This window comes from Triturus cristatus, chromosome 11 (assembly GCF_964204655.1).
Source record: "Triturus cristatus chromosome 11, aTriCri1.1, whole genome shotgun sequence".
Lineage (NCBI taxonomy): Eukaryota > Metazoa > Chordata > Amphibia > Caudata > Salamandridae > Triturus > Triturus cristatus.
Genome location: NC_140594.1, coordinates 374,089,330 through 375,242,762, shown reverse-complemented (window position 1 = coordinate 375,242,762; position 1,153,433 = coordinate 374,089,330). Strand labels below are relative to the sequence as shown.

General features: G+C 47.5%; 1 protein-coding gene, 2 long non-coding RNA genes and 1 pseudogene across 3 annotated transcripts; 2 read left to right on the top strand and 2 right to left on the bottom strand.

The window, feature by feature from the left end:
- The first annotated feature begins 130,965 nt into the window (after positions 1–130,965).
- LOC146784220 (UPF0547 protein C16orf87 homolog pseudogene) lies at positions 130,966–131,519 on the top strand (annotated as a pseudogene).
- Positions 131,520–196,821: 65,302 nt separating this feature from the next.
- Positions 196,822–214,434, bottom strand: LOC146784219 (uncharacterized). Its single transcript, XR_014970514.1, has 3 exons — positions 214,299–214,434; positions 204,629–204,768; positions 196,822–197,060 (listed from the first exon to the last, which is right to left on the bottom strand). It is a non-coding gene; the product is annotated as an uncharacterized LOC146784219 (long non-coding RNA).
- Positions 214,435–214,497: 63 nt separating this feature from the next.
- Positions 214,498–818,075, top strand: LOC146784218 (uncharacterized). Its single transcript, XR_014970515.1, has 3 exons — positions 214,498–214,616; positions 520,828–520,957; positions 817,037–818,075. It is a non-coding gene; the product is annotated as an uncharacterized LOC146784218 (long non-coding RNA).
- Positions 818,076–822,705: 4,630 nt separating this feature from the next.
- ARID5A (AT-rich interaction domain 5A) lies at positions 822,706–945,419 on the bottom strand. Its single transcript, XM_085633460.1, has 7 exons — positions 944,778–945,419; positions 926,995–927,168; positions 881,908–882,085; positions 880,348–880,400; positions 865,170–865,267; positions 825,818–825,974; positions 822,706–824,326 (listed from the first exon to the last, which is right to left on the bottom strand). Exons 3-7 carry the CDS (start codon positions 882,071–882,073, stop codon positions 822,911–822,913), a joined length of 1,890 nt encoding a protein of 629 aa, XP_085489586.1. The 5' UTR covers positions 882,074–882,085; positions 926,995–927,168; positions 944,778–945,419; the 3' UTR covers positions 822,706–822,910.
- Positions 945,420–1,153,433: the final 208,014 nt, after the last annotated feature.

Here is a 1,153,433-nt window from a genome sequence, read left to right as displayed (position 1 = left end):
GTAATCAGCGTACATTAATATAGGAATGGCTCTGGTCCCTGCTCTTGGGGGATCTGCCACAATTTCTCCTGGAAATTTCTCCAGGTCCTTAATATAAATGCTAAAGAGAAATGGGGCAAGGACACACCCTTGACATATTCCCTTGCTGGTTTTAAGAAAAGGGGTACACTACCCGTTAGTGCCATACCTAACACAGCCCTCTACATCCTCGTGTAGTTTACTCAGGAAGTGCATCAGCTCTGCCTCCACTCTCAAATCCAGCAATTTGTCCCAGAGTTTACCTCTGTTAACATTCTCAAATGTTGAGCTTCGGTCCATGAAGGCGAGGTATAACAATCCTTTCTTGGCCCTTATATATTTACTGTGGATGAGAGCAAGGTTAAGACAATGGTCAAACGTTCATAGTCCCCTCCTAAACCCAAATTGAACTATTGCCAAGATCTCGTTATCAGTTGCTCAATTCTCCAGGCACTCCAGTATTATCCTGCCCAACTCTTTTGCTGTGCTGTCTTTAAGCGAAATTGGGCAATAACATTTAGGGTGCACTCTGTCACCTTTTTTAAAGATTGGGACAATGATGGCACTAGACCATGACTTTGGGGGCCCACACAGAATAACACTATTTAAGGTGTGGACTAGTATGGGTGCCCACAGCTCAATGTTGTTCTTGAACAAGTCAATTGGCACCCCATCAGGCCCAGGCACTTTGTTACGTGGACATCTAATGAGAGCTAGGATAACTTCATCTAGTCCAATGAGCGACTGATAGTTCCCCAACGCCCTGTGCAGGTTAGGATTAGTCAACGATTGCCCCCAATTTAGGTGATGGATATCATTAAAGGCATGGCTAAACTGGGTCACCCAGGTTTGAGCTAAAATAGGTAAATCTATGTTGCTGTTGTGATTGGGAGCAAAATAGGGGGAATTAACAACTTTCCAGAAAGTTGTTGTGTCTTTCTCTATGGAAGCCCTCTCAAACTGTTTCCAAACCTCCATCTTTATACTCGCTTTTCTAGCAGTGATCGTGGCCTTGTAGATACGTCTGCAAGAGCGAATTGTCTCCATATTTCCCAGGTAAAACTTTCAATGCTTCCTTGAGTTGTCTGTGTGCCCTAGTACAGTGGCCATCAAACCACTTCATGGCCTTGGTCGGGCGTTTTGGTAGTGTGATTGTTCTCAACTCTGATATGCGCCTGCATATTTCTAAATATGCCTCCAGAACTCTTGGTGAGGGGGCATCACAGCGTAGGTAGGTATCAATTTCACTCTCACAGCTTCCCAGCAACTGTCTTAGTAGCTCCCCTGAGTATACCTCCGCCCACCTACGCTTAAGTCCCTGCTTTTTGTAATAATCTGCACTAGGTGCAAGCTGTGTAGTTACGCAGGATATTAGTCCCAGCTTTAGGTAAAGAGCTTGAGGATTATGATTGCTCATCTTTACGGATAGGATGACATAATCTATAATACAGGCTCTTCTCTCTAATAAGACAGTAATGTAGTCAATTAGGCTTCCGGAGCCTCTCCCCGTAAAGGAGAACTGTCTAGCACTTAAGCCACTTGTCAAGTCGACAGTGAGCAGTAAATTATATTTTAAGAAAAGAGTATTTAAGGCAGTACCGCATGGACTGTGATTAAAATGTGTGAAATCCAGGGCCAATTATAAAAAGTGAGTAATAGATTGTTGGCTAGAAAGCAAGGGACTCTCAGTATCAGAATGTTGGTATTTCAAGGTGTCGGGTCTCTAACTGAGTGGAACTGCTTTCACACGTTGATTGTAAATATTATAGGGGGTCTGTGCAGGATAAGGCCGACTAGGGCATTAGTAAAGTTAACAATGATGCAATCACCCTGCTCCCCTTTTGGCGTAGTGCCAATCCATTGGACTCTTCGGACAGTGATGATGTGGTTTGAGGCAGAATTACTGCTCATGTCTGAATAATAGGGAGGGCACCTCGGCGACCTGCACGTGGTGCTGATTATAGGTTTGATTCAAACGGCAGAAACAGCTTTTGTTTGTTGGATGTACCAGACAGATGGAGCTTGGAGACAGACTGGTTTTCTGCCTCCTTTTCATTGGTCGACTGAGTGATTGAGTTCTGGATCGAGCCCCTTCAGATCCGCCAGAGATTACCTTTTTCACATACAGGATTTTCATTGCTATTAAAACGTGCCCCCTTTTGAATTGCCGTTGGGTTTGGCATCTAGATCAGCTAATTGCCCTTTTATGCCCTTCATTATTAGCTCAATCCCTTTTAAGGCCATAAGTGCTGGGTTTAGAAACTAAGCACAGAGAAACTCGATTACGTCTGTCTGACCCTCCAAATCAGCAGCTAAGGTCGATAATGATGTGGCTACCTTCTATTTGTCTACTCGGTGGAGATTTCCAACCTGTGCTTCATCGCCAACCGGGGTATTATCTTGAGTTACGACTGTAGGAATGTTCTTAAATCCCAATTTGGATTGTTTTTTAAGAGATCTTTTCTTTTTGACTTTTGACTCTTGGTGGGGAATTACATGTCCTGTCCTGTGTTTGCCTACTACGCCACCCCAGTTTGGACCCAGCAATATGCAGATCAGTCTGGACCCTGTGCCTCATGGGAACAGTCCAGATCGAACTGCCAAGCCAGGTCCTCCCTGGACCGGAAGCCAGCATCCTGGGAGCAGTTTCGGGGTATGTCACCCACCATCAGCCAGGCAAGTTTGAATCCAGTGGCACAGTGAGCAAGGGACTCACGTCTGGGCATGCCCGTCCCACTTAGGGCGAAAAGTGTAACTTCAACAAATGATGGACGGAATAATGAATGATTCAAACATTTTCCCCCAGTCAAGAGATCTATATATTGGCTGCACCGAAACTGGTCATGTGGTATGAAACATGTTGTAATCCTAACCCAACATTGAGTCCAGTGTTGGATGTAGGATTCCATGTACTGGGGGGCTTCCATAAGGTCCTCAGGACACAAGAGGACCTCATCGCTCCACCAGCAGTGCACCAGAAGCCGCGTTTGCAGAGTGGTGTAAAAAGGGGCGTGGTCTTGGACCACCTCTCTGCAACGCAGCTCTGTGGCGCTTACTGTAGGTACCTGGTGGGCTAGTTGGACCCCAGGGAACCTCAGGATTGAAGGGGACTTAATCCCCCAATTTACAACGCGCCAGGGGGCGTGTTTGCACACTTGTTATATCAGGGCCCGCCCCCTCCCTGCACCAATGTGCAAACGTGCCCCCCTGGCGCATTGTAAGTTGTGGGATTAAATCCCCTTCAATCCTGAGGGTCCCTGGGGGCCAACTAGCCCACCAGGTACCTCCAGTAAGCGCCACAGAGCTGCTTTGCAGAGAGGTGTAAAAAGGGGCGTGGCCTCGTACCACCTCTCTGCAACGCAGCTCTGTGGCACATACTGGAGGTACCTGGTGGGCTAGTTGCCCCCCAGGAACCCCCAATATTCAAGGTAAATTGATTGCCCAACTTACAACGCGCCACAGGCGCGTTTGCAGAGTGGTGCAGTGAGGGGGCCGGGCCTCCGTCGAGATGCCGGCTTTTTAAAAATTTTATTTTTTAGAAGGGAGGCTGTGTGGCCCCCTTCTGTTACTATTTTTTGGGCCTTGGGGATCCCATCCCCCTAGGCCTGACCCCTACTCATTAAAATAATTTTAATAAAACGGGAAGGGGACCGCATGGCCCCCCTCCCGAGGCCAATTTGTGCCCCGGGGACCCCATCACCCGAGGCATAGCCAGTCTTTAAAAAAAAAAAATTAATTACATTCTATGGAGGGGGGCCGCGTGGCCCCCCTCCTCAAGCCAATTATGGCCCTGGGGACTCCATCCCCGGGGCCGGCCTTTCAGTTTTTTTAAAAATTATTTTTATTTTGCAGGGGAGGGGGGCTGCGTGGCACCCCTCCCAGGACACTTCCGACCCCATGGACCCCATCCCCCGGGGCTTGGCTGCTCCGTTGGGGACCGTGGGGGGAGCCCCACTGCCCCCACGGTCCCGCCGGCTCCCTTCCTCCTGCGGGAGCGGGCATTGCTTTTGCACAAGGGGATTTGCAGACATGCAGCCCCCCTTGTGCAAAAGCAATCCTGCTTTGCTTGATTGACCTGCTCTCGCTTCAATCAAGCAATGCAGAGTTTGCTATGGCAGGGCGGGAGCCGTGTTCCCGCCCTGCCATAGCAAATGGCATTGTCCCGGGGGTGGGCAGCCTGTGCAGGAGCCGGCCCTGGGGGGTGGCAGTCCCCAGGCCCATCAAGAGCTCCTGGAAGGGAGCCGCGCGGCCCCCCTCCCATCATTTGCTCAGCCCCGGGGAGGTAGTGGTCCCCGGGGCTTGGGGGGGCCTGTGGGGTCCCCCACAAATAATTGAAGAAGGGCCCAAGGAGGTGGCGGTCCCCAGGGCTTGGGAGGGTCCGTGATGCCCCCCACCCTCAAAATATTTTCTCAGAGCCCCGCGGAGGTGGCGGTCCCCTGGGCAGCGGGTGGGGCCTGGGAGGCCCCCTCACAGATTATTAAACAATCCATGGGGAGGTGGTGGTCCCCGGGGTGCGGGGGCCCCCATGGGCCCCCGCGATATAATTGTGGCATTTCCCCGGGACCTGGCCCAACCGGAGGCCCATTTAAATGAAGGGCGGGAGCCGGCGCTTAATTTTTAAAAAAATTTCTCGGCAGGATTTGCGCACCCAGCGCGAATATCGCCGATTGTTTTAAAACAAAAATGCTTTTTTTGGCCCTGGGGGTCCCCGTGGGACCCACTGAGCAGGCCTAGGAGGTCAGGGTTTTTCTACCCTGCCCCCGTTTCATGTTTTTCATCTTTGTTTAACCCTTTTTCTTGTGACTCGGTTACCGTAAGTCACAAGTCGTAAGCACTTTTATGGGTTTGCGCCGAAATAACGTTTTTATTGACTGACTGACTGACTGACTGAGATGGTAATTTACACTTAAAGAGATACATACTGCAAAACATTTCATACTGCTACATTCGCATGTTGTGCGTAAAATATCACTGGTCGTCATAACTAAACAGGAGAAAAACGATAATGTATATATAAATCATTGTGATCTAAATACGTGATACTTTATCATACATCTCTAAGCTACATAATGCAATTTAAAACTCCTTCATATTCATGCGATATGTTCACGCTTCATCCTGCAAACAAACTTGTATCTCTTATCATATGTTAAAACACCTCCTAATATACATGCATATTGAAATGCATAGCGCACACCTCATAAATGTGACTCATTAAAAAATAATAATAACGAATTGTTTTTTAAAAATATACTGCGTGAAACAAACTAAACCTGGGAGACGAGATTCCAAACAGCTGATTACTTTGTTGTTATGGAAACTGCCTTACATTTTGCCAGAGAAACTCGCTCATAGTTGTAATGTGATAAAAAGCTGCCAAGTTGAATAATGCTGAAGCAAAAAGGGAACTGGAGGCTGCCATCGCGTCGAAAATGTAACATCAAGTGTGTTAATAAGCACTCTAATGTCAACACGTAAGCACCATATTCAGATAAAAGGAACTACTAGTCCCATGATGCCCCATCAAAAACACCCACATATTGATAAATAGATATGAGCAGTCCAAAGGCACAAATAATATAAGTGACAGACAAGTAAACAATTACAACGTAGTCTATGAAGTTCAACTGGCACTCGGTGATGTTCAATATCTGCAAAAAAGATTATAGTGCTTCTGCAGCTTCACCGTGAATTTTTCAAGTAACATATGGATTCCGTGCATGGGCAAATGTGACACGATGAATATCCTAGTGATATAAATGTCAAAGTCTCCCCTTTAGATAAAGCATGCAATATAGATAAACTGTATACACTAGTCACTTGTGTAGGGTCGGGGGAGAACAATGTGTCAAATTCCGCAAGCCAAGCAAACCTCACCATAACAGCACAGGCTGGTCTGGTGCACACTCATATATGTATATAGATATATATATCCAAGCTCCAAAGTACCCAACGTGCAAGGAGCACTCGAACGGCAACATGCTCATGAAGAACCTTTATGGTATACAGTCAGCCAGCACAATGATAGTTTTAAGCAGTTCAATTTGCCGTGGATGCCTGACGCATTTTGAAGTGTCCCCACTTCTCTTCAGAGGCTTTGGCAATTGATAGCGCATAGGACACCACCCTTTTTTAAATGCTTCAATACATGCCCTGGAAGGGACGCTCTGCCGCGACTAGCAGAGCATTATGGGCCTTGTAGTGTCCTTTGTCTCCAGATGGAGCGCGCAATGTTGCTGCTGTAACATTCATAGCCCCCAGATGGGCCTTGGTGTGCTGGTGGAAATGCTAAATCCGATGCTGCCCCACAAAGTCGGCCTGCTCGATAACAGATCGTGTGGCCCCCCACATCCTGGGGTGGTGCTCCTTCGCAGCAGGGTGTGCCGCGTATTTATCCAAGCTCCAAAGTACCCAACGTGCAAGGAGCACTCGAACGGCAACATGCTCATGAAGGGCATTTATGGTATACAGTCCGCCAGCACAACAATAGCTTTAAGCAGTTCAATTTGCCGTGGATGCCTGACGCGTTTCAAAGTGTCCAAACTTCTCCTCAGAGGCTTTGGTAATTGTAGGTGCATAGTACACCGCCCTCATTTATATGCTTCAATGCATGCCCTGGATGGGGGCTATGAATCATACAGCAGCAACATTGTGCGCTCAATCTGGAGACAAAGACACTACAAGGCCCATAATACTCTGCTAGTCGCGGCAGAGCGTCCCATCCAGGGCATGCATTGAAGCATTTAAATGAGGGCGGTGTCCTATGCGCTTTTAATTGCCAAAGCCTCTGCCAGTTTATTCTTTTCATTCCCCTTGTATCGCTCCTCCTGATGAATTTACAGATTAAGATTTTATTTGATGTTATTCAATATAGGCATGTAAACAATTCTTCATCCACATTAAAACCATTGGGTTCTTCGGGAGCTAATTCTAGGATGTAGTAGGTTTCCAACTACCTCAATTCCCTTTTTCTATCTCCTCCTCTTCTTTTTTGGGCACTTGCGCTATGCAATTATATGTCATTCTTGATGAATCACTCTGATGTTCCTTTTCAAAGTGCCTAGCTATTGGATAGCTTTGGTCCTTGTAGATAATGGCCCTTCTATGCTGCAATATTCTCTTGTGGACTAGGAGTGCGGTGCTTCCCACATATATGTTCGTGCATGGGCACTTTAAAATGTACACCACAAAACTCGTCTTGCATGATAATACTCTCCGTATCTTGACAGTTTTATTAAAAGCTGTTTTCAGGGATGACATGTTCTCCCCATGTTGGCATGGCTTACACTTGGAACACTTGTGGAAACCCCCTTTCTGCCTCAGCCATGTTTGTTGAGGTACCTCTTCCAAGTAATCTCTCAACGACTTTGATTCCCTATATGTTATCTTAGCGTTATTTTTTATTTCCTGTCCCACTGTAGGATCTTCTACAATAAGTGCCAGTGTTTTTTTTAATGTCTTATCTTTTTATGATTGACATTGTACGTTGTTATAAATCTGTGTGGGCTATTCTTGCCTCTATTTTTCTTCTTCAATGTTGTTTTTGAGGGTTGGAATAGTACCTCCTCTCTATTCAGGTTCCTAGCTTTCTCTGATGCTGTTTCTAAGATGGTGAATAAAGCAATATTTAATCTCTTCCTCAACGCTATCATATTCATGTAGTGTGCTACACGCTCTTTTCGCTCTATAAAATTCCCCAAAGGGGATGTTTCACATAAGGGGTATTGGATGAGAGGTCCCCGCATGTAAAATAGTGTTCTTATCCGTTGGTTTTCTGAATACAGTACGTTCCAATGTACCCCCATCCACACACATTTAAATGTCCAAAAACACTATTGACTGCTTACTTCTGTGCCCAACAAAATTAAAATTGAGGTCATTGATGTTCAATTCACAATTAAATTGATCTACTTCTGTCTCCGTGCCCTGCCACAGCACGAAGACGTCGTCAATAAATCTTAACCATATCAAAATCTTTTCTGACCAGTGTTCAAATGTTAGGCCCGAGGACCTGCTCCTCCCACCAGCCAAGATGTAAATTAGCATAACTGGGGGCGAAGCAGGTGCCCATCGCTGTTCCTTGCTCCTCATGGAACATTTCATTCCCAAACAAGAAGATGTTTCTTGTCAGACACCATTCCATCGTTTCAAGTATCATACGGTTATGGGTCGGAAATCTCATGGGTTTCATTCTTAGAAAATGTTCTGTAGCTCTCAGTCCATCTTTATGTCTGATGCTCATACAGAGAGTAGATATATCCAATGTCACAAGGACCATATTTTCTTCCCACTTGATGTCATATATTTTCCGTAGAAAGTCTGTCTAATCCCTCAAGTATGATGGAAGGGTCTTTACTAATGGATTCAGGAAAAAATCAATATATTTTTATACATTTTCTAAGAGACTTTGTCAGGCAGATATTATTGGTCTCCCTGGTGGATTGTTCACATTTTTATGAACCTTCTGGATCATATAAAAGACAGGGATAACCAGATGTTTTTGTTTTAAAACTTGGTATTCATCCCAGGTCAGAAGTTCTTGTTCATTCCATGTGTACAATCTCTCAGTGAATTTCTATTTTACTTTCTTGTATTCCATCATTGTTATTCTCTTGTAGCACTTAGTGTTATTAAGTTGGGACTAAGCCTCATTTTTATACAAACCCTTTCCGCACAATACTACATTCCCTCCTTTGTCGGTGGGCTTTATGACTGTTTCAGAGTCCTCCTTGATTTTATTTATTGTACAAAATATTTTGTTTTCTTTCAACTTTGTTTGGTCCTTTGGATGTATTACTTCTTGATAAAGGTGTCTTAGATCTTTTGTGACACTTATATCCAAGTTATCTCTCGCCAGTTGCGTGACAAATCTGGAACGTGGTCGGAAAGGAGTATAATCTCCATCTTGTAATGTAAGGTTAGTCAGTCCAGAAGCATGGCCGTTGGACATCATGATTTCATTTTCATCATAATTTTGCAGTGCCCACATGTAGTTCAAGATGGGTAAGTCTGGTACCATTAGATTCGTGGGTGCTTGAGGCCGTGATATATTTATACCGACACTCTGATTGCTGTTTTTTGTTTTCAACTTGTGTATTTTCGTCAATTTAAATTTCCGTACAAATCGCTATAAGTCCATCCTACTGCTACCATAATTCAAATCAGTTTGATGGCAGTATGATAAACCTAATTCCAGGGTTTCTTTGTGTTCATATGTTAATTTCATAGAGCTTAAATTAATGATGAAATTATTGGTTTTAGCCATATGTTCTATTTCTTTGTGCTGGATTGCATTGATCTCCCTTTTTTTTCCCTGTGTTTCTTCGGTATCCCTGACCTCCTCTCCTCTGTTTCCTCTTCCTCTTGGTCTTCCTCTCCCTCTTGTGGGGCGATAGTCTGTCCTCTGGTCCAACTGTAAAAAACGAAGTTCATCTGCAACTGTGAGCTTCATTGCCCCTGTTCTTTTTCTTGCCCGAGCTAACTTCACTTTGCGAATTTTCTTGCCTATTTAAACTGCCACTTTTTACTTTCTGTCTTCTGGTAGTGTCAAACCTTTTAGCAAAAGTATAGATTTGCCCATTCTCATAGTCTGTCTCTTAAAAATTTCGCAGCTGTCCTATCCCTAATTCTTTTTTCATACATTTCCAGTTGATTTTTCATGTCACTTTTAAATTTACTGATTCTTGTTTGATCACCTTCTCCATCCAATACAGAAGCAATTTCTTTTCTTTTCTCCAGTACTTCAATTCTCTCAATTTCTGCATACTTGTTTATGATTTTTTTTTTTATAAACAAATTTGTATTGATTTACAAAAGAAATACGCCAGCCATTCAGCACAACCTCTTGAAGATCCAGGATTACATGTAGGAGTATGCACAACCCACCTTACATCCAGTGTTAAAATGCAATTTCTTAAAATAAACAATCCCCTTTTTAAGATTAGACCCCCCCGAGCCACTTCCCCCAGACTCTGCGAAATTTCTTGGGACACCCACAAGCTTCATACATAACTTTCTCTTGTGTGGCGCACCAGTCCACCCCAGTCCGCCATCGCCCGACACTCGAGGGCTCAGGGCGCTTCCAGGAGACCGCGATGTCTATCTTGGCGACCACCATAGCTGTGGTTAGAAACACCTTCTCATTCCTAGACCCATCCAGCCCATCAGTGATGCCCAGGAGTGTGTGCTTTGGGTCGTGGGGGACCTCCCACCCCCAGATTTTGGTGAGTTCTTTTTCAATTTCCTTCCAGAACCGCACCATGTGGGGGCAGGCCCATACCATATGCAGGAAGTCGGCCGGTTCGTGACCGCACCTATTACAGGCTGGGGTCGAAATGAACCCCGCCCGATGGAGGTGCTCCGGGGTGAGATATGCAGTGTGCAAATAATAGAGCTGCACCAGACGCAGCCTAGTGGATGCGGTGACTGTTCTAGGAGCCATAAGGGCATCGCACCAATCTTCCTCTTCCAAGGGGCCAACCCATTCCTCCCACCGAGCCCGCAGCCGGTCTAAGGAAGTAGGTGTGTTGTTGACCACTGTACGATAAATACGGGAGATGCCTCCCCTACCCAAGTCCCCAAACATTATCTGAGCTTTGGGTGGGCTGTGATCAAGAAGTCGTGTGCCTGTAGTGAGGTATATATGCAGAGCGTGTCGCAGTTGCAAATACCTGTAAAATTGTGACGGTGCAGCGAGTATCTATTCTGAAGGAGCGCATATGGTCCCTCACCCATACATCCCCCAATTGCGAAATACCTATCAGGTCCCATGCCTTGAAGCCTTGCAGCTCATTAACGTCTTTGAGCCAGGTCCCGTGCCACAAGGGTGTGCATTGGGTCAGTGTGCGTGTCCATTTAGTGTGCCGCAGTGCAGCCCGCCAGGCCAATAACACGGAATGTGTCACCACTGGTAGGGAAGAAGGAATAGGGGCCCCGTACATCATTGAGTAAATCTTGGCAAGGCCCAACTCCCCCAGCTCAAGCCTGTACGCCAGGTCAGACCAACCCCCGTTGAATCATTCGTGTATAGAGAGAAGTCGCGTGGCGAGATAATACATGTATAGATGAGTCAATCCTAGACCCCATCGGACGAAGGGATCCTGCAGATAGTTAACGCCAGACGGGACCTACCCTTTCCCCACAAAAACTCATTAAATATACCATCCAGCTCACAGAACCAAGCTGTAGAAAAACACATAGGGGTGTTTTGAAGAACGTAGAGGAAGCGGGGAAGCACCATCATTTTAAAAAGAGCCACCCTCCCCATGGGGTTCAGGGGTAGCGACTGACACTTCTGAAGGTCTGCCTTGACACGTTTCACCAGGGGAGTAACATTGAGGGCCCAGCTCAGCTCAGGGAGCAAGGTCATCCATATCCCCAGATATTTAAAGGATAGACGGCGCAGGGGTATGTCAGATTGCCAATCAAAGCACTCCCGGGATACGTGAAGGGGAACCAAAACCGACTTGTCGGGGTTCAACCGGAGGCCTGAGGCCCGCTCGAAGGAGTGCAGAATGCGAAGACAATGGGGACCTCACCGGGCGGGGTCTGCCAAGTAGATGAGGACGTCGTCCGCGTAGAGGGCGATCTTATCCGGTTCATTATGGGGCCATTCCCATCCTCGCACGTGTCCACACGACTGCACCAGGGACGCCAAGGGCTCCATCACCAACGCGAAGAGCAGGGGGGATAGAGGACAACCCTGCCTCGTTACCCTGCAAATAGAAAAGGGTTCCGACAAGACCCCATTCACTAGGACCCTGCCGCCCGGGAGGGCATAAAGAACCCTAACCATGGCCCGAAACCGAGGACCGAGACCCATCTCCTCCAGAACATCCCAAAGGAACCCCCAGTCCACGAGTCAAAGGCCTTCTCAAAGTCTACAAGAAGAATCGCCAGATACGGGGTGAGGAGATGACGGTGGGCCAAAGCAGACTGCAGTCGACAAAGACAATGCCGGGTGCCGCGTGAGGGCATAAATCCGCACTGGTCAGGATGAACCAGTGCGGACAAGAGAGGTTTGAGCTGTTGGGCGAGGATTGTGGAAAACAGTTTGTCCTCGGTGTTAATGAGTGAGATAGGGCGATAGTCGGCACAGCGTGACGAGGGCAGTTGGGATTTAGGCAGAACCACAATAGTGGCCATATCCGACTCCGGGGGGGAAGGAGCCTTTTTCCACAGCTTCCCGATATAGACCCACAAGATGGGGGACCAGAATGTCCCGATAGTGCACATAATATTCTTGGGGGAGACCTTCTGGACCCGGCGTCTTGCCGGAGGAAATAAGGCTAATTGCTTCCCCAATCTCCTCCCGGGTGATGGGGTGGTCTAGATCAGCTTGAGTAACAGAGTCTACACACGGAAGGTTCCCCCCCCCCGACCTCCAGCAGGTCCGCGAGAGAAAGGGTTGGAGGTCTGGCCTCATACAGTTGACGATAGAAGTTGGCAAAGGCATGGGCCATGCCCACTGGGGACCGGCACATCGAGCCATCCTGCGCCACGATCTTGGGAATAATATGGTTTGCCCTAGGATATGTGGCTAGGCGGTGAAGGAGCGACCCATTCTTGTCACCCCAGCCATAAACCCTGGCCACGGATGAATGCCAAAGGAGTTTGGCCGCATCCAGCGACAACTGCTTGATCTCCGATTGGAGCCAGGTAAGGAGTCTTACGTCGGAAGCGTCCAGGGAACGGGCCGAGGAACGCTCAAGACGCAGAGCCTGCGCCTCCCGTGTAGAGATTTGTTCCAATTGGGCCTGACGTTGAATCTTAAGCTGGCCCTTGGCAACCCCTCTTATTGTGGCCTTACCCGCTTCCCATGGGGTACCCGGGGAGGAAACAGACCCATCATTAGAAAGAAAATAGTGTTGAAGTTCCCGCCCCACCGCCCTCCGGAACTCCTTATCCTGGAGGAACCAGGCGTTGAGCCTCCATGTGTGCCGGACGAAAGCAGGGGGAGGGCCCACGCAGAGCATCACCGGAGAGTGGTCAGAAATACCCCGGGGAAGGAGTGAGGCATATTGGATCAGAAGGCAGTCAGTCGATGGAACGAAGATGGCATCAATGCGTGCCTGTGTATGGTGTGCCGCCGAGGTGTGTGTAAGTTATTTAGAGTGTGGGTGCCATATCCGCCAGGCATCACATAAGCCCAAGGATTCAGCCCAAGTCGTCAGCTGTTTTGCCTGTGAAATCCTACTGGGGGAAGGAGGACCGGACATATCAAGTTCTGGTGAGAAGACCACATTAAAGTCGCCCCCAAGAAATGTGGGACCTAGGGGTAAGGCTGCCAAGAGGTCGGCAGATTTGGCGAGGGTTGCCGTCAACATTGATGGAAGAGAATAAAGTGACACAAGGTTGAGAAGATTGCCATTTAGCGTGCCACTAAGGGCCACAAAGGTGCCCTGGGCATCAAGGGTCGTCTGGACAGTCACTAAGGGAAGAGAGCGTCTCACCAGAATCGCCATCCCTCGGGAGCCATGAGTGAACCCTGAATGCCAAGCCCTGTCGTATCCGTAGCGTGCTAGAAAGGGACAGTGGGTACCCAACAGGTGTGTCTCTTGCAACAGCAGAATGTCCACCCCCATGGACTGTGCATAGCGCAAAACAGCTGTGCGTTTGAAACGATCTAGAAGGCCATTCACATTCCAGGACATGATGCATAGGGAAGTGCTTAATGAAGGTTTGTCAGGCATATAAGCGGCCGGTACAGTCTGATATTGGAACCTCAAGGGGAGACGTGTAAATCAACACGGACTTCAACAGACTGAGCGAGGTGACCACCGGGAAGGGTACCTGTCCCACTGGACGCACATCAGGGTAAGTTGTGATTGCTGGCGTGCTGAGACGAAAGAACAAAGGAAACAAAATTGAACAGATAACTCGAGACAACGATCCCGCCCCCCATCTCCTCCCCCACCCCCCACCATACACTTCAAGAACGGAAGCATCTGTCGCCCTAACTATAACCAATAAGTAAACAGCAAAACTATAACGCTTGGAAATGGGAAGACGTGGAGGACCCCTCCTCGTATCAGGATGTATCAAATCGAGTCCATCGGAAAGAAAGAAGTGTTTTGGGCTTTTGAGCACGGCCTCTGGCTGCGGAGCCACGCCCGGCAGGCAGAAACACGGTCAAACAGGGTCTTTCAGAAGCTATGGGAGAGGTCTGTGTCCGGGAGGTCGGGCAGGGAAGGTCGGGGCGAAGCACCCCCGCGGTCCAGGTGCCCAGATGATCCAGAGTGCCTCCCAGCCGAGGCCCCATCAGAGAGCGATATCGGTTGTCGGGGAGATTGACCCAGTGGGGAGTCCGACCGGTCCCTCCTGTGTCCATGATGCCTGCTAGAGCGGTGGCCCTGGGGCCGGGGAACGATAGGCGTGGACCGGACAGGTCCCTCCTCTCCTTCCCCCAAGAGCCAGGGTTGGTCAGCAATGCACAGGGGGCGTTCTTCCGTCACCCAGGCCCAGGCCTCATTAGGAGTGTCAAAGAACAGGGTCTTGTTAGCAAACACCACTCACAGGCGTGCCGGGAAAAGGAGCCGATACTGAATGTTGAGTGCCCTCAGCTTTTGTTTAACTTCACCAAAGGAACGTCGCTGACCCTGAACTTCACGGGTATAATCCGGAAAGATCATGATTGCATGGTTTTCGTAGTGGAGCCGCTGCTGTTTGCGAGCTTCAGATAGGATGGCATCACGATCATTGAAATTAAGGACCGCATTATGACTGGTCGGGGGACCGTGCCTGTTGGTGGCCTTGGGGCGAGAGATCGGTGAGCCCGCTTAATTGCGAACCATGGAGAGAGGGAGCACTCCGGGACCCACGACCTTAACCACTTCTCCAGGAAGTCCACCGTGTGGCCCCGCTCCGGCCCCTCCGGAAATCCCACCAGGCAGAGATTGTTGTGCCGGGACCTGTTTTCTGCGTCCTCTGCCCGGCGGTGTAGTTCCTGCGTGCGCGATTGGAGAGTAGCCACCTGACCCTTGAGTTGCTGAACATCGTCCTCGACGGTGGAGATCCGAGTTTCAGTTTCCTCAATTTGCGCCCTGGTGTTCCGGAGGTCCTGCTAGATGAGGGTCACATCCATGCGCATCTCTGCAATCTTGCCTTCAACTGAGGCCTGTGAAGCGTGGATGGCCTGCAAGATAGTGGACAAGTCCGCGGATGTTGGGGCCCCTTGATCCGTGGACCCCCTAGTTGCCCCCACCTCCGAGTTGGTGAAGCGGTCCATTTTTGTTTGGGTGGCAGGGTTCTTTGATGACCTGTCCGTTCTGCCCATGATGGTACCCCGGGAAGCAACAGACAAACCTCACAGCAGGGGACCAACAGACCTCCCAAGGCAGGCCGGAATCCAGCAGGAGGGGCAGTCAGTGCGTAGACGAGGCCCAGGTCAGATCACCGCCGCCCGATGCGTTCGGCCGAGTCCGCCCCCCCGGATTAGGGGAAAAAAAAAAAAAAAGGAATAGTCCAGACCCAGGGCCGCTCCAGATCCCCACCCGCCCAGGCCACCTCGCGCCTGGCAGGGCAATAACAACTGGATTAGCAAGCAGCCTCACCCTCCATAAGCCATCAGATCAGTAGGTGCTGATGCGGCTGGGGGGCCATCCAATCCTCACCCAACAGGAGAGACTCCGCACCACAAGAAGCACTGGCCGGGGGCCTCCAGCGGGGGCCTAAAGCTGGAATGGCCAGACTCACCCCCGCTCCCACCTCTCCCCTTGAGAGGGCGACCCAGGCCAAAAAGCTGGTGGTGGGCACACCCAGGTATCAACAGCGTCTGGGGGAGCGGAGGGCCGATGCGGGCGTCGTTCAGCCCAGGGGGTGCCTAATGCCAGATACAGGGTCACATGGGGCCAGCCCCTACCTCCGTCGTCCCTCCTCGCGTGCGAGGGGGGCCCCAATGCAACTGTCCCAGACCCCCACCGCAGCCGGGACTCACCCGCTCCGGAACTCCGTGCACTGGGCCTCAGGATGATCAACAGTTGCTCCGGATGGTGTGGGGCTGCAGCCGCGGTCCTCCGCTTTCTTCTCCACTGCCCAATGCGGCAGTCGATTGCGCGGCCGTGCCACCGGAGTCCCGGGTACGATCAGGGCCGCACCGCCGAGGGCCACACACCGGGCTCACCTCCCTCAGTGCCGACAAGAGATTACCAGAGGGGGCCTCCCGGGGCCGGCAGCCGCTCTCCGGCAGAATCCTCGGCAAGGCGCCTCCACACACCCAAGGTCCCAACGCGGAGTCGGGCAAGACCCTCCAGGGCGGACAGCGCCACAATCAGCAAAGGGGAGCCACCATCTTGGGAGCGAGGTGCCGCAAGCCAGCTCGCCGCAGCAGAGTGATACTGTAGAAGTTCCGCACTCCCAGGTACAGCCGGAAGAGCCGCGCCTGGTGCACAGCAGATTTCAAGGTCGGATGGCTCAGATTAAGGTAGGATTATGGGAAGATGGCGGAGGGGTCCGGGAGCACTCTAAGAGTGCGTCCACCATCTTGGACCCCCCCCCGTTATAGTTAGTTGAGATAACTATAACTCGCGCGCCCGCAATCCTCTGCTCATGACGTCACATATTACATCACTCATGACATGACATCACTGATGACATCATCCTTGTGATAGAGTGGCGGTCGCGCGAGTTATAGTTATCTCAACTAACTATAACGGGGGAATTTCATTGGTTTTTTAAGAGTGAAATATCCACCTAACTATAACATGTGTGAAACCTATGGTTTTTTAAGTGAATTTGCAAGGTTTTTTAAATGCTAATTCCTAACTATAACGTGTGTGAAACCTATGGTTTTTTCAGTGAATTTGTACGGTTTTTTAAATGCTAAGTTATGTATGTATTATAATTTTTTTTATATATTTATTTTTCAATAAACTACTTATTAAAATTTTTTTATTTTTTTTTAATGGTTTTTCACCGTGCGCGCATGGTGCGCGCACCCCCGCGATTTTTTTAACCAAGGCTAGGGCGTCAGGAACTCTCTACCCTGCCCCCTTTTCACGTTCGCCACCTTCCTTTTCCACTCTCGCACTGAAAACAAACAAAATGGTGGCCGACACTTCCTGATTTTGACCGATTCGAACGTTGACTGACATGTAACAACCAATCAGAATTACGCTCGCGCACGTTAGGGTGCGCGCACTGTGCGCGCACGGCGCGCGGCTATAGATATGTATGTGCATTTAACTGCAATTTTCTCAGGAACTACTGAACAGATTGACTCCATATATGCAAAAGGCACATCCCTGACCTGAGGACTACCTCTCTGCCAAATTTCAAGTAATTCTGTTCAGCCGTTCGGGCTGTACCTTCGACTAAAGGTCCTATGGGAAAATGAATGGGGAAAACGCGTTTTGGGACCCCCCTTTTTTCTCGGCCCCCGCTTGACGAATCCCCCCGAGACTTTCAGGGTAGGAGCTGAGCAGAGCGCCCCATTAGTTTTGAAAATTTCGCGAAGATTCGTCAACCGGCGCCAAAGTTATTCAAAATAGAATTTTGAGATTTCCTATGGAAACATGGTCCTAACTATAACTATCTACTGGCGACCGCCAGTAGATAATATATATATATATATATATATATTACCTACTGGCAGTCGCCAGTAGGTAATTATAGTTAGGACCTATTTTCCATAGGAAATCCGCAACATTCTATTTGGAATAACGTTGGCGCCGATTGACGAATCTTCGCAAAACTTTCCAAACTTTTGGCCAGCTCTGGTCCGCTCCTATCCTGAAAATTTCATGGTGATTCGTCAAGGGGGGGCCGAGAAAAAAGGGGGGTCCAAAAACACGTTTTCCCCATGCATTTTCCCATAGGACCTGTTGACACAGCTACAGCCCGAACTGCTGAACGTAATTACACCAAATTTGGCAAAGAGGTAGTCCTCAGTTCAGACTCGTGCCTTTTGCTTAAATGGTGTAAATCCGTTCTGTAGTTCCTGAGAAAATTAGAGTTAAAAAGATAGATATATCTGGACGGAGCCTAACCACACATCTCATTGTGAGATCTGATTGGCTGTCACTACTTCATCCAAGAAGTGTTGGCAGCCATCTTGGGACCAAAATACATGATAGCACCTCATTAAAAAGCATTGCAGTTAATAGAAGGTTTTAAGACTTTAGTTACATTATAAATCAGTAGGTGCTGATGCGGCTGGGGGGCCATCCAATCCTCACCCAACAGGAGAGACTCCGCACCACAAGAAGCACTGGACGGGGGCCTCCAGCGGGGGCCTAAAGCTGGAATGGCCAGACTCACCCCCGCTCCCACCTCTCCCCTTGAGAGGGCGACCCAGGCCAAAAAGCTGGTGGTGGGCACACCCAGGTATCAACAGCGTCTGGGGGAGCGGAGGGCCGATGCGGGCGTCGTTCAGCCCAGGGGGTGCCTAATGCCAGATACAGGGTCACATGGGGCCAGCCCCTACCTCCGTCGTCCCTCCTCGCGTGCGAGGGGGGCCCCAATGCAACTGTCCCAGACCCCCACCGCAGCCGGGACTCACCCGCTCCGGAACTCCGTGCACTGGGCCTCAGGATGATCAACAGTTGCTCCGGATGGTGTGGGGCTGCAGCCGCGGTCCTCCGCTTTCTTCTCCACTGCCCGATGCGGCAGTCGATTGCGCGGCCGTGCCACCGGAGTCCCGGGTACGATCAGGGCCGCACCGCCGAGGGCCACACACCGGGCTCACCTCCCTCAGTGCCGACAAGAGATTACCAGAGGGGGCCTCCCGGGGCCGGCAGCCGCTCTCCGGCAGAATCCTCGGCAAGGCGCCTCCAGACACCCAAGGTCCCAACGCGGAGTCGGGCAAGACCCTCCAGGGCGGACAGCGCCACAATCAGCAAAGGGGAGCCACCATCTTGGGAGCGAGGTGCCGCAAGCCAGCTCGCCGCAGCAGAGTGATACTGTAGAAGTTCCGCACTCCCAGGTACAGCCGGAAGAGCCGCGCCTGGTGCACAGCAGATTTCAAGGTCGGATGGCTCAGATTAAGGTAGGATTATGGGAAGATGGCGGAGGGGTCCGGGAGCACTCTAAGAGTGCGTCCACCATCTTGGACCCCCCCCCGTTATAGTTAGTTGAGATAACTATAACTCGCGCGCCCGCAATCCTCTGCTCATGACGTCACATATTACATCACTCATGACATGACATCACTGATGACATCATCCTTGTGATAGAGTGGCGGTCGCGCGAGTTATAGTTATCTCAACTAACTATAACGGGGGAATTTCATTGGTTTTTTAAGAGTGAAATATCCACCTAACTATAACATGTGTGAAACCTATGGTTTTTTAAGTGAATTTGCAAGGTTTTTTAAATGCTAATTCCTAACTATAACGTGTGTGAAACCTATGGTTTTTCCAGTGAATTTGTACGGTTTTTTAAATGCTAAGTTATGTATGTATTATAATTTTTTTTATATATTTATTTTTCAATAAACTACTTATTAAAATTTTTTTATTTTTTTTTAATGGTTTTTCACCGTGCGCGCATGGTGCGCGCACCCCCGCGATTTTTTTAACCAAGGCTAGGGGGTCAGGAACTCTCTACCCTGCCCCCTTTTCACGTTCGCCACCTTCCTTTTCCACTCTCGCACTGAAAACAAACAAAATGGTGGCCGACACTTCCTGATTTTGACCGATTCGAACGTTGACTGACATGTAACAACCAATCAGAATTACGCTCGCGCACGTTAGGGTGCGCGCACTGTGCGCGCACGGCGCGCGGCTATAGATATGTATGTGCATTTAACTGCAATTTTCTCAGGAACTACTGAACAGATTGACTCCATATTAGCAAAAGGCACATCCCTGACCTGAGGACTACCTCTCTGCCAAATTTCAAGTAATTCTGTTCAGCCGTTCGGGCTGTACCTTCGACTAAAGGTCCTATGGGAAAATGAATGGGGAAAACGCGTTTTGGGACCCCCCTTTTTTCTCGGCCCCCGCTTGACGAATCCCCCCGAGACTTTCAGGGTAGGAGCTGAGCAGAGCGCCCCATTAGTTTTGAAAATTTCGCGAAGATTCGTCAACCGGCGCCAAAGTTATTCAAAATAGAATTTTGAGATTTCCTATGGAAACATGGTCCTAACTATAACTATCTACTGGCGACCGCCAGTAGATAATATATATATATATATATATATATATTACCTACTGGCAGTCGCCAGTAGGTAATTATAGTTAGGACCTATTTTCCATAGGAAATCCGCAACATTCTATTTGGAATAACGTTGGCGCCGATTGACGAATCTTCGCAAAATTTTCCAAACTTTTGGCCAGCTCTGGTCCGCTCCTATCCTGAAAATTTCATGGTGATTCGTCAAGCGGGGGCTGAGAAAAAAGGGGGGTCCAAAAACACGTTTTCCCCATGCATTTTCCCATAGGACCTGTTGACACAGCTACAGCCCGAACTGCTGAACGTAATTACACCAAATTTGGCAAAGAGGTAGTCCTCAGTTCAGACTCGTGCCTTTTGCTTAAATGGTGTAAATCCGTTCTGTAGTTCCTGAGAAAATTAGAGTTAAAAAGATAGATATATCTGGACGGAGCCTAACCACACATCTCATTGTGAGATCTGATTGGCTGTCACTACTTCATCCAAGAAGTGTTGGCAGCCATCTTGGGACCAAAATACATGATAGCACCTCATTAAAAAGCATTGCAGTTAATAGAAGGTTTTAAGACTTTAGTTACATTATAAATCATTTGTTGATGGTACCATACTCATTTTAGGAATTGTGGTGTGTTCTAAGGTGATTTTACCATGTGAAAAAGCCTTCTGCTGTGATATCATGAATCATGTTTAAGAGAAAACTATTTTCTCATGCTTTTCCCACAGAGGTTTGGAAGGTAATCTATAAGCTAAACTGAGAGCATATTTTCTGTAAATTCACATTATCTTTCTCAGTCATGTGAGAATGACGTCTGACATTCTCAGTAAAACATGTACATCCAACAAGGGCAGAGACTGTCAGTTGACTCCTTTGTGTTCTACTGCAGCTTCCCAGAGTGTTCTGAAGAACATTTAGAGCGCTAACAGTCCTACTTATGACAAACGTATTGCACACCTGAAGCCATCTTGATTGGAATAAAGTGGTAACTCTTAAAACATTTAATTTAAAAAGGAACAAAATGAGGGGGTTCATTTTGCCATAGAAAGTATGATTTTGAGTGACTTCTGTGAGAAGTTGGCCTGATGTATGATGTCACTAGTTATAGTGTACACCTTATATCAGTCCAAATACCCTTATGGTGATTGGTTGTAAAGTCAACCTTATAGACCAGCTATCCTAGTGGTAGCATGGACAAGAGCAGTCTTAGGCTAAACTCTGAATGGCATGTGAAGCCAGCTGTGATACCATATATAATCCCTTGAATACCAAATGAAAGGACACCACAACAGATATATATATATAAAATAAAGTGTATTTATTCTAAGCAAACCCTCAGCACTCTTTATGAGTTTAGAGGTAAGTACAACACAGTCTTATTAATGCATACAGTAAGTCACACAGGTAAGTAATACAGTTAGGCCCTAGGGGCCACGCAAACCATATACTAAATAAGTGGTATAAGAACCACTGTCATGGAAATAGAATAGGCCTAGGCCTAGGGAATCGCTGGGGCTACACTACACTAGCGTTAGTTAGGGAGTGGGAGGCCCACGGGATTCGTGTGCAGAGTGGAAACACTCACGTGTAATGCGTAAAAGTCAATAGCAATGTTACAGTTTAGAAATAGATAGATTTAGGACACTTCCGGAGTAGCTAGGAAGTTGAGACTTGAAAACTAGACACTAGGATAGTCACTATCCTGATGAGCACCGGAGTACCCAAGTTACCTAGCCCACAGGCTGCGGGTGCATAGGGGTGAAGATGCGTCGTTTTCGTCGTCGACTCCTATGGATGCCTGAAGAAAGATGCTGACAGGCAGTCAGGGGAGAGTGTCCGGTGGATCCCAAGCCTGGGATCAAGAAGAGAAGAAACCTGCAAGCAGAGGGGACAGAGTCAAGGTCACTAGCCAGTGACCACGTGGAACCAGGAAGGAACCAGGCGATGTCGTGAAGAGTTGCAGGGGAAGGTGAAGCTTGTCGCTGGAGCCAGGAGGACCAGGAAGCGTCGAGGACGACCAGGACCAGGAGGCGAGCTGTCCCACGAAGGCTCTTGCTGTCGGCGGCGTCGAAGTTGGACTAGGACTCACCAAGCCTTGGCAAGCGGAACCCACGAAGAACAAGGGACTTGCTTCTGGTGCAGACCAGGAAGGTCTGGGGTGCTTCTTCTTTGCAGAGAAGCGGGAGCCAGTCTGGAGGAGCCAAACCAGCGCAGAAGATTTTAGGGAGCGTCGTCACAAAGGCCACTAGCCAGCGGGCAAGCAACCGGACAGACGCGGCAAGCAGGAAAATGCTGAAGGGCCCCACGCAGGACTCGTGGAGTGGGGGGGGCTGGTCTTCGGTGCAGATGGTGCTTGGGGTTGGGGCTTCTCAATCCCCGGTGCACAACTTCGAGGGTACCTCAGAAGCTGCGCTGTAAGTTACTAGCCACTTTTCCCAGGTAGCCGGTCCCACGTCGCTCGTCGCCTCCACGGATCTCAGCTCTGCTGCAGATGTGGATGAGGGTCGGAGAAGTCTGGAAATCAAGGCTCTGGTCGGGCTCTGCAGTCGGTTCCTCGTCGAACGTTTCACAAAGCAAAGGGTAGTCACTTGATGGTGCCTGTTTGCACAGGGTAGCCACTCCTTGGCTACAAGGGAGATTCTTCAGTCTTCTTCTTTCGTCGAATGTCGAAGGTCCAGAGTTTCTGTTCAGTTTTGCAGGTTCAGGATAATCTAAAGTCTTGAGGCCCAACTCCCACTCTTATACTAATCTGGGGGGCTGGGATACCTGCTAGGTCACGCCTTATGGGTGGGACCTGGGAGGGGGTGGTTACACCCACTTCCCTTTGTCCAGTTTCGCGCCAGAGCTGGGGCTGGAGTGCCCCAGCGCCGGTTTGAACTGGACTATGCAAGGAACACCTTGTGTGCCCCAGGCATGTCTCATTCCTTTCAGCCCACCCTGCCCCAATACACTAAAGGCTGTCTGGGGAGGTGCTAGCACCTCCCCAAGCAGGAAACCTATTGTCCAGGCCTCCCTGGCTGGGATCCCTCCCAGCAGCAGGAGGTCAGACTTGTGTCGTGGCAGCAGCATCCATTTTGTGATGCTGAGGCTTTGGTCAGAGGCTAACAGTTGAAGTATGATTTTAACATGTCTTTCCCTCTAGAAGGGGGGAATAATATTCTCATGTCCAGAAATGGCATGGGGGTATTATTCCCGAGTGTTAGACACCTTACACGACATGCTTTGATAAAGCCAAACCATAGTTACCATAACCGTCTAAGATTATAAGGCACTTTAAGAGTATATGGTAGGCTATATCATAGAACAGCTATAAGGACATGGTTCCGAAAGCTGCAGACAGGCTCAGCTCATGCTAGAGCACCATCTCACATGTTACCAAGCACTCTGCCTCCAGGATTGTCAAGGCCTGCCATAGGAGTGACTGATAGGTACACATGTGTCTATATGTAAGTTAGGTATAGGAATACTACACCTAAGCAAGGGGTGATTACACGACCTTGCCCCAGCTGAGTGATCAGCCAGTTGTGTCAAAATGGAAGGCCAGGCCAGGGGTGGCACAATACATGCTGCAGCCCCTGGTAGGCCTAGGGTACACCTATGCCCTGGGTACCTAGGGTACACTGTACAGGGGCCAATAAGGTGATCCTATCCAAATGGGTTATGCACCTAAAGTACATAGTAGTAATTTAGAGAGAGAACAGCAGGGCTGTGGGTCTGATTAGCAGGCCCACAGCCACATCTAAGTCGTAAACCAGTAAAGCAAAAGCAAAAAGTGGGGGTGAACATAGAAAGCAGACCCTACTCTCCTACACAACCCCCCCCCAAACTTAGGGACATTAAACTAACCTTGACCAGTTGAGTCTTCATGTTCTAAGTGGAAATATCTGGAGAGTCCATCTGCATTGGCATGGTCAGTCCCAGGTCTATGTTCCACTGTGAAGTCCATCCCCTGTAGGGAAATGGACCACCTAAGAAGTTTGGGATTTTCACCCTTCATCTGATTTAGCCACAAGAGGGGCTTATGGTCTGTCTGAATCTTGAAGTGAGTGCCAAACAAGTATGGCCTCAGCTTCTTCAGGGCCCAAACCACAGCAAAGGCCTCCCTCTCAATAGCTGACCAACGTTTCTCTCTAGGGGTCAGCCTTCTACTTATAAAAGCAATGGGCTGGTCTTGACCATCTACATTCAGTTGTGAAAGAACAGCTCCCACACCTAACTCAGAAGCATCTGTCTGGACAATGAACTCTTTGGAGTAGTCTGGACTTTTCAGAATAGGTGCACTGCACATGGCCTGCTTCAGGTCATCAAATGCTTTTTGACAGCTTGCTGTCCACTGAACTTTCTTTGGCATCTTCTTGGAGGTCAAGTCATTAAGTGGTGTCACTATGGACCCATAGTTCTTAACAAACTTTCTGTAGTACCCAGACAGGCCCAAGAAAGCTCTGACCTGAGTCTGGGTAGTTGGAGGAGCCCAGTCCTTTATGGTCTGGATCTTGCTCTCCAGTGGTTGAACCTGACCCCCACCAACTAGGTGGCCCAGGTATACAACCTTGCTCTGCCCTATCTGGCACTTAGTGGCCTTGATAGTGAGGCCTGCCTTTTGCAGGGCCTCTAAAACATTCCTCAGGTGGACCAGGTGATCCTCCCAGGTGGAGCTAAAGACAGCAATATCATCAAGATAAGCTGCACAATAATCATCCAACCCCGTAAGGACTTGATTCACCAGCCTTTGGAAAGTGGCAGGTGCATTCTTCAAACCAAAGGGCATTACCACAAATTGATAATGTCCTCCTGGGGTCGAGAAAGCAGTTTTGGCCTTTGCACTCTCAGCTAGTCTGATTTGCCAGTAGCCTGCTGTTAGGTCAAATGTGCTCAAAAACTTAGCAGCTGCCAGTCTGTCAATGAGCTCATCTGCCCTAGGTATTGGGTGGGCATCTGTCCTAGTGACAGCATTGAGACCTCTGTAATCCACGCAAAACCTCATCTCTCTCTTACCATCTTGGGTGTGAGGTTTTGGCACAAGGACTACAGGACTAGCCCAAGGGCTCTCTGAAGGTTCAATGACTCCCAGCTCCAACATCTTTTGTACCTCAACTTTTATGCAGTCCCTGACATGGTCAGGTTGCCTGTAGATTTTACTCTTCACAGGCAGACTGTCACCAGTGTCCACCTCATGGGTGCACCAGTTTGTCTGACTTGGGGTCAGAGAGAACATATGTCTGTAGGCCTGCAGAACTTGTCTGCAGTCCTGTTGCTGATGGACAGTGAGGCTGTCAGAAAAGACCACACCATCAACTGAGCCATCATCAGGGTTCTGAGTCAACAGGTCTGGGAGAGGGTCACTCTCTTCCTCCTGCCCCTCATCTGTAGCCATGAGTAGCCCCATGTCTGCCCTGTCAACATATGCCTTCAATCTGTTGACATGAAGCACCCTGTGGGGGCTTCTGGGAGTCCCAAGGTCCACCAAGTAGGTGACTTCTCCCTTTTTCTCAACAATAGTGTGGGGTCCAGACCATTTGTCTTGGAGTGCTGCTGGGGCCACTGGCTCCAACACCCACACTTTCTGTCCTGGCTGGTAAACAGTCAGTACAGCCTTTTGGTCATGCCAAGCTTTTTGGAGTTCTTGGCTTGCCTCAAGGTTTTTAGAAGCCTTCTTCATATACTCTGCCATCCTGGAGCGGAGACCAAGTACATAATCCACTATGTCTAGTTTGGGTTGTCTGAGAGGTCTCTCCCATCCTTCCTTCACCAAACACAGGGGTCCTCTTACAGGATGCCCAAACAAAAGCTCAAAAGGGCTGTAGCCAACCCCCTTTTGTGGGACCTCTCTGTAAGCAAACAGAAGGCAGGGTAAAAGGATGTCCCATCTTCGCCTAAGCTTGTCTGGTAATCCTTTTATCATTCCCTTTAGGGTCTTGTTGAATCTCTCAACAAGCCCATTGCACTGTGGGTGATAGGGTGTGGTGAACTTATAGTTAACACCACACTCCTTCCACATTGCAGTCAAGTATCCTGACATAAAGTTGGCACCTCTGTCAGAAATGACCTCCTTTGGAAAGCCCACTCTGGAGAATACTCCAAGCAGGGCCCTTGCCACAACAGGAGCTGTTGTGGTCCTCAGGGGAATTGCTTCTGGGTACCTGGTGGCATGGTCCACTATCACCAGTATGAATCTGTGCCCAGATGCTGTTTGTGGGTCCATTGGTCCTACAATATCTATGCCCACTCTTTCAAAGGGGACCCCCACCACAGGTAGTGGTATGAGGGGGGCCTTTGTGGTGCCACCTGATTTGCCACTGGCTTGGCAGGTGACACAGGAGCGACAAAACTCCTTAGTATCTTCTGACATATGGGGCCAGTGAAAGTGAGGGACAAGCCTGTCCCAAGTCTTGTTCTGGCCTAAATGTCCTGCAAGGGGAATATCATGGGCCAAGGTTAGAAGGAAGCCTCTGAACTTCAGTGGTATGACCAACCTCCTGGATGCACCAGGCTTGGGGTCTCTAGCCTCTGAGTACAGTAGCCCTTCATCCCAATACACTCTATGGGTACCTTGAGCATTCCCTGCAGCCTCAGCAGCAGCCAGCTGTCTGAGGGGTTCAAGAGAGGGGCAGTCTAATTGAGCCTGCCTCAGATCTGCCCTGGAAGGTCCCCCTGTCCCAAGAAACTCAACCTGATCAGGTTCAAGTTCTTCTAGGACAGTTCCTTCAGGGCTCTCAGAACCATCCTCCTGGGAGGGCTGATCCACCACCTGAGGCAGGGGGGAAGGCACAGCCTTAACCCTACTGCTCTTTCTCTTGGATTGTGACTGGTCCATAGTTTCAGGATCCAGCACTTGTTCAGTGTTGCACTTTTTGGCCTGTGACCTGGTCACAGCAAGGACATGTGCATCTATCCCCAGCATTTCTGCATGGGTCCTATACTCCACTTCAGACCAAACTGAAGTTTCAAGATCATTGCCCAGTAAACACTCTACAGGAAGGTCTGAACTAACAACAACTTTCTTGAGGCCAGTTACCCCTCCCCAGGAGAAGTTAACAATAGCCACACTATGGGAGGTAGTGGCATTGCTAGCGTTGGTCACTAGGTAATTCTCACCTAGTATGATCTGTCCAGGGTCCACAAAAGCAGGTGTCACCATTGTGACACTAGCCCCAGTGTCCCTGTAGGCCTGAGCCATTCTTTGGTTGATAAAAGGTGTCTGTCTGTACTTGCCCAGGTTACTGGGGCCTACAGTAGAGGACAAAGCTAAGTCCCCATCACAGATCAGGACAGCCTGAGTAGGCACTCTGACTAGGCCAGAATCCTCCTCAGTTCCCAGGGTTAACCCTACTACACCCTTTTGCTGGGAACCACCACTTACAGCTGAACTAGGGGGTACAGTTGCCTTAGGGGCAATGGTGGCTGGGGGCTTATCCTTTTTGGTGCACTCACTAAACCAATGTGAGGTAGACTTACAATAGTTGCACCATGGTTTCTTTTGGCCTTCTTTCTTCTTATCCTTTTTGGAACCACCCTCCCCCTGAGCCTTTTGGGGGCCTGGTGAAGACTTCTGGTCTTTTTGTTTCTGCTCATTACCCTTCTGGTCTGCCTTTTTCTGATCACCGCCCTGGTTCTGGTTTTTCTGCTTAACTCTAGTCCTGACCCATCTATCTGCCTTCTTTCCCAATTCTTGGGGAGAAGTCAGATCAGAATCAATCAGGTGTTGATGCAATAGCTGGTTTTGACAGTTGTTAAGTATTTGTTCTCTCATGATCAAATTATACAATCCTGTATAGTCCTTAACCTTACTTCCCAATAGCCAGCCTTCCAGAGCCTTAGTGGCACAATCTACAAAGTCAGTCCAGTCCTGAGTCTGTGTCTTCTGGGTATCCCTGAACAACAACCTGTATTGTTCAGTGGTTAGGCCAAACCCATCAATCAGAGCACTCTTCAGGACAGTGTAATTATCTGCATCCTCATCACTAACTGTGAGGAGCTTGTCTCTTCCTTTCTCAGAGAAGGAGAGCCACAAGATAGCTGCCCACTGACTTTGGGGTACCTGCTGTACTTTGCAAGCTCTCTCCAAAGCAGTTATCCATTTGTGGATGTCATCCCCACACTTGTAGGGAGGGACAATCTTGCTCAGGTTTCTATTATCATAGTGCCTGTCTCTATCTCTAGGAATGTTGCTGCCACCAGTGGGTTCTAACCCACTTAACTTTTGTTCTCTAGCCAGAGCAAGCTTCTCTTTGGCAAGGGCAAGTTCTTCCCTCTGAATCCTCAGATTAGCCTCCCTCATTCTGGCTGCATGCTCCTTTCTCTCAGGTGAAGTCATTCCCCTGTGAGAGGAAGCATTAGAGGTGTTAGAGACATGGGAGTGGATGGATTCCCTTGAAGGGGATCTGTCCCTCCTGCTTCTCTGTGAATGTCTACTTGTGGGTCTGTATGGGGGGACCCCATGCAAACTCCCATGTAAACTTAAGTTAGCCTGGCTAAGTCTCCTTACTTGGCTCTGGCTGTCTACCTCCCCATCTGAAGGCCCATCTGACTCCTCTGTGGTGGGTAGACCCTCCTCTGCGCCTAGGGCACCTTCCTGTGATGCCCTCTGAGCATCATACTCCTCTAGGAGTTGTCTTAACTGAAGGAGGGTAGGGTTTGCACCCTGTTTTATTCCTCTGGAGGTACACAATTGTCTCATCTCCTGGAATGTTAAGGTATCATACCTAGAGGGGGTCTTCTGCAGACCTGCCCCTCCTGAGAGAGCATCTACTTGATCTCCTCCCAGAGGCATGATCTAGTGAGGGTGTGGTGTGTGCACCTACCTACACTAGTTGTATCTACTAAACCTTTCTAGTAGTTGTAGTCAGGGTGTGTTATTCCCTTCAACCTACAACTACAAAGTCCAGTAGGACTTAAGTATAATAATCTATGTTATATGTACCTAGACAATATCTGTGTGATCTTTCAATTTAGTATCTCAAGATTACAATGGTATTACAACAGCAAGCTCAGATCCCAACCGCTGCTCACCAATGTGAGAAGTTGGCCTGATGTATGATGTCACTAGTTATAGTGTACACCTTATATCAGTCCAAATACCCTTATGGTGATTGGTTGTAAAGTCAACCTTATAGACCAGCTATCCTAGTGGTAGCATGGACAAGAGCAGTCTTAGGCTAAACTCTGAATGGCATGTGAAGCCAGCTGTGATACCATATATAATCCCTTGAATACCAAATGAAAGGACACCACAACAGATATATATATATAAAATAAAGTGTATTTATTCTAAGCAAACCCTCAGCACTCTTTATGAGTTTAGAGGTAAGTACAACACAGTCTTATTAATGCATACAGTAAGTCACACAGGTAAGTAATACAGTTAGGCCCTAGGGGCCACGCAAACCATATACTAAATAAGTGGTATAAGAACCACTGTCATGGAAATAGAATAGGCCTAGGCCTAGGGAATCGCTGGGGCTACACTACACTAGCGTTAGTTAGGGAGTGGGAGGCCCACGGGATTCGTGTGCAGAGTGGAAACACTCACGTGTAATGCGTAAAAGTCAATAGCAATGTTACAGTTTAGAAATAGATAGATTTAGGACACTTCCGGAGTAGCTAGGAAGTTGAGACTTGAAAACTAGACACTAGGATAGTCACTATCCTGATGAGCACCGGAGTACCCAAGTTACCTAGCCCACAGGCTGCGGGTGCATAGGGGTGAAGATGCGTCGTTTTCGTCGTCGACTCCTATGGATGCCTGAAGAAAGATGCTGACAGGCAGTCAGGGGAGAGTGTCCGGTGGATCCCAAGCCTGGGATCAAGAAGAGAAGAAACCTGCAAGCAGAGGGGACAGAGTCAAGGTCACTAGCCAGTGACCACGTGGAACCAGGAAGGAACCAGGCGATGTCGTGAAGAGTTGCAGGGGAAGGTGAAGCTTGTCGCTGGAGCCAGGAGGACCAGGAAGCGTCGAGGACGACCAGGACCAGGAGGCGAGCTGTCCCACGAAGGCTCTTGCTGTCGGCGGCGTCGAAGTTGGACTAGGACTCACCAAGCCTTGGCAAGCGGAACCCACGAAGAACAAGGGACTTGCTTCTGGTGCAGACCAGGAAGGTCTGGGGTGCTTCTTCTTTGCAGAGAAGCGGGAGCCAGTCTGGAGGAGCCAAACCAGCGCAGAAGATTTTAGGGAGCGTCGTCACAAAGGCCACTAGCCAGCGGGCAAGCAACCGGACAGACGCGGCAAGCAGGAAAATGCTGAAGGGCCCCACGCAGGACTCGTGGAGTGGGGGGGGCTGGTCTTCGGTGCAGATGGTGCTTGGGGTTGGGGCTTCTCAATCCCCGGTGCACAACTTCGAGGGTACCTCAGAAGCTGCGCTGTAAGTTACTAGCCACTTTTCCCAGGTAGCCGGTCCCACGTCGCTCGTCGCCTCCACGGATCTCAGCTCTGCTGCAGATGTGGATGAGGGTCGGAGAAGTCTGGAAATCAAGGCTCTGGTCGGGCTCTGCAGTCGGTTCCTCGTCGAACGTTTCACAAAGCAAAGGGTAGTCACTTGATGGTGCCTGTTTGCACAGGGTAGCCACTCCTTGGCTACAAGGGAGATTCTTCAGTCTTCTTCTTTCGTCGAATGTCGAAGGTCCAGAGTTTCTGTTCAGTTTTGCAGGTTCAGGATAATCTAAAGTCTTGAGGCCCAACTCCCACTCTTATACTAATCTGGGGGGCTGGGATACCTGCTAGGTCACGCCTTATGGGTGGGACCTGGGAGGGGGTGGTTACACCCACTTCCCTTTGTCCAGTTTCGCGCCAGAGCTGGGGCTGGAGTGCCCCAGCGCCGGTTTGAACTGGACTATGCAAGGAACACCTTGTGTGCCCCAGGCATGTCTCATTCCTTTCAGCCCACCCTGCCCCAATACACTAAAGGCTGTCTGGGGAGGTGCTAGCACCTCCCCAAGCAGGAAACCTATTGTCCAGGCCTCCCTGGCTGGGATCCCTCCCAGCAGCAGGAGGTCAGACTTGTGTCGTGGCAGCAGCATCCATTTTGTGATGCTGAGGCTTTGGTCAGAGGCTAACAGTTGAAGTATGATTTTAACATGTCTTTCCCTCTAGAAGGGGGGAATAATATTCTCATGTCCAGAAATGGCATGGGGGTATTATTCCCGAGTGTTAGACACCTTACACGACATGCTTTGATAAAGCCAAACCATAGTTACCATAACCGTCTAAGATTATAAGGCACTTTAAGAGTATATGGTAGGCTATATCATAGAACAGCTATAAGGACATGGTTCCGAAAGCTGCAGACAGGCTCAGCTCATGCTAGAGCACCATCTCACATGTTACCAAGCACTCTGCCTCCAGGATTGTCAAGGCCTGCCATAGGAGTGACTGATAGGTACACATGTGTCTATATGTAAGTTAGGTATAGGAATACTACACCTAAGCAAGGGGTGATTACACGACCTTGCCCCAGCTGAGTGATCAGCCAGTTGTGTCAAAATGGAAGGCCAGGCCAGGGGTGGCACAATACATGCTGCAGCCCCTGGTAGGCCTAGGGTACACCTATGCCCTGGGTACCTAGGGTACACTGTACAGGGGCCAATAAGGTGATCCTATCCAAATGGGTTATGCACCTAAAGTACATAGTAGTAATTTAGAGAGAGAACAGCAGGGCTGTGGGTCTGATTAGCAGGCCCACAGCCACATCTAAGTCGTAAACCAGTAAAGCAAAAGCAAAAAGTGGGGGTGAACATAGAAAGCAGACCCTACTCTCCTACAACTTCTCAAATCCTCTTTTATTTCATTAAAAAATTCTGACATGCAGACTGAAACATGCGCTTTCAATACCAGCAGCAGACTTCCCTGGTGAGCAGTAGCTTTACTACAGTGATCTAATAAGCAACTAGAGTGCTAACATTCTGAATTTATGGCAAATGTGTGACACATCTAAATGCCTTCTTGATGGAATCATAGTAAAAAACTGAAAGTATTTCCTACTGAGGAGACTGCAGTAAATGAGGAAATTAGGAAACTTCATAACAAATAAATCTCCCAAGATGGCCACCAGAGACAAAAGAGCCCAAATGCAGCAAATATATCACCCAGATGTAGCCCACATGTGGCCCAATGACAGAAGTGTGCAAAACACTTATTTTTTGTGTATTTGCAGTTTTATATAGTGCAGACTTGTCAGGTATTGGAGTGCTTTACATGAGCATTGGTTACATCACACAAGATCAAATTAATTTTGTTTGTAGACATGGGGAGATTAAGTGATTTGAACAGAATCACAGAATGTTGAGCTGAAGCAGAAACTCCAACCTGGTTCCCCAGTTGCAAAGTATGCAGCTCTGGAAGTAACACCACATCCTCTCCCCTAGGTGCAACATTTAATCAAGTGGTCAACTGGATAAAAAAACATAAAGATTACAAATAATTTAAAAGTCCTTTGTCGCTATTTGAAAACTCAGAAAATATGTCCTCATTTTAGTTTTTTAGAGCACTAACCATAATTTTGATGCAAATAAGACCCTCTCATATATGTAATTTCTAAAGGAAATGCTCTAGGTATTACAGTTTTGATTACATCAAGATGACTTCAGGCGTTCCACACTTTTGTAATAAATATAGAATGTTAGCAATCTAGTTGTTCATTGGGATACTGCTGAGAGGCAGAGGCCAGGGGCACGGACTCTGAAAATTGAAGGCAGGTAGGAGAGTGCAGAGGCAACAATTTGACCACACTGGGCAGGCAGGAAGGGCAGTGGCAGCACAACAGACTATGGAGGGCAGTGGATAGGGGGGCAGGGGTAACAAACCAACAATACAGGACTGGCAAGAGAGGCTGTGGTAATATAATAGACCATTGTGGGCAGAAGGAAGAGGCAGTGGTAGTACAACCATACATGCCAACAGACCCGTTTCAGCCAGGAAAAGTCCAATGTTTTTAAGCTCAAATGGGCTTTATTTGATCTGTCTCCTGTCTACAATCTCCTCTTTTTCAATGTAACTCAAAGGGGAAAATCAATACCCCAGTTTTTTTTCAAAATCTCCCTCTTACCAAGTTCCAAATTTTCGCAAGTATGGTACATTGGATCATGGTAGGCAGGAGGAATTGGGGTAGGGACATGGACTCGGATAACAGAGGACAAGAGGGACATGGAGAGGTGCACCAAACTGACCCTACAGGGCAGGCATCAGGGTTTGCAGCAGCACAATACACCACACAGGGCATGCGGGACGGGAGTGCAGCACAACAATCCATAGAAAGCAATAGGGAGGACCATGCACATGGACAACAGAGAACAGAGGGGAAAGAGGCAATGGTAGCTAGCTGACCATAATGGACAGACAGGAGAGAAAGCTGCAGCATAACAGACCATAAAGGGCAGGAGGGACGGATCAGGGGCATTACAATGGAACAGACAAGCCAGGAGGGACGGAATAGGGATCTGCACATGGAAACAGAGGGCTGGGGGCAAGGGGGCGGGGCAGGAGCAGCAAGATGACCATGGAGGTCAGGCAGGATGGGCACTAGAAACAAGACACACCATGGAGAGCAACAATGAGACTATGATGGCATACACACAGACCATGGAGGGAAGGTGGGAGGGGGTCAGGGGCAGCTAGCTGACCACACAGGGAAGGTGGGAGGGGCCATGGCAGCACAGAAGACCATGCATGGCAAGCGGGAGGGTTAGTGGCAGCACAATGGCTATGATGGGCAAGAAGGAGGGTGCAGGGGCATGCACAAAGGACTATGGAGGATAGAAGGGAGGGTCAGGACCTGGGCACAGACAAGAGAGTTCAGGGGAAGGGGCCTCACAGCAGACCGTGCGGGGCAGGCAAGAGGAGCAGTTGCAGCACAACAGACCAGGGAGGGCAGAAGGGCGTGGAAGTAAAATGGACCATGGAGGACAGGAGGAAGGGGATAGGGGCATGGCATGTGGACAGGCAGGGTGGAGGTGGCAGGGACAGGTTACAGTCATCTGACAATGCTAGGCAGGTGGGAGGGGAGTGACAGCTCAACAGAACACTCAGAGTAGAAAGGAGTGGCAGGTCCATGGAACATGGTGGGCAAAAAGGATGGAGCAGGGGCATGCACAAAGACATCGGAGGGCAGGGGGAAGGAGAATAGGGGCAGAAAGCTAAGCACAGAGGCTAAGCAGGAGGTCAAGGATGGGCCATAGAATTGGGCAATGGAGGGCAGGAGGAGTGAACTGGTACATCATGCTAAATGGAGGGCAGTGGCAGCACATCAGACCATGCATGGCAGGAGGGAGGAGGCTAGTCCATGGATTCAGACAACAGAGGATATGGAGGTGGAGGATTGGGCAGCAAGCTAACTGTTCAGAGAAGGTGGGTATTAGGAACTTTATTGTTTTTAAAATGTGTGTCTGTGCGAACTACTTAAAATATGAACAAGTATGCAGTATAATCTCACTTTTATTCAGGAAGAAGAGGACGTTTGTGACTGTGACTCCGGACTCACTTGGCAGAAACACCCCCTGACCCTCCACCCCCCATCGCAAAATGTAATGCCCGTGAAAAGGGTAGGTGGACGCAGTGTTATATAGAACATAGTCCTGAGAGCACGATTGAAAATGAAAACTAGATATAGTATATGGTATAAACTATGCACCAAAAAGTGTGATATAAGATGAACCTGGGCATGAAATATAATATGCAATACATTGTGCGTAATGACAGATTCATTGAAGGGCGTGAGATAGCACAGGCACTAGCGCGTGCTATGCGATATGCGCCTTGGAGTGTAATAAGCACAGGGCAGTGTTGTGTAACCTAACTAGTCTCTAAAGTTGTAATATAAAATATGTGCTGGGGAGTGTAACGTTGCATATGCACTGTGACAAAGATATGGATCCCAGATTGTAATATATATGGCATAGCGCAGTGCGTTATAACATAGGCATCGAGGAAGGCATGTTAGATGGGGCAATATAACCCGTGCGAAGGCAAGTGTGGAATGACATATTCACAGGGTGGTGTTACAGTGCACATGGGCTAGAGAGTGTCATAGCATTCGCACTAGCTGGTGGAATACAACACAGAGGTGTGTGGCACTCGGCGGGCACTGGTGGGTGTAACACAGCATTGGGCTCAGCCAGGCGCTGTGACTCTCAAGTGAGGTTCGTCTCCTTTCCAGAGAGTAAAATAAAAAGCATTACACATCCGGCGATAGATGTGTGTTTTATTAACCGTGAGGGGGGTTTCTTGCATAGTTTGGTCGAATTTTTGTCGAATCCCCTTTGAATGGCTTGGTGTGCGTGTGTATTAATTGTGCCCGTCAATAGCTACCCATGTTTGTATAAATAAATGACAAGGGTGTCTACTTGGAGAGTACCCACCGGCGAGGGCGCCGGGATTAGGCACGGTAGGGCGTCAGACACGTCAGAGCTTCACTAGCGGTGTAAATACATTCCATGTGGATTCATTGTATGCATAGTCGCCTTTTAATGAATATCATGCAAATCGTCATGGTGATGGGTACATACGGTTTGTCCAGCATGTCCTAGGTGTTTCTATAAAAATGTATATTTTTAAAATAATAAAAAACAAAGGCCGGCCCCGGGGGATGGGGTCCCCGGGGCCATAAGAGGCCTGAGGAGGGGGGCAACGCAGCCCCCCATCACAAAGAATAAAAAAAAAAAAAGGCCATGACCCGGGGGTTGAGGTCCCCGGGGCCGGTTAAGGCCTTGGGAGGGCCAAATTAATTTTTTTCAACAAACAAAATTAGGGTGCAGGCCCTGGGGGATGGGGTCCCCAGGGCCAATAAATTAGAAAAAGAAGAGGGGCCACACAGCCCTCCTTCTTAAAAAAATAAAATAAATAAAAGACCGGCATCGCGCCGGAGGCCATGCCCCCTCCTTGCAGCACTCTGCAAACGCGCCCTCTGGCCAGTTGTAAGTTGGGGAATTAATTTCCCTTCAATACTGAGGGTCCCTGAGGGCCAACTAGCCCAACAGGTATCTCCAGTATGCGCCAGGGAGCTGCTGCAGACAGGTGTTCTGAGGCCACGCCCCTTTTTACACCTCTATGCAACGCAGCTCTTTGGCACTTACTGGAGGTACCTAGTGGGCTAGTTTGACCCTAGGGACCCTTAGGATTCAAGGGGACTTAATCTCTTAACTTAGAACGGCCTCAGGGCGCGTTTACACAGTGGTGAAGGGAGGGGATGGGGCCTGAGGTGACGTGTGCAAACACGCCCTGTGGCGCGTTTTAAGTTGGGGAAATAATTCCCTTTCAATCCTGAGGGACCCTGGGGGCCAACTAGCCCACCAGGTGCTTCCAGTAAGCGCCACTGCTCTGCGTTGCAGAGAAGTGGTGCAGGCCGTGCCCCTTTTTACACCTCTCTGCAATGGCGCTTACTGGACGTACCTAGTGGGCTATTTTGCCCCTAGGGACCCTCAGGATTCAAGGGGACTTAATCTCCCAACTTAAAAAACGGCCACAGGGCGTGTTTACACAGTGGGGAAGGGAGGGGACGGGGCCTGAGGTGACGTGTGCAAACACGCCCTATGGTGCGTTTTAAGTTGGGGAAATAATTCCCCTTCAATCCTGAGGGACCATGGGGGGCAACTAGCCCACCAGGTGCTTTCAGTAAGCGCCACTGCGCTGCGTTGCAGAGAGGTGGTCTAGGCCGTGCCCCTTTTTACATCTCTCTACAACGCAGCTCGGTGGCGCTTACTGGAGGTACCTAGTGGTCTAGTTGAACCCTAGGTATCCTCAGGATTCAAGGGGACTTAATCTCCCAACTTAAAACGGCCACAGGGCGTGTTTACACAGTGGGGAAGAGAGGGGACGGGGCCTGAGGTGACTTGTGCAAACACGCCCTGTGGCGCGTTTTAAGAGGTAGTTTTAATCTCCTGCCTATACTAGGGGCTTACTGAGGAGGTCATGCTAATCACAGGGGGACCCCAACGCATAGTGTTCCCTAGTGTATGTAGGTGTTTTCACTGTATTCTGAGTGTCTTTTAACATAGCACTGGCTCTAGGACTGGTTAGTCAGACTCAGTTACCACCAGTATCTGTCTGAAAAAGTTGAGGGTACAGGATGATTTTGCAACAAGGCTTCTTTCTGCTCTTCTGTTTGTTCTTTCTGCACGTTATCCTTCTTCCTGCACTTTTCTTCGTCTTTGAGGACTTCTGTTGCTTCTTCCTGCATTTCTTTTTTTTCTTTCTATGCGTTTTTCTTCTTTCTTCACATGTCCTATCTCTGTAGACATAGTTAGAAATTAGCATTTAAAAAACCTTTGAAATTCACTGAAAAAACCATAGGTTTCAGGCACGTTATTGTTAGGAATTAGCATTTAAAAAACCTTAGAAATTCACTGAAAAAACCATAGGTTTCAGGGGCGTTATAGTTAGCTGGACTTTTCACTCATACAAAACCATTGAAATTCCCCCTTTATAGTTAGTTCAGCTAACTGTAACTCGCGCGCCCGCAATGCACTGCTGATGACTTCACATATTACATCACTCATGACAGTGATGTCATGAGTGATGTCACTGACCATGTCATGAGTGATGTAATATGTGACGTCATCAGCAGTGCATTGCGGGCGCGCGAGTTATAGTTAGTTGAACTAACTATAACGGGGGAATTTCAATGGTTTTGTACGAGTGAAAAGTCCAGCTAACTATAATGCCCCTGAAACCTATGGTTTTTGCAGTAAATTTCTAAGGTTTTTAAAATGCTAATTCCAAACTATAACGTGCCTGAAACCTATGGTTTTTTCAGTGAATATATATATATCTATATATATATATATACCTGCACTCCCAACATTAAGTTATTCAAATCTGCCGGTCGAGGGTGCCGGGGGGGCCCCTACTTAACAACAAACCGTTAGGTCCAGGCATGAAAGGCTAACAGGTCAGCAGGCCCAGGCAATCCCAGCACCACCCCAATCCAGTGCTAGAACTCCCCAAACTTTGACCCCCTGTCCGACACGTTCAGCCAATCGAAGGCTGGAGACTCGGAGAGCATGCACTCACCCACACTCAAGTGAACACACTCGAGTGATGGGAAGATTCATAGCAGTTCTGGACAATGATACAACCAGTAGGGGTGAGGAAAGGGGTCCGAGTCCTCCGGGATCCAATGACAAGGGGGAGCCGTAGGGTCAGCAGCGGTCCGTTGAGGGAGTTCCGTGGGGTGGAAAGGCGGGTGGGGGAGGGGCAGGGTGGGGGGTACTAAACACCGGCATATGGATAATTGGAGGTAAGTAAACAATTAAATAAATAAAACAAATTTCGTAGCACGCGCTGCACCGCATTTTGTGATGCAGGGCGCGCTACGAAATTCGTTTTATTTATTTTAATTGTTTACTTACCTCCAATTATCCATGTTCCGGTGTTTAGTACCCCCCACCCTGCCCCTCCCCCGCCCCGCCTTGCCGCCCCACGGAACTCCCTCCACGGACCGCTGCTGTGTAGGGTATGCTCAGGTGGCCAAAAGGACAACAGAGAGCAAGTTCGTGGGCAAGTTCCTTCAAAAAAGAACAGCGTATAGCTCAGAACAAAGGAGGCAACCCAGGTGGGAGTTAGAGGAGATACATGAATTAGGGCTAGAGAGAGAGTGAGCTTTCCCCCTGGAAGCACAAAAAGAAAGCAGAGCAGCGTGCCCTCCACCTGAGGAGAGTGGGGGTAGGTACAGAGCAATGCTCGAGGAAGAGTACGAGGCAGAACTAGAGGAGAGGCTTCTGCCTGGGACCTGCGCCCCACCAGATAAGCAGCATAGAAGAGGGACTGGCCAGGAAATAAGAGATCAAGGTGACTTGGTACAAACTCAATTTAGACGCAGGAGCAGTATGATGGCACCTTTGTGTGTGCATGTAGGGAGCAGTGAAAAAGATGTCTGCTGCCCCCGAATGCGTGGTACAGACAAAATGACCCCAAGAGAGGTAGCGATCAGAAAGGACGGCAAGTTCTTTGCACAACCATTTTCCCACCTGCTAGCCCGCTGGACCGAAAGGAAGTACCAGTACAATAGACCCTGGTTGGAGGAGGGATCCTTCGAACAGGAGGACACGCCATCACAGAAGACTGCATCTGGCACAGAGGGGGAGATCCCAAGTGGAACTTCCCCTACATGCAGGATTGCCCATGGAGATAGGAACGCTATGTTGAGAGAAAGCAGCAGAGCCACCTCAAACCAAAAGGTACCCATTACTGCAGAAGTGCACGTCAGGGGCCATTTATGTGCCATAGGCTCAGCTGTATAAAAAAGGGCTAAGGACCAAATTTCCACCCATGCTGGATGGAGCGGGGAAGTGGATCTCATGTTTTGAGAAGAACATCATGGGAGTAAATCTAGCGGCGATAGGCAATGTTAAAAGTCTGCTAAGTAGCCATATCAGAGATCAGATTATCATGGTGTTCACCTGAACTCTCATCCCAGCAGTAATGCTGACAAACACAGAACATGATTGGGATGCATTCAATGTGTACAGGCACCAATTATGGACAGTCGTGAGGCAGGGCTGGACTGGGAACCGAAAACGGGCCCTGGCACACTGCTCAGCCTGCCCGTTGGGGGGGTTGAGGGGGTGCAGCCGAGCTGTTTGCAAGTGCTTGTTTCGGCCGATTTTGTTACCGGGGGCTTACGTTGAAGGCACACCGGTAAAAAAAACGGCCCCCAGGGGCCCAAAACTGGCCCCCACACTGGCGGTCCACCGGGAACTCGCCTGGTGCCAGCCACGGCCAGTCCAGCCCTGCCATGAGGGAAATATTGCCTGGCTGTCTGGACGTAGGACGGTTAATGGCAGAAAGTATGTAACCTGGGAAGTCCATAACTGAGTTTCTGGACAGAATAAGGGAACAATGGGGGCAAGACACAGGGCAGCTATGTACCAGCATGGGCCCCAGGTCACATTCTTCTATATTATTCTCAAAAAGGGCCTGCTCACCAAGATACATAGCAGTTTGGACAGCGTGGTAGGGTTAGATATCAAACCTTGGTGGGAGATACAGGCCCACATATTACACTATCACAAAAAGAAACAAGAAAAGGACAGGGAAAAATAGGAGCAAGGCCAGAGAGATACCTCTAAGTTGGTCCAACAGAAATTGAAAAAGACCACCATTGAGGGGCCCACATTGGCCACAAGTGTGCAAATGGCACCACTCTTGAAGGGGGCTCACCATAAACCCCAGAGGGTTTCTACCCAGTTATAACAGCAGGGGTCAGGGAGATTGGCAGCAGCCTGACCTTAGAGAGTGTAACTTTTGCTACAAAATGGGCTACATAGCTGATGGATACTGCCAAAAAGCATATCACGAACAGAGGTCGATGAGCCTGGGCCAGTCCCCACAAAATCTCCCTCCACAAAACCAAGCCCAGGGTAACCTGAATACACCTTATATTCACCTGTAGGGAAATCAGTCAGCCACTGCACCACTGCAACAGGGCTTAGGTAGTTGGTCAAACAAAGGCTACAGCAGCAACAGACAGGGAACCCAGACCAACAAGAACCAGGGCCACAACCACGGCAGGGAGGGGTAACTGCGTAGGGTGGTAATGCCTTTACACAAACGCAAACCACAAATGTAAATGTGCAGTAAATTACAATCCCCAGGGTGAAACATCCACTTCACGCACACCTCAAAATCCTTTAAAAAAATAAAAACTAAAGATTAGAAATGCAAGCTTTTACTTGCATTCTGGAAACTCAGAGCTGCTGTACGTTTTGTCGATTGGGAATCTGCACTAGAGTTTGCCATTGAGGTGCCTGCAGGAGCCTAGGCCTCACTTTACTGCTTATCGTCAAGGATGAGGCTGGCTGACCGCACCACAGAGGGTATAATACAAAAAACAATGGTCCTAGACCTTCTTTATGAAAACATAAGTCAATTCCCTGTTTGGGTTTTTCAAATAGCAATTTTCATGAGCATTCTAACGTGCAATGCACCTGCTCATAGTATTAAATACATTATTCAGACCAAAAAACATGAACAATAGAAGTGCAATACCCAAAATTTACTTAGTCATGCATTTCATTTTTTATGCCAATGGTATACAATTCAGGTACATTTTTAAAAAAAAATTAATCGTTTGTCATTAGTTATAGAAGGTTGCTCCAGATGGAATGTGCGTAAAGGAAGATGCTCAGGTGTAAAGAGATGTGAAAAGGCTTCAAAGTAGTGAAATAAGGGAGGTAAACATTGGTATTTCTAAACAGATGGACCGGTTATGATTCACCATCCTATCGGGACTGGCCACGTATATGGTAGAGATCCAATAATTTACAATTTTAATTTACACAGAAGTACATTCTTGCGTGGCACGTTTGGGGAAGCATGTGTGGTCCAGGCCAAATTATAGGGGCGTCGACGTTTCGACCCGTCTTGTGGCCATGAGGGTGGTTCAAGCCTCGGCCTTGCGGGTCTTCCTCAGGACAGGATAGGGCAACCAACTTAGATATTAGGCTTAGTCATAGACCTAAATGTCGAAATTAGGGAAAGAGAGGATCAGGGTATTGCACTGTGGAGTAGGGACGATTTTAAAAGGCCATTTAGATTGGGCTTACCCGCCAGAAGCTTGCAGGATGCATATTCCTATTAAATAGAGGTCCATGGAATTTCTATGGCCCAACAGCAATTTCTCGGTAATTGCGCATCAAAATAGTAGCTTAAAATTGAAGGCAAGGGATTAGGTAATCATCCCCAAGGGTGCGGAGGTACGTAATCAAAACCGCTAAGATATTTTAAGAAAAAGGAAGGGGAAGGTGTTTTACCTTACTCGTACGTTATTATAGGCGTTGGAAGGCAAACGGTCTCCATGTGTAGTCGATCGTGGAGAGGGCAGTCAATGCTGGTTCGTCACTGGGGAGGGCAGAAAAGGGAAATTAAACGGGGGCACTAGTGGGGCAAAACTATCCTCCTTGAGGCTCGTTAGAGTATCAATTACCTTGTATGTGAATACGGACGGCTCCCAATCTGATGTGACTGGAAAGGGAGATAGCGGCCGCCACTCAGACGTTTAAACCGCTAGCGCCGTCATTAACGCGAGGATGACGCCGCCGGTACGTGTCAAACAGAGATGAAAGACTGTACCGTGAGGATCGTATTTAGTCCTTACGTGCAATTGAAGAAAGTGGAGCACGAATGCCCGAAAGCAATATGATACATTAAAATACCACTGAACATGACAACCCTGACCCCTCAGGGATCGTGGAAACAGATCCTAACCTTTTGCTCAGTCACTCATGCTTACTGGTGCTCAGAGAAATATACAGAATACACAGTGGGACGTTTTCAATATATTTATTAAACCAACATTATTCTTGTATAGAATATATGTGCTGCGATAATCAGTAGACAGAAGCAGAGGAAAGTGATTACGAGCACCAAAAGAGTAAATAGTAGGTACAGTTCTACCATGGTGCTAAAACAGTGTACATATGCAGGCATATAAACAAGTCAGTAATCAGACGTACGCCTACTATGCAAACCCTACTGCAAGTGTACCTAGAGTGTATGTAGGTGTAGAGCCAAGATTCTCCCCTAAGGATCATCCAACCCCATTACCTTGCTGGAGAGAAAGAAGGATCCCATCTTGGTCATGAACTGGACACCCCTCATGAGATGTCAGACTGCTTCTCAGCATGCATGGACCGTCGGAGTCAGCTGAAGTGCCTCCACTGCTAATCTCTCGGGATGCTTATTGTTTATAAAAGAAATCATGCTTGCGATGTACGTTGTAGATTAGTGATGTTTTGGATATGTAGATAGCTCTGTCTCTCCGTGGATGAAGATAGAACGCCATATGTACATAGTGCGTAAAGAAGCCTTGTACATGATATTCGAGACATCCTTATAATGCTGTGCGAAGCTAGATGTGTAAACATAGTAGTTACAGAGAAACTAATCCAACATTGTCTTGCATGCCAATAGAGTTACATTGCACTCTGCATGCCGGGACCTCAGGGAGGATAAAAGTGACCTCAGTGCACATTGTGATCGCCAACAACATTCAGTTGCGAAACGCCCCTCTTTATACATAGCCCTGCACATGTGTAGGTCAAAAGACACCACCCGCACCGATAACACCCCCTTTTCCCACCTTGGAGAGAGGGACTGGCGGCACGCATGGAGCCAAAGTTGATACTATTCCATGTTTACGAGATTACCCCATAAAAATCATGCACCAGTCTTGTAATGTGTTAGCATTCCTATTTATTTCTTTAAGGAACTTTACATGTGATGTAATTTGGAATGTAGAATATGGAAATGTTGGTAGTAGATTGTAAGATCAGGCATACTGTTTTGGATGTCAAGCAGGGTAGCTGTTGTGGGTCTTTACTGGAAATAAAGTATTCTTCAAAGAACCATATTCAGCATTTTATGTACTTCTTCATATGCTTCTGCCAGTACATGCAACATCTTTTTGGCGAAGAGGATGGGATACTATCAAGAGGCTTTTTTTGATGATGGCTTCTCCAAACAATGTATTTCAACCTTCATCTTTCTTAAAAAGCCCTAGCAAACCCTCAATACCTTTTAGAAAATGGCTTAGGGTTTTTGAAAACTACTTAGTGGCAATAGACGCTTTTAAATATAATGCCATCTGCTTTTGTTTAGTCATTCGGGTGAGGCTGGTCAACAAGTTTTTGTTGTTTCTCCACCTCATTCTGATGAGACACCCTGGGATGTTTGTTCAGAAGCTATTGCTGGATTATCCAAACAATATAGAGATGAACCTTCTGTTATGCTTGAAAGGCATATTTTTTTTCAAAAGGAAACAGGTAAATCTATAGAGGATTATTTAGCAATATTGACAATTCTGAGCTGCCAAGTGTGAATTTGGGCTTAGTCTTTATCTGTCTTTGCGTGATGAGTTAGTTTTTAATTTTGATTAAAAAAAATTGAGGCATGGATTTTGACATGCAAAAATCCATCTCTGGATGAAGTCATGGATATTGCCCAAAGTATTGAGCGCGCTGTTATCCTTACAAAGATACTTACAGAGGATCTTAGAATAAAGTCGAGTGATTTTAATGTCGCCTCTGTTCCAAATGTTGATGAGTTAGAAGTTAGTGCAATCGCTGATAAGCCTGTTTAAAAATAAAATCTCATTTTAGAAACAGAACTACATGTCCAGCACAAGGCAAACAATGTGCCAATTGCAAAAAATAGGTCATTTTTATTCTCTTGTAAATTGCAAAGGACTAGAAGCAAGGTAAACCAAGTAGAAGGGGAGGAAAAAAACTATGTGAGTCTTTGAATAATGTCTTCCTCAATGTGGATGCAGATATGGTGGCTAGTCAAAGGAAAAGGTGCAGAGGACCAACTTGTGATGTTACTATTGGTACTGTTGGCTTGTGTGTGATTGCGGACGCAGGTTCACCTAGTACCACTCTGGCTGAGAAAACCTATTGTAAATTGTGGTCTAAAAAATATTGATTCCGACAGACATCAATCCTAAAGCTTTTGGAGATTATGATATTATAATGAAGGGATATTTTAATAGCAGCCTCAATTTCAAAGGCAGGACATATTTTACAAAGGTTTATGTGGCTGAGAACGGGTGTGATATCTTGGGGTGGCAAGACCTGGCTGAATTAGGCATCCTTCTTAAGCCTGGTAGTAACAAACCTGTTATTTTAGGTGATATGCCTGTGTCAGCCGTTACTGTTACGAGTGATAATATCCTTGCCAATATATTAGAAAAATGTTCTCATGTTTTGAGTGATAGGATTGGTGTTATTAAAGGTTTTGAACACACAATTAAATTGAAACCTAATGCATCTCCTGTAGTACAAAAGCTTAGACCTGTTCCTCTATCAGGTCGTAAAGAACGGAAGGACTTATTGGATAATTTGTGCAGTAAAGGTATTATTTCTCCTGTTGAATCTTCTGATTGGTTTTCAGCTGCTGCTATTGCTTGCAAAAAGAATTGTGAGATTTGTTTGTGGTGAGTCTTTTTTTTTTTAAAACATCTTTTCAGGTATCTTTTCATCCGGGTTCTTTTCTAGTTCTGTTTCCTCCTGCAAGTTCAGCCGATGGGGCGATGCAGATTTCTCCTCTGTATGAGTTCCATTTTCCCCATTTCTTATCCCCTGGTTTGGGACAGCCCCTACTTTTAAAGACCTCCTTCTCTGCTACCATACATTTATCCATTTTGTTTTCCCAATTTATCGAGTGTGCAGTCTTGAGAGTGTTGAACCGCTATATCTTGGTGGATTGCCATCCCCTTCTGAAAAGTCATGATATTGTTGGCCAAATTGGGTACCAGTAAAGTTTTTTCTACAATTGATCGCAGATTTGGATATCGCCAAATACCGTTGAGCGTGAGATCTCAACACCTTACTACTTTCCTTACTCCCTTCGGCGCTTATATGTATAAGCGTCTTCCTTTTGGCATTGCTTCCGCAGCAAGCTTTTTCTAAAGGTTGATGGATCATATTTTTGGGGGAGTGGATGGTATTCAGACATTTCAGGATGACATTATTATTCATTCTGAGGATGTTGCTCACCATTTGGAATTATTGAACATAGTCATGAAGAAGCTAGATAAGTATAGAATGACGGTGAATCATGAGAAGTGCAAATTCATGGAAAGCAGTATTTATTACCTAGGTCACAATTTGTCGTCAGATGCCATTAACTCAAAGGTAGCCTTTTAAAAGCTATTAGTGCCGCACCATTTCAGGAGGATAAAGATACTCTATGATCATTTTTAAGTCTCAGTGAATACTATGCAAGGTTTGTGCAGGGGTATGCCATGAAGGTGTCGGCTTTAAGAAATTTATTAAAGAAAAATTTGAAATATGTATGGTCGGAGGAAACTCTGGTGGCTTTTGATGAAATCAAAGATTTGATTCTTAATGCATCTGCCATTAAACCTTTCATGCATGGTGAGAAGTGTGCCATCACTGGGGATGCTAGTTCCAGAGGCTAACAGGCACAAGCATCATCATAGGGTTTTGCGATTCCTTAATAGCGATTATTAAGGAATCGCAATTAAGGAATAGCAAAACCCTATGCATGTAGGAATCGCTAAAGAAATAGCGATTCCCACAAATTCCTTAATTGCGACTAGCAAATTGCGATTCGCAATTAAGGAATGTCTTCCCATTCATTCCTATGGGCCTCTAGGCCCATAGGAATGAATTCGAGATTGCGGGAGCAATTTGCGAGTACCAGTAGGTACTCGCAAATTGCTCCCGCAATTTCGATGGTGCAAGGGTGTCAAAATGACACCCTATTGCACCCATGTATGTTCACTCTGCACAAATGTTGCATACACACATGCTCTAAGGGCATGTGTGTGGGCAACATGAGACTTATTAAAATGCAAATAAGTGCATTTTTCTCAGTTTTCGCAAATTACCATGAGGTCCAGCCTCATGGTAATTTGCTCGCTTTAATAGCGAAATCGCTATTTTGGAAACTGTAATGCATTGCATTTAAGGAATCTCAATTAGGGATTCCTTAAATGCAATCGCTATTTAAGAAATCACAATAATTTGCGATTTCTTAAATTGCGAGTGTCAAGTTGTTTCATGCATCGCAAAAGCTATTTTTGCGATCGCAAACGGCCGATTTTTGCGATTCGCGCCGTTTGCGATCGCAAATAGCTTTGATGCATGTGCCTGTTAGTTGCTGTCCCTAGTTAGTTCATTGACCACGAAGATAGAATAATTGCTTTCGCTTCCATGGTACTTACTTGTTCATAACAGAAGTACAGCATATTGAGCAAGAAGCCCTTGCATGTTCTTGGGCTGCCAAGAAGTTCAAAATGTATATACGGGAATCTAAGTTTGATCTCGTCACTGGCCATAAACCATTGATTTATATGCCGGGGAGCAGTTGTTCTAATAAGGCTTCTTTTCGTTTGATCAGAATACTTTCATGTTTACAAGAATTAAACTTTGAGATTATATACATTCCTGGTGGAAAAAACATCCGTGTGGATTGTTTATCTCACTTACCTATCCAAAGTGACAAATTGCCTTTGAAATACCAGGATGACGATGAGTGTGTCATGACGATTTCTGATGCTACTTCGAAAGTTCCTCATTTCAGAAGCAGAGTGGAATACATGTTGTGACGATGATGTGTTGAAGATGGTCAAGAAGCATCTGGTGAAGGGCTGGCCTTGTAATAAGAATTTGAGTTTGGAATTGAAAACATTTTCTCAAGTCTATACTGAATTGTCCCTTGTTAATGACATTGTGGTTAGACAAAATGTATTTGTTCCTCCAGCCAGCAGTGTTGAGAGACATTATTGTCTCTCTAGTGCACATGGGGCATTTAAGTATGTCTGCCCTGGTTAAAAAGATGAAATACTGTTATGTTGACCTGGGATCGATGGGCAGGCTAGAAAGTATTTAGATAATTGTCATGAGTGTCTGTGTTTAGATAACCAGTGGGAGTTTTCCACATCTCCCATTTGTTCTGTTGAGTGGCCAAAAGGGCCATAGGAAAAAATTGGAGTGGATTTTGCTGGTCCATAGTAGGTGTTTGGGGAAAGTAATAAATATTTAATTGTAGCAATTGATCATTTTTCAAAATAGCTTTATTTTTCTTTTGTGCCATTTCCTGATTTAGTCAATGCGATTCAATTTCTTGAACACATTTTTTGCTTGAAAGGTTCTGTTAAGGAGTTGATCTCAGACTAGTTTATTTCTGATGAGATGTCTAATTTTCTCAGTTCATGGGATATTAAGCATGTTAGAGTTCCTTTGTGTAGTCCATCTTCCAATGGCTTAGTTGAGAGGGCAAGCCGTATGCTTTAAGAAGGAGTGCAGACTGCTGTCACTAATAAGTATTTGCAGCAAAAGGTGTGGAGTGATAATTCTACTCTACGTAGCATGACAGGTGTTTCTCCTTTTCTTTTGTTGAGAGGCAGGAAACCTTTTACTTTATTAAATCCTGTGTGGCTGGATGACAGATTAGAACAAAGCTATAAAAGTTTAATTTGGAGGAAGTGAGGAAATGTGTTGTAGCCAAGCAAGCCGCTGATAAGAAATATTTTGATAAAAGTAAAAAATGTGAAAGAGTTGATGTTGAGTCCTGGTGTCTGGGTTTTGGTAAAAAACCTGGTAAATAGTAAAGGGTGTTTCGAGGTTGTCTAATCCTACCAAGATACTTAAAGTGTCTAAAATGTCAGTCCTACATGAAAGAAAAGGATGGTGGAATAAAAATGCTGTTGTCAAAGTGAGTGAGAGGCAAGCTAGGATCATCAGTGAGGGCGTTGATGTTGCAATTGATGATGGTGTGTGTGACGAGGAAGGTTGGTTGCAGTTCAGAGACGTTGGTGAGGCTAATTGTCGTGACAGTGCAGCTTGTGGAGATGTGCCCATTGGGGTGGATTTTGGAGCTGAGGTGGTTGTTCCTTCTAAGGTGGGTGATGGTGATGGTGATGGTATTTTGCCTACCTGCAGCAGAAGGGTTTTATCTGCTCCTGTAAGATTCAAAGATTATGTTACTAATTGAAGTTATAGTTTTTCATGTGTGTTTTGGGAAATGGGAGATGGTGAAGTGTGTTAGCATTCTTATTTCTTTCTTTAAGGAACTTTACATGTAATGGAATTCGGAATGTGGAAAATGGGAATGTTGGTAATAGATTGTAAGCTCAGGCATACCACTTTGGATGCCATACAGGGAAGTTGTCGTTGGTTGTAGGTGGTTGGCTTAGTATATGGTGCACACGTATGTAAGTGTAGCACCCTGCACTAATCCAGACAACCCTTATGTTGTTTTAGGGGTCTTAGATAACCTTAGAAAGCTCTCTAAGTGTTAGCTGTGGAGTGATGCCTTCATGCTTAGTCCAGAAGGAGTGTAAAGCAGCTTGTCTTACCAGTACTTAATCTTATGGTGTAGGTTAAGTGGAAAAGAACCACACATTGTAGATATGAAAATATGTATTTATTATAAAAACTCACTAACACATTGCAACATCTCCTACCCAGAGATATAACCACACTACACACAATGTTTTGATAATAAAGCACATAAGTAGCACAAATACATAGCAGTCTCCAGGTGGAGACTAAACTATATACTAAAATAGTGGAATACGAACCACGACTTAGTCAGAACTGGACCCAGAAGATGTAGAGTCAGGGACCCAAGGAACCACCCAAGGTAAATACCCAGGAACCCCACAGAGGCCGTGTGCAGAGTGGGAACACGGACGTGTGCTCAATACGAGTCAATGGGTAAGTCGTGGTTGCAGTTTTAAATAAGAAGGACCCTTCCCAACGGACCCCAAAGAAACCCTGTGGAAAATGGAAGGTTGGAGAGTCACCCCACCCGTGGATACCCCAGGAACCAGGACACCTACACCAGGGAAGCCAGGTGCATAGGTGAGAAGTGACTTCGGAAACCGCCGTAGATCAAAGTGAAGGACTTCAGTGAAGATGCCGCTGGTGAAGAAGGTGAAAGAGTCTGGTGGAACCCAAAGGTGGATTCAAGATGAGAGGTACCTGCAAGCAGAGGGGACAGAGTCTATGCCGCTCAGGAGTGACAAGGAGGCACAGGAGACAAATGCCTACCGATGTCGGGGATGCAGGAGAGTTGACGGTGCCCTTGAAGTTGCAGCTGTGCGGACCAGGCTATGCTGTGGAAGACCAAGAGCTGTTCACGAGCTGTCCCACGTCGGATGCTAAGAGCCAGGGGGCCAGTGTCCAGCAGGGGCACCAACAAGCCTTTGGCAACTGCAATCAACATAGTCGTAAAAAAAGATGCAGTGTCGGGACCAGGTAAATCAGAGGAGGTCCCGAGCAAGCAGGGGAATCCACTGGAGCTAAAGAAGACCCTCAAGAGGACCCACAGGCTGGAGGGACAGGAGTCACAAGAGGAACTCGAGCAGCTCACCAAAGGATGATGGGCCATGGTGCAGAGCATGCAGTGCAGATGAAGATCTTGGTTGCAGGAGATGCTTGAAGCTGGAGCTTCTTGGAGCCCGAAGATCTCTGGTGAAGAGAGTCTACAAGCATTGGCAATGGCAAGTCGACACAGTGCATAGTGGTACGGCTCCATCAATTCCGACGAGGGATACTGGCTTCATAATTGCTGTGAAGACAGTGCAGGCCTTGAAGGAAAACCTTTCAGAGTCCGTAGGAGCTCAGTAGCAGCAGACCAGTCAGCTTTGTTGCGGTGCCTGCAGATGCAGGGAAGTGACTCCTTCACTTCAAGGGAGATTCCTTTCAGTGTCTTGGATTTCCACAGGTCTGTAGAAGACGCTGTATGGAGCACTGGCACAAATGATGCAGAAGACTGGCAGGATGACGAGACCAGGAACAGCAGGAGTCTTCCCAGTTGCAGTGTCGGTTCCCAAAGTGAAGTCCAGCGAAGTGAAAGTGTCCAGACGGATGAAGATGAAGTGGCTTCGGATCTGAATCTTGTCCCATGAAAAATCTAGGAGCCCACCTACAGGGAAGTCCTTGAGTACCCTAAGTAAAGGGTTGGGACGATTCAGGGGTCCCTCCCAGAGGAGGGGCTGGACAGGGAGGAGGATATTCCCATGTCCTTTGTCCACTTTTGCACCAGAGCGGGAGCCAATGGCTTCCTGAACTGTTTTCAACTGGAGTGTGCAAGGAGGGGACCAAATATGCCATTCAAAGCAGTCTAGTGGTGCTGGCAGACACCCCCACCCTGTCTCAATACACTATGTCCTGCCTGGGAGGTGGTCACACCTCCCTTTGACAGGAAACCTATTGTCCTGCCTTCCCCAGATCTAGCTGGGCTCAGAAGCAAGAGGGTAGAATCGCGTCTCTGGTCGGCAGCAGCCATAGTTTGCTGTCCGGGTCTAGAGGACCGGTATTGGGAGCACTAAGGACCTCCTGGAGGAGCTTTACAGTGCATGGAATCATACCCCCAACACAGTGGGTATGATTCCAACATGTTTGATACCAAACACAACAAGGTTTGTTTCAGCCAGTTTAGAGGTAGCCATCGCGTAATGACGCATGGCCACTCTATGTATCGTAATTGCTAATGCTTTCACAACCCAGGAGAATGGACTCTTGTGGATTGTAGGGGTGTCCTGCTCATGCAGGGGCACCCTAACACTTATAAACAAGCACCCTACCTTCAGGATTGAAAGCTATGCCGTACGGGTGACCTATAGGTTTTAAGTGCAGTGTCCTCAGATATAAGTGAACTTATATCTGTCATAAGTGGTGCTAGCACCAGCTTACACAGGCTGCAATGGCAGGCCTGTCATAACAATTTGAGTGGTCTTCCATGTGTGGCATAATACATGCTTCAGCCCATGGGGGAGCCCTAGTGTACCTATGCCCTGGGTACCTTAGTACTATATACTAGGTACTTACAAGGGTACACCAGTAGCCAATTTTGGGTGTACCTAAGTACTTACTAACTATGTCCAATTTAGGGAAGAAGCACAGAGACTAGGGTCCTGATTAGCAGGATCCCAGTCAGACTAGTCAGTAAAACATAATGACACCAGCAAAAAGTGGGGGTGACCATGAAAGCAGATCCTACTTTCCTACATGGGTCTTTACTGGATTAAAAGTATTCTTCAATGAACCATATTCAACATTTTGTGTACTTCTTCATATGCTCTGCCAGTACATGCAACAAGTCTTTACTCCCAGTTAGGTATGGAGAAGGGCAGAGGCCCAACAACCCATAAAAATTAATGCGTCTCATGAACAATAATGCACTTTCAAAATATAGATACTCCAACTGGGGCCTCCTTCCGATGCCTCATTAAAAAAGTGTGTGAATAAAATGTGAAGAGCACACCCTTAAAAAGAAGGCACAGGAACTTTAGAAGGAAAATTACAGCACCTGAAAAAATGCACCGTTTTCTAAACTAACCAATGAACGTAGCTCTTATTTCACAGGCTGGCAATCGAACATCCAAGTGCACCACTATTTTAGTGGCCAGATCAACACCCTAGCGAGATCTAAAGTTTTCATATTAAGAATCATGAACTGTTTTATGAACTTTTCCTTTCGAACTTTCAAGCCAATAACCCCCATTCACCAGAAGACCACAAGACATCTCCCCTGAACACATCCCAAAGATCTGCAATATTTAATAAGTTATGTATTGTTGAGCTTCTGTGTACTCTCTGTTTTCTATGGGTATTTCCACATCCAGTCACCACCAAAGCACTGCTTAGTCAAATGGAATCCAACTCAAGCCTATCACCACGCTTACACAGGGACCTCTCCCACATCACTTATAATGACACTGAACTCAACACTAGCATTACACATGCACTACACAGTGCCCTCCTACACAACATATGGTATCAGCACATGACCGCCATGGGTTCCAAAACAATAGCCAGGTCATGTTATGTCTGTTTGCTGATACTGCACTTTACTTGTCCCCAGAGGTCAATCAATCAATCAGGGGTTTTAAAGCACACTACTCACCCATGAGGGTCTCAAGTCGCTGGAGGGGGGGAAATCAGCAGTTTCTCCAGTATTGGAGCTTTCATAGATTCACATGCCTGAATCATTCCCCGTCGTCGAGACGGGAGTCTGCGGTATATAAAAAAGCAATGCTTAGTTGGATAGCAAACTGAAAAGAGGCCTAGGCCCATTTCCCTTTTGCAACCCATAACCTTCGTTATGTAAAAGAGACCAAACTTGTCCCTGAACCAATCAGAGTTCCTCACCCTCTAGAACCCTCCTGAGAGAACCTTCTGCCCCTCAGAGTTTCTACCGCACGTTGTGCTAGGGAGTCTCCTTTGAGCTCTGCTCAAATTCTGTGTTTTCAACTTCTTTAATGAACTTTGTTCTTAGAAATTCAACTGGATTCTTACTACTCTTGATCGTCTTCAAATACATTCTTTAGAGAATGTCTGGAAAGGAGAAGAAAGGTTTATTTAGGGCCTGTGCAACTTGTTCTAAGAAGAGGCTCTACACTGATGACCCTCATTCTGACTGCATCTACTTTCTATACCCGGATCACCAGGCCAAAGACTGTAAAGTATGTCGCACTTTCTCAAGTAAAACTATGAAAGATCGTGAAGGGCGCCTCTTGATATGGCTGCAGAAGCTAAAGACCAGAAAGGAGGTTATCTCCAGTGACAGTGAGGAAGAGTCCTCCTCAACATCTAGGAGATCTCAAAAAAGAAGAAAATCTCCTCAAGTTCATTCCTCAGGGGAACGTCCTGAGAAGGCCCTAAAGAAGACCACTCACGGGTCTTCTGGGCGCAGTCCTTCAAAATCTCCTAAATCTGTGGAAAAGGAAAGTAAGGGACATGCTTCTGGTGAAAAACAATCAAAGAAGACGAGTTCTGAACCGTCAAAGTCACCTCCTCAGGTCAAGGGACCCTTCAGGACGCCGTCTTCGATGCCTCCTGAGGTAAAATCTAAAAAACAGGCATCGTCGACGGGATCGTCGACGAAGAAACCATCGTCGTCGACGACAAAGATTGAAGTAAAGCTCATTTCAAAGACACCATCATTGGATATTGCATCCTCTCCGTCAACGACATCATCGTTGACTGTGGTGTCGACGCCAGTTACTTCGATGGCGGCATCGACGACGACAGTGACCACGACTGTCTCGACGACGGGATCGTCGTCTACGGTGACGCCGACGGGGTCTTCGACAGGAACATCGACAACGACGATTATGTCGTCGACGACAGATAGCTCTTTACGCCTGGTGTCGACAGGGTGTCGACAGCGATCTCGTCGATGGGCTCGTCGACGAGGGAAATTCCAGATAAACCGGAAATCGTTAGGAAGAGGAGAATTACACCAGAAGTCACCTCTCCAAGCAAGATCACTCCTCTGGTGCCATCACACCTGCTGGTGGAGCAGGATTCACAGGAGGAGGAGGATGACGGTCCCTTTGGATACGCCAGTAGTCACTCACAATTACATGTGAAGTGTCTGGATGATGAATATGAGGAGGGATATGTGGAGTACCAGTATCCTCCGCAACAACAACATTATCGTCAAGGGTACCAAGAAGAGATGGTGGGTATGCCATCTTCCTTGATGATAGATCTGCAGTTTATGCTGGCAGACCATAAAAGGAGATTTCCACCGACACCAGCTTCTCAGGAAATCCCGGTCTCGCATCCATGTTCCATCCCTGCAACTCAAGTTAGAGGCAGGGAACCACTACAGGAGGTTATGCCTACAACTCCTCAAACAATACACCACCAAGATTCTGTCACTACGGGCGATGATGACCAGGAGGAGGGAGAGATAACAATCACAACAAAGAATGGGATGATTACCAGATTCCATCTCCGGCAACTCCCTCACCAGACCCTGTGGATTCTCTGCCGGTGGATATCGGTGGATTCCATAATCTGATGGAAAGAGCTGCGAAGAGATTCCAGCTTCCTATGGCTACAACACAAATGGAATGCTTCCTATACGATTTTAAGGAACCATACCACAAGTCAGTCTGGTCTATCCCAATTGTGAGCCATGTGTGGGAAGAAGGATTAAAACTGATGAAGACACCGGCGACAGTTACACCTGTGCTTGTTAGATTGGAGAAAAAATATAAAGCTCCTTTGGACGCACCAGCGTGTTTACTGAGCCATCCAAAATCTGATTCTGTGATTTCACAAGCCGTGCAACAAAAATCTAAGAATCCCCCTGCGCCTATATCAGCACCTCCTGACAGAGAGGGGAGACGATTAGACAATGCAGGAAAGAGGTTCTCATCCATCTCTGCACTCCTAGTTACAGCTGCAAATGCCCTTGCCGTTCTGGGCAGATACGATAGGCAGATGTGGTGCATTATGGCACCTTACATGGACCTCCTCCCAGAGGACAATAGAGAGGAGGCGAAAAAGATCCTTCAGGAAGGAGAAAGGGCTTCGGCTGAAGTCATTGACTGTGCGATGGATATCGCGAACACAGCCTTCCGGTCGCTTGGAGGAGCGGCAGTGCTACGGCGTCAGGGGTGGTTAAGGGTGACTGCCTTTAGACCAGAGGTGCAAAATAAGATTCTAGATCTCCCTTTCGACAGAGAAGATTTGTTTGGAAAACAGGTGGATGACTCACTTCAAGGTATCAAAAAAGATACGGATACTGCAAAAGCCCTAGGTTCGCTACAGTACCGTAAAGTGCCCTTTCGGGGTGCCAGAGGGAGAGGCCAATCATCCTATAGAGGGGTTACCAGCAGGGGAGATACCCCTCTTATTCCTCATCATCACAACCATACCAACAGCAATATGGTCAAAAACAATCAGGGACCTATACAAAGTCTGCTTCTAGAGGATGAGGGGGTCGTCAAGGAAAGGACAATGGCAGAAGACAATGACAACCTCCTGGATCCGGCTACATGTATTTCTTCCCCTCCACAAGTTCCCCTGGGTGGAAGAGTTGCTTCCCATCTGCATCATTGGCAGAAAATAACGACGGACAGATGGGTCCTCAATATAATACAATTCGAATTCACTTTACAATTTCTTCAATTCCCTCCTTGCACACTGCCGACAAGGCAAGAGATCAAACATCTATCTCAGATGCGTCGGGAGATTCGGACAATGCTCCGAAAGGGAGCAATAGAACCAGTGCCGATCTCCCAAAAAGGAAAAGGATTTTACTCCTGTTTCTTCCTAGTCCAGAAGAATGCTCTCCAATGGCGTCCCATTCTAAACCTGAGGTCACTGAATACTTATCTCAAGAAGCAGTCTTTCCAGATGGTGACCCTCCAGGACATTCTGCTGCTCTTAAACCCAGGGGATCATATGACCACTCTAGACTTAAAGGATGCATATGTTCACATCCCCATTCATCCTTCTCTCAGACAGTATCTTCGGTTTGCTGTAGCTGGAGACCATTACCAGTTCAAAGTACTACCGTTTGGCCTCAAATCAGCCCCGAGAGTTTTTACAAAGTGTCTGGCGCCAGTGGCAGTTTTTCTCAGAAAGCTAGCACACCAGGTTTTTCCATACCTGGACGACTGGTTGATAAAAGCACAATCAGAAACTTCAACCCAGGTGTCAACTACGGCATGCATACAATTATTTGCCGAACTGGGGCTGGTTTTGAATATAGAGAAATCATCCCTTCAACCTTCAAGAAAAATCACGTTCCTGTGAGCGATTCTGGACACCTCTGTAAACAAGGCATTTCCCTCTAAAGAGAGGCAACTGGGTCTCATGACGCTTGCCAAGAATTTCACAAGAGAAAAGTGTCTTTCAGTACGCAAGTACAAGTCGCTACTGGGGACAATGTCCTCTTGCATACCTCTGATTCCTTTATGCCGACTAAAGATGCGTCCATTACAGGAGGAACTGGACTGGCAATGGCACCAGGCAGAGGGATCCTTCGACAACAAGGTATAGATCACGCCGGCTATGGGGCAAGCACTAACATGGTGGACCCACAAAAGGAACATTTCGGTGGGCCTTTCCTTCCTGACCGAACCAGCTCCATTGGTAATTACCACCAATGCATCCCTAGAAGGATGGGGGGCATTCCTTCAGGATCTACAGTTCAGCGGTCGTGGGGATTGCAGGAACAGCAGCTTCACATCAACTTGCTGGAGCTCAAAGCGATACGCTTGGCATTGCTGGCTTTCCTACCAAGAATTCCGGGAGCATCTGTTCTGGTAAGAACAGACTACACAACTGCAATGCACTATATCAACAAGCAGGGAGGTACAAGATCACTCTCCATGTCACAGGAAACACAAAAGATATGGAAGTGGGCTGTTCAACACGAGGTGTCTCAAAAAGCGGAACATCTTCCAGGAGATCAGAATGTCAAAGCAGACACTCTCAGCAGACTAAAGTCCACATGCCACCAGTGGGAAATCAACCAGGAAATTTTACAAAGCATCTTCTTCAAATGGGGAGTTCCGACAGTAGATCTGTTTGCGACAGCTCAGAACAAAAAGTGCCGGTTCTTCGCAAGTTGGCATCACCAAAGGGGATCTTGGGGGAATGCGTTTTTGATGGCATGGTCAGGCGTCTTTGCCAACACCTTTCCTCCGGTTCCTCCCCTGCCACCGTGCAAAGTGATACTGATAGCTCCGTGGTGGCCCAGGCAACACTGGTTCACAGAGTTGCTCCTGCTGTCGTAGGATCATCCGATTCGTCTGCAACCAATACCATCACTCTTGACAATGTCCCAGGGACAACTGCTTCATTCAGACCCAAGATCGCTCCGCTTAGCGGTCTGGCTCCTGAACACTGCGAATTTCAACACCTAGATATTTCATCAGAATGCAGAGATATACTAGCAAATGCCAGAGTGGAAAGTACAAACAAGACATATAGGATGAAATGGAAGAGATTCTGTTTGTGGTGCCAAGAACTTAACATTCATCCTCTAAGCTCAGCAGCACATGAGATTATTCCATATATTTTAATGTTGGCAAAGTCTGGTTGAGCCCATGCTCTTATTAAAGTGCATCTTGCTGCGATTTCTCGATATAGAAGAACTTCCTCGGGTCCATCATTGTGGTCTTAAAGGATTATCAAACAGTTTATGAAAGGGTTGTTTCGGACTTTTCCTCCCATAAGCCCTCCTCCACCTCTCTGGCAGTTGAACATTGTTTTATCTCAATTGATGAAGCAGCCCTTCGAACCAATTCACAGGGCGGATCTAAAGTTCTTATCCTGGAAGGTAGCTCTTCTAATAGCTCTCACTTCAGCCAGAAGAGTTGGGGAAATACAGGCTCTCACGATACATGAACCTTTTTTGCAGTTCAAAGAGGACAGGATTGTTCTCAGGACTAATCCAAAATTCATTCCGAAAGTGCCTACAGACTTTCATCTGAATGAACCGCTGATCTTTAAGAGGTTTTTCCCTCATCCGTCAACAGCAGCAGAGAGAGCTCTTCATTCATTTGATGTTCAATGTTGTCTGAAGTTTTACTTGCAGCAAACAAGGCCTTTCCGCAAGTCTTCCCAGCTGTTTGTGGCTTATAGTGCCCCCAGAAAGGGGTTCCCTTTGTCAAAGAGGGGAATTGCACGATGGAGTTCAACTGCAATACAGTTTTGTCATCAGGCGGCAGGAAAGCCGTTGAATGCACATGTTCGTGCTCATTCTACAAGAGCATCGTCCACCTCCACTGCTTTATTTGCTGGAGTACCTATCCAGGATATCTGTAGGGCTGCCACCTGGAAGAGTACGCATACTTTCACAAGACATTACTGCCTCGATGCACCTGCAGAGAAAGATGTGGCAGTAGGACAAGCAGTACTGAGGAACGACGGTGAGTCCTCTTTACCATCCCTCCTTCCTTTTTTATTGGTTACATATGCACATTTTATTGTTGTATATTGTATTATATGCAGTTTGGAAAGTGTTTTTTCTATGTGTATTGGTATATAAAGACCGCTTTTATCGAGCTACATATGTTCCCTTGTTGCAGGTCTTGGCTAACAAAAAATGTGCTATGTTTTACTGCTCGCTATTCTGATTCAGGCATGTGACTCTATGAAAGCTTCAATACTGGAGTAAGAAAACAAGTTACTTACCTGTAACTGTAGTTCTCCAGTATTGGAAGCTTTCATAGATTCACATGCGACCCACCCTCCTCCCCTGAGAGGCTCACCTTGGATTTAGCACAAAAGGTGTCTAGAGCACAAATGCACGAAAATCTGAGGGGCAGAAGGTTCTTTCAGGAGGGTTCTAGAGGGTGAGGAGCTCTGATTGGTTCAGGGACAAGTTTGGTCTCTTTTTCATAACAAAGGTTATGGGTTGCAAAAGGGAAATGGGCCTAGGCCTCTTTTCAGTTTGCTATCCAACTAAGCATTGCTTTTTTATATACCGGAGACTCCCGTCTCGACGGCGGGGAATGATTCAGGCATGTGAATCTATGAAAGCTTCCAATACTGGAGAACTACAGTTACAGGTAACTAACTTGTTTTCTTCCGTTCAGTCGAAGAGCCAGGTCTAGAGAGCCTTCCTGAAGGTGCTCAGAGAGGGTGCGCGTCTGATGTGGATCGGTAGCTCGTTCCAGGTTATGGCTGCGATGTAGCAGAAGGCTCCTGCTCCTGTTCTGTCTCTGTGGATGCACAGGGTTCCTGCGAGGGTGAGGTTGGTGGAGCGGAGGTTTCTTTTGGGTACGTCGAAGGTGATTCTCTTGTTGAGGTAGTGAGGTCCTGTGTTGTTGAGCCATTTGGAGGCTTGGGTGAGTATATTGAAGGTGATTCTATTCCCGACGGGGAGCCAGTGGCGGTTCCGTAGGTGTTGGCTGATGTGCTCATGTCAGGGGATGGTCAGGACATGTCTGGCTGCGGTGTTCTGTATCGTCTGGAGCTTGTGGAGTAGAGATTTGTTGATGCCGGCGTAAAGGGCGTTTCCGTAGTCCAATCTGCTGGTCATGAGTGCATGGGTGACTGCCTTCCTTGACTCGGGGGGATCCATTTGGTCTTTCGGAGAATGTAGAGGGTGTAGAAGCAGCTGGAAAGAACGGTGTTGACCTGCTTGTTCATGGAGAGGGAGGAGTCGAGCACAATGCTGAGGTTTTTGGCGTGGTCCGTAGTGGTCGGGCAGCTGCAGAGGACAGGGGGCCACCAGCAGTTAGCCCATGCTGATGGGGTGGTTCCGAGTACGAGGACTTCTGTCTTCTCCGAGTTGAGCTTCAGGCAGCTGTTGCTCATCCAGGATGTGACGTCTTGCATTCCTTTCTGGAAGTTGAGTATAGTGGTGGAGAGGTGCTTGGTGAGGGAGAGGATGACATGGGTGTCGTCAGCAGAGGATACTATGCTGAGGCCGTGCTGTCTGATGATGATGGCAAGGGGGGCCATGTAGATGTTGAAAAGTATTGGGCTGAGTGATGATCTCCGGGGTACGCCGCAGTTGATCTCCGTGGGTTCGGAGATGAAGGGTGGTAGTCTGATTCTTAGGCTTCTGCTGGTGAGGAACGAGCGGATCCAGTCGAGTGCGGTGCCTTGTATGCCAGCGTCATGTAGTCTGGCGGTGAGTGTGCGGTGGGAGATGGTGTCGAATGCTGCTGACAGGTTGAGGAGGATCAGGGCTGCGGTGGGGCCTTTGCCAAGGAGGGTGCAGATGTCATCTCTGGCAGTGAGTTGGGTGGTCTCGGTGCTGTGGTTCCTGCGAAATCCAGATTGGGAGGGGTCGAGGATGGAGTTGTCTTCTATGAACTTTTTGAGCTGTGTGTTGAAGGTCTTCTCAACGACCTTTGCCGCAAAGATGAGGAGAGAGATGGGCCGGTAGTTCTTGAGGTCTGTGGGGTCTCCTGAGGGTTTCTTGAGCAGGGGTCTGACCTTGATGGTGTGTCGTAATTCTGGTGCGATGGTGGTGGTGGTTCTGTGGTAGATGTGTGGTGGACAAGGGTCCGTGAGGGCCCCGAGTGGATGCCTTTCATGGTTGAGGCGGTCTCTTCGGTCATGACCGGTGTCCAGGAGGCGATGGTGGGCTGCCTGGTGTGGCCGGGGAGCAAGGTGGTTGCAGAGGCCGGTGTGTGTTCGTTGACGTTGTCGTAGAGGTTCTGGATTTCCAGATGGAAGCACATCCGAGTTTGTCGCAGAGGTCCTGGGAGGGGGTCATGTCTGTTGTTTCGCTGGGGGGCTTGGTGAATTCCTGGTTGATGCTGAAGAGCTCCTTAGAGTTGCTGGCGTTGGAGAGGATTCTGTTTTTAATAAAGGTTCTTTTGGTGGTTCTGGTGTGTTGGTGGTAATCCATCATGGCCTTTTTGTAGGTGGTGTGGTTTTCGGGCATCTTGTTGCTTCTCCAATTCTTCTTGAGGTGTCTGCAGGTGTGTCTTGCTTCTTGGAGGTCGGCGTTGAACCAGGTTGCTTTCCTGTGGTGCTGCCAGTTGAGGTTGTGTAGCGGGGCTAGCTTGTCTACGCAGCTGGAGGTCCAAGTGTGAAGTTCCTTGGCTGCGAGTTTGGTGTCGGCCCTGGTGGTGTGGGTGTCTCGGTTGAGGGTGGAGTTGAGCTGCTTCTCTGTGACTCTGCTCCAATTTCTTTGCGGGGGTGCGGAGCTGGTTTGGGCAGCTTGGGCTTGTTGATGAGGAAGTGTATGCAGTGGTGGTCGGTCCATGGGGGTTGCGTGGTGTGGCTGAAGTGAGTTCTATTTCCCCCTGTGAAGATGGGGTTGAGGGTGTGTCCTGCCTTGTGAGTGGGCATGGTGATGAGTTGTTTCAGTCCGCTGTTGGTGAGGTTGTCGAGGAGGGTGGTGGAGTTGAGGACGCTGGGGTTGAAGAGGTGGAAGTTCAGGTCTTCGATGAGTATGTATTCCATGAAGGCGATGGCGTGGGGTGCGATGAGGGTGGTGATGGTGGAGGCAAAAGGGGCGCGGGGCGGAGGGTCTGTAGGTGAGGTTGCCACTGAGAGTGGAGTTCGGGCTGGTCTGAATTTGGAAGTGCAGGTGTTCGGCGGTGGCGAAGGTGTCACTTGAGGTGGTGAGGTGGAGGGAATTCTTGTGGGCGATGGCGATTCCTTCTCTCGGGTGGTTGGGGCGGTCCTTCCTCTGGATCTTGTATCCGTCCGGGTTGGCGATGGCAGGGGCGGAGGAGGCGTTGGTCCAGGTTTCTCTAAAGAAGGCGACGTCTGGTGAGAGGGTGTCAAGGAGGTTCCAGATCTGTACGGCATGTCTGTGTATGGAGCGCACGTTGAAGAGGATGCACTTCAGGGCATCAATGGTGTCGGCGGCAGGGGTGGCGGTGAAGGTCTGGCGGCAGTGGCAGCAGGAGAACTGGCTGTGTGCTGTGTTCGGGCTGGACTGTTGGCAGTTGTTTTGTCTTCCGAGGTTGAGTGAGAGGAGGGCAGCTGCCTCTTAGCGGTGGATGGCGGGAGATCCGGGGGTTCTGGCGCTGGTCAGGTCTCGGACGGGTGCAGACGGGCTTGCCTTTAGCGTGCCAGCGGCTGCCATTTATAGGAAAGAGGGGAGGGGCGTGCAGCTGGGAGGCGGAAATAGGAACAGGCAGGGGGAGGGGCTGCAGGGGAAGCAATTGCAGGATGGAAACGGGCTCGAATACAACAGAAATCAAAACATGGACAAATACAAGAGGAATTAAAACACAGGAGAAGCAATGAAATAGAGCAGAAACAATTACATAGACCAGAATAAAAAATAATTAAAAAATCACACCAGAAGCTGGGTCGCTCACCGCAGGGGAAAATGGTGGCAGCACGAAGCGGGCACAGCAGGACCTGGGCAGATTTGAACACCTACCAGGAGGAGGTGAATGGGGTCAGTGGTGAAACGCGCAATCAGCAGAGCTGCTGGGGAGAAGAGCAGTTCTCAGACCAGGAGGTCAGAGGACTTGCACTCACTCCCCGGCAGCGGCCGCCATTAATAGGGAAGGGGGAAGGGGCATGCAGCTGGGAGGCGGGAGCGGGATCTGGCAGGGGCCACAGGGGAAGCAGCGGTGGGATGGAAATGGGCTTGAATACAACAGGAATCAAAACACAGGCAAATACGAGAGGAATTAAAACTCAGGAGAAGCAATGAAAGCGATCATAAAGAATTACATAGACCACAATAAAACAAATAAAACAAAAATCACACCAGAAGCAGGGTCGGACACCACAGGCGAAAACGGTGGCAGCAAGAAGTGGGCACAGCAGGGGGCGCTAGGTGGCGCACACGCAAGACGGCCGCACAAGTGTGAGGCTCCGGCAGCCCGGTGAATTAATCCTTCAATTATCCTGCTTTATGGTCTCCCTACTGCCTGGGAACGCTGTTTCCTAATGAGTAACCGCTGGATGCAGACTCGCTGAGAAACACAGCGTTTTTTGACCGACCCTGCTCCTGATATGGCCCTGCAAAGATTCGGCCGAGAGTGAAGACGGAACGGCGAGGTGACCTAGAGCGGCCTCAGCCGCTACGAGAGTCCGCTGCTGCCCACGCGGTGTCCAGGCCCGGAGGTACGGTTCGGTTGGCGGCGAAGCGAATAATGTGCTGAAACGCTAACCGGCGCTGAACACAGCTGCTTACCTGGTGGTGGAGGGCTCTGCTCGGTGCAGCATCGGCGGGGGAAGTCTCGGCCCGCGCTGCGGCAGAGGGAGGCAGAAGAGTAGCGGGGATCGCTGCTGGTGGCGATTGGCACAGGCACTGACGCGGGGAGAGGTAAATCCTTGCGGCTGCCTGGAGGGCGGAGACGCAGACCGGAGGAGTGCTGGAGATCTGTGCAGCCCCGGCGGTCTCTGAGCCCAGACGGCTGGTGCGCCTAGTATGCATCTGTGTACCTTCCCACCTTGCTGAGCTGTGGGAGCAGCCCGTCGCTGGCGGGGTATTCCGGGCTACAAGAGATTGACCTGCACCTTCTTAGAGGACCAAACAGTAGCGCGGTGAGTGAGCACTTTACCCGTCCTGATAAGCGGGGCTGACGCTTTGCTTTCAACAAATGGTCGTGACTGGGAAGGTGGGGATTGCGAAGACCTAATCCGGGGGACCAAGACACTCAGAACGGTGAGGCTCATGATTCAGTGCATTATTAGCGACTATACCTGGCGTTTCCCCCCTTACAGCGTACTGGACATTCCTGTGGAGACTGGGCTGGTGGCACCGGACTTCCACGTGCCGAGCTGGCATATAGCGCCGCTGGCGTCAGGGCTGCCCCTCCATGTAGAGTGTGCGAGCTGATCCTGCAGTCCTATTTGCGAATTTGGCACACCCAGGTAAAACGGGAACTGTGGTGTGGGGATTTGCGTGACTTTGCCTCCGGTGGAATAATTGTAACACAGGCACTCAGCGGCGCAGGAGGTGCGAACGTCATAATGCGCAAGCAAGACTGTCGCTGAATGCTTGGGGTGGTGGTGGATTCTCCGCTGTGCCTGAGTGCGCAATCCTGCACTGGTCAGCCCGAGTGTGGCTTACTGGAGTAAGCAGTGATAGAACACTTGAAAGTAGGTTCGGAGTTTACAAGCAGCTTGGAAACGCCCTCAATCACCACAGCCCTAAGCAGCAATGGGCAAGTCGGATACTAGACAGCCAAAGCTGAATTTTGAAGCCACGAAAAGAGTCCCCCGAATCTTGCCGGATGATCGGGACGTAGACAAAGGAGCTGACGCCCGGGGGGGAAGGCGATGCCACAAGATACCAATGTGCAAAGTTTCCTGCAGGAGATCAGACAGGGGTTCACCACCATTGTGGATAAGGTGGACAGAATGTCGACGTGAATGTACGCCATTGCACATAAGCTGGAGGGGCACGATGACCGCATAAAGGAAGCGGAGAGGCGTGTCTCGGACGCAGAGGACACGAAGTCCAGACACACAACGCAGTTAGTCTACATGGATAAGCTTCTAAAGCTTATTGCTGCACAGAATGAGGACTTAGACGCGCGCAGTAGGCGCGACAATATTTGCGTAATTGGAATTCTTGAGTCGACCAATACAGGGAAAATGGAAGAATATGTTGAGAAGATGCTGCTGTCTGTGATCGGAGCCGAGTCCTTTTCCAACCAGTTTATTGTAGAACGGACCCACTGATCTCTTGGGCCACGACCTCCACCTGGCAGCGCTCCGCGGCCCATTATAGCGAGGCTTTTGAATTATTGAGACCGCGATGTGGCGTTGCGAGTTGCAAGAAGTAAGCAGATTTGTCTTATGATGGAAACACGATCTCCATCTACCCGGACTTCATGCCGATAGTTCAGGAAGAGCGGCGCAAATTTATTGATGTTAAGAACAAGTTGCGCTATTATATCCTGCGCAGCTTAGGGTGACTCATCAGGGTAAGCAACACTTTCTACCAAACCGCAGCAAGTGGAGGAATTTCTCAAGCGAATCAAGCGCGCGACTCAAACTGATGGCAGCATGGTATCATCACAGAGATCTGCGTCGCCGGGAGCGGAGGATGATTCGTAATGACTCAGACCCTTTTGCATTGCTGTGTAAATTATAGCATGTGTTGTGCAAACCGTTTGGAGATAGGAATTACAGTGAGAGTCACATAATTGTTTCAGATGAGAACCCATTAAGAGCAATGCCAACTGTGCATTGGGCACTCTCTGCTCGTACGAGCCTCGATCTGCCATCAGCGATGGGCTCCGCCGGTGAGAGGTATCTGTGCCGCCAAATAGTAACGTCCCCCAATGGGTGTCCCCCGGGGAATGCTCAATGCATATTCTTTGCAGGGGCTGTAATGTGGTTTTTGTTTACGTTGGAATTCGGGGAGGGCGAGTGGGTGAACATTTCTGGCAGGTTGGGGTTGCTTCAGTGGGTGGGGGAGGGAAGAGGGTGGGACTGTTGTGTTATTTGTATGACAATCATTCCACAGGATTTTCTCTTCGTTGAGTCGGAAATGTTAACAGTTGCAACAGAGTGCGAGCATACCAAGCAAATTCAGGAATTTACTTATTATAGCGTACAGAGCATGGAGGGCCATTTAGAGGGTATCACTCAAGTTGATAGCAAATGTCGCGGTATATGACTGATAGAGACTCTGGAACGTTAAATATGAACACATGGAGTATCAGAGGCATGGGGGATCCGAGGAAGAAACGACACATATTAGTATATCTGGACAGGCACAGAATACACATAGCCATGTTGCAGGAAATGCACCTCACTCGTCTAAAGCCGAACATCTTCGCACACAAATGGGTGGAGTATAGAATCTTCTCCTCCTATTCATCTTACGCAAGGGGTACAGTAATCCTTATTAAAAAACAGATACCGTTTAAGCTAGCAGGAACCACCTGTGATCCGCAGGGCTGATACTGCCTGGCGTGGGGGAGACTGGGATCAGTTTCAGTCACGCTAGCCTGCTGCTATGGTCTGAACGTGGATACACCAGAGTTTTTCACATCATTATGGGCTAAGATATTTGATATAGGCTCTAGTCACATTATCTGGGGGGGGGGGGGACTTTAATGTAACGTATGATCCATGCCTGGATAGGTCACATCCTGCCCCTCATCATTACACCAAAGCGCGCGCAGTTCTCCAGGATACCATAGTCGCCTATCACTTGATAGATGCTTGGAGGCACACCCACCCACACGTCAGAGAGGGGACATATTACACGGCACAGGCAGCGTCATGGGCGCGGCTAGACTATTGGTTGGTGTCCCGAGGATTGGGACCAGCGATAGTTCAAGTGCAGCATCTAGCTTGAACATACTCTGATCACGCCCCAGTTAGGATTTCACTGGCGTCCTCAGAATTCTACACGCCACGCAGGGCTTGGCGATTGCATGCTCCCATTTTACTAGACACAGTCTTCCAGGCGGAGCTGAGAGAAGAGATAAAAAGATTTTTTGGAGCTTAACAGTGTGGAAACCATCTGGGAGCCGTTTAAAGCCACGCTCCGAGGGTTTTGTATTGCAAAAGGGTCGGGGTGCTGAAAGACAAAATCAATACACTGTGTAGATTAGAGGGGGAGCTTAAGTCGTTGGAAGTACAATAAGCCACGGACCCGAGCAGTGTAACCCAACTCAAGTTCAGGGAGACGCTCACGGAATATATGGATGCCGCGCAGAGGGAGACTCGTTTCCGGGGGAAGTACTGGGTAGCGCGCTGTTATGGAGAGGGAGATAGGCCTGGTAAGGCATTGGCACAGACAATCAGGAAGGCTTGCTACTCAGGTTATGTGATGGAGCTAGAGGATACAGACGGAATGGTTTATGGCGATACTGCTCACATCTTTAGGGCATTTATGCAACATTATAACCAATTATACACCACCCAGAGGAGGGACAACTTGGAACTGGAGAGTTTTTTTAGAAGACGTAGCTCTAGGCTGGCTGAGTGATAGGCAGCGGGAATTCTTATGTGCACCATTTGAGCTGGACAAGGTCAGGGATGCTATTATGAGCATGCAACGGGGGAATGCCGCGGGAACGGATGGTATCCCCATAGAGTTCTACAAAACATACATAGACCTAATGGCCCCCATCTTACATGAGGTGTATGAAGAATCACTGGAGGTTGGCTGTCTACCTGCATCTATGAGGGAGGCTATTATTGTCTCACTTTTGAAACCCGGAAAATCGCCCCGGCAGTGTGACTCCTATAGACCGCTGTCTCTCCTTAACTGTGATGCTACAATACTGGCCAAAATCATTGCTACTCGCCTGAGACTGCTCATGGAGAACTTGATTCTCCCAGATCAATCGGGCTTCGTGCCTGGGAGAGCCACCTCACATAATTTACGAACACTATTTGCTATTCTAAATAACGTCTTGCCGGGTTTACCACTGGCCACTGTGTTTTTAGACGCTACTAAGGCGTTTGCTTCCATTGAATGGGATTACATCTTTGGGGTTATGCTGCGGATGGGTTTCCCACCCCACATCCTCTCATGGATTCGGCTACTATACCACTTGCCGGTTGCTAAAGTGCTCATTAATGGCCACACATCTCAGGCCTTCCAAATTACTAGAAGCATCCAGCAGGGGTGTCCATTATCCCCCCTGCTTTTTGCCCTTGCGACAGAGCCTTTTGGCGGCAAGACTGCGACAGCGCCACAATGACAAAGCTCTACGGTGTAATATGCGGCAGATACTTATATCATTATATGCCGACGATATCACGCTATATATACAGGACCCGCAACAAAATATGAACCCGATATTAAGAGAATTTATAATATTTGGGGCTCTATCGGGGATTCAAATTAATTGGGGGAAATCTTGCATTTTCCCGCTGACGTCGGCAACAGAACGCTTCCCGCTGGACTACTCCTTAGAGTGATGCGATGAAGAGCTGCAGTACCTGGGAATTCGGGTCACTAAAGATAGGGAGGAACTCATGCGATTGAATTATGGAACTGCAATAACTCACATAACGGAAAATGTTAGCCGCTGGATAGCACTTCCCCTCTCCATGGCGGGGCGGGCCTCCCTAACTAAAATGATAATACTTACCCAGCTGCTCTATTTATTATTAAATATACCGTACTATCCAGTGGCCTATTTTTTCAGGACGCTTAGATCAGAACTGATGCGCCTAGTATGGGGGGGGGAAGCAGCCGAGACTGCAATGGAAGGTACTTATCAGGCCGTATGCACAGGGAGGGTTCAGAATTCAGAAATTTGAACTCTATTACTTTAGTGCACAAGCTCACTACGCATGGTTTTGGGTGAAGCAGCCAAGGTATATGCCGCAAGTAGCGGCTGAACATTGGCTTGCACACCCCACCCCATTAGAGGGAGTGATATATGACCCGATCATGCCCAGGGACCAGACGCAGACCACACTCACATGCACAGCAATGGCTTAGCAACGTCACCATACTTTATTCCCCATTGCTGCCTCTCAGTTATCATCCGAGTATACCTCTGCTCCAAGAAAAAATGTTTCATCACTCGCATTAACACTTGGGGGGACCTCAATGGTCGCTTTCGCACTGTTGAACATATCTTCCAGGGTCTGCGCCAGACCCCGATGGATGTCTTTCTATATATCCGCCTTAGACACGGAATTAGGTCTTTAACCCCGAACTTTCCGGCGAAGCCGCAGGCTCTAGCTCCGCTTCAACTATTACTTAAAAATACGACGAGTAAACGCCTTGTCTCCCTAATATATCGGACGGTGCATACACAGAGTGAATTACCGGCCACGCTCTCCCGTATGCGGTGGAGCGAGGAGTTGGGACTCATCTTGACGGATGAACAATGGGAATATTGTTGCTTGCAAATTGAGAGGGTCTCTGCTAGCAGTAGGCTCCGCATACTTCATTATAAGTTTCTACATAGATTATATTACACTCCAGCCAAGATGCACAGATATCATTTGCGGGATTCGGACAGATGTGATAGGTGTCAAGTTCCTAGGGCAGATTTTCGTCATCTGGCTTGGGACTGCCCGAGGGTGCATGAATTTTGGGCACAAGTTTTTGACGCTTTAGCTCTAATGACGAATGCGCACATTGAGCCCACGCCACTGATGGCGCTGCTTGGGTATGTCAAACCAGTACAGGCGATACATCGTAAATACATCGCTCTCGCCCTACTCATGGCTAAGAGACGGGTGGCTTGTCGCTGGGGCAGGGGACCGGCGCCCTAATTTAAGGACTGGATTGATGATTTGGTGGTTTGCCAAGAACGACTCTCCACATATGCTGAAATGCTGCCTAGTGCCTCTAGTCCTAGGGATATCTGGGCCCCCTTGACATGTTACTTATTATCGCACCCGCATGGGCCAGATTCCTCTGCCGCAGTAGTACCTACACAATAAACTTTTTCATTGCAGTGGGAGCAATAGGGAAGTTCCACTAAGAGATATTTACTTCACATTCAGTTAGAATATCTCCAAGGGAATAATTGAGGTCGGTGGTACGGACTCCTTATTTGCGATGCGTATTGACACTACGAGCTCTGTAATGTGTTGCCGGATGTATCCCAGAGGAGGGAAGAAAGTCCAGAATATCTAAGTTTGACTGCGGGGTCCACTGCTATAAACAACAGAGAGATCCCTTACGACACTAATAGGAATTAATTCACACAGATTGCGGGGCTGCCCACATACATGCTTACATGTATATGTAGTAAGGCAAAACTGGCATGTGAGAGAGACGGGCACATGATGTTGGGGGAGCTGCCATCTGATCCCTAAAGCAATGCTGATATAATGTAATGCTTTGATATTTTATGTGAACTGGTCTAATGCTATCACGGTTGATGAAGTATAAGAGCGGCTGATGTACTAATCATTGCTCATAATGACGCTCAGGATGTCTTTTTATTGTTGTTTGGTTGAAAAACAATAAACAGAATTTACAAAAAATAAAGACGTCGGGCACAGTAGGACCTGGGCAGCCTCGAACACCTACCAGGAGGAGGTGAACGGGGTCAGCAGTGAAACACGCAGACAGCGGAGCTGCTGGGGAGAAGAGCAGTTCTCAGACCAGGAGGTCAGAGGACTTGCACCCGAAAGAGCAAAATACCTTCTCCATCTTTACTTACATAGGATTAGGGCCAAAATAGTAGATCTTCATAGAGTAGTTGAGAATGTGATCCGATACGAGACCACTCCCACAGCATTATACCATTATGCTGAGCCTAGCGACATTCAAACTGAGCTAGATAGGATGTGCAGGAGGGGCACCGTAGTAGAGGATACTGTTTAGAGCCAAGACTTTCCAGAAAAGAGATTCTTGGAAGTAGAAAAACCACTGCACCAGTGCACAATGATGTCCACTCCTGCTTCCATCTGTGGTCTCAAAGTGACCCTTAGCGTATCTGGGGCAGTCTTCTTTATTAACGAATGGACCTCAGACATGGAATTCCAATGTAGGGCCATCCACCTCCATGATACAAAGGGAAATGAGTCTCGTAAGGGAGGGTTGAACAACAGCATAGATACCCAATGTCAGGAAATCTGGGATACTGAGGTGAATAGATATATGTGGTTAGAAGGGAAGGGGCAACCCCTAATTGTATGGAAACTTACCCTTTATTTCTTGTGTTTCAGGGGTAAAGGAATCATTCCACTGGAAACTAATGAAAACGGTGGCACAATACTGCACTTTCCGGACATGCAATAGGGCACCTCCATGCTGATGGATACCTACTTGCAATGCGGTGAGTTTTCCTACACTCAGATTGTCCCCGGATGGCGTAGCCTTTGCTCCCTCGTCACCACACACACCCCAACCCTGGTAATCCCTGGAGAAGATCTGTCAGTTGTATCAACATCCGCTACAGAAGAAAACGACTCTGTTGCATCACGCTTGAGATGAAAGAACTTCTGATTATTTTGACTGGGCTCAGTACAAGCATATTCCAGAAGAATTCAGATTGCGTACAGACACACAAATATTAGCATGAGGATCCATACCCTTCTTCACCGTGCAAACGAAAGTGAATGCCCGCTGGTTTCAAATAAACAAGTGGGAAAATGCTCAAATGATGAAAAGTACTGAGCTCGGCCTAAATGCGATCAAGGAAGAACTAAGAGCCATCTGCCTCATTGTGATGCAACATCAGTATGTGTTGGACTTAATGACTGCAATGGAAGGAGGGGTGTGTGCTAAGATTGGTGCATCCTGCTGCACGTTTATCCCAGGCATTGACCTAGACAACGGGACTTTGACTCTCTCCATCCAAGCATTGCACCATTTACCACGTGACATGCAGGTGGAGGGGTGTGCCCCTGAGCAGGAATGGCACATGAACTGGTTTTCCTGGCTCCCCCGTTGTCTGACTGGATTGTGCACGTCATTGTTGCCCATTTCCTGCAATTGAGGGTTTCCTGCTGTAAAAATGCAGTCCTAAAATTGGGTAACTAGGAATTAGTAATAGTCAAAACTGAAGCACGACAAGCCCCAAATAATGTGACTGTCATGAAGCATGGGGTAAATGATGTAGTTGAAAATTCAACTAGAGGGGGGAATGTTAATATTGATAAAGTTGATGTCAATGTATGCAACAATGCATTTGTACATAAGAGCGAAGTTGTATCTCTGTTGTCGAATTCACCCAAAATCACCTCTCAATCAACCCGGACTCAGAAATACATGGTCAGGCAGGCCCTGCAAACTAGGCCTAAGGTTACTGATTGACATATCACAGTTGGGTTGCACATAGCCGGCAGACAAATGGACGAACAGGATACTCAGATCAATTCCACAGATAGGCGCAAATAGACCACAATGGTCCAGGGAGATTTGCTCCAATAAAACACACATGGCTGGAGGGGTGCGCTCATTCCTAAAACACCATAAAGTGAGATGCCTTATGTAATTAGGAACACACAGCCAAGCAGAACACAGCACACACAGTGCATGCAGTGATCACAAGCTCCTCATGCCAGACATTTGGATACTTTACCCACTGGCCCTCATTGTGGCCACTGGGTAAATTGTTCAAGGCCCACCTGAATTTTCTATTAATTAGGAATATTTATTACTTCAAGACTAGGCTCGCATTCCTTATCCTAAAAAGGATCTCCGAATTGTTTTATGATTATCCAAGAAATTTATATAATGGCACTCAGATCAATTGTGCTTTGAGAAAGTCCTTAGACATGCTTCTGTAACTGTGCTCCCGGATGAAGTGTTTAATTAAACCAACTGTTCCTATTTTGCTAAATGCTTCTTGTCTTTTATTTTTTCAAGGTAAATTCATATTCGAGCAACGCATGGATGTATATGTTGATTACTACTAATTTGTGACTGACATTCATTTTACTGTTAAGTTCAGGGTAAACCCTTGTTTAGTGCAATCACGACATCATGTTACATTACACTTATTCCTCTGATATGTGTTGCATATGTTTTTAATGTTGGAATTTTCAATGTTTTTTAGACACAACTGAATGGGGGATTTTGGAATTTCATTTTGATATCCTGTTTTTGTGCAAGAGTCCATTTTTTGGAAGGCAGCTGTCACCAAATTTATACATACAATATGTAGATATAGGTTTGTTTCTTTAAGTTTCTAAAACATCAACATTACAGACATGTGTATAGCACACTGGTATGATATTGCTTGTATGAGTGATTTATAAATGCACGAGTCCTCTGCAAATGTTAACAGACAAGTCAATGGGTAACAGGTAATTGTGGAGCTTACTGTCCATTACGTCCACAACGGTGTTGGTTTTTGTTCACTGTGAGAAGTTGGCCTGGCATATGCTGGTCACTAGTTAAAGTGGCCACCTTGCACCAGTCCAATTTGACTCTTATCGTAGATAGGTTTAAGACAACCTTTTAAAGAAAGCTATCCTAGTGGTAGCTGTGGAGAGCAGCCTTCAGGCTAAGTCTCTGAGGAATGTAAAGCAGCTTGTTTTACCTTATAATCTCTTGAATTACCAAATGAAAGGACACCACACAGGTATATATATAAAATATATATGTATTTATTTCTAGACACACTCTACTAATCTCTTTATGCGATTAGAAGTCAGGAACATATGCAAAAATCAATGTTTCACAACAAATTAAGCACTTATATGGCTGGGGCCCTAGGGGCGTACCAGACCATATACTAAAAAAGAGGTTCAGGAATGTCGACTTGCAAGGGGACAAGGCCTAGGGCCTTTAGAATCGCTGGGGCCTCACTAATCCACCCAAGGCAGGTAAGTAAAGGACCCATGGGAGACGCGTGCAGTGTGAGAACACAGCCGCGGGTTCCCTATTGATTTCAAAGGAGCAAGTCGCGGTTGGATTTTTAAAGTTTTAGGGTCCTTCGGGAGAGTCTACAAGCAAGCCACTTACAAGGTAAGTACTTCGAGGGCCAACACCCACAGGAGCACCGGAGTGCACGAGTTACCTCACCCAGGGAAGCCGGGTGTATAGGTGTCTTTTGGTGTTGGGTTGTGGCGTCGTTTTCAATGGAAGCCGAAGAAGATTTGCTGCGTGTCCGGTGGAATCCAAGGCTGGATTCAGAAGAAGGAAGACCTGAAAGCAGAAGGGACAGTGTTCACAGTCACTTGCCAGTGACCCGGGGCCAGGAAGATGGATGCCCACGGTAGTCGGGTGATTTCAGGTGATCCATGGGTGTCTTGACTCTTCAGCCACGAGGTCCAGGAGGCATTGATGACAACCAGGAGCTGGATTCAGAGTATCCTATAAAGTCTGCAGCTTACTGAGGTGTCGGCAACCGGATTAGAGCCAACAAGCCTTGGCAACAGCAAGTCTTGTGGAATGTGAAGAAAGTCAGCGGTGCAGACCAGCAAGGTTTGAGGGATTCACCCAGCAAGGGTAAGTCAGGGCAGGCCTGGAGCAACCAGGGGAGCCCATTGGTTTGATGAGAAAGTCTTCAGGGGACCCACAAGCCAACCAGCAAGGGATTGCAAAGACGCCTCATGAGGATTCGCTTCACAGGAGCCCACGGTCACTCGGGATGAGGCAGGCCTCTGATTTTCAAGGGAAATCCTGATGGAGGCGTGGACCACACGTGGTCCAATGTACAAGTTCATCGAAGGTCGTGAAGGGGTTGCACTTGACAATAGTGCACGGTGCCCGGGTATTGCTGTTCCTCGTCACTCTAGGGTCCACTCACCTCAGGTTTGATGGGGACTCACAATGGCCATTGAGAAGTCAGGAAATCTTCTTCTGGGACTGCAGGGACTTTGGACTCCGGTGGGAGCGGGTAAGTTTGCGACCAATGATGCAAAGTTTTGGTGCCTGCCAAGCAGGGGAGTCACTCCTTGACTCCAAGGGAGATTCTTCAGTCTTCCAAAGGTAGTGGAATGTCGAAGGTCCAGGATTCTTCTTGTAGAGCGTCGTCCAGGGATATCTAGTTTGCAATGGCAAGGGTTCCCTATCTTATACTAAAGTAAAGGGAGGGACTAGCTCTATGACCACTCCTATGGGAGGGTCAGGGGAGTGGGTGGTTACACCCACTTCCCTTTGTCCAGTTTCGCACCAGAGCAGGGGCAGGTAGCCCCTGAACCGGTTTGAGCTGGCATATGCACAGAGGAGCCTATTGCTCCCCCAGTGCAGGACTTCAAAGCGCTCTAGGAGTGCACCCACCCAACCCCAAAACACTAAATCCTGTCTGGAAGGTGGTGACACCTCCCTGTGACAGGATGCCTATTGTTGGGCCTCCTCCACTGCGAGTTTCAGTCAGCAGCAGGAGGGCAGCCCAGTGTCTGTGCTGGTGGCATCCATTTTGTGATACCAGGCTCTTTCAGATTTCTACCGTGTTTCCACAGTAGGTACATGTCTATCCCTCTAGAAGGGTGGGATCATACTCCCACACCAGTTACTGGTGTGGGGGTATGATTCCAAGGCGTTTGACACCAAACACGACATGTGTTAATGCAGCCATCCCAAAGTTAGCATTTACTGCTAGGTTATAATGCACTTAAGAGTATATGGTTTAACCGCATCCACAAACAGCCACAGAGAATAGACTCTGAGGGCTGCAGAGGGGCCCTGCTCAGGCAGAGGCACCCCCTCACATGGAAAACCAAGCACCCTGCCCTCAGGATTGATAGGGCCTGCCTTAGGGGTGACTGATAGGTTTATATGTGTGTGTAAGGTGAGATAAAGGGAACCTATACCTCAGTGAGGAGTGCTAACATTACCTCACCCAGGCTGCAGTAGCAGGCCTGTGGTGTCAGATTTAGTCTGCTTCCCAGGGGTGGCATAGTACATGCTTCAGCCCCTGGTAGGTCTGTGAAGTACCTATGCCCTTGGTACCTAAGGTCCCATATACTAGGGGCTCATAAGGTACCACAGTATCCAATAACTAGTGCATCTACTATGCACTCCAAGTTGTTTAAAGAGAACAGAGAGACTGGGGCCCTGATTAGCAGGGACCCAGCCAGAGTATAGCCAGAAACCAGTGTTAACATCAGGAAAAAAGTGGGGGCAACATGAGTGCAGTTCCTACTCTCCTACATTCACCATCAACCAGCAGCAGCAGCGTCAGTGCTTGGCCATTCGGATCCATGGCAGTACAGGAAGTATGAAAGTGAGAAAAGGTGAGTTTAGGCCTTATATCCTTTCCATTCCGCCAACTCAGGTGTCGAGGTTTGACCGCCATAATCACGTCGGCAGGAAGGCACATTGTGATTGGCCAGGTGAGGAAACTGGCAGTCCACCCTCTGACATCCACTTTTGCTTATTCCTCTGCCAACATGGTTGAAATGTCCTGGTGGTAAAGCCGGGACCACGGCGGTCTATTGTTTATGGGCTCGCTAACATCTAAATAGGACAGGTGGACTGCCAAGTAGGCAGACGGGAAGACCACCGAAAAAGCGACGGAGGGACCCATTCCGCCAAGATCTAAATTAGGCCCTTAGTCACTGCCTATGTACATAGCTGTGAGTTGTAAATGCTAACCTCAATAGCTACTTCTAATGTATGTGTTGGTGAGCCCATTATAAATATCTTCCCTTGGGCAATGGCTCTGTCCTTAATAATAGCATTCTGCACGGTTGTGAGATTTTTCCGCACGGGAACAAGGTGTTCTTCCGTTGTAGAATATAAATGCAGTTTATATGCTTCTAAAGGAGCAGTCTCTGCAGCATTGTACTGACTTTAGGTGTAGGCTATAGTGCTGAGTACAGTTCTAATAATTGTGTTGCATTTGTTGACTTGTCTCTAACTATTTAATTTCAATTAGGTCTGCTTGTAGCCTATGATAGAGCGTCATGAGATTCTGAAATTTGTAGGGGTGCATTATATTCACCGTTAGTCAGCACCCGCATATTAATCGATGTATGTTTAGCAGTGCCATAGAAATGTATTTGCTGTAATCGTTTAACATAGAAGTGATAGGATTGTAATAATGTTTTGTGAAGATTAACGTTGCAAGTTATTATGAATGTGTTTAGTAAAACTCGTGATGATTAGTTTTGGGTAATGCAATGTATTAGGTTAAACATGTGCCACGTTAAAGTTATACGTGTTGATTGCTTAATTACGCACATGAGAATAATGAACTAATGCTTAGAGCGTGATTTAATAGAGTGTTTAATTTCGTAGAGGCCTAGTCACATGTACGTTAGGGGAGAAGGGCATGTTTATTTTCTTATGTTAGCTAATGTTGTAGGTCGAAAATGATTCCCTTGGTAAAGGCTTTGGGTTGCAGGGAATTGTAAAATCTTAAAGATGTGAAATGTTTTTTCTCGTTCCCATGTTTCTGTTGCAGGTGCAAGGACATTTAGCTCGTTAATGAGAATAGGTCTTTGTTTTAGGAGTTAGGATGCTGTGAGAAGCCAACAGGGGAGTGCATTGGAATGTGGAGAAGTTACTTTCAGCGAGGAAGGTGCCTGGGACCCAATGTCAAGCTAACGAACGTTGGACGACATATAATTTCTGATGGAAAACTACCGAAAGAAGACCTGGCTGAAGAGGTGTGCCGAAGGGTGTGTTCTACGAATTTGGGGTTTTGTATTAGGGACAGTGCCCCGTGGGTTGAGCAGATGAGGCTTAGGCGGGAAGCTAGAAGGAGCATCTTAGATCGAGCTCTGACTAAGTGAAGGTACTTCTTAGGAAGTCGTCACTTCTGACACCTTTTTCTTGATTTTCTTGCCTGGGATGGGAATGCTAAGTATGGATGTCACCTTAGAGATAGTGTAGGGATAGAATTGTTTCTTTTGACTAATGATTTCCAAAATAGACATTAGCCTAACTATTGTCTTCTTGATGATTTTGGAATCAGTAATTCTTTTTGTATTGAGTCGGATGAGAATCCTGCATAGACTTGCTTTTGTTCTAGTGCCTATTTACCTTTTGCACCTTATACTGAGGTGTTTGTATGTTCAGCTATTTTTGATTGTAATAAAATCCTATACATTTTAGATTCGGAGTCAGTGGTTTTTCCCAAATGCAGTCTAACTGTGGTAAATATATTTTGATAATTGTGTTCATCCCCTCTACGCTATTTGGCAGATAAAAAGATCCTGGCGCCCTGTGAGGATTCTTGGAGATAACCAGGATGGCAAGAATACGGCCTTATCACCTATGAAAAATGATGGTGTTAGCATTCGTCCAAACATTTTCTGAAAAAGGTGTGCATAACCAAGTCACAAAGCCGGTTACATTTTCTGCATAATTTGTCAAATATGCCCTTCCATAATTTAAGATCCTCGTAAGGGCTTGCAATTTTCGTTTGGTGTTGAAACTCAGGTGCCAGTATCTTGTCTTCACTTGACAGTTCATAGCCTAGAATAATCACACTGAGAAATACAGTTTTAGACATTCTAAAATTTATTTTATAGCTAATTTTTTCTACCAAAATGGCAATTTTGTCAGCCCTAATTCAATGCCGTTCTAAATTCACATCTATAATATCACAAATGTAAGATAGTCCCCGATGATTGTCCTATACGAGTGCAGTGATTGATCTAAGCTGAAAACAAACGAGGTATATTCTTATAGTCTTGTGGGCTTTGGTGACTATGCATATTTGATGCCTCCGAATGTAAAAGCTGATACACATTGTGACTCGGGTATAATATTTTAACTGAAGAACCCTTTCGTTAAGTGTAGTTTTGGGCGGCAGTGTACGAGTTGAGCTTTCTAATATCCAGTGTCTGTGTGATCTATTCGGATTAGGCCCTGAGAAAAGCAGCGTATTCATTGTGGAATTACAGGGCACAGTCCCTTCTTGGCACTTTAGTTGAGTAAGATTGGCTTTCCTGTCTGGCTTTAAAAGGAATGGAACTTGAACCGGTTGTTCACTTCTGAGAGGTACTACATAGATAATATTTTCTATGACCCATCCTGTTTTTTTCTTATATAGAGCAGGTACTTTATGAGATCCCGCTGTTTTGCATATTTGTCCTTGGCCCAGGTCTATAAGAGAGAACACCTCAATTATTACCTGCTCACCAATAGGAGCATTTCACAAAAAGCATGGAGGACAGTCATCGTCATCTAGGATGAGGTTATAGTTTTGGAATTAGTAGGACAGAAATACGTTTTTGATAAACAGATTTTATTATTAATTTGAAATCCACCGAGGTGGTAAGGTTAAGCACATGATACAAGCCTCTTGGTACGATATTGTGAACAATGATTATACATTTCAGCGACATCCAAATAATACACCAGATTTATTGACCCACATTCAGCAACAATTACAATGTTGACCATTTTCCCCATTTACCCCGACCGACTGTATTTATGGGGATATATCACTTGTTCCTGTTGCGCACACCAGTCTACTCCTCGCCGCCACCCGGAAAGGGTTGGAGGTCCTGGGGACATCCAGCGTGCAGCAATGTCCCGTTTAGCAACCAAGAGGGCTGTCCCCTTTAATGATCGCCCAGCTCTCGTGCCCTTAGAGCCCTCGAACACACTAGAACACACTAAGTAATAAAGACTGTTATTAAATTCACAACGCTTGAATTTAAAATAAGATAGATTTATTCAGCATGGCACGGCAGACCTCCTTCCAGCTCCAGACTCCAACAACAACTCAGTCTTAAACTGGAACCTTACAATAACAGTTCTACAGTAGAACATAGACCAACGTCTAAAGATAAACACAGCGCATGCCAGGAATGCAGTGAATGTAACATACGTAACCAAATAAGAATACAACACATCCCCCTCCTTTGAAAGAACCAAACACAAAAAAGAAAACTAAATAAACACAACTAAAAAGAAACAAAAATACAAGTAAAAAGAAACAAACAAAGCACAACCCCCTTATAAGCAACTAAACAAAATCATTCAATTTTTTTGGAAAATATTTTACACGACTTGATGATCTGACATTTAATCCAACAGGAACTTTTCCACCCACACTGTTAGAATCACCGGAAACCCCAACATTGTGCTCAACGTCACGAATACCATTTCCTGACACCGGAATAGAAACAAACTTGTTTATACTGGAAGGGCACTTAGCCACTCTTCTGACATTCCAAACCTTCCCATCTTGAGTAGCTACAGAGTTTTTAAAGACTCTTTTAATTTGTATAGCTTTCCCAAATCTACTAGAGCCCTTACAAAGAATACCAGGTTTTTTGATCCTAACCCAATCACCCTCTGCAAAAGAAGGAGATAGAGTTTTCCATTTTTTATCAAACCACGCACAAGTCTTGCCTTGCTTACTCTTAACCTTCAAAGAAATGTCATCCACACAAACATCATTAGAGTCTACTTTCGTGCACTTTTCTCTAAACCACCACGGACAAATCTTTGATGCTGGCTCCCTTCCCTTCAACAATTTAAACGGACTGACTTCTGTGGTGGTATGAGGAGTAATTCTGTACAACCAAAGCTTCTCTCTAACCCTGTTTAACCAATCATCTCCACACTTAACTGAATCAACCACAAACTCCTTCAACACTCTATTAAATCTTTCATGCGGTCTGTGGTAAATAATTTAATTACCGGGACTTAATTTGATACGGAAACATAATAAAATAGCTCAGTAAATAAGAGGCAGAATCCGTGGTATTAGAGGTTCGGAATGGGCTTTATTCCAATGATCGATTATAATCGGTTGCTCCAAGTTCCGTCACCACGAAGGTTCAGGAAGTGAAGTACATACATTATTGACAAGAAATGACTTTTATAGAACATACATTACAATGAAATAGATGCGGTAGGCGTAACAATTGATAAGGAAAATGACGATTCACCTGCGTAACCGAAAATGGGCGTAATGAGGAGTAAAAAGGAACATAATTGGTTATGATGTCATATATAGGTGGATCTATAAGATTATACTTGGCATAGATGCGCGCGCAGCAGCATGACGTGTGATTGACGTGCAACTAGGGGGTGAGGGGGACTTGACATTTAGCTCTACATGTGGAGACAAGAAGTCTGGGGGGTCAAGTCAACCTAATCCCAAATCATATCTAACATCCTATGTTTAAAGAACTATGTTATCCACAAAGGAAGGACTCTTGGACAAAATCTATTCTATACTGACTGTGTGTGCGTGCACAAGCGTCTAAGTGTCTACACTAGATGCGAGGGCAGGAATCTTCCATAGTAACAGGGCTATGAATTACTTGCATAAAGACAGAGAAGCCGGGCCCTTTGCTCGGTAGCTGGAAGAATGTTTACTTAAACTACTAGACAGGAATGCATTGGGCAGGGAACGGAGCAGATAACTCGAAGGTGAAATACAGTTTTTGGCAGGCAGGCAAACCGGCCGATGTCGGCTCCGTGAGCCGCGCAGAGAATGAGACAAAGTTCATGGTCACAGATGCAGGCTCAGACTGGAGCTTTCAGAGGCAGAAGGCAAGAAGAGTTTGATGACAGAATCAGGGCCTACTTGCCTGGACTGTAAAATGGCATAAGTGAACCATATAAAGCCGGTGGCCTTTCATACTTAGGAATGGAATATCCGGCCTATTCATGGCGGATCTGACAGAGGACATGTTGACGGTGGACGCACATGTGTTTGCGTCTTCATAACTGGAACTGGAGGGAACATACATGTACTTGTGATACATACATGGAACCGTTGGGGTCCAAGATAGGGGACATAACTGATCAGAAAAATCCATATTTCCACATTCCCTCCTTGTCCCCTACTTGCCCGTTAAGAGATATCAATCTTCATCAATCCATTGATCTGTTCATATAACATCATTTGTTCTTCTTTCTTCTTCCGTGATGAATGAAATCCTGGTGGTGGAATACATGATGTGGCACACAGACCACAGATCGCTGGTCCACATTGTAGACATAGACAGCAACTGAATAGTATGAGAAGGCCAATACCTAGGAAAGATAGGACCTTCCATCCAAAGGTAGATAATACACTCCAAAACCAACCGGACCAAGTCCAGGTGCCTGGGTTCTGGTGTATCTGGCTTACAATCTTATGAAGGCGAGTTATGGCCTTATATACAGATGGCGAATTTTCTGGTATGAAAATGCAACAGCTTGATCCGATGACCCTACAAGCTCCGCCCCTATCAGCCAGGATGACGTCAAGGACAAGACGATTTTGAAGCACAACAATCCGCATAGCAGACTGCTCTTCTGTTAAATTGCCTAAAGCGGAAATAGTTTCATTCACTACTGCTTCAAGGGTTCTGGTTAATCTACGTATCAGCTTACTATTGGTAACTGTACCTATATAGGGAAAGAAACCTTTATTGAAATCTGTGTATTTTTCCCATGCTGTTTCAGTGTAATCGACTATTGGGAGATCTCTCCTTACTCTATTATTTACTAAATGAATATTTCTGTGATAATCAGGAGGAGCTAAAAAAACAGGTGGCAAAAGGAATCCAATGTAGCAAGTACCATCCCAATCTAGAGGCAAACGTACATATGCCGTCTGACCACATATGAAATAAGAATGGCGAGAAGCTCTAAATGTAGACTTGCCTTGATCACTAAATTCTACTACAGTGGTGCATTTACTATGGCCCATATGTATGGAACCATTTTTCCTTACACATAGTTCACCCTTTACTGGAAATATTGACATAGCGGGCAAAATTGGAGTAGCTTCGGATTCGACATTTAGGATCATAAGGTTAAGCGTGAAATTACCTAATCCATACACTTCATTTTCTAGATCAGTTCCTGTTCTCTGGGGAAGTCCCTCCTTGTTGGGGTAGCAGACCTTAAGTAAAACTAAGTTCAGGTTTCCCCATACCCAGTTGTCTTGATAAACTGCGGAATTCGAATCTAGGGAATTAATCAAACTAAACCATGCTCCACAGGAGCCATTGTGTGTGAACGGATAGAGAAAGAGGGGCAAAACTCCCTTATAGTTCTGATAGGGGGGGAGTCGGCCACAGACCCAGCAGTCTGTAGCATTGCTAACCTGATGGGAATGATGTAACATACGAATAAAAGTGTTATTGCGCAGCGCAAATCTATAAGACAACTCAAGCGGAGGTAATTCACTAAAAGAATGTTCAGCAGTAACATTGTAAACATGTCTAGAAATAGGATAATATATGTGCAACAATATACTTGCAGTAATTATTAAAAGACTCAAGAAAAACAAAATTAATAACGTCATTATGCAATGGCTACGCAGTGATTTACAGTACGCCTGTCGTTTCAACATTTTTCGCGATTTTCCATGATTCAGGTCTAAGGGATACATGTCGGAGACAGATTCAACCGCTTCACCTTGGAGAGGACTTAAACAATCAAATCGTCCGACGGTTTAGGCCTGAGTTTTAGTTTATAAAGTTCCTGACTGTTGGCCTCAGTCAAAGGTAGTTTTGAGTCAATGGGTGAAGACACACGAGGTGGGCTATTCACATCCGAAGGAAGTCCATGAAATTTCTTGATATGACTTGAATGCACCCATCCTTTTCTGCCTTCGATCTTCACGGCTGTCCTTGTGGTGAGCAGGACCAACTTGGGTGATTTCCACCTGGGCTCCAGCTGAGTCTTTCGGTCGAAATTCCTCACAAGAACAAGGTCCCCCGGAACTACGTCAAGGGGTTTCACCTCAGTGTTGTCGGGAAAAGCTGCAGCTACCTGTGAACGACAAGATTGTAGTGCAGACATCAAGGAAGCCAAGTAATCTGTCAGCATATTACAGTCAATATCAGTTATTTTTCGTGGCATAGGCGTCCCCCACATATTTGGTGGTCTGCCGAAGATCACTTCATACGGGGATAGCCCTGTTCGAGAGTGTGCTACCATTCTCGTGTAAAAGAGTGCAACTGGTAGTGCTACTACCCAGTCGACACCTTTCTCCCTGCATATTTTGGACAATCTAATTTTCAGGGTCTGATTATGTCTTTCTACGAGACCTGCTGCCTCAGGGTGTCGGACACAGTGGAATTTCCACTGATAACCTAACAAAAGTGAAACATGTTTCATTAATTCGGATGAGAACGGCTGACCGTTATCTGAGTGAACAACACGTGGTAAACCGTATCGTGGGAAGAATTCTCGAACCAACTGTTTGGCAGTAGTCGGGGCAGTGTAATCTGAAACCGGGTATGCCTCCGTCCAACGGGAAAGAGCACAAACAACTACGAGAACGTATTTGAATCCTCGACATCGTTCCATCTGGATATAATCCATCTGGAGGACTTCAAAAGGGTGATCAGGAGGATGAAATCCACCCTGTTCTACGGGAACGCTTTTTCCTGGGTTGAACTGGCAACAGATCATACAGGTACGGACCTTTTGTTTGGCTGCTGCTCGTAAATGTTTATTGAACCAAATGTGTTGAATGCTATCTAGCATAGCTTTTTCTCCTAGATGTGCTGGACTATGTATAGTGTTAATTATAACTTGGACCATTGAATCAGGAAGGAACCACACAGACTTTTCCTTCATCATCCATCCTTGATCCGTTTGGATCCCTCCTAACTCGGTCCATTTCTTTATTTCATCTGGTGTAGCATGTGTCTGGATGTCAATTACGTCAAAAGTAGGATCTTTAACTGTCATACAATGTGTCGGGACTATTGTCTTTGTCATGTCGGATGTTTGTGTTTGAGCAGTCTGTTTAGCTGTTCTGTCGGCTAGATCATTGCCTTGAGAAATGATATCAGTGACTTTCGTATGAGCTTTACATTTCATAATTGATATTGCAGTCGGTAGATGTATCGCATCTAATAAGGCATGAATGAGGGGTCCGTGCTGAATGTGGGCACCGTGGGAAGTTAAATAACCTCTCTCTCGCCACAGCACGCCGAAGTCATGTACAACTCCGAATGCATAACGTGAATCAGTGTATATGTTGACTTTTTTATTTGTGGCTTGAATACAGGCTTGTGTCAGAGCGATGAGCTCTGCGGCTTGAGCTGACAAAGTATTTATACGATTTGTTTCAATGACTTCAGTATCTGTTGTGACTGCGTAAGCAGCCACTAACTCTCCTGTATTTGTTCTCATACATGAACCATCTACATACAATGTCAGGTCTGGATCTGACAATGGGACATCGGTTAAGTCTTGTCTGGGTTTCGTCGTTATAGTAATAACTTCAATACAGTCATGAGCTAGTGGGTCTGTTCCGATTACTGGCAAAAGTGTGGCAGGATTCAAGGTGTTACAGCGTCTTATTTCTATATGTGGCTGGAACAATGTAAGTTCGTACCCTGTAAGTCGCGCAATAGTCAAGTGTTGTGTTTGCGTTCTATTTACAAGAACCTCTACTGCGTGTGGTACTTGAACTGTCAATGGATGTCCTAACACTATGGCGTTGCTCTGTCTTATTGCTAAAGCTGTCGCTGCCACTGATTTCAGGCACGCAGGCAAAGCCTGAGCTACGGGATCTAATGTACTAGAAAAATAAGCACATGGTTTGTGTGATCCTGCTTGTTCCTGTGTGAGTACTGACAAGGCAGTACCTTCGCGCTCTGTAACAAAGAGTGTAAACTGTTTATTGTAACATGGTGTTGCTAAAACAGGTGCTTGACATAAAGCTTTCTTTAGGCTTTCAAAAGCTTGTGTATGTTCCTGAGTCCAAGGGAGAACAGTCGATGTGGCTGCCTCCTGGGTTGTCAACTGAATGAGCGATTTTGCTAGAAATGCATACTGAGGGATCCACTGCCTACAGTATGAAGTGAGGCCTATGAAAGCCCGTACCTCCTTTTGTGTCTTGGGTATTGGCATGTTAGCTATTAACTGAATGCGATCGGGTGTAAGCTGCCTTCCCTCCTTGGACAGCGAGTGTCCAAGATAAACAACTCGCTGGACACAGAATTGCAGCTTAGAAGGGGACACCTTGTGACCTTTTTCAGCTAGAAATTGTAAAACTGTCAGTGATGCTTTCTCACATTCGGGTTCGCTTCTCGCGGTGATCAGCAGATCATCGACATATTGAAGCAGAGCAGTGTTAACTGGCATGTGGATACTGTCAAGTTCTCGTTTCAGTGCTTGGCTATAGATGCTGGGGCTTTCTGTAAATCCTTGAGGTGCGCGTGAGAATTTAAAGCTACGTCCATTTAAACTAAATCCGAACAAATATTGGCTTTCCGGATCTATTGGGACGCTGAAAAAGGCATTCTTGAGATCAATTACAGTAAAGAATGTTGCTTCGGAATCAATGGCTGCCAATAATGACGAGATATCAGGGACCACAGGGAATTGTGGCACGATACACTTGTTTAATTCGCGCAGATCAATAACCAATCGATATACTGGCGGGGCCTTTGGATCTGTTCGTTTAAGAATCGGAATTATTGGTGAATTACATACATTGGAGTCTGTTTCCACAACTACTCCTTGGGCAATGAGCTCGTCAATGATTTGCAGCAAAGCCACTACAGCATCTGGGGGTAACTTGTATTGTCGCATTCGTGGTAGTACCACTCCTGCCTTTAATGTGACTCGATATGGTGTAATATTCATGCAACCAACATCAGTAGGGCCTTGTGCCCATAGATGTGTAGGTAAAGTCTGCAGTCGGGGATCCATGTCTCTAGATACATAGTGACCTTTAAAATCACGTAAAACAATCTTACTCCTTCCGGAGAACAACATATTATAGCTCCTAGAGCTTTCAGTGTTTTTATTCCTAACAGATTTTCTGGACATGATTTAGTAAGCAATAAATCTGTAGTTCGGGTCAAAGGTCCTATCGTAAGTGGAAGAGGTTGTGACACTTCATTAACAATAGGTTTTCCTGAAAAACCAAGGGAAATATTCTGAGAGCCTGAGAGGGGTGCCCCTGGAACTTCACTACGTTTTATAGTTGTTCGACTTGCCCCTGTATCGAGTAAAAATTTTCTGTCTTGGCCTAATAATTCACTATGTACATAAGGTCCTTCTTGATCTACAGGGATCTCGATAAGGGGTAAGTCAACTTCCCTCTCTAGGCTGGTTCATGCGTATCGTTGGTAATCAGGATAGTCGTACTGTGCGGTCTGGTACAGTTGTCGTGTCGTGGTTTGTGTGGCAGCAACAGGTAGCGCTGGTGCAGCTGGCACAAACTGTACAGACTGTGGTGGAGCTGGCATGGACTGTGCGTGCTGCGAGGCTCCTTGTTCATTCTGATCCTGTCTAGGTGGCCGTGGTCTTTCTTTTGTATTACCTATGGCGATATTATGTTTCAAAACTGGACAATCGTGTACGTAATGACCTGGCTTTTTACAATAATTGCATGTCCCTTTTACAGGTCCTGCTGAATCACCGGAATGTGTCATACCCTTTTTATGTCCTTCAGCTGGAACTGTCTGAGAAACTAGCATTTTCATTTTCGTGTCTTTCATGCGTCTGTGTTCATGTTCTTGTTCCTCTCTAATTCTATTGTGATGGTACTGTAACATTTGTAACATTTGTGATGGAGTGTTACCTTGCCAGGTACTCTCGAATTTTAATACTCTATTCTTTACTTGGGGCAGGGCATTTTCTACTAATTTTGTTACAAACAGATGCGGGTATGATTCGCTACTTGCTTTTATGCCACTATTTATACCAAAACATTTTTCAAATCGGGCATAGTAATCACTAGTGTCTTCATCTTGCTTCTGTTTACAGGCTGAAATTGTACCCCAATCTTCCTTTTTCGTAGTTAATAAACGTGGCAGTACCTGTACTAATAAACCTGGTAGTGCTTTAGTTTTATCCCCAAGCCCTGCTCCTGCAGTTCGGGCCTTTTCTTCTGCTTCTAATACTGACCATTCTATCTTTTGGTCTCCTACCTCCCACTCTTTTTCCCTGAGTTTCTCATAAATGCCAGCAGGCATCAATACCTTTAATATTGTCATAATGTCGGGATAGGTATACTCTCCCATGAGTAACATGTCTTTAATTTCTCGGTGAAAACCCGCTGGATCTTTGTCATGACTGGGTACCACTTTCTTCATTTCTAACAATTCTATTTTCGATATGGGCGTGTATACAAATACGCGTTTAAACTCATTGTCCTCGCCCTTTATTGGGTGTACTTCTCGTAAAGGATTCTGTCTGTCCATGTAATACGTGGTTCTTTCCTTAATGGGTAGTGAAACATGTTCTGAACATACAAAAAGAATGTATTGCTTTCTTGATTCTAGTATTTCTTTAATTAATTTAGTACCTGAACCTCTCCATCTATTCATGAGTAATTCAGTCAATATATCAGGTAAGGGACCAGGGTCCGAATGCTGACTCTGATATAGTATAAGGAGTTGTTGAATCATATAAATTATATAATAGATTCAAAAAACGTGCGTGCTACTGTATCATCACTGTACTTTCCGGGACTGTCAACCCAATGGACAGCTGACCTGGCTAATTCTTGTTCATCCATAGAATCGAGAAAATGATAACCCCTTCGTTCTCGGAGTAATTTGTCAGCTGCTTGGAACGAATGCTCGTTAGACCTTATATGGACTATGGGTGTTGGGAAACTCCTGTTATTGTCTGGATATATCGGACATAACGGGTCAATAAGACATCTATTACTATTACAAGATCTTCCTCTACCTACATAGGCTATAGTGTCTGACTGTCCTGTGGGCAGTCCTGATCCTTCTTCTTCGTTTTGTTCGAACTGGTCTACCGCTAATCTTTTTTCGTGTAGGCGTTCTATTTCTTTTCGGATCTTTCGGCACATGGCTATTATACAATTCTGCTTATCATGTCTTCCTTCTGATATATTCTGACTCCATCTGGTAAGAATTTGCATTGCTTCCGGGGCTACCCCTGGTCGGTCTTGATTTCTGATCACACAATTTATGAGGAAACGTAACAGTTCCCCCTGTATCTCCACTTTCTGATATTCCATAGCTCTGTTAATACATTCAGAATCTCGCCCTGTTTGAACAAAATGGTATATTTTATCTAGATGCGCAGTCATTCCTGGTAGCTTCCCTAAATACACCGCGGCTCGTCTGATACGTAATGATGCCATGATCATTTCGTCCTCTTTGCCGGGCACAGGGTCATATCTACAATCTACAAGAAGTTCTGCGTCATCTAAATATGAGGAAAGAAAAACATCTTCTGCGGTTCTAGGATGCCCCTTAGGATGTACCTTTATTGGAATAGATTTTCTCGAACTTTATTTGAACTCTCTTTATTCTTCTCTTCCTGTCGGAGTGCTTTTTCTGTACGTCTATGAGATTCTTTACGCCATAACTCAACGGCATCTTTCTGTGACTGTCTGACTTTCCTTTTCCATAACTCTTCCTCGACTTTCATGATGCACTCTGCATCCCAGGTCCCCGCTGCGGGCCACCTCTGACTTTCTGGTAGTTCCTTGGTGTAGTCTACCCATAAATCAAGAAATAATATAGCATCTAAGCCATGTTTATGATACATGAAGTACCCTGGAGTGTTCCTAGGAGGAATAGGAACGGCTTCTTCGAGTACCCCTTTTCTTGTTGTGATCTGTCTTAATTTCGAAAAGAGCGGCATATTGAAAACTGATCTGATACTTGATTTTGAACAAACTTAATATAGTAAACACGATAATGAACAGTCATTCATACCACAATATGCAGAACGTACTTAAAACATTTAACATTTAACATTTACCTGAACAGTCAATAATGATGACGATCTAAGGAGAACTTAAAACACTAAACATAATACTCGACATTAACTGAATCATTCTGAATTATATACTTGATATACTGCTAAACAGTACAGATACACTGCTGAAACAGTGCAGACCGGATTTGTGTACCCAAACCCGTCTTGACCGGCACAACCTATGTGCACGTCAGAAAGCCTCCCCAGTAATGGTACTCACCGGGTAGCTCGGAAACGGAAGGCCTCGGAAACTGAACTGAACTTGAACCGGACTGGACTCGACTCGAACACTGCGGAGACTGGACTTGGCTTGGGACTTCGGAAACTGGTGGGCCTCTGTATACCTCGGATCTTGCTCTCTCAGCTAGGCTCTGGTCGGGATACTTCGCACTTCTCACCGCCTCGTCTGGGTGTTGATCGCAGCCTCAGTCGCCCCCGCTTGACCGGAGGGAGATACAGGAAATCCTGCTGGTACGCGTTATTGTCCGTCCAGCTGTGGCAGGAGACCGGGCCTGCAACTCACCGCCGGCGTGTGAGATGAGAAAGTGTCCCTGTTCGGGCGCCATTCATGTGGTAAATAATTTAATTACCGGGACTTAATTTGATACGGAAACATAATAAAATAGCTCAGTAAATAAGAGGCAGAATCCGTGGTATTAGAGGTTCGGAATGGGCTTTATTCCAATGATCGATTATAATCGGTTGCTCCAAGTTCCGTCACCACGAAGGTTCAGGAAGTGAAGTACATACATTATTGACAAGAAATGACTTTTATAGAACATACATTACAATGAAATAGATGCGGTAGGCGTAACAATTGATAAGGAAAATGACGATTCACCTGCGTAACCGAAAATGGGCGTAATGAGGAGTAAAAAGGAACATAATTGGTTATGATGTCATATATAGGTGGATCTATAAGATTATACTTGGCATAGATGCGCGCGCAGCAGCATGACGTGTGATTGACGTGCAACTAGGGGGTGAGGGGGACTTGACATTTAGCTCTACATGTGGAGACAAGAAGTCTGGGGGGTCAAGTCAACCTAATCCCAAATCATATCTAACATCCTATGTTTAAAGAACTATGTTATCCACAAAGGAAGGACTCTTGGACAAAATCTATTCTATACTGACTGTGTGTGCGTGCACAAGCGTCTAAGTGTCTACACTAGATGCGAGGGCAGGAATCTTCCATAGTAACAGGGCTATGAATTACTTGCATAAAGACAGAGAAGCCGGGCCCTTTGCTCGGTAGCTGGAAGAATGTTTACTTAAACTACTAGACAGGAATGCATTGGGCAGGGAACGGAGCAGATAACTCGAAGGTGAAATACAGTTTTTGGCAGGCAGGCAAACCGGCCGATGTCGGCTCCGTGAGCCGCGCAGAGAATGAGACAAAGTTCATGGTCACAGATGCAGGCTCAGACTGGAGCTTTCAGAGGCAGAAGGCAAGAAGAGTTTGATGACAGAATCAGGGCCTACTTGCCTGGACTGTAAAATGGCATAAGTGAACCATATAAAGCCGGTGGCCTTTCATACTTAGGAATGGAATATCCGGCCTATTCATGGCGGATCTGACAGAGGACATGTTGACGGTGGACGCACATGTGTTTGCGTCTTCATAACTGGAACTGGAGGGAACATACATGTACTTGTGATACATACATGGAACCGTTGGGGTCCAAGATAGGGGACATAACTGATCAGAAAAATCCATATTTCCACAGGTCCATACAGAGAAGTGAAAACATGTTTTATACCACATTCACCAACAAAATCCTTCATTTCAGCCGACTTAAACTGCACTCCATTGTCTGTGACCAAATATGAAGGACAACCTTCACGTGCAAACGTCTCTTTTAAAAAATTAACAACAATTTCCGTTGTAATCCTATTTACAAACTTTACCTCCGGCCATTTTGAGTGGTAATCCACCAACACCAGAGCAAACCTGCATTTCTCTGGAAGCATATTAAACGGCCCTGAAATATCAAAAGCTAACCTTTGCCAAGGTACTTTTGGCCATTCCACCATTCTTAAAGGTGGAACTCTAACGCTCAACATTCTTTCACTAGAGACACATAGCTCACACTCTCTTACTACTCCATCAATAAATCTGTCAATTCCAGGCCACCAAAAGAAATTCCTTACTAAACGTTTCATAGATGAAATACCAGGATGTGTTTTATGTGCAACTCTAAGAATAACTTCCCGCATCCCTTTTGGAGGGATACATTTAGAATTCTTGAAAATAAAATCTCCTTCCACCTCAAGTTCATCTGCAACCTTGCAAAAAGACAATAATTCTGATCTGATTTGCCTTTTATTAGGCCAACCCTCCATCACAAACCTCCTGACCTCCAACAAATCCTCATCCTTACACATGCATTCTTTCCATAATTCCTCACTGATATCATTAAATTGCGCTGGAATTACATCACTAATCTGAAGCACAAAATCAACCTCTTTCACAAAATTTACACCACTACTACCACATGGTAGTCTTGACAAAAAGTCAGCCGTAACATTTTTTTTCCCTGGTACATACTCTGTCTTGAAATTGTACTCTTGTAGCCTTGAGGACAACCTAGCAATCCTAGCAGTTGAATTCCACCCTCCACCAGAAGAAAGGATGTTTACTAAAGGCTTATGGTCCGTCCTTAACGTAAACTTGCTACCCCACACGTACAATTTGAAATGTTCAATACCCCACACACACGCGAGTAACTCTCTTTCAATTACGGCGTACTTTCTCTCAGTCTCATTAAGTGTTCTAGAGGCAAAAGCCACATTCCACTCTTCCCTTCCATGCCTTTGCGATAACACACCCCCAATACCGTACAAACTTGCATCTACAGTTATGATGCATTCTTCCTTAACACAAAAAGGCTTTAAAGTTGGTGCTTTCACAATATCTTGCTTGATGTTTTCAAATGCAACCTGTTGGGTACCACTCCATTTAAAATCAATATTCTTCCTGAGTAACTCTCTCAACGGCTCCATTTTGTTTGCAAAATTCACTACAAACTTACTATAATACTCGCACATGCCAGCAAAACTCAATAATTGTTCCTTGTTTGTAGGAGCCGGAGCATTGATAATGGCATCCACATTTGACTTCTTAGGAACTACCCCATTCCCAGATAATGTATGCCCCAAATACTCCACAGACTTCTTATACAATTTACATTTACTCTCTTTTAAGGTGAGGCCGTTCACTTCCAACCTTCTGCAAACTTCTTTAAGGTGTGAATCATGTTCTTCATTATTCTTAGAAAAAACCAAAATATCGTCTTGAAAACACTTTACAAAACGGTCAACATCTCTAAAAATTCTAAACATTACCCTTTGGAACACCGATGCCGCTGAGGCTAATCCAAAAGGCATTCTGGTGTAACGGAAAAGCCCTTGTGGGGTAATAAATGCTGTTAGATTCTTTGACTCTTCAGAAAGACAAATCTGATGGTATGCCGAACGCAGATCCAAAGTTGAGAATACATTAGCTCCTTCCAACATAGATACCATCTCGTTTATATTTGGGAGAGGATGGCAATCAATCACTATGTTAGAATTAAGTGATCTGAGATCGACACATACCCTCAAATTTTTATCAGTCTTGCGTACTAAAACAATGGGTGAAACCCACTCTGAAGATTCAATCTCTTCAATAATACCCTCATCTGTAAGTTGTTTTAACATCTCTCTAAGCTCTTCTCTCACATTAATGGGTACTCCTCTTAGTTTTTGTACAACTGGGCGAGCATTTGACTTAAGAATAATCTTGTGTTCAAAATCTTTAAGTTTCCCTAAATTTTCACAAAATACTTTCTTAAACTTGTTAACCAAATTTCTTACTTTGACATTTTGATCAACCACAGCAATATTTCCAATTTCACACTTGTCCCCTAAAATGACAGGATCTTCTGCTCGTGGATTTAACATAATGCCCAACTTCCACTGATCGCGCCATCCTAAAACATTAACTCCTTTTTTCGCAATGTACAATTTAATATCTGCAAATCTGCCCTTGCACTGTAGCGACACCTTGAAAAAACCTTCCAAATCAATCCTTGTGCCATCAAAACTTTCAGCAACAACATCATTAGCATGTAGAATTCTTCCAACACAAACATCTTGCAATCTTTCTCTGAAATAATCTCTTGAGATTATGGTCCATGGCGAACCAGAATCAGCCATAAGATGAAGTTCAACCCCCAAAACCTCTACTATACATTTTGGAGCCTCCAACCGTAACTCTTCCTCTCCTACCGAATGCTTATTAATGATTGAAACTACAAACACTCTTTCACATTCTTCGGAAGACTTTTCTTTTCCTTCTCCATCCTGCACTATATCTGTACCACTAATGGTCGAGACAGAACCAGAAAAAGATGTTGATGCATTATATCTCCTTATCTCCCTGCAGACAGTACTAAAATGGCCCATTCTCCCACACTTCCTACATTGTCTATTTATGGCGGGACAACCTCCAAAAGACGCAAAATGTGACCTACTGCCACATCTGAAACACATATTATGTCCTCCCATGTTCACATTACTTCTGAACTGGCTTCCACCATTATATTTATTGCTTAAGCTTCTCTTTTGGACAACTTCCACACTGTCTTTCTTCAACTGCGTATTGTTCCCAGAACTACTCTTCAAAGCACACACTTCTTCCACACATTCTCCCTTCTTTGTACTCTGCTTAATGGTTTGCATCCAGCTCTCTGATTGTTCCACTGCTTTCGCATTAGCTATTGCTTCAGACAGACTAGGGTCTCCCATGACCCACAAATTTTCTTGTACTTTTTTGTTTTTACATGTACAATAATCTGATCTCTAATCATTTTGTCTACCATAACCCCAAACTTACAATGTACACATAAAGATCTTAACGACGTTAAAAAAATCGTCAAAGGATTCTTCCTCCTTTTGTGCTCTAGTATAGAACTTGAATCTGTTAAGAGCGATACTTGTCGTTGGTTTGAAACGTTTTTCTAGCCTCAGTAGAGCCTCATTGTAAACATTCAAATTTTCTTCCCCCACTTGTGCAGTCATTTGTGGAAGTGCTCTGAACACGTCTTGTCCTTCCGATCCTAAGCAATGTAGAAGAATACTTTTTTTCCTCTCTGCACCCATACGTTCTCCGTCAATAGCCTTCATGTAGGTTAAGAACTCTTCTTTCCACCTTGACCATGGTAGTGGTGGGTCTCCTTTACTTTGTAAAAACTTGGCTGGAGGATCAAACTGCATTTTTTTTACTGCACTAACTGAGTGTCAAATGACAAAACCCCAAAATAATTAACACAAAACAATTGAGGCCCAACACCCAACTACCTTTAGACCAGGTTAAGAGTTCAAGTCACAAACTATGTATATAAATTGAGAAAACAAAACCAAAATTAATCAGATATAGGGTTCATTCCATATCAAACACCTTGTGTACTTCCTTACACCAAAAAGGTAGAATGGGATGCTTGTGGACTTTCAACTACAACATCTGTAGTCCTGATCCGTGCTTAAAAGGTGCAAAATAGAATGAAATCCCACCTTGACATCTTTTCCTTTATGCTCTGAACTTCCTTCCGCTCAAAGCCCCAAACGATTACCGACCCTTTTATTGACTTTCCTGCCAAAGCGTAATGTTTCCTTGCTCGCGTTACACTCCTCGTTGCGCAGGCGCTCTTCTTCTTTCCTTGCCCGTGAAGTTACTAGGCAACCTCTCCAAACACCATTAGACGTCACAACGTGTACGCCTGGCGTGCGCTCTCACAGGTTCCCTTTCAGCTTGTCAGCGCGTTGCCAGGAAACGCCCACTGACGTGCAGACTCTCTCGTTCCTCTTCCGCCTGTCGTACTCGTTGCTAGGAAACGCCGAACCCGTCCTTATGACGCGCTCCTGTACGTCCTCGTCACTCTCGCTCTCCTCAGTGCCTGGATACACCGAACACTCCTCGAGCGTTCTCTCTTGGTAAAGTACGTTACCACTTATGTTTTCCTTTGAAAATGTCGACAAGTATTTTCTGTGAATTCGCCTCTTCACACTTTTCCTCTTGCCACAACGAATCTTCTTTCTTCCACTTCTTGGCTCCTCTAATACCACGACGTCCTTCTCTTTTTTTTTTTTTTTTTTTTTTTTTCTTCTTCACTTTTCTTCGTGGATTCTTCTGCTCTCCGCACCCGTGCCTTCCTGACAGGAGAGACTTAAACTCGTCGCCAATATTAAATTCACAACGCTTGAATTTAAAATAAGATAGATTTATTCAGCATGGCACGGCAGACCTCCTTCCAGCTCCAGACTCCAACAACAACTCAGTCTTAAACTGGAACCTTACAATAACAGTTCTACATTAGAACATAGACCAACGTCTAAAGATAAACACAGCGCATGCCAGGAATGCAGTGAATGTAACATACGTAACCAAATAAGAATACAACAACTGTTTTAATAGTATGCATTATTTCACTCCCCATTGTGAGCTCTGTGGTTATGAACAATAAGTGACTTTCAGCAGTTTCAACTTCAATGTATTCATTAGGCCATACAATTGCTCCTGGAGATTCTGCAGGGGTATTGTAACTGGCTGTGCTGTCTAGAAACACTGCCACCTGTGTCCCATGCATTAAGAGCACTCTTTTTTTTAAATAGTATCTTGTGGTCTAAATTTTTCTCGTCTTGTGTAACGCTGTGACAGGGGTCCGGCCGGCGAGGCCGCACTTTATTGAAATATTTGGCTCCGGAATAATCCTTCATTCTCTGGTAATCAGTCAGGGTTACTCCTGCATCCTTCTGTTATGTGAACATCAGAAGGGATGATCATCAGAATATTTAAACGTTTCCTTTCGTTTCAAGCATTTGCGATCCCTCTTTTGCTAGACCCCTCTCAGATTCTACCTGCAAGTGAGTTTGGGATGGAAGGGTCGCAATTCACTCTAGGATTTTGTTTTTGCTTTTTCTTTGTGCCCTCTATTCTCTCCTGGGAATTCCATTTACCTCTGGCTTCAGCTTAAGTTATAGTTATGGTGGACATATACAATGGGTATCTGTTACCATCAAAGATTTCAGGTATGATTCTAGGTAGCTGTCCTTCCCTCTAGTTGTATGGTATAGCAGGAAGATAGTAGCATATTGCCAGTGCTAAATCTGAGTCTGTGGTTGCAGGTGGGGCTCACCAGCACTAATTATTGGGGACCCGCATTAATTTTTTCTCAACAGACTTTGATCAAAAGCAACAGGGAGGAAAACACCAAAGGGGGAAAGAAGGAGGAATAAAAAGACAGAAAACAGAGACAGAGTGAGAAAGCACAGATGAAAAATAATCTGCAAGAGTGGGATAACGAGGCAGGGAGTGTCTGGTGGTGGTTTAAAGAGGCATCAGGTTGAGCTAAGACACCACAAACTTGTTATTTAGCACCCTGACCATTAATCCAGTACTGATTTCTGAGCAAAATTATGGGATCTGGCATTTATTATTTTACAAATTGAACACTACGTTTTGCCAGGAGAGCTGCATTACTTTTATTATTACTGAGCATGATTTCTGATACTATCACTTAACTTCCAGTTAATCTACAAATGGGAATTCCAGTTTTGAATTTGTCACAGGAAATCCGTTAACACTGCTATAAATGGAAGTCCCGATACACTGAGGTAAACTGAGACAAAAGCCTCATTTTACGACTTTCGGTATTCACAAAGGGCATTTACCAGTCGTAAAGTTAGACTTTTTTCTCAGTTAAACTTAAGGCCAAAACTTAAGTTTAACTGAGACAAAAGTCTAACTTACGACTTGTAAATGCCCTTTCTGAATACCGAAAGTCCTAAAGTTAGACTTTTGTCTCAGTTTACCTTTACGAATTAGGTCCTGTGTCTCTTGAATAATTGTATACATGTAATCAAATATGCTTTCCCAAGTAAGACAGTCTTAAATAGGTGGTACCATTGTTTTAATGAGACTCTTCTTCAATATTCTGTGCCTCTCTTGGAGTGAGGTCTGAAGGTTCACCGGATCAAGTTTCAGAAAGATATTTAATCCTGCCTGTTTGGGCTTTCTCCTCATCGTTGCATTAATGGTCTGTGGATTAATAGTGGAAGTAGGTGCACAGTGTTAGATAGTTGTGTTATACTATTTTCTGTGGTCTGTAACATGATTTGGTGAAGCTGTCGCTATGCATTTATTAGTTCTGTTAATATTTATTTAGGCTGGGTTGCTATCAGATTCCCACAGTGTGGATGAGGCGTATATTCAGCTAACACTGGGCAAGTCACCCAAACTAACAATAATAGTCCCATTCTTATCAGTCCAAAACATGAGGCAGCTCCACATCAAACAATTGTGAACTCTTCTGAACCACAATAGATAAATCATGTGATAGGCATAGAACATATCTTGTTGGAGGATCTATAGGCTTGCTCTTAATAAAATGTCCAGTTGCAAGGCCCACTGGATGGAACTCGTCCCATAAATACAATTTATATGTTGTGTATGTAATGCTAGCAAAGACTACAAGTAGAATTTCCCCTCTATCATTAGAGAACTCTCCCAATGTTAGGTGACTGATCAACGGACCTTTCACATTATCTCTTTTAGTGTTTGCTGCGGCCCTGGCATAAGAGCAATTTCTTATATAGCCAAAATAGTGATGGCTACAATAGTTGAAATAATCTCAGCCACTGGAAACAAGGGCAAAAGCGGTCTTGAATTTGTGGGTCAGGGAGGACCTGGGTTGGCAATTCAGGCTGGACTGTTCTTATTGGAGCAGGGTTGAGACTGATTTGCATATGACTGGCTCCGAACTAAGGTGGCATGATGTACAAAATATCAACGGATTGAGTGGTGGCCTCAAGTAATTACCAGTGGCTGAGATTAATTCAAGCATTCCATCCATCTCTTTTTGTATACTTCAGTGCGACGTCCTAAGTAGGAAGAGCATGCTCAAACGTGGATCCCGTGCACAGCGTGGCACTGGAACCAAGCTATAACTGAATGTTGAGCCCTAACAAGATCGAAACCTGGTTTGGGGTGCTTGTGTTCTAGTTCAGGGAGCACCTAGTCAAGCAGTTCGCACTGGACTGTTCCTCTTGGAAGATTTACAAATGAGGTCTAAGATACAGTACAGCACTTATCTTTGTCTCGGGAGCCCATATGAAATATGAACCAGACAGATATTTCAAGTAATCATTAGATCTCCCTATACTATGATATACACATACAGAGATTGTCCCAGGTTTGACTGATGGATATGGATATGGAATATGTCTCTCTACAATGGTTTATAAATGCATTGGATAAATACTAAGTGATGTTTTAATGTGTGTTTATGAAATTGTTTATATTCTAATTTTCACATTAATGTTTGACAGTACTCTATGAGTTTCCCATACTCTCATATGTTATGACTTTCAATGGAATACGAGTTATCACTGTTGTTAAGAGTCATGTGCCTGGTGGGGTACACTTATGAGGTGTTGAAAATAGAATTATACTAAATTGCTATATCAATCATGTATATGAACTTAAATTCTTTAATAAGTTTTGTTTTAAAATGATTTTAATATTGGTTATTGTTTGTGCTTGTAGCCCTGAAGAAGTCCTTAAATAGGACGAAACGCGTTGGATACTAGGAATAAAGGAATATACAAAATACGATTATTGGATGGTACTGTTCTTTTTATATTTTACTGAGTGCGGATCAAATCTTTCATTTAACTGTTCCTTTTGGAGCAGGGTTGAGACTCATTTGCATACGGCTGGGTCTGAATTGAGGTTGCATGGTGTGCAAAATAACGATGGACTGGGATGTGTCCCGATTAATTACCAGTGGCTGAGATTAATTCAAACATTCTATCATCACTTTCTGTATAATTCATTTGGAGCGATCTCTGACTTGCTAGCTTTCATGAGCTTCTGTTTGGCTTCAATCGTCTTAACACTCAGGAACAAACTGGACTACTCAAAAAGGTAACGAAAGACAGAAAAACTGATACACTCATTCTGGGGTGGGAGCACAGCGCCTGGGTGAGGAACCCCATCTCCCATTTATTTTAGCCTATTTTTCTCTGGTGTCCAGTGGCCTTTTTGCCCCTAGGAGGCAAATTCAGGGTAAACACCTTACATCCATCCGCAGGAGGGGACAGAAAGACTGTTGCACTCATTCTGGGGTGGGGGCATAGTGCAATGCCTGGGTAAGATGCTGACTCCCTTTTTTTGTCTATTTTTGTCTTGGGGTTTAGTGGCCGTTTTGTCCCTCCTAGCTCTTCCCCTGCAGCACAACCTGAAAATAAGAGGTTCCTTTACAGTCCTCCCCAACATCAGCCAATGCACCCACTGGGGAGAGAGTGTGGGTGTCAGCCACCAGTTAAGAAGTTATAATGGCGTATGGCCCATTATATTCAGCATTCCCTACAAGAACAGAATGTGAGAACACATGGAAAAAAGAAAAAAAAAATATATATATAAAATGTACACACAAAAACTTTAATCTACTGTCAAATAAAAGGTAAGTTTAGCTGGTCAATAGCCAAAAGGTAACTTCCGAAAAGTAGGGAATACTTATATTGCAGAATAGATCCTTTTAAGTCCGAGATATCTCCTCTGTCTCAAGGGATACCACAGGGCTCTGCCCTCAGTCCAACTCTATTTAATGTGTGCATACGCCCTCCGGCAGACATTGTATTGAAACATGGGGTGAAACTGGTGTCATATGCTGAAGACACCCAGTTGATTGTCACATTGGAGCAAAGGAAGGCAGAGGCTGCCCCTAAATTCAAAGCCTGTCTGAGTGATCTTGCGGACTGGATGAAGTTCAGCTCCCTGCAATTAAATGCAGGTAAGACAGAGGTGATGGTGGTTGGCAAACAGCCCTCCATCTGGTCACACTTGTGGTGGCTGGAGGAATTAGGACCAACCCCGACTCCCAAGTTTTAGATAAAAAATTTGGGAGTCTGGTTTGACAACACCTTATCATTTGCAGAGCAGATCTCAGCTGTAGCAGGAGCATGCTTTGGCATTCTAAGAATGTTGCGCAAAATCTTGGATATAGTTCCATTAGATGCCAAAAAGACCATTGTGCAAGCCCTGGTCACATCTTGTCTGGACTACTGCAACGGCCTCTATTTGGGGGTTGCAAAAAGTAACTTGAATATTTTACAGAAGGTCCACAATGCAGCTGCCGGCATAATACTGAATATTCCAAAGCGTGCATCGGTGGGGGCAGCCTTAGGGAATTACACTGGCTTCCTGTACAGTCCAGAATCACCTTCAAGGCTCTGCGGTTTCTGCCGCAGGATTTTCATTGAAAAAGGGCCGAGGTATCTGCGCCTGCTACTTACTGCTTACAGACCCACCTGGAATCATAGGTCTATGGGCACTGCTAAGTTGGTAGTGCCAAAAGTTCAAAAGGCACGCTCGGGTGGTAGATCCTTCGGTTTTCTCGTGGCTAAGGCCTGGAATAACCTACCTTTGGAATTGAGGATGTATCCATCTGAAGCAATGTTTCGTAAAAAAGTAAAACCTGTTTTTTCCAGTCACCCCTGGGGGATTGGTGTTAAGCGCACCAGTTGTGAAGTTACCACGTAAGCTGGGGCCTGTGGTCCCTTGGGGGGATAAGACATCACAGTCCCTGATACGGCTGTCATGGACTGTGATGTCGTAGCGCGGGGACACACCATTGGAGTAACCATGCGCTTTATAGGCTTTTAAATAAATAAATATTAGAGCTATGCATGAGCTGTAATATTTGGTGGATCCAGAGAATAAGATAATAGAAAACACAAGGAAGGGTGTTATTTGCCAGAAAAATACCCTGTTCACCTAGCCAACATAACACCATGGCAAATCGTATCCCAGTAAGTGTTAACCCTTAGGTAATCAGGGGATTCCAAATATTATAGCCTGTATTGGCTATTATATTTCTAAAGGAACCAGATGTGAAAGCTTGCAGAATGGTGTTAAAGGTGCAAAAAGACACTGCAATCTTCTTTCAAATAAAGTGCAATTTCAACTGACAATTGGATAAAATGTAACTTTTGAAAAGTGGAGGCTAACAGATATATCAATGCAGGCGTGGTAATACTTTGTGTCCACATATATAAATACATTAGAAAACACAAGGATGGAAGCAGTTTGGTAGAATTAATATTCTGTTCTCCCAGCCAATAAGGGCATGTCATGTTTTTTACCCATTTAGATTTTTTTTTTAATGTAACCATTGGCGCCCTAGATTATCTGTCGGTAACTAATACCCTAAGCACACAATGCACATAGCACATCCACCACTAAAACCCAATGACAGATCTATTTATAAGGATTTCTTTTTATGTTCTTTTTTTAAATTCTAATGTTTTCCAAAAATTTTACATACACTTCGCTTGGCTCCTGAAGCAACCACCTAGTACACCTATATTTGTAACTATAAACCCTGACTGTAACTGTTCTATGTTTCAGTTAAGCTTGCACTTCAGATGCATGGGAAGTACTGATTCTCTACTAATTGTTGACTATTGAAGATCTTTTAAGGCTTGGGGCACTTTTACTGTGGCACAGGGTATGGACAATAGAGGAAGCTCATTTTAACAGACTTATTTTGAATGACTGCCTAGCATTATATTGGGCTTTAGAAAGAGTGTACATTGCAATAGAGAAACTACAGGTCCCAGAATGCAACATGGTATAGCCTAACAAGTGAAAACTGACATCTCTACTAACATATAGCAACTGGACACTACGGTTGCACCGTAAGAATTCATTTGTAAAATTCATGTCTCCGTCTCCTTTAATAGTCATAGAAAAATATGCATTTCAAAATTGAAAAAAGACAGAATTATATTGCTTTGCTTTTTTTAATTGGTATGGACACAAAAATATAGGGCCTATTTTAGGGTGGCCAGAATTTGAAAGGCAAAACCGGGACATTTCACAAAAATAGAAGAAGGATTACAATTTTACTTCAACTGAGCACACACAATGACAGCGCTCTTCAGCAAGGAAATACAGAAGAGGCAGTAAGAACATAAATAAAAATAAATTTTGAAAGCCAGTAGCATCCCTGTCAACTAAATTGCTTTCTTATAACAGTTGATAACTATCCTTGCATGGCAAAACATAAAAACGCACCTACCACCGTTTTCCAGCAGACCCCCTCTAAAACCTGGGACTTGAGCTAAATTTCCCAAAATCTGCCGGGACAGCTGGTGAAAAACCGGTATTGTCTCGGCAAATTCAGAACACCTGCTAGTCCTGCCAAGTATCATGCTTCAGGTGTTAGACTAACGCATCTTAGTGTGGTGGTCTGCATTACCGCACTAAAATGCATTAGTCACCACTTGCGCACTGTGAGGGAGACATGTGAGTGATCCGATCGATACCGCAGTGGGCTGGGCTCAGCTGACTGGATTGTAAACAGCTGAGACCATTTCCCGTGGTCTGCAGTTCCATCTTGCTGCTAACAGTGAGTGTACAGCCAGCCAAGTGAATCGGGGGTGGCGCCTTCCCTGTGTTGCTATTTTTAGGTCTCGCCTGAGCCAGCGCATGTGCTACTCTGGCGAGACATTTAGTAGCGGATTTTCGAAGTGCTATTAAAGCGGCCACCAGCTTGCTGTCATGCGCACAAGCGCGCGTGCTGCTCCGCGCGCATCCCTCACGTGCTTTAGCGTGTCATCGCGATGACTTTTGCTTTCACAGTGATCGCGATGACTTTCGCTTTCACGGCTGCGCAGCATTACTTTTACTGCCGCGCGGCCAATGCTTGTTCAATTAGGATTGTTGGAGGATAACTGTGGCATCTCCTGGGGTCCGATTGGCCCATGGCTGTGCTCTGATGTAGGTCGTCTGAGGATACGATTTGCACATCAGCTTCACCATGGCCCTCTGTAACTGCGCGTGCTTACTGGCGTCCTCTGTAACCAGTTGCATCTAAAACGGGGCACTTCGGAGCACGAGTTGGGGCATATTCTGACCAGTTGATAGTTTCCAGCTGTTTGGTGTCGAGCTGTTTATTGAACAGATGGTGTCTGCTTCTCCTCGTGAAAGGCCTCCATTTAATGCTCATGTTGGCTTTGTCTCCCCCTCGCTCCAGTTTCTATGGGTGGGCTAGCGCCGCGCATTTGAGCCTGTTGGTGCTAGACAAAGGGGTCTTGTGTTCCCGAGTTTGGAAGCACACGGTACAGCATACCGTTCCGCACAGTCGCTCCTCCGGCCCCGGCACCAGGCGGCAGTGGCATGCGTAGCCGTGTGCAGTGCAAGCATTACTACAGAGATGGTAAATGCAGTGTGATGCACCAAGCCTAGGGCATAGCTGTGCGCCTCACAGAAGAGAGCTCTCGGAGGTCCGCCACTTCGCCCCTTCCCACAATCCTTTCAAGTTTCAACTATTTCTGGAGCCGCTGCCTAGCAGTTCTGGTAAACCTTTGAGAAAAGCAGGCCTTTGGGTATTTTAGGCAACTTGTGTTTAAACAGTACGCAGAGACAAGAGCTAGAAAGCGTATGTTTTTTAGGTGACACAATTGTTTTGCTAATACACGATGCACGTTAACACAAGTTTAAAACTCCTACACTCCATCTCAGTAATAAGTCCTGCTTTATATATAAACAGCAATGGAATCCGAGCCTTTTAATTCCAGGGGCTTCCTTTCTCTCTGTGACTTGTCTCTGGGGTTTCTCTTGTCCAAAAGTCATTACTTCAGAAGGTACAATCTGCAAATGTGTGTTGTTGATAGGTGTTAGTAAAACCTACCCATTTCTTTAAAGGGGTGTCTTTTGCCCCCAGGGTAAAGGGGATGCTAGGGTGCGTGGTGTGAATGCTTTAAAAGCCGCTATCTCCGCACAGTACTGTTTCTCCGAGCTCGCAGCAACGCTTCCAATCCTCTGTTTACATTCCACCCAGGACAGCAAGGTTGCTTACGCATGGGATTAACAAGGGGCTCTGCTTTATATTCAGATTAATGCAGGCAGACTCCACCGAAAGATTTCCAGGATTTCATGCTACACGTTCTTCCCCGAGTTTAAATAGATCTCTTTGCTGACTACGGTAAATTTTGCTCATAAAATGCATGGTTTTTATTTCATATATTGCAGTTAAGTGTTATTGTGGTGAGGTTGTCCCCCATGGTACGTGACCACCTTGAGTTGGGGGGCTGGGGGTTCTCTTAGGCAAAGAATGCTTTGAAAGTAGTGGAGCTACTGAAAGGCCTCATTCAGGTCCAGATGCCTCGGATAGGCTTCGCGTGAAAGCCCCGAGAGATGAGATACCTGGTTGCCTATTGTGTTATTGTAAGCATGAACAAGCACACACCCAAACACATACTCCCACCTCCCAGGGGACACAAAGGGAGGGTGCGTCTCTGGAGGGCGCGACCCTGTAGAACTGTGCCTAGGTAGGGGTATGTGCACACACACATGTGCACACACACGCACACACACAGCTGGACTCTTTGAATGCCTCCTGGCATAGCCTAGTTTGTAGATATCGTTATAATTGTGCCCTTCTTATTCAAACTAACCAGTCATAATACAATTAGTTGTATCAGTTTTTATATACAACAACATGTGGCAGAGATACATGAAACACATATCCATATCGTAAATAGGCATGTTCTGATAAACCACATCGCAAGCACATTCAACCTGGGGTTACACACAGCTATACTTCAAGCAGTTGAAATGTGCAAACAGTTCCATCATGGTACCCAGATTTGATTGTGTTTACAGGGACACCTCCTGTCTGGATGAAATGCCTTTTTTAAGTGCAAACATCTTGCGATAGGTCCAATCTTTTATCTCCACTGTTCAGCAGTATCTCACTTTACCAGGAGATCACCCAGCGCTACCAAAATGTGTCCTCCCACCAGACCCCCAGATCATTCATTACTCACAGAAGCAGTATTTTTGGTGAAAGGTCGAAGGCCTATCTAGTACACTGGGCAATGTCTGAGTGAAGACACACCAGTATCCTTGAATCAATGGGCAGCTCCATAGCATGTGAAAGAAATCCCTGCTCTCCACATAACCTCTGATCCAGTTTGGGAAATGGGTCTGCTCATTTTCCCTCGTCACATGAGATTAAAATATGTCCTATGCAGGTATTTAACTTTTATGAGATGCAACCTAGAGGATATGGCTAGTTCCCTACGGACAATTAATAAATGTAATATTTTTTTAGCTAAAAACCAAAACGTCTGTGTAACTTCCTTTGCTTCCTCTATCATTCGTGCTAGGTGTGGGCAAAACATTTCAACCAAAAGGTAAACAATGGTGCTCACCTGTAAATCCACTCCGCGCAGTACAATAAATTCCTCTTTTTTAATTTGTGCTCATTCCTTTCCAAGCTAAGGCCAGGGTATGGCAGTTTAGGACCTAATAAGTGGTCGAAAACCTGACCAAACAAAGATCCTGACTAAAATACCATTTTAGACCTTGTTGTCTGTTGCCCTCAGGGTGTGCTGTCTTTTCAAGGTCTGGATAATCCACCTAGTAGTGCATTGCAGAAAAAAGGCACCACAGGGCTTTATTTTGCTACTTCTGCGGGTGGTGGAGAGCTTCTTTCTCCCACCTGTGTTAGGCTGGACGCAGTGAGTAAAAATGGTGTCAGTGCAAGGACAAATTGTCCCAGCATACAAGTTTTGGTTTAGAGATACAATCTCCCTGTCACGTATATTACAAACAATTTTCAATGTTAACATTTTCAGGATTCAACTTGAAACAGTACAGACATTTTTGATACATAGGGCCTCATGTAGGAAGCCAAATACCGGTCGGTAACAGCCGATTTTCGGTAATTATACCGTTACCGACCGGTATTTTGGCTTTTGAGATGTAGGGGGAGAATTTCATGATTCGGTATTTACCGAATTGGTAAAATTACCGAATAGGTAAAATTACCGATTCGGTAATATTACCGATTCGGTAAATACCGAATCATGAAATGAGATGTAGGGGGAGTGTGTGGTGGGTGTGGGGATTCATTATTTACCACCAACTAAAGGTTGGTGGTAAATGACGAATAAAGCATTTTTGTGCACGTTTAAGTGTGCAATGTGGCAGACATACATGCCCTTAGGGCATGTATGTGCGCCACATGTGCACACATGGCCGAATCAGGGGTGCAACAGGGTGTCAATGTGACACCCTGCCACCCTTGCATGTGCTCCCCCATTACCGAATCGGTATTTACCGATTCGGTAATGAGGCATACCTTCCCATCAATGGGAAGGTATGCCTCATTACCGAATCGGTAAATACCGATTCGGTAATTACCGAATTTTTCCGAGTCGGTAATATTTACCGACTCATTACCTACATTGCATTTACCACTTCATAAATACCGAATCGGTATGATTCGGTATTTATGAAGTGGTAAATGCCAGCCCACCTACATAAGGCCCATAATGAGGTATTTGTAGAATCGTGTTTTGCAGCCATCCAGACATCCTGAGGACCCTATATCATTTTCAGATTTGAATTACCCAAACTTGATTTTGTCTGTAAGAACTCACAAATTTTTACAGTATGGCACCCCAAAACGGGGCTTAGTCCACAGGTTACAATAGACCACCATCCTGTGGCATTGGTGACCACAGGGCTGCCCCCGCTACACATGGGAGATGAATCTGAGCAAGTGGCCAGCATCTGACTCCTGGTCTTAACACATCTTCCCTGACCCTGAGGGCTGTAGGCTGAGCAGCTTGTATACATTCTGACCAAAAACATACGTGCCCCTCACCAACTTACACCTAAGGTAGCATCAATGAACTATAAATCAGACATAGTATGCAATATTTGCTAGTCCCAAATTAATGCCAATCATAAGCCTCCCCTGCCCCTTTTCACGGTGAGACTGAAAACTAAACTAGCATGAGAATTACCAGGCAACTCACCAGAAGACTACAAACCATCTAGAACACAGAAGCCAGCCTCATCCTCAACCTTCTACACCAGAACTCATATCACACCACACCTCGGGGAGCTCCCCTGGCTCCCGATACACAAACACAATCATTTCAAACTCCTCACACACATTCAAAGCACAACACAACTTAGGACCCAACTACCTGAACAGTATTATCTCCTTCCACCAACCACCCAGACACCTTTGTTGTGCAGGACTCCTACATGCACACATTCCACGCATACACAGAACCAGATAAGGAGGATGGGCGTTCTCATAAATCTCTCCTAAAGCATAGAACAACCACCTACTCCACACCAGTGCCTCCCGCTCTCTTTTTGAATTCCACAATTAACCCTCTTAATATAGGCAGGGCTAGGCGCACACACCTGCTCAGTGCCAGGATAGCCTTGCAGATGATAATGTGCTTTACAAATACACATAACTTCAACAATTGCCAAATCTGTTAAAGAACAAAGACAACACTTGCTGTGAGAGTAAATTAGGGACAGGAGGACATTTCATACACAAATCATCCCTATCTTGAAAATGCTCCCCATCCCACTAAATAACAAGCATTGGCATAGCCAATTGGCCTCGCCTTTCGGACCTTATTAGTGTTTAGCCATACAACAGTTGATGTTGTTGCACCAAGGATATTGTGCTGCATAACTAAATACTTATAAGGTCCCAAAATCAAGACCTATTGGCTATGCCAATGCTTGTTAAGTAACTGGCAACCACTCCCGGTTAGTGCCACCGACACCTTTAGGCCGCCACCTGGGACATTATCTGCAGAGGATCACCAGGGCATTTACTATCTTAAATTGGCACCCTCTGCTGCTAAACTGGGTCGCTGGTGCCTGTCAGGCCACGTGAACAGACTTTGACTTCGCTGCAGTGTCCATGATGTGTTTTTTATTTCTTCAGTTTCCTTCCAATGGACCTAGGCCCCCAGGAATTGCTGCCTCCGGCCGGAGTTTAATTGACCTCCCTGACCTCGACAGATGGACACTTCAGGGCAGCCATAGCAGCAGGACGGTGTAGCACAGAGTTGTGACATCATGGCCCTGGTGTCTGACACCATGCGCCAGGCTTTCTGTGGGGGTTGCTACAGGCTTCCCTCGAAGTGCAGGAGCCTCCTTTTCCACAAGTTAAGTTCGTTCAAGTTCTAAGGTAGGAACCGATTTAATTTTAATAATAGAGTATTGTTTTTTTCAGCTGTTGTGGTGCATATCAGGTGAAACAAGGTAGGAGATAGATGATATAAAAGGGACAGACCAGCAAAAAATGTCTCGGAGGCTAAAGGGAGAGATAAGAGGCGATGGGCAGCACATAGGAGATTTAGATATAAAAGAAGAAAACCCCTCATGAGAACGTAAGAAATGGGGACAGGGAGGAAATGATGAGAGGTGAATGTAGAACAGTACAATCAGTAAGAGGCGGGGGGGAAACATGAGGTGAAGTGTGGAGCATGGATGAGTGAGGTTGATACAAGAAGGAAAGAACCAGAAAGAGAAGGGACGAAGTTGGACGAAATGAGAGAGATGGATGTAAGTGGGGCAGAATCCAATCTCAAAGGTGAAGTTAGAGACTAGGGAAGAGAAGAAAAGAACAGTAGACCATGAAGGGGAGGAGGTGGGTGTAAGAGGGTCAGAGCCAATAAGAAACAATTAGATGCATGTGGAGGATGAAATTGGAGAGATGTATGTAAATGAGGCAGAACCAAAGAAAAACGTTATTAGACCAGGGGGAGTTGAAGATATAAGAGGCAGAACCAGCAAAAGAACCTAAGCAGAGCAGCAAGAGAGACAGTGGTGAGTGGTGAATGGAACAGAGTGAACCACCAAAGATGGTAAGAGGTTGGGGGGAGGGAGAGAGGAGGGGAAGGTGGTTGTTAGACTGTCCGAATTAGCAATAGAAAGTCAGACACTTGGGGCCTCATGTAGGTAGCGAAATACCGGTCGGTAACGGCCGATTTTCGGTAAATATGCCGTTACCGACCGGTATTCAGACAAGTGAGATGTAGGAGTCCAAAAACCACTATTCGGTAAATATGAGGCGGTAAATACCGATTCATAGTTACCGAATTCCAAAATACCGATTCATGTTTACCGAATACATAATTAACGAATCGGTAAATATGAAGTGGTAAATATGAAGTGGTAAAAATTTAAAATGACATGTAGGAGCAGGCGGTAATTAAGAAATCCAGGAAAATCGGTAAATAAGAGTCGGTAATTAACACGGATTGAAAGCAGGTGGTAACCATCAACAATGCACATAAGCAATCCCAAAATGCAACAGCGTGGACAACATGGCCGCCATGTACGTCATTGCAAGGCGCCTACGTCTACAGGCAGCAGGACTGAGGGTGTGGCGACGGGAGGAACAAATCTACAGACAGCGCATCACACTACTACAGCTGACTGATGCAGAGATACATGAGAGGTACAGGCTACACCCCGAAACCATCATGGACCTGATAAGGGACCTGCACCCACTCCTGGACCAGCCAACAAGAAGGGCGCATGCCATACCACCACATGTGCAGGTGCTCTGCAGCCTACATCTACTGGCATCCGGCAGTTATCAGGTGGTGATAGCTGCGGTGGGTGGTGTATCCCAGAGTTGCCTGTCCCGTTTCTTCAGGAAGTTCCTGGATGCCATGATGCAGAGAATGCACCACTACATAAGCTTCCCAAACACACAGGCTGCACTGCAGAAAACAAAAACAGACTTTTATCACATGGCACAGTTCCCCCATGTCATCGGCTGTATTGATGGTACACACATCCCAATCTGTCCACCAGCTGATACAGAGCACATCTACAGGAACAGGAAGTCCACCCACTCCATCAATGTGCAGGTGATCTGTGATGCAGGGAACATCATCACAGATATTGTTGCAAAGTTTCCTGGGAGCACCCACGACTCATACATCTTCCAGAATAGTGGGATCTACACACGACTGAGTGCCGGCGAATTCGGAGAGGGATACCTGCTGGGTAAGTAACAGTGACGCCCCTTGAAACCTGCAAATCAGAGTGTATAGAGGCATGTAACTGATGGTTCCCTCTTACTCATCCAGGCGACAGTGCATATGCATGCCGTTCATTCATCCTCACTCCCTACCTACACCCAGCAACCCAGAGTGAGAGACGATACAACGTGGCCCACAAAACAACACGCAATGTGGTGGAGCGCACGTTTGGACTACTGAAGAGCAGGTTCCGCTGCCTCCACAAGAGCGGAGGCGCACGCCAGTACAAACCCATCACCTGCTGCAAGATTATTGCCACTTGTGCAATGCTGCACAACCTTGCCACGAAAAAAGGTACAGATGTGGAACTAACATATGTTGAGGACAACGAGGATGAGTCAGGCCAGCCAGAGGGCAGCGCAGCTAGAGTGCCAACTGCAATCGATGGGAGAGAGAGACGGGCAGAGATCACATGCAACTATTTCTGAGTAAGTGAGGGGACACAGCGAGTTGTGAGAAGTCATGACGTAGTTTAATGTGGCACCACGCCATGAACACATGAACAGGCCAATCTGGCAATATACCATCTATACAAGGAGTATGTCCAGGGTTACGTCACCCAATGGGAAGTGGCTAAGCAGGGCCACATCAATGTTTGCGCATACGCGCTGCAGTGGTGGATTGCACGGCCTGTGCATCCTCACTAGAGCCAACCCCAAGCCGCCTGCTGCTCCTGCGTGCTTCTGGGACGGGGGGTGTGATGCTGCTGCTGGTGTCGATGCGCTCCGCAGCATCCCCTGCAGCAGTTGTCGACGCCTGACTAGTCAATAACACCCCTAGTGCACTTGTCACCTGCACCATCCCCCGAGACAGGTCGCTGCAGCACTGTGTTAGGCCCTCCTGCATCGTCACAGAGCGCCGGCAAAGTAGGGAAGTCGCAGTTGCCAGACGGTTGAGTGCCCTGCTGGTAGTGTCCCTTCTCTGGCGTTCCCGGCGCCGTGCTTCGATGTCAGCATCTAATTTGCTGCACAACTGCTGGATTGACTGGGACATGTCCCGAATGCCCGCAGCCATGCCGCCAATGTTTGTGTCCATGTTGACTAAGCTTGTCTTCATCACCCGCATGTGCCTCTGGACTGACATAACTGCCTTTGATTGCAGGCGCTGTTGCTTCAACATTTGGCCCTCGAGCCCCAAGAAGACACCATGGCCGTCAGTGGGTGCTGGTGGACTCTGGACACGCGACCTGCGGCGCCCTCTTGCTCCCGTCTGTGCTGCCTGTGAGGTGTGGGGCACAGTGGGATGGCTCCCTTCCTGGTGCCCGGTGCGGTCTTCTGGGCCCATGCTGTCGTCTGACGAGGTGTCGAAGGCTCGTAGCCTGGCTGCTGGACGCCTCCTCATTCTCACACCTGCAAGCGGAGATGGGCCGGTGATTCGAACATGAGTGGCGATGCTGGCTGTGGTTGTGGTGATGCTGGCTCTCGGTGAGGTGATGCTGGCTCTGTGTGCGGCGAGGCTGGCTGTGTTGGTGGTGCGGCTGCCAGTGGGCCTGCTCCCTGGTCTGAACTCGTGCTGGCTAGAGGTGATTTTTGTGGCAGGTGTGCCGTCTCCCCTGCAGCATGCCCTGTACTGCATGATGTCACATCTGTGGACAGAAAAACAACATTGGCTCAGTGTCCCCGAAGGGCTGCATTGCAAGCGTCACAATAAATCATTTCACATTCCAATCTGTCCTCTGTCTCCTTGTGCCTCGAGTGCGTGACATGCCCTGTTGCCCTGTGACATTTACGTCATGGTTAGTGTTGCCCTGACTACATCTCCCGGAATGCATTGCCTGTCTGCACTGACACGTGTGAACTGCAGTGTGATTCTCGTTTCACAATGGGGGATGTGGGATAGGGGTAGGGGGGCTACATTGCTGTGCTTTCGTCTTACCTTGGTGTGTTGCGGCTCTGGCAGAGCTGTCGGCGTCCCCAAGACCCACGACGCTCTCTTGCTCGATTGTGGCCGCCACCAGCTCCTCCAGTTCGGTGAGGGCAGGTGCCCTGTTGGTTCCACCTCCGGTCTGGCTGGCCTCCTTCTGGATGTCGCCCATCTTCCTCTTGGTCACAATCCTCAGGTCATACCAGCGCTTTTTGAGGACCTCAATGTCCCTGTGGGTCACTCCCACAGCATTGACCTGCGCCTGGATGGCCAGCCATATGTTGCGCTTTTCGGCCTCAGGCACTTGCAGGGATTGCCTCCCAAACAGCTTCTGGTGCTGCTTCACCACCTCCTCCACCAGCACCTGGAGTTCCTTGGGGCTGAATTTGAGCTTCCTCCTCCTTTCCCCTCCGTCTTTCTGTGTTCTCTGGCTGGACATGCTGTTCGTTTCCCGCTCGCACATGCAACTGCTCCCTGCCTCTCCTCTGCACTCCAAGCCTCTCCAGGGTCGGCTAATTATGTACACCTGCCTGGGTGTGGCCACGTCGGCTAATTGTGTACACCTGCCTGGGTGTGGGCAGTTCCTGGTTGGGTGGGCTGTCGTTGCACAGGATTAGCTGTTTCGTCAAGTCATGTGATGTTATTTACCGAATCCGTACATACCGATTCGGTATTTTCCGATTCGGTGGATACCACCTCGGTATTTTCCGAATCGGTAGATACCACCTCGGTATTTTCCGATTCGGTAATTATCACCTCGGTATTTACCGATTCGGTGAATTCCGATTCGTATTTACCGAATGTTACCGAATCGGTAACTGTTACCGAATTTTTACCTACATATAACTTACCGATTCTAATTTACCGATTCGGTACGGCTCGGTATTTAAGAACCGGTAAAATTTATTTACCTACATGAGGCCCTTGGTGAGAAAGGAGAGATGAAAAGTAGATCAGGGAGGCAGAGATCAGTGTAAGAAGGGCAGAATCAGCACAAGAAGGTAAGAAGAGAGAGTGAAAGATGAAAGGGACAAGTGTATATAACAGGGGCAAATCAAGCAAAAGAAAATAAAAGAAAAGGGGAGAAGGAAAACAGGATATGCCAATATAGAGTAACATAATCAGCAAAGAAGATAAGAGTCAGTGTGGTGAGTTGAGTGATGACGAGTAGGGCAGAGAAGGGAAATATATATCTATAAGATGAGGGGTAAACAGTAAAGCATGGAGGAGAAGGATGAACAATCAAGAGAAAGTCAAATTGCTGGACAAGAGATGAGGTGAAATATAGAGCATGGCAGGAATAGGTAAAGGTAAGTGAGCAGTATCATGGAAAAAAGTAGAATAGGTAAAACTGTATTTGAACTAGTGTTAGACCTGGCACCATTGGTGGGGGTCTCCCATCCATTTTCCGCTGTTGCTTCCTGTGTTTTTGCTGTGTGTTGGACTCTGTTTTGCTGGTCTAGATGCTTTGGGTGCTTTGCCACTGCTGTTCAATGCCAACGTGCAAGTGCTTCCTTTGTAAATTGTTGTTATGGATTAGTGATTCTATGATTGGCATATTTGATTTACTTGTCAGACCCTAGTAGAGTGCACTGTGTGTGCCCAGGGCCTGTAAATCAAATGCTGCTAGTGGGCTGTAGCATTGATTGTGCCGCCCACAGAAGCAGCCTGTAAAAGGTAACTGTGGCCTGCCATTACAGAGCCTGTGTGCTGTCTGGGACTGCCATGTCTCCTTGGCAAGTGCACACACTTGCCAGTCCCTAAACCTTCCCTTTCCTACATATTAGTCACCCCTAAGGTAGGCCCAAGGTACCCTTGTGGGCAGGGTACATTGTTATTGAAAGGTAGGACATGCCCTGATGTGTGTGGCATGTCCTGATAGAGCAATACTGACAATTTCGTTTTTCACTATTGCAAGGCTACCTGTTCCCATAGGACAGAATGGGTAGTTTGTTTATAACATCTTATAAACATAACTTTCCCTGGGAACAAGGTAGAAAAATAAAGTTTAGTATGCCTGAACTCAGAATGTTAAAATACATCTTTTAGTGAGGGTGATTTGTACATTCTCTGTTTGAAAATACAACTTTTAGAAAGTAGGTATTTTCTTGCCTAAACCATCCAGTGTGCCTCTGCTAAGTTTGTGTATTGCATGTCTGGCTTTGGAGAGTCAGGGGCTGGGGAGAAGCAGTGGCTCCAGAGAGCCTGATGAGTCAGGGCTGAATAGACCTGGTCTGCATTTGGAGTGGTGGGAGGAGTAGCACCTGCACCTGAATAAGGCTGTGCCTGCCTTCCACAATGATAGCTCCGCTCCCCTGTGGTGTGTCTGGAACTAGGGCTCACACTTACAATGGAGGTGGTGGCGCACATGCAAAGTGCCCCACAGAACTGGTTTTGGCTAGGTACACACACTCTCTGCCTTCAGAGAACAAAGGATTTTGGTGTATAAAAAGAGGGGCCCAGACCCCAGATTTTTAGATCACTTCTGGGAAATCAAGAGGAACCTCTGCCAAGGAAATCGCCGGAGAAGGTGAGGAGGAATACTGCCCCTGTGCTGTTTGCTGCCTGGGGTTGGCCTGCAGTGGCTACTTGCTGCCAAGGAAAGGAGAAAGGACTTTGCTGCTTGCTTTGTCTACCCCTGCTTGAAGAGAGGATCTCCAAGGGCTTGAACTGAGCTTGCCCCTAGCGGTCTCAGGAACAGCAATGACCTTGCCGTGTCTGTGGGCGCCGTCTCGGATCGTGGCCGCAGAAGAAAAGGGTAACCGACTCTGTCATCCAGTCCGTCGCATGATTCCGTGTTCTGAAAGCACCGCTGAGAGCAACGCCTCGCTTCGCAACGCAACCCTGGTCTCACCGACTCCGTCAAAGAGCTGCTACTTGCACGTGCCCTATGGGCACCCCACTCCGCAACGCTTCGCTACACACTGTAAGGACATCACCGACTCTGTTGCTGCCTGACCTGAACATCAACCAGCTCAGTTGCCGCACCATGACTTGCCAGCACCGCAGCGAACACCATCTCAACCCTCAACGCACGCCCTGGTCTCACCGACTCCGTCAACAAGCCGCTGCCTGCACCGAATCATGAGGACTTCATCCGCTGCAACGCTCCGCTTCACAACTCGACCGCGACGTTTCCCCCGACCGACTTGCACCGATGTGTTGGTCGCAACAGGAAAAGGTACTGTGTACGAGTCTGTCGACGCTTTAGCTGGCACGTATCGATACGGTCGGCTGGAATTGTTAAACTCTGTCTTATTCAGTATCGCGGTTGCCCCAGGAGGAGCTATCGAGTCAGAAAAACTGTGTTTTATTGATTTTCCTGCAATTTAAAGGTTATTTTGCACAAGTACTATATTTCAAGAGTATTGTATCTTGGATTTTGATCGTATTTGGTCTTCTTGGTTTAGATAATGATTGACTATTTTTCTAAACTGGTGTGGTGTCCATTTGTAGTGTTTTCACTGTATTACTGTATGTGTTCACAAATGCTTAACACACTGCCTCTGAGATAAGCCTGTCTGCTCTTGCTAAGCTACCAAAGGGGGTGAGCAGGGGTTATTTTAGGAGTGTATCCCCTTTACCCTGACTAGAACCAAGGGACAAGCTTTGGACAAAGGTACCTACCTCTGCCAACTTAAGACCCCCATTTCAAACAACTAGTATATGCTGCTATGTTCAGTGAACCTACAGAAAATATTTTCAATTCCATATCTCTATATTTTCCATGTAACAAAAGTAAAAAAAATAATTGGGTTAGTTTAAGATGTGCGTCATCCTTCACCAAGGATTGTGATCTTGAACTATCCTCGATGAATCTGCGGAATTTCAGCCTGCCCTCCTTGTACTCTATTACTTCCCTTGACCTTTCTACTAAATCTGTGGGATCCTTTGATGCCCATGTCATGACCAGACATCAAGAGATCATACTGCCTGCCCGACCACCCCTTGCAATTTCTCCCTTGGCTCGGCAATTGTTCCTACCAGCATGAAAAAAGTAAATGCTGTGTTTGTTCCAATGCTCAAAAGACCTCTAAATGAGCAAACCCTCCCAGCATCTTCTAACATATATCTTGCCTGTCTTTTTCTTGAACATCCTTGAAAAATAAATCCACTGTCAAATCTCATCATTCAAATAAAGTAATATACTCATTGACCACACACCAGTTGGATTCTGACGTCTTCATGAGTTGGAAGTAGCATTTCTTGCTGTCTAAGAAGATTTATGTTTGATTCTTGACCAAGGAGGTAGAGCAGCCTTGATATTACTAAAATTTAGTGCCACATTTGAAAGTTTACCATCTGGTGCCTACATATCTATTGGAACAACCTGGAATTCAAGGTATTCCCTTGGTGTGGCATGCCTCTATCCTGTCTCAGAGGTCTCAAGCAGTCCACCCCCTACCCTCCAATTTCTGTTATGTACAAAACTAACTTATGGTAGTCTTTTGACCTCCACTGTTTAACCGTTATCTTACATATGTTAGTCTTACTCATAGAGACATTTGGTTACCTCGTAATGTCCTATGCCTATTGATACCCAAATCTGGTCTCTGCCCGAGAATTCTTTTGGGACTTGCGCACTAGCATCTTCTTTCTGGATTTTTTTTATTAAAACCTTATTACGAAACATCAGGGGTCTTCATCTTTAAGAGACCTCCTACCAGTGGAGGTGAGTTTAGTGGCCTGTGAAGATGGGTCAATCGACCAACCTCGTTAAGTCAATAAAAAATCTTTGATTCATCTTCCAACATCTTCTCTCCTTGTCAGAACAGTGTTTCATCTGTAAGCTTTTACTACATCCAAATGCAACCCCAAATTAAACGTTTTCTCCAATCTCCCTTTTGCAAGACTGTTGTACATTCAAATTACCTTCTTTCAACTTAATTATCCGAATGTGTTCTATCTTGGACTTACCACTTTTTGTGTTTGGTATCCTTCAGATCTTCCAGAACGCTTCTAGGTTCCTCATCTGAGGCCGCACAATCGTTGTAGCATTTCTATTCACTTTTATGCTTTCTGTTAATTTCCCGGTCCCTGAATGACCTATCTGCGAAGGGTTCTCCGTTTGTCATGTTTCACTACATAAAAAGGCCGTCTTTTTCTTCAGCAGTGTATATATTTTTACGTTGATTCCGAAATCTTACAGTCTGTGGCAGCAAAGTGCCTGTGCCATCCTTAAATTTAGCGTAAATTTAGCGGTCACATGTTGCAGGCAGATGCGTCTCCTTTCTAGCTGCACAGGACTGGAAGTCTTCACCACTTGCAATATGGTGTACCTTCAACCTTCTAGAAAAACGTACAACTGGCCTTTTCCTATATTAGTACATTCTGCAACTCTACTTTGGAAAAGCCTTAGATCTAGGATGCCCTATCAGTATATTATTCATCTCATTAAAAAGAACAATAACAAAATAAATCTACTTCAACTGCACCATTTGTGTTTATTTTACAAAAACGTCCTGGGAAAAGGGAAAGAAGCCCAAAAATCTTGCAAATGTATTTTGAAGTTTGATGGGTGTCTGCCCATGTGTGTTTTTACGGTTGTTAAGTCCTGTTATGCTGTGACTAATAGGACAGGCCAGCATGCTTTAAGAAGAGCAAATCAACCCATTTTGCTCAGAAGAAATACTCCTCATGTAATGCACTACAACAGAAAAGGCATCTCCGACAAGTAATTTTGAGTCAGACTTTGAATTTGACGCTGCCTCCCCAATTTTAATTATTAACTTCCTCCAAAATGTAGCTCTAGTTGCGCCCCTGGTTCAGTGCTCCAATACCCAAGAGAGAGGGGCCCTTCCTCTGGGTATCACAGCCGTGGTCCAGGGCTGCCATGCTTAGCGTTAGCCAGCCATGGTCTAGACTTCAGGGTGGTCACTGGGCCTTTGCTCTGTGGGCTTGTCCCAGCTTTTGGTGGGCTGCCCCACTACCCACATTCAGCAGTCGTGGAACACCAAAGGTCACTCACTTTGCTGTTTTAAATGCAAACAGATTAGAGGCCATTCAAGAGCATTTGAGTGTCCTAGCATGGTACACCACTCTCAGTTTTTGACCCTCGATGGTCTGCACAAAGGGATGCCCAATGGTGGCTAGCACTTTCTGTGAGAGAGGCGCAGCTGCACAATGCACCTTTAGAGACCTGGTCATCTCTAGAGATGTTGATACTCTATGTGGCAACCTCATTTAATGGTCTTCAAGGTGTGAACAAAAAGCTTGCTAGTGCATATCCCAAAAATATGACTTTGGTGTTTATTTTTTTCATTAAGCCTGATTCAACTGTATACATATTGTCAGGTTTGAGGGTTGAGGCACAGAGAGATTATGATTTGTACAAGATCAAACACTTTCGAAAAGTAGGAGAGACGAGACTGCAATGTCTTACTACTGAGTGTTCCAAATGCTTTACCTTTACCACCCTATTCATTTTGTTTGTGAATAGACGATTCGACTGGGTGCTATGAAAACCCCAAGATAATATTGAGTCCAGTTTTTTGTATCGCACACACATACTTGAAGCTTTTAGGTTGTAATAAAGTTGTCCCTTTTTGACACAAAATGAGAGCAGAAGTAAAAGATCAAAAAGTGCTTGCTACCTCGCAGTTAATTTGGCAAATGGAAAGGTTGAGATTAGAAACCATGACTCCTGGGCCACGTTTTGGATGATAGGGATTTTGGTGGAAAGGTCAAGAAACTACCCTTCCCTTGAAAATGTCACAATGTTGTTGGTCCTGTCTCATTATATTTGTAACACAGTCTTTATTTCCATGGTTTTTGGGTAAAGTGCTAAAGCAATGATTATATATAAAGTCTTCTAGTTCCGTGACCAAAAAACACAACCCAGCCATGTCCTTTGGTGATGTTTGATGCGAGTAGGTGATCAGTAGGTTCAGTGAAGCAGATCGTGCTTTGGAGGTTGGAAGGATGAAAAGTGTTTGGTTGGGTAGCCTGGGACATGATTGGAGTAAGTTGTAGACGATGGAACTGATCTTGCAAGTGTTTTGCATTCAATTATCTCTCCAACCAAGATCATGGGGTAGTTGTCATTTGTTTATTACTTCTTAGATCAAATATGAGTCGATCGGCATGGGTCTGGACCTCTGGAATTTGGCAAGTGTCTTCTAAGATATTACGGACATGTGACTTATAAATTTGAAAACTATAACAGGCACATGCATCAAACTTTTTTGTAAACGCAAACGGTGCGATTCGCAAAAATCGGCCGTTTGCGCCCGCATAAAGGGCTTCTGCGATGCATTAAACTGTAAGGCACTCGCAATTGTGATTTCTTAAATTGCGATTGCATTTAAGGAATTGCAAATTGCGATTCCTTAAATGCAATGCATGATGAAATCGCAAATAGCAATTTCGCTAATAGGGGCCGCAAATTACCATCAATTTGAACTTGATGGTATTTTGCAAAAACTTTGAAAAATGCACTAAAGTGCATTTTTCAAAGTTGTAGGTTACACAAACACATGCCCTTGGGGCATGTGTGTGTGCAACATGTGTGCACAGATCAATTTCAGGGGTGCACCAGGGTGTCCTTTTGACACCCTTGCACCCTTGAAATTGCATGCGCAATTTGCGAGTTCCTATTGGTACTCGCAAATTGCGCATGAAATTTCCCATTCATTCCTATGGGCCTGTAGGCCCATAGGAATTAATGGAAAGGTATTCCTTAATTGCGACTCGCAATTTGCGAGTCACAATTAAGGAATGTTTGGGAATCGCTAATTTTATAGTGATTCCTACATGCATAGGCTTTTGCAATTCCTTAATTGCGATTCCTTAATAATCGCAATTAAGGAATCGCTAAAGCCTACATTGATGCATGTGCCTCTAAATCTCTAAGATTATGTTAGGTTTATATTGCAAGTCAAGCAGCACCCCCCACCATAACCTACCTATTCCACGTTGCTAGATTTGATTTCCTCATAGGTGTAAACTGTACAGAGTCTGCTATAATAGGTCCCTCTTGTTTTGTTGCTTTAATTTACCTATTGTTTGTTTAGTGACTGGTTCCCAGTGTAGCTTTTGGCAGTTTTCTGGTGGATACAAATAGTTCTCCCTTGTTAGCCATCTCTTCTTAATATTTGTAAGTTCTTTGCATCCCCTAGTGCTGGAGTTTTAAAGTATTTACTATATTTAGACACTCAGTTTATGGGTGTGGTTCAACCTTTGGCGCTTCTACCAATATATTAACAACCCCCCTGTATATGGCATCCATGCCGTCTCCTTCACTTATCTTTTACAATCTGTGCTTTCTGTTTTTTATTGCAGCAATTGCTAGCAGCCCTGCCAAGTGCCACGCATCAGGCATTAGACTAACGCATTTCAGTGTGGTGATCCGCATCACCGCACTGAAATGCAAAGTCCCCATTGTAGGCATTAGGACCTGCCTGCCACCCAGCTGTTATATAGCGCTGCTAATTTCAGTACTCATTGCTGAAACTTAAAGCTGGAGTGGCAGCGCGCCATGGTGTGCGCGCGGCTCCTGGCAGGCTGGGGCTGGCTGCCTAAACCCTGCTAGTGCTACAATTTAACAATTTGCAGCACGCAGATTACTTGATTCTGCTGACGTCATGCGAGGCAGTGCCCATGGAGTACGTCATCCAATAGCTGACCGTGGACGCGCGGAGGTCAGGGTGCACAGGCAGATGAGTTACTGTAGCAAATGGCAGTGCAGCTCGCACTGCCGAGGTCTAATTTAAAATAAATCAACATTGCGATCCCGAGACGACTAGCCCCTGCTGTGAGGGCCTTCAGAATCATGCCCAGGAGGTGCGGTTTGCCCCCAAGGGATGACTTGTTGCGGCTAGGACTGGATGCAGACCGCAAATATAAGTAAGTGACTGTCTGACAGAGCAGTCTAATCATTCTCACTGACTCTCGGAAAAAATACATGTGGTTTATATTAGAGTCCTGTCACATCGGCTACCTCACCCATCCTACCCTGCTGTGTTACACCGCTGAAGTAAAGTAAGAGGCTCAACCAATCCAGCATGTGTCTCTTTGTGTTGATCCCCCATGCCTGCTACAAACCGAATACCTTATATTTGGACTTCACTAGTTTAAAGGGAGGGTTGGGAGTCACTTGAAGACTTGCTGTATAAGCAGTGTGGGCTCGGTGGGCGGTAGCATGTGGCAGACACCCCAGCTGGAACTCCTGTTGTTGCACTGTGTGTAAGTAAACTTTATTTGTTTTGATCCCTTACAATCTTACAAAAGAGAAACACAATAATTAAAAGTCATAAGACAAAGTTAGGGGTAGGGAGACATCGATGTTTATGCTGTTTGATGGATGTAGGTTCCAAGCGAGATCGAAAGCTAATATAAAGTCCGTGGTTGCATAGGTACTGCTGGAATTTATCAGGCACATAACTTGTCGTGAGGCCTCCTAATACACTAGGTTAAAATGCAAGTGTGTGAAGTAAAAAGATATGTCAGGCTGCTTCGTAGAAATTAAAAGGAGTCTCACAGCTGTCTTTGAACTCAAGCAAGCATGTGATCTTTGTAGAAAAGTTTCCGGGTACCAGGATTGCCAATTGTTCTTGTACTGATGTCTTTGGCGGCTAGTGACATTTAAAAGCGGTGAGGCATAAAAGTTTGGGAAGAGTGCCCTATAGCGAACGTGCATAGCGTTGCAAGCCCGACCGGCCTAAGGGAGGTTCGGGAGGGAGGGGGGTTCTCCCCAGAAAATATCGAAAAAAGGGTGGACAAATTTCTTTCCTTCTGTCCATCTGACTATTGTTCCTGCCATTTGCCTGTTATTGATCCTTCCATCTGCTTGTTGATCTTCCCAAGACTGCTTATCGTCAACTTACCTGTATCACAGTATACTCTTTTCCAAATTATCTGTAATGTTCTTGCAGGTCTATCTATCTATCTATCTATCTATCTATCTATCTATCTATCTATCTATCTATCTATCTATCTATCTATCATTTCATTTCATTAGTCTTTATTGTCGATGCATTTCATCATAAAAGACATTTACAAAGCATTAAAAAAATAAAAATACATATTTTAAAAGACACGATTTTAAAAAGAAACATAATCAAAATGGTTAAGAATGGGCCAATGTCTTAATGCCTCTTGTTTCTAATAAACCAAACCCAGGCCAAGAACTTAGCAACAGCAATAGCAACATATTCACTGGGCTCAAATCTCAACATATCAAGGGCTTCTGACCCTTGCCTAGTGCCCAATGATCGACATAAAGGCTTGAGCCATTTAGCTCGAGGTGCAGCATAAGCAGGACATGCAAAGAAAATATGACCAACAGAATCAATACAGTCAGGGCAACTTTTACATGAGTCACTAGACATACCCTTCCACTTTTTGGTGAAAGAGTTGGTCTGAAGTGTGCCTACCCTAAATTGATGATAAAGTTTCCTATCACAAGGTCTGGTGATGGTATCCCAGTATGCCTCGAGGAATGGGGTTCTTTTTTGGGCCAGGAACCTTCCCGTCAAGGACTCTGCAGTAACTGTATTAATATGTTTCTGCTGCACCATAGACCAGTAGAGACTCTTGAAGTCTTTCTTAGAGGGAAAGGGATTGTTAACCGGGTCAATCCATAAGTTGGCCAATCCCATAGATTCCAGGAGCTGCCTGGTCTGTTTGAACCAAGGAATGTTGCCAGCCCCTAGAATAGAGCGCACATCAAGGAAGGCCTTTGCATAGAGGTCCAGCTCGGGGACTGTCCATAAACGCCTCCAGAAGGCCAATGGCTTAAACCTCGCGATGTCTTCAAACGAATGACAGCCAAGGTCCAGCAGGAGGGGTTTAACTGGAGTGGAACATGGAAGGCCCGTAAGTAATCTAAAAAATTTGTATTGTGCCTTAACCAAAGGAGAAAGATCTGCAAAACCCCAGAGCTCAGCACCATAGAGGATCGCAGAGTTTATCCTCGCATTAAAGATTTTAATGGGGGGGCCCATCATTCTCGACTTTGATTGCTTATGTTCTTTAACTAGGCAGCCAGAAAGCTGGGCAAATTTTAAAGATAGAACATCAATTTGCGGCCTCCAGTCCAGCTTATTTTCAAAAACTACCCCAAGATAGGTCATAACGTGTGTACGCTCAAGCAGAGCTTTGTCCATAAAAACATGTCCCTTTATGCCTCTCCCTTTGTTAAAAACCATGTATTTGGTTTTGGACACGTTAACCGCCAGGTCAAAATCGGAACAGAAATGCGTAAAGACATTAAGTGCCGCCTGTAGTCCTGATAGGGTCTGAGAGAGAAGTAGGGTGTCATCAGCGAACATAAGGAGTGGGATTTTGATACCTCCAAGCGTGAGAGCGTCCGTCGATGTATTGGAGTAGTACTTAACAACACTGTTGATAAACAATAAAAACAAAGTCGGAGCAAGTACACATCCCTGCCTGACACCCCGATTGACCCTGAACCGTCCAGTAACCTGGCCCTGTTTTCCCCAGCGGACTTGTGCGTAGTTGTTGTCGTGGAGCCTAATGATGATATTCAGAAGGGCTGGAGGAAGCCCTAGCTCCGCCAGTACACTCCAAAGTTTAGTTCTATTGACTAGGTCAAATGCTGACCGGAGATCTACAAAGGCAGCATATAAAGTACCGCCACACAAATAGACCGTTTTCCAGACGATCAGTTGGAATTTGAATGCCTGGTCGATGGTACTAGTACACGGTCTGAAACCGGCTTGGAGAGGAGAGATGATGTCCTCCTGCTCGATCCAAGCCTGGGTTCGTGCCAAGATCATTCTAGCGATAATTTTCTGGACCGAGTCAATAAGACTAATTGGGCGGTAGTTCCCCGGGCATGAGCGATCACCTTTTTTGAAAATGGGGAGAATCTCAGCCCCCCCCCAAGAATCGGGAATATCTGCCCCTCTGGCTACGGCATTGGCAAAGTGTGCGATGTAGGGCACCCAGTTCACTGTGTCAGATTTAAAGAGATCTGCAGGAACACAGTCCATGCCCGGCGCCTTGCCACTTGAAACCTTACTTAAAGCCTGTTTGACCTCAGCGCAGTCAAAAGTTAAAGTTATGGGGAGGGAAGGGTCCCCCGTAATAACTGGGGCTAGCTCCTCGACAACTTTGGGGTCTGAAAATTGGGATTCAAAGTGGGTCACCCAGGCTTCCGGGGAGACATGATTAGAAGGGACCTGGCTATTCTGGCTGTTACCCCACTTAACAGTATGCCAGAAGAGGGTTAGGTTCCGGTGCTTACTGACAGCCAAGAGGTTGTTCCAGTGATCGTTATCCCACTCCTGCTTGGCCTTGGCCTTTGCCTTTTTATAGTTTATCCTGGCCAATCTGACATTATCTAGTTCTTTATTAGCAATGGCAGATTTTAATTTACAATAAGATTCTCTGCAAGTTTTATTATACCAGGACGATGGTTTCGGAGTTATGGATTTCTTGGCCTGACAAGTTTTTAAAAACAGGGATTTAAGGCCAGTGAAAAGATGATCATGTATGCATGTTGCTTTACCAGTCACATCCTCGGTGTTCTGAAGAGACTGAATGTCCACCAGAGCACCGGATACCATGGAGCTAATCCTGTGCAATAATTCGGCATCCATTGCAACTTTGTCCCAACGTACCCGCCGTTGGTCATTAGTTAAAACGGCTTCCGCAGTGACTGTTTCTGTGGGTTTAGCTCTCTGGGCTGGGCAGAGTAAAAGACTTAAAACCAACGGATTGTGGTCACTCTCCGGGCGGTCTAATATCGCCATATCACTTAGAGTGAACCAGAACTCGATTTTAACTAGGGCATAATCAATTCTGCTGCTACAACGACGGCCGTCTGAGAAAGTCATCTTTCCACCCCTGTCAGAGGCAGTCCTCCCATTGGCGGCCCTGAATCCCCGCTCCATACATAGTCCCATCCACTGTGTGGCTGACTCTGTCCACCTCTTAATAGGTGGGAGATCGAGGGAAGGAATATTTAAAATTACATCTACTTCCCCGGTTAGTGAGTCTAGAGTGGACAGCAGAGGTTCAAAACAGCAATTTAGATCACCCACAATCAAAATATTTGTATGCATATCAATAGTGTCAAGAAACCCATCTAATAATAAAAAGGTATTTGTGCCCCGTCCCCCGGGGAGGCCTCTGTTATAAACGTTTACAATTAGGACTACAGGATCATTATCATGTTGCAAGGAAATAATTAGTAGGTCAGGGCTATCAATAGCTATTTCCTTGATTGAATACCCAAGGGATTGCTTAACCCAGATACAGAGCCCACCAGACGGTCGGCCCCTAGTGCCACGAATAGCCCCCTTAGAAAAATTCACATACCCTGAGAGATAGATCGGGTCCACAGCCCATGTCTCCTGGAAGACCAGGATGTCATGGGTGTCGACCCAGCCTACCCATTCTTCAGAGGATACCCTGGTACCAAGGCCCGCAACATTCCACGAAACCAGGGTCAGGGGCATAGAACTAAGTGACATAGTGCATGGTACTACAGATGTTGGGGTAGTATCGATATTAATGGGGCCCCTAGTCTCGCTATCAGTTAGGGAAGGATCAATGGGGGGGAAAGACGGACTAGATGGATGGGAAAACAGAGTACTGGGAGACATCTGTACCAAGCCAACTTGGGCCCCCCGGGAACACCTACTCCCTGCTTGCACTGGGTTAACTGAACTAGAACAAACTTCCCACAAGTTATTCGAATCTACCAGGTGGGGTAACTGTCAGTCAACCCCATCTAATGGGCTCAAGGGTGTGTAGAAGTTTGACAAGGGGAGATGGAAATCCGGCCTTAACTGATGGTAGGAAGGCCTGTTAACCCTTTCCCAGACATTGGACATATCACGTGTACTAACAGTGGATTTGTGTGGAAAAAAGTATGACAGATCCACTGTAGAAATGCCAGTCCCTCTCTGGGTATTGGAAAAGGAACAGATATGCCTGACAACCCTCGGGTCGCGAAAATTTATGATCACACAGTCACCCTGCACCTGTTTGACTCTATTGCCCAACCAACATACCCTGCGGACAGTCATTATTTCGGTCCGTAGACCAATCGGTAATGGCCTGTTGGTATTTAGCCAGTGTGAGACTTTATTCTTTAGGTCGCTGTGACACTCAGACTTTGACTGGGGAAGCCGGGGTACATCCAACAATATAATGGTATATGGCTGCGACTCAGGTGGAAGATTGATAGACGGAAAGTTTTGATATGAAACAGCAGCCTCAGGGTTGGTATTACAATTGGTTTCTCTCGGGACCTCAATGTTAGCCTGAGAACATGGAACGTCCACCGCCTGGACATTGTGTGTCGGGATGCTAGGTAGTACTCCATCCAAAGGTGTATGGGCAGTGGAGGCAGGCCTAGATTTATCTACAAAGTCATTGTTAGAGGAGGTGGCATGGTCTACAGAAGACACTGCAATCTTCTCTAGCAGAGACGTGTTAGCAGATACCATACCCTCTAGCTTCTCAAGTGAGGAGGCTAGACGCGTAACTCGCTCTAATAATGGGAGGAGTAGTGATTTAAATAACTTCTCTATAGGCTTGAGAAGATCGAAGGTAAAAGAGTCTGCGTTGGATTGAACAGGGGGAGGGAACGGGGACTTCAATCCACCAGATGCCAAATGTAAACTAGCAGACATGGCAGGAATTTGAACTTCGCTTGTAGGTGCAGATTTGTGTGGATTGGACGCTTTGGGGATTTTGGCTCGTTTCCCCTTAGGGGGTGCTCCCGTACGTTTCCTTTTACTTGGAATGTGCCTGGGCTTGGGAACCTGGATCATTTGCTGGTCAGTGGTAGGTTGCGGGATATCAGTACAGTCAGTTGTTTGATCACTACTGGTATCAGGGATACTAGTTATCTCCTGAATATCCACCAACGGGCAATGGTCAAGGGTGTCCGGCAGTACATTTAAAGTATCACCAGACAAAGTGGAAGGAATTTGAGGTTGACTGTTTTCAGGCGAGACAGCCAACATGATGTTGCCAAGGGATGATCTTTTGGCCGAAAGTTCTAGGGACAGTCTTTTTTCCGTTAACAAAATTTCGTGTTCAAGAACACGAGCAGCTCTAGTAATAAAATTGTCAAGGGTCCCTGTAACCTGACCCCCTACGCTGTTCCTGGCCACCTTCCTGCCAGACCTTAAGGAGGTCATACTTTGGGGAATGAACAAACAGGCGATCAAACTCACAGAATAGGAAACAGATAAACCTCCGAATATGACAGGAGGATTAATATCACTAAAAATGTCCAGCACACACTACAATGTTTATACTCAAGATATGGGCAACCAATGTTATGTAGACAGGACACCGGTTGGCAAAGGTGCATGTACTCACAATACCGGCTGGGTATGTGGCCTGGTCAAATCAGCTCGAATTAGGGAGGGGGCCCGCCCCGACCACAGCCGCCCACGAACGGCCACAAACGGCCCGCTCTTTGTCCGGTCTTCGTCCAGGCTGCGTCCCGCGCTGCGGGAGAGGGATGGGATTTTGAAGCCTCAGGAGGGCGGGGGGCGGGCCAGCAGGGAGAGCGGACCGGAAGCTCTCCGACGGTCTTGCAGGGACTTCTGGGAATTGAAGTCCCCGCACGCTCGCAGCCCTGCTGCTACAACACGCCAGAAGCCGCTTTTCTTCCACAATGTTCCTCACAGGAGTCGGGTGAGTCGGGTGAAGTCTCCTCCACGAGACGGGCGAAGGGGCGCCCGCGAAGCGGGTGCACCGAGGAGTAGACAGGGTCCAGATAGATGACAGGTGAGCCGGTGGTTAGCAAATAGACCAGAGTGACCCACTCGGCTATCTTCAAACTGGTATTTTGAAGCCTCAGGAGGGCGGGGGGCGGGCCAGCAGGGAGAGCGGACCGGAAGCTCTCCGACGGTCTTGCAGGGACTTCTGGGAATTGAAGTCCCCGCACGCTCGCAGCCCTGCTGCTACAACACGCCAGAAGCCGCTTTTCTTCCACAATGTTCCTCACAGGAGTCGGGTGAGTCGGGTGAAGTCTCCTCCACGAGACGGGCGAAGGGGCGCCCGCGAAGCGGGTGCACCGAGGAGTAGACAGGGTCCAGATAGATGACAGGTGAGCCGGTGGTTAGCAAATAGACCAGAGTGACCCACTCGGCTATCTTCAAACTGGTATTTTGAAGCCTCAGGAGGGCGGGGGGCGGGCCAGCAGGGAGAGCGGACCGGAAGCTCTCCGACGGTCTTGCAGGGACTTCTGGGAATTGAAGTCCCCGCACGCTCGCAGCCCTGCTGCTACAACACGCCAGAAGCCGCTTTTCTTCCACAATGTTCCTCACAGGAGTCGGGTGAGTCGGGTGAAGTCTCCTCCACGAGACGGGCGAAGGGGCGCCCGCGAAGCGGGTGCACCGAGGAGTAGACAGGGTCCAGATAGATGACAGGTGAGCCGGTGGTTAGCAAATAGACCAGAGTGACCCACTCGGCTATCTTCAAACTGGTATTTTGAAGCCTCAGGAGGGCGGGGGGCGGGCCAGCAGGGAGAGCGGACCGGAAGCTCTCCGACGGTCTTGCAGGGACTTCTGGGAATTGAAGTCCCCGCACGCTCGCAGCCCTGCTGCTACAACACGCCAGAAGCCGCTTTTCTTCCACAATGTTCCTCACAGGAGTCGGGTGAGTCGGGTGAAGTCTCCTCCACGAGACGGGCGAAGGGGCGCCCGCGAAGCGGGTGCACCGAGGAGTAGACAGGGTCCAGATAGATGACAGGTGAGCCGGTGGTTAGCAAATAGACCAGAGTGACCCACTCGGCTATCTTCAAACTGGTATTTTGAAGCCTCAGGAGGGCGGGGGGCGGGCCAGCAGGGAGAGCGGACCGGAAGCTCTCCGACGGTCTTGCAGGGACTTCTGGGAATTGAAGTCCCCGCACGCTCGCAGCCCTGCTGCTACAACACGCCAGAAGCCGCTTTTCTTCCACAATGTTCCTCACAGGAGTCGGGTGAGTCGGGTGAAGTCTCCTCCACGAGACGGGCGAAGGGGCGCCCGCGAAGCGGGTGCACCGAGGAGTAAACAGGGTCCAGATAGATGACAGGTGAGCCGGTGGTTAGCAAATAGACCAGAGTGACCCACTCGGCTATCTTCAAACTGGTATTTTGAAGCCTCAGGAGGGCGGGGGGCGGGCCAGCAGGGAGAGCGGACCGGAAGCTCTCCGACGGTCTTGCAGGGACTTCTGGGAATTGAAGTCCCCGCACGCTCGCAGCCCTGCTGCTACAACACGCCAGAAGCCGCTTTTCTTCCACAATGTTCCTCACAGGAGTCGGGTGAGTCGGGTGAAGTCTCCTCCACGAGACGGGCGAAGGGGCGCCCGCGAAGCGGGTGCACCGAGGAGTAGACAGGGTCCAGATAGATGACAGGTGAGCCGGTGGTTAGCAAATAGACCAGAGTGACCCACTCGGCTATCTTCAAACTGGTATTTTGAAGCCTCAGGAGGGCGGGGGGCGGGCCAGCAGGGAGAGCGGACCGGAAGCTCTCCGACGGTCTTGCAGGGACTTCTGGGAATTGAAGTCCCCGCACGCTCGCAGCCCTGCTGCTACAACACGCCAGAAGCCGCTTTTCTTCCACAATGTTCCTCACAGGAGTCGGGTGAGTCGGGTGAAGTCTCCTCCACGAGACGGGCGAAGGGGCGCCCGCGAAGCGGGTGCACCGAGGAGTAGACAGGGTCCAGATAGATGACAGGTGAGCCGGTGGTTAGCAAATAGACCAGAGTGACCCACTCGGCTATCTTCAAACTGGTATTTTGAAGCCTCAGGAGGGCGGGGGGCGGGCCAGCAGGGAGAGCGGACCGGAAGCTCTCCGACGGTCTTGCAGGGACTTCTGGGAATTGAAGTCCCCGCACGCTCGCAGCCCTGCTGCTACAACACGCCAGAAGCCGCTTTTCTTCCACAATGTTCCTCACAGGAGTCGGGTGAGTCGGGTGAAGTCTCCTCCACGAGACGGGCGAAGGGGCGCCCGCGAAGCGGGTGCACCGAGGAGTAAACAGGGTCCAGATAGATGACAGGTGAGCCGGTGGTTAGCAAATAGACCAGAGTGACCCACTCGGCTATCTTCAAACTGGTATTTTGAAGCCTCAGGAGGGCGGGGGGCGGGCCAGCAGGGAGAGCGGACCGGAAGCTCTCCGACGGTCTTGCAGGGACTTCTGGGAATTGAAGTCCCCGCACGCTCGCAGCCCTGCTGCTACAACACGCCAGAAGCCGCTTTTCTTCCACAATGTTCCTCACAGGAGTCGGGTGAGTCGGGTGAAGTCTCCTCCACGAGACGGGCGAAGGGGCGCCCGCGAAGCGGGTGCACCGAGGAGTAGACAGGGTCCAGATAGATGACAGGTGAGCCGGTGGTTAGCAAATAGACCAGAGTGACCCACTCGGCTATCTTCAAACTGGTATTTTGAAGCCTCAGGAGGGCGGGGGGCGGGCCAGCAGGGAGAGCGGACCGGAAGCTCTCCGACGGTCTTGCAGGGACTTCTGGGAATTGAAGTCCCCGCACGCTCGCAGCCCTGCTGCTACAACACGCCAGAAGCCGCTTTTCTTCCACAATGTTCCTCACAGGAGTCGGGTGAGTCGGGTGAAGTCTCCTCCACGAGACGGGCGAAGGGGCGCCCGCGAAGCGGGTGCACCGAGGAGTAGACAGGGTCCAGATAGATGACAGGTGAGCCGGTGGTTAGCAAATAGACCAGAGTGACCCACTCGGCTATCTTCAAACTGGTATTTTGAAGCCTCAGGAGGGCGGGGGGCGGGCCAGCAGGGAGAGCGGACCGGAAGCTCTCCGACGGTCTTGCAGGGACTTCTGGGAATTGAAGTCCCCGCACGCTCGCAGCCCTGCTGCTACAACACGCCAGAAGCCGCTTTTCTTCCACAATGTTCCTCACAGGAGTCGGGTGAGTCGGGTGAAGTCTCCTCCACGAGACGGGCGAAGGGGCGCCCGCGAAGCGGGTGCACCGAGGAGTAAACAGGGTCCAGATAGATGACAGGTGAGCCGGTGGTTAGCAAATAGACCAGAGTGACCCACTCGGCTATCTTCAAACTGGTATTTTGAAGCCTCAGGAGGGCGGGGGGCGGGCCAGCAGGGAGAGCGGACCGGAAGCTCTCCGACGGTCTTGCAGGGACTTCTGGGAATTGAAGTCCCCGCACGCTCGCAGCCCTGCTGCTACAACACGCCAGAAGCCGCTTTTCTTCCACAATGTTCCTCACAGGAGTCGGGTGAGTCGGGTGAAGTCTCCTCCACGAGACGGGCGAAGGGGCGCCCGCGAAGCGGGTGCACCGAGGAGTAAACAGGGTCCAGATAGATGACAGGTGAGCCGGTGGTTAGCAAATAGACCACCGGCTCTATTGGAGTCTTTGCAGTGTCCACTGCTGATGACGCTCTATGCAGCTGTCTACCTACCATTGATTTGCCTTAGAAATGGCCATGCAAACCAAACAATATACAGTGAAGTAGGAGAGTACAGTTTTTGGTTTGAGGTTATCAAGTGAAGATGGCCGAAAACATCCTGCCATTGGGCAAAAAATAGATTTCAGTCGCCTGCATATCGTGACCTTGTGGTTACATATTTATCAGCCGAAAGCTCTTAAATGCCAAACACAAGGACAAATCCTCGACCATCACTGAGCACAAATCCGATGTAAGGAGTCACACAGAGAGAGGAAGGGCAGAGAGAATCCATTACACAGTAAATACATTTTTACAGAAATGGAAAAGGCTGCATTTAATTTCCAACAGCCAGTCTGTCCACATCTGTCGGGGGCAACAGCCAGTCTTTCTACATCCTTGGGGGGGCGAGTGCGACGCAAAAATGTGATGGGTGAAAAGCACGAAGATGCTGGAGAAAAGCAAGAAAAGTTAGAAAAGGAAGTGTATATCTACGCAACCCTTTCCGACGAGAAGTCTTTTGTGCTCTCAGTGGCACTGGAAGAAATAAACAGAAAATTAATCAACCAGAGGCTGCCTGGGTTACTTACCTCTTCTGGTCGCTCCACTCCGCTGGGACCATCTGCACTGCTTGAGTGCTGCAGCCCTAGTCTTCAGTAAAGCTCTTTTACATCGTCTGTGCCCCCATGGCACTTTCTCCCTCACTCAAAGACAATTCTTGTGTTTTTTGGGTCAAGCCTAGGCAGCGCCAGCGCTGCGAGGAATGCTGTATCTAGACTGTGAGCTTGAAGCACCTCTCATCTTTTCCATTGGTTCCTGTTCGTGCCCTTCATAAATGCCTGTTTTTGTTTGGTCAGTATGCTTAATTAATCCTGCCTTTTGGTGTTTCAGACCCTCCCAGGAGATTGCCCCTGTTACATGTGGTCTTCCTTTTTTTCATTTTAGCTTCCTTTGTTTTTTTTATTTTTTTTATTTTTTTTTAACATGTTTTTTTATTGCAACATTTTCAGCAACATAACCATCGGGGCAACCGGCACCCCCTACAATCTCCGGTCATATTCCTCGGTTTAGCAACGCACACAGCCATTCAGCCCACATCCCGGAGGCCGGGCGGCATAGATGGATAGTTAAGCAATGGAACACAACTATCGCCTCACAGCGGTGCCTGGTGCATGCCCCATGGGAGCCTCTGCTTTTCTGTCCCACCAGCTACATTCTTCACCCAACTCAGTGTAGCATTACCCTCCCACCGCAGGAACTCCCTCCCCTCCCATCCCGCCCCCCCCAACTGCTGCTGCTGCGGGCCCCTCCAGTGGTCCCTAACTCTAGTTCGTGCCAGCTATCTGGGGTGCATCTATTGTCCTCAGCCTCAAGGAACTCCGTTCTCCTCACGCTCCCGTTCCGCTCGCTCGAGCCGGCAATCCTGCAGGGCCTGCTTGATCTGCTCCCATGCCCTTACCCACTCCAGCCCCGCTTCATTATCCGTCCTAATCGCTTGGCGCCTTCTGACTTCACTCTCACATCCTGACCATTTTAGTAACTCGGAGAACCACCGCCCGATCGATGGGCCCTCCCGGGACTTCCAGTGCCACGTAATCTCTCTCTGGGCCAACATAAGCCCCAAGTCTATAAATTTACTCGTCACTTTTGTCTTTGTTGTGTGAGGGAACCAGAGCAGCAGGCACGCCCCCATATCAAACTCGACCTCCCTATCCGTCGCAGTATTCAAGATCTCTCCCACCTCAGCCCAATACGACCCGAGCTTCGGGCACCCCCACAGCATATGCTCTAGTTCAGCTCCCAGTGTGAAGCAGCGCGGGCAAGCAGCCTCCTGCACCTTAAAGTGCCGGCTAATCTTTCCCGGGGTCAAATACTAGCTTCCTTTGTGCGCACTTTTTTTAAAATTTTTTGTCTTGGCTCATGTATCAGCACGGTGCCCACTTCACGGGCGCTGCGCTTCATGTTTCGGTCTCAGATTCCAATCAAAAACGAAGCTGTGTGAGCGCTGGCCCCAGCTTGAAAACCAGCCTTAAATCTTTCATTTGAGGAATTTCACTGTGCCCCCCGCCGTCACTGTCTGTTATTTTCAATGCTTCTGTGCCTGTCGCCATCACTTAATATCCCTGTGCCATCCCCTTCCCTACCACCACCTCCCGTCCGACGCTGCCAGTTAATTTCAGTGCTTCAGCGCCCGTCACCGTCACTAGCTACCGCGCTATAAATATCCAGAAGGGCTACCTTCTCATTAAAAACTTTTCGGGGACAGCCCCATGACATGCCGAGCGGATAATAAGCCATGAAAATAATTCGCACACCGTGCCACCAAACAGGGAAAACATCTAGAACAAAGATTAAAGCATGCTGTGTGCTTTTACTCCATACTTGTTAGGGAGGCAGCTGTGTACATTACTTTGCTGTGCGCTTCCTTGATGTAAATGCAAACTACTAACCCTTTTATGGTTTAAATAAAATAGAAATACTATCATGTAACACACTCCCAATTGCAGTTTGTATTTCACAGAACACAGCAACACAAGGAAATCCTTTTCTTTTTTTCCAGTTGGTTTCACTCAGTAAAGGTGCTCATTTGAGAAGAGGTGCAAAATGAGGTAATGAGAGACAGATGGATTTGCCCAAGATCACACTAGTGGGTCCACAATTCAACTCTTGAAGGCATTCCGGATTATGGTATAGTTTGCAGGTGGCATCTTGCTTCATGGAAAGTGCTGACACGATGAATCTTTCCAGATTTCCAGGGCTGCCCAGTTTGTTTTGTAGTGTGTGCATCATTTCCCTCAAATGGGGGTCAGATCGCGATAAGTGCATGGATGTAATCAAATGCCAAAAGAATGAAGAAAATAGGGCTACTAGTTAAACAAAATGTTGAATATTCTTCGAAATGCAGACCACAAGAGCCTCTCCAAATGAGGAAGGATACAAACCACATTAAATTGTTGTGATTTAAAATGATTTATGGGTTCTCCCAAGAGCATAGTTTATAAACTCCTTCCTAGAGAAAAGTAATGTTCTTGGAATAGGTGATTTTTGCCAGGTGTTTTCGAAAATACAAGGACTACAAGGACGCTGTTCAGTCTTGGTATATTTTCATCGGGCCATCAACACAATTTCACACATTTTATTCTCCATTCTCTATTATTATTCCATTTAGAAGTATAAATATATTTTATGGTTACATGCTCTACCTTGTCCTGATTTTCTTCCACACAATAATTGGTAATATGGCCAGCTTGTCAAGTCGAGCCTAGAACCTCCTCAGCACCAGCACAACACCACCTCAACATCAGATCAGCACCACCTCAACATCTGCACATTACCATTTGAGCATCAACACAGCACTGCCTCTGCGTCAATGCACCACTACCAGTGCAACACCAATTCTGCACCAGTGCAGCTGTACCTCAGCAGCAATTCAGTGCCAGTGCAGCACCACTTCAGCATTTTTTGGGGGATTAGGAACATGGGGTGGTGTGGAGGAAAATTCTTTGAGCATGTCACACGGGCTGGATGCTCAAGTGACATTTTAAACACTTTTGCAAAAAGGAAAGGAAGCTTTTATTTCAAATAAATTATTTATGAAATGTTTTTATATGTATGTTGTAATGAGGCTCACATGTACAGTTTTTCTGCCTTATTAGTTGTCATGCACTATAGCATTGATCATGTATTGCTAACCGAGCTTGTTATTCATAAAACTCGCAGATGGAGTACATTAGTGATCAACAACACACATGTGCAACAAGGAATAGGCTTGTCATACTTTTATCTGTCAGTCAGAACGATGCAAGAATTTTTGACCACTCTTTGTTATTTCAGTTAGCCTAGAGGACATTAGGACAACCAAGTGGATTGTGGCCATCAGTCACCTTATGTGTACATATTTTATTAGAGATATCATTTCTATTTGTTGCCATTTAGTGATTCCACACAAGATACATAGCTTCTTGCAAAGCTGCTTCAACAGTGTCCGAAAATTAACATATCATGCAAAATAGAGCAGCCTCATATGTTTGTTTTCTGTGGGGGGGGGGCACAAATCCTAGAACTGGCTCTGCTTTAAGTATCTCTTCTTTTGTATTAATTCCTGTCACTAGCATATCACACTCCACAACCAATTACTAGTGCAGTTACCTCTACTGTATACAGTTTTTCACCCTGGCTTTGACTCCCCTCTCCAACAGCATTACTGTATGACCGCATGCTATTGGCAGTATGGTGTATTATTCACCTGCAGAAGTGTTTGCATTACAGTGCACAAGGGACTTACTTTACATCTTGAAAGTACACACCATCATCACACATGATGTTATTTTTCTCATGAATGCATTGCATATGAAAGCAACCATTTTTATTTAATTTGTGTTTTCGCTCCAACAGAAGTTTTTAATTTTTTAGTCAAGACTCAAAAGGCAAACCAAATTTATTGCATTTGCCAGTGCTTGTTGATGTTTGTAAGGGAAGCTTTCACAGTTTAATTCTTAGCTGCATGCATTCTGCTCTTAGAGAAACATGTATACTTCTTCTGTCTGTACAGTACTGTTATGTGTGTGAGTAAAGCTTGCACTATGACCTGTACTTTTATTGCAAGGGTGTCAATTTCCCAAATTGCCAAGGGTAGTAAGAGTGACATCACGCTCCTTTCGATACCTGAGAACACCTGAGAACATCACAGGGTTAATCATATGGCCCACTCCGAATCTTATCCCTTCAAAAGCCGCATATTTGTTGCTGAAGGGCTATGGAAAGGACAGGAAGTGGAAGCTACAGACTGTAAACTGGGTCGTCTTTGCTTTCTGTTCCTGTCAATGCCAGTATAATACCTAGGGTGTCGATTTTAGGTTTAAATATATAATAACTGATAAAACCTCACCAAAAGGGAATTAGCCCTCACTAGTGTTAACATATAAACATTTAAAAAACACCTACACAGCCACAAACTGAATGCCATTCAAAGAAATAGCAAGCATTGACATAGCCATTAGGTCTCGCCTTTGGGACCTTATAAGTGTTTAGCCATGCAACAGTTGCATAACTAAATACTTATAAGGTCCCAAAGCGAGACCTATTGGCTATGCCAAGCGGCCGTGAAAGTGATCGTGATCAAACATCAAAGCGGCCGCGAAAGTGAAAGTACTTGCGTCAAGCGCGGCGCGTGCGCCCACGCACTGTAGGTCTAGGCTGGCCTGGTAGCACTTTTTGGAGCCATCAAAAAGTCTCGCCAGACCAGCGTATGTGCTGGGTCAGGCGAGCCCTAAAAAGGGAGACATTTTTATTTCTTCCTGAATGGGCCAATACAATGTAACTTTGTTAAACAAGGTAGCAACAAGAAAGACTGGGCTAACATTATTCTGCTTGCGTTTGTTGTTTAGGGATGTCGCTAAAATACCAATCAATCAATCATTTGTAGAGCGCACTACATACCCGCGAGGGTCTCAAGGCGCTGGGGGGGGGGGGGGGGGGGGCGCTACTGGTGGAACAGCCAGGTCTTGAGTAGTCTCCTGAAGGTCAGCAGGTCTTGGGTCTGTCGTAGGCTCAGTGGGAGGGTGCTCCAGGTCTTGGCGGCGAGGTGGGAGAAGGATCTCCCACCGGTGGTTGTTCTTTGGATGCGAGGGACGGTGGCGAGTGCGAGGTCGGCGGAGCGGAGCTGGCGGTTGGGGATGTAGAAGGAAAGTCGTCTGTTGAGGTAGGCTGGGCCGGTCTTGTGGAGTGCCTTGGGTGTGTGGATGAGGAGCTTGAAGGATATCCTCATGTTGACAGGGAGCCAGTGCAGGTTCCTCAGGTGGGGGGTGATGTGGCTGTGGCATGGTACGTCAAGGATCAGTCGTGCAGAGGCATTTTGGATGCGTTGCAGTCGTTTGATGAGCTTGGTCGGGGCTCCTGCGTAGAGGGCGTTCCCGTAGTCGAGTCTGCTGATGACGAGGGCCTGGGTGACTGTTCTTTTTGTGTCTGTCGGGATCCACCTGTAGATCTTGCGGAGCATGCGGAGGGTGTTGAAGCAGGAGGAGGAGACGGGGTTGATTTGCTTGGTAATGGAAAGCGTTGCGTTGAGGATGATTCCCAGGTTGCGTGCATGGTTGGTGGGTGTCGGGGCTGCCCCCAGTGCCGTCGGCCACCAGGAGTCGTCCCAGGCTGAAGGGTTAGAGCCGAGGATGAGGACCTCCGTCTTGTCCATGTTCAGCTTCAGTCGGCTGATCTTCATCCAGTCGGCGATGGCCTTCATTCCTTCGTGGAGGTTGGATTTGGCGGTGATGGGGTCTTTGGTGAGGGAGAGGATCAGTTGAGTGTCGTCGGCGTAGGAGATTATGTTGAGGTCGTGCTGTCGGGCGACGTGTGCGAGCGGGGCCATGTAGATGTTGAACAGTGTCGGGCTGAGGGAAGATCCCTGGGGTACGCCGCAGATGATCTTGGAGGCTTCGGATCAGAATGGGGGAAGCGGATGCTCTGGGTTCTGCCGGAGAGGAAGGAGGTGGTCCATTCCAGAGCTTTGTCTCGGATCCCTACGGCGTGGAGGCGTGCGCGTAGTGTGTGTTGGCAGACGGTGTCGAAGGTGGCGGAGAGGTCCAGGAGGATGAGGGCCGCGGTCTCACCATTGTCCAGCAGGGCCCTGATGTCGTCGGTGGCAGCGATGAGGGCAGTCTCAGTGCTGTGGTTGCTGCGGAACCCTGACTGGGAAGGGTCCAGGATTCTGTTTTCTTCAAGGTATCGGGTTAGCTGCCTGTTGACGATCTTCTCAATGACCTTGCACGGGAACGGAAGCAGAGAGATGAGCCGGAAGTTCTTGAGGTCTCTTGGGTCCGTCTTGGGTTTTTTGAGTAGGGCGTTGATCTCTGCGTGTTTCCAGCTCTCTGGGAAGGTCGTGGTCTCGAGGGAGAGATTGATGACGTTGCGCAGATGGGGTGCGATGGAGCTGCTGGCTTTGTTGAAGATGTGGTGCGGGAATGGGTCTGACGGGGAGCCGGAATGGATTGTGCTCATGGTCTTGATGGTGCCATCGAGGCTCACGTTGGCCCAGGCTAGCAGGGGGTCATGGTTGATGGTGTGCGGAGAGTCTGTTGTGTTGATGTCTGTTGGGGCTGTCTGGGTGTTGAAGCTGTCGTGGATGTCTGCTATCTAGCGGTGGAAAAAATGGCGAGGGAGTCGCACAGTGATTGCGACGGCGGGATGTCGTTGGTGTTGGAGCTGGGGTTGGAAAGTTCCTTCATGATGTGGAAGAGCTCCTTGATATTGTGTGCGTTGTTGTTGAGGCAGTCTTTGAAGGAGGTCCTCTTAGCAGTCCTGATGAGGTGATGATGGTTGCGGTTGGCGTCCTTGTGGGCAGCGTGGCTGTCCGGAGTCTGCTCACTGTGCCATTTCTTCTTTAGTTTACGGCAGGCTCGCTTGGAGGCTAGGAGTTCTGGGGTGAACCAGCTGGCCTTCTTGCTGGTGTCTCTGTAGGAGGGTTTCTTCAGTGGTGCGAGGGTGTTGGCGCAGTCATCGATCCAGCGTCTGAGGCTGTGGGCAGCGTCGTTGGTGTTGGAGGGTTCGGTGGGTGGGCTGAGAGCGAGGTTTGCGTGTAGTTGGTCTTCGATGATTTTGCTCAAGCAGTAGCGGGGATCTGCTGGGTGCGGTGGTGTGTGGTGGGTTTCTGGAAGGTGAAGTGGATGCAGCGGTGGTCGGTCCAGGGGAGTTCGGTAGGGTGGCTGAAGGAGACATGGGAGCTTGAGGAGAAGACGGGGTCAAGCGTGTGGCCGGCGGAGTGGGTAGGCGTTGTGACGAGTTGCTTCAGTCCGAGGTTGGCGAGGTTATCGATCAGGGTGGTGGAGTTGCTGTCATTGTTGTTCTCAAGGTGAAAGTTCAGGTCTCCGAGGAGGAAGTAGTCGGTGGAGGTCAGGGTGTGCGTGCTGATGAAGTCATCGATGGAGTCGCTGAACTGGGGTCGGGGTCCGGGGGGTCTGTAGACGAGGGTGCCTCTGAGGGTGGAGTTGAGGTCTGCGTGGATCTGGAAATGCATGTGTTCGGCGGTGCTGAGAGTGTTGTCGGTGCTGGTCGACACCCTGATGCTGTTCTTGTGGACGATGGCGATTCCTCCTCCGACTCCATTGGGGCGGTCTCTGCGGGTGATCTTGCAGCCGTCTGGGTTGGCAATGGCGATGTCGGGTGCGGAGGAGTTGTTCATCCAGGTGTCTGTCAGGAAGGCGACGTCCGGGGATGAAGTGTCGAGCAGGTCCCAGAGCTCGACGGCATGTTTGCGGGCGGAGCGGGTGTACAGTAGGATGCATCGGAGGTGATTGTGGCCTTTCTTGGCGGGTGGTTCGGCGGCTCTAAGGCAGGTGTAGCTGCAGTTTAGGCAGGTGAAGGGACCCTGTGTGCGTTTCGGTGCGGCTTTGAAGCAGGTGTGGGTCCGTCCGGAGTTGAGAGCGTGGAGTGTGCTGGCATCGTAGCGGCGGCGGTTGTCGTGGTGGGCACGGGGAACAGGGGTTCTTGTGCTGGGCGCGGTCCAGGTGCGGACGGGTGCAGACGGGCTTGCCTTAGGCGCCCCAGCGGCATGTCAGCGGCTGCGCAGCACCCGCTATATATGGGGAGGTGGGAGGGAGGAGCAGCTGGGAAGGCGGGAGGCAGGGCAGGGGCAGCGAATGGGTGGTCAGGGGGCGGGGACGCAGGGGATGCAGCGGCTGGAGCGGGAGCGGTGAGGGGTAACGAAGGGAGCAGAAGGCAAAAGGGCATCGAATTACAGGGGCAGCAAGGGAACAGAATCCTGACTTCTAATCTCACAAAGAGATTAGTAGAGTGTGTCTAGAAATAAATACACATATATTTTATATATATACCTGTGTGGTGTCCTTTCATTTGGTAATTCAAGAGATTATAAGGTAAAACAAGCTGCTTTACATTCCTCTGAGACTTAGCCTGAAGGCTGCTCTCCACAGCTACCACTAGGATAGCTTTCTTTAAAAGGTTGTCTTAAACCTATCTACCATAAGAGTCGAATTGAACTGGTGCAAGGTGGCCACTTTAAAGAGGGCACAGAATTACGGGGGCAATGAAGAGAACTGAATGCAAAAACAGGCAGAGAAACACGGGGACAGCGAGGGGAACAGAAGGAAAAGAGGGCTCAGAATTACGGGAGCAACAAAGGGAACGGAATGCGAAATTGGGCAGAGAAACACAGGGACAGCGCGGGGAACAGAAGGAAAAGAGGGCACAGAATTACAGGGGCAACGAAGAGAACAGAATGCAAAAACGGGCAGAGAAACACGGGGACAGCGAGGGGAACAGAAGGAAAAGAGAGCACAGACCAAGTACAGGCACCAGGGCAAGACAGACAACAGCAGTCACAGACACCAACTAACAATAAAGACAATACAATAAGATACAGATGGTGATACAAACCTATGGCCTACCACTGGCCACCAGGGATGAGGCGCAGGTGGTAGCCTGTGGGTGGAGGAGGGCCTCGAACGTCCTCAGCAGCGGCAGCAGGGGCAAGGACACACAGACGGTGCTGTGCGGAGGGGGAGCGACCTACCTAGCAGGGTCAAGGGTCGCTCTCCTCACCGCGCAGCGGCCGCCATATATGGGGAGGTGGGAGGGAGGAGCAGGCGGGAGGCAGGGCAGGGGCAGCAAATGGGTGGTCAGGGGGGCAGGGCAGCAGGGGACGCAGCGGCTGGAGCGGGAGCAGTGAGGGGTGACGAAGGGAGCAGAAGGCAAAAGGGCATCGAATTACAGGGGCAGCAAGGGAACAGAATGCAAAAATGGGCAGAAAAACACAGGGACAGCGAGGGGAACAGAAGGAAAAGAGGGCACAGAATTACGGGGGCAACAAAGGTAACAGAATGCAAAAACGGGCAGAGAAACACGGGGACCGCGCGGGGAACAGAAGGAAAAGAGGGCACAGAATTACGGGGGCAACGAAGGGAACAGAATGCAAAAACAGGCAGAGAAACACGGGGACAGCGAGGGGAACAGAAGGAAAAGAGAACACAGACCAAGTACAGGCACCAGGGGAAGACAGACAACAGCAGTCACAGACACCAAATAACAATAAAGTCAATACAATAAGATGGTGATACAAACCTACGGCCTACCACTGGCCATCAGGGATGAGGCGCAGGTGGTAGCCTGAGGGTGGAGGAGGGCCTCTAACTTCCTCAGCAGCGGCAGCTGTGGCAAGGACACACAGACGGTGCTGTGTGGAGGGGGAGTGACCTACCTAGCAAATATTGTTTCTTCTTCCTTTTGCTTTTTTCAGTTTAGTGGTCTTTGGTCTTAAGATGCGGGGTTTAGAAGCATGTTTTAGGTCTTGTTTAATTATTTTATAAACTGTAGAGAATCTGGAAATATCAAAATCATATTTGATATTTTGGCTATGTTTCATTCTTTTACAGATAGGTAAAATGGCAGGGGGGAGCAGCCAAACCTACCTTGCCTTGCTTGAGCCACGACCTTGCCGCCACCGCCGGGAGTCACGCGGAGCATTGTCCGGCACGCCAGCGCCAGAGGCGGGTACACTCGTCCGCGTCGCCGCCCCGGGACTGGAACTCCCGGCTGTCCCAGCGGCGGCGCATAGAGCTGACGCAGCGTAAGCGCCAGGAGGTGCCCATAAACATCCCTGAAGCCGGCGGAGCGGGGGGGAGCAGCCAAACCTACCTTGCCTTGCTTGAGCCACGACCTTGCCGCCACCGCCGGGAGTCACGCGGAGCATTGTCCGGCACGCCAGCGCCAGAGGCGGGTACACTCGTCCGCGTCGCCGCCCCGGGACTCGAACTCCCGGCTGTCCCAGCGGCGGCGCGTAGAGCTGACGCAGCGTAAGCGCCAGGAGGCGCCCATAAACATCCCTGAAGCCCGCTTCGCGGGACGCGCGCGGGACGTGCCGGGTGAAGCCCGGGACAAGGGCGGGACCGTCTGTGGCCGTCCGGGGCCGGAGGAGGCCGGGCTGGGCCACCTCACTAACATCAACTTTGCATTGTAAGTACTCACAGTATACTTTCCATTAATTAGCATCTAGTACTAATGGCTGGAAGAAGGGCCGCAAAAGCCACACCTGTTGGGATGTTTGCAGGGACACTGGATCAATTTATATCGAGGGCATCCTCTGACTTGGAGCATGAAATTGAAATAACACAACGTCGTTTGTCCCAAGACCCGGTTTTCTTAAGAAGATCTTCTTTGGGCCCTGCTGCTCATGCACGTTCACCTGCACCAACACAACCACATTTAGCCAGCGTGGACCCATTACTAAACTCTCTCAATACCGGGCCCAGAACAGATGCTCAAGTTGAAGCCCCTCTGCAACTACATTGTGGTCAGTCCACTAACCTAACTACGGCCTCATTTGATCCGAGTTTAAATAATGACAAGGAATTAAGACCTAAGGAAGGTGCTATACCAAAGAAGAGGAAGGCTGATACCTCGTCACGTGGTAACAAATTGAAACAAGCCAAATTGATTTCTAAATTGCCACCCCGGACTGCGGAACGTTTGGAGTCTTGTTCCCCTGAGACCCCTATAGACAGTCCTGTTGAGAATGGTAGACTTTCCGCAAATTTATGCTCCCTTGATCTAGATTTATTAGTGGGAAAACTGAGTCTGGTATTATCCTCTCTCATTCAGCCTGTGGAGGACAAGCTGCAACTTTTAGATGCTAGACTTGGGAAAATGGAGGCCTGTTTTGTGGAAAATTTGGGCCTCAGGAAAGATTTTCTTGCCATTCAATCCCAAGTCAATGCTCTAGTTCCACCAACTAATGTCTTTCCCCCACATTATACACCTACTCCCACTAATGCAAAGGTTCAACCACCCACGATTAACACACATGGATCGATTTTGGGCTCTTTTACTAGTGACCCCATTAAGAGCCCTAATCCTGTGGATAAGGTACATCCTTCCCACCCCTTATTATCGGTACCTTCTGCACACCCTGTCATTCCAAGGAAGGAGTATGTTGCAGGCATTACAAACCCTCAAGCCTTACCATGCATTAATCTACCTCCGGAGTGCATCCCATACACTGTTATTCTAACGGAGGTCCCAGAGTTGCCGAGTAATAAAACAGAATTATATGAGGACCTCAGGAATAAGACTATGCATTGGTTGAATATCCATAGACCCCTCCCTAGAACTATTTATAGTAAAATTCTATTTGTTAGAAGAGTGAGGTGGGTGGGTTCTAGATCTAAAAATGTGGGAGGGGATTGTGTGATTGTTAACTTTCAGGATTTTAGGGCAGTTGATCATATATGTAGCTTCCCTCAGTCAAGTTTTAATACTACGATTAAACCATGGAGGTTAGACTATTTTTATCCCACAGCACATGCTCATCCCCCTCCCGATCACGGGAGGATTGGTTTGAGCTCTCAGCAAGAGAATTCCTGGCACCTTGTACCCAGAAGTAGGGGTGGTCAATCAAGGGGGGAACTGCTGGAAGTCCCATTACGCAATCGATATAGCCTGCTAGACCAAGTTGATTGACTTCCTGTTTCAGCCAGCAGATTCCCGCCCTACCAAACTGATGATCATAATAAGGTCGAAGCCCTGATGACCACAGGGAACAAGCATCTGCAGACGGCAGAAGCCGATAGTAAACTTGCATTACCTATAGAGGTTGGGCTAAAGGCCAAAGAGAATCCCCTCCCATTAGATGGGGAGTTAGGGGCTGACTTACCCACCACTACGATTATTATTAGTACATTGGTGTCACAAACTCAGTCTGCTAGTGAACATGCAGACTTTTACCCACTTGGTCTCGGGACTCATGGCCCGGCCGACTCCCGTTATGAGGGTAGCTTGGCTGCCGAGCTGTTAAAACCAAATGGGTCCCTAAAAATTCTATCTTGGAATATAGCGGGCCTTTTATCTAATTTAGACATCCCGGATTGGTGTTCTTTTGTGGACTCCCATGGGATCTGCTTATTCCAGGAAACATGGGCTACAGGTCCCACCCATAGAGTTGGGTATGTAACCTTTGCAGAACCCGCTGTACAAGGCACAAGAGGCAGACCGTCGGGGGGGCTGTGTATCTGGATAGGCGTCCATCTTGGATTTATGCTAAAAAGATTAGAGACCAACAGCCCTGATCTTACGTGCCTCCTGATGTCACACAAATGTTTACCCAAGCTGGCCTTGATTAATGTCTATTCACGGCCAGTTAAACCCGGTGGAACTTCTTATACCCTGGACAGGCTATCTGATTTACTCCACACATTGGGGGGTAAGGTACTGCTTCTGATTGGAGGTGACTTCAATTGTCACTTTGAACCCTTAGAGGGGGTCCCCCAATCACCAAGATTGAAGACGAAATATGGTCAGTTCCCCCCCCCAATTGCCTACCCAGTAAAAAACTGGTCAGCATTGGTTCTCCAACTGACCTCTCTTATCCTTACATTCTCCCTTAGAGCCTGTAATGGTCGCTTTAAGAGTGACACCCCTGCTTTTTATACTTATAATGGCATGGGGCATACATCAGTGATAGATTATTTCTTGGTGAGCCTGACATCCTGGTCAAAAATTTTAGATTTCACCGTATGTCGGCGCGCTGAAAGTGACCATAATCCTCTGTCAATTGAGATGGACTTCAAACTAACTGGTGGGGAAATTGATATAAACAATTCCCCTAGTAGTGATTTAAGATTAGAGCATGGTGGGAGAAGAGTTTGATGGGCAGCCGCGAAATCTTCTATTGAAATAATGTCTAATCTATATAGAAATGTAATCCCCCTTCTCGAAAAGGCAAATTTTGCCTCTAGTGACCCATCTCATATCGACATGACTGTAATCACTGATATTCATAGTGAGATGGTCACCCTTTTAAAGGATACCTTTTATAAAGCAGGCCCTATTAAAAATAAACCATGCTCTGGAGATAACCCATGGTTCAATGGAGGATGTAGGGATGCAAAATCTGCACTTCTATTGGCTATCAGCCATGGAAACAGACAGTGCATTGTTCAGGCTAGACATGCATATAAGAAAATGCTAAAGAATGCGAAATCTGAATGGGAGGCTGACCGTTGGGCTGCCATCTCATTTGCCCGTGCGGCAAAGGATTCGCGGTCCTTTTGGAACCTTGTCCATACTGGGAATACAGCAGGAAGATCTGCAATTATCCCTAATATATCCGAGGAAGCTTGGTCCACTTATTTTAAAGACCTTTATTCTCTTTCTCCTTCTTACATTAGTGAAGCCCCTCAGAGCCTCTTGGCCCCGAACTCTATATGCCCGGCGCACTTATATACTTTGGAGGAAGTAAAGTCGGCAATTCTCAGGATCCAGCCCAATAAAGCTCCGGGTCTTGATCGCATCCCGGGCGATCTATTCAGAGAAGAACTAATAGTTTGGGCCCCCTATCTTTTGGTCTTATTTAATGCGATACTGCAGGGGTTATCTTTGCCTAATACTTGGCTTGGGGCGGAGATTATCCCAATACATAAGAAGGGCTCCCCGCTCCAACCTTCAAACTACAGGCCGATTAGCCTTATTGATGTTACACAAAAAATGTATGCCAGGGTACTGTTACAACGTTTGGAGGCCTGGTCTATTGATAATAATATCTTGACTCCCCTTCAGGCGGGTTTCAGGGCGAAAACCTCAACTATCGACCAACTATTCAGGTTACAAGTGATTTATTGGAAGCATGTGACCTTGGAAGGGGGTAGTCTTTATCTTATATTTGTCGATTTAAAATCAGCTTTCGACATGGTGGATAGAGAACAACTATGGTCCATTTTATCAACAATGGGGGTTCCATCTTACCTATGCCACCAGCTTAAAATCTTACACACTGGCACTTTTGCTAGAGTACGCTTCGGTAAACAAGGCCAGCTAACAGGAGCCTTCCCGATTGAGAAAGGTGTTAGGCAGGGCTGCGTCCTTGCTCCAACCCTATTTTCTCTTTTTCTCAACGGGCTTATCGAAGATCTCTTAGCTAAAAATGATATAGACTCCCCCAAATTGGGCGCCCGAAGATTTCCCGCCTTAATGTTTGCGGATGACACGCTTCTGCTTTCAAAATCACCAATGGGGTTGCAGCGCGTGTTGGACCAATTCTCCAACTTTTGTTCCAAGAGAAACCTGGTGGTTAACATAAATAAGACTAAGTATATGGTTTTTAATGCAAAGACAGTTAATTGCCCCCATCCAATGATGGATGGCAAACCCCTTGAAAGGGTCTCAACCTTTGAATACCTGGGTCTGACCTTGAATGACAAAATGGGTTGGGGTCCTCAAGTGGCTAAGGCCAACTTAAGATTAACTCAAGCAGCAGGGGGTATCCTGAAAGTTCAGAAGAGTTGTTCTCTTAAACTTATTAGTCCCCCACTTGAAATCTTTAAAGTGCAAGCTAGGGCTTCATCGCTCTATGGGGCAGAACTTTGGGGTCATATATCAGTAAGTAACTTATCCATAACTGAAAATAATTTTATAAGACAACTATTGGATCTTCCAAAAAGCACTCCTTTAATCCCGCTAAGACTTGACTTAAATGTCTGTCCAATTGTTGACGCTATCACTACTCGACCGTTACTCTATTGGAAGCGTCTTTGGAGCACTCCCGAGCTGGTGACATATAAGGAGGAGCTTAAAGTTGTCATGGCTCTAACTGGTTCTGGTGGGATTCCTTGGCTAGCATTCGTCAAACATTTACTTGCATTGACTGGTCTTGAGGAACTCTGGTTCACCCCTGAAGTTTCCTGCCCATTTATTTCTAAGAAAGCAGTGGCGAGTGCTGTCAAGCAAATGAACTTAAGGAATCTCTTTCGCTTAGTAAAATCCTCAAGCTTAACAGATGCTTTTTTGGATGTAAAGTCCGTTTATAGCTTTGAGCCTGCGATTGATTTAATCCAACCAACATTAGCAAAAAAGCTTTATTTACAGTTCAGATATGGCACTTTGCCCCTTTTTAATTTTTCTGACAGGTGGAAGGGGGGACTAGTACGCCCCTGTCCAGGTTGCCTCATTGAGGATGAAACCCCGGTTCATGTTATCCTATTCTGCCCCGCTTACGCTTACATTAGGAAGATATGGATAATTCAGCTGTGCAAGAACCTGGGGACAAATCACTATTTGGCTTTTTTTTAGGATACTAAAAACAGATACTGACCCACTAATTGTCTGTGCAGTAACTAAGTTTCTACATTCAATGTGGATTGCATGAAGGAACTTGATCAATAATGCTGTTTTGATCTAAGATTAAGCAAGATGAATTCTGAGAGACCATAATATTTTAACTTTTATGAATATCATTGTTATGTTAATTTTAAATTTCGGATTTATTTAAATTTTTAAAGGAACAAATGTCTAACAACCATGCAATTATCAGAGGTTAGATGTATGAAATGGATTGTTTGTTTTGTTAACTTTCTATTTTTTATGTGCTTTTATGGTAAATTCAACCGAAATAAAGCTTAAATGAATGAATGAATGAAAATGGCAGGTTTCATAAGAATCTTTCCCGATATGTACCATCTCTTTTTCCCACAGAGAATGGGTAAAAACCCTTGCTACATCAGCCCCCTTTTCTAGTGAGTCAGTATTAATAGTAGGTGAACTGCCAAACACCCCAGGCTTTAAACATTCAATGCAGGTGGAGTGACAGGCATATGTGAAAAGAGTGCTGTCACCAAGCATCTGGGATAGTGGTGAAAAGATGACACCAGACTTTTGGAAAACATGGAATGCAGTGTCACTTGGAATACTGCTGTAAAAAGTTCTTACCTAGTTCAACAAAGATTGGTGTGATATTGTTTGTACTTGCAGTGATTTAGCTATGTATATGAAAAAGTTGTATGATGGCCTGTTGAAATCGATACCTGAGCTGAAGTGCTTCCCGGTAAGAGATCCTTCCCACTTGTTAGATGGAATGCTGAAAGCCTCTTTACAATCTTCAGAGTTAATGAAGAATGCTATTGACTTTTTAGTCCATTCTGGTGCACTGTTTTGTTAAGTACGGGAACCACAACACAAATATTTCTCATTTTGGGCTTTGTGTGGCATCAAAGAAAGAGTCATCCCAACTGTGTCACTTAGCTGGTGATTCTCATTCCTAGAAGCTGTGAATTCTAAATAATCCATATGGCAACCGTTTACAGAATTTTTGCCGAGTGATGATGCCAAAGGCAAGAAACAAGAGGAACTTTGGTCGCACATTGATAGTGATGTGAAAAAAAGTACACTCTACTGCATTCTTAGATTTTTACAGGAAACCCAGACTGCTGTAGTGGACATTAAAAAAACACTAGAGTCTGAAAACACCCTTGTCTACCAAGTGTTCAGCATAATTGGTGTAGATGTGAAACATCTCCTGGAGAGTAGGCTGGGCAACACTTTTAGTGACTTTGACACTGCAACATGTTCCATGTTAGAGTGCTGGCCACTTGGTAAGCAAAGAAATGTAGAGGAGCTCTTCAGGAACTTGTATTTTACAACGTATGAGAAATGGCTTGCAATGATGCATAGAAATGTTCCTTCAACAACCATGGCATTTGAAATCAAGGAAACCTCACTGTGGAACTCTGCACAAGTTCTAGATTACTTCCATGAAGGGGGAGTTTCTTCGAAGTTTCAAAAGTGCTGCTTCATTTTTGACCGCTTCAATAACTCTGAGGGTACACACGCCCAGTTCAATGCATATGTTGCAGAACCTGTCCCAGAAAATCGCAATCTTCAGGTGCACCAGTACTGGCATGGAAAGCTATGTCGGTGGCCAGAGTAAGCATATTGTGTAGTGGCTGTTTTGGCGTTTCCCATCTCAAGTGCCAATGTTGAGAGGGCCTTTTCACAGATAAAAGTTTACATGGGAAAGAAAGAGTGAGCGCGCATGACCGGACTCATTGAAGAAATATTGTAAGGTGTACTACAATAAGTTTGATTTCTAAAAATGTATTTGGACCTTATATACACTGCACATACACTGTGTATACACCAAGCACTAGCAGTGCAGAAAGCAAGCAATAATAACAGCAAAACCTTCCCTAAACACTGGAAAAACTCCGTTTCTGTTGTTTCTAATGGCGTGAAAATGTGTAACCACTGATAACCACTGTTTTTTAAGGTATTGAAATGACTTGAAAACACTGGAAAAAAAACACCAGAATTGACCAAAAATAGAAACTGAAAACAGTAAAGCCTAATAATACCCCAGATATTAGGGCAGCACAATCTTAGCAATATCAAGGAACAAAGCAGGGATAGTAATTGCAATGTCTAATTGATATCCATTTGTACTTGACATGCGTATGTGTGTCTGTCATCACGGTTATATCCAGGATGTAGGCCAAGTGGAACAAACCATTAAAAGGAAGCCATTTGGGCTGCACCAAGAACATTTTCTGCTAGGCAAACCTCCATGCTTAGGTCTGGCCTACAGACAGCTTTTGGACTCACGCGAGCCTCACGTTTTCCAAAACCAATATAACAGAAATACAATCATAAAAAACTGGGGCTTTTAATTGTTTTTATTCATTTGATGATTTGTTCAAGGATCTTTCACATTTTCATTCTATCCACCAGGGCATACCGCATGTGACTGTGTGTCATCCCACCTCAACCTTTTGCTTCCTTCCCTGTGGAAGAGGGCATTTTGCTTTTCCACATGTGCATATCTGCCAAATAAGTAGTTCACTTCAGCATAGATGTCAATTCGCCAAAATGCCAAGAGTAGCAGAAGTGACATCACAGGTCATTTGACTCTTGCTGATATCACAGGAAGTGATGTCACATTGAATTTGACCTTGGTGAGATCACAGGAAGTGGTATTCCATGACCACTGACCTGCAACAACATCACAGGAAGTGATATCTCTGGAGTTAAAAAAAATAGCTCTAACTATCAGATGTACAAATGGCAGCTACCAAGGTATAGCCTTCAAATGCATGCACCAGTCATCAATTCTCAGGGACAGCCTTGAATCCTGGCGGGTCCATACTTTTGAGAACAATAAAATTAGAACAATTGATTCTGGTAATAAAAACATCTGATATTTAGTGCAAGATGCACAAAAGGTGAATATGTGCCTTATAAATGCATGTTACGTTGTATAATGTTCAGTAACAAACACTCAGACACAGCATTACATTCACAGGTATAATTCCAAATAATGGTCCAGATTGCAACCATCAGATTCTCTGGCACAACTTGAACTACCCAAGACTCTCTCGGTTATCCACAATACATACAAATATCAAAGCACAAACATCATTTACAAAAGCACAGCTTCACATATCTAGACAAAGCTTTGACTGCTCTGGCAGACTAATAAACTAGTAGAAGGCCTTTGAGCCCGGGCACAGCAATAAATGCTTCGGTATAGCACCAGATTATCAGGCAAAACGCCAAACAGCAGGATAAAAGCAAAACATGCCAGGTCATAGGGTATTCCATTAAAAGCCCCTGTCAATCAACTCCAGCCCATGATGAGGTAGGTCTTTATTATGCTCAGATACAGTCTCAAATGCCCAGTTGTGCTTTCTCTTGCATGGATGTATCATCAAATGTATGTCCAACCTCACCCTTTCATAACTGTATGATCAGCAATACCTATCAGAACACAGTAGAAAGAATAAAAAGGATTCTTTTGACATTTTCACAGGCATGAGCAATTAAGCAGTGTATCACTGCCCTATGTAGGAATTCAGCACTCCATGCCACAGACCATTAGGGAGACAAACACAAACCATTTTCTTCCATAAATACAACCTGTTGGATTCAGGAATAAAGTTGTATTTTTCTTGTAGCATGAAATCCAAAGCTGCCATGTTCCATAGCAAATTAAAGCACTGGGGTTCTTTATCAAATAGACTGGTTTCTGGCACCAGTAATTTTGTATTCCCTGCACCACCTAACTAGTAAAAAGGGCCAAAGAGGGTGGCCGCATACTTGATTTTTAATGACTTCGTAGTGGTCTACAGGAATGAAAAATTATGTGGACTCCCCTTTGCGGTTTCTTCTAGAGGTACCACTGACTTGCCAAGTCACCACACCTTCTCATCCAGGGGATACTCATCAATAGTCATAATCTATGAATAATCCCCGCCCACGTGCGGGAAACCGGAGTATATAGAAAATAAATATATATATATACACATATGTGAAAACATATACATGCAGCCTAAAATGTTTCCAACATGGCAAAAATGCCGAAATTACATAGGTTTGCTTTGTAAGACAAATACCCTCCTAACCCATAAGGAAAAGAGGACATGCACTGAATAATTGTCATATACAAATGCTTTATTGCCACAAGGAAAACTTGTAATTGCAGGCATTGGCCTGTAGGCTGCATTGCAGAGCAATAGTGAAACAAAGACAAAAAACTGACACCTTGCCTTTAAGGCTTCCAAGGGTGAGGGTACCGTGCCTTTAAGACCTGCAGGAGACCCTCTGCTCCCATCATGCACCACAGGTGACAGTTAGGTCAGTTCTTTTTGACGGTGTATTATGTATAGACACCTGTGTAGAGGATGCAATTAATATAGAACAACTCCAGTAATGCTCGTCCAGGGAGGCGGGAGGGTCGCTTATGACTATGATGAGTATACCCCTGGATGAGAACTAGGATTACAGGTAAGTAACTAATCCTTCTCATCCAGGGGATACTCATCAATAGTCATAATCTATTAATAGAGTTGCAAGCCCATACCCATTATCTCGCGGACGAGCAACAGAGCATACAGAACATGAAAAACCATTACATTCAAATTGCAATCATGCAAACAAATTCCTCAAAGAGGCCTGCCCTACCTGGGCATTGGCCTGTGCATCTGAATCTAGACAGTAATGGCGTGTGAAGGTATGCACCGATCGCCAAGTGGCTGCCTTACAGATTTCAGACATTAGAACATTGCGAAGGAGAGCTGTGGTAGAAGCTTTCCCTCTGGTAGAGTGCGCTTTAGGTCTGCCTAGCAAGGTCTTGTTAGCTAACTGGTAGGATAAAGCTATACAAGAGACAATCTATAGATAGATGGATCTCTTAGATGCAGCTAGACCGGTTTTAGTGGAACCATAGTTGATAAAGAGCCGGTCAGATTTCCTAAGTGTGTGAGTTTTGGCAAGGTAAAACTTCAACACTCTCCGGAGATCTAAATAGTGTAATGATCTCTCAGGGGGAGTTGATGGTTTAGGTAAGAAGGTGGGCAGAGTAAGACCCTGATTGATGTGAAAATCCGAGACCACTTTAGGAAGGAAGCTCGGATGTGTACGTAGCACCACCCTATTGACATGAAACACAGTATAAGGTTCCTTACAGCACAGCGCCTGAATCTCACTCACCCTGCGGGCTGAAGTGATGGCTACTAAAAAAGCTGCCTTCCAGGTCAAATGCTGCAAAGACGCCTTATGAATAGGCTCGAAAGGAGCACCCATCAGTTTAGTGAGAACAATGTTTAGTTCCCAAGGCGGAGAAGGAGACCTCACTGGGGGATAAACCTTCCTGAGTCCCTCCAGAAAGTCCTTGACCACTGGCATTTGAAAGAATGAACCCTGGGTAGGAGACTTTCTGTAAGCTGTAATAGCCGCCAGGTGAATCCTGATGGAGGGATATTGCAGGCCTGACTTTGCCAAGTATAACAAGTAGGGAAGGATCACTTGCTCCTGACCCTTCGTTGGATCAAAAGCGCTGTCCTTGCACCACAGATAGAATCTCTTCCACTTGAAAGCATAAGATTTCCTGGTGGAGGGTCTCTGTGCTTCCTTGAGAATGGTCATACAGTCAGCAGAGAGGTCTAAGTGTACGTATTGGATGACTTCAGGAGCCATGCAGTCAATCGCAGGGACGAGAGGTTGGGATGAAATACTCTCCCCTCGTTCTTGGTCAGCAAGTCCGGACGGCAGGGCAGCCGCCGGTATGGAGCTTCGGACAGCTTTAGGAGGTCTACTACCACTGGCAAGACAACACTGGTGCTATCAGGATCATTCTGGTGTTGGTCCTGTAAAGCTTCTGTATGACCGCCGGGATCAGAGGGAGTGGCGGAAAAGCATACAGCAATGTCTGCGACCATCTGATCAAAAGTGCATTCCCCCGTGATCCTTGTTGTGGGAATCTGGACGCGAAGATGGGGCATTTTGTATTTGCCGCGTCTGCGAACAGGTCGATGGCTGGCACTCCCCATTGCTGAAAAATGTCCTGAGCGACTTCTTCGTTTAGCACCCAGTCGTGCGCTTCTACAAAGTCTCTGCTGAAAACATCTGCCTGCACGTTCAAGGTTCCTGGAAGGTGAACGGCTACGATCGTGAGACTCCTCGCCACAAGCCACTTCCATATGGTCTGGGACTCCAGAGACAGGACCTGTGACCTGGTGCCTCCCTGCTTGTTCAGATAGTACATTGTTGTTGTGTTGTCTGTTTCAATCTGGATGGAGCTGGACTGTAGGGACAGGTACAGAGACTTGAGAGCCAGATGGACTGCCCTTAGCTCCAAGAAGTTGATGTGATAACTTCTCTCTGTCTCGGACCAGAGACCTTGTACCTGAAGCTGGCCCATGTGAGCTCCCCAACCCTGCAGTGAGGCATCTGTACCAACAGTCTGGGTCGGAGGGACCTGATGAAAAGGGACCCCTTGCAGAAGATGTGAACGTTTCATCCACCATTTGATGGAGTCCCTGGCAGCCTGAGGAAGAGAGACACGATCTTCCCAACGGCCTGACCGGTGTGTCCATTGATCTTCGAGGGACTGCTGTGGAGGCCGCAAGTGAAGTCTGGCATTGGGCACAATGAAGATGCATGAGGCCATCGATCCCAGCAGTGATGACACCTGCCTTGCTGTGGGATGTGTAGTGCTGAGAAGAGCGCAGCACTTGATCAACATTGATGACAACCTCTCCTCCGAAGGACACACGCTTGCCCTTGAGGTGTCCAGGGATGCGCCCAGATAATGTATCTTCTGCGTGGGGTTGAGGACTGACTTCTTGTAGTTGACTTGCAACCCCAGGGAGGAAAGCAGGTTGAGACAGTAAGTGAGATGGCTCTGGAGTAGTGAAGGTGTGGAACTCTTTAGGAGCCAGTCGTCTAGGCAGGGGTAGACGAAGATTTTCCACTTGTGAAGGAAAGCGGCTACCACCGCCATGCACTTGGAAAACGTCCGGGGGCGGATTTGAGCCTGAACGGAAGTACTCGGTACTGATAGTGCTGTTGAGATACCTGGAACCTGAGGAACTTACGATGTTTCACTGAAACAGGAATGTGAAAGTAGGCGTCCTGCAGGTCGATGGCACACATCCAGTCTCCCTGGTGGAGATGTGGGAAAATCTGGTGCAGGGCTAGCATCCGAAATTTCTCTTTCCTTATAAACCTGTTCAGCAGGCGCAGATCGAGGATAGGTCTGTACTCTCTGGCTACTCCTCGTTTTTGGACCAGGAAGTACCGTGAGTATACCCCTTGGTTTCACTGGTGAGGTGATACCTCCTCTATGGCCTTCTTGGAGAGGAGGGTATACACTTTGTTTTGCAACAGTAGATTGTGTTGCTAAGGAAGGCAGTTCAATTGTGGGGCAACTTGCCGGGGAGGGGACTTGAACCTCAGCAAGTAACCATGCTGCACAATATTCAGCACCCATCTGTCTCTTGTTATGGTTTCCCACTCTGCCAGGTGAAAAACAATACTCCCTCCTACCGGAGTGGCGGACGGGTGCGGAGGAAGAAATGCCTCACTGTTTTGAAGGCTGCTTGGAGGAGGACTGCTGTTGTTTATTGTTCCCCCTTCCTTTGTCAGGATGCTTCTGCTGGAATTGGGACCTCTGCTGGTTTTGGGAGGACCATTGAGGGGTTTGAACCCTCTGTTGGAAGGGTCGCTTGTCGTTCTGACGAAAGCGTTTACGAAATTCTTTCCGCTTTTCCAGTCCAACAGCTTTGACCGTGTCTAGCTCATTCTTCATCTTTGTCATCTCCTCATTAGCATGAGAACTAAATAAGAAGGAGCCGTTAAAAGGAAGGTTGAGGATCTTCTTCTGGGCGTCCGGTTTAAGACCTGAGAGGCGCAACCACGCAAAAGGTAAATTGAGAGGGTGTTTCACCACATACTCCTCCTCTGTCTAAAACTACGCTCTTGCAAACTGCAAAAAAGAAAACAAAAATCAGTATCTTTAATTAATAGTTTTAAAACACACGTCCCATACATTTCCTCTTCAGCAAACATTAATCACCAAGTCCTGTCTGATCCTGGCTGCAGAACAGAAACCAGGGGTTCCAGGGCTACAACCGGGGTCGCTAAGGACAAGCTAGGGGTCACAGATGCTACCCCTGGCGACCCCTAAATGACGTCCATGTCACCTTCAGTGCGAAGGCTAGTGGGCCAATTTGTGTTTCCGATTAATTCATTTTACATATTTTGCAGTGAATAACCTATATGCATTCTATATGTCTGTTGCACATGATTGCTAAAAAAAAGTTCACCAGGATCGCTTTTCATTGCTTAATTTGAGGTGGTCATTTCCCGTGCTCTGCAATGGCACTCAATTGTCAACACCTGCACTTATGACAGTCTGCACATGAGGGCACTGTTTGTCTAAATTAGAGATGAACACAACATCAGTTGTTTATTAATTCAATGTACATTAAAAATGACTAATGCCTGCAGCCCAACTGATTTTTTTAGCTTTGGGGGCCTGGCATAGTCTGAATTTTCATGCTTCTAGGGTGTGATGGTTAAACATCAGTGTATTTGATAAAAGTTGGGGCATACTTTGCAACCACTTTTACCTAATGCATTTGTTGCCCATAAGGCCCTCGTTCCCTAAGTTCAGCAACGGAAGAATACACAATTGCACCTGTTTTGTATCTGTTCTCAGGTTATACAGCTGCAGCCTGTGCCACATTTATCTTTGGCTAAGGCCCACACTTGCCGCCTATGTTGTTTCAGGTCTGTTTGAGTAATGTAAGGCTAGTGTTTCAACAGTACACATTCAATGCTGTACCTTTTCTTGTGAACTGTTTGACTTTCTTTTCTCCGATATTTTTCAGAAAGTGCTGCTTGGGCTGACCTTGTGCTTTGCATCCTTGGGATTTTCCAGTGCAGAATGTTTCCGTATATATCACAGAGTCACCTATCATGAAGGTATATCTCTACTGTTTATTCGCATTGAGTCACTGTACAGCTCCTTCATTTATTATGTCCCCTTTCTTCATAGTAATGGCGCTTCACTCCCTACTTGGTTGGGCTACAGCATAAGTGCTGGTTTCTTTTAGGAATGTGGACTCTGAATTCTAGAACTGACTATGTAGGTGACAGGACCCTGAGAATGGAGACCTTGCCCTCTACAACTTCTCATCACTAAAACTCTTTGAGCTAGAGGCTGAGCAAGAATGTATAAGTTGCTTAAGAAGCCCGATTCTGATACAAGTTTGGAATGATAAAATATGAAGGGATGGCTGAGAATTTAGTAGAGGAATCTCAGTCAGCCAAGGGAATATACACTCAGACCAGTGGCGGCTCCTCCGCTAAGGCGGAGGAGCGTCGCCCCACTGACTTCAATAGGAAAAAGAAAATGATAATAACGTATCTTTATTATCATTTTTTTTTCTCCAATTGAAGTGAGTGGCTCTCAGGGCAGGGGTGGCCAGAGCAGGGAGAAGAGTGGTTTGCACTCCTAAACACTCCTCAAGTGTGCAAGACTGCTTGGCCAGCCAAACAGTCCTGCACACTTTGCATCTTCCCCAGCAGGCTGCATAACACAGCCTGGTGAGGAACATGCAAAGCCTCCCAGTACACGTCTGAGCGCCGTGCTTTGGCTCTCAGACCAATCACAACACTGCATTGAAGCGTTGTGATTGGCCATGGGGAGCCTGGGAACCCGGGTGCTTCCTTCTCTTCTCTTGCAGGGGATTTCCATGTTTAGCCATAAGCATTTAAGGCCCACATGCCGGGACCCCGAAGCACTTCTTTAGATATATCTTCTTAAGTGTATATTTTTCTCATTTCTTCAGGAAGGCCTGTGAAGACACTTAAGAGATAGAAAAGAAAATAATGCAGCCTAACTAAATAGGCTACGAAGGCCACAACTTCATCTTGAAATGAAAAAGATGCCAGAATACTATGTTTTGTGCAATCTTTAATGGTGTTTAACACCCAGAAAACCCCCCTCCTTCACAATACTCCTTTTTTATGATAGAGATGAATGGATGGGACAGAGTAGCCCCCATCGGCTGCAATAATATGTCTTAAACTAGACCCTGTGCCTTTAAGAAAACTCAGAGACCACCAGAATCCCATGATGCACAGTCAGTGGCATTTACTTCAGTTCTTTTTTCCGGCTCCTTCTAACAGGACACTGGAGCATTGAGCTGGACCAAATTTGTTTTTTTCATCAAAAATCTCTTCAGAAATTTTTCTCTAAATGTTTCACTCGACGTCTTTGGTCTTTCTCTACCCTTTCCTGTCTTTTTCTGACAGAAGATTACCACAGTTTCTTTAAAAAATTCCATATCTTTTAAATAAGTGTCCAGACGGTGGAAGGAAGAAGGTCAAATCTGACCCTAATAGAGTAGTATTATTTTTCTATCTGCTACTCACGTTCCTGACTCCTGTTCCATCTGCAAAACCTTTTCCAAGCGTAATCTGCGTGGCAGGGAGAGAATTCGCCTTCAAGGAGCAGAAGAACAAAGAAAGCAGCAGTTCAAGTCATCAGGTGGCTTCAGGACAAGGAGAGGGTCAGTCCTCTACCAGGGCCCTATCTTCAGACTCTGGGGGGCTCCCCAGCAGAAGACAGGCTGAAAAACGGCATCATTCCCGGTCGACGTCGAAGACCACAATGTCGAGAGGAGCAGCGGGGACCTGTTCGCCGTCGACTCAGGTCTCTGGGTTGAAACAACGTCGACATGCAACGTTGAGGAGAATGTCAATGAAGCTGGCTGCGCCAACGGCGACTACTCGTTCAGCGTTGAGAAGCCCACCGCAGACGGTCACAAGATCTCCGTCAAGAACATCATGTCACTCGACGTCTACCCATCACGGTCGATCGACGTCAACACATCATAGTCGATCGCCATCAACACATCACCGCAGATCAGAGTCTAATCATCACCGTCGATCGAAGTCTCCATGTCACAGTCGAACGACGTTAAGAAGACATTGGGGTTCGACGTCGAGAAAAACCCGTTGATCACAGACTCGATCCTCTTCAAAGAGTCTAGAGTCGACGTCAGGAGAAAGTTCTCTGTCAAGACGACGTCGAAGGTCGCTGTCAACTAGCAGATCAACGTCAAGGAGAAAAGATTGTTCTCCTGTGGAATCGGTGACTCCCCAGAAGGCAAGGAAAAGGAGAAGATTAATCTACTCATCAGTTTCTGAGTATTCCCGGACATACTCTCTGTCTAGGACAGTATCACCTGCTCAGTCTCCTCCTCATCGTCCAGATGATCAGCCTCCTCCTCCTCCACCTCCATCTTCTAGTCCTCCACCACCCCCTCTTCCTCTTCCTCCTCCTCCACTGGTTACTATTTGTCCACCTCCCCCTCCGCCTCCTCCTTCTACTCCACCAAGAAGGCCGAGATTCAGGTCTCGTCCAAGGTCTCATCGACATAGACGCTCCTCTACGCCTTCCCATCACCGACCTCACAGTTGGAAGATCCCTTTCTAGACACACCAGAGATACTTCTTCTACCAGTACAGGAAGATATTCACCTACTTTTTCGGACTCTATCCCTCAAAGGATGTCTCCAACTGATTATATCTCGACTTTTCAATAAGTTTTGGTTTCAGGAGCTTCAAAATTGAACATTCCTATGTCCGTTCCTACTCCATCAACTTCAGTCATAATTGAGACTTTGCAGCAAAGACAATCATCTTGTCCTTTGCTCCCTTTGGTACCAGGCCTCTTGGAACCGGCAATGGAACTTTCCTTACACCATCTTCTATTAAGCCAGCTCCATCCAGGCTGGAAAAGAAGTATCGTCCTCCGAAACAGGACCCCACATTCCTAAGGTCGGACCCGCCTCCAGACTCAGTCATTGTGGTGGCTGCTAAGGAACAACATACCAAGGCTCCAACTTCCACAGTTCTGCCTGATAAAGAGAGTAGTAAAATAGACTCAGCGGGAAGAAAAGTGTGCAACACAGCAGCGACCTCCATGAAAGCTGCTAGTGCAACAGCGCTTTTAGGTTGATATGACAGAGTATTATAGGAGTCGCTCCAACAATTTGCTGAATATCTACCTAGAGATAAGAGGGAGGATTTTAATGAAATATTAATGGAAGGACTTATGGTCTCTAACCAGGTTATTAGTGCTGTTGCAGACACATCACTTCTAGCTGCGCATGGATATTGTCATGGAGTGTCACTCAGGTGGCATTCATGGCTGCGCTTGACTTAACTGAAGCCTGAAGCGCAGCAGCGTATTCAAAATCTTCCAATCTCTGGCACTACACTCTTCGGTTCTCATTCAGATGAGGAGATGGCACGCATGAAAGCAGAAATGGAGACATTGAAAGTGGTGGGCCTCGAGAGACTCAAGGAACAGCGAAGATCCTTCCATCCTTTTTCAAGACGATATATACCACACAGAGGGTTCGACTCCCTTGGTGGTATCAGGGTCGTCAGTCTGGTACACAGCAATCGCATCAAAGATCCTACCAACCGTATCAAAAAAGGCAACCTAGAGGAATGTCAGGACAACAAACTTCACAAGGAGGCAAGTTGCCTACTGGTTCCAAGCCTTGAATCCTATCTCCCCCCTCTTCCGTTACTCACTCCGTTAGGGGGAAGCATTCAACACCTTCTGGCAGAGTGGCAAAGTATCACGTAAGACAATTAGGCTCTGAATATTGTGCGCAATGGATATTCTCTACGATTCATCAGCCCTCCACCATCAGTGCCTCTAAAACAATCAAGATTCCACCAATTGCAAGCGGAAGTTAACATTCTCTTAAGAAAACAGGCAGTAGAGCCAGTTTCTTCAATGCAACGAGATAAAGGGCTATATTAAAAGATTTTTACTCGTAAAAAAGAAAGACAAACAAGAGTTCAGACCCATTCTCGATCTAAGGGAGGCAAGCAAATGAATTCGGAAGGAAAGATTACGGATATTAGCACTACACCAGATCTATCCTCAACTACAGCGGAAGGATTGGTTTTGTGCAGTAGACCTATAGGACGCCTACTTCCACATTCCCATCATAAAGAAATATCAAAAGTTCTTGAGATTTGCAGTGAGAAACAACCACTACCAATACTGTGTGCTTCCATTCGGCCTGAAGTCAGCACCCAGGACCTTCTCCAAGTGCATGGCGGTGGTGGCTGCACACTTGAGAAAACACAAAGTGTTCATCTACCCCTATCTAGATGATTAGCTGATCAAGGCATCCACGTGTCAGGAGGCTCAAACACACTTCAACTGGACCTCCTACCTTCTCCGTTGTTTGGGACGTCACGTGAATCAAGCAAAGTCTACCTCGACTCCTGTACAGTGCCTACAATATCTGGAAGCATCCATCGATACTCACATGGCAAACATGTATCCTTTGGAGGAGAGAAGCTTATCGATCCTTCGGAAGGCTCAGGTTCTCATGTCAATGTCGCACCCGACTGTCAGGAAGGACTCCTCTCTTCTGGGCTCCATGACGTCATGCATATTTCTCACACCGAACGCACGTCTCCACATGAGACCCCTGAAGGAATGTCTAGAGGACCAGTGGGACCAGTGAACTGGGAATTGGGAAGACCGGATTCAACTGTTACAACATGCCCTCCGGTCCATCAAATGGTGGTACTAAGGATATACCGACTAAAACTATAGTCACGGATGCCTCTCATCTGGGATGGGGAGCCCATACAGATCACCTTCGTATTCAGGGAAGATGGTCACACAAAGAATCCACTTACCATATCAATCTGCTAGAGCTGCGAGTTGTTCACTTGGCTCTGAAAGCTTTTCAACCATCATTCCATGCCAACACCCTGCTTGTACAGATGGACAACATGACAACAATGTTCTACCTAAACAAGCAGGGAGGCTCGAGATCCAGACCATTGTCTCAGGAAGCCCAGACAATTTGAAAGTGTCTTCTAGCCAGAAATCTGACGATAACAGCAACACATCTCCCAGGTGTTTAAAATGCTCAGGCCGACTCACGAAGCAGATTCCGCCAGGAAAATCATGAGTGGGTCCTAAACGACGACGTGGTACGAGACATATTAAAAAAATGGGGTACTCTAGAGGTCGATTTATTCATCACCGCAGAAAACAGCAAATGCCAAAACCTCCAGGTTCTACCAACCGGGAACACTGGGGACTGCCCTATTGATCAACTGGTCAGGCAGATTTCTCTACGCCTTTCCTCAGGTTCCCCTGTTCCCGGCAGTTCTCATCAAGCTCTCTCAATCACGGGCCAAGATGATTCTCATAGCCCCGGAATGGCCACATCAGTGGTGGTTCACAGACCTCCTTTACCGTTCTATCCATCCTCATCTCAGACTGCCATGCAAAACACACCTACTAACGAAATTCGGAGTTCAGATGGTACATCCCAACCTCTCCTCTTTGTATTTGGCAGCATGGCTCCTGAGCTAGTGCAGTATGGACACTTGAACTTACCTCAAAACTGCATGGACATTCTTAAGGAAGCTAAGCGGCCATCCACACGCTCTGCTTATGCTAACTGCTTATGCTAACAAATGGAAGAGATTCTGTATTTGGTGCTCATCGAGGAATGAAGATCCTACTTTTTACCAGGAAGATGTCATACTTCCATACTTGCTTCACCTAGCGCAAACTGGCAATTAAGGCTCACTTGGCAGCCTTGATTACTTACAGGAAATGCCCTTCACAAACTTCCTTTTTCAGAATTCCTGTCAATAAAGATTTCTTGGAGGGTTTGAAAAAAGTTTTCCTCCCATCAGAAGTCCTTCTCCCTCTTGGGAGCTTAATGTGGTGTTTTCTCGTTTAATGCAAGAGCCCTTTGAACCCATTCATAAGGCTACTCTTCAGCATCTGTCCGGCAAGACAGCTTTCCTTGTGGCTATCACCTCTGCCCACATGGTTAGTGAAATTCAGGCACTTTGCTGTCAAGAACCGTATACAGTTTTTCACACATCTAAAGTAGTTATGAGGACTCATCCGAAATTGCTCCCTAAGGTAATTTCGGATTTTCACATAAACCAAACTATTACCTTACCTACTTTCTTCCAGCATCCATCCTCTTCAGCGGAGAGATCTCTTCATTCCCTGGATGTAAGAAGGGTTTTGAAATGTTATCTGGACAAAACTAAGGATATAAGGAGAGCGCATCAGTTATTTGGAAACTATGGCTCTCTCCGTACAGGTCTAGCCACTTCTAAACAATCCATCTCCAGGTGGATTGTTTCTTGTATTCTGCTCTGTTATCAGAAAGCTAAAAAATCTCTTGATGGTAAGCCTAGGGCTCATTCTACCAGAGGGAAGGCAGCTGCTGCTGCTTTACCTCGTAATGTACCCATTTCAGAGATTTGTAAGGCTGCTACTTGGAAGTCAGTCCACACATTCACAAGACACTACTGCCTAGATTCTGATGCCAAGGCAGATGCTCAAGTAGGACAGGCTTCCCTTAGGAATCTCTTTGCCTAAAACTGCAGTTTAAATCTCTGTCTCTTCTATCACGTCTGCATATAGGGATGGGCTTGCTAGTCTATTTAAGTGCTTATCACTATACATGGAAATCCCCTGCAAGAGAAGGAATAGTTTCTAACCTGTAACTTCAGTTCTCTTGCAGGGGTATTTCCATGATAAGTGATAAGAAACACTCCCTCCACCCCGGTGGAATAGACAGACTTATCTTTTGTTCAAAATAGGCATTCACTTCTCATCGGCTTCTAAAAGAACTGAAGTAACTGCCACTGACTGTGCTTCATGGGATACTGGTGGTCTCTGAGTTTTCTCAAAGGCACAGTGTCTAGTTTGAGACATATAATGGCAGCCTAAGGGGGCTAATCTGTCCCATCCTTTCATCTCTATCATGAAAAAGGAGTTTTGTGAAGGGGGCTTTTCTGGGTGTTAAACACCATTAAAACTTGTACAAAATGGGGGGCGTGGCTTAGGCGCCGCCAGGAATGGACGCTCTTCCGTGAACTCTGTGACAACGCAGGAGCTTTGGTCCGTTTTTTCAGCACTTGGAGATGCGACGAACGGCTTGAAATGCAGCCGAAACGTATGTGAACTTGGTGTTCTCAACTTGCTATGTTCCAGGAGGTCCCAGCGGTAAGCGGACGGTGTTTTTTCTCTTTTATGTGCAGGCGCGAGTGAATTGAAACTCGCGTCCACCATTTTGTTTTCCCGCGAATGCCGTTTTTTACCTCAGAAGCGATGCAGCATTTCTTGAGGGACATGGGACACGAATTTTTGATACTTTAATTTTGAGTTTTTCATGTTACTTTCCTTTGAAATGCCTAATTGACATCATTTACATGATTTTTGAGGTGGACTGATTTACTCTCTGACACCTTTGAACCTTTTCTGACAAGGAGTTTATATTGCCCTGTTGTACCTCTCCTCATCCTTCTGTGTTTCATTAAAAAACACAACAACATGGTCTTAGCCACATGGGACATGAACTTTCAAACTTTTAATGCTGGCTTCTTTTGGAGAGCTTAATTTACATATCCTGAATGATTTTTTGAGGTGTACTCATTTATGTTCTGACATTTTTGGCATTTTCTGATGGACATATATAATATCCTGCTATTCCTCTCCTCATCATTTTTATTCCTGATATTCTGTGACCTTTATGTATGGGGAGAACAAAATCAGCTCAGCGTTCTAAGGCAATGTCTTTTACTTCTGTGGTGGATTATAATCCTTTCAGTGTTCTTCAGGATAATATGACTGATTCTGAATAGGTCTCATTAAGCGCTCCCTTGTCTGGTGTTTCTGTACCTCCTTCTAAGCCTTTATCAAAGCTACCTGGTACGTCGGCTCCACCTTCTGTGAAGATGGTCAAACAAGATCCTCCTTCTCCAACGACATCTCCTCCCCCAATCTCAATGGAGTTAATTCTGGAGGAAATTCGAGCTCTTAAACCCTATATGGAAGAAACTAATATCCGTCTTCAACAATTGGACGACAAATGGTCACATATGGAGAGCAGGGTTGTTCAGTGTGAGAATAAAGTGGAATCTTTTCATACTATTATAGTGCAGGATCCCTCTCTGCAGTCTCAAATTTCAAGTCTTCAAAAACAAGTTGAAAATCTTGAAAATCGCAACAGGCGCAATCACCTACGCATTTATGGTTTAATAGAGGGACTTGAGGGATCCAATCCTCCTGCCTTTTTTCAATCTTTTCTTCCGAAACTTTTGGACATCCCGACCTCTCCACCTTTGAACATTAAACAAGCTCATCGCCTGGGTCATATCTCAAATTCGGCGTCTTCATCATCTAAACTAAGAGGAGTGATATTGTATTTTCTAGAGTACACAGATTTGTTGAAGGTTTTACAGGCTGCTAGAGTCAAAGGCAAAATTTCTTGGCAAGGCTCTAATCTTTTCTTTTCACAGGATTACGCCAAAGCAACAGCCGATAGAAGAAAACAATTTTTGGACATGAGGCCGGCTTTACGGAATATTAATGCCAGATTCGGTCTTATCCACCCATGCCTTTTTAAAGTCACATATAAGAATAAAACTACAGCCTACGAAGATCCCCGACTACTTCAAGAATTTCTGGAGAGCTGCAGACAGGAAGACATGGATGTGTCACGATCCAGTGTTTGAACTTTATTGATTCTCTGTGTTTTATTGGAATGCTCCAATTGTTTGTTTGATGGTATAATGTTCTTATTACTGAGTCTATAACTTGTTCTATTTTCTTAGGTTCACCCATCTCATACCCGTTTATGTGATTACCCGTTCGTCTGATGATATTTTGTCTCCCTCCCGTGCTCGCCGCGAGTGCTCCGGATGATGTTCCATTTCCTTTTGTGGCTCCACCACCTCCAGCCCTTTTTGTGTTTTGCTTGGTATGTCATTTTTTGTATCTTATCCATGGTTTTGGTATTTTTCTTTTTACATGATTCTCTCTCTTGTGCTTTTTCCTTCTCTCTTTCTATCACTTTCTCATCTCTCACAATGCTTTTCATTAAATATATACCCACCTCTCCTCTTTCTTGTGTCCTGATTTTCAACACTAATCTTGTATATTGCTTTATTTCTCACTTCCTTTCTTTCTCTTATCTTCTGTTTTTGACTCACATTCTATTTTGCAATTCTTCATATCATACTCTCAATTCAATGCTTTTTTAAATCTTGTTGTTAATACTCTCCTTTTTCTCATCTTTTTTCTATCTTTTACTTTTTATCTCTTCTTTTTTTCCTATTTGCAAATTTTCTTATTTTGTTCTCACGGGCGCGCCAGAGGCAAGCCCGTCTGCGCCCGTCCGCGCCCAGGCGCGTCCAGCGGCCAGTAAATATACTTTGCCAGAGCCTACCACCTCTAATTTTGTAACTTATACAGCTGATGAGATACGGTCCTTAAGAGGCATGATCCTGCCCTGCTGTTCCGTAGCCAATCTTCAGTTGCAGAGATTTGTTTGTCCCAACTGCCGCTTTGCTTTAGGCCGTGGTCCTAAAAAACGGATGAAGGCTATTTTAAAAGCTTCCGCCTCTTCCAATCTAAAAGAAAAGTCTCTTTCAGATGCAGGTAACCTTCTCCATTTCTGGAGCCTTAATTGTCGCTCCCTCCCTAAAAACAAAGCGCATATTTATGCGCACTGTCCATTGTGTGCTATCGAACGGAGGGTTTTTGGTGCCTAGCCAGCCGTGAGGGAAACGGCGTTTTGGAGCGGACTTCTGGTGCATTTAACTCGCCTCGGGCTGCCAAAAACTACATTTCCCATCATTCCCTCACCCGGGCGCCTGCCAATTACATCATCAGGCAGCGCCGGGGAGGGATAAATGACTGAGAGGAGACACGCAGCGCGGGACGCGCACTGTCCATTGTGTGCTATCGAACGGAGGGTTTTTGGTGCCTAGCCAGCCGTGAGGGAAACGGCGTTTTGGAGCGGACTTCTGGTGCATTTAACTCGCCTCGGGCTGCCAAAAACTACATTTCCCATCATTCCCTCACCCGGGCGCCTGCCAATTACATCATCAGGCAGCGCCGCAGCGCCGGGGAGGGATAAAGGACTGAGAGGAGACACGCAGCGCGGGACGCGCGCGGGCGAAGCACCTGACCGACCCTGACTGGACTGGGCCACCCCTCTAACGCAGCTGTTGAGCCGTCGTGTCCAAGTTCAAGGTGCATATTCAGGTTAGCCGGACAATAGCTAAGTGTTCGTCACGTCTTTGCCATCGAACTCCTTGGGACACTACTTTCCAGTAATATAGAGGTTGAATTTTATTTTTATTTGTTCCCTTGATTTTTTTCCCATATTATTGTTTTTTGCCTCGATCCATATTTCCACCTGCGTGCTTTAGTGTATGATGGCGGGTAGAGGGAAGCGCACTGGTGGGGGCAGCTCTGTGTCAGGTACTCTAGACCACTTTATCACTAGAGCGGTCTCAGTTCTAGAGCATGAGCTAGCTATCACTGAGCGCCGGTTATCCACAGAGTTAATACAAGCTAGACGCTCATCTTTGGGAATTGTAGCTCAAGCGAAATCCCCAAGGAATCCAGTAAGGCAGGTCTTACGCGATCCAGTGCAGCGGGATATTCTGGGGGTAAGCACCAGTATAACACAGGCAAGTGCCAATGTGCCTGAGGCTCTTGGCGAATCTGCATCTATAACTGATAGTTCTTCTAACAACCTTAAACTGATTTCCACCCACCCCCAGACAAGGGCTAGCAGAAAACCCTCTAAACCCCCTAACCTCAAAAGGAAAAGAGTTGGGACCACCCAGGGAGGGAGACAGGCGAAACATCCTAATGTCCCGATAATCCCTCCACCTGTGACGGGCGGGGTTCAGGCCGATGATTATTCGACCCTGGCCGAGACTTCTATCAGGTCTCCTGACCCACCACAAAACAGCGATCTGATCTCCCAGATTGAGAAAATGGTGCGCTCCTCACTATTGCCACTATTGGAGAGGGTAAAAATTGTTAACGAAAAAGTAGAACGACTTAAACAAACAGTTTTAGACAACTTTTGCTCTCTGAAAAATGTCATCAAATTAACTACTAAGGATAGAGAAAATCCCTCTAGGATAAATCCCTCCCAATCTGACCTGCCATCTTTGTCCACTGACCTTGACGTTTCACCCAAGGTCATCTCCGAGACTGTTCTTCCCAAGGCCTTGGCTATGGACAATTTCACTAAACAAGGCGCTGGACATAAAAGGGATAATCGCATGAGTAATTCTGACATTCATACCACAAAAAAGAGCGTGAGTAAAGGAGCTAATATGGAGTCTGGGGCAAAAATTAGCTTATTGCCGAGGGCTCATATTCATCTTCCTCCTGAATCTACCCCTTTTGAAGCTGTACTGACTGGTGTCCCCGAATTAAAAGAAGGTACTCTGGAATCCTATCAGCAACTCAAAAACAAAGTCACATTCTGGCTAAATAGGAACAGACCTATCCCGAACCATCTGGACGGGAAGATCCTCTTCGCTAGAAGGGTTAGCTGGGTGGGTCCCAGACCCAAAGATGTCCCTGGGGACTCCATTATCATCAATTTTGTTGATAGACGCATAGCGCGCTATATTTGTGACCATTCATCGGTTTATGTTCAGTCTAAAATCGGGGTTCAAGATCTAAGGTATTTCTATAATCTTAATGCCCATACATCCGTGAGATCTAGTGTAGAACAGACAAATTGGGGAACTAATGAATTACGTCATTCTATAGCTCTGGACTGACTGGCGCCTGGGACATCATTCCCTATTACCTTTTTAAACTTAAGTAACTCCAAAGGTAATATAAAGGGGGGAGGAAAGCCAGCCCACCTTGTAGTTAATGGGGAGTCTAAAGAAACTGAGCCATTTTCCTCCATATTGGATGTCGAAATCCACAGGGGATCTGAGCAGAGTTATGATAGCCAAATTTATGCATCTAACCATGGAGCGGCGAGGGGATCACTGATCTCCTGGAATGTTGCTGGCCTAAAGTCAAAAATGGAATCTCCAGAATGGTTAGCTTTTATTGTGGGCTTCGATGTTTGTATTTTCCAGGAGACTTGGTCCTGCGAACCCCAGTTTATGCAGGGCTTTTTGAACTTCTGTGTCCCTGCAGTTCGGGGATCCAAGGGACGCACAATGGGAGGTCTGACGACCTGGGTTCGTCAGGACATATTTCCAGGAGCTAATGCAGTTCCAACTAATTCTGATGATATCCAACATGTCAGATTATCACTTGGCTCTTTGGGCGATCTGGATATCTACAATTTGTATATGAGAGGCCCTAATAAATCGGGCTCACAGGTTCTGGCACACTTGGCTTCCCTTATTGGTCAGCACTCAGTTGGGAGGGGAGTGCTTGTCGCTGGCGATTTGAATGTCACCTTCGAACCACTCTTGGATCCCGAATTTGGGTGGAGCGTCGATCCTGTGGAAGATCAACTCTGGGGAGTGCCTGAGCTTGACCTCAAACCTATAAAAAGATGGTCTGAGACAATATTGCAGGTCAATGCCTTTTGTTACGAGGTTGGTTTGAGGGCTTTGAATGGCAGGACGCTGGGTGACAAACTTGGGGCCAATACATTTGATAATGGCCGCCACTCCATTAGGATTGACTACGTTCTATGTAGCCTGAAACTATGGCGTTTTGTCCTAGATATGGTGGTCGTGGGTAGAGTTGAGAGTGACCATAATCCTATTTGTGTCACCCACCAATGGTGGACTCGTAATCATCCAGTAGTTGAGACCACAGATCTACGGACGCCGGAAGTTGTCCTTACAAACGATATGCGCAGACTCAAGTGGCGCGAGCTTAAGCTAAACCACTTGGCCACTGCCGACATAGACAACAAATTAGCTGATGCCATATTGGTGCTCGAGGGTATGTTGCCCTCTGAGCCATGCTACATAGCAACTATTGAACTCCATGATAAGCTGTTTGATGACATAGGCTCGTATTTCACGAAACCCAGGAGGAAAGCTAACAAGAACCCACCCAAGAGTCTTGGGTGGTACGATGATGCCTGTAGGCTATCTAGGGCCAATTTGGCTACTGCTCTCTCTAGTGGATTTAATGATTCTGTTCGCCTAGCTAGATTACTATATAAAAAAGCTGTAAGAACGGCCAAAAGGAACTGGGACGAACAACACTGGCTTGATTTAAAAGATGCATGTAGCATCAAAGACTCCCGGACATTCTGGAACATCATCAAGTGGGGCAGTGGTGCTCGACCCGATAGCCCCTCGAATCATGTTTCTCAGGTAGAGTGGGTCAGATACTTTAAACCCCAATACGCCTGTAATTCCCTTTTTAATTTTGCTTGGGTCCCAAATTATGTTCCCTTCTCCCTAGATCCCTTTTGTATACAAGATGCCTTGAAGGCTCTGGGCTCTGTGACCAGTGGCCGTGCCTCTGGGCCAGATAGGGTTCCTCCCGATGTCTTCCTTCATGATAAAGACAGCTGGAGCAAGTATATTACTCTCCTGGCCAATGCTGTGGCCAAGGGTGCTCCTGTCCCCAAATCATGGAGGGGGGCTGTCATAATCCCTGTATTTAAGAAGGGCGACAAGGCACTTCCATGCAACTACAGGCCGATCAGCTTGATAGACTCCATACAGAAGGTGATTGGGAGGATGGTCCTGAACCAGATCCAGGAGTGGATTGATGACAATAACATTTTGTCACCCTTCCAAGCAGGTTTCCGAAAATCAACCAGCACAGTTGATCAGGTCTTCCGCTTTGTCCAACTCCACTGGCGGGTGGTGACACTGGGCAAAGGCAGCCTCTACGCAGCTTTTGTGGATTTGAGAGCTGCCTTTGACCTCGTGCCTCGTATTCGGCTGTGGGCAGTTTTGGAAGAGCTTGGTCTCCCTAATGAAATCTTGACTTTGGTTATGCGATTGCATGAGTCCAACTATGCTAGGATCCAATGGGGCGGGCCAGGTCAGGTTACCCCTGAGTTCCCGGTTGAGCGTGGTGTGCGCCAAGGTTACACCATGGCACCCACGCTCTTCTCATTATATATCAATGGAATAGTTGATCTCATGCTCTCTGCAAACATAGACGCCCCAAGGTTGGCTGGAGTTCCCATCCCTATACTAATGTTTGCAGACGACACGCTTATCGTGTCCAAAAAAGCCCTGCGCTTGTTTGACAACTTTTGCCTTGACTACGGTCTGGAGGCTAACGTGACAAAAACAAAATTCATGGCCTTTAACCCCCACGTGAGTTCTCGAAGAAAAAAGGTATTTATGAATGGGCAACCCTTGGAGACGGTAACTAACTTCACGTACCTTGGTATCCAAATATCAAATGATAACAAATGGCGTAAACACATTGAACTGGCCACCCTGCGTTTCAAACAACTGACCGGTGCTCTATGTAGGGAATTCAGTAAGTCATTTACAAAACCAATAAGCCCAGTACTGCAAGTCTACGAAGCCAAGGCTTTAAGTTCTGCGCTATATGGGGCGGAGCTTTGAGGTTTTGACCAGTTATCCCTTTTATCTAGTGTTGAAAACAAATTCCTTCGGAGTATAACTGGTCTCCCCCAGAGTACTCCACTGATTCCACTTAGACACGATTTAGGCAGGAGGTCCATTTTGGACATCGCAAAGCTTCGGCCGGTATTATATTGGCGGAGACTCTGGACTACTCCCGAGCTCTCCCATTACGCCAACGGTCTCATGGACATTATAAAAACTGATGATTTCCATAAAATTGTATGGTTAAAGAGTTTACATGAGACACTGAAAGGAATGGGTATGGAGGTGCTATGGCATGACCCGTCGACAGCCCTGTTTCCATCAAAGAACTCCCTCAAAAAGGCATACTGGGATAGGGTAGACCTTCAGGTATTGAATAGAGCCTCAGGGATGTCTGCTAACTTTCTAGAGGCCAAAATTGTCCCTGCTCTAGAGTCATACTGGGACCTGGTTACTAATACGGGGGACAGGAAACTCTATTTTCAGTTTAGAGCTGGGTCTTTACCCCTTAGATCCCTGACAGGGAGATGGGATAGGAAACAGGAGGAATCGTGCCCTGTATGTGGGGCTAAATCAGAATCAATTGCTCATTTCCTGTTTGCTTGCCCGACACTTATTACTCCAAGACGTGTTTGGCTTTCCCCTTTGTGTAAGGCACTTGGTACCAGGAGCAGTGCTGTGGCATTTCGAATTCTGCGCACTAGTTCTCTAACAATTGTCTCAGTGGCCCTAGCAAAATATTTGGGTTGGGCATGGTCTCTACGAAGAAAAGCGATCAGGAACCCCCCAGGAGCTCTGCTAGAGAACATGGAAAATGGGCTATTAACGTGTGTCCAGCCTGGTCTTTCTGCCTAGTGATTCAGTACGTGTAACTGATAGTGTGTTTTTTTCCTTTTTTTTTTAAATATTCCAAGATCTATTCATCAGCATACTACTTATTTAATGTTTCTCTTAACACTCTTTTAATGTATTTATTGCTGTTTTGTACCATTGTGGGCACAATAATTGTGCTCTTGTTTTTATGTTTGTATCTTTTATGATTCATTTTAAATCGAATAAAGACTGATGATGATGATGATGATGATGATGATGACTTTCTACAGTCAGAAAATCCGGATGCCTTGTTCATTACCGAAACCTGGCTCAATACCAGTTCTGGCCCAGACATTGCCTGTGCCCTCCCCCCCGACTATGTTATGGTAAGAAGTGACAGAAGCACGGGAAGGGAAGGTGGGATAGGGATCATTTTTAAGTCTAGGTATTCTTGCAAGTTCGAACCTCAAACTTTTTCAGGCTGTGAGGCCGCATTATTCAAACTTGCCATTTCTCCACAATTTACTATATCTGGAATGCTCATTTATCGCCCTCCTGGCTATGCGAGACAATGGTCCTCCTCGTTTTCAGATGTAATCGCCCCTTTTATTTTACAAGCATCTAACTTTCTAACTTTGGGTGATCTTAATCTTCATTTGGAAGACCCCATGAACTCGGAAAGCTCTACTTTTTTAGCTGATTTGGAAGCTCTTGGTCTGATGCTTCATAATAAGGGACCTACACATCAGGCAGGGCACTTGCTGGACCCTATTCTATCGAATTTTGCTCTAGTCTGTAACACTCCTGCTCTTCCCCTAAATTGGACAGATCATTATGCCGTCCACTTCCAACTCAATGTCTCTGGAAACCCTTTCCCCTCATCCACTTACAGTAATGGGAATAAGAGACCATGGCATAAGTTAAACCTAGACTTGTTAAATAGCCTCCTGGAAGCAAATTCCCCAGATTTAGAACTCCCGCTCAATTCCTTGAATATGGCGGTTTCCAATTGGCTTTCCTCTTCTATTAATCTCTGTTTGCCTTTTACATCAAAAAACAGCTCCTCTCATCGTCCTTCGGTCCCCTGGTTTAACGATGACTTGAGGATCCTGAAATATAAGTGTAAATCCCTGGAAAGGAAATGGCGCAAATCATATGCTTCCAGTTTTAAAGCTGATTATAAGGCCGCCCTTCACATATACCATTCCGCTTGCAAGGCTGAAAGGGCCTCATATGTCTCAAATACCATCAATAATGCTTTAAATCACCCTCAAGCCTTGTTTTCAATGGTTAAAAAACTGGCTGGTGCAAACACTCTTCCCCTACCTCCCGTTCTTGATTCTACTAGATGTAATAACATCGCTAATTTTTTCATCACTAAGGTAAAAACGATTTATAGTACTTTAAATTGTTCTGTTCCTGATGCCCCTGATAAACTGGGCCCAGATAACAATCACATGAATCCGCCTGGCACATTAAAAATCTCACAGTGGCCTTTCCTCGATGATGACTCTTTTGCCAATTGCCTAACCAGGGTAAAGTCAGGCTCCCCTTTGGATCCTTTACCGGCTAACATCTTGAAACAACTTTCTGCTACTGTATTGGGAATCTTTAAGGGGCTCCTCAATTCCTCTCTACGTGAATCCTCTGTCCCTTTGGATTGGAAACACGCAATGGTGGTCCCCCTGTTGAAAAAGCCCAATGCTGACTCTTCGGTTTTAGCCAATTACCGTCCCATTTCACTTCTACCTGTACTTTCCAAAATCTTGGAAAAACATATTAATTTTGAGTTAACTACCCATATTGAAAATGCAGAATTTCTACATCCTTCCCAATCTGGTTTCAGGACACATTTCTCAACAGAGACTACATTACTAGGAGCAACTGAAAAATTACGCGCTTGTTTGGATCAGGGTGAGACTATGGCACTCATTTTATTAGATCTGAGTGCCGCATTTGATACTGTGTCTCACTCCATCCTGCTGAAATCCCTTCAGTCAGCAGGAGTGGAAGGATCTGCCCTTTTATGGCTGTCCTCCTTCCTCAGCGATCGTACTTTTCAGGTCTTTTCATCTAGCTCCTCTTCTACCTCACGTTCATCTGCATATGGAGTTCCCCAGGGGTCCACCTTGAGCCCAGTGCTCTTTAACATCTATGTGAGACCCCTTGCTACCATCGTTGAGGACGCAGGTCTCACATTATACTCCTATGCAGATGACACTCAAATCATTTTCTCCTTATCCTCTTCTAAAGACACTCCTGTATCCTCATTGCGGAACGGTTTACGTCAAGTTTCGGAATGGATGAATGCTAACTGTCTGAAATTGAATGGGGAGAAAACCGAAGTCATCATTTTGGGCAAAGATAAACATCTTTGGACCCATCATCACTGGCCCCAAGAAATGGGTCCTTGTCCCAAGCCAGTTGCTCAAGTTTGCAACTTAGGGTTCATCATTGACAGTCAACTCTCTATGCGGCAACAAGCAATCAGCACCGCCGGTACCTGTTTTTCTATACTTAGATGGCTACGAAAGATCATTTGGATGCTCCCCGTTTCAACTCAGAGAACCGTGGTCCAGGCTCTTGTCATCTCCCGCCTGGACTACGGGAATGTACTCTATTTGGGGAGCAACAAAGAACTGTTGAATAAGCTCCAGGTGGCCCAAAATTCTGCGGCCCGTCTCCTTTGCCATGTCCCAAGAAAAAACCTCCATCTCCCCTTTCTTTGACAACCTTCATTGGCTTCGCATTGGAAGTCGAATTAAATTCAAGGCCCTCTGCCATATTTTTAAAATCAAGCAAGGCTTAGCACCTACATACCTGCAGGAACTGATTCACCCTTACACTCCGCTTCGCGACCTGCGCTCCTCCTGTCTAGGTAACCTGGCACTTCCTAGAATTAAACTGGCTAGAATGGGCGGACGCTCTTTCTCCTACCTTGGACCCAGATTCTGGAACTCTCTTCCTAATCACATGAAACACGAACCTTCCTATCTCAAGTTTCGACGCGACCTTAAAACCTGGCTTTTCACCCAGCAATTTGCTTAGTTACCTAGTCTAGATTCTAGATACACTCGCGCCGGGAAACCCTGTCTGGGGTAGCTGTGCGCCTTATAAAATTAATTTAATAATAATAATAATAATAATAATAATGATTTCAACGTTATCTCTTATTCTATTTCTTCTATTGTTCACATATTACACAAGTGATTGCTTTTCTGGTATATGGTGATGTTATTATATTCCTGTGTTTTGATAAATGACTTTAAGAATTATTTAATGGAATGTTAAAGGTTTAGGTTCTCAACGTCAAAGGGTTTTATCTCATCTCTCCTCTTTAAATGGGGATATTGTCCTGTTATAAGAAATACATATTTTTGATTATGAAATTGCTAAATTAAAACGTCAGTGGGTTGGTCAGGTCTTTGCTTCCCCAGGGTCAGGAAAACGTAATGGGGTGGCTATTTTATGTCATAAATGTCTTAATGTACAATTGCTTACCCAGGATGTGGACTGTGATGGCAGATGGATTTCTGTTTCTTTATCTGTTGATTAAATCCCTGTAACTATTGTTAATTTATATGCTCCTACCATACCTGATAAGTTGTTTTGGCCTGGAGTTTTATCGAAGTTGATGACCTACTTTGATGATTATTTAATTGTGGGTGGGGATTGCAATATTATTTTTGACCCTATCCTAGATAGGAAATCTAAAACTAAATTCATACCCTCTCATATACATTCTCAATTTACATCAACCTTTTCCCAAAAGATCTCTTGTTGACGCGTGGAGATTGTGTAATCCCACCCTCCAAGAGTATACTTTCTTTTCCCCTCCCCATCTCTCACAATCTAGGTTGGATTATATTTTTGTTTCCAATAATCTTGCCCAGAGAGTCAGTAAGTCTGATATAGGTTCTATATTGATTTCAGATCAAGCTCCAGTAACTTTAAATTTAGAACTCCTTCCCCTCTCCATGGTCCTCGACGATGGAGGTTTAATACCACTCTCCTATCAGATCCACAATTTACACGTTCATTTGAACAGTTTGCTCAAACATTTTTCAAGGAAAATGAAACTTCTGGGATTACTCCTCAAATTGTTTGGGACTCTTTTAAAGCTGCCTCAAGGGACTTTATTATTAATTTTGTCTCTCAAAAGCGAAAGTCTGCTGCTAATAAATTAAAAATCCCTACTTCACAGATTAGGAAACTAGAATATTCCTATTATAATTCCCATGCTTCAAGCGTTTTAAATGATTTGCTAAAAGCCAAATTTTAATTCAATTGGATTTCTACTGAGAATGCTAACTCTTTTCTCCTCAAAGCAAGCTCGAAATATAACAGTGGTCAGAATAAATCAGGCAAACTTCTTGCGAATTATCTTAAAATCAAAAAAGAATGCACTGTTATTGACTCCATTCTATCTCCTTCCAATCAAACTTTTCATAAAAGTGAGGATATTCTTTCCGAATTTACCAAATTATACCAAACTCTTTATTCACCAGAAGTCCAATTGGATAACAATGATGCTTCTATTTATCTATCCTCCATTCCACCACCTTCACATTCTGACTTAAATTTGTCTTTATTAGAACAAGATATTCAGTTCCAAGATATTTCTAATGCCATCCGCTCTATTAAACAAGGTAAAACTCCTGGTCCCTATGGTTGCTCTATTGAATTCTATTAATTCTTCTCTTCTTTTCTTGTACCTAAATTACGTCAACTCTTTTTCTACTTTATTTCAACTAACTCATCCTGCGGTTCTTTTCAAGAAGCGCTAATTTGCCTCCTTCCTTAAGAGGGAAAAGATCCTAAATTATGTAAAAACTACCGTCCTATCTCCCTAATTGATTTAGATTATAAAATTGTAGCAAACATTTTGGCTCTACGTTTAGAGAATTTTTTACCACATTTAATTGGCAGAGAACAATGTGGGTTCATTAAAGGTAGACTTCTTTCAGATAATATTCGTCTATTTTTTAATGTTATAAGTAAGTCCAAATCCTATCAATCTTCTCTTGCAGCGATTGCCTTGGATGCAGAAAAGGCGTTCGATAGGGTTACTTGGTCCTTTATTTTTGCTACTCTTTCTTGGTTCGGGTTTGGTCCCAATTTCATTCTAATCCCCAAATTACTGTTTTTTCTTATGGAAATTCTCAACTTAAAGTCTCAGCTTATGCTGATGATATTTTACTTTTTATGTCCCATCCTCAATCTTCTTTACTTGCTTTTTTGTCGGAAGTAGATAGTTTTGCCAAGGTTTCGGGGTACAAGCTGAACACAGATAAATGCAAAATTGTTCCTTTAAATACGTTTTGTTTCCACGCTGATTTCATGGTGTCTTCCTTTCATTGGAATTCAAATCACATTAAATACCTTGGCTTATTGTTTTCTGATTCTGTTAAAAATTCTATCACTCTGAACTTGAATTCCCGGTCTACAACCTTGCGTGACCTCACTTCTCGATGGAATCCTCAGTCCCTATCCTGGTGGGGTCGTCTTGATTCCATTAAGCTGATGCTTGTTCCTATCGTACTATTTTATATCTCTAACATGCCTATCAATATCCCTAAACATTATTTTAAAAATGTATTCTCAATGTTATCTACATTTTTATGGAATGGGAAAAAATCTAGGATGTCTCTATATAAACTTAAAAACCAAAGTCTCTGGGAGGTGTTAATTTTCCAGACTTCATCAAATACCATCAGGCCTTCTGTCTTAAACTGTCACACTGGTTAGTCCTCAGGATAGGTTTCTTGCTCATAGGGGTCCACCTCTTGATATACCCAAGCCTTAATAGCTGTTATAGCACAGGTCAGTGGGAGGATCAAGCGTGGGAAGGAAAGGATGGGAACAGCAGGGAGGGAGACCTGAAACGAAAAGAACAATATAACTACACACAATCACTCCCACTGGATCTACGCCAAAAGAGACAATGGTTACCAGTACAATCTCTATACCTGTAAAGAAAAAGAATGACACCCGTAGAGCAAGACACTTCTACCACAAGTCATGGATGTGAAAGTATTCCTTTCTGCGTTTTGGCTGTATTGTGGGAAGCTTAGAAAAAAAACTTTAATAGAGCAAAACACATACCGCTATAAACAACAGCACAGTGATATCACTAATTCAAGATACATTTGAATAGGGGTTCTTCCAACAACCTACCCTTTATAAACTCCACTATGCCTCACAGGGATAGAGCGTAGTCTCTGCAACGTGACGTGCTCACCGGGCCTCCTGGGAAATATAGTCCTGCGTGCGGTCGGTGTCATGGACTCTGTTGTTAAGGATTCGGCTACTGCAGCGCACTCGAGGTAAGGCGCATGTAACAGTACATCCCTCCCCTAACAAGAGCGCGCAAGGGGGCCGGGTTTCTGTGGGTATGTTTTGTGAAAGGAGGCCACCAATCTGGCAACATGGACCTCAGACGCCGGTTCCCAAGAGTCTTCTTTAGAACTGTAGCCCTTCCAGGCCACCATGTACCAGAGGTTACGGCCGCGGATCTTGGAATCCAGTATACCCTACACCTCATATTCCGGAATGTCATTGATCAATAGAGGTGGAGGCCGTTTGCTGACGGGAGTGTAGGCAGGTTTCAGCAGAGAAACATGAAAAACGGGATGGATACGTAGATGAGATGGCAGTTCCAACTTCAGCGCCACTGAACTGATACATTTATTGATCTTGTAGGGGCCAATATACCTGGGGCTAAATAAGCAGTTTTTCTTGAAACGTATGTTGCGGGTTGACAGCAAGACAGTATCCCCTTTTTTGTATAACGATCCAGGTCTTTATATCTGTGTTTTGTGGCCTTCAGGTATTCTTGTGTATTGGCCAGCGTATCTCTGATATGAGCCACCCTTTTAGACACTTCGGTAAGTTGGGGTTCTCAGTTGGATGTATGAAGGGAAGGAATCTAGGATGGTGTCCATAGGTACAATAAACCAGGGAAACCTGAGTGAAACTGTGTGTGGCATTGTTGTGAGCTATTTCTGCTAGCCACAAATAATCCACCCACTCTTCAGTACACTTGTCCACATAACAGAGCAAGTACTGTTTGAGCGTTCGGTTGAGGCGCTCTGTTTGCCCATCTGTTTGTGGATGGTAACTCGTAGACAGGGCAGTGGTTATGTGGAGCGATGAACACCACACTCTCCAGAACTGAGCCGTGAACTGAGAACCCCTGTCTGACACTATGATTCTGGGTGATTCATGACTCCAGAGGAATACTTGTTTCCTGAGTTTCTCAGTAGGTACCAACAGATGGTCTCGGTTCATTGAGAAGCCATTCTTGATTTGCCATTCCTTATGGCTTTTCAACCAAGCCCTCCAGGAACACGTTTTAACTCCCCTAAGTACGTTCTTGAGGAAGGTATCCGGCTGTATCACACATAGAACTTTCGTGTGATTTATGATGGAACGCTCCGGGTCTATATCCATGTCCTTGGAAGACGACTGTCTGGTGAGCACATCTGTTGTTTGATTCTCCGAACCTGGTCTGTAAGTGATAATGAAGTGATATTCGGAGAAGAACAGCATCCATCTGAGCTGGCGAGATGTAAGATGTCGAGTAGCAGTCATGAACTATAGATTTCTGTGGTCGGTATAAACCGTGACCACGTGCCGTGCACCCATCAGAAAGTATCTCTACTCCATAAATGCATTTTTTATTGCCTAGAGCTCTTTCTCAGAAATATTGTAATTCCTTTCTGCATCATTCAGCTTCCTCGACATGAATGCCACAGGATGCAGTTGCCCCGTGGAGGAATGCCTTTGGGATAACACCGCCCCTAATGCCACATCAGATGCATCTGCCTCAATGATATATGGTTTTTCAAGGGTCAGGGTGGGTCAAGACCGGAGCGGTGACAAATGCTGTTTTCAGGGCCAAGAAAGCGTCTTGGGGCTCTTTGTTCCATGCAAACTTCTGTGTTTTTTTTCTCAGCAGTTGTGTTATGGGTGCTACCAACGAACTGATTTATGAAGCGATGGTAAAAGTTCGCAAACCCAATAAAGCATTGCACATCACGAACATTCAGGGGAGTAGGCCAATCTTTTACAGCTGCAATCTTTCGTTCAGCTATTTCCTGTCCATTTGGAGTGAGCATGACGCCGAGGAATTCCACCGTACTCACGTGAAATTCACACTTGCTCAGCTTGCAGAACAAGTGGTGCTTTTGCAGGATCTGTAGAACGTTTTTCATGTGTCCAATGTGTGTGTTCTCATCTTCTGAATAGATGAGGATATCGTCGATGTATAACACCCCATAGTGGTCCAGAATCTCATGTAACACGTCGTTCAGGAAATATTGAAACGCGGCCGGGGCGTTACATAACCCGAAAGGCATCATCAAGTATTCGTACAGTCCGTAACGGGTCTTAAACGCGGTCTTCCATTCATCACCACCCCTCATGCGAACCAAATGATAGGTGTCCTTGAGGTCCAACTTGCTGTAGATCTTAGCCCTTTTTACTTGTTCAAGTAACACCGGGATCAGGAGTAAAGGGTATCGGTTCTTCACGGTGATAGCATTCAATGCTCTGAAATCGATGCAGGTGCGTAACTCGCCATTTGCCTTAGGTATGAAGAAAAGCAGAGAAGCCGCAGGAGACTTTTGAAGGACGGATGAATCCCAATCCCAAGTACTTATCCAAGTATTTCCTGAGATGGAGATTCTCAGGTTCAGTCAAGGCGTAGCTTCTCCCGCTAGGCACTACCGCCCCAGGAACAAGGTCTATCTTCCGCCTGGACCTCATTAAACACCTCTTGTATGCCTGATATACAGCGGGCAGTTGGATATCTTTTTCAGCCGTAGTGGCTATAGTCAGACCTGGTGCTAGAGCTGCTGCAGGTCCTTCTTGCTCACCTCGACAGTGTTCCATGCAATAAGGAGAATTCTTTAGCACAGTTCTGGTCTTCCAATTGATTTCAGGATTGTTTTTCTATCAACCACGGTAACCCCAAAATGATCCCATACTGGGGAGATTGGATTATGTTGAATGTTAAACATTCACGGTGAGAGGTTTCACATTGGACCAGTAATTCTTCTGAATTGTATCCTATTGGTGCTGTGTCCAGTTTTCTTCCGTCTACCGCATTAACTCCCTCTGGACTGTCTTTGGGCACTAAGGGAATACCTTTGCGTTTTGCTTCCCCCATATCCATGAATATGCCCGTGGCCCCTGAATCAATCATGGCTGAAGCTCGTGTCCATTCCGTTTGTACTAATAGTAACAAGGTTATAAACAAATGCCCGTGCTCAGAGGGGTTGTTGTTACGTAAAGAAGGAAGAAAAGACTTTCCCCAAAAAAAACCTTAGTCTTTTCTTGAGTCAGCTAGTTTTCCGGAGCCGTATCCACGGCGGCCGTTGCAAATCTGTTGTTCCTAAATCGGTTGCTCTTAGGCTTAACAGGACACTCCTTCACATAGTGTCCTTTTTTGCCACAATAAAGACACAGGTCCTGTTTGCGTCTTACGTCTTTTTCTGCCTGTGTTAATGCTGCATGTATGGTCCCAATATCCATAGGCTCTGTAGCTTGAGTGCCGTGTGCTTCTTGGTCGTTCAAACGGGGTATGGTTCTTTCTTTCCTCTTATGGTCGCCTTTAAGCTCGCTGAGTCTATGGACTAGGCGCAGCACAAGACTAATCAGATCTTCGCACGTAACAGGCTGAGGATCGATTTGAGCGATTATGTCCTTAAACTCCTCCCTCAACCCTTGATGAAATAGCGCAGCTTGTTTATCCTCTGGCCAGTTAGTTTCTACCACTAATCTCCTAAAGGCATTCAGATATGTTATCAGATCCTTATTGCCCTGCCTCAACTCTAATAATTCCCTATCAGCAGTATAAGACTCAGACCGCCTGTCAAATACCTTCAAAAACTCAGTTCTGAATTCGTCCCAGTCGTATAGGAGGGGATCGTCTCGGTTTACCAACGGTACTGCCCATTGTGCCGCATCGCCAGCTAAATACGAGATAAGAAAGGCTACTCTTGCTTGATTGGTGGGGAAGGATTTCTGTTTGCAAGAGAAGTGGAGCACAACCTGTGTTAAAAACACTTGGACCTTGCTTGACTCCCTATGAAACCTCTCCAGTGTTGCTAACGGTACTGCGCTTACCTGCTGGCTTGATCTCCATGGTGGCTTAGGTCCGGCACGCTCTGCCCAGATACCAGCGCTGCGGGCTGAACCTCCTGCTCTGTGTTCGGCTGACCGCCGGCGAGCTGCTTCGCACGGATCCCCACCGCTGCATCGGATGAGGAACAGGACCATTTGGCAAGGGCCGGAGCTGACCTCCCAGTCGGGCACCAGCACAGGACGCCTCCCGATGCCCAGCTAAGCGCCCTGCAGGTGGCCGGGACGCCCTCCCGTTGTGGATCTCCAGCTTCCGTTGCGGCGCTGGTTCGTCCTGTTGGCGCTGGGTGAGCGGAGCCCGGGACTGTGGATCTCCGGCTCCGTTGCGGCGCTGATCCGTCCTGTTGGCGCTGGGTGAACGGAGCCCGGGACCATCGTCCTAAATCTAGCCTCAGTGTTGCTTCCGCTTGCAGCGTCATCCCCCGGCCTGGGACCTGACGCCAGTTGGACCGTACTTAACTTGCGGCAACTCACACCAGCTACAGAAGTTACCGGGGGACCAGTGGGATACCTTAATCCTCGGCGCCCCTCACGACTGCCCTTACTGGGGATAACGCTCCTCGGCAGCTGCCTCCCTCTCTGCCGACGGTGACGGAGTTTGAATCGGTGTAGTCGTTCGGAGGAGGCGCAAACGTGGAGCCCCGCCCCTCCGCTGAGTCAGAATCCAGTTACTATTTTCGGACCCTTTACTCTATGGATTATGCTCATCTACACAAGCAATGGCTGCAGGCTGCCTGGACCCAAAATGGCGGCGCCTCGATAGCGCGGGGAGCACAGCTTTGCTCCTGAAAAATGCATCGGAGTGAATGCAGAAGTGAATCGGAGCTGTCTCAACGAGGTAAATAAGCCTAAGCAACGCTACCGAGGTAACCACTATACTCTTGGGTAGGAAAGGTTTATTCACAACATCTGCACATCATTCAAAATGGCGGGAGTTGGAGGCTACTCTAATTGATAAACACCAGCCTTCTCCACCACATCATAGATAAAGACACAGGACCAACAGGCACAGCAACTCACACATAGAAATAGTCAAAGGACTATCCCAAAATAGGCTTGGGACACGGAAAGAGTGATAGGACTAACAAGATTTGGCTCACCACATCTACAGCTATCTGATCACTCTAGCTCTCTAGGCATTCACACCTCATCATACCCATTATTCCCATACCGAGTTGTCATTATCCGCTATTCCACTGTTACCTACACCCTATATACATTAGGAATTGCCTTCATCTAATTCGACGGTACCCTTGACAACATTGAGGAAGATGCACAGGATGGTGTCGCCGCTTACACATTTTAGCAGCTGCTCCGACCTGATCTGTTAGGCCAATACGTGTAGTTACATACTATAGTAACCTCTAGTACAGCCTCTCTATTCCACCCCCCCTCTCCTGTGCCCACCTACCCCTCACTTTAAGCCCCCTATCTCACCAGCTTCATACTATGGAGCCCATAGGCCTGCACACCTACTCAATCAAATATCCCCCGAGCCTCTCAAAAAAGGCAGCCAAAGATTTTAAACATAGGCAGTTAAAATCTCACCCCGAAACACCAATTGCTGACTCCTACTTCTCTTATAACACAGGATGCACAACTAACGACATCATTTTCTACACCAAAAGAAGAGCACAATGGAGGAAAGCCTTCCTCACACTATTCACAATTACATCCACCAAAAAAACTGCACACGGTCTCACATTGCACATCACTCCTTCCCCTTTCTTCACAGCGAAGGCCACTATCACCATCTACCACAATGGTATCATCCTCATGCAGGCATCTGACCATAACCTTCACATTCTGGACAACATCTTCCCGATCATCAAAGCAAAGGTTGCAAACTCCTATCCCTTCTCACCTTCTAACCTTTCCCCCAACTATCGGATTGATCCCCTATCTGACCCCGCAATTGGACCTCCCCTAGTATCATCCCATAACAATCAAACTCTCAGCCCTGGCATAGCCAACACCCCACTAAGCAACCTTTACCTACAGAACCCATACTCGGCCCCCAGCTCCATCACAACATCTCCTATACCTACCTCGCCTTACACGGGCACTATCTCACCCCCAGCCTTCACACACGCCCCCTCGCCTGCCACTAACACCCCCCATTTCCTAAAGGACTCCATCTCCTACCCCACTTATAGTACTCCCCTCGCCACTTCCACTATCATACCCAACAACCGCTCGGTTGACCTGGCCCCCATCGCTCCTCACATACTCATTCCTGATCAGCTTGCTATCTCATCTTCCCCCCCCCTGCACCACGAAGCGCACAGTCCCACTGCCTTCCGCTCACATCAACACCCCCTCCCAACCCCTGCATACCCCCCACCCAGCCATTGTTGGCCACTCAGATACACGGCCTTATACTAAACCAGCCACGTCGAAAGTACACGTTAATACCCAGACATGTCCCCTCTCAAACACGACATCCCATATTTCAGATCACGGACTTGACATGATACTTAGATCCCTACACCAAATCAAAGAGGACATCCAATCCCTTCACGACCTGATTCGGCAACCACACAAACCGCTAACAAGAGACACTCATCAGCAACGCACTAGCCCCAGGTCTCAGCCGCCCCCCAGATGGAAATCAATACCCTATCCTAATGCCCCATCGCGTCCTAACAAGATAACATCCCCCATCTCAGCGAATGATCTTACCTCCCTGCTCCGCTCCTACACACCCACACCCCCTTCCCTGGATACTACACAGACAGACGCCCTACAAAAAGTGTCCTTTATCCAGGCCATCCAACCCAGCGCCTCTCGAGTCTCGACACGACATACTCCTAGAGGTATTGTTGAAAACAACCTCAAGAGAGTACCCATCCTCCACAACCACAACACCACTTCCTCTACAACCCAGCTCAAATGCATCCTACTAAACTGTAGATCTGCTTCGCGTCATGCCACAGACATAGCTGACCTCATATTAACCACGGAACCCGATCTCATAATTTTGACAGAAACCTGGCTAAATGACTCTTCCACGCCCATCCTAGACATACTAGTTCCCCCTAACTATTACATCTCTAGACTCGACAGACTAGATAGGCCAGGGGGTGGCATCGCCTGCATTCATAGAAACTTCCTCTCGGTGAACCGCATCAACTCACCAACGCTTTCTTCATGTGAGTACCTCTGCCTAGACATCACAAACAATAACAAGCCCCTATGCTCCCTACATTCCTTTTACCACCCTCCTGGAAACAATCCCATCTTCATCGAACAAATAATGGATATCATAGCCGCAAATGTCGGACAACAAAATACGCAAATCTTCTTGGGGGACTTCAACATACACTGGAATGATCCGGAAGACCCAGAGGTCAATAGCCTCAAAGCCTTTCTGTCAGACCTTAATCTGGCCCAAATATGTGACTGCCCCACCCATGAAAAGGGCGCCATCCTCGACCTAGTTATTGCCAAAACAGACACTACCCAGCTGGAATCGATCCTCCCTTGCGATTGGTCTGACCATCACATAATTACTTTCCACATCAAGAAGATAGTCAAGCCACTCTCTATCCAACCGATGAGAAAGAAAATTTGGAAGAGGAACCTAGAAAACATCACCCCGGCCTCTCTCACAACCGCTACTCACACCCTCACACCCCCACTGGAGGGCCTAAATGACGTACATGCTCTAACCAACCACTACTTCCACTCTATGAACCAGATTCTTGACAACCTAGCCCCACTACAACTGAAAAGAGCCACCACTAAAGGTTCAAACCCCTGGTATGATGGTAGGCTAAATGAAGACAGAAGAGCTTTAAGAACAGTTGAAAGACAATGGAGAGCTTCTCCATCAGCAGCCCACCTTAAAGTGCTAAGAAGTAAAAGAAATTCCTATTATAGAAAGATCAGACGATCGAAAACTGACTTCATTCGTCAACAACTAGACCAAGCCAAGAATCGTCCCAAAAGACTATTCGAAATTATCAAAGATCAATCCAAGGGTGTCTCCCACTCTCCCCAAGTGGATCCCGAAAAACTTCCCAACTGTGACGATCTTGCATCCTTCTTCTCAACTAAAACTGAAAATCTGAAGACAGTCCTACACAACGATCTGTTATCACATATTGGCTCACAAAGGAGTGATGCACCGATCATACCCAGTATTCCGATAATAAGCTCTCCAAAGCTCGCACCCAAAAACATGGCCTCTTGGACCGACTTCAGCCTCTACAATGAAGAAACCATTTTAAAAATGATCACAGCACTGAACCCTTCCAATCACTTCACAGACCCTCTCCCAGCAACCCATCTAAAAACCTTCACGCCACTGCTATTGCCCCTATGGACCAGGATTATAAACACTTCTCTTTCACAAGGAATCATCCCAGACATCCTCAAAGTTGGTCAGATATCCCCCATCCTAAAAAAAACATCGGCGGACCCATCTGACCTGAATAACTATCGTCCAATTTCCAACATCTCGATCCTCGCCAAATTGCTAGAAAAATGTGTCCACGTGCAGCTCAGTAAGCACATAGATCACTTCAACCTGTTAGATCAATTCCAATCAGGTTTTCGATCAGGACACAGCACAGAATCAGCCATGACCCACATAATTGATGACACACTACAAATTCTGGATCAAAACAAGGGATGGCTACTAGTCTTGCTGGACCTATCCTCAGCCTTCGACACAGTCAAACATGTCACTCTTCTAGACCTCTTGAAACACAGGATGGGTCTATCTGGTACTGTGTTTAACTGGTTCACGTCCTTCCTCCAAAACAGAACACAACGATTCAAGATTAACCAATCATTATCCAACCCCTCCCCGGTCACTCTGGGAGTACCTCAGGGTTCATCCCTCTCTCCGACCCTCTTCAATCTGTTTATGGAACCTCTCACAGAACTACTCAACTCGTCAAACATCCAATATCACATGTATGCCGATGACACACAACTCTACATCAAAGTTCACTCACTTGACGACATCAAGTCCCTTAACTCAACTCTCCACAAAACACAGATCTGGCTGGCAGAAAATCATCTAAAACTAAACAGTCTAAAAACTGAATTTCTCCTTATCGCCCCCCCCCAACCAAACAACCACCATCCTTGAATGGATGAAGCACATTACAGCTCTCGATTGCCCACCTACCATCATCGACTCAGCTAAATCACTGGGAATAACCTTGGATAATAAGTTAAATATGCAGAAACACATCAGCGCTGCAACTAAAGGAGCTAATTTCCAGATTAACACCTTGAGAAAACTGAAACCCTTCATACCGGCCAGAGACTTTAAACAGACAGTCCAATCCCTAGTATTGCCCAAAGTGGATTATGGAAGTATTGCTCTCTGTGGCCTACCCAGATCAACGACAGCTCCCTTAAGAGCCACAATCAACACAGCTGCAAGGCTCGTCACAGGCTCCAAAAGAAGAAGCCACATCTCCCCGGACCTTCGTGCCCTCAACTGGCTTCCTTTTGAGGCCAGAATTCACCTGAAAATCGCTTGTATGACTCACAAGGCCTTACACCACAAAACACCGAGATACTTAACGGAGAAATTGGTACTATCTGGTGGTAACAGATCCAATAGGAGCTCCAACACTCTTCTGCTTCAGCCACAACGGTTCCCCAAGAAGAAAACATACTACCGCTCCTTCTCAGGAATAGCGCCCAGGATTTGGAATGCCTTGCCCCAAGAAACGAGACTTAACCCATCGGCTGCTTTTTTTAAAAAAGAAGTGAAATCTATTCTTCTAGCCAAATTCACATGACTCTTTGATTCTCCCTTGTAACTATGTGACACTAATGTATGCGAAACGTTATTTTCTTCTCCTAGGTCACGATACTCATATGTTTTCTAGGTCGTTATCTCTGTACTGTAAAGCGCTCTGATACCTGTAAAGGTCTTGTTCGCGCTATACAAATCTGCAAAATAAATAAATGGATACAGGTAGTTCAACAACTACAGCATTGGTGGGTGCCGCCGCCGTTCCCCCTATGTTAAAAGAGTTTCTTTGCATTTCCTCTACTCTGGCCTTGAGATCTGCTGTTTCCTGAGGTGATGCTGCTAGCTCAGCCTGCACATTGGCAAGAACCGCTAGAACATCATCAAGAGTGGCCATCCCACACAAACCGACCGGGAGGACTCAATCTGTGGCTCGGAAATTCTGTCACACTGGTTAGTCCTCAGGATCGGTTTGTTGCTCATAGGGGTCCACCTTTTGATATACCCAAGCCTTAGTAGCCGTTATGGCACAGGACAGTGGGAGGATCAAGGAGGGAAGGAAAGGATGGGAACAGCAGGGAGGGAGACCTGAAACGAAAAGAACAATATAAGTACACACAATCACTCCACTGGATCTACGCCAAAAGAGACAATGGTTACCAGTACAATCTCTATATGTAAAGAAAAAGAATGACACCCGTAGAGCAAGACACTTCTACCACAAGTCATGGATGTGAAGGTATTCCTTTCTGTGTTTTGGCTGTATTGTGGGAAACATAGAAGAAAAACATTCATAGAGTAAAACACATACCGCTATAAACAACAGCACAGTGATATCACTAATTCAAGATACATTTGAATGGGGGTTCTTCCAACAACCTACCCTTTATAAACTCCACTATGCCTCACAGGGATAGAGCATAGTCCTATACCACTCCTTAGTACCCCTGTTTAAATAGAGTCATAAGAACACAAAACATGAATCTTTAAATCTGTTGCTAGGTATCGTATTAAATGCATACAATAGAGTTTATTGTGTCATCCACATCATGGTTCAAATCACCATGATCTCCAATTGGTTATAACGTAATTAATAATCAAAGTATTGTCACATATAATCCTATTGTGCAGGTATACAAAGTGACCCCAGTACAGACACTGCTGTATCAGAAGTCAGGGCTGGTTAATAGTCAGATGCTGTGTGATAACCAGAGGCACGGTGTGAATTTAGGAAAGTCACCGCCGTGAAATAATACCGGTGGTATGTTCTGAAGGCAAACTATAAACACGCAGACAATAGCAGGAATCCAGCCCGGGTCATTAGTGAGCGAGGGGCAGGGTGCTGGCAAAACTCCCCTCCTCTGCACGAGCACAGCAGCGCTCACCAACAGAAGACAGGACTTGCTGGAGTCACTTTAATCAGAGGAAACATTGGTGCAAGGCACCCTTACCGGACCTCCCTGGAGTCTCTGAGCACGAACACCACCTCCGCTGACAACGAGAATTTCCGACACGTTGCCTTGTTGTACTTCCGCCTTTATGGAAGTCTCTGCAACGTGACGTGCTCGCCGGGCCTTCTGGGAAATGTAGTCCTGCGTGCGGCCGGCGTCGTGGACTCTGTTGTTAAGGATTCGGCTACCGCAGCGCGCTCGAGGTAAGACGCGTGTAACACAGTCGGCCTTTTTATTACAAAATAATGAAAATACTCCTATTCCCCTATCGGCTGATCTAGATAAATCTCTCTTCAGCCCCTTCTCTTTGCTAGAATGTTTATCTTTTTCTTCAAAACCATCTTTCTTATCTCCTCCAAATTTTCAAGAACATATGCAGGATTCTTTCTCCCGTTTTTAAGTCATTCAAATCATCTAGAGAGAAAGTTTCAGCCTCCTCTCTTTGGTATAATGTTCTGATTAAAAAAAAAAAAAAAAACATTTTTTGGAAAGATTGGTATTCTAAGGGTTTAAAACATGTATCTCAACTATACCAAGATGGTTCCAGTCTCTCCTTTTAAGATGCTCAATCGATCTTTTCTTTTCCGGCCTCATATGAAAATAATTATAACCTACTCATCTAGCGATACAACAGTCTTATCACAACCTTACTTCTGAACAAATCTCTACCTTTTCTCCTTCTCCTCTATCCAATTTATTGGACACTTTGCCCTCTGCGTCTCAAATTTATATGCATATAACTAGTATCAGTAGAAAGAGACAAATCCGATGTGGAAATTTGCTGGGAAATTGCTCTTCAATCTGCCTTTCCTACTTCCCTGTGGAATATGTTATGGTCTAAAATAAGAAGGTCCTCTAGGGCGGCTAACACAACTCAAACATTATTTTTTATATATAAAAGATTATTTATTACACCTGTAAAGCTTCATATATTAAACCCGACACTCTCTCCCAAATGCTGGTCTTGTGCCCATCCTTTTGCAGACCTTAAACATATGCTATTTGAATGCTCCTTTATTTATGACTTTTGGTTGAAAGCAAATTAATTTAATTTTTAACTCTCATTCCCCTTTTAATTTCGTTAATATTTTTCTGGGTAGTGCTTCAGAATATTGGTCATCTCAATCTGATAATTTTTATATAATTGATTTACTTCTAGCAATAGCTTTTCAACAGATCACTAATTCTTGGAAGAATTCTTCTCAAATATCCTTTCGGGCATGGTGGTATAGTGTATGTTATCACCATAGGCTTGATAGGGCTTATGTTCAACCTGTTTCGTTAGCCATTAAAAGAGATTACATATGGCTCCCAATCACCTCCTTTTTAGACTATTCGGTTCTTTCTACGAATTCCCATAACCCATGAACTGAAGAAGTGCCTAAGCCTCCTTGATTTGTTAGAATATTTATTTCTTTTTTAGTATGTTATGTTTCTTTTTATCTGAATTTTTCCATTGCTTATTCCATGCTTGTCATCTTGTTATTGCTCATTTAGGTCCTCTTGCTGGTGTTTATCATATGTTTCTATTTTCAAAATGTATGAATTTTATTTTTTCAATGTTTTCTTGTTGTTCCTTTAACCTGTTATAATTGCAAACTATTTTTAAAAAACTTTCACTTTAAACTTAATTTTTTTTTTGTAAAACATAGTATTTTGGCATAATTTTCACTTCAAGATGAAGCTGTGGCCTTTGTAGCCTTTTTAGTTAGGCAGCATTACTGTCTTTTCTATATCTTAAGTGTCTTTACAGGCCACCCTGAAGAAAGGGGGAAAATATACACTTAAGATATATTTAAAGAAGTTCTCCGGGGTCTCGGCACGTGGGAGGGACTATTGAAGTTCCTATGGCTTATCATGGAAATACCCCTGCAAGAGAACTGGAGTTACAGGTAAGAAACTATTCCTTCTTCCTGCAGCTGTTGGAGACAGGAAGAAGAGGATGGAGAAGAGGCGGTGGCCGGCCCGCCCAGGTAAGTGTTTTTTTCTTTCAGTTTTTCTGTTCCGTCCCGCACCTGCCTCCTCTCCCCCCGAATCCCCACCCAACCACTCCTGATCTGTAGCAGCCGCTACTGGCTCAGACACATGGCTGCTTGACACAAAAAATGTCAAGCAGACCATTAATGAATTGTCCAAAACTGGCACACAGCCAACGCGTTTCGTTCCCAATTCTTTGCCAGTGGGAACTTCATCAGGGCTCCTAAGTAGTTAATCCACAATTGGCCTCAAGGTTGTGGAGCAAGTATCGAGCTCTCACCGAGCGAGCAGTCCCAGTAGTCTGATTAGTGAGAACTTCACTACTCACTTGTACTCACATGAATCACAACTACACATGGACTGGAAGTGCTTGACCTTGGTTTGCCGTTTGCTTCTTTTGGTTTAGACCATTAATGAAATTAAAAAATAAGATTATAAATTAAGAAAGGAACAGAGGCTGGAAGAGAGAGCCTAAAGAGCTTTTTAAATTAATAGAAAGTAATGTTTAATTTAAATGTGTTTTAGTCAGCATATCTCACACAAAAAAGCCACTCTAATGAATTTATAATGTTTACTTGTTGTACAATATTTTGTTATTGTATGATTACCAGCCTATTCCCAAATGTACACAAAAGTTTGACTGGATGTCCTCATACACCTATTAGGTGTCATGCTTCATCATAGGATATCCGCACACTCTCCAAAAACTGTGGTTTGGTGGAGAGCCGGCCTACACCCTGAAATCAGGGAGGCACTTGTTTGTATCCTAGGATCAGTGAAATAGATTAAAAACCAATGTGATAACCCAGTCTGGTTTTTACTATGTAGGGTACCACTTAATATTAAAATGTATGTGTGGAGTCTAGTGAATCAGTACCTCAACCCCACTATGATATTGACATGTTACTTTCTGCCTAGCGGCTCAACCGAGTCAATGACATTCATCAGGACGAATAACGGATACTCTTTTAGTCTATACCCTTTGTATATAATCCTGTACAGGGAGTCTAATGCTTGTTGCTACTCAAAGTTCATAGGTTGTTTAGTTACCTTAATAGAGGTCCATCTGGGTCCTATGGAGAAACGCCTCAGGAACCCCAATAGTCACACTGACACTAAGGTGGGTTCTTCGCCGTCCAGCTATTCATACTGACTCTTCCTTCCGATTATAATTTTGGCATAACCAGGCTTCAGTTGACATGATTAGGTCAAACTCAGCCTGCATTCACATTCATTTTACAGTGACAGACAGAATGTGCTTTAAAATTACATGAAGGAGATTTCAATGTGCCTGTTTCTCTTGTGTGTCTTTCCATTTCGAGAAATAAGCAAAATAGAATACATATTATGTTGCTGTTAACTTGTTAGGCTGAAATGTAATAATTTGTGTTCCTCAAGAAGGAAGCCATGAATAAAATGTTTCTGTATTTGTAACAAATGCAAGTCTTTATACCTGAGGCGGATCTAACCAGTCTGGCTGTCTATTGTTTTTAATTGTTGTACAAATGTCACGCTATTTCCTTCATTTCCTATGCACGCCTAATTATAATTGTACTTGAAAATAGGTGTTCCTAAATGATTCTTATTTGAATTTTCATTTTTTCTTGAGAAGCTATTGGTTTATATGTAGCTAACTTTATTAAAGCAACTTTATTATGTCAGATTTCACTGTGTTGAGTGTATGGCTTTCACTGCTTGAAACCTATAAAATGTGCCCTTTTGGGAGATGTGCCAGATGTCTATACATAGACTTTTTGCTTACTTACAAAAGCACAGACTCTGCACTAGTCTATCCTTTGGTTCAGTCTTTTTGGTTGTCTCAACAGGAGCCTCCACATTGGCCTGTGTGTTGATTTATATTCAGATTTATTTTGCTTTCTGTGCATACTATGTGCTCGCATGTCTTTTGATGACTCAGCAGATTCTACGTTATTCCTCTTGCTGAACTATACATTGGTTCTGGTTATGAATTGTTTTCGTACTAGACTGCATGTGGATCCTCTTGTAAGTTTCTTTATTTAATGCATTATTGATGCTGATTTGAATTTTCTAACTACCTACTTTTTGTCTTTTGTAATGTTTTTTTTTTTAAATAACTGTTTATTAACATTAAAATCTGCAGCAGTTACAGCAATCATGATCATTAGGCAATATGCAATTATACAGAGTACATTTAAGGGCATCATTAGCGATCATCAGCACAACAAGGGCAAATTCGTTCAGAGACAAACTCAATCCAAAACTCATAGCAGCTGATTAGGGGTCTACCAGAGATCCGGACATACTCCCGGAGCCCAATGTGTCTTGTAACGCCTGTCTCTCCCGCCGGAGTTCAACCGTGGGGGATATACAAATGTCTCCCCTATACTTGTTCCACCGTCCCCATTTGTGGTCCCATTTTTTGGGGCACCCCCGCCCTTTATAGACTGTCTTCTCCGCCACCATTGATAGATCCATATCTTTGGCCCAGGCGCTCAAGGACGGCAAAGTGGCCACCCCCCATTTCTGGGCAACATTTCTTTTAGCCAGGGCCCAACCCAGCGCCGCCCATTCCTGCTCTACTGGGGAAAGGTGTGTGTCCTCCCACACATTCAGGAGACATAACTGAGGGGAGGGGACCGCCGACTTCCCGGTGGCCCGAGCCATCTGGCGGGTGACTTCTGTCCAGTAGTGTTGTATGGGGGGCACGCCCATAGAATGTGTGTGAACGTGCCTACCTGAGAGCATTGCCGGATACAACGCTCATCTGGGCGTCGACCCAACCTGCACAATAGGACCGCGTCAAAATAGACCCGGTGCAGAACCTTGAGTTGGACCAAGCGGAGGCGCATTGATATTGCCACCTCCCGAGGGGAGGCCAGCGCATCTCTCCACCCCTCGTCAGACAGCTCGCCCACATCTGACTCCCAACTGGCCCGCAGTTTCCGCATCGGGACATCTCGATTATTGATTAGTTTTTTATACGTTAGGGAAGTCGCCCTGCGGTCCATTGGATCAAGCAACAATCTGTCTTCCAAGGGTGAGGAGGCTGGAAGCGGGGCCTCAGAGGGCAGGGCGCCGTCCATTGCATGGCTAATTTGTAAGTATCGGAACTGCTCCGAAGGGGCCAGTTGGTATTTAATCTGCAGCTCTGTGAACGTCGCCCTTCTGCCTTTAACCCACATGTCTCCCACTGTGGAGATGCCAATGAGGTCCCACTTATCGAACCCCACACATGTGCTCAGCCGTCCCAGGCAATCCGGTTCCCACAGCGGAGTGGCCTTAGTCAGCCGCCCATACCACCCCATTCGCTTCTGGAGAAGATGCCAAATCTCCACCGTTCTGGCCGTGGGTCCAGTAAGACCTAGTTTCTTCGGATTGGAGTACAGTGCCCGGTTATATCCACCTTTCCCCATGAGCCAGCGGTCGGTTCGGAAGCTAGGGTCATCATGCGCCCCGAACACCCACTGGTTGATCGCTATAAGTTGTGTGGCCTGATAATAAAGACGGAGGTCCGGCAGACCAATCCCACCATCATACCAGCCCATAGTTAGTTTCTGCATTGCGATACGCGGCGTTCCGGTATCCCACAACAATCCCCGCAGTGTCGCGTCAACCTGTAAGAAGTAGGTTTCCGGGACCGGGATAGGCGTATTCTGCAGGGCATAGAGGAAACGGGGAGCGCTAGCATTTTGAAGAGGGCTGCACGGCCAAGGAGTGTGAGGGGCAGCGTTTTCCAGTGGAGCACGTCAGATTTGAACCTCTGCAAAGGGCCTTCAAGGTTTCGCACATAGAATAATGTTGCATCTAATGTTATGAAAACTCCTAGATATTGAAAGCCCTGCAATGCAACCGGTATGGTATACCCCCTAGGGCTAAGCGGCGGATCGCCCCGTATTGAGTACATCTGGGATTTGGACCAGTTGATCTGGTATCCTGAGTGGGCCCCAAAGATATGAAAAATATGCAGTACCCGGCGAAGCGATCGAGCGGGGGAGGCCAAGTATAGCAAGATATCGTCTGCATACAGCGAAATGCGGTCTTCGTGATCCGCTGTCCATTTGAGGCCACGAATTTCGGGGTCATTGCGGATCCAGACCGCCAGGGGCTCCAGCGCCAGGGCAAACAAGAGCGGTGACAGGGGCCAGCCCTGTCTCGTGCAGCGACCCAGGGAGAAGGAGGTCGAGAGGTGGTTATTGACTGAGACACAGACCGTAGGCAGGGTATATAATAGTCGGATCCATCCAATCAACCGAGGGCCCAGTCCCACCCGGGCCAAAACCGCGAATAGATACTCCCAGGCCACCGTATCGAATGCCATTTTGGCATCTAGCGCCAACAACAGCGCATCTTCCTGGAGTGTCGCCGCCCGGCCCAGGGCGCCATGGACTCGCCGCAGATTTCATGCGGTGTTACGGCCCGGCATGAAACCCGACTGATCTGGGTGAATCAAATCCGCAATGTATGGGAGCAGTCGGTTGGCCAGCAGCTTAGCTAGGATCTTGGCCTCCACAGCGATCAAGGAAATGGGCCTGTATGAAGCACATTCGTCCGCTGGTTTGCCGGGTTTGCGGATTACCACTATCGTGGCCGTGCGGATTTCGGTTGGAAGGGCGCCGGTCTCATAGCACTCCTTGTAGAGGTTCAGCAGGTGGGGTGCCACCTTCAGAGTCATATTTTTCAGGAGTTCGATCGGCATTCCGTTGGGACCCATGGCCTTTCCCGAGTGTATATCGCGGATGGCTGTCAGAATTTCCTCCAACGAGATGTCTGACTCAAGCGTCTCTCGATCTTGTTGGGAGAGACATTTCATCTCGATGGTTGCGAGGAGGTCTGTTGTAATGGTTTTTAAATTTGATTAAATATTTACAGGTCTGTATTTGAATTTTATCCAGCAGAGATTTCTTTCATTTGCACAAGGGCACATATTGTAAGACTCACACAGCCACTGTCCTGCGTTTCAACCCTTTTGATTCATTAATTAAAATCTTTGACAGACTTTCGGAGGAGTAACTTGGGCATTTGTGCAAAACAATTTGCATAATTTGCATAATTAATGAACTTATAGAATCAGTTATTTTTTACTCCAAAAATTGTCAGAATTCTGAGAGTTGTAGAATCGTTTGGTACAATGCTGGTGTATCTGTTGGTGTTGTCCTTAGTTGAATTAAATGAGTATTAATAGGGCTATGAGTTGTCTTGCTCAGTTAGTTGTATTGAAATATGTGATTTGGAGTGAAATGATTTGTATTGCGCATGCAACACAGCAGTATGTCAATGGTATTTTGTTTTGCAATTGTGTCGAAAACTGTAATGCAATGTCATGTGTTGCATGAATTGCTAACGCTGTTTAAATTTTCCTTTTGATGAATAGATAATTTAGATTTTATGTAATCTATGTTCAAAGATTTTTGGATTTATGTCTGAGGGTCACAGATTCATGGAAATCTAAGATCTTGAGATAATATATTGTAAAGTTGTCTGCTGAATAAAGGTATGTGGCACCATGCATTGTTATAGTTGTAACTTAAAATGTATGAAAATCCTTAAAAGTCTAGTTGCGTCTGAGAAGTAATCCTGAGTAGTGGTGCTTATTCTGTACATGAGGATAGTTACGCTCACTCTAACGGTAGGGTGCCTCTGGTCAGTACTCCAGCCAATGAGATACTCCTGAACTCAGGTATGCTCACATGCCTGTGGCTTAAAGAATAGAATATAATTCCTGCTGACAATGAAAAAATGCGCTTTCTTGTTAATGCTACATTTGAAGTGAAAAAGATTACGAATTTGAGGTGTGCATGTTTGAGATGAAGCTGATGCCAAGACCTGAATAGTTCAAAGCCTTGAATGAGTGGGACTATGTGGAAAATGAGAAAGGACAAATTGGTAAGGCTGTCAACAATTGGCTGGGTGTGAGGTTGCGTTTACTGAAAAGGCATGGTATCAGGAAGTTCTGGAAACAGGGTACTTTTCCAGTAATTACTGATGAATCAGACACATAGAAAACAAAAGGTGACAAAAATAAAAATAACGATAAGAAAAATAAAGTATTAGAAAAAATGAGAGTGACTCTGAGGGAGATGTTGAGCTTACGGACAGACAGATTGTTCACCAAACTGAGACCACATCCATATAACGAGGCTCATGTGCAAGTGCAGGCGAAAGCAATATGAGCAGGAGAACAGAGCGAGAGGAGAGAGGAGGTGAGGGAAAAAGTTATTTGTCTTCACTAAGTTAGGCAAAAGTGGTGGAGATTAATACTTTCAGATTTAATGGGGATTTAGAAACGATGGCAGAAACAGGGATTTACAGAGACAAATTTCAACATATAAGTATGAATGAAAATTTGCCTAACAATGTGAAGGTAAGTTTCCTTCTATTAAGGACACGGAGGAGAGGATTATGCTTTTATCTTCCTTTGCTTTAATTCAATAATGTCAAACAGCAGCCATTTTACTAGTTTTTAAAACTACGTTTCCCATGAGCATAAGCGAAACAAAGAACAGTTCGTTAGTCCTCTTATCATGTTCACAACACAGAACCCAACATTGTTCTTCTTCTCTACTTGGACTCCCTCTTTCCTCGTGTGAATCACTCCAAAAGTTCAGTCTCACGAATCCTGTTTTGATACTTCATTTCCTGCAAAGATACATAATGTCAGTAATCTGACTCTCTTTTGTGTCAACAGGTCACATTGCAAGCATATGAGTCATATAATGGCAGAGAACTGCACAGGTTTAATGACTATAATTAAGTAAAACTGAAATGTTTCAAATGACAAGCTTGCTTACTACAGTATGGGGAGGGTCCGCATCAGAAGTGATTGCCAGGTGAGATAATCCTCGCCTCCGTGTCCTTAATAGAATTTAAACTTACCTTCACATTGTTTGCCAAATTTTCATTCATTCTATATCAGGACCGAAGGCGAGGATTATGCTAGTTCAAGGCTTACTTACCACCACTGTGCTACTTCCACCACCGGCTTAAAGTAAAACCGCTTGAAGGTTGAGTCTGAGGACCAGTCCCCTGTACACATTAAATCCTTTAGGTTTGTCCAGAGGCAGAATGCTTTGGAGGCCATTGCTCCCCTTGCAGAGTGAGCTCCAAACACTTTTGCATCTATACCTGCTTCCTGCATCAACCAACGGAGCCATCGGGCTATTGTAGGCGAGAATACTGCCTTATATGGTTTTCTTAGTGCTATGAGGAGCTGTTTTACGCCCAGAGGACGGACCTCTTGCGCTATATCTTCATATGCCTTCAGACAACACACAATTTTGGGGAATCACTGAATGCAGGCTATGATATTGTATGAGTATTGGACTTGGTATGTCTACTCAACTTAAAGACCACCCCATCCGGGGAAAATACCCTGGCCACATCTGAAACCCACCTGCCTGAAAAAAGGCATAACAGCATCGCAATTTTGGCCGAAAGCTCCTTCCTGGAGAGATACCTGGTCGACTGCCAAGACAGGAAAAGATTCAGGACTACATTCACGTCCTGTCATGTAGTTCCCATAAATCTATATAGGATCTGCATGTTTGGACAACATAAACTGTGGGACTGGTGTCCATACTGATTCCAGACACCCCCACTGGATATATTTGCCTGTATACCAGCTAGCTCACAGTGCCACTATGAACTCCTCTTAACAGAGAGAAAGTAGTTTCTGGCAACTATCGAACATGACAACCCTGTCCCTTCAGGGATCATGGAAACAGTACAGTACTTTTCGCTCAGTCACTCGTGCTCATTTTGACTCAGAGTGATACACAGAATAATCTATGGGGAGATATTCAATAAGCATTTATTGAACCAGCGTCATTCTAGTGTAAAATGCGTGTAACAGCCATAAGACAAAAAAAGATGAATACGGTTATGAGCACCAACAGAGTAAATAGATGTTAGAATTCTACCGTAGTGCTAAAAGAATGAATTTATGCAGGCATATAAACACATGACAGTAATACTGCGTACTCCTACGATGCTAACACTAACTAGATGTACCTAAATGCACCTAGCATGTATGTAGGTGTATCACCAAGAATCCCCCTAGGATAAAACCAACCCCATTAACTGAAGTGAGAGTACGTAGTACCATGTCTTGGTCTCGAGATGGACACCCCGCGAGGGATGTTGGACCACTGCGTGTTAGAGTATCTGCATGCAGGAACCTCAGCGTCTCGTGTCAGCATGGAAGTCTTTTTCCTCTGCCTGCCCTAGCAAAGATATGGCGCTTATATACCCAAAAGGTACCTTCAGGGGTTCTACCTTGCTGTGTCATGTCGAAAAAGGATGACAATAGTGATTAACCTTATACAAAGTTATTATGCAGAAGATAGTAATACTGCTGTGATTCTGAGAATCCTCATGCACAATAAATGAGGCTAGTTTTCAGAAAAAAAACACACAACATTTATGCAGCACCTAACTAGGTAAAAGGTCAGTACCAAAACCCTAATGTAATATAACAGCAGGGTAAATTTAGGTGAAAGGTTAGATGACTACCCAGGCCTATATTAGGGTATATTGCAAATCTTAACAGTCCCATAGCATAGAATAACGCGGTTCTGGTGGGAGGGAAGGGCAGATGCTTATAATATGTCTGTAAACAAAAGGATGCTCCCCTACCAGGGCCCCATCTACAGGGGCGTGCCCTGCTAATATGACAGATTTAAATGCATTCATGGAACGGAACACTAGCCCATCCTCCACCAGGCTGGATAGAAAATTCAAGACTTGTACCACATCGGTGACCACGGGATCCAGACCCTGTCACAGACACCAATGAACCCATTTTGACCAGGATGAACGGCAATGTTTGGTGGTACTGTCTGCCCAGGCCTTGAACAGGATGAACTCAGCATGGTGTCGAAGGCCTGGGAGCGTCCAGCATTGCCTGTAATCTGCCATGCCATCAACTGGACGGAACCCTCTGCTACCAGCCGATGAGGCGACCATTCCAGAGCCTGGCGAATGTGTGGAAACAGGGGGAATCAAATTGGAGAATCCCAGGAAAGTTCCACGAGAACTGGAAACCACACTTTTGACCGCCAAATGGGGGTGGTCAAGACCACCTCCGCCACTTACCAATGGATCTGAGCAGATGACCTGGTGATCATCGAGAAGGGGGAAAAGAGTCTGTCGCTGCTGCCTGAGGGGCTGGCCTCCAGCTGAAGAACCTCGAGAGCTGATGATCGAATCAGGATGTGAACAGGTTGGTGGAAAGGTACCCCAGGCACTGGCAATCCACCGAAAGACTAGAGGATCCAGTTTCCATAAACTGGAGTCTTGGAGATGCCTGGAAAGGCAATATACTACATGGTTGGCTCGACGTGGAAGGTACTCCGCAGTGTGTGAGATACGATGTTCCAGACAAAAATTCCCAAAGTCCTTGGCCATGTCTGCTAGTACCCGGAACCAGTTTCCCCCAGGTGCTTGATGAATCTCCCACTGAGACATTGTCCATCTTTAACAAAATGTAGGACTGCATTCGATCTTTTGTCCAACACCGGACCACGAACGACCCAAACGAGGAGTTCCAGGCGATTGATGAGTAAGTCATGGTCTTCTAATGACCAACCTCCTCCTGTGGAGACATCCATACAGTAGGCGCCCCAGCTGGATCTGCTGGCATCTGATTTGATGATCAAATCAGGAGTGGATCTGAAGATCGCCCACCCGTTCCATGCCTCCATATGGATGAGTCATTAAGTGATCTCTTCTCTGGCTTCGTCTGTCAAGGGCACCAATTGCACATATGTCAGTCCTTTCCACATGTGATGCACATTCAGACACTGCAGGGACCGATAGTGAAGAGGCCCAAAATAATTGCATGCATAGACAAAGAGAAGAGGCTTACTAATTGGGCAATTTGCCTGAGGGAGGTGTGCGACTTGGTCAACATCTGTTGGAGTTTGTGCCTTATTTTCGCCATCTTCCAGGAGGGAAGGCTTTGTGATGCGGATGTGGATTCCATGATGAAACCTAAGGATGATGTCCTTTGGGCAGGGGAGAGAAGAGATTGTGGACAGTGGATTATGTAGGAAAGTGCCCCTATTTGCATGGTTGCTTTCCACTTTTTGCCTGATGTGTGATGCTCCTTGACTAAGTGGGCCCTGCGTTCTTGCTAATCAGCTACCCAGAGCATGTGTTCTTTCCCTAAAACTGTACCTTTGTACCCCCAATTGGCACCTCTCTGGCCACATGCAAGTTCCTTGTAAAAGGTACTATGGGTACCAAAGGCATTGTGACCAGGGAGGGCCTCTAAGGACTGCAGCACATATTGTGCCACCCGGAGAGGCCCTGTACCTTAACACGCACACACTACCATTGCAGGCTGCGTGTTTTGGTGCAGGGAAAAGTGAAGAGCCGACATAGCACACATACCTGTGTAATACAAATGATTGTCAGGTTAGGCGAACCGGTCCCCGATGGATGTGTGCACTTTTACTTTGAAACGGATTTGTTTCTCCTCCGAAATTCAAGCGATACTTTAATTCAATAAAAAATACTTTAATCTCACTTCTTTCTTGATTTCGTCATCAAATTTATTGGTAAATATTTTCATAGTTTGATAATCCAAACATATTCATTTCTGGATATGATCTCCAAATTTTTACACAACCTAATGCATTTCGGGTCTAAATTGACCCTTCATCTGGGTTCTGAAAAATGATTAAAAAAACACAAGAGCCAGTTCAGTTCAAACATTCTTACAATTCCTGTAACAGCCTCCATAATCTAAGTGAAAAGACATTCAGAATCCTGACCTAATAAGCCAATTAATATCATACATGCTTCGTATATGTCAAAATAGTGATACAAAATTCCAGCAATTCATAAAAGCGTTATCATATTTATGCTCTGCAACTGGTTAATTTCAATGATTGAAACCCAAAATCTATCCTCAAAAATCCATAAGTAAGGGTTGTTCTTGCCGATAAACATTTATGCGCCTGCACCCGACTTATACATTTATTATTTATGTGCTCAGGCTCAGTACGCTTACTATTGGTACCGACCACATGACTTTACCCCTCACTTGGCGGTGGAGGACGGAGACGCATATCCCATACCACTGTCTGGAATACTAACTCATGTAAAAAGAGGTACACCCAACACGAAATTAACTCAATAGATGCGACGGTGGGGGCATGGCAGGCAATAGGCAGGATGGCAGGAAAGCTCCCTCTATATGCTCCGGCAATGCCGCTTGCGGGGCATGCGGCGTTATCTGCTATGCAGGAGACTGGTCCTATTAGGGAGCTGAAAGAAGTAGGAATAACGCACATGCGCGATGTATATTCAGAGGGCACGTGCGTGATAGACACTGAATTGGGATTCATTAGCAATCCCACGCCGCTATTCACATATACTACACACCGATTAAAGCGCGCTTTGAAAAGTCATTATTCGGAGTTTCCGTCTGAGCCCCCGACACTTCTCTCACTGCAGCTGCTGCTGGTAGTCCCATCTAAGAAGAAACTAATTACAAAGTTATATAAATCAGTGCAGGGGAAGGCGCGGAGGGGGGTGGATAGTAGTCTGGAGCAATGGAATTCTGCGCTAGAGGTCCCCTTAACAGCGAAAGACTGGGAACAAATATGCACCCTTACAGGAACGTTATCGCCCAATGGTAATCTACGTATTATACATCTGAAATTTATACACCAGGTATACTATACTCCTCTTAAATTGTACAAAATGGGTCTTCGAGACTCCGCGCGGTGTCGGAGATGTGGGCACGACGATGCAGACTTCTGCCATCTTGCGTGGGACTGCATGGCGGTGTACACATACGGGAAGGAGATTCTCAGTCATATACGTAGGATGACGGGAGTTATGATACAGTGCACGCCAACGGCGTGCTTGCTTTGTCATGTACCACAGATAAAGCGGGTGCTAGGTAGATTTACACGCGTTGCTCTTTTATTAGCTAAAAGGCGAGTGGCTATGACCTGGGATGGTCGCCTTCGCCCTCGGATACCAGATTGGATTAAAGATTTAATATATTGTAGGGAAGCTCTAACAATCTATGCAGAGGAATTACCTTCCGCATCCAGGCCTAATGATATTTGGGAGCCACTTCGACAGTATTTGCAAGCTTCTACCACTACTGATGGTACTGAATCTTAAAATGTTTATGGTTGTTTGCGCTGCTCATGGGTCCTGTTAAGTCTGGTTGTGTGACAGTGCTGGAACTGTGGATGGAGAATTGAAGGTGTATTGTCACAATATCTGCTCTAGGCATGCATTTTGCACCAGGCAATGTTTCATTTGTTTCTTTTCTTTTACGATATGCGCCCTGCGTGGCGCAAATGTGTGCTGCTTCCATTGACTTAATTTGAAATTTAATAAAAAGATATTTTTTTAAAAACATTTATGCCCCAAAGTTTAGCGTTGCTGAATGTGTCCCACTACTGATATCGAAAAACAATATAGAAATGAAAGTAGACCGCTATCCCATCCAATATTAAAACTATTCTAACACATACTTAAAACTTACTCAATATACAGGGAATTTTGGCTAAGACTAGTCCGTGCTCGATTACCGCTACGTGCCTATGATTCCTCTTTCGCATCAACGTGATGACGTCACTAAATAACCCCTAGAGCTCTGAAATTTAAAGTGGATGTGCCTGGTATAGTGTTTGATGCGCACAAGAGTGCAATAAAGTAAAATAAGTAAAAAAACTTCATTTGTATTGCTCAACTGCAGTTGCGCGCCTATATTTTCTATTTCACAGTGGCATGTTAACATGTTTAAACAAACTGAGAGGTATAAATCATTAAACTCCACATATCTGATTTGGTGGTGACATAGAGCGTAATCAAGTTGAAATATTTAAAAAATAATAATCTAACACATTGTCACTAACTGATGAATGTATATATAAAGAATAGGCAATATTATTCTATGCTACAAAATATGCGTGTGGGGCATGATCTATCAAAATAACCATAAGGCATAAATTCTCTGAGTACTAGAAGATTACTAGACATTGTTTTGACATTTACAGAAGCTGCATACACGATGTGCCAACCAAGATAATAAATAATTTTATAAATCCATGCTCATAAGAAACATGTGAGTTCTATGCGATCATTCATCCCATTTGGCTGCATGGAGTTCAATTTTTTAATCCAATAAAATTCAGATCTTGTGAGATGTTTATGTGGATTCATATCCGGTCGAGTTTTAATCACTTCTAGACTAGTGAATCATACTTGTGAGATGTTATGTCCTACTTCTAGCCAGTGCATGTCTACGGTATATTTTACATTCTTGAGTCGGATATTACTTTAATGTTTAGTTATCCGTACTTTAATTTTCCGTTCTGTCTTTCCAACATATATCTTCCCGCAAGGACATTTCAATGCGTATTCTACATTGGTTGTGTCACATGTACTAGAATGTTGAAGTGAAATAATCGAGCCTTGTGTTGGATGTGTGAACTTGTTTCCAACTATGACATTGTTACAGTGTGTGCAGTTTTCACACTTTTGCATACCTTTATACATTATCCTCGCACTCTTCACGCTTCTGTTGGATAACAGTTCCTTGATGTAACAATAGCGTTTGAATGCAAAAAGTACATTCTTATTAAATAAAGGTTTAAGATCCGGTTCTGTTTGGATCATCATCCAAGCTTTTTAATTATATTTTTTATTTGATTAGCTTTTGTGGAATATTTCAAGATACACACAGTTGGTTGCTCTTTTTTGTAGTCCTCATATGACCTGCGTATCTATAGCAAACTCTCGGGCTGATCCACCCCTGCTGCTTCTAACTTGGGGGTTCCAAACTCAGCTAATGTTCTTACGAGAACCACCCGCAGTGCACATTGTGAGCTGACCAAGAGGTTTAATCATTGGACCGTATAGAATAGCTTAATCAGGATCTAAATGGTCTAACAAATTCCAAAATAGCCCTAGATCTGTTCTCTCTCTATATACATTGACTTTCTGATCTAGGTCCCTGTAGTATCTCACTGAATTCCACCAAGCTCTCCATGTTGGGGGAGCCACCTGATGCCATAACTTGCAGATCTCCCTCCTAGCCAGGAGGACCAAATAAAACACCAATTTATTCTGTACCCCTGTGCAACCCAGCGCCCCTTCAGGCGTCAAAACAGTACCAAACAAAATAAGAGAGGGGCTTACCTCAACCTCAATGCCCAGAGCATCGGTCAGAGACTTACCTACTTTGCCCCAGAATTCTAGAATCGATTGGCAGGATGCAAACACATGAATATCGTCTGCCTTCTGGACACCACATCTCATACATCTTGCTTCTCCGCTGCCCTTTATTTTAGAAAGTTTGAGAGGAGACCAATATATCCTGTGAAGCGTAAAGAAGTGGTTCCTTCTTAGTAAAGCAGATTTAATCACCTTGTAAAGTGTGTCTACAGATACTTGCCAAAGATTTTTCACCTTCAGGCTCAGCAAGCTCTCCTCCCAGATTAGGTGCGGATGTTCCAGCTTCCTATCTACTGCAGCCAGAAGGTGATTATACCAGAGTGCTACTTCCTTTTTTTTTTAGGAGTCAGGTCTTGTAACTCATCTTCCATGGGGTTTTCCTGTGATGATGGCCAGAGTTGGCTCTTACACCAAGATGAAATTTGGTAGAACTTAAATCTGCAGAGAGCTCCATTAGTGAGAATACTCCAGAAGTCCCAGGGGAGACATTCATTGCCAGCCACTACATCTTTCCAACACTCACCCCCCTTTAAAGGTAGAGCCAGAGCATCCAGAAAGCACTCAGGTGTCCCAGGAGAGTCCCAAACTGGAGCCCATACACTATAATAGGACAATCCCAAACAGGAGGCCCTACATTCTAACCATAGTTTAGCCGCCACAAACAGTATCTTCAGATGACCTTTTTTGTAGAATTTGGGGGCACCAAATTTATACATAAATTCTTCCTCCCCTACATCCTTCAACATAGCTGTAAACATACTGCCAATCGAAGAAGTGTCTGGGCTAAGAATTAGCATCCTGCAATTATTTTATTGATACGCCCAACAGTACAACTGAAAATCCGGTAGACTCATCCCCCCTGTGGGAGTTTACGCCTTAGTTTCTTCCAGGACAACCTGATCCCTTTGCCTGCCCAAATAAATTAGGAGATCTTGCCCTGTATTTTAAGTAACTCAGCTTTATTAAACTCCAGGGGGATATTGTTAAAAAGAAAAGCATATTTGGGGAGGAAACACATTTTAACCAGGTTGACCCAGCCATAAAGGGATAGCGGGATATTTTGCCACCTTTTCAGTAAAACATCCACATCCTTTGAGACTCTCTCCAGATTAATTTTTGGGAGATATCTGAGATCTTGAGTTAATAGGTATCTTAACTCCTTGGTATCCAAGGTATCTTAACTCCTTGGATAGCCTTAACCCCTTGGATAGCCTCACTTCTTGACCTGCGATGTTCCAGGCCATGATCTCAGTTTTATCGTTGTTAACTTCATAGCCAGATAACCTCCCAAAAGTCTCCACTTCCTCAAGTAACTCAGCTAGGGCAGCATTAACTTTTGATGATAATGAGATCAAATCGTCAGCATATAATGTTAATTTCCTCGTAAACCTGTTTACAGCAAAAGGGGGAGATCTTTTCCTTCTGCCTTAAGCTCTGTGCCAGAGGCTCAATATACAGATCAAAAAGAATAGGAGACAGTGGGCACCCCTGCCTAGTACCACGCTCTATTGAGATCGCTGCTGTGAGGCTGCCATTAACCAAGATATGAGCCCGGGGAGCTTTATAGATTTTCCCGAGAACCCCCCTAAACATATTGCCAAAGCCAAAAGCCTTTGAGGCCCTATTCAAGTAGTGCCAATTAACTTGATCAAAGACTTTTGCTGCATCAACAGAAATGATTGAGAGGGGGCGCTCTGTGCCGTTGCCAACAAGTCAACCACGCCAATTAAGGTGTGCACCAAATCCAGCACCTGCCTAACCGGAAGGAATCCCTTCTGATCGTCATGAACTATCGACCCCACGATCTTACAAAGCCGAGCATTCAAAATCCTTGCAAAGATCTTATAGTCACAGTTTAGCAGGGATATCGGCCTTTAGGACTGGCACTGGGTAGAGCCCTTCCCTGGTTTCAATATCAATTTAATGACAGCATCTCTCCAAGAGTCAGGTAAGGGGGAGGTGCCTCTAAGAATTTCATTAAACAATTTCAGTCAGACCAGAATAATTTCCTCGTACATTAAGACATAGACCTCCGATGGAATCGCAGCTTTCCCTTTCTTTACTTTATTTAAGATATCAAGTAACTCGCTCCCTGTTATGTCTTGGGTAAGTGTTTTTTGACTGTCCGGATTCAGCTTAGGAAGCTGTTTCCCAGTAAGCCAGTAGTCTATGACCTCATTCTCAGCCGATAGATCCTCATGATATAAATCTTGAAAGAATTCCATGAAGGCCTGTTCAATATTACCTTTGTCCTTCATAACCTGGTTACCCACTTTGATCTTAATGATGCAACTAGTTGACCTGTCTACTCTGCTCTTTATAGCGAGAAGCTTACAACAGTTCTCACCTTGATCAAAATCCCTCATTTTACTTGCTTCCCACTTCTGGAGCATAATCTCTTCCGTTTTAAGTCTAAACTTCAACTGGAGATCTTCGATCCTCCCTAGAAACTTTCTTTCTCCGTATCAGGGGCCAGTTCAAACTTTAAAGCTTCCTCGGCTTCTGCCAACTGCCCTTCCAGGTCTGTCATCTTTTTTTTTTGTGGTTCTGGCCCAAGCTCTGGCTATGCTCTTCAGCGTCCCTCTCAGCCAAGCCTTAAAGGCATCCCACACTATATATAGAGGAGCTGAATTCAAATTGTGCTGGAAAAAAATAGCTGCTTCCCTCTTTATTAGGCCAGGAAAAAAAGGTTGAAGGAGAAGACTCCTATTCAGAGTCCAACACCTTACGGTGGGCTCTGAATGAAGTACCAGATTAAAAGCTATAGCCCCATGATCAGAGAGATGGTTAGGGAGATATTCAATTTGCCTAACATTCCCCAATTACGGAAGTTCTATGAAGATGTAATCAATTCTAGAGTAATGACCATTTTTTTTTGCTATAAAAGGAATACTCCCTAGCATCGCCCTTTTTTTTCTGCCAAACGTCACAAAGATTGAGATTTTTTAGTATTGCAGCTAGATGAGCTTTAACCCGTGGTGCTGCTATCTGCGTTCTGGAGGAAGATCTATCTAATTTGTTATTTAAAAGAACATTAAAATCTCCGCCTAATATCAGGGGAGCCTCAAAATCTTCCAAAGCAAGGCAGAGGTTATTTAGTGGACAGATATCGACCTCATTGGGCCCATAATAGCTGGCTAAAGTATATTTAGCACCCTGACACCTGACCTCAGCTTTTACCCAATGTCCTCTGTCATCCACCTGCGACTTGATCAGCTCTACTCCAAAATTTACCTTAAGGATTATGGCCACCCTCTTCAAAAAGCATTGTTGATCAGAAGCTACAATCTTAGCAACCCATCTTTGCTTACCAAACAATGCCATACATTCAAACTGTAACAAATGTGTCTCTTGAACCAAGAGGATCCTGGCTGGACTATTTTGAGGTATTGCATAACCAGGTGCTGCCTTCTCTTGACTCTTAGTCCATTCACGTTCCAACATAGAGCCTCCAAGCATCCACCTCCCCTGGGACTAGATCTATCCTCCATCAATATCCTAAACCCTCCCCTTGCTGCATCTATGAGAAGATGTTAAATCTTATGAGGTTACTATTATGAGTTTTTTAAAATGTTGTTCCAATGCTCCCCACCTACACACGTGCCCCAGTCCCCTACCCTCCCATGGGAGCCCTCCCTGACTACTCATTGGCAACTAACAATTGCCACTTTGAGCCGCAACTCACTAACCTAAAAAAAAAAAAAAAAGAATACAATTCATTATCACTAATAACTGGAATCCCTCCAAGTGCTAAAATAGAGCCCACTAGCTGAGGTTTATTATGTTTAAAAAAAAAATCTACTTCCTCAGGGAATCTAAAGTTGTACATCTTATTAGCCCACATGACTTTCAAGAAGGCAGGAAATCTTAATTGTACTTGAGCACCAAGCTCTCTCAGCGAGTCTATCTGCTTACCCAGTTTCCACCTTCTATCCTCTGTAATACGGGATATGTCTGATCTTATTCTAAAAGATGCATCTTGAACCAGTATACTCTTAAGTTTAAGAGCAGCCCCGAGCAGTTGTTCTTTAAGATGATACAATTGAATATAAACCAAAATTTTCCTAGGCTTTTTCCGTCCCGGGTTCAACTTAAATGGGTCCCTGTGGATTCTTTGAATCTCTGTTTCCCAAACAGACGCCGAGGCTACCTGCGGGAAAGCTTTAGATAGGAGCTCTAAAAGAATATATTTAATATTGTCTCCTTCCAGTCCTTCTCTTAAGACCAAAATCCTGATATTATTCCTCCTGGAGTTATTTTCAAGTCTCTCCAGCCTTTTCGAAAGATACCTTTCTCTTTCCTTCATCCCGAGTATTGCCCTTCACCTCCAACCTGAGCTCCTCCACTTTATTTTCAAGATCTTCCATAGGATGCGCCAGAGTAGAGATGTTTTACTCCAAGCTGGTGCAAGAGGCCTGGATCTTTTTTTGATTAATTTCCAAGGTGGAGAAACGTTCCCCAATCTCAAGAGACAGTTGGCTCAACATCCCTTGTATTTGATCCGAGCCTTGTGCTTCCACTAGGGCCGCCACTGGAGCTGCATCACTTATCCGATCAGCCTCCTTCTGACTGCTTTCCCCCAATGTAGTGGGTGGCTCACTCAAAGGAGAGAATCTACTTGATACCGTTATGGATGGATTTGTTAGTGGGGAGGCCCCCGGTACAGATGTACCTTGCTTGGCGTTTTCCATACCGCCTTGTGTATTGAGTTTAAAGTAGGATCTAAGTGAGGGGGTCACCCTAGCAGGCACTAGGGAGGGCTTTTTCCTTTTCTCCTTTTTTTCCTTTACAAGGGTAAATCCGTATTTGTAAAGCGCGAACTACTCACCCTTACGGGTCTGAAGGCGCTGGGGGCCGTTGTGGAAATTAAGTGAGCTATTGCCCAGAGTCACATGGTGCTGAGCTGAGCTGCCGCCGGAGATCGAACCATGAGCCCTGTGCTCTGAAGTCCGCTACCCTGGCCGCTGCACCACACCTCTCCAGGGTAGCTTTCCTTGATTTAGCTGGAAGGGTCCTATGCTTGTGTTTATTCTGCAAGACCTCAGAAAGCTGGCTGGACTGCGTGTCTTGTTGAGAAGAAGGCTCTCTGTCAAGGAATATGTAAGGTTGTGAGCATTCTAGTAGCTGGCGGGGGCGGAGCCTTGGGGCGAGGGGAAGAGGAGGAGCGAGGAGAGAAGTGGGCAGTTAGAATAGGGACGAGGTAGAGATAAGGAGTAGAGAATAAAGCTCCTGAGAAATCGTAAAGGGCGTCTGTCATTATTTGTAGCACGATGCTACAACTGGCGACGAGGGTGGGATGAGCAAGCCCACACCAGTTACAGAGCCCTGGAGCGTGGTGAAGAACCGGACCTGCCTGAGGCGATTGAGCACCTCTGGATGCCACCAGTGACTACGGAAGTCGGGAGCCTACCCCGACCCCGCCTCGTGTCCCCAGAGTGAAGGAGAAGGTGCCTGACGCTGGAGACGCTGTCTCCAAAAGCCTGCCTGTAAGCGCTGTTGAGCGCGCAAAAAAAATAAAAGAAAAACGAAGACCGAAAATCCCTCGCTGCCGGCTAATCTCACGCCCGATGCGTGAGCTTTGGCAGGGTCGGCGCGCAAGAAGAGCGGGAAGCTGCAGAACAAGGCGGGAGCCCACCCCGACCTCACCTGGTAGCTGTCGCCGCCGTGAATGAGCAGGGACTGGAGGGTGCCACCCCTGAAGATGCCCGCCGGTGAGTCCAACTTGTAGTAGACTGAATGAGCCGGGAGAGAGCCTCGCGCGTGTGTGCAGGGACGGCGGCCATCTTGAAGTCAGGCAATCCTCCTGGGACACCCCCCATTAAAGTGAATTGGCGGCCATCTTGAAGTCAGGCGCCTAGGATTCACTGAGGGAGAACAAACAAGCATAAGCATACCCAGGATAAGTCATCAACAAGCACAAGCAAAGCCAAGATAAAGGAACAAACAAGCACGAGCAAAGCCAAGCCAAAGGAACAAACAAGCACGAGCAAAGCCAAGATAAAGAAACAAACAAGCACGAGCAAAGCCAAGATAAAGGAACAAACAAGCACGAGCAAAGCCAAGATAAAGGAACAAACAAGCACGAGCAAAGCCAAGACGAAGAAACAAACAAGCACAAGCAAAGCCAAGACAAAGAAACAAACAAGCACGAGCAAACCCGAGACAAGTGTGCTACAAACGCAGGTGCGAGCACGCAAGCCGACTGAAGTGAACTGACCCGAGCGCACGGGATTCACAATGTCGAATCAAGGATCACCGACCCGACAGGAGGCCAAACCCATCGTCATAGGGCTGTCACATCTGCGCCCTCCGGAGCCCCTGACGCTTGTAGTCGGTAGCAGCATGGGCCCTCGGTGGGAGGAGTGGATCGAGGACTTTGAGGACTACATCAAAGGTTCCAAGGTCCTCGGCGATGAGGACCAACTGATTGCGCTTCGAAACCTCGTGGGAAAGGACATTAGCAAGATAATTAAGGAAATCCCAGCTGCGGATGCAGGGACGTACGCCAAGGTACGGGAAGCCCTGGATAAGAAATTTTTACACAAAAAAAATGTAGACTACGAGAGGTATGTGTTCCAGCGGGCGCACCAAGTAAAGGATGAAGCGATGAACACATACATAACCCGACTACGACGGTTGGCACGCCACTGCAACTTTGAAGCATTCTCTACGGAGGATGCCATACGGCTGCGTGTCATTGACGGCTGTCAATCTGAGACCCTCCGAAGAAAATTGTTAAAGAAAAGTCACACCCTAGACGAAATAGAGGAACTGACGAGAGTGCATGACCAGACCGAGGAGCAGGCCAAGACCATGGAAGCAGGGCGTACGGAACGCCGAGAGCAGATATGTCAGGTGCGAACCGGTCGCCCTCGCCGAGGGTCCAGGGAGCGCGGGCGACACGATCGGCCATCATCGCGCCGGCGCCATTCTGGGCACCGTCGACCGGACTCGGGGAGAAACAACAGACGACATGATTATGTGAAGAAGGCGACAGCACAAAAATGTTACAGATGCGGGTACGACTTCCCACACTCCAGAGTGTGCCCGGCTATGGGCCAGCAGTGCCGCAAGTGTGGTCGGAGCAGTCACTTTGAAGCCATGTGCGGAGAGTATCGCCGCGAGAAAGGAAAGAAACCGCCCGTGACGTCGCGGAGTGACACTTGCCGGCAACATGCGCGAGCGGTGCATGGTCGCCCAAAGTCGTCATCAAGATCATCGCACTCCAGCAGGGAGTCGCGGACATCGCGATGGTCGAGGAGATCACCCTCTCGGGACTCTAGATCGACATCAGACGAACAAGAATATTCAATTGAATACGCGAGCATGGTTGCCGACCCGGACCAACTTAAGAAATATTCCCGACTGGACATCAGCGTCGGTGGACATGCCACAAAATTTGTGATGGACAGCGGAGCGTCACTAAATTACATTCCGGTGACGGAGTACAAAAAAATGAAACCCCTCCCGCGCCTGAGTCCTGCATTTGTTCGGGTCTACACCTGGATGTCCAGGAAGCCCCTCCCTTGCCTCGGGAAGTTTTCAACTACGCTGAGACACAACACAATGTCAGTTCCCGCTGTGATCCACGTCATAGAAGGGCCGGAGGCTGACTGTCTCCTTAGCCTGCCGACGGCCGAGCGGCTGCGTCTGGTGGAAGTTCTCTATCGCGTCAGCAATGACAATGACATCGTGTACAAGCCAGGCAAATCAGTCAACGTGGCTGACTACAAGTCGCGACACCCCAGGGCACCACACTCACTTGGACTGTCCGTTGTGGAGGAAGATGTCCACCTTGGGGAGGATCAAGCGCGACCGCCTGCGGGCCCCCTGGAGACCACCCCTCATGCCACCCTGAAAGAGTATCCACAGTGTCCAATAGTAGGGCACGGTGATCTTCCGGCCCCGAGTCAGATGACACCGCCGCCGCCTGGAGTGTGGCACGAACTAGCCCTGGACTTTTATGGCCCAATGCAATCAGGCAAATATGTTCTCGTAATAATGGACGAGTACTCCCGGTTTCCCATTGCCCAGTTTGTGCCGTCCACCAGTGCTGCCGCCACCATTGCGGTTCTAGATGAAGTCTTTGCAGCCTGGGGTGTGCCCAAGGAACTGAAAACAGACAATAGCCCATCGTTCACTGGACGGAAATTCAGCGACTTTGCGAAATCCGTGGGTGTCCGGCTACGGCGGATAACACCTGTGTGGTCACAAGCCAATGGCACTGGTGAGAGGTTTATGGCCATACTCAAAGAGACTCTCCAGCAGGCTACCTGTGATAGACGAGATTTGCAAATGGCTCTCAACGAAGTGCTTCGAGCATATCGAACAACACCCAATGCCACGACAGGCAAATGTCCAGCGACACTCATGTTAGGGCGCCCCATCTGGACGCGGATACCCACTTGGGAGGGGGCATCAAGACCGGTGTCATCAGGTCATCTTCACCAAGAAATAGTAACTAACGCTGATCGCGCTGACAAGGAGAGCATGAGAAATTCTACGGACCACAAGAGACGAGCCAGATCTCTCTCGCCTCGGGAAGGGGATTGCGTCGTGGTCAAACAAGAACCAAGTAAGGAAACGGACTGTTGGTTCCGGGCAACGCCCCTCACAGTCACTAGACGAACGAGTACCGCGCTGACGGCTGAGTCGGAAAACAGGCGCACCACTCGCAATGCCCCCCACCTTCAAAGATGCGGTCTCACCATGAAAGAGACACTCACGCTGGGGCCTACAACGTCTGTGACTGGACACTGTGAAGGGCATGGTCGAACACCTATAGGTCAGGAACGGGACGCTGAGGGCGGCAATGGAACTGTGTCTGAAGGCCTGTCCCTCCGGCCAAGAAGAGATATTCAAAAACCGAGACGGTTGATCGAAGAGATGTGAGCACTGTCACAAGCTTTAGTAACAAAGGGGGAGATGTAAGGTTGTGAGCATTCTAGTAGCTGGCGGGGGCGGAGCCTTGGGGCGAGGGGAAGAGGAGGAGCGAGGAGAGAAGTGGGCAGTTAGAATAGGGACGAGGTAGAGATAAGGAGTAGAGAATAAAGCTCCTGAGAAATCGTAAAGGGCGTCTGTCATTATTTGTAGCACGATGCTACAGAATACACCAGACCTAAGTTTATATCTTTTACCTACTGAAGCCTCACTATCTGGAATAAGGCTAGAGGGGAGGACTAGTAGTGTTTTACACGGTGGAATTGAGATATCCCCCTTAGATAGCTTTTTTCCCCCCACCTTGCTGAGGGGCAGACTCCATAGACTTAAAAACCATACCATGCCCTACCATGACCCCTTTTAACTGGCTATGATTTTTTAGGGGGCATCCATCCAAAGTACCTCGAGGGGAGCCCCGCAGTCTGAGATAGACAAGTACTCTGAACTCTTTCTATGGAGCAGCGTGAGCAGGGCGTACTGTTTTCGCCCGAAGCCCACCCAGTAGCAAGCAGGTAACTCAAAAGTGTGAAACCGGGCGCGTCAAGTATCACCGAGTGCTCCGGCTGCCCTCAAAAGTGCGAAAGTTGATCCGGTACACATCCAGAATCATGAGTGCAATGAACCTGGGTACGTATACAAGTTCATCAGTATATAAAACACATGTTTCCCTTTCCTCCCCTGAACCACTATAGCGCCTCTCCCCCGTACTGGATCTTCTCCCTATATGCTCACCGAACTTTTGGGCAGAGACCGGCAGGAGTGAATGACCCCCGGTTCCCGACAGTAAGCGGCATTAACGGCATACTCCTCTCCTCCTCAGCACCTCTTCGTTTCCCAGACGCAGCCGTGAAGCGTCAGCGCGCTACCCTGGGGCAGAGATCGAAATCGGCGTTCACAGTCTTCCGAGAACAGCCGAGCCCCCACGGTTACTCCACACAGTACGCCGCCGGGCCCCCAATCGGACCGTGGCCGCGGCGAGAATAGAGGAAGTGAAGAGAGAGACGTCGTCAATTAGGGCTGCGAAAATCAACGGGAGTCCATATCCAACAGGTCAGTGAGAGCGGCTCGGGACCGGCTTCCTAGCGGGCCGCCATGTTCCCTGTGGGCTTCCCCGGATTCTTTTGGTTTCCACAATGTCTGTCCTAGGTGCTTACTTGTTTGATGGATTCTTCAATTATGTGGTTAGGATATCCTCTTTGTTTGTATTTTGTGGCATAACTATTGATTGTTTCCAGTGCCTCTTGTGGATCAGATGTAATTCTCTTAAGTCTAATAAATTGTGACAACGGAAGGTGTCTTTTTAATTACTCCTGATGAAAGCTTTTATAGTGCAAACAGTTATTGCGATCTGTTGCTTTTGTGAATAAATTGGTTTTGAGTCCTTTTTCATCTATCTGCACCAAAACGTCCAAAAATGAAATTCTTTCTTTTTTAATTTGATATGTGAATTTACTATGATTGTGGCATAGATTGAGCTTCATTATGTTGTCCTGAAGTTGTTTCAATTCACCCTTCCAAATGATGAAAATATAATCCATATATCTTTTGAAAATGACCAGGTTTTTACACCATACAGGATTATGAAGAATATGATCATATTCAAACTTTGACATAAAGATATTCGCATATGAGGGGGCTCCGGCAAAGCCGATCGAAGTTGCATTGCATTGTGAAAAAAAGGTTCCTTGCCATTGAAAATAACTGTGATATAATGCAAAATGCATAAGCTCCAACAGGAAGATTTTATTTGCTCCTGTACATTCGTTGTTTAACAGAAACCATTCAATCGCTTCCATTCCTTCATTATGTGGAATGGAAGTATATAAGGAGGTGACGTCCACTGTACATAAACACCACGTTTCCCTATCCTGTTGTTGCACTGACTTCAGTATGTTCAAAAAAGCAGTTGTATCCTTGATGTAAGTGTTCCATTTTTGTACCATGAGCTGAAAAAAGAAGTCCAAATATTGCCCTATGGGTTCCGATATAGATCCGCAAGCTGAAACTATTGTTCTAAATGGAGGTTGCATGAGGTTTTTGTGCACCTTTGGCAACACATATAATTGTAGGCGACGAGGATATTCGATATCCAAAAACGTATACATCGTTTCCGTGATCCACTTAATTTCCAGAACTTGTCTAAGGATTTTTTGAAATCCTTTTATTGGATCCTGTTCTAATTGTAGGTAGATGTTTTTATCGTGCACGTGCGAATTCACATTTGTCTTGTAAAAATCTGTTTTCATTACCACTAATGCTCCTCCCTTATCTGCCTTCTGTAACGTTAGGCGTTGGTTCTCAGCCATATTTTGCAAGGTTCTCTATTCGTTTTTAGAAATATTCAGATTTTTGCCTTCAGTGAAGGATATTTTGTTCACTTCCTGTTTGATGAGACACTCGAAAGCATCAATGGTCTTATGTGAAATTGGAGAGCAAAAAGTGCTTTTTGCTTTAAACACTTTGTATGCAAAATCCTCTTGGATATTAGTTGATGTTTGCATTGTGCTAAAGAGTTTTTTCAATCGTAAAGATCGCAGAAATTTAAAAATTGCAACTTCTGTTTCTGCCACATTGCTTTGTTAAACTGGTACAAAAGAAGTTCCTTTATTTAGCAACCTTTTTAGAGCCTCAGTTAAATTGACATTGGAAATATTGATGACTAAGTCGCCTTTGTCATGCTCCATAAGGTTCTCCTTTAAATGTGTTTAAAGTATATGCTAGAATAGTTTTAATACTGGATGGGATAGCAGTTTAGTTTAGTTTCTATATTGTTTTTTGATATCAGTAGTGGAACACATTCAGCAATGCTAAACTTTGGGGCATAAATGTTTTTCGAGGATAGATTTTGGGTTTCAATCATTGAAATTAACCAGTTGCAGAGCATAAATATGATAACGCTTTTATGAATTTGTAATAGCTTATGTGGTGTTGTCATGGCACTATGAATGTTCTATTGTCTCCTGGGTGATGGAATGTTTGTGCTTGAAGCATAGACTCATTCCCTGGAAGCTGTTGTTGAGATGAGCAGTAATAAATACGTCTTTAACCACAAGTCGGTGGTGTTTGTGGTCATTCAGAATTGCTGGAACTTGGTATCACTATTTTGACATATACGACGCATGTATGATATTAATTTGCTTATTAGGTCAGGATTCTGAATGTCTTTTAGATTATGGAGGCTTTTACAGGAATTGTAAGAATGTTTGCACTGAACTGGCTCCTGTTTTTTTATCATTTTTCCGACCCCAGATGAGGAGGTCAATTTAGACCCGAAATGCATTGGGTTGTGTAAAAATTTGGAGATTATATCCACAAATTAATATGTTTGGATTATCAAACCATGAAAATATTTACCAATACATTTGATGACGAAATCAAGAAAGAAGTGAGATTAAAGTATTTTTTATTGATCGCTTGAATTTCGGAGAAAAAACATATCAGTTTCAAAGTAAAAGTGCACACATCCATCGGGGACCAGTTTGCCTAACCTGTCAATCATTTATATTACGTTGCATGGCACTGCAAGACACAGTACTGAGGATGGAGTAGCACACAACTTAAATTTAAATATAAAGAGGAATAATTCTGATAAACGAGTGCACTGAGAGAACCCACCTTTGTTGACAAATACCTGTGTGCCGTGCCTACAGCCCACTGCCTATGGTATAGGTGAGACACCCATCTAGCTGGGTGCACTATACCACTGGTGTTTGAAGCTGGCTTGGTATATGGTGTACACTTATGTAAGTCGGCACCTTGCACCAATCCAGACAACCCTTATGGTGATTTTAGCGGTCTTAGACAACCATAGAAAGCTCTGTAAGTGGTAGCTGTGGACAACAGCCTTCAGGCTTAGTCCAGAAGGAGTGTAAAGCAGCTTGTTTTACCTGAACATAATCCCATAGGTATAGACTAAGTGAAAAAGAACCACATAGTGTATTTATAAAAATAAGTGTTTATTATGAGACCCTCACTAACGCATACAGATATCTCCTAGCCGGAGATATACACAATACTTTGTAATAGAAACAGGTAAGTAGCACGAAATACACAGTGATCACCAGAGGGAGACTAAATCATATACTAAAATACTGGTATGTGAACCACAACTTAAGTCAAGACTATACCCAGAAGACGTAGAAGTGCTGGGGATCCAAGGAACCACCCAAAGTAAGTAACCAGGAGCCCCACGGAGTTTGTGTGCAGAGTGGGAAAACGACCGCGGGATCAATGCAAGTCAACGGGTACATCGCGGTTGCAATTTCAAAGAAGTAAGACCCTTCCGAGTGGACCATGAAGAAACCCTGTTGAAGACCAAAGGTTGGAGAGCCACCCCACCCGTGGATACTTTAGAAACCAGGATACCTGCACCAGGAAAGCCGGGTGCATAGGTGTCAAGTGGCATCAGAAACCGCTGTCAAAGTTAATGGAGGCCTTCAGGAAGATGCTGCTGCTGGAGAAGGTGAAAGTGTCTGGTGGAACCCAAAGGTGGATTCAAGATGAGAAGAACATGTAAGCAGAGGGGACAGAGTCTATGCCACTCAGGAGTGACCAGGAGGCACGGAAGACGAATGCCCACCGATGTCAAGTGTTGCAGGGAGGCTGACGGTGACCTTGAAACTGCAGCTGTGTGGACCAGGCGATGCTGTGGATGACCAGGAGCTAGATACGAGCTGTCCCACGTTGGATATCGAGAGTTGAGGGGTTGGTGACCGTCAGGAGCACCAATAAGCCTTGACAACTGTTACCAACATGAAAGCTGAAGGACGTGCAATGTCTGAGCCAGCAAGGTCTAGGAGACTCACCACAAGCAGGGGAGTCAGGGCAGGACCCAAGCAATCAGAGAGCTCAAAGAATTCAAAGATGACCCTCAAGAGGACCCACAGGCCAGAGGCACTGGAGGCGCGAGAGGACCTCGAGTAGCTCACCAAAGATGCAAGCCCATGATGCAGGTGAAGCATTGAGGACAAAGATCTTGGTCACTTGAGATGCATGAGGTTGGGGCAAATTGGAGCCCGAAGATCTTGGTGGAAGGAAGCCAACAAGCCTTTGCAACTGCAAGTCGATGCAGTGCAGAGGGGTTCGGTTCCTGTGGCTCCGACGAGGGATACTGGATTTAAACTTGGTGAAAGGTCAGGGCAGGCCTTGGAGGATGAGAAGAACCACCACCTGTGTTGCTGAGCCTTTCGGAGTCCGTGGCAGCCCAGGATCAGCAGACCGGTCAGCTTAGTTGCAGTGCCTGCAGATGCAGGGAAGTGACTCCTTCACTTCAAGGGAGATTCCTTCAGGTGTCTTGGATGGCCACAGGCCTTGTTAGGTTCTTGTGTGGTGCACAGGCACGGACGTTGCAGTAGACGAGCAGGTCAAGGCGATCAGGAGCAGCAGGTGTCTTCCCGGTTGCAGCCTTGATGCCCAGAGCAAGTCCAGAGTGCCCAGACTGTGGAAGAAGTGGTGTCAGAAATGTATCTTGTCCGGCGACGAATCTAGGGACCCGCCCTCAGGTACGCCCTTAAATATCCTAAGGAAAGGGTTGGGACGATACAGGGGTTCCACTTTAAGGAGCCGCTGAACAAGGGGGAGGATACTTCCCTGTCCTTTGTCCAGTTTCACACCAGAGCAGGAGCCAACGGCTCCCTGAACTGATTTGAGCTGGACTATGCATGAAGAGCACCAAGTGTGCCCTGCACGCAGACTATGTGGCGCTGGCAAGCGCCCCCACCCTGCCCCAATACACTAAACCCCATCTGGGAGGTGGTCACACCTCCCTGTGACTGGATACCTATTGTTCTGCCTTCCTCTCCCCGAGCTTGGCTCAGCAGCAGGAGGGCAGAAACGTGTCTCTGGCTGGCAGCAGACCTAGCTTGCTGTCTGGGTCTGGAAGACTGGTACCAGGAGCACCAAGTGCCTCCCAAAGACGCTTTACGGTGCATGGAATCATACCTCCTACACCTTTTATGGTGTGAGGGTATGATTCCAACATGTTTGATACCAAAAGTGATAGGATTTGTTACGGCCAGTTTCGAGATGGTCACCGTATAATGATGCGGTGCCCCTCTATATGTCATATTGCTGTCTCACTTACAACGCGGAAGAATGGACTTCATGGGCTGTAGGGGTGTCTGCTCATGCAGGGGCACCCTCACACGTAGAACCCAGCACCCTGCCTTCAGGATTTTAAGGCCTGCTTTAGGGGTGACTGATAGGTTTTAAGAGCAGTGACCTTAGATATAGGCAAACCTATATCTTTCGTAAGTGGTGCTAGCAGCAGCTTACACATGCTGCAATGGCAGGCCTGTAGTTAAAATTTGAGTGGTCTCCCATGGGTGGCATAATACATGCTTCAGCCGATAGGGGACCCCTGGTGTAGCTATGCCATGGGTACCTTAGTACCATATACTAGGGACTGATAAGGTTGCACCAGTGTCCAATCTGGCATATACCTAAGTACTTACAAAACCGACTTAGGGGAGAAAGCACAGGGTCTGGGGTCCTGATTACCAGGATCCCAGTGAGACTAGTCAGAAACAGCATCACATCAAGCAAAAAGTGGGGGTAACCATAAAAGCAGATCCTACTTTCCTACAACTGGTGAGGGTAAAGTTGCAGGAGCACTGTAACCCTACAGTTTCTAAGTTTATTCTTAGACATTGTAAGTGCAGTAAAGCCATAAAGATTATATGGTCTGGGAGTTTGTCATTACGAACTCCACAGCACCATAATGGCATTACTGAATTCTGGGAAATTTGGTTTCAAACTTCTCAGTCCATTAAACCCACACTGATGCCAGAGTGGGATTTAATGCCAAATGCACGCAAACAACCTAACTAGCATTCTGGCTGAGTGGCTGCTTGCCAGCTGCCACCCCCAGACCTGTGATTGGACCCCTTGGTCAAGAGCCTCCCGCTCTCGGGGTCTTGAAACAAAGCACATCCTGGGCAGAGTTCCCCAGCCTCCTACCTCAGGATGGGCAGGATTCACAAAGAGGAAGCTTCAAAGGCTTGCCACTTTTGTGAGCTGCTCCCAGCAACTGGCCCACATCGGTTGTAGCCACCACTTTGGGAGGGAGAATCAGCTGGAAAACCAAGATAGAGGAATGGTGCGCCCACCTTTGCCAACTCCACCCCTCAGGTGAAGGAGGCGAGGTGAAGCGCAACTCTCAATCCACGCCATCTTGAATATGGGGGACTCAGCCAACCAGAGAGAGGCTTATGCACCCCTCGCACTCGAGGGTGGCATAATAGGGGGTGTCCCAACCTGTACCTACCTGAAACACCTCTAAATTTAGTATTTAGGGGCCACCCCGAATCTTGCCTTCTCAGACAAGCAAGAAGAAGAAGAGGAAGGAACGAAGAGCTGTCCTGAAGGAAGAAGAGGAGGACACCAACTGCCTTTGCCCCATCCGGCCTGTCCCAGCCTTGACCTGCTCCAGCAGAATTCCGGTGTGTCCTGCAGCCAGCAGCCCCCCAGAACCAAGAGGACCTTCCTGACCTTCCCTACAAAGACTTTGTTTCCCGTGAGCAACAGACTTGCTCAAGATCTAGACTCAGCTTCATTCAAATCCGCAAATCTGCACTTCTCTGCATCAACACCCGTGGCCTGAGTTTGAGTGGCCCAACACCACAAGGTGGTCCCCCAAGCGAACCTGACCTGGGATCTAGTGATCCAAGGCCTACCTCAAGCCTCCGGACGATGCCTGCAGCCTCTATCTGAACTCTCCAACCAGTGGTCGCCTCCAGGAAGCCAGGAACCTGCAGTGTCTGTTCTGTCTAGAGATCTCCCATTGAAACCAACAGGGCACCCAATGCCAAATCAGCACACTGCACCCGGCTGCCCCTGTGCCACTGTGGGTGCACCTTATGTGCTAACTCAGATCCCCCTTTGCCCTGAGCTTAAACCTAGGAGCTTAGCTCTCTCAACCCCTTGGTTTGCCTGGGAGCAGCCACCAACCGACAGCCCCCTAACCTCGTAGGCTAACGTTGGGCCTCAGAACCCGGTGGCCTTAGTGCCGCTGAGGGTGCTCTTTGAGTTCATCCTTGACCCTGGGGGAACCCTTGTTCTAACCCCAGAAGCTCAACCCTAAAGACCGATTGCTTACCTTACAAATAACCACATTTTCCTACATAGGATTGCATTGACTGTTTTTCCTCTGAAAAAGTTCTAAGTGTTGAGTTGTGTTTGTATGGAAACCTAAGCAACTGTGTTTTAATGTCAAAATACTTTGCGTACCTTTGTCTAGGAAATGTCCCAGTGTGATATCTAGGCATACCACACTGAGTAGAAAAAGTAATCTAAAAAGTAATCTTAAAAAGTAATCATAAAGTAATTACAAGTACCAACTGTCTTTAAATATTTTACAAACCTGTACCACTGTCAATTTCATCCAGCTTGCATATTCTGATCAACCTGTTTTGAAAAGTACAATTTTACTTACCATTACCAAGCCCTGTTTGGTTCTAAAAATAAAAATACACCTAAATAAATATTTGTTATACAAACAATTGGTCTGAGTTCAGTCTTTGAGTGTGTGACATCATTTCTTGCTTGAGTGTGTACAATAAATGCTTGACTCTACCCTCTGACAAAGCCTTACTGCTCGGCCACACTACTATAAATAGAGAGTAAGGTATTATCTACTTTTACCTCTGTAAGCTTTTGGGGATCCACTGGACTCTGTGCACACTATACCATACTTTGGTATAGTATATAGAGAGCCAGGTTCCTACAGATTACAAACCCCAGACCCAGAAAAAGGTTTGAACTCCAGCGCTGGCTTGAGGACCTTGGTGAAGCACCACGGCGCTGATGACAGGCTGAAAGGGAATGTATTGAACTCAAAAATGTGGATCCCCCACTGAAATTGCTGGAGTCCGTGATGTTAGTGGGGGGAAACTGGTGAGGACAAGTAAGCATCCTTCAGGTCTAAATGCACCATCCGGTCTGATGGAAGCATAACATCCCTGAGGAGATTAATTCCTTCCATATTGAAGTGGCAGCACACCAGCCAGTCATTGAAGTCTCGGTGGTTGATCACAGGCCTGCGTCCCGTCGGATTTGTCTATTAGGAAAATGTTGCTTAAAAACCTGTTGGGATGCGGAGTTGTCTGACAAATAGCTCCTTTGTGGAGGAGAGCCAAGACGTCTTCGTTTATGAGTGCTGCGTCTCTGGCAGAGAAACAAATGGACCATGGGCAGGTCATCTGAGAATGATGACCCTGAAACTCTAAGTGGAAGCGCTGAAAGGTCTGCAATACCCGTGCGTCTGAGGAGATCGAATCCCAGGCCGGGAGTAAACCTGCCAGATGCCCTCCCACCATTATCTGCATGGAGGGAATGGCACTTACTGCTTGCGCCTGCACTGCCAGGATGGTCTCGGTATCCTCCTCTACCGCAGAATTGTTATCCTCTCATCGGGTAGAAGTTATTGAAGCACGCATTGCTCTGATATTGGCTGCACCTGGAGACTTGTCCCATGGTAAGGGTTGGGTAGGATGGACGGCTGTTCGACCAGCCCCATGGAAAACCCAAGGGGTAAATATGCGCTTGATATTAGACCGCTTTGTGCAGCGAGGTGAATGTCACTACGAACTTACCAAGTTCTTTCACAAAGGGGTTCCCAAACAGTCCCCCCTGTGCCACTGCTCCCGCATCTGAACAGGCAAGGCCCCCAGCTTGGGGTCAAGCATGATAAGCAAAGAGCCCCGCAGCTCATTTGACAGGAAGCAGTGACAACTTGGCCTCTTCCGCCATGTCCACGATCTTAGTCATCGGACCTATGGCGTCCAATAACTTGTCTTAAAACGTGCACCAGGACCTGTCTATGTCCTTTTTAGGGTCTTTGAGTTGAAATCGGGGGTGAGGGCAACCTTACCTTCCAGGGTGGGACGTGGGCACTCCGCTCTAAGACAATTTAAGGCTGCTTTCTCCAGGGGCTTGTGGAGGCATCCTGCGACATACTTTGCAAACGTATCCTCTGGGGCCCACACTGCCGATGTTAGGTGGATGATGCCGTCCAGATCTAACATATCTAACTTCCACCCCCCTCCCCCCCCCCCCCCGGGAGGGGGGGTGGTCAGAAGCTGGGCACTAAGGTCTTGAGGATCCGGCGGCATCATCAGAGTCCCCAGGTGATTCCCCGTCTTGTTGGTCGGGGCTATCAGAGCGTGGGTTCTCAGGGGGAGAGGGGACAGGGTCAATAGGGACCTCTTAGGGGTCTGACTTGACCAGAAAAGGTTGCTTAAGGCGCACACATGCATTCCTATCTACCCCTTCCTCACACCTCTTTTTTGGGTGGGAACTCTCCCTTGGGGCAGTCTCTTGCGGTGGGGCCTTCTCTGGGGCAAGGGATTGGGCTTCGGCCAACTTGGCGCATTCCTGCGCCATCCTATCATCAAGGCGCTGCTCCATAGGCCCCATCAGGTCATTGACCGCTCTATAGATAGAGGTGTCAACCGTTTCATAGAAATCCTCATCCCATTGTAAATATGCTAGGGAATCCTCCTCCTCATAGGTAACCTGTGGTTCATCCATACAGACTCAATTAATTAGTTAGTGCCATCAACAAGTACGGACCTCTTTGACTACTAGCAGGCTGGACAGCAGCACGAATGAGCTGTATTCAAGTATTGGGCACGCGCATGTGCAATCTTTTAATGCTGCTTTCTCCCCAGAGAGATGTGGGCCAAATGCTCACAGTCGGGGGGGGCGGGGGCAACAGTCCCGGACACGCACACACCCTTGTGGGCACAGGCTATATTGTCCGGGAGGTGTCCCAAGAAGGCCTCTGAGTCAAGTGCAATACAGTCCCAAACAGGGCGTCAGCGCGAGTACAACACCCCTCCCCCCGCCAAAAGGGGGCGTGAAATTAATGAAAAAACGAACTATGGACCCGGGGCAGATTTACAAGCCCCTTGCGCCACATTTGCGTCATTTTTAACATGGGAAAAATGACGCAAAAGTGGCGCAGAGGCTTGTAAATATGCACAGAGTGTCACTCTGGACAGCGGGGCACAAGGCTCGGCAGATCGCAGGCTCTATCAATGCACTCAACAGTGCTGAATGGTGAACGAGATGCACTGCGTGGAGCCAGCAAGAACTTCTAGAGGGCGAAAGTTGCACCGCACTGAGATGGGCCTAGTCGCATAATGAGAGCTAATGCGGATCCAGCGATCCGATCTGGAATCTGAAAGGAAAAGTACAAACCGGCGCTACCAAAGAGCAGTGAATCATACAATAGTCATACAAATACAATTATAGCTAAAACTGATAATTCACGCACAGTCTGAGGAGAAAAACCCCCAGAGAAGGAAAAAGAGCACTTAAGTGTCTGTGGAGCTGTGAAGATAGAGGGAGTCCAAGCAGAGAAGGACTATGTTAGGTTCTGTGTTGTGAACATTATAAAAGGACTGACAAACTGTTCTTTGGTGTCCTTATTTTCATGGGAAATGTAGTTTTAGAAAAGTGTAAGGTGGCTTCTATTTGACATTATTGAATTAAAGCGAAGGAAAAGTTATCCTACCGGTAAAGCTGCTCTGCCTTCCTTTAATTGGATCTTTTCAGAAGATAAAGGCATAATCCTCGCCTCCGGTCCTGGCATACAATTAGAATTTTTAGGTTCAGCTGCAGGAGAACGTGAACATAATGCATTTGAAAAGCTTAAGCAATTGGCTAACTCTTAGAGAGTTATTGGCCAAGATCGATGAATGGGTAGATGTGACAAGGTACAGAGAAGAATGGAAAGATGCTGCTGATAAGCCTTATGCATTGAAAAAGAGTAAAACTAAGAAAAATTTCAGTGCAAGTGATTCTGAATGGGAAGAACTTTTGAAAAAAGTTTCAGTTTAGCAAAGTGCAGGGAGGAGTATATGTTCAAATATTTTGGTCAAGCAGTGAATTTTTTCACATTTACAAAGAATTTTCCGAAGCTCAGAGAGGAGCATGAGAAGTGCAATACTGATGAAGAAAGAACTAACTATTTCAAAAGTGCTTTGGGCAGATGTGGATGCTTTATTTTCACTTGTTGCATCTTGAGATTTGTGGGATGAGCATAAGCCTATAGTACAGTGGCCAAACCAATAACCACTCAGCCTTTCTCAATTGTTATGCAGAAATATAATTGGGTTATTGTGCATTTGAAAACAAAGTTCTCTCAGAAACAACTAATTTGGTCAAAAATCATGATAACGAAGCAAAATCCAGATGAGTCAGTAAATGGATATTAAGAGATGGATACAGGTTGACTTACAGTATAGTGAAGTTGGGTATTTTAAAGTAAGTGCTAGGGAGTCCATGTAACTCTCCGATCATTGGAATAAAAAAGAGCGGAAAATGGTAGATAGTATAAGACCTGCACAGCTTTAATCAATTATGTAAAGATTTGATGTTGTCACATGGTACGGAATCCTACAGTATTTTCATTTCAGATACCCTCAGAAGCCGAGTGATTTACTATAATAGATTTGTTTGCAGCACTTTTCTCAATTCCTATACATGAGGATAGTCAGAATCTTTTTCTGTTCAGATTACTTAATAAAGTTCTTGTTTGATGTACAATCCCACCAGAGTATACAGAAAGTCCTTACTTTTTCACAGATATTCATAAAAGATTTGGTAAGTTTAAATTTGCCTCTGACCTGATGGGAGCCGTCATAATGAAAAAGGGCTGTAGACTTGATACAGTTGCTCTTTTATATTATTTGCCTTAAAATGGCCATAAAGAGTACCCCTGCTAAGTTATAATTCTCTCAAAATCAAGTCATTTATTTTGGACACCAAAATGAAAAGGCCAGTGAAAAAGGTGTCCACGGAATGAATTTCTACCATTTTAAGAATGAACCCACCAGTTATACAGAGAAAAGTGAGGATATTTTTGAGAATGACTGGCTGCTGTTCAGTGACGTAGTGCAATTAAGTAGCTTGGGCTGGAGAACTGGGTTCCACTGAAATGCTAATTACTTGCGTATGGGTCTTTTCTATCTACAGGGCTGCAGACCAAGTGCTCATACACGATACAGTTAGGAAATATGATGACAGAGGGGTGTGGGAGATGGACATGTACAGCAAAGGAAATGGAGAGAGGGAAGTGAGGAAATGACAATAGGGTAACATTACAGAGAAAAGAACAAATACAAAAAGTTATATTTACTGTTCTCATATCACTGGGCTGTAGCATTTCCAGACGCTGTTAACCTAGTTTGGGCTACAAATGTTGTGTCATTTTATATTTTTTATTTAAATGATCATCGCATAGACTTTAACCATTTAGTTTTACATTCGATTCCTGTTTTATCTCGTAATTCACATTGCCTTTTGTAAATGATCATATAATCATGCAATAAAGATTTTACTTACTATCCCTAAATACAAAAAGTGATGAAAAGAGGAAGTAGAGAAAACGGTAAATTTGCGAGACGGTAGATGTGAGAACAGGTGGAGAAAGGATGAAAATGTGAAAAGAATAAGGAAGAAAAAGTGAAAGGAAGGGTAAATGAATGGATGTAATTGTGAAAGGATAGATGGAAAATTGAAAGGATCGATAGGTGAAGGAGTGAATGGATGGCTAGGTGGAGACATTGCTGTGTAATTTAATGAAAGGATGTATGTATATATGAAAGGGTGCAAGGATGGATTATTGATGTGTGGGTGGAAAGAAGAAGGGAGGGCTGGGTCGAAAGGAACAGGATGGAAGGAAGGAGGATAAACGAGTGAAAGCAATAGGTTTACTTATAATAATCCACATTTGTAAAGTGCAAACAATCACCCATAAGGGTCTCTAGGCGCTGGGGGCCGTCGGGAAGATTAAGCAAGCTATTGCCCAGAGTCACATGGTGCTGGGCTAATCTGCCGCCGGCGATCGAACCGTGATCCCCAGATTCCGGAGTCAGTCGCCCTGGCCGCGGCGCCACACCTCTTCCACTTGCTTCTTGTGCTTGGTGTGGTTAGTGGTATGGATAAAGTGGGGTGTATTTGATTTTTCTGGCTACTCCCTTGCTACTGTTGCTAGTGGATTCCAAACTTTTCCTTGCTTGCTAAGCATCTATGGAGGTTAACTCACAATGATGTGACGGACCCACTGCCCTCGAACGATGAATACACGCATCTTAGAGATAAGAAACTGTTTGTGTGCTGCGCCTACTCTGGAATGCCTAATTACAAGAAATTATTTTTTCAGTCATGAAAGAGAAGGTTGCACACTTTCTGTTTTAACCTAGCAGAATGGAGCAGCTAAGAGGTCCATTGCAAATTTTTCAGCAACACTGGATCCAATAGTCACCGCTCTACATGGTTGCATGCAAGTATGGCAACAACATTTTTGTCAGTTGTACAGATTGAGGCAATTGTGATGGGGTACACACTTGTTGTTTTTGTTATACATTACTAACTCACACCAACACTCATCATCTCACAAATAACATTTTGATCAAGTATGAGCAGATGATCTTGGCAGCAGAGACTATTTCAATCATACATTGCACTACTCTGAATCCTGACACACTCTTGGCTTTTCCAAATGGGATGGGGAGACAAAGCTGATGATTGGGATCATAATTGTATTGATTTGACAGAATTATGCAGCAAACCAAGACCAGATGAACAACTCTCATGGATTATTAGACATGTGGCTGCAACCTGGGAAACCGCAATTAAAATCGTGGTGAAAGGGGCGCCCTATGCCCCGGAGGCCCCGCTGTGGGCAGTGATTCCGTTCAAACGTTTAAGTCATACCATGTCCACTCTTCAGGCCCTCACGACATTGGCGGGGGCCGTAGGTTGGTGTCCCACATTTACAGAACGCTAAGGGGGGACCTTGCTTCAGACCCTCTCACAGTCCAAACTAAATGGGACATGTTAGTAGAGGAACTTTTAACAGACTCGGAATGGAGAAGGGTACATGAGGGGGTTAAGCAGATTAGTTCCAAAGCCAGATTTTAACTTACCCAATTCAATATTGTCCATCAAACCTATTTGACTCCACTTGTACTACACAAAATATACCCGGACCACCCTGCCCACTGCCCCAAATGTGGTTATACAGATGCCCATTTCTTACATATGGCATGGGAATGTCCGGAATTGCAGCCGTTCTGGGGGTCAGTGCTAGAACGCTAACGGCAGGTAACAGGGTGGACGCTACCCCACTCCATCAAGGAGGTACTTCTGGGACTCCTCCCTAGACCTAAAGGGAAAAAGCTTACACGGAAATTCCTCCAGCTGGGGCTGGTACGGGCCAAAAGGAGGACTGCAATCAGGTGGATGGGTTTGATGCCCCCCACGGTGGAAACTTGGGCTAAAGACTTAAGGGAATGTGCAACAACGGAGTTAATACGAATGTGCGAGTTCGGAGGGATGAAAAGTTGGAAGAGGATGTGAGGTCCAGGTGCACCATGATCTCGGAAATCCCCATAAGAGGGGTCCTCACCTCACAAGCGATGGAGGGAACTCAGGCTGACCATGCTGGCACGGGGATGGTGGTGCAGTCAGAGGGCATTCACAGTCCGAGAATATAGTGGGAACAACACAACTGCAAGACGTAGTCCGACTAATGGTACATGGTGTGGGGGTAGTTTCCTTTATGTGACCCGGGTTGGGAGGGGGGTGAGTCTGGTTAAGAGTTACAATGTTATGATATATCTCTTTGAGATACAACTGTTTATGTCCGGACACAGCACAAAGTTTAGTAATGCAAGATTTCAGTTGTGAACATGTCCTCTCTTTGACAGGGCTGTATTATCATTTTTGATATAAATGCCTGCAATATGTAACTACTGCAATGATTTTATTGTGATTCTGGACGACTAATAACTATAATAAAAAAAATTACAAAAAAACCCCAAGACTAGACATTTGCAGATAAACCAAGACCAAACATTAAAGATGTACATCTGGAGTTGGTTGATTTGATAATGTTTAAGGATGGTTCTTGTCTGAGAGATCATCATAGAACACTTTATTTTGTCAAAGTTTATTTAATGTATACATTTACATTTTTCAACAGTTTTTTTAAACAACGCAAAGAGGGGCGTGACCGACTGGCAACCGATATGGCTTTGCTCGAGTAGAGCTCCGCATCCCACCAGTGTAAACCCCTAAATATCCGTACACATATCCATCTCTAGCCCCAGCCTGCAGTGCCCCGGTGTTCTTTTCATCTCTGGGCTACCTCAAGCGGAGGGCGATGTACCGGTGACCCACCGGAGCGTAGAGATAACGAGGGAGTGGCGCCGAAGGGAGAAGGCCTCTTGAAACTGGGGACTCACGTAACCCGATACTCTGGCAGTCCCTCGAAACGGAGCTGGGCCTGGATTTGCCAGAAAACGGCTGAGGCGCCCTCCGTGTGACCTCTCACGGAACTGATTGGAAGAACTACTGGAGGCACCGGGGGCTTCGGGGGCCGGAACAGCTTAGGTATGGAGCTATTTGTGCCGCGAGAGGAAAGCTGCATCTGCTGCGGGACGCCCGTTGGTGCTTGGCTACCGGACCTCGAGCACCGGTGTGCGCTGCACTTCCCGTGGGGCCGATGACCGGAGCAGCCGAATCAGAAGTGCTCCATCCTTTCTCTACCCCCCTCCAAATACGCCCCGCGGGCCTGCTGGGGATCGTTGGACAGTGCTCCTGTTAATACTGGAGGGAGCCTTTATTCTCATCGTCCTGAGTCGGCACTGCGTGGTGAGCAGCGGCCATTTTGGGGTAGTCCTTGTCGTGTGACTTGGAGAGTGTCTGGCGGCTATAAAGGACGAGATTGCGGCATTTGCTGCCTCATATTTGGTTAAGTGCTGGAGGGCTTCGAGTCCTTTCCTATTTAGAATCCATTGCTTGCTCACTGTCCTCCAACCATACTGTCTGAATCCTGATATATGCTGCTGGTAAATGGTGAGCCCGCCCGACCGAAGAGACACAAGGGGCTACTGCGTCATTGGTCTCCCTCAAGTGCCACAGTCTGAGTGATTTGCCCCTCATCGTTCATTATTGATATGGGGAGACTGCAGCCCACTAACAGTCTACTTCAAGGCAAACCACGTCACTGTTGGAAACTGTGACATTTCCCCCACTTCCTTCATCTTGCTGGTCCTCTTTGATCCCCACAGCTCGGGGCAGATCTTGGATCGGGTTCGACGAGGCACCCCAGAGGTGCTCCTCGTGACTTGTGGAGGCCATGCTGAGAGACCTAAGGGAGTAAGGGAGGTGCAGCATGCAAAAGTGTTAATCTGGGATATGTGTATAATCTGTTGGTGCTGTCTGGGGCTACCGGTGAGGCACCGTTGGTCATTTGCTGTGCCACGTCCATACACAGGGCTGCCGTCCTCCTCACATGTGAGGTATACTTACAGCGACGGTACTCACTGCAGCCTGGTTGGGGACAATTCGGCAAGGGGAGGTGCGGTGCCCATCGGAACGACCGCGATATGGCTACGGCGAAGGAATCCAAGCAAACACAGCAGCTTAAGTTGGACAAATTTGCGCACTCTAAAGCGGAGAGCACAGATGGGAGAAATGAAACTCAGGGAACGAAGAAGCAGACGGATGAGGGTGCCCCTACCCTTCAAGACATCATGGAAGACATACAAGGGGTGCGTACAGCTGTGGAACAAAAAATAGACTCAGTTACGTCTGAAGTGACTTTAATACATGCTGATTTACGTTGGTTGGGGAAGTGGATTAAAACAGCTGAACACTCTGTCGCTGAGCTTCAATCCTCCACTAAACTACTAGAAAAGGAAGTGAAGAAACTCCAAGTTGTGACAATGGACATGGAGGCCAAGCTTGAAGTTTATGAAGGAAGGGCGCGCAAGAATAACGTATGAATTTTGGGAGCTCTCTCTCCCAGTATTTCTCTGTTGAATGGGCCCACAGAGTGCCAGGGGGTCCCCCAAAGCCTGGTGCACCTCCTCGCCCTATTCTAGCCAGAATACTCAATTACTGGGACAGGGACGTAATTCTTCAAACTGCGCGTTCCTCATCCCCTACTAAATTTGAAAACTCTACAATCAAATTTTTTCCGGACTTTACAATCAAGGTCCAGAAAATGAGGAAATCCTTCTTGGAAGTAAAAAGGGCACTTCGAGAGAAGAACATCAAGTATGCAATGCTTTTTCCTGTAAAACTGCGAGTAACGATGGGTGGAAAAGTCTGGTTCTTTTCGTCTCCAGAGGACACGTGGGACTGGTTCGAAAGATGGCAAGCCCATGGTTCCCAAAAGAATGACTCACAATGACGAACACAGGGGCTGGACAGTCGTCGTGATGCCCTCAAACTCAGAGAAGGCCCTCGGTAAGATGTGTGCTGACTTCCGCCATATGACTGTGAAGGGGGTCCATGGATTGTTGCCATCCCCCGAAGTGGTGGCTGGGTGCTACCGGAGGCCGCCGGGGGCTCAGCAGCGATGCTGTTCTTTGCCGAGGAAATTAGTTCTTGGGAGGGGGTATACTATTGCTTGTTGGACTCACAAACACGTTGCTAATATGGTGCTATTGTTTATCTTAGTAATTCACGGGAACTAGGCCGATTATTGTCTGAGTTGTTGGGGGCATAGCAACATGGGTGTTCAAGACCTGAGCTGGGGTACTATGGGCTCTCGGGCTTAGGTTGGCAGGGCCACGTTCCCCTTTACACGGTTTGATGGGGTTGGGCGCACAGGCACTTTGCACAGTTGGGGGGTGGGCAGTTTGTAGTCCACGCTGCAGGGAGGGGGGAGGGTTTGGGTGGTTCCTCAAGGGTTTGTTATTCGGTTATTCAATGTATAATTTGGTGTGCAAAATTGCTAACTGACAGTGCAAGAGAGGTACCTAACCTAATGGTAGATCGTCCAACATTAAGCCATGCTAGTTACTTGACCGCATTGTTGATCTTTAAATCCATAGGGAGGGACATAGCGACCTCATACACACGATTGGTCCGGGGCTGGAGCCTTCCAGCATATCTCATAAATGGCCGGTAACCAGGAACAGCGTTCATGCCTGGGCTGACTTAAATTGATTTCGTGGAAGGTCAGTGGGCTAGGGTATAGAATAAAGAGGGGAATTGTCCTGCAGTTTTCAAAAAGGCAGGCCCCTGACGTGGTGCTACTGTAGGAAACACACATACAAGGCTCCTCATACTGCGCTCTGAATAGATGGGGGTACAAGCTGGTGGCGCACGCAGGATACACTAAAGGTTTTAGAGGGGTGGGGATCCTCTTAAATAATTCCTTTCCCTTTCAAGTCCAATCCGTGACATGCGACCAGATGGGTAGATTTGTGACGCTGACCCGTACATGGGAGGGCAGGGGGCTTAATATTACTTCACTGTACTCCCCCCCCCCCCCCGACTCCACCTCCCTACCCTGACTGACTTGGGAGCTCATCTGCTCAACCTGCCTGAAGGGGAGTCGCTACTCGGAGGGGACTGTAATGCGGCCCTGAATGGTGAAATTGATAGAAGGCCATCAAAACCGGAGGAGCCGGCTGGGAGAGCGCTGAGAGACTTTTTAACAGCTACGGGTTTGTTGGATGTTTGGAGAACATACAATCCGTCCTCCCTCCAATACACCTTTCATTCGGAAGTGCATGCAAGTTTGTCTCGTATAGACTATATATTCGGTAGGGTGGATCTGCTCTCCCTGCTCAGTGAGATGGGACATCTCCCTATGGGCATCTCAGATCATTCTCCGGTTGTGGTTACATTTGGTGGTGGCCCCACGATTAATGGATGTGACATGGCGCTTAGCCCCTGGTACTTGCCACTCCCTATGATCCGGAAAGGGCTGATGGAACACTATTTTAAAGAAAGTGTGGGCTCCGTGGAGTCAGCCTCCATGTTGTGGGAGGCGTATAAAACGGTGGTCAGGGGGCAGGGTGTAGCCATGGTGGCTGGATATAAGAAAGAAAAACACAAGCAACTACTTACCTTAGAGGAGGAAATAGCCCAATTGGAGGGAGAACAAGTGATTTCAGTATCCCCAGACCTCAAACATAAATTGCTCCTAAAGCAGAAGGAATATAGGGATATCGCCGAAGAGGCGGCTAAGGTCACTACCAGGCCACAAAATATCAGGTTTACGAGATAGGGGACAAAGCAAGCAAGCTCTTAGCGTGGATGGACCGGCATGAGCAGATTGTGACGGAGGGTGGAGACCCCCTTAAGGACAGAAACGGTATTGCGGGGGCCAGTGCAGAACACTTTAAAGTAATTTATGAGCCTGCACATACATCTTCAGGGGAAGAGGCAAGAGAGCTGTTATCTACCCTTAGACTCCCTATGTTGGAGGATGCGGAGGTGGAGAAGCTTGAGCTCGACCTGACAAAGGACGAGGTTACTGAGGAAATGGGTGCCTTACAATCAGGAAAGGCAATGGGACCGTGTGGTCTTCCAATTGAACTATTTAAAGTAAATGTGTCTACCACAGCCCCCTATCTAATAGATATGTATGAAGAAAGTGTTGTTGAGGATATCCTCCCTGAAACACAAAGATTGGCAAATGTGGTGGTGATCCAAAAACAGGGCAAACCTCCAGAACGGTGTGGATCATATTGGCCGATCTCGTTATTGAATCCAGAGTTGAAAATCTTGGCAAAAATCTTGGCCATGTGTTTATCGCCCCTACTCCACAAATGAATCCATTTCGACCAGTCCGGCTTTCTGCCGGGCAAAAACACGGCGCTTAATCTGCGATGGCTTAATGGGGTCTTGGGCAGGGCTAGGACCATACAAGAAAATGCAGTATTAATGTCCCTAGATGCCACAATGGCATTTGATTTGATAGAATGGCCATACCTATTTGTGGCATTAGAGCGGTTTGGTTTTGGCCCGAAATTTCTGTCCTTGGTACTACTCCTGTATTTGGAGCCCCTTGCAAGAGTGACGGTGAACGGGGGCCATTCGGCAACCTTCGCCTTGCATAGAGGGACATGGCAGGGATGTCCACTCTCCCTGACGATATTTGCTCTGGTACTCGAACCGTTGGCAATCTGGTACAGGGGGGACCCCCTTATCAGAGGCTTAAACTGGACAACAGACTGGGAAAATAGAATTTCCCTTTATGCCGATGACATTTTCCTGTATTTGGCCAGGCCTTATTTTTCCATTCATAGAATGCTTCACAGATTTACTTTGTTTCAGAAATATTCTGGTTACTCAAGAAACTGGGAAAAGTCACTTATGTACATTCTTTCTGGGAGGGATCTTAGGTTGCCCTCGCACTGCGGTGCTAGAATTGTTCCTGAAGGATTTTGCTACTTGGGAATCTATGTCACGACGGACCCAGTGGCCTTTTATAATAATAATTTGCCCCCCCCCGCTGTGTCGTCTACAGACTGGCGTACAACATTGGAAGTCACTACCTCTCACGTTACTGTCAGAGCAGCCTTATTTAAAATGATGACTCTGCGTGGCCAAGATGGCGCGGTGAACGGACGACTTCCCCGCGGGCTCCCGGACGCCTAAGCCCCTAGGCCGGGTTTATTTGCATAATCTCCCCCTGTTCTGCGGGGAAATTGGCGAAGGAAGCGGCGAAGTGCGGGTGGGTGTTGTTTGGGAGCCTGGAATCCCCGGGGAGCACCTACGGCGACCAGCAGCTCCAAAGAGAGACGGAGCGGGGAGGAGGCGGAGCAGCGGGCCGGGCCCGGCAGAGGCGGCCCCGGATTGTCGGCTACGCGAGTGCCGGAGCCCAGAGGTACGGCCTACCGTTCCGCGGCAGCGCGGCCTGAGGCAGGCTGTGGAGAACAGCGGAGGGACCTGCGGGGCGCAAAACCTTCCAGAGGCGATCAGAGGGGACATTAAGCCCAGGGGCATGCATTGCTCCCCCGCGCATGGCTGGAGACGACGCAGATAAGGGAGGCGACATGGTCCACGAATGACGCCCGGGTGGCTGCGGAGACGAGCTGAAACACCGGCAGTGGAGCGGCGCCAGGCGCAGTACTCAGCGGGAGGTGCACGGGGGATGCAGTGACGGTCGGCACCTCTGGTAAGCACGGAGACTCTCCCGGCGGGCAGAAGGTGTGGCGGATGTCCGACGGTGCAGCGGTCCTGGATGAATCTCCAGACATTCAGGAGCGGGGCAACTGGGGCCTGGAGGAAGCAGCGACGGAGGCGGCGGGGCTCTGGCTCACGGCCTGGGGGTAGGACGACCCACGGGAAGAAGGAGCAGTGGTGGCGGGACCCGCCGGGGGTCCACGCGAACGCGGCCGGGTCTCTGGGGCCTGCGGCATGACCCTGGAGAGGGGTTATTGAGGGGGACAGCCTAGCGGATAACGGAGGTAGCGGGGGTGGCTGTCTCCCTGACAGACGGGTGCCGGAGAGAGAGGAGCGGCGTGGATGGGGGCCCGAGGCTCATGACAACGAGGGGCCTGGAGCACGTGGAGGGCACTGCGGCTTGGACCTGCCCCGGTGACTGAGCCCGGACGCCGGCGGATGAAGATACAGTGGCACCGCCCCAGGGGGGGGCCCAGAACCGGCCGCGGACAGGCCAGAGCAGAGTGTAGGACCCTTGCTGCAGCGGCGGGCGAGCGGACGCTGGTCCGGGAGGCCGGGGCCTGGGGAGAATCCTGTTGTATGGCGCACGGAGCCACCGGGGACCGTAGGAGGGAGCCGCAGAGGGGTGCGAACGTGGAGGCTGCCTGAGGGGCCTGGAGGCGGCAGAAGCGGACAGAGGACCTTGCAGGGTGCTGGTGGCGCCGACGGCTCGGGCGGCCTTACGTCCCCGTAGAAATGGCAGACAACAAAGGAGGAAAGAAGGGGGAATGCACTCTCCCCGAGCTCCTGGGCAGGCACCAACAAAGAGTGGATAGGGGGCAGCCATCGCCCCGCTCCCCCGGAGGTTCGCAGGAGGCTGGCGGAGGGGAGCCTCCGGTCACCAGGTCCTTTATGGAGTCCCTCTTTGGTTCCCTCAGGGAAGATTTCCAAACCTTGAAAAAAGAGGTGGCCAGTGAAGTGCGGGAGATGCGACGGGAGGTGGATGGCCTGGGAGAGCGTGTGGCTACAGTGGAAGATGCCGGCCAGCGGAGAGATGAAGAGTTCGAACAATTGCAGCAGGAGGTGCTGCGCCTCCGGGACCAACAGATAGACCTCCAGGCGCATGCCGAGGACCTCGAAAATAGATCTCGGCGAAACAACGTTCGAGTTCGGAGAATTCCGTCCAAAGAAGAGGGGACAGATGCGGCGAGCTATCTACGGGACCTGTTTCGGGAGGTCTTGGGAGAACCGGAGGACTTCTCCATCCGGGTCGACAGAGCGCACAGAGTGGGGCCGCAGCGAAGGGCGTCGACGCTGCCCCCGGATATTCTAGCCTTTCTCCCAGACTTTCCACTCAAAGAACGCATCCTAGCAGAAGCGCGGAAGCGGCAGCCCTTGACCTTCCGGGGACACCCGGTTGCCCTTTATCAGGACTTATCTGCCATCACGCTTCAGAAACGTAAAGCATTCAAAATCGCTACTGACTTTCTGAGGGAACATGGAACACCCTACGCCTGGGGTCACCCTTTTTGACATATTTCGGTGGAATGGCACCATGCACCAACTACGCTCCCTGCAGGAGACATGTGGGGTCCTGGGCATCACAGCGACGGCGGACGACGCGCCCACGCAGCGAAGAGGGCGCTCTGGGAGGGATGGCTGGCAGCGGGTGTCCAGGAGATGGTCCCACGAGCGCTCCTTGAGGCCGGACTCACCCACCATCAGGGCCAGCATGGAAGACGCGGTGCTGGAAGTGGCCGGGAACACCGGCTCCGGCGACGTGGCACTGACAGCGTAAGAACACTCCGGGGGGAGATCGCCATAGCCAACTTTATATTGCAGGTTTGGGGGCTTGGGAGGGGTGGGGGTTGGCGGGGCGGGGATGGTGGCTGGACGTCCACTTGAGTACTCTACCAAAGACTTGTTCCCTTGGGGACTTGCCTTGGACTATGATGAACCAGGGTTTGGGGCTGAGGGGGGGAGGGACGGAGAGGGGGGACCCAGAGTTGTTGGCACGTAGTTCGAGGATTCTATCAGGGGTGTTGGGGGGAAGGAGGAGGGAGGGATGTCTAGGGGTAGGGTGGGAGAGCGGGGGGGTACCAGGGAGGGAGGAGGAGTCGTCCAGTGCGTGCTCGGGGTTCCGGCCGTGGCAGCGGCACTCATGCCACGGACCATGGGTCTAATCAAGGCCTGCGTGGCCACATCCGTCCTTCCACATGATGCCCACAACCCTTAAAATTGGTTAAGCGGCGCGCTGTACTGTCCCTGTTAGAAAGCACCCAGGCGGATATCTGTCTCCTTCAAGAGACGCACCTTTTACCCCGGGACTGCCTTAGATTACGCTCACACACATTCCCGACACAATTCTTCTCGTCCTGCAACACTAAAACAGCGGGGGTGGCGATCCTGGTAGCCCGGCACTTTCGAGGGGAGGTACTCCACAAACAGGTGGAACAGAAGGGCAGGCTCTTGGTCTACAGGTTCAGAGTTGCGGGTCTCTCCTTCACGGTGGGGTCCCTTTACAGCCCGAACGACAGGCAGGAACGCTTTCTTTGCTCGGCTTTGGGGGAGGTCACGGCTACACAGGACAGGCACATTATTATTGGAGGCGATTTCAATATGGTCTTTGACTCAGCTCTCGATAGATCCGCACATCGCTCACCGCAGACCGGAGAGTTCTCGACGGGGTGCAAGGCACAGCTGGTAGATATGGACCTACATGACCTCTGGCGATGCCTGCACCCTACTGATAGGGACTATTCTTATTACTCTCACGCACACAAAACTTACGCGCGGCTGGACCACTTTTTGGTCTCAGGGCCGGTGTGCACCCTGGCCACGGCGGCGGAGATAGGGGTGGTTTCACTGTCGGATCATGCCCCAGTCACGGCTGCGCTTTGCTTGCCGCCGATTTCTTGCCCTCCTCGGGTCTGGCGTCTTCGGGACACCTTACTACACAGGCGGGAAGTGGTCACGCATGTCACGAATGCGATACAGGAATACCTGTCCCACAACGAGGATTCCGAAACCTCCCGGGCGACACAATGGGCTGCTTTGAAAGCGGTGCTCCGGGGGGAATTTATCGCTATTTCTTCAGCGGACAATAAAGAAAGACGGCATAAGCGAGAGGAACTCACTCAGAGGGTCCGTGAATTGGAGCAAATGCACTGCAGGACAGGGGCTCCCCGGATCTGGCGGCAGCTCAAGGAGGCGAGAAAGCTCCTGACGGCTTTGGACATGGATCACACAGAATATGCAGCGTTGCGCCTAAGACACGCCTATTACACGGGGGGTACAAGTGCGGCCGGCTGCTGGCGAGTAAGCTACGGGTGGCGCGACAGAAACAGTTGGTGAGAGCGATCTCCCACCCCACGGGATCGACGGCTACGGAGGACGCCCATATAGCGGAGCTCTTTCGCAGGTTCTATGCCGACCTCTACGCCGGGGATCCCCCGGATGAACTCGCAACGAAGAGGTATCTGGATTCGGTCTCTCTCCCATCCTTGACACCTTCACAAGCGGAGGTTCTTGACAAAGATATACGGGTCGAAGAAGTCATATCCGCCATTGCCAACCTTAAGCATGGCAAATCCCATGGGCCGGACGGCTATACGTCTCTCTTCTATAAGACGTTTTGTGCATCGCTAGCGCCGATCCTCACGCGACTTTTCAATACCTTCGCTGAACCGGGGGCCATCCCGTCGGACCTGCTGAGAGCGTCTCTCATGGTTATCCCCAGACCGGGGAAGGAAAGAACGCAGTGCGGCTCTTATCGGCCGATATCTCTTTTAAATATAGAACTCAAGCTGTACACCGGGATCCTGGCAGCTCGCTTAGCCCCCCATTTGCCGGGACTTATAAACCCGGATCAGGCGGGATTCGTCCCGGGAAGGCAAACAGTGGACAATACCAAAAGGATTACTCATCTCATAAAAAAGGCATTGCGGATTCCGGGGGAGAGAATGCTGCTCTCGGTAGACGCGGAAAAGGCGTTTGACCGTGTTCACTGGCCTTATCTGGAGCAGGTGTTATTGAAGGTAGGGATGGGGGACAAATTCCGCTGCATGATTTTCAACTGCTACAGGTCCCCGACAGCAGTGGCGTGGGTGAATGGGTATTGCTCCAAGAGTTTTAGCATTGAAAGAGGCACGAGGCAGGGCTGCCCGCTGTTGCCTCTACTCTTCGCTTTATACATGGAGCCGTTTGCGCAGCGGATACGCCGCAACTCGGCAGTGAGGGGGGTGAAGTGTGGCGGCTTTCTTCATGCCGTTAGCTTATACGCTGATGACGTTATATTGTCATTGGAGGATCCGCTTCATTCTTTTCCGGCCTGTCTCGGGGAGTTGACCTCCTTTGCGGAGGTCGCGGGCTTCAAGATGAACATGGGAAAGTCGGTGGCCTTGGATCTTTCTCTCTCGCCAGCAGCCAGAACCCTTTTACAAAACCGGGTTCCGATAGTTTGGTCAACGGATCCGGTGCCCTACCTGGGAATTCAGCTGGCCCCCACCCTGCCCGCTATGGTAACGGCTAATTATACCGCCTTAGGTAGAAAGATAAGGGAGGAACTAGCCCGGTGGGACCGTAATACCCTTTCGCTGTTGGGGAGAATAGCGGCCGTTAAAATGACGATTTTACCTCAGGTTCTGTATCTGTTAAGGGCGCTTCCGCTGCAGCCACCGGCTGGATGGATCCAGAAGATGCAGTCTGACCTGGCACGCTTCATTTGGCAGGGCAAGAAGCCCAGGATGAGGAGGGCACTCTCAATGCTGGCGCCGGAGGCCGGAGGACTCGGAATTCCGGATCTCCGCAAGTACTTTCAAGCGGCGCAGTTGCGCTATCTCGTGGAATGGAGCAGGTGGGAGTCCGACAAGCACTGGCTCTTCCAAGACCAGGCGGTAGCGGGTAGGCCTCTACAGGAGGTGCCGTTCCTCCGCAGGACTCACCGCCCCGCAAATCTATATGCCTCCTTTATCACCAGAGTGCCTCTGCGGGTCTGGAACGCCACAAACGCTGCGCACGGCCTGACGAAATTTCCTTCGCCGCTGACGCCCCTGGTGGATAATCCTGACTTCACCCCAGGACTGGAAGGGGGTGCATTTGATCACTGGCGCACGGCGGGGTGTAGGGCTTTGTGCCATATGTACGATTCGGAAGGGGTCATTCCCTTCACGTGCTTCCGACAAGAATATACATTCCCGGAGACTGAGAGGTTGCGTTACATGCAAGTTCGCCACTGGGCAATGCACCCTCAGGTGCGAGAGACGGCTGATAGAAGACTTCTCCCTTATGAACGCTGGCTTCTATCGCGCACGTCTGACGCTAAGCTCATAAGTGACCTTTATCAGTTTCTCTGAACGCCCTCTTCGCACTTCTATAATCCAGGGAGGGAGCGCTGGGAGAGGGAATTGGGTAGGTCCCTGAGCCATAAAGAATGGGAACAGGTAGCCTACAGAGCCAGACACTCGGCATATCACACGGGTCTCACCGAAACCTTCACTAAGGTCTCTACATATTGGTACTACACCCCAGAACGCGTACACGACCTGGACCATAGTAAAGAGGCCACCTGCTGGAGGGGATGCGGGCGGGTTGGTACACTGACGCATGTCTTATGGGACTGTCCCCTCATCGACACCTTCTGGAAAGAGGTGATAGACAATGTAGATTCCAATTTTGATACGGAACTCCCGCGCCTCCCGGCCTACATCTTATTAGGACTCCCGAACAGACTGATGTATCCATTAAAATCCCGCAGGGGTAGGCAGATAGCCATTGCGCTGGGGTCGGCCTTACAGAACATTCTTGTACACTGGCGTTCCCCTACACTCCCCACGGTCACGGGCTGGCTCCACAGATTGTGGCATGTGCTAGGAATGGAGAAAATGTCGTTGACAGTAGCAGGGGACGCGGAGCAGTTCATCGACATATGGCAGCCATTCCAGTCCTTACTAGTCACAGAATTCAGAGAACTGACCTGCCCGAGATATCTTCGACTCTTGCGGCTCACCACACCGGAGGACTTGGCCTCTTAAATGAGCTCGAGACGGGGATACATGGGAGAGGACAACGGGGAAAAGTGGGGTTGATCGGAGGTACGCACTGGACGAGGGGAGGGTTAGGGGAAGGGGGGGGTCGGGAGTTGGGGTTCTGGGAGGGGGTTTCTGGGGAAGGACTTTGTTTTTTCTTTCTGAGTATCGAGGCGGTTTGAAGAACGAATAGACGGTTTATAGTTGCGGAGCCTTCCGCCCAGCACGGAACTTTGGCCGCCAAGTAGTGGCACACTTCGCTGGCTTGTATCCTATGGGTTTGCTTTTACATGGTATATTTGAAGAATGTGTTGAACCTAGTGCATGGCTTTCCAGCATCAACCTCCAGTAGACAGGGGGTTTTCCCGTCCTTTCCAGTTTGAGACGCGGCCGGCCCCGAGGGGTTGTAGGGGGCATGCTGTGTTTAAGGATGATCTGTCCGCAATGATCTCGATGGGGCGTTTGACATGCTGAAAATACATGTGCAGTAACCCGCCGGCCCGCAGGGTTGTAGGCGATAGGTGCTGATGCCGTTGAAGATACTCTGTTAATAATAAAAAAGATTTAAACATAAATGATGACTCTGCTTCGATTAGTTTACGCCTTACAAAATACGCTCTTCCCTGTCCCACACTAATATTTTCAGGCTGTAGAGTCCAGAGGTCAGGACCCTTATTTGGAACAATGGCACTCCCCGTGTCTCCTTGACTAAGCTCACGAAGAGCTGGTACGACAGTGGAATTACCCTCGCCGGCACTCAAGAGCTACTACTGGGCTTCCCAATTAGCTGTCACTAACCACTGGGTACATTCACCAGTAACTGAACCCGCTTATAGAATGGACAGATATAATATGATAGCTGGTTCTTACCAAAGGGCGCTATATGGAGGACGGAAAAATGCCCCTGTATATAATCCGACCACAACCACGGTCACCATATGGCATACGGCGACTTACGCCTTGGGTTGGAAAAACAAGCTCACCTTGCCCACCCCCCTCTTCAAGTCTGATCGACTGGGGCTCCTGGCACACAGTCCAGGATTTCGTGAATGGGACCTTGTTGGGCTTTCAACGATAGGCAAATAATGAAATGAAAAAGGTATTTAGTAAAGCGCACTGCGACCAAGCGGCTTCCTGGCGCTAAAACCTGATCAAGACTCACATAAATCAAACCGAAGAGTTTAGGGAGAAAAAGCCTGAGAAAAAAGGAAGGTTTTTAAAGCTTTGCGAAAATGGGAATAGATAGGGATAGAGCGGATGGATAGGGGAAGACTGTTCCAGAGCTGAGGGGCCAAAACCGAGAAGCGAGTGCCCCCGGTTCTGGATTTGCGGAAACGGGGGATGTACAGGAGAGACATGGAAGAAGAACGAAGAGTGCGACAGGGGGCATAAGAAGAGATGAGGGAAGTAATGAAGAGAGGAGCGGACCGAGAATGAGCCAGAAAGGCTAAACAGGCCAACCTAAAAATTGAACGAGAGTGGACGGGGAGCCAGTGAAGGGATTTGAGTGCAGGAGTGATGTGAGAAGATTTAGGGAGGGAGAGAATAAGGCGGGCAGCTTGATTTTGAATGGCCTGAAGTCGGCGAGATTGAAAAGCAGGGATGCCGACGTACAGGCCATTTCCGTAATCGATGCGGGAGATGACAAGAGCCAAGACTATGGTTTTGAGGGCATCGGTGGAAAAGAACCGAGAGATCTTCCGGATGAGACGAAGGGACAGAAAACAGGAAGATACCATGGAGCTAATCTGGCTGTGCATCGAAAGGTCATGGCTGACTTTAATGCCAAGAGTGCGGACAGAGGAAACAGGTGAAGGGGGGGGGGGCAAAAGAAAGGGGCCAATGAGCAGGGGACCAAGGGTTAGAGGGACCACCCGTGAGGACAAGTTCCGTCTTGTCAGGATTGAGTTTCAGATGGTTGGCGCTCATCCACTCAGAGATGAAAACTAGGGTGGAACAGAATTTGGGAAGGGAATCGGGAGAAGAGGATAAGTCAAAGATGAGCTGAAGGTCGTCGGCATAGTTATATACAGAGACCCCCAGCTCGAGGAGGGAAGTAATGAGGGGTTGGATATAAAGATTAAAAAGAAGAGGGGAAAGAGAGGAGCCCTGAGGAATGCCACAGGTAACCGGACGGGAAGGGGCCGAAAAACCAGAGAGGTGGACCGCCTGGGACCAATCCTGAAGAAAGGACGCAATCCAGGAGAGGGCCACACCCCGAATACCAGCTGATCTGACACGGTCGAGAAGGATGGAGTGGTCGACCGTGTCAAATGCAGCGGACAAATCGAGGAGGACCAGAGCTTGGGGAAGATTGAGATCGGCTTTCCCCTTGAGCTCATCCAGGACCGCTAGGACCACCACCTCCGTGGAATGGCCCGGACGGAAGCCTGCCTGGTGAGATGCCAACAAGCCATTCTGCTCGACATAAGAAGAGAGGCAAGAGGTGACGTGTGCTTCAAGAATTTTGCCAAGATAAGGAAGAAGGGAGATGGGACGAAAGTTGGAAAGAAGAGAGGGATCCAAACCAATTTTTTTTAAGATGGGAAGGACAATAGCGGATTTGAAAGAGGAGGGGACAGAGCCCGAGGCCAAAGAAGAATTGAGAAGAGCAAGAGGAGGGGCAGAGCAGTTAGTGAATAGAATTTTAAGAATACGGGCTGGCGCGCAATCGGCGGGGGAACCTGACTTGACTTTGGCCAGGAGTTTAGAGAATAGATCAGGAGAAATGGGAGGAAAGGAAATAAAGGAAGAGGGAGGAGGGGGGTGGGAGAGACCGGGCAGGGTTGGGACACAGGGGGAATGTTAGCTTTGATCTTCAAGATTTTGTCAATGAAGAAATCATTGAGTGCGGAGCAGAGGGTTTGTGAAGGAACAGGGCCGGGAGTGGAGCGGTCGGATGTAGCTAGGGCGTTGGCCAAGGAATATATTTCCCGGGGCTTGTTGACAGCCAAAGCCACTCTCCCAGTGAAATAAGAGGTTTTGGCTGCAGTGATAGCTTTTTTGTATTGCGTGAGGAGTAATTTGTATTTGGCGCGCCGAGAAGGGCTGTAGTTACGTCTCCAGAGGCGTTCCGACCGTCTAAGATCCAGTTTGAGCACTTTCAACTCTGGAGAAAACCATTTATGAGCGTCGTGGGGACGAACCGTTTTGACCTTTCTAAGCGGAGCAACTAGGTCGCAAGAAGAAGCGAGCCAAGTGCGGACGGTCTCAGCTTGAGAATAGAGAGAAAGGTCGTTAAGAGCCGGAGCAGAAGAAGCTAAAGTGAGCGTGAGAGTGTCGAAATCAATCGAATTCCAGTTGCGGGCTAACAGGTTTTTAGGAAAAGAGGGCTTGACAGCCATGCCCAGAAAAATGGAAAACGAAATATTAAAATGGTCCGACCAGAGACAGGGGAAAATAAGGAGAGAGGAAATGTTAGCACAGGTGGACCAGATTTGCAAGATGTGCAAGAGGCACTGTGGTCCCCTTTACTGACCTTCAGCGAGACTATGACCTAAATCCGAGGGAAACTTTTCAATCCTGCAGGTTCGTAATGCAATTTATAAAGCTGTACCAAAAGGCACAGATCTCCCTGCGGCTTCGCCTTTAGAGGACAGACTCCTGGACAATTATCTAGAAGGAAAAGTAATCTCCCTGACCTATAGGAAGATTTTCAATAATACCCCAGATGCCTTGGTGAAGATCCGTTCTAAGTGGATGGAAGACGTGGGAGACTTGGATGATGAAGAGTGGCAGGAAGCATTATCCTCCCCTGGGGAAGTCGCAATTCGATCTAGATTCAAATTAATCCAGTTTAAGCTCCTCCATAGAGTATACTATACTGGTGTAGCGCTGGCCAAGATGGGTTTTTTAAGCTCCCCACAGTGTTTCAGAGGTTGTGGCCAAATAGCCACGTATTTACATCAGTGGTGGGAATGCCTGACTATACAGTTATATTGGAAGAAAATAACCTAAAAAATGTGGGAATTTTGCAGGAAAAGTATAGAAGTAACCCCCAGAGTCTGCCTTCTCAATGTATGGGACGCGACTGACTTGATGGCTAAAGAACGGATTTGGGTTTCCCTTGGGAATGTAGTAGCGAAACACAATATAGCCAGAGCTTGGAAGGGAGACGCGGCACCCGAACTTCGGGACTGGGAAGCCGATATGGACTGGTGTATGCAGGTCGAGAGGGTGATCTATGAAGGGAGAGGTTGCCTTGGAAAATGGACCAGGATTTGGGGGGAATGGAACAAAGCGAAGGGAATGCTATGTGCCCCGTTTACTGATCCCTCTCTACAGGAATCTATGACTCCGTGAGATTAATGGTCACAAGTAAAATTGATGATATGCAATGTAACGGTAATGTTGGAATGTATTGACAAATTGCTGGTGATAAAGGTATAAATGCACTGTTATTTTTTTTGTTGTTTTTCTTATTCAAGAAAAAGATTTAAATAAAAATAAAAAAACAATGTCAATCATATTTAAATATTATTTTGTTGTACATTTTTCAGTTTTTTTCAATTGTTTAACATTTTTTAACATTAATTTCGTTGTTTCATATACATATTTTGACATACATTTTACAGCTTTTTTTTAGTATATATTAAATGTAAATTTTGATGCTATTATTTCATTTATACTTTACAATTGTTTTACATTTTTTTACCAATACTTTGTAACATGTTTTACATGTTTAATATTATTTTTACAATTTTGAAAACCTTTTAAACTTATTTTTCCATTCATTTCTAAGGGGGGGGAGATAGTCTTTTTTCATTTAATTTCCAAGTCACGGGAAGAGGCTGCAGTTGTCGGAACAGGTAAGTCCCTTTTAAAGGTTTATTTTTGGTTTTGAGGGTAGGGGAGATGTAAGGAGGAGAGCTAGAGAGCTGATCGAAACTTCTGGCTGCAGCTACCCTATCTTTGAATTGCCCCAGTTTCATACTTGATCTGGAGGATTTTTCATGAGAAGCAACCCTGTACGCCGGTAGGTAGCATCAATCGGCTCCCCGTGGTGTCGTCCACAATGGAAGTGATGTTCACGTCACCTATACAAGCGCCACCTCAGCATGCTGATGTCAGTTCTTTTCTGTCTGTGCCAGCCAGCTCAGATCCAAGAGAAGAGCTAACCCTTTGTCAGTTTTTGACAGACTTTTTTCGACATTTTGTCAAGGTTTTTTGAGTCTGACTCCTGGTGGGTTGAGGATGTTATCGTGTGAGAGAAGTTTTAAACCCTGTGATGCCTGTCACAGCACCATGTCAGTGACAGACCCGCACCTGGTGTGTTTGTGGTGCATGGAGCACAACCACATCTCCAAGTTGTGCTCTGATTGCCTGGCATGGCACCAAAGGCTTTGAGGGAGCAGTCCCTGAAGCTGCTAGCGGCCCGGGATGCGACTCTGAGAAAGTCACAATCCCAGTCGAGAGGAAGGTCCTTAGACCGTTGCATGAGTCCAAAGTTCACTTCTTCCCACTCCAAGTTATCAGGACATTCAGGTAAGAGGCACAAGAAGAGCAAGAAGTCGAAGCGTGCTTTGACTTTCCCTCGTCTGTCGGCCGACGTGATTTATTGAGCATCAGCATTCGAGGCCAAGTTTTCCAGGAACCGGAGTGACCTACGCTCAATTCAAGGAATTTTATGACGTCATGTGCCTCATTTTTGAGTGGCCCGACCCCTCCAGTGTGCTGCAGCCTCAAAACTCTCCTAATCGTGCCCTTCAAGGTCATGGACGTCCAGTTGGTGGCAGGATACTCAATCACCTCCACCACTGGCAGTCCATAACATTGGACAGGTGGGTTCTTCAACTCGGCCGAAGGAGCTACTACCTCTCATTTGTGACTGCCCCTCCCTCCATGCCTCCATCCTATGAGTGGCTGACGGAGGATCACTTACTTCTGCTTCATGAGGAATTCATGCCTCTCTTGGCCAAGAGAGCAATAGAGAAGGTTCCGGACCCAGAAGTAGCCTGTGGTTGTTATTCCCACTACTTTCTGGTCCCCAAAAAGGACAAGGTCCTTTGTCCTATCCTAGATTTTCGAGCCCTCAACTACTTCCTCAAGAAAGAGAAATTCAAGGTGGCCACATTAGCTCAGGTCTTGTCTGCTCTAGACCCAGAATACTGGATGGTATCATTGGACTTGCAGGATGCCTATTTTGACATCCCCATCCTGCCTGCCCATCGGCGTTATTGGCGGTTTACGGTAGGCCACAAGTGTAGGAAAGTAGGATCTTTCTGGCATAGATACAACCACGTTTTGCCTGGTGTCAGTATGTGTGACTGTAGTTCACTGGGATCCTGCTAACCAGGACCCCAGTGACTGTGCTCTCTCCTCTAAATTTCTTGGTAAGAACTTTGTACACCCCACAATTGGCATACTGGTGTACTATCGTAGGGCCCTGGTATATGGTACTGATGTACCCAGGGTATTGGTACACCAGAGGTCTCCCATGGGCTTCAGCATATATTAGGCAACCCATGGGAGCCCATACAAACTGTGCCTACACAAGTGCCATAGCACTCTGCATGACAGGGTGCATGCACCCTTTGCTTTATTTTCTTTTCCAAACATATTTCTATTGGCATTACAAATTATTGACATTATCGTTTACAATTACAAATATGTGCCTATTTATACCGTGCAAAAACCAAAGGAAATGATGGACGGAGTGTTGAACATTGCAAGCACTCACCCCCAGTCAACTGATCTGGGTTTAATCCATCACCGTTCTTTAGCCCACTCTGCAACCCCAGTTCAGACATGGCCATATGCAAATCAGTCTGACCCTGTGCCTCATGGGAACAGTCCAGCCCGAACTGCCAAGCCATGTCTTCCCTGGACCGGAAACAAGCTTCCTAGGACCGGTTTCTGGCATTTCAGCCGTCTTCAGCCAGGCTTGCTTGAATCCAGTGGCAAAGTGAGCAAGGGACTCACGTCTGAGCATACCCTGCCAACTTATGGCGAACAAAGCAAAAACCAAAGGAAATGATGGACGGAGTGTTGAACATTGCAAGCACTCACCCCCAGTCAACTGATCTGGGTTTAATCCATCACCGTTCTTTAGCCCACTCTGCCACCCCAGTTCAGACATGGCCATATGCAAATCAGTCTGACCCTGTGCCTCATGGGAACAGTCCAGCCCGAACTGCCAAGCCATGTCTTCCCTGGACCGGAAACAAGCTTCCTAGGACCGGTTTCTGGCATTTCAGCCGTCTTCAGCCAGGCTTGCTTGAATCCAGTGGCAAAGTGAGCAAGGGACTCACGTCTGAGCATACCCTGCCAACTTATGGCGAACAAAGCAAAAACCAAAGGAAATGATGGACGGAGTGTTGAACATTGCAAGCACTCACCCCCAGTCAACTGATCTGGGTTTAATCCATCACCGTTCTTTAGCCCACTCTGCCACCCCAGTTCAGACATGGCCATATGCAAATCAGTCTGACCCTGTGCCTCATGGGAACAGTCCAGCCCGAACTGCCAAGCCATGTCTTCCCTGGACCGGAAACAAGCTTCCTAGGACCGGTTTCTGGCATTTCAGCCGTCTTCAGCCAGGCTTGCTTGAATCCAGTGGCAAAGTGAGCAAAGGACTCACGTCTGAGCATACGATGACCTAACATATATTGAGAGCAATGACATGCATTTGTTTCAGTTCACAAATTGATTGTACCTCTGCCTCCCCCATATAATGCGACTATAACATGTCTTAATTACACCCAATATTATACTCCTCTATCTCTCAAGGCTGCCATTTGCTTTATTTTCAGTAACTTATATGCCACCATGATTGTACTTTTTATTTCAACCAAAAGCTTAGGAGTCATCAGGGATATTATCTGTTTGCTGTTTTCTTCTAATCAACCAAAACCATGTAACAAACAACTTTGGGGCGTTTGCGAGAAGGGAGGCATTGTTACTATACCAATTGTCAGTCTGAAATGACTATGCTTTGTGTGTCGGGGGGCAAGGGCGTCCCAGGGCCCTATCCACCGTTCTCAGTTAAAACCTATAATTTGCTCACCACTTCCTTATGTGGTATTGATGCTTGAGGGAAAAGTGTGGGTGGGCAAGCTCATTAAGTCCCATCAGCCCCATTGCCTTGAGGTTTGTTCTCCTGAACAGTCCCGTCACTGTCTTCCAATCCCTGCACTGGGAGATCCCACTTAAACAACATGTCCCTCCATTACCCTTCCAGAGGGTGACGCTTTGAGATTTTGGACTCCTCTCTAGTTAGAGCTCTGCTCTCCACCCCTGCCCAGTGTGTGACATCTCGTCTCCAAAGCCCTCCCGATGGTCTCAAGGCTGACTTCCAAGATATGGCTATCCACCTCTTGGCCAATATTAGGACCAGATCAATAAATGTGTTGCCAACCTTTCTCTTGGGGGGCCTAGGAGACAGCCCCAACAGGCAAACTTCTATTGTAGCCTCAAGCACGTGCCCTACTGCTGCATTTATCTTTATTGAGACTTTGTCCCAGAAGGCGCGCAGTACTATACAGTCCAAAATCATATGTAAAAATTCTGCCTCGTTCTGTGTGCATCTTGGGCATTTACGTGGTTTCCCCAAATTGTCACCTATATACGGTGCGGTTTCATGTACGCCAAGTGCACATAAAGTTAAACTGAATATATTTCAGCCTAGTATCACGTGAGATCCCTTTATGGGAGGACAGAGTTCTATGCCATTCCAAGTCATTTAACTCTCTCCCCGGGGTCGTCTCCCAGCATCTCCATAATTTCTGTAGAAAGGCCAGTGTGGCCTCTATCAGCAATATATAAAATCATTTCACTTGGTGGCCTGCCGAACCTAATGTAAGCAGTGACTGGAGCACCGGATGTGTCTCCGGTTCCTCCCGGCCCTTTCCCCACAATTTCCCAAATGTTCGAGCTAAAGCTTCATACTGTAAGAATTGCCCCTCCACGAGTTCCTCAAAGGGAACTAGAGCCTTCTCCTCTCCTGGTAACAATCCCCTACTGTCTCCACCCCAACCTCCAACCATGGTGTCAATTGATCTGTTGTAAAAACTGTTCGGGGGTTACCGTGGAGTAAGCCCCCCAGTGGTACCGTTGGTGTGTATCGTGGCACCCGGGGTGTTTTAACCATGCATCGCTTCCAACATTGCAGGGCCACTGTTCGTAGTATCGATCTGTACGGGACAGGGATTCACTCCTTCTACCCATTGTGCTAGCCATTGCATCTGAGCAGCCAGGAAATATAATTCAAAATTTGGCACCCCTAATTCACCTTCTAACATGGGTGTTGCAACGTCTGCAGTGAGACCCTTCCTCTTCCCTCCCCCCTAAATCAGGTCCCGTAACAGTGAATCCAGTTGATGGAACCAGCCTGCCAGTACTTATATCGGGAGGTTAATGGAAAAATAGAGAAGTCGCTGCAGTATTACCATTTTGGACAGGAAGATCCTGCCCATAAGGGGCAAACATAGTGAGCTCCAAAAGGGAACACTTGCTTTCAGAGATCTGAGAGCTCTATCTAAGTTTCCCTCCCTGAGGTTGTCCATCAAGTGGAATATATGAATACCCAAGTATTTAAAGGTATGAGGCACCAAGTTAAGGTCTGCAGGGAGAACCTGGGGGTGCGGCAAAGCTCCCTTTACTGGGAACAGGTAGGTCTTATCTTTACTGACCCGTAGGCCCGACAATTTCTCAAATCGTCCTAGAAGTGATAGCGTTGTGCCGGAACCCTCACTCAATCTTCCAAGTATATCAGCAGGTCATCTGCGAAAGTTATATGTTCTCTCCCATCTACCCTTATTCCCAGCCCCTCACTCCCTCTTCGGAACAGGGAAGCCAGCGGCTCAATAGCCAGGGCAAAGAGGAGAGGAGACAAGGGGCAGCCATGCCTCGTACCTCGGAAAATTTCGTACTGTGTATACACCCTTTTTAAGTCTTCACCCGTGCAGTGGTGCATTTATACAATAACTCAACCCATTTGACTCAACCGTCTACGAAGCCCACGTGTTTCATCACAGCAAATAAATATTCCCATCCAATGGAATCAAAGGCTTTTTGTAGGTCGATGGACAGAATGGCCGCTCGTGAAAGAGCCCGTGCCTCTGGATGGTATATTACTGAGTAGAGTCTGCGCAGATTGAGTGGTATATTTCGAGATGGGATGAACTCATTTTGGTCCATGTGGATTACCATAGACATATAGGGGAGTATGCGCTGTGCCAATACTTTACTAAGAATCTTAAAATCCATTTTAAGCATGGAAAGGGGCCTAAAATGTCCAACTAGCGCACCCGGGTTGGTGGACTTAGGGAGTGGGATCACAAGTGCATCCCGCGTGGATGGAGGGAGACAACCTAATTTCAAGAATTTGTCATATAAGGTCACCAAACGAGGAGCCTATTTGGAAGCTTACCTTTAATAAAACTCCACAGGAAGCCCACCCGGTCCCAGTGTCTTCCCGTTGCCATGTCTTTAATAGCTCCCTTTATCTCCTGCAATGTCACCGGTCCTCCCAAGGCTTCCTAAGCTTCTCTATTCAGTCCCTAAAACTTAAAGAGGGCGAGAAAATCTCCTACATCTTCCAGCTCTGCCAGGGTCGGTGCTCTAATTAAGGCGTCATAATATTCCCAGAACAAAGAGTTTATTTCCCTTGGGGTCGTGGACGGGGGTTCCCGCACTGGACCGGATCTGTGTGATTGGGGCCACACGGGATTCAGGTCTGATCAACCAGGCTAACAAGCGCCCTGGTCTCCCCTCCTCCTCCTGCACTTTGGTAAGATACGTCCTATAATCGTGACACCTCAGCCTTTCAAGTGCTTTATCATAAAGGGCACTGGCCTCTCGCAAGTTTGTCCGAGAGATGGGGTACGCCCCTAGTGCAATATCTAATTTGTGCAACTTACCCTCCAACTCCTCCAAGTCTCTATGCAATTCTCTCTGCACTCCTACGGAACTCCCCAAGCAGTGTCCTCTCACTACCACCTTAAATGCCTCCCACTCTGTCAGCACCGAGGTAGTCGTGTTTCTGTTTATTTGAAAGTAGGAGTCAATAGGGCGCCAAGGCATTCCTGGAAAGGTGCGTCTTCCAACATGGAGGTGTTGAGTCTCAACGGGGGAATTAGTGGGCATGTCTCCAACAGTTGATGCGTCAGCAGGAGTGGGCTATGATCCGATAGTGTACATCCTAGGTATTCTTTGTGCGCAATTGAGCTGCAGAGTCTAATAGAACAGAGGAAAATATTGAGTCATGTATGCAGGTGATGCATGAGAGAGTAAAATGAGTAATCCCTATCATCCACATGATGCGTTCCCCAAATATCTATCAGCCCCCACCATTTCCACCAATCCGAGAATACAGCCGCAATGCGATGCGATGTGACGGGGCACCCTGCAGGGTGGGAGTGAGCGATCCAAGCTAGTGTCTAACACACAATTAAAGTCACCACCCAATATCATAGAATCAATGGTCAAGTTGACCTTTGGAGAAAGGTTACCTGATCTTGACTGGGAGCATAAATACTACCAAGTGTTATATCTTTACCATATAATTTCCCACTAACCAGCACGTATCTACCCTTCCGATCCACCTGTGTATAGTCTGGTTCAAAGGGTACCCCCGCTCTCACCCATATCAGCACCCCCCTGGCAAATGCCGAGTATGAGGTGGCAAACAGCTGCCCCCACCACCTTCTACGAAGGTTTTCCACTTCCCCTTAAGAAAGATGTGTTTCTTGTAGTAGGGCAATTTGTATACCTCTGTGTTTCAAGTATCTATGAATATTGTGCCTTTTTGTCATGGATCCCATCCCCCTTATGTTCCACGTCAGGAATATTAATGTACTATGTGTGGGTGCCATGCTGAATCGCAATCAAAAAGACCCAGCGCCCTGCCTCTCCCCCTGCCCTTACCACCCACCAATGCAAACAATGCCCCTTCTACCATAACAGCAAACAAAACTGACCATAAAACCCCTTTTATCAACAAACCTCTGTTTCCAGAGCAGAATAACAATGGCCCTCCACCTAAACTGTAGGTAAAACATCATTGTCCGTATGTGGGAACACAGCCTACCAAGGTGTGGTAAATATTTAATTACCTGTACTATTTTTCATGCGGTAAAGTCTAGTAAGAATAACTCAGTAAAAATAAGAGGCAGAATCCGTGGTATTAGAGGTTCTGAAAGGCTTTATTCCTTACAAGGAATTATGGTTCGAACCATAGGCATCAAATTCCATCACCACGAGGGTTCAGGAAGGGAAGGCAATACATTATTGACAAGTAAAGATATTTATATGAGAAGCATTACATTAAGACAGATGCAGGAGGCGTAACAGCTGATAATATAGATAATAATACACATACGTAATGTAAAAAGGCGTAAACATAGGCGTAGACTAGAAACGTCATTAAACATGATGTCACAGGTGGGTGGATCCATAAGAGAATCCTGCAATGTCAGCAGAAATACTTGGCAGAGATGCGTGCGCAGCCGCATGACGTGTGATTGACGTACAACTAGAGGGTGAAGGGGACTTGACATTTAGCTCTACATGTGGAGACAGAAGTCTGGGGGGGTCATGTCAACCTAATCCCAAATCATATCTAATATCTTATGTTTAAAGAACTGTATTATCCAAAAGGAAAGGTCTCTCGGACGGAATCTATTCTATACTGACTGTTAGTGCGTGTACAAGCGTCTAAGTGTCTACATGAGATGCGAGGGGGCAGGAATCCTCCATGGTAACAGGGGCTATGAATTACTTGCATGAGGACAGTGAGGCCTGGCCCTTTGCTCGGTAGCTGGAAGAATGTTTACCTAAACTACTAGACAGGAATGCATCGGATGAGGAGCGGAGCAGATAATCTTGAAGGTGAAATACAGTTTTTGGCAGGCAACAGGCCGGATCAGGCACCGTTAGCCGCGCAGGGAGTAGGACAAAGTTCATGGATACAGATGCGGGCTCGGACTGGAGCTTTCAGAGGCAGAAGGCAGGAAAAGGCTTGATGGCAGAATTCAGGGCCTACTCGCCTGAACTGTAAAACGTGGAAAGTGAACCACATAAAGTCGGTGGCCTTTCATATTTAGGAACGGAATATCCGACTCATTCATGGCGGATCTGAAAGAGGACATGTTGACGGTGGACGCACATGTATTTGTGTCTTCATAACTGGAACTGGAGGGAACATACATGTACTTGTAGCATGTACATGGAGCCGTTGGGGTCTAAGATAGGGGACATAATCTGATCATAAAATTCATATTTCCTCATTCCCTCCTTGTCCCCTACGGACCCTCAGGAGATATCGATCTTCATCAATCCATCAATCTGTTCATATAGCATCATTTGTTCTTCTTTCTTCTTCCGGGATCTTGAACGAAAACTTGGATGCGGAATACACGATGTGGCACACAAACCACAAATCGCTGGCCCACATTGTAGACATAAGCAGCAACTGAATAGTATGAGAAAGCCAATACCTAGGAAGGATAGAATCCTCCATCCCCAGGCTGACAACACGCTCCAGAACCAACCGGACCAAGTCCAGGTGCCTGGATTCTGGTGTATCTGGCTTATAATCTTATGAAGGCGAGTTATGGCTTTATATACTGACGGCGCGTTTTCTGGTATGAAAACACAGCAACTTGATCCGATGACCCTACAAGCTCCGCCCCTATCGGCCAGAATGACGTCAAGGACAAGACGATTTTGGAGAACAACAATCCGCATCGCAGACTGCTCCTCTGTTAAGTTGCCTAGGGCGGAAGTAGTCTCATTCACTACTGCTTCAAGGGTTCTAGTTAATCTACGTATCAGTTTACTATTAGTGACTGTACCTATATAGGGAAAGAAACCTTTATTGAAATCTGTGTATTGCTCCCATGCCGTTTCAGTGTAATCGACGATCGGGAGATCTCTCTGCTGTCTATTGTGTACTAAATGAGTATTTCTATGATAATCAGGAGGGGCTAGGAAAACAGGTGGCAGAAGGAATGCTATGTAACAGGTACCATCCCAATCTAGAGGTAAACGTATATATGCGGTGTGACCACAGATGAAGTAGGAGTGACGAGAAGCTCTAAATGTAGACTTGCCCTTATCACTGAATTCTATTACAGTGGTACATTTACTATGGCCCATGTGTATTGAACCATTCTTTCTTACACATAATTCACCTTTAACTGGAAATACTGACATAGCGGGCAAGATTGGTGTAGCTTCGGATTCAACATTCAGAATCATGAGGTTAAGTGTAAAGTTACCTAATCCATATACTTCATTTTCTAGATCAGTTCCTGTTCTTTTGGGAAGTCCCTCCTTGTTAGGGTAGCAGACTTTAAGCAAAACTAGGTTCAGGTTTCCCCATACCCAGTTGTCTTGATAAACTACGGAATTTGAATCTAGGGAATTAATCAAACTAAACCATGCTCCACAGGAGCCATTGTGTGTGAACGGATACGGAAAGAGAGGCAAAACTCCCTTATAGCTCTGATAGGGAGGAAGTCGGCCACATATCCAACAATTGGTAGCATTGTTGGTCTGATGGGAATGATGTAACATATTAATGAAAGTGTTGTTGCGCAGCGCAAATCTATAAGACAACTCATGCGGAGGTAATTCGCTAAAAGAATGTTCAGCAGTAACATTGTAAGCACGCTTAGAAATAGGGAAATACATATGTAGCAATACACTAGAAATGATGATTAGAAGACTTAGGAAAAACATAATTAATAATGTCACTATGCAGTGACTACGAAGTGATTTACAGTACGCATGTTTTTTAAGCTGTATCTGTCTATTTCTCTCTCTATTTCGGTCTAGAGGATACATGTCATAGACAAATTCAACCGATTCACCTTGGAGAGGACTTAAACAATCAAATTGTCTGACTTGCTAGACCTTAGTTTCAGTTTATAGAGTTCAGTCTCCGTCTTTTCAACCAAGGGGAGCTTTGAGTCTGTCTGTGAAGAAGGAATGCAGGGCTGAGTGTTCACATCGGACGGTAGTCCATAAATTTTTTTGATATGGCTCGAGTGCAACCACCCTTTACGTCCCTCTATCTTCACGGCTGTCCTTGTGGTCAGCAAGACGAGCTTGGGCGACTGCCACCTGGGCTCCAGCTGGGTCTTCCGGTCGAAATTCCTCACAAGAACTAGGTCACCTGGAACCACGTCATGGGGCTTCACCTCAGTGTTATCGGGAAAAGCTGCAGCTACCTGTGAACGACAAGATTGTAGTGCAGACATCAAGGAAGCCAGGTAATCTGTCAGCATATTACAGTCAACATCAGTGATTTTACGAGGTATAGGCGTCCCCCACATATTGGGTGGTCTACCAAAGATCACCTCATACGGGGATAGCCCTGTTCGAGAATGTGCTACCATTCTCATGTAAAAGAGCGCAACTGGTAAGGCTACTATCCAATCGACACCTTTTTCTCTACATACTTTGGACAATCTAATTTTCAGAGTTTGATTATGCCGCTCCACGAGACCTGCTGCCTCGGGATGTCGGACACAGTGGAATTTCCATTGGTAACCTAACAGAAGTGAAACGTGTTTCATTAGTTCGGATGAGAATGGCTGGCCGTTATCTGAGTATACAACACGTGGTAAACCATACCGTGGGAAGAATTCTCGAACTAACTGTTTGGCAGTAGTCGGGGCAGTGTAATCTGAGACGGGATACGCCTCTGTCCACCGGGAAAGAGCGCATACAACTACGAGGACATATTTGAATCCTCGACAACGTTCCATCTGGATATAATCCATCTGGAGGACTTCAAAAGGGTGATCGGGAGGTTGAAATCCACCCTGGTCTACAGGTACGCCTTTTCCTGGATTGAACTGACAACAAATCATACAGGTACGTACTTTCTGTTTAGCTGCTGCTCGCAAGTGTTTATTGAACCAAATGTGTTGAATACTGTCTAGCATAGCTTTTTCTCCTAGGTGCGCTGGACTATGTATTGTGTTAATGATGACCCGAACCATTGAGTCGGGGAGAAACCATATAGATTTTCCCTTCGTCATCCATCCTTGATCCGTTTGGATCCCTCCTAATTCAGTCCATCTCTTTATTTCTTCTGGTGTAGCATGTGTCTGTATGTCAATTACATCAAGGGCGGGATCCTTAACTGTCATGCAATGTGTTGGTGTCGGAACTATTGTCTTTGTCGTGTCAGTTGTATGAGTCTGGTTCTGAGCAGTCTGTTTAGCTGTTCTGTCAGCTAGGTCGTTACCCTGAGAAATGATATCGGTAACTTTCGTATGGGCCTTGCATTTCATAATCGATATTGCAGTAGGTAGATGAATCGCGTCTAATAGAGCTTGAATGAGGGGTCCGCGTTGGATGTGGGTACCGTGAGAAGTTAAATAACCTCTCTCTCGCCACAGTACGCCGAAGTCATGGACGACTCCGAATGCATAACGTGAATCTGTGTATATGTTGACTTTCTTATTTGTGGCTTGAATACAGGCTTGTGTCAGAGCGATGAGCTCTGCTGCTTGAGCTGACAAAGTGTTAATACAATTTGTTTCGATCACTTCAGTGTCTGTTGTGACTGCGTAAGTGGCCACTAACTCTCCTGTACTTGTTCTCATACATGAACCATCTACATACAATGTCAGGTCCGGATCTGATAAAGGGATATCTGTCAAGTCTTGTCTGGGTTTCGTTGTGATAGTAATGACTTCAATACAATCATGTGCTAATGGATCTGTTCCGTTTACTGGCAAAAGTGTGGCAGGATTTAATGTATTACAACGTCTGATTTCTATGTGTGGCTGAAACAATGTTAATTCATAACCGGTGAGTCTTGCTATAGTCACGTGTTGTGTTTGTGTGCGGTTCAAGAGAACCTCTACTGCGTGTGGTACTTGTACTGTCAATTGATGTCCTAACACTATGGCATCGCTTTGTCTGATTGCTAAAGCTGTTGCTGCCACTGATTTCAGGCACGCAGGGAGAGCCTGAGCTACGGGATCTAATGTACTAGAAAAATAAGCACATGGTTTGTGTGATCCTGCTTGTTCCTGAGTGAGTACTGACAAGGCAGTACCTTCGCGTTCTGTAACAAATAGTGTAAAAGGCTTACTGTAACATGGTGTTGCTAAAACAGGTGCTTGACATAAAGCTTTCTTTAAGCTTTCAAAAGCTTGTGTATGTTCTTGAGTCCAAGGGAGGACAGTCGATGTGGCTGCCTCCTGTGTTGTCAACTGAATGAGTGGTTTTGCTAGAAATGCATATTGAGGGATCCACTGCCTACAGTATGAAGTGAGGCCTATAAAAGCCCGCACCTCCTTTTGTGTCTTGGGTGGTGGCATGTTAACAATTAACTGGATGCGGTCGGGTGTAAGCTGTCTCCCCCATTTGGACAGCAAGTGCCCTAGGTACACAACTTGCTGGACACAGAATTGTAGTTTCGAAGGGGACACTTTGTGCCCCTTGTCGGCTAAGAAATGTAAAACCGTCAGTGATGCTTTTTCACATTCAGGTTCGCTTCGTGCGGTGATCAGCAGATCATCGACGTATTGAAGCAGGGCAGTGTTAACTGGCATGTGGATACTGTCAAGTTCTCGTTTCAGTGCTTGGCTATAGATGCTGGGGCTTTCTGTGAATCCTTGAGGTGCGCGTGTGAATTTAAAACTTCGTCCATTTAAACTGAATCCGAACAAATATTGACTTTCCGGATCTATTGGGACGCTAAAGAAGGCATTCTTGAGATCAATTACAGTAAAGAACGTTGCTTCTGAATCAATAGCTGTCAATAATGAAGAGATATCTGGGACCACAGGGTATTGTGGTACAATACATTTATTTAATTCGCGCAGATCAATAACTAATCGATATACTGGTGGTGCTTTTGAATCCGTTCTTTTAAGAATCGGAATTATCGGGGAATTACATACATTGGAGTCGGTTTCCACAACCACTCCTTGTGCAATGAGCTCGTCAATGATTTGCAGCAAAGCCACAACAGCATCTGGTGGTAACTTGTATTGTCGCATTCGTGGTAGTACCACTCCTGTTTTTAGTGTGACTCGATATGGTGTAATGTGCATACAACCTACATCAGTGGGGCCTTGTGCCCATAAATGTGCAGGTAGATTCTGCAGCCGGTGATCCATGTCTCTGGACACGTAGTGACCTTTGAAGTCACGTAAAAATAATCGTACTCCATCCGGAGAACAACATATTATAGCTCCTAGAGCTTTCAATGTTTTTATACCTAACAAGTTTTCTGGACATGATTTAGTAAGCAATAAATCTGTAGTTCGTGTCAATGGACCAACCGTAAGTGGAAGGGGTTGCGATACTTCATTAATGATAGGCTTTCCTGAGAATCCAAGGGAAATATTCTGTGAGCCTGAGAGGGGTGCCCCTGGAACTTCACTGCGTCGTATAGTTGTTCTGCTTGCCCCTGGATCAAGTAAAAACTTTCTGTCTTCCCCTAATAGTTCACTATGTACATAAGGTCCCTCTTGATCTACAGGAACCTCGATAAGGGGTAAGCCAACTTCCCTCTCTAGGCTATTTCATGTGTAGCGCTGATAATCGGGATAATCTGCTTGTGCATACTGATACATCTGTTGTGTCGTTGCTTGTGTTGCAGCAATAGGCTGCGCTTGTGGTGTCGCTACGGTCTGTTGTGGAGCTGCCTGTTGCGGAGCTGGCCTCGATTGTGTATGCTGAGGGATTTGTTGTTGGTTCTGATCCTGTCTAGGTGGACGTGGTCTCTCCTGGGTTTTACCCGTGGAGATATTATGTTTCAGAACTGCACAATCGTGTATGTAATGACCTGGCTGTTTGCAATAGTTGCATGTCCCTTTTACAGGACCTACTGGGTCACTGGACTGTGTCGTACCCTTTCTATGACTGTCAGCTGGAACTGACTGGGCAACAAGCATTTTCATTTTCGTGTCTTTCATACGTCGTTGTTCATGTTCTTGTTCTTCTCTAATTCTATTGTGGTGATATTGTAACATCTGTAACATCTGTGACGGGGTGTTACCTTGCCAGGTACTCTCGAATTTCAATACTCTATTCTTAACTTGCGGTAGGGAATTTTCAACTAATTTTGTCACAAACAGATGTGGATATGACTCGCTACTTGCTTTTATGCCACTATTTATACCAAAACATTTTTCAAATCGGGAATAGAAATCACTAGTGTCTTCATCTTGCTTTTGTTTACAGGCTGAGATTGCACCCCAGTCCTCCTTTTTCGTAGTTAATAAACGTGGCAGTACCTGCACTAGTAATCCTGGTAGCGCTGTAGTCTTTTCCCCAAGCCCTGATCCTGCAGCTCGGGCCTTTTCTTCGTTTTCTAATGCTGTCCAATCTATCTTTTGGTCTCCCACCTCCCATTCCTTTTCTTTGAGTTTCTCGTAAATACCGGCAGGCATTAATACTTTTAATATTTTCATAATGTCGGGGTAGGTATACTCTCCCATGAGTAACATGTCTTTTATCTCACGGTGGAAACCTGCTGGATCCTTGTCATGGCTGGGTACTACTTTCTTCATTTCTAATAATTCAATTTTAGTTATAGGCGTGTACACAAACACGCGTTTAAAGGTATTATCTTCACCTCTGATTGGGTGTACTTCGCGTAAGGGATTCTGTCTATCTATGTGATACATTTTTCTTCCCATAGTGGGAACTGGAACATGTTCTGGGCATACGAAAACTATATACTGGTTTCGAAATTCTAGAATTTCTTTAATTAAATCAGTACCTGAACCTCTCCATTTATTCGTGAGTAATTCTGTCAATATGTCAGGTAGGGGTCCTGGATCGGAGTGTTGGCTTTTATATAATATAAGGAGGTGTTGAATCATGTATATACCAGCTAAACGCTGTTCGTCTGGGGTAAGGTTCAGAAACGTGTGTGCTAGTGCATCATCACTGTATTTGCCGGGACTGTCAGCCCATTGTACTGCTGACCTGGCTAATTCTTGTTCATCCATGGAATCGAGCATATGGTACCCCCTTCGGTCTCGGAGTAGTTTATCAGCGGCTTGGAATAGGTGTTCAGGAGACCTTATATTTAACATAGGGGCTTGAAAATTTCTGTTACATTCTGGACGTATCGGACGTATTGGATCATTAAAGCATCTGGTATTATTAAAAGATCTTCCTTTACCTACATAAGCCATTGTCTCTAAGTGTCCTGTGGGCATTTCTGATTCTTCGTCCTCCTCTCCCTCTGATTCATGTTGGTCTGTCTCTAATCTTTCTTTATGTATTCGTTCTACTTCTTTGCGGATCTTTCGGCACATAACTACTATACATGTCTGTCTATCATGTTTCCCTTCTGATATATTCTGACCCCATTTGGTAAGTACTTGCATTTCCTTCTGCTCTACCTCAGGCCTGTCTTGGTTTCTGATCACACAGTTTATGAAGAAGCGTAACAGTTGTCTCTGTACATCCACTTTCTGGTATTCCATGGCTTCGTCAATACTTTCAGGGCCTCGCCCTGATTGGACAAAGTGGTATATATTGTCTAAATGTGCCACCATTCCTGTTAGCGTCGCTAAATACCTTGAAGCTCGTCGTATACGTAGTGATGACAGCAGCATACCGTCCCGTCTACCGGGCACAGGATCATATCTACAATCCACTAGATGCTCTTTAAACATGTCGGAAGTTGCTAGTTGGGGTGTACGTTCGTATGCTAAATCTCTAAGGGATAATTTATTTCCTCGGGGTGGCGTGGCAAAAATTTCTGTCGTTCCTCCTGTCGCACCGTCTGAGGTGCTAGGCACGAAAGGATTTGTTGGATGTAAGATAGAAACTGTAGATGTGGGAAAAGCGGTAGAAACAGATGGACCTATGGGAATGTGCGTAGGAGTTTGTTGTTGCGGGGATACAGACGGATGATCTTGGCGTTGAGCACCATCGGTAGGCGGTGTGCGTGGCGGAACATTAGCATATTCAGGAGCTACATCATCTAAATAGGAAGAAAGGAAAACATCTTTTGCTGTTTTGGGATGTGCTTTTATCGGGAGTAATGGAGGTGTCAAGTCTTTCGGTATTTCCGGGGTGGCCTGAGGTAACCCTTCGGCCAGAAGAGGATACATACCATTCATAAGGGTATTTCTTTGTCTGTCTACTTGTTCTGCTTTTACTCGGGTACCTTCCTCAATTAATATATTTTCTCGGGCTTTATTCGAATTCTCCCTACTTTTCTCTTCCTGTCTGAGCGCCTTTTCTGTACGTCCATATGATTCTTTACGCCATAATTCAATGGCATCTTTCTGTGACTGTCTGGCTTTCTTTTTCCATAATTCTTCTTCTACTCTCATGATGCAATCTGCATCCCAGGTCCCAGCTGCGGGCCACCTCTGACTTTCTGGTAAATCTTTGGTGTAGTCCACCCATAAATCAAGAAATAATACGGCATCTAGGCCATGCTTATGATACATAAAATACCCTGGAGTGTCCCTAGGTGGAATGGGAACAGCTTCTTCGAGTACCCCTTTTCTAGTTTTGATCTGTCTTAATTTCGAAAAGAGCGGCATTTTTAAACCTTGCTACTTGGTTCTTACTCGAACTGGACTTGAACACAATTAATACAATAAACACAATAATGAACACTCATTCATACCACAATTTTTGAACACAGTAAAACATTTAACATTTAACATTTAATTTTTAACGAACAATGATAATTTAGAAGAAAACTAGTTACTGACATAATACTAATACTAGATAATACTGAATTATATGCAAGACATACTAGATATACTGCTAAACAGTACATATACACTGCTGAAACAGTGCAGACCGGATTTGTGTACCCAAACCCGTCTTGACCGGCACAACCTAATGTGCACGTCTAAATGCCTCCCCGGCAACGGTACTCACCGGGTAGCACGGAACGGAAGGCCTCGGAACTGAACTGAACTGGACCGGACTGGACTCGACTTGACTCGGAACTTCGGAACCTGGTGGGCCTCTGTATACCTCGGATCTTGCTCTCTCAGCTAGGCTCTGGTCGGGATACTTCGCACTTCTCACCGCCTCGTCTGGGTGTTGATCGCAGCCTCAGTCGCCCCCGCTTGGCCGGAGGGAGATACAGGAAATCCTGCGGGTACGCGTTGTTGTCCGTCCGGCTGTGGCAGGAGACCGGGCCTGCAACGCACCTCCGGCGCGTGAGATGAGAAAGTGTCCCTGTTCGGGCGCCAATTTATGTGGTAAATATTTAATTACCTGTACTATTTTTCATGCGGTAAAGTCTAGTAAGAATAACTCAGTAAAAATAAGAGGCAGAATCCGTGGTATTAGAGGTTCTGAAAGGCTTTATTCCTTACAAGGAATTATGGTTCGAACCATAGGCATCAAATTCCATCACCACGAGGGTTCAGGAAGGGAAGGCAATACATTATTGACAAGTAAAGATATTTATATGAGAAGCATTACATTAAGACAGATGCAGGAGGCGTAACAGCTGATAATATAGATAATAATACACATACGTAATGTAAAAAGGCGTAAACATAGGCGTAGACTAGAAACGTCATTAAACATGATGTCACAGGTGGGTGGATCCATAAGAGAATCCTGCAATGTCAGCAGAAATACTTGGCAGAGATGCGTGCGCAGCCGCATGACGTGTGATTGACGTGCAACTAGAGGGTGAAGGGGACTTGACATTTAGCTCTACATGTGGAGACAGAAGTCTGGGGGGGTCATGTCAACCTAATCCCAAATCATATCTAATATCTTATGTTTAAAGAACTGTATTATCCAAAAGGAAAGGTCTCTCGGATGGAATCTATTCTATACTGACTGTTAGTGCGTGTACAAGCGTCTAAGTGTCTACATGAGATGCGAGGGGGCAGGAATCCTCCATGGTAACAGGGGCTATGAATTACTTGCATGAGGACAGTGAGGCCTGGCCCTTTGCTCGGTAGCTGGAAGAATGTTTACCTAAACTACTAGACAGGAATGCATCGGATGAGGAGCGGAGCAGATAATCTTGAAGGTGAAATACAGTTTTTGGCAGGCAACAGACCGGATCAGGCACCGTTAGCCGCGCAGGGAGTAGGACAAAGTTCATGGATACAGATGCGGGCTCGGACTGGAGCTTTCAGAGGCAGAAGGCAGGAAAAGGCTTGATGGCAGAATTCAGGGCCTACTCGCCTGAACTGTAAAACGTGGAAAGTGAACCACATAAAGTCGGTGGCCTTTCATATTTAGGAACGGAATATCCGACTCATTCATGGCGGATCTGAAAGAGGACATGTTGACGGTGGACGCACATGTATTTGCGTCTTCATAACTGGAACTGGAGGGAACATACATGTACTTGTAGCATGTACATGGAGCCGTTGGGGTCTAAGATAGGGGACATAATCTGATCATAAAATTCATATTTCCTCAAAGGGGTGATCCTGGTGTGTAGGGGAGGTCTCGCTTTTAAGTTACCAAACATGCAACTAGACCTTGCTGGCCTGTTCAGTCTTAAGTGTCTACAGGTCACATCACAAATTTCTCCAGGCACTTCCCGGCCCGAAGGGGGGAGGGGGAGGGCTGTTCTCTGCTCTTTCTGCTCTCATATAATGTCATCTGCTGTTCCAGGTATCACTATTGGAAGAGTACTATTATTGTTACGGGAGGAATCTGAGTCTGAACCCTCCATCCCCTTCCTTGAATTTGACCCAGCCTCTGATGGCGCTCCCGTTGACTGCATAATCTATGCCACGGCCTGGAACTGCGCCACTCTTTCTTTTTCAGTTTGCGATGGGCTTGGTTTTTTCGTTTGGCCTTTCCTGGGACTTCGTTTCGGCCTCTTCTGTTACCCTAATGCTCGATGATCCGCCAGGCGACCTACCCTGGGGAATGGTCTTCCAGCCTTGCAGGCCTCCAGCTATTCCCACGCCTTGTCAGGAACCTCGCAAAAATGCGTCTGTCCGTCTAATACATGGGTACTCACAAACTTTCTGTCGAGGTCCAAAATTACAGTTCAGTTTGTGGCCGAGGGCCGCACTTGTAGGGGTGGGTTCAGTGGGGGGCAGGGTCAGTGGGGGGGCCAGAGTAAAGAAAATCAAACCTGTTTCAAAACATTAGTCAATGTGACAATGCTGTATTTCAAAAGCAGATGTAACTACAAAGAGCACATTTTGAATACATTTTTATTAGCAGACAATAGCAATCTTAAGAGGCATTGCATAGCTTCATACACCCTTTCAGCCCAATTCCATCACAGTCTCTCTCGCTCTCTCTCTCTTAGTCAGTAAGTCTCTCTCTCTAAGTCAGTCTGTCTCTCTCTCTCTCTCTGTCAGTCAGTCTCTCTCAGTCAGTCAGTCTCTCTCGGTCAGTCAGTCTCTCTCTGAGTCAGTCTCTCTCCCTCTCAGTCAGTCTCTCTCTCAGTCAGTCAGGCCATCTCTCTGAGTCATTCAATCTCTCTCTCTCTCTCTCTCTCTCTCTCTCTCTCTCTCTCTTTCTCTCTCTCTCTCTCTCTCTCAGTCAGTCTCTGTCAGTCACTCTCAGTCAGTCTCTCTCTCTCAGTCAGTCAGTCTCTCTTTCTCAGCCAGTCTCTCTCTCTCTGTCAGTCTCTCTCTCTCTCTCTCTCTCTCTCTCTCTCTCTCTGTCAATCAGTCTCTCTCAGACAGTCTATCTCTCTCAGTCAGTCAGTCTCTCTCTGTAAGTCAGTGTCTCTCTCTCTGTCAATCAGAGTCCCTCAGTCAGTCTATCTCTAGTCAGTCTCTTGCTCTCTCTGTCAGTCTCTCTCCCTCAGTCAGTCAGCCTCTCTCTCAGTCAGTCTCCCATCCCTCAGTCAGCTAGTCTCTCTCTCTCTGTCAGCCTCTCTCTCTTAGTCAGTCTCTCTCTCTCAGTCAGTCTCTATCTTTCTCAGTCAATCAGTTCTCTCTCTTAGTCAGTCTCTCTCTCTCTCAGTCAGTCTCTCTCAGTCAGTCATCTCTCTCTCTCTCAGTCTCCCTCTCTGTGTCAGTCCCTCCCTCTCTCTCTCTCATTCAGCCTCTCTCTCTCTTTCAGTCAGTCTCTCTTTCTCTCTTAGCCAGTCAGTCTCTCTCAGTCAGTCTATCTCTCTCAGTCAGTCAGTCTCTCTCTCAGTCAATCTAAGTCAGTCAGTCTCTCTCTCCCAGTCAGTCAGTCTCTCTCTCAGTCAGTCTCTCTCTCTCAGTCAGCCTCTCTCTCTCTCTCAGTCAGTCAGTCTCTCTCAGTCAGTCTAAGTCAGTCAGTTTCTCTCTCTCAGTCAGTCAGTCTCTCTCTCTCTCTCAGTCAGTCTCTCTCTCCCTATCAGTAAGTCTCTCTCTCTCTCTCTGTCAGTCTCTCTATCTCCATCAGGCAGTCTCTCGTAGTCAGTTTCTCTCTCTGTCAGTCTCTCTCTCAGTCAGTCAGCCTCTCTCTCAGTCTGTCTCTCTCTGTCAGTCTCTCTCTCTCTCTCTCAGTCAGTCAGTCTCTCTCTCAGTCAGTCTCTCTCTCCCTCAGTCAGTCAGTCTTTCTCTCAGTCAGTCTCTCTCTCAGTCAGTCAGTCTCTCTCTCAGTCAGTCTCTCTCTGTCAGTCTATCTCTCAGTCAGTCTCTCGGTCAGTCAGTATCTCATTCTCTCAGTCAGTCAGTCTCTCTCTCTACTCTCTTTCTACCCTCTCTTCACTCTCTCTCCCTCCACTGTCTCTCTCCACTTTCTCCCTCTCTCTATTCTATCTCTCTCCACTTTCTATCTCTCTCCACTTTCTATCTCTCTCCACTTTCTCTCTCTCCATTTTCTCTCTCTCTCTCTATCTCTCTCTCTCTCTGAGGGGCCATGGGTACATTACCTGCAAGGTTCGCGGACCACCAAGGAAGACTTGCTGGGCCGCTGGAGGCTCGCGGGCCATATTATGACTACCAAGGGTCTAACACAATGTGCAGCCATGCCAGGAACATCAAGGAGTATTACAATGCTTTCTTGACCTCCTGAAAAGAGGCTCGCCTTCGCTGTGTGTCCACAGTATAGTCAGGGAATATGAAGACCGTACAATTTTCCACAACAAACGGGACTCCTGTCCTGGCCCTCTGCAATAGTATATCCCTGTCTCTATAGTGGAGCACTCGGGCTATAACTGCCTGTGGGGGCGGTGCGTCACAGTGCCAGCGGGCGTGCTGGTACCCCATGAGCCCTTCAAGGGTGTAGAATGTGGACCATCCCTCCGGTGCAATGACTGAGCGCAGCCAGGGCTCGAGGAACGCCACCATATCACTTCCCTCCACTCCTTTGGGTAAGCCCGCCACCCGTATATTATTCCTCCGGTTACGCCATTCCACATTTTCAGCCCTATGTTCCAGGGTGCGAACTCTATCAGTGAGCTGAGTGACCTGGAGTGTCAGCGTTTGCCATGCAGGAAGGAGGTCTGCGATCAAGGTTTCTGCTGTTTTAACCCTCTCCTGCATTTTCTGATGTTCCACCCTAAATAGCCCCAGCCCAACCAACACTGTACTAATGTCTTGATGGTGCATCGCATTAGTGTCAGCGATAGCTTCTAAAATTTTTGTAAGTTGCAGCTGTACTGGGTCTGCCTCAGGCAGCTGATTTAGTATCCCCAGGCTTGGCTCCGCTGCGCCGCCATCTTGGTCAGACAGGGTCCCTCCCGCCTTAGTCTTGCCCATCGTACCTATAAGGTTCATCAAGCAGGAAATATCGAAGCTGCTCCGCAATGTGGTAACCCAGAGAGGGCAGTTTCAGAAGTGAGGGGCAGAAGGTGGAGTGCAAGGACTGGGGTTCCCCCCGTTATAGAGGAGTTATGGGCCTGCCAGTTCCCCTGTCTGCAGCCCTAGTCGTACTTCATTCCAGTATCCCCACCAGAGGGGCATAGCACCAAAAGAAGGGGGGGGGACCACACAGGAACAGAGGTTCATCCCAGGTGTCCTGTGCAGGTAACACCGCCGAAGTGGCAGGCCCTTGCAGGTATCCGGAGGTGAAAATCTGCAGAGTGGTGGGGGGGGGGGGGGGGGGGGGTTAAAGACACCCAACCTGTGTTATTCCAGAAGGTGGGGGGAGAACTCTCTGCCGCTCCTCGTTCTTTCCGGGCACTGAATTGGACCTTGCAGTGTGTGTCACTTCCCCTCCTCAACGTTGCTCTCACCTCTTGTGCCCCCAGCCAAGCCCAGTTTGTTTTTTGGTTTTTCCTTGCATCCAGCTGCTCTTGTGCACCTCTTCCCCCAGGACTCCCTGGCTCCGACCTGGTCCTAAACGCCTCCTCTGGGCTGTGACACATCTCCTACACGGCAGCCAGGGCCCTCGCGTCTCGCCGCAGTGTCCCGCATCTCCCGAAGCCCGGCAGCACCCTCTTTTGGCCGCGGACTCAGCCTGCCCAGGCCGTCGTGCAGCGCTCTCCGTCGGCTGCAGGAGGACCCGGATCCACCTCCCTCCATCCTTCAAGGCCGACATCGTCTCCCGGACCAGGTCTCGCTGCCATCTTGGCTCAACCCTAATCCGGGTTGCAGCCTCTCGCCTCACTGGAACTTGTGTCTTCCGTGGTTCTTGGAAGCCTCCCAAGGCGCTCCTGACTATCCCCGTACGTGGCCCGGTTCCACCGACTGCAGCTATCTCGGCCTCTCTGAGTTTGTACAGGATTTTTATCTGAGCAGCCCGCTTACGCGTCCGCCATTGCAAGCTGACAAGCCACGCCTCATGCAGCCTTTACTTTTTAGATATAAGGTTTCCCTTATATCTCAGTCACTGAACTTAAAAACTATAAGTCATCCCTAAGTTAGGCCTTTCAGTCCAAGGGCAGGGTGCATAGTTCTAAGTGTGTGGGTACCCCTGTGTGAGCTGAGATACTCCTACAAATCCAGGACTCAATTTTGTGCGCTTTCTAACTGTGGAACGGCCCTTATAAGCAGTGCTTTAAATGGGCTGGTACTGTCCGGTACTGAGTACCGCCACTTTTTTATTTTGAGAGGGATAGTACCGGCACTTCTCGAGAGAAATGTAATACTTTTAATTGGAGAGTACCTGCACTTCTCAGAAACAATCAGCAACAAGCAGGTACTCTATTACAGAGTACCTGCACTTCTAATTTTCCATTTAAAGCACTGCTTATAAGGTATGTAGTGGACATTGGTCAAGATATCAAACTACATAATGGTTCCCTGAACCTGCTCATGTTTGGTATCAAACATGTTGGAATCATGCAACTACACATATTCCAGTGTTAGTTGCATGATACCATGTACTGGGGGGCTCCTTAGAGGACCCCCACAATACCTACCTGTGTTGCCTTGTAGGGTCTGCCTGCCAGCCTGCGCGTCTGCCGACCCAAGACAGTTTCCTGCCCCCCTGCAGATGAGCTCCACTCGGGCGAGGGAAGCTGAACAAAGGATTTCTTTTGAAGGAGAGGTGCGACCCCCCTCTCCTTTAGAATTAAGTAGGGTGGGGGCGCTTCAGAGGGCCACCAGACTGCATTGAAGGGCACATTTGGTGCCCTCTTTGCATAAACTAGTTTTTCCCAGTTCAAGAAGCCTTGGCTCCCGCTCTGGCATGAAATTACACAAATGTCAGTAGAGTGATCAGCCCCCTGCCCAGCTCCTCCCTAGGAAGATGACCTAGAGCTCCTCCAGGTGGCCACTTGATTCTGCCATGTTGAATTTTGGCCGCTGGGAGCATCTGACTGGCTAGGACAGCTAAGTAGTGTCCCTGACCCCCTCTTATAGGTAGGTCGCCAGAGAAGAAGTATTTCCCCTTTTTAGGGTTACTTAAGGGCTCCCCTGAGAGTGGATCCCGACAACAACTTCTAGAACTGACTGCCTGTCATCTGAAGATTGCTCAAAGACTCTTCTGCTGGTGGACACTGAAACTCTGCTGTTCTTTAAGCCAGGACCCACGACAAGACTGCTCCTGGTAGGAAGAATTTTGCTGCATCTTCGTCCCTGTATTTTTCCAAAGATCTGCAACTCCGTGGCCGTGCAAACTCCAATTCACCAAGGACTCAGCCTGCATCCTAGGTTGACGAAATCTCCCTTGAAGTGAAGGAGTCCCTTCTCTTTCAGGGGATACTCATCAATAGTCATAAGCACTGAAACCCCGCCCACGTGCGGGACCCCGGAGCATGTACAAAAATACATATATATGTGTATGTTTAAGCAAAAAAGTACGTAGTACCTCCAAAAACATACATATATACATGTATACATATATAAAAATGTAGCCTATTATACCTCAAATAGGCTAATATGCCAAAATTACATGGGTTTCTCATTAAGGAAAATAATTTTGCAAACAAATACTGTTAATAGAGAACACACACTCCAATAATGCTCCAAGACCGCCCTTTATTTTCAGATAAACCAATAAGTAATAGCAGGCAATTAGCTCATAGGCTGCATAGATGAAAGAACGTCACAGTCCCAAAAACTTGGTACCTTGCCTTTAAGACTTCCCGGCACCTGGACACCGTGCCTTTAAGACCTCCAGGACCCCCCTGCTCCCATCATGCACCACATGTGACAGTTAAGTCAGTTCTTTTTTTCCGGCTCCTTCTGTGAGGATCCTGGAGCATTGAGCTTGTCAATTTTTGATTATTCTAGACAGAAATTGGTTTATTTCATCTCTACTCGACATTTGTGACTGCTGATAACTTTTTCAGTTATTTTCTGACAATTTTGAGAACTATTTTCTGTCAGAAATGCCAGCTCTATTTAACAAATGTACGTCCTGTGGGAAGAAAATGGCGAAATCAGACCCACACTCTGTTTGCATTGTGTGTTTACCATCTTCACACAATCCAGAGAAGTTTTATTACTGCCAGCAATTCTCCAGAAGAATTCTGCGTGACAGGGAGAAGATAAGACTACATGCCTTACTGGAGAGAAGAAAAGGACATTCTAAAAGTGGCCTTAAGAGCAATCCTGCCTTCAAATAGCCCTCCTCTCAGGAAAGACATGGTAAACAGCACTGATTGGCTTCCTGATTGTTTGCCGTCGGGATAGATGTCGGAAAAGCAAGCAAGGCATGCAACGACATCAAGGGACAGATCACTGTCAGAGCAACAAGAGCCTCCATCGCTGAAAAGTAAGTCAACGTCGGGGCATACAACTTCAGGCTCGAAGTATGTTGGTCCCGAGAGATCTAAGTCGACACTCAAATCTGGGAAGACGTCGAGAGAACATCCGTTGATGTCAAGACACCGGTCGGCGTTTAGATCTCGGTCACAATCCACGCCCGTCGGCATCGAGAATATCGACGTCGAAGACACCGCCGCAAGCCTACAGGCATTCGACGTCGAGGACTCCACCGCAGTCCCATAGACAGTTGACGTCGAGGAGACCGACGTTGAAGACATCGCCGCAAGCCTACAGGCAGTCGAGGACTCCATCACAGTCCTGTAAACAGTCGACGTCGGGGAAACCGACGTCGAGGGCATCTTCGCACAGACATGAGTCACCAAATGCTTCGCCCCAGATGCGGTCGACATCGAAGGCCGCACAATCCATGTCATCAGCGAGAGGGCATCGTTCGACGTCAAGGGAGGAAAATCCTTCGGTTGCATCAGGAGAAGTGCCAGAAAGGCCGAGGTAGACATCGAAGACCATACGGTCGACGTCGAGGGAAGTGTTATCTTCGCCAGGCATTAATATTGTGCAGATCATACCGGATGGATCTCTGGTTCCGGGTGTGTAGACTCCTCCTGTCAATCTTTCCCCAAGATGGATAGAGAGTATTCAACACTGGAAGGTTCCACACAGAAGTCCGGGCTCGGATTTGTCCCAAACGTACTCTCCCTCCAGGGTCTCTGCTGGGCCTCCTCCTTCTTCATCCACGAGGGCTTCTCCACGCAGGTCCCCGAGGAGAGCTAGGTCTCCATTGGCTCGACGCTCATGATCCAGGACACGGGGACGATCTGGATGTCATCCTTCTTCCACCCCAAAAAGAAGGAGACGCAGGTCTCCGTCATGGTCCACGTCCTCAAGATCTTCTATAAGAGATTATTCATCAAGATTGTCTCCGACACCTCCAGCCAGAGTGTCCCCAATTGATGATATAGGGACTTTTAATGAGGTTCTATGCCGGGGTGCCAGCAAGCTGAACAATGATATGTCGGCACCGACGGTGTCTTCATCAGTCATATTTGAAACCCTGCACCACAGATCCTCAGTGAGGCCTCTACTTCCTTTGGTCCCAGGTCTGCTATAACCAGCAGTGCAGACTTGTTGGACTCTGGCTACAGTGGGATCATCTCCCCCATGTATTTACAAGAAGTACAAGGCCCCGGATCAGGATCCATTGTTTATTTGATCGGATCCTGCTCCAGATTCAGTCATAGTGGTGGCAGCCAGGAAAACACATCCAGCTGCAACATCCTTCGCAGTCTGTCTGGAGAAGAACAGTAAGAACATGGACTCGCTGGGCAAAAGGATGTGTAACACATCAGCATCAGTAATGATTGTGGCTAGTGCCTCGGCTCTCCTGGGGAGGTATGACAGGTCTTTCTGGGACTCTTTGTCCCGATTCACGGAGAAGCTGCCTAAAGAAGATCAGCAAGATTTCCAAGACATCCTGCAGGAAGGTGGCTTGGTGGCAAACTAGGTCATTATTGCAGCTGGCGACGCCTCAGATCTGGCTGCTCATGGCTACTCCCATGGCATTTGCTCTAGACGCTCAGCCTGGTTGCGTCTCACGGGGTTGAAACCTGATATACAGCAGAGAATTGTGAATCTCCCCTTCAATGGCGCGTCTCTCTTTGGATCTCATGCGGATGGTGAGATGTCCAAAATGAAAACGGAGTTGGACACTCCGAAAGCAGTTGGACTGGAGAAATTAAAGGAGTTTCGACGGAAGTTCCGACCCTATGACAGGCGTTCTTTTCAGCAGAGAGTTCAAACCCCTTACTGATCAACAAAGCATCAACATCAGACCAGGTCTCACTACCATCAGCGAAGGCCTGGTCGAGGAAGTGGAGCTATGAGACAAGCATATTCAGCAATGAAACAATCGGCAAAACAATGAGCTATGGCTTCCCCCATTCTTGTTAACCACTCGGTGGGGGTAAGTATTATGTTTTACCTGGACGAGTGGAAGAAAATAACAAAAGACAGGTGGTTACTGAATATTGTGCAGAATGGCTATTTGCTCAGATGCAAATCCCCACCTCCATCAGTGCCTCCTCGAGAAAAATGTCTCCAAAAACACCACTTGTTGCAAGCGGAGGTGAATAGTCTTCTGCAGAAAGATGCCATAGAAACAGTTACCATTCCGCAACAAAGGCAAGGAATCTATTCTCGTTATTTTCTGGTACAGAAAAGAGGCCCTACCAGAGAGTACAGACCAATACTCAACCTGAGACTTTTAAACAAATTCATCCATAAAGAAAAATTTTGAATGTTAGCACTGCACCAAATCTTTCCTCAACCTCACTGGATGTGCTCCATAGATCTGCAGGATGCCTACTTTCATGTACCGGTTTCCATGAAACATCGGTAATTTCTGCGGTTTCAAGTAGCGCTCCAGCACTTCCAGTTTAAGGTTCTCCTGTTTGGACTCAAAATCAGCTCCCCGCACTTTTCTGAAATGCATGGCAGTAGTGGCAGCGTTTCGTCGCAAACAAGGGATATTCATATATCCTTACCTGGATGACTAGCTTCTGAAGAGCTTGTCACCCACTCTGCTTCAGAGTCATCTCTCATACTGCCGTCAGATGCTGAGCAATCCGGGCCTACAAGTCAACTATAAAAAGTCGATCTTCAACGTGACCCAAAAGAGCCACTACCTGGGTGCTTCTCTGGATAACGCAAGTGCAAACATGTGTCTTTTGGTGGAGAGGTTATCCTCAATCCGCGAGAAATGCCGCAATCTTTTCCTCTCTCAGCATCCCACAGTCGGACAGGTGTCATCGCTCCTTGGGTTGATGGCATCATGCATCTTTATTGTGCCAAATGACAGATTACATTTGCGTCCTCTGCAGCAATCTCTGGAGGACCAGTGGACGCAGATATCAGGTCGCTGGAAGGACCGTGTGTTTTTCCTCCAGTTGGCCAAGGATTGCATCAGATGGTGGATGAAGTGATCCCATCTACTGAAGGGAGTTCCTTTTCACTTGGACTCACCTACTCAAACAATCATCACAGATGCTTCTCTCCAAGGTAGTGGGACTCATATGGGTCCTCTCCAGGTGCAAGGGCTTTGGACAGAGACAGAACAAGGGTATCACATCAACCTCTTAGAACTGAGAGCTGTACACCTAGCACTCAAATCAGTGTTCCCTTCCTTCCAGTCTCATTCCCAGTTGATTCAAACGGACAATACCACAACAATGCATTATCTAAACAAACAGGGGAGGACCCGATCGAGACCTCTCTCTCTGGAGTCTCAGGCCATCTGGAAATAGCTTCTCGCAAGAAATGTGACCATTGTGGCGATTTATCTCCCGGGAACTTTCAACGTCCAGGCAGACGCCCTAAGTCGGGACTTCGTCAAAGCTCACGACTAGGTGCTAAACAATGAGGTTGCACAGGACATTTTCCACCACTGGGGAGTGCCAGACATCGACCTGTTTGCAGACGCGGCAAGCACAAAATGCCCCGTCTTCGCATCCAGGTTTCACCAACTAGGGTCACGGGAGAATGCGCTTTTGATAAAATGGTCTCAGACATTACTTTACGCTTTTCCACCAATCCCATTGATACCCAAGTAATCAACAAGTTCTACAGTGCCAAGACCAGAATGATACTGATAGCACCAGAATGGCCTCGTCTGTGGTGGTACCCGGACCTTCTTCAGTTATCAGAGGTCACCATGCCGACCAGACTTGCTGTCCAAGAACGAGGGGAAAGTGTTCCACCCCAACCTTTCATCCCTATTATTGACTGCATGGTTCCTGAAGTCCTTCAATACGGACACTTACACTTGTCTTCTGACTATATGAACATACTTAAAGAAGCCAAAAGGCCTTACACCAGAAAATGCTTTCAAATGGAAGCGATTTTACTTATGGTGCATGGACAATGGCCATGATCCCGTTCAGGTCAAGAGCAGGTGATCTTACCGTATTTGCTCTACCTGGCCAAATCTGGCCTTCAATTTTCCTCTATAAAGGTCCATCTAGCAGCTATCACAGCATACAGAAAGTCTCCTATACAGGTTTCCTTTTTTCAAATTCCTGTGGTTAAAGATTTTCTTGAGGGGTTAAAAAAGGTCTACCCACTGATCAGAACTCCATCTCCACCTTGGGGAGCTCAACATATTTCTTGCTAGATTGATGGATGCTCCATTTGAACCTATTCACAGAGCTTCTCTACAGCACTTGTTAGAACCGGCGGTCTCTAGTTGGCAGAGGTATACACTTCTGACAAATAGTGACCAACCAACTCTAGTCAGGGAAAGGGGATTACACACTCAGATAACCCCTGCTACCCCCTTGGTAGCTTGGCAGAGCAGACAGGCTTATCTCAGAGGCAGTGTGTTAAGCATCTATGACCACATACAGTAATAAAGTGAATACACTACAGATGGACACGACACAGAAGTTATTATAAAAATAGTATTTTTATATAAGGCTTAGCACAAGACCAAATAACGACAAAAATATACCACAGTCTTAATAAATACTCTTGGGCAGGAAAAATAATAGTTCAAGTAAGGTTTCTTCTTGGCAAATAGTTCTTTAGCAAAGTATTCTTCTGAGCACAGTTCTTTGGCAACAATGTAACCCCCACAGGAGTCACACGACGTCGAGTCTACAAGATTCCCAAGGTTCGGCGTCGACCGCGAGGAGCGCTACGTCGAGCCTGGAGTTGCAACAGACCCCACAAGTACAGTACCTTGAGAAACGAAGAAAACGATGATCCACGGCGTCGAGATGTCGGCGTCGAGGTCGTCGTCGATCGTGCCTCGGAATCGGGTCAACCCGCAGCGGCGTCGAGGGATGTCGGGCCGGAGCAGCGCTCACGGCGTCGAGAAGGGCGTCGAGTCGATGCGGTCAGCAGCGGCGTCGGGACGGGGTCGCTTGGAGGTGGAGCCGATACCCACTCCTCACTGGCGTCGATACCGGCGTCGAGACGGGGTCACTTGGAGCCGGGGCCGATACCCACTGCTCACTGGTGTTGCTGCTGGCGTCGATCGGGCCCGGCGGCCGGCGTCGAAGGCTCGGGACACTGGAGCCGTACTCACGATGTCGAGCTGGATTCGGCGGCGTCGAGACTGCAGATTTTCCCTTGTGTACTGGAAACCACACTTTCCAGCAATTCAGCAGATGGTGAAGTCCTTTGGCCCTGTGACTTCAAGAGGAGACTGGCACTCTTCCAGCCCTTGGAGATTTCCTAGCAAGTGTTCAGAGAGTACACACCAAGTTCCTCTCTCCTTGTTCCTTGGCAAAAATAAAGAAGCAGCTTTCAGGTTCCTCCACAGCAAAACAGCACTCTGGCAGAAAGGGGAGGCAAGTCCTTAGATCAGCAGGCTTCTTGTCCTTGGTACAGGTTTCCTTGTCAGAAGTGATCTGAGTTCTTGGTTCAGGGGTCCTTCTCTTATACCCCTTTTCTCCTTTGTTCCCTTTGTCCAAGCAGGGAAATTCCCCCCATCTCAGGTTCGTTGTGGTTGTTGCCAGGCAGAGGCACCTGGCCTATTCACTGAGCAGGGCAGAGTCCTCAGCCGCCCAGCAGGAGGCGGAGCCAGTATTGTCACTGGCAGGAGCAGGGCTATCAGTCGCCCAGCAGGAGGTGGAGCCAGTATTGTGTCAGGCAGGGCAGGCTACTCTTCCCTCACTCTATGTGTAAATGCCTCATTCACCCCACACTGACTCATTCAGACCTCTGGAGCCACCCAGCCCCTGACACACACACCAAACCAGCAGAGACCGGTGGATAGTTGGACAAGAAAATAGCCACTTTCTAAAAGGGCTATTTTCAAACATAGAATTTAAAAACCATCCATCCTAAAGGGTGTGTTATTAAATTCTGAGTTCAGGGATACTAAACTCGACTTGCTACCATGCTCCCTGAGTCAGATGGATTATAATGGAGTTAATAATCAGTCTGCCCATTCTGGCCTATTGGAGGCAGGTAGCCCTTCAATAGTGAAAAACGAAAATGGCTGTAATTCACTATTAGGTCATGCCACACACATCAGGGCATGACCTACCTTTTACCAGCAAGGCACCCTGCCCTAGGGCCTACCATAGAGGTGTCTGAAATGTGGCAAAGTGAAGGTTTAGAGACTGGCAAGTAGGTTTCCTTGCCAAGTCGACATGGCAGTCAGGGACTGCACGCAGGCGCTGCGGTGGCAGGCCTGAGACACATTTTACACGCTGCTTCTGTGGGTGGCACAACCGGTGCTGCAAGCCCACCAGCAGCAGTTAACTAACACGCCCTTGGCACACGCAGTGCACTAGACTAGGGTCTGAACAGTAAGTCAACCAAGCCAATCATGGTAACACCAATCAATGTAACAATTTAACATAGGGAGCACTTGCACTGTGGCACTGATCAGCAGTGGCACAGTGCCCAAAGCAATAATCCAGCAAAAACATCGTAAACAGAGGAGGCAAACAGAAAAAAATGGAGGAGAGACTCATGCCAATGATTCCAGGTCTAACAGCACTTGTAATAGAAGACCACTTTTTTAGTGGCACTCACCTCTGCTCGCAGTGTGATTGAGATCCAGGCTTTATGCTGTAAAGAACCTTATTTGAGCCTTGTTTCATGCAAACAGAGTGGTTCTTGGAACCCATCCGAGTTTCCTACCTAAAGTGGTCTCGGATTTCCATATTAATCAGGCCATCACTCTTCCCACGTTCTTTCCTAACCCTTCAAACACTCCGCAGAGGTCCCTTTATTCACTAGACCTCAAGAGGGTCCTATATTTCTACTTAGACAACACCAAGGCGTTGAGAAAATCAGACCACCTGTTTATAAACTATGGTTCCTTAAATACTGGTTGTGCAGCTTCCAAACGGTCCATCTCTGGGTGGATAGTGTCTTGTATCTCTTTGTCCTACCAACTAGCCAACAAAGCCCTCCCGAAGATTCATTCTACCAGGGGAAAGGCCTCAACCACAGCTATCCTTAGGAATATACCTATTGCAGAGATTTGTAAAGCAGCTACATGGCGATCAGTACACACTTTCACTCGCCATTACTGTTTGCACTCTGACTCACAGACGGATGCTCAGTTTGGGCAAGCCTCGCTAAGAAATTTGTTTGGATAATTCATCCTTAAGGTGTTATATTTGCTGTTGTTATGCTTTTGCTCGTCCACGGGAAAGTGGGTATGGGCTTGCTATTCTATTCAGTGCTTATTACTATTGATGGGTATCCCCTGGAAGAGAAGGATACGTTACTTACCTGTAATCCTAGTTCTTTTCCAGGAGTAAACTCATCAAGGTTATAAGCAACCCTCCCACCTCCCTGGACGAGTATTGACAGCATAGTAGTGATTTGCACCTTTATGTCCTGGTTCCTACAGGTTAGTACACCATTAAAAAGAACTGACCTAACTTTCACCTATGGTGCATGATGGGAGCATGGGGCTCCTGGAGGTCTTAAATGCATGGTGTCCAGGTGCTGGAAAACCTTAAAGGTAAGGGGCCAAGTTATTTGTACTGCAATGTTTTTTCATCTATGCAGCCTATGGGCTAATTGCCTGCTATTACTTATTGTTTTCTTTGAAAATAAAGGGCGGTCTTTGAACATTATTGGAGTATGTTTTCTATTAACAGTATTTATATGCAAAATTATTTTCCTTATTGAAAAACCCATGTAATTTTGGCATATTAGCCTATTTGAGTTATAATAGGCTTCATGTTTATATATGTATACATGTATATACGTATGTTTTGGGAGGTACTCCATACTTTTTTGCTAAAACATACACATATATATGTATTTTTGTATTTGCTCCGGGATCCCGCACGCGGGCGGGTAGTTTTCAGTGCTTATGACTTTGATGAGTATACCCCTGGAAGAGAACTAGGATTGCAGGTGAGTATCATCCTTCCCTGCATCCGCAGGTAGCTTGATGTCGGCAACCGGTTTGCTGATCCTGTTGTACCACGAACATCGCCCGGCTCTGCAATATGTGTGGTAGTTTGTTGGTTCTCCAGAGGCCTGACCAGTCTTCCCTGCAAGTTGGGAGATTGTAATCCCTCTACAGCCAATGTAGACCGCCTCCCTGTGGACTGCGTCTGTTTGTCATTGCCGAGGCTTGTTGGCTCCCTTCACAGAAGATCTTCAAGCTTCAGGCAGCCCCTGCTTCCAGGACTGCTCAGCTCCAAGAACCTTGTTCTGCCTGCATAATCTGCGTCGTAGGCCTTCATCTCCTGTGGGCTGTTGAGGCTTCCTTGCGACTTCCTGTACCGGCCGCCAGAGGGTCCTCTAGGGGGCTCCATCAATTCCTTCTGGCTTCACTGCATGCTGAGGGCTGGCCCTGACTTACCTCTGCTGGATGAGTCCCACAAACCTTGCTGCTCTGCAACCAAGCATCTTCGCCCGTGAACTGTTGTTTGCATTTGCCAAGGCTTGTTTGTGGTTCTGCACTTGTCGACTGGCATGGGGCAGCTCGTGAAAGGCTCCTGGGCTCCTGCAATGCCACCTGGTCTCACCCGCTGCTGTTTCTTCTGCTTTGTGCTGCACTAAGAACCTTCTCATCTGGATTATTTGTCCTGGTTCCACAGTCCTGGTCCACGAGGCGCTGTAGTTTCTGTGCTTCCACAATGCTCCATTGTTGTTTCCAGAAGTTTCCAGCACAACTTCACCCCTATGCATCTGGGCTCCCTGGTGGAGGTATCTGGGTCTTCTGGGTATCCACAGGTGGGGTGACTCACCAAACTTCCTTGATCCAAGGGGTTCTTTTGGGGTCCTTTGGGAAGTGTCATAGAACTCTAATTTTCCTACAGCGACTTACCCTGTGTTGTCCTATGGACGTTTGACCCGGTGAAACCACTTTGCACCCGGCACCTTGGGGTCCTTGGCTACTCACCTTGAGAGGTTCCTTGTTTCTCCTGGGGTCCTCCAACCTTAGGTCTGAGTCCCGTTTTGGTACTTACCTCGCACCCCACTATTTTAGTATACAGTTTGGCCCTCCGGTTGGGTCCTATGTGTTTTACTATGCTACTTATCTCTTTCGAAGCATTCCTTGGGTATAATTGATATCTCCAGATAGAAGATATACCAAGTCAGTGTCTAGTGTGTAGTAAGAGAGCAGTTAAGCTTATCAGAGGGCAGTGTTAAGAATTTGTTGTACACACAGTGGCAATAAATGTGAGACACACTCAATGAATAAATCTGAGACCAATTTATAAAAATACTTGGTTATATTTCTTTTTCAGAACCACAGGACTTCGTCTTAGGTAAATAAGTTTTTCAATATGTGGACACTTAGTGCAGTTTTCAGACTTTGCAATGTTAACCTATGGGAGGAAGAAAATCTTTAGCATACATATAGGTACCATTGACTTACAATACTAGTCTTTGGAAGTTAAGGTCAGTACTGGGCAAGGTTCAGTTCAGCACCAACAGTACACCTCCAGCAGCACAGGGGCAGCCGGGTTCAGGGTGCAAGTATGGTGTCGGGGCTCAATAAAACTCAATGAAGAATGAGGCAATCAAACAGAGGTAGCTTAAAGGTAAGTAGCAGCGACTGGGCAGGGTCCAAAGCACCACCAACACTTAACCACCAGCGGCATAAGGGCGGCCGGGTGCAGGGTCCCAACACAGCATCGGGGGTCCAATGAAAAAGAATGGAAAAAGTCCAGAAGTGGAAAAGGGCTCAGGCCAGGAGGCCGGTCGAAGGAAAGCAACAACTGGAGAGGTAAGTTGTGATGCTCAGGGACGTAGGGGCACCTTTGGTCCACTTCACCAACGTAAAAAGAACAATTAATGGATGGAATGCTGACACAATGTCAAACATTCACCCCAGTACAGAGATCTGGGCCTAAATCCATAGTTTATTTGCACACCATGCCATTCCAGTTTAGACCTAGCCATATGCAAATCAGTCGTGACCCTGCTCCCCATGGGAAAACTACAGCCTGAACTGCCATTCCAGGTCCTCCCTTAACCGCACACAGCGGGTTTAGGGTATCTCCCCTCATCAGCCAGGCTAGCTTGTCTCCAGTGGCATGGTGTGCATAGGACTCACACCCACAGGACTGGCAGTTCGACCTGGACTGTTCCCATGAGGAGCAGGGTCAAGACTGAATTGCATATGGCTGCATCCAAACTGGGGTGGCATAGTAAGCAAAAGAACAATGGATTAAACCCAGATCTCTTGACTGGGGGTAAGAGATTGAAAAGTTTCAGCATTCGGTCCATCATCCTGTTTGGGTTTGCTTCTTCACCAAGGCCCATGGCGGACAGGTTTGGGGGTGTCTTTTGGCATCCGAAATGGTTTACTGGAACAGGTTGTGGTTGAGGGGGTCTCCGTGCAGAGGCTGCAGGCGACATAGAGGAGTCTGGGAAGTGTCATCCCTCAATGGACTCTGGCACTGAAGCCCTGGGGAACCACACTGGGACAGGTGAGCCACTTGGACTCGGGCCAGAGGCGTTGGATGCAGGGTTTCACGCTTCTTCACGTCACAGAGGCCTTTACGTGAAGTTTGTTTCTGGTGAACAGGTCTGCTGTTCTCAGAAGATCTTGATCTCTGTTGGAGGCACGAAGTCCTCCAAAGGTTTTAGAGGTCACTGGACTGCAGGATGAGTCATCTTTTGGCACAGAATTGTCAAGGGCTGCAGACAGGCCGGTAGGGCTGGGGCCAAATCCGTAGTTCTCTGCAGTCTTCTCTGCTGGTGTGACTCTGTGGTGTTCGGCTCTTTTTAGGTCATCAGAAACGGAAGTGCAGGGTCAGGCGATGCCACCTAAGTACTAGATTTAAGAGTGTTACAAGGGAGTGATATGTAGTCGCCAATGGGCCCCTTACCTGGGGTATCTACACCCTTTATTATGCCCACCTCTAGTGGGAGGGGGACATAGCCCTAGCCCTGATTGCATAAGTCCCACCATCTTCAAGATGGTGGGCACTTATAAGTGAACTTCACCTCTCCTCCAGCACCTGAGGGTTGGAGTTGGCTAAGGGGGGGCACACCTCCTGCTCTTTTTAAGTTTTCCCAACTGTCCTAGTGCCAAAAATGGGGTGAGGACAGGAGGGGGCCTGCTCCCTCTAACAGGAGAGGTTAGGGTTGCATTATAAAGGTGACAAGACCTCTGCAGCTTCTCGCCACCAATGGCTCTACCTGACCAGGGGGAGGTGTCAACACCTCCAAACAGGAAAGGCATTGTTCTCATCCTCTGAGAACGCAGGCACTCACCCCATGAGGTCAGAACATTGTCTGGTGGTAGTAGGCTGGCTCAGGCCTGTCTGAGACCACACTAAGGATTAGTAGGTGTCAGGGGAACCCTCTAAGGGGTCCTTTGTGTACTTTGTATTAAATCTGACACTGGAATCAGTGCAGGTTTATTATGCTGTGATGTTTTATACCAAACATCCCATATTTCAGTGAAGCCATCATGGGACTGGGCAACTTGTACTGACAAGTGTCCAGCCCATGTCCTTAGTATTGCTTCCTGGTCACTTACAATATACAGGAATCAAAAAGGATATTGCAGGGGCCTAATTGCTCATGCCGATATGCCCTCACAGGAGATTTAGTGCACCCTGCCTAAGGGCTAAGGCCTGCTAGTGGGGTGTCTTACCTATGCAGTACATAGTCTATGGGCATGGCACACAGGGATGTGTGTCATGTTGACTCTTCAGTTTTGTCTGCACCAAATGGCAGTGTTCATCTGCTTGGTGAAGGGTCCTTTACGGTGGAACAATTATTGTGCAGCCCTTAGGGACCCTCTTAAACCACAAGGACCTTGGTACTTATATGTGAGCTCTCAAAGAGGTGGCAATTGTGGAAACAAAAGGTACAGTTTAGGGAAGGAGATCTGGAACAGGGGACGTAGTTGGCAGGGACCCTGTGCACTTCCAGTCAAAACTACATTTTCCTGGTAACAAGTGGGGGCTAACCATGTCCAAAAGAAGCACTTTCCTACATGATCCCCCCCAAACGAAAGAGGATGAGACTAACCTTCACCTAGAAAGTCTTCATCATCTAAGTGGAAGAACCTGGAAATTCCATCTGCATTGGCATGGGCAGTGCAGGTCTGTGTTCCACTTTATAGTCCATTCCCTGTAGGGATATGGACCACCTTAGCAGTTTGGGATTTTCCCCTTTCATTTGCATTAGCCGTCTGAGAGGCCTGTGGTCTGGTTTGAACAAGGAAGTGAGAGCTAAAAAGGTATGGCCTCAAGTTCTTCAGGGACCAAACCACTGAAAAGGCTTCCCTCTCAATGGCACTCCAACGCTGTTCCCTGGGGAGTAGCCTTCTACTAATGAAAGCCACTGACTGGTCTTGACCGTGGTCATTTATTCAGGATAGGACTGCTCCTACCTCATGCTCAGAGGCATCATTCTGCACAATGAATTGCTTTGCATAATCTGGAGCTTTCAGAACAGGTGCAGAGCACATTGCTTGCTTCAGAGTGTCAAAAGCCTTTTGACAGCTCACTGTCCAGTTTACTTTTCTGGGCATTCTTTTGGAAGTCAGTTCTGTGAGAGGTGCCACAATGGTGCTATAATCCATCACAAACCTCCTATCGTACCCAGTCAAGCAAGGAAGGCCCTGACTTGAGTCTGGGCAGTTGGAGCCAACCAGTCTTTGTTAAACTTGGCTTTTGTGTCTATAGGAAATCTTTAGGCAACATATTGGTCAATCAAAAATTATTAGACCATACTTTAACTATGGTAATGCTAGACCCAATGTACCAGTATTAATTATAAAAACGCTCAATTATATTAATACAGAATATTAAAAAGAAGGCTCAATTTTTGTCAATCCTTAAATGTAAAAAAATATTTGTAAAATGACAGGATGATATGACACAATATTTACAAATATAATAATGAGAGACTATGTCACAATGGAGTTAATACAACTGTAAAAACTTTGATATTGTTTTCACACAGTGAAATATGAATCATCACAAAGATAGATATAACCTCAGACTATACACAAACAATACAAGTCACATAGAAATGTAAGGAAAAAAGAAAAACAAGAAGTTAATAAAATGATACAATGTTGGTTTTTCAGAAAATCGACGCGGGTTTCAGCGAACATAGGGCATTCCTCCTGAAACCCACATTGAAAGGAAAATCTACAAATTGAAAGCACATTGGGTAACAATATCTATTGAGTATAAGATTATTTATAGCATGCTCATCACACCATCCGTGAATAAGCATCTCACATGCAAAGGTGTGTATAAAGGGTAATCAAATGGTGCTCACAATAGGAGAAAAGTGAGATGAAGTCTAAAAATGGAGAAGTCAGTATCAAAATAAGCTCTATATATCTTATACCTAGAAGACTAGGAAAAAGTAATTAAAAAAACAGATTTTTTCTAATGAAAAAGAAGAAGTCAAGAAGTTTGTATGTGCTCACCAGAACCAAATTACAAAAGATGTCTTTACACTCATATGTACTTCGATGGAGAGCCACTTGGAGGCATCGAGAAATTCAGGAGGAGTAGGTTCTTAAAATGATATAAACAGATTGTCCTTTAGAATGATGCATGTAATTGAAAATACCAATTAAAAATGGCTAGAATTATATGAATACATGACAAGAAAAAGTAGCTATACCTTGTCAAATGACAGTAAATCAATGGGTATGATGAACATGAATTAGATCAGGTGTCGAAGATGTTGACGCTAAATAGGATAATATCTATAATAAAATGAAATGATAAAAGTAAAAGCGGAAATGTCATCTTAAAATCACATGGTAGAATAAGAATTGAGTTTGTGCCTCCTACACAGGATTGATTTCTTTCGAGCACTACATTTTTGAGTAGCCAACGCTACAAATCACGGTGGATCAGGTGATCCTGCCAGGTGGAGCTAAAGACAGCAATATCATCTAGATATGCTGCACTAAAGGATTCCAATCCAGGAAGGACTTTGTTCACCAACCTTTGAAAAGTGACAGGTGCATTTTTCAAACTAAAAGGGATTGAAAATGCAGATCTTTCTTTTGCTACTGGAATCAGACCTATCTGTCAGTACCCTGATGTGAGATCAAAGATACTCAGATATTTGATTGCTCCCAACCTGTCAATAAGTTCATCTGCCCCTGGAATTGGGTGTGCATCGGTTTTTGTCAAAGCACTGAGACCCCTATAGTCCACACAAAACCTAATTTCTTTCTTACAACCCTGACTATGAGGCTTGGGGACTAAGACAACTGGGCTGGCCCAGGGGCTCTCAGATGGCTCTACGACTCCCAATTTCAGCATCTTGCTTGCTTCAACTTTAATGCTCTTTTTAAAAAAACATTTGAATTGATTTTACAGCATGAATAGTTGGTTACATAATACAGCTTGCATCAATATACCGTTATTTGTCGACTAGAGTATATCAACTCAAATTCAATTCCCTCCCTCCCCCCTCCTCTCTCCCCCAGGTGGTACTCAGGTGTATGAACTTAAACAATACCATTTTGGTATAGATAAAGATATGCAACAAGCCGAGCTCACAGTATACAATGAGTTGGCTACAGATTTGCATTCCCAAGCCACAAATAATTCCCAGGGCTACACCTTATAACAGTGCATGTGTCATGTATTATAGCAGTATATTATTCATCTGTGCCCTCTAGAACCGGCGTACCCGCCCCAGTCTGTAGGTCTAGGAGTATCTGTCTGCATGCCCTTAGATCATTTTCTAGTTTTTTGTCTCTTCTAAAATGTTCCATTCGTACCTCTTCTGCAGTCGCCCACTCCATCATATCCAACAGCCATTCCCCGCGACCCGGTGGGTTGACATCCAGCCATTTAATAGCGACCCGCCGTTTGGCGAGTACCAATCCCAGACTCAAGAATTTACGACTTAGCTTTCTTTTTACCAGGGTCAAGAGAAGGCTCAGCAGTACTTCAAAGGGGTACCCTCAAATTCTCATCCTGCAGCTTATTTGATTGTCTTTAGAAAGCTTTGATGCTCTCTTACACATGATCAGACTGCCTGTATATTTTATTCTTGAGAGTTTTGCTTTCACCAGTGTCCACATCATGGGTACACCAGCTAGTCTGACCAGGGGTCAAAGAGAAGAGCTCAGCAAACTTGATTCAGGACTGTCATGTGTTTTCTGCATTGCCTATGGTAGTTGTCCCTATGTTAGCCTAACTGTACACGTTGTAGGTCTCATTTTCCTTTGCACACGTTACTATACAAACATGCTTGCCTTCGTGCCACATTGTACTTTCATACAGAACCTGCATATGTTTTCACGTTCTGTTCTTTTCCTGGGATTTAGTTTCAGCGGCAAGGTCAAACAACAATGTCCCTTGTTATTCTCGCTGGCCAGGCACTAGCACCTAGACATAATAGAAGATGCAGCTGTTTGTGTACACTCATGTTCTATCATATAGATGAGTACATGAGCCATAGGGGCAGAGATGGATAGAGGGTTCTGAGACGAGAGTGCTGCGTCCGCTGAGATGTAGAGCGTCCATCTGTGTATGCTAAGGTAGGGGGTCTGCCAGTAATCCCAAAGATCTTTGATATAATCATTCAGCTTTCGTAGCAGGGGACAAGGGTTAGGTCACTCTGTCCTTTAAAATAACGGCGCTTTTCATGATATATGGATTATTAAGCATGCTAATAGTATTTTTATTATGAATCTGTTTTCTGATTGTGGCACGTATACTACACTTCAGAACACGATAGTTTGAATAAGTATTCTAAACTTCCTTCGTGTTTCCTTGTTATCTCGTTGTGGACAAGTATCTGTGAGAGAGCGAAAGGGTGTGTCCTGTTACCGTGATTCCTGAGAGGGTCGAGAGTGTTTTGTTCTGGGGGTGCCAATTAATTTGTTCCTCAGGTAAGGTTAGGAGGGAAAGTGAGGCACTGTAGCTAGCCGAACTCTGGCTCATAGATACTGAATTGGTATGGTGACTGTCCGTACATACTGATGGTCTATTGTCACAAGTATAGTTCTGTTCCAGAGCAGAATATCTGCAAAAGCACTTGCCTGCAATCAGTTTTCTGGTGGGCAGTGAGGGTGTCTGACAAGATCTTTCCTTCCACTGACCGATCTTTGGGATTGTTGGATAGGAGGTCAGGGAGAGGTTCACTCTTTGTTTCTTGATCCTCATCTGTAACCATGAGCATGGTAACATCTGCCCTGTCATAGTAGGGTTTATGGCAGTTGACGTGGATGACCCTCTTGGAGTTCCTGTCAGTGGCAAGGTCCACCAAAAATATGACCTTCCCTTCTCTTTGTAGGATAGGGTAGGGTCCACTCTAATTGTCTTGGAGATCCCTAGGAGCCACTGGCTCCAAGACCCATATCTTTTGCCCTGGTTGGAATTCAACCATTGCAGCTTTTTGGTTTTACCATTGCTTCTGGAGCTCCTGGCTGGCCTAAAGGTTTTTACTTGCTTTTTCCATGCATTGAGCTATCCTGGAGCAGAGGTCAAGCACATTGTCCATTATCTCTTGCTTAGGTTCAATGCGAGGTTTACCCATCCTTCCTTCACAAGCCACAGGGATCCCCTGATAGGATGGATGACCAAACAGAAGTTCTAGAGGGGAGAATCTCACTCCCTTCTGTGGCACATCCCTGTAGGCGAAAAGCAGGCATGGAAGTAAAATATCCCATGTCCATTTGAGTTTTTCAGGAAGCACACCAATCATGCCTTTCATGGTCTTGGTTAAATCTTTCAACAAGACCATTACACTGTAGGCGGTAGGTTTCGAACCGGTAGGTCACTACACACTCCTTCCACATGTGTTTCAGGTAACCGGACATGAAGTTTGTACCACTGTCTGAAACCACCCCCTTAGTGAAGCCCACCCTGGTAAAGATACCAATGAGGTTGCTAGCCACTGCAGGGGCAGTGGTAGTCCTAAGGGGAATAGCCTCAGGATAACTGGTGGCATGATCCACTACTACCAGAAAATATCTGTTTCCTGATGCTGTAGGAGTGTCATAGGGACCAACAATGTCAATCTCTACCCTCTCAAAGGGAACCCCAACTACCGGAAGTGGGGTTAAGGCGGCCTTTGATGCCCTCCTATCCTGCCACTGGCTTGACATGTGAGACAGGAGTTACAGAACTCCTTTACCTTCTGGTGCATCACTGGCCAGTAAAAGTGGCAGACTAGCCTACTCCATATTTTGGTCTGGCCAAGGTGTATAGCTAGGGGGATGTCATGGACCAAAGTTAGGAGAAATTCCCTAAACACCTGAGGCGCTACCACTCTCCTAGTAAGCACCAGGCTTGGGGTCTCTGGCCTCAGTGTAAAGGAATCTCTCCAACGAATAGGTCCTGTGGGAACCATTGACATCACCTCCTTCCTGTGCAGCAGCTTGCTGTCGCTGGCTTTTAAGAGTGGGACAGGTTTTCTGCCCCTGGCACAGCTCTTACCTAGAAGGTCCCCCTGGGTTCAAAAGCTCACCCTGGTGAAGCTCCAGCTCCTGAGGCTCAGTCCCTCTTGGCTGACTCTTCTTCCTCCTGCTGAGAAGGGTCTAGTGTCTGATTAGAAGCTGGCTCCCCAGTCTTCCTGCCCTATCTCTTGGAGGGCTGGGCCATTATTCCAGACTCCAGCACCTCTTTTTCACCCTGGGCTCTGGTCTGTGCCCTGGTTTTCACACATACCTGGTGTGGTAGCCCAAGCTTTTCTGCATGGATCCCAGTTCTGCCTCAGCCCAGGCTGAAGACTTCAAATCATTACCAAGCAAACAATCAACTGGCATAGATAAAGAGACTGCTACCACTTTCTTTTCAGCAACCCCTTCCCAGTTAAAGGCCACCATGGGATGGGTTTTTGTCATGTTGCCAGCAATGGTGACTGGATAGGTCTTTCCAGGTGGATACTATTCTGAGGACACCAGTTGCTCAGTCACCATGGTCATGCTGCCACGAGTGTCTCTCAAGGCTTCTACCCTAACCCCATTAATAACAGGATGCTGTCTGTATTTTTGCATGTTAGTGGGCCAGACAGCTAAGGTGGCTGTGTCTACATCCCCTACTAGAGCCACCTCAATGAGCTCCTTGGCTTGGCCAGTGCTCTCCTGAGATCCCATCTGGAGATTGGCCACTGCATGTATTGCAGGTGACTAGTGGCATTTTTCTTGTTTTTACAGCCAGAGTCTCCAGTTCGGTGTCCCAGTAACCTACAGTCATGACACCAAGCCTTCTTGGGATCCCAGTTCTTCCCCTGGTACCCACCTTTTGGCTGTGAAGATCTCTAGGCCATTACTCCTGAGCAGATTTTTTGGGCCCGAAGAAGACTCTTTGATTACTCCAGTATTGGAGCTTTCATAGATTCACATGCCTGAATCATTCCCCATCGTCGAGAGGGGAGTCTCCGGTATATAAAAAAGCAATGCTTAGTTGGATAGCAAACTGAAAAGAGGCCCAGGCCCATTTCCCTTTTGCAACCCATAACCTTTGTTATGTAAAAGAGACCAAACTTGTCCCTGAACCAATCAGAGCTCCTCACCCTCTAGAACCCTCCTGAGAGAACCTTCTGCCCCTCAGATTTTCTACCGCTCGTTGTGCTAGTGAGTCTCCTTTGAGCTTTGCTCAAATTCTGTTTTTCCAACTTCTTTGAAGAACTTTGTTCTTAGAAATTCAACTGGATTCTGTACTACTCTGGATTGTCTTCAAATACATTCTTTAGAGAATGTCTGGAAAGGAGAAGAAAGGTTTATTTCGGGCCTGTGCAACTTGTTCTAAGAAGAGGCTCTACACTGATGACCCTCATTCTGACTGCATCTACTGTCTATACCCGAACCACCGGGCCAAAGACTGTAAGGTATGTCGCACTTTCTCAAGTAAAACTCTCGTGAAGGGTGCCTCTTGATATGGCAGCAGAAGCTAAAGGCCAGAATGGAGGTTATCTCCAGTGACAGTGAGGAAGAGTCCTCCTCAACATCTAGGAGATCTCAAAAGAGAAGAAAATCTCCTCAAACCCATTCCTCAGGGGAACGTCCTGAGAAGGCCCTAAAAAAGACCACTCATGGGTCTTCTGGGCACAGTCCTTCAAAATCTCCTAAATCTGTGGAAAAGGAGATTAAGGGACATGCTTCTGGAGAAAAACAATTGAAAAAGACGAGTTCTGAACCGTCAAAGTCACCTCCTCAGGTCAAGGAACCCTCCAGGAAGCCGTTTTCGATGCCTCCTGAGGTAAAATCTAAGAAACAGGCATCGTCGACAGGATCGTCAACGAAGAAACCATTCGTCTTTGACGACGAAGATTGAGGTAAAGCTCATATCAAAGACACCATCATTGAATATTACAGCCTCTCCGTTGACGACATCATCGTCGACAGTGGTGTCGACACCAGTTACTTCGATGGCGGCATCGACAGCGACGACAGTGTCAACAAAGGGATCGTCGTCGACGGTTACGACGACGGGATCGTCGTCGACAGTTATAACGACGGGGTCGTCGACGGGAACATCGGCGACGACGACTATGTCGTCGACGACGGATAGCTCTTTACGCCTGGTGGCGACGAGGGTGTCGACGGCGGGCTCGTCGACGAGGAGAATTACACCAGAAGTCGACTCTCCAATCAACATCACTCCTCTGGTGCTATCACACCTGCTAGAGGAGAAGGATTCAGAGGAGGAGGAGGACGACGACGGACCCTTTGGATACGCCAGTAGTCCCTCACAATTGCATGTGAAGTGTCAGGAAGATGACTATGAGGATGGATATGGGGAGTACCAATATCCTCCACAACAACATTATCGCCAAGGGTACCAAGAAGAGATGGTGGGTATGCCATCTTCCATGATGATGGATCTGCAGTTTATGCTAGCAGACTATAAAAGGAGATTTCCACCGACACCAGCTTCTCAGGAAATCCGGTCTCGCATCCATGTTCCATCCCTGCTACTCCAGTTAGAAGCAGGGAACCACTACAAAAAGTTACGCCTACAACTCCTCAAACAATACACCACCAGGATCTTGTCACCACGGACGATGATGACCAGGAAGAGGGAGAGATAACAGATCACAACAAAGAATGGAATGATTACCAGATTCCATCTCCGGCATCTCCTTCACCAGTACCTGTGGATTCTCCGCCGGTGGATATCGGCGGATTCCATAATCTGATGGAAAGAGCTGCGAAGAGATTCCAGCTTCCTATGGCTACAACACAAACTGAATGCTTCCTATACGATTTTAAGGAACCATACCACAAGTGAGTCCGGTCTATCCCAATTGTGAGCCATGTGTGGGAAGAAGGTTTAAAAGTGATGAAGACAGCGGCGACAGTTACACCTGTAGTTACTGTAGGAGAGTAGGGTCTGCTTTCTATGTTCACCCCCACTTTTTGCTTTTGCTTTACTGGTTTTCGACTTAGATGTGGCTGTGGGCCTGCTAATCAGACCCACAGCCCTGCTGTTCTCTCTCTAAATTAATACTATGTACTTTAGGTGCATAACCCATTTGGATAGGATCACCTTATTGGCCCCTGTACAGTGTACCCTAGGTACCCAGGGCATAGGTGTACCCTAGGCCTACCAGGGGCTGCAGCATGTATTATGCCACCCCTGGCCTGGCCTTCCATTTTGACACAACTGGCTGATCACTCAGCTGGGGCAAGGTCGTGTAATCACCCCTTGCTTAGGTGTAGTATTCCTATACCTAACTTACATATAGACACATGTGTACCTATCAGTCACTCCTATGGCAGGCCTTGACAATCCTGGAGGCAGAGTGCTTGGTAACATGTGAGATGGTGCTCTAGCATGAGCTGAGCCTGTCTGCAGCTTTCGGAACCTTGTCCTTATAGCTGTTCTATGATATAGCCTACCATATACTCTTAAGGTGCCTTATAATCTTAGACGGTTATGGTAACTATGGTTTGGCTTTATCAAAACATGTCGTGTAAGGTGTCTAACACTAGGGAATAATACCCCCATGCCATTTCTGGACATGAGAATACTATTCCCCCCTTCTAGAGGGAAAGACATGTTAAAATCATACTTCAACTGTTAGCCCCTGACCAAAGCCTCAGCATCACAAAATGGACGCTGCTGCCACGACACAAGTCTGACCTCCTGCAGCTGGGAGTGATCCCAGCCAGGGAGGCCTGGACAATAGGTTTCCTGCTTGGGGAGGTGCTAGCACCTCTCCAGACAGCCTTTAGTGTATTGGGGCAGGGTGGGCTGAAAGGAATGAGACATGCCTGGGGCACACAAGGTGTTCCTTGCATAGTCCAGTTCAAACCGGCGCTGGGGCACTCCAGCCCCAGCTCTGGCGCGAAACTGGACAAAGGGAAGTGGGTGTAACCACCCCCTCCCAGGTCCCACCCATAAGGCGTGACCTAGCAGGTATCCCAGCCCCCCAGATTAGTATAAGAGTGGGAGTTGGGCCTCAAGACTTTAGATTATCCTGAACCTGCAAAACTGAACAGAAACTCTGGACCTTCGACATTCGACGAAAGAAGAAGACTGAAGAATCTCCCTTGTAGCCAAGGAGTGGCTACCCTGTGCAAACAGGCACCATCAAGAGACTACCCTTTGCTTTGCGACCGTTCTACGAGGAACCGACTGCAGAGCCCGACCAGAGCCTTGACTTCCAGACTTCTCCGACCCTCATCCACATCTGCAGCAGAGCTGAGATCCGTGGAGGCGACGAGCGACGTGGGACCGGCTACCTGGAAAAAGTGGCTAGTAACTTACAGCGCAGCTTCTGAGGTACCCTCGAAGTTGTGCACCGGGGATTGAGAAGCCCCAACCCCAAGCACCATCTGCACCGAAGACCAGCCCCCCACACTCCACGAGTCCTGCGTGGGGCCCTTCAGCATTTTCCTGCTTGCCGCGTCTGTCCGGTTGCTTGCCCGCTGGCTAGTGGCCTCTGTGACGACGCACCCTGAAATCTTCTGCGCTGGTTTGGCTCCTCCAGACTGGCTCCCGCTTCTCTGCAAAGAAGAGGCACCCCAGACCTTCCTGGTCTGCACCAGAAGCAAGTCCTTTGTTCTTCGTGGGTTCCGCTTGCCAAGGCTTGGTGAGTCCTAGTCCAACTTCGACGCTGCCGACAGCAAGAGCCTTCGTGGGACAGCTCGCCTCCTGGTCCTGGTCGTCCTCGACGCTTCCTGGTCCTCCTGGCTGCAGCGACAAGCTTCACCTTCACCTGCAACTCTTCACGACATCACCTGGTTCCTTCCTGGTTCCACGTGGTCACTGGCTAGTGACCTTGACTCTGTCCCTTCTGCTTGCAGGTTTCTTCTCTTCTTGATCCCAGCCTTGGGATCCACCGGACACTCTCCCCTGACTGCCTGTCAGCATCTTTCTTCAGGCATCCATAGGAGTCGACGACGAAAACGACGCATCTTCACCCCTATGCACCCGCAGCCTGTGGGCTAGGTAACTTGGGTACTCCGGTGCTCATCAGGATAGTGACTATCCTAGTGTCTAGTTTTCAAGTCTCAACTTCCTAGCTACTCCGGAAGTGTCCTAAATCTACCGTTTTCTAAACTGTACTATTGCTATTGACTTTTACACATTACGCGTGAGTGTTTCCACTCTGCACACGAATCCCGTGGGCCTCCCACTTCCTAACTAACGCTAGTGTAGTGTAGCCCCAGCGATTCCCTAGGCCTAGGCCTATTCTATTTCCGTGACAGTGGTTCTTATACCACTTATTTAGTATATGGTTTGCGTGGCCCCTAGGGCCTAACTGTATTACTTACCTGTGTGACTTACTGTATGCATTAATAAGACTGTGTTGTACTTACCTCTAATCTCATAAAGAGTGCTGAGGGTTTGCTTAGAATAAATACACTTTATTTTATATATATATCTGTTGTGGTGTCCTTTCATTTGGTATTCAAGGGATTATATATGGTATCACAGCTGGCTTCACATGCCATTCAGAGTTTAGACTAAGACTGCTCTTGTCCATGCTACCACTAGGATAGCTGGTCTATAAGGTTGACTTTACAACCAATCACCATAAGGGTATTTGGACTGATATAAGGTGTATACTATAACTAGTGACATCATACATCAGGCCAACTTCTCACAGTTACTAGATTGGAGAAAAAATATAAAGCTCCTTTGGACGCGCCAGCGTGTTTACTGGGTCATCCAAAACCTGATTCTGTGATTTCGCAAGCGGCGCAACAAAAATCTAAGAATCCCTCTGCGCCTATATCATCACCTCCTGACAGAGAGGGGAGACGATTAGACAATGCAGGAAAGAGGTTCTCACCCATGTCTGCTCTCCTTGTTAAAGCTGTAAATGCCTGTGCCATTCTGGGCAAGTACGATAGGCAGATGTGGTGCGATATGACACCTTACATGAACCTCATCCCAGAGGACAATAGAGAGGAGGCGAAAAAGATCCTTCAGGAAGGAGAAAGGGCTTTGGCTGAAGTCATTGACTGTGCGATGGATATCGCGACCACAGCCTTCAGGTCGCTTGGAGGTGCAGCTGTGCTACAGCGTCAGGGGTGGTTAAGGGCGACTGCCTTTAGACCAGAGGTGCAAAATAAGATTCTAGATCTCCCTTTCGACGGAGAAGATTTGTTTGGAAAACAAGTGGATGACGCACTTCAAGGTATCAAAAAAGATACGGATACTGCAAAAGCCCTAGGTTCGATAAAATACCGTAAAGTGCCCTTTCGGGGTGCCAGAGGAAAGGCCAATCATCCTATAGAGGGGGTTACCAGCAGGGGAGATACCCCTGTTATTCCTCATCATCACAACCATACCGACAGCAATATGGTCAAAAACAATCAGGGAACTATACAAAGTCTGCTCCTAGAGCACGAGGGGGTCGTCAAGGAAAGGACAATGTCAGAAGACAATGACAACCTCCTGGATCCGGCTACATGTATTTCTTCGCCTCCACAAGTTCCCCTGGGTGGAAGAGTTGCTTCCCATCTGCATCAGTGACAGAAAATAACGACGAACAGATGGGTCCTCATATAATACAATTCGGACACATTTTAGAATTTCTTCAATTCCCTTCTTGCACACCACCGACAAGTCAAGAGATCAAACATTTATCTCAGATGCGTCTGGAGATTTCGACAATGCTCCGAAAGGGAGCAATAGAACCGGTGCCGATCTCCCAACAAGGAAAAGGGTTTTACTCCTGTTTCTCCCTAGTCTGGAAGAATGCTCTCCAATGGCATCCTATTCTAGACCTGAGGTCGCTGAACACTTATCTCAAGAAGCAGTCTTTCCGGATGGTGACCCTCCAAGACATTCTGCTGCTCTTAAACCCAGGGGATCATATGACCACTCTAGACTTAAAGGATGCATATTTTCACATCCCCATTCATCCTTCCCACAGACAGTATCTTCAGTTTGCTGTAGCCGGAGACCATTACCAGTTCAAAGTACCACCGTTTGGCCTCAAATCAGCCCCGAGAGTTTTTACAAAGTGTCTGGCGCCAGTGGCAGCTTTTCTCAGAAAGCTAAGACACCAGGGGGCAGATTTATGAGGTTTTGCCGTAGGGAAGCGCAGCAGGCCTTCCTGCTGCGCTTCCCTACGGCAAAGGAAAAGGGCAGGGATGCGCTGTATCTATAAAATGCGGCGCATTCCTGTCCTTTTCCCCCTGCGCCGGCGCACAATGGGCTGCCTGCGCCAACGCAGGCACCTCTGCACCATGGTGCAAGGGTGCCTGCGTTGCGGAGATGAATATTTTTGTACAGGAAGGGAAACCTTTCTGTACAAAAATAATCACAAGAGGTTTTTCCTCTTTGTATGGGTGCTGCAGAATGCAGCACACATAGAAAAAGGAAAAACGAGGAGAAATAAAGATATTTCTTCCCGTTGCGCCTCCCTTACGCCTCCCCTGGGGAGGCGGAAGCTTTTGGCGCTGCCTCAGATTTACGATTTCTCGTAAATCTGGGGCAGTGTCAAAAGGCCATGGATGTTGCTGGGAACGCCCCCAGCAACACCCATTGCACGCCCCTTTAACGCAGAACACTGCGTTAAAGGGACTGATATTTATGAGGCAGCATTAAGCCAAAAAAAGTGTCTCAATGCTGCCTGATAAATATCATGCAGGCTTCTGCGCCACGGAACGTCACAAAAAGTGACGTTCCGATGGCGCAACGGGCCTCATAAATCTGCCCCCAGGTGTTTCCATACCTGGACGACTGGTTGATAAAAGCACCATCAGAAACTTCAGCCCAGGTGTCAACTACGGCATGCATACAATTATTTGCCGAACTGGGACTGGTTTTGAATATAGAGAAATTATCCCTTCAACCTTCAAGGAAGATAACGTTCCTAGGAGCGATTCTGGACACCTCTGTAAACAAAGAATTTCCCTTCATGGAGAGGCAACTGGGTCTCAATACGCTTGCCAAGAATTTCACAAGAGAAAAGTGTCTTTCAGTACGCATGTACAAGTCGCTACTAGGAACAATGTCCTCTTGCATACCTCTGATTCCTTTATGCCGACTAAAGATGCGTCCATTACAGGAGGAACTGGACCGTCAATGGTGCCAGGCAGAGGGATCCTTCGACGACAAGGTGAAGATCACTCCGGCTATGGGGCAAGCACTAACATGGTGGACCCACAAAAGGAACATTTCGGTGGGCCTTACCTTCCTGACCAAACCAGCTCCATTGGTAATTACCACTGATGCATCCCTGGAAGGATGGGGGGCGTTCCTTCAGGATCTACAGGTCAGCGGTCGGTGGGGATTGCAGGAAGAGCAGCTCCACATCAACTTGTTGGAGCTCAAAGTGATAGGCTTGGCACTGCTGGATTTCCTACCAAGAATTTAGGGAGCATCTGTTCCACTGCACTATATCAACAAGCAGGGAGGTACCAGATCACTCTCCCTGTCGCAGAAAGTACAAAAAATATGGAAGTGGGCTGTTCAACACGAGGTGTCTCTAAAAGCGGAACATCTTCCAGGAGATCAGAATGTTAAAGTGAACCCTCTCAGCAGACTGAAGTCCACATGCCACGAGTGGGAAATCAACCATGAGATTTTACAAAGCATCTTCTTCAAATGGGGAGTTCGACAGTGGATCTGTTTGCAACAGCTGAGAACAAAAAATGTTGGTTCTTCGCAAGTTGGCATCACCAAAGGGGATCTTGGGGTAATGCGTTTTTGATGGCATGGTCAGGCGTCTTTGCCTCAGCCACGCGTTCTAACAAAGATAAAGAAAAAACCGTGCAAAGTGATACTGATAGCTCCGTGGTGGCCCAGGCAACACTGGTTCACAGAGTTGCTCCTGCTGTCGGAGGATCATCCGATTCGTCTGCAACCAATACCATCACTCTTGACAATGTCCCGGGGACTAGTGCTTCATTCAGACCCGAAATCGCTACGCTTAGCGGGCTGGCTCCTGAACACTGTGAATTTCAACACCTAGATATTTCATCAGAATACAGAGATATACTAGCAAATGCCAGAGCGGAAAGTACAAACGAGACATATAGGATGAAATGGAAGAGATTCTGTTTGTGGTGCCAAGAACGTAATATTCATCCTCTAAGCTCAGCGGCACATGAGATTATTCCATATATTTTAATGTTAGCAAAGTCTTGTTTAGCCCATGCTTCTATTAAAGTGCATCTTGCTGCGATTTCTCGATATAGAAGAACTTCCTTGGGTCCATCACTGTTGTCTGAAAGGATTATCAAACAGTTCATGAAAGGATTGTTTCGGACTTTTCCTCCCATAAGACCTCCTCCGTCTCTCTGGCAGTTGAACATTGTTCTATCTCAATTGATGAAGCAGCCCTTCGAACCAATTCCCAGGGCGTATCTAAAGTTCTCATCCAGGGGATACTCATCAATAGTCATAATCTATGAATAATCCCCGCCCATGTGCGGGATCCCAGAGCATATAGAAAATACATATATATACATATATATATACATATGTGAAAACATATAAATGCAGCCTAATAATGTTCAAAACATGGCAATGCTGTAAATTACATATTTTTGCATAGTAGTGCCCCCGTAACCCGTAAGGAAAAAAGGAAGCATCAGGCAAATTATAACACAGCACTGCTTTATTGCCATAAAGCAACATGTAATTGTAGGCATTCGCCAGTAGGCTGCAGCAGAGTATCAAGTAACCAAGAAAACTGACACCCTGCCTTTAAGGCATTAGAGTAGGGGGACCGTGCCTTTAAGGCCAGCCTGTGACCCCCTGCTCCCATGATGCACTACAGGTGGCAGTTGGGCCAGTTCTTTTTTCCGGCTCCTTCTGTGAGGATCCTGGAGCTTGAGCTCTTCAGTTTTTTGACTGAAATTTTGAATTATAGCTTTTTCAAGCTTTTTTCGACGTTTTCTGGCTTTTAAGGGCTAATTCTGCTGGTTTCCAGTGAATTTTCCAATTTTTTCCAGTCAGAATGTCTCCTTTATTTAGGAAATGCCCTTCTTGTGGCAATAAAATGGCACTGGCGGATCCACACTCGGTGTGTATTGTGTGTTTACCATCAAAACACGATCCTGACCAGTGTCCCCACTGCCAGAAGTTCTCAAAGCGCACTCTGAGGGACAGAGAGCGCATTAAACTGCATGCAAGACTGGAGAAGGAACGAAGCCGTCGTGAAGGCGAGCATTCCTCATCAAGACCACCTTCTTCAGCTACGCAAGTACAGAAACGGCGACATACCAGCTCCCCGGGCTCCAAAAAGACCAAGAGTCTAAGAGGTTCGCCGTCGACGTCGAGGATGCCGGCGAAAAGGCAGAGAACTTCGGCGTCGAGGGATTCATCCCACCATCAAGAGTCTCCGCCGCGCAAAAGTAAGTCGGCGTCGAGAGGCGGCCCTTCGGGCTCGAAGGCTGCTAGTCCGGTGACATCTGGACTGTCTCCGTCGACGTCGAGGCTTCCGTCGACGTCGAGACACTCTCCGCCACCCTCGAGGGGGTCGACGTCGAGAGATGCGGCGACGTACATTCCGCCGCAAGTGGGCCTGTCGCCGTCGATGGTTACCCCCACTCGGCGACATAGAAGGTCAACGTCGAGAGGAAGATCGATGTCAAGATCACCACGTCGACGTCGAGAGAGGTCAACGTCGAAGTCGCCCAGCCGACGTCGAGAGAGGTCGACGGCGAAGTCGCCCAGTCGACGTCGAGAGAGGTCGAAGTCGCCCAGTCGACGTCGAGAGAGGTCGAAGTCGCTCGGTCGACGGCAGGAGAGGTCGACGTCAAAGTCGCCCAGTCGACGTCGAGAGAGGTCGACGTCGAAGACACGGCCGACGTCGAGGTCATCTAGCCGACGTCAGGTGCCAGAGAAGAGGAGATCGACGTCGAGGTCTCCGCGATCGGCGTCGAGACCGCCGTCGAGACCAGAACGGCATACCTCACACTTGCCGATGGTGACGCAGACGTCGTCGACGTCAAGGGATTCGACGTCGAGGGCGAAAACTGGAGCGCCCGTGGAGAGGTCCCCAGGAGAACAGTCATCATCTCCAGGACTGCACATCGTGCAAATATCTCCGGAAGGATCACCTGAGGCTCCAGAGCGGTTCGGACTGTCACCGCGCTGGTTACGAGATGTGGGCGCTGGCACATGTCGGAGTCCGGGATCGGACTACTCCCGCACGTATTCCCCACCGCGCAGGAGTAAATCGCCTCCGAGGGATCCAAGGACAATTTCACCACGCCGGTCTCGTTCCAGGGACCGTCGCACCGCGCCAAAACGTCCAAGATCTCCGTCCAAGCGCAGATCAGGATCAAGGGCTCACCATAGTGAACGCTCCCACAAGAGGCGACGCACCAGGTCGTCCACTGGGACTTCATCCACAAGATCCTCAGTCCGGGACTACTCTCCTACTTTTTCATCCACGCCTCCATCGCGAGTGTCCCCGGTGGATGACATTGTAACTTTCTTGGACGTCCTGGGTAGAGGGGCGCAGAAGTTGAACATCGCACTGCACGTCCCTCAGGCCCCCACTTCTGTGATCTTTGACACTTTACACCATCAGTCAGCTCCCAGACCTCTGCTCCCGTTGGTGCCAGGATTGTTAGAACCAGCGATGGCCACGTTCCTTACACCGGCTACAGCGGGCTCGGTTCCCTCGAGAATAGCAAAGAAGTACAAGGCTCCGACCGAGGACCCTTTATTCTTGAGGGCGGACCCGCCAGCGGATTCGGTGATCGTGGCGGCGGCCATGAAGTCTTACTCAGCCTCAGTATCTGCTTCTGTCCCCCCTGAGAAGGACAGCAAGCTGATGGACTCCTACGGCAGGAGAATGTGCAACACCTCTGCCTCGCACATGAAGGTCGCTAGCGCTTCAGCCCTGCTGGGGAGGTATGATCGCTCCCTATGGGATTCCCTGGCCAGATTCGTGGAGAAATTGCCTAGGGAGGACAGGCAGGACTTCACGGAGATCCTCCAAGAAGGCGGACTGGTGGCCAACCAGGTAATAAGCGCAGCGGCGGATGCATCAGACCTAGCCGCGCATGGCTACTCCCATGGCATCTGCTCCCGCCGTTCGGCCTGGCTCAGATTAACGGGCCTCAAACCAGATGCGCAGAAAAGAATTCTTAATCTGCCGTTTAATAGATCATCGCTATTTGGAGCTCATGCGGACGACCAAATGAGCAAGATGGAAACGGAATTGGACACCGTAAAGGCTGTGGGACTGGAAAAGCGCAAAGAGTTCCGCAAGCGCTTTCGCCAGGGCGACAAACGTGCCTTTCACCAGCGCGTTCAAACGCCCCAATGGTCCTCTCAAAACCAACAGAGGTCCCAGTTTCAGCAAAGGGGCCGGGGCAGAGGAAGAGGAAATGCTAAACAACAGCAGTCCTCTAACAAGCAACCTCCCAAACAGTGAAAACTTACTTCCTCCGCGCTCGTTCGCCACTCCGGTAGGAGGAAGTATCACCGTTCACCTGGCAGAGTGGAATGCAATTACAAACGACAGATGGGTGCTGAGTATTGTAGAGCGTGGCTACTTGCTGAGGTTCAAATCTCCCCCTCCGCAGGTACCCCCACGGAAACAGCCACGTTCTCCCAGCCAAAACAAGCTTTTAAAGGACGAAGTTGCCACTCTCCTCTCCAAAAACGCCATAGAGGAAGTTCCAAACAGGCAGAGAAATCAGGGAGTGTATTCCCGGTACTTTCTTGTTCAGAAAAGAGGAGCGATCGGAGACTACAGACCCATCCTCGATCTCCGCCTACTCAACAGATTTCTCAGAAGAGAAAAATTCAGGATGCTAGCACTGCACCAGATATTTCCACATCTACACCAGGGGGACTGAATGTGTGCCATCGACTTACAGGATGCATACTTCCACATTCCTGTCTCAGCGAAACATCGGAAGTTTCTCAGATTTCACATCTTTCGCCAACATTATCAATACAAGGTCCTGCCATTCGGCCTCAAGTCCGCGCCACGAACGTTCTCAAAGTGCATGGCGGTGGTGGCTGCATTTCTCCGCAAACGGAAGATATTCGTCTACCCCTATCTAGACGACTGGCTCTTAAAAAGTTCCACTCCGGCTCGACTCCAGAGTCATCTCTCGTTCTGCCTAAACCTTCTACACTCGTTGGGCCTTCAGGTCAACTACAGGAAGTCGATCCTCAATCCAACTCAGCGGATCCACTACCTGGGCGCCTCTCTAGACTCCGCAAGCGTGTGTCCTTCGGAGGAGAGGTTATCCTCCATGCTGCAAAAAAGCCGCACGCTTCTCAGCACGGAATATCCCACAGCCAGACAAGTGTCATCTCTCCTGGGATCCATGGCCTCGTGCATCTACATCGTGCCCAACGCACGTCTGCACATGCGTCCTCTGCAACAAGACCTAGAGGATCAGTGGTCGCAGAGGTCCGGCCGCTGGGAAGATCACATTACCCTTCATCAAGCCGCCAAAGATTCCATCCGGTGGTGGATGAAGCGCTCCCATCTGCTTCACGGCGTCCCTTTCCATCAGGCGCCTCCGACACAGACAGTGGTCACAGACGCCTCCATGCAGGGCTGGGGGGCTCATATGGGCCGGCTTCAAGTACAAGGTCTCTGGTCCGCTACCGAACAGAGATATCACATCAACTTCTTGGAGCTACGAGCAGTCCATCTCGCTCTCAAGTCCCTGTACCCATCCCTGCAGACCGACTATGTTCAGGTTCAGACGGACAACACCACAACTATGTTCTATCTGAACAAGCAAGGAGAGACCAGATCACGGGTCCTGTCTCTGGAGGCCCAGTCAATCTGGAAATGGCTTCTGGCGAGAAACCTGACGATCGTCGCTGTTCACCTGCCAGGGACCCTGAACGTGCAGGCGGACGGCCTCAGCAGAGACTTCGTCGAAGCGCACGACTGGGTGCTCAACAAAGACGTCGCTCAAGACATCTTCCGCTTGTGGGGCATACCAGACATCGATCTGTTCGCAGACGCGGACAACAAAAAATGCCCCGTCTTCGCCTCCAGGTTCCCTCAACGGGGGTCGCAGGGGAACGCGCTTTTGATCAGCTGGTCGAGGACATTGCTTTACGCTTTTCCTCCTCTCCCTCTCATCCCGGCTGTGATTCAGAAGTTCTACAGGGCCAGAACTCGGATGATCCTAATAGCACCGGAGTGGCCCCGGCAGTGGTGGTACCCAGATCTACTCCAGCTGTCGGAGGTACCACAGAGGAGGTTGCCATGCCTGCCGAACTTGCTGACCAAGGACAAGGGGAGAGTGTTCCACCCCAATCTCCCCTCCCTCCGCTTGACGGCATGGCTCCTGAATTCATCCAGTACGGACATCTAAATCTTCCGCCGGACTGTATGAGCATTCTTCGTGTACAAAGAGGCCCTCCATGAGGAAGTCGTATGGCTTTAAATGGAAAAGATTCTGCTTCTGGTGTAGATATAACACCCTTGATCCGATCCGGGGTCAAGAACAGGTTATTCTCCCCTACTTACTGTACTTGGCGAAGTCTGGGTTAAAGTACTCTTCCATCAGAGTACACTTAGCTGCTATTACAGCCTATAGGAAGTCTCCTACCAGACCTCATTCTTTCAGATGCCAGTGGTAAAGGATTTCTTATAAGGGCTTAAGAAAGTTTACCCACCTGTGAGGTCTCCTTCCCCTTCCTGGGAACTGAACATCGTTCTCTCTAAGCTGATGGGAGCCCCTTTTGAACCGATTCATAAGGCCTCCTTGCAACATCTGACCTGGAAGGCTGCCTTCTTAGTAGCCATCACTTCGGCCCGTAGGGTTAGTGAAATTCAGGCCCTCTGCTGCAAGGAACCTTACACTGTGTTTCATGCTAATAGGGTGGTGCTCCGTACCCATCCGAGCTTCCTACCCAAGGTGGTCTCGGACTTCCACATTAACCAGGTGATCACGTTGCCCACCTTCTTTCCTCAACCGACCACTCCCCCGGAGAGAGCCCTACACTCTCTTGACCTCCGGAGGGTTTTGAAATTCTATCTGGCTAAGACCCTTACTCTTAGAAAGTCAGACAGGCTCTTTGTGAATTATGGGCCCACGAATACCGGGCTGGCTGCATCCAAGACATCTATTTAAAGATGGATTGTCTCTTGTATAGCGTTGGCTTACCAACTATCCCACAAAGTTCTGCAGGGTACACCTAGAGCACACTCTACTCGAGGGAAGGCTTCTACGGTAGCACTCCTTCGCAACGTTCCCATGTCTGAGATCTGTAAAGCGGCTACATGGCGCTCAGTCCATACTTTTACGCGCCATTACTGCCTAGATTCAGACGCGCAGGCCGACGCCCAGGTGGGGCAGGCTTCTCTGAGGAACCTGTTTGCATAACTGTAATACAAAATGTGTTTTGCTGTTTGTTTTTTAACTGTTTTTTGCTTGTCCGCGAGACTTTGGGTATGGGCTTGCTACTCTATTCATAGATTATGACTATTGATGAGTATCCCCTGGATGAGAAGGATTAGTTACTTACCTGTAATCCTAGTTCTCATCCAGGGGTATACTCATCAAAGTCATAAGCGACCCACCCACCTCCCCGGACGAGCAATGTTTTCTCTTTAAATAAGTGATGTATGGAAGGCAGATCTACTCACTTGCGGAGGCACCGCCAAAAAGAACTGGCCCAACTGCCACCTGTAGTGCATCATGGGAGCAGGGGGTCACAGGCAGGCCTTAAAGGCACGGTCCCCCTACTCTAATGCCTTAAAGGCAGGGTGTCAGTTTTCTTGGTTTCTTGATACTCTGCTGCAGCCTACTGGCGAATGCCTACAATTACATGTTGCTTTATGGCAATAAAGCAGTGCTGTGTTATAATTTGCCTGATGCTTCCTTTTTTCCTTACGGGTTACGGGGGCACTACTATGCAAAAATATGTAATTTACAGCATTGCCATGTTTTGAACATTATTAGGCTGCATTTATATGTTTTCACATATGTATATATATATGTATATATATGTATTTTCTATATGCTCCGGGATCCCGCACATGGGCGGGGATTATTCATAGATTATGACTTTGATGAGTATACCCCTGGATGAGAACTAGGATTACAGGTAAGTAACTAATCCTTCTTATCCTGGAAGGTAGCTCTACTAATAGCTCTCACTTCAGCCTGAAGAGTTGGGGAAATACAGGCTCTCACGATACAAGAACCTTTTTTGAAGTTCAAAGAGGACAGGCTTGTTCTCAGGACTAAACCAAAATTCATTCCAAAAGTGCCTACAGAATTTCATCTGAATGAACCGCTGATCCGTAAGAGGTTTTTCCCTCATCCGTCAACAGCAGCGGAGAGAGCTCTTCATTCATTGGATGTTCAACGTTGTCTAAAGTTTTACTTACAGCAAACAAGGCCTTTCCGCAAGTCTTCCCAACTGTTTGTGGCTTATAGTGCCCCCAGGAAGGTGTTCCTTTTGTCAAAGAGGGGAAATGCCCGATGGATTTTAACTGCAATACAGTTTTGTCATCAGGCGGCAGGGAAGCCGTTGAATGCACGTGTCGGTGCTCATTCTACAAGAGCAGTGTCCACCTCCACTGCTTTATTTGCGGGAGTATCTATCCAGGATATCTGCAAGGCGGCTACCTGGAAGAGTACACATACTTTCACCAGACATTACTGCCTCTATGCACCTGCAGAGAAGGATGTGGCAGTAGGACAAGCAGTACTGAGGAACCTTCTCCAGTGACGGTGAACCCTCTTTAGCATCCATCCTTCCTTTTATTTGTTACATATGCACATTGTTGGACTTGGCCCTTTTTGCAGGGTCATCCCTAAACTTTTTGCCTTCCTCCTGCATTTTTTCTGACCTGTTGTTGGCTGTTTTATGACTCTGGGCACTTTACCACTGCTGTTCAGTGCTAAAGTGCATATGCTCTCCCCATTGTAAAATGTATATGTTGGTTCGATTCCATGATTGGCTTATTTGGTTTACTGTCAGACCCCAGTAAAGTGCACCAGGAGTGCCAGGGCGTGTAAATACAAATGCCGCTGGTGGGCTCGCAGCACTGGTTGTGCCACCCACAGAAGCGGCCTGGTAAAATGTGTCTAGGGTCTGCCATCGCAGAACCTGCGTGCAGTCTGCTACTGTCATGCTGACTGGGCAAGTGCACCCACTTGCCAGTCCCTAAACCTTCCCTTTACTTCATATGAGTCACCCCTATGGTAGGCCCAAGGGCAGGGTGTATTGTGAGCATAAGGTAGGACAAGCCTTGATGTGTGTGGCATGTCCTAATAGTGAATTACACCCATTTTCGTTTTTCACTATTGTAAGGCTACCTGCTCTCATAGGCCAGAATGGGCTGCTGGAATTATTACACTCTATAATCCCAACAGACTCAGTGAGCATGGTAGAAAGTCAAGTTTAGTATGCCTGAACTCAGAATAATAAAATACTTCTTTCAGTAAAGTTTATTTTAATATCCTGTGTTTGTAAATGCTACTTTTAGAAAGTTAGTATTTACTTGCCCAACTATTTCAGTCCGCCTCTGCTTGAGTGTGTATGTGCTGTCTGGTTTCAGTGAGGGGCAGGGCTGGGGAATTCCATGAGACAAGCTGGCTGCCAGGTGGTGAATAGAGAGATTACACCAGGATGGGTGGGAGGAGTACACCTTGACTCTGAATAGGGCTGTGCTCTGCCACCACAATGCTGGCACCACCCCCTGCGGATCGTCTGATGTCTCTGCCCTGCACACTGAGCGGAGAAGCCAGAATCCTGTCAACAAAGTGTTCCAGATCCGGACTGAACCAGGCGCAGGCCTCCTGGCCTGGAAGAACAAAAGAAATGGTGTATAAAAGAAGGAGCCCTGCTCCTAAGAAATCAGATCCGCTTTGAACCAAGAAGAATCTCTGCCTGAGGAGGAGGCGCCAGGAAAGCTGTACGGAGGAAGACTGTCCCTATCCTGGGGGACTGGCCTGCAGTGGTGACCTTGCTGCCAAAGGAGAGAAGAAGAACCCTTTACTAAAGACTTGCTCCATTTTTATTTCAAAAACCTTGTGCTTTCAAAAACGATCTCCAAGGTCTGGAAGTGAGCTTGCCCCCTGAACTGAGCCCCAGGACCATTGGGCTCATCCTGACCTTTACCTGCCTACCGCTGGACTGTGGTGTTCCTTCCGTCGCCGGAGCCGTGGCTCTAGTGCTCATCAGCCCCTCCTTGGGCCGTGACCGGGCTGCTTGGCCGCCCCTGCCTTGAGAAGAGCCTCGCTCGATCCGAGCCGCTCTCTCTACGCCGTGCTGGGCTGCCCCCGTCACCTCGCCCGCTGGAGACCCGCTGCGCACCTTCATCCCTCCCGCCGGAATCGGCGCTGTGAGCATCCCAAAAGCCTCGGACGGCCCGGACGTGGAAAACGTACCCGGCTGCCCCGCTCTGCTCACCTGCCCAACCTGAACACACCACTCCCCCTGTAAGCCTGAAGGACCAGATCCCCCCCGTAAAGCTTGGGAGCCCCGGACGCCGCCTCGCCTTTCTGAAGAGCCGCTGGACGCCCGCACCCGCATTTAAAAAGAAACAAGGTACTGTGTCACACGAACTCGACCACGAGCTCGCATCGGATCCAGGGTCCGCAACGTTCGTTTTCCCTGTCGTCCTACACGTTCTACCAGGTTGCCGTCTCAGCGCGAAGCGCGCCGAGGCCCACAGTTCACCTTGTTGCCCGCACTAAAAGAACTTTCCGCAATACTAAGATATCGTGGCCCAACCTTTCAAACGTTACTGGGTCTTGTATTAAGTCTGCATAAAAGATAGAGATATAAAAGCCTTATTTTTATATAGAACCTGCCTGGTGTCCGTTTGTGGTACATGCGATGTATTTGCTGTGTGTATAATTACAAATGCATAACTGTGTACGCCCTGAAGTTTAGCCTTGATTGCTCATGCCACGCACCTAGAGGGTGAGCAGGGGTTATTCTAAAGAGCTATCCTTCGCCCTGACTAGAAGTAAAGGGTCCCTGCTTGTCGCTGGTACTTACCTGCGCCAACCAGAGCCCCCTCATTTCTAACACACATTTTATTGTTGTATATTGTATTATATGCAATTTGGAAAGTGTTTTCTGTGTGTATTGGTATATTAAAACCGCTTTTATCGACCTACATATATTCCCTTTTTCCAGGTCTTGGGTAACAAAAAATGTGCTATGTTTTACTGCTCGCTATTCTGATTCATGCATGTGAATCTATGAAAGCTCCAATACTGGAGTAAGAAAACAAGTTACTTACCTGTAACCGTAGTTCTCCAGTATTGGAAGCTTTCATAGATTCACATGCGACCCAGAGAGGCTAACCTTAGATTTTGCACAAAAGGTGTCTAGGGCACAAGTGCATGAACATCTGAGGGGCAGAAGGTTCTCTCAGGAGGGTTCTAGAGGGTGAGGAGCTCTGATTGGTTCAGGGACAAGTTTGGTCTCTTTTACATAACGAAGGTTATGGGTTGCAAAAGGGAAATGGGCCTAGGCCTCTTTTCAGTTTGCTATCCAACTAAGCATTGCTTTTTTATATACCGGAGAATCCCGTCTCGACGACGGGGAATGATTCAGGCATGTGAATCTATGAAAGCTTCCAATACTGGAAAACTACAGTTACAGGTAAGTAACTTGTTTTCTTTTAGGGTTACCCTCTTTCTCTTGGGGGTGGAGGGTCTCCCCCACCAGTGGTAGTCTTGATCGCCCTTGTTTTGACCTAGTGGTCTGCCTTATTCCCTAACTTTTGAGAAGAAAGTGGGCCTAGGTCTACCAGGAATTAATGTAGTTTCTCTTGGTAATAATTACTTAAAAGATGTTCCTTCATTATCAAATTATAAAGCCCTTTAAAGTCATGCACATTATTACCTACTGACAAACCTCTTAGTGATATCACTGAGTAGTCTCCAAAATCTACCCAGGTCTGGCTCTGGGTTTTTCGAGCCTCCCTGAATCTGATCCTACTCTCCTCAAAGGTGAAGCCAAAGTCTTCAATTAGGGTACCCTTCATGAGGTCATAGGATTCAGCTTATTTCTCATTGAGTGTCAGATGTCTATCCCTGCACTTTCCTGAAAACATTTCCCACAGTAGAGTAATCCACAGCTTCCTGAGGACCTGTCTGCTAAGACAGGCCCTCTCAAAAGCAATGACCATATGGTGATATCATCATCCTCAAAGAATTTTGGGACATTCCCTTTGGGGATTTTGGGTCAAAATAATCTACTCTCTCCCTATTCATGATTGTGCTACCACCAGAGATGGGTCCTAGGCCCATCTCTCTTCTCTCTCTTTATATAGCTAGGAGCTGAGCTTCTAGAGCTTCCCTCCTGGCTAGTCTTTCCAGAGCAAGCTCCTCATCTGAGGGTGCTTCTCTATTTTTGGGTGTCACACTGTCACTCCCATTGTCAGTGTTTTGATATTCTGTAAGATCAGAGTCATCCTCTGAATGCTCTTTGTCATACTCTGCCAAAAGCTCCTGGAGCTGAGCTTTAGTCGGGTATGATCCAGTTTTAAAGCCATAAGTTTTACACAGGCCTCTAAGCTGTTTCATTGACCAGGACAGGTAAGGTGTAAGGTCGAGTTCCTCTACCTCTACCAGATCCTCTTGAGTGCTGTTTCTGGTGCTTATTATTTTAACTAAGTTGTGAGCCTTTTTAGAGAGTAAAACAAAACTAACAACTTTGGTTTCCTAACTACGGTAAGGTTTGGACTTTAAAACAGTTGTGCTAAAAGGGACCTCGCCAGGACCCTGACAAATTTTTACAAAATTAGGAAAAATAGTCAATTTTCAAAAAAATAAAGTTTAACTATGGGCAATTTTGGGGGATTTATTCATGTGGTCACTTATTGTCAGAGTGGTCCAACAAAAGCAAAGTTGTGTACCCCACCGCTGAGCCACCAATGTAGGCAGTTGACTCTCTATATACTGTACCAAAATGAGGTATAGTGTGCAGAGAATCCAGTGGATCTAAAGTAGATAATACAAATGATCTCTTTTGTGGTAGTGAGGGCAGTGTTAAGCATTTGTTGTACACACAGTGGCAATAAATGTGAGACACACTCAATGAATAAATCAGAGACCAATTTATAAAAATAATACTTGGGTATATTTATCCTGCAGAACCACAGAACTTTGTCATAGGTAAGTATGTTTTCAATAAAAATTATTTTAAGTTTAAAAAATGTACACAGTGCAATTTTCAGACTTTGCAATGTTAACCCATGGTAGGAAAAAAATATTCAGCATACATAGAGACAACATCGACTTACAAGACAAGGGGCACGGGGGCGGCCTGGTGCAGGGTGCAAGTTCGAGATCGGACGTTCAATACAAATAAATGGGGATTGGGGGGAATCGGTCAGATTCTGCTTATAGGTAAGTAGCAGCATCTTGGGTGGGCCAGTCTCCGGGGGCTGAAGCAAGCACTGGACAGGGCCCAAAGCAGCACCAATACTACACCACCAGCGGCACTGGCGAGGCCGGCTGCAGGGAGCCAACACAGCGTCGGGTGCCTATTGCAAGGCAATGGTGGATGCCAAATTGGAAAAGGGTTTACGGCTCAGGCCAGGAGGCCAGTCGAAAGAAAGTAAGCTGCGATGCTCAGGGACATAGAGACACCTTTGGTCTTCCTTACCGAGGCCCAGGAAGGACTAGTCCCAGGGTGTCTTTTGGTGTTGAAAATGGCTTACAGGAGCAGTTTGCGGTTGAGGGGGTCTCCGTGCAGAGGCTGTAGGTGAAGTCAAGTAGTTCGGGAGGGATCAACTCATGATGAACTTGGGCTCTGGATCACTGGGGTAGCTCACTGGGCCGGTGGGCCACTTTGACGCGGGCCGAAGGCATCGAGTGCAGAGGTGGAACCGGGAGGAGGGTTTTGCTGTTTTTCAGGTCACAGAGGCCTTTAATTAAAGTATGTTTCTGGTAAACAGGTCCGCTGTTTTCAGAAGATCTTTGTCGAAGGCAGGCAGTCTTCCGAAGATTTTGGAGCGCGCTTTTGGGGCAGGATTGTCAAGGGCTGTAGACAGGCCGGTAGGGTTGGGGCCAAGTCAGTAATTCACTGTAGTCTTCTCTTATGGTCTGACTCTGTGGTGTCCGGCTCTTCTGAGGTCATCGGGAACTGAAGTTCAGGGTTTTATGAATGTCACTTAAATACTAAATTTAGGGACGTTACAATGGAGTGACAGGTAGTGGCCAATGGGCCCCTTACCTGGTGTGTCTGCACCCTCTATTTTGCCCGACTACTGTGGGAGGGGCACACAGCCCTAGTATTAGATAAGTCACATCATCTTCAAGATGGTGGGCACTGAAAAGTGTACTTCACATCGCCTCCAGCACCTGAGTGATGGAGTTGGCAAGGGGGGGGACACATCTCCTATTCTTTCTAAGTTTTCCTGCCTGTCCTCCTGCCAAAATGGGGGTGAGGACAGGAAGGGGGCCAAATCCCTCTAACAGGAGAGGCTGGGGTAGCATTACAAAGGCGGCAAGGCCTTTGCAGCTACCCGCCACCGATGGCTCTCTTGACTAGGGGGAGGTGTGAACAACTCCATCGGGGAAAGGCATTGTTTTTGACCTCTGAACACAAGGGCACTCACCCCATGAGGTCAGAGCACTGTCTGGTGGTAGCAAGCTGGCTCAGGCCAGTCGGTGACCACACTAAAGATTGGTAGGATTCAGGGGACCCTTCTAAGGGGCTGTGTGAGTGTAATGTTTTATAAATATGACACTGAAATCAGTTCAGGTTTATTATGACATGATGACTGGTACTAAACACCCCATACTTCAGTGAAGCCATCATGGATCTGGGGAACTTGTAACGACGAGTGCTCAAACCATGTACTTACTGACGTAATGACAAGTGCCCAGCCCATGTCCTTACCATGACTTTGCTGGTCACTTACAATACCCAGGAATCTACAATGATATTGCAGGAGCATATCTGCTCATGTAGATGTGCCCTCACAGGAGCTATAGTGCACCCTACCTTAGGGCTAAGGCCTGCTAGAGGGGTGTCTTACCTATATCTCATGCAGTGGCAGTAGGCATGGCACACAGTGATGTGTGCCATGCCCACTCCTCAGTTTTGTCTGAGTCATTCATAGAGCTTTATTCGATATATAAAAAATACCATAAAAGCAACCAAATTTATCAAGGCCGGTTACAGGTACAAGTTAAAAATTAATAAATACCCTCTTTTTTCAAACCATGTGATACAATTTCCATCTGAACGTTAAAAAAAAAACCCTTGTCACATATCCAACCAATTCATCTCTAATTATGAAGATCATTCATAAAACAATAGGTAATTATAACAGAGAAGCTACAGGTTACCATTACCCCTTGTGTTCCTTAATCTAAATGCAGCCCTTAAAAAGTTTACAATACAAAATAGTGTAAGAGTATCTGGGGCCAGTTTTAAAAATAACAGTGCCACCCGTGCCTGTTTAAATCTGGCTTTCTTTAGAATTCCCTTCAGGAAGAATCTCCTAGGGTAAGAGAAAAAAGGGCATAATAAAATGAAATGAAGGGTGTCCTGAGGAGATCTATGATCGCAGCCACAGAGCCCCTTCATTTCTATGGAAGTTGTGAACCCTGCCGGTTCCGCCAACACATGATGCAAGAGATTCAACCTGAAACGAGTCATTAAAAATCTGTTGTGTGCACTGTTTATGCAAGACAGGTATGGTTCAATGCCTCTGACAGACCTAACTACTAGGTGTTCCCTGCCCGACTGCTTGGCCAGCTCTGTGTTTTCTCGGAGCGTTAATGCATGTTTAAAAAACTGGTCCTTAACCAAAGCCTTATCTTTCATACCCACTTTAGCAGGGTTGGAAAATAAATCTGCAGAACCAATTTTTTCCAGAGTCTCCTTCACATATTTAAGCCAGGGAATTTTTAGCCCGTGGTCCAGGGAAAGGCAATCTTCTATAACCTGCCTACTAAAAGCCGCCTCCTCGTTTGCCCAGATCTTTATCCAACAGACTAAAGGTTTGACTGCCATACTGTCGCTGATGTATCGGGCACCCAGTTCTTCGGGCACCCAGTTCTTCATGCACGATGTGGGCTGGCGTGCTTTGAGGTACTTTTAACAGACGCCTAAAATATATGTTTTTTTCGATTTGCATCTGTGTAGCCTGGGTAAAGCCCCACACCTCACTTCCATACAGAGCTTTAGCGCAACACATAGCACTATATAATCTTAGTATCTGTTCAGGGGACCAGCGACATAACCTGTGCGCAAAGCTCATTGTGGATCCAGTACAGCTGGTCATTAACCGACACTTATCCTCAATTAGATATTTAAAATTTAATTGATGATCAAATAAAATCCCCAGATATGAAAAGGACTGTACCTTTCCTAGCTGATGCGATCCAATTGTATACTTATAAGGTTTGCTTGTTTTTTCCCCCACCTCCATTACATCTGACTTTGCCAGGTTAGGCGATAAGTCCAAATTCTCCATAAATGACACAAACCCATCAATTAAAGCCTGCAAACCTTTAGGGGTGTCTGAGTCACTTCTGTCTGTCAGTTTTGGCTGTAGTAGCAGTGTGCATGTGCTTGGTGAGGGGTCCCTGAGGGTGGTACCATTTGTGCTGCAAGCCCTTATAGACCCTCTTTAACCACAAGGCCCTTGGTACCAGGGGTACCTTTGACTAGGGACTTCCATGTGAGCTAAAGGGGTGCCAATTGTGGAAACAATAGGTACAGTTTAGCTAAGGAGATCAGGCACAGGGGACCTGTGCACTTCCAGTCGAAATTACATCATGTTCCAGGCAAAAAGTAGGGGCTTGCCAAGTGCAAAAAAGGCACTTTCCTACACTGCCCCTACGGGAGGATCTTCTGATGCAGCAGCAGAGGAGGGTCCTCCACCTGAACCTGTCCACTCTTCGCCTTCTTGCTTGGAGATTGAGTGCTCTTGACCTTCATCCCGTAGTCTGGCAGCCAGGCGTCCCTCCACCAAGACTGTATATTCCTACTGATGGAAGCGATTGTATCATATTTTACAGAAAAGTCTATTGAACCTCTTTCTGCTTCCCTTTCTGTTATTTTGCTTTTTATATTGACCCTTGGCTAGCAGGGCTTTGCTCTGGGCACTCTGAAAGGATAATTTTCGGCCCTGTCTGCCTTCCTGCGGCTGCCAGACCAACCCTCCTTATTTAAATCTCCCATTGTAAATTAGTTCCTCAAAGGTCTTGTACATATCTTGCCACCTACCTCTTTCATCTTGCCCCAATGACCTCAATTTGGCTCTCAGATTTCTAATGTGTGCTCCATTTGAGCCTCCACATGGTTGTCCCCTCAGGCTACTCACCATCAAAACAGTCTACCTTGTGGCAATTACATTGGCCGGGAGGGTGAGTGAACTTCAGGCTTTTTCATCCAAGCCTCCCTTCCTATCCGTTTTCCCTGACAAACTGGTGCTTCGCATTAGGGCCTCTTTCTTGCCTAAAGTAGTGACACCTTTTCATGTGGGCCATTCGGTTATGTTGCCCACGTTCTATGCTCCTCCACATCCCTCCTTTTTTTTTTTAAATCTTTATTTCGACATCAGACAAGAGAAACAACAAAAAACAGAGCATACGTTATACAATGCATAAACACTCGACGTCGTATTTTATATTTTATCCTCCCTTACTCACTAAGATTCCAACCCCCACCCTACTCACCCCTCCCCCCATGTGCGGGACCCCGGAAACATACAACATATATGTGGAAACATATATGTAGCTCTATATATATATATCTATATATATATATATATATAAATTCACTTAAAAAACCATAGGTTTCACACATGTTATAGTTAGCTGTACATTTCACTCGTAAAAAACCAATGAAATTCCACGTTATAGTTAGATCAGGTAACTATAACTTGCGCGCCCACAATAAACTGCTGATGACGTCACATATTACATCACTCATGACATGGTCAGTGACATCACTCTTCACATCAATGATGACATCTGAAATGACACATTGTGGATTGCGGTCGCGCAAGTTATAGTTACCTGATCTAACTATAACGTGGAATTTCATTGGTTTTTTACGAGTGAAATGTACAGCTAACTATAACATGTGTGAAACCTATGGTTTTTTAAGTGAATTTGCAAGGTTTTTTAAATGCTAATTCCTAACTATAACGTGTGTGAAACCTATGGTTTTTTCAGTGAATTTGTACGGTTTTTTAAATGCTAAGTTATGTATTTATTTTTTATTTTTTTTTCTGGTTTTTCACCGTGCGCACACCCTGCGCGCACGGTGCGCACACCGTGCGCGCCTCGCCTTTTTTTACACAGTAACAAATTTTTTTCTCCCTTGCGGGTCCTTCAATTTATTTAATAAATGTGATTTATTTCTTTTTATGTATTTTTTTTTTTTTTTGCCGTGCGCGCACGGTACGTGTAATTACGCGAAGTTCACGGAATTTCTCCGTTTACGCCGTGCGCGTACGCTGCGCGCATTCAGCGTTTTTTTTAAAAAAAATTAAAATTAATTTTTTTCCCTTGCGGGTCCTTCTGAGACCCCCTGACAAAGGCTAGGGGGTCAGGAACTGTCCAGCCTGCCCCCTTTTCACGTTACCCTCCTTTGTTTTTCACCCCCTCAGACTGCGAGAGACAAAATGGCGGCCGACACTTCCTGGTTTCGACCGATTCGAATGTTTACTTTGATCTAACAACCAATCAGAATCGCGCTCGCGCACGGCACCGTACGCGTACTGTAAGCTTACCGTAAGCGCACGGAGCGCGCCCATAGATATATATATTGATTTAAATGCTATTTTCTCAGGAAATACTGAGCAGATTTACACAAGACCTTCAAAAGGCACATCCCTGACCTGAGGGCTACCTCTCTGCCAAATTTCACATAATTCTGTTCGGCCGTTCGGGCTGTAGCTCGGACTAAAGGTCCTATGGAAAAATGCATGGGGAAAACGCGTTTTGGGACCCCCCTTTTTTCTCAGCCCCCGCTTGAGGAATCCCCCCGAGACTTTCAGGGTAGGAGCGGAGCGTAGCGCCCCATTAGTTTTGAAAAGTTCGCGAGGATTCGTCAACCGGCGCCAAAGTTATTCAAAATAGAATTTTGAGATTTCCTATGGAAACACGGTCCTAACTATAACTATCTACTGGCGACCGCCAGTAGATATTATATATATATATATATATATATATATATATATATATATATATATATATATATATATATATATATATATATATATATATATATATATATATATATATATATATATATATATATACTCGCAATTCTTTTCCCTTTTGAGGAAATCACGGGCACAGACCTCTTGCGATACCAAACAGTTTTATTTATTTCCCTTAGTGATGTCCATTTTTTGCGATACCAAACAGTTTTATTTATTTCCCTTAGTGATGTCCAGACGCGTTTCGGCCTTCCAAGCGGCCTTGATCACCTGACCACATGCATTGACAAACCCGTTATTTAAAGTGCAAGTGCTAATTGAATTTTCAGTAGACATGGAGAAAATACTGGTAATCACATAATATAAAATATTTGCATTTGTACATATTCATTTTTGCTAATGCATAACTAATGTCCAAATATATATTTAGAAAATTAAAGGCCCGAATGCCTATATTTATATACTTTTATATACTTTGATATTTCTAAATATATCCCCTTATTAGTTGTTTTTAACAATTGAAAATTCATTCCACATCTTCTAACTATTAATATTGTGCTCACCTTACCGTGTTTAAGAATTAAAAACAAAAATTAAATTATATACACTTCGACAATTGTCCAACACTATATACTTAACAATAATTATTCTATTAAAGTGCATAAGTGTAACAGTACTAGGTGGACATAAAGTGACTGATGCTTAGAGGTGCAAATGAGGCAATCATTGCGAGCTGAGGCAGGAGACACCAATGTACAAAAGACAGCAGATGATGCTTAAAACGTAGCTGACCAAGTTTGAAAAACATTGCAGAATACTTCCCCTGTGTTGACATTTGAAGCATATGCATACTGGCTAAATCAGGGTTTAAAGTGCAAAGAGAGACATTTAAGATAATAAGCAAAATAGGACTTGTGACATATTTAAAATGATCAATAAAAAAGACACTAGGTAAATAAAAAACTACCCTACAGTATCCTTAAAACCAATCATTAAAAACAATAATAATATACAAGCCCAAAAGCCAACAAATACAGATATTTCATTCCTATGAAAAGATATACCCAACAGCTACTATGTAATGCCAGGCAATTTGAGTTAGATCATAGAAAGGTATGAAGATCCTCTGTAGCATTTAGACCCCCTGACCATTTGGAATCAAACTCCAATATATACTGAGTTTCCAAACGGCGTAAGATAGCCTCTCTATTGCCACCCCTTTGCTTCTGGGGAACTGATTCAATGGCAAAATACCTGAGGCATTTGGGGTTACTTTTATGTACTTTTTCAAAGCGTCTAGCTGCAGGGTAATTCTGATCTTTAGTGACAATAGCTCTTATGTGCTGCAGAATGCGCTTATGCACTGCCAGCTTGGTGCTACCTACATATTTTAAAGGACAGTCACACTGCAAGACATAAACACAGTAATCCATTTTACACGTACGATGTTGTTTGATTTCCCTTTGTGTTTCAGAGAATGCTGTGCAATATGTCTTTGTGTTTGTACCAAACTGGCAGGCCTTGCAGGATGAGCATATTAAAAAGCCTTTTCTTGTTGGTAACCATGTTTGCTTTTTAAAGCTCTCTTGGCTATTGTCAGTTAACATATTCCCCATGCTTCTAGATTTACGGAAGCTAATTGGTGAGTTTGAGGGCATAAGGCAACCAATCACTGGATCTTCCCGTATCATATGCCAATTTTTTCTCATGATGCTCCTCAATTCTTTTTCTTGTTTGGAATATGTTAAGATAAGACGCACAGGCTCACTGTTAGGATCTGAAACCTCTTTTTTTCTATATTCTAGAAGTTCCTCCCTAGGTTTTGACTGGGCCTTTTTCTTAGCAGCCTCCACTACTTCATAGCTATACCCTCTGGCTAAAAACCTTATCATGCTTTCCTTCTGTTTTTGTTCCGCATCCTCAGGATTACTACATATGCGGAGAATCTCCCCATAGGGTATACTCCTTATTAGATGCGGGGGATGTGAACTGGTAGCATGGAGTAGTGTATTGCCTGCCGTGGGTTTTCTAAAAAGGGTAGTAGTTAAAATGTTGTTAAATACTGAAACCTGTACATCTAAAAATGTCACTGAGTCCTCACTGATGTTAGAAGTAAAAGAGAGATTAAGATCATTACAGTTAATATCCTTGACAAAATTCATTACACTTTCCTTCGATCCTTGCCATATAATAAAAAGATCATCAATGTAGCGGAACCAAGAGACCACATTCTGAGTAAAGACATGTTTGTATTGGCGTCTGACCACCAGCTCCTCCCACCAGCCCATGAACAAACAGGCATAGCTGGGGGAGAAGCTGGCCCCCATCGCTACCCCTCGTATCTGTTGATAGAACTGACCGTTAAACAGAAAAAAATTGTTTTCTAAGCAAAAGGATAACATGTTCAATAGCATTCTTGTGTGGTCAGCATATTCCATTTGTCTAGTACTCAAATAAAATTCAACTGCTCTAAGTCCAACTTTGTGTCTGATACAGGTATATAAAGAACATACATCCAATGTTACTAACAGATTATCCTCTCTCCAAATTAAGTTATCGATCTTTTTGAGGAAATCTCCTGTGTCCTGGATGTATGAATTTAGCTTTTTCATATGTTCTTGCAAAAAATAATCAATATACCGTGAGAGATTCTCAAGGGGGCCGTCACAGGCTGCAATAATTGGTCGACCCGGAGGGACAGTCAAATTTTTATGAACTTTTGGGATGAAATATATATAAGGTACTAGTGGATGTTCTTTTTTAATAAACTTGAATTCTTCCCAATTTAAAAGTCCCAAGCTTTTCCATGCCAATAGATTTTTAAATAATATCTCTTGTGCATTTTTATATTTTAGTGGCGTACTTTTACTATAACATACTGCATCATCTAATTGCCTGTAAGCCTCCCTAAGATACTCTGCTGTGGGCCAAAGAACAATATTCCCTCCTTTGTCCGAATTACTAGGTCCGCCTTCTGTAATTTAGAGATCAACTGTTTAAATTTTCCTTGTTGATAAAAATATTTTCTCTTTCTTACTGCATTACTGCCATACGTTAACTTCTTCTATTGAACTGCCACATGCTCACTGAAAGTATCTAAGCCATCGTGGGAGGAGATAGGGATAAATTTAGATTTCGGTTTAAAGGGTGTATCTGGTTTTCTCTGGTTAGACATTGGGGTCCGTTCACCCATTTCCACATTTTCTCCTCTTACTTCTAGTTGGTACAAATCAGAGTATAATGCCAAGTCCGATACTTGAAGACCAGTAGGGTTTGTTGTGTTTTCCAACTTGTTGTCTAATTTCATTTGAAGGTTTTAGCATGTGAATTTTTTAAGTTTCAATTTCCTAATGAATAGATACACATCCGCTCTTGTTCGAGTGTATTTGAAGTTCGATTCAGGGCAGTAACTCAAGCCCAGGCTTAATAGTGGATTCTCAGCTTTTGTCAACTCTATTTGCCCTAGATTAATGATGGATCTGACCTCCTGGGCTTTGTATTCACTGATCTCCGTTTCTAGTATCTCCGGGAGCGCCCTCGGCCTCGCTTCTTTGGCTCGCCACTGTTTACTGTGAGGAAAGCTCTACTCGTTCTCTCTGCGTCCCTTTATCTCCATCATGTCTTTTATTGGCAGTTGCTACTCTCAGAGAATCATAACGGCGTGAGAAAGTAAATATCTGCAAAATAGTGTTGTCCCCGTGCACTCTAGTTTAGATTTTAAAGTCTAAAAGTTCCTGTTGGCGCTTCCTGTGTCACACGGAGTCCAACCGTGTCTTTAAATGAAGAGAATTTGTGGAGAGTATCACCTACCCACCAAACAGGTGCGCGCTGTGTTAAATGAAACACTAGGGTTTCTTCACATGTCTCAGTTTATTGTTTAGAAAATAATATCTCCATCGATTCAATTTCAAATATTATTGGATCAATTGCATGTTCGAATTGAAGAGTGAACTTAATGGTCCTGTTTTATTTCTTATAGACCCCTGACGAAGGGTCAGAGTTTATTGACCCGAAATGCATTGGGTGGATGTCTAACATTGAAAACCATGAATGAATGATTTCATCAGACGAGGATTATGTATACAACATGCAATTGATCCAATAATATTTGAAATTGAATCGATGGAGATATTATTTTCTAAACAATAAACTGAGACATGTGAAGAAACCCTAGTGTTTCATTTAACACAGCGCGCACCTGTTTGGTGGGTATGTGATACTCTCCACAAATTCTCTTAAAGTAAATATCTGGCCATTAGCATAGTCGTCACGATCTCTTTTAAACTTCCATATTTTTCGTGCTTTTATTTTTTCTTCTTCTTTATCAAGCCTGCTGTTCATTTCTTCCCTCAACTTAGTTTCCTGTTGTGGGTCATTACCTTGTAGCTTGATGTATGCTTCCTGGGCATCTATTTTTGTTAATAATTCTGCCCCATCTATTTCTGCATACTTGACAAGGATCTGAACCAAACGCCTAGAGGATTCCAAGTTACATTCACCCCATTCGGCCATCATCAGGGGATTGGGTGCCTCATAACTCGGGGCTAACATGATGCGTAGCCCCCTTGGGATCCTGCCTACGTCCAGATATCTTTTTAAGGAACGAGCCTCCCACCATTTGGCTGTTTCTTGCCTTTTCAACTTTTCCAACGTTTTGAATTGTTCTTTTAGAGCAGTTGGCTCCTTACTTGTCTCCTTCTGTGCCTCCGTTCGTTAAATTGCCTCATTTTCTAAGGCATCAGAAAATATTTCATCAACAGCAAGCTCACGGGCTCTGCGCGCGTCAACTGACATCTTTAATTACGGGATTAGGTAGAGAAACTGTTCGTTACACAGTGGGGACCTTATCATGCATGCGGAAGAAAAACCTTCTCTCCCGCGTCTGCTTCCCCCAGTGCGGGTATACCTCCTACTCGGAAACCCAAATGTCAATGACAGACGTTACTCTTACCGGCGTGTGGAGGCGGACTTCTCTCGGTGCGCCCTCCGCTAGGTGCCTGCTCAGCCGAGCGGCCACACCGTCAAACGAGGGAGCACTTTCTCACGCCTCTCACTTCAGCCGGATTGTGTCGTGTTTGCTCCTTGGTTGGGTCCCGAGGGGCTAAGCCTGTTTCCTTCTTCGGACTCCACGTAGTGCCCCAGGGGTCCCCGCCGTCACTCACCACGAACCTGTGGTGGTATCCGCTCGGCGACCTTGTAGGCAGTCAGCTGTATTGTAGCGAAGCCTCTTTCCAGGAGGGGGTCTGCAAACCGGCAACAGCCAATTACCGGTAAAACTTGAAGCAACTCGCAATTCTTTTCCCTTTTGAGGAAATCACGGGCACAGACCTCTTGCGATACCAAACAGTTTTATTTATTTCCCTTAGTGATGTCCATGTATATATATATATATGAAAGTATATGTAGCTAATAACCAGCTTCAAACAAAACTGTACCGCAAACCCACCGCAGGTAACACCACGCTACACTCCTCTAGCTTTCACCCTAAACACACTATTCACAGCATCCCATATGGTGAGATGCTCAGGATTAGAAGAATCTGCAGCACCGAAAATGACCTAGCAATTGCCCAACAGGAAAGCAAAAACAGATTCATTCAAAGAGGATATAGCAAAAAGATCATTGAGGAGGCTATACAAAAGACTAGGTCCATGAGTAGGGAGGTTTTACTATTTAAACCTTCTAATAGTAAAATCAAATCCATAAGCAGTCATTCTGACATGAACAAAACAGATGAGATAAGACTAATCCTAACGTATAACAAACAAAAAGACAGCCTCAGTAAAATCGTTAGAAACAACTGGTACTTGCTACACCTAGATGCACAACTGACTGAGATTATCCCTACCAACCCAACCATCACTTTCAGAAGGGCACCATCGACCAGTGATTTCTTGGTCAACAGTAGTCCAGAAACTAAAGCTATAACAAACTGGCTAACCAAACGTAAGGGTTTTTTTAAGTGCCCAACCTGTAAAGCTTGTAAACACGCAACAAACAAAACATCTTTCATCACTCCTTTTGAGGAAAAACCACACGTGATCACCAAAAATATGTCTTGCAAAACGGAATTTGCCATTTACGTGCTGGAGTGCACTTGTGGATTGCAGTATGTGGGATCCACAAAACTGCAAGTCCACAAAAGAATTCTCCAGCACTTACGTGCAATCACCAATATAGACACCTCATATCCGGTGGCCCGACACTTCAGGGATTGTCATGCTAGCAACATACAATTCCTTAAATATTTTGCAATTGACTGCGTCCTACCTCTTAGAAGAGGCGGTGATCGTGAGGCTCTCCTCAGAAAAATGGAGACCAAATATATATTAGAACTGGACAGCAAAAGCCCACACGGGCTTAACACCACGGAAGATCTCTACACGTGGTTGTAAGAAATCTATAGCTAACTGAGAATAAATAAAAATAACTTGACTGAAGTAGATTTCAACGTCCAGGGTTCTCCATTATAAAGATAATATTATCCACACAAAATACAGATATTTTTAAATAATTTTTAAATATATTTGTAATTTCCCTCCCGCGATATTTCTCTCTTTTCCTCTTTTCCCCGTTTTTATCTTTTCCCTTGACCCACATTTTACCTTCATGAATCACGTATTACAGGAAAAAATGGGAAAAAAAGGTCTCCAAAAATAATTGAATAAATGCACAGGTGATTCCATTGCACTATTTTGCACAACATTGCACTTTACTTGCCATTTTGCACATTTAGAACATTACCATGCTGCTTAGCAATTGCTAAAAATCAATTTTGTTTTTAACAAACTTTTTGCTTTTAACATGCTTTTTTACCATTTGTATTGCTCTGTTTTTATATGTGCAGTTTATTTATATATTTATGTATTTATACATTTATGAATAGACAGAATGGCATATGAGCCAACAGCTCCAGCCTCACATCGGATTACAGCTCACTTCATTGCTGTATAAATTATATGGCAATGAGCAACAAATGTATAAATGTATTTTACAATTATATAGTGAGAAGCAACAAATGTACAGATGTATTTTACAATTATAAGTGACTAGAACTATCATGTCAAAAGCGATAGCATCATGGCTAAATCTTTCTTCTATGTCAACGGCAAATAATTAAGCACTGTCACTTTAAAAGGGATTCACACGAGGGGTTCGTCATGTGATCAAGGGCTGTTGAGCCCGAAACGCGTCATGGCGGCAGAGCGCACAAACAAAATAAAATAATTTGGGTATAACTTATCGGAGTCCGTCCCCTTCTTGATCCAGGATTGAGCGGATCGTCTGAGGAAAGGTTGACTGCTGTATATATATATATATATATATTTATATAAAAACAATGCAGCCTTCCATAGCAATGCTGAACAATGTTGTAAGAAATTCCCCTGTATATAAATACACTACAATAAAAGCAGGGAAAAAATGCACATTTGAAAACTGCTTTAATAAAACAGCAGAAATCACCATCTTACAAGGAAGAATAAGAAAAACATTGTCAGTGTGAGAGGTTGGCCTGATATATGATGTCACTAGTTCTAGTGTATGTAGGAGAGTAGGGTCTGCTTTCTGTGTTCACCCCCACTTTTTGCTTTTGCTCCACTGGTTTTCGACTTAGATGTGGCTGTGGGCCTGCTAATCAGACCCACAGCCCAGCTGTTCTCTCTCTGAACTAAATACTATGTACTTTAGGTGCATAAACCAATTGGATAGGATCACCTTATTGGCCCCTGTACAGTGTACCTTAGGTACCCAGGGCATAGGTGTACCCTAGGCCTACCAGGGGCTGCAGCATGTATTATGCCACCCCTGGCCTGGCCTTTCATTATGACACAACTGGCTGATCACTCAGCTGGGGCAAGGTCATGTAATCACCTCTTGCTTAGGTGTAGTATTCCTATACCTACCTTATATATAGACACATGTGTACCTATCAGCCACTCCTATGGCAGGCCTTAACAATCCTGGAGGCAGAGTGCTTGGTAACATGTGAGATGGTGCTCTAGCATGAGCGGAGCCTGTCTGCAGCTTTCGGAACCATGTCCTTATAGCTGTTCTATGATATAGCCTACCATATACTCTTAAAGTACCTTATAATCTTAAACGGTTATAGTACATATGGTTTGGCTTTATCAAAACAAGTCGTGTAAGGTGTCTAACACTTTGGAATAATACCCCCATACCATTTCTGGCAATGAGGATATTATTCCTCCCTTCTAGAGGGAGAAGACATGTTGAAACCTACTTACCCGGTTAAAGTTAACCAGAGCCCCAGCATCACAAAATGGATGCTGCTGCCACAGACACAAGTCAGACCTCCTGCTGCTGGGAGTCCTTCCAGCGAGGGAGGCTTGGACAATAGGTTTCCTGCCTCGGGAGGTGCAAGCACCACCCTAGACAGGATTTAGTGTATTGGGGCAGGGAGGGTTGAATGAAACGAGACACTGCCTGGGGCACACAAGGTGTCCCATGCATAGTCCAGTTCAAACCGGTGCTGGGGCACTCCAACCCCAGCTCTGGCGCGAAACTGGACAAAGGAAAGGGGGTGTAGCCACTCCCCTTCCTGGTCCCACCCATAGGAGGGACCTTGCAGGTAGCACAGCCCACTAGCCCAGTATATTAGTAGCTAGTTGGGCCCTGCTAGATTAGATTAACCTGAATCTGCAACTTGAACAGAAACTCTGGACCTTCGACATTCGACCTCAGGAAGAAGACTGAAGAAATCTCCCTTGTGGCCAAGGAGTGACCACCCTGGGCAACCAGGCACCATCCAGCGACCGCTGCTTGCTTTGCGACTGAATCCTACGAGGGACGACTGCAGAGACTGACCAGCGCCGAGACTTCCAGACACCTCTGAACCAGATCCACATCTCCAGCGAAGCTGAGACCCATGGAGGTGATGAGGGACGTGGGACCGGCGACTTGGGAAAAGTGGCTAGTAACCGACTAGCGCGACTTCTGAGGCTTCCTCGAGGCTGTGCTTGGGGAATTGAGAAGCCCCACTCCCGAGTACCATCTGCAAAGAAGACCAGCTCCCCACACTTCACGTGTTCTGCGTGGGGCCCTTCTGCACCTGTGTTGCTTGACGTGTTGTCCGGTTGCTGGCCCGTTGGCTAGTAGCCTCTGCGACGACGAATCTTTACTTTCAACTTGCTGGTCCGGCTCCTCCAGACTGGCACCCGCTCCTCTGTGAAAGAGAAGCACCCCAGACCTCCCTGGTCTGCACCAGAAGCAAGTCCTCCATCCTGCGTGGGTTCCACTTGCCAAGGCTTGTTGGGTCCTGACTCGACTTCGACGCCGCTGACAGCAAGAGCCTTCGTGGGACAGCTCACCTCCTGGTCCTGGTCGTCCTCGACGTCTCCTGGTACCCGTGGCTGCTGCGACAAGCTTCACCTCTTCACCTGCATCTTCACGACATCGCCTGGTTCCTTCCTGTTTCCTTCCCAGCCCCTGGCTGGTGACCTAGAATCTGTCCCTTCTGCTTGCAGGTGCCTTCCTTCTTGATCCCCACCTTGGGATCCACCGGACACTCTTCACTGACTGCCTGTCAGCAACTTTCCTTCAGGCATCCATAGAAGTCCACGACGAAACCCGACGCAAGTTCACACCTATGCACCCACTGCCCGTGGGCTAGGTAACTTGGGTACTTCGGTGCTCACAAGGGTATTGACTATCCTAGGGTCTAGTTTCCGAGTCTCGACTTTCTAGCTATACCAAAAGTGTCCTAAAACTGCTTATTTCTAACTGCTAGTGATTCTATTGACTTTTACGCATTACGCGTGAGTGTTTCCACTCTGTACTTGAATCCCGTGGGCCTCCCACTTCCTAACTGTTGGAAGTATAGTGTAGCCCCAGCGATTGCCTAGGCCTATCCTGTGTTCGTGACAGTGGTCCTTATACCACTTACTTAGTATATGGTTTGCGTGGCCCCTAGGGCCTAACTGTATTACTTACCTGTGTGACTTAATGTATGCTTAAATAAGACATTGTTGTACTTACCTCGAATCTCATAAAGAGTGCTGAGGGTTTGCCTAGAATAAATACATTCTATTTTTATATATATCTGTTGTGGTGTCCTTTCATTTGGTATTCAAGGGATTACATATGGTATAACAGCTGGCTTCACATGCCATTCAGAGTTTAGCCTAAGACTGCTCTTGTCCATGCTACCACTAGGATAGCTGGTCTATAAGGTTGACTTTACAACCAATCACCATAAGGGTTGTTTGGACTGATACAAGGTGTACACTAGAATTAGTGACATCATATATCAGGCCAACTTCTCACAGTGTACACCTTGTATCAGTCCAAACAACCCTTATGGTGATTGGTTGTAAAGTCAACCTTATAGACAGCTATCCTAGTGGTAGCATGGACAAGAGCAGTCTTAGGCTAAACTCTGTATGGCATGTGAAGCCAGCTGTTATACCATTTGCAATCCCTTGAATACCAAATGAAAGGACACCACAACAGATATATTATAAAAATAGAATGTATTTATACTAGTCAAAATACCCTCAGCACTCTTTATGAGATTCGAGGTAGGTACAACACAGTCTTATTTAAGCATACATAAGTCACACACGTAAGTAATACAGTTAGGCCCTAGGGGCCACGCAAACCATATACTAAGTAAGTGGTATAAGAACCACTGTCACAAACACAGGTTAGGCCTAGGCCTAGGGAATCGCTGGGGCTACACTATCCTATCAGTTGCTAGGCAGTGGGAGGCCCACGGGGTTCAGGTGCAGAGTGGAAACACTCACGCGTAATGCGTTAAAGTCGATAGAAATAGTAATGTTTAGAATTTAAGAGTTTTAGGACACTTCGGAAGGAACTAGGAGTTAGAGACTTGGAAACTAGACACTTGGATAGTCAATACCCTTGTGAGCACCGGAGTACTCAAGTTACCTAGTCCACGGGCTGCGGGTGCATAGGTGTGAACTTGCGTCGGGTTTCGTCGTCGACTCCTATGGATGCCTGAAGAAAAGATTCTGACAGGCAGTCAGTGAAGAGTGTCCGGTGGATTCCAAGGATGGAATCAAGAAGGAGGATACCTGCAAGCAGAGGGGACAGAGTCTAGGTCACCAGCCAGGAGCCGGGAAGGAACCAGGAAGGAACCAGGCGATGCCATGAAGATGCAGGTGAAGAGGTGAAGCTTGTCGCAGCAGCCACGGGTACCAGGAGGTGTCGAGGACAACCAGAACCAGGAGGCAAGCTGTCCCACGAGGGCTCTTGCTGTCGGCGGCGTCGAGTTTGGACACAACAAGCCTTGGCAAGCGCAACCCACGCAGAATGAAGGATTTGCTTCTGTTGCAGACCAGGAAGGCCTGAGGTGCTTCTCTTTCACAGGGAAGCAAGGGCCAGTCTGGAGGAGCCAAACCAGCGGTGGAAAGTCAAGGGTTCGTCGTCGCAGAGGTCACTAGCCAACGGGCAAGCAACCGGACAGACGCGTCGAGCAGGAAAATGCAGAAGGGCCCCACGCAGAACTCGTGGAGTGTGGAGGGCTGATCTTCGGTGAAGATGGTGCTCGGGGTTGGAGCTTCTCAATCCCCAGAGCACAACTTCGAGAATGCCTCAGAAGTGGCGCTGGAAGCAAGTAGCCAATTTTCCCAGGTAGCCGGTCCCACGTCTCTCGTCGCCTCCACGGATCTCAGCTTTGCTGTGGATGTGGATCAGGGTCGGAGAAGTCTGGAAGTCAAGGCGCTGGTCGGGCTAAGCAGTCGGTTCCTCGTAGAACTTTAGGCAAAGCAAAGGGCAGGCCGCTTGATGGTGCCTGTTTGCACAGGGTGGCCACTCCTTGGCCACAAGGGAGATTCTTCAGTCTTCTTCCGTAGTCGAATGTCGAAGGTCCAGAGTTTCTGTTCAAGTTTCAGTTATCAGGATAATCCAAAGTCCCAGGGACTCAGCTCCCACTCTTATACTAATCTGGGGGGCTGGGTTACCTGCTAGGTCCCTCCTATGGGTGGGACCAGGGAGGGGGGTGGTTAACCCCCTTCCCTTTGTCCAGTTTCGCGCCAGGACTGGGGCTGGAGTGCCCCAGCACCGGTTTGAACCGGACTATGCATGGGACACCTTGTGTGCCCCAGGCAGTGTCTCGTTTCATTCATCCCTCCCTGCCCCAATACACTAAGGCCTGTCTAGGGTGGTGCTAGCACCTCCCAAGGCAGGAAACCTATTGTCCAAGCCTCCCTTGCTGGAAGGACTCCCAGCAGCAGGAGGTCAGACTTGTGTCTGTGGCAGCAGCATCCATTTTGTGATGCCGGGGCTCTGTTTAACTTTAACCGGGTAGTAGTGCTTCAACATGTCTTCTCCCTCTAGAAGGGAGGAATGCTATCCTCATCGCCAGATATGGTGTGGGGGTAGTATTCCAAAGTGTTAGACACCTTACACGACATGTTTTGATAAAGCCAAACCATAGTTACCATAACCGCGAGGATTATAAGGCACTTTAAGAGTATATGGTAGGCGATATCATAGAACAGCCATAAGGACATGGTTCTGAAAGCTGCAGACAGGCTCAGCTCATGCTAGAGCACCATCTCACATGTTACCAAGCACTCTGCCTTCAGGATTCTTAAGGCCTGCCATAGGAGTGACTGATAGGTTACCCATGTGTCTATATATAAGGTAGGTATAGGAATACTACACCTAAGCAAGGGGTGATTACACGACCTTGCCTCAGCTGAGTGATCAGCCAGTTGTGTCATAATGGAAGGCCAGCCAGGGGTGGCATAATACATGCTGCAGCCCCTGGTAGGCCTAGGGTACACCTATGCCCTGGGTACCTAAGGTACACTGTATAGGGCCCTAGAAGGTGATCCTTACCAATTGAGTTATGTACCTAAAGTACATAGTATGAATTTAGAGAGAGAACAGCTGGGCTGTGGGTCTGATTAGCAGGCCCACAGCCACATCTAAGTCGAAAACCAGTGAAGCAAAAGCAAAAAGTGAGGGTGAACATAGAAAGCAGACCCTACTCTCCTACAGTCAGCACATAGGCTATATTGCATAAAAACCTCACTGTAGAAGGCTGAAAAGCTAACCCACAGAAACACACAGATAAACTGGCACCGTGCCTTTAAGGCAGCCATGACCCCTAGCTTCCCATCATGCCTCAGGGGTGACAGTTAGGTCAGTTGTTCTTTCCGGCTCCTGCTGTCAGGACCCTGGTTACTTCAGCTCTAACTTTCTTTCTGATTTCTGTCAGAAAATACTTTTCTTTTTTTGTCAAAAGCTTTTTACTTCAACTTCTTTTTGTTTTTGAAGTATATCTCTGCTAATTTTGAGAGAGTTGAGCATTATTTTCCAGTCAAAAATGCCCTCTCTATTTGACTCTTGCCCTGCCTGTGGCAAGAAAAACAGACTCCCATCCTGTCTGTATTCTCTGCCTTCCTTCTGATCATAATCCAAAGACCTGTCAGCATTGCCAGCTACTGTCCAAAAGAACTCTTAAGGACAGGGAGAGGATTCGCCTCTATGGGCTGGCTGAGAAGAAGAAAGAGGCAGGTCTCCGATGAAGAAGAGGAAAGAGAGAGCAACTACTCCATCTAGAAGTTAGGTTCCAATCTGCTCTCCGTCAGCGTCGGGCTCGGCACCAAAAATTCCTTCATCAGCAACGAAAACGTCCACAAGAAGACCATCAATGTCGGGCTTGCTGTCGAGAGAACACCAGTCGACGAAGACAACAGGTACGTCGGATCCTCCGCCATCGGCAACTCGGCGACGATCGGCGTCGAGGAGTATATCTCCATTGGTGCGGGCTCGCCCAAAGTCGAGGCATGGTTCTAATTCGTCGCCGGCGAGGCGGCGTTCGACGTCGAGACATGTTCCACCGTTGCAGGGTCACCAACGATCGGCGTCGAAGCAGGCATCTCCGTCGATGTCAACCAGGCGAGGGTCGACGTCGAGACAGGCCTCGTCACCAGAGGCAAAGCAATCATCACCTCCGTCGTCGTCCAAGCGACGTTCGACGTCGAAGACCACCTCTTCGTCGAAGAAACATTCGTTGTCAAGGCCCAATGTGAAATACACCAAACATCGTACGACGTCGAGACGGCAGTTTCTGTTGGCGACAAGCAGACGGTCAACGTCGAGAGAGGGATCGAACAGGCACCAGCAAGCGACGTCGAGAAGGATTTCTCTGTCCATCCATTCTTCGTTGAGGTCTCCTACACGCTCAACGTCGAAGGTGCAATCTGTATGTTCCAAGGGTTCGACGTCACATCATACGACGTCGAAGGTGAGATCGACGTCGAGGAGACGATCACGATCAAGGGACTCACCAGTGATGGTGAGACAGAGCCGGTCGACGTTGAGGCATTCTCCATCGACGTTGCATCGCTCATCAAGACGCCGATCTCGCTCCAGAAGTCACAGACAGTCCTCTCATTCTATCTGGAGCTCACCCCGGACAATTGCAACGTCACGCAATTCTTCTGTTCACTCATCTGAGCCTCCAAGGTCACCAGGAGGCTCGCCAAAGAGACGGCGATCTCCTTCAATTAATCTTTCACCCAGATAGCTCCAACCTCTCCATCATTGGCAAACAGTCCCAATGGGTCACGCTCAACGACCTATGGACTATTCCAGTCCTCTTCACAGATCACCCTTACAACGTCTTGTGCAGGAGGTGGACAGGTCCCCCACTACTCGGACCAGAGAACACAGAGGCAGATCTCCTGAGCGCAGATCGACTCAGAGTCGGTAATGGACGTTTTCCTTACTCCAGCTCCTGCACGGATCTTAAAAAAATATAGACCTGCTGCCTCAGATCCTCTTTTCCTCAAATCGGACCCGCCAACGGACTCTGTCATTGTGGCAGCGGCAAAGAAGACACACGCAGTTGCTTCTTCCTCCTTAGCTCCTCCGGATAAGGAAAGTAGAGCACAAGACTCTTGGGGGAGGAAGGCTTGCGGCTCTGCAGCGTCTTCTCTTCAAGTTTCTAACGCAGCGGGTCTGCTGGGCTGTTATGACAGGTCCTTATGGGATACACTGGAGCGCTTCAAAGACAAACTCCCGAAGAGGATGAGCGGGATTTCTCTGAAATTCTCCAGGAGGGTTCACTGGTGGCCAACCAAATAATCAGCACTGTGGCGAATGGGGTGTCTTTGTCAGCTCACTCTTATGCACATGGCATATGTGCACGAAGATCTTCCTGGTTGCGTCTGACTGCGTTGAAACCAGAGGCGCAACAACGCATCTTAAATCTCCCATTTTCTGGCACCTCACTGTTTGGATCACATGCAGATGAGGAAATGACTAGAATGAAGGCTGAGTTGGACACCTTAACACCTTAAAAGCCGTAGGACTTGAAAAGAGAAAGGAATTTAGACGACGCTACAGGCCCTACAATCGTAAAAATTACCAACAGTGGGTTCAAACCCCTCAATGGTTGCAAAACAAGCAGAACAAGTCCCAGTTCCAGGGCCGTCATTCCTCGAGAGGAAGAGGAGGACACCAACAGCAGTCCTCTTCCACAAAAAAAACTCAAGGGAAGCAATGAGTCTCTGCTTCCTCTAGCACCGTTGCACACTCCAGTGGGAGGAAGTATCTCAAACTACAGTCAAGAGTGGCGCAACATCACCAAAGACCAGTGGGTGCTGAATATACTAGACAATGGTTACGCATTACGTTTTTGCGCGTCCCCAAGACAGGTTCCTCCGGTGAAATCCCGTCAGCTACATCTAGATCTCCCACGTCAGGAAGTGTCGACCCTTCTCAGGAAACTGGCCATATAAGAGGTCCCTCCTGCACAGAGAGGACAGGGGGTCTACTCAAGATACTTCCTTGTTCAGAAAATGGACCAACTGAACAAGTTCAGACCAATCCTAGACCTACGTTCTCTGAACAAGTACGTCAAGAAGGAAAAGTTTCGAATGTTGGCGCTCCATCAAATATTTCTACATCTGAGAAAAGGCAATTGGATGTGTTCGGTGGATCTCCAAGATGCATATTTTCACATCCCAATCACACCACGGCATCGCAAGTTCCTGCGGTTCATGGTGGGCACAAAATATTACCAGTTCAAAGTCTTAGCCTTCAGTCTAAAGTCTGCCCCGAGGGTTTTCACTAAATGCATGGCAGTGGTAGCGGCAGCATTACATCGCCAAGGTCTGTTCGTGTATCCATACCTGGACAACTGGCTGGTGAAGGGATCATCCCCCCACATGGTGCAGGAACACCTTCACATCTGCCTGGACCTCCCGCAATGCTTAGGCCTTAATGTCAACGTGGAAAAATTGGTTCTTCAACCGACCCAATCACTCCACTATCTGGGCGCCACCCTAAACTCCGACCTCGGAAAAGTGTTTTCTTCGGAAGAGAGATTATCATCAATGAGAGTCAAAAGCAACGTCATCCTCCAAACTCATCAGCCATCAGTAAGACAAGTGGCTTCTCTGCTAGGGTCGATGGCATCTTGTATTTTTCTCATACCCAATGCCAGATTGAGGATGAGACCATTACAACAAGATCTGGAGGACAAGTGGGACCAATCCTCGGGTCAGTGGACCGACCGGATTCTCTTCTCGCCATCAGCGAAGATGTCCATTCTCTGGTGATTACTGTAGGAGAGTAGGGTCTGCTTTCTATGTTCATCTCCACTTTTTGCTTTTGCTTTACTGGTTTTCGACTTAGATGTGGCTGTGGGCCTGCTAATCAGACCGACAGCCCTGCTGTTCTCTCTCTAAATTAATACTATGTGCTTTAGGTGCATAACCCATTTGGATAGGATCACCTTATTGGCCCCTGTACAGTGTACCTTAGGTACCCAGGGCATAGGTGTACCCTAGGCCTACCAGGGGCTGCAGCATGTATTAGGCCACCCCTGGCCTGGCCTTCCATTATGACACAACTGGCTGATCACTCAGCTGGGGCAAGGTCGTGTAATCACCCCTTGCTTAGGTGTAGTATTCCTATACCTATCTTCTATATAGACACATGTGTACCTATCAGCCACTCCTATGGCAGGCCTTAACAACCCTGGAGACAGCGTGCTTGGTAACATGTGAGATGGTGCTCTAGCATGAGCTGAGCCTGTCTGCAGCTTTCGGAACCATGTCCTTACAGCTGTTCTATGATATAGCCTACCATATACTCTTAAAGTGCCTTATAATCTTAAACGGTTATGGTAACTATGGTTTGGCTTTATCAAAACATGTCGTGTAAGGAATAATACCCCCATCCCATTTCTGGGGATGAGGATATTATCCCTCCCTTCTAGAGGGAGAAGACATGTTGAAACCTACTTACCCGGTTAAAGTTAACCAGAGCCCCAGCATCACAAAATGGATGCTGCTGCCACGACACAAGTCTGACCTCCTGCTGCTGGGAGTGATCCCGGCACGGGAGGCTTGGACAATAGGTTTCCTGCCTTGGGAGGTGCGAGCACCACCCCAGACAGGCCTTAGTGTATTGGGGCAGGGAGGGATGAATGAAACGAGACACTGCCTGGGGCACACAAGGTGTCCCATGCATAGTCCAGTTCAAACCGGTGCTGGGGCACACCAGCCCCAGTCCTGGCGCGAAACTGGACGAAGGGGGTGTAACCACCCCCCTCCCAGGTCCCACCCATAAGGCGTGACCTAGCAGGCAACCCAGCCGCCAGATTAGTATAAGAGTGGTAGCTGGGCCCCAGGAGATTAGATTATCCTGAACCTGCAACTTGAACAGAAACTCTGGACGTTCGACATTCGACGAAAGAAGAAGACTGAAGAATCTCCCTTGTGGCCAAGGAGTGGCTACCCTGTGCAAACAGGCACCATCAAGAGACTTACCCTTTGTTTTGCTGAAGTTCTACGAGGGACCGACTGCAGAGCCCGACCCGAGCCTTGACTTCCAGACTTCTCCGACCCTGATCCACATCCACAGCCGAGCTGAGATCCGTGGAGGCGACGAGAGACGTGGGACCGGCTACCTGGGAAAAGTGGCGAGTATCTTCCAGCGCAGCTTCTGAGGTACCCTCGAAGTTGTGCACCGGGGATTGAGAAGCCCCAACCCCAAGCACCATCTGCACCGAAGATCAGCCCCCCACACTCCACGAGTCCTGCGTGGGGCCCTTCTGCATTTTCCTGCTTGCCGCGTCTGTCCGGTTGCTTGCCCGTTGCCTAGCGGCCTTTGCGACGACACACATTTGAATCTTCACTGCTGGTTTGGCTCCTCCAGACTGGCTCCTGCTCCTCTGCAAAAGAGAAGCACCCCAGACCTTCCTGGTCTGCACCAGAAGCAAGTCCTCCATTCTTCGTGGGTTCCGCTTGCCAAGGCTTGGTGAGTCCTAGTTCGACTTCGACGCCGCCGACAGCAAGAGCCTTCGTGGGACAGCTCGCCTCCTGGTCCTGGTCGTCCTCGACGTCTCCTGGTACCCGTAGCTGCTGCGACAAGCTTCACCTCTTCACCTGCAATCTTTATGACATCGCCTGGTTGCTTCCTGGTTCCACGTGGTCACTGGCTAGTGACCTTGACTCTGTCCCTTCTGCTTGCAGGTACCCTTCCTTCTTGATCCCGGCCTTGGGATCCACTGGACACTCTGCACTGACTGCCTGTCAGCAACTTTCCTTCAGGCATCCATAGAAGTCCACGACGAAATCCGATGCACCCGCAGCCCGTGGGCTAGGTAACTTCGGTACTTCGGTGCTCACAAGGGTAGTGACTATCCTAGGGTCTAGTTTCCGAGTCTCGACTTTCTAGCTACTCCAGAAGTGTCCTAAAACTGCTTATTTCAGAACTGTACTATTTCTATCGATTATACGCATTACGCGTGAGTGTTTCCACTCTGCACCTGAATCCCGTGGGCCTCCCACTTCCTAACTGTTGGTAGTGTAGTGTAGCCCCAGCGATTCCCTAGGCCTAGGCCTATTTATTCTATTTCCGTGACAGTGGTCCTTATACCACTTCTTTAGTATATGGTTTGCGTGGCCCCTAGGGCCTAACTGTATTACTTACCTGTGTGACTTAATGTATGCTTGAATAAGACTGTGTTGTACTTACCTCGAATCTCATAAAGAGTGCTGAGGGTTTGACTAGAATAAATACACTTTATTTTATATATATATCTGTTGTGGTGTCCTTTCATTTGGTATTCAAGGGATTATAGATGGTATCACAGCTGGCTTCACATGCCATTCAGAGTTTAGCCTAAGACTGCTCTTGTCCATGCTACCACTAGGATAGCTGGTCTATAAGGTTGACTTTACAACCAATCACCATAAGGGTTGTTTGGACTGATATAAGGTGTACACTAGAACTAGTGACATCATACATCAGGCCAACTTCTCACAATTATAACCAAAGAATCTTCTGGTGGGAGTCCCATTCCATCAAACTCTGCCAACACAATCCCTGATCACGGATGCGTCCCTTCAGGGATGGGAGCACATCTAGGTCATCTGCAAACTCAGGGCAGGTGGTCCAGCAGGGACGGACCTATCATATGCACAGACTAAGTCTGAGCGCTTCACCAAGGAGGGGTTGGGGGAGGGACAGCAAAAGGGGGGGGGGTTCACAACGGAAGGGAGGGTGTTCGGGCTGAGAGGAGGGGATGTAGGGGTTTGGGGGTTAAAAGGGGGAAAAATAAAGGGAAAAATTGCAGTTTGTTTCATTTTGTTTATTTTCTTAGCCACATAATGGCTTTGGTGATACAGAAGCTGTTTAAAGAGCAGGTTTATTATCATGTTCAAATAGTGCATCAAGATGACTCACATTAAGGTCTGTTCAATTAATATAGGTGGGTTAAACGATTGGAGGAAACGTCTAAGGCTGGCCCACTTTGTTAAGAATGATGGAATCGATATTCTCTGCCTTCAGGAGACTCACCTACCCTGGTCTAAAAGGAGCCTTATGTCTCTTAGTGGTTTTGAGTTGGCGGCTTGTTCTACCCAATCTTCAACAAATAGGGGAGTTGCGGTTTTATTAAAAACTTTTTTGGGAGGGGTCAGGCGGACTAAGTCGGATAGTTATGGGAGATGGATTGTAGTGGAACTAGAAAGGGGCCTGACACTTTGTGTAGTGTATGCGTCAAACGAAGATGATCCAGAGCTCTTTGACTTTCTAGAATTAGAGCTAGCTTCCTGGCCAACCCCCATAATTATGTGTGGTGATTTGAATATCTCCTCTGACTGGAGTGACTCTGTTGTGTATCAGGGCCGAAAACCAAGAGTTTTCAGGGCAATAAAAGCCCTTATCAATTCACATGGGTTGAAGGTTGTATGGGGTACAAAAGAACCGTTAAAGCCCGGTTATACTTATTTTTCAAATCCTTATCAGAAGTTTACTAAGTTGGACTATTTTTTTATTTCTTCTAATGAAATAAATAGAGTAGGAATAACAAAACTCCCAAAATTTTTGTCTGACCACAATCCCCTGATATTGACTTATGAATTAGCGGGACATCATAGGGTTGGGACCAGGTGGACTTTCGAGAGGCGTTTATTGTTGGATATAAGATTCACCGGGCATATGTTGAAATGGGTAGATGAGTTTTTTTGCTGCCAATAGGTATAGCGCTTCCAGGAATGGTGTGTGGGAGTCATTCAAGGCTGCTCTAAGGGGCGAATGTATAAGTATTGGGGCCAGGATAAGAAAAGAGGATAAAAGGGAAGTCGAGGGGTTAATGGGTACTTTGTCTGCTGTAGAAGAGCAGCATATGAGAGATATACCCTCCGGAGGGGATAGCAGCAAGAGTCAGAGCGAATTGCTGAAAATTAGAGCAGAACTTCAGAAGCTGATTATTCAGAAGGCTTCGGGAGAGTACCAAACATCTAAGGCCAAACGCTACGAAACGGGAGAGCAGGCTGGCAGGGTTTTAGCTTTACAATTTAGGCAGGGGAAAGCTAGAAATATCATTTCCTTGATCGAAGAAAACGGGGAGGAATATACACAGACAAATGAGAGAACTCAGGCTTTTAAAAACTTTTACCAACGCCTGTATGATGAGGAAAGGCGGGATGAAAATCAGGGGGTTGAGGTGGTTGATAATGGTCTCCGTCTCAATATTCTGGAGAAGGATGAACTGGATAAGGATATTAGTGGGGGTGAGATAATTGAGGCTATGCGTGAGCTAGCTTCCGGTAAGGCCGCCGGCCCGGATGGGATCCCTCTGGAGGTCTACAAATGTTTTGAACCAGTGATTATACCATTATTAGTTGATTTATTCAATAGAATAATGTGTACAGGAGTGGTTCCAGCCTCCTGGCGAGAAACCAACATTGTAGTCTTCCATAAGAAAGGGAAACCCCGTGAGAAACTGGGCTCCTATCGCCCAATCTAGCTAATCGGACGCAAAATTATACTCAAAGATTTGGGCAAAGAGATTGGGCAGGATCATTGGTCGTCTTGTCTCCCCCTGGCAGCATGGGTTTATCCCGGGTCGTAGTACTACGGACCATATTAGAAGAGCAATAGCGTTGTTCGATGCCCAGGTAACAGGGGGAGGGGAGATGGCCATGATCCTGCTCGACGCAGAAAAGGCCTTCGATAGGGTCGTATGGGAGTTCCTATGGGGTGTGCTGGTTGGGAGAGGTTTCGGGGAGAAAGTTATCAGAGCTCTCAAAGCAATGTATGTAGATCCAGTCGCGAGGGTGGTGGTTATGGGTGAGAGCTCTGAGAAGATAGCCATTAAGAGAGGCACCCGCCAAGGCTGCCCTTGCTCCCCGATCCTCTTCGCACTGTACATCGACCCTCTTATCCAGAAAATATTAGGGTCCCCCAGGATTAGCCCGGTGGTATGTAATGGCCATTCTAGTAAAATTTTGGCCTATGCCGATGATCTGGCAATTATTACTACCAATCCCCAGCAGGCACTTTTGGCCCTGGTCGAAATAACAGAGGAGTTTGGCAAGCAGTCGGGTTATCTTTTAAACGAATCCAAAACCCAAATTATCTGTACCAGGAATTTATGCAAAAGCGACACAAGATATGTGGATTCAGCAACATATCTAGGGATTAAGATCAATGCCTCAGTAGAGGAAATAATAGCCGAGAATTATCCTCCACTTTTGAAATCCCTCGAAAAGGAGTTAAAGAGGATAGATGTGCTTCATCTTTCCCTGATTGGGAGGGTAAATGTTTTAAAAATGTCAATATTTCCTAGAGGTCTTTATTTGTTTAGAGCTATACCCCTATTTTTGGAGGACAAACTAATTAAAAGTTTGGATTCTATTTTTATAAGATTTATCTGGCAGTTTGGCAGGATCAGGCGGTCTACAAATTATATGTCGCTCCCCAGGGAGAGGGGAGGGTTGGACTTACCAAACTTGAGATTATATCATTGGTCCTGTCTTTTGACTCAAATGTCTATTCTGTTTCAACATAAGATTACTCCCGGTGTTATTAACTCGGCGGTCCAGGACATACCCTCTATTTTCGAGCTGTTAATTGGGGAAGAGGCCATAGGGTTGCTCTGGCGTGAAGTCGACCGTAGATACTATAAGAGGCCCCGCCTGAAGATCTTGGAAGGGGTCTGGGGGGTTTGGAGGTCTATTTCTAAGTATTGCAGAATCCCAAAGGTAAATCGTTATCTTCACCTGTGTAACTCTAGTCTGCTCCCTTATGTGGGGGCTGATAGGAATCTGCAGGTATGGAGGGACCTCGGCATTAGGACCTTTGGGGATATTTGGGGGGGCCCCGAACCACTCGGTTTTGATGACCTCCAACAAAGGTTTGGCATCTCGGTTAATCATTGGTTTTTCTATGGTCAAGTTATATGTTCATTAAAGGCACTGAGACCAAAACCCCTGTCAATGGAGGAGGTCCCCATAATTGAACTGTTAATTGTGGGACGTAGGAAGATAAAAAGGGTTTATAAGCAGCTAATCTCAGAATCGCGAGATGATATGGAAAAAACTGAGGCAGCTTTGGTTTTGAAATTGGGAGACCCTGATGTAGATCTTGATCTGGCCCTTACTCTGAACAGAAAAGTATTCAGATCTACAAACTTGAGGGCCCAGCATTACAAAGCAGTATTTAATTTATATCATTCTCCTGCCAAATTATTCGCCTGGGGGGTTAGGGTAGATGATAGATGCCCTAGATGTAATGCCTGTCAAGCTGATACGTTGTGTAGGAGAGTAGGGTCTGCTTTCTATGTTCACCCCCACTTTTTGCTTTTGCTTTACTGGTTTACGACTTAGATGTGGCTGTGGGCCTGCTAATCAGACCCACAGCCCTGCTGTTCTCTCTCTAAATTACTACTATGTACTTTAGGTGCATAACCCATTTGGATAGGATCACCTTATTGGCCCCTGTACAGTGTACCCTAGGTACCCAGGGCATAGGTGTACCCTAGGCCTACCAGGGGATGCAGCATGTATTGTGCCACCCCTGGCCTGGCCTTCCATTTTGACACAACTGGCTGATCACTCAGCTGGGGCAAGGTCGTGTAATCACCCCTTGCTTAGGTGTAGTATTCCTATACCTAACTTACATATAGACACATGTGTACCTATCAGTCACTCCTATGGCAGGCCTTGACAATCCTGGAGGCAGAGTGCTTGGTAACATGTGAGATGGTGCTCTAGCATGAGCTGAGCCTGTCTGCAGCTTTCGGAACCTTGTCCTTATAGCTGTTCTATGATATAGCCTACCATATACTCTTAAAGTGCCTTATAATCTTAGACGGTTATGGTAACTATGGTTGGGCTTTATCAAAACATGTCGTGTAAGGTGTCTAACACTCGGGAATAATACCCCCATGCCATTTCTGGACATGAGAATATTATTCCCCCCTTCTAGAGGGAAAGACATGTTAAAATCATACTTCAACTGTTAGCTTCTGACCAAAGCCTCAGCATCACAAAATGGATGCTGCTGCCACGACACAAGTCTGACCTCCTGCTGCTGGGAGTGATCCCAGCCAGGGAGGCCTGGACAATAGGTTTCCTGCTTGGGGAGGTGCTAGCACCTCCCCAGACAGCCTTTAGTGTATTGGGGCAGGGTGGGCTGAAAGGAATGAGACATGCCTGGGGCACACAAGGTGTTCCTTGCATAGTCCAGTTCAAACCGGCGCTGGGGCACTCCAGCCCCAGCTCTGGCGCGAAACTGGACAAAGGGAAGTGGGTGTAACCACCCCCTCCCAGGTCCCACCCATAAGGCGTGACCTAGCAGGTATCCCAGCCCCCCAGATTAGTATAAGAGTGGGAGTTGGGCCTCAAGACTTTAGATTATCCTGAACCTGCAAAACTGAACAGAAACTCTGGACCTTCGACATTCGACGAAAGAAGAAGACTGAAGAATCTCCCTTGTAGCCAAGGAGTGGCTACCCTGTGCAAACAGGCACCATCAAGTGACTACCCTTTGCTTTGTGAAACGTTCGACGAGGAACCGACTGCAGAGCCCGACCAGAGCCTTGATTTCCAGACTTCTCCGACCCTCATCCACATCTGCAGCAGAGCTGAGATCCGTGGAGGCGACGAGCGACGTGGGACCGGCTACCTGGGAAAAGTGGCTAGTAACTTACAGCGCAGCTTCTGAGGTACCCTCGAAGTTGTGCACCGGGGATTGAGAAGCCCCAACCCCAAGCACCATCTGCACCGAAGACCAGCCCCCCACACTCCACGAGTCCTGCGTGGGGCCCTTCAGCATTTTCCTGCTTGCCGCGTCTGTCCGGTTGCTTGCCCGCTGGCTAGTGGCCTTTGTGACGACGCTCCCTGAAATCTTCTGCGCTGGTTTGGCTCCTCAAGACTGGCTCCCGCTTCTCTGCAAAGAAGAAGCACCCCAGACCTTCCTGGTCTGCACCAGAAGCAAGTCCTTTGTTCTTCGTGGGTTCCGCTTGCCAAGGCTTGGTGAGTCCTAGTCCAACTTCGACGCCGCCGACAGCAAGAGCCTTCGTGGGACAGCTCGCCTCCTGGTCCTGGTCGTCCTCGACGCTTCCTGGTCCTCCTGGCTGCAGCGACAAGCTTCACCTTCACCTGCAACTCTTCACGACATCGCCTGGTTCCTTCCTGGTTCCACGTGGTCACTGGCTAGTGACCTTGACTCTGTCCCCTCTGCTTGCAGGTCTCTTCTCTTCTTGATCCCAGCCTTGGGATCCACCGGACACTCTCCCCTGACTGCCTGTCAGCATCTTTCTTCAGGCATCCATAGGAGTCGACGACGAAAACGACGCATCTTCACCCCTATGCACCCGCAGCCTGTGGGCTAGGTAACTTGGGTACTCCGGTGCTCATCAGGATAGTGACTATCCTAGTGTCTAGTTTTCAAGTCTCAACTTCCTAGCTACTCCGGAAGTGTCCTAAATCTATCTATTTCTAAACTGTAACATTGCTATTGACTTTTACGCATTACGCGTGAGTGTTTCCACTCTGCACACGAATCCCGTGGGCCTCCCACTTCCTAACTAACGCTAGTGTAGTGTAGCCCCAGCGATTCCCTAGGCCTAGGCCTATTCTATTTCCGTGACAGTGGTTCTTATACCACTTATTTAGTATATTGTTTGCGTGGCCCCCAGGGCCTAACTGTATTACTTACCTGTGTGACTTACTGTATGCATTAATAAGACTGTGTTGTACTTACCTCTAAACTCATAAAGAGTGCTGAGGGTTTGCTTAGAATAAATACACTTTATTTTATATATATATCTGTTGTGGTGTCCTTTCATTTGGTATTCAAGGGATTATATATGGTATCACAGCTGGCTTCACATGCCATTCAGAGTTTAGCCTAAGACTGCTCTTGTCCATGCTACCACTAGGATAGCTGGTCTATAAGGTTGACTTTACAACCAATCACCATAAGGGTATTTGGACTGATATAAGGTGTACACTATAACTAGTGACATCATACATCAGGCCAACTTCTCACATTGGTGAGCAGCGGTTGGGATCTGAGCTTGCTGTTGTAATACCATTGTAATCTTGAGATACTAAATTGAAAGATCACACAGATATTGTCTAGGTACATATAACATAGATTATTATACTTAAGTCCTACTGGACTTTGTAGTTGTAGGTTGAAGGGAATAACACACCCTGACTACAACTACTAGAAAGGTTTAGTAGATACAACTAGTGTAGGTAGGTGCACACACCACACCCTCACTAGATCATGCCTCTGGGAGGAGATCAAGTAGATGCTCTCTCAGGAGGGGCAGGTCTGCAGAAGACCCCCTCTAGGTATGATACCTTAACATTCCAGGAGATGAGACAATTGTGTACCTCCAGAGGAATAAAACAGGGTGCAAACCCTACCCTCCTTCCGTTAAGACAACTCCTAGAGGAGTATGATGCTCAGAGGGCATCACAGGAAGGTGCCCTAGGCACAGAGGAGGGTCTACCCACCACAGAGGAGTCAGATGGGGCTTCAGATGGGGAGGTAGACAGCCAGAGCCAAGTAAGGAGACTTAGCCAGGCTAACTTAAGTTTACATGGGAGTTTGCATGGGGTCCCCCCATACAGACCCACAAGTAGACATTCACAGAGAAACAGGAAGGACAGATCCCCTTCAGGGGAATCCATCCACTCCCATGTCTCTAACATCTCTAATGCTTCCTCTCACAGGGGAATGACTTCACCTGAGAGAAAGGAGCATGCAGCCAGAATGAGGGAGGCTAATCTGAGGATTCAGAGGGAAGAACTTGCCCTTGCCAAAGAGAAGCTTGCTCTGGCTAGAGAACAAAAGTTAAGTGGGTTAGAACCCACTGGTGGCAGCAACATTCCTAGAGATAGAGACAGGCACTATGATAATAGAAACCTGAGCAAGATTGTCCCTCCCTACAAGTGTGGGGATGACATCCACAAATGGATAACTGCTTTGGAGAGAGCTTGCAAAGTACAGCAGGTACCCCAAAGTCAGTGGGCAGCTATCTTGTGGCTCTCCTTCTCTGAGAAAGGAAGAGACAAGCTCCTCACAGTTAGTGATGAGGATGCAGATAATTACACTGTCCTGAAGAGTGCTCTGATTGATGGGTTTGGCCTAACCACTGAACAATACAGGTTGTTGTTCAGGGATACCCAAAAGACACAGACTCAGGACTGGACTGACTTTGTAGATTGTGCCACTAAGGCTCTGGAAGGCTGGCTATTGGGAAGTAAGGTTAAGGACTATACAGGATTGTATAATTTGATCATGAGAGAACAAATACTTAACAACTGTCAAAACCAGCTATTGCATCAACACCTGATTGATTCTGATCTGACTTCTCCCCAAGAATTGGGAAAGAAGGCAGATAGATGGGTCAGGACTAGAGTTAAGCAGAAAAACCAGAACCAGGGCGGTGATCAGAAAAAGGCAGACCAGAAGGGTAATGATCAGAAACAAAAAGACCAGAAGTCTTCACCAGGCCCCCAAAAGGCTCAGGGGGAGGGTGGTTCCAAAAAGGATAAGAAGAAAGAAGGCCAAAAGAAACCATGGTGCAACTATTGTAAGTCTACCTCACATTGGTTTAGTGAGTGCACCAAAAAGGATAAGCCCCCAGCCACCATTGCCCCTAAGGCAACTGTACCCCCTAGTTCAGCTGTAAGTGGTGGTTCCCAGCAAAAGGGTGTAGTAGGGTTAACCCTGGGAACTGAGGAGGATTCTGGCCTAGTCAGAGTACCTACTCAGGCTGTCCTGATCTGTGATGGGGACTTAGCTTTGTCCTCTACTGTAGGCCCCAGTAACCTGGGCAAGTACAGACAGACACCTTTTATCAACCAAAGAATGGCTCAGGCCTACAGGGACACTGGGGCTAGTGTCACAATGGTGACACCTGCTTTTGTGGACCCTGGACAGATCATACTAGGTGAGAATTACCTAGTGACCAACGCTAGCAATGCCACTACCTCCCATAGTGTGGCTATTGTTAACTTCTCCTGGGGAGGGGTAACTGGCCTCAAGAAAGTTGTTGTTAGTTCAGACCTTCCTGTAGAGTGTTTACTGGGCAATGATCTTGAAACTTCAGTTTGGTCTGAAGTGGAGTATAGGACCCATGCAGAAATGCTGGGGATAGATGCACATGTCCTTGCTGTGACCAGGTCACAGGCCAAAAAGTGCAACACTGAACAAGTGCTGGATCCTGAAACTATGGACCAGTCACAATCCAAGAGAAAGAGCAGTAGGGTTAAGGCTGTGCCTTCCCCCCTGCCTCAGGTGGTGGATCAGCCCTCCCAGGAGGATGATTCTGAGAGCCCTGAAGGAACTGTCCTAGAAGAACTTGAACCTGATCAGGTTGAGTTTCTTGGGACAGGGGGACCTTCAAGGGCAGATCTGAGGCAGGCTCAATTAGACTGCCCCTCTCTTGAACCCCTCAGACAGCTGGCTGCTGCTGAGGCTGCAGGGAATGCTCAAGGTACCCATAGAGTGTATTGGGATGAAGGGCTACTGTACTCAGAGGCTAGAGACCCCAAGCCTGGTGCATCCAGGAGGTTGGTCATACCACTGAAGTTCAGAGGCTTCCTTCTAACCTTGGCCCATGATATTCCCCTTGCAGGACATTTAGGCCAGAACAAGACTTGGGACAGGCTTGTCCCTCACTTTCACTGGCCCCATATGTCAGAAGATACTAAGGAGTTTTGTCGCTCCTGTGTCACCTGCCAAGCCAGTGGCAAATCAGGTGGCACCACAAAGGCCCCCCTCATACCACTACCTGTGGTGGGGGTCCCCTTTGAAAGAGTGGGCATAGATATTGTAGGACCAATGGACCCACAAACAGCATCTGGGCACAGATTCATACTGGTGATAGTGGACCATGCCACCAGGTACCCAGAAGCAATTCCCCTGAGGACCACAACAGCTCCTGTTGTGGCAAGGGCCCTGCTTGGAGTATTCTCCAGAGTGGGCTTTCCAAAGGAGGTCATTTCTGACAGAGGTGCCAACTTTATGTCAGGATACTTGACTGCAATGTGGAAGGAGTGTGGTGTTAACTATAAATTCACCACACCCTATCACCCACAGTGCAATGGGCTTGTTGAGAGATTCAACAAGACCCTAAAGGGAATGATAAAAGGATTACCAGACAAGCTTAGGCGAAGATGGGACATCCTTTTACCCTGCCTTCTGTTTGCTTACAGAGAGGTCCCACAAAAGGGGGTTGGCTACAGCCCTTTTGAGCTTTTGTTTGGGCATCCTGTAAGAGGACCCCTGTGTTTGGTGAAGGAAGGATGGGAGAGACCTCTCAGACAACCCAAACTAGACATAGTGGATTATGTACTTGGTCTCCGCTCCAGGATGGCAGAGTATATGAAGAAGGCTTCTAAAAACCTTGAGGCAAGCCAAGAACTCCAAAAAGCTTGGCATGACCAAAAGGCTGTACTGACTGTTTACCAGCCAGGGCAGAAAGTGTGGGTGTTGGAGCCAGTGGCCCCAGCAGCACTCCAAGACAAATGGTCTGGACCCCACACTATTGTTGAGAAAAAGGGAGAAGTCACCTACTTGGTGGACCTTGGGACTCCCAGAAGCCCCCACAGGGTGCTTCATGTCAACAGATTGAAGGCATATGTTGACAGGGCAGACATGGGGCTACTCATGGCTACAGATGAGGGGCAGGAGGAAGAGAGTGACCCTCTCCCAGACCTGTTGACTCAGAACCCTGATGATGGCTCAGTTGATGGTGTGGTCTTTTCTGACAGCCTCACTGTCCATCAGCAACAGGACTGCAGACAAGTTCTGCAGGCCTACAGACATATGTTCTCTCTGACCCCAAGTCAGACAAACTGGTGCACCCATGAGGTGGACACTGGTGACAGTCTGCCTGTGAAGAGTAAAATCTACAGGCAACCTGACCATGTCAGGGACTGCATAAAAGTTGAGGTACAAAAGATGTTGGAGCTGGGAGTCATTGAACCTTCAGAGAGCCCTTGGGCTAGTCCTGTAGTCCTTGTGCCAAAACCTCACACCCAAGATGGTAAGAGAGAGATGAGGTTTTGCGTGGATTACAGAGGTCTCAATGCTGTCACTAGGACAGATGCCCACCCAATACCTAGGGCAGATGAGCTCATTGACAGACTGGCAGCTGCTAAGTTTTTGAGCACATTTGACCTAACAGCAGGCTACTGGCAAATCAGACTAGCTGAGAGTGCAAAGGCCAAAACTGCTTTCTCGACCCCAGGAGGACATTATCAATTTGTGGTAATGCCCTTTGGTTTGAAGAATGCACCTGCCACTTTCCAAAGGCTGGTGAATCAAGTCCTTACTGGGTTGGATGATTATTGTGCAGCTTATCTTGATGATATTGCTGTCTTTAGCTCCACCTGGGAGGATCACCTGGTCCACCTGAGGAATGTTTTAGAGGCCCTGCAAAAGGCAGGCCTCACTATCAAGGCCACTAAGTGCCAGATAGGGCAGAGCAAGGTTGTATACCTGGGCCACCTAGTTGGTGGGGGTCAGGTTCAACCACTGGAGAGCAAGATCCAGACCATAAAGGACTGGGCTCCTCCAACTACCCAGACTCAGGTCAGAGCTTTCTTGGGCCTGTCTGGGTACTACAGAAAGTTTGTTAAGAACTATGGGTCCATAGTGACACCACTTAATGACTTGACCTCCAAGAAGATGCCAAAGAAAGTTCAGTGGACAGCACGCTGTCAAAAAGCATTTGATGACCTGAAGCAGGCCATGTGCAGTGCACCTATTCTGAAAAGTCCAGACTACTCCAAAGAGTTCATTGTCCAGACAGATGCTTCTGAGTTAGGTGTGGGAGCTGTTCTTTCACAACTGAATGTAGATGGTCAAGACCAGCCCATTGCTTTTATAAGTAGAAGGCTGACCCCTAGAGAGAAACGTTGGTCAGCTATTGAGAGGGAGGCCTTTGCTGTGGTTTGGGCCCTGAAGAAGCTGAGGCCATACTTGTTTGGCACTCACTTCAAGATTCAGACAGACCATAAGCCCCTCTTGTGGCTAAATCAGATGAAGGGTGAAAATCCCAAACTTCTTAGGTGGTCCATTTCCCTACAGGGGATGGACTTCACAGTGGAACATAGACCTGGGACTGACCATGCCAATGCAGATGGACTCTCCAGATATTTCCACTTAGAACATGAAGACTCAACTGGTCAAGGTTAGTTTAATGTCCCTAAGTTTGGGGGGGGGGTTGTGTAGGAGAGTAGGGTCTGCTTTCTATGTTCACCCCCACTTTTTGCTTTTGCTTTACTGGTTTACGACTTAGATGTGGCTGTGGGCCTGCTAATCAGACCCACAGCCCTGCTGTTCTCTCTCTAAATTACTACTATGTACTTTAGGTGCATAACCCATTTGGATAGGATCACCTTATTGGCCCCTGTACAGTGTACCCTAGGTACCCAGGGCATAGGTGTACCCTAGGCCTACCAGGGGCTGCAGCATGTATTGTGCCACCCCTGGCCTGGCCTTCCATTTTGACACAACTGGCTGATCACTCAGCTGGGGCAAATGCAGCTCATTGTCCTCATTACAGAGGGAAGTTGGGAAGTTTTGGGAGGGGCTGCTAGGTCATAAGATCGATCTATCCCCGACCCTGATGTTACTGGGTTGTGATCATAAGCAGAAATTGGCACAGGCTGGAGAAGCGCTGGTTTTTATGTCTGTGGCGGTGCTGCGTATTTTAATTGCCTCGGGCTGGAAAGATATATCGCCCCCTTCCTTTCAAATGTGGCTCTCTAGACTATTGAGCATTCATAACAGTGAGAGATGCCTATATGAGCTGAAAAGTAAAAAAAAAGCGGGATTTTGGAAATAGATTATGGGCCCCGATATTAACTTGGAGGGAGACAGCTAGTAGTTAGCCGAGTTAGGTTCATAAGATTTTAAACCTGCTTTTATAAGTCTTTTTATAAGCCGCTCATTAATAGTATGTATTGTATTCTATGCTGGTTTGATATGTTTCTGTGTTGATGTCTTCAAACTGCAAATAAAAATATAATAAAAAAAAAAAAAGGGGAATGGGAGCACATCTAGGTCATCTGCAAACTCAGGGCAGGTGGTCCAGTAGGGACGGACCTATCATATCAACATGCTGGAACTGCGGGCGGTTCATTTAGCCCTCAAGGCTTTTCAACCGTCGATTCAGTCCGAATCGATCCTAATACAAACGGACAATACAACCACCATGTATTACTTGAACAAACAAGGTGGAACGCGCTCTCGCCCTCCGTCTCTAGAATCCCAGGCGTACTGGCACTGGCTGCTAGCCAGAAACCTATCGATCACAGCAGTGTACCTACCGGGAGAGCAGAACGTGCGGGCAAACGGTCTCAGTCGTCACTTCGACGAACAAGAAGACTGGGTGCTCAACGACGAGGTAGTGGCAGACATTTTTCATCAATGGGGTCATCCCTTCATCGACCTCTTTGTGAACGATCAAAACAAAAAATGCCACGCCTTTGCATCCATGTTTTACCGACCAGGAACGAGGGGGAATGTGTCATGCCTCGCGATTCAGCCCCTACAGGTGGCAAGTATATAAGGGGCAAAGAGCGTGTACAAGTCGCTTCGCGTTCTTGCATTGAGCCCCATTTCCGTCACAAGTGCTGTTGCCTGACTTCCTGTGGTGTTAGTTCCGGTTTCCTGTCTCGAGTCGGGGACGTTCCTCGGCGCCGGTGGTTGTAGCGTTTGGATCCTGTTGTTACGGAGAGTGGAAGGTGTCCTCTCTCTTCAGGATATTCGCGAGGGTTTCTCCTGGTTGTGGCATCGTCATCCAAGTAAGGTCTGCTGGGTGTTTGGAAGTCCAGGGGTTTCCTGTCTCGCGTCTCTTTGTGCTGAGAGGTAGTCTGACTTTGACGGAGCGCTTTTCTCCATTCCTAGCGCTGCCTGGCGTGGTGTCTTCTGTCTATCGCCACGCTGATCCATGTGTTATACTTGAATATTATTGAATATAGTTTGGCCTGCTGTTAAGGTACTCCAAGTTTGGTTCAGTTGGAGTCTTTTCCTTTGTCCGGTTGTCACGCCCCCTGTATCCTTTTCTCCCATCACCATTATATCCATCCCCTTCATCATCCTGAGCAGCTATCAGGAATCCGGTGGTGCTACATTGCGAGGACCATTGAGCAGGGGGGTTAGGTTTCCTGCTCGTCTAAATATTAAGCCAGGTACTTGATCTTCCCCACCTTACTCAGGTATTAAAGGAATACTCTATCTTCCCAGGAGTATAATCTTGGTATACTTATTCCCTGCAGCTGCACCCTAAGGAACTACTACTTAGAACACACCTGCTGGTTCATACAGATTTATATTTGGCATCCGACGATATACCGGTAGGTGTTGGGGACATACAGAAGTAAGGGACACAGGGAGGGAGATACAGAGGTATACCACTAACCACCTTTGTATTACAGCTGGGAGACCTACTTGTTTTGCCTTGTGGAGATCTCTTACGCTCCTGTTGTTCCTCCTGACGACATCACCTATCAAGACCTACTGGATCCCCCCACCTATCCTTGTTTTGTTTCCCTGTTTTCCCCAGTGGGTTCTCCGCACTCTAGAGTTTGATAGAGTCGGGGAAAACACGGGGGACGGCTGTGGACTCATCTTCACGACTCCAGACGCTCCTGCAGAACATCCGCGATCCTTACAGAATGCTCTTTTGATAGACTGGTCAGGGACGTTTGCATACGCCTTTCCACCCCTCCCTCTCATTCCGAAGGTTGTGGCCAAACTGATCCGATCCAGCATGACAATGATCCTCATAGCACCAGACTGGCCTCGCCAATGGGGGTATCTGGACCTGTTGCACCTCTCAGTGTGCCCGCATCGGAGTCTCCCATGCAGTCCGGACCTCCTGACCAAAATGGGAGGGAAGATCCTGCACCCCAGCCTTCCCTCACTCAGCTTGACAGCATGGCTCCTGAAGTCCTGCAGTACGGACATTTGAACCTCCCTCAAGATTGCATGGACATTTTCTCCGGGAGTTAAAAAGACCATCCACGAGGACCTCATACTCCTTTAAATGGAAAAGGTTTTACTTGTGGTGTGTCCGTAATGGGTGGAATCCAATTCACGGGCAAGAAGAGGTAATCTTGCCCTATCTGCTCTACTTGGCCAAATCTGGTTTGAAGTATACATCCATAAAAGTGCATTTAACTGCCATCACGGCATATAGAAAATCGCCTAACCAGCCTTCGTTTTTTCAACTTCAGGTGGTCAAGGATTTCCTACAGGGGTTGAAGAAGGTTTATCCTCCTGTCCGACCTCCTTCTCCACCTTGGGAGTTGAATCTAGTCTTGTCCAAATTGATGGGTCCTCCTTTCGAACCCATTCATAAGGCCACATTACAACACCTTACATGGAAAGTAGCTTTTCTAGTGGCTATTACATCAGCACGCAGAGTGAGTGAAATCCAAGCACTCTGTTCTAAGGAACCGTATATGGTTTTCCATCATAATAGAGTGGTTATGCGAACTCACCCTTCCTTCCTGCCCAAAGTAGTGTCTGTTTTCTATGTAAATCAGACTATTTCTCTTCCCTCTTTCTTTCTCAATCCTGCTACATCAGCAAAAAGGTCTCTTCATTCATTAGACCTCAAGAGGGTTCTCAAACTCTACTTAGAGGGAACAAAGTCCATAAGAAAAGCTGAGCAATTGTTTGTAAACTTCGGCTCTGTTAGAACAGGCTTTCCAGCTTCTAAAAGATCCATTTCAAGATGGATAGTGTCTTGTATAAAGTTGGCCTACCAAATAGCGAACAAGCCTCTGTTAGCCTACCCCAAAGCTCATTCTACTAGGGGCAAGGCTGCTACGGTTGCATTCTTACACTATGTACCGATGGTCGAGATTTGCAAGGCTGCAACTTGGAAATCGGTCCATACATTTACCAGGCATTACTCTTTGGATTCTGACTCCAGAGCGGATACCCAAGTAGGCCAGGCCTCCTTGAGGAATCTGTTCCAATGTTAACTGGTTTTGGAGTCTTTATATGCTTTTCTGTTTACTATGTATCTTGATTGTACTATGGTTACTTGCCCGCATGATGAGGGGATGGGCTTGCTATTCTATTCATGTGCTTATGACTATTGATGAGGATCCCCTGGAAGAGAAGGATAAGTTACTTACCTGTAATCCTAGTTCTCTTCCAGGAGTATCCTCATCAAAGTCATAAGCAACCCACTCGCCTCCCCGGGCAAGTGAACAAGATACATATCAACTCTATGTGCTATGGTCTGCGGATCTCCGCAAAGAACAACTGACCTGTCAGCCCTGAGGCATAATGGGAAGCTAGGGGTCATGGCTACCTTAAAGGCACGGTGCCAGTTTATCTGTGTGTTTCTGTGGGTTAGCTTTTCAGCTTTCTACAGTGAGGTTTTTATGCAATACAGCCTATGCGCTGACAATGTTTTTCTCATTCTTCCTTGTAAGATGGTGATTTCTGCTGTTTTATTAAAGCAGTTTTCAAATGTGCATTTTCTCCCTGCTTTTATTAGAGTGTATTTATATACAGGGTAATTTCTTACAACATTGATCAGCACTGCTATGGAACTCTGCATTGTGTTTTTATATATGTATAGATATATACATAGAGCTACATATATGTTTCCACATATATGTTGTATGTTTCCGGGGTCCCGCACATGGGCGGGAATATTCATGTGCTTATGACTTTGATGAGGATACCCCTGGAAGAGAACTAAGATTACAGGTAAGTAACCTATCCATCGGGGCTATCAGCTGTATGTACGGGGAACCTGTTGCCAGAATTGCCATGATGGGCTCTATATCCATTGTAATTAAAATCAGCCGAGGCACGTGACAAGGGTGCCCCTGTTTTCCGCTATTGTTCGCGGTTTACATCGATCCCTTATTAAGGAAAATAGAGGAGAACCAAAAGATCCAGGCTATACACACTATTGGAGGGGACACCAAGATTCTAGCCTATGCGGATGTCTTGGCAATAGCTATACCAAACCCGCGAGAGGCCCTTATAGAAATAGAAAGGGAAGCAAATCAATTTGGCAAGATTTCAGGGTATCATCTCAATTAATGCAAAACACTAATAGTCAAGAATGGGAAACAGACCTGGATGATGGTAGAGTAGTGGGGAATGCCAGGTATTTAGGGGTCAAAATCAGTGCTAACACAGATGAAATTGTCAATATCTGAAAGAAACACGTTAGTTAGATTCCTCACCTTAGAATATCCCCAGGCGTCAGACTGGATCCGGAAGATTTTTCGTCAGCAATACCCCTTGCGCGTCGCTAGGCGTCGTCTGCGGCTCCGCGTCCGTCGTCGGCTTCGTGCGCCGGAATGACGTCGTCAGAGTACTTAGACGCCGCCCTTGCGCGCTGACGTCAGTTCTTTTTTCCGCGCCAGTAAGCGCCGATCCGGGAGAGCTACCCCTTTAGTCAATTTTTGACTAACTTTTTTGACTAACTTTTTCGACTCTTTTTGGTCACTTCTCGACTCTGGTGCCGGTAGGATGCCTGGTTTCAAGGCCTGCGACGACTGTCACGACTGATGTCGGTGACCGATCATCACCGCCGGTGCCTGTACTGCTTGGGCCTCGACCACGATGCGGCGTCGTGCTCCGATTGTATGGCCCTGACCTCGAAAGCTAGGCGGGAGCGGTCCCGCAAGCTTCTCGAGCTTCGCCACTCGGCTACGCGCCACTCTCGATCCCGGTCCAGGAGGAGGTCCAAGGATCGGTCGCAGAGCCGGACTCGACATCGTCACTTGTCTGGCTCGAAGTCTTCGGGTAAGTCGAGGCACTCCAAGAAGTCCAAGAGGCGACACCGCTCTTCGGACTCCTCTCACCGGTCGCGCGACTCGGCCGAGGGTCCGGGTGGCTCCACCCCCGCGGCTCCGCAGGAGCCGCAGGCGCCGCGCAAGTCCCCATACCCGACGGTCCCTGGGACTGACGCGACGCCGGCGGAGGTCAGTGCCTTCCTCTCGGCCATGAGGAGCCTGGCCCCGCCGTCGACGCCCGCTGGCGCGCCTTCGGGCCCCGCGAACTCGACTGGGCGACCTCGCGTGCCGGCGGCTCAGGCCCCGGCGCCGTTGGAGGCTCCGGCCCTGACGCCGCAGGTCCCCGAGGGGCCGGAGCCTGGGCCCCCGTCGACGCCGGTCGACCTCGTTACGCCTCCTCCGCCGGCTCCGACACCGATACCACCCCCGACGCCGGCTCCGGTCGACGTCGATCCCCGGTTCAGCCCCTGTCCGGTCCCGACGCCGATGCGGCGCCGCCCGACGCCGCATCCGATGCCGCTAGAGACACATATTGTCTATCGACCGGCTCCGATCATTCCTCCTGTTTACCAGGAATCGGATGACGGGGGCGAATGGGAGGGGTCTGACGACCCTATGGCCTTTCAGGGCCAACTTGCACGGGACTGGGCAGATGAACTGGGGGAGGCCAGTGGTTTGGATACCTCACCGGACACTGGATTCATCTCTCCTCCAACTGTGGCTTCGGAGGAGGGTGCAGCTTTTTCTGTGGTGCTGCGCAAGGCGGCCGAAGCCCTTGGGCTTGAGCTGCCTGCCGTGGCTGTGAGGACTAACATCCTCACTGAGGTGCTTCAGTCTGCCGCATGCTCCACTGAGCCTCTGCTGCCATTCAATGAGGCCCTCACTGACGTTCTGCAGGGCACCTGGTCCAAGCCCTCCACAGTCCCTCCTGTGGATAGGAACGTTGCCAGGCGCCACCGTCCTGCTCCGGGTGACCCCAGTTTTCTGTCTCAACACCCCACCCCGAGAGTCTGGTTATCCAGGCCTCTACCTCCCAATCCTCCTTCCCGTCTGCTCCTCCGGACCGGGATTCCAAGAGACTGGAACAGTTTGGTAAGAAGCTGTTCTCCTTGCTCAGTTTGGGCCTGCGGTCTTTGAACACCGCCTGTCTCTTGGACCGTTATTCCCACTCTCTGTGGGATGCGGTGGAGGACGTGCTGCCACTGTGCCCGGAGGAGGCCCGGGCGCGGCTTTCCTCGGCCCTGGCCGATGGGAGAGATGCAGCGCGCCATGCAATCCGATGTGGACTCGACACTACGGACTCGCTGGGTAGGGCGATTTCTACCACGGTGGCGCTTCGACGTCACGCCTGGCTGCGGTCCACGTCTTTTTCAGGGGATGTCCAGAACACCCTCATGGACATGCCTTTTGATGGCGCTCGCCTTTTTGGTGAGAAAGCGGACAGTGCGCTGGCTCGCTTCAAGGACTCCCGGGCTACGGCCACGTCCTTGGGCCTCTCGGCCCCGCGGCCACAAACTTCCGCTTTTCGCTCCTTTCGTGGCCAAGGAAGGGGCACCTCCTCACGTCCGCCTAGCCACCGGCCGCAGACCCAGCCTACACGCGGTCGCGGACGTGGTTTCCGCCGAAGCGGTACTGGAGGACGACGCGGTCAGTCCACATCCACCCCGGCAGCATCCGCCTCAAAGCCTTCCTAGTCCGAGCTTTCAGGCCCATTCCACGCCAGTGGGCGGCAGAGTTCGCCATCACCTGCTCCACTGGCGTTCCATCACGTCGGACAGGTGGGTGCTGCAATCGTCCGAAGGGGCTACTCCCTCCCCTTCGAGACGACCCCTCCAGCCATGCCACCGCAGCACCACCGTATCTCGGGGGATCATTTGAATCTTCTCCACGAGGAAGTTACGGCCCTCTTGGCCAAGGGGGCCGTCGAGCGCGTTCCGAGCCCAGAAGTAGGTCGTGGTTGTTATTCCCTCTACTTTCTGGTTCCCAAGAAGGGCAAAGGGGGCCTACGCCCTATCTTGGACCTCCGGAACGTCAATGCCTTCCTCCGGAAGGAACGGTTCAAAATGTTAACTTTGGCTCAGGTTCTGGCTGCCCTCGACCCTGGAGACTGGATGGTAGCGTTGGATTTGCAGGATGCATATTTCCACATCCCCGTCCTGCCGGCCCACCGGCGTTACCTGCGGTTCACGAGCACTTTCAGTTCACCGTGCTCCCCGTCGGCCTTACCAGTGCCCCTCGGGTGTTCACGAAAGTGATGGCGGTGGTCGCAGCTCATCTGCGCAGATCAGGGGTTCCAGTCTTCCCCTGTCTCGACGACTGGTTGTTGAAGGCGGGCTCGCCCCGGGCAGTCGTCTCCCACCTCCAGACTACGGCGGATCTCCTGCATTTGCTGGGGTTTTCCATCAATGTGCCGAAGTCACACCTGAGCCCCTCTCAGACGCTCCTCTTCATCGGAGCGGTTCTCGATTCGGCGCAGTTCCGGGTCCATCCACCGGAGCAGCGGGTCCGAAATATACAGGCCCTGATTCCCATCTTTCGGCCTCTATCCTGGGTTTCGGTCAGGCTAGTGTTGCGGCTTCTGGGGCAGATGGCCTCCTGCATCCTACTAGTGCATCACGCCAGGCGGCGCATGCGGGCTCTGCAGTGGGACCTGAAGTTTCAGTGGGCCCAGCATCACGGCAACCTGTCCGACCATGTCTTGATCTCGAAGGGCACTGCACAGCAGTTGCAGTGGTGGCTCACGGACCGCGATTGGGTCACGGGCAAGAGCCTCTCCCTACCCCTACCGGAGCATGTCGTAGTGACGGATATGTCCCTCCTGGGTTGGGGTGGCCATATGGGAGAGGCGATGATCAGAGGCCTCTGGTCTCCGGCGGAGTCTCGCCTCCACATCAACTTGTTGGAGCTGAGAGCGATCCGACTTGCACTGAAAGCCTTCCTTCCCTCTGTCCGGGGAAGTGTCGTGCAGGTGTTCACAGACAACACCACCGCCATGTGGTATTGCAACAAACAGGGCGGGGTGGGGTCGTGGACCCTTTGTCAGGAGGCTCTGCGCCTCTGGACATGGCTGGAACACCAGGGCATCACCCTGGTGGTTTAACATCTGGCGGGCTCTCTGAACGCCAGAGCAGACAAACTCAGCCGCCGGTGCATGATGGATCACGAATGGCGTCTGAACTCCGAGGTGGCGCAAGGTCTCTTTCAGCAGTGGGGAGAGCCTTGGTTAGATCTATTCGCCACCGACGAGAACGCGCAATGTCAGCAGTTCTGCGCATTGGAATTTCCAAGGCGGCACTCGCTCGGCGACGCTTTTCGCCGCGAGTGGAGTTGCGGTCTGTTGTACGCCTTTCCGCCTATACCACTTCTGCCCAGAGTGCTGAAGTAGATCAGGCGCGACCGGGCCCAAGTCATCTTGGTGGCTCCGGATTGGGCATGAAGGTACTGGTATCCCGAGCTACTCAGTATGTTGACCGATCCTCCGATACGTCTGCCCCTTTGGGAGGATCTTCTGTCGCAGCAGCAGGGGACGGTCCCCCACCCGAACCTGTCCAGCCTCCACCTCCATGCGTGGAGATTGAGCGGCGGCAGTTGATGCCATTTGACTTGCCTCCTGAAGTCTGTGATATCATTCTGGCAGCCAGGCGTCCCTCCACAAAGACGGTATACGCCTGCCGGTGGAACAAATTTGTGGCATGGTGCACAGCAAAGGCTGTGGATCCCCTTTCCACCCCTCTTTCTGAGGTTCTCCTCTCTCTTCTTTCTTTGGCCCGGCAGGGCTCTGCCCTGGGCACCTTGAAAGGTTATCTTGCTGCCCTCTCTGCCTTCTTACGGCTTCCTGATCAGCCCTCTCTTTTCAAGTCCCCTGTAGTGTCACGCTTTCTTAAAGGCATTACTCACACGTTCCCTCCTGTCCCTTTCGTAATGCCTCAGTGGGACATGAATCTTGTCTTAACATTCCTGATGTGCGGTCCCTTTGAGCCTCTTCACAATTGTCCTCTTCGTCTTCTAACTCTTAAGACTGCTTTCCTGGTAGCCATCACCTCGGCTAGACGGGTGGTGAGCTCCAGGCTCTATCGTCCAAGCCTCCTTTTCTATCTGTTCATCCGGACAAGGTTGTCCTTCGGCCTCGTCCTTCCTTTCTACCGAAAGTGGTGACCCCCTTTCATCTTGGGCAATCTATCACCTTGCCCACCTTCTTTCCGCCTCCGCATCCTTCCAAAGAGGAAGAGCGGCTCCACCGTCTGGACCCAAAACGTGCGCTCTCCTTTTATTTGGACCGCACAAAACAGTTCCGAGTGGACGACCAGCTTTTCGTTGGCTACGTGGGTGCAAAGAAGGGAAAAGCTGTGCACAAACGGACCATCTCCCGGTGGGTCGTTTTGTGTATAAAAATCTGTTATTCCTTGGCGAAAAAGGACCCTCCGGTTGGGCTGCGAGCCCATTCTACTCGGGCCACAGCGGCTAGTACTGCTTTGGGACGGGGAGTCCCTTTGCTGGACATCTGTCAGGCGGCGACGTGGGCTTCGCTGCACACGTTTGCCAGGCACTATTGCCTAGACAGCCAAGTCCGGAGGGATGGCTTATTTGGCCGTTCTGTCCTCCAGGACTTTCTGGTGTGATCTTGGTTCGCAGACCCACCACCGGGGTTGGTATTGCTTGGGTATCTATTCTAAGGTGAGGAATCTAACTAACGTGTTTCTTTCAGATGAACAAGTTACTTACCTTCGGTAACGATGTATCTGTAAGAAACATTAGTTAGTTAGATTCCTCACCGACCCACCCATCCTCCCCGTTCTGCGAACTGACATCTAGGGTTAAGGCTATCCCTTTCAGGGCCCTAGAATTTTTTGGCACCAGTGTCGGTCTCTTGCATAGCTCTGCGTTCCTGGCGCGGAAAGCTATGTACAAGAACTGACGTCAGCGCGCGAGGGCGGCGTCTAAGTACTCCGACGACGTCATTCCGGCGCACGACGCCGACGACGGACGCGGAGCCGCAGACGACGCCTAGCGACGCGCAAGGGGTATTGCTGACGAAAAATCTTCCGTATCCAGTCTGACGCCTGGGGATATTCTAAGGTGAGGAATCTAACTAACTAATGTTTCTTACAGATACATCGTTACCGAAGGTAAGTAACTTGTTCATTAATCTGGAACCTCTGATACAGAAATCTAAAGTAGATTTTAATAGGATAAACAATCTTCACCTCACATTGTTAGGTAGGTGTAATGCAATTAAAATGCTGTTTCTACCTAAAGTCCTATATTTTTTTAGAGCTAGTCCTGTGGAGATAAACAAATCATGGGCCCGATTCACAGAACTAACTTAATACAAAATCCTAAACTTAGTACCATTTTCGTATTCACAGAAGGCACTTACTCATTTTGGTATTCACAGAAGACACTTACTCATTTCGGTATTCACAGAAGTTAGGAGTCCTAACTTTAGAACTCCTAAATGCCTTCTGTGAATACCGAAAGTCTTAAAGTTAGGATTTTTCTCAGTTTAGGAGTAGTAAAGTTAGGACTCCTAACTTTAGGACTCCTAAATGCCTTCTGTGAATACCTAAAGTCTTAAAATTAGGATTTTTCTCAGTTTAGTAGTAGTAAAGTTAGCACTCCTAACTTTAGGACTCCTAAATGCCTTCTTTGAATACCAAAAGTCTTAAAAATTAGGATTTTTCTCAGTTTAGTAGTCCTAAAGTTAGGACTCCTAACTTTAGGACTCCTAAATGCCTTCTGTGAATACCGAAAGTCTTAAAATTAGGATTTTTCTCCGTTTAGGAGTCCTAACTTTAGGACTCCTAGCTTTACTACTACTAAACTGAGAAAAATCCTAATTTTAAGACTTTCAGTATTCACAGAAGGCATTTAGGAGTCCTAAAGTTAGGACTCCTAACTTTACTATTACTAAACTGAGAAAAATCCTAATTTTAAGACTTTCGGTATTCACAGAAGGGATTTAGGAGTCCTAAAGTTAGGACTCCTAACTTCTGTGAATACCGAAATGAGTAAGTGCCTTCTGTGAATACCAAAATGAGTAAGTGCCTTCTGTGAATACCAAAATGGTAGTAAGTTTAGGATTTTGTTAAGTTAGTTCTGTGAATCGGGCCCATGGTTTTTGGCGATGAATCAATTAATCACTAGAATTTTGTGGGCTGGGAAACGTCCTTAAAGAGCTTTAAAATATATGACTCTGCCTAGAGATCACAGGGGCTGGTCAGTTCCGAATCTGCAAATATACTACTGGGCTGCGGCATTACAGCAGATGGCTGATTTACTGGGAAGAGATAGTGGGACAACAGGAGAAACAGCTAATGTCTCCATATGTGAGTTAATATTTGGAACAGAGGCCCGAGGTTGTCTCATGCGACATATTGATTTTGACTACTTTAAGAGAGTCAAATTCAAAGTACTATTGGGAGCATTTAGGGTCTGGACTGCAGTCTGAAAAAAGCTGAGCATTGGTAGAATTCATAGATATTCCCCTTTAGATAGTAATGATTTACTCCCAGCTATATTTCACGATGGATATATGAAAATGTGGGGTGACAGGGGTGTGAGGCACATCGGGGATTTAATGGAAGGCAAGGATGTATTTTTGTTTGAAACTATTAAGGATAAATTTGGGATAGGGAACAATATTTTTTTTAAATATCTACAATTTAGGGATTTTCTGACTAAGAAGGTAGCTAACTGTAGTAAAATTCCCTTACTGGATATGTTGCTGGCGGCTTTCCCAACTTTATCTACAATATGTAAATTACTTAATAAAGAAATGGGTGACGATCTAAATAAACATACAAACCGCTGGCAGGAGATGCTTCAAGTAGAGACCGAGGAATGTGAGGATTCCCTTTTGTTAAGCCGGACAGCATTTATCTCGGCCAATCTCCAAGTGCAGTGTTTTAAAACATGGCTCAATTTATATATTACACCAGCACGGATTTCTAGATGGGGCGGGATGTCGGGTATACACTGCTCCCGCTGTGGAACATTAGCCGCCAATAGCATGCACATGTTTGCCACCTGCCCTAAACTCGATCCCTTCGTAATTGAGATGGGTAATTACCTTAGAAATATGTTGGGATTTGGGGTGGATATTATACCACAAGTGATAGTTTTGGGGGTAAGCATGCAGGAAATGGTGGAACCTAATCGGATTTTGTTATATACAGCTATGGCGGTGTTCAGGTTATGAAGTTTTAAGAAAAACAAGGGAACTCCAATACGTGAACCTGGGGTGAGATATGCGGTAAGAAAACAATGGTTTGGGTATGGCCAAAAGGTCCAATAATAAAGTGATCCTAAGGAGAGCACTTATGGTTAGAGAGTTGAAGATTAATTATTTTAAAGGAGCAAAAAAATGAATATTGTACATAGGGACATAAGTCAGTTCATGTGAAACATTTATTTCCACAACAATAGAATTCAGGTGCTCACACAATAAGTGAAAGAGGCGTGACGTGCAGAGTGATGGTGAAGTTTAAAATAATGGCATCGCATTGACAACAATAGTGTAAAACTCCTGAAGCAACTTTATAGAATAGTTTTGTTGTAAAGGGTCAACGGCGTTTCGATCTCAACTGTTCGAGATCATCATCAGGACATATAACGGGTGAGCAAGCTGAATTGATGCAATTATTCGTAGCGCAAGGAAGAGCAATTGAGGGCTTCAGAAAACAGCTGAGGGTAGATGAGTTCACCCAGATTAATTCGCTGAAGGTACGAGCGGGAGAATATCACGTGTGTGTAAACTTGAAAGGCAGGGTCAGCTGTATAAGTTGCGCTTAACGATTTGCTTCCAATAAGTTTAGTTAAAGTCACTCCCAGTTCATATTTGGAAAGTCTTGGGAGAGGAGCTCAGCACGTCATGCTCCCTCAATTGCTCTTCCTTGCGCTATGAATAATTGCATCAATTCAGCTTGCAGCTTCCTATTCTATAACGTTGCTTGAGGAGTTTTACACTATTGTTGTCAATGCGATGCCGTTATTTTAAACTTTACCATCACTCTGCACGTCACGCCTCTTTCACTTATTGTGTGAGCACCTGAATTCTATTGTTGTGGAAATAAATGTTTCACATGAACTGACTTATGTCCCTATGTACATTATTTTTTTTTTTGCTCCTTTAAATTAATTAATCTTCAACTCTCTAACCATAAGTGCTCTCCTTAGGATCACTTTATTATTGGACCTTTTGGCCACACCCGAACCATTGTTTTTTTACCGCGGTGTTCAGGTTATGTCTGGCTAGTGCCTGGCTTGATAAAGATCCTCCCTCAATACATGCCTGGCTGGGGAAGTTATTAGCAACATACTGGTGGGAGAGCGCAGTATATAAACGAAGGGGATATAGAATCAAAAAGAAAGGGGATGCAAACTTGGCACCAGTAACTAGATGGCTTAACGAGAATTTGGTCTTTCCGGCGCAAGACTAGCTTAATTGTTTCAAAAATCCTTTAAAGGGTTGGCGAAGTATTTTGTTTTTTCATTCCTCCACATCCCTCCAAAGAAGAAGAGTGACTCCATCATCTGGACCCAAAAAGAGTGTTGTTGTTGTACCTTGACTGTACACGAGAATTCTGGTTGAATGGCTTTTCGTGGCTATGTTGGATGTGAAGAAAGGTCGGGTAGTGCAGAAGCAAACTATTTCTCAATTGCTCAATATTTACATCAAGATCTGCTACGCATTGCTGAAGAAACCGCCTCCTGAAGGCTTGAGAGTTAATTCTACCAGAGCTAACAACCACAGCATTAGCACGTGGAGTCCCAGCCCTGGATATCTGCCAGGCAGGAATGTTGGTTTCCCTGCACACGATTACCAAACATTACTGCCTGGACAGTCATGTCAACAGGGATAGGCACTCAGTTCTGCAGGATTTTCTAGTTCAAATTTGTCAGGAGACCCACCACCGGGGATGGGTATCTATTAAAAGGTTAGAAATCTGCTGCTAGGAGTCTCTACCTGATGCTCAACTTACTTCCCTACTGTAATGCCTTATCTGGTAGAGACAATATCTAGCCACAGATTCCTTACCGACCCACCCATACTGCCTGATTTGCAGACTGATTACTAGGGGCCATATTTTGGACACACTAGTGTCACTGCACTAAATGACTACGCTTGTGGCGTTGAAAGTCGTGAAAAGTAACTGACGTCAGCACATCAAGGTGGCGCCTATGGGTGACGCAGACATCACTTCCAGCGTGGACGACGCCACGTGGAGCCGATTGTCATCATCTACCGGCGCTCAGGGGTGCTGCTAATGAAAAATCTTCTGGATCCAGTCTGACGCTTGAGGAAATTTAAAGGTAAGGAATCTGCGGCTAGATATTGTCGCTACCAGAGAAGCTGTTACCGAATACCGAAGGTAAGTAACTAGTGTTGGTTGCGGGATTTTAGTGCATTTAGTTCTAGTAATCGTAATGTTTTTCAATAGTGTGTTGGTGTAGATTTTCGTACAATGTTTTAGTAATGTATTCTGATATTATATTGTGTTATATTATTGATTTTTAATGATTAGGTGTAATGTATATGTATTTTTTATTGTACTTTCGCAGGTGGGTTTTCTGTTTTACTGTGCAGATTTCACATTATGAACATGTCTCTTGGGCATTTGGATTTAGCATGTTTTTTTTAAGGAGATCTGTTTTGGTTTCTTATAAACCAATATTATTTACTTTCATTCCTTTTTTTCTCAAGTTTCCAGGAGTGGTTTTTAAAAAACACTTTTTCAGGTTTTTTTCATGATTCTTAGACACTCGATTGCTTCAGTGGATCTCTATTCGATTGGTTTTAATTTTGCATTTGTTTTGGGATTTTTGCTAAATATTTTTCCAGTTTCTGGTGGATCATACTTTTATTTCTAAACATATTTTTATTAGGTCAGTAGGCAAAATTACACAACATTTCTTACAGGATAATTGCAAAATATATTAATCAGTTGTGTAGCAGTGAGTCTGATGACTTCCATTGCAATAAAGAAACATTTACAATGAAATAATACAAACATATCAAGCTTATAAACGTCAGCTCGTAACTGTACAACTTTCAGTGCCATGTACATACATACTAATGATCCAAACATCACTTTCATCGAGCCAGCTCGCACATAATTTAGTCCAGTTTGCCATCGTCGTCCCGTGGATTATACTTTTTGACTACATGGATAGAGGAGGATCAGCAGCTGCAGAACACAAAGTCATATTTAATTTATTTGTTATGAGCGTAGTTGTGATATGTAAGTGTTATGTGCTTGTTATTTGGAATTGTGTAGTTTACGTGTTGGAAATATTTTTACATCAAATTAAGTTTTTTGTTTGATGTGTCTGGTTGGTGGGGTTTAGATTTTTAAATTATTAATGTATATATTATTTTATTATATCAGTTATTTAACAATTGAGTTTTGTTTTCAAGTTTTGAACAATGTAAAAAAAATATTATGATTATAATATAAAACCAATTTTTAATGTTGATAAAGATTATGCTATACTTTTTGGGGGGTTTATAGGTTAGTATTTATTTTATAATATGCTTATAACTTTTATTTCTACAAAATGTAATCCACTGATGTTTTTGAAGAGTTTATTTTAAACTGTAGAATGTCAATCAATCAATCAATCAATCAGGATTTATAAAGCGTGGCTAATCACCCGATAGGGTATCCAGGTGCTTGCAGGTCCTGAGGCTTATTCGAACAGCCAGGCCTTGAGGGCCATTCGGAATTCAGAAAGTGGATTGATGGTCCGGTGGTGTGTGGGAGGCTGTTCCATGTCTTTGCTGCAGTGTGGGAGAAGGCGCGAACTCCACTTCTGCTTCAGTAGATGCAGAGAGTATGGGCAAGTAAAAGAGAGGCAGAGTGTAGTCTCATCGACCGTTGGTGGACGCTCAGGCGGTGGTTAATGTAGGCAGGTCCTTGGATGTGTAGAGCCTTGTGTATGTGTGGGTCAGCAGCTTGAACTGGCATCTCTTCTGTACGGGAAGCCAGTTGAGTTTCCAGAGGTGGGGGGTGATGTAGGTTTACTGGAGAAAGCCGAAGATGAGTCTGGCTGTGGGGTTCTGTATGGTCTGAAGTCTCTGTAGGAGGTGTGCAGTGATACCTACATAGAGGGCATTGCTGCTGTGGTCTAGTCCGCTGGTGATGCGGGTTTGTGTCACGGTGCGTCTCATGTGTAGGGGTAGCTACTTGAAGATCTTGCGTAGCATGCGCAGAGGGAGGAAGCAGACAGAGGAGACAGCGTTTGTGAGAAGTTGGTCTGATGTATGATGTCACTAGTTCTAGTGTACACCTTATATCAGTCCAAACAACCCTTATGGTGATTGGTTGTAAAGTCAACCTTATAGACCAGCTATCCTAGTGGTAGCATGGACAAGAGCAGTCTTAGGCTAAACTCTGAATGGCATGTGAAGCCAGCTGTGATACCATATATAATCCCTTGAATACCAAATGAAAGGACACCACAACAGATATATATATAAAATAAAGTGTATTTATTCTAGTCAAACCCTCAGCACTCTTTATGAGATTCGAGGTAAGTACAACACAGTCTTATTTAAGCATACATTAAGTCACACAGGTAAGTAATACAGTTAGGCCCTAGGGGCCACGCAAACCATATACTAAAGAAGTGGTATAAGGACCACTGTCACGGAAATAGAATAGGCCTAGGCCTAGGGAATCGCTGGGGCTACACTACACTACCAACAGTTAGGAAGTGGGAGGCCCACGGGATTCAGGTGCAGAGTGGAAACACTCACGGGTAATGCGTATAATCGATAGAAATAGTACAGTTCTGAAATAAGCAGTTTTAGGACACTTCTGGAGTAGCTAGAAAGTCGAGACTCGGAAACTAGTCCCTAGGATAGTCACTACCCTTGTGAGCACCGAAGTACCCAAGTTACCTAGCCCAAGGGCTGCGGGTGCATAGGTGTGAACTTGCGTCGGGTTTCGTCGTGGACTTCTATGGATGCTTGAAGGAAAGTTGCTGACAGGCAGTCAGTGCAGAGTGTCCGGTGGATCCCAAGGCCGGGATCAAGAAGGAAGGGTACCTGCAAGCAGAAGGGACAGAGTCAAGATCACTAGCCAGTGACCACGTGGAACCAGGAAGGAACCAGGCGATGTCGTGAAGATTGCAGGTGAAGGGTGAAGCTTGTCGCAGCAGCCATGGGTACCAGGAGACGTCGAGGACGACCAGGACCAGGAGGCGAGCTGTCCTACGAAGGCTCTTGCTGTCGGCGGCGTCTAAGTCGAACTAGGACTCACCAAGCCTTGGCAAGCGGAACCCACGAAGAACAGAGGACTTGCTTCTGATGCAGACCAGGAAGGTCTGGGGTGCTTCTCTTTTGCAAGGAAGCGGGAGCCAGTCTGGAGGAGCCAAACCAGCAGTGAAGATTTAAAGGTGTGTCGTCACAAAGGCCGCTAGCCAACGGGCAAGCAACCGGACAGACGCGGCAAGCAGGAAAATGCAGAAGGGCCCCACGCAGGACTCGTGGAGTGTGGGGGGCTGATCTTCGGTGCAGATGGTGCTTGGGGTTGGGGCTTCTCAATCCCCGGTGCACAACTTCGAGGGTGCCTCAGAAGCTGCGCTGGAAGATACTCGCCACTTTTCCCAGGTAGCCGGTCCCACGTCTCTCGTCGCCTCCACGGATCTCAGCTCGGCTGTGGATGTGGATCAGGGTCGGAGAAGTCTGGAAGTCAAGGCTCTGGTCGGGCTCTGCAGTCGGTCCCTCGTAGAACTTCAGCAAAGCAAAGGGTAAGTCTCTTGATGGTGCCTGTTTGCACAGGGTAGCCACTCCTTGGCCACAAGGGAGATTCTTCAGTCTTCTTCTTTCGTCGAATGTCGAAGGTCCAGAGTTTCTGTTCAAGTTGCAGGTTCAGGATAATTTAATTTCCTGGGGCCCAGCTACCACTCTTATACTAATCTGGCGGCTGGGTTGCCTGCTAGGTCACGCCTTATGGGTGGGACCTGGGAGGGGGGTGGTTACACCCCCTTCCCTTTGTCCAGTTTCGCGCCAGGACTGGGGCTGGTGTGCCCCAGCACCGGTTTGAACTGGACTATCCATGGGACACCTTGTGTGCCCCAGGCAGTGTCTCGTTTCATTCATCCCTCCCTGCCCCAATACACTAAGGCCTGTCTGGGGTGGTGCTCGCACCTCCCAAGGCAGGAAACCTATTGTCCAAGCCTCCCTTGCCGGGATCACTCCCAGCAGCAGGAGGTCAGACTTGTGTCGTGGCAGCAGCATCCATTTTGTGATGCTGGGGCTCTGGTTAACTTTAACCGGGTAAGTAGGTTTCAACATGTCTTCTCCCTCTAGAAGGGAGGGATAATATCCTCATCCCCAGAAATGGGATGGGGGTATTATTCCAAAGTGTTAGACAACTTACACGACATGTTTTGATACAGCCAAACCATAGTTACCATAACCGTTTAAGATTATAAGGCACTTTAAGAGTATATGGTAGGCTATATCATAGAACAGCTATAAGGACATGGTTCCGAAAGCTGCAGACAGGCTCAGCTCATGCTAGAGCACCATCTCACATGTTACCAAGCACTCTGCCTCCAGGATTGTTAAGGCCTGCCATAGGAGTGGCTGATAGGTACACATGTGTCTATATATAGGATAGGTATAGGAATACTACACCTAAGCAAGGGGTGATTACACAACCTTGCCCCAGCTGAGTGATCAGCCAGTTGTGTCATAATGGAAGGCCAGGCCAGGGGTGGCATAATACATGCTGCAGCCCCTGGTAGGCCTAGGGTACACCTATGCCCGGGTACCTAAGGTACACTGTACAGGGGCCAATAAGGTGATCCTATCCAAATGGGTTATGCACCTAAAGTACATAGTATTAATTTAGAGAGAGAACAGCAGGGCTGTGGGTCTGATTAGCAGGCCCACAGCCACATCTAAGTCGAAAACCAGTAAAGCAAAAGCAAAAAGTGGGGGTGAACATAGAAAGCAGACCCTACTCTCCTACACAACCCCCCTCCCCAAACTTAGGGACATTAAACTAACCTTGACCAGTTGAGTCTTCATGTTCTAAGTGGAAATATCTGGAGAGTCCACCTGCATTGGCATGGTCAGTCCCAGGTCTATGTTCCACTGTGAAGTCCATCCCCTGTAGGGAAATGGACCACCTAAGAAGTTTGGGATTTTCACCCTTCATCTGATTTAGCCACAAGAGGGGCTTATGGTCTGTCTGAATCTTGAAGTGAGTGCCAAACAAGTATGGCCTCAGCTTCTTCAGGGCCCAAACCACAGCAAAGGCCTCCCTCTCAATAGCTGACCAACGTTTCTCTCTAGGGGTCAGCCTTCTACTTATGAAAGCAATGGGCTGGTCTTGACCATCTATATTAAGTTGTGAAAGAACAGCTCCCACACCCAACTCAGAAGCATCTGTCTGGACAATAAACTCTTTGGAGTAGTGTGGACTTTTCAGAATAGGTGCACTGCACATGGCCTGCTTCAGGTCATCAAATGCTTTTTGACAGCTTACTGTCCACTGAACTTTCTTTGGCATTTTCTTGGAGGTCAAGTCATTAAGTGGTGTCACAATGGACCCATAGTTCTTAGCAAACTTTCCGTAGTACCCAGTCAGGCCCAAGAAAGCTCTGACCTGAGTCTGGGTAGTTGGAGGAGTCCAGTCCTTTATGGTCTGGATCTTGCTCTCCAGTGGTTGAACCTAACCCCCCCCCCCTCCCCCCCCCTAACTTGGTGGCCCAGGTATACAACCTTGCTCTGCCCTATCTGGCACTTAGTGGCCTTGATAGTGAGGCCTGCCTTTTGCAGGGCCTCTAAAACATTCCTCAGGTGGACCAGGTGATCCTCCCAGGTGGAGCTAAAGACAGCAATATCATCAAGATAAGCTGCACAGTAATCATCCAACCCAGTAAGGACTTGATTCACCAACCTTTGGAAAGTGGCAGGTGCATTCTTCAAACCAAAGGGCATTACCACAAATTGATAATGTCCTCCTGGGGTTGAGAAAGCAGTTTTGGCCTTTGCATCCTCAGCTAGTCTGATTTGCCAGTAGCCTGCTGTCAGGTCAAATGTGCTCAAAAACTTAGCAGCTGCCAGTCTGTCAATGAGCTCATCTGCCCTAGGTATTGGGTGGGCATCTGTCCTAGTGACAGCATTGAGACCTCTGTAATCCACGCAAAACCTCATCTCTCTCTTACCATCTTGGGTGTGAGGTTTTGACACAAGAACTACAGGACTAGCCCAAGGGCTCTCTGAAGGTTCAATGACTCCCAGCTCCAACATCTTTTGTACCTCAATTTTTATGCAGTCCCTGACATGGTCAGGTTGCCTGTAGATTTTACTCTTCACAGGCAGACTATCACCAGTGTCCACCTCATGGGTGCACCAGTTTGTCTGACTTGGGGTCAGAGAGAACATATGTCTGTAGGATTGCAGAACTTGTCTGCAGTCCTGTTGCTGATGGACACTGAGGCTGTCAGAAAAGACCACTCCATCAACTGAGCCATCATCAGGGTTCTGAGTCAACAGGTCTGGGAGAGGGTCACTCTCTTCCTCCTGCCCCTCATCTGTAGCCATGAGTAAGCCCATGTCTGCCCTGTCAACATATGCCTTCAATCTGTTGACATGAAGCACCCTGTGGGGGCTTCTGGGAGTCCCAAGGTCCACCAAGTAGGTGACTTCTCCCTTTTTCTCAACAATAGTGTGGGGTCCAGACCATTTGTCTTGGAGTGCTGCTGGGGCCACTGGCTCCAACACCCACACTTTCTGCCCTGGCTGGTAAACAGTCAGCACAGCCTTTTGGTCATGCCAAGCTTTTTGGAGTTCTTGGCTTGCCTCAAGGTTTTTAGAAGCCTTCTTCATATAGTCTGCCATCCTGGAGCGGAGACCAAGTACATAATCCACTATATCAAGTTTGGGTTGTCTGAGAGGTCTCTCCCATCCTTCCCTTACTAAACATAGGGGTCCTCTTACAGGATGCCCAAACAAAAGCTCAAAAGGGCTGTAGCCAACCCCCTTTTGTGGGACCTCTCTGTAAGCAAACAGAAGGCAGGGTAAAAGGATGTCCCATCTTCGCCTAAGCTTGTCTGGTAACCCTTTTATCATTCCCTTTAGGGTCTTGTTGAATCTCTCAACAAGCCCATTGCACTGTGGGTGATAGGGTGTGGTGAACTTGTAGTTAACACCACACTCCTTCCACATTGCAGTCAAATATCCTGACATGAAGTTGGCACCTCTGTCAGAAATGACCTCCTTTGGAAAGCCCACTCTGGAGAATACTCCAAGCAGGGCCCTTGCCACAACAGGAGCTGTTGTGGTCCTCAGGGGAATTGCTTCTGGGTACCTGGTGGCATGGTCCACTATCACCAGTATGAATCTGTGCCCAGATGCTGTTTGTGGGTCCATTGGTCCTACAATATCTATGCCCACTCTTTCAAAGGGGACCCCCACCACAGGTAGTGGTATGAGGGGGGCCTTTGTGGTGCCACCTGATTTGCCACTGGCTTGGCAGGTGACACAGGAGCGACAAAACTCCTTGGTATCTTCTGACATATGGGGCCAGTGAAAGTGAGGGACAAGCCTGTCCCAAGTCTTGTCCTGGCCTAAGTGTCCTGCAAGGGGAATATCATGGGCAAAGGTAAGAAGGAAGCCTCTGAACTTCAGTGGTATGACCAACCTCCTGGATGCACCAGCCTTGGGGTCTCTAGCCTCTGAATACAGCAGCCCTTCATCCCAATACACTCTATGGGTACCTTGAGCATTCCCTGCAGCCTCAGCAGCAGCCTGCTGTCTGAGGGGTTCAAGAGAGGGGCAGTCTAATTGAGCCTGCCTCAGATCTGCCCTTGAAGGTCCCCCTGTCCCAAGAAACTCAACCTGATCAGGTTCAAGTTCTTCTAGGACAGTTCCTTCAGGGCTCTCAGAATCATCCTCCTGTGAGGGCTGATCCAGTGCCTGAGGCAGGGGGGAAGGCACAGCCTTTACCCTACTGCTCTTTCTCTTGGTTTGTGACTGGTCCATAGTTCCAGGATCCAGCACTTGTTCAGTGGTGCACTTTTTGGCCTGTGACCTGGTCACAGCAAGGACATGTGCATCTATCCCTAGCATTTCTGCATGGGTCCTATACTCCACTTCAGACCAAACTGAATTTCAAGATCATTGCCCAGTAAACACTCCCCAGGAAGGTCTGAACTAACAACAACTTTCTTGAGGCCAGTTACCCCTCCCCAGGAGAAGTTAACAATTGCCACACTATGGGAGGTAGTGGCATTGCTAGCGTTGGTCACTAGGTAGTTCTCACCTAGCATGATCTGTCCAGGGTCCACAAAGGCAGGTGTCACCATTGTGACACTAGCCCCAGTGTCCCTGTAGGCCTGAGCCATCCTATCATTGATAAAAGGAGTCTGTCTGTACTTGCCCAGGTTACTGGGGCCTACAGTAGAGGACAAAGCTATGTCCCCATCACAGATCAGAACAGCCTGAGTAGGTATCCTGACTAGGCCAGAATCCTCCTCAGTTCCCAGGGTTAACCCTACTACACCCTTTTGCTGGGAACCACCACTTACAGCTGAACTAGGGGGTACAGTTGCCTTAGGGGCAATGGTGGCTGGGGGCTTATCCTTTTTGGTGCATTCACTAAACCAATGTGAGTTGGACTTACAATAGTTGCACCATGGTTTCTTTTGGCCATCTTTCTGTGTATCCTTTTTGGGACCACCCTCCCCCTGAGCCTTTTGGGGGCCTGGTGAAGACTTCTGGTCTTGTTGTTTCTGATCATTACCCTTCTGGTCTGCCTTTTTCTGATCACCGCCCTGGTTCTGGTTTTTCTGCTTAACTCTAGTCCTGACCCATCTATCTGCCTTCTTTCCCAATTCTTGGGGAGAAGTCAGATCAGAATCAATCAGGTGTTGATGCAGTAGCTGGTTTTGACAGTTGTTAAGGATTTGTTCTCTCATGATCAAATTATACAATCCTGTATAGTCCTTAACCTTACTTCTCACTAGCCAGCCTTCCAGAGCCTTAGCGGCACAATCTACAAAGTCAGTCCAGTCCTGAGTCTGTGTCTTCTGGGTATCCCTGAACAAAAACCTGTATTGTTCAGTGGTTAGGCCAAACCCATCAATTAGAGCACTCTTCAGGACAGTGTAATTATCTGCATCCTCATCACTAACTGTGAGGAGCTTGTCTCTACCTTTCTCAGAGAAGGAGAGCCACAAGATAGCTGCCCACTGGCTTTGGGGTACCTGCTGTACTTTGCAAGCCCTCTCCAAAGCAGTTATCCATTTGTGGATGTCATCCCCACACTTGTAGGGAGGGACAATCTTGCTCAGGTTTCTATTATCATAGTGCCTGTCTCTATCCTTAGGGATATTGCTGACACCAGTGGGTTCTAACCCACTTAACTTTTGCTCTCTAGCCAGAGCAAGCTTCTCCTTGGCAAGGGCAAGTTCTTCCCTCTCAATCCTTAGATTAGCTTCCCTCATTCTGGCGTCATGCTCTTTTCTCTGGGGGGAAGTCATTCCCCTGTGAGAAGAGGCATTAGAGATGCTAGAGACATGGGAGTGGATGGATTCCCGTGAAGGGGATCTGTCTCTCCTGCTTCTCTGTTTAAGCCCACTTGGGGGTCTGTATGGGGGGACCGCATGCAAACTCCCATGTAAGCTTAGGTTAGCCTGGCTAAGTCTTCCTACTTGGCCCTGGCTGTCTACCTCCTCATCTGAAGTCCCATCTGACTCATCTGTAGTGGGTAGACCCTCCCCTGTACCTAGGGTACCAGCCTGTGAGGCCCTAAGAGCATCATATTCCTCTAGGATCTGTACTAGCTGAAGGAGGGTAGGGTTTGCACCCTGTTTTATTTTTCTGGAGGTACACAATTGTCTCATCTCCTGAAAAGTTAGGGTATCATATCTAGAGGGGATCTTTTTCAGACCTGCCCCTCCTGAGAGAGAATCTCCTTGAGCTCCTCCCAGAGACATGATCTAGTGAGGGTGTGGTGTGTGCACCTACCTTCACTAGTTGTTTCTACTAAACCTCTCTAGTAGTTGTAGTCAGGGTGTGTTAGGCCCTTCAACCTACAACAACTAAGTCCAGTAGGACTTAAGTATTATAATCTATGTTATATGTACCTAAACAATATCTGTGTGATCTTTCAATTTAGTATCTCAAGATTACAATGGTATTACAACAGCAAGCTCAGATCCCAACCGCTGCTCACCAATGTGAGAAGTTGGTCTGATGTATGATGTCACTAGTTCTAGTGTACACCTTATATCAGTCCAAACAACCCTTATGGTGATTGGTTGTAAAGTCAACCTTATAGACCAGCTATCCTAGTGGTAGCATGGACAAGAGCAGTCTTAGGCTAAACTCTGAATGGCATGTGAAGCCAGCTGTGATACCATATATAATCCCTTGAATACCAAATGAAAGGACACCACAACAGATATATATATAAAATAAAGTGTATTTATTCTAGTCAAACCCTCAGCACTCTTTATGAAATTCGAGGTAAGTACAACACAGTCTTATTTAAGTATACATTAAGTCACACAGGTAAGTAATACAGTTAGGCCCTAGGGGCCACGCAATCCATATACTAAAGAAGTGGTATAAGGACCACTGTCACGGAAATAGAATAGGCCTAGGCCTAGGGAATCGCTGGGGCTACACTACCAACAGTTAGGAAGTGGGAGGCCCACGGGATTCAGGTGCAGAGTGGAAACACTCACGCGTAATGCGTATAATCGATAGAAATAGTACAGTTCTGAAATAAGCAGTTTTAGGACACTTCTGGAGTAGCTAGAAAGTCGGGACTCGGAAACTAGACCCTAGGATAGTCACTACCCTTGTGAGCACCGAAGTACCCAAGTTACCTAGCCCACGGGCTGCGGGTGCATAGGTGTGAACTTGCGTCGGGTTTCGTCGTGGACTTCTATGGATGCCTGAAGGAAAGTTGCTGACAGGCAGTCAGTGCAGAGTGTCCGGTGGATCCCAAGGCCGGGATCAAGAAGGAAGGGTACCTGCAAGCAGAAGGGACAGAGTCAAGATCACTAGCCAGTGACCACGTGGAACCAGGAAGGAACCAGGCGATGTCGTGAAGATTGCAGGTGAAGGGTGAAGCTTGTCGCAGCAGCCACGGGTACCAGGAGACGTCGAGGACGACCAGGACCAGGAGGCGAGCTGTCCCACGAAGGCTCTTGCTGTCGGCGGCGTCGAAGTCGAACTAGGTCTCACCAAGCCTTGGCAAGCGGAACCCACGAAGAACGGAGGACTTGCTTCTGATGCAGACCAGGAAGGTCTGGGGTGCTTCTCTTTTGCAAGGAAGCGGGAGCCAGTCTGGAGGAGCCAAACCAGCAGTGAAGATTTAAAGGTGTGTCGTCACAAAGGCCGCTAGCCAACGGGCAAGCAACCGGACAGACGCGGCAAGCAGGAAAATGCAGAAGGGCCCCACGCAGGACTCGTGGAGTGTGGGGGGCTGATCTTCGGTGCAGATGGTGCTTGGGGTTGGGGCTTCTCAATCCCCGGTGCACAACTTCGAGGGTGCCTCAGAAGCTGCGCTGGAAGATACTCGCCACTTTTCCCAGGTAGCCGATCCCACGTCTCTCGTCGCCTCCACAGATCTCAGCTCGGCTGTGGATGTGGATCAGGGTCGGAGAAGTCTGGAAGTCAAGGCTCTGGTCGGCCTCTGCAGTCGGTCCCTCGTAGAACTTCAGCAAAGCAAAGGGTAAGTCTCTTGATGGTGCCTGTTTGCACAGGGTAGCCACTCCTTGGCCACAAGGGAGATTCTTCAGTCTTCTTTCGTCGAATGTCGAAGGTCCAGAGTTTCTGTTCAAGTTGCAGGTTCAGGATAATCTAATCTCCTGGGGCCCAGCTACCACTCTTATACTAATCTGGGGGGCTGGGTTGCCTGCTAGGTCGCGCCTTATGGGTGGGACCTGGGAGGGGGGTGGTTACACCCACTTCCCTTTGTCCAGTTTCGCGCCAGGACTGGGGCTGGTGTGCCCCAGCACCGGTTTGAACTGTACTATGCATGGGACACCTTGTGTGCCCCAGGCAGTGTCTCGTTTCATTCATCCCTCCCTGCCCCAATACACTAAGGCCTGTCTGGGGTGGTGCTCGCACCTCCCAAGGCAGGAAACCTATTGTCCAAGCCTCCCTTGCCGGGATCACTCCCAGCAGCAGGAGGTCAGACTTGTGTCGTGGCAGCAGCATCCATTTTGTGATGCTGGGGCTCTGGTTAACTTTAACCGGGTAAGTAGGTTTCAACATGTCTTCTCCCTCTAGAAGGGAGGGATAATATCCTCATCCCCAGAAATGGGATGGGGGTATTATTCCAAAGTGTTAGACACCTTACACGACATGTTTTGATACAGCCAAACCATAGTTACCATAACCGTTTAAGATTATAAGGCACTTTAAGAGTATATGGTAGGCTATATCATAGAACAGCTATAAGGACATGGTTCCGAAAGCTGCAGACAGGCTCAGCTCATGCTAGAGCTCCATCTCACATGTTACCAAGCACTCTGCCTCCAGGATTGTTAAGGCCTGCCATAGGAGTGGCTGATAGGTACACATGTGTCTATATATAGGATAGGTATAGGAATACTACACCTAAGCAAGGGGTGATTACACGACCTTGCCCCAGCTGAGTGATCAGCCAGTTGTGTCATAATGGAAGGCCAGGCCAGGGGTGACATAATACATGCTGCAGCCCCTGGTAGGCCTAGGGTACACCTATGCCCTGGGTACCTAAGGTACACTGTACAGGGGCCAATAAGGTGATCCTATCCAAATGGGTTCTGCACCTAAAGTACATAGTATTAATTTAGAGAGAGAACAGCAGCGCTGTGGGTCTGATTAGCAGGCCCACAGCCACATCCAAGTCGAAAACCAGTAAAGCAAAAGCAAAAAGTGGGGGTGAACATAGAAAGCAGACCCTACTCTCCTACAGCGTTGATCTGTGATTTCATGGTGAGCTTGTTGTCAATGATGATCCCGAGGTTTCTGCCGGGGTTGGAGGGAGTGGGTGCGGGTCCTAGGTCTGGTGCCCACCAGGAATCATTCCATGTGTTGCTGCAGTTGCCAAAGATCAGTACTTCTGTTTTGTCTGTTTTCAGCTGCTGGCAGTTATTCTTCATTTAATCAGTGACATTTGCCATGCATCTGTGGAAGTTGGTTCTGGTGGTGGTGGGGTCGTCGGTGAGTGACAGGATGAGTTGGGTGTCATCTGCATAGGAAATTATGTTGAGACTGTGGGATTTGACGATGTAGGCCAGCGGGGTTATATATGCATTGAGGAGAGTGGGGCTCAGGGATGAACCCTGGGGCACACCGCAGGTGATCTTCTTGGGTTCAGAGGTAAAAGGTGGGAGGTGGATCCTCTGGCTTCTTCCGGTGAGGAAGGAGGTGATCCATCTGATCGCCTCACCTTGGATGCCAATATGGTGGAGTCTTTTGATCAGTGTGTGGTGGGATATGGTGTCGAAGGCTGCCGATAGGTCAAGGAGGATCAAAGCTGCAGTTTCTCCTTGGTCAAGGAGGATTCATATGTCATTGGAGGCTGCAATCAGAGTGGTTTTGGTGCTGTGATTGCTGCAGAAGCCAGATTGGGAGGCATCAAGTACCTGGTCCTGCTCCAGGTGTGTCATGCGTTGATTGTTTATGATCTTTTCCAGTACCTTCATTTGGACTGGGGGCAGGGAGATTAGCCAGTAGTTTTTGAGTTCTCTGGGGTCAACAGAGGATTTTTGAGTAGTGGTCTGATTTCAGCGTATTTCCAGGTGTTGGGAAATGTTGCAGTGGTGATAGAGGTGTTAAGTAGTGTGGTGAATTCCTGGTCCCTCCTTTGGTTTCCGAAGTTGAAGATGTGTGCTGGCATGAGACTATGGGAGCCCCCGAGTGGATGGATTTCATGGTGGAGGTGGTAGCCTGGGTGCAGAGGATATTTCAGGTGGTCAGTGTGTGGTTTGTGTTGGTTACGTGGTGGTGTATCTGTCAAGGAAGTCTGTAGGTGTGGGTTAGGGTTCGAAGTTTCTGTATATGATTGTGATCTTGTCATGGAAGAAGTGGGCGAGGTTGTCGCACAGCTACTGTGAGGGGGTGATTTTGTTTTTGCTGGCAGCTGGTCTGAAAATTCCTTAATGCTATTTAAAAGTTCCTAGGTGTTGTTGGCACTGGTTTCAATGCGTGTGGCAAGGTCTGTCTTTGTTGCCCTCAGCAGGTGATCGTAGAGGTTGAGGGAAGTCTTGAAGGCTGCCCTGTCAAAGGTGTCTTGCTGGTGTGCCATCTCCATCTCCTCTCCAACTGTTTGCTGTCTCGTTTCGCTGTTCTGAGTTCTTGGGTGTACAAGCTGGCCTGTTTGGAGGATTTTCTCTGGATGTTGCTCATGATGGGAACGATGCTGTCTGTGCAATTGATGGTGTTTAAGCGTATCTGAAAGAAACACGTTAGTTAGATTCCTCACCTTAGAATATCCCCAGGCGTCAGGCTGGATTCGGAAAGATTTTTCGGCAGCAATACCCTTGTGCGTCGCTAGGCGTCGTCTGCAGCTCCGTGTCCGTGGTCGGTGTCGTGCGCCGGGATGACGTCGTCGGAGTACTTAGACGCCGCTCACGCGCGCTGACGTGAGTTCTTCTTTTTTCAGCGCCAGACAGCGCCGATCCGGGAAGAGCATACCCTTTTAGTCATTTTTTGCCTAAACTTTTTGGACTCTTTTGGTCTATTCTCGTCGACTCGACTCTGGTGCCGGTAGGATGCCTGGTTTTAAACCTTGTGACTCCTGTCACCGACTGATGTCGGTTACGGACCATCACCGCCGGTGCCCCTACTGCGTTGGGGCCGACCACGATGCCGAGTCGTGCCTCGACTGCCGGGCCTTGACTTCGAATTCTAGGCGGGAGCGGTCCTGCAAGCTACTCGAGCTCCGGCAGTCGGCTCCACGCCGTTCACGGTCCCGGTCGAGGGACCGGTCACGGAGCCGCAGCCATCCCCACTCGTCTGGTTCCAAGTCTACGGGTAAGTCGAAGCATACTAAGAAGTCCAAGACGCGACATCGCTCTTAGGGCTCCCCTCGCCGGTCGCGCGACTCGGCTGAGGGTTCGGGTGGTACCACCCACGCGGCTCCGTCAGAGCCGCAGGAGTCACGTCCGTCCCCATACCCACCGGTCCCTGGGACTGACGCAACTCCAGCGGAGATCAGTGCCTTCCTCTCGGCCATGAGAGGCCTGGCTCCGCCGTCGATGCCTGCCGTCGCGCCTTCGGATCACGTGGGCTCGACTGGGAGGCCTAGCGAGCCGGCGGCTCCGGCCCCGGTGCCGTCGTCGACTCCGGTCCCGACGCCGCAGGTCCCCGCGGGATCCAGGTCTGGATCCCAGACCGACCTCACGACCCCTCCGCCGGCGCCGACTCTGGTTCCACCACGGTTCAGTCCCGGTCCGGGCCCGGCGTCGGAGCGTCGCCATCCGGTGCCGCACCGACGCCGATGGGTGGCAATTTCATCTTCCGCCCAGCTCCGATCATTCCACCTGTCTACCAGGAATCGGATGACGGTGACGACTGGGAGGGGTCTGATGACTCTCTGGCCCGGCAGGGCCAGTTATTACAGGACTGGGCAGACGAGCTGGGGGATGCCAGTGGTCTTGAAACCTCCCCTGACACTGGCTTCATCTCTCCTCCGACCGTGGCTTCGGAGGAAGGTGCTGCATTTTCAGTGGTGCTACGCAAGGCGGCCGAAGCCCTTGGGCTCGAGCTACCTTCTGTGGCCCTGAGGACTAACCTCCTCACAGAAGTGCTCCAACTGTCAGCAAGCTCCTCGGAGCCTCTGCTGCAGTTTAATGAAGCACTAGTGGACGTTCTGAAGGGCACCTGGTCCAAGCCCTCCACAGTACCTCCTGTGGACCGGAACATGGCCCGGCACCACTGCCCTGCACCGGGCGACCCCAGTTTTCTGTCCATGCACCCCACGCCCGAGAACCTGGTTATTCAGGCCTCTACTTCCCAGACCTCCTTCCCGTCCGCCTCCCCGGATCGGGAATCCAAGAGACTACAACAGTTTGGGAAGAAGCTGTTCTCCTCCCTTAGTTTGGGGTTGCGGTCTATTCACACCGCTTGTCTCTTGGACTGTTACTCCCACTCCCTGTGGGATACGGTGGAGGACGTGCTGCCCCAGTGTCCAGAGGAGGCCCGGACTTGGCTCACCCAGGCTCTTGCCGAGGGGCGGGATGCAGTGCGGCATGCAATCCGATGTGGACTGGACACTACGGACTCGCTGGGTAGGGCAATGTCTACCACGGTGACGCTACGTCGCCATGCCTGGCTGCGGTCCACGAGTTTTTCTGGGGATGTCCAGAGCACCCTCATGGACATGCCCTTCGATGGCAGTCGCCTTTTTGGCGACAAAGTGGATAGTGTGCTGGAGCGCTTTAAGGACTCCAGGGCTATGGCCAAGTCCTTGGGCCACTCGGCCCGCGCCCGCCAACTTCCGCTTTTTGCCCCTTTCGTGGCCAAGAAAGGGGCGCCCCCCTCACGTCCGCCTAGCCACAGGCTGCAGAACGAACCTCCACGCGGTCGCGGACATGGATTCCGCCGAGGTGGTACAGGGGGACAACGTGCCGGTCCGTCCACATCTACACCAGCAGCATCCGCCTCAAAGCCCTCCTAGTTCGTGCTTTCAGGCCCAATCCTCGCCAGTGGGAAGCAGAGTTCGCCATCACCTGCTCCACTGGCGTTCCATCACGTCAGACAGGTGGGTGCTGCAAATCGTCCGAAGGGGCTACTCCCTCCCCTTCGAGACGACCCCTCCAGCCATCCCACCGCAGTGCCACCGAATTTCGGGGGATCACTTGCAACTTCAGCAGGAGGAAGTTACGGCCCTCTTGGCCAAGGGGGCCATCGAGCGCGTTCCTGGTCCAGAAGTAGGTCGTGGTTGTTATTCCCACTACTTTCAGGTTCCCAAGAAGGGCAAAGGGGGCCTACGCCCTATCTTGGACCTCAGGAGCGTCAACACCTTCTTCCGGAAGGAGAAGATCAAGATGCTCACTGTAACTCAGGTTCTGACTGCCCTAGACCCTGGAGACTGGATGGTAGCGTTGGACTTGCAGGACACATACTTCCACATCCCCGTCCTGCCGGCCCACCGGCGTTACCTGCGATTCACGGTGGGCCAGGAGTATTTTCAGTTTACCGGGCTCCCCTTCGGCCTCACCAGTGCCCCTCGGGTGTTCATGAAAGTGATGGCGGTGGTTGCAGCTCATCTGCGCAGATTAGGGGTTTCAGTCTTCCCCTATCTCGACGACTGGTTGTTGAAGACGGGCTCGCTCCAGGCAGTCGTCTCCCACCTCCAGACTACGGCAGCCCTCTTGCATTTGCTGGGGCTCTCCATCAACGTGCCGGAGTTGCATCTGAGTCCCTCCCAGCGGCTCCTCTTCATTGGAGCGGTTCTGGAATCGGCGCAGTTCCGGGCCTATCCTCTGGAAAAGCGGGTCCAGGATATTCAGGCTCTGATTCCCATCTTTCAGCCTCTATCCCGGGTTTCGGTCAGGTTGGTGCTGCGGCTTCTGGGTCTGATGGCCTCCTGCATCCTGTTGGTGCATTACGCCAGGTGGCGTATGCGGGCTCTGCAGTGGGACCTGAAGTTTCAGTGGGCCCAGCATCGGGGCAACCTGTCCGACCACGTCCTGATCTCGGAGGGTACTGCGAGACAGTTGCAGTGGTGGCTCACGGACCGCGATTGGGTCAGTGGCAGATCCCTCTCCCTACCCCAAACGGAGCACGTAGTGGTGACGGACGCGTCTCTCTTAGGATGGGGAGTCCACATGAGAGAGGCGGAGCTCAGAGGCCTCTGGTCTCCGGCGGAGTCCCGGCTCCATATCAACCTTTTGGAACTGAGGGCGATCCGGCTTGCACTGAAGGCATTCCTTCCCTCTGTCTGGGGAAGTGTGGTGCAGGTGTTCATGGACAACACCACCGCCATGTGGTATTGCAACAAACAAGGCGGAGTGGGGTCGTGGACCCTTTGTCAGGAGGCTCTGCGCCTCTGGACATGGCTGGTGTAGGAGAGTAGGGTCTGCTTTCTATGTTCACCCCCACTTTTTGCTTTTGCTTTACTGGTTTTCGACTTAGATGTGGCTGTGGGCCTGCTAATCAGACCCACAGCCCTGCTGTTCTCTCTCTGAATTAATACTATGTACTTTAGGTGCATAACCCATTTGGATAGGATCACCTTATTGGACCCTGTACAGTGTACCCTAGGTACCCAGGGCATAGGTGTACCCTAGGCCTACCAGGGGCTGCAGCATGTATTATGCCACCCCTGGCCTGGCCTTCCATTCTGACACAACTGGCTGATCACTCCGCTGGGGCAAGGTCGTGTAATCACCCCTTGCTTAGGTGTAGTATTCCTATACCTAACTTACATATAGACACATGTGTAGCTATCAGTCACTCCTATGGCAGGCCGTAACAATCCTGGAGGCAGAGTGCTTGGTAACATGTGAGATGGTGCTCTAGCATGAGCTGAGCCTGTCTGCAGCTTTCGGAACTAAGTCCTTATAGCTGTTCTATGATATAGCCTACCATATACTCTTAAAGTGCCTTATAATCTTAGACGGTTATGGTAACTATGGTTTGGCTTTATCGAAACATGTCGTGTAAGGTGTCTAACACTGTGGAATAATACCCCCATGCCATTTCTGGACATGAGAATATTATTCCCCCCTTCTAGAGGGAAAGACATGTTAAAATCATACTTCAACTGTTAGCCTCTGACCAAAGCCTCAGCATCACAAAATGGATGCTGCTGCCACGACACAAGTCTGACCTCCTGCAGCTGGGAGTGATCCCAGCCAGGGAGGCCTGGACAATAGGTTTCCTGCTTGGGGAGGTGCTAGCACCTCCCCAGACAGCCTTTAGTGTATTGGGGCAGGGTGGGCTGAAAGGAATGAGACATGCCTGGGGCACACAAGGTGTTCCTTGCATAGTCCAGTTCAAACCGGCGCTGGGGCACTCCAGCCCCAGCTCTGGCGCGAAACTGGACAAAGGGAAGTGGGTGTAACCACCCCCTCCCAGGTCCCACCCATAAGGCGTGACCTAGCAGGTATCCCAGCCCCCCAGATTAGTATAAGAGTGGGAGTTGGGCCTCAAGACTTTAGATTATCCTGAACCTGCAAACTTGAACAGAAACTCTGGACCTTCGACATTCGACGAAAGAAGAAGACTGAAGAATCTCCCTTGTAGCCAAGGAGTGGCTACCCTGTGCAAACAGGCACCATCAAGAGACTACCCTTTGCTTTGCCCACGTTCTACGAGGAACCGACTGCAGAGCCCGACCAGAGCCTTGACTTCCAGACTTCTCCGACCCTGATCCACATCCACAGCAAAGCTGAGATCCGTGGAGGCGACGAGCGACGTGGGACCGGCTACCTGGAAAAAGTGGCTAGTAACTTAAAGCGCAGCTTCTGAGGCACCCTCGAAGTTGTGCACCGGGGATTGAGAAGCCCCAACCCCAAGCACCATCTGCACCGAAGATCAGCCCCCCACACTCCACGAGTCCTGCGTGGGGCCCTTCTGCATTTTCCTGCTTGCCGCGTCTGTCCGGTTGCTTGCCCGCTGGCTGGTGGCCTTTGTGACGACGCTCCCTGAAATCTTCTGCGCTGGTTTGGCTCCTCCAGACTGGCTCCCGCTTCTCTGCAAAGAAGAAGCACCCCAGACCTTCCTGGTCTGCACCAGAAGCAAGTCCTCCGTTCTTCGTGGGTTCCGCTTGCCAAGGCTTGGTGAGTCCTAGTCCAACTTCGACGCCGCCGACCGCAAGAGCCTTCGTGGGACAGCTCGCCTCCTGGTCCTGGTCGTCCTCGACGCTTCCTGGTCCTCCTGGCTGCAGCGACAAGCTTCACCTTCACCTGCAATCTTCACGACATCGCCTGGTTCCTTCCTGGTTCCACGTGGTCACTGGCTAGTGACCTTGACTCTGTCCCTTCTGCTTGCAGGTTTCTTCTCTTCTTGATCCCAGCCTTGGGATCTACCGGACACTCTTCACTGACTGCCTGTCAGCATCTTTCTTCAGGCATCCATAGGAGTCGACGACGAAAACGACGCATCTTCACCCCTATGCACCCGCAGCCTGTGGGCTAGGTAACTTGGGTACTCCGGTGCTCATCAGGATAGTGACTATCCTAGTGTCTAGTTTTCAAGTCTCAACTTCCTAGCTACTCCGGAAGTGTCCTAAATCTACCGTTTTCTAAACTGTACTATTGCTATTGACTTTTACGCATTACGCGTGAGTGTTTCCACTCTGCACACGAATCCCGTGGGCCTCCCACTTCCTAACTAACGCTAGTGTAGTGTAGCCCCAGCGATTCCCTAGGCCTAGGCCTATTCTATTTCCGTGACAGTGGTTCTTATACCACTTACTTAGTATATGGTTTGCGTGGCCCCTAGGGCCTAACTGTATTACTTACCTGTGTGACTTAATGTATGCTTAAATAAGACTGTGTTGTACTTACCTCTAATCTCATAAAGAGTGCTGAGGGTTTGACTAGAATAAATACACTTTATTATATATATATATATCTGTTGTGGTGTCCTTTCATTTGGTATTCAAGGGATTATATATGGTATCACAGCTGGCTTCACATGCCATTCAGAGTTTAGCCTAAGACTGCTCTTGTCCATGCTACCACTAGGATAGCTGGTCTATAAGGTTGACTTTACAACCAATCACCATAAGGGTATTTGGACTGATATAAGGTGTACACTAGAACTAGTGACATCATACATCAGGCCAACTTCTCACATTGGTGAGCAGCGGTTGGGATCTGAGCTTGCTGTTGTAATACCATTGTAATCTTGAGATACTAAATTGAAAGATCACACAGATATTGTCTAGGTACATATAACATAGATTATAATACTTAAGTCCTACTGGACTTAGTAGTTGTAGGTTGAAGGGAGTAACACACCCTGACTACAACTACTAGAGAGGTTTAGTAGAAACAACTAGTGTAGGTAGGTGCACACACCACACCCTCACTAGATCATGTCTCTGAGAGGAGATCAAGTAGATGCTCCCTCAGGAGGGTCAGGTCTGCAAAAGACCCCCTCTAGATATGATACCTTAACATTCCAGGAGATGAGACACTTGTGTACCTCCAGAGGAATAAAACAGGGTGCAAACCCTACCCTCCTTCAGTTAAGACAACTCCTAGAGGAGTATGATACTCTTAGGGCATCTCAGGCAGGTACCCTAGGTACAGAGGAGGGTCTACCCACCACAGAGGAGTCAGATGGGACTTCAGATGAAGAGGTAGACAGCCAGGGCCAAGTAGGAAGACTTAGCCAGGCTAACCTAAGCTTACATGGGAGTTTGCATGGGGTCCCCCCATACAGACCCCCAAGTAGGCTTACACAGAGAAGCAGGAGGGACAGATCCCCTTCAAGGGAATCCATCCACTCCCATGTCTCTAACATCTCTAATGCTTCCTCTCACAGGGGAATGACTTCTCCTGAGAGAAAGGAGCATGAAGCCAGAATGAGGGAAGCTAATCTGAGGATTCAGAGGGAAGAACTTGCCCTTGCCAAGGAGAAGCTTGCTCTGGCTAGAGAACAAAAGTTAAGTGGGTCAGAACCCACTGGTGGCAGCAATATCCCTAAGGATAGAGACAGGCACTATGATAATAGAAACCTGAGCAAGATTGTCCCTCCCTACAAGTGTGGGGATGACATCCACAAATGGATAACTGCTTTGGAGAGAGCTTGCAAAGTACAGCAGGTACCCCAAAGTCAGTGGGCAGCTATCTTGTGGCTCTCTTTCTCTGAGAAAGGTAGAGACAAGCTCCTCACAGTTAGTGATGAGGATGCAGATAATTACACTGTCCTGAAGAGTGCTCTGATTGATGGGTTTGGCCTAACCACTGAACAATACAGGTTGTTGTTCAGGGATACCCAGAAGACACAGACTCAGGACTGGACTGACTTTGTAGATTGTGCCACTAAGGCTCTGGAAGGCTGGGCTAATGGGAAGTAAGGTTAAGGACTATACAGGATTGTATAATTTGATCATGAGAGAGCAAATACTTAACAACTGTCAAAACCAGCTATTGCATCAACACCTGATTGATTCTGATCTGACTTCTCCCCAAGAATTGGGAAAGAAGGCAGATAGATGGGTCAGGACTAGAGTTAAGCAGAAAAACCAGAACCAGGGCGGTGATCAGAAAAAGGCAGACCAGAAGGGTAATGAGCAGAAACAAAAAGACCAGAAGTCTTCACCAGGCCCCCAAAAGGCTCAGGGGGAGGGTGGTCCCAAAAAGGATAAAAAGAAAGATGGCCAAAAGAAACCATGGTGCAACTATTGTAAGTCCAACTCACATTGGTTTAGTGAGTGCACCAAAAAGGATAAGCCCCCAGCCACCATTGCCCCTAAGGCAACTGTACCCCCTAGTTCAGCTGTAAGTGGTGGTTCCCAGCAAAAGGGTGTAGTAGGGTTAACCCTGGGAACTGAGGAGGATTCTGGCCTAGTCAGAGTACCTACTCAGGCTGTTCTGATCTGTGATGGGGGACTTAGCTTTGTCCTCTACTGTAGGCCCCAGTAACCTGGGCAAGTACAGACAGACTCCTTTTATCAACCAAAGAATGGCTCAGGCCTACAGGGACACTGGAGCTAGTGTCACAATGGTGACACCTACTTTTGTGGACCCTGGACAGATCATACTAGGTGAGAATTACCTAGTGACCAACGCTAGCAATGCTACTACCTCCCATAGTGTGGCTATTGTTAACTTCTCCTGGGGAGGGGTAACTGGCCTCAAGAAAGTTGTTGTTAGTTCAGACCTTCCTGTAGAGTGTTTACTGGGCAATGATCTTGAAACTTCAGTTTGGTCTGAAGTGGAGTATAGGACCCATGCAGAAATGCTGGGGATAGATGCACATGTCCTTGCTGTGACCAGGTCACAGGCCAAAAAGTGCACCACTGAACAAGTGCTGGATCCTGAAACTATGGACCAGTCACAACCCAAGAGAAAGAGCAGTAGGGTAAAGGCTGTGCCTTCCCCCCTGCCTCGGGCACTGGATCAGCCCTCACAGGAGGATGATTCTGAGAGCCCTGAAGGAACTGTCCTAGAAGAACTTGAACCTGATCAGGTTGAGTTTCTTGGGACAGGGGGACCTTAAAGGGCAGATCTGAGGCAGGCTCAATTAGACTGCCCCTCTCTTGAACCCCTCAGACAGCTGGCTGCTGCTGAGGCTGCACGGAATGCTCAAGGTACCCATAGAGTGTATTGGGATGAAGGGCTACTGTATTCAGAGGCTAGAGACCCCAAGCCTGGTGCATCCAGGAGGTTGGTCATACCACTGAAGTTCAGAGGCTTCCTTCTTACCTTGGCCCATGATATTCCCCTTGCAGGACATCTAGGCCAGAACAAGACTTGGGACAGGCTTGTCCCTCACTTTCACTGGCCCCACATGTCAGAAGATACTAAGGAGTTTTGTCGCTCCTGTGTCACCTGCCAAGCCAGTGGCAAATCAGGTGGCACCACAAAGGCCCCCCTCATACCACTACCTGTGGTGGGGGTCCCCTTTGAAAGAGTGGGCATAGATATTGTAGGACCAATGGACCCACAAACAGCATCTGGGCACAGATTCATACTGGTGATAGTGGACCATGCCACCAGGTACCCAGAAGCAATTCCCCTGAGGACCACAACAGCTCCTGTTGTGGCAAGGGCCCTGCTTGGAGTATTCTCCAGAGTGGGCTTTCCAAAGGAGGTCATTTCTGACAGAGGTGCCAACTTCATGTCAGGATATTTGACTGCAATGTGGAAGGAGTGTGGTGTTAACTACAAGTTCACCACACCCTATCACCCACAGTGCAATGGGCTTGTTGAGAGATTCAACAAGACCCTAAAGGGAATGATAAAAGGATTACCAGACAAGCTTAGGCGAAGATGGGACATCCTTTTACCCTGCCTTCTGTTTGCTTACAGAGAGGTCCCACAAAAGGGGGTTGGCTACAGCCCTTTTGAGCTTTTGTTTGGGCATCCTGTAAGAGGACCCCTGTGTTTGGTGAAGGAAGGATGGGAGAGACCTCTCAGACAACCCAAACTAGACATAGTGGATTATGTACTTGGTCTCCGCTCCAGGATGGCAGAGTATATGAAGAAGGCTTCTAAAAACCTTGAGGCAAGCCAAGAACTCCAAAAAGCTTGGCATGACCAAAAGGCTGTACTGACTGTTTACCAGCCAGGACAGAAAGTGTGGGTGTTGGAGCCAGTGGCCCCAGCAGCACTCCAAGACAAATGGTCTGGACCCCACACTATTGTTGAGAAAAAGGGAGAAGTCACCTACTTGGTGGACCTTGGGACTCCCAGAAGCCCCCACAGGGTGCTTCATGTCAACAGATTGAAGGCATATGTTGACAGGGCAGACATGGGGCTACTCATGGCTACAGATGAGGGGCAGGAGGAAGAGAGTGACCCTCTCCCAGACCTGTTGACTCAGAACCCTGATGATGGCTCAGTTGATGGTGTGGTCTTTTCTGACAGCCTCACTGTCCATCAGCAACAGGACTGCAGACAGGTTCTGTAATCCTACAGACATATGTTCTCTCTGACCCCAAGTCAGACAAACTGGTGCACCCATGAGGTGGACACTGGTGACAGTCTGCCTGTGAAGAGTAAAATCTACAGGCAACCTGACCATGTCAGGGACTGCATAAAAGTTGAGGTACAAAAGATGTTGGAGCTGGGAGTCATTGAACCTTCAGAGAGCCCTTGGGCTAGTCCTGTAGTTCTTGTGCCAAAACCTCACACCCAAGATGGTAAGAGAGAGATGAGGTTTTGCGTGGATTACAGAGGTCTCAATGCTGTCACTAGGACAGATGCCCACCCAATACCTAGGGCAGATGAGCTTATTGACAGACTGGCAGCTGCTAAGTTTTTGAGCACATTTGACCTAACAGCAGGCTACTGGCAAATCAGACTAGCTGAGAGTGCAAAGGCCAAAACTGCTTTCTCGACCCCAGGAGGACATTATCAATTTGTGGTAATGCCCTTTGGTTTGAAGAATGCACCTGCCACTTTCCAAAGGTTGGTGAATCAAGTCCTTCCTGGGTTGGATGATTATTGTGCAGCTTATCTTGATGATATTGCTGTCTTTAGCTCCACCTGGGAGGATCACCTGGTCCACCTGAGGAATGTTTTAGAGGCCCTGCAAAAGGCAGGCCTCACTATCAAGGCCACTAAGTGCCAGATAGGGCAGAGCAAGGTTGTATACCTGGGCCACCTAGTTGGTGGGGGTCAGGTTCAACCACTGGAGAGCAAGATCCAGACCATAAAGGACTGGGCTCCTCCAACTACCCAGACTCAGGTCAGAGCTTTCTTGGGCCTGACTGGGTACTACAGAAAGTTTGTTAAGAACTATGGGTCCATAGTGACACCACTTAATGACTTGACCTCCAAGAAGATGCCAAAGAAAGTTCAGTGGACAGTAAGCTGTCAAAAAGCATTTGATGACCTGAAGCAGGCCATGTGCAGTGCACCTATTCTGAAAAGTCCAGACTACTCCAAAGAGTTCATTGTCCAGACAGATGCTTCTGAGTTAGGTGTGGGAGCTGTTCTTTCACAACTGAATGTAGATGGTCAAGACCAGCCCATTGCTTTTATAAGTAGAAGGCTGACCCCTAGAGAGAAACGTTGGTCAGCTATTGAGAGGGAGGCCTTTGCTGTGGTTTGGGCCCTGAAGAAGCTGAGGCCATACTTGTTTGGCACTCACTTCAAGATTCAGACAGACCATAAGCCCCTCTTGTGGCTAAATCAGATGAAGGGTGAAAATCCCAAACTTCTTAGGTGGTCCATTTCCCTACAGGGGATGGACTTCACAGTGGAACATAGACCTGGGACTGACCATGCCAATGCAGATGGACTCTCCAGATATTTCCACTTAGAACATGAAGACTCAACTGGTCAAGGTTAGTTTAATGTCCCTAAGTTTGGGGGGGGGGGGTTGTGTAGGAGAGTAGGGTCTGCTTTCTATGTTCACCCCCACTTTTTGCTTTTGCTTTACTGGTTTTCGACTTAGATGTGGCTGTGGGCCTGCTAATCAGACCCACAGCCCTGCTGTTCTCTCTCTAAATTAATACTATGTACTTTAGGTGCATAACCCATTTGGATAGGATCACCTTATTGGCCCCTGTACAGTGTACCCTAGGTACCCAGGGCATAGGTGTACCCTTGGCCTACCAGGGGCTGCAGCATGTATTATGCCACCCCTGGCCTGGTTTCCATTCTGACACAACTGGCTGATCACTCAGCTGGGGCAAGGTCGTGTAATCACCCCTTGCTTAGGTGTAGTATTCCTATACCTAACTTACATATAGACACATGTGTACCTATCAGTCACTCCTATGGCAGGCCTTAACAATCCTGGAGGCAGAGTGCTTGGTAACATGTGAGATGGTGCTCTAGCATGAGCTGAGCCTGTCTGCAGCTTTCGGAACTAAGTCCTTATAGCTGTTCTATGATATAGCCTACCATATACTCTTAAAGTGCCTTATAATCTTAGACGGTTATGGTAACTATGGTTTGGCTTTATCGAAACATGTCGTGTAAGGTGTCTAACACTGTGGAATAATACCCCCATGCCATTTCTGGACATGAGAATATTATTCCCCCCTTCTAGAGGGAAAGACATGTTAAAATCATACTTCAACTGTTAGCCTCTGACCAAAGCCTCAGCATCACAAAATGGATGCTGCTGCCACGACACAAGTCTGACCTCCTGCAGCTGGGAGTGATCCCAGCCAGGGAGGCCTGGACAATAGGTTTCCTGCTTGGGGAGGTGCTAGCACCTCCCCAGACAGCCTTTGGTGTATTGGGGCAGGGTGGGCTGAAAGGAATGAGACATGCCTGGGGCACACAAGGTGTTCCTTGCATAGTCCAGTTCAAACCAGCGCTGGGGCACTCCAGCCCCAGCTCTGGCGCGAAACTGGACAAAGGGAAGTGGGTGTAACCACCCCCTCCCAGGTCCCACCCATAAGGCGTGACCTAGCAGGTATCCCAGCCCCCCAGATTAGTATAAGAGTGGGAGTTGGGCCTCAAGACTTTAGATTATCCTGAACCTGCAAACTTGAACAGAAACTCTGGACCTTCGACATTCGACGAAAGAAGAAGACTGAAGAATCTCCCTTGTAGCCAAGGAGTGGCTACCCTGTGCAAACAGGCACCATCAAGAGACTACCCTTTGCTTTGCCCACGTTCTACGAGGAACCGACTGCAGAGCCCGACCAGAGCCTTGACTTCCAGACTTCTCCGACCCTGATCCACATCCACAGCAAAGCTGAGATCCGTGGAGGCGACGAGCGACGTGGGACCGGCTACCTGGAAAAAGTGGCTAGTAACTTAAAGCGCAGCTTCTGAGGCACCCTCGAAGTTGTGCACCGGGGATTGAGAAGCCCCAACCCCAAGCACCATCTGCACCGAAGATCAGCCCCCCACACTCCACGAGTCCTGCGTGGGGCCCTTCTGCATTTTCCTGCTTGCCGCGTCTGTCCGGTTGCTTGCCCGCTGGCTGGTGGCCTTTGTGACGACGCTCCCTGAAATCTTCTGCGCTGGTTTGGCTCCTCCAGACTGGCTCCCGCTTCTCTGCAAAGAAGAAGCACCCCAGACCTTCCTGATCTGCACCAGAAGCAAGTCCTCCGTTCTTCGTGGGTTCCGCTTGCCAAGGCTTGGTGAGTCCTAGTCCAACTTCGACGCCGCCGACAGCAAGAGCCTTCGTGGGACAGCTCGCCTCCTGGTCCTGGTCGTCCTCGACGCTTCCTGGTCCTCCTGGCTGCAGCGACAAGCTTCACCTTCACCTGCAATCTTCACGACATCGCCTGGTTCCTTCCTGGTTCCACGTGGTCACTGGCTAGTGACCTTGACTCTGTCCCTTCTGCTTGCAGGTTTCTTCTCTTCTTGATCCCAGCCTTGGGATCCACCGGACACTCTTCACTGACTGCCTGTCAGCATCTTTCTTCAGGCATCCATAGGAGTCGACGACGAAAACGACTCATCTTCACGCCTATGCACCCGCAGCCTGTGGGCTAGGTAACTTGGGTACTCCGGTGCTCATCAGGATAGTGACTATCCTAGTGTCTAGTTTTAATGTCTCAACTTCCTAGCTACTCCGGAAGTGTCCTAAATCTACCGTTTTCTAAACTGTACTATTGCTATTGACTTTTACGCATTACGCGTGAGTGTTTCCACTCTGCACACGAATCCCGTGGGCCTCCCACTTCCTAACTAACGCTAGTGTAGTGTAGCCCCAGCGATTCCCTAGGCCTAGGCCTATTCTATTTCCGTGACAGTGGTTCTTATACCACTTACTTAGTATATGGTTTGCGTGGCCCCTAGGGCCTAACTGTATTACTTACCTGTGTGACTTAATGTATGCTTAAATAAGACTGTGTTGTACTTACCTCTAATCTCATAAAGAGTGCTGAGGGTTTGACTAGAATAAATACACTTTATTATATATATATATATCTGTTGTGGTGTCCTTTCATTTGGTATTCAAGGGATTATATATGGTATCACAGCTGGCTTCACATGCCATTCAGAGTTTAGCCTAAGACTGCTCTTGTCCATGCTACCACTAGGATAGCTGGTCTATAAGGTTGACTTTACAACCAATCACCATAAGGGTATTTGGACTGATATAAGGTGTACACTAGAACTAGTGACATCATACATCAGGCCAACTTCTCACAGCTGGAACATCAGGGCATCACCCTGGTGGTTCAACATCTGGCGGGCTCTCTGAATGCCAGAGCAGACGAACTCAGCCGCCGGTGCATGATGGATCATGAATGGCGTCTAAACTCGGACGTGGCGCAAGGCCTCTTTCGGCAGTGGGGAGAGCCTTGGTTAGATCTATTCGCCACCGAAGAGAACACGCAATGTCAGCAGTTCTGCGCGTTGGAGTTTCCAAGGCGGCACTCGCTCAGGGACGCCTTTCGTCGCGAGTGGAGTTGCGGTCTGTTTTACGCCTTTCCGCCTATACCACTTCAGCCCAGAGTGCTGAAGAAGATCAAGTGTGACCGGACCCAAGTCATCTTGGTGGCTCCGGATTGGGCACGAAGATTCTGGTATCCCGAGCTACTGAGTCTGTCGATCGATCCCCCGATACGACTGCCTCTTCAGGAGGACCTTCTGTCGCAGCAGCAGGGCACGGTCCTACACCCAAACCTGTCCAGCCTCCACCTGCATGCGTGGAGATTGAGCGGCGGTAGCTGATGCCATTTGACTTGCCTCCTGAAGTCTGTAATGTTATTCTGGCAGCCAGGCGTCCCTCCACAAAATCGGTATATGCCTGCAGGTGGAACAAATTTGTGGCATGGTGCACAGCAAAGGCTGTGGATCCCCTTTCCGCTCCTCTTTCTGAGGTTCTCCTCTTTCTTCTTTCCATGGCCCAGCAGGGCTCTGCTCTGGGCACCCTTCAAGGTTATCTTTCTGCTATTTCTGCTTTCTTAGGGCTTCCTGATCAGCCTTCTCTTTTCAAATCCCCTGTTGTTTCTCGCTTCTTTAAGGGCATTACTCACATGTTTCCTCCTGTCCCTTTCGTAATGCATCAGTGGGATTTAAATCTGGTCTTGACGTTTCTGATGTGTGCTCCCTTTGAGCCACTTCATAATTGTGTTATTCGTCTCTTGACACTTAAGACTGCTTTCCTGGTAGCCATCACCCCTGCTAGAAGGGTGATTGAGCTCCAGGCTCTCTCTTCTAAGCCTCCTTTTCTTTCTGTCCATCCGGACAAAGTTGTTCTCAGGACTCGTCCTTCCTTTCTCCCTAAGGTGGTAACTGCCTTTCACATTGGGCAGTCTGTTACGTTGCCCTTGGTTCGCAGACCCACCACCGGGGTTGGTATTGCTGGGGTATCTATTCTAAGGCGAGGAATCTAACTAACGTGTTTCTTTCAGATGAACAAGTTACTTACCTTCGGTAACGATGTATCTGTAAGAAACATTAGTTAGTTAGATTCCTCACTGATCCACCCATCCTCCCCGTTCTGCAAACCAATATCTAGGGTTGAGGTCACCCCCTTTCAGAGCCCTAGAATTTTTTGGCACCAGTGTCGGTCTCTTGCATGGCTCTGCGTTCCTGGTGCGGAAAGCTATGTACAAGGACTGACGTCAGCGCGCGAGGGCGGCGTCTAAGTACTCCGATGACATCATCCCGGCGCACGATGCCGACGTCGGACGCGGAGCCGCAGACGACGCCTAGCGACGGGCAAGGGTATTGCTGACGAAAAATCTTTCCGGATCCAGCCTGACGCCTGGGGATATTCTAAGGTGAGGAATCTAACTAACTAATGTTTCTTACAGATATATCGTTACCGAAGGTAAGTAACTTGTTCTTCACTCCCTGTTCCAAGTTGGTGGCTGTAGCAGGGTTGGAGGTGTTGAGGGTGTTCGCCCCGCTGGTCTCTCAGATTTTGTTTCACCTCCAGTGGGGAGGCGTTGGTCATCTTGGGGGTTGTGTTGCGGGAGCTGGAAATGCTGAAGTGGGCAATAAAGTGATCGGTCTATGTGAGTTCTGTAACATGGCTGTATTTGGTGTGGTTGCTGGAGGTGAAAATTGGGTCCGGCATGTGTTCTGCGTTGTGTGTAGGGTCATGGATGATGTGGGTCAATCCATGGCTGCTCATACTGTCAAGAAGATGGGCAGTGTTTTTATTGTTGGGGTCCTTGATATGGAAATTTAGGCCCCAGAGGAAAATTTAGTCCTTGGAGTCTAAGGTTAGGGACGCAATGAAGTCTGTGATGGTGTTGCAGAAACTGGAGAGCAGGCCCAGGGGTCGGTATGCGAGGATGCCTCTGATGTTTTTCTTCTCTGTGTGGAGCTTAAAGTTGAGATGTTTCATATGGGGTGGTGGTGTTGTCGGTGGTGGTGGTACACTGTATGGTGTATCGTGGATGATAGCTGTTTTTCCTCCCTGCTTGTTGGTGTGGTCCGGGTGAGGGATTTTATATCTGTATAGGATACCGGTATTCAATTATTTCGTAGTGCCTAGTTGAGGTGCTCAAGGGAGGAGGAATCATCCACTCCTCCAAATTTGTGACCCCTGGGGATCTACCATATACTTAAGCACAGGCGGTGTGCCTGCTGAGGCATTGCTGTAGGCATTACAATGTCACTTTCCGCTGCCCCTTTCTTTGCGGTGAACTCGCCATGGAAAGGTTTTTAGAAAGAGACATTGGAGGCCCCTAGCGGGCCCCCCTTACCCCATTGCCCCCAGACATGTGACCTGGCATATCCCTGTACCATGTGGCAGGCAACGCATGGTGCCTGCCACATTGTGCGGGGAGAATCAAAATGTGTGTGTTTTGGACTGCTGTATGTGCTGCAGCCTGCCGCACCCCGCGCAATACAAAAAATACATTTTGCGACTGCCTTAAAGGCAGTCGTATCATAATACAGGGTGCGGAACTACTAACTTGTTGGCCGGTCCATCCTTGATAAGATGGCGGTTGGACGTGAGTCTGATCGCCATCATAATCATCCTCTAAGTGTGGAATATGGTGCTAACAGTCAATAAAACTTTCAAATAAAAAAATGATAGCACTAGCCTATGTCCCTGCCCTGAGGAAGCTAACCACTACAATGTACTGATAGAAATCCCTTTCTACCAACAAGACGAACACAAACTCAGCCTCCAATGGATTATTTCAAAGATGCTTGGGTTAACAGACTACATTGCTCCAGACACAGACGCCAACTCAAATTCCAAATACCATGGTGGGATGTCTACGACGACACAGGAAGCCAATACAAATAATGCAGTGGAAGGATGGCAGAATGGCTTTAATCCACACTAGGCTTAACCCAAGCTTGACTCTATAGATTTACAGAAGCCTTACAAAAAGAAAAAAGCTACCAACAACTACAAACGGGCCCAAATTGCACCAGAAACTTAGCAAACAAACCAAAATAATGTACAACACCTGGACACCTAGCTTGCTATTTGCCTGTGGCCTCCAGTTCTTGCTTGTTTCAGACACCACAGCTGCCCGGGTTTTCCCACTGAGGTTCTCCTGACTGAGTTTTCCTACTCACTGTTCTTCCCACCAACAGTAGCCCCACCCACCCCAGGTCTCAGTACGTCAAAGACAAGCCTGTCTTCGCCCTTCTAAGCCTGGACCGCGCCCAGCACCACAACCACTGACTCTCCCACCCCCTAACATACACTATCGCTGAGCTCTACACCCTCGACCCTGGACGTCACAACAAAAACTGCCACCATGCCGACCCAAGCTTCATGGTAGGACCTTTCACCTGCATCCACTACCACTTCACCTGCCACTGCACACACACCAGCCCCCCGACCAGCCTCACCCCGAGCACACCACAGACACCACCTTAAACAAAAACACCAACTCGCATGCACCCTTCTCAACAAACACTCACTATGCCAGAATTCCACTGAATTATAGGAGCTCATCACCACCCTTGCACCCAACATAGTCTTCCTCAGTGAGACCTGGCGCAACCCCACATCTGCCCCAGACATTGCCACAGCAATCCCCAACAGATATAAAATCCCTAAACGCAGGCCCGAGCACACATAAAATATTTGTCATTAATTAAATCAAGACCAGTACAATGCATAGAAAAATTCAAAAGGGCTTCTTGTGTTTTAATTTCCTTTCTTTAGTTGATCCAGCTAACACGTGTTTTGTCAGGTGGGATTAACCCACAACTTCCTCAGGGCTGGAAAGACAATTATAGCAACACATTGTAATGTTTTTCAAGGGAACATCTTCAATTTACATTAGTGATTAAGTAGTCCCCACATTTAAATTCATATCAGTATACACCGATAAGATGGACCTGTAATGTGTTACAGCAAATAATATGACCTTTTCTCATTGCTACTTACAATTATACAAACATTTTGGTTATTGATTAAAGAAGTGAACCTATCAGTATAACTGCTGGTGCAGAATCGTGGTTGAATCCAAAATCCTAGAGCCCATTGTTGTGTCCAGCATGAGTGCTCCTATCCGTATCATTGCTGGTGCTAAAAGGTAGTACACCTGGTATATAGTGGGGAGTGCGCATATCAATTATTTAAAATGTGCCAGTGAGCCCAATGATAGAGGCAAGAAAGTAGGACGGGGCATACCTGTATTAATGCAATGAATATATTCCTGGGCGCGGTCCAGGCGTGGACGGGCGAAGACGGGCTTGTCTTTAACGTAGTAGCATTTTCCACACTTAGAGGATGAATATGATGGCGATCGGACTCACGTCCAACCGCCATCTTATTGAGGATGGGACCGCCCAACAAGTTGGCGGTCCCGCACCCTGTATTACGATGCGACTGCCTTCAAGGCCGTCACAAAGTGTATTTTTTGTATTGCGCCGGGTGCTGCAGGCTGCAGAACACGCCGCAGTCCAAAATAACGCACATTTTGATTATCCCTGCACTATGTGACAGGCACCATGCGGTGTCCCCCAGGTCCCATGTCTGGGGGCCATGGGGTAAAGGGGGCCCGCTAGTGACCCCAGTGTCTCTTTCCACCAGCCTTTCCATGACGGGTTCACCGCCATGAAAGGGCCAGCGGAAACTGACATTGTAATGCCTACAGCGATGCCTCAGCATCCACACCGCCATTATAGGCATTACAGACGGTCCGACGGGCTCCTTGAACCTATCAGATTAGTGTCTGACATTCCTTCCGCCCCCGACCATCTGTCCACCATCCTAATGTGGTGAGCGGAAATGTTTACTGGGATGGCCTTGGGACCGCCACTGACAGGCTGTCGGAGGCAGTCCCACCATCATTGTAATCAGGCCCTAAATGCAGATTGTTAGATATGCTTTGATTGAAATGGTAAAAGCCTTGTATGGATGTGTGTGGGTAAACTTTTGAAAAGGTTTGAATCATGTTTTTTTCAAAGTCTATGATTATTTTTGGAGAGTAGTTATTTGTGTTATGTTTATTGTGGTTTGAGAGTTTGTTGTTAGGGCTGCTTTGTTTATTTGGTAGTAGGGCATATATAAAAGTGATAATTGAGTTGTAATTAACCATGTATGATTCACATTTGAGTGAATGGTTTGGGGTACATTTTGAAGGTTCCCTCCATCTTCCAGGTTTGAAAATGACTTAGGGCCTGATTAAGATGGCGGTGAGACCATCACTGACAGCCCGTTGGTGGAGTTCCCACCGCCATCCTAAGCATGTTTCCTGGTGCCTGGTGGGCGATTTGTTGGCAGTTGGAAAGATCGACCGCCATGCATCAAATGGGCTCCTTGAGCCCGCCGGTGCATCAGAGGAGTATCATATCCATACAACGGTGGTGCATGGGGATTATGATGTCCCTTTCTGCCTGTCTTTTCATGGTGGTTAACCTGCCATGAAAAGGCAGGTGAAAAGGGACTTTGGAGGCCCTTTGTAGGCCCCCTACCCCCTTACCCTCAGACATGGGCCCTGGGTGGGTCCTATGGTGCCCCTTACACATTCCTGTACCATGTGGCAGGCAATGCATGGTGCCTGCAACGTAGCGCAGGGATATGTGCAGTGATCCCTTTCTGTGTTGCTTCGTGTGCTGCAGCCAGCAGCACTCACCTCAATACAAAACATAGGCATTGCAACTGCTGTTGTGGAGGGTCGCATTGTAATACCATTTCCGTTAGGGTGGCGGGCAGACAAAAGTCTGCCCGCCATTCTAATCAGCCCCATCGTTTTAGTAAGTTATCTGCTGTCGAAAATATCAGGATTCATCTATCATTGTCTAATTGTCATATAACAGGAAGGGCCCTTCATTATGTGTTATTTTCATGTGTTCTAGTATTTCTATATCTTAGTATCTTATAGGGGTAGTAAGGGTATTGCTAGTGGCTTTTATTAGTTTGTGCAATTAAACATTTTAAAGTGAATATAGGTGGTAGTTGTCCTGTGATGTGTTCAGGAACTTTAGGGAGTATATCTTTTAAGATATTTGTTGTGGGCGCCTGGGAACTATTGCTTATCTCTCTTACATCCCACAGTGCCTCCTTTACTTCTATTTCTGTTATATTTGTGGTGGGGTTGTGTTATCCAGTATTGGATCTTTCATAAATTCACATGCTTGAATTATCCCAACCGGCGAGGTGGGAGTCTAACAGTAAAAATAAACATATATATAATAGTAGTAATACATATCATAATATGCTATAATGCACTGCATAGTCATTGCAGTAGCTCCCCTTTGTCCTTTTGTAAAAAAGAACCAAAGTTGAGGCACAGCCAATCAGGCTCTAGCACCCTCTAGAACACTCCCCAGAAAGGCAAGTACCTCAGATTTTCTACCGCACGACGTTGTGGCCAGGAGTCTCCCTGAGCTCTGCTCAGTTTTGTTTCTCGTCCAGTTAAATCTGTGAGTACATGATGCCTGATTCTTCTAAAAAAGGATTATTCAGGCCTTGTGGGTCATGTGGGAAGAAAAAGCTACATTTTAAGGATCCCCACAGGGATTGTATTTATTGCCTGTACCCTCTTCATAAGGTAAAGGAATGTAGGATCTGCAGGACTTTTTCCTCCAAAACATTAAAAAACAGTGAAGGCAAATTACTTATTTGGTTGGAAAGGCTGAAATCAAATCCTCTGTGGTGTCTGATGAGGAAGGCAGTATTAGTTCCCAGGCGTCAGTCCATCTGGCGAAGAAAAGGGACAGATCTGAGGAAAGCCCTGAGGGGCACAAAAAATATTCTAAGAAGACCCATCATGAGTCTCAGCATACTGCCTCTAAAAAAGGGAAGGTGCCATTCCCTTCTGAGGATAAATTTTTGGGGAAAGCTGCCTCAAAAGCGACACCAAAAACTGCCTCAAAGCAACCTAAGACTCAGTTAGAGTCTGTCAAAATGTCCTCATTGTCGAAAAAGACATTGTCATCGATAAAACCACTATTGAAATTGGCGCCTCAGCTTTCCTCATCGGCGCTGCCATTGTCAATGGAAACATCGAGGAAGATTGAACCATCGTAGATGATAACTTTTTCACCGTCGGTGCCTGCTCAGTCGACGTGACCTCCGACGACGACAACCTCGCCTCTGTCAACGACACTCCCATCATCGACGATGCCTTTATCGTCAACACCACCTCCGTCAATGACAACCACTTCATCGACGACAAGTCAACAGCTTCGACAATGACAATTCCGTCGTTCACAACTGTTATTTCAACATCAACGTGTCTGTTTCACCGTCGACGAAGTTCTCGCCGACACCGCAACAAAAAAGGCCTTCTTCATTAAAATTCCAGCCAATTTTGTCATTCAAGTTCTCGTTGACGATCCCGTCAACGAGAGGTTTCTACCAGGACCCATCTTTTATCTTTCCTTTGCCTCCTAGTCAATTTTGAGGATGATGGGTTGTTCAGCCCCTCTCAACTTTATGGTACACATTATCATCAACCTATGGAAAGGTCACATGTGTTAATACCTCGCCAAGAGCCCATGATCCAAATGACCATAGCTTTAGTGCAGGACTTAACAGCTACGCTACAGGACTACCATACTCGCTTTCCTGCGGCAGTAGGTTCTGTTGAGAAACAAAGGTCTCCCCTGCCTGCTCTAGACTAAGCAGTGCCTTCAGAACCCACAATAGAGGCTCAGGATCCTGTATCTGCACCACAAGAACAGATGACACACAATGAAGATGATGTCGCTGAGGAAGGTGTGATTCCTAAGACGCCTACTACTATAGATGAGTGGGATGATTACCTAATTCCGATTCCTTCTCTGCTGGCTCCTCAAGCAATTAATTCTCCTCCTGCGCATATTGGGGGCTTTCACGCTATTATGGAGAGAGCGGCAACTCTTTTCCACCTACCCATGCCAGTGAATCAGTCTGACTGCTTCCTATATGATTTTAAAGGCCACAACAGAAAATCTGTCCAAGCAATTCCCATCAGTGATCACAACTGGGAGGAAGGAGTTAAAATCATGAGGAATCCCTATTTAGTGCCGGCAATCCTCCCGAGAATTGACAAAAAATACAAGGCCTCCGCTGATGCACCTGCATGCATTGTAGGACATCCTGAGCAGGATTCAGTAATTTCTCAGGCTGCACAGCGAGGATCTCGGAATCCTTCAGTGCCCATTACTGTGCCACCCAACAAGGATGGAAGACGCTTGGACAATATTGGCAAAAGATTCACCACTATGACGGGTGTGTCAGTGCAGACTGCGAATTCCTTAGAAATCCTAGGGAGACACGACTGCCAAATGTGGTCTGATGTTGCACCGTACCTTGATTCTTTGCCGGAAGACAAAAAACAGGAAGCAAGGCAGATTCTACTTAAAGGGGAAAGGTCAGCATTGGAAATTATAGACATATCCATGGATTTGGCTTTGTTAGATTTTAAGCAACTAGCTAGAGCAGCAGTTCTCCATCGCCAAGGATGGTCAAGTCTACCACCTTTAACCCTGAAGTGCAAAGTAAGTTCATAGACATGCCATTCGATGGCGACGCACTGTTTGGCAAACACATTGACAATGCTATACAGGAAATAAAGAAGGACACAGATACAGCAAAGGCTTTAGGAACCCTCCAGTATAGAAAAACACCTTTTCAAGGAGCCTATGGCAGAGGATCATATTCCTTTCATGGAAACTCAGAGATACCAGCCACAGACTTACCAATATAGATATGGCTATCAACAGCAACAACAATCGTATAAAGCCCCTCTAGCTACCACTTACTCCAGACAGCAAAGCAGAAGAAAACAAACCCCTCAGTCCACGGATAATGCTAGGAAACAGTGACACCTCCCCAGCACAAGGTCTCTTATCAAACATAATTCAGAATGTGCTGAGCTGTTGACAGCACACAAAATTGACTTGGCTTTTGTGACAGAAACCTGGGCGGATAATACCTCCGATTTCGATTTGTTCCTAGCTATTCCATCAGGATTTACAATAATCAGAAATGAATGACAAAACAAATGAGGAGGAGGTTTAGAGATCATTCTCAAAGACACTCTGACAATAAAGTGTTCCCCCATAGGAAGCTGCACAGAGTGTGAACTGCTATCCTTTAGAATCACTGTAAGTGATAACTACACGTTTAAAGGAACGTTACTGTACAGACCTCCAGGTGCAAACCATAGATTTGCAGAAATTATTAGCCCTACCATAGAATCAAGTATTGAATCAGAGGATTTCTTGATTTTAGGTGATTTTAACTACCATCTAGAAGATCTAGAAGACTATAATACAGCCTTTTTATGGAGATGATGGCCGGTGCCTCGTTGGAGCAGCTGGTTAAGCATTCCACACACAATGCTGGTCATATTCTAGATGGAATTTTCACATCAAACCCTCATCTGAAAATTCACGAGGTTTTGCCAATTACTTGGTCAGACCATAAAGCCATAGTTTTTGCGGTAACCACTACACATCATATTTCCTGCCCCCATAATCCTCATAGAGCACAAAAAGGGCGCAACTGGAAGAACATCGACCCCCATTTGCTGCAATCTTCTCTGGCAGCTTCAAAGCCTGACCTAACATCCGAGGCAAACATGGCAACAGGCACTTTTACCAACTGGATAAAAACTGCAGTAAACACTTTAGCCCTGGAAAAAGGCTTCACTACCAAGCGGAAGAAAAATTCCGAACCTTGGTTCTGTATGCGCTGCATGCACAAAAACAACTTTGCAGACAGTCAGAGAGACAGTGGAGAAGGCAGTACAATGTAGCTGATAAAATTAGGGGTGGGCGGAATTTGCGAAAGCAACTTTCGCAAATTATCACGAAAATGTTAAAAATCTCCGCAAACACGCGGAAATATCACGAAGATGCGGAAGTTTTTTTTCCGCCCATTCGCGGTATTTTCTGCGTGGTCGCGGCTCGCCAACTTACCCATGCGGTTGCTCGCGGGCGCGGCCATCTTGTTTTCACTCTTCTCGCGGTGCATGATCGCGAGAAGAAAGACGTGATCGCGCGACGCATGACTTTACTGCGGGCGCGAACTGTCGCGAGACAGCGCAAATGGCTCCCAACAATCCAACATCTCGTGGAGAACGCGACCGGATCGGGAAAACTTGTCGGCGAACACGGGGATTCAGGTAAGGCGCGCGAGAATGTATTACTTTACAGCGCGAGCAAGAAACAAATTATCGCTAAGCTGCGGAATGCGGAAATTTTGCCATTTTTGCACTCTCTGCGGAGCACGAAAATGTCAAAATATCGCAATTCCCGCGAGCGGAACGGAAATTAGCCCAGGCCTAGATAAAATCTCATACGCTCAGACACTGACTGACTATAATAAAATGATACGGGGAAAAAAAAGTAATTATTTCTCAGAGAAAATTCTGCAGGTGGGTAATTCTAGCAAAGCACTCTTTGCAACTTTAAAGAGGCTAGTCAAATTACCTGAAACATCAAAAGGGGATAACAGTGTGGAATTCTGCAACCAACTCAAACGGTTTTTCGAGGACAAGGTGCAGACCGTTTTTAGATCCATTACAGACAAGGGTATCGATAGCATAAGCAACACTCTCATTAAAACACTGCCCTGCTCCGATAATGTTTTGGCATTTTTCGATCCTCCCAATATAGTACAGATATCCCAGGTAATCAGATTATTGAAGTCCGGAGCACCCACAGACCCTTGCCCCCCAAAAATATTTCAGATGGCGCCTGATAGCATCAGTGAGCAACTTAGCATACTTTTTAAAGAAATTATTAGCTCGAGTATCTTCCCTGACGCTTGGAAAACGGTCTTAATTCTTCCTCGTTTGAAAAACCTCATTTGGATCCCAGCGACACTAGCAATTATAGACCTATTGCAAGGATTCCATTTCCTGCTAAGGTCTTAGAAGAAATACTTAACACCCAATTAACAGCCTTCATTTCCTCGGCAGACCTGTTAGATCCCACACAACATGGTTTCCGACAAGGGCACATCACGAAAACTGCCCTGGTTACGGCAGCAGAGGAGCTCCAAACAATATTGGATTCTGGCGTAAAAGCTGTCCTGATACTCCTGTATCTATTGGCGGCTTTTGACACCGTTAACCATGAGATCCTAATCGGAAGGCTCCTAGAGGCAGGAGTTAAGGACTCCGCCCTTAATATGATCAAATCATATCTGAACAATAGGTTTCAATATGTTCAGATTGGTGATTCATGCTCAGAGCAGTTCACGTTTCCATGTAGGGCATCGCAGGGCTTCTCATTGAGCCCCATATTGTTCAACTTGTATGTGAACCCCATTGGCTGATATTATTACGCAGTTTGGCTTTTCGTTGGTTTTCCTACGCGGACAATACTCAAATAGTGGTGTCCATTTCAAGCAATTTGGAGGAAACTGCAGACCGTTTTAGCCAATGTATGTCCCGCGTAGACCAATGAATGAGTGTGAACTGCCTAAAGCTTACCGGAGGAAAAACAGAGGTTCTCCTTTTGGGCTCCAACACATCTTATTGGTCGCAGAACTGGTGGCCTCCCAGTATGGGAGTTCTTCCAGTCCCAGTTAATAAGGTGAGGAATCTGGGTATCATTTTTGATGATAAACTAAATTTTCATCATCAGATTAATAAGGTCTCATCTTTGATCTTCCTGATGCTTAAGACAATCAGGAAAGTTCGCACTTTTATCCCCCCAAAAGCACTAAAAACACTGGTAACCATTCTAGCCTGGGCCAGACTCGATTACGGAAATGCCTTGCATGTGGGCCTTTAAAAACAGCGTTTGCTCAAACTCCAGCGGGCGCAGAACTTAGCTGCCAGACTGCTGTTGGACATTCCCAAATTCCAGTCTATTTCCCAAGGCTTAAGAAAACTTCACTGGATCCCAGTGAAAAAGAGGCTAGATTTCAAATCCTTATGTCTAGCATACAAAGCTATGCACGGGACAGGTCCCTTGTTCCTGAAACAACACTTCGCCTGGTACCATCCTGCTAGAAACTTAAGATCATCACAGAGCAAACTCCTCCAAACCCCCAAATTCAATAAAGCTCTATGGAACTCTTTTCCGACATCAAAATCAGCCTCACGTTACTCTCATTTAGAAAATCACTAAAAACCTGGTTGTTTTCCAACTAAAGCCATTGTCTCTGTTATTTTTCGGCAAACCTTTCCGCACAGCGCAAAGACGCCATCGGGCATTCATGCACTATATACATTTTAAAATCAAAAAAATCAAAAATCAAAAAATCAATCAAGCACCTGCAACAATTTAGCCACGCATCAACACCAATGCCACAAATATTTCTTTACTTTTCGACCAATGGAGAAAAATCACTTTGGACAGGTGGGTCCTGACATAATAAGGGACATACCCTAGAATTCATAAAGATCCCACTGCCTCATCCGCCTCTCAAGAAGCTTCCACCTCATCTCAAACTTCTCAGGAAAGAAGCCATGATTATGCTCCACAAAGGAGCTATAGAAAAAGTGCCTCACTCCCAGAGGGGGAAAGGTTTTTATTCCTGTTTCTTTCTGATAAAAAAGCAGTCAGGAGAGTGGAGGCCAATCCTAGACCTAAGAAAGTTAAACAAATATCTACAAAAGAAGTCCTTCCTCATGTCACTCTCCAGGAGATACTACAGTTACTCAATCATGCAGATTACATGACAACACTGTAGGAGAGTAGGGTCTGCAATCCTATGATCACCCAGATTTTTTGCTTTTGCTTCATTGGTTTACGACTTTCCCTGGCTGTGGGCCTGCCAATCAGACCCACAGCCTAGCTGTTCTCTCTCGAAATTAATACACATGTACATTAGGTGCATCCACTAATTGGAACTGGGCCGCCTTGTCAGTCCCTGTCTCAGCATACCACAGGTATCCAGGGCATCGGTGTACCCAGGGCCTACCAGGGGCTGCAGCATGTATTATGCCACCCCTGGATGGCCGCCCAAATCTGACACAACTGGCTGCACGACAGCTGGGGCAAGGTGGTGTAATCACCCGTTGCTGTAGGTGTAGTATTCCTGCACCTAACCCTAAAATGGACACATGGATTCCTATCAGTCACTCCTATGGCAGGCCTTATCAATCCTGAAGGCAGAGTGCAGGGAATCATGTGGGACGGTGCTCTGGCGCGAGCTGAGCCCGTCGACGGCTTGCGGAACCAAGTCCTGATAGCCGTTCCATGGTGACGCGGGCCAACTACCTTAAAAGGCATTATAATCCTTGCGGTTATTTGCTAACTTTGGCATCGCATCACCTACACATGTCGAGTAAGGTGTCATACGAATTGAAATACGAACCCCTCGCCAGTCCTGGCGACGGGGTTAGCATTCCCCCCTTTTAGAGGGGCACGACATGGAAGTAACCTTGAACCCCGGTTAAAGTTGACTCAAGCCTCAGCATCACAAAATGGATGCTGCCACCAGACACAAGTCTGACCTCCTGCTGCTGGGAGACCTTCCAGCGAAGGGGGCTTGGACAAAGGGTTTCCTGTCGAGGGCGGTGTTAGCACCATCCCAGACAGGGTTTGTGTATCCCAGGTAGGCAGGGCTGAAAGGAAGGTGATTGCAAGTGGCACCCCGGTGCTCACTGTGCATAGCCCGGCTCAAACCAGTTTCGGGGGCACACCAGCCCCTGAGCTGGGGCGAAGCCGGACAAAGGATAGGGGTGTAACCACCCCCCTCCTGGTCCCACCCATAGGTAGGACCTAGTCACAGGCCAGCCCCTTTTTCCTAGAATAAAGGTGGGAGCGGGTCCCCTTCCCAAATTGGATAATTCTGAATCTTGAACTACTTTCCACGAAAGGAACTCTTGACTTTTCTGAAGACTCTCCCTTGTGGCTAAGGAGTAGCCACCCTGCACCAGCAGGCACCAACTAAGCGCTTGCGGTTTGCTGTACGTCTCTCCCACGGATCAAGACTGCCCAGCTCGACGAGGCCCGGGTTCCCTGCCAATTCTGACCTCTACCTACATCGTCAGCCCAGCTGAGATTCGTAGGTGTGACGAGACCCGCGGGACCGGCCATCTTCAGAACCTGCACGACGCTTACCTAACACGCCCACCGAGGGACCCTCGAGTGAGTGTACCTAGGGTTTGAGAAGCCCTAACCCTGAGCGGCTCCAGCACCGAAGTCCGCCTCCCCAGCATCCACGAGATCTGCGTGGGGGGCCTTCTGCTCCTTGCTGTTCACCGCGTTGTCCGACCACTCGCCGACCGGCTTGTGGCCCTCTTCACGACGCACCACGATAGTTTGTTTTCATCACTGGTCTGGTTGCTCCAGACTGGCCCTTGCTCCCCTTCAACAGAGGAGTACCTCGGACCCTCCTGGTCCACTCCAGACGCCATCTTGACTCCACCGCGTGGGTTGCCACTGCCAAGACCTGCTGCCCCACTCCTGGGTCCAGCATCATCGACAGCAGACACCTTCGTGGGACAGCTCGCCCTCCATCCTGGTCGCCGCCGCGCCTCCTGGTCCGAGGAACAGCCGAGTCCGACGTCATCCACTCACCTGGTCGAGGTGACTTCAGCCGGTACCTTCCTGGTACCCACACGATCGCTGGCTAGCGGTTGAGAACTGAGTCCCCTCTGCTTTCAGGTTTCCTTCAACACCGATCCAGGCTTGGATCTCGCTGAAACATCGACACTGGTCGCCTGCCAGCAACTTCTTCTTTCAGGCTCCCGAGACTACAACGAGGACTCCAGACATCTTGCCGAACCTCACGCAGCCGCAGCCTCTGGGCTAGGTAACTCGAGCATTTCGGTGCTCCATCGCAGGTTCGCTCTACAAGTGTCCAGTTCCTTTTTCGTTTAGTCCCACTGATCGGATCACTCCGGAATCAGTAATTCCAGACTCTAACCACTCGCATTTCACTGTTAGCGTAGATGGTTTCTCGTGCCCTTCGGGCATTTGTGTAAATTGTGCAACTGAAGTATTTTCCAAGAGTTTTGTAGTGTGCTTAGCTCCCTGACTCATAAAGAGCCAGGGTAGTCTTGTTATAAATAAATATCTTTTATTTTCATAACTTGTGTGGTGTCCTTTCACTTGACGTTCAAGGGGTATATGTGATGGTAAACAGCTGGCTTAACACGCCCTCTAGAGTTTAGCCTAAAGACTGCTTGTATCCACGCTACTAGGATAGCTGGTCTAAAAGGTTGACTTACAACCAATCATCAATAAGGGTCGTTTGGAATGATACACAGTGATCACTAGAATAGTGAGCACTACATATCAGGCCAACTTCTCACATTGGTGGCAGCGGTTGGGATTTGAGCTTGCTGTTGTTTTACCACACACGTATCCTAAGAATATCAAAGTGAAAGATCACATAAGTACCCAGGTACATATAACTTAACTTAGAATACTCTGAGTTCTACTGAACCAGCTGTTGTAGCGTAACAGGGCTTAGCACACCCTGACTACAACTCTTAGCAAGGGATCAGTAGGTAAACAAATAGTGTAGGTAGGTGCATCACTTACACCTCACTAGAAGCATGTCGGTCCACGGAGAGTCTGCGGAGACTCCCTTAGTGGTCAGTGACCCTCCACAGGTCATGTCACGATATGCAGCTCTTAGCTTCAAGGAGATGAGACAACTGTGTGCCTCAAGGAAGCTAAACCAGGGTTCTAACCCTACCATCGCATTTCTGATAGGTCTCTTAGAGACGTACGATGCCAGGAGGTCCTCTAACACAGGTCCCCCCGATGCTGATGGGAACATGCCTCCCTTAGAGGGAACCCTTGGTGACCCAGACCTCGACCTCCATACAGAGGAGGAAGACGAGGAGGAGTTATCAGGAGACGAGGCAAACAAAGGTCCAGTGGTAGTCGGTAGGCTTATGAGGACCAACTTAAGCAGGCATGAGAATGGAACTGGGGGAGCCCCGGGCCCACGCTCAAGCAGGCCTAACATTGGGAACGGACGAGCTAGGTCTCTCTCCAGAGGCTCTAACAGATCTGTTCGAACACATGTCTCTCAGGCATCTTCTCAGAGAGGAATGACGTCCCCACAGAGAAGGGAGCATGAAGCGAAGATGAGGGAAGTCAATCGGAGGATCGAGCGGGAAGAACTTGCCCTCGCCAAAGAAAGACTAGCCTTAGCCCGAGAGCAGAAATTAAGTGGGTTAGATCCCACTGGTGGCAGCATTCTCATTAGAGAGAAAGACAGGGGTATAGACACTAGACACCTGAGTAAAATAGTGCCCCCCTTTAAGCAAGGGGACGACATCCACAAGTGGATAACTGCTTTGGAGAGGGCCTGCACTGTCCAGTGCGTCCCCCAAAGTCAGTGGGCAGCTATACTGTGGCTCTCCTTTGAAGGTAAGGGTCGAGACAAGCTCCTCACTACTAGAGCTGAGGATGCAAACAACTACCAAGTCCTGAAGAATACACTGATTGATGGGTTTGGCTTAACCACGAAACAGTACAGGTTGCTGTTCCGGGACACCCAGAAAATCCAGTCTCAGGATTGGACTGATTTTGTCGATTGTGCCACTAAGGCTTTGGAGGGCTGGTTGCTGGGTAGCAAGGTTACTGATTACACAGGATTGTACAATCTTATCATGAGAGAACAGATTTTAAACAACTGTCAGAACCAATTGTTGCATCAGCACCTTGTCGACTCGGATCTGACCTCTCCCCAAGAATTGGGAAAGAAGGCAGACAGATGGGTCAGAACAAGGGTCAAGCAGAACCAGACTCAGAACCAGGGTGGTCAGAAGAAAGCAGACCAAAAGGGTAGTAACAAGAACGAACAAAATGACCAGAAGTCTTCGACAGGTCCCCAACAAACCAAAGAGGGTGGGGGTCAGGCTTCACAGAAGAAGAAGACTCAAGAAGGCCAGTCAAAAAGGTGGTGCCAATACTGTAAAAGTAAGACTCACTGGTTTAGTGAGTGCACCAAGAAAGGAGGGCAAACTCCTGCCACTGCAGCCCCTAAGGCACCTGCACCCCCTAGTACAGTCAGCAGTGGTAGTGCGCCTCCCAAGGCATTAGTTGGGTTAACCTTGGGAACCGAGGGGAGTTACGACTTAGTCAGCACGCTCACTCAGGCCGTCCTTGTCTGTACAGGGGATATGGATATGTCCCCTGATGCCAGTCCCAATACTTTGGGCAAATTCAGACAGACACCTTTGATCAATGGAAAAGTGGCTCAGGCCTACAGGGACACTTGTGCCAGTGTCACCATGGTGACGCCTAACTTTGTGGACCCTGGACAGATCATGCTAGGTACCGATTACCTAGTGACCAATGCCAGCAACGTCACTACCAATCACAGTATGGCAGTTGTTGATTTCTCCTGGGGAGGGGTAAGTGGCCCGAAAAAGGTTGTGGTTAGTTCAGACCTCCCCGTAGAATGTCTGTTGGGCAATGATTTGGAAACGTCACAATGGTCAGAAGTGGAGCAGAGGACTCACATGGAAATGTTAGGCTTGCCAGCACATGTCCTTGCTGTGACCAGGTCACAGGCCAAAAGATGCCCCACTGAACAGGTGCTGGATCCTGGAAGAACGGACCAGACACCTTCCAAGAAAAGGAGCAGTAAGGGTAAGGCTTCGCCTTCCCCCTTGCCCCAGGTCGTGGATCAAGTCTCTGAGGAGGCTGACCTTAAAGAACTGAGGGAAACTGAGCCGAAAGAGCTTGAACCTGGTCAGGTTGAGTTTCTGGGCTCAGGGGGACCCTCCAGGGAAGACCTGGGGAAGGCACAGTTAGACTGCCCCTCACTTGAACCCCTCAGACAGCAGGCTGCTGCTGAGGCTGCAGGGAACGCCACAGGTACCCACAAAGTGTACTGGGACGATGGACTCCTGTACTCCGAGGCAAGAGACCCCAAACCTGGCGCGACCAGGAGGCTGGTCATCCCCTTGTCTCTGAGAGGTTTCCTTCTTACCTTGGCCCACGAGATTCCCCTTGCAGGTCACTTAGGCCAGAATAAGACTTGGGACAGAATTGTTCCACACTTTCACTGGCCCCACATGTCCGAAGATACGAAGGAGTTTTGCCGCTCCTGTGTCACTTGCCAAGCCAGTGGTAAGTCAGGTGGCACGACAAAGGCCCCCCTCATACCACTACCGGTGGTGGGGGTGCCCTTTGAACGGGTGGGGATCGACATTGTCGGACCAATGGAACCCCAGACAGCATCAGGGCACAAGTTTATACTGGTGGTGGTGGACCACGCCACCAGGTATCCTGAAGCTATTCCCCTTAGGACCACTACAGCCCCTGTGGTGGCACGGGCCCTACTTGGAGTGTTCTCCAGAGTGGGCTTCCCTAAGGAGGTCGTCTCAGACAGAGGTGCAAACTTCATGTCGGGATATCTGACTGCAATGTGGAAGGAGTGTGGTGTCAACTACAAGTTCACCACACCCTATCACCCACAATGCAATGGGCTTGTTGAGAGATTCAACAGGACCGGCCTGAATAGGATGATTCACGGACTACCTGAAAAGCTTCGGCGGAGATGGGATGTCCTGATACCCTGCCTCTTGTTCGCCTACAGAGAGGTCCCGCAGAAGGGGGTTGGCTACAGCCCTTTTGAGCTTCTGTTCGGACATCCTGTAAGGGGACCCCTTTGTTTGGTAAAGGAAGGATGGGAGAGACCTCTCAGAAAGCCGGCATCAAACATTGTGGACTATGTGCTCGGCCTCCGCTCGCGGATGGCGGAGTACATGGAAAAGGCATCTAAAAACCTTGAGGCGAGCCAAGAATTACAGAAAGCTTGGCACGACCAAAAGGCTGTCCTGACTGTGTACCAGCCTGGACAGAAGGTGTGGGTGCTGGAGCCAGTGGCCCCAGCAGCACTCAAAGACAAATGGTCTGGGCCCCACACGATCATTGAGCAAAAGGGAGAGGTCACCTACCTGGTAGACCTGGGAACTCCCCGGAGCCCCCACAGGGTGCTCCATGTAAACAGGCTCAAGGCATATGTCGACAGGGAGGGCATGGGCTTGCTCATGGCCACAGATGAGGGACAGGAGGAGGAGAGTGACCCTCTCCCGGACCTGCTCTCTCAGAACCCTGACGATGGGTCAGTAGATGGTGTTGTCTTTTGCGGCAGCCTCTCTGGACATCAACAAAAGGATTGTAAACAGGTTCTTCAATCCTTTCGACATATGTTCTCTCTGACACCCAGTCAGACCAATTGGTGTACCCATGAGGTCGACACTGGGGACAGTCTGCCCGTAAAGAGTAAAATCTATCGGCAGCCTGATCATGTCAGAGACTGCATCAAGACAGAGGTGCCGAAAATGTTGGAGCTGGGAGTCATTGAACCCTCGGACAGCCCCTGGGCTAGTCCCGTAGTTCTCGTGCCGAAACCTCACACCCAGGGCGGTAAGAAAGAGATGAGGTTTTGCGTGGACTACAGAGGTCTCAATGCAGTCACTAAGACTGACGCCCACCCAATACCAAGAGCAGACGAACTTATAGACCGGTTGGCTTCGGCCAACTACTTAAGTACGTTTGACCTGACAGCTGGGTATTGGCAAATCAGGTTAGCTGAGGAGGCCAAACCCAAAACAGCATTTTCTACCCCGGGTGGGCATTATCAGTTTGTGGTAATGCCCTTTGGTTTGAAAAATGCACCTGCCACCTTCCAAAGGCTGGTGAATCGAGTTCTCACTGGGTTGGACGACTTCTGTGCGGCGTATCTGGACGATATCGCTGTCTTTAGCTCCACCTGGGAGGATCACCTGGTCCACCTGAGGAAAGTGTTAGAGGCCCTGCAAAAGGCAGGCCTCACTATCAAGGCCACTAAGTGCCAGATAGGGCAGACACAGGTTGTATACCTGGGCCACCTTGTAGGTGGAGGCCAGGTTCAGCCATTGGAGAGCAAAATACAGGCCATACAGGACTGGGCTCCTCCAACCACCCAGACTCAGGTTCGAGCTTTCTTGGGCCTGACTGGTTATTACCGGAAATTTGTCAGAAATTATGGATCCATTGTGACCCCGCTAAACGATCTGACAAGTAAAAAGATGCCAAAAAAAGTTCAGTGGACAGCAAGCTGTCAGAAGGCATTCGATGACCTAAAGCAGGCCATGTGCACAGCACCTATCCTAAAGAGTCCAGACTACTCCAAACCATTCATTGTCCAAACAGACGCTTCGGAGCTGGGTGTGGGAGCTGTTCTATCTCAACTGAATTTTGATGGTCATGACCAGCCCATAGCTTTTATTAGCAGGGGGCTGACCCCCAGAGAGAAGAATTGGTCAGCTATTGAGAGGGAGGCCTTTGCTGTGGTTTGGGCCCTGAAGAAGTTGAGGCCATACTTGTTTGGCACTCACTTCAAGATTCAGTCCGACCATAAGCCCCTCTTGTGGCTAAATCAAATGAAGGGTGAAAACCCCAAACTACTTAGGTGGTCCATTTCCCTACAGGGGATGGACTTCACAGTGGAGCATAGACCTGGCACTGATCATGGCAATGCAGATGGGCTCTCCAGGTATTTCCACTTAGAGCAAGAAGACTCACCTGGTCAAGGTTAGCTTATTGTCCCAAAGTTTGGGGGGGGTCATGTAGGAGAGTAGAGTCTGCAATCCTATGATCACCCAGATTTTTTGCTTTTGCTTCATTGGTTTACGACTTTCCCTGGCTGTGGGCCTGCCAATCAGACCCACAGCCTAGCTGTTCTCTCTCGAAATTAATACACATGTACATTAGGTGCATCCACTAATTGGAACTGGGCCGCCTTGTCAGTCCCTGTCTCAACATACCACAGGTATCCAGGGCATCGGTGTACCCAGGGCCTACCAGGGGCTGCAGCATGTATTATACCACCCCTGGATGGCCGCCCAAATCTGACACAACTGGCTGCACGACAGCTGGGGCAAGGTGGTGTAATCACCCGTTTCTGTAGGTGTAGTATTCCTGCACCTAACCCTAAAATGGACACATGGATTCCTATCAGTCACTCCTATGGCAGGCCTTATCAATCCTGAAGGCAGAGTGCAGGGAATCATGTGGGACGGTGCTCTGGCGCGAGCTGAGCCCGTCGACGGCTTGCGGAACCAAGTCCTGATAGCCGTTCCATGGTGACGCGGGCCAACTACCTTAAAAGGCATTATAATCCTTGCGGTTATTTGCTAACTTTGGCATCGCATCACCTACACATGTCGAGTAAGGTGTCATACGAATTGGAATACGAACCCCTCGCCAGTCCTGGCGACGGGGTTAGCATTCCCCCCTTTTAGAGGGGCACGACATGGAAGTAACCTTGAACCCCGGTTAAAGTTGACTCAAGCCTCAGCATCACAAAATGGATGCTGCCACCAGACACAAGTCTGACCTCCTGTTGCTGGGAGACCTTCCAGCGAAGGGGGCTTGGACAAAGGGTTTCCTGTCGAGGGCGGTGTTAGCACCATCCCAGACAGGGTTTGTGTATCCCAGGTAGGCAGGGCTGAAAGGAAGGTGATTGCAAGTGGCACCCCGGTGCTCACTGTGCATAGCCCGGCTCAAACCAGTTTCGGGGGCACACCAGCCCCTGAGCTGGGGCGAAGCCGGACAAAGGATAGGGGTGTAACCACCCCCCTCCTGGTCCCACCCATAGGTAGGACCTAGTCACAGGCCAGCTCCTTTTTCCTAGAATAAAGGTGGGAGCGGGTCCCCTTCCCAAATTGGATAATTCTGAATCTTGAACTACTTTCCACGAAAGGAACTCTTGACTTTTCTGAAGACTCTCCCTTGTGGCTAAGGAGTAGCCACCCTGCACCAGCAGGCACCAACTAAGCGCTTGCGGTTTGCTGTACGTCTCTCCCACGGATCAAGACTGCCCAGCTCGACGAGGCCCGGGTTCCCTGCCATCTCTGACCTCTACCTACATCGTCAGCCCAGCTGAGATTCGTAGGTGTGACGAGACCCGCGGGACCGGCCATCTTCAGAACCTGCACGACGCTTACCTAACACGCCCACCGAGGGACCCTCGAGTGAGTGTACCTAGGGTTTGAGAAGCCCTAACCCTGAGCGGCTCCAGCACAGAAGTCCGCCTCCCCAGCATCCACGAGATCTGCGTGGGGGCCCTTCTGCTCCTTGCTGTTCACCGCGTTGTCCGACCACTCGCCGACCGGCTTGTGGCCCTCTTCACGACGCACCACGATAGTTTGTTTTCATCACTGGTCTGGTTGCTCCAGACTGGCCCTTGCTCCCCTTCAACAGAGGAGTACCTCGGACCCTCCTGGTCCACTCCAGACGCCATCTTGACTCCACCGCGTGGGTTGCCACTGCCAAGACCTGCTGCCCCACTCCTGGGCCCAGCATCATCGACAGCAGACACCTTCGTGGGACAGCTCGCCCTCCATCCTGGTCGCCGCCGCGCCTCCTGGTCCGAGGAACAGCCGAGTCCGACGTCATCCACTCACCTGGTCGAGGTGACTTCAGCCGGTACCTTCCTGGTACCCACACGATCGCTGGCTAGCGGTTGAGAACTGAGTCCCCTCTGCTTTCAGGTTTCCTTCAACACCGATCCAGGCTTGGATCTCGCTGAAACATCGACACTGGTCGCCTGCCAGCAACTTCTTCTTTCAGGCTCCCGAGACTACAACGAGGACTCCCGACATCTTGCCGAACCTCACGCAGCCGCAGCCTCTGGGCTAGGTAACTCGAGCATTTCGGTGCTCCATCGCAGGTTCGCTCTACAAGTGTCCAGTTCCTTTTTCGTTTAGTCCCACTGATCGGATCACTCCGGAATCAGTAACTCCAGACTCTAACCACTCGCATTTCACTGTTAGCGTAGATGGTTTCTCGTGCCCTTCGGGCATTTGTGTAAATTGTGCAACTGAAGTATTTTCCAAGAGTTTTGTAGTGTGCTTAGCTCCCTGACTCATAAAGAGCCAGGGTAGTCTTGTTATAAATAAATATCTTTTATTTTCATAACAACTTGTGTGGTGTCCTTTCACTTGACGTTCAAGGGGTATATGTGATGGTAAACAGCTGGCTTAACATGCCCTCTAGAGTTTAGCCTAAAGACTGCTCGTATCCACGCTACTAGGATAGCTGGTCTAAAAGGTTGACTTACAACCAATCATCAATAAGGGTCGTTTGGAATGATACACAGTGATCACTAGAATAGTGAGCACTACATATCAGGCCAACTTCTCACAAACACTAGATTTGCAGGATGCATATTTTCACTTCTCTATTCATCCCAAACATCGAACGTTCTCTGCTTCACTGTGGCAGGTACTCATTTTCAGTTCAGAGTCCTCCCTTTTAGTCTCAGGTCAGCACCAAGGGTATTCACTAAATGTGTGGCTCCGGTTGCTGCTTATCTCAGGCTGCCAGGCCTGCAGCTATTACCTTACCTAGATGACTGGTTAGTGAAGCACAGTCTTTCTGTCAAGCCTCAAAAGCGACATCAACCTGCTTACAAATGTTTCGTTCCCATTGAGGGAAACTCTCAATTTTCAAAAGTCAGTTCTGCAATCGTCTCAAAAGACGCTTTTTCTCGGAGCAGTCCTGGAAACTATTCAAGAAATGCATTCTTGTCCACTGAAAGGCAAGCACATATCATTTCCCTAGCAACAAAGTTAAGAGGAAAAAAGTTTGCTTCTGTGAGACTGATAACATCTCTGCTGGCCATGATGTCCTCTGCAATTCTAATGGTACCTTGTGCTCGTCTCAGAATGAGAGCAATGCAGGAGGAACTAGACAATCAATGGCTTCAGGTAACCGGATCGTTCGGTGACCTGGTGCGAATAACTCCAGTTATGCAGGCAGCTCTGTTTTGGTGGCAGCGCTCCAGAAATCTCTCAATGGGGCTAACTTTCCTTTTTCGGACACCGGATTTCGTCCTCACTATGGACGCTTCTCTAGAAGGATGGGGAGCCCACCTTCAGGACCTCCAGATAAGGGGCAAGTGGTCCAAAGCGCTTTTAAGGATGCACATCAATTTTCTGGAGCTCCGAGCCCTTTCTCTGGCCTTACAGGCTTTCCTCCCAAGGATTCAGGGATCCTCAGTTCTGATAAGGACAGACAATACCACATGCATGCATTACCTGAACAAGCAAGGGGACACACGCTACCACATCCTGTCACAGGAAGCACAGGACATATGGAAGTGGCTTCTCTATCACCACATATCTATCAAGGTGGAACATCTTGCAGGAGTAAAGAACAGTCTGGCAGATACCTTGAGCAGGACTTCCAACTCTTGCCACAAATGGGAGCTAAATCAGACAGTTCTCGAGTCCATTTTCTAATTGTGGGGCAAGCCCAACTTGGATCTCTTCGCTTCCAAGATAAACTGGAAATGACAATTCTTTGCCAGCTGGGAGCCAGAAAAAGGTTAAAAAAAAGGAAATGCCTTTATGTTAAGGTGGACAGGGATCTTCGCCTACACATTCCCTCCTTTTCCGTTATTTCCAAGGCTTCTGATAAAATTGAAAAGAGAAACCAAAGGGGATTATGGACGGAGTGTTGAACATTGCAAGCACTGACCCCCAGTCAACTGATCTGGGTTAAATCCATCATCATTCTTTAGCTCACTCCGCCACCCCAGTTCAGACATGGCCATATGCAAATCAGTCTGACCCTGTGCCTCATGAGAACAGTCCAGCCCGAACTGCCAAGCCATGTCTTCCCTGGACCGGAAACAAGCATCCTGGGACCGGTTTCTGGCTAATCAGCCATCATCAACCAGGCTAGCTTGAATCCAGTGACAAAGTGAGCAAGGGACCCACCCCTGGGCATACCCTGCCAACTTAGGATGAACAAAGCAAAACCAAAGGGGATGATGGACGGAGTGTTGAACACTGCAAGCACTCAACCCCAGTCAACTGATCTGGGTTTAATCCATCATCTTTCTTTAGCTGACTCTGTCATCCCAGTTCAGACATGGCCATATGCAAATCAGTCTGACCCTGTGCCTCATGGGAATCCCTAGCATGCCAACACACGTACCGGTGTGGCGTGCATTATGCCCAGCTGCCACTGCCTGTAAATGTCCCCCACACGTCCCGAGTCAGTGCTTCTCCAGACCAAATGCCCTAAACAATTCCTGCCCACCAGTATGTACGGCATTTTATTACCACACCTTGCAATCCTCATTGGCTTTTGTGACATTCCCTGTAGACTGATGTACTTATATACTTGCATGACTGATTGTCTCTGTACAACCTATCAATCAATCAGTCCATTTGTAGAGCGCGCTACTCACCCATGAGGGTCTCAAGGTGCGGGGGGTGGAGGGGTAGCGGGGGTGCTGCTACTGCTTGAAAAGCCAGGTCTTGAGGAGTCTCCTGAAGGTCAGCAGACACAATGTGTGTGTGATGTAAAGTACTGTCAAACCCTACACTCATATTAGTAGCAACATACAACAAATGAAATGCACATGAGCGAGTGGCCATGGATAGATGCGGTGCGCTGGACGAGGTTGGCAGAGAGGGAATCCGAGGAGGAGGGCATGAGTGAGAGCCTGAAAAGTGTCACTTGCCTGATACTCCCACCTCAGAAAACCTCCTCCTCCTATCAGGAGGACCTTTTCATAAAAGAAATACACTTCTTGAGAGTGACAACATCTAGAATGAGAATTTGGAAGGAAAGAATGCGTCTCCCTGGCCCTTGAAAAACTGAGGAGAGATAAAGGAGGGCCCTGAAGCAGGCCTGGGAGAGACATAGGTGACAAATCAGGCACGCAGTGGCCCACCCAAATGCTTCATTTGAACACAGGAATAAAGATACCGTGAGCCGGCCCTGCCTGGGAGGCATCACAAATGTCAATGGCAGCCATTGATGGTACACACATTGGCCTCGTACCACCGGAGGTAAGTGAACCCATCTCTAGGAACCACAAACACTACCACTCCATCAACGTGCAAGTGGCATGACAGGTGGAGCAGATAATCGCACACGTGTGGCAAGAATATACGGAGTCGACACATGACTGCTACATCTGGCGGACCAGCAACATCTCCCCCGCCCCCAACCCACTCATGTACAGTGACGATGACAGTGGTGAGGAAGAAGGCCTTGACCAGCATCAACAGCTCATCGTCAACTACTTCAGTTGAGTGTGATGCAACAATGAGCGACTATGACTGTGTCTGTGTGCCTTGCTGTTGTCTCACAGACTTTACTAGAAAACAACAAAAGAGTGACTGCAAAATAACTAGGGGAAACCTAGGCAATAACACAGAACAGGGAAAAGCCTAGTTTCTTAAAATAACCCTCACTACCGACCTAGTTGGTGACATGCTTCATCATTAGGTTCCTACCAGAGAGGCCGAGTGCCTCCCTGGTGTGCTACGACGCCTGAGTTACAGCGGAGCATGTTTATTTCGGAAAGGAAGTGAGTGTGAAAGGTGATGTTTTAAAAGGTGGCCGTTTTTTTTTATTTTTTATAAGAAACCTTTACTACACATTAAAAAGGATACAAACAAGGGCCTACAACCACAAGGGCCGGCCGCTAGAAAGCTCGGGAGCCAGCAAGGCAGCGCCATACATTCAAATGAGCCAGAAGCAAAAGCTCCCGGTAGTTCGTAAGCACATATAACAGGCCGCGGCCACAGTCCAAGGGCGATCAAAAAGGACGGTTTCATATTTTTTAATAGAAGAAAAAAAAAAAAAAGAAAAAAAACAATAACACACAAACAAGGCAATGAGAGTCCGAAATAGCAGCGTGCGCTCCCCAGTACGGGGGAAGATCCACATTATCTGGAATAACTCTTGACAGGAGGTGGCAGTGGGGGGCAGCGGAGAAGAGGACAAAGCATACACAATTACGTAAGGTGGCCGGTTTTAACCAAAAAAATCAATTTAATAAAGGCAAACCAGCGACCGTTAAAAACAAGTGAGACGGACGTTGACTGGCTGGTTAAGTTAACCAGTTCATCAGGACCGACAGAAGTTCCACGGCGGTATGCGCACGCTAAGGCGCACTCTGACCTGTGGAACCATGTTGGGGGTAAAACTCACGGTTCTACCAATGTGGCCTCCTGGGATTTCCTAGGCCACTGGACTCTGCAAGAGAAATAAACAGGACACACATAAAACTGTGAATAGAAATCCGTGGTCAACTGTTTATCAGGCCTCCGGTGGGTGCAGAATACTTTGATAATCCTGTGCTGTGTGTGGGAGAAAATGTTTTTCTCTCAATATCTCAGGCACCCGTGTTTGTTTTATACAGCCACTCTGAATGTAATTGTATTGCGGAGGGTTCCCAGCTACAGGTGATGTAAGTTTTAAAAGGTGGCCGGTTTTAACCAAAAAAATCAATATAATAAAGGCAAACCACCGACAGTTAAAAACAAGTGAGACAGACGTTGACTGGCTGGTTAAGTTAACCAGTTCATCAGGACCGACAGAAGTTCCACGGCGGTATGCGCACGCTAAGGCGCACCCTGACCTGTGGAACCATGTTGGGGGTAAAACTCACGGTTCTACCAATGTGGCCTCCTGGGATTACCTAGGCCACTGGACTCTGCAAGAGAAATAAACAGGACACACATAAAACTGTGAATAGAAATCAGTGGTCAACTGTTTATCAGGCATCCGGTGGGTGCAGAATACTTTGATAATCCTGTGCTGTGTGTGGGAGAAAATGTTTTTCTCCCAATATCTCAGGCACCGTGTTTGTTTTATACAGCCACTCCGAATGTAATTGTATTGCGGAGGGTTCCCAGCTACAGGTGATTGCCTGTAGTTCATGCTGCCCATTAGGTGTAGGCAGTGTCAAGCAACATATTGCTTTTTATTGAGATCTGTGATACCTTCAATGTTACTGGTGCTCAGTCATGCGTACTTGTTAAAAAATACATATATGTACACACTCATGCCTCCAGGGTGCTGTGCTTATATAACAGTAAATACCTCTGACACCATGGATCACAATATCACTTTGATCTCAGCAGATCTATTTATTGACTGCGAGTTGAATATAATTTCATATCTTTAGTTGATTTGGTGAACACTTTCTCAATGTGACAAACATAAATCTCCAAATATTCACTTTTTCGACAATACAGTGTGACAACAAAACACATATATATCACAAATATAAATTTCTCAGTGTGACAATGAAATAAATTTCACTTTTCCAACAAAACATTATAACGACGTACATAAATGTGCAAAATTGATACATAAATCGAAACAGTACTCAGATATCCTCTTTGTTAGATAGAGTGGCATATAAAGTCATTATTGCCTCCACGTTATATGATTGGTTTGGTCCTAGAATGTAATTAGAGAAAAATATATTTTCCCAAATTGAAGCTAGAGAGCGTTGACTAGATATTTGAGTTTGGCTCTTCACGGGGCGTTATTGTATGGTTTTATCCCCAATATATTTTCATGTTCTGTTAGCCGACGCGTTTCGACCTTTCCTGCTATGGACCTTTTTATTGCCTTTCTAAGGTCTTCATCAGGGCTTGGTTATTATTCCATGGGACATCTTTTTCTGAAAAAATCAATAATATATTTTTGTCATAAAGGAATGTGATATTAAAGTGGTTTTTAAGTGTACTCTGTTAATTTTCTGAGCATTCACTTAATTGTTTGATTAAAAGACTGGTTTAAAAAGGGGAACTTACGTGCTGTCAGATAAGAGTTGCTTGCGCTATCTTTTACCTGTGAAAATACAAGGGAAATATTTCTGTGTCACTGTCAGCTTTCTGACGCTATATATTCCGTGTTTAATGAAGTTGTAACCTTACATTTTTCCTTTAATTATGGCTTCACGTACCTTCCCTTTCCTTTTGGAGTTGTACTGTGTAGGTCTTTTGAATATTTACTGGCTTCTTTGTTGATCTATTGGATAAAAAATGGGGTTGAAAAAACTAAGTTGGGCGTTTATGTGCAGACTTGTTTTAATAGCTAATTACCCCGTTTGTGATATCTCATGCGTGGGTCTATGGACACCAGTTGGTGCTCTAATGCGGCTTTTACAAGACGTGCCCGTTGTCCTTTGTTATGACAATTTGTGCGGCGAATTTTTCTGTCCAGTTGTGATCGGCATGCATTCGATGGTACAACTAGACTGTGTTTACAACGAGAGACCGTGTTGTGCAGAGCTGCCGTGTTAGGTTTCAAAATAACCTGGTTTGGTGCTTTGCGGGACTATCAGGCACACGTGATATTCCATGCATCCGTGCAAATTATTTAGGAGACCCTGAATTGAGTTTTTCTGTCCAGTTGTGATCGGCATGCATTCGGTGGTTCAACGGGACTCTATTTACAACGGGAGGCCATGTTTAGTTACAAAGTAACCTGCTTTGGTGCTTCGCGGGACTATTGGGCACACGTGATATTCCATGCATCCGTGCAAGTTATTTAGGAGTCTCCGAATTAAATCGTTACAAGTATTGTTCATACCGGTTTGGCTCTTTGTCGGTCAGGGTTGTTTCCTCTCCTCTGTACTCTTCGTCTCTGTCCTTCGTCGTTCAAGCGCTTCCTTTCTCGGAAGTCGGTGTTGATAGGAAGCGTTTTATGGTTGCCATGACGTCACCACGTATGCGTTGCGTTGTTGTGGCAACGCTTTGTTCCTGCTTCTGCGGCTGCTTTTTTCTTCGTGTAATTTATTGACAACTCCGAATTGTCCTCGCTATCGTTTTTGGTCGCGGTGTCCTGTGTGGGGGTTCTGCTGGTGTGGGATTTGTTTTGATGTTCCTTGCTGTCTGATGTTATGTGCAATATAGTGGCTTCTTTACTGCCCACCGGTTGCTTGATTTCTCAATTGAGGACCTTCGAATTTGCCTTTGAAATTGACCCAGGGTGCTGTGAGCATGTTGGAAGCGCTCTGGCATATACATATACATACATCCAAATGGGGGAAACAGTAGCATGGATAAACTTTCAGGCTTACGTGAAAGCGGGACTCGTTTTACGTCATGGGTCCGGGAGGGGGGATCGGTGTGCTGATAGGATCTAAAAAAGGGGATGGGATATAATCACTAGGTAGGAAATGAAACCCATGTAGGGTAACCAGGAAATCCCAAACCCCCAGTAAACTTACTTCTATACACGCACACTCCCGCTCAGAACCTCACGCTGTCCTCCTCAGCCCGAATGTTGCCACGTATCGGCAGAAACGGGTGGAAATGCTGGTTAGCGGTCATGTGACTCCAGTGGAGAGCCTATGACGCGCTACGTCTGGATCACGTGATGTAGAAAGACTAGAATGCGCCGCAATGGGGACTATTGACAAACTTTATTGTTGAGCCTGGGTGTTCTAAACAAAAACAATATGGTCAAAAACGTGATTGGGGGCAGTCTAAGTGTAGAAAGACTAGAATGCACCGTAGTGGGAACTATTGACCAACTGTATTATTCAGCCTTAGTGTGCTAAGCAGAACAAAATGCCCAAAACTAGATTGAGGGCATTCTAAGCGATGTTGGCAGACCTCTAAAGTCAATTAAAGTAGAAGCCTACTCAATAACAGGGCTAGATGGCAAATACCCAAACACGCCTATAGGCTTTTAATAGTTCACCCATGTACTTCCAAGAAAAATACAGACTTTGACAAATGTTCCTGAGACCTCATACACATACTGGACATTGCGCTGGATTAGAAAACACATTCATGCAGGGACTGAGCACCCCGAAGCACACCTACGCATGGGACCCATTGCTATACTGCCTCACTTGCTCCCCTACTCACTCTGAGGCATTCAAGAGCCTGTACACAAGCAGACAAGTTGAAGATAAGAAACATTTCCAAAAGTAAAGTTATTACTACAGTGTCAAAGCATGCAACAAACGTGCCACAACAGGTTGAAAATTCAAGAGTACCCAACCAGTAACCACAGTGACATATCCATTTAACATGAAGCAGGATGTCGCATCAATAATCCCTCTGGGCGTCAAGCCACGTTCATATCCCCCCCACTCCTTGTAGGAAGGAGTTGCATGGGATGTCCCTGGTCCATGGCCTTTGTGTCAGCAGAACCCATAACTCAGCCTATACATGGTGAAATTACCCCACATTGGCTGTGTCGCACTCATCACTGGATGGCTCACCCTCCAAGTGTGGGGCATCTGGCCGGCAATCCCATGTCATTCAAAGGGGATCCGTGTCCTCCTGCAGCTGTGAGACTTTGTTGAGTTGGGGTGCTCTGGCCTGAACTTAACTGAATGAAAAGGGACAAGGTTCTCCGACCACGGACAGAATGTCCAGACAGTAGTTCAGGACCGCGCAGAGAACAAGCTCTGCGGACACCTCTCTTGTGACAGACATGTACTGAGGGACTTGCAGGGCACAAGTTCTAAGAAAAGAAGTTGGGGGACTGACCAAGTAACACAAAATGCAAATGACCTCACAACGTCACGACGTAGCGCTATGATAGAAGTAAAATAGTGCGACTAACATGATTTGTGATAATACTGGGAAAGACTAATCCATCTGACAGTCTTAAAGTGTCTGCATTGATATACAGGGACTGAACAAAGGCAGAAGCATGCCTCCCTTAAGTACCTGTGAAGAGACAGCAAGCTGCGTGCATATATTCCTCTCTGTGGCATCTACATCTAAATGTAAGATCCAAGGCGGAGCCCAGTCAACATGTACAAACAAGAGGAGGCCGGATGGCCCCTTCACCTCGGCCTGGCTGGAGGTGAGAAAAGACTCACTCGCTGCATGCACGTTGCTGCTGGGAATGGACAGCAGTCAACGTGTAGGTGCTGCGGATCATTTCCCGGTATATGGAGAGTAAACTGGGACAAGTTAAGCATATCCATGTGGGGACCAATGTCCTGGCAGGGGGGATGGCGTACACCCCGTGCAAAGAGGGGGGGTGCCATGTACCTGCGTGTACTCCCGACTCGAGCCCTGGGTACTTGCAAAACAAGAACACCATGTAATCTTCGTGCGCTACAGCTGCACAATGTAAGCTGATCTCATGCCAGACGACAATGTCCACGACGGTCAGATGACAGCCTCCACTTGCTCTGTTCTATGGTACCAAGTCAAATAGACTGCAGATCACAGCACAGTCCAAGCCAATGCAGACAGGGCCAAAGTCAGAGAGCTGGTTGCCAATTCTTGTCAGGAGGCGTGAAGAAAGGGAGACGATGATTGAATTAGTCACCAACAGTTCCTGTAGTAGTTACGAATCCAAAAAGCCACTGGCAGCTTCAAAAGAAAGCAGGTCCAAGACACGATCTAGTTCATCTTCTGCGAAAAGGACCGCCATCCAATCCAACAGTATGAAGGAACAGATGTGCTCCTCGCACCACGAGGTTGCAAGGTGCATACCATCGCAACCTGTGAGAGGTTCGATGTTGGCATTGCACAGGAGCCATTGCGCAAACGAGCATGTGTAGATGTCTGCCTGCCTGACACATTGAATGGCATCCCATAAACGTGTCTCACCAAAGCAGTCTTGCACATAGACCAACAAAGGAGTCACCGACAGCTCATGATCCAGGTCAGCAAGGGGTGTGTTTGAAAGGCAGACATCCATGGCCCACTCGAACAGACATCTTTTGCATGAAAAGACGAGTTGCACGCAGATGAAATATGCATGGCGCAACGTTAGCCTATAACTGATGCCCAGCACAGCCAGTGGGACACATCCAAATAGAAGCTGCATACGGACACGGTACAGTTGCAACTGACCAGGCTCGGCCTGGTCCACTGGAGGGTCAGACATGGCATGAGAGCAATCTCAGAACCAGCGCTCAGCTGTACAGCCGAACTTATGATCAGAAAGCGCAAAATGCAGTGTGCTAATTGGAGGACGGACACCCGGCGGTACTCCCGGAAAAGCATGGAAGGAAGGGACAAGGCCAGAGCCCACAAGTATGATAAAAAGTGTGCAACGGACTTCAGTATCAGACGCTATCAATACTCTGTGTCTCAGTTCACCGCGAAAATAGTAGGCGAGCTGTGTTCAGCACTGGCTGAATCGCACGGGACAGTCAAGACACCTGTTATCCAAAGGTCTTCGGGCTGGTATGGGAGCGACTACTTTCTTCGGGCTGGTGTGGGAGCAACTACTTGTCTAAACAGAGGCCCATTGTGCATGCACACTTATGGTACCATGCTTTCGCTGTGAGAATGTGAGGCCACCATTGACTATCCACAATCACTTTTGGGGGAGTTAGCAGAACATTGGCACAGAAAGGACACGTTGTGCAACTGTTGCCATATAAGTAATGCCTGGCCTGTGCACATAGGAGGGAACATGTAGGTCCTCCTCACCTGAACAGACCAGGGAGTATGCATCCAAAGGCTGTAGCTTCCGGGAGGGGGAGGGGGGGGGGGCTGGCTGGGCTCGTCCATGGCACGGTCACATGCTGTTGCTATTGAGTCAACTTTTGGAGTTAGGTCACTTTTGTCAGCATGTTCTGCACACAGCACTACTTAGATGTTCATGTTTGCCACATTTGAATTGAGGTGACATGACTTTTGCTTGGCTTTACTAGGCATTCATGTCAGTATGTTATCAGTCGCACATGGTGTTGATGTACAAACAGGTTTTTCAGTGGGCCGGTTCTCACCGGTGCTGTGCACCGTCCCTTTTTCTGAGTGTGCCTCGGTACGGGTCTCTTTCCTGCTTTGCTTTGTGCCCTGCCACGGGTGGTCTGTTCTTCTTGCTGGGATGCATAGCCAGCAGGGACATCGATGTGCGCATGTTCACACTCTTCACTGCTCACTCGCTGTGGAATACATTACCCATTACTTTAAAAACAGCACCCTCTTTGATTAATTTCAGGAAAGGTTTGAAAACTTGGTTGTTCACACAAACCATCTGAATTATTCAACATGATTGCTGTCTGTACTAGTGTTTTTACTGTTCTTAGATCATTTATAGCGCCAAGACGCCTCCGGGCATGATTGCGCTTTATAAATTTCAATTAATTCATTCACTGGTGGAGTAGTTACGGCATGACGTCATGCCAGGTGAGAATTGTGGGGAAGTGAAATCCTTTGTAAATTCATTTTGTCTCAGGAAATCACTCCTTTGGAGATTTATGAGCAGCAACATCCTGGTGGGGGTCATTTGGCTCCATGCTGTTTGTGAGGGGTGTTAGAGGGCCATGTGGGAGTTGTAATGTTGCGGTCAGGGCTCGACATCCCCCGCCCCAGTGAGATGGCTAGGTACCTGTTGGGAGGCACAATCGACGGTGTTAGCTGCCACATGGCTGTGTGATGGGGAGGGTGAGCCATGCTGGTTGGGAGGAAGGCCAGGGTGCATGAGCTGACCATCTACCTGTGAAGTTAAACTGATTAAGGAAGTGCTGTCCTTGTGACTCATTCATATTGTAAGCGTGCATTCCACATGAGTTTGATGTGGGCGGGCGATTGGGTCTTACTTGTTGTGCACGACGGTGTATTGTAGTGTGATGTGATCATTTTGTTGGGTTTTACCAGCCTCCAGTCCCCCCCGGGTATTCCTGTGAGACTCTTTGGATGCATTAAGGCAGGCACCTTCTCCTCACATTCGGTGAAGGTTGGTGGTGGAATGGGAGGGTCGCCACCAGTAGTCTGGGCCGCCGCGTGGTTCCTCTGGGCCGGATGCTTGTCCCGGCCTTGAGGTCGCCCTACCGCTTTCTGATGCCACGCACAGTTAGTAGGGTGGTCCCTAAGGCATTGGCTTTGTTGGGGATCCTTGCCCACATTTAATTCTTGCACGCAAGTGGGGTGTGTTGGACCTGGTCCCTGAACAAATGTGGTTAAGCCCTGATTGTCTCGTCTGGCATCCCTTTCAACTCTGAGTCGGTGATGTTGGGTATTTTCTTAGGGGGCATGGTACAAATGAATGAGGAGTGCAGGGTGCAAGGTAACGGTGGAGAGATGTGATGTGTGTGTAATGTGTGGGTGTAAGTGGTGTTGTATGGAGATAGGTGTGTGTGATGTAGTGCAGTGCGAGTCAATAGTGTCCTGTCTCTCTATCTCGGCTTGTGGTGTGCAAAGGCTGCTGGTCCAGGTAGGGGTTGGTTTTCATCTGTGGTATGTGGGTGTGTTCACATGGGTGATGGCCTCCAGATGTCTCTTCCATGCTGCATATGGCTTTCCCTACCAGGAGCAAGTTGGGGTGTGTCATTGTGGCGTGTGTGTTGTGATTGAGGGCGGCAGGGAGTACAGGCACACTTTGGCGTTATTGTGGGGTTGGTACCGCCCGCCATTCATTTTGCCTGTGTGCGTGCGAGGCGGTCGGATTGCAGCGTTCGATCCACCAGCTCCGCATTCTCATCGTAAATGGCCATGCGGTCATGCTGTAGTGTAGTTCCTATTTCCCTTATAGGCTCTGCGCATTGGAATAATATACCCTATGGATTTGGCATAGGACTGAGGTCAGTATGCCCCCATCGAGTATATTAAACTTAATTAATTTGTACCAGCTAACTCAGAAGCCACTAGAAACTCGTTGTAAACAAGAAGGGATTAGTTTCTGGCAACTGCATATACATGACAACTTTGTTTCCTTTTAGAATCGGAACACTCTCAGAATCGTGGAAACAACAGATAAAAGTTTCACTCAGCTAATCGTGCATGCTTAGTTTCTTCAGAGTTACACTGAAAGAATAGAGGGGCGTTTCAATAAAAGGATTTATTGAACAGTTTTGTTTCTCGTGTAAGAGATATGAGCTGTTACAATCACAAGACAGTACGCGAGATATATTATGTACAGCGTAAGCAGTAGAAAGAAATAGTACTGCGCTAGCATTATCTTTTAGCTATGACACATATATTCATATACATAAATAACATAAGCTAAAAATGTGAGTACTCATGAGGTTCTTCTCTAACTAGTTCTACCCCAGTGTACCTAACCTAAGTGTAGTACAAGGTAAGAAGTAGGTGCTGTATGTTATAGTCTGGTATGCTATAGTATGGTATGTTAAGTCTGGTATGCCAAGAGTCCCTCTAGGTTCTAGTCAGCTCCATACCTTGAGAATGAGAGAGGTGGGAATCTCTTTCCGGGTCTCGAACTCTAACACCCCGCGAAGGGAGTCAGAACACTGGAAGCTGGATTCTCTGCGAGCAGGGATGATATCATCTCTGTCAGTGCGTCAGGCCGGGACAAGGGCTCCTCTAAAGTTGAGGTCTCCTCCTACTTGCTTGGGCAAGGGAAAATACATTTATACCCGGTAGGTGCCTTGGAATGTTAGCATTGACATAAAGTTGGGCCGAGGGAGACGTCTGGAAAGAACCCTTAAAGAATAGCGGTTCATGCATAATAAATGAGTTCTTGGAGAAATCAATAATCCTGTGCTAGGGGAACTCCCAAGAGCTTACGGGTCTGGTTTCTAAGAACTTGTTGTGACGTTGGGGTGGACGGATGTAGGTGCCCATGCCTATATTTGATAGCATGGGTACTGCCTAAATAAGGACTGGGATCTTATGCCTATATAAGGGCACTGCAAATTGTGCCTATATAAGGACATGTATCAGGAAAACCTATATACGGACACCTAAAGCGGAATACAACACCCACTCCACTTTCGAATGAACGATAATACTAAATGCTAAACATAAAATGCTAAACATTAAACTGAATACCACATGTTGATAAAAACATTTATAAAAACATACTAAAAGAAATTTTAAAAAACTGTTGCTAAGCATGTAATGCAAAGGTACTGTACATTTTAAAGCAGTTTTTTATTCTAAGCATATATCGGAAACAAATGCAACAGGAATGAATAGAAATATATACATGTGACAAAATGGTCGATATGTATTCAAAAAATCAAAGCCATTTCATAACATGGTACTAAATGAAATTGTGGTAAATAAGGTGACAATGTTGTCGCTGGAAGTATTCAAAGAAGTCCGTTCTATATGAATAGTTCTACTGTAAGCAGATTGATTTGCCATGTATTTGCAAATTTAGCAAAAAGTCAATTTTAGGAAGAGTTCCAAGTTCTGTTCTGTTATGAAAATATGGCGGCCAAATTCATTGCTTTCCTGGTACACTGTGAGCCGAATCAAAGTCAGTGTATGGGTCTGGAGAAAACATGAAATCATCAACTCTTGTAAACAAAAGATCGTCTACTGATGTCAGTGAAATTTGGAACACATCGTTTAGAAGGTTAACTGCACAGAGATGTGAAGCATCGCCTTCAGCATGGGATGCCGCAGCAATGTTTGCGTCCGTTTTTACCTGTGTGCCTGTTGATCCATCTCGTATCTCAGCAGCAGCAGGAAGCGTCTGTGAGATCTCAACGAATGCCGTCATCAGGATTGGTAGCCTCTGGGGATAACACAGAGCATGGGCCATTATCTGGTCCAGCAGAGTATCGATATCCGTTGTCACGACTAATGGGAGTGTTAGACATATGTCTCGCACACATTCTTCACCACAAAACAGGCAGCGTGGAACAGGTAAGATACAATCTTGCCAGATTGGTCTAAATGACAGAAACCATATTGTATTAAGTTCCCGTAGACGAGGTATGCCCAAAATTTACACTATGCGCTCACGGCACTTCCGTTCTAGGAGAGCTTTCTCCAAGTTGCTGGCAGTGACGCCGGTGGATAGGTTTGCCATAGCGTAGCAGTAGGAACAGAAACAGTATTCCTGAAAGAACTAGAACTAATGGCACACTACCAAACACCGAATGCACGAAGTTTGGAATGATTCCGAGGACTGCCTGAAAAGGTGTTAACAGTCCTGAACATATGGTCTTAAATACATGTACAACCCCATTCGTATCAGACATGTTTAAGATACGTCCCATCATTTCTACGAAATGTATTGGGTAGTTTGTACGAATTAGAGCCTGTATCTCAGCCGAAGTCCTTGCAATTTGTAGATCATAGGTTTCTTTGGGCCGAGGTCAAAGGCACGGTTTGTTGCAAAAGCATGGCTTTCATTCTGCTTAAAGTATCAAAACGTATAAAAGAAACATTCAATGAAGGCCATAGAGGCGACTCCCTGACTGTGTCTATTTGGGGGAACAATACTTGTATACAACAAGTAACCCTGGAGCTAACCGTTACCAGATATGGGATTCCTGGAAACATGCCACAGCAACACTGATCATTCAACATGAGGTAACTCCCATTAGAAAGTTGGCCAAACGCTGGATTAATCACAGCAGCTGGTGTACCCTGCAGGTGGCAGGACAAGTTTGCCACAGAACCATTACAAGCCCCGTGTAAAGAAATGTTCTGCCATATGAGAGATCCGCTCAGTGCATTTTCACAGTGTGTACCGCTTAGAAACACTTCACGACCCCCACTCCATCATCTGTATTTGTAAGGTAAAACCCAGGATGTCTTAATGTATTCTTTACCCAACCTTTCATATTTGCCTGCTTGCATTTGTTTGAGGCAATACTGAAAATGAAAAGTAGTGACAGGCAGAGTTATTTTTATGGTTGCACCCCCAAATCCATGGGGCGTGTCCCCCGGGCACAGGGGTGGTCCTTGTCACAGGATTCAATAGCTTATGTTGAGTTCAATCAATCAAATATAGTCCATCGATATTAATGTTGTTTAATATTGTTGTGCCATCACAATATTGTTAACAAACTTCAGATCCCAGAATGTATTGTTTCTGAAAAACTAGTTTTGTAGAATCCAGCTTTAAATCATACATTTTTCAAGCTCAATGCATTTCGGCCATAAGCCTTCATCTGGGGATGATCTATAAATAAATGTAGTCAACTTTAAATCTATGTCATACTGGAAGAATGCCTAATAATTATGAGTGCTCCCAGGGTATGCATACGTGACTATTGTAAATAATGAGCATGAACATGCATCAAGCGTGCACAAGGTTATTGCGTTGTGGCATTGTAAAATAGTGAACTACCAACTATTGTGACCATGTGTGAGAAAAGTGCACGAAAAGATTGCACTAAAGAACCAGAAAAAGTCTGCGTTAATGATCGTACCCGATTTTATGGTGCGGCGCGTTCCCATGTTGTTATGAAGTTTTATGCAGCGAGATAAACTGCGTACTTCTTAAGCGCATTTTAAACGTGTCTAATAGAAGGATAGTAAAGTGCTCCCGTGCTGTTATTAATAGGCGTTCGGTGACAATTATTAAACATAATTCCGTGATTCCATTAATACGTTAGCGCCCATATGGGGGATGATACGTTTCTCTTACTGTTGTGATGTGTTCAAACAAGTTAGGTCAGACGTCGGTTTTTGGTTTTGGTTAGTGCGTGCCTATGACCCGGATGTGCAATTTAACTCGGCTTGTGAAATAGGTACGCATAGAAAGCTGACTTTAGCTTGTAAACAAGGAGCCGGTTAATGACGTTTTTTTAAAATGTATTACTCTAGTTAGAATGCAAATAAATGGAAATAAAAATAACAGACAATTGATTTATATAGATTATGCATTCAAACGTATGCTGGTAAATGCCACTATCAGTTGGCATGTTTTTCTGCTATACTGGTGTCTTGATATTTCTAATAAATCATATGAAATAAGACATGTCAAATAAGACAATAATGACATTCTCCATCATGAGAAACGGGTAGAGAATCCCTAGGTGTACAATGCTATGCGTGATAACAGTGAAATTTAATGAAGGGATTATTGGTGTAAACCATAAGTTAGCTGTATGTGGCATCACTCGTGAAAAGTCAAAAGGTACAAAATACAGGCTAATGTTTCAGGCTTATAAATAACATTGAAATTCCATGCGTTCATTCATCCCGTCAGGTTTCAAAGTATTCAAATAACGAATCCAATGGTTTTCACGTTGCAACAAGACGTTGTGGTTGTCTCTTCCTTCTTGTTTTTCTATAACTTCCAAGACACAAAATTTCAACTGACTGATGTTATGGCCTGCTTCAATGAAATGTTGCGCCACTGTGGATTTTATTTGTTTAACTCTTATGTTGCTTTTGTGCTCGTTTAGGCATATCTTGATCTTCCGATCAGTTTGTCCAATGTTGGGTTTTCCGCACGGGTATTTTAACATATATATCACATTTGATGTATCACATGTGGCATTCACCCTTAGTTTAATTTTATGACCTTTCATTGGGTGGGTGATATATGATCCTCTGATCAAGTTGTTGCAGTTGTTGCAGTTCCAACACAGAATATTGCCTTTAAATTGTGTTTGCGTTGGGGAATAATTAGTGCATTTCATTATTTCTCCCATGTTATTGCTCCTCCTGTACGCAAAATTGGGTTCTTCGTCAAATATACGGTTGCAGTCTTGTTCAAGTCTCAAGATCGACCAATGTTTTTGAATAATTTTTTTGTATGCAGCGCTCATCGTGGAGTATTTTGAAATCACTGTGATGTGTTTTTTGGTTTGTTCCTGACGGGGTGCGAGTGGTTTTGAACTTCGATTTTTGGCTTCAATTAGTACATGTTCAGGGTATCCACGTGCCTTAAATCTGAGTAACATGTTGTTAATTTGTTCTTCTGTTCTTGTTGGATTCGTTACTATCCTCTTTACTCTTAACAGTTGTGAGTACGGTAGATGTTGTTTGAGGGGCTGAGGATGAAAACTTCCAAAGATAAGGACGTTATTTCTATCAGTGTCCTTTCTATATAAATCAGTATCAAATCCAGTCGGAGTTTTAGTGATTTTCACATTCAAAAATGTAATAGTGTGTTGCTGTATTTCATGCGTGAATTGGATACATTGATCAATCCTGTTGAGCCTATTGATTTGTTCTTGCAATGTGGTTTTTGCACCTTTCCATAGTATAAATATATCATCAATAAACCTTAGAAACAATACTGGGTGAGATTTCCATGTGGGCTCAACCAAAATGTTATCTTCTTCAAAACGATTCATAAAGATGTTTGCATACGAAGGCGCAGTGCAATTGCCCATTGAAGTGCCGCTCTTTTGTTGGTACCAGGAATCCTGCCATTTGAAGTAACTATGGAGCAACGTAAACTCTAAAAGTTCCATTAAAAATACTTTCAACCGCTCCTCATGTTCTGTATGCAGTAATGCATGTGTTCCACTGCCTCTATGCCAAGTTGGTGTGGAATGGACGTGTATAGAGATTTAACATCTATAGTACACAGAAGTATATTTTCATTGTCTGTAATAGGGACTTGATGTAACTTCTCCAAAAAGTCTGTAGTGACTTTTATGAAGGTCCTCATAGATGTGACACTTGGTTGTAAGTACCGGTCCAGGAATTTACTCACCGGTTCATGTAGACTTCCTCGAGTTGATACTATTGGCCTGCAGGGTGGTTTAGTTGGGTGCTTGTGTATTTTCGGCACCATGTATAGGGTCGGGCTCCTGGGGTTCATTTGTATGGCAGAGTTATTTTGCCATGGATAAGCCATTCTGTAGCTGGTTTTTCTGCCACCGTAAATGGTAATTTTTCCAGTTTTTCAATGCTCAGCACTGTATACTGTGCTCCCCTTTGTGCCAGTTCGACCTGTTGATCCGTGAGATTGCATTCTGAAAACAGAGACGACGTGTTGATAAAACACCAAGGCACATAGCCTGCAGCAAGGATTGCAGCGCCCAGCCTAATAACATAATAGAACGTAACTGAGATTGGCCTTGTTGTAACATGGCCACATCTTGTTCCAGTATGTCAATAGCAGAGGATACAATGTTGTCCAGTGAATATATTCTGGATGACAAAGTTGTTAACCCATTGTCGACCACAGTGAGAGATTTCTCTAAGTTAATACGATCAAGCTCACGTATTCTTTCTGCAGCCTCTGCCTGTGAAGCCTTCCATATTTCATTATAAGCAGCATAAATGCTGGCATATATGAAACATTTTTGACGCGGTTTTCTTGGTCCTAGCAAGAAATCCCTAAGCTCTGCCTCTTCTTTAAGTAAAGATAAGTGTTGTTTCACATCCTCGAGTGTAGATTTCTATAGCCAGTCGAGGCACAATTTTCCTACACTGTATGTTGTTACTACCCCCGGATGCGGTCATTGAACATAACGTGGGTCTGGCCTATGGATAGTAAAGCCCTGTATTCTATTCAGGAATCTTTCTTGACAGATGTTTGTGTCTGTGGACCAGAGCAACCATTTTTCCCAATCAGGATCTGATCTGTTATTTTGTAGTATTGTGTCTACTGTGACCGCTCCCTGTGTAGTGCTATTACTTGCAGGTGTTGGTACAGAAGGTGTGTTCATGTCTTTTATCTTGGCTAATCCAAGGCAAGACGTTTGTTGCACAGTGTCATTCAAAAACATTATTTGCTTCGATCCCCTGCACTTGCCAATCTTTAGAACCCCAGACAGATTTTGTGTCAATTGTGTCTTTCCAAAAGTCAAATCCTTGTCTAGGCAGTTGGGCAATAAAGGCTGCAGAATAAATCTGTTTTGTATTAGTTAACAAATTTTCTGTCCTGTTTTGTTTATATTTCTATAGTAAAATGTATCTGGATCAGATGTATTGTACCCTGAAAAATATGGAAACTTATTTGCAAACGTTTTTGAACTACCCTTTGGTGGTGTAGGACAATGTTCCCATTGGTTAAACCTAAACACATTTCTAGGTGTTGCAGATTTATGCAAGAAATGATGACCATAGTGGTTATGACAATAAAGTTGTTCGTAGTCTGATGAACCCTCTAAGTTTTCATTGTTAGAGAATGCAGCAGACCTTTCTAGATCAGACATCATGTTATTAACAGTCTCAAAGTCCCAATCATCAGATTAGGTACTGGAGGTAGTAAAGTCAATTAATGAAATTTTAAATAAATGTGGAATCTTCAAAGTTCCGTCGTGCCGAATATGTCGAAATCGGTTTTGTCCCAAACTATACCATCCTGTATAGGAACGGCTGTGATGTTCACTGCTGACAAGTCTCTTGCTTCACGATGGGAAGATTGGTGTGGTTTTAAAAGTAAGTTCACATTTATACTTTTAGTATCCATACGAATGTATCTCTCATTACCAAAGCTAGCCAAAGCAGAAAGAAAAATATTCCAGAAATAATCCATACTTCAATCCATGGTGAAACCAGATAAGAGTCTTTAAGAAAACAAAAAAATTCTTGTACTTGTTGTTTGAAAGTTTTTAGGGCTGGCGTCATTTCAGGCCCATTTGGATCCTCAGAAAACGTATCAAAGTTAATGAAGTAGCCAGAAGCAGTTTGGCCAATTGTCAGAAATTGCATCAGGATTCGTCGAAATCGCTGGAACCAGTTGATCACGTGTTACATTTGTGTAGACAGGTGTATCTGGATGAACTGTTACTTGAGTTTCAAGACGAATGAGTTCCATAGCATTGTTGCTTAGTCCTTCATCTCTTACTACTGAATTCTCGATGGTTATGAGTCTTTCAGTCTGAACCTCTTGGATAGTAGCGAGATGAGGGCGTCTGCTACTAGGTTGGAGTCCATGAGGCCTACTATTTAGTATCGGGTACATAGTGTGGTTTGATGAGGTTGATTGACACAAATCTTTTCTCCTTTTTCCAGCAAGGGGCAGCAGAAGTACTGTTCTGGTTCCGTGGATGGCTAGGACAGGTACTGGTTGTCTGTAAGAAGGTTCAAATTCCTTCTTGTCTGCAATCTTCTCTCTGACTAGATCCCCAACTTTTGGGATCCAGACAGGCCTTGCTGGGACTGCCGGTTTTTCCCCAGTGGTGGTTGGCTTCAGGAACACGTTGCTTTGTTTCGATCTTAGTTCATTTAGATCCTGTAAAAAACAGACAAACGATCTTTGATATCAAAAGGTATATTTTTCACCACTGTGCCTTTGCATTCGAGATCAGGAACCCACATTCTTGACCCAAATAGGACCTCATATGGAGTGACCCCCCCAGAGAACTTCTTGGCAAATTATTTAATGAGCGTTGGACCCCATAAAGATGTTTGACCCACCCATCACCCGTAGTCTGGTGTCTAATGGCGTTCTGCATTACACTGTCTAGTACAGTCTCTGCAGTCATTGATGAAGATGTGAATCAGTGTATTCCTTCCAGGCCACCAGTACATCTCTTTTAATGTTAATATAGTTTTAGAGATCCCCTGATGTGACAGACCCTCCCCGAGATGTGCTTCATAAATCAAAGCTGCTCTACGTTCTATGTTTGGAATCACCCTATCCCCCACTCCAGGGATGTGAGCAAAAGGAATGTTGTTCGCATCAATTATATATGAGTACTTGAGTGGAAATGTCTTTGGTAGCGCTGCACCACTGCCTTTGCTTGAAGCATTGACAGCCAACAATATCTCACTGTCTATTCTCGTTTTTGAACGAGTGATCGCAGCTACGGAAGCCGTCTGAACAAACCCCTTTGTTGCTTCATCAGCCAATGAATTCCCTGTAACGTGAACGCCATCACGTTGATGACTCAGCGTGTGTATCACGTGAGCTTTCGGTAGTCTGTTTCTCAACTGAACTACTTGTGCTTTATTGTGCCACCTTTTGCAGCTTTGAATCCGTTTTGAAGCCAATTCTGCAAAGATTAATTATATGACTGGACACAGTAAAAGAAATCGCACGCTATAAGTGTGGGGAATGCGCGATCTGTATTCTCAAGTGCCAGATTGAATGCTTGTAGTTCAGCTCGCTGAGCTGTACAATCTCCTAGAGATTGAGTTTTAGTGACCATTGGTCGGAAGTTACCATCGCGCATGCAACCTTTAACGATTGCGCACACTGCACTGTAAGCTTCCTTACTCCCTGTAGCAGGTTGTGCTGATTTGTCAGTATAAATTATAAATTTGTGCTGATCGAGAGGCAGAATTTCAGTGGGCAGTGGACATTCATGTTCATATTGCAGGAACGTTTGTGTTTTTAAATCAGGATCAAAAACATATTCAACATCTGTTGCAGCAAGAGAATTAACCCATTGTATCCATCTAGGATGTAAAGCTTTTGCATTTGGAATGATCGCTTTTGTAACTGCCTCTAAGGCTGGTACTGAAATCACGATAATAATGCGTTTCCCCTGAGCTAGAGCTCTTTCTTTTGCTACAGCGGTTTAAACTGCTGTCAGTATCTTTTCTGTTGAAGTGAAGCGCATTTCTGCTTGTGTATACAAATGTGATATGTATGCTATTGGTACTTTTTCACCCTCATTAAGGTGCCGATTCCGATCCTGTAAAACCCGGGTAGGAATGGTCGTACGGAGCGTATTCTCCGTCCGACTCGTACCCGGGAAAACCACCTTACAAACCCGCAAGTACGATAAGTACAGAAATACCATTTCCGTACGAGTCGTACAAAACACCGACCGGCTAAAAAATACCCACAATTCTGATCCGGGACATCGCGTACGTGACGTCCGGACGGAGTCAGGCAGCGTTTTACGGACCAGCAAGTATGATCCGTGCCCACGTCACTCCGCACCGCTCATTTTTTACGGCAGCCAAAAACTCCCGGGAGATTGAGGACGACGCGAAGAAGGAGCACCGGTACGCGACGGACAGCCATGGACCCCATCCTACGTGTCATCCCAGCCCTCCTAGCCTACGACCTGGTGCACAGAAACCGACGCAGACGCCGCAGAAGGTCAGAACAACACCCAGGGGAAAAGGGGGGGGGGCGAGGGGCAGGAAACATAACCCCCACCCAATGTAAAACATATATATCCTGCACATAAATTACCTCCATGGTCTGGTCACTTCAGGGGGCGTGTCCAAAAATCCCACGTACCGCCACAACGGAAGTGGACGTCGACGCATACACGTCACCACTCCAATGGTGGTACGGCCCGTACCCACGCCCCCCAGAGCGTGGGTACGGTCCATACCACAATTGTAGTGGTGACGTAGGGGTACGCGTGGTATGGACCATACCCACGCTCTGAGGGCATGGGTACAGGCCGTACCACGCGTACCCCTACCTCACCACTACAATGGTGGTACGGACCGTACACACGCTCTGGGGGGCATGGGTATGGCCCATACCACGCGTACCCCCACCCCACCACTACAATGGTGGTACGGACCGTACCCATGCTCTGGGGGGTGTGGGTACGGGCCGTACCACCATTGGAGTGGTGACGTAGGGGTACGCGTGGTATGGGCCGTACCCACGCCCCCCAGAGTGTGGGTACGGTCCGTACCACCATTGTAGTGGTGAGGTAGGGGTACGCGTGGTACGGACCGTACCCACGCCCCCCAGAGCGTGGGTACGGTCCGTACCACCATTGTCGTGGTGATGTAGGGGCACCGTGGTACGGACCGTACACACCCTATGAATGCAGGGGTGCGGTCCGTCTCACCCGTACCCCTACGGCACCAGTACATTATGGATACAAGGCGTACACACGCCACAAATGTCGGACTACGGCCTGGTGCAGCATATTAGCAGTAAATTTGGGGGGGTGTATGGCCAGGACAGCAGTGTACTGCACCAAGGGGGTGGGTGGGTGGGTGGGTGGGTGGCTGGCTGCAGAGGACTCCCAGCAGTGCCCAGACATATGAGGGGTGGGTGCATATCACTCCCAGCAGTGCCCAGACATATGAGGGGTGGGTGCATATCACTCCCAGCAGTGCCCAGACATATGAGGGGTGGGTGCAGAGGACTACCAGCAGTGCCCAGAGATATGAGAGGTGGGTGCAGAGGACTACCAGCAGTGTCCAGACATATGAGGGGTGGGTGCATATCACTCCCAGCAGTGTCCAGACATATGAGGAGTGGGTGCATATCACTACCAGCAGTGGACAGAGACGTATGAGGAAACATAACCCCCATCCAATGTAAAACATATATATCCTGCACATAAATTACCTCCATGGTCTGGTCACTTCAGGGGGCGTGTCCAGAAATCCCACGTACCGCCACAACGGAAGCGGGCGTGGACGCATACACGTCACCACTTCAATGGTGGTACGGCCCGTACCCACGCCCCCAGAGCGTGGGTACGGTCCGTACCACAATTGTAGTGGTGACATAAGGGTACGCGTGGTATGGACCGTACCCACGCTCTGAGGGCTTGGGTACGGGCCGTACAACGCGTACCCCTACCTCACCACTGCAATGGTGGTACGGACCGTACACACGCTTTGGGGGGCATGGGTATGGCCCATACCACGCGTACCCCCACCCCACCACTACAATGGTGGTACGGAGCGTACCCACGCTCTGGGGGGTGTGGGTACGGGCCGTACCACCATTGGAGTGGTGACGTAGGGGTATGCGTGGTACGGGCCGTACCCACGCCCCCCAGAGCGTGGGTACGGTCCGTACCACCATTGTAGTGGTGAGGTAGGGGTACGCGTGGTACGGACCGTACCCACGCCCCCCAGAGCGTGGGTACGGTCCGTACCACCATTGTCGTGGTGATGTAGGGGCACCGTGGTATGGACCGTACACACCCTATGAATGCAGGGGTGCGGTCCGTCTCACCCGTACCCCTACGGCACCAGTACATTATGGATACAAGGCGTACACACGCCACAAATGTCGGACTACGGCCTGGTGCAGCATATTAGCAGTAAATTTGGGGGGAGTGTATGGCCAGGACAGCAGTGTACTGCACCAAGGGGGTGGGTGGGTGGGTGGCTGGCTGCAGAAGACTCCCAGCAGTGCCCAGACATATGAGGGGTGGGTGCATATCACTCCCAGCAGTGCCCAGACATATGAGGGGTGGGTGCATATCACTCCCAGCAGTGCCCAGACATATGAGGGGTGGGTGCAGAGGACTACCAGCAGTGTCCAGACATATGAGGGGTGGGTGCATATCACTCCCAGCAGTGTCCAGACATATGAGGGGTGGGTGCAGAGGACTACCAGCAGTGCCCAAACATATGAGGAGTGGGTGCATATCACTACCAGCAGTGGACAGAGACGTATGAGGGGTGGGTGCAGAGGACTACCAGCAGTGTCCAGACATATGAGGAGTGGGTGCATATCACTCCCAGCAGTGCCCAGACATATGAGGGGTGGGTGCAGAGGACTACCAGCAGTGCCCAAACATATGAGGAGTGGGTGCATATCACTACCAGCAGGGGACAGAGACATATGAGGGGTGGGTGCAGAGTATTCCCAGCAGTGCCCAGGCATATGAGGGGTGGGTGCATATCACTCCCAGCAGTGCCCAGACATATGAGGGGTGGGTGCAGAGTATTCCCAGCAGTGGACAGACATATGAGGGGTGGGTGCATACCACTCCCAGCAGTGCCCAGACATATGAGGGGTGGGTGCATATCACTCCCAGCAGTGTCCAGACATATGAGGAGTGGGTGCAGAGGACTCCCAGCAGTGGACAGAGACATGGGGGTGTGTACATCATCCTCAGATGACCACAACTCCATGGGTGTATGAACGCATCCCCAATGTGCGACTATGTTGAGAGTGCCATAACAACACATCACTGACAGCAGTGTCCCACTCCCATGAGGATGGAAGTCTTTCCCCCACTGCATGACACACCACATGCGGGTGTGAGGACAAATGACACATGCATACCCACCCCTGGTGGATGCAGCACAATACACACACTGAGATCATGCAACAAGACTGTATACTCATGTTAAACCCTACTAAACTAAGAGAGCCTAAGGGAACACACACTGTCACGCACATTCCAGGACTGGTAGGAATGTAGAGGTGCTGGGACAGCCACCAAGTTGTTGTCTCCCATGGAAGGAATAGGGAGGACTTCCCACAGATACAATGCCCACAATTGTGAGTCAGGTGAACAAATACCCTGCTGAACAAGTACCATATGTGTGCCAGGCTGGGAGTACTCACATGCATAGTGTGAAAAAGGGACAATTTCTACATGAAGGCATGGCAACATACTCTATACACAAGTACAGTGACTACCAAGGATGGCACAGACAATGCAGCCGGAGACATTGATGAGCAGGCATGGCCATAGTTGAAGGGATCCGTCACCCACAACGGAAATGTAGACACAGGTCAGCACAACAATTGTGCAACTCCCTGCAGGGAAGATGTCAGGTGCCACAGAGGAAGGAACACTCCTTGGGACAATATCTCCAAACACAAAGAGCATACACGACCAAAGATTCTTTTCAGAGACCTTGTGATGGCACGCAGTTACCAGGGTCCACCCCATGAGCAGCAGACTACAACATTTCCCAGACACCTAACACATGATCACCACCCCAACTCATGGAGCATCAGCCCCAACATCAATACCTGAAAACCAATCGTGGTCAAAGGAAAAACAAAATGCTTTATTCAGCATAAAATTAAAAGGTATAAGAGGACAATATTTACAAAGGCCATAGGCCAGTCCAGATGCGAAGTCCTGGGGGGAAAACACATGTCCACGCGTCTCCCCGAGCTTGCCTGCACATACTAAACCTCTGGTTCGGCGACTGGGGGGGGGGGGGGGGGGCATCATGTGGGGAAGGACCAGGCACCGCAGGGACAGGAGGGGGAAGGGTAGGTGTTGTGGGTGCAGGGACGGACGACTCCACCACAGGGGGTGGGTCAGCGCCAAAGGTGGCGGTTAGCATGGCGCTGCACACGTCCGCAAGCTCGGCCAGCGTCTCCCCTGCACCCGAAGGAACCACAGGCCCCAAGGAGGGGGGGGGGGTCAGAGGGATGGGTTGCAGCGCTACTGGGGGAGGTGGTGGACAGGGAAAGGGACTCAACTCCCCTACCCGTGGAGTGCCTTGCCCGTTTGCGTGATGGTGAACCAGTGGGGCTGGGGCCCAGCACGGCCAAGTATGTCTCCTTCTCAGACTGTGGGTCAGGGGAGCCGAGGGGAGTGACATTGGAGGGACTGGGGAGTGACGCATGCGGACTTGGACTGTGGCTGCGTGTCTGCCTGTATGCCCTAGACCCAGTGGGTGTGCCTTCTTCCCCCTGAGTGTGGGTGACAGGAGGTGTGCGCTTGCCCTTCCCTGTTGGTGTGCTGCCTGTGTCTGGTGGGGTGCGTGGCTGGGAATGTCTGTGTGTGCTTGGGACAGGCATGGGAGTGGGAAGTGTGGATGGTGCAGGGGTAGGGGGGGGATGAAGCGCTGCAGGAGACTCACTGCTGCCGTCAGTGACGAGTCCATGGACCTCAGCAACATCCGTTGGTCAGACATCGCTGATGACATGCCCTCCATGTACGACACCATCTGTGTCAGCAGTCTGGTGTGGCCATGGAGGACAGTCAGGATCGATGTCTGCCCAACCTGCAACTGCCGCTGAATCTCCACAGACTCGGCAGTGAGGGCAGCAGGGGAGACAGGGGCAGGGGGTGCGGTGCCTGGCACGAAGGAGACACGTTGTTGCCCTACACGGACAGAAGGGACCCGAGCAAGTGGGAGGGCGGTGATGGGAATGGAGGGGGCGGTGACAGTTGAAGTACTGCTGCCAGCTGTTGGGGCAGCCTCCACCCCCTCAGGGAGCTCAGCCTCGGACCCGTCAGCGTCGTAGTCGGTGTTGGTACTAGACAGGTCCTCCGCCTGACTCCCCTCGCCCTCAGTGCCACTTGATTCCACCGACTCCCCAGCAGTGGTGGCACCGGTGCTCGATCCCTCCTCCTGGTCCGTGCAGGCGTCTCCCTCGGTGTCCCCCGATAATGCTGTGTGCAAGGTGAAGAGACATGAAATAATCAGTCACCTGTGTACATCTGACACATGAGTCCAAACAAAATAGGTCACAGTGCATATCAGGAAATGCATCATGATTAACATCTAGAATGCTCCGCACATATGTAAGCCATGCACTCCCCAGTTGGTTCACCCACCATGCCACCTGAAAAAATGAACATCAGGACACAACAGCAAATAACTCGATATCCAATTATACTGAGAAGCTAGTGTCTGTGAACAGTGGAGCACAGCCAGACTATGGAGGCATGCCACCTCTTGTTCATTGTGAAAGAAACAGTATTGGTGCACCCAAGGCCAAATAACATACGCCAATGCTGAAGGTGTCCCCACACTCAGAGACCTGTGAGTACTTTGTAAACCCTAAAGAAATACATTGTGATCCCTTGGGAATCACAACACTTTACACAATCGACATGTTTGGAATGTGTGAATGTGCCACTTTTGGAACAGAACACACATGTGCCTGGATAACAGAAGTCACACAAGGAGGTGCACACAAAGCTACTTTTACACAGTCATTGTATGAGCTGCCAGCCTAATGCAAATAAGCCACTGTTAAGAAGAAATGTGGTATCAGGAAGTACATATACATGGCACCACGGTGGTCTGGATGACTTGACACCCGTAAGTTGGTATCACCAATAACCGAGGACTAACCCAAATGCAACCACACTGTGGGAACATGTATATGTATAATCTCTAATCAATTTCATTACAGAACTGTGCCTTTGTGTTAAATGTGCCAGCGTGTCCCCTAAAATTCTAATGGTGGGTTCTTGTGCACTTCCTTGGTAGACATCTGTCATGCAGGCACATTATTGTCCTTAACAACAAAATATCAAAGTCAAGCATATAAACTATTGGGACATGTTGACAAGTATAGTCAGTGCCAAGGTAACAACTTGAATCATGCCACCTGTCACATGGCCATCCGTACCACGATGACACAGTTGGCAACACATCTGACCCACTACCTGTCATGTGGAGTGGCACACATGTCCAGACACAGGACAATGCATTAGCTAATGGCCCTGCAATTGTGTCGGAATAAGGAGCACCTGCACTGAGGAGACACCCTCATGGGAACCAAGAATGTCCACACAGATGTTAGCACACACAGACCAAACTACGTAGCATCTGGAGCACACACCGGTGCCAAAAATGGATGAGCAGGAAACATGTCTTTTAACTTTTGACACATGCTGCAAAGCACAAACATTACCCCCTGCACAACATGCCTGGGTCACTGCACGTTGAGTGTCTGTCCAGACAATTATCACACACAGGTCAGACCTGGCAAGGAGACATAAGGTTTGGACATGTAGGCTTTGCCTGCACAAACCCCCCCCCCTACCTGAGACAATGTGATTGAGACAGAGCAAGTATTTACACCTCTTAATCTGGGATTAACAAAATGTGCATCAAGAACTCCTAAATGTACTCCACATCACCTCGTGAGGCTGACCACTCATATTTGTGACAAACAACCATCAACAGATAGTTGTACATAGACACACAGACACTGCCCAGTGTGAGGATGCACAAGCCTAATGGGGTCACCATGGACAGTGGAGACATGTAGCACACTTTACGTAAATACAAATGAGGCCATGGAACAATGCCACAGAGGCCAACCTATGCTGAACACACAGTGAATGGGCACAGTGTTTGATGCCACACATGATTCCTAGGAAAAGGTGTCTTAGGGGACTGGAGTGGGCACACTGCTCCATGGTCCTGGAATGATCTGACTGTAACAGGAGCAAACGTCCCGGCACTATGCATATCTCCCACTCATGCACATAATGTCAGAGGCCACTACATTGGTCATGCATGCTGCAAGTCTGTTTATTTGAAACCTCACAATCCTATGTTGAGACTCAGGACAGTGCCAACAATTATGGACCCCCAAATGAGTGAACAGGACAGGCCACAAGCAAGGTACCAACACATGTCACAGACCACCCCCACCCATGATGCTGAAAGCAGTGTGCACCTTGATTAACTTGCAGCCTAGATGACCATGTGCAATAGTGATTACACACAGACCAGGGAACACATGTCAAGGAGGGGAAGGGAGGAAGAACAGCACCGGTTGACTTGGGTGAACAGGATATGCACTGCACATATAAACCCTGGCACTGTATCCAGGCAAATGAGCACTTCCAAAAGCTGGTGACACACAACAAACACACATGTACCTACCCCCTTCCTGCTGCTGTCTCTCCTGTAACAGCCTATCCATCTCAGGGAAGACCACCGCCAGGACACGCTTCATTTGGTGGGTCAGGCGCCGGTTCCCGCCGTGGGGGCGTGGTGGTGAGTCCTCCAGCAGGACCCGGGCGATCCTCCTGGTCCAGCACCGGATGTCCTGCCAGCGTTTCCTCACTTGGGGCAGGCGCCGACTGCGATCCTCCACCGTATTCACGGCCCTGACGGCCCTCTTCCAAATTCTCCCCTTCTGGTAGGCGGTTACCTGTGAGGATGACAAAGTGAGACTACATTACTACACCTGCTCCATGTCACAGAGACACACCTTTTAACATCATTGATTTGTTGAACAGGGCATAGTAATAGCACCTTTGTCATAGGGACATTCGCCTCTGTGTAAGCGCCAATGCACTACATGGCATTGAAAGTACACAGGTGGCATGAGGGGTTCGACACACTCCCTTATCATGGCACACACTGTGCATCACAAGCAACACAAGGCTGATGGACAGCACCTCCAAGCAGTCACATGCCCCAGGCCACTGACGCACCCTCAGCAGAGTACACAGACACACACAGGCACAGATCTTTCACCTGCCATTGGCAACAGCGGATACAAACCTCACTCTGCACATGTGCCACTTGCCTGGGGGGTGTCACATGTGTGGGGCTAGCTCAGCACATCAGACACACAGCACGGCTTCCTTCTCACATCAGATGGGTAGAGCAGTTGCCTCCTCCATGCAGCTGTGGTGCAACACTCCACATAGACACTCACCCACATGACAAGGAACATTCACACACATCAATGTCCAGGGGGCGTACACATCATTTGGACACTCTCACCACAGCTCCACTCAACTCACACACATCTGTGGGTTCAGTCACCTGTCACACCGGGGGGACCACAGAATCACATCAGGACTATAGAACAAAAATGGCCAAAAGGATTAGCCAGGCTGAATGTGCCATGCACCATGCAGTGATTGTCACAGTAAGCACAAAGCAAGTGAGGAGTGCAGACATGAACTACATCATGCTCTGCATGGGAGACATAAGGCATCCCCCCCCCCCCCGGGACCCACTCTCAACAACATTGCATGTCTGTCACTCCTGGACAAAATGCCAGAAGTTACAGTCACAAAAAAGGGGCACAGTCAAAGCTAGTGGAGTCAGCACTCGCCTGCTCCCCTGGTCTCCCATACAGGCTGGGGTACTGTGGGAGGATGACGTCCAGCAACGCCTCATTCTCCTCCTGGGTGAATGGCTGGGCCCTCTCCACAGACCTGGACATGTTGACAGAGGAAGCAATGACAGCAGCAGTGGTGTCCAATGACGTGTTGTGCAGGCAAGTGCCCTCTCATGGGTTCTGGCTGACTTATATCTGCCTTGCTGGCCTATTTCATTTACAGGAGTACAGAGTGATTGGTCAGACTCATTTGCATCCTACGTTTCCTCCAATCCCTTTAAACATACACCAGTGACAGCATTAGCATCTTTCAAATTTTCAGCAGCATGTCAAGTCAACAACCACTTTGCAACAATGTATAATGTGGCCAACTGCTTTTTCCAGCCCACATGATGGAATATTTTGATCTTGAAACTCGGTATCCATGACAACCAGCATGCATTGAGGCCCTAATACTTGTCCCTTATGTGTCCCCATTGTAATTTTAAAATCCCCACACAGGTACGGTGCGTTTCACACGTACCCCTAGGGCACCACTACTATAGTGATACGGCCCGTACATGCGTGTGTACGGGTCGTATCCCTATAGTAGTGTTGGCGTAGGTGTACGCCATAGTGATACGGCCCGTACACGCGCGTGTACGGGTCGTATCCCTATAGTAGTGTTGGAGTAGGTGTACGCCATAGTGATACGGCCCGTACACGCGTGTGTACGGGTCGTATCCCTATAGTAGTGTTGGCGTAGGTGTACGCCATAGTGATACGGCCCGTACACACGCGTGTACGGGTCATATCACTATGGCGTACACCTATGCCAACACTACTATAGGGATAGGACCAGTGTGTACACGTACGTGTACGACCAGTGTGTACACCTAGGTGTACACACTGGTCGTACACGTACGTGTACTACCCTAGTACACATACGTGTACACACTGGTCGTACACGTACGTGTGTACGGTCCATACACACACCGTACTCCTACCCAAACCCAATATAGTGATACGACCATACACACGCCCTGTGTACGGTGCGTTTCACAGCTTACACTGGTGATAGGAGGCGCACACGAAAGGAATGGAGGTGTCAGACTCGCACAAGGCTGTACATCAAGTCATTGTCAGTGCAGTCCTTCATGTGCAGGGCCTAGGTGTGTCAGGCAGTGATGTGGCACATGTCTCCTCATGTTTTTGCACAATAGATGTGTGGTGACCTGTGTACACATGTCATGTGTGATGGGGCACTATGTTGCACACTTCCCCTTCACATTTTGCACATGTCTGCATGTAGTACAAACCCTGCATCACTGGTATGGCACAGTCCCCAACACCCGCAACTGTCCCCTGATGCCAGGTACACAGATAAATACATATGACATCTAACTACCATTGTGCCACTATGTGACTATGTCATGTGTTCCCATGAGCTTGCTGTTGGTGTTCCGTCAACTGCATCTGCTGTTGCTGCATCCAACATGTGTCTGTGTGTAGATGGGCATGGCACACAATTACGCACACCATGCCACATGTGGAATCCCACGTAACGCGTGTCTGTATGCATCGAACTTGGTATTTCGACCTGAGGACATATCTGCGTTGTCTCAATGTCTGTGTGATCATATTTGACATGTACCCCTTCATGGCAAGGTGTGTGGTCTGTCCTTTTTCCATGACATGTGACCTGTGCGTCTAGCTTGCCGCAAGCTGTCTGAATGAGATAACATCCTTCTAATGCAGATATGTGGATGTATGTCACTCCTGTAATGTGTCTGGCTGTTCACTTGCACTGTGCCACAGCTAGTTTCATGGCATGTCATGTCGACCTTGACAATCAACGTTTGTAGCTGGCTCTTAGTAGGAGTATCACCTGGCTGGCATACGTGTCCTGGATGTATTGCACAGACCAGACTCTGTATTTAGCAGATGTGTATTAGCTGTTGAACATGTGCTCAGTTCATTGACATTGGTGTTGTAATGTACTCAATCTTCGTTATTCTTTCCAAATTTCTGCAGGGCACCGCCTCTCCCTCGATCAATGCCAGACTTGGGTGCCATGAGGGAACGTGACTGCATACGCCGTTACAGATTCACCCAACAGTTAATTGAGGACCTGACAAACAGGCTGGCACCACACCTCCAACCGCGACACAGTTATCCGACTGAGCTGACCCCCAAGATGAAGGTGATGGCAGCCCTACATTTTTTTGCCACCGGTACGTTTCAATTCACCATAGCTGATGTGGGTGGCATGTCCCAGACCATGTTCAGCCGTGTCCTGCATGATGTATTAGAAGCCATGTTGGAGCACCTGGATGAATTCATCCATTTTCCAACTCGTTAGCAGTTGACAGGTATCAAGGGTGAGTTCTCTGCCCTGGGAGGGATGCCCCATGTAATTGGGTCCATTGATGGGACACATGTGGCTTTGATACCACCTCAGGCACAGAAGGTAGACTATCGAAACCGAAAACATTATCACTCCATTAATGCCCTTGTGGTGTGTCTTGCTAACATGCTGATTTCCCATGTCTGTGCACGTTTTCCAGGGTCAGCACACGATGCCTACATCATGAGGCGTAGCAGGGTGCCAGAAATGATGCTGCGGCTGCACAACGAACGAGCATGTCTTGTTGGTGGGTATACTCTGTTTGTCCTGTATTTAGCGGTATCTTTGTATGTTACGGCATCTCCTGACCCACTTCTTTACATGATGTTTCCATGTAGGGGACTCTGGCTATCCCAACATGCCATGGCTGGTGACGCCTCTCCGCAACCCCAGAACAGCTGCAGATCACCGTTACAACAACGCCCATGGGCAGACCAGGCGAGTGATTGAGAGGACGTTTGGCCTCCTGAGGAGCCAATTCCGGTGCCTCCACAAGACAGGCGGGTCCCTCCCATATGCACCGGTGAAGGTCTGCAAAATCTTCCTCGTGTGCTGCATGCTGCACAACATGGCAGTGGAGAAAGCTGTGCCACTCATCCTGGATCCCGATGAGCAGGAACATCCACCCGTGGAGGATGAAGGCCTTGGTCACAAGGCAAGTGAGGAGGAGGAGGAGGAAATCCGGAGTCAGCTCATACGCAACTCCTTCTCATAATGGTGAGTCCCTGGGTCTGAGTGTGCACGCTTGGAGCCTTGTGTGGCATGTGTTGAAATGTGTGTGTCCAGCTGACTGTATGCTAAGTGACTTAGAGGTGTGTTCTGATGTGTCACTCGAGTGTTGATGTCATTCCACACATTTTAGCTGACACACTCAATTTTCAACTAGCATGGTGTCAACCTTATTCATGTAGAGTACATGACCATGCATGCGGATGACTATCTTTTTCCTGACTTCTTGTGTGTCTGTCATCCCCAGGTAGTTGCGCATGCTGTCTGCTCGTGGCATCGTTGTGCTCCTGCTATTCCTCATGAGTATTGCAACGTGTGCTGAATCAGCGTTACATGCACAGACATGGTAAGATGTCTCCTTTGGGTAAGGATTGCAGCAAGGCATTTTGGGTGTGGTAGTTGTTTGGAATGTGTGGGCACTGCTCCTGTGCAGGTTTTGTTACTATGCATACATGTCGACTCACCATGGGGCACATGACATGTAGCATGACTCACATGAATTGATAGTCACACTTCGTGACAGTCATCTGTAATGGGATTGTGGATTGTGATGAAGGCATCAATGTGTGTAAAACTTCCCTCTGAAACATACGGGATGCTACGGGTGGACATAGTGTGGGACATCCCCATAAGAGGTTCAATGGGGAATTGCTGCCTCTCCGTGTGCAGCAGGGGATGTTTGGCTCACCCCTTCACTTGTGTGCCAGTCCAATGGATTTACAGCATCTGTGGTGCGAAGGGGGTGTCCAGTGTAGGTCCCACATGTTCATCCAAAAGACCTGTGAGTCTGTTCATATTGATGCATTTCCATAGGTGTGAGCCTGAGTAATAAAGGTGTTCCTCACCCTCCAAGGTGCCTCATCTCTGTCAATGCAGGTCTCTTGCCACTGTGCATGCGGCATCTCTGGCATGGATGTCAAAGATTGTGCATATGAGTCTATGTGTAGGTTAGCAACCTGCATGCTGTTCTTCATGTATTTGATTCTCTATTGTGCATGAAGTCCATGGCTGTGTATGTGTTTTGGCATGTTGGTCCCCACAACGGGCCGTCAACACCTGCTGAGGGTGTGTTTCCTGTGCGCAGCTTGGCCTTCAGTTTCATGATCCGGTGTCAGTCATCTTTGGTGATTGTGCATCCTTTGTCTCTGGGTGTGCCATGGAAAACTGGACACTCCTTCCTTTACATGCACCTGTTGCAGTAGTCCTTTCTGACATCCTAGTCTTTGTGTGGAACTTGTGGCATAGTTTCCAGGACATGCCGCCTGCTGTTGCAGCCACTGCAGCAAGGGCACACGAAGTTTCCGGATTTGGCAACACACACACATCAAAGATGCTCCTCCCTTCCTACCTCAACCCATTCATTTGGCTGTCATCAGCTTGTCTGTGCCACAGTTGCGGCCACGCGGTGCCAAAGGATGGACCATCTGCACATGCAACGTGCACACTGCACGACCCTCAGGTCCTTGCATGACCCACATCACACTACAGTCTGATGTTGCAGACACCCTCCAAGCAATGTCCATCCACAAATCTCCCGCCTGCTCTCAGGCATACACTAAGCGCACACACAACACCTTTGCATGATGTGTGTGCAACTCCGACTGCCTACACAGTGCTGCCATGCCTTCCAGGCCCTGTCACACCAACCAGGTCATGTCCCTCCTACTCCCCACCGGCTCTGTACCCCAGCAAGGCCATGGGAGTGGGACTCAAGGCTTGTGCATGTAGTATGGTGTCGTCGTCAGGCACATGGGACAGGTATCATCTCTCAGCGTGACAATCTACAATGTGTCCAGGACCCCCCTCTCCACCATCACATGCGCACAGCACCTCATCATCAGCTCGTATGCCATTGACAGCCAGGTGCTCCTCACCCTCACCAAGGACGCAGACATTGCTAGTTCCAATATTCAAGATTGCATGACATCCATTGATGAATGGCTGAACATCAGCCACCTGAGGCTGGACTTGTACAGGACTGAGGTCAACATCTGAGGATTGTCCCCTTACAGCTGGGTCAACTGCTTGTGTCCCACCCGCAAGAGCCCTGCACAAGCACCCAGTGTCCACGCACACAAGATGGTGTGCATCATGGATTGCTTGCTCAAATTTGCCATGGTAATCACCAGCATCTGTGCCTTAGACTGCAACACCCTCTGCATTATGCACATGATCCACTCCAAGGAAAGACGGACCATCCCCCAGGTCCACGACAACATCCGTGTCAAATACTGCCCTGCCCTCTATGGAGCAGCCACATCCAAACTCCCGGGAAACTTGTCCACATCCAGGGTGCATCTGCACACCTCAGCTTCAACATCCCGCACCCCAGCCACATCACCGTCCAGCAGAGATAGCTGCAATGGATCACTGTGTGCTGCAGGATGACTTTCAGACTCCCCACCCACACTCAGGAGGCAGGCCACAACCCCGACCCAAAACCAACCTTGTACCACTGCCATCCGAGACCCCGTAGTGCCATCTCCGTGCATCCAACCTTGACCTGGCCACCATTCTTCACATCCACCGTACTCCAGCATGCAGGACATAGTTCTCCCACCTGGGAACACATACCTGGGACCCACTCCCCGGGAACCTCCGAATGAGGCATGACCTTTACGCCTTAATGATACTCTTCCAAATAGGTCTGTCCACACAGTATTGCAAGCCCCCCCTCAGCAGCTTGAGGCCATCACAGGTGAGTATTGTGCTCCATGTCTTCATTGAATGATACATTGTGACCCATGTGTGTCCTGTACCAGACTCAGATCCCAGGGTATGGATGGGTGGAGTTATTTCAACACTCAGGCATAGTTTGACATTTACACACACATATGTTGTGGACTAATGCACAATGACAGCAACATCTCATGAAAAAATAAAGTTTTTATTTACGGTGGGGTACGTGTTTTGGTAGATAAACTAAGGTGCTCTACCGGATGCATAGAATCCAAAGTTCACAGGGGGAGATGGTATCCTTTGCTTTGGAAGTCATCAGAGTCCAGACCCCAGTGTTGGTCATCATTGGTCAGACTGTGACCAGCAAGTCCATGTGGCAGAGAATGTCATTGGATGAGGTGCTGCTGTTTCGCCAGAGGGCCAGGTGCCAGGCGACCTGGGAGATGTGGATGGTCCGCTGACTCTCCCGGCCTTTTCCGTGGATGACCCACCTTCCTGGGGGGACCCTCAGATTCAGGCCTTGACGATGTCTGTGATGCTCCGTCGGACGAATCCTCCTCCTCCTCCCTCCCTGGGGCTGGTGGTGGTCTTTGCCTGGTGGCACAGGGAGGGTTGCCCATGTTGTCGGCGATCCGACGGAGTGAACGGCTCATGTCCGTTTGCACCGCCAGGAGCTCAGCCAGTCTTGCCTCCATCCGTCCTTGGTGTTGTTGTTGACTGGCATGTTGCTCGGCCTGCAGGTTCTTCATCTCGTCGAGGGTCCCCTTCATCTCTGTGAGGCTCGCCACTACCTGGCTGATGCTCCTGGTGTCACGCCGGTATGTGTCCAGGATGTGGGGTATGTGTGACATACCGGTTCCCTCCGCTGGCTGGTCAGGTTTGCGCCTCCGCCTGCCTCCACTCCCACCACCCCTGCCCACACGAGCCTGGCCTGCCGTTGTGGGCACATCGGGTCTACGGGACCCCTGAGGGATGGCATTTGCGGGGTTGTCTGCCTCCTCCTGGGTGCCCGGAGAACCTTGTCCCTCCTGGTCAGACTGGCTGTGTTGTTCAGTGCGAGCAGGGCTCCTGGGTGTCTCCTGGGATGTGGCAGAAATGGGGGTGGGGGTTGGCACAGATGTACCTGACGCAGGTGCTGCAGGGGCTTGGGCACCAAAGGGGCCAGGTTGGTCGGGGTCTTCCACGGAGTGGTGAGAGTCGTCGCTGCCGGTGGGATCATCTTCACGCTGAGCCTGGGACTGTGATTGTTCCCCCCCATTGTTGGGGGGAGGTCCATGACGTTGTCCTGTGTGTGAGAGAGAAACAATGTTAATGCTGTTTCATGCCACATCCATGTTTCATACATATTCAAGTTGTCACAGTTCCTCCAGGTAGTTGGATGTGCCTAGCATTCCTCTCAATGTCCACTTGGGGATGGGTATGTTGCGGGGGACAGATTGATATGTTCTCCTGAGTGTTTGACCAGTTGAATTTTGGCTAGGATGCTTATTTGGCTATGGATTGGTCTCGTTGTGTCACATGTCCATTGTGAGTGTGGGTAAATCCGTTGCCTGCCCCGGGGGTGTGTGCTTGTGTAAGGGGGGGTGTGTGACCGGGCCTGCTGTTGGGTGTAGTGTGATTTGTCATTGGGTCTCTCAGGTGATGTGTCTGTCCCCTCATGGTGCATGCTGGCATGTCAGTGAGTGTGAGTTCCTGTGCTAGATATCTGAGCTTGTGGAGTTGGTGTTTGAGTGTACAGTGGTCACAGGAGGGCCTTGTGCTGCATACAGCAGGGCCAAGTGTCAGCTACCTTGTCAGTACTTTGCCAGTCCCTGTGCATTGGGCATGGTGCATTGGTATGTACCTAGGCCATATGGGCTGAGGGCATTGGTGTCTGCTTCTGAGTTGCACAGTGTGTTGTGTGAGCCCCACCCTCCCAGCATCCCGGACATCCAGTCTTGGGTTTGTGGTTGGTGTGGCCTGGGACATGGCATTGCCTTTATTTGTGAATGGGGCATGGAGACGTTAGTGGCATGAGCGTGGTTTTTGAGTGTGGTTGTGTGCGGTGAGGGCTTGGGGGAAGTTGCGTGCATTTGGTGTATTTGTGGTGTGGATGCCATTACCCCCATGTTATGTGAGTTGTTTGTGTACTCACCAGGCTCTGCGACTCCTTCGACTCCGTGTACTCCCACCGGCGGAAGCATGGCCATCACCTTCTCCTCCCAGGGATGGTAATGTACGGGTCTGCGGGGCAGCCCACCTCCAGTGATGTTACTCTGGGCGTATTCCTCGTTCATTTTCCTCTTGACTGCCCTGCGCAGATCGTACCACCTGGCTTGGCATTCATGCCTGGTCCTTCGGATGGGCACAACAGCATTCACCTTATCGACGATCCTCTGCCACAGGCTAGTTTTTTGGGCTATGCTGGTCTGTCTGACCAATGTTCCAAACAGCTGTGGCTCGACTCTGATGACTTCGTTGACAAGGAGCTCCAGCTCCGCCCTTGTGAACTTTGGATTCTTGTCTGTGGGCATGGTGTAGGGTGTGGGTGTGGATGGTTGTGGGTGTGTGGGTGTGACGGTGTGTGTGTGTGAATGTGAAGAGGGGTTGTTTGTGAAGGAGGTTGTGTGAAGGTGTGTAAGTTAAGGTGTAGTTAAGGTGTAAGTAAGGTGCAGTTGTTTGTCTGTGGGATCTGTCAGCAGTGGGTCTGTTGCAAAGGCTCATGGGTTGTGTGTGTGTATTGGTCCATTTGTGGGTGTGCCTGGGTTTGAAATTTTGGTGGGTGTGTTATAAGAGTTGGTTGTGATTTTGGGCCTCTGTTTGGATGTCCCAGGTCAGTCATTGAGATGTATTTTGTCATATAGACGTGTTTTGTGGTGCTGTGCGAGTCGAATTGACCCACCTTGTTTTACAGTGCCCTGCTTCTGTACGAGTGTTATTCACGTAGGTGAGGTCCATACATACGCGATGCTGGGTGAGGGTGCTGGGGTACGGTGTTGTGGTGCGGCGCGTACAGGTGCGGGGCTGGGGTACGGGCCTGGTGTGCGGTGCGTACAGGTACGGGGCTGGGGTACGGGCCTGGGGTACGGTGCGTACAGGTATGGGGCTGGGGTACGGCCATGGGGTGCGGTGCATACAGGTACGGGCCTGGGGTACGGTCCTGGGGTGCGGCGCATACAGGTGCGGGGCTGGGGTACGGTGCGTACAGGTACGGGGCTGGGGTACGGGCCTGGGGTACGGTGCGTACAGGTACGGGGCTGGGGTACGGCCATGGGGTGCGGTGCATACAGGTACGGGCCGGGGGTACGGTCCTGGGGTGCGGCGCGTACAGGTGCGGGGCTGGGGTACGGGCCTAGGGTACAGTGCGTACAGGTACGGGGCTGGGGTACGGTGCGTACAGGTACGGGGCTGGGGTACGGGCCTGGGGTGCAGCGCGTACAGGGACTACGGGCCTGGGGTACGGTGCGTACAGGTACGGGGATGGGGTACGGGCATGGGGTGCAGTGCGTACAGGCACTACGGGCCTGGGGTACGGTGCGTACAGGTACGGGGCTGGGGTACAGTGCGGACAGGGGGGGTACAGTGCTGACATACGGGGGTACGGTGCTGACATATGCGGGGGGAGGGGGGGCTGTACGACTCGTATCCGGCCACAAGTTTACCCGTGTACATGTATGCTACTGCGTTCGCTCCGTACGGGGCCTTTTACATGCGGTTGTGTATTCGGACGGGCGGTACGGATCGTACTTGCACGCTCGGACTTCTGTTTTACGATTTGCACGTCAAAATGTCCGCCTCCCTATCGTACACTTTTCCCGACGCTAGTCGGACGTAAAAATGTCCAGCTCCCTCTCGTACCCTTTTCCCAACGCAATTCGTTTGTATTTTTCACGTACAAATCGTACTTCGCAGTTTGTCCGGTACTTGTACGATTCGTACGTGAAAATATACGGATACGAGTCTTACGCAAATTTATTTTGCAGGATCGGAATCGGCACCCAAATGTTAAATAGGTGAATCCGCATTGATCTGAAATTATTCGGATCACTAAATTGCGTTTATTTACACGTGTTTGTAAGTGATTTGTTGCTAACATGTTAGCTTGGAGTGAACGCAGGATGTCCGTGTGTTCCTGTGTCCAATGTTTTGTTGAAAAATCAGGTTTGATTAATTCGTAGAGAGGTTTAACCCTTTCTGCGTAATTTAGAAGGTAAGTTCTTCCAAAATTTAGGAAACCCAAGATGGATTGTAAATTTTTCAGCGTTTATGGAGGTTGGAGCAGCGCACACTTTTCTAAAAAGTTAGCTGCCAGGCTCTTGCCTTCACTTGAAAGCTCATATCCTAGGAAAAGGACATGGAGATGGGACATTCTGGATTTTTTAAAGTTGAATTTATAGCCCTCAGAGGCGAAGCCCAGTATAATGGTATTCACCCTGTTCAAGTGCCTATCTAGGTCATCGTCTGTCAGATAGATGTCATCAACATATGACAATGCCTCGTTATCATAAATTTGTAGTAACTCGGTTTCCCTTGCTGAGAATAACCCCGGGCTGTTTTTGAACCCTTGTGGGAGTCTACAAAATTGAAGTTGAGTCCCCATTATTCAGAAAGCTGTTAAGTATCTGCCTTCAGGTGCTATGTTTTGACAAAAGAAACCATTTGAAATGCCCAATGTGGTTTTATATTTTTTACGCACAATGTTATTCATTAATGCTGTGCTATGTGCATTTTGCACTGCAAATGTTTTGGAACAAGTGTTCAAGTGTCTGTAATCCAAAACTAGACGATATGTATTGTCTGGTTTGGATACAGGAAACAAAGGATTGTTCATTGAAGAGGTGCATGTTTCAATCACCCCTTGGTATTCAAGTTTATCTAAGATCTCTCTGACCTCTTTTTCAGCTTCTTGCTTTATTGGGTACTGCCTTTGTGCAGTAGGTTGATTTTTTAGCTGTATTTTGTGGTGTGGTGAGTCCTCATCCCATCCTAGATTGTATTTGTATAGTGCTGGGGCCTGGGCTACTGCCCATTTCCTGGCATAAGTATATTTGAGGTGAATTGGAATATGATTGGAGAAGGCTGGCATAATGATGTCCTTGCCATGTGGGCACTCCCTAACAAATGTTGGTGGCCAGACCTGTTCTGCTAGAAGTATATCATAACCCCTTGAAAGTTTCTTCCAAAAGAGTGCTTTCACTTTTCCTTGTATGTCTCCCTCCATTTGAAGTGTTATTTCATATAACTTTTGTGGACTACTAATCCTGGTGTCTACAGTCTCTACTGTGATGTACTCATTCAAGTCCACTATCTCAAGAAGATCCTTCAGGTTCTGGCGTGCTATTGTTACTTCTGCTGCACTGTCCAGCATTGTCTGAGCCCATTCTCCGTTCTTGAGCTGTGTTCTCAGTATTTTCGGCATGTCTGATCTTCAGACCTGCTACCTTCTTTTTTGTGAATTGAGGTTTTGTTTTATTTTTCTGAAAGCGTTGATTGTCTTTGGACTTCACGCGTTCTTCTTTGTGATCGGACCGTCCTCTTCTTTCTGATGTCTGTGACGATATCTGAAAGGTACGAGAGGAACGTGTATCAGTATCTTGATACCTGTCAGGTTTTCTTAAATTATCCCTATTCCTGAGGTTATACCTCCTTTCAGAGGGCTCTTTTTGAGGAGACCTACCTCTGGATTGAGAACGTGTCTCTTTTGGATTTTGTTTATTAGTTTCCTACTTCTTTTTAGAAGATGTAGGATTTTGAATATTAGAGTCCTTCTCAGGACCTTCAGACAGTTTTGGCTTCAAAGGTTTTCCACCCAAACTGTCTCTTCCTAATTCTGCATAGGATTTTTCTATTATTCTGGGTAGTTCATGTTGATGTTCTGTTACATCAAATTCCCTTAAGCGTTTGTGGATTGCCACTGATGCTGCCTCCCCTTTAATATTAGATAATATTATTGTTGAGACCTGTTCGAAGTTTTTCAGTAATTTCATACCTAAATTCAGAGCAGGATCTGCCCCGTATTCGTTTTGAATTTGTTTCAGGACATCTGGTATTACTGCAATTGACAGAACACCATGTGTTTTAGTATAGATGGCAGCAAAGACTGTGCCCCAAGTTGTGCAGTCTTCCAGTTGTGGTGTGATCCCCATTGGCAAACAGATTGTTAAGATTCTGTGTTTCTCATAAGGGCTAGTATTTGGAACTACTGCTTCGATTTGAGTAATTTTTTGAGCTATCCAGAATTTAATTTGTTCACGTTTTATGGGCATTTTACCCATGACTGCGTGTAAAGTCGGGGGAGTAATCTTTAGTGTATACCCTTGTTGAGGGGTTTGATTTGGAATGGTTATTGGTGGTTGGATTGTGAAAGTCCGCATGACATATTGGACTAATTGTCTGTACATTTTTATTAACTCTTGTAGTTGAGTAAGTAATTCTTCGTCTGACATTTCTTCGATGTCAGGATGAGGTGTGTAGCCTGCTAGAATCGGCCATGTTGCTCCTGGTCTACCTAGTGGACCGAGCCTCGTAATGTTTTTGTGATGTTGTAGGGCGCCTTTAAACCAGAGATTATGCTCCTGGTATGTGAGTGGAATTTCAATATCCTCGAAAGGAATATATATTTCTCAGGTGGTTCATCTTCTTTAAAGAAGTGAAATACTTTTGCTACTGGATTTGATTCTGGGAATACAATCCATGAATAGAATACCTCTGTCTGAAAGGATTCGTGTGCCTCTTGGTGTTAGGCCGTGTTTTATAAGTTTTAGAGTGATGGCTCTCCTTAAGTTTGGAGGGATGTTTATAACACCCTCATTAGTTTCATTTAAACCTATAAAATTAAAAGCTGTTACGACTGGGTCAGCCGCAGATACACTGTTCGCAGTGTTAGTATCCCCGTTCAGGGACATTGTTTTTGAAAAATGTAGAACAAGTTTCAAGGAAACAAAGATAAGGTGCACAATCTTTTTGGAACACTGTATTCTTCAATGTTGAACAAACTAAACAGCTAATATATAGGAGTTTTGTCCTATTCAGCTTTGGTGGATACTTAACCCTACCCACTCCAGACGTTGAGTATGTGAGTAAGGATCTCTGAGAAAAGCACGACTGAGTTACTCAGTATGTAGCGTTAAATTAGTGCCTTACCAAACGTTGGGCGCCATGTAGTGTAGTTTCTATTTCCCTAATAGGCTCTGCGCATTGGAATAATATTCCCTATAGTTTGGCATAGGACTGAGGTCAGCATGCCCCTATCGAGTATATTAAACTTAATTAATTTTTACCAGCTAACTCAGAGGCCACTAGAAACTCCTTGTAAACAAGAAGGAATTAGTTTCTGGCAACCGTATAAACATGACAACTTTGTTTCCCTTTAGAATCGAAACACTCTTGGAATCATGGAAACAACAGATAACAGTTTCACTCAGCTATTAGTTTCTCCAGAGTTACACAGAAAGAATACACGGTCGTTTCAATAAAAGGATTTATTGAACAGTCTTGTTTCTCGTGTAAGGGATATGAGCTGTTACAATCACAAGAGAGTATGCAATATATATGTACAGCATAAGCAGTAGAAAGAAATAATACTGCGCTAGCATTATCTTTTAGCTATGACACATATATTCATATACAAAAATAACATAAGCTAAAAATGCGAGTACTCATGAGATGCTTCTCTAACTAGTTCTACCCCAGTGTACCTAACCTAAGTGTAGTACAAGGTAAGAAGTAGGTGCTGTATGCTATAGTCTGGTATGCTATAGTATGGTATGCTAAGTCTGGTATGCCAAGAGTCCCTCTAGGTTCTAGTCAGCTCCTATACCTTGAGAATGAGAGAGGTGGTAATCTCTTTCCGGGTCTCGAACTCTAACACCCCGCGAAGGGAGTCAGAACACTGGAAGCTGGATTCTCTGCGAGCAGAGATGACATCGTCTCTTGTCAGTGCGTCAGGCCGGGACACGGGCTCCTCTAAAGTCGAGGTCTCCTCCTACTTGCTTGGGCAAGGGAAGGTATATTTATACCCAGTAGGTGCCTTGGAATGTTAGCATTGACGTAAAGTTGGGCAGAGGGAGACATCTGGAATGAACCCTTGAGGAATAGCGGTTCATGCATGATAAATGAGTTCTTGGAGTAATCAATAATCCCGTGCTAGGGGAACTCCCAAGAGCTTAAGGGTCTGGTTTCTAAGAACTTGTTGTGACGTTGGGGTAGACGAATGTAGGTGACCATGCCTGTATTTGGATAGCATGGCTAATGCCTAAATAAGGACTGGGATCTTATGCCTATATAAGGGCAATGTAAATTGTGCCTATATAAGGACATATATCAGGAAAACCTATATACGGACACCTAAATCGGAATACAACAATGCGGTGCCAGGAGTGGTCTTTTCGAGCCATTGTACAGCTTTCCCCGTCCCGGGTGGTCGGATTTGCAGCTTTTCCGAACGTGGACGGTGTTTTGTGACATCCGTCCGCCGCGGTCTGATTTCGCGTACATTGCATCGTAATTTGACCTACGGAAATGCCGCGGGTATTACCAATTGTTCACATTTTAGCATTCTATCACTTGCACTCTCTGGAAATGCCGGGGTTCATGCGGGGAGATTTTTCCCGATTTCATGGCGGTCAGAGGGATTTTCCGTCCATCATCGTAATGGGCCACTTAGTCTGGTTCTGGCACAATTTATGAAACAACCTTTTGAGCCTATACACAGGGCTGATCTCACATACATTTACTGGAAAGTTGCTTTATTGTTGGATCTCACTTCTGCCAGGAGAGTCAGCTAAATTCAAGCCTTTACAATTAAATAGCCTTACCTTTGCTTTACTAATGACTACATTCTCCTTAGAACGAATCCTGCATTTATTCCAAAGGTACCGTCAACTTTTCGCCTTAATGAGTCGGTCATTTTAAGAACATGCTATCCTAATCCTAACTCTCCTGCTGAAAAGACGCTTCAGACACTGGATATAAAGAGATGCCTCAAGTTTTATCTTTCACATACTGAGACAATCTGGAAATCGGACCAACTGTTTGTGTCCTATGGTACGCAGAAGCCAGGTACTGCATTGAATAAAGCGGCAGTTGCAAGGTGAGTTGCATCTGCTATTCAATTTTGCCATGTTAAAGCAGGCAAACCACTTTCTTTCAAACCCAAGGCTCATTCCACGAGAGGCGTATTATCCTCAGTGGCACATTTTGCTTGAGTGCCTTTGGATAAAATTTGCTGTGCCGCAACTTGGAAGAATGTGCATACATTTTTCGGGGCATTACTACTTGGATTTGGCTACGGAGGCAGAAGCAGCATTAGGACAAGCAGTCTTATGTATATATCGTTTCCAATTAGGGAAGCCTCTATTTTGGAGGTGATTATTGCTATTAATGTTATATATATATATATTTGCTTCACATGTGATAACTGGTGTGAGTTCTCTTTACGTATAAATGCTTTCTATTGTATACTGGTATATATATATTGAGTAGATATGTGCATGAATATCTATTTCTAAGGATATTTATTGGCCAATTTGATGTTACCCGCCATCCTCTAAGTTTAAAATTGTTTGCTAACTATTCTGATTCAAGCATGTGAATCTATGAAAGATCTAAATCTGGACAAGAAAGCGAGTTACTTACCAGTAACTTCAGTTATCCAGTATTGGTATCTTTCATAGATTCACATGCGGCCCACCCTCCTCCCTGGAGAAGCTTCCCTTATTGCTGATATATCACCCCGTTCACTAGTGCTAGAAAATCTGAGGGACTTGCCTCTCTAAGGAGTATTCTAGAGGGTGCCAGAGCCTATTTGGCTGTGTCTCAACTTTGGTTCTGTTTTACAAAAGGACAGAGATGGGCTACTGCAATGCCTATTATAGCATATTACGTTAAGTATTACTAATATTATATATATGTTTATTTTTACAGTGAGTCTCCCACCTCGAGGGCTGGGATGATTCAAGCATGTGAATCTATGAAAGATACCAATACTGTATAACTGAAGTTACAGGTAAGTAACTCATTTCCTTCCCTTACAATAATTACATCATCTTTTGTAGTGGTTCTCTCATAGCATGCATTAGAGTAATATTTAGTGCATTTCCAATTCACAGTTTCCATCAATGTACTTTCTTAGTTGTAGATGAAGCTAAAGCAACATAATTAATTGCTTTCCTTTCTGTGATGTTATAGATCTTGCTTCTTCTGTCATTATGCCTAAAAATAGTGTAATTGTATAAATAATTACAAATGTAAAATGTTTATATGTTTGTTATTTACATATGAAATTATGTTGATGAGATAGACAATATTTTTTTCTTTATACTTACATGTATGTTATTCTTACATGTTTCACACTTTTTTTAGGCTTTTCCATTGGGGGTGTTGCAATATGGAGCAGGAGCTTTATTTTCTGTTGGTTGAAAAAAAGAGCATTTGTTTAATTTTAAATGTTTATTTGTTGGTAGTTTGTAGAGTTTATGTTGGTTAGCGTTTTTTTGTGTTTGTGGGTGAGTTTTTGTTTTATAATAATTCATATATATCTTTTTTGTAGTTTGTGATTGGTGTTTTTTTGGTAGTTTAACACTTTCTTTCTTTTTTTTTTTTTTTTTTTTTGAAACCGTTTCTTACAGAATCCAAAAAATATACAAAGATGGGCCTACAACCTTCAGGCCGGCCGCTAGCAAGCAGAAGGAGCATGTGATACAGACAATAGCACGCATGCTGCGGCAGAGGGAAAGTCACAGGAGTTGGAAAGCGTTGGCAGCCACACCATCCGGACCCCACATAACGGTTTCTTTTTAATATAAATAACAGCAAAAAACAAATCCACAAGGCAACCCACAATCGGAAACAGCAGCATGTGCTCCCCGAGAAGGGGGACCCCACTAGTCCATAGGAGTATCGAGGGGGGGAAAAGGTCAGGACGGGGACTAAGTAAACTCATTGCCCAGAACCGGAAAGACAAACTGGCTAAGGAGACGGGGCCGGTGACGGATCGGGCAATAACGGCGGGGTACAGATTCCCCCACGGTAGGCGTTCCAGGGGCCCCACACTTTCACCCATTTCCCAGGCTTACCTCTCGCAACATACACCACCTTTTCCCGGAACATGCACCAATCCATGTTATCCTTCCACGCCGAGACAGTCGGCGACCTCTGGGAACCCCACAGTTGAGCAATGTCACGTTTGGCCACCATATATCCCAGAGTCACCCACCACGTCTGCGGCACCGAGTAGTCGGTTGGCTCCCACACATTCAGAAGACATCTCCTCGCCTCGGGCAGCAGCGGCACACGCGTAACTACCCGCAAAACCTCATGCACACCACTCCAGAATCGCGCCACATCCGGGCATTCCCACAAAATATGGAGAAAGGTCCCCAAAGAGCCACACCCACGCTTACACAACCCGTCCACAGCATAGCCCATACGCATCAGCCTCGGCCCCGTAACATAGACCCTATGGAGTATCTTGAGCTGGACGAAGCGAAGGCGGGCCGGTATGGCCACCTCTTTCGGGGAGGCCACCGCAGACACCCAGTCCTCGTCATCCAGCTCCAGTCCATCGGCAACCCATGCCTCACGAAGGCTAGTCAGCAGTCCCGAACGGTCATTGATAAGTTTTTTATAAATTAATAAAATCGTGCCGTCCGGTACATGCCCATCCAGCACTCTATCTTCTAGCGGGGAGTACTCCGGGATGGAGGCGACGTCCGGAAAAACGGAGCACAACGCATGACGAATCTGCAGATATCGAAAATACTCCCTGTCCTGCAGCTGGAATTCTGTCTGCAGCACATCGAACGTCTTGAATCCCCCCCTCGTCCAGAGGTCGCCCACCCTGCTGATGCCTATCATGTCCCATTTCTCAAAGCCCTTCGAGGTCCACAGGGAGCCCAGCCGCTCAGATGCGTATAGTGGCGTCGCCCGGGTCAAGCGGTCCCTCCACCCCATCGCCACGTTGGCCGCGTGCCACACTCGTACCATGACCCGCGTGGGGCCCGTCAGACGTGCGTCGAGCGAGCTAGAGTAAAGCGCCCGATTATAATCACCACCCGGCAGTAACATCTTATCCATTTCAAAGGCAGGGTTTAGAGCGGGCCCGTAGAGGCCGTGATTGATCGCAGCCAGCTGGGAGGCCCAATAATATCGCTTGATATCCGGGAAGGCGACCCCCCCGTCGTACCACGGGAGCGTCAGCTTCGCCAGGGCGATACGCGATCTACCCTCCCAAAACAGTCGGCGCTGCAGACTCTCCACCTCGCGAAAGTAGCGCGCCGGGACGACGTCCATTGTGTTCTGTAAAGCGTACAGGAAACGTGGCAGCGACATCATCGTAAACAATGCCGCCCGGCCGAGCGGCGAGAGCGGCAAGCGCCTCCAACGCGCGATGTCCTCCTTCAGGCGCTGGAGGGGGGGAAGCAAATTCTGATTATATCGGGCCTCCGCGTCCAGGGTAATGAAGACACCCAGGTACCTAAATCCCCGCGGGGCGATCTGGATAGGACAACCCCGCGGAAGGATAGGATCCTCCCCAGAGAGAACATACACACACGATTTAGCCCAGTTGATAACAAGGCCGGAGTTGAGGCCAAATGAGCGCAATACATCAACCAGTACTATCAGTGATTTACATGGGGAAGCCAGGTACAGAAGAATATCATCAGCGTATAGAGATACGCGGTCCTCATACTCAGGGGTCCAACGGAGACCACGGATAGAAGGATGCCACCGCAGCCACTCCGCCAGGGGCTCCAAGGCAAGCGCGAAAAGGAGCGGTGATAACGGGCAGCCCTGCCGCGTGCCCCTGCCCAGCTCGAACGGAGCCGACACTCTACCGTTCACAACCACCTGTGCCAGCGGTCCAGAGTACAACAATTTTACCCAGCCGATGAATCCTGGGCCAAACCCAAACTTCGCGAGTGTCGCCCAAATGTATGGCCACTCAAGTGTGTCAAACGCCATAGTGGCGTCCAAGGACGCCAAAATGGCCGGCTCCCGTATAAACGGGACACGTGCGAGCACCCCATGCAAGCGCCGCAGGTTAAGCGCAGTGTTGCGATGAGGGATAAAGCCGGACTGATCCTGGTGAATCAAGTCGCACACCACGCCAACCAGCCGAGTAGCCAACACCTTGGCGAGAATTTTGGGCTCCGCATTCAACAGCGAGATAGGCCGATAGGATGTGACCCGGTCCCGCGGCCTCCCCTCCTTGTGAATAACCACAATAGTAGCCAGACGCTGGTCTAGCGGGAGGGAGCCCGCCGAGTGGGCCGCGAGGAACATAGCACGGAGATGCGGCGCCAGCGTATCCGGTCGCAGCTTGTACAACTCGATGGGAAGACCATTAGGACCCATGGCCTTGCCGGAAGCGACCGAACGTATGGCGAGGGCAATTTCCTCAGATGTTGGGGCGGCGTCCAACGACACTCTGTCCTCCTCCGAAAGGGAAGGCAGCGCGATATCTCTGAGCAGGGCATGGGAATCCTCTTCCGAGCGGGAGGACACCGGGGAATACACCCCACGGAAATATTCTGCAAAGCAGTCAACAATTTCTACCGGCTCAGTAACACACACACCATCCTGTTTCTCAATCGTTGGGACAACTCGACTCGCTCTCTCCTTTTTGTCCAGCCACGCAATCAATTTACCAGCCTTATCACCCACATCATACAGTCTCCCCTGTTGCTCTCTACTGAGGCCCCTGGCCGCCTCCGTGACGAGGGCCTTATAGGCCGCTTGCTTGAGTCGGAGAACATGTAATTTGTCATCCGTCACCCCACATTCTAGATCATCCTCCAACTCGGTTATCTCAGTTTCAATACGGGTCACCTCCTCCCGCTCGCGCCTCCGGGAATGGGAAATAAGGGACAGGGCCTCCCCCCGGAGTACCGTCTTGAACGCCTCCCACAGAGAGACCGCCGATGACACAGACCCCACATTATCGTCAAAGTATCGCTTAAGGGATTTAACCAACTCTGCGCGAATGGTGGGGTCACGCAGGTACCAAGGATTAATCGGGACCACCCTACCCTCTCCCCTCGGGAGAATATCAAAGTGCAACAAGAGTGGGGAGTGGTCTGAAATACCCCGCGCCAAATGGCGCACCTCCCCTATCCTCCCCGCATGCTCTGCCGGCACCAGGACATAATCTAGCCTTGAGAGACTACCATGGGCCCCAGAATGAAAGGTGTACTGTAGCTGCGTGGGATGTTTCAAACGCCAAAAGAGTGTGATAATAACAGGACTAGTGATTCCTAATAACAAAAACTATCGTGACACTGCGAGTCAATCTGAAGTTGTTAGTGAACCCTCACTCATCAACATAGTTGATGACATGCTTCATCATGGGGTTCTCCTGGGGGTACCTTGTGTACCACCAGTGTGCTACGACGCTATGTTAGGGCGGAGCAACAAGGAAAGACTAAAAAGTACGTGATAATCAGTGAAAATGGGGAAAAAAATTATTTAAAATGTCAAGATTCAACCACCATTCAATTTAATTAGGATGAAGCTTAGACGTTAAAAACAGTGACGGATGTCTAATCTCGACTATTAGTGAGTCAGAAACATCCAGTGGTGGTCATCTTGGTCGACATGTTTCAGCTTCTTATGTATGATTTACAGAGCTTTCATCAGGACCTAACCAGAAAAAAGAATACACCAGGGCGGTATAGGCTTACTAAAGCCCACCCTAACCTCAGGTGTTGGAAACCGATACACTCACGGTTCTCGTTGTGTGCCTTCCGTGATCTCGAAAGGATACCTGTATGGAAATAATCACATAGAGTGCAACACATCAATCAATGACTCTTAATTATGTGATGCTGTATATTATAAACAGATTGAAGCAGTGTTATGCGTGGAACAAAAGAGTCCATTTGATTATGTTGTTCCCACAGACTGTACTCTAATATTAAGTATGACTGAAAAAATAAATGCTAAATGCATATATACCCTATTTCAGGAGACTACTCAATTCGATGCATTGACCAACGAGTTTTTACAAAATATACCAGACCAGTGTTATTGCATTAAAAGGCACTTGTAACCAAATGAAAATATGGCACTCACATGTAAAAAGAAAGAGCTGTACTCCTTAGGCAGACGGTGGGTGGCGGGACTACAGGACAACTGTCGGGGATAAACGGGAAGAGTATAAGAAACCCGAAACCCAAGTTAGTCCGTCATGTCAGTTTACGCGACGAGCCAAAAGGAAAAAGAAGAAAGACCCATCCTCGGTACTCACATCTTCCAAGTCACCTGCCTGGCTCGTGAACCTAAACGAAACCACCTCGCCTGGAGTCAGCGTCAATACGATCTTCGCGGTAAAAATAGGCGAGATCCCCACATTAACCGGAAATCCGGTTTGTGTAAGGAAAAAGGAAACAAACAACGGACTCATAGAAAGACTAGAGCGCTGAGTGTTTTCCTGTGTTTGAAATATTTAAAACTTTATACGTCGATAGAAAATGAACAGACAAATCACAACTGCAGACTCGGGACATTAACTAATCATATGGTTTTGGTGAGTAATCGGTATTGCAAACGACAACCAAGCATCTAGTTAACATCAGACCAGGTGATGTATAATATATCATTTCTATGCTAAACCCCGATTGAACTGATATTATGCGGTGCGCATCTGTTAGATATTCTAATCAGCACCTCGGTGATCAAGGGTAGCATATATACTGGAGTCATCGTTAAGCTCAAGAATAGGATTAGCCTATATTTAAGTACCAGGACCACTCATTTGCGTCTTAAAACGGTGCCCCATGGGATATTATCGTTAAGACCAGTTACATGTGTAGAAAGACGGTAAATCCAACGTTGCTCCTTCTCGAACAAAATCGTTGGATTAGCCTGTTCAATAATAGTCCAATGCAGATCATCCACTGTATGGTTAAAACGTAAAAAGTGTTCAGTGAGTTTAGTAGTACTTTTCTTGCATCGAATGTTGCTTCGATGCTCACCAATACGTAACTTCACTTTACGTGTCGTCATTCCCACATATCTTAGGTCGCAAGGACAAGTAATTAAGTATACTACATCAGCAGTATTACAGTTGGTATGACTCCTTTGCGTCCAGATTTTCCCTGCTTCCAAGGTTAAGATTTTGGTTGTAGAGGTAAGATAACAGATGCTACATGACCCGCAGGGAAAATGGCCAAAAACAGGTGGAAGGCCCCAAGCATTCAGGACAGACCTGTCCGTGGGTATATCGGAATTTCGTGGTCTAGTGTGGACAAGGGAATCCTTTAGGCTGGTCGCTTTTTTGTACGCAAATAGAGGTTTGTCCCATTTGATGTTGTTGCTCTCCAAAATACGCCAATGTTTCTTGATGGACTTAGAAATAGCATTGGAGGCAGCATTATAAGTTGTCACACAGGTAAGTGGAACAGTTTGAGATGGTTTGGGATAATCACAAAGTAGATTCTCACGTGGTTGATTTCTGGCCCTCTTACAACTGGCTTTAACGATCTTATCAGGATAACCTCTTTGATGCAGTTTCTCAGAGAGTTCCCGAGACTGCGTACGGAAATCAGACAGATTACTACAGTTACGCCTGATCCGTAAAAATTGTCCGTACGGTAGATTCTCCCGTAACGGTCGTGGATGAAAGCTGGAGAATGTAAGGAGGTTGTTTTTTGCTGTAGGTTTGTGATATGTTCTGGTCAGTAGCGTCCCATTGACCTTGGACACAATCACATCCAGAAATATCATTTCATGGCTATCAAAGGTGTAAGTGAATAGCAAGTTGGGATCACGTGTGTTAATCCATACAAAAAATTCGCGTAGGATATTCTCAGGGCCCTGCCAGACGATGAAGATGTCGTCTATGTATCTCTTCCAAAAGGAGAGATACGAAGAGAACGGATTGGTAGGGTCCAGGATATGTTTGCGTTCAAAATCGTAAACATATAGTCCCGCCACACTAGGCGCAAATGTGCTGCCCATAGAAGTCCCCGTACACTGGAGATACAATGCACCTTGGTACTCAAAAAAATTTTGTTTCAGGGCCAATGTTGCACAATCAATCACAAAGCTTTTTGATGTTTGAAAATTCCAGTCAATAGAGTCTAAAGCTTCCCCAATGACCTTGATGGTATCGTCTTGGGGAATACTGGTGTAAAGGCTCTCAATATCCAATGATACAAGAATGGTGTTGTCATTGTCAAATGATAAATCTTGAAGGGATGCCAAAAAACTTTTTGTACCCCTCAGATAAGTGACTGTATTCTGGATTATAGGTTTTAAAAAATAATCACAGTAAATTGAAAGAGGCTCTAAAAGAGAGCCAATACCCGATACTATCGGGCGGCCTGGTGGAGGTGATATGTTCTTATGTGTCTTTGCCTCTTTGGTCAAAACGTGACCGATTCAAGTTACATTGTGAACTATCTGAGTTTTTTAGAAAACTGAAACTCAAATTCTTTTTTGAAAAAAATCAATCTGAAGTCCTTGGAATGTAAACGTCTACTTGGCAATACTAAGAACTACATTCCACTGACCACTGATCCCTCTTCTTTGTTGAAGGCCACTATTTGTAATCTGGTGGAACATGCTGAATATAACGGTTATATCAGCAAACAGGAAGCAGATTTTTTGTCAAAGGGTAAGGGGATAGTGCCCTACTTTTATACCCTCCCAAAGACACATAAGAACATATCACCTCCACCAGGCCGCCCGATAGTATCGGGTATTGGCTCTCTTTTAGAGCCTCTTTCAATTTACTGTGATTATTTTTTAAAACCTATAATCCAGAATACGGTCACTTATCTGAGGGATACAAAAAGTTTTTTGGCATCCCTTCAAGATTTATCATTTGACAATGACAACACCATTCTTGTATCATTGGATATTGAGAGTCTTTACACCAGTATTCCCCAAGACGATACCATCAAGGTCATTGGGGAAGCTTTAGACTCTATTGACTGGAATTTTCAAACATCAAAAAGCTTTGTGATTGATTGTGCAACATTGGCCCTGAAACAAAATTTTTTTGAGTACCAAGGTGCATTGTATCTCCAGTGTACGGGGACTTCTATGGGCAGCACATTTGCGCCTAGTGTGGCGGGACTATATGTTTACGATTTTGAACGCAAACATATCCTGGACCCTACCAATCCGTTCTCTTCGTATCTCTCCTTTTGGAAGAGATACATAGACGACATCTTCATCGTCTGGCAGGGCCCTGAGAATATCCTACGCGAATTTTTTGTATGGATTAACACACGTGATCCCAACTTGCTATTCACTTACACCTTTGATAGCCATGAAATGATATTTCTGGATGTGATTGTGTCCAAGGTCAATGGGACGCTACTGACCAGAACATATCACAAACCTACAGCAAAAAACAACCTCCTTACATTCTCCAGCTTTCATCCACGACCGTTACGGGAGAATCTACCGTACGGACAATTTTTACGGATCAGGCGTAACTGTAGTAATCTGTCTGATTTCCGTACGCAGTCTCGGGAACTCTCTGAGAAACTGCATCAAAGAGGTTATCCTGATAAGATCGTTAAAGCCAGTTGTAAGAGGGCCAGAAATCAACCACGTGAGAATCTACTTTGTGATTATCCCAAACCATCTCAAACTGTTCCACTTACCTGTGTGACAACTTATAATGCTGCCTCCAATGCTATTTCTAAGTCCATCAAGAAACATTGGCGTATTTTGGAGAGCAACAACATCAAATGGGACAAACCTCTATTTGCGTACAAAAAAGCGACCAGCCTAAAGGATTCCCTTGTCCACACTAGACCACGAAATTCCGATATACCCACGGACAGGTCTGTCCTGAATGCTTGGGGCCTTCCACCTGTTTTTGGCCATTTTCCCTGCGGGTCATGTAGCATCTGTTATCTTACCTCTACAACCAAAATCTTAACCTTGGAAGCAGGGAAAATCTGGACGCAAAGGAGTCATACCAACTGTAATACTGCTGATGTAGTATACTTAATTACTTGTCCTTGCGACCTAAGATATGTGGGAATGACGACACGTAAAGTGAAGTTACGTATTGGTGAGCATCGAAGCAACATTCGATGCAAGAAAAGTACTACTAAACTCACTGAACACTTTTTACGTTTTAACCATACAGTGGATGATCTGCATTGGACTATTATTGAACAGGCTAATCCAACGATTTTGTTCGAGAAGGAGCAACGTTGGATTTACCGTCTTTCTACACATGTAACTGGTCTTAACGATAATATCCCATGGGGCACCGTTTTAAGACGCAAATGAGTGGTCCTGGTACTTAAATATAGGCTAATCCTATTCTTGAGCTTAACGATGACTCCAGTATATATGCTACCCTTGATCACCGAGGTGCTGATTAGAATATCTAACAGATGCGCACCGCATAATATCAGTTCAATCGGGGTTTAGCATAGAAATGATATATTATACATCACCTGGTCTGATGTTAACTAGATGCTTGGTTGTCGTTTGCAATACCGATTACTCACCAAAACCATATGATTAGTTAATGTCCCGAGTCTGCAGTTGTGATTTGTCTGTTCATTTTCTATCGACGTATAAAGTTTTAAATATTTCAAACACAGGAAAACACTCAGCGCTCTAGTCTTTCTATGAGTCCGTTGTTTGTTTCCTTTTTCCTTACACAAACCGGATTTCCGGTTAATGTGGGGATCTCGCCTATTTTTACCGCGAAGATCGTATTGACGCTGACTCCAGGCGAGGTGGTTTCGTTTAGGTTCACGAGCCAGGCAGGTGACTTGGAAGATGTGAGTACCGAGGATGGGTCTTTCTTCTTTTTCCTTTTGGCTCGTCGCGTAAACTGACATGACGGACTAACTTGGGTTTCAGGTTTCTTATACTCTTCCCGTTTATCCCCGACAGTTGTCCTGTAGTCCCGCCACCCACCGTCTGCCTAAGGAGTACAGCTCTTTCTTTTTACATGTGAGTGCCATATTTTCATTTGGTTACAAGTGCCTTTTAATGCAATAACACTGGTCTGGTATATTTTGTAAAAACTCGTTGGTCAATGCATCGAATTGAGTAGTCTCTTGAAATAGGGTATATATGCATTTAGCATTTATTTTTTCAGTCATACTTAATATTAGAGTACAGTCTGTGGGAACAACATAATCAAATGGACTCTTTTGTTCCACGCATAACACTGCTTCAATCTGTTTATAATATACAGCATCACATAATTAAGAGTCATTGATTGATGTGTTGCACTCTATGTGATTATTTCCATACAGGTATCCTTTCGAGATCACGGAAGGCACACAACGAGAACCGTGAGTGTATCGGTTTCCAACACCTGAGGTTAGGGTGGGCTTTAGTAAGCCTATACCGCCCTGGTGTATTCTTTTTTCTGGTTAGGTCCTGATGAAAGCTCTGTAAATCATACATAAGAAGCTGAAACATGTCGACCAAGATGACCACCACTGGATGTTTCTGACTCACTAATAGTCGAGATTAGACATCCGTCACTGTTTTTAACGTCTAAGCTTCATCCTAATTAAATTGAATGGTGGATGAATCTTGACATTTTAAATAATTTTTTTCCCCATTTTCACTGATTATCACGTACTTTTTAGTCTTTCCTTGTTGCTCCGCCCTAACATAGCGTCGTAGCACACTGGTGGTACACAAGGTACCCCCAGGAGAACCCCATGATGAAGCATGTCATCAACTATGTTGATGAGTGAGGGTTCACTAACAACTTCAGATTGACTCGCAGTGTCACGATAGTTTTTGTTATTAGGAATCACTAGTCCTGTTATTATCACACTCTTTTGTTGTTTTCTTCTGATTGACTTAGGGGGACTAAGAGTGTGTCTTGACCTTCTCTCTCTTGTTGTTCGCAATTAATGTTTCAAACGCCAACAATCCACCAGCCCCAAAGTATCCAAGAGGCCAGACAACCACGCTTGGGCACGGGGGAGATCCCTAGGGGGGTGACGATCCTCCATTCCGGAAACCACAGCGTTAAAATCCCCCCCAACCACTAGAATCCCCTCCGGAAGGCCAAGGAGGAGGCGTCCCAGATCCGCAAAGGTGGTCGTCTGCAACCCTGGCGGGACATAGACAGACACAAAAACGACCACTCTGCCCTCCATTCTACCCACCAGAACCGTGTAACGTCCCCTGTCATCATGGAGCACCTCATCAATTTCCAACGGGAGCGAGTTCTTGGCCATGATGCCCACACCCCTTGAACCAGACGTGAAGCCCGAATGGGCCACAAGGCGGTAGCCCCGTCGATTCATAGCACAAAAGGAGTTGCCAATGAGGTGTGTCTCCTGCAGAAAAACTATATCGGGTGAAATTCGTTTCAGGAACTGCAGGACCACACCTCGTTTTATCCTGTCCCCCAGTCCATTAACATTCCAGGACAAAAGACTCAGTCCCCTACCCCCCATCATAAACGAAAGCAATCACTCGTCCCCCAGAGAGCACTTTAGAAATAGCACACCGATACTTTTGCCTTGTGGTGTAAACGAACAACACCCCACCCCAACCCAACGGCCCCAACAAAACTCCCCCCTCCCTGCACCCCTGCATGAGCCCAGACAGCCCCCCCAACTTGCAGTGTGCCTGTCGCCTCTATATAATGAAACTAGCTAGACCCCCTAGAGGAGGAAAGAGTACCCCTTCTAGACCCCGCACCACCTCCAGAGGAGGGAAAAACGAATACAGAAGAACGAAAAACCCTAAGCTTGGCCGAGAGTGGCATCATATCCGTCCAGAGTGAGGCCCAGTATCAACACCTCAGTCCCGGTCCAGTGGGCCGTCTCCTCCCGCCGCCCCCCCCCCCCCTGCCATCCCGATCACGACCCCCAGACAGAGTGTCCAGCCAGTCCCCGGCCACTTCAGGACGATCAAAAAAGTGCGTGCGACCATCCACCTCCATCCGCAGCCTGGCCGGGAAGAGCATGGCGTATTTTAAGTTCATGTCCCGAAGCCGCCGCTTGACGCCCAGGAAACTCAGTCTCTGCTTCTGGACCGCTTGGGTGAAGTCAGGATAAAAGTTCACCTCCATGTTCTCCAGCTTAAGCGGCCCTTGCAGTCTGGAGGCTTGCAGAATCGCGTCTCTGTCCCGAAAGTTAAAAATACGGGCAATGAGAGGCCGTGGAGGGGCTCCGACCTTCGGCTTTCCCCCGGGAACTCTATGAGCCCTCTCCACGGCAAAGAATTTACTCAGTCCCCGAGGCTGGAGATGGGTAGTGATCAGGTCCTCCACAAAGAGATCCGCCGCCGCCTCCTCCCGTCCCTCGGGTACTCCGATGATGCGGATGTTATTCCTCCGGGACCGACTCTCGAAGTCCTCCAGGCGCCGATCCATGAGCGCACTCGCCTGACGAAGTCGGTGCACCTCCGTTCGGAGGGCCGCCACCTCAGTCGTGAGGCCCGACGCGGTGTGGGCCAAAGAATCGACCCGGTCGTTGGTCTTGGAGAGATCAGCCCTCACCAGGTTGACATCAACTAGGACCGCGTCAATTTTATGGGCTAAGGTGTCAAACCGCTGGCCCACCGAGGCCTTCATCTCAGCAATGGCGCCCATGACGTCTTGCAGAGTCAGCTCTGTGGGCAAATCCGGGGCATCCGGGGGGCACTCAGAGGACTTGTGCGGTCCACCGGGAGATCCTTTCGGGAGGGTGTAGCGGTCCATGATGTTGGCCTGATGTGCGGCGCCACGCCGGGTCGACTTGGCCTTCAACCGATCGCCATCTTGTTTCGTGGCCATCGTCGCGGGTCTCACACCCTCACCAGCCACACAGTAAAAGGCCAGCAATCAAGGCCACGGGCTCCGGGGGGTCACCCCAGGACGGCGGAGCGGGCCACAGCAGGCAGGCAGGCTGGGTCACCCAGCGAGGCCACCCCAACACAAAGAGCGCCGCGATCCCACTTGCAAAGACGGCAAGGGGGCGCGAAAGTGAAAGTGCGGGGTACGCGACTCGCCAGGCCCAGCCCGCCGTCGTTGTTCACTTTGTAACCGGGTCGCCCCCAAACACGAGTCCAGGGTCAGGAGCGAAGCAGGCCGCAAACTTCAATCGGTGCTCACTCCGGCACCCGAGGTCCGATTCGAAAACGGGAAACGGGTACCACCTCGGCTCAGGCTCACCGACACAGTCCCCTCAACCGATGCAGGATGAAGGCAGGATAAACGTAGGAGGTCGCGGAGGTCCTCGGGAGCCTCGCACCTACGCGGCCATCTTGGTTGCGCGCTCGTTTAACACTTTCTTGATGTTGTACTATTTTCGTTTCATAAGTACATGTAAAGAGATAGAAGTTGTAGAGTGTTTTTGTTAATTATTTGTTAGTTTACAATTTTCGTTTATTAGAAGTAAGATTTTGTTCAAACATAAGTTTTACATACTTTGCTAAGTAGTTGTTTAGATATATATATATATATATATATATTTCTATTTTCAGGTTCTGGTCTGAGAAACCGGCAGAGTTTCCCCTTGTTGCATCCTTTGTTACTTTTGCAGTATTCAGTTGATGACATTTGTACCTTTTATGTTGTTGCTTAAATCATTTGTGATTTTATCAGTTAAGTATATTATAGTTTCATTTTATTGGTTATTTTTGATTTAGTTCACATTTTCTTTGTCAGTTATGTACCTCTATGGTAAACGCAAATTTCTGTTTTATTTATTGTCTTTAATATGTAGTTTGATATTTTTGAATCATATATATATATATATATTACCTACTGGCGGTCGCCAGTAGGTAGTTATAGTTAGGACCCCTTTTCCATAGGAAAACCTCAACATTCTATTTTGAATAACTTTGGCGCCGGTCGACGAATCCTCGCGAATTTCTCAAAATAGGTGGGGCGCTACGCTCCGCTCCTACCCTGAAAGTCTCGGGGGGATCCGTCAAGCGGGGGCTGAGATAAAAGGGGGGTCCCAAAACGCGTTTTTCCCATGCATTTTTCCATAGGACCTTTAGAACGAGCTACAGCCCGAACGGCTGAACAGAATTACTCAAAATTTGGCAGAGAGGTAGTCCCTAGGTCAAGGAAGTGCCTTTTGTAGGTTTGGTGTAAATCTGTTCAGTAGATTCTGAGAAAATAGCCTTTAAATCAATATATATATCTGAGCCCGCTTACGGTACGCTTACCGTACGCTTACGGTAAGCTTACGGTACGCGTACGGTGGCGTGCGCGAGCACGATTCTGATTGGCTCTTAGATCTTAGTAAACATTCGAATCGGCCGAAACCAGGAAGCGGCGGCCGCCATTTTCTGTGTTTCACTCTGAAAAAAAAAGAGTGAAAACAAGAAAAGGGGGCAATGAGGAGAGTTACAGACCCCCTTACATTTGTGAGGGGGTCAAAGAAGGACTGTAAAGTACAAAACAAACATTTATTGATTTTTAAAAAAAATCACGGGGTACGCGTACGGTAAGCTTACGGTAAGCGTACGGAAGAAACATGGCGTGCGCGAAGGAGATTCTGATTGGCCCATAGATCTTAGTAAACATTCGAATCGGCCGAAACCAGGAAGCGGCGGGCGCCATTTTGTGTATTTCACTCTGAAAAAAAAGAGTGAAAACAAGAAAAGGGGGCAATGAGGAGAGTTACAGACCCCCTAACATTTGTAAGGGGGTCAAAGAAGGACAGAAAAGTACAAAAAAAACATTTATTGATTTTAAAAAAAATCACGGGGTACGCGTACCGTAAGCTTACGGTAAGCGTACGGTAAAAAAAATAAAAAAAAATAAATGAAAAGCAGATTTAAGAGTTTAGAAATTAGGGAGCTCTAAAAAGAGCTGTTGTGTTTATGAAGTCATTTTTTTAGTGGTACCTACAAGTAAGTACCGATGCAGAGTCTAAGGTTCAAGAGGAAGACTCTGTTCCCTTCATCAGTGAAGTGCACACCATCTCCTCTATAAATGTCTTGCATGTCATAACGCAAGTTGTTGTGGTAAATGGCACCCATACCATAGTCACGGAGGAAAGCAGAAACAGATTTGTTGACGTGCTTTCTTGCTTTGTCAATCTGCGGACAGAAATGATTGGACCAGTTCCATTTTTGCCTTTGGCATATGTTGGAAAACACAAAGGCAGTTTTAGGGAAAAGTGTAAACAGTTGTGCAAAGGTGTCCTTCATAAGCATTTCCAGACCTACCCCAGTCAAAGTGCCTAGGTCATTGCCACCACAGTGCACTATTATGAGGTCAGGGTGTTGGATTTGAATGAAGGATTTCACCAATGGCATCAATTGGTGCCACTTTAACCCTCTCTGACCAATCCATTTAATGTCTACATTTGGCAAAGCAAGGTCTCTCACCATACCTGTTTTCTCTGCAAACTTTTCACTCCAGAAGACATAGCTGTGCCCTACAATCCACACTGTGAACATCTTCAAAGGAGAACTGGATGCACTCAGGAGGTGTCTTTCAGTAGAATGGCAATATGAAAAGAAAGACAGTTTGGAAATGGAGGCATACATATTTTTTTCAAAACAAAAAGAACTGATTGGCTGTTTCATACCATTCTAGAATAAAAACTAGGCTGTATGTGTAAATTAATAGAAGCATGTTTTGTATTGGTACAAAAAAATGTGTAACCAAAGAACAGTACTATGGATTTGCTGTAAGGTTTGAAAAGTCAAGCACTCTTGCTCTGTGGAATTGAAACATTGTGTGTCGAACTTCTGACCTAACTCTACACAGCAGTGTTCCATGAGCTGTTGCTATGGTAGCAGGCAGAAGTCAAGTTGGGGGAAGGGTACTAGGCAGAAGTCAAGTTGGGGGAAGGGTACTTTTGGAAAAGGGTTGGTTTTCAACCAATAGAAATGTGTGATTACATTTGAAAAAAAGGGGGAAGCACTGAGAATTGAAACTTACATGTATATGTGTGGAAAAATAGAGGGAAAGTTTGCCATTATCTGGTTCTGCTGAGAGGAGAGAGGTGAACACAACAGAGATCCTGGCTCTGATAATCTGCTGTTTGAGTGTCACATTTCTTTCACAACTAACTAATTTTAAAGGTGAGTTTACAGTTTGAGAGGGGATGTATGTGGTAACTTAAGAAATGAATAATAGAAATGGGAATTGTTTTTGTTGTACTTACACATGGTGGTTTCATAATGTGTCAGTCTGTAAAAGTGATTTACACTTGCCCCGAAAAAAAAAAGAGCAGTAAGTGTGCTTTCAAATTGGCAAAGAAATTTCGTTTTGGGACTAATGTGAAAACATGACTCTGTGTGCATAGAAGAATTATAGGCAGAGATTTATTGCGTCTTGCTCTGGTGATTTCATAGTTGCATTAGATGGAAAGGGGGAGCGAATTTTTGGGGGAAGAAGCAGAGTCTTAGCACACACCCATGTGCTTGCCATGTATAGTCATGCACAGTATTTAGAAGCGAGTGGGGTTTTCAGGTTTAAGTCTGTAATGCAAATACATTCAGCATCACTAAGGCTGGTTGCCCTTGCTGGAGTGTAGGCAGTCACAGAGAATACACATGGTGGTGGTCTGAAAAAGCAGTCTGGACATGGGCTTTTTTAAAAAAAACTGAAAAGTGGTTTCATAATGTGTCAGTCTGTAAAAGTGATTTCCAATTGTAAAAAGTGATTTTCACTTGGCCCGAAAAAAAAAGAGCAGTAAGTGTGCTTTCAAAATGGCAAAGAAATTTCGTTTTGGGACTAATGTGAAAAAATGACTCTGTGTGCATAGAGGAATTATAGGCAGAGATTTATTGCGTCTTGCTCTGGTGATTTCACAGTTGCATTAGATGGAAAGGGGGAGCGAATTTTTGGGGGAAGAAGCAGAGTCTTAGCACACACCCATGTGCTTGCCATGTATAGTCATGCACAGTATTTAGAAGCGAGTGGGGTTTTCAGGTTTAAGTCTGTAATGCAAATACATTCAGCATCACTAAGGCTGGTTGCCCTTGCTGGAGTGTAGGCAGTCACCGCGAATACACATGGTGGTGGTCTGAAAAAAACAGCTTGGACAAGTGCAATTAAATAAATTTAAAAAAAAGGTTTCATAATGTGTCAGTCTGTAAAAGTGATTTTCACTTGCCCCGAAAAAAAAAAGAGCAGTAAGTGTGCTTTAAAAATGGCAAAGAAATTTCGTTTTGGGACTAATGTGAAAACATGACTCTGTGTGCATAGAGGAATTATAGGCAGAGATTTATTGCGTCTTGCTCTGGTGATTTCACAGTTGCATTAGATGGAAAGGGGGAGCGAATTTTTGGGGGAAGAAGCAGAGTCTTAGCACACACTCATGTGCTTGCCATGTATAGTCATGCACAGTATTTAGAAGCGAGTGGGGTTTTCAGGTTTAAGTCTGTAATGCAAATACATTCAGCATCACTAAGGCTGGTTGCCCTTGCTGGAGTGTAGGCAGTCACAAAGAATACACATGGTGGTGGTCTGAAAAAACAGCTTGGACATGTGCATTTAAAAAAAACAAAAAAAGTGGTTTCATAATGTGTCAGTCTGTAAAAGTGATTTCCAATTGTAAAAAGTGATTTTCACTTGGCCCGAAAAAAAAAGAGCAGTAAGTGTGCTTTCAAAATGGCAAAGAAATTTCGTTTTGGGACTAATGTGAAAACATGACTCTGTGTGCATAGAGGAATTATAGGCAGAGATTTATTGCGTCTTGCTCTGGTGATTTCACAGTTGCATTAGATGGAAAGGGGGGCGAATTTTTGGGGGAAGAAGCAGAGTCTTAGCACACACCCATGTGCTTGCCATGTATAGTCATGCACAGTATTTAGAAGCGAGTGGGGTTTTCAGGTTTAAGTCTGTAATGCAAATACATTCAGCATCACTAAGGCTGGTTGCCCTTGCTGGAGTGTAGGCAGTCACAGAGAATACACATGGTGGTGGTCTGAAAAAACAGCTTGGACATGTGCAATTAAATAAATTAAAAAAAAAGGTTTCATAATGTGTCAGTCTGTAAAAGTGATTTTCACTTGCCCCGAAAAAAAAAAGAGCAGTAAGTGTGCTTTAAAAATGGCAAAGAAATTTCGTTTTGGGACTAATGTGAAAACATGACTCTGTGTGCATAGAGGAATTATAGGCAGAGATTTATTGCGTCTTGCTCTGGTGATTTCACAGTTGCATTAGATGGAAAGGGGGAGCGAATTTTTGGGGGAAGAAGCAGAGTCTTAGCACACACCCATGTGCTTGCCATGTATAGTCATGCACAGTATTTAGAAGCGAGTGGGGTTTTCAGGTTTAAGTCTGTAATGCAAATACATTCAGCATCACTAAGGCTGGTTGCCCTTGCTGGAGTGTAGGCAGTCACAGAGAATACACATGGTGGTGGTCTGAAAAAACAGCTTGGACATGTGCATTTAAATAAATCAAAAAAAGTGGTTTCATAATGTGTCAGTCTGTAAAAGTGATTTCCAATTGTAAAAAGAGATTTTCACTTGGCCCAAAAAAAAGAGCAGTAAGTGTGCTTTAAAAATGGCAAAGAAATTTCGTTTTGGGACTAATGTGAAAACATGACTCTGTGTGCATAGAGGAATTATAGGCAGAGATTTATTGCGTCTTGCTCTGGTGATTTCACAGTTGCATTAGATGGAAAGGGGGAGCGAATTTTTGGGGGAAGAAGCAGAGTCTTAGCACACACCCATGTGCTTGCCATGTATAGTCATGCACAGTATTTACAAGCGAGTGGGGTTTTCAGGTTTAAGTCTGTAATGCAAATACATTCAGCATCACTAAGGCTGGTTGCCCTTGCTGGAGTGTAGGCAGTCACCGCGAATACACATGGTGGTGGTCTGAAAAAAACAGCTTGGACAAGTGCAATTAAATAAATTAAAAAAAAAGGTTTCATAATGTGTCAGTCTGTAAAAGTGATTTTCACTTGCCCCGAAAAAAAAAAGAGCAGTAAGTGTGCTTTAAAAATGGCAAAGAAATTTCGTTTTGGGACTAATGTGAAAACATGACTCTGTGTGCATAGAGGAATTATAGGCAGAGATTTATTGCGTCTTGCTCTGGTGATTTCACAGTTGCATTAGATGGAAAGGGGGAGTGAATTTTTGGGGGAAGAAGCAGAGTCTTAGCACACACCCATGTGCTTGCCGTGTATAGTCATGCACAGTATTTAGAAGCGAGTGGGGTTTTCAGGTTTCAGTCTGTAATGCAAATACATTGAGCTTCACTAAGGCTGGTTGCCCTTGCTGGAGTGTAGCACTCTGGACATGGGCTTTTTAAAAAATCTGAAAAGTGGTTTCATAATGTGACAGTTTGTAAAAGAGATTTTCACTTGCCCAAAAAAAAGAGCAGTTTGTGTGCATTCAAATTGGCAAAGAAATTTTGTTTTGTGACTATTGTGAAAAGAAATGTAGTAATATATTTAAATACAATAAAGGATTTTTTTTTAGTTTTTTTCAGGTATTGCTGAAGAACAGTGAACAAAATTTAAGATGCCTACAAAATCTCGAGTTCAAAAAACGCTAAAAAAAAAAATATATTTGAAGACAACTGGAGGACCAAAGTTAGTAGAAGATGCTCATGTTGGGAAAAAGAAAAAATCTTCTGGTAAGCAGAAAAAACAATTTCTTAAAAAAATATTCAAAACAAAGAAAAATGTACAAAATGTCTGTCCTGGGAAGAATGTAACAAAACGAAGAGAACAGCAAAAAATTGAGAATTTAGTTAATGCAAATATACCTTCTGCAACTGAAAAGTTTTACATAAACAGAAAAACAGCGTTTAAAGAGATACGTAGAAAAATGTTTCAGAGAAGAGTTATGTCCAATTTGATAAAGGATGTGAAGAAATATAAGCAAAAGGCAAAATATTACAAGAGAAAAAAAGAAATTGAAGCCATTGCAGCAAAAGCATTAGAATTAAAAAGGAAACTATTCATATTAATTTTGAATAGGATGCGTACATTAGATAAAATGGTTAATGTACTGAAATCACAAAGCAAAAGCAAAAGAGTAGTGAACAGAACAAACTTTTGTAAAGTGTTTTTAGGAAAGTGGATGCATAGTTCAAGTAGTGAACCTTTTTTTAATGAAGAGAGCTATTTTCAAAGTAATAGTTTGCTGCATGCAGTTGACACCAGAGGTCGTTCATACGAAGTAAAAAATGGTTGCATAATGGAGAAGGAGATAATGGTTCCAAGAGATGAGGTACAAGTGATGGCAGATGAGGCAATGGGGAGACGTCCTAAAGCCCCAGTGTACACTTGGAATTGTAGTAGTATTTGCACTGTGCGTCAGGAATCTATTGACAGATTTCGAGAGTTTCTAAGAGAATATAGTAAAAAAAGTGTAAAACAGAAGATTAAGGTGCTTCAAAGTCTGGATCCATGCAGAGTGAGAGAGAATACTGGTTTGCAGGGTCATTCTCTGGCTTGTCTATCTAGAAAAGTGTGCAATAGTGTTTTCCATCATTTTAGGATGCTGGCTGTTCATCATACTGAAATGAGAAAGTTTGTGAGACGGTTGTATTTTGTCAAAAGTCCAGCAATAAAGTTAAATGAATTGAATAGGGCTCTGTTCCGAGGAACGGTATCAGATGTAGAGAAGGTTGTTGATGAAATTCAGTTTTGTTACTTTGGTCCTGAACAAAACAGTGCAGAGAAGGACACAGTAAATGAGGAAGAAGTGGAAGAGAATGTAGAACCTTCTGTAAGTAAGACATTTAATGATCACATAACAAAATTTGCAATAGTCTCTAATGAAAGACCAAATGTTACTTGTATTTGTTGCCGCAGAACTCATTATAGAAAACAAACTAGGAATGTTGATCTCTACAGAAAGAGTGAAAATGAAGATAATTATAAGTGGATGGATTTTGCCACATATATATTTCTTGAAAATTGTTTTGAATTGGGTGAAGATCAGCGTATTTGTAAATACTGTTACAACAAGTTAGAGGAAAATAGAATGCCGACCAGAGCTGTACATAATAATTTAGAATTGGATGCTATTCCTGCTGAACTTTCTGAATTAAATACATATGAGTCTATACTCATTCAATGTGTTCATCCGTTCCAGACCATAGTACGTATGGAGCCCAAAACTGGTAAATTACCTCCTTCAGATTTACTGAGAGGTTTAAAAGGTAGAGTGGTGTATTTGCCCTTGGATTTGAAAAAAAATATGGAAACTATTGATGCGGATACTTTGGAAACTGAACCATTAATTATTCTGGTTAATGGTGTACCTACAAAGAATAAGAAGATTTGGCAGGAGCTGGTAGATGTGCGGAAAGTACAAAGAGCAAATTTGTATTTGAAAAAAAATAACAAATGGTATGAATCAATTTATATAGAAGAAGAAGAAGAAGACGAAGATTTTCAAGAAGACACAGAAACACCAACTGGACAAATTGAAAAAGTGGACAAGACAAAGGAAGAAGAAATTTATGAACATTTTAGCATACATCCTCTTCATTCGAAAGAAGTTATGGGAGACAATATTGATCTCTTTCAGATGAAGAAAGCAAAAGGAACTCCCGTGAGTGTATGGGAGGAGAGCTTGGAAGCTCGATGTATTCCCCAGCTGTTTCCTACGGGAAAAGGAGGACGATACGATGAACGTCCAGAACAGATTCCAGCTTCAGAGTATCGGACTACAAGACTATATGCTGAAGATCCCAGATTTCGACAACGTATTCCTTATTTGTTCCATCTTTTATTTGAAAGCGACTTGTCTGCACTGTCTTATGCAGTAAATCACATTTTAAAAAGTGGAGTACATTTACAAAATGTGTCTGCTAAGGATTTTATGGAGAAAGTGCAGCACCGAGATGATCATTTGGAAACACAACTGATCAATCTGATGGCTTGTCAGCGTGGGACAAATGAATATTGGTACCGACGCCATGGTGAACTAAAATGCATGTTACGCAATTTAGGAACACCAACATGGTTCCTTACCCTAAGCTGTGCCGAGTACGCTTGGGATGATTTACTGGATTTTCTACGAGAGGCCAATTCAAACATTAAAAACATCGAATACAAGACAGCAGGAGAACTGTGCTCATTGGATCCGGTTAATGTTTGCAGATATTTCAATCATAGATTTGAGGCTATGATGTCCTTCATCTGCAATAAAAAAAATCCACCCCTTGGAGAAGTAGTGGATTTCTTTTGGAGAAAAGAGTACCAGGCAAGAGGTGCTCCTCATATTCATATGCTGTTGTGGATCAAGGATGCCCCAAAGTTTGGAACAGATACTGATGAAGCAGTGTTATCTTACATTGAAGAATATGCAACATGTGGTATACCAAAAAGCACAGAAGAGAACAAGTTAAAGGAGCAAGTTTTACGTTTCCAAAGTCATCGGTGTGGAAAATACTGTCGACGGAAATACAAGAGCAAAGAAAAATACTACACTAAATGTCGATTTGGATTTCCTAGACCTGTTCTTTCAAATGGAAGAGTAAACAGTTTTATGTCAGCTGTGAGACATACTATCACAAGAAAATCACCTAAGAATACCTACAACCTTAAAAGAAAAGAAGAATCAAAAAATATAAATGACTACAACCCAGTCATTTTATCCATGTGGAACGCTAACATGGATATACAGTATGTAGCTGACAATTCCATTGCTGTTGCACGATATGTAACGTCTTACATTACGAAATCAGAAAAAACAGAATTGAAGGAAATGTGGGAAGAGATTTCTCACGAGAAGACTGTTAGTAAGAAGCTGTACAGTTTCAGTTTGAAGATGTTATCGCATCGAGAAATTGGATCCTACGAATGTTCAGATAGGTTATCTTCTGCAAGTCTCTACTCAAAGTCAAGAAGAATAATTTGGGCAAGTTTAGGCCTTGCAGCAATGAGAAATCGGGTACTGAAATCTGTTGGAGAAATTGAATATTTGGCCGAGAATGACCCAGAAAGTACAGATATATTGAAAACAAACATGTTGGACACATATTATCCCAAGAGAAGTCATCATCTGGAGAACATGTGTCTCTATGAAGTGTTGCAGAACTACATTTATTCACGGAAAGCTGCAGAAGACATTAATAATGGAAAATATAAAGTTGTTGGTGAAGAAGGATGTTTGGTGAAGCAAACCAAAGGAAGTTTGATAAATCACCGGAAGCTGAGTTGCGACACTACCGACAAGAAAGAATTTTACTACTTGGCTCTTTTACAGTTGTTTAAACCATGGCGTACAGAGGATGAACTACTGGGAGAATTTCAAAGCTATGAGGATTCATTTAATGCTTGCAAAGACAGCATACAATGCAATACATTCACAACTTATCTGCAAATGTTAAATGAAGAAATTGAACAGGAAACTACAATTGCAGCAGAAATAGCTAGAGACAGTTCTCAGGACAGCCAAAGTTCAGGAACACACAGTCAAGATCCCCTAGGACAACCAATCGTTGAAAATGAAGCATCAATAGCCATGAATGAAGTGGAAACAGCTATGAATCAAGCTCAAGAAGAATTTATAGACTTAGAAAATTTGGAAAGACAACTGAATCAAGAGCAGCACCAAATTTATGAAGAGATCAAAAACAAAATTGATCACGGATTTCTACATGTAAAAAAAGAGTGCTCATGCACATCATTTCATCCAATCAGGATGTATGTAAGCGGACAAGCTGGCACTGGAAAAAGTTTCCTAATTAAAGTCATCAGAAGCTACCTAAAGCAAAAAACGGATTCTACGTTGTCTTGTGTGGTTACTGCTCCAACTGGGTTAGCAGCATATAACATAAAAGGAATCACCTTACATCGTTTGCTAATGTTACCAGTGGAGCATGAGAACAAAATACAATTCAACAAGCTAACTGGAGAAGCATCCTTGGAAGTTTCACGAGTATTGAAGAAGATGCAAGTTCTCATTATTGATGAGGTGAGCATGGTATCAAACTTAATGCTTGCCTTTGTGCATTTAAGAATGCAGCAAATTTTGAAGACAGACTATGACGTGTTATTTGGTGGAAAACACGTCATAGTTTTTGGAGATCTTTTGCAACTTACTCCAGTTAAAGGACAACCAGTGTTTAATACTGTGACACATGAAGACACGAAGAAGTCATTGGGAAGCATCGGTAATACAAATATTTGGTCCTTCTTTGAGTACAAGGAACTTACAACTAATATGAGGCAAGCAAACGATGAAGAATATGGAAGTATTCTGAAAGATATCAGGATTGGACTACTCACAGAAGCTGGCAAAAAAGCATTACAGACTCGGCTGCTACATAATTTATTTCCAAAGGAAGAAATAGTTGCAGAGAAGATATACACGAACATTGCAGAAAACAAAAGTGTCATCTGCTTAATGCCTACTCTACGTGAATGCTCAATATTCAATGAGGAGCTTTTGAAATTGGAAAAGGAAGAGATCAGGAAATTGGAAGCAGTGGACAAAATTGAGGATGGAAGAATTACTGTCACAGTAACAGGCAAACTGAAAAATAAATTGGACTCACTAGAGAAGAACATCTCCAAAACAGCTGGATTAGAAAAAAATCTATATGTTTGCATGAACTGTAGAGTGTTTTTAAGGAGAAATTTGGATGTTGAGAAAGGTTTAGTTAATGGAGCGATGGGAAGAGTTGTGGGTTTTATTAATTATCAGAAAAAAGAAGGAATTGAATGTTTAAAAATAAAATTTGATCAGATAGATGAAGTTAAAGATATTTGTCGTTGTACAGTTCGTTTTATGCTTGTGAAAGACTTATATGTACGTAGGAAGCAGTTTCCGTTTTCTCTAGCATATGCTGTAACTATTCACAAGTCTCAAGGATTGACTGTAGATTGTGCATTTGTGAACATTGGTTCAACTGTGTTCAAAGAAGGTATGGCATATGTTGCTTTGTCACGAGTCAAAACATTATCAGGTTTATTCATGATAGACTTTGAAGAATCAAAAGTTAGTGCTGATACAAATTGTGTAAAGGAGTATAATAGATTAAGAAGAAGCTATGCTCCTCATTTAGGTCAGTATCCTGTGTTGGAGAAACGTGTAGTTTCTCGTAAAAGAAAAAATGAGAATATCTGTAGTGAAGATGTAGAGAAGAGGAAAAAAAAGAGGAGTGATGTAATTGCAAGCAAAAAGAAAAAGGAAAATGAAGAACAGGTTGTAGGATGTCATTTTGAAAATAGCTCTGGTGTCAACTGCTACGCAAATGTAGTGCTGAATGTTGCATTTTATCTGGAAAGTTTGCAAGAGCAGATAATAGTAAATCAGGGAAAAAGATTCTGTTCAGAGCTGAGTCTCCTTTTTCAAAAGTTGAGTAAAGATAAAACTCAAATAGAAAGTGCTACTGACATTAGAAAACTTTTAGATGTATGTTCAGGACGAACACAGTTTTCTCAAAATGAACAGCAAGATGCACATGAATTTTTGATGTATTTTCTTCAGGTAGTGGAAGAAGAAGGAGTTCCCATTGACATTTTTTTTGGTCTCTCTTATAAATGGGAACATAGTTGTGATAATTGTTATAATATATGTGGCTCTATTGTTGATAATGAAAGGTTTATTTATTTGACATTGCCAGAGAGTAAAACAGTCACTTTTGCAAAATTAGTTAAAGATGCTAATCATAGCATGAAATGTGGTGAGTGTAATTCTGACATGTTTTCAACATTAATTTTAAAGGAATACGGACAGTATGTAATTTTAATGATGCAACGATGTAGAGCTGATGGTTCAAAATTGGATACTTTAATAAAGAAGTTTACAGGACAGCAATTATCAATTTCAGGAAAAACTTTTGTAACTGTTGCAATAATTTTCCATGATGGACCTACTGTTACTTCTGGACATTACACAGTTTATCTAAAATGTGAAAAAGGCTGGACACTGTGTAATGATTCCCAATTGATTTTCAAACAACGTTTGCCTTTTGATTTAGCAAATTCCTATCTAATCTTCCTGAAACCTAAATTTTAGAGAGACTTGGCAAGATCTGGACAAAATAATTTTACCATTTTACTGGATTACCATTGCAATTTTGTAAAAAAAAGATTTTTAAAATTATCATTTGGCCTAATGGAAAGATAACCAATTGTAATGTGGACTTTTTTAATTTTTAATGCAATTTTGAAAAACCAATAATTTAGAGATTATCGGTAACTTCTGCACATTTTAAATTTTGGAATGTTATTGGACTGCCATTGGAAATTTTTTCAAAAATGATTTAAAAAATTACTATTTGGCCATGTGGAAAAGTAACCAATTCTATTGTGGACTAAATAAATTATTCAAAAAATTTTCGTGAACCAAAATGTTACAGAGAATCGGTGAGATCTGGACAAATTAAACTTTAGAATTTTATTGGATTTCCGTAGGAAATTTATTCCAAAAAAAAAATTAAAATTACTATTTGGCCTAAAGGAAATGAAATCAGATGTATTTTGGAGTTAAATGAGATATAATATTGTGATTATAGTTCTGAAACAAACATATCAGACGGTATTTTAAAGAAATAAGTATTGGTATTAGATGATATTTTTTTACAATATTATGCATTTCTATAATGTTAAGTTTAATTAAAAAAAGAATCAGGGCTTTTTTAATACAATCTTTGTGATTGGTATTTTTTTTTGCCCGCTGTAAAATGATGAATGCAATTGCTTTCACAATTTATAGTGAAATGCAATATATTCTGAAAACAGCAAAAATAAGGCAAAAAGATTTTTTGGTAAAAAATGTAAATATGTGTACTGTATTATAAAATGTTTAAAAAATATTAATACTTTTTTCTTTTTTTCCAGATAGATATAGAAAATTTTCGAAAACTACAAACATTTTTAAAACTATTTTTTAAAAAAAGAAATGAATAAATATTTTTTCAGTGAGTATGGTAAGTCAATAATAATAATTGTAGTCTCTCAAGGACAATGTAATGTGATAAATGATTTTTAGTGTTTTTTTTAAAAAATAAAAAAAAAGTACGCGCACCGTACGCGTACGGTAAAAACAAATAAAAAAAAGTTTTTAAAAACATATGTAAAAAAAAGATGAAAGATAAGGTTGGCTCTTAAAAAAACCGTTGTGTTCATGCAGGGACAGAGGAAAGGAAGCATGGGAAAATTATTCAAAGCGACAAATGTGCTGATCTATTTTGTTGTTCACTAGGGAAACACTGGTCTCCCTATGGCAAATTAGATCTTTACAAAATGTGCAATGAATATCAACCTTCCGAAATCGAGGGTTCATTTCCAGAGGGCCAGCAAAAGGAGATTCTCCCCCCACAGATGAAGGGCTCACCTGACCTGCAGAAGAAGGAGTAAGCCCTGCAGGTGATGGTCCAGGCTGAGCTGCTGTGGATGTACTGGCTCGTCTTTCTGAAGAGTTACCTCCAAAAAGATGACCATGTGTCCTTCTGTGTACATCCTGGAGGTGTCTCTTCATGGTGTGATTCCCAAAGGAATACTTCCTGTTAGGATTACCTCTAGAAAGTACACGCTGACACAGCTTGCAAGTAACTAAGGGTGCATTCACCTTTTGCTGGCCTTCTGGAAAAGTAAAATAATCCCAAACATAAGAAGGCTTTTGTTTCCTCGATCTCTGCCTCAAGACAGTGCTGCTAGTGCTAGCCTCACTCTCAGAAGAGCTCTGCTGTTCTGCCATCGTATCCCAAAGACAAACCAGCTCCTTCTCCCAAGGGATCACAAGCAGAAATGAGGGGAATGGGTGTGGTGTAGGAGAGTTCTAGAACTGAAAGTAGTTTCAACCAATCAAAAGTTGTGTTTCAAGATCACATGACCTACCGTACGCTTACGGTACGCTTACGGTACGCTTACGGCAAAAAGTACGCGTGCGCGTAAAAAAGACACGCGCTTGCGCGCATGCGCATAACAGTCACTCCCCGGCACTTCCGCGTAACGTGCGCGTGTGGCGTAAGCGCGCACGCGTCCCACGCGCAGTACGCGCGGCTACACAAAGTGCGTAACTATACGCAAGCAGCGTAGATAGATTACGGACGTTGCGTAAACCGTACGCTTACCGTGAGCTTACGGTACGCGTACTAAAAAAAAAATAAAAAAAAAAAAAAAGAACTGGAAATAAATTTTACATGTTTATTTTAAAAAATATATTAAAAAAAAATATTTAAGGATTTTAAAAATTAAAGCATAGTCTTTATAAAAGGTAAGAAAATTAAATTAAAAATATGTTTGAAAAAATTGAAGAATAAAAAAAAAATTAGCATTTATAAAACCTTGCAAATTCACTGAAAAAACCATGGGTTTCACACACGTTATAGTTAGGAATTAGCATTTAAAAAACCTTTGAAATTCAGTGAAAAAACCATAGGTTTCACACACGTTATAGTTAGGAATTAGCATTTAAAAAACCTTAGAAATTCAGTGAAAAAACCATAGGTTTCACACATGTTATAGTTAGCTGGACATTTTACTCGTAAAAAACCAATGAAATTGCCCCGTTATAGTTAGTTCAGCTAACTATAACTCGCGCGCCCGCAATGCACTGCTGATGACGTCACATATTACATCACTCATGACATGGTCAGTGACATCACTCATGACATCACTGATGACATCTCAAATGACATCACTGATGACATCACTGATGACATCATCCTTGTGATAGAGTGGCAGACCTCCTCTTCCCCTAATATAACCTTTGACACACACATTCAAAAATAGAAACTACAATGTTCAAAACAATGGACATACCAATACCAGTTAAAACAACCTTTTCAGTAATTCTAAGAACCACATACACATCCACTCATTCACCAACAGTCCAATTCAGTCACTCATACATGTACTCACTCATCATATGTACTCATACACCTATACATCCTGTTACACAATGCCACTCATCCATAGAGTTACTCACACACATAGTCACTCATGCTAACAAAGAATCAAACATACATTTACTTGCATATACAGTTATACACACACCACCACACTTACTTCTACGGAAACTTACACATACTTAGTCTTTTAAACAATCACTTATAGAAACACATACTTATTCATACAGGAACTCTTTCAATCTCTCACTCTCACATATACTCACATATATACACCAATAGTCACATATACTAGTTTAAAACATATGTAGTTACTCATAAAGACAATATTGAGACAGTCATTCACTCACTAACACACCCATACACACACTCATCCACCCATACAGTCCTGCACACATGCTGTGTTCAACCCATACAAACAGTGAGTCACTCATTCATGCACCTATGCACTACGTAATACCCCCCACCGAACCATGCAGACACTCAGACTGATACTCAAAAAACCAACTAATAACCTATATAGACACCCATGTAGCTACTCACCAACCCATGCAGCCACTTATACACAAAGTGAGAGACTGATACAGATATTTACATATTTAAACATTACTCACTAAGCCATCTATTCACTATGAAACACTTAATCAGTCAGTTACACAATCAATTTTTCAAAAAGAAATCATCCATTTAGACAGTAATATACCCATTTATTCTTCCATCAACCTTGAGATATACATATATAAAACATATTTAATTTTCAGAAAAACACACATTCACTGGATGATGTCATCTGTGATGTCATCAGTGATGTCATTTGAGATGTCATCAGTGATGTCATGAGTGATGTCACTGACCATGTCATGAGTGATGTAATATGTGACGTCATCAGCAGTGCATTGCGGGCGCGCGAGTTATAGTTAGCTGAACTAACTATAACGGGGCAATTTCATTGGTTTTTTACGAGTAAAATGTCCAGCTAACTATAACATGTGTGAAACCTATGGTTTTTTCACTGAATTTCTAAGGTTTTTTAAATGCTAATTCCTAACTATAACGTGTGTGAAACCTATGGTTTTTTCACTGAATATATATATATATATATATATATATATATATATATATATATATATATATATATATATATATCCTACTGGCGTAGGTAGTTATAGTTAGATCCTGGTTTCCATAGGAAAAGCATTTTTTGATTTGCTAATAACTTTGGCGTCGTTTGACGAATCTTTGCGAAATTCTCCCCAAAAAAGTCTATCCAGATCAGCTCCCATCCTGAAAGTTTGGGGGTGATTCATGAAGCGGGGCTGAGAAAAAAGGGGGTCCCAAAACGCGTTTTCTCCATGTTAATTTCCATAGGAAATGTTGGGACTGGCTACAGCCCGAACCTCTGAACGGAATTACCCCACATTTTGCAAAAAGGTAGTGCTTGGTTCAGAAAGCGATCTTTTTTTAAATGGTGTAAATCCGTTCAGTAGTTGCTGAGAAATTAAAAAAATAAGAGTAAAAAAATCAATTTCCCATAGGAAAATGTAGGCAAGGCTACAGCCAGAGCTGCTGAATGGAAATACCCCACATTTCGCAAAAAGGTAGTGCTTGGTTCAGAAAGCGACCTTTTGTAAAATGGTGTAAATCTGTTCAGTAGTTGCGGAGAAACAATTGATATATCTATGGCCGAGGATGGGTCGCGAACCCCCCCGACCTCGAGCTTTATTCTAATTGGCTGTCAACACTCCAAACCAGGAAGTGTTGGCAGCCATCTTGTGACTCGATAGAACGAGTCACAAGAAAACAGAAAAGCAAAGGTGAAAAAAAGAAAAGGGGGCAGGGTAGAAACACCCTGACCCCCTAGGCCTGATCAAGGGGTCCCACAAGGACACACAGGGCCAAAAAAAGTATTTTTCCCCCAGCAAATCGGCCGAAATCGCTCTGGGGTCGCGAATCTGGCCGAGAAAAAAAACAGAGCACAGACTCCCGTGCTTCATTGTATTTAAGCCCCCGGGTGGGCCAGGTCCCGGGGATACTGAAAAAAATGTGTGGGGTGGGCCCCAATCCCCCCATACTGCCCCGGGGACCGCCACCTCCCCGGGCCAAGATATATGAGTTGCAAGCCCCGGGACCGCCACCTCCAAGGGGCTCATTTCAATATTTAAAAATAAAAAAAAGCGTGGGGGGCCCCAATCCCCCCCACACTGCCCGGAGACCACCACCTCCCCAGGGCACTGCATATTTAAATTTTGGGGTCTGTTACGGATCCCCAAGCCCCAGGGACCACTCGGTTCAGAGGCCACGCCACTTTTTACAACTCTCTGCAACGCAGCTCTGTGGTGCTTACTAGAGGTACCTGGTGGGCTAGTTGGCCCTCAGGGACCCTCAGGACTCAAGGAGAATGAATCCCCCAATTTACAACGTGCCAGGGGTGCGTTTGCACAGTGGTGCAGGGAGGGGCGGCGCCTGACATAGCAAGTGTGCAAACGCAACCCCTGGCAAATTGTCAATTGGGGAATTAAGTCACCTTCAATCCTGAGGGTCCCTGGGGGCAAACTAGCCCACCAGGTGCCTCCAGTATGCGCCAGGGAGCTGCGTTGCAGAGAGGTGTTTAGAGGCCACGCCCCTTTTTACACCTCTCTGCAACGCAGCTCTGTGGCACTTACTGGAGGTAACTGGTGGACTAGTTGGCCCCCAGGGACCCTCAGGACTCAAGGGGATTTAATCCCCCAATTTACAACGCTGCTGGGGGCGCTTTTGCACAGTGGAGCAGGGAGGGGGCATGGCCTGATGCGACAAGTGTGCAAACGCGCCCTTTGGCATGAAGTCAGGAGATTAAGTCCCCTTGAATTCTGAGGGTTCCTGGGTGCCAACTAGCCCACCAGGTACCTCCAGTAAGCGCCAGGGAGCTGCGTTGCAGAGAGGTGGTCCAAGGCCATGCCCCCTTTTTACACCACTCTGCAACGCAGCTCTGTGGCGCTTACTGGAGGTAGCTAGTAGGCAAGTTGGCCCCTAGGGACCCTCAGGACTCAAGGGGACTTAATCCCCCAATTTACAACGCACCAGGGGGTGCGTTTGCACAGTGGTGCAGGGAGGGGGGCGTGGCCTGATGTGACAAGTGTGCAAACGCACCCTGTGGCATGTTTTAAGTTGAGTAATTAAGTCCTCTTGAATCCTGAGGGTCCCTGGGGGCCAACTAGCCCACCAGGTACGTCCAGTAAGCGCCACAGAGTTGCGTTGCAGAGAGGTGTAAAAAGGGGCGTGGCCTCGGACCACCTCTCTGCAACGCAGCTCTGTGGTGCTTGCTGGAGGTACCTGGTGGGCTAGTTGGCCCCCAGAGACCCTCAGGATTCAAGGGGCATAAATCCCCCAAATTAAAACCCGCCAGGGGGTGCGTTTGCACAGTGGTGAAGGGAGTGGCCGGGTCCTGATGTGACATGTGTGTACTTATGCAATCACTCCGCCAAAACCCAAGCACTTATAAATTCACCATGCACTCTCCTTGCAGCACTCTAATCATCCAGTCACTACCCATGCACTCATGCAATGACCCATGCACTAACTCATGCACTGCTACAATACCCTGAGCAGTACCCATGCAGTCCAGCCATGGCTCTGTCACTACCCATGCACTCCTCCAATCACCCAGTGAGCACCATGTACTTATCCAATCACTCCGCCAAAACCCAGGTACTTATAAATTCACCATGCACTGTCCTTGCTGTGCTCTAATCATCCAATCAGTACCCATGTACTTATGCAATGACCCAGGCACTAACACATGCACTGCTACAATCCTCTGAGCACTACCCATGCAGACCTCTAACCACCTACACAGTACTGATTCACTCCTCCAATTACCCAGGTTGTACCCATGCACTCCAGAAATCCCTCTGTCACTACCCATGCACTCCTCAAGTCAGCCATCCACCATCATGTACTTATCCAATCACTCTGACAAAATCCAAGCAGTTATAAAATCACCATGCACTGTCCTTGCAGCACTCTAATTATCCAGTCACTACCCATGTAATCATACAATGACTCAGGCACTAACTCATGGCAAATACAGAGAAGGTCATGCTAATTACAGGGGTACCTCAACACATAGTGTTCCCTAGTGTATGTAGGTGTTTTCACTGTATTCTAAGTGTCTTTTAGCATAGCACTGGCTCCGATCCTGGTTAGTCAGAGTCAGTTACCACCAGTACCCGTCACTAAAGAGTTGGGGGCACAGGGGGACTTTCTGCTCCTCTGTTGGTTCTTTCTGCACATCTCTAGCTTCTTCCTGCACTTTTCTTTGTCTTTCTGGACTTCTGTTGCCTCTTTCTGTATTTGTCTTGCTTCCTTCTGCGCTTTTCTTCCTCTTTCGTCATATGTCCTGACTTTGTAGGCATAGTTAGAAATTAGCATTTAAAAAACCATTGAAATTCACTGAAAAAACCATAGGTTCTCATCCAGGGGATACTCATCAATAGTCATAATCTATGAATAATCCCCGCCCACGTGCGGGATCCCGGAGCATATAGAAAATACACATATATACATATATATGCATATGTGAAAACATATACATGCAGCCTAAAAATGTTTCAAACATGGCAATGCTGTAAATTACATAGGTTTGCATTGTAGTGCCCCCTAACCCATAAGGAAAAAAGGAAGCACCAAGCCAATTGTCACACAACAATGCTTTATTGCCATAAAGCAATCTTGTAATTGCAGGCACTTGCCTGTAGGCTGCAGTAGAGTATCAGGAAACAAAGAAAACTGACACCTTGCCTTTAAGGCATTAGAGTAAGGGGACCGTGCCTTTAAGACCTGCAGGTGACCCCTTGCTCCCATGATGCACCACAGGTGACAGTTAGGTCAGTTCTTTTTTCCGGCTCCTTCTATGAGGATCCTGGAGCTTGAGCTCTTCAGTTCTTTGACTGAAATTTTGGTAATACAGAATTTTTCAGAAAATTCGACATTTTCTGGCTCCTGAAAGCGGGTTCTGCTGGTTTCATGAAGAATTAAAAAACATTTCCAATCAGAATGCCTGCTTTATTTAGGAAATGCCCTTCCTGTGGCAATAAGATGGCACTGGCGGATCCACACTCTGTGTGTATTGTGTGTTTACCAACTTCACACAATCCTGACCGGTGCCCCCACTGCCAGAAGTTTTCCAGGCGCACTCTGCGCGATAGAGAGCTCATTAAGCTGCATGCCCAGCTGGAGAAGGAAAGAAGCCGTCGTGAAGGCGACCATTCATCTTTAAAACCACCTTCTTCAGCTAGACAACCGCAGAAACGGCGACATACCACCTCTCCTGACCCCAGGAAGACCAAGGTTCCATGAGATTCGCCGTCGACGTCGAAGGTACTGTCGAAAAAACAGAAAACAACTTCTGCTTCAAGAGATTCATCTCGATGTCGAGATTCTCCGCCGCAGAGAAGTAAGTCAGCGTCGAGGCGCAGTCCTTCGGGCTCGAAGGTTGTTAGTCCGGTGAGATCTGGACTGTCTCCGTCGACGTCGAGGCTTCCGTCGACGTCGAGACACTCTCCGCCACCCTCGAGGGGATCGGTGTCGAGAGATGCGACGACTTATGTCTCGCCGCGAGTGGGCCGTTCGACGTCAAGGCATTCGACGTCAAAGAGGTCAACCCCCATTCGACATCATGGAAGGTCGACGACGAAGTCGCCAAGCCGACGTCATGGAAGGTCGACGTCGAAGTCATCAGGTCGACGACGAAGGTCGACGTCGAAGTCGCCAGTTCGACGACAAACACCTGTTCGACAACGGAGATCGACGTTGAGGTCTCCGCAACGCCGTAGGCGGTCGGCATCGAGACCACCGTCGAGGGGGGAGCGCCATTCACAACAATCGGCACCGATGGTGACACAAACATCATCGACGTCGAGGCGTTCGACGTCGAAGGAAAGAGCAGCAGTGACCGCGGAGAGAAGAGCCAGATCTAGATCTTCAGGAGATCGATCATCATCTCCAGGCCTGCATATCGTGCAGAACTCTCCGAAAAAATAACCTAATGCACCAGAGAAGTTTGGACTTTCACCTCGCTGGTTGGAGAATGTGGGTACAGGTGACTGCAGAAGTCCGGGCTCGGACTTTTCCCGCACGTACTCTCCCTCCAGGTTTTCTACGCGTAGGAGCAGGTCCCATCCTGGTAGTCCAAAGCCACCTTCTCCACACCGGTCACGATCCAGGGATCGTCCCTCTTCTCACAGAAGGCCAAGATCTCCTTCCAAACACGGATCACGGTCCAGGGGTCATCGCAGCGACCGTCCCCACAAGAGGCGACGCACTAGATCACCCACCTGGTCTTCCTCCACAAGGTCCTCGGTCCGGGACTATTCTCCGACCTTGTCTTCTACCACCCCCGTCGCGAGTGTCCCCTGTGGATGACATCGCTACTATCTCTGACGTCCTGGGTAGAGGTGCGCAGAAATTGAATATCACGCTACATACCCCTCTGGCCCCACGTCAATCATATTTGATACGTTGCATCACCGGTCAGCAGCAAGACCTTTGCTACCATTGGTGCCAGGATTGTTGGAGCCAGCGATGGCCACATTTCTCACTCCTGCTACGGTGGGCTCTGTGCCTTCAAGAATAGCGAAAAAATATAAGGCTCCTGCTGAGGATCCCTTGTTTCTAAGGGCGGACCCACCAGCGTACTCAGTTATCGTGGCGGCTGCCATGAAGTCCCATTCTGCCTCTGTGTCCTCTTCTGTACCCCCGGAGAAAGACAGCAAGCAAATGGATTCGTATGGCCGAAAGATGTGCAACACTTCTGCCTCACACATGAAAGTGGCTAGTGCTTCAGCCCTGCTAGGACGGTATGATCGCTCTCTGTGGGATTCGCTCTCCAGATTTGCTGAGAAACTGCCAAGGGAAGACAGGCAGGATTTTAATCAAATTTTCCTGGAAGGTGGGCTCGTAGCCAATCAAATTATCAGTGCGGCTGCGGATGCTTCGGACCTCGCCGCACATGGCTACTCTCATGGCGTATGCTCTCGGCGCTCAGCCTGGCTGCGGCTGACGGGCCTCAAGCCTGATGCGCAGAAAAAAATTCTTAATCTGCCTTTTAACGGGTCATCTTTGTTTGGAGCTCACGCTGATGACCAAATGAACAAAATGAAGGCAGAGTTGGACACTGTAAAAGCTGTTGGGCTGGAAAAGCGCAAGGAATATCGAAAGCGCTTTCGCCAGGGCGACAAGCGTGCCTTTCATCAGCGCGTTCAAACACCCCAATGGTCCTCCCAAAATCAGCAGAGGTCCCAGTTTCAACAAAGGGGTCGTGGCAGAGGGAGAGGAAATGCAAAGCAGCAACAGTCCTCCACCAAACAGCCCTCAAAACAGTGAGATCTTACTTCCTCCGCGCTCGTTCGCCACTCCGGTAGAAGGAAGTATCAGAGTTCACCTGGCAGAGTGGGAAGCAATTACAAAAGACAGATGGGTGCTGAATATTGTACAGCATGGCTACTTGCTGAGGTTCAAGTCTCCCCCTCCGCATGTATCCCCACGGAGGCAGCACCTCCCTCAAATCCAAAATCGGATTTTACTGGGCGAAGTAGCTACTCTCCTCTCCAAGAATGCCATAGAGGAAGTTCCGCCCCTGCAAAGAAATCAAGGAGTATACTCCCGGTACTTTCTTGTTCAAAAACGAGGAGTAGTCAAAGAGTACAGACCCATTCTCGACCTCCGTCTGCTCAACGGATTTGTCAGGAAGGAAAAGTTCAGAATGCTGGCTCTGCATCAGATCTTCCCGCATCTTCACCAGGGAGACTGGATGTGTGCCATCGACCTACAGGATGCCTACTTCCATGTTCCTATCTCAGTGAAACACCGGAAATTTCTCAGGTTTCAGATCTCTCGTCAGCACTATCAGTACAGAGTTCTGCCGTTTGGCCTCAAATCCGCCCCACGGACATTCTCAAAGTGCATGGCGGTGGTAGCTGCCTTACTCCGCAAACGGAAGATATTCGTCTATCCCTATGTAGACGACTGGCTCCTGAAGAGTTCCACTCCTGTTCGACTCCAGAGCCATCTCTCGTTCTGCCTCAATCTCCTACAGTCGCTGGGATTACAGGTCAATTACAAAAAGTCGGTCCTCAATCCCACTCAGTGGATTCACTACCTGGGCGCCTCTCTGGACTCCGCAAAGGCAAGCGTGTGTCCTTCGGAGTAGAGGTTATCATCCATGCTTCAGAAATGCCACACGCTTCTCAACGCGGCATTTCCCACAGCCAGGCAAGTGTCGTCACTTCTGGGGTCGATGGCTTCGTGTATTTACATTGTGCCCAATGCACGTCTTCACATACGACCTCTGCAACAAGAACTAGAGGATCAGTGGTCGCAGAGGTCCGGCTGCTGGGAAGATCTCATCTCTCTTCACCAAGCTGCCAAAGACTCCATCAGATTGTGGATGAAACGCTCCCATCTACTTCACGGCGTCCCCTTCCATCAGGCGCCTCCGACACAGACAGAGGTCACAGATGCCTCCATGCAGGGCTGGGGTGCTCATATGGACCAGCTTCAGGTACAAGGTCTCTGGTCCAATACCGAACAGAGTTATCACATAAACATCTTGGAGCTTCGAGCAGTCCATCTAGCTCTCAAACTCCTGTATCCGTCCCTCCAAACCAACTACGTGCAGGTTCAGACAGACAACACAACAACTATGTTCTATCTGAACAAGCAAGGAGGCACCAGATCACGAGTCCTATCTCTGGAAGCTCAGTCCATTTGGCGATGGCTACTAGCGAGAGGCCTTTCGATCAGCGCTGTTCACCTGCCAGGGACCCTGAACGTCCAGGCAGACGGCCTCAGCAGAGACTTCGTCGAAGCGCACGACTGGGTGCTCAACGAAGACGTCGCTCAAGAGATCTTCCGGCAGTGGGGAGTACCGGACATAGATCTTTTCGCAGACGCGGCAAACAAAAAATGCCCCGTCTTCGCCTCCAGGTTCCCCCAACAGGGATCTCAGGGGAACGCACTTTTGATCAGCTGGTCACGGACATTGCTATACGCTTTTCCTCCTCTCCCTCTCATCCCAGCTGTGATACAGAAATTCTACAGGACCAGAACGCGGATGATCCTGATAGCTCCGGAGTGGCCCCGTCAGTGGTGGTACCCGGATCTACTACAGTTGTCAGAGGTGCCACACCGGAGATTGCCTTGCCTGCCGAACTTACTGACCAAGGACCAGGGGAGAGTGTTCCATCCCAACCTCCCCTCTCTTCGCTTGACGGCATGGCTCCTGAACTCATCCAGTACGGACATTTAGATCTTCCTGCGGACTGCATGAACATTCTGCGAGAAGCAAAGAGGCCCTCCACTAGGAAGTCTTATGCCTTCAAGTGGAAGAGGTTCTACATTTGGTGTAGCGATAACGCCCTTGATCCGATCTGGGGTCAAGAACAGGTTATTCTCCCCTATTTATTACACTTGGAAAAGTCTGGTTTAAAGTATACTTCCATCAGAGTCCACTTAGCTGCTATCACAGCTTATAGAAAATCTCCTACCCAGGCCTCATTCTTCCAGAAGGGCTTAAGAAAGTATTTCCACCAGTGAGGTCTCCTTCTCCTCCCTGGGAACTCAACATTGTTCTCTCTAAGTTGATGGGAGCTCCTTTCGAGCCTATTCATAAGGCATCCTTACAGCATCTGACTTGGAAGGCTGCCTTCTTAGTAGCCATCACTTCTGCCCGCAGGGTGAGTGAAATTCAGGCCCTCTGCTGCAAGGAACCTTACACTGTTTTCCATGCTAATAGAGTGGTACTACGTACTCATCCGAGCTTCCTGCCCAAGGTGGTCTCGGACTTCCACATTAATCAGGTTATTACGTTACCCACTTTTTTTCCTCAGCCAACCACTCCCCCGGAGAGAGCTTTACATTCTCTTGACCTCCAGAGGGTATTGAAATTTTATCTTGCTAAGACCCTTTCACTTAGAAAGTCTGACAGGCTCTTTGTTAATTACGGTCCAACGAATACCGGGCTGGCTGCCTCCAAGAGGTCCATTTCTAGATGGATTGTCTCATGTATAGCCATGTCCTATCAGCTGTCTCACAAGGTGCTACAGGGTAGACCAAGAGCACACTCTACTAGAGGGAAAGCTTCTACTGTAGCTCTCCTTCGCAACGTTCCCATGTCTGAAATTTGCAAAGCGGCTACATGGCGCTCCATACATACTTTTACACACCATTATTGCCTCTTTGAGGAATTTGTTTGCATGATTGCTATGCTTATGTGATGTTAATGCATGTTCTAAATGCTATAATGCTCGTCCGCGAGACTTTGGGTATGGGCTTGCTACTCTATTCATAGATTATGACTATTGATGAGTATCCCCTGGATGAGAAGGATTAGTTACTTACCTGTAATCCTAGTTCTCATCCAGGGGTATACTCATCAAAGTCATAAGTGACCCTCCCACCTCCCCGGACGAGCTTTTTCTCCTCAAGGCATTGTTTATTAATTGCAGATCTACTCAGGTGCGAGTGCACCGTCAAAAAGAACTGACCTAATTGTCACCTGTGGTGCATCATGGGAGCAAGGGGTCTCCTGCAGGTCTTAAAGGCACGGTCCCCTTACTCTAATGCCTTAAAGGCAAGGTGTCAGTTTTCTTTGTTTCTTGATACTCTACTGCAGCCTACAGGCAAGTGCCTGCAATTACAAGTTTGCTTTATGGCAATAAAGCATTGTTGTGTGACAATTGGCTTGGTGCTTCCTTTTTTCCTTATGAGTTAGGGGGCACTACAATGCAAACCTATGTAATTTACAGCATTGCCATGTTTGAAACATTTTTAGGCTGCATGTATATGTTTTCACATATGCATATATATGTATATATATGTATTTTCTATATGCACCGGGATCCCGCACGTGGGCGTGGATTATTCATAGATTATGACTTTGATGAGTATACCCCTGGATGAGAACTAGGATTACAGGTAAGTAACTAATCCTTTCAGTCTTGTTATAGTTAGAAATTAGCATTTAAAAAACCTTAGAAATTTACTGAAAAACTATAGGTTTCAGGGACGTTATAGTTAGTTGGACATTTCACTCGTACAAAACCATAGAAAATCCCCCGTTATACTTAGTTCAGCTAACTATAACTCGCGCCCCCGCAATGCACTGCTGATGACGTCGTATATTACATCATTCATGGCATGATCAGTGATATCACTGATGACATCACTGATGACATCTCAAATGACATCACTGATGACATCATCCACGTCAAAATCTGATGCACCTCCTCGCACTCTAATACAATCTTTGATACACCCATACACACACTCACCCGCCCATACAGCTGTTTCCACATGTACTCTTGAACCCATACACCCAGTGAATCAACCACTCACACATCTAAGCACAGAGTCACACACCTCCCACACACACACTCAGTCTCCCATACAAATACCCAGACAACCAATCAATAACCCATATAGACACTCATGTAGCTACTGACCAACAGATGCAGCAGCTTACACAACAACAGACATACTGATAGACACATTCAGTCAGTTTAGTCACTAACCCATGCATTCAGTAAGGCACATTTAATCACTCACTTATACAGTCAGTCACGCACCTACTAAATCCTCCATCCAGACAATTATACACCCACTCATTCTTCAATACACCTTGGCATATATATAAAACATATTTAAGAAACACACAGTCACTGGATGATGTCATCAGTGATGTCATTTGAGATGTCATCAGTGATGTCACTGACCATGTCATTAATGATGTAATATGTGACGTCATCAGCAGTGCATTGCGGGGGCGCGAGTTATAGTTAGCTGAACTAACTATAGCGAGGGAATTTCTATGGTTTTGTACAAGGAAATGTCCAACTAACTATAACGTCCCTGAAAGCTATGGCTTTTTCAGTAAATTTCTAAGGTTTTTTAAAAGTTAATTTCTAACTATAATGTGCCTGAAAGCTATGGCTTTTTCAGTAAATTTATAAGGTTTTTTAAAAGCTAATTTCTAACTAATTTCTAATTTCTAACTATAACGTGCCTGAAACCTATTGTTTTTTCATTAAATATGTATATATATATATATATAGGTCTGAATCTTACCATCTGGCGACTAAGCCTAGGTTCAGGCTGAGTAGGATGGGAGGTCGCTCTTTTCGTGTTCTGGCGGCTGATCTATGGAATTCCCTTCCTTTACACATTCGCGCCCTAAATAGCTTGACTCTTTTTAGACGCGCCATTAAAACACATCTGTTTGCCTCTGCTATTTGATCTTTCTCTTTCTTAGCCTTGACCTGTTGTGTTGTGTACCTGATCAGGCGCTAGGACGCCCCTTTGCTGGGGCAGCTGTGCGCCTAATAAAAGTTATTAACATAACATAACATAACATAACATATATATATATATATATATATATATATATATATATATATATATATATATATATATATATATATATATATATATATATATATATATATATATATATATACATATATATATATATATATACATATAATAAGTCCAAATACCTAATCACTTCTAAGAACGGGTCCGACACCACCTGGTAGAGACAAAAGGATTTATTCAGGATATTTTGTCAGCGCAGGAATCTGTAGTTGATTGTAACTTCTGGTACAAGAAAAACGGTCACAGTGGCTGATTGCTTATATATTTACGTACATTGAAATAAATTCAAAACCATTAAGCCATTCAAAACGTCACAGCACAGAATGATGATTTACTGTGATTTAATATTGCATCACAGAAAAAGAATCAATCAAAATATATGAATATGAAATAAATCAGCATTGGTACACATCGGTGCTTAGAAAGGGAGGAAGGGGTGAGTGCTCAGGGAAAATTGAGTGATTACATGAAGGAACGGAAAGGCAATGTGGTTCAAAATACATCCAAATAGTTTAGAACCAATCCGGTCTTTAAATCGACTGTTCGCATCACCGGAGAAGCGTGTCGCAGGGCCTGTCGGGGCTCAGAAGAATCGTTGAGTCACCGCACGGCCGCCAGGCGTGCATGCATCATGTCGCATCAAGAAGAAGACGCCATTTTTATTTCATTGCACTGGATCTTCATTGCATCACGGCGTTGTGGGCCGCATCGCCACGGAACCGCAGTAAGAAACAGACGCATCACCTCCCCATGCCGAGAAGAACCAAACCCACCCCTACGCATCAGTAGGGACCCGACACATCACCGTTCTTGCGTGTAAGGAACCGACGCATCACCTTCCCCGCAACACTTTTGTTGTATAGCGTTACGCATCCAAAGGTACATTGAACTTAAAGTGTTGCATTTACCATCTTAAGAGAACTAAGCTTTCTCTTTCAGGGGATACTCATTAATAGTCATAAGCACTGAATAGTCCCGCCCACGTGCGGGGACCCCGGAGCAGTAGCCAATAATATGCATACATATACATATATATATATACATAAATACCCATATATATAGATAATATGCATAAACATATACATATGCAGCCTGAAAAAATATTGCTAGGCTAAAAAAACTGCCATCATTGCATGTAAATCTTTTACATTTGAAAAAATAAAGACATATAAGTCATAATATTCATATGATATATATAAAGAAAACTGCCCTGAGTTTGCTTTGAAACACACAACATTTATTTTCAAAGGTAAAAATGCAAGATCATAGAGGCAGATTTGCCTAGAGAGGCTGCATTGAAAAACAATTGGAAAATTGGCGCCGTGCCTTTCAAGACCTCCAGGAACCCCCAAGCTCCCATCATGCACCACAGGTGACAGTTAGGTCAGTTCTTTTTTCCGGCTCCTTCTGTGAGGATCCTGGAGCATTGAGCTCGCCAGTTAGTGATTTTTATCAAATTTTTCTGGTTAAAAGTGAACTTTTTTGGTTTCACTCAACGTCTATAGTACTTAGCTTACTAATACTACTATTTTTTCTGACTTTTGGCTATTTTTCCTGTCAAAATGCCTGCCTTATTTAATAAGTGCCCGGCCTGTGGAAAAAAGATGGCTAAGTCAGTCCCTCACTCGGTCTGTATTGCTTGTCTACCTTGAACTCACAAGCCAGACCAGTGTTACCACTGCAGCAAGTTTTCAAAAAGAACCCTTAGGGAAAGGGAGAAGATTAAGCTGCACTCCATGCAGGAGAGAGGAAAAGAAACAGTGAGTGGGCGAGAAGAACATCCCTCAAGGAAGCCCTCCTCTCAAACAAGGTTGGAGCGCAAAGAAACAGGTGAGAAAAGGAGACATCAGTCTCGTACTCCGTCGAGGGACAAATCAACATCAAAAATACCTTTGTGCTCCGGGTCGGCGTCGAGATCGACGTTGAGACGTCCTTCGCCGTCGAGACAAGGTGAGAAGACCCATAAGACACCAACGCGTAGGCGGTCCAAGTCTGGCTCAAGAGGCCGGGACTCGACGTCGTCAAGAGACCGTTCGACGCAGGACGCCCAGGTGGTGATGTCATGGAGTGCTTCTTCCTCTCCAGGACTTCAGATAGTGCAAGTTACTCCTGAAGCCTCACCAGTACCGTCTCCACCCCCGCCAACTAATATCTCACCGAGATGGCTAGGGGACATAAAAGAGTGGAAGATCCGAAGGATTGCAAGACTACCACGTTCTCCTACAAGATCCAGATCGCCTATAATTCAGTCAGTACACTCTTCTGAAAGACCGGAGCGACATTCCACTCCACACAGATCCCCATCTTTAAGAAGGCGCTCATCACGTTCTCCTAGGAGTCGGGCATCCAGATCTCGACACCGCTCTCCTAGAAGACGGAGCCATAGATCTTCTTCATGGTCCTCAGACTCCAAGGCTGATTATTCTCCTACTCTTTCATCCTCTCCTCCGAGGAGAATATCGCCCATTCATCATATCCTGACTTTCAATGAGGTTCTCTGTCGAGGGGCTACGAAACGTCACATTGAAATGCCTGTCTCCACCACCAAGACATCAGTCATCTTTGAAACACTCCATCAAAGGTCTTCCGCTAGATCATTGCTTCCCCTACTGCCTGGCTTGCTGGAGCCTGCTCTGCAAAAATTCCTTACTCCAGCATCGGTGGGGGCGGCCCCATCTCGGATCTCTAAAAAGTATAAAGCTCCTGAGAACGACCCTTTCTTTCTGAGGGCTGACCCTCCACCAGACTCTGTTATTGTTTCAGCGGCACGGAAGAATCAGACGGGGGCAGCATCATCTGCAGTACCCCCAGATAGAGACAGTAAGGCCATGGATTCAGTCGGCAAGAGAATGTGTACTACCTCAGCCTCTTACATGAAGGTAGCCAGCGCCTCGGCTTTACTGGGTCGGTATGACCGTTCTTTGTGGGACTCTCTTTCACTCTTCACTGAGAAGCTCCCAAAAGAAGATAAGCAAGATTTCCTGGAAATCCTACATGAAGGTGGCTTGGTAGCCAATCAAGTTATCAGTGCTGCGGCTGATGCCTCTGATCTCGCTGCCCATGGTTATGTGCATGGGATTTGTGCCCGTCACTCGGCCTGGCTGAGACTGATGGGTTTGAGGCCAGAGGCGCAACATCGCATTCTCAATCTTCCCTTCAATGGCACATCGCTCTTCGACTCTCATGCTGATGATGAAATGTCCAGGATGAAGACCGAACTGGAAACGGCGAAGGCGGTTGGGCTCGAGAAGAGGAAGGACTTCAAGTGATGCTACCTCCCTTACGATCGACGACAATACCAACTGAGGGTTTAAACCCCTCAGTGGTCCTCCCAGCAAAATCAAGGAAGATCGCAATCCTACCAGTGTCGTCCTGGTAGAGGACGAGGAGGGAACTCCAGACAGTCCACACCTGCTGCCAAGCAACAACAGAAGTAGTGAATGCTTGCTTCCCCTAACTCCGTTACCCACTCCGGTGGGGGAAAGTGTCCGTTTCTACCTGGAAGAGTGGACCAAAATCGCACGAGACAAGTGGGTGCTGAATATTGTAAAGAATGGGTATTCCATCAGGTTCAAGCCCCCGCCACCTTCTTTTCCTCCTCAAAAGACTGTCATCCATCGCATAAATCTTTTGAGAGAGGAGGTGTCCGCTTTACTCCTAAAGGAGGCCATCAAGAAGGTCCCATGGCATCAACGTCGGCAGGGGATCTACTCCCGATATTTTTTGGTCCCAAAGAAAGGTCCAAACAAGGAGTTCAGGCCTATACTAGATCTCAGGCGTCTCAACAAGTTAATTCCGAGAGAGAGGTTCAGAATGCTGGCATTACACCAAATAATCCTGCATCTACATCAAGGGGACTGGATATGTTCCATAGATCTTCAAGATGCCTATTTCCACATCCCAATCTCTCCAAAGCATCGGAAGTTTCTAAGGTTCCGCATCCAATCAGACCACTTCCAGTTTACTGTCCTGCCCTTCGGTCTGAAGTCCGCTCCTCGCACATTCTCAAAGTGCATGGCAGTAGTAGCTGCTTTCTTGAGGAAAAAGCAAATTTTCGTCTACCCTTACCTTGACGACTGACTTCTCAAGAGTGCGTCTCCAACTCTTCTACAGCAGCACCTCGTGTACTGCATTCAACAACTACATCGGCTCGGTCTACACGTAAATTTCAAAAGATCCATCCTCAATCCAAAATGGAGGATACACTACCTGGACGCAACTTTGGACACAGTAAAGGCAAGAGCGTATCCTTCGGAGGAGAGACTATCATCCATTCTCCACAAGTGTCAAACTCTCCTGAAGATACCTCAGCCCACGGCCAGGCAGATCTCATCTCTGCTGGGTTTGATGGCCTAGTGCATTTTTCTAGTTCCAAACGCCAGACTTCACATGAGACCTCCTTAGCAGACTCTGGAGGATCAGTGGTCCCAGATATCCAATCGTTGGGAGAACACTTTAACTCCACCTCTGTCTGTCCGACTCTCCATCAAATGGTGGATGCAACGGTCTCATCTCATCATAGGAGTCCCTTTTCAACAGGAACTGCCTAAGCAGAATCTGGTGACGGATTCGTCCCTTCAGGGATGGGGCGCTCATATGGGACCACTACAGATCAAAGGAATGTGGTCAGAGAAAGAACAACTATACCACATAAACATGCTGGAACTCCGAGCGGTACATCTAGCTCTCAAGGCGTTTTTTCCTTCCATCAAATCAACTACTCTGCTTGTTCAGACAGACAATACACCAACGATGTACTACCTGAACAAGCAGAGGGGCACGAGGTCCAGACCCCTGTCACTGGAAGCACAGGCGAATTGGAAGTGCCTTCTGGCACGAGATATGCAAATCTCTGTGATTCACTTACCAGGCGTCCTCAACATCCAAGTGGACTGCCTAAGCAGGCATTTCGCAAAAGCACATGACTGGGTGCTAAAACAAGAAGTGGCGCAAGACATCTTCCACAACTGGGGAACACCAGACATTGATCTCTTCGTGGACGCAGAAAGCGCTAAATGCTGCGCCTTCGCCTCCAGGTACCCGCAACCAGGTTCCAAGGGGAATGCTCTGTTGATAGACTGGTCAGAGACATTACTCTACGCCTTTCCACCAATTCCCCTCATTCCCATGGTGATCAGGAAACTGTACAATTCCAAGACAAAGATGATCCTGGTTGCTCCAGAGTGGCCTCGCCAGTGGTGGAACCCGGACCTTCTTCACCTGTCCAAGGTACCACACAGGAGGTTGCCATGTCATCCGGATCTGCTGACCGGGGCGGGCGGCAAGGTGTTCCATCCCAACCTGCCGTCCCTGATGTTAGCTGCATGGCTCCTGAGTTAATCCAATATGGACATTTAGGTCTCTCTCAAGACTGCATGCAGATCTTGAAGGAGGCTAGGAGACCTTCTACGAGGAAGTCTTACGCTTATAAGTGGATGCGTTTTTACATGTGGTGTACTGCTGAAGGTCATGACCCTATTAGAGGTCAGGAACAGGTACTGTTACCATACTTACTGTATTTGGCCAAAGCAGTTTTGCAATACTCCTCCACAAAGGTTCACCTGGCAGCAATAACAGCATATAGAAAGTCTCCCATTCAGGCTTCGTTCTTTCAAATGCCAGTTGTTAAGGATTTCCTGGAGGCTCTCAAGAAGGTCTATCCTCCCTTTAGGGCTCCATCTCCTCCCTGGGAGCTGAATGTAGTCCTCTCTAAACTAATGGGTCCCCCATTTGAACCCATCCACAAAGCTTCCCTTCAGCATCTTTCGTGGAAGACTGCTTTTTTCTTGTGGCAATCACATCTGCTCGCAGGGTAAGCGGGATACAAGCCTTATGCTCTACAGAGCCTTATCTAGTTTTTCACGTGAACATAGTGGTGTTACGTACTCACCCGAGGTTCCTTCCTAAGGTGGTCTCTGATTTTCACCTCAACCAGTCAGTTACTCTTCCAACTTTCTTTGCAAACCCTGTCACTCCTGCTGAGAGAGCTCTGCACTCTCTAGATCTGAAAAGAGTGTTAAAATTCTATCTTGATACAACAAAAAGTGTACGAGAGTTTGACCAACTGTTTGTGTATTATGGTCCATTAAACACTGGTTTCCCTGCCTTTAAAAGGTCCATTTCTAGATGGATAGTGTCATGTATCATGTTATCTTATCAACTGGCACATAAGCAGCTCCTGGGCAAGCCGAGAGCGCATTCTACAAGAGGCAAAGCTGCTACGATAGCAATGCTTAAGAATGTACCTATTCAAGAGATTTGTAAAGCAGCCACATGGCGTTCGGTTCATAATTTCGCACGCCATTACTGCCTTGATTCTGACACTCAAGCGGATGCTCAGTTCGGTCAAGCATCCTTGAGAAATTTGTTTGGGTAAGATATGTTGATAAAATGGTTTTTGGATATGCTGGTATTCGTCCGCAGGGTACGGAGATGGGCTTGCTACTCTATTCAGTGCTTATGACTATTGATGAATATCCCCTGGAAGAGAAGGATAAGTTACTTACCTGTAATCCTAGTTCTCTTCCAGGGGTATACTCATCAAAGCCATAAGCAACCCTCCCTCCTCCCTGAACGAATACCATGTCCATATATATGTAGCTGTTACCCATACTGTGATTACACTGTTATACGCCGTCCAAAAGAACTGACCTAACTGTCACCTGTGGTGCATGATGGGAGCCTGGGGGTTCCTGGAGGTCTTAAAGGCACGGCGCCAACTTTCCAATTGTTTTTCTATGCAGCCTTTCTAGGCTAATCTGCCTCTATGATCTTGCCTTTTTACCTTTGAAAATAAAGGTTGTGTGTTTCAAAGCAAAATCAGGGCAGTTTTCTTTATATATATCATATGTATATTATGACTTAAATGTCTTTATTTTTTCAAATGTAAAAGATTTACATGCAATGATGGCAGTTTTTTGAGCCTAGTAATATGTTTTCAGGCTGCATATGTATATTTTTATGCATATTATCTATATTTATGCATATATCTGGCACTGTGCTAATCCTATGCTTAAAGATTTTGATAGAAAAACAGACATTTGAGGTGAGCAGATCTAGAGTGTCGCTGGTGTTGAGAGTGCTCCATACAGGAGCTGCTTTCCACCTAAACTTGAGAACTACCCAGAGTTCTCTGCTTCTTTTTTGCATAATTTATTCGTCACTCTATGCCTGAAAGGGTATTTTTTTGACTTATACTGGGTGTTCCCTTGTGTCTGGACAAAGCTATACCTCTCTGAAGAGCTCTAATTAGAGCGAAACACTGTGTCAGGGGTTGCTTTTACTCATTTCAGGTTGGCTTGATTGGTATTTTACCAATTCAAAGCTGTAATATTGTGCCTGGAGTGGTAATTGGCTTTTGTCATTTTACAGCTCGGCAAGGACAGCACTGTGCTAGTCCTATGCTTAAAGACTTTGCTGTACAAATGGCAAAAGACTTTGTCCTTTTCTATCTCGGCGTGGATGGCACTGTGCTAATCCTATGCTTAAAGATTTTGATAGAAAAACAGACATTTGAGGTGAGCAGATCTAGAGTGTCGCTGGTGTTGAGAGTGCTCCATACAGGAGCTGCTTTCCACCTAAACTTGAGAACTACCCAGAGTTCTCTGCTTCTTTTTTGCATAATTTATTCGTCACTCTATGCCTGAAAGGGTATTTTTTTGACTTATACTGGGTGTTCCCTTGTGTCTGGACAAAGCTATACCTCTCTGAAGAGCTCTAATTAGAGCGAAACACTGTGTCAGGGGTTGCTTTTACTCATTTCAGGTTGGCTTGATTGGTATTTTACCAATTCAAAGCTGTAATATTGTGCCTGGAGTGGTAATTGGCTTTTGTCATTTTACAGCTCGGCAAGGACAGCACTGTGCTAGTCCTATGCTTAAAGACTTTGCTGTACAAATGGCAAAAGACTTTGTCCTTTTCTATCTCGGCGTGGATGGCACTGTGCTAATCCTATGCTTAAAGATTTTGATAGAAAAACAGACATTTGAGGTGAGCAGATCTAGAGTGTCGCTGGTGTTGAGAGTGCTCCATACAGGAGCTGCTTTCCACCTAAACTTGAGAACTACCCAGAGTTCTCTGCTTCTTTTTTGCATAATTTATTCGTCACTCTATGCCTGAAAGGGTATTTTTTTGACTTATACTGGGTGTTCCCTTGTGTCTGGACAAAGCTATACCTCTCTGAAGAGCTCTAATTAGAGCGAAACACTGTGTCAGGGGTTGCTTTTACTCATTTCAGGTTGGCTTGATTGGTATTTTACCAATTCAAAGCTGTAATATTGTGCCTGGAGTGGTAATTGGCTTTTGTCATTTTACAGCTCGGCAAGGACAGCACTGTGCTAGTCCTATGCTTAAAGACTTTGCTGTACAAATGGCAAAAGACTTTGTCCTTTTCTATCTCGGCGTGGATGGCACTGTGCTAATCCTATGCTTAAAGATTTTGATAGAAAAACAGACATTTGAGGTGAGCAGATCTAGAGTGTCGCTGGTGTTGAGAGTGCTCCATACAGGAGCTGCTTTCCACCTAAACTTGAGAACTACCCAGAGTTCTCTGCTTCTTTTTTGCATATATATATATATATATATATATATATATATATATATATATATATATATATATATATATATATATATATATATATATGTGTAGATATATGCATATTTTTGGCTATTGTTCCAGGGTCCCCGCACGTGGGCGCGACGATTAAGTGCTTATGACTTTGATGAGTATACCCCTGGAAGAGAACTAGGATTACAGGTAAGTAATGTATCCATTTCTACCATTTCTAAGTACAGTATTGTGGATTTTTGTCATTTGTGGTCTTGTGATAAGTCTATATAAAGAATACTTATTTTTGATATAAAACCTGTGTGGTGTCCATCTGTAGTGTTGTCACTGGATTACTGTATGTGTTCACAAATGCTTCACACACTGCCTCTTAGATAAGCCTGACCTGCTCGTGCCAAGCTACCAAGGGGGTGAGCAGGGGTTATTTTAGGAGTGTACTCCCTTACCCTGACTAGGCGCAAGGGTCCCTATTTGGTCAAAGGTACCTACCTCTGCCAACTAGAGACCCCCAAATCTAACATAGACGAAACAATATACGAGATACACTCTAAGCACAGATAAACACGTCTCTGTTGCCCACGTTTGAAATTGATGCAAATATGTCAACGTTTCGACCCCTGTTGTCATAAAGGCTGCTTCATCCTTATTATGGGGTCTTCATCAGGACTCAAAGAGATAATGTGGGAGGAGATGGAGCACCTAAATGCAAATAATCTAAAGTTAGGTGACGTTAATAGAGAGAAAATATTGCTGGGAAACAAATTAGTGGTAATTGCCATTAGCAAACAGCACGAAAAATCTGGCTATATTTTCAAAGTGTAGGCCGAGTTGGCTCCTAAAAAAGAAGAAATCAGAGACGGAGGAGAGAAGTCAGAGGAAAGGTCATCCAATGACCCGTAGTTGCAGTCATGTAGTTAAGAAAACTAATCAAAACTCACATGTAGTAGGGAAGCAAATCCAATTTAAATTAGGAGAAGGGTGCCAAAAGTACACCTTGTTGTCCAAAAACGGTTGATGAGTAACCTACAAAAAGCAAAGAGTTCATATGAGGTCAAGACCTAATGTGTGTAGTGCGAAATCTCAGAAGGGGGACATAGATTAAATGTACGTGCGCGCTATAATTGGTCGTTAAGGCGCGTCGTGTATTTACTATAAACGTGTCACTCAAACTAGAGAGTATAGCCAGATTTTTCGTGCTGTTTGCTAATGGTAATTACCACTATTTTTTTCCCAACAATATCTTCTCTCTATTAACTTCACCTAACTTTAGATTGTTTGCTTTTAGGTGCTCCAGCCTTTATGACAACCTTTCTGACAACAGGGGTCGAAACGTTGACATATTTGTGTCAATTTCAAACGTGGGCAACAGAGACGTGTTTATCTGTGCCTAGAGTGTTATGTTTATCTTGTATATTGTTTCGTTGATTTAAAGACCGGATTGGTTCTAAACTATTTGGATGTATTTTGAACCACATTGCCTTTCCGTTCCTTCACGTAATCGCTCAATTTTCCCTGAGCACTCACCTCCTCCCTCCCTTTCTGAGCACCGATGTGTACCAATGTTGATTTATTTCATATTCATATATTTTGATTGATTCTTTGTCTGTGATGCAATATTAAATCACTGTAAATCATCATTCTGTGCTGTCACGTTTTGAATGGCTTAATGGTTTTGAATTTATTTCTATGTACATAAATATATAAGCAATCAGCCACTGTGACCGTTTTTCATGTACCTTTGTCTACCAGGGTCCAGTGGTCCAACGGGTTACCCCATTTAGAATACTCTTGAGTACAACATCTGGGCAGACTCATTTCAGCATGTGTGCTTTCTTCAGTGCTGGTTACAGAGGCAGGACCTCACACCTGGGGGCCGTTTTGAATCCTGCGGAAGCCTCTCCCATTGGAGCCTCGTCATGACCTCTCCTTTGCCTCACAATTGTACTTCATCCTGCATTGCCGATCCAGACTGCTGCATGCTGGTAAGTGAAGTCCATTATGAATTCCCCTTTAGTAAGTAGGAGATCCAAAACACTGAGTGGTGTCCCAACATTGTGGTCCTTGCCCCTCACTCCGCCGCAGCCGTCTGGTTTGATGTAAATGCTGAAACCACTTGTCTCTGCCTCGCGGGTACTACCGCGCCTCTCTCTCTCCGAGCAGTGATGTGACACCCTGTGGTGATGAATCTGCGTGGGGGGGCAAGCGTATGTAGTTTCATACACAGTCCAAAGGTTGCTGGATCCCGCTTTGCTGCCTGATCGAATGGGGGTGCCGGTATGCCAGTGCCCGCAATACTGGCTAACTATGAAGTCCAAATACCCACTCACTTCAAAGAATGGGTCCGGCACCACCTGGTAGAGACAAAAGGATTTATTCAGGATATTTTGTCAGCGCAGGAATCTGTAGTTGATTGTAACTTCTGGGCCGACGCGTTTCAGCATGTGTGCTTTCTTCAGTGCCGGTTAAAGAAGGCAGGACCTCACACCTGGGGGCCGTTTTGAATCCTGCTGAAGCCCCTCCCATTGGAGCCTCGTCACGACTTCTTCTTTGCCTCACAGTTGTACTTCATCCTGCGTTGCCGATCCAGACTGCTGCATGCTGGTAAGTGAAGTCCATTATGAATTCCCCTTTAGTAAGTAGGAGATCCAAAACACCGAGAGCGGTCCCAACATTGTGGTCCTTGGCCCTCACTCCGCCGCAGCCGTCTGGTTTGATGTAAATGATGAAACCACTTGTCTCTGCCTCGCGGTTGATACTGCTCCTCTCTCCCTGAGCAGGGATGTGACATCCTGTGGTGATGAATCTTCGTGGGGGGGCAACGCGTATGTAGTTTCATACACAGTCCAAAGGTTGCTGGCTCCTGCGTTGCTGCCTGATCGAGAGGGGGTGCCGGTATGCCAGTGCCCGCAATACTGGCTAACTATGAAGTCCAAATACCCACTCACTTCTAAGAATGGGTCCAGCACCACCTGGTAGAGACAAAAGGATTTATTCAGGATATTTTGGCAGTGCAGGAATCTGTAGTTGATTGTAACTTCTGGGCCTACGCATTTCAGCATGTGTGCTTTCTTCAGTGCCGGTTAAAGAAGGCAGGACCTCACACCTGGGGGCCATTTTGAATCCTGTTGAAGCCCATCCCATTGGAGCCTCGTCACGACCTCTCCTTTGCCTCACAGTTGTACTTCATCCTGCGTTACCGATCCACATTGCTGCGTGCTGGTAAGTGAAGTCCATTATGAATTCCCCCTTAGTAAGAAGGAGTTCCAAAACACCAAGTGGTGTGCCAATATTGTGGTCCATGGCCCTCACTCCACCACAGCCTTCTGGTTTGATGTAAATGCTGAAACCACTTGTCTCTGCCTCACGGTTAATACCGCTCCTCTCTCCCTGAGCAGTGATGTGACACCCTGTGGTGATGAATCTTCGTGGGGGGCAACACATATGTAGTTTCATACACAGTCCAAAGGTTGCTGGCTCCCACGATGCTGCCTGATCGAGAGGGGGTGCTGGTATACCAGTGCCCACAATACTGGCTAACTATGAAGTCCAAATACCCACTCACTTCTAAGAACGGGTCCAAAACCACCTGGTAGAGACAAAAGGATTTATTCAGGATATTTTGTCAGCGCAGGAATCTGTAGTTGATTGTAATTTCTGGGCAGACGTGTTTCAGCATGTGTGCTTTCTTAAGTGCTGGTTACAGAGGCAGGAACTCACACCTGGGGGCCCTTTTGAATCCTGCTGAAGCCCCTCCCATTGGAGCCTCGTCATGACCTCTCCATTGCCTCACAGTTGTACTTCATCCTGCAAGCAAATCCTGGGCACACGTGACAATTTTGGTAATGAGATCACAGAAAGAACAACAAAGTTCAATAAACAATGAAGAGATGTTGTTTTAATTCAAAAGATGTTTTCATCAGTACAAAGGGCGCCAGCCGACACGTGTTTCGTCAACAGTAGAACAACTGTGACTCTTCAGGGCTGGGAAACAATATGATAATGGATCAAAAAACAAAAGCAAAAGGAGAGGAGTGACAATAGAAATAAACATGGTGGTGACAAAACATAAACGCGATTATGATCAAAAACAATCAAAGAGCACGGTTAATCAGGTGACAGAATAAGTAATATCGCACTGAACGAAAAAAGCAGATCCCAAGAAAGAAGGGGTTACAACAAAAGGGAGAGGAAAACGACAAGAGAATTGAAAAAGGAATGGTGAGGGTTCATTGATAGAAAGTGAAAAGCAAAATGCATGAGAAAATAAAATCATATAGAATAACTAAAAGGCCTCAACAAGGGGTAATGCCTAATTAAATAACATTGGCAAGAAACAAAATGTGGAGGAAGCCTTGACACAATTACACAAAGTAAGCGATGGAAACATATTAAGCAGAAGCAAATTAGAATGAAAGAACATTTGTATTTAAGAAAAACAGCCTCAAGTTGCGCAAAAACACGGAAATTTAAACTAGAAATTCGCAAACATGTAGAACATTAATCGTCAAGACTGCAACAACTGTGAAGCAAAAGGGCAGAAACGAGGTGGGGGTAACGCTCAAAATACAACGGATGTGAAAAGCGTGCAAGGCAGTAGTAGAAAGGAGTACAAATGCATTAGAACATGCAACTATCAAAAGGTGCGCGGCACTAGGTAGGAGCGGAATGGAACGGCAAGTAAATACCGACAGGTAATGTCAAAGGGCAACTAAGGCTAGGAAAGCGGCAAGGTAGTAATGAAAAGAAACGCAAAGGCGGAAAGTGTGTAGGAGCAGGTTGAGAGGAGGGTAAAGAAAGTGGAGTCGAAAGCAACGTGGTGCGGAAAGAAAAACGGCACACAAGCAAAAACTCACCACGATGAGCAATCTCAGGAGAAACAATGAAATGCCGTAGGGATCAAGGGTAGAGCGGTCTCCCACGGGTCGGTGCGACCAGGAAACCAAATGGCCTGGAAGAAACACGGTAGGATCGAAGAATTAATGGGCACAGCGAAAGTACGGCATGAAAGCCAATGCGTACGGGGATGAAGAAATACCTGTAGGTAACGGTGTGAGGTGGAGGATCTGGCTGCGGAAGTGCGGGAGGAAGGAGGGAAAACCGGAAAACGGTTATAAAGGCAAAACACACCCGATGACTAGAAGGCTATCCTTCGTGAAAATAACCGGAAGTGGTGGGTTCTAGTGACGTTGGTGCTGTAAAAACAAAGGAAAGACTAAGCCCAATGGATCATGTTGTTGCAAGCATAAATCATGACGTGAAAATAGTAACAATAGAGCAAAAGCATGAATACACAAACGGGAAATGGGCAGAATGCCTCATCCACAATACAAGTGTCAGAAAAAACAAAACCATATATGAGCAAGTGGACACAGAATTACAGAACATAGTAAGATAAAAAGGGGGTGGCGAGATGAATGTAAGAAAAATAGAAAAAGAGGAGGAGGCATAATTATAGTATTTACACAATTACAATTGTTGCAGAAAAAAAGACTGTAAGAAAATAGTACGTGCTGTAAATATGAGTAACAAGATAAAGTAAACGTATGGAATGAAATATCATGACTTAGATGAATAGTGTATATATCGCAGTATATCAAAGGAACATAATAATGGAAAGTTCAATAACTAGAAGATAAGGCTAAAAATCTAATAGAGAAAACAAGGAAGGAAGAGAGAAAAAGTTTGGAAAGAAAAAGGGATAAAATAGCATGTAAAAAGGTCAAAAAGGTCCTAAGTGACAAAGCAAAGTAGAAGTAATCAGCAATAAAGGACAAAAGAGCAATGAGTAGGAGACAAAAAGATGAGTACAAGTTAGGAACCTAAGAAATATTGAAGTTCGTGGTCAGAATTTTGGCCTTGGCTTACTGTGTGAAGACGCATTATCCAGGTTGCTTCAAGGCGTCTCAATCTCATTGACACTGACCACACCATTACCAGCGGTCTCAAGGTGAAATCCAAATGGACACCCACACTACCGGGTAATAATCCAATCGATATCTTCTACAACCTGGTGCTTGAAGATCTCAACAAACATGAGAACAAATTAGATAAATCTAGACACAAAGGCAGAGATAATCTATCAAGAAATGAGCGTCTGGCACTTGAGGAACTCACTTCCAATCATGACATAATCATTGAGGAGGCCGATAAGGGCAGAAATGTAATTGTCATGAACAAATCTGACTACCATGCTGAAATCATCTCTCAACTTAACGACTCAACTTGCTATGAACCTCTCACCAGTAATCCTACTGGCAACCTTACCAAACTGATCAACAAAAACCTTAGCGATTGGCACTCCCTTGGTTTACTTGACGATGAAGAAGTACTGTACATGAGGGTTGATAAACCTGTGTCTCCCTGGTTATACACACTACCCAAAATACACAAGCATCCCACCCGTCCGCCCGGTAGACCTATTGTCTCAGGGATAGGAGGCCCCACAGAACGACTAGCTCAATATGTGGATGTATTTCTCAATCCCCTGGTTAAGAACCTTCTGTCTTTCATACAGGATACTAAACATATTCTGAGTATTCTCAATGATCTCCAATGGCAACCAGGCATGATTATGGCGACACTGGATGTGGTGTCCTTATACACCTCAATCAAACCTGATCTTGGTCTTGAAGCTGTCACACAATTTTTGGAGGGTAGATCGGCTTCTTTATGGCAACATACCAACATGTTAATATCCATGATGGATATAATACTTAAAAACAATTGCTTTTTGTATGAAGGGAAATGGTACAAACAAACCAAAGGTGTAGCCATGGGCTCAAGGTTTTCACCTTCGTTCGCCAACCTCTACATGGGCTCATTAGAGGCAACCTGGATTTGGGGCATTAAGGGCACCAAGTGGACTAATTCCATTGTATACTGGGGTAGTTATATCGACGATTGCTTTTTACTCTGGTCTGGCACCCAAGAAGAGCTTGATGATTTCTGCATCCACCTCAATTCTAATAAGATGGACATGAAGTTCACGTGCAATTGTAGTATCTCACACATTACCTTTTTAGACGTAGAATTTTATGTTAAGGACAACACCTTACAAAGCAGACTTTTTCGTAAGGAGACAGCTTGTAACGCCATTCTCCATGCTACCAGCTCTCACCCCATACATCAGATTCAAGCCATTCCTTATGGCGAACTCATCAGAGCAAGAAGGAACTGTAGTGAAGACACTGAATTCAACAAATGCATGACTTACATGGGAAAAAGATTCTCTCAACGTGGATACGAGACTAACCTCATCAACCAAGCCGTCAACAGAGTCATCAAAACGGACAGAAATAACATACTTCGACCCAAAACTCGGATCAAACCTATCCTCCAAACAACTAGACTGATAACCAACTACAATGGCCTCAGCTCTGTGATCAGAAGAAGCATGAATAAACATTGGAACATTCTTCTTACAGACAGAAATCTCAAAGAGATCATCACCACCAAACCTTCGATCACATTCAGACGTGGAAGAACTTTGCGCAACAGGCTAAGCCCTACTGTTCCTCATACTGCCTCCACACGCTCTTGGCTCACTCCACACACCATTGGCTTCCACAAATGTGGATGCTGTGGTGTTTGTAAATGAGCATTGAACGGAGTCAAGGAATTCTCCAGCTATCATAAACGCCGCTTTGAAATCAGGACTAACATTAATTGCAACACCAAATTTGTTGTGTATGTGCTTGAGTGCACCTGCAAGAGCCAGTACGTTGGCAGCACCATCAGAGCCCTGAAGGAAAGAATCAGTGAACATGCCAGAGCCATTCACACGAAAGATTCAAGATACCCCATGGCCATACATATAGGTTCTTGTCCCACCCAAGGAGCTCACAAGAGATTGTCCTTTTTTGGAATTGACATTGCCCAACCCAACATAAGGGGTGGCAACCGTGAACTGAGATTGAGACGCCTTGAAGCAACCTGGATAATGCGTCTTCACACAGTAAGCCACGGCCAAAATTCTGACCACGAACTTCAATATTTCTTAGGTTCCTATCTTGTACTCATCTTTTTGTCTCCTACTCATTGCTCTTTTGTCCTTTCTTGCTGATTACTTCTACTTTGCTTTGTCACTTAGGACCTTTTTGACCTTTTTACATGCTATTTTATCCCTTTTTCTTTCCAAACTTTTTCTCTCTTCCTTCCTTGTTTTCTCTATTAGATTTTTAGCCTTATCTTCTAGTTATTGAACTTTCCATTATTATGTTCCTTTGATATACTGCGATATATACACTATTCATCTAAGTCATGATATTTCATTCCATACGTTTACTTTATCTTGTTACTCATATTTACAGCACGTACAATTTTCTTACAGTCTCTTTTTCTGCAACAATTGTAATTGTGTAAATACTATAATTATGCCTCCTCCTCTTTTTCTATGTTTCTTACATTCATCTCGCCACCCCCTTTTTATCTTACTATGTTCTGTAATTCTGTGTCCACTTGCTCATATATGGTTTTGTTTTTTCTGACACTTGTATTGTGGATGAGGCATTCTGCCCATTTCCCGTTTGTGTATTCATGCTTTTGCTCTATTGTTACTATTTTCACGTCATGATTTATGCTTGCAACAACATGATCCATTGGGCTTAGTCTTTCCTTTGTTTTTACAGCACCAACGTCACTAGAACCCACCACTTCCGGTTATTTTCACGAAGGTTAGCCTTCTAGTCATCGGGTGTGTTTTGCCTTTATAACCGTTTTCCGGTTTTCCCTCCTTCCTCCCGCACTTCCGCAGCCAGATCCTCCACCTCACACCGTTACCTACAGGTATTTCTTCATCCCCGTACGCATTGGCTTTCATGCCGTACTTTCGCTGTGCCCATTAGTTCTTCAATCCTACCGTGTTTCTTCCAGGCCATTTGGTTTCCTGGTCGCACCGACCCATGGGAGACCGCTCTACCCTTGATCCCTACGGCATTTCATTGTTTCTCCTGACATTGCTCATCGTGGTGAGTTTTTGCTTGTGTGCCGTTTTTCTTTCCGCACCACGTTGCTTTCGACTCCACTTTCTTTACCCTCCTCTCATCCTGCTCCTACACACTTTCTGCCTTTGCGTTTCTTTTCATTACTACCTTGCCGCTTTCCTAGCCTTAGTTGCCCTTTGACATTACCTGTCGGTATTTACTTGCCGTTCCATTCCGCTCCTACCTAGTGCCGCGCACCTTTTGATAGTTGCATGTTCTAATGCATTTGTACTCCTTTCTACTACTGCCTTGCACGCTTTTCACATCCGTTGTACTTTGAGCGTTACCCCCACCTCGTTTCTGCCCTTTTGCTTCACAGTTGTTGCAGTCTTGACGATTAATGTTCTACATGTTTGCGAATTTCTAGTTTAAATTTCCGTGTTTTTGCGCAACTTGAGGCTGTTTTTCTTAAATACAAATGTTCTTTCATTCTAATTTGCTTCTGCTTAATATGTTTCCATCGCTTACTTTGTGTAATTGTGTCAAGGCTTCCTCCACATTTTGTTTCTTGCCAATGTTATTTAATTAGGCATTACCACTTGTTGAGGCCTTTTAGTTATTCTATATGACTTTATTTTCTCATGCATTTTGCTTTTCACTTTCTATCAATGAACCCTCACCATTCCTTTTTCAATTCTCTTGTCGTTTTCCTCTCCCTTTTGTTGTAACCCCTTCTTTCTTGGGATCTGCCTTTTTCGTTCAGTGCGATGTTACTTATTCTGTCACCTGATTAACCGTGCTCTTTGATTGTTTTTGATCATAATTGCGTTTATGTTTTGTCACCACCATGTTTATTTCTATTGTCACTCCTCTCCTTTTGCTTTTGGTTTTTGATCCATTATCATATTGTTTCCCAGCCCTGAAGAGTCACAGTTGTTCTACTGTTGACGAAACACGTGTCGGCTGGCGCCCTTTGTACTGATGAAAACATCTTTTGAATTAAAACAACATCTCTTCATTGTTTATTGAACTTTGTTGTTCTTTCTGTGATCTCATTACCAAAATTGTCACGTGTGCACAGGATTTGCTTACAATTGTTCTGGTATGGGCTTTCGCCCACACCTTATACAGGGGTTTTGGGTATTCCCCTGACCTGTTTGCACCGTTAAGCATTGGTTCTTTGTTCTTCTTACTTCATCTGTCCGTTTATCTGCCTGAGCGCCATTTATCCTGTTTTCAAAAACCCTCTCTGGTCTATGTACTTCATCCTGCGTTGCCGATCCAGACTGCTGCATGCTGGTAAGTGAAGTCCATTATGAATTCCCCTTTAGTAAGTAGGAGATCCAAAACACCCAGTGGTGTCCCAACATTGTGGTCCTTGACCCTCACTCCACTATATATAAAGAGACCACAATCCTGAATCACCATATCCACGGCGAGATTCAGGTATGGACCACAGCGTATTGTTTTAAAAGAAATGCAGTGCATTATTGCAGAAAGAAATCATCAGCATCCATTAGTGAAACAGCAAGTGCCCAGCATGACGCGTTTCGACCGCGTAACCACGGTCTTGATCACATTTATATATATATATATATTTAGTTTGTTGTATAACCATTTGTAGTTTGTGTAAATATTTTTTTTTAACTAATGTTCTTATGTATTTAGTTATATTTTTATCTAGGGTGATTATATATTTATTTTGGTGGTGTGATTTTTTTTGTAAAAGAGTTTGTATATGTTGTTTAATGTTTATTTTAATATTTTCTTTAACGTATGAAGTAGTTTTTTTATGTTTATTAATGACAATGTAATTATTTTGGTAATATTATTATAGTCGATATTGTGTGAGACAATATTTTTGGCAAATCATATGTTTACACGTACTTTTAGTTCCAATATTTTTGTTTTTGATATAAGTAAAAAATAATATTTTTAAATGTGATATTATTGTTCTCAATATTTATGGTTTTATTAGTTTAGTATAGGAAGGCAATATTTGTGTTAATAATCTTTAATTTCCAATATTTTTGTATAGCGATATTGTATGCATCGGTATTGTGTCGTTGAACAAAAAAGTGTACCTTTAAAAACATATTGCATTGGAAGCTGAGCTCCTATTACCAATTTGGCAAAGTACTTGCGGAGAACTCAGTAAAGTGTACTGTAGCATCCCTCCTAAGTGGAGTTGCAGATCCTTGCCTTAGTAGACTTGGGCCACTCAACTGGAAACCTGTGGTCATGTCATTGCAATAGAACATCAGAAAAGTTTGTCCCTGAAATTGAGAAACTAACCTCTGTATCTTCTTCTTATGCATCCTTAGCTGGATTGATGGTTGATCCCCTCTGTGACGACCCATACGACTCGACCAAGCATGCCCTTGGAACAAGATGGGAAACTGCTAAGTGCACGGTTTGTTTCTGCCACCTGGATGCCACAAGGTGCTGCACGAGGTATGATCTGCTCTCTATTTTTTTCCATGGTGCAGGAATGGATTATGCTATGTTATGTTATGTTATGTTAGTTTATGTAAGTGCGGAAGCATAGCTGCTGCCAGGAATAATTTATGGAACAATTTACAAACAATATTTATATAAAATAAGAGCTAATAGTGTTTTGATAGATTATAATTTGGCAAATGTTTGTGAAGGGAAGAGAACGCTGGCACTTTACAATGTTGCTGAGTATTTCACTAGGGCAAACTTTGCTGGTGGGTGAAATTGCCTAAAAAAATGTTTTTACAGGAAATTGTCCATGCAAAAATGAAGGAATTCTTCTATCCAAAAGTAGTTCCAACAGGGTTTTTGTCCCTAATAAAAAACTGTTTGTAGGATGTGCTAGCCGAAATACAAAAATAGAGGTTTAGAGGTTTAGTAGGTGAAGGAAGGCTCTGGTATTCTCCAGTTTCTGCCCAAGAAGTGTTGGATTTAGTTGAACGCATGCTGAAATGGTTCAGTTTTCAGTTCTTTGCTGAGAGGGGTGAAGTTTGGTTCTGCCCTGAGGTCACGATTCAGTAATAGCAGTCATCCAGAGACTTTTCAGAAGTGCAGCAGCTTACAGAGCATCTTCAATGTATTTAAAGGTTGAATTAAGAATAGTAAATCTATACTCACCTATATATGTTTACTTACACAATATTTTGTTAGTCACTATTTCGTTTATGATATTTTTGTAGAACAATATTTATATAGTTGATTTTCGGAGAAATAGTGTAGGGCATAGCATATTGCATGCCTGGTATTGTCCTCAAATTCTGTTGTGCGTTATGGTGACTGCGATTAACTTGTTCAAACTTAAAAGCACAATAAAGCTTTGGAAATAGAAGGATTTTGTTGATGTGCAACTCCTGTGTCTGAAGTTGATTGGAACTTGAGGGCCCAGCAGAGGTACACATCGCCATTAGGCAAATAATCTTTCAAGATACTCTTTGAAGCTTGGGTAAGAAATAAGTGGGGTAAGGTGTTCGCAATAAGGACACAACAGTTGGTTAAATATTTCCAAATAAGTACTTTTGGGAAAAGACATACTATTCAGGTTGAAGAGCCAGTAGAGCCTACACAGTGTACATAACAATTTTCTTCAGCATGAGCGGCTGCTGAAACTGCTGGCATACAATTGGTCGCTTGTTTTGTTCGAGCTATTGTGTACAAGAGGAATTGTAAAGCTGGGCTGTGGAACCTTTGGCATAATCCAAAAGCTTTGATGACTACCTGCTGAAGGAAATGGGGAGGGAAATAAATTAACAAAAGAAAAAGTGGCAAATAAAAAATAAACTAACAATGCAGGAGAGCCTGTACATTAGAAAAGAATAATTTAAAAATATATATTTTTATTGAGTTTTATAAACCCTTACAATAATCACAGTAATCAGTAATGTGGAGCAGTGCTGCAGTTACAGTATAATGATGTAGTACAATGAACGGATTATTGTTCGCCATGAATCACTGCATAGTAAATACAAACAAAAAACTGGAAAGAACAGAGAGCAAAGGAAAACAGACATCCACGTAGTAATGCACACATCGATGGGTTCACTGATGGAGTATTGATTACCAAAATATCCACATACACAAATATTGATGCAAAAAAATCGATATAAAAAATATCGACATCCTACATTTAAAATTGCAAGTACAAAAATATAGAAACAAAAATATCAATGTAAAAAATATAGATGTACAAAATATTGTTTTTTACTTTAAATAAAAATTAATGTTAAATATATAAAATAATAAAATTACCTTAAAAAAATTATTTAGATTCAATATACATTTTAACAAATATAATAAAGTAAATTTAATTTAAAAAAATATTTAAACATACATATATAAAATTTAATATATATATACTTTAAAACAATTAATAAACTATTAATTTTCATGTATTTTATAATTTTATAAATATATAAAAATGTACAAAGAAATATATATATTTACATATACTTATAACATAAAATCTAATACAAATATGATATTATAAATTAAAACATTAAAGTATGTATTAGTCTTTACAATTAAATGTTGCACTCCATTAAGTGCAACAGTAGGGAAAGTGTTGGATTGCGGAGGGGTAAATATGAATATTCCCACTCCAGTTAGTGCAACAGTAGGTAAAGTATTGGATAGCGGAGGGGTAAAAATTACTATTGCCACTCCAGTGGGTGCAACAGTAGGGAAATTGCAACTACTAAAAATTTAACACATATATTAAAAAGCAAAACTAGTACTTATACAAAAAAATTGATTACATACTTTTAAAATACATGCTAAAATACATAACACTAATTAAAACATCGATATTTTAAACAACTATATTTTTGCAAACGATATTAACAACTTCGATATTTCCAAAAACGATATTTCTTACCTGTAAGTCGATATTCTTGACCACGATATTCTTCCTGTCTATATTTCTCTATCACGATATTTAAAACTCGATATTTGTGTATGTTGACAATTACACTTGATATTCTGTCTGTGCTCCACATCGATGTATGCGATTTGGGTGAAAGTCTCAATAATGGTCCCATACAGCAATGGAATCACTGCTGCCCTAAGGCCAATGGGCGCTACAAAGTATATTGCTTTCAGGTGTCAATAAACTGATGTAGTGAGACAGACTCCGCAGTAGCCACCTCATCTACGGCTGCAGGGGCACATAGTTATTCCTCTAGTAGAGACCAGATATCTTTAGGTCGGAACCATACAAGCATTAGTTCCCAGAAAGTGGTAAACTGCTCCTAGTAATAGGTGGCATCCTTGAGCCAATTTGCTACAAATGGTAGTGCTCGTCGCCCCCATCTCATCGCCACTCTGCGCTTGGCCAGTAAAAAGAGGAGGGCCGCCAGTTTGCATCTCTCAGACGGCACCACCTGAACATGCCACAAAGGCTCTACGCGGGAGGTTCGATCAAAGGATGAATCTGTGATGTCAGTAAGTGTGGTGAAAATTTCGTCCCAATAGTCGGAGATGCCTGGGCAGTTGAAGGCGAGGTGCGAAAAATTACCAGTTGTGAAGTGGCAGCGGTTACAGTGCATATCTGTGCCCAGTTCCATTATGACCAGTCTCACTGAAATATGGTACAGTCGGTGTATACATTTCAAGTGAATAATGCGAAAGTGATAGTTGGGGGATAAAGCGCACGACTGCGTGCAACAGTAGTGCCATTTTGCATCTGTCAGCGGGAGCGTAATGTCTGCACCCAAAGCACTTCTACTATTTTGAGAGTGTATAGGTACCGAATTTTTCTTCGCAGCATTTAATTTTGTGACAAGTCTCCAAGGTGATGGGGAGGTCAGAAACAACTCCAGCACCTGGAATATAGTATGCAGCACATGGACGGCGGCCCGCAGTTGATAGTATATAAATGTAATTAAGAACGTAGCATTGTCACTCTACAAGGACTCCTGTGGTTCAAGAAAGGTGCTGTCAGGATAGATTTCACCCATAGTTGTGAGGTTAAGCTTGCACTATCTGTCACATATTCCAGGGTCATTCATGATTGGTAGCAGGGGTGATATATATGTGGTACGGATGGAGCAAAAAGATACTCAAATGAGCCCTGCGTCCCAGCTCACCCCACGCCCATAGCGTACACGCTACTGTGTCAACATGCTGGTGCGGGCGCTCAGGAGTTAGAAATAGTGCCATCTGCAATGGGCAAGGGGCAGCACGATCGCATTCGGGGGCAGTGTGCACCATGAATTGAATTGGAAACAACCAATAAAGAGCAAACTGGGCCTGAGCAATAAAATAATATACGTCCATGTCAGGGGGACTCAGGCCCCCCTGTTCAAAGGGGTGTCTTATAATCTCCCAGGCTATGGGCGGCTGTCCACCCACCCAAGCCAGGAAGACAAGGTGAAATCTAATCTGCTGGCGAAAGTGAAGGAGCAAAGAGATTGGTAAATTTATGAAAAGATTGATGAATTTAGGGAGGATTGCCATTTTTGCTATGGCCAGGCGGCCTATCAGGGACAAAGGACGCCATTTACAGCCTTCTAGCCTGTTGTATAGCCAAGCTAGCAGATGGCCAAAGTTATTCCTCCACTGTTAGTCAGTATTTCTGCTATGCCACACCCCAAGATATTTGACAGCGCCATCCGCCCAGACAAAGGGGAACTCTGAGTCTGTTTGAGGTGTCTCGTTCATCAGGAAAAATATAATAGATTTAGCCCAGTTGATTTAAATTCCGGATATCCTGCCAGATCTGGTGAATTCCCTTAAAAGGGGGTCCAGGTTAACATGCGGGTCCCTCACATATAGAGTGACATTGTCTGCATACAGCAATACTAACGTTCTGCGGGTGAATGCCAGACCTCAGTGCTCATGATACTGATTGAGATTGCCTGCATCGGCGCCATTGCAGTTGCGAAAAGTATGGGGGAGAGGGGGCATCCCTGACGGGTTCCCCTAGTAACTACAAATGGGTCAGATACACCACCATTAATTGTCAGTTGGGCCGTGGGTAGGGAGTGGAGCAGGCCAATAGATTTTCATAAATTAGGTATTTAAGCCTAGGCGCACTAGCAGAGCAAAAAGATACGGCCATTCAAGGGAGTCAAACGCATTAGTGGCATCTAAAAAAAGTGCCACTGCGCGTAGGGTGGTATCTATGGCATGGAGCAGCGCGAAGAAAGTACAAAGGTTATGTGAGGTGGGCCTGCATGGCACAAACTCCGCCTGATCCGGCCTCACCACAGTTGGAAGCAGTGGGAGGAGGCGCAAGGCAAGTAGCTTGTCAAGAATTGTATAATCGGTATTGATTAAGGAAAGTGGTCAGTATGAATCGCAATGGCAGGGGTCTTTGCCAGGCTTAAGTATGGTAATAATGAAGGCCTCAAGCAAGGAGTAAGACATGACCCCCCATAGAGAGAGCCTCCACATACACTTCCAATAAATGTGGGGCAAGCAGTGGAGCATATTCTTTATGGAAAGCAACCATGAAGCCGTCATGGGATCACCTCAACAATTTCCTTGATTGAAACTGGGTCATCCAGGTAACGTCTATGGTGCTCTTCAAGCCAGAGGAGTTGGATCGAATCCAGGTAGAGAGGCTAGCTGGGGTATTGTCCTGCCAAGTTCTAAATAGGGAGGAGAAAAAATCTACCATCACCTTTTGGACTGCTTCTGTGCCAGTATGTATGTGTCAGTGGTCATCCTGCAGTTCCGTTATTGTAGTCGCTTGCCCAGGGCTTGTGCAGTAACTGAGCAAGGGATTTTCCAGTCTGTCTCCCTCTCCAAAGCGTCTCGCGAGTGCCTCCTTTCCCAAATAGAGCAACTCCTGCTGGGAAGCTTCTTTGTACTCTGAGTGTTTGCTACGTATAGTAGCTAGGCTATGCATGTTGTTTTCTGCATAGAACTGTACTTTGAGGTCCCTGATTTTGCTCTCAAGACGTTCTAATTCCCCTCGTAAGGCACGGAGAACGCCCGACTGTTTGGCAATTCATGCTCCCCTAATGACTACTTTGAAGGCCTAAGTTAGACCTGTCAGCCCTAGGGTGGTCTTTCCCTGAGTTTTTGCCCTTGCCTCATTTTTTCCACCCTCTTTTTCGTTGGCCTTAGGTCTCCGAGCGCCTTCCCATTGCTAATCAATGCTAAGGTGCAGGTGCTCTCTTCTCCCAATATGGCTGCCACAGGCCCCTGCTACTGCGGAGTGGTCTTTTTAGTAGCACCCTAGTTGCCAGGAGCTGGCTGGGACCCTACAACATTGTTGCGACACCCGCCCGCCTTTTTCTCCCATAGCTAGGGTAGGGAAGCTCCTGGAACCTGCTGGAACCTTCTAGAATAAGGGTGGGGTCTGCTTTTGCCGCCTTAGAGAGTGGTCACCTGACCTGGGGATACTTAAGGAAAGGAGGGAAACTTTTCAGTCAGTTGGGGCGACGTTGACCTGGGGGAACCTACGCAGGAGATTTAGGCGGTAGGGCCTAGTCAGGGACCTATACCACTGGGAGTGACAGGGCTTAGGTGCTGCCTTCTAAGTTGAGTAAGGAACACTGAATTAGCTCACTGATCTGGTCCAGCGGGAGGGGAACCCAGGGACGACCTGCAAAGCCTGACTAAGAACTCTTGTCAGTCACCAACTCAAACTACCCCCCCCCTCCCCCCAAGGAACTAACCACTAAGGGCGCAGGAACCAACAAGCGCCGAAGAAGACCCTCTAAACTTACTACCGACCTGCTGGGGGATCGACCAGGTACCAGCTCTGTGCCACCCCTGTGCTCCCTGACTTTGCCTGGGTCCCCCCTATACTGCACTGACGTGTGGCCTGTCCTCCCAGCTGCCCTGCTCGGCGCTGGGCCTCCATCAGATTGTCACCCTCAAGCTGCAGGCCGGGCCTTAATTTCCCACGCCCCCGCTGGGGGGGCCTTGAAAATCACTCCCCGCCGTGGCCCTGGGCCGGGAAGACTGCCCCCGCCCTCCCCGGGGCCTGCGGAGAAGACTGGGGCGCCGCCGCTGCCGTCGCAGCCTGAGCAACGCGGCCCCCAGTTGGAGAGGGCCGCCGGAATCCAGCGAAGGCCTCGTTAAGCCTGAAGCCATCCAGCGAGGGTCGCGTTAGGCCCTGAAACCAAGTCCCGCATCACCTGACGGGGGCGGACTCCTAACCGCCGCCCCCGCCGCTTCGCAATTGGCTGTGCAGGCCGCGCCCCCACAGACCGCGCTGCCATTGTCGGCTGCGGGCGCGCCTTCCCCTGAACCTCGGAGGAGGAATTCACGAGCCCTGCGGAGTCCTCTGTGGCACGAACATCGCCGGGAGACCCACGCGGCTGGCGGGAGGGGCTCCGAGGAGAGTGAGCCCCCGCCCGGCCGAGGATCGTCGCAAGGGCCCGGTGTGAGGCCGGAGATCAAGGTAACCCCCAGGGGAGGAGGGCGGAAAGCCGGAGAGAGGCCCGGGACCCGCCCCTCCCCGGGGACGTCTCTTGTTTGGCCCGGTGGGCCCCCCACTGCCCCGAAAGGAGGGGAATTGAATCAGCCATTGCCCCCTCAACCCTCGCCCTGTGAAGGGCTAAGTGAGTACCTCGCAAGAAGAGTGTTTTGGGGACATAAGGAGAGACTGCTCACACCACTAGACAGAGGGCATCATGTTGATTTAATTGTGGAGCACCTGTCTCGCAGGCCCTGTTTAATGCCATAAGGAGAGGCCATGGTTCAGGCCATGCTGGATGCTTTAATTGAATGCAAAGTTTAATGCCCTGAGGAAATACCAGGCTCAATGCCTTAATAAAATGCTGAGTGGAATGCTCTACTTAAAGGCTATGTGCAGCGCTTTGATTTTGCCATGTCTAGCACTTTGATTTGGCCATATTTAGCGCTTTGATTAATTGCCATGTGTAGCGCTTTGCTTGCATGCCATGTTTAGGCCCCTAATGAACTGCTGTGTCGAGCGCTTCAGTGAAATGCTTAATGCAATGCTCAACTGAAACGGTTTAATGTTTTAATGCAATGCTCAACTGAAACGGTTTAATGTTTTAATGCAATGCTCAACTGAAACAGTTTAATGTTTTAATGCAATGCTCAACTGAAACGGTCTAATGAAATGCTTTGAGAACCTGACCGTGAACTAGATAAAGCTAATTGGTTTTACTCAACCTCACTGGTGTGGTGTCAATCATTGCGTGCGCTTCCTGTCTCAGTGGATGTGTGTGCTGTATGGTCACTTTACACGCAAGCCTTTGGATGCCTACCTGCTCGCGCCAAGCTACCCCCTGAGGGACTGGTGACCCCCCCCGTTCCTACAGCCTCCCAAACAGTGGTTCACATAATATCCTCCTTATCATTGTGCTTGAAATATTCACAAATTGCTGCTCTAATGTCTTCCATGAATACCTGCTCTCTCAGTGTGCCCGACGGGACCACCAAGTAAAGGCCCGGGGAAGGGGGGGCCAACCAAGACCTCCAACTCAAGCAGGGAAGGGCAGGACAGGGGCATGGTCCATGAGCATAGGCGGCAGGTGGACGGTGCACTCAGGAGACGCACCAGAGTGCTATCCCATATTCCCTTGTCTGATAAGGCGTCTTCTTTCAAACTGCAGTTTAGATTCTCCAGTATTTAGGGTGTCTTTCATAGATTCACATGCCTGAATCATTCCCCGTCGTCAGAGTGGGAGTCCCACGGTACATAAAAAAGCAATAATTATGCATATAATAACCAAAAAACCTTGGTAAAATAGAACCAGGAAATAAAGTAGCCCTAAGCTACAAGAAAAAACTTCCACACTTACGACGATCATAGTCATTATGTACAGTCCAAACTGCAGCCAATCAGGCGAAAACACCCACCAGAATGTTCTCCTCAGTGGCTCAGGCTCTCGGATTTTCTACCGCACGTCGTGTGAAGGGAGTCTCCCTGAGCTCTGCTCAGTACTTCACAATTTTTTCTGGATTTTTGCTTCTCTTCAGAATTTCATCTTCTAAGAGATCTCTCTTTAGGCCTTGTGAATCTTGTGGGTAGCTCCGGCTATATTCATAAGACCCCCACAAGAAGTGCATTTACTGCCTTTATCTGGATCATGAGGTGAGAGATTGTAAAATCTGCAGGACCTTCCCTCAGAAGACTCTCAGAGATTGAGAAGGGCGCCTACTTCTGTGGCTACAGAAGATTAAGGACAAGGATAACCCCTTATCTGAGGTGGGAAGTGTGGCCTCTGGTTCATCTATGTCCTCTAGGAAGAGGATGGCTGAGGAAGATTTATCATCTCCTGGGGCTAAGGTGTCGAGAAAAGCTCATCCTGCTAAGGGGTTCTAGCTTGCCTTCTGCTTCCTCTTCAAAAAAGGATTCTCCACCTTCGAAGTCTAAGCCTGTTACGACCCCGAGAAAGACTGGAAAGTCTCTGGTATCAAAAAGACTTCTTGAGAAAGATTTCCCTCAGCAAAAAGCTCCGTCGTCAACGGCGTCGTCGGCGATTATCATCGTCGACGCTACTTCTATGTCGACGGTTACCTTCTCGTCGCTGAGACCCAAGATGATCATATCATCAGCTTCATCTCCATCGACGCTGTTCTCTGTTGCTGTTCGACCCATCTCGTCGACGAAGGAGATTTCATCTCTCGTCAGCACTCGATCGACGGCAAAGGTTAAGAAGATCTCGTCGACGGCCACCTCGTCGACGAAAACCTCCTCGTCGGCGCCCACCTCATCGTCGAAGACTGCCTTGTCGTCAATGACTGCCTCGTCGACGAAGAGTGACTCGTCGTCGACGGCTACATCATCGACGACGATTGCCTCGTTGTCGGCGACCTCCTCGTCGACGAAGATTGCCTCATCGTCGACGACCTCCTCTTTTGACTTCTTGCACAGACTTGCAAGTTTGGTCTGCAGCATCGGCTACTGCCGCCTCCACCCTGCCTACAACGGCGGCTTCTGTGCTACAACGTCGTGGCTCCTCATTGGAAGCTCTTTCCCCATTGAAGTTGCCTGAGCAATTACTGGATTCTGAGGAGGAAGAAGAAGACGACTCGGAGAGGATGACAGATTCCGCACTGCTAGAAGTCCGTCGGAATTGTTTATAAAGTATCAAGATGACGACCAGGAGTAAGAACCTTTTCCTGAGCTTGAAGCTCCAGCTCCTGTCACGGTTCGCACAGCGCAAATGCCTTTGGCCTTGCTTAATAATTTACAATATATGTTGGAAGACTATTATCATTGTTTTCCACCTTCTGAATCGGCGAAGTCTATTCCATCAACGCCCATGCCAAGGGTTCCTGTATCTTCTTTAGGATCTCCTAGACCACTTTCTCCAGTACCATCTCGTCATTCCCATGATGCTAATACCACGGACGATGACAAGGAAGAGGGAGAAGTGGATGATCGGTCTTTTCTTTCGGAGTGGGCCGAATACCAAATTCAAACTCCATCACCATCAGCTCCAGCTCCCGTTGACTCTCCTCCTGTAGACATCAGAGGTTTTCATCTCCTTATGGAGAGGGCGACAAAAAGGTTTCTCATACCTATGGAGACAAAGAAAGTAGATTGCTTTCTTTATGATTTTAAAGATCAACCACGAAGGCAAATAAGGACAGTTCCCATCATAGACTTCATCTGGAAGGAAGGGTTGAAGATCATGGCAGCACCGAATTCTCTTCCTGCAGTCTTGCCTCGGTTAGACAAAAAATATAAGGCACCAAGTAATTCACCTGAATGTCTCATAGGTCAGCCAAAAGCTGACTCTGTCACCGCCCAAGCGGCGCAGAGACGGGCCAGAAACCCCTCTTCGCCTATAACAGCTCCGCCTGACAGGGATGGCAGATGGCTGGATTTGATTGGAAAGAAGGTTTCCTCTATGGCTGCGATGACTGTCCGTGCTGCAAATTCCCTAGCCATATTAGGGAGAAATGATAGGCGGATGTGGTCAGACATCTCCCCCTACATTAACATGCTGCCAGAACCTTCCAAGTGTGGTAAATTTTAATTACCTAGACTTAATTTATGCGGTAAAATACAATACGAATAACTCAGTAAAAATAAGAGGCAGAATCCGTGGTATTCGAGGGTATAATAGGGAATTTATTCCTTACAAAGGAATGATGGTTCGAACCAGGCAATCGAGTTCCGTCACCACGAAGGTTCAGGAAGGGATCAGCAATACATTATTGACATGTTAGCATATTTATATTAAAGTGCATTACAGTAAAGACATATGCAGAAGGCGTAACAGCTGATAAGAATATACATACGTAATGAAAAGGCGTTACAATAGGCGTGCATAGAGGCGTATACTAAAAACGTCATTATGATGATGACACAAGTAGGTGGATCCATAAGAGAATCCTGCAAAGTCAGCAAAAAATACATGGCAGAGATGCGCGTGCAGCCGCATGACGTGTGATTGACGTGTAACTAGAGGGTGAAGGGAACTTGACATTTAGCCCTACATGAAGAGACAGAAGTCTGGGGTGTCAGGACAACCTAGTCCTAAATCATATCTAATATCTTGTGTTTAAGGAACTATATTATCTGGAAGGAAGGTCTTCTCGGACAGATCCTATTCTATACTGACTGCTAGTGCGTGTACAAGCGTCTAAGTGTCTACATGAGATGCGAGGGGGCATGGGCCTACCATGGTAACGAAAGTCATGAATTACTTGCATGGAAACAGTAAGGCCGGGCCCTTTGCTCTGCAGCTGGAGGGATGTTTACCTAAGCTACTAGACAGGAATGCATTTCTTGAAGAGCGGAGCAGATAACTTGAAGGCTGAATACAGTTTTGGCAGGCAACAGGCCGGGTTAGGCACCATTAGCCGCGCAGGAAGTAAGACAAAGTTCATGGATATAGATGCCGGTCCAGGCTGGAGCATTCAGAGGCAGAAGCAGAAAAAGCTCGATGGCAGAATTCAGGGCCTACCTTGTCAGAGCTGGAAAACGTGAAAAGTATACCATATAAAGACGGTGGCAAGGCATACTTAGGAATGGAATATCTGACCCATTCATGGCAGATCTGAAAGAGGACATATTAACGTTGGACACAATTGTATTTGCGTCTTCATAGCTTGAAGTGGAGGGAACATACATGTACTTGTAGCATGTACATGGAGCCGTTGGGGTCTAGATAGGGGACACAATTGACCATAAAAATTCATATTTCCTCATTCCCTCCTTGTCCCCTACGGACCCTCATGAAATATCGATCTTCAGGAATCCATCAATCTGTTCATGTAACATCATTTGCTCTTCTTTCTTCTTCCGGGATCTTGAATGAAAACTTGAACGTGGAATACACGATGTGGCACACAGGCCGCAAATCGCTGGTCCACATTGTAGACACAGGCAACAACTAAATACTATGAGAAGGCCAATACCTAGGAAGGATAGGACTTTCCATCCCCAGGCTGACAATATGCTCCAGAACCAACCGGACCATGTCCAGGTGCCTGGATTCTGATGTATCTGGCTTGCAATCTTATGAAGACGAGTTATGGCTTTATATACGGATGGCGCGTTTTCTGGGATGAAAACACAGCAACTTGATCCGATGACCCTACAGGCTCCGCCCCTATCGGCTAGGATGAGGTCAAGGACAAGACGATTTTGGAGAACAACAATCCGCATCGCAGACTGCTCCTCTGTTAAGTTGCCTAGGGCAGAGGTAGTTTCATTCACTACTGCTTCAAGGGTTCTGGTTAATCTACGTATCAGTTTACTATTTTAGACAACACCTATGTAAGGAAAGAGACCTTTATTGAAGTCTGTATATTGTTCCCATGCTGTTTCGGTGTAGTCAACAATCGGGATATCTCTCTGGGGTCTATGGTGTACTAGATTGGTATTTCTATGATAATCGGGAGGGGCTAGGAAAACAGGTGGCAAAAGGAATGCAATGTAGCAGGTACCATCCCAGTCTGGAGGTAGGCGTATATATGCGGTATGACCACATATGAAGTAGGAATGACGGGAAGCTCTAAATGTAGACTTGCCTTTATCACTGAATTCGATCACAATAGTACATTTACTATGACCCAGGTGTACTGAACCATTCTTTCTTACACAGAATTCACCTTTGACTGGTAATACGGACATAGCAGGCAAGACTAGTGTAGCTTCAGATTCAACATTCAGAATCATGAAGTTAAGTGTAAAATTACCTAATCCATATACTTCATTTTCTAGATCAGTTCCTGTTCTTTTGGGAAGTCCCTCCTTGTTAGGATAACAGGCTTTAAGCAAAACTAAGTTCAGGTTTCCCCATACCCAGTTGCTCTGGTAAACTACAGTGTTTGAATCTAAAGAGTTAATCAAACTAAACCATGCTCCACAGGAACCATTGTGTGTAAATGGGTACGGAAAGAGAGGTAGAACTCCTTTGTATTTCTGATAGGGAGGGAGTCGGCCACATATCCAACAATTGGTAGCATTGCTGGTCTGATGGGAATGATGTAACATACTAATAAATGTGTTGTTGCGCAGCGCAAATCTATAGGACAACTCATGTGGAGGTAGTTCACTAAAAGAATGTTCGGCAGTAACATTGTAAGCACGCTTGAAAATAGGATAGTACATGTGTAACAGTATACTTGCAGCAATAATAAAAAGACATAGAAAAAACATAATCAACAATGTCACTATACAGTGACTATGAAGTGATTTACAGTACGCATGTTTCTTGAGCTGTTTCTGTCTATTTCTCTCTCTAATTCGGTCTAGAGGATACATGTCAAAGACTTAATTCAACCGATTCACCTTGGAGAGGACTTAAACAATCGAATTGTCTGACTTGCTAGACCTTAGTTTCAGTTTGTATTCCTGTGTTTCGGTCCTTTCAACCAGGGGGAGTTTTGAATCAGTCTCTGGAAGGGGGCAGGGTTGAGAGTTCAGATCAGACGGTAGTCCATGAAATTTCTTAATATGACTCGAGTGTAACCAACCCTTGCGACCCTCGACCTTCACTGCTGTCCTCGTCGTTAGAAGAACCAGCTTTGGTTGTTGCCAACGAGGCTCCAGCGGGCTCCTCCTGTCGAAGTTTCTGACGAGAACTAGATCTCCAGGAACCACTTCATGGGGCTTTACCTTGGTGTTGTCGGGAAAGGCTGCAGCTACCTGTGAACGGCAAGATTGTAGTGCAGACATCAAGGAAGCAAGGTAATCTGTCAGCATATTACAATCAACATCAGTTATTTTACGAGGTATAGGCGTCCCCCACATATTTGGCGGCCTACCGAAGACCACCTCGTACGGGGATAGCCCTGTGCGAGAATGTGCTACCATTCTCATGTAAAATAGTGCAACTGGTAAGGCTACTATCCAGTCGACGCCTTTCTCTCTACATATTTTAGAAAGTCGTATTTTCAGGGTCTGATTATGACGTTCCACGAGACCTGCTGCCTCGGGATGTCGGACACAGTGGAATTTCCATTGATAGCCTAACAAGAGTGAAATGTGTTTCATTAGCTCGGATGAGAACGGCTGGCCATTATCTGAGTACACGATACGGGGCAAACCATACCGTGGGAAGAATTCACGAACTAATTGTTTGGCAGTAGTCGGGGCAGTGTAATCTGAGACGGGATATGCCTCTGTCCAACGGGAAAGAGTGCATACAACTACGAGGACGTATTTGAATCCTCGACATCGTTCCATCTGGATATAATCCATCTGGAGGACTTCAAAAGGGTGATCGGGAGGTTGAAATCCACCCTGCTCTACAGGTACGCCTTTACCTGGATTGAACTGACAACATATCATACAAGTTCGGACTTTCTGTTTGGCTGCAGCTCGTAAGTGTTTGTTGAACCAAATGTGTTGAATACTGTCTATCATAGCTTTTTCTCCTAGATGTGCTGGACTATGTATTGTGTTAATGATAACTTGAACCATTGAGTCGGGGAGAAACCATATAGATTTTCCCTTCGTCATCCATCCCTGATCTGTTTGGATCCCTCCTAATTCAGTCCATTTCTTTATTTCCTCTGGTGTAGCATGTGTCTGTATGTCAATTACATCAAGGGCGGGATCCTTAACTGTCATGCAGTGTGTCGGCGTCGGAACTATTGTCTTTGTCAAGTCAGTTGCATGAGTCCGATTCTGTGCTGTTTGCTTAGCTGTTCGGTCTGCTAGGTCGTTACCCTGGGAAATAATATCGGTGACTTTTGTATGAGCTTTACACTTCATGATAGATATTGAAATAGGTAGATGTATTGCATCTAACAGAGCTTGAATGAGGGGACCGTGTTGAATGTTGGCACTGTGAGAAGTCAAATAACCTCTCTCTCGCCAAAGAACTCCGAAGTCGTGTACAACTCCGAATGCATAACGTGAATCTGTGTATATGTTAACTTTTCTATTCTTGGCTTGAATACAGGCTTGTGTCAGAGCAGTAAGTTCTGCTGCTTGAGCTGATAATGTGTCAATACAATTTGTTTCAATGACTTCGGTGTCTGTCGTGACTGCATAAGCGGCCACTAACTTTCCTGTACTTGTTCTCATACATGAACCATCTACATAAAGTGTCAGGTCTGGGTCTGGTAATGGAACATCTGTCAAGTCTTGTATGGGTTTCGTCGTAATAGTGATGACTTCAATACAATCATGCGCCAGTGGGTCTGTTCCACTTAATGGCAAAAGTGTGGCAGGATTTAATGTACTACAACGTCTGATTTCTATGTGTGGCTGAAACAATGTGAGTTCGTAACCTGTCAGTCGTGCTATAGTCAAGTGTTGTGTTTGTGTCCGATTCAAGAGAACCTCTACTGCGTGTGGTACTTGTACTGTCAATTGATGTCCTAATACTATGGAATCGCTTTGTCTGATCGCTAGAGCTGTTGCTGCAACTGATTTCAGACACGCAGGAAGAGCTTGAGCTACGGGATCTAATGTGCTAGAAAAGTAAGCACATGGCTTGTGTGATCCTGCTTGTTCCTGAGTGAGTACTGACAGGGCAGTACCTTCACGTTCTGTAACAAAGAGTGTAAAAGGCTTACTGTAACATGGTGTCGCTAAAACAGGTGCTTGGCATAAAGCTTTCTTTAAGTCTTCAAATGCTTGTGTATGTTCTGGAGTCCAAGGGAGGTCTGTCGATGTCGCTGCCTCCTGTGTTGTCAACTAAATGAGTGGTTTTGCAAAAAATGCATATTGGGGGATCCACTGCCTACAGTACGAAGTGAGGCCTATGAAGGCCCGTACCTCCTTTTGGGTCTTGGGTGGTGGCATGTTTACAATTAACTGGATGCGGTCAGGTGTGAGCTGTCTCCCCCATTTGGACAGCAAGTGCCCTAGGTACACAACTTGCTGGGCACAAAATTGCAGCTTCGAAGGGGACACCTTGTGCCCCTTGTCGGCCAGAAAATGTAAAACCGTCAGTGATGCTTCTTCACATTCGGGTTCGCTTCGGGCGGTGATCAGCAGATCATCGACATACTGAAGCAGTGCAGTGTTGACTGGCATGTGGATACTGTCAAGTTGTCTTTTCAGTGCTTGGCTGTAGATGCTAGGACTTTCTGTAAATCCTTGAGGTGCGCGTGCGAATTTAAAACTTCGTCCATTTAAACTGAATCCGAACAAATATTGGCTTTCCGGATCGATTGGGACGCTGAAGAAGGCGTTCTTGAGGTCAATTACAGTAAAGAACGTTGCCTCTGAATCAATAGCTGTCAGTAATGAAGAGATATCTGGGACCACGGGATATTGTGGTACAATGCATTTATTTAATTCGCGTAGATCAATAACTAATCGATATACTGGGGGTGCTTTTGGATCAGTTCGTTTAAGAATCGGAATGATCGGAGAATTACATACATTGGAGTCGGTTTCTACAACCACTCCTTGTGCAATGAGCTCGTCAATGATTTGCAGTAAAGCCACTACAGCATCTGGCGGTAACTTGTATTGTCGCATTCGTGGTAATACCACTCCTGTTTTGAGTGTAACTCGATATGGTGTAATGTGCATACAACCTACATCAGTGGGGCCTTGTGCCCATAAATGTGCAGGTAGATTCCGTAACCGGTGATCCATGTCTCTTTTCACGTAGTGACCTGTAAAGTCACGTAAAAATAGTCGTACTCCGTCCGGAGAACAACATATTATAGCTCCTAGAGCTTTCAACGTTTTTATACCTAACAAGTTTTCTGGGCATGATTTTGTAAGCAATAGATCTGTAGTCCGTGTCAATGGACCAACTGTAAATGCAAGTGGTTGCGATACTTCGTTAATAGTAGGTTTTCCTGAGAAACCAAGGGAAATATTTTGTGAGCCTGAGAGGGGTGCCCCTGGGACTTCGTCGTGACTTATAGTTGTTCTGCTTGCCCCTGTATCAAGTAGAAACTTTCTGTCTTTCCCTAATATTTGACTCTGTACATAAGGACCCTCTTGATCTACAGGAACCTCAATAAGGGGTAAGCCAACTTCCCTCTCTAGGCTATTTCATGTGTATCGCTGATACTCTGGATAGTCATTTTGTGCGTACTGGTACATCTGTTGTGTCGCGTTTTGTGTTGCGGCAATAGGCTGTGGCTGTGGTACCGTTATGGTCTGTTGTGCAGCTTGCATAGGCTGTACATTCTGAGGTACTTGTTGTTGGATCTGATCCTGTCTAGGCGGACGAGGTCTCTCCTTCGTTTTACCCGTAGAGATATTATGTTTCAGAACTGCACAATCGTTTATATAATGACCTGGCTGTTTACAATAGTTGCATGTCCCTTTAACGGGAACCGCTGAATTACTGGACTGTGTCGCACCCTTCTTATGACTGTCAGCTGGAACTGACTGAGCGACGAGCATTTTCATTTTCGTGTCTTTCATACGTCTTTGTTCGTGTTCTTGTTCTTCTCTAATTCTATTCTGGTGATACTGTAACATTTGTAACATTTGTGAAGGAGTGTTAGCTTGCCAAGTGCTCTCAACTTTCAATACTCTGTTTTTAACCTGTGGCAAGGAATTCTCGACTAGTTTTGTTACAAAAAGATGTGGATATGAATCACTACTTGCTTTCAGGCCGCTATTAATACCAAAACATTTTTCAAATCGGGAATAAAAATCACTAGTGTCTTCCTCGGGTTTCTGTTTACAAGCTGATATTGCTCCCCAATCTTCCTTTTTCGTAGTTAATAAACGTGGCAATACTTGCACTAATAATCCTGGTAATGCTTTAGTTTTGTCCCCAAGCCCTACGCCTGCAGTTCTGTTATTTTCTTCGGTTTCTAATGCGGTCCAATCAATCTTTTGGTCTCCCACTTCCCATTCTTTTTCTTTGAGTTTCTCATAAATACCGGCAGGCAATAATACTTTCAATATTTTCATAATGTCTGGATAGGTATAATCACCCATGAGTAACATGTCCTTTAGTTCACGGTGGAAACCTGCTGGGTCTTTGTCATGGCTGGGCACTAATTTTTTCATTTCCAATAGTTTTATTTTAGTTATGGGCGTGTACACGAATACGCGTCTAAACGTATTATCATCATTTCTAACTGGGTGTACTTCGCGTAAAGGATTCTGTCTGTCTATGTAATACGTTTTTCTCTCCATGGAAGGAGCTGGATCATGTTCTGGACACAAAAAGGCACTATATCTATGTCGGTATTCTAGAATTACTTTAATTAGATCGGTACCTAGACCTCTCCATTTATTCGTGAGTAGTTCTATCAATATATCAGGTAGGGGACCAGGATCGGAGTGTTGGCCTTTATATAATGTAAGGAGATATTGTATCATGTATATACTAGCTAAACGCTGTTCGTCTGGGGCGAGATTCAGAAACGTGTGTGCTAGTGCATCATCACTGTATTTTTCAGAGCTGTCAGCCCATTGTACTGCTGACCTAGCTAATTCTTGTTCATCCATAGAATCGAGCACATGGTACCCCCTTCGTTCTTGAAGTAATTTATCGGTAGCCTGGAATAAGTGTTCAGGGGTCCTTGGATTTGAGATAACTGTTTGAAAAATTCTGTTACATTCTGGACGTATCGGACGTATTGTTTTATTAAAGGATCTTCCTTTTCCTACATAAGCTATCGTTTGTCTAGCTGGTAATTCTAATTGTCCTGTGCCCATTTCTGACTGTTCCTCCTCCTCTTCCTCTGATTCAGTTTTATCTGCCTCTACTCTTCTTTCATGTATTCGTTCTACTTCTTTTCTTATTTTTCGGCACATGACTTCTATATACTTCTGTTTATCATGTTTCCCGTCTGTTATATTCTGACCCCATCTGGTAAGTAGTTGCATTTCCTCCGGATCTACTTCAGGCCTATCTCTGTTTCTGATCAAGCAGTTTATAAAAAAGCGTAACAATAATTTTTGCATGTCTACTTTCTGGTATTCCATGGCTTCGGCAATACTTTCAGGACCTTGCCCTGTTTGGATAAAGCGATATATTTTGTCTAGATGTTCAACCATTCCTGGTAACGTCATTAAATAGTTTGCAGCTCGTCGCAAACGTACTGAAGATAGCAACATTCTGTCGTGTTTTCCTGGCACTGGATCATATCTACAATCGGAAAGAGGCTCATTTAATATATTGTCATTAGCTCTTTGGGGTGTGCGTTGGTATGCTAAATCCCTATAAGTCAATCTAGTTGTTGGCGGTGGTGTGGAAAAACCTCCTGTCGCACCTCCCGAGGTGCCAAGTCCAAAAGGATTTGTTGGGTGTATGGTAGAGAGTGTGGGTGCAGGAAGGACTGTAGAAACAGATGGAATGGTTAGGACTTGAGTAGGAGTTTGTTGCTGCGGAGGTGGGTGCAGCTGTTCTTGGGGTTGAGCGTCGTTAACGGATGGTGTGCGTGGCTGCGCACCATTAGCATATTCGGGGGCTACATCATCTAAATAGGAAGAAAGGAAAATGTCCTTTGCGGTCTTGGGATGTACTTTAATCGGGAGTAATGGAGGTGGCAGATCCTTTGGTACCTCCATGGTGGCTTTAGGCAAACCCTCGGCCAGAAGAGGATACATACCATTCATAAGAGTGCTTCGTTGTCTGTCTACTTGTTCTGTTTTTGCTCGGATACCTTCGTCAATTAATATGTTTTCTCGGGCTCTTTCTGAATTTTCCCTGCTTTGCTCTTCCTTTCTGAGCGCTTTCTCTGTGCGCCTATGCGATTCTTTACGCCATAGTTCAATGGCATCTTTCTGTGACTGTCTGGCTTTCTTTTTCCATAATACTTCTTCTACTCTCATGATGCAATCTGCATCCCATGTTCCGGCAACGGGCCATCTCTGACTCTCTGCTAAATCCTTGGTGTAGTCCACCCATAAATCAAGATACAATACGGCATCTAGGCCATGTTTATGGTACATAAAGTACCCTGGAGTGTCCCTAGGTGGGATGGGAACAGCTTCCTCGAGTATCCCTTTTCTAGTTTTTATCTGTCTTAATTTTGAAAATAACGGCATCTTGAACCTTGCTACTTAATTCTTACTCGGTCTTGAACACAATAATTACAATAAACACAATAATGAAGATCGAACAATCACTCATACCACGACATTTAAAACATATCAAAACATTTCAGAACGAACAATAACAATTAGAATAAAACTAGTTAACTGCATAATACTAAATATACTGTATGTACTGCTAAACAGTACAGATACACTGCTAAAACAGTGCAGACCAGGTCTGTGTACCCAGACCCGTCTTGACCGGCACAAACTAATGTGCACGTCTAGATGCGTCCCCAGCAACGGTACTCACCGGGAAGCACGGAACGGAAGGCCTCGGAAGTCTGGACTGGACTAGACCAAACTGGACTGGACTCGACTCGTGACTTAGATACTTCGGAACTTCGGAATCTGGTGGGCCTCCGTATACCTCGGATCTTGCTCTCTCAGCTAGGCTCTGGTCGGGATTCTCTGCACTCCTCACCGCCTCGTCTGGGTGTTGATCGCAGCCTCAGTCGCCCCCGTTGGCCTGAGGGAGATACAGGAAATCCTGCGGGTACGCGTAATTGTCCGTCCGGCTGTGGCAGGAGACCGGGTCTGCAACGCACCTCCGGCGCGTGGGGTGTGAGAGGAGTCCCTGTTCGGGCGCCAATTATGTGGTAAATTTTAATTACCTAGACTTAATTTATGCGGTAAAATACAATACGAATAACTCAGTAAAAATAAGAGGCAGAATCCGTGGTATTCGAGGGTATAATAGGGAATTTATTCCTTACAAAGGAATGATGGTTCGAACCAGGCAATCGAGTTCCGTCACCACGAAGGTTCAGGAAGGGATCAGCAATACATTATTGACATGTTAGCATATTTATATTAAAGTGCATTACAGTAAAGACATATGCAGAAGGCGTAACAGCTGATAAGAATATACATACGTAATGAAAAGGCGTTACAATAGGCGTGCATAGAGGCGTATACTAAAAACGTCATTATGATGATGACACAAGTAGGTGGATCCATAAGAGAATCCTGCAAAGTCAGCAAAAAATACATGGCAGAGATGCGCGTGCAGCCGCATGACGTGTGATTGACGTGTAACTAGAGGGTGAAGGGAACTTGACATTTAGCCCTACATGAAGAGACAGAAGTCTGGGGTGTCAGGACAACCTAGTCCTAAATCATATCTAATATCTTGTGTTTAAGGAACTATATTATCTGGAAGGAAAGGTCTTCTCGGACAGATCCTATTCTATACTGACTGCTAGTGCGTGTACAAGCGTCTAAGTGTCTACATGAGATGCGAGGGGGCATGGGCCTACCATGGTAACGAAAGTCATGAATTACTTGCATGGAAACAGTAAGGCCGGGCCCTTTGCTCTGCAGCTGGAGGGATGTTTACCTAAGCTACTAGACAGGAATGCATTTCTTGAAGAGCGGAGCAGATAACTTGAAGGCTGAATACAGTTTTGGCAGGCAACAGGCCGGGTTAGGCACCATTAGCCGCGCAGGAAGTAAGACAAAGTTCATGGATATAGATGCCGGTCCAGGCTGGAGCATTCAGAGGCAGAAGCAGAAAAAGCTCGATGGCATAATTCAGGGCCTACCTTGTCAGAGCTGGAAAACGTGAAAAGTATACCATATAAAGACGGTGGCAAGGCATACTTAGGGATGGAATATCTGACCCATTCATGGCAGATCTGAAAGAGGACATATTAACGTTGGACACAATTGTATTTGCGTCTTCATAGCTTGAAGTGGAGGGAACATACATGTACTTGTAGCATGTACATGGAGCCGTTGGGGTCTAGATAGGGGACACAATTGACCATAAAAATTCATATTTCCTCACAAGTCCGAGGCCTTGAAGATTTTACAGGAAGGAGAGTGTACCTCTGCAGAAATCATTGACGCAGCCGTGGATGTTGCATCCACAGGATTCAGACAGTTAGCGGGTGCAGCAGTACTGAGGAGACAAGGATGGCTGAAATCTACATCTTTTCGCCAAGAGGTCCAAACCAAGCTTATTGACATGCCGTTTGATGGGGAGACACTATTTGGCCAACATGTCGATGAGGCCCTTCAGGCTATTAAAAAAGACACGGAGACGGCGAGCTCTCTTGGTAGCTTTCAATTTCGGAAGTGGTCCTTTCGAGGTGCTAAAGGATGTGGATCCTTCTCCAATAGGGGAGGTTACAATCAGCAAAGATCATATCAAACCTCTCAAGGTAATCAAAGATTTCAACCCTACAGGCAGCAGTCATACGGGCAGCGAGGTAACTCCTACTCGCAATTAAGAAGGAAGCCCTCCTATCGTGGACTGGATTCAAATAAAAAACAATGAGATCCGCCACCTGCCACTATTTCTGCCGTTTTCCCAGTCAAAAGCTAGAGGAAGAATATCCCACTTCTACTCGAACTGGTCCGCAATTACAACAGACAAGTGGGTTCTGGATATAGTGGCCAGAGGCCATGCTTTGGAGTTCATAAAGATTCCCCCAAACTCTCCTCCCAAAGGACCACCTCCTGCTCATCTCAAGGAGCTTTTTTCCCAAATAAATCTGATGATTCGGAAAGGAGCAATCGAAAAGGTCCCTCCTTTACAAAGTGGAACAGGATTTTTTTCGAGATTTTTCCTGATTCTAAAAAAGTCGGGAGAGTGGCGCCCCATTCTCGACCTTCGCGTCCTCAACAAATACCTGAAAAGTTATCTTTCCGAATGTTAACACTTCAAGAAATCCTTCAACTGCTTTCGGCGGGGGATCACATGGCCACCCTCGACCTCCAAGATGCTCATTTTCATGTGCCAATCCTACCCAGACACAGAAAATGTTTACGGTTCAGAGTGGCTGGCAGAGACTTTCAATTCAGAGTCCTTCCGTTTGGTCTACGATCAGCACCCCGTGTGTTTACAAAGGTCCTAGCACCGGTGACCGCACTCCTTCATCTCCAAGGAATTCAAATTTTCCCATACTTTGACGGCTGCCTTATCAAGGAGAATTCTTTTCAAACCACAAACGCACATGTTCAGAAATGCCTGTTACTGTTCCAATCTCTGGGTCTCTCCATAAATTTCGAAAAATCTCATCTGACTCCATCACAGAGAAAGACCTTTCTGGGAGCCACATTGGACACCCATCTGATTCAGGCCTTCGTCGCAAAAGAAAGACAACTCAAGATCTGCAAACTAGCTCGCTAATTGCTATCAAAAGAGTGTGTTTCAGTCCGTTTGTACAAGTCTTTCCTAGGGATGATTTCTTCCTGCATCCCTTTGATACCCAACTGCCGTTACAGAATGATACCATTGCAAGAAGAACTCAACCTTCAATGGTTGCAGATTTCGGGGTCTTTCGACTATATCGTTCGCATCACTCCTCGGATGCGAAAAGCCTTCCATTGGTGGAATCAAATAAAGAACGTAAGAGAAGGATGTGCATTCCTGGTCGAACTGCCGGATTTCACTATAACCACAGATGCTTCCCTCGAAAGATGGGGGGCGCACCTTCAAGGGATGACGGTCAACGGCAAATGGAGCTTCCAACAAAAGAAGTGGCATATCAACCTCCTGGAGTTGCGAGCCATTTTCTTGGCCCTGAAGTCATTTCGAACCATCATTCTGGGAGCCTCAGTACTAATTCGAACAGACAATACTACAAGTATGCATTACTTGAACAAGCAGGGAGGGACGAAGTCAGCCCTACTATCTCAACAAGCTCAAGAGATCTGGGACTGGGCGATTCATCACAAGATCAGCCTTTCAGCTATTCATGTTCCAGGAGTTGTCAATGTTCTAGCAGATTCCCTCAGCAGGTCATCAATATCCAATCACGAGTGAGAGCTATATCAGCCAACCTTAAACAGAGTCTTTCGAGAGTGGGGCCATCCCGATCTAGACCTGTTTGCGACCACCCAGAACTGCAAATGCCCATCCTTTGTAAGTTGGGTTCCCCACAACGACTCATGCGGGAATGCGTTTTCGATGAACTGGTCGCAGATATATGCCTACGCCTTTCCTCCGATTCCGTTGGTTCCACGAGTTCTCCGCAAGATCAAGAAACAACCTTGCCGCATGATACTCATTGCTCCCAGATGGCCTCGTCAATACTGGTTCACCGAACTTCTCCTCCTCTAGGAGTGCGATCCCATTCAGTTTCACCCAATACCGAAACTTCTGTCCATCCAGAACGGACGAATCTGTCACCCGGACCAAGCATCTTTGAGATTAGCGGCATTGCTCCTCAACACCTTGAATTCGCACACCTAAATATTCCTGCGGACTGTCAGGAAGTTTTAGCTAATGCTCGAGCGCCTGCTACTGTTGAAACATACGAGCTAAAATGGAAGAGATTTTGCATGTGGTGTCAATCTGTCAATATACACCCGATTCATGCAAAACCAAAACAAATGTTACCGTTCGTTCTTCATTTGGCGAGATCGGGCCTCTCCCATTCTACTTTGAAAGTGTTCTTGGCGGCGATTTCAAGTTTTCGGCAGGATGGATCTAATTCTCTTTATTCAAATAGAGTCATTCAGCAATTCTTCAAGGGATTGTTTTAGATGTTCCCCCTATTCAACGTCCACCTCCATCCTGGCATCTTAATGTAGTGCTTACACAACTTATGCGGCACCCCTTCGAACCTATTCATAAAGTGGACTTAAAGTTCCTTTCTTGGAAAGTTTCTTTGCTATTGGCTCTGACATCAACAAGGAGAGTCAGTGACCTTCAAGCGTTCACTATTAATCCACCTTTTCTTCAATTTACCTCAAAATCAATAGTGCTACGCACCAATCCCAGCTTCATGCCAAAAGTTCCTGCTGACTTCCACCTTAATGAACCAATAATTTTAAAGACATTCTTCCCAAATCTGCTGACAGCTGCGGAAAGGGCCTTGCATTCCCTTGACATCAGAAGATGTCTCAAGTTCTATTTACAACGGACTGCAACAATCCGTAAATCAGACCAACTGTTTGTAGCCTATGGTAGATTACGTCAAGGACATTTTGTTTCCTAACCAATCATAGCTCGTTGGATTTCTGCTGCAATTTGTCTATGCCATGAACAGGCGGGATGAACTTTGCAGACAACCCCAAGAGCAGATTCTACGAGAGCAATTTCTTCATCTACCGCTCTCTTTGCCGGTGTGCCTCTTCATCAAATCTGCAGAGCGGCAACTTGGTCCAACAGACACACTTTTACCAAGCACTACTGTTTGGAGGCCTCAAGCGAGGCAGATGCATCAGTGGGACAAGCTGTTCTCCGCAATCTTTTCAAATAAGGTGAGCCTCTGTTCTCCCTCCTCCACTATGCTCTTTTTTATAAGACGCTTATTCCATACTGTTTCTATGTCTTGAAATTGTTCTGCATATGTTGAACACAAATGTATTTATGTATGATTATAACATTTTGGTACTTCATTGCTTGATTTACGTAGATATATATACAGTTTATTTATATATATATATATATATATATATATATATACATATATAGATGTATACTTACTATAGTACAAAGGGGCGTCTTATGAGCATTATGTTCTGTACTGTTATCTACTCTGATTCAGGCATGTGAATCTATGAAAGACACCCTAAATACTGGAGACAAACAATAGTTGCTTACCTGTAATCTGTGGTTCTCCAGTATTGGTGTCTTTCATAGATTCACATGCAACCCGCCCACCTCCCCTCAGAGCTGGTTAGGCTGTTATACTTTGGTTCACTCCTGTGTGAGAAAATCTGAGAGCCTGAGCCTCTGAGGAGAAAATTCTGGTGGGTGCTGTCGCCTGATTGGCTGCAGTTTGGACTGTACATAATGACTATGATAGTCATAAGTGTGGAAGTTTTTTCTTGTAGCTTAGGGCTACTTTACTTCCTGGTTTATGTTACCAAGGTTTTTTGGTTATTAAATGCATAATTATTACTTAGACAATCCAAACAGCCCAAATCTAACAGCTCTCTAGTACCTCAGCCCACAGAACTATGCACCGTTGAGCCCTTAATAGACACTCCTCCTGAGGCCGGTGGAGACCCTGAAATTTTATGTCCCCCCTATTTAGATTCCTTGGTGGGGAAATTGAGTGTGGCCTTATCTTCGTTTATTCAGCCTGTGGTGCAAAAATTGAACTGCTTAGATGAAAGACTGGGGAAACTGGAGTCTCTGCTTGGGGGAAATATGGACCTTAGAACGGACCTTCTCGCAATCCAAACCCAAGTTGAAGCTCTAGCAACAACAGTCAATGCCCCACAGTCACAACTCAAGTCAACACATAACATTGCTAAGGATCAACTTGTCCTGCCTACCACCTTGGGACCAACCCTGGGCTCTAATCTAAACGGCCCAAACAACAACTCATCAAGTGTGGAAAAAGTAAATTCCTCTCAATCCGCTAATCTACCTAATATCGCTACTTCAGGGAAGGAGTCTTCAAACCCCCATGGAGGGAAATCTACCTACTGTGACTTACCCTGTATAAATCTACCCCCGGATTGTGCTCCATTTGTAGTGATTCTTACGGAGGTCCCCGAGTTAACGAGTCCCAAACAGGAATCTTATGAGGAACTCAAAAACAAGACAATTCACTGGTTGAACACCCACAGACCCTTGCCCAGACTAATCCAAAGCAAGATTCTGTTTGTTAGAAGGGTGGGGTGGATGGGCCATAAACCAAAAAATGTGGACGGGGACTGTATAATTATCAATTTTGAGGATTACAGGGCCGTTGATCATATCTGTAGTTGGCAACAGATAAGTCCCAACACAAAGATTAAATCTTTGAGGTTAGACTATTTTTACCTAACAGATCATGTTAATTCCACTTCCAAATATGGTAGTAATCTTGTGATGCCACAGCAGGAGGACACTTGGCACTATGTACATAGAAGTAGGGGTGACCAATGCAGGGGAGAAGTAATTGGAATTCCCTTGAGCAATAGATATAGCTTGCTCGACCAGGTGGATTGACTCCCTGCACCCCCCAGCCCTTTATTGATCTACCACCTAGATTCTATTAACACGGAAAGGGCTTTTAAGCCCATCAGGAGGGAGCATACGGAGGCAGCCAAAACTGTTAACAAATCTTTGCGCCACATAGCAGCCGGATTGATGTATAATGAAAAGCCTTCTGTGAGCATAGGGGAGCCTGGGGCTGACTCCCTCTTTCCCACGTTTGACTACCGCTCTTTGGATACACAGGTCCAGATTGCCACTGTGCAGCCAGCCCCTTTTTTAGCTGATCCCGGGACACCTGACCATGACGAGTTAACCCGCAAGGTATGCCTAAGGCCCAAGCAGGCATTGCCAACCGGGTCTTTTAAAATTCTATCATGGAATATAGCGGGACTTACATCAAATCTAGATATCCCGGATTGGTGCACCTTTGTGGACTCTCATGGGATATGTCTATTCCAGGAAACGTGGGCGGTTGACCCAACCCACAGACTGGGGTTTGTCACCTTCGTGGAACCTGCATTAAAAGGCACTAGAGGAAGACCATCAGGGGGATTGTGTATCTGGGTGGGTACTCACTTAGGTTTCACAATGAAAAAACTAGAGACAAACAGCCCTGACATCTTATGCATTTTGATGACTCATAATAAAACACCAAAAATAGCTTTGATTAACATCTATTCCCGGTCAGTCAAATCCGGTAGAAGTTCTACAACTCTGGACAACCTAATTGCGCTGCTATATACGCTTGGGGGCGATATAGTTTTGCTGATTGGAGGGGATTTCAATTGCCATTTTGAACCTTTGCAAGGGGTCCCCCCAATCCCACTGGCTGAGGATGAAACATGGGCAGTCCCGTTATCCAATGCATATCCCGTGAAAAATTGGTCTGCCCTATCACTCCAGCTGACCTCCCTTACCTACACGTTCTCCGTTAGAGCTTGCAATGGACGCTTCAAGAGCGACATCCCTGCCCAGTTTACTTATAATGCTCTGGGGCATACATCTATCATAGATTATTTTCTAGTGAGTTTGGCACTATGGCCAAAAAGCCTAGACTTTAGTGTATCTACTCGTACAGAAAGCGACCATAACCCCTTGACAGTCGAGCTGGACTATCAGTTAACTAATGGGGAAAGTGCCCTAGTCAATTTCTCAAGTAACAATCTAAGAATAGTACAAGGTGGGCGAAGAATTCGTTGGACGGCTGTTCTTTCTTCCACCGAAACTATGGCAAAACTTTACCACGACGCTATTCCCCTGCTCGAAAGGGCACATTCCACCCTTACCGACCCTTTGAACACAGCAGTTGAGTCAATGGCCGAAATCCACAGTGGATTGGTCACCATACTAAAGGATACTTTTTATAAGGAAGGCTCTGCCAAACCTAAACAATGTAATGACAATAATCCGTGGTTTAACAAATCCTGTAGGGATGCAAAAAAAGCTCTATTGCTGGCTCTAAGCCTAGGCAGCAGGCCTATTGTCATTGCAGCCAGAAAAGAATATAAAAAATTGTTAAAAAATGCCAAATCAGAATGGGAGGCGGATCGCTGGGTGGCCATTACATCTGCTCTTGCGACAAAGGATCTAAGGACTTTCTGGAATCTTGTACACACAGGAATTCCAGAAGGTAGGACCACGATCTCCCCTAATATCTCCGAAGAAGCCTGGTCCACATACTTTAAAGATCTGTATTCTCTTCCTCCTCTTCGCCCAAATCAAGTTTCCCCTAGTCCTCCTGTCCTTAACTTCACATGGCCAGTGCAACCGTTCTCACTGAAGGAAGTAAACCTGGCCGTTTCAAGTATTCAGTTCAATAAAGCGCCGGGACTCGATAAGATTCCCGGCGATTTATTTAGAGAAGAACCAGCAGTTTGGGGCCCATACCTTCTGGTTTTATTTAATGCGATCCTGCAGGGCCTATCACTGCCAAGCACCTGGCTAGGAGCTGAGATTATTCCAATACATAAAAAGGGCTCTCCGCTCCAGCCCTCTAACTATAGGCCAATTAGCCTTATTGACGTCACACAAAAAATCTATGCCAGGTTACTGCTTCAACGGTTAGAGACCTGGATTAGTGAAAAAGACATATTGACGCCGCTACAGGCGGGGTTCAGGGCAAAAACTTCAACAATTGACCAATTATTCCGGTTGCAAGTGATCTATTGGAAGCACGTGACTTTGGATGGGGGTAGCCTTTATCTCACATTTGTTGACTTAAAATCAGCATTTGATATGGTGGATCGGAACCAGTTATGGTCCATTTTATTATCAATGGGGGCGCCACCTTATTTATGCCAACAGTTTAAGAACTTGCATGAAGGCACATATGCGAGAGTACGCTTCGGCAAACTAGGACAACTAACTGGTCCCTTTCCGATTGAGAAAGGCGTTAGACAGGGATGTGTTCTTGCCCCGACTCTATTTTCCCTGTTTCTCAACGGACTTATCGAAGATCTTCTAGCCATAAATGACATCGATTCCCCCAAATTGGGTGCCCGGAGATTCCCCGCCCTAATGTTTGCGGATGACACGCTTCTGCTTTCAAAATCCCCAATGGGGATGCAGCGCGTGTTAAACCAATTTTCCGATTTTTGTTCCAAAAGAAATTTGGTGGTCAATGTAAACAAGACTAAATATATGGTCTTCAATGCTAATACTGTCAATTGCCCTCACCCAACAATGGATGCCAGACCCCTCGAAAGAGTCCCGATTTTTGAATATTTGGGTCTGACTCTGAATGACAAAATGGGATGGGGCCCACAAATGGCTAAAGCCAATTTAAGGCTAACTCAAGCAGCAGGTGGAATTTTGAAAGTACAGAAGAATTGCACACACAAAATAATAAGTGCCCCCCTTGAAATCTTTAAAGTCCAAGCTAGGGCATCTTCCCTGTATGGGGCGGAACTTTGGGGACACTTACCAGTTAGAAACCTGTCACTAACTGAAAATAACTTCACAAGACAATTGTTGGATTTGCCTCAAAGCACTCCTTTGGTTCCTCTAAGATTAGATCTAAACATCTGCCCAATTTCTGAAGTTATTGCCCTCCGGCCCTTACTGTACTGGAGGCGCTTGTGGAGCACTCCTGAGTTGGTGCATTATAAGGAGGAGCTTAAAGTAGTGTTAGCCTCATAAGGCTCCGGCAAGATCCCCTGGTTGGCTTTCGTCAAACAGTCACTTACATCGACTGGGTTTGAGGAACTCTGGTCTAATCCCGAGGTTGCCTGCCCAGTCACATCTAAACAAACTATGACAAGTACTGTTAAAGAGAACAACTTAATGAACCTTTTTAGCTCCACAAAAGGTTCAAGCCTGACCGACATTTTCTTGGACACTAAGCATTTCTATCGCTTTGAGCCTGTGATTGACATAATCCAACCTACACTTGCAAAGAAATTGTACTTGCAATTTAGATATGGTACTTTGCCCCTCTTCCAAAAAATTGACAGGTGGAAAGGGGGCCCTGCACGTCCCTGCCCAGGTTGCTCGCTAGAGGATGAAACCCCTGTACACGTCATCCTCTTTTGTCCAGCTTACTCTTATATTAGAAAGAAATGGATTATTCAGTTATGTAAGAACCGGGGTATAAGGCAATATTTGGCCTTTTTTAGGATATTGAAAACTGATACAGATGCACTGATCGTCTCTGCAGTAGCTAAATACTTACATTCTATGTGGATAACCAGAAGGAATTTGATAAATAATGCTGTAGCACTTTAACAATAAGATTACGACTACCAAAAATATTTTATTTCCATTGAATGATCTGATTTTTATCTATTTTAGAATTTTTTAGAAATTATTTAAAACCTTTTAAAAATTTCTAACAATCAACTAAAAATCTTAAGATTAGTGTATGAAATGTATTGCTTGACTTATCGTTTTGTCCTGTTTTGTTCTGTGTTTTTTCTTTTTCTGTATGTGCTTTTATGGTTAATCAAACCGCAATAAAGTTGACTTGACTTGACTTGACTTGCATAATTATTGCTTTTTTATGTACCGTGGGACTCCCACTCCGACGACGGGGAATGATTCAGGCATGTGAATCTATGAAAGACACCAATACTGGAGAACCACAGATTACAGGTAAGTAACTATTGTTCTTATTTGGCGTTGTTTTTTCCCACGATAGGAGGTTGTGACAGCGCTCACCAGTATAGTTGACAAAGAACCCTAGGTACCTCAATGGGACGATCCGGGTGTGGTCAATGGGTTTTAAGTCAGGTCCCACAGGCAGCACTACGCAGCTATACAGTAAGTGCCCCGCCTCACTCTCAGCCCAGTCCACAATCAGGAGGCACAAGCACGCCTAGACCCCATATGTCATCAGAACAGGCAGTCCTGTAGGGGTCAGTAGTAATATCAGCACTTCACACCCAGCGGAGGCCCCACATCTTCACCACATCCTCACCTGTCGACTCAGTCACCCTCGTGGTGGTTCATTAATTTACAATAATTATTGAAGACCAGTCATCAAGTAGGGGTCTGATCCCCTCAAGCAGTCGAGCCAAGTGTTTGTTTAGGGCGTGGAGGGGGAGGAGCTGCATCTCACTCCCACAGGAAAATACAGCCTCTGTCAGTGTGAGGAATAATCATGCAGGCATTAAAAAATGCAGGCTTGTGAAAAAGGGGGTCACTGTGGTTCATGCATCGATTTCACAACCATGTACTCAATTTGTCACCACACAGGCCTGGGAGGCTCCGCTCCCTTTCCTCCGCCGCATTACCACCAACATCGGCTTGGGTTCTACCCCGGACCACGGTGGTCCCAATCACAACCGGGTGCTGCTATCATAATATGCGACCACCCGAAGTGTGGCCCACCACACCACACACCGCCATCTGCTCGCTACGGCTGCAGCTCACGGAGGTCCCTCCTTCTCCCTGGTTTGGTCGGGTGCTTGCGGGTCGCGGCAGCCCAAGCCGGAGCGGAGCCGTGTCACTCAGCTACATGGTCCCTCTGCGGCAGCTGCTTCATCCCGGTCTCTGCAACAAGGCTACCCCAGAGATCCATCTCACATCGCAGGCCCTGCAGCCACACCGCCAGCCAGTCCATGTTTGCCCCCGTATACAGTCAGTGCTTAACTTTGATCAGGGCCGGGTCTACCCCACGCTGCAACTCTGGAAGTCATATGGCATTGTGGCGCTCGTAGGAAGTATATAGAATTACCTCACTGACTCACTCGGCGCAAACAGTGTTGACACTGACAGACTGGCGGTATTCGTTCGTCTCCCAAGGCCGAGTCCCCGTGAAGCAGTACTGCGGTGAAGTCGGTGTGTTGTGGCAGTGGCTGTGAGAGCCATTACAAATATTCACATCGATCGGCACTATAATGCTATTATATGATTTGTGAGAAGTTGGCCTGGTATATGCTGCTCACTAGTTCTAGTGATCACCTTGTACCATGCCAAGCAACCCTTATGGTGGTGGTTGAAGTCAACCTAGATAGACCAGCTATCCTAGTGGTAGCGTGGACAGTGCAGTCTGCAGGCTAAACTCTTGAGGGCATGTGAAGCCAGCCATTTTACCATATGTAACCTCCTTGAATACCAAATGAAAGGACACCACACAGATATATATTCAAAATATATATGTATTTATTTACTAAAAGTATCCCCTATACTCTTTATGAGCACAGAAGCACATTCGTTAAAACAAGGCAATGTTTAAATATACAAAAGTTGCACAATTATGGATGGGCCCGGGTGGCCCGCTAAACCATATACTATAATAGTGGTATAAGAACCACGTATAGAAAAGTAGGAAGGCCTAGGGCCTTGAGAATTGCTGGGACTACAAGGAGCTAACAGTAGTTAGGGACCAGGAGGCCCACAGGATGCGGGTGCAGTGTTGAAAGTTACACGCGTGCACCTATTGGATTCAATGGGTGCGTAAAAGTCACAAAGTTAAAGCAAAGAGAGTCTTCCGGATGGACCAGAACCTAACAACTGGAAACCTAGACACTAGAGATGTTTCTCTACACAGGGGCACCGGAGTGCCAGCGTTACCTCACCCACAGGAAGCGGGTGCATAGGTGTCAAAGTGCGTCGGGTTTCGTCGTGCAGGTCTATGGAGCCTGAAGATGAAGATGCTGCAGGCGGCCAGGCGAGAAGAGTTCCGGTGGATCCAAGGGTGGATCTGAGGAGTAGAAGACCTGAAAGCAGAGGGGACACTGTTCAGAGTCACTAGCCAGTGACCGGTGTGGAACCAGGAAGGAACCAGGCGATGTCGGGTGCCAACAGGTGGAAAAGTGAAGCTTGTCTCTGCAGCCACGTGGAAGTGAAGATGTCGACGACGTCCAGGAGTCACTCACGAGCTGTCCCACGAAGGCTCTAGCTGATGGCGGTGTAGGCTTCTCGATGGGAGCAAACAGGCCTTGGCTAATGCAAGCCACGCAGGAGTCGATGAAAGCTTGGTGCTCTAACCAGCAAGGTCAGAGGGGCTGCTCCTGTTCACAGGAGCAAGGGCCAGTCTGGAGCAACCAGACCAGCAGTGTTGTTCGTAGATTTCGCCGCCAAGATGGCCACTAGCCAACGGGCCAGTAACCAGGATGACGCGTCGAGTGGCAAAAAGCAAAAGGGCCCCACGCAGATCTCGTGGATGCTGGAGGGCTGGTCTTTGGTGCAAATGCTGCTCGGTGTTGGGGCTTCTCAGGGCCCTATGCACAACGATGAGGATGCCTCGGGTGCTGCGCAGTCAGCTTGTCGTGGACGTTTCAAGATGGCCGGTCCCACGTCTCTCGGTGCCTCCACGGGTCTCTTCTTTGCAGGGACTGTGGATCAGGCTCTGAGATGTCTGGGAGTCTGGGTCTTGTCGGGCTCTGGGCTCGGTCTCCGGCGGGAGGCGGCGGCAAAGCAGTCGTTGAGTTGCTGGATGGTGCCTGTGTTCACAGGGTGGTCACTCCTTGACCACAAGGGAGATTCTCTTCAGTCTTCTGTGCAGCAGAATGTCGAAGTCCAGTGATTCTTCTTCTTCAAGTCGAGTTTCAGGATGATCTAAAGTCCTGGGACACAGCTCCTACTCTTATTCCAAATCTAGGGGCTGGATTACCTGCTAGGTCCCTCCTCTGGGTGGGACCAGGAAGGGGGGTGGTCACACCCCCTCTCCTTTGTTCAGTTTCGCGCCAGGGCTGGGGCTGTAGAGGCCCAGCTCCGGTTTGAACTGGCATATGCACAGGGACACCTTGTGTGCCCTAGGCATGTCTCAATCTATTCAGCCCTCCCTAACCCACTACACAAAATCCTGTCTGGGGTGGTGCAAGCACCTCCCCTGATAGGAAACCCTTTGTCCAAACCTCCCAAGCTGGAAGGACTCCCAGCAGCAGGAGGGCAGACTTGTGTCTGTGGTGGCAGCATCCATTTTGTGATGCTGAGGCTCTGTCTAACTTTACCCGGGTTTCAGGTTAGGTACATGTCGTGTCCCTCTAGTAGGGTGGAATGCTACCCCCGTCGCCAGAATTGGCGAGGGGGTAGTGTAGGAGAGTAGGGTCTGCTTTCTATGTTCACCCCCACTTTTTGCTTTTGCTTTACTGGTTTTCGACATAGATGTGGCTGTGGGCCTGCTAATCAGACCCACAGCCCTGCTGTTCTCTCTCTAAATTAATACTGTGTACTTTAGGTGCATAACCCATTTGGATAGGATCACATTATTGGCCCCTGTACAGTGTACCTTAGGTACCCAGGGCATAGGTGTACCCTAGGCCTACCAGGGGCTGCAGCATGTATTATGCCACCCCTGGCCTGGCCTTCCATTTTGACACAACTGGCTGATCACACAGCTGGGGCAAGGTCGTGTAATCACCCCTTGCTTAGGTGTAGTATTGAGAAGCCCCAACCCCAAGCACCATCTGCACCGAAGATCAGCCCCCCCACACTCCACGAGTCCTGAGTGGGGCCCTTCTGCATTTTCCTGCTTGCCGCGTCTGTCCGGTTGCTTGCCCGTTGGCTAGTGGCCTTTGTGACGACACACCTTTAAATCTTCACTGCTGGTTTGGCTCCTCCAGACTGGCTCCCGCTTCTTTGCAAAAGAGAAGCACCCCAGACCTTCCTGGTCTGCACCAGAAGCAAGTCCTCCATTCTTCGTGGGTTCCGCTTGCCAAGGCTTGGTGAGTCCTAGTTCGACTTCGACGACGCCGACAGCAAGAGCCTTCGTGGGACAGCTCGCCTCCTGGTCCTGGTCGTCCTCGACGTCTCCTGGTACCCGTGGCTGCTGCGAAAAGCTTCACCCTTCACCTGCAATCTTCACGACATCGCCTGGTTCCTTCCTGGTTCCACGTGGTCACTGGCTAGTGACCTTGACTCTGTCCCTTCTGCTTGCAGGTACCCTTCCTTCTTGATCCCGGCCTTGGGATCCACCGGACACTCTGCACTGACTGCCTGTCAGCAACTCTCCTTCAGGCATCCATAGAAGTCCACGACGAAACCCGACGCAAGTTCACACTTATGCACCCGCAGCCTGTGGGCTAGGTAACTTGGGTACTTCGGTGCTCACAAGGGTAGTGACTATCCTAGGGTCTAGTTTCTGAGTCTCGACTTTCTAGCTACTCCAGAAGTGTCCTAAAACTGCTTATTTCAGAACTGTACTATTTCTATCGATTATACGCATTACGCGTGAGTGTTTCCACTCTGCACCTGAATCCCGTGGGCCTCCCACTTCCTAACTGTTGGTAGTGTAGTGTAGCCCCAGCGATTCCCTAGGCCTAGGCCTATTCTATTTCCGTGACAGTGGTCCTTATACCACTTCTTTAGTATATGGTTGGCGTGGCCCCTAGGGCCTAACTGTATTACTTACCTGTGTGACTTAATGTATGCTTGAATAAGACTGTGTTGTACTTACCTCAAATCTCATAAAGAGTGCTGAGGGTTTGACTAGAATAAATACACTTTATTTTATATATATATCTGTTGTGGTGTCCTTTCGTTTGGTATTCAAGGGATTATATATGGTATCACAGCTGGCTTCACATGCCATTCAGAGTTTAGCCTAAGACTGCTCTTGTCCATGCTACCACTAGGATAGCTGGTCTATAAGGTTGACTTTACAACCAATCACCATAAGGGTTATTTGGACTGATATAAGGTGAACACTAGAACTAGTGACATCATACATCAGGCCAACTTCTCACAGGTAGTATTCCAAAACGTATGACACCTTACTCGACCTGTTTTGATAAAGCCAAACCAGAGTTAGCATTTGACCGCGAGGTCCATAATGCACTTAAGAGTATATGGTATGGCAATATCATGGAAACAGCTAAAGTACGTTGTTCCGAAAGCTGCAGACAGGCTCAGTTCATGCCAGAGCACCATCTCACATGAAACCAAGCACTCTGCCTCCAGGATTGTTAAGGCCTGCCATTGGAGTGACTGATAGGTTACCATGTGTCCATATATGTTAGATATAGATATACTATATCTAAGTAAGAGGTGATTACACCAACTTACCTCAGCTGAGTGATCAGCCAGTTGTGTCAAATAGTGAGGCCAGGCCAGGAGTGGCATAATACATGCTGCAGCCCCTGGTAGGCCTTGGATACACCTATGCCCTGGGTACCTGGGGTACACTGTTACAGGGTCTATAAGGTGAACCAGTTCCAATTGGTAATGCACCTAGTGTGCATTGGCATTAATTTAGGGAGAGAACAGCAGGGCTGTGGGTCTGATTAGCAGGCCCACAGCCACACTAAGTTATAAAACCAGTGAAGCAAAAGCAAAAATTTGGGGTGACCATAGGATAGCAAACCCTACTCTCCTACATGTTTCATCAGACCGTATGACTCGAACCATAATTTATTTATTCTTCTGTTTCCAAATCCAATAAGATTCATTCACAACACGGCAGCCAGCAGCCATTAGTTCAGTGTTGCACTGTTGCCTTGTGGGCGGGACACTGATTGGGCTCAATTTGGGCTTGATTTGGTTCAGTGGGGGTAGGGCTGTGCGGCAGGCAGTGTGCGTAGATTTTTTAGGTATCACCTACCTATGCAGCGCATGCACTGCTCGCCGTGGCGAGATCTAATGTCATCGGTTTGTCGGCCGAAGGGGGACAGGAGATGTGCACGCGTACAGAAGACAGGAGATGTGCACGCATACGGCGCCGGCTCACAGCGTTATCACAACACCTGCTCACTCGCTCGCTCGCTCCCTCCCGCTGCCTTTATCTTTCTCTGTCCCCATCAAGCCCCTATATTTACTTCCTCCAGATAGACTGTTGCCACAGTCTCCACGGCCGAGCTTTGACTCGCCGTCCTGCAAGAGAGATTTTAGTGAACTTGACCCGGCGCCTCTGCAGCATGTATAACCGGTGACTATGTTGAGGAAGAACGGACCCAGCCCCTGTCCGGTCACGGGATTCGTCAATACTAAACCAATGTGTGTATTCATTCTGTATGTTTGTGGTATGTGTGCAACGCGAGCGGAGCCAAAGGGTAGATCAATGCAGTCAGCATCAGAGGTAAATCCACAGTCAACCATGTTGATATTGTCTGCATTGTTACTGCATTGTTACTGCACCAGTGTCAGTTTTTATTCCGTGAAATTTGACAATCACCATGGAACCTAAGCCACAGCCTTAACTACGTGTAATTCCTATGTGGTAAGTGTGCACTATAACAAAACAACACGAAGATTCCAAAGGAAAGGCTGCGCCTTCGAAAAACAACAGTTAGGGGTCGATTCCGATCCTGAAGTTGTTCCCGGAGTACGAGTCGTACAGGGGTACGAGTCGTACATACGAGTCGTACAGGGGTAAGAGACGTACATACGAGTCGTACAGGGGATACGAGTCGTACATACGAGTCGTACAGGGGTACGAGTCGTATATACTAGTCGTACAGAGGTACGAGTCGTACAGGGGTAAGAGTCGTACATACGAGTCGTACAGGGGTACGAGTGTACAGGGGTACGAGTCATACATACGAGTCGTACAGGGGTACGAGTCGTACAGGCCCCCATGCATATGTACGCACCTTACAACAACAATGTTGGGGTACGCACCGTACATACACAATGCATGGGGGTGTATGCCTGTACGACTTGTACCCCTGTACGACTGTACCCCTGGGAACGTGTCGGAGTACGACTCGTACCGCGGAGAACGTCGCGTATGACCTTTTACGGCTGTTTTAGGCTCCTGTAAGAAAAGAGCCGTACGGAGTGCAGTAGGGACGAATCGTACTTGCTGGGCTGGAAACCGCTGGTTAAATACATCTGGACGTTGCGTACAGGCTGTTCCGGATCCGAATCGTTGTTTTTTTTTACCCGTACGCTCTTTTGTACGATTCGTACGGAAAGAGGCTTTCTGTACGAATCGTACTTCCTAGGTTGTAAGGAAAGTTTACCGGGTACGAGTCCTACGGAGAAAACGCTCCGTACAAGGATTCGTACAGCCTTTTTCCAGGATTGGAATCGGCCCCTTAATGTTTTGTGATAAAGTACAACTGTGAAATGGGTATGCTGCCAAATAATCGCTTGAACTTGCGTCGCCACGCTTTCGAATGCACTGATTGCTTTGGCTGCATTTAAAAAACAAAAACGGTGTATTTAGGACATCGTTTGAATTTGCGTGGATGTCCGTGTGCTTGCTTCGGAGTCTGCGCAGTTAAAATAAAACATCTGGCACGCGTCGGCTCTTCGCGACCCTGTTAATATGCTTAGAGTTTTGCTGATAGTGTTTTTGGAAAATCCACCATTGGCCGACACGGAGCTTTAAATTATATCATACGCCACTGGCAAGAGGTGAAACAAGCATTTGCATTGCAATAGGTCTCGCATTTACGCGAGTATAAGCTATTGCTATTGTAAATGACAACGCTTTTATTTATGTTTTAAAAACCAAAATAAAAGGCATAGCCATTTAGAATGCCAGTAGGTCAAACTTGCGTAACTGCGAGACCTATTGCATTGCAAATGCTTGTTCTAAAATGCCACACCCCGGCACACCCGCACCCCGCAGGCCAGGCAGCAGGCCCATCGCAGTTATCAATTAAAATTAATCAAGGCAGACAGCCACTGCCCACCACCACCTAACCGTAAGTGTAGCAACCAACGCTGTTTTTTTTTTTTTGAGCGTGCCCGTGGTGGGTGGTGTTTCATGTGATGTGATGGTCACGGCCAGCATGGTAGCTCCGGTTCCCGCTCCAGATGAAGAATCGATGATTGCACAGGGCCCCAGCCTCTGGTATATCTATGTGCAGTAGAACAGGCGCTGCTGACCTTAGCCGCTGACAAGTGTGGCAGAGTGACTCACAGTAAAGTATGTGTGTGCGCAGCAGTACTGGTGTACTGCACAGCACAGGCAAATCGATTAATTTAACTGAATTAACACAGAGTGGTTGGGAGCAGCCTGTGTAGACGTCAGCACAGGGTTAAATTACCCCAGTGTAGTGAACCACAGCCTAGTCCGGCGAGGGTTCAATCATGTACTTAAAAATGCTCTAAAACAGTAAAGAAAGAAAAAGAGCTTGTAGTCCTCTTCTAGAACATTTATGCTGATAGGGCCGGGGTTAAGGCCCTGCCCAGCCCCTGCGCTTCTTCAGTTCCAGCCTTCTCCTAGCCCTAGCAGTCAGTGGCATTGTACTTGCAGCGCACACGGTGAAAGGGTGTTTTGGGGGGAAAGCAGGTGGTGGGCATAGAAACAACATGAGGGGCACACGAGGGTAAACGGGTGACCTGGCTTGGATCGTCACTCCGTGGTTCACTTTAGAGTTCACTTCAGTTCATACGTATATGAACGAAGTGAAGTGAACTGTAAAGTGAGCCACTGAGTAAAGAGTTCAAGGCGAAGGCCTGCCCTGAGCAATCATGCCTCACAGCCCGCATTGCTCTCTCACCCGTATGCCTCTCACCCCCTCCCAGTTCCATATTTTTCTCTTTCTCACCTGTTTGCTTTCCTCCCCCCACATTCCGTGCTCCACTTTGCTCTCCCTCGTTTGCCTCACAGCCCCTGGCGCCGAGCACTGCATGCAAGTACAATGCCCTTAATGGCATTTATTTGTTTTTAATTGAGCACGTTTTTATAAATGAGGCCATTTCAGAAATGTATTTGAAGCATCATTCAAGTAAGCCCAGCAGAGAGGGGGGAAAGTGTTATTTATCTAAAAATCCTCACATTGGGTGACAAAGGCTTCTTTCACAGGACATCGACATGCCAAGGGCACCCAAGTTTAAATAATGCTTGATAAAAGGAAATCTTATTTGGACTGTTTTTAATGATGCACATATTTTAGTAGGCCCTTTATCATCCGGAGTAAGAAGTGTTATGTTTAGGACTCTGGACCAAGACACTGGACGACCTAAGAATGAATAGGACAGATCGAGGTGCACACTATCATGAAGGAAGGTCTGCAGTGAATACTGAAGAAGGGAAACATGGGAACAAAAAATAGCTGAAGTGGCAATGAACGCTACGAAAAAATTAACTTCTTATGTATTGCAAATCGTCTATTTCGTATTGTCTTCTTATTGACTGCTTGTACTGGCCCAAGGACTGGCTCTGCTGTGGATGGCCACAGCAGTTATGTATCTGAGTTCTGCATCAACCTGTTAAGAAAAATAATAATGGTTAAAGGTGTCATACCAATGTGTTAATGGTCCACAATAGAACCTGGCCTAGACGGTTTTAAGTCTTGTTGGGGCTTATCATTGAGGTGCAACTTGAGTCATGTGAGATAGCTGTGTCATTATACAGCCTACATCTCTATACAGGCTGGCCATATTATAGACCTGATATATGATTTTGAAATGTAGGGTGACGCTGATCAACCCTGTATAGTGCTGTGTGTGGATAAACAGGTGCTGCAGAGTCAATTGGTCATCCTTGTACTTCAGACAGCTCTGATATAAATTATAGACCGTGGCTACCTACCACAAACATTAGGTGTAGAGTTTTAACTGTCAACCATGATATTTATCTATAGAGCTAGGACAATCCACACCACTTCAGCACCTGGTGTTCAGGGCAAGTGCCATCCATCCTGGAGCCCCCTCTGAGCCCAAGGCGTTGTTATGTCTGAGAGGTGGCTAATAACAGAATTTAAATTTTAGAGGCTACTTGGTAAATCTTGATGGAAACCCCTACTTTTTGTGTTGCACCACTACTTCTACTGCAGCAGTTACTTAGATCTGCATAGTGGCAGCTCACATCGAAAGAAACACATGACCTGTGATGCGAACACAGTGGCATTCAAGTCAGGTAATCAATGAAAAAATGTGTCGCAGTTACCAGGAGATATTGTATATTAGGCAGACAATGTCCTAAAATTATTACATTTGCAGAAGTCACTAACCTGTGAGCTGCAAGTGTTTCAACAAAGCTGTGTGGAAAGGAGATTCCCCTGAGGAAAATAAACTGTTGATTGTAGGAGAGTAGGGTCTGCTTTCTATGTTCAGCCCCACTTTTTGCTTTTGCCTCACTAGTTTTCGACTTAGATGTAGCTGTGGGCCTGCTAATCAGACCCACAGCCCAGCTGTTCTCTCTCTAAACTAATACTATGTACTTTAGGTGCATAACCCAATTGGATAGGATCACCTTATTGACCCCTGTACAGTGTACCTTAGGTACCCAGGGCATAGGTGTACCCTAGGCCTACCCGGGGCTGCAGCATGTATTATGCCACCCCTGGCCTGGCCTTCCATTATGACACAACTGGCTGATCACTCAGCTGGGGCAAGGTCGTGTAATCACCCCTTGCTTATGTGTAGTATTCCTATACCTACCTTATATATAGACACATGTGTACCTATCAGCCACTCCTATGGCAGGCCTTAACAATCCTGGAGGCAGAGTGCTTGGTAACATGTGAGATGGTGCTCTAGCATGAGCTGAGCCTGTCTGCAGCTTTCGGAACCATGTCCTTATAGCTGTTCTATGATATAGCCTACCATATACTCTTAAAGTACCTTATAATCTTAAACGGTTATGGTAACTATGGTTTGGCTGTATCGAAGCATGTCGTGTAAGGTGTCTAACACTTTGGAATAATACCCCCATACTATTTCTGGCAATGAGGATATTATTCCTCCCTTCTAGAGGGAGAGGACATGTTGAAACCTACTTACCGGTTAAAGTTAACCAGAGCCCCAGCATCACAAAATGGATGCTGCTGCCACAGACACAAGTCTGACCTCCTGCTGCTGGGAGTCCTTCCAGCGAAGGAGGCTTGGAGAATAGGTTTCCTGCCTCGGGAGGTGCGAGCACCACCCTAGACAGGATTTAGTGTATTGGGGCAGGGAGGGTTGAATGAAACGAGACACTGCCTGGGGCACACAAGGTGTCCCATGCATAGTCCAGTTCAAACCGGTGCTGGGGCACTCCAGCCCCAGCTCTGGCGCGAAACTGGACAAAGGAAAGGGGGTGTAACCACTCCCCTTCCTGGTCCCACCCATAGGAGGGACCTTGCAGGTAGCCCAGCCCACTAGCCCAGTATATTAGTAGCTAGTTGGGCCCTGCTAAATTAGATTAACCTGAATCTGCTACTTGAACAGAAACTCTGGACCTTCGACATTCGACCTCAGGAAGAAGACTGAAGAAATCTCCCTTGTGGCCAAGGAGTGACCACCCTGGGCAACCAGGCACCATCCAGCGACCGCTGCTTGCTTTGCAACTGAATCCTACGAGGGACGACTGCAGAGACCGACCAGCGCTGAGACTTCCAGACACCTCTGAACCAGATCCACATCTCCAGCGAAGCTGAGACCCGTGGAGGCGACAAGGGACGTGGGACCGGCGACTTGGGAAAAGTGGCTAGTAACTGACTAGCGCGACTTCTGAGGCTTCCTCGAGGCTGTGCTTGGGGAGTTGAGAAGCCCCACTCCCGAGCACCATCTGCAAAGAAGACCAGCTCCCCACACTTCACGTGTTCTGCGTGGGGACCTTCTGCACCTGTGTTGCTCAACGTGTTGTCCGGTTGCTGGCCCGTTGGCTAGTAGCCTCTGCGACGACGAACCTTTACTTTCAACTTGCTGGTCCGACTCCTCCAGACTGGCACCCGCTCCTCTGTGAAAGAGAAGCTCCCCAGACCTTCCTGGTCTGCACCAGAAGCAAGTCCTCCATCCTGCGTGGGTTCCGCTTGCCAAGGCTTGTTGGGTCCTGACTCGACTTCGACGCCGCCGACAGCAAGAGCCTTCGTAGAACAGCTCACCTCCTGGTCCTGGTCGTCCTCGACGTCTCCTGGTACCCGTGGCTGCTGCGACAAGCTTCACCTCTTCACCTGCATCTTCACGACATCGCCTGGTCCCTTCCTGGTTCCTTCCCGGCTCCTGGCTGGTGACCTAGACTCTGTCCCTTCTGCTTGCAGGTCCTTCCTTCTTGATCCCCACCTTGGTATCCACTGGACACTCTTCACTGACTGCCTGTCAGCAACTTTCCTTCAGGCATCCATAGAAGTCCACGACGAAACCCGACGCAAGTTCACACCTATGCACCCGCAGCCCGTGGGCTAGGTAACTTGGGTACTTCGGTGCTCACAAGGGTATTGACTATCCTAGGGTCTAGTTTCCGAGTCTCGACTTTCTAGCTATACCAGAAGTGTCCTAAAACTGCTTATTTCTAACTGCTAGTGATTCTATCGACCTTTACGCATTACGCGTGAGTGTTTCCACTCTGCACCTGAATCCCGTGGGCCTCCCACTTCCTAACTGTTGGTAGTATTGTGTAGCCCCAGCGATTCCCTAGGCCTAGGCCTATCCTGTGTTCGTGACAGTGGTCCTTATACCACTTACTTAGTATATGGTTTGCGTGGCCCCTAGGGCCTAACTGTATTACTTACCTGTGTGACTTAATGTATGCTTAAATAAGACTGTGTTGTACTTCCCTCGAATCTCATAATGAGTGCAGAGGTTTTACCTAGAATAAATACATTCTATTTTTATATATATCTGTTGTGGTGTCCTTTCATTTGGTATTCAGGGGATTACATATGGTACAACAGCTGGCTTCACATGCCATTCAGAGTTTAGTCTAAGACTGCTCTTGTCCATGCTACCACTAGGATAGCTGGTCTATAAGGTTGACTTTACAACCAATCACCATAATGGTTGTTTGGACTGATACAAGGTGTATACTAGAATTAGTGACATCATATATCAGGCCAACTTCTCACATTGGTGAGCAGCGGTTGGGATCTGAGCTTGCTGTTGTAATACCATTGTAATCTTGAGATACTAAATTGAAAGATCACATAAGATATTGTTAGGTACATATAACATAGATTATAAATACTTAAGTCCTACTGGACTTAGTTGTTGTAGGTTGAAGGGCCTAGCACACCCTGACTACAACTACTAGAGAGGTTTAGTAGATACAACTAGTGTAGGTAGGTGCACACACCACGCCCTCACTAGATCATGTCTCTGAGAGGAGATCAAGGTGATTCTCTCCCAGGAGTGGTAGATCCTAGAAAGATCCCCTCTAGATATGATACCCTAACTTTTCAGGAGATGAGACAATTGTGTACCTCCAGAAAGTTAAAACAGGGTTCAAACCCTACCCTCATTCAGCTAGTAGAGATCCTAGAGGAGTATGATGCTCATAGGGCCTCCCAGGCTAGTACCCTAGGTACAGGTGAGTGTCTACCCACTACAGATGAGTCAGATGGGACTTCAGAAGATGAGGTAGACAGCCAGGTCAAAGTTGGGAGACTTAGCCAGGCTAACTTAAGCCTACATGGGAGTCTGACTAGGGTCCCCCCATTCAGACCCTCAAGTGGGCTTAACCAGAGAAGCAGGAGAGACAGATCCCCTTCAAGGGAATCCATCTACTCCCATGTCTCTAACAGCTCCACTGCCTCTTCTCACAGGGGAATGACTTCCCCACAGAGAAAAGAGCATGAGGCCAGAATGAGGGAAGCTAATCTGAGGATTGAGAGGGAAGAACTTGCCCTTGCCAAGGAGAAGCTTGCTCTGGCCAGAGAGCAGAAGTTAAGTTGAACCCACTGGTGGCAGCAATATCCCTAAGGATAGAGACAGGACCTATGATAATAGAAACCTGAGCAAGATTGTCCCTCCCTACAAGTGTGGGGATGACATCCACAAATGGATAACTGCTTTGGAGAGGGTTTGCAAAGTACAGCAGGTACCCCAAAGCCAGTGGGCAGCTATCTTGTGGCGCTCCTTTTCTGAGAAAGGTAGAGACAAGCTCCTCACAGTTAGTGATGAGGATGCTGACAATTACACTGTCCTGAAGAGTGCTCTGATTGATGGGTTTGGCCTAACCACTGAACAATACAGGTTGTTGTTCAGGGATACCCAGAAGACACAGACTCAGGACTGGACTGACTTTGTAGATTGTGCCACTAAGGCTCTGGAAGGCTGGTTATTGGGTAGTAAGGTTAAGGACTATACAGGATTGTATAATTTGATAATGAGAGAACAAATCCTTAATAACTGTCAAAACCAGCTGTTGCATCAACACTTGATTGACTCTGACCTAACTTCTCCCCAGGAATTGGGAAAGAAGGCAGATAGGTGGGTCAGGACTAGAGTTAAGCAGAAAAACCAGAACCAGGGCGGTGATCAGAAAAAGGCAGACCAGAAGGGTAAGGATCAGAAACAAAAAGACCAGAAGTCTTCACCAGGCCCCCAAAAGGCTCAGGGGGAGGGTGGTTCCAAAAAGGATAAGAAGAAAGATGGCCAAAAGAAACCCTGGTGCAACTATTGTAAGTTAAACTCACATTGGTTTAGTGAGTGCACCAAAAAGGATAAGCCACCATTGCCCCTAAGGCAAATGTACACCCTAGTCCAGCTGTAAGTGGTGGTTCCCAGCAAAAGGGTGTAGTAGGGTTAACCCTGGGAACTGAGGAGGATTCTGTCCTAGTCAGGATACTTACTCAGGCTGTTCTGATCTGTGATGGGGACATAGCTTTGTCCTCTACTATAGGTCCCAGTAACCTGGGCAAGTACAGACAGACTCCTTTTATCAACCAGAGAATGGCTCAGGCCTACAGGGACACTGGGGCTAGTGTCACAATGGTGACACCTGCCTTTGTGGACCCTGGACAGATCAAGCTAGGTGAGAACTACCTGGTGACCAACGCTAGCAATGCCACTACTTCCCATAGTGTGGCAATTGTTAACTTCTCCTGGGGAGGGGTAACTGGCCTCAAGAAAGTTGTGGTAAGTTCAGACCTTCCTGTAGAGTGTCTGTTGGGAAATGACCTTGAAACTTCAGTTTGGTCTGAAGTGGAGTATAGGACCCATGCAGAAATGCTTGGGATAGATGCACATGTCCTTGCTGTGACCAGGTCACAGGCCAAAAAGTGTAACACTGAACAAGTGCTGGATCCTGGGACAATGGACCAGACACAACCCAAGAGAAAGAGCAGTAGGGTCAAGGCTGTGCCTTCCTGTAGGAAGGTGGATATCTGACTATGGTTACCCCCAACTTTTTGCCTAGTGTCTAGCTGGTTTTTCGACTTAGTTGGCCTGAGATCCTGCCATTCAGGGTCTCAGGCTGTCTGCTCTCTCTTTAAAATGGACTCCATGTACCCTAGGTACATAACCAATTGGTAAGGATCACCTTATTGGACCCTGTACAGTGTACCCTAGGTACCCAGGGCATAGGTGTACCCTAGGCCTCCCAGGGGATGCAGCATGTATTATGCCACCCCTGGTCTGGCCTTCCAATCAGACACAACTGGCTGATCACTCAGCTGGGGCAAGGTCGTGTAATCACCCCTTGCTTAGATATAGTATACCTATATCTACCCTTAATATAGACACATGTGTACCTATCAGCCACTCCTATGGCAGGCCTTAACAATCCTGGAGGCAGAGTGCTTGGTAACATATGAGATGGTGCTCTAGCAGGAGCTGAGCCTGTCTGCAGCTTTCGGAACCATGTCCTTATAGCTGTTCTATGATATAGCCTACCATATACTCTTAAAGTGCCTTATAATCTTAAACGGTTATGGTAACTATGGTTTGGCTTTATCAAAACATGTCGTGTAAGGTGTCTAACACTTTGGAATAATACCCCCATACCATTTCTGGTGATGAGGATATTATTCCTCCCTTCTAGAGGGAGAGACATGTTAAAATCCTACTTTGCTGTTTAACTCTAACCAAAGCCTCAGCATCACAAAATGGATGCTGCTGCCACGACACAAGTCTGACCTCCTGCAGCTGGGAGTGATCCCAGCCAGGGAGGCCTGGACAATAGGTTTCCTGCTTGGGGAGGTGCTAGCACCCCCCCCCAGACAGCCTTTAGTGTATTGGGGCAGGGTGGGCTGAAAGGAATGAGACATGCCTGGGGCACACAAGGTGTTCCTTGCATAGTCCAGTTCAAACCGGCGCTGGGGCACTCCAGCCCCAGCTCTGGCGCGAAACTGGACAAAGGGAAGTGGGTGTAACCACCCCCTCCCAGGTCCCACCCATAAGGCGTGACCTAGCAGGTATCCCAGCCCCCCAGATTAGTATAAGAGTGGGAGTTGGGCCTCAAGACTTTAGATTATCCTGAACCTGCAAAACTGAACAGAAACTCTGGACCTTCGACATTCGACGAAAGAAGAAGACTGAAGAATCTCCCTTGTAGCCAAGGAGTGGCTACCCTGTGCAAACAGGCACCATCAAGAGACTACCCTTTGCTTTGCCCACGTTCTACGAGGAACCGACTGCAGAGCCCGACCAGAGCCTTGACTTCCCGACTTCTCCGACCCTGATCCACATCCACAGCAAAGCTGAGATCCGTGGAGGCGACGAGCGACGTGGGACCGGCTACCTGGAAAAAGTGGCTAGTAACTTAAAGCGCAGCTTCTGAGGTACCCTCGAAGTTGTGCACCGGGGATTGAGAAGCCCCAACCCCAAGCACCATCTGCACCGAAGATCAGCCCCCCACACTCCACGAGTCCTGCGTGGGACCCTTCAGCATTTTCCTGCTTGCCTTGTCTGTCCGGTTGCTTGCCCGCGGGCTAGTGGCCTTTGTGACGACGCACCCTGAAATCTTCTGCGCTGGTTTGGCTCCTCCAGACTGGCTCCCGCTTCTCTGCAAAGAAGAAGCACCCCAGACCTTCCTGGTCTGCACCAGAAGCAAGTCCTTCGTTCTTCGTGGGTTCCGCTTGCCAAGGCTTGGTGAGTCCTAGTCCAACTTCGAAGCCGCCGACAGCAAGAGCCTTCGTGGGACAGCTCGCCTCCTGGTCCTGGTCGTCCTCGACGCTTCCTGGTCCTCCTGGCTGCAGCGACAAGCTTCACCTTCACCTGCAATCTTCACGACATCGCCTGGTTCCTTCCTGGTTCCACGTGGTCACTGGCTAGTGACCTTGACTCTGTCCCTTCTGCTTGCAGGTTTCTTCTCTTCTTGATCCCAGCCTTGGGATCCACCGGACACTCTTCACTGACTGCCTGTCAGCATCTTTCTTCAGGCATCCATAGGAGTCGACGACGAAAACGACGCATCTTCACCCCTATGCACCCGCAGCCTGTGGGCTAGGTAACTTGGGTACTCCGGTGCTCATCAGGATAGTGACTATCCTAGGGTCTAGTTTTCAAGTCTCAACTTCCTAGCTACTCCGGAAGTGTCCTAAATCTACCGTTTTCTAAACTGTACTATTGCTATTGACTTTTACGCATTACGCGTGAGTGTTTCCACTCTGCACACGAATCCCGTGGGCCTCCCACTTCCTAACTAACGCTAGTGTAGTGTAGCCCCAGCGATTCCCTAGGCCTAGGCCTATTCTATTTCCGTGACAGTGGTTCTTATACCACTTACTTAGTATATGGTTTGCGTGGCCCCTAGGGCCTAACTGTATTACTTACCTGTGTGACTTAATGTATGCTTAAATAAGACTGTGTTGTACTTACCTCTAATCTCATAAAGAGTGCTGAGGGTTTGACTAGAATAAATACACTTTATTTTATATATATATCTGTTGTGGTGTCCTTTCATTTGGTATTCAAGGGATTATATATGGTATCACAGCTGGCTTCACATGCCATTCAGAGTTTAGCCTAAGACTGCTCTTGTCCATGCTACCACTAGGATAGCTGGTCTATAAGGTTGACTTTACAACCAATCACCATAAGGGTATTTGGACTGATATAAGGTGTACACTAGAACTAGTGACATCATACATCAGGCCAACTTCTCACATTGGTGAGCAGCGGTTGGGATCTGAGCTTGCTGTTGTAATACCATTGTAATCTTGAGATACTAAATTGAAAGATCACACAGATATTGTCTAGGTACATATAACATAGATTATAATACTTAAGTCCTACTGGACTTTGTAGTTGTAGGTTGAAGGGAGTAACACACCCTGACTACAACTACTAGAGAGGTTTAGTAGATACAACTAGTGTAGGTAGGTGCACACACCACACCCGCACTAGATCATGTCTCTGAGAGGAGATCAAGTAGATGCTCCCTCAGGAGGATCAGGTCTGCAAAAGACCCCCTCTAGATATGATACCTTAACATTCCAGGAGATGAGACACTTGTGTACCTCCAGAGGAATAAAACAGGGTGCAAACCCTACCCTCCTTCAGTTAAGACAACTCCTAGAGGAGTATGACATTATTAGGGCATCTCAGGCAGGTACCCTAGGTACAGAGGAGGGTCTACCCACCACAGAGGAGTCAGAGGAGACTTCAGATGAAGAGGTAGACAGCCAGGGCCAAGTAGGAAGACTTAGCCAGGCTAACCTAAGCTTACATGGGAGTTTGCATGGGGTCCCCCCTTACAGACCCCCAAGTAGGCTTACACAGAGAAGCAGGAGGGACAGATCCCCTTCAAGGGAATCCATCCACTCCCATGTCTCTAACATCTCTAATGCTTCCTCTCACAGGGGAATGACTTCCCATGAGAGAAAGGAGCATGAAGCCAGAATGAGGGAAGCTAATCTGAGGATTCAGAGGGAAGAACTTGCCCTTGCCAAAGAGAAGCTTGCTCTGGCTAGAGAACAAAAGTTAAGTGGGTTAGAACCCACTGGTGGCAGCAACATTCCTAGAGATAGGGATAGGTCTTATGACCATAGAAACCTAAGCAAGATAGTCCCCCCATATCAGAATGGGGATGACATCCACAAGTGGATGACTGCTTTGGAGAGGGCCTGCAAAGTACAGCAGGTTCCCCAGAGTCAGTGGGCAGCTATCTTGTGGCTCTCCTTTTCTGACAAAGGTAGAGACAAGCTCCTCACAGTCAGTGATGAGGATGCAAACAATTACAAAGTCCTGAAGAGTGCTCTGATAGATGGGTTTGGCTTAACCACTGAGCAATATAGGTTGTTGTTCAGAGACACACAGAAGACACAGACACAGGACTGGTCTGATTTTGTGGATTGTGCCACTAAGGCTTTGGAAGGTTGGTTAAATGGCAGCAAGGTGCAGGACTATACAGGATTGTACAACTTGATTATGAGGGAGCAGATCCTTAGTAATTGTCAGAACCAGCTTCTCCATCAACACCTGGTAGACTCAGATTTGACCTCTCCCCAAGAATTGGGAAAGAGGGCAGATAAATGGGTCAGGACCAGGATTAGGCCTAAAAATCAGGGTGGTGACCAAAAGAAAGATACCACCAAGCCTCAAGAAAAGGGTGGGGATAAAACAAAAGAGAAATCTTCCTCAGGGCCCCAAAACTCCACACAGGGTGGTGGGTCCCAAGCTCCCTCCTCTACCACAGTTAAAAAGCCTTACTGCCATGTGTGTAAAACACCTGGGCATTGGAAAACTGACAGCAGTTGCCCACAGGCTAAAAACAAAACTGTTCCTCCAACTACTCCTGTCACACCACCTATTACTGTCAGCAGTAATCCCCCAGGTGGTGGGAGTGCCCCCAAAAATTTGGTTGGGTTTTCTTGGGGAACACAGGGGGATCCTGGCTTAGCCAATTCCCCTACAGCAGCTACTCTTGTCTGTGATGGTGGCATGGGGTTTGCCAACTTCACTGCCTGTCCCAACACTTTGGGTAGGTACAGACAGGAACCCTACATCAATGGTAGAAAAGCTGAGGCCTACAGAGACACTGGAGCTAGCATCACTATGGTGGCCCATAGGCTAGTTCCCTCTGAGCAGCTTTTGCCTGGTTTCTCATACCAGGTAACTAACATTGATGGCAAACAGAACAGTCACCCCATGGCAGAGGTATGTCTCAGCTGGGGAGGGGTCACTGGCCCTAAAAGGGTGGCAGTGTCTCCAACCTTGCCTGTGGACTGCTTACTGGGGAATGACTTAGAACTCTCAGCTTGGGCTGAAGTTGAACAAGACACCCATTCTAAAATGGTAGGCCTTTCACAAAAGGGTAGTGGGGTGGTGCCAGCCACAACCCCTGTCCAAGTAGATTTCCTCCCTGAAAAGGTTGGAAGGGCAGTGGTAGCCACAGCCCAGGCAAAGACAGACTTCCCTGTAGAGATTGGCAGAGCTGTGACAGTCACAGCTCAAACACAAACTGAGTGCCTTCCTGAAAAGGTTGGCAAGGCTGTAATGGTCTCAGCCCATACTCAGACTGACTTAGGTGTAGTGAAGCCTGAAACTATGGATCACTCCACACAAACAGAGAGAAGTGGGGAGGAAGAAAAGTCTCCCTCTCCCCAGACATTAGGAAAAGGTCAGCCTCCTCAGGGATCTGACCTCACCCCTTGTGAAGGAACTGCCCCAGAGGTAGCCAGGCCTGGCCTGGCAGAGCCCCTGATGTCAGTGGCCCCTTCCAAGGTGGGACCCAGTCTGGTGCAGGTAGCCTGCCTCTCTCTACCCTGCCTCAGTCAGCCCAGGGCTGCAGAGGGCAGGGAGGCCAGTGGACCCCCAGAGGGCCCCTGTCCACAAGAACCCCCAATCAAAAGAATGAGGATTGCCTGGCTAGTAGCCCTAGCCAGGTGATGGGTAAAAACATTCCTGAGGGATCCCCTTTACAGGTAGTTAGGGACCTCCCCCAGAGGGATTCTGTTGGGCACAGGCAAACATGGGACCTTAGGGCCCCAAACCTGACCTGTCCCCCCAGTAAGCCCACAAAAGGAACCCAGCCTCCAGCTTTAGGTAGCCTGAGGCTGACCCTCAGAGCACAGTGCAACTCAGTTAAAGAAAGAAAGGCATCCATGGTGGAGAATGATTGGAGGAAGCTGAGGCCTCACTTTGAGGACACTCACTTCAGTACTCCATCTCAACACCAGCCTTTTACTTTGCAAAGACACACCCAAGGTAGAGATTCCCTATGGTGGAGACCCTATGATACCTTTAGGATGAGGGATTGCTTAGTGGACCATGAGACAGGGGGTAACCATGCCAGTGCTGGTTCTTCCTTATATGGCCACTTAGGCAATAGAGGCTTACCTTGTAAAGGCCAGCCTTATCTCCCTTCGTTTGGGGGGGGGGGGTTGTGTAGGAAGGTGGATATCTGACTATGGTTACCCCCAACTTTTTGCCTAGTGTCTAGCTGGTTTTTCGACTTAGTTGGCCTGAGATCCTGCCATTCAGGGTCTCAGGCTGTCTGCTCTCTCTTTAAAATGGACTCCATGTACCCTAGGTACATAACCAATTGGTAAGGATCACCTTATTGGACCCTGTACAGTGTACCCTAGGTACCCAGGGCATAGGTGTACCCTAGGCCTCCCAGGGGCTGCAGCATGTATTATGCCACCCCTGGTCTGGCCTTCCAATCAGACACAACTGGCTGATCACTCAGCTGGGGCAAGGTCGTGTAATCACCCCTTGCTTAGATATAGTATGCCTATATCTGCCCTTATATATAGACACATGTGTACCTATCAGTCACTCCTACGGCAGGCCTTAACAATCCTGGAGGCAGAGTGCTTGGTAACATGTGAGATGGTGCTCTAGCAGGAGCTGAGCCTGTCTGCAGCTTTCGGAACCATGTCCTTATAGCTGTTCTATGATATAGCCTACCATATACTCTTAAAGTGCCTTATAATCTTAAACGGTTATGGTAACTATGGTTTGGCTTTATCAAAACATGTCGTGTAAGGTGTCTAACACTTTGGAATAATACCCCCATACCATTTCTGGTGATGAGGATATTATTCCTCCCTTCTAGAGGGAGAGACATGTTAAAATCCTACTTTGCTGTTTAACTCTAACCAAAGCCTCAGCATCACAAAATGGATGCTGCTGCCACGACACAAGTCTGACCTCCTGCAGCTGGGAGTGATCCCAGCCAGGGAGGCCTGGATAATAGGTTTCCTGCTTGGGGAGGTGCTAGCACCCCCCCAGACAGCCTTTAGTGTATTGGGGCAGGGTGAGCTGAAAGGAATGAGACATGCCTGGGGCACACAAGGTGTTCCTTGCATAGTCCAGTTCAAACCGGCGCTGGGGCACTCCAGCCCCAGCTCTGGCGCGAAACTGGACAAAGGGAAGTGGGTGTAACCACCCCCTCCCAGGTCCCACCCATAAGGCGTGACCTAGCAGGTATCCCAGCCCCCCAGATTAGTTTAAGAGTGGGAGTTGGGCCTCAAGACTTTAGATTATCCTGAACCTGCAAAACTGAACAGAAACTCTGGACCTTCGACATTCGACGAAAGAAGAAGACTGAAGAATCTCCCTTGTAGCCAAGGAGTGGCTACCCTGTGCAAACAGGCACCATCAAGAGACTACCCTTTGCTTTGCCCACGTTCTACGAGGAACCGACTGCAGAGCCCGACCAGAGCCTTGACTTCCAGACTTCTCCGACCCTGATCCACATCCACAGCAAAGCTGAGATCCGTGGAGGCGACGAGCGACGTGGGACCGGCTACCTGGAAAAAGTGGCTAGTAACTTAAAGCGCAGCTTCTGAGGTACCCTCGAAGTTGTGCACCGGGGATTGAGAAGCCCCAACCCCAAGCACCATCTGCACCGAAGATCAGCCCCCCACACTCCACGAGTCCTGCGTGGGGCTCTTCAGCATTTTCCTGCTTGCCGCGTCTGTCCGGTTGCTTGCCCGCGGGCTTGTGGCCTTTGTGACGACGCACCCTGAAATCTTCTGCGCTGGTTTGGCTCCTCCAGACTGGCTCCCGCTTCTCTGCAAAGAAGAAGCACCCCAGACCTTCCTGGTCTGCACCAGAAGCAAGTCCTTCGTTCTCCGTGGGTTCCGCTTGCCAAGGCTTGGTGAGCCCTAGTCCAACTTCGACGCCGCCGACAGCAAGAGCCTTCGTGGGACAGCTCGCCTCCTGGTCCTGGTCTTCCTCGACGCTTCCTGGTCCTCCTGGCTGCAGCGACAAGCTTCACCTTCACCTGCAATCTTCACGACATCGCCTGGTTCCTTCCTGGTTCCACGTGGTCACTGGCTAGTGACCTTGACTCTGTCCCTTCTGCTTGCAGGTTTCTTCTCTTCTTGATCCCAGCCTTGGGATCCACCGGACACTCTTCACTGACTGCCTGTCAGCATCTTTCTTCAGGCATCCATAGGAGTCGACGACGAAAACGACGCATCTTCACCCCTATGCACCCGCAGCCTGTGGGCTAGGTAACTTGGGTACTCCGGTGCTCATCAGGATAGTGACTATCCTAGGGTCTAGTTTTCAAGTCTCAACTTCCTAGCTACTCCGGAAGTGTCCTAAATCTACCGTTTTCTAAACTGTACTATTGCTATTGACTTTTACGCATTACGCGTGAGTGTTTCCACTCTGCACACGAATCCCGTGGGCCTCCCACTTCCTAACTAACGCTAGTGTAGTGTAGCCCCAGCGATTCCCTAGGCCTATTCTATTTCCGTGACAGTGGTTCTTATACCACTTACTTAGTATATGGTTTGCGTGGCCCCTAGGGCCTAACTGTATTACTTACCTGTGTGACTTAATGTATGCTTAAATAAGACTGTGTTGTACTTACCTCTAATCTCATAAAGAGTGCTGAGGGTTTGACTAGAATAAATACACTTTATTTTATATATATATCTGTTGTGGTGTCCTTTCATTTGGTATTCAAGGGATTATATATGGTATCACAGCTGGCTTCACATGCCATTCAGAGTTTAGCCTAAGACTGCTCTTGTCCATGCTACCACTAGGATAGCTGGTCTATAAGGTTGACTTTACAACCAATCACCATAAGGGTATTTGGACTGATATAAGGTGTACACTAGAACTAGTGACATCATACATCAGGCCAACTTCTCACACTTCCCCCCTGCCTCCGGTGGTGGATCAGCCCTCACAGGAGGATGATTCTTAGAGCCCTGAAGGAACTGTCCTAGAAGAACTTGAACCTGATCAGGTTGAGTTTCTTGGGACAGGGGGACCTTCAAGGGCAGATCTGAGGCAGGCACAATTAGACTGTCCTTCTCTTGAACCCCTCAGACAGCAGGCTGCTGCTGAGGCTGCAGAGAATGCTCAAGGTACCCATAGAGTGTATTGGGATGAAGGGCTACTGTACTCAGAGGCTAGAGACCCCAAGCCTGGTGCGTCCAGAAGGTTGGTCATACCATTGAGTTTCAGAGGCTTCCTTCTTACCTTGGCCCATGATATTCCCCTTGCAGGACACTTAGGCCAGAACAAGACTTGGGACAGGCTTGTCCCTCACTTTCACTGGCCTCATATGTCAGAAGATACCAAGGAGTTTTGTCGCTCCTGTGTCACCTGCCAAGCCAGTGGCAAATCAGGTGGCACCACCAAGGCCCCCCTCATACCACTACCTGTGGTGGGGGTTCCCTTTGAGAGAGTGGGGAAAGACATTGTAGGACTAATGGACCCCCAAACAGCATCTGAGCACAGATTCATACTGGTGATAGTGGACCATGCCACCAGGTATCCAGAAGCTATACCCTGGGACCACAACAGCTCCTGTTGTGGCAAGGGCCCTACTTGGAGTATTCTCCAGAGTGGGCTTTCCAAAGGAGGTTATTTCTGACAGAGGTGCCAACTTCATGTCAGGATATTTGACTGCAATGTGGAAGGAGTGTGGTGTGAACTACAAGTTCACTATACCCTATAACCCACAGTGCAATGGGCTTGTGGAGAGATTCAACAAGACCCTAAAAGGGATGATAAAAGGTTTACCAGACAAGCTTAGGCGAAGATGGGACATCCTTTTACCCTGCCTTCTGTTTGCTTACAGAGAGGTCCCACAAAAGGGGGTTGGCTACAGCCCTTTTGAGTTTTTATTTGGGCATCCTGTAAGGGGACCCCTGTGTTTAGTAAGGGTAGGATGGGAGAGACCTCTCAGACAACCCAAACTGGACATAGTGGATTATGTACTTGGCCTCCGCTCCAGGATGGCAGAGTATATGAAGAAGGCTTCTAAAAACCTTGAGGCAAGCCAAGAACTTCAAAAAGCTTGGCATGACCAAAAGGCTGTGCTGACTGTTTACCAGCCAGGGCAGAAAGTGTGGGTTTTGGAGCCAGTGGCCCCAGCAGCACTCCAAGACAAATGGTCTGGACCCCACACTATTGTTGAGAAAAAGGGAGAAGTCACCTACTTGGTGGGCCTTGGGACTCCCAGAAGCCCCCACAGGGTGCTTCATGTCAACAGATTGAAGGCATATGTTGACAGGGCAGGCATGGGCTTACTCATGGCTACAGATGAGGGGCAGGAGGAAGGGAGTGACCCTCTCCCAGACCTGTTGACTCAGAACCCTGATGATGGCTCAGTTGATGGTGTGGTCTTTTCTGACAGCCTCACTGATCATCAGCAACAGGACTGCAGACAAGTTCTGCAATCCTACAGACATATGTTCTCTCTGACCCCAAGTCAGACAAACTGGTGCACCCATGAGGTGGACACTGGTGACAGTCTGCCTGTGAAGAGTAAAATCTACAGGCAACCTGACCATGTCAGGGACTGCATAAAAGTTGAGGTACAAAAGATGTTGGAGCTGGGAGTCATTGAACCTTCAGAGAGCCCTTGGGCTAGTCCTGTAATTCTTGTGCCAAAACCTCACACCCAAGATGGTAAGAGAGAGATGAGGTTTTGCGTGGATTACAGAGGTCTCAATGCTGTCACTAGGACAGATACCCACCCAATACCTAGGGCAGATGAGCTCATTGACAGATTGGCAGCTGCCAAGTTTTTGAGCACATTTGACCTGACAGCAGGCTACTGGCAAATCAGACTAGCTGAGGATGCAAAGGCCAAAACTGCGTTCTCGACCCCAGGAGGACATTATCAATTTGCGGTAATGCCCTTTGGTTTGAAGAATGCACCTGCCACTTTCCAAAGGTTGGTGAATCAAGTCCTTACAGGCCTGGATGACTACTGTGCAGCTTATCTTGATGATATTGCTGTCTTTAGCTCCACCTGGGAGGATCACCTGGTCCACCTGAGGAATGTTTTAGAGGCCCTGCAAAAGGCAGGCCTCACTATCAAGGCCACTAAGTGCCAGATAGGGCAGAGCAAGGTTGTATACCTGGGCCACCTAGTCGGTGGGGGTCAGGTTCAACCACTGGAGAGCAAGATCCATACCATAAAGAACTGGACTCCTCCAACTACCCAGACTCAGGTCAGAGCTTTCTTGGGCCTGACTGGGTACTACAGAAAGTTTGTTAAGAACTATGGGTCCATTGTGACACCACTTAATGACTTGACCTCTAAGAAGATGCCAAAGAAAGTTCAGTGGACAGTGAGCTGTCAAAAAGCATTTGATGACCTGAAGCAGGCCATGTGCAGTGCACCTATTCTGAAAAGTCCAGACTACTCCAAAGAGTTCATAGTCCTGACAGATGCTTCTGAGTTGGGTGTGGGAGCTGTTCTTTCACAACTGAATGTAGATGGTCAAGATTAGCCCATTGCTTTTATTAGTAGAAGGCTGACCCCTAGAAAGAAACGTTGGTCAGCTATTGAGAGGGAGGCCTTTGCTGTGGTTTGGGCCCTGAAGAAGCTGAGGCCATACTTGTTTGGCACTCACTTCAAGATTCAGACAGACCATAAGCCCCTCTTGTGGCTAAATCAGATGAAGGGTGAAAATCCCAAACTTCTTAGGTGGTCCATTTCCCTACAGGGGATGGACTTCACAGTGGAACATAGACCTGGGACTGACCATGCCAATGCAGATGGACTCTCCAGATATTTCCACTTAGAACATGAAGACTCAACTGGTCAAGGTTAGTTTAATGTCCCTAAGTTTGGGGGGAGGGTTGTGTAGGAGAGTAGGGTCTGCTTTCTATGTTCACCCCCACTTTTTGCTTTTGCTTCACTGGTTTTCGACTTAGATGTGGCTGTGGGCCTGCCAATCAGAACCACAGCCCTGCTGTTCTCTCTCTAAATTTATACTATGTACTTTAGGTGCATAACCCAATTGGTTAGGATCACCTTATTGGCCCCTGTACAGTGTACCTTAGGTACCCAGGGCATAGGTGTACCCTAGGCCTACCAGGGGCTGCAGCATGTATTATGCTACCCCTGGCCTGGCCTTCCATTATGACACAACTGGCTGATCACTCAGCTGGGGCAAGGTCGTGTAATCACTCCTTGCTTAGGTGTAGTATTCCTATACCTACCTTATATATAGACACATGTGTACCTATCAGCCACTCCTATGGCAGGCCTTAACAATCCTGGAGGCAGAGTGCTTGGTAACATGTGAGATGGTGCTCTAGCATGAGCTGAGCCTGTCTGCAGCTTTCAGAACCATGTCCTTATAGCTGTTATATGATATAGCCTACCATATACTCTTAAAGTACCTTATAATCTTAAACGGTTATGGTAACTATGGTTTGGCTTTATCAAAACATGTTGTGTAAGGTGTCTAACACTTTGGAATAATACCCCCATACCATTTCTGGCAATGAGGATATTATTCCTCCCTTCTAGAGGGAGAAGACATGTTGAAACCTACTTACCCGGTTAAAGTTAACCAGAGCCCCAGTGTTAGACCTGGCACCTTGGCGTGAGTCTCCCTTCCTCTTTTTGTCGCTGTGCCTCATGTGTTTTTATGGTGTTGGCCGCTCAGCGCGCTGTGCCACTGCCAACCAGTGTCGCGGTGCGAGTGCTCCCTATGTAAATTGTATATGTTGGTTGGATTCCATGATTGGATTGTTTGGTTTACTGTCTGACCCCAGTAAAGTGCGCCAGGAGCGCCAGGGCATGTAAATGCAAACCCCGCTGGTGGGCTTGCAGCACTGGTTGTGCCACCCACAGAAGCGGCCGGTAAAATATGTCTAAGGTCTGCCATCGCAGAACCTGCGTGCAGTCTGGTACTGACATGCTGACTGGCAAGTGCCCACACTTGCCGGTCCCTAACCCTTCCCTTAACTTCATGTTAGTCACCCCTCTGGTAGGCCCACGGGCAGGGTGCGTTGCAAGCATAAGGTAGGACAAGCCTGGATGCGTGGCATGTCCTAGTAGTGAATGACCGCCATCTTGTTGTTCACTACTGTAAGGCTACCCTGTTCTCATAGGCCAGTATGGGCGGCTGGGATTGTTACATCCTATGATCCTAGCCGACCCAGGGAACATGGTAGAAGATCGAGTTTAGTATGCCTGAACTCGGAATAATAAGGTACATCTTTTCCCAAGGTTTATTTTAATATTCCGCGTTTGCAAATGCCGCTTTTAGAAAGCTGGCCTTTGCTTGCCTAAACATTTCAGCCCGCCTCTGCGTGATGTGTATCTGATGTCTGGCTGGTGTGAGTGACAGGGCTGGGGGAACCCAGATGGGCAGGGCTAGGTAGCCTGGTGGTGAATAGGACGATCGACAGGTAGATGGGTGGGAGGAGTACTCCTAGGCTCTGAATAGGACAGTGCTCTGCCACCTCAATGCCGGCTCTGCCCCCTGTGGAGCGTCTGAGGACTCTGCCCTGCACTCTGAAAGAAGAAGCCTGCATCACGTAAACAAAGTGCTCAGAAACCGGACTGGACTAGGCAAGGGCCCTCCTGGCCTGGGAGAACAAAAGATTGGCTGTATAAATGTAGGAGCCCTGCTCCGAAGAAACTAGATCCGCTTTTGACCAAGAAGAATCTCTGCCTGAGGAGGAGGCACCGGGCAAGCTGTAGGAGGAAGACTGTCCCTGTCCTGGGGGATTGGCCTGCAGTGGTGGCCTTGCTACCAAAGGGGAGAAGAGAAACTGTTGCTGAAGACTTTGCTTTATTTTTACTTTCAAGACTTGTGCTTTCCAAAACGATCTCCAAGGGCTTGGAACTGAGCTTGCCCCCTGAACTGAGCCCCAGGACCATTGGGCTCTACCTGATCTTCACTCGCCTGCCGCTGGACTGTGGTGTCCTTTCCCTCGCCGGAGCTGTGACCCTCGTGCCCCAGTCCCTCCCTGAGCCGTGACCAGGTCTGCTTAGCCGCCCCCGCCTTGGGAAGAGCCTCGCTCGATCGGTGCCGCTCCCCCTACGCTGTGCTGGGCTGCCCCTGTCACCTCGCTCGCTGGAGGCTCGCTGTGCACCTTCACCCTCCCGCTGGAATTGGCGTTGTGAGCATCTCCAAGCCTCGGACGGCCCGGACGTATCTGCGTGCCTGGCTGCCCCGCTTTGTTCACCCGCCACCTGCAACACCCCGCTCCTGCCGTGAGCCTGAAGATCAGACCCCCATCGTGAAGTGTGGGAGCCCCGCACGCCGCCTCGCCCTTCTGTCGAAGAGCCGCTGAAATCCCGCACCCGCCTTCGCGTCAAGAAACAAGGTACTGTACTTACGAACTCGACCGCGAGCTCGCATCGGATCCAGGGTCCGCAACGTTCTGATTTCCCTGTCATCTGTCGTGTGCTTCCCGGGCGCCGCCTCAGCACGAAGTGCGCTGAGGCCCACAGTTACCTTGTGCCCGCCTAAAGAACTTTCCGTAACAAAGAGACTTTACCGTATTTCCAAGAGTTGTGGCCCCATCAGTTCAACGTTACTGGGCCTTGTATTTGAATCTGCTGAATCTACATAAAAGCTTATTTTTTTATACTTCCTGATTGGTGTCCGTTTGTGGTGCATGCAAGGGGTTTACTGTATGTGTAATTGCATTTGCTTAACCGTGTACGCCTGAGACTTAGCCTAGACTGCTCGCGCCACGCACCTAGAGCAGGGGTTATTCTGGGGAGTCATCCTTCGCCCTGACAAGAAGTAAAGGGTCCCTGCTTGTTGTGGGTACACACCTGCGTCAACCAGAGCCCCCTCATTTCTAACATTGGTGGCAGCGGTGGGATTTACGGATTTGCATTTGTGGTTTGCGTATAGTGAACCACAGATCACCACGTAGTGAGAGCAGACCAGTAACACAGCCACAAGACTAGCAATTGTTTTTGTTTTGCCAAGAATCTCCGTTGTTTAAGCCATGCCTGGTTCACTCCCCGCCGGAAGGGCAGCCTCTATAATCTCTGGATTAGATGACATAGATTGGGGAGAAGGCGCACTTGAGGGCTATACAAATGAAGAATTGAAAGGTTTTTGCTCCAAGTTCAGAATTGCCCAAACTGGATTGAAAAACAAGACCCAACTCGTGAAGGCGCTGAGGGCCTGGTATGAGTCAAAGGCACCAGAGAATCAGGTGGAAATGGTTCCACCAGAAAGTGTCCATGAGTTTGGCAGAGGCCTGTCGCCAGAAGAGTTGGCAGACAGGGCAGCAACCCGGGCACACGAAGTGGAGATGGCAAAACTTCATGGGCAGATGGATATGGAAAAACAAAGATTAGCCATGGAAGAAAAGAAACTACAATTAGAGCATGACATGAAGCTGAGGGAGCTGGAGCTGAAAGCAAAAAGTTTGGAGCTTAATCCCTCTGGTGGCAGCACACCGCCAGTACCGGCGGAACCAAGAGTTTATATTCCCAAGGATGTAGTGAAGGAGTTCTTCAAGAATGACATCGGGCAGTGATTCAGAGCCTACGAGGTAGCCATGTCTTCCCACCGGGTTCCTGAGAGAGATTGGGGAGCGGGGTTGTGGGGACGGTTCCTGAGTGAAGGGCGGGACACACTGTTAGATTTACCTGCTGATGTTCATAATTCTTACGTCCATATGAAGGAAGCATTGATGACTAGGTATGGGTTGACCCCTGAGTTATATAGACTGAGGTTCAGGGGTTGCACTAAGATTCCCAATAGTACGTATGTGGAGTATGTGACTTTCTTTTGCAGAGCGCTGGATGGTTGGGTAAAGGGTAGTAAGGTACATGATTATCAAGGGCTTCTTGATTTAATGGCATGGGAGCACTTGTCCAGTAATTGTTTTCCTGAGCTACGCCAGCACCTGATAGATAGTAGGCTGACTAACCCTAGGAAGCTTGCTGAGGAGGCGGACCGCTTGGTCAGTACCAGGGTCCACAAGGGTCCCGTGGGAGATTCCGCCAAAGGTGGGCAGGGTCCCCAGCAGAAGAGTGGGGGGGGACAGGGGTAAACAGAAGCAGTTCCCAAAAGGGCCCCAAAGTAGTCCCCAAGGGAACCAAGGGAAGGGTTCTCAGCCTCCCCCACCCCAGAAACCGACCGGGGCCCCGACAGGTCCTCCTGTTCAGAAGGGGCCCGTAAGATGTTACAGGTGTAACAATTTAGGGCATTTTGCCTCTGATGTAAAGTGTCCATTGTTTGGTAAACCAGCACCCACTGGTGCACCACCCCGGCAGGTGACTAGTGTAGCCTTGGGGGAGGAGAGGGATATCCAAGGTGGGTGGGGTCTCGCAGAGATGTCCCTTGTCTCGCTAGGAGACCGTGAAGTGGTCCCTCCAACCCAGCTGCCTGAGAACACTAAGAAGTACAGGCAGTGGGTGACCATAAATGGCCATAGAGTGGAAGCTCTTAGAGATACAGGAGCCAGTGTGACAGCTGTCAGGTGTCACCTGGTGTCTCAGGAGCAGGTGGACCCCAATGCATTCTATCCCGTTGTTGCCGCTGACAACACAGAGAGTGCTCACCTGGAGATGTTGGGTATGCCGGATTGGGCGGGTGTCACCACACGGTCCATGGCAGCCAGTAGAGGTACTCAAGAGGTCCTGGAGCCTGAGAGGGAGGCCCAGGAACCGGCCTCAGAGAGAAGGAGCAAGGGGCGCGGGAAGCCGGCCCCTGAAGTTCCCACGGTCCAGGAGGAAGCAGACCTTGAGGGGGATGCCCTGGAGCCTACAGGGGAGCAGATAGCTGAACTGGGAGACCTGCCGGAGCTGACCCATTGGCAGCAGGAAGGGGGTCCCACCAGGGAGGACTTTTGCAAGGCACAGAAGGAGTGCACTTCTCTCGTGGGTATGCGGCAGCAGGCTGCAGACCAGGCCGCAGGTGATCAGTCAGGATCACATTTCGTTTACTGGGAGAACGACCTCCTATATACAGAGCCTAAGGTTGCTGAGCCTGGGTCAACCCGTGCGCTGGTGGTACCCCAGGACTTCAGAGCCTTCCTACTGGGGCTGGCTCACGATGTGCCATTGGCAGGGCATTTGGGGCAAGACAAGACCTTTGAAAGGCTTGTCACCCACTTTTATTGGCCTCAAATGCGCAGGAGTTCAGATACTCACTGCAGGACATGCCAGACTTGCCAGGCAAGTGGAAAGAGTGGAAGGAAGCAGAAGGCTCCACTCCAGCCATTCCCTGTGGTCGGTACCCCATTCCAGCGAGTGGGGATTGACATTGTAGGGCCACTGAACCCCAGGACAGCGATGGGCAATAGGTTCATCCTGGTCCTGGTGGACCATGCCACCCGGTACCCGGAAGCCATTCCTCTGAGGACAGTGACGGCCCCCGTGGTGGGACGTGCACTGATGGGAATTTTCTCCCGAGTGGGATTCCCTCTAGAGGTGGTGTCTGACCGAGGTACCAATTTCATGTCCAAGTACATGAAATCCCTTTGGCAAGAGTGTGGTGTAACCTACAAGTTCACCACCCCTTACCACCCCCAAGGAAACAGGTTGGTTGAGAGATTCAACCGAACCCTCAAAGGCATGATAATGGGCCTGGAAGGACCCATGAGGCGTAGGTGGGACGTCCTCTTACCATGCCTTCTCTTCGCTTACCGTGAGGTACCACAGAAGTCTCTGGGGTTCAGTCCCTTTGAGCTTCTGTATGGTCACCCAGTCAGAGGACCTCTAAGTCTGGTCAAGGAAGGCTGGGAGCAATCTCCCAGGAAACCTCCCCAGAATGTATATAGCTACATGCTGGCCTTCAGGAATCAGACTAGGCGTTTCAGGCAACTTGCTGAGGCAAATCTGGAAGCCAGCCAGGAGATGAAGCGGTGGTACGACCAGAATGCCACTCTGGTAGAGCTTCAGCCTGGACAGAAGGTATGGGTCTTGGCCCCCGTGGAGCCGTGTGCGCTCCAGGATAAGTGGACCGGTCCCTTTGAGGTGGTGGAGCGCAAGAGTCCTGTTACCTACGTGGTGGACCTGAAGTCTCCTAGGAACCCCTTAGGGGTCCTACATGTGAACCGCCTCAAGCCCCACTTGGAGAGGTCCCAAGTGGGCATGCTCTTGGCAACAGATGCTGGGATGGAAGAGGAGACAGACCCTCTTCCTGACCTCCTGTCAGCCAAGGAGCAAGATGGGTCAGTGGATGGTGTCATCCTCTCTTCCACCCTGACTCCTGAGCAACAGAATGATTGTCGCCAGTTGCTGGGACAATTTTCTGATCTGTTTTCCCTGGTCCCTGGTGTCACTGATTGGTGCGTCCATGATGTGGACACTGGGGATAGTACACCTGTGCGGCACAAGGCCTACAGGGTGACTGACGGGGTGAGGACATGCATCAAGGAGGAGGTCTCCAAGATGTTTGCACTCGGGGTAATTGAGTCTTCTAGCAGTCCTTGGGCCAGCCCCGTGGTCTTGGTCCCAAAGGCTGCAGCGCCGGGAGCCACACCCGAACTCCGGTTCTGTGTGGACTACAGAGGACTCAGTTCAGTCACTAGGACTGACGCACACCCCATCCCCCGAGCTGATGAGCTCATTGATCGGCTAGGGGCTGCCAACTACCTCAGCACGTTTGATTTAACGTCTGGGTATTGGCAGATCGCCTTGACCGAGGGGGCCAAAGAGAGGTCAGCATTTTCCACCCCAGATGGGCACTACCAGTTCCGGGTTATGCCATTTGGGATGAAGAATGCCCCTGCCACCTTCCAGAGATTGATCAACCAGGTGTTGGCTGGGCTGGATTCGTTCAGTGCAGCCTACCTGGATGACATCGCGGTGTTCAGCTCCACTTGGGAAGAACACCTGCGACACCTCTGGGAAGTGTTGATGGCGCTGCGCAAGGCAGGCCTCACGATCAAGGCGAGTAAGTGCCAGATCGGACAGGGTTCCGTGGTGTACTTGGGACACCAAGTTGGGAGTGGCCAGGTGGCACCCCTTCAGCCCAAGATAGAAACCATCCTGAATTGGGAGGCGCCCAAAACCCAGACCGAGGTGAGAGCCTTCCTAGGTCTCACCGGGTACTACAGGAGGTTTGTCAAGGGGTATGTCAACATGGTTGCCCCCTTGACAGCGCTGACTTCGAAGAAGCAGCCCAGGAAAGTGATTTGGACTGACACCTGTCAGAAAGCTTTTGAGGCCTTGAAAACTGCTATGTGCACGGCGCCCGTGCTCTTGGCTCCCAACTTCTCCAAAGAGTTTATCGTTCAGACAGACGCTTCAGAGCATGGTGCGGGGGCTGTTCTTTCACAGATTAATGAGGAGGGCCTAGATCAACCCGTAGCCTTTCTTAGCAGGAGGTTACTTCCACGGGAACAGAGGTGGAGTGCTATTGAGCGTGAGGCATTTGCTGTGGTCTGGGCGCTGAAGAAGCTAAGACCCTACCTGTTTGGGTCTCACTTCCGGGTTCAGACGGACCACAGGCCCCTCAGATGGTTGATGCATATGAGGGGTGAGAATCCAAAGCTGTTGAGGTGGTCCATTTCCCTACAGGGTATGGATTTCACGGTGGAACATCGCCCTGGTACAGATCACGCCAACGCTGACGGTCTGTCCAGATTTTTCCGCCTTAGTGATGAGGAACTCCCTGGGGTAGGGTAGTTCTCCCCACTTTTCAGCTGGAGGGGTCACGTGTTAGACCTGGCACCTTGGCGTGAGTCTCCCTTCCTCTTTTTGTCGCTGTGCCTCATGTGTTTTTATGGTGTTGGCCGCTCAGCGCTCTGTGCCACTGCCAACCAGTGTCGCGGTGCGAGTGCTCCCTATGTAAATTGTATATGTTGGTTGGATTCCATGATTGGATTGTTTGGTTTACTGTCAGACCCCAGTAAAGTGCGCCAGGAGCGCCAGGGCATGTAAATGCAAACCCCGCTGGTGGGCTTGCAGCACTGGTTGTGCCACCCACAGAAGCGGCCGGTAAAATATGTCTAAGGTCTGCCATCGCAGAACCTGCGTGCAGTCTGGTACTGACATGCTGACTGGCAGGTGCCCACACTTGCCGGTCCTTAACCCTTCCCTTAACTTCATGTTAGTCACCCCTCTGGTAGACCCACGGGCAGGGTGCGTTGCAAGCATAAGGTAGGACAAGCCTGGATACGTGGCATGTCCTAGTAGTGAATGACCGCCATCTTGTTGTTCACTACTGTAAGGCTACCCTGTTCTCATAGGCCAGTATGGGCGGCTGGGATTGTTACATCCTATGATCCTAGCCGACCCAGGGAACATGGTAGAAGATCGAGTTTAGTATGCCTGAACTCGGAATAATAAGGTACATCTTTTCCCAAGGTTTATTTTAATATTCTGCGTTTGCAAATGCCGCTTTTAGAAAGCTGGCCTTTGCTTGCCTAAACATTTCAGCCCGCCTCTGCGTGATGTGTATCTGATGTCTGGCTGGTGTGAGTGACAGGGCTGGGGGAACCCAGATGGGCAGGGCTAGGTAGCCTGGTGGTGAATAGGACGATCGACAGGTAGATGGGTGGGAGGAGTACTCCTAGGCTCTGAATAGGACAGTGCTCTGCCACCTCAATGCCGGCTCCGCCCCCTGTGGAGCGTCTGAGGACTCTGCCCTGCACTCTGAAAGAAGAAGCCTGCATCACGTAAACAAAGTGCTCAGAAACCGGACTGGACTAGGCAAGGGCCCCCCTGGCCTGGGAGAACAAAAGATTGGCTGTATAAATGTAGGAGCCCTGCTCCTAAGAAACTAGATCCGCTTTTGACCAAGAAGAATCTCTGCCTGAGGAGGAGGCACCGGGAAAACTGTAGGAGGAAGACTGTCCCTGTCCTGGGGATTGGCCTGCAGTGGTGGCCTTGCTACCAAAGGGGAGAAGAGAAACTGTTGCTGAAGACTTTGCTTTATTTTTACTTTCAAGACTTGTGCTTTCTAAAACGATCTCCAAGGGCTTGGAACTGAGCTTGCCCCCTGAACTGAGCCCCAGGACCATTGGGCTCTACCTGATCTTCACTCGCCTGCCGCTGGACTGTGGTGTCCTTTCCCTCGCCGGAGCTGTGACCCTCGTGCCCCAGTCCCTCCCTGAGCCGTGACCAGGTCTGCTTAGCCGCCCCCGCCTTGGGAAGAGCCTCGCTCGATCGGAGCCGCTCCCCCTACGCTGTGCTGGGCTGCCCCTGTCACCTCGCTCGCTGGAGGCTCGCTGTGCACCTTCACCCTCCCGCCGGAATTGGCGTTGTGAGCATCTCCAAGCCTCGGACGGCCCGGACGTATCTGCGTGCCCGGCTGCCCCGCTTTGTTCACCCGCCACCTGCAACACCCCGCTTCTGCCGTGAGCCTGAAGATCAGACCCCCATCGTGAAGTGTGGGAGCCCCGGACGCCGCCTCACCCTTCTGTCGAAGAGCCGCTGAAATCCCGCACCCGCCTTCGCGTCAAGAAACAAGGTACTGTACTTACGAACTCGACCGCGAGCTCGCATCGGATCCAGGGTCCGCAACGTTCTGATTTCCCTGTCATCTGTCGTGTGCTTCCCGGGCGCCGCCTCAGCACGAAGTGCGCTGAGGCCCACAGTTACCTTGTGCCCGCCTAAAGAACTTTCCGTAACAAAGAGACTTTACCGTATTTCCAAGAGTTGTGGCCCCATCAGTTCAACGTTACTGGGCCTTGTATTTGAATCTGCTGAATCTACATAAAAGCTTATTTTTTTATACTTCCTGATTGGTGTCCGTTTGTAGTGCATGCAAGGGGTTTACTGTATGTGTAATTGCATTTGCTTAACCGTGTACGCCTGAGACTTAGCCTAGACTGCTCGCGCCACGCACCTAGAGGGTGAGCAGGGGTTATTCTGGGGAGTCATCCTTCGCCCTGACAAGAAGTAAAGGGTCCCTGCTTGTTGTGGGTACACACCTGCGTCAAACAGAGCCCCCTCATTTCTAACACCCAGCATCACAAAATGGATGCTGCTGCCACAGACACAAGTCTGACCTCCTGCTGCTGGGAGTCCTTCCAGCGAGGGAGGCTTGGACAATAGGTTTCCTGCCTTGGGAGGTGCGAGCACCACCCTAGACAGGCTTTAGTGTATTGGGGCAGGGAGGGAAGAAAGAAACTAGACACTGCCTGGGGCACACAAGGTGTCCCATGCATAGTCCAGTTCAAACCGGCGCTGGGGCACTCCAGCCCCAGCTCTGGCGCGAAACTGGACAAAGGAAAGGGGGTGTAACCACTCCCCTTCCTGGTCCCACCCATAGGAGGGACCTTGCAGGTAGCCCAGCCCACTAGCCCAGTATATCAGTAGGTAGCTGAGCCCTGCTAAATTAGATTAACCTGAATCTGCAACTTGTACAGAAACTCTGTACCTTCGACATTCGACCTCAGGAAGAAGACTGAAGAAATCTCCCTTGTGGCCAAGGAGTGACCACCCTGGGCAACCAGGCACCATCCAGCGACCGCTGCTTTGCTTTGCGACTGATCCTACGAGGGACGACTGCAGAGACAGACCAGCGCCGAGACTTCCAGACACCTCTGACCCAGATCCACATCTCCAGCGAAGCTGAGACCCGTGGAGGTGACGAGGGACGTGGGACCGGCGACTTGAGAAAAGTGGCTAGTACCGGACTATCGCAACTTCCGAGGCTCCCTCGAGGCTGTGCTTGGGGAATTGAGAAGCCCTCATCCTGAGCACCATCTGCAAAGAAGACCAGCTCCCCACACTTCACGTGTTCTGCGTGGGGCCCTTCTGCACCTGAGTTGCTCGACGTGTTGTCCAGTTGCTGGCCCGTTGGCTAGTGACCTCTGTGACAACGAACCTTTGTTTTCATCTTGCTGGTCCGGCTCCTCCAGACTGGCACCCGCTCCTCTGTGAAAGAGAAGCACCCCAGACCTTCCTGGTCTGCACCAGAAGCAAGTCCTCCATCCTGCGTGGGTTCCGCTTGCCAAGGCTTGTTGGGTCCTGACTCGACTTCGACGCTGCCGACAGCAAGAGCCTTCGTGGGACAGCTCACCTCCTGGTCCTGGTCGTCCTCGACGTCTCCTGGTACCCGTGGCTGCTGCGACAAGCTTCACCTCTTCACCTGCATCTTCACGACATCGCCTGGTTCCTTCCTGGTTCCTTCCCGGCTCCTGGCCGGTGATCTAGACTCTATCCCTTCTGCCTTCAGGTTCCTTCCTTCTTGATCCCATCCTTGGGATCCACCGGACACTCTTCACTGACTGCCTGTCAGCAACTTTCCTTCAGGCATCCATAGGAGTCAACGACGAAACCCGACGCAAGTTCACACCTATGCACCCGTGACCCGTGAGCTAGGTAACTTGGGTACTTCGGTGCTCACAAGGGTATTGACTATCCAAGGGTCTAGTTTCCGAGTCTCGACTTCCTAGCTATACCAGAAGTGTCCTAAAACTGTTAATTTCTAACAACTTCCATTTCTATCGACTTTTACGCATTACGCGTGAGTGTTTCCACTCTGCACCTGAATCCCGTGGGCCTCCCACTTCCTAACCTTTGGTAGTATAGAGTAGCCCCAGCGATTCCCTAGGCCTAGGCCTATCCTGTGTTCGTGACAGTGGTCCTTATACCACTTACTTAGTATATGGTTTGCGTGGCCCCTAGGGCCTAACTGTATTACTTACCTGTGTGACTTAATGTATGCTTAAATAAGACTGTGTTGTACTTACCTCGAGTCTCATAAAGAAGGCTGAGGGTTTGACTAGAATACATACATTCTATTTTTATATATCTGTTGTGGTGTCCTTTCATTTGGTATTCAAGGGGTTACATATGGTATAACAGCTGGCTTCACATGCCATTCAGAGTTTAGCCTAAGACTGCTCTTGTCCATGCTACCACTAGGATAATTGGTCTATAAGGTTGATGTTGTAATCTCTCTCCTTTTTCCCCTGCTACCTTCCCTGACGTATTTTCCAGTTCCTTTTCCTAGTGGTAGCTTCCTTTCCTCCCCCGCATTTCCTCCCTCTTGGGACGGTCCTTGAGAGTTCACCTTGGAATGTTCAACAGGCTGTCAGTAGCGGAGAGTGGATGACAGAATAAAGACGCTTGAACTTTACCCGCTTCAGAGTGTCATCATTTCAACACTGGCGACGAGGATGGGATTGGCGAGGGGGGCCAATTCTGTCATCTCCCCTTTCAGGGCTCTCTCCTTTCTGCATTTCGGATTTACTATTCCTCGGTTCAGTGCCTGTGAGGACGCAGAGTTGGGGCTTTACAAAGTTCCTTGACTGCTGGCGAAGGGGGCCATACATGTCAATTCCCCTTTCAGTGCTTCTTTCTTTCTGCATTTCGGATTACTATTCCTCGGTTCAGTGCCTGTGAGGACGCAGAGTTGGGGCTTTCCAAAGTTCCTTGACTGCTGGCGAAGGGGGCCATACATGTCAATTCCCCTTTCAGTGCTTCTTTCTGTCTGCAGTTCGGATTGAATATTCTTCGAGTTAGTGTCTTTCTTTTTGCCACCTTGGTTGCACTCTTTCATGGTGGCTCTATTCAGGTTTCTTAAGGGTGCTTATTTACACTTTATATGCTTTCCCCTACACAGGGAGGGCAATCGGTTTGGCCACCTCCCTTGCACACTCTGGACATTTTGGGGTTCACCGTACGCTTGTGGACTTTTGGTACACACCTCCATGTGTTTTTGCTTGTTTCACGTGTGTACCACAGTACACCTTATTATACCCTTACATAGGGAGGGGATGGGTTCATGCCCCTTTTTGCCTACACATTATTGCCGTCATAGGTAAAGCACGGTTGGAACCCCAAAATAGGGCATGGGTTAAGGGTACGCTCCCATCCACTTTTACCTTGATACCCCATACTGGGCACATATTTATGAGCTTTAACCATGTACATTTACTTGGGCTTCCTCTTAGGGCGTCTTATGGGTTAGAGTCCCTTTCAAAGTGTTCCTCACCTCGTCATAGGAGTTGAGGAGGGTCAGGTGTTCGAGTCCACATGACTGATGTTGTTTTCTTACAGGTTGCAAGTTGGATTTTGTAGAACGCATGTCAATCTCACTGCATTGGGACTGTTCATTGAAAATGGGGGAAGCATTAGTTTACTGTTTGTACATCTTTGCCTCTTCTCCGCTTCCTCCTTGTTCAGTTTTCCTTGCGTTGTTATACCTTGTTTTCATCCGTTAGGTCGTAAGTTACTCTGCTTGATTTCGTCCTGTGTCTCCAGCCCTACCTCGTTCGCTCTTTCCTTCCTTTCTTTCACTGTCATGAGGTGATCTGTTATTTCATTCTCCTTGTGTTGTCTGCAGGTAGGCTGGTGTACATTTTGCGTTTTGACTTGTTCGCCTTCCAGACCCTGGGGGTTTCCATGTTACTTATATATACAAGCTTTGTTCCTCTCAGGTTCACGTTACCCGCGCACCTCGTCCTTTTCCCCTGGTTTCCTTTCCCTACGAAGGGAGATGTGTTGTAATCTCTCTCCTTTTTTCCCTGCTACCTTCCCTGACGTGTTTTCCAGTTCCTTTTCCTAGTGGTAGCTTCCTTTCCTCCCCCGCATTTCCTCCCTCTTGGGACGGTCCTTGAGAGTTCACCTTGGAATGTTCAACAGGCTGTCAGTAGCGGAGAGTGGATGACAGAATAAAGACGCTTGAACTTTACCCGCTTCAGAGTGTCATCATTTCAACAGTTGACTTTACAACCAATCACCATAAGGGTTGTTTGGACTGATACAAGGTGTACACTAGAATTAGTGACATCATGTATCAGGCCAACTTCTCACACCTGTACCAAACTATTTATTAAACAATACATTTATTAGAGCTAAAGACGGGTGGGGGACAGCTTGTATCCACAGGAACACTCTCGATCTCTCACGTGGAGTCCTCTTCCCCTTTCTCTTGTGAATACCTAGGTCTAAGCATCTCAAGTAAGAACCTACCGATCTGCAAACTGCACACCTTCTACCACCCCCCTGGGGATAACCTCCCTTTCATTGAACTATTATTGGAAATCATCTCTAGCAATATCGACTCTGCTGTGTCACAAATCTTCATGGGTGATTTCAACCTGCATTGGTCTAACCCTATTGATCCAGCGGTAGCATGCCTTAAATCATTTTTAAATGCTCATGAATTGACTCAGCACTGTAACAAACCAACCCATACTAAAGGAGTAACTCTTGACCTCATCATCTCCAAGGAACAGACTATCACCTTAGACTCCATAACCCTGTGTGACTGGTCTGACCACCACAGCATCCTTTTCTTTATCAACAGGGAGGTAGTGATGAAGAAGGCTCAATCTCTGAAATCAAAGGTATGGAAAAGGGACCTCAGATCAGTAAACCTCAGCAATCTCGCTGACCACTGTAAATCTGTCCTCTCCTCTCAAGCCGACTTGGACGAGGTTCAAACACTCACTGACGCCTACAATTCGACCATTACCAACATCATGGATGACATTGCACCACTCCAGGTTAAAAATGCCTCATCTAAAGTATCCAAACCGTGGTATAGCGACAACTTAAACACAGAACGTCGCAACCTTAGAGCAGCTGAACGCTCTTGGCGATCCAATCCCTCCTCGGACCATCTAAAACTTCTGAGAGAGGTCAGGAACCTCTACAACAAATTGATCAAGAGAGCTAAGGCTGACTATTTCAGACTACAATTAGACCAAGCAGCAAACCGCCCCAAGAAACTTTTCAAACTGGTCAAACAGCAATTGGTTTCTACTCCAATCCTCTCTGATCCAGTTGGCAACCATCCCTACTGTGAATATTTTTATGCCTTCTTCACGGAGAAATCACGGCTCATTTCTATTGACCTTGCCTCTAAGAAGGCCCTATTACCCTCCTCTATTGCCGCCTCACCCCCTAACCTCTTTGAAAAATATAACTCGCCCCTCCTGATTGTGAGAAGTTGGCCTGATGTAGGATGTCACTAGTTCTAGTGTACACCTTATATCAGTCCAAACAACCCTTATGGTGATTGGTTGTAAAGTCAACCTTATAGACCAGCTATCCTAGTGGTAGCATGGACAAGAGCAGTCTTAGGCTAAACTCTGAATGGCATGTGAAGCCAGCTGTGATACCATATATAATCCCTTGAATACCAAATGAAAGGACACCACAACAGATATATATATAAAATAAAGTGTATTTATTTTAGTCAAACCCTCAGCACTCTTTATGAGATTAGAGGTAAGTACAACACAGTCTTATTTATGCATACATTAAGTCACACAGGTAAGTAATACAGTTAGGCCCTAGGGGCCACGCAAACCATATACTAAAGAAGTGGTATAAGGACCACTGTCACGGAAATAGGATAGGCCTAGGCCTAGGGAATCGCTGGGGCTACACTGCACTAGCAACAGTTAGGAAGTGGGAGGCCCACGGGATTCAGGTGCAGAGTGGAAACACTCACGCGTAATGCGTAAAAGTCGATAGAATTAGTACAGTTCTGAAATAAACAGTTTAAGGACACTTCTGAAGCAGCTAGAGAGTCGAGACTCGGAAACTAGACCCTAGGATAGTCACTACCCTTGTGAGCATCGAAGTACCCAAGTTACCTAGCCCACGGGCTGCGGGTGCATAGGTGTGAACTGGCGTCGGGTTTCGTCGTGGACTTCTATGGATGCCTGAAGGAAAGTTGCTGACAGGCAGTCAGTGAAGAGTGTCCGGTGGATCCCAAGGCTGGGATCAAGAAGAGAGGAGACCTGTAAGCAGAAGGGACAGAGTCAAGGTCACTAGCCAGTGACCACGTGGAACCAGGAAGGAACCAGGCGATGTCGTGAAGATTGCAGGTGAAGGTGAAGCTTGTCGCTGCAGCCACGGGGACCAGGAGACGTCGAGGATGACCTAGACCAGGAGGCGAGCTGTCCCACGAAGGCTCTTGCTGTCGGCGGCGTCGAAGTCGAACTAGGACTCACCAAGCCTTGGCAAGCGGAACCCACGAAGAACGGAGGACTTGCTTCTGGTGCAGACCAGGGAGGTCTGGGGTGCTTCTCTTTTGTAAAGAAGTGGGAGCCAGTCTGGAGGAGCCAAACCAGCGGTGAAGATTTCAGGATGCGTCGTCACAAAGGCCACTAGCCAACGGGCACGCAACCGGACAGACGCGGCAAGCAGGCAAATGCAGAAGGGCCCCACGCAGGACTCGTGGAGTGTGGGGGGCTGATCTTCGGTGCAGATGGTGCTTTGGGTTGGGGCTTCTCAATCCCCGGTGCACAACTTCGAGGGTGCCTCAGAAGCTGCACTGGAAGATACTCGCCACTTTTCCCAGGTAGCCTTTCCCACGTCTCTCGTCGCCTCCACGGATCTCAGCTCGGCTGTGGATGTGGATCAGGGTCGGAGAAGTCTGGAAGTCAAGGCTCTGGTCGGGCTCTGCAGTCGGTCCCTCGTAGAACTTCAGCAAAGCAAAGGGTAGTCTCTTGATGGTGCCTGTTTGCACAGGGTAGCCACTCCTTGGCCACAAGGGAGATTCTTCAGTCTTCTTCTTTCGTCGCATGTCGAAGGTCCAGAGTTTCTGTTCAAGTTGCAGATTCAGGATAATCTAATCTCCTGGGGCCCAGCTACCACTCTTATCCAAATCTGGGGGCTGGGTTACCTGCTAGGTCACGCCTTATGGGTGGGACCTGGGAGGGGGGTGGTTACACCCCCTTCCCTTTGTCCAGTTTCGCGCCAGGACTGGGGCTGGAGAGCCCCAGCACCGGTTTGAACTGGACTATGCACGGGACACCTTGTGTGCCCCAGGCATGTCTCATTCTTTTCATCCCTCCCTGCCCCAATACACTAAGGCCTGTCTGGGGTGGTGCTCGCACCTCCCAAGGCAGGAAACCTATTGTCCAAGCCTCCCTTGCCGGGATCACTCCCAGCAGCAGGAGGTCAGACTCGTGTCTGTGGCAGCAGCATCCATTTTGTGATGCTGGGGCTCTGGTTAACTTTAACCGGGTAAGTAGGTTACAACATGTCTTCTCCGTCTAGAAGGGAGGGATAATATCCTCATCCCCAGAAATGGGATGGGGGTATTATTCCAAAATGTTAGACACCTTACACGACATGTTTTGATAAAGCCCAACCATAGTTACCATAACCGTTTAAGATTATATGGCACTTTAAGAGTATATGGTAGGCTATATCATAGAACAGCTATAAGGATATGGTTCCGAAAGCTGCAGACAGGCTCAGCTCATGCTAGAGCACCATCACACATGTTACCAAGCACTCTGCCTCCAGGATTGTTAAGGCCTGCCATAGGAGTGGCTGATAGGTACACATGTGTCTATATGTAAGTTAGGTATAGGAATACTACACCTAAGCAAGGGGTGATTACACGACCTTGCCCCAGCTGAGTGATCAGCCAGTTGTGTCATAATGGAAGGCCAGGCCAGAGGTGGCATAATACATGCTGCAGCCCCTGGTAGGCCTAGGGTACACCTATGCCCTGGGTACCTAAGGTACACTGTACAGGGGCCAATAAGGTGACCCTATCCAAATGGGTTATGCACCTAAAGTACATAGTATCAATTTAGAGAGAGAACAGCAGGGCTGTGGGTCTGATTAGCAGGCCCACAGCCACATCTAAGTCGAAAACCAGTAAAGCAAAAGCAAAAAGTGGGGGTGAACATAGAAAGCAGACCCTACTCTCCTACACTGATCACTAAGAACAATGCGTCATGGGGTAATAACAAAAGAAGCTACAAGGTGACAGACATATTGAATAGCACCTCACTCTTTTACTGCCGCCATTTCAGGCCGTCAATGCACAAAAACTCCAGCACCCGTCACCTAATGGTGCCTCTGTGAACAGATTCAAACAATTTTTAACCAATTGGAGGTGCACTAGACACAAAGTCCAAAGTGTTTCTTTTCTTTATTTGACTTTTATTTCATAGATAACATAAATACACAACGACAGCCAACGCGTTTCGTTCCTGTATAAACAATTTGCAGAACTTCTTCAGGGCTTCACTTTTTAGCAGAGCATATTCAAATTCTCGGTCAGTGGTTCCTAAGTGTAGTTTGGAAGTGTTCTAGTACCATTGTGTAAATACACCTAACTCCAGAGACAAGCCACAAAGCTATTCTATTTCAAAAAAGGATCTTTTCACAAAAAAGGGAGGTATCCTTATCACATATGATTCAGTGAACAAGTTATTTATAATTAGGATCTAATAAGATAAACTATCCGTCCCGTCAGATTTAAATTCAACATAAGTATTTCTTCGAAATTGGGGGACTAATTCCCCGCAGCAACATATTGTCCAAAGAAAGATTTATTATCTATATAGATTTTACAAACTGGACTTCAATTGATTCTTTTGAAACTATATCTGTGACTTCTGCAGGACATACCAATCGCACCCCCCGTGTTAATATCACCCGCTTTATTGTACAAACATATCAGGACAGAATGGTTCTAGTTGGTCGTCATTCCAGATATCTAGGCACTTTTTGTATCTCCCGGGCCACCTTAATACGTGGTTCCGTCGGGGTCACAAATACGCCAACTGGACAATGCGTCATGAGGCACCTTTTCTCCATTTACTGAAAAAGACATCAACAAATTTCTTCAGACTATCAACCCGTCCAACCACTTCGGGGACCGGTTGCCCACGACCATATTCAAAGAGATCAAGTTCGCTCTCATCCCTACCTGGACGAAAATTGTAAATGCTTCCTCATCACAAGGCACGGTCCCTGACTGCTCAAAAGCAGCTCAGGTCTCACCTATTCTAAAAAATAACAACGCTGACAAATCTGATCTCAATAACTTCGGTCCCATCTCCAACATCCCTACTCTAGCGAAACTCCTTGAAAAATGTGTTCAATCCCAACTTTGTGCTCACATAGAGCGGTTTCAACTATTAGACCAGCATCAATCCGGTTTTCGGAGGGAGCACAGCATCAAATCAGCGCTCACACACGTTATGGATGACATTTTGAAAATGCTTGATCATATTGAATCTTGCCTACTGATACTCCTGGACCTTTCCTCAGTTTTCGACATGGTTAATCATGACAACCTCCTATCCATCTTGCAATATAGAATGGGTTTCTCGGTTTTGGTGCTTCAATGGTTCTCCACCTTCCTCCAGCACACATCACAAAGATTCAAGGCAAACCACTCCGTCTCCCAGCCTTCTCCAGTACTCATGGGGGTCCCCCAAGGGTCCGCCCTTTCTCCCATCCTCTTCAAACTCTTCTTGGAACCTCTAGCTAACGCACTAAACTCAACAAACATTTTCTTCCACATGTATGCTGAGGACACACAACTCTACCTGAAAATGTCATCCCTGGAAAATATCATCTCACTCAATACTATCATAATGTCTACTCAAAATTGGTTAACCAAGAACCATCTCCTGCTTAACACCTCTAAAACACAGTTACTTCAGTATTGGAACTTTCATAGATTCCCATAGCTTGTATCATTCCCCGTCGTCGGAATGGGAGTCTAGGTAAATACAAATAACATAGCAGTAGGTACAAAAAAAGAAGGAAAGGCCTAGGCCTCATCACATTTTGTAGCATATCCACCTCTTTTTGTAAAAGAGACCAAACCAAAGCAACAACCAATCAGAAAAGCCTCACCCCACAGAACCTTCCTGAGAGAACCTCAGAGCCTCAGATTTTCTACCGCACGTTGGGCTTAGGGAGTCTCCTTTGAGCTCTGCTCATTTCAACCATATTCTACTGTTTTTTCAGCAGTTTTTTGTTCAGAATTGTTGGATTTTTCTGTTGGAATGTCTGACAAGGAGAAGAAAGCTTCTTATCTGAAAGAAACACGTTAGTTAGATTCCTCACCTTAGAATATCCCCAGGCGTCAGGCTGGATCCGGAAAGTTTTTCATCAGCAATACACCTGTGCGTCGCTAGGCGTCGTCTACGGCTCCGCGTCCTTCGTCGGCGTCGCGCGCCGGGATGACGTCGTCGGAGTACTTAGACGCCGCCCTCGCGTGCTGACGTCAGTTCTTCTTTTTTCCGCGCCAGACAGCGCCGATCCAGGAAGAGCTTACCCCTTTAGTCATTTTTTGACTAAACTTTTTGACTCTTTTGGTCTCTTGTGACGACTCGACTCTGGTGCCGGTAGGATGCCTGGTTTTAAACCCTGTGACTCCTGTCACCGACTGATGTCGGTTACGGACCACCATCGCCGGTGCCTTTACTGCCTGGGGGCCGACCACAATTCTGAGTCGTGCCTCGACTGCCGGGCCCTGACTTCTAAAGCTAGGCGGGAGCGGTCCCGCAAGCTCCTGGAGTTCCGGCAGTCGGCTCCGTGCCGTTCACGGTCCCGGTCGAGGAGGAGGTCGAGGGACCGGTCACGGAGCCGCAGTCATCACCACCACTCGTCCGGTTCCAAGTCTTCGGGTAAGTTGAAGCATGGTAAGAAGTCCAAGAGGCGACATCACTCTTCGGGCTCCCCTCGCCGGTCGCGTAACTCGGCTGAGGGTTCAGGTGGTACCACCCACGCGGCTCCGTCGGAGCAGCAGGAGTCGCGTCCGTCCCCATACCGGCCAGTCCCTGGGACCTACGCGACTCTAGCAGAGATCAGTGCCTTCCTCTCGGCCTGCACCGGGCGACCCCAGTTTTCTGTCCCAACACACCATGCCCGAGAGCCTGGTTATCCAGGCCTCTACTTCCCAGTCCTCCTTCCCGTCCGCTCCCCCGGATCGGGAATCCAAGAGGCTTGAACATTTCGGTAAGAAGCTGTTCTCCTCCCTTAGTTTGGGTCTGCGGTCTCTTAACACCGCTTGTCTCTTGGACCGTTACTCTCACTCCCTGTGGGATACGGTGGAGGACGTGCTGCCCCAGTGTCTAGAGGAAGCCCGGACACGGCTCGCCCAGGCTCTTGCCGACGGGCGAGCTGCAGCGCGGCACGCTATCAGATGTGGACTAGACACTACGGACTCGCTGGGTAGGGCGATGTCGATCACGGCGGCGCTCCACCGCCACGCCTGGCTGCAGTCCACATCTTTATCAGGGCATGTCCAGAGCACCCTCATGGATATGCCCTTTGATTGCAGTCGCCTCTTTGGCGACAAGGCAGGTAGTGCGCTGGTGCGCTTCATGGACTCCCGGGCTACGGCCAAGTCCTTGGGCCTCTCGGCCCCGCACCCGCAAACTTCCACTTTTCACCCCTTTCGTGGCCAAGGGAGGGGCGCCCCCTCACGTCCGCCTGGCCACTGGCCGCAGAACCAACCACCACGCGGATGTGGATTCCGCAGAGGCGGTACTGGGGGACAACGTGCCGGTCAGTTCACATCTACTCCGGCAGCATCCGTCTCAAAGCCCTCCTAGTCCGTGCTTTCAGGCAGAGTTCGCCATCCCCTGCTCCACTGGCGCTCCATCACGTCGGACAGGTGGGTGCTGCAAATCGTCCGAAGGGCTACTCCCTCCCCTTCGAGACGACCCCTCCAGCCATGCCACCGCAGTCCCACCGCATGTCAGGGGATCACTTGAATCTTCAGCGGGAGGAAGTTACGGCCCTCTTGGCCAAGGGGGCCATCGAGCGAGTTCCAGGTCCAGAAGTAGGTTGTGGTTGCTATTCCCACTACTTTCTGGTTCCTAGGAAGGGCAAAGGGGGGCTGCGCCCTATCTTGGACCTCAGGAGCGTCAACGTCTTCCTCCGGAAGGAGAGGTTCAAGATGCTCACCTTAGCTCAGGTTCTGGCTGCCCTAGACACTGGAGACTGGATAGTAGCGTTGGACTTGCAGGACGCTTATTTTCACATCCCCGTCCTGCAGGCCCACCGGCGTTACCTGCGGTTCACAGTGGGCCAGGAGCATTTTCAGTTTACCGTGCTCCCCTTCGGCCTCACCAGTGCCCCTCGGATGTTCACGAAAGTGATGGCGGTGGTCGCAGCTCATCTGCGCAGATTGGGGGTTCCGCTCTTCCCCTATCTCGACGACTGGTTGTTGAAGGCGGGCTCGCCCCAGGCAGTCGTCTCCCACCTCCAGACTACGGCCGACCTCCTGCATTCGCTGGGGTTCTCCATCAATGTGCCGAAGTCGCATCTGAGTCCCTCCTGGAAGCTCCTCTTCATCGGAGCGGTTCTGGACTCGGAGCAGTTCCGGGCTTATCCACCGGAACAGCGGGTCTGGGATATTCAGGCCCTGATTCCCATCTTTCGGCCTCTATCCCGGGTTTTTGTCAGGTTGGTGCTGCGGCTTCTGGGTCTGATGGCCTCCTGCATCCTGCTGGTACATCACACCAGGTGGCGGATGCGGGCGCTGCAGTGGGACCTGAAGTTTCAGTGGGCCCAGCATCGGGGCAACCTGTTCGACCGTGTCTTGATCTCGGAGGGCACTGCAAGGCAGTTGCAGTGGTGGCTCACGGACCGCGATTGGGTCAGTGGCAGATCCCTCTCCCTACCCCAACCGGGGCACGTAGTAGTGACGGATGCGTCCCTCCTGGGATGGGGGGCCCACATGGGAGAGGCGGAGATCAGAGGACTCTGGTCTCCGGCGGAGTCTCGGCTCCATATCAACCTTTTGGAGCTGAGAGCGATCCGACTGAAGGCATTCCTTCCCTCTGTCCGGGGAAGTGTAGTGCAGGTGTTCACGGACAACACCACCGCCATTTGGTATTGCAACAAACAGAGCGGGGTGGGGTCGTGGACCCTTTGTCAGGAGGCTCTGCGCCTCTGCACATGGCTGGAACATCAGGGCATCACCCTGGTGGTTTAACATCTGGCGGGCTCTCTGAACGCCAGAGCAGACGAACTCAGCCGCCGGTGCATGATGGATCACGAATGGCGCCTCAACTCGGATGTGGTGCAAGGCCTCTTTCGGCAGTGGGGAGAGCCTTGGTTAGATCTATTCGCCACCGAAGAGAACGCGCAATGTCAGCAGTTCTGCGCGTTGGAGTTTCCAAGGCGGCACTCGCTCGGGGACGCCTTTCGTCACGAGTGGAGTTGCGGTCTGTTGTACGCCTTTCCGCCTATACCACTTCTGCCCAGAGTGCTGAAGAAGATCAGGCGCGACCGGGCCCAAGTCATCTTGGTGGCTCCGGATTGGGCAAGAAGGTACTGGTATCCCAAGCTACTCAGTCTGTCGATCGATCCCCCAATACGACTGCCTCTTCAGGAGGACCTTCTGTCGCAGCAGCAGGGGACGGTCCTCCACCCGAACCTGTCCAGTCTCCACCTCCATGCGTGCAGATTGAGCGGCGGCAGTTGTTGCCATTTGACTTGCCTCCTGAGGTCTGTGATGTTATTCTGACAGCCAGGCGTCCCTCCACGAAATCGGTATACGCCTGCAGGTGGAACAAATTTGTGGCACGGTGCACAGCAAAGGCTGTGGATTCCCTTTCTGCCCCTCTTTCTGAGGTTCTCCTCCATCTTCTTTCCTTGGCCCAGCAGGGCTCTGCTCTGGGCACTCTCAAAGGTTATCTTTCAGCTATCTCTGCTTTCTTACGGCTTCCTGATCAGCCTTCTCTTTTCAAATTCCCTGTTGTTTCCCGCTTCTTCAAGGGCATTACGCACATGATTCCTCCTGTCCCTTTCGTAATGCCTCAGTGGGATTTGAATCTAGTCTTGACGTTTCTGATGTGCGCTCCCTTTGAGCCACTTCATAATTGTCCTCTTCGTCTTTTGACGCTTAAGACCGCTTTCCTGGTGGCCATCACCTCTGCTAGAAGGGTGAGTGAGCTCCAGGCTCTTTCTTCTAAACCTCTTTTCCTTTCTGTCCATCCGGACAAAATTGTTCTCATGACTCGTCCTTCTTTCCTTCCTAAGTTGGTGACTGCCTTTCACATCGGGCAGTCTGTAACGTTGCCCACCTTCTTTCCGCCTCCGCATCCCTCGAAAGAGGAAGAGAGGCTCCACCGTCTGGACCCAAAACGGGCGCTGTCCTTCTATTTGGATCGCACCAAGCATTTCCGGGTGGTCGACCAACTCTTTGTAGGTTACGTAGGCCCTAAGAAGGGACGAGCGGTACACAAACAAACCATCTCTCGATGGGTTGTTTTGTGTAGCAAGGCTTCCTTAGCTAAAAAGGAACCTCCTGTAGGGCTGCGGGCCCATTCTACTCGGGCCACAGCGGCTACCACTGCCCTGGGCCGGGCAGACCCCTTGCAGGACATCTGTCAGGCGGCAACGTGGGCATCGCTGCACACGTTTGCTAAACATTATTGCCTGGACAGCCAAGTCCGGAGAGATGGCTTCTTTGGCCGTTCTGTTCTCCAGGACTTTCTGGTGTGATCTTGGTTCGCAGACCCATCTCCGGGGTTGGTATTGCTGGGGTATCTATTCTAAGGTGAGGAATCTAACTAACGTGTTTCTTTCAGATTAACAAGTTACTTACCTTCGGTAACGATGTATCTGTAAGAAACATTAGTTAGTTAGATTCCTCACCGATCCTCCCCGTTCTGCGAACCGATATCTAGGGTTGAGGTCACCCCCTTTCAGAGCCCTAGAATTTTTTGGCACCAGTGTCGGTCTCTTGCATGGCTCTGCGTTCCTGGCACGGAAAGCTATGTACAAGAACTGACGTCAGCGCGCGAGGGCGGCGTCTAAGTACTCCGAAGACGTCATCCCGGCGCACGACGACGGACGCGGAACCGCAGACGACGCCTAACGATGCGCAGGGGTATTGCTGACGAAGAACTTTCCGGATCCAGCCTGACGCCTGGGGATATTCTAAGGTGAGGAATCTAACTAACTAATATTTCTTACAGATACATCGTTACCGAAGGTAAGTAACTTGTTCTTTAAGGCTTGTTCCACCTGTGGCAAGAAAAGGTTGTATGTGGAGGACAGGCATAAAGACTGCATCTACTGCCTCTACCCGGACCACAAGGCTCAGGACTGCAAGATCTGCCGCACCTTTTCCACAAAGACTCTCCGGGACACTGAGGGTCGCCTTCTCACCTGGTTCCACAAGCTGAAGTTAAGGAAGGAAACACTATCAAGTGATAGGGAAGATTCATCATCTGCCACTTCGTCCAGAAGGTCAGTGAAGAGGGGTAGGGCTTCCCCTTCACCACCTGCAGACCGTCACGAAAAGGCCTCAAAAAAGACCCCCTGTGAGCCTGAGAGCCGGAGTCCTAGCGAATCTCCTCACCATGGTGTGAGAAGTTGGCCTGATGTATGATGTCACTAGTTCTAGTGTACACCTTATATCAGTCCAAACAACCCTTATGGTGATTGGTTGTAAAGTCAACCTTATAGACCAGCTATCCTAGTGGTAGCATGGACAAGAGCAGTCTTAGGCTAAACTCTGAATGGCATGTGAAGCCAGCTGTGATACCATATATAATCCCTTGAATACCAAATGAAAGGACACCACAACATATATATATATAAAATAAAGTGTATTTATTCTAGTCAAACCCTCAGCACTCTTTATGAGATTCGTGGTAAGTACAACACAGTCTTATTTAAGCATACATTAAGTCACACAGGTAAGTAATACAGTTAGGCCCTAGGGGCCACGCAAACCATATACTAAAGAAGTGGTATAAGGACCACTGTCACGGAAATAGAATAGGCCTAGGCCTAGGGAATCGCTGGGGCTACACTACACTACCAACAGTTAGGAAGTGGGAGGCCCACGGGATTCAGGTGCAGAGTGGAAACACTCACGCGTAATGCGTATAGTCGATAGAAATAGTACAGTTTTGAAATAAGCAGTTTAAGGACACTTCTGAAGCAACTAGAGAGTCGAGACTCGGAAACTAGACCCTAGGATAGTCACTACCCTTGTGAGCACCGAAGTACCCAAGTTACCTAGCCCACGGGCTGCGGGTGCATAGGTGTGAACTTGCGTCGGGCTTCGTCGTGGACTTCTATGGATGCCTGAAGGAAAGTTGCTGACAGGCAGTCAGTGCAGAGTGTCTGGTGGATCCCAAGGCCGGGATCAAGAAGGAAGGGTACCTGCAAGCAGAAGGGACAGAGTCAAGGTCACTAGCCAGTGACCACGTGGAACCAGTAAGGAACCAGGCGATATCGTGAAGATTGCAGGTGAAGGGTGAAGGTTGTCGCTGCAGCCACGGGTACCAGGAGACGTCGAGGACGACCAGGAGGCGAGCTGTCCCACGAAGGCTCTTGCTGTCGGCGGCGTCAAAGTCGAACTAGGACTCACCAAGCCTTGGCAAGCGGAACCCACGAAGAACGGAGGACTTGCTTCTGGTGCAGACCAGGAAGGTCTGGGGTGCTTCTCTTTTGCAAAGAAGCGGGAGCCAGTTTGGAGGAGCCAAACAAGCGGTGAAGATTTCAAGGTGTGTCGTCACAAAGGCCGCTAGCCAAAGGGCAAGCAACCGGACAGACGCGGCAAGGAGGAAAATGCAGAAGGACCCACGCAGGACTCGTGGAGTGTGGGGGGCTGATCTTCGGTGCAGATGGTGCTTGGGGTTGGGGCTTCTCAATCCCCGGTGCACAACTTCGAGGGTACCTCAGAAGCTGCGCTGGAAGATACTCGGCACTTTTCCCAGGTAGCCAGTCCCACGTCTCTCGTCGCCTCCACGGATCTCAGCTCGGCTGTGGATGTGGATCAGGGTCGGAGAAGTCTGGAAGTCAAGGCTCTGGTCGGGCTCTGCAGTCGGTCCCTCGTAGAACTTCAGCAAAGCAAAGGGTAGTCTCTTGATGGTGCCTGTTTGCACAGGGTAGCCACTCCTTGGCCACAAGGGAGATTCTTCAGTCTTCTTCTTTCGTCGAATGTCGAAGGTCCAGAGTTTCTGTTCAAGTTGCAGGTTCAGGATAATCTAATCTCCTGGGGCCCAGCTACCACTCTTATACTAATCTGGGGGGCTGGGTTGCCTGCTAGGTCACGCCTTATGGGTGGGACCTGGGAGGGGGGTGGTTACACCCCCTTCCCTTTGTCCAGTTTCGCGCCAGGACTGGGGCTGGTGTGCCCCAGCACAGGTTTGAACTGGACTATGCATGGGACACCTTGTGTGCCCCAGGCAGTGTCTTGTTTCTTTCATCCCTCCCTGCCCCAATACACTAAGGCCTGTCTGGGGTGGTGCTCGCACCTCCCAAGGCAGGAAACCTATTGTCCAAGCCTGCCTTGCCGGGATCACTCCCAGCAGCTGGAGGTCAGACTTGTGTCGTGGCAGCAGCATCCATTTTGTGATGCTGGGGCTCTGGTTAACTTTAACCGGGTAAGTAGGTTACAACATGTCTTCTCCCTCTAGAAGGGAGGGATAATATCCTCATCACCAGAAATGGGATGGGGGTATTATTCCAAAGTGTTAGACACCTTACACGACCTGTTTTGATAAAGCCAAACCATAGTTACCATAACCGTTTAAGATTATAAGGCACTTTAAGAGTATATGGTAGGCTATATCATAGAACAGCTATAAGGACATGGTTCCGAAAGCTGCAGACAGGCTCAGCTCATGCTAGAGCACCATCTCACATGTTACCAAGCACTCTGCCTCCAGGATTGTTAAGGCCTGCTATAGGAGTGGCTGACAGGTACACATGTGTCTATATATAAGGTAGGTATAGGAATACTACACCTAAGCAAGGGGTGATTACACAACCTTGCCCCAGCTGAGTGATCAGCCAGTTGTGTCATAATGGAAGGCCAGGCCAGGGGTGGCATAATACATGCTGCAGCCCCTGGTAGGCCTAGGGTACACCTATGCCCTGGGTACCTAAGGTACACTGTACAGGGCCCAATAAGGTGATCCTATCCAAATGGGTTATGCACCTAAAGTACATAGTATTAATTTAGAGAGAGAACAGCAGGGCTGTGGGTCTGATTAGCAGGCCCACAGCCAGATCTAAGTCGAAAACCAGTAAAGCAAAAGCAAAAAGTGGGGGTGAACATAGAAAGCAGACCCTACTCTCCTACACATGGTGCAAAGGAAAGGGAAGGACTACCTTCAGCAGGAGCAGTGGCAAAGACTGATTTTTTTTTTAAACATATTTTATTGGGTTTTGAAGTCATTTATAGCATATATCCACATGTTACACTTTTGCAGCAACCTTATTCCTGTCTTATATCGGTGGCAAAGACTGATAAACCTTTTAAAAAGCCTTCTTATCTGTCATCTGAGAAGTCTGACAAGAATAGTCAATCGTCGACGACGCTGCGAAAGACTCCGTCGACGAAGGTTTCAAAGGTACAAGTCAAAACAGTGCCACCATCGACGGGCTCGTCGACAGTGCCTTCAAGTCTCCATTCGTCGACGCTGGTGTTGACAAGCTCGTCGACGACGATGACAATTCCTTCAACGTCGACGAAGGTGTCGGCGAAGGTGTCGACAACGATGGCTGCAACGACGATGACGTTGACGAGAGCTTTGACGACGACAGCGGGAGTGTCGACGGTCTCGTCGACGACAGTGTTGACGACGCCCATTTCATCGTCGACGATATACTCGTCGTCGGTGGGTCTTCTGTTGACGACCTTGTCGACGGCGATTTCTTTTGCTTCTCCACCGTCGACGGTACCGCCGCCGACGTCTTCGTCAACGGAGAAAATTACCATTTCTTTAAAGAGAATCACACCGGACATGACTTCTCCAAGAATGGTTACCCCTCTGCCTCCCGCGCTGTTGCTGGAGGAGGAAGACGATTCTGAGGCTGAGGATGATTCTTTTGACTATGCCAATAGCCCCGCACAGCTTTTAGTCAAGTGCCAGGACACTGATTCTGAAGGTGAATACCTTCATGGGCACTCTTATCAGCACCCTTTTCAACGTCAGGAAGACACTAGACAGGAGATGGTTTCTGTACCTTCTTCCCTCTTGACGGATCTTCAAGACATGTTGCAGGACTATAGGAGGAGATTCTCCCAGCCGTTTCCTCCTTCACTTCCTTTGACGCAGACTGTTTCTGCTCCGCCAGCTCGTTCTGTGTCTTCGCCAAGATCATCGTCACAGATGGTTTCACAACCTCAATTAACCAGTCCAGTCTAACATCCGGTGGTTCCAGAGTTGCAGATTGATTCCTCGGATGAGGATCGGGGCGATGTCATCAGGCCGGACCAGGGTACTGAGTGGGATGATTATGTTATACCGGACCCAGCTTCTCCAACACCGGATACAGCTGATTCTCCCCCGGCAGACATTGGGGGGTTTCATAAATTGATGGAAATAGCTTCAGGCAGATTTAAATTTCCCATGCCTTCAGTTCAAACTGAAAGTTTTCTTTATGATTTTAAAGAACCTTATAGGAAGATGGTCCGTTCCATTCCTATTGTCAGCCATGTCTGGGAGGAAGGTCTTAAGGCAATGAAGAATCCGGCTACTGTCATTCCAGTCTTGCCGCGTCTGGAGAAAATATACAAGGCCCCTGAAGACAGTCCAGCATCCTTAACAGGTCAACCGAAGCCGGATTCAGTGATATCTCAGGCAGCTCGGAAGAAATCACGTAATCCTTCTGCACCTCTTACTACTCCTCCAGATAAGGAAGGCAGACGCCTAGATAATGCTGGGAAAAGATTTTCCCCGATGGCAAGTCTTTTGATTAGAGCGGCGAATGCGTTGGCAATACTTGCAAGATACGATCGTCAGATGTGGTGTGACCTCTCACCATATCTAGACCAACTGCCTCAGGAAACAAAGTGGAAGCAAAGAAAATCTTGCAGGAGGGAGAGGTCACATCAGCGGAGATTATTGACTGCACAATGGACATTGCCACGACGGCTTTCTGTTCGCTTGCAGGCGCAGCTGTTCTTTGTCGCCAAGGCTGGCTGAGGGTGACATGGTTCCGTCCAGAGGTCCAGAACAAAATCCTGGACCTTCCGTTTGATGGGGAGGCATTATTCGGTAAATATATTGATGATGCCCTCCAAAACATCAAAAAGGATACGGACACAGCAAGATGCTTAGGAACCCTACAATATCGGAAGGTTCCTTTCCGTGGAGCCAGAGGAATAAGTACTTTGACCTACAGAGGTTCTTACCAGCAGCAACGGTATGCTTCTTATAATTCAGCACCTCAGTCTTATCGTCCATCTTATTATCAAAGACAAGACCAGACCTCTTCTTTCTCTAGGTCTAACTCAAGAGGAAAACAAAATCGCCAGGGGCGTGATACCTCTAAGCCACAATAGCGGCGTACTGGCTCTTCCTGCTGTACCCCCCTCCGCGACAACATCTGTTGGGGGGCAGGGTATCTCAATACCTCCACAATTGGCGACGGATTACATCAGACCGTTGGGTACTCAACATCATACAATGTGGGCATATACGCTGAAATTCGTACATTTTCCACCTTACAAGCCACCTGCCGCTATGCCTTCGAAACATCTGCGTCTTCTGCGGCTCGAAGTTCATCAGATGCTCCTCAAAAGGGCTATAGAGCCGGTCCCTTTTTCTCAGAAGGGAGAAGGTTTCTCCTCAAGATTATTTCTGATCTAGAAGACGCCGGAAAAGTAGCGCCCCATTTTAGATCTCAGGGAGCTAAACACCTATTTCATAAAACAATCCTTTCGGATGGTGTCTCTCCAAGACATTTTAAGTCTACTCAACCCTGGAGATTTTATGGCCACGCTCGATCTCGAGGATGCCTATTTTCACATACCCATTTATCCATCCCACAGGAGGTTTCTATGGTTTACAGTAGGCAAGAGCCAATTTCAGTTAAAGGTTCTACCTTTTGGACTTGGTCTGCTCCAAGGATCTTTGCCAAGGTGCTAGCGCTGGTGGCAGCTTTCCTCAGGAAGCAGCATTTTCAAAACTTTCCCTACCTGGACGATTGGTTGCTGAAGGCCCCGTCCAGACAGACAGCGGAAGAAACAGTTGATGCTTGTACGCGTCTGTTCAGCAATCTGGGCCTGATTCTCAACAGGAAAAAGTTATCTCTCTGTCCGTCCAAGGAAGCACGATTCCTAGGAGCCATTCTGGACACGACTCTCAACAAGGCTTCTCTATCCCTCGAAAGGCAAGAGAAACTGATGTCTATCGCTCAGCTGTTGAGAAGAAGAAAGTATCTTTCAGTTTGCCAATACAAATCCCTGCTAGGAGCAATTTCCTCTTGCATTCCTTTAATACCTCACTGTAGGTTACGGATGCGTTCACTTCAGGAACAGCTCGACCTACAATGGCGACAAGTGGACGGATCCTTTGAAGACAAGGTGCTAATCACTCCGGCTATGAAAAAGGCCGCTTTGTGGTGGACGAAGGAACAGAATGTATCCCAAGGTCTATCCTTCGTAATCGATCCGGCTCCTCAAGTTGTGACTACAGATGCCTCGCTGGAAGGCCGGGGTGCAGTGTTACAGGATTTACATGTAAGCGGTCATTGGTTGCCTCAGCACCGTCTTCTTCATATCACTCTCCTGGAACTCAGGGCGATTCGTCTGGCTCTACGGGCTTTTCTTCCATGGCTGCAGGGATCGACGGTTCTTGTCCGCACGGACAACACCACAGCCATGCCCTACATAAACAAATAAGGGGGTACCAGATCTCTTTCGTTGTCATAGGAAGCCCAGAGGATTTGGAGGTGGGCTATCCTTCACAGGATATCTCTGAAGGCAGAACATCTTCCAGGGATACTAAACGAAAAAGGTGGACATGCTCAGCAGGCTGTCGTCAGTCAGCCACGAATGGGAACTGAACCAGACTGTCTTGCATGAAATCTTTCACCGGTGGGGCAGACCTTCAATAGACTTCTTTGCAACCCCAGAGAACAGAAAATGCCAGTTTTACACCAGCAAGCTGCACCATCGAGGATCGCTGGGGAATGCACTTTCGATAGCCTGGTCAGGCGCATTTGTGCATTTGTATATGCTTTTCCCCCCATTCCGTTGATACCCAGAGTACTCAGGAAGATCAAAACAGAACCGTGCAAGATGGTCTTAATAGCTCCAGCTTGGCCGATGCAGTTCTGGTTCACGGAGTTTTATCTCCTTTCCCTGGTTCCTCCACAGCAACTAAGGGTGGTCCCAGACCTTCTCACAATGTCCCAGGGCCAGATCTGGCATCCGGACCCTCGCTCCTTACACCTAACAGCATGGCTCCTGAGCAGAGAGAGTTTCTTGGGCTAGATCTCTCGGAGGAGATTAAGGAGGTGCTTTCTCAAGCCAGGGCTCCTTCTACTAATAAGACATACCATTTAAAATGGAAGAGATTCTGCATCTGGTGTCAGCAGGAGGGCTTCTACCCTTTTTCATCTCAACCTCACCAAGTTCTTCCATATTTCATGTCTTTGGCTAAAGCGGGGCTGGTTCATTCATCCATAAAGGTTCATTTGGCTGCAGTTTCTCGCTATAGACATACTGCATCTGGTCCTTCTCTTTGGTCAGCCAGGATTGTCAAGCAGTTCCTCAAAGGCCTCTTTAGAATCTTTCTTCCAGTGAGTCCTCCGCCTCCTATGTGGCATTTGAATTTGGTTCTCACCCAGCTGATGAAACATCCCTTTGAGCCGATTCATCGAGCAGATTTGAAATTCCTTTCTTGGAAGGTAGCGCTTCTCCTAGTTCTCACTTCTGCCAGAAGAATGGGGGAATTACAGGCTCTGACAATCCAGGAACCCTTTCTACAATTCAAGAAAAATACAGTGATCCTAAGGACTAACCTGAAGTTCATACCTAAGGTGCCTTCGGACTTTCATTTAAATGAGCCGGTGATCCTTAAGGCTTTCTTTCCTCAGCCCTCTACGACGGCACAAAGAGCACTCCACTCTCTGGATGTAAAGAGATGTTTGAAGTTCTATCTGGACCGTACTAAAAAATTCCGAATATCTTCTCAACTGTTTGTTTCTTTTAGCACTCCCCGCAAGGGCTTGCCCCTGTCCAAGCAGGGGATTGCTCGGTGGGTGGCAAGTGCCATAAGTTTTTGTCATTCAGCAGCGGGCAAACCCCTGGAGGGTAGAGTCCGAGCACATTCTGCTAGGTCCATGGCTTCCTCTACAGCCCTCTTTGCTGGGGCCCAGATCAAAGATATCTGCAGGGCTGCAACTTGGAGCAGCTCGCACACCTTCACAAGACATTACTGCCTGGAGGCCTCGACACAGGAAGACACGGCTGTAGGCCAGGCAGTCCTGAGGAACCTCTTCTATTGAGTGGTGAGCTTTCCTTTCTTCCCTCCTCCTTTCTTTTTTGTTATTGGCACATTTTGGTTTTGGAATTATATGTATATTTACTTTTATTCTTAAATGTTTTTGCACTGTATTTTAATACGAGGAGAGAGCAAAATGTGCTTCTGACATCTAGCTACTCTGATACAAGCTATGGGAATCTATGAAAGTTCCAATACTGGAGTAAGAAAACAAGTTACTTACCTATAACTTTGGTTCTCCAGTATTGGTAACTTTCATAAATTCCCATGCGCCCACCCTCCTCCCCTGGGAAAGCTCAGCTTTCAGTATGTTTTGTTATACTGTTACGCAACGGCTACAAAAATCTGAGGCTCTGAGGTTCTCTCAGGAAGGTTCTGTGGGGTGAGGCTATTCTGATTGGTTGTTGCTTTGTTTTGGTCTCTTTTACAAAAAGATGTGGATATGCTACAAAATGTGATGAGGCCTAGGCCTTTCCTTCTTTTTTTGTACCTACTGCTATGTTATTTTTATTTACGAGACTCCCATTCCGACGATGGGGAATGATACAAGCTATGGGAATCTATGAAAGTTACCAATACTGGAGAACCAAAGTTACAGGGAAGTAACTTGTTTTCTTCCTGCTCATCTCCCCTCCGAAACACATCCCCAAGCTAGATCTCTGGCTGACTCACTTCACTGCTTTCAACTGCATTCCGATTATCATAGACTCAGCCAAATCGCTCGGAATCATCATGGACAAGCACCTGAATATGAACAATCACATCAGCAATGTTTGTAAAGGGACAAACCACTTGATAAGTGTGAGAAGTTGGCCTGATGTATGATGTCACTAGTTCTAGTGTACACCTTATATCAGTCCAAACAACCCTTATGGTGATTGGTTGGAAAGTCAACCTTATAGACCAGCTATCCTAGTGGTAGCATGGACAAGAGCAGTCTTAGGCTAAACTCTGAATGGCATGTGAAGCCAGCTGTGATACCATATATAATCCCTTGAATACCAAATGAAAGGACACCACAACAGATAGATATATAAAATAAAGTGTATTTATTCTAGTCAACCCTCAGTACTCTTTATGAGATTAGAGGTAAGTACAATTAAGTCACACAGGTAAGTAATACAGTTAGACCCTAGGGGCCACGCAAACCATATACTAAAGAAGTGGTATAAGGACCACTGTCACGGAAATAGGATAGGCCTAGGCCTAGGGAATCGCTGGGGCTACACTACACTACCAACAGTTAGGAAGTGGGAGGCCCACGGGATTCAGGTGCAGAGTGGAAACACTCACGCGTAATGCGTATATTCGATAGAAATAGTACAGTTTTGAAATAAGCAGTTTAAGGACACTTCTGAAGCAAATAGAGAGTCGAGATTCGGAAACTAGACCCTAGGATAGTCACTACCCTTGTGAGCACCGAAGTACCCAAGTTACCTAGCCCACAGGCTGCGGGTGCATAGGTGTGAACTTGCGTCGGGTTTCGTCGTGGACTTCTATGGATGCCTGAAGGAAAGTTGCTGACAGGCAGTCAGTGCAGAGTGTCCGGTGGATCCCAAGGCCGGGATCAAGAAGGAAGGGTACCTGCAAGCAGAAGGGACAGAGTCAAGGTCACTAGCCAGTGACCACGTGGAACCAGGAAGGAACCAGGCGATGTCGTGAAGATTGCAGGTGAAGGGTGAAGCTTGTCGCTGCAGCCACGGGTACCAGGAGACGTCGAGGACGACCAGGACCAGGAGGCGAGCTGTCCCACGAAGGCTCTTGCTGTCGGCGGCATCGAAGTCGAACTAGGACTCACCAAGCCTTGGCAAGCGGAACCCACGAAGAACGGAGGACTTGCTTCTGGTGCAGACCAGGAAGGTCTGGGTTGCTTCTCTTTTGCAAAGAAGCGGGAGCCAGTCTGGAGGAGCCAAACCAGCAGTGAAGATTTCAAGGTGTGTCGTCACAAAGGCCGCTAGCCAACGGGCAAGCAACCGGACAGACGCGGCAAGCAGGAAAATGCAGAAGGGCCCCACGCAGGACTCGTGGAGTGTGGGGGCTGATCTTCGGTGCAGATGGTGCTTGGGGTTGGGGCTTCTCAATCCCCGGTGCACAACTTCGAGGGTACCTCAGAAGCTGCGCTGGAAGGTACTCGCCACTTTTCCCAGGTAGCTGGTCCCACGTCTCTCGTCGCCTCCACGGATCTCAGCTTGGCTGTGAATGTGGATCAGGGTCGGAGAAGTCTGGAAGTCAAGGCTCTGGTCGGGCTCTGCAGTCGGTCCCTCGCAGAACTTTAGCAAAGCAAAGGGTAGTCTCTTGATGGTGCCTGTTTGCACAGGGTAGCCACTCCTTGGCCACAAGGGAGATTCTTCAGTCTTCTTCTTTCGTCGAATGTCGAAGGTCCAGAGTTTCTGTTCAAGTTGCAGGTTCAGGATAATCTAATCTCCTGGGGCCCAGCTACCACTCTTATACTAATCTGGGGGGCTGGGTTGCCTGCTAGGTCACGCCTTATGGGTGGGACCTGGGAGGGGGGTGGTTACACCCCCTTCCCTTTGTCCAGTTTCGCGTCAGGACTGGGGCTGGTGTGCCCCAGTACCGGTTTGAGCTGGACTATGCATGGGACACCTTGTGTGCCCCAGGCAGTGTCTCGTTTCATTCATCCCTCCCTGCCCCAATACACTAAGGCCTGTCTGGGGTGGTGCTCGCACCTCCCAAGGCAGGAAACCTATTGTCCAAGCCTCCCTTGCCGGGATCACTCCCAGCAGCAGGAGGTCAGACTTGTGTCGTGGCAACAGCATCCATCTTGTGATGCTGTGGCTCTGGTTAACTTTAACCGGGTAAGTAGGTTACAACATGTCTTCTCCCTCTAGAAGGGAGGGGTAATATCCTCATCCCCAGAAATGGGATGGGGGTATTATTCCAAAGTGTTAGACACCTTACACGACATGTTTTGATAAAGCTAAATCAAAGTTACCATAACCGTTTAAGATTATAAGGCACTTTAAGAGTATATGGTAGGCTATATCATAGAACAGCTATAAGGACATGGTTCCGAAAGCTGCAGACAGGCTCAGCTCATGCTAGAGCACCACCTCACATGTTACCAAGCACTCTGCCTCCAGGATTGTTAAGGCCTGCCATAAGAGTGGCTGATAGGTACACATGTGTCTATATATAAGATAGGTATAGGAATACTACACCTAAGCAAGGGGTGATTACACGACCTTGCCCCAGCTGAGTGATCAGCCAGTTGTGTCATAATGGAAGGCCAGGCCAGGGGTGGCATAATACATGCTGCAGCCCCTGGTAGGCCTAAGGTACACCTATGCCCTGGGTACCTAAGGTACACTGTACAGGGGCCAATAAGGTGATCCTATCCAAATGGGTTATGCACCTAAAGTACATAGTATCAATTTAGAGAGAGAACAGCAGGGCTGTGGGTCTGATTGGCAGGCCCACAGCCACATCTAAGTCGAAAACCAGTAAAGCAAAAGCAAAAAGTGGGGGTGAACATAGAAAGCAGACCCTACTCTCCTACAATAAGGACACTTAGAAATATCAAACCTTTCCTGTCTCAAAATGATTTCAAGCATGTTGTACAAGCACTTGTCCTGCCGAGGCTAGACTATGGCAGTGCTACGCTCTGTGGCCTTCCCAAATACGCCTTGACGCCACTAAGGGCCTCACTGAACTCCGCGGCAAGAATAGTTACTGGCGCCAAACAAAACGAACACATTTCACCAGTCCTTAAATCTCTCAAATGGCTACCCTATGAAGCACGAATTCAGTTGAAGATTGCAGCTCTAGCACACAAAGCCCTTCACTTCAATACTCTCAGCTACCTGGCACAAAAACTTGAACTATCCTGTGGGGAGAGAGCACAAAGAAGCGCCTCTACTTTCCTCTTGAAACCTTGCATCCTTAGCAAAAAGAGAACTTGTCACCGAGCTTTCTCAGGTGCTGCCCCAAAGATTTGGAACTCTCTACCACCGGAAGTACGCAAACTCACCTCGACTACAGCTTTCAAACTGGAAACCAAAAGATTCCTAATGAGCAAATTCTTACCCTAGTGGGTTAGGATCACGGAATCGGGTGACTTTATTCTTATTACCATGGAACCTTCATTTGATACGGATCTGTTACAATGCATATTACTGCCCCCTCCTTATGGCCCCTGTTGTTTACTATGCTTATTTTTGCCCCCCTCATGGCCCGCTTACTTCTGTTTACTGTATGATACCCGCCTTTACTAATTTGTTGTTGTCAGTACACTCTTGGCCTCTCTTGTAAAGCGCTTTGATATCCTTCGGGATCTAGTTCGCGCTATATAAAACTTTATAAATAAAATAAAATAAATTAGGGGGCGTAACACCCCAGCCCTCTCAGATGCTATCACCAAGCTGTTGCTACTTCTGTTAGCGTTAATTATATGCAGGAGAGGCGTTCCCGTTCAAAAACAGCCACAAAGCCCACTACTCCATATTCACAAGGGGATCCTTGAAGTCCTGAAGCCCAAAAAAACTGTCTCTAACTGAAGTTAGAGCCAGTTACTTAAGACCAGAAAATAGCTGGTATTTGAAATGGGGATAACACTTGGGGCCTCATCTCAGCAGGTTTTGGTGCTGGACAGCGCTGCAAGCAATGTTGCAGCGCTGCCTGCGACAAAACTACAGTGCAGGAATGCGCACCATCAATGCATGCAATGCGCATTCCTGGGCCCCAGTCATGAAAAGTTTTGCAGCGCTGCGACAAGACAGCGTTGCAACACTACTCACTCTGCCCTTCTTGCGACTGCATTGATGCGCTGTATTCACTAGACAATGCTCCATGATGCAAGTAATGACCGATACGGCAGCAATCCTGACGCACATTGCTGCAGTCATGTCACAACCATGACGCAGTGCCGTTCATGAGGGGTGCCTGAATGTCGGCGCTGTCGGAGATCAATTGGTGGTGGTTGCGCACTGCGGTGTCATTGTTTGGAAGCATTAGTGGAGTGTTGGTGTGGAGGGAGTTGACGAGACGTTCTTCGGTGGCCTTGATCCAGCTGTGAGGGGGTGCAATGATGGCGGTGGAGTCCGGTGGGCAAGGTGAAGACGCAATGTTATCAATGATTAGCACCAGAGGAAGCAGACGGGTTATAAAAAACTGCACTGCCCAGTATAGTCACGAGGCAATGAGTATTGCCCGCCTCAAATGGTCAGCTGCCACTTGACCATAAATAGAAACATGCAAAACGGGAGATGAGAGGCAACACAAACTGCTTGGTATACGAATACAGTTGATTATGCAATTGGAAAAGCAAAGAATAAGAAACTGCACGCTAAATGAGGTTAGCGATAGTTTTCGCCGATTGTTGAGAATATCCCCCAGTGTGTCAAACATCAGATAACTTTCTCTGACATACTGCTGATTCTTTTAACATGTATTTGCTTTTGCATTTTCTTGCTGCGAAGAGAGGGCATTCTGTAACACGACACTCTTGCTGGTGGACAGAAGGGTGTAAGTAGTTAAAGTGCTACTACTAGGATTTGACAGTGCAAAGCACAGGAGCAACAGGTTGATTCTTGATGGTATAAAAACAGATCGCACCATGTTTCCAGTTCTCAGCTTTCATTAACAAATCGTTGTATTATGATTCTGAAAGATGTGTTTTTCGTTTATTTTAGATGTAAACTAATGGAATAAAGAAGTTGAATACAAAGGTTGTGTCTTTCTGACATGGAGTTGTCTGGCAAAAGTAGTCAGGGAGCAGAAGTTGTAATAGGCCCGAAAATTGTGCTTAGTTGTAATTTGTGTCTGGCTCAGTGTTTCTATGCTGAAATTCACATTTCCAATGCAAGGCATGGATGGGGTTTATTCCATTCCAACAGCACAATTGAATACTAAATCTGCTGGGAATTATAGTACTTCTGATGGCAATAGTGCCTAGCGCAATAGAATTGTGTTTTTTATTTCTAAATACTATGTTATTCATGATCGCTACTACTTCTCCTAGAACAATACTTTAGCTCAGTGATTCAGAATGAGGTAATTTCTGAAATTACACAAACTGGGTGCAACATGTTTCTACTGGGAAAATATTAACTACATTGGAGCCACATTGGTGTAATGCATCCAGGCATTGGTGAAATTTATTGAAGTATTACATGGCTGTTTAAAGTCAATGTCGGGGCGTGGCCAAGATGGCGTGGTGAGCGGTCGCCTTCTCTGCGAGCTCCCGGACCCCTAAGCCCCTAGACCGGGTTCTTTTGCAGAATCTTCCCCTGTTCTGCGGGGGAACTGGCGGAGGAGGTGGCGGAGGGCCAGCGGATGTCTTATTTTGCAGTCTGAGGTTCCCGAGGAGCGCCTACGGTGCCCAGCAGCCCAAGCGAGAGACAGAGCGGGGAAGAGGCGGAGCCGCGAGCCGGACCCTGCCGACGCAGCCCGGGATTGTCGACTACTCGAGTGCCTGGGCCCGGCAGTGCGGGCCGCCGCTACGCGACGGCGAGGCTTGGAGGGCGGCTGTGGAAGGCAGCGGAGGGACCCGCGGGGCGCGGGGCCTTCTGGCGACGATCGGAGGTGACATTGGGTCCCGGGGCACACGTCGCTCCCCTACGCGTGGCTGGAGGCACAGCAGCTACGAGAGGCGGCCTAAGACATGAATGACGCCCAGGTGGCTGCGGATACGAGACGGGGAACCGACGGTGGAGCAGCGCCAAGCGGAGAACTCAGCGGGTGATAGGAGGAGGACACGGCGACGGTCGGCACCTCAGGCGGGTGCGAAGGCCCTCCCGGTGGGTGGAAGGTGAGGTGGCTGACCGCAGGAGCTGCGGTCTTGGGTGAACCTCTGGGCCTTGGGGAACAGCGCTACCTTGGTAGAGAGGAGGCAGCGGCGGAGGCTGCGAGGTTCTCGCTCACGGTGTTGGTGTTTAACGAACTACGAGGAGCAGCAGCGGTGGTGGCGGGACCCACTAGGGGTCCGCGCGCGCACGACCAGGTCCCTGAGGCTCGTAGCCTCACCCTGGAGAGGGGCTCTTGGGGGAGCAGCCCATCAAATCACGGAGGAGGCGGGGGTGGGGGACTCCCCCCCCCCCCCCCCCCCCCTGACGGCTGTTCCCCTGACAGATTGGCACCGGAGGGAGAGCGGCGGAGTGAGCGAGGGCCTGAAGCTCACGACGACATAGGGCCTGACGCACGTGGAGGGCACTGAGGCCTGTACCTGCCCCAGCGGCAGGGCCCGGACACTAGAGGGCGACCATACGGTGGAGCCGCCTGCCGGGGGCCCGGGGCTGGCTGCGGCCGGATCGGAGCAGAGTGAAGGGCCTATCGGCAGAGGTAGGCGAGCGGACGCTGGTCCAGGTGTTTAGAGCCTGGGAAGGATCCTGTTGCCTGACGCACGGAGCCGCTGGGGACCTGAGGAAGGAGTCGCCGAGGGGTGTGAACGTGAAGGCCGCCTACGGGGCCTGAGAGCGACAGAAGAAGGCAGGGGGCCTTGCAGGGTGCCAGCGACGCCGATGGCTCGGGCTGCCTTACGTCCCCACAAAGATGGCAGGCAACAAAGGAGGAAAGAAGGGGGAACGCACTCTCCCCGAACTACTGGGCAGGCACCAACAGAGAGTGGATAGGGGGCAGCCGTCACCATGCTCCTCCGGGGGCTCGCAGGAGGCTGGAGGAGGGAAGCCTCCGGTCACCACGTCCTTCATGGAGTCCCTCTTTGGCTCCCTACGGGAAGACTTTCAAACATTGAAAAAGGAGGTGGCCAGTGAAGTGCGGGAGATGCGACGGGAGGTAGATGGCCTAGGAGAACGCGTGGCTACCGTGGAAGACGCAGGCCAGCGGAGAGATGAAGAGTTCGAACAATTACAGCAGGAGGTGCTGCGCCTCAGGGACCAACAGATAGACCTCCAGGCGCATGCCGAAGACCTCGAAAACAGATCCCGGCGAAACAACGTTCGGGTCCGGGGAATTCTGTCCAAAGAAGAGGGGACAGACACTGCGAGCTATCTACGGGGCCTGTTTCAGGAGGTCTTGGGAGAATCGGAGGACTTCCCCATCCGGATCGATAGAGCGCACAGAGTGGGGCCGCAACGGAGGGCATCGGCGCCACCCCTGGATATTCTGGCCTTTCTCCCGGACTTTCCGCTCAAAGAACGCATCCTAGCGGAAGCACGGAAGTGGCAGCCCTTGACCTTCCGGGGACACCCGGTCGCCCTCTACCAGGACTTATCGGCCATCACGCTTCAGAAACGCAAAGCATTCAAAATCGCTACTGACTTTCTGAGAGAACATGGAACGCCCTATGCCTACGGTCAACCTTTTCCACTTATATTTCGGTGGAATGGCACTATGCACCAACTACGCTCCCTGCAAGAGACATGCGGGGTCCTGGGCATCACCGCGATGGAGGACGACGCAACTACGCTGCGACGGGGGCACTCTACGAGGGATGGCTGGCAGCGGGTGTCCAGGCGACGCTCCCACGAGCGCTCCATGAGGCTGGACTCGCCCGCCAACAGAATCAGCATGGAAACCGCGGTGCTCGGAGTGGCCAGGGACACCGGCCCCGGCGACGTAGCACTGACAGCGTAAGAACACTCCTGGGGGAGATCATCACAGCCAACTTTATATTGCAGGTTTGGGGGCTGGGGAAGGGCGGGGGTTTGCGGGGCGGGGATGGTGGCTGGACGTCCACTTAAGTACTCTACCAAAGACTCGTTCCCTTTGGGACTTGACTTGGACTCTGATGTGCCGGGGTTTGGGGTTGGGGAGGGGAGGGACGGAGAGGGGGGACCCGGGGTTGTTGGCCTGTTGCCGGTGGGCGGGTTGGTTGGTAGTTCGGGGGTTCTATATGGGGTGTTGGGGGGGGGATGGGGGGGAGAGAGGCCCTGGGGTAGGGTGGGAGGGTGGGGGGGGAACTAGGGAGGTAGGGGGAGTCGTCCAGTGCGTGATCGGGGTTCCGGCCGCGGCAGCGGCACTTATGACACAGACTCTGGGTCTACAGAAGGCCTGCGCTGTTACCACTGTTCTTCCACATGCCGCCCACAACTCTTAAGATTGTGACGCTTAATGTCAGGGGCCTTAACAACCCGGTTAAGCGGCGCGCTGTGCTGTCCCTGTTAGAAAGCACCCAAGCGGATATTTGTCTCCTCCAGGAGACGCACCTTTTACCCCGGGACTGCCTTAGACTGCGCTCACACACATTCCCGACACAATTCTTCTCATCATGTAACACTAAGACAGCGGGGGTCGCGATCCTGGTAGCCCGGCACTTTCGAGGAGAGGTCCTCCACAAACAAGCGGAACAGAAGGGCAGGCTGCTAGTCTACAGGTTCAGAGTTGCGGGTCTCTCCTTCACGGTAGGGTCCCTCTACAGCCCGAACGACCGATAGGAGCGCTTTCTTTGCTCAGCACTGGGGGACGTCATGGCTACACAGGACAGGCACATTATACTCGGAGGAGATTTCAATATGGTCTTTGACTCAGCTCTCGATAGATCCGCACATCGCTCGCCGCAGGCCGGGGAGTTCTCGGCGGGGTGCAAGGCACAACTGACAGATATGGACCTCCACGACCTCTGGCGCCGCCTGCACCCTACTGATCGGGAATACTCTTATTACTCCCACGCACACAAAACTTACGCGAGGCTGGACCACTTTCTGGTCACAGGGCCGGTGTGCATCCTGGCCACGGCAGTGGAGATGGGGTTGGTCTCACTGTCGGATCACGCCCCAGTCACGGTTACGCTTTGCTTACCGCCGATCTCCTGCCCCCCACGGGTCTGGCGTCTACGGGACACCTTACTACACAGACGAGCAGTGGTCACGCATGTAACGAACACGATTGGGTAATATCTGTCCCACAATGAGGACTCCGAAACATCCCGGGCGACCCAATGGGCTGCTCTGAAAGCGGTACTCCGGGGGGAATTTATCGCTATCTCCTCAGCGGACAATAAAGAACGGCGGTGTAAGCGGGAGGAACTTACCCAGCGGGTCCGTGAACTTGAGCAAATGCATTGCAGGACGGGGGCTCCCCGGATCTGGCGGCAACTCAAGGCAGCGAGAAAGCTCCTGACGGCTTTGGACATGGATCGCACGGAATATGCAGCGCTGCGCCTCAGGCACGCCTACTACACGGGGGGGGACAGATGTGGCCGGCTGCTGGCGAATAAGCTCCGGGTGGCGCGACAGAAACAGCTGGTGAAGGCGATCTCCGACCCCACGGGACCGACGGCCACGGAGGATGCCCATATAACTGAGATCTTTCTCAGGTTTTATGCCGACCTCTACGCCGGGGACCTCCCGGATGAACTTGCAACGACGACGTATCTGGATTCGGTCTCTCTCCCCTCCTTGACACCTTCACAGGCGGAGGCTCTTGACAAGGATATACGGGTCGACGAAGTTATATCCGCCATTGCCAACCTTAAGCATGGCAAATCCCCAGGACCGGACGGCTATACGCCTCTCTTCTATAAGACGTTTTGCGCGTCGCTAGCTTCGATCCTCACGTGCCTTTTCAATACGTTCGCTGAACCGGGGGCCATTCCGCCGGACCTGTTGCGAGCTTCTCTCGCGGTTATCCCCAAACCAGGGAAGGACAGGACGCAATGCGGCTCTTACAGACCGATATCTCTTTTAAATATAGACCTCAAGCTGTACACCGGGATCCTGGCAGCTCGCTTAGCCCCCCATCTGCCGGGACTTATAGACCCGGATCAGGCGGGCTTCGTCCCGGGACGACAAACAGTGGACCACACCAAAAGGATTACTCATCTCATAGAAAAGGCATCGCGGATTCCGGGGGAGAGAATGTTGCTATCGGTGGACGCGGAAAAGGCGTTTGACCGCGTTCACTGGCCTTATCTGGAACGGGTGTTAGTGAAGGTGGGGATGGGGGAAAAATTCCGCAGTATGATTCTCAATTGCTACAGATCCCCGACGGCGGTAGTGCGGGTGAATGGCTATAGCTCCAAGAGTTTTAATATTGAAAGGGGCACGAGGCAGGGATGCCCGTTGTCACCCCTGCTCTTCGCCCTCTACATGGAGCCCTTTGCACAACGGATACATCGCAACTTGGAGGTGAGGGGGGTGAAGTTTTGCGGCTTTATTCATGCCGTTAGCTTATACGCAGATGACGTTATACTATCATTGGAGGATCCACTCCATGCCCTTCCGGCCTGTATCGAGGAGTTGACCTCCTTTGCGGAGGTCGCGGGCTTCAAGATGAACATGGGAAAGTCGGTAGCCTTGGATCTGTCTCTCACGCCAGCAACCAGAACCCACTTACAAAACCTGGTTCCTATAGTCTGGTCTGCGGACCTGGTGCCCTACCCGGGAATCCAACTGGCCCCCACCCTGCCCGCTATGGTGACGGCTAACTATACCGCCTTAGGTAGAAAGATCCGGGAGGAAATAGCCCGGTGGGACCGCAACACCCTTTCGCTGTTGGGTAGAATAGCGGCCGTTAAAATGACGATCTTATCCCAGATTCTGTATTTGTTTAGAGCGCTTCCGCTGCAGCCGCCGGTTGGATGGACTCAGAAGATGCAGTCTGACCTGGCACGCTTTATATGGCAGGGCAAGAAGCCCAAGATGAAGAGAGCACTCTCAATGTTGGCACCGGAGGCTGGAGACTTGGAATTCCGGATCTCCGTAAGTATTTTCAAGCGGCGCAGCTGCGCTATCTCGTGGAATGGAGCAGGTGGGAGTCTGACAAACATTGGCTCTTCCAGGATCAGGCGGTGGCGGGCAGGCCTCTACAGGAGGTGCCGTTCCTGCGCAGGGCTCACCGTCCCGCAAACCTATATGCCTCCTTTTATCACAAGGGTGCCTCTGCGGGTATGGGACGCCACAAATACCGTGCATGGCCTGACGATATTCCCTTCGCAGCTAACGCCCCTGGTGGATAATCCTGACTTTACCCCAGGACTGGGAGGAGGAGCATTTGATCACTGGCGTGCGGCGGGGTGTAGGGCCTTGTGCCATATGTACGATTCGGAAGGGGTCATTCCCTTCACGTGCTTCCGACAAGAATACACACTCCCGGAGACTGAGAGGTTGCGTTACATGCAAGTTCGCCACTGGGCGATGCACCCTCAGGTGCGAGAGACGGCGGATAGGAGACTCCTCCCTTATGAGCGCTGGCTTCTATCTCGCACGTCTGACACCAAGCTCATAAGTGACCTTTATCAGTTTCTCCAAACGCCCTCTTCACACTTCTATAATCCGGGGAGGGAGCGCTGGGAGAAGGAATTGGGTAGGTCCCTGAGTCATAAAGAATGGGAACAGGTGATAGACAATGTAGACTCCAATTTTGATACTGAACTGCCACGCCTCCCAGCCTACATACTAATAGGTCTCCCGAACAAGCTGATGTATCCCTTAAAATCTCGCAGAGGTAGGCAGATAGCCATTGTGCTGGGGTCGGCAATACAGAACATTCTTGTACACTGGCGTTCCACCACACTCCCCACGGTTACGGGCTGGCTCCATAGATTGTGGCATGTGCTAGGGATGGAGAAGATGTCGTTGACAGTGGCAGGGGATGCGGAAGAGTTCATCGACATATGGCAGCCGTTCCAGTCCTTACTGGTCACAGAATTCAGAGAACTGGCCTGCCCGAGATATCTTCGACTCCTGCGGCTCACCAAGCCTGAGGACTTGGCCTCTTGAGTGAGCTTGAAGCGGGGAACCCTGGGAGGGGACTACGGGGGACGGGTGGGAACGATCAGAATTACGCACTGGACGAGGGGAGGGCCAGGGGAGGGGGGGTTTGGGAGTTGGGGTTCCGGGAGGGTGATTATGGGAGGGGAATTTGTTTTTTCTTTCTGAGTATCATAGCGGTTGGCAAACTTAATGGGCGGTTTGTAGCTGTAGAGCCTTCCGCCCAGTAAGGGACCTTGGCCGCCGAGTTATGACGCCCCTTTTTGACTTGTATCCTTTGGGTTCTTCCACATGGTATATGCATAGAATGTGTTCAGCCTCAAGGATGGTCTTCCAACATCAGCCTCAAGTAGACAGGGTTGTTTTCCGTCCTTTTCAGTTTGAGACGCGGCCGGCCCAGATGGGTTGTAGGCGGCATGCTGTGGTTAAGTATGAGCTGTCCGCATTGCTCTAGATGGGGCTTTGACCTGCTGATTTACATGTGCAGTCACCCGACGGCCCGCAGGGTTGTAGGCGCAAGGTGCTGATGCCGTTGATGATGCTCGGTTAATAATAAAAAGATTTAAACATAAAGTCAATGTCAACTTTTTTACTGTTTTTTTCACAAGCTAGAGAGGGACTTAATAGTGAGGGCTGACATTTTTTATTTTTTTTATTTTTTTAAATTAATTTGTGATTTTAACAATACATAGCAAATCAGGTTCACACCAGGTACAGCAAGCCAGTTTCTTACAGTAATATTCAGTTTCCAATGCTCCTTTACTATTTCCAATAGCGTATTCAGATAAACTTAATTCAACAAATGGCAATGACACATGAGTATTAGTGATGACATCTCAATCTCACATTTGTACCAGCCTGGAGTATCACATACAGTTGATGACTTCTCACCACTCTCGTTTATGGTACTGTCTGTGGGGTAGACGCATTCGCAGTATAGTGGGCTAGGAGATATCTTGGCAGCGGTCAGCAAATGTCCTTGGGCTTAGAGGCAGGAGGCAATAGTTCAGTATATGTGGTGTTTTGCTCTTGACAATACATCAAATCTGCAAGCCACTCCTTAAACTTCGGAGCCCGGCCCCTTCCCCATCTTCATGCCACCCTTCGCTTTGCCAATAAAAACAATATAGCTATGAATTTCCTATACTTTTTAGGCATCTGTTCTGTATATCCTAATAACGCAAGGAGTGGATCTCTGACCATCCTATTATCAATCATTTTCTCCATCACTGTGAACACCTGTTCCCAGTACTCCTGTATTTTCATAAATTCCCATGCTAAATTCATAAATCCCGCCCCCGGCTGCCAACATCTTTCACATCGGTCATTATCCGTTAATTTAAATCTGAGTTTCTTCACTGGCGTATAATACAGTCTATGCAAATATTTATAGTGTATCACCCGCAACTTGCAACTAGCCGAAATCTGCGCTGTTTGGAGGTAACAGTAATGCCACTGCTCATCCGAGATGTCTCGCCCCATCTCCTCCTCCCAGTGCTGCCTGGCTGGGCTAATAAGTCTCCCTCCATGCGCGTGTATTGCATTGCATAAGCCGGACACAAGATGCTTTCCATCTTTGGACCCCAACATCCGATGTAATGGCTTCAGACATTCCGGTTCCTGCGGAAAGTCGGGGAGGAGCGATCGCAGTCGCACATATAGAAACATATCTAAAGGCGTATATCGCATCTCCTGCATAAAATGTTCAAGCGTGCGCAGTTTTTCATCATGAAATAAGTCTCCCCATGTGCTGATATGAGCCCTTTTGCATAGATCACGGAATCCCTTTTCCTGCAACAGGGAGAGGCTGGGATGATAAGTTAGCGGTAACCTAGGGGGAATAAAAGAAAGGCATGTCCAGGAGTGTTGGCGCCAAGCGTGCCAGTTATTGTGGTAGGTGTCTCCGCTCGCTCATGCACCGGACCGTATATAAGGCCATTAAGCGGTATTGGCTCTGCGAGCCAGTCCTCCACCGCCACTTGGGGCATAAAGCGGGGGGGGTACACCCAGTAGTAGGCATAGTGTGCTTGGGCTCTTAAAAAGTATAACTCAAGGGGGCGTGGCCAAGATGGCGACCTGAGGAGACGTGGAGCTCGGAGGCTCCCCGCCGCGGCCCCTCGCCCCGGGATATTCTGTACCCGCAGTCCCCCTAATTTTGCAGTAGCCCTCATGCCAGAGTCCAGGGGCATGGCGATCCTACGCAGCACGGGCTGAGGTGCCTCTCAGAAGGTGGAACTTGTGGCTATCGGTGGCGGAGGGCTTGGAGCCTGGCAGCAAAATGGCGACGGCCCTCTGCTAGCGGCCTCAGCAGAAAGAGACGGCGGGTGCCCACGCTGACCCGGGGACCGGGCTTAGGAGCGGTCCAGGTGAGGCGAGTCGTGCTCCGGAGAGCGACACTTGCAGGGATCGGCGCCAACGCTGTGGTGAGTTGAGTGCAGCCCCCCAGACTGACTTGTGATGGCCAGAAGCAGTACTGGGCCGCCAGCGTGAAAATTGAGGCCTAGCGGCGCCGGAGCGCTACTTCACGCGCCTGCCTGCTGTCTTTGGTTGCCGAGGGCTGGAGATCGCATTGGGCCGCAGTGCCTGCCCCAACACAGAGTGAGGGAGATCCCCTCTATGGTGTGGCCGCCCCGGGCTGCGAAGTGCCTGGTGTGGCCCTTGCTTTCTGGTTTTCGGGGGCGGCGGCTCCAGCGGCTCTCCTGGCGGCAGTTTCACCCCCCGCCTACATCTGTGGGGTGTATTTGGGAGTCCGGAGGGGGCCCACACCTACCAGCTTCACCCGGGGCTTTCCTGCGGAGTGGCGCTGTGCTCCGGTCTAGACGCCTCGACGCAGTGAGGGTGCTGGCTCCCGGTGCGCCTTTTGGGGCCTAGAGATGCGGCCCTGAGTCTTGGACCCACAAGCAGCCTCCCCTCATAGCTACACGAAGACTGGAGTTGGCCGGCCTAAAAGTTGGGAGAGGTCGGTCTGCCACAGCTTGGACCCTGGGGTGTGACTTCCGGGCCTGGGATTGAGGGGGAGAGCGTGGAGTGGAAGAGAGGTGACGTTGGTGCCCACTGAGCCGGGGATTGCGTCCTCCTGCTCCCTATTGCAGATTGGGGCCGCTTTGGTGAGGACTGGCCACGGTCTGGGGGCGGCGGCTGGGTTCACACCTTATCTTCCGGAGTCCGAGGGCAGATCCCACGTGAGGCTTTCTTACTACGCCTAATGGGCAGCCACCTTGTCGTCCCATTAAAGGCGCCATCATGGCCAGCATGAAGAAAAAGGTAGATCGCACTGTGAGAGATATGCTCGCGAAGGGGTCCGCAGCTGGTGATAGGGGGAGCTCCACACCCCTCCCTCGACGCAGTCCACCCGACAGGAGGAGGGCGAGGTGCCTATCACCCGGGTATTTCTTGAATCTGTTTTTAACACCCTCCGGGAGGACTTTCAGACACTTAAACAGGAGGTGGCAGGGGAGGTGCGAGAAATTTGTCGCGATGTGGATGAGCTGGGGGAGCGTGTAGCAGCTATAGAGAACGAGGAGCACTCTACGTCGGCGGAAGTTGAGCAGCCACAGCAGGAAATCCTTTGACTTCGGGATCAGCAAGTCGACCTGCAGGCCCACTCAGAGGACCTTGAATATAGATCCCGCCGCAACAACATCCGCGTGAGGGGTGTTCCATTATAGGCGGAAGGGGCAAACGTGACTGAATACCTCCAGGGCCTCTTTCGGGACATTCTGGGGGCAGGACAGGACTTTGAGGTTCGCATCGATCGCGCCCACAGGGTGGGCCTGGGGCGGAAGGCACCGGCTCCCCCACCAGACATCTTGGCTTTCTTGACGGACTTTCCCTTGAAGGAGCGCATTTAAAAGGAGGCTCACCTAAAACAACCACTCACGTATCAGGGGCATGTCATAGCTCTCTACCAAGATTTGGCCTCCATCACTCTTCAGAAGCGAAAAGCCTTCCAGGACGCGACAACCTTCCTGAAAGCCAATGGAGTGCCCTACTTGTGGGGCCATCCCTTCCGCTTAATCTTCCGGTGGAATGGTAAACTGCACCAACTCCGCTCGTTCCAGGAGGTATCCGACTTACTTGGCCTCACACAACGTATCCCCGATTCTTCGCCTAAACAGTCACAGCGCTCTTCCAGTGATGGCTGGCAGCGGAAGGGACGTCGTCGATCACCAGTGACGGCAGTGAAGCCGGACCATGCCACGATGACCACCGAACGGGCCTCGGCCCTGGCAGCAGTCACAAGAGACACTTCTAGGCCGGCCTCTCCGTAACCTCACCATGGGGGGCTATACTTAGCATCATACTTTGGCACCCGTGGGGGGGGGGGGGGGGGGGTGGCAGGCGGGGAGCCCGGGTCGCCCGGACACCATGATCACCTAGCTCATCATTTCCCGTTTGTCCTTGGCTTGAGCTGCGGACATTGGTCAATTTTTGGTCTCTGGAACTGTTTCGGGGGAGATTGAGGGAGGGGGTAGGGAAGGGAAGGGAGTTTTGGAGGGGTGGGGAGGGGAAGTACCGGTGTGCGGCCAGGGGCAGGCAATAGAAGCAGAGGGCACCCTGGAATGTGAACCCACGTATAGCGGCGTCGATGTTTCATAAGCACCACTTGTTGTTGTTCGGCTGATACACACTCCTTGAACTTCGATGTCTCCCATGGCAACCCAGGTTCTTACTCTTAATGTAAAGGGGTTAAATAACTCCATCAAGAGAAGGGCAGTTCTGAGCTACCTAGAGAACTCCAGGGCCTCGATTTGTCTGTTGCAGGAAACACACTTACTTCCCAAAGACTGGCATAGAATGCGTTCTCGAGCATTTCCCCACCAGTTCTACTCGTCTATGCCGGACAAGAAAGGGGGGGTGGCCATACTATTGGCGGGACATTTTCAGGGCGGTGTTGGGGACAAAGTAGCAGAGGTGAAGGGGAGGCTATTGGCTTACAGGCTCTGGGTGGGGGGTTCCCCAAATTATTGTAGGCTCCCTCTACGCTCCCAACGCTGGACAAGAGTCGTTTCTCATTGATTCCCTGTCTGAAATCCTTCGGCACCACGACCGACACATTTTAATCGGGGCGACCTCAATCACGTCATGGACCCTGGGAGGGATCGATCGGGTCACCGCCAGGGGTGTGCAGGAGCGATCTCGAATGCAGGACGGGATTGGCTGCGGAGTAGGGGACTGATAGATCTTTGGCCGGCGGCTCATCCCCATTGCACGCACTATTCCTTTTATTCCCACGTACATCAAACGTATTCCCGGCTAGATCACTTTATAGGGTCCTCCGACCTCAACGCACTGGTACAGACCATTGACATAGTCCCGGCGGCTCTTTCCGATCATGACGCCGTGACCGTCACGCTTGACCTTCGCCCTTTGCATCGTCCAACGGGGAGGTGGTGTCTTCGGGAATCCCTATTACAGCGTCCCGATGTTGTTCAGCAGGTACATCAACGAATCACGGACTATTTGAAGACTAATGACCTCCCTGACGTCTCCTTGACTGCATTATGGGGGGCCCTTACAGCTGTGGTGAGAGGGGAACTAATAGCTATTTCCGCGGCCGATAACAAAACACGCAGGGAGAAGAGAGAGGAACTCATGGCCAAAGTGGCGGAACTCGAACGAGTTCATAGTCGTACTGGGGCCCCGAGAATGTGGCGGCAACTGAAATCGGCCAGGGCCCAGCTGGCTAGCCTGGACCTGGACAGAGCAGAGTACGCCTCCCTACGACTTAAACACTCCTACTATATCGGGGGTGATAAGATGGGGAAGCTCCTGGCGAGTAAACTTCGAGCCAGGGCTCAACGATCCAAAATAGTGGTCCTCAGCACCTCTTCCGGTGAGCGGGTGGAGGATGATGAGTGGATTGCAGAAGCCCTTCGGGAGTTTTACACCACTTTGTATAGCAGGGATCCTACGGTCGACGGTTCGGGAGAGGCGCCTATCTTAGCCAGGCAGCGGTTACAGCCCTAAATGCGTCTGGTGTGGCGGCATTGGACGCTCCCATTCGGGTGGAGGAGGTTGTGGGTGCGATATCCCGCCTCAAGGCTCTAAAGTCCCCGGGGCCGGATGAGTTCTCGGCTGGTTTTTATAAGGCCTTCTGCCAGCCCCTGGCACCGATTTTAGGGCACCGATTTTAACCCACTTGTTCAACTCCTTCGAGGGACCAAGCTCTATCCCGGCTGATATGCTGGAAGCCGAGGTGGTGGTCATCCCCAAGCCTGGGAAGGATCCCACTCAGTGTGCAGCTTATCGTCCAATCTCTCTTCTCAATCTTGACCTAAAGCTCTTCACGGGTGTATTGGCTGCCAGACTGGGCCCGCGCTTGCCGGGTATTATCGAGCCTAACCAATCGGGGTTTATACCCAACAGGCAAAGTAGTGACAACACCAAACGGTTGATACATTTAATAGACAAGGCCCACTTTATGGACCTGGACGCTGACCTGCTTTCAGTCGACGCTGAGAAAGCGTTTGACAGGGTGGATTGGGGCTTTTTGGACAAGACGTTGGCACACTTTGGCATAGGCACACATTTTAGGGCTTGGGTCGCGAGCTGCTACGATCAACCCACGGCGACTATCCGGGTCAATGGGGTCCGCTCCCCGCCGTTTGACATCCAGAGGGGCACACGACAGGGGTGTCCTCTTTCACCCCTGCTCTTTGCACTATATATTGAACCCCTGGCTCAAAGGATTAGGGACAACCCCGACATCTCTGGAATTCCCTTTGGGGGGGAACGTCACATGGTTAATTTATACGCAGACAACATCTTGGCGACTCTTGATACTCCCAGCCATTCTGTCCCCGCGTTCCTACAGGACTTGATGGACTTTGGTAAAGTTTCGGGCTTTAAGGTTAACGTGGGGATATCCATGCTGCTGCCGCTGGGCCTTAATGCGACTGCTTCTGAGAACACAGTGGTAGGATCTGGGGAATTGCGACCTCAATCTGAAATCCCCTACTTGAGGATAACCTTGACCCCATCCACCGACCAAACTGTTGCCCGTAATTACTCCGCCCTCCACTCTCATATCACTTGCGATCTTCGCAAATGGCAGCCTCACCCCCTATCGCTGCTTGGCCGCGTTGCAGCGGTTAAAATGTCCATCTTGCCTAAAATACTTTACATATTTCAGACAATACCAGTGAGGCCCCCTATGCAGCACATCCACTCTTTGCAGCGAGAGCTACTCCGTTTCATTTGGGCGGAGAAGCGCCCACGGGTCCGTAGAGATATTGCCTACCGCTCTCCGGACGAAGGAGGGTTGGGGATTCCTCACTTACTGACTTACTTTAGGGCGGCGCAACTTCGCTATCTTGTGGAATGGAGTAGAGAAGAGATGGCTGTTTCAGGACAGAGCTATGGCAGGTCTCTCCTTGTGGAAGATACCATTTCTGAACCCTGCAGACAGACCAAGGTACCTCAATAGATCTCCCATTACGCGCTCAGTGGCGGCTTACGACCTTCCCCTCACCGCTGACACCCTTATTTGATTACCCGGCCTTCCCCCGGGACTTGACGCGAGGGCGTTTCTGGAGTGGCGGGAGTCGGTCTGTAAGTCAGCAGGACACCTCTTTGATATTGATGGGTTCCTCCCCTATGCGGAGTTGACTCACTGGCACGGCATTCAGCATCCAAAAAGATTCCAATATTTCTAACTTCGCCATTGGCTGCTTCATCCGGACACGCGCCCGTTTGTGAATAGACACCTTACGACCTATGAGAAGTGGCTGTTATCGAAGCACACCGACCACCATTTGATTTCTGACCTATATCTTATGTTGCGACCGCTGGCCTCTACGGAGCGTTCGGCTGGGCAGCGACGGTGGGAGGCGGAGTTAGGTAGAAGCCTTTCATTAAAGGAGTGGCAACAGATCTACTACAGAGCGAATCATACCGCTAGGACCACGGCCAGCAGAGAAGCAGCGGTTAAGGTCGGCCTGTACTGGCACCTGACTCCGGCCCGCCTTAATAAAATTAACCCAGATCGAAGCCCTACCTGCTGGAGGGGCTGTGATGAGGAGGGCACATTGACGCATATCCTTTGGGACTGTAGGGAGGTGACCGGTTTCTGGAAAACAGTCCTTGACGACATAGACACTTACTTTGACACCGAAATACCCCGCTTCCCTGCCTATACTCTGCTGAGGTTGCCTAATACACTCACCTTCCCGTTGAAGTCCATTCGGGGGAAACAAATGGGGCTAGCAATGTGCGCAGCGGTACATCATATTTTATCACTCTGGGGCACGCACACTCGTCCGACGCACACCGGGTGGCTACACAAACTGTGGTACATTATTGGGATGGAATGCATACATGCTACCCTGACTCACTCATCAGACTCCTTCTACACTATCTGGCACCCTATCCTGGCTCTGCTGGCGCACGAATTTAATGAAGTCACATGTCCCAAATACCTCCGCTTACTCCAACTCACTGACGACTCACGTTCCAAGGCTACAGATTAGGGGATACTTCATCTTTTAGTTCACGAGGAATGGCAGCACACCGGTACCAGGGAGGGAGGGGGGTGTTGGGGGGAGTTGGGCTAGGGAGGGAGGGAGGGGCAACTCACGGGTGAACTTCGTTAGGGTGCTGAACTAGCTTTTGCCCCTTCAATGTATGTTATGGTATCTGGGCCTCATGCTGGACATTTCCCCTTATTTCGAATGGGCAGTTGATGTCAATTCTGGTTACGCATGATGGGGATCAATCGCTTACCTTTAGGCATGAGGTTGGTTGAGTCACTACTGGGCAAGGTTGAGCTTGTTTGATTGTCAATTTGCCTGCTATACCCTCATTAAATAAAGTTATTAAAAAAAAAAGTATAACTCAAAATCAGGAATTTCAAGCCCTCCTTGATCATATGGCCTGGTCAATATTGACCATCTCAGTCGTGGTTGTTTCCCTCCCCAGAGCAGTCTGGTGAGTTCAGAGCATAAGATATTAAAGAAATGCTTCCCAGGATGATAAGGTATATTAAAAAATAAATAAAGGAATTGCAGGAGTATTATAATTTTTATGATGGACGCCCGCCCTACCAACGAGAGGGGCAGGGAAATCCAGCGTGTGACGTTTGTATTTAAGCACTCCATGGTTGTGCCATGATTCGCTCTTATGGTCTCCTCCCTATCTCTGGTTATCTGTACCCCTAGATACTTTAAATCGTCATGGCACCATTCTAGCGGAAAATCAAGAGGGAAAGGGGTGACTGCTTCCGTAAGTGGGAACACCTGGGATTTCCCCCAGTTAATACTCACTCCGGATAGCCTGCCAAAGCGTATAAACTCTAGTAATAGGGGATTTATGTTGTCCTGCGGGTCTCTTACATAGAGCGTAATGTCATCCGCATAGAGTGATATCAATAATTGCCTGAGGCAACAAAGGAACGCTTTATCACGATGAATCTGCCGTAATCTGGAGCCAAAGGTTCCACCACGATGGCAAATAAAAGCGGGGATAGTGGACACCCCTGACGGGTCCCTCTGGATATTAGAAGCTGTTGGGATAAGTGCCCGTTAATCAAAATTCTGGCCGAGGGTTGATGATATAACAGCCGGAGCCACGATAAGTACAATCGTGGGAAACCCATCCTCTGCAGTACCCCAAATCCCATTCCACTGAGTCAAACGCCTTGGTAGCATCTAGAAACACCGCGGCAAGTGGGAATTCAAGTGCCACCGTCTGGATCAGTGAGAACAGAGTCCGGAGGTTATGGGATGTCACTCTTCCCGGCACAAATCCCGACTGGTCTGGGAGTGTTAACTTATCCGTAAGAAGGGCCAAACGGTTTGCCAACACTTTTGCCAATATCTTGGTATCACAATTTATCAGTGACAATGGTCAATATGAGTCACACGACTCAGGTGGCTTCCCTGGTTTCAGCAGAGAAGTGACTATAGCTTCTCTCATCGAAGGGGGCAGTATTCCTACCTCCAGGGATTCCTCATAAACCCGTTTTAGCACTGGCGCCATGATATCTATGTAACTTTTATAAAATTCAGCCGGTAATCCGTCCGACCCCGGCGTTTTACCATTTTTTAACTGCATTATTGCTTCCCTTATTTCATCAAGTTCAAACGGAAGGCACAGAAATTCCCGCTGCGTATCACTGAGCCACCCGAGTGCTACCTCCCCAAAAAGCCATCTAAATCGAGTGATCCCAGTCTTTGAGATGTATAGAGTTCCTTATAGTGAGTACAAAATGTGTCTAATATATCCAAGGAATCTCGTCGTGGCGTTTCCCCCGGTCCCTGTATTTCCAATATGTGCGTGGCAAAGCGTGGATGCTGTTGTATCTCTGCCAATGCCTTCCCTGGCCTTTCCCCTTCTCCATATCTGCCAGCTACCCAATAACGCCCTCTGTGTTTCACTTCTCGTTGCGCCGCTTCCTCATATTCTGTTAATTTCTCACGGAAGGCTTTGTGTATTTGCCCAGTCACTCCCCTCTCCATCTGGCTTTCTAAACCCTTCAATTCCTGTTCTAGTCTTTGTAATGTTCGCTGCAAGTCCCGTAGCACACCGAAGCTCTTTGAGAGGCAAAAGCCTCTTATAGTTAGTTTGAACGCCTCCCATATCACTTCTACACTATCAACCAAACCTTTATTCCTAATGAAGAAGTCTTGGATCTCCTCCCCCAGCTCAGCATGAAAGACCATGTCCAATAGAGCCGTGGGTTGCAGCCTCCAGCTCGGCCTAGGACTATCATAACCCGGCATGGATAGTGTTATCTTTACTGGGCAATGGTCCGAGAAGGTTCTAACTAAGTGTATCACACTACGTATGCCTGATCCCAGCCCTCTCGACAGCAAGCAATAATCAATCCTTGCCCATGTCCCCCTATGTGAGGTAAAGTGTGTGCCCTCCCGCCCCTGTGGGTGTATGTGCCTCTAGCTGTCTATTAGACCGCCTTCCTCAATGATGCCTTGCAGCGCCTCCTGCGCGTTGTTATAGTGGTGTGGTGCCGAGTTCGACCTGCTGGGGCTGAAGTGCAGCATTAAAATCTCCCCCCCATATTATGTGAGTGGAGCCAATTGTCAATATTTTACTCCACAGGTCATTAAAGAACATCAGGTTATCCGTATTTGGGCCATAACAATTTATAATTGTGATAGAATCCTTTCCCAGCCTTCCCCATACAATAATGTACCTGCCTTGTGAATCCTCTGTCACTCCCATCTGCTCAAATCAGATATGCTTTTTGAATAGTATCGCTACCCCCCGAGCATACGAGGAATATGACGAGAATAGACGATGTCCTGCCCACCTGCTCGCAAAGCGACTACTGGCCCTCGGATCTAAGTGGGTTTCTTGCAACATTGCCACATTTATTTGTTGCCTATCTAAATAAGCTAACACATGCCTCTGTTTCCTCGCATCTCCCAGTCCTCTGATGTTCCAGGTCAGCACTCTCAATGTATTGTTATCCCCCTGCGTCATTACCGCCTATCAATCCCAATCGGATCGTGTTCTGTAAGTATGTATTTTCTGAGCTATGCATTCTTTGGAAACCTCTTGCTTTGCTATGCGTCCATACTTCATAATTGTTTTGAAACTCCCTTCCCTCCCCTCCCCTCCCCCACCCACTGAAGCATCCCAATTGTGAGAAGTTGGCCTGGCATATGCTGTCTCCTAGTTATAGGGACACCTTGCACCAGTCCAATTCGACTCTTATTGATGATAGGTTTAAGACAACCTTTAAAGAAAGCTATCCTAGTGGTAGCTGTGGAGAGCAGCCTTCAGGCTAAGTCTTGAAGGAGTGTTAAGCTTATTGTTTTACCATAATAACCTCTTGAATAACCAAATGAAAGAGTAGCCCACACAGGTATATATATAAAATATATGTATTTATTCTAGACAGAATCCCACAGTCTCTTTATGAGGCTAGTGGCAAAGTTACAATTCAAACAAGCATTTATAAACACAATAAATAGCACAGGAATCACAGGGCCCCAGGGGGGAACCAAACCATTTATAAAAAAGTGGTATAAGAACCACGACAATTCTACAGACAATGCCTAGGGCATTTAGGATCGCTGGCCCCTTAAGAATCCACCCCAGGTTATGAGGAAGGGGACCCACGGGAGGCGCGTGCAGTGGAAATAGCTGCTATCGGGATCTCTATTAAAGCCTATGGAGAATGTCGCGGTTTGATTTACACAGATTAAAGTCACTTCTAGCAGGAGTACAAAGATAAAACTTTAGACTTAAGCTTTTGAGGAGCCCACTACTACGAGAGTACCGAGGTACCACTGTTACCTGCCCCAGGGAAGCCGGGTGCATAGGTCGTTTTCGATGTCGGGTCGCGGGCTGATTTTCTATGGGAAAATGTTCAAAAGTGCTGCTAGCCAAAAGCGTCGATGATGCTGTGAAGATTGAAGTTGTAGAAGTTGTAGAGAAGAACCTGAAAGCAGAGGGGACAGAGTCTGGGTCACAGTACAGTGACCAGGGAGCTCAAAGCAAAGAGCCCTTCAATGTCGGGTGCTTCAAGTGGAAAGAGGTGTAGCTTGGATCTGCAGCCACGGGCTCCGGGAGGCTTCAAGGAAGGCCAGCTTCGGGAGGGCGACTGTCCCACGTTGGATGAGGGTCGCTGCGGTGTTAGTGTCTGGATTGGATCCACTAAGCCTCGGCAACCGCAACCCATGCAAGATGAACAAATCAGCTACTGGTGCAGACCCACGAGGTCTGTGAGAGGTCTCCTTTGGAGAGACTGTAGAGCAGGCCTGGAGCAACCAGGGGAACTCTTAGTTGTCAAGATTGTCCTCCGCTCGGGCCCACAAGTCGAGAGACAAGGGACCGCAGAAGGCAGCAAAATGGAGTGCGTAAAAGGGAGCCCACGGGCCACCGGAAGGGGCTAGGGTGCTGATCTTTGGCACGGATGCTGCTTGGTGGTTGGCTCAATAATTGGCCAAAGCACAACTTCCCCACTGGTCAGGGTCGTGTGCTACGCAAGAGGTGGCCGGTGTCCTGGGGTATTGGGAATCTCGGCACCCACGCGGTCCACGGTACACAGGTTTGCTGTGCACACTCACTAGCCTCTGGGATGCTTAGGAAACCCACCTCAAGGGTGCTGGAAGTCGACGAAGTTCGTGAGAGCAGCGAAGTTCCAATCGGGTCACTTGCAGTGTTTCAGGTGCCTACCAAGCAGGGGGATAACTCCTTTATCCCAAGGGAGATTTCTTCCGTCAGCTGGGCAGCAGCAAGTCGAAGGTCAAGACTGTAAAGTTCAAGATTAATCTGAGGCTCTGGTGCCACGTTATTCACCTTTATCCCCAAGATTAGAGGAGTGTCCAGAGTAGTGTCCACCAATGAGTGGTGAGGCGGGAAAGGGTGGCTACACCCTCTCCCCTTTGTGTGTTTCCCGCTTGGGCGAGGGGCAGGATGCCCCTGAACCGGTTCCAAGCGGTGTATGCAGAATGAAGGCACTGCAGCTGCCTACGTGCAACTCTGAAAAGACATTTGGTGCACCCACCCTGTTCCAATCCACATATCCTGTCTGGGGAGATACTAGCACCTCCCTGCCACAGGAGCCCTATTGTCCAGCTGGCGAGGCTGGGGTTTTCCCCAGCAACAGCCAGCCAGAGTCGTGTGGGTGGCGGGTAGTAGCCATTTTGTACTACTTGTGCACTTTTAAATTGGTGTCTGAATTCTGCCGCTTTTCCCATATCGCCCCTCTAGCAGGGGGGAATCGTGCCCTTATGCCCATGGCTGGACTGGGGGTACGATTCCTACAGGTTTGACACCAAACACGATATGGTTCTGTGTAGCCATTCTCAAGTTATCACGCTATCAGGATAGACTTATAATGCGGTTAAGAGTATATGGTATGGCCACACTACAAACAACCCAGCAATGATTTTACGAGGGTTGCAGAGAGGCCCTACTCAGGTAGGGGTCCCCCCTCACACATATCTCAGCACCCTGCCCTGTAGGATTAGCAAGGCCTGCTATAGGGGTGACCTATGAGAGTACATGTGTTGTAATGGGGTGGGATATAGGGTACCTATATCCCTGTAAGGGGTGCTAGCACCACCTTACCCAGACTACAGTAGTGGTCTGGTGGTGTCAGTTTGTATGGCTGTCCCAGGGTGGCACAATAAGTGCTGCAGCCCTGGTAGGCCTACTGAGGGACCCATGCCCTGGGTACCTAGGGTATCATCTACAAGGGACTGTCAGGGCATCCTCAGCATCCAATTGGTTTGTACCTAGGGTACTTCACATTAGTTTTAGGGAGAAAGCAGATAGGCTGGGGTCCTGGATAGCAGGATCCCAGCCAGATTAGTCAAAAACCACTCAAATACCAGGCAAAAAGTTGGGGGCAACCATTAGTCAGATTCCACCTTCCTACATAACCCCCCCCAAACGAAAGGAGATAAGGCTAACCTTGTCCAGATAAGCCTTTATTTCCTGAGTGGCCATATAAGGAAGAACCTGCACTAGCATGGTTGCTCCCTGTCTCATGGTCCACTTGGGAAATCCTACCCCAAGGGGTTCTAGAGTTTCTCCAAAGTCTAGGGGAATTACCTGTATTGGTTTTTGGTACAGAGGTGGGCTGGTGGGGTGTCTGAGTCTGGAAGTGAGGCTCTATTTGGGGTGGTTTCAACCTCCTCAGGTCACTGGTCACCATGGAAGCCTTTCTGCCCATGACTGTGTCATATCTGGCCCTAAGGGTCAACCTCTGGCTGCCTACAGCTGGGGGTTGGATCCCTTTGGTTGGAATAGTGGAGGGCACTGGAAGGTTTGGGGCAACTATGCCCCAGGTTTCCCTGTGCCCAACAACATCCATGTGAGGGGTACCTATACCTAGGGGTAAGGGGGATCCCTCAGTTTGTAGAGGAATATTCACCTGGCTAAAACTATTCTGCTGGGTGTCCCTAATCCGCTGATGAGGGGGTTCCTCTGGGCAGGGGCCCATTAAGGGTCCACTGACCTCCCTGACCTCTGCAGCCCTGGGCTGACTGAGGCAGGGTAGAGAGGGGCAGGAAACCTGCTCCAGACTGGGTACCACCTTGGAAGGATCCCCTGCCATCAGAGAGGTGGCCAGGCCAGGCCTGTCCACTTCTGGGGCAGTTACTTCACAAGGGGCAGGATCAGTTCCCGGAGAAACTTGACCCTTACCTTTAGTCTGGTGGGGGGAGGACTGTTCCTCTCCCCCTATGCTCTCTGTTTGGGTGGAGTGATCCATAGTTTCAGGCTTCACTCTTTTTACTTTCTCCTGGGGTGGAGATGATCCACTCTCTCAGGGATGCCTACCATTTTCAAGTGGGCCTTGTGGTCTACCTCAGCCCAGGCTGAGATTTCCAGATCATTCCCCAGTAGACAATCTACAGGCAAGGTTGGGGACACTGCCACTCTCTTTGGGCCAGTGACACCTCCCCAGCTGAGATTTACCACTGCCATGGGATGGTCTGTCCTAATTCCATCTATGTTGGGCACCTGGTAGCTAAACCCAGGTAAAAGCTATTCTAGGGGCACTAGCCTCTTGGTCACCATGGTGAAACTGGCCCCTCTGTCCTTGTAGGCCACAGTCTTCTGACCATTGATCATGGGCTCTTGTCTGTACCTGCCCAAGATATTGGGATCCATGGTAAAGTTGGCAAACCCCATGCCACCATCACAGACTAGAGTTGCTTGTGTAGGGAACCTGGTTAGGCCAGAGTCCACCTGAGTTCCCCAAGAAAGTCCAACTAAATTTTTGGGTGCACTCCCACCACCTGGGGGATTACTACTAGTAGTAACAGGAGGTGTTGGAGCTGCAATGGGAGGAACATTTTCTTCATTGCCATTCTTTGGACAGATGGAGTCAGTTTTCCAGTGGCCAGGTTGCTTACACACATGGCAATATGGTTTCTTGTTAGAAGAGGAAGGATTTTGGGACCCACCCCCAGCACTGGGTTTTTGGGGCCCTTCAGAGGACTTTTCTGTTTTATTATCCCCACCTTTCTCTTTGGGCTTGGTAGAATATTTCTTCTTGTCACCACCTTGGTTCTTGGGCCTGATCCTGGTTCTGACCCATTTGTCTGCCTTCTTTCCCAATTCTTGGGGAGAGTTCAGATCAGAGTCCACCAGGTGCTGGTGTAAGAGTTGGTTCTGACAATTATTAAGAATCTGCTCCCTCATAATGAGATTGTACAATCCTTGATAATCTTTTACTTTACTGCCATTCAACCAAACTTCCAATGCCTTGGTAGCACAATCCACAAAGTCTACCCAATCTTGATCCTGTGCTTATTGAGTGTCTCTGAACTTAAGTCTGTACTGATCAGTGGTTAAGCCAAACCCATCTATTAAAGCATCTCTCAAGATATAGTAATCATCTGCATCCTCTTCTCTTACAGAGAGGAGCTTGTCTCTACCTTTGTCTGCAAAGGAGAGCCACAGGATTGCTGCCCACTGCTCTACTGGGACCCTTTGTACTTTACAGGCCCTCTCAAGAGCAGAGATCCATTTGTGGATGTCATCCCCTGTATGATAGGGGGGCACAATCTTGTGGAGGTTCCTATTGTCAGGGACTTTCTCTCTAACTCTAGGGGTTTCATTACTGCCACCAGGGGTCTCTAGACCACACGTTCTTGAAGCTTTCTGAAGCTCCAGGGACTCCCTGTCTAATGCTAACTGTTCTCTCCTGAGCTGTAGCTTTGCCTGCTCAAACTGTATCAGTCTGCATTTCCTCTCTTGGGAGGATTCTCTCCTCTGAGGAGAGGCAGAGGTCCTTTTGGATCTCCTAGAATGGTTGGACCCCACTGAGGGGGATCTGTTCCTTCTACTTGGATCCACCACTCTCCCTTTAGGGATGGAGAGAGTGCCTTTTTGGCCCTCACCTCCATGTTGTGAGTGGTCTGGTTCTTCCACGCCAGGATCATCATCCTCTTCCTGGTCCTCATCAGAGTCCTCTCTAGGAGGGTCCTCTTCTGAGGGATGCCCACCCAACCTGTCTACCCCATCAGACCCTAAAGTCTGCTTAAAGTCTGCTATGAGCAGGATTTCCCAGAGACGTTGAGTATTGGCACCTTTGTTTGTCTTAAGTTTCCTAGAGGTGCACATCTCCCTAAGATCAGCAAAGGAGAGATGATCATATTTGTCGACTGGGACCCTCTGGGGTCCTTCCAGAGCCTAATGGGCACCTGAACCTAAAGACATTTCTAGTGTAGTGGTAGTGGTGTATCTACTTACACTAGGTGTGGCCTACTGAACCCTTTCTTGAGTTGTAGTCAAGGTGTGCTAAACCCTCTACACACAACTCCTAAGTTCAGTAGAACTTATTGTATTCTAAGCTTGAATTTATATGTACTTTTGGTACCAAGTGTCTTTCACTTTAGAAATTCAATTTGTTATCTGGTAAAACAATGGCAAGCTTGAATCCAACCGCTGCATACCAATGTGAGAAGTTGGCCTGGCATATGCTGTCTCCTAGTTATAGGGACACCTTGCACCAGTCCAATTCGACTCTTATTGATGATAGGTTTAAGACAACCTTTAAAGAAAGCTATCCTAGTGGTAGCTGTGGAGAGCAGCCTTCAGGCTAAGTCTTGAAGGAGTGTTAAGCTTATTGTTTTACCATAATAACCTCTTGAATAACCAAATGAAAGAGTAGCCCACACAGGTATATATATAAAATATATGTATTTATTCTAGACAGAATCCCACAGTCTCTTTATGAGGCTAGTGGCAAAGTTACAATTCAAACAAGCATTTATAAACACAATAAATAGCACAAGAATCACAGGGCCCCGGGGGGGGGGACCAAACCATATATCAAAAAAGTGGTATAAGAACCACGACAATTCTACAGACAATGCCTAGGGCATTTGGGATCGCTGGCCCCTTAAGAATCCACCCCAGGTTATGAGGAAGGGGACCCACGGGAGGTGCGTGCAGTGGAAATAGCTGCTATCGGGATCTCTATTAAAGCCTATGGAGAATGTCGCGGTTTGATTTACACAGATTAAAGTCACTTCTAGCAGGAGTACAAAGTTAAAACTTTAGACGTAAGTTTTTGAGGAGCCCACTACCACAAGAGTACCGAGGTACCACTGTTACCTGCCCCAGGGAAGCCGGGTGCATAGGTCGTTTTCGATGTCGGGTCTCGGGATGATTTTCAATGGGAAAATGTTCAAAAGTGCTGCTAGCCAAAAGCGTCGATGATGCCGTGAAGATTGAAGTTGTAGAAGTTGTAGAGAAGAACCTGAAAGCAGAGGGGACAGAGTCTGGGTCACGGCACAGTGACCAGGGAGCTCAAAGCAAAGAGCCCTTCAATGTCGGGTGCTTCAAGTGGAAAGAGGTGTAGCTTGGATCTGCAGCCACGGGCTCCGGGAGGCTTCAAGGAAAGCCAGCTTCGGGAGGGCGACTATCCTACGTGGGATGAGGGTCGCTGCGGTGTTAGTGTCCGGATTGGATCCACTAAGCCTCGGCAACCGCAACCCACGCAAGATGAACAAATCAACTACTGGTGCAGACCCACGAGGTCTGTGAGAGGTCTCCTTTGGAGAGACTGTAGAGCAGGCCTGGAGCAACCAGGGGAACTCTTAGTTGTCAAGATTGTCCTCCGCTCGGGCCCACAAGTCGAGAGACAAGGGACCGCAGAAGGCAGCAAAATGGAGTGCGTAAAAGGGAGCCCACGGGCCACCGGAAGGGGCTAGGGTGCTGATCTTTGGCACGGATGCTGCTTGGTGGTTGGCTCAATAATTGGCCAAAGCACAACTTCCCCACTGGTCAGGGTCGTGTGCTACGCAAGAGGTGGCCGGTGTCCTGGGGTATTGGGAATCTCGGCACCCACGCGGTCCACGGTACACAGGTTTGCTGTGCACACTCACTAGCCTCTGGGATGCTTAGGAAACCCACCTCAAGGGTGCTGGAAGTCGACGAAGTTCGTGAGAGCAGCGAAGTTCCAATCGGGTCACTTGCAGTGTTTCAGGTGCCTACCAAGCAGGGGGATAACTCCTTTATCCCAAGGGAGATTTCTTCCGTCAGCTGGGCAGCAGCAAGTCGAAGGTCAAGACTGTAAAGTTCAAGATTAATCTGAGGCTCTGGTGCCACGTTATTCACCTTTATCCCCAAGATTAGAGGAGTGTCCAGAGTAGTGTCCACCAATGAGTGGTAACGCGGGAAAGGGTGGCTACACCCTCTCCCCTTTGTGTGTTTCCCGCCTGGGCGAGAGGCAGGATGCCCCTGAACCGGTTCCAAGAGGTGTATGCAGAATGAAGGCACTGCAGCTGCCTACGTGCAACTCTGAAAAGACATTTGGTGCACCCACCCTGTTCCAATCCACATATCCTGTCTGGGGAGATGCTAGCACCTCCCTGCCACAGGAGCCCTATTGTCCAGCTGGCGAGGCTGGGGTTTTCCCCAGCAACAGCCAGCCAGAGTCGTGTGGGTGGCGGGTAGTAGCCATTTTGTACTACTTGTGCACTTTTAAATTGGTGTCCAAATTCTGCCGCTTTTCCCATATCGCCCCTCTAGCAGGGGAGAATCGTGCCCTCATGCCCATGGCTGGACTGGAGGTACGATTCCTACATGTTTGACACCAAACACGATATGGTTCTGTGTAGCCATTCTCAAGTTATCACGCTATCGCGATAGACTTATAATGCGGTTAAGAGTATATGGTATGGCTACACTACAAACAACCCAGCAATGATTTTACGAGAGTTGCAGAGAGGCCCTACTCAGGTAGGGGTCCCCCCTCACACATATCTCAGCACCCTGCCCTGTAGGATTAGCAAGGCCTGCTATAGGGGTGACCTATGAGAGTACATGTGTTGTAATGGGGTGGGATATAGGGTACCTATATCCCTGTAAGGGGTGCTAGCACCACCTTACCCAGACTACAGTAGTGGTCTGGTGGTGTCAGTTTGTATGGCTGTCCCAGGGTGGCACAATAAGTGCTGCAGCCCTGGTAGGCCTACTGAGGGACCCATGCCCTGGGTACCTAGGGTACCATCTACAAGGGACTGTCAGGGCATCCTCAGCATCCAATTGGTTTGTACCTAGGGTACTTCACATTAGTTTTAGGGAGAAAGCAGATAGGCTGGGGTCCTGGATAGCAGGATCCCAGCCAGACTAGTCAAAAACCACTCAAATACCAGGCAAAAAGTTGGGGGCAACCATTAGTCAGATTCCACCTTCCTACACCAATCATGCCAGAAGTGTGCGACCTTCCCCCCTCCCCAACGCCCATTAGTCTTACCTGTGTTGAGTGAAGTCCAGCTTCTCCCCTTTTTAAACTCGAGAAGCAGATGTTGGGAAGTCTATGAAACAATAAACAAAAAACCGTGAGAGGGTATTCCCCGAACGCCTCCAGGTGGCTTACGAATTCCTCTAGACTATCCAGCTGCGCCCTCCTTTCTCTCTAGTTCCTGGACAGTGTTCGATGGTGGCTGTCTGTGTCAGTGCATAGCATTCTTCACTCGGTATTTCTTACCCTGAGTGCATTTCACTCCTCTGTTATAGTGTTTATCGTCTCCACTTTATGATCCCATGATGAATGCGGACTAGGTCACACACTCCCATGAGGAACTGCATTCCTGTCCATTACCAACCCTTTCATTGCTGTCAGTCTGTATCTAGAGAGGGAGATCGCCACGAGTCCTCCTGCCGTCATGTCGGTCTTATCTGTCTGCGCAGTTTCTTCAGAAACTCATCCACCTGCTGCGGCTTGGTATAAAACGTCTGCTTTCCCTGATGTGTAATGCGAAAACGGGCCGGGTATAAAAGGGCGTAGTCTATCCCCGCCTGTCGCAATTTTTGTTTCACCACCAGAAATTTACGACGTTCTTCCTGCACATGTAGTGCAAAATCTGGGAACATTGTAAAGGGTATTCCCTCATAATTCAAGTCTCTTTTCTCTCTGGCAACTCGCAATGCAACATCTCTGTCTCTGTAGTTCAACAGACGGGCGATTATGGGTCTGGGCGTGCCTCCAAGAGGCAGTCTCGGCCCAAGAGAGCAATGGGCTTGTTCCACTATAAAGTGAGGAGAAAGTAATTCCGTGCACACCACAGCCCTTAGGAGCTTTTCAATGTACTCCTCCATCTTCCCCGTGTTGGTACTCTCTGGGATTCCCAAAACGCGCATGTTATTCCTTCCACTACGCGCTTCTATGTCCTCATTTTTAGCGGCGATAATTTTAAGCAATTTATCAAGCTGTGCCGTCGTCTTTTGTACTTGCTCCGCAGTGTCTTCGACATTAGATATACGCTGCTCAGCTTCTTTTAACCGTGTCTCATGACCTTCCAGGGTACGGGCTATTGCATCCATTCGCGTCGCCATCATATCCATTTTGCATCCAATGTCCGTAAACCCCTGTCTTATCTCCAACAGAAGTGCTTTCAGACCTTCTCCTGCAGTGGGTTCCGGTGTTGTCTGCGTCGACTCCGCTCCCAAGTCGAGCTCTGCTTGTTGTGGCCGTGCCGGTTTCTTGGCATCGAACGTGAGCCACGGTTGACGGGTGTTCGTCTTCCCCATCTGGTCACTAATTGTGGTGTCACCCGCCTTTGCTAGGTGGTATGGGTGCTCGTTCTAGTAGTATCCTGCAGCTATATTACCAGTCTCCAGTCAGGCAGTGTGGAGGCATGTGACAATTTAGCGCTTCAGCGCTCTATGGCATCTCCTCCACCTGCAGCGGGGATTCTCCACACTTAGCTCAACAGGAGTTCACACCCTAGCGCACCTCATGCACAGTATATAGGAAGTAAGTAATAGGTTCTGATTGTGCGTGCTTATCTCGCAATAGTAATCAGCGGCAAGTCCTCTAATATGTCCTCTGCACAGCACTTCCTGCTTTCACCAGCTATTCTCTGATGTGACTGGTGTCTAGGTCATGATCACCTATGTATTTCTTTTCCGTTCCCCCAAGCACTCCTTCAGATGTGAAGATTGCCTGCTCTTTTCCTCCATGCAGACATAGGACGATCAGCTCTCAACTGCGCTCTCACCGGTCGCTATGGCGAATAACCAGGCCCCCTTGCTCCTGCTGCAGTTGGGGAATCTACTGCCAAGTCGCTATGCCATCCAACCCAGGAGTGCCGATGGGCCCGCGTCTCTAGACCTCCGCCGCTGCTTTTTTCCCGTTTTTGTGCCCTTTGTTTTTGTCCTTTTCCGGGCAGTGATCTAGTCCGCACGCTTCAATGTCGGCCACCGCGCCCACACTTAGGCAGCCGGCAACAGGCGCCCCTCATCCACTCCTGCAGGCACCGATGTGCCTTGGGCCGCAGACGCTGCTCGCGATCTTGCCTCCGTTTCCTCGAGCGCTGCTGTATGCCGCAGTACGGTGGGCTCGAGATCGGCTGTGCCCCAGCCGCTTCCTGTAACCGCTATGGCCTCCCGAAGCCTCAGCACAGCATCTCCGCGTTTTCCCCCCTCAGCTGCCGCCGTCAGGCCGCTTACCTTCCGTGCTCTGTAAGGCTTGAGCACCGACCGATAGTTGTCAGGGAGGTCAGGGCAGCAAACCGCTTCTCGCCGGCAGCGCCGCTCGCGCCCTCCGGCCTTTCTGCCTCATGGGGACCACGCCTCTCACATACACCGCTTCGCCGCCTCACAGCTCCACAGCGTAAGAAGGTTATCTCCGGTCTGCCCGTTCAGCGCCCATATACTGGCAGATAGTTCTCGTAACTCAGCTAGCCTCTTGCACCGCTAGCGCCAGCAGTACAGCGGGGACATTTCACACTCAGTCACGATTGTTTTACACCGAGTGAAGCAGGATAAATGTCAGATTTTAGTCCAGCCTGCGGGAGCCTCACTCAAGTGCGGCCATTCCGCTCGTGCACCACCTAGCGCCCCCAGGGCTGACATTTTTTTACATTCCCACAGCAAAATTCTATATATTTTTCCCAAATCCAGCTGGCAATAGCAAGCGGCTTCCCTAATTTTGCTACATTTTTCTTTGATTTCAAAACTGAAGAATGCACTGATTCCATTACCTCAGAGAAGAGAGAGAAAGATAGAGATTACATTTCTTTATCAGCCACATTGTTTCTTCGTCTCACTTTTGTGGCATAATCAATTACTTTTCTGGACATCTAAAACTGGTGAGGATGTGTTGACAAGGAGTATACAATTTGTTCTTCTTTTTTGAGAATTATCCTTTTGTAACAGTGTAACACAATCAGTGATGAAGTTGAATAATTTCCTGGATCACATTTTTAACTTAGTGGAAACTGCAAAGTAACTCCTGAAGCTCACTTCACTCCACTTATTTTAAGACATCCGACACATTTTTTGAAAGCTTCAACAAGGAGACAATTTTGATGGAGAATATGCTATCTATAACGTTTATTACCCTACCACCTAATGTTTTACCTAAATATTTGTTAAAATGCAATCTGAAATACATGTTTGACTCCACAACCACCTACCACTACTAAAAAGGTTACGCTATTTTGGTAAACTTGTTTCCTTCCTGGACCTATGTAACTTTGAGGAGACTTTGATGCCGAACAGCACCACTATTCGGAATACTGCCCAGCAGTACAGAACCGCAGTACTCTGTGGTTTAACATGATGTCAAGAAGTGAAACAAGAGGTATGGTGTTCCATTGGAGGGGGTCTGAAAGGTCAAAGGGAGCAGATATTCCAGTTGAGAGAAGGAAGATAGGCAGGGGAGAGCTCCAATAAGGAGGAAGGGCCCTCACACACCCGAGAGGTGTCATGCTTTATCAAAGGGAAGCTCCTCGTTGGGCTGGCACGGCAATGCCCAATGAGCCCCGCAGGGGAGCTCTTTGTCAGAGGTCTTCTATTTTGTTTGCTGACAGGCCCTAGAAGATGGGGTGTTGGAGCGGATATGTAGTGAGTGGAGTGGGAGAGAAAGTGAGTCTAAAAATAGATATGAGTGTCCGAAGATACTTTTATTCACTGGATACTGATGCTATGATTAATAACTGACTAGGAGAGTCGTGGCTGGCGAGGAAATATTAAACCTGCTGCAGCTCAATATGTGGGGTGAAAAGTGAGACCTACCAAAACTCCCTCATCCCTCCGAGTGCGTATATATTAACATTATGTCAAACACAGAATGTGAGAAATCACGACCTGTTTGCAAAGTCTCCCACTTTTCCCCCCACTGTGACCACTACATGCTGGTTTCCTGACTCTGACTTGCTCTGGGCTCTTCTCATCAGATCCAGGGCCTGTGCTTTCATTGAAAGTATGTTGTAATTAGGTATAATTATAATTGGTACAGACAGACCCCTGTATTTCTCTAGTAATAATAAGGCAAGGGGGATTCAAACTACCTATAAGTCCCCAGTATATAATAGGGCAGGGAGGTTTAGTGGCCCAGTAGATTTCCTGCTCTTCAGTGTGCACTGCTGTGGTGCATGCTGTCATTTTAATAGCCAGCCCTGCCTTGCAGGCTGCTTTAACATTGGTATTATATGCAAATGTGACTTTGGAATTAAAGGTACTTGCAAAGTAGTAATCTATCTTATTTGTGCATATGTCACCCGAAGGTCTCCCCTGGGTGCCCCAGGGGTAGGGCGCTTTGTAACTATAAGCAGAGACATTAAAAAAATGTTTTTTAAGCCATGGTGAGGGAAAAAACTGTCAATTTCATTTTCCCCCATTGTTAATATTTAACTCCTTCGGCTAACATTAGAATGCTTTATATAAGTATACATATTGATAGGAAGGAGCTCAAAATGTAATTTGAGGACTTAAAATGATAGTTATGATAACTCCAACAACTTACCATTATTAGATTTATATTAACTGCCACAGAAAATAAGATATTAAACTTTATGTTCTGTCAGCCAAAATCAAACCTTCCAACTGCTCTCTCCTGATTGGCTAGCCTCTGCCAAACTGAGCCAAGCTGTCTTAATGAGGTCTGAAGTGGCCTGCTAGAGAGACAATGGATTTCCTGTGGGAAGTGAACTGATACTACAGAAGCAGAAGGCAGAATGGGGGAGGGGGGAATGATCAAACTGATCTTCAAAGAAAGAATGACACTTTGGGACAGCACAGGCTCAGCCCTACGTCATGCACTCCCAGCCACACAGGAAACCCTGTACTTAGATTAGAGAGAGGGCTGGAAGGGGAGTGTTAGGGAATCTTAGCCACACCAGTGGATTGGTTTAGCCAGATCTAACCTCCAAGGAGAGACTTCCTCCATGCTAGATTTTGGAAGAATGATGCTTTTTGGGGCAAGAATTTGCCACACTTTGGAGGAAGTGGTCATACACCTTGGTGGCACTCCGCATGCCATTGGTCAGGGGTGCTCCCCTCGTTGACACCCAGGAACACTACATATATATGGAAGAGTTGTCAAGCAACTCAGATCTGCCACCTGAAACTACAAGGAGAAGAATGACTACCCTGCTGGAAACCTGATCTGCACCCCAAAGGTCTGTACTCTGAAGGACTGCACCTGTTGCACATTCTGGGTCTACAGCCCTAAGGACTTTGCCTCGCTTTAAGAAGTATTAAGGAGTGGACTCCCTTCAAGCTACAGGTTAGCAGAGCCCGCCTGCATCATATCCACCAAGAAGTCCCCATCCTGCAGTGCGCCCAGTGGACTTTTAAGGATTCTGGCCAGGTGCATTGCAGGAATTGTAGTCCCAACATCCCAAGGACCATCTCAAAGATTTCAAACCACTGGACTGGTGTTGTGGAAACGTTGAAACCTCAAGGAGACCTTCTGGAAAAAGATCCAGATGTTTGGGAACTTTTTGGTAAAAAGCTCCATAAGGTGACTAACTCTACATCGAGAGTCAAGCCAGCCGGCTACCTTCAACCGCGACCTGGCCTGGATTTCAAGTTCATCCCACTGAAAGCTCTGGAGCTCCAGAATTTCACTAGGGCCTCACAGAAAATCAAGCCAAAGACATTGATGTGAATCTGGCCTGAAGAGGAGCCTTACTCAACGACGAGAGACAAAAGCTCCAGAAAAATGATTAAATACAAAGGTAAAATGTTAACCACGGCCCCCCAATTAGTGTAACCACTCACACAGAAGGGGGCACCTGAGACTATAACAGGCAGAGAGAACAGGGGAAACTCAGAAGATAATCAAAACAAAATGTCTCTGCCTGTGTAAATAATTCAAAGTGCTAATCGTCACTGATATGAATGCTGCACACATGCAACACTAGCCTTCCTAAAGTATAATACACAGATACATTAGGTACAAAATATAACATTGCAATTATATGAAGACAAGATATGTAATACACCATAAATTGCCCAAGCGCATCCTACACCACACAGACACAATCGTTCATACCCACAAGTACATACCCACACATACTCATACGTCCTACGCAATAAGGGTTCAGGCACTTCCTCCCTGGCGTGTCTATCGACCATTGAGCCCTGAAGAAGGTGAAGACCCACATTGGGGTCAACCACCGAAACACGTGTCGGCGCTGGAGCTTCTCTGTTAATCTGTGTGTTTTTTTCTCTCCCCCAACTTTCACCTATATGCCTATAAGAAATTAAACTTCAACTATGGATTGTATTACCCTCTGCCTCTCATGTATTGATTAGCTCTGGAATTGACTGAATTGTTCCATCTTTGTGTTTTTGACACAGGCATTTATTGTTGTATGTAAAATGAAGGGAGGGGTTTGTTGTCTCCTTGTATATATTGATACACTGAAAGCTGTGAACCCTTATTGTGTAGGACGTATGAGTATGTGTGGGTATGCACTTGTGTGTATGAACGATTGTGTGTGTGTGTGGTGTAGGATGCGCTTGGGAAATTTATGGTGTATTACATATCTTGTCTTCATATAATTGCAATGTTATATTTATTGAATAAATGTGATACTTTTTGTGCTTAATGTATCGGTGTATTATACTTTAGGAAGGCTAGTATTGCATGTGTGCAGCAGTCATATCAGTGACGATTAGCACTTTGGATTATTTACACAGGCAGAGAACTTTTGTTTTGATTGTGTCCCCCGCTTAGTGTATCCGACCAGGGCTCCATCGCGGTTGGCCTCAAACTTTGACCATGTCCCTGTCAAGCGTGGCCATATTTCCCAATTTGGCGCTATTGTGTTTTTTAAGCACTAAAAAGTGTTTATTCTGCAAAAATGTAAATCTCCGGATCCCTACATTGGATTTATGTAATTTTAGTGTTTATTTGTTCACAAAAATTAAACCTATTTTTATAAATTGGAGTTGGATGTTTATTGTGTGTTGTGTCTATATTATTTTATATGTTGTGGTTTATTAAATGCTTTACACAGCTGCTCTTTGCCAGCTACCAAGGATTGAGCAAGGAAATAATTTATTGAGACCTTGACTGAATTTTATGTTGTGTTTCTGGCCGTATTACAAGTGTTAAGTCCCTAATTATCAGTACTAATAACCCGCTATCCAACACAGAGTTCAGAGAGGACATGGCTTGACCGTTCAAGCGTAGCTGTTCCTACTGAAACAGGAACAAGACTGATTTAAAAATGCCTGGGTCTAATCTGAAATGACAGGGGGAAAAAGAAGGATAGGCTGAAATGCTACCCGAGCTATTGCCAGTGGGTAGGCTCATTGCAAGCATCCTTCCATCACCTTTTGTGTGTTTGATGTACTGCCCTAACTGACTATGGTTATGGCCAGACGTGGGCCCCTTGCTCAGTGTGCCACTAGAACCAAGCTTCACCTGACTGAAGAGCCTCTATCAGAGCGAAACTGGTCTTGGGTGGCCTGTGTTCCGGGTCAGAGAGGACCTAAGTGATTGCCAGTTGTTGGACTTATTGCAAGCATCCTCCCATCACCTTTTGTGTGTTTAACAATAGGTGCCAGGGTCTGGGGCCTCAGGTGCTACTGCATTTCATTTGGATAAACAAAATACTCCCTTTGACTATTTACTTGATGGGTAAGTAAGTCTAGAAGTTGAGTTTACTCTCAAAAGTGGTAGTAGGTTTGAAACTCCAGGACCAGATTTGCTAAGGCCCCGTGCCAGCGCTAGCTTAATGCACATGCTGTTTATTATCCAGCAGCCGTGGCCAGTGCAGTTAAGTGCTGTGGGGTGGGGTGGGGGAGAGTCTACAGACGACGAGGTAACATAACATTTTAAAAAAAAGAAAACACACGTTGTGCTCGCCACATCACTGAAACGGCAATGCAGCAAGCGCAAGGTAAGTGGTTCCATGTTGGATATTGTATGTGTACTGCTGTGCACAACACATATCCAGTGCTTGGGAACCTACTGAGTTTGTCCATGAATGGGAATTTGTAGTGGAAGGGTATGCCTCGTATGCTCTGTAGCACACACGTACCTCTCATCATTGTGCAAGGCAGCTTTGTGAGAGCACCAGCGAAGGCTACGACATCAGCATCAGGACATAGAGATTTCTAACTGCAGATTCCTTACGTTTGAATTATCTCCAGGTGTCAAACTGGGTCCAGAAATGTTTTCGTGAGTAGTACCCCTGCGCGCCAGTAGGTAGCGTGGTTCGGCTCCGCATGGCATCGTTGGAGTGTTCCAGGCTGGAAATGACATTTGCAGCGCCTATATAGGTGCCACCTAGTTGACCTGATGCCATTTCTTTTCTTTCCGCGCCAGTCAGCGCAGGTCCGGAAAGAGCAACCCCTTAGTCATTTTTTTAATCGTTTTTTAAAACATTTTGTCACTTCTCCCTATGCTGGAGAGGCAGAGCGGTTCCATCGACAGTAGCTTTGAAACGCCACGTCTGGTTGAGGACTACTGGCTTTTCTGGGGATGTCTACTCATCACTCATGGACATGCCCTTTGATGGCTCCCGGCTCTTCGGAGACAACGCAGATTCGACGCTGGAGCACTTTAAGGACACAGCAGGGCTATGGCCAGGCCTTGGGCCTTTCTATAGCTCTCGTCACCCTCCATCTGCCTTTCTCGGCCACAGAAGGGGTGTACAGTCACATCCGTACCCACCCAGACACTGCATCGCGCAAACTTTCCAGCCCCTGCATGCCCGTGGCCTTTACTAGCCCCAGCATGCCTGTGGCTTGAGTTAGTCCACCCCCCAGCATCTGCAGCTTCCAAGCCTTCCTTGTCCGCCCATCCACCATCACAGGGTGTCCAGTAGGTGGCAGGATTCCCCATCTCATGCTCTGCTGCCAATCCATTACATCAGACAAATGGGTTTTGCAGATTGTCCTAAGGGGTTACTCCCTCCACTTTGAGACTACCCCTACCCCCATGCCCCTACATACAACAGGCTGACGGAGGACCACCTATCTCGTGTACGGCAGGAAGTGGTGGCTCCTTTGGCCAAAGGAGCCATAGAGTGTGCTGACACCAGAAGTGGGCTGTGGTTGTTATTCCAACTACTTTATGGTGCTCAAGAAGAGGGGAGACATAAGTCCTATTCTAGACCTGCTGTAGGAGGCTGCCTTAGTATGTGGTTGTTGGACTTGGCCCTTTTTGCTGGGTCATCCCTGAACTTTTTGCCTTCCTCCTATATTTTTTCTGACCTGTTGTTGGCTATTTTATGACTCTGGGCACTTTACCACTGCTGATCAGTGCTAAAGTGCATATGCTCTCCCTATTATAAATTGATGTATGGATTAGTGATTCAATGATTGGCTGGTTTGGTTTACCTGTCAGACCCTAGTACAGTGCACCAGGAGTGCCCAGGGCTTGTATATCCAAATGCTGCTGGTGGGCTTGCAGCACCGGTTGTGCCACCCACAGAAGCAGCCTTGTAAAGTGTGTCTAAGGCTTGCCATTGCAGAGCCTGTGTGCAGTCTGGTACTGCCATGCTGAATGGGCAAGTACACCCACTTGTCAGTCCCTAAACCTTCCCTTTCTTCATATCAGACACCCCTATGGTAGGCCCAAGGGCAGGGTGCATTGTAAGTATAAGGTAGGACATGGCCTGGTGTGTGTGGCCTGTCCTAACAGTGAATTACAGCCATTTTCGTTTTTCACTATTGCAAGGCTACCTGTTCCCCATAGGCCAGAATGGGCAGTTTGATTATTACATCTTATAATCCTAACTGACTCAGGGAACTCGAGTTTAGTATGCCTGAACTCAGAATGATAAAATACATATTTTTAGTGAAGTTGGTTTTAACATTCTGTGTTTGAAAATACCACTTTTAGAAAGTAAGTATTTTCTTGTCTTACCATCCAAACCTGCCTCTGCTAGGTTGTGTATTTCTTGTCTGGAGTTTGAGTGACAGGGGCTGGGGAATTCCAGGGGGCTGGGAAATTCATTGAGACAGGGTGAGTCAGCACAGGGCTGAATAGAGAGATCTCCATGTAGATGGGTAGGAGGAGTTGCACCTGGGACCTGAATAGGGCTGTGCTTTCCCTCCACAATGCTGGCTCCACCTTCTGTGGTGCGTCCGATGTTTCTGCCCTGCACTGTGAAAGGAAAGAAGGAGTCCTGTAAACAAAGTGCTCAAGAACTGGTTTGGACTAGGCAGAGGCCTCTCTGCCTTCAGAGAACAAAGGATTTTGGGGTATAAATATTGGGACCCAGACCCAAGAACTTTAGATCACTTCTGGGAACAAGACAAACCTTTTGCCAAGGAGAAGAACCAAGGAAGCTGCAGGAGTTTGGACTGCCCCTCTGCCAGTGTGCTGTTTGCTGGGTTGGCCTGCAGTGGTGTCTTCATTGCCAAGGAAAGGAGAAGGAACTTTTCAAAGGACTTTCATCATCTTACAGAATATTTCTCCAAGGGCTTGAACTTGTGCTTGCCTCCTGCTGAAGTCTCAGGGACAAAAGACTTCACCACCAGCTCCCCTCTGAATTTCCTTGCTGGGAATTCTATCTGCAGAAGCCTGCATGTCGCTGGGAGCTGGCAGCGCGACGCAGCGAGAAGAAGCGTGTCGCCGCCACAGCTGTTGTTGCATGGCTGGAGAAGCGTGCCGCCGCCGCATCTCCCAGGAAGCGTTTCTTCGTCGAAGCTGTCTGCTGTCGCATCACCGGAGAAGCGTGACACCATCGAGAGGGTCGCCATCGCATCGCCGGAGAAGCGTGTCGCAGGGCCTGTCGCGGCTCCAAATTACAGAGTCGTCGCAAAGCTGCCAGGGCGTGAACACATCGCCGTCGCATCTTCGCATCAAGGGCGCCACCTTCTCGCATCGCACCAGAATTGTTGCATCGAGGTGCCATCTTGTGCATCGCAACCGGGCCGCAGGCCGAGAACCTACGCATCACCCCCGCACCTGTAAGGATCACGACGCATCCCATACTCTGCGCAAGCATTGAGGCGCGACGCATCATCTCCCCCGGAGCACGGAACCGACGCATCTCCTTCTGCGAGCCTTTTGTTTATTTTGTCTTATGCATCCAGGTACTTTTGTGAGAACAGTGTTGCATTTATCATCAACTTGAACTAAGTAACTTTTACCATCTTTTAGTCAATCTTAAGTACAGTATTGTGGATTTTTGTCGTTTGTGGTCTTGTGTTAAGTCTATATAAAGCATACTTATTTTTATAAAGCCTGTGTGGTGTCCATCTGTAGTGTTTTCACTGTATTACTGTATGTGCTCACAAATGCTTAACACACTGCCTCTGAGATAAGCCTGTCTGCTCGTGCCAAGCTACCAAGGGGGTAAGCAGGGGTTATCTAGGAGTGTAATCCCCTTATCCTGACTTAGAAGCAAGGGTCCCTATTTGGACAAAGGTGTATACCATTGCCAACTAGAGACCCCCAGTTCTAACAGTGGTGCACTCTTATTTAAGTGGTGCACCTTGCACTAATCCAGAGCAAACACAAGGAGATGATGGACGGAGTGCTGAAACTTTTCAGACACTCACCCTCAGTCACAGATCTGGGTTGGATCCATCATCGTTCTTTAGCTCACTTCACCACCCCAGTTCAGACACAGCTATATGCAAATCAGTTTTGACCCTGTGCCTCATGGGAACAGTCCAACCCGAACTGCCAAGCTATGTCTTCCCTGGACCGCCAACAAGCATCCTGGGACCGGTTTTGGGCTTACAGCCCTCAGTAGCCAGGCTAGATTGAATCCAGTGGCAAAGTGCACTAATCCAGGCAACCCTTATGGAGAATTTAGTGGTCTTTGATAAATCAAAGTGGTAGCCCTGGAGAGCAACCTTCAGGCTTATCTTGAAGGCGTGTTAAGCAGCTTGTTTTCCCAGTGTAATCTTTAGTGTAAGTTAGAAACCACACAGTGTTTAGCAAAAATAAGTCTATTTAGTGCAACACACAATCACTAATACATTGGGATATCTCCTACCCGGAGATACCAGCACAATACACAAGAATACTGCAAAAGCAATCAGGTAAGTAGCACAAAATACAGCGTTCTCCAGGGGGAGACCAAACCATATGCTAACAAATTGGAATGCGAACTGCAAAGGAGTTCGGGACTTGGACCAGAAGACTCAGATTAGTTGGGGACCAAGGAACCACCAAAGGTAAGTATGCAGGAACCCCACAGAGGCTATGTGCAGAGTGAAAACACAGCTGCATACCCAATGGAAGTCAATGGAAAAGTTGTGTTGCAGTTTTGAAGAAACTGTGGAAAGCACACCCCTGCTCTCTGGATAATTCCACTCTTGTCCAAAGAAATACAGGTACTCGGAGGTAAAACAGAGCAGTTTAATCACGCTTAAGTGGGTGCAAACCAACACAGGAAAAGCATATTCCGTGAAGGGATTGAACAAACGGAAAAATTCTCATTTATATATATATATATATTTTTTTTATATTTCTTTTTATTAAAACAATTCGACAGTCACAACCCAAAATTAGCGACGGGCAAGAGCACGGAACAAACGGCCACATATTACATAATGCAAAAACATTATATCAAGCAATTTCTCCAGCGATCAAGGGGATATCTGAGTCTCAGCTACCCTCTGCCTGCTCGGTGGAGGACAGATATCGCCTCTATAGTGGTTCTAAGCTCCCCATATCTTAATCCACTTCCCTGGGCAGCCCCTGGCGACAAATACCGACTTCTCCTTCCACATGCACCAGTCTAGATCTTCTCTCCATTTCCCGAGCCCGGGAGACTGCGCCGCGCCCCACAACTGCGCGATATTCCTCTTCGCTACCATAAACGCCAGCGTAGCCCACTGCTGTTTGTACGTGTTAAGATCATTGGGCTCCCAGACATTTAGCAAGCACCTTCGCGCTTCCGGGCGGATGTCTACCCCCAGCACGGCACGCATCTCCCGGTGCACATCCCTCCAATATGCTTCTATCCGCCTACATCCCCAAAGGATATGGAAGAACGTCCCCGTGTCACCACACCCCCTCCAACACAACTCGCTATCCGCCCGACCCATGCGGACCAGCCCGGGACCGGTTACATATGTCATATGGAGAATATTAAGTTGTACCAGCCTAAGCCTGGCCTGAGTCGCCACCACCCTAGGGGAAGACACCGCGTCCTGCCAGTCCTCATCGTCAAGCTCAAGACCCTCACTATTCCAATTGCTCCTAAGACGCTCCAGCGGATCCTCCATATTATTAATCAATTTTCTATAGATGAGAGAAATAGTCTTCTCAGGGATATGGCCATCTAGTAGTCTGTCCTCCAACGGTGAGGCCTCCGGCAGCGAAACCCCCCCCCCCCCCCCCCCCCGGGACCCGCGCCCGCAGCGCATGCCGGACCTGCAGATATCGGAAGTACTCGGCATCCGCCAGATCATACTGCTCCTTGAGGGTAGCAAACGGCAAAACCTCGCCTTGACCCCACACATCCTTAATCTGGGAGATCCCTATAAGATCCCACTTATCAAAACCCTTGGATGTCCAGAGGCTCCCTAACTGTTCGGAGTTCCAGAGAGGCGTTGCCCGCGTCAGTCTGCCATCCCACCCCAAATGCTTATTTGCTGCGTGCCACACCCGGACGGCATGCGCTGTAGGGCCGGTAAGCGAGAATCTACCCTGCCTGGCGTACAGCGCTCTAGTGTACTCTCCCCTGGGAAGCAACCACCTGTCCATGGCATACCCGGGATCTCCCGGGCCACAATATATCCCGTGATTAATTGCTGCCAACTGGGCCGCCCAATAGTATTTCCTAATGTCGGGGAGGCTGATACCCCCATCGTACCAATTCAGGGTCAGCTTGGCGAAAGCTATCCGGGGCCTACCATCCCACATGAGCTGTCTTTGGAGGCTCTCAACCTCCTTGAAGTAGGATCCAGGAACCTGATCCATCGTATTGTGAAGAGCATAAAGAAAACACGGAAGGGCCATCATCTTAAAGAGGGCCGCCCTCCCCAGCATAGACAGAGGAAGAGCTTTCCACCGCACTGCATCTGTTTTAAGGCGCTGCAAGGGCGGGTCCAAGTTACCGGCGGAACGTCGCCTCGGGTCCAGTGAAACATAATTGCCGAGGTACCGGAAGCCGTCCGTGGCGACCGCTATCGGGCAACCCGGAGGTATCCTCGGCGGCGCCCCAGCGAGTACATAAATGACAGACTTGGACCAGTTGACTGTATAACCGGAATACCTACCAAATATAGCTATGATGTCGAATAAGCAGACCAACGACTTAGAGGGAGCCGCAAGGTAGAGCAGGACATCGTCTGCGTTTAGGGAGATCCTGTCTTCCCACTCAGGAGTCCACCGCAACCCCCGAATGGAGAGGTCCTGCCGAACCCAAGCCGCGAGCGACTCAAGTGCCAGCATAAAGAGAAGCGGCGACAGGGGACAACCCTGACGCGTGCCTCTGCTCAACCGGAAATCCCTGGACTTCCGGTTATTCACTACTACCCGGGCCAACGGATCGGAATATAGCAGGCGGACCCAACTACAGAATTCCGGGCCAAACCCAAACTTACCCAGCACTGCAAACAAATACGGCCACTCAACCATGTCAAATGCCATGGTGGCATCCAACGAGACCAGGGCCGCTGACTCCTTTATCGTTGACGCTCTGCCCAGCACCCCGTGTAAGCGGCGCAAGTTGAGTGCCGTATTACGATGGGGCATGAAGCCCGATTGGTCTGGGTGCACAAGGGTGGTAATGACCTTTCTCAATCTCGTGGCCAACAACTTTGCCAGAATTTTAGGTTCCGCATTAAGGAGCGAAATAGGCCTGTAAGATGCGCGCTGCGACGCCGGCTTGCCCTCCTTACGTATAACAACAATATTGGCGACCCTTTGGTCATATGGTAGCAGTCCTTTACCTCTACATTTTTCAAACATTGCACGAACATGGGGAGCAAGCTTACTCGCCCCCAGCTTGTACAATTCCACCGGGATTCCATTTGGACCGGAGGCCTTCCCGGACCTCACCTCCCTGATCGCCTGCGCCACTTCCTCATCTGACAATGGTGACTCCAGATACGCCCCGTTTGCCTCTGAAAGTGCGGGGAGCCTCACATCCCTCAGCAGACCGCTGTTCTCAGCTTCCGAGTAAACCCCGGAGGCCCTATATACAGAGCTATAATAGTCAGCGAATGCGTCGGCTATGGCCTGTGGCTCTGTGATAGGCTTAGAATCGTCGCCTTCCAGCTCGGGCACCAACAGCGAGGCCCACTCCCTCCTGTCCAACCATGCGATCAACTTCCCGGCCTTGTCCCCCAATTCATATAGTCTGCTCTGTATCCTACTGCACTGCGCCTAATGCCCTGGTTTTTGCAATATAATGCAGGTCTGCCTGCCTCAACCGTAACCGGTGAAGGCCCTCTGGAGTTACCCCTTGAGCCAGCTCCTCCTCCAGCTTCAGCACCTCTTCCTCCGCCCGCACCAGCTCGGCCTGCCCATCTCTCTTCTTTCCCGCAATGGCGGACACTAGCTCCCCCCTGATGACTGTCTTGTACGCCTCCCACAGGGTTTGCGCAGAGCCCACTGAACCTTTGTTTTCTTGGAAATAGGCGTCTGTGGCCTTGATAGCAGTTTTGCGGATAATTGGATCCAACAGATACCATGGGTTTATTGGAGCAATCCTACCGGCCGCGGCACTCCCCACCCTCAGGCTAAGCCACACAGGGGAATGGTCGGAAATACCGCGCCCCAGATGACGGACCTCCTGAATGGAGTGGACCTGCGCCGCCGGAACCAGAATATAGTCAATGCGCGACAAACTGCGATGCGCGGACGATACGTGGGTATACTGCTTCCCAGTGGGGTTAAAGGTACGCCACCCGTCCACCATCCCCGTTGTTTCCAAAAAATTGAACAACCATTTCTGAGAGGGCGGCAGGTCCCGCGGCGGGTTCCTGTCCACGTCGCCGGCCACCACCGCGTTGAAGTCTCTTCCCATAACCAGGACACCTAGTGGGAAGGTCAGGAAGATGGAGCCTAGATCTTTAAATGTATCCGGCTGCAAACCCGGGGGAACGTACACAGAGACAAACGTCGCCGTTCTGCCCTCCCACTGACCCGAGACCCCAACATACCGACCACGGACATCTGACCAGGAGGACTGTATCGTGAAGGGGAAGGAATTTTTAACCAGTATACCCACGCCTCGGGATCCGGATGTGAACCCCGCATGTGCCACCATCTTGTACCCTCCTCTGTGCAAGGCCAAACATTTATTCCCAACCAGGTGAGTTTCCTGCAGGAGGACCACATCTGGGGCGTGTCTCTTAACTAATTGACTAACCATGCAGCGCTTCAGCTTGTCCCCCAAACCATCCACATTCCAACTGAGGACCCTGATCCCCAAATCCCGCTCAGCCCCCATCACGCCAGTACGACCGATGCCCCTCTCGCTCCGCCTCACAATTAGACCATGTCGAATAACCAAATGCAACAACAAAATCAAACCCCACACAAATCCCCCTCCACCCCCCCTCCCTGCACCCCTGCTGACTGGGATAACCCATAACAAACTGGCAGAGTGCCTGTCGCCCTATCCCCGAAAACAAAAAAACCACTAAATGTAGTACTGAGGAGGAAGCCCACTCGCCACCCCCGGGTCCCCAGGTGCGAACTGTATTTGTCCCTTAGTGCCCTTCAACAGTTCATACCGCGGTGCCTCGGCCCCGCAGCACAAGTCTCTCTTAGGGGCCCCTCACCCCCATACCTGACCGCAAGAAAACGTCCTCGGGCCGCCGGCAAACTCAGGCCAGCTCCGGTGTCTCGTCCTCCTCGCTTCCACGCCGTCCTCCAACATTCCGATCGTGACGGCTCTCGATCCAGTCCGCGGCCTCCTCGGGGGACTCAAAGAACCACACCCTCCCTCCACTCTCCACCCGCAACCGTGCCGGGAACATCATGGCGTATTTAACCCCCTTTTCCCTGAGTTGTTTCTTGACGGCGAGGAACGTCTTCCGTTGTTTCTGCACCATCTGGGTGAAGTCCTGGAAGAAGGAGAGGGTGGCATTCTCAAAGCGAAGGGGGGCCGACGCCCGGGCCGATTGCAGGATAGCATCTCTGTCTCGGAAGTTCAGAACTCTCGCAATCAGCGGACGGGGGGGAGCCCCCGGCCTGGGTCGCCCACCCGGGACTCTGTGAGCCCGCTCGATGGTAAAGAATTTCCCAAGACCTTTAGGCTTTAGATGATTAAGGATCAAGTCTTCCACGAAGAGATCTGGTGCAGGCCCCTCCGATTTCTCGGGCACCCCCAAAATGCGAACATTATTCCGCCTGGACCTCCCTTCATAGTCATCCAACTTGCGCTCAGCCAAGGCACAGAAACCCTTTAGGTCTTGGACCTCCCGCTGTAGGTCCGACACGTCGCCTGCCAGACCGGCAGTTTTGATATCCAGAGTCTTGACTTTTTCGTTGACTTTGGTAAGATCCGCACGTATTAAATTAACTTCGATGGAAACCGTGTCCACCTTGTGCTCCAATGATTCCAGCTTGCCCTCCAGGGAGGACCGAACCCCTCCTATGGCGGTCATTACATCCTGCAGAGTCAACTCCGGTGGGGGGATCCCCGGGTCCCTCCCAGCCTTTATCACCTGTCGCTGATCCGCGGACAGGTCTTTGGGCAGCGTATAACGATCCAGCTTGTTGGACTGCACCTGTTTGTTGCCCTTATTGATGCGGGGCTGGGACTTCTCAGCTTCCACTCTGCTCCCCATTACGCCAATCCACGGACTCCGCACCCCAGTGTGCACCACAGCCGGCGCGGCCCCGGGGTCCAGTTCGCAGCTCCAGCCGACCGCAGGCGCCTCCCAGATCTCGGTAACCGGTTACCGCGTCTCACGTGGGCCAGAGGCATCTCAGCGCCGTACTCTCAGGCTTCCGGACTTCGGACACCGGCTGAGGATCTCCACCGCCGGCAGCCGCGTTCAGCACCCCGCGTCTCCTCTCCAGTTCATCAGCCACCAGGGGGGGGGGGATGAAGCACCCCACTCGTGCCCCTTGTCAGCGACGTCCACCCCAGGCGCAACAGAGCAGATGGCCACCATGCGCCGCGGGCCATACAGTTCCAGCTGCCACCGTGGCAAGATCCCCCCCCCGGACCTCGCGTGCCCCCGGAGCCGCTCCAAGGATGCTCCCAGCGGTTCAGCGCCAGCGAAGGGGGGCGGGGAAATGTCCACCTCAATTCAGCACGCACCTCCAAGGCCACTGTTGCAGGTATTTACGAGGCGCTCCCTCCGCCGGTGCCTCGCGCACCTCACGGCTGCACCGGCCGCACCCGGGGCCCTCCTCGTTGCAGCCGCCCCCCGCTGAGAGGGGGCGCCAAGGCCACGCGTCCCGTCGGGGGAAGCCTCTCCTCCGGCCGGCACCTGCTGGTCCGCGTCGCCGCCAAGCCCTCGCTTCGGGGCCGCCACCTCCGCAATCGAGCTCCCGGCACAGCGTGCGCCGCAGGCCCAGAAGAGCGGCGCGTCTATCTCGGCCGGCACGGAAGGTGGCAGGCCCGCGCTTGCAGGGATGGGCACCGCTTTCCCTGCGGCGTAGATTCCCAGGCAGGGAATTCAGGATAGGTTACAGGATGTCGGGTCCCCGGGCTGGCGATCACGGAGCTCGGTGTCTAGGCGGCCATCTTGGTCCGACGCTAGGCTCCTCCCCTCATTTTTATATTTTTACTATATTTCAAGCAAGGCTGCGTGCAGACTCCACTCCCCTCCCTTAGTCCACTGGAAATGTACTTCCTGTTATACATACGAAAAAAATAGCTACCCACACTACATTTTCAAGGTAAGTAATGTGAGAGAGACTCACATTGCTTGACTAACTGAAAATTGGATGGAAAAAAGTGTGACTTTCTATCTTAGAGAAGCACAAACGATTAACAAGGTGTAATTATTCTAGCAACCAATCTGTACTTTCCAAGGGCATGAATGCACAATTCAATGTGTACATGGACATATTTCTCAGACAACGATGTACAAAGTCAGGTAGATACAAAAATGTCTGCACTCATGTTCATATCACATAACCTTTTCCTCAAAACATGACCCTTCCTGGAGGAACCAGAAGAAACCCTTTGGAAGACAGATGGTTGGAAAGCCACCCCACCCATAGATGCCCCAGTAACCAGGTTACCTACACCAGGGAAGCCGGGTGCTTAGGGGAAATTATACTTTTGAACCTGCGCTAGACAACAATAGACAACTTCTGCCTCTGGAGAAGAGTGTGAAATAGTCTGGTGGACTCCAAGAGTGGATTCTGGAAGTGAAGCAGAGGGGACAGAGTCTATGACCCTCGGTGGTGACCAGGAGTAAGAGAAACACAATGCCCTCCAATGTCGTGAGGTTCTGAAGAGACAACGGTGACCTTGTCGCTGCAGCTGTGAGGACCAGGCAATGCTGAGGAAGACCAGGAACCGTGCACAAGCTGATAAGATGACAAAAATGAAATCTGAATTGGTTACACTCAAGGCCCTTGTAAGAGGCTGGATTAGTATATGGTGCACACTTATTTAAGTGAAGCACCCTGCACTAATCCAGACGCTCTCCATAGCTGTGGAGAGCAGCCTTCAAGCTTAGTCTAGAAGGAATGTTAAGCAGCGCTGTTTTACCAGAACTAATCATATAGTGTAGGTTGAGTGAAAAAGAACCACACAGTATATTACTAAAAAAGTCAAATGCGAACTGTGACTAAAGTCGATATTGGGCCCAGAAGACTTAGAAGGGCTGAGAACCCAAGGAGCTACCCGAGGTAATTACCCAGGAACGCCACGGAGGCCGTGTTCAGAGTGGAAACACAGCAGTCTACTCAACGCAAGTCAACGGGGAAGTCGAGAATTGCAGTTTTCAAGAAGGACTCTTCCCAGAGGAGACTGAAGAAACCCAGAGGAAGATGGAAGGTTGGAGAGTCACCCAACTCATGGCTACCCCAGGAACTAGGATATCTACCAAGAAAGCCGGGTGCAAAGGTGTGAAGTGATGTTGGAAGCTGCCATGGACCACAATTGAGGACTTTAGTGATGATGCTGCTGGCGAAGAAGGTGAAAGAGTCCGGTAGAATCCAAGGGTGGATTCTTGAAGAGGAGTACCTGCAAGCAGACAGGTCAGAGTCTATGCCACTTGGGAGTGAGAAGGAGGCACGGAAGACCAATGACCCCCGATGAACGAAGATGCAGGAGAGTTTAGGGTGACCTTGTTGCTGCAGCTGTGAGAACCAGGCAAAGCTGTGGAAGACCAGGAGACCTTAACAAGCTGTCCCACGTCGGAAGTCAAGAATCAGGGGGGTCAGTGTCCAGCGTGAGCACCAACAAGCCTTGGCACCAGCAACAGAGAGGAAAACGGAGTATGTGCAGTGTCCGGACCATTAAGGTCCAAGGGACTCACTAAGTGTAGGAGAGTCAGAGCAGGCCTCAAGCAAGCAGGGGAGTCCACTGGATCCAAAAAAGACCCTCAAGAGAAACCACAGGCCAGAGGCACAGGAGTCGCAAGAGGATCTTGAGCAGCTCACGGAGGATTGAGGCCCACGGTGCACTGGATGCGGTGAGGGAAGAGGTGTGGCGCCGCTTCCAGGGCGACTGACGCTGGACACTGGGGATCACGGTTCAATCCCTCACTTCGGCGGCAGGGGTCTGCCCAGCACCATGTGACTCTAAGCAATAGCTCGCTTAATCTTCCCAACGGCCCCCAGCGCCGAGATACCCCTTCGGGGGTGATTTGTGCGCTATACAAGTACTGGATTTATTGGTAGCAAGAGTTGATGGAGCCTGGAGCTTCTTGGAGTCCGCAGATCTCTGGAGAAGAGAATCAACAAGCCGTGGCAACAGCAAGTCAACGCGGTGCAGAGGGGTACTGCTCCAGCGGTTCCAAAGAGGGATACTGGCTTCAAACTTGCTGAGAAGACAGTGCAGGCCTCAAGGGAGTTGCAGAACCACCACATGTGTGGCTGAACCTTTCGGAGTCCATGTGAGCTCAGGAGCAGGAGACCGGTTAGCCTGCAGATGCAGGGGAGGGACTCCTTCACTCCAAGGGAGATTCCTTTAGGTGTCTTTGATGCCAACAGGCCTAAAGAAGAACCTGGATGGAGCACAGGCACAGACAACACAGAAGACTGGCAGGACGATCAGACCAGGAGCAGCAGGAGTCTTCCAGATGTGGTCTCAGTTCCCAAAGCGAAGTCTAACAAAGTCCAATGTGCCCAGATGGTTGAAGATGAAGTGGTTTCCGATCTGAATCTTGTCCCATGATGAATCTGAAGAGCCATCCCCAGGTAAGAGCTTATTTACCCTAAGGAAAGGGTTGGGGCGATTCAGGGATCTCTCCCAGAGGAGGGACTGGACAGAGGGAAGGATACTTCCATGTCCTTTGTCCAGTTTCACACCAGAGCGGGAGAACTGGTTTCAACTGGAGTATGCAAGGAGGGCATTAAATGTGCCCTTCAAAGCAGTCTGGTGGTACAGGCAAGTGCCCCCACCCCAGCCCAATACACTAAGTCCTCTGTGGGAGGTGGTCAAACCTCCCTGTGACTACAAATGTATTGTTCTACCTTCCCCTGCTTGAGCCTGACTCAGCAGCAGGAGGGCAGAATCGGGTCTGTGGTCAGCAGTAGCATTAGCTTGCTGTTAGACCCTGAAAATCAGGTACTGGGATTACAGGGGGGCTCCCTAGGGGATGTCCCCAGTACATGGGATCCAACATCCAACACCGGAATTGGTGTTGGGGTAGGAATCCAACATGTTTGATCCCAAACATGACTGGCCAACAGCACTTTGCAGGCTTTGTGGTCTCTCCGAAGAAACCTTGATTCATGTCCTGTGCATTTGTCCCCTTTTGAGTAAATTGAGACGGTATTATCTCTTACAGATATTCCGCCTTTTCCAAATTAGAACATGTTGGTCGGCAGTACTGTTAGTACTGAACAGCCAACAGCTGCAGACAGCTTGTAGGGCCACCAGATTTTTTCAGAAAGTGAGTCTCCTTCTGCTGAAAAACGAAAAAGAGGTGACCTATTGGGCAAAACCTAAAGCCTTATTGGAATAAATGACTTTGAAGATAGTCAATGAAAGTTGGACTTTATTTCTCCAAATGTTTTCTTAATTATTTATTGAAATGAAATAAGATCTTTTGAATTTTATTCTTTTGTAAAGGTTTTAATTAACCATACACAATAAAATTTTACTTACTTACTTACTTGGTAATTTGCTTGATGTCCACTGTATGTATAAAATCGCTGACCACACTTACAAAGCTTGGAAAATTGACTCCTGGGTTTGTACGGGGTGTCCTGCTCTTGGAGGGCACCATCACACTTAGAACCAAGTACCCTGCCTTCAGGATTGAAAGGCATACCTTAGGGGTGACTTATAGGTTTTAAGTGCAGTGACCTCAGATATAAAGAAACCTATATCTGTGGTGAGGGGTGCTAGCACCAACTCACACAGGCTGCAATGGCCGTCCTGTGGTCACAGTTTGGTCGCGCATGGGTGGCATAATATATGCTGCAGCGCATGGGAGACACCTGGTGTACCTATGCCCTGAGTACCTTAGTACCATATACTAGGGACTTAGAAGGGTACACCAGTAGCCAATTTAGAAAGGTACGAAAGTACTTACCATAGTCCAGTTTAGGGAGAGAGCACAGTGACTAGGGTCCTGATTATCAGGATCCCAGTCAGAAAAACTGAATGACACCAGCAAAAAGTGGGGTAACCATGAAAGCAGATCCTAATTTCCTACAGCCCTGGACCTGGAAAAGAAAAAAGAATACCGTAGTAGGTACAGGCCTTTTAACAAGTGCCACTTCATCCCTTCCGTCAAAGGGTTCAAACCACTCACTGGGTCCCATGCCTACAACAACAACAACCCAGATCCCAGTACAAATCCCGCAGATCAGCACGTGGACAAGTGGCTAATAGACAACCAACAGCTTCCTCCAAAACTCCAGGTAAGCAACGATTTGTCACTGTCCCCTATCACTTTTACCCACTACGGTGGGGGGAGTATCAAGAAACATCTAAATGTGCGTCGCTTCATCACCAGTGACAAATAGGTGCTGAGTATTTTAGAGAATAGGTACGCACAGGTGCTTCAAATCCGCACCTCCACAAGTCCCACCATCAAAAACCTCTTGCCATGAACAAACTCTACTACAAAACAAAGTCTTCAACCTACTTTGTAAAGAGGCCATAGCGGTGGTCCCCCTCTCTCAGAGGGGAGTGGGAGTTTATTCTCGGTATTTCCTTATAAGGAAAAAGGCCCCGACAGAGACTTACTCTGGGGAGGCAAAGCAAAGCGGGCTGCGAGAGTTATTCCAGGCATTTGCTCTTTTAAACTTTCTTGTTTTTAAAATGTATTTTATACGTACTCTCTCCTGCTGATTACTAGTGCTGCACCTGACCGGTAGCGGTGCCCGTCCGTGCGTGCGGGCCCGTCTCACGGAGGTCAGCATTCTAGTCTTTTGCCACCAACACATAAAATTGCACGCTGACGCTGGTGCGCTTACTCTGGGGAGGCAAAGCAAAGCGGGCTGCGAGAGTTATTCCAGGCATTTGCTCTTTTAAACTTTCTTGTTTATAAAATCTATTTTATTTGTACTCTCTCCTGCTGATTACTAGAGCTGTACCTGACCGGTAGCGGTGCCCGTCCGTGCGAGCGGCCCCGTCTCACGGTGGTCAGCATTCTAGTCTTTTGCCACCAGCACATAAAATCGGACGCTGGCGCGAGCCGAAGGCACGCTAAAGGCAAGCCCGTCTGCAGCCGTCAGTGCCCGGAACGTGTCCGTGGCCAGGACCCCTGTTCCGGTGGTGTTAGTACACTATACTCCTCAGTCGCTCCATAAGCTCCGGCCACCATCCCGTGGGGCCTGTGTTACGTTTAATCTTCAGGATGATGTTGGTTTGCGCCGTTGCCCTCATTGTAACTTTGCGACGCTTACTAACACTAACAGTATTATGCTGAGGCAGGTTGACGCCACATGCCGCACCGCTTCCGGCGGTAAGGATGTTTTCCTTACTCCGGCTGTCCTACGTACTGGCACAATACCTGCTCTGAGTAGGACAGCGGAGCAGGCTTCACTGAAGAGGTTTAAGGACATTCTTTTAAACGTGCGTTCGGTGGCCAAGCACAAACTTGAGCCCGAAATCTTTTTAAGTGCACATAATCCTGATATGGTTTTTTTAACTGAGACTTGGGCTGAGGCTGCCTCCGCCCCTGACTGGAATGTCGCTCTGCCCCCAGGTTACGCTGTCCTGTCGCTGGACCGCTTGAGCAGTAGAGGTGGGGGTATCGCCATTGTTTACAAGCAAACTCTCATAGTCCAGACTGTGATAGATCTTCATGCTCAAGCACTCCACATTGTCATCAAGCTGAAGGAGGTTACGATCTTTCAGGGCCTGCTGATCTATCGACCCCCTGGCCCTAGGGCCGTCTTCTCTCTGGCCCTTATGACACATATGGAATCCTGTACGGATTCAGACTCGTATTCTACTTTGGACGATTTTAATTTTCATTTGGAATCTACCACTAGTTCGGATACGAATAGACTCCTAGATGTTATGGCAGCTTTTGGCCTACATCAGCTAGTGACCGTACCAACACACGAAGGTGGCCATACTCTTGACGGGCTGTTCTCTAATCACCCAGATATTATTTTCTGCAGGGCTGATGTGCTTCCCTGGACTGACCACAAAGCAGTTTTCTTCGAGGTCTCAGCCAGGCTCGCTGGTATGAGCGCCCCTCACAAACCGGTTAAGGTCGTGTTTCGGCGGTGGTCTAAAATCACCAGCACTGACCTAGCGGCTGCCCTTGATCATTTTCCCTTTATTTTAGATTCAGATAATGACGTGGCAGCGGCACAGTTTAACGACTGGATTACGGCAGCAATCAACCGTGTTGCCCCCACACAGACAGTCACTCTCAATAGGCAGCCGGCTGGTGCCCCATGGTACAGCCCTGATCTCAAACACTTAAAAGTTCAATGCAGACGGTTCAAGCGCTGGTGGAGACGGGACTATACCAGGGCTAGTAAAGATCTCTACAACATTGCCCTTCACAAATATAAAGAGGTCATTCGTGCAGCAAAGACAACTTATTTTACGGCGAAAATTGTGGCCGCTGGCAATTCAACCAAATAACTCTTTAAATCCGTGTCCTATCTGGCCAAACCTCAGCAGGGCAGCCTGTTCCGTCCTGACCAGGGTCTCTGCAATCAGCTGGCTTCCTTTTTTATGATAAAGTTCAAACTATATATGATGATCTGTTGAACCTTTCAATCCCAGCTCCTGGTCAAGTTACCCCCCAACTTCTTATGCCACCTGAGACTAGGCAGGGTGGTTTCTCTAGTTTTGGCTCCTGTCTGTTGAGGCCGTAACAGATTTGTTAAAAATTACTAAGTTAGGGTCTGTTTCTGACCCTTGTCCCCCGTCGGTCTTGCATCTGGTTGCGGACAAGATTGGTCCTACTCTCAGGCTTCTAATTAACCAAGTTCCGGTCTCAGGGACTTATCCCACTGCGTGGAAGACGGCTAGTGTCAGACCAATTTTGAAGAAAGCTTCGCTTGATCCAACTGAGCTCAAAAATTACCGACCAATCTCGGGCCTGCCTTTCGTTGCCAAGATCATGGAAAAGCACATGAATACCATGCTCTCCGAATATTTGGACCGCAACAGCTTACTTGATCTGTCGCAGCACGGTTTTCGTTCTAAACACTCTACTGAGACTGCTCTTATTGCTGCAGCGGAGGGGATTCGGATGGCAGTCGACCGAGGTGGGAGAGCTATTTTAGTCCTCCTCGATCTGTCGCCTGCTTTTGATACCGTCAATCACATGGTCTTAGTGCAGCGACTAAAGGAGGCAGACATTAGTCATCGAGCCCTGGTCCTTCTTTCTTCTTTTTTGCTGGACAGACAGCAATCTCTCAACTGGGAGGGCCTAAAATCAGATAATTTCAATCTGACTTGTGGCGTTCCGCAAGGTTCTGCTTTATCCCCCACCCTGTTTAACCTCTACGTGAGACCTCTGGCCACAGTGGTGAGGAAGAATGGCTTTTCCTTCGTCTCCTACGCGGACGATTCGCAACTGGTCATTTCGTTAACAGATACACCAGAGCTAACAGCGGGCGGTTCCATGCGTGTCTTAAGGACATCATGGCCTGAATGACGCTGAGTTTCTTAAAGATTAATACGGAGAAGACTGAAGTTATGGAATTCGGGAATGGACCACCAATCTGGAACAACCTTTGGTGGCCATTGGAGGCAGGGCTCTGTCCTCTCCCTGTGGAAAAGGTTAGAAATCTTGGCGTCATCTTTGACAAAAAAATGAATATGTCAGCGCATGTTAATAGCATAACCTCTGCCTGTTTTTTCCTGCTCAAATCTCTCCGCAAAATCTTTCCTTTTATTCTCATCGCTCTCCAGAAGACGGTAATGGCCGCTCTTTTTGTGTCGAGACTGGACTATTGCAACGCTATGTTTTTGGGCATTGATAAGTTCCAGATCAGTAAAATTCAATCCCTCCAGAATGCCGCTGTTCGTGTTCTGTTACAAATTCCTAAGGGCCACTCCATCTCCTCCGCTAGGAGATCTTTGCACTGGCTTACGGTTCAACAGAGAGTTGAGTTTAAGGCACTATGCCTGGTCCATAAGGCACAATATGGTGGGGGCTGTCACAATCTGTTCAGACCCTATGTTTCCTGACGAGATCTACGTTCGGCCAATCTTGGCCTTATGTGTACCACTAGATACAGACGTGTTAGATGGGGTGGCCGCACATTCTCCATCTGTGCCTCTCAACTATGGAATAAGCTTCCAGCCTTCCTTCGCCTTGAGCAAGACCTCCTTTCCTTTAGGAAAGCCCTGAAGTCTAGGCTGTTTAATGTCCTTTTGTTCTTTAGTTCCTTCATTCCGTTATTCTTCTCACACCTCAGCGCCGTTTGGCATTAGAGCGCTTAATAAGCCTCTTTATACTTATACTTCAGACCCATTCTGGACTTATGCCTCCTAGGAAAGGAGAAATTCAGAATGCTTGCTCTCCCCCAGATTTACCCCCAACTCCATCGGGGGACTGGATATGTTCTCTCGATCTTCAGGATGCCTATTTCCATGTCCCAATCACCAGAAAGCATCAGAAGTTTCTGAGGTTCAAAGTGGCATTCAAACATTACCAGTACAAGGTGCTGCCATTTGGCCAAAAATCAGCTTCTCACACATTTTCCAAGTGCATGGCTGTCGTAGCAGCATCCTTACGAAGGAAAGGAATATTTGTTTACCTATACCTATACGACTGGCTGGTGAAAAGCTCCTCTGCAGATCAAGCAAGAAAACATTACATTGTTTGTCTCTAGACCCTCCAATGTTTAGGTCTCCAAGTCAACCCTGAAAAATCCATCCAGATTCCCACTTGAAGGCTGCACTACCGAGGGGTGACACTGGACACAAAAATCTCAAAAGTGTGTCCTTCGGGCGAGAGACTATCCTCAATATCCTTGACTGCTCGGAAGTGTTCAAATTATTTACAAATGCCGCACCCATCAGCCAGACAGGGGTCAATGGATATTCCTGGCCCCTAATACCAGACTGCACATGAGGCCGCGCTGACAGAATCTGGAGGTTCCATGGAACCAACACATAGACCACGAGGACAACAGGCTCACCCTGTCACAAACGACAAAGAATTTGCTACTGTGGTGGATTCAATGGAAAAATCTACTCCTCGATGTCTCGTTTCACCAGGACACTCTCACGCAAAGGCTCATTACAGATGCGTCTCTCCAGGGCTGGGGAGCTCACATAGGCGCCCTGTAGAAAGCTGGCTCTGTATACACTATATCAAAGTAAGGTATAGTGTTTACAGAGTCTAGGGAGTTCCCAGAGGTATAGCAGAGGCTAAATTAGGTAAGTATTAACAGCTCTTTTTGTGGTAGTGTGACCGAGCAGTTAGGTTCAGCTAGAGGGTGTGTTAAGCATTTACTGTATTCACTCAATCAAGACTGATACACACATTCAGAGACTGAATCCAGACCAATTGGGTAAGTATAAAAAAGGTATACTTTTATTTTATTTCTAGAACCAAGCAGGACTTGGTACAGGTAGGTAAAATATACTTTCAATTGTGAACCTTCACACAGAAATGCAATTGAGGATGGAGTTGCATTTGTTGCAGGTTTGTATCACTTTAAAATGCAGTTTGATTTGCACAGTAATTATTTTCAGAATACTTTTTAGTTACTTTTGGATTACCTAGAGTACTGGGGTGGTATGCCTCGATACCACACCTTAGAATCTCACATTACAAGGTAAGTAAGAATTTTTATACTTTGCAGTTTAGTTATCTTTTTTTCATACAAACATCAGTTCAACAATTAGAACATTTTAGATCCCAAATCTCATAACATGGGTTCCTATGGGAAAAAAGTGTTAGCGGTTTCTATGAAAAGTACATGACTTGCGAATGGGAGTTTTGGGGTTTAGGACCAAGGTTCCCCAAGGTCTAGATGGGCACTCGAGTTGCACCACCAGCAGCACTGGGGCGGCAAAGTGCAGAGTGCAGGGGCCCAATGTTAGCCAATGGAGCTAAGGGGGTTTTTTGTGAGGGTCTGCTGACGAGCAGGGCACTTGGGTGTGGGAGCTAAGTTCCTCGGATTAAGGTCAGCACTGCAGGGTCCAACAACCAGCACTGGAGCTGCATCACCAGTGGCACTGGTGCAGCCAGGTGCAGAGTGCCAAAAAGACGTCAGGGACCCTGTGCTCTTCAATGGAGACCTTTGGTTCGGTGAAATTGCTGCAGGCTCGGGCAGGGAGACTTCCTGAAGGCACCACCGGCTGGAGAGGTAAGTAGGGATCTTGGGGTATGCCTGGACACCGTTGTTTGGGCCACCCAAGGCTGTGAGGCATCGGGTGCAGGGGTGTCTTCTGGCATCTGGTTTTCTTACCAACTTCGTTCACGGTCAGGGGGACCCTTCAGGTTGAGGCTGCAGGTTTCATCTGGAAGCTTGAGGTTATGTCGGGGATCACCAGATCCCAGTTCAGAATTGCTGCAGAGTCCTCCTCGTGGTGTTAGGCCACTCGAACTAGGGCTGTGGGTGCCGGGTGCAGAGTGGTGCAGAATCACAGAGACACATGAATTTGGATTTTGGGCTTAGAGTCTTTGTTGAGCAAATTTAGTGCTCACGGGACACAGAGTCTGTAAAGTGAGTGCCGGGCAGGTCGTCTGGGTGGATGGTGGCTACTGGCCACGCTGGTTTCTTTCCTGTAGGCAGGTCGGAGTCAGGACAGCCGGTAGGGTTGTGGTCAAAGCAGTAGTTGTCCTCTTCTTCCTGGGTTAGCACGGCTCTTTTGTCCTTCTTCTTTCTTTCTCGAATCTGAGGAGGCAAGGTTCAGGGTTGCCCCTAAATACTAGATTGAGGGGCATTTAAAGGGGTGTGCAGGTCGGTACCAATGGGTCCCTTCCTCGGGGTGGGTACACACCCTATTAAGCCGCCCTCCCGTGGGAGGGTCATGAGCGTATCCCTAATTGGCTGAGTCCCCTCATCTTCACGATAGAGGGGACTGAGATGTGTGATCACCTCACCTCACCTCCTCCACATGAAGGTTGAGGTTGGCAAAGGTGGGCACACCTCTCTTCCTAGCTTAGTTTTCACGCTGATTATCCCGCCCAAAGTGGGGGGCAAAACCGGTGGGAGCCAGTTGCTGGGGTAGCAAAAGGCAGGGTCAGCTTCCAAAGGCAGCAGACCTTTGAAGCTTTCCCTTCGTGGACCCAGCTCATCCTGGGGGAGGAGGCATGACACCTTTGCCCAGAATGGGCTTTGTCTCTGGACCCAGAGAGCGGAGGCTCTTTACCCAGGGGTCCAGAAACCTGTCTGGTGGTGGAAAATGGCGGGCACCCATTCAGGAACAACACCAGGGCTGGTCGTTTTTCATGGGGCATCTCTAAGACCTCTAAGTGCAGTTTACTTTAGATCCCCCACTGGCATTAGTGTGGGTTTAATGTGCTGAGAAGTTAGGGGAGAGGATGCTAGGGGAGAGGATGTGGCCTTACGGCTAGAGCGGTCAACCTCGAAGCTGGGGAACCAGTTTTGAATCACGGCAGGGACCCTCAACATCCTGTGATTCTGGGTAAATCACTTAATGTCCCCATGCCTAACCAAAAAAATTGTCCATCTGTAACACAACTGGTGCGCTCTGATATCTTCAGGTCAAGTTCGCGCTATATGAAAACTTAGGGGAAAAAAAGTTTGCTACCAAACTTTCCAGGTTTTAGTAAAGCCATTATGGAGCTGTGGAGTTCGTAATGGCCTACTCCCTTACCATATACTCTTTATGGTTTTACTACACTCACAATGTCTAAAAATAGACATAAAGCAAAAGACACACAGATGAAGGAGGGAATGCCGAGCAAATCAAACATTCACCCCCAGTCAAGAGATCTGAGTTAAATCCATTGTTCTCTTGCTCAACATGCCAACCTAGGTCAGATCCAGCCATATGAAAATCAGTCTTGACCATGTGCCTCATGGGAACAGTCCAGCCCAAACTGCCAAGCCAGGTCCTCCCATGCCCGAAAACAAGCATCATGGGACCGGTTTCAGGGCATCACCCCTCATCAGCCAGGCTAGCTTGAATCCAGTGACACAGTGAGCCGGGACCCACGTCTGGGCATACCCGGCGCACTTAGGGCAAGGATTTAAAAGACACACAGATAATGGATGGAATGCAGAGAAAATCAAACATTCACCCCCAGTCAAGAGATCTGGGTTGAATCCATTTTTCTTTTGCTGCCATGCCACCACAGTTCAGACCCAGCCATATGCAAATCGTTCTTGACCCTGTGCCTCATGGGAACAGTCCAGCCTGAACTGCCAAGCCAGGTCCTCCCTAGACCGTAAACAGCCATCCTGGGACCGGTTTTGGGGCATCCCCCTCATCAGCCTGGCTAGCTTGAATCCAGTGGCACAGTGAGCCCAGGACGCATGTCTGGGCATACCCTGCGCACTTAGGGCGAGAAAGCAAAAGACACACATAGGATGGACGGAATGCAAAGCAAATCAAACATTCACCCCCCAGTCAGAAGATCTGAGTTAAATCCATCGTTCTTTTGCTCACCATGCCACCCCAGTTCAGACCCAGCTGTATGCCAGGCCCTGGGAACCTGGTTGGCAGGGACCCAGGGCACATCAAGTCAGGTTGCAGCAGATGTCAGGCAAAAGTGGGAGATAACAATGCAAAATGGGGCACTTTCCTACACACCCTACAGACACAGGGCCTATGGTCATTCATGTGTCTATTCTTTGTGGCTATGGTGCAGGGCATGTGTCCTTTGTCTCGATGCAGGAGGTTTCTGTTCCTGTAGGGTTTGTCAAGGGCATGCCTATATGTTTAGTGCGAGTCGGGTTCAGCTGGGGTAGGGATTCATTTGGGGCTTCTGCTGTGGGTGTCGGGTTGGGCGTCTCAGAGTGGTTTGGCTGTGTCATGGGTGGTTGGGTTTCTGTCATTTGCTTTCAGAAGCCCTTAAGGAGCGCGGACCATTCTGTGGAGATGCGGCGGCGCACTCCCCGCATCTCCTCATATCTTATTGTGTTCTCCTTCGACGTACCCCATTTATTGACCGCTCCTGTCCAGTGCATTGCGATGCATCGTGTTGCTGGTAGGAAGGTCAGTGATGCAAACCACATCTGATTTTATAGTGTTTCCGGCAGTGGAATTCGATCCCATACATAAGGCAAAACTACAATCCTTACCTTGAGAGTTGCTTTTCTAGTAGCTATTAATTCAGCACGCAGGGTCTGTGAGATTTAGTCTCTCTGAGCCCTGCACAGTGTTCCATGCTAACAGGGTGGTGATGAGGACTCATCCCAGTTTCCTTCCCAAAGTAGTGTCGGGTTTCAACATTAACCAAATAGTTTATCTACCTACGTTCTTTCCAAATCCTTCCATACCAGTGGAAGCAGCATTATACTCTTTAGATCTCTAATGAGTTTTTGAATTCTACTTCGACAAAACTTAAACCATCAGACAAATTGACCATCTGTTTGTTAATTATGGCCCTATGAGGACAGGCCTTGCTTCCGATAAGCAATCCATTTCTAGATGGATAATTTCTTGGATTATGTTTTCTTATCGATTGGCCAACAAACAGTTACCTGCCAAACCCCACTCTACAAGGGGCAAGCCGGCAACAGCAGCCCTACTAAGGAATGTCTCTATCTCCGAAGTATGCAAAGCTGCTACTTGGAGATCAGTGCATACTTTCACAAGGCATTACTCTCTTGATTCCGACACTAAGACAGATATACTTAAGTAAGGCAGGCCTCCTTAAGAAATCAGGACAGAGGAGGACGAGGCCCGGTCGCTGCTGTGGCCTCTTGGGAGAGCAGAGAACACTGGGCCAACTTTCCAGAGACCTCTGAGTGGCGGAGCCTGATCAACCGCACAGCGGGGCCCCGACTGCCTGTTAAGCCCTAGCGGTGACAGACAGCAGACCTGAGCCAGTCTGGAAGACTCAGAGGCGGTGAACATTGGGTCTGATCCCAGGACCGGGGAGGTGAGAGTCATGCATGGTGCCAGGGACACCACCTGATCCGTATAGTGATTTGGGACCCATTTCGGGGTCCGGTAGGGGTCCCCGGCTTGTACTGGCGCAGCGGAGGCTTTAACAATCTTTCTCCTGCAACTGCTGGCACCCGCCTGGACTCCTTGGCATATCCCTACATCGTTGGCCCACTAGAGTCAACTCAGTATCTGGGCAGAAGGGCGTATGGTCTGGAGAAGGCCCGGGGACACGGTGAATCCTAATAGGCAGCAGGGAAAGACCCAGCAGCGGTGTGGCTGGCCTTAGTTGGTGGTGGGGCCCTATTGCATTTATACAAAACATTGTTTTCCCCAGAACTCGCTAATGCCAACATGTATTACACAAATAACAGATATCAACAATTCTCTTCCAGGGGATCCTCATGAATAGTCATAAGCACTGAATATTCCCGCCCATGTGCGGGGACCTCGGAAATAATACAATTATATATGAAAAACACATATATATACAGCTCTGTATATGTATAAACATATATTATTTTTTCCAAGCCAATGCAGCCCCCATACTAGGCTGGACAATGTAGATATAAATATCCAATAAAACAACATAGGTATAATAATACACCTAATCTCTCTCTTTTTTTTTTAATGAGGTACATACTCATGAGAAAGAAAAGGAAAAAACACTGTGCCCAACACAGATCCACAAAACATTGTTAGCCTGCAGGCTGCATTGCAATGCAATACCATAGAGACTGAAAAGCCTTGTACAGGTAAAAACTGGCACCGTGCCTTTAAGGCAGCCCTGACTCCAATATCCCATCATGCCTCAGGGGTGACAGTTGGGTCAGTTGTTCTTTCCGGCTCCTTCTGTCAGGACCCTGGAATTCAGCTCTCTTCATTTTTGACTTTCTAGTCAAGAATTGCTAGTTTTCTAGTGAATTTTTTGCTTTATCTTAATTATCTCCTGTTGGTGAAGCAATTTCCTGATTTTGCTGACAGATTTAAAAAAAAAATTCTGTCAGAAAATGCCTTCCTTGTTCATGCCCTGTCCATCCTGTGGCAAAAAGAAGGCTTCTTCGGATACTCATGATGTGTGTATCATCTGTCTACCGGACACACACTCTCCTGCTTCCTGTCGACATTGTAAGGACCTTTCAAAGAGGACTTTGAAAGAAAGGGAGAGGATTAGGCTTTATGGCCTTACTGAAATGCGGTTGACGTCGAAGCAGTTGATCCCTGTGTGTTCTCCATCGGCGTCGGGCTCGGCGTCGAAGACTCCAGCGGTGGGATCGTCGTTGAGAGGTGAGGAGGCCAGGGAGACTCACGCTTCCAAGAGAAAATCAACGTCGATACAAGATCCAGCGGCGAAACGCATTCATTCGTCGTTGAATACTTCGCCGTCGAGGAAACATAGTTCGGCGTCGAAGGAGAAACATCATCGTTCGACGTCGAAGTCAACTCCTAGACGAAAGTCGGCATCGAAGGAAAGGTGCAGAAGGTCGACGTCGAAATCTACAGAGACGTCGAGGCGCAGATCGTCGTCAAAAGAACACGGGCGATCATCGATGTCGAGACTTGAATCGCCATTGAGAGAGAGGCGATCGTCGTCGAAGACATTGCCGACGTCGAGACAAAAATCGTCGTCTGGGCATGAATCGACGTCGAGGCGGACGCCTCCGTCGGGATCGACGTCGAGGCGGACGCCTCCGTCGGGATCGACGTCGAGGCAGGCGCCTCCGTCGTTAAAGGTGTCCATGACGTCGGCGAAGATACAGACGTCGAGGCGAAGTTCCCCGTTGGGATCTAGGCCTCTGTCCAGGAAAAGCCCTCCGTCGACGACAAGGTTCTCGACGTCGAGGCATGACTCATCGCCGGTTATCCACTCGGCGTCGAAGTCCAGATCTCCGGCGATAGGCCTATCACCGTCGAGACAGTCCTCCGCTGTGGTGTATCAGGAAACGTCGAAACTTCAATCGACGTCCAGGTCAGCGTCGAGACGCAAGTCTCCGCATAGAGTGAAATATACACCGGATGTGGCATCGGAGCATGATTCAGCCTCTGGCTCTCCGCCTATTTCTATTTCACCATCAACCTCAGCAGGATCAGGATTTCCTACTTCAAGATCCAGATCACCAGAAGTGATACATTCATCTCCAGCTCCTATTTCGCCAGTACAGCATCCTTGTCCAACAAGTCCTCAATTGAGAGCGTCACCGACACCACTAAGGCAGGAAGAGGATCATCCTCCGGGACAAAGCCCCATCAGAGTGCTGCCTCAGTCCATTCCACCACGTATGCCTTCCATGGCGCATGCAGTAAGCATTTCCTTAACCAGATTGAGGAATCTTACCCAGCCTAGGAGACCAACAAGTTCCCACTCTCGGGAAAGAGAGTATGAACGGCGCTCACGTTCGCCCAGGAGAAGATCGAGGTCCACCTCTCGCAGAAGAGAGTCGGTGCGATCTGAGAGAAGACGGCGTAGGTCTCCTACATCCTCTTCTTCAAGTCGTTCTTCCAAGAGAGATTACTCCCCCACACTTTCAGATACGCCTCCATCTCGAGTTTCTCCAGTGGATGACATCAGCACTTTTCAAGATGTTTTGTGTAGGGGAGCGGCAAAATTGAACATTCCAATGCCTGTCCAAGAGACAACTTCCTCAGTCATCTTTGAGACCCTTCATGAAAGAACGACGTCTCGTCCACTGTTGCCTCTAGTCCCTGGGTTGCTTAAACCAGTGATGGATGTCTTCCTCACGCCGGCTACCATCAAGTGAGCTCCGGCGCGAATACTCAAGAAATATCGTCCCGCTCCGGAGGATCCTCTGTTTCTCAAGGCGGACCCTCCACCTGACTCTGTGATCACTGCGGCTGCCAGGAAAACCCACTCAGTGGCTTTGTCATCCAAAGTGCCGCCGGACAAGGAAAGCAAGACGCAAGACTCTTGGGGAAGAAGAGTATGCGGATCGGCTGCCTCCAGTTTGAAAGTTACCAGTGCCTCAGCGCTCTTGGGGCGCTACGACAGATCACTTTGGGATTCTCTTCAAAGATTCATAGAGAAACTTCCTCAGGAGGATAGGAAGGATTTTGAGGAGATCTTACAGGAGGGCAGTCTGGTCTCTAATCAGATCATAAGTGCGGCAGCAGACGGAGCAACGCTGGCAGCTCACTCCTACGCCCATGGTATTTCAGCCAGAAGATCTTCTTGGCTAAGATTAACGGCTCTTAAACCTGAGGCGCAAGCCAGAATTATCAATCTGCCTTTTTCAGGGAGTTCGCTTTTTGGCTCACATACCGATGACGAGATGGCTCGTATGAAGTCAGAACTTGAGACCATGAAAGCCGTGGGGCTAGAGAAAAGGAAGGAGTTTGGTCGTCATAGGGGAACTGACAGGCGTAACTTCCAGCAGAGGGTACACACCCCTCACTGGCAGAAGAACCAAGACCAGCCAGGGCATAAAAAGCAGCAATTCCAGTCCCGCAGATCGACTAGAGGACGAGGAAACAACCGTCAGTCCAACAGCGGAAACAAGGCTCAAGGCAAGCAATGAGCAATAGCTTCCTCCAATACCGTCCACCGCTCCGGTGGGAGGAAGTATTTCGCGACATCTTCCAGAGTGGCAAAACATCACCAGAGACAAGTGGGTTCTAACTATACTGCAACATGGATACTCTCTTTGTTTCCGGAGACCTACTCCATCTATCCACCCAGTACATTCGTCTCATCAGCTCAAGATGCTAAGAGAAGAGGTGGCAACCCTTCTACTCAAATCGGCCATAGAAAGGGTTCCGAGAGCGCAGAGAGGGAGAGGAGTCTACTCCAGATATTTTCTAATTCAGAAGAGAAGTACAAAAACAGAGTTCAGACCCATCTTGGATTTACGAACACTCAACAAACATATCAAGAGGGAGAAGTTTCGCATGCTTGCTCTTCACCAAATATATCCACATCTCCGTCGAGGCGATTGGATGTGCTCGCTGGACCTGCAAGACGCATATTTTCATATACCCATTGTAGGAGAGTAGGGTCTGCTTTATATGTTCACCCCCACTTTTTGCTTTTGCTTCACTGGTTTTCGACTTAGATGTGGCTGTGGGCCTGCTAATCAGACCCACAGCCCAGCTGTTCTCTCTCTAAATTCACACTATGTACTTTAGGTACATAACCCAATTGGTAAGGATCACCTTTTAGGGCCCTGTACAGTGTACCTTAGGTACCCAGGGCATAGGTGTACCCTAGACCTACCAGGGGCTGCAGCATGTATTATGCCACCCCTGGCTGGCCTTCCATTATGACACAACTGGCTGATCACTCAGCTGGGGCAAGGTCGTGTAATCACCCCTTGCTTAGGTGTAGTATTCCTATACCTACCTTATATATAGACACAAGCTTTATTCTAATAGCAAGGATGACCTGCCCCTTGACGACAAAGAAATTAATCTAGACAAGAGTACTGTCCCATTATATTTTAGCCTAGAAGAAACCAACCAGGCACTACAAGCTGTTAAAATGGGTAAAGCCCCAGGTCCTGACAAAATCCCCGGCGATTTACTAAAACATGACGTGGAAGTGTGGGGACCATATATACATTTTTTAAGTAATTCGATTGTGGCCGGAACACCGATCCCTGAATCGTGGAAAGGGGCAGAAATTATAACAATTTTCAAAAAAGGTGATCGCTATGATCCATGTAATTACCGCCCTATTAGTTTAATAGATATTTTACAAAAAATCTTTGCCAGGCATATTTTAAATAGGCTTTTAGACTGGATTGAGGAGACAAAGTTACTAACCAAATACCAAGCAGGTTTTAGACCCAAAATCAGCACAGTTGATCAGGTGTTTAGGTTTATGTGCATCTGTTGGAAATATATAAATATTAGGAAGGGTAGCCTTTATGTGGCGTTTATGGACTTAAGATGGCGGCCCCAGGTGAGCTACTAAATGAATTTATTAAGCTACATACAGGGAATTATGCTAAAATTAGATGAGGGAAGGCGGGCGAAATATCAAGAGCCATCCCCGTAGATCGAGGCGTGCGCCAAGGTTGCGTGTTAGCCCCTACACTTTTTTCGCTGTATGTTAACGATATTCCAAGCTACCTTAGGAATTGTGTTCACGACTCCCCGAAACTAGACGGAGAAACAATCACGTTCTTATTATTTGCTGATGATACTATTCTTATTTCTCAGACCCCAAGAGGTTTACAAAATTTGGTTAACTCCTTCCAAAAATACTGTGTGGAGAAGGGGTTAGAAATAAATCCAACTAAAACCAAATACATGGCCATAAATCCCCAAAAAAACCCTTAGGAAAGATCTGTTCTTAGAGAATCGTAAATTGGAACAGGTAGGAAGTTTTAACTATCTGGGTCTGACGCTGGATAATAATCTGACTTGGAAAGGTCAGTTGGATAAAAGTATATTATCCCTTAAACAAAATTCACTGCCTATTTTAAAAGTGCATGGTGCTAGCTATTCTAAAGCCATTTCTCCAGCACTTGAGGTATTTAAAGCGAAGGCCCAATCAGCTCCCCTTTATGGCGCCGAGGTAGGGGGATACTGCAGTACTAACAAATTTGGGAAGGTAGAAAATAATTTTGTACGTAGACTACTTAAAATAACGACCAGAACCCCCCTTGTCCCCGTATTTCTTGATATTAATCTCAAAAGAACAGAGTATTTAGCATTATTGAGACCATTGTTGTATTGGGTTAGGGTTTGGTCAACCCCGGAGTTGAGCGATTATAAGTGTGGTCTGACCAAACTAATCCAGATTGATGAGCACTTGAAAACCCCATGGCTAAAGTATATATGCAAGTGGTTTAAGAGACTAGGGCTTTTACATTTTTGGGAGGTGCCTCAGAACATGACTCTGCTCTCCCAAAATTTTTTAAAGGATACCTTCTGGTCCTATGTCAACGGTGAGCTAATGCTTGGATCTACGATTGGCATATTGACTCAGAATTTCCTAAATATAAAAGATATACCCAACTTTGAAGAATTTATGGACGAGATTGGCCCTCCTCTAGCAAAATCATTATATTTGCAATTTAGGTATGGGGTCTTATCGATCAGTGCTTACATATGCAGGTGGTGCGGGGAAAAAGGTTCGGATTTGTGCACCTTCTGTTCCTTAGGGGCAAGGGAAGAGGATGTCCATCTACTCTTCTTTTGCCCGGCATACAAGAAACCGAGGCTCTGCTGGATCAAACCCCTTTGTAAACACGTGGGGGTTAGATCCTACAAAGTAGCAGAGCGCATATTGAAATCAAACACCTCTCAACTAGTGGTGTTTGGTATAAGTAGATTTTTATTTAATGTGCATCTTATCAGGAAACGGTCTGGTCATAAATTGTGATGCAAGGGGGGGAACTTACCCATCTCCCTTGCCATATAGTTTTATGACATCTAGTCTTCCTCAGTTTTATTCAGTGTTATTCATTTTTAAAATCTGGCTTTTAATTAATTTAATACTCTTATTTATATCTTAATATCTGGTATTGCTTAATCATGGAGATAAAACCACTTTTTGTCAATTGTATGTAATTGTATATCATGGCCATGTATGTAAAATGAGTTATTTATTGTTGTTTTTGGCTTTTATGGCTATTTGGCCGAAATAAAGTATTACTGACTGACTGACTGACTGACTGACTGACTATAGACACATGGGTAACCTATCAGTCACTCCTATGGCAGGCCTTGACAATCCTGAAGGCAGAGTGCTTGGTAACATGTGAGATGAAGCTCTAGCATGAGCTGAGCCTGTCTGCAGCTTTCGGAACCATGTCCTTATAGCTGTTCTATGATATCGCCTACCATATACTCTTAAAGTGCCTTATAATCCTCGCGGTTATGGTAACTATGGTTTGGCTTTATCAAAACATGTCGTGTAAGGTGTCTAACACCTTGGAATACTACCCCCACACTGTTTCTGGCGATGAGGATAGTATTCCTCCCTTCTAGAGGGAGAAGACATGTTGAAGACCTACTACCCGGTTAAAGTTAACCAGAGCCCCAGCGTCACAAAATGGACGCTGCTGCCACAGACACAAGTCTGACCTCCTGCTGCTGGGAGTCCTTCCATTGAGGGCGGCTTGGACAATAGGTTTCCTGCCTTGGGAGGTGCTAGCACCACCCTAGACAGGCCTAAGTGTATTGGGGCAGGGAGGGATGAATGAAACGAGACACTGCCTGGGGCACACAAGGTGTCCCATGCATAGTCGAGTTCAAACCGGTGCTGGGGCACTCCAGCCCCAGTCCTGGAGCGAAACTGGACAAAGGGAAGGGGGTGTAACCACCCCCCTCCCTGGTCCCACCCATAGGGGGGACCTAGCAGGTAACCCAGCCCCCCAGATTAGTATAAGAGTGGGAGCTGAGTCCCTAGGACTTTGGATTATCCTGATAACTGAAACTTGAACAGAAACTCTGGACCTTCGACTACGGAAGAAGACTGAAGAATCTCCCTTGTGGCCAAGGAGTGGCCACCCTGTGCAAACAGGCACCGTCAAGCGACCTGCCGTTTGCTTTGCTCTACGTTCTATGAGGAACCGACTGCAGAGCCCGACCAGCGCCTTGACTTCCAGACTTCTCCGACCCTGATCCACATCCACAGCAAAGCTGAGATCCGTGGAGGCGACGAGAGACGTGGGACCGGCTACCTGGGAAAATTGGCTACTTGCTTCCAGCGCAGCTTCTGAGGCATCCTCGAAGTTGTGCTCTGGGGATTGAGAAGCCCCAACCCCGAGCACCATCTGCACCGAAGATCAGCCCTCCACACTCCACGAGTTCTGCGTGGGGCCCTTCTGCATTTTCCTGCTTGACGCGTCTGTCCGGTTGCTTGCCCGTTGGCTAGTAGCCTTTGTGACGACGAACCTTTAACTTTCCACCACTTGTTTGGCTCCTCCAGACTGGCCCTTGCTTCCCTGTGAAAGAAAAGCACCTCAGGCCTTCCTGGTCTGCAACAGAAGCGAATCCTTCATTCTGCGTGGGTTGCGCTTGCCAAGGCTTGTTGTGTCCCAACTCGACATCGACGCCGCCGACAGCAAGAGCCCTCGTGGGACAGCCCGCCTCCTGGTCCTGGTCGTCCTCGACGCCTCCTGGTACCCGTGGCTGCTACGACAAGCTTCACCTCTTCACCTGCATCTTCACGACATCGCCTGGTTCCTTCCTGGTTCCACGTGGTCACTGGCTAGTGACCCAGACTCTGTCCCTTCTGCTTGCAGGTATCCTCTCTTCTTGATCCCAGCCTTGGGATCCACCGGACACTCTTCACTGACTGCCTGTCAGCAACTTTCCTTCAGGCATCCATAGAAGTCCACGACGAAACCCGACGCAAGTTCACACCTATGCACCCGCAGCCCGTGGGCTAGGTAACTTGGGTACTTTGGTGCTCACAAGGGTATTGACTTGCCTAGGGTCTAGTTTCCGAGTCTCGACTTTCTAGCTATACCAGAAGTGTCCTAAAACTGCTTATTTCTAACAGCTAGTGATTCTATTGACTTTTAAGCATTACGCGTGAGTGTTTCCACTCTGCACCTGAATCCCGTGGGCCTCCCACTTCCTAACTGTTGGTAGTGTAGTGTAGCCCCAGCGATTCCCTAGGCCTAGGCCTATTCTCTTTCCGTGACAGTGGTCCTTATACCACTTCTTTAGTATATGGTTTGCGTGGCCCTAGGGCCTAACTGTATTACTTACCTGTGTGACTTATGTATGCTTAAATAAGACTGTGTTGTACTTACCTCGAATCTCATAAAGAGTGCTGAGGGTGTTTTGACTAGAAAATGTATTTAACATTCTATTTTTATAATATATCTGTTGTGGTGTCCTTTCATTTGGTATTCAAGGTATTGCAAATGATATATCAGCTGGCTTCACATGCCATACAGAGTTTAGCCTAAGACTGCTCTTGTCCATGCTGTGAGAAGTTGGTCTGGTATATGGTGCTCACTAGTTCTCGTGATCCCCTTGTACCATGCCAAGCAACCCTTATGGTGATTGGTTGTAAGTCAACCTTGTAGACCAGCTATCATAGTAGCGTGGACAAAAGCAGTCTTAGGCTAAACTCTAAAGGGCGTGTTAAGCCAGCTGTTTTACCAACATATAATCCCTTGAACACCAAGTGAAAGGAAACCACACAGGTTGTTATAACAATAAAGTAAGTATTTATTTCTTCACAAGACACCCCTGAACTCTTTATGAGATCAGGGAGCTAAGCACATAACATAACTCTTAGGAAAACACTTTAAGTTGCACAAATTACAACGGTGCCTTAGGGGCACGACAAACCATATATTAAGAAAAAGGAATGCGAATCGCTAGAAGGTATGTAACTCGATCCAGAGGCTAGAGGACCGCTAGGACTACCCCACTAATACCTTAGGTTAGGAGCAGGAGGCCTAGGGGACACGCGTGCAGAGTGGGAACACACACGCGGGATGTGGAACAAAGACTATGGATACTAGCGGTTACAAAGTTACGGTTTCTGGACGTCTCCGACCAGCTAGGACTACAACGAAAGTGGAACTGGGCCCTTGGATAGTCAATCCCTACTGGAGCACAGAAATGCCCACGTTACCTAACCCACGGGCCGCGGGTGCATAGGTGTAGAAAGGTGTCGGGTTTCCTCGTTGAAGTCTATGGCGCCGGAAGGAAAGATGCTGCAGGCGAGCTGGATGGAGGTGTCCGGATGAATCCAAGGATGGAAGAAGAAAGAAAAAGACCTGAAAGCAGAGGGGACAGAGTTCACAGATGCCAGCCGGCAACTGGAGTGGAACCAGGAGGAACCAGAGGTCGTCGCGATGCTTCAGGTGTAGAGTCGACGCTGTACTCAGGATCCACGTGGACCAGGCGGCGTCTTCGACGACCAGGGTGGAGGCACGAGCTGTCCCACGCAGGCTTCTCGCTGTTGGCGTTGAGAGACCCCGAGTTGGAGTCAACAGGCCTTGGCAAAGGCAACCCACGCGGTGAGTGGAAACAGCGTCTGGAGTGGACCAGGAGGGTCCAGGTCACTTCTTGGTTGCAGAAGAGCAAGTACCAGTCTGGGGCAACCAGACCAGCGGTATGATGTCGCAGGTTCGTCGTCTAGGAGCCCACAGCCAGCCGGCAAGTGAACAGACAACTCGTGGAGCAGCAACAAAGCAGACGGGCCCCACGCAGATTTCGTGGAAGCTGGAGGGCGGATCTTCAGTGCAGGTGCTGCTCAGGAGTGGGGCTTCTCGGACCCCAAGCTTCTTCCTCGAGGATCCCTCGGAGGTTGGCTTCTCAGCGAAGTGCAGGTTTCTTCAGGATGTCCGGTCCCACGGGTCTCGTCGCACCCATGGAGCCCAGCTGTGCTGTGGTCGTAGGTAAAAGCTAGAGAGGTCTGGAAGTCCGGGTCCTGTCGGGCTCTGGAGTCTTGATCCGAAGATGGACAGCAAAGTGAACCGCAAGGTCGCTGGTAGTTGGTGCCCGTTTGCACGGGGTGGCTACTCCTTAGCCACAAGGGAGATTCTTCGTGTGAAGGTCAAGAATTTCTTTCGGGGAAAGTTGTCAAGCGGTATCTAATTTGGAAGGGGGCCTGCTCCTACCTTTATTCAGGGAAAAGGGGCAGGCTCGCGACTAGGTCCTGCCCATGGGTGGGACCAGGAAGGGGGATGGTTACACCCCCTATCCTTTGTCCGGTCTCGCGCCAGAACTGGGGCTGGAGTGCCCCAGGAACTGGTTTGAGCCGACATCTGCGCAGGAGCACCGGGGTGCCCCAGGCATGTCACCTTCCTTCAGCCCTGCCTATCTGGATACACAAAATCCTGTCTGGGGTGGTGCTGGCAGCTCCCCGGACAGGAAACCCTCTGTCCAAGCCTCCCTCGCTGGAAGAACTCCCAGCAGCGGGAGGGCAGACTTGTGTCTCAGTGGCAGCATCCATTTTGTGGAGCTGAGGCTTCGTTTAACTTTAACCGGGGTTACAGCTACTAACATGTCTTCTCCCTCTAGAAGGGTGGAATGCTACCCCCGTTGCCAGAACTGGCGAGGGGGTAGTATTCCAAAGCGTATGACACCTTACATGACATGTTTAGATAATGCCAAGCCAAAGTTACCTTAACCGCGAGGATTATAAGGCACTTAAAAGTATATGGCATGGCACTATCATGGAAACGGCTAAAGAGATGGATCCCGAAAGCCGCAGACAGGCTCAGCTCATGCCAGAGCACCATCTCACACGGTTCCAAGCACTCTGCCTCCAGGATTGTTAAGGCCTGCCATAGGAGTGACTGATGGGAGATCTGTGTGTCCATTTTGGGTTAGATATAGGTATACTGTATCTAAAGCAAAGGGTGATTACACCACCTTGCCCCAGCTGTTTGTACAGCCAGTTGTGTCTGTTTAGATAGCCAGTCCAGGGGTGGCATAATACATGCTGCAGCCCCTGGTAGGCCTTGGGTACACCTCTGCCCTGGTTACAGGGACTCATGAGAGGGCCCAAATGTCAATTAAGTACATGGGTACAATAAGGTGATCCTTACCAATTGGGTATGTACCTAGGGTACATGGAGTCCATTTTAAAGAGAGAGCAGACAGCCTGAGACCCTGAATGGCAGGATCTCAGGCCAACTAAGTCGAAAAACCAGCTAGACCCTAGGCAAAAAGTTGGGGGTAACCATGGTCAGATATCCACCTTCCTACACCCCCCCCCCCCCCCCCCCCCCAAACGAAAGGAGATAAGGCTGTCCTTGACCAGGTATGCCTATATTGCCTAAGTGGCCATATAAGGAAGAACCAGCACTGGCATGGTTACCTCCTGTCTCATGGTCCACTAAGCAATCCCTCATCCTAAAGGTATCATAGGGTCTCCACCATAGGGAATCTCTACCTTGGGTGTGTCTTTGCAAAGTAAAAGGCTGGTGTTGAGATGGAGTACTGAAGTGAGTGTCCTCAAAGTGAATCCTCAGCTTCCTCCAATCATCCTCCACCATGGATGCCTTTCTTTCTTTAACTGAGTTGCACTGTGCTCTCAGGGTCAGCCTCTGGCTACCTAAAGCTGGAGGCTGGGTCCCTTTTGTGGGTTTACTGGGGGGACAGGTCAGGTTTGGGGCCCTAAGGTCCCATGTTTGCCTGTGCCCAACAGAATCCCTCTGGGGGAGGTCCCTAATTACCTGTAAAGGAGATCCCTCAGGACTGTTTTTAACCATCACCTGGCTAGGGCTGCTAGCCAGGCAATCCTCATTCTTTTGATGGGGGGGTTCTTGTGGACAGGGGCCCTCTTGGGGTCCACTGGCGTCCCTGACCTCTACAGCCCTGGGCTCACTGAGGCAGGGTAGAGAGAGGCAGGCTACCTGCACCAGACTGGGTCCCACCTTGGAAGGGGCCACTGAAATCAGAGGCTCTGCCAGGCCAGGCCTGGCTACCTCTGGGGCACTTCCTTCACAAGGGGTGAGGTCAGATCCCTGAGGAGGCTGACCTCTTCCTAATATCTGGGGAGAGGGAGACTTTTCTTCCTCCCCACTACTCTCTGTTTGTTTGGAGTGATCCATAGTTTCAGGCTTCACTACACCTATGTCAGTCTGAGTATAGGCTGAGACCATTACAGCCTTGCCAACCTTTTCAGGGAGGCACTCAGCTTGTGTTTGAGCTGTGACTGTCACAGCTCTGCCAGTCTCTACAGGGAAGTCTGTCTTTGCCTGGGCTGTGGCTACCACTGCCCTTCCAACCTTTTCAGGGAGGAAATCTATTTGGACAGGGGTTGTGGCTGGCACAACCCCACTACCCTTTTGTGAAAGGCCTACCATTTTAGAATGGGTGTTTTGTTCAACTCCAGCCCAGGCTGAGAGTTCTAAGTCATTCCCCAGTAAGCAGTCTACAGGCAAGGTTGGGGACACTGCCACCCTTTTAGGGCCAGTGACACCTCCCCAGCTGAGACATACCTCTGCCATGGGATGACTGTTCTGTTTGCCATCAATGTTAGTTACCTGGTATGAGAAACCAGGCAAAAGCTGCTCAGAGGGAACTAGCCTATGGGCCACCATAGTGATCCTAGCTCCAGTGTCTCTGTAGGCCTCAGCTTTTCTACCATTGATTTAGGGCTCCTGTCTGTACCTACCCAAAGTGTTGGGACAGGCAGTGAAGTTGGCAAACCCCATGCCACCATCACAGACAAGAGTAGCTGCTGTAGGGGAATTGGCTAAGCCAGGATCCCCCTGTGTTCCCCAAGAAAACCCAACCAAATTTTGGGGGGCACTCCCACCACCTGGGGGATTACTGCTGACAGTAATAGGTGGTGTGACAGGAGTAGTTGGAGGAACAGTTTTGTTTTTAGCCTTTGGGCAACTGCTGTCAGTTTTCCAATGCCCAGGAGTTTTACACTCATGGCAGTAAGGCTTTTTAACTGTGGTAGAGGAGGGAGCTTGGGACCCACCACCCTGTGTGGAGTTTTTGGGCCCTGAGGAAGATTTCTCTTTGGTTTTATCCCCACCCTTCTCTTGAGGCTTGGTGGTATCTTTCTTTTGGTCACCACCCTGATTTTTAGGCCTAATCCTGGTCCTGACCCATTTATCTGCCCTCTTTCCCAATTCTTGGGGAGAGGTCAAATCTGAGTCTACCAGGTGTTGATGGAGAAGCTGGTTCTGACAATTACTAAAGATCTGCTCCCTCATAATCAAGTTGTACAATCCTGTATAGTCCTGCACCTTGCTGCCAGTTAACCAACCTTCCGAAGCCTTAGTGGCACAATCCACAAAATCAGACCAGTCCTGTGTCTGTGTCTTCTGGGTGTCTCTGAACAACAACCTATATTGCTCAGTGGTTAAGCCAAACCCATGTATCAGAGCACTCTTCAGGACTTTGTAATTGTTAGCATCCTCATCACTGACTGTGAGGAGCTTGTCTCTACCTTTGTCAGAAAAGAAGAGCCACAAGATAGCTGCCCACTGACTCTGGGGTACCTGCTGTACTTTGCAGGCCCTCTCCAAAGCAGTCATCCACTTGTGGATGTCATCCCCATTCTTATATGGGGGGACTATCTTGCTTAGGTTTCTATGGTCATAAGACCTATCTCTAGTTTCTCTATCCCTAGGGATAGTGCTGCCACCAGTGGGCTCTAGCCCACATAATTTCTGCTCCCTGGCTAAAGCAAGCCTCTCTTAGGCAAGGGCTATTTCTTCCCTTTGGATCCTTAGATTGGCCTCCTTCATTTTAGCTTCATGCTCCCTTCTCTTTTGGGATGTCATCCTCCTAGGAGCAGGGTGCCTGGAGCCATGGGAGCTTACCGAATGCCTAGACTCACCAGAGTGAGACCTATGGCTTCTGTTTCCAAGGTTAGACCTACTTGAGGGTATGTATGGGGATCCCCCATATCTCCCCTCATGTAGATTTAAGTTGGCCTGACTAAGTCTGCTGACAGGTCTGGGGCCACTGTCTACCTCTTCCGCAGATTCTTCTTCCTCATCCTCATCACCCCCACCCTCTACATCTTCTGTATCTGGGGGAGTGGAATCAGGGATTTCCTCTGTGGAGGGTATGCCTCCATCTGCTGGGCCTGAGGGGCCTGGGTTAGAGGCCCTATTGGCATCATAGGCTTCTAGAAGTCCTAACAGCTGAATGGTGGTAGGGTTTGAACCCTGTTTCAGTTTCCTGGAGTTGGCCAATTGCCTCAACTCCTGAAAACTGAGGGATGCATATCCTGAAGGTGCCTGTGGAAGGTCACCAACAAGGGGAGTCACTGGAGAATCTCCTTGTCCAGACATGCTGTCTAGTGCAGTGTGGTGTATACTACCTACACTATGGGTTTACCTACTGATCCCTTGCTAGAGTTGTATTCAGGGTGTGCTGGGCCCTGTGTTACTACAACAGCTGGTTCAGTAGAACTCAGAGTATTCTAAGCTAAGTTAGATGTACCTTGGTACCTATGTGATCTTTCAAATGATCTTCTTAGAATATATGTGGTAAAACAACAGCCAGCTCAAATCCCAACCGCTGCTCACCAATGTGAGAAGTTGGCCTGGTATATGGTGCTCACTAGTTCTAGTGATCCCCTTGTACCATGCCAAGCAACCCTTATGGTGATTGGTTGTAAGTCAACCTTATAGACCAGCTATCCTAGTAGCGTGGACAAAAGCAGTCTTAGGCTAAACTCTAAAGGGCGTGTTAAGCCAGCTGTTTTACCAACATATAATCCCTTGAACACCAAGTGAAAGGACACCACACAGGTTGTTATAAAAATAAAGTAAGTATTTATTTCTTCACAAGACATCCCTGAACTCTTTATGAGATCAGGGAGCTAAGCACATAACATAACTCTTAGGAAAACACTTTAAGTTGCACAAATTACAACGGTGCCTTAGGGGCACGACAAACCATATATTAAGAAAATGGAAAGCGAATCGCTAGAAGGTATGTAACTCGATCCAGAGGCTAGAGGACCGCTAGGACTACCCCACTAATACCTTAGGTTAGGAGCAGGAGGCCTAGGGGACACGAGTGCAGAGTGGGAACTCACACGTGGGATGCGGAACAAAGTCTATGGATACTAGCGGTTACAAAGTTACGGTTTCTGGACGTCTCCGACCAGCTAGGACTACAACGAAAGTGGAACTGGGCCCTTGGATAGTCAATCCCTACTGAAGCACCGAAATGCTCACGTTACCTAACCCACGGGCCGCGGGTGCATAGGTGTAGAAAGGTGTCGGGTTTCCTCGTTGAAGTCTATGGCGCCGGAAGGAAAGATGCTGGAGGCGAGCTGGATGGAGGTGTCTGGATGATTCCAAGGATGGAAGAAGAAAGAAAAAGACCTGAAAGCAGAGGGGACAGAGTTCACAGATGCCAGCCGGCAACTGGAGTGGAACCAGGAGGAACCAGAGGTCGTCGCGATGCTTCAGGTGTAGAGTCGACGCTGTACTCAGGAGCCACGTGGACCAGGCGGCGTCTTCGACGACCAGGGTGGAGGCACGAGCTGTCCCACGCAGGCTTCTCGCTGTTGGCGTTGAGAGACCCCGGGTTGGAGTCAACAGGCCTTGGCAAAGGCAACCCACGCGGTGAGTGGAAACAGCGTCTGGAGTTGACCAGGAGGTAGTTGGTGCCCGTTTGCATGGGGTGGCTACTCCTTAGCCACAAGGGAGATTCTTCGTGTGAAGGTCAAGAGTTTCTTTCGGGGAAAGTTGTCAAGAGGTATCTAATTTGGAAGGGGGCCTGCTCCTACCTTTATTCAGGGAAAAGGGGCTGGCTCGCGACTAGGTCCTGCCCATGGGTTGGACCAGGAATGGGGGTGGTTACACCCCCTATCCTTTGTCCGGTCTCGCACCAGAACTGGGGCTGGAGTGCCCCAGGAACTGGTTTGAGCCGACATCTGCGCAGGAGCACCGGGGTGCCCCAGGCATGTCACCTTCCTTTCAGCCCTGCCTATCTGGATACACAAAATCCTGTCTGGGGTGGTGCTGGCACCTCCCCGGACAGGAAACCCTTTGTCCAAGCCTCCCTCGCTGGAAGGACTCCCAGCAGCGGGAGGGCAGACTTGTGTCTCAGTGGCAGCATCCATTTTGTGGAGCTGAGGCTTCGTTTTAACTTTAACCGGGGTTACAGCTACTAACATGTCTTCTCCCTCTAGAGGGGTGGAATGCTACCCCCGTTGCCAGAACTGGCGAGGGGGTAGTATTCCAAAGCGTATGACACCTTACATGACATGTTTAGATAATGCCAAGCCAAAGTTACCCTAACCGCGAGGATTATAAGGCACTTAAAAGTATATGGCATGGCACTATCATGGAAACGGCTAAAGGGATGAATCCCGAAAGCCGCAGACAGGCTCAGCTCATGCCAGAGCACCATCTCACACGGTTCCAAACACTCTGCCTTCAGCATTGTTAAGGCCTGCCATAGGAGTGACTGATAGGAGATCTGTGTGTCCATTTTGGGTTAGATATAGGTATACTATATCTAAAGCAAAGGGTGATTACACCACCTTGCCCCAGCTGTTTGTACAGCCAGTTGTGTCGGTTTAGATAGCCAGTCCAGGGGTGGCATAATACATGCTGCAGCCCCTGGTAGGCCTTGGGTACACCTCTGCCCTGGTTACAGGGACTCATGAGAGGGCCCAAATGTCAATTAAGTACATGGGTACAATAAGGTGATCCTTACCAATTGGGTATGTACCTAGGGTACATGGAGTCCATTTTAAAGAGAGAGCAGACAGCCTGAGACCCTGAATGGCAGGATCTCAGGCCAACTAAGTCGAAAAACCAGCTAGACACTAGGCAAAAAGTTGGGGGTAACCATGGTCAGATATCCACCTTCCTACACATGCTACCACTAGGATAGCTGGTCTATAAGGTTGACTTTACAACCAATCACCATAAGGGTTGTTTGGACTGATACAAGGTGTACACTAGAACTAGTGACATCATATATCAGGCCAACTTCTCACATTGGTGAACAGCGGTTGGGATCTGAGCTTGCTGTTGTAATACCATTGCAATCTTGAGATATCAAATTGAAAGATCACAAAGATATTTGTAAGGTACATATAACAAATCTTATAAATACTTAAGATCTACTGAACTTGGTTGTTGTAGGTTGAAGGGCCTAGCACACCCTGACTACAACTACTAGAGAGGTTTTAGTAGATACAACTAGTGTAGGTAGGTGCACACACCACACCCTCACTAGATCATGTCTCTGAGAGGAGATCAAGTTGATTCTCTCTCAGGAGGGGGATATCCTAGAAAGATACCCTCTAGATATGATACCCTAGCTTTTCAGGAGATGAGACAATTGTGCACCTCCAGAAAGTTAAAACAGGGTTCAAACCCTACCCTCATTTATCTAGTGGAGATCTTAGAAGAGTATGATGCTCAGAAAGCCTCCCAGGATGGTGCCTTAGGTACCAATGAGGGTCTGCCCTCTGCAGAAGATTCCCCTCACAATACTGATCAAGAAGAGTCAGCAGGGACTTCAGAAGATGAGGTAGACAGCCAGGTCCAAGTTAGGAGACTTAGCCAGGCTAACTTAAGCCTACATGGGAGTCTGACTGGAGTCCCCCCATTCAGACCCTCAAGTGGACTTAACCAGAGAAGCAGGAGAGGAAGATCCCCTTCAAGGGAATCTATCCACTCCCATGTCTCTAATAGCTCCAATGCCTCTTCTCACAGGGGAATGACTTCTCCACAGAGAAAAGAGCATCAGGCCAGAATGAGGGAAGTCAATCTGAGGATTGAGAGGGAAGAACTTGCCCTTGCCAAGGAGAATCTTGCTCTGGCTAGAGAGCAAATGTTAAGTGGGTAAGAACCCACTGGTGGCAGCAATATCCCTAAGGATAGAGACAGGGCCTATGATAATAGAAACCTGAGCAAGATTGTCCCTCCCTACAAGTGTGGGGATGACATCCACAAATGGATAACTGCTTTGGAGAGGGCTTGCAAAGTACAGCAGGTACCCCAAAGTCAGTGGGCAGCTATCTTGTAGCTATCCTTCTCTGAGAAAGGTAGAGACAAGCTCCTCACAGTTAGCGATGAGGATGCTGGCAATTACACTGTCCTGAAGAGTGCTCTGATTGATGGGTTTGGCCTAACCACTGAACAATACAGGTTGTTGTTCAGGGATACCCAGAAGACACAGACTCAGGACTAGACTGACTTTGTAGACTGTGCCACTAAGGCTTTGGAAGGCTGGTTATTGGGTAGTAAGGTTAAGGACTATACAGGATTGTATAATTTGATCATGAGAGAACAAATACTTAACAACTGTCAAAACCAGCTGCTGCATCAACACTTGATTGACTCTGACCTAACTTCTCCCCAGGAATTGGGAAAGAAGGCAGATAGGTGGGTCAGGACTAGAGTTAAGCAGAAAAACCAGAACCAGGGCAGTGATCAGAAAAAGGCAGACCAGAAGGGTAATGAGCAGAAATCAAAAGACCAGAAGTCTTCACCAGGCCCCCAAAAGGCTCAGGGGAGGGTGGTCCCAAAAAGGATAAAAAAGAAAGATGGCCAAAAGAAACCTTGGTGTAACTATTGTAAGTCAAATTCCCATTGGTTTAGTGAGTGCACCAAAAAGGACAAGCCCCCAACCACCATTGCCCCTAAGGCAACTGTACCCCCTAGTCCAGCTGTAAGTGATGGTTCCCAGCACAAGGGTATAATAGGGCTAACCCTGGGAACTGAAGTGGATTCTGGCCTAGTCAGAATACCCACTCAGGCTGTTCTGATCTGTGATGGGGACATAGCTTTGTCCTCTACTGTGGGTCCCAGTAACCTGGGCAAGTACAGACAGACTCCTTTGATCAACAATAGAATGGCTCAGGCCTACAGGGACACAGGTGCTAGTGTCACAATGGTGACACCTGCCTTTGTGGACCCTGGACAGATCATGCTAGGTGAGAATTACCTAGTGACCAACGCTAGCAATGCCACTACCTCCCACAGTGTGGCAATTGTTAACTTCTCCTGGGGAGGGGTAACTGGCCTCAAGAAAGTTGTGGTGAGTTCAGATCTTCCTGTAGAATGTCTGTTGGGAAATGACCTTGAACTTCAGTGTGTGCTGAAGTGGAGTATAGGACCCATGCAGAAATGCTGGAAATATATGCACATGTCCTTGCTGTGACCAGGTCACAGGCCAAAAAGTGCAACACTGAACAAGTGCTGGATCCTGGGACAATGGACCAGACACAACCCAAGAGAAAGAGCAGTAGGGTTAAGGCTATGCCTTCCCCCCTGCCTCAGGCACTGGATCAGCCCTCACAGGAGGATGATTCTGAGAGCCCTGAAGGAACTGTCCTAGAAGAACTTGAACCTGATCAGGTTGAGTTTCTTGGGACAGGGGGACCTTCAAGGACAGATCTGAGGCAGGCACAATTAGACTGTCCTTCTCTTGACCCCCTCAGACAGCAGGCTGCTGCTGAGGCTGCAGGGAATGCTCAAGGTACCCATAGAGTGTATTGGGATGAAGGGCTGCTGTACTCAGAGGCTTGAGACCCCAAGCCTGGTGCGTCCAGGAGGTTGGTCATACCATTGAGTTTCAGAGGCTTCCTTCTTACCTTGGCCCATGATATTCCCCTTGCAGGACACTTAGGCCAGAATAAGCCCTGGGACAGACTTGTCCCTCACTTTCACTGGCCTCACATGTCAGAAGATACCAAGGAGTTTTGTCGCTCCTGTGTCACCTGCCAAGTCAGTGGCAAATCAGGTGGCACCACAAAGGTCCCCCTCATACCACTACCTGTGGTGGGGGTTACCTTTGAGAGAGTGGGGATAGACATTGTAGGACCAATGGACCCCCAAACAGCATCTGGGCACAGATTCATACTGGTGATAGTGGACCATGCCACCAGGTATCCAGAAGCTATACCCCTAAGGACCACAACAGCTCCTGTTGTGGCAAGGGCCCTACTTGGAGTATTCTCCAGAGTGGGTTTTCCAAAGGAGGTTGTTTCTGACAGAGATCCCAACTTCATGTCAAGATATTTGACTGCAATGTGGAAGGAGTGTGGTGTAAACTACAAATTCATTACACCCTATCACCCACAATTCAATGGGCTAGTGGAAAGATTCAACAAGACCCTAAAAGGGATGATAAAAGGTTTACCAGACAAGCTTAGGCGAAGATGGGACATCCTTTTACCCTGCCTTCTGTTTGCTTACAGAGAGGTCCCACAAAAGGGGGTTGGCTACAGCCCTTTTGAGCTTTTGTTTGGGCATCCTGTAAGGGGACCCCTGTGTCTAGTAAGGGAAGGATGGGAGAGACCTCTCAGACAACCCAAACTGGACATAGTGGATTATGTACTTGGCCTCCGCTCCAGGATAGCAGAGTATATGAAGAAGGCTTCTAAAAACCTTGAGGCAAGCCAAGAACTCCAAAAAGCTTGACATGACCAAAAGGCTGTGCTGACTGTGTACCAGCCAGGACAGAAAGGGTGGGAGTTGGAGCCAGTGGCCCCAGCAGCACTCCAGGACAAGTGGTCTGGACCCCACACTATTGTTGAACAAAAGGGAGAAGTCACCTACTTGGTGGACCTTGGGACTCCCAGAAGCCCCCACAGGGTGCTTCATGTCAACAGGTTAAAGGCATATGTTGACAGGGCAGACATGGGCTTACTCATGGCTACAGATGAGGGGCAGGAGGAAGAGAGTGACCCTCGTCCAGACCTGCTGACTCAGAACCCTGATGATGGTTCAGTTGATGGTGTGGTCTTTTCTGACAGCCTCACTGACCATCAGCAACAGGACTGCAGACAAGTTCTACAGGCCTACAGACATATGTTCTCTCTGACCCCAAGTCAGACAAACTGGTGCACCCATGAGGTGGACACTGGTGACAGTCTGCCTGTGAAGAGTAAAATCTACAGGCAACCTGACCATGTCAGGGACTGCATAAAGATTGCGGTACAAAAGATGTTGGAGCTGGGAGTCATTGAATCTTCAGAGAGCCCTTGGGCTAGTCCTGTAGTTCTTGTGCCAAAACCTCACACCCAAGATGGTAAGAGAGAGAGGAGGTTTTGCGTGGATTACAGAGGTCTCAATGCTGTCACTAGGACAGATGCCCACCCAATACCTAGGGCAGATGAGCTCATTGACAGATTGGCAGCTGCCAAGTTTTTGAGTACATTTGACCTGACAGCAGGCTACTGGCAAATCAGGCTAGCTGAGAACGCAAAGGCCAACACTGCTTTCTCAACCCCAGGAGGACATTATCAATTTGTGGTAATGCCCTTCGCCTTGAAGAATGCACCTGCCACTTTCCAAAGGTTGGTGAATCAAGTCCTTACAGGTCTGGATGACGACTGTGCAGCTTATCTTGATGATATTGCTGTCTTTAGCTCCACCTGGGAGGATCACCTGGTCCACCTGAGGAATGTTTTAGAGGCCCTGCAAAAGGCAGGCCTCACTATCAAGGCCACTAAGTGCCAGATAGGGCAGAGCAAGGTTGTGTACCTGGGCCACCTAGTAGGTGGGGGTCAGGTTCAACCACTGGAGAGCAAGATCCAGACCATAAAGAAGTGGACTCCTCCAATTACCCAGACTCAGGTCAGAGCTTTCTTGGGCCTGACTGGATACTACAGAAAGTTTGTTAAGAACTATGGGCCCATTGTGACACCACTTAATGACTTGACCTCTAAGAAGATGCCAAAGAAAGTTCAGTGGACAGTAAGCTGTCAGCAGGCATTTGATGACCTGAAGCAGGCCATGTGCACTGCACCTATTCTGAAAAGTCCAGACTACTCCAAAGAGTTCATTGTCCAGGCAGATGCTTCTGAGTTGGGTGTGGGAGCTGCTCTTTCACAACTGAATATAGATGGTCAAGACCAGCCCATTGCTTTTATTAGTAGAAGGCTGACCCCTAGAGAGAAACGTTGGTCAGCTATTGAGAGGGAGGCCTTTGCTGTGGTTTGGGCCCTGAAGAAGCTGAGGCCATACCTGTTTGGCACTCACTTCAAGATTCAGACAGACCATAAGCCCCTCTTGTGGCTAAATCAGATGGAGGGTGAAAATCCCAAACTTCTTAGGTGGTCCATTTCCCTACAGGGGATGGACTTCACAGTGGAACATAGACCTGGGACTGACCATGCCAATGCAGATGGACTCTCCAGATATTTCCACTTAGAACTTGAAGACTCAACTGGTCAAGGTTAGTTTAATGTCCCTAAGTTTGGGGGGGGGGGGGTGTAGGAGAGTAGGGTCTGCTTTCTATGTTCACCCCCACTTTTTGCTTTTGCTTCACTGGTTTTCGACTTAGATGTGGCTGTGGGCCTGCTAATCAGACCCGCAGCCCAGCTGTTCTCTCTCTAAATTCACACTATGTACTTTAGGTACATAACCCAATTGGTAAGGATCAGCTTTTAGGGCCCTGTACAGTGTACCTTAGGTACCCAGGGCATAAGTGTACCCTAGACCTACCAGGGGCTGCAGCATGTATTATGCCACCCCTGGCTGGCCTTCCATTATGACACAACTGGCTGATCACTCAGCTGGGGCAAGGTCGTGTAATCACCCCTTGCTTAGGTGTAGTATTCCTATACCTACCTTATATATAGACACATGGGTAACCTATCAGTCACTCCTATGGCAGGCCTTGACAATCCTGAAGGCAGAGTGCTTGGTAACATGTGAGATAGTGCTCTAGCATGAGCTGAGCCTGTCTGCAGATTTCGGAACCATGTCCTTATAGCTGTTCTATGATATCGCCTACCATATACTCTTAAAGTGCCTTATAATCCTCGCGGTTATGGTAACTATGGTTTGGCTTTATCAAAACATGTCGTGTAAGGTGTCTAACACATTGGAATACTACCCCCACACCGTTTCTGGTGATGAGGATAGTATTCCTCCCTTCTAGAGGGAGAAGACATGTTGAAGACCTACTACCCGGTTAAAGTTAACCAGACCCCAGCGTCACAAAATGGACGCTGCTGCCACAGACACAAGTCTGACCTCCTGCTGCTGGGAGTCCTTCCAGCGAGGGAGGCTTGGACAATAGGTTTCCTGCCTTGGGAGGTGCTAGCACCACCCTAGACAGGCCTTAGTGTATTGGGGCAGGGAGGGATGAATGAAACGAGACACTGCCTGGGGCACACAAGGTGTCCCATGCATAGTCCAGTTCAAACCGGTGCTGGGGCATGTGAGAAGTTGGCCTGATGTATGATGTCACTAGTTCTAGTGTACACCTTATATCAGTCCAAACAACCCTTATGGTGATTGGTTGTAAAGGCAACCTTATAGACCAGCTATCCTAGTGGTAGCATGGACAAGAGCAGTCTTAGGCTAAACTCTGAATGGCATGTGAAGCCAGCTGTGATACCATATATAATCCCTTGAATACCAAATGAAAGGACACCACAACAGATATATATATAAAATAAAGTGTATTTATTCTAGTCAAACCCTCAGCACTCTTTATGAGATTCGAGGTAAGTACAACACAGTCCTATTTAAGCATACATTAAGTCACACAGGTAAGTAATACAGTTAGGCCCTAGGGGCCACGCAAACCATATACTAAAGAAGTGGTATAAGGACCACTGTCACGGAAAGAGAATAGGCCTAGGCCTAGGGAATCGCTGGGGCTACACTACACTACCAACAGTTAGGAAGTGGGAGGCCCACGGGATTCAGGTGCAGAGTGGAAACACTCACGCGTAATGCTTAAAAGTCAATAGAATCACTAGCTGTTAGAAATAAGCAGTTTTAGGACACTTCTGGTATAGCTAGAAAGTCGAGACTCGGAAACTAGACCCTAGGATAGTCAATACCCTTGTGAGCACCAAAGTACCCAAGTTACCTAGCCCACGGGCTGCGGGTGCATAGGTGTGAACTTGCGTCGGGTTTCGTCGTGGACTTCTATGGATGCCTGAAGGAAAGTTGCTGACAGGCAGTCAGTGAAGAGTGTCCGGTGGATCCCAAGGCTGGGATCAAGAAGAGAGGATACCTGCAAGCAGAAGGGACAGAGTCTGGGTCACTAGCCAGTGACCACGTGGAACCAGGAAGGAACCAGGCGATGTCGTGAAGATTGCAGGTGAAGAGGTGAAGCTTGTCGCAGCAGCCACGGGTACCAGGAGACGTTGAGGACGACCAGGACCAGGAGGCGGGCTGTACCACGAAGGCTCTTGCTGTCGGCGGCGTCGAAGTCGAACTAGGACTCACCAAGCCTTGGCAAGCGGAACCCACGAAGAGTGGAGGACTTGCTTCTGGTGCAGACCAGGAAGGTCTGGGGTGATTCTCTTTTGCAGAGGAGCGGGAGCCAGTCTGGAGGAGCCAAACCAGCAGTGAAGATTCAAAGGTGTGTCGTCGCAAAGGCCGCTAGCCAACGGGCAAGCAACTGGACAGACGCGGCAAGCAGGAAAATACAGAAGGGCCCCACGCAGGACTCGTGGAGTGTGGGGGGCTGATCTTCGGTGCAGATGGTGCTTGGGGTTGGGGCTTCTCAATCCCCGGTGCACAACTTCGAGGGCACCTCAGAAGCTACGCTGGAAGATACTCGCCACTTTTCCCAGGTAGCCGGTCCCACGTCTCTCGTCGCCTCCACGGATCTCAGCTCGGCTGTGGATGTGGATCAGGGTCGGAGAAGTCTGGAAGTCAAAGCTCTGGTCGGGCTCTGCTGTCGGTCCCTCGTAGAACTTCAGCAAAGCAAAGGGTAAGTCTCTTTATGGTGCCTGTTTGCACAGGGTAGCCACTCCTTGGCCACAAGGGAGATTCTTCAGTCTTCTTCTTCCGTCGAATGTCGAAGGTCCAGAGTTTCTGTTCAAGTTGCAGGTTCAGGATAATCTAATCTCCTGGGGCCCAGCTACCACTCTTATACTAATCTGGGGGCTGGGTTGCCTGCTAGGTCACGCCTTATGGGTGGGACCTGGGAGGGGGGTGGTTACACCCCCTTCCCTTTGTCTAGTTTCGCGCCAGGACTGGGGCTGGAGTGCCCCAGCACCGGTTTGAACTGGACTATGCATGGGACACCTTGTGTGCCCCAGGCAGTGTCTCGTTTCTTTCATCCCTCCCTGCCCCAATACTCTAAGGCCTGTCTGGGGTGGTGCTCGCACCTCCCAAGGCAGGAAACCTATTGTCCAAGCCTCCCGTGCCGGGATCACTCCCAGCAGCAGGAGGTCAGACTTGTGTCGTGGCAGCAGCATCCATTTTGTGATGCTGGGGCTCTGGTTAACTTTAACCGGGTAAGTAGGTTTCAACATGTTTTCTCCCTCTAGAAGGGAGGGATAATATCCTCATCCCCAGAAATGGGATGGGGGTATTATGCCAAAGTGTTAGACACCTTACACGACATGTTTTGATAAAGCCAAACCATAGTTACCTTAACCGTTTAAGATTATAAGGCACTTTAAGAGTATATGGTAGGCTATATCATAGAACAGCTATAAGGACATGGTTCCGAAAGCTGCAGACAGGCTCAGCTCATGCTGGAGCACCATCTCACATGTTACCAAGCACTCTGCCTCCAGGATTGTTACGGCCTGCCATAGGAGTGGTTGATAGTTACACATGTGTCTATATATAAGGTAGGTATAGGAATGCTACACCTAAGCAAGGGGTGATTACACGACCTTGCCCCAGCTGAGTGATCAGCCAGTTTTGTCATAATGGAAGGCCAGGCCAGGGGTGGCATAATCCATGCTGCAGCCCCTGGTAGGCCTAGGATACACCTATGCCCTGGGTACCTAAGGTACACTGTACAGGGGCCAATAAAGTGACCCTATCCAAATGGGTTATGCACCTAAAGTACATAGTATTAATTTAGAGAGAGAACAGCAGGGCTGTGGGTCTGATTAGCAGGCCCACAGCCACATCTAAGTCGAAAACCAGTAAAGCAAAAGCAAAAAGTGGGGGTGATCATAGAAAGCAGACCCTACTCTCCTACACAAACCCCCCCCCCCCCAAACTTAGGGACATTAAACTAAACTTGACCAGTTGAGTCTTCATGTTCTAAGTGGAAATATCTGGAGAGTCCATCTGCATTGGCATGGTCAGTCCCAGGTCTATGTTCCACTGTGAAGTCCATCCCCTGTAGGGAAATGGACCACCTAAGAAGTTTGGGGTTTTCACCCTTCATCTGATTTAGCCACAAGAGGGGCTTATGGTCTGTCTGAATCTTGAAGTGAGTGCCAAACAAGTATGGCCTCAGCTTCTTCAGGGCCCAAACCACAGCAAAGGCCTCCCTCTCAATAGCTGACCAACGTTTCTCTCTGGGGGTCAGCCTTCTACTTATAAAAGCAATGGGCTGGTCTTGACCATCTATATTAAGTTGTGAAAGAACAGCTCCCACACCCAACTTAGAAGCATCTGTCTGGACAATGAACTCTTTGGAGTAGTCTAGACTTTTCAGAATAGGTGCACTGCACATGGCCTGCTTCAGGTCATCAAATGCTTTTTGACAGCTTACTGTCCACTGAACTTTCTTTGGCATTTTCTTGGAGGTCAAGTCATTAAGTGGTGTCACAATGGACCCATAGTTCTTAACAAACTTTCTGTAGTACCCAGTCAGGCCCAAGAAAGCTCTAACCTGAGTCTGGGTAGTTGGAGGAGTCCAGTCCTTTATGGTCTGGATCTTGCTCTCCAGTGGTTGAACCTGACCCCCACCAACTAGGTGGCCCAGGTATACAACCTTGCTCTGGCCTATCTGGCACTTAGTGGCCTTGATAGTGAGGCCTGCCTTTTGCAGGGCCTCTAAAACATTCCTCAGGTGGACCAGGTGATCCTCCCAGGTGGAGCTAAAGACAGCAATATCATCAAGATAAGCTGCACAGTAATCATCCAACCCAGTAAGGACTTGATTCACCAACCTTTGGAAAGTGGCAGGTGCATTCTTCAAACCAAAGGGCATTACCACAAATTGATAATGTCCTCCTGGGGTCGAGAAAGCAGTTTTGGCCTTTGCATTCTCAGCTAGTCTGATTTGCCAGTAGCCTGCTGTCAGGTCAAATGTGCTCAAAAACTTAGCAGCTGCAAGTCTGTCAATGAGCTCATCTGCCCTAGGTATTGGGTGGGCATCTGTCCTAGTGACAGCATTAAGACCTCTGTAATCCACGCAAAACCTCATCTCTCTCTTACCATCTTGGGTGTGAGGTTTTGGCACAAGAACTACAGGACTAGTCCAAGGGCTCTCTGAAGGTTCAATGACTCCCTGCTCCAACATCTTTTGTACCTCAACTTTTATGCAGTCCCTGACATGGTCAGGTTGCCTGTAGATTTTACTCTTCACAGGCAGACTGTCACCAGTGTCCACCTCATGGGTGCACCAGTTTGTCTGACTTGGGGTCAGAGAGAACATATGTCTGTAGGATTACAGAACTTGTCTGCAGTCCTGTTGCTGATGGACAGTGAGACTGTCAGAAAAGACCACACCATCAACTGAGCCATCATCAGGGTTCTGAGTCAACAGGTCTGGGAGAGGGTCACTCTCTTCCTCCTGCCCCTCATCTGTAGCCATGAGTAAGCCCATGTCTGCCCTGTCAACATATGCCTTCAATCTGTTGACATGAAGCACCCTGTGGGGGCTTCTGGGAGTCCCAAGGTCCACCAAGTAGGTGACTTCTCCCTTTTTCTCAACAATAGTGTGGGGTCCAGACCATTTGTCTTGGAGTGCTGCTGGGGCCACTGGCTCCAACACCCACACGTTCTGCCCTGGCTGGTAAACAGTCAGCACAGCCTTTTGGTCATGTCAAGCTTTTTGGAGTTCTTGGCTTGCCTCAAGGTTTTTAGAAGCCTTCTTCATATACTCTGCCATCCTGGAGCGGAGACCAAGTACATAATCCACTATATCAAGTTTGGGTTGTCTGAGAGGTCTCTCCCATCCTTCCCTTACTAAACATAGGGGTCCTCTTACAGGATGCCCAAACAAAAGCTCAAAAGGGCTGTAGCCAACCCCCTTTTGTGGGACCTCTCTGTAAGCAAACAGAAGGCAGGGTAAAAGGATGTCCCATCTTCGCCTAAGCTTGTCTGGTAACCCTTTTATCATTCCCTTTAGGGTCTTGTTGAATCTCTCAACAAGCCCATTGCACTGTGGGTGATAGGGTGTGGTGAACTTGTAGTTCACACCACACTCCTTCCACATTGCAGTCAAATATCCTGACATGAAGTTGGCACCTCTGTCAGAAATTACCTCCTTTGGAAAGCCCACTCTGGAGAATACTCCAAATAGGGCCCTTGCCACAACAGGAGCTGTTGTGGTCCTCAGGGGAATAGCTTCTGGATACCTGGTGGCATGGTCCACTATCACCAGTATGAATCTGTGCCCAGATGCTGTTTGTGGGTCCATTGGTCCTACAATATCTATGCCACTGGCTTGGCAGGTGACACAGGAGCGACAAAACTCCTTGGTATCTTCTGACATATGGGGCCAGTGAAAGTGAGGGACAAGCCTGTCCCAAGTCTTGTTCTGGCCTAAGTGTCCTGCAAGGGGAATATCATGGGCCAAGGAAAGAAGGAAGCCTCTGAACTTCAGTGGTATGACCAACCTCCTGGATGCACCAGGCTTGGGGTCTCTAGCCTCTGAATACAGCAGCCCTTCATCCCAATACACTCTATGGGTACCTTGAGCATTCCCTGCAGCCTCAGCAGCAGCCTGCTGTCTGAGGGGTTCAAGAGAGGGGCAGTCTAATTGTGCCTGCCTCAGATCTGCCCTTGAAGGTCCCCCTGTCCCAAGAAACTCAACCTGATCAGGTTCAAGTTCTTCTAGGACAGTTCCTTCAGGGCTCTCAGAATCATCTTCCTGCGAGGGCTGATCCAGTGCCTGAGGCAGGGGGGAAGGCACAACCTTTACCCTACTGCTCTTTCTCTTGGTATGTGACTGGTCCATAGTTTCAGGATCCTGCACTTGTTCAGTGGTGCACTTTTTGGCCTCTGACCTGGTCACAGCAAGGACATGTGCATCTATCCCTAGCATTTCTGCATGGGTCCTATACTCCACTTCAGACCAAACTGAAGTTTCAAGATCATTGCCCAGTAAACACTCCCCAGGAAGGTCTGAACTAACAACAACTTTCTTGAGGCCAGTTACCCCTCTCCAGGAGAAGTTAACAATTGCCACACTATGGGAGGTAGTGGTATTGCTAGCGTTGGTCACTAGGTAGTTCTCACCTAGTATGATCTGTCCAGGGTCCACAAAGGCAAGTGTCACCATTGTGACACTAGCCCCAGTGTCCCTGTAGGCCTGAGCCATTCTTTGGTTGATAAAAGGAGTCTGTCTGTACTTGCCCAGGTTACTGGGGCCTAAAGTAGAGGACAAAGCTATGTCCCCATCACAGATCAGAACAGCCTGAGTAGGTATCCTGACTAGGCCAGAATCCTCCTCAGTTCCCAGGGTTAACCCTACTACACCCTTTTGCAGGGAACCACCACTTACAGCTGAACTAGGGGGTACAGTTGCCTTAGGGGCAATAGTGGCTGGGGGCTTATCCTTTTTGGTGCACTCACTAAACCAATGTGAGTTGGACTTACAATAGTTGCACCATGGTTTCTTTTGGCCATCTTTCTTTTTATCCTTTTTGGGACCACTCTCCCCCTGAGCCTTTTGGGGGCCTTTTGTTTCTGATCATTACCCTTCTGGTCTGCCTTTTTCTGATCACCGCCCTGGTTCTGGTTTTTCTGCTTAACCCTGACCCATCCTGACCCATCTATCTGCCTTCTTTCCCAATTCTTGGGGAGAAGTCAGATCAGAATCAATCAGGTGTTGATGCAGTAGCTGGTTTTGACAGTTGTTAAGGATTTGTTCTCTCATTATCAAATTATACAATCCTGTATAGTCCTTAACCTTACTTCCCACTAGCCAGCCTTCCAGAGCCTTAGTGGCACAATCTACAAAGTCAGTCCAGTCCTGAGTCTGTGTCTTCTGGGTATCCCTGAACAACAACCTGTATTGTTCAGTGTTTAGGCCAAACCAATCAATTAGAGCACTCTTCAGGACAGTGTAATTGTCTGCATCCTCATCACTAACTGTGAGGAGCTTGTCTCTACCTTTCTCAGAGAAGGAGAGCCACAAGATAGCTGCCCACTGACTTTGGGGTACCTGCTGTACTTTGCAAGCCCTCTCCAAAGCAGTTATCCATTTGTGGATGTCATCCCCACACTTGTGGGGAGGGACAATCTTGCTCAGGTTTCTATTATCATAGTTCCTGTCTCTATCCTTAGGGATATTGCTGCCACCAGTGGGTTCTAACCCACTTAACATTTGCTCTCTAGCCAGAGCAAGATTCTCTTTGGCAAGGGCAAGTTCTTCCCTCTCAATCCTTAGATTAGCTTCCCTCATTCTGGCTTCATGCTCTTTTCTCTGGGGGGGAAGTCATTCCCCTGTGAGAAGAGGCATTAGAGATGCTAGAGACATGGGAGTGGATGGATTCCCTTGAAGGGGATCTGTCTCTCCTGCTTCTCTGTTTAAGCCCACTAGGGGGTCTGTATGGGGGGACCCCATGCAAACTCCCATGTAAGCTTAGGTTAGCCTGGCTAAGTCTTCCTACTTGGCCCTGGCTGTCTACCTCCTCATCTGAAGTCCCATCTGACTCATCTGTAGTGGGTAGACCCTCCCCTGTACCTAGGGTACCAGCCTGTGAGGCCCTAAGAACATCATATTCCTCTAGGATCTGTACTAGCTGAAGGAGGGTAGGGTTTGCACCCTGTTTTAACTTTCTGGAGGTACACAATTGTCTCATCTCCTGAAAAGTTAGGGTATCATATCTAGAGGGGATCTTTCTCAGATCTGCCCCTCCTGAGAGAGAATCTCCTTGATCTCCTCCCAGAGACATGATCTAGTGAGGGTGTGGTGTGTGCACCTACCTACACTAGTTGTTTCTACTAAACCTCTCTAGTAGTTGTAGTCAGGGTGTTCTAGGCCCTTCAACCTACAACAACTAAGTCCAGTAGGACTTAAGTATTATAATCTATGTTATATGCACCTAAACAATATCTGTGTGATCTTTCAATTTAGTATCTCAAGATTACAATGGTATTACAACAGCAAGCTCAGATCCCAACCGCTGCTCACCAATGTGAGAAGTTGGCCTGATGTATGATGTCACTAGTTCTAGTGTACACCTCATATCAGTCCAAACAACCCTTATGGTGATTGGTTGTAAAGGCAACCTTATAGACCAGCTATCCTAGTGGTAGCATGTGTAGGAGAGTAGGGTCTGCAATCCTATGATCACCCAGATTTTTCGCTTTTTCTTCATTGGTTTACGACTTTCCCCGGCTGTGGGCCTGCCAATCAGACCCACAGCCTAGCTGTTCTCTCTCGAAATTTACACACATGTACATTAGGTGCATCCACCAATTGGAACTGGGCCGCCTTATCAGTCCCTGTATCAGCATACCACAGGTATCCAGGGCATCGGCGTACCCAGGGCCTACCAGGGGCTGCAGCATGTATTATGCCACCCCTGGATGGCCACCCAAATCTGACACAACTGGCTGCACGACAGCTGGGGCAAGGTGGTGTAATCACCCGTTGCTTTAGGTGTAGTATTCCTATACCTAACCCTAAAATGGACACATGGATTCCTATCAGTCACTCCTATGGCAGGCCTTATCAATCCTGAAGGCAGAGTGCGGGGAATCATGTGGGATGGTGCTCTGGCGCGAGCTGAGCCCGTCGACGGCTTGCGGAACCAAGTCCTAATAGCCGTTCCATGGTGACGCGGGCCAACTTCCTTAAACGGCATTATAACCCTCGCAGTTATTTGCTAACTTTGGCATCGCATCACCCACACATGTCGAGTAAGGTGTCATACGAATTGGAATACGAACCCCTCGCCAATTCTGGCGACGGGGTTAGCATTCCACCCTTCTAGAGGGACACGACATGGAAGTAACCTTAAACCCCGGTTAAAGTTGACTCAAGCCTCAGCATCACAAAATGGATGCTGCCACCAGACACAAGTCTGACCTCCTGCTGCTGGGAGACCTTCCAGCGAGGGGAGCTTGGACAAAGGGTTTCCTGTCGAGGGCGGTGTTAGCACCATCCCAGACAGGGTTTGTGTATCCCAGGTAGGCAGGGCTGAAAGGAAGGTGATTGCAAGTGGCACCCCGGTGCTCACTGTGCATAGCCCGGCTCAAACCAGTTTCGGGGGCACACCAGCCCCTGAGCTGGGGCGAAGCTGGACAAAGGATAGGGGTGTAACCACCCCCCTCCTGGCCCCACCCATAGGTAGGACCTAGTCAAGGGCCAGCCCCTTTTCCTAGAATAACGGTGGGAGCGGGTCCCCTTCCCAAATTGGATAATTCTGAATCTTGAACTACTTTCCACGAAAGGAACTCTTGACTTTCCTGAAGACTCTCCCTTGTGGCTAAGGAGTAGCCACCCTGCACCAGCAGGCACCACCTAAGCGCTTGCGGTTTGCTGTACGTCTCTCCCACGGATCAAGACTGCCCAGCTCGACGAGACCCGGGTTCCCTGCCATCTCTGACCTCTACCTACATCGTCAGCCCAGCTGAGATTCGTAGGTGTGACGAGACCTGCGGGACCGGCCATCTTCAGAACCTGCACGACGCTTATCTAGCACGCCCACCGAGGGACCCTCGAGTGAGTGCACCTAGGGTTTGAGAAGCCCTAACCCTGAGCGGCTCCAGCACCGAAGTCCGCCTCCCCAGCATCCACGAGATCTGCGTGGGGGCCCTTCTGCTCCTTGCTGCTCACCGCGTTGTCCGGCCACTCGCCGACCGGCTTGTGGCCCTCTTCACGACGCACCACGACAGTTTTGTATCACTGGTCTGGTTGCTCCAGACTGGCTCTTGCTCCCCTTCAACAGAGGAGTACCTCGGACCCTCCTGGTCCACTCCAGACGCCATCTTGACTCCCCCGCGTGGGCTTGCCACTGCCAAGATCCGCTGCCCCATTCCTGGGCCCAGCATCATCGACAGCAGACACCTTCGTGGGACAGCTCGCCCTCCATCCTGGTCGCCGCCGCGCCTCCTGGTCCGAGGAACAGCCGAGTCCGACGTCACCCATTCACCTGGTCGAGGTGACTTCAGCCGGTACCTTCCTGGTACCCCCCCCGATCGCTGGCTAACGGTTGAGAACTGAGTCCCCTCTGCTTTCAGGTTTCCTTCATCACCGATCCAGGCTTGGATCTCGCTGAACATCGACACTGGTCGCCTGACAGCAACTTCTTCTTTCAGGCTCCTGAGACTACAACGAGGACTCCCGACATCTTGCTGAACCCCACGCAGCCGCAGCCTCTGGGCTAGGTAACTCGAGCATTTCGGTGCTCCCTCGTAGGTTCACTCTACAAGTGTCCAGCTCCTTTTCCGTTTAGTTCAACTGATCGGATTCCTCCGGAATCAGTACCCTTAGACTCTTTTAACCTCTCCCATTCCCACTTGCAGTGTAAATGGTTTCGTGCCTTCGGGCATTTGTGTAACTTGTGCGACTAGAAGTATTTTCCTAAGAGTTTTGTATTGTGCTTAGCTCCCTGACTCATAAAGAGCCAGGGTAGTCTTGTTATAAATAAATATACTTTATTTTCATAACAACTTGTGTGGTGCCCTTTCACTTGGCGTTCAAGGGGTACATGTGGTGGTAAACAGCTGGCTTAACACGCCCTCTAGAGTTTAGCCTGAAGACTGCTCTTGTCCACGCTACTAGGATAGCTGGTCTATAAGGTTGACTTACAACCAATCATCAATAAGGGTCGTTTGGAATGATACACAGTGATCACTAGAATAGTGAGCACTACATATCAGGCCAACTTCTCACATTGGTGAGCAGCGGTTGGGATTTGAGCTTGCTGTTGTTTTACCACACACTTATCCTAAGAATATCGAGTTGAAAGATCACATAAGTACCCAGGTACATATAACTTAACTTAGAATACTCTGAGTTCTACTGAACCAGCTGTTATAGTGAAACAGGGACTAGCACACCCTGACTATAACTCTTAGCAAGGGATCAGTAGGGAAACACATAGTGTAGGTAGGTGCATCACTTACACCTCACTAGAAAGCATGTCGGGCCACGGAGAGTCTGCAGAGACTCCCTTGGTGGTCATCGACCTTCCACAGGTCGTGTCACGATATGCAGCTCTTAGCTTCACGGAGATGAGACAATTGTGTGCCTCCAGGAAGCTAAACCAGGGTTCTAACCCTACCATCACGTTTTTGATAGGTCTCTTAGAGACTTATGATGCTAGGAGGGCTTCCAACGCAGGCCCCGCTAATCCTGATGGGAACATGCCTCCCTTAGAGGGAACCCTTGGTGACCCTGACCTTGACCTCCATGGTGAGGAGGAAGAGGAAGAAGAGTTAGCCGGGGACGAGGCAGACGAAGGTTCCGTAGTAGTCAGTAGGCTCACAAGGACCAACTTAAGCAGGCATGAGAATGGAACTGGGGGAGCCCCGGGCCCACCCTTAAGCAGGCTTAACCTTGGGAACGGACGAGTTAGGTCTCTCTCGAGAGGCTCTAACAGATCTGTTCGAACACATGTTTCTCAGGCATCTTCTCAGAGAGGAATGACGTCCCCTCAGAGAAGGGAGCATGAAGCGAAGATGAGGGAAGTCAATCTGAGGATCGAGCGGGAAGAACTTGCCCTCGCCAAAGAAAGACTTGCCTTGGCCCAAGAGCAGAAATTGAGTGGGTTAGATCCCACTGGTGGCAGCATTCTCATTAGAGAGAAAGACAGGGGTATAGACACTAGACACCTGAGTAAAATAGTGCCCCCCTTTAAACAAGGGGACGACATCCACAAGTGGATCACTGCTTTGGAAAGGGCCTGCACTGTCCAGTGCGTCCCCCCAAGTCAGTGGGCAGCTATACTGTGGCTCTCCTTTGAAGGTAAAGGACGAGACAAGCTCCTCACTACGAGAGCTGAGGATGCTAACAACTACCAGGTCCTGAAGAATACACTGATTGATGGGTTCGGCTTAACCACGGAGCAGTACCGGGTGCTGTTCCGAGACACCCAGAAAATTCAGTCTCAGGATTGGACTGACTTTGTCGATTGTGCCACTAAGGCTTTAGAAGGCTGGTTACTGGGTAGCAAGGTTACTGATTACACAGGATTGTACAATCTTATCATGAGAGAACAGATTTTAAACAACTGTCAGAACCAATTGTTGCATCAGCACCTTGTCGACTCGGAGCTGACCTCTCCCCAAGAATTGGGAAAGAAGGCAGACAGATGGGTCAGAACAAGGGTCAAGCAGAACCAGACTCAGAACCAGGGTGGTCAGAAGAAAGCAGACCAAAAGGGTAATAACAAGAACGAACAAAATGACCAGAAGTCTTCGACAGGCCCCCAACAAACCAAAGAGGGTGGGGGTCAGGCTTCACAGCAGAAAAAGAAGACTCCAGAAGGCCAGTCAAAAAGGTGGTGCCAATACTGTAAAAGTAAGACTCACTGGTTTAGTGAGTGCACCAAGAAAGGAGGGCAAACTCCTGCCACTGCGGCCCCTAAGGCACCTGCACCCCCTAGTACAGTCAGCAGTGGTAGTGCGCCTCCCAAGGCATTAGTTGGGTTAACCTTGGGAACTGAGGGGAGTGACGACTTAGTTGGCACGCTCACTCAGGCCGTCCTTGTCTGTACAGGGGATATAGATATGTCCCCTGACGCCAGTCCCAATACTTTGGGCAAATACAGGCAGACGCCTTTGATCAATGGAAAAGTGGCTCAGGCCTACAGGGACACTTGTGCCAGTGTCACCATGGTGACGCCTAACTTTGTGGACCCTGGACAGATCATGCTAGGTACCGATTACCTAGTGACCAATGCCAGCAATGTCACTACCAATCACAGTATGGCAGTTGTTGATTTCTCCTGGGGAGGGGTAAGTGGCCCAAAGAAAGTTGTGGTTAGTTCAGACCTCCCCGTAGAATGTCTGTTGGGCAATGATTTGGAAACGTCACAATGGTCAGAAGTGGAGCAGAGGACTCACATGGAAATGTTAGGCTTGCCAGCACATGTCCTTGCTGTGACCAGGTCACAGGCCAAAAGATGCCCCACTGAACAGGTGCTGGATCCTGGAAGAACGGACCAGACACTATCCAAGAAAAGGAGCAGTAAGGGTAAGGCCTCGCCTTCCCCCTTGCCCCAGGTCGTGGATCAAGTCTCTGAGGAGGCTGACCTTAAAGAACTGAGGGAAACTGAGCCGAAAGAGCTTGAACCTGGTCAGGTTGAGTTTCTGGGCTCAGGGGGACCCTCTAGGGAAGACCTGGGGAAGGCACAGTTAGACTGCCCCTCACTTGAACCCCTCAGACAGCAGGCTGCTGCTGAGGCTGCAGGGAACGCCACAGGTACCCACAAAGTGTACTGGGACGATGGACTCCTGTACTCCGAGGCAAGAGACCCCAAGCCTGGCGCGACCAGGAGGCTGGTCGTCCCCTTGTCTCTGAGAGGTTTCCTTCTTACCTTGGCCCACGAGATTCCCCTTGCAGGTCACTTAGGCCAGAATAAGACTTGGGACAGAATTGTTCCACACTTTCACTGGCCCCACATGTCCGAAGATACGAAGGAGTTTTGCCGCTCCTGTGTCACTTGCCAAGCCAGTGGTAAGTCAGGTGGCACGACAAAGGCCCCCCCTCATACCACTGCCGGTGGTGGGGGTACCCTTTGAACGAGTGGGGATCGACATTGTCGGACCAATGGAACCCCAGACAGCCTCAGGGTATAAGTTTATACTGGTGGTGGTGGACCACGCCACCAGGTATCCTGAACCTTTTCCCCTTAGGACCACTACAGCACCTGTTGTGGCACGAGCCCTAGTTGGAGTGTTCTCCAGAGTGGGCTTCCCTAAGGAGGTTGTCTCTGACAGAGGTGCAAACTTCATGTCGGGATATCTGACTGCTATGTGGAAGGAGTGTGGTGTCAACTACAAATTCACCACGCCCTATCACCCACAATGCAATGGGCTTGTTGAGAGATTCAACAGGACCCTAAAAGGGATGATTCATGGACTACCTGAAAAGCTTCGGCGGAGATGGGATGTCCTGATACCCTGCCTCTTGTTCGCCTACAGAGAGGTCCCGCAGAAGGGGGTTGGCTACAGCCCTTTTGAACTTCTGTTCGGACATCCTGTAAGGGGACCCCTTTGTTTGGTAAAGGAAGGATGGGAGAGACCTCTCAAAAAGCCGGCATCAAACATTGTGGACTATGTGCTCGGTCTCCGCTCGCGGATGGCTGAGTACATGGAAAAGGCGTCTAAAAACCTTGAGGCGAGCCAAGAATTGCAAAAAGCTTGGCACGACCAAAAGGCTGTCCTGACTGTGTATCAGCCTGGACAGAGGGTGTGGGTGCTGGAGCCGGTGGCCCCAGCAGCACTCAAAGACAAATGGTCTGGGCCCCACACAATCATTGAGCAAAAGGGAGAGGTCACCTACTTGGTAGACCTGGGAACTCCCCGGAGCACCCACCGGGTACTCCATGTAAACAGGCTCAAGGCATATGTCGACAGGGAGGGCATGGGCTTGCTCATGGCCACAGATGAGGGACAGGAGGAGGAGGAGAGTGACCCTCTCCCGGACCTGCTCTCTCAGAACCCTGACGATGGGTCAGTAGATGGTGTTGTCTTTTGTGGCAGCCTCTCTGGACATCAACAACAGGATTGTAAACAGGTTCTTCAATCCTTCCGACATATGTTCTCTCTGACACCCAGTCAGACCAATTGGTGTACCCATGAGGTCGACACTGGGGACAGTCTGCCCGTAAAGAGTAAAATCTATCGACAGCCTGATCATGTCAGAGACTGCATCAAGACAGAGGTGCAGAAAATGTTGGAGCTGGGAGTCATTGAGCCCTCGGACAGCCCCTGGGCTAGTCCAGTAGTTCTCGTGCCAAAACCTCACACCCAGGGCGGTAAGAAAGAGATGAGGTTTTGCGTAGACTACAGAAGCCTCAATGCAGTCACTAAGACTGACGCCCACCCGATACCAAGAGCAGATTAACTTATAGACCGGTTGGCTTCGGCCAACTTCTTAAGTACATTTGACCTGACAGCTGGGTATTGGCAAATCAGGTTAGCTGAGGAGGCCAAGCCCAAAACAGCATTTTCTACCCCGGGTGGGCATTATCAGTTCGTGGTAATGCCCTTTGGTTTGAAAAATGCACCTGCCACCTTCCAAAGGCTGGTGAATCGAGTTCTCACTGGGTTGGACGACTTCTGTGCGGCGTATCTGGACGATATCGCTGTCTTTAGCTCCACCTGGGAGGATCACCTAGTCCACCTGAGGAAAGTGTTAGAGGCTCTGCAAAACGCAGGCCTCACTATCAAGGCCACTAAGTGCCAGATAGGGCAGACACAGGTTGTATACCTGGGCCACCTTGTAGGTGGAGGCCAGTTTCAGCCATTGGAGAGCAAAATACAGGCCATCCAGGACTGGGCTCCTCCAACCACCCAGACTCAGGTTCGAGCTTTCTTGGGCCTGACTGGTTTTACCGGAAATTTGTCAGAAATTATGGATCCATTGTGACCCCGCTAAACGATCTGACAAGTAAAAAGATGCCAAAAAAAGTTCAGTGGACAGCAAGCTGTCAAAAGGCATTCGATGACCTAAAGCAGGCCATGTGCACAGCACCTATCCTAAAGAGTCCAGACTACTCCAAAATATTCATTGTCCAAACAGACGCTTCGGAGTTGGGTGTGGGAGCTGTTCTATCTCAGCTGAATTTTGATGGTCATGACCAGCCCATAGCTTTTATTAGCAGGAGGCTGACCCCCAGAGAGAAGAATTGGTCAGCTATTGAGAGGGAGGCCTTTGCTGTGGTTTGGGACCTGAAGAAGTTGAGGCCATACTTGTTTGGCACTCACTTCAAGATTCAGACCGACCATAAGCCCCTCTTGTGGCTAAATCAAATGAAGGGTGAAAACCCCAAACTACTTAGGTGGTCCATTTCCCTACAGGGGATGGACTTCACAGTGGAGCATTGACCTGGCACTGATCATGGCAATGCAGATGGGCTCTCCAGGTATTTCCACTTAGAGCAAGAAGACTCACCTGGTCAAGGTTAGCTTATTGTCCCAAATTTTGGGGGGGGGGGGGTCATGTAGGAGAGTAGGGTCTGCAATCCTATGATCACCCAGATTTTTTGCTTTTGCTTCATTGGTTTACGACTTTCCCCGGCTGTGGGCCTGCCAATCAGACCCACAGCCTAGCTGTTCTCTCTCGAAATTTACACACATGTACATTAGGTGCATCCACCAATAGGAACTGGGCCGCCTTATCAGTCCCTGTATCAGCATACCACAGGTATCCAGGGCATCGGCGTACCCAGGGCCTACCAGGGGCTGCAGCATGTATTATGCCACCCTTGGATGGCCACCCAAATCTGACACAACTGGCTGCACGACAGCTGGGGCAAGGTGGTGTAATCACCCGTTGCTTTAGGTGTAGTATTCCTATACCTAACCCTAAAATGGACACATGGATTCCTATCAGTCACTCCTATGGCAGGCCTTATCAATCCTGAAGGCAGAGTGCGTGGAATCATGTGGGATGGTGCTCTGGCGCGAGCTGAGCCCGTCGACGGCTTGCGGAACCAAGTCCTAATAGCCGTTCCATGGTGACGCGGGCCAACTACCTTAAACGGCATTATAACCCTCGCGGTTATTTGCTAACTTTGGCATCGCATCACCCACACATGTCGAGTAAGGTGTCATACGAATTGGAATACGAACCCCTCGCCAATTCTGGCGACGGGGTTAGCATTCCACCCTTCTAGAGGGACACGACATGGAAGTAACCTTAAACCCCGGTTAAAGTTGACTCAAGCCTCAGCATCACAAAATGGATGCTGCCACCAGACACAAGTCTGACCTCCTGCTGCTGGGAGACCTTCCAGCGAGGGGAGCTTGGACAAAGGGTTTCCTGTCGAGGGCGGTGTTAGCACCATCCCAGACAGGGTTTGTGTATCCCAGGTAGGCAGGGCTGAAAGGAAGGTGATTGCAAGTGGCACCCCGGTGCTCACTGTGCATAGCCCGGCTCAAACCAGTTTCGGGGGCACACCAGCCCCTGAGCTGGGGCGAAGCCGGACAAAGGATAGGGGTGTAACCACCCCCCTCCTGGCCCCACCCATAGGTAGGACCTAGTCACGGGCCAGCCCCTTTTCCTAGAATAAAGGTGGGAGCGGGTCCCCTTCCCAAATTGGATAATTCTGAATCTTGAACTACTTTCCACGAAAGGAACTCTTGACTTTCCTGAAGACTCTCCCTTGTGGCTAAGGAGTAGCCACCCTGCACCAGCAGGCACCACCTAAGCGCTTGCGGTTTGCTGTACGTCTCTCCCACGGATCAAGACTGCCCAGCTCGACGAGACCCGGGTTCCCTGCCATCTCTGACCTCTACCTACATCGTCAGCCCAGCTGAGATTCGTAGGTGTGACGAGACCTGCGGGACCGGCCATCTTCAGAACCTGCACGACGCTTATCTAGCACGCCCACCGAGGGACCCTCGAGTGAGTGCACCTAGGGTTTGAGAAGCCCTAACCCTGAGCGGCTCCAGCACCGAAGTCCGCCTCCCCAGCATCCACGAGATCTGCGTGGGGGCCCTTCTGCTCCTTGCTGCTCACCGCGTTGTCCGGCCACTCGCCGACCGGCTTGTGGCCCTCTTCACGACGCACCACGACAGTTTTGTATCACTGGTCTGGTTGCTCCAGACTGGCTCTTGCTCCCCTTCAACAGAGGAGTACCTCGGACCCTCCTGGTCCACTCCAGACGCCATCTTGACTCCCCCGCGTGGGCTTGCCACTGCCAAGATCCGCTGCCCCATTCCTGGGCCCAGCATCATCGACAGCAGACACCTTCGTGGGACAGCTCGCCCTCCATCCTGGTCGCCGCCGCGCCTCCTGGTCCGAGGGACAGCCGAGTCCGACGTCACCCACTCACCTGGTCGAGGTGACTTCAGCCGGTACCTTCCTGGTACCCCCCCCGATCGCTGGCTAGCGGTTGAGAACTGAGTCCCCTCTGCTTTCAGGTTTCCTTCATCACCGATCCAGGCTTGGATCTCGCTGAACATCAACACTGGTCGCCTGCCAGCAACTTCTTCTTTCAGGCTCCTGAGACTACAACGAGGACTCCCGACATCTTGCTGAACCCCACGCAGCCGCAGCCTCTGGGCTAGGTAACTCGAGCATTTTGGTGCTCCCTCGTAGGTTCACTCTACAAGTGTCCAGCTCCTTTTCCGTTTAGTTCCACTGATCGGATTCCTCCGGAATCAGTACCCTTAGACTCTTTTAACCTCTCCCATTCCCACTTGCAGTGTAAATGGTTTCGTGCCTTCGGGCATTTGTGTAACTTGTGCGACTAGAAGTATTTTCCTAAGAGTTTTGTATTGTGCTTAGCTCCCTGACTCATAAAGAGCCAGGGTAGTCTTGTTATAAATAAATATACTTTATTTTCATAACAACTTGTGTGGTGCCCTTTCACTTGGCGTTCAAGGGGTACATGTGGTGGTAAACAGCTGGCTTAACACGCCCTCTAGAGTTTAGCCTGAAGACTGCTCTTGTCCACGCTACTAGGATAGCTGGTCTATAAGGTTGACTTACAACCAATCATCAATAAGGGTCGTTTGGAATGATACACAGTGATCACTAGAATAGTGAGCACTACATATCAGGCCAACTTCTCACAGCATGGACAAGAGCAATCTTAGGCAAAACTCTGAATGGCATGTGAAGCCAGCTGTGATACCATATATAATCCCTTGAATACCAAATGAAAGGACACCACAACAGATATATATATATAAAATAAAGTGTATTTATTCTAGTCAAACCCTCAGCACTCTTTATGAGATTCGAGGTAAGTACAACACAGTCTTATTTAAGCATACATTAAGTCACACAGGTAAGTAATACAGTTAGGCCCTAGGGGCCACGCAAACCATATACTAAAGAAGTGGTATAAGGACCACTGTCACGGAAATAGAATAGGCCTAGGCCTAGGGAATCGCTGGGGCTACACTACACTACCAACAGTTAGGAAGTGGGAGGCCCACGGGATTCAGGTTGAGGAAATATGAATTTTGTGATCAGTTATGTCCCCTATCGTAGACCCCAACGGCTCCATGTGCATGCTATAAGTACATGTATGTTCCCTCCTGCTCCAGTTCTGAAGACGCAAATATATGTGCGTCCACCGTCAACATGTCCTCTTTCAGATCCGCCATGAACGGGTCAGATATTCCATTCCTAAGTATGAAAGGCCACCGACTTTATGTGGTTCACTTTCCACATCTCACAGATTCAGGCGAGTAGGCCCGAATTCTGTCATCGAGCCTTTTCCTGCCTTCTGCCTCTGAAAGCTCCAGTCTGAGCCTGCATCCGTGACCATGAACTTTGTCCTACTCCCTGCGCGGCTAACGGTGCCTGATCCACCATATTGCCTGCCAAAAACTGTATTTCACCTTCGAGACTATCTCCTTCGCTCCTCATCCGATGCATTCCTGTCTAGTAGTTTAGGTAAACATTCTTCCAGCTACCGTGCAAAGGGCCAGGCTTCGCTGCCCCCATGCCAGTAATTCATAGCCCCGTTACCATGGAATATTCCTACCCCCTCGCATCTAGTGTAGACACTTAGACGCTTGTACACGCACTAACAGTCAGTATAGTCAGTATAGAATAAGATTCTATCCTAAGAGACCTTTCCTTTTGGATAACACAGTTCTTTAAACATAGGATATTAGATATGATTTGGAATTAGGTTGACATAACCCCAGACTTCTGTCTCCACATGTAGAGCTAAAATGTCAAGTCTCCTTCACCCTCTAGTTGCACGTCGATCACACGTCATGCAGCTGCGCGCGCATCTCTGCCACATATCTCTGCTGACATTGCAGGATTCTTTTATGGATCCACCCACTTGTAACATCATGTTTAAATGACGTATTTTAGTTACACCCATGTTTAGTTACGTATGTACAGTTTATCTGAGTTATCAGCTATCACGCCTCTTGCATCTGTTTCACTGTAATGCATTTTCTATAAAACCGCTTAACTGTCAATAATATATGTTCCTTCCTTCCTGAACTTTCGTGGTGATGGAATAGAAGGCCCACAATTCGAATTGTCTCCCTTTTTATAAGAATAAAGCCTTTTAAAAAACCTCTAATACCACGGATTCTGCCTCTTATATTTACTGAGTTATTCTTGATAGATTTTACCGCATAAAAAATAGTACCGGTAACGAAATATTTACCACAGAAATTGGCGCCCGAACAGGGACACTTTCTCATCTCACGCGCCGGCGGTGCGTTGCAGGCCCGGTCTCCTGCCACAGCTGAACGGACAACAAAAACGCGTATCTGCAGGATTTCCTGTGTCTCCTTCCGGCCAAGCGGGGACGACTGAGGCTGCGATCAACACCCAGACGAGGCGGTGAGAAGTGCGAAGTATCCCGACCAGAGCCTAGCTGAGAGAGCAAGATCCGAGGTATACAGAGACCCGCCAGGTTCCGAAGTTCCGAGTACAGTCGAGTCGAATCCAGTCCGGTCCAGTTTCAAGTTCCGTTCCGAGGCCTTCCGTTCCGAGCTACCCGGTGAGTACCATTACCGGGGAGGCATTTAACGTGCACATAGTCTGTGCCGGTCAAGACGGGTTTGGGTACACAAATCCGGTCTGCACTGTTCTAGCAGTGTATCTGTACTGTTTAGCAGTATATATAGTAATATAGTATGTCTTGCATATAAATAAGTATTATCCAGTGTCAGTATAATGTCAGTAACCAGTTTTCTATTAGTTATCATTGTTCATAAAAACTGTTAAACGTTAAATGTTTTAAATACGTTTTATATATTGTGGTGTGAATGACTGTTCATAATTGTGTTTTTTTTGTATAAAGTGTGTTCTAGTAATAAGATCTAAAAATGCCGCTCTTTTCGAAACTAAGACAAATCAAAACTAGAAAAAGTGTACTCGAAGAAGCTGTTCCCATCCCACCGAGGGACACTCCAGGGTACTTCATGTATCATAAGCATGGCCTAGATGCCGTATTATTTCTTGATTTATGGGTAGATTACAACAAAGAATTACCAGAGAGTCAGAGATGGCCCGAAGCGGGGACCTGGGATGCAGATTGCATCATGAGAGTAGAAGAAGAATTATGGAAAAAGAAAGCCAGACAGTCACAGAAAGATGCCATTGAATTATGGCGTAAAGAATCATATAGACGTACAGAAAAAGCACACCGACAGGAAGAGAAAGGTAAGGAGAATACAAATAAAGTCCGAGAAAATCTATTACTTGAGGAAGGTACCCGAGTAAAATCAGAACAAGTAGATAGACAAAGAAACGCTCTTATGAATGGTATGTATCCACTTCTGGCCGAAGGGTTACCTAAGGCTACTCCGGAAATACCAAAAGACTTGCCAACCCCATTGTTTCCGATAAAAGCACATCCCAAGGGACATCCCAGAACCGCAGAAGATGTTTTCCTCTCCCGCTATTTAGATGACGCAGCTCCCGAGTATGCTAATACCGCACCACATAGACCGCTTGCCGGTGATGCTCATCACCAAGATCTTTCGTCTGTACCTCCGCAACAACACGCTTCGACACACATTCCGACAAGCACATCTGTTTCTACAGCTTTTCCCACAACGACGGTTGCTGTCTCACCCTCAACAAATCCTTTCACGTCCAGCACCCCAGACGGTGCTACAGGAGGTACGACAGACATTTTTTCTACACCACCCAGAGGAAATAAATTTTCCCTTAGAGATTTAGCCCTCCAACGTACGCCCAAACTAGCCACTCCTGACATGCTTAAGGAACTTCTAGTAGATTGTAGATATGTACCTGTGCCCGGTAAACGGGACGAAATGCTGCTGTCATCATTACGTATCCGACGAGCTGCAATATATTTAACGAAGTTACCAGGAATGAATACACATTTAGAAAATATATATCACTTTGTCCAGTCAGGGCGAGGCCCTGAAAGTATTAGCAGAGCCATGGAGTACCAGAAAGCGGAGGTACAGGGACAACTGTTACGTTTTCTCATAAACTGTGTAATTAGAAATCAAGACCGGCCTGGGGTAAATCCGGAAGAAATGCAAACACTTGTCACTTGGGGTCGGAATATATCAGAAGGAAGACATGATAAACAGTTATGTATAGTAGCTATGTACCGAAAGATCCGCAAAGAGGTAGAACGAATACACGAAGAAAGATTAGAGGTAGACGCCGCTGATCTAAACAGAGAGGAGGAGGAGCAAGAATCAGAGCAAGTAGACACGATAGCTTATGTAGGTAAAGGAAGACCCCATAATAATACCAGAGGTTTTAACGACCCAATACGTCCAATACGTCCAGAATATAATAGACATTTTCCAAACACTATGCTAAATACAAAATCCCCTGAACACCTATTCCAAGCCGCTGATAAATTACTCCGAGATCGAAGGGGGTACCACGTGCTCGATTCCATGGACGAACAAGAATTAGTCAGGTCAGCAGTATAATGGGCTGACAGTCCCGGCAAATACAATGATGATGTACTTGCACACACGTTTCTGAATCTAGACCCATATGAACAGCGTTTGGCTAGTATATACATGATTCAACACCTCCTTATATTATATAAAAGCCAACACTCCGATCCAGGACCCTTACCTGACATATTGACAGAACTACTCACGAACATATGGAGAGGGTCAGGTACTGATTTGATTAAGGAAATACTAGAATCCCGAAACCAATATTTAAATTTCGTATGCCCAGAACACGTCTCAGTTCCCATAATGGGAAGAAAAATGTATCACATAGATAGACAGAACCCGTTACGCGAAGTGCACCCGATCAGAGGTGCCGACGATAATTTCACACGTGTGTTTGTGTACACGCCTATAACTAAACTGGAATTATTAGAAATGAAGAAAGTAGTACCCAGTCATGATAAAGATCCAGCAGGTTTCCACCGTGAGATAAAAGACATGTTACTCATGGGAGAGTATACCTACCCCGACATTATGAAAATATTAAAAGTCCTATTACCCGCAGGAGTTTATGAAAAACTCAAAGAAAAAGAATGGGAGGTAGGAGACCAAAAGATAGATTGGACAGCATTAGAAAACGAAGAAAAGGCCCGAGCTGCAGGAGCAGGGCTTGGGGATAAGACTACAGCACTAGCAGGATTACTAATACAGGTATTGCCACGTTTATTAACTACGAAAAAGGAAGACTGGGGTGCAATCTCAGCCTGTAAACAAAAACCAGATGAAGACACTAGTGATTTCTATTCCCGATTTGAAAAATGTTTCAGTATAAATAGTGGTATAAAAGCCAGTAGTGAGTCATATCCACATCTGTTTGTGACAAAATTAGTTGAAAATTCTCTGCTACAAGTCAAGAATAGAGTATTGAAATTCGAAAGTACCTGGCAAGGTAATACCCCATCACAGATGCTACAGATGTTACAATATCATCACAATAGAATTAGAGAAGAACAAGAACACGAACAAAGACGTATGAAAGATACGAAAATGAAAATGCTTGTTGCACAGTCAGTTCCAGCCGATAGTCATCAAAAGGGTGATTCCGCAGGCCCTGCGAAAGGGACATGCAACTATTGTAAACAACCAGGTCATTATATACACGATTGTCCAGTCCTGAAACATAATATTGCTACAGGTAGAACACATGAGAGACCACGTCCACCTAGACAGGATCAGAATCAACAACAGACGCCTCAGCAGGCACAACCTAGGTTAGCTCCGCAACAATTAGCTCCGCAACAGGCAGCTCCACAACAAATTGTAGTACCACCACAAGCGCAGCCTACTGCTGCAACTCAAGCAACAACACAACAAATGTATCAGTATGCACAAACAGATTATCCCGATTATCAGCGATACTCATGAGATAGCCTAGAGAGGGAAGTTGGCTTACCCCGTATTGAGGTTCCTGTAGACCAAGAGGGACCTTATGTACATAGTGAACTATTAGGGGAAGACAGAAAGTTTTTACTTGATACAGGGGCAAGCAGAACAACTATAAGACGTATTGAAGTTCCAGGGGCACCCCTCTCAGGCTCACAGAATATTTCCCTTGGATTTTCAGGAAAACCTATAATTAATGACGTAACACAACCTCTTGCACTCACAGTAGGTCCATTAACACGTACAACAGATTTATTGCTTACTAAATCATGTCCAGAAAACTTGTTAGGTATAAAAACATTGAAAGCTCTAGGAGCTATAATATGTTGTTCTCCGGAAGGAGTACGACTATTTTTACGTGACTTTAAAGGTCACTACGTATCCAGAGACATGGATCACCGACTGCAGAATTTACCTACACATTTATGGGCACAAGGCCCCACTGATGTTGGTTGCATGAACATTACACCATATCGAGTTACACTGAAATCAGGAATAGTACTACCACGAATACGACAATACAAGTTACCACCAGATGCTGTAGTGGCTTTACTGCAAATCATTGACGAGCTCATTGCACAAGGAGTGGTTGTCGAAACAGACTCCAATGTATGTAATTCTCCGATAATTCCGATTCTTAAAAGAACAGATCCAAAAGCTCCACCAGTATATCGATTAGTTATTGATCTGCGCGAATTAAATAAATGTATTGTGCCACAATTCCCCGTGGTTCCAGATATCTCTTCATTACTCACAGCTATTGACTCAGAAGCAACGTTCTTCACTGTAATTGATCTCAAGAATGCTTTCTTTAGTGTCCCAATTGATCCGGAAAGTCAATATTTATTCGGATTTAGTTTAAATGGACGAAGTTTTAAATTCACACGCGCACCTCAAGGATTTACAGAAAGCCCCAGCATCTATAGCCAAGCACTGAAACGAGAACTTGACAGTATCCATATGCCAGTTAACACTGCCTTGCTTCAATATGTCGATCTGCTGATCACCGCCCGAAGCGAACCTGAATGTGAAAAAGCGTCACTGACGGTTTTAAAATTTTTGGCTGACAAGGGGCACAAGGTGTCCCCCTCTAAGCTGCAATTCTGTGTCCAGCGAGTTGTTTACCTTGGGCACTCGCTGTCCAAGGAGGGAAGGCAGCTTACATCCGACCGCATCCAGTTAATCGCTAACATGCCACCACCCAAGACACAAAAGGAGGTACGGGCTTTTATAGGCCTCACTTCATACTGTAGGCAGTGGATCCCTCAATATGCATTTCTAGCAAAACCACTCATCCAGTTGACAACACAGGAGGCAGCCACATCGACTGTCCTCCCTTGGACTCCAGAACATACACACGCCTTTGAAAGCTTAAAGAAAGCTTTATGCCAAGCACCAGTCCTAGCAACACCATGTTACAGTAAACAGTTTACACTCTTCGTTACAGAACGCGAAGGTACTGCTTTGTCAGTACTCACTCAGGAACAAGCAGGATCACATAAACCATGTGCTTATTTCTCTAGTACATTAGATCCAGTAGCTCAGGCACTTCCAGCGTGCCTGAAATCAGTGGCAGCAACAGCTTTAGCAATCAGACAAAGCGATGCCATAGTGTTAGGACATCAATTAACAGTACAAGTACCACACGCAGTAGAGGTTCTCTTGAACCGCACACAAACACAACACTTGACGATAGCAAGACTCACTGGTTACGAATTAACACTGTTTCAGCCACATATAGAAATCAGACGTTGTAATACGTTAAATCCTGCCACACTGTTACCAGTGGGCGGAACAGATCCATTGGCACATGATTGTGTCGAAGTCATTACTATCACGACGAAACCCAGACAAGACTTGACAGATATCCCTTTGACAGATCCAGACTTGACATTGTATGTAGATGGGTCATGTATGAGAACAAGTACAGGAGAGTTAGTGGCCGCTTACGCAGTCACAACAGACACTGAAGTCATTGAAACAAATTGTATTAACACTTTGTCAGCTCAAGCAGCAGAGCTCACCGCTCTGACACAAGCCTGTATTCAAGCCAAAAATAAAAAAGTCAACATATACACAGATTCACGTTATGCCTTTGGAGTTGTCCATGACTTCGGCGTACTGTGGCGAGAGAGAGGTTATTTAACTTCTCACGGTGCCCACATTCAACACGGACCCCTCATTCAAGCCCTATTAGACGCGATTCATCTACCTACTGCAATATTGATTATGAAATGCAAAGCCCACACAAAAGTTACCGATATCATTTCTCAGGGTAATGACCTAGCTGACAGAACAGCTAAACAGACTGCTCAGAATCAGACTCACACAACTGACATGACAAAGACAATAGTTCCGACACCAACCCATTGCATGACAGTTAAGGATCCCGCCCTTGATGTAATTGATATACAGACACACGCTACACCAGAAGAAATAAAGAAATGGACTGAATTAGGAGGGATCCAAACAGATCAGGGATGGATGACGAAGGAAAAATCTATATGGTTTCTTCCCGACTCAATGGTCCAAGTCATCATTAACACTATACATAGTCCAGCGCACCTAGGAGAAAAAGCTATGCTAGACAGCATTCAACACATTTGGTTCAACAAACATTTACGAGCCGCAGCTAAACAAAAAGTTCTTACCTGTATGATATGTTGTCAGTTTAATCCAGGTAAAAGCATCCCCGTAGAACAGGGTGGATTCCAAACTCCCGATCATGCTTTTGAAGTCCTCCAGATGGATTATATCCAGATGGAACGATGTCGAGGATTCAAATATGTTCTCGTAGTTGTCTGTGCTCTTTCCCGTTGGACAGAAGCATACCCGGTTTCAGATTACACTGCCCCGACTACTGCCAAACAGTTAGTTCGAGAATTCTTCCCACGGTACGGTTTACCACGTGTTGTCTATTCAGATAACGGCCAGCCGTTCTCATCCGAACTAATGAAACACGTTTCCCTTCTATTAGGGTATCAATGGAAATTTCACTGTGTCCGACATCCCGAGGCAGCAGGTCTCGTAGAACGCCATAATCAAACTTTGAAAATTAGATTGTCCAAAATATGTAGAGAAAAAGGAGTCGATTGGATAGTAGCCTTACCAGTTGCGCTCTTTTACATGAGAATGGTAGCACATTCTCGAACAGGGCTATCCCCGTATGAGGTGATCTTCGGTAGACCACCAAATATGTGGGGGACGCCTATACCTCGTAAAATCACTGACGTTGACTGTAATATGCTGACAGATTACCTGGCTTCCTTGATGTCTGCACTACAATCTTGTCGTTCACAGGTATCCGCAGCTTTTCCCGACAATACTGAGGTGAAGCCCCATGACGTGGTTCCTGGGGACTTGGTGCTGGTCAGGAACTTTGACCGGAAGACCCAACTGGATCCTAGGTGGAAGTCACCGAAGTTAGTTTTACTTACCACCAGGACAGCCGTGAAAATCGAGGGAAGAAAAGGATGGTTGCACTCAAGTCATATCAAGAAATTTTATGGACTACCATCCAATATAGAGACTAAACCCTGTATTTCCTCAAAGACAGACTCAAAGCTCCCCTTGGTTGAGCAATCGAACTCAGAAATCTATAAACTAAAATTGAGGTCTAATAAGTCAGACAATTTGATTGTTTAAGTCCTCTCCAAGGTGAATCGGTTGAATTTGTCTCTGACATGTATCCTCTAGATCGAACTAGAGAGAGAAATCAGCGAAAGCAGCTGAAAAAGCATGCGTATTGTAAATCACTTCGTAGTCACTGTACAGTAACATTATTAATTTTGTTTTTTCTAAGTCTTTTGATCATCATTGTCAGCATCCTATTGCACATGTATTACCCTATTCCTAAACATGCTTATAATATAACTGCAGAACATTCTTTTAGCGAATTTCCTCCGCATGAATTGTCCTATAGATTTGCGCTGCGCAACAACACATTCATTAGTATGTTACATCATTCCCATCAAACCAGCAATGCCACAAATTGTTGGATATGTGGCCGACTCCCTCCCTATCAGAACTATAAGGGAGTCTTGCCCCTCTTTCCCTATCCGTTCACACACAATGGCTCCTGTGGAGCATGGTTTAGTTTGATTAATACCCTAGATTCAAATTCCGCAGTTTATCAAGACAACTGGGTATGGGGAAACCTGAACCTAGCTTTACTTAAAGTCTGCTACCGTAACAAGGAGGGACTTCCCAAAAGAACAGGAACTGATCTAGAAAATGAAGTATATGGATTAGGTAATTTTACACTTAACCTCATGATCCTGAACGTTGAATCTGAAGCTACACCAATCTTGCCCGCCATGTCAGTATTCCCAGTAAAAGGGGAATTATGTATAAGAAAGAATGGTTCCATACATATGGGCCATAGTAAATGCACCACTGTAATAAAATTCAGTGATCAAGGCAAGTCTACATTTAGAGCTTCCCATCATTCCTACTTCATATGTGGCCAGACCGCATATATATGTCTACCTTTAGATTGGGATGGTACCTGTTACATAGCATTCCTTCTGCCACCTGTTTTCCTAGCTCCTCCTGATTATCACAGAAATACCCATTTAGTACACAATAGACGGCAGAGAGATCTCCCAATTGTCGATTACACTGAAACAGCATGGGAGAAATACACAGATTTCAATAAAGGTTTCTTTCCCTATATAGGTACAGTCACTAATAGTAAGCTGATACGTAGATTAACCAGAACCCTTGAAGCAGTAGTGAACGAAACTATTTCCGCCTTAGGCAATTTAACAGAAGAGCAGTCTGCTATGCGGATTGTTGTGCTTCAAAACCGTCTTGTCCTTGACGTCATCCTGGCCGATAGGGGCGGAGCTTGTAGGATCATCGGATCAAGTTGTTGCATTTTCATACCAGAAAATTCACCGTCAGTATATAAAGCCATAACTCGCCTTCATAAGATTGTAAGCCAGATACACCAGAGTCCAGGCACCTGGACTTGGTCCGGTTGGTTCTGGGGCGTGTTGTCAGCCTGGGGATGGAGAATCCTATCCTTCCTAGGTATTGGCTTTCTCATACTATTCAGTTGCTGCTTATGTCTACAATGTGGGCCAGCGATTTGTGGTCTGTGTGCCACCTCGTGTATCCCACATCCAAGTTTTCGTTCGAGATCCCGGAAGAAGAAAGAAGAACAAATGATGCTATATGAACAGATCGATGGATTGATGAAGATCGATATCTCCTAAGGGTCCGAAGGGGACAAGGAGGGAATGAGGAAATATGAATTTTGTGATCAGTTATGTCCCCTATCGTAGACCCCAACGGCTCCATGTGCATGCTATAAGTACATGTATGTTCCCTCCTGCTCCAGTTCTGAAGACGCAAATATATGTGCGTCCACCGTCAACATGTCCTCTTTCAGATCCGCCATGAACGGGTCAGATATTCCATTCCTAAGTATGAAAGGCCACCGACTTTATGTGGTTCACTTTCCACATCTCACAGATTCAGGCGAGTAGGCCCGAATTCTGTCATCGAGCCTTTTCCTGCCTTCTGCCTCTGAAAGCTCCAGTCTGAGCCTGCATCCGTGACCATGAACTTTGTCCTACTCCCTGCGCGGCTAACGGTGCCTGATCCACCATATTGCCTGCCAAAAACTGTATTTCACCTTCGAGACTATCTCCTTCGCTCCTCATCCGATGCATTCCTGTCTAGTAGTTTAGGTAAACATTCTTCCAGCTACCGTGCAAAGGGCCAGGCTTCGCTGCCCCCATGCCAGTAATTCATAGCCCCGTTACCATGGAATATTCCTACCCCCTCGCATCTAGTGTAGACACTTAGACGCTTGTACACGCACTAACAGTCAGTATAGTCAGTATAGAATAAGATTCTATCCTAAGAGACCTTTCCTTTTGGATAACACAGTTCTTTAAACATAGGATATTAGATATGATTTGGAATTAGGTTGACATAACCCCAGACTTCTGTCTCCACATGTAGAGCTAAAATGTCAAGTCTCCTTCACCCTCTAGTTGCACGTCGATCACACGTCATGCAGCTGCGCGCGCATCTCTGCCACATATCTCTGCTGACATTGCAGGATTCTTTTATGGATCCACCCACTTGTAACATCATGTTTAAATGACGTATTTTAGTTACACCCATGTTTAGTTACGTATGTACAGTTTATCTGAGTTATCAGCTATCACGCCTCTTGCATCTGTTTCACTGTAATGCATTTTCTATAAAACCGCTTAACTGTCAATAATATATGTTCCTTCCTTCCTGAACTTTCGTGGTGATGGAATAGAAGGCCCACAATTCGAATTGTCTCCCTTTTTATAAGAATAAAGCCTTTTAAAAAACCTCTAATACCACGGATTCTGCCTCTTATATTTACTGAGTTATTCTTGATAGATTTTACCGCATAAAAAATAGTACCGGTAACGAAATATTTACCACAAGGTGCAGAGTGGAAACACTCACGCGTAATGCGTAAAAGTCAATAGAATCACTAGCAGTTAGAAATAAGCAGTTTTAGGACGCTTCTGGTATAGCTAGAAAGTCGAGACTCGGAAACTAGACCCTAGGATAGTCAATACCCTTGTGAGCACCGAAGTACCGAAGTTACCTAGCCCACGGGCTGCGGGTGCATAGGTGTGAACTTGCGTCGGGTTTCGTCGTGGACTTCTATGGATGCCTGAAGGAAAGTTGCTGACAGGCAGTCAGTGAAGAGTGTCCGGTGGATTCCAAGGCTGGGATCAAGAAGAGAGGATACCTGCAAGCAGAAGGGACAGAGTCTGGATCACTAGCCAGTGACCACGTGGAACCAGGAAGGAACCAGGCGATGTCGTGAAGATTGCAGGTGAAATCGGTGAAGCTTGTCGCAGCAGCCACGGGTACCAGGAGACATTGAGGATGACCAGGACCAGGAGGCGAGCTGTACCACGAAGGCTCTTGCTGTCGGCGGCGTCGAAGTCGAACTAGGACTCACCAAGCCTTGGCAAGCGGAACCCACAAAGAGTGGAGGACTTGCTTCTGGTGCAGACCAGGAAGGTCTGGGGTGCTTCTCTTTTGCAGAGGAGCGGGAGCCAGTCTGGAGGAGCCAAACCAGCAGTGAAGATTCAAAGGTGTGTCGTCGCAAAGGCCGCTAGCCAACGGGCAAGCAACCGGACAGACGCGGCAAGCAGGAAAATGCAGAAGGGCCCCACGCAGGACTCGTGGAGTGTGGGGGGCTGATCTTCGGTGCAGATGGTGCTTGGGGCTTCTCAATCCCCAGTGCACAACTTCGAGGGTACCTCAGAAGCTGCGCTGGAAGATACTCGCCACTTTTCCCAGGTAGCCGGTCCCACGTCTCTCGTCGCCTCCACGGATCTCAGCTCGGCTGTGGATGTGGATCAGGGTCGGAGAAGTCTGGAAGTCAAGGCTCTGGTCGGGCTCTGCAGTCGGTCCCTCGTAGAACTTCAGCAAAGCAAAGGGTAAGTCTCTTGATGGAGCCTGTTTGCACAGGGTAGCCACTCCTTGGCCACAAGGGAGATTCTTCAGTCTTCTTCTTTCGTCGAATGTCGAAGGTCCAGAGTTTCTGTTCAAGTTGCAGGTTCAGGATAATCTAATCTCCTGGGGCCCAGCTACCACTCTTATACTAATCTGGGGGGCTGGGTTGCCTGCTAGGTCACGCCTTATGGGTGGGACCTGGGAGGGGGGTGGTTACACCCCCTTCCCTTTGTCCAGTTTCGCGCCAGGACTGGTGCTGGAGTGCCCCAGCACCGGTTTGAACTGGACTATGCATGGGACACCTTGTGTGCCCCAGGCAGTGTCTCGTTTCTTTCATCCCTCCCTGCCCCAATACACTCAGGCCTGTCTGGGGTGGTGCTCGCACCTCCCAAGGCAGGAAACCTATTGTCCAAGCCTCCCGTGCCGGGATCACTCCCAGCAGCAGGAGGTCAGACTTGTGTCGTGGCAGCAGCATCCATTTTGTGATGCTGGGGCTCTGGTTAACTTTAACCGGGTAAGTAGGTTTCAACATGTTTTCTCCCTCTAGAAGGGAGGGATAATATCCTCATCCCCAGAAATGGGATGGGGGTATTATGCCAAAGTGTTAGACACCTTACACGACATGTTTTGATAAAGCCAAACCATAGTTACCATAACTGTTTAAGATTATAAGGCACTTTAAGAGAATATGGTAGGCTATATCATAGAACAGCTATAAGGACATGGTTACGAAAGCTGCAGACAGGCTCAGCTCATGCTAGAGCACCATCTCACATGTTACCAAGCACTCTGCCTCCAGGATTGTTAAGGCCTGCCATAGGAGTGGCTGATAGGTACACATGTGTCTATATATAAGGTAGGTATAGGAATACTACACCTAAGCAAGGGGTGATTACACGACCTTGCCCCAGCTGAGTGATCAGCCAGTTGTGTCATAATGGAAGGCCAGGCCAGGGGTGGCATAATACATGCTGCAGCCCCTGGTAGGCCTAGGATACACCTATGCCCTGGGTACCTAAGGTACACTGTACAGGGGCCAATAAGGTGACCCTATACAAATGGGTTATGCACCTAAAGTACATAGTATTAATTTAGAGAGAGAACAGCAGGGCTGTGGGTCTGATTAGCAGGCCCACAGCCACATCTAAGTCGAAAACCAGTAAAGCAAAAGCAAAAAGTGGGGGTGAACATAGAAAGCAGACCCTACTCTCCTACAGGGCACTCCAGCCCCAGTCCTGGCGCGAAACTGGACAAAGGGAAGGGGGTGTAACCACCCCCCTCCCTGGTCCCACCCATAGGAGGGACCTAGCAGGTAACCCAGCCCCCCAGATTAGTATAAGAGTGCGAGCTGAGTCCCTAGGACTTTGGATTATCCTGATAACTGAAACTTGAACAGAAACTCTGGATCTTCGATATTCGACTACGGAAGAAGACTGAAGAATCTCCCTTGTGGCCAAGGAGTGGCCACCCTGTGCAAACAGGCACCATCAAGCGACCTGCCGTTTGCTTTGCTCAACGTTCTACGAGGAACCGACTGCAGAGCCCAACCAGCGCCTTGACTTCCAGACTTCTCCGACCCTGATCCACATCCACAGCAAAGCTGAGATCCGTGGAGGCGACGAGAGACGTGGGACCGGCTACCTGGGAAAATTGGCTACTTGCTTCCAGCGCAGCTTCTGAGGCATCCTCGAAGTTGTGCTCTGAGGATTTAGAAGCCCCAACCCCGAGCACCATCTGCACCGAAGATCAGCCCTCCACACTCCATGAGTTCTGCGTGGGGCCCTTCTGCATTTTCCTGCTCGACGCGTCTGTCCGGTTGCTTGCCCGTTGGCTAGCAGCCTTTGTGACGATGAACCTTTAACTTTCCACCACTGGTTTGGCTCCTCCAGACTGGCCCTTGCTTCCCTGTGAAAGAGAAGCACCTCAGGCCTTCCTGGTCTGCAACAGAAGCGAATCCTTCATTCTGCGTGGGTTGCGCTTGCCAAGGCTTTTTGTGTCCCAACTCGACATCGACGCCGCCGACAGCAAGAGCCCTTGTGGGACAGCTCGCCTCCTGGTTCTGGTCGTTCTCGACGCCTCCTAGTACCCGTGGCTGCTGCGACAAGCTTCACCCCTTCACCTGCATCTTCACGACATCGCCTGGTTCCTTCCTGGTTCCTTCCCGGCTCCTGGCTGGTGACCTAGACTCTGTCCCCTCTGCTTGCAGGTATCTTCCTTCCTGATTCCATCCTTGGAATCCACCGGACACTCTTCACTGACTGCCTGTCAGCCTCTGTTTCTTCAGGCATCCATAGGAGTCGACGACGAAACCTGACGCAAGTTCACACCTATGCACCCACAGCCCGTGGGCTAGGTAACTTGAGTACTCCGGTGCTCACAAGGGTATTGACTATCCTAGTGTCTAGTTTCCAAGTCTCTAACTCCTAGTTCCTTACAAAGTGTCCTAAAACTCTTAAATTCTAAATACTACTATTTCTATCGACTTTAACGCATTACGCGTGAGTGTTTCCACTCTGCACCTGAATCCCGTGGGCCTCCCACTGCCTAGCAACTGATAGGATAGTGTAGCCCCAGCGATTCCCTAGGCCTAACCTGTGTTTGTGACAGTGGTTATTATACCACTTACTTAGTATATGGTTTGCGTGGCCCCTAGGGCTTAACTGTATTACTTACCTGTGTGACTTATGTATGCTTAAATAAGACTGTGTTGTACTTACCTCAAATCTCATAAAGAGTGCTGAGGGTATTTTGACTAGAATAAATACATTCTATTTTTATAATATATCTGTTGTGGTGTCCTTTCATTTGGTATTCAAGGGATTGCAAATGGTATATCAGCTGGCTTCACATGCCATACAGAGTTTAGCCTAAGACTGCTCTTGTCCATGCTACTACTAGGATAGCTGGTCTATAAGGTTGACTTTACAACCAATCACCATAAGGGTTGTTTGGACTGATACAAGGTGTACACTAGAACTAATGACATCATATATCAGGCCAACTACTCACACCCATCTGCCAGAGTCATCGGAAATTCCTAAGATTCGTGGTAGGAACCTCCCACTACCAGTTCAAGGTTCTACCATTTGGCCTGAAATCAGCACCTCGAGTGTTCACAAAGTGCATGGCGGTGGTAGCTGCTGCCCTGAGGCGCGCAGGAGTCTTCGTCTATCCGTATCTAGACGACTGGTTACTAAAAGGTCCATCGCCTCAGACTGTAAGTTCACAGCTAACACTCTGCCTGAATCTGTGTCACCGATTGGGGCTCCGGGTGAATCACAAGAAATCCACCTTCACACCAACGCAAAGGATACACTACCTGGGAGCGATTATAGATTCCGAACTAAGAAAAGTGTTTCCTTCGGAGGAGAGACAGTTATCCCTCGCTCAAAAAGGCAGGCATGTTATAACCAACAGGCTGTCTACAGCGCGACAGATATCATCCCTGCTAGGGGCCATGGCATCTTGCATATTCCTAGTGCCCAACACCAGGTTGCGGAAGCGTCCTCTCCAACAGGATCTAGAGGACAAATGGGACCAAAAGACTTCTCTGTGGGAGGACAAAGTGTGTCTTTCGACAACGGCCAGACAGTCGATCAAGTGGTGGTTGAAGCCGATCAATCTACAGGTGGGGATTCCTTTCCATCAGGAACCTCCATCGCAAACATTTATCACCGACACATCGCTACAAGGTTGGGGCGCGCATCTGGGGTCTCTACAGACTCGGGGGCTTTGGTCCAGCAGCGAGCAGCTATATCACATCAATATGCTAGAGCTCAGGGCAGTACATCTCGCAGTCAAGGCGTTCCTGCCCTCAATCAGGACGAGTTCCATTTTAGTACAAACGGACAACACCACCACGATGTACTACCTGAACAAGCAGGGAGGTACTCGTTCCAGGACACTCTCGCTGGAGGCTCAATCCCTGTGGCACTGGATCCTGGCAAGGAACTTTTACATAACGGCGGTGCACCTGCCAGGCAAGCTCAACGTTCAAGCGGACTCACTCAGTCGGCACTTTCAAGATCCAGAGGACTGGGTCCTCAACCACGAAAACAACACAAAATGCTGAGGCTTCGCCTCAAGGTACTATCGACCAGGGTCTCTGGGGAATGCCCTTTTGATCGACTGGTCAATGACATTTGTGTACGCCTTTCCTCCTCTTCCGCTAATCCCGAAAGTGGTGACCAAGCTGCAACACTCGACCACCAAGATGATCCTAATAGCACCGGACTGGCCGAAGCAGTGGTGGTACCCAGATCTCCTTCACCTATCGATCTGCTCGCACAAGCGTCTGCCGTGCAGGCCGGACTTGCTAACCAAGATGCAGGGGAGGATTTACCATCCCAACCTTCCCTCACTGAGCTTAACAGCATGGCTCCTGAAGTCCTCCAGTATGGCCATTTAAACCTTCCCCAGGAATGTATGACCATATTGAAGGAAGCTAGGAGGCCTTCTACAAGACACTCATATTTCTATAAGTGGAAGAGATTTTATTTATGGTGTATTCAAAATCAATATAACCCTACGAAATGTCAAGAGGAAGTGATATTACCTTATCTACTTCACTTAGCCAGGGTGGCATTGAAATTCTCCTCCATCAAAGTGCACCTGGTGGCCATTACGGCCTATAGCCGCTCTCCATCTCAGCATTCTTTCTTTAAGATTCAAGTGGTAAAAGATTTTTTGCAGGGAATTAAAAAGGTTTAACCCCCAGTAAGGCCTCCCTCTCCTCCTTGGGTGCTGAACCTGGTTCTTTCAAAGCTTATGAGTCCACCTTTCGAACCCATACATAAGGCTACATTACAGCACCTTACGTGGAAAGCAGCCTTCTTGGTAGCTATCACCTCAGCACGTAGGGTGAGTGAAATACAGGCTCTCTGCTCAAAAGAACCCTACACGGTTTTTCACCTTAATAGGGTGGTGATGAGGACTCATCCTTCTTTTTCACCTAAGGTGGTGTCCGACTTTCATGTGAATCAGTCTATCTCACTACCAACTTTCTTTCCCAACCCTTCCTCGCCAGCTGAAAGGGCGTTGCATTCTTTGGATATTAAGAGAGTTCTCAAATTTTACCTAGATAGAACTAAGGCTGTCAGAAAGTCTGACCAGTTGTTTGTAAACTATGGTGCTGTCCGTACAGGTTTTGCAGCATCTAAACGTTCTATTGCCAGATTGATTGTGTCAAGCATTAAATTGGCTTACCAACTAGCTCAGAAACCGTTGTGGCCTCTACCTAAGGCACATTCCACAAGAGGGAAAGCGGCCACTGCTGCGTTTCTCAATAATGTCCCACTCTCCGAGATCTGTAAAGCAGCTACTTGGAGATCTGTCCATACATTCACGAGACATTATTGTCTGGACTCGGACACCAGAGCAGACACTCAAGTAGGGCAAGCCTCCTTGAGGAATCTGTTCAACAACTGATTATTTCGGTTGTTATCTTCAATGTATAGTGCAGTTCTCATTTGCCTGCGGTGGAAGGTGGGCTTGCTATTCTAGTCAGTGCTTATGACTATTGATGAGGATCCCCTGGAAGAGAAGGATAAGTTACTTACCTGTAATCCTAGTTCTCTTCCAGGGGTATCCTCATCAAAGTCATAAGCAACCCTCCCGCCTCCCCAGGCAAATGAGAAGAACTGTATTATTAAATATGGAAGAAGTATATCTTTGTGTTTAGGACTACGAGTCCCGCAAAGAACAACTGACCCAACTGTCACCCGTGAGGCATGATGGGATATTGGAGTCAGGGCTGCCTTAAAGGCACGGTGCCAGTTTTTACCTGTACAAGGCTTTTCAGTCTCTATGGTATTGTATTGCAATGCAGCCTGCAGGCTAACAATGTTTTGTGGATCTGTGTTGGGCACAGTGTTTTTTCCTTTTCTTTCTCATGAGTTTGTACCTCATTAAAAAAAAAAAGAGATTTAGGTGTATTATTATACCTATGTCGTTTTATTGGATATTTATATCTACATTGTCTAGCCTAGTATGGGTGCTGCATTGGCTTGGAAAAAATAATATATGAGCTGTATATATATATGTGTTTTTCATATATAATTTTATTATTTCCGGGGTCCCCGCACATGGGCGGGAATATTCAGTGCTTATGACTTTGATGAGGATACCCCTGGAAGAGAACTAGGATTACAGGTAAGTAACTTATCCTTCTTGTCTTTCTTTGTATTTGTTAGGTTTATTTTCATAAGTTCTTGTTTAGTTATTTTTTTCGCCTCTTTTTAGCCAACACGTGTTTTATCACCCATGGCTGGTGGCTGCTACTTCCTCAGGGCTTTTAACAGGTTGTAATTCTGTCCCGGTTTCCCCAAATAGTTCCTTGTCTTCGTTAGTTTTTCCCTCCTTTTCGTGTCAGTATTATCCCTTATTATTTGTTGTCATCAGTTTTACTGCTTCCGAGTGTTTGCTTGTGCAGAATTCCGACGTCCCAGCGAGTACCCTTTGGTCAAAGCGTACTCGCTGGGACGGACACCAGGACGGAATTACAACCGGTTAAAAGCCCTGAGGAAGTCGCGGCCACCAGCCATGGGCGCCAAAACACGTGTTGGCTAAATAGAGGCTAAAAAAAGAACTCAACAAGAACATATGAAAATAAACCTAACAAATACAAAGAAAGACAAGAATTGTTGATATCTGTTATTTATGTAATACATGTTGGAATTAGTGTGTGCTGGGAAAACAGTTTTTTGTATAAACTGAGTGATTTTGGTCGTCCAACTGGGGAGTTGGTGATCTCTCCACCTTAAAGCACTGCTCATAAATAAGTTCACAACAACTTTCAAGTGTACTTCTGTAGAGTGCCACAGAACCTTCTGTAAACCTGCAAAGAAGGGGTGCTTACATGAAAAGCTGACACAAGATCAGAGGCTCTGAGCAGGGATCCCTAAAGGCACATCTTTGGTTTGAACTGTCACACCGAGAGAAATCACCCGCCAGAGAGTACCTGCTCGAGTCATTGGAAGGGCTTGAATTGACTAACCTCTGGGAATCCTCCATAGAACATAAGAGCTTCAAAAAGGTCATAACCAAAGTCACAAAACTGATAGCCTCAATAGAAGACAAGGAAACTTTGGCCAAGCAGGCTGACGGATGGACAGTACTTAATGATTACGCAGCTCTTATGCCACAAGCTTATCTAAAAATGGGAGTTACACAAAAGATAAAAGAAAAATTCTTAAAACTGCACTTTAGCATTATACCAATTCTCCCTCACTTGCCGCCATGGAAAAGGAGACCAGAGGAACAGTCCTGCCATCTTTGTGGATCAGGAAAAGAGGATCTAATACATATAATTTGCATTTGTCCAAGTCTGTTAGACTTAAGACATGCCTTGCTTCGACCAACATTGAATCAGAAGGGCATCAGGACCTGAAGGCAGGCAGTAAATCTATGTTTTAACCCAGAAGAGATCCACTAAACTGCTGACTCACAAAGTATTTTAATAAAGTGGCAGAAAGACTTAAGCTTATGTCACAAGCGACAGCAGAATAGAAGACAGCTGGTCTACCTTGACTGAGCACTTTAATAGCCAACAATGATTGCACTCTTGAAGAACAAGCACTTTATCGACGCTCTTACATACGTTAAAAGGCTTGAACCGATACTCTAAAGCCTTGACACTTTGTCCATATTTTTATCTTTTGCAAAGGAGCTGAACAAACAATAATACCGAGACTCAATACGTCCTCTATCTAAAACATAACAGTTTGGAAGACTGGATTTCAAATGTTAAAGTGTAAATTGAGATAATGGTTTTTATCATCTCTTTTTTAAGTACTTTTAATGTCTCAATGGGTTCTTTTCTTTAAATTGTGAGTTTTAATTAACTGTACAATAAAATTACCTTACCTTACCTGTCCTTTTTGGCAGGTATGGTATAGTATTGAGTATTGAATTCTGCAAACCTCACCCGCACTAGCGTACCCTTTTGCATTTAACCAACATAAACTTTGCCCCGGCCTGAAACCACTGAGTGACCTTATGGTAGCCCTGGAACTTCCTGCATAATTCTGAGCCCTAATTAGAAAGGGAGATCTGGGCCCTTGGACTATTATTGTGGCTGCTCGCCTACACACCCACCTGCAAGTGACTATTAATACTTTTATCCCTTCATGCTAACTACAAACTCTGCAGAGAACGGGAAAGCACTAGGGACACAATACGGCTACCCTAAATTCCAGTCTGCCTAGAGGGCCCTGCGCGATGAGAACTTGCAGTACTCCTTGATATTCCCCACTAGGCTCCACATTATGCTGGATGGGAAGCAAGACTTCTGTGAAGATCCCTAGGCGGCCTGGGATTGGCTCAAATCCTACAAATCTGGGGGAACATCCAAGAAAGCAGATACCGATGCCTCTCCTAGGTACGTACGGTTCGGGAAGAGGACATGGACTAGATCGAAGCGGAGACCGTCTAAAAAACCGAGCCCATCCCAGACTGGAAAGAAAGAGCTTCTGCTTTACAGGCAGTGGCCTAACTTATGAAATAAAATTAATTTATTTATAAAGTTTTATATAGCGCGAACATGATCCCGAGGGATTTCAGAGCGCTTCACAATTACGGATGGTGAAATACATTTCAAAGGAAACAGTTACAAAGGGTGCAACACATCATCACAGTAGTTGGGGAAAAAAATCAGGACTGAGAGGGGAAGAAAAGATTAGGTAAGTGGATATAATACATCAGTACAATGGATGAGGGTGTAAGTCCAGTATCTTCAAACAAATGAGCAGAGCCCAATTAGGGTAAGAACTTGCACATAAGGAATCGTTTTACTTAAATTTTGAAGGCAACCGTGGAGGAGAGTCTGCGAACTTCAGGAGGGAGAGAGTTCCAGATCCATGGGGCAGAGTCGGAGAAAGCTCTTTGATAAGTTCTGTTTTTTCTAAATAACTGTGGTTTCAGAAGGAAGGTGTTAGCGCTTCTTGAGGGGTCTACCAACTCCAGATAGTTCTAGCTTTTGGCAGAGGTACTTGGGGGTTTTGAAATGGAGAGCTTTATGAGTCAGGGAGGTGATCTTTAGCTGTATTCTTGCTTCAAAAAGCAGCCAATTTAGAGATTTTAGAATTGGGGAAATATGCGCATATCTGTTAGTGCCTGTGGTCAGTCTGGCTGCTGCATTCAATACAGCAATAAGTGGGGCCAAGGTATATTTCGGGAGGCCACATAGTGTAGCACAGCCATAGTCTAGCCTCGGCAAAACCAGCGCTTGAACAACATGCTTGAAGTCAGCTTGTGGGAGGAAAGGTTTGAGATTCCTGAGTACTCTCATCTGGTGATTCGCTCCCTTGCAAGCCTTACTAACGTGGTACTTCAAATTTAAGTGTTTGTCCAGGGTGATTCCGAGCGATTTGGCTGAATCAATAATGACGGGGGGCAGTTGAAAGCAGTGAGATGGTTCATCCAGAGGTCTACCTTGGGGGTATGATTCGGAGGAGAAATGAGCAAAAATTCGGTTTTGGATGTGTTGAGTAGGAATCCGTTAGGCAATTTTGAGTGTCCAAGAGGACAGTGTTGAGTGATGTGAGATTGTCAGGGGAGGAGATTCTCATGTAAAGTTGCGTGTCATCTGCGTACATGTGGAAGAGAATGTTCATTGAGTTTAGTGCATTTGCAAGTGGTTCCAAGAATAGGTTGAATAGTATGGGGGATTGTAGTGTAGTTCCTATTTCCCTTATAGGCTCTGCGCATTGGAATAATATACACTATAGTTTTTGCATAGGACTAAAGTCTGTATGCTCCTATCAAGTACATTAAACTTAATTACTTGTGTGTGCCAGCTAACTCAGAGGTCCTAGAAACTTCTCGAATGAACAAGAAGGGATTAGTTTCTGACAACCGCATAAACATGACAACTTTGTTTCGCTTAGAATCGGAACGTGTCTCAGAATCATGGAAACAATGGATAACAGTTTCACTCAGTCAATCGTGCATGCTTAGTTTCTCCAGAGTTACACAGAAATAGATAGACGGTTGTTTCCATAAAAGGGATTTATTGAACAGTCTTGTTTCTCGTGTAAGAGATATGTGCTGTTACAATCATTAAGCAAGATATAATACACACATCGTAAGCAGTAAGAAGAAATAATACTGCAGTAGCATTGTCTCTTTAGCTATGACATATATTCATATATACATACATAAATAACAGAGGCTAAAATGTGAATACTCGTCTGATGCTTCTAAGTAGTTCTACCCCAGTGTTCCTAACCTAAGTGTAGTACGAGGAAAGAAGTAGGTGCTGTTTTCTATAGTATGGTATATACTAAGTTTAGGATGCCAAGAGTCCCTCTAGGTTCTAGTCGGCTCCATACCTTTAGAATGAGCGAGGTAGGAATCTCTATCCGGGTCTCAAACTCTAACACCCCACAAAGGGAGTCAGAACACTGGAAGCTGGTTTCTCTGCGAGCAGGGATGACAGCGTCTGGTCAGTGTGTCAGGCCGGGATCTAGTCTCTTCCGAACTTGTCGTGGCGAACCGTGCAGTCAAGTCGTGCTGAGTCGTGCCGTGGTTTGCCATGGTAAGGGAAGGCATATTTATACCTGGAAGGTGCTTAGGAATGCTAGCATTGACATAAAGTCCGGCAGAGGAAGACGTCATGGATGAACCCCTAAGGAATAGTAGTTCATGCATAATAGATGAGTTCTTGGTGAAATCAATAATCCTAGCTAGGGAAAGTCCCATTCGGCTTAAGGGTCTGGTTTCTAAGAACTCGTTGTGACGTGGGATGGATGGATGTAGGTGACCATGCCTGTATTTGGTTAGCATGGCTAATGCCTAAATAAGGACTGGGATTCTATTCCTAAATAAGAGCAATGTGAATTGTGCCTATATAAGGACATGATTCAGGGAGACCTATATGCGGGTATCTAAATCGAAACACAAAAGGATAAAGCGGACCCTTGAGGGACACCCATGGATACAGGCGTGGGCTGGGATAGGGAGTGGTTTGCCTTTATGCTTTGGGATCTGTGGTGGAGGAAGGACGAGAACCATTGCAGCACCAGACCAGAGAGGCCCATCCTGTGTTCCAGAACTGATCGTAAGTTGTCGTGATTTACAGTATCAAATGCAATGGATAGGTCAAGGAGGATCAGGAGGCAGGATTCGTTGTGGTCGAGCATTTTTAGAATGTCATCGAAAACATGAATGAGAGCCGATTCAGTGCTTTATCCGCTCCGAAAGCCAGATTGGTGATGGTCTAGAAGTTGGAAATTTTCAATGTGAGCACAAAGTTGAGACTGGACACATTTTTCAAGGAGTTTGGCCAGAGTAGTGATGTTGGAGATAGGGCGGAAGTTGTTAAGGTGTGCACTATCAGCATTAGGTTTTTTTAAGAAAGGGGAAACCTGAGCTGCTTTTAAGCAGTCAGGGTTCATACCTTGAGACAGAGAGGCATTGACAATCTTTGTCCAGAAGGGGGTGAGGACTTCCTTGATTTCTTTGGAGACAGAGGGTGGTAGTGGGTCATTGAAGTGATTGGATGGGTTGATATTCTGAAGAATTTTGTTGATGTCTTTTTTGCTAAAAGGGGTGAAAGTGTCCCAGGAGGCATTGTTTTTGGTGCTCAGACTAACTGGATCGGGCTGTTCAGCAGGGGATGAGAGGTGCGCAAGGCAATAGGATGGTTGAGAGGCCTTTTTAGATTCCAGTTCGATATTGATTAGTCTCAATTTCTCAGAGAAAAATGTAGCCAAAGCGTCGCAAGATGGTGGGCTGTGTCCTGGGTTAGACCGAGTGGGTGCGTCACACGATTGTTGTTTAACAATTTCAAAAAGTTTCCTGGGACGATTAGAGGCTTGGTTAAGTTGAGATCTGAGGTAGTTGGCCTTGGCACTCTTGATTTGTTTGTTATCCAGTATTGGGTTATCTTTCATAGATTCACATGCCTGAATCATTCCCCGCCACCAAGGCGGGAGTCCCACGGTAAATTACAAAAGTAGTGCCATAAGTAAATAACAGTAGTAGGCTAAAAGAAAAAGGCCTAAGGCCTACATCTTAGAAGCCTATCTACATCATTATAGTAAAAAGAACCAAAAGTTAGCTCCAACCAATCAGCTACCAGCACCCTCTAGAACACTCTCAGCAGAGTCAGTTCTCCTCAGATTTTCACTGCACGAGGTGTGGAAGGGAGTCTCCCTGAGTGCCAACTCAGTTCTTCACTTCATCTCTTCGGGATGTCTGACAAGAAAGCTCTCTTTAAACCCTGCAGGACCTGTGAAAAGAAGAATCTCCATGTTGGTGACCAGCATAAGGACTGCATTTACTGTCTTTATCCTAAGCATGTTGCGAAGGATTGTAGGATCTGCCATACTTTCCCTACTAAGACTCTTAGGGATAGAGAGGCAAGACTGCTTTTATGGCTCAAATATTCCTCGGCTGAGGAGGATGTCAGAACCTCAACTTCTAGCAAAAGGGCTAGATCCCATGACAGCTCTTCAAGTGAGGGAAGAAAAGACCATAAAACTTCCCATGATGTTTCTGACCCTTCACAGAGGTCACCTAAGCTTTCCTCTGGGTCAACGCTGTCTCCACGCTCTACATCGGTCAAGGAATCTAAGAGGCTATCTACTTCAAAAACCGTGAGTAAAAGCCAGGTTAAATCTCTCACGTTGACTCCATCGTCGACGATTTCTGTGACTTCTTCTGCCCCATCGTCGACTGCTACTGTCTCTACGACGGCCATTACTTTGCCTATTTTGTATACTATAACTTCCATCACAACTAAGAAGCCTGTTCTTGAAGAATCTTCGACGAGGAAGTCATCAATGAAGTCTTCGTCGACGACCACGTCGAGGTCAAGCCCATCGACGAAGGTTCCGTCGATGAAGCCCCCACCGTCGACGAAGGTACTATTATCGATTAAGTCTACATCGTCGACGTCTTTCTTGTCGACCATGTCATCGTCGACGACTGTCCCGTTGACGACCGCATCAGTGAAGATCCCATCGACGATGATCCCGTCGACGACAAGTCTGTCGACGACAATCCCATCGAAGAAGAAGAGCCCGTCGACGAAGAGCTCGTCGATGAACAGCCCGTCAACGAAGAGCCCGTCGACGACGATCCTGTTGACGACAATTCCGTCGACGACGAAGAGCCCGTCGACGACGACTTTACCAACTCAATCTCAGGTATCAGCAGTGGTACTTTTGCCTTCACAATCAACACCCATATGATCTGCACCTTTTCAACTTAAAACTTTTCAAAGACAGGATTATAGTAAAATCTCTCCCCTTTTGCCGTCTCACCTTTTGGAAACTGTTGGACCCGGCCCTCGTAGCATAGCCAGACCTGACCCCTGCACCTCACACCAGCCCCCGAGCCCACGGCCTAGCCGATCTTTCCCACCAGAACACACACACCCGACCCGGATTTCCCCGTCCGTGGCCTTCCTCCTCTCGGCCACGCCGGGCCCGCGTGCCCACTTCATGCACCAAGATGGCCGCCCGGCCCCAGCGCGACCCTGGCCTAGAGGCGCCACTCCGGCTGGAGGACACCGCGCTCCCCTTGGGATGAGAAAGGGAGGAGCAGTTTCCATCACACCTCTGCGCTTCCCTGAGAAGGTGGGTTTCGACCGACCCGCCGGCCTCCCCGAGAGCTGGCTCCAAGCCTGCTGGGTGTCTGGGACTCCTCCCGACCCGGCCCTGAAAGGATCAAAAGACAATGGCAGGAAACACCAACAAGCGACCCCCAGGTGACAAGACCCCTGCCTGCACAGACTCCGCACATCAAAGAGGAGTCGCCCTGTAACAAGGGGTGCTCTGGGACTGTCCGGGAGATTCGCCTTGGAAACACCTGAGCCCTGCTGAGTGACTCGCGGCTCCCTGAAGATCGTAAGACCTCCGAACTTGTGCTTGAGCCCTGCTGAGTGACTCGCGGCTCCCTGAAGATCGTAAGACCTCCGAACTTGTGCTTGAGCCCTGCTGAGTGACTCGCGGCTCCCTGAAGATCGTAAGACCTCCGAACTTGTGCTTGAGCCTTGCTGAGTGACTCGCGGCTCCCTGAAGATCGTAAGACCTCCGAACTTGTACCTGAGCCCTGCTGAGTGACTCGCGGCTCCCACAGACTCTCTTGGTCCTGCCGGACCCCACGACGACAAGCGTATCCCCCAGCTCGAGGATTGTGAGCTGTGCGCCGGGTACGCTCCTGCATCTGATCCATACCCCCAAAGACTGTCCCGCTACCTCCTACCCCCCTCCAAGACTTTGTGAGCCCGCGCTCCACTTGTATATATTGGCCTTGCTGTTCATAAAGATCCTACAACTCCGATCTGATAAAGATTTTGGCTTAAGAATCCTCGATGTGGTGTCTCTTTGTCGTGTGGTGCCAAGTGTACGATCTTAGATACGAGATTCCTCCCCTGAGGAGTCTCCCGCCAGTGCCCGGCTACGATACCTCGAGGGTGGGTCTCAGGACAGTCGGGGCCTCCTCCGGGCCCCTTTGAGGTCGCCTTCTAACATTGGTGGCAAGCGACGGGATTCGGGCCCATAATCTAGAGATCGTACCGTGAACGGCTGACGCACTACCGACAAAGATGGCAGAAGGAAACGCCGTGGTTCTCACAGAAAACGACACCAGTACCGTGTTCCAGGTGGAACAGCTGGAAGAGTACACACACAAAGAACTGAAGCAATTCTGTAAGGAACTCAGAATCGCTACCACTGGTCTCAACACCAAAGAGGATATGCAAAAGGCACTGAAAGCTTGGGTGGATTCTGGAGCCTCCCGCCCAGAAGGAGCGGGGGAGCCCCACGACGAAGCTGGACCCTCCCAAGGAGAACGCAGCAGCAACCAGGTGCGAGGCTTCGTACCAGACGGGGGCCTATCCCCGGAGGAACTCGCAGACAGAGAAAGAAGTCGCCATCACGAACTCGAATTAGCCAAACTCAAAATTGAGGGCGAGTTGAAATTAGCCGAGAAAAAGCTAGCGGTGGAACAACTGCGAGTGCAGGGTGAACTAGAAGAGAAGAAACTCCAACGGGAACACGAAGGAAGGAGACTTCAACTGGAACATGAACGCAGCTTGAAGGAAATGGAGCTGAAAGCGAAAAGCGAAGAAGCGCGGCCCCTGGGGAACCGAGAGGCGGCCTCCCCGGCAGAGCAGAAGGTCCACATCCCCAAAGATGTGGTCAAAGAATATTACAAAAACGATGACATTCAACAGTGGTTCCGGGCCTACGAGGTCGCCATGACCTCCCATCGGGTCCCGCAGAAGGATTGGGGGGCCGGGCTGTAAGGACGATTCCTGAGCGAAGGGAGAGACACCCTGCTCGACCTACCAACCTCCATGCAGACCTCCTATGACCACATGAAAGCGGCCCTCCTCACAAGGTACGGCCTCACCCCGGAGATGTACCGCCAGCGGTTCCGGGACTGCAGGAAGATCCCGGGTACCACCTGGGTGGAGTATGTGAATTTCTTCAGCCGCGCTTTCGATGGGTGGATCAAGGGCAGCAAGGTAACCACCCTGGAAGAACTAACAGACCTTATGTTGTGGGAACACCTGGCTGCGAACTGCTTTGTGGAACTGCGCCAGCATCTGCTCGACAGCAAGCTCACGGATCCGAGAAAGCTGGCCGTCGAGGCGGATCGCTGGACCAACACCCGGGTCTCCCGGGGCCCTGTAGGGGAGTACCCCCGGGCCAGTCAGGGACCACCCCGCCAGAGAGGGGGGGGAAACCAGGGAGGGCAGAGAGAGTCTCAGTCTAGTCCCCCGAAGTCCCAACCTCCGCCTTTCCCGGCACCCCCACCAGCTGTATCCGGCCCCCCCCTGAGACGGGGGCACCGGGTGACTATCACTTGTTTTCGTTGTCAGAAGCCCGGGCATTACTCCAACGACCCTGAATGCCCCATGGCCCCACACACCACCCAGGCAGCACCCCCCGCTAGACAGATAGCCAATGTAGCACTGGGGGAGGAGGTTGAGGAGACCGAAGAGTGGGAACCCGCAGCCATGGCCCTAGTATCCTTAGGAGATAGAGAGATGGTCCCTGGAAGCCTCCTGCCCTCCAACACGAAGAAATATGGGCAGCTCGTAACGATCAATGGCCACCAAGTAGAAGCCCTCCGTGACACCGGGGCCAGCATCACCGGTGTCCTCAGTCATTTAGTCCACGAAGACCAAGTCCTCCCCAACGTCTTTTGCCCGGTCATTTCCGCCGACAACACGGAAAGCCTATGTAAGGTAGCCCTGGTGCCTTTTGAGTGGGGAGGGGTGGTCGGGAAACTGAGAGTCGCAGTGAGAACCTCCCAGCCAGTCGACTGTCTCCTGGGGAACGACCTGGAAAGTTCCCCCTGGAAACAAGTCGAGTGCAAGACCCACCTAGGGATGATGGGCCTCCCTGAGTGGGTGTGCGCCACCACTCGATCCATGGCGGCCCGACTGACCCCCCTGAGGGAAGTCGACGACGCCCCGATCACGGAAGATAGGATGGTCCCCGCCGAGGGTCCCCACATCCCCCCACCAGAAGGGTCGGTCGCCAATGACGAACCCCCGCCTTCCGACTCCGCCCAGGTCACCGAGTTAGGCGACCTGCCCGAATTGGCCCAGTGGCACCACGAGGGGGGCCCCTCCCGAGAGGAGTTCTGCCGAGAGCAGGCTACCTGTCCTTCCCTGGTCGGGCCCCGGCAACAGGCAGAGGCCCAGGCCGCAGGCGACCAGACTGGGACGCACCGGGTGTATTGGGAGAATGGCCTTTTGTACAGCGAGCAGAAGTCGGTGGAGCTAGGGTCCGGCCGGGTGCTGGTGGTACCCCTACGCTTCCGAACCCTCCTCCTGGGCTTGGCCCACGACGTTCCCCTCGCAGGCCACTTGGGCCAGGACAAAACCTACAGTCGCCTCGTGACCCACTTCTACTGGCCCAGAATGAGAGCAGATGTAGAAGCCCACTGCAAGTCCTGTCCCACGTGCCAGGCCAGTGGGAAGAGCGGAGGAAAGCGCAAGGCTCCCCTCCAACCCTTCCCTGTCGTCAGTACCCCTTTTGAGCGGGTCGGGATCGACATCGTGGGGCCGCTGGACCCCCCAACTTCCCAAGGGCACCGTTTTATCCTCGTCCTGGTGGATCATGCCACCCGATACCCTGAAGCCATCCCCCTGCGCACCGTCACAGCCCCCGTGGTGGGCCGGGCGTTGATGGGAATCTTCTCCCGCATGGCTTTTCCCCGCGAGGTCGTGAGCGATCGCGGTACCAACTTTATCTCCCGTTACATGAAGTCCTTATGGCAACAATGCGGGGTGTCCTATAAATTCACCACCCCGTACCACCCCCAAGGAAACGGCCTAGTAGAGCGGTTTAACCGGACTCTAAAGGGGATGATCGCGGGCTTGGAAGAGCCCCTCCGGCGTAAGTGGGACGTCCTGCTCCCCTGCCTCCTATTCGCCTACCGAGAAGTTCCCCAGAAATCCTTGGGGTTCAGCGCCTTTGAGTTACTCTACGGACACCCCGTCAGGGGGCCCCTCAGCCTGGTCAAGGAGGGGTGGGAGGCGGTGCCCTGAGGCCCCCCCCGAGATGTGTTCCGCTACGTCCTGACCCTCCGAAACCAGACTAGGAGGTTCCGAGAGATGGCCGAGGCCAACCTGGAGGCGAGCCAGGAGGAGATGAAGCGCTGGTACGACCAGAACGCCACTCTGGTCGAGTTTCAGCCGGGCCAGCAGGTATGGGTCATGGCCCCCGTGAAACCCTGCGCCCTCCAGGATAAATGGACCGGGCCCTTCAAAGTGGTTGAGCGGAAGAGCCAGGTCACGTACTTGGTGGACGTCCAGTCACCCCGGGACCCCCTCCGGGTCCTCCACGTGAACCGCCTCAAGCCCCACTTTGTGCGGACGGAGCTGAGCCTCCTACTGGCCACTGATGACGGATCCGAGGAGGAGCGTTACAACAAACAAATGATGGACGGAATGCTGACAATGCATACATTCTCCCCCAGTCAAGAGATCTGGGTTAAATCCATCGTTCTTTTGCCCACTACACCACCCCAGTTCAGACATGGCCATATGCAAATCAGTCTTGACCCTGTGCCTCATGGGAACAGTCCAGCCCGAACTGCCAAGCCATGTCTTCCCTGGACCGGAATCAAGCATCCTAGGACCGGTTTCTGGCTATCAGCCGTCATCAGCCAGGATAGCTTGACTCCAGTGGCGTAGTGAGCACGGGTCCCACGTCTGGGAATACCCATCCCACTTAGGGCGAAAAGCGTTACAACAAACAAATGATGGACGGAATGCTGACAATGCATACATTCTCCCCCAGTCAAGAGATCTGGGTTAAATCCATCGTTCTTTTGCCCACTACACCACCCCAGTTCAGACATGGCCATATGCAAATCAGTCTTGACCCTGTGCCTCATGGGAACAGTCCAGCCCGAACTGCCAAGCCATGTCTTCCCTGGACCGGAATCAAGCATCCTAGGACCGGTTTCTGGCTATCAGCCGTCATCAGCCAGGATAGCTTGACTCCAGTGGCGTAGTGAGCACGGGTCCCACGTCTGGGAATACCCATCCCACTTAGGGCGAAAAGCGTTACAACAAACAAATGATGGACGGAATGCTGACAATGCATACATTCTCCCCCAGTCAAGAGATCTGGGTTAAATCCATCGTTCTTTTGCCCACTACACCACCCCAGTTCAGACATGGCCATATGCAAATCAGTCTTGACCCTGTGCCTCATGGGAACAGTCCAGCCCGAACTGCCAAGCCATGTCTTCCCTGGACCGGAATCAAGCATCCTAGGACCGGTTTCTGGCTATCAGCCGTCATCAGCCAGGATAGCTTGACTCCAGTGGCGTAGTGAGCACGGGTCCCACGTCTGGGAATACCCATCCCACTTAGGGCGAAAAGCGTTACAACAACCAAATGATGGACGGAATGCTGACAATGCATACATTCTCCCCCAGTCAAGAGATCTGGGTTAAATCCATCGTTCTTTTGCCCACTACACCACCCCAGTTCAGACATGGCCAGTTCGGGCTGGACTGTTCCCATGAGGCACAGGGTCAAGACTGATTTGCATATGGCCATGTCTGAACTGGGGTGGTGTAGTGGGCAAAAGAACGATGGATTTAACCCAGATCTCTTGACTGGGGGAGAATGTATGCATTGTCAGCATTCCGTCCATCATTTGTTTGTTGTAACGGGATCCGAGGAGGAGTCGGATCCTCTCCCTGATCTCCTGTGCACCAAAGAGAAGGACGGCTCCGTAGAGGGAGTGAACCTCTCCCCATCCCTCACTCCCCAGCAACGTGAGGATTGCCGCCAGCTCCTAGGGCAGTTTCCTGACCTTTTCTTCCTGGTCCCCAAAGTCACCGACTGGTGTGTCCATGACGTGGATACCGGGGACAGCCCACCGGTGAGACACCGAGCCTACCGAGTCCCTGATCGGGTCCGGTCCTGTATTCAAGCCGAGGTCTCGAAAATGTTGACCCTAGGAGTGATCGAACCCTCAGACAGCCCCTGGGCCAGCCCCGTGGTCCTGGTCCCAAAAGCAGCTGCCCCCGGTGTCGCCCCAGAACTCCGCTTCTGCGTGGACTACCGGGGACTCAATGAAGTCACCCGAGCCGATGCCCACCCCATTCCCAGAGCCGACGAGCTCATTGACCGGCTCGGGGCTGCTCGGTTCCTCAGCACCTTCGATCTCACCTGCGGCTACTGGCAAATTGCGCTCACAGAAGGAGCCAAGGAGTGGTCCGCCTTCTCCACCCCGGATGGGCACTATCGCTTTCGCGTGATGCCCTTCGGGATGAAAAATGCCCCGGCCACCTTCCAGCGACTGGTAAATAGAGTCCTGGCCGGGCTGGAAAAATTCAGTGCTGCATATCTCGACGATATCGCAGTTTTTAGCTCTGAGTGGAGTGAGCACCTCCAGCACCTCCGGAGGGTGCTGACCGCCCTGCACCAGGCAGGCCTCACCGTGAAAGCCAGCAAGTGCCAGATTGGGCAAGGCTCGGTAACCTACCTGGGGCACCAGGTCGGAAGCGGGCAGGTCGCCCCTCTACAGCCCAAAATCGACGCCATCCTAGCCTGGGAACCCCCCACTACCCTAACGGAGGTCCGAGCCTTTCTGGGCCTCACGGGCTACTACCGGAGATTCATCCGGAATTACGGCAGCCTGGTCGGTCCCCTCACGGGACTCACGTCCAAGAAACAGCCCAAGAAAGTGCAGTGGTCCCCTGCCTGCCAAGAGGCGTTCGATGCCCTGAAAGCGGCCATGTGCACTGCCCCCGTCCTCCAGGCCCCCGACTACTCCAAGGAGTTTGTGGTACAAACTGATGCCTCCGAGCATGGCATCGGGGCAGTCCTCTCCCAGGTGAATGACCAAGGCCTAGACCAGCCCGTAGCCTTCCTCAGCCGAAGGCTATTGCCCAGGGAACAGAGATGGAGCACCATCGAGCGCGAGGCGTTCGCCGTAGTCTGGGCCCTCAAGAAGTTACGCCCTTACCTGTTCGGCACCCACTTCAAGGTCCAAACCGACCATCGCCCCTTGAGATGGCTCATGCAGATGCGAGGAGAAAACCCCAAGCTACTGCGGTGGTCAATCTCCCTCCAGGGGATGGATTTCACCGTGGAACATCGCCCTGGTACGGACCACGCCAACGCCGATGGCCTCTCCCGGTTCTTCCGCCTCAGCGAAGAGAACCCCCAAGAGGATGGGTAGTTCTCTCCGGCTTTCAGCTGGGGGGGGACGCGTGTTGGACCCGGCCCTCGTAGCATAGCCAGACCTGACCCCTGCACCTCACACCAGCCCCCGAGCCCACGGCCTAGCCGATCCTTTCCACCAGAACACACACACCCGACCCGGACTTCCCCGTCCGTGGCCTTCCTCCTCTCGGCCACGCCGGGCCCGTGTGCCCACTTCATGCACCAAGATGGCCGCCCGGCCCCAGCGCGACCCTGGCTTAGAGGCGCCACTCCGGCTGGAGGACACCGCGCTCCCCTTGGGATGAGAAAGGGAGGAGCAGTTTCCATCACACCTCTGCGCTTCCCTGAGAAGGTGGGTTTCGACCGACCCGCCGGCCTCCCCGAGGGCTGGCTCCACGCCTGCTGGGTGTCTGGGACTCCTCCCGACCCGGCCCTGAAAGGATCAAAAGACAATGGCAGGAAACACCAACAAGCGACCCCCAGGTGACAAGACCCCTGCCTGCACAGACTCCGCACATCAAAGAGGAGTCGCCCTATAACAAGGGGTGCTCTGGGACTGTCCGGGAGATTCGCCTTGGAAACACCTGAGCCCTGCTGAGTGACTCGCGGCTCCCTGAAGATCGTAAGACCTCCGAACTTGTGCTTGAGCCCTGCTGAGTGACTCGCGGCTCCCTGAAGATCGTAAGACCTCCGAACTTGTGCTTGAGCCCTGCTGAGTGACTCGCGGCTCCCTGAAGATCGTAAGACCTCCGAACTTGTGCTTGAGCCTTGCTGAGTGACTCGCGGCTCCCTGAAGATCGTAAGACCTCCGAACTTGTACCTGAGCCCTGCTGAGTGACTCGCGGCTCCCACAGACTCTCTTGGTCCCGCCGGACCCCACGACGACAAGCGTATCCCCCAGCTCGAGGATTGTGAGCTGTGCGCCGGGTACGCTCCTGCATCTGATCCATACCCCTAAAGTCTGTCCCGCTACCTCCTACCCCCCTCCAAGACTTTGTGAGCCCGCGCTCCACTTGTATATATTGGCCTTGCTGTTCATAAAGATCCTACAACTCCGATCTGATAAAGATTTTGGCTTAAGAATCCTCGGTGTGGTGTCTCTTTGTCGTGTGGTGCCAAGTGTACGATCTTAGATACGAGATTCCTCCCCTGAGGAGTCTCCCGCCAGTGCCCGGCTACGATACCTCGAGGGTGGGTCTCAGGACAGTCGGGGCCTCCTCCGGGCCCCTTTGAGGTCGCCTTCTAACAGAAACTTACATTGATGATGGGGACTATGAGGACGAAGACGATGAGGGACCATTTGGCACAGCTCACCATCCTTCTGAGCTTAACATCAAGTGTCAAGACGATGATGACGACGATTACCAGGAACACTATTATCAAGAAGAACTTATGGTTCCATACCATAGATTTTCTCGAAGGGATTCGCGCCAGAAGGAAATGAGTCACCTCCCTCCACCACTCATACAGGATCTCCAGGGCATGCTGGCGGATTACCGTCAAAGGTTTCCCCCACAACAGGCTGTCCCAGAAAATCCACCTCCACCAGCGGGCATCCCTGATCTGTTACCTCAGTCTGAGGTTCATGTTTCGCCGGCTCATCCTTCAGGTCCATCTGAACAGGTGCACCATGATGCTACATCCTCTGAAGAGGTTGAAGAGGGTGAGTTACCTGAAAATACTAATATTACGGATCCCTGGGACGATTATATAATACCGATGCCTTCTCCACCCCTTCCTCTGCCTTCTGATTCTCCCCCTGAGGACATCGGGGCTTTCATAATTTGATGCAGCGAGCGGCATCTAGATTCCAGTTGCCTGTTACAGTAGAGCAGACAGACTGCTTTTTGCATGATTTCAAGGAAGAGTCTAGGAAGATCACACGAGCTGTTCCTATCATTGATTATATCTGGAATGAAGGGGTTAAGATCATGAAAACGCCTGCGTCTATTCTGGCTGTACTTCCTCGCATTGAAAAAAAGTACCGTGCTCCTGCTAACAGTCCATCTTGTCTGATTGGTCATCCACAACCAGATTCAGTAATTTCTCAAGCCGCCCAACAACGATCTAAAAATCCTGCGACGCCTATAACCACACCGCCTGACAAGGAAGGACGGAGGCTGGACCTTATAGGTAAAATATTCTCCACCATGGCAGCGGCCTCTATTAAAGCTGCGAACTCTCTGGCGATAATCGGTCATTATGACCGTCAGATGTGGTCAGATATGGGGGGACTTATTGACCTCATTCCGGAAGACCGTAGACAAGAGGCAAGGAAGATTCTGTTGGAGGGAGAATGAGCCGCATCTGAAATCATAGATTGCGCGCTGGACATTGTGAACACCAACTTTCGTCAGCTTACCGGTGCTGCAGTGCTTAGATGCCAGGGATGGCTTAAAGCCACAACTTTCAGGCCGGAAGTACAAACGAAGATTTTAGACATGGCCTATGATGGAGAGTCTTTATTTGGAAAACACATTGATGAGGCTCTCCTTGCTATCAAAACTGATACGGATACCGCTAGATAATTAGGCGCCCTTCAATACAGGTGCAGATCTTTCAGAGGTGCAAGAGGACGTGGCTTTACTTCAAGAGGAGGATACCAAAACCAACAGAATAGGCAGTATCAATCGCAGTATAGACAGCCTTACAACCAGTCATCATACCTCCAATCCTCTTCGACTATTTTCTCCCGTCAGGGTGGTCGAAAATGATCACAGAATCAAGGTCGAGATACCAACAGGAAACAATGATCTACGCAGGGTGGCAGCCAAATTATCCTCTTTACCCGTGGGCGCGAAAATTTGAGCTTTTGTTCACAAGTGGCAGGAAATTACTTCAGACCGATGGGTTCTAGACCTAGTAACCAAAGGCCACACCCTGGAATTCATCAAACAGCCACCTACTACTCCGCTCAGGGGTCCCCCTCCCCCTCGTCTTCACTTATTGTTCAAAGAGGCCTTAACTATGCTCCTCAAGAATGCAATAGAGAAGGTTCCATCGTCTCAAAGAGGAACCGGTTTCTATTCTCGTTTCTTCCTCATCAAGAAGAAGTCAGGGGAATGGCGACCGATTCTGGACCTCCACAAGCTCAACAAATTCCTCAAAAAGCAAAGTTTCCAGATGGTCACCCTTTCCGAGATCTTAAGCTGTCTAAACGAAGGAGATTTTATGGCCTCTCTGGATATGGAAGATGCGTATTTCCACATCCCTATCCATTCCAAACATCGCAAATATCTTCGCTTCACAGTGGCTGGTACCCATTATCAGTTCAGAGTGCTCCTGTTTGGGCTGAAATCGGCACCAAGAATCTTGACGAAGTGCTTGGCACCAGTGGCAGCAGCATTGAGATCTCGAGGAATACAGGTGTTCCCTTATCGCGACGATTGGCTGCTCAAAGGTCCTTCGGAACAAGCAGCCAAGGATGCCACAACAGCATGTCTCCATCTCTTCTCTGGGGCTGACTCTCAACGAGAGCAAATCGCAGTTGCGTCCACTACAAGTCATTCCTTTTCTCGGAGCAATGCTAGACACGGTCCAGTGCAAAGCATTCTTGTCACACGACGGTCAAATATGTCTCCAAAAATGAGCAACTTCAATCTCAAGAAGAAGGTCAGTTTCTGTCCGGATGTTCGCTTTACTTCTAGGGATGTGCTCCTCTGCGATAAATCTCATACCCTTGGCACGGCTCAAAATGAGACCTCTCTAGGAGGAGTTACATCTTCAATGGCAACAAGCCGTGGGTTCGTTCGACGATTCCATCAGGGGCACGTCGCGCATGATAGATTCTCTGCATTGGTGGTCTCAGACAGCGAATTTGGCCCAAGGTCTCACATTCCTACCAACCATTCCAGAATTTGTTTTAACAACCGATACCTCCATGGAGGGATGGGGAGGTCATCTACAAGATTTGCAGATTCAAGGAAAATGGTCTAAAGTATACAAACAACAGCATATCAACAGACTGGAGCTCCACGCCATCTTTCTTTCTCTGCAAGCGTTCCTCCCAAGGATCGCGGGTTCCTCAGTGCTGGTCTGTACCGACAATACAACCACCATGTATTACATCAACAAACAAGGAGGAACAAAGTTAGCTACGCTCTCGCAGGAAGCTCAGGAATTGTAGGAGTGGGTCACATTCCACAAAATAACCCTGAGAGCTGAACACGTCAGGGGTCTTCACAATACTCTTGGCAGACACACTGAGCAGATCTCAATCGGACTGTCATGAGTGGGAACTGGAGGAGAAGCAGGCGAACAGAGTTTTCCAAACTTGGGGCAAACCAGCACTGGATCTATTCGCAATGAGGGAGAATAAGAAATCCCGATACTATGCCAGCAGGTTCCCTCAACAGGACTCAAGGGGGAATGCTCTGTCCATGCGATGGTCAGGGATTTGTGAATACGCTTTTTCCCCAATACGGATGTATGTCGTTACAACGCACACTTTTACAACGCATGCACTTACAACGCATTTTTTACAACGCAAAATCCATTACAACGCATGACATTACAACGCATGACACTACAACGCATTTTTAAAAACTACCTTTACAACGCATTCCATTACAACGCATACTACCATTACAACGCATACCATTACAACGCATAATATTAAATTGCATTTAAGGTAAGTATTAGATAGTATAGGGGTAAAAATTACTTTTCTAACTCCAGGGGGTGCAACAGTAGGGTAAGTGTTGGATAGTATAGGGGTAAAAATTACTATGCTAACTCCAGGGGGTGCAACAGTAGGGTAAGTGTTGGATAGTATAGGGGTAAAAATTACTATTCTAACTCCAGGGGGTGCAACAGTAGGGTAAGTGTTGGATAGTATAGGGGTAAAAATTACTATTCTAACTCCAGGGGGTGCAACAGTAGGGTAAGTGTTGGATAGTATAGGGGTAAAAATTACTATTCTAACTCCAGGGGGTGCAACAGTAGGGTAAGTGTTGGATAGTATAGGGGTAAAAATTACTATTCTAACTCCAGGGGGTGCAACAGTAGGGTAAGTGTTGGATAGTATAGGGGTAAAAATTACTATTCTAACTCCAGGGGGTGCAACAGTAGAGTAAGTGTTGGATAGTATAGGGGTAAAAATTACTATTCTAACTCCAGGGGGTGCAACAGTAGAGTAAGTGTTGGATAGTATAGAGGTAAAAATTACTATTCTAACTCCAGGGGGTGCAACAGTAGGGTAAGTGTTGGATAGTATAGGGGTAAAAATTACTATTCTAACTCCAGGGGGTGCAACAGTAGGGTAAGTGTTGGATAGTATAGGGGTACAAATTACTATTCTAACTCCAGGGGGTGCAACAGTAGGGTAAGTGTTGGATAGTGTAGTTTAATATTATGCGTTGTAATGGTATGCGTTGTAATGGTAGTATGCGTTGTAATGGAATGCGTTGTAAAGGTAGTTTTTAAAAATGCGTTGTAGTGTCATGCGTTGTAATGTCATGCGTTGTAATGGATTTTGCGTTGTAAAAAATGCGTTGTAAGTGTAGTGCGTTGTAAAAGTTGCGTTGTAAAGGTTGTTCCCCCCCCATACCATTGATCCCAAGGTGCTCCGCAAGATGAAGCTGGAGGGTTGCCGTCTGATTCTGATTGCACCCCGTTGGCCAAGAGAGTATTGGTTCCAGGAACTTCTTCTATTGTCTCAGGACAAACCTATTCGCCTTATTCCGACGCCCACGATGTTGTCGAGGGACAGAGGCCAAGTGGTTCATCCGGACCCACAGTCCCTGCACTTGCACGCATGGCTCCTGCTTTCTTAGACTTGAAGGACCTTAACATCTCTCAGGACTGTTTTGAGATTTTGGCCAAATCTCGTGCCCAGAGCACAATCAAAACTTATCGCTTAAAATGGAAGCGATTTTGCTGTTGGTGCGAGGTGAATAATATTCACCCAGTTCAAGCTCATGCGGAACAAATTCTTCCTTATTTGTTTTCTCTAGCCAAGTCTGGGCTTACCTTTTAATCGGTCAAGGTCAACCTTGCTGCTCTTTCCAGATTCAGAAAATGCGCCAAACTTCCTTATCTCTGTTCATCTTCACATGTCAAACAATTTATGAAAGGGCTTTTCCGAGCTTTTCCTCCAGTGAGAGCACCCCCTCCAGAGAGGGAACTCAACACCGTACTAGCGCAATTAATGAAACGTCCATTTAAACCAATCCACAAAGCTGATCTCAAATTCCTCACGTGGAAGGATGCCATTCTCCTGGCTATTACTTCTGCAAGAAGGGTTAGTGAAATCCAAGCTTACACTATCACAGAACCCTTTTGACATTTCACTAAGGACTACATAACCCTTCAAAATAATCCTAGATTCATCCCTAAAGTACCTTCTCAATTTTACTTGAATGAACTGGTAAGGTTAAGAACTTTCTTTCCGGATCCATCCACTCCAGCTGAAAGAGCATTACACTCTCTGAATGTTAAGCGCTGTTTAAAATTCTACCTACAGAAAACTAAAGACATCAGACGATCCAACCAACTGTTCGTGGCCTATGGTCAAGCGACACTTGGGACTGCAGTGACAAAGGCAACAATAGCCAGATGGCTGGCTTCTACGATTCATTTCTGCCATGACAAGGCCAACAAGCATTTACAGAGGAAAGCTAAAGCCCATTCTACGAGGACTGTGGCAGCTACTACAGCATTGTTTGCTGGAGTGACTATAAAATATCTGTCGTGCAACGACATGGAAAAATGTCAACACGTTCACGAAGCATTACTGTCTTCAATCCTACGCCATCTCTTTCATTAAGGTCAGATTCAGGGTCTTCTCTTTTATATGCTACCCTTTTTCATGTAACATATATGTTTATATATTTATAGAACTGGATATATAGCTATATCTGTATGTTAATATTTCTGTATTCATGTTTTATTATGGTAATGTCTTTCGATATAGATCTTGATTTCTTTAAGGCTTGGTTATTTTAAAAATTTCTCAACCATTGTGGATGCAGTTTGGGAGTTTATGAACACTTGTCTCCCACCATCCGCAAACGACAATGCATTTGGCTTACTGCTTGCTTCTCTGATTCAGGCATGTGAATCTATGAAAGATACCCCAATACTGGATAAGAAAACAAGTTACTTACCTGTAACTACAGTTATCCAGTATTGGTATCTTTCATAGAGTCACATGCACCCCCCCCCCTCCTCCCCGGCGAGTCAGTTCTTTATGATTTGGGAATCTTACTTCCCACTTGTGCTAAGACAATCTGAGGAGAACTGACTCTGCTGAGTGTTCTAGAGGGTGCTGGTAGTTGATTGGTTGGAGCTAACTATAATGATGTAGATAGGCTTCTAAGATTTAGGCCTTAGTCCTTTTTCTTTTAGCCTACTACTGTTATTTACTTATGGCACTACTTTTGTAATTTACCGTGGGACTCCCGCCTCGGCAACAGGAAATAATTCAGGCATGTGAATCTATGAAAGGTACCAATACTGGATAACTGTAGTTACAGGTAAATAACTTGTTTTCTTATAGGAGCTCCTTACCGTTCTGCGAAGACGGGTTGAATTTCAAAGATCGTTCAGTTGCCCTTAGGTTACGTTGTTCGGAGTTTAAGTTGTCGTTAAACCATGGTTTCAAGATTTTTGTTGATGCATTTTTTTGTTGGATCGGTGCAACGGAGTCCATGATACTAGAGATAGTAGAGTTGTAAAAGTCTGTGAGTAAGTGAACCTCAGGCTTGAAAACATGGGCGGAAAGGGCAAGTTTACATTGGGTTGCTAGTTCAGCTGTATTGATATGTCTAAGGTCCCTTTTCCATACCTTTAGCTTCTTTGATTGAGACTTCCTCGCGGACACCTCCCGGTTAATGTAAAAGAGGATTATGTGATGGTCAGACCAGTCGCAAGGGGAGATGTTATCCAGAGATATGGTGTTTCCTTTGGAGATGATGAGATCCAGGATTTCTCCTTTATTATGTGTTGGCTTGTCACAGTATTGGGTCAGCTCGTGATCATCTAAGAAGGATTTAAGGCATGTAGCAGCTTGGTCATTGGGGTTAGACCAATGAAGGTTGAAATCACCAAGGAAGATTTGGGGAACTGCGGAATCGAAATTACCAGAGATGATTTCTAGTAATTGTTCGATGAAGGAGAGATTGTCCCCTGAGGGGTGATAGAAAGTGTGTAATTTGCATATCGGGGTGTGATTACTTAAAATGTTGAGACAGAGGTATTCACTGGAGGAGGGCGCAGAAGTCTCAGAGTAAGAGACTGAGAGAGTGCTTCGATGGATACAAGCTAGGCCACCGCTCTGCTTGTTCGCTCTGTCAAGCCGAATTATGTCATGGGAAGGAGGAACTAGGACGTCTAGGATAGGAGAGGAGGTGGAATTCAACCAAGTTTTGGTAAGGATGATGATGTCTATCTCCTGGTATTGAATGAAGTCGAAAATATCCGAGGCGTGTTTATTGGCTGACCTGCAGTTGAGAAGTGTGCATTTGAGTCGACCTTGTGAGAGGGGGCGAGGCATCTGCGTGATGTTCACTCTTTTGAGGTTGTCATTATTTATAACTCTGAGGTTGAGTAGGGGTTCTCTGTTCGGGTTAGGGTGAATGGCTTGAATTCGACCAAGAGGAGTCGTGTTGGTGGCCACATTAAAGAAGTAAAAAGAGAGTAGGTCCTTTATGTCTTTATATGTAAGATCAGACTTCGTCCTTCTAGGCCGGGAGTCTGTGTTAGGAAGGGGTAAGGTATTAAATGTGCAGAGGAGAGGATATTGGACAGAACCGGATACCACACTAGAGGGGCCTACAGGCAGATTTAGGCGGGAGAGGAGGGAGTTGATCGAGAGGGGATGCTCGTTGGTCAAGGCTTTCAAGACCTGAAGTTCGTCAGCAAGAAGGTGCAACTGAAGAGATAGATCATCAAGGCGCACCGCTAGGTCTAACGGTTGGGTGAGGGTTAAAGGGTGTGTAGGGGGATCAGGTAGAGGGCTGAGTGCACGAGGGGAGTCCGAGAGGTCAAAGGAGGAACTATTAAGAATCGGGGGGGGGGTTTGGTCATTGCGAATTTGGAATGATTCTGAGAACATGGAAAGAGGGGTAGGGAAATGTGTAAGGACTGCCGGGCTAGTAGCCTGTATGTCGGGGGAGATCAGATGAGGGTAGGAAGAGTTTGACTGTTCAGGCTCCGAGGAGGACATAGGCCAGGTCTCAAGCCTGGCGGATGAGGTGGATGTAGGGATGAAGGAGGGGGGTTCGCCTTTCAGAAGTAAGGATGAGAGGGCATGAGGGAGTCTCTCAGCTCGAGAGTGACCTTGTATCTGACAAGTGGTTGGCGGGGAGAGTGGGTTTGGTTGAGCTGGAACCAAGGAGGACCATTGCGCCATCTCCCGCCTAGCAGAAGGCAAAGCTTTAGGGATGACGGAAGGGGCATCTTCTGTTAATAGTAAAGACTGTATGGTGTAAGGAAGCCTCTCAGCTCATGAGTCATCCTGTATCAGACTGACGGTCGGCGAGGGGAGTGAGACCATAGGTCCGCCAGCCTCCTTAGGAGGTGTTCTAGTGGGTTGATATAGACTGGGGACATGGAAGCTCTGGGATCAACTAAAGGAGGGGAAAGGTTTAGAGCGAGAGGGGTACTCTCAGCTGTTAGAATGGGGGTACTGGTTAGGTCCAGCGAAGATGTGGTGGATGAGTTGGGGACTATGGAGTTGGCGTTCACCGCTTTTCTGAGTGTGGGGTAAATAGTGGCCATCTTGGCTAGGTTGATGCTAGAGGCTTGGAATAAGATGATACCATTATTGTAGAGGGTGATAGAGATGGTGGCTTTAAGGGTGGCCGAGGGAGATGTTGGGAGTTTGTGACCATGAGGAGTTTTCTTAGAACATGTTATTCGAAGCATGGAGTAAAACACAGATCGCCAGCAAGCCCGTTTTCTGGTGTAGAAGATGAGGTTGTTAACAGGAGAGCCTTTTTTGTACAGTAGTAGGGGTCTGAGATTAAGGTTTCGGGTCTAGCTTTGAGAATGCGATGTTTGAGTTTTTTTGCCGCATTTTTGGAGAGGTTAGTAGAGTAGTTGATGATGAAGGCGTTGGCACCCGTGGGGTATGGACTTATCTCCATTGTGAGAAAGAGTTCTAGTGGGGATGGGAGATCAATTAAGAGGATAAGGAGGTGAGAGAATATGACGTCAGACCAGGCCTAACTGTGGAAAGGTGAGGGGGCGTAGTGACAGCACGTTGAGAGGCGCCGAGATCTTGCTGTGCAGTTGCCAGTGACTGGGATTTTTGTTTGCAACTAAGACTATGCCTGAAGGCACCCGATCGACGTCAATTTGGAGTCAGGCAGTCAGGACCTGGGGCTTTTACAACCATTGTGGGCTTGAAAGAGGATAACCAAAGTCAGTAGATTGGAGGTGTTGAACAGTCTCGGAGCCTTGCTCTCGGTCAGCTGAGGGTACAGGGGATGCAGACTTGGAGGCCTCACAAGCAGATAGTGTTACACTGTCGACTGTTACCCCCTATAACAGCTGGTGACATCTGAACTAACTGGATTCCCCTGGGTGGGGCCATGCGCCAGGATATTGCAGAACACTCAAATATAAAAACATCAGATCAGGCTGAAAGCGGTTGCTGATTGGGCCAACGCAAATTGAATTGTACAGCATTGAACTGTCTTAGGAAAATAATACACAAAATGTGGCCCACCCCCTCTTGGAGGCCAGCACCCGAATCTGGATAGGGTCTTCTGTTGACCACTATAGCTTGTCTGCAGTTTGGGCTGCTGGCCATTACCAGTCTGCTCTGGGGGAAAGGGAGTCTCAGTTTACGCGTTTTTTAGGTCTCACCTGGGCAGCGCTTGCGCTGTCTCTGTGAGACATGCTGCATTCAGGATATGGGCTTAAAAGCTCTGCCCATTTTCAGGGATTGCCCCTGATACATGTGATGTTACTCAGAGCTTGTGAGCACTATTTCTTTCTTTAACCTGGACCACTGGAGATCAGTGTTTGTGGTTTACAGAGCTCTGTTGTAAACAGGACTGTAAGTCTTGCTCTTATCTGGCCACATTTGCTGTGCATTCAAAGACGGAGGTCTGTTTTGGCTGCAGCTGCCTCCTCCTCCCTCCTGCTTATGAAACGCACAGCTTGGCGGCAGGGTCCCGCCTTCCTATGGCTGCTGCAACTTCCGTCTGTTTTCTTTTGTGATTGCATGAGTGCACATTTTTCTAGCTCTGTCTCACCTCCCCCCAGATTGGAAATGCAAAATGTTTGTGAAGCAAGCCTCGTGGTAGGTCAGCTAAAATACAAGGCCAGATATGGATGTTAATTGCCCTGTGCTAAGGTTAGCTACAAGTAGACTAATTGTTCAAAACAGCATGGAAATGTTCCACTAAACATGAAATTGTGTATGGAATGATGCCTGGTGGCATACCTTTTGTTCACCCCTTTTCTCACGTGCCGTCTGAAATCTCACTCAAAGTATTCTAATGAGGCACCCTAGCTTTTGCCCATGTCATATTTATTCTTCTTTTCCAGCCTCGCACACAGAATGTTATAAAATGCAGAAATGCAGAGTCGGCCATCACCGATAATAAAAGGAGTTTTGGATCACAACATGCTTTCCTTGGAGAGTTGTTGCACTTTAAACGTTATAGTACTTTATCCTGCTTTTTGTTTAGCTGCTTCGTAATTAAACTGTATATGATTTTGCTTGCCAAGAAGGGCAGTCGCATCACAAGCAAATAATGTTTCTTTGTTGTTTTTTTAACAACATTCCCACTGTTGTGTGTTTTTGTTAATAGATGCGTTCAGTGCCGCTGCAAGTACACAGGATAAAACAAGCATTTGCAATGCAATAGGTCTCGCATTTGCGAGATTTTAAGCTATTAGCATTGTAAATGACAATGCCTTTTATTTATGTTTTAAAAATCAACACTGTTTACTGTTATGTTTTTGTTGCTCTTGCAGGTGGGTTCCTGGCTTTCTACTTCTAGAGCTGGGTGGATGGGATGGGGGGAGATGACAGGTTTGAGTGCCCAGATTCTAGGTAATGACATCCAAACTTCACACACTGACACTCCTAACATGGAACATCAGGGGGATGGGCTCACCCGTTAAACAGCACAATATGCACAGATACTTATGAAGATGGGGAATGCAGTTAGTATTACTACAGGAGACACACCTCATTCATAGTTAAGTGGAGAAATTACGCAGAAGGTGGAGAGGGTAAATATTTGCGACCTCTTATTCCGCATACACTAGGGATGTGCTGATCTGGATTCGGGCTGCAGTACCCTTCAACAACTGCATACCCTAGTGGATAAAGAAGGTAGATATGTGTTATTGAAGGGTAAGATCCTTAGTCACAATATTGGATTGGGTAGTGTGTACGTTCCTAACCAGGACCAGGTGTCATTTCTCCGGAACCCTTCGGCCATTATTGCAGGGATATCGATGCCAGACATGCAACTGGGGGTTGATTTTAATTGTGTCACTGATATTAGATTAGATTGCTCGCATCCCCCATTGCCAGGCGCCCACGCGCACCCCACAACTGCAGGGTTCCGGGATTGGAGAGAACATTGGGGGCTGGAGGATAAATGGAGAACACAACACACAGGATATAGAGACTACTCCCATTACTCCCCTATTCATCAACTGCATACATGGCTTGAAATCTTCCTGTGTACATGCGTATTGGGCTGTTCCATCACACACACCGTATATTTAGGGCATACGCTCTCAGACCATAGCTCCCTTCTGTTGACCCTCCAACCTTTGAGGAAACGCCAGTTGATTCCACTATGGTGACTAAATCCGCTGATTCTAGAAGACATTTGTTTTAAAGAAACCACAGGTGCAGCCATAGACACTTACTTTGCAAACAACACAAGGACGGCATCTACGGCACTGATCGAATGAGAAGCGTTTAGAGTGCTGATGAAGAGACACTGTTTGGAGCAGTCAATAGGGGTACAAAAAGAACTGCACGAGAACTGGCAGAGCTAGAGAGTAAACTACATGAGTTAGATAATGCACAGGGAACTGGTTCAGATGCTCTGGAATCCCTAAGAGAAACATGTACATTGTACCACCAGGCTCTCGAACGGCTGCGGTTCCATGATTATAGGGGATACCGTACTAGGATTTAGGAGGAAGAGGGGAGGCCTGGTAGGCTATTGGGATTGTTAATCAGGCCAGAGACCCGTGGATCCCTGATTCTGTAGTAGGGGATCTCTGTGTATAGTCATAATCTAGTGAATAGTCCCGCCCATGTGCGCGGACCCCGGAACAATAAAAAATAATCTCTAAAAGGTGACAAATCATGCAGACCTGCATACACCTTTAAGAGAGAATTTAATTTAAAGACAGATAATGCAGCCTATACCCACAGGCTACACTGTCCAGTACTTCAACTAGAATTCCACCAAAATCCACAAACAGCACTGCCTGTCCAGTTTTTCTCCCCATAGGAAAAAACCCTGCCTCTACCAGCAAAAGCCTCTGGAATGATAGAGAGGAAGGAGTGGACAGACAAGCCCCATAGGCTGCCATTATGTGGCTTGGAACAGGATACTGTGCCTTTAAGAAAACTTTCCAGTTTTCCAGAACTTTCCCCAGTATCCCAGAATGCCCAGCAGGTCCCATTTACTTTCAGTTCTTTTTTCCGGCTCCTGCTAGCAGGACCCTGGAGCATTGAGCTCTACCTTTTTCAAGGTTTTTCATTGAGATTTTGGCAATTTTTGTCACTTTTTCTTGTGTTTAGTAGCTGGTACTGTCAACATGCCTGGCTTGTTCGACAAGTGCCCGGAATGTGGTCGAAAGAAGGCTAAAACTGACCCACACGAGGTGTGCATAGCTTGCCTTCCCCAGTCCCACATGCCTGAAAGCTGTACCATCTGCCACTCGTTTTCAGCAAGAACCCTGAGGGACAGGATGAAGAGCAGGCTTCAAGCTCTGGAGGAGCGAAGACTGAAGGCACCAGGTGGGTCTGGAGGGGCTGATTTGGCCCATGCTGAGGCCTCTGGGGGGCTCCCCAGGGGCAGGAAGACCAGTAAGCGCTCCCGCTCCCCGTCGACGTCGAGGGCGTCGACGGCGACGTCGAGGAGGATGACCACCGTCTGTTCGCCGTCTCCCCAGGGCTCTGGGGAGAAACGGCGTCGACGATCGCCGTCGAGGGACCTGAATAGGCCGCCGTCGACTACATCGGTGTCGTCGGCGACGACGCCGTCTTCGACTGCGTCCAGCGGTCGACGTCGAGAGAAGACCCGGCGTCGGCGTTCGGCGTCGAGGGATCGCAGCTCGCCGTCGATGAAGAGAAGGAGATCGACGTCGAGAAAGCGAAGATCGCCGTCGAGGCGAAGATCACCGTCGAGGCGAAGGTCGCCGTCGAGGCGAAAGTCGCCGTCGAGGCGGAGGTCGCCGTCGAGGCGGAGGTCGCCGTCGAGGCGGAGGTCGCCGTCGAGGCGAAGGTCGCCGTCGAGGCGAAGGTCGCCGTCGAGGCGGAGGTCGCCGTCGAGGCGAAGGTCGCCGTCGAGACATAAGTCGACGCCGAGGAGGAGATCGACGCCGAGAAGATCGCCGTCGAGGCGCAGGTCGACGTCGAGGCACACGTCGACGTCGAGGAAGAGAGAGTCGCCGGGATCGGTGTACTCAGTGGTGTATACCCCGCCTCGGAGGTCTCCGTCGCCTCCTCCTCTCCCACCTCTGCCACCGCCTCCTCCACCGCCACCACCACCACCGCCACCTCCTCCACCTCCTCCACCACCGTCTCCACTTCCTCCACCGCCTCCTCCGCGGCCGCGGACTCTGTCTCCGCCACCCCGGCCTCTGTTGCTGCCAAGCACTCCTGCGGTGCCGCCGCCGGTCCCCCCGAGGTCGGTTTCCCTTCCACGGTACCCGACTCCGCCGCAAGGGACCCCGAAGCCACGACGCCCACGGTCGCCTGGACCAGCGAGACCGGCGGACAGGCCTAAGCCGAAGAGGTCGCGCTCCCGCTCTCACAGGAGGCGACGATCGCGGAGCCGAGGGCGATCCTCGTCAGACTCTAGACGACGCCGCAGAAGGTATAGGTCCAGGTCGCGCTCCTCGGACAGGGACCTTTCCCCGACGCTGTCGGACTCCCCGGGGACTAGGGTGTCGCCGGTGGACGACTTGGTCTCGTTCCAGGAGGTGCTGTTGCGAGGGGCTGCGAAGCTGAATATCACAGTGACGGTTCCAACACCCACGACGTCCGTGATATTTGAGACGCTTCATAAAAGACACTTGTCTCGCCCCCTCCTGCCTCTCGTGCCTGGACTGGTGGAACCAGCTTTGGAACTGTTCCTCACTCCCGCAACAGCGAAGGCCGCTCCGTCCAGGCTCATGAAGAAATATAGGGCCCCGGAGTCGGATCCGTCATTCTTGAGAGGGGACCCGAAACCGGATTCGGTTATCGTGACGGCGGCTAGAAAACAACATGCGACCGCCCCGGCCTCCACGGTGCCACCGGACAAGGAAAGCCGCTGGCTGGACTCTGCGGGCAGGAAGGTGTGTGGTACCGCTGCCACCACGATGAAGGCGGCGAGTGCAGGGGCGTTGTTGGGCCGTTACGACTGGGCCCTGTGGGAATCCCTGCAGCAATATGCGGACCTCCTGCCACGAGACAAGAAGGAGGACTTCTTGGAGACGGTGCGCGAAGGCATGCTGGTTTCTAACCAAACGATCAGCGCAGCAGCGGATATATCGCTATTGGCCGCCCACGCCTACTGTCATGGCGTCCACCAGCGGCGGCATTCCTGGTTGCGCCTGACGTCCCTCAAGCCGGAGGCGCAGCAGAGAGTGGCCAACTTGCCCTTCTCGGGGGAAACCCTGTTCGGGAAGCATGCGGACGATGAAATGGCCCGCATGAAGGCTGAAGCGGAAACCCTGACGGCCGTCGGGTTAGAGAAGGCCGAGAAAAAGAAACGACCGTTCCAGAGGAGGTTCGGGTCGTCGGGCCGAGGGCGTGGGCAGGGCTCGGGACAGCAGCAGCCACAACAGCAGCAGTTCCGCAAGCCCTTCCAGAAGCGCCAGAGGGGCAGAGGTGGCCAGCAGGCTACTACCACAAACAAGGGCCCGGCCGGGTCTCGGCCCTGAGCTGTTACTTCCCCCTCAACCGTTACCCACTCCAGTGGGGGGAAGCATTCGATTTTTTCCGGCAGAGTGGAGAAAAATTACTCAGGACAAGTGGGTGCTGAATATTGTTTGCAATGGATACAGTCTTCGGTTCATCAGCCCGCCTCCAGCGATTCCGCCGGTCAGCTCTCGCTTCCAGCTGAGGGAGCTCCAGGCGGAGGCAGACATCTTGTTGAGAAAAAAGGCGGTAGAAGAAGTACCTTTGTCTCAAAGGGGAAGAGGTCTGTACTCTCGGTTCTTCCTCGTTCGCAAGAAGGACAAGAACGAGTTCAGGCCCATTCTGGATTTGCGACAAGCAAACAAGTGGATTCGCAGAGAAAAGTTTCGCATGCTATCGTTGCACCAGATTTACCCTCAGCTGCAACGGGGAGACTGGCTCTGTGCCATAGATCTACAGGATGCGTACTTCCATGTGCCCATAGCACAGAAGCACAGGAAGTTCCTGCGATTCCAAGTCGGCGCCAATCACTATCAATACACAGTACTGCCATTCGGGCTAAAGTCTGCTCCCAGGACTTTTTCGAAGTGCATGGCGGTGGTGGCGGCACACCTGCGGAGGAACAAGGTGTTTGTCTACCCGTATCTGGACGATTGGCTGATCAAGGCGTCATCCTTCGAGGAAGCGCAAGAACACTTCCGTTGGACGTGCGAGCTCTTGAACAAGCTGGGGTTACACGTCAACATGTCCAAATCGGTCCCATCTCCGGTACAGTGCATACAGTACCTGGGGGCCTCCATAGATACGCGGTCAGCAAGCGTGTCTCCTTCGGAGGAGAGACGGTTATCACTCCTTCGGAAGGCTCAGGACCTCAGGACTGCTCCATCGACGACTGTGAGGAAGGTGTCGTCTCTACTGGGATCGATGGCCTCCTGTATCTTCCTCACTCCGCACGCACGTCTACAGATGCGACCACTGCAGGAGTGCTTGGAGGATCAGTGGGATCAGAAGACAGGCTCTTGGGACGACAAGATCCGACTGTCTCTACATGCTCGTCAGTCTCTGAAGTGGTGGTGTTCGGCGGAAAACCTCCTCAAGGGGGTTCCCTTCCACAAGGACATTCCCATGACGAATGTGGTGACGGATGCTTCTCTCCAGGGCTGGGGTGCGCATTCCGGGGACCTGCAGATTCAGGGGAAGTGGTCTCCTTTGGAATCGACGTACCACATCAATTTCCTGGAACTCAGAGCTGTCTTCCTGGCACTGAAGGCTTTCCTTCCGTCCTTCCAGACCAACTCGCTGCTGATACAGACGGACAATACAACCACGATGTATTACCTCAACAAGCAGGGGGGGTCGAGATCGCGCACTCTGTCGCAGGAGGCGCAGGCGATCTGGCGCTGGCTGCTGGCCTGAGGATTGACGATCACGGCCACACATCTGCCAGGGGTGCAGAATGCTCAGGCAGACGCCTTGAGCAGGCTGATTCAGGAAAACCACGAATGGGTCATAAACGACGAAGTACTAGGAGAAGTCTTCGCAAGGTGGGGGACTCCAGACGTAGATCTGTTCGCCACCGCCGAAAACAGCAAATGCCGAGACTTCGCATCCAGGTACTACCAGCGGGGGACGCTGGGGAATGCGCTATGGATCGATTGGTCGAACAGCTTTCTGTACGCTTTTCCACCCATTCCCCTGATTCCGGCGGTGCTCATCAAGCTGTCCCAGTCCAGGGCGCGGATGATCCTGATCGCCCCGGAGTGGCCCAGGCAGTGGTGGTTCACGGACCTTCTTCACCGGTCTCTCCTTCCTCACATGCGGTTGCCGTGCAGGCCGGACCTTCTCACGAAGTTCGGGGGGCGGATGGTGCACCCCAACCTCTCGTCTTTGAGTTTGGCGGCATGGCTCCTGAAATAGTGCAATACGGTCATCTGAATCTACCAGACGATTGTATGGACATTCTGAAGGAGTCTAAGCGACCTTCCACTAGGACATCCTATGCTTACAAGTGGAAGAGGTTCTGTATCTGGTGTAAGTCCAAGAACTTTGATCCGACAACATGTAAGGAAGATGTCATCCTTCCATACCTTTTGCATCTGGCGCAGTCTGGCCTTAATTTCCATTCCATTAAGGTTCATCTGGCTGCTTTGACTGCTTACAGGAAGTGCCCTTCACAGACGTCCTTCTTTCAGATTCCTGTGGTCAAGGATTTTTTGGAAGGCTTGAAGAAGGTGTTCCCTCCTGTCAGACTTCCCTCGCCTTCTTGGGACTTGAATGTGGTGCTGTCCAGACTGATGAGAGAGCCTTTTGAACCTATTCACAAGGCTTCATTGCAGCACCTATCCTGGAAGGCGGCGTTCCTAGTGGCCATTACATCGGCCCGCAGGGTGAGTGAACTTCAGGCATTATGTTGTCAAGAACCTTATACTGTGTTTCATGCTGCTAAGGTTGTGATGCGTACTCACCCTAAGTTCCTTCCTAAGGTTATCTCTGACTTTCATGTCAATCAGACCATAACTTTACCTACGTTCTTTCAGAATCCCTCTTCACCAGCGGAAAGGGCTCTCCATTCCCTGGATGTCCGTAGGGTGTTGAAATTTTATCTGGATAAGACCAAGGATATTCGTAGGTCTGACCAATTGTTTGTTAATTATGGCTCAGTCAGGACTGGTCTTGCGACCTCTAAGCAGTCCATCTCTCGGTGGATTGTGTCCTGCATACAGTTGTGTTATCAAAAGGCTAATAAGACCTTAGGGGGTAAACCTAAGGGTCATTCCACCAGGGGCAAAGCTGCCACGACGGCTTTGCTGCGTAATGTTCCGATTGCGGAAATCTGTAAGGCGGCCACTTGGAAGTCGGTCCATACCTTTGCTGCGCATTACTGTCTGGACTCGGATGCCAGGGCAGATGCTCAGGTTGGGCAGGCTTCGCTGCGAAATTTGTTCGCACAGTAGTGGTTGTGTCTTATGTGTTCTCCACCGCTTTTGTTGTGTGGGGATGGGCTTGCCATTCTATTCACTAGATTATGACTATACACAGAGATCCCCTACTACAGAAGGAGTAGTTTCTTTTCTGTAACTCCAGTTCTGTAGTAGGGGTATCTCTGTTATAGTCATAAGCGCCCGCCCTCCTCCCCGGTGGAGAGATACTTATTCATATGGAGAATGCTACAGGTCTGGCGTGCTACGCCTTCAAAAAGAACTGAAAGTAAATGGGACCTGCTGGGCATTCTGGGATACTGGGGAAAGTTCTGGAAAACTGGAAAGTTTTCTTAAAGGCACAGTATCCTGTTCCAAGCCACATAATGGCAGCCTATGGGGCTTGTCTGTCCACTCCTTCCTCTCTATCATTCCAGAGGCTTTTGCTGGTAGAGGCAGGGTTTTTTCCTATGGGGAGAAAAACTGGACAGGCAGTGCTGTTTGTGGATTTTGGTGGAATTCTAGTTGAAGTACTGGACAGTGTAGCCTGTGGGTATAGGCTGCATTATCTGTCTTTAAATTAAATTCTCTCTTAAAGGTGTATGCAGGTCTGCATGATTTGTCACCTTTTAGAGATTATTTTTTATTGCTCCGGGGTCCGCGCACATGGGCGGGACTATTCACTAGATTATGACTATAACAGAGATACCCCTACTACAGAACTGGAGTTACAGAAAAGAAACTACTCCTTACGCATGTTCAATCTCACATGTGTTTCATGACCCTGAGGCGACTAACAACCTATTTCTTAACTACTATGAAGACCTTTATAAGGCAACCCCTCCAACGTCTCCTGGTAGACAGAAGGAACTCCTTGGAGCATTAACACTCCAGATGTTAGACTGTCAGACAAGGGAAGTGCTGGGAGGTCCGGTAACAGCACAAGAGATCTGAGTGGCAATTAAGAGTTTGGCCATGGGGAAGACCCCAGGTCCTGACGGCATCCCCGCAGAATTCTATTCGACTTATGCTTCAACGTTGGCTCCCCACCTAGAGGTATTATATGACGAATCACTAAGGCTGGGATGCCTTTGTGATCCCAATCCCTAAGAAAACTACTGGGGCGCAGGTCACAGACTTCTGATTACTCTCCATGCTCAACATGGATTTCAAAATTCTCAGCAAGATCCTGGTGCTCCGTTTACTGCCATACATGCCTAATTTAATCCATGCAGACCAGAACAGTTTTATTCCAGCTCAGAATACATCGTTCAACTTATGCAGACCGTACTCTGTGTTGTATCAACCTAACATACAGCAATCACCACAGGCCCCTGTTTTATCGATAGACCTTGAAAAGGCCTTTGATACATTGCGATGGGATTATTTACTCAAGACAATGAGACACATGGGGGCTGGAGGCGGGCTGAGTGAAGTGGGTGACACTGCTTTATGAATGCCCTACGGCCAGGGTAAAAACTGGTAAGATGGTGTCCACACAATATGGGATTTGCCGTGGCAAACGACAAGGATGCCTGTTGTCACCCCTTCTATTCACGCTGGCGACATTATTCAGACAAGCAGGTGAGGAGTTGGTTTTGACAGTATGTGGACATACCCATATTATCTCCCTGTATGCAGATGATTTATTGATCTACCTTAAAGACGCGGCTGTGGGCACCACAACAACACTGAATATAATGGGGCCATTTGAGTCCATGTCAGGACTTAAAGTGAATTGAAGCAAGACCTATTTTTTCCCCTTTCTCAGCTGGATTGCCCTGCCCCACAGACCTCATGAACGACCTTAACTGGGCCTCTTCTACCTTTAAATATTTCGGGATTTATGTCTTCCATCCCTAGACCACCTGCGCGAAGGAAACCTTGGGAGGGCGCTTAGGTCTCTTAAATCATGTGTCCCGTTCTGGTGCTCTTTCGTACTGCCAATCATGGCCTGGGTCTCCCTTTCTAAGATGGTTATGGTATCATGCCACTTGTACTTCTTTATTAATCTTCCAACAACAATGCCTGCCGCATGGTTTAGACAACTGGACTCGTTATTACGAGACCTTATTTGTGAAAAGGGAAGGCGGAGGGTGTCTCAGGCAACCTTACAACGCCCCCTCACTGAGGGAGGCCTGGGAGTACCGAACTTCAAGCTCTATTTCTTAGCCTCCCAGCTGCAGTGGTTAACACAGTACTGGTTGGAAGGAACAGGCGCTGAGGGGATGGACCTGATGGATCTTGGGTCCCGTACTGATTTACTAATGGCTAGAATGCTCAATAGGCACTGACTGTGAGAAGTTGGCCTGATGTATGATGTCACTAGTTCTAGTGTACACCTTATATCAGTCCAAACAACCCTTATGGTGATTGGTTGTAAAGTCAACCTTATAGACCAGCTATCCTAGTGGTAGCATGGACAAGAGCAGTCTTAGGCTAAACTCTGAATGGCATGTGAAGCCAGCTGTGATACCATATATAATCCCTTGAATACCAAATGAAAGGACACCACAACAGATATATATAAAATAAAGTGTATTTATTCTAGTCAAACCCTCAGCACTCTTTATGAGATTAGTGGTAAGTACAACACAGTCTTATTTAAGCATACATTAAGTCACACAGGTAAGTAATACAGTTAGGCCCTAGGGGACACGCAAACCATATACTAAAGAAGTGGTATAAGGACCACTATCACGGAAATAGAATAGGCCTAGGCCTAGGGAATCGCTGGGGCTACACTACACTACCAACAGTTAGGAAGTGGGAGGCCCACGGGATTCAGGTGCATAGTGGAAACACTCACGCGTAATGCGTATAGTCGATAGAAATAGTACAGTTTTGAAATAAGCAGTTTAAGGACACTTCTGAAGCAGCTAGAGAGTCGAGACTCAGAAACTAGACCCTAGGATAGTCACTACCCTTGTGAGCACCGAAGTACCCAAGTTACCTACCCACGGGCTGCGGGTGCATAGGTGTGAACTTGCGTCGGGTTTCGTCGTGCACTTCTATGGATGCCTGAAGGAAAGTTGCTGACAGGCAGTCAGTGCAGAGTGTCCGGTGGATCCCAAGGCCGAGATCAAGAAGGAAGGGTACCTGCAAGCAGAAGGGACAGAGTCAAGGTCACTAGCCAGTGACCACGTGGAACCAGGAAGGAACCAGGCGATGTCGTGAAGATTGCAGGTGTAGGGTGAAGCTTGTCGCTGCAGCCACGGGTACCAGGAGACGTCGAGGACGACCAGGACCAGGAGGCGAGCTGTCCCACGAAGGCTCTTGCTGTCGGCGGCGTCGAAGCCGAACTAGGACTCACCAAGCCTTGGCAAGCGGAACCCACGAAGAACGGAGGACTTGCTTCTGGTGCAGACCAGGAAGGTCTGGGGTGCTTCTCTTTTGCAAAGGAGCGGGAGCCAGTCTGGAGGAGCCAAACCAGCAGTGAAGATTTCAAGGTGTGTCGTCACAAAGGCCGCTAGCCAACGGGCAAGCAACCGGACAGACGCGGCAAGCAGGAAAATGCAGAAGGGCCCCACGCAGGACTCGTGGAGTGTGGGGGGCTGATCTTCGGTGCAGATGGTGCTTGGGATTGGGGCTTCTCAATCCCCGGTGCACAACTTCGAGGGTACCTCAGAAGCTGCGCTGGAAGATACTCGCCACTTTTCCCAGGTAGCCGGTCCCACGTCTCTCGTCGCCTCCACGGATCTCAGCTCGGCTGTGGATGTGGATCAGGGTCGGAGAAGTCTGGAAGTCAAGGCTCTGGTCGGGCTCTGCAGTCGGTCCCTCGTAGAACTTCAGCAAAGCAAAGGGTAGTCTCTTGATGGTGCCTGTTTGCACAGGGTAGCCTCTCCTTGGCCACAAGGGAGATTCTTCAGTCTTCTTCTTTCGTCGAATGTCGAAGGTCCATAGTTTCTGTTCAAGTTGCAGGTTCAGGATAATCTAATCTCCTGGGGCCCAGCTAGCCCTCTTATACTAATCTGGGGGGCTGGTTTGCCTGCTAGGTCACGCCTTATGGGTGTGACCTGGGAGGGGGGTGGTTACACCCCCCTCCCTTTGTCCAGTTTCGCGCCAGGACTGGGGCTGGAGTGCCCCAGCACCGGTTTGAACTGGACTATGCATGGGACACCTTGTGTGCCCCAGGCATGTCTCATTCCTTTCAGCCCTCCCTGCCCCAATACACTAAAGTCTGTCTGGGGAAGTGCTAGCACCTCCCCAAGCAGGAAACCTATTGTCCAAGCCTCCCTTGCCGGGATCACTCCCAGCAGCAGGAGGTCAGACTCGTGTCTGTGGCAGCAGCATCCATTTTGTGATGCTGAGGCTTTGGTTAGAGTTAAACAGCAAAGTAGGATTTTAACATGTCTCTCCCTCTAGAAGGGGGGAATAATATCCTCATCACCAGAAATGGTATGGGGGTATTATTCCAAAGTGTTAGACACCTTACACGACATGTTTTGATAAAGCCAAACCATAGTTACCATAACCGTTTAAGATTATAAGGCACTTTAAGAGTATATGGTAGGCTATATCATAGAACAGCTATAAGGACATGGTTCCGAAAGCTGCAGACAGGCTCAGCTCATGCTAGAGCACCATCTCACATGTTACCAAGCACTCTGCCTCCAGGATTGTTAAGGCCTGCCATAGGAGTGGCTGATAGGTACACATGTGTCTATTTTAAGGGTAGATTTAGGTATACTATATCTAAGCAAGGGGTGATTACACGACCTTGCCCCAGCTGAGTGATCAGCCAGTTGTGTCTGATTGGAAGGCCAGACCAGGGGTGGCATAATACATGCTGCAGCCCCTGGGAGGCCTAGGGTACACCTATGCCCTGGGTACCTAGGGTACACTGTACAGGGTCCAATAAGGTGATCCTTACCAATTGTGTATGTACCTAGGGTACATGGAGTCCATTTTAAAGAGAGAGCAGACAGCCTGAGACCCTGAGTGGCAGGATCTCAGGCCAACTAAGTCGAAAAACCAGGTAGACACTAGGCAAAAAGTTGGGGGTAACCATAGTCAGATATCCACCTTCCTACACAACCCCCCCTCCCAACCGAAAGGAGATAAGGCTGGCCTTGACAAGGTAAGCCTCTATTGCCTAAGTGGCCATATAAGGAAGAACCAGCACTGGCATGGTTACCCCCTGTCTCATGGTCCACTAAGCAATCCCTCACCCTAAAGGTATCATAGGGTCTCCACCATAGGGAATCTCTACCTTTGGTGTGTCTTTGCAAAGTAAAAGGCTGGTGTTGAGATGGAGTACTGAAGTGAGTGTCCTCAAAGTGAGGCCTCAGCTTCCTCCAATCATCCTCCACCATGGATGCCTTTCTTTCTTTAACTGAGTTGCACTGTGCTCTCATGGTCAGCCTCTGGCTACCTAAAGCTGGAGGCTGGGTCCCTTTTGTGGGCTTACTGGAGGGACAGGTCAGGTTTGGGGCCCTAAGGTCCCATGTTTGCCTGTGCCCAACAGAATCCCTCTGGGGGAGGTCCCTAACTACCTGTAAAGGAGATCCCTCAGGAATGTTTTTAACCATCCCCTGGCTAGGGCTACTAGCCAGGCAATCCTCATTCTTTTGATGGGAGGGTTCTTGTGGACAGGGGCCCTCTTGGGGTCCACTGGCCTCCCTGACCTCTGCAGCCCTGGGCTGACTGAGGCAGGGTAGAGAGAGGCAGGCTCCCTGCACCAGACTGGGTCCCACCTTGGAAGGGGCCACTGACATCAGAGGCTCTGCCAGGCCAGGCCTGGCTACCTCTGGGGCAGTTCCTTCACAAGAGGTGAGGTCAGATCCCTGAGGAGGCTGACCTTTTCCTGATGTCTGGGGAGAGGGAGACTTTTCTTCCTCCCCACTACTCTCTGTTTGTGTGGAGTGATCCATAGTTTCAGGCTTCACTACACCTATGTCAGTCTGAGTATAGGCTGAGACCATTACAGCCTTGCCAACCTTTTCAGGGAGGCACTCAGTTTGGGTTTGAGCTGTGACTGTCACAGCTCTGCCAATCCCTACAGGGAAGTCTGTCTTTGCCTGGGCTGTGGCTACCACTGCCCTTCCAACCTTTTCAGGGAGGAAATCTATTTGGACAGGGGTTGTGGCTGGCACAACCCCACTACCCTTTTGTGAAAGGCCTACCATTTTAGAATGGGTGTCTTGTTCAACTCCAGCCCAGGCTGAGAGTTCTAAGTCATTCCCCAGTAAGCAGTCGACAGGCAAGGTTGGGGACACTGCCACCCTCTTAGGGCCAGTGACACCTCCCCAGCTGAGACATACCTCTGCCATGGGGTGACTGTTCTTTCTGTCTGCCATCAATGTTAGTTACCTGGTATGAGAAACCAGGCAAAAGCTGCTCAGAGGGAACTAGCCTATGGGCCACCATAGTGATGCTTGCTCCAGTGTCTCTGTAGGCCTCAGCTTTTCTGCTATTGATGTAGGGCTCCTGTCTGTACCTACCCAAAGTGTTGGGACAGGCAGTGAAGTTGGCAAACCCCATGCCACCATCACAGACAAGAGTAGCTGCTGTAGGGGAATTGGCTAAGCCAGGATCCCCCTGTGTTCCCCAAGAAAACCCAACCAAATTTTTGGGGGCACTCCCACCACCTGGGGGATTACTGCTGATAGTAATAGGTGGTGTGACAGGAGTAGTTGGAGGAACAGTTTTGTTTTTAGCCTTTGGGCAACTGCTGTCAGTTTTCCAATGCCCAGGAGTTTTACACTCATGGCAGTAAGGCTTTTTAACTGTGGTAGAGGAGGGAGCTTGGGACCCACCACCTTGTGTGGAGTTTTGGGGCACTGAGGAAGATTTCTCTTTTGTTTTATCCCCACCCTTCTCTTGAGGCTTGGTGGTATCTTTCTTTTGGTCACCACCCTGATTTTTAGGCCTAATCCTGGTCCTGACCCATTTATCTGCCCTCTTTCCCAATTCTTGGGGAGAGGTCAAATCTGAGTCTACCAGGTGTTGATGGAGAAGCTGGTTCTGACAATTACTAAGGATCTGCTCCCTCATAATCAAGTTGTACAATCCTGTATAGTCGTGCACCTTGCTGCCAGTTAACCAACCTTCCAAAGCCTTAGTGGCACAATCCACAAAATCAGACCAGTCCTGTGTCTGTGTCTTCTGGGTGTCTCTGAACAACATCCTATATTGCTCAGTGGTTAAGCCAAACCCATCTATCAGAGCACTCTTCAGGACTTTGTAATTGTTAGCATCCTCATCACTGACTGTGAGGAGCTTGTCTCTACCTTTGTCAGAAAAGGAGAGCCACAAGATAGCTGCCCACTGACTCTGGGGTACCTGCTGTACTTTGCAGGCCCTCTCCAAAGCAGTCATCCACTTGTGGATGTCATCCCCATTCTGATATGGGGGGACTATCTTGCTTAGGTTTCTATGGTCATAACACCTATCCCTATCTCTAGGACTGTTGCTGCCACCAGTGGGTTCTGACCCACACAATTTTTGCTCTCTGGCCAGAGCAAGCTTCTCTTTGGCAAGGGCAAGTTCTTCCCTCTCAATCCTCAGATTAGCTTCCCTCATTCTGGCTTCATGCTCCTTTCTCCTGGGGGAAGTCATTCCCCTGTGAGAAGAGGCATTAGAGATGCTAGAGACATGGGAGTGGATGGATTCCCTTGAAGGGGATCTGTCTCTCCTGCTTCTCTGGTTAAGCCCGCTTGGGGGTCTGTATGGGGGAACCCCATGCAAACTCCCATGTAAGCTTAGGTTAGCCTGGCTAAGTCTTCCTACATGGCCCTGGCTGTCTACCTCTTCATCTGAAGTCCCATCTGACTCATCTGTGGTGGGTAGACCCTCCTTTGTACCTAGGGTACTAGCCTGTGAGGCCCTAAGAGTATCATATTCCTCTAGGAGCTGTACTAGCTGAAGGAGGGTAGGGTTTGCACCCTGTTTTAACTTTCTGGAGCTCCACAATTGTCTCATCTCCTGAAAAGTTAGGGTATCATATCTAGAGGGGATCTTTTTCAGACCTGCCCCTCCTGAGAGAGCATCTCCTTGATCTCCTCCCAGAGACATGATCTAGTGAGGGTGTGGTGTGTGCACCTACCTACACTAGTTGTTTCTACTAAACCTCTCTAGTAGTTGTAGTCAGGGTGTGTTACTCCCTTCAACCTACAACAACTAACTCCAGTAGGACTTAAGTATTATAATCTATGTTATATGTACCTAAACAATATCTGTGTGATCTTTCAATTTAGTATCTCAAGATTACAATGGTATTACAACAGCAAGCTCAGATCCCAACCGCTGCTCACCAATGTGAGAAGTTGGCCTGATGTATGATGTCACTAGTTCTAGTGTACACCTTATATCAGTCCAAACAACCCTTATGTTGATTGGTTGTAAAGTCAACCTTATAGACCAGCTATCCTAGTGGTAGCATGGACAAGAGCAGTCTTAGGTTAAACTCTGAATGGCATGTGAAGCCAGCTGTGATACCATATATAATTCCTTGAATACCAAATGAAAGGACACCACAACAGATATATATATAAAATAAAGTGTATTTATTCTAGTCAAACCCTCAGCACTCTTTGTGAGATTAGAGGTAAGTACAACACAGTCTTATTTAAGCATACATTAAGTTAAACAGGTAGGTAATTCAGTTAGGCCCTAGGGGCCACGCAAACCATATACTAAAGAAGTGGTATAAGGACCACTATCACGGAAATAGAATAGGCCTAGGCCTAGGGAATCGCTGGGGCTACACTACACTACCAACAGTTAGGAAGTGGGAGGCCCACGGGATTCAGGTGCAGAGTGGAAACACTCACGCGTAATGCGTATAGTCGATAGAAATAGTAAAGTTTTGAAATAAGCAGTTTAAGGACACTTCTGAAGCAGCTAGAGAGTCGAGACTCGGAAACTAGACCCTAGGATAGTCACTACCCTTGTGAGCACCAAAGTACCCAAGTTACCTAGCCCACGGGCTGCGGGTGCATAGGTGTGAACTTGCGTCGGGTTTCGTCGTGGACTTCTATGGATGCCTGAAGGAAAGTTGCTGACAGGCAGTCAGTGCAGAGTGTCCGGTGGATCCCAAGACCGGAATCAAGAAGGAAGGGTACCTGCAAGCAGAAGGGACAGAGTCAAGGTCACTAGCCAGTGACCATGTGGAACCAGGAAGGAACCAGGCGATGTTGTGAAGATTGCAGGTGAAGGGTGAAGCTTGTCGCTGCAGCCACGGGTACCAGGAGACGTCGAGGACGACCAGGACCAGGAGGCGAGCTGTCCCACGAAGGCTCTTGCTGTCGGCGGCGTCGAAGTCGAACTAGGACTCACCAAGCCTTGGCAAACGGAACCCACGAAGAACGGAGGACTTGCTTCTGGTGCAGACCAGGAAGGTCTGGGGTGCTTCTCTTTTGCAAAGGAGCGGGAGCCAGTCTGGAGGAGCCAAACCAGCAGTGAAGATTTCAAGGTGTGTCGTCACAAAGGCCACTAGCCAACGAGCAAGCAACCGGACAGACGCGGCAAGCAGGAAAATGCAGAAGGGCCCCACGCAGGACTCGTGGAGTGTGGGGGGCTGATCTTCGGTGCAGATGGTGCTTGGGATTGGGGCTTCTCAATCCCCGGTGCACAACTTCGAGGGTACCTCAGAAGCTGCGCTGGAAGATACTCGCCACTTTTCCCAGGTAGCCGGTCCCACGTCTCTCGTCGCCTCCACGGATCTCAGCTCGGCTGTGGATGTGGATCAGGGTCGGAGAAGCCTGGAAGTCAAGGCTCTGGTTGGGCTCTGCAGTCGGTCCCTCGTAGAACTTCAGCAAAGCAAAGGGTAAGTCTCTTGATGGTGCCTGTTTGCACAGGGTAGCCACTCCTTGGCCACAAGGGAGATTCTTCAGTCTTCTTCTTTCGTCGAATGTCGAAGGTCCAGAGTTTCTGTTCAAGTTGCAGGTTCAGGATAATCTAATCTCCTGGGGCCCAGCTACCACTCTTATACTAATCTGGGGGGATGGGTTGCCTGCTAGGTCACGCCTTATGGGTGGGACCTGGGAGGGGGGTGGTTACACCCCCTTCCCTTTGTCCAGTTTCGTGCCAGGACTAGGGCTGGAGTGCCCCAGCACCGGTTTGAACTGGACTATGCATGGGACACCTTGTGTGCCCCAGGCATGTCTCATTCCTTTCAGCCCTCCCTGCCCCAATACACTAAAGTCTGTCTGGGGAGGTGCTATATCATAAAACAGCTATAAGGACATGGTTCCAAAAGCTGCAGACAGGCTCAGCTCATGCTAGAGCACCATCTCACATGTTACCAAGCACTCTGCCTCCAGGATTGTTAAGGCCTGCCATAGGAGTGGCTGATAGGTACACATGTGTCTATTTTAAGGGTAGATATAGGTATACTATATCTAAGCAAGGAGTGATTACACGACCTTGCCCCTGCTGAGTGATCAGCCAGTTGTGTCTGATTGGAAGGCCAGACCAGGGGTGGCATAATACATGCTGCTGCCCCTGGGAGGCCTAGGGTACACCTATGCCCTGGGTACCTAGGGTACACTGTACAGGGTCCAATAAGGTGATCCTTACCAATTGTGTATGTACCTAGGGTACATGGAGTCCATTTTAAAGAGAGAGCAGACAGCCTGAGACCCTGAGTGGCAGGATCTCAGGCCAACTAAGTCGAAAAACCAGGTAGACACTAGGCAAAAAGTTGGGGGTAACCATAGTCAGATATCCACCTTCCTACACAACCCCCCCCCCCCCCCCAAACGAAAGGAGATAAGGCTGGCCTTGACAAGGTAAGCCTCTATTGCCTAAGTGGCCATATAAGGAAGAACCAGCACTGGCATGGTTACCCCCTGTCTCATGGTCCACTAAGCAATCCCTCACCCTAAAGGTATCATAGGGTCTCCACCATAGGGAATCTCTACCTTTGGTGTGTCTTTGAAAAGTAAAAGGCTGGTGTTGAGATGGAGTACTGAAGTGAGTGTCCTCAAAGTGAGGCCTCCGCTTCCTCCAATCATCCTCCACCATGGATGCCTTTCTTTCTTTAACTGAGTTGCACTGTGCTCTCAGGGTCAGCCTCTGGCTACCTAAAGCTGGAGGCTGGGTCCCTTTTGTGGGCTTACTGGAGGGACAGGTCAAGTTTGGGGCCCTAAGGTCCCATGTTTGCCTGTGCCCAACAGAATCCCTCTGGGGGAGGTCCCTAACTACCTGTAAAGGAGATCCCTCAGGAATGTTTTTAACCATCACCTGGCTAGGGCTACTAGCCAGCCAATCCTCATTCTTTTGATGGGGGGGTTCTTGTGGGCAGGGGCCCTCTTGGGGTCCACTGGCCTCCCTGACCTCTGCAGCCCTGGGCTGACTGAGGCAGGGTAGAGAGAGGCAGGCTACCTTCACCAGACTGGGTCCCACCTTGGAAGGGGCCACTGACATCAGAGGCTCTGCCAGGCCGGGCCTGGCTACCTCTGGGGCAGTTCCTTCACAAGAGGTGAGGTCAGATCCATGAGGAGGCTGACCTTTTCCTGATGTCTGGGGAGAGGGAGACTTTTCTTCCTCCCCACTACTCTCTGTTCGTGTGGAGTGATCCATAGTTTCAGGCTTCACTACACCTATGTCAGTCTGAGTATAGGCTGAGACCATTACAGCCTTGCCAACCTTTTCAGGGAGGCACTCAGTTTGGGTTTGAGCTGTGACTGTCACAGCTCTGCCAATCCCTACAGGGAAGTCTGTCTTTGCCTGGGCTGTGGCTACCACTGCCCTTCCAACCTTTTCAGGGAGGAAATCTATTTGGACAGGGGTTGTGGCTGGCACAACCCCACTACCCTTTTGTGAAAGGCCTACCATTTTAGAATGGGTGTCTTGTTCAACTCCAGCCCAGGCTGAGAGTTCTAAGTCATTCCCCAGTAAGCAGTCTACAGGCAAGGTTGGGGACACTGCCACCCTCTTAGGGCCAGTGACACCTCCCCAGCTGAGACATACCTCTGCCATGGGGTGACTGTTCTGTCTGCCATCAATGTTAGTTACCTGGTATGAGAAACCAGGCAAAAGCTGCTCAGAGGGAACTAGCCTATGGGCCACCATTGTGATGCTAGCTCCAGTGTCTCTTTAGGCCTCAGCTTTTCTGCCATTGATGTAGGGCTCCTGTCTGTACCTACCCAAAGTGTTGGGACAGGCAGTGAAGTTGGCAAACCCCATGCCACCATCACAGACAAGAGTAGCTGCTGTAGGGCAATTGGCTAAGCCAGGATCCCCCTGTGTTCCCCAAGAAAACCCAACCAAATTTTTGGGGGCACTCCCACCACCTGGGGGATTACTGCTGACAGTAATAGGTGGGGTGACAGGAGTAGTTGGAGGAACAGTTTTGTTTTTAGCCTTTGGGCAAATGCTGTCAGCTTTCCAATGCCCAGGAGTTTTACACTCATGGCAGTAAGGCTTTTTAACTGTGGTAGAGGAGGGAGCTTGGGACCCACCGCCCTGTGTGGAGTCTTGGGGCCCTGAGGAATATTTCTCTTTGGTTTTATCCCCACCCTTCTCCTGAGGCTTGGTGGTATCTTTCTTTTGGTCACCACCCTGATTTTTAGACCTAATCCTGGTCCTGACCCATTTATCTGCCCTCTTTCCCAATTCTTGGGGAGAGGTCAAATCTGAGTCTACCAGGTGTTGATGGAGAAGCTGGTTCTGACAATTACTAAGGATCTGCTCCCTCATAATCAAGTTGTACAATCCTGTATAGTCCTTCACCTTGCTGCCAGTTAACCAACCTTCCAAAGCCTTAGTGGCACAATCCACAAAATCAGATTAGTCCTGTGTCTGTGTCTTCTGGGTGTCTCTGAACAACAACCTATATTGCTCAGTGGTTAAGCCAAACCCATCTATCAGAGCACTCTTCAGGACTTTGTAATTGTTAGCATCCTCATCACTGACTGTGAGGAGCTTGTCTCTACCTTTGTCAGAAAAGGAGAGCCACAAGATAGCTGCCCACTGACTCTGGGGTACCTGCTGTACTTTGCAGGCCCTCTCCAAAGCAGTCATCCACTTGTGGATGTCATCCCCATTCTGATATGGGGGGAGTATCTTGCTTAGGTTTCTATGGTCATAAGACCTATCCCTATCTCTAGGAATGTTGCTGCTACCAGTGGGTTCTGACCCACACAATTTTTGCTCTCTGGCCAGAGCAAGCTTCTCTTTGGCAAGGGCAAGTTCTTCCCTCTCAATCCTCAGATTAGCTTCCCTCATTCTGGCTTCATGCTCCTTGCTCCTGGGGGAAGTCATTCCCCTGTGAGAAGAGGCATTAGAGATGCTAGAGACATGGGAGTGGATGGATTCCCTTGAAGGGGATCTGTCTCTCCTGCTTCTCTGGTTAAGCCCACTTGGGGGTCTGTATGGGGGAACCCCATGCAAACTCCCATGTAAGCTTAGGTTAGCCTGGCTAAGTCTTCCTACATGGCCCTGGCTGTCTACCTCTTCATCTGAAGTCCCATCTGACTCATCTGTGGTGGGTGGACCCTCCTTTGTACCTAGGGTACTAGCCTGTGAGGCCCTAAGAGTATCATATTCCTCTAGGAGCTGTACTAGCTGAAGGAGGGTAGGGTTTGCACCCTGTTTTAACTTTCTGGAGCTCCACAATTGTCTCATCTCCTGAAAAGTTAGGGTATCATATCTAGAGGGGATCTTTTTCAGACCTGCCCCTCCTGAGAGAGCATCTCCTTGATCTCCTCCCAGAGACATGATCTAGTGAGGGTGTGGTGTGTGCACCTACCTACACTAGTTGTTTCTACTAAACCTCTCTAGTAGTTGTAGTCAGGGTGTGTTACTCCCTTCAACCTACAGCAACTAACTCCAGTAGGACTTAAGTATTATAATCTATGTTATATGTACCTAAACAATATCTGTGTGATCTTTCAATTTAGTATCTCAAGATTACAATGGTATTACAACAGCAAGCTCAGATCCCAACCGCTGCTCACCAATGTGAGAAGTTGGCCTGATGTATGATGTCACTAGTTCTAGTGTACACCTTATATCAGTCCAAACAACCCTTATGGTGATTGGTTGTAAAGTCAACCTTATAGACCAGCTATCCTAGTGGTAGCATGGACAAGAGCAGTCTTAGGCTAAACTCTGAATGGCATGTGAAGCCAGCTGTGATACCATATATAATCCCTTGAATACCAAATGAAAGGACACCACAACAGATATATATATAAAATAACGTGTATTAATTCTAGTCAAACCCTCAGCACTCTTTGTGAGATTAGAGGTAAGTACAACACAGTCTTATTTAAGCATACATTAAGTCACACAGGTAGGTAATTCAGTTAGGCCCTAGGGGCCACGCAAACCATATACTAAAGAAGTGGTATAAGGACCACTATCACGGAAATAGAATAGGCCTAGGCCTAGGGAATCGCTGGGGCTACACTACACTACCAACAGTTAGGAAGTGGGAGGCCCACGGGATTCAGGTGCAGAGTGGAAACACTCACGCGTAATGCGTATAGTCGATAGAAATAGTACAGTTTTGAAATAAGCAGTTTAAGGACACTTCTGAAGCAGCTAGAGAGTCGAGACTCGGAAACTAGACCCTAGGATAGTCACTACCCTTGTGAGCACCAAAGTACCCAAGTTACCTAGCCCACGGGCTGCGGGTGCATAGGTGTGAACTTGCGTCGGGTTTCGTCGTGGACTTCTATGGATGCCTGAAGGAAAGTTGCTGACAGGCAGTTAGTGCAGAGTGTCCGGTGGATCCCAAGGCCGGGATCAAGAAGGAAGGGTACCTGCAAGCAGAAGGGACAGAGTCAAGGTCACTAGCCAGTGACCACGTGGAACCAGGAAGGAACCAGGCGATGTCGTGAAGATTGCAGGTGAAGGGTGAAGCTTGTCGCTGCAGTCACGGGTACCAGGAGACGTCGAGGACGACCAGGACCAGGAGGCGAGCTGTCCCACGAAGGCTCTTGCTGTCGGCGGCGACGAAGTCGAACTAGGACTCACCAAGCCTTGGCAAGCGGAACCCACGAAGAACGGAGGACTTGCTCGCGCCTGGACCCGTCCGCGCCTGGACCGCGCCCAGGGCTAGGACCCCTGGCCCTCGAGGACCCTGGCCCACCCGCCTGACGTACACCGCCGCCACCCTCAACGCACTCAACACCGGCCGATTCCCAGGATGCTACCGAGCCACCCCACGACGCACCCACGGACCCTTCAGCTGCCACGCCTGCAAGTTCTCCTGCATCCGGACCTGCTCCGCACCAGCACCCGCCAAGCCGAACACCAGCAGCAACCACCTCAAGTGCATCCTGCTCAACACCCGCTCCATCCACAGACACGCCATCGAACTCTGGAACCTCCTCGACACCACAGCCCCTGACGTTGCCTTCCTCATGGAGACCTGGATGAACGCCTCTTCAGCGCCCGACATCGCCATCGCCATCCCAGAGGGATACAAGATCACCCGGAGGGACCGCACCGCCAACCAGATGGGAGGAGGCATCGCCATCATCCACAGGAACACCATCCGCATCACGACCAGCACCGACGACACCTTAACGACCGCCGAACACCTGCACTTCCAGATACACACCGACCCGAAGACCACCCTCAGAGGCACCCTGATCTACCGACTCCCGGGACCAGGCACACAATTCAGCGAGGACATCGCCGACTTCATCAACCCGCACGCCCTCCCCTCCGCTGACTACATCCTCCTGGGGGACCTCAACTTCCACCTGGAGAACAACAACGACCGCAACACCACCACCCTGCTCGACAACCTCGCCAACCTCGGACTCAAGCAACTGGTGTCCACCCCCACCCACCTCGCCGGACACACACTCGACGCCATCTTCTCATCCAGCAAAGACATCGCCTTCAGCCACGCCACAGGACTCCACTGGACGGACCACAGCTGCGTCCACTTCACCTTCAAAAGAACGACGATCCACCACCACCAGCGACAGGTTGCTCGTAGAAACTGGAACAAGATCACAGCCGACCAGCTCGCCGCTTCCCTGAGCCAGCACCCGCCTACCAGCTCAGCGAACCCCAGCCAGGCCGCCGACAACCTCACGAAGTGGATCAGCAACTGCGCGGACGAACTCGCCCCTCTGAGGACCCTGCCCAGCAGACCCGCCAGCAAGAAAGCCCCATGGTTCACCGACGAACTCAAGAGCTCCAAGAAGAACTGCCGAGCCCTCGAGAAAGTCTGGAGAAGGGAACCAACACCAGACAACATGACCACCCTCAAGATTGCCACCCGGAAGCACCACCAACTGATCCGCGCCGCCAAGAAAACTGCATTCAAGGACCGGCTGGACAACAACGCACACAACTGCAAGGAACTCTTCAACATCGTGAAAGAGCTCTCCAACCCCAACGCCGGAAACAACGACATCACCCCATCGCAAGACCTCTGCAACTCCCTCGCCTCCTACTTCCACAACAAGATCGCGGACATACACAACAGCTTCAGCTGTCAACCGACGCACGCCACGACCACAGCAACGCCGCCCACCACCACCCTCCGTGCCTGGACTCCGATCAGCACCGAAGACACCGTCCGCCTGATGAACTCCGTCCACTCCGGATCTCCGACCGACCCCTGCCCTCACCACGTTTTCAACAAGGCCGACGCTGTCATCGCACCCCACCTGCGGGACATTATCAACACCTCCTTCGACACCGCCACCTTCCCTGAGAGCTGGAAGCACGCCAAACTCAGCGCTCTACTCAAGAAACCTACAGCGGACCCCACCGATCTCAAGAACTACCGCCCCATCTCGCTCCTCCCGTTTCCAGCCAAAGTCATCGAGAAGACCGTCAACAAACAGCTGGCCGCCTTCCTCGAGACGAATGGGTCCCTCGACCCCTCACAGTCTGGCTTCCGAGCCAACCACAGCACAGAGACCGCCCTCATCGCCGCCACCGACGACATCCGAGCCCTGATGGACAACGGAGAAACAGCGGCCCTCATCCTCCTAGACCTCTCCGCGGCTTTCGACACGGTCTGCCACCGCACCCTAGTGCAGCGCCTCAGCAACATCGGAATCCAGGAGAAGGCACTGGATTGGATCGTCTCCTTCCTCGACGGAAGAACACAGAGAGTCCGCCTACCACCGTACAAGTCAGAGGCCACCGAAGTCATCTGCGGCGTCCCTCAAGGATCCTCGCTGAGCCCCACCCTCTTCAACGTCTACATGAGCCCCCTCGCGGCCATCGCACGCCAACACAACCTCAACATAATCTCCTACACCCAGATGATCCTCTCCCTGACCAACGACCCCGCCGCCGCCAGAGCCAACCTGCACGATGGGATGAAAGATGTAGCCGAGTGGATGACGACCAGCCGCCTGAAACTGAACTCAGACAAGACGGAGGTCCTCATCCTGGGCTCCTCGCCCTCCACATGGGACGACTCCTGGTGGCCCCCCGCCCTGGGCACCGCACCCAAACCGACGGACCACGCACGCAACCTGGGCTTCATCCTGGACTCCTCCCTCTCCATGACCAGACAAGTCAACGCCGTCTCCTCGTCGTGCTTCAACATCCTGCGCATGCTACGGAAGATCTTCTGGTGGATCCCCACGGAGACCAGGAAGACGGTCACCCAGGCCCTCGTCACCAGCCGACTGGACTACGGCAACGCCCTCTACGCCGGAACCACCGCCAAGCTCCAGCAGAGACTCCAGCGGATCCAGAACGCCTCAGCCAGACTCATCCTCGACATCCCACGTAACAGCCACATCTCCGGACATCTGAGAGACCTGCATTGGCTCCCCATCAACAAAAGAATCACCTTCCGTCTCCTCACCCACGCACACAAAGCCCTTCACGATCAAGGCCCGAGCTACCTCAACAACCGATTCAACTTCTATGCTCCCAAACGCCACCTCCGATTAGCCAGCCACGCCCTCGCCGCCGTCCCCCGCATCCGAAGAGCGACAACAGGAGGAAGGTCCTTCTCCTACCTGGCCGCCAAGACCTGGAACTCCCTCCCGACCGACCTGCGCTTGACCCAAGACTACCTCTCCTTCAGGAAGAAGCTCAAGACCTGGCTGTTCGAGCAGTAACGGCACCCCACCCCCCAAAGCGCCTTGAGACCCTACGGGTAAGTAGTGCGCTCTATAAATGTCTTTGATTGATTGATTGATTGCTTCTGGTGCAGACCAGGAAGGTCTGGGGTGCTTCTCTTTTGCAAAGGAGCAGGAACCAGTCTGGAAGAGCCAAACCAGCAGTGAAGATTTCAAGGTGTGTCGTCACAAAGGCCGCTAGCCAACGGGCAAGCAACCGGACAGACGCAGCAAGCAGGAAAATGCAGAAGGGCCCCACGCAGGACTCGTGGAGTGTGGGGGGCTGATCTTCGGTGCAGATGGTGCTTGGGATTGGGGCTTCTCAATCCCCGGTGCACAACTTCGAGGGTACCTCAGAAGCTACGCTGGAAGATACTCGCCACTTTTCCCAGGTAGCCGGTCCCACGTCTCTCGTCGCCTCCACGGATCTCAGCTCGGCTGTGGATCAGGGTCGGAGAAGCCTGGAAGTCAAGGCTCTGGTCGGGCTCTGCAGTCGATCCCTCGTAGAACTTCAGCAAAGCAAAGGGTAGTCTCTTGATGGTGCCTGTTTGCACAGGGTAGCCACTCCTTGGCCACAAGGGAGATTCTTCAGTCTTCTTCTTTCGTCGAATGTCGAAGGTCCAGAGTTTCTGTTCAAGTTGCAGGTTCAGGATAATCTAATCTCCTGGGGCCCAGCTACCACTCTTATACTAATCTGGGGGGCTGGGTTGCCTGCTAGGTCACGCCTTATGGGTGGGACCTGGGAGGGGGGTGGTTACACCCCCTTCCCTTTGTCCAGTTTCGCGCCAGGACTGGGGCTGGAGTGCCCCAGCACCGGTTTGAACTGGACTATGCATGGGACACCTTGTGTGCCCCAGGCATGTCTCATTCCTTTCAGCCCTCCCTGCCCCAATACACTAAAGTCTGTCTGGGGAGGTGCGAGCACCTCCCCAAGCAGGAAACCTATTGTCCAAGCCTCCCTTGCCGGGATCACTCCCAGCAGCAGGAGGTTAGACTCGTGTCTGTGGCAGCAGCATCCATTTTGTGATGCTGAGGCTTTGGTTAGAGTTAAACAGCAAAGTAGGATTTTAACATGTCTCTCCCTCTAGAAGGGGGGGAATAATATCCTCATCACCAGAAATGGTATGGGGGTATTATTCCAAAGTGTTAGACACCTTACATGACATGTTTTGATAAAGCCAAACCATAGTTACCATAACCGTTTAAGATTATAAGGCACTTTAAGAGTATATGGTAGGCTATATCATAGAACAGCTATAAGGACATGGTTCCGAAAGCTGCAGACAGGCTCAGCTCATGCTAGAGCACCATCTCACATGTTAACAAGCACTCTGCCTCCAGGATTGTTAAGGCCTGCCATAGGAGTGGCTGATAGGTACACATGTGTCTATTTTAAGGGTAGATATAGGTATACTATATCTAAGCAAGGGGTGATTACACGACCTTGCCCCAGCTGAATGATCAGCCAGTTGTGTCTGATTGGAAGGCCAGACCAGGGGTGGCATAATACATGCTGCAGCCCCTGGGAGGCCTAGGGTACACCTATGCCCTGGGTACCTAGGGTACACTGTACAGGGTCCAATAAGGTGATCCTTACCAATTGTGTATGTACCTAGGGTACATGGAGTCCATTTTAAAGAGAGAGCAGCTAGCCTGAGACCCTGAGTGGCAGGATCTCAGGCCAACTAAGTCGAAAAACCAGCTAGACACTAGGCAAAAAGTTGGGGGTAACCATAGTCAGATATCCACCTTCCTACACTGACCATCCCCAATTAATCTCTGTTACAGACCATGGCTCTATGATGCTGAAAACGCTGCACAATTAAAGGGCCTGAGGCCCCTTTATATATCCAGGTCCTACCCTTGGCTGGCCTGCTGCAAGCTAATCCGAGAACGATATTGACTCCTGAGCAATTGAAAGCCAGGACCAAAGTTGGATTGGAAACGGTAGGTGACTGCTACCAGCAATCAGTCCTGGCCACCTTTGAGGAATTAGTTGAGGGATTCAGCATTCAGCCTGGTCAATTCCTGTTATATGGAGCTGTAATTCGGACCTTCAGGGAGTTGTGGGGAGGAACCCAGGACCCACACGGTCTTAAACTCTGTTTTGATGCTGGGTGCAGCGGAGCACCAGATGAAATGGTTGTATTTTTCACTGGCAGAGATGACTCGTGCTCCTTTAGTAAAGCTGGCAAAATCGCTGGGAGACTATCTTGGATAGGGAACTTTCAGTCCCAGAATGGGGCAGAATTCTTGCATAGCCTAAAGGGTTTCATGTAACACCAGACTGAAATATACACAGTTTAATTATACTCATATGACATATATGACTCCTCATAAACTCAGGATCGTTTATGGCGATGAGAAATGGGAGAATCCGAAACGCGACCGGAGCAAAGGGAAGAGGGGAAGTGACCATGCACAATAAGACGACAACCATACCTAGGTAGCTGGGGACCCCAATAGTAGTTGAGAGGCTGTTTGACAGAGAGGTGGACACTGGAACTTAGCACAGATACACATAAGTAAGTGAATAGGCAGAGCCTATCCCCCCCTCCCCTCCAATAAGATACAGAATAGATGCCACGGAGATGAAATGCCTGAGGAGAAGTGACCGAGTGTCTGTGAGAAGCTGGCTTGGTATGTGGTGTACACTTATGTAAGTGGGCACCTTGTACCAATCTAGAAAACCCTTATGGTGATTTTAGTGGTCTTAGACAATCTTAGAAAGCCCTCTAAGAGGTAGCTGTGGAGAGCAGCCTTCAGGCTTAGTCCAGAAGGAGTTTAAAGCAGCTTGTTTTACCAGAACATAATCTTATAGGTATAGATTAAGTGAAAAACAACTACACAGTGTATTTATAAAAATATGTATTTATTATAAGACACTCACTAACACATACCGATATCTCCTAGCTGGAATATACACAAAGTACACAATACTTTTCAATAGAAATAGGTAAGTAGCACGTAATACACAGTGGTACCCAGGAGGAGTCCAAACCATATACTAAAATAGTGGTATGCTAACGATGACTCGAGTCAAGACTATACCCAGAAGACGTAGAAGTGCCCAGGACCAAAGGAACCACCCGAGGTAATTAACCAGGAGCCCCACGGTGGTCATGTGCAGAGTGGGAACACGACAGTGAGTTCAATTCAAGTCAACGGGTAAGTCGCGGTTGCAATTTTAAAGAAGGACCCTTCCCAGGGGACCCTGAAGAAAGACCATGGAAGACAGAAGGTTGGAGAGCCACCGCACTTGTGGATACCTTCGGAACCAGGACACCTGCCCCAGGAAAGCCAGGTGCATAGGTTGAAGTGGCGTTGGAAACGGCTGTCAAACTCAATGGAGGACTTCAGGTAGATGCAGCTGCTGCGGAAGGTGAAAATGTCCAGTGGAACCCAAAGGTGGATTCAAGTCGAGAAGTACCCGCAAGCAGAGGGGACAGATTCTATGTCACTTGGAAGTGACCAGATGACCTGGAAGACGGATGCCCAACGAAGTCGGGTGTTGCAGGAGAGATGACGGTGACCTTGGAGCAGCAGCTGTGAGGACCAGGCGATGCTGTGGAAGACCAGGAGCTGCTCACGAGCTGTCCCACGTCGGCTGTTGAGAGTTAAGGGGTTGGTGTCCGGCGGGAGCACCAACAAGCCGTGGGAGCTGCAAACAACGTGGAAAGCGAAGAAGGTGCAGTGTTGTGATCATCAAGGTCCAGGTAACTCACCACAAGCAGGGGAGTCAGGGCAGGCCCCGAGCAATCAGAGGAGCCCAAAGAATTCAAAGATGACCCTCAAGAGGACCCATAGGCCGGAGGCACTGGAGTCGCGAGAGGACCTCGAGCAGCTCACCAAAGAAGCAGGTCCACGGTGCCAGTGATGCGGTGAGGATAAAAATCTTGATCTGAAAGAAACACGTTAGTTAGATTCCTCACCTTAGAATATCCCCAGGCGTCAGGCTGGATCCGGAAAGATTTTTCGCCAGCAATACCCTTGCGCGTCGCTAGGCGTCGTCTGCGGCTCTGCGTCCGTCGTTGGCATCATGATCGCCAGGATGACGTCGTCGGAGTACTTAGACGCCGCCCTCGCGCGCTGACGTCAGTTCTTCTTTTTTCCGTGCCAGTAAGCGCCGATCCGGGAAGAGCATACCCTTTTAGTCACTTTTTGACGAAACTGTTTTGAACTCTTTTGGTTCCATTTTCAGTCGACCTCGACTCTGGTGCCAGTAGGGATGCCTGGCTTCAAACCCTGTGACGCCTGTCACCGACTGATGTTGGTCACGGATCCCCACCGCCGGTGTCTCTATTGCCTTGGGGCCGACCACGATGCCGAGTCGGGCCTCCTCTGCCGGGCCTTGACCTCGAAGGCTAGGCGGGAGTGGTCCCCGAGCTGCTCGAGATCCGGCAGTCGGCTCCGCGCCGCTCAAGGTCCTGGTCGAGGAGGAGGTCGAGGGACCGGTCGCGGAGTCATCACCGCTCGTCGGGGTCAAAGTCTTCGCACTCCGGTAAGTCGAAGCACAGCAAGAAGTCGAAGATGCGACATAGCTCTTCTGGCTCCCCTCGCCGGTCGCACGACTCGGCTGAGGGTTCGGGTGGCACCACCCGCACAGCTCAGTCGAAGCAGCAGGAGTCCTGTCCGACCCCATACCCTCCGGTCCCTGGGTCTGACGCGACTCCAGGGGAAATCAGGGACTTCCTTGTGGCCATGAGGACCCTGGCTCTGCCATTGACGCCTGCCGTCGCGCCTTCGGGCCCCGCAGGCTCGACTGGGAGGCCTAGCGAGCCGGCGGCTCCGGGCCCCGGCTCCGTCGTCAACTCCGGTCCCGACGCCGCAGGCCCCCGCGGGATCCAGGCCTGGATCCGGGTCGGCGCCGGTCGACCTTACGACCCCTCCGCTGTAACCGACGCCAATGGGTGACAGGTTCATCTTCTGCCCGGCTCCGATCCTTCCACCTGTGTACCAGGAATCGGATGACGGAGACGACTGGGAGGGGTCTGAGGACCCTCTGGCATGGCAGTGCCAGTTATCTCAGGACTGGGCAGACGAACTGGGGGATGCCAGTGGTCTTGATACATCCCCTGACACTGGCTTCATCTCTCCTCCGTCCGTGGCTTCGGAGGAAGGTGCTACATTTTCTGTGGTGCTGCGCAAGGCTGCCGACGCCCTTGGGCTGGAGCTGCCTGCTATGGCCGTGAGGACTAATCTCCTCACTGAAGTGCTTCAACCGCTAGCAAGCTCCTCAGAGCCTCTGCTGCAGTTCAATGAGGCACTGACTGACATTCTGAGGGGCACCTGGTCCAAGCCCTCCACAGTTCCTCCTGTGGACCGGAACGTGGCCCGGCGCCACCGCCCTGCACCGGGCGACCCCAGTTTTCTGTCGATGCCTGAGAGCCTGGTTATCCAGGCCTCTACTTCCCAGACCTCCTTCCCGTCCGCTCCCCCGGATCGGGAATCCAAAAGGTTGGAACAGTTTGGGAAGAAACTGTTCTCTCTTAGTTTGGGGTTGCGGTCTATCAACACCGCGTGCCTTTTGGACCGTTACTCCCACTCCCTGTGGGATACGGTGGAGGACGTGCTGCCCCAGTGTCCGGAGGAGGCCCGGACACGGCTCGCCCAGGCTCTTGCCGAGGGGCGGGATGCGGCACGGCATGCAATCCGATGTGGACTGGACACAACGGACTCGCTAGGCAGGGCAATGGCGACCACGGTGGCGATTCGTCGCCACGCCTGGCTGAGGTCCACGAGTTTCTCCGGGGATGTCCAGAGCACCCTCATGGACATGCCCTTCGATGGCAGTCGCCTTTTTGGCGACAAAGCGGACAGTGCGCTGGAACGCTTTAAGGACTCCAGGGCTACGGCTAAGTCCTTGGGCCTCTCAGCCCCGCGCCCGCAAAATTTTGCTTTTCGTCCCTTTTGTGGCCAAGGAAGGGGCGCCCCCTCACGTCCGTCTAGCCACAGGCCGCAGAACCAGCTTCAACGCGGTCGCGGGCGTGGAATCCGCCTTAGGCAGAGCAGGGGGACAATGAGCCAGTCCGTCCACATCTACCCCGGCAGCATCCGCCTCAAAGTCCTCCTAGTCCGAGCTTTCAGGCCCATTCCACGCCAGTGGGAGGCAGAGTTCGCCATCATCTGCTCCACTGGCGTACCATCACATCGGACAGGTGGGTGCTGCAAATCGTCCGAAGGGGCTACTCCCTCCCCTTCGAGGTGACCCCTCCAGCCATGCCACCGCATGTCGGGGCATCACTTGCAACTTCTGCAGGAGGAAGTTACGGCTCTCTTGGCCAAGGGGGCCATCGAGCGCGTTCCTGGCCCAGAAGTAGGTCGGGGTTGTTACTCCCACTACTTTCTGGTCACCAAGAAGGGCAAAGGGGGCCTACGCCCTATCTTGGACCTCAGGAGCATCAACGCCCTCCTCCGGAAGGAGAAGTTCAAGATGCTCACCTTAGCTCAGGTTCTGGCTGCCCTAGACCCTGGAGACTAGATGGTAGCATTGGACTTGCAGGACGCTTATTTCCACATCCCCGTCCTGCCGGCCCACCGGCGTTACCTGCGGCTCACGGTAGGCCACGAGCATTTTCAGTTTACCGTGCTCCCCTTCGGCCTCACCACTACCCCTCGGGTGTTCACGAAAGTGATGGCGGTGGTCGCAGCTCACCTGCGCAGATTAGGGGTTCCAGTCTTCCCCTATCTCGACGACTGGTTGTTGAAGGCGGGCTCACCACAGGCATTTGTCTCCCACCTCCAGACTACGGCCAACCTCTTGCATTTGCTGGGGTTCTCCATCAATGTGCCGAAGTCGCATCTGAGTCCCTCCCAGAAGCTCCTCTTCATCGGAGCAGTTCTGGACTCGGCGCAGTTCCGGGTCTATCCTCCAGAACAGCGGGTCCGGGATATTCAGGCTCTGATTCCCATCTTTCGGCCTCTATCCCGGGTTTCGGTCACGTTGGTGCTGCGGATTCTGGGTCTGATGGCCTACTGCATCCTGTTGGTGCATCACGCCAGATGGCTGATGCGGGCTCTGCAGTGGGACCTGAAGTTTCAGTGGGCCGAGCATCAGGGCAACCTGTCCGACCATGTCTTGATCTCGGAGGGCACTGCGAGACAGCTGCAGTGGTGGCTCACGGACCGCGATTGGGTCAGTGGCAGATCCCTCTCCCTACCCCAACCGGAGCACGTAGTAGTGACGGATGCGTCCCTCCTGGGATGGGGGGGCCACATGGGAGAGGCGGAGATCAGAGGCCTCTGGTCTCCAGCGGAGTCCCGGCTCCATATCAACCTTCTGAAACTGAGGGCGATCCGGCTTGCACTGAAGGCATTCCTTCCCTCTGTCCGGGGAAGTGTAGTGCAGGTGTTCACGGACAACACCACCGCCATGTGGTATTGCAACAAACAGGGCAGGGTGGGGTCGTGGACAATTTGTCAGGAGGCTCTGCGCCTCTGGACATGGCTGGAACATCAGGGCATCACCCTGGTGGTTCAACATCTGGCGGGCTCTCTGAACGCCAGAGCAGACGAACTTAGCCGCCGGTGCATGATGGATCCCGAATGGCGTCTAAACTCGTACGTGGCGCAAGGCCTCTTTCGGCAGTGGGGAGAGCCTTGGTTAGATCTATTCGCCACCGAAGAGAATGCGCAATGTCAGCAGTTCTGCGCGTCGGAGTTTCCAAGACGGCACTCGCTCTGAGACGCTTTTCATAGCGAGTGGAGTTGCGGTCTGTTGTATGCCTTTCCGCCTATACCACTTCTGCCCAGAGTGCCGAAGAAGATCAGGCGCGACCGGGCCCAAGTCATCCTGGTGGCTTCGGATTGGGCACGAAGATACTGGTATCCCGAGTTACTCAGTCTATCGCTCGATCCCCCGATCTGACTGCCTCTTCAGAAGGACCTTCTGTCGCAGCAGCAGGGGTCGGTCCTCCACCCGAACCTGTCCAGCCTCCACCTCCATGCGTGGAGATTGAGCGGCGGCAGTTGATGCCATTTGACTTCGCTCCTGAAGTCTGTAATGTTATTCTGGCAGCCAGGCGTCCCTCCACAAAATCGGTATACGCCTGCAGGTGGAACAAATTTGTGGCATGGTGCACAGCAAAGGCTGTGGATCCCCTTTCCGCCCCTCTTTCTGAGGTTCTCCTCTTTCTTCTTTCCCTGGCCCAGCAGGGCTCTGCTCTGGACACCCTCAAGGGATATCTTTCTGCTGTTTCTGCTTTCTTACGGTTTCCTGATCAGCCTTCTCTTTCCAAATCCCCTGTTGTTTCTCGATTCTTTAAGGGCATTACCCACATGTTCCCTCCTGTCCCTTTCGTAATGCCTCAGTGGGATTTGAATCTAGTATTGACCTATCTGATGTGCGCTCCCTTTGAGCCACTTCAAAATTGTCCCCTTTGTCTGCTGACGCTTAAGACTGCTTTCCTGGTTGCCATCACCTCTGCTAGAAGGGTGAGTGAGCTCCAGGCTCTCTCTTCTAAGCCTCCTTTCCTTTCTGTCCATCCGGACAAAGTTGTTCTCAGGACTCGTCCATCCTTTCTCCCTAAGGTGGTAACTGCCTTTCACATCAGCCAGTCTGTTACACTGCCCACCTTCTTTCTGCCTCCGCATCCCTCGAAAGAGGAAGAGAGGCTCCACCGTCTGGACCCAAAACGGGCGCTGTCCTTCTATCTGGACTGCACTAAACAGTTTCGGGTGGACGACCAACTCTTTGTTGGCTACATGGGCGCTAAGAAGGGGTGGGCGGTGCACAAGCGAACCATCTCTTGGTGGGTCATTTTGTGTATCAAGGCCTGTTATTCCTTAGCTAAAAAGAAACCTCCTGTAGGGCTGAGGGCCCATTCCACTCGGGCCACAGCGGCGACCACTGCCCTGGGCCGGGGAGTCCCCTTGCAGGACATTTGTCTGGCAGCAACGTGGGCCTCGCTGCACACGTTTGCCAAACACTATTGCCTGGACAGCCAAGTCGGGAGAGATGGCTTCTTTGGCCGTTCTGTTCTCCAGGACTTTCTGGTGTGATCTTGGTTCGCAGACCCACCACCGGAGTTGGTATTGCTGGGGTATCTATTCTAAGGTGAGGAATCTAACTAACGTGTTTCCTTCAGATGAACAAGTTACTTACCTTCGGTAACGATATATCTGTTAGAAACATTAGTTAGTTAGATTCCTCACCGCCCCACCCATCCTCCCCGTTCTGCGAACCGATATCTAGGGTTGAGGTCATCCCTTTCAGGGCCCTAGATTTTTGGCACCAGTGTCGGTCTCTTGCATGCCTCTGCATTCCTGGCGCGGAAAGCTATGTACAAGAACTGACGTCAGCGCGCAAGGGTGGCGTCTAAGTACTCCGATGACGTCATCCCGGCGATCACGACACCGACGACGGACGCGGAGCCGCAAACTATGCCTAGTGACGCGCAAGGGTATTGCTGACGAAAGATCTTTCCGGATACAGCCTGACGCCTGTGGATATTCTAAGGTGAGGAATCTAACTAACTAATGTTTCTTACAGATATATCGTTACCGAAGGTAAGTAACTTGTTCGTCACAGGAGATGCTTGAGGTCGGGGCTACTTGGAACCCGAAGATCTTGGTGGAAGTAAGCCAACAAGCTTTTGCAATTGCAAGTCAATACGGTGTACAGGGGTTCAGTTCCTGCAGCTCCGACAAGGGATACTGGCCTCAAACTTGGAGAGAGGACAGGGCAAGTCTCAAGGGATGTGGAGAACCACCACCTGTGTTGCTGAGCCATTCGGTGTCCATGGGAGCCCAGGGTCAGCAGACCGGTCAGCTGAGTTACGGTGCATGCAGATGCAGGGAAGTGACTCCTTCACTTCAAGGGAGATTCCTTCAGGTGTCTTGGATGCCCATAGGTCTTGGAAGGTTCCTGTATGGTGCACAGGCACAGAATTTGCAGCAGACGAGCAGGGCAAAGAGATTAGGAGCAGCAGGAGTCTTCCCAGCTGCAGCCTTGATGTCCAGAGCAAAGTCCAGCGAAGTTCAGAGTGCCCAGATGGTTGAAGAAGAAGTGGTGTCTGAAATTAATCTTGTCCCACGACGAATCTAGGAACCCACCCTCAGGTAAGTCCTTAAGTACCCTAAGGAAAGGGTTGGGCCGATTCAGGGTTCCCTCCCAGGGGAGGGGTCAGACAGTGGGAAGAATACTCCCATGTCCTTTGTCCAGTTTCACCCCAGAGCAGGAGCCAACGGCTCCCTGAGCTGTTTTGAACTGGACTATGCACGTAGGGCACCAAGTGTGCGCTTCAAGCACACTCAGTGGTGCTAGCAAGCACTCCCACCCAGCCCAATACATTAAACCCTGTCTGGGAGGTGGTTATACCTCCCTATGACAGGATACCTATTGTTTTGCCTTCCCCTGCTCGAGCTTGGCTCAGCAGCAGGAGGGCAGAATCATGTATCTGGTCGGCAGCAGCCATGTTGTGCTGTCCGGGTCTAGAAGACTGGTACTGGGAGCACTGAGGGCCCCCTGAAGGAGTTTTAAAGTGCATGTAATCATACCTCCAGCATTTTTTATACCAAACATGATAGGATTTGATACAGCCATTTTCGAGATGGTCATTGTGTAATGAAGTGGCACCCTGCTATATGTTCTATGGCTGTTTCACTTATAACCCAGGAGAATGGACTCCGTAGGCTGTAGGAGTGTCCTTCTCATTCAGGGGCACCCTGCCTTCAGGATTGAAAGGCCTGTCTTAGGGGTGACTTATAGATTTTAATTGCAGTGACCTTGGATATAGGAAAGCCTATATCTTTCATAAGTGCTGAAGGCACTAGCTTGCACAGGCTGCAATGGCAGGCCTGCAGTTACAAATTGAGTGGTCTCCCATGGGTGGCATGATACATGCTTCAGCCCATGGGAGACCCCTGGTGTACCTATGCCCTAGGTACCTTAGTACCATGTACTAGGGACTGATAAGTGTATATCAGTTTCCAATCTGGGATGTACCAATTTAGGGGAGAAAGCACAGAGAATGGGGTCCTGATTAGCAGGATCCCAGTCAGACTAGTCAGAAATAGCATTACATCAATCAAAAAGTGGGGGTAACCTTAAAAGCAGATCTTACTTTCCTACAGTGTCCCACCCCCCACTGTCTTAAACACCGCCCTCCCCAGTCTCCTCTAAAGCCATTTCTGGTACTCGCTCAGAGCCTAGACCCTGCTGCATAACCAGTTGGTTAAAAGTTGTTTTTGTTTTACTGTTCTATACAAAATGAGTGATACCGTTTCGAAGGCCGCCTACTTATATATACATGCAGACCACGGACAATTATTCTCTAGTCACATATTAAGAAAGGTACTGGAGTGATATAACTCTCTGAGAACCACCATACACACAGGTCTTTGTTCATATACTAATAGTATGCTTATTAGGAACCATGGTGGGTTTATGTGCCAAACAGTGGCACACACACATGTATATTATATTAATATGTTGTATTCTAATAGACATGTTGTGTACTGATATGTGTCAATATCCCTGGTTTTTTTAATGATAAACCAAATGCCAATAAAAAGATGTTTGAAAAAAATGATGACTACTGTTTTAAATGTCCCTAACTCATCTGCAGGGTTGTGGAATGAGCTTGCTACTCCATTCTAATGCTTATGTTTTTTTTATTTTTATTGTTTTATGCTTATTGATGAGGATCCTTTGGAAGAGAAGGATAAGTTACTTACCTGTAATCCTAGTTCCCTTCCGGGGGAATCCTCATCGAAGTCATAAGCAACCCACCCACCTCCCGGACGAGTCTAGCATGCAGTAGTTCATACATGTCTGTGTTCTATTTATTCATGTCACCATAAAAAAGGTCAGACCTAACTATCACCTTTGGAACATGATGGGATACAGGTGATCCTGGAGGTCTTAAAGGCACGGTGCCAGTATTCTCTTGTTATGTTTTTAATGCAGCCAATTGCCTAATAATGCCTTTGCATTCCCTTGCAATTTTCCCTTCAATAAAGGCTGTGGTTTTGAACTTTATGCTCTCTGTTTTCTATTTACAGAAACAATTGAGTTCGGTTAGTGGTTTATTAAAGGAAAATTCAATGTACATGGGGCATTTTTAGCCCTTAACATATGTTGATGACAGCCTCCTAACCACTCTTAATTCTGCCCATGTTGTCAGTGATTCAGTTTAGAGACAGCCACTGTGTCATATGCTGTAAGCAGCATCACTCTACGCAAAGGCTGTGTCTAGACCCCAACCTCAGAAGGACACTTAAAGGAGAACCACCTGAAACAGCTTCTGAAGGTTGAGACAGTGGATCCACATCTCCAATCTATAAAATGTGTATAAACTTGGGACCCAAAACACCCAACTTGGTTACAGTTCCAAGTCTATCATAAAAAAGGCAGGGAGTGGTCCTTCAGAGTACTCAAAAGACTGCAGTGTGACGAGGGCTAGTGTCTTATCAGACAGCAAGTATTCCAGAGGTGGGGGTATGTCATCTGAAGTCTGCACTTTCTGCTGGGTGTGCTGAGGGTCTGTGTAATGCCTAGAAGCCTGCCTGCTGAGAGAGGGGAGGAGCCTAAGTGGCACTGTAGGAGGTGAGATTGTCCAGGAGGAGAAACCTCCCTTGCCACTGAACAGAGGAGCTCCCAGAGAAAGCTGACTGCCTGAGAACAAAGCCAATCTCGGCCCATGCTACAGAGGGTTCCGCAGTCTCTCGGACATTACCTGCCACTAACCACGAAAGCCTACATGAACATAACAGCCTGTTTGAGGCTTGGTAATTTGTCAGCCTGGTCCAAGTTGCAACTGCTGTTGTGAACGTCAGCCCTGTAGGGGCTGCAATTGCCTTTGTGAAAGTATCTGTGTGGTTGGGGCAGCAACTGCAATGGTGATTGTATTGACCTGCTTTAGAATCTGCCTACAGCACAAGTGGAGCTGCATACACCTCAAAGTTTAAATGAGGCCACTGTAGCCAGGCCTGCACCAGCATGGGAGCTTTATTTACAGTAGCACAAAGGTGGTATGCCTAGTTGCGAATTCATATCTCGGTAATATAACTGGCAAGTAATAACAGGTCCAAAGAGTATGGTATGGTGCTCTCCAGGCAAAAAAGCCTCTCTCCACCCTCAGAGAGACCGAAGGCAAACCCTATAGGAAAGAATTTTCATGTTGGGTTCACAAATACTAAACACAAATGCCGTGGCACACAAATTAAGACTCCAAAGAACGTAAGGCCAATAGTGACATAAATAGTAGAAAAAGTAAGTCCTTCAGATTTTTCAGTTATCCAGTATTGGTATCTTTCATAGATTCATATGCCTGAATCATTCCCCGTCGCTGAGGCGGGAGTCCCACGGTAAAATACAAAAGCAGTGCCTAAGTAAGTAATAGTAGTAGACTAAAAGAAAGCCAGAGGCCTAAAACTTAGTAGCCTATCTACATCATTATACGAAAAGAACTAAAAAATAGTGCTAGCCAATCAGCTACTAGCACCCTCTAGAACCCTCACAGCAGAGGCAGTTCTCCTCAGATTTTCTTAGCACAAGTGGGAAATAGGGATCCCAATAAAAGAACTGTCTCGCCGGGGAGGAGGGTGGGTGCATGTGAATCTATGAAAGATACCAATACTGGATAGCTGTAGTTACAGGTAAGTAACTTGTTTTCTTATCCAGTATTGGGGTATCTTTCATAGATTCACATGCCTGAATCAGAATAGCAAGCAGTAAGCCAAAACAGTGTCGTTTGCGGATGGTGGGAGACAGGATTCATAAATTCCCAAAACGCATCCAGAAAGGTTAGAATATTAATAAGCTAATTATGCTGTAAAACAAACAGAATGCACTTTAAGAAACAATATCTATGAAAAGCAAATTAAAAATATATATAAAGAAAAGCATAAAGTCAAAACCATAAATATAATACATATATATATATAGATATATATATAACACATGAAACAGTGCAGTATAAATAAAAACGTAAATCTAACCTTAGTTAAAAAGATGTTGAAGTCCGGCTTGTCCTACAGCTGCATCCTCCTGCAGAGCAGATTGCAGACAGTAGTGTTTTGTGAACGTGTGGACATTCGTCCATGTCGCAGCACGACAGATGTTTTCCAAAGTTACTCCGGCAAATAGCGAAGTAGAACTTTCCATAGTTCTGGTAGAATGCGCCTTGACCTTTCTTCGTAAAGGTTTGTTGGTTTTATCATGACAGAAATGAATTGTAGAAGCCAGCCATCTGGCTATTGTTGCCTTAGTTACAGCAGTTCCAAGTGTAGCTTGACCATAGGCTACGAACAATTGATTGGATCGCCTGATGTCCTTAGTCTTTTGTAAATAGAACTTTAAATCTCCGAACCCCACAAGGGAGTCGCAAGCGTAAGCCTCCAGTCCCATCCTAAGCTTTTGTTGACTGTGTGCCATACTTGGATCAAGTGGGAGGTGGGCCCAGTTAAGAGGAATTTCTTGGGTTTAGCGTAGAGGGCTCTGTTGTATGGCCTGTCCGGTAGTTGCCATCTGTCCATGGCATATCCCGGGTCTCCCGGAGCTCGGTATGTACCCTGATTGATGGCAGCAAGATGAGCCGCCCAGTAATATTTCTTTATGTCAGGGAGGTTGATGCCGCCGTCGAACCAGTTGAGGGTTAGTTTGTGAAGCGCTATTCTTGGTCTCCCGTCCCAAAGCCACTGCCTGTGTAGGTCTTCTATTTCTTTAAAATATCGCGCCGGAATTGGGACAGGGTAGTTTTGCCGGGCAAAAAGGAAGCGGGCAGGGACATCATCTTAAAAAGAGCGGCTCGGCCGAGCAGCGAGAGAGGGAGCGCCTTCCAGTTGGCAACATCACGTCGCAAGCGCTGTAAGGGCGGGAGCAAATTTCTCTCATAGCGCAGCCTGGGGTCGGCAGTGACAAAAATTCCCAAATATCGGAAATCATCAGACACCACCTGTATCGGACATTCCCTGGGGAGAGATGGAGTCCCACCAGACAGGGTGTAAAGGAGAGATTTATTCCAGTGAATAGAGTAGCCCGAGAATCTACCGAAGGATGTGAAGATATCTAAAAGACATCTAGGGGACTTCTCGGGGGAGGCCAAATAGTGGAGAATGACGTCTGCGTAGAGTGAGGTGCGATCTTCCCACTCTGCTGACCACCGCAGACCACGTATGGCCAGCTCGCACCGGATCCAGGCAGCCAGAGGCTCCAAGGACAGGGCAAAAGGCAGGGGTGACAGCGGGCACCCCTGTCTAGTACCTCGACTGAGAGCAAAGGGCTCGGACCGCTTGTTGTTGACCACCTCCTGCGCAAGGGCAGCAGAATAGAGGAGTCTGACCCAAGATATAAATTGCGGGCCAAATCCCAATTCGAAAAGTACTGTGAAAAGGTAGGACCATTCAATAGTATCAAATGCCATGGAGGCATCTAAGGACAGGATTACAGCATCTTCTTGAACCGTTGTGGCCCGCTCTATCACCCCGTGAACACGTCGTAGATTCAGAGCAGTATTGCGATGGGGCATAAAGCCTGATTGATCTGGGTGTACTAGGGCACTAATCACTCGCGATAGGCGGGTGGCCAGAAGTTTAGCGAGTATTTTTGGTTTGCCGTTAATCAAGGAGATGGGTCTATAAGAGGCACATCTGTCTTTCGATTTTCCTTCCTTAGGGATGACCACTATCGGTGCCAGCCTCTGATCAGGTGGTAGCTCCCCCGCCTTCCTACTCTCCTCGAACATGGCCCACAGGTGTGGGGCCAATTTGTCTGGACGCAATTTATAGAGCTCAATGGGCAATCCATTGGGCCCCATCGCTTTGCCCGGCTTGAGGGCCTTGATCGCCTGTGCGATCTCGTCAGTAGTTATGTCACTATCCAAGTAGCTCTGACCGTCCTCAGAGAGGACCGGGAGTTTGATGTCTCTGAGGAAGTCAGTCGAGTCCGCCTCAAGTAGGGATGACTGTGTCTGATATACAGTCTGTAATCTTTGCACCCGAGTCGGTTGTGAGCTCCGGCACAAGGCGGTTAGCTTTTTCCTTCTTGTCCAGCCAAGCTATAAGTTTCCCAGCTTTATCCCCCATTCATACACCCTACCGTTTTTCTCCCTCCCCCAGGACTTGGCATGATCAGTGACAATGGCTTTGTACGCGTCTGTCTTCAGTCGCAAAAGATGCGGGAGGGAGAGGAGCAGAGTGCCGAGATCTGTAAATGTTTGGGCCTGCAATCCCGGCGGGACATACACCAACACCAGGCTCAATGCCCTACCCTCCCACTGCTCAATGAGTGCTATATACCTCCCACGGTCATCAGTGTGCAAAGACTGAACAGAAAAGGGGAAGGGGTTTTTAGCCATGGTGCCCACTCCCCTAGACCCACTAGTGAAGCCTGAGTGGAAAAGGAGCCTGTATCCCCATCTATTTTGGGCTTTACACATGTTTCCGACCAGGTGCGATTCCTGCAGGTGGACCACCTCCGGGGAATGTCGTTTTATATACTTGCAGGACTATAGTGCGCTTTACCTTGTCCCCTAGCCCATTCACGTTCCAACTAATTAATGTGAAGCTTTTGTCCCAGTACGATCCCATAGTGGAATGTTAAAGGTGGATTTGTATCTCAAAGCCATATTGATAGGTGATATTACACCCAAAGCCATGTGAATCAGTGAAGCCGATATAACAACAAAGAACAATCCCATCCCCCCAACCCCCCATCCAACACCCCCCTCCCTGCCTTCCTGCACCTCGGGCAAAAACCAACCCATTAAACCAACAGCGCAGGGTGTCTGTCGCCCCAAAAATACAAACACAAGTTAAAGGCGGGGATGAAGGCCCCCCCGACCCCACCCCCGAAATGAAAGGGAAAAATAACATATTTTACTAGTCCTGAAGTAGGAGGCCACCAAAGGCCAACAAACCAGGATATAGAGTCGTCAGTGTCCGCATGTACAGTTCCACGCTGAGGCACCACCCGCAGGGTCCGGCACCAGGATAGTCAGGATCCACAGAGGCCCCGGAATAGGTTTAAACAACCTTTGGTCCGACGCAACAAGAGGCGGCAATCATCACGTAGGTTCAGCGACAGTTGTGCTCCCTGGCATCTCTCCAGCCCTCTAGCTAGTCCGCCACCGCCGCTGGGTGGTCAAATAACCAAGTCTTTCTATTCCCCTCAATTCTTAGTTTGGCAGGGAAGAGCATAGCGTATTTTACCCCTATATCTCTCAAAGTCTTTTTGACAGACAAGAACGACCTCCGCTGTCTCTGCACTGCCTGCATGAAATCCGGGAAGAATGTTACAGTTGAATTTTCATACCTGAGAGGCGGCGAGTTCCTGGCATTTTGCAGTATTACGTCACAGTCTCTGAAGTTCAGGAGTCTCGCCAAAATGGGCCGAGGTGGAGCTCCCGGCTTTGGGCGTCTTCTGGGACCCAGTGTGCCCTTTCCACTATGAAGAACTTCGAGAGGCCCTTCGGCTTGAGATGATTGAGCACAAGGTCTTCAACAAAGAGGTCTGGCGCTTGTCCTTCAGATTTTCCTGGAATACCTATAATGCGTACGTTGTTCCTTCGTGAGCACCCCTCATAGTCATTCAGCTTACCTTCGGCAAACTTCTTAAATGTGTGGAGAGCCTGAACCTCGGTCTGGAGTTGCAAGACGTCATCCACCAGATTCCTGGTGGTGTTTTCCAGTTGTTTGACTTTCTCATGTGTTTTGGCGAGGTCTGCCCTAATCAGAGTCACCTCTACAGTGATGGCATCAGTGCGCTGTTCCATGGAGGCGCGCACCCCCGCTATGGCCACCATCACGTCTTTAAGTGATAGCTCAGGGGTTTCGCTCTCCAATCCGCCAGTAGGTTCAGTCCGGGCTGGGCGCTCAGGTACAGGGCCCTTGGGGCAGGTATATTTGTCCAGCTTGCTTTGCTGCGTTGCTTTTGGACCCCTACTACTCGCCATTGCATCTATTACTGTAGTGAAGGCAGCGATTTAGATGCATACATTGCTATGTTAGCATAAGCGCGTTAGATGTTAGAAAGCCATCTTGCCACTTTTGCTGCTTTTGCACACGACACTGCAGAAACATGTTATTATTTGAAAACTGCTTGCTTGCCTTTTCTTTACATGAGAACTGTCTGTTGTTCACATCCCTAGACGTGGACTGCGACCTTGGTCTGAACATTGTGTGCAAAACACTCTGAGCCGCCAGACAATGTATGTTTTTGAGTTCAGGTTGATCGGCCCACTCTCTAGCCATAATATGCACACAGCTGCAAATACCTGAATGCCGAGAGCCTTTAATATTACAGTTTGCATGCGTTAGAAACACATTCTGAAGAAGAATATTTCCAGGCGCAGAGCAAAGCTGATCCTGTGATGTGATTCACCTACGCTGATCTTTACGGTATGGGGTTCCCCATTGAAGCCTAGAGACCTTCTATTAATATAATAATACTAGCCTACTAGCTAAGGGAAGGTGGCTGTAATCCACTGTCATTTGTAATATGATTTCTCCCTTCATTTTCTATGGTATTGTAACAATGCTGATGGTTTTAATTATAATCATTTGTCTGCTTATGTTAGCCAAAGTCCTGCATCTTAGGACACGTAGTTTATAAAATAAACCTTTTAAACTTTACCATGTCTCTGATTACTCTTGTTGTGGACTGATATGAGAATAATAGCGAACAGGTATTTCTGATTTCCACCATTCCTGAGAGTACTCCAAGTCGCTTGTTCTGGGTTGTCTATACATTGGGACCTCCGAGAGAATACGGATAACGAATGGGACACTGATGCTGGTCGGATAGGGGTTCTGGGTACTGAGGTGAGTTTTTGGTACACCACAATTCACTGAGGTCCTGGTTTCCTGCGCATAGTTCTGTGCATGAGTAGAATCCCTGCAACATTACAGGGGATCTCAGTGGCACAGTCTGTTACCCAGCCATGGGGGCCCCCACCAAGTCTGCCGCTGGAATGCTATTTGGAGGGTTATTTGCAAGTAGGCGAATGCCAGGCCCCTCACCAGCTGCACTCTGCTTCCTCCCAGAGCCCACGGGAGCCACAGGTCAAATGAGGGTCCCACCAGGAGCCGGACACACCTCTTCTGGCTGCTGTGGGCGGTTGCTATTATAGAGCCAACTCTCACCGCCGCCCCCACCTTCTGAGGTCAGGGCACCCCCAACCACGCGGCTGCAGGATTCGGGCCACGATAGTACTTCCCCAGGGGCTGCTGGGTCCACCCACCTCCGACTAGTACCTCCGCTCCTCAGTCTGTGGCGAGACCGCCTCCAGAGGCACCCCCGGGAATCAGGCATCTCTCGCGACTCGCGGACCAGGCCGCAAGCCGCGACGTCGATTAGGTGCGCACCCGCCCTTCAGTGCGAGCGCAGCGGTACCAGGGGAGGCCCCAGACCACAGCAGGCAGCGCTCCGTCTGCCCGCGTTCGATGGGGCCGGGAAGCGGATCAGTTGGTCATAGGCACTCAGTGCAGCCCTTCCCCACCTCGGGATGTGGATCTGTATGGTGGATGAAGGGGTTTTCGGTCAGAGAGAGCGGAGCTGCCTCAAAACGTGGCCATCACGCTGCCGCGCGTAACCACAACCCCGTAATTTTCTTTTCTTGATCTCAAGTGTCCACATACAAAAATACTCTGGCAGCCGACACGTGTTTTGTCCAGCAGGACTTTTTCAAGGCTGCAATATGTTAAATACAATTAAATTCTTACCACATACAAAAAGGTACAGTTAAAAATGTATCTCTTTTAGCAGTGCCATGAACTTGACATCACGGGATATTCTTTTCTGTGCACGTATGGTGTATCCTGGGGTTGATGAGCCACTTTTGGTCCTTTTATTCTAGTTGGCAAAATAGGAATAGGAATAGGAAATAGAGAGCACCGGGGCATTAGGGAGGCAATGACAGACACCGAGGAGTGAGTAGGGGCAGGGAGAACACAGAAGTGAAGGGGTAGGGGAAGTGTGGGGTGGAAAGGGGGAGATGGAAGCCTCGGCGCCCCGCGAGCGTAGGAAGTAGAGCCAATATCGATGTTAAAAGTATCTATGTTGTTAATATCTTTTACAACCTAATTTAATAGTTTAGTGCCCTAGCAGGTTGTTGGGTGTATAGGAGTACAGGGTGGGAAGTAAATTAATTATAATTAATTAATGTTTAATTATTATTCATTATTTGATTGATAATTCATGGTGTAAAGTGTGTACTTGATTTTTTTAAGTTAAGTTTTAGGTGCGGGTTGTGGGGTCATTGGGGAAACAACCATGAAGCCTAGGAATGATAAGGAATGGGCGGGCTGTAAGCCCCTTTTAGGATTTATTTTTTAATGACAACAAATTTTGCAGGCACAGCACAACCGCTGTGCAGGCAAAACCTTAAAAGTACTTTGTTTTCTACAAAGAAGTGCATAGGGTTGGATATTGAAGTTATTGTGTCTGTTGATTGTTGAGTTCTAAGTTCATGATCTCCACACTAAAACCCTGTGAAGCCTTTGACTGCATGCTCGCCCTTGCTATCCTGAAAGTCAAGTGTGGAAAGGGCTGTACTTGGCCCTGTTTGCATAGACATACTAGAACAGATTCCAGGGCACCAGTGCCATAAAACAACCACGATTGGACCCCAGTAACTTTGACTGTCCTGTGGCCCCCTCAAACAGGATCTAACACTATGCTTACGTAACCGATATTTTAGTTGATATTTTTGCAACAACATTATGGTAGCCTGATATTAAAGACTTAAGATTCGAGTGCCATATGTGGGAGATATAAACCCAGAAACGTTTGTGGTGCTTAGAATACACATCCCCCAGCACTAGGAATTTCGCTAAAACTGACCACCCAATGGAAAAATTACAACTCAGTAAATTAGTTTACCACAATGTATCTGTTTCCCAGGGATATGATGGGACACCTTCACAGTCCTGCGGGAGCTGAGTACATCTGAGACAGTGCTGCTGGAATTGTGCCAAAAACCTAGAAGCCCTTCATCAAAATTTGAACTCAACAAAATAGTAGTACTGGTTTTCATGTAATTGATCCATTAGTATATATTGGTTAATAAAAAGGTATAGGTCAAGGGTCAAGTCTAATGCCAAGCTAGTTCGAAAGTCTAAGTTACAGGAATCCATATAGAATGGAGAATAGTTGAGCACACACAGTAGTATTTCCCAGTGTAGTAGACAGACAAACACCTCTTGTAAACAGCTGGTTATGATTTGAATTTTTTGTTGGGTACGTATTCATGGGGCTTAATTCACCCACTATACCCATTAGATTCGACCAGTAACTAGGTAAATAACTGGCCTAGAGTTTGAGTCAATTTGAACTATATATCTGCATTTCTTAGGAGCCACAGGTAGTAGAATGATGGCTGAAACAGCTCAGGGATCAGGGGACCCGACCACCCATTGAGGCACAGCCAAAAGACATAGGCCAAAAGGCAGAAAAAAAAACCTTCTGTGCCTCTCAAGCTAAACAAAGGGGATACAGGCTCACAAATAGCAAAACAGGTGAAGGGACACTGCAGTCGCATCCACAGGCATAGTCATTTCATGGTCCTACAGACTCCTCTATACAAAGGTGGTGCCACTGTCATTCTTCTTCAGGCATGGCTAGCTCAGCTGCAGTTCTGTGTGGCTCTAGGCAGGCACAATTCCTTGCTTCGCTCTTCAGGCAGTTTTCAGTTTGATGAACCTTGGGCTTGCCCTCCTATTCATTGCAGCTCTTCAGTCCATCAGACAGTCTTCTGAGAGGGAACATCATCATAACTTCACCAGTCCTAATTGATCCAATACTTGGGGAAAACAGCAGCATCCAATTCCTGATTCTGGTAGGATGTCTCAGTAATTCTAGCGAACGTCCTAAGAAGGCCACACAAATGTAAAATATTGGCTCTGAAGAGGAAGCATTTAAGGCAAATGGACCACTAATGGCAAAATAGGATCAATGAGAAGTTGGGATCCATTCAAAAATCCTATTTCCTGGCATGCAGTGCAAGGCATTTCTTCCCAGGAATTTTCAAGCTGGATCAGAGGGGCAAGCACCAATTGTCAAGTGGGTTATGTTTGGGAGAGACACAGTGTAGATATCCTCCGTGGGCCATTCCTCTTGGCATGCAGCATCTGATAGAGATTTCTAGCTGCAGATTCCTCACCTTAGAATATTTCCCAGGCGTTAGATGAGCAACGGAAACATTTCAAGCTGTAACTCCGCCTGCCGGTAGGTGGTGTCCTTCGGCTCAGCATTAGAGTTGTCTTCACCAGAAGTTACATGCACAGCGCATAACAAAGATGCCACCCCAACATGCTGACAGTAGTAATTTTCTTTAGTGCCAGTCAGTGCAGATCTGGAGAGAGCTATCGCCAGTCAAGTTGTGACTGGCTTTTTATAATACTTTGCCTCCCAGTGTGGACATGATGCCCTCACAAACAAATGGTGGGGTTTAATGACAAATCCCCATCTAGTTTGCCTTTGTTGCTTGGAGCCGGACCATGACTCCAAGACATATGAGGACTGCCACGCCATGAACCCCAAGGTACTGTGGGAATGCTCCTTGAAGCTTCTAGTCGCCTCATGACGATCACCTACACAACACTCCAGGTCCTGGTCGCGAGGTAGGTCCCGAACCCGTTCACAGAGTCGTTCAACGCATTCGTCATCACACTTGGAGTCATCAGGTTAGTCCCACAAGTAGTCCAAGAAATCAAAGAAGTCAAAGCGCTCTTCAACTTCACTGCACATGTCCAAATCTTCAGATGAGGCGCTAGAATGATGTCACTCTAGACATTCTCCCACGCTGAGCCTTCCCCTTGGCCTGCTCCACACCTCCCCGAGTTTCCTGGAGCCGAAGCAACCCCCGTCCAACTCTGTGAACATTATGAGGCCACGCACCTCATTTTTTGGTAGGTCAACCCCTCTGGAGTGCCTTTGTATCCCATGGGTTTGGCAGGTGCCACCACTGGATTTCCGCATGCAGGCCCGTCCTCAGCACCAGTCAGACCCCCTAAATCCAGTTCTAGATCCAAAAAGGCTCCGATCGCAAGACCGTCACCTTCCCCAGAGCCTTGTCAGCGATGGTGTTTGAGGTTGGTATGATTATGTGGTTCGCATCGCTATGGGGCATCCCCACCACCGACCCCATAATCATACTGACTCTGATACGGAGCCAGATCGGCATCAGTTGATGTTGACTCCGGCCGGAACCCACCCTTCCAAGTCAGATCCCGGCCTGCTTTTTTTCTGGTTAAGTTCTACTGGCTTTTCAGGAGGTGTCCAGGCATCGATTGTGGACATACCCTTAGATGACACCCGCCACTTTGGCGACAAGACGGATTTAGAGGTGGAGCGCTTTGAGGACAGTCAGGCAACTGCCAGGTCCTTGGGCCTCTCCATGGCCCCATGCCAACCCATTCTGCTGTTTGCCCCTTCCGTGGATATGGTAAGGGCTATCAACCACTCCCACTCCCGCCCAGCCACCAGTCTCCCCAGTCCTTTAGTGGCCACTGACACAGTTCTCACAAGCCCTGTGGGACACTCAGCTAGATGTCTACAAAGAGTGCCACAGCCTCAAAACCTTTTAATTTGCCATCCTACCATCACGTACACCAAGTTGGCAGCAGGATCCATCATTAGTTGTCCTGCTGGCAGACCATAACATCGGACAAGTGGGTATTACAAATTTTTCAGCTGGGTTACTCCAACCCTTTGCAAGAAACCCCACTACCTATTTCACCATCCTCAGAATGGCTCATGGAGGTCAGCCTCTCCTTACTCTGTCAGGAAGTTCAGGCTCTTTTGGCCACAGAAGCAGGGACGGACTGGCCGTAGTGGGCACTAGGCATTTCCCTGTGGGCCACCAGGGTGGGGGCCGGTTTTGGGCCCCTAGGGGCTGTTTTTGTTACCGGGGCCAGCTATATCGCCCCCCTGTAACAAAATCAGCTGAAAACGGCCCTAGCAAACAGCTCCGCCGCACCCCCTCTGTCCCACAGGGCGGCCGGCCGAGCCCTTTCTTAGTCCAGCCCTGCAAAGAAGCCATCAAGAGAATTGTGACATCAAGAGGAGGCTGGGGTTGTTGTTACCTCTACTTTCTGGTCCCCAATATGATGGAGGTCTCCTCCATATTTTAGACTTGCATCCTTTCAATTTGTTTCCTGAGCTCAAATTAGCTCATGTTCTGTCTGTCTCAGACCCTGGAGACTGGATGGTAATGTTGGACTTGAAGGATACCTACTTCCACATCCCCGTCCTGCCTGTTCATAGACAACCTGCAGTTCACGGTGGGCCACGAGCATTATCATTTTGCTTTGCTTCCTTTTGGCCTTTCCAGCACGCCTTGGGTGTTTATCAGGTTGATGGTCATAGTTGCAGCACATCTGTGGAGGTCGGGGTTCCAGCCTTTCCCTACGTCTAAAATTGGCTGTTGAAGACGGGCTTGCCCCAGGCAGTCGTCTACCACCACCAGGCAAGAGCAGACCTCCTGCGTTCACTGGGGTTCACTCTAAATGTGCCGAAGTCCCATCTGACCCCCTCTCAGATTCTCCTTTTCATTTGAGCTGCACTGGCTACAGTACAGTTTTGGCATATCCTCAGGAATGGAGCGTCTAGAATATCCATGCTTTGATTCATATTTTTTAGCTACTATCCTGGATTTTGGTGAGACCGACTCTGAGCCTGCGTGCCATCATGGCCTCCTGCCTCCTATAGTAACACATTCCAGTTGGTATAAGCGGGCTTTGCAGTGGGACCAGAAGTCCCAGTGAGCACTGCATCAAGGGAGTCTCTCTGATCTGGTCTGAATATCGGAGTGAACTGCAAAAGACCTGCAGTGGTGGATGACGAAACTCGATTGGGTCAGAGGCAGTCCTCTTCCCCACCCTGATCTGACTGTAGTGACAGATGCATCACTTCTGGGCTGGGGTGGCCATTTTGGAGAGACAGAATTCAGATGACTCTGGCCTCAGCAAATAAACCTGTAGGAGCTGAGAAAGAAGGCTAGTTTAGGTGGTCACAAACAATACCATGACAATGTGGTATTGCAACAAGCAGGGCAGGGTGAGGTCGTGGACCTTTTGGCAAGAGGCCCTGCATCTCTGGACATGACTGGAATGCTAGGGCTTTTCCCTGGAGGTTCAACATCTGTCAAGGCCTCTTATCACCAGAGCCGACAAACTCAGCTGTCCAAGCCTAGTAGATCACAAATGGTGGCTTCATCCGGACCTGCTGCATGGTCTCTAAAGAGATTGTGGAGCTGACACCGCTCCTGCCCAGAGTTCTCAAGAAAATCAGAACGACTGGGCCCAAGTCGTTCTTGTGGCTCTGGATTGGGCACAGATAGTATGGTATCCCGACCAACTGAGCATCAGCATCGGTTCTTTGATCAGGCTTTCCTTTTGGGAGAATCTGTCACAGCAACAGCGCAGGGTCCTGCATCAGAACCTGCACATTATCCACTTTCTTGCGTAGAAATTAAGCGGCAGCAGTTTACAGTTTTTGACCTTCCTCCATAAGTCTGTGATGTCATTCTGGCAGCCAGGCATCTCTCAACCAAGATAGTGTATGCCTGCCGTTCGGACAGAGTTGTGGCTTGGTGTTGATCACCTTTCTGCTCCTTTGTCTGAGGTTTCATTATATTTTATCTTCTTAGCCTAGCAAGGCTTTGCTTTTTGGCACGGTTAACGGGTATCTTTTGCCATAAAAGCCTTCTTGCAATTGCCGGATAAGCCACCCTGTTCAATTCACCTTCTGTGATTTATTTTCTAAAAGGACTACAACATATGTTCCCTCCAAAACCCTTCATCATGCCCCAGTGGGACCTGAACCTAGTCTTGACCTTTAAGCCCTGAAAAATTTCCCTCTATGTTTGTTGACCATAAAAAGTCACTTTTAGTGGGTGTTACAACGGCCAGTGGTGTTTGTGAACTGCAGGCACTTTTGGTGCAATCTCCATACACAACATTTTTCTCAGACAAATTAGTTCTAAAAGCATGTGCCTCTTTTCTGCTGAAAATGGTAGCACCTGTTCATTAGCCCAGACAATCCCATTGCCTACCTTCTTTGCTCTGCTTCACCCTTCCAAAGAGGATGAGAGAACCCACCGCCTGGACCCAAAAAGAGCATTGTCATTCTACATTGATTACACTAGAAAGTTTCTGGGTGGACAAGCAACTCTTGTTTGGGTTTATCGGGGAGAAGAAATGGAAAGCCGTGATGAAATGGACCATCTCATGAAGGATAGTGCTCTGCATTAAAATCTGCTACACCAGGTCAGGTCCGTCATGAGGGGCACTTTGCCTATTTGGTCGTCCAGGACTTCCTAGTCTAAATCGGTTCACAGACTGACCTACGGAGAGGTATTTCTTGGGTATCTTTTCTGCTAGAGACTCTAGGGGGCATATTTACAAGTGAATGGTGAAACGTGGCATTAAGCAAAAATCGCTAATGCCACACTCCATCATTCTGAAAATGGAGGGATGAGCCATATTTACAATGGTACAGCACATGGATTTTCTGTAGTGCTGGCGCTAAACGCAGCTGCCTGGCGCCAATGCAGGCACCCTTGCACCATAGTGCACATAAACAATCTTTCATGGCGATTTGCTGTTTCTATGTGTACTGCACAATTCAGCACACACAGAAACAGCAAAAACGATGAGAAATTAAACATGTCTCCTCGTTTTGCCATGTTAAGACCAGGTATTCCCTGTGGTACCCAGGTGATAAGAGGAACCGATTTAGAGAAAGTTTTTAAACATGACTGTTTGTGATTTATTTTGAACAAATTTTACAAGTGCTTTATCTGTAATACCACAATTGGCAAGTCAGCAAGTCTTGCCATAAGTTTATGATCTTCAGTGTCGGCTGCCAACACATCTTAAAGAATTAGATCACAGGGTAAGTTTGAGTCAGCAGCTATTCATAGATCATCTAACACTGCAACTAGCGCAGATTCAATACTTCTACCAGGTTGAAAACGAAACTGGCCGTCAGCTGGTAAAAAATAGTTTTCAAGGTAGTTAGACAGGTCCAATATAATGACAAGATCCAGTAGAAGATTGATAGGGTGATAATTTGCAGGGTCCTATGGATCAAGTGAGGGCTTTTTAATAGACGTTTTACAGTTTCTTGTTTAAGCTCAAGAGGTACCACATCATGATCCAAGGATAGTTCTATAGTATTGAATATGTTTTTGTGATTCCTGGGGTCTCTAATTTAAGAAGTATAATGGGACCTGTAGAGGAGCTCAATTTGTAAGTTTTGATGATTTCCATTAGAGTCCACAGTTAGACAGGTAAACGGTTTGAGGGCCTTCACACACATCAGTGATTGACAAAGTCCTGAATTAGTTCAGAATTATTTAAAGTTATTATTATTGTTGCTTAAATAAAAAATAAAAAAAGAAGTGCAGAAGCTCAAAGATTTCCCTCGGAGCTCCTCGTCTCACTGCTGAATTGTGGGGCTGCCGAATACTACAGCTGCCTCTTCCTTCAACTCCCATACACTTCCTGTCTCTTTTTCTCATTCTAATATGTATTTTTTTTATAACTGCTTTCTTCCTTTATCACGTTTTCCCTATATTACTGTTCTTCTTTTTTTCACTCTCTTGCTCAAAATTTGATAATGAAGAAGTAAATGGTGCTGGTGGGTTATGTGTTTTTTCTCTTCCAGGTTTGGAGGTGTAATTTCTGACACTGAGGACTGTACCACTACCATTGACGTGAAGACCTGTACCTACAAAGCCGTTAAGAAGTTTCAACCCAGTGTCCCATGTGAAATTTGACAACCCATTAATTTTTAACAATCAGCCACTGAGAAAAGAATGTTGGCATTAGGGACTTGAAAGTCGTCTGTCTGTGCTGAGCGGAGGCTGGTGGTTATGGGGTAGAGAGGATTGGTTTTACCAGCTTTTTCACACCAACAAGAGCTTTAATAGAAGTAGCAGTAAAACCACCTCTTACTTTTATTTCTCGACTACAGACAGCTTTTATATGTCGGTTGTCAAATACCTGTTGTGTACAATACCAACACTTATAAAGTTGGCTTTGAGTAAGCCCACCATATCATTTATTGGCTTTCTTGTCAATCTCATATTGTTCCTTCTTATTCAGTGGGTTTCCTTCCCCATGTGCTTGTTTGTCCCTAACCTGGAGAATACCTTCTTTCTCATCCTTTTGATTAGATGACTTTTATCCTTCCATAGCTCACACTAGGGAATTGTGTTTCTCTTTTTCTTTTGTAGGCTCAATTGGAGTGAATGTCTTTTCTTGCTATCTCCCCCTGTCCTGTTTAGCCCATCAGCTCCCCCACCCTTTACTCCGTGTGGCTCCCTACCCTTCCTAGCAAATCTGTAAAAACACAGCATCAAGTATATTTTTGCCAGACAACTAAATGGCAGACTTTATCTTGGTTTTCTTTTTATCTTTTAACTTCCATGTGTTGCATGACAGCCCAGAGGTTACCATACAAAGACAGTACCTAAAGTACCTGGAACGATGTCTCTTTTCTTAAGCCCATTAATTTGTTCCCAGGTTGTGGCAGAGCATCAAATGGCTAGATCCTATTTGTGTATAAGGTAAATGTCAAACATTTGACTTTAAATTCAGTCACTTCTTAAGACAGCTGTTATCCTCTTTTAAGGAACTGTAACTAGATCTCTGTGTTGGCTTTAAGATTGATCACTTTCAATAAAATGTTTTTTGTAATTTTCTCCAGCTTCCTGTCTCAAATGTGAAAAATAAAACTTGCAGTTAATAAAGTTTGAAAATATTGTATTCCGTTATGTTTTAAAATTCCTTAAGATGTGTGTTCCCACCAGTACTTTGAAATGCTTTTTTTTTTTTACTTTCTAAACAATGCTTGACAAATAACCATTGGCAAAGCAACTAGCTTAGCACATATTTTGTAAAGGTTAGACCTACTGGCTTTGCCTATGCGTGTTTTTTTATACCAACTCCACCTTGCTGACGATAGTCAATCGTGTTTGGTTGGTGGACGTCCATTCTCTTGCCAAGAAAAGTTTAGAGAGATAATACCAAAGGGTGCATTTTACTCATCAAGTTTTCATATATATTGACTGAAATGCCAAGGGTTTTAGAGGCAGTTCTGGAAAATAATGAAGTATTCCTATATGTCAGGGCCTACCAGAGTACTCAGAAACAATGTTTTTCTTTAGAAGCAAAACATATATGCCCCCCTTCCTCCCCCATAAGTAAATTGTGTTCCCAGTATAAAAACTGGGTGGCTTGCTGGCTAAAATGTGTGTCAAAGAAGCACTGGCTATGCCAATGTAGGCTTGCATTTGCTGAGCTACACCAGTTGAGAGGCTTTGGTTCTCATAAGTATGGGGGTTGCTCGAAGTGGGATGATTAAGAAGAAACCCACACTTTGTCATTACCATGGATAACATGGACCTGTGTTTGCAGTTGTTCTGCGCCAGGAGTTTGCAACTGAGGCTAATGGTGAAAGAGGAGCCAAGAGAGGTACAGCTGGGTTATGGTACCACATTTGACTTTTGGGTATAAACAAATAAGCACTTTTGGGTATCTTTTGTTTACCTTTTTTCAGTGACTGCCAATCGTTGTTCCTCTTTCTAAAAAAATATTAGAACATGAAATTATATTAAAAAACATTTAATACCTGTTGCAGAGACGACCCTGATTAACATCCACAAACACAAAAATATGTACGTGTATTCACAATGAAATTTGGGTGATAATCTAGAAGGAGGTGCTCAGCCTGCTTAAGTACTGGTGTGCGCACCCTGGAATCACAGGTTATATGTAGCTTTAGATTAGTAATTGCTTGTATTGATTGGATGTCTAGCTGTAACAGAGAGAATTCTCACAAACTTGAATACCAAGAGGGTAGGGGCGCTGATGGAGGACGCTTGGCAGCTTAAGAGGTGCTTGGGTATATTTGGGCATTCAGAAATCTAGCAGAAGACAGTCTGCTGCGTGGCACTGTAAGGTATCTATACCACAAATGAGGAGAACAATTTATAAATGTGCATAGGCAGCAAATATTCTTCGATTTGTTTCCAAGTGTTATTACACAGGCCAGATAATTACCATTCACTCCGACTAGTATCCTTACTGCAAGTCCTCCAGTCCTTATTGTTCCTTTGGCACAGCTTTCAGCTTACGATTTGCTCTGAAGGTTTGTCTATTTAATTCCTATTTTCATATGTGGCCGATAGTCCCTTGTGTTAGATGCTATGCCCTGTCTATACAGAAAAATAAATGGTTGTATGACACTATATTGAGATCAATAATATCGACCTGCACAGTTATCACATCCAAGTAACCACAACATCGCATACCACCCACTACATCATCAATGTAAGTATAAAATGATTATTCTTACCTCCATATCTACTTACCTAGCATTACCTTATGATGTAGTGGTTATGTTGATGTAGTGATTGCAATATGTTTGCCATGATATGTAGCACATGTAATATAATGGAGATATAGCAAATATAAAGTATATATTCTATCCAAAGGATGTCTTTTTTCTAGTGGATAACTTCAATCACTGCTGATAGGTCCTTCCTCTCACTTTGGTCGACAGGTAGTATACAAAACATTTAGGGCCTGATTTAGACTTCGGCGGACAAGTGACTCTGTCACAAATGTGATAGATATCCCTTCCACCGTATTAAAAGTGATATTGGATATAATGCATTTGCAAAACTACAGACGATATGTTAGTCACATTTGTGACAGAGTAACCTGTCCACCATAATCTAAATCGGGCATTTAATACCTTAAGAGATATGGGAAAACAGGCTATGCAAGGGCGACAACTCACGCAGTGAATTCATAAGCCCACATGTTCAAACAGACTGTGAGATATTCATCCTCAGACAACAAAATACTGGTTCAATGGGGCCAGTATTGTTTCTACTTTGGTAGCACAGGGCCAGACCCAGCCAAAATATAATGCACGCTTTTGTTTTTAGTTTAATGTGTCCCTCCAATAAGAATGAAGTTCATCTTCCTCCTTTGTTACCTTCTTTCATGAGATGTTAAGGCTGGCAGATAGAGAACAGTCTTGCTAAGACTGGTCAAGTTGGTTTGTAGTTAGCCAAGTTCTCCTCTTTGTGAGGCTCTGGTCAACACAAGACAGGAAAAGGTTATTGGTGAATTTCAGTTTGAAGGAGGAAAAACTGGTTTAGCAGGAACGGGGTTACTAATGCCCAGACCAGCTACCTCTTTGTGGCATTTGCCCAAAATACATATGGGTGTTGTTACATTAAGAGAAAATGAAGGTAACCTGTAAGAAAGCCACCAGCTTGTGCAGAATGACAAAGTGTCTTCTGTGGACATCATTTACTCTTTACATGGCCTCCTGGTCCCAACACACCAATATCAATCAATCAATCAAGTGGATTTACATAGCACAGCTAATCACCCAGGCACTTGGGAGTCACGATGGTTCAGGTGGCTCAGTTGAACAGCCAGGTGTTGAGTTCTCTCTGGAATTCCAGTAGAGTGGTGGAGAGCCGGAGCTGCACGGGGAGCTCATTCCAAATTTTCACCGCGAGAAAGGAGAAGAGGAGTCCTGGTCTGTTGCTTCGGTGGATCATGGACCAATCATGTAACAAAGCATGCCACAGACTTTAGAGAAGCGAAGAACCCTATGTTATGTGGGTGTGCTCAGATTTGTCCATGCAGAGACCAGCTGATTCTCTCCCCTTCAAGAGTACAGGCAAAAAGGCCTGTCCACATTCATTTATAACAAGTTGGCACTAGTCACCCTAAAGCCTGCTCTGAGGCGGCAATAAACACCCTTTGACATAGATAGGTGTTTACATTGAATGCATTACCTTACCATCAAGCCCAATCACAGTTAACTTAAGGCAAAATCATATAGCACCTCCTATGCAATCGCAATCGTATTGTCCTCTCAAAAAAACAAAAAAGTAAGACCAGGAAAAAACAATGGGGAGAGTATTCTACTGGAAAATCAAGGATTTAATATTGTCCTGCCAGAATATAGCCACAGTATCTACCACAATATCATGAAAATACGTTTATATAGGTAAGAATAGATTTACTATATTTAACTCCACATACTTATACCTTGATATATTGGCCGCGTATGAGAGCGTCTTTGGCAAATAAACAACTATTGACCAGTTCTTTGGAGTGTCTGCATCTGATCCTTTGCCTTGTGAGCGTGGAGAGTGGATTGGTGTTTGGTATATATATATATATATATATATATATATATATATATATATATATATATATATATATATATATATTGATTAAACACATAACCGTGATAATGTACCTTTACAATAAATATATCTTTGAAGTATGTAGATGTTGAGTTTAGAATAGTAACTCTCATGACACTGCATTAGTCAATATTCTCGCTACGATATTTTAGCAGGACAATGTGTTTCTATCCATATTATGAAACAGTGCCTCTAGCTGGGCAGAACAGATTTTCCAAGACAAAGGGCTTGATTTATATATCGGAGGTATGTATACTCTGTCGCAACGGAGTATACATACCGCGAATATGAAGGTATACTCACCAGATTTAAAAGAGAGCAGACCAGTAGTTTGGCCATGGAAAAGACAACTCCGTCTCTGCCGTGGCCAAACTTCTCAGCCGATCTTGGGAAGTAGTGGTTGTTGGAGAAATGGCTACCTGTCCACCTGCCCAATTTGGATGGGTGAACATGTAGTATTTTTTTACTGTTCCTTACTGCCAGATAAAATCTGGCGGTAAGGAACATTAACATTTTTTAAATGCTCTCCCCCCCACCACCATGGGAGAAGACTCTCATGGCAAAGGGAGCATTACATTTTTTTATTTTTAAAAAGAAAATCCAGATTCAGGATTTTCTTTTTGAAAAGAAAAAAAGAATACTGTTTGCTGCAGGACTGCGTCCTTCCGAAACAGCCCTGAAGCAAACAGTAAAATGCATTGACAGGAACTGCCGTGAAGGCGGTTCCTGACGATGCTTTTATGAGTGATTACCAGCTAGGTTGTCATTTATAAATCTGAAGGGCAGTCTTTCCACGACGGCAATAGAGTAATTTACTCCATTGATCTGACGAACCCACGGGCCGTCCACCAGGATATAAATCAGGCCTAAAGACGTTTATCACTGCAAAGCCCTTTAGAGTCTCTCCCCTTTGGACTACAGATGGTCACTTCCTCAAGTATTTGATGGTTGTTATTGCCAATCAGTACATATGGGATAATCTACACCTTAATCTACAGAGGAGGATGTGCTGTAACGTTGATGGTATCAACTAAAATTGGTGCTTGTAATTCTGTTGACTAACCATGTTCCATTTCCATAATTGTAACCCATTATACAAAAGTTGTTTTTATTTGAAAAAGGGTAGCACATACAGAGACAAACTCTTGTTCTAGGTCTCAAAACTGGGATTATCTCTTTGAAGGAGCTTCACTTTGGTGCAATGTTCTTACACACAGGAATTCATGCAGATAAGCCATCAACGGCTATTTTAGCATTATCAGCATCCAACATGGAGACAGAGTTTTCATTTCTAAGACCTATAACTTTGTATTTAGATGACGTGAGTGCATGTATGGTGTATCGCATGTGGATGGAACATGCCAGAGTGAGAGGGAGCATCGCCTGTCCTGCAGTGAGCTCCTGCTGTTAATGTGAGTCGATGATAATGGTAGTGGCAGGCAGTTATCAGGCGGGCAAAAGAATGTGGGTGACAGATGTCCTGGAAAGGCAGGAAGTAGTACTGGTCTCAAAGGGAGAGGCTGAAACAATGACAGGGAAATAGATGAGTTCTTCAATGATTCTGTGGGGTGAAGGAAGTTTCCACCAATCCTTGGCTTTATTCCCTCATTGTTCATCCGTGAAGCCAAGGCAAGGGAAGCGCTATAGTTCAGGCATGGCTTCACTGGCTTTGGCCTGCAAATTACTTGTGGTATGCCCTTGGAAATCCCCAGGTTCTGGTGTACTTTTTTATTCCCTTCCTGATGGAGAGGGGAGACAACTATGAATGTCTCTTGTTGAACAGAGCCTTTGTTAAGCTCTTCCTTTGTTTCTGGCTCTGCACTGTGGCATATTAAGGGACTAGCGCTGTTGTGCAGCAAAGCTTTTGTTTTTTGCTCGATCTGTGGCCCTGCTGAGTAAGCCATGGGGTGAACCCAGCAAGATGTCTGTCTATTAAAGAGAGGGGGCTTATATGGAGGTGGTCCTTGTTTGTCACCTTCAGAGGGTGTTTCTTGATTGAGGCTCCAGGAGGTCCATGCCTTCAAAGGGTTCTTCCATTGTTTTCTGATTTCTGGTCCATTCGCACATGATTCTTTCCATTGCAGAGGGGGGTCTGGGAAGTTTTTGGAAGTTGAAAAGGAATGATCAGAAGCAGTTATGGAATGGCAGGCACTAGAGGTGAAATCTTCACTTTTGTACATATGTAAACCCGACAAAACAGTCATGCAGCTGTCCTTTCCATGAAGTTGTGGAGATCCTCTCCCTTGAGATTCATGGACACTTGAGTGGAAGTGAGGGGAAGCAGACTCTTGGGAGCTTTCCTCTAGCCCTGAACCTCTTACCTCTTGGCTCAGATAAATGACTGGTTTACAACGGATTTTGTTATCAGGGATTCTTGAAGTAAGCTCCTTATTGTCCAGCTTAGCTTTTTTCACATTGAAACAAAAACTGCTGTGTTCTCCATGGCAGAGGAGAGATTCAGCCTTGCTTGCCTGAGCCAAGAGCTTCTTCTTTGCAAGTGGGGAAAGGACGCTATGGTTCTCATGGACATGCAGAGTGGAGAAAAGTGATTTGTCAGCTCTGGGTAGGCTTAGGCTGCAGCAGTTCACATTGGAGAGCTCATCTTGGCACCAACACAAATCTGATTTGCTCTTAGACACCACCAGTTGACTGGGTTCCTCTTTGCTCCGGCCAGGTGTAAGCTGCCCTTCCTGCATCCTCTCCTCAGTCATGAGCTGTGAAAGTAAAAAACAAGCAAAAGTAAAAGCATCTATACGCCGCAATCCAGTCAGTCTTACTTTTTTCCATGCCTCGAATTTACATCAAAGAATCTGTGAATGCAGAGTTTTCAAGGACACATGTATACCCATCTCTGAGGGAGATGTTAGTGTAGGGTTCTTTTGCACTGGCATGGCAAGGTGTGTACCGCTAGCATTCAAATTTCCTATACTGAGTTTGGTGTGGCAATGGCTTGCAGGTTCCACTGTGGTTCTTCGAATGCTTGCATAGTTCTGAGAATGTTTGGGCTCCTAACAAAAATAATGCTTCATAATGGAAAGTCTCTTCAAACATAGAAATAATAGTAAATCTCTTGGGTGTAAGCTATAAAAATCAGCCCTCTCACACTACATGTAGCAGTGTCTGTGCATGGGGATCGGAAGACAGGTCTACCATTGGTACAGCAATGACACCTAGCCTCTAGGAATAGCAGTGATTTAGGCCAGGAGCTGGAGGAGGTAAGCCGATAAAGTACAGCAGTGACAGCCAGCATCCAATCACAACAGGACTCTAGGCCAGAACTTGGAGGAAGTTAGACAAATCAGTACAACAGTGACACTCACCGCCAAGTCAGAAGATGGCTCTACGCCAGGAGGTGGAGCAAGTGGACAGACTAATACGTCAGTGACACCGAATGTTTAGTCACAGTATGACTCTGGCTCTGATCTTGGAGTGAAGCAGACAAAAACTGTGCAACATAAGACCCACGGATCTGGCTGAGGTGTTTGGTGGGAGGCAAAGAAAGGTGGAACAGGGTAAACAGATTCTAGTACTGCAGTGGCAACTGGTTTTAAGTCATAGTAATGCTGGTACTGAGGCCTTGGAGGAGAATCCGAAGTTAATTGTAGTTCAAGGCCACACTGGGGAACCTAAGAAGCCCTGCCAAAAATGTTCAAACCAGCTCCGCTCCCTTAATCTTTTTGCAAAATTTCCATCCATCCATCCATCCATCCATCCATCCATTCATTCTCTATCTCATCTTCTGTCCTCTTTCATTTCTTCATCTCAAATCACTCTCTCTCTACCTTTCCTCCTCCCTCTCTCTCTTTCTCTCTCTCTTAAAGCCTCTTGTGCCTGCTGCAATTCACCTACCATATCTGCGGAAAGTAAGAGAGACACCAGGACCGGCTCCCAGCACTAATGTGGACCACAGGGCAATAGAAGCTTGCTCAACAAGTCCAACTTTGGTTTCCCAGCCCTTGTGAGCCAACCCACTGGGTACTCAATCAATTGTATGTGTGGTAGCTTGTTAAATACATACTTTTAGAAAACGGAGTTGAAACAGCTAGTAGGTTGTTTCCTCAGAACCCATCTTTTTCATGGTTTTGAATCCCGTTAACTTTGGCTTTCGCACTGCCCATCACATTCACACTGGGCTCATAAGAAGTTCAGTGAGATGTTGTGCTGTGGAAGGTTTGGGGTAGATGGTGTCTGTGCTACTTTCTCACCTCTCCATTGGCAGACCCCTGTTTGGTGTTCATGTTCTTCTCTGCTGCTTCCCCACTCTCGCTTTCCTTGGATGTATTGTACCGCTTCATTGGTTTGGAAAGGTGAATGGGCTTGTCATCCTCGCCCCTCAGGTACCGCACATAGGGAAGAACCAACCTGCAAGAGGTAAAAAAAAAACAGGTTTAAAACAAGGCACCTCATGCCTATGCAACTTGACATTACATTGGCCTGAGGGTTCAATTACTTCAACAACGTAAACTCATGCACACTAAGGACTCCTCCGTACTTGCAGCAATGGCACAAGCAATTGCAATCACCCTGAAAATATGCTAATTATATTTACAGTCAGTCGGCTATACATTGCACACTTATGTGACACAGTCACTCTTACTCTGTTTTTTCCACCCTCCAACCTATATCAGAGAGTCTGGAAATGTAGAGTGTGAAAAATGTTAGATGGTGGCACATTCAATGTGACAACAAATGTTTACAATCAGGCAGCTGTTCTATGCAGTTTTTATAAACACCTTTTTCGAGATAAGTCTAAAGATAAACAGTAAGACTGCTTCCTGATACACACAATAAAGCGTGGGCCACACCTATTATTGTGTACTACGCATGGGGCCATAACAGTCATTGTAACAATTGACAGATCTGTACCTTTCATGTGGCAAGTGAGGAGACTTTGAACCACAATTGTTTTTCTGAGCATTAGTAATGGAGCTATCTACCATTCTGCAAACTGGTTCAGCTTTTTCCCTTTGACCCAAATAATGTTTCTCTTTCACCTCTGCACCTATTATGAAAATGAAAGCGCAATTTTCAGGAATGCTTGGGGTCGGGACAGGGAACGTGAGGACAATGTATGACACAGACAAGACAGCCCAAGTGGCGGTGGAGATTAAAAAAATACAACCGTGCCCTGCGTGGCATCAGGGAGACCAGATGAAGACAGTCCAGACAAAAAAGACTGGCTCAATGAGAAATGCTGCTGGATTTGGTTCACAGGGAAAAGAACACCCCACGCACTCTGGGAGTAGCACTGATGCAACGCCAGGGGCCAGCAGCCAGCAGAGCTCTGATTGGATGGGAAGCCCACAGAACCAGAAACACCACAGCAACCGTGCGCACAAAGAAAAAGAGGATTAACATGAATGTTATCCAATACTATGCACATACAAATGACAGCAAAGAAAAGGAAGAAGAAGTTTTACAACAAACTCCAGTCCATCCAGGAGAAATTCCTTGAGTTAGACATCATTATACTGATGGAGGACCTCAATGCCAAAATTGGAAGTGACAACACTGGGTACGAAGAAGTCATGGGCAACAATGACCTTGGCTACATGAACGAGAATGGAGTAAGGTTCACAGATCTCTGTGCTCTAAACAGTCTAGTGATAAGCGGTAGTGTATTCCCACACAAAAGAACGCACAAGCAACCTGGTTGTCCCCAGACCATTCAACAGAGAATCAGATTGACCATGTCTGCATTGCTAGGAATTTCTGGAGGTCCCTGCGGAATTTGAGAGTGTAGAGAGGAGCGGATGTGGAGTCAGACCATCACCTTGCCATGGCCAGGATAAAGCTGCATAAAGCATGTATTTAACTGACAAACCAACACCAGCAATATTACACTACCCTCCTCAAAGATGTGTGAGTGAAAACTTAGTCACCCTCAGTAAAAAGTTTCAAGTCCTGCAAGAATTATTTAGAGAACAACAGAGAACTTGTAGAAAGTCAGTGGGAGAAGATCAAAGCAACAGTGACATCAACCTGCCATGAGTTACCAGGTCCCAAGTAACAGCAGCATAAAGAATGGATCTCCATAGAGATTCTGCAAAATCCAAGGGAGAAAGGAAAAGAAAGCTGCAGCCAGACACAAAAAAGCTGAAAAAGAGATGATCAAGGCAAATACACCAAAACCAACAAAGAAGCAAGGAGAAGCATAAGAGCAGACAAGTGACGATTCATTGATGGTCTTGCAACAGAAGCCCAGGAATCAGCAAGCCACAGAAACTTGAAAGAACTCTACGCCATAACAAAGGAACTCTCCGGCGGATTCAGCAAGCCAGAAAGACCTGTTAAAGAAAAACCGGCAACAGAATCATGGGTAACAAAGGCCAACAACAAAGATGGGTGGAGCACTTTGAAAAACTGCTGAGCCAGCCCATGCCGTAATCTCCACCAGACATATAGCCAGCTAACAAGGACTTGCCAATCGATTGCTGCAGACTGACCAAGGAAGAAATACAGCAAGCCGTCAAATATCTGAGAAATGGGAAGGTGGCAGAACCTGACATCATTTTTCAGGCGCTGAAGACAGACATTGAAACATCAGTAGACACACTCTACCCCATGTTTAGAAGAATCTGTAAAGAAGAAAAGGTGCCATCACACTGGAAGGAGGGATATCTCATCAAGATCCACAAGCAAGGTGACCAGAGTGATTGCACAAACTACAGGGGGATAACTTATCTATCAACCCCAAGCAAAGTGTTCAACAGAGTCATCCTGAACATAATGAAGTCAACACTCAGTTGCGAGACCAGCAAGCTGGCTTATGCAAAGATAGATCCTGCACAGACCAGATTGCAACATTGCACATCGTCATTGAGCTGTCGATGGAATGGAACTCCCCACTCTGTCAGCTTCATCGACTATGAGAAGGCATTTGACAGCATGGACAGAGAGACCCTTTGAAAACTCCTCTACCACTACAGTGTGCTAGATAAACTCGCAAGATTTAAAAAGGAACTCATATGAGGGAATGACCTGCAAGATATTCCATGCAGGACAACTCACGGAAACCCTAGAAGTGAGGAGCGTAGTCCGCTAGGGTTGTTTGCTCTTGCCTTTTCTCTTCCTGCTGTCCATAGACTGGATCATGAAGACATCCACAGCAAGAAGAAGAAATGGGATCGAGTGGACACCTTGGATGCAACTTGATGACTTTGCAGATGGCCTGTCCCTACTCTCCCATACCAATCTGAAGATGCAAGAGAAGACCGACTATGTGGCAGCCACATAAGCACATCTTGGCCTCAACAGCCACAGTGAAGGCTAACACAGTCAGCAAAACTGCAGTCACTCTTACAAGTGATGAACTGGAAGAGTACTAACTGCTTGAAACTCAACTGGTACCGTGAAGTACTGGTCAATCGGAAACAAGACCTGACCTTCCCATTGAACACCACCTGATGGTCGGAACTAGGACCAACACCAGAACCCACCAATCATGCCAGGAATCTGGGGATCATCCTGGACAACAAGCTCAACATGATAGCACAAGTCAATACAGTGAGCGATGCCTTCTTCCACATCCAACGTATGCTACGAAAAATCTTCAAGTGGCTGCCACAGAAAAACAGCTTTACCGTCATGCAAGTACTCATCACCAGCAGGCTCAACTATGGCAACGCACTCTACGTTCTCAACAACATCTCCTATGCAGACAACACTCAACTGATCCTCTCGGAGGACCCCTCCAAAGCGAAAACCAACTTCTGCAACACCATGACCAACATAGCCGAATGGATGTGAGACAACTGCCTTCAACTCAACTCCGACAAAACACATCTGCATGGGACCACAGCTGGTGGCCTGCAGAACTCAGACCCACACCAAACGACCACACACGCAATCTCTGCATTCTCCTCGACAGCCAACTGACCATGAAACGACAAGTTAATGCAGTCACTTCCTCCTGCTTCCACACACTTCGCATGCTCTGCAGAATCTTCAGATGGATTCCAACAAACACCAGAAAGACCATCAACCATGCCCTCATCACCAGCCGCCTCGACTACGGTAGCGCCCTCTACGCCGGCCTCTCCCCCCAGCTCCTCACAATAATCCAGACCATACAGAACGCTGCATGGTCTGGATTCTTGGTTCTTGGTTCTCTTCCTGGACCTCCCCAAATGAACACACATCACCACCCACCTGAGAGACCTCCACTGGCTCCCCATCCAGAAAACATGCCAGTTCAAGATCCACGCACACGCCTACAAAGCCCTCCACAACCTAAAAACTGCCTACCTCAACCATCAACTGAACTTCCACCCCGGCACCTGCGCTCCTCTTTCCTCACACACTCTTCCTGCATCCCTCGCAGCGGTAGCTGCTCCTCCTACATCGCTGCTAAGACCTGGAACAACCTTCCCCTCCAACTCCTTACAGCCCCCTCACTGGCAGACTTCAGAAAGAGACTCAAGACCTGGCTCTTCGATGGAGACACAGTGCCCAGATACCCCTAGGGGTGACAGTTTTGCGCTTTACAAATACTGGTCGATTGATTGATTTATGCCAGAATCTCTAAAGAGCTCCTAAACAGGCTCCAGACCATCTATAATGCCACTGCAAGACTCATACTCAACTTTGCATGCTGAACCCACAGCTCACCCCCACCTCAGAGAGCTCCACTGGCTCCCTATTTACAAATACAGCCAATTCAAAGTCCTCACGCACACATGCAAAGTCTTACAATACACTAGTCCAGTCACTTCAACAACGGAACACCCTTTCACCTCCCTAACTCATCCCCTGCATTCCCAAAAGAAGAATATATTACACCAAAAACAGGAAACAGCCTCCCTCAACACATCAGAGACTCCTCCTAACTTATTGAGTTCTGCAAGAACCTGAAGACCTAGCTCTTTGAATCACTCTGAGGGGACACTCACCTACACACTTGCTTAAGCACCTGTATACACTCACAAGTGTACAAATTACCATAAGATAACATACCCTATCTCTTATCTTCTCTTTCCTCATTGTACCACTGCCATGTTTCATGACCTGGAGCAGCTCAACTCCAACTGTATTCATCATAATTTATATTTCTATAGACAGCTCTCCCTTAATGAGTACAGCCTGCTCTTCCTGAGTGATTCAGAGGTAAAGGTACTGCTTTGGCAAGAGGCCTTATATGACTCATAGAAGAGGAATATTAATTGTTAGTCTTTTCTTTGTTGCTGTAAGCTTCTACCTCTGCACTGTCCTCTCGCTAACTTCTTCTGCCTAGAAGTGAGCCAGGAGCCATTAGCACCACCTCAGTGGATTTATATATTGAACTTCTTGAGAAGCTAACTTAGAGACACAGACAGATTCAGACCACTCGGCACTGAACTCTGCAATATGCAACATACCACCGCATAGCAGTTCATCTGTGGGACTATTTGCTACATAACAAGTAGCATGGTAAATGGTAGAAGACTGAAAAACACATTTATGTTTGAAATTACGTCTGACGATCATTTATATATAAAAACAGGTTGGCACTATAGGCAAAATAAAGGTACTAGTATTTTAAACTAAAAGGCTCCCCCTGTATTTGAAGAATTTAGGTTGACTTAGCTGCAAGTAACAGAGAGAGAGAGAGAGACTCTAATTCTAGGTCATCACACGGTGCCTCTCAGTAAAATAAGAATGCTACTCATGTCACTTTTTGTATTCTCATTGAGGTCTTGTGCTGTTGTGGTTAGTGGCAGAAAAATCTGATAGAGACTTCCAGCCGCAGATTCCTTACCATAGTATTATCCTCATGCATCAGATTGGATGAAAATTTTTCGAGCGGCACCCCTGCATGCCAATAGGTGCTGTCGTTCAGCTCCGTGTGGTGTCCTCAGTGTCGTCTACACTGAAAATTAGATATGGAGTGCCTATATAGACAACACCCTAGTGTGCCGACATCAGTTATTTTCTTTCTGTGCCAGTCCAGATAAAAAGAACTACCCCTTAGTCTATTTTTAACTAACTTTTTTCAATGTTTTGTCAGTCTCTTGGAGATTTACCTCCTGGTGTGGCAGGATGTCACCCAAGAAGGCAGGCCTCAAGCCATGGGGTGCCTGTCACCCCTTGATGTCAGTGATGGACCTGCACATTGTATGTCTCTGCTGCCTTGAACGTGACCACAAACCCAAGGCCTGCACCATGAATCTGAAGTCCTTGAGGAAGCGATCTCTCAAGCTTATGGTGGCTCAACATGCAATGCTGTGACGATCAAGTTCCTGGTCTTGAAGAAGGTCCCGGGAGCGGTTGCGGAGTTTGAGATTTTTGTTGAACTCAAAGTCATCGAGCCATTCAGTTAAGTCCCACCACAAGAAGAATAAGAAGTCAAAATGCTCTTCGACATCACATTATCCGTCGGCGTACGAGACGATGGACCATTGGGATTTGAGACATGACTTTGTGGTTGAGCCAGGGCCTGAGCCGGCTTCGTGCCTCCCCAAGTTTCCAGGAGTTTGAGCGACCCCCCACCAAATTCCAAGATTTTTGTGAGACCGTGTACCTCATAGTTGGGTGTCCCGTTCCTGCTGACCCGCCTCCGGGCCCTGCGGGTTCAGGAGGGGCCCCTACTGGATCCAAGCTGCAGGGTCCAGCCCCGGTGCCAGCTAGGCCCTAGGGAACCACAGATTGATCCAGATTGGCACCGGTCATACCACCTCAACCTTCCCCAGCACCGACCCTGATGCTGACGCTTCCGGCGCCCACTGGCCTCATTCTGATCCCCAACTCTGATATGGAGCAGGAGGGGCATTGTCTGATGCTGAATTTGCCGCCGCCTGGAGCCATGCCTTCCAGGCTAAGCCTGAGCACTATTTTTATCAGCTAGCGTTCGGGGAGGAATGGGAAGGGGTGGTCACTGAACCCTGAAGTATACCAGCCTTATGATACTGATACATGGACTGGTATGAGGATTTAGCAGATGCTAGCGGACTGGATACTTCTCCAGATACTGGCATACTTTCTCCCCTTACCGTGGCTACAGAGGAGGGAGCTCCATTTGCAATGGTGGTGAGGAGGGCGTCTGAGGTCCTGGACCTTAGATTGCACTCAGTTGCAGTCAAGACGAACCGCTTCTCCAGTTTGAGTAAGCTCTTACTGATGTCCTGCTTGGGACTTGGTCGAAGGCCAAAAAGGGGCCCCTGTGAACTGGACAGTTGTCCATCACCATTGTCCCGCTCCAGGGGACCCCAATTTTCTCACACAACACCCTACCCCAGAGAACTTGGTGGTCCAAGATTCCACCTCCCACGTAAATCCAGGTGCTTTCCCAACCGTGCCACCGTATTGGAAAGCCAAGGTGCAGAAAGGAAACAAGATGCTCTCTTACACCAGCCTGGCATTGCAGGTCATGAACACTGCATGCCTTTTGGGCCGCTATTTCCATGCTCTGTGGGATATGGTTAACCAGGTGCTGCCAAAGGTTCCAGAGGAGGCCAGGGCCATGCTATTGCTGACGGGAGGGATGCAGCAAAGTTCACCCTCAGATGTGGACTGAATACCACTGACTCACTTGGTGGAGCATTTTCATCAACAGTGGCCTTAAAGCACCACACCTGGCTGAGAGCAACAGGCTTTCTGGGGCTGTCCAAGCATGGCATATGGACATGCCCTATAATGGCTCCTGTCTCTTTGAAGACAAAGAGGATTTAGCGCTGAGGAGCTTTAAGGACAGCAGGGCTATGCCCAGGTCTTTAGGCTTTTCCATGGCCCCTTGTTACCCCCAATCTGCCTTTCGCTCCTTTCATGGCCACGGAAGAGGCTTCCAGCCACATCTATACCTGGCCAGCCACTGTGGTGCGCAAGCTTCCCAATCTCTGCATGGCTGAGGATGCGGTGAAGCTAGACAGCTATATCCTCTAGATATGCTGCACTACAGGCTTCCAGACTTGTTACGACTTTCTTCATCAGCCTCTGAAATGTGGAACGAACGGAAAAGCATCACAATAAATTGATAATGCCCACTGGGGGTTGAAAATGCTGTTAGTTAACACAAAATCTCATCTCTCTCTTACCATCCTGGGTGTGCAGTGCTCGTTCTAGAGCTTAAGCTTTGCTCTCTAAAGTTTGAGTAGGTGGTACTCCCTATCTAAGGAGTCCTCCCTCTTGCTAGAGGTAGAATTAATTGAGGAGGACCTGGACTCCCCCTGAACTCTTTGTACCATCCCAGGAGGAATAAAGAGGGAACTACCTCTAGGACCTTCTTTTGTATCCCTGGAGGACTAGAGTGCTCCAGTGAGAGGTCTTCAGACTCCATCTGGGCTTGCGCAGTTGCAGAGTAATTGGTGTTGGACACTCCTGACTCTTACTCTGGAGCACCATCTCCCATACTCAAGTTATCCAGCCCATCTGACCTCTCAGGATTTTGGAGGTCGTCCTGCAGGAGCATTTCTAAGAAATTATTGTTGGTAGGGTTGCTACCAGCCTTTTCTAGCTGCACGCAGGGTCCTAAATTCTTGGAACTTAAGACCACTGTATCTAGAGGGCTGAGCCCCACTGGAATCATCAACCTGACACACGGTACAAGGTGTAGTGTGCTGTAGTGCAACTACCTACCCTAATGATCCTAAACTTACAAAGATTGGATAAAGGGTTGTGCTAGAACCCTTGAAAACCAATCCAAAAAGTCCAGTAGAACTTACGTGACAAACGTATTTGTACATACCTAGCTAGTAATGGTTTCTCATGTAACCTTCACTTGATTAAGTGGTAAAACACAGCAGGCTTTAATCCCAATATAGGAGGCTGGCTTAGTATATGGTGCACACTTAAGTGAGTGATGCACCTTGCACTAAGCCAGGCAACCCTTTTGGTGATTTTAGTGGTCTTTGATAGCCTTAAACGTTCTCAAAGGGGTAGCTGTGGAGATCTTGCAGTAATATAAAGCAGTTTGTTTTACCACATTTAATCAAGAGTGTATATTAGGTAAGAAAAAATCACTCAGTGTTTATGAAAAATAAGTCTATTTATTAACACAACATAATCACTATCACTTGGCAAATCTCCTATCCGGAGATTTCAACAATACACATAAGGATACTTCAAAGAAATCAGGAAAGACTTAAACCAAAGGACTTATAAAAGCTTGGAAAACCAGGAACCACCCAAGGTACACACCCAGGAACCCCAAAGACGCTGTGTGCAGAGTGGGAACAATGCCCAATAGAAGTCGATGGAGAAGTCGCAGTTGCAGTTTTACAGAAAAAGGACCCTTCCCAGAGGATCCCGAAGAAACTCTTTGGAGGACCAAAGGTTGGAGAGCCACCCCATCCGTGGATGCCCCAGGAACCAGGTTACCTGCACCAGGAAAGCCGGGTGCATACACGTGAAGTGATGTCGGAACCTCTTGTGGACGACAATGGGCAACTTGGGAAGAAAGGCATCTGGCGAAGTCTGTGAATGAGTCCAGTGCACTCCAACGGTGGATTCTTGCAAAAAAGAACATGAAATCAGAGGGGACAGAGTTTATTCTACTCTGAGGTGACCAGAAGGCCCAAAAGCACTTTGCCCACCCTTAGCAGGAAGTTCGGAGGAGTACACAAGGATCTTGTCGCTGCAGCTGTGGGGACCCGGCTATGCTGTGGAAGACCAGGAGCCGTACATGAGCTGTCCCACGTCAGATGTCAGTGTCCAGGTGGTTGGTGTCCGGCGGCAGCACCAACAAGCCTTGGTAGCCGCAACTGGTTTGGAAGACAAAAATATGCAATAAGTGGGCCCAGTAAGGTCCAAGGGACTCACCATGTGCAGGAGAGGCACAGCAGGCCCAGAGCAAGCAGTGGAGCTCACCAAATTTGAAGTAGACCCTTGCGAGGACCAACAGACTGAAGGCACAGGAATCGCAAGAGGATCTCAGGCAGCTCACCAAAGGTGAAGGCCCACAATGCAGGTGATGCAGGGAGGATGCTGTTCTTCAAGGGATGAGGTGCTGGATGCTGGAGCTTCTTGTAGCCTGAAGATCTCTGGAGTGCAGAGGCAACAAGTCTTTGCAACAACAAGTCGACGCGGTGCACAGGAGTTTGGTCCCAGCGGCTCCGACGAGGGATACTGTCCTCCAAATTGCAGAGATGACAGATCAGGCCTCTGGAGAGCCACAGAACCACCACCTGTGTTGCTGAGCCTCAGGAAGTAGGACGACAGGAGCAGCAGACAAATCAGCTTCAATGCGGTGCCTGCAGATACAGGGGAGTGACTCCTTCACTCCAAGGGAGATTACTTTGGATGTCCATGATGCCCGCAGGTCCCTGGAGATCCTGAGAAAAGCACAGACACAGACAAGGCAAAATATTATCAGAACAGCGAGACCAGGAGCAGCAGGAGTCTTTCTTGATGCAGTCTTGGTTCCAGGAGAAGTCCAGGTGTACAGATGGTCGAAGAGTGTTTGGTTTCAGGGGTGAGTCTTGTTCCATGACGAATCTGAGGACCCACCCAGGGGGAGCACTTAAATACCCAAGGAAAGGGTTCGGAACAACTCAGGAATCCCTCCCAGAGGAGAGGCTGGGTAGAGGGGAGGATACTCCCCTGTCCTTTGACCACTTTCACCCCAGAGCAGGAACCAAGGTTTCCTGAACTGGTTCAAACTGGTCTATGCAAGGAGGACACCAAATGGGCCCTTCAATGCAGTGTGGCGTCGCTGGAAGGTGCCCACATCCCAGCCCAATACACTAAGTCCTGTCTGGGAGGTAGTCACACCTCCCTGTGACATGAAACCTATTGTTCTACCTTCCCCTGCTCGAGCTCAGCTCAGCAGTAGGTGGTCAGAGCAGTGTCTGTGGTCGGCAGCAGCACTACAGACCCTGAAAGGTTGTAACCGAGGAGCTCCCAGAACAGGGGATCATACCTCCAACAGCGGAATCGGTGTTGGGGTATGATTCCAAAATGTTTGATACCAAACATGACAAGGTTCGGTACAGTCATTATATAGTTAGATATCTCGTAATGACTGATGTTGGGGGCGGAGCTTGCCTGGCTCCATGATGGTCGCAACGGTGTGAGGATCAGTGAACTGCGTCAACCATCCTGCAAAATCCTGATGCCTGCAGCGCGATAATTAGCCTGAGAGGCAGCCCGCATGAAAGCTTGCCCACTGAGGCCCCAGCGGACATGCGATCGGTCCTAAGGGTGAGGTCAGGAGAGGTGGCGCGACCTGGACCGGGCAAATAGAAAGGCCAGCTGCGCTGGAATTGATAGACCCGAGGTGGCTACTCGTTGGGAGACGACGCCCTGGGACCATGGACACCCTGTACCTCAGCTGAACGTGGCCCTCTGTTTGCTCGCCACTGAAAACTACGGTGTGGGAGGTACTGGTAGCTCCAGGACCGAGAGTCCAGCGAGAGGACCCAGCGTGCACAGGCGAGTGCTGGCGGAGGCCACGACAGGAGGACATCATTGCAGTGGGCGCGGTTGAAGGCAGCCACTGCAGAGGTCACCTAGAGCAGAGAGGTCAGTGGGGCCCTGCTCACCACGGACCCAGACCCTCCTTTCCATGAGGCCCAAAGTGTCAGAGTAAGTGACACAGCACTGAGAGCGGAGGCACCCAGACAAAGCTTAGGAGGAGGGAGCGGCCGAGGTAGGTTGAAAGACTGGGCCTTCACTGCTGCACAGCATGTCCACTCGCTAAAGGGAGGCTGGGGAGACAGATTTATTTCCCCCTTCACAGAGGATAACAAAATCAAAGGGCCTGGTACTTGCTGATTGGAGGCATATGAAAGATTCTCCCAAAATAGAGATAAATTAAAGCAACCCAGGATAAAGCACCTGTTTAACCCATCTGATTTGGGCGAGAGCATAGAGGCCAGCCACACTCTGGGAGTCAACCTGATGCAAAACAAACTATAGGCCAATCGGTGAGCCTTAGTGCTGGGGAAGTGTGATCAGAGGGAGAACTACAATAACAATCACAGTGGATCGAGCTCCTGACAATATCCCCTTGTTGTCCACCATGAAGCTGCTCGATACCTCCACCGCCCCTACAGCGAAGCCCGCTAAGACACAAGATGGGCAAAACAGACAAGACACAGTCTAGACTGCAGTGTGAACCTCGCAAAAGTACAAAACCTCGAGAAGTGGATGTGTCCTCCGCAGAGACGGGGTCAGACACTGGGGAGCCTACTGAGGACCTTGATCTGAAACAGATACTTACAGCAATGCAGTCAAGCCTGACCAAGATCGATGGGAAAATAGATGCGCTCACATTCCGTATGGATAGAATGATGGAACGGCCGGACAAACACACGGAAAGGTAGGACGAGGTGAAAAAGAGAGTGTCTGACGCTGAAGACGTGCTAGCAATGGAGGCTGCGACCCAAAAGAAGATAGAAAAGACACTGCATACGTTGCCAGCTAAGGCTGAGGATTTGGAGGCCGCTCTCGTAGAAATATTCTACGCATCATAGGAGTAATTGACTCAACCAATACTGAGAATATGGAGCAGTAAGTGGAACGAATGTTGGCTGAAGTACTGGGGAGGGAAACCTTCACAGAGATCTTTGTGGTGGAAAGTGCACATCACTCCCTTGCATCCAAACCCATCCCTGGAGCGAGCCCCCGAACAATTATAGCCAGGTTACTAAACTACAGAGACGCCGCGCTGCGCAGGGCCCAGGATCTCAAAACTTTACAATCTGAAGGAATTACCTTGTCGCTATATCCCGATTTCACACAAGTGTAAGAGGCGCGCCGGCTATTTGCCCCAGTCAAGAGAAAGCTTTGTGGAATATAGCATGCTATACCCAGCAAAGCTACGAGTAACAGCAGAGGGTAAGGGGCATTTCTTCACTGACCCGCAGCAGGTGGATGTGCCACACTTCCTCAAGCACAGGAAGAAAAACAACGGTAGGCGAAGGTCCCCGGGTAATGTCTCTGGGCAGGAAAAGGAGACTTTGGACGACGATGAACAGTGAATATGGTCAACTAACTGTGAACTATGGGTGGCTTGGAATATCCATGTGATGGGGTTCTCACCTCGCTATACTGCTGAGGGTAGGTATCAGAGACAGTTACTCAAACACGAGGAGACGGCCACCTATCCACAGCCATCTTCATGTTAGCTCAGAACTCTCTGTCAGGAACGGAGCCCATGGGTTTGACACGTCTCGTCAGTGGGAGGTAATGACTTACATCTGGGTAAGAACGTTCCATTGGCTCGATCATCGACTCAGATATGGCTTTGAGCTATAAATGCATGTATCTGAAAGCTTTGCATAATTCCCATCTCCCCCATGCTCAGTTAGCTATAGATAATCACACGAATGTGGGGTTATTGGTGAAACCTGAGGGCAATGGGAAGGGCATAGTCTCCGATACATTGATATATCCCAGTCACGGACAAAGGTAACATGGGCAGAAACCTTAATCAACAGAATATAATTTTGGGCATCTCATTGAAAGAACTGATTTTCATTGCCACTTTGGATGGGGAAACTGGGGTTTAAAACGCGAGCAATAAGCTGGTGACATCCAGCCCCAAGTGTGCACCCCACATTTAATTGGTAGTTCGACTTTATTGTTTATGTTTTGGGTATTGTTGGGAGGGATTAGGGAGGGTAACATTATAGCTGTGTATAGTGTAGGGACCCACAGCATGGGCGGGTCATGGGTTTCAAATTTGAATGTAAGGGAAGGAATGGGAAGGACACGATTGCACAAACAAACTTCTCAAAAATGATGACTAGCTATACACTATGGGAGACACTGAACAAGTAGCATTGGGCATATTTCATAGGCAGACGTTGCGATTCATCACTTGGACTGTGCGTGGCCTAAATGACCACTGCAAAATATGGAAAGTAATAGCATACCTGAAAAGACATAAGGTAGATGTAGCGATCCTACAAAAAACGCACCTGCTGCTGGGCAGGGATGCACAAATCGCAATGAGAATGCGGGGCCAGTACTGAAAGGCATGGTTCACCACACATTCACGAGGGGTACTGATCTGGAGGGAGAGAAAAACAGGGGCTAGACTGACACATATATTCCCAGATCCAGATGTCAGATACGTGATAACCACCAGCCAAAAAGACGACTCGAGAGTAGTGTTGGTTGTTGTATATGGACCCAAACATGATGACCCCCAGTTTTACCACTCCATTAACACTTGTCTGTTACAGTGGGGAGACCTACCACAACTCTGGGGGGGTGGGGGGTGACTTCAACTGTGTTTTAGATCCAGCACAAGATCGCTCGAAGGGTCCGCCTCACCATCCATCTGCAGCAGCAAAGGTTTTCAGAAATAGCATAATCTGCAGGATTGGTGGAAGTGTAGAGGCACTGATATCCAAGGGAAGGAAGTTTTACACATTCTTCGTCAGTGCACGACATACCTATCTGCATAGACTATTGGCTAATATCGAGAAGCCTAATAACCCGAGTGTCTGGATGCACACTGCTCCCTTGCACCTACTCAGACCACTACCCCCATATTGTTAGACTTAGAGCTCCAGGCTCAAAGGGTCGCTGCCTTTACTTGGCGCTTCCCTCCCTACTCCCTTCTAGATCCGGTGTTCAAATCAGAACTAGCACAAGCAATTGAGGAATACTTTGCGGCAAACACCGGTTCAGTTGACAGCTTTGCCACGGTGTGGGAGGCATTCACAAAGTATACATAAGAGGGATCACCATTGCTAAACATGCTGGGGTTCTCAGATCATTACGAAACAGATTCACACACCTAGACAAAGAGATAGCAGAGTTACAACTCAAACATACAAGGAATGGTGACCCCCAGCGTGTTAGGTGAGATAAAAAGAAAACTAGAAGACTACCACGAAACAGCAAATTCGGAGGTTAAGCACCTAGGCAAATACACCGTAGCTAAAGCCTACGGGGAGTGAGAAAGACCAGGGACCACACTGGCAGCACTGGCACACCCTAGAAGAGAAACAGAGGTGATTATAGGTACTTGTGATGAGGAAAATGGGAATGACCAATTTGTATGCGACACAAACCGTATTGCTGATGGATTCCGTGGCTACTATGCTAATCAATACTACACACGTGTCATGCCCAATGAGGAGGCTTATAAGGACTATTTAGAACATTTAGCCATGACATGTATAACTAACAAGCACAGGGAGCATCTCATGGCCCTGTTACAACCAACCGAAATACGAGCGGCCATTTCTGGCATGCCATCGGGTAAGGCACCAAGAGCGGACGGACTGACAGTAGATTTCTATAAGTCATAGCAGGGCCTCCTCGTCCCACATCTGGTTACACTCTATGAAGAGATAGCCGATATGGGTAAGATGCCGCCCTTGATGAGAGAGGCGCTCTTCTGAAACCTGATAAACCTCCGGATGAATGCTCCTCATATAGACCCTGGTCTTTATTAAATGTCGATACCAAAATATTTACCAAGATCCTAGCCAACAGATTGGCTCCCTAGTTGCCTGGGGTGGTACGCCTGGAACAGGCAGTCTTCATCCCAGAACAAAACCTATCATTTAACCTTTGCACTTTATCCAGAGGTAATACAGCAAATTGATCTGAACGTTAGAGCAACAGAGGTGTTCTTAGACGCAGAAAGGCGTTTGAATCAGTGGAGTGGTCATTCATGCATGCGGTACTGCGCCGTATTGGGGTTTGGGGGATCTACCTAAAATGAATAGATACATTATACAATTAGCCTGTAGCTCGGATAAGGGTGGGAGACACTGTCACTTCCCTAATAAGTATCACTAGAGGAACTAGGTAGGGCTGCCCCTTGTCACCCCTGATGTATGCTCTGGTGGCTGAACCGCTGGCATGCGCTCTCCGTGAGTACAATGGACACAGGGGACTATGCTTTCCAGGCTATAATCTCATAGTGTCGACATATGCAGACGACACACTGCTGTATGTCTGAGACCCAGAGAACAACCTCCCTCCTATACTACAAGAAGTGGAGAGCTTTGAAAGACTATCTGGCTTCCTAATGAATTGGGACAAATCCATAATTTGTCCACTCACTGCCGCAGTAAAGCCCATATCACTAGAATACCATCTATGCTGGACAACAGACTTTGTGAGATACCTAGCAATAAAAATTCATCTTGACCCAGAGCAGGTCATTTGCGATAATTACGGAAGAGCAATGCACAAATTAGAGGCAGACATCGAGTGGTGGATTGGTCTCCCTCTGTCCCTTATGGGGAGAATTGCACTCATAAAGATGGCATCGCAGCAACGGACTGCTGAGAGACCCAGAGGTGGCTGTCAAATTTTCTAGAAACAATGGGGATGGTGGATGGGTGGCGGACCCTCAACCCCGACAGGGCACAGTACACTCATATATCGAGTGCACATCACAGTCTGTCGCGCATTGACTACATCCTAGTCCCAGCATCGCAGGCCCATACTATCCAAGAGATTCGTCACCTGGGACGGGGTATCTCCAATCACTCCCCTGTGTAGCTTCGAATGGAAATGGGTCGCACCACTATAGGCAGGATGGCCCCAATAAACCCATGGTACCTGAAGGATCCGAACATCCGTAAAAATACTATCAAGGCCACTGACGACTACTTTCAGGAAAATAGGGGCACGGTCGACTCTGCGCAGACCCTGTGGGAGGCGTACAAAACAGTCATTAGGGGAGCGGTTGTTTCTTTGATAGCGGGAAAAAAGAGGGACAGACAGGCGGATTTGGTGAGAGCGGAGGAGAACGTGTTGAAGTCAGAGGAGGAGATAGCCCAAGGGGTGACCCTTGAAGGCCTCCACCTGTTGAAGTTGAGGCAGGAAGAGTTCAATAGCATTGCTAAGGATAGAGCGCAGGCGCAGTGTAGAGGGGTTCAGAGCAGAGTGTACGAAATGGGGGACAAGGCGGGGAAGTTGATAGCGTGGCTAGACAGGAGAGAGTGGGCGTCGCGTCTGGTACCCGAGATACAGGGGGACGACCTGACTCCTATTACCGAGCCGCAGGCCATCGCAGACACATTTGCAAACTATTACCACTCGGTATATAGTACCTCCGGGAGATACTCGGAAGAAGAAAACAGCACGATGATAGGGGACATAAGACTTCCCACACTCTCGGATGAAAATGGGGCATACATGGAGTCCCCACTGACAGATGAGGAAGTGGCGCAGGCGATCAGAGGAGTGCGGTCCGGGGAAAGCCCCGGGTCCCAACTGTATTCCCGTAGAGTTGTACAAGCTGAAAGCTAATAAACTCGCCCCCCACATCCGTGCTATGCTGGAGGAGAGTAGAGAGAAAGGAATGCTCCCATACGACCAACGGGTGGCCAACATAGTCGTCATACATAAAGAGGGCAAACCCAGAACGAATTGCGCATCGTATAGACCAATATCGCTCCTAAATGCGGAGTCTAAAATTCTGGCAAAACTGTTGGCCACGCGACTGATTAAGGTAATCAATACACTTGTCCACCCGAATCAATCAGGCTTTATGCCAGATCGCAACACAGCCCTCAACCTGCGCCGCCTCCATGGAGTACCGAGTAGAACATCTACTAGACTGGAACCGGCGGCTCTGGTTTCATTAGATGCTACCATGGCATTTGACATGGTTGAGTGGCCCTATTTGTTTGCGGTGCTGGGCAAATTTGGGTTTGGTCTGGAATTCCTGAGCTGGATCCGTCTCCTATACTCCGACCCGATGGCCCGAGTAATAGTGAATAACCGGAAGTCCAAGGACTTCCAGCTGAGCAGGGGTACTCGCCAGGGATGCCCCCTGTCGCCGCTTCTCTTTGCGCTGGCTCTCAAACCGCTGGCAGCCTGGATTAGGCAAGACCGATCTATCCAAGGACTGAGGTGGACTAATGACTGGGAGGATAAGATCTCCCTGTACGCAGACGATATCCTACTCTACATCGCTGCTCAGGGCGTCACTGATCTGCCTATTGGACGTACTAACTATTTTTGGTAGATATTCGGGTTTTACAGTTAATTGGTCCAAGTCAGTAATTTATGTGCTGACGGGCGACCTGCCGGCGATACCGCCGAGTTGCCCAATAAAGATTTCGTCGGAAGGCTTCCGATACCTCGGGATTTATGTGACCCTGGATTCGAGACTACGATTTACTCGTAATCTGGACCCACCCCTGCAACGACTTAAAACAGATGTCGCACGCTGGAGGTCCCTTCCTCTCTCCATGCTGGGAAGGGCGATCCTCTTTAAGATGATGGCCCGCCTCGTTTCTTGTATGCTCTCCAAAACACGATGCATCTGGTCCCAATGTCCTACTTTAAGGAAATTGAGAGTCTCCAGAGGAAACTCCTCTGAGATGGCAGACACCGGATCGCGTACTCAAAGCTGACCCTGAATTGGTACGATGGGGGTATCAGTCTCCCCGACCTTAAAAAATACTACTGGGCATCTGAGCTGGCGGCGATCAACCACGGGATACATTGCAGCCCAGATGATCCCGGGTAAGCTATGGATAGGTGGCTGCTCCCAGGGGGAGACTATACCAGGGCTCTATATGCCAAACCCGGCAGGTTCCCGTTGACTGGCCCTACCGCGCACGCAGTCCAGATATGGCATGCTGTCAATAAGCATCTGAGATAGGATGGTAAACTTACGCTGGCCACGCCGCTATGGAACTCGGAGAAGCTAGGGAGCCTCTGGAAATCCAAGGGATTTGATAAGTGGGATCTTATCGGGATCACACGAATCAAGGACATTTGGGGGAAGGGCACGGTTCTGCCGTTTGCATCCCTTAAAAAACAATATAGCATGATGGACACTGAATATTACCGTTATTTCCAGATCAGCCATGCGTTGCTGGCGCAGGTCCCTAGGGACGCGACGCTACCAGAGGCTTCCCCACTGGAGGCCAGAGTGCTGGACGGGCACGTCTCAGAGAAGACCATTTCCCTTATCTATAGGAAGTTAATTAACAATATGGAGGATCCACAGCAGATCCTTAAGGGTAAGTGGAACAGTGAAGGCCTAGAATTGGATGATGAAGACTGGCAAGAGTCAGTCTCCTCCCCGAGGGTAGTAGCAACCCAGGCCAGGCTTAGACTAGTGCAGCTTAAAATATTGCATAGGACATATGTAACGGGCCCCGGACTGGTTCGCATGGGACGGGCAGAAAGCGGAGAGTGTAGACGGGGTGTGGAGACCTAGGGACCTTTATCCACATACTGTGGAGCTGTCAGCGGATAGAAGCGTATTGGAGAGAAATACATCGCACCATGCGGACAGTATTAGGGGTCGATATGCAGCCAGAGGCACGGAGGTGCTTACTGAATGCCTGGGAGCCTACTGACCTCAACACATACACTAAGCAGTGGGCTACACTGGCGTTCATGATTGCAAAAAGGAACATTGCATAGTTGTGGGGTGCTCTTCGGCCACCCCTTTTGGGGAGGTGGAAGGAGGATTTAGATTGGTGCATGTTTAGGGAAAAATCGGTGTTTGTAGCTAGGGGATGCCCCGGGAAGTGGAGCAAGGTATGGGGAGCCTGGAACCAGTATAGAGGTGATATATGTCCCCCACCTTGTCAGCGAACCGATGACGAGGCTCTTGAAACCCCCTAACCGCAAGGAAATGATGCTTGTAACATATATTGAAATTTGTAAATTGATACTGATAGAAACTGAAGTCGCCTACTAATATGTAATTGATGTATCTCAGTCGAATTGGTTTAATAAAAAGAATTATAAAAAAAATAAAAAAAAGAATGGTGAGGATGGGATGGGCTTACAGATAGGGAGCAAGCCAGGAAACCTATAAATCAATACCAATATTTCAGAATTAGACATGCATTGAGAGAACTGCTGAGAAAGGATATGTCGGAAACTTCCCCACTACTTGCATTAACATCATTGGACCAATCCTACGCAGTGTAACGCGGGCCAGGCTAGAATGGCAGAAAGATTTAGATAAAATCATTATAGAAAAGGATTGGCAATACTGCTGTTCAATAACCAAATCCATTTCACTCAAAGGGAGGCACAGACTACTATACTTTAAATATGTGAACCCGGTGTATTACACCCCCGAAAGGTTACAAAGATACGAGTTGCGGGAATCCACTAAAAGCTCCAGGTGCCGAGTAGAGGTGGCTGACTTCCTACACGTAGCATGGTCCTGTGAGGAAGTAGCTAGATTTTGGAATGCAGTGTTTAGGGAATTGTGCAAGATCACTGGAGGCAAGCTAATGGCTGATCCTATGCTAGCTCTCCTAGGTTATAAGACAGTACATAAAGCAATTAGTCCCCTAGTGGCTATTGGGTTGCTCGCCAGACGCCGGGTTGCAATACGATGGGCCCAAGGCCCGGCTCCCACTCTAAGCGAATGTCACGCAGATATGGTCTATTGTAATACTCAGTCGGATATATACAGTGAGCTGTTCCCCCCCACAATGCCGCCCCAGAAACCAATGGAGACAATACCAAACGTACCTTGTGGGCAAGAAAACGGGGTAAACTGAGGAAGAATGAGCCAATTATGACGTAACACTGACATATACAGCCCAATTGTGTTTCCTTGTGTATCTCGTTGACGTGCGAGGGAGTGGGCTGTATTAATTGAGACAGGACACACAGCAATTAGTCCTGTACACTATAAGAATACTAGAGTGAGAAGCAGGTGTTGGAATGCTAGCTAGCCGAAAGATTATGCATAATAAATACATGATCGAATATCTACAATACAGATAATGTTCTTACGTATATGAATCCAATGTATAATTTGTCCCCTCTCTTGAGGAATTTATGGGTTTATAACATCTGGTCATGTGGCATCCGTTTGATACATCTGTAATCTTGTCTTGACAATAACATAATTATTATTTTTTTTTTTTAAAGTAATGACTGATGTCCACTATATGTGTTAAAATGGCTGGCCGCACTTACAAAGCCTGGAGAATCTACTCCGGGGTTTGTAGTGGTGTCCTGCTCATGCAGGGGCACCATCACGTTTATAACCAAGCACCCTGCCCTCACGACCAAAGAGACTACTATAAAGGTGACTTAAAGGTTTTAAGTGCAGGTATAAGAAAATGTAAATCTGTCATGTAAGGTGCAAGCACCATCTCACACAGGCTGTAATGGCAGGCCCATAGTCTGAGTTTAAGTGGACTCCCATGGGTGTCACAGCACATGCTGCAGCCCATTAGGAGCGATTGCATCAGTGGCAGACCCCTCTGCCTTCTCCAACCAGATATGACATTAATGACCGATGCGTCACTCATGGGATGGGGCAGACATCTGGGAGATTTGTACATCAGAGTCCTCTGTTCTCTGGCAGGATCCAGACTCCTCATCACCTGCTGGAGCTCAGTTTAATATGAATGGCATTGAAAGCCTTTCTACCCTCCTTCAAGGGAAGCTAGTGCTGGTGTTCACAGACAACACCACCACAATGTGTTACTACAACAAACAGGGTGAGGTGTGGTCGAGGACCATTTGTCAAGAGGCTTGTGTCTCTAGAAATGAATGAAATGTCAGGGCATATCCCTGGTTGTTCAACATCTGGTGGACTCTGAATGCCAGAGCGGACAAACTCAGCAGATCAGGAATAGCGTCTCCATCTGGAGGTGGTGCAAGGTCTCTTTCAGCAGTGAGGAAAGCTTTGGTTAGATCTGTTTACTACAACCAGGAACACACAATGTAAGCAGTGCTGCGTGCTGGAGCTTCCTGTATGCCTTTCCACCATACCACTCCTGCCCAGAGTTCTCAAGTAGATCAGGAACGACCGGGCCCAAGTGATCTTTGTGGCTCCGGACCAGGCTCGGAGAGTTTGGTATCCCGAGTTGTTGAGGAGCATGTCCATTGGTTCTCCGATCAAACTGCCTCTTCGAGAGGATCTTCTCTTGTAGCAGCAGGCGAGGGTTCTCAACAAGAACCTGTCTATGGCTCCGCCTTTTTGCCTGGAGGTGAGCGGCAACAGTTGACAGCTTTCAATCTACCTCACGAAGTCTGTGATATTATTCTAGCAGCTAGGTGTTCCACACCAAAACTGTATACGCTTGCAGTTGGGGCAAGTTTGTGGAATGGTGGGCAGAAGAACAGGTTGATCCCCTTTCTGCTCACCTTTCACAGGTTCTTCTCTTCATCCTCTCACTTGCCCAGCAGGGATCTCCTTTGGGCACCTTAAAGGGTTACCTTTCTTCTAAACCAGCCTTTCTGTGATTGCCTGACCAGCCATCCCTCTTTGAATCCCAGATTTTACATAGGTTCTTGATACGTTTGCAACATATGTTTCCTCCCTCTCCTTTCTTCATGCCCCAGTGATACCTGAATCAGATCCTAACATTTCTAATGTGCGCTTCCTTTTAGCCCTAGCACAACTGTCCTCCCAGGCTCTTCACCCTCAAGAAGGCCTTCCTGGTGGCAATAACATCTGCCCAGAGGGTCAGTGAGATTCAGGCTATGTTATCCAAGCCTCCATACTGGAACATCCACCAGACAAGCTGGTTCTCCAAACTAGAGCTTCCTTTCTGCCAAAAGTGGTCACTCCCCTTCATGTAGGCCAGTCCATCACTCTGCCTACTTACTACGCTCCCCCACAACCCTCTAAGGAGGAGGAGCAACTTGCCCCTTTGGACCAAAAAAGGGCATTGACGTTCTACCTTGACCACATGAAAGAGTTCCAGGCGGACGACCAATGCTTCATGGGGTATGCCGAAGTGAAGAAGGGAAAGGCTGTGTAGAAGCAGACTATCGTCTGATAAATCATAATCTACATTAAGATCTGCTATGCATCAGCCACGAAACAATCTCCTGAGGGTTTGCATGCTCGTTCCACCAATTCCAAGGCTGTAATCACTGTGTGTCAGGCAGCGATGTGGGCTTCTCTGCACAGGTTCACTAAACACAGTCAGGTCCGTCGGGATAGGCACTTTGCCCATTCGGTTCTGAAGGAGTTTCTCATATGAAATTGTTTCGCAAACCCACCTCCAGGGAGGTATTGCTTGGGTATCTAGTCTAAGGTAAGGAATCTTCAGATATAAGTCTCTATCAGATGCACAAGTTCTCTCGTTGGGGAATTTCCATTTATATTCATAAGTACTGAATATTCCCGCCCATGTGTTGGGACCTCGGAGCACTTTTTCACAATATATCGACTTAAGTGTAGATGTATGCCTTTCTTCAGAAAGGCCTGCATAGTCACTCAAGAAAGAAAAATATTATGCATTATATTGGACGAGGCTACAATGGCCCAGTTCTTCATCTTGTATTTAAAAAAGGGACCAGGAGAATTATACATGTGTATAATTTCATGATGTTTTAATATACCAGCATACATCTCTTTCACAAACCCTAATTTTGATGGAGCATAAAGATGAAGGAAAGCAGGACAGAGTAGCCCCTTAGGCTGTAATTATATGAGTTAAAGATAGAGGATGTGCCTTTAAGACCCCAGGGACCACCAGTATTCTATCATGCTGAGCAGGTGGCAGTTGCTTTTTATCGGCTTCTGCTGACAGGACCCTTGAGCATTAAGGTTGGCCAAATTTTGGCTTTTCTCCTCAAAATTTTCAACTGAATTTTGGTGACAACTTTTTCATTGGACATTTTTGGTATCTCCATGGCTTTGTGTGTGTTTTTACAGAAATTGGAGGTTTTTGTCAGAAAAATTTCATCTCTTTTTGACAAATGCTGAGCCTGTGGGAGAAAAAAGGCCGAGGCAAACCCTCATGAGGTGTGTATACTCTGCCTCCCTGAAGCTCATGTTCCTAAGTCTTGCCATCACTGCAGGAACTTTTCAAGACACCCCCTGAGAGACTGAGGGAAGATTCGCCTTCATGTTACAGAGGAGTAAAGAAGACAACAGTCTGAAGGTTGGACCTCAGGGTGAGGAGTGGGTCAGACCTCTACCAGGGCTCTGTCATCTGTCTCTGGAGGGCGTGCCAGGAAGAAAACAGCACAAAGGCACCATAGGTCCTGGGCAACGTACAGAGCATCAACGTCGAGAAGTTCAGGCGCCGACCTGTTCGCTATCTATCTCTGGTCCGATGTCGATGAAGAGCAGAAGATCAGCATTAAGACAAGGAGTATCAAAGCTGATAACTATACCGTCAACTGGCAGACTTCGTTCAATGTAGAGGAGGCCATCGACTACGAGGCCATCAAGAAGGTCAAATGGGGAGCGTGGCTAGCGGTCGTCGGAAATGGTCGCTCTCTGAAGCGGCTCCGCAGCCCTCGCCTACATGTCCGATCATTTCTCCATCAGAAACGAGGCAGATTCCCCTCCTACCGCAGGAATTGCCTCCTAACCTGATCCAGCACATGAACGCAGCTTTATGGTTTAAGCTGCTCAGGCACTGAGGCGTAAGATCTCCGCCAATGCGAGGAGCCGGAGATGTCTCAAGATGGGGGACGGAGGTGAGAAAGCTGCGAACGACTACGGAGCAGCTTCTGCATATGCCGCCGCTATGGATCGTGATTGAGGTACCGGCGGAGGACCTCCGGGTTCCGTTGGTGAGGCGGAGACGATCGGGCGCTACCGAGGAGGGAGGTGAGCACAACCCACGACTGTGACCTGCAAGGAGCTGACACCGGCTGACTGGCGGGGCAGGCTCTCCGGCTTTACGGCCTTCCCGCTGGGGCCTTGGTCCACCCCCGACACGGCTTTGTGCTCCGCACACCGGTCAGCGCAGAGCATGGAGTGAGACGCCCAGACGCTGAGGTGGGTGAACGCGCACGTAGAGCGCTCCTACTGCTGAGGACGATGGAGAGGTGCTGAGCGGCAAAAAGAAAATTGAGCCCCCGGATTTGAGGCCAACCTGATGAAACACTGGGCCCCTGCCTTTGAACTAGCGAGGAACATTATATCTGGAGGAAAGGTAGCTGACGCTGGCCCGCTGAGCAGTGCACTGTGTCTGTGAGCCCTCAGCCGAAGCGCCTGTGGTGAGGGGAGGCACGAAGACGCCGGGCAGCCTTGCTAATTTAGGCCAGAGCTCTAGGGCCTACTGAGGCTTGCATTACAAATTAGACGTGTGTCAGAGGCGACACTTGGCCTTCACATCTGCTTATCCCACTATCCCCTTCAACAGAAGTCGCGGCAGGGACCCGCACAACGCCACAACCTACAAGTCTCGACTGTACACGAGGAGCGGAAGGAGATGAGCCTTCCCTGCGGGACTGGTCTGCAGTGTGTCCCGCATATTGCTGGCTTCGAGAGTAACCGTCACCCAAGGGTCACGGACCACCACATCCAGTGTGCTGCTGTTGCACCAGCTCCACTTGACAGACTGACAATGAGTACACTCCTTCCTGCTCGAGTTGGTGCACTCTCCTCCTCCGTGAAGGCGGCGGACACTACAGGTGTGTTCCTCAGATTCCTGTAGGTATTTTCGGACATCCTTTGGCCCCCTTGTTTCCTGCTTGCTAAAGATGGCTACTAACAAAGGACTTAAATCTCAGACCCAAAAACAGTTGTCAAAGTTTGCCTGGACTAAACAGGGGGAAGATACCGAAGCGACGACAGGCGACGACCCCAAGATAACGCAACCTCGCTCCTCGACCAAAACCCTCACTCTCAAAGATGTTATGAAGGCTATTGCAGGTGTACGGACATCACTGGGAACCTGGATTGACTCTGTGAACATAGAGGTGACACTCCTCTGAGCAGATCTAAAGAAAATGGACTCTAGAGTCAAAGATGTGGAAATCACAACGAAAGCTTTAGTATCCGACATCTCTACCCTACAATGGCAAGTAACCCAGCTTCAAAACCAGCAGAAAAAGATGGAAGAGATCTTGGATGACTAGGAAGGGATGGGGAGGCGGAATAACATCCACATCCTAGGAGTCCCTGAACGATCGGAAGGACCAGACATGGATCTTTTCGTAGAGGACTTGGTGCTCAATAAACTCCAACCTAAGCATCTCTCTAGTTACTTCTCTATCGAACGAGCCCACAGGGTCCTTGGCGGATGTCCAAAACCTGGTGCTCCTCCCAGACCGATAATTGCAAGAGTCTTTAATTTTCGGGACAGAGACGTTATCTTACAAACAGCAATGGCCAGCCCTCCTGTAAAGATTGATAATGCAAACGGCACCTTCTTCCCGGATTTTACAGTCAAAGTCCAAGCCCAGACGCAGCTTCCCAGCGGTCAAGAATGCACTACGCGATAAAGATATTAAATACTCTATGCTGTTCCCAGCTAAACTCCGAGTGGAATCAGAAGGAAAGTCATGGTTCTTCCTCTCTCCAGAGGAAGCCTGGGAATGGCTTGATGGATGGCGACGAGTGGGATGATCATCGGAGGGAAACAATAACAAAGACCTTAACGTGAATCACCGTGCTCCTCTGGTGTCAAAAGAACGTTGAATGGAAGAAGACCCGGATGGGTGACTCTGAACGATGCAACTGAACTTCATCTGTCCTCACTGACGCCACTGGGTCTCTCCTGTACCCTGTGACTTGTATACTGCAATCCATACAAACAACAAACAGGGAGTCGGCTGAAAGCATTGATGTGGCGCCACATCCCCTGCTGGGACTACACCTCAGTAACTTCTCGTTTCTATAACTTACAGTAGTAAATTGCCCTCTTTACAAGTTTGTTAGATTAAGGATCGGACTCTAAATTACATACTTAAAAGTTATAATACACACTATGTTGCTTCAGGCGAGGGGTGGTGGTGATTAACTAGGCACCCTCTACACACGATGGGGTGGGCGACAGGCACTCTGCCTTGTTGGGGAGTGGAACATTATAATTCCACTGGCAGGGGAGCAGGGAGGGAGGTATTGGGTGGGGGAGGGGGGATGGAGGGGTTGTTTAATGTTATGTTTATTCTCACACAGAGCAATCAGAGGAATTTATTTGAGTTAGATATGAGCTCTACAGTATTCACATTGTCCGTATGCTCGGGGGTTGGGGCGGGAGTGACCCTGTTGGTGCTATCCTGTCACATTACTCTTTTAGATGGGAGATGCTACCTGTGACACTACTGCATGCAATACCTAACCCCCTGGTACTCCACTGCTACCCACCATGACAGACACGAGAGATATCAAGCTGTCCATACTGACGTGGAATGTTAATGGGTTGGGAAGTAAGATTAAAAGGAGAATTGTCCTACAATACCTCAAACGGCAACTTCCATATTTAATACTGTTGCAAGAAACGCACCTAGTGGGAAATAGCTGCAAGGCTCTTAACAGATGGGGCTATAAACTTTTAGTCCACTCTGGCTTCACATCGGGCTCTAGGGGCACGGGTATACTCATATGCAAAAACCTCGCCCTCACACCCACTCGTGTGTGGAGCGACCCACAGGGTCGGTTTGCGGTGCTCGAGGCGCTGTGGGAGGGTAGACCACTCAATGTACTCTCAGTCTATCTTCCACCCTCACTTGGTAGAGCTGCACTGCAGGACCTAGGTAAAATTCTTGTAGATCTTCCCCAAGGTACTATTATACTGGGGGGAGACTTTAACATGGTAATGGACGAAACACTGGATAGACACCCCCAAAGACCTTCTCACCGATGGACCACGCATATGGCCGACTTCGCCCAAGCATTAGGTCTTACTGACATATGGCGAACAAAAGCATGTCTCGCATTGACTATTTCTTCATGACACTAGCAGATATAGGCCTATTCCAGCATCCTCACTGTCTCCCGAGAGGTATATCTGACCACTCTCTCCTTAGGATGGACCTTACTTTCCACCGACACAGCACCCGAGGCCCCATACTCATAAACCCATGGCTCTTGACGATCCCGGACATTAAGGAAGACCTGGCCGAGCACACAGACTATTATTTTTATGAAAATGTTGGTTCTGTCGACTCAGCCAACACTATCTGGGAGGCCTATAAGACAGTGATTAAGGGACGTGCCCTAGCATTAAAGGTCGGCTATATTAGGAACCAAACTTCTCAATTGACTCAAATAGAGAGCGACTTAATCCAACTAGATACGTTGCATAATAACTCACCCACTGGCACTATGGCACTAGATCTCCGAAATAAACATCTAGAATACAACGCTCTTACTCAGGAAAAAAACCAGGCTAGACTCCTTCACACACGCCATAGAGTGTACGAATTGGGTGAACGAGCCGGGAAAATGCTTGTGTGTTAGAGCGAAGAGATCAGGCGGCCAGGTGGGTCCCTGAACTCCTACTCGAGGATGGGACGCAGGTAACGGATCCGCAGGAGGTAGCAGAAGCATTTGCGGATCACCTAGAGGCGACATACTCTTCCAAAATGACCACCTCCTCTGACTACTCCCGCCAGCTTTTGGAGGAAATGCCCCTACCCACAATCTCAGATAGTGATAGAGAAGCTTTAGACGATGACATCACAGCAGAGGAAGTTTGCAAAGCCGTATTTGCTATTAACTCCAAGAAGGCAATGGGACCCAACGGGATTCCCATTGAATTCCTCAAGGGCATGGCCCTTAAAGTAGCTCCACATCTCAAGAATATGTATAATGAGAGCCTAGAACAGGGTGTTCTTCCCTTGGATCGCTGTCATACATAAACCTGGTAAACCGGCGACCAACTGCAGCTCATACAGGCCATCTCTTTAATAAGCTCAGAAGCCAAGGTATTGGCAAAATTTCTTGCGACACGCCTGATCACAGCCCTCCCCTCCCTAGTCCATGAAGATCAATCAGGTTTTATACCGAGCCGTAATCCAGCCTTAAACATTTGTTGTGTCCACAATGTCCTGAGCCACCAACCATATCTACAAGAAGACACGGTTATATTGTCATTAGATGCCGCCATGGCGTTCAACTCAATAGAGTGGCCCTATCTATTTGTGGTCCTGGCAAAGTTCGGCTTCGGTCCTCGATTTTGACAGTGGGTGGCATTGTTATACACCGCACTGCTGGCCCAAGTCAGAGTAAATAACCATATGTCGCATATGTTTAGCTCGCAGAGAGGGACCAGACAGGGATGTCCCCTGTCCCCCCTTCTGTTTGCATTGACTTTGGAGCCACTCGCACACTGGATTAGACGAGATGTGTCGATACAGGGCATGCGATGGAGTGAAGATAGAGAGGATAACTTTTTGTTATATGTGGACGATATGCCCCCAAGAGCTTCACTTAAAAGCCTATTCCATGTTATTGCTAATTTTGGTAAATACTCAGGATACACTATTAACTAGTCTAAGTCAGTACTATATGTTTTACATGGCCCTCCACCCAAACTACCGCGTGGATATGACATTGATGTGACCACCAAAGGTTTTAAATATTTAGTAATCTATATTACATCTGACCCCAAAACATTCTATGATCAAAATCTTCTGGGCCCGCTCTGGCGACTACAAGAGGACGTCAAACACTGGAGAATACTACCTCTGTCCCTCTTGGGAAGAGCAGCCTTATTTAAAATACTCGCACTTCCTAGATTTTCAAACGTGCGCCAAAATTGCCCATTCCCTATTGCTGATACCTACTTCACTGATATAGAGGGAGAAATCCGTACTTTGCTATGGGATGGAAAAATGCCTCGCATCGCTCTCCGTAAATTGACAAAGGGGTGGTATGATGGGGGGATTGCCCTCCTGGACCTGCGCTTATACTATTGGGCCACACAACTAGTGGCCACAAACCACTGGATTCACGGCTCCCCGTTAAACCCAGCCTTCCACCTCGAGAGCTATCAAACTGGAAGGGAGGGCTATTTGGGTGCCCTTTATAGTAAGGCCCGGCGAGGCCGATACCTTGGACCCATGTTGCAGACGGTGGCCATTTGGCACCAAGCAGTTAAACGTTTGGGATGGGCAGACAAACTCACGAAATCTACACCGCTTTGGTCCACACAGAGGCTGGGACTACTCTGCCACCATGTGGGCTTCGATAAATGGGACACTATCGGCATAACGAATATTGGCGATCTGATACATAGGGGCAAACGCCTCACCTTTAAACAGCTGCAGGCTAAACATAACCTTGTATCGGGGGAAATTTTTCGATACTTACAGATCAGGCATGCACTTCTGAGCAATGTCCCTGACATGTCCTCCATACCAGACTCTTCTCCCCTAGAAGACCGCCTACTCTCTGAACCGCTCCTAACAAAAGCTGTCTCCTGTACGTATCGCAAGCTCTGTAATAACCTACCGGATCCCTTTCAGACCCTTCGAGACCAGTGGCAGGGAGACGTAGGCCCCATAGACGACGAGGACTGGCAGACTGCGCTAATGTCCCCTAGGGAGACGGCGATAAGTCATCGTTTTCGTCTTATCCAACTGAAAATCTTACATCGCTCATACCTCTCAGGGATACTTCTTGCCAATATAGGCAGCAGGGCAAACATGCTATGTCTTAGAAACTGTGGTCAAGATAGCACCTTTTACCATGTTCTATGGGACTGCCCCGAAATACACCCCTTGTGGAATAATGCGACCAAAAAATGAAGGACACGTTAGGTAAACAAGTCCAACTGACACCACGATTGGGAATCCTGAACATATGGGAGGCCACTGATCTGACGGAATTAGAGCAACAATGGGTGGCATTAGGATACCTTTTAGTAAAAAGAGCTATAGCAATTTTCAGGGGTTCCGGCACACGGCCTTTAACAGTGGGATGGATGGCGGAAATGGATCACTGCATGATAGCAGAGAAGGAGGTCTATAAAATGCATGGCTGCCCTAAGAAATGGGACCGGAAATGGGGGAGATGGAACACATTTAGGGGAAATATTTGTACATCACCAACACATGATATGGCAATGCACAGGAGAACTGAACAGTGAAATTTCTCGTTACCTATAATGTATAACATGTGATTATGAATACGCTGTACCTCCTTATTGACATGTACCATGATTTTCTAATGATGACTCTGTGATTTGACTTAATAAAATGTTTTAATTAAAAAAAAAAAGAAGGTCGCCGTCGAGATCCAGATCGACGTGGAGGCTCGATCAAAGGTTGACATTGAGGCACAATTCGACACTGAGACTCTGTCGGTGATCACTGTCGACAAGCAGGTTGATGTCAAGGCAGGTTCACTTTGAGAACTCTTTCGATTTTGTCTAGGCTACAGGAAGCAAGAAAGAAGAGAAGACGTATTTACTCCTCCCCAGATTCTGAGTACTCAAGAACATATTCCCCTTTTTCAGGGATGCAACCATGTTCCACCACCAGTACCATCTTCTTCTCCTTTGCCTCCTCAACCATGGCCTCCGACTCCACCTCCTTCACCACCGCTTGCAACTCCACTGGCACCGGCCACTCCTAGACCAAGATCTCAGTCCTGGTTGCACTATCATTCCAGGCTCCTTCGACAAAGCCCAAGGCTCACTTCTACCTCTTCCAGGCGCTCTCGTCATCATTATCATTCACCACAAAGATCTCGGTCAAACATCAAATGGACACATGCTCTACTTCTACTGGATGATATTCCCCAATGCTTTCAGACTCTCCACCTCCACGCATATCACCAGTGGATGATATCACATTTCAAGAGGTCCTTGTGAGGGGAGAGGCAAAACTTAACATTCCTCTGCGGACTCCAACACCAATTACATCAGTCATTTTTGAGACCCTACACCACAGGTCAGCATCAAGGCCTTTGCTGCCTTCAGTATCAGGTCTCCTTAAACCTGCTATGGACCTTTTGCTGACACCAGCCTCAGTTAAGCCAGCACCATCCAGGATTCAAAAGAAATATCCCCCTTCGGCTCAAGATCCTGCTTTTCTCTGAACAGATCCTACACGAGACTCGGTGATTGTAGTAGCAGCAAAGAAGCAACATGCTGCTACTTCCACTTCTACAGTCGGAAGTTGGATTCTGTAGGTCGTAAAGTGTGCAGTACGGAAGCAACCACTATAAAAGCAGCTAGCGCCACTGCTTTTCTAGGCAGATATGCCAGGGCACTGTGGGAATCCATAAACCAGTTTGTGGAGCATCTTCCTAGAGATAAGGGGGAAGACTTCATGAAAATCCTAAATGAAGGGTTAATGGTTTCTAATCAAGCTATTAGTGCTGCAGCAAACTATTCCTTATTAGCAGCTCACGAGGACTGCATCAGTGTTGCTCTTCTCAAGCCAGAATTGCAGCCGAGGATATTAAATCTTCCATTATCTGGTACCACTCTATTTGGAGGCCATATTAAGGATGAGATGGCACGGAGGAAGATGGAAATGGAAACTCTAAAGGCAGTTGGCTTAGAGAGACCCAGGGAACAGAAAATCTTTTCGACCCCACCAACGTCGCTTCTATTCCCAGAGGGTTCAAACCCCTCACTGGTATCAGGTGCGCCAGCAAAGAAGTGCACAACAACAGCATGAACATCCCTATCAATCATTTCAAAGAAAGCAGCATACAGGGAGATCTACCCAGCAGGCCCCTCAGGGGTGCAAGCAACTAACCAGATCAAATCCCTGAATCATTACTTCCCCTCTTCTGTTACCCATTCCGGTAGGGGCAAGCATCCAGCATTACCTGGCAGAGTGGCAAAACATAACACAAGATGCCTGGGTACTAAATATTGTTCAAAAAGGATATTGTCTGAGGGTTGCCAGTCTTTCACTGTCCATATCTCCGAAACCATACAGTTTCCAAGTCCCACTGTTATGATCCAAGGTCCACATCCTCTAACAAAAGCAGGCGGTGGAACCTATTCCACCAACAACGAAGTACAGGCATTTATTGCAGGTACTTTCTTGTCAAGAAGAAAGACAAGAATTAATTCAGACTCATTCTTGACCTTAAAACATCCAACAAGTGGATTTGTTGAGAAAAGTTCTGGATGCTGCCATTACACCAAATGTATCCCCATTTACACCATGCGGATTGGCTCTGTTCCATCGACCTTCAAGAGGCATACTTTCATATACAAATCACCAGAAATCATCAAACGTTCTTGAGGTTCGTAGTGGGGCAGGACCATTATCAGTACCAAGTACTTCTATTTGGCCTGAAGTCAGCACCCAGGACACTCTCCAAGTGCACAGCAGTATTGGATGCCCATCTCAGGAGACACAAATTGTTCATCTACCCATACCTAGACGATTGGCTAATCAAGGCGCCACCGTCTCAGGAAGCTCAGCTTCATTACAATTTGACCTGCAATCTCCTACTAATGTTAGGCCTTCAGATCAACTACAGCAAGTCAACCTCTGTCCCAGTTCAAATTTTACATTACCTGGGAGCTTCCTTCGGCACAATATGGGCAAAAGTGTGTCCTGCAGAGGAGAGACACTTATTGATCCTTCGGAAGTGTCATGCTGTCATGAAAGCCTCTCATCCAATGGTGAGAACAGTATCCTTCCTCCTCGGCTCAAGCGCCTCCTGCATCTTTCTCATATCGAATGCCTGTCTCTACATCCAAACTCTACAGAAATGTCTTGAGGACAAGTGGGACCAACTGACAGTCAATTGGGAAGACAAGATACAACTATCCCTTTATGCGAAGCTGTCCCTGAAATGGTGGTGCTCTCCAACTAAACTACTTCGAGGCATGCCACTTCATCAGGAGATTCCTCCTCAAACCATAGTCACTGAAGCCTCACTACTGGAATGGGGAGCCCACATGGATCACCTACAAATCCCGGGCAAATGGTCACAGAGAGAATCAACATACCATATCAATCTCCTGAAGCTGCGCGCAGTCCATCTGGCGCTGAAGGTGTTTCACCGTCATTTAGATCCCACTCCTAGCTTGTTCAGACAGACAAAACAACAACCATGTACTTCCACAACAAGCAGGGAGGAACACGGTCTAGGCCATTGTCACACACAGCCCGGACGATCTTGAAATGACTTCTAGCCAGGGACCTTACCATCACAGCCACTCACCTTCCAAAATGCTCAAGCAGACTCCCTCAGCAGACTGCTGCAAGAAAACCATGTGTGGGTCTTAAACAACGACGTCCAAAACTATCCGCTGCATTTGATACCGTGGATCACATCATATTAGCAGATAGAATGGAAGTGACGGGCTTGAGGGATAAGGCACTGGAGTGGATGCTCTCATTTTTAGGGGAACACACCCAGTCTGTTAGGCTGGTTCCTTTCGCCTCGGCTTGGGTCAATAACACATGTGGTGTACCACAAGGTTTATCTCTTTACCCACACCTGTTTAACATCTATATCAGCCCCCTGATTCATGCTCTGCAAACCAGGGGAGTGAAGGTATACAATTACGCTGATGACATGCAGCTGATCTTTCCAATTGACGAGACGGAGCAATCTAAGGATTTCTTCCAACGTACTATGCTCTTCATTAAAGACTGGATGAGTCATAACTATCTCAAATTAAACTCGGATAAAACTGAGATAGTTATTCCTAATAATAGACTCGATCAGTGGACACCAGCACACTGGCCAGCTGCATTGGACATTCCACCTACCCCTAAAAATGTGGTTAAAAGTTTAGGGATTAAAATAGATGCCAAGCTATCCATGCATGAACAGATCAACCTGGTTACCTCCTCTTGCGTTTACCATTTGAGGACTTTTAAGAAAATTAGGAAATTCTTTACCAGGGAAGCAAGCACGGTTGTCATGCTCACCCTGATCATGTCCAGGCTGGATTACACTAACGCCATCTACTCAGGGCTCCCTGTTAATCAGACCCATAGGCTGCAGCTAATACAAAATCAAGCGGACAGGCTGGTCCTTCAGCAACCAAGACATTGTCACATCAAACCACTTCTGAAGCAATTACATTGGCTTCCGGTGACTCAGCGGTTCATGTTTAAGACAGGCTGTATGGTCTTTAATGCCCTCTGTGAGAAGGACCCTAAATTAATTTCTGCTAAGATCTCAAGGTATTTACCCAAACGGAATCTCAGATTGGCCACGATGTTTATGCTGACGATTCCAAGATTCAAGCACAAGAGAATGGGTGGCTCCCGTTTTTGCTGTCCTGGGCCCCACTCTCTGGAATTCCCTGCCAATAGACATTAGACTAACACCTGAGTACACCAATTTCAAGAAAAAACTGAGAACATGGTTGTTCACTTTAGATTACTGCTAGCAGCCCTTAGGAAGGTTCTCCCTCCTCTTACAGCACCAAGAGACCTTTCGGTATACGTGTGCTTAACAATTTTTCCAAACATAAACTTCTTTCAACGGTGGGGAACTGTGGCCATTGACTTGTTCGCCACCGCAGAAAACAAAAAATGCAGAAGGTACTTCCAGCAAGGGACGCTGGGGAATACCTATGGATCAATTGCTCTAGCAATTTTCTCTCAAGTTTTTCCGCTGATACCCCTGATCCCAACAGTCCTCATCAGGGTTGTCCTAATCGAGAAGCAAGATGATCCTCATAGCTCCGGAGTGGCCACTTCAATGGTGGTTCACAGACCTCCTTCACCAGTCCATCCACCCACATCTCAAGCTGCCATGCAGACCAGACCTGCTAAAGTTCGGAGGCCAGAAGGTTCACCCCAATACCTCCTCTTTGAATTTGGTGGCATGGCTCCTGAGCTAGTGCCGTACGAACACTTGAATCTCCCACAGGACTGCATTGGCATATGCCTTCAAATTTTGCTTATGGTGTTCCTCTAAGAACGTGGACCTTACGACTTGTCAGGAAGATGTCATTCTTCCATACTTACTTAATTTTTGCAAAATCTAGCTTGCAATTCTCTTATATAAAGGTTCACCTGGCAGCTCTTACTGCCTACAGAAAATGCCTTTCACAAACCTCTGTTTTCAAAATCTCTGTAAAGAAGGATGTTCTAGAAGGGTTAAAGAAGGTTTCCTTCCTATTAGGTGTCATTCTCCTCCCTGGGAGCTTGACATAGTATTTTCACGTCTGATGCAGGACACCTTTGAGCCTATCCACAAAGCCCCCCTTCAACACTTTTCTTGGATAACAGCTTTTCTTGTACAAATAACATCAGTGCGTTGTTCTCATGAACCCTACACAGTCTTCCACATTAGCAAAGTGGTCATAAGAACTCACCCAACATTCTCCAAAGTTATTTCGGACGTTCATGTCAATCAAACCATCTCCTTATCAACATTCTTTCAGAATCCCTCTACTCTAGCTGAAAGATCTCATCATTCTCTGGATGAAAGGAGAGTTTTAAAATTCTGTCTCAATAAGACAAGGGACATCCGCAGACAGAACCAATTGTTAATTAACTATGGTCCGGTCCGTATGGGTTTAGCCACTTCCAAGCAATTCATCTCCAGATGGATAGTTTCCTGCATTCTTTTGTGCTACAGAAAGCTAACAAGAAACTATCAGCTATACCTAAATCATACTCCACTAGCGATTAAGTGACTACTGCTGCTTTACTGGTGAATATTCCTATTCTGGATATTTGCAAAGAAGCCACATGGAAATCAGACGCTTAAGTAGGACAGGCCTCCCTCAGAAATCTATTTGCTTAAATGGCTACATTAGTTCATTCTCTGTCTTCTCCACTGCTCTTAGTAGGGATGGGCTTGCTACTTTATTCAGTGCTTAGGACTATAAATGGAAATCCCCTGCGAGAGAAGGAATAGTTTTTTATCTATAACTCCAGCTCTCTCGTAGGGGAATTTCAATGATAGTCATAAGCAAACCTCCCTCTTCCCCCGAGGAGTGGACAGAGGTAACCATGGGACCTAAATATAATCATGCATTGCCTCAAAAAGAACCGAAGTAGCTGTTGTCTTCTTCACTCCTCGGTACCATGTAGGCGAAGCTTCCCTCAGTCCCTCAGGGGGTGTCTTGAAAAGTTCCTGCAGTGATGGCAAGACTCAGGAACATGAGCTTCAGGGAGGCAGAGTATACACACCTCATGAGGGTTTGTCTTGGACTTTTTTCTCCCACAGGCTGGGCATTTGTCAGAAAGAGATGACATTTTTCTGACAAAAACCTCCAATTTCTGTAAAAAGACACAAAAAGCCATGGAGATACCAAAGATGTCGAGTGAAAAAGTTGTCACCAAAATTCCGTTGAGAATTTTGAGGAAAAAAGCCAAAATTTGGTCAATCTCAATGCTCCAGGGTCCTGTCAGCAGAAGCCGATAAAAAGAACTAAAGCAACTGCCACCAGCTCAGAATGATGGGATACTGGTGGTCCCTGTGTTTTTAATGGTACAGCCTCTATTTGTAACTCATATAATGACAGCCTATGAGGCTACTCTGTCCTGCTTTCCTTCATCTTTATGCTCTATCATAAAAGGGTTTATGAAAGAGATTTATGCTGTTATATTAAAACATCATGAAATTATACACATATATAATTCTCCTGGCTCATTTTTACAGGATGAAAAATTGAGCCATTGTAGCTTAGTCCTATGGGTTGTATAATATTTTTCTTTCTTAAGTGACTCTCCAGGCCTTCCTGAAGAAAGGAGAACATCTACACTTAACAAGATATATTGTGAAAAAGTGTACCGGGGTCCCCGCACGTGGACATGACTATTCAGTGCTTATGACTATAATGGAAATTCCCCTACGAGAGAACTTGAGTCACAGTTAAGAAACTATTTCTTACTTACCTTTGGTCACACATTATTTGGTAGAGACTCTATCAAGCCACAGATTCCTTAACGACCCACCCATCCTCCCCGCTCTGTGAACTGATTTCTAGGTACAGGGCTTTCCCATTTCAGAAACCTAGTTTTCCACCCCGGTGGTCAGTGTTTTTTGTGGCTCCGCTTTCCTGGTGTGGAAAGTTGCTAAAAGAAACTGTCAGCAAGCTGAAGTGGTGCCTATATAGGCACTGCACATGTCATTTCCAACGTGGAATATGCCACATGGAGCTGAACAATGCCACCTACTCGCACCCTGGGGTACTGCTCGAAACATTTTCTGGATCCAGTCTGACGTCTGGGGATAGTTCTAAGGTAAGAAATCTGCAGCAAGATAGAGTCTCTACCAGATAAGGAGTTACCAAAAGCAAGTAACTTGTCCGTTAGGAAAGCAGTAGCACACACCTCTGGAGAAACATTGGTATAAAAAAACACCAGTGGCATCTCTAGGTGTGTTTTTAGGTGGGACACACAAGGGGCCACAGATACAGGCAAGGTCTTCGAGTGTCTGAATCACTCCTTTTCTACTCTTCACACCACACTCTCTTCTGCAGTATCTTTGTTAGACATATCTTTCTGAAACACTCAATCTGCATATCTCACACCTCGTCTCTTTCCTCTTCAGCACTCTCTTTTTATTTTCATAATACAAGCCTGTGTGCATTTTGCACTGTAGTGCATGTGCGTATTCTGTTAAGCAACGTTTTTGCACTGTAGGTGGACCATTCCATTTAAAAAACTATGGGGCATATTAACAAGGGCCGGCGATAAATATTGCAAAGCGCGCTTGCATATTTATAGCCGGCTATCTCTGGAATTTATCGCCCGGTTAGCGCGTTATCAACAACGCGCATCGTCGAGGCGATACAAATTCCAGAGATAGTGTGGATATTGCCGTTTTCCATGGTGGAAAACGGCGATATCCTAGATGATAGGGCCTGTGGTCTTAGCCACAGAATCCACCCCCCATGTTAAGTATGCCTAAGTCAGGAATTTAACAGACGTTAAATTCCTGCGTTAAGGCATACTTAATGCGATTTAAATAATCGCTACCATTCCTTGTTAATATCGCGAAGCTGCCTTCGCGATATTTTCCCTGGTTGGTTTCACAGCCACGCCTACTCTGCATATCATTAGCGATGCAAAGTTAGGCGTGCTGGAAACGGGCGCTAAGTCAGCAAAACACATTATAGCGTGTCTTTGCTGATAAGGTGATAAAATTATCGGCACTTTTCGGCCGCAAAAAGCACCGCCTTGTTAATATGCCCGTATGTTTTAATACTTTTTCCTCTGTGCATGTGTGCTATACAGTGCAGCACACATGCAACGTTGAAAACTGGATAATTTTAAAACGTGTTCCACGCTTACACCTGCCTCAAGGAGGCATAATTCTTGGCGCAAATCACTGTATACAAATGTTAGTTGTCAGGATTTGCATAAAAAATCCATAGATAATTGCAAGGAAATGCCCATGTGCCACCCATGGTTTGCCCCTCTTAACGCACAATTTTTTATGGGTAGCCCAGTCATTAAAGCTTAATTGACTAACTTTCCGCTGCTTCCACTGGTGAGGCACCTAAGGCCGGTACGTCCCTTCCCATTGGGCTTTGGGTGTCATCACACCGAAGGCTTTGCCATCATCTTTGTGCACTGGAGATTCATTAGACATCAACATTCAATGGTTTCCCTAATCAAATACATGTGTTCTTCCCACCATCATCCTCCGTAGTGATTTAAGGCCTCTTAATCAGGTGTTTAGTAGTGCTTAAGAAAAACTCTAAATAAAAATAAAATAAATAAGCGGTGGACTTTGTTGCATACCAAGACACATCATAGACGTCCTCATAAAGCCGCTATCGCTCTAGAATTACTTCTGTATTTTAGGCCTCTGGCTTTCTGATCTTTGCACCAGGCACTTTTTATTTTAAAGTACAGACTTTCCCAATTTCTGCTTCTATTGTATCGGTGTTCTTCGTCAGACCCCGGATGAGCTACTATGCCTGCTCTTGTATCGTATTGTAATTGCATTTATATAGCAATTACTACTCCTGATGAGGCGTCAAAGCAATTTTTAAATCCGGGTACCACAAATGCTTGTGAAAGCTGTGTGCCAAATTTGCCTTTGTGCACGCTGCAGAATGACATACTACTCGCTCTGCACCTTGCAAGAGGTCATACATTTCATTCTGCAATCTGCAGCGACCATACCTTTCATAGTGTCTGCGGGTGCAGGTGGCTGCACTGGTGCTTCCTGGGCTGCCTCCCAACTCATCATACACATTTTTCCACAAGCGGCGTCCGGTGACCTGGGTTTGGACAAATTTGTTTGTATTTATTGAGATGTGAAGCCAGTCATATATAAGTGCTGTACATAGTAAAGCGCTAGAAAACATATACTGGTAATAGAGGATGAGGCATGAGGTTTGAGAAAGGGATCAGAGACATGCCAAGTACCTCTCAGCTAGGCGATATAAACATTTTGGGTACTCAAGGGTAGTGTTAATCCCGCAGAAGTTATGATAGTGACCAAAGCCCTATGAACAGAGGATGCCTGGCCTCTACCCCAGCTATTGAAAAAGCAAGAAGAGGTGGTCGCTCTTTTAGCTGTAATGTACCGAAGCTTTGGAAACTTTTCCATTAGCTATTCGATTGACCGAAAATGAGCAATGCTTCCAGAAAGTGATCAAAACTTGGCTCTTTAAATAATGTAGCCTTTAAGGTGCTCTTCCCGTTTTGGTATGATGTGGACTCTTACTCAGCGCCGGGATGCCTCCGGGTCGCCATGCCCTCTATAAGTGATAAAAATAGAAATAGAAAGGCTGACAGTGATGGGGACTAAGAGCCTTTGTATATCTCTGGGATGGCCTGATAATGCTCAAAATGGAGGCTCTTTGTATAAGTCAAAGCAGAAACTAACAGAACTGGAGACTGAGGGCCCTTTGTATATCTCAGGTCTGAGTCTGACAGTCATGGGGATTGGGGTCCTTTGTATATTTCAGGACAGAGAGTGTCCTTGATGGGGGCACAGGGACCTTTTGTATATCCCAGGGCAGACACTAACATTGCTGGGTATTAAGGCCCTTTGTATATGTCAGTGCAGAGGCTGACAATGCAGGGGACTAATGCCCTCTTTATAGCTCAGGGCTTAATCTGACAGTGCAGGTAACTGGGCCCTTTGAGATACACTGTGCCACTCCATTCCAATCCACTCCACTTCATTCAACTCTACTCCAATATATGCCACTCCACTTTACTCCACTCTAAACCACTCCACTTTATGCCACTCCACTCTATTCCACTCTACTCTATGCCACTCCACGCCACTCTATGCTACCCCTCTCCATGCCACTTCACTCCACACACTCTTCTCTATGCCGTCTCAACTCTATGACACTCTACACCACTCTATGACACTAGATGCCATTCCACAGCACACTACTCTATGCCACTCTACTCTGCACCACTCTGCTTTCTGCCACTTTACTGTACACCACTCTACTGTGCATCACTCTACTGTACGCCACTCAACTGTACTCTATATCGCTCAACTCTCCTTAACTCCATTCTACTCTACGGTACTCTACACCACACCACTCCGTGCCACTCTACTCCACGCCACTCTACTCCTATCTACTCTTCCCTATGCCACTCTACTGTATGCCACACCACTAACTTTAAGCTATGCCGAACAGCAGCCACATTACTGTACAACATGGCTAAAAGACATTGGAAAAGGTGATAGCTCTCACAAATGCGACAACTTTTGGGTTTGCCAATGCTTGTTGCATTCCAGTGTTGAGATTGACTATGATGTGGTCTGAGGTACACTTTGTATATCTGATGGTAAATGCTGATAGTGCTGGTGACTATGTGCTGGTTACTAAAGCCTGGGCAGTCAAGGCATGGTAACGTGTGACTGTAAAAGTGGTGGAAATCCTCTATAACCAGGATATCGATGGCCAACACAGCAAGTGGGCTGAAAAAGATGTGGTGGCACCCAATGCTTACCTAATGTATAAATAATTGGGTAAGTGGCCTACCACACATAAGAAGGGGGTGGCCTCCAGCATGTAGGTAGAATCCTGTGTCTGGTCATTTTTTGTAGTACTTTCATTTGAATGAAGTATAACTGAAATCAGCAAAGCAGTGATTTAACAGTCTAAATATCACTGCCGTTCTATGGCAATGGCATTAATAGATATGGCAAAGTATTAATGCGTTTTAACAAAGGCAGGAGACGTTATGTGACCTACAAAAACTGTCGAAGTCATCTAGAACTTTCATGATAATGTCACAAAATAGTTGATGAAGTATTGCGGCATCGGTATGAAACCTCCTCAGCCTCCAGGAATCAACCAACATGCCTTTTATGTCCATCATTTTGCTCGAGAATATTGCCCATAGTACCAGTTCAAACATGGTCCGTGACATAGAATATTGACTGTCAATGCCACAGGACATGATCATACACACTAATGGGCAGATTTACAAGCCCCTTGCGCCACTTTTGCGTCACTTTTCCCATGTTAAAACTGACGCAAAAGTGGCGCAAGGGACATGTAAATCTGCCCCAAAATGTCTAATTTAGTGTTGGGAAACTGGACATTGGTAACCTCCTCTGATCCTGCACGGAGCAGTACCTCTGGACACTTCCAGGGGCGGACTGGCCTGTAGGGCAATCAGGCAGTGCCTGAGGGGCTGGTCTGATAGGTCAGTGTGTGGCCGTTTTTTTTTAGGATTGTGTGCCTGTCTTATGGTCTAATGGGCCGTTTTTTACTGTTAATTTCCCTGATGTTACCACAGGCATTGCCTGTTGCAAGCACAAATGCTTCCAGTCTCCCATACCTTGCAAAACACCTATACAACGTGTCTTTACAAGTTCCAAAATGCAATATCTGCAAATGTGGGCCACTATTGTAGCTATCTGCTTCAATAATGGGGGCCAGTGTAATTTGTGGTGCTAAGGCCTATTTCCTTTTCCTGTTCGCCCCTGAACACTACAGCTGCCCACTACACATGGATGTTACTCGAGGGGTCTGAGAGAGACAGGAAAGAGAGGGTGGGGGGTGAGTGCCCTCGATATCTGTTTTTTGGAGGTTAGGTTGCCTACACGGAGACTCAGCCTAGGCTCTAGACCTTCTTGGCTTCCTTTCCACGTGACAATCCAAGAGTCAAGTACATTTCAGTAGCAAGGAACTCTAAGGTCCTAATTCACAAAGGTAAACTAAGACAAAAGTCTAACTTTATGACTTTCAGTTTTCACAAAAGGCATTTACGAGTGGTAAAGTTAGACTTTTGTCTCAGTTGAACTTAAGTTTTGGTCTTAAGTTTAACTGAGACCAAAAGGTAAACTTAAGACCAAAACTTAAGTTTAATTGAGACAAAAGTCTATTTTTACTACTCATAAATGCCCTTTGTGACTACTGAAAGTTGTAAAGTTAGTCTTTTGTCTCAGTTTACATTTGTGAATCAGGCCCTAAATTAAATTTGTATGTCCTCCACCACGTGTGTGGCTGATACAAGATGTGTGCATACACTCGTTTAGCCTATCTCTTATATGAGCCTTACTTAATGTATGGCTAATACAGTGAGGGTTCTCCTGCAGTGATTTCTCACTTGGCAACCTTGCCTTCTAATTCTCTGTCCTTCATTTCCTTCTCTTTCCCCATTTTCCTTTTTTAAGTACAAATTATTTTATGCGTTCCTGCTCCTACAACTTTCTCTACTCCAACACAAGTTAACAATGAATTTCAAACCCAGATCCATTTTATGTTTTCCCTGGTGATGGCATGTTACCCTCTCTACCAACCTATTTCTGTATTTTAGAGATAGTTTCTGGCTCGTTGGCCTCTTCCTACCACAGCCTCAGGTATCATCTGAGCTTCGTCGGCTCCCTCCAGGCTATGTGTGCTCAGCTCTTACTGGCATCCCCCGACTGATGGCTTCTTAGCCTCACTCAGAACCATAAAATGCTGGGGAATAATTACTGGAAATGGAATGGCTTGTGTGGTTTCTCTCAGGGCTGTCCATCTGATATACGGGTGGTAGATATTAGGTCCTACTGCCCAGTTTAGACACAGGCAGATTGTGGTTGAAGAGTGAGAGAGAATGCGTACAACGAACGGCGAACCTGCTGAACCTGACTCAAGTCAGGGAGGAGCCCTGAGTAGACTCCGGATGGATCATGGGTGCAGTTGGACGTCTGAGGTGGTGTACTAGTCTTGGAACTACCAAAAGCTCTGCGATGCCACACCAATGGCAGATTGTGAGGTATACAAATGCCAGACAACAATAATCTGAAACAGTGTGTAGAGACTGCATTCAGCTATTGCTGCCACTCATACCTGGGTTTTTGACCCGCTTTTGTGGACGAGCCATAAAAGATCATATAACGGAAGTGTTTTTGAAGCACACACTCACCTAGAAGGACATATTGTCATGCATTAAAATTTCTTTATTGTTACCCAGTTTTATGTCAGGATAGAAACCTGGGTTGACCCACGAGAATGTAAATCCGTGACTATCAGGTCAACCACAAATCCCTGCAGTGGATGCATTAGTTCACTGAGCCATCAGCTCCCGTGCGCTAGTTAAGGTAGGTGCAAAGATCACTATCACATATGCTTTAATGGTAGGGGCAGTGATATTTACAAAGTGAGTACGCACACATAATCAACCAAACCCTCAACCCTCCCACTGTTAACCTCACCTCACTCCAACCACCAATTTAGGCACTGGCGTTGCATCTTCATTAAATATCTAGGGAGACACCGATAAATGAATGTTCATGGCAGATAAAGCTAAGGTTCATTAGTCTGTCGGGTATCCGGATGAAACGTCCTAAACTCTGTTTACTCTCCATACCTACCCATGTGCTTATATTATTATTACACTACACACAAACACACACACGCAAGCACGCACGCATGCGCACACACACACACACACACACACACAGATAATTAAGGAGAAGCTAGTGGCAAATGGGTTCACCTTTCTACCTGCTGTAAGCCCAGAGACTTTACTTAGACTCCACCTCACTCTCTTTCGCACTCTTAAGCCATCTTTCTTTCTCATACACAAACGCATGGAAGGGCCACCTACTCTGCCCATTTTCCAGCCTTCCTCAAAACGTGCACTCTTCTGATTGCGCAACTGGTTTGGTCGGCCCTTTGGGGCCAACCAAACTAGTCATGCACACTCTGCTCTTCTCCATGTAGGCTGCAGCCTAGATAGAGAACATGGTCGGGCCATTAGCCCCTGGCTGGGCAGCATCCCGACCAATCACAATGCTGCTTGCAGTGTTGTGATTGCCTTAGGGGTGGGAGCCTGTTGTTCCTGCCAGAGTTAGGAGAGCAGGAGAGAAGCAGAGACAAAGCGGGACCCAGTTGGCGGAAAGGTATGTTTAATTTGTTTTTAATTATTAAATTAACCCCCCGCCCCACGTGAGCCCCTGTCCCCCCATCCGCGAGTCATGCTGGCCACAACTGCTGTGATCACACTTTTGGCACTTTATTACGTATTGTTCAAGAGTTTTGCTGGGATGAACTTTAAAACTTTTCAGGAATGAACAAAATATCTTAGTGTAAACAAAGAGCTGTAAAATATTTTCAGTGGTGTAAAATGGTAACTTTGATGTGAGATTACTATTTTTGAGAACACTATGATGCCCGTTCTTTTTATCGACCTTGGAAGGATGAAGGAGTGAGTCAGCTCAGCCTGGATTCATGTTTGATACAGCAGAATGCACAGGAATGCTTCAGAATGGTTTAAAGTTGCTATCAATCAATCAGTATTTGTAAAGCACAACTCTGTCACCCCTAGGGGTATCTGGGCAATGTCTCAGAGCCAGGTCTTCAGTCTCTTTCTGAAGTCTGGCAGTGAGGGTGTCGTCCGAAGCTGGAGGGAGAGGTCATTCCAGGCCTTGGCTGCGATGTAGGAGAAGTAGCGGCTGCTGCTGTGGGTGCGGCAGATGCAGGGGGTGTGTGCGAGGGCGCGTGAAGAGAAGCATAGGTGTCTAGCAGGTTGGTGGAAGTTCAGTTGAGGTAGGCAGGTCCTAGGTTATGGAGGGCTTTGTAGGAGTGCGTGAAGATCTTGAACTGGCATCTTTTCTGAATGGGGAGCCAGTGGAGGTCTATCAGGTAGGGGGCGATGTGGGAAGGGGTGGCCGGCACAGGTAAAAGCAGTGAGGTGGGATGGGGGTCGGGTAAGTCGACATACGATGGGATAAGTTAAATTAAAAATGTTAAAAATACAACCACTTACCTTGCACTCGCCGCATTGAGTAGTGTTGTAGAGTGGCATAGAGTGAAGTAGAGTGTTGTAGAGTAGAGTAGAGAAGAGTGTCGTAGAGTGATGTAGAGCTTAATGGAGTAAAGCATCCTAGAGTGGAGTATCACAGAGTGCAGGGTCAATGAGTGGAGTGGAGTGTGGTAGAGTGGCCTTGAGTAAAGTGGCCTAAAGTACAGTGGTGCAGAGTAGACTGGCATAGAGACCAGTGGCATACAATGCATTGGTTTTGAGTGAAGTGGTATAGAGTGCATTGATGTAGAGTGGCATAGAGTGCAGTGGCATAGAGTGGTGCAGAGTAGAGTGCAGTGGCGTAGAGTACAACAGCATAGAGTAGATTGTTTCAAAGTAGAATGAAGTGGTGTGGAGTCAAGTGTTTCAGGGTAGAATGGAGTGGTGCAAAATAGATTTCAGTGGCGTGGAGTAATGTAGAGTGTAGTGGCGGAGAGTAAACTAGAGTGGCGTTCTAGTTGAGTGGTGCAGAGGTATAGAGTAGAGTGCTGCAGAATACAGTGGTGCAGAGAGCAGTGGAGTAGAGTTCAGTGGTGCAGAGTAGAGTGGCTTAAATGCAGTGACATCGAGCGCAATAGAGTAGAGTGCAGTGGTGCAGAGTAAGGTGGTGTTGAGTTCAATGGCCGAAGAGTGACGTCTTGTAAAGTAGAGTGTCGTAGAGTGTAGTGGCACAGAGTAGAATGGTGCAGTTTAGAGTGGTGCAGTGTAGAGAGGAGCAGTGTAGAGTGGCACAGACTAGAGTGGCGTAGAGTGGAGCAGAGTAGTGTGGCGCAGAGTAGAGTGTTAAAGACTACAGTGGTGCAGAGAAGAACAGCATGGTGTACAGTGCCTGGCATAGCGTCCAGTGGTGTAGAGTGCAAAGTGGTGCAGAGTAGAGTGGCACAGAGTGCAGTGGCATAGAGTGGTGCAGGGTTCAGTGCAGTGGCGTAGAGTACAACAGCATAGAGTAGATTGTTTCAGAGTAGAGTGAAGTGGTGTAGAGTGGGGTGGTGTTGAGTTCAATATTTGAAGAGTGAAGTCTTGTAGAGTAGAGTGTCGTAGAGTGCAGTGGCAAAGAGCAGAGTGGTGCAGTGTAGAGAGGAGCAGTGTAGAATGGCGCAGACTAGAGTGGCGTAGAGTGGAGCAGAGTAGAGTGGTGCAGAAAAGAGTGTTAAAGAGTACAGTAGTGCAAAGAAGAACAGCATGGTGTAGAGTGCCTGGCATAGCGTCCAGTGGTGTAGAGTGCAAAGTGGTGCTGAGTAGAATGGTTTGGAGTGCAGTCGTGTGGCCTACAGTGGCACAGAGTAGAGTGGAACAGAGTAGAGCAGTCCAGAGTAGAATAGCGTGGCATAGCGTGTAGTGGTGTAGAGTGCATTGGTATTGAGCAAAGTGGTGTTGAGTGCATTGGCGTAGAGTGCAGTGGTTTCGAGTATAGCGGCGTAGACGGCAGTGGCAAAGAGTAGAGTGCTGTAGAGTGGTGTAGCATAGATTTCAGTGGCTTAGAGTGCAGTAGCATGGCACAGAGTAAAGTAGTATGGTGTAGAGTGCAGTGGCATAGAGTGCATAGGCGTAGAGTAGATTGTTTCAGAGTAGAGTGAAGTGGTGTAGACTGGAGTGGTGGAGTAGTATATCGTAGTGGCATAAAGCACAGTGGCGTAAAGTGGTGCAGAGTGGAGTAGAGTAGTGTAAAGTGGAGTGACACAGAGTGGAGTAGAGTGGCATAGAGTGCAGTGGTGTAGAGTAGATTGTTTCAGAGTAGAGTGAAGTAGGATAGAGTGGAGTGTTGCAGGATGGAGAGCAGGGGTATGGAATAGTTGCTTATAATGCATTGGTGTGAAGTAGCATAGAGTGCAGTGATGCAGAGTAGAGTGGCATTGAGTGGATTGGCGTAGAGTGGAGTGGTGCTGGGTAGAGTGAAATGGCCTAGACTGGACTGATGTATAGTGCCGTGGCATAGTAGAGTGGGGTAAAGTACACTGGCATAGAGTAGAGTGGTGCAGAGTAGAGTAGAGAGGCATAGAGTGAAGTGGCATTAAGTGTTGCACCAGCAGTGCTAATGACGGCCCTGGTGGTAGGCCACTGTTGTTTCAGTGGAACATGTTCACCTATTTCATTGTTGAAAACACTTGCATCCACCAAATAATATAAAAACGTTGTTTTGACATAAGCAGGAAGTTTAAGGCTGTAGTGTAAATAATGTAGTTGATTCTGGGATCCTGTTTGTAGTTTTCTGGAAAGCAGTAATCTGTGATGTCTAAGTTTTTGTGGCACGTGCCACTGCACATGTTGCACATACTGAGGCTATTGCTCATTTAGTGTAGTTACGTAGGCTACACCTTTTGGCTTGCCAATGAGTGTTATCAGAAAAAGGGTTTGGTATTCTGACTCACTGACCATAAACAGAAAAATCATTAGACATTCACTAGCAGGTCACATTAAGCAAAAGTCAACAGTGCTTTGATAGAAGAGTCTCAACGTGAATATTTGTTGCCACAGAAGTGCGTGCGCCTCCTCCCTGCAAGCCTGTTTTCAGGGTTATGTTACAGCCTTGTAAAATGAGCACAGGTGGGGCACGAGCAAGCTCCATTGGAAGAGTAATCTACATTTGTCTTTCTTTCCTCTCACTTTGAAGTCACAAAAAGAAAAGTAAACACTAAGCTCCCTTGGAAGAAAGAGCCTGACATTTGGCCTTGGTATTTAAATACACAACAAATGTGACAAGATAAGAACAAGATTTAAGGGCCTGTTTACAGAAAGTGAGATCTCGGAAGGATACAACAAACAAAGTTTGAGGAAGGGAAGGTACAGACTCAAGCTGGACAGTCTAAAACAAATAGAGCCTGCAAATAGAAAGCAAGAAAATGTGAGTTACAAACCACAAAGCCAATGGTAAACAATGGGCAGGATGGATTCCCAGAAAAGCTTTCTGAAGGTCCGCAAGATGGCTTCAGGAAACCAGACAGCTGCACTGTCTGGTAGGCTTTAGCCTAAAAGGCACTATAACTGTTTCATGGCAAACCTTTTCAAAAGCAGAGGTTTCAAAATAACTATGTTAGATTCCTCAGGAATAGTCAGGATAATCAATGTTTTCTGGCAGTTCTATTCCTTAAGTTGTTTGTGTAATTAATTCAGCACTGTTTTCTAAACAATTTTTTCCTTCCATGTGCTGTTTCATAATGATTTGTTTTGACACATATTTGAATCAATTTAAAGCAGAGGCTGATCTCCTCTAGGTCTGACCGTCTGTTCTTGACATTTGTGTCTGTTTGGTTCAGTGACTGTACACGTTAAACTCTTTTATTTAGTTCATCTCTAGTTGACTGATATGCACCCATGAATGCCCCGATTACATACCGATAATCTTCATTACTTCCTCGCCACATGAGTTACGTAGTGAGCTTTAGCTCCACATTAGAACCCTCCAAAGCAAATTAGCATCCTGTGCCTCCCCAACATGGCTGACCACCGTCACCCCTGACCCAGTGTAAGGGGAGGGTCGACCCATCCCACTTCCTGTAGAACCTCCATGAACCACATGAAGGGAGGGAGGGATGGGAACTCATGTAGTGAGGATGACTATACTCGGAGTAATGAAGATTACCGGTAAGTAACCAAGGCATTACCTCCTCGTGAGTCTTCCTCAACACCAGAGTTATGCAGTGAGCACATACCCAAGCCCAGCTGCTTCATTTAAACACACAAGAAACCACAGACAAAGGGACAATGCTAAAACAAGAAGGTGTAAACCAAAAACAACATTCGGACCCCAACCAAGAGGAAGCACAGACAGCAAGATCAACAAGAACCGGAAGGACCAGTTTCGAGAACCGCCCAGCAAAGACCTCAGCAGAAGGACCACTCCACACCACTACGTAGCGAAACAAGAACAGGAGCGGGAAGGATCAGGCAGAGGCCCAGCAGACAGACAGACCCCGAGAGACCGACCCGGCACCCAGGCAGACACCGCAGAACCCGGCGCAACGGAGGCCAGCAAGAGAGGCCGCACAACCCAGTAACACTGGGATGAGAGAGAAGCCAAAAGAGACAAACAAGCTGACCCAGCATCAAGAAGATGCAGTAAGCCCCAAATGGAGCAACCCCGTCCCATGGACACCAAACAGCGAGAGAGCAGAACCCACCCCAGACCAACGACCGGATGGAAAGAAGGCAAAACACCCTCTCGGGAAAGGGTGACAACCAATGGGATCCGGGGTAGGAAAGGCAGGAACCGGACGCAACACAATCCGGAACAGCAGGACCCGCAAGAACAGAGGAGAGTGCAGAAGAACTCAGCACTCCCCAACCGACCATCAGGAACACCCCACCAAGGCGAGGAACATGAAGTCCAAGAATCCCAGGGGCACCAACGGACCCACCAGAAGGGCCCACAACACCAACGGAAGAACTTAGAAAGGCACGAGGCAAAACGACCCAGGATGCAGCAGGAAACAATCCTGAAGAACCCAGGCCACCCTAGGACCCAAACAGCCAACAGAGGGCCGTGGGACGCCCACAAGACCGCCCAAAGAGCTCGATGAGCAGAGACGTCCAGGTTCACACAGAAAGGAAACAAAAAGCCCTCACTGGGAATACCGAAAAAGAGTCAAACTCCCAGAAACACAATAACGCGAACAAGGCCCAAAATAAACCAGGCATCAGAGCGCCATACATGAGCATCAGTCCAGAGTCACAACAGATGGACACACTCACCCTATGTTAGGCACGGGGAGAGCAAGAGAATAGCACAGAAATACGGGATGCAGAACGACGGAGCTGAGACACGAACCCGGGTCTCCAGCCCCGAGGACGACCGCCCTAGCCGAAAGGCTACATCCTCTCCCCTCACCAAAGAGAAAAAGACTCCCCAAAGGCGAGAAAACAAGACAGAAGAGAAGCTGGGCTGCGGAAGCCCCCAAGCAACTCCTTTGCCGCTAGGGAGCATCCCTGAGACAGCAGGCCTAACCACAGAAGCCAAAATATGAAGACGAGCCACAGGAAACCGGGAGCCACCACCCCCAGCAGAGGAAACCAAGGGCGGCGAACCCAGCCGAGGAACCACCACAGAACACACAACTGTTCTCCACTAACCAAACTAGTGCAAACAAAGGAAACGGATGAAAGCGGAACAACATTACATCCAGCAACAACACCCTGAGCATGGGATGAGAGCGCAGAAGAGAGGCAGGCCAGAACCCAACCCCTCTGCAAACAGAACCACTGTTGGGCACTCAAACTGGGATGGCAACAGATGGAACACAGCCACACACAGGTAGAAGGAAGCCAAGGTGGGAAAAATTCCGTGCAGGTGAAACGTCCCACCAGCCCCGGGAGAGAAACCACTCAGAGTGAGAACACCGGCAACGTGTCAAACGCAACCGGTATTCCCAGGCGGTCCACCAGCCAGGGAATAACCAGGCCCAACTCTGGTGAACCTATGAGAGAAGACGATACCAGGCACGCTCAGGGAGGTACGGCTGTAGGCCCCGGAAACGAGGCAGGCCACCACCACCCGCAAGACTGTCCGGGCCAGAACAGGAGGACCCCGAAGGGCTGGGACTACCCCCAGACAAGTCAAACGAAGTGCACACAAATCCCGGAAGACGGACCCGCAACCCGCGTGTAGGCGAGCACACCGACCCAGCACAGATCGGGAATCCAATGTCACCCCCCAGTGCCGCAGGCCGGTAAAAGTCGAAAGCACCCGGAAAGGGGGACACCAGATAGGAAGACCCCTGGAGAGAGAGGACTCTACCACCCATCAACCCCAAGCGAGCCAAAGCCGTAGAGACAGGACTACCGGAAGACCATAGAACATGGAACCAGGAGCCCCCGGTGACATGAGAAGGAACACCAAAGGCAAACGATGGAAGGCGGCGATGCCGGGGTCCAAATAAGTGATCCAAATGACAGCAGAAAACGACAGGCAGTGAGCAGCAAACAGAGCTCTCAAGCCGGCAGTGGCACAGTAGGAGCTCAAAAAGCAGAGAACACACCTGGCCATGCCCAGGTAGGGGAACACCAACTGGGATGAAGCAGGCCATGCCACTGGGCCATGGTGTCCCTGAACAGAGAAAGGCCACCGAAACAGGATGTGCAAGAAGAGTACAACCCAGACCTCCTGTGCACCGGAGTACGGGGCACCCGGCCAACAGCACATGGCACGCCCAGGCAGACTCCCATACAGGTACCAACTAGGGTTGACCCTGATTAACGTCTGAGACCAGATGAGAACAGACGCAGTCAGGGCGAAATGCACGTATTCATAACTGGGAAAGAAAGACAAAGGACAAAACCTTGTCCACAATCCAGACCGAGGTCAGTGCCCAACACAAAACGTCACAGAGGCCAATGATGGAAAGAAAAGCACAAGCTTGGACGCTGTGGGGACAGGAGAAAGGACACGGTGCAGAGCAAACGAATGCACCCATAACAGCGACCGACCCACAATGATCTAGGTCATGGACAAAAGCATAGGGAAAAACAAAAATGGAGAAACACAGCCGCCAACGGCCGCAACCACCAACAAGATACGGACAGTCCATACTACACGCCACGACCGGACACATATGCACAAAATGCATAGAAGAAAAGTGAGTGCTGCCAGGCCGGAACGCAAGCAACATCACGAGACGCGAGGGAGTAGCCAAAAAACGGCAACGCCGAGCAACAAAAGGGCAGAAAAAATGGAAAAGATCCCAACAAAAGGGAGGGTGAGTCAGAAATGAGTAACTGCGCACCATTGCTACTCCCTCCTCACCACCAGAGTCTCAAAGTGTGCCGGGCGCCCACGGGCAGAACCACATGGACCCACCCAACACGCACTAGTGACAGAGGAAGAGGCTCAGGGTGCTGTACTCACTGTGACAACAGTGCAGAAGAGGGGAAGACAACAGGAGCAACCCCCAAGGAAAAAGATGAGCCATGACCAGACTCCATTGAGTCAGCACGCGTCACTTAGAAGTCACACAGTGGGTGCAGTTACACCAGAAATGCCCCTGGCTCGAGACCGAGCAGAACAGCAGCCATCTGGATGCACACAGTGCATGCGATTACTGCCACACCACATAGGCAAACAGAGAAAATAGAGTCTGACAAACCCACAGCAACCAGACGCTACACACCCCAGGGATACAGCACTCGCCCCGGGACAGAAAGCAGCACCAAGGTGGGAGGAGGGAAGTCCGAACAAGTTATGTCCGGCCGCCAACCCCTTGCAGAGAAGTGGGAGGAGGGAGGGTGGGGCCAGGGCATGAATGTGAGCCCAGAAGAGTACCTGAACCAAAAGGGAAGAGGAAGAGACCGATGCACGGCAGCGCCGGCCAGAGTAGCAGCAACATCGGAAAACGTGCCCTAAACAGGGAGGCCAATCGGCACACACACTCCAGCAAATAGCGAAACCGCTGGGAGCACCAACAAGGAGCACAAGTAAAACCCACAGTGGTACCCAGGGCCGCAAATACACCCCCCAAGACAATAGCTCACGGGCCAGCTTGCTGCCGGACATAACGCTGCAGCGCCATGCACCACCAGGCGCAGATCACCCAGCCCACTGCTGCGTCCCCTGCACAGCAGAGTCCCCCGGACCACAGGACTCCAGCTGACCTGAGTACCCCGGAATGAGCGCGAGAGAGAGGCCGTGGCATAACCTGCTAACCGCCCCGTGGACCCACCAGCGAACCCCGACCAGTGCTCGTACCCACGAGGCACAACAAGGGACAGAGAGGCTGTGGGGCCCTGACACAGCCACAGCACAGCCACAGCACAGCCTGTGTGTCAGGGAGACCGCAAAGTGCTGGAAGGGAGAACCAGCCGCAAGCACACCACCCCCGGCAGAGAAGCCAAGCGGAAAGCCGGCCATGCGAGGCGCTGCCCCCTGGAGACAAGAGGACCGGAGGTCAGAAAAACCACTGGTCGCCCCACTGCAGTGCATCGCCAAGAACAGGAGACGCACAGGAGGGTGGCAGGGGCCCCAGGTCCCAACAGACCGCCTGCGAATACAGCATGTCCCTGGAAAGACGCGCAGGGCCAAAACTCAGCCGGTTGCTTGCGACCCAGCAAGGGAGCAGAAACGGCAAAACAACAGGTGAGGGCTAAACACACACAGAGGAGCCGGCTACCGCCAGAGCTCGCTAGTGCAGGGCTGCAATAAAGACAACAGTGCGAGGGCTGCTAGCCACAAGGTAGGAGAAACACCCAATGCATGAGCCTGCTCGTGAGGGCCTCCTCCCCAGGGCTGTGGGACCTGCTAGAGCAGGACCTTGCCCCCACTTACCTGATACAGCATCACGCTCTGGAGAATCTGCAGCGCAGAACAAAAAAAACAGGAAGTGAGAGGGGTCGACCCTCCCCTTATACTGGATCAGGGGTGACAGTGGTCAGCCATGTTGGGGAGGAATGGGAGGCATGGGATGCTAATTTGCTTTGGAGGGTTCTGGTGTGGAGCTAAAGTGCACTGCGTAACTCAGGTGGCGAGGAAGACTTACGAGCAGGTAATGTATTTTAGACAAACAAAGTAGGCTTACACATGTAATAGTCCCCATTTGGTTCACATTTTGTTCCTGTTGCTTAATGTCCATTTATTAGTATTGCAACCGCGTATAAATGTTTCAATAAGTCAGATCGTTATCCCACCATTGCCGAGTTTAGTGTGTGCGGACTGCAGGTCACATAAAGAAACAGCAGCATGGCAGGTCAGCCTTTCACCCTGCGAGATCATTGTAGTGTTTAATAATGATTTAAAACAATAAACACTCAGAGAATTAGGGTCACAGGGATATTTTAACGACCTGCCACGGTTATCTTCCCCAAATACTACATGTCAAATACACAATAAATAGTGTATTTAATAATGATTTAAAGCAGAACTTTCTGTGTAAAGTCAAGTGGTTTAGACAAAAGCACTATACGATTAACACATTATAAGCAACATAAAATATGTCATTCTCTCAATCAAGGAAATGTGATATGGTTTCCCGACGAATATGTCTATGTTTACAAAGCATGAAAGTCCCCAAACCCATCAAGGAAGGAGCCAAGCAGGTATGGGGGAGGAGAGAGATGGGTGAGAGCAGACAGGCAAATGCGTTATGACGTATTGTATTCTTACCAGTTGGTACCCTCCAAGCTTCTCCGCTGCCTGATGCAACCGCCACAGATTAACTACAGACACAGGAAATAACGAGTGAATTAAGAAGTTGGTAAATAAATCCCCTAAATTAACAATGACTTTCAAAGCAACAATCATCACAGTGCTGACAGCTGATGCCCATTTTCACGGAGATCACCTGCAGGGGGAAGTTCACACCACGGGGAACAGCAGGAGGAAGCGTACACTTCCGGGGTCAGTTCTTACGTGTTACATGGCACAGCTGCCGAAGGATTGTACTGCTGCTGTCCTCCAGAGCCTACAAGGCTCTATCTACTAAGACGAGTTGTAGAGGGCGAGTCTTGCAACTATGGGGAGGTTCTGGTTAAGGACGTTCACGCTCCCAGAATCCTAGGTCCCTGGCCATGCACTTCTGGAGAAAGCTCATGGTGCAATAGTGCTCTAGAACTGACAGGACACAACTGCAGAAAGCTCACACTGCTAGAGAGCTACTGAAGTGGTAGATCTCACTGCCAGATCTCACATCATGGATAGGGACCAGCTCAGGGAAATATCCACCTCTCTCTGTCCCACATCAGATATCAGAGCTCTGTCTTCCCTCTCTGCTCTAATACCAGGAATATCAGAGCTCTGTCAGCCCTCTCTGCTCTAATATCAGGAATATCAGAGTTCTGTCTTCCCTCTCTGCTCTAATACCAGGAATATCAGAGCTCTGTCAGCCCTCTCTGCTCTAATATCAAGAATATCAGAGCCCAGTCTTCGCTCTCTGCTCTTGTACCACACAACCACAGCTCTGTCTGCTTCGCTAGGATCTGAAGCTAGGATTATCCAGGCTCTGTCTTTCTCTCACTCCTCTCACATCAGTATTGCATGAGCTTTCTCTGCACCTTTGTGGTCTTATACCAGCATTACCAATACAGTGTCTGCCACTCTCTTCTTATATTCAGGAATTACCAGCTCTGTCTGCCCATCCCTAATCGTATACAAGTATTGTCAGAGCTCTAACTGCCTCTCCGTGCTCTTATACTAGTATTAGCAGAGCTCTCTCTACCTCTCACTGTGCTCAAACCAGGATTACCAGAGCTCTCTCTACCTCTCTCTCTTCTCTTATACCAGTATTAGCAGAGATCTGTCTTCCCTCTATGCACTTACACCAGGATTGTCTTAGCTCTGTCTTCCATTTCTGCTCTCATACTAGGATTATTAGAGCTCTGTCTTCCCTCTCCGCTCTTTTATTAAGATTACCAGAGCTCTTTGTGCCACCTTTACTCTTGTACTAGTAATAAAAGAGCTCTGTCTGCCTCTCTCTTATACCAGGATTATTAGAGCTTTGCATGCTGTCTCTGTTCTTATATACATGAGCTCTGTCTGCCTTCTCTGCTCGTATTCCATGATTATCAGAACTCTTTCTGCTCCCGCTGCTCTTATACAAAGACCATCACATATCCGGCTGCCTCTCGCTTTTCTTAAACCTGGATCACCAATGCTTTGTCTGCAATGTATGTTTGTGTTGTTCTTGTCACTCTGCAGTAACTAACCCCTGGATCTCTGCTGACTTACTTTGTTTGAAGCCCAGGTGTGGAAGCCTCTCGATGGGCGTCTTCCGCTCTTTCATGAACTGGAAAAGACCGGCAATGAAGGCCTGCTCTTCTTCATCACGGTCATTGTTGGCCAAGTCATTGTTTCTTATGTCTTCCAGGAATGACTTAGTCTCAGACATGCTCATTTCAAGAGGCTCCTGTGGAGTTAGAACCAGAATTGAGGCTGTTGGTCTCAGATGAATGAGTTTACTGTAGAGAAATTATCCATTATTTGTGTTTGCTACCAGCACTCTACCTAGGCGCTTTCGATATAAACTGAAAGGGCTTGATGGTATTCAACAAGAATTAAAGTAGTGATTATCAAATATACCAAAGTGTTGTGAATTGAGGCAGAAACAACATGGCTTTATGTCACTCACAAGTGGCTTCAACATTTGTTTATTTTAAAGGCAAAAGTAAGGCTTGCGTGCGGATGCTTCAAAATAAACGTTGAAATGTAATCAATACTCACATACATGTAATTTGTAAAGTATTTTGTTTTTTAAATGAAAAATAATAGCAAATAAGGCTGGGAACACAATATATATGTGTAATAATAAATCCTTGCCAAGATAGGAGTGTTAAGATAAAGATTTATTGGTAGGTATTCAGATTCAGATCCAGCATCAAGGCTCTCATCTGCAGCTTCGCTCCTGAACTAATGAATCTCTCTCACCCTAACATTCTATGACACGTAAGATTCCATTGAATAGCATTCTTAAACAGATTACAACACATCTCCCTCCCCATGAAACAAAACAATATCAACAGAACAATACAAAAGATAGCAACAGGAAAGAATCAATTAATATGAGCTTACAATATAAGGCAAGTTGGTACATCACATTGATCACAAATTGTGAACCTAACTTCTATGCAAGACTCATTACATAGCATAATCCTTGAATTTGACAGGAAGTTTCCTATCTCTTTGAGTGGTTTTTTTTAAAACAGGACCTCTACTCATAACTCGTTCTTTTCCACAAGTATGAGCACATTCATCAGAACTATCATCAACCTCACCCTCATTCTCTACAGGATGGCGCATGCTTGTAGATTTTTCCAAACACTTCACCAATCTAGACATGCTCCACATACAACCAGTATTCACTTTCACAACATTTTTTCTAATAGAAATTATCGTGAAAGGACCAATGAAAGAAGATCTTGCTTTTATTGTATGCTTGGGGTTTTTCACCATCACCCTATCACCGATATTCCACTTCTTGTTCTTTACTCGCATCCTTGAATCATATTCTGCTTTATACTTATTTTGATAATTCAAAATTCTCCTATGTCTCTCTTTTACAGGAACTACCACACTCGAGCTCACAGGCAGCCAAGATGGATTTAACTTAGAAATAGCTTTCCTTCCCCTCAAAGCCTCAAAAGGCGATAATTGAGTGAGCGCGTTGGGCGTCGTACGATGCGCCCACCATGTGTCCCTCAGAACACTACTGAATGAAACCCTAGAGTTAAGAGAGCGCTGTGCACAATCCTTCACTATACGATTCATCCTCTCAGACAACCCATTTGCTTGAGGTGCATACAGTGCTGTCTTCTGATGCACAATGTCGTGATCCTCAAGAAACTCTCGCATCTCGTGAGATACAAATTGCACTCCATTATCAGTTATCAAAAACTTAGGCACACCTTCGGAGACAAAAACATCCTTCAAAAAGTCAATAACTACTCGCGTGCTTACAGAGGAGACACATTTCGTGACTACCCACTTAGAGGTGTAATCAACTAGAAGAATGACAAACCGCTCACTTGACGGCAATAACTCAAATGGACCCACAATATCTAGTCCTAACTTTGACCAAACAACATCAGGAACCTCAACAGGAGATAATGGCGCTCGACTGACCACATGAGACTTGTCACTGGAGGCACAGGACACACATTCTCTGACAACATCTTCAACCATACGATCCATGCCAGGCCACCAGTATCTCTCTCTCACTCGAGCCTTGGTGAGACTCCTTCCTAAGTGGCCTTCATGAGCTGTGTTGATAATCTTGCTTCTGAATTCCACAGGCGGAACAACTCTTTCACCCCTCACTAGGTTCCCACTAATATACGAAAGTTCATCCCTGACAGACCAATAACCTCTCATCTCCTGCTCCAAAGTTTTGAAATCCGGCCAACCTTGACTAATCCACAGCCTCAACAATCCCAATTCTTTATCCTTGTCCACCCCGTCTGTCCATGCTTCTTGTGTCATAGAGGACTCAGTGACCCAACACACATTTTCCACATCATTGTCATCACCCACTTCCACTAAAGGTAACCGAGAGAGACAGTCTGCAGACTTGTTGCTAGACCCAGGTATATATTGTACCTGAAAATTATATTCCTGCAAACCTTCACTCCAACGTTTGATCCTGGGAGTGATATGTTCACTGTGTCTGCAAGCAAATATTTGGGTGAGAGGACGATGATCCGTCCTTACTAGAAAAGGAATCCCCCACAAGTAAAATTTAAAATGTTGTACAGCCCAGAAAATACTCAAGGCCTCCCTTTCAATACAGGAATAATTTATTTCAGCTCCCCTAAGAGTCCTGGATGCAAACGCCACTGTCTTGTGTTCCCCATTCACCACTTGGGAGAGCACTGCACCCAAACCCTTAAGACTAGCGTCAGTGGTCAATATTGTTTTCTTATTAGCATCAAAATGCCCAAGAGTAGGCATCTTTCCAATCTTAACTTTGATCGCCTCGAAAGCCTTCTGGCAATCACTAGACCACATGAAATGCGCCCCTTTCTTCAACAGCGCTCTGATAGGCTCAGTCACACAAGCAAATCCTTGAACAAATTTAGAATAAAACTCAGCAAGGCCTAAAAATGACCTTACTTCTTCCTTGTCTTTGGGTGTGGGGGCATTCACTACGCTTTGTGCCAGTTCCAATTTTGGTTGAATCCCATCACCTGAGATCACATGTCCTAAGTAAGAAACAGTTTCTACTCTAATGCGACATTTTTCTTTTTTTACAGTTAGACCCTTTGCCTTTAGTCTTTCTAAAACCTCCAGTAATGTCCGACTATGTTCTTCATCACCCTTCCCATAAATCAAGATATCATCTTGAAAAAACATGATGTTACTTATGCCCTCCAAAACTTTCTTCATGACCCTCTGGAAACATGCCGCTGCCGATGCTAAGCCAAATGGCATCCTCAGGAAGCGAAATGCCCCCAGAGGTGTCACGAATGAGGTGAGATGTCGAGTCCCTATGCAAGGGAACTTGGTGGTAAGCAGACGATAGGTCTAGCACACTAAAAATACGGGCCCCTTTCAGTGTACTGAGCGATTCTGCAATATTCGGTAGGGGTTGTCGATCTACCCAAATCCACTCATTCAAACCTCTCAAGTCAACACACATCCTGACACCCGCACCACCATCCTTTGGGGCCAAAACAATCGGGGCTAACCACTCTGAGGACTCTATCTCTTCTATAACCCCCAATTTCAACAACCTATCAAGTTCAGATTTCAGTGGTTCCATCATCATCATGTTTGGCACTTTCATCACTTTATGCACACAAGGTATAGCTCGATCTTTTAAAATGATTTGATGCTCAAAGCCTTTCAGACACCCTAACCCTTCAGTAAAGACTTCAGGAAATCTGTCAAAATACACACAATTTTGATCAACGAGCATCCCATTATCAACCTCACGATCCACCAGCATGACCTGCTCCCTAGGATCTTTAGCATTGGAATTAAGCATAATGCCCAGGTCACGTTGATGTCTCCATCCTAATAGATTGTCCCCTCTTTCTGCTACATAGACCTTTCCCACTGTATTCCTATCCTTGAATGTAATGCGTGCTTCAATATACCCTAGAAAATTTATTTTTGCACCTCCATGGCTGACCGGACTAATGTCAGGTGGAAGGAGCACAACATTGTCAAAACCCACTACTTCATCCCACTGTCTGTTCCCAATCATAGTGAAAGGGGAACCAGAATCAGCTAGAACTATAAAGTCAAAATTATCGACCAAGATTTTACATGCAGGCATCGTTAGTTTCCCAGTATCAATTTCACCGTTGCCACCATCAACATTCAAAATTATTGTGCGTACAATCTCAGTCTTCTTGCCTGAGTTACAAGTTGATCTACAAACTCTCGCATAATGACCCTTGACCCCAAACTTCATGCAAATCGCTTCTTTGGCATAACAATGAGGATAACTAGAAAATTGAGAGGAACTGCCACACCTAAAACACTTCGTTTTGGGTTGATCCATGGCTTTCTTTTCACTTTCACCCGAGTTAGGACGAACTTCCCTATCATTCTTGGTTGGTAAATTTTTATAGGGATTATGAGTGCGTAAATCTTTTTCGGACATCTTGGACTTCTCATGAGGAGAAATTTTTGCCACATTATCTGAACACACTAGATCCTCTGTTTCTGTTACAACATGGACCTCACTAGTTTCCTTCTTCTCTTCATGGTTCCTCTTCATTTCTTTCACCCAAGAAGAGGTGTTCTCCATACCCTCTACAATTGCGACTGCTTCTACTAGAGTAGGATTTTTAGATAAAAGTTTTTCTTGCACACGGGTGCTGTTTGTGCATCGTACTAACTGGTCTTTGACTAAAGAATCAGAAAGGTCTCCAAATTCACATGTTCGTGCCAGGGTTTTAAGAGAAGCAACATAACTTTTCACTCGTTCATTGCCACTCTGTACTCTAGTGAAAAACGTATGCCTCTCAAGAACAACGTTTATCCTAGGGCCAAAGTACCTCTCCAACATCGTCATGGACATTTCATAAACATCATTAGGCTCACCCTCTGCTGTTCCGATCTGAATAAGATCCATGCTATCATATGTATTTCGCCCCTCAACCCCCAGGTTATGTAGTAGAATGGCCTGCTTTCTAATGGCTGAAAACTTTTCCCCTCCAATAGCAACAATGTAGGAATCAAACAAATTCCTCCACCTTTTCCTTGGAAGTATGGGGTCACCTTTTTCTGAAAGAAAGGGTGGAGGTTGAGACATGCTCGTTGAAGCAGCCATCATTAATTAATAAATTCAAATCTTACAGATGTGGTGTTAAAAATCTAACGGAATGTACGTTGTATACTTTCCCTTAGGCTTTGAAAACAGTTTAAAAGAAAGAAGAGAGAAAAATAATATAGTCACTTTCCAAGCAGATAACAAAATAAGCTAAAATAACTAACGTAGTCACCGTAGTCACCGTAGAAAAGTCATGTTACCATAGACCAATATGTCTTGAATCCATTCCCGTTGTTCGTGGTGAAGTCCCAATACCCGTAAATCTCCAAAGAAATACGATGTTTTGAAATTGTAATCCAAGATGGCGCTGGCGCAAGCTCACGTTGCGCACCCCAACGTAATGACGAGAGGAAAGACGTCACGTCCAAGAAGTCAGGAACTGCACGCAGATGAAGTCCTTCAGCGTGCGCGAGTGCGCGATTCAAAGAATGCTGCCGGTGAGTGCAAGACGTCACGGAGCAGATACCTCAGTGTGCGAACGTTATCGCGATTTGAACAATGCAGCTTGTGACTGTTTAACAACAGGGGTCCTACAGGTAAGAGAATGAGCAGTCCTACCTTGGAATAAGTCAATTGAGTCGTCAGAAGTCCTTGGCCGAGAATTATCAATCCGACTCAATTAAGGAACAAAAGATTCCCTTAATTTCTTGACTCCCCTCTGAATGTGACAAGCTCAATATCAGCTCCAATAAAATGTAAGCCAAAGTGTCCACAACGCAAGTCCATACCGTAGGTTACGAACAACAAAGTCTCAATAACGAAACATTTTTCTCCAAAAGAAAATGCAACGTGGGTTCAAATGAAAGTCTTCCGAAAATGTAGGGGAGTCAATGCTGGAAGTGCTTGTCCCCAATCAAGCCAATTAGTCCATCGTCGCCAGTGTAATAATAAATCCTTGCCAAGATAGGAGTGTTAAGATAGAGATTTATTGGCAGTTATTCAGATCCAGCATCAACGGTCTCATCTGCAGCTTCGCTCCTGAACTAATTAATCTCTCTCACCCTAACATTCTATGACATCGTAAGATTCCATTGAATAGCATTCTTAAACAGATTACAACAATATGTCTTGCAGTTGGCGTGGAATGGAATGAGATTCGTTATGCACTTAAGGTTTTGAGGCTGAAAGTTCCAGATCTTTGGATCTGTTCTCGAGGTTATCTGCCTCTCTAGGACCATGTGCAATGTCCTATGCCTATGGAGAAAGATGCCCACAGACTATTTAAAGTGGCTACCCAGTGAAGAAAAAGCCATGCATCACTAACAGCCATCGAAAATGGGCATTCTAGAGTGTTCCTTGGCTGATGATGTCAACTGGACTTTTGAGATGCATGGTAAGTAAGCAATTTATTTATTTGCATGAATATTTAAAACGTTGCAATAATTTCCATAAAAGATATATTAAAACTGATGATACAAAAAATAAGTTTGTAGTATGATCAGATTCTTTCAAAGTTACTTTCCTGTTTGTCATCTGGCAATGCTTGAGTATTGACGTTACCCTCTCCCTCCACAGATGATGGATTCGGAATGTGCTTCGTTGTTCTATAACATAAGTCGACTGTATCTAGTCATTTCTGACTGTACTGAGCTCATAATTTCAGGCAATTGAGGCTGCAAACATGTGCAAAGTGTGCGAACAGTGCAGACTGTTGAGATTACATTTTGTCTGTGCAAGTTGAACGAATAGAAGTACAATGATCATTTCGTAGTAATTTTGTCTTTTTTCGGCAATGTTCAGGAACCTCACCATGCAGCAGCTCAGTTGGATGTCCTCTCCTGAAAAACATGCTTTCACTGCCTGCCTGACCATATTTTTTTGCTGTTGAAGATTGGTCTCACCAATCCCCTGCGTTCGTTTAGCAGCTCCCTGCATATGCATAGCATGTGTGTAATGACTTCCTTTCCCACTCCGCATAGTCGGCAAGTTAGGTAGTGATGGGGGACGTAGCCATGGTGATAGATAAAGTGTGGAGGGTAGTATTCCTAGACGATACTGCATGTATTTCTCCTTGGAGGCTTTAGAAAAGCCAATATTTATATACGGTTGAGAAATAGCCTTTTTGTAACTCTGCACCGTGAACCATCCATGCGCCCTTCCTGATAATGCAGCTTTGTCCTCCTGCAGAGAAACTCTTTTGATAGTTTTGTTGACAATCTTTTTAAAGCTCTTATATGTACCTAAGGTCTCCCAGATGCCTTGTAGGCCTAGTGGTTTTAATGAGTCTTCCAGGTACGTCCATGCACGGCCTATCTCCTTGGTTATCAATTCTATCCATAAATGGCCGTTTAAGATACCCCGGTTCCCCCTTTTTAATCTTATACTAACTTTTGATGTATACTATTTGCGGGCCAGCTCCTGCCTCTGAATGCTGAGTTCTAGTCTTAATTGTGCAGGGGACGTGTATCCAGGTAGACCAAAGATCATCGTAATGCTCTCGTTATTGAGCCATCCAGTATTGCTGTGTCTCTCCCTCTCATGGCCTCACTTCCATAGGTGATTGCCGGTATTAGTTTCGCCTGAATCACCTAGATCAGTGAGGAGAAGCTCGTGCCAGTGATCTTGTGCTTTAAGTTCCTTAGTGCCATGCTGTCGCTGTGACCTTCCCGTTAAATGGCCATCTTTTGGGCAGCAAAGATTCCTTTGTTTTCTACTATAACACTGAGGTATTTATACTGTTGAACAACTTCTAGCTGTTGTGCAGACAAATGCTAGTGGTATTGTGTTTTGTCTCTCCGTTGGTTCACAGTCATGACCTTTGTTTTTTCCAAATTTATGCTCAGAACATTTTCTTCGGAGTAGCTTAGTGTTACGTCTAGTAAGCAATGAAGACCGATTGCAGTTCAGCCAAAGAGTACGAGGTCATCGGCATATAGTACGTTTAAAAAAAGGGCCAAGCCCCCCATCTTTGGGAGTGAGAATTGCATTCATTTAGCCTGGTTGTCAGATCTGACATTAAGACGTTGAGCAGGGTTGGAGCTAACACACAGCCCTGTATCAGCCCAAAAGATGTTGGAATCTTCTTTCTCAGGAAGTCTCCTCAACCCAGTTTTGCTTGCACCCACATGTTTGAGTGCAAAAGGATTAACTGTTTTTGAAGTGAAGATGGGATGTTCCACTTGGTCAACTTTCGCCATAGTATATTTCTGTCAATGCGATTGAATGCTGAGCTATAATAAATGAAGCATACATACAAAGGCTGTTTGGCTGCAATTGTGGCATCAATGATCAAAGAGAGAGTTAGAATATTAGTGGTCATCATCATGTGTCTGCAAAAGCCTGTTTGGTTTGGAGGGATGACTCTGTTTTCTGTTTCCCCGTTTGTTAATTTGTGTAAAATAAGCGTGACGTACTATTTAGTGTTGTCTATCAGGGCTACTAACCAGTAATTGTTTGCCTTGTTCCTGTTGCCCTTTTTGTAAATTGGGGAGATGATGGAACCCCTCCATGATTCTGGAATTGATCCTGTTAGTAGTATTGTTTCAAAGACTGGTTTCAGTGCTTCAGCCAAATATGTCTGGTCTAGTTTAAACAAGATTGGTGGAATCCCGTTGGGGCCTGGGGCGCCCGCTCGTCTACCCTTAGTTATTCTCCTGGAAATTTGGTTGATTGAAATCGAATTGACCATTGAGTTGGTGGGTTCGTCTTGGATTCTTATTGGCTCCAGGTAAACTGAATCAGTATTTGTCCTAGAGTCACTCTCAGGTTCTATGCTGAAGTGAGAGCAAAGGAAGGTTTTCTAGGCCTCTTCAGTCAGATGTGAATTTATCCCTTGAGGTTTATTATGGTATTGGTTGTTTGCCAGAATCATGAGCTGTTATTGCTCTTAATGTCGTACAAATGTTTGGCTCACAAGCACTCATCTGATTCCTTTTTAAGTGGCCAGATTAGCCTTTTATATGTTGCTTTTAATTGTCCAGTTAACTTCGGGTTCTGGTGTCCTGGCCCCCTCTTTGGAGTCTCCGTACCACTTGGTTTATGGCTTCCTTGAAATGCATTGTGACATCATTTACCGGAGGGCCCTTAAATTTAAACGGGCAACGAGTGAAGAGGAAGGACAGTTCTTTTAGCCCAGTACTCACCAGCATCACCAACAGGCATTCTAGAATGCTCCTTTGTATGATGACAGCTGTTGCAGTTGTTTGTGACACAGTTTACCGGATGCCCCCTTTAACGCCCCTTTAGTGTGCTGTGCTCCAAGCCACCAATGGGCATTAGATTGCAAGGTCTAAAACCCTGACAACAGGACTGGTACAAACTGTGTTTTACCTTTTGTCTATTGAGGAGGGGGAGAGAAGAAACGGGGACAGGGATCGGAGGGGAGAGAAGAAAGCAGATGACGGAGCCAGCTACAAAAGATTCGCTGTGTAGAGTGGTTCAAATTCGGCGCTGGCTCAACATCCTGTGACTCTGGGCAAATCACTTAATCTTCCTGTGTCTACATAAAATGAATGTGTAATTGTAATTATATTTGCATTTATGTAGTGCTTACTCTCCCTGGTGAGGCGCTGAATTGCTTTACAACCAAATGGACAATGACTTTGGCCGAGGTTAAATGTAAAAGAACACTCTGTAGTTAAAACCCAAAAACAATGTTGATGTCTTATTATGTAAATATCATGCCTACTGCCCCCATCTCAATCATATTGTGTCCCTGCTATTTACGAAATTACACATAATGGGCACTTTTGGTTCAAGACTCCACCGCCTGTGCTACCAATCTCTTCATAACATCCTATAATACGGGTAAAGAAAAAAGCTCTTTGGAATGCGTGTTTCCAACTATTGTAAATCTTGCCAAAGTCCCCATATTATGATACTAATCCTACGATTTCTTATAACACGTGATTACAGAGTACAGTAACCATGGTAATATACTTTCTTATTCACAATGAGTGGTGTGCTCTAACGTCAAGTAAGAGACTAACTAGCGGAGAATAATAGATGATAACATACCACCATCTGCTGGCCAAGAATACCTTCTACCACACGCACCTTGACCGCCCCATGCACACATTCTCTGAGCACAGAAATGAATTTTCATGCAGGTAGATCATTCTAATTAATCTGAGTGTTTTTTGAAGACTTCTTCGGTGCTGATATAGGGAAAAGAAGGATACAATTTGTACAAACACACATAGAGTTAAGGCCTGCAACTTCTATGCCGAAGTTTAAAGTTAAAAGCAGCTTTAGGAGGAGGAGCCTAGCGCGCAACCAAGATGGCCGCGTAGGTGCGAGGCTCCCGAGGACCTCTGCAACCTCCTACGTTTATCCTGTCTTCATCCTGCATCGGTTGAGGGGACTGTGTCGGTGAGCCTGAGCCGAGGTGGTACCCGTTTCCCGTTTTCAAATCGGACCTCGGGTGCCGGAGTGAGCACAAATTGAAGTTTGCGGCCTACTTCTCTCCTGACCCCGGATTCGCGTTTGGGGGCGACCCAGTGGCAAAGTGAACAACAACGGCGGGCTGGGCCTGGCGAGTCGCGTACCCCACACTTTCACTTTCACTTTCGCGCCCCCTTGCAGTTTTCGCAAGTGGGATCACGGCGCTCTTTGTGTTGGGGTGGCCTCGCTGGGAGACCCTGCCTGCCTGCCTGCTGTGGCCCGTTCTGCCGCCCTGGGGTGGCCCCCCGGAGCTCGTGGCCTTGATTGCTTGCTCTTCACTGTGTGACTGGTGCGGGTGTGAGACCCGCGACGATGGCCACGAAGCAGGATGGGGATCGGCTGAAGGCCAAGTCAACCCGGCGTGGCGCCGCACATCAGGCCAACATCATGGACCGCTACACCCTCCCGAAAGGGTCTCCCGGCGGATCGCACAAGTCCTCTGAGTGCCCCCCGGATGCCCCGGACTTGCCCATGGATCTGTCTTTGCAAGACGTCATGAGCGCCATTGCTGAGATGAGGGCCTCGGTGGGCCAGCAGTTCGACACTTTAGCGCACAAAATCGACGCGGTCCTCATTGATGTCAACCTTGTGAGAGCTGATCTCTCTAAGACTAACGACCGGGTCGACTCTTTGGCCCACACCGCGTCGGGCCTCACGACTGAGGTGGCGGCCCTTCAAACGGAGGTGCACCGGCTCCGTCAGGCGAGTGCGCTCATGGATCGCCGCCTGGAGGACTCCGAGAGCCGGGCCCGGAGGAATAATATCCGCATCATCGGAGTGCCCGAGGGACGGGAGGAGTCGGCGGCGGATCTTTTCGTGGAGGACCTGATCACTACCCATCTCCAGCCTCGAGGGCTGAGTAAATTCTTTGCCGTGGAGAGGGCCCATAGAGTTCCCGGGGGCAGACCGAAGGTTGGAGCCCCTCCGCGGCCTCTTATTGCCCGTATCTTTAACTTTCGGGACAGGGATGCGATTTTGCAAGCTTCCAGACTGCAAGGGCCGATTAAGCTGGAGAACATGGAGGTGAACTTTTATCCTGACTTCACCCAAGCGGTCCAGAAGCAGAGACTGAGTTTCCTGGGCGTCAAGCGGCGGCTTCGAGGCATGAACTTAAAATACGCTATGCTCTTCCCGGCCAGGCTGCGGGTGGAGGTGGATGGTCGCACTCACTTTTTTGACCGTCCTGAAATGGCCGGGGACTGGCTGGACACTTTGTCTGGGGGTCATGATCGGGATGGCGGGGGGGGGGGCTGCGGGAGGAGATTGCCCACCGGACCGGGTCTGAGGTACTGATGCCGGGGCTCACTCCGGATGACGCGGCCACTTTCGGCCAAGTTTAGGGTCTTTTGTTTGTTGTACTTGTCTCCCCTCATTTGGAGGCTGTGCGGGGTCTTGAGGGGGTACTCTTTCCTCCTCTAGGGGGTCTAGCTAGTTCCACTTATATAGGGGCGACAGGCACACTGCAAGTTGTGGGGGCTGTCTGGGCTCATGCAGGGGTGCAGGGAGGGGGGAGTTTTGTTGGGGCGGTTGGGTTGGTGTGGGGTATTGTTCATTTGTACCACAAGGCAAAAGTATTGTTGTGCTATTCCTAAAGTGCTCTCCGGGGGACGATTGATCGCTTTCGGCTATGATGGGGGGTAGGGGACTGAGTCTTTTGTCCTGGAATGTTAATGGACTGGGGGACAGGATGAAACGGGGTGTGGTCCTGCAGTTTCTGAAACAAATTTCACCTGATATAGTTTTTCTGCAGGAGACGCACCTCATTGGCAACTCCTTTCGTGCTATGAATCGACGGGGCTACCGCCTTCTGGCCCATTCGGGCTTCACGTCTGGTTCCAGGGGTGTGGGCATCATGGCTAAAACCTCGCTCCCATTGGAAGTGGATGAGGTGCTCCATGATGACAGGGGACGTTATACGGTTCTGGTGGGTAGAATGGAGGGCAGAGTGATTGTTTTTGTTTCTGTCTATGTCCCGCCAGGGTTGCAAACGACCACTTTTGCGGATCTGGGGCGCCTCCTCCTTGGCCTTCCGGAGGGGATTCTAGTGGTTGGGGGGGATTTCAACGCGGTGGTTTCCGGAACTGAGGACCGTTACCCCCCTAGGGATCTCCCCCGTGCCCAAGCGTGGTTATCTGGCCTCTTGGATACTTTGGGGTTGGTGGATTGTTGGCGTTTGAAACACCCTACGCAGAAACAGTATTCCTTTCATTCCGGGGCCCATGGCAGTCTCTCAAGGCTAGATTATGTCCTGGTGCCGGCGGCGCATGCGGGGAGGATCGGGGAGGTGCGCCATTTGGCGCGAGGTATTTCAGACCACTCCCCGCTCCTGTCGCACTTCGACATTCTCCCGAGGGGGGAGGGTAGGGTGGTTCCGATTAATCCCTGGTACCTGCGTGACCCCACCATTCGCGCAGAGTTGGTTAAATCCCTTAAGCGATATTTTGACGATAATGTGGGGTCAGTGTCATCGGCGGTCTCCCTGTGGGAGGCTTTCAAGACGGTACTCCGGGGGGAGGCCCTGTCCCTTATTTCCCATTCCCGGAAGCGCGAGCGGGAGGAGGTGACCCGTGTTGAAACTGAGATAACCGAGTTGGAGGGTGACCTGGAATGTGGGGTGACGGATGACAAACTACATGTTCTCCGACTCAAGCAGGCGGCCTATAAGGCCCTCGTCACGGAGGTGGCCAGGGGCCTCAGTAGAGAGCAGCAGGGGAGACTGTATGATGTGGGTGATAAGGCTGGGAAACTGATTGCGTGGCTGGATAAAAAGGAGAGAGCGAGTCGAGTTGTCCCGTCGATTGAGAAACTGGATGGTGTGTGTGTCACTGAACCGGAAGAAATAGTTGATTGCTTTGCAGAATATTTCCGTGGGGTGTATTCCCCGGTGTCCTCCCGATCGGAAGATGATTCCCATGCCCTGCTCAAGGATATCGCGCTGCCTTCCCTTTCGGAGGAGGACAGGGTGTCGTTGGACGCCGCCCCAACATCTGAGGAAATTGCCCTCGCCATACGTTCGGTCGCTTCCGGCAAGGCCATGGGTCCTAATGGTCTTCCTATCGAATTGTACAAGCTGCGACCGGATACGCTGGCGCCGCATCTCCGTGCTATGTTCCTCGCGGCCCGTTCGGCGGGTTCCCTCCCGCTAGACCAGCGTCTGGCTACTATCGTGGTTATTCACAAGGAGGGGAGGCCGCGGGACCGGGTCACGTCCTACAGGCCCATTTCGCTGCTGAATGCAGAACCCAAAATTCTCGCCAAGGTGTTGGCCAATCGGCTGGTTGGCGTGGTGTGCGATCTGATTCACCAGGATCAGTCCGGTTTTATCCCTCATCGCAACACTGCGCTCAACCTGCGGCGCTTGCATGGGGTGCTCGCGCGTGTCCCGTTCATACGGGAGCCGGCCATTTTGGCGTCCCTGGACGCCACTATGGCGTTTGACACACTTGAGTGGCCATATATTTGGGCGACGCTGGCGAAGTTTGGGTTTGGCCCGGGATTCATCGGTTGGGTGAAATTGTTGTATTCCGGACCGCTGGCGCAGGTGGCTGTAAACGGTAGAGTGTCGGCTCCGTTTGAGCTAGGCAGGGGCACGCGGCAGGGCTGCCCGTTATCGCCGCTCCTCTTCGCGCTTGCCTTGGAGCCACTGGCGGAGTGGCTGCGGTGGCATCCTTCTATCCGTGGTCTCCGATGGACCCCCGAGTATGAGGACCGCGTATCTCTTTATGCTGATGATATTCTTTTGTACCTGGCTTCCCCGCGTAAATCGCTGATAGTGCTGGTTGATGTATTGCACTCATTTGGCCTCAACTCCGGCCTAGTCATCAATTGGGCTAAATCTTGTGTGTATGTCCTCTCTGGGGAGGCTCCTATCCTTCCGCGGGGTTGTCCTATCCAGATTGCCCCGCGGGGATTTAGGTACCTGGGTATCTTCATTACCCTGGACGCGGAGGCCCGGTATAAACAGAACTTGCTTCCCCCCCTCCAGCGCCTGAAGGACGATGTCGCGCGTTGGAGGCGCTTGCCGCTCTCGCCGCTTGGCCGGGCGGCATTGTTTAAGATGATGTCACTGCCACGTTTCCTGTACGCCTTACAGAACACAATGGACATCACGGCCTTTACGGGCCCGCTCTAAACCCGGCCTTTGAGATGGATAAAATGTTACTGCCGGGCGCCGACTATAATCGGGCGCTTTATTCTAGCTCGCTCGACGCACGTCTGACGGGCCCCACGCGGGTCATGGTGTGAGTGTGGCACGCGGCTAACTTGGCTATGGGGTGGAAGGATCGGTTGACCCGGGCGACGCCACTGTATGCATCTGAGCGACTCGGCTGCTTGTGGACCTCGAAAGGCTTTGAGAAGTGGGACATGATAGGCATCAGCAGGGTGAGCGATCTCTGGACGAGGGGGGGATTCAAAACGTTCGATGTGCTGCAGACGGAATTCCAGTTGCAGGACAGGGAGTACTTTCGATATATGCAGATCCGTCATGCGTTGTGCTCCGTATTCCCGGACGTTGCCTCCATCCCAGAGTACTCCCCTCTGGAGGATAGAGTGCTAGATGGGCATGTACCGGACGCCACGATTTCATTAATTTACAAAAAACTCATCAATGATCGCTCGGGACTGCTGACTGGCCTTCGTGAGGCGTGGGGGGCTGATGGATTGGAGCTGGATGACGAGGACTGGGTGTCTGCGGTGGCCTCCCCGAAAGAGGTGGCCATACCGGCTCGCCTTCGCTTCGTCCAGCTCAAGATACTCCACAGGGTCTATGTTACGGGGCCGAGTCTGATGCGTATGGGCTATGCTGTGGACGGGTTGTGTAAGCGTGGGTGTGGTTCTTTGGGGACCTTTTTCCATATATTGTGGGAATGCCCGGAGGTGGCGCGATTCTGGCGTGGTGTGCACGAGGTCTTGCAGGCAGTTACGCATGTGCTGCTGCTGCCCGAGGCGAGGAGATGTCTCCTGAATGTGTGGGAGCCAACCGACTACTCAGTGCCGCAGACGTGGTGGGTGACTCTGGGATATATAGTGGCCAAGCGTGATATTGCGCAATTGTGGGGTTCCCAGAGGTCACCGACTGTCTCGGCGTGGAAGGACAACATGGATTGGTGTATGTTTCGGGAAAAGGTGGTGTATGTTGCGAGAGGTAAGCCTGGGAAATGGGTGAAAGTGTGGGGCCCCTGGAACGCCTACCGTGGGGGAATCTGTACCCCGCCGCTGATGCCTGATCCGTCACCGGCCCCGTCTCCTTAGCCTGCTTGTCTTCCTGGTCCTGGGCTTGAGTTTACTTTGTCTCCGTCCCGACCTATCCCCCCCCTTGATATTCCTGTGGACCGGTAGGGTCCCCCCCAGGGGAGCACATGCTATTGTTTCCGACTGTGGGTTGCCTTGTGGATTTGTTTTCTTCGTTATTTATATAAAAATGAAACCGTTGTGTGGGGTCCGGATGGTGTGGCTACCAACGCTTCTTTCAACTCCTGTGATCTCTTTTCTGCCGCAGCGTGTGTTCTACTGTTTGTATTATATGCTTTTCTGTCTGCTAGCGGCCGGCCTGAAGGTTGTAGGCCCATCTTTGTATATCTTTTGGATTCTGTAATAAACGGTTTCAAAAAAAAAAAAAAAAAAAGCAGCTTTAGGCCTCAGTAGAAATACAGGCCCAAACCTCAGCACGAGAAATAGGTCAGAAAATAGCATGTTACAAAGGACAATGAGTTAACCTGAACTAATCAGGTCACACAGTTCATTGAAAGGTCAGGAAATGGCCTGGGGTCACAAAGATAAGCAACTGCATGAAGTGTAGAGCATATCTTCTTCCAGACTCAGGAAACCAGTAGTATTTTAAACTTTGGAACTGCAAAATCGGGCTACCACAAGCCCATCTTCTAGAGAGACGAGCTGCAAGGTGCAAGCCTTGCTACTGTTCATAATGACATGAATGTCGCTTCACTTCAAAACCACATGTCACACTTACACAGTGCTAGGCATGATGGATGAAACCATAGGCCAGAGGTCAGATGAGCGTAGCCAATAAGCATTAAGCAAAAATATAATCACTCGCTTCACAGGGAAACAGATGTATATAAAATGTTGTTAATAACGTTTAAAGTCTGAGAATAGAAAAACCACAGAGGAGGTTTCCACCACTATGAGATACGAGGGCCATGTGGCCCATATCTATATGTGCTTTGTTTCCAATAAATAATGGCATGTGCTGATTCCAATCTACTCATGTGTGACGTAAATCCTATGCTTGTAACTTTTTTCTATTGTGGTTTTAGAGTACAGCTTTTGAACTGTTCATTGGACATCAGATTCCAGTCTCGGCTGAGCCTGGCTGATCTCCCCAGCTGAATAATGCTTTATACCATATTGTATTGTCAACCTGCTCCTTTGTTATTCTTACAGAGATTTTTTCCTCCAACAGTGCTAAGCGGTGCTGTGATGACAGTGAGGTTAGGGCATTTTTTAAAGTGAGGCTTGGGAAAGCAAGATTGTTAGCTTCAGTCTGGAAACCGGCAGTTTCCGTCTGAAAATTCAGAGAATAAAGTCACTGAAGGATCATTTGTAAAAGTGCCTGTGAAGGGCCTTAGCTTTGCAAAATCGACTTGTAGCTTTAGAAAGAGCAAAACCTTCGCTCAAGGTCTGAGCCTACTCTCTTCCAGTCACCACTGTGGGCAGGCGCTCTTGAAATGCCACTGGACCTGCTCTGTAAAGGGTAGTGGAGTTATTGTAATTTGCCACGTTAGCGCACAATTGCCATTGTACGATGTGCAGCGCCTTTCGGTAGTGCGGTTTATCACTTAGCAAGCGCCGATTTTAACATCAAAATGTAAACTGGAAACCACAGTCCCATAGGAATCACTACGAGACTGAGCTCAGGAAACGGAACAGAGTCCTGCGCACCTTCTTGAAGCGAGGCGCAGGGGTTCCCTAGTTCAGGAAAACATTCCCAGGTGATCAAGGGTTGCTTATATCCCTGTACCCCTCCCTCTATGCATGGAGGATGCTACTGCTGTGTTGTCAGAGATACCAAATGGGCACCAGGTGACGGGGGCTCGATGTGGAAAGCACCTACCCTAGGGGCTCATATCATCTACAGCGCTTTGTGGATGCCGGCAGCAGCTCATAGCACTAACATCTGCCGGACTGCCATCGGAGGCAGAGGCTCCCTCACTACTGTCACTATTGTTGATACACAGGCCATTCTTCATAGAAAAATGAATGTGGAATATAGTAGATACAACCTTGTTTTTTGCTCTTCAAAGTATAAATGTGGATTAACAGCAATAAAATATTAAACATATAAATATGACTATCAATATAAACGTCTAAAAATGAATCCCATCCCACTGGAAACCATACTTGATGACTTTAGAATGAACACAGCCCTTCTTCGCTGTCCACAAGTCAACGCATGGCTAAGTAAATCCCATAATGTCTAAAGCAGGACACAAGGGGATGAAGCTTAAAGAAAACTCATCTGAAGTGATCAACACCCAGTGAGAATGTGTCCTCGTGTAATGTAACTGGTGCTCGTGTAAAGCACTCCAGTTCCTTTATTTCGAGTTTGCCATATATAAAAACTGCAACAAAAACAAGTCACTTAATCTTCCAGTGCCTACTTAAAATTAATGTATCCTTGTGTAATGTAACAAGCAGACACCGACAATGGGACGTTGGGAGATAGTAGACAACAGAGCCAGCTACAAAACATGCACTCTGTAGAGTGGCACAACAAAAGGAAAAAAATAGCTCCCAAAAGCGCGAGCAGTGTAAGGACACAAGTACTTGGGCCATGCTGTAAGGGATGGTCACATGCAAGAAGAGGGAAGTGCCAACCACTGAGCGGACCAGCAGAAAGCAAGCAATCAAAAGTAGCTTTGAAGTCCACCACTGGTAAGTAATGGGCGGTCTCAAAGCCCACTAACAGCAAACATATCTCAAAGACATAGCACTAACTATTGTTTCTAAATTATAGAGTTAACACATTAGCAAATTAGAGCATAGTTATGAAGCGTGTAAAGTATTGTGGGAAAATTCAATCTGATTGTCATCCTGTGTATGTTAATGCGCGGAAATAACGTTTATGTTAAGATTATCAAGTCTGCCCATATTTAGTAAAATCGTCCCTCAGATGTCCTTCTGTAAATGGCGCTCTTTTCAAACATTGATATTAATTTCTCATCCCATGTCTGAAAATGATTGTTGTTCCTTCATAGTTATATTCCCTTGCAAAGTGTGACTGTTCAGTTAATTAAAATCCTGTGCAAATCATTACTTGCAATTCGTCACTGCTGTGTATTTAAAGCAAATCATATTGCACACAAATTTGAAAATGGCAAGCTATCATAGCCCATACAAAGGGCTGTATCATTATGTTCCAATATTTCCTAAAAAACAGAAGAGAAGAGGACTGATCCTTGGGGCATAACTGAAGCTATTTCACAGAAAATTCTAGATTAGAACATTATAATCACAGCCTGCCTACAAAACATTTACGAAATTAATATATTTTGAGAAAGAAATAACAAAAAAGGTACAGGAGCCAGCCCCATAAAGCCAATCAGTGTCAGTGAAGATCAAAAATTGTGACTATTATAAAATATGCAACGCAGTAAAATATTTACCAAATTTTCTACAAAATACATACCTTGGAAACCAAAAACAAAGATCAAGTCATTTGTAAATGGTACTAACAGATGAAGCAAATATTTTAATAATATCTCTCTAGTTTGCAGTAAACATGGGCACAATATGCTTATGTGCATATGCATCCAAGTGCGAGCCACAACCACTGCTGAGGTGTACTGGAAACAAAACAGCAAGCCATTTGTCCAACTCTTAATATTTAAATTAGTGACTAAATGCCTCCTCCTACTTTACTGATAAGTGGCCAATAAGTATTTACTTACTGTATAAGTTTCTAGTTTTCCTAATTCCCAATCAGACGAATGAGCCTTAATTTGACCCTTGCTCTCATAACTAGCATCTGTATCACAGCTTTATTTTTAGGCTTTTTTGGTCTTATTTTGAGTGTGGTGGATGGGATACTCCATCAATGTCACAGATTTCCATCCGTCTTATTACGAGTGCCATGGACTATAATGCACTTGTAACATCCACCACACTTGTGACGGAGTTTCCCATCCAGCGAACTCTAAATAAAGCCCATATCATTAATTGTGTATGTAATATTTATTTCTAAGTGGCTCGTGTACAGGTTGTTGAATATAGCGTCTCCTAAATTTCTACACCTTGAAAAATGGGTGTCTAACTATAGAAAAACAAATGATATCTAGCTGAAAATATTTTTACTGGCAAGCCTCACCGTATTTCAGCAATGCTCTAAAGTGTTCTATAAATTCATCTTCAGGATTAGGCCTTTGTACCCAAAGAGGTCAATGCCTCATATGTCCAGATCAATCATTAATAAATCATAACTGTAAATGTGGACCTTGAAAGTACAACATTTTATAATTACCTACTATTTTTATATTCAAGTATCTCAGAATGTATTTCCTTTTTATATATTTTAGAAAACAGATGTTCAGCATGTAAGCACTGAACAGGGAAATGCCACATTCATTAGTTGAAATTAGTATTCATTCCAATGTATTTTCAATTAGTGGGGTACATACTATAGCAGCGATAAGATGCCAATTAATGTACATAAGAGTTTATGCCCAATTACTCCAACTATCCCAGGACTTTACGTAGTGAAAAACAAGTCTGTCTTTTTCTTTTTATTCCTATTCATTTTTGAGCATTTGAGTTCTGTTTGTGCACACAGAGCATTTTCCTTGGGCTTAAAATGACCATTTCTTGGTAGGCCCTGTGACGTGATATTTCAGTTGAAATTGCTGTATATAATTCATAATCTGTAAAAAAGGTCATGTTAATCTAGAACATGATTATCCGAGGGTCTCTGTTAAGGTGCCTCTAAAACATTTGTAGATGTGCATTTTATATGGAATTAAAAGTATACACATGTGCATATGTTCAAAGAAAATTCTACATGTAACTTTTCTACACTGGGAGTAAATATTGTACCCATAGTTGTTCCTTTGAAGTAATAAATGTTTCCTAACAATGTTTTTTGTCAGATGGTGCTAGCTTTACCAATGTACAATCCATTCTGCTGATTGGCATGTCTTTGGTGAGCCCCCAGTACTCTTTTAGGTACAGCAACAGGGCCGGCCTGATGGTACGCTGGGAGTCTACATCGATTGTGATTGAAAGTAATGCTTGATGATCATAAATTATGATAAAATGAGAGACCAAAAAAGCCTGGGGTGCTTCAAATTAATCCTCAATGATGGTTGCCCAAACCTGCTGAACGATATAGGTGGTCTGCATGAGTTTTGCTTTTGTGTTTAGCCAGCTCAGATTTAAACACAGAGAGACTGTCTCCTTTGTGGCATCATCTGCAGCAGGCCTCTGCCACTGGCATAGTTAACCAGTTAACTGTGGTCAGTAAAAGGTAGCGATCCCTCTCCTGCTACATAGTGAAAAATTGGGAGATTGGAGAGACTAGCACCTTCAACAACTTTGATATTTTCTGCATGTCTCGACAGCTCATATAAAAAAAACTCAGAAAATCAAATGCCTTTGGGCTTTCGAACAAAATAAGAAAGAAACTCTCATCGATCAACAACAAAGCAAGAGCTTCTCACTCAAACTATGAAAAAATAATATCCAACTTCCTCAGGTAAACAACAAATACTGTGCATTTTAAAATGGTCTATTTTGAAGTTGTGGGCTCTTCCTGGAACCTTGATTGCTGGGCCTGATACTAGTCAGGTAGCGTTTTCCTAAACCTTTTGCTTTTTCCGCCTGGGTTTTGCTGATTCTCTTGTGTGGTCTCTGGGCAATTTCCCACTGTCAATACAGTGTGTATGTGCGTGCGGCCTTCCGACCCATGTTGGGAAGTGATGCTGACTCCATGTTCTGAAACATGGACCGCTCTGCCATCGCTGACAGGTGTGTGCATACTGTCATCTATCATGATTAGACTCAAGAGCAGCCTACCATTGCTGGCCACTGTATGTGCGCACCTGCACCTATGGTGGCCGTGATCGCATGTGCATGCACAGTTACACCTGTATTAGTTAAACCCATGTCCAGTCTGCTGTTGCAGACTCTGGAGGATGCACTTGCACCCCTAGTGCTGAGGACTCTGTGTCTAACCTGCCATCGCAGGTCTGTGTGCATACTAGCACACATGTGCCTAGGTAATGAGGAATATTTATTTATGTATTTTAGAGGTTTTATATAGCGCTGGCTGGACCAGGAGGTATCAGAACTCTTTACATGATAGAGCTAGTTACAGTAAGAAACAAATTACAGCATCATGAAATAACAAAATATCAGAGCGCTTTACATGACTGAGATAGTTACGGTAAAACAAAATTACAACATCATGGAATAATAGCAGGTAAAACAGAGAGAGAACAGCTTGAGGTTATACATATCATGTAAACAGATAGTCAGAGTAAAGAGTTAAATACAAATAAGATATGGAAGATCGAATTTAAGGCACAGGTAAAGACCCCCAATATTTATGGAAGAGGTGCATTTTGAGGTCTTTTTTAAAGCTGGTGTAGGAGGGGCTGCATCATAGGTCTTTGGGGAGGGCATTCCAGATGTAAGTGGCATTTCCGGAGAAGGAGCGGGATTGTGTGGATTTCTTTTTTAGCAGGGGTGGGACAAAGAGTAGAGCGTTAGTGCTTCTTAGAGGTCGTGTGATGAAGTAACCTGGTTCCATGAGTTGAAGTGACATAGAAGACGTAGCCGAGATATGTCTTTATGATATTTATTAAGTTATCAAGATCCATAGAACAGCCCCACCAGGAGCAGTCTGCTAGCTGCTCAGCCCATCTTCCCAACTGTCTCACACCACACCAGCACCCAAGCATTTCAGTCAAGTCAACATTCCACACGGAACTCTCACACTGGCTGAGCAGCTAATTAAAAGATAAAGGGGAACAGTAATAACATTAGATGAAGATACTACAGTCGTGGGCTGCCCGCTTTGCTGAGTTTATTGGCGAGGTATGGTGGTGCATTTTGATGGAGGACTTTGTGTGTTATGCATGCGTTTTTGTAGGCGAATCTGCCTTCGATGGGGAGCCATTTAAGAGTTTTGAGGGCTGGGGAAATGTGGTGATGAGCCTGGCTGTAAGATTGAGTACAGATTTGAGTGGAGCTAGGTGGACCTTGGAGATTCCAGTGAGGATGGCATTGCCGTAATCAATTTGCGAGAGGACCAGGGATTGAACTACTAATTTAAAATCTTCAGTTGGGAGAAAGGGTTTGATTTTCTTGAGATGACGGAGAGTGAAGAGGGCTCCTGTAGCCGAATCTTTGATGTGGACATTGAGGTTAAGACTGTTATCGATGGAGATACCAAGAGATTTTACTGAGTTGGACAAGAAGAGAGAGCAGTTGAGGGCATTGAGGTCAGAGATCCAGGTTTGAATGGGGAGAGGGCTGTTTTTAGGGGAGAAGAGAATGATTTCAGTTTTTTGGGGGGTTGAGTTTGAGATGATTAAGGTGGAACCAGGATTGGATTTTACTGAGGGTGTTATTAAGGTGTATGATGTCAGCGTGGGTTTTGATCTTATAGTAGAGTTGGGTGTCATCGGCATAAAGATGGTAGTTGATACCAGCTTGTTTTAGAATGAGGGTGAGGGGTTCCATAAAGAGGTTAAAGAGAGAGGGTGAGAGAATAGATCCCTGGGGGACTTCTAGGGAGACCAGAGTGAGGTTAGATAACAGTCTTGAATCTTAATTTACACACTGGTCTACGCACACGCTATTCATATTACTGTTTGTACTTAGTACACACTCATTTGTTAATATACGCATTCAAAGAACATAGTTACTTGAGCTCTTCAAATAAAAATAGTTTTTGATGTTCTTGTGTTCTTTAATTTAAGGATTCTGCCCAGCCAACACGTGTTTCATCATGGGGAATTACCCACTTGACTTCTTCAGGGCTGTCTGCAAAATTATAGATTCTTGTGCGTTCTCACCACCGGATCTACTTCCGTCCCGGCTGATATTCAGCTGCTGCTTCTTGACTTCACTATTCCTATCTTCTGTCTGCCGATCAACCTTTACTATGTATATCAAAATCATCACGCTCCTCTCTATTCAGGTGTTCCTGCCTTCAAAGTTAGATCGTGATTCCAATTGGTCCCATAATTATCAGAACCTCAGCGAGTACGCTCTCTTCTCTCTCTGTCTTCGTGAGTACCTGTGCCACCCGGAAGTGCCATGAGTGGAATGTGTAGAGTTAAGGCTATTAGGCGTGGGTTGTGGCGTGATGGAGGACAAGAGATTTGAGAACTCAGGGGATGTGGAGAGAGATAATATGAGGGCACAAAGAGTTTGAAGTAGGACTACGTCTGGGATTAATGGTCGCAAGAAATTTGGTGGTTGTGATGGAGGATTAGGAGAGGGTGAAGGTGGGGCTGGAGGTGGTACGGTGGGAGAGCCAGGGTGGAGGAGTAGGGATTCAGGTTGGGGGGACCAGGAGGGAGGATAGGGGTTAGTTATTTTAGAAGGGGTTGAGGGGGACAGTTCATTGGAGAATGTGATTGGTTGGGAGAGGGGGTGTGCAGTGGGGATGTCAGGTAGAGGGAGGATAATTGGAGGGAGAGAATATATGGGTGACAGTGGTTGGGAGATGGCATTGGCTATAGAGATGACAGGGGAGGGGAAGTGGGAAGTAGGTATTTGGAGTATGGTGTTGGTAGGAGGGAAGACAGGGGAGGGGGAGAGTGGGGTGGGGCAAAGGGAAAGGGAGAGAGCTGGGGGGTGTTGCATGGTTGGGTATACGGAAGATTAGGGATAATTTTGTCTAGGTGGAGAGACAAGGTGCTGAAGTGGTGCTCAAAGATGGCGAGGTGTGATACGGCAGCTTGTATGAGGATGTTACCCGTCTTTAAAATGGAGATGTTGATTTCGCCTGGAAAAATTGGGGAGGGAGTAGTGGATAATTTAAATCCATAGGGAATTTTGATTGAGTGAGTGACTGGGAGCTGGCGTACGAAAATGCTTTTCCATTTGGAGGGGCGTTTGGAATAGAAGATGTAGTTGGTTTTTATGGGGGAAGAGAGGCTGAGGTAGTTATCGACAATAAGTGTTTCAGGGTTACGAATGAGTAGTTTATCTTTGAAGTTTTTCTTTGCATTTCTAGACAGATTGGGGTGGGGGGTAAAGGATGGTCCAGGAGTTAGGGCCATGTTTGGAGAGAGTATAGTCATGGGGGATGTGTGCGTCATTGAAGGGGGGCATGTTGGGACGGGGCTGAGAAGTAGAGAGTTAGAAGAAGGTTGTGAGGGCAATTAGGGGTACGGTAATGGGGGATATATCAGGGGGAGGAGCGTGGGAGGATACTGAAACGGTGATCCACAACCCGTGCGCTTCTATCAAGTGTTCCTACCTGGCTGCAATTTTGAGCACCAACAAGATAATAAGAAAGTAAAAGTAGTAATTTGGCCTCCACAGGAGTGCAAGATAAAATAGTCTTGACGGTCTGGGACAGAACAATTACACTTACAGATCAGGAATGGAAAGAACAGTGCTAAGTCATTGCCATATATGTCTGGTAAGGGATAAAGCTTAGCGGGGGCTCAAAGTGCTAGTGAGTTCAACAACAAAGTCTTCAAAATTGAAAGTAGGTTACTAGATTGTCAACAAGGGATGGCTAACTGTGGAGAAGATATCAGCTTGCTATTCTAGTATTTCTACATACCACCAGCTAAATGTTGACAAGCTATCACAAATGAAGACATAAAAGCAAATAGGAAGATCCAGGAAAGTGTTAAAGAAAATAAGATCCACAAGAAAACAGTGTGGATCGATGTTCATAATTAGGCCACAAGGTGGAGTCCAAAGGCTAAAGCAAGATCAGAGAATTCTATCAGTTTGCCATGAAAAACAGATCTAGTCTGGTGTAGTTTGTTTCTTGAAAAGATGGCTGCAATGGGAAGAGACTAAGGAGGGGTAACAAATCAAAATGGGGGTGAGTGACCTACGATTCAGCTGGACTCCATCAAAAGTCCTCGAAGGAGCACTTAGAGGTCAGCAATGTGGAACGATCATACTCATCATTTGCATGCATTAACCAACTACATCATCAGCCCACGAGTGTGAAAAGGCTGCAACGGTCCCGCTCTTCAAACAGGGGTTAGAAAAGGACAAGTGGCACCCCGTACCAGCTCCAAGCAAAGCAAATCAGGACTTTGAGGTATCCGGGAGAATGATCACAACTCAATTTACAACATTTGAGCAGCGCTGGGAGCTGCTAGCATAAGTCACATCCCAGACAAGGGAATATATACCTAGATAGAGTCTGCTCAGGAAGACGGGACATTGCGAGATGGCAGGCTAGGGAGGCAAGCAAGTGATCATATGAAGAGATCCCAAGATGGCCACTGTGATGATCAGGACAACGGGAGCCACCAATCAGCCCCAGACAAGAACTCCGGCTTATGAAGTCAAGGAGAGTGGGGACTGGAGAGGTCAAGCGAGCCCTCAGCAGATACCTGGAGATGGACTACCTGTCGGACATCACCGGTTCAGCTGCTGCACAGACGCTCCCTCCAACCAGTCAACAATAGGTCACAATGGCAGCACAGAGCCCGGTGCCCCCATGCCTCGAGGGCCTGCCGAGCACACCGGGAACCGATCCGCATTCCCTGCAGATCAGCCCGAGGAATTCTCCTAGCAGAGAGCACATCAATCACCCACCATCCGCATCCAGATAGTGTCTCAATCTCAGTCTTAAGACAAACTTAAGACAAACTTAGGACAGACTTAAGACAGACTTAAGACAGACTTAAGACAGACTTAAGACAGACTTAAGACAAAATCCTAACTTTACTACTACTAAATGCCTTCTGTGAATACCAAAAGTAGTAAGTTTAGGATTTTGTCTTAAGTTAGTTCTGTGAATCGGGCCCCAGGTGTCGGGGTAGCACATCTATGCATTCACCAGCGACAGCTATAAACCATGAGCATGCCACTACAATGACAGACCTCTGTAATTTGTGGGCCAAATGGGATAGATTGGAGAGAGAGGTTTTGACACTTAACCTCTAGGGGCCGGATCATGGCCCTACTAAAGATTGACACCTACATTCCAAGGCCTCATGGTAGACAGGCCTACAATTAAGGGGAGACATCTGTGGTTCAGAGGGAAAACCCTTGAACAATCCCTAACTTCAAAGACACACAACAATATAACTACTGGTGCCATCCTTTCAGCAAAGGGTGAGATACGCTTGTGGAGTCGCGAAACCGGAGAACCCGGACTGCGGCGTGCACATTGCCAGAGTACTCTACTGTGCAAATGGAGGAGTACTGCCCTGGAAGTGGACCACGTGCCCTTTCTGCATAGTGGCTTGCCTGGGCCGATGACCTGCTGAAGTGTAGCTCCCTTAAGTGTGCTCTCCAAGAGCCTGTCTGTTGACCTCCTGTTCTTGCAGAGATGTCAGGGACATCAAAGATCTCCTGCAAGGGACCTACACCATCTACCTGTGACATCTAGACAGTGGCGCCCTCTCAAGTGCCCACAGCGGCTACTGAATCCCAACTGGTAGAGTGGTATGCGCCTGGAACTAAGACTTGTGCCTGGAGACCGGATTATCTAATGTGGAGCCCCAGAAATCTTGCCTGAATCTCAGGCGTGTGCTTCCTGTACCACTGGGACCCTAACACTCTTAAGCGTTAGTTGGTGGTGAGCGGATTTTTACGTTTGGGGTACCCACGTGACCCGTTTTGTCGATCGTGCCACATCTCTCTTGTGCATCACGCCGACTGCATGCTCATTGCGTGTGGTGTCCGATTCACAAGGTACGACCCTCAGAAGTAGGAGTGTGCCGGTAGTAGTACCTCATTCTAACTCATGTGGCACTGCTGAACTTGCGCCTGTGTGTGTGTGACCAGACTGGCCTGGTGCAACCTGTATCTTCATACACTGGATGTTGTGTCTCATTTCCTGGCAGGTACAAAATTAGCAACTCTTCGTGTTTGAGACCTTAAGTGTCTGGTGCGACCCATACCAACATGCACCAGACGCTGTGCCCGCATTGCCTGGGCACAATCCTGATCAACATGCCTCCTACTACCTAATGCGTATGTGTGCTAGAGCGTTCCGTATGGACTGGGCTGGTACCTGTCGCACCGTGTAGCTGTGCGGAGTGAGTGTGTATGAGTGGGAGTGATTGTCTGTGGACCACCTGTGATTCACGACACTGGCCAGCGGTGCTGCTTTAAACATTGATTTTATGCCAAAAGCACAATGCATTCGACATTGGGTTTACCTGCATGGCTCCAGCTCGCGGTGCTGCTAAAAAGTGTTCTAGTTTCATGTATGTACAATTTTTTTTAAGTCGGTGTGACCCAGGGTGTACCCTATAACCATGTGGGGTTGTATTATCAGGATCAGCGGCGGCTCCTCCGCAATGGCGGAGGAGCGTCGCCCCACTGCCTGGCTCACAACCAGCAAATAAAAAATAAAACGATGGTCTATCATCATTTTATTTTACATTTGCCAGCTCAGAGCCAGCGTGTGCAGGGAGGGGCAGGCCAGGGCATTGGAGGGGGTAGGAGGACTGATATGTGGACTACCCAAGTGCGCATATGTGTTTGGCCGGCCGTCTCAGGCCGGCCAAAACACACATGCACACTAAAGTTTCTCCAGCCGGCTGCATTGAACAGCTGGGCGGGAGAAACCCCACAGACTCCCTGGTCTGAGCGGAGCGTCTTTCCAACTCGTTCAGGCCAGCCCCCACGTTTAGGAATGGTCCACAATGTTGCATACTATTGATATCATAACAATATGAGTGGGCCTAGTACTGCTAGTAATATTTACCAATGTATTTTATGCCCAAAAGTATATGATGTTCATGTTATAATGATTGAATATGTGTGTTGAATATAAATGTTATTTGCATACATCCTGTGTGAAGTCTTTTTTATGAAAATCAGGGTATTTATCACAAGTGACTGCCTTTGCTTTACACGGTCACTCTGAGATAAGCCTGACTGCTGAGTGCAAAGCTACCCAAGGGTGAGCACAGGTTATGCAGCGAGTGTAATCGCCGTGACGGGAGCAGTAGGTTCTGCCTGGTTGGGGGCATCCTTTCAGCCAACCAGAAAGTGCTGGTTCCAACAATGATTCTTGTAAGAATTGCTGTACATAAGTGCTGCATCATTGTTTTTTTTCTAATATATCAATACCTATGTGTGTAGATAATATGTATGCTTGTTAGTTTTAATATTTGGAAAACCTAGTTGGGAAATACACAAACAGTGGGACACTATACACCAAAAAGGGTTCAGAGATAAGCTGAGATCATATGCATCATGTAAATCAAATGGGAGTGGGTGGAGGAGCTTCATCTGTGTTGGTGGAAACTAGAAGGTTCTTGATCGATGACAGAAAAAGTGTTAATTGAAAAGAGGTGTTTTATATCTTTTCTGAACCTTAGTATGGATGAGGAAGCAAGGTGGGTCACGGAATGTTCCATGTGGAATTTTTCCTTTCACATATTTTAACTTTCAATCTCACAATGTCCTTGCTCCTTGTCTTGAATTGAACCCTGTTGAAATGTTTAGCTATTATCAGTGCTTGAAGTTATAAGGAGAGTACCTGCACTTCTCAGGAGCGTGCAATATCTTCAGTGGGAGAATACCACTATTCTTAGTAGCAAACAGCTGCCCTGGGACACTGAGTGCCTGCACTTCTATATTCCCAGTTCAAGAACGGTGATGGGGCTATTAGGCTACATAAATAAGATTGAAGGACAGATCAAACAACCTATTGCTCTAGGATTGCTAATGGCGAAATGCAGAGTAGCATGCAGATGGGGAAGAGAAAGAGTCCCTAAATTCAAAAAATGATTTAAAGATATGATATACTGTCAGGAGCAAAACAGTACATATGCAGAATTACCCCCTCTCAGCTCCAGGCCCCGAGATATATGGGAACCCTTCAAAAGTTACCTACAGCGTATAGGAAGTGATGAGGAGGAGAGATAAGACACTTGACAATTGGATGACATTTAGAAATAGTGAGGGGCGATTTGTGTACAAAGCCTCTACGCCAGGACAGTGTTTTAAGAATGACCCGTGTACCACGTTAAGTGGTGCCACTGAACCGCAGGATATATGTGTGAGAAGCCAAAATATGTTGGTACGACTAACATGCCATAATAATGTCGTAGATATGTGATGCATGGAAAACAAAAGTTCTAATGTTTCTTTTTTGTTTCGATTCTTTCAGACAAATAGCTATGACATAATGAGCAAATCAACTGATGCCTGTAATGTATTACTGAAAATGCCAATAAACAAAGTTAAAAAATAAAATAAAAACATAGAAAGTGTCAGAGTCAACTAGAGTGTTGTAGGATGGAGTAGAGTGTTGCAGAGTGGAGTAGAGTGTTGTAGAGTGCAGTAACGTAGAGTATCATGAGAGTGGAGTAGAGGGACAGAATGGAGTGGCATAGAGTGGCACAGATTGGAATGTTGTAGAAAAGAGTGTGGTAGAGCAGAGTACATTGTCATAGAGTGGAGGGGCGTAGAGTGGAGTAAAGCATCGTAGAGAGGAATAGAGTGCCTTAGAGTATTGTGAAGTGGAGTGATGGTGAATGGAGTACAGTGGCAAAGAGTGAAGTGTCATAGAGTGGAGTGTAATAGAGCAGAGTGTGGTAGAGTGTCCTGGAGGGTCGTAGAGTGGAGGGCTGTAAAGTGTCACGTAATGGAGGAGAAAAAAATAGAGTGGAGTGGCGCTAGATGGAGAGGCATAGAGTGTCGTGGAGTGGAGTAAAGTGTTGTAGAGTGGAGTGGCGTACAGTGGAGTGGAGTGTTGTAGAACAAAGTGTTGCAGAATAGTGGGGTAGAGTGTCGTAGAGTGCAGTGGCGTAGAGTGTCATAGAGTGGAGTGTCGAAAGAGTGGAGTAGAGTGGCACATAGTGGAGTGTCTTAGAGTAGAGTGTGGTAGAGTGGAGAAGATTGTCATAGAGTGGAATAAAATGTAGTAGACTGGAGTAGAGTGCCATAGAGTGAAGTGGCACAGAGTGTAGTGGCGGAGAGTGGAGTGTTGTAGAGTAGAGTGGGGTAGAGTGCTGTGGATGGTCATAGAGTAGAGGGCTGTAGATTACAATGGAGTGGCATAGAGTGTAGTGGAGTAGAGAGTTGCAGAATGGAGTGGCTATGAGTGGAGTAGAGATAAGTATCATAGATTGGAGATGCTGGTCCTGTTGCTGATGCTCCCGGTGCTGCCAACGCCCACGGGCAGCGCAGTCCCCATTCTGATCCCCCTCTGGATAGTGAATCAAAGAGGATGGACTCTTTGGGGAAGAAGATGTTTTCTTTGGCCAGCCTGGTATTGCGGTCCGTGAACACCACATGCCTTTTGGGCCGCTACTCCCACACTCTGTGGGATACAGTTGCACAGGTGCCAGAGGAAGCCCAGCCTGTGCTTTCTAAAGCTGTTGCTGATGGGAAAGATGCAGCAAAGTTCACTATTTGTTGTGGGCTTGACACAACAGACTCACTGGAAATAGTGGTTTCATCGATGGTGGCCTTAAGGATGACTGGCTTTTCCGGTGATGTCCAATCCTCTCTTATGGACATGACCTTTGATGGCTCCCGTCTCTTTGGAGACAAGGCAGATCCTGTGCTGGAGTGCTTCAAGGACAGTTGGGATATGGCCAAGTCCTTGGGCCTTTCTATGGGCTTGCGTCACCCTCAACCCCCTTTCGCGCCTTTCAGTCTCTAGCTGTGCCAATACCCTCCCAGTCACCATGCATGCTCCCCAGCCTCTGCGTGGCTGTGGGTGCGATACCCACAGAACTTGTGGGTCAGGCACCCGCAGTCTGGTCAGTCCACCACCCCCCAGCAACTGCAGCCTCCAAACCCTCCTAATCTGCCTGCTTACCAACATGGGCACCCAGATGTTGGCAGGATTCGCCATCACCTGTCTATAACATCGGACAGGTAGGTTTTGCAAAGTGTCCGAAGGGGTTACTCTCTCTCCTTTGTGACAGCGCCTCCATACATGCCACCATCTCAAGACCAGCTAATGGAGGATGATTATCTGTAAAACACACAAGAGGATGGACGGAATGTTGGACATTGGCAAAACATTCACCCCCAGTCACAGATCTGGGTTTAATCCATCGTTATTTTGCTCACCACGCCACCCCAGGGAGGACCTGGCTTGGCAGTTCGGGCTGGACTGTTCCCATGAGGCACAGGGTCAACACTGATTTGCATATGGCCAGGTCTAAACTGGGGTGGCATGGTGAGCAAAATAATGATGGATTTAACCCAGATCTCTTGACTGGGGGAGAATGTTTTGATTTGTTCTACATTCTGGCCATCCATTGTGTGTATTTTGCTTCCGGATGATTATCTGTGCCTTCTCCACCAAGAAGTCACTGCTGTCTTGGTTAAGGGTGCCATAGAGGGAGTGCAGACCCCAGAAGTGGGTTGTGGTTGTTATTCCTGCTACTTCCTGGCGCCCAAAAAGGACAGAGGCCTTCATCCTATCCTAGACCTAAGGCCCCTCAACTACTTCCTCAAGAAGGAGAAATTAAAAGTGCTCACGTTAGCTCAAGTCCTCTCTGCTCTGGACCCAGGAGACTGAATGGTAGTGTTGGACTTGCAGGACGCATATTTTTACAGTCCTGTCCTGTTGGCCACCAGCGTTACCTGTGATTCACGGTAGGCAATGAACATTTTCAGGTGATGGTGGTCATTGCAGCTCATCTGTGACGATTAGAGGTGCCTGTCTTCGCCTATCTCGACGACTTGCTGTTAAAGGCAGGCTCGCCCCTTATGCTGTTGTCTCCCACCTCCAGACTACTGTGGGCCTCCTGCACTCACTGGGGTTCACTGTCAACATACCAAAGTCACACCTGACTCCCTTTCAGATGCTCCCTTTCATTGGAGCTCTTCAGGACACAGTGCAGTGTCGGGCTTATCCTCCCTTGTTGCGAGTCCAGGATTTTTGGACTATGATACTGATGTTTCAGCCTCTATCCTGGATTTCAGTGAGACAGACCTTTAGACTGTTGGGCCTCATGACCTCCTGCATCCAGTTGGCAAATCATGCCAGGTGGCATATGCGGGCTCTGTAGTGGGACCTCAAGTTCCAATGGGCACAACATCAGAGGGATCTCTCCGACATGCTCCAGATCTCAGAGGGAACTGCGAAAGATCTGCAGAGGTGGCTTGCAAATCTTGATTGGGCCAGAGGCAGACCCCTCTCCCTTCCCCAACCAGATCTTGATAGTAGTGACAGATGCGTCACTCCTGGGATGGGGTGGCCATCAAGGAAAGGTGGGGATCAGAAGACTCTGGTCTCTGGCAGAATCCGGACTCCACATCAACTTGCTGGAGCTCTATGCGATCCAACTAGAATTTAAAGCCTTTCTGCCCTCCATCAAGGAAAGGCTGTTGCAGGTGATCACGAATAACACCAGATCCATGTGGTTCTGTCACAAACAGAGAGAGATGAGGTTGTGGACTCTTTGTCAAGAGGCTCTGCATCTCTGAACACGGATGTAATGCCAAGGCATATCCCTGGTGGTTCAATGCCTGGCAGGCTCTCTGAACACCAGGGTGGACAAACTCAGCTGTAAATGCCTAGTGGATCACGAATGGTTTCTCCGTCCTGAGGTGGTGCAAGGTCTCTTTCAACAGTGGGGAGAACCTTGGTTAGATCTGTTAGCCTCCGCAAGAATGTGCATTGTCAGTAATTTGGCATACTGTAGTTTCCAAGGCGGCTCTAGCTCGGAAACACTTTTCATCTCGAGTGGAGCACAGGCCTCCTATGCGCTTTTCCGCTACCACTCCTGCCCAGAGTTCTGAAGAAGATCAAAAACGGCCAGGCCCAAGTCATCCTTGTGGCTTTGAATTGGGCATGGAGCGTCTGGTGTCCTGAGTTACTGAACATGGCCATCGATCCTCTGATCAGGCTGTCCATTCGGGAGGATCTTGTGTTGCAGCAGCAGAGGAGGGCTCTCCACACAAACCTGTCCAGTCTCTGCCTTCTTGCGTGGAGATTGAGCCACGCAGCTGATAGCTTTTGATCTTTCTCCTGAAGTTTACAATGTTATCTTGGCAGCCAAACATCCCTCCACCAGTATGATACACACCTGCCGTTGTAAAAACATTGTGTGGCTTGGTGTGCAGAAAAAGTCACTGATCCCCTTTCTGAAGTTCTACTTTTCATTCTTTCCCCTGCCCAGCAGGGCTCTGCTCTGGGCACTCTTAAGGTCTATATTTCTGCTCTTTTTGACTTTTTGCAGTTACCTGACCAACCCTCCCTTTTTTGTACATGGGTTTCTGAAGGGTCTTGTTCATCTTTTTCCTTCTTTATCATTTATCATGTGTCAGTGGGACCTCAATCTGATCTTAACATTCTTGATGTGTGCTCCTTTTGAGCCTCTCTCTAATTGTCCCCTCAGGCTTCTCAGGATTTCATTTAAACAGCATTCCTTGGGGCTGTTACATCTGCCTGAAGTGTGAGGGAGCTGCAGGCCTTGTCGTCCAAGCCGCCTTAGTTTTCAGGCTATCCAGACACGCTGGTGCTTTGCACAAGAACCTCTTTTCTCCCGAAAGTTGTATCTCCCTTTCACACAGGTCAATCCATTACACTGCCTACTTTTTATGCTCCTCTGCTCCCCTCCACAGAAGAAGAGTGACTCCACCATCTGGACCCAGAAAGAACATTGTCGTTCTACCTTGACTATAAACGAGAGTTCCGGGCGGACAAACAACTCTTCGTGGGGTACGTTGATGTGAAGAAAGGTTGGGCTGTACAGAAGCAAACCATCTCCAGATGGGTCAAGCTCTGCATTAAAATCTGCTACACATGGGCCAAGAAACAACATCCTGAAGGCTTACAAACTCATTCCACTAGAGCTAATGCTGCGACCAGTGCTTTAGCCTGTGGAGTTCCGGTCCCTGATATCTACCAGGAAGCAACATGGGTTTCCCTGCACATGCTCACCAAACATTACTACCTAGACAGTCAGGTTAGTAGGGATGGGCATTTTGCCCATTTAGTCCTGCAGGACTTCCTTGTTTGAAATTGGTCCACAGACCCACCTCCAGGGATGGTGTTGCTTTGGTATCTATTCTAAGGTAAGGAATCTGCGGCTAGAAGTCTCTATCGGATGAACAATTGTTTTACATTTGGTAACGCCTTATTTGATAGAGACTCTATCTAGCCACAGGTTCCTTACTGACCCACCCGTCCTCCCCACTCTGCGAATTAATTTCTAGAGACAGGACTTTCCCCTTTCAGGGCTCTACTTTTCCACAACAGTGGTCAGTGTTCTTCATGGCTTCTCACTTCTGGCGTGGAGAGTAGTTTAAAAAAAAACGTACGTCAGTGCGCCTGGGTGATGCCTATACAGGAGCCATGGACGACACATCTTGTGTGGATGATGCATGTGGAGCCAAACAATGCCACTTACCGATGCACAGGGGTACTGCCCATGAAAAATCTTCCAGATCCAGTCTGACATCTGGGGAAATTCTAAGGTAAGGAATCTGCGTCTACCTAGAGTCTCTACCAGATAAGGCATTACAGAAGATAAGTAACTTGGCCCATATGTATGAACACATTTTACCATAGACACAGACTGAGTAAAACCCTTTGATACATATGGCCCTTGTTCTTTATCGAAATTGCAGCCATCTTGGTTCAGACTTGGTTTGGAAAGTCACAGGTGATAGAACAGATAATGCGAAATCGGGCTTTTATGCTCAAAGCAAAAGCTATTATTTGACAGCAGGTTTCCTATAAATCTTCACAGACTCCAGTAAAGCTTTACCATCATGCTACCATTTTCACGGATGTCTCATGCACGATCTAACTGGACCTCTCTAAAGGCCAAGTGAACTCCCGTACACTGAGCCACCTGGCAGCTGCTAACAAACAAGCATTAGCAAAGCCAATGGGTCTTATGTGATGCTGGAAAGCAACAGCAAAATGCTTTTTTTGCAGATGCTCTACACCTTCGGGCAAAAGAAAAGGAAGCCCAATTAAATGTCAGCCACTGATGGCCACATCACCCTGTAGGCTCACGCATGCATGATGATGTACGCCTGCCCATGCATGATGATGTATGTGTGTGCAGGTATCATCACTTATGACATTTTTATAATGTTATGACAAGAAATGTGCAGGGAAAGTGGGAAAACACAGAGAACAGGGGAAACACATGGACTTTCAAAGACTGCTTTTAGAAAAAGAATTAGAAAGTTCCTAAAAAGCAGACACTTGTGGAAGGATCAAAGGAGCTAATCAGTTGGTAAACAGACTGCACTCCGCGGGATGGAGAAGGACTACATGGTCAGGCTAAAACAAATAAAACCATTGAATAGAAAGCAAGAAACTAAGAGTGACAAAACAAAAAGCCGATAGAAAGCAATAGACGGAGCTGCTGTCCAGCTCAACTATCGACATGTCCCTACTGAGTTTTACCCAACCAGACAATTGTGCTGTCTGGCAGGTTTCGAGCAAAAACAAAAAAAAAAAAAAGGGCGGCGGGGGACCTATGGAGGAGTGAGTGGGTGGAGCAATAAAAGAAAAAATAAAGCCTGGTGGGGGGAGGAAGGAAAAAGCTGCACACGAGGGAGAGAGCAACACAGTTGGTACGGGGAGAAGCTTACGAGGGAGAGAGCAACACAGTGGGTGAGGATAAGCACACAAGTGAGAAAGCAACAGCTGCAGGGGAGAAGCACCTGAGCGAGAGAGAGAACAACACAGAGCGCAGGGGGAGTTTGGCAGGGAGAAGCCCTCAGGAGATAAAGAATAGCACACAAATGAGAGAGCAGTATAGTGCATGGGGGAGAGCAGCACATGTGGGATAGAGCTGGAAACCACAAGTATTCTTGTGGAGTGCTTAACCAAAAAGAAATATATAGTTCCCTAAAAGTAAGCAGTGGAGGGATGCATGTTAGCCAATCAAATGGACAGTATAGAAACTATGCTCCAGGGGATGGACAAACAAAAAATGAGGAAGGCAAGCCAAGAAATAGGCAAGCAAATGATAGTGACAATAAAGCCAACTGAAGCTAACGAATGGGTGAACTGTGAATTTTCAGTAAGCCCACAACGGGTCTTTCACAACTGCAAACCTAACAAGCATTGGCATAGCCAATAGGTCTCGCCTTTGGGACCTTATAAGTATTTAGTTATGCGGCACAATATCCTTGGTGCGAGAACATCAACTGTTGCATGGCTAAACACTTATAAGGTCCCAAAGGCAAGACCTATTGGCTATGCAAATGCTTTTTTTTCACTGCAGATGCCTTTTAAACAATATTTTAGTCTTGACTCAAAATGAAAGTCAAACCTGTTGGCTTTGCCAGTGTTTGGTGCTGAACTCACCCTATTGCACCGAGAGCACCAACCGCATACCAAGTGACCACCGCCTGCACCCATAACAAAAACAGATAAAGGATGCTTTACTTTGTTACCTTTCTTTGCTGGAGGTTTTGGAGTTTGATATGTAGCTGGGGCCAATTGGGCAGTAGAGGGTCTGCCCGGGGCAGCGTCAGTGGAATGTCAGGCTTCGGTGGAGGCGCCATGTTATGGTTTCCTTTATAGGCCTGTCAGCGCTCCTCACAAGACGTATTGTTGGGCGGCCTGAGCTCTCACTGGTGGTCCATTGATCAAACAGTGGTCTCAGATAGCGCCGGGGTGCCCCCCTCCCCAGAGCACGGGTTATCCATCTATGGCGCTCCGCTTTTCATGGACTGCGGACAAAGGCGGTGGGTTCATATTGAGACGGCAGCAGCTGCCTGGGCCACCTCAGTCATGAGCACAATGAGCCCGGCAAGGCAGAGCGGCTGAGGGATCACAGCACCCTAAGGGTAGACACTTCCCTGCAGGAGGGGAGTCCAACGAGAACACTGCATCGTGAGGGCGATACTACAGGTGGCAGGGGTCCCTCCCGACATCCACAGGCACACTGCAAATTCAAGAGGTGACGTCATGGCGTATCCCGTGATATCCCCGTCAGGGGGAGATATATATTGCACCCCAGTATCCAAGTAACAACATCACAGTGTAAAGATACTGCACAATGGTTTTGACAGTGTCACCATATAACCGCACAGCAACCGCATAAATATACTGCACGTCACGATAGTATCACTATAGAACTTTACTGTAACTTTATACATACACTGCATAAAATGTCTGTGTTAGTTTATAAATATACCGTAAACGCCTGTCACAGAAACAGCATCATCATATACATAAACTGCACTATAGTATGAAATGGAACTCATCACCTATCCATATTATCCACCGTAGCATTTAAGCAACAACAGAACTGTATAAATACATTGCACCACAGTATCGACGCAACAGCATCCCATTATAAAAATAACTGCCCTGCTTGTCAAATCAACAGCATCATCCTATAAATGAACTGCACTATGATATGAAGTAGGCCGGATCACCGTGCAAATATACTGCACCATAGTATCAAATTGACAGCATTACCGTATAAATATACTCGGCCTTAGCATTAAATCACCAACAGAACGGTATAGAGCTACTGCACCTCATTGCCTAATTCACAGTGACACCTTATAAATACTGCACACTCGTGCCAAAGCAACAGCCTCAGTATATAAATAAACTGCACTATAGTATCATATCAACAGCATTACTATATAAATATACGTTACCATGGCATCCAATCAACAATAGAACTGTTTAAATAAACTGCAGCATAGTTAATCAACAGCATCACCGCATAAGCATACTGTGTACACTTTTCAAATGGACTGCATCGGCTATAGATATACTGCACGCTAGGGTCAAATCAACAGCACCACCATGTAAATATACAGCACTATACTATCAGATCCACAGCATCATCATATGAGTGTCCAGTGCCATAATGTTAAATAGATGGCCTCATCACAGTCATATACCACGATATAGTACCAACCCCACAGCACCATCCAAGGAATATACTACACTATCATGTGAACAATTCACTGCTGCATCGCTGTGTAAATATACTGCACCGTGATGTGTGAGATCAACAGCACCAGCGTAGCACTATGTAAACACTACACACTGCATTGTAGAGAGACAAATGAACAGCGACTATATAATGCCCTGTAAATATGATGCATTAAAGCATGCCAAATCACAACATTGTGTAAATATACTGCACTGTATATGTGCAATCACAACCTCGTGTAAATACACTGCACTGTTTCAGTGCAAATCACAACATCGTGTAAATATACTGCACTGTATCAGTGCAAATCACATCGTGTAAATACACTGCACTGTATCACTGCAAACCGACAGCAAGACCACAACACGAGTAAATACATTGCACTGTAGCATGCCAAATCGACAAGACCACAATACTGTAAATACACTGCACTCTACCATGCACACAAAGTGTGAATACACTGCACTGCAGCATGCCAAATCGACAACAATGCGACACCACGTAAAACATACAGCATTGTAGCAAAACTGACAGCCACACAACAGCATGTTCTTTTTCCCAACAGGTGTGTGCCAAGTAGACCGCAACACTACAACACCTCGTAGATAGACTTTACTGTAGAATGACAAATCAACAGCAAATCAGGTGAATGTACTGCACTATCGTGAGCCAATCTGGAGCATTGCCATGTGAATATACAGCACTACACCATCTCAGTTTAAGAGCAACACCAGAACACCATGTAAATGCGGCGGACACTGAGAGTGACAGTGTTAAGTTAAGCATGGGCTGAAAACACAGAAATGTTAAGGTAAGGGATTCAGGAGATAGTGTGGTGGCCCCTTAGGGAGGGAAGCACTCTTTTAAAAACAGAAATATTAAGAAAGAATTCTGTAAGAAATATGGGGTCTCTACAGGAGGGAAGCACAGGGTGAAAACACAGAAACTGGTAAGGTAAGGAGTTTAGAAGACAACAAAAACGCGAATGTAACTGGGGGTCACATGAGGTCGTGGTATCTCGCACAGCCTTGTTAATAGTGCTCAGAGGGTACAACTGCCCCCACCCCTCGCAGCACTGACCGGAGCAGAGGGATCATAACAGACACGTATTGACCCACACAGCACGTACCAGGGTAGTGCAGGCAGCTGTGCCGCAGACCAGACTTTCACTTCTCCTCTTGCTCTTCAGAAGAAAAAAACCCTCAAGTTTCTCCCTGGGACGGAAAAGAAGAAACCTCCTTCTTGCACTGGAAGCCAAAAAAAGAATAAGCAAGGAAGTAGGAAAGACGATCATTTTTAAATTCGCAATCACAACATAACTGAAGAACAAACGCCACGGCAAAAGTAGGCTGGCGAGTGGTGTGCGATGCGGTGCGCGCAGCAAAGGAAAGCCATGGGGCTGAAAGCTGGCGGATGCGCGCGTGAACGCAAGCGCTAGGCCAGCTAGCAGCACTTTGAAATCTCACCTACAAAATGTCTCTCCGAGCAGCGCATGCGCGCTGACTCAGCGAGACCTAAAAAGTAATTAACCTCCCAAATACACTTGCTCTGCTAATTCTCCATAAGAGATTGAAACAGACACAGTTATGCAGTGTTCTTGATTTAAATACCTAAGCTTGCCTCAGCGTGGAGCCAAAAACAGCAGCAATGTGCAAGACATAGATGGTGGCTAATTTTGTAGGTCAAAAATATTTTCATGGTACTGGCCTTTTGTGAAATCATCTAAATCAGTCAATGTGTGTTTAATACCCACCTGCTTAAATGTTTTGCTTTATACTTAGCTCTGTACGACTATAAAACAAGAAATATATTTTCTTTTCTAAAAAGAAAACTCTTCGAGGGCAACATGCTATTGGATAGGTTGATAATTACATGCTTTTCATCCTGCAAGGTGACTCGTAGATTTAAATGCTCGTTGCTGGCATATGAAGTGATCTGTATGTCACAAATTTGAATTCTAGAAAGAATGACTTCCATCCTTCCATGGTCGCTAAATTGAGTACTTCTAAAGGCCTCATTTTGTGAGAGTAGTATGTTGGTGTGTTGATACTGCATTCATTAAAGATACTGCAACATGTGGTACTTACCAGGGGCTAAATTACCACACCATTCCAAGCTCCACATCTTGGAATGGTGGATAACACAGTCCCGAGGTGAAAAGATCAGAAAGTTGGAGTTTTCCCTGGAAAATTTCTGGCAGATTTTAGATGGCAAAAATTGTGCAGGTAAGATCCTGTGAGGTACAGTAAATCCCACTACACATGATGGGACCCTGATCCAGCTGCAAGTGCTGTTTGGGCCTGAATCATGATTCACACAGTCCCCAAACAGAGGGCAGAAATTAGATAATAGAAGGAGCGGCCCCTGCAGGTAAGAGGGGTGGGCGGTGGGGGGGACTCGACAGATGACGACGAAGGAACATTTATTATTTATTTAATTTTCCTTCATCGTCGTCTGTCGAGTTCCCTGCCCCACCGCTCTTATCTGTATGGGTCACTCCTGGGTAATAGTAACACCTGTTCAACAGCTAGTATTTGGCTGGTGTGGAATTGTGACATAACTGCATTAATTTCACTCAACCCAGGTGACAAGTGCGGAACACTACTGCAAAACAACAAGAGACGCTCGTACATGTAAAACAAATTATTAATGAAATAACTAAGCCGAGATATGCTGATATGTTCACTCCATGGTTCTGCTATGTGATTGAAAGCGTTGAATGTGGTGCAATAGCAATACATTTCAGCATCATCCACACCCACGGAATCAAAGTCTTACCCTAAGCTGACGACACCAGCTCATACTCTGCCTCGCTGACACCCAGACCAATTTCTCTGCTTGCATGATCAAAGTCACTGGTGGGTCAAAACCAACTGCCTCAAGCTCAGTACTGACAAGACGGAAGTGGTAATCTTCAACAGAAACACTTGCCCTGGGACTTCAACTGGTGGCCGGGAAAATCGGATCCACCCCCCTCCCAACAACCTTACCAAAGAACCTCAGAATAGTAATCGACAACCAACTCACCATGACTGAACAAGTCAACATAGTCTCCGCCTGCTGCTTCCACTCACTAACGATGCCAAGGAAAATCTTTAATTGGCTCACCCACACACATCCACAGAAATGTCACCCAAACCCTCACCATCAGCAAACGGGACTACAGTAACGCCCTCTATGCCAGAATCAACACTCAACTGAACAGACGACTCCAGCCCATACAGAACTGAATGACCAGGGTCACCCAAAACCTCCTACCCCGCACTCACATCAAAGAGCTCCACTGGCTACCTATCCACAAAACAAGCATGCTTCGAACTTCTCATGCACACATCCAAAGCCCTACACAACCTTGGCCCTGCATACCTCAACAGCCGCATCAACTCACGTATTTGAAGTGCAACAGAGTTACATTTGCATGCCTCCAGGAGATACACCTCACTGATTCGGAAGCCCAGAAGCTCTTGAAGAAATGGTACTCAGATTGTCAGATGCACCTGCCCACTTATTCAGGATAGGCCAGAGGGGTGTCCATGTGGATGGCCATGAGGGTCTCCTTTTAGCACCTCTATTCGAAGGTAGATGTAGAAGGACGATACGTGCTAGTGTTTGGGGCGTTGGATGGGAGGGGAATCTGTATACTCAACACCTATGCAACGAACACATGATGTGTAAGCTACTACTATAAAATACAGAATACGTGGGGACGCCCACGATCTGGGCCGGGGATGTCAACTGTGTCCTGCATGGTCAGATGGACAGGGCACTACCTACGCAGCGCACCAAGCAGGGCATGACAGCAGCCCTGACAGAAGTTATGACTAATGCAGGTTTTGTAGATGTTTAGAGAGCCATGTACTTATCAGACGTCCAGGGAGTATTCTTGTTATTTACCGACTTAGGGAGGAAGGAAAGCCAAGCCACCTTCTTGCCTGGATACCACAGAGAGAGGTGGAGACGCCACCAGTGTGCTGCCTGGAACTCCAATTCGGTAAGGCTGCAAGCACGTAGAAGGTCATAAAATACGTCTTCGCTGAACCCCTGTGAGGGGGGTTTATGGGGAGGTGTCAGTTGACAAGCTGGACCGCATCTGGAGCATTGTGGCGAGTGCGAGAGTAACTAGGGTCCCAGATACCTTCATGGAGGCCCTTGAGTCTGTTTTTACTCTGGAGGAGCTCAGGGAAGCCCTGTGTTTGATGCCCAAGAGCGAAATACCAGCGGGATAGCTTCCCAGTGGAATTTTATCAAGCCTTTCTGCATCAGCTTACAGAAAGGTTCTTGGAGATGCATACTGAGATGCAACTGGTGGCCTCCCCCAACGACTATGCAAGAGGGCATAATCTGTAAGGTTCCAAATCTGGGCGGAGAGGCAGTAAACCCGGCCTCCTATAGACCTTCAACTTTGATCACTAGGGACACCAAAGTTCTCTGTAAAGGGCTGTCTAATAGCCTTCAATTGGTGATAGGACAACTGGTGCATGAAGATTACTGTGGGTTCATTCCAGGCAGTAGTACTGCCATGAACCTGAGGAAGCTCTCTCATATACTGCTCTCAGTGCTGGACAGGGATGATGAGCTTATGCTGGGCACGATGGACCTAGTAAAGAAATTTGACACCTGGGCATATTTGATGAAAGTACTCTGACAGATTAAATTTGGCCCAAACTTTTGCGGCTGGGTGCAATTGCTCTATATGGGACACGTGGTGCAGGTATGGACAGGGGATGTGGTGTCAGGAGCCTTGTCTGTGGGACAGGCCACAAAAGAGGGGTGTCCATTGTCTCCTCTCCTGTTTACCCCAGCACCAAATTAGGAGAGATTTGCATGACTCTGGGATCAGAGTTAGGGAGTCGACACATTTGGTGTCCCTGTACGCCAATGATGCACTTTTCTATCTGAGGGAGCCTCAAACTTTAATGCCTTGCCTAATGCACCTACTGGAGGAGTTTGGAGGGAATATCTAGGCTTTGGGTCAATCGCTGCAAGAGTCTTTTTTCCCCTGGGGGTTTGACTAGGCAGGAGAGACTCCTTGATTTGGGTATACGATGGAAAATGGGTGCATTGCAATTTCTGGGTGTTAAGGTTGCAACAACAGCCAACCATCAATATACTTATAATCTGGGGGGTGACAGAGGGGCTGGATGCCTCAGTGTGCTTCTGGTGCATGCTTCCACTACCAATTATGGGATGGGTGGAGGTAGCCAAGATGGTGCCGCTGCCGCATTACTTATACCATGTCCAAAACCCTCTTTGTCCATTAAAACACAAAGTAAGCAGATAAACAGAATTTTGATATCATTAGTGTGGGCTGGTGGGCGCCCGAGGGTGGCACTGGAAACCGTTCAAATGGACCAGGAGCTCGTCGGAGTGGGATGCCAATTTATTGGTGATTTATACACAGGAGACACAATTGCCACCTTCCAGGAGGCGCAGGACACTTTTGGGGTTAGACCTGGGAAGTTTCTCCAGTATGCAAAAATAGTTGGAACGGTGAGGGAGGTATGGACGGATTTCCCTAATGCCCCTCCCACAACACATGTAATGGAAAGCATTCGACAGATTAGCATGGGGCACCACCTGATAACACTGACGTATATTGCTCTGAAATCCGATTACCCTAAACTAATGGGTCCTGATGTGCTTGGGATGCGGACCTGGAAGTACAGATGACTGAAAGGGAGTAGGCAAGGGAATGTGAGATGGTGTAGAAACTACCAGGGAATGCACAGTTTAAGCTGATACAATTTAATTTCTTTGCACTTACCTGACTCCAAGTGTATTAGCCAAAATGTATCCAACTAGATCTTGGGACTGCCCTCGATGTGGGGTGGAAGGTGCAACATTCCTACATAAGGCCTGGTCCTGTCCGGAAGTCTTGGAATATTGGCACAAGGAGGGGGCGGTGGTGCAGGAGGTGATGGGGATTCAATTGCCATAGCAACCTCGCCAACTGTGATTGGGTCTTGTTGAACGACCGAAGGGGGTGAAAATGCGATACAAATGTTTGCAGCTGGCCCTGCTCCTGGCAAAACAGCAAACTGCCAGTGGATGGTTGGGTTATGTGACGTCTTAATATTGAGTTGTGGGTGTGGGGCACATTAGATTGCTCCCTGAAAGACCAAACATGTAAAAATGACCCAGAGAGATGGAAAAGAACAGGATAACTTAATAATTTGGGGAGCCATCATGGAAGATTTTGCTGAGAGGGAGCCCATTGAGGGGCATGGGGAAACTCTAGACACTAATTGAATATGCAACAGGGGTATAGAACCTGAGATGTGTGCATATACAACTTTTATTTAGCATTGGACAATTTGGTTGCAATTAGTGCACCACTTATGGCTAATAAATGCTAATAATTGTGACTATCTATATGTTGTAGATGAAGGATGACGGTAGGTTGGGGGTGGGTGTTGAGGTGAGATGTGAAATTACATGCTACCTTGTACTGTTTGCATGTAAACTGAGAGAGAAATACAGGAAAATGAAAAATGTGTGCAACAACTAGTTATTGGTTGGACTTCACATAAATATCTTTTTTTTAAACATATGAACTTCAACAAATCAGCCAGACTCCTATTTGCACACAACCCCTACATACACAGAACCAAAACCGGCTATAGTGCTTTCTCCTACCTCACTTTCAAACCCTGTCACGGCCTGCCCCTGCACGTCAGAGCCGCCTTCTCGGTTCTTGAATTCCGAAAGAAGCTGACGACTCGAATTGTCACCCAGTCCAGGCCCTGCCTGGCTCGGCCAAGGCTGCTCCGCTTTCAGCGCCAGGTTACACTACTGGGTGAACCGGGTGATCTACAAATACACATAACACAACATAACATTGCAGAGTATAACATAACATATTTCAAATCTTTGACCCTTGCTCCATTTTATAGTGTAGATTGCAGCAACACTTCACACAGAAATAGAATTAGACAGATTCAGGAGAGCAAGTGAGCAACAGGAGTAGGTGGCAAAGATTCGAGACTTTTAAGACATTTATACAGTTGTTTTATGAGCTAATTAAAGATCTAAAAGTTATGGAAAGCTTGAAAATCTTGAATTGTCATTCAGAAATGAATAAATGTTATTTAGAAGTTGAAATACATTGGGATTATTAATTACAGTTTTTAAATCGTTGCGGTCTCGGTGATAACCCTCACCTTTCACCCGGAAGTACCTTTGACGGAAAACGTGCACATTTTACGTGCTTGTCCGTTTCACGCTGCCCCATTGCTCGCTGCTAAAGGTAAGAGCGTTGGGTGTGCTGCTGCCCGTCACTGTTCACGTTCAGCGTTGCTCCCCAAGCTATCAGCACCAATATCAGCGCAGGCCCGCCTCCCGCCAGTAATATTTCGGATGTGAAACCTGTCTGGGTTTTTGTTGATGCATTTCTGGACAGCACCCAAGTCGCTAGTTTGGTTTTCAACTCTGGTTTTGGCTAGTGACGGTTTGTCGTAAATGCTAATATTAACGGCACCGTCTCTACGTGCGTTCCTGATGTTTGAAATGCACGGAGGCCCGGCCTTCGGAGTGGAATGACCCGTGGTATGTTTAATTCTTACCAGCTTCTCAGAATACACGAGCTGCGGCGACAGTGCACGAGGTTTCACTACTGGAGCAACAGGGGAGGTTGCAGGTAGTACTTGAGGTGCCGTGACAGAGCGTGTACGGTACTGGTATGCAATTGATTCATCATACTATGGAGTATAGTATTGCTTGTGGTCTGAAAAGTGACTACTTGGCGCACCTTTTGACCCCGATGGCTAGCATGGAGAGCCAGCCTGAGCTAACACAAGGGCACCTCATCAGACCAGGATGTGCAGGGGATGCTATGACCAGTGGTTGTTTCCCTTCAACCATCCTTTGCTTTCTCCTTCTGTTCCTTTTTCCTATCTTCATCTTCCTCCTAAATCCCCTTTTCGTGACTTCTCAGTCCTGCTCTGGGCCTAAGTTTGATGATGAGAACTGTCCTTCTTCTAAAAAATGAGTGCAGGTGCTCAGCTCCGGCAACAACCTTCACAAATGAATCTCTAGTTGGGTGCTGAGTCTGTGATTGCAGGTGTCTTGGGAGTGTTGTGCGAAGATCATTTGACCCTCTTCACAATCGTGCTAAGACCCTCTGTGTAGAGTGCAGCTCATTTGGCTTCATTGAGCCCCTGCATGTATTTCTTGTCGGCCCAAGAATAGTGCTAGGTCCTCCGTACTACTGCCATGCTGTGCCATCGGATGTGTAGTCCTGCGCGAGCTCATTCCAGAACCTCTAGAGCAATCCTCTCCTTAGCTGCTACCAGTGTCATATGCCAACATGGACATGGCTGCAAGAGACCAGAACCCTAAGGAGTGCAGAAGGAGGGGTCACCTTGGGTGGCATGGAGACCCAGAAGGAGTGTCTCCTTGAGTGGCATGTAGACCCAGAAGGAGGGTCTCCTCGAGTGGCACATTTACCCAGAAGAGTCTCCTTGAGTGGCATGTAGACCCAGAAGGAGGGTCTCCTTGAGTGGCACATAGACCCAGAAGAGTCTCCTTGAGTGGCATGTAGACCCAGAAGGAGGGTCTCCTTCAGTGGAATGTAGACCCAGAAGGAAGGTCTCCTTGAGTGGCATATTTACCCAGAAGGAGGGTCGCCTTGAGTGGCAAGGACATGCAAAACGAGGATCTCCTTGAGTGGCATGTAGACCCAAAAGGAGGGGCTCCTTGAGTGGCACGGAAACCCAGAAGGAGGGTCTCCTTGAGTGGCATATAGACCTAGAAGGAGGGTCTCCTTGAGTGGCATGTAGACCCAGAAGGATGGTCTCCTTGAGTCGCATGTAGACCCAGAAGGAGGGTCTCCTTGAGTGGCATATTTACTCAGAACGAGGGTCTCCTTGAGTGGCATGTAGACCCAGAAGGAGGGTCTCCTTGAGTGGCATGGAGACCTAATAGGAGGGTCTCCTTGAGTGGCATGGAGACCTAGAAGGAGGGTCTCGAGTGGTATGGAAACCCAGATGGAGGGTCGCCTTGAGTGGCATGTAGACCCAGAAGGATGGTCTCCTTGAGTGGCAGAGACATGCAAAAGGAGGGTCTCCTTGAGTGGCATGGTGACCCAGAAGGAGGGTCTCCTTGAGTAGCATGTGGCACAGAAGGGGGTTCTCCTTGAGTGTCATGTGGCACAGAGACTAAGCAAGAGTAGAAAAAGGGACGACGACCTCGCTCTGCAGGGGTGGACTGAGAAACCATAAACACAGGCTCGATGTCTGTTTAGCGTCCATCAATTGTCCATGAGCACTGTGATTATGAGGTGCCTGTGATGGGTCAGACTTTGTTTTCAAGGTAAATGGGCGGGAGCAGGTGCAGAGTAGATGTTCTGCTAAACCTACCTTTGATATCATGTTTAGTTTTCCTCTTTACAGATGCCAATAAGGAATGTGAGCAACGACAGTGAAGCAGCCCTGAACCACCCAGAGAGTGGCCCTAAGCCAGCAGAGGAGCAGCACCAAAGCCTTTAAAGTAACGAGGCCCCTCTGGCATTACTCGTCTTCATCTAATGGCCACTCGACCCCAGTCAATATGGCCTCAGGACTTCTGATGGGGAGATAATTGGGTCAGAAGTATTTTAGGCACCCTGGCCATAGATGTGTACCTGGGCTGTGCACAACATGTCTATTCACTTAAGTGTTTGTATGTGCTGTTTACACATGGATGGTTAATAGACAACTAGTGTTAACTCCGTTCCTGCCACAAGCAACGCCTTTACACTGATCTGGTTGTATGTCACAATACTGAATGACAAAATATCATCCTTGCAAAAGTATTGTTTCCAAAGTATCGCCTATCATAATATCATGAAGAAAAGTGTATATTGTAAGTATCGAGCTGATGTTCTTAACTAGTATGTACATAGTCAAGGAACATAGAGATTCACTATTTTAACTCCACATCCAGGTACTATGACGATTTGTATAATGTCAAGGTACATACCTGTGATGCTAAGAAAACTAAATCTAGACCTACATGTATACCTTCACAATATTGTGGTAGTCGGTATTCTGGTTATGGTATTCTGCCAAGTTGATATTTAAAACTCAATATTGTGGACGAATCATTTAAGAATCATCAAAGGCTGCCTGAGGGTCGTTGCTGGAGGTTTCAAACCACTCTTTCTTCCCAAAACGAGATTAAAAGACCACAGCATTTGCAAAACCACTTTGATCTTGGAAGGCGGATTAACAACGCTCTCTTTACAGAATCCAAGCCTGATCATTCCAGAGAGCCTGGGCATATGCCAAACTCGGGGGTAATAACACCCTGACCTATGAGAAATGATGATAACATGTTGTCGAAAAATAAGGTCCTGCCTAAGAATTAAGATGCCTGGGGGCACCCTGAGTTAAGTGGGTAGACACATCAAACCTCTAAAATTACCGTATCGTCAAGTGCAGATGAGCACCACAAAAACAACATCTTGTAAGACAAAATATCCCATGACATCTAATGCAGCAGCTCAACATGAGGAGGAGCCTGAGATGCTGTTGTGGCCAGTCGCGAATACCAAGGAGGGAGAATGCCCACCTAGAACACGGATATAGAACTCCCTGTGGCAGCCGGTCACCAACAGATCCACCACATAAAACCCCCCACCTCCACCAATGTTGACTAGCTTCTTTGATTGCTGTCCACTGCAGCCTGATGACAGCGATTAGCAGCTCTTTATAGAACCAATCAAGAAAGAGGTGTAAGATTTTAAGGGATGACAGGTGAGATGGTGTAGATTGATGTTTTGCTGCTTCCTCTGAAATAAAGTGTCTTCTCAAACTTTAGACCAAGAGTCTAAGAGAGAAGACAGATTCAAGGCAACACGGAGTCCAGCACCCACTGTTGACCTACTGGCAAACACCAGACTGGCCAATGAGCAGCCACTACAATCATCTCACCCCTCTCCCTCTTGATTTACACTGGCTCCACTGACATAATAGTAAAGTGTGGGGGAGGGGGGCGCAGTGGAGGGGGGCCCTGGGCTAGAGAGCTTATCCTCCACAGGACAGAGGGTCCTGGAACCAGGAGCAAAAGTGTGGAACCACTGTATACTCCCTAGTTTGAGCAGGATCAAGAACAGGGAACCCACATTAATGCCATACTCCTTGAAAAAACACTCAAGTTATAGAGTATTCCCAGGAGACTGGGCAGGGACAGTGGAGAGTTACTACATCAACCATCATTGTTGCAAAGTAAGTATATAATTGCTTCTCTTAATTTAATTTAGATTTACCTCTAAAGGTAAGTAAAAAATGGTAGTTTTATTGACCATATTGTCTAGTAATCTGCAAGGCCTTACATGTACTAGCTATGTACTAGCTTGCCTTAGTCAGAGTGCGTTCCTTTAAACTGTGAATCCATTTCACTCAGAAATTGGCTCCCTGTGTATGAAATGCATGGAGACTGTTCTGAGAAACATCGAATATTCAATACTTTGATATACTGGAAGTTGCCTGACCAGCTGTCACGTATGTCTGTTATTACTGGGCTCGGAGTTGCAGGAAATAACCTCCCTTAGTAGCCTTTTCAGAATTGACACCTGTCAACTGCCTTTGCAGACTGACATCTGCAGGTTCGTGTCTGCTCACAAGGATAACACGTAATGTTCTGTTTCAAGCCTGCAAGTAGCACAGTGGGGTGTCAATGTTGATTGTGAGAAGAAAAACAGCCATGATAATGTAACCTGAATATCAGAAATGGACTTGGAACACATACATTTTTTTTTATTAGTGATCTTTGAACATGATTTCACTACCTGAGTTTTATCAGTGAGCTAATTACATTTGCCTTTGAGCACAGACCTGCCTACAATATTAAAAGCAATTTCTACTCAATAGGGTAAGATGACAAGAGGTGGGTGTAGAGTTCGGCTCTGTGGGCCTCTGCTGGAAGTGGCCAGTGAAATTCTTTTTATGGATCTCATCTCATGGATAGGAAAGGAGTTCCTGATTTTGGGCCTCATTTAGAGGAGGGCTGTAATGTGGCATCCAACAAAAGTTGAGGGGTATCTCTTCCACCTTATATTACACAACAATATTGAGTTTTAAGTTTCATACTGCCATAATATATTGTCTTGAATATCGATATAGAATCCCTCTCTCTCTCTCCCTCTCTCTCTCTCTCTCTATATATATATATATATATATATATATATACATACACATTTACTGTTCGTAATCCCTCATTCACATACCTTGACAATATACGTATCATCAAATTGCATAGATTTGGAGACATTTTGTCAAGATACATAAATGTGAAGATAAGAATTGAAAATTAGCACTTACCTATATAAACCTAACCTCATCGCATCCTGGAAGTCGATGTTATGGACAGGATGTTATCACAGTGCAGTATTTTGTCACTCGGTATTGTGAGATACAGCTGCCCACTCTTTAATGCCCTTCACGCTGGCATCTCTCCGCCTGAGACAAGCATGCAAGCACCTTGATCTCTGACAGAAAAAAGGTCAAAAGTGCACCCTACATGTGGACATTCGTAATGTTATTTCTTGAAATGGATCCTAGCTTTGAGGGTCTGTTTCCAGAAATAACATACGTGACAACAGGTATGCCAAGCCTGGGTGTTTTTTCACACTGTTGACGTGGGAACCATTTCGGAGGGGAAATGTCTGCCAAACTAGAGAACAGCTACAAAATTGTCCGACTGGATTGCCATATGGCAAATTAGTAATGGCCCCCACCGTATGTATTTTTGAGTGCCACTAATGGTAATTGAGACAGGGTTTCTTTGTGGGAGCGCTTAGCTGAGACGAGGAGTGCTCTTTCACAAAATCTATTACATTCACCAGTTTGGACTGCACCATGATACCCATGCGTTCTTGTGACTTCATTCTGGGTGGAGAAGTGGGAGTGTGAGGCTTGGGCACTAAGATAAGACTGGGAGGATATCTCCTCCAGTCTCTAATTAGTTAACATGGACAGAAGAGACCCTATCAGATATTAGAAAACAAAGAGGCAGGCCCTCCCCGCTGTGTGCTTCATGGCTGGGGACGTGTGTAAAGTGTGTGGAGACTTGGTGGAGCTCAGTTTGCCTCCGGTCTGGACTCTGAGCTCCAACAGGAGTATAGAGCAGACGCCTGTTTGGAGAAGCCTGAACCAACCTGAAGGGTCCCCTCTGGGATCCTGGGAGTGTTGCCAAGGGTCATGCCTATCAAATTTGGATTGTCCTCACAAGAGAGAATTGTCTGGTATAACACATTGATTATAGTATTTCGGTTTGTGCTAGAAATACACGTGAAATGCCAGGATTAACCTACAAACCCATCCAAATGAGAGGCCAAGAGCTAGTACTACAACCCCACAGAGGAGAAGACTGCAGCACTAAGGCAACAGACTCCAACTTACCCCTGCTGGCCTGTGTGAAGTCTTTAGCTGGTCGAGTGTCTGCTGGGTTAATTTGATAAAACACAGCCTGTGCCCTTTCAAGAGCCATGTTAGCTGCACTGGGCGCTCCACTGTCAAGTAGTTGTTGTCTAACTATATGTTCGAGGCATATGAGCTGCAGATTGTACACTTAGCATAGATCGCCATCTGGTGTTGGGCCCGGATGTTTGCAGTTTGTTTTTGTTCTTTGGACAGTCTTTGGAAGTCACGAGTTCGGTGACTCCTCCTTCGGTCCGTACTGCGCATGGGCTTCGGCTCCATCCTCAGATTGTTTTTAACCGCCATCGGGCTCGGATGTGATACTTCGTGCTCTGGCTTCGAACTTCTACGGTTCCAGCCTCGACGGAAAATCCTCGTTCTTCGAGTTTCTTCATCTATCTTCATCTCTCGAAGCTGCACTTTTCTCCATTCCACACATCGGCACCGGTCTTCGGGCCCTCCTCGACTCCGGTCCCGGCCGATGGAAAGGACTCCGTTCAAAAAGTGCCCAAAATGTGGGTCTAAATTTCCCCACACCGACCTCCATCAGGTGTGTAACCTTTGCCTCTCTCCAGAACACGAGGCTAGAGACTGCCCCGCCTGTAAGTCTTTTCGATCAAAAAAGACCATCCGGGATCGAAGAGCTCGACGCACCATGGTGCACTCATCGACCGCAGCTCCACCGGACATCTTCGGAGACGACACCGGAGCTTCGGGGCAACAACACACCGAGCAGGAGGAAGACGTCGTCAGCGCTTCCGAGGCCGACGACTCCAACGTGGAGGACATCACACCGGCGCAGAGGGTCGTGAGTACTCTACCCCCTCCCACCCCCGCGCCCAAAACCAAAGAGACTCAGGTTACACCCTCGCCTGCAGGCCTGGGTAAAACCAAACACGCAGCTTCTATCACCCCACCTTCGGGCCCGGTGTCAAAGCCTCACAAGTCTCACGGCAGCTCGGGCTCGAGCCAGCCGATGCCTGGTGCCGATAAACACCGTTCGGCACCGAAGAAAGTGACGCCCAGCTCGACTCCGAAGCCACCGGTGCCGAAGCCTGGACTCTCGGTGCCGACAAAACACAAGCACAAATCCCTCGGCACTGACGCTCCGGCGCCGAAGCCTACCTCGACGCCGAAAAAACCGGAGGTTCCAAAAAGGCATGGCGCAGAGAAACCACCCAAATCCTCGGCTCCGAAAACATCGGCGCCAGCGGACGATTCGGTGCCACTGGACCTTTTTACACCAGATCCTTATCAAAAGACCTTATCTAAGGATCCAAAGACTGGGCTATTAACTTTAACTGTCAAGAAAAGATGTCTTGACACACCAGCTCCTCCTCCACCGCCCAAGCGGAAGGACTCTGCCACATCTCCTCTCAGAGTGCCCTCCCCACCACCTCCTACACCTCCTCCTCCTCCTCCTCCACCTCTTCCACCTCCTCCCCCTCCCAGGTCTCCGCCACCCTTGCCTCATCATTCCCCGACCCCGTCCCCAGATCCGGATTACGGGGATCCAGATTATGACCCGGCGGACGCCCCAATGGACCCCACACCACCGGGGACCCCAGACCCATAGGAAGATTACCAAAACCCTGACATACCGGATGTGCCTCAGGATGACCTCTACCCATCCAGGCCATCTCCCCCAGAGGACTCACTAGGGTTTCACCACTTAGTGCAGAGAGCAGCACACTACCATGGGGTGGAAATGCATAGTGAACCAGTGGAAGACGACTTCTTACTGGATACATTTGATATTCAGGATAAGTCCACAGCCATCTTGCCCATGCTTAAGGGTGTCACCAAGCATGCTGCAGAGGTGTTCAAAGACCCTGTCAGGGCCAGGGTCTTAAACCCTAGAATAGAAAAAAAGTACAAGGCGGCACCCACAGACTCTACATACATTAAGGGTCCTGCTCCCTTAGATTCCCTAGTTGTGTCCACAGCTAGAAAGCGGTCTAACTCCCAGTCCTCAGGTGAGGCCCCACCGCCAGATAAGGAATCGAAACTTCTAGATGCGTCTGGTAAACGCACCGCCTCGCAAGCAGCGACCATCTGGCGCATTGCGAATACACAAGCGCTGCTTGCGCGTTATGACAGAGCACACTACGATGAGCTTGAGGCTCTTATGCAGCACATCCCGGAAAAACACAAACGTAAAGCTCATGACCTGATACAGGAGGGAAAGCTAATTACTAACACCTCCATTAAATGTGCCCTCGATGCAGCGGACACTGCTTCTAGAGCCATAAATACTAGTGTCCTCCTTCGTCGTCATGCCTGGCTCAGGATCTCAGGGTTCAAGCCAGAAGTCCAGGCATCCATACTAAATCACCCCTTTGACCAACAAAATCTCTTCAGGCCAAAGGTAGACGAAGCATTGGAAAAAATGAAAAAGGACACGGACACAGCAAAGTCTATGGGGGCATTACAATCACAGACCCCTAAACGCTCCTTTCGGCGCTCATCCTTTCGTAGCACAGGCAGAGGCTACTCCACCGATAGCGCCTCTACCTCCTACAAGTCCCCTCCTCAAAATACCTTCTCAAAGGGCTACCAAAGGGGTGGATACAGGGGCAACAACAATAAGGGCAGGGGCAAAACTAACACCACCCGTTCTGCCACCCCGGCCGCACAATGACTTCCCTCCGCTCCCCCCAGACCATCCCACTCCGGTCAGGGGCAGACTACAACACTTTATCCACGCCTGGGAATCCATAACATCGGACAAATGGGTGACCCAAATTATTCGGTCTGGGTACTGTCTCGAGCTAACATCTACCCCACCCAATATCCCACCAAGGCACCGTCCAATGTCTCAAGAACATTCCACACTGCTCAAACAGGAGGTGCTCTCCGTCCTCCAAAAACACGCTATAGAGCAGGTCCCCGTCACTCAGCAAAATCTAGGGGTCTACTCTCTGTATTTCCTGATACCAAAGAAAGACGGGACCCTGAGGCCCATTCTGGACCTCCGGCCTCTAAATGCATACATACATTCAGACCATTTCCACATGGTCACCCTACAACAAGTCCTCCCGCTCCTCTGTCAAGGAGACTTTCTCACTACCTTGGATCTGAAAGACGCATACTTTCACATTCCAATATACCCTTCTCGCAGGAAGTACCTCAGGTTTGTGGTGGACGGTCAACATTACCAGTTCACAGTTCTCTCCTTCGGGGTCACCACCGCACCACGGGTGTTTACCAAATGCCTAGCAGTAGTAGCAGCACACCTCAGACGTCAACATATTCACGTCTTCCCTTACTTAGACGACTGGCTGATAAAAGCCGCGTCCTACAACTAATGTGTGCAACATACAAACAGCACCATCCAACTGCTCCACCAGCTAGGCTTCACGGTGAACTACCAAAAGTCCCACCTCGTACCATCTCACACAAAGCAATATCTCGGGGCCACTATAGACACCTCCAAAAGTATTGCCTATCCAAACTCAGCCAGAATCGCAAGCATACAAGCCTTGCGCCAAACGTTCCTTCCTCAGCACTCTCTTCCAGCAAGAGTGTTTATGAAGCTCATAGGGATGATGGCATCTTGCATCTTCATAGTGCCCCATGCAAGACTCCACATGCGTCCACTCCAAGAGTGCCTAGCACAACAGTGGAACCAGGCCCAGGGACAGCTGACGGATCTGGTGTTGGTGGACGGCCGCACCCATCACTCTCTGCAGTGGTGGAACACCACAAACCTTTCCAAAGGGCGGCCGTTCCTGGACCCGGTTCCTCAGGTGATTCTAACAGCGGACGCATCGCTCTCCGGCTGGGGAGCGCACCTCCTACACCTCACAATGCAAGGTCTATGGACGCCACAGCAAAAGTCGCTCCACATCAACCATCTGGAGCTCTTGGCGATCTTTCTAGCCCTAAAATCCTTTCAAAAACAGATTTCAGCCAAAGCAGTCCTCATTCGCACAGACAATATGACTGCAATGTATTATATTCAAAAACAGGGGGGGACACACTCTCCCCAGCTCTCCTGCTTAGCCCAGAGCATATGGAGATGGGCAATTCCTCAAAACATCTTTCTCCTGGCACAGCACGTTCCAGGCGTACAAAACACCATGGCAGATCTGCTCAGCAGACAAATGCAACAACTACACGAATGGGAACTGCATCCACAAGTTCTTCGCCCATTCTTCCACAAGTGGGGGCATCCTCAGATAGACCTCTTCGCCACCCACGAAAACAAAAAATGCCCAAGCTTCGCCGCCAGATACCCACACCCGTTGTCCAAAGGCAATGCGATATGGATGAACTGGTCAGGCAAATTTGCATACGCCTTTCCACCTCTCCCGCTAATTCCATTAGTGGTCAGGAAGCTACAACAGCACTCCCTCACACTCATTCTGGTAGCCCCAACATGGGCCAGGCAGCCGTGGTACACCACACTATTACAGCTATCGGTGGTACCACATCAAAAACTGCACCTGTCCCCATGCCTCCTAACTCAGAACCATGGAGAAATCAGGCACCCGGACCCAGCTCAGCTCAACCTTGCGATCTGGCTCCTGAAATCTTAGAATTTGGGTACCTTAACCTTCCCCCTGATTGCATGAACATTATCAAGGAAGCCAGACGTCCTACCACTCGAGCATGCTATGCCGCAAAGTGGAAGAGATTTGTTGTTTACTGCCGTAACAATACAATAAACCCTTTAGATGCATCCATACAGCACATCATATGCTATCTACTCCATCTTCAAAGGTGTAACCTGGCATATTCATCCATACGCCTACACCTAGCAGCGATTGCTGCTTACCTACAAAACAGACAGCATTTATCACTGTTCAGAGTGCCCGCTATTAAAGCCTTTATGGAAGGCCTTAAACGAGTAATTCCTCCCAGGGCACCACCTTCCCCTGTATGGAATCTAAATGTAGTTCTTACAAGGCTAATGGGTCCGCCCTTCGAACCAATGCATAAATGTGAGCTACAGTTCCTCACCTGGAAAACAGCTTTCCTCGTAGCTATCACTTCCCTTAGAAGGGTTAGTGAAATACAAGCGTTCACTATACAGGAACCCTTCTTACAAATACATCACAGCAAAGTGATACTTCGTACAAATCCAAAGTTTCTGCCCAAGGTCATTTCCCCCTTCCATCTCAATCAATCGGTGGAATTACCTGTTTTTTTCTCGCAACCTCAATCTGTTGCGGAAAGGGCTCTACATACACTTGATGTTAAGAGGGCTTTACTGTACTACATACAGAGAACACAACCTTTCAGGAAAACTAAACAATTGTTTGTTTCCTTCTCTCCACCACATAAAGGCAACCCCATCTCTAAATCAGGGATAGCTAGGTGGATTGTAAAGTGCATACAAATTTGCTATCAAAAGGCAAAAAGAACATTATCTGTTCCACCTAAAGCCCACTCTACTAGAAAGTTAGGGGCTTCTATGGCTTTTCTAGGAAACATACCCTTAGATGACATCTGCAAAGCAGCCACATGGTCAACACCGCACACCTTCACAAAACATTACTGTGTAGACGTGCATTCCAAGCAACAAGCTAGTGTGGGCCAGGCTGTACTAAAGACACTTTTTCAAACCGCTGAAACGGATACCAGTGGTCGCCGCTAAGGTTGGGTACTGCTATATAATCTATGCTAAGTGTACAATCTGCAGCTCATATGCCTCGAACGGAATATGCTACTTACCAGTATGCATCTGTTCTTGGCATGTAGAGCTGCAGAGTTGTACACGCCCACCCGCCTCCCCGGCTACCTGTATCCGTTCCAGTCCATCTTATTTAGATACAACACACATGGGTTTCTCACTGTTATTACTACGCTCCATCATTTCCCTGTTGGTGAAAAACAATCTGAGGATGGAGCCGAAGCCCATGCGCAGTACGGACCGAAGGAGGAGTCACTGAACTCGTGACTTCCAAAGACTGTCCAAAGAACAAAAACAAACTGCAAACATTCGGGCCCAACACCAGATGGCGATCTATGCTAAGTGTACAACTCTGCAGCTCTACATGCCAAGAACAGATGCATACTGGTAAGTAGCATATTCCTTTTAGTTAACATATAGGAAACACCATTGGTCGCAACATAAGACACAGTGCATCCCAGTTCTATACCCCAAGTTTGTTTAAGGTTAGAATATGGCTGACTTTCCATAACCCCTACGAGAAAACGTGCGAGGGGGAAAATACACCTCACATCCCCAGCGCGGCACAACGATCACCCTGCATGAATGTTAAATGATCCTGACATCGGCCTCTAAGGGACATTACCAATCAATAGACTGAGCGGGGGGGATCTACAACCTTGACATTATACGCTCTTAAGTCAGTGTATGATACACCCGTGCGATATCACTAGTACGCCAATACCATCGGCAATGATAGATGTGATGTATGTAACCATTTCAAATGCCAATAAAAATGTTTTACAAAAAAAATATATATAGGAAACACCATTGGTATTTTATGTTCCTTATGGGCCAAATTGTAGCTCTTCGATTCTGATACCTTTTTACCTTGAATTCCTTTTTAAATTATTTTAAGATGTTTCCTGACAAACGTTTGGTTTGTCAAACACTGTATCTCATGCGTTTTCTACGAGGATTTAGCTTGACTGCTGACTCCACGTTACCAAAGGTAAGTTAGGTTGAACCTAGAACAATTTATCTGTCAATCAGGTTGACAACCACTCAATTTCCTACAACAGAATCGTCATAGTGTTTCCAAACACCTGCCAACTATGAGTGTGCGCAGCGCACTTTTTGGCCGATTTACAAGTGGAGTTGCTTGCTTTTGCACCACGCAAGGTGGTGCATGAGCGACGCAAGTCCTAAATGAGATTTAAGAAACCACGCTAGGCCATTTTGCATGGCTCTGAGTGACTCCATAAATGTGGAGTAAGGCAACCCAGGGTAAATTGCTGCGCTGCCTTACTATGCCCTGGGACAGCATTCTATGGGCGTTGGGTGGGTGCTCCCACGAAACTCCCATGGCCTTTGATGCATTCCCAGATTTACCAGAACTGGTAGATCTGGTAATGCGCCAAAAAGATACGTCTCCCCAGGAGAGGCGTAATGAGGAGAAATATCCTAATTACTCCTTGTTACTTCCTCTTTCAATGTGTGATGCATTCTGAAGCACACATAGAAAGAGGAATATGCATCTCAGGATTTTTTTTGTTCAGAAAGGTGACCCTTCCTGTAGAAAAACTATCCTTCATGCAACGTAGGCACCCTTGCACCGTGGTGCAAGGGTGCCTGCATTGGTGGTAGGCTGTCAAAAGGGGCCAAACGAAGGGGAAAAGGCAGGAATGTGCCGTATTGCCTTCAATATGATGCATTCCTGCCCTTGCCCTGTCACGCAGTACAGTGCAACAAGGTGTCTTGCTGCGCTGCGCTGCGCTGCACAGCGTGACAAGTTCGTTAATAGGCCCCTCTTTGCATACCGCTGTCCACAACTGTGCAGTGAGACGTAACCCTGCTCTGTATAAATCAAGCTGACCTCCATATACAGCTGTTCCTCCAAACTGTGCATACAACATCTATGCTTAGCTATGGCTATGATAGAATAAATCTAGCTGTGCAAAGAGTATCTCACAGCTATGGGAAGGGCAGCACTTCCAGCCCCACACTAAGCAGTGCTCCTAGCTTTTTTCTAGCTGTGCAAACAGCAGTGTCCCGAGATGTGCATAGAGTAGCACCCAGCTGTCCATAAAGCAAGATACTGATGTGCTTAGAGTGCCCTCTACCATGGAAAAGGTACCACCACAGATGCACAAAGAACAGGCTACTGCTCTGTATTGCGGTACCCCAGCTGCAAAGAAGGCGCTGTCCCAAGAAAGCTAAGTGTGGAGCAGCATTGCGCTTTGCATAGCTCAACCTTCCCTATGCAGTGAGTAATGTTATCAAGCTGTATACTGAGCAGCTTCCTCCCAGCTGTGCACACAGCACTACAGGGGTGCCCCAGGGACGCAATGGGTATGTGTTCCTTGCTTCCTCCCAGCCTCCTCACCCCTGAGTATTATAAAAGGAGTTGCATATGCTTGGGGAGCCCACTTCTATAATAAGTATTGTACAGGCACACATGTTGTGCCGGCTCGATCAAGAAGGAGCAATTTTTCATTTGTGTGGGGACATGGCCACATTCAAATGAGAGAACTCTTTGCCATTGTGCCTGCACCTTATTACAGACGTGAGAGCAAAGACAAAGAAGTCATCAGAATACACACATTCTGGGTGCCACATATGAGGTGGCAAACAATCAGTGCAATCTGAGAGCTCCCCTTGCTAGGGTGGAAAGTGGATTCCAAGGATCCCAAGGCATTCCCCTGCAGGTGGATACAGTAAAGAGCTGCACCTGCCTGCAATGGGATGCCTTTCTCTCTTTATAAACAGAGCCCAGTCCATCCCTGGTTAAAGATAGAGCTGCTGCTTCTAACAACAGCCCTTTCTTTTACTATGTGCTCTCCTCAGCACGGATGCGAACTGTCAGCGCTCTTACCTGCCCTGAGGACAGTGCATATTTTTATATAATTGGGCACACTGCTTGTTAAGGGTGCACCTTGGTGCGTAGGGACAGTGGGCTCTACACATAACTTAGGCCCAAGTCCAAGATTTACTGTCCTTCATGCAAGAGAGCAAAATTGCAGCCTCCATTGTGCAAAGGGTAAAAACTAGCGTTGTATCAGATTTAGTAGGAGTCGCTTGCCAATAACATCATCGGTAGTACTTTTGCTGAATCTGGCTGCTGTGCGTCATGCAGAGCCTTGCATTGTGGCACAAAGGCGCGACTGCACTGTCTAATGTAGGCTTTGAACTGTAGGCACACCCTTCATGCCAATTTCCTACATATAAGCACCAGCACAGGTGTCCGATATTTAAAACGTGTGGTTTACAGGAAAGCACACATTACATGCAGGTATATCAGGAGATATACTCTTGACCCAGTGCTTGAGCCTGATTTTCTTTGGCTTTAGGATTTTGGACAAAGCTAGATCAAACTATTTTAGTAATTCTAGCTTTGCTCCGAAACCTAAGGTTTTTGTGGTGGACCACCTCAGATATAATCTCCTGCATACATTAGCATATACAGAGACAGCTTCCTACATACGGAGACAGTGCAAATGGGTTTGGGCACAGCGCGACTTTTGACAGTGTAAGCTGATCCATTGCTGTTGTTTGCTGCGGTTTGTGATATTTTGTGGCACTTGCAGCACTCAGCATTGTGAGAGTGACAGACAAACCCTTAGTAAATCTGCCCCCGCAAGATGATTAAAGTTTACTCTGGTCCTATAAAGAACATAATTGTATATAGGGCAGCCCAGATACTCTGCTTCAAGTAGCCTTAAAGCTTGTGTTGCCTATGGTTGTGGCCATCTGTGTTAAGACCAGTATCTCAGGTGTGTACAGAACAGACCCCATTTGTGTAGAGCAGCCCTTTACAGTGCACAGCGAAGGCCCTTGAGAGCACATTTACTAAATGTTCACGCAACATAGGGCAGCAATTAAAATTGCTGGTTGTGTTGCATGAAAGGTAGAGGGCAGAAATGCTCCATATGCCCAAAGATGTGGAGCATTTCTGCTCTCTCCTTGCGCTGGCACACTGTGTGCAACCTAGCACTAACGCAGGCACCTTTGCACCATGGTATAAGGGTGTCTGCGCTAAAGGCAGGCTTGTTTTCAACGTCCTGCACAAAAAGGATCCTTAAAGTCATTACCTCTTTCCACATGTGCTGCACCTGGAGGAAAGAAATAAAAAGGAGAAATAAAGACATTTCTCCTCGTTACACCTCACTTGGGAAAGCATAGCATTTTGACGCATTTCCAGGTTTACAAGTCTTTGTAAATCTGGGAATGCACCAATATCTATGGGTGGATTCATGGGAAAGCCCCCCAAGTTTAAATGTAAAGTAATGCAGCGGAGCAGCAGTGGCGGCTGCCACAAACCAAAAGTTGTAGGGTGGTGCGCATGAGGGGGGACATGGGGGGCTAAAATTTTTTTTAAAAAGAACTTACCTGAATCTGCCGGCCGCCTCCTCTGTCCTGTGGACTTCTGTGTTCTTCCTGGTCCCAACAGACACTCAAACAGCATCACAGACTCCCTGTGCAATCACCGCGCTGAGCAGCGTGGGGGTTAGACTGAGCGGGCAGGTTTGATGCTCCGCTTAGGACAGGGAGTCTATGGTGTTTCTCCAACCTGGCTGTTCAATACAGCCTAGTTGGAGAAACCTAAGTGCACATGTGGGTTTGGCCGGCCCAAGATGGCCACCCAAACACACATGAGCTCTATGCACGCTGGCTCAGCCAGCAGGTGAAAAATAAAAAGATGATAGAATGTCGTTTAATTTTTCACCTGCTGGCTCTGAGCCAGTGGGGCGACGTTCCTCCGCCATTGCGCCCACGCATGCCATGGCCTCGCAAATCAGGCCTTGCGTGCCTTTGTACATTTTATTGAAGACTTTGTGTTGTCCTTGCGTCAAGCAGAACGCAAATGTTTTATAAATATGGGCCAGATGCGCAGAGCAGTCCATACAGCGCTCTCTGCAGTGCACAGCGAAGATACCAGTTGTGCACACAGCAGCCCTCAGGTATGCATAGTGCAGGACCGTGCTGGGCATGCGGCAGCCTTCTGCTGTGCACAGCGATGTCCCAAACTGTGCATGGAGCAGCGCTGTCTTGTGAAAAGCAAAGACGACGCCCGCACATACAAGGGTTCTCGCAAATGCGGACAGAGCAGCCCAGCTGCACCAAGCACAGTTCCCTATCCGGGAATACAGAAGCCGCCCAATTGAGGATTACGGGACGCATTCAAGTTGTTCCAATCAGCCCCTCCCCTTTGCTGTGCACGGACCAGCCCCCTCCTCTGCATAGAGCATTTCTCGGTTATGCATAGGGCAGCGCACCTGATTCTATACACACAAGATTTACCGCCTCTCCCCCAATCAGCCCTACATCCACAGGCTCTGGATAGAGCAGGTCTCAACCCTGCTGAGAAGTAAATGTCTCCTGGACTGACAGCAGCCCTTACTTACCCATCACTGTTGGCTGTCTCTCCTGGGCGTCTCCTGCTTCTGGACACAGATCATCTCTGGTGCCACAGCTAGATCCGCCCTGACTCAGAGATCTCCCTTTCCCCCAGTCAGTTCCTCATCTCCTGTCCTAGGCTGTCTCTCTTCTATCCCCCGCCTGTCGGTCCACTCTCTGACTCTCCCTCTGTCAGTGTCTCTGTTACTGTTTTTGTTCCTCTTGTCCTATTAGTAGCTCCTGCTGTCTCCTTAAAGCCCTCTCTCACTTCTGTCTCCTCAGTGTCCCTGCCTGCTCGTTGCCTCTGTTTCGTTCTGGTGTCCTCAGTGCCTCTGTTCCGTTCTGGTGCCCTCAGTGCCACTATTCCTCTCCGGTGCCCTCAGTCGTCTGTCCGGTTCTGTCTTCCCAGTGCCCCTGCCCTGGTCTGTCTCCTTGGTGCCTCTGCCCTCTCCTATCTCCTCCGTGCCACTGCCTCTTCAGTTCTCCTGTCCCCTCTGCCTCTTCAGTGCTCCTGTCCCCTCTCTGCCTCCCCAGTGCTCCTGTCCCCTCTCTGCCTCCCCAGTGCTCCTGTCCCCTCTGCCTCCTCAGTTCCCCTGTCCCTCTTTTCTCTGCACAGCTCTGTCTCCTTCTGTTTCCTCAGCGCTTCTGTCCCATCCTGTCCCCTCAGCGCCTCTTTCTTGTCTCTTGGTTCATCTAACTTCACCCCCACCCCATCCCCCACCCGGACAATCCACCTTCGTGCCTCTGCTGCCCCACATTTCTCAGAACGCACTGCCCGGGAGGGGTTTCCCCCTGCACGTGGCCGAGCCTGGGATGGGAAGTGTTAGGCGGTCCAGGCATGAGTAATAAGGCCCCTACGTCAGCGCTCTGTATTCGTCAGCACCTCCGACTCTGCTGTCCTCAGCAAAAGAACAGCACTGGGGCAGGAGAGGGGAAGGTGGGAGAAGGAGGGGGTGAGGCCGGGACCTGCCTTGGTTCAAGAGGTTGTAGCTTGGGGTGACAAGGTCCTGTCGGGGAGGGGAGGGGCACTGAAGTACTCTGCAGTCTTTGGTAGTGGCCTCTCCTCTTCTCTTCTCTGTCCCAGCGCCCCGTCGTTTGCAAAGTTGAGCCAAGGCTTGTATTTTCCTCCAGTCTCTGGTGTTAGTTGCGACCTAGTGTTCAAGCGTACCCGCAGATGGTTAGGCATTTGGGTTCAGGTGCATATAACACCGTAGTTATCACACTTATAAGAATGTATAAGAATAAATGCAGGTCCCGACAGATGGTCGTACACAAAGTAGAAAGAGGCGCAGCACCAAACATGAAAAGCGAATAACTGTAGTCTTTATGCATGATATCAGAAACTACTTATGTGGGCAACATAACAGAGACACAATCTTTTTTTACCAAAGCGCTCCAAAGGAGTGGTGTGTTACCCATCTGCAAGTGCAAAGCACTGAAAAAATGCAACACACACACACCCTAGCAGACATAAATGGAAATGACAGCGCAGGGGTGTCAGTCTAACTGCCTATGGTTTTTCCAAGTTTGTCAACTGTATTGCTTTTTTCGTGCGCTCACCACTCGCATTTCTTGTTCTAACATCTTTTCCTGCGCCTTTCCTCTACTTTGTAACAACAGCCCTAGCTTATATAGTTTTGACTTGCTCACATGAGGCATAGAAATGCTTACAAACAACATTGTAATCCTTGTTTAATAACAGTGAGTGTTGTATATCTCTGTTTACATTTATCACATGCAGACTGCCTGTGCTTGCCAGCAGCACAGCTATCCCTGCATACAAACTGTGCGTGCAGTCTCTCTCTGCTTGCAAGTACCACACGCATATTGCCTGTGCTTAGAGAAAGAACATCGACTGTGACAGGGAGTACTCTTCTTTCGGTGACGGTGTGCTTCCGATCCAATTCCTTCCCCACTTTCCACTTATATAAATGAACATGCCAAAGCTGTACACGATACACTTATGTTCATGCACACATGCTTTATATACCTTCTATGACCCCTGATTGGTTAGTCAATGTTTTGATAGTGTTTGCAGGTCTTGGTCTGGTTCCCTTCCCTTCCCTTTCTCTTCCCTTCCCTTCCCCTTTCCCTTTCCTTCCCTTCCCCTTTCCCTTTCCCTTTCCTTTTCCTTTTGGGCATAGCCACTAACAGACCCTACCAATCCCCATTCCTTCCGTCATTCACAGCACCCAGTCAATATTCTCACCCTAAGCTTCCAGTGCCGGGCCAAGGCCCAACCAGCCCTGCAGGGCAGGAGGCCACCATAAAACAAGCAATGGCATAGCCAATAGGTCTCGCTTTTGGGACCTTATAAGTATTTAGTTATGCAGCACAATATCCTTGGTGCAAGAACATCAACTGTTGCATGTCTAAACACTTATAAGGTCCCAAAGGGGAGACCTATTGGCTATGCCAATGCTTTTTAGGTCTTGCCTGAGACAGCGCATGCCCTGCTTGTGACAATCTTTTCTTAACAAAACAAAAAAAACAAAAAAGAAGGGCTTAGAGGCCACTCATTACAAAAACATTGGTTGGCTTCATCAGCACTGTCATTTCGTTGCTTCTCATTGCCATCGCTTACCATCATCGCGTCCAGTTTCACTTTTCTTCATGTGCTTTTCTCTTCAATGGAGCATGGACCAAGTACTGATTGATTTCTTTATAGGTGTCTTTCCGCTGGGCAAGTTCAGATTGAGGATTTTTTTTCCTCTCACTTTCATTCCGTTCCTTGTTGCTGTCATCCCTCCACCTCATTACTTGATGGCCCGTCTCTTGTTGCCCCCATCAATCCCCCTCCCACCCGTTGCTTTTTGTATTGCAGTTCTTGTTTTCTTTTTTGTGAAGCACTCCATGAGAGAGCCTGTTTGTCCATCTCCCTCTCACTTCTTTACCACTACCCATGCTCCACGTTGATCTCTCTCTCCCATGTCCTTCATCCACCTGTCGTCCTTTCTGTCCTTCATCCCCATAGCCCACCATCTTTCTGTGTCCTTCACCTCCCATCCCACTGTGGCAATTTTGGATGGTTACACCCCCCTCACACATTTTGCCACAGTGCTGATGGTTATGAGTCTAAAAGTGCCCTGGAGTCTGCTGCACAGGCCCCAGTGCCAGTGCTCTCTCCCTAAAACTGATATGTGTGAACTGGTAACCCCAATTAGCAAAGACATTAACCCCCTTTTAAGTCTCTAGTATATGGTACCAGTGGTACCCAGAGCATGAGTGTTAAAGGGGTCACCAGGGCATGCAGCACTGTTTGTGCCATCCTGAGTGGCCCAAGTAAACTACTGACAGCTGGCCTACTATTGCACACTGCAGGAGCAGTGCAAACTGCTCGAACTCGACTTTGCACTCACCATGTGTGGCAAAGTCAATGCACTATTTTTAGGTCTCGCCTACGCAGCACGCATGCGCTGCGTAGGAAAAAGACCTTTAGCCATCGATTCAGTTTGGCTGCCAAAAACGTGCATGCATTGCATTGCCTTCAATGGCATCGCGTGCATGTTTGGCGATTCCCTTGCGGGAGCGAGCTTTGACATATGGTTCCTGCTCGCTCCCGCAAGGGAATCCGGGGCAGGCCCCCTCCTCTCACCCCTTCCCCTGCTGCCAGCGCGAGGCATGCGCGCTTGTCTTTTTTGGATCCATTTCACAGGGAAGCAACTAAATGAAAGAAGGAAAGAGAGGTTGTGAACCGTTTCTTCAAGTCACAGTTTTCAGTAAGTGAGGAGCAACACAGCAAGAGACGGAATATTAGGAAGAGAGGGGGGGGGGCAGCTGCCAGCGCAGAAAAGAAGAGGACATTGTCCGTGTCTTCGCTGGGCAGTAAGGAAGAGACAGCGCCCTTTTCCTTCTCTGCCCGTCCTGAACGTCCCCGAAAGCAAGCCAAGCCTTATCTGAAGGCCTTTGCTATTTCTGCCGTCCTGGGAAACAATTTTGAAAAGGAAAAGTAGGGGAACGGAATCTTTTTAGGTCTCGCCTACGTGTCATTCCCCTCTAACTTCCCGTCGATATTTTCACCATCTTTCTTTGCCTCCTCTCTCCTGCCTTTAACCTTCACGGTCTGCCCCTCCCTGCGCCTCATTCCTTACTTACTCCATCCCTCCGTGGTCTATACTCCAGGTCTCTATGCTTCTTCTCATCTTCGCACTCTCCCTTATTCCCCACCGTCCCCATCCTGTTCAAAGTTAGCTTCTCCGTTCAAACTCCACTGCTTTTTCCGTTTTCTGTCCCCTGCCTGGATCTCTTTCCCTCTATCTTTCCGTATGTTTTTTCCTCCACCACAGGTGGAACGCGAGACATCTACATATTTTACTAGCTCTACCACTACGTGTTTCTCCCAGGTCCCTACAAACAGTAGACGTCCAAATCCCCCACGTTTCAGTCAACAGCACTTAAAGTATAGCTGTCAAGTCACGTGTCACAGCTTCCGTCAAACCTGGCTTTTTAGCTTCCACCGCCTAGCATTCTGGGACATGTAGTTTCCATTCTTTTACTCCGGTATGGTCTTAAAACCCCATGATACGAAGTGCTGTTGATTGAAAACCAGCTTTGGCTGAAGGCGTCCCACATGACCTGAGACCGCTCCGTTTCCGCAGGTCTGGTTTTGCTTAGCATGGGTTCAGTAGCTTAACGTTTAAGCGGACCGGTTGGCGAAGAAAAAATGTAAGTTCCTTTTAACAATAGAAAGGACAGTTGTGCTTGTGGATATCATTGAGGGGATGGGATGGGGCCCTCGTCCCCAGAGAAGTCGTTCGGAGTAACTGATGTTACAGCGTTAAATTAAACTCCGATGTACTTAAGAGTGAGATGAGGTTGGTTGCTTGTTTTCTGTCACACAAATGTGTCCTTTACCACCCGGCATACAACATGCCCAGGAGAATACGTACTCGGCAGTTGATTTACACCGGTTCTATGAAGGAATGAGCGTCCTTGTTATGCATGCTTTACGGTCACTAAAGGTTCAGTTATTGTGGACCGAAGAGAGATTTTATAAAATGACATTCTCTGCCCGGTTTTATTTTTACACATCGAAATATAATCCCCTAAATGTCGAACTATTGTATCGGCCAAGCTATTACTGCCACCTAACCCAAACACATCAACTCCATCTACTTGAGTCTTCCGTTCCTAGCCCTGCCCACATTTTACCTTTCAATTCTTTTCTTGTAACCTCCCAGTTCCTTTACTTTAATTACTTCGACTGACCTTCAGTCTTTTTCCTCATCTGGACCTGCAGCAGTCTTTGCTCACCTGTAATAACCAGCCCTCCAGCAACCTATATCTGTCCACTGGACCAAGGCTGCTGTGTCAAAAAATAAAAAAATAAAATAAAATAAAAATAAACTACTTCTGGTGCTGTAGGTTGCCACCAGCCATGAGTGAGAAATATGAAATTACATAGCATCTCAGTTATCCTGCCTTAGTAACCCAAACCCTCCCCCTCAAACAAGTAAGACAGGAGTGTGGGCGACCATCTCTAGAAGTGACTAGGAAATCGCACTTTTCCTTTCAGCTAGCACTCCCTTTACTCACCAGCCAAGCATTTGGACTAGTAGTGATGTGAACCACTGCTCCAATCTATTCCTCAAATTTCCCAAGGAAAGGAAGGCTGTCCCCCTCCACAAAAGAGACCCTTAAGGCATAAAGTGAAGGAGCCTGAGACCCGCTTTGCTTTGCTACATCTCACAAAATCAATTTCACAGTATCACTTTACATACAAATATAGAGTCCCTAAAGATCAGGCTGATGAATCATTTTATCATCTCATTGCACCTCTAAACACACTACTCCTCCCACTCTCCTTTAACGCCCTCTTCCCTACTTCTACATAAGTGTCACACTTCTCTGGACATTCTCGCGCCTTGTCAATCTACCAGCTACTTCACTGATGATCTACCATTCTTTTACCACAGCCTGACCAAACACTTGACCAGTACTACTTACTGGTCTATTGGTCACTTTCCCTTAGATATACACGACCTCCATTAAACCTACTCATTCACTGGGCCAGAGATGCAACTGATCCACCAGTTTTTTATTCAACTGAACTTGACAATCTTTTGGCAATCCTGCTTGCTCATTGGACATTGCTACCTATGAAAGTACCAGTCGTTTCCCAACCTCTGCCTACCATTCCTCCAGCAAGCCTGACCCCGCAGTATGCCATGGTTGCCATATCTTAATACCCTCTTCGGCTGCCCTTAAGAACAAGCATTGGCATAGCCAATAGGTCTTGCCTTTGGGACCTTATAAATGTTAAGTTATTCAGCATAATATCCTTGGTGCAACAACATCAACTGTTGCATGGCTAAACACTTATAAGGTCCCAAAGGCGAGACCTATTGGCTATGCCAATGCTTGTTAATATATGCCAGTAACCCCCAAGGAAGGTCTACTAAGCTCAGATGGCAGGGTGCATTTTACTAAAGGTGTGGACACGTAAGTGCAAGCTTATATGTCCTATAGTGGCCTTTACCATTAAAGGACACTATAAGTGATAGACGGTCCATAGGATAACACGGCCTAGCACCTGTCAAACCCGAGGTTGCCAGTTCCATTATGGTACCACCTACATATGCCATGTTTGGTATCAAACAACTTGCCTCCTCAACCCTGACATGAATCTTGTGTCGAGGACGAGGCATGCATCCAGGTGGCTATCTTAGAGGTTGCCCACCTGGTTGCCCCAGCCCTTCCTGTGCTATGGCTGCCAGCTTGCGCTTGCTGCCACAATGACAGGAATCTGACCCCTTGCCAGGAGGTGTGAACTCTCCTAGGAGTCATAAAAAAAGGCCTGGACAGGAAGGAGGAAGGAGAGCACACCTCCCTCCCTGACAGAAGTGAAGCGGCACATGAAGGCAATGAGCTTCATAGGCTGCACCACTTGTAATATGCAACCAGGCTGCCTCCCAAAGGAAGAACATGCCCTCCCCCTGCCCCCAGACACATATGCACCTGGGCAAGTGGGAAAATTAGGTTTTCAGGAGGTGTACTGCCCCTGGAGGCTAGCCACACCTCTAAGGTGGGCTACCTGGTTTATACCTCCAAGGAAGACTTCTGCCATTTTAAAAAGCGGTAGAATAGAGGGTTCTAGGTAGAAAAAGCGACCTAGACCCCCAGATGTGGTCACTTCAGGGGCGAATTAGCCACTGGGGCTAGTAGCCCATTAGCCACTTGCACCCACACCCCTAAATCTAGGATTTGAGGACTGCCCCTGACACCCTAACCACAGTTCAGATCTGACTTGTAACAAGGAAAAAAGAAGAGACCTGTATCTGCGACAAAAGGAGTTGTACAAACCAAAGGATTGACACTCTGCACCTGTGACAACCTTCTGGGAACTGCACAACCGTGGCTTGTCCTAGACCAAAGCTCCATTCCCCGCAGACAGAGGGACCCCTTTGAGAGCCAAAAGCATAACCAGACTCCCATGGACTAGTGGCACTAGTCAGCTGCAACCGCAGGTAGAAACAACATACTGGAACCAAAGAATGGTTGGCCATTGGGCCCTCAGAGAGTTGTGGAAACGTAGTCCTGTCCTCCATGAAGTTTCATGCAGCTACTGTGTTCCCCCGTAACTCTGGATGTCAAAATAGCTTTCTGCTGTGCTTACCACTGCCAAGTCTTGTTGGTCGCCAGTTCGGCAACCACCCTCTTTACTCAACGTGGCACATCGAGGGAACTCGGCAAAACCTTCATCTGATGTCAGCAGTGGCTTTGTTGTTGACTTTTTGCACCCTTTTCCCCACCAGTAATGTGTAAGCGGAAAAACCAGCTCTCCTGCACCTCTCACTTCAGCACCAACGACAGCTAGGACCACTCTGCACCTGGGCTTTTTGAGACAGGTAAAATCAAACTCACTGTTGTGGCCTGGTCCTGTAACCTGCTTCACCTTTACCCTCCTTGGCTTCCATGCAACTTGAGCTGCAAGTGACCGATTGTCACTTGTGCTTTTTACCATTGACCATAATGTTAACCTTTTGCAGGACTGTTGTGCACTGATTTAATTTTGCTTCTAAAATCAATAACACCGGTTATGCTTATACGATTTACAGCGTTTTGGTGTCTAAAACTATATAAAAATCTGCTTTATTTTTATGAATTGATGTCGCATTTCTTTCGAGTTGTGTCAATTACTTATTGTCCATGTTAGTACTGTGAAATGCTTAATATATGTTCCTCTAGGAAAGCCTGACTGCTCTTTGCCACTCTACCAGGACTGAGATAAGGATTTATTATTGTGAATCCAAGGACCATCTTTGGGGTACTGTGAGAGTATTGCACAGTGAAGCCTGAACAGCATCACCACATAATGCCCCACCTTCCTACATTGGTGTTACAGCATGGGATCCTGAACTTGTGTTTCACAGTACCACTTTGTCATGAGTGATTTTTGCATAAGAAATCCACTATTGACTTAAGACTCAAAACATTTTTCAGAATGTTTTTATTTGTTATATATTAGAATTCTACAGCCCTGTGTAGACCTCCGTTCGAATAACATATTAAAAAGGCTTAGGAAAGATAGGAAAGGGTTTAAAAGTTTTTTTTAATTTTAGAAAGGTTCCAACTTCCAAATAAAAAGTTAGGCACAATGGAGGCTAGTAAGGATCTTGACAGGCAGTCATCCCAGCCCTGTGGATCAGTGATCTAAGAGTTTATTGCAAAGCAAGGGGCATTAGCTATAGAGTTGTAGTGAAAAGGAGGAACTTGAAAAAGCCCTCAGCTCTTATGAAAAGGAAAGACTAGAGAGGGAGGGCCATTTCTCAGAAGAAGACCCTGAAGAGGGTGAGGCCCTAGCCCAAATTGATGATGACGGGGAAGAAGGTGAAGACCAAAGCTCTCCACCCTTTCTCAGACCCCCTTCATGAGGGGGAAGTGACAGTAATCACTCTAGCAGACCCCCCCCACCCCAACTTGTAAGATGGTAGCAAGCCTTGAGGAAGAGCTTGATCTCCTCGCTCTAGAAAAAGATTGAACTTGAGGAAAGGAGACTAGCCCTTTGAAAAAGAAGGGTCAAGATGGGCTTCAAGCCCAAAGATAATGGTGGCAGCAATTTTAATAGGGAGAAGGAGGACTCCTTTCACCCTAAGATCCCCGAAGGGATTGTCCCCAAGTTTAGTGATGCTGATGACATTGACAAATGGTTTGCAGCCTTTGAGAGGGTCTGCAAAATGGGGAGGATAGGTGAGGTTCTGTAATTCTCGAGACTGACTCCATTTTATTGTGCCACCATTTTGTGTTGCCCTCACGTAGGCCTGTGAAGGTAGCCTGGCGAACAAAGTGGCCTGGCCTTCTTAGTCTATGTATACATTATCTAGGTTTCTTTCTGACTCTGGAATGAACTGTAAGAAACTGACCTCTTCACCTGAAACTGACCCCGCAAAGCCAATTTCCCTGATCGATCTTTGTCTGAGATTGCCAATCAAGATACTGTACATGTAATCATGCCATGCCCTGCAGTGCCATCTAAATCAGATTAACCTTTGTGAACTATGTAATTATAATGTTTTGCCCATATCCTGCTAAAACCCCAAAGGCTACTCACCTGCTGACCCTCCAGATTTTCCATTTGTTTAGGAATGTAATTGGTACAACTCCCTTACATGCCTGAAGCAGGATAAAGAGTATATAAGACGTGAAGTAAGACCATTCTATGGACTACCTCATTCAGTTGCTACGGCTTCTGTGTGACGTAGTCACACTCATTTGAGTTTAATAAAAATGTTCTTTTATATTTCAGCTTCTGTGCCAAATTCTTTATTATTGGTTTGAATGGACTAAGTATCAGTGAGACCCCTGAGAAGGAAATCATATTTCTTCAAATGGCGCGGCCAACGTGGGCCTCATCAGAGAAGTGGCTATCTGTGGGAGTGATCTTGTCAGAAGACAGAAATCTACTGAGGAGGACAGGACAGGACTCTACTAAGGAGGTACTCTGTGCACGGAGATTCTGGGGATTCTTTGTCTCTGCAGCCCAGTATATTTCTGATCTTCCTGATTTTGATCCTCCACATGATGTCACCTCTGACTGAGAACATTTTTGGTGTGAGTATTTTAAAAAAAGACCGTTAGGTCATTTAGAACTTGGCAGTTAGAATTTGGACAACCATTTGTTTGGTAAAAGTCGTTATGCGGCTCTTACTGTTGGTTTTTGCCTTGGATTGGTAAGGTAGTTTAGTAACACTTACTATGAATGAATGAATGAATGAAATTAGATTAGTATAGCGCATAGCTACCCTGAGGCCTCCTAGCGCTTTGCGGAGCCGCGAGCCAAGAGCAAGGGGCTTACACTATTGTGCTGAAAGGAAAAGATGGGTTTTGAGAAGTTTCCGGAATGTCAGCAGATCTGGTTCTCCCCGAAGAATGGAAGGTAGGGTGTTCCAGAGGTTGGAGGCATTTAGAGAGAACGAACGCCCGCCCCATCTAGATCTTCGGACCTTTCTGGGGGTAGCAAGAAAGGCGGAACTGAAGCGGAGAGTTCTGGCGGGATGATAGGGGGTAATCAAGGATTGAAGTATGGGGGTCCCGATTTCCACAGAGCCTTGTGAGCCAGGCATAAGGCCTTAAAGTGAATCCTGGCTTGTATGGGCAGCCAGTGGAGGAATCTCAGGGCAGGTCTAGCTGTGCGTCTACGGGGGATCTGGAGCAGTTGGCGCGCCGCACAGTTTTGGATCACTTGGAGTTTGTGAAGAGTGGACTGGGGGGCACCTAGATAAAGAGCATTCCCGTAGTCTAGGCACGATAGAATCAAGGCCTGCACCATGATCCTCCTAGCTTGGAAAGGTAGCAAGGGGAGAATCTTCCTAAGCATCCGCATTAGTCCAAAGCAGGTGGCAGAAAGCTTAGTGGTTTGGTGGTTGAAACAGAGAGAGTTGTCCAGCCACATCCCAAGACTTTTAATCTGTGGCTTAGGAATGGGCATGGGGCCAAGACAGGGTGGCCAGGTGAGAGATGAAGGGAGTGAGGAATTTTTGCCCAGGAACAGAAGTTCCGTCTTGTTTCTGTTTAGTTTAAGATGTGAGTGGCTCATCCAGTGGGCGACCTCATGTAAACAGACACCCAACGTGCTGGAGGAGCCTTCAGGGTGATTTAGTGCCACCACCAATTGGGTGTCGTCCGTATAGGTAATGATTTTTATACCATAAGGGACGACTATCTCAGCGAGCGGGGCCATATAAGCATTGAAAAGTGTAGGGCTTAAGGAGGAGCCCTGCGGGACCCCACAGCTGAGAGGCCAACGGTTGGATGACGTAGACCCTTCGAACACTTGGAACAAACAGTCTTTGAGAAAAGACTGGAACCAGGTGAAGGCCCCATTTCTTACGCCCAGGTTCGCCAGACGCTCCAGCAGAATGTTGTGATTAACAGTGTCGAAGGCGGCACTGAGGTCCAATAGGATGATGGCTGCCGAGCCACCTAGGTCCAGGAGTCTTCTGGCTTCTTCGGTAACTGCAAACAAGGCCGTCTCGGTTCCCAGCTGGGGACGAAACCCAGTTTGAGATACATGAAGCAGACCATTGGTTTCCAGATAGTTAGTTAAAGTGGAATTGATGTGTTTCTCAGTTAGCTTACTCAACCACGGGAAAAGAGAGATGGGGCGGTAGTTAGCCAAGTTAGAATGATCCAGATTGGGTTTCTTCAGAAGGGCTCTGACTTGGGCACATTTCCATGCCATGGGTACAGTGCCTGACATGATAGAGGAGTTTAGTGTGTCTTGAATAACTGGGCCGATTATGTTAAAAACATGTGAGAGATGTTGAGGGGGGGCGGGATCAGTAGGAGAGCCAGAGATTACTATGGACATAAGAGAGTCCAGAGATTTAGCATTGATTAGAGGGAATTCTTCTAATGAGCACTTGGTATTGGCCAGTGTCCGGAAAGCCGTGGGGTCAAGTATGTGAGGGGTGAACGGCGAACAGATCAGACGAATTTTGTTATAGAAGTATTCTGCTAGGTCGTTGCAGCGTTGTGGGGCTTCCTCCTCTCTGAGGAGTTCCTGTGATAAGGAAATTAGAGATTTGGCAATACGGAAGATCTCTTTAGGGGCATTTGCGGCTGCATTGATTTTTCCCTCGTAGAATTTTAATTGTGCCAGTTTGATCTCGGCCTTGTAGGTCCGTATTGAGTCTCTATATTCAGTTTTCCTAGCTACGTCATAGTTCTGTCTCCATCTCCTTTCCCGCTGACGACAGGTCTGTTTAAGAATTCTTAGTTGAGGGGTGAACCAAGGGGAGGTTTTCATTTTGGCTTTTTTGAGTGAGGATGTTATTGGGAGCAGCGCATCCAGGGAGTTAGTGATCCAGGAGTTAAAATTGCTGTTAGCCGCTTCTGGGCTAGAAGCGACCAAGGGTCTGGTTGTGCTGAGAGCTTTTGTCCATTGACTAACCGATAGGTTTGACCATTTCCTCTCTAAGGTCAAGGAAGACTTGGTTAGGGGTTTAGGATCCCGGGTCTCCCAAAAGAGGGGGACTAACAAGTGGTCTGTCCAGGGAAAAGGGATGGGAGCCCCGACCGTAAGCTTCTGATCGTTACTGAAGACTGGGTCAAGAAGATGACCTTTGTCATGGGTTGGGGCAAAGCCTATTTGCTTAATTTTGGAGCGCAGATAGGCAAGAGGAAAGCTCAGAAGCCATTTGGTTGGACGGGTCATCCATGTGAATATTGAGATCACCAAGAATTGAGAAGTTTGCTGAGGACATAGCAAGTTCTGCCACAGATGAGGGGAGGGAGATAAGAAATTGCCCGATAGGTCCAGGAGGACGATAGATCAGGAGACCTGAGAAGGTGCAAGTCGGTGAGATTGCCAGGGAGAACTGCATATTTTCGCAGTCGGGTAGGTCAATCAAAGAGGAGCGGCATCTAATACTGTCTTTGTAGATTATAGCCAACCCCCCACCTCTTGTGGTCTTGCGATCGACTCTCTGTATACAATAGCCTGTGGGGAGGGTTTGAATGATGACGGGGTCAGAGCCCTCGTGGAGCCAGGTTTCGGTAAGAAAAAGGGTGTCAGGTTAAAGGTCATCTAACAAGAGATTGATTTCCGTCGAATGTTTAGAAAAGGAACGGCAGTTCAGCAGAAGAAAATTCTGTTGAGGACCAGGGAGGGGGGTCTCCTTCCTGCAAGGCTCAAAACTAAAGCTGCAGAAAGGGCAGCTGGAGGGGGTGAGAGCAATGTCCATAGAGTGCAGACAAATAATATTAGAGTCTTTTTTAGGTCCATAAGTGCCTGGGTGCTGTAGCGGAGAATAGTAGGGGGACAGACAGGGGTCGTGGCCCCTGGTCCCGGCCGGGCGCGGACGGGCGCAGACGGGCTTGCCTTTGGCGTGCCTTCGGCGTGCTGCCGGCGCACCCGCTGCGCGCGTCCGCTGCGCGAATGGTTTGGCATTGGATTAAGTAGCCAGGCAACGCGGGAGTTCAAGCGCCACCTGACCCGGAAGTAGCCTGCCTCCCGAGTAGCTCCACGCAGCCCTCCGCTCAACGGCACTTTGCCGAGTCGGACCGGGGCTAAGGAGCACTCAGGGAGGAGGAGTCAAGGAGTCAAGTCCCAAGATGTGCAAATGTGCAAGTTAAACGAGCAGCAGCGTGATTTTTAAAAAGGTACAGTGCAATTCAATTCAGTTCCTAATAAGACGTTAAAAGATCGTTTAAAAAAAATACAAAATACCATTCAGCAGCTAGCAACAGCACCTCTCACTTCAGGCTCTGCGCGCGTCCGCTGCGCGAATGGTTTGGCATTGGATTAAGTAGCCAGGCAACGCGGGAGTTCAAGCGCCACGTGACCCGGAAGTAGCCTGCCTCCCGAGTAGCTCCACGCAGCCCTCCGCTCAACAGCACTTTGCCGAGTCGGACCGGGGCTAAGGAGCACTCAGGGAGGAGGAGTCAAGGAGTCAAGTCCCAAGATGTGCAAATGTGCAAGTTAAACGAACAGCAGCGTGAATTTTAAAAAGGTACAGTGCAATTCAATTCAGTTCCTAATAAGACGTTAAAAGATCGTTTAAAAAAAATACAAAATACCATTCAGCAGCTAGCAACAGAACCTCTCACTTCAGGCTCTGCGCGCGTCCGCTGCGCGAATGGTTTGGCATTGGATTAAGTAGCCAGGCAACGCGGGAGTTCAAGCGCCACCTGACCCGGAAGTAGCCTGCCTCCCGAGTAGCTCTACGGAGCCCTCCGCTCAACGGCACTTTGCCGAGTCGGACCGGGGCTAAGGAGCACTCAGGGAGGAGGAGTCAAGGAGTCAAGTCCCAAGATGTGCAAATGTACAAGTTAAACGAGCAGCAGCGTGATTTTTAAAAAGGTACAGTGCAATTCAATTCAGTTCCTAATAAGACGTTAAAAGATCGTTTTTTTAAAAATACAAAATACCATTCAGCAGCTAGCAACAGAACCTCTCCCTTCAGGCTCTGCGCGCGTCCGCTGCGCGAATGGTTTGGCATTGGATTAAGTAGCCAGGCAACGCGGGAGTTCAAGCGCCACCTGACCCGGAAGTAGCCTGCCTCCCGAGTAGCTCCACGCAGCCCTCCGCTCAACGGCACTTTGCCGAGTCGGACCGGGGCTAAGGAGCACCCAGGGAGGAGGAGTCAAGGAGTCAAGTCCCAAGATGTGCAAATGTGCAAGTTAAACGAGCAGCAGCGTGATTTTTAAAAAGGTACAGTGCAATTCAATTCAGTTCCTAATAAGACGTTAAAAGATCGTTTTTTAAAAATACAAAATACCATTCAGCAGCTAGCAACAGAACCTCTCACTTCAGGCTCTGCGCGCTTTGGAATTTTGGAATTTGTGTTGGCCAACTTTGGATTTGTATAGGTTTGTATATGCGAATTGCAATTTGTGTAGGTAGGTAATGAGGAGATTTTTCTCTATCTGGTTTTGTTGAACGGTGCAACGTACGAAGAGTACCTTAAGCACTACTTTGATTATAATATTGCATATTCTGCAGTATTTTTGGCATGCCTGTTTTCAAAGCTCACATTGAAGAATGTGTTGCTTTTTCTTGGTGTGATGTGAAGTAAATTAGCCGGCTCCCCTAGAGGGAATACCTAAATAGGTTTAGGTATAAAAACACATTTCTTCCTTGGTGATTCTGTATCCCCAGGGAATTAAAATATGGACATAATACATACAAGGATCCTTTGTTCTGCGCAATCTTATGAATGGAGATATGCAGAGCGATTTTTGGTGTTCTGCCAGCCAAAGCTAGTGAATTGAGTGTATCTTGGCTTCTTGGAAATAAAGGTCTGTGGGGCTGTTTTTGCAGTCTTTTGGAACACCATTGAGAAGCGCTTCTTGTAAATATGACTTACAACTAGTATTTACAAATGGTTTGGTTTAAGTACAGTCTGTGGGCTGTCCTTTGTTTCTCTCTTGAGTATTGATCTGTGGGTTAAATGTGTGTTTAAATGTCTATGTGGTTTTCCCATTAGTGCAACTTCTGTAAGTAAATAGCGATGGCGCTATTTATGAAATAAATGACTAAAACGCGCTGTATTGTGTGTCCTGAGTGTTTGACCCCTTTCTGCTTATGTCTGAAATGAGCTCAATGTGTGTTTGTGGTTTTTTCTTGATGTTTTCAGTCTGTTAAGCAAAATGTCAGTTAATTAATTAAGTAGAAATTAAATAAAAATCATCCGGAAATGAACCATGTGATAGGCTACAATAGCTATATGTTGCTTTTTAATTTATAGAGTAAGCAATTATGCATATGTACAAACTGTTAAATGCTTAAAAGATAAAATTAAAATTCACATTCACTAGGAATAAAAAGGCATCAAAAACGAAATTGTGTGTTTTGTAGAAAAATAAACTTATAGTATTTTTTTACTTACATACATTGTATTAGATATTAACAGTCAAACACTTCAGCTGAAGTAAATCTTTGCTGAACTCAAACGCAACACGCATTGATATGTCAGAGTTTGAAAAAGACTGACACCGTGCTCATGTTATAACACTGAGAGACAAGCTTTTACTGCCGCGGAGCAAATAGCAGGTCACGAATAGACAGGAATGTTTACTCAAGCCAGGATTTCGCCCTCAGTTAAACACGGGTGGAACTTTGCATTTCAGGCTGTTGTTTTAAAAAAGGTTCCAAAACTACGGTTCATTATTTTGTATTACAAGAAGACATTTCAATTAAGGGTTTCCTCTCTTTAAGCATTTTTATAAGCATATTCTTGGTTCTAATGTTAGAATAATTGTTTTAAAAAAAAAAAAAAAAAAAGTGGCGCAAGAATTTGTCATGTTTCAAGTTAAGCTTCTGTATTTAGGCTTATAAATAAATGCGTCTAAAATGATAGGCAAGGGATGCAGCTTGCTTTTATATATGGACCTATCAAAAATTATTGGGTTTATTAAAAATAATTATTAATTATGAAAAATAATTATTAAAAATAAGTGCTTCTAAATTCGTTTTTTAATATTTATAAAGCTTAATACTCATACTGTGACCTCCTAGCATTAAAATTTAATTTAAGTTGTGTTGAACCGCAAAAATGAGAACATTTGCATATGGAATTTCACTTGGCGCAGGCGTAAAAACTCATTTTTCTAAGGATTTACATGAGATATGTCTAATGTCCAATCTCTGCAATTTGTAAAGAACATTCTGAGGATGATTAATATGTAGCACAATTATAGGATATTTATTTTTAAGTGCCCCAGGTGTCAAAGTCGAAATTGGGTGAGGGCACTATTTAGGCAGCATTTTTTTTCATTTAGAGTAGCTTTTAAAGTGCCTTAGGCTTCAGTAAATGCATACATTTAGGTATAATACAAATTTGCAGGTTGTTCTCATTTGGGGTTGCTTTTAATGGCTCAATGAGCCAATGTGCCCGGTGCAGAGGTTTGAGTTTAATATCAGGATTGAAGGTTTTAACTCTAGCTGGACCTACTGAGATGTTCATCCATTTAAGGTCGATGAAATGAGTACCATTGCATAGGGTGGTAACAAGCATTTGTTCTAAAGCTGGTATGTTGTGTCATTGTGTTCTGTGAATTATTCACAGTAGATGTTTTTGAGTCTGGGAATAGGAGTGGATTGTGGCCCCTAAAGGGAGTAATATATATAGTATGTGGTTTTGGATAGGGTTGGTTATTGCAAGTTAGAAAGAGTTAGGTAGGCTTTTTGTCTTTGACAGCTTCAGGGTGAAGAGAGAGAGGGCTGAGGAGAGGCAGATTTTGACCTTGAGGTCAGTAAGGTGGGGGTTAGCAGTATGTTGAAACAAGAGGAGTTTTTGTATGACTCCTTTGAAGAAAAAATGTTCGTGTGTTTTTCACGTTTTTGCATTTTGTCCTTCTATGAATTGTTCCTGCTGGTCCTGTGTGTCAGAAGCGACACAGTAAGTTGTATTTGAGAGCTGATCACCACTAACTGGTGACCAGTTGTCAAAAGGAGGGTGAGGAAAGTAAAAGAAAGTGTACTTTTAATTTTAAGCCTGACAAATTAAGCAGGCCCGAATATTGGGTTTTGGGCTGCATGAAGTGCGTGCGTCACCGCTTATTTACATGTGCTATTGTAATTTGTCTATGAAGTGCGTGCGTCACCGCTCATTTATATGTGCTATTGTAATTTGTCTATGCTTTCTGTGCTTGATATACAGCAAGTATACCTGATGGCTTGGCATGTGTGTTTTTATTTTATGCACGTTTTTTTGTTTTTGCGTTGTGTTTACGCTTTTGCTTTTAATACTGTTACAAGCTCCCCTGTGTTGTGAGGGGATGGTCATGACGATGCCCATCGATACGCAACAGTTGGTTGGACTTGTTCTGGTTACTAAATTTCACAGATATGATATTTCATGCTGTGAATATGACAGACAACACTTCACCAGTGCATGTCTATTTGGCTATAATGGTATTGAAAAAAATAAAAATAAACAAAAGAGATATACAGGATTAAAAGTGTGTCACCTGCAGTTAGTCATGTTACTGCTCCTTCCTATAAGGGATGAGCAGCCTAGATTGATGTTCCCTGATTAGACCCTAAGGATGAACTATAAACCTGTGGCTCTTGCTAAAGGTGACCTAACTTTCCTTATGATCTTGCACTTCTACATGTAGTCATAAGAGACACCAAGAGTTTCTTATTTGCTGTCCTGAGTAGCAGGATTGTGATTTTAAGTGGGTATAGTACCCCCTCCGGACAGGTGACTAGGGAAAGGAAAAATTGTAGACCAGACACCAGAGACCTGAGAATTATTAGACTAGGGTGACAGGTATTCTCAGTGATCATGAGGAGATATTGTTTAGCCTGTGTATTGCATGGTGCACTTGCTGCACAATTATTAAAGGGAGGTATCTGCATGCCCCTGATAATTTGTATCATGCGTTTCCCCTTTTGAGGTGTTCTAGATAAGGAATGTAGGAACACACAGATGTAGTAATTTAAGAGATGTTTATCCCATTAGAAAATCATGAAATGAATATTTGTAAATCCATAAGGGACTGGCCTATCTGTAAAACTGTTGCCACTATGAACCACGTCCAGTTTTACTAATGATAGCAGAATGTTTAATTGATTGGTTATTGAATTTGCCTTTTGGATTCCCCTCCTTTATATCTGTCCTACCTCATGAGCACTTTCTTTTTTTCACACTCCCCTTGGAGCAACCTCTTTCTCTATTAGGAGCGTTTAATATGGTGATCTGTTCTAAAAGTCTCTTAGTTTTCTCTGGTCTGTATCATACCCTGTTCTCCTCAGGTTTTTAGCTGATCATGCATCTAAACTGACACATTTTCACTCTGACTCCTGCAGTCCCGCATTTTGGTGGGTCAGAACTGATTACAGCTCAGGCTACTGCTGCCATACCTTTTTGATGGTGCACTGTTCACACACATGTTGTGACTGATAAAGGAGAGACTGCAACATGGTCAATCTCCTTGTGGCTTAATTATATTGAGATTGGATACAGACTGTCATGTAGCAGATCCTATAGGCTGGCACACTGTGTGTTTGACTGTTGGTATGAGTTACTGTGATACGTTTGGCTGGCTGTCACTCTTAGGGTCTTGAGATGATCAGTGCTGCCTTCTTTAATAGGCACCTACTCTGAAATTGATTCTGGGCTTAACATCACCTCAGACAGCTACTTTGAAGATACTGGCGAGCTACCAGTGGCTCCCGAGCTACTCGTTGGAGACCCCTGGACTAGAAGTACTGCCTTTGCCTTTGCATCTTATGAGAGTGACAGTGCATTCTAAACCAGAGTTGTCCCATGGCTTCTGGCCACTCCCTTGAAGATTGCAGGCTACCTGCCCGCAATCCTATTGTTAAATACAATGAACTGTTTTTATACTAAACTGAAGGAAACTAACAACTGTGTCACATTTCCTACGTCACTAGATTCTGCGGGAATTAAGTCATAATAACCTGCAGAACATTTATTTAAGCCTAATTCCCATCAGTGACAGCTACAGATGAAAGGCGGACGTCTTGGCCCTACAGTCCCAGCACCCAGAAAGTAGCAAGGCTGGACAGCGATCGTCAGCGCGCCATCAATGGTATCGTACTTGCTCCATCAGACGGCATTGGACATCACAAAACCAGAGTTTCAGTGTAAAAGAGCGAAAGAGAAGGATCCCTGTTGTTGATAGCAGGGCTGGTTTGAGGCTTCAGTTTTCTACCTGTCATGTGCCTGTAACCTCTGACAGTGTGCAGTCCCTTGAACCCCTTGGCCTGAGTTTTGGCCACACACCCCCCCTTTTTCTTTGCTCCAATGGAAGGGCAGTGCACCGGAGGATCTAAGATTGACAAAAGGCACTACATTATGGTGCCCATGGAAGAGCAGCCTGAGCGTCCTTTGATACTGAATAATGAGTGTTGGAGCCTGAGAATGTAGACCCGGATCTGCACAAGATGATCTGTGCCCATGACCAATGAAGAGCACATTATTTGTAGTGTCTACCGCAGAGGAGAGACACTGGTGCACTGCCTTGAGACATTGAGACTTTCGAGTGAGCTGTGAGTGTTTGCCAGGAGGGCACTCCAACTAAGCAGTACTATTTTCATGAAGAGGCCTGATTCGAGAGGCCCAATGCGGAAGAAGACAAAGGAAGCAGATTTGATGGACGATAGAAGCCTGCCAGAGAGGCTTGGAACGGACTTTGGGCACAGTTGCACAAGCGATTCCAGTGCAATTGCGTAAAGTAAATGTTAATTAAGTTCTCATTTGACTGAATTGCCATGGAAGAGGATGTGGCTCCGCCTCTAGCATCCAAAAATGGTCCACCAGATGTGAGTCTTTGTGCTACTATGTGTGTTCGGAGACCTGTCCCGAGAGAAGTAGAGAATAAGATGATGTTACAGCAACACCTTGACGACCTAATGAATATCGATATAGACCTAGATTCAGATTAACATGAGTCTTAGGTTATTGCCTACGTAATGGCAAAAGGAGGGTCTAAGGTTCTGTAATTCTCGAGACTGACTCCATTTTATTGTGCCACCATTTCGTGTTGCCCTCACGTAGGCCTGTGAAGGTAGCCTGGCGAACAAAGTGGCCTGGCCTTCTTAGTCTATGTATACATTAACTAGGTTTCTTTCTGACTCTGGAATGAACTGTAAGAAACTGACCTCTTCACCTGAAACTGACCCCGCAAAGCCAATTTCCCTGATCGATCTTTGTCTGAGATTGCCAATCAAGATACTGTACATGTAATCATGCCATGCCCTGCAGTGCCATCTAAATCAGATTAACCTTTGTGAACTATGTAATTATAATGTTTTGCCCATATCCTGCTAAAACCCCAAAGTCTACTCACCTGCTGACCCTCCAGATTTTTCATTTGTTTAGGAATGTAATTGGTACAACTCCCTTACATGCCTGGGGCAGGATGAAGAGTATATAAGACGTGAAGTAAGACTATTCTATGGACTACCTCATTCAGTTGCTACGGCTTGTGTGTGAAGTAGTCACACTCATTTGAGTTTAATAAAAATGTTCTTTTATATTTCAGCTTCTGTGCCAAATTCTTTATTATTGGTTTGAATGAACTAAGTATCAGTGAGACCCCTGAGAAGGAAATCATATTTCTTTATAGGTCACTAGCCTCTGTACTGTGGGAGATGTTCTCATTGAAGAGCAGAGATAGACTTCTGACCCTTAATGAGGATGTGCTGAGTGCTATCAGCACATGAAGGAGACCTTGACAGAAGGAATTGGACTCACTACAGGAGAGTACAGATTGAAGTTTGGAGACACCCATAAAGGTCAAAACCAGACGTGGGTGGACTTTGTGGACTCTTCAGTCAAAGCATTCGAAGGCTGGATAAAAGGCAATGAGGTGGACACTTACGATGGGCTTTATAATTTAATTATGAAGGAGCACAATTTGAATAATTTGACAATTGAAAAATTGCATCAGCGTTTGGTGGATTCCACGTTGTCTTCTCCCAGAGAGCTGGGGAGGCTAGCTGACAAATGGGTCAGAACTAAGGTGTCCAGAAAGACCCATGGTGGGAGTGACCAGAAGAAGGGTGCTCAGACTTCGAAGCAGGGGAAGGAGGTGAGCAACAACAAGGATACAAAGAAGGAGTTCTCTAAAGGACCCCAAAGTTCTTCTCAGGAGAGTGGGCCCAATGCTTCTCCCAGACCAAAAGTAAAGGGTATCAGCGTTAGAACTGGGACCCAGGAAAGTTGTCTGTGTTATATCATGACTGTCATCAGCCAGAACATAAGAAAGGAGAGGCAGCATGCTCAAAATATTTCCCCACTGGTGGACAATCCAAGGGATTGGCTGGCATTGGAGTGGGGGTGGAAGTGTATTCTGAAGAGGCCGGAGGATACCCTGAGGCTACTTTAGTTTCCCTGGGTGGGGTGGATATTGAAGCCCTGGCTGTTCTACCTTCAAGCCTTGAGAAGAATAGACAAATCAGTGGGACTGAGGTAGATGCTCTGAGGGATACAGGTGTCAGTGTCACCATGGTGTCTGTTAGACTAGTTTCCCTAGACCAAATTATACCTGGTGTTAGTCATCAGGTTACCAATGCTGACAATGAGACTAAGCTCCATCCAATGGCCTTTGTAACCAGAGAGTGGGGAAGGGTTACTTAGCCAAAGAAGGTGGTTGTGTCTCCTGTCATCCCAGTGGAGTGTCTGTTGGGAAATGATCTGGATACTTCTGCTTGGGCAGAAGATGAAAGGAAGGCTCATGCAAAAATTCTGGGTCTCCCTGAGTGGGTGTTTGTTACCACAAGAGCACACACATCACATCAGGGAAGTCATGGGATCCTGGGTCCTGAAATATTTAACCAAAGCATCCGAAGCAAGAGAAAGGGAAAGACGTCTGCTAAAGCAGCTTCAAAGAATTCACAGGGCCAGGTGGAGAGTTCTCCTGAGGGAGATGCCATTGGGCTCGAGGGAGGAACTGCAACAGAAAGAGTCTGACCTGACGTGGCAGAGGTTCTAAGTGCAAGTGGACCCTCCAGAGAGGATCTTTGCTAAGAACAAAGAGATTGCCCAACTATGAAAGGCATTAGGCAGCAAGCTGCAAGACAAGAAGAGGGAGATGTCAGTGGCACCCATAGGATCTGCTGGGAAGATGGGATTCTGTACACTGAGGCCAGGCACCCCAAACCAGCGGCAGCCAGGAGAGTGGTGACCCCCTAGATGTACAGAGAGTTTATTCTGACCTTAGCACATGGAATCCCCCTAGCTGGACATATGGGACAAACCAAAACCTGGAACAGGTTGGTTGCCCATTTTTTTTGGCCTCAGATGTCTGGAAAAGCATAGGAGTTTTGGCACTCACATGTCACCTGTCAAGCCAGTGGTAAAACAGGGACACAACCAAAGGCTCCTTTACTTCCACTTCCAGTGGTTGGGGCTCCCTTTCAGAGTATAGGGATTGACATTGTGGGTCCCCTTGGCTCTCAAACTGCGTCTCGGAACAGATTTGTTCTAGTGGTAGTGGATCATGCCACTAGGTACCCAGTGGCAACACCCCTCGGGACTGCCACTGCCCCTGCAGTGGTAAAGGCTCTCCTTGGTATCTTCAACAGGGTATGGTTTGCTAAAGAGGTGGTCTCTGATAGAGAGACAAACTTCATGTCTGCATACCTAAATGCTATGTGGGATGACTGAGCTATAAGTTCACCACCCCCTATCACCATCACCTTCAGACAAATAGTTTAGTTGAAAGGTTCAACAAAGCCATTAAAGGTTTGATAATGAGTCTACCTGAAAAACTGGCATCTGGGCAAACCCGGGGTTGGCAGCTCCATCTAAATATGTTATGTTTGGTATCAAACAACATGCCCCTTCAGCCCTTACATGAATCTTGTGTTGTGAATGATGTGACATGCACCCAGGTAGCTACATTAGAGGTTGCCCACCTGGTAGCTACAGACTTTCCTGTGCTCTGGCTGCCAGCCCACACTTGCTGCCACCAAGACAGGAATCTAACCCCTTACCAGGAGGTGTGTACTCTCCCAGGAGTCAGAAACAAAGGTCTGGATGGGAAGGAGGTCACACCTCCCTCCCTGACAGGAGAGCTAGTGAAGTGGCATATCAAGGAGGTGAGCTTTAAAGACTGCACCGCCTGTGATATGCAACCAGGCTGCCTCCCAAAGGAAGAAACAGCCCCCCTGCCCCAAGGCACATTTGCACCCAGGCAGACAGGAAAAATAGGTATTCAGGAGGTGTACACCCCCAGAAGGCTAGCCACATCCCTAGGGTGGGCAACCTGGTCTGTACAGCTGAGGAAAACTTCTGCTATTTTTAAAAGTGGTAGAACAGAGGGTTCTGGGTAGAAAAGGTGACCTACATCCCTAGATGTGGTCACTTCAGGGGCGGATTAGCCGCTGGGGCTAGTAACCTATTGGCCACTCGCACCCACACCCCTAACAACCCTAAATCTAGGTTTTAATGGCTACCCCTGACACCAGAAGCTCAGGTGCTTATTTATGAAAACTGTTGCATCGCTGCGTGAAAACAGCAATGTGACAGTTTTCACTGCACCCTCCTTGCGACACGATGGATGCGCCATATTAACTGTATGGCGCGCCATGACGCAAGGAGTGACAGATGCATCAGGAATCCTGACATATGTGTTGGCGCAAAAGTCACGCATTGCTGGAGTTGTGTCGCAAGCATGACGAAGCTCCTGCAATGCATGAGGCAGGCCCAGACACATAGCACTGAGTTACCCTTACGCCTGCTATGAGGCAGGCGTAAGGTTTTGAGGCAGTGGTGTCCTAGAAGTGGCGCAGTGAAATCTGATAGATGTTATTGCGCCACTCCTGTGAGGCTTTGTTGCATGATAACGCCCACCCTGCATACATTATACCTGACGCAGGTATAATGTGGTGCAGGGCTTTACAAGGTGACGTATCTGCCTAGATGCGTCACCTTGTAAATATGGCGCAAAGTGACACATTGTTTACGCCGCCGCTGCATCGCAAAAAGTGACATAACAGCAGCGCAAAAGTGTTGCAAGGGGCTCATAAATGACCCCCTCAGTTTTGATCTGGCTTGTAACTAGTACAAAAGAAGAGACCTGTGTCTCCGACAACAGGAGCTACATAAACCAAAGGAGTGATACTCTGCACCTGTGACAACCTTCCTGGAACTGCATGATCTCGGCTCATCCTGGACTAAAGCTCGGTCCCCCAGACAGAGGGACCCCTTTGAGAGCTAAAAGCCTCACCAGACTCTCCTGGACTGGTGGCACAAGTCCGCTGCAACTGCAGATAAAAACAATGTACCAGAACCAAAGAATCGCTGGCCATCGGGCCCTTCGAGGGATCGCCCATGTTTAGATGGTCCAGTGCATTGTGGGAAACCTAGTCCTGACCTCCACGAAGTGTCAGGCGGCTACTGTGTTTCCCAGGACCCCCGGATGTCAAGATAATTTTATGCTGTGGTTACCACTGCCAAAGCTGGTTGGTCGCCAGTCTAGGAACCACCCCTTTTACTCACGCTGCACCTCTAGGTAACTCCGCAAAACCTTAATCCGATGTCAGCAGTGTCTGTGTTGTCGACTTTTTGCACCCTGTTCCCCACCAGCACTGTGTAAGTGATAAAATCAGCTCTCCCAGGGCTCCCGCTTCAGCACCAAGGACATCTAGGACACCTCTGCACCGGGCTTCTCGAGCCAGGTAAAATCGAACTGACTGTTGTGGCTGGGTCATGGGACCCTCATCACCTTTACCCTCATTGGGTTCCATGAAATAAGACTTGCAAGTGACAGATTCTCACTAGTGCATTTTACCATTGATCGCAATGATAAAGTTTTGCAGTATTGTTTTGCACTGATTTCATTTTGCTTCTAAAATCTATAACTTCGGTTATACTTATCCGATTTACTTCATTTTAGTGTCTAAATTTATATAGAAATGTGCTTTATGTTTATAAATTGGTGTTGGATTTCTTTTGAGTCATGTCAATTACTTAACATCCATGTTGATACTCTGAAATGCTTAACACATATTCCTCTGGTAAAGCCCGACTGCTCTTTTCCACCCTACAAGGACTAAGCTAAGGATTTATTATTGTGAATCCAAGGACCTTCTTTGGGATATTGTGAGAGTATTGCATGGAGAAGCCTAACCAGCATCCCCACACAATACTCCACCTTCCTACACTCACATCTCACTGTACTCTTCTTCCTCCCTCCCACCTTCTCTCAGTGTACTTCGTCCTCCTATATGGTCTCGTCACGTCCTTTCTCCCTTGAGACAGCCAGTTCACCAAGCCCCCCACCCACTCCTCACCCTGTAGTAAAAATATGTAGAACTCAACTTATGTATGTACTTGCATGGCCAGAAGACAGTTTAATAGCACGTACTTAAGAGCATTTGAGCGGCTGTTGCACAGTAGTAGTGCATGGTAACTCAAACTAGGTAAGCATGCTTGGGCAATCTAGTCTGTTCTGTGCACTAGATGAACAGTCATTGCTGATTTTACATCAAGCCACCTGCTAGCTCATGGATGTTTGTTTTTACGAAAGATAAAAACACTAATTTCACTCCTCTGCTTCTTGAACCTGGTGTGTTACTGTCAAAATGGTTTTATTTCCACAAATTCCATTCTGTAGGCTCCTCCATGATTCACCACAAACATTAGACAAATTACCCTAATCTATAAATGTTTATAGAATGTTCTGCGCCTGTTTGTTACTGCTAAAAAGCTGCTTTCCATCTTTGTCTACAAAGAAATCTATGTAGGAGCATTGACTCCTGAATACCATGGGGCATTATTTATTTCTATGACACTTCTTTTGAAGTAAACATGGGTGGGTGACCCGAGTCATTCTTGACCTCCTTGCATGCCCATCTTATCTCATCCTCACCATGAGTGGTTGCCCTGCCCACTACTCGAGCCACTCCAAATATGGGTCACCTGTATGTTCGCACTTAATACATGTTACCTCTAAGCCAATAGTGGTGCCTGAATGAGCACATTCCTACTTACCTGACCTTGCTAACCACCAACCACATGTTGGTCACCAGGAGCTCTTGCAATATGTGTAAGAGCTGCAGTGACTACCACAGAGTGTTTTCAGTGGCTCTAGAAGTGAGGCTACATTTTCATTTTTTTAACAAATGTATTTAGTTTCATTTCTAAGAACATAGAACATTCAACTAGCATTAGGAAAGCAAATAGATCTCACCTATACGAGATATACTGACCAGGTCAATGTTTTTTAGCCCTTTTCCACAGCAGTGAGGTAGGTGTGCAACATGGCTGAAAGTAAAGAAAATAAAAGTGCTATAATGCAGTCAATACTGGCTGCATCATAGCATTTTAGTTTTTAGTTCCATCTCTGAGACAGAGCGTTACACCACATCTTTTCTTAGGGAAGGACGTGGAGGGAAGTACACAAGAACATGAAGAGATAGGAGCCCTTCCAGGGGGGTGATGATGGTCATATACACCGATGACCATACCAGTAGGAACTACAGACCACATGCAACAACACAGAACATACAAAGAGAGACCTGATTTTTCACTGGGGAACACACAGGCATCCAACCCTAATAGTTGGGATTCCAGGCACGTCTTAAACCGGATTTACCACACCCAATGAGCTACACGAGAAAGGATTAAACTAGGTGTGGGCACACTAGATTCTGAATAGGTTAGGGGCAATAAACCTAACCACAGAGCAAGACTTCACTGTGACTAACCAAATTGCACTGTCAGCAATTGTGAAATTACCAATTGTCTTAGAGAGTAATCTCTGGTTGACTGAAGGAGGAGCATTTGCTTACTCCCCAACTAGGCACACTCTAAATCTGTCTGGTACCACATAAGAGAACTGTCCCCTAAGTGGTATCAGGATCAGAGACCAGTTCACCAGATGGAGAAACTGCAACACAATAAAGCAAAACCTTGCTGGATGGTCGATCATTATCCCCTTGGGAAGTTCCAGCCTGCCCCTTTCCAGGTAATGGAAATTCCATACTCAATGAGACCATTGTAGGCTGTTTTGAGCTGGCACAACCCAGGTCCAATGGCTCGGTCAGGATGATAATCTTCTGTTAAGTCACATGCAAGATGTATTGTCTGTCCTGCTTAGCTTATTGGACAAGAGCAACCCTTGGATGTATGACGTTACAACACACACTTTTACAACGCATGCACTTACAACGCATTTTTTACAACGCATAATCCATTACAACGCATGACATTACAACGCATGACACTACAACGCATTTTTTAAAAATACCTTTACAACGCATTTCCATTACAACGCATACTACCTTTACAACGCATACCATTACAACGCATAATATTAAATTACATTTAAGGTAAGTATTAGATAGTATAGGGGTAAAAGTTACTTTTCTAACTCCTGGGGGTGCAACAGTAGGGTAAGTGTTGGATAGTATAGGGGTAAAAATTACTATTCTAACTCCAGGGGGTGCAACAGTGGGGTAAGTGTTGGATAGTATAGGGGTAAAAATTACTATTCTAACTCCAGGGGGTGCAACAGTAGGGTAAGTGTTGGATAGTATAGGGGTAAAAATTACTATTCTAACTCCAGGGGGTGCAACAGTAGTGTAAGTGTTGGATAGTATAGGGGTAAAAATTACTATTCTAACTCCAGGGGGTGCAACAGTAGGGTAAGTGTTGGATAGTATAGGGGTAAAAATTACTATTCTAACTCCAGGGGGTGCAACAGTAGGGTAAGTGTTGGATAGTATAGGGGTAAAAATTACTATTCTAACTCCAGGGGGTGCAACAGTAGGGTAAGTGTTGGATAGTATAGGGGTAAAAATTACTATTCTAACTCCAGGGGGTGCAACAGTAGGGTAAGTGTTGGATAGTATAGGGGTAAAAATTACTATTCTAACTCCAGGGGGTGCAACAGTAGGGTAAGTGTTGGATAGTATAGGGGTAAAAATTACTATCCTAACTCCAGGGGGTGCAACAGTAGGGTAAGTGTTGGATAGTATAGGGGTAAAAATTACTATTCTAACTCCAGGGGGTGCATCAGTAGGGTAAGTGTTGGATAGTATAGGGGTAAAAATTACTATTCTAACTCCAGGGGGTGCAACAGTAGGGTAAGTGTTGGATAGTGTAGTGTAATATTATGCGTTGTAATGGTATGCGTTGTAATGGTAGTATGCGTTGTAATGGAATGCGTTGTAAAGGTAGTTTTTAAAAATGCGTTGTAGTGTCATGCGTTGTAATGTCATGCGTTGTAATGGATTATGCGTTGTAAAAAATGCGTTGTAAAGGTAGTGCGTTGTAAAAGTTGCGTTGTAAAGGTTGTTCCCCGCAACCCTTGCATCTTGGTGGAAGGCCAGGGAAAGAACAACCTCTTTCCTACTTTTCAGAGTATCTTAAAGTCTTATTTAGATATCGGCAGACAGGCTACTCCGTCAGATATCCCGTCCACCGAAATAGTATCCCATAATATCCTATGGGATTTACATTTTGGCAGAAGGGATATCCATCACCGTTGTGATGGAGTAACCTGTCGGCCAATATCTAAATCAGGCCTGTTAGACGGCGACCTCAGAGGAGCCTGGAAGGGGTCCTGACTACCCTGAGACCCACCCTCAAAGTATCGTAGCCGGGCACTGGCGGGAGACTCCCCAGGGGGAGGAATCTCGTATCTAGGATCGTACTTCTGGCACCACACGACACAGAGTGACCACACCGGGTATTCTGAGAAAACAATCTTTATCAAGTAGGTTATCACTGCAAATATGTACAAGGTGAGCACGGGCTCAAGAGTCTCGGAAGGGGTAGGGGGTAGCGGGACAGTCTCTGGTAAAGGTTCAAAGCAGGGACGTATCCGGCGCACAGCTCACAATCCTCGAGCTGGGGGATACGAGGTTGTAGTCGGGGTCCGGCGGGACCGTGAGGGTCTGTTGGAGCCGCGAGTCACTCAGCGGGCTCAGGTACAGGTTCGGAGGTCTTACGAGTTTCAAGGAGCCGCGAGTCACTCAGCAGGCTCAGGTACAAGTTCGGAGGTCTTACGAGTTTCAAGGAGCCGCGAGTCACTCAGCAGGGCTCAGGTACAAGTTCGGAGGTCTTACGAACTTCAGGGAGCCGCGAGTCACTCAGCAGGGCTCAGGTACAAGTTCGGAGGTCTTACGATCTTCAGGGAGCTGCGAGTCACTCAGCAGGGCTCAGGAGGGTCCAAGTTCCAGGAGCCGCGACCACGTCGGCAGGCTCTCGTTGTTCCAGCGTCGAATCTCCGGACAGACCCAGAGCACCCCTTGTTATAGGTCGACCCCTCTTTGATGTCCGGAGTCTGTGCAGGCAGGGGTCTTGTCACCTGGGGGTCGCTTGTCGGGATTTCCTGCTATTGTCTTTTGATCCTTTCAGGGCCGGGTCGGGAGGAGTCCCAGACACCCAGCAGGCACGGAGCCAGCCCTCAGGGAGGCCGGAGGGCCGATCAAAACCCATCGTCCCGGGGGAGTTCAGAGGTGCGATAGAAACTGCTCCTCCCTCTCTCATCCCCTGGAAGCGTGATGTCCTCCAGCCGGAGTGGCGCCTCTAGGCCCGGGTCGCGCTGGGGCCGGGCGGCCATCTTGGTGCATGAAGTGGGCACGCGGGCCCGGGGTGGCCGAAAGGAGAGAGGCCATGGACGGGGATGTCCGGGTCGGTGCGTGGTTCGGCTGGGCCGTGTGCTTGGGCTGCAGGTACCAGGTTTCGGTGGTGCGGGGGCACGGAGGGCCATTCTACGAGGCCGGGTCCAACACGCGTCCCCCCCAGCTGAAAGCCGGAGAGAACTGCCCATCAGCTTGGGGGTTTCTCTTCGCTGAGGCGGAAGAACCGGGAGAGGCCGTCAGCATTGGCGTGGTCCGTACCAGGGCGGTGTTCTACGGTGAAATCCATCCCCTGGAGGGAGATTGACCACCGCAGTAGCTTGGGGTTTTCTCCTCGCATCTGCATGAGCCATCGCAAGGGCCGATGGTCAGTTTGGACTCTGAAATGGGTGCCGAACAGATAGGGTCGTAGCTTTTTGAGTGCCCAGACCACGGCAAAGGCTTCGCGCTCTATGGTGCTCCATCTCTGTTCTCGGGGCAACAGCCGCCGACTGAGGAAGGCGACGGGCTGGTCTAGGCCTTGGTCATTTACTTGGGACAGGACGGCCCCAATGCCATGCTCGGAGGCATCGGTCTGGACTATGAACTCCTTGGCGTAGTCGGGAGCCTGGAGGACGGGGGCAGTACACATGGCCTTTTTTAGGGCATCGAAAGCTTCCTGGCAGGCAGCCGTCCACTGCACTTTCTTTGGCTGTCTTTTAGACTTGAGTTCTGTGAGAGGGCCGACAAGGCTGCCATACCCCCGAATGAATCTTTGGTAGTAGCCCGTGAGTCCCAGAAAGGCTCGGACCTCCGTTTGGGTGATGGGTGGTTCCCAGGCCAGGATGGCGTCGATCTTTGGCTGTAGAGGGGCGACCTGGCCGCTCCCGACCTGGTGCCCCAGGTAGACCACGGATCCTTGCCCGATCTGGCACTTGCTGGCTTTTACTGTGAGGCCTGCCTGGCGCAGGGCGGTTAGCACCCTCCGGAGGTGCTGGAGGTGCTCACTCCACTCTGAACTGAAGACAGCGATGTCGTCCAGATATGCCGCGCTGAACTGTTCTAGCCCGGCCAGGACCCTATTCACCAGTCGCTGGAAAGTGGCCGGGGCATTTTTCATCCCGAAGGGCATTACGCGGAAGCGGTAGTGCCCATCGGGGGTGGAGAAAGCGGACCGCTCCTTGGCCCCTTCGGTGAGCGCAATCTGCCAGTATCCGCAGGTGAGGTCGAATGTGCTGAGGAACCGGGCTGCCCCTAGTCGGTCAATGAGTTTGTCGGCTCGTGGAATGGGGTGGGCATCGGCTCGGGTAACGTCATTGAGCCCCCGGTAGTCCACGCAGAATCGGAGCTCGGGGGCGACACCGGGGGCCGCTGCCTTCGGGACCAGGACCACGGGGCTGGCCCAGGGACTGTCAGAGGGCTCGATCACCCCCAGGGTCAACATCTTCGAGACTTCCGCTTGAATGCAGGACCGGACCCGGTCAGGAACCCGGTAGGCTCGGTGTCTCACCGGCGGGCTGTCCCCGGTGTCCACGTCATGAACACACCAGTTGGTGACCCGGGGGGTCAGGGAGAAGAGGTCGGAAAATTGTCTTAGGAGCTGGCGGCAGTCCGCTTGTTGCTGGGCAGTGAGGGCTGGGGAGAGGTTCACTCCTTCCACGGAGCCATCCTGCTCCTTGACACACAGGAGGTCCGGGAGGGGATCCGACTCATCTTCGGCCCCGTCATCGGTGGCCAGCAGGAGGCTCAGTTCTGTCCGCTGGAAGTGAGGCTTGAGGCGGTTCACGTGCAGGACCCGGAGGGGATCCCGAGGCGACTGGACGTCCACCAAGTATGTGACTTCACCCTTCCGCTCAACCACTTTGTAGGGCCCAGTCCATCGGTCCTGGAGGGCGCCAGGCTTCACGGGGGCCATGACCCACACCTGCTGGCCCGGCTGGAACTCGACCAGAGTGGCATTCTGGTCGTACCAGCGCTTCATCTCTTCTTGACTTGCCTCCAGGTTGGCCTCGGCCAGTTCTCGGAATTTCCTGGTCTGGTTCCGGAGGGCCAGGACGTATTGGAACACATCTCGGGGGGTGGTCTGGGGTGCTGCCTCCCACCCTTCCTTAACCAAACCGAGGGGACCTCGGACGGGGTGTCCATAGAGTAATTCAAACGGGCTGAACCCTAAGGACTTCTGGGGGACCTCCCGGTAAGCGAACAAGAGGCAGGGGAGCAGGACGTCCCACTTACGCCGGAGGGGCTCTTCTAGGCCAGCGATCATCCCTTTCAAAGTTCTATTAAACCTTTCTACTAGGCCGTTCCCTTGGGGATGGTACGGGGTGGTGAACTTATAGGACACCCCACATTGTTGCCACAGGGACGTCATATACTTCGAGATAAAATTAGTGCCGCGATCGCTCACGACCTCGCGGGGAAAACCCACCCTGGAAAAGATCCCCATCAGGGCCCGGCCCACCACGGGGGCCGTAATGGTGCGTAGGGGAATAGCCTCAGGATAGCGGGTGGCGTGGTCCACTAGGACCAAGATGAAACGGTGGCCTTGGGAGGTGGGGGGGTCCAGTGGTCCCACGATGTCGATTCCGACTCGTTCAAAAGGGGTACTGACGACCGGGAAGGGTTGGAGGGGAGCCTTGCACTTCCCCCCACTCTTCCCACTAGCCTGGCACGTGGGGCAGGACTTGCAGTGGGCTTCTACCGCTGCTCTCATTCTAGGCCAGTAAAAATGGGTCACGAGACGGCTGTAGGTCTTGTCCTGACCCAGGTGGCCGGCGAGGGGGACGTCGTGGGCTAAGCCCAGGAGGAAATCTCGGAAGCGGAGGGGTACCACCAGTACCCGTCCGGATCCCAGCTCCACCGACTTCTGCTCACTGTACAAGATGTTATTTTCCCAATAGATTCGGTGTGTCCCGGTCTGGTCACCTGCGGCTTGGCCCTCGGCCTGGCGCCGCAGCCCGACCAGGGAAGGACAAGAGGCTTGCTCCAGCCAAAATTCTTCCCGAGTGGGCCCGCCCTCGTGGCGCCAATGGGCCAACTCGGGTAGATCTCCCAACTCGGGGACCGGGGCGGGGTCGGATGGTGCGGGTTCGTCGCGGGCGACGGACCCTTCTGATGGGGGGACGGGAGGACCGTCGGCGGGGACTGTACTGGTCTCTTCGATCGGGGTGCTCTCGACTTCTCTCCGGGGAGTGAGTCGGGCTGACATAGATCGGGTGGTGGCGCACACCCACTCGGGGAGTCCCATCATTCCTAGGTGGGCCTTGCGCTCGACGTGCTTCCAGGGAGAACTCTCCAGGTCGTTCCCTAAGAGGCAGTCGACTGGCTGGGAGGTTCTTACGGCCACCTTGAGTTTACCTATCACCCCTCCCCACTCAAACGGCACCAGGGCTACCTGACACATACTTTCTCTATTGTCTGCGGATATTACGGGGCAAAAGACGTTGGGGAGGATCTGCTCCTCGGGGACTAGGTGCCTGAGGACACCGGTGATACTGGCCCCGGTGTCCCGCAGGGCCTCTACCTGGTGGCCATTGATCTTGACGAGCTGCCCGTATTTCTGTGTGTTGGAGGGTAGGAGGCTACCAGGGATCATCTCCCTATCTCCCAGGGATACTAGGGCCATCGCTGCGGGTTCCCACTCCTTGGCTTCTTCAACCTCCTCCCCCAGGGCTACGTTGGCTATCTGTCTCGCAGGGGTGGTAGGGGAGACTTGGGTGGCCATGGGGCACTCTGGGTCATTGGCGTAGTGCCCGGGTTTCTGGCAACGGAAACATGTGACGGTCACCCGGTGTCCCCGTCTCCCAGGGGGCCCTGTCACCGGTGGGGGGGGCGCCGGGAAAGGTGGAGGTTGTGTCTTCGGGGGGCTAGGCTGGGACTCTCTCGGCCCTCCCTGGTTCCCTCCCCCTCTCTGGCGGGGTGGTCCCTGACTGGCTCGGGGGTACTCTCCTACCATGCCCCAGGAGACCCGGGTGTTGGTCCAGCGGTCGGCCTCCACAGCCAGCTTCCGGGGATCTGTGAGCTTGCTGTCAAGCAGATGCTGACGTAGTTCTATGAAGCAGTTCGCAGCCAGATGTTCCCACAACATGAGGTCAGTGAGTTCGGCAAGGGTGGTGACTTTGCTGCCCTTGATCCACCCATCGAAGGCCCGACTGAAAAAGTTTACATACTCCACCCAGGTGGTGCCCGGGATCTTCCTGCAGTCCCGGAATCGCTGACGGTACATTTCTGGGGTGAGGCCGTATCTTGTGAGTAGAGCCTCTTTCATGTGGCTGTAGGAGGTCTGCAGGGAGAGGGGTAGGTCGAGCAGGGTGTCCCTTCCTTCGCTCAGAAACCGCCCCCACAACCCCGCCCCCCAGTCCTTCTGCGGGATCCGATGGGAGGTCATGGCGACCTCGTAGGCCCTGAACCATTGCTGAATGTCATCGTTTTTATAATATTCCTTGACCACATCCTTGGGGATGTGGACCTTCTGTTCCGCTGGGGAGGCCGTCTCTCGGTTTCCCGGGGGCCTTCCTTCCTCGCTTCTGGCCTTGAGCTCGATTTCTTTCAAGCTGCGTTCGTGCTCTAGTTGGAGCTTCCTTCCTTCGTGCTCCCGTTGGAGCTTCTTTTCTTCTAGTTCGCCTTGTACACGCATTTGCTCTACTGCTAGTTTTTTTTCCGCTAACTTCAATTCGCCCTCGATTTTGAGTTTGGCTAACTCGAGTTCATGATTGCGGCTTCTCTCTCTGTCCGCGAGCTCTTCCGGGGATAGGCCCCCGTCTGGTACGATGCCTCGCACCTGATTGCTACTGCTTTCACTTTGGGGGGGTTCAGCTTCGTCGGGGCGCTCCCCCGTGCCTTCCGGGCGGGAGGCCCCGGTCTCCACCCAAGTTTTCAGTGCTTTCTGCAAATCCTCTTTAGTGTTGAGACCAGTGGTAGCGATTTTAAGTTCTTTGCAAAATTGCTTTAGCTCTTTGTGTGTGTATTCTTCTAGCTGCTCCACCTGGAACACCCTGTTGGCGTTGGTTTCTGCGGGGCTCACGGCGCTTCCTTCTGCCATCTTTGTCGGTAGTGCTTCCGTTGTTCACGGTACGATCTCTAGGTGATGGGCCCGAATCCCGTCGCTTGCCACCAATGTTAGACGGCGACCTCAGAGGAGCCTGGAAGGGGTCCTGACTACCCTGAGACCCACCCTCAAAGTATCGTAGCCGGGCACTGGCGGGAGACTCCCCAGGGGGAGGAATCTCGTATCTAGGATCGTACTTCTGGCACCACACGACACAGAGTGACCACACCGGGTATTCTGAGAGAACAATCTTTATCAAGTAGGTTATCACTGCAAATATGTACAAGGTGAGCACGGGCTCAAGAGTCTCGGAAGGGGTAGGGGGTAGCGGGACAGTCTCTGGTAAAGGTTCAAAGCAGGGACGTATCCGGCGCACAGCTCACAATCCTCGAGCTGGGGGATACGAGGTTGTAGTCGGGGTCCGGCGGGACCGTGAGGGTCTGTTGGAGCCGCGAGTCACTCAGCGGGCTCAGGTACAGGTTCGGAGGTCTTACGAGTTTCAAGGAGCCGCGAGTCACTCAGCAGGCTCAGGTACAAGTTCGGAGGTCTTACGAGTTTCAAGGAGCCGCGAGTCACTCAGCAGGGCTCAGGTACAAGTTCGGAGGTCTTACGATCTTCAGGGAGCCGCGAGTCACTCAGCAGGGCTCAGGTACAAGTTCGGAGGTCTTACGATCTTCAGGGAGCCGCGAGTCACTCAGCAGGGCTCAGGAGGGTCCAAGTTCCAGGAGCCGCGACCACGTCGGCAGGCTCTCGTTGTTCCAGCGTCGAATCTCCGGACAGACCCAGAGCACCCCTTGTTATAGGTCGACCCCTCTTTGATGTCCGGAGTCTGTGCAGGCAGGGGTCTTGTCACCTGGGGGTCGCTTGTCGGGATTTCCTGCTATTGTCTTTTGATCCTTTCAGGGCCGGGTCGGGAGGAGTCCCAGACACCCAGCAGGCACGGAGCCAGCCCTCAGGGAGGCCGGAGGGCCGATCGAAACCCATCGTCCCGGGGGAGTTCAGAGGTGCGATAGAAACTGCTCCTCCCTCTCTCATCCCCTGGAAGCGTGATGTCCTCCAGCCGGAGTGGCGCCTCTAGGCCCGGGTCGCGCTGGGGCCGGGCGGCCATCTTGGTGCATGAAGTGGGCACGCGGGCCCGGGGTGGCCGAAAGGAGAGAGGCCATGGACGGGGATGTCCGGGTCGGTGCGTGTGTCCTGGTGGGGAGGTTCGGCTGGGCCGTGTGCTTGGGCTGCAGGTACCAGGTTTCGGTGGTGCGGGGGCACGGAGGGCCATTCTACGAGGCCGGGTCCAACAAGGCCTTTAGTCTGCTGGCCACCTGGACCTACTCACTGATCCAACAGAGGTGCCGATCAGGATCCTGGAGAAACCGGGTACGAACCGTCGATCGGAGCGTATTCTCCGTCCGACTCGTACCCGGTTGCAAAACTTTACAAACATGCAAGTACGATTCGCACGGAAACACTATTTCCGTACGAATCGCACAAAACACCAACCGAGGAAAATAAACATACAAATGACATCCGGAAAAGCGCCGACGTGACGTCGGGACGCATGCAGCCTGCGTTCCACGAACCAGGAAGTACGATTTGCGCTGACGTCATCCCGCGCGGAGAATATTTTCCGGCAGCCAAAAACTGCCGGGAAATCAGGACGACGCGCACAAGGAGCACCTGTACGCGACGGACAGACATGGACCCGAACCTACGTGTCATCCCGGCCCTCATAGCAGTCGACCTCCTCTACAGGTACCGACGCAGACGCCGCAGAAGGTCAGAACAACACCCAGGGGCAAAGGGGGTGAGGGGGGGCAGGGGCAGGACACAAAACCCCCACCCAAGCCACACAGCACACATGCCCTGGACATACCTGACCTCCAGGCCCTGGTCACTTTGAGGGGTTGGGGGCGTGTCCAGCAATGCCAGCGTCCGCCACAACGGAAGTGAGCGACGACGCGAACCGGCAACACAACAATACCGGTACGTACCGTACCCACGCCTTAAGAGCGTGGGTACGAGTCGTACCACGCCCACACCCACGTCACCCCAACAATGGCGGTACGGCCCGTACCCATGTCCCAAAGGCCTGGGTACGGGCCGCACAAGCACTCCACAGCGTGGGCACGGGTACGTACGGACCGTACCCCCACCCGCGTATGTATGGAGCGTACCCCCACCCCAACAATGTATGTACGGACCGTACCCCCACCCGTGCATGAATGGACCGTACCCACACCCGCGTATGTATGGAGCGTACCCCCACCCCAATAGTGTATGTACGGACCGTACCCCCACCCGTGTATGAATGGACCGTACCCACACCCGCGTATGTATGGAGCGTACCCCCACCCCAACAGTGTATGTATGGAGCGTACATGCCCAGACGCAGGAGGGGTGGGTGTAGAGTCCTCCCAGTAGTGCCCAGACACAGGAGGGGTGGGTGTAGAGTCCACCCAGCAGTGCCCAGACACAGGAGGGGTGGGTGTAGAGTCCACCCAGCAGTGCCCAGACGCAGGCGGGGTGGGTGCAGAGTCCTCCAAGCAGTGCCCAGACACAGGAGGGGTGGGTGTAGAGTCCTCCCAGCAGTGCCCAGATGCAGGAGGGGTGGGGGCCTATCACTCCCAGCAGTGCCCAGACACAGGAGGGGTGGGTGTAGAGTCCTCCCAGCAGTGCCCAGACACAGGAGGGGTGGGGGCCTATCACTCCCAGCAGTGCCCAGACACAGGAGGGGTGGGGGCCTATCACTCCCAGCAGTGCCCAGACACAGGAGGGGTGGGTGTAGAGTCCCCCCAGCAGTGCCCAGACACAGGAGGGGTGGGTGTAGAGTCCTCCCAGCAGTGCCCAGACACAGGAGGGGTGGGTGTAGAGTCCTCCCAGCAGTGCCCAGACACAGGAGGGGTGGGTGTAGAGTCCACCCAGCAGTGCACAGACGCAGGAGGGGTGGGTGTAGAGTCCTCCCAGCAGTGCCCAGACACAGGAGGGGTGGGTGTACAGTCCTCCCAGCAGTGCCCAGACACAGGAGGGGTGGGTGTAGAGTCCTCCCAGCAGTGCCCAGACACAGGAGGGGTGGGGGCCTATCACTCCCAGCAGTGCCCAGACACAGGAGGGGTGGGTGTAGAGTCCTCCCAGCAGTGCCCAGACACAGGAGGGGTGGGTGTAGAGTCCTCTCAGCAGTGCCCAGACGCAGGAGGGGTGGGTGTAGAGTCCTCCCAGCAGTGCCCAGACGCAGGAGGGGTGGGTGTAGAGTCCACCCAGCAGTGCCCAGACGCAGGAGGGGTGGGTGTAGAGTCCTCCCAGCAGTGCCCAGACGCAGGAGGGGTGGGTGTAGAGTCCACCCAGCAGTGCCCAGACGCAGGTGGGGTGGGTGCAGAGTCCTCCCAGCAGTGCCCATGGAACATAAATGGTGGAGTACCCACAGATACAATGCCCACAAATGTCAGTCAGGTGCACAAAGACCCTGCAGTACATGTACCACATGTGTGCGAGGCTGGGAGTACACACATGCATAGCGCCTAAAAGATAACATGTCCACATGAAGTCATGTCAACAGTCTACATACACAAGTACAGTGACCACCAAGGATGCCACGAATGATGCAGGTGGAGACATCGCTCAGCATGCATGTGCAAAGTTGAAGGTGTCCGTCACACCCCCAGCTGATGTAGACACAGCTCAGCACCACATAGTGGAAACACCCTGCAGGGAAGATGTCAGGTTACACAGAGGAAGGAACACACCTTGGGACGATGTCACCATGCAGTAACTGTCCACATGAACAAAGTAATTTAGCCAACAGCTTGTGATGGCACACAGATACCAGGGTCCACCCTATGACCAGCACAAGACTACATTTTCCACACACCCAACACATTATCACCACCCAAAATCATGGAGCAGGTCCACCAACAGCAATACCAGATGAACAGTAGTGTTCAAAGGAAAAAACAAATTGCTTTATTCAGCAGGATGTAATTTATCAGCATCATAAATGTCAATATATACAAGGCCCATAGGGCAGTCCATGACTCCAATCCGGATGGGGGACACAGTGGTACGTGTGTCCCCTAGCTTGCCTGCACAGTCAAACTCCTTTGTCTTCCACAGGGGGGGGGGCATCATGTTGGGGGGAAGGACCAGGCACCGCAGGGACAGGAGGGGCAAGGGGAGGTGTTGTGGGTGCAGGGACGGACGACTCCAACACAGGGGGTGGGGCAGCGCCAAAGGTGGATTCGAGCGCTGCACACTACTGCCAGGTCGCTCAGTGTCTCCCCTGCACCCGAAGGAACCACAGGCCCCAAGGAGGGGGGGGGGGGTCACAGGGATGGGTCGCAGCGCTACCCGGGGAGGGTGTGGACAGGGGGGGGGACTCAACCACCCTGACCGGGGACTCCTTTGACCGCTTGCGGGGTGGTGTCACTGTGGGGCTCAGGGACAGAGCGGCCATGAAGGAGTCCTTGCTGGATTTGTGGCCAGGAGAGCTGAGGGGAGTGGATTTGGAGGGAGTGGATTTTGCAGAATGCAGACTCCAACTCTGGCTGCGTGTCTTACGTTTGCCCCCCGACCCAGTGGGTGTGCCTACTTCACCCTGTGTGTGCGTGCCAGGAGGTGTGCGCTTGTCCTTCCCTGCTGGTGTGGTGCCTGTGTCTGGTGGGGTGTGTGCATGCTGACGTCTGGGTGTACGTGGGACAGGCATGGGAGTGGGAAGTGTGGATGGGGCATGGGTAGGGGGTGGGACAAAGTGCTGCAGGAGACCCACTGCTGCAGTCAGTGTCGAGTCAATAGACCGCAGCAAGTTGCGTTGGTCAGACTGCGATGCTGAAATGCCCTCCAAGTATGCCTCCATGTTGGTGAGCACTTGGCTGTGGCCATGGAGGACATTAAGCATCGCAGCCTGACCAACCTGCAACTGCCGCAGGATGGCCACAGACTCGGCATTGGCGGCAGCAGTGGAGACAGGGGCAGGGGGTGCGGTGCCTGGCAGGAAGGAGACACGTGGTGACCTAGCACGCCAGGAAGGGACACGAGCAAGTGGGAGGCCGGCGATGGCAATGGAGGGGGCGGGGAGAGATGTTGTGCTGCTGTCAGCTGTTGGAGCAGCCTCCGCCCCCTCGGAGTGCTCAGCCTCGGACCCGTCAGCTTCATAATCTGTGGTGGCAGTGGACAGGTCCTCCGGCTCACTCCCCTCGGCCTCAGTTCCACTCGATGTGCCAGCTAAGGTGTCACTGCTGGCACTGGTGCCCGGTCCCTCCGCACGGTCCGTGCCGGCGTCTCCATCCGTGTCCCCCGACGATGCTGTGGGCAAGGTGAATAAACAGGAATTAATCAGACACCTGTATACATATGTCACATGAGTCAAATCTACATAGGTTACAGTGCATAGCCTGAAAAGAAAGATGAGTAACATCTACAATACAAGGTACATATATAGGCCCTGCAACACACAGTTGGTTCACCCACCATGCCACTGAGAAACTATGGAGAGCATGACACATTTGCAAATGACATGATATGGATTTGGACAGAGGAGCCAGGCTCTGGGGACAATCCAGCACTTCATCTGCACCACACAGCGTTGCCGTAACTAGGGATGAGCAGGGACCATCTCCATGAACTTGAGGCACATGCTGCAAAGGTAATACTTAAAGACATGCCCAACATGAATGGGACACTGCACCTTGAGTGTAGGTCCAGACAAACATCACACACTGGCCAGACCGAGCAATGAGATTTCAGGTGTCGACATGTAGGCCTTGCCCGCACCAACCACCCCCTACATGAGACAATTTGATGAGACACAGGAAGCACTTGCATCTCTTAGTCTGGGAGAAATACACATGGGCTGCCAGAAACCCATATTGGACCCAAAATACCCCATGTGCGCCTGTACAACGATCTCATTTACAAATGGCCATCATCAGTAATTGTAACAAGACACACAGGCACTGGCCACCGTGAGTATGAACGAGGAAAATTAGGTCAGGCTGTACAGTGGACACTTGTAGAACACGTTACGTAAATATACATGGTGCCAGGGGACAATGGCACAGAGCACATCCTATGCTGTAGACACTGAGAGTGTCCACATATTGTGATGACACACATGATACCTAGCAAAATATGCCCCAGGGGACAGTAGTGGCCACAATATTCCATGGTCCTGAATGGTAATGACTGCAACACAGGCCACCATCCCTTCACTCTGCGTATCGCACACTCATGCACATCATGTCACAGGCCACAACATAGGACATGCTTGCTGTAAGGCATTACACTTCAGAGACATACTCCTATGTCTGGACTCAGCATAAGTGCCAATTGACATGGACCCCACAAGTTCTGAACTGGCCAGGGCACAGGCAAGGTCCCAAAACCTGTTACACACCACCCCCACACATGATGCTGCAAGCATTGGTCACGTGGATAAACTGCCAGCCCAGATGACCTTGTGAAAGAGTAACTACACACAGACCAGGGAACACATGGCAAGGAGGGGTAGGGAGGAAGGACAGCACCGCTATACTGTGGGTGACAGGACCTGCACCGCACATTTAAACACTGGCAGTGTATCCATGCAACTGCACACTTACAAATGCTGGTGACACACAACAAACACACATGGACCTACCCCCTTCCTGCTGCTGCTTCTCCCGTAAGCGCCTGTCCATGTCTGGAAAGACCACCGCCAGCACACGCTTGTGGATGTGGGTCAGACGGCGACGCCCATGGTTCTTAGGGCCCATAGGTGAGTCCCCCAGCAGGACCTGTGCAATCCTCCGCGTCCAGCACCGAATATCCTGCCAGCGTTTTCTCACCTGGGCCAGGCGCCGCTTGCGACCCTCCGTCCTCCTCACGGCACTGACGGCGTCCCTCCAGATCTGCTCCTTGGCAGCGGCGCCTACCTGTGGGGTTTAAAAAGTGAGACTACATCAATACACCTGCCACATGTCACAGAGACACACATTAGTACAATTTTGCTGGTTTCAACAAGGCATAGTATGCAGCCAAAGCATTGCACCTTTGTCATAGGGACATTTTTCTCTGTGTAATGGCAAATGCACCACGTGCCATTGAAAGTACACAGGTGGCATGAGGGGTATGACACAATAAATGATCCAGACTCACACTGTGCATCAGAAGGTACACCAGGATTATGTGCAGCACCTCAAAGCAGTCACATGCCACAGGCCACTGACGCTACCTCAGCAGAGTACACAGACGCACACAGGCACAGGACATTCACCTGCCATTGCCAAATGCAGCTACAAACCTCACTCCGCACATGTGCCACTAGACTGGGGGGGCTCACAGGTGTGGGGCTGGCTCTGCACGTCAGACACACAGCACTGCTCCCTGCTCGCATCAGATGGGCAGGGTATATCCATCCCTCATGCAGCTGGGGTGCTACACTCCACATATGCACCCACCCACATGACAGGGGACTTACACACACACCGATGTCCAGGGTACGAACACATCATGTGGACACTCTCAGCACAGGTACACTGAAAAAACACACATCTGTGGGTACAGTCACCTGTCACACTGGGGTGACCACAGAATCACATGAGGACTGTAGAAGCAACATTCCCAGGAGGATTAGACAGGCAGTAAGTGGCATGCACCATGCAGTGATTGTCACAGTAAACACAATGCAAGTGAGGACGGCAGACATGCACCACAGCATGCTCTGGCTGGGAGACATCAGGCATTCCCCCCCCCCCCCGGGACCCACTCTACAGTACAATGCATGTGTGTCACACCTGGACACAATGCCAGAAGTCCCAGTCACAAAAAAGGGACACAGTCTGTGCTAGTGGACTCTGCACTCACCTGAAACCCTGGTCGCCCATACAGCATGGGGTACTGTGGGAGGATCACATCCAGCAATGCCAGATTCTCCTCCAGGGTGAATGGCTGGGCCCTCTCCACAGACCTTGACATGGTGCCAGGGAATCACGAGCAGCAGCAGTGTTGTAGAATCAAAAGATGTGCAGGCAAGTGCTCTCTCATGGGACCTGGCTGCCTTATATCTGCCTTGCTGGCCTGTTTCATGCACAGGAGTACAGAGTGATTGGTCACTCACATTTGCATCCTATGTTTCCTCCAATCCATTTAAACCTAGCACAGTCAGTGGCTTTGCTATTTTTTTTTCTTGAGCATGATGTAAACTCCACAACCACATTGCAACAAAGTAGATTCATTCAAACCGACTTTTGCTGGGCACCTGATGAAAAAAATTCAAACTTTAAACTTGGTCTCCATGACAACCAGCATGCATGTAGGGCTTTATACTTGTCCCTCATGTGTCCCCTATGTAATTTGGAGATTCACACACAGGTACGGTGCATTCCGGGGCCCTAGGACACCCCAAATGCATGGCAACGGCCCGTACACGCGTGTGTACGGTCCGTATCACTATGGGTACGCATACGCGAGCACACCCATAGTGATAGTGAGCGTACACGCGTGTGTACCGTCCGTCTCACTATGGGTGTGCTCACGTATGCGTACCCATAGTGATACGGACCGTACACACGCCTGTACGCTCACTATCACTATGGGTGTGCTCGCGTATGTGTACCCATAGTGATACGGACCGTACACACGCCTGTACGCTCACTATCACTATGGGTGTGCTCGCGTATGCGTACCCATAGTGATATGGACCGTACACACGCCTGTACGCTCACTATCACTATGGGTGTGCTCGCGTATGCGTACCCATAGTGATACGGACCGTACACACGCCTGTACGCACTATCACTATGGGTGTGCTCGCATATGCGTACCCATAGTGATACGGACCGTACACACGCGTGTACGCTCACTATCACTATGGGTGTGCTCGCGTATGCGTACCCATAGTGATACGGACCGTACACACACGTGTACGCTCACTATCACTATGGGTAGGCCTACGGCAGCACTCCCATAGTGATAGGGAACGTACACACGCCCTCAGAGCGAATGTACGGTGCCTTACACACATAACAGTGGTGACAGGCAGCACACAGAAAGGAATTGAGCTGACATACTTGTCCATGGATGGACATCAAGGCATTGTCTGTGCAGTACTACATGTGTGGGGCACAGGTGTGAAAGGCTGTGATGTGGCACATTACTCCTGAGTTGTGAAGGCAATAGATGTATGATGAGATGTGTACAGATGTTATGTGTGACGGTGCACTATGTGCCAGACATGCCCTTCACTCCTTTGACATGTGTGCATGTCGTACAGCACACTTGAGATGAGCGTCACTGGCATGGCACAGTCAACAACACACGCAAGTGTCCCCTGATGCCTGCTACAGGGGTTGCCACACCTGACATGTGACTACCCACGTTGCACGATGTGACTATGTCATGTATGTGTGGTGTGTTCACATTAGCTTGATGTTGGTGTTCCCTCAAAAGCATCTGCTGTTGCTGCAACCAACATGTGTCTGTGTGTAGATGGCCATGGCACACTGTTACGCACACCAGGCCACATGTGGTATCTGATGTAAGGTGTGTATGTATGCATGGGACACGGAGTAGCGTAACAAGGACCTGTCTGCATCCTCTCAATGTATGTGTGGTCAGTCATGACATGTACACCTTCATGGCAAGGTGTGTAGGCTGTCCTAGTGTAATGTCATGTGACCTGTGGCTCTAGTGTTCCGCTACCTGTCTCTGCAATCAACATCCTACTTCTGCTGAAATGTTGATGTATGTCACTCCTGTATTGCCTCTGGCTGTTCACTTACACTGGGACACAGCTTGTCCCATGCCATGGGATGTGGAGGTTCACAATCTCCGTGTGTAGCTGGGTCTTGGTAGGAGTGTCACCTGGCAGCCATACGTGTCCAGGGCATGTAGCACATACCTGACTCCCTATGTCGCATATGTGTATTAACAGATTAACATGTGCTCAGTACATATAAATTGTTGTTGTAGTGCACTCACTCTTCCTTGTCACTTCCAAATTACTGCAGAGCGCCGCCTCTTCCCCGACCAATTCCGGACTTGGCTGACATGCGGGAGAATGACTGTATACGCTGCTACCGCTTCCCCCAACCGTTGATTGAGGAGTTGACGGCAAGGCTGGCACCACACCTGCAACCACTGCACAGGTATCCTACGGCACTGACACCCAAGCTGAAGGTAATGGCAGCCCTACATTTTCTTGCCACGGGTACCTTTCAATATACCATAGCTCATGTTGGTGGCATGTCCCAGAGCATGTTCAGCCGTGTGCTGCATGACTTTTTAGAGGCCATGTTGCTTCACCTGGATGAGTTCATCCATTTCCCAACTCCTGAACAGTTGACTGGTGTCAAGCGTGGATTCTATGCCCTGGGAGGGATGCCCCATGTCATTGGGTCCATAGATGGGACACATGTGGCTTTGGTACCACCACAGGCACAGGAGGTAGCGTACAGGAATCGCAAGCACTACCACTCCATCAATGCCCTTGTGGTGTGTCTGTCCAACATGGTGATTTCACATGTCTGTGCTCGTTTTCCAGGATCAGCACACGATGCCTACATCATGAGGCGTAGCAGGGTGCCTGAAATGATGACGCAGCTGTGCAACGAACGAGCATGTGTTGTTGGTGGGTACACTCTGTCTGTCCTGTATTTTGCGTAGACTTCCAGCCCGACCGCTTCTCCTGTCCTACTTATGTCCATGTGGTTTCCATGTAGGGGACGCTGGCTATCCCAACATGCCATGGCTGATCACACCTCTCTGCAACCCCAGCACGCCGGCCCAGCTCCGCTACAACACCGCCCATGGCCGGACAAGGCGAGTGATAGAGAGGACATTTGGCCTCCTGAAGAGCCGATTCAGGTGCCTACACAAGACCGGCGGCGCCCTCCCATATGCCCCGGCGAAGGTCTGCAAAATCTTCATGGTCTGCTGCATGCTGCACAACATGGCAGTTGAGAAAGATGTGCCACGCATCCTGGATCAAGATGATCAGGACCATCCACCCGTGGAGGACGAAGGGCTTGGCAATGGGGCTAGTGATGTGGAGGATGTGGTTCCGCAAGAGGACATCCGGAGTCGGCTCATACGCGACTTCTTTGCTTAGTGGTGAGTACCAGTGTCTGAGTGTGCATGCATTGGTCCCCGTGTGGCATGTGTTGCGATGTGTGTGTCCATCTGCATGTATGCCACGTGAGTCAGAGGTGTGTGTGGATGTGTCACTCGAGTGATGGTGCCAGTGATGAGTGTATTTCCACAGTCATAATTGTGACCTAGCATGTTGTCATCCTTACATGTGTCGAGTACATGCACATGCAAGTGGCTGTGCTTTTTGTGGCTGACTTCTTGTGTGTCTCTCATCCCCAGGTACTTGCGCATGCCGTCTGCTGGTTGCATTGTTGTGGCACTGCTATTCCTCATGGACACGTCATCGTGTGCTGACTCAGCGTTACACGCACGGACAAGTTTGGAAGTCTCCTTAGGGTAAGGGATGCATCAGGGGTGTATTGGGTGTGGCAGTTGTTTACGATGTGTGCACACTGCCCCTGTCGATGTTTGGTTCCTCTGCAGACATGTCGCATCACCATGGGACACATTACATGTAGCTGGATACACCTGAATAGATGGTCAGACTTGTTGACAGTCATCTGTAATGGGATAGTGGATTGTGATGATGGCATCAATGTGTGTAACACTGCCCTTGGACACATACGGTTTGCATTGGCTTGACATGGTGTGGGACTTCCACATCAGAGGATCAATTATGTATGGCAGCCTCTCCGTGAGCAGCAGGGGGTGTTTAGCTGTTACCCGACACTTGTGTGCCAGGTCCATGGCTATCAAGCATTTGTGCTGCAGAAGGGGGGTTCCAGTGTTGGACCCACATGTTACTCCACATGACCTGTGTATGTGTACTCCGAGTTGCCTCTGCATTCCGGAATACATGACTAATAAAGGTGTCCCTATGCCTCCAAGGTGCCTCTTCTCAGTCAATGCTGGTGTGTTGCCACGGTCCATACGGCATGTCTGGCATGGTTTTCAGTGATAGTGGCTATGTGTCTATGTGTAGAGTAGCAAGATGCAAGCTGTTTGTCTGGGATTAGACTCTGTATTGTGCATGATGTCCATGACTGTGTGGGTATTGTGACATGTGCCATCCCCATGCATCCAACGTTGGCCAGGCCACCATTCTTTGCATCCACCTGACTCAAGCTTGCAGGACATGGTTCTGCCACCTGTCTACACATACCTGGGTGCCCCCCAGGACACTCCACATGATCCCTGACCTCTGCGCATGACTGTTGCTGTACTCAATATGTCTGTCGGCACGGTTGTGCGGCCACCCCCTCAGCTGGTTGGGCCCATCACGGGTGTGTATGGTGCTCCATGTCTGTCTTGCCTAATACATTGTGACCCATGTGTGTCCTGTGCCAGACTCAGGCCCCAGGGTATGGATGGTTGAAGTCATATGAGAACTCAGGCATGGTTAGACTTTACAAGACACATGTAAGGTAATAATGCAAAATGTAGGCATCATCTCTTGATCGTGTAAGTTTTTTTTTGTGTTGGGGTACGTGTTGGGGGGGGGGGGGGTATGACAAGAGGGGCTTTCCGGGTGTGTGGAATCCAAAGTTCACTGGGGGAGTTGGTGTCCTTGCCATTGGAAATCATCAGAGTCCATGCCACAGTCTTTGTCAACATTGGTCAGACAGTGACCAGCAAGTCCATGTGGCAGAGAATGTCATTTGCTGCTGTGCTGCTGTTGGTCCAGTGGGCCAGGTGCCAGGCCAGGTGTCCTGGGAGATGGTGCTGTTGCGCAGACCCTCACGGTCTTTTCCGTGGACGACCCGCCCTCCTGCGGGAACCCTCAGAAGCAGGCCGTGACGATGTTTGGGATGCTCCGTCGGATGTATCCTCCTCCTCCTGATCCCTCCCTGTGGGTGGTGATGTTCTTCGCCTGGTGGCACAGGGAGGGTTGCCCATGTTGTCGGCTATCCGACGGAGTGAACGGTTAATTCCCGTGAGCACCGTCACGAGCTCAGCCTGTCTGTCCTCCATCCGTCCTTGGTGTCGCAGTTGACAGGCATGTTGCTGCGCATGTTGCTGGGCCTGCTGGGTCTTGATCTCCTCGAGGGTCCCCTTCATCTCGTTGAGGGTGGACACAACCTGGCTCATGCCCGTGGTGTCCTGCCGGTATGTGTCCAGGATGTTTCTTACATGGGAATATACCGGTTCTGCAGCCAACTGGTCAGGCTCGCGCCTCCGCCGTCCTCCACTCCCACCACCCCTGCCCACTTGCACCTGGCCTGCCCTTGTGGGCACATCGGGTCTCCGGGACCCCTGAGGGGTGGCATTTGCGTTATCGCCTGCCTCCTCCTGGGTGCCCGGTACACCGTGTTCCTCCTGGTCAGCCTGGCTGCGTTGTGGTGGTGGGGCAGGGATCCTGGGTGTCTCCTGGGATGTGGCAGGAGTGGGGGTGGTGGTTGGCCCAGTTGTACCTGACGCAGGTGCTGCAGGTGGTCGGACACCAGAGGGGCCAGGTTGGTCGGGGTCGTCCACAGAGTGGTGAGAGTCGTCGCTGCCGGTGGGATCGTCCTCCCGCAGAGCCAGGTCCTGTGAGTCTTCCCCCCCAGTGTTGGGGGGTGATCCACGACGTTGACCTGTGTGTGAGAGAGACAATGTTATTTTTGTTCCATGCAACATCCATGTTTCATTGGTTTCAAAGTTGGCACATTTCCTCTGGATATTTGGATATGTCTTGCATTCCACTCACAGTGCACTTGTGCATGGGTATGTCCCTTGGCCACAGCTTTTGAGACTTTACCTATGTGTGACACGGTCTTACTTGCTGCGTCAATTGTGACTGCAGTCAGCAGTGGAGTGAGCAGGTGTGGCGAGCCATGCATTGGCGCCTTCCGTGTTGCACTGTACGTGGGCACATGGAGATGTTCCACACACTTATATAATGCAGGTAGCTGGCGTTGTGCTCGTGCACAGGTTGAGACATGGCCCAGTGTTTTGCCATGGAGAAGAGAGGGGGATTCAGGCACTGGCCACCCTTGTCTACATGCACGCAGTCCACCTGCTGACGAGCAGACATTCCCACACCACCCAAGGCTGAATTGGTCTCCCTGTGTATCCCTTTCTCACTCCCTCTCTGTCCCCCTCTCCCGCCCTCCCTGTGTCAGCCTCCTCCCTCTGTCCGTCTCCCTGTGTCTCCCTCCCTCTCTCTCCCCCTCTCCCTCCCTCTGTGTGTCACCCTCTGTCACCTCAGCCCAGCTTCCTAGGCACACACTTTTTGCAGATCTTTGAATGGCCCTTGGCTTGTTCATGTGAGTTTGTTTCGGATCTCCAGGCACCCATTGGGTGTAGTGTCTGTGTCTGCGCTGCTGCTGTGGTGGTGTGTGCTGCCACTCTTTCACAGTGTTGGCTGTTCATTGGCTGCTGTCATGTGCAAAAAGTGCCTTCACCCCCTTGTCTTCATGCAAGGCGTCCGCCATTTGCAAGCAAGTCTTTCCTGTGTGGGGACACACTGTTTGTCTGGCTGTGACCTAGGCCATATGGGCAGAGGGCATTGTTGTCTGCTTCAGAGTTGCACTATGTGATTTTTGAGGCCCACACTCCCGCCATCCGGGTTACCGTGTCTTGTGTTGGTGTTTTCTGTGGCCTGTGACTTGGCATTGTCCAGCTGGGTGCATGGGGCATGGTGGCGCTAGTGGCATGTGCGTGTTTATGGAGTGTGGTTGAGTCATGCGATAGCTTTGGGGTGGTTGCGTGCATGATTGTGAGTTTGGTTGTGGATGACGTTCCCCCCATGTGAGGTGAGTTGTTTGTGTACTCTCCAGGCTCTCTGAGTCCTTCTACTCCCTCCACTGCCACCACCGGCAGTATGGCCATCACCTTTTCCTCCCAGGGATGGTATTGTACGCGTCTGCGGGCCGGCCCTCCTCCAGTGATGTTGGCCTGGTTGTGGTCATCGGTCATTTTGCGGCGGACCGTCCTCCGCAGATCGTACCACCTGGCTTGGCATTCATGCCTGGTCCTTCTGGTGGACGCAACAGCATTCACAGCATCGACAATCGTCTGCCACATGGCTGTTTTTTCGGAAATGCTGGTCTGTCTGACCAATGTTCCAAAGAGGTGTGGCTCGACTCTGAGGATTTCGTCGACAAGGACCTCCAACTCTTGGCTAGTGAACTTTGGATTCTTGTTAGTGGGCATGGTGAGGGGTGTGGGTGTGGATGGTTGTGGGGGGGTGGGTGTGGATGGTTGTGGGGGGTGTGGGTGTGGATGGTTGTGGGTGTGTGGGTGTGGTTGTGCAGGTGTGTGAATGTGATGAGGGGGTGTTTGTGAAGGTGGTTGTGTGAAGGTGTGTAAGTTAAGGTGTAGTTAAGGTGTAAGTAAGGTGCAGTTGTTTGTCTGTGGGATCTGTCAGCAGTGGGTCTGTTGCAAAGGCTCATGGGTTGTGTGTGTGTATTGGTCCATTTGTGGGTGTGCCTGGGTTTGAAATTTTGGTGGGTGTGTTATAAGAGTTGGTTGTGATTTTGGGCCTCTGTTTGGATGTCCCAGGTCAGTCATTGAGATGTATTTTGTCATATAGACGTGTTTTGTGGTGCTGTGCGAGTCGAATTGACCCACCTTGTTTTACAGTGCCCTGCTTCTGTACGAGTGTTATTCACGTAGGTGAGGTCCATACATACGCGATGCTGGGTGAGGGTGCTGGGGTACGGTGTTGTGGTGCGGCGCGTACAGGTGCGGGGCTGGGGTACGGGCCTGGTGTGCGGTGCGTACAGGTACGGGGCTGGGGTACGGGCCTGGGGTACGGTGCGTACAGGTATGGGGCTGGGGTACGGCCATGGGGTGCGGTGCATACAGGTACGGGCCTGGGGTACGGTCCTGGGGTGCGGCGCATACAGGTGCGGGGCTGGGGTACGGTGCGTACAGGTACGGGGCTGGGGTACGGGCCTGGGGTACGGTGCGTACAGGTACGGGGCTGGGGTACGGCCATGGGGTGCGGTGCATACAGGTACGGGCCGGGGGTACGGTCCTGGGGTGCGGCGCGTACAGGTGCGGGGCTGGGGTACGGGCCTAGGGTACAGTGCGTACAGGTACGGGGCTGGGTTACGGGCCTGGAGTACGGTGCGTACAGGTACGGGGCTGGGGTACGGGCCTGGGGTGCAGCGCGTACAGGGACTACGGGCCTGGGGTACGGTGCGTACAGGTACGGGGATGGGGTACGGGCATGGGGTGCAGTGCGTACAGGCACTACGGGCCTGGGGTACGGTGCGTACAGGTACGGGGCTGGGGTACAGTGCGGACAGGGGGGGTACAGTGCTGACATACGGGGGTACGGTGCTGACATATGCGGGGGGAGGGGGGGCTGTACGACTCGTATCCGGCCACAAGTTTACCCGTGTACATGTATGCTACTGCGTTCACTCCGTACGGGGCCTTTTACATGCGGTTGTGTATTCGGACGGGCGGGTGTGTTATAAGGAGTGGTTGTGTTTTGGGCCTCTGTTTGGGAGTTTGGCAGTTGCAGGTCAGTGAATTGGTTGTATTTGTGCTTGTTGGACATGTTTTGTGGCTTTGTGCGATTCGAATGGAGTCTTCTTGTGTTGTTTTGCTTTGTCCTGGTTGTGTACGTGTGTTTTTAGCGTCTGTACGGTGCGTACATCGGCCATTTTGTTGTACAGGGCTGTCCTTGTCTCTGGCTTGGTACGACTCGTACATGCGCGATGTTGGGTGAGGGTGCTGGTGTTGGGGCCTGGGGTGCGCTCCGTACTTAGACTGGTGGGGTAGGGATACGCTCCATACATACGCGGGTGAGGGTATGGGCCGTACATACACTGTTGGGGTGGGGGTACGCTCCATACATACGTGGGTGAGGGTACGGTCCGTACATAGTAACTGACCCCACCCACTCGGCAGGCCATACTCTTGATGGAATTTTCTCAAACAACTCCTCTCTTACTTACTCCAAAACAGTCCCTCTTATCTGGACGGATCATAGGGCGGTTCTCTTTGATCTTGAAGTAACTAATCGTAATTGTTCTAGATCCTCCATGAAGGTTTCTACGATCACTAGGGACTGGAAAAATATTGATAAACGAGAATTGGAGAATCTGTTGGACTCATCACGGCCTGCTCTTTTATTTAATGTGCAGTCAGACACAAATGCTTATACGAAATGGGTAGATTCTGCTTGTCAGAAACTTGCGCCAGGCAAACAATGTATCCTTAAACGAATAGTGCCATCTGCCCCTTGGTACTCGGAAAATCTTAAAAAACAAAAACTTGAATGCAAAAAATTCGAACGTAAGTGGAGGGAAAGATATGATACTCATGACAAAGAGATCTATAAATTATGCCTCTCCAAATACAAAAAACTGGTTTTAGAAACTAAGAAAGCATATTTTGGAGATCAAATTAAGAAGGCCGGACCTTCATCTAAGGTTTTGTTTAACACAATTGTTAAACTTACCACTCCCGATAGCCCTAAAACCGAGAGTAGTCCAGAACTCTGTGAAACTCTGGCTGCTTTCTTCCTACAAAAGGTAGGAAAGATCTTTTCTTCCTTTTCCTCTTTATCTTCTGGAGCCGCAAAAGTTGTTCTAACTCAACCATCTGGCGGTAAAATTCACACTCCAACATTAGATTGCTTTATTCCCCCAAACCAATCTGAGGTTTTTAAACTATTCCTTGAGACTCGCTCCGGCTCCCCTTTGGACCCATGTCCAGTATCTATTTTGCACCTGGTTCCGGAAGTGGACGTGGAAGTTCTTACCCCACTGTTCGCAGCAATCTGTGACAGTGGTCATTTTCCATGTGCATGGAAAACAGCTTCTATCCTCCCCCTCTTAAAAAAAGATAATTTAGACCCTTCTGACCCTTGTAATTATAGGCCCATTTCCCGGCTTCCCTTTCCGGGGAAAATACTTGAGAAAGCCATGAATGGGCAACTCAGTTCTTTCCTTCAAGCCAACTCTCTGCTTGATAAAACTCAGTTTGGCTTTCGTGCTGAACATAGCACTGAGGCGGCACTGATTAAATCCACTGAGGAGGTCAGGAAAGCTCTAGATCAGGGAGGTGACGCCATACTTGTTCTACTGGACCTTTCGGCCGCTTTTGATACGGTCCATCATGTGGTTTTGATGGACCGTCTATCTGCGGCCGGGGTCACTGGCAAGGCTTGGGATCTTCTTAGGTCATTTCTGACCAAAAGAACGCAAACAGTGGACTTAGGCAAATACAAATCAAGACCTTTCGCTCTTCCCTGTGGGGTCCCACAAGGGTCCTCACTTAGTCCTACCTTGTTTAACGTGTATGTGGCGCCGCTAGCCGTTGTGATCAGATCATTTGGTTTTCAGCTGACCACATACGCGGACGATACACAAATTGTGTTATCTATTAAAAGGGGGGCTGAAACCGAGATTGGATCCAGTTGTCATAATTGTATGCAGGCGATTTCTGCCTAGATGGCATCGAACTGTTTGAAGCTCAATGCTGACAAAACGGAAGTGATTGTGTTTGGGAATAGCACTAACCTCTGGACTCCGGACTGGTGGCCAGCAGAAATGGGCTCACCCCCACTACCTGTGGTTCGAGCCAAGAACCTGGGAGTGATTATTGATTCCAAACTCTCCTTTGGAGACCAAGTTAGCAGGGTTGTTTCTTCCTGTTTTTTCATTTTAAGAACCCTTCGGAAAATTAAATTTCTCCTCCCTGAAGATAGCCTAAAGACAGTTGTCACGGCTTTTATTCTATCTAGATTAGACTATTGCAATAGTCTTTACATAAATATCCAGGAGAGACACTTGGCTAGACTACAGATTGTACAGAATGCGGCAGCCAGGCTGATCACAGGGACACCCAGATTTGTCTCTGTGAGGAAGGGTATCAGGACACTCCATTGGCTGCCCGTCAGGCAACGAATTCAGTTTAAAGCACTGTGCGTTGTTTTTAAGGCACTCAGTGGAATTGGTCCTGATTTTCTGAAACGTGCCTTTCAGTGGTATGTTCCTGGAAGAGCTCTGTGCTCGGCTCAGGCTAATCTAGTTACCCTACCCCACTTCAACAAAACCAACTGGGGAGGTAGGAGTTTCTGCCATTGCGCTGCGAAGGCTTGGAATGGGCTGCCTCCTAAACTCAGGAAGCTCACGGACCTTCTTTCTTTTAGGAAAGAATTAAAGACATGGCTATTTACTAAATCTTCTTAATAGCATTTCACAGACCAATCTCAGGTGGATAGCTTACAGCGCCAGGACACCTCAGGGTAACAGCGCGCTATACAAGTCTTTTTAACATTAACATTAACATTAACACTGTTGGGGTGGGGGTACGCTCCATCCATACGCGGGTGTGGGTACGGTCCGTACATACACTGTTGGGGTGGGGGTACGCTCCATACATACGCGGGTGAGGGTACGGGCCGTACGTACACTGTTGGGGTGGGGGTACACTCCATACATACGCGGGTGGGGGTACGGGCCATACGTACGGGGGTGTACATACATGGGTGGGGGTACGACTCGTACGTACACGGGTGTACATACACGGGTGGGGGTTCGACTCGTACGTACACGGGTGTACATACACGGGTGGGGGTTCGACTCGTACGTACTGAGGAAATATGAATTTTGTGATCAGTTATGTCCCCTATCGTAGACCCCAACGGCTCCATGTACATGCTATAAGTACATGTATGTTCCCTCCTGCTCCAGTTTCGAAGACGCAAATATATGTGCGTCCACCGTCAACATGTCCTCTTTCAGACCCGCCATAAATGGGTCAGATATTCCGTTCCTAAGTATGAAAGGCCACCGACTTTATGTGGTTCACTTTCCACATTTTACAGATTCAGGCGAGTAGGCCCTGAAATTCTGTCATCAAGCCTTTTCCTGCCTTCTGCCTCTGAAAGCTCCAGTCTGAGCCTGCATCTGTATCCATGAACTTTGTCCTACTCCCTGAGCGGCTAACGGTGCCTGATCCAGCCTGTTCCCTGCCAAAAACTGTATTTCACCTTCAAGATTATCTGCTTCGCTCCTCACCCGATGCATTCCTGTCTAGTAGTTTAGGTAAACATTCCTCCAGCTACCGTGCAAGGGGCCAGGCCTCGCTGTCCTCATGCAAGTAATTCATAGCCCCGTTACCATGGAATATTCCTACCCCCTCGCATCTCATGTAGACACTTAGACGCTTGTACACGCACTAACAGTCAGTATAGAATAGATTCTATCCTAGAGACCTTTCCTTTTGGATAACACAGTTCTTTAAACATAGGATATTAGATATGATTTGGGATTAGGTTGACATAACCCCAGACTTCTGTCTCCACATGTAGAGCTAAATGTCAAGTCCCCTTCACCCTCTAGTTGCACGTCAAACACACGTCATGCGGCTGCGCACGCATCTCTGCCAAATATTTCTGCTGACATTGCAGGATTCTTCTATGGATCCACCCACTTGTGACATCATGTTTAATGACGTATTTTAGTTACACCCATGTTTACGCCTCTATTAGTTACGTATGCACAGTTTTTCTGTATTATCAGCTGTCACGCCTCTTGCATCTGTTTCACTGTAATGTATTTTCTATAAAACTGCCTATCTGTCAATAATATATGCTCCCTTCCTTCCTGAACTTTCGTGGTGATGGAATAGAAGGCCCACAATTCGAATTGTCTTCCTTTTTATAGGAATAAAGCATTTTAAAACCTCTAATACCACGGATTCTGCCTCTTATATTTACTGAGTTATTCTTGATAGACTTTACCACATAAAAAATAGTACCGGTAACGAAATATTTACCACATAAATTGGCGCCCGAACAGGGACACTTTCTCATCTCACGCGCCGGCGGTGCGTTGCAGGCCCGGTCTCCTGCCACAGCTGAACGGACAACTACGCGTACCCGCAGGATTTCCTGTATCTCCCTCCGGCCAAGCGGGGGCAACTGAGGCTGCGATCAACACCCAGACGAGGCGGTGAGAAGTGCGAAGTATCCCGACCAGAGCCTAGCTGAGAGAGCAAGATCCGAGGTATACAGAGGCCCACCAGGTTCCGAAGTTCCGAGTCCAGTCAAGTCGAGTCCAGTCCGGTCCAGTTTCAGTTCCGTTCCGAGGCCTTCCGTTCCGAGCTACCCGGTGAGTACCATTACCGGGGAGGCATTTAACGTGCACATAGTCTGTGCCGGTCAAGACGGGTTTGGGTACACAAATCCGGTCTGCACTGTTTCAGCAGTGTATCTGTACTGTTTAGCAGTATATATAGTATGTCTTGCATATAAATAAGTATTATCTAGTGTCAGTATTATGTCAGTAACTAGTTTTCTATTAGTTATCATTGTCCGTTAAAAACTGTTAAATGTTAAAATGTTTAAATACGTTCTATACATTGTGGTGTGAATGACTGTTCATTATTGTGTTTTATAAAGTGTGTCCTAGTAATAAGGTCTAAAAAAAAAAAATGCCGCTCTTTTCGAAACTAAGACAGATCAAAACCAGAAAAGGGGTACTCGAAGAAGCTGTTCCCATTCCACCTAGGGATACTCCAGGATACTTTATGTATCATAAGCATGGTCTAGATGCCGTATTATTTCTTGATTTATGGGTGGACTACACCAAAGAATTACCAGAAAGTCAGAGATGGCCCGCAGCAGGGACCTGGGATGCAGATTGCATCATGAGAGTAGAAGAAGAATTATGGAAAAAGAAAGCCAGACAGTCACAGAAAGATGCCATAGAATTATGGCGTAAAGAATCATACAGACGTACAGAAAAAGCACTCAGACAGGACGAGAAAGGTAGAGAGAATTCAAATAAAACCCGAGAAAATCTATTACTTGAGGAAGGTACCCGAGTAAAAACAGAACAAACAGATAGACAAAGAAACACTCTTATGAATGGTATGTATCCTCTTCTGGCCGAAGGGTTACCTAAGGCTATCCCGGAAATACCAAAAGACTTAACTCCTCCATTACTCCCGATAAAAGCACATCCCAAACCACATCCCAAAACAGCAAAGGACGTTTTCCTTTCCTCTTATTTAGATGACGTAGCTCCCGAGTATGCTAATGCTATGCCACCCACACCGCTTGCCGATGGTGTTCTACACCAAGAGCATCCGTCTGTATCCCCGCAACTACAAACTCCTATACAAGTTCCAACGGGTCCGTCCGTTTCTACAGTCTTTCCCGCATCCACAATCTCTATCCTACGTCCAACGAATCCTTTCGTGCCCAGCGCTTCAGAAGGTGCTACAGGAGGTACGACAGACATGTTTGCCACCCCGCCGCGAAATAAACAGACCCTTAGAGATTTAGCACTCCAACGTACACCCCAATTAGCGACATCCGACATGTTTAAAGAACAACTTGTGGATTGTAGATACGACCCAGTACCAGGTAGACAGGATAAATTGCTCATATCATCACTACGTATAAGACGAGCTACATTATATTTAATGACGATACCAGGAATGGGTGAACACCTAGATAATATATATCGCTTTGTCCAAACAGGGCGAGGTCCAGAAAGTATTAACGAAGCTATGGAATATCAGAAAGTGGACGTACAAAGACAACTACTACGTTTTTTCATAAATTGTGTAATTAGGAATCAAGACAGGCCCGGGGCAGATCACGATACCATGCAAAGACTTGTCAAATGGGGTCAGAACATATCAGAAGAGAAACACGATAGACAGGCGTGTATAATCGCCATGAGTCGAAAGATCCGCAAGGAAGTAGAACGAATACATAAAGAAAGACGAGAAACAGACAGAGTAGAATCAGAAGAGGAGGAGGAGCAAGAATCAGAACGAGTCGAAACAATAGCTTATGTAGGTAGAGGAAGACCCCATAATAATACTAGAGACTTTAACGACCCGATACGTCCAATACGTCCAGAATATAATAGACATTTTCCAAATCCTATGTTAAAGACAAAATCCCCCGAACACCTATTCCAAGCCGTTGATAAATTACTCCGAGATCGAAGGGGGTACCATATGCTCGATTCCATGGACGAACAAGAATTAGCTAGGTCAGCAGTACTATAGGCTGACAGTCCCAGCGAATACAATGATGATGTACTTGCACACACGTTTCTGAATCTTGACCCATACGAACAGCGTTTAGCTAGTATATACATGATTCAACACCTCCTTATATTATATAAAAGCCAACACTCCGATCCAGGACCCTTACCTGACATATTGACAGAACTACTCACAAACATATGGAGAGGGTCAGGTACTGATTTGATTAAAGAGATTCTAGAATTCCGAAACCAATATTTAAATTTCGTATGCCCAGAACACGTTCCAGTTCCCATGATGGGAAGAAAAATGTATCATATAGATAGACAGAACCCGTTACGCGAAGTACACCCAATAAGAGGTGACGGTAATAACTTTACACGCGTGTTTGTGTACACGCCTATAACTAAACTAGAATTATTAGAAATGAAGAAAGTAGTACCCAGCCATGACAAGGATCCAGCAGGTTTCCACCGTGAAATAAAAGACATGTTACTCATGGGAGAGTATACCTATCCCGACATTATGAAGATATTAAAAGTCCTATTACCCACCGGTGTTTATGAGAAACTTAAAGAAAAGGAATGGGAGGTGGGAGACCAAAAGATAGATTGGACAGCATTAGAAAACGAAGAGAAGGCCCGAGCTGCAGGATCAGGACTTGGGGAAAAGACTACAGCACTAGCAGGATTACTAGTGCAGATACTGCCACGTTTATTAACTACGAAAAAGGAGGACTGGGGTGCAATCTCAGCCTGTAAACAAAAACCAGATGAAGACACTAGTGATTTCTATTCCCGATTTGAAAAATGTTTTGGTATAAATAGTGGTATAAAAGCCAGTAGTGAGTCATATCCACATCTGTTTGTGACAAAATTAGTTGAAAATTCTCTGCTGCAAGTCAAGAATAGAGTATTGAAATTTGAAAGTACCTGGCAAGGTAATACCCCATCACAGATGTTACAGATGTTACAATATCACCACAATAGAATTAGAGAAGAACAAGAACATGAACAAAGACGTATGAAAGATACAAAAATGAAAATGCTTGTTGCTCAGTCAGTCCCAGTTAATGGTCATCAAAAGGGTGATTCCGCAGGTCCAACGAAAGGGACATGCAACTATTGTAAACAACAAGGTCATTATATACACGATTGTCCAGTCCTGAAACATAATATTGCTACAGGTAGAACCCAGGAGAGACCACGTCCACCTAGACAGGATCAGAATCAACAACCAATCCCTCAGCATGCACAACCTAGGTTAGCTCCGCAACAACTAGCTCCGCAACAGGGAGCTCCACAACAGACCATAGCACCACCACAAGCGCAGCCTATTGCTGCAACACAAGCAACAACACAACAGATGTATCAGTATGCACAAGCAGATTATCCCGATTACCAGCGATACTCATGACATAGCCTAGAGAGGGAAGTTGGCTTACCCCTTATTGAGGTTCCTGTAGACCAAGAGGAACCTTATGTACATAGTGAATTATTAGGGGAAGACAGAAAGATTTTACTTGATACAGGGGCAAGCAGAACAACTATAAGACGCAGTGAAGTTCCAGGGGCACCCCTCTCAGGCTCGCAAAATATTTCCCTTGGATTCTCGGGAAAACCTATAATTAATGAAGTTACACAGCCTCTTCCACTTACGATTGGTCCATTGACACGTACTACAGATTTATTGCTTACTAAATCATGTCCAGAAAACTTGTTAGGTATAAAAACATTGAAAGCTCTAGGAGCTATAATATGTTGTTCTCCGGAAGGAGTACGACTATTTTTACGTGACTTTAAAGGTCACTACGTGTCCAGAGACATGGATCACCGACTGCAGAATTTACCTACACATTTATGGGCACAAGGCCCCACTGATGTTGGTTGCATGAATATTACACCATATCGTGTCACATTAAAAACAGGAGTAATACTACCACGAATGCGACAATATAAATTACCACCCGATGCTGTTGTGGCTTTACTGCAAATCATTGACGAGCTCATTACACAAGGAGTGGTTGTCGAAACTGACTCCAATGTATGTAATTCTCCGATAATTCCGATTCTTAAAAGAACGGATCCAAAAGCACTACCAGTATATCGATTAGTTATTGATCTGCGCGAATTAAATAAATGTATTGTACCACAATACCCTGTGGTCCCAGATATCTCTTCATTCTTAACCGCTATTGACTCGGAAGCAACGTTCTTCACTGTAATTGATCTCAAGAATGCTTTCTTTAGCGTCCCAATAGATCCGGAAAGTCAATATCTGTTCGGATTCAGTTTAAATGGACGAAGTTTTAAATTCACACGCGCACCTCAAGGATTTACAGAAAGCCCCAGCATCTATAGCCAAGCACTGAAACGAGAACTTGACAGTATCCACATGCCAGTTAACACTGCCTTGCTTCAATATGTCGATGATCTGCTGATCACCGCCCGAAGCGAACAAGAATGTGAAAATGCGTCACTGACGGTTTTACAATTTCTGGCCGACAAGGGGCACAAGGTGTCCCCTTCTAAGCTGCAATTCTGTGTCCAGCGAGTTGTTTACCTTGGGCACTCACTGTCCAAGGAGGGAAGGCAGCTTACACCTGACCGCATCCAGTTAATCGCTAATATGCCACCACCCAAGACACAAAAGGAGGTGCGGGCTTTTATAGGCCTCACTTCATACTGTAGGCAGTGGATCCCTCAATATGCATTTCTAGCAAAACCACTCATCCAGTTAACAACACAGGAGGCAGCCACATCGACTGTCCTCCCTTGGACTCAAGAACATACACACGCTTTTGAAAGCTTAAAGAAAGCTTTATGCCAAGCACCTGTTTTAGCAACACCATGTTACAGTAAGCCTTTTACACTCTTTGTTACAGAACGCGAAGGTACTGCCTTGTCAGTACTCACTCAGGAACAAGCAGGATCACACAAACCATGTGCTTATTTCTCTAGTACATTGGATCCAGTAGCCCAGGCTCTTCCTGCGTGCCTGAAATCAGTGGCAGCAACAGCTTTAGCTATCAGACAAAGCGATGCCATAGTGTTAGGACATCAATTGACAGTACAAGTACCACACGCAGTAGAGGTTCTCTTGAACCGCACACAAACACAACACTTGACTATAGCGAGACTCACCGGTTACGAACTGACATTGTTTCAGCCACACATAGAGATCAGACGTTGTAATACATTAAATCCTGCCACACTGTTACCAGTGGGCGGAACAGATCCATTGGCACATGATTGTGTCGAAGTCATTACTATCACGACGAAACCCAGACAAGACTTGACAGATATCCCTTTGTCAGATCCAGACTTGACATTGTATGTAGATGGGTCATGTATGAGAACAAGTACAGGAGCGTTAGTGGCTGCTTACGCAGTCACAACAGACACTAAAGTCATTGAAACAAATCGTATTAACACTTTGTCAGCTCAAGCAGCAGAGCTTATCGCTCTGACACAAGCCTGTATTCAAGCCAAAAATAAGAAAGTCAACATATACACAGATTCACGTTATGCATTCGGAGTCGTCCATGACTTCGGCGTACTGTGGCGAGAGAGAGGTTATTTAACTTCTCACGGTGCCCACATCCAGCACGGACCCTCATTCAAGCCCTATTAGACGCGATTCATCTACCTACTGCAATATCGATTATGAAATGCAAAGCCCATACAAAAGTTACCGATATCATTTCTCAGGGTAATGACCTAGCTGACAGAACAGCTAAACAGACTGCTCAGAATCAGACTCACACAACTGACATGACAAAGACAATAGTTCCGACACCAACACATTGCATGACAGTTAAGGATCCCGCCCTTGATGTAATTGACATACAGACACATGCTACACCAGAAGAAATAAAGAAATGGACTGAATTAGGAGGGATCCACACGGATCAAGGATGGATGACGAAGGAAAAATCTATATGGTTTCTTCCCGACTCTATGGTCCAAGTTATCATTAATACAATACATAGTCCAGCGCACCTAGGAGAAAAAGCTATGCTAGACAGCATTCAACACATTTGGTTCAACAAACACTTGCGAGCAGCAGCTAAACAGAAAGTTCGTACCTGTATGATATGTTGTCAGTTTAATCCAGGAAAAAGCATCCCCGTAGAGCAGGGTGGATTTCAACTTCCCGATCATGCTTTTGAAGTCCTCCAGATGGATTATATCCAGATGGAACGATGTCGAGGATTCAAATATGTTCTCGTAGTTGTCTGTGCTCTTTCCCGTTGGACAGAAGCATACCCGGTTTCAGATTACACTGCCGCGACTACTGCCAAACAGTTAGTTCGAGAATTCTTCCCACGGTACGGTTTACCACGTGTTGTCTACTCAGATAACGGCCAGCCGTTCTCATCCGAACTAATGAAACACGTTTCCCTTCTATTAGGCTATCAATGGAAATTTCACTGTGTCCGACATCCCGAGGCAGCAGGTCTCGTAGAACGCCATAATCAAACTTTGAAAATTAGATTGTCCAAAATATGTAGAGAAAAAGGAGTCGATTGGATAGTAGCCTTACCAGTTGCGCTCTTTTACATGAGAATGGTAGCACATTCTCGAACAGGGCTATCCCCGTATGAGGTGATCTTCGGTAGACCACCAAATATGTGGGGGACGCCTATACCTCGCAAAATAACTGATGTTGACTGTAATATGCTGACAGATTACCTGGCTTCCTTGATGTCTGCACTACAATCTTGTCGTTCACAGGTAGCCGCAGCTTTTCCCGATAATACTGAGGTGAAGCCCCATGACGTGGTTCCTGGTGACCTGGTTTTGGTCAGGAATTTTGACCGGAAGACCCAACTGGATCCTAGGTGGAAGTCACCGAAGTTGGTTCTACTCACCACAAGGACAGCCGTGAAAATCGAGGGAAGGAAAGGGTGGTTGCACTCGAGTCATATCAAGAAATTTTATGGACTACCATCCAGTGTCAATACTGAACCCTGTATTCCCTCACAGACAGACTCAAAGCTCCCCTTGGTTGAAAAATCAAAACCAGAACTTTATAAACTAAAATTGAGGTCTAGCAAGTCAGACAATTTGATTGTTTAAGTCCTCTCCAAGGTGAATCGGTTGAATTTGTCTCTGACATGTATCCTCTAGACCGGAATAGAGAAAGAAATCATCAAATGCAGCTGAAAAAGCATGCGTATTGTAAATCACTTCGTAGTCACTGCACAGTAACCCTATTAATTTTGTTTTTTCTAAGTCTTCTGATCACCGTTTTCAGCGTACTATTGCATATGTATTATCCTATTTCTAAACGTGCTTACAATATAACTGCAGAACATTCTTTTAGTGAATTACCTCCGCATGAGTTGTCCTATAGATTTGCGCTGCGCAACAACACATTCATTAGTATGTTACATCATTCCCATCAGACCAGCAATGCCACAAATTGTTGGATATGTGGCCGACTCCCTCCCTATCAAAACTATAAGGGAGTTTTGCCCCTCTTTCCATATCCGTTCACACACAACGGCTCTTGTGGAGCATGGTTTAGTTTGATTAATTCCCTAGATTCAAATTCCGCAGTTTATCAAGACAACTGGGTATGGGGAAACCTGAACCTAGTTCTGCTTAAAGTCTGCTACCCTAACAAGGAGGGACTTCCCAAAAGAACAGGAACTGATCTAGAAAATGAAGTATATGGATTAGGTAATTTAACACTTAACCTCATGATCCTGAACGTTGAATCCGAAGCTACACCAATCTTGCCCGCCATGTCAGTATTCCCAGTGAAAGGGGAATTATGTATAAGAAAGAATGGTTCCATACACATGGGCCACAGTAAATGCACCACTGTAATAAAATTCAGTGATCAAGGCAAGTCTACATTTAGAGCTTCCCATCATTCCTACTTCATATGTGGCCAGACCGCATATATATGTCTACCTCTAGATTGGGATGGTACCTGTTACATAGCATTCCTTCTGCCACCTGTTTTCCTAGCCCCGCCTGATTATCACAGAAATACCCATTTAGTACACAATAGACAACAGAGAGATCTCCCAATTGTCGATTACACCGAAACAGCGTGGGAAAAATACACAGATTTCAATAAAGGTTTCTTTCCATATATAGGTACAGTCACTAATAGTAAGCTGATACGTAGATTAACCAGAACCCTTGAAGCAGTAGTGAACGAAACTATTTCCGCCTTAGGCAATTTAACAGAAGAGCAGTCTGCTATGCGGATTGTTGTGCTTCAAAATCGTCTTGTCCTTGACGTCATCCTGGCCGATAGGGGCGGAGCTTGTAGGGTCATCGGATCAAGTTGTTGCATTTTCATACCAGAAAATTCGCCGTCAGTATATAAAGCCATAACTCGCCTTCATAAGATTATAAGCCAGATACACCAGAGTCCAGGCACATGGACTTGGTCCGGTTGGTTCTGGGGCGTGTTGTCAGCCTGGGGATGGAGAATCCTATCCTTCCTAGGTATTGGCTTTCTCGTACTATTCAGTTGCTGCTTATGTCTACAATGTGGGCCAGCGATTTGTGGTCTGTGTGCCACATCGTGTATCCCACCTCCAAGTTTTCATTCAAAATCTCGGAAGAAGAAAGAAGAACAAATGATGCTATATGAACAGATCGATGGATTGATGAAGATCGATATCTCCTGAGGGTCCGTAGGGGACAAGGAGGGAATGAGGAAATATGAATTTTGTGATCAGTTATGTCCCCTATCGTAGACCCCAACGGCTCCATGTACATGCTATAAGTACATGTATGTTCCCTCCTGCTCCAGTTTCGAAGACGCAAATATATGTGCGTCCACCGTCAACATGTCCTCTTTCAGACCCGCCATAAATGGGTCAGATATTCCGTTCCTAAGTATGAAAGGCCACCGACTTTATGTGGTTCACTTTCCACATTTTACAGATTCAGGCGAGTAGGCCCTGAAATTCTGTCATCAAGCCTTTTCCTGCCTTCTGCCTCTGAAAGCTCCAGTCTGAGCCTGCATCTGTATCCATGAACTTTGTCCTACTCCCTGAGCGGCTAACGGTGCCTGATCCAGCCTGTTCCCTGCCAAAAACTGTATTTCACCTTCAAGATTATCTGCTTCGCTCCTCACCCGATGCATTCCTGTCTAGTAGTTTAGGTAAACATTCCTCCAGCTACCGTGCAAGGGGCCAGGCCTCGCTGTCCTCATGCAAGTAATTCATAGCCCCGTTACCATGGAATATTCCTACCCCCTCGCATCTCATGTAGACACTTAGACGCTTGTACACGCACTAACAGTCAGTATAGAATAGATTCTATCCTAGAGACCTTTCCTTTTGGATAACACAGTTCTTTAAACATAGGATATTAGATATGATTTGGGATTAGGTTGACATAACCCCAGACTTCTGTCTCCACATGTAGAGCTAAATGTCAAGTCCCCTTCACCCTCTAGTTGCACGTCAAACACACGTCATGCGGCTGCGCACGCATCTCTGCCAAATATTTCTGCTGACATTGCAGGATTCTTCTATGGATCCACCCACTTGTGACATCATGTTTAATGACGTATTTTAGTTACACCCATGTTTACGCCTCTATTAGTTACGTATGCACAGTTTTTCTGTATTATCAGCTGTCACGCCTCTTGCATCTGTTTCACTGTAATGTATTTTCTATAAAACTGCCTATCTGTCAATAATATATGCTCCCCTCCTTCCTGAACTTTCGTGGTGATGGAATAGAAGGCCCACAATTCGAATTGTCTTCCTTTTTATAGGAATAAAGCATTTTAAAACCTCTAATACCACGGATTCTGCCTCTTATATTTACTGAGTTATTCTTGATAGACTTTACCACATAAAAAATAGTACCGGTAACGAAATATTTACCACAGTACCCGGGTGTACATACACGGGTGGGGGTTCAACTCGTACATACACGGGTGTACATACACAGGTGGGGGTTCGACTCATACATACACGGGTGGGGGTTCGACTCGTACATACACGGGTGGGGTTCGACTCGTACGTACACGGGTGTACATACACGGGTGGGGGTTCGACTCGTAGGTACACGGGTGTACATACACGGGTGGGGGTTCGACTCGTACATACGAGGGCTGGGGGGGTGGTTGGGCACGTACATACGGCGGCTGGGAGGGGGTGTTGGGCGCGTATGCGGGCACATGTCTCCATGGTTGCTATAGGAGTTTGGTGCGGACGGTGTTTTTTCCATCCGGTTGTAACATCGGACGCACGGGATGGATCGTACTTGCGCGGTCAGACTTCACTTTTCACATTTGTACGGTAAATCGTCCGGGGACGTGTCGGACACATTTTCCGGCCCGAGGACGTGTGGGGAATTATTCCCAATGCGATTCGTATGGACATTTTCCCATGCGAATCGTAGTTGGCAGTTTGTACGGCACTTGTACGATTCGTACGGTAAAAAGACCGGATACGAGTCGTACGGGGAATTTTTTTCCTGGATCATAATCGGCACCAGAATGTGCAGAGTATATTAGAACCAACCAAGGACTCTTTCACAATAGGAACAGATATCCTGTCCACCGAAATATAAATCCCATAATAGCCTACGGGAGTTAGATTTCGGTGGAAAGGAGAAAACTTGCTATGTTAAAACATGGTTTAGGTGTGTAAGGTTAAAAAGATTTTAATAGTGCCTGCCAATAAAGAGGGTGGCGATGACGGGTCAATGCTGATGAGGGGTCTGGTGATGAATATATAAAGGCCATTAAAGCTTCAGAAGAGAATTACAGCAGAAGAGTAAGCATAGTAGTGGAAAGGCACACATTTTTCACTTATGTCCAGTTACCAGGAGAAACCATTGAGCAGTATGTTGCAGTTTTAGGGACGTTAGCAGCCTTGTGTAAGTTTCAAGACTTGCATGGGGAGATCAATAGAGACCAGATGATTAATAGAACAAATAATATGAAAATCCAAGAAAAATTATTAAGATTGAAGGATCCTTCATTTGAGAAAACTATTAGTATTGCACGACAAATGGAAAATACTTCCTGTTATGCCAAGGAAGTTAACAAAGGTCAAAATAAACCAATGGTAGACAATGGTAAAGATGTAAATGTTTTACAGAAATGTAAGTCCAGAAGGACCAAGTCAACAGAGTATAAATACTCAAAGGCAACAGAGGGTATGGCAAGATAACAACAATGTTACAGATGTGGTAGCTTGAGACATTTGGCAGAATCTAATGCATGTACTGCTGTCAAGGCCAAGTGTAAAAAATTGGGACATTTTTCCAGGCTATGCAAAATGGATGGAACAGATGACAGAAAACACAACAAGGCATATGCAGCGCAGCACGCCACGTCAAATAATTTGGGTGTTACAACAAAAGTGCATAAAGTATGCAATGTTCAGTTAGGCTTACACAACCTGTTGAAAGAACAGTTTGACTGTCTATATAAAGCTGGCATTATAGAACCAATTCAATCTTCAGAATGACTCAGTCTCATAATTTTGGCAAAGAAGGTCAATGCAAATTTGCATATGGGTGTTCATCTTAGGTACTTAAATGATAGCATTTGGGTAGATAGACATCCTCTTTCCCGCTTTAATAAAATGTTAATGAATTTGAGAGGTGCCAAATGTTTTGTCAATTTGAATTTATTGAGCGCCTAACATCAGGTGTAATTGCATCCGCATTCAAGACTCTTAACCTCTTTTAAAACACCAGAAGATGCGTATCAGATTTCAGAGAATTATGCAAGGAGTGTGTGAGGACCTGGGTGTATTATATAGTATGGTTAGGTAGCTTTACCGTGGAATAAACTTGCAAAACTTTTATTGGGTCCAGTCAGGCTTGATTGTAAACCTTAAGCTCAGCCCTGGGCAGCTGCGGCTTCGAGCATCAAGTCTTAGACAAATCAAACTTAGTGCAAAGCATTTAACAGCACCATGCAACAAAACAAGACAGCTGCACAACACAAAAGAAACACAACACCAATTTATTAAAACAGAGTGAATTTATATGACTTTATAGAGTCCTTGATGAGCAAAATCAACCGGAGGGTTCCAGAGATACAGAGTTTTAAAGATGCTATCACTTTTAATCCCAATCGCAAACAAGCAGTGGTCAACAAAAACTTTGCAAACTTTTCAAAAGTTTGAAACTGTTAGTTTAGTTACTCCAGCCCAGCTTAGGTGACCAAATCTGACAGGGAGAAGGTCTAGGGGGGACAGTAAAGATACTTTGGACAGTTACCTGACCACTAGAGCGTTTTCCAGTCCAGTCCCAGCCTTTACAGCATAAACGCCTTAGACTATAGTGGAGAGGTACTGATGCTGGGGATACAGGATGAAAAGTGCTCAAAGATGCTCCGGTTGCAGTGCGGTTGACACGGGTGCCACTGCAGTGATTCCTGATGTGGGGTGACTTTGCCACAGAGGTTGGGGTTCCATGAAGTCCTTTTTTTTTTTTTTAAGAAACATATTTTATTGCGTCGTGTCCAATACGATGTAGAGCTCTGTAACCCAGAAGCTATCTGCTACAGTTTAAAGTACAAAAAGTTGGCATTGACATTTAACATATACATTTTATAAAACGAAATCTATAGAACTCCCCCCCAATTGCACTGTCTCAGCACTGCATCCCAGGCACCACCTCCACGCCCACCGCATCAATAACAGTTCCCGCTTAACCACTGGTCCCTTGCACCGCAGTCCTGCACAGTCATCTCAAGGCCGTAGCATCTCCAGAGGAAATGGGCTCCAGGTATAGACCTCGATAGTCTGCCCATTGCTTCCAGATCTTTAGGTGCTTTTGCGGGCAACCCCGTGCCTTAAATATAGGAATCTCCAATCCCATGTTAAAATCAAGACCGTTTTTCGAGGCTGACAAGGAAGGTGAGACCTCTGCCTTCCACTTTCATGCAATATCTCGTTTAGCTAGTGTAAGTCCCAATAGCATTATAGCGTTTATAACTATTTCCCCCAACACCCTTCATTATATGTAAAAGCACTAGTTTAGGCAAGAAGAGGAGCTCCCACCACAACATCTCTGCTAGGCAGGCCATAACCCCCTGCCAGAACTTTGCGAGCGCTGTACACTGCCATACCGTATGAATTAGAGTGTCCTCTTCCTGACCACAAAGTAGGCAAGTCGGGGATGTCATCAGACCTGCCCTCCACAACCTGACCCTTGTATAATACACCCGGTGTAGGTAATTAAGTTGGATTAGCATTGCAATCGCGGCCTCCAGAGGGGAGGCCAATGCCTCCGTCCAATCATCTCCATCCAATGGGCCGAGGTCTCCCTCCCATGCCTCTCTAAGTTTATCTAGTGTGGTAGGACAATTTGTCACTAGGGACTGATAGACTTTGGAGATTTTATCCATGAAGTCCTCTTTGAGACAGGAGAAGGCCAGCCGCTGCTGGCCTACTGGTCTCTGAGCAAAAGTATTGGAGCATAATTCTTTAGCGGGGGCTGGTGTCTGTCTTGGGCGACCAATCCAGACTTTGACGGCACACCGGGTCCAACTGACTTGGGTGCAACTTTTGGCCACTGAGGGTTGGTCTCTTGGAGCAGCAAGCGGCAGCTAGCCTGCAGTTACCAAATTGCTGATTTGGGCTTCATCAGCTAATTTGTCCTTGGAGCTGGTTCCAGAGGAACAGCAGTCTGATCCTTCAAATCACTCCTTTGGTGTAGGGCTGGAGATCAACTTTTCCTTGTGCTACGAGCCACAGGCACAGTCCAAACTTCGCTAGCTCAAAAGTGCAGCCGGTGCAGTTCAGCAGACGGTACAGCCTCTCCTTGTGCAGTTCAGGGGCAGCAAGGCAGCCCTTCTTAGGTTTGCTTTCAAAATCCAGCATGATTTGAGGTTCAGGGTGCTAGGAGTGCCATATTTATCCTGGAAAAGTGCCCTGAGGGGACAACGTATTCACTAGCCAATGGGCTACAAGGTCCCTTCTTGGTGACAACTTTCCAACAATATGTGGCATCTGGTGAGCCCAGAATGCACTATTCTACCCACTCTCAAGATGTCTGAACCTTCCCTCGACTGTGAGGAAATTGGTAGCCCAACCGAAAAACAGGTTTGGGGATGGTTTTTCCCTCTCTGGCCCTGTCTACAGGAACAAAAGGGAGCCCCTCTGGAGTGTTATCACCCTTTGCTCATAAAAGGCGACTTTCCCCCTTTGAAGCTCGCCTTTTGGGCTAACACCCCGAGTGGCTTCTTGCAAAGTGGAGGTGACACTTTTCACTGCAGTGGGCTGCTATTGCTTCAAAGCCTTTCAGTTGTTCACACAAACAGGTAGTCTGCTGATTGTGTGGAGGGAGGTTCTTTTCGCAGAAGGAGGGCTTTTTCCAGCTAATACTCACTTCCGGTGTGCCATCACACAGCCACCATTTTGGAGGTGTTACACTCTAGTCTCCCTCCATCTAGTTTAAGGTTGTGGCTATAATCAGGGCGGATGGCGCCAACGCCATCTGCCCTGTTTGTACGCCCGTCGCACGCCAAAGGCAAGCCTGTCTGCACCCGTCCGAGTCTGGACCGCGCCCAGTGCCGGTCCCCCTGGCCTATTAGCACAAAATACCCCAGAAACCATTAGGTACTCACGGGATGCATTATTGGCCCTGAGGCATACTGCTCCCTCCACGATCCCCTGCCAGCTCCCATACTGTAACCTTACAGGGGGTCCTAGACCCCACTTGAGTAACAACTTAGAGGTCTCAGGGCCAACTGCCCAGTCACATAGGAAAGGTTCCAGTGACAATCGGGCAATTATATCCTGCATGTTACTTAACACCAGATCTTTGGTTAAACATCAGTTGGAGTTTTGCGATCTAGAACAAACACATAATGTGGACGTGGCATTCGTAACAGAAACATGGGCAGATGTAAGTTTGGGCCCAGACATAGTTGCAGCCAACCCCCCAGCTATGCAGTATATTGTCTAGAAAGACAATCAAAAAAGAGGGGAGGGGGTTTGGCAGTTTTTTTATCACTGTCATTTTAAAACGACATTCGAGCCATTAATTTGACACGGGTTTGAGGCCCTAGCCTTCTCAGTGCAGCCAGCAGATTTGCGGGCTTTTAAGGGAATGTTAGTTTACCGCCCCCCGGGACCTAGATGTGGGTTCACGGATAAGCTTAGTACGGTCATTGAATCCGCTATCATCAATGAGAACTTTCTGGTAGTGGGAGATTTTAATTTTCACATGGAAAAGGCACCAGACCCGGACTCTCAAAAATGAATTGATACTATGAATGCGTTTGGACTGCCTTTAATCACCAAAGGTCAAACACATAAGGCGGGGCACATGTTAGACGGGATTTTTTCTAATCATTCTGACATCCTGTTACTTCCATCTCTCCCTTTGACTTGGTCAGACCACTGGGTGGTCAACTGGCAGATAAAGACCAAAAGATCTGCCATGACTAGAAAGACAACTCCATACACCTTAAGTAGAGCATGGCATAAAATACGGACAGACGAATTGGGAGATGCTATCGCATCGCTGTTGGCCCCGGCAATCAGGGAATAATCTGGAAAATAGTGTTGAAAATTTTGCATTCTGACTTAACTCTGCACTGAATCGAGTCGCTCCAAGAATTCAAAAAAACACATGTAAGAAAGTATCCCAGCCCTGGTACAATGAAAACCTCAGACTACCTAGGCCGGACTGTCATAGACAAGAACAAAAAGGGAGGTAAAATTACGATGTGGAGGAGAAACAATATCTATAAAACCAAATTAGCCGAACATAAAAAAAGACTGCATATTACTAGGGGCATATAAAAGCTGCCTCTGATGCAAACAAGACTCTTTTTTCAGTGATAAACAAATTGATAACACAGACTAGCTCAAACAATGCAGAAACAAATCAAGAATTCTGTGACACACTGGCGGACTTTTTTCAAGAAAAAGTCGCTAATATCTTTAATAAATTTACTTCACATAGAGCTGGCAATCTTCATGAGCAACATGTCTTAATTGGACTAGCCATAGAAATTAGCCTCTCCTTCTTTAAGGTCCCATCAGAAGAACAACTCAATGAGCGAATCCCACTCATTAAATCGGGGGTGCCACAAGACCCTTGTCCCCCCAATATCATGCATATGATTCCTGCTCAAATAGTACAAATTCTAGGGCAGATCTTTGAGAACATGTTTGCAGAAGGGTACTTTCCCTCTCATTGGAAGCAGGACTCGATTCTTCCCCTACTAAAAAAAGACAATTTAAATGCCCAGGACCCAACCAACTACTGACCAATATCTAGACTTCCTTTTGCCTCCAAGCTGGTAGAAAAAGTAATGAACCAACAGCTAACAGAATACTTAGAGGTACACTCTTTGCTAGATGACACACACACCACAGCACAGATTCGGTTCTGGTGATAGCAACAGGGGACAGACGAGAATTACTTGATAGGGGGGACAGCTGCATTGATCCTGCTGGATCTTTCTGCAGCCTTTGATACGGTCAGCCATGAGATCTTGGCTGACCGTATGCATGGGCTGGGGATAGAGGGAACAGCATTTGATATCCTGCAATCCTTCCTGGTAAATAGACAAAATAATGTGAAGATTGGCCAGTTTGTTTCCAGGTCTTTTTCCTTGCCTTGTGGAGTTCCTCAGGGCTAGGGCATTAAGCCCAACCTTATTTAATCTTTACGTGACACCACTTGCGTCCATCATTAAGAAGTTGGGCTTCTCTGGCCTCGTGTGCTGATGACACCCAAATCGTGGTTTCACTGGCAAACCCAGAAAGCAATTTGGGTGCAGCTTTCAGCTCATGTATGAGTAAGATGAGCAATTGGATGGATTGCAGCTGTCTCAAACTGAACGCCAAAAAACTGAAGTTGTCATTTTCGGCAATAATCCTTCTTTTTCGACACCGGACTGGTGGCCATCTGAGCTGGACTCACTAGCAGAACCCTCAAATAAAGTAAGAAATTTAGGCTTCTTGGTAGACAAAGAACTGAAGTTTGAGGACTAAGTAAAAAAAATAACTTTGGCCGCTTTTTGCTCTCTAAGGCTAATAAAAAAGCTAGAAAAATGTCTGCCCCCGAATTATTAAAAATAGTTACAATGGCATTGATCCTCACAAGGATCCATTACTGTAATAGTTTGTATGTTACACTTGCAAAGGGTCTTGTGAAGAGACTTCAGACATTGCAAAACGCTGTGGCTCGTTTTCTTCTTCAAATTCCAAAATATGAGTCAGCCAGAGGAGCAATTAGGAAATTACACTGGCTGCCAGTTAAGCAACAATGCAGGTTCAAAGCTCTCTGTATTGCCTATAAATTGTTGCATGGATTCGGGCCAGACCATTTTAAAAAGAAATTTGAATGGTACATCCTAGCTAGGACACTTTGATCAGGCTCTGCTAGAAACCTGATTGTCTTCCCATTTAGGAAAGCTACCTGGGATGGGAAGAGCTTTTTTAGGTCCACAGCCAAGCTTTGGAACAAACTCCCATTAATACTAAAATCTGCTCCCTCCCTACTCACCTTTAGAAAAGCCTTGAAGACCTGGCTTTTCACACAGAAGTAGAAGATATCTACGCATCTGCCTGAACCGACAACGATGCGGTCACACCCTAAATCGGATTCCGATAGCGCCAAGACTCCCTAGGGCATGAGTTTGTGCTTTATAAGTCAAATTTACATTACATACCAATGATAAGTCCATTGTAGTGACAGATGCTAGTGGGTATGGTGTAGAAGTGGCGTTAACGAAAGTCGATAAGAGACATGAAAGAGTCTTGGCATTTGTGTCCCATATTCTGAAGGGTGCAGAGAGCACATACTCCACCATTCAAAAGGAAACACTGGCAGAATGGTGGGATGTGCAGTATTTTAGATCCTACGTTTGGGGAACTCCTTTTGAGTTACGTACTGATTCCAGACAATTGATAGACTTGTTCACCACGAAAGGTGAAGGGAAAGCAACACCATACATAGCTAAATGGCTATATCGTTTGCAGGATTTCATGTTCACTATCACCTGGATCTAAGAATATCAGTGCTGAATGTTTATCTCACTTGCCTTTGTGTAACAATTCACATGGAGAGTAAGATGACTGGATGGTAGCTGAGATAAAGGACCTATGCAAAGGTGCTATATAGGAGAAAGAGTTGAGGGAGGCAATGTTGGAGGATAGGACCATGCAATTGCTGGTTAGAAAATTACCTTGTCAAGGAGCTTTGAATGACTAGGAGAAAGCAAGCAAGTCTAAGTACATTTTTGCCATTGTGTCTGGAATTCTCAGGTGTAAGTGGCTTATCAGAAGGTGTGATAGATTGGTGGTGCCCGTTGGTTTACATCATAGGTTGTTAGCATTATTGTATGAAGGACATTGTGGCATATTGGCTATGAAAAGAAAGGCATACTGATTTTTTGTATACCGGAATAGATAAAGAGGTAGAGAGGTTTGTTCGTGAATGTGTACCTTGCAGATGTAGTTACAAATCTCACAATATTTTGGAAATACCTATAGTACCTGTAACATTTCCGAAAAAGGGCTTTGGAGAAGGTGGCTATTGATATTTGTGGCTCATTTCAATGTCTAGGTCCTGAGGGTAGGTTTGCCATTGTGCTTGTGGATTCTTGTGTTGTGACAAAAGTATAATATGAAAATGGATTTCCATCCATGTAAAATTAGTGAATTGGCAAAGTGGTACACATACTACTGTAAATATTGTCCCAAGAATGTAGTTGTCATTTCAGATGTAGCCAGAGGGCTAGACCCCTCAGGCCAGGCAGAGAGCTTAAGAACCACCCACACCATTACAGGCCAGGACACATATCCCCGCACTGGAAGGAGGGAGCAGACAGAGAAGTCGAAAGAAGGAAGGATCATGGTTAGCCGGGGAATCGCAGGTATGTCTTTCCAGGACAATACTGTGGAGGCATCCATAAGTGTGGGGCTGTGAGCAGTACAGAGATATGAACGGATAGTGCCAAATATCTGCCCCTCCCAATTTCCACTACAGCAGCTTAGAAATCTGTAGGGTTCCACTGCACTATGAGGTGCACCAGACTGGTCATCACCAGTTGACACAACAGCTGGTTGTATCTAGTATTCATGAAAAAAGTGAGCCACACAGTAGGAGTGGGAGCACCAGGGAACCTAAAGCACCCAAGAGAGGAAGCCAAGCCTTGGACTTGAGGAGAAGGAGCAGCCCTAAGGGAAGCTTTGAGCATCAAACACATGTGGGTACAGGGTGCCTCCCAGATCAGAAACAGTGGCTACAGCAGGCCTGCTGACCACCATCATCTGTGACACCGTGCTCATATGTACATGGTTATATGTGCCTCCATCCTTTTACTAGCCCCTCAGAATTCTGGACTAGGTTTTGCTGGGTGGCACAGTATCTGAAAGTGAATGAAAGGATGACATATTATTGCTCTGTTGTGAGACCCCAGATAACTTGCTTTTTCCAGGATCACTAGCATGACAACTGATGGATTCCTTCCACCCAATACGGGTCAGAGTTGCATTTTAGGATGTAGTCTTTTTTCCTTTAATTCATTTTCAGTAAAACAAGTCTCTGCACCTTTTAATGTTTTGTTTAATATACAGGTGCCTCTGACAAAAAGGGAAACCTGATAGTTACCTTTCAAGTCTGTCAACTAGTACAACTTAATACATGCAAGGCATCAACAATAAATTGCGGAGGGAAGCAATTCTATGACAGGACCGGAGGCTCCGATTATGCTTCTCATTTCTTTACTAGAAGCTCACAGCAGCCAATGAAAATACAAATAGAAAACCATGTGATAACCATAGAGTCCCAGGGTACATAAGGTCCCTGCATGAACATAGAGTCCTCTTTCTTTGCTGCTCCGCAGCCAGTTAAGTGCCCTTTACTTTCCTTACGGTGGAAGTGTTTGTATGGATGAAACGTGTCGTCTTTATAAAGTGAGATTTCAGCGATCTTGTCGGTTACAGGCTAGCGCTTTATGAGAGATTTCATGTTTGCCTGTTGCGCTTAAATTTCGTTCAAATGTATTTTGGATACGGCCACGCCTCTCATGAGTAACGATCGGCTTATTATTGTGGTGCGTGTTATCTTTAGTGCAAATTATTGTCACTTTCGATACTGTCTGAGCGCTGAGCGTTTGACTTTGCGCTCCGCATAGCAACGTGTTCTCAGTGTATTCAGTAAGGTCTGCCTGAGCGCTTACCTTTGCGCTCCGTATCTTCGAAGCTCCGACGCTGGTTCGCGGTCGGGTAGTGGAGCGGGAGGTCCTGAGGAGCGAGGACGCGCATCTGAAAGACGCGCGGTCCTCTTTCGATTGCTACGAGTCTCGGCCAGCGCGCATGCGCGGCAGCCATATTTGCCTCTGCTTTCAGCACATCGGCATTGAGTGAACACGGAAATAGCGTTTTTATGTCTCAGACCCTCATGCTTTATGTATAAAAAGCGCTCAAAGACTCGTTTTCAGCTCCTCTAACGCCCCATTTGTTACACATACTGTGGCGCTGTAAAATCATTCATAGGCTCTGCCTAGAGTGGATATATTTTCAGCAAGCCTCTCCTCCCTCCATGTCCTATCTTGATTCCAACTCACTTTAAGTGACTTATTGGAGCTTGCTTGGGGTTACCACTCCCCCTGACCTCTTCCACTTACAGTACCTACCTGGCCTAATCCTTGCACCCGCAGGCAGTTCTCCAGGGTCACTGATTCCACACTTGGTGTGTTATAATGTCTGAATACTACGAGGAGGACTATTACTACTATGAAGAGGAACCCTCTGGGTTTGTAGAACAAGACCTCGTTGAGGCTTTAGATGCGGGCGTCCAGCACTCCGTGAATTCAGCGCTGGTAAGGGTGATCGCACCCCTAAAACGCCATCTGTGCTCCTATGCCAAGCAACAAGGCTGGCTTCCTTCGTCAGGCTCTCGAGCCAGATCTTAGGGGGAAAGGAAAAGCGAACCCCCATTCGGTGGATTTTGCTAAATTGGCCAAAACAATGGCAGAACAGGAGCGCTCTGCGTCCAGTAGAGAAGCCACGATCACGGAGATTTCACAGGAGGATGGTGATCAAGACACCTCCTCGGATCCTTTCACTGACCAGGAGGAGGCTCCTCGTCCCTCCAAAAAAGCTAGGAAGGAGAAGCACTCCGAACCAGATCTGTCCCCTAAGGTCCTCACCTTTGAACCCGCCGAGATCGTCCATCCTAATTCCACGGCTTGGCTGCCACCCTAGGAGGTGGCAGACTATGTGCACTCACACCTGCGCCAGGCGTTTGAGAAAGACGTGCGGGCACGACTCCGGTCTGAGTGCCCTAGGCCCGATCTCGCTGACAAAGTGGCAGAAACGCCAGAGGTGGACCCATCAATGTTAACATATCTAAAGAAATATTCTAAGGACCCCAAGAAGGGCCTTGACAGATCTTGGAGGTCCTGTCAGGATAAACTGTTGGATGTATCTGGGCCCCTGACAAACATTTTTGAGCTTGGCTTTAGGGCCAAAGAATCGTCCCGCACCGTGGATCCAGATGAGCTGATTGGTTGGGCTCAAAGGGCGATGTGCCAACTTGGCAATGCCAACTGTGCGCTTTCAGCGGAACGGCGCCGTTCCTTTCTATTAAAGTTGGATCCCAAATTGGCCGAGTTAGCCACATCGGAATCAGGGCCTCTGGCTCAAGGCATTTTGTTTGGGCAACCCTTCTTGAAGGAACTGACCAAGTTTGTGGCCACCTTCAGCAGGCTGGATAAGGCCCAAGGCTCACTCAGACGGGCGTTCCGCCTGATTTTTGGCAGGGCCGGACGGTTTCGTGGGCGCTCGTTCGGCCGAGGGAATTCTCCAGGCGCCAAGCGTGGCCAGAGGGGAAGTTATCATGACAACTCCAATACCTCCTCCTTCTACCCTACTCGACGAGCCAGGAACAGGTTCCGCAAAGGTGGCAGGTTTGGTGGCAACTCCAACAATCAACAGGATGCCGGAAACTCAGGTGAGCCTGATCCCTTATTCCGAGGTGCAATTGGGAGGCAGAGTAGGCTGTTTTCTCAGCAACTGGCGCGAGATCTTTCAAGATGCATGGGTATTAGAGACAGTGCAAGGGTACAAGCTAGAGCTGTACGATTCCCCCACGCAGACCATTCGCCCTCCCCCCCTGTCTTTTTCCCAAAGAGATCGGACCTTTATCTCAGCAGAGATCAAGTCCTTAGTAACGAAGGGCGCGGTAGTGGTTTCCTCTCTTCACTCTTGGGGTTTTCTAAGCAATGTCTTCCTAGTGGAGAAGAAAGGGGGTGGATCCAGACTGGTGTTGAACCTCAAAGACTTCAATTCGTGGATTATTTACAGACACTTCAAGATGGAAGGTATCCATCTATTACGCGATCTCCTCCAAGAAGGAGACTGGATGGTCCAGCTGGACCTGAAGGATGCGTATCTATCCATTCCCATCTTTCCCCCTCATCGTCGGTTTCTCCAATTTTTGTGGCAAGGAGTTTGCTACGAGTACAAGGTCCTACCGTTCGGCCAGTCGTCAGCACCTTGGTGCTTCACAAAGCTTCTGAGGCCGGTGGTAGAGTCCCTCAGAGCGCGGGGGTCCGCCTCATAATATATCTGGACGACATCATCATTTTGGCAACGACCCCGCAGTTAGTTTAGGTACACCTCCCTTGGGCGATCAACCTGTTACAGAATTTGGGGTTCATTGTGAATCCACAGAAGTCGGTACTGAATCCGTCCCAGTCACTCGAGTTTCTCAGGTTCCTCGTCAATTCGGTGACGTGCCAGCTTCTGCTTCCGATGAAAAAAATCAGGAGTATCAAACGGGAACTGAAGCCTACACTTCACAGGCGGACGATCTCCCTGAGATCATTGGCCCGTATAGTGGGCTTGTTGGCATCTTCCATTCAGGCGATCTTTCCGGGCCCCCTTCACTACCGAGCCCTGCAGCGGCTAAAAATCCGCCATCTCCAAAGAGGCCTCAGTTACTCGGAACAGATTCCCCTCTCAGATGAGGCGAGGTTGGAGATGAACTGGTGGTTAAACCACATGGAGGCCGGGAACGGCCGAGCGCTATACGGATCAGCCCCGGATGTGATAATCGAATCCGATGCCAGCCGGTGGGGTTGGGGTACCCGTTGCGGCCAGGTGTCCACGGGTGGTCGTTGGTCGCCGGAAGAGCTACGATTACATATCAACTGCCTGGAACAATTGGCTGGTTCCTTTGCAATTCGATGTCTTTCTCCTCAGAAGAAGGACTGTTGCATTCTTCTTCGGATGGACAACATATCGGCAGGTCGGTATGTCAACAAACTGGGCGGCACCAGGTCCCGAATGTTGGCAGAAATTGCCAAAGATTTTTGGCACTACTGTCTTCAGAACAGAATCTCGTTAGTAGCGGAATATCTACCGGGCTGCAACAATGAGGTGGCAGATTGGCACTCCCGCCATCTACAGGATTTCAGCGACTGGATGCTGTCTCCCCGAGTGTTTCAATACTTGAGTCAACTATGGGGTCCCTGTCGGATAGACTTGTTTGCATCTCGCCTCAACAGGCAGGTTCCTCAGTTTTTCAGTTGGAGGCCGAACCCAGAGGCTCTGGCCACGGATGCATTCCTACAGGAATGGCCGCAAGACCTATGTTATGCTTTTCCTCGTTTATGATGATCCCCAGGGTGCTTGCACGAGCCAGGGCTCATCGGGCAGAGCTCGTCTTGATCACTCCTCTGTGGAGAGCACAGGCGTGGTTCCCGGTTGTACTAGAAATGTGTTGTGCAGTGTGAGAAGTTGGCCTGGTATATGATGTTCACTAGTTAAAGTGACCACCTTGTACCATGCCAAGCAACCCTTATGGTTTGGTTGTAAGTCAACCTTTTCGTACTAGCTGCCCTAGTGGTAGCGTAGGCTAAGCAGTCTTTGAGGCTAAACTCGTTAAAGCGTGTTAAGCAAGCTGTTTTACCATTTGTAACCCCCTTTTTATACCAATGAAAGGACACCACACAGATATATATTCAAAATATATATGTATTTATTACTCAAAGTATCCCCTAGACTCTTTATGAGCACAGGAGCACAAATCGTTAAACAAGAAAGTATTACAATATACAGAAGTTGCACTTTATATGGATAGGCGCTGGTGGCCGATCAAACCATATACTAAAATAGTGGTATAAGTACCACGAACAGGAAAGGGAAAAGGCCTAGGGCCTCTAGAATCGCTGGGCCTACAAGGAGCTAACGATAGTTAGTGACCAGGAGGTCCACGGGTCGCGTGTGCAGTGAGGAAAGTTACACGCGGGCTCCCATAGGTTTTCAATGGGTGCGTAAAAGTTCAAATGTTACTGCTAGAAGGGTCTTCTGGATGGACTACGAACTTAAGACTTAAAACACAGACACTAGAGATGGTTCTCTACACTTGGGCACCGGAGTGCCAGCTTTACCTCACCCACAGGAAGCGGGTGCATAGGTCTCGAAGTGCGTCGGGTTTCGTCTATCTGTTCAATGGAGCCTGATGACAAAGATGCTGCAGGCGACCGGTCCAGAAGAGATGAGGTGGATCCAAGAGTGGATCGGAGTTGTAGTAGACCTGAAAGCAGAGGGGACAGTGTTCACAGTCACTAGCCAGTGACCGGCGTGGCACCAAGTAGGTGCCAGGCGATGTCGGGTGCAAACAGGTGATGAGGGGTAGCTTGTCTCCGCAGCCACATGGTCCCTGAAGGTCGACGACGTCCAGGAGTCGGTTCACGAGCTGTCCCACGCAGGTTCTCGCTGTCGGCAGGGCGACTTGAAGGAAGCAAACAAGCCTTGGCAAAAGCAGAAGTCGTGAAGAATGAAGAAAACTGATTACTCTGACCAGCAAGGTCAGAGGGGCTGCTCCTTTGGAGGGGAGCAAGGGCCAGTCTGGAGCAACCAGACCAGCATCGTAAATTTCAAAGTTCGTCGCCAAAATGGCCACTAGCCAACGGGCCAGGGACCGGGCAGGCGCGTCAAGATGCAAAGTGCAGAGGGGCCCCACGCAGATCGTGGAGATGCTGGAGGGCTCACCTTTGGTGCAGATGCTGCTCGGGTGTTGGGCTTCTCAGGACCCAAAGCACAACTTGGAGGGAGCCTCTGTTGTCGCGCTTGCAGCTTGTCGTGGGTCTTTCAAGATGGCTGGCTCCACGTGTCTCGGTGCCTCCACGGGTTCCTTCTTTTCAGGGACTGTGGATCGGGTGGTGAGAGGTCTGGAGGTCCAGGTCTTGTCGGCCTCTGGGCTCGGGCTCCGGCAGGAGGCGGCGGCAAAGCAGACGTCGAGTAGCTGGTTGTTGCTTGCGTTAGCAAGATGGTCACTCCCTGACCATAGGGGAGATTTCCTTCTGTCCTCTGTGCAGCAGAGCGTCGAAGTTCCCATCTTCTTCTTTGTAGTAAGTTGATTCCAGGATGTCTGAAGTCTTAGGACACAGCTCCTACCTTTAAGCGGATTCTAGGGGCCGGACTACCTGCTAGGTCCCTCTCTAAGGGTGGGACCAGGAAGGGGGGTGGTTACACCCCCAATCCTTTGTCCAGCTCGCCCCAGGTCCGGGGCTGGTGTGCCCCAGGACCGGTTTGAACTGGCATATGCACCGAGGCTCCTTGTGAGCCTCAGGCATGTCTGATTCCATTCAAGCCCTACCTGACCAATACACAAAATCCTGTCTGGGGTGGTGCACGCACCTCCCCTGGCAGGAAACCCTTTGTCCTGGTCTCCCAAGCTGGAAGGACTCCCAGCAGCAGGAGGGCAGACTTGTGTCTGTGGTGGCAGCATCCATTTTGTGGAGCTGAGGCTATGTCTGATTTTACCCGGGTTTCAGGTACTGTACATGTTGTGTCCCTCTAGAAGGGTGGAATGCTAACCCCGTCGCCAGAACTGGCGAGGGGTTAGTATTCCAATTCGTATGACACCTTACTCGACATGTTTTGATAAAGCTAAACCAAAGATAGCATTTAACCGCAAGGGTCATAATGCACTTACGAGTATATGGTATGACGATATCTGGAAACGGTAGAAGGAAGTTGTTCCGACCACTGCAGACAGGCTCAGCTCATGCCTGAGCACCATCTCACATGGAACCAAGCACTCTGCCTTCAGGATTGTCAAGGCCTGCCATAGGAGTGACTTATAGGTTACCAGGTGTCCCATTTAAGGTTAGGTATAGGTATACTACACCTAAGTAAGAGGTGGTTACACCAACTTACCCCAGCTGAGTGATCAGCCAGTTGTGTCAAATTGCTAGGCCAGGCCAGGGGTGGCATAATACATGCTTCAGCCCCTGGTAGGCCTTAGATACACCAATGCCCTGGGTACCTAGTGTACACTGGTACAGGGGCTCACAGGGTGATCCAATTCCAATTGGTTATGCACCTAGGGTGCATGGAGTCCATTTTAAAGAGAGTGCAGATAGGCTGAGATCCTGAATGGCAGGATCTCAGGCCAACTAAGTCGAAAAACCAGCTAGACACTAGGCAAAAAATTGAGGGTAACCATAGTCAGATATCCACCTTCCTACACAACCCCCCCCCCCCCCCAAACGAAGGGAGATAAGGCTGACCTTGACCAGGTAAGCCTATATTGCCTAAGTGGCCATATAAGGAAGAACCAGCACTGGCATGGTTACCCCCTGTCTCATGGTCCACTAAGCAATCCCTCACCCTAAGGGTATCAGAGGGTCTCCACCATGGGGAATCTCTACCTTTGGTGTGTCTTGGCAAAGTAAAAGGCTGGTGTTGAGATGGAGTACTGAAGTGAGTGTCCTCAAAGTGAGGCCTCAGCTTCCTCCAATCATCCTCCACCATGGATGCCTTTCTCTCTTTAGCTGAGTTGCACTGTGCTCTCAGGGTCAGCCTCTGGCTACCTAAAGCTGGAGGCTGGGTCCCTTTTGTGGGCTTACTGGAGGGACAGGTCAGGTTTGGGGCCCTAAGGTCCCATGTTTGCCCGTGTCCAGCAGAATCCCTCTGGGGGAGGTCCCTAACTACCTGTAAAGGAGATCCCTCAGGAATGTTTTTACCCATCACCTGGCTAGGGCTACTAGTCAGGCAATCCTCATTCTTTTGATGGGGGGGTTCTTGTGGACAGGGGCCCTCTTGGGGTCCACTGGCCTCCCTGACCTCTGCAGCCCTGGGCTGACTGAGGCAGGGTAGAGAGAACGTCAGAGTCAGAACAAGCTATTCTGCCAGAGTAGCCGCAATTGGCGCTCACCTAACTGACTGACACCCTGAATGAAGATGTCCAACTTGCTTTGAAAGGAACGGATAGAAACGGTCTGTTTTCCTTAAATCGATGGTGGTGAGTACTACTCCCCACCCACAGAAAATAGTGGAGAGCCCAATTAAGCCCTCCATCTCACCTTCCGGTCCTGACGAAAGCCTCTAGACCTTGCATGGGGCTGAAACATGTTGACCAGATAACACTAGATACATACCAGTGCATCAAACTATTAATCAAGTTTATTCATATGCACGGACACTATTTTTAATTTCCCTTTGTCAAGAACCCCAAGAATAAAGGACACGGGACTTGGCTTTAGGAATTTTAACATCACAGTTCACAGAGCACGAGCACGCCCTCGTTCCATTATTCCTGACCACTACTGTACCACCAGTTGGTCTTCCTCCATGGGGAGGTTAGCATTTGGACAATAAAAAGCCCAATGATCATGCTATCACGATACACTACGGCGGAGAATCAAGATATACCGCCCAACGCCAGTGTACGTATATGAGGGTTTTTTAAGGATGCCCAACCACGCAAATTGAAAGACCCTGGTACACAGGACAAGTGGTCCATTCCCCCACCCTGATATCTTTGTACTAACTTCTGGAAGCCGAATGGACCTCTGCTTCTCTTTCCCTCCCCCCATTGATATATTGCAGGGTAGAGAGAGGCAGGCTACCTGCACCAGACTGGGTCCCACCTTGGAAGGGGCCACTGACATCAGAGGCTGTGCCAGGCCAGGCCTGGCTACCTCTGGGGCAGTTCCTTCACAAGGGGTGAGGTCAGATCCCTGAGGAGGCTGACCTTTTCCTAATGTCTGGGGAGAGGGAGACTTTTCTTCCTCCCCACTACTCCCTGTTTGTGTGGAGTGATCCATAGTTTCAGGCTTCACTACACCTATGTCAGTCTGAATATAGGCTGAGACTATTACATCCTTGCCAACCCTTTCAGGGGGGCACTCAGTTTGTGTTTGAGCTGTGACTGTCACAGCTCTGCCAGTCTCTACAGGGAAGTCTGTCTGTGCCTGGGCTGTGGCTACCACTGCCCTTCCAACCTTTCCAGGGAGGAAATCTATTTGGACAGGGGTTGTGAATGGCACAACCCCACTACCCTTTTGTGAAAGGCCTACCATTTTAGAATGGGTGTCTTGTTCAACTCCAGCCCAAGCTGAGAGTTCTAAGTCATTCCCCAGTAAGCAGTCTACAGGCAAGGTTGGGGACACTGCCACCCTTTTAGGGCCAGTGACACCTCCCCAGCTGAGACATACCTCTGCCATGGGATGACTGTTCTGTTTGCCATCAATGTTAGTTACCTGGTAGGAGAAACCAGGCAAAAGCTGATCAGAGGGAACTAGCCAATGGGCCACCATAGTGATGCTAGCTCCAGTGTCTCTGTAGGCCTCAGCTTTTGTACCATTGATGTAGGGCTCCTGTCTGTACCTACCCAAAGTGTTGGGACAGGCAGTGAAGTTGGCAAACCCCATGCAACCATCACAGACAAGAGTAGTTGCTGTAGGGGAATTGGCTAAGCCAGGGTCCCCCTGTGTTCCCCAAGTAAACCCACCCAAATTTCTGGGGGCACTCACACCACCTGGGGGATTACTGCTGACAGTAACAGGTGGTGTGACAGGAGTAATTGGAGGAACAGTTTTGTTTTTAGCCTTTGGGCAACTGCTGTCAGTTTTCCAATGCCCATGAATTTTACATTCATGGCAGTAAGGCTTTTTACTTGTGGTAGAGGAGGGAGCTTGGGACCCACCACCCTGTGTGGAGTTATGGGGCCCTGAGGAAGATTTCTCTTTTGCTTTATCCCCACCCTTCTCTTGAGGCTTGGTGGTATCTTTATTTTGGTCACCACCCTGGTTTTTAGGCCTGATCCTGGTCCCGACCCATTTATCTGCCCTCTTTCCCAATTCTTGGGGAGAGGTCAAATCTGAGTCTACCAGGTGTTGATGGAGAAGCTGGTTTTGACAGTTACTTAAAATCTGCTCTCTCATCATCAAATTGTACAATCCTGTATAATCAGACACCTTACTTCCCAGCAACCAACCCTCCAAAGCCTTAGTGGCACATTCCACATATTCAGACCAGTCCTGAGTCTGTGCCTTCTGGGTATCTCTGAACATTAACCTGTACTGCTCAGTGGTTAAGCCTAACCCATCAATCAGGACACTCTTCAGGGCTCTGTAGTTTCTGACATCCTCCTCTCTAACAGTGAGGAGTCTATCTCTGCCTCTACCTTCAAAGGAGAGCCATAAGATTGCTGCCCACTGGTCTTCAGGAACCTGCTGCACTTTGCAGGCTCTCTCAAGAGCAGTCATCCACTTGTGGATATCATCCCCACTTTTGTGGGGGGGCGCAACCTTGGACAGGTTCCTATTATCAAAGACCCTATCTTTGTCCCTAGGGACAGTGCTGCCACCAGTGGGTATAGACCCACTCTCTCTAGGTTGCCTAGCCTTGTTCAGTTTCTCTTCCATCAGGGCTACTTCTAGCTCCTGTCTCCTGATCCTCAGCTGAGCTTCCTTCATTCTGGCCTCATGCTCCCTCCTCTGAGGGCTGGTCATCCCCCTTCTGGAGCGACCTTGAGAGCCTCTAGAGGCATGAGAAGCATTAGAGTCACCTGAGTGATTCCTCTGCCTCCCAAACCCCTGGTTAAGTCCACTAGGGAGATCCAATGGGGTGACCCCATTGTCAGTCCCAAGTAGCCTTAAATTAGCTGGGCCACGTATAACACTTGGCACTGGGCTAGTTCTCCCTTCATCCCCACTACCATCTGTATCAGTATCTTTATCCCTTTCATCCTCTGTAGTATGATTCTCATCTAAGAGGTGACTATTGGAAAGGGGTACCTCAGTAGCATCTTCAGAAGGGGAGCCTCCTGTTCCAGTCCCTAAGGGGCCTAACTGGGAGGCTTTCTTGAGAGCTCTCTGATCTTCATCAGTGTGTAAGAGTTCTCTGAGTTCAGCAGAGGTAGGGTTCCTGGGCTGTTTAAGGCCCCTGATATTTGCCAACTGCCTGAGCTCATTCTGATTTAGGGTAGCAAAGATGGTTGGTGCCCTCTGGGGGTCACTCTCGACAGAGATGGGTACATTGGACCCCTCTGCCCCAGCCATTGCTCTTAAGTGTGGGTGGATGTGTTGCAACTACCTACACTTGGGTTTTCCTACTAAACCTATCTAGTAGTTGTAGTCAGGGTGTGCTACTCCCTTTGCTCTACAACAACTAAGTTCAGTAGAACTTAAGTATATCTAATCTTGTTTTATATGTACCTAAAGGTACCTGTATGATCTTTCAATTGGTAACAAAGAGATTACAGAGGTAAAACACAGCAAGCTCAAATCCAACCGCTGCTCACCAATGTGAGAAGTTGGCCTGGTATATGATGTTCACTAGTTAAAGTGACCACCTTGTACCATGCCAAGCAACCCTTATGGTGTGGTTGTAAGTCAACCTTTTTGGACTAGCTGCCCTAGTGGTAGCATAGGCTAGGCAGTCTTTGAGGCTAAACTCGTTAAAGCGTGTTAAGCAAGCTGTTTTACCATATGTAACCCCCTTTTTATACCAATGAAAGGACACCACACAGATATATATTCAAAATATATATGTATTTATTACTCAAAGTATCCCCTAGACTCTTTATGAGCACAGGAGCACAAATCGTTAAACAAGAAAGTATTACAATATACAGAAGTTGCACTTTATATGGATAGGCCCTGGTGGCCAATCAAACCATATACTAAAATAGTGGTATAAGTACCACGAACAGGAAAGGGAAAAGGCCTAGGGCCTCTAGAATCGCTGGGCCTACAAGGAGCTAACGATAGTTAGTGACCAGGAGGTCCACGGGTCGCGTGTGCAGTGAGGAAAGTTACACGCGGGCTCCCATAGGTTTTCAATGGGTGCGTAAAAGTTCAAATGTTACTGCTAGAAGGGTCTTCTGGATGGACTACGAACTTAAGACTTAAAACACAGACACTAGAGATGGTTCTCTACACTTGGGCACCGGAGTGCCAGCTTTACCTCACCCACAGGAAGCGGGTGCATAGGTCTCGAAGTGCGTCGGGTTTCGTCTATCTGTTCAATGGAGCCTGATGACAAAGATGCTGCAGGCGACCGGTCCAGAAGAGATGCGGTGGATCCAAGAGTGGATCGGAGTTGTAGAAGACCTGAAAGCAGAGGGGACAGTGTTCACAGTCACTAGCCAGTGACCGGCGTGGCACCAGGTAGGTGCCAGGCGATGTCGGGTGCAAACAGGTGATGAGGGGTAGCTTGTCTCCGCAGCCACGTGATCCCTGAAGGTCGACGACGTCCAGGAGTCGGTTCACGAGCTGTCCCACGCAGGCTCTCGCTGTCGGTGGTGTCGGCGACTCGAAGGAAGCAAACAAGCCTTGGCAAAAGCAGAAGTCGTGAAGAATGAAGAAAACTGATTACTCTGACCAGCAAGGTCAGAGGGGCTGCTCCTTTGGAGGGGAGCAAGGGCCAGTCTGGAGCAACCAGACCAGTGTCGTAGATTTCAAGGTTCGTCGCCAAAATGGCCACTAGCCAACGGGCCAGGGACCGGGCAGGCGCGTCAAGATGCAAAGTGCAGAGGGGCCCCACGCAGATCGTGGAGATGCTGGAGGGCTCACCTTTCGTGCAGATGCTGCTCGGGTGTTGGGCTTCTCAGGACCCAAAGCACAACTTGGAGGGAGCCTCTGTTGTCGCGCTTGCAGCTTGTCGTGGGTCTTTCAAGATGGCTGGCTCCACGTGTCTCGGTGCCTCCACGGGTTCCTTCTTTTCAGGGACTGTGGATCGGGCGGTGAGAGGTCTGGAGGTCCAGGTCTTGTCCGGCTCTGGGCTTGGGCTTGGGCTCCGGCGGGAGGCGGCGGCAAAGCAGACGTCGAGTAGCTGGTTGGTGCTTGCGTTAGCAAGATGGTCACTCACTGACCATAGGTGAGATTTCCTTCTGTCCTCTGTGCAGCAGAGCGTCGAAGTTCCCGTCTTCTTCTTTGTAGTAAGTTGATTCCAGGATGTCTGAAGTCTTAGGACACAGCTCCTACCTTTAAGCGGATTCTAGGGGCCGGACTACCTGCTAGGTCCCTCCCTAAGGGTGGGACCAGGAAGGGGGGTGGTTACACCCCCAATCCTTTGTCCAGCTCGCCCCAGGTCCGGGGCTGGTGTGCCCCAGGACCGGTTTGAACTGGCATATGCACCGAGGCTCCTTGTGAGCCTCAGGCATGTCTGATTCCATTCAAGCCCTACCTGACCAATACACAAAATCCTGTCTGGGGTGGTGCACGCACTTCCCCTGGTAGGAAACCCTTTGTCCACGTCTCCCAAGCTGGAAGGACTCCCAGCAGCAGGAGGGCAGACTTGTGTCTGTGGTGGCAGCATCCATTTTGTGGAGCTGAGGCTATGTCTGATTTTACCCGGGTTTCAGGTACTGTGCATGTCGTGTCCCTCTAGAAGGGTGGAATGCTAACCCCGTCGCCAGAACTGGCGAGGGGTTAGGATTCCAATTCGTATGACACCTTACTCGACATGTTTTGATAAAGCCAAACCAAAGATAGCATTTAACCGCGAGGTTCATAATGCACTTAAGAGTATATGGTATGACGATATCTGGAAACGGTAGAAGGAAGTTGTTCCGACCACTGCAGACAGGCTCAGCTCATGCCAGAGCACCATCTCACACAGGGGCGTAACACAGGGCCCCGCAGCCCCCGCGGTGCGGGGGGGCCCCCACGCTCCAGGGGCCCCCTCACTCTCTGCCAGGGAGATGGCTGCGCCTGCAAGCAAGCCTCTTAAATCCACATAAATTAAACTGTGCGCAGGCCACGGTGACGGCCTCTAAACAGTCTTCCCTCTGTTTTTCTCTCGCTAGTTAGTGAAAACCGAGCCTTCAAGAAACGAGTATTACCCACTCTTTCCTCCTTTCGTTTATTTGCTCCCCTGTGAAATGGATCCAAAAAAAGAAAAACATTTTTGCTGGAAACGTTGTCTTTTTCTGACACAAATGCAGCCTCGGGGTGGAGAGAATTAAAACATTCCAAATGTGAAAAATAAATAACTAATTAAAGCAAGACAGAGTGGTTGCAAGGTGGCCAGATTGATTTATTTACATCTAAACACATTAGCGCCACTTTACAGTGTTTCCCAGTGAAGCGCTACTTTTGTTTTCGCCTCTCTCTTTGAACAACTTTGGGGCATATTTACAACGAGGCGGGCGTTTTCGGCCGTAAAGCGGCGATAATTGTATCGCTATATTAGCAAGGTCACGCTAACGCGTGAAACCTTGCTTTAGCGTGGGGATTTCTAACGCCCAGCTTTGCATCTCTAATGAGATGCAAAGTGGGCATTCCTGACCTGACATGATAGGAGAAATGTCGCTAAGCGACATTTCTCCTATCATCAAGCCCCACGCTATGAAGCATAGCATCAGGAAAAGTAATGATAACCCCTGTTATCGCTACTTTCCTAACACCTGCTTCAGGACTGACTTAGCCATGATATCCTATGGAATGTGGATATCATGGCTAAGTTTGTGAGTCCCTATCAACAAGCTAACGTGAGATTATCGCTGGATTTCCAGCGATAATCTCACGTTAGCCAGTTAGCGTGAGGATTTTTATCGCTATTGAGATAAGCGTTGCTAATAGCACACTATCTCAGCGATAAAAATCCACGCTAGCCGGTGATAATTATCCTAGCGCTAAGTGCGCTTTGCGATAATTATCGCCGGTTGTTGTTGATATGCCCCTTACTGATTTCAGAATAATGAGTGTAAAAAGAAAAAGGTAACCATGTTGTTTCTGCTTACATTTCACATGCTTTACTTAATCTTGCATTCCCTATGAGTGTTTGCTTTTTCTAGGATGTTGTTAAATTTTTTTAGGCAGCATATTGCTCTTGTCTAGTGCGTAATTAGAATTGAGTCACATCCAGGTGTTTATAGCGGGGCAGTGCAGTGCAAGTTTCTCTAAGTGGGGCAGTATGGTGTTCAGTGGGGGAAAGGATGTGGCGCTATGGTCAGAGCTGCTGAAGTGGAACTGGTGAACCAGGTTCAGCCTTAATGACCAGGCTCCCAGACCACTCTCCTGAGGGAGCACATTCCTGTGCTACACCTTAGAAGGTGCCGCAAGATCTTAAAATCCCTGGTGTCTTAGCACCAGCAGGTGGACCCTAGCGGTGGCAAGTGTGGATTAACCTTGAAGGCCTGTCCACCACTATCCATGAAGTTCACCTCCAGTCTTGGGGACAGACCTATGAAGCAGCACACCGTAGAGTGTCAGTGACTCTGTCACTGAGGTCACAGGAACCTTGAGCATGGTGCCTCTAGGGCAGTGCGATCGCACCGGGTGCTAACTTCAGGTGAGGGCGTCGTGTTTGTAAGTATAATATGGTTTTAAAAGCACTTGCTGCCTCCTTCCTGGCCTCCAACATTTTTGGGCAACAATAAAAATGTCTTGATAACTCCAGCGATTAATGTTCTTAGTAGAGAGAGATGGTGTTTTGTCTAGTGGAAGGTTTGACTCATGAAAAGGAATGGCAGAGGTGTAATGTGCATGTTGCTAAGAACATGTGCCATGCAGATCACAAAGTGCACATAATGTGAATATGTCACTGGGTTACTGCTTTTGTCAGAGAGACCCTATTGTTACTTGCAGTTAATAAGTTAAAATCCTAACATAGAACAGTGAGCTATTAACTGTCATGTAAGAGCTGCATGTAAACTCCAAGGTATAAATTGGAGCGTTATGTTTTTTTCCCCAGTCTTCGATTATCCTAATGTTACAAAAAAGGGTTCATTTGGGTAGAAATCAATTCTGATTATTAAAGAGAACCCCTAACCATGGTATTATGTTTTTAATTCTGAGTTTATGTTTCAGCAGACCAATCACTATTAAACTATGCTGCCTACTAGCATGGTTGTCATGTGACTCCTACACCTTGTAGTCCTTTGTCTTATGTAACATTTCCTACACAGTGATTTACACACATATCAATGATTGTCTCTGTGTAATATGTGTGATGTAAAGTACTCGGACACCCTACACTGGTATTAGTGGTGCTGTAAATTTTCTGATACTTTATTATTTTGAAATTGTTACACATGCTAACAGTCTCTGCAAAGATTTTTCCTTATTAGTACTAGTGTAATATACAACTGCAGCAATGAGAAAGGTGACTAGTCAACCTTTGCAAAGGGCCCTCCACTTCACAGCAACACAAGTCACATTTTTTAGTAACTTTTGATGTGTTTGAGCTATAAACAATTTATTAGTTAAAATCACCAAGTTCCCGTTCCCGGCCAAGGTCATTGAGAAGATCGTCAACAGACAGCTAACCCGATACCTCGAAGAAAACAGAATCCTGGCCCCTTCCCAGTCATGGTTCCGCAGCAACCACAGCACCGGGACCACCCTCATCGCCGCCAACGATGACATCAGGACCCTGCTGGACAGCGATGAGACCGCAGCCCTCATCCTCCTGGACCTCTCCTCCGCCTTCGACACCGTCTGCCACCGCACACTATGCGCACACCTCCACGCCGTAGGGATCCAAAACAAAGCCCTGGAATGGACCACCTCCTTCCTCTCCGGCAGAACCCAGAGCGTCCGCCTCCCGCATTTCGATCCGAAGCCTCCGAGATCATCTGCGGCGTACCCCAGGGATCCTCCTTCAGCCCGACACTGTTCAACATTTACATGGCCCCGCTCGCACACGTCGCCCGACAGCACGACCACAACATAATCTCCTACGCCAACGACACTCAACTGATCCTCTCCCTCACCAAGGACCCCATCACCGCCAAAGCCAACCTCCATGAAGGAATGAAGGCCGTCGCCGACTGGGTGAAGATCAGCCGACTGAAGCTGAACATGGACAAAACGGAGGTCCTCATCCTCGGCTCCAACCCTACAGCCTGGGACGACTCCTAGTGGCCGACGGCACTGGGGGCAGCCCCGACACCCACTGACCATGCACGCAACCTGGGAATCATCCTCGACTCAACGCTCTCCATGACCAAGCAAGTTAACGCTGTCTCCTCCTCTTGCTTCAAAACCCTCCGCATGCTCCGCAAGATCTACAGGTGGATCCCGATAGATACAAGAAGAACAGTCACCCAGGCCCTCGTCAGCAGCAGACTCGACTACGGAAACACCCTCTACGTGGGAGCCCCGACCAAGCTCATCAAACGACTGCAAAGCATCCAAAATGCCTCGGCACGACTGATCCTCGACGTACCACACCACAGCCACGTCACCCCCACCGGAGAAACCTCCACTGGCTGCCCGTCAACAAGAGGATATCCTTCAAACTCCTCATCCACGCTCACAAGGCACTCCACAAGACCGGCCCAGTCTACCTCAACAGACGAATTTCCTTCTACATCCCCAACCACCAGCTCCGCTCCGCCGACCTCGCACTCACCACCGTCCCACGCATCCAAAGAACAACCACCGGCGGGAGATCCTTCTTCCACCTCGCCGCCAAGACCTAGAACATCCTCCCACTGAGCCTACAACAGACCCAAGACCTGCTGACCTTCAGGAGGCTACTCAAGACCTGGCTGTTCGATCACTAGCACCCCCCCCTCCCTAGCGCCTTGAGACCCTCACGGGTATGTAGTGCGCTCTACAAATGTTTGATTGATGATGTATTATGTTGCAAATATGGCAAAGCCATAGTTATGTGGAAAACATTTGCAAACTAAGATATTTTGCCATTCATGTTTGAACTGCTCTTGTGGAAAAAGGGAGGAGAAGTGCTGATGACAGAAACTCCATGGCTGGGAGACAAATGGCTTGCGATTCCACTTTTAAGGATATTTGGGACATTCTGTGATTGGAAACGTATCCCACTTTGTGAATGTATTTTAATGGAAATAACACATATTGAACCTTAAATAAACGTGTATCTATTGGTTACATTAAATAATGTAATAAGCTGTAACCAAAATGGGAAACTAATATTAAAAATTGGGATATTTTGCTCTTTCTGCCACACTTCTCACTCCGCCCACTGACCCAATCCATTGGTTATTCCTGTCCTCTGATTCTCCTCCCACAGTTCCCCAACTTTTTTCCCCCCACTTCGACCACTGCCTGGCACTAACATGCATTAGAGACAACTGTGGGCTTTTACCACTGGTTCTCTTAGAGAATGACACCTCGGGTCCATACACAGGGGCTAAACAGCACGTTTCTGGGTTCTCTGCACAACGTGTTTGCTATTTGACGGCAGACTTCTGCAGCTTGTGTTGAGGAAATAAACATCCCCTTGTGCTTGTATAAAACATAGCTGCCAAGTGGCATTGACACAATGTCGTGTCCATTCGTAGCTTTTATCCAACAACACTTTGCATGCTGGAATGTTTCACTCCTTACTTAGATGGTCACAGCACAACTCCCAGAATGCAAGGCGCTGTTGCCTTAAAATCCAGGCCTGGCTGGCGGTGTCACACGTGACGATAGAGCCATTTGGAGGCAATGGTGAATCTGTAATTTAGCAGGCATGTCTATACTCTTAGTAAGTTGTAAATACCACCAGTGATGACACACTGAGGTCTGAGGCCTCTGTTTGTTATGAAGTAAGGCCCAGTCTGGTGGTTCAGGTCAGTCCTTGTGAGGGAAGCTGCTGGACTTGTTTTTACCATGCACTTTGAAAGTATTTTCACCTTGATGCAAGAAGAAAGTTGGATTGTTTTACAAAACATGCTTGATTTTTGTAAATTGCTGGACTGGTGATGGCTTTATTTTGCTCTTTGAAAGTATTTGCACTTTTTCTTTTGCTTTACCAACTACAGTTTGTATAGATTGTCATTAGGTACTTGCTGATATTGTTTTGTTTTTATTCTACATGCAGTGTTATTTATGGTGTTGCTTGCACTTGTCTGTAATACATGTACCTTAAATCTTGTATTTAGCATTGTTTACACTACAGAAATTAGAAATTAAAACAAACATCTGCGTCAATGTTCTGAAGCATCCAAACAGTTTTCTTCCTCAGCCTTGTTTGCCTGCCTGTTTTGCAGTTCTTACTAATAAAGACATTACGATTGAAATTGCTTCCTCAGTTCACGTTATTATCATGCACAACCCTTGACAGTCGCTAGTGTGTGGCATGCAGATAATTCACCAGTCTATTTCTCTTGACTTTCACAGGATACTGAGTTATAGCTTGTGTACTTCTCATGTATATTGTCAGTTGAGTTTTTATGGAATTGCAGGTTTGGGTTGGTCTTTTAAAGTTTCAAGGTATTGTCAATTCTATTTCAGACCCTTCATAGTTGCTCTTTGTTCTTCGGCCATAGGCAGTTCCTGAGACAATAGGATCACTCCTTGGCATTGTTCTGATTGCTGCCTCAGTTAAATAATCTGCTTTTGACAGTATTGTTACAAATGGCATAGCTTGTATGTTAAGAGTGTTTCCCACTTTCTCATTAGAACTTAGAGAAAGACAATATAGAGGCATTTCATTTAAATGTTAGAGGTTTCAAATCAAAATATGCTAGTTTTCTGGGTGGTAGGGCAAGGTGGTAGATGGTGGGCCGCGCCGCCGGGGGAGGGGGGCCCCCTCCATGTGCTTTGCAGGGGGGCCCCCTCAAGTTTCGTTACGCCACTGATCTCACATGGAACCAAGCACTCTGCCTTCAGGATTGTCAAGGCCTGCCATAGGAGTGACTTATAGGTTACCAGGTGTCCCATTTAAGGTTAGGTATAGGTATACTACACCTAAGTAAGAGGTGGTTACACCAACTTACCCCAGCTGAGTGATCAGCCAGTTGTGTCAAATTGCTAGGCCAGGCCAGGGGTGGCATAATACATGCTTCAGCCCCTGGTAGGCCTTAGATACACCAATGCCCTGGGTACCTAGTGTACACTGGTACAGGGGCTCACAGGGTGATCCAATTCCAATTGGTTATGCACCTAGGGTGCATGGAGTCCATTTTAAAGAGAGTGCAGATAGGCTGAGATCCTGAATGGCAGGATCTCAGGCCAACTAAGTCGAAAAACCAGCTAGACACTAGGCAAAAAATTGGGGGTAACCATAGTCAGATATCCACCTTCCTACATGCAGTCCCAGTCCTTCTTCCCCGGATGGAGAACCTACTGTTGGACCCTCGTCAGAATCCCCATCCATTGGTGATATCGGGCCAACTTCCTCTAGTGGCCTGGCGGGTTTGAGGGACAGATGGAAAATCCCAGGCCTTTCTCGCAAGGCTGACAGATTTATCACAGAAGCCTGGTCAGCCAACACACATAAGAGATATGCTTCCTCTTGGAAGAGATGGTGTGATTGGTGCTGTCAACGGGACGTGGATCCCGCTGCACGTCTCTTTAGTGGTACATTTTCTGGCCTCTATGGCGTCCTCAGGGTTGGCATACAGAACAGTCAATAACTTTCGTTCCGCCATATCAGCAGGTCATCTGCCTTTAGAGGGCAAACCCATAGGGGAACACCCGTTAGTGTGTAAGTTGCTTAGAGGCATTCGAATGGTAAAACCCCCACTTCCTAAATATTCTCAGTTGTGGGATGTCTCCATTGTCCTTAAATTCTTGGAGGCCTGGCCCCCAAATAAATACTTATCCCGTAAGCAACTCTCTGCTAAATTGACAATGTTACTATGTCTGGTCTCTTGTAAAAGAGTATCCGACGTACGGGCTTTGGACTTAGCGGGGCGTAGATATTCCACAGAAGGAGTAACCTTTATCCTGTCCAGACGAACTAAATGCAATACTGCATCCGTCACTTACCCAGCTTTTCCGAATAATCCCAAGCTGTGCGTGGTACAATGCATTAAGGATTATGAGGTGAGTACCGCAGAATTTCGTAGTGATATGCAAGGTCAATTGTTGATTGCTCTGAAGAAGCCTTTTCGCCCGGTGGCTCCGGCTACCTTGTCTCGATGGATGCGTTGGCTTATGGATGAAGCAGGGATAGATGTTTCAAAGTTTGGGGCACATTCAGCCCGAGGAGCTATGGCCTCAAAAGCATATTCATCAGGCGTTAGCCTGGCAGAAATCATGCATGCAGCTGATTGGTCTACTGAGCATACTTTCAAAGCATTTTATTATAAACCTATTGTGGATGTAGCTTCTGTTGTGGTGGCTTAGCTTTGAACAAGCATAATCGGAGCCTCCGGTCCTGACATAGAATAAAAAAATTGCGAACATTCGTGACAAGAATTTTCAATTCTATTAAGGACAACGGAGGCGAGGATTATCCCACCCGGAGGACACTTTATTGATCAGATATGTATGTTTATTCATGCTTGTATATTGCATAAATTGATGGTTTCCCTCCCTTCTTTTGTGCTGGTTATGTAATGTTGACTTTTACCGAATGATTGGAATGGCTTTTACGGGTTGTCTTTCTTCTTTTATTTCAGGGACTGATAGCAAATGAAGCCTGAGTAAGGTTCAGCTGAGATTAGCTGGTATGCAGTTCTTTGGTTTGAGCAAGACGGAGTTACCTGGACCGGGATCCAGTTCAAGCTTGCAGCCCCGTTGGCCCCAGTTCTTGGTTGAAGATGTCCTGGTCTATCGATGATCCTTCAGGAGCAGTTCGTGAATGGACTTAACTGTTATGTTTACAAAGAAAGAGGACTCTATGTTCATGCAGGGACCTTATGTACACTGGGACTCTATGGTTATCACATGGTTTTCTATTTGTATTTTCATTGGCTGCTGTGAGCTTCTAGTAAAGAAATGAGAAGCATAATCCTCGCCTCTGTTGTCCTTAATAGAATTGAAAATTCTTGTCACGAATGTTCGCAAATTTTTAATTTGTCATCATTCGCAATCGAAAAAATCATTGCGCCCTTCAATTGTTTTTCATTAGACCCACCCTTAGTCCCGCCTCTAGCCCCGCCTCCTTGCCACGCCCCCCCCCCCCCAGCTCGATCTGATGAGTACCTGCACTTTTTTTCCCCCATTTAAAGCACTGGGCATGCTCACACTTCTCACTAGTTGAGAAGTTACGCATGCTGTCATGCCAGGTGAGCGTTGTAGGGGAAGGGAAATCCTTTAAAGAGAGTCATTTTATTTCTTTTCTCTTTTTGAAACTCAGGAGCAGCAACATTGTCGAGGTGTCACCAGGGCTTTAATTGGAAGCTTTTTCAATATCATACACAAGCCATATTTGCTGCTTATGTATCTTATGCAACTAAAAACCATTGACAAAGCCAATAGTACTGACTTGTAGGTAAGATGGTACTTGTATCATATATGTTGATGCAATGATAGAAACAGCAAAATACAAGTCAGGCGGCACACTATGCTAAGCATAAGCACAGATTTTTAGTTTGTGTTTTAGGCCACGCCCTCAATTACATTGGTCACCCCCCTTTGCGAGACCCCCCAGTTTTTTCATCCCACTTAAAGCCCTGCTGTGCACTATTGTAACCTGCACAATGACACACCAGGGCTTGTTAGGGAGCCCCTGAGTCCATCTATCCCCTTTCCAGCGAGCAGGAATAGCTTGGGAGAGCGTTGTTTACTGCGATGGTTATAATATGCCTACCAGGAGACAGGGCTCGGTGGTTGGTCTGTGTCTCTGGAGTCTGACGCATTCGGTGGCTTGTGAACACGGTTCACGTTTGATTCCGAGCCTCAAGTAACTTTGCAGTTTAGGTTCAGATCTCTATGGTCGTCTCTGTGACTAACTAACCCTGTGGTTGCGGGGAAGTGGGCGGGGCACAGCTGCACTGTCGGTTTGGGGGATTTCAGGTTGTGGTGTCTGTATTCAGAGTTTCGAATCTCACATTATGACTGGAAGTTTCAATATCAAGCGCGCATTCTGCCCATGTTGAATGTATGAGAAATGGAACCGGGCAAACACGAAATTTCTAAAGGGGGGTTTCTGAATCAAATGAAAGGTTCTGCCGAGGAACGAGGTGTCGGTAACCGAACTAAGTGAGACGAACTGCAAGAGAATTATATAGAGGTCTATTTAGCAATGTTATATAGCGCTAACTCCGCCCTAAGGTACTGAAGCGCTGTACACCAACACATAGGCGCTGGAAGTAGGGGTGTGGGTGTTTAATTTGTAAAAAAAAAAAAAAAAGTGCCAGAGTTCTGTCGGGAGGCCACAGCAGCTTCCGCCACACATTGCGTATTCCATGCTGCCAGTGATAGTAACAAAACAACTACTAACCAATAACCATCACCCTCCTACGAGTGTGACAATTTGGACTATTCCAGGCCCCCAAAGCTATAAGAATGGCTTGGGCGGCAGGTAATCATTCTTGAAATATATTGAATTAATAATTGACTGTTGTTGTGGTCATCTCTAAATTAGCTGGACAGCACCACCTTGTGGCAGACTGCCACAAGCGCTGGTGTTCATAATTAAGTGCTGGTGCTCGGCAAACCGAAAACCACTGGCACAAATTAAGCACTAGTGCTGCAGCTTCCCCACAAATATGCTTGAGTTCAGAAGGTGAATGAGCAATAAGGATGCCTTTAAATGTTGCTTATCTTGTCACATTTGCTGTGAGTTCAAATACAAAGGTCAAATGTTAGGGTATGTCTTCTGACAAATTGCTACTTATTGGGAAACTGGTGTTTACCTGTATTTCTCTGACTGCTAAGTCAGAGAATTTCATAAAAGTAGTCTAGGTGACAATCCTGCTGGAATACAGGAAATGGTCCAATGTCTGTTTTTTTCTAACAAGCATTTAAATTTCAATAAATGAACTATTACACATATTTCACATTATATCAACAATTAGGAAAGCACAAATGAAGCACTTTCAAGATTTTAAAAGTATTAAAACAAATCAAGACACTTTACTTGGTGGTGCGCAAACAATAAATATTCGCTGAAACCCGATTTCCACACATTATCATTTTTGCACATATAAAGTTTTACTAGTAAAACTGCATGTCTATTCAAATTAGTAGCCATTTCAACTGAAAATGTACAATCTATAAATAACAGGGCACTACCTCACCAGTGCTCCAAAATGCATCACCTGCTACTTACCACTCTCCTGGTGAATTGCAAATTTGCTACACTTGTGTTTTTGCATGTCGCTTGGATTTTTGCACAGTTCCTATGACTTCAGTGATATAACATTAATGGCAGCACCTCCACTCTGAAAATTGTTTCAGCACCCCCAGTACCAGGTCATATTCATTTTTAGACGCAGGGAGATTAAATGGTGTGCGGCGAATCACAGGATGTTGAGCATCTGCCGTGACTCGAACCTGGTACCCAGTACCAAAGTTGCAATGTCTGGCCATAAAGTCACATCCTCTCCCAGGGGAGTAATGGAAAGTGATGAATTGTAAGCACCTGAAGAATGAGAAGCAGGGAAGACTTTGAGCTGGGAAGAAAATGGAGCAGGAGGAGAGATGTTTAACATGGTCAATTAATATATTTAATGCAGTTACACAGATGCCCCCGGATATTGCGGCATGGATTAGGAAACTATCAAGCACCAACATGTAAATTTTGTGGCAAACATTTGTGGTTTTTTCAGCATTTTTGTGGCATATTACTTTGTTGACAATCATTTCTTCTTGCATAGGACTGTCTTGTGGTTTATGTTTAGTAATATTAATGTGGTTACTAATCCGCTGCGCTAGTTTCTGGTCCGTGATACATGGAGACTACGAAGGAGAGAAGGGACAAGCCAATAAGCTCTCAGCTTTTTAATGAGCGGGTTTCGTTATTAATACATGTCACAGATAAATGACATGCACAGGAAACATAAAAATGTAACACAGGTGGCAACAAGAAAGGGCAGGTTTACAGTTTCGTACAAGTGGAGATTACACTGGAAACCAGCAACCTGGCTGAACTGGAGGCAGCATATGAAAAAGCCTGGACTGTCCCTGCTTGGCCAGCACTCACCACCTGCCCGCCAGGGAGTTGATTTGTAAATGTGACTTGAGCATCTGCACCTGTGCCCTCCTTTACCTGCAGGTAGATAAACCATGCTTGAGAGATGGGGAGAATCAACATACATAAAACCATGTATTGTACTTCTCAAGGTATGGACTCGATGAACATACTGCCTTTCCTTAGACGCCTGTACCATTTTAAAATATGGACACATTCACAGGGGTGCAGTGTTCAGTCTGGGGCCGCTGGGAAAGAAGGAAGCTATTAACCTATCCCCATACACGCATCGGCATGCCCAGATGGATGTTATTTATTTATTTTATTTGAGAAGTTTTCTATAGCGCGAACATGACCCGTCAGGGTATCAGAGCTCTGTACAAATAACAAATAGGTCATATATGTAGAAAAGGAGGCAAATTGATTTCAAATGTGAGCAAAACAGAACAACTACAATGTCACCATAGATTAGGTTGATTCTTGATCCAGAGGGATCCTCATATATGTAGTCCAGTTCCTAAGGATTATTAATTAGAGTAATTTGTTCATCAGAAGTCTTTTCACTTCTTTTTTGAAGGAGGTCAACGAGGATTGTGGGTGGTAATGCATTCCAAATTCTTGCATCATGGCCCACATGTCTAGTCTTGTAATTAATATATGTACCATTATCGCAATATGGAACCACTTATCACATGACATTCATTCAAACATAATGATACGCTATTGAGCACCATGGCTCCCGACTGTAGCACTAAACTATGTTTAAACATTGAAAGAGTAACTCATAATTAATTTAGGAGTTGCACCGTGTGTTTACAAAAACTGTTACACCTGCAAGCATTTCGAGTTTTTGATTAAATTACATTGAGTTGCTACGTAGCACCATTATTATTCCAATCGAAGGGTGGCTCCGTTTCTCACATGAGCACGCCTTACGTGGAGCCACGTCATCCTACTTTAAATACCCCGCTGTTGTACGTGAAGTAACGTACCAGTTGTTTGACCAAACCCCGTAGTTCTATTTCCAGCTTGGACGCCGCCTGACGTCACTGGCCAATCCGGTGTCGAGGATGGCTGTGACGTCAGGGGGCGGGTACGGAGAGGGAGAAGAGCGCGAGGACGCGAGCCGGCGGTTTGGCCTCCCGCTGCTCCTCGTGGGCCGTAACTATACGTGTAAAGAAATAAACGATCCAGTAGTAACATAATCCTGTCTCGCCTCCCTCATTGTTACCACTACAAATGGCGACGAGGGTTACAACCATCGTTACGGCCCGCGAGTGATTCATTTGCTGCCTGATGTCCCCATGTGCTGAAACTGCACGCTGGTCTCGCCTCGCTGATTCCATGCTCCAGATTCCTTGCTGGTGATTGCTGCTGCCTGCCTTTGCCTCCTGCCTCGTGGCCCTGCTGGTGTGCTGCTGGGTGCTGCCTGCTGTACTGTGGTGCTGTTTTGCCCCGACGACTCCGTGAGCTGCACTGGTGAGCTGCTGTGGAGGGAGCGCTTTCTCTGCTGGTACTAGATGCTTCCAATCTCCTGAGGCTGCGTTGATTGCTGCGGCGTCTGGCCCCTGCCTCCCTGCGACTGGGGTGTCCTTCCGAGCTTGGTGGGGATTGTCCAGGATCTGCGCCGCTGTCCCACGTGTGCCTGCTCTCCTGCTATGGCGCAACCCATCAACATATGTGTGCCGCCCCTCTTTCTGGACTCCCCTGGTAAGCCGTGTATGAAGTGGAAGGGGTGGCTGCGCGCATTTGAGAATTACATCGTCTCCATTGACGGCGAGGGGTATAGCGCTGCACGCAAGAAGTCGCTTCTATTCGGACTGTTGGGGAAAGCAGGCCAGGAGGTTTTTGACAGCTTGCCCGTCTATACGGACCCTCCGGGGGCCCTTACCCCTCTGGACGTGTACCAGGAGGCGGTTAAGCGGCTCGAACTACAATACTCTGAGGAGGGTAATATCATGGTGGGGCGCCATAAATTCGCATTGCGGAAGCAGGAGGAAGGTGAGACTATCGAGGAGTATATTGCCTGTCTACGTGTGTTGGCACAAGACTGTGAATTCGGGGAGATGACTGATACTTACCTCAGGGACCAGGTGGTGTTCTACTGCCATTCCAAAAAGGTGCAGGAACGGTTGCTTTCTTGCAGGAATCCGTCGCTGAAGGATGTGGTGGCCATTGCGAAGGCCGTTGAACGTTCCATGGTGTCCACGAAAGAACTTGCGAGCACGAGCCAGGCTTCTAATGTGTTCTTTGTGCAGGACAAACATAGAGGTGCATCTAGAACCCCAGACAGGGTGGCGAGCGAGAAAGGGGGGGGCAGGAAGCCACTCGCTTGTTTTAGATGTGGGTCAAGGGACCACCTGGCGGATAGCAGGACATGCCCGGCGCTGTCCAAAAGTTGTTCTAAGTGCAGGAAAGTGGGCCACTTCGCGGCAGTATGCAAAGCCAGGAGACCTGGTGGGGGCATGAAAGTGAGCTCGGTGAGCGACTGCGATGCTGATACAGATGCGGACATTGTATTGTCCATTGATGTTGAAGATGGGAGAGTGAAGGGGCCTATTGGCTCCGTTCTGATTGGTGCAGTTGAGCTGCCATTTACGGCCGATTCTGGTTCCCCCATTACCCTGATTTCTGACACCACGTATGAGCTGAAGTGGCAAGGTGTGAAATTGCATGAGACGGATGTGAATCCGAAGGCTTTTGGAGAGCAAGACATAGAGATGATGGGGTACTTCTGGGACTTCCTCACCTTCAGGGGGCGAACAGTGAGAACGAAGATCTATGTGGCTGAGAAAGGGAGGAGCCTGGTGGGGTGGAAGGATCTGGCCAAGCTGGGGGTGATGCTAGTCCCGGGGGCGGACGATCCCATAGTCCTGAGGGATGATTGGGTCGGCTACGTGCAGCCGGATGATTTGCCTGAGGGTTTAGCTGAGGTCATCGGCAAATTTGAGTCTGTTTTTGAAAACAAAGTAGGGTGTGTGAGAGGATTCGTGCACGCTATAAGATTGAAGGAGGATGCCGTGCCGATAAAACACAAGGTCAGGTCAGTTCCCCTCTCTGTCAGGGGGGAGCTAAAGGCTGTTCTAGATAGGTTGAAGTCGGAGGGAGTGATAGAGGAAGCAGGCGCATCAGAGTGGGTGTCCGCAATCGTGGTGTCCAAGAAGAAGAGGACAGGGGACATTCGGCTGTGTGTGGACCTGCGATCTTTGAACAGAAACATTCTGGTGAACTGCAACCCTCTACCCAACATCCAAGAGATCCTGTCTTCTACATCTGGGTCGCGGTTTTTCACCTTGATAGATCTGAAGTCCGCATACCACCAGGTATGCCTCACGGAGGAGTCCAAGACACTTACCACCTTTGTTACCCCGTTCGGAGCCTACAGGTACGTCCGCCTTCCGTTCGGCCTCGCCTCAGCTTCCGGTGTCTTCCAAAGGTTGATGGATTTGCTCTTCGGCGACATGAAGGGGGTTGAAGCCTTCCAGGACGACATTCTAGTCCACACGGCGGGTGAAGAAGAGCACCTGGAGCTGCTGGGAGAAGTGCTGGGGGTACTGCGCGACAAAGGGATGACAGTCTCCAAGGACAAGTGCAAGTTCATGGAGGGCAGGATCGACTACTTGGGGCACGTGCTGACCGCGGAGGGCATTGCGCCTAAAGATGATTTGGTGAAGGCCATACGTGATGCCCCGTGTCCCGGAGACAAAGACGCCCTACGATCGTTCCTGGGGCTCAGCGAATACTACTCCAAATTCATGCAGGGATATGCGACCATCGTGGAGCCCCTAAGGAAGCTGCTGAGGAAGAACGAAAAATTCACGTGAGCGCATGCCCAACGAGCTGCTTTTGATGCCGTCAAGCAGGCCATCGTGGCTGCTCCCGTGCTACAGCCATACAACAGGGCATTCCGGAATGTGATCACAGTCGACGCAAGCGCCAAGGGTATCGGTGCGGTGTTTTGCCAGCTCCATGGGAGGACGGAGAACACGGTCGCTTTCATTTCCCGGTCACTGAGTGACGCCGAGAAGCATTACAGCACCATCGAGAGAGAGACGCTTGCATGCGTATGGGCCGTGGAGAACCTGAGGAACTATCTGTGGGGCATGGAGTTCGAACTGGTCACGGACCACAAGCCCTTAATCTACATGATGGACGGCGAAGGCCGCGGCAACGGGAAGGCCAGCTCAAGGCTTTTGCGGCTGATGTCCAGGCTGCAGGAGTATCATTTCGTCATTAGACACATCAAGGGCGGCCTCAATTGCAGGGCGGATTGCTTGTCGCGCTTGCCGGTCAGCGGCGAGGGGGACGGATCCATGGATGACACGGAGTGCGTAGTGGCGCTGGTGGACGCTACGGCCATCTGCGAAGGATCCATTTCGGAGGAGGAATGGATGGCGGCCCAAGAGAACGACATGACTATGCGTAGGGTGATGGATCATATAATGGCTCGCTGGCCCCCGATCCGGAACTTGAACGGAGTGCTCAGGAGTTTCCAGCAGGTTAGCCCCGAACTCTCCATCGAGGGCGGCTTCGTGAAAAGACATGAGCTGTTTGTGCCGCCGGAAGGGTTGAGAGATAAACTAATCCGGTTAGCTCACAAAGGTCACCCGGGCGCTACCGCCACAAGGAACCTACTCAAACAATACTACTGGTGGCCAGGGATATGCGGCGATGTCAGCAGTTTTATCGACCGATGCGGACCATGCTTGAGGGCCGACAAGCACTGGAAGACGGCGAAAAGTACGCTGCAGCTGGTGGACATTCCTGCCGGTCCATGGATCAAGGTCGCTATTGACTTCGCGGGCCCGTTTACTCTGCTGCCTGACGATTGCAGACATCTCATTGTCCTCACGGATTACTTTTCCAAATGGATCCACTACAAGTTCGTCAGGGAGGTTACCACTGAACGAGTGATCAAGGAGCTGAAGAGGGTCTTCGCTAGTGAAGGACAGCCGAAGATTTTGATGTCCGACAACGGCACACAGCTGGTCTCCAGGCAGATGAAGGACTTCCTGTCCAGATTGGGGATCAAGCAGGAGAAAACCCCGCTCTACAGCCCTAAGAGCAATGGACAGGTCGAGCGGATGAATAGGTTCCTGAAGGAGGGTGTGCAACAGGCAATTGCCTCCAATTTGGATGTAAAGGCATTTCTGGCGGACAAGGTGCACACATTTCACAACACGCCCAATGCTGTCACGGGGCACACTCCGTTCTACCTGATGAGAGGGAGAAGGTGTATGAGTGAGCTTACTCCCAAACTTGGTAGGTGGTATGACATGAGGGAGGAACCTGAAGATGTATCCGATGAGAGGCTGAGGGTCAAAGAAAGAATTGTGGCCAAACAGGAAAGCAACAAGCGGTACGCTGATGTGGTGAATAGAGCCAAAGTCAAAGAGGTAGCGCAGGGGGATTGGGTGTTGGTGAAGAAACCAACCAAAGTGTTGAAGGGAGAGTCTGTTTTCCAGACCCCTGCACGTGTGCAAGGAGTGACTAAGGGAGCTGTCTGTTTGGAAGGAGGGGGATGGCGGAGCAAGGACGACATTGTCAGGCTCAAGGCAGGTCAAGAGGAAATCATCATGAGAGGCAGCCAGGTGCATGAGACTGAGAGCGATGATAGTATGTACGAGTGGCAGGTGCAAGAAGACAATGACGGGACCACTGAGGACGGTGTGAGTGCGTGCCACGGCCTAGGGGATGCCGAAGGCCATAGCGACAGCAGCCCCATTTCAGTGAGGAATGACAGTCATAATGTGATGAGTGCAAGCCAAGGCGGTACGGGCAACCGCAGCGGGGGGGCCAATCTGCAAATCACTCCCCGCAGACCTACAAGGCATATCAGGGCGCCAAAAAGGTTCGAAGATTTTGTTATGAGATGATTGTTATGTATAGTTCTATATTTTGTTAAGAAAGGGAGATGTTGTACGTGAAGTAACGTACCAGTTGTTTGACCAAACCCCGTAGTCCTATTTCCAGCTTGGACGCCGCCTGACGTCACTGGCCAATCCGGTGTCGAGGATGGCTGTGACGTCAGGGGGCGGGTACGGAGAGGGAGAAGAGCGCGAGGACGCGAGCCGGCGGTTTGGCCTCCCGCTGCTCCTCGTGGGCCGTAACTATACGTGTAAAGAAATAAACGATCCAGTAGTAACATAATCCTGTCTCGCCTCCCTCATTGTTACCACTACACCCGCGAACAACAGTCTAACCCAAGACTGTCTCAGCGGAGGACGTGAAAGTAGGTGAGTCGGCCTGACACGGTAGGCACAGACAAGCGTGTATGTATGTAAATACAAGAAATTGACCCTCGAAGCGTATTCTGGCTACTAGTGAGAACGATAAATATGTTAAATAATTTAAATTCGTTCCACGGACATTGGATGTCTCTTAAAGTAAGCGCTACTTGTTTCTAACTTTTAGGATACACATGATGCATACCGGTAGACAAGCGCGTGGGCAAATATAATCGAAGTTTTAAGCAGATGTTTTAAATACTAGGACTGTAAAGTGGTGGGGGCGCTAGGCCCGCATACTTAGATAAGGAGCACACAGACACTGCAGGTATAGTTAGTTACTGGCCTGGAGCACGTGCGCTCGGCCCCTTTTATTGTCAGGGTCACTTGACTGGTGACGCCTGTGGTGGGTGGGTGTTTAGTGTGGGTTTGCAGACAATAGAAACACTAGACTGTGTCCTGCAGGACACTACATCCCTCCCAACTTTGGATAAAAGAAATGTTCTGAGTCCAACCTGTAAAGGAAAAACAGACACCCAAAACAAACCCCAAACAACCTTAACTTCAGGCCGCAGTCTGTCTGTGTTCGCTTTATTGGACCACCAATGTCCTTGACGTTCGTGTTCGTCTTGGCCAACTACTGGAGACCGACCTGGTCTTTCAGTAACAATGTCTATGTACACGAGTCCTTCATCAGGATACTGGGAGCTGTGATGAGATCCACTCTGCTGATTCTTGGCCTGAGGTTTCCGCCTGGAGGTGACGTGCTAGCTGTTCCAGTATCGTGACGGCCAAGATGCTTCCGACTTGCCTCTCTCACTAGGGCACCTCTCTCACCGGTGCATCCGTGTGGGCTTTCCTGCTGGGCGGTCATGGGACCGTGTGGACCGTGCTGGCTCCGCGTGAGCCGCGCTAAGGCGTCGCTTCCGAACTGCCAACGGGACTCACAGCCTGGTCGCTCATGTGTTCGCCAGGGTGATGTTCCATCTCGGTGTCTTCGCCATCCAGTTCGGTGTCTTCCTCTCAGAGTTGCCGGGCAACCAGTCTCCGGTTGCGGCCTCCGTGCATCCTGCGCATGTCGAGGAGCTGCTGTCAAACATCTCTCCCATTCGGACTCCAACTTCACTGGAATTCCGCCGAGGCCCCTTGCCCCTGGATTTCCAATTGACCACGTGGGCTGTGCGGGCCTTCGTGTAGGCTGCGTGTAGGGGTCGCTTCAGAACTCCCAACAGAGCCACGGCCTAGTCTTGCTTTATCCCAAGGGGTGGATCTTCAAATGTTCAGTTGTGCTCTACTTCCGTATGCTACAGGGTGACAGGGGTGCACCGACGGTTCCTGGGCAGCCTGCCTTCTTGGACTCCAATTGCTTGGAGTGTGTGGATTCCCTTTGGTGTTGTGCGGCTCCTTGATGGTGCTGATGACTTCACCATTATCCTTTGATGGGGCAGTAGGCGGCGGTCCGATGTCTCGGGGTGTTCTCTTCGGTGATGATGCGAGTACTCTGCCCGGTCACTTCGCCTTATGGTCCCTCGCACGCCTGTGTTGGTTGTCTGCCCGTGGCGCGGTGCCTCTGTACCTTCCTCCTTTGTAGGCTGACATCCTGTCATCCTCTTCTTTCTTCATGGCGTCTTGCCACTCACTATCCTTCTCTTCGTTCCTTCATTTGCGACTCGGTCTGGTCCTCTCGCATTCTATCTCCTCCTCACCAGGCTTCTCCGTGTAGCGTGCACTCTACACGTTTCCCTCTGGTCTTGTCCCGGCAATGGGACACTGTCTTCTGTTCAATCTGTGACTGGACCGGTCATCGCGACCTTCTTCTGACTCCTTCTAGTTTCTAGCATTAAGCTTCTCGTCCGTCTCTTTCTGGTCTTCTTCGCGGACCATTCCTGGGGTCCTTTCTGCGGACATCCTCTTTGTTCTTTGCGTCACGGATTTCTTCTCCATTCTTTTGATCAGGCCACTTGTCAGGCCTCTCCTCTCTGATGACCATCTGAGTGGTCCGCTTCTTCTCTTCGGCGACCATCTGGCTGGTCGGCTTCTTCTCCTCGCTGGCGACCATCTGCCTGGTCGGCTTCTCCCCTTCTCACTGGCGACCATCTGCCTGGTTGGCTTCTCCTCTTCTCACTGGCGACCATCTGCCTGGTCGGCTTCTCTTCTTCTCACTGGCGACCATCTGCCTGGTCGGCTTCTCCTCTTCTCCCTGGCGACCATCTGCCTGGTCAGCTTCTCCTCTTCGCCGGTGACCATCTGGCTGGTCAGCTCCTTTCCCCTTTCCCAGGTTTTCTTGCTTCTGGTGGCTCTTGCAACCACCTCTTCTTCCTTGCAATCGCGTTGCAGTGGCGCTCTTCTGATGGCGCTCTTCCGCTACCTTCCTAGGTGCACTCGCTGCGCGTTCCTCTATCTCCTTTGTCCCTGGAGCAGTGTCTGCTTTTCTTGCACGTCTTCGCCCTTGCCGGGTGCTGAGCTCCTGAATCTTCGTTCGCTTGTCTGGTGGTGCTCCTTCTTCTTACTGTTGCAGCGACAACCTGTGGCCACTAGGTACCGCTGCGCTCTCGCTCTGTCTCAGCTTCGTGCTTCAGGTGGTCTGCGCCACCGCTCCGTCGACCTGCTCCTGGTTACTCCCCTTGGCGCGCTTGTGCCTTCACTCTGCTTCTCCTCTTCTTAGGGCTCCTTCGACGCGCCACCTTATCTGCGGGTACTTGCTTCCTGCCCCTCTGGCGCGTTCCTGCACCTCATATCCTCACCCTCCAAGGCAGTGTGGTGGCTTGGCGCCACACTGGCCTGGCAGTTTTACTGCGCACTCTTTATGCACTTGGCGGTCCCCACTGCCCAGGATTGCATTACTCTTCCTTCACCCGCTTTATTGTGTGGCCGCTGTCCCAGGGCTGCTGTGCATTGTACCAGGTGCTCTGTTCTGCCGTTTTCCTGTGTGTACCATCTGTGTGCCTCAGCACCTTTAACCTTATTGCATCCGTTATGTTCCTTTCACAGTCATTTATTTTGTGGGCGCGCTGTTGCACTTCGGCCACTAAATGGCAGTGGAGCGCCTTCCCAGGCACAGGCAGTCTTTCATCTCAGCTGAAGTCTATTGCCGAGTGCTTTGTGCTGGGGGACAGCGTTGCCTGCATTCACTGTGGAGGTGCTCTCCTGGGCCACATGGCTGCCCCTTTGCTTCTGTTCCTGCTGGCCACTTGGGACACACCTGCGGCCGGACTTCGCGGGAGGACCGCTCCTTCCCCGCGGGGAGTGCCTGGCGTTTATTTTCTCGGGGGGGGGGGGGGATTGCTGAGTAGCCTTGTGTGTGCACTGTATTTTACTTCACTCAGTCGCGTACCGCTGCGGGTGGGCTTCACTTTACACCGTCTGTCCCACCCCTTATTTAACGTCGCTCTCCCCGCCCGCAGCAGCTCCTTTGTTAGCAAGCTGCCCGGGGCGGGGGAGGGTTGACACTGATACCGGCACTGGTCGCACGGCAGTCAGCCACGCATGTGTGCCGATTCCTGCTCCTCGCCCGCAGCAGCTCCACTTTGCTCACGTGCTGCTCGGGGAAGCGGGCGGAGGAGACGGTGTTTGCTGATCCGGTGCGGCGGCTGCGGGTGGGCTCCGCTTTTACTTTCAGTTCTTTCCGCCCCCGCAGTAGGCCTCTTCGTCTCCCGGGCCGCATACATGCACACTCCTCTCTTGGGGGCACCTCGCGCTCTTCGCGCTTACTCTAAACTCGCGCTTCGATGCACCTTTGATCTGCCGTCTGCAACCGATTGGGGCACACGCATGCAGGCACCACTGAGGGGGGGCGCTTTACCTTATATACCCCAGCATTGCTCCGACTGTGTTTATTACGCACCGGCCGCTCCCGCTGGCCGGGAGTGTTCGTTGGGGTGAGGGTTGGGCACCGCCTGATGTCCTCGCCGCAGACTTCTCCCGAAGGCCACAGAACGGGTCAGGGGCCACTCGTCTCCCCGCCGCCGCAGCCTCACTCTGCTCTCGTGCCACGCGGGCGGTGGAGGTTAGAGCCGCTGCCGATCCACTGCGGGTGGGCTCCGCCCGTGCAAGGGCTTCACTCTTGCAGTCCGGCTGTCGGGGCATCAGCTGCGGGGCGTACGGAGCGGGGTGGGCTCCCGCTGGCTGCCTCGCACTTGGGGCCTCATCTCTTGTTGCCCGCGTCCCCCTTCCTGATTCAAAGGCTCACCTCCGGTGGGCAGATGCGGGGTGGGCTCCCACTGCAACCTCCTCAAGTTTGGGGTCACTCGGTCGCGGCCGATGCGGGTGGGCTCCGCTCGGCTCGCTCTTCTTCGGGGCAATTCCCCACGGGGGTCACGGCGGCAGGCTCATGAGGTGCGGGGTGGGCTCACAGTCACCTCGTCAGTTTCCTGTAAGCCCGGGGCTCATCGCATGCCCCTCGGGTGGTTCGAGGTCCGGCGCCTTACTTGTTTGGGGCGGGTGCCAACTTCACACGGCAGCTCTCTTCCCCCACGCCAGTCCTCCTCGGCCTCACACTTCCCCCATCAGGACCAGGGGAGGCGAGGCCACCGCACACATGGGAAAAGACCCACTTGTCGCCATTGTAAAGTGGTGGGGGCGCTAGGCCCGCATACTTCGATAAGGAGCACACAGACACTGCAGGTATAGTTAGTTACTGGCCTGGAGCACGTGCGCTCGGCCCCTTTTATTGTCAGGGTCACCTGACTGGTGACGCCTGTGGTGGGTGGGTGTTTAGTGTGGGTTTGCAGACAATAAAAACACTAGACTGTGTCCTGCAGGACACTACAAGGACGAGCGCGCAATTTGATTGAACCAGGGAGAGCGATGTCTTTCCGCGGACATTGGATGTCCCTCACAGTCTCAAAATTAAGCGCTACTTGTTTCGAATACACATGACGCTTATCGGCTGACAAGCGCGTGCGCATACTATTGAAGTCTCAAGCGGATGATTAACCACTAGGATGAGCGGGCAATTTCATTTTTAATTTAACTGATATCGGATGCCCTTTAGAAGATCAGATTGAGCGCTACTTCTCTGACTTCATTAGGATCGGCGATTCACTATGAAATGTGTCCAGACCATCGGTATGCGCAGTAATTGCACCGCATACGAGTAACTATGCACTTCGCTCCATTTTCAGAATCAGCCCGCTGTAATAAACCAGTAATGAACTGAATATCTGTGTTTCCAGTCTTCCACCTTAATTCATACAAGGAATAAGAGATCCCCTGGGTAGTCAGACCCCAGACTTTGGTGAGTAGTTCACCTTGTTGGTGATACTTAATATCTCACATCATAATTGGAACACATGCCCTGATACTATCCTTTTAATTTTAGGCTGTCCACATCCTGCCATAGCCTTGAGGAAGACCCGCCATGACACCTAAGAATTAATCTGTCTTCAGGGTCGAAACGTCAGCGTAATCTGCTGGCTCAGTATCATTGAATCTCCTGGTCCTCGAACATAGTGTACCTTGCACACCACTGGAGATATCGATTAGACTTTTACTGACCTCATCTATGATCAAAGAGTTCTATTTTCTGTGTATACGTGAATACCTGTATATGTTTTACCTGCACTTGTATATATTGTATTCACTTGATCACAGTCACTGAGCACATATTTCACATGTCACTATTGTATTGTTGACAGCCTGATTTTTCTATAAATTTAGTTTAAATAAATATTCTGATTGAATTCAATATATATGAAGTGGGTCTTGCATGTGTTCCTTTCAAGTACTACTAAATTATATGGTACTGCTGAAGAATTAAAAAACTGCATAATGTTGTGAAATAATTCTTCCCATACCCAACAGAACCACTGTAGCTTTGTTGCAAGCCCACCAGCTGCATTTGATTTACAGCCTTGGGCACACATGGTGCAGTGTACTAGGGTCTGACAAGTAAATCAGATAACCCATTCATGGAGTCACTAATCAATACATCAATTTAACATAGGGAGCACTTGCACTGTGGCACTGAATAGCAGTGGCACAGTGCCCAAAGCATCTAAACCAGCAAAACATCAAAAACAGATTAGGCAATCAGTAAAAAATGGAAGGGAGACTCACGCCAATGGTACCAGGTTTAACACATGGAATGAGGATCTACAATCTCCGTTGCCAGAGAAAAGCTGGGTGAGGGCATGCACATTAACATGTAAGGTATCCTGTAATGCACGCCTAAAATTGATTTTATAATTTCCTGCACCAGGTGTACATAACCCCAGCGAGGCTACATCGTATAGATCCGACTCGTCCTCACGAATGCCCTAGATGTAATAGGACCCAAGCAAGGTTCCTGCATTTAGCATGGGAATGTTCAGAGGTGCATCAGTATTGGGCTAGTGTGGTAGCGAAAGTGCGCAGGGGGGTGTGTATCCAAGTGGAGACTAATCCAGCGCATTGTCACTTTGGGCAGACCCCGAAGCCCAAGAAACGTAAAATGGCTTATAAATTGCAACAATTAGGGGATGCAAAGGACATGGAGCGCAATTGTTCTCTTTACGATGTTGTATGAAGAAAGAAATTAATTGTGCCTTGAATTTGTAACTGTATTGTGAACCCCAACCATAGGTACCATTTGGCTCTGTGTGTCCATATATGAATCAATGCAATTCTGAATAACATTTACATGTTTGTATATTCAAAGAATAAAGAAATACAATAAAGATATTTTTATTTAAATAAAAAATTGCTACAATTAGCTATGGTAATGGCCAAACGGAGGGGAGCTATATGATAGATGAGCACACAAGCGCTGACATTGGAGAGCTGGATGAGGGATGTAGGCGAATGGTCTCTTGCAGAAGAGCTGCACATGAAAGCCTGTAGCAAGGACGAAAAATTAGCCAAGGATATTGCAACCTGGACGGAATTGTGCAGGGAGCTTCTTAACCCAATGGAAAATGGGAAATGTCTGAATGATACCTCTAATAGTAATAGCGAAATGTAAAGTAAAGATCTTACTATACTGTCATTTTGTATGATGTTCGGTTTATCTACGTTTACTAGTATGGCATGTGCTTACTAATCCATTTTGTCATAAATACACATGCATAATTGATGTGTCACTGGAATATAGGACTACATGAAAAATATCTGGATGGTGATAAGTTGAAACCTGTGTATAACCGCTCAGTTGTTGTTTAAAATTGAATAAATAAAGTTCTTTAAAAAAAAAAAAGGTTTATTGGCTAGATAGACGGGAGTGTTGTGGTGAAGGGCCTTATGCGACATGCCAGAACGAATGACGAGCCAACGCCCAGGGGGATGACCAGCAGCATGTCTGCACTATTCTCCTGTTACCCCAACCATACCGCAACCAGGAGAGGTCCCATCACACTGGAGACAAATATAAGGTAACCTGTGCATGACTGCTACAATCAGCTTAAGTCCTCACTTGAGTAAAACAATTAATATCAGAGAACAAGCGACAAGCTGAAGTCAGTACTGCCAGCGCTGACTTGACGCAGAGGCATGGACCCCGATCATCAGATAGTGCTTTATGTGAATGGAATCAAGGCGCTCCAAGCAGGGCCTTATCCACTCCCAGGTTAGTCATCGATTTTCAGTGTAAGTGAGTCAGCGAGGCCCGGTTGTAGATCCAGTGCCCAGCACACGGTGACAAAACCTCTCAGGACAGAGGACAAACACCTTTAGATAAAGTAAATTATCAAAGCATCACTGTGGGGCACGTAGAAAAGAACCGTTTAATAGGCATTGTCAGGAATCATTACAATTTCTGTTAATCCCTCCATTGATTGCTACCTGTTTACATCTAGGTCCTAACTTTGATAATGAGGTCAATCTTTGTTAATAGTAATGAAATACTTTATTTTCTACATTGGGAGTCCTCTCCACAATAAAACGATGTAATGGGGTGTTCTTTAGCTTCTGCCACGCATTGTATCATATAAGCACAGCTTCTGCTGTCTTACAAATATATTTATGTACTGTTCACCCAGTGTTTTGCAATGGTAGCAGAGTTTTATCAAAGGCACTTTCATGATCCACTTGTGTGTGGAAACTGTTACTACTGTGGTAGACTTTGACTTGAATGTAAGTTGTTACTTCACAGGTCTTTACACCGGGAGTCATTGCACCTTGTTCTTTACGTCAGGATTCAAATTGTTTTAAAATTAAATTATAAATGTTAATATTAATAATAAACAAATATTATTTTTAATTACTTTACATTTTAATTCCTTAAACTACCTATCGCTTAACTCTAAAAACACTTTGCTACCCAAATACACTACCCATACCTGAACCCGAAAAACTCCTCACTACCCATCCCTTAATCTTATAGACACTTTACTATGCATATGCACTACCATTCCTGAGCACTAGAGTCCTTACTACCCCTTTGCACTACTCATCCCTAAGCCATACAAACGTTTTGCTACTTCTGTGTACTATCCATCCCGGATCCAAAATAAAACAGACTCTCCATCCCTGAACCCTTAAAGCCCCTTACTACCCTTATACACTACCTATCCCAGAACCCTGAAAACATCTTCCCACTCCTGAAATCCACCCAAAACTGAACCCTAAAAACACCAAACCACCCCATAAAACTACGTATCTCCATAACGTAAATTTCCCTAACCCACCCTTATATTTTTTTTTAAATAACATGTACCTATATTTGAAAATTACACAATGTAACATTTATTTATATTTATGATTAACTAAAACTACCATTATTAACCAATATATAATTTAGCAATTTTTAATAATCACTATACTGTTTATTTAAAAACAACTCACCTTATTATTATTAATATTTCATTTTAATTTAATAGGTTGCTGTATTAATTAAAATAAATTGTGAATGAATTAATTAAAAATGAATTTTAAAATAAAAAATTTTCACCTTTCTTCGAGATATACATATATATGTGTGGGTGTAAATATTTATGTATATATAATCACATACATATATATGCATATATAAACATATGCAAACATATACACATATATCTATCATATCCACCACTCAAATTACTTTCATATTTCACCACACTAATTCACCATTAATTCTTTATGGGTTCCGGAGTAGCGTGCTACTCGCTGAAAAATTGCTTCAACGCCTCGTCGGGGGTAGCAAGTGCTATATAAATGCAATTATAATACAATACAATATAATATCATGAAAAATATGCATATCTAATGACTTTTAGCAATTCAAAAATACCTACCTGGGAAGTAAAGTACTGAAAACCTACCTGCGGTTTAAAGACCTTGATATACATACCTGCAATGTAAAGACATATGAACTTAAAACTGCTATGTAACGGTAACAGACCCTTTGACGTATTGTGGAACTGCCAGGAAAAACCCACCTTTGTTTTTTTATGCTCATGTAGGTGAAAACAAATGCTGCGCCCTGTAAAATGTTCCTCTTGGCCTTCGTTAAAATGTTTTTTTTAAAACATGCTCAGGTTGGTGTGGTGGCTCGAATGAATTTTCTTTGCCGGGGCTGCTTTTGGATCTGGGGTGAGCCTTGGTTCTCTCTCTGTATTTAAAAAAAAATTGCCAGTGGAGAGATGGCGAAGAGGGGGCAGAAATACCTCCATTGATAATTACTCTGTGGCCGTCCTCTGACTCCTCTGTCTGGAGCGCGGCTTAATATATGTTTATTACTGCCAATTAGTTGGAAATTGCAGGCATTGTGACCCGTTAACAATTTTGCGGCATATGTATCAAGCTATTTTGAGGTCACAAACACTGCGATTCACAACAAACAGTGTTTGCGGTCGCAAAATAGACTTGTCCTATGTATAACATAGGTTTGCAGTGCTAGTCCCAAAATTTGCAAATAATTATTGCAAAATCGCAATTAGCTACACACTATTTGCGATATTTGCAAATAGAGTAATGGCAAATTGCGAATTCGCAAACAAATGTATAAAAAAATCACAAATTGCTAATTCCTAAAAATCGCTATTTTGCGCATGGATTTTACCACCAACTCAAGGCAGGTGGTAATCAGGTGCTACCTATTTAAACAAGGCCACAATGCAACAGGGACTTCCACAATGGCAGCGCTGTATGTCTTGAACAACCAATGTACCTCGGCACTCTCTAAATATTTTACAGTTTGTCAAAAAGTATGACGTAATTTACAATTCAGCAAGTGGTGTGATTGCATGGATTGGTTTCCTGTGAGTAATCAATCTATTGCACAATATCATTTAATATCAAATATTGACATTTCATACAAATAGATTCAAACAATGAACGGGGTGTGATCCAAAACACAAACAAATATTAAAAGTCCACGGAGGTCAAGATCATATGGCCTCTTTGTTAGTAGTGATGGATAAACAGCCGACACGTGTTTCGTTACAAACTAACTTCTTCAAGGATTTAAATAAAGATGAGTGTGGATTTCAAGAGGCTTCGGATTGTTTCAGAATGTTAGTATCCTATTCCTGGATGCATTAAAGCATTTAAGACATCCTTATTTATTAAATTGTGTGAGTCACTGGTCAGTCGTACGATGTAACTCCAACACGGGCAATATGTAAAGGAGGGATTTGTTCAGTATTTGTATTCCCCAATTGTGAGAAACACAATATGATAGTCTCCCACTTATGTTATGTCGGTGTCTCAAAGTAGCATTCGTCTAGTAGTCTCGTATTAGATGAAATAAGAGGCTGTGATATGCCCCTCGGGAAACGGCGCATCCGCCGTATTCCTACGCCGTGTATCCAAAGTATGTCAAAAAAGGCAGCGCTGTATGTGATAGCCAGGAGGATGCGAATTCGAGCTGCAGCACTCTGTTCCAGCAGACTGACGAGGAGATCCATGAGAAGTATAGGCTGGACTCAGCTACCATTATGGACTTGATAGATGAGCTAAAACCCTTGCTGGAACACCCAATACGCAGGACTCAAACTATTCCAACCCATGTGCAGGTCCTGTGTTCACTGCACTTAATGGCATCAGGGAGTTTCCAGAGGTAGATAGCAGCAGCAGGAGGGGTCTCCCAGAGTTGCCTGTCGCGCTTCTTCCATGCATTCTTGGATGCAATGGTACAGAGGCTACATCATCACATCCAATTCCCCAGCACACAACCGGCATTACAGCAAACAAAACAGGACTTCTACCAGATTGCCCAATTTCCCCACGTCATTAGCTGCATAGATGGAACCCATGTAGCCCTCTCACCCCCATCAAACAATGAGTATGTATTCAGCAACCTCAAATCTTATCATTCACTCAACATACAGGTCATCTGCAATGCTAAATTTATCATCACCAATATTGTTGCAAAATACCCTGGCAGTACACACGACTCCTTTATATTTAAACACAGTGGGATATACAGACGTCTCACTGGTGGCGATTTTGGCGAGGACTACCTGCTAGGTAAATGTATGTCTAACACTCTAACATCTGAAGGTCTGAAGTGAGAGGACAGTGATTAACCTCATGTCTTTCATCCTGTAGAAGACAGTGCATATGCTGTGCGAGATTTCATCCTAACACCGTAGCTCAATCCAGCCAATGCAAGGGAGAGAAGATATAATCGCGCATACAATTCTACACGCTGTGTAATTGAGCGGACATTTAGGATACTAAAGAGCCGGTTCCGCTGCCTGCATAAAAGCAGAGGAGGACTACAATACAGCCCAGATACCTGCTGCAAAATTGTGGCTACTTGTGCCATGCTCCACAACATAGCAACTAAAAAAGGCATTCCAGTTGAACTTACTGATACAGATTCATCTGAGGATGAGGTCCCAGGTCCACGTTACAGACCAGCAGGTGGTGTAGGGGCAGCTGCCGGCCGACAGAGACGTGATGAGAAAACACAAAACTATTTCTAGGTGAGTAATGATGACACAGTGCAAAAGATGATTTGTGCATGACTGTGTTTTATGATTCCTTTAGCTGCAGGTAAATATCAGTCACACAGCCTAAACACACACTTTATGTGTGTCACAATATGTTGCACATGTTATGCCCACGGTGCATGGATGAAAGCCAAACAAAAGTCCACATGCAATGGGTTGCTTCACCCATGGGCATTCTGCTATGGTGACAGTTTATTTTTTGCGTGCACGTCCTGCTGTCGCACGCTCAGGGTGCTGACTGCTCTCGCTTGAGGCATCCGGTGTTGTTCCCTGCCTCGCACTGCACAGTCTGTGTTCGGCAATTGGTGGGGTGATGCTGCTTCTGCTTGAGAGCTCCTCACTATCCCCTGAGTCCAGGAGTCCTGTGCCACCTATGGTAGCTGTCTGCCGCTGTTCTACAGCATTTGTCACCTGCACCAACCCTTTGGCAATATCCTGGCTGCAGTATGCCATTTCAACCTGCATGCTTACTGAGCGGCGTGACAGCAGGGAAGTGGCAGTACACAGGCGGATGACCACCTTACTGTGAGTGTCCAGACTGCTGTAGCGACGTTGTCTCCCCCTGCGTCTGGATGCCTGGTCTCTCTTCATGGTGGCACACAGTTCTTTAATTGCGTCCGTCATTTCTCTGATGCCCTCCTTCATGTCACTCAGGTTATGGTTCACAGACACCAGCTGCCGGTGCATTGACCTCATTGATTTCGTTTGCAGGCGCTGTACCTTTACCATGGTGCCTTCCAGTCCGGCAAACACTGTGTGATCCTCAACAGCAGCTGCGCTGGTGGTTACCCTTGGCCTGCGTCTCCTGCATGTTTCTTCCCTATGGTGCACAGGGGGCTGTTCTTGGACCTGTACTGCACACTGTCCCTAGTCTGGCTGGGCCTCAACCCCTATGGACTCTGGTTCTCCCTCTAACAGTGGAAGTGGAGGCACAATATGACGCTGGCTCTGTGGGACAGTTGTTGACAGTGTGGATTGCTCTGTATCCTCTTGCCCTGCCTGGTCCTCTGTATGTGCTGCCTCCTCAGCTCCTGAACTGTCATACTGTGTTTCAGGTAGAACTGTAAATGAAAAGGCACATTTTAATTGTATTTTCTGCTTCACATTGTTCACTGAATACAGTTTTCAGATTTTGGGTTAGCTAAGTAGTGTCTAGCGTTTTTTGCCTTTACTGATTTACTTCTACTGATTCTACATTGCTGTGTCTCATTGCTCCACTGTATGATGCGTGTGACTAAATCTCCCATGATGCATTGCTGCGTGTGCTGGAAAAAGTGTAATCGGGTTGCATTTTTACTTTGTGGTTGGTGCATTCCTGAGTGTGTAATTGAGATGGTAATGTGTCAGGGATGATTTGGCATGCATCTTACCTTGTCTGGTGTTGGGAGGGTCGGAGCTGTCAAAGTCAGCCACACCACTGACACTCTCTGGCTGTAGGGTGGACTCCACCAACTCCTCAAGGGGCGCAGATTCAGTTTCAGTGGATGTTCCCCCGCCAGTCTTCTTTGACTCTGCCAGCTTGGTTGTCTCCTTGTCCTTGGACCTGGAGCGCATATCGTACCAGCGCTTGCGCAGGTCAGCAAGAGAGCGCTGGGTCACACCGATGGCATTGACCTTTGCCTGGATGTCCAGCAATATTTTTCTTTTTTGATTTTGTCTCTCTGGCACATGGAGTGATTTTTTGCCAAAGAGCGACTCATGGCTAAGGACCCTTTCTTCTAAGAGCACCTCCTGCTCCCTCTCACTGAACTTTTGCTTCCTTTTCCTCCCAGCCTCCTCCTTATCCTTCTATTTCTCCTGGAGATCCATTTGAATTTGTTGGAGTTGCAGTACAAAGTGGTTTGCTTCTCCTCCCTGCCTCTCACACAGCCTCAGGCAATCAGGAACAGCATGGGCAGTCACACTTCCTGGGTGTGATGTCATCAAGCTGCACCTGAATTGCAGATTCTCAATTTTTGCCATTCCTTATCTGCAAATTCGCAATTAAGGAACCGCTAATAGCGAGTTCGCAACCGAATTTCTTTTTTTTTTTTGGTAATCACAAAAGTTTTGCGATTTTTTTTTTATTTACATCGCGTTTTGTGATTCTCAAAATGCGATTTGCAAAAAATCGCATTTTGAGAATCGCAAATTCCGATTTTCATACCTATGCCCCTATGTGTTTAATTAGCGATTTGTGAAATCACTAAAAGCTGGATGGTCTGTACACAGGCGGAACATCATCAGGTAAAGTCATACATTGCTCTGTACACAAAGGCGGAGAAAAACGAGAAGCCATATTTACAAAAATAAACAATATTTACAGAAATACTACATAGGGCATCAAGGGGAGAAACTAGAATTTGGACACTGCCTATCCCGACCATGTGCTTTCCTAGTTAGCTCTCTTTTAATAGTTTGAAAGGAGAGGGTTATCGTAATGTGGTATGATGGGGGTTCCAAAAAGGGCCGTTGTAAAAATGTTCCAACCAGCTCAACGCTGCAGTGCAGCGTGACTAGAACTGGGCCACGGGTGCAGAGATGTGTCAAAGCAGTCACCCTGCTCCAGCGTTCCAACCAGCCCAACACTGCAGTGCAGCATGACTAGAACTGGGCCACGGGTGCAGAGATGTGTCATGGCAGCCACCCTGCTCCACCGTTCTAACCAGCCCAACACTGCAGTGCAGCGTGACTAGAACTGGGCCACGGGTGCAGAGATGTGTCTTGGCAGCCACCCTCCTCCAACTTTCCAACCAGCCCAACACTGCAGTAGAGCGTGACTAGAACTGGGCCACGGCTGCAGAGATGTGTCATGGCAGCCACATTGCTCCAGCGTTCTAACCCGTCCAACACTGCCGTGCAGCGTGACTAGAACTGGGCCACATGTGCAGAGATGTGCCTTGGCAGCCACCCTCCTCCAGCTTTCCAACCAGCCCAACACTGCAGTAGAGCGTGACTAGAACTGGGCTGGATGCAGAGATATGTCATGGCAGCCACCCTGCTCCTCTGTTCCAACCAGTCCAATACTGCAGTACAGTGTGACTAGAACTGCCCCCAAACTAGCGGTTAACCCACCACATTGGCATACTTCATGTATGAAAATAAACGTGCAGCAAACTTTTCCCAAAAAACTGGTGTGGAGTGATTATTTATTGCAGCGCGAACAATTACTGCCAAGCAGGGGAGGGTTGCCAATATCGGCACTATGTGGTTGCCCGTGGCGCACGCATTGTGCCCCATAAGAGGATAGCCACCTTAGTGCCGCATTAAGGCCCATTCCGCGCACCATTCTCTGGGACCCCCCGGGAGTCCACAATGTCCGGCACCTCTGCACCGTCATTTCTAGCGCTTGGTGGACTGGGGCCAGGTACATATATCTGCCCCCACCCACTGGCCATCCTCTTTGTTCCCCGCTGGACACGCAGTCACCATCCCAAACGCATACCCTGCATGCAGGCGGAATGGCGTGGCAATGGAATTGAACGTGTTAATGTATTAGCTGTGTTGCAGGTGGAGTTAGAGGGCGATACGGAGGCTGATTGGTACATAGGGGTACCCTCTTCAGGAGCACAACAGGGGTGCCCTATGCAAAACCCCAGAAGTCTTTACAGCAGAACCCTGGATGAAAATTACAGCGCCCCGCTAGTCCTTCGGGCGGTTGTAAGCCTGAGCAACCGGGGGCTTGCCTTGCAACGCTCCGCCCCTAAAAAGGCGTGAGTAAAGTCATGGACTGTTGGTCACGGTAATTAAGGGGAAAATCCACCAGAAAAGGGTAGCACCGATTGGGTTGGCCAAGGTGCTGTTTGGCTCATCAGGCGGGCAGGCAGCTTAGGTTGCTCACCGCTGCCTGCCCTTCGATCACCCATAAGTTAACCCACCACGTTGACATACTTCATGTATAAAAATAAACCTGCAGCAAACATTTTCCCACGTTACTGCAAAGTGAGGGAGGGTTGCCGATATTGGCACTATCGGGAGTACAAAATGGCCAGATCAGACCTGATTCTAGCCATATGGTGCACTACTCGAGAAGGGTTTAAAAATGTGAAGAAGTGTGGAATGTGAGGAGTACCATGACATCACAGAATGAGATAAAGTGAAAGAACGTGTGTTGTTACAGTCGGCGTCCCTGTGGTATTGGTCATAGCTTAGGACGCGAAAGACATATATATACGCACAAACACAAAAGCCAGTACATAACTGTGCAGAACCAAAAGCAGATGATCAAAATGGAAAATAACCACGTAGAGGGAGAGAAAGCGGTAACACTGATAACAATCCACCCAAGCAACATCACAGTAGAAAATGTAAATTGAAGGGTGAGGGGCTGTTAGAGATTTTGAAGGATTAATTAATGTGTGTAATCATCTCTGTGGTCAATTTAACTGCAGATTGTATGATAAAGTCGGGTTACAGGCAACAGTAAGTGACTCAGGGGTAGGTAATTCAGTCAACCCATCTTTTTTGGCAGGTATTTTCACTCACAGGCCAAGATTTGAGAAGTTTGCAAACTTTGCACTTTTGCAGAAAGTTTTGTGAATTTTAATTAATCTTTGCCAGAAAGTAAAACCTCCTGACAAAAACGTTTTTGGTGATGAATTTCCCCTCAAAATGAGTTTCTATTTTTTCAACAATATTTTCCTTTTAAAAGTGGATTTTTGCTCATAATCTTTCCTGAAGCCCACGATTGCCCATTTTGTCACAATTTAAACGTTGCAAAGATTGAGAAGTTTGCAAGTTTCTAAAGGGACCATTTAGTGTAGAATAAAACAGCTATCTTTGCCCAGTCGTGCCTCTCTAACAATCCCCTACAACTGGCATTCTAAAATGTTAATGATATCACAACATTTGGAGAGGGAAATATTTGTTGCTTTGCATGCCCCTAATTTATACATAGACCACATTAATGATGAAGAAATTCATAGCAGAATGAGTTCTGTGAGTGTGCAGGAAAAATCAGGGGCTTAGTTACATGTCACTGAAATGTGAGGAGCGTAATTATTAATAAGCAGGAATTAGAGATCAGGTACTGAAAGATAAGCAGGACAATGTCATCTTCCAAAGTTTCTTATATGAGAGTTTTGGAACAGACAAACCAGCTAATACTAGATTAGATATTAGATTGCTCAAGAGCTGGATATCGGTTGGCAGGGCTGGACTGGTCTATCTTACCATGAAATCCCTTTAATGGATAATTCCCTCAATCCACGCAGTGTCCTTAAAATCTTATATAACCCCTGTAACAAGGTCTCAAAATCCTATCAAGTTTTGCTTGAAAGTGCAGGGCTTGCCACAGACTCAACCTGTGTCCTGTTACATTGAACTTCATTGTAGATGAGTCTACTCACCAAAACTGCTCCCATTTACCAAGCTCACCAGGTCCTTCCTGCTTCCTCACCTAGATGCACAAGCAGTCACCCATTAAAAAGACAACATACCGGTGCGCACTTTACTGAAGGCCACATTTTGAAAGAAAGTGGGAATATGTATATGTAGAAAGTAAATACTTTGCTGGGGTCCGAACAATCTTCGTGGCCACTCAATCAATAAAAGATAAAGGCTTCGCCGTAGCTTCCACCAACCAATCCAAGGCCACCACACTTTTCCAAACTCACAGAATATGTTATCACTTACCTGGTTGATTCCGAGCACCATTGTGCCACCAACTATGGCTCAAATTTGGGGGTGTGGCCAAGCCGCCGACCAAGATGGCCATGCGGCATTGAAGCTCCGCCAGCCGATCCAGCTTTGTTGCGATATCCCCTGCATATATGGCGGTGTTTGCCCCAGAGCTCGGCACCGCTGAACTGCGGCACTCATGCTGAATACGGCGATCCGTTTGAGGCGCGGAGCGATGGCTCCGTAGTGGGTGCCCGGCGTCTGGCGTACTGTGGGCCTGAGCGTGAGGCGGATGCGGCCTGAACTCTTTTCACCCAGCACGGCGGAAAGGCGGAGACTGGCGATGGCTGATGCCCGACTGCGGTGGTGATCCAGTGGGGCAATGAGTGAGCCGGGCGCGGGCCTGCTTGTTTGAGTACTCCCCCCCCCCCCCCCCCTCGGGCCTTGACTGTTCGGCTGGGTCGTGGCCGCGTTTGGCTGCCCCAGACCACATTACTCGCTCCTGTCACTTCCCCGAGGCCCCGCGGGGACAGGGCCCGCGGGCGAGCCTGGGCGGCGGCCGCCCGGTCGCTGTGAGACGGAGAGCAGGGGGGGAGCCGGAGCGTGCCCGTCGCTTCCCGCGCCCAGCCTCATCCCAGCACAGCTGCTGCCTCCAAGCAACCTACCCCGCGCAGAACACACAGCTATAGGGCCCAACGCCTTGTCCTCCTACTACGGCGGGAGTCCTGTGAATTGCTGCCACTACCCTGAACTGACTGGAGGCGTAGACGGGCTTCCTCCCCGGTGCCGGGGCTTCTATCCAGACATCTGCTCCCGTCGCATTGCCTCCTCCGGCCCCCCGCAGGCCTTCTCAGGGGCTCCATCACCCCTGCTTGCCTCGCTGACAGCCCGCCATTGTACCATACCTGGGCGCCCCGTTCTACGCTCTGGCCCTCTGGGAACCCCTGTTTAAGCTCAATGTTCCATCTGCTGCGGCCCACCTGAACGTCTTCACGGGAGCTGTTTCCTTCCCCAGCACACAGTCTTCAACTTGGATATTACACTGCGTCTGTTCTTCCTAACTCATGTGCTCGCCTCCCTGGGCGCCCTTAAATTTCTACGCCAAGCTGACAGGGGGTGAACATCACCTGCGCCACGGTCACCCAGGGTCTTATGAGCTGATACTCCATCTCTTGCACTGACCCGTGGTAGTGCCTGGTCCTTTTTTCGCGACTAATCACCAGTTTAATTCTACGGCAGCTACGCCTATCTTGTCGCGCTGCGGCATGGGCCGCAAAGATCCTAAGCAGAAGACCTTACCTTTTGAAAAGCTCCTGGAAATGATCCCTGAAGACTGTGCAGGCATTGCCAAGGGCGGGCAGGGTGCAGATCGTGTTGACGACCCCTCCGCTCCATCCGCTTCCCTCCTACAAGAGATGAGAGCGGGCTTCAGAGCACTAGATGGGCAGTTCGATACATTAAACAAGAGTCTTGCGAGATTGGGGTCCAAAATTCAAGTACACAACAGGTGCCTAGACGAGACTGAGGCGCGCATTTCGGACATCGAGGATGGAACTGCGCAGTCCCTTAAATGGCTAGAGCGGGTCGAGCGCATCCTCAAGGATGTAGCTATCAAGAACGAAGACCTCGAAGCGTGCAGTAGGTGCAACAATATCCATATCATGGGAGTTCCAGAGTCCACCCCACGAGCCGCCTAGACATCTTTGTTGAGTCTTTACTGACTGACATGTTTGGGAAGGAATCCTTTACCCCCGGATTTGTAGTGGAGCACGCTCATTGCACCTTGGGGCCCCGGCCTAACCCAGGCTGCCCTCTAAGACCTATTAGCACCCGCATTATGAACTTTCAGGACCGCGACACTGCACTGCGCCTCGCCAGAGAACGCGGAGACACCACGTGGCAGGGCTCCAAACTCTCCCTGTACCCGTACTTTACCATCATGGTTCAGGAGGCCCGTCGCAAGTATAATGGGGTCAAGGCCACCCTCAGGAACCTTAGTTTGAAATATGGCATGTTATATCCTGCCAGGTTGAGAATTGATGTTAATGGCCGGCCTCGCATTTTCGATAACCCCTCAGCGGTACAGGAATTCTGCTGTGCATATAATCAGACCAACACGCAAGCGGGCACAGACGGTGGTGGGCCCTCGCCTCCCCACAGCGGCTCTGACGCAAGCATGGAACTCTTTTCTGGTGCTGGGACTGGCTGACGCTGCCCCACAGTTCCATTCTAGCAGGACTGAGCTGGGATAATGTTATTCATCTATTCAAATTGTTTCAGGTAGCTGGTTGTCTGAAGTGGCGTTGCCACCCCTCATAGGGAACACCTCGGGTTTGTTTTTGGTGACTTGGATATGCCATTCCAGGGTTTTCTCATTCCACTGTATAGCCAATTGGTACTTCACGTACTGTTGTGGGTATGCCTTGCTTCTTTTGTAGTGAGGGTGGGTGGGGTGGGGGGACATTTGTTATTGTAATGCCATTTGTAGTTTTTTTTCCGTTTGGTACACTCTCATGGTTCAAATTTAACTGTTGGAGCTCATATTTGTCACCCTTGTTGCGACTAGCCGATGGCTCAGCTGGGTAATGTTGAAGGTCCCTCTGGCCTGTTCTTGCTGTCTTGGAACGTCCGGGGTCTCAATGACAATCGCAAAAGAAGACATGTGGTTCATTATCTCATTCGACATAGTGTCGACATTGCCTTTCTGCAGGAAACGCATTTACCTACATCCGACTCCGCTCGCTTCAAGCTGGGGCTCCCACAGATAGTCAGATAGTTTGCTCATTTCAGCAAATATGCTAGGGGCATGGCCATTCTTATTCACAATAGGGTCCCCTTCTGCTTCCGCTCAGTTGTAAAGTACAGTGAGGGTAGATACCTCATTGTCACTGGGGCTCTCATGGGTCACAGTGCAGCTTTGGTGTGTATATATGCCCCGAACACTTATTTCCCTGAATTCTTTCATACCCTACACGCTCAGCTTTCAAAGATAGATCCTATCGTATTACTGGTGGGGGGATTTCAATCTGCTCCTAAATCCTGCATTAGATGGCACCGTGATCTGCCCCGGCACTAAACCCTGTGCGCACCGCGCTCTTCTCTTTCTATGTGAGCAATTCTCTCTCCTAGACATTTGGCGCACGCGCAACCCTTCCCGCACTGAATACACGCATTATGCTGGCCGACATAACACCTGGACATAGGGTTGATTATTGGCTTGTTTTCCCTGGTATCTCAAGCTGGGTCCACTCCCTTGTGACTCTCCCGAGAACATACTCGGACCACGCCCCTGTCCAGCTCCTCCTCCGGGTTCCTCAACCAGAAGGGTTTGAACGGCTATGGCGCTTCCCAAGCCGCTCCCTTTGCGACCTCTTCTATACCAAAGTGCGCGAGGCCATCAAAGACTATTTCTGCATCAACACCGGCTCAGTTGACACCTGGGCAGTTCTGTGGGAGGGTTTTAAGGCATACATCAGGGGCGTCTGTATTGCTAAGCATGCTGGGGTGCTTAAGGATCACCGTAACACGCTCTCCCGCTTAGAATGCGACCTGGCAGAATTGGACAATGCAACTACACTCATCTCTAGCCCTGAGACGGCGGGAAAACGATTGGCCCTCCTTACCGAATACAGGGATGTGGCAGATCACGAGATACTCTATTTAGGCAAATATCAAACCGCTCGGTGATATGGTGGCGGCGAGCGCCCAGGCCGGGTTCTGGCTCAGATGCTTCGGCCCCCATACGGTAGGGCCTATGTCACCGAGCTGCGTACTGACCCCCTCCTGGTCTCGCTTTATGCAGACAACACCATCATATATGTAAGAGAGCCCCAGGTAAACTTAGAGCCGCTCATCAGAGAGATCCTTCATTTTGGTCAACACTCCGGCTTGGGCATCAACTGGCGCAAGTCGGTTATTTTCCCCTTAACCTTCAGTACAGCTCCATGGGACTGTGAATTCCCCCTTGAATGGTGCTCTGACTCAGTTAAATATTTGGGCATCCACATCCATCTTGATACCACCCAGACTCTCCGTCTCAACTATGGGCAAGCCATGGGCAAGCAATCAGCGCCCTCGAGGCTCAAGTGGAAAGATGGTTGCGGTTGTCATTGTCGATCCCCTGCAGGGTTGCGGTAATTAAGATGGTGTTTCTCCCCAAATTTCTATACCTTTTTAACAATATTCCCATACCCCTCCCCAACAGCTTCTTTTTGACATTGCGCTCCCATCTTATTAGATTGGTCTGGGGGGGCAAGCAGGCCCGCGTACGCTGGCAGGTCCTCACTCTGCCATATGAGAGGGGAGGGTTTGGGGTACCGGATTTCCACTTGTACTATCTTGTGGCCCAATGCAGTTACACCTATGCATGGTTCCACCCCGATGCTAGGATCCCCTTCCTCCACCCGGAGGCAGATTTCGTTCTCCCGGAGCGGCTATCCACTGTATTACCCAAGGGCGTACCTAGAGACCCTAAGGATATCCAGATGTTTCCACTACCAGCTGGGCCTGGGATAAGCTGAGACGAGCCACTGGCACCTCCACACTATATTCCTCTGCTCTCCCTGTCCCAAACGCCCCCTGGCTGCCAATTACCGGTGAAAAACTGGTGCAGCGCACATTGGCCAAGTTTAAAATCTCTAAACTGGGCGATTTGTACCCAGATGGACACATCTTCTCGGCAACAGAGGATGTCAGCTTTCAGGATGCCTCATTCATGGATAGCTTTGTGCTGGGTCGGATTCGTTCAGCTCTCCGTGCTAAGCTGCCTAGTTTCCCCATTGAACCAGACTCTTTCACTCCATTTTCGCTCGTCATTGAAAACGAGAGTGGAGTTCATCTCATATCTAAACTGTACAAGACTTGTTTTGGGATGATTCCGGTCAATGATGATAAGATTCGGAAAAATTGGGAAGAGGATCTAGGCCGTCCCATCACAGACATCCAGTGGACTAAATGCTGTGCAGTCACAAAAGAAGTCTCTCTAAACAGCAGGCACAAACTAATACACTTCAAGTTTCTCCGAAGAACATACATCACCCCTGCCAGAACCCACAGACTGGATCTGTCCAGACCCCATACCTGCCGTAAATGCGACACCCCCCACGCTGACTTTGCACAGCTCACATGGTCCTGCCCAAAATTAAAATCCTACTGGGAGATGGTGCATAACACACTAGGCAACATGACGGAACTGTCACTTGTCCCCACACCCGAAGTGGAACTGCTGGGATATGTGGTCAACTTCCCAAGAGGCATCAGAGGGTTTGTATCCCTCAGCCTACTGATGGCCAAATGACAAATAGCTATACACTGGGGCCGTAGGACAGCTCCCACACTGCAAGGATGGCTGAAGAGTCTGGCCTACTGTAACACCAACAGCGAAATGTACTTCAGCACACTGCCTAGCTCTTTCCATCCCAAGGACATTTGGGGTCCATACAGGTCTTACGTGGAAGCTGCTCGTCAAGCCTCTGACTCGCAACTAGAGCAGGGCATTGTTCCTGAGGAGGTGGGGTGACCAGCTTCGTCATTTCCAGATTGTTTTCCTACCATTGCTTTGCTATGTCGTGGATGATTGTAACTCTTTGGCGATGGGGCTTCGCGTGGGGAGGTTGGATACAGGGAGGCACACAGGCTTGCAGCATGATTCCGAGGGAGTTGTCTCAGGGAAAAGGGATGGACCATTGGGACTGTATCTTAAATCCTTGCTGGTTTGCCGTCTTTAATTGATACATGTTATGTCCATCAGTATATTTACGTTATATGCTCCATTTTACTTTTCTCAAGTGTAATGACAATGACAGTGAACAATGTATGCCTATATTGCTATGATGTACTAAATGGTAAATAAAGTAAAAACAAAAAAAACTATGGCTCAAATTTTGGGAATTTAAGCATTACTGTGTGCAACTAATAAAGGGCAAAGGATTTCGTTTTCAAATACGGACTGTCAGAAACATCTTGAAAGGCCGATCAAATGGAACTCTCATGGCTTTAACTCCTTTTCCAACATGGTCTGGATTAGTGTCTATTTCTATTGGCGTACCTTCCCCGTAGCAATGAACAATACAAGGTACTGTTTTGGCAAAACAAGGATGTTGGTAGGTACAACTTGTTCATGTCATGTAATCAATTCCGTGAATTGTAGCACACCATGGGGGAGATTTACCAAATCTCCGCGCAACGCAGTGCAGCCCCCCGCGAGGCTGTGCTGTGTTGCGTGACCGGAAGGGAGCAGGAGAGCGTCATATTTTTAAAGATATGGCTCTCACCTCCCCTTTTCCCTGAGCCGGCGCTGAATTCAGCTGCCGTGCGCCATGCCCACACCTTAGCACTGTAGCGCTAGGGTGTGTGTATGAATGTATCATAGGGTTTATACAGGAAGGGTACCCTTTCTGTACAAAACACTATGCTAGGCATGATGCAAAGCTTTTCCCACTTTGCATACGTGCTGCACAATCCAGCACGCATGCAAAGTTGGAAAAGGAAGGAGAAATGAAAGCATTTCTTTTTCCTTGCGCCTAGTTGAAAAGGGTGCAGTTTTCTCCCACTAAACCCAATCTACTGGTTTTAGTAACTTTGGTTTAGCGTGAGAAACTTTGGGTGGTTGCATGAAAACGCCCATGCACCACCTTTGGTACACCCCTATGGCGCAAAGTAATGGGAAGCAGCACAATGCGCTGCTTCACATTACTTTTACGTTACTTCCTACGCTAAAAAAGTTTAGCGCTGGAAAGTTAATCAGGAAAAAAAGATTTTGCGCCGTTTTGGGTCACTTTGTGACACAAACATGGCGCAAAATCTTAGTAAATCCACCCCCAATAGTTTTTCCCTGTTGTCGTAAAAGTGTCAGGAAACCAAAATGTAAATATAAAACATCAGATTTTTGCTTTCAGCTATAAATACAAGAAGCATGTTGCCCTAATTCAGTTTTCTCAAAGACTAAAATTGAAACTGCTTCGGGCAAGCAAAGCAGGAGGATATGAGCACAATGCAATGCATATTTGTATCTCTAGATATTGGGTGGGGTTTCCCTATCAATTGTGGCCAAGTGTGTGAATGTATAATGGAGCCTCAGAATGCTCTTACACCCGAGCCCAGTCTTGCTTTCTGAACCTTAGGTGTAGCAGGCCTGTCCACGCGTTATCGACACTCAATTGTTCTAAACTGCATGATACAACCAGGTGTTTCCTGACAGTAACGCCGTTTCAGTCACTGAAAGAGTGTTTCACTAACTGGAACTAAATCTTACTCATTTGGCGCATCACTCCTTGGTGCACAGTCTTACAAGGTATGTCAGTGAGTATCACTTCTTGTTGCAGAGTCTTTTGTGTACCAATCATACATACTGGAACTCAGTCCCGCGCATTAGGTGTGATCCTCACACCTAGGTGCACAGCCTCACTCACTGGGTGCCAGTTTAGTTCCTTGCAGAACACCTTGTCCACTTAGAGCACAGTCACCCTCATCAAATGGGAGTATCATACCTTTGAGCAGTCATTCGGTGTATGCAATCATCCACTGTGAAAGGTGTAGTGATGGAGACACTGTTGCAATTGTCGCACGCACCCGGAGTGCAGGCTCGCCCGAAGGGATAAATAAAGGACCACAAGATGGCTCGGGGTCTTTTGGCTCATACACATACACTAGTGTCTGTATAATCATTTAATGAGCCCCAATTATCTGTAGGCCCCGGCTTACCTGAAGAGTCCTGGAGGCAAGAATCTACATTGACGACCAGGTGTGTCCCACCCATGCCTCTGCTGACCTGATCCGGACCTGCCATCCAGCCCGCTGCTGCGAGGTGCGACACTGTTCGGCCGCTGCTCGCCCACGTGGCCGTGTACCAGCCCTGCTGTGCCACGAGAATCTTCAAGCCAGTGGGTGCTCACCCCTCTTCCCCAGTGGCGTCTGGCACCTCCAAAGCTGAGTTGCGCACTGTGACTGCGGGTGCCCACCCCGCAAAGAAGGAACTCCAACTGCGGGTGCCCACCCTGCAACGAAGAAGGAACTCCGACTGCAGGTGCCCACCCCGCGAGCCCGAGGCAGAGGGAACTCCGATGGCGGCGCTTCCGAAGGTCAGTGAGGAGCAGAGTACCAGCGTACGCCATGTGCCTCAGCATGTGGCCAGCTCTGTCGTACGCCTCCCAGGCATACGCGAGGTGCGCGAGGTGAGGCCGCGCCCTTCCTTGTGCTCTGAAGAACTCGCTTTTCAACGCCTGCACTGGACAGCCCCGGTGTTCCTGACGTCTGCCCTCGCCTCCTTACAGGCCTGGTAGGTCGAACCCCGGTTCGAGCAAGGCAACACTGGGATAGCTGCAACAAGCACTGGCAAATGCAAGAGTCCCAGTTTGAGCAAGGCTTCTTGTAGGATTGTGGCAATAAGCACTTGAAAATGCAAGAGCCATAAGTAGTGCCTGGACACTGTACCACGCCTTGGCTAAGGTGAGATCTCTGCACAAAGTGAGGAGTGGAGCAAGCTTCCTCCTTTGGTCACCTGGGGAAGAGTTAGAAGCACAGTTTTCTCACACAGCTGCTCAGCACATCAGGCACGAAGGTGCCACCCTGAGACTTAGTTAACAAAGTCACAGACCTCCTGATACGCAGGCGCCTGCACAAGCACGTGCTATGATGAGTGCCCAGAACCAAGCTGGAGCTGGCGCCCCAGCGTCCCAACAGCAGGCTCAGCAACAAGCCCCGCAGCACGCCTCACCGCAGCCAGATCACGCCACGCCACAGCAGCCCCCCTGCCTCCGTTCAGTGAACAAGCGGATCCGGCCACAGCCGCAGCACGGTGGAAATCATGGATCGGCCGCCTAGATCATTACTTTGTGGGGATGAGAGAGAATGACGGGAAAGTAAAAAGGTCACTCCTCATGTGCTATGGTGGAGGTGAGTTGTATGACCTGTTTGAAACCCTGCTGAACACGGGAGCTGATGACAACTATGACGAAGCAGTGGCGGCCTTGAACAGGCACTTCGACCCTCAAATTAATCGTGATTTCGAGCAGTTTAAACTCTGTCAGACGATGCAAGCGGAGGAAGAGCCCATAGATGTTTTCTATGCCCGGCTACGAAAACTGGTGAGTTTGTGCACACTGCATGACCGGAGAGAGGAAATCAGGGCGCAAGTCATATAGGGAAGCCGGTTGGTTACACTGTGCCGCATTATACTCAGGCAACTGGGCATGTCTCTGGATGAGATCCTAGTGCTCGCACGGTCCCATGAGCTGTTGAACGCTCGGGCTGACGAAATGGAGGCAGCCCTCAATCGAAACCCAAACCCTGCCGGAGTTCCTCGACCCCCAACAATAAAGGAGGAGAGAGTAGACACCATTCAAAGACGACCAGCAACACCACGAGGGAGCGGGAGATCGCTGCAAAAGGACGCATGTGGAAATTGTGGTCTAGAACACCTGCTGACCGGACCATGCTTTGCAAGAGGGAAGACCTATTCCCATTGTGGAAACCGCAACCACTTTGCCAAAGTGTGTCGCAGCGGAAGAGCAAGAACCAACACCTCAGGGCAGCAGGGAATGTCGACTACAGTTAGACAACTGACGGTCAAGATCACTCTGACTGACAGGAGCTGGCAACACTTCCTTGATGGATCTCGGACTCTAACAGAGGAGGAAAGGATGTCGCGCCAGCATCTTTGGAGGGTCCGTGGCGAGCTAAGTGAAGGGTTGCACAGAGTAGTCCTGCGTGGCACCACCATAGTAATCCCTCGGAGCCTCCAGAAGAAGGTAGTCGACCTGCCACACCAGGGGCACCAGGGAATAGCGAAAACGAAGGCCTGTCTCTGGAGCAATGTATGGTTCCCAGGCATGGACTTCCTGGTCGAGGAAACCATTTTCACCTGTAATTCGTGCAACATCACCAGCAATGACCCGGCTCCACACCCGATCATCACAGAGGCCCCATGCCCCGAGCCATGGACTCAAGTCAGCCTCGACTTTGGATCATTCCCGGATGGGCGGAATACACTCGTCCTCATAGACTCACACTCCAAGTTCCCTGTCGTGGAGGTGGTGTCATCGACCGCGTTTCCTCAAGTCAAAGCAACCCTTGACTGCATCTTTGCGATGATGGGTCTCCCTGAAGAACTTAAATCAGACAATGGGCCACCCTTCCAAGGGAGAGAATTCCAGGAGTATGTGATGTCACACGCCATCCAACATCGCAAAATCACATCACAGTGGCCGCAGGCGAAGGGGGAGGTGGAAAGTTTTATGCGGACCCTAAACCGAGCTCTGCGGATCAGTCAGGAAAGGTGAAGACGCCAAACAATGCCTACACCAGTTCTTGAGTGCGTATCGAAGGCACCGCACTGCACAACCCAGTGTGCTCCGTTACATCTTTTATTCTGGAAGGCTCCCAGAGACAGCATTCCCGTTGACCCCTCATGGGGTCCAGAGGATCTGGATCAAGCCGCTGCGCAAGCAAGGAGACGGGCCACCAACGACAAGGCAAGTCAAGCCTGCAAGGCACAAGTGCATGGCATTCGAGTGGGTGACCGAGTCATCGTGAAGGATCGCCACCCTGGCTGGAAGTATCGCACCCCATATGAACCGGAGGTGTGGAAAGTCGTGGAAGTGAGGGGAACCATGTTCTGCGCTCGACAAAGAAATCGCACAATCACAAGAAACATCTCCTGGTTCAAAAAAGTAGACATCTGGTCTGAAGGAGAGCATGGAGGAAATAACATAGGAGAAGGAGAAGAAATGATATCACCACCAAGCACCCTAGAGAGAGGATGATCCCGCGACAATGTGCAAGTAGCAGGTACACCAACAGTCGATGAACAGATAACCGCCAGTCCGGGCATTACGTCATCTGCCAATGACATTGAGGAGACAGGGGCTGCCTGCAATTCCCGGAGCCAGAGGTATGGTCTTCGGCCGAATCCTGTCTCCAGCCAGAGACTCAAGGACTTTGTGTGCTGGATGTCTAAAGATGCATTTGGTATCACTGAGCAGCATTATATCTAAAGGAAAGGAGGGATGTAGTGACGGATCCACCAGGGCTGCACTATACACTGTTGCAATCTTCGCACGCACCCGGAGGGCAGGCTCGCCCGCAGGGATAAATAAAGGAGCGCAAGACCGCTCGGGGTCTTTTGGCTCATACACATACACTAGTGTCTGTATAAACATTTAATGAGCCCCAATTTTCTGGATGCCCGGCTTACCTGAAGAGTCCTGTAGACCAGACTCTACAAAAGGGAGTTTTGCTCACTGTGGTCCATGTAACATAGCTTGGTGCACAGGATAAATGTTTTGATGAGACTTTCCCTCGTGGAACCTCAGTTTCACTCATTGGTGGTAGCCTCACACCCTGGAGTGCAGCTCGTTCACAATCCTATTCTGTTGGCATGAAGTTCACTCCTGTAGCATACTCTCTCCAGCTGCATGAAAGTTTAATTCCTTAAAGCGTGTTTTCAAGCATTGGGTGTGGGCTCCAGGCAGTGACCACTATAACACTCACTGACACACTTTTAGCAATATTCCAGTCAGCTGATGGATTCTCCTCAGGATGTACCACTTCCTTCAGAAGGCTGCGGAGTTTCCATTACCACCCAAGTCAAAATCAGGTACCATATTGCCTCCATCTTGGTGCCTAAGCCTTCAAAGAAAAATACTAGAAATTGTCTCTGATTGGACACTGTTTCCAATTCTTTTTTCTTTTTTTTAAATGAGAATGTAGGAAAGATATTTATTTTGACAACATTTAGCTATGCTTACAAATTTACAATAGAAAAAACACCATAGATGGGTAATTAATTAATTAATAAAGTAAATTACAATATTCAAATGCCTTCAAAAAGCCAGTCTGCAAAAGGACCACAGATAGCGTAGCCCCTGCACCTCCAGATACATACGGAATCACAATTTAGAAGGGGCATTCCTAATTGTGAGTCATTTGGTTATTTATCAATGGTGAGTGACCACAATTCTAGTTGATAACCATTGATCAGTTTTCGACTCTCAAGTTGGGGTGCTAACTGATTCACCAAGGGGAAGTGGCCCTTTCCCTTTGTGAATCGGTGTGGCAGGTTTAGCGGGGTAGTTAGTGATCCAGGAGACAACTACATGCTCCCTCTGAAATTTTCCAAATCTAAAAACATTTTTTAAAGCAACCCTGGTTCTTTTAAGTAACACAGGCCACCTAAAAAAAATATCCATTTTGAAACACAACGACAAGGATGACAGTCTGCTGGCCCTTGCAGGCAACTATCGATGTGATTGCAGCCAATCACAAGGGGTTGCAAAAAGTGATGTGCCAAATGAAAATTAATTGGGCAGGATTTTCTGCGCCCTCCAGTGATTCATTATTTTGTGAACAAACCTATTATTACATAGGTAGGTTCGCAACATCTAATTCGAGGTGGAAAATTTGGTGTGCATTTTGCAACAGCTTTTTGAAAATCGAATCTTAGTGTATCTAACCTTAAGATCCTTAACAAGTGCAGTAGAGGTGGGGGTTCACCATGTTTAGCGGGTGAAAACCCTAAAGATGGATGATTGACACTCAAGATCAGAGTCGCAGTTTTACTTGAATTAAGATATAGGTGATTAACAGTCATTGCCTTCTAGCCAACAGTTACACCATGAACACTAATGGACTCATTGTGCAAGTCAAATATGATCTGGGTATCACCTGGGAACAGAAAACTCTACGACATCGGCTGCAATCAAACAGATGAGAGGGATGTTGAACAATGTTGGTAAACAGGCTGCCTAGACTGCAGGAAGTTGATCTTAAGAAGAGACCTAGTTGAACACACTTGACTCAATTCATTAAAAATAGCAGATCCAGCCCCTCATTCCCACTTCCAGCTCCAGTCTCTTGCAAATCAGGCCTTGGTTTACGGTATCAAATGCTGTGAGAGATCTAAAATAATGACATCCGCGCAGTGGCCTTTACTCTCAGCATTTATAATGGTATGTCCAAAACAGCCATTTTAATCCCTCTCAGACAACAAAACCAAGATTACAAATCAGAACATAAGATATCTTTGATTTTTCTAAACGATTTTGAAGTTGCCCTGTGACTCATGATTATCTCATCTTAGTCAGAAAAGGGAGAGAAAGTATAGACCTACAGTCCAGCAGTTTGGGGTCTAGTGTAGGGCTTTTCTACTGTGTGTCACTATCACACTCTTTGAAGGAATACGACAGATACCTTGTAGTAAGAAAGTAATCATGAGATTGGAAATATCCTCTACTAAAGATTTTTTTTACTAATGCAGCAGGGAAAATATCAGCCCTCAAGCCAGGCGCCCTCTGTGTATACAGTTTCTCATTTTCTCTGGGGGAAATTCGATGAAAGACGAAGCTCCTAAATGCTAATGCATAAGGGCATATACAAATTGACATTGACTATTTTAAACAGCTAAATTAGTTCTCTCAGATTTAATTTTGGCATTCGAATCGATGATGATTTGTGGAAAGTCACTAGGAAGCTTATTGTGGAATTCGTGAGAGTTGGCTCACGGCGTGATGTATTAGCTCTCTATGGGGCATATCAACAAGGGCTTTATCTCTGCTTTTTTGGCTTTAAAAGCCGAAAAAGCAGAGATAAAACTAGCGCCCTATCAACAACAGGGTGCTAACACGCAAATTTGCATGTTAGCACCCTTTTACTCTACGCTTCCCCTTGCATCTCTAATGAGATGCAAAAGGGGCGTTCCAGTGTAAAATAATAGGAGAAATGTCGCTAAGCGACATTTCTCCTATTATCAAGAATGTCGCTAACCCTGTTAGAGACAAAAAAAGCAGCGCTAACCGCGGTTAACGCTGCTTTTTTACGTCTGCTAATTTTCAGACTTAGCTATGATATCCTATGGAAGGAGGATATCATGGCTAAGTTTGCCTGTCCCTATCAACAAGGTAACGTGAGATTATCGCTGGGTTTCCAGCGATAATCTCACGTTAGCCTGTTAGCGTGTAGATTTTTATCGCTATTGAGATAAGCGTTGCTAATAGCACGCTATCTCAGCGATAAAAATTCACGCTAGCCGGCGATAATTATCCTCACGCTAAGAGCGCTGAGCGATAATTATCGCCGGTTGTTGTTGATATGCCCCACTCGTTACAAAGTTCTTAAGTTAAGCAGCAGGCCATCTACTTAGTCTATAGTAATGATCTTGTCTTGCTTCAATGGTGGCTTTTTATTTCTTTGATAACTTTTTTGCAAGCAGACCTTCATGATTCTGTGTCTGACTCACGAGTTGTCGAACCCTTTCTTTTAACTTCAGTAGTTGCTCTTAATTCTGAACCATACCACCCCAAAGGCACCAATTCCAGTGTATTTATCAGTTTCTGCAAGTTTGTCCTCCAATCATTATTTCCTTTAATCAAGTATCCTCATGATATCTCAATAGTGTCATTAATAAATCACATAATTTCAAAAGCCGCTTCCTGCGCCTTTTCTCTTTCTCGATGGGACTTTTTTGTAAGGCACAATCTAGAGTAGAAAGTGTAATCATGACATTCGTAGGATTGAATATATGTATCCTGCTTTGTTTATGTTGTCCCACGGACTTGAACTGCATCAAATGAAGTAATTCCTAATAATATAAGTCACAGTATAATACTGTACCATGCAGAAACAAGCTTTGGTAAAGTCATTAGGTTTTGGCTTTTGTCAATGCTTGTTTTATTTTTATCATCGTTTTTGTGAAATGTTATTCTTGGGGGGTGGGGTGGGGTTGCTGTACTTTTGTCGACATTTAAAAAAAATGGAAACTACTTTGTGTGTGGATGTGCTCCTTGTGAAAGGGCGGAATTCCACCACTCACAGTGAAGTTAGGCAGTGGCTGAAGTAAGCTGAACCATTGCCACATGCTGTATTCTGCAGTGGGCAGAATTAAAACGAGAACGACTTAACAACACCAGTGGATGAAGAAGGCGGGCAGAAAACCCTCTATAGCAAAGTATGATATGTAGAATTTTTGTAAAATAAAAGTTCTTGACTGACACAAGAACTAAAAAAGTATATTCTATATTAGACCAAAAAAGATAAATGTTTTGATCCTTTTTACATTGAGAGCAGCAGTCCACCTTAAAACATCACAATCCTATATATTTTATCAGGGACAATAGCAAAGTACAAACCAGCATTGACACAGCCAATAGTTATGGACTTTGTAGACTGATGCAATGGTTTGGTTAATTTTTTTTTTTTACCTATACCTTAAAAAGAAACATGTTGTCACCTAAACATGGCACCCATATTCTTTCCATAAAAAATATAAATTAAGTGACACATAATCATGCAAATAACTTATTTAAGAAACATCTTTTTACACTATTCACAGTGAGAAAGGGCAATATTGTTCCACCCAGGTGCTCACAACCAGTCAGGTAGGTGGAAGCATATTCAGTTTATTTTAAGAAAGCCTGGTGAGTTTCAGGTGGTTGGTGGGGCGCTTGGCGGTTGTTACATACCATGAAGTCAAACAAAGATCCCTGCAGTAGATGCATTAGCCACTGTGCCACCAGGCCTTTTGAAAATAGGTTGTATATTTTACTGTTCAAATACAGAATGAAGAAGAACCTAAAAATATTTTGCTTGCTCTCCACGACTACATGGATGATTGTGTGCTGCTGAATGTGAGAAGAACCTCACGCTAAAAATAGTATCTCTCAGACAGGTTCGGGTGAATGGAGGGATTCTGGGCACATCCAAAGGTTCTTACATCAAGTGCTTCTGCGGGGTGTTGTGACTGTTGTCTAGCGCCCTCTGGTGGTACGTTGTGTACTTTTCCTTGATAAGCAGACCAAAAAAACAGAGAAGCGTTATTGCGTTTTTAAAAATCTTCACAATATGTCAGCACATGGCTAAAAATTCATACATCATCATGCCCAGTGTGCACATTTCAAAATAAAAGTATGATTATAAATATAACGGCTACAATCAATGCCGAAAATTAAAAGATCTATACATAAGTATTCAATGCCTAATTAATACACACACAAATCTTCAAGACTAAATCAAGCACGATTAAATACTAGTTAGAATGCACCACAGTACACACTCCAAAATACATTTTGACAAAATGTGACAACCTCAAAGTGTTAAGTTAAAATGTGCTAAACTGATTCAGCCTTGTTATTTGATTCCATTTACTATCGTGGGTTTCATCTCAACAAGTTTCATATATTTTCCAAAGCAGGTAGTAGTAGTTGTTCATCACTACAGTTTACAACAGCATCATTACACATCCTCGAACCTAGGCCCATATGTACAGACACATATTCCAGTAGACACAGATTGAGTAAAACCCCTTGAGACATCTGGCCCCTAGTCTTTGAAAAGATGGTTTTATGAGGTGTCTCCTTTTTATTGATCAGAGCTGAATAAGGGCTCAGAACACGAATAAAATTACACCTTCTATATTTGCATAAAATACAACAATCACAGTTTGTCTAGTGCAATCCTTTATTGAGTCTTTCTCATTACTGTAACAAGAGTGGCATATTAGAATATCACGTACCAGTTTCAACGCAGGGCCAGAAAATCGATAAAATGAAATGGTAATCCAAAATCCAACTGTATCTTCATTAAAGCAATTACTAATTGATAACTGAAACGAGGAAAAAAGAAGAACACAACCAACAAGGAAGAAAAGGAAAAGGAAACACGCACCCGCAGTGGGGAGGAAAGATGGTAGGGGGTAATCAATCACAGTTTGGCTTATTTTCCAACTCTGGCCAGCCTTGCTATTACTGAACAGCCCAAATCTGATGCGCAAAAAATCTAATTTTAATACAATTTCTCAAAACGTATGACGAGATCCCCACTGAATTGACATCTTTTTGCCTTCAAAGTTACTCTGACACAAATAAGTTATACCTAACCTCCTTTTCCAAAATACATTTCAAAGCACCCAAGGATAGGTCTTTGTTCCAAAGACCCACATTTTGAACTCCTTCAAGGGTGTATTCAGGACTAAAGTTCAGCGACTGCGCTTATAATTTTTTAATATCTTATGTGGTATTGGCATGGAGCTGCTTGAAAGTGCATAAGGTCTGCTGTCCTCTCCTATGTGTATCGCCAAGGAGTGCGACACTTCCAAACTATACACTTAAGGGACTGTTTAGCAAAGTTGTTGCCAGTACACACTCAGGGGCCTCATTTACTATATTTTGATGCACAGCAGCACAGCAAGCCTTCCTGCTGCACTGCAGCGCGTTAAAATCAAAGGGCAGGAATGCGATGTATCTACAAAATACGGCACATCCTGTTCTTCTCTCCTGTGCTGGCGCACAAACAGCAGCCGTGCGCCAGTGTAGACACCCTTGCGTCATTTTTCAAGGGTGCTTGTGCTGAGGGGATAATTGTTTTTGTGCAAGAAGGGACACATTCCTGCACAAAAACAATCATTAAAGGCATTTTTCTCTTTCCATGCATGCTGCAGGATGCAGCACGCATGGAAAGAGGAAAATACTTGAAGAAATAAAAGTATTTCCCCTCTTTGTGCCTCCTTACCTGTCCCCCGGGGAGGTGTAAGATTCTGATGCATTCCCAGGTTTACAAAATGTTGTACATCTGTGAATGTGTCACGCATTATGGATGTTGCATGGGAACACCTACAGCAACTCCCCTGGAATGCCCCTTTCACGCAGAGTAACGCGTGAAAGGGAAACATATATACAAAGCCATGAAAAGTCTTGCAGGGTGACTTTACATGGCCTTATAAATATAGGGAAGCCCATTGCACTGCCAGTGCGTCAATAAAAGTGACGCACTGGCAGCAGAATGGGCTTGTAAATAAGCACCAAGGTTTTTAATAACAAGTAGACTGAAACAGATTTAACTCAAAATGTGCCTTGTTTACTAGTGTTTATTTTAACAGAGTTTTCACTGTTTATCTGCAAAACATACATATGTATAATGCTGCTGTGAAGGCGCAACATGTGTATGTTCGAGTCTTGATTACTTTCGGAATATCTACGATTTAATATTGACCTGCCAAGATATTGTGCAAAAAATAGTGACTCCCATAATATTGTAAACATAAATACATATAGTTGAGTTTAGGGTTACTACACCTAACCCTATATATCTATTTGATTATGTATATATCTTCAAGGTACAACATCTTTCATGTGAGATAAACACATGGCGCAGAGTGGAAATATGCAAATATGCAGATCATAGCAGCGTGTTGAGGAAACCTTTTTTTAGGATGAGTAATGTGCTTGCGATATAGCACATTCACTGCTATACCAGTGTCAAATGATGCTGTCACTGCCGTCCCAGTCAGTTGGCGACAACAGCGTTAGGGCAATGTGGACCATTGATGCTTGATTGGCAGACTGTAGCATAGTGGTTGGTCTTACCGCATGCGGATCAATTCTTCCTTTTTGTGGACCACCCACCTCGATGTGGGATACTGACACCACAGTGACTTCACGAGGCTCTTGAGCCAGCCCTGGAAGGAGTAGGTATGTGGGTCATCAGCCTGGTGACCTGGTCAAGAGGCTCAGATTTGATGCTCATACTGGTGAATGCTGAAACTGTGTCTGAAGCCCAGATGTTAGACTGTTCAGGAGAGTGACCAAGGTTCAAAATATCCGGTGAGAGACACCTGGGTGAAGCAGTTGTTGGAATGGCTGCTCTGAATGAACTGGGACTTTATTTCTTCTTGACAGGGGAAGAGTGTAAAAGTACTCACCAGTGTTCCAAGACCTGCATAGAAGTAATGAATAAACTCATTGCTCTCTGCTTTGGCAGATGGTCGAGGAGACCCTTGTAGTCAAGAGTTGACAAGAGACTCTAAATGGGTATTCAGAGCTGGCAGAACAGTGGCATATGTACAGGGCTTGAAGCCTTGGGGAGATACTTGTGGTCGCAGTTTTATATACTGCAAACTTGGCCCATGGGCATCAGAGCGCTTTACAAGAGAAGCAGACATTACACATTATTAGGTACAGGAAGTGTAAGTGATCTGCCCAGAATCACAGGGTGTTAAGCCAAGGCTAGGATTCGAACCCAGCTCTCCGGGCCAGATTCATCAAAGTACTGCGTTGCACTTGCATCACTCTAGGTAGCATTTGGGCAAAGCAACACTAAAGTCAGATTTACCAAGCCACGCAGGCCACCTTACGTGGCCCTGCAGCGTTTGTTAAAACTGCAGTTACGCATGGTAGCACAAGTCGCTGCCATGCATTACTCTGCCCCTGGGAGGCGTTCTATTGGTGGAGCATGGGTGCTACCACATATCCACCCATGGATTTTGGTGCATTCCCAGATTTATCAGGAGTGGTAGACCTGAGAATGCATCAAAATGCTATGCCTTCCCAGCGGCGGCATAACAAGGAGAAATATCTTTATTTCTGCTCGTTTTTTCCCTCTTTCGTCGGGAAAAAGTCTCAGAGAATTGTTTATGTGCAGGAAGGTTTTCCTTCCTGCACAAAAACAATCCAATCCACAACATGGGAACCCTTGCACCATGACACAAGGGTGTATACAAATATTTCAGACAAATTGTAGATGGGTTAGTCTTAATGTACTGTAGCCAAATAGTTTTTCAAAGACTATAACGATTTGATGTTCATCTTCTACCAATGGTCATAGGTATGTTGCATGTTTGGGTGTTGGTTTTGTTTGTGGGAGCACTTTGAAAAGACACACTCAGTGCTCATTTCCTGATATATATATATACAGCTAACATATTTCGAATTGTAGGCTGTATATCAGGCTATGAGATTGACCAAGAATAATTAATGGGAGCTGAAAGCCAGGTTGCCATGAAGTATCATATGGTAAAGATTCACCATGCTGTGAGCTAGAGAGCCTGGACATGATGCATCCTTCCCAAAGAAAGCAAGAGAAGTATCTCCTTTACTTGCATTCTGTATTGCAAATAAGATAAAGGCATTATGTGTAGGATTTCCGGTTTTCAGTTAAAACTGATTGTAACCGATAAAACAACACTGAAGGGAATATTTGCATTTCAGTAGAAACCAGAAAATGCCGAATTGTGTTACACTTTTACTGCTTTGGTACCTTCGGGTGCCAAAGCAATAAAAGTGCACCCACTACCTAGAAGCACTTTTTGGTGAGGGATTCTCCTGCTATGACCACTTGGACCATGGTAAGCCACTTAATATGCCCTTACTAACATTCACAAGGTCCATGAATACACAGGACCTACCTCTACTCCTGTTTTAGGAGCATATTTCACCTCATGTGGCTTCAGCTTACTGTTTACTGCATGTTGCTGTGTAGTGGCCAGGAGGTGCACAGCTGAAATCTCTAGTCTCATGACTGTGATAAACAAAGATTACAGTGAATACGAACTCCTCCAGGATAAATGGCCTTCCATAATGCACTGTACCCAACACTCCTGTCCTTAGTTTTACATTCTGATGTTCTGAGAACAAGACCTATAGACTATACCATGAACATCTTCAGCAAACATGCACAGACGGAGATGTGAGTCCATGGACTAGTTTTCCTGATTCTGCCTCACCTACAGTGCATACATTAGCTCCGAAAATCTATGAGATGGGTGGTGCAAGAGCAAAAATCAAGGAAGAGGATGTGGTCCGTCGGCTAGACTGCTGACTTTGGTGCTGGAAACCAGGGTTCGAGCCTCGGGGTCGCGTCCACATCCTGTGATTCTGGGCAAATCACTTAATCTCCCCGTGCCTGAATGTGTAACGTAACTGGTGCTCATGTAACGCGCTCCAATACCTTCGGGTCGAGTTCGCCCTATATAGAATCTGCAAAAAAAAAAAAAAAAGCTGTTGACAGTATACCTTAGAAAAGTTAAGAGGCAGTCAGTAATTGGTATGTCCTAATATGTGCTAGAGATAGCGTAATTAGACAAAACGGAGGCATCGTTTTTTTTAGCTTGTACACCGATGGTAAACACATTCATGATACAGCATCAGGATCATCCTTTGAACTGTCAACTCTACTTGGCAATGTATTATGAAGATTAAGATCCATGGTGTTGAAACAAGGCTTGACGCTTGACAACATCACCTGTGCAATCCACTGTCATCACAATTAATGGCAACATACTGAGCAGTGCCCATTGCACCACCCAAGGCAAAAAAATGCAGAACAGTACAGGCTGCACAGCAAAGACAAAGTGCCATGTGCAACTCTCTCACATGGCTGCCAAGTGCAGAGTCCAGACACTGCTTTCAATTAAAGAAATGTTTAGCAACAATAATGCTTAGTAATACTCATGCTGGCTTTCAAATAAACACAAAATCCCATAGTCATGGCCCAACAGCGTATAATAAATGTAAATCACAATGTGAACTGTGTAAAGATAGTCAATGCTCTCATGAATTGAAGTCCAAGTTTAATAGTTTCCAAGTTGAGTTTAAACAGCATCCCCAGCAGGCACAGTCCACCTTCTGTCTTCCCAACATTCCAGATCCCACATATGTCATTGATGACTAATCTACATTCTAAAACATCATCAAATCCTTACATATCTTTCCCCCTTAACATTACAAACAATAAATAATTAGAAAACATCTAATATTCTACTAGGTCTAAACTTTACATCAAATATTCTACTAGGTCTAAACTCTACATCTAATATTCTACTAGGTCTAAACTTTACATCTAATATTCTACTAGGTCTAAACTTTACACACATCACACATACTTCTTGTGGTACCATTTTCTAAAATTACCACATTGCGCTTGACTTCCCTTACTTTACAAGGATCAGAATACTTGCTCTGACCCTTGTGAACAAATCTTCTTAACTTAACAACTACCAAATCTCCAGGTTTAACGGAACAACGTTTCACACTGTTCCTTCTGTTATAATATTCCATGTTTTTTACTTGTGATCTTAACACATTCCTTAAAATCTCCGCTCTGTCAACTCTCACACTGGTTGCTGCCTTGTTTAACCATATTGGACATTCTTTCACTCCAGGATTCCTTCCTTTCAAAGAGACGAAAGGAGAAACCCCCGTTGTTGAATGAGGACTAGTCCTATGTGTCCATACCATTCTTCTCAATTCCCTCTTCCACGGAAGATGATTAGCAAGAGACAACTGAATGTTACTCATCACCAAGCGGTTTACTCTCTCTACAACCCCATTAGCTTGAGGTCTGAAAAGTGCCACCTTATCATGTTGTACTCCCATACCTGAAAGATACTCCTTCATTTCCCTAGATATAAATTGTGCTCCATTATCCGATACAATTCTCCTTGGCACACCCTCTTCTACAAAAACTTCTTATAAGAATTCAATGATATGTGAACTCTTTACTTCTCCCACATCTTTGAAAACAAACCACTTGCTGTGAATATCTACCAGGATGATAATAAATCTGCTCCTTGAACCCAATTTTACTATGGGTCCCAAAATATCTATGGCCAATTCCTCCCAAGGTTTCTCTGGAAAACTTACAATCTCTAACGGAGGTTCCTTAACTTGTTTAGATTTATCGCTATTAGCACAGATCGAACAATTTTTTACTTTTTCCTCCACATCCCGATCCATACCTGGCCACCAATACGATTGTCTCACTTTCCTCTTAATAACACCACGTCCTAAATGACCCTCATGGACGATATTAAGAATCCTACTTCTGATGCCCACAGGAGGTATTAATTGATTCCTTCTCATTAATTTCCCATCAACTATACTCAACTCCTCCCTGATTCTGAAATATTCCTTTAATCCAGAATTCACTTCATCCTCATTGTCCCACCCATGCACAACCTTTTCCTCAACGACATCCATTCCCTTATCTACACTCCAAGCTGCCATCCATTCCTCCGGCATTACAGCCATCTCACCACTAGATATTTCCTCAATTTCAGTATCTCCACCATCTTCAGGGGCCCTTGATAAGAAATCCGCAACTACATTTTTTACTCCTTTCACAAACTCTATTTCAAAATTGTAGTCCATTACTGACAGCAACCATCTTGATATACGTGGTGTTACATTCCCTTCCAGTCCTCTCCCTCCTTTAAAAATATATGTCAATGGCTTGTGATCTGTCCTCAACCTGAAAGGAATACCCCAGACATAAAACTTAAATCTGTTGATCCCCCAACAACAAGCCAAAGCTTCCCTTTCAATCACTGAATAATTACACTCTGCTCCTTGCAATCTCCTAGAAGCAAATCCAATTATGTTCTCAACCCCTTCCTTAACTTGTGATAGTACTGCTCCAATCCCAACCTTGCTAGCATCAGTTGTCACATACGTCCTTGCACTAACATCAAAATGTCAGAGTGTTGGAGCATGACTAATGCAATCTTTTATACTAATGAACGCTTCTTCACACTCATTAGACCAGACAAACTCAACTCCTTTCTTTAACAACTTCCTTAATGGTTCTACTACTTCCGTGAATCCCTTTACAAATTTAGCACAGTATTCTGCCAACCCCAAAAACGACTTCAATTCATCTTTGGTAGATGGTCTCCCCGCCTTTTCAATAGCACTGACAATGCTCCTCTTTGGAGTTATTCCTTCACCGTTTATAGTATGCCCAAGATAATGCACTTCATTTTTCCTAATCTGACATTTCTCTTTCTTTATTGTCATCCCATGTTTGCGTAACCTCGACATTACTTCTTCAAGCAATACATCGTGCTCAGAATTATTTTTACCAATGATTAATATATCATCTTGGAAACATAACACATGATTAAGATTTCCAAATATATTATCCCTTATCCTCTGAAACACTGCAGAGGCCGAGGCCAGGCCAAAAGGCATTCTTTTGTAACGAAAAGCCCCCAAGGGCGTCACAAAAGAAGTCAAATGCCTGGACTCCTCATGCAAATCCACCTGGTGATAAGCGGACGACATGTCCAGGACACGGAAAACCGTACCACCACCATTCATTGTCATCATTTCTGAAATATTAGGAAGCGGGTGTCTATCTACCCAAATTGCTTTGTTTAGATCGCGAAGATCAATGCACAAGCGAATTTTGCCTTCCGGTTTGGGTGCCACAACAATTGGTGCCAACCACTCAGAAGCTTCGATGCGTTCAATGATTCCCAGTTTCAACAATTTGTCTAACTCCACTTTCAAGAGATCCTTCATGGCATTAGGTACATTCCTCACCTTATGCACCACAGGTTTCGCTCCGCTCTTTAATATTATTTTGTGTGAAAAACCTTTCAACAGACCCAGTTTTTCAGAAAATACATCTGAATACTTATCAATAAGATCTTCATTAAATGCAACATCAATCTCCTTTACCTCCCCTTGAATTGACAACATCACAGGCTCCGGAGCATTAGGATTGATGATTATGCCCAGGTCACGCTGGTGACGCCAACCTAATAAGTTAGAGCCATAATCACTAATGTATACTTTGCCATATACCTTTTCTCCCTTGAAATCGATAGTTAGCCATCTCATACCCAAAATCTCGATTCTTTTTCCAGCGTACCCTACAGCTTTAATATCAGGTTTGGATAACGAATAAACGTTCCAAGATAACTCAAATACCTTCTTTGATATTAAGGTGAATAGGCTCCCAGAATCTGCCAACACTCTCACCGGAACACCTTCGAGGAAAACTTGACAATGGGGCTTCTCTAAATTACCAGTACTTTCTAATTTCACCCCATCAGGTTTCACACTAGGTTTCTGACTGATAACGCATGTCTCTTTTAGTACGTGACCATCCACCATAGAAATAACTTCTACGGTGGAGATCAGTTCACCACCTTCGTCACACGAATCATTCATATGTGATTCCACCTCTTCAATCTTTTTATAATCCATTTCAGTCTTACACATTTTTGCAAGGTGTCCCCTTCTACCGCACTTTCTGCAAATTGAATTTCTTACAGCACATTTGCTACTAGACGCAATATGTCCAGGAGCACCACAACGATAACACCTTATTTCTCTCCATTCTTGGCTAGATTGTTTAACCTGCCCATCGTGTTTTACTTTTGATTCTGATCCTACTTTTTGGGTGTTCTTTTCCTTATTTTGTACCACCCCCACTTCTGCGACCAAACTTTCCTTAATTTCTCTACTGGAACCATCAATTTCTTTAAGCCATACTGCAGTATGTTCCATCCCTTTAGCAATTTTGATGGTTTCGTCTAAGTTTGGATCTTTCATCAATAACCTTTCCTTAATTCTCTTGTTATTAGTGCATCTGACTATCTGATCTCTAATTAGAGAATCAGCCAACTGCTCGAACCGACACGTTAAGGATAAACCTCTTAGACTAGCTACATATGATGCTATATCCTCATCTTGTTTCTGCGCCCTAGAAAAGAATTTATGGCGTTCCAACACTAGATTCGTTTTAGGGGTGAATTGAATCTCAAGCATTTGCATAGACATGTCATAGAGATTGTTTGGTTGTCCATCGCCCATGCCCAATGACACTTCTGGTAAGTCTTCATATATGCGTCTGCCTTCTATTCCCAGATGATGTAGGAGTATTGCTTGACGTCTGAGGGGTCCGTAGCGATCACCACCTATTGCTAAAAGATAAGTCACAAAAAGTTTTTTCCACTGCTTTCAGGGTACAGGTGGGTCACCAGGAGATGATAAGAAAGGAGGAGGTGAGGCCATTGTTTGATCACCCATGATCTATATTTTGTGACTAGTCTTTTCTTCCAAGTTTTATTTTTTTTTTCTTTCTTTTTTCTCTAATTTCCTTCTTGAAAAACGTGTCTTGAATTGTTCTTGATCCTTTGCTCACTTTCTGTGAACGAGAGGTATGTGCCTTATTTATTCACTTATGGAAGCAATCATTAGCATCGTTTAGGAGGCAGCAATCAATGCGTGAATTCAATGGTAGCAAAATTATTTCAAATAAACTTGTTTCCTTTAGGCGTGTATGTTGTGGTAAATAATTTAATTACCGGGACTTAATTTGATACAGAAAAATAATAAATATAGCTCAGTAAAATAAGAGGCAAAATCCGTGACATTAGAGGTTCGGAATGGGCTTTATTCCAATGGACGATTCGAATCGTTGACTCCAGGTTCCATCACCACGGAGGTTCAGGAAGTGAAGTACATACTTTATTGATAAGTAATTACTTTTATACAATAGGCATTACATTGAAGCAAATGCAGGAGGCGTAACAATTGATGATAGGGATAAAACATACATGCGTAGCAAAAGTGGGCGTAACTGGGTGTAACTAAAGAACGTCATCAGGTGTGATGTCATAATAGGGTGGTTCCATGAAGGAATTTCGCAATGTCAGCAGAAATACTTAGCAGAAATGCGCGCGCAGCAGCATGACGTATGATTGACGAGCGACTAGGAGGTGAAGGGGATTTGACATTTAACTCTACATGTGGCGACAGATGTCTGGAGGGTCAAGTCAACCTTATCCCAAATCATATCTAACATCCTATGTTTAAAGAACTATGTTATCCAAAAGAGAGGTCTCTTAGAGTAGAATCTTATTCTATACTGACTATACTGACTGTTAGTGCGTATACAAGCGTCTAAGTGTCTACACTAGATGCGAGGGCAGAAGTCTTCCATAATAATAGGGCTATGAATTACTTGCATAAAGACAGAGAAGCCGGGCCTTTGCTTGGTAGCTGGAAGACTGTTTACTTAAACTACTAGACAGGAATGCGTTGGGCAGGGAGCGGAGCAGATAATTTCGAAGGTGAAATACAGTTTTTGGCAGGCAGCGAGCTGATGTCAGGCACCGTGAGCCGCGCAGAGAATGAGGACAAAGTTCATGGATACAGATGCAGGCTCAGACTGGAGCTCTCAGAGGCAGAAGGCAGGAAAAGCTTGATGGCAGAATCAGGGCCTACTCGCCTGAACTGTAAAATGGCATAAGTGAACCATATAAAGCCGGTGGCCTTTCGTACTTAGGAATGGAATATCCGGCCCATTCATGGCGGATCTGAAAGAGGACATGTTAACGGTGGACGCACATGTATTTGCGTCTTCATAACTGGAACTGGAGGGAACATACATGTACTTGTGATTTATACATGGAACCGTTGGGGTCCAAGATAGGGGACATAACTGATCAGAAAAATCCATATTTCCACATTCCCTCCTTGTCCCCTACTTGCCCGTCAAGAGATATCAATCTTCATCAATCCGTTGATCTGTTCATATAGCATCATTTGTTCTTCTTTTTTCTTCTTCCGGGATGAATGAAATCTTGGTGGTGGAATACACGATGTGGCACACAGACCACAGATCGCTGGTCCACATTGTAGACATAGACAGCAACTGAATAGTATGAGAAGGCCAATACCTAGGAAGGATAGGACCTTCCATCCAAAGGTAGATAATACACTCCGAAACCAACCGGACCAAGTCCAGGTGCCTGGATTCTGGTGTATCTGGCTTACAATCTTATGAAGGCGGGTTATGGCTTTATATACAGATGGCGAATTCTCTGGTATGAAAATGCAACAACTTGATCCGATGACCCTACAAGCTCCGCCCCTATCGGCCAGGATGACGTCAAGGACAAGACGATTTTGAAGCACAACAATCCGCATAGCAGACTGCTCTTCTGTTAAATTGCCTAAGGCGGAAATAGTTTCATTCACTACTGCTTCAAGGGTTCTAGTTAATCTACGGATCAGCTTACTATTAGTAACGGTACCTATATAGGGAAAGAGACCTTTATTGAAATCTGTGTATTTTTCCCATGCGGTCTCAGTATAATCGACTATTGGGAGATCTCTCCTTTCTCTATTGTGTACTAACTGAGTATTTCTGTGATAATCAGGAGGAGCTAGGAAAACAGGTGGCAAAAGGAATGCTATATAACAGGTACCATCCCAATCTAGAGGTAGGCGTATATATGCGGTCTGACCACATATAAAATAGGAATGGCGGTAAGCTCTAAATGTCGACTTGCCTTGATCACTAAATTCTATTACAGTGGTGCATCTACTATGGCCCATATGTATGGAACCATTCTTTCTTACACATAATTCACCTTTTACTCGAAATACTGACATGGCGGGCAAAATTGGAGTAGCTTCGGATTCGACATTTAGGATCATAAGATTAAGCGTAAAATTACCTAATCCATATACTTCATTTTCTAGATCAGTTCCTGTTCTTTTGGGAAGTCCCTCCTTGTTGGGGTGGCAGACTTTAAGTAAAACTAAGTTCAAATTTCCCCATACCCAGTTGTCTTGATAAACTACAGAATTCGAATCTTGGGAATTAATTAAACTAAACCATGCTCCACAGGAGCCGTTGTGTGTGAACGGGTATGGAAAGAGAGGTAGAATTCCTTTATAATTCTGATAGGGAGGGAGTCGGCCACATATCCAACAATTTGTAGCATTGCTAACCTGATGGGAATGATGTAACATACTAATAAAAGTGTTATTGCGCAGCGCAAATCTATATGACAATTCATGCGGAGGTAATTCACTAAAAGAATGTTCAGCAGTAACATTATAAACATGTCTAGAAATAGGATAACATATGTGCAACAATATACTCGCAGTAATTATTAAAAGACTTAAGAAAAACAAAATTAATAACGTCACTGTGCAATGACTACGCAGTGATTTACAGTATGCATGTCGTTTCAACATTTTTCGGGTTTTTTCTCTATTCAGGTCTAAGGGATACATGTCAGAGACAAATTCAACCGCTTCACCTTGGAGAGGACTTAAACAATCAAATTGCCTGACTGGTTAGACCTGAGTTTCAGTTTATATTGTTCGTGATTACTTGATTCAACCAAAGGAAGTTTTGAGTCAATGGGTGAAGACACACAAGGTGTGTCGTTTACATCTGATGGTAGTCCATGAAATTTCTTTATATGACTTGAATGTATCCAGCCTTTTCGACCCTCGATCTTCACGGCTGTCCTCGTCGTTAATAACACGAGCTGAGGCGACCTCCACCTAGGGTCCAGCTGAGACTTCCGATCAAAGTTCCTCACTAAGACCAGGTCTCCTGGAATTACGTCATGGGGTTTCACCTCAGTGTTGGTGGGAAAAGCTGCAGCTACCTGTGAACGACAAGATTGTAGTGCAGACATCAAGGAAGCCAAGTAATCTGTCAGCATATTACAGTCAATATCAGTTATTTTGCGTGGTATAGGCGTCCCCCACATATTTGGTGGTCTACCGAAGATCACTTCATGAGGGGATAGCCCTGTTCGAGAGTGTGCTACCATTCTCATGTAAAAGAGTGCAACTGGTAACGCTACTACCCAGTCGACACCTTTCTCCCTGCATATTTTGGACAATCTAATTTTCAGAGTTTGATTATGTCTTTCCACGAGACCTGCTGCCTCGGGGTGTCGGACACAGTGGAATTTCCACTGATAACCTAACAGAAGTGAAACGTGTTTCATTAGTTCGGATGAGAACGGCTGGCTGTTATCTGAGTAGACAACACGTGGTAAACCGTATCGTGGGAAGAATTCTCAAACCAACTGTTTGGCAGTAGTCGGGGCAGTGTAATCTGAAACCGGGTATGCCTCTGTCCAACGGGAAAGAGCACAGACAACTACGAGAACATATTTGAATCCTCGACATCGTTCCATCTGGATATAATCCATCTGGAGGATTTCAAAAGGGTGATCAGGAGGCTGAAATCCACCCTGTTCTACGGGAATGCTTTTTCCTGGGTTAAACTGACAACAGATCATACAGGTACGGACTTTTTGTTTAGCTGCTGCTCGTAAATGCTTGTTGAACCAAATGTGTTGAATGCTGTCTAGCATAGCTTTTTCCCCTAGATGCGCTGGACTATGTACAGTGTTAATAACGACTTGGACCATTGAATCAGGGAGGAACCACACAGATTTTTCCTTTGTCATCCATCCTTGATCCGTTTGGATCCCTCCTAATTCAGTCCATTTCTTTATTTCGTCTGGAGTAGCATGTGTCTGTATGTCAATTACGTCAAGAGCGGGATCCTTAACCATCATGCAATGTGTTGGCGTCGGGACTATTGTCTTTGTCATGTCGGATGTTTGAGTTTGAGCAGTCTGTTTAGCTGTTCTGTCAGCTAGATCATTGCCTTGAGAAATGATATCAGTAACTTTCGTATGAGCTTTACATTTCATAATTGATATTGCAGTGGGTAGATGTATTGCATCTAATAAGGCATGAATGAGGGGTCCGTGCTGAATGTGGGCACCGTGAGAAGTTAAATAACCTCTCTCTCGCCACAGCACGCCGAAGTCATGTACAACTCCGAATGCATAACGTGAATCAGTGTATATGTTGACTTTTTTATTTGTGGCTTGAATACAGGCTTGTGTCAGAGCGATGAGCTCTGCTGCTTGAGCGGACAAGGTATTTATACAATTTGTTTCAATGATTTCAGCGTCTGTTGTGACTGCATAAGCGGCCACTAACTCTCCTGTACCTGTTCTCATACATGAACCATCTACATACAACGTCAGGTCTGGATCTGATAATGGAACGTCTGTTAAATCTTGTCTGGGTTTCGTCGTGATAGTGATAACTTCAATACAATCATGTGCAAGTGGATCTGTTCCATTTACAGGTAACAGTGTGGCAGGATTCAATGTACTACAACGTCTGATTTCTATATGTGGCTGAAACAATGTTAATTCGTAACCGGTGAGTCGTGCTATAGTCAAGTGTTGTGTTTGTGTGCGGTTCAAGAGAACCTCTACTGCATGTGGTACTTGTACTGTCAATGGATGTCCTAATACTATGGCATCGCTTTGTCTGATTGCTAAGGCTGTTGCTGCCACTGATTTTAGGCATGCAGGCAAAGCCTGAGCTACGGGATCTAATGTACTAGAAAAATAGGCACATGGTTTGTGTGATCCTGCTTGTTCCTGTGTGAGTACTGACAAGGCAGTACCTTCGCGTTCTGTAACAAAGAGTGTAAACTGTTTATTGTAACATGGTGTTGCTAGGACAGGTGCTTGACATAGAGCTTTCTTTAAACTTTCAAAAACGTGTGTATGTTCCTGAGTCCAAGGGAGGACAGTCAATGTGGCTGCCTCCTGTGTTGTCAATTGAATGAGTGGTTTTGCTAGAAATGCATACTGAGGGATCCACTGCCTACAATATGAAGTGAGGCCTATGAAAGCCCGCACCTCCTTTTGTGTCGTGGGTATTGGCATATTTGCAATTAGCTGGATGCGATCTGGTGTAAGCTGCCTTCCCTCCTTGGACAGCGAGTGACCAAGGTAAACAACTCGCTGGACACAGAATTGCAGCTTAGAAGGGGACACCTTGTGCCCCTTTTCGGCCAAAAATTGTAATACCGTCAGTGATGCTTTCTCACATTCAGGTTCGTTTCTAGCGGTGATCAGCAGATCATCGACATATTGAAGCAGGGCAGTGTTGACTGGCATGTGAATACTGTCAAGTTCTCGTTTCAGTGCTTGGCTATAGATGCTGGGGCTTTCTGTAAATCCTTGAGGTGCGCGTGTGAATTTAAAGCTACGTCCATTTAAACTAAATCCGAACAAGTATTGACTTTCCGGATCTATTGGGACGCTGAAAAAGGCATTCTTGAGATCAATTACAGTAAAGAATGTTGCTTCGGAATCAATAGCTGTCAGTAATGACGAGATATCTGGGACCACAGGGAATTGTGGCACAATGCATTTGTTCAATTCGCGCAGATCAATAACCAATCGATATACTGGCGGAGCCTTTGGATCTGTTCGTTTAAGAATCGGAATTATCGGGGAATTACATACATTGGAGTCTGTTTCCACAACCACTCCTTGGACAATGAGCTCGTCAATAATTTGCAGTAAAGCCACTACAGCATCTGGGGGTAACTTGTATTGTCGCATTCGTGGTAGTACCACTCCTGCCTTTAATGTAACCCGATATGGTGTAATATTCATGCAACCCACATCAGTAGGGCCTTGTGCCCATAAATGTGTAGGTAAAGTCTGCAGTCGGGGATCCATGTCTCGAGACACATAGTGACCTTTGAAATCACGTAAAAACAATCTTACTCCTTCCGGAGAACAACATATTATAGCTCCTAGAGCTTTCAGTGTTTTTATACCTAACAGGTTTTCTGGACATGATTTAGTAAGCAATAAATCTGTAGTTCGGGTTAAGGGTCCTATCGTAAGTGGAAGAGGCTGTGATACTTCATTAACAATAGGTTTTCCTGAAAAACCAAGGGAAATATTCTGTGAGCCTGAGAGGGGTGCCCCTGGAACTTCACTACGTTTTATAGTTGTTCGACTTGCCCCTGTATCAAGTAAAAATTTTCTATCTTGGCCTAATAATTCACTATGTACATAAGGTCCTTCTTGGTCTACAGGGACCTCGATAAGGGGTAAGTCAACTTCCCTCTCCAGGCTGGTTCATGCGTATCGTTGATAATCAGGATAATCATACTGTGCGGTCTGGTACAGCTGTCGTGTCGTGGTTTGTGTGGCAGCAACAGGCAGCGCTGGTGCAGCTGGCACAAACTGTATAGACTGTTGTGGAGCTGGCATGGACTGTGCATGCTGCAGTGCTCCTTGTTCATTCTGATCCTGTCTAGGTGGCCGTGGTCTTTCTTGTGTTTTACCTGTGGCGATATTACGCTTCAAGACTGGGCAATCGTGTATGTAATGACCTGGTTGTTTACAATAGTTGCATGTCCCTTTTACAGGTCCTGCTGAATCACCGGACTGTGTCGTACCCTTTTTATGACCTTCAGCTGGAACTGTCTGGGAGACTAGCATTTTCATTTTCGTGTCTTTCATGCGTCTCTGTTCATGTTCTTGTTCCTCTCTAATTCTATTGTAATGGTACTGTAACATTTGCAACATTTGTGATGGGGTATTACCTTGCCAGGTACTCTCGAATTTTAATACTCGATTCTTCACCTGGGGCAAGGAATTTTCAACTAATTTTGTCACAAACAGATGTGGGTATGACTCGCTACTTGCTTTTATACCACTATTTATACCAAAACATTTTTCGAATCGGGCATAGAAATCACTAGTGTCTTCATCTTGCTTTTGTTTACAGGCTGAGATTGCACCCCAGTCTTCCTTTTTCGTGGTTAATAAACGTGGCAGTACCTGTACTAGTAAACCTGGTAGTGCTTTAGTTTTATCCCCAAGCCCCGAACCTGGACCTCGGGCCCTTTCTTCATTTTCTAATGCTGTCCAGTCTATCTTTTGGTCTCCTACCTCCCACTCTTTTTCCTTGAGTTTCTCATAAATGCCAGCAGGCATTAATACCTTTAATATTGTCATAATGTCGGGATAGGTATACTCTCCCATGAGTAACATGTCTTTAATTTCTCGGTGAAAACCCGCTGGGTCTTTGTCATGACTGGGTACCACTTTCTTCATTTCTAACAATTCTATTTTCGATATGGGCGTATATACATATACACGTTTAAACTGATTGTCCTCGCCCTTTATTGGGTGTACTTCTCGTAAGGGATTCTGTCTGTCCATGTAATACGTCGTTCTTTCCTTGATGGGCAGTGAGTCACGTTCTGGGCATACAAAAAGAATGTACTGCTTTCTTGATTCTAGTATTTCCTTAATTAACTTAGTACCTGAACCTCTCCATCTATTCGTGAGTAATTCAGTCAATATATCAGGTAGAAGACCAGGATCTGAATGTTGGCTTTTATATAGTATAAGAAGTTGTTGAATCATATAAATCCCAGCTAAACGCTGTTCATCTGGGGTGAGGTTCAAAAATGTGTGTGCTACTGTATCATCACCATATTTTCCGGGACTGTCAGCCCAATGAACGGCTGACCTGGCTAATTCTTGTTCATCCATGGAATCGAGTAAATGATAACCCCTTCGTTCTCGGAGTAATTTGTCAGCGGCTTGGAACGAATGCTCGGGGGACCTTAGATTTATTATAGGTGTTTGGAAATTCCTGTTATTATCTGGACATATCGGACGTATCGGGTCAGTGAAACATCTAGTACTATTACAAGATCTTCCTCTACCTACATAGGCTATGGTTTCTGACTGTCCTGTGGGCAGTCCTGATCCTTCCTCCTCCTCATCTTGTTCAAACTGGTCTACCGCTAATCTCTCTTCGTGTAGGCGTTCTATTTCTTTACGGATCTTTCGGCACATGGCTATTATACATTTTTGCCTATCATGTCTCCCCTCTGATATATTCTGGCTCCATCTAGTAAGGGTTTGCATTATTTCCGGATCTACCCCCGGTCGGTCTTGATTTCTGATTACACAATTTATGAGGAAACGTAACAGTTCCCCCTGTATCTCCACTTTCTGGTATTCCATAGCTCTGTTAATACATTCAGAATCTCGCCCTGTTTGGACAAAATGATATATATTATCTAGATGCATAGTCATTCCTGGTAGCTTTCCTAAATACACCGCAGCTCGTCTGATACGTAATGATGCCATGATCATTTCGTCCTCCCTTCCGGGCACAGGGTCATATCTACAATCTACAAGAAGTTCCTTAAGCGTGCGGGAATTTATGAGTTTGGGGGTACGTGGATGTGCTGATTCTTGAAAAGTAAGTTTATTTATTCTGGGTGGCGTAGAAAAAATGTTGGTAGCACCTCGGGTAGCCCCGTCTGGGGTATCGGGTGTGAAAGGATTCGTTGAACGCGATACAGCAACTATAGGTGTGGGCACAGCTGTAGAAGCAGCTGTAGGAACAGACGTGGAAACAGATGTGCTTGCCGGAACTGGTGTCAGGATTTGATGTTGTAGGGATACAGATACAGGATCTTGGCGTTGAACCTCCCCGGCAGACGGTCTATGTGGGGCGGGGTTAGCATACTCGGGAGCTGCTTCATCTAAATATGAGGAAAGAAAAACATCTTCTGCTGTTCTAGGATGCCCCTTAGGATGCATTTTTATTGGGAACAATGGGGGTGGCAAGTCTTTTGGTATCTCCGGAGTAGCCTTAGGTAATCCCTCGGCCAGAAGGGGATACATACCATTCATAAGGGCATTTCTTTGTCTGTCTACTTGTTCTGATTTCACTCGTGTACCTTCTTCAATTAATAGATTTTCTCGGACTTTATTTGAATTTTCCTTACTCTTCTCTTCCTGTCTACGTGCTTTTTCTGTACGTCTATACGATTCTTTACGCCATAATTCAATGGCGTCTTTCTGTGATTGTCTAGCTTTCCTTTTCCATAATTCTTCCTCTACTTTCACGATGCAATCTGCATCCCAGGTCCCAGCTGCGGGCCACCTCTGACTTTCTGGTAATTCCTTAGTGTACTCTACCCATAGATCAAGAAATAATATGGCGTCTAGGCCATGTTTATGATACATGAAGTACCCTGGAGTGTCCCTAGGAGGAATGGGAACAGCTTCTTCGAGTACCCCTTTTCTAGTTGTGATCTGTCTTAGTTTCGAAAAGAGCGGCATATTGAGAACTGATCTGATACTTGGTCTTGAACAAACTTAATACAATAAACACATTAATGAACAGTCATTCACACCACAATATGCAGGACGTATTAACACATTTAACATTTGACGTTTTAAATGAGCAACAATGATGATGACGATCTAAGAAAACTTAATCACAAGACATAATCCTCGGCATTTAACTGAATTATTCTGAATTTATATACTTGATATACTAGATATACTGCTAAACAGTACAGATACACCGCTAAAACAGTGCAGACCGGATTTGTGTACCCAAACCCGTCTGGACCGGCACAACTTATGTGCACGCCAGAACGCCTCCCCAGTAATGGTACTCACCGGGTAGCTCGGAACGGAAGGCCTCGGAACGGAACTGAACTGAACTGGACTGGACTCGACTCGAAAACTTCGGAAACTTCGGAACATCGGAAACCTCGGAACTTCGGAACTTGGTGGGCCTCTGTATACCTCGGATCTTGCTCTCTCAGCTAGGCTCTGGTCGGGATACTTCGCACTTCTCACCGCCTCGTCTGGGTGTTGATCGCAGCCTCAGTCGCCCCTGCTTGACCGGAGGGAGATACAGGAAATCCTGCTGGTACGCGTTGTTGTCCGTCCAGCTGTGGCAGGAGACCGGGCCTGCAACGCACCGCCGGCGCGTGAGATGAGAAAGTGTCCCTGTTCGGGCGCCATTCATGTGGTAAATAATTTAATTACCGGGACTTAATTTGATACAGAAAAATAATAAATATAGCTCAGTAAAATAAGAGGCAAAATCCGTGACATTAGCGGTTCGGAATGGGCTTTATTCCAATGGACGATTCGAATCGTTGACTCCAGGTTCCATCACCACGGAGGTTCAGGAAGTGAAGTACATACTTTATTGATAAGTAATTACTTTTATACAATAGGCATTACATTGAAGCAAATGCAGGAGGCGTAACAATTGATGATAGGGCTAAAACATACATGCGTAGCAAAAGTGGGCGTAACTGGGTGTAACTAAAGAACGTCATCAGGTGTGATGTCATAATAGGGTGGTTCCATGAAGGAATTTCGCAATGTCAGCAGAAATACTTAGCAGAAATGCGCGCGCAGCAGCATGACGTATGATTGACGTGCGACTAGGAGGTGAAGGGGATTTGACATTTAACTCTACATGTGGCGACAGATGTCTGGAGGGTCAAGTCAACCTTATCCCAAATCATATCTAACATCCTATGTTTAAAGAACTATGTTATCCAAAAGAGAGGTCTCTTAGAGTAGAATCTTATTCTATACTGACTATACTGACTGTTAGTGCGTATACAAGCGTCTAAGTGTCTACACTAGATGCGAGGGCAGAAGTCTTCCATAATAATAGGGCTATGAATTACTTGCATAAAGACAGAGAAGCCGGGCCTTTGCTTGGTAGCTGGAAGACTGTTTACTTAAACTACTAGACAGGAATGCGTTGGGCAGGGAGCGGAGCAGATAATTTCGAAGGTGAAATACAGTTTTTGGCAGGCAGCGAGCTGATGTCAGGCACCGTGAGCCGCGCAGAGAATGAGGACAAAGTTCATGGATACAGATGCAGGCTCAGACTGGAGCTCTCAGAGGCAGAAGGCAGGAAAAGCTTGATGGCAGAATCCGGGCCTACTCGCCTGAACTGTAAAATGGCATAAGTGAACCATATAAAGCCGGTGGCCTTTCGTACTTAGGAATGGAATATCCGGCCCATTCATGGCGGATCTGAAAGAGGACATGTTAACGGTGGACGCACATGTATTTGCGTCTTCATAACTGGAACTGGAGGGAACATACATGTACTTGTGATTTATACATGGAACCGTTGGGGTCCAAGATAGGGGACATAACTGATCAGAAAAATCCATATTTCCACAATGTGTTAAAGACAAAAAAGTCAGAGACACGTCTTTTTCCTATAGTTTACTTGACTATGCAGTACGATGAATTCGCTTGAAATGGTCTTGTGCTGGCAATCACTTAATAATTTGCTATGCGCGCCATAGTTTGTTTACTAGAGCACTCGCGCTATTAGTTCAGTCACACGCGCTGAACTACGATGAATCACTCTCGTGCTGACAATGTTTTGTGATTTCACCTGGAATGCTCTCGTGCTGGCAATCACTCTCGCGCTGACAATGCTCTCGTGCTGCCAATCATTGTGACGAATTGACTGGAATACTCTTGCGCTTAATTGTAATTGTAATTGTAATTGTAAGGTACTTGTTAAGCGCGATTGCTGCCCGAAAGCGTCCAAGCGCTGAGTAAAAGCAGAGAGTGATCTAGAGGACAGTCTAGGAGAGGTCGGATTTGGCAAACAAATGTGTCTTTAGATTTTTACGAAATGAGAGGAGGTCAGGATTGGATCGAAGTGAGATGGGGAGGGCATTCCAGTGTTTAGCGGTGTTCAGGGAGAACAGCTTAAGAACACCCGCTGCTCTGTTATTCCAGACGGTGGCACTCACGCGCTAACAATGACTTTGCATGCGCTGGCAGAGGTTACGAGCACGCGCTAGTTCGTTTCAGTTCATAAAAAAAATAGTCATTAAGACTTCCTTAAAATGTCAATTAAAATGACTCGCAAATACCATAAAGTTTCACTTGCCTCCGTTTTCTTTCATTTGCCTCCGTTTTCTTTCACTTGCCTCTGCTTGCTTCCGCTCGAGTTCGTTTTTCTTATTTTTTCTGTTATGAACGTTTTCCAGGGTGAGGATGCAGACACTGTTCCCTGCATAGTTGAGGCTTGATTATCTTCTTCTAGATCCTTTTCAACTTGTCGCCAATGTAAAGATAGTCAATGCTCTCATGAATTGAAGTCCAAGTTTAATAGTTTCCAAGTTGAGTTTAAACAGCATCCCCAGCAGGCACAGTCCACCTTCTGTCTTCCCAACATTCCAGATCCCACATATGTCATTGATGACTAATCTACATTCTAAAACATCATCAAATCCTTACAAACTGCACAGGCATTTGACTCAAAGCATCCTTTGACATGACGTTTCTTTGCTCCTGCAGCTGCTTCTTTATAGAGCAGCACAGTTTGCACTCCCAAAGACTCTATAGCTAACAATACTCCTTAGCTGACTTCTCCCACATGGTAGTGAAGGAATAGGTCCAGATCAGGCAGTAATAATGCATTAGTATCCCACGACAAATAACAGGCAATGTGAAACTGGCTTACATTAACAGAACACCGAGCACCCACCAATATACATCTGGTATCCGAAGTAGAAAATATTCTTTCAACCAATCTTTTCCGTTTTCCAGTTGAATAGAGCAGCAAGACTCTGTTAAATGCCCACCATGCACCTTTCATCTGCTCCAATCAAATCTCAAGGCGGTGCAAACATATCCCCAGTTGAGCACATCCTTGAAATGGGGTAGGGCTGCTTTGTGGGAAAGAAGAGTTTGAGTGAAACAAAATGAGGCAGCCATGGGGGTGAGAGAGATAATGAAAAGCTACTTGAAAGAGCAAATTCACGGAGAGTAAGCATAGAAAGGAGTTATGAGCAGGGAAAGGAAGGAGAAGGAAGGGCGAATTGATAATAGGCATGAACAAGGCACAGGGGATGAAAATACAAAACAACATTCTTCAAACTAATTATTAAAAATGCCATCTCCATGAATATTTTGTGGTGTAAAAAGGAGTGAACACTGATAGACAGAGAATTTGTATAATTTCTTCAAACATTGGAAAACACTGAAAAAACCTATCACAATTAACAGCATATAGAATCTAAAAACAGGAAAGCCTAATTATGTATTAGTAAATACTGTATGAAGCAAATTATAAGGAAAAGAAATGCGCAAAACTAGCACAGTTTTCTGCCGTTCTTCCAATACTTGATTTGGAGCCACAGCACATAGGGTTTACAACCAGAATTTCAAAATTTAAATATCACCCTTCCAAAATAATTTGGGTAAAATTTGAATTGCCGGGACATCATCAAAGTAGGTATATATAGCGAATGATAGGTTTGCCATACTTAATTTCCCATGCATGTACCTTGATGTACAGGCATGTGTTCCACCCACCCCAAATAGGCCAGTGAAGCATTGGCAGCTTTGTCTTCTTATATTGGAAAAGGGCCCAAAAATCAGGAAAGAGAAGTATACAGTTCCTATCAGTTTGCATGAAGACAAATCCATGTCTTATTGGAGCAGCTTTCTCCAGGATAGGTACCCCAAAGCAGGATCTCCCAGCACCACTATCACTGGACCCTCATTCCATCCTGCCTGGGTCCTATTGTCCTTGAAATGAAACCTGTCTACCTTTCAACCAAGATATAAGCCTTACAATCATGCGGGTTCATCGATGTGTAGAAAAATGGCAGAATCACCTCTTTCTAGGACTGTTCAGCATTCTCAAGCACCTCCAGTTTTGACTACAGAGTTAGTAATCATCTGCACTGTTCTCCTACATCACCTTCTGATCCTTGAAGTCCAAGGCCACTTGGTCAGCTCCAGTTCCCACCTTATCGATCCTGTTATAAAGTACTTTCACCTGCCCCTCAGAGTTTACCCCTCTAGTCACCATCTCCTTCAGCTGATGTAATACTGAAACTGAAGATCTCTAGTCTTCTACAATTTCTTCATTACCCCATTCAAGGATGCTCTCTCACCTGTCCATAAGAGCGCATATCGATGAGCCCCTGCCCTCCTTTCTGCAGTGGGCCACCCTTTTGTGTTTAAGAGGAGTAAAGAAGTCATCCTTCCCCTTTGTAGTGTTTTTTCCCCATCAACAATGTGTATTTCAGGCCTAAAGTTCATATGCAGGGCGGCATGGGGCTGACGTTATCTTCAGGGAGCACATCCCCTAGCCTGTCCGAGAACTTTAAATGCTGGTATGTCCAGCACCAGTGCGTACACAGGGCCCTGGAAAAGCAGCGTCTCTGCGTTCTTATGGACAAGTAGTTTATGTTCCCCAAATTGTCGCTAGTCTGTTCCCTATCAGGGCAGGAGGACACCCTCTTCTCATCAGAACCCATGCAGCCCCAGAGGTGTCATCACATTATCAACAGCAATCTTGGACTACCACTCCAACCTCCCTTGAGGTCTTTAGCAAGTTGATGAGAAACTTGTGCTTTGAAATGCACTATTTGAGCACGCTTTTAAAACAATGTGTAGGGAGAGAACCACCTTGGACACATATACTGGAATTCAGGGCAAGTACTACACTCCTCCACTTTCACAGATCAAGACCACATACACTGCCTATTCGGACCAGTGTCCAGATGCATGAGCAAACTGAAGGACCTTGTTCAGCGTATGCATGAATCTTTCACCTCTGCCATGGCTTGGGGCTATTGAAGAGTGACAACACAATAGATTTCTTAGGTCTGATACATCTTTGAAGTAATGCAACAAAGCAGCAAAAGAAAAGATACAAGAGGAAAAAAGGAGAGCAATAGAAGTGTCTCTTAAATAAAAAACTAATAGGGGAAGAAATCCCTTTTAGGACGAATGCCCTCACTCACCAATGGTGACATGCTTCATCATTTGGGCTTTCTCCTCCCAGTTGGAAATCCTAGTCCCACTGAGGGCTACAACCTCCTCTCTGAGAGGAGGGAGCTCTGGGATGTTTTGATATTTAAGCCTCGAAAATGGATGCTAAAATCCCAAATGTGAAAGATGGTGATGCGTGGGTGCAGCGCAATAAATCGGAAATAGAAAGAGTGTGAATCTAAAACTGCCTAGTGCAGATGAAAAGAAAACTTTATTGGCTCATCTGTGCTGGCAGATCTAAAACGCAGTGTTCAGCAGTGTATAATTAAACTGCTAGAATGGAAAAGAAGGTCGACATGTTTCAGCCACTAAACATCTAACAAGTAAGAATTGGCTTTCTTCAGGACCAATGACAACGCTGCTGAAAAAAGTGAAAAAACAATACAAAATGTATACTTAGTACAGAACAGTGATCCAAGTCCAGAATCGATATCACTGAAACTTGTCCGTGTAGTAGGACAAGTGAGCCCACCTCTACCTGGTCACAAACTCAGGAAGGGGAGCCCCGCTCTCTCCGTCAGTTCCGCAACGGAGTACTGACGGAGAGAGCGGGGCTCCCCTTCCTGAGTTTGTGACCAGGTAGAGGTGGGCTCACTTGTCCTACTACACGGACAAGTTTCAGAGATACCGATTCTGGACTTGGATCACTGTTCTGTACTAAGTATACATTTTGTATTGTTTTTTCACTTTTTTCAGCAGCGTTGTCATTGGTCCTGAAGAAAGCCAATTCTTACTTGTTAGATGTTTAGTGGCTGAAACATGTCGACCTTCTTTTCCATTCTAGCAGTTTAATTATACACTGCTGAACACTGCGTTTTAGATCTGCCAGCACAGATGAGCCAATAAAGTTTTCTTTTCATCTGCACTAGGCAGTTTTAGATTCACACTCTTTCTATTTCCGATTTATTGCGCTGCACCCACGTATCACCATCTTTCACATTTGGGATTTTAGCATCCATTTTCGAGGCTTAAATATCAAAACATCCCAGAGCTCCCTCCTCTCAGAGGAGGTTGTAGCCCTCAGTGGGACTAGGATTTTCCACTGGGAGGAGAAAGCCCAAATGATGAAGCATGTCACCATTGGTGAGTGAGGGCATTCGTCCTAAAAGGGATTTCTTCCCCTATTAGTTTTTTATTTAAGAGACACTTCTATTGCTCTCCTTTTTTCCTCTTGTATCTTTTCTTTTGCTGCTTTGTTGCATTACTTCAAAGATGTATCAGACCTAAGAAATCTATTGTGTTGACAATATATTGTGTTAGGGGTATTATTTCTTGTAGGTCTCTAAAAATATACATACCCTTGGACCCCCTTCTTTTCAAGGATTTGGTGTGTTCTGAGCTATTGAAGAGTGACCCTGATATACCGTATCATAAGTGACCTGGTCTCCGAATGCTGCCCTCTGGAATGAGGCCCACTATCTGTGCGCAGTTCAACAGCCTATGTGTGGTATGGTCTTTGTGTAGTTTTGGGATTAATTCTTCAGTAGACATAATCCATACCACTTCCACTTCTGGATATTTCGAATAGTCATCATTGATAACTAGGACATGTCTGCTGTCTTGAAGACAGACAAATCTGCACTGACCCAGTTCCAGGAATGAGATGGAACATTTTCTGCTGCAATGATGAGAGCTGGAGGGTCAGCTGGTTGGGTGGCCTGGCACGCCACACACTCTCTGGCCAAGGCCTCTACTATGTGATCTAGTTGGGAAGCCAGATTCTGTCTGTCAATCTTGCTTTGGGTTACACCATGTTTTGGTGACTAGCACAGGCTGGCTGGAGGACCCAGTTGGGAAGGATACATGGAACAACAGGATGATTGACCCTCAGGAGTAGTTACTGCTATTTCATTTTGGACATGGTGTTAGGATGTAAAGATCTGGCCAGCTTCAGCAGTGGGCCTTCGGTTGGTCGTGGATGATTGTATTCCATTCTGGGAGCGTTACTTGCGTTGCAAATTGAATGCAGTCATCAGCTGAGGTCGTTGACTGGATTCCATACAATAACATTTGTAATGGTTACAATCACTCCACCACTAAACAAACACATTCCTCGATTTCTTCAGTAGTCACACCTTCTGTGCCAGTGAAAGGCCAAGTGTGTCACGATAGTCTTCTGCGCCTCAGACCCTGGTTGCTGGGTAACCTTGAAGGAATATTTCTCTAGCTGCAGGATCCATTTTTTCAGATGTGGAGCATCTTTAATTACCTGAAAGGCTTTGCTGATCCTCTCCCGTACACTCTTGGCCAATGTAGATTTCACAAGTTCCTGGAGTGATTCGGTCAGATGGGTGAAGGTTCATATAAACCAGCAAAAAGAGGTGTCCATGCCCAGGAAGCTGCATACTTTGGGTAGCAAGGACGATGGAGCAATGTATTTAATATATAAGATTTTGCTCTATTTGAAAACTACCCCTCTTGTGGAGAAATGGCAGCCAAAGATTTCAACACAAGGTCAGAGAAATGATTATTTTCCTTGTTCAGGTGAGGCCACAGCCCTGGAGGCATTACAGAAAGGTCCTCAAATAGGAGTTATGGTTTGCTCTTGGTGTGAACAAAGATGTCATAGTTGACATTGATGACATGACAAAGCTCTAGAGAACCTCTCTGATTCCGTTTTGAAAAATCTTGGTGACACTGAGATGGAGACGTTCAGTCTCTTGCATCTTCAAAACTCAATGTGTGTCGAGAATCTGGTGATGTAAAGTCAGGAATAGGAAGGAACAAAGTGAATAAGAAAACAAGATGGGGCACATTCTGAATGGATTCCAGGTTTTAGAGCGTCATATAAGGTCAGACTAGGACAAACATGGAGACTGTGGAAGACAGAGACAGGAACATGAAAGCTAGCATAAGGGATAGGGTACTTACAATTCAAAGTTAGAGGCAGAAACTCCAAGGCAGCTAGGGCACAGCTAGTGTATAAGACCTTGACAAGCACTGGGTAGGTACCTGGCATGGTTCCCTAGTTGTTTCAGCGTTTGGCTTTCTAACCAGTTCAATAACACAGGCTTGAATCACAACACTCTGTCATTTCTCTCTACTCAGTTCCCATTCCCCTCTGGTCCTTTTGACCTTCTGCACTTGGTTCCCTCCGTGCTACTAAGAATGCCTTCTCCTCGTGGCTCCACACCCTCTCCTTATTTGCATATTGGATCTTCAGCTGTGCTTAGCCAAAAGCCTGCACATAATCTCCACAGAGCTGCTCTACTCTCCTCAGCATCTTTCAGTTGTGGGCATGGATTGCATCTAGAACCGGATGCGGGGGGATGGACATAGTTCTGTAATTACGGGAAATTAACCCAGTCCTGTTATAGAAACTATATCAACAAGGCAACCAGCCCTATCAGAATGGTTATAAACAGAATGTACCAATGATGAATGTGTAATATATACTGTACACAAAGATAATGTGCACCCGAACCTCTACAGTTGTCGGTAAATGTATATTGAGATCCCATATTTGCAATATGTCAATCTGTGTGACGGGATGCTAAAACCCAATAAACAAATTTAAACAAAACAATCTTTCAGCTGTGGGCCTGTATCCTGGTAGCCCCAAGGCAAGGAACACTCCTCTGAAGTGGGGCGAGAGATAAGCTGCTATTAACATTCATTACCTTGGTCGGAAGGGGTGGCCAGCTGCGTCTGTCAGCCTTCGTCCTTTAGTCAAAACCCAACAAGTATTTTGATTAAGGTTCGAGGAGTTATTGATGATGCCTCGAGTTAAGGATCATTATTCCAGAACCAGCTAGCTCCTCCGGCCTCTGCGACCAGATCTTCAACTGTAGCTGTGAGGTGGTGTTTTTGCTTAATGGCGATGCTAGGAAGGCAACGATCTATGCAGATGCAGAGTTAATCTGGTTACTTGGGCATATGGGACACCCAGGTAGGGAAGACTCGCGTTCACCTTTTCTATGGGGCTAGCGTTGTAAAGCCGGGCCAGTTTTGCTTCCACTTTAGGCCACATGTAGAATGTGACATAATTAGAAAGGATTGCTACACGTCACTTTGTGGGCCATTGCGCATTTGCATCATTATGTCCTGAAGGTATCATATACCCTTGAAAAGAGCTTTAAAGCCACTGAGAATGTTACTCATCTCACAGGTGCTGATGGTGCAGATTGGGGTGTACAAATTCTCCCTACTTCCACGGATAGAGTAAATTCACAGATACACGCACATACACTCATCATACGCTTGGGCCCATTTCACTAACATACACTCAGATTACTCTATCAACACTGAACCTGTGGAAAGAAACCCTTCTAAACACCCTGCATCTACACTTATGGTCGATAAGACCTAATTGACACTGTCTTGAGTCATGATTTAACCAATAATAATCAACAATAATCAAAATAGAGTACTCAATAATTGACAAGAAATAACCACCAACACAGTATCTCAAATAATGGTAATTTATATAAAATTAGTTCAAAGAAAATCAATTCAAAAGCAAAATCATTATTCTCATAATTACCTATTCTAGCTAGATGTCATAAATGGGTCAGGACAGGTCTCTCAATAGAAGTCTCTTAGGTCACCGTCCTCACAGCATCGATCCTCACCAACGCAATGCAAGTTCGGAAAGAAGTGGCCTCCGAATCCAAAATGCAACGAATAAACCCTCTCTAAGCTAACAATATTTATAATAAATTTAACAAAAGGAAGGCAACATAAAATGTTTTAGATATCCGCTGAACCGCTGAGCAAAGCGAGCAGGAAAGGATGTAGCATCGCTCCATTTGGAAAATCTCCGCTCAGAAAAAAACACAAAAATAAAAAGACGGAAGACGGAACTAAATCTTGAAAATGTTTCTTTTTCATGTTCATATTTCCTCGGAACCAGCATGATGATCTGTTCTGCTTGGGTTTTCGGATCAGATAGAACCCGCTCATCAGAGCCTCTCTAACCCAGCCAGAACGTTACCCTCTCCCTAGGGCCTATTCACAACAAGTAACCACAGATATATACCACCTAAGGACAGGGAATTCCTAATATATATATATATATATATATATGTATATATATATATATATATATCTATATATATATCTAGACCTCTTATAATACAAGTGGCGGCCTCGCGATCCCAGACGGACCCAGGACTTCCTACCCAGACGGCAGCCTTAGCCTCGCGGTCCCAGACGGACCCAGGACTTCCTACCCAGACGGCAGCCTTAGCCTCGCGGTCCCAGACGGACCCAGGACTTCCTACCCAGACGGCAGCCTTAGCCTCGCGGTCCCAGACGGACCCAGGACTTCCTACCCAGACGGCAGCCTTAGCCTCGCGGTCCCAGACGGACCCAGGACTCCCTACCCAGACGGCAGCCTTAGCCTCGCGGTCCCAGACGGACCCAGGACTTCCTACCCAGACGGCAGCCTTAGCCTCGCGGTCCCAGACGGACCCAGGACTTCCTACCCAGACGGCAGCCTTAGCCTCGCGGTCCCAGACGGACCCAGGACTTCCTACCCAGACGGCAGCCTTAGTCTCGCGGTCCCAGACGGACCCAGGACTTCCTACCCAGACGGCAGCCTTAGCCTCGCGGTCCCAGACGGACCCAGGACTTCCTACCCAGACGGCAGCCTTAGCCTCGCGGTCCCAGACGGACCCAGGACTTCCTACCCAGACGGCAGCCTTAGCCTCGCGGTCCCAGACGGACCCAGGACTTCCTACCCAGACGGCAGCCTCAGTACAAGTTCATCCTATGATTACCATAACATACAACAGGGGAATCAGTTTTACTATTTATCAGATCACACAAGAACTGCTAGTTTGAGCACAACCTGTTCTCTGGTTCGAGGGGTTCCTCTCTCCCTTATTCAGTTACCACTTACCTGATCAGGGTTAACATCTGTTCATGTCAAGTCACAGCTGACTAGAAGAATAGGCTACCCTCTTATACAAGAACACGCAGCACATGTTGATTCACTACAAACTGGATACTTTATTATTTATTATATACGCAATCACATAACATTACTGTGTAACACATAACCTGCAAAGAAAAGTGAAAGATTAGGTTGTACACTCAAATAAGAAAGGGGTCGACATCACCTTAGTCGTGTGTAGCCTGCACTCAATGGTCATCTAGGTTCCCTTCTCGTCTGTGCCTCGGCTCGCCTGGAGGTTACACCTCCGTACAGCTCCCTTCTCCGAGTCACTGGGACCTCTTCCTCATCGGCTACTCTCTCCTCTCTGGCAATTCTGCTAGAAGAGTATCTGTCTCTCGGTTTTTCTCCGCCTTCAAGTTCGTCATCTGTCTTCCCTGGAATAAGTAGTAGCTTTACTGCTAACGGCTAGATGCCGCCTACGGACTGAAGTAAGTGCGTCGTAATTGCCTCAGACTTTCACTAATATAGAGGTGCATTTCCTCATGGAAAATTCCGGCCCGTAACCTGCCGCCCACCAAATTCTTGTACCTCCCCGTACCAAGGACACTTTCCCAGCCGGCCGGCCTGATGTAGTGTCTTCGGCATGAAGAAAAATACAATCCTTTGATAAGGGCCGGTCTGAACCGGTTCTCTCCAAGCGAATAACACCTCATAACTAAAACATCCCCTTTAACCTAGAAGCATCTCAAGCTGCCGGAGCAGAAAGAAAGATGGAGTCTCTCCCGTTTGAGGCCTACCAGGCCTGAATTCAGCACGGCTCCATGAAATACCCTCACTACAGGGCAGGTTATCCCTAATACTAACGAATCTATCCCCTAGGATATGTGTGCAAGCCCTAATCTATGGGGAAGAACACAGGATCATGTCGAAGTGCCTAGTAAATAGACTTCATTCACTACTGTAACCCTTATGCTTGAATGGTAAGAGACTGAAGTCACCCTAATCACCCATCAACACAATAGGGCCGGGAAAATCGAGCAGTACATTTCACCCTTGACTTCAGTCTATTATACATTCATTAAACAGAACTAACATCTGTGGAAGAATAATATGAAACAAAGCTAACAGATCTATGTCTAGTACCAAATGTGCAAAATTGAAGTAGTGAAGGAATACACTGAATAAAGCAACAGATAGAAATCAAAACAGCGATGGTAATCAGAATACCTCTTAATATTTGACGTAGCAGATACAAATCAGGTAACCAATTAAAGAGCCAGTCAAACCAGCCCTGGTCAATGTGTTTTCTAACTTCCTCCGTCAAGTCATGTAGCCTGTCAATGAGCGCGAATAGATTGTGTATGATCAGACAAGTTAAAACAACAAAGACCCTCAAAATCGGAACAGTCGTGTCCATGTTTAACCCCTTCAGTGCCCGCCCCTTTCCCCGCCCAGTGCCGGCCGTTGCATTAGCGGGCGGGGTCTATGACGAGCTGGACTCGTCATGGGCACAGCGCCACCGCGGCCCATGACGAGTCCAGCTCGTCATGGGCACTGAAGGGGTTAAGCAAAAGATAATCAATGGCCGCTCGATTTTGCAAGATGGCTCTCCGTTCACCCTGGGCGTCTAACAGCATGTCAGACAGGACTGTAGAAGTATGATTAATGGATTTTACCATCCAGCAGGCCATTTTCTCAATAGATTTAGCATTATAAACCGCCAAAGCAGGAACACCAATAATTGAAATAGCCAGGCTAAGGTATTCAGACTTGGAATATAAATGCAAAGATGAGTCACAATCCTCCTGTAACATCACTGTATCTCGAAACACACGAGAATTGGCATTCGGATGTGACGAGAACATCAGTAAACTGAGTCTCGTAATGGCACAAGGGCCACCAGAAATATTTGCGGGGACATATGGCCAGGAAGTATTACCACATGAGAAAAGCCATCCGGCAGGTAGTAACATCGTGCGATAATGACTAGGGGTAACGACCAAACTCTTGCAAGTCATATTGTTCTGGACCGAAGCACATGTTTTCGGTGTCCTTTGAAAGCACAAAGTTCGCTCATGAAGGGTGAAGGAAGTAGCACCTTTCAATTTTAGATGCAGACATTCAGAAATTGCACTAGGATTACACGTAAGGAAAAAACACATATCTCCTTGTGTGATATTATAGGTAACTATTTGGGACTGGACGGGGGGTATCTGGTCTGGTAGTTCAGTACATAAGGGGCAATACGCATGGGTGGCAAAATCGCCCAGAAGAACATTGGGGCGAGCCTTTGAAATGTTGAAAATATTAGTTAACGTTTCCAGCGAAGCAGGGACAGCAACCAGACAGGTCGCTAAGATGTCGTGTACAGATCTCATCGGCGTCAAACAAAAGTGAGGGGCATCGGTCACCCTTTTCGCCAGTAAGGTCCAAAAGTTCGATGACAAATCCCACGCAGCGAGGGAACGCGACACTCGGGTGCGTAGCTCATCCCGGGTTGACGGGATTCCTCCTCTCTCGTCGAACCAACCCGAAAATAGTCCGACGACGACACATCCTGCAGCAACAGTCCAAAGAATGATCTGAAAGAGAATCAAATACAGGCATTAATCATTCTCGTAAGTAACATTTGTCAGCCGGGACCGCTTCCCAGCTATCTTTCCCTGGTCTCATAACTAAAATGGTGTTGTCATGACCGGTGGCGATGACCTCTGCCTGTTCAGGGGGAGTCTTAGGCGACTGCACCCAAACCCTGGCCCCAGGGTTATCTGTGGAGCCAAAACCCTTCTGGCCTCGTACAGTTAGCAAAGTTGGGGCAGTGCCTTTTACCATCCCACCACTGAAGACAGGCATTATGAGTAATTGAGCCACTCGGTCAGTTCGATGGATCAGCAAGTCAGCCTCACTGCTATTCAGCAGGAGCACCTTAATCTCTCCCTGATAATCACTGTCAATGACCCCTCCAAGTACCTGAATGCCTTTTACAGCCAGCCCCGATCTAGGGGCGATTAATCCAAAATTCCCGGGTGGTATATGAACACCAACACCGGTCGCGATGATGACCCGATCTTTACCTTTTATAACGGTGTCATCCATGGCATGCAAGTCTAAACCTGCCGACCCTGGGGTCGCTCTACATGGAGCCAAAGCTCCGGGAGTAATTTCCCAGTACATCACAGTCTCTCTGATTTCATTTGGCTGAGCATTAACATTCGGAGGGAACAAACGCATAAGTGGAGATTCAGCATTTAGAAAAGGACGATTATTCAAAATTAATAGCGCTTGGGGCAAAAAGTCTCGCCAATTCTTATATTTGTCATCTGTCAATTTACGCAGCTGCTCCTTCAGCAGACCATTCAATCTCTCCACAAGACCCGAGGCCTGTGGATAGTATGGGACATGAAATACCCAGTCAATATTGTTTTCCACACAGAATTCCTGTACCAATCTTCCACGAAAATGGGATGCATTATCAGATTGAATTTGGAATGGCACACCATAATACATCATAATCAATTCCAATGTTTTAATGGTATTCAATTGGGTAGCTTGCTTACAGGGAAGGGCTACCAACAGGCCACTGTATGTATCAACAATAGTGCAAACATATTGACAATTCCTACTCATGGGAAGTGGACCGATGTAATCAATCTGCCAAATTTGAGCGGGCAGTTTCCCGCGATGTAAATGACCTTTAACAATTTGGGGCACTTTGCGCTGTCTGATATGCTGACAAATGGGACAATGTAAAATAAAATTCTTGATCAAATCTAGGGGAATATAAATTCCCCGATCAGCAGCCCACCTGCTAGTGGCTTTCTCTCCAAAATGTCCTGCCTTCTGGTGGGCCCATTTCGCCAATCCCGCAATATCAGAATCTTGCCTGTCCACCACTGCCTCAGCAATTTTAGATTTCTCATCTGCAATGTTATGAAAAAATTTGTCAAGAGAATCTATCGGGGTGTGAGCATCCACATGGAAGATTGTAACAGTACTCTGTGGGAGCATCTCCCAAATCTCTTGCCATAATTCTTTTCCCCACAATTGTTTTGAATGCAATTCCCAATTATGGGAATGCCAAGTCGGTAACCAAACTGCCAGTCCATTGGCAGTAGACCAAGAATCGGTGAAAATATGACATGTGCCAGGTAATTCTTGTTTCAGGACTTGATAAACAGCATAAAGTTCAGCAAATTGACTGCTCTTACCTTCACCAGTTGTGCTCAGCAGTTTTTGTGTGATCGGATTATAGGACACCGCTTTCCAGTGCCGTTTCGTCCCTATGAACCTTGCTGAACCATCCGTAAACCAGACATGGTTTCTGTCCTCTGCGGACAAATCATCAAAAGGTCTACCCCACTTGACAGGAGACTCCTGTACTAAAGGTACGGAACATTCACTCTCAGTATCAGTCGATGGCGCTCGCGCCACCTGCTCATGTAAAGATGCAACTCCTTTCTGTCCCACACGTGCCCTGTCTTGTATATACCATTTCCATTTAATCACACTCGCCTCTTGAGCATGTCCAATTCGGTGAGTTTTCGGCGAACTCATAACCCACTGCATGATAGGAATTTCAGGTCGCAAAACTATATCATGACCCAAAGTCAGTTGCTCGGTATCCACCAGAGCCCAATAACATGCAAGTAACTGTTTCTCAAAAGGTGTATAACGCTCACCAGCATCAGGTAACTTTTTGGTCCAGAAACCCAACGGCACTCTACTCCTGCCTTGCTTCTGCCACAAACTCCAATTCGCATAAAGGCCCTGTACAGACACATTCAAATCCACCTCACCATCACGTACGGGCCATAAATCCAAAGCATGTTGAATTGCCTCTTTTGCTAGGTTGAACGCATCTTGCTGTGGTTTATCCCAATCAAATGCATTCTTTTTACGAGTGACACGGTACAAGGGGGCCAATATTTGACTCAAATGAGGAATATGCTGACGCCAAAAACCAAATAAACCAATGAAGCTTTGGGCTTCTTTCCTATTCCTTGGAACTGCAAAATCAAGAATTTTCTGTTTAACCTGAGGGATCACTTCACGGTGCCCTTCATGCCAATTAATACCCAAAAATTTTACAGCCTGGGACGGGCCTTGTAATTTATCCGGATTGATTTCCCAACCTTTCTCACGCAGGCACCCAATGACTCTGTCCAATTGGGTCTGAACTTCCTCTTGTGTTTCGCCTTGGATCAAAACATCATCAATATAATGACACATCTGAATTTGTGGATGAACCGGTACCTCAGCCAAATGCTCTGCCACCAGCCGGTGACATATCGTAGGACTATGCACATAGCCCTGAGGAAGACTTCTAAACGTCATCTGACGCCCATTCCACGTAAAACTAAACTGTTCCTGACACTCAGGGGCAATCGGAATCGAAAAGAAAGCATTAGCAATATCAATGGACGCATACCATGTACCTGGATGTTTTTGGATTCTTTCAAGTAGAGTAATGACATCCGGTACTGCAACGGTCAAAGAGGGTGTGTGTTTGTTCAATTCTCGATAATCAACAGTCATACGCCAAGAATTATCATTCTTACGTACAGGCCAAACAGGATTATTCCAAGCAGAAGTAACTGGGGCTATAACACCTGCATCCACCAACTCCTGAATAGTGGTACTAATCTCCTCATGACCACCTGGAATACGATACTGCTTCTGACAAACCACTTTTGTTGCCTGAGGAACTTTTATGGGGGGGCATTCGTAAACGACCAACCCGTATAGGCCTGGACGATATATAATGCGTAGTTCCAAATTGGTAACATCCATCATCTAAATGCAAAGTCATTCCTTTCAAAATATCAATTCCAATTATGAATTCCAAGAGTGGCACCACTAGTACAGAGTATTCTTTTCTAGGGATTCTACCTATTCTCATTTCAAGTAAAGTTTGAACGGCAGGAGTTTCCTTTCCACCTAATCCGGTAATTGTAAAAGGCTGACCAGTAAACCTCTTTGATTTTCCATGAATAAGAGTGGCCTCCGCTCCTGTATCTACCAATGCTCGGGCCCTTTGGATATTACGATGTCTCCAATAAATTTCAATATCTACATAGGGTCTATTATCTCTGTGAGCCCATCTGTGTACTGGAGCTTGACCTATTTCCTAGTCATGCTTACTGCATTCTGTGTACCAGGATAAATCAGGATAAAGACTCTCACGTTTCTTAGGTATCGGTACCTCCTGTTCATATCCATTCCCAGTACGAAATGGATTTGTGTCTTCTGCAGTACACTGCTGGTTTCGATCGGCCAAACTATGACGATCCTCTCTCCTCCTCAACTCAGGGGATTGATCCCTATCATCTCTACGTCTGCTGTAAACATAATCATTTTTTCCCCTCTCTCTTTCCTCTTCTCTCTCTCTATCTCTCTCTCGACGGGGGGACATATCACGTACATAACGTCGATCATCACGACGAACAGAGCGCCCACTGCGGTCGTCATCACCGCTACCGTCAGAACCACCACGATCACACTCAGTCATCCGAACACGCCGGGCACCCTCCTTCCGATCCAAGCCACGTTTGCGAAACAACTCCCACAAACGAGCAGTAGTCTCACCGTCAATGTCCTCCCTCCGCACACCATCGGCCAGAAGACCAGAAAAGATATCACGTCTAGTAAGTTTATTGTCACCAGGAGTACGAGTGTCAGGCCGGGACTGACGTTCAGGTTTAAACCACTCACCCAACTCACCGAGTTGGCGTACCGATTCCAGTACCGTAGATAACACGTTACCGGTTTGATTAATCAATAAAGTCATCATGACCTGCTTATAAGCAACAGGGGAAGAACGAATAATACGATTCCGCACAGAAGATGTCAACGAACCATCAAGCAACCTGTCAGCAGTACCCAGAAAAATTGCCGTTTTCATCACCTCCTCTTTGAGACGTTGTGCAGCGTCGCGCAAAGTATACCATGGTTTGTCATTCACAGGCCAATCAGACTCAGTAGGATACTTTATATTACAACCCTCAGTCGCCAATTGAAGTAAAGAAATTTGACCACCACCATTATAGTTACGAAAATGATCCTGTACAGTAGAATCCGAACTCAAGGAACAAAACTTCAAACAATCGCCATTATCCAACATAATGCCAGCAGCGCCCAGTTCATAAAGGCGCACCATCCATGTGAGTAAGGTCTCACCAGCTCGCTGCCGAAATCGCTGCAAAATATCACTAATTTCCTGTTGAGTAAAGTCCTCTAAAGAGTCTAAAGAAACACCCTGCGGAGCAGCGGGAGACTGCTGCAACTTCCGATGAAAAACTGGATGCACCGAGACCGCGGGATGAGCATCACAAGGAGCTCGACCAGTACACGTAGAGGAACAATCAGTGGAAGAAGCATCAACCCCGCTCGAAGGACGAGCGCAATCACGGGGTGCACCATCAGGGGTGCGAGAAGCAGGCTTACAATCATGGCGGGAGCGAGAGGACTCGCGATTGACAGAGTCCTCACCCGAGGAACAAGAATCACTCGAATTCCAGATATTACCATCCCATTCATCAGGATTCCAATCCAGTCCGGCTTTCGCCACGACCAGACGCACCTTTCGCGTCGAAACCCGACCGCGCCGATTCTTGTATTTATAACGAGCAATTCGCACAGCCGCCCTCTCGGCAATAGTCTGGTAAGTCTCAAGTTTGTCAGCAAGCAACTTATTTTGACACCGCAACAAAGTATGAGAATTCTGAATCTCAACAAAGTGCGCTTCCACATCCTTAAGAGATATCTGTAGCTTCAACAACCTCTCATGCAGAATCCTGTACGCAGACAGAACAATCCAACCTCTGCGCCCCAAAATGGGAATCTCCTCACCCTTCGAGATGGGTGCCTTCTGTAAACAAGTAATCACATTAGCCGGCTCCGCCAGCTCCAAAGAAGAATTCCAATTCTCACTCAAACCAGTAGAATCAGCCCACTCACGGGCTAAGGCTTCATAAGGCGTTGAATCCCATCCGGGAATATCAACGGGCAACTTAAAAGTAGATTTTGACTTTCTAGAAAACATCGTGAAAAAGAAAGAAGAAAAGAAAGAAAAAGAAAAGAAAGAAGAAGAAAAACCATACACACAAGTATACCACAAATAATATACAAACAAAACCACGCACACGCCGAAAGCAAACACGAGACAACACGACGCACACAGGTTTCGAAAACGGTTCGTGACGCCAAATGTTCTGCTTGGGTTTTCGGATCAGATAGAACCCGCTCATCAGAGCCTCTCTAACCCAGCCAGAACGTTACCCTCTCCCTAGGGCCTATTCACAACAAGTAACCACAGATATATACCACCTAAGGACAGGGAATTCCTACTATATATATATATATATATATATATATATATATATATATATATATCTAGACCTCTTATAATACAAGTGGCGGCCTCGCGATCCCAGACGGACCCAGGACTTCCTACCCAGACGGCAGCCTTAGCCTCGCGGTCCCAGACGGACCCAGGACTTCCTACCCAGACGGCAGCCTTAGCCTCGCGGTCCCAGACGGACCCAGGACTTCCTACCCAGACGGCAGCCTTAGCCTCGCGGTCCCAGACGGACCCAGGACTTCCTACCCAGACGGCAGACTTAGCCTCGCGGTCCCAGACGGACCCAGGACTTCCTACCCAGACGGCAGCCTTAGCCTCGCGGTCCCAGACGGACCCAGGACTTCCTACCCAGACGGCAGCCTTAGTCTCGCGGTCCCAGACGGACCCAGGACTTCCTACCCAGACGGCAGCCTTAGCCTCGCGGTCCCAGACGGACCCAGGACTTCCTACCCAGACGGCAGCCTTAGCCTCGCGGTCCCAGACGGACCCAGGACTTCCTACCCAGACGGCAGCCTCAGTACAAGTTCATCCTATGATTACCATAACATACAACAGGGGAATCAGTTTTACTATTTATCAGATCACACAAGAACTGCTAGTTTGAGCACAACCTGTTCTCTGGTTCGAGGGGTTCCTCTCTCCCTTATTCAGTTACCACTTACCTGATCAGGGTTAACATCTGTTCATGTCAAGTCACAGCTGACTAGAAGAATAGGCTACCCTCTTATACAAGAACACGCAGCACATGTTGATTCACTACAAACTGGATACTTTATTATTTATTATATACGCAATCACATAACATTACTGTGTAACACATAACCTGCAAAGAAAAGTGAAAGATTAGGTTGTACACTCAAATAAGAAAGGGGTCGACATCACCTTAGTCGTGTGTAGCCTACACTCAATGGTCATCTAGGTTCCCTTCTCGTCTTTGCCTCGGCTCGCCTGGAGGTTACACCTCCGTACAGCTCCCTTCTCCGAGTGACTGGAACCTCTTCCTCATCGGCTACTCTCTCCTCTCTGGCAATTCTGCTAGAAGAGTATCTGTCTCTCGGTTTTTCTCCGCCTTCAAGTTCGTCATCTGTCTTCCCTGGAATAAGTAGTAGCTTTACTGCTAACGGCTAGATGCCGCCTACGGACTGAAGTAAGTGCGTCGTAATTGCCTCAGACTTTCACTAATATAGAGGTGCATTTCCTCATGGAAAATTCCGGCCCGTAACCTGCCGCCCACCAAATTCTTGTACCTCCCCGTACCAAGGACACTTTCCCAGCCGGCCGGCCTGATGTAGTGTCTTCGGCATGAAGAAAAATACAATCCTTCGATAAGGGCCGGTCTGAACCGGTTCTCTCCAAGCGAATAACACCTCATAACTAAAACATCCCCTTTAACCTAGAAGCATCTCAAGCTGCCGGAGCAGAAAGAAAGATGGAGTCTCTCCCGTTTGAGGCCTACCAGGCCTGAATTCAGCACGGCTCCATGAAATACCCTCACTACAGGGCAGGTTATCCCTAATACTAACGAATCTATCCCCTAGGATATGTGTGCAAGCCCTAATCTATGGGGAAGAACACAGGATCATGTCGAAGTGCCTAGTAAATAGACTTCATTCACTACTCTAACCCTTAGGCTTGAATGGTAAGAGACTGAAGTCACCCTAATCACCCATCAACACAATAGGGCCGGGAAAATCGAGCAGTACATGATCATAATGTTCATTGAGGCTCCTTTGTCTTCCAAGGACATTTGGATGTCCGCCCAGAGCTGCTGTCCTCACGGAAAACTTTTAACCAGGCGAAGACTGTGGTCAGATGACTCTCGACCATGTTCAGCAAGGCCTTCTCATCAAAATCTCAGCACTCAAATGTAGGCTTTAAACGGTAGCCATTTTTCACTAGGCCAAAACGTATCATCTTAATTAAAAGAGACAAAAACAACGTCACCACAGCATAGTGATTAAACAGTGTTAACCCCACTAATACCCTTATGTGTATGTAATTATCTAGCCTTTGCAACACAAGAAAAGCATTAGTACACGACATTTAAAAAGCGTTTTTGTGCTTTAAAATAAACAGCACTTAGCAACATTTATTAATAAAACATGCATATTATTAGTAAACAACACAAATGCATCCCCACGTGTAGTTTTCTCTTGTTAATTCGTATTGGTTAATTAGAACATTTACACAAAACAAATAATTAGTAATTATAAATTAATAATTTTAATTTCTTTCGACAATAGACAAACCAGAGCTTAAAAAAACCCAATAGATTTTCAACAGAAAACTCTGCTCCAGCAATCCCCCCTTTGGTGATATTATCACCAAATAAACAACCCCAAAAAAACAAAAAAAAGTAAAATTTAATCCCAATTTTTAGGAGAAACTGGAAATGTCTTTTTCTTTTTGACAACACTAGACACCAGACTCCCTTTCATCATCCCTCTTTGTCTCCAAATAAACACTCTCCCTCAATTCTTCTAATTCTATTTCTTGTGAATCTCTTTTTCTTTTATTTCTCCTTTCAATATTTCTTTTAATTAATTTATTTTTCCCTCCCCTGTTTTTACAACACAAACACACCAATCTTAATATCAATAAAGCAACAATTATACAAGTCAAAGGAAACAATATCTTACCTATAATAGTACTGCCTATTTTTGCAATAAAACTCTTAACAGCAACTATTTTATTAGCTATTTTAGTCCAAATACTCTCAGCTTCCAGTGGTACTAATTCTTCATGCAAATCAGTAATATTTTTGATATAGACCTTCAGGTCTTTGCTTTCGTCTGGAATGTAAGTGCAACAATGTTGAACTTTCAATATTCCACAGACCCCACCCTCCTTGGCTAATAGAATATCAAGGGCAAGTCGATTTTGCATAGACATGGCACGTACGGCAATCAATTCCGTATTCACCAAAACAAACCCTCCAGCGGTATTTGTCGATAAACGATCCACCACTGTTGACAGTTTTCGAATCCCATAAGCATTCAAAGAAATTCCCACTGCTGGAATTAAAGCTCCAAAAATGTCACCCACTATTTCTGACCAAGTTTCTCTCTTAAAACGTGTTAGTAAATTAATATGTTCTACATCTTCTATTCTATCTATATGAAAAATCTTTGGAAAGACCAGGCCCACATAACACGTGCCATACCAATGGTCAGGCAACTTGTAATAAGCCTTGTTCCCACAAACATAATACACTCCTGGGAAAACTGGATCCTCTCCTCCTCTAAAACCCCATCCTGTCGCAATGAAGTCTGTATCATGACACTCACTAGTCCCAACAAAGTATGTATCATATTGGGATTTCCTTCTTGTAATGCACAGCTTACCCTTCTGTGATGCATCTAAAGCTAAAGTTGGACTAGCTCCATTTCTCAATTCTTTTCCCATCTCAATATCCCAAATTGTCTCACTCACTTTGTATTTCCCTGCCTTTTCATGCATGCTCAATCTCCTTTCCTCCACCATGTTTAGGAAAGCTTTCTCCTCTTCTTTCAGACTGCAAGTTAAATTATTCTTAAAAATGTAATCTAATGTTAATTCTTCTTTTTCAATAAAAATCTCACCAAAAATGTTAGCTTCTTTAGCTGGATTCAGCTTTTCATTCATAGGCAATTGCCCAAAAATACTATCTTTGTTAGACATCTCATAATCTATTTTCCCTAGCAAATAAAAAACACTACTTAACACACTACAAGAAATTCCATACGTAGCTGGTAAATGGTGATAAGTAACACCCTCTGAAACGGATGCAGGTAATTGCATACAAACGTAGCAATCCCTCACTTCCATTGTCTTCACATATTCATATAACAATTTCGAAAAAACATTGCTAGAAAAATCATTAATTGACCTATCTTTATGCATGTAAGTATTACTAATTCTAGTTGGAACTACTTTTTGTGAACTTTTCTCTACATTAGTCTCATTCTCAGTATGTATTTCAAATGTACCTATTGTAACTCTAAATGTAACTAATAAAGCTAAAACACCCCATAGTAGCATTAATAATCCAGTACAGCAACAGCACATTCTACACCATCTTTTCAAGAAGGCACATCTACTTTGATTATTCTCTATGTTAGCCATTTTACTACTTTGACCGTGTCTTTTGACTTAGCCTCTACTACTCCACTACTGTATTACTCTTTATTTCTGGATTACTTCAGACAGCTGAATTTCAGACTTTCTCCTTTTCACTTTTCTCCAAGTGATTTCTTCAGTTCACTCAATTTGGATATTCATCACTTTTCACTCCTTCTTCTTCAGCAACATCAAATTGTATCAGATCATCAACAACATCCTGTGCATCCGACTCTTCTCCAATGTCAGTCAGGATAACTTTTAAGATTCCAACAGATTTTTCCTTTTCCTCAACCACTTTTCTCAAGATCCCCTCCGGATTGTCTCGATTCACTGTTTCTTCTTCTTCTCCACCTTCAGACAGTGCCACATAAGACCATTCCGGTGATCTGTACTTTTGGTTGGGTCGTCTAATTCTCTTTATCTCCTCGGGTTCTCTTGACTCCTTTTGCTCCTTTCTTTTTACTTCATTTTGACTCGACACCTCATTCACTTGTTCAGCTTTCGATGTATTTGCTCTTATCAGTCTGTATCTCAGCCTTTTTACTCTGTTGTTAGGCCAAAAATCTCCTCTTACAACCTTTTTCGGTCTTGTTTCTGTATTATTTCTTTCTCCAATCCAAGTTCTCTTTCTCAGAACTCGACCTTCTGATTTTTCATTCTCACTTTCATCCGATTCTGTTTCAAATGCCTCTTGTTCTTCAGCAGTTTTCTTTCGCTCCACAGTCTTTTTCACCACTGTTTGAGACTTCCCTACTTCTTTCCCTCCTCGAGTCTCCGACACGCAATCTTCTTGCTGTCTACTTGTCCCTTCACCTAGCTTATTAGGAATGTTCCCTACACCTCCTCGGGGGTCTTCCGCAATCTGTCCCTCTCTATCTTCTTCTGACCCTACTTCTTCAGGTATAATCTCAAGTGGTTCTTCAATCTCCTCTTCTAATTCAGGAGTAGTCTCTGTGGAATTACTCTTTTCTCTTCTTTTTCCTCCTCTGCTTTTTGGAACTTCAGGCTCTCTTACAGAATCTGATCTCCCTTCTGAGATTCTCAATGGTTCTCTTGAAGTCTTTTCTACTTCTTTTCCTGAACTTTGATTTTTTCTCACTGGTTCTGGGTCTTCATCATCACTGGAATCTGATTCTTCAAAATACTCCTTGCCAGTCCCATCCTTTGGGTTTGGAACTCTCAGAGTATGACTCGCATGTACCCAGTTTTTCACACCAGCACACTTCACTGCAGTTGTCGTAGTCAAAATAACTTGTCTTGGCCTTCCCCACCTTGGAACCAAGCAATTTCTTCTTCTGTGTACTTTAATCCTCACCCAGTCCCCTGGACTCAGATCATGAGCTTGCTTCTTCTCAAGTGTGGTAGCTTCTTCTCCAACCTGGTGAAACACAGAATGAACTGCGTCAGCCAGGCCTTTACAGTAATCCAAAATCATGTCATCAGTTATTGTCATCAACTTATGGACAGGTACAAATGCATGACGCATTGCACGTCCCTTCAAAATCTCGTGCGGACTCAACCCAGTAGTTCTATCTGGAGTAGATCTAATAGTCATTAGCACTAGAGGCAAGACATCAGCCCATTTCATTCCAGTGGCTAAACACATCTTACCAATCCTGTTCTTGATTGTGCCATTTATCTGCTCAACAACACCAGAAGCCTCTGGCCTGTATGCACAATGTAGCTTCTGCTGTATGCCCAATGCTTCACAAATCAAACTCATGAGCTCATTATAGAAGTGTCCACCTCTATCAGACTCAATCGTTACTGGAAACCCGTACCTAGGAATCAACTCTCTTAACAGTAACTTTGCCACTGTTATTCCATCATTTCTCCTAGTCGGATAGGCCTCCACCCATCTTGAGAACAAACAGACTACCACTAGAACATATCTCAGTCTGTTCACTTGGGGCATTTCAATGAAATCTACCTGCATTCTCGTGAAAGGACCACCTTCTCTACCTATCGTTCCCAGACTCACCACTGTCTTTTTCCCAGTGTTAAATTGCTGGCAAATCAAACATCTCTGACAGATGCTCTCTGCAATTGTCCTGAACTTTGCATTGTACCAAGTCTGTTTAAAAGACCTGATCATCGCATCCCTTCCCAAATGTCCCTGGCCATGATACATCCTTGCCATTGTCGACAGCATTGAGTTTGGCATGACTGGTCTGCCATCTCTATAGACCCAAACATGGTCTGTTTCTCTTGGGGCACAACCTGCCTTGATCCAGTCTTTCTTTTCTTCCTTTCCTGCCTCATCCTGCAACTGTTTCACTTCATCCCACGTTTCTAGGACATTAGTAAACATCACAGAACAAAAAGACATTTCCCCTTCTCGTTCCCTATTAATCGAGTGATTGTTCTTAGCACAATATTGTGCAATGTCGTTGGCAAATCTATTTCCAACTGTCACAAAATCATCTCCTTGTCCATGAGCAGCACATTTTACAACTGCTAATTCTTTAGGCAGCTGTATCGCCTCCAGCAATTTCCCAATCACTTCTGCATTCTTTATTGGAGTCCCACTCGACGTCAAGAAACCTCTCTGTAGCCAAAGTTGGCCAAAATCATGCACAACTCCAAATCCATACTGACTATCAGTCATCACAGTCACTCTCAGATCTTTCCCAATCTCACAAGCTTTCGTCAATGCCACCAATTCTGCAACTTGTGCAGATTTCACTCCTTTCAATGGTGATGCTTCCATAACTTCTGAAACCTTGCACACTGCATATGCTGCACTCAGCACACCCTCATCATTCCTTAGGCATGATCCATCTACAAACAGCACATGATCACTCTCAAGTAAGGGAAGATCCCTTATGTCTGGTCTCGGTTTTGTACAGTAATCCAGCACATCCAAACAATTGTGATCATCTTCTGTCTTCACACCCACATTTTCAATATCCGGCAATAATGTCGCTGGATTTACATTCACACATCTCTCCAGAGTCACATTTGATGCTCCCAGAATGACTTTCTCATATTTAGTCAGCCGACTATGTGACATGTACTGAGTTCTGCTTCTTGTCAAAAGAATTGCCACATTATGAGGTACGAATACCCTTACAGGATATCCCATTATGATTCCCTCACTCTGTTCCAGACTTCTGCATGTTGCAGCCACAGATTTCAGACAACCTGGTAAACCCACAGCTACAGGGTCAAGTGTCGATGAGAAGTACGCAATAGGCCTTCTCAGTAATCCATGCTTCTGAATTAACACTGAAAGTGCACATCCATTTCTCTCACTACAGTACAATTCAAACTCTTTCTCATAGTTTGGCATACCCAAAGCAGGGGCTTCACACATTCTGCTCTTCAACTCCTCAAATGCTGCCATTTGTTCCCCATCTAGTTCCAATGGATCTGTCATCTCACTTTTTGTCAGCTTAATCAGTGGCTTTGCTATCAGCGAGAAATTAATTATCCACTGACGACAATAACCCACCATTCCCAGGAACATTCTCACTTCCCTCTGGGTCTTTGGGGCTTTCATTTCTCTGATAATTCTAATCCTGTCATCAGTCACTTTTCTTAGACCTTTTTCAATATTGTGTCCAAGATAATGCACCTCTTTCTTGCAAAATTGCAATTTAGCTGGAGATACCTTTAACCCTCCATCTGCCAGATGATTCAGTAAAGCTATGGTATCTACTTCACAAGCTTCACGTGTTTTTGATGCCACAAGTAGGTCATCAATATACTGCACTAGTACTGAATTTTCAGGCATAATCAAGCTCTCCAATGATTTTTTCAATAACTGATTGAATATCGAAGGACTCTCCGTATACCCCTGTGGGATACGACACCATGCTAAAATACGCTGGCCAAACCTAAATGCAAAAATCGGCTGGCTGTCATGATGCAATGGAATTGAAAAGAAAGCATGACACAAATCAATCACTGTGTACCACTCAGCATCATGTGGAATCTGATACAAAATCACTGACGGATTTGGCACAATAGGACAACATGCCACCACAATTTGATTAACTTTTCTCAAATCCTGTACAATCCTGAACTTCCCATTAGGTTTCTTTAGCCCCATTATCGGTGAGTTACACGGGCTACTCAATAGTTCTCTTAAAACTCCTTGCTGAATCATTTTCTCAATAATAGGAGTTATTCCCTCAATTATTTCTGGTGTCATTTTGTACTGAGGAATGTTAGGATAAGTAATTCCCTCTTTCACTGAAATTTTCACAGGATCTACATTATTCATCAATCCCACATCCTCTCCAGTAAAATCCCAAACTGTCCTTTTCACTGTGTCTCTCAGCTCTTGAGGCAAATCCTCCGGATCAAACACAGCATATGCACCAATTAACTCACTCTCTCTATTTTCTAGAGTCACTCGGTACAAAACATCCTCATCTGGTGTTTCAAAAGCTATTCCATCCGGTGTACAAAAAATTGTACAGTTCATTTTACAAAGCAGATCCCTGCCTAACAGGTTCACTGGACTAGTGTCACAGACAATAAATCTGTGCATGTCTGAAAATTTCCCTATTTGTACTCTTACTGGTTCAGTAAGACGTGTCTTGATTTGTGTATTGGCTACACCAACTACTTGGATTGCTTCATCCGAGAGAGGAAGATTTCTAATATCTGTTGACCTGACAGTTGATCTTGTCGCACCTGTGTCTACTAAAAAAGTAACACCTTCTTCATTTATTTTTCCATCCACAAATGGTCCTGCCTGGTCTATTTCTAGAGTTGCACCAAGTATGCACTCTTCCTCCTCTCTTCGGCACCGTCAATAATCACCTTCAGACTCACTCCCTTCATTCTTTAACAAGTACTGCTGTACCTGGTTAGAACGCCTTGGTTTGTTTACCTGCTCATCATTGTAGAATCCCGAATCCTGATTATACTTTTGTGATCCTCTATTCTGCGGCAAGGGCGGTTTTGGCTCTTGACTCTGCTGTTTCACAACAGAAGGTTGTTGCTGCTGTCGATTATTCCCTTCGTTCTGCACCTGTTGATTTAAGGGTTTACTCTCATTATTCGCTAATGGTGGATTGGTACATTCAGATTTCCAATGTCCCAGTTGGCCACAGTTGTGACACGGGAACTTCTTTTTGGCTTCCTCAAGATTCCCCTTTCCTTTCCCTGCATATCTAGGCCTATTCCCTTGATTATTCCCTGCATTATTCGCCTGTTCCACCAACTGTGCTTCCTGTCTTTCCGCAACTTTCACTTGTGCCCACATTGCTTTCTCTTTCAGCTTTCTCTGTTTTGCTTCAATTTCATCACTGAAGTATTTTGCATGTCTCAAAATCTCATCTATTTTCTTACTCTGCCAATCCACTGTATGCTCACGAATTCTATCACTAATCTCAGGTCTCAGGCCATATACAAATCTGTATACAAAATGACTCAAATCCTTGTCACCCAGGTGTTCATCCCCACTAAATTGTTTAAAAGCCAGTATCAGCCTCTCATAAAAAGCATGAACCGATTCTTTTGCTTCCTGATGTGTTCGATCTATTTTAACCCAGTCTGTCTCTTTTGGAGGTACTTTATTTTTCAGGTATACGATCACCTGCTCGTACTTTCTCATTACCTCTGGATCTGGTGCTCCTGTTCTCTGATCTCTTGGATATTCCTCAGTAGGCCAACTTACAACTATTTTACACTCAGCCCACAAGTCTGCTGGAACAATTATATCAAACAGACTATTCAGGTCAATCCACAGCACTTTTGACAATTTCACAAACCTGTCTACCTGCCTATACCACTCGACGGGCTTTTCTCTCAGTCGAGGGAAATCATTCGTAAATGATAAAATATCCTGTCTGGTCCATGGAACATGTACATATCCTCCTCCAGGTATTTCTCTCATAGGATAAGCATCCACTGTTTTCTCTTTTTCTCTCACAGGAAATGCTGAATAAGTCCTATCCCCTGATTCTTCTCTTTTCTTGTACCACCTATCCTTCCACTTCTCAACATCACCCCATTTTCGCAATAAAGCGATCATCTCTTTAATCTGTCCTGTTCTACCAGCACCATTCAGATTTTCAATGTCTTTGTCTGTGAAATCCATCCTGTAAGACTTCTGCAAAGCTTTCACTTTATCAATGTCAACTCCGTGCTCATTCGCTATTGCTCTTAATCTGTCATGTGTATTTTTAGCTCTCCAGGTAATATTTCTACACATAAATAACAATTCACCATCATGATGATTTTTCAGAATTTCTGTAGGAACTGTCCCTGCAACAAGCTCTTCTAATTCTACACGTAACCTAGCCACATCAATTGCCTGTGAATCTTTATCCCTCTTTTGAAGAACTTTCATCCATTCATTCAAATCTTCAGCTGTTATTTCAGTAGATTTTCTCACTGGAACCACTTTCTTCTGCGGTTCTAAAATCGGCATCCCTGAACAACTAGCTTCACTAGCATCCAATCTTGAATTAGACTGTATCTCTAATCCTTCACTACATGTCTCATGTCTGGATTGTCTCAAATCATCATTTTCTGTCCTTTTTCCTGAATCTCCTGAAGGACCAGCCAAACTTGTCAATCTATTCCCAACATATGGAATCACCAAATTATTTTCACCCGTCCTCTGCTTATCAAAAACAGGCATAACCGGACCTATGGTTACAGGCACCGTAACAGCTTCTAGATTCTTTGTCAGCTCTCTAATCTTTTCAGTCAACTCCGAAGTAGTTCTGGCTAATTCTCTCGTATTTTCGCCACCGCTTCTATTCTCTTTTTCCCTGAAAGGATTACCACTTCTTAACTCAGGTGTCACATTTTCTGTCTCAATGATACGCAATGTATCTCTTATCGGAGAAACAACTGGTGTACTCTCTTCTGGTTCTGGTCTATATGGAGGTGGTCTTTTGTAAATCATGTCATTCAAGACTTCATCCTCATACTCATTAACTCCATATCTTCTCACTTCTGCCTCAGGAACCCTTTCTGTACCCTTCTCTTCAACTGTTCTCATAGGGTATAATCCCTCTGACATACTAGCATCTTGCCATCTCTTCATTCGATCATGATGAGTTTCACGATCATGTCTCCTCCCAAACATGTACCTGTAATTTCCCCCAGACCTCTGTTTTTCTCGCTCATGTACTTCCTCTTCCCATTCCACTAAAGCCTCAAACTGTGTCGGCCTTGGTCTTGGGTCAAGACACAACATCTTTTCCCGCAAATTTTTCAACATGGCCAGATTAAATGAACCATGTTCTGGGAATGCTAGAACACCATCTTCTTTAGTATACCTAACCCAATTCTCCAACCATATACAGGTATGATACCCATATCTCGCAGCCATAAAGGATGCAGGCGTTTTCGATGGAGGTAACAATTCACCTTCTCTTGTTTTAACATCTTTATCCTTGTCGAACCAATTTTTAATCTTTCTGAATAAAGATTTTTTCTTTTTCTCTTCTTGGTAATACATTTTAGCTTTTACCAAACTTTCTAATCCCTTCCGTAATATAACTGAATAGTACGATGTTTTATCCAATAACAGCGCGACTCACACTAATGCACCAATCCTGGAGCGTCTACGTCACCCTGTATTCCTTCCAATCCTTGCGCGGCTCACACCAACGCACCAATCTCAGCGCGAGCACTGTTCTGATCTAATATCCAATCAGAGCGCGGTCTGTTTGACGTCAGCAGTCGCTGCAGTTTCTCCTGCTCCTGTCTCCTGTCAGTCGTCTACCCCTCCTTTACAAAACTTCTCAGTAGACTTCGTGTCAGATTCTACAAAATCTATTAGTTACAACATATAAACATCTCCATTGTCTGCTTCGCTAACCAAAGAATAGTAAAGAAAATCTATTTCACAAGAATCCCGTTGACACAGTAGCACATCCCTCTACTCTGCCCTTCTAACATGCATTCATTAACTGTTTCCTCTAGGACTGCTCCAAAGAGTTTTACAATCAACTAAATGTATGAGCATTCACGCACATTCATACAAGAAAATGTAGTACATACACACAGAATCCTGCTTTTCCCGAGAACAGCGAACAATCTGCCCCACTACAGAATTATAACATACGTTAACCAAGCAGTGTTTTCTTCTGCCCAGTCCTTCAGACAAGCTCAGAGAATACCTATTACTCCTCCCGCGATAAGCTTTAACGGTGAACCTTACGGATCCCTGGGACTTAAGACCAGAGTTTCACAGATAACCTTCGCTACCATACACACTCCTCCTTTTATACCAGAAATATTTCTAATAGTAACACACAACGATGTCACTAATTCCGAACACAGACAATGTGACGCGCAACTTCAATTGTCACACGTTTTTCCTGCATACGTACAGGACCAACAATCCCGTCTTTCCCGAGAGCAGCATATACTTCCCTCTGCCCTACTACGGAACTGCTACCAGCTCCCAAATTCCAGAAGCACTACATAAAACTCAACATGACGACTCCAACATATAGTATTAGTACATATACCATCATCAATCAATAATCAATAAATCAAAAGCCAATGTACAAGCAATCTAATCAGATCAAGACAATCATCAATAACCATCAAATTCTGCTACCAGGAAATTGGTGCAGATTGGGGTGTACAAATTCTCCCTACTTCCACGGATAGAGTAAATTCACAGATACACGCACATACACTCATCATACGCTTGGGCCCATTTCACTAACATACACTCAGATTACTCTATCAACACTGAACCTGTGGAAAGAAACCCTTCTAAACACCCTGCATCTACACTTATGGTTGATAAGACCTAATTGACACTGTCTTGAGTCATGATTTAACCAATAATAATCAACAATAATCAAAATAGAGTACTCAATAATTGACAAGAAATAACCACCAACACAGTATCTCAAATAATGGTAATTTATATAAAATTAGTTCAAAGAAAATCAATTCAAAAGCAAAATCATTATTCTCATAATTACCTATTCTAGCTAGATGTCATAAATGGGTCAGGACAGGTCTCTCAATAGAAGTCTCTTAGGTCACCGTCCTCACAGCATCGATCCTCACCAACGCAACGCAAGTTCGGAAAGAAGTGGCCTCAGAATCCAAAATGCAACGAACAAACCCTCTCTAAGCTAACAATATTTATAATAAATTTAACAAAAGGAAGGCAACATAAAATGTTTTAGATATCCGCTGAACCGCTGAGCAAAGCGAGCAGGAAAGGATGTAGCATCGCTACATTTGGAAAATCTCCGCTCAGAAAAAACCACAAAAATAAAAAGACGGAAGACGGAACTAAATCTTGAAAATGTTTCTTTTTCATGTTCATATTTCCTCGGAACCAGCATGATGATCATAATGTTCATTGAGGCTCCTTTGTCTTCCAAGGACATTTGGATGTCCGCCCAGAGCTGCTGTCCTCACGGAAAACTTTTAACCAGGCGAAGACTGTGGTCAGATGACTCTCGACCATGTTCAGCAAGGCCTTCTCATCAAAATCTCAGCACTCGAATGTAGGCTTTAAACGGTAGCCATTTTTCACTAGGCCAAAACGTATCATCTTAATTAAAAGAGACAAAAACAACGTCACCACAGCATAGTGATTAAACAGTGTTAACCCCACTAATACCCTTATGTGTATGTAATTATCTAGCCTTTGCAACACAAGAAAAGCATTAGTACACGGCATTTAAAAAGCGTTTTTGTGCTTTAAAATAAACAGCACTTAGCTACATTTATTAATAAAACATGCATATTATTAGTAAACAACACAAATGCATCCCCACGTGTAGTTTTCTCTTGTTAATTCGTATTGGTTAATTAGAACATTTACACAAAACAAATAATTAGTAATTATAAATTAATAATTTTAATTTCTTTCGACAATAGACAAACCAGAGCTTAAAAAAACCCAATAGATTTTCAACAGAAAACTCTGCTCCAGCACTGACACTCAGAGTAAACTGGAAATGAGTTTCCTAGCAGTGCAACAGATGATGAAGATGCCAGACCTGGCGATGAACTCTTTGGTACGAGCTGTGTGATCTTTGTAAGCCATTTGAGCAATAAACACCCTACAAAGTGAAAGGATGAAGTGTTCCTGCCTGCAAATATGTGAACAATAGTTTGACGAAGGGTTGGTGGTGGTTTCAGTAAATCTTGTTGTGAGTTTAGCATCACCTAAAACGATGCCCCTGCGTCAATTATGATGGCAACAAACTGGAACAGCTACCCAAAACCTGGGGCCAATAAATAATATGACAGCAACAATGGTTCAGGGAATAATTAAAACAGAGAAAAACAATTGTAACCCATAACGACCCAACAAATGAAAAACACGTTTTCAAAAGGAAAAAATAATACAGTACCAACAGTCATTTATCAAAATAGAAGTTTGTTAATAAATTAGGACAAAATACACAGTCACCATCTTTCTAAACAGCTTCAAATGCCAAGACTCAACTATCATATGCATAAGAACAAAACATAATATCACAAGAACAAAGAATCCACAAGTCCTGCCTTAAATGCTATTGTGTAACCTTCTTAAAAGAAGCCACAGCCACCATATGCATAGTGCTTTCTCATAAGAGTGTCAGCATTAATAACAGACGTATTCTGGTGGCTGATAATATGTGGCTCTTCCATTGAGTGCAAATTTGGAGACAGACTACACAGGTAGGGCTGGCCATGGAAAAAATTAGTTCACAAAAAAAAAGCGAAGGCACTCAGGTTCCAAACACTTGCCCTACCTTCTCTCACAATGGATTGTGTGTTGCAGTAGGGTATCTGGTTCCTGTACCTCCAAGGAAACTGACAATGCTTGTCAGAGTGATTGCCTCCCTGCCAATTAGACCACGGAAAAATTGGCCTTAAAAATATAGCAATTATAAGTAGCAGCACTCTAGGTATTTCAGTTACATCTACTTGTCAACGAAACAGCCTTTGTGTACATAAACAATCTTGTCGGAAACACAGACATCCTTGCACCATAGTGCAAGGGTGCCCGCTGAAGTATACAAACAGTCCACCCCAAAGTGCTATGTTAGGTCCTTCCTGAACCACAACACAAGCAGCCTAGGACCGGTTTCACCCTAGTTAGAGCTCATCAACCAGGTATAGCTTGGTTTCAGTGACACAGTGTGCACTGAACCCACCTCTGGGCATTCCTTTCCCACTTAGGGTGCCACACTGAAGTATACAAAAAGTAATGGATGGAATGCTTGAATTAATCTCAGTCACTAGGCTGCATCTCAGTCCATCGTTATTCTACATACCATGCCACCTCAGTTTGGCCCTAGCCATAAACAAAACAGTCTTGACTCTGCTACAATGGGAACAGTCCTTTTCAAAATTCAAGGCCTGGTCCTCCCTGAAACGGAACACAGTTAACCTAGGATAGGTTTTGCTGGGGAAGAAAGGGATAACGGGTGCACTGATTACCTATAACTAAACCATAAAGGCTACTTACAAGACATAGGTACCCCAGCTTCATTTTTAAATGCCCCCCCCCCCCCTCATATTTCTCCTGTCCCTCTTCTACTACATTACCAGCCCTAATGTATGTTAATACATCCTCTTCACATCTCCCATCTTGCTTGTCTTTATCATGGGTAAAATATTCTAACTATTCCAGACCAAGTTTTTTCGAGTGCATTAACTCGTAGTTCTGTGTATACCATTATATAATTAGATCAACACTTCGTCCAAGTATTGCTCTGTGTAAGAATTTGGAATAACCCAGAGGCACATTTCTGTAGAACAATATTAATAGATTGTATGAAATTGGACAACTGTTTAGATATACCCTGGATAAGATTAATCAAAACGAGTGTTGGTAGGATGGGCTGTCCGGAATATTATACAAATCCCGACACTTTGAGAAATGTCTCATCTGCTACGATCAAATCACTTTTTTTATCAATACTTAGAGTACAGTGTGCAATATTGCTGGACAATCAGGGCACTATCATCAGCCACAAACACAACCTGCCCTCTATTTGCAAATAAATTTGAATGAAACTCAAACATTTCTGTTGACCAGGTTCTGTTTAAAAACCATACACTTTCTGGTTATTTTTCCTACCCAGGGTACATGGTTTTTCTCACTCCCTGTTTGTCCTTGTGACAGCCTCACATCTCAAAGCACTAAGTACTTTTTTTCCCTGCAAATTTTACATCCCCCAGAGGAGGCAGTTTATTCGTCCATTATTATTAGCATCGGGGATTAGAGCCTATGAGTTGGCGATGGCCTATTTGCTTTCTTTATGAACCATAGAAAGTATATATGGAGTTTTAAACTACATTTTTGCTGTGCTTAAGATTTGTTGTAAATACTTGGTATTTTTATCAATTTGTATTTTACTGTTTTAATGCTTATCAGTTTTTTTATTTTTAATAACAGATTTTATTGAGAATAGCGGTACAAAGTGGGCGGAGCCCATAGCATACATTACGATACATTTCGAATGAGATAGTACCTGTCGCTTTAATACAACAAGCTAACCTGCGAACCCGCAGGCCCAAAAACTAAAACCAAAACTTGGCACAGGTTACCACAAAGTTCACCGAACAAAGTATGTCCAAGTGTGTATGTAGTGCCGACAGAGCTGCTCATCTGGAGTATCTAAGGGTCGGGGAGATGTATGCACCAGATTTCGAGGGGGTCTGATTGTGGTGGGGGGGTAAGCAAATACCGCCCAGCGGGACAATATTTTCCTATGTTTTTGTGGACCTGATAGACCACGGTTTCTACCCCAATGAATCTGTCCATGGCTGCCCTCCACCCATCCATTGTTGGCAGGGATATCCCTTTCCACAGTTGGGCGATGTCCCGCTTGGCAAGCGTGAGGCCCAAAACCAAGAAGTGCTGCTAGTAGCCAATCCCTTCGTGCTATGGAGCAAGAACGTACGTTCTCTGCGGAAACACAAATTAGATCTATACGACCTACTCACTGAGAAACAGTGGGATCTTGTGTTTCTTACTGAGACATGGCTAGATGAAGGCTCTACCCCTGATGCCTTAGAGGCACTACCAGAGGGCTATACAATGCTTAGGCAAGATAGACTCACCGGTAGAGGAGGGGGCATTGCTATTATAGCACAGAATAATCTACGTTGTCAATTAGACCACTCCTCCATCCTGGACAGTGAGGCACGGAGCTTCACTGTCAAAGTGAATGAGAGCTGTACGCTGAAGGGCATGTTAATCTATAGACCCCCAGGCCCTATAGCCAGGTTTGGGGAGAGTCTGGTGGAAGGTATAATGGAGGCTGCGCTATGCAAAGACAAATTCCTGGTACTGGGGGATCTTAACCTACATTTAAACAACCCCACAGATAATGTTAGTAGGGACTTTTGCCAGGCATTGGGAGCCCTCCAACTGAATCAAATAGTAAGTGGTCCAACTCACCAGTTGGGACACTTACTGGACCCCATATTCGTCAATTGGGGGGAAGTAGAAGCTAAGACCCCCATTCCCATCCCTTGGTCGGATCATCACCTGGTACCATTCTCCATACGAATTTCCGGGGTTAAACCCCCGGAGCCAGCTACACTGTACCATCCCAGGCGGAGATGGGCTACCTTTTCCCAGGCTAAATTCAGTGCGGCACTGACTAAAGGAGGAAGCCCTGGGGGGGATGATGCGGATACGGCTAATACCAATCTATGCAATCGTATCAACGAGGCGCTTGATTGCACAGCCCCACTTTTGCACGCCAGATTGGGTGTCCGCCTTCAAAAAACTGCCCCGTGGTTCAGTGATGAACTACGGGTCACGAAAACAGCATTGAAGCGAGTCGAAAGACAGTGGTGGGGGGCTCCTTCTAAGGAAACTAGGGAGGCCTACCTAACGGAGAGGCGAATTTATAACAGGCTAATCAGGAAGTCCAAAGCAGCATATTACACCATTAGAGTTAGCGAAGCTGGTAACTCGATGAGAGAGCTCTTCTTGCTCTATAAAACCCTCTTGAGTGGGAAACCAGCCATGGCTCCAGATGACTGCTCGGTGGAATCCTGTGATAGGATCGCTGACTTTTTTTCCGAAAAGATAGCAAAAATCTACTCGGCATTTCCCAGTCATCCCGTTGCTGGAACCGAATTTGCGGAAAGCCCGAGGGAATGGAGGGACAGACATATACTGACCAACTTTGTCACCCCGCCCTCGGAGGACCTACTAAAAATCTGTATATCCGTCAAGTCGGGTTCCCCGCGGGATCCCACCACGCCGAAACGGCTAGTGGATAGCTTATCGGTGCTAGAACCATATATAAGACATCTACTGGATGTGTCTTTTAGCACCAAGACCGTGCCCAAAGCCTGGAAACAGGCGGTGGTTCTACCTCTCAGGAAGAAATCTAACATCAGCTTTGAGAAACTAGAGAACCTCCGGCCGATCTCCCTTCTGCCCTATCTGGCCAAAGTGGCGGAAAAAACGGTAAACATGCAACTGATGGATTTTGTGGATGAGGCTGCCCTACTACACGATACCCAGTTTGGTTTCCGTCCCCGCCACTCAACGGAATCAGCGCTTCTGATGGCTGTGGAGACCTTACGCCAGGGGGTGGATGAGGGTCATACTATGGCCCTCATCCTATTGGACCTGAGTGCAGCATTCGACACCGTAGCTCACACCACCTTGCTACGGTGTCTGAATAATGGAGGAATATCTGGAGCTGCCCTCGCATGGATCCAGTCCTTCCTGACGGGGAGAAGCTTTCAGGTACGCCAGGGCGAATGTTATTCCAGGGATATTGGATTGGACCAGGGCGTACCCCAGGGATCGTCCCTGAGCCCCACCCTATTTAATCTTTATGTCTCCCCAGTGGCCCCTATTGCTGTGGGCCATGGTCTGCACATTGTGTCCTACGCCGACGACACGCAGTTGGTTATCTCCCTCTCGCGAGCGCCCGGTCTTGCGGCAGACAGTTTCAGAGCCTGCATGCAAGACCTTGCAGCCTGGATGTCCACCAATTGCCTTAAACTAAATGGCAGCAAGACTGAGGTGCTCGTAGTGGGGGGGGAACCCATCTGTCTGGTCGTCGGCGTGGTGGCCCCCATGCTTGGGTGAGGCTCCAACACCCTGCCAAGAAGTTCGGAACCTTGGAGTCTGGTTAGACCTGTCTTTTGGACTACAGATAGGACGTTTGGCGGGCGTCTGCTTCAGCGTCCTGAAAAGTATACGGAAGGTCTTAGATCTCCTTCCTACGTCAGCCCGCAGAACGTTGGTGCACGCTCTCGTCACATCACGCCTAGATTATGGCAATTTGCTGTACCTGGGAGCAACTAACAAGGCCATAAATCGCCTTCAGGTGTTGCAGAACGCGGCAGCCCGCCTCATTCTAAAATTTCCCAAAAGAGTGGCCTCCAAAACTGCCCTTCGGACTCTTCACTGGCTGCCAGTGAGGAGCAGGGTTGAGTTTAAGGCCACCGCATCCTTACTGGGAAGGCGCCAACACCGCTCCAGAACCTGATCACCAGGTACGTACCCACACGCTCCCTTCGTTCTTCCCCGGAGGCCTTTTAAAGGTCCCGAGGATAAGGCGGGCTCGCATGGGAGGCAGATCTTTCCATTACCTGGTGGTTAAGAGCTGGAATGCTTTACCTTTGGACCTCCGTCTTGAGTCATCTGAACCTGGCTTCAGGAGGAAGTTAAAAACATATTTATATACACGCTAGGCTGCACAGACTCAATGGTCGAGTCTGTGGGAGTTCTTCTGTTCTAGCGCGGGGACACGCTTTGAGCGTAACCAAGCGCTCTATAAAATTCCCTTATTATTATTATAGGTCAAGCGGGAGGCTCCAGGACAGAACCCCGCCCAGACGTGATGAAATATTTTGCCAAATCAGCTGCAGCACCGCACAGCTCCAAACCGTGTAAAAAAGGCTCCCTCTGCTTCCCCGCATCTAAGACATGTAGGGGACTGGATAACGCCCATTTTCCTTAGGTGGGAGCAGGTGAAGTATGCTTGGTGGAGATATTTAAATTGAATGAGGCGATACTGTGTGGAAATAGCGGCTACGTGAGGACTAGCGAGGGCCTCCATCCAGTCATCATCCTTCATGTCAGGCATATCCGCCTCCCACGCCACTTGAGTTTTGTATAGTGTGGTATGGGTATGAGTAGTCAACGTCTAATAGATCTGCCAGATCTTATAAGCCCCGAGGTCCCCCATTAATAAGCGACCTTCAAGGGGGTGAAATTCCGACAAGTCACTCATTAAACAGATCAAGGGAGTCAGAGCATGTCTCAACTGCAAGTATTTACAAAACTGTGACCGGTGGAGTTGAAAGTCATTTTGTAGTTGCTGGAACGGTTTGAAAGTGGAACCCTGCATAATGTCTTCTAAGGTAGAGATTCCAAGAAGGTCCCAAGCATGGAAGCCTGAAAGTTCGGCCACGGTGCGCAGGTATGTACCCTGCCACAGCGGGGTCGTCTGCATCAGACGCCCCTCCCAGCCCATTTTCTTACAGTGTATCGCCAGAGCTGAATGACCGTTCTGCTGGCGGGGGCTCATCTGTTTTTTAATGAAAATGTATGTATGTAAACTTTTATAGCCCTTTTGAGTCAGATAAAGTATTTTGATTGATTGATGATTGAATTAGATCTACGTGTCTAATTATGCAATGGAAAAACTAGGACTGGATGAGCTGGGTGATGACCTGGGATATTTCAAAGCTCTGCACCAGTGTGTCACTCCTCATTAGACTGCTATGCACCCTTTCTGGCACCTCCTCAGGATCGCCTTTGACCTTATTCATCTTGAAATGTTCTTGTTACACTACATATTTCACGTTAGCTTGCAGGAGACCACAACAACTCAAACATTTTCTAATTTGAATACATTTTTATAAAGTGCCTTTATTGATTTTGAAGCTTAGATGGTTTATCAACCTCTAAAAGCCAAATATGAGTTGGAAATTATTTGAATCTTTCTTTACTGTAAGATAGTGTTTGATTAAGACCTGTGAGCCGTAGTGCGATGTGTATTTTGGCTTACCATATTATGAGTACCACGCTGTTTGCATCACAGATGACATCATTGGCATACAACACAATTTGGTGTTATTAGCTGCTGATACTTAAGAGTCATAATCACATACAAGATATTCCTTGAGGAATTATTTAAATCCAAATTCTTTTCACACTTAATATCTGTCCAATATATGATCCAAGTGATAAGTCATACAATTTGAAACAACAGTCACAGGCGTATTAGGAATATAAATATTCTTTTACTTCATTAATATATCATTCATATTATACATATTATGCAAGAAATATATCCAAACAGTATATACATTTCAATGATAAAAACACTGGCAAATCCAAACAATTCCCTCAATTATTTAGACTTTTTAATATCAAATGAAAAAGTCTAAATAATTTTAGTTTAGTTTAGTTTTCCATTAAATACTGCTCACAGAGCAGTGGGGCAACGCTGCTCCGCCTTAGTGGGGGAGCCATCACTGGTTGAAACAGACCTCTCACAAATAAATTCCTTCCTGACTCATCATTGCATTCTTTATCATATGCATTTGAGATGACTGTAAAACTAAAAATAGTAAAAGAACAGACGAGCAGCCATTATTACAACCAACATGGCTGCCATAATCATTTAAAAACAATATAGATATATTAATATTGCAATGCAACATATCAAACACAATAAAATAACACAATACAAAACAATTTTTAGGCAGAGTGGGTAGAGGTAGTATAATTAACAAGTGGAACGGTCATCAAAACTAGACCCATCATAGTAAAGAGAGAGGGGTGTAAGGCTGTAAGCCTTTAGTAGGGTCCCCACCTCCCCACAAATTCAGTACACCACCCTCCAGCACAGTCTTCCACGTGCCCATCCATCCTCTGATACACTCCGACATACACGTACACACAGTGCCAAGTCTATCACGAGAACTAGGCATCCTCAAGGATGGTCTTTCAGGGATGACGCCACGGCCAACAGGTCAGCAGTGGGCAAGGAGACTTTCGAAAGTGATTAGTTCACATTATGTCGACCCTCACAGTCCACCTGGTGGCCAACCCATCAATATGGCATCCCATGCAGGTAGAATCACCACCTTACGCACTCCTCTGGCCTCCTCCTCCTCCCTGCGAATCGCCTCCCTCTCACATTCCGCCCATCTCACCAGTTCCAAAGCCCATCTGTATATATATCCGGGCAATGAGCAGACTTCCAGCTCATAGTTAACTGACTGCGAGCAAGAACCAGGGCCACATCCAGATACTTATCTGTAGCCTTCCAAGGTGTGGTGTGCTTGTGCAGGCCCAGTATGTGCAGCTGCAGGCTAAGCACAAATTCCCAATTGGTGGCACTATGGGCCACCTGGAGGGCCAGAGCCCAATATAGCGACAAGAATGAGAAAGATCATACTTTATAAAAAAAAGCCGGCTCCTCTACAAAATATCGGGGGCACTCCGAAGTCGCCGCTGCAAACATAGTGTGTATGCGCCGGGGAGGAGGTAAGCCTGAAGTAAATAGTAAAACTGGATATGTTTGATGCGAGCATTCCAGGTTCCGGGGACACCCTCGAGGTGGATTTACAGAACCCTCCTCCAACTCTGATCAGTTAAAGGCAACCCACAATCCATCTCATAGGCTATGCAGAGCTCCAGAAGTCTAAATGAGACACCTGCAGGGGAGCTCGATATAAAAGTGAGACCGCCTTTGTCCGTCCTGTAATGAGAAAAAGAAGGCAGAGGACTTGTGCTCTGTCGGTTCCACCACCCCAGAACTCCACTACTCGTGTATCCTGCGAACCAGTGCGCTGTATAGCAAAAGTGCCCATCAGGGACGTCATAAGCCTCCTGATGTGCCAAAAATTGACAAAATTCGCCTCTGACAAGAAGATCACCCACTACCGTAACCCTGGCTGTCGTCCACCAGTGGAGACCATCCCAACTCCTCGTCGATCCCAGATATATGGCGTTGTGGTATGTGTCCTTCTAAGATCCCTGGCCCAAACATATTGTGCTGTTCTAATTGGTATAGAAGGGGAGATTGTGCACACCTGCTTGACAATTTGCTTTGTCTAAATAAATTTCCTTAAATTAATGTGCGAGCTATGCTTGACAATGCCTGCCCAGCATGTGTGGAAACATATGTGGTGACCAGGTTTTACAGTGACCTGGACTCAAGCATGCACTGCTCTAGTGATATACAGGCATGATCTCAGACTAAACCATACGCAAATCACTATTTAACATTGTTTATTTTCATACATTTTCATCAAAAACAAAACAAGAAATTTTACATGTGAATTTGGATGTAATAGACAGTTCCACAACATTCACTGTCAATGGGTAACAATCAATTTATAAAAGTATAATCCTCGCCCAATGCATTTCGGGACGGACTGTCCCTTCGTCAGGGGCACAAACCTGTTGGTGAAAAAAATAACATCAGCAAATCATGCTCAATAGTGGTTCCATGTACAGCATTACAAACAAATTTACATTTCTGAAAGATCAGTAAAGAAGATCAGAAAGAGATCTTGGAGTTTAGAAAGCATAGTGCATTGCCTCAACATGCCAGATGTCAAATCTGAACAAGAATGGATCGAAAGATAGCGCTACAATCCTTTCAACCACCAGCGTGATAGGCCATTATCAATTAGAAGACAATTATCACTCACAAGTGGATGTACTGATGGCACTATTTTTCAAACGCTTCAGTCACATCGGTTTCTGTAAAGATATAAACCCCGATGTCAAAAAATCCAGGTGTGGTAATCAAGTATCTGGGTGTTATGCCGAGTGAGTGCAAACGCAAGACACGCAGTCAGAGTCGAACACCATCATACCTGTTTCCTCTGCAATGCGAAAATGCCAAAACTGCCTCAAGACGCGGACGTAATGGGTTGCCCTATGGTGTGTGGGTCTGTGAAAACAAAAACCTGCGTTACAGGAATAACACACTGGTTCTCGGCCATAAAGTGTGTCACTATATCACGGCGACAAAACCCCTCTAGCCGGTCTCACCTGGGGTCAACAATATTTTAAGCGAGTTCTCACAGTACCGATACTTGGAGCAAGTTCTTACGGAGCCGAAGTGTTGCAGACTGCTAAGTCCCCGTGTACTTCCTATATCAAGATCACAACCTCGCAAGGCTTCATTCGAGATTCTAAACATAGGCGCCCTCTTGAAGTGTGTTTTCTCTAAACACCATCCGAATAATTAAATAGGTGATGAACACGCATTATCCTTACGAGTGAGTGATAACATTTTTTTTCAAAAAACCCTCGGCATCGTCATCTAAGTGAAAATTACAAACCACTGATTACTATCCATTTTTATATGCCGAAAACGGTTATACTAAAAAATGCAACCAAACTCCATCTGAGATTACGGTCTGATACCTCCAGTGCTCAAACTGATAGTCCTCCCAACGATCAAAACAGAGTCAGACAACAGAGAGGCATGTTTGTAAAATGACGTAGTGAGCAACATAATGAGTGTCCTGCACAGATTTGTTCACTGCCTTAACATTAGTACTACATCAAATGGGAGTACAAGACTTAATGATTTGCATACAATGACATGAAACCATCAGTGGAATTATATGGTTCAAGAATGTAACATTCATTTTAAAATACATCATATATAACATGCCACTAAAACTATTACCTACACCAAAATATTTACACTGCTAACTCAAAAGGTGTATTGCTCTGGAATTTGGTGTATGTTAATTTAATGTTATGTGAATCTCATATAAGTCACTGAACTAGAAACATGCCATTTCAAACTTGTTGTTAAGGCCTGAAGGTATAAGAGAATGTAATCTCTTAATCCAAAATGCTTCTCTCTGTAGAAGTATTTTAGAGTTATCTATTCCCCCTTGTTTTAGTGTTTGCTCTATGATTTTAAATTTGAGTTGAGCGATTGTATGGCGGTGTTGGTCCCAATGGGTAGCCACGCTGGAATTCTGATATTTATTTTGAATTGCACTTTTATATTCTGTCAACCGGACTTTCATCTTCCTTTCTGTTTTCCCAACATAAAGTAAGCCGCAGGGACATTTTATGATGTATATGACATTAGAGGATTTGCAATCTGTAGATTGCATCAATTTAATTTGTTCTCCTGTTCTTGAGTGCAATAAGATATCCCCTGGGATGACATTATTACAATGAATGCAATTGTAACATTTCAAAGTGCCTCCTTGATATCAGCAGTGGCACTAAATTCATTCTGATATCAATCTTGTGATGGTCTGAAAATATCTGTGGACAGACATGGAGCAACTGTATAACTACTGCTGCCTTGGACACTGTACTCCAGCATATGCTACTACAAAGACTAGATGAGCATTGAAGGAAGCAGCTTAAACTTTGTCTCCTCTTAGCTTCAAGAAAGGAACAGTAGGGGAACAACCTTTACAACGCAACTTTTACAACGCACTACCTTTACAACGCATTTTTTACAACGCATAATCCATTACAACGCATGACATTACAACGCATGACACTACAACGCATTTTTAAAAACTACCTTTACAACGCATTCCATTACAACGCATACTACCATTACAACGCATACCATTACAACGCATAATATTACACTACACTATCCAACACTTACCCTACTGTTGCACCCCCTGGAGTTAGAATAGTAATTTTTACCCCTATACTATCCAACACTTACCCTACTGATGCACCCCCTGGAGTTAGAATAGTAATTTTTACCCCTATACTATCCAACACTTACCCTACTGTTGCACCCCCTGGAGTTAGAATAGTAATTTTTACCCCTATACTATCCAACACTTACCCTACTGTTGCACCCCCTGGAGTTAGAATAGTAATTTTTACCCCTATACTATCCAACACTTACCCTACTGTTGCACCCCCTGGAGTTAGAATAGTAATTTTTACCCCTATATTATCCAACACTTACCCTACTGTTGCACCCCCTGGAGTTAGAATAGTAATTTTTATCCCTATTCTATCCAACACTTACCCTACTGTTGCACCCCCTGGAGTTAGAATAGTAATTTTTACCCCTATACTATCCAACACTTACCCTACTGTTGCACCCCCTGGAGTTAGAATAGTAATTTTTACCCCTATACTATCCAACACTTACCCCACTGTTGCACCCCCTGGAGTTAGAATAGTAATTTTTACCCCTATACTATCCAACACTTACCCTACTGTTGCACCCCCTGGAGTTAGAAAAGTAACTTTTACCCCTATACTATCTAATACTTACCTTAAATGTAATTTAATATTATGCGTTGTAATGGTATGCGTTGTAAAGGTAGTATGCGTTGTAATGGAAATGCGTTGTAAAGGTATTTTTTAAAAATGCGTTGTAGTGTCATGCGTTGTAATGGATTATGCGTTGTAAAAAATGCGTTGTAAGTGCATGCGTTGTAAAAGTGTGCGTTGTAACGTCATACATCCGAACAGTATTGTCTCACTACCCTCATTCACCTCAACACCTTTCACCACAGACTGTGGAGTACAACAAAGCTCATTCATCTCACCTCTCCTGTTCACTCGTGCACTTCTTGGCTCTGGTCAGTTCCCAGAAATTGAATGGAGCCAAAATCCTCAAAACTTTAATACTGTTTCAGTTTCATTGATGGATGCCTCAAACTAAACTCTTCCAAAACTGAGATCCTAATCTGTAGAGAATAAGGACAGTTCACACCCACAACTCTCTAGCGCAGGCAAAAAGAAACCCCCTCATCGGCATCAAATAAAGTATGAAACCTTGTACTGTTTATAGACTCCAACCTTTTCATGAGCCCTCAAGTGAAGTCACCACAATGTGAACACTACAAGGAATCTTTCTACACCTACAATAGTCGTAAAAAATAAAACATATTACTCTTGTAATATAAGGAGTTGCTTATGAAAGTGGTGGTCCCAAATGTGCTACTTTGAAAATTGAAAAAAGATCCAAAATTTGTCAGCAAGACTACTCCCCTACCTTTGCCCATGGAAACACATCACTCCATAGCTCCAATCGCTTCAATGGCTTCATTTAGCCAGATGCTGTGACTTCAGCACACTCTGTATCATCCACAGGGTCTTCAAGGGAAATGCATTTTGCTCATCCCCTCTAAATTTGAAAGATATTCTCAGAACAGATCACTTCATTCTAGACTAGGACCTCGATTGATTATTAGCCTCTACAAAAAGAAGCACATTGATGGAGCCTTCTTCTCATTACAAATTCCAATATATGGAAATCCCTACCAGGAAAAACAAGAAAACTCTCAAATTAAGGATGCAGGATCATACCAACCAACTTCCCTGTCACCGCTGTGTGGACCTTACAGGTCATTGACCATAAGTGCTGCTCCCCAATGCTCGACTGCAAGTTGTTTCTCTTGCACCTTGGAATAGGCTATCCATGTGATTTATAATGCTTCCCTGAAACCAGTGAATACCTATGAGTTGAATGTCTGTCACATAGGGCTTCTTTAGCTCATCTTTTATAGTATTGTACCCTGTATGTGCCTGCTGGTTTGCCCCTCTGCTACACCTGAATGATTTATTGAAATCACATGTCATAGTCACGTGTAGCTTTTCTTGTCTGAGAGGGTCCCCTATCACCACTGTGGACTCCAAAAACAACTTCCAGGCTGTCTCTATTCTAGTTAATTTTTTAATATCTTTATTTGCTTTACTTAAAAAAACAAAGAAATATTCAGGCATCATATAGCACTTGTGTCAGTGCCTCTAAACAGTTCATATTGCAAAGTACAGAGCATGCAATGCCTGAAACAACGAAGGCACTAAAACATTGGGGGTGAGATAACTACACCACTAGTGACCACGACACAGAGTGTCCAACAATGAGGGAGAAAGTTCACCACACAGCACAGTGTTAAGACACTACCTCTTTCCAGACACCCCCTAGACAGCATTCTGAGCCACTTTTCCCAGGGTACCAGCTTCATCCCCCTAAGGCTCCAAATCGTAATAGCGCAGTCAAGGCTGCCATACTTTGATAAACTTGCGAAGACACTCCCTGCTCTTATAGGTGACTCTCTCTACAGCAATATACATGTCCATACCTGCCTCCCATTCACGCAATGTTGGGACCACCTGAGCTCCCCAGTATTTGGCTACATCTGTGTTTTCCACAACCAAACCCCCATTTAAGAAACGTAGTTTAGCCCTCTGGACATCCATCTCAGTGGGTATACCCAAAAGGACAGATTTCGGGTCTATTGGGACATCCGTCTCCAGGACAGCCTGGAGTTCTAGTTAAGCCTGAGCAAAGCACTACGCTACGCTCGCGTAGTTTGCGAAGTTTGCACTACTTCGCACTACGCGAATTGCACGCAGCACAGTGCTAACACGCGTAGCGCAGCAGTCATTTTTTGCTTGCTTGCGGTCCTCAACGTCAACGCAAGCAAGCAAAATGACATCCCGGCGAGACTTTTTCCTTGTTCGCGATCAGCAACATCAAGTTGCCGATCGCGAGCGTGGAAAATAAACCACCCGGCGAGATTCTCAATGCGTGGAGGTCAGGTTTCTCATTGCGAGTGGTCGCGTAGGCTCGCGACCGCTCGCGATGAGAAACTACCAGTCCGCGTTGAGAAAGCTGCCACTCGAGTAAAAATCTACTCGAGCGGCAGAAAAATACAGCTCGCACTGTGCAAGATGCCGTTTTCAATGATTGCACAGTGCCGGAAGCTTGTCCGCACTGTGCAATCATTGAAAACGGCATCTTGCACAGTGCGAACAGGCTACTACGCAGTTCGCGAAGTGCTACGCGTTGCTCACGTAGTGCGAATTGCACTTTGTGTAGCTACGAGTAGCGCTACTTCGCGAACTACGCCCAGGGTTAGTTCTAGTATGACTTTGGCCTGGTAGGTTTGTATGATAGGGTAGCCCCAAAGTGTGTGCAGGAAGTCGCCTCTAGCCCCCCGCAATGTAAACAGTGCTAGGGTTGCACGCTACAGTACTGTTTCTGCCTCTCCTGACTAATAACACGACAGAAAAACAACAAACCCCAACACATATCCCCCCACCCCGCTCCCCATCTCCCACCTGCACACAAAACATAACTACTCGCAAGCAAGAACTGAGAGTTCTGTTGAACCACCAAACACTACAAAATTAAAGTGTACTCAGCAGTCACCCTCCTGTTTCTCCCACTACACACCACACACTCCAAAGAGGGGAGGCCCCCCAGAAGGCTGTGACCAAACACCAAACATTGTACCTCCATTGCCCATAAAGTGTCGCCCCCTGGGGGCCTACTAGACCCCGTCTGAATTAGGAGTTCACAAGATCGTTTGTGTCTTTGTGCACCAGTTCACTTTTAGATGCTACACCATCCGAGCCACATCCCCGGTGTCTTCCGTCGTCTGCAGGATCACTGTATCATCACTTTGCACCAAGAAAGTATGGCACCCCGGGGAAGCACCTCTCCCTCCGAGTCTGTTGTCCCTTCACCTCCAACGTGGCCACCCTCACCCTGTGGGGGTCTTCCCCCACCCCTCCCGATCCTGGATCTCCTTTTCTATATCGAGGACCAAAGTTTAGGCCTGCCTGCCAGCCCTCCGCAGCCAGCGGCCTCCCGCCGCTTTCCCTGCACAGTAGGAAGCTAGGGGCGCTTCTCAAGCCATTGTCAAGCATCTTATGGTGTTAGGAAGATAAAGGCCTTTTTTAGGTCTCGCTGAGTCAACACGCATGCACTGCTCGGAGAGACTTTAATAGGTGAGTTTTCAAAGTTCTGCTGGCTGGCGACAAGCTTGCGTTCACGCGAGCGAGCACGCGTGAACCGCCAGCCTTCAGCAGCACTTTGAAAACTCACCTACTAAAGCATGTTTTCTTTACTTTTGGTATAATCGCGGCACCCGCGCTTTACTTTTAATGTTATAAGTAAAGCGCGGGTGCCGCGATTATACC

Coding starts and splice junctions, on each gene's coding strand:
- ARID5A (XM_085633460.1), bottom strand. CDS start 882,073: ATGAGCATGTCTGAGACTAAGTCATTCCTGGAAGACATAAGAAACAAT. Junction 880,401..881,907: donor ACACCTGGGCTTCAAACAAA/GTAAGTCAGCAG, acceptor CTGTGTCTGTAG/TTAATCTGTGGCGGTTGCAT. Junction 824,327..825,817: donor AGGGGTCTGCCAATGGAGAG/GTGAGAAAGTAG, acceptor TTACTTTCACAG/CTCATGACTGAGGAGAGGAT.